The sequence below is a fragment of the Mauremys reevesii genome, linkage group 1 (genome assembly GCF_016161935.1).
Source record: "Mauremys reevesii isolate NIE-2019 linkage group 1, ASM1616193v1, whole genome shotgun sequence".
In the NCBI taxonomy this organism is placed as follows: domain Eukaryota; kingdom Metazoa; phylum Chordata; order Testudines; family Geoemydidae; genus Mauremys; species Mauremys reevesii.
The window spans coordinates 225,989,934-227,143,366 of NC_052623.1; the positions used below are offsets into that span (position 1 = coordinate 225,989,934).

Consider the following 1,153,433-nt stretch of genomic DNA (forward strand, 5'->3'; position numbering starts at 1 on the left):
GGAGAAGTGGGGAGTGGGGAGTGTATGAAACCATAATCCTGGTGTTCTCAAAACTGAGGAGGAAAAAAAGCTAAGAGCAGCAGCTTACTGTCTGGGCCTTCAGCTGTGGACAGCTACCAGAACAGATCCTAGGAATCGCCCACAATTGTGGGATTCCCCAAACATTGGCAGGATGGAACCCGACTCAGCCTTCTTTCCCTCCCCCACTCAGTTCTTTTCCACCCCACATGCCTCTTGAATTAGTCTAGGGCTTGCTTTCAAAACTGAGTCACAGTGCTAGAGCATGAATATTGGGCAAGGGAAATTAACTCCTTGTTGCATTGTCAACCGTGAGTGAATTGCTAAAAAGCAGTCGCACCAAGAGAGAAAGTTAGAATAGCAGTGCTGACTCTGACCCTTGAAAGCAGCAACGGCAGCACATGGCCCAGCAATTCGCCCCCCAGTTTATAGACAGGAAATGGAAACGGTTTGGTTGAGGTACGTCTGCATCTTATTTTGTTTTTGAACAGAGGCCCCATCTAAAGTCCTTCCAGGGCACATTCCTTCTTATTACATAAACACCAGAGGACTGACACCAGCTGCCCTATTACACACTGCAGTGGAAGATACACAAGTGAGTTTCAAGAGACGGCATATTTTTAAGTGAAGATTTTAACATCCATCTTACAATTCCTCTCAACCACTTCAATTGTTGGGACTGATTAGGGTGGCTTGAAGCATTCAGCTAAATGTCAGTCTGAGCTGCAGCGCTAAATGTAGCTAGGCCTCCAAGTGTACATTGTCGGGGACCTGGTGTGTGGCACCCAAGAAATCAGACCTAGATTTAAGAGCAACTGCTCTTCACCACCACAGCCGGGATGACATATCTGTGAGACAAAGTCCAAGCAAAGGGGTTTAGCAGGGCTGTAGTACAGCAAGCTGTTACGTTGCAATTGGAATAGACACACACTTGCGGAGGGGTGATCTTTCAACCTCTGCCAACATTCAAAGCGTCCTATACCAATGTGTTTCTGAAGTGAGGGAAGACCAAAAATGGCATCTTAGGCATTCAACCTGGTTCACAGGGAAGAGAAAGGGCTTGATTTGAAGCACTCTCCCTGTACCACCCATTTCTATTCCCATAAGTTCTAAAAGAATAAAGTGACATTTATAATTAAAAGCTAATTTAAGGAATGTACAATATTTACAGAGTCATGACAAGCAAGACACCTCAGGAAAGTGGAGCACAGTGAAAGGACGGGAGTTGTTGAGGACAGAGCTGGGAAAGGCTTGGGACTTCTCTCCCTTCAATAAATGTACTGTGGAGGGGCCTATCCTCATCGCCTCCAACCCCTTGGATGGCAGGGCGATTCAGCACCCACCTGGAAACCTGCCCTGTAACCTTTTCACAAGGGCCTCTGTTTCTCCACTAACTCAGGCCTGAGGCAAGACCAGCCAATAAGCCCCAGCCTGTCCCACACCAATATTTATTGCAGCTCATAAGCGAACTCATAGCAGCCAATGGGCCTGTCTGTTTTCCAGCCAAGCAGATCTCAGTACAGCCCAGTATTCCCAATGGGAATAAGTCAAAACCACATTATGGGCCCCTGCATATCCCATCTGAGCAAGTCTCAGTAGAGCCCAGTGTCCATTGCAGCTTGGGAATAAGCCAAACACAGCCTATCTCAGTTCAGGAATAAACTGAGACCAGCTCATCTCTGGCCCCAGGATGTCATCCTCTAGGCCAGAAAAGCTGATATCCAGCAGGATTTTGCTCAGGCTGTTGTTCATGGTGTCCAGGACCAGGCCCTCCATGAGAGACTGATTCTCAGGTAGTCCAGAGGCTGGTAATTCCGGGGATGATTGCTTGGTGGATTCAGGATTGGAAGCAGGAGAGCTTGTGAGGGGCCCGGAAACCATGTCATTGGACTCTGTTTGGAGAAGCTGTTGAGGGGAGTCAAACAAGGAGTTTTTAAGGGGAGTGCTGTTGAAGCCCAGCAAGTCCAAGTTCTCCTGGAGGGATGTGAATGGCACCTGAGGGGTTCTCACAGGGCTGAAGTCCAGCTCACTGCTTTCCTTAGCAATGGGTGCAAGTCTCCAGGAGTCAGGGCTCCCCATTGGTGGAGTAGCAGTTGGGACTTTGCTAGGGGTGGAAGAAACTGGCAGCTTGCAGAACATCTCTTTGACTGGTGTTTTAAAGGGGCCACCCTCCTCCTGGGAGCAGCTGAGCTCCAGAGACTGGGTTTCCTGCAGGAAAGGAAGGTCTGACGCTAGCCTGAAGGAGTCAGAGCCACTGCTCTCTGGCAGAACCAGGACTGGCTCTTCTGAGCAAGGCAGCACTAGGTGCTGTTTCCTTCTGGACCTGCCCATCTTCCGCCTCTTTATAATCACTGTGTCAGATACACCCCGGGGCGGGGACTTCAGCACGGTAAAGTGTTTCTCTCGCTTCACACATGGTACTGGGAGCAACAGGCCTGTCTCTTCATCAGACTGCACTGGTTCCTCCTTTATAGACAAGACTGGGGGGAATGAGGGCAGCCATTTGTCAGGATAAGAGTCCTCCTTCTCCTCCTTTATACACAGGGCTGCAGGGAAAGAGGCTAGTGCTTCACCAGGCTGGGAGTTGTTCTCCTTTACAGATTGGCTTGGGGCAAATGGGGGCAGCCTTTCATCACAGTGACTCTTCTCCTTCACAGGCCCTGTGGGCAAGAATGAGGATGGCTCTTCAGTGGACGGCAACACCTACATGGGAAGCAAGAAGTGAGAAATGACATACTACAGTGAGTAAGCAGGGGTCTAGAGAAAGGAAAAAAAAAAATCACAGGGCAGGAAATGCAGCAGGAAGGAGAGGTACAGTAGAGCTTTGGGACCAGGGAGAGGGTGGTGGGGGAAAGAAAGGCACATTGAAGGGAGGGATAGCTCAGTGGTTTGAGCATTGGCCTGCTAAACCCAGGGTTGTGAGTTCAATCCTTGAGGGGGCCATTTAGGGAACTGGGGTAAAAATCAGTCTGGGGATTTGTCCTGCTTTGAGCAGGGGGTTGGACTACATGACCTGAGGTCCCTTCCAACCGTGATATTCTATGATTGCTGAAGTCAGTGGCAATAACACGATTAGATATAGAGGAGCCGGCAAAGCGCATGGAAAGGATCTTGGCACAGCACCAACAGATGGTGTCCCTAGAGAGCAGTGTTTCTGGGGAGGCGCTGTGAACCCAAGGAATGTTGTGGTTGGGGGAGGCAGGTAGCGAGGAGAGCTGGGCACTTCTGAAAGAGGCAAAAACCACACTTTTCAAAATGTTAAGGGAGACCAGAATGGGTCAAGAGAGCAACGCAGTTCTATTAGGAACTGAATAAAGGCTTGAAAAAAGGAGAGAATCCACATTGCTCCTGTCTCTGGTTCATTGTGGCTGGACACTGGAGGAGTCTCATAGACTTCAAGGTCAGAAGGGACCATTATGATCATCTAGTCTGACCTCCTGCACAATGCAGGCCACAGAATCCCACCCATCCACTTCTATAACAAACCCCTAACCTATGTCTGAGTTATCGAAGTCCCCAAATTGCGGTTTGAAGACCTCAAGCTGCAGAGAATCCTCCAGAAAGTGACCCGTGCCCCATGCTGGAGGAAGGCGAAAAACCTCCAGGGCCTCTGCCAATCTGCCCTGGAGGAAAATTCCTTCCCGACCCCAAACATGGCGATCAGTTAAACCCTGAGCATGTGGGCAAGACTCACCAGCCAGCACCCAGGAAAGAATTCTCTGTAGTAACTCAGATCCCAACCCATCTAACATCCCATCACAGACCACTGGGCATACTTACCTGCTGATAATCAAAGATCAATTGCCAAATTAATTGCCAAAATTAGGCTATCGCATCATACCATCCCCTCCATAAACTTATCAAGCTTAGTCTTAAAGCCAGATATGTCTTTTGCCCCCACTACTCCCCTTGGAAGCCTGTTCCAGAACTTCAGAACTTAGAAACCTTCGTCTAATTTCAAGTCTAAACTTCCTAGTGTCCAGTTTATATCCATTTGTTCTTGTGTCCACATTGTTACTAAGCTTAAATAATTCCTCTCCCTCCCTAATATTAATCCCTCTGATATATTTATAAAGAGCAATCATATCCCCCCTCAACCTTCTTTTGGTTAGGCTAAACAAGCCAAGCTCTTTCAGTCTCCTTTCATAAGACAGGTTTTCCATTCTTCGGATCGTCCTAGTAGCCCGTCTCTGAACCTGTTCCAGTTTGAATTCATCCTTCTTAAACATGGGAGACCAGAACTGCACACAGTATTCCAGATGAGGTCTCACCAGTGCCTTGTATAACGGTACTAACACCTCCTTATCTTTGCTGGAAATACCTTGCCTGATGCATCCTAAAACCGCATTAGCTTTTTTTACGGCCATATCACATCGGCAGCTCATAGTCATCCTGTGATCAACCAATACTCCGAGGTCCTTCTCCTCCTCTGTTACTTCCAACTGATGCGTTCCCAATTTATAACTAAAATTCTTGTTATTAATCCCTAAATGCAGGACCTTGAACTTTTCACTATTAAATTTCATTCTATTACTATTACTCCAGTTTACAAGGACATCCAGATCTTTCTGTATGATATCCCAGTCCTTCTCTGTGTTAGCAATACCTCCCAGCTTTGTGTCATCCGCAAACTTTATTAGCACATTCCCGCTTTTTGTGTCAAGGTCAGTAATAAAAAGGTTAAATAAAATTGGTCCCAAAACTGATCCCTGAGGAACTCCACTAAGTGACCTCCTTCCAGCCTGACAGTTCACCTTTCAGTACGACCCGCTGTAGTCTCCCCTTTAACCAGTTCCTTATCCACCTTTCAATTTTCATATTTATCCCCATCTTTTCCAATTTAACTAATAATTCCCCATGTGGAACCGTGTCAAATGCCTTACTGAAATCAAGGTAAATTAGATCCACTGCATTTCCTTTGTCTAAAAAATCTGTTACTTTCTCAAAAAAGGAGATCAGGTTGGTTTGGCCTGGTTCACACTGTGAGAGGAGAATCCTTGTGTGAACTAAAAAGCCGCCTACCCATGACAAGACAACTAGAGGAGAACAGTCACCTTAGGAATGGGGGATGGAAAGCAGGTGTAGCCAAGCGCCAGCCAGCTCCAGTCCCACCACTGCGAGCATGGGCGTTTGACAGCAGTAGGAAGAGTGGGCAAGAAAACCCCATAGACAGCAGGGGAGACTGGCAGCACAGAAGCCCAAGGCTAGCAGAAACACTAACCTTTGGAGCAATGCGTACACGCTTGCTGCTCCGGAGAGCCTCTGAGCCACTGAGGGAGGCTCCCTGGGCCATGGGCTGAGGCACCTTCAGGGAGGACTGCAGGATGAGAGGTTGGCTCACAGGAAACTGGATTGGAACCAGGTAGGAGCTGACGCGAGGAAGCAAAGGCTTCATCTTTCGGCCTGGAAGGGAAGAGAATGGATCAGCTAGTGTCCTCCCCGGGGAGCCTCTTCACCTCCCCCAACCACACACCAGGCACTAGCCAGTTAAGAGCTGGGGGGCTTGAACCATCCTCAGTCCCAGAAAATAACCAGCTAATTCCAGGGAGGGGCTCACCCCCTCCCTGCCTTTTCTGTATAGTTATGGGAATGCAAGTCCTGAGCTGAAACCCAGCAGAACCCAGGAGCTCCGGTGAACAAGCCCCCCCAACTCAAGGTGTCTTGGGTTGAGATACTGCTCCCCATAGATCTCAGCTCCTACTCCCTTTCAGCCCTGGCCCCTGTAGCAGGTCTCCCCCTCCCCGAGACGTCTTCTCTCAGATGTAGCAGCCCTACCCTCAGCTCCAAACCTGTCAGACAGGAGCGGCCGTGGCAAGCCTGCATGCAGGCAATGCTGGACAGCAATTTCCATTTCTTTTCCTACAGGCTGGGAATGGCAGTTCGGGATCAAGCGCCCATCACCCTGGTTAGGGGACTGGCTGTCTCTCTGTCCAAGACAGATGCGCACACTCACGTGCATTCTGCGGCTCAGTTTTGTTGCTGCTGTTCCCCCCTGTGTTCTTCTGGAGTTCTGGAATGTGTCGTTTTTGCTGCTATGGTCATTGTGGGATAAGAAAGAGGGGAAAAGAGAGTTAAAGAGAAGAACCTCTCTCTGTTCGACTGCTTCACTTAGGAACGTGGATCCAGAGGCCTGTGCTGAGCTAGTGCCGAGAGAGCAATCGTTACCACCCGTAGACTGTGTGCCACCTGCCACTGTATGCCCATGCCATCCCTCTGCCAGCTGCCACCCTAAAGCCTTGTAGAGGGTGACCTGGCATGAAGGAGCTTCTCCAGCTGTGGTCTCTGGTGGAGGAGAAATGACCTGATTTTGGTGTCCTCTCTGCCTGAGGAAAGGTGAACAGTACAGCTTTATAGTATGTAGTGTCTTTCATACAAACCATAGCCCAAAATGCTCAAGTGGAACAGCAGAGCGAAAGAGGAATTGAAGATCTAAGCAGGTGGAAAGAGGGATGGGGTTGGAAAGGAAATGGAGACAAGTCTGGCTAGCTGCTTGCACATCTGTTATCACTACACTGCTGGAGGTGAAGGAGGCAGCACCAATTTCCATCATGCCAAAAGTCATGGCGCTTCCAGGGAGAAGAAAGTAGTGCAGAGATTTTGCCCTTCCTGAAGCCACAGCCCAGAAAGGAGAGGAGCTGCTGCCAGGGAGGGTGGTACCTGAAGCTTCTGGCTGGGTTTGTTCTCTGGAGACACATTTCAGGCCAATATTCAGCTGCCGGCACCTCACTGCGCCTATAGATACGTGCATGCAGCTGTTATATGCTTCTGCAAATATCCATCCAGCATTATCAGGTCTTCACCAGCTAGTGCATTTTCTGCAGCAGTTAGAAACTTGGCCCTCCATTATATCAGGCATGCCTCCTTCCCCAAGAAAGGTGTGCAAAAAGCTATTGGACTGGCAGCTGCGGTGACTCATTCCCCCTCCCCAAGCATCCTGTCCTTTCCTGCAATGACTGGCAAAAGGAAAAGCAGCCCAACCCCCGAGCCAGAGGGAAAGTCTTACTGATTCAGAGTACTCAGGCGATGTTGGTGACCCCGCATCCAGTGGCTGGTGGCAGCAAGGCATCAGGAGGGAGAAAAATAAGAGGAAGTTACCAACCAAAGGGGAAAAAATATGGGACATTAACCCTTGCAAAAAGTTCCAAAGTCAGAACAACCAGCTATTGAACATGCCCACCCACCAGGGAGAAAACACAGGAAGCGTTCACCCTGCCTGCTCTGAAAATCATTGCAGCAAGAGAAGGTCTCCATTCCTTTCACAAAGAGACCCCTTCCACAGCCCCCAGGTGACACAGGGCAATTCTGCCTGCATGGCTGGTCAAACACAGCTATGTAGTGCATTAAAGGCCCAACCCAACTCTCATTTAAGTCAATGGGATTCTTTCCATTAGCTACCGTGCAAGTTTGCATCAAGCCTTTGGAAAGCAGCTGGTTGAAAGCTTATTCTACCTCCTTCACTATTCACGTTGCTACGCTGCGCCTGGAGAGCCTTGTTGCCTCAAAGGTGCTCCAGCCCATCCAGGCTACCTCCCACTTCAAAACAGGGAACCCGCCACTTGTAAAATTAATAGTGACTTTGTTCTCTAGAAGTTGGACTGAGGCCACATGCCAAGAGGGCTTCACCTCCCTGTTGAAATCAGATGCAGTCAGATGTCCTGGCATTCAGGAATTGGGAAGGCTACCTGTTTTCCTTCCCAAGAGCCACTCACCTTGAACACTTGGTCCAGCGTCAGATAGCGATTGGCATCAGGGTGGATGGTCCAGAAGGAGATTTTACCATTAGCAGACGTCTCCCGGACAAACATATCGTGAAGGGATAGGTTGTGTCGAATGGAGTTCTGGGTGGAGAAGAAAAACCTTAATGTTTTTGGCAACCAAGCATAGGTAGGAGCCTAAGACTCTACAACCCAGGCAGGGGAACACTGCCCTGGCAGACCGCAGCCCTTCATGCTCACCTGGTAACCACTTATATCCCCATCACTAAAGCCCCTTAGTGCTCTCACCAAAGATATTCCAGCTTCCAGCCCAGTAATCAGCCAGCCCTCTCTCCTGCCTGAGAGGAGTTGAGAGAGGATGCTAGGGTGTTTGAGATGGAAAAGGGAACATAAGGAATTGAAGAGGGCCCTTAGTTTCAAACTATTTTCCATCCTGTTTCATGGGTTGCTTGTTCCTTTGGATGCAAAAAAAAAGAAGCAATTCTCCAAGCAAGCATCCCCCTAGCATGAGGGCTGGTCTACACTAACGCTGTAAATCAACCTAAGGCTATGGCTACACTTGCAAATTTGCAGCGCTGCAGCAGGGTGTGAAAACACACCCTCTGCAGCGCTGCAAATTGCGGCGCTACAAAGCGCCAGTGTAGTCAAAGCCCCAGCGCTGGGAGCGCGGCTCCCAGCGCTGTCCGTTATTCCCCACAGGGAGCTGGAGTACGGACAGCGCTGGGAGAGTTTTCTCCCAGCGCTGGAGCTTTGACTACACTTAGCGCTTCAAAGCGCTGCCGCGGGAGCGCTGCCGCGGCAGCGCTTTGAAGCGCTAATGTAGCCATAGCCTAAGTTATGCTATGTAACTATGTTCCATTTACAGCGGTGTCTACTGCCGATTTACCTTCCTGCCTCTCAGGAAGTTGAAGTACAGATCTCAACGGGAGAGCACTCTGCCATCAACTTAGCTTGTCTTCACCAAATCCACTAAACTGACACCACTGTGTGCGATTTAGCCAGAAGTATAGACAAGCCCTAAAACTCTGTTGCCCACACCTAGGGGTGGAGTCAGGTGCGTCCCCAGCAGCACATTTTACCTTCCAGCCTGGCTTGGCCACATATCTGAAATAAGGAAAATGGTCCTCAATCCAGGTATAGATATCCTTCAGAGTCATGCGCTTCTTCTCCGTGCTGTTGATGGCAAACTGGATCATGGCCATATAGGAGTAGGGGGGCCGTTCTGATATTGAGTCCTGCCACAAGGAGGAGGAGGTAGCAGTGGCAGAAATGGAGTCTTCTTCAGTCTGGAAGAAAAAAGGAGTAAACAGTGTGAAAGTTGCAGGGGCCCAGGAAAGTTACAAGGAAGTTCCTCTTAGCCTGAGGACTCTGCTGCACAGATCAACTTGGCAGAGGCTCAGGTTACCCAGATTTTGTCATGTCTGCTCCCTTTGTATGTTCTCACTCAAATGTCCTGTCTTCAGTTTCCAGAGGTTTACTGTATTATGTACCCCACCATCTCCCTCTTTACCTTGATCCTCTCCTGCACAGGTGTCTGGTTCTCCTTCTCCATCTCTTGTTTCACAGAACAGGAGCCCAGCCCATCAGAGCTCATCTTCCCTAGCCATTGGATGTTAGTCAGACTGTTATCCAACCCGCTGCTTGTTGCCTCTCCACTGCCTGCAGGGAAACAAACCGAGAGTCCTGCTCACTCACCTGCTGCCATCCCAGATACCTAAAGAGAGGCCCCAGCTAGGTCTACCAAAATGGGCCCAAGTTCCTCATCTCGAGCTAGAGGCCCCAGATGGAGCTCTGACGCTAAAGCATCTTGTGGATCTAGCCAGAGCTCCTGATTTAGCTGTAGATCAGCCCAATTGCTGGAAAGGCTCCATACCTAAAAATCCCAAATTGGATCTGAACCTTCATCTGCCCTGGCCCAAAGTGAGTGCTGACAGCAGTGCTTGAAAAGCGTCTTCGGACATTTACTAGCCAACTAGGGGGGAGGGATAGCTCTGTGGTTTGAACATTGGCCTGCTAAACCCAGGGTTATGAGCTCAATCCTTGAGGGGGGCCATCTGGGGATTGGTCCTGCTTTGAGCAGGGGGTTAGACTAGATGACCTCCTGAGGTCCCTTCTAACCCTAATATTCTATGAATGAACTCAACATCTTTGTTCCAGGCAGCAAAATCCTTTACTCCTGCAGTTCTGACCCCCCTCACCTCCCATTCTGTCAGTATACCAAAGTGTTGAGCTGTAACACACCCTGCAAACTCTATGGGAAACACCGTGCCCTAAGATCACTGATTTTGACTTGGATTCAGTATTTGAATCCCTGTCACCATATGTAGAAGGCTAATAAACTAACCAGCTGGGCTGCTTGAAATTTCACATTTTTCACCACTACACTCTCCCATATTGAGCAAGGCACAGACCTCCCACACCCACTCACCCACCCACCCCTCATTGCACTTAAGAGGCCAATAGAAGGGAACAGCCTACGTACTGTTTCCTTCCTGTTCTTGTCCTCCCATGGAATTGACTTGTGGAGGCCACAGTACTGTCCTTTCCACAGTTTTATCAGGGTTTTGTCCGAGGTTCTTCTCTCCGCCCTGACAATCTGCTGCTCTGGCCCCCTTTGTTGCTGTGCTCGTCTCATCCTTTGATTGGAGCGTCTGCTGAGTTGCTGCTGAGCCTGTAGGGCGAGAGCTGCCCCCACTGCTGATAAGAATGAACTTGTTGGGCCCATTGCTGCCACATTCTCTCCCCTTGGCTGTCAGAGCCTCAATGATACTCTGGATGTCAGCATCAGGAGGGATGATCACCACCTGGGTGTTGGGCATGGTAGGGTGATTAATTATCTTTATTCCTGCTGGGAATTTCTGGGAGCCACACTCCACTCTGTCCCTGGGTTTGTCCCCTCTGCTATGCTCCTGCTTGGGGACTCCTTTACTCTCCCCATCTGGTTCATCTCTTGCTGGAGAGTTGGATGCACTGCCATCTGGGAGGGACAGTTTTCGTCTCTTGAGAATCAGGGGCCTGCGAGGGCTGGTCCTCATCATTGATCTGTACAGTCGCTCTCCATTGAAAACTGCAAAAACAGACCCTGCAAAACATAAGACAGAGCATGAAAGAGGAGCTGTGGGCCTGGAACATATAGGAAAGGAATCAATTGTTTCTCGTGCAAGGTATCTAGTCAGCTGGTGTATGAGGGGCTTTCCACTCCATACAGTGGTAGTCCCCAGGGTGGAAGAGTCCTCACCACATGTCTTGTGACTAGGGGACAGTCCCTATGCCCACAGGGAAGAATTGCATACTACATCCACTGCAGGGAAAGGAAGAACAGATGAGAACAGACTGTTGGAAAAACAGGCAGCACCTCCTTCCCTTATTTATCAACACACACCTTGTGAAAACCCCACACAAATGACCAGCACCAAGTAAATAATTTGCAATGATAACTGAGGATCTCAAACCACACCCGTGAGGTTAGAGTTATCATACCTCTTTTATAGATGGTCAACTGCTTGAAACACCATAAATTAGGAGGGTTTTAACCTATGGGAGCTTGAAATAGATGTATTAGAAGCCAGGGACTTCCCTCCTTAGCACTGTGCAGAACTAAATTTATCATCCTCAAATGGCAGAATAAACTTCCTAATCTGGACTTTATGGATGTTAAATAACTTTAAAAATTACAACTGGGGGGGATAAATGGCAAGACCAGAAATAGTGATTTGGAGAAAAGATAATTGGTTGCCCTTACATGAACAGATATGGGAGTTGTGGCGAATGGAGCTTTGCTCTTGCACAGGAAATCTTCTGTGTAACTACTTGCATTATGAATATTATGTATGGTAGATTAAGCATTAACCAAAATGGAGAGAATTTCACATCAGTGGAGCCAATCCAGCCTGTTAGTGTCACAAAATTCTCAGAGAGGGTCATTTGTATTGTCATAAAAGGGCAAAACCAAAACTGTCAGAAAAATAAACTAGTTCCCTTCCTACATGATAGAGGCAATTGACACATCCAATCCCGGACTCTTTCTAGCAGTTAGAGATGCTCAGAGAGGCTCGCCAGCAGGTATTCTCAGCTTTCTTCAGAGGTTACGACTACTGTCCTGCCTGTCACACAGAGAGGGGCCACCTAGGGATCTGGGGCAAAATCAGTACTTGGTCCTGCTAGTGAAGGCAGGGGGCTGGACTCCATGACCTTTCAAGGTCCCTTCCAGTTCTAGGAGATAGACTAGCTCCATTAATTTAACCCCCCGCCCGCGGTGTCTCACACAGAGAGTGCCACGGGGCTCGGGTCAGAACCACCCCCGGCAGAGAGCTCTAGAGAGCGATGACAACCCCTCAGGCTGCCCAGAGAGCAATGCGGGCGGAAGCAGCGCCACAGGACACCGCTGGCAAAGGCCTTGCGGCATCCTGGCGGGGTGCGGCGCGGGAGGGACACCGCACTGTCCTGCCCACAATGGGAATTCTCCCCCCCCCCCCCGCGACCCCACACCCCGCTCCCCCGCCCGTGTTCCCCAGATGCCCGCGTCCACCTGTCTCTGGTTCCTCTGGAGCCGCCAGCCCAGGTTTTACACCCTCTTCGCCGTGTCCCCGCGATGACCCCACCACAAACCCCGCCGATCCCCTTTGCCTTCAGTGGCCCCTATAAATCCCCCCCCACTCCCCTCAGCCCGCCCCCCGGCCGGACCCCCTGCCCCTCCCAGCCCCGCTCTCACCCCGGTGTCGGTGGGGGCAGGGGGGTCGCGCGCCCCGCTGCCTCCCCGCAGGGACCCGGCGCCGCCGGGCTCCGCTGCTGCTCGGGGCTCAGAGGCAGTTCGGTTCGTTTCCCGGTTTGAATTTGGCGCCCGGTGGCCCGTTGGCGTCACGTGCGGGGACGGGGCCAATGGCGATCGGGCCGGGGGGCAGCGCGTTCCATCCGGGAGCGGAACTGGCCAATGAGCGGCCGCGCCCGGCGGTGCCGACACGCCGGTGAGCCCGGCAGGAGCCGGGGCTGGACGGGACGCGAGGCCGGTTCTCCCTCCCCCCCTCTCCGCGCGGAGCAGCGGCCGCCCTGAGGTGCCGGGCGGGGCGGATGCGGGGGGGGGCGCTTGTCTCGGGGCGGAGCCCGGCCCACGTGCCCTCCTCTGAGCGGGGGCTCCAGCTCTGCCCCCTCCCCGGGCGGGGTCGTGCCTCGCCCCTACCCGGTGCCCCTGCGCCGTCCTCCCAGCCCCCACCCCAACCCGCAGCCAGGCCGAGGAGCCGGCCGGCTAGCGGGGGCTGAGTGACCTCCGTGTGCTCCCGAGCCCCGGCTGTGCCGGGCGGGCGGTGAGTGAGCAGAGTCCCCCGGTGGCTGGCTGGGTGGGGTAGGGGGCGAGAGCGCACTGGCGTGTGTGTGTGTGTGTGTGTGTGTGTGTAGAGCAGTGGTCCCTACGCTTCGCAGGGTTGTGCCCCCCTTACCCTGTCTGCCCCTTCCCCCGAGCCGGCGGGGGTGCGGGCAGGGGTAAGGGGGCCGCGGCCGCAGCTGGGGGTGGCGGAGCAGAGCCATGGCTAGGGCCGCGGCCGGGAGCGGGGCTGGGTGGCGATCCCTCCTCGCCAGTTTGTGCGTGTTTGTGTATATATGTGTCCAGCTAGCTACTGTGAGGGTGGGGGGTGTATAAAGTAGCTGGCTAGATAAGTATATACACACACCCCAGCAAGGGACATAAAAGGCAATAAGAAGAGGATCTTTAAATACAGTAAGAGAAAGACAAAGGAAAGTAGGTTTTTTACTTAGGAGGGAAGGAGAGCTAATAACTGAACATTAAGAAAGCTGATGTGTTTATTGCCTAGTTTTCTTTAGTCTTCACCAAATAGGTTAATGGTGATCAGATGCCCAATATAATTAATATTAACGACAAGGGGGAAGTAATGCAAGCCAAAATAGGAAAAGAACAGGTTAAAGAATATTTAGGTAAGCAGGTTGGCAGGTTGTATTTGTTTTATGGTATTTGGTTCAGCTAATATCTTAATCTCTGAATGCTTAGTAATAATCTTTGAGAATTCCTGGAGGCCAGGGAAGGTCCCAGAGGACTGGAGAAGGGGAAAAAAAAGGACTTATAAACCAATCAATCTAATTTAAATACCTGGAAAGATACTAGAACAAACTTATTAAGCAATCAATTCGTAAGCATGTGGCGGATAATAGGGTTATAAGAACTAGCCAGCATGGATTTGTCAAGAACAAATCATGCCAAACCAACTTCACTTTTTTCTTTGATAGGGCTACTGGCCCAGTGGATAGGGTGGAAGCTGTAGACGTTATATATCTTCATTTTAGTTCCACATGGCATTCTGATTAGCAAACTAGTTAAATGTGGTCTAGATGAGATTATTATAAAATTGAGTGCATAAATGAGTACAGTCTTGCAACCAAAGAATAGTTATTCATGGTTTGCTGTCAAGATGGGAAGGTGTGTCCCATGGGTCAGAACCGAGTCCACTGCTATTGAATATTTTCATTAATGACTTGGATAATGGAATGGAGAGTAGGCTTATAAAACTGGCAGATGACCCCATGCTGGGAGGGGTTGCGAGCCTTCTGGAGGACAGGATTAGAATTTAAAACAACCTTGACTAATTGCAGAATTGGTCTGAATTCTCCAAGATGAAATACAAGTAAGACAAGTGTAAAGTACTTCGCTTAGAAAGGAAAACTCAAATGCACCACTACAACATGGGAAATAACTGGCTAGGTGGTATTACTGCTGAAAAGGAACTGAAGGTTACAGTGAATCACAAATTGAATATGAGTCAACAATACGATGCAGCTGTGGAAAAAGGCTAATATTCTGGAATCTATCAACAAGAGTGTCGTATGCAAGTCATGGGAGGTAACTGTCCTGCTTTGTTCAGCGCTGGTGAGGCCTCAGCTTGAATACTGTGTCCAGTTCTAGGCACCACACTTTAGAAAAGATGTGAACAAATTGGAGAGAGTCCAGAAGAGAGCAACAATAATGATAAAAGGTTTAGAAAACCTGACCCATGAGGAAAGATTTAAAAGGGGGGGGGGGTGAGGCATGTTTAGTTTTTGGGAAAAAAAAGCCTTGAGGGGGGACCTGATAAGTCTTCAGATATGTTAATGGCTGCTGTAAAGAGGATGGTGGTTGATTGTTATCCATGTCCACTGAAGGTAAAACAAGAAATTAGCTTAATTTGCAGCAAGGAAGATTTAGGTTAAATACTAGTAAAAACTTTATAACTATTAAGGGTAATTAAGCTGTGGAACAGGTTTTCCAGGGAGGTTGTGGAATCCCCATCATAGGAGGATCTTAGACTAAGACCTGTCAAGGATGGTCTAGGGCAGTGGTCACCAACTGGTTGATCGCAATTGGCTGCTCAATTCTAGAGGACCTCCAAGTTGATTGTGATCTCCGGTGGCACAGTGGGGCTGCTGCTAAGACAGGCTCCCTGCCCTGGCCCCACGCCACTCCCGGAAGCAGCCAGTGCGGCCATGGAGGTGGGGGGGCAGGGGTTTCCCTCTGTGCGCTGCTCCTGCCTGCAAGCACAGCCCCCGCAGCTTCCATTGGCCAAGAATGGGGAGCTGTGGCCAATGGGATCTGTGGGGGCAGAGCTTGCAGAGAGGGGCAGCTCATGGAGCCATGTGCTGCTGGCCCCCCCTCCCCAGGGGCAGCCGGGCACGTTGGCTCATTCTGGGAGCAGAGTGGGGCTGGGTTAGGCAGGGAGCCTGCTACAGCGGCAGCCATGCTACACTGCTAACCGGGAGCCGCCGGAGGTAAGTGCTGCCCAGCAGGATGCCACACCCCAACCCCCTGTCCTGACCTCCCTCCCAGAGCAAGCACCCTGAACCCCCTCCTGCACCCAACACTCTGCCCCAGCCCTGACCCCCCCTCCCGGAGCCAGCATCCTGTACCCCCTCCTGCACCCCAACAGTCTGCCCCAGTCCAGAGCCCCTTCCTGCACCTAAACTCGCTTCCAGAGTCCACAGCTGCACCCACTCCTGCACCCCAACCCCCTGCCTCAGACTGGAGCTCCCTCCTGCATCCCAACCCCCTGCCGCAGGCTCAGCCTAGAGCCCCCTCTCACACTGCAGACCCCTCCCAAATCCCTACCCTGGCCCAGTGAAAGTGAGTGAGGGTAGGGGAGAGCGAGTGATGGGGGAGTATGGAGTAAATGGGGTGGGGCCTCGGGGAAGGGGCAGAGTAAATACTGGGTTGCCCTTAAATTCAAAATGTCACCTTGGGTGTAAAAAGATTGGAGACCACTGGTCTATGGTTTACTTGGCCCTGCTTCATCGTCAGGGGTTGCAGTTGATGACTTCTTGACGTCCCTTCTAGCCCTACATTTCTTTGATTCTGTAACTCTATGATATAGGTGGCTACATGTATATCATTCATATATTTTTAAAGAAATGTATAACGGTTCTTTAAAAATAGCTGACTGTGAACCATCATATGAGGAATATAGCCAGTTTATTTAAACACCGGTTCTTATTACAGTTGCCTTCATCCTCCCGCCTATTGATTTTGAAAAGCTTACTTGTGTCTTGACTTAAACTAGATTGTAAACTCTTTAGGGGGCAAGGACTGTCTTCCTATGAGCTTGTACAGTATCCAGCACATGGAGCCCCAGTTCTGTCTAAGGCTTTCAGAAGCAACCCGCATTACAAATTATAATTAAAATATGGATGTGTTTGGTGTTCCAATGAAAAATGTTGGGTTGAAAAGTCCACTTGCCACTGTAGGGGAGGCTGCTTTCCCTGACAACAGTAGGGGCCTAAGACATGTTTCAAGTACATTTAAACTTTAATTTAAAGAAACCTTTTACTACTTATGGTTGCAAAGTAAATGAACTAAACGTGAACAAAGTGTAAACATAACCAAATACAGTGTCATCTTCTGGAGTCTGTTGATACAGCTTCAGTGCCTCTACTGTTGCTCAGACCTTTGCAAGCGGTAAATTAACAAGATTCTGTTCAGTTTAATTCACTATACAGATCTCCTTGCAGCAGTGAATTCGGCAGAAATTGTGTCAGTTCCATGCTGCTGCTAGTTAGTGAAGCTCTTCCCAGCAGCAAGGTGGCGCTGGATATATTCGCAGTGCAGAGGATGCCCCAATAAAACAAGTCCATGAGAGAGGTGTGCACTACGGACTATATCTCGTATAGCAGCCAGAAAGCTCTGATGATTGTGTCCTCAATGGGGGTACGGATTTGTGTGTGTATATACTATAAAACATATATATTTTCAGTTTTTATTAGAATTTTTTTCTGAGAATTTTGAGACTGATCAGAAATGTGTTCCCTTTAAAATAAATAAATAAAATAAAAAATTGCCAGATTTGTATGATGGCTTCACATCCCCATTTGCTTTCTGCAGATTTGGGTGCAGTTTGTCATCTCCTTCCTCTTCCCCTAATTGGCTCCACCAGGCATCATGAGGTTTCTTAGTGACTTTCTCACACCTTTTGATGCCTCCAAAGAAGAAATGCATCCGCCAGGCCCGCAAGGCACAACTGCAGTTCCTTGAAACTCCAAGAGAGGGGCCTACACATCACTATGGATCTCCACTGCCTTTGGCTGAGAACCCAAGACATGTTTCTACCAAACCTCTAGACCAGAATGCCTCCATCTCATGGGTAGGTGCAGGTTTCCTTCCCTTAGTGTCTTACAGCAATTGTTCTCAGCCTTTTTCCACATATCTTAAAGAACTGTTTGGACTGGATCTTGGGCATGTATAGCACACACACCCTTATGAATTTTTTTTGTTCTCTAGGTGGTTATGGGGTTTGGGTTGCTTCAAATTGCAGTCTTGCAGTCACAAGCAGCCCAAGTTGTATTGCAGATTGGAGTGCTCACATCTGAATGGGATATGGTGGCTGCCAGCTGGTAAAACAGAGTTCCCTGTCTTGTGAACTAGCATGGTGGCATGAAAAGGTTGGAATCCATATGAGAGGGAGATTCTTTTTGGTTTTTACGGTAACTGAAAACCTTGGAAATGGAAAGCAGAATACTTACTTTTTAGTTTTATTCTGTATTTGATTTGATACTTTGAAATACAGCAACTATTTCAAATTGGTGGTGTAGCTCTCAACCCTCAAGCAACTAAAGGTGACACCTTCCTGCTCAACTATGATGATAAAAATAGTCTGCATCTTAACTGTGGTTTTCTTATTTAATAGGCATTTTTTAATAATCTCAATTTTGATAGCTTGCATTTCTGTAGTCAGATTTACACAAATAAACAGAGGATCTTCGGTCTCTGTGGGATGGAGTTAAATGTTGGGTTAAAATGGATGTTATACTTTGTAATGTATATGGTTGAAAGGCAAAGTACTTGATGGAAGGTGATGAGTCCTACTTCCAGAGATGCAGTGTGGTAAGGAGCAGGGAGTTGCTTCTTGCATTAGCCAGCCATTTGGTAAGAAATGCAGTCTGCTCCCAAGACCAGTGTATTACTTGGAAACAAACTAGTACATGCCTGAGGTCAGTGTGAGTCTATTTGAAGATCAAGCCTGGTGGGAAAGTGGGGAGAGGATGTGTGTTTTCAAAGGCTTTAGCAGTAATACATAAACTACAAACCAAGAGTCAACAACAAGAGAGACAGCTGATTTTAAAAAATTATCTTAAGTTGAGAGACCAATAATGCCCTCTCCAACATGATAAAGGAGCACTACCAAGATAATTGTATTTACTAAACCTTTTTAAAAATCATGTTCACTTTTCACTGCTCATACATTTTGTTGATGTCTTGCATTTCAATCTTGATTGGACAACATAGCTCAGCTTTACTGTTATGCTTCATTTAGGTCAATGCTCTTTTTCGGGGTTGTCAACACCACAATGAACTCTTTTTAAAAAAAAAAACAACAAAAAAAACCAGGATGATAACAAAACTTAATTATTTCTGGTTTTCTGATAAATGTTATGATGATATTACTTGGTTTCAATCAAAAGAAAATGTTGGGCCTGAAGTATCTATTGGGTTTCCGGGAAATGGGGCGGGCAGAAGCCCACCCCATGCTAACGGATCCCCCTCTCAGCCTAAGGGGAGGATCTACAGGACCTCAGAAACCCACTAATTGCGGGGGACAACTAATAAAAGAACAGGGACAGGAGTGCAGTCAAAGGGTCATAAGAAGGGAGCCTGACGGGGACACGGAGCAGAGAGCCCCGGACAGCGCCCACTGCTCCTCGAAGGCGTCAAGGGAGCCAGTGGACGCTGCCCAGAGAAACTCCGCCCGGAGACGTGAACAGACTAAGGATCGGAAACAAGCTGGCAAATAGATTCTCCCTACTAGCAATTCAAGGCAGGGTGATAAAGCAGGCTTCAGGCAGATACTGTGGTGAATAGCATAGTGCAAATATCTAGATAGCATGTTTTTGAAGACGTAATCTATGTACTTTAACCCTGCCCTCCTTTCCATTTTTGTGTGTGTTTAATCCTCTGCTTTTCCCCACACAGCTCTTCCAACAGACCCAAATATTGTTGAGGAGGAATTAGGTTTCTGGTCACTCAGTCCTAGGATACTTTTATCATGACATACAAGGGTTTTTTTAAAGCAAACGTGCAATTGTTCTGTGGGAGCTGCCTGTCTTTGCAGAAGCCATCACCTCAGGCACCTCTGCTAAATAATAACACTTAAATCTCAAAGCTTTTTAACAAAGCAACCCCAAGGGGCAAGATTTCAAACTCGAAACACTCCACCAGCCTCAGAGACCTAGAGTTATCTTTGTTAGATTTTAAATGTCTTTTCGTTGAGTTTTTTAAAGCAGAGGATTTTAAACATGCTTCAGGCAGTCAGCTGTATGGGTTCTAAAACAGTGAGTAAAACGGTTGCTGAGAGGAGGCAGAATCCGTGTGTACCTGGAACAATGGAAAATTTCCAAATTTACAATGGACTTATTTGGCTATGTCTGAGGAGTATTCAGTTAATAAGTAGTGTCACAGTTACTGAGCTAACTGCACCCCTGGCCTCTCTTGGTCTCTTTTGAATGCATCGCTGCTCAGGTTTCAGACCTCAAGCCATCACCTCTCTTGGGATGGAATCACACAATTTTCCCACTCTTAGACTGGGCCCTGAACATAAGAATGGCCATACTGGGTCAGACCAGAGATCCATCCAGCCCAGTATCCTGTCTGCCGACAGTGGCCAATGCCAGGTGCCCCAGAGGGAGTGAACATAACAGGTAATGTTCACAGGAGTGAACCCATAACAGGTGGACATAGTGTACTTAGATTTCCAGAAAGCCTTTGACAAGGTCCCTCACGAAAGGCTCTTACGTAAATTAAGCTGTCATGGGATAAAAGGAAAGGTCCTTTCATGGATTGAGAACTGGTTAAAGGACAGGGAACAAAGGGTAGGAATTAATGGTAAATTCTCAGAATGGAGAGGGGTAACTAGTGGTGTTCCCCAAGGGTCAGTCCTAGGACCAATCCTATTCAATTTATTCATAAATGATCTGGAGAAAGGGGTAAACAGTGAGGTGGCAAAGTTTGCAGATGATACTAAACTGCTCAAGATAGTTAAGACAAAAGCAGATTGTGAAGAACTTCAAAAAGATCTCACAAAACTAAGTGATTGGGCAACAAAATGGCAAATGAAATTTAATGTGGATAAATGTAAAGTAATGCACATTGGAAAAAATAACCCCAACTATACATACAACATGATGGGGGCTAATTTAGCTACAACGAGTCAGGAGAAAGATCTTGGAGTTATTGTGGATAGTTCTCTGAAGATGTCCACGCAGTGTGCAGAGGCGGTCAAAAAAGCAAACAGGATGTTAGGAATCATTAAAAAGGGGATAGAGAATAAGACTGAGAATATATATCGTCTTTTTTATCTCGATTGTCCAGGGGCCCCACTGGTTGTTTAGCAGGCTTCCTGCTTCTAATGTACTTAAAAAACATTTTGTTATTACCTTTTGAGTTTTTGGCTAGCCGTTCTTCAAACTCCTTTTTGGCTTTTCTTATTACATTTTTACATTTAATTTGGCAGTGTTTATGCTCCTTTCTATTTACCTCACTAGGATTTGACTTCCACTTTTTAAAAGATGCCTTTTTATCTCTCTCTGCTTCTTTTACATTGTTGTTAAGCCACGGTGGCTCTTTTTTAGTTCTTTTACTGTGTTTTTTAATTTGGTGCATACATTTAAGTTGGGCCTCTATTATGGAGTCTTTGAAAAGTGTTCATGGAGCTTGCACAGATTTCACTCTAGGCATTGTACCTTTTAATTTCTGTTTAACTAACCTCCTCATTTTTGCATAGTTCCCCTTTCTGAAATTAAATGCCACAGTGTTGGGCTGCTGAAGTGTTCTTCCCACCACAGGAATATTAAATGTTGTTATATTATGGTCACTATTTCCAAGTGGTCCTGTTATAGTTACCTCTTGGACCAGCTCCTGCGCTCCACTCAGGACTAAACCGAGAAACCCTTGTGGGTTCCTGTACCAGCTGCTGCAAGAATCAGTCATTTAAAGTATTGAGAAATGTTGTCTCTGCATTTCGTCCTGAGGTGGCATGTACCCAGTCAATATGGGGATAATTGAAATCCCCCACTATTATTAAGTTCTTTATTTTGATAGCCTCTCTAATCTCCCTTAGCATTTCATAGTCACTATCACTGTCCTGGTCAGGTGATCGATAATAGATCCCTACTGTTATATTCTTATTAGAGCATGGAATTACTATCCATAGAGAGTAGCCATCCCCTGTGTATCAACCGTGATTTCCTCACCAGGTCTGACTAATGTTCAGTACTTGCAGTTTCCTCCCTATTGGACCAATGTCAGTGGTATCCAGTTACCAAACAGCCTTTTAAAAATACACCTCTACCCCGATATAACACGAATTCAGATACAACATGGTAAAGCAGCGCTCCGGGGGGCGGGGCTGCGCACTCAGGCAGATCAAAGCAAGTTCGATATAATGCAGTTTCACCTATAATGCGGTAAGATTTTTTTGCTCCCGAGGACAGCGTTATATAGGGGTAGAGGTGTATTTACTTTGAACAAAAGCATTTCAGAGAAAATAGATCTTAAAATAATAAACAGACTGTATGGACATCCAGATGTCTTTCACATGGGAATCTTGGTAGATTTAACTTCCTAAAGACTCCTCAGCAGAGTCTTTCTTTGTCAGCTTGTCTCCTTGGACAACCTTCTGGCAACGGACAATCCCCTCCCCCTCAGAGGGCTTTTAACTGTTTGGTATCCTTGTGCTCTCCAGGCTCCCAGCCGGACAAAACAAGGCTTGCAGCTTCGCTGGAGACAGAATAGGATCCTCAAAGTCAATAGCTTTCCCTGTTTCAAATGTATGCCAGGATGTTCTTATTTGGGGAACCACTGTGTTGGCTTCCTGTGCAGTCTCCACTGAATTAAAACAGTATAGGTATATAATGTAAAGTCTCTCAATAACTAGGTTACCTATCAGTATTCTTTGAATACACAGCAACTCCACAACAATCACAACTAGTACCCAGGTTTCTGGGTTCCCCTCGGTGCTAGGAGAAAGAGATATATTAGGAAATGGAAAGTTTCTATCAGAACCCAGTAATGAAAGGGAGTTGATAGGAAAGATTGTGGGAATCATTTTTGAGAATAAATACATCTCTATCATAATTCTTTAAAAAACAGTGGAACAGGGATCTGCCATGTTTCCTGTTTGACTTAGGAAATGTTCAGGATTTGAATGCATGACAGAGACTGGAAACTTACAAAGTTGTTTACCTTTTATAATATCTTTAGAGTTCAGTAGCTTGCTGTGCACTAACATCCCATGTGGACATTGCTACAGTGCAGTGAAAGTCCTGCAGTGCCACAAATATAATAAGTAGATAAAGTGATTCTATCAGTAAGATTTTTTTGTGTGTGTGACACTGACATTCTTGCAACCTCAGTCTGGGATCCAAGAATCTAGATAGTTCTTTACTACTTATACATCATCATCTGCCATAAAGGTCCTGCAAATCAAATTCTGCCCTTAGAGAAACCAGTACAGCCACAGTGGAACTCATTGAAATTTTGTTTATGCACAGGAACAGAATCCAGCTCACTGTTAGATAAGAGATTGACCTAGCAGTTGATTTAGTTTATCACTGAAATAAGCAAACAAGACTTTGAATATATCTAGGGAAGGAGGTGCATTTATATATAGTCACTTTTCAGAGTAGAACTGTATTTTAAGGCATATGTGAGCTTCCAGTTTTCCTCACTCATTTGAATAGTGAATGTGATTTCCTTTGCCACAGACTGGACTTCCTGCCAAGGAAGCAATAAAATGGCAGCTCTCAAACCAAGAAAGACATGGAGCAGGGGTGGGGAGTAGGGTAGATAGTGGTTGCCGTGTGAAGGAAGTAGGGAGTATGATGAGTCACCCTCTCTGAAGGAAAACATTTTTTCATCATCTCTGTTTTGGCCCCTCAGGTGTCTCCACAGTTTGAAAGCACTGTGTCAACAGGCTTCAAGAGATGTCAGAAGCAGCGCCATGTTGCCCACAGCTTCCAGAGCCGGGATGATAGTCGTGGTTTCCTCCATGTGGGAGGAGTGTGTCGGAAACAAACAGTCTGCAAATTTCCTCCTTTAATGTTTGAGGCTCCACAGGCACACCCCTATGCTTCAGCAACAGAGTACTCAGACTCTTGTGGTAACCCAGGTAACTGTGCAAAGACATGCCATATCCAGCCAAAGAGGGGCGCTGCAGCAAAGCCCAGTACCTCAGTGGGCAAGCCTAAGAGCTGTAGAAAAGGGGCCTCTTGGTTTCCTAACCAGGATGCTGAGACAGATGTCTTCAGTCCACCAGATCTACAGACTCCAGAGCTGCCCTCTATGAGAAGCTATGGATGCAGTGGTACTTTGCCACAGATGAACACCCTCTCCCCGAATCCACATAGTGTTTTTGATCTCTGTGCTGATACCACTGAGAGCCTTGAACCAACATCTGTACTGGTCAAGGATACCCCAGAGCATGAGTACGGAGTGAAGGTAACATGGAGAAAACGGTCTCACCTGATGAGATACCTGAGGGAGAGGGGGATGCTGAGCCCAAGTGACATCCTAGTGAAGACTGTAAGTGCTGATCCCAGTCAGTGCTGATCCCTTTGTAAAAGGACACGCTGCCTTTGAGTTGAGGGGCACAGTAACTGAAATCCCTCTTTGCTGGCTCCAAAAGCAATGGGCATTGCTAAGCCTAGTTGGGAGATCAGTGACAGGCTAAAGAGAAGAACCAGGACTTATAGTGTAAACTAAGACGGCTTGGGGCTGCAGAGAGATGCTTCCCCGCCCGGCACCCGAGTGCTGTCTAGCCTGGCGGAAAATCAGTCTGCACTGGATGGTGATGGGCGGGGGCGGGGCTGAGAGGTTCTATACCGACCCCCGGACGTGTCCTTCCCAGCCGGCCCGCTCTCCTCCCCGCCTGGGCCCCGCTCTCTTTGTAGGGCGGGGATGCGCTTTTCGCACCCTGCTCCAGCCGGGGTGAGCGAGCGGCCCACGCTGGCGTCTCTGTGTCCGGCCCTGTTAGCCCCTCCCCGCCTCGTCGGAGCCTCCGCGGCACAGCGGCCCCCGGCACGAGCCAAGGGGGTGGTCCCTCAGCCACCTTGCAACAGGCACGCGCGGGTTCTGCCCCACCCCTTCCAGGCACCAGCCAATGAACGCTCCGGGTGTTGCGCCTTCGGCCAATGGCGCGGCGCCTCAGTGCAGGGTGCGGTTGCTAAGGGCAGCGGCGGCGGCCGGGGCTAAACGCGAGCGGCCAGGATCCCATGGCAACGGCGGGGGTGAGGATGGAGAGCGCGGGGGACCGGGCCGGGCCCCGCGGGGGCAGGTGAGACCCGGGGCGGGAGGTGCGCGGGTGGAGCGGCTCGGGGGTCACCGGGGGGCCGCCCCGGGGCCGACGGGGTTTCGCGGGGCTGGTGCCTGGGCTCTCGCTCCCCGTTGGTACCGAGTGAGGCGCCCCGGGCTCGTGTGTCGTGGATGCCGCTGACGGCCCCGGCCAGCAGCACCTGGACATCCCCTCCCTCCCCCCAACACTACCAGACGCTGCAATCGCAACCCCATTAAATGTTCCCCTTCCCCCCTTGCTTGTGTGGAAAACCTACCTAGTCAGGCTGGGCAATGGCCTCTCCCGGCGGGCAGGGCCACTGGCTGTACAGAGCGCGGTGCGGGGCACCAAATAAACTCATTGCACACGGGAATGGCTTGGCTTGGTTTAGTTCATTACAGTATTTAATCTCGGGTGTTAATTGTAGCCTTAGGAGATCAAAACAATAGACTGATGTCTTGACGCTGATAATGTTCCTGACTGACGCACAATTTTTCAGTATCTGTGTGTGTGCAGCTCAGCCCCTCACATACAAAGAGAGCACTTACAGGGGAAGGATTAAAATATACCAGATGTATTGAAAAATCCTCTGCGCTTCAAGGTCCCTACCCCCCAATATCCCCTTTTCCTGAATTTTGTCACAACAGGTCTAGATGATGTGGATGAATCTCTCTGTCAGGCAGCCAGTCTACACTAGTGTTCCAGTAGTTGCTGCGTGGTGGGGAATTTTAAGAAAAGGCTGGTCTTTCCACACAAGGGTTGTACCATTTTAATGTTATCAGCATAATTAAATTAGTACAGCCTGCCTAGCAGGGGGTGCAGTATACTGTACTCCTGAGGGAATTCGATGCCAAAAAATAAAAATTCTATGCACAATATTTTATTTATTGCGGAGAATTTGAAGAATTTTTAATATGGAGGCTCCTGCATCGCTGTGAGGACTGAGGAGGAGCACAGGCTGCTGGCTGTACAGAGGTGGGAGATCACTCTGCAGCCCTCCTCCCCCCCTGCTCCCCAGGAACTTGGCAGTGAGGCTGCACCCAACCCTGACATAGCACAAGGGCCAGGCCTGCCCCAGAAACAACCCAGGGTCTTTCCCCTCTATGCCAGGTGCACCAGTTGTGGGCAGGCAGCCTCAGCCCAGCATGATCCATGTGTAGAGGGACTTGGTGTGGGGTGAGAAGGTTCTGCATGGACCAAACTGGGTGTGATAATTTTTGTTGCCTTTTTCTGAACCTTTTCCAATTCCAATATATCTTTTTTGAGATGGGGCAACCACATCTGCACGCAGTATTCAAGATGTGGGCGTACCATGGATTTATATAGAGGAAACATGATATTTTCTGTCCTATTATCTATCACTTTCTTAATTATTCCTAGCATTCTGTTCCCTTTTTTGAATGCTGCATCACATTGAGTGAATGTTTTCAGAGAACTATTCACAATGACTCCAAGATCTCTTTCTTGAGTGGTAACAGCTAATTTAGACCCCATCATTTTATACGTATAGTTGGGATTATGCTTTCCACTGTGCATTACTTTGCATTTATCAACATTAAATTTCATCTGCCATTTAGTTTCCCAGTCACCTAGTTTTGAGAGATCCTTTTGTAGCTCTTCGCAGTCTGCCTGTGTCTTAACTATCTTAAGTAATCTTGTATCATCTACAAATTTTACCACCTCACTGTTTACCCCTTTTTCCAGATCATTTATGAATATGTTGAATAGGACTGGTCCCAGAACACATCCCTGGGGGACACCACTATTTACATCTCTCCCTTCTGAAAACTGACCATTTATACCTACCCTTTGTTTCCTATCTTTTAACCAGTTACCAGTCCATGAGAGCACCTTCCCTCTTATCTTGTGGCAGCTTACTTTGCGTAAGAGCCTGTGGTGAGGGACATTGTCAAAGGCTTTCTGAAAATCTAAGTACACTACATCCACTGGATCCCCTTAAAGAATTCTAGTAAATTGGTAAGGCATGATTTCCCTTTAGTAAAACCATGTTGACTCTTCCTCAACAAATTATGTTCATCTATATGTCTGACAATATTGTTCTTTTTCAACCAGTTTGCCCGGTACTGAAGTCAGGCTTAGAGGCCTGTAATTGCCGGGATCACCTCTGGAGCCCTTTTTAAAAATTGGAGTCACATTATCTATCCTCTAGGCATCTGGTACAGAAGCTGATTTAAATGATAGGTTACAGACTACAGTTAGTAGTTCTGCAATTTCACATTTGAGTTCCTTCACAACTCTTGGGTGAATACCATCTGGTCCTGGTGACTTATGGCTGTTTAGTTTATCAATTTGTTCCAAAACCACCTCTAATGATATCTCAATCTGGGACAGTTCTGTAGATCTGTCACCAGAAAGGATGGCTCAGATTTGGGAATCTCCCTCATATCCTCAGCCGTGAAAACTGATAGTTTCTCTGCAATGGCCTTATCGTCCTTGAGTGCTGCTTTAGCACCTCACTTGTCCAGTGGCCCCACTGGTTGTTTAGCAGGCTTCTTGGTTCTGATGTACTTAAAAAAGAAAAATTGCTATTACTTCTTGAGTCTTTGGCTAACTGTTCCTCAAATTCTTTTTTGGCCTTCCAAATTGCATTTTTACACTTCACTTGCCAGTGTTTATGCTCCTTTCTATTTTCCTCACTGGGATTTAACTTCCACTTTTTAAAGGATGCCTTTTTGCCTCTCACTGCTTCTTTTCCTTTGTTGTTTAGCCACAGTGGCTCTTTTTGGGTTCTCTTACTATGTTTTTTAATTTGGAGTATACATTTAAGTTGAGCCTCTATTATGATGTCTTTAAAGAGTGTCCACACAGCTTGCAGAGATTTCACTTTTGGCACTGTACCTTTTAAATTTCTGTTTAACTAACCTCCTCATTTTTGTGTAGTTCCCTTTTCTGAAATTAAATGCTACCGTGTTGGGTTGCTGTGGTGTTTTTCCTGCTACAGGGATATTAAATTTAATTACAGTCACTATTACCAAGTGGTCCAGCTATATTCACCTCTTGGACCAGATCCTGTGCTCCACTTAGGACTAAATCAGGAACTGCCTCTCCTCTGGTGGGTTCCAGGACTAGCTGCTCCAAGAAGCAGTCATTTAAGGTGTCAAGAAACTTTGTCTCTGCCTCCCAGCCTGAGGTGACATGTACCCAGTCAATATGGGGATAATTGAAATCCCTCATTATTATTATTATTATTATTGAGTTTTTTATTGTGATAGCTTCTTGAATCTCCATGAGCATTTCACAGTCACTCTCACCATCCTGGTCAGACATGAATCATGAGACAGAATTCCCCCAGGAGTATTAATTAAATGTACTTATACTAGTATAGCTTACTGCCATATGGATGGGGAATAAGCATAAAGATAGTGGACCAAATTATTAAACAATTAATTTGTTTAAACCTAGGGGATAAAAAGGTGCTATGTAATAGCAAACATGCATTTGTCAAGAACAAACCATGCCAAACCAATTAAACTTCTTTCTTTGAGATAACTGGCCTAGTGACTAGGGGGAAGCAGTAGATGTGATATATCTGGATTTTAGTAAGGCTTTTAGTACAGACCAACATGACATTTTTCTAAGCAAACTAGGGAAATGTGGTCTAAACTAAATAAACCATAATTAAAGAGTATTTATCAGTGATTTGCTGTTAAATTAAGGACATACAAAGTGGGATCTTGCATGGGTCTATCCTGGATCTAGTACTAGTCAATATTTTCATTAATGACTTGGATAATAGAGTGGAAAGTATGCTTATAAAATTTGTGGATGACACCAAGCTGGTAGAAGATTGCAAGCACTTTGAAGAACAGGATTAGAATTCAAAATGATCTTTGTAAATTGGAGAATTGGTCTGAAATCAATAAAATGAAATGTAATAAAGACAAATGCAGAGTACTACACTTGCAAATAAAAACTCTAATGCATACAAAATTGGGAATAATTGGCTAGACAGCACTGCTGCAGGAAAGAAGGTTATAGTGAATCACACTGAATGTGAGTCAGGATATGATGCTGTTGCAAAAAAGGCAGATGTAATCCTGGATCTGGTAACAGGAATGTTGTGTATGAGACACAGAAGTAATTGTATTCCACTCAGCACTAGTGAGGCCTTAGCTGGAGTACTGTGTTCAGCTTTAGGTATCACACTTTTAATAAACATGTGAACAAACTGGTGAGAGTCCAGAAGAGGGCAACAAAAATAAGTTTCCTCCTAGGAAAAGTTGAAAAAATTGAGTAGATTTAGTCTAGCAAAGAGAAGGCTGTGGGGGAATGTAAGAAAGTCTTCAAATAAGTAAGAGTTTGTTAAAAACACAAGGGTGATCAATTGTTCTCCATGTCCTCTGAGGGTAGGACAAGAAATAATTGGCTTAGTCTGCAGCAAAGGAGATTTAAGTAGGGATGTTAGGAAAAATGTTCTAACTATAAGGATAGTTAAGCACTGGAGCAAGTTACCTGGGGAGATTGTGGTATCCCTATCCTTGGAGGTTTTTAAGAAAAGATTAGACAAACCCTTGTCAGGAATAGTGTAGGTCAGAGGGTAGTCAATTATTTTTTGGCAAGGTCCAGATTTCTTGGTCAAGGTAAAATCAAGGTCCAGTCTCCAAAGAAACATTTTTAAGACTACAGTAACAATTATATTAAGTAAATAAAAAGATTCATGGTCCATTTAAAAGTGTCTGGTGGTCCGGATTTGGCCCACAGGCCACCTACTGACTACCCCTGGTCTAGGTATACTTAATCCTGTCTCAGTGTGGGGAGATGGACTAGATAACCTCTTGCGGTTCCTTCCAGCTCTAAATTTCTATGATTTCTGTGGTAAACATATATACCAGTATAACTACATACACACCGGTACCAGTGTAACTATATTGGTTAAAAAAAACCCATACCCCTAACAGACAGTTATACTAGTACAAAAATTATGTGTAGACCAGGCTGTAGCGTAAGCAAAGCCTTATATTGTGGAGCTGTATGTGTATCCTCTAGATGTGTGTGTGCGTAGGAGTGCAGTGTTTCGGCACTTCTGAAATACTTTAAGGAGGCAGTTATAGGTAAGTAAAGTTGGCTAAGGACTGGTCCACACTACATAGTTAGGTCGGCTTAACTACATCGCTTCAATCTGTAAAGAATTTCATGCCCTATGTGATGTATTTAAGCCAGTGGTCCCCAAACTTTTTATGGTCAGAGTCTCCCTTCCCCTGTCTATGTCTCTCTCTTCCCCACCCTGCGCCCCCTGAGCTGAGGTCTGGAGTGGGGCTGCAGCTCGGGGGAGGGGAGACAGGACGCGGATAGGGGTAAGGGGGCAGAGGCTGGGGCCGGCAGCTGGGGCCAGGAGCAGAGCGGGGTGATGCTCCCTCCCTGCCCCCCATGGGGGCTCACTCTGGCCCCAGCCGTGCCCCCCCAAACATTCCTCCGCACCTGGCTAGGAGCATGCGACCCACAGTTTGGAGACCTCTAATTTAAGCCAACCTAAACTCTGGTGTAGACATCTCTAGGTTGATGAAAGAACCCCTTCCATTGCTGTAGTAGTTATCCAAAAGGCAGCAGTCCAGCGCCCCTTTGCACCATATTGTTGCAGTGCTTCAGTATCAGCTAAGAGGGAAGAGCAGCTTCTAGATCACCAAAACTATTTTCTTTGTGAGGTGGTGCTCACCAAAATTAACCGTTTACTGTGAGTTGATGAGATCACAGTCAGAGGTGGTATGGTCTCTTGCTGTGTCTTATGGCTATAGTATGATACCTTTGACTGTCATTCCATAGATCTCTTGATGGGTTTACCTAAGTCTTTTCTCCATCAGACAGAATGTTCTTGCCTGATTAAAGTGCATGCTGAGATTTTTTTAATGAGAATTTTTGTCAATTAATAAAAGAAAAGCATTCCAATTAGGGATACATGAAGGTGCTCTTTTGAGAAACTTGGAGATTCATTTTACTTACACCTCTACCTCAATATAACGCCGTCCTCAGGAGCCAAAAAATCTTACCACGTTATAGGTGAAACCGTGTTATATTGAACTTGCTTTGATCCACCGGAGTGCGCAGCCCTGCCCCCCCGGAGCACTGCTTTACCACGTTATATCTGAATTCGTGTTATATCGGGTCGCGTTATATTGGGGTAGAGGTGTATTTGCACAAAAAGGCACAGCATGAACATCATCATGTCAAGCTTCCCACATATTACTTTCTGCTAAATGTGCTGGAGTTCTGACCTGGAGATACCATATCTATGAAATCAAAGTCTCCATGCCTCTGCAAGTCTTTGGCATCACTGTTGAGACTACAAGCAAGGATGCCAAATAAGATGGTGTTTACTGTAATGTAGACACTTCTCCATTAGCAACTAGATTGAGCCCACTAATTTCACATTTGACTATCCAGCTAACAGTTCCTCCTCTCTGTGTGTACAAGGTGTGACGAGGCGGTTCTGGTGGGACCCAACTGAGAGTGCCAATTCAGGACAAATTGCTCAAACAGGGCAGTCACAGCCCTAGGCTGGGGTTTTTCCACCTCTAAGGCAAACCAAACCAGCCAGACAAAGAGGACTTTGGTTTCACCCCACTGGCTAACCACAAGTCACACAAGCAATTTCCTTAGGCACTCTAGTCTCCCAGGATCACCACCAGTGCACTCGTCCTGGGGATGAATGGTTATGAAAACCAACACCCCAATAAAAGAAAAAGGTTCTCTCAATCCCAAAGGACCAAGCCCCAGACCCAGGTCAATATACACATCAGATCTTACCCACAAATCACGCTGTTGCCAATCCTTTAGAATCTAAAATCTAAAGGTTTATTCATAAAGGGAAAAAGGTAGAGATGAGAGCTAGAATTGGTTAAATGGAATCAATTACATACAGTAATGGCAAAGTTCTTAGTTCAGGCTTGCAGCAGTGATGGCATAAACTGCAGGTTCAAATGTCTCTGGAACATCCCCCGCTGGGATGGGTCAGTCAGTCCTTTGTGCAGAGCTTCGGTTTGTAGCAAAGTCCCTCCAGAGGTATGAAGCAGGATTGAAGACCAGATGGAGATGATGCATCAGCCTTATATAGGCTTTTCCAGGTGTAAGAACCTCTTTGTCCTTACTGTGGAAAATTACAGCAAAATGGAGTCTGGAGTCGCATGGGCCAGTCCCTGCATACTTTGCTGAGTCATAAGGCGTGTTTGCCTTCTCTCCATGGGTCAATTGTGTAGCTGATGGTCCTTAATGGGCCATCAAGCAGGCTAAGCAGAGCTAACACCAACTTGTCTGGGATATCACCCAGAAGCACATCACCAACTTGAAATACAGGCAGTATAGAGCCAATATACATAACTTCAACTAAAAATGATACATGCACACAGACAGCATAATCATAACCAGCAACCCATAACCTGGTCTTAGACACCTTATATGACCCCCTTTACCTAAGATTTGGTGCCACTACAGGACCTTGGTTGCAACCCATGTTCTATATGGTCCCAATTTATATCAATAACGTCACACAGGGCCTAGCACACTGAGGGCCCCAGTCCTTAATAGGACTTATGACTACTACTGTAAATAAAATAAGTAATTAAAAGAATAAAAAATGTGTTATTTATAACTCCTAATTTTGATTGAATTAGAACCAGTGGCTAAAAATTAGAGTTCTATATCTCCTTAAAGTGTGGTTTTGCTTCAAAAAGTGACTATTAAATATCTTTATAGATTTCCATATTTGTCCATGAGTAGTTCCAGATTACTTTTTCTCAGTTTATAAATTGTTTTTATTGTAATTCCCAGCCGTGTAAACTCATCCTGAGATCTGAGTCAAGCTGAGTGTATGTCGCTTGTCCCCCCTCTCCCTCGGATTGAACATTATCAACAACAACCCTGTCCCAACTGAGGTGCAGTATAAGTGTAGTAACGGCAAAGAGTTCTGTGGCACCTTATAGACTAACAAACGTATTGGAGCATGAGCTTTCGTGGGTGTAGAAAAAGTGCAGTTGAGGTGCTTACCTAAGCATATCTCACCTCAGGGAAAATATTCTGCAAGTGGAATCTAGTTAACAATCTTGTTGCTAGTGTGTAAGCCAAGAAGGAATTCAGCTCACCTCCATAGGGGTGTGAACATTGCACAGTGGCCACAGAATTAAAAGGTAGTGAATGTCACTGAAATAAGTAGCTATGACCTGGAATGCATTCTAGATCCATTGAATAAAAAAAGCCCTTTTTGCAGTCCCTTTTTTCAGAGTCAGAACTGTACCTAAATAGTCCCTTGAGTTCCCCGTAATTCTTTTCTAAATTTAGAATATTGACAGTGCACTTTAATTTAGACATGTCAGGACTTTTTCTGTCCCCTAACTTATTTGAAAAAAACAATCTAAGCTTTCATTTTCACTATAATTGCAACCGAGACAAGGGACATGGTTACAACAGTTAAGATTTGTTTGCAAACTATGTTCCTGCAACCAGGCCAAAGCTTTGGGTTGCTCAAGGCTCTTGCATCTTCATTGGGATGTGATTAGGTCCTGTCCACACTACAAACTTTAACCGTGTTGTAACTGGGTTAAGGTATTTGTAAGTAGGTCGGTTGATGTGATTAAAGTTGTAGTCTTTGAATATTGAGAAAATTATTCGCTTTTCCTGAAAGAGGACAGTTCCACCCCTTAAAACCTCAGTTCCTGCGTTGGGCCATACATTAACAACTCAAAGTGCTAGATTTGTAGTCGCCCATGCATGCAACACATGTTAAACTTCCACACTCCTTGCCTGCAGTGTTCTTGTTCAGGTAAAACGAAATGGACAAGGATCCAAGTCTCATGCCCCGGAGATCCCAACAAATTCAGCAGTTTTACTTACTACTTCTTGAGCCACCTAGCCTGAGTTAGAATTTTAATTCTGTTGATCCCCTCTTGATAACTCTTTCATTCTTTCATTTAAGAAATTAAATTTTGTATGTGGGTGTAAAACTTCTGACCTGTCAACTCTGGATATCCTCTTTGGTGAGGACCCTGTGTGCTCCTCACGAATGAGGACACCCACAGTTGTGTTTAATGTGAAGGAGCATAAAGTAAGGGCAGTTTGGAGGGTGAGGTGTGCATGCAGTTTTTAGGTTTTGAGGGAGTGGATGAGTAAGGGAACTGGCATTTTGAAGGGAAGGCTGCTTAAATTTAGGTTCTGGGAGAGAATGTAATACTTGCTTCAAGCATGGTGTGGAAAACATCCTTGCTTGAGCTTGTAGCTTCTGCACTAAATAAACCACAATAACTTTTTTAAATGAATAGATTTCAAAACAGCCATAAGAGTGGGACTATGAGTCATGTTGTTTAGTCTGGGCTAGGTACTGTATAGTGCAGACAGTTTAACTGCTGGCTTTGTTGCTAGGAGAGCATGGTATTTGCTTTACTTTTCACTGGTTCCATGCTGTACTGGGGTACAATGACAACAAAAGTGACAAAGACTAGGTTTAATAATTCACGAAGGGGAGGTCATACTGGTCAGGATCCCAAGTTCCTGAGAACTTGCTGTTCGCCTTCTCTCCCTGTCCTTCTTTTAAATATATTTGTTTTGCCTGAGGCAGAGCAGCCCCTAAAAACAAATCGAACAAACAAAAAGGAATTTTTAATGGAAATTTGAGGACTATCTTGGTGAAAGGACTTGAATAGTTGGGAGTGTAGCTGGTGCTCTCCTGCTGTTGAGTAGAGATTCCTTTATCTGGGTGAAGCCTGAGGAGGTCTAGAGATAATAAGATAAACCTAAATTAGCTTGCTGTTGGAAGCAGAGCATAGATCTTTCCTTCTCAATCCCCTAGCAGCAGCAGTGATGGCAGTTGGGATTTCTCTCAAGTTTTTGAAATTTTCCAGCATCTGCATTTAGACTATGAATGTGCATGGGCCGGGAATCAAATCCAAGTCTCTCACATGGGAGGGAAGAATTCTACTACTGAACCACCAGTGCTTTCTCCAATGAATGTTCTGGCAGGAAATTCCTTTGGTCTTTGTGCCCAAATATGGATTTTTTTAAAAAACATGCTTGCTTGGAATGTCTGTATGTCAGCATTATGGACAGAGTTTGGTACCTGGAATATCTGCTTCTTCTTCAAATATGAAGCCAGCTAGAACATGAGAATAAGAAAATCTGCCCCTGCACTCCAGACAGCTTTGCTATTTGATAGCTGTCCTGTCCCCGTTTTGGCCTCTGTAGTATTCCTTTTAGGGGGACAGTGCTCCTTTCTCTGTATCTCTGCTTCATTGAAGAACTTACTATAACTTATTAGAAGGAAAGGGTTCTCTTAGGTCACATAACAGAAGAATGAAGTCTCCCTCCAAGCACCAGTCCAGCAGTTTTTTAGAGAATATTGCATATTCTTCTTTCCACTCTCTTCTCAACTGTATTTCAGACATGAGCTCCAGTAGTGGCTTTTCAAAAGCTGCTGTTCTGTTTTCACTGGCTCCATTATCTTTGGTATCTAGTGAGTCAATGTCAAGGGCACTTGGTTTACTAATTGACACATCATCTAAACAGCTCTGAATTCATGACTGTTTAAATCCTTTTATGCTTTTGTTGGCACTCGTCATGTGTTACATACACAAATTTCAGAATTTCAGCACACACTCTCTGACTTGCACCTTTTCTCAGACCTATGCTCTGAACATACTCTCCATTTACCTGTTAGCCTCCAGAACGTAGACAGGCTGTTTCCTGTCAGGAATAGCAATGCATTCTTATGTAGGGTAGGGGTAAGTCTGTTTTAACCTCTTGCTATATGATTTAGGGACTGTTGTAAAGTGAGACAGACCCTGCATTCTTCAGTGTTGTTTTAATGAGGCTAATTGTCTACCTTGGTAATTGAAAGACAAAACTTTTGTCTTTCAGAGGTGTTAACGTGCCCCCCCCGCCCCGCCCCAAAAGACACAAGTTTTGCCACAGCAAGTGCCAGTGTGAACAGGAGTGGGGCAGAGCAGGGCTGTGTGGGGATCACTCCCCAGCCCCCAGGGGGGCTGACCCAGGCCCTGCCGTGCCCCCCCCCAAATGTGGGGGGCAGAGGGAGGAGGAAGATTTATTAGTGACAGAAAAAACCCATTTCATCACTGTAGTAAGTGTTTATACTATAGCGGCATAGCTGCAGTGCTATAGTTCTTGTAGTGTAGACATGCCTGTAGCATGGAATTCCTGTTGACCTAAGTTTTCATTGTCCCTGTTTTACCACACTCGCAAATCCCCTGATTGGATTGTTGAAGCCTTGTGTTCTAGTTTTACAGCATCACCTAAGTGAAAGACATTGTTCACACAAGAACTACACTGTGATCAAAAATAATATATAGAAACGGGGGAAATGCAAAAACACCAAATCATCCAAGTATGTGGATTGTAAGCTCTTCAGGGCAAGGACCATCTTTTTGGAATGTACAGTACCTAGCACAATGGGGGCCAGCTCCATAATTGTGGCCAGTAGGTGCTACCTAATAATATGTGCTAAACAGTAGATGGCTTGTGCCATTGCACTGTTTGGATACTCATTGCTCTGCACTGCTGCCATTTTCACAGGGTTGGGTTAAGTTTATAGAACCACTAAAACTTAAGGGCCCCTGAATAGATTTTTTTTCTTTTTGCCTAATCACTTCCTCATTGTATTTTTCTCACTCTTATGTCCATCTTTCATCTTCCTTCCAAATGAGGCATCCAAGCAAGCAACTTCTAGGAATCAGTTGACCATGTCCTGCTGCTCTGTCTTACTGACTCACTGGTACAACCAGGCTGCTCTAACTGCGGGACTTGGATACCATTCATCTTGCCTTAATCTATCCCTTTGTCCCCACAAATACCCTTCCAATTTAGTTTTGCTTAGGCAGTCCCTACTGTATGTTAATCTCTCTGCTCCCTCCACTGACATCTTTTTGGATCCTTGCAACTCCCGGGGGAATTCTGCACCACTGCACATGCGCAGAATTCATGTCGCCCCTGCAGATTTCTTTGTTTTCCTGCAGAAAAATGTCTTTCTGACAGGGAAGCAAAGGGAAGCTGCAAGAGCAGTCACGCAGCACTCCCTAGCAGCACAGATACATCATTTCAGGCACCCAGAGCAGCCGGTGGAGATGTAAATCACCACAGGGCTGGGGACACCCAAGCCAGTAGCTCCTACCCTGAGCCTGGATCAGCTGCTAGTCCCGTCTGGGCTGGAGGCAGGAGAGGATAGGACTTCTCTTCCCCTGCAAGGAATGGCTGGGGCTGTGTCAGACTCACCCCGAGACACCCCCCCCCCGCCTCCATTGCAGGAAGCTCAGCATCCTCCCCTGCTTCCTGCCCCCATTGCTCCTCAGCTGTGGGGAGAGGAATCATTGTACTGGGAGCTGCTCTACCCAACCCTCATGCATCCAGACCACCTATACCCAGACACCGTCTCCAAGCCTCACCCCCATACACCCAGAACCCCCCTAGCCCTCCATACCCAGGGGCGGCTCTAGCTTTTTTGCCGCCCCAAGCACGGCAGGCAGGCTGCCTTCGGCGGCTTGCCTGCGGGAGGTCCGCTGGTCCCGCAGCTTCGGCATACCCACCGCCGAATTGCTGCCGAAGACTGCCTGATTGCTGCCCTCGCAGGGACCGGCAGGGCGCCCCCCACGGCTTGCCACCCCAGGCACGCGCTTGTAGTGCTGGTGCCTGGAGCCGCCACTGTCCATACCCAAACCCCACCCTACTGAACCTCAACCCCTGCATCTGGAGCCCCTCTGCACCCAGACCCCCTGCCTCTGGACCCCCACCCTTGCACCCAGACCACCCCACACTGAGCTCCCTACACTGAACCCCCCCCCCGATGCCACATCCTGAGCCCCCACATCCAGACCCCCACACCACTGACTCCCAAATAGCTGCACCCAGGCCCCCACCCCAGCAAGCCTCACTCAGCACCCATTCACCCCTGCTGAGACCCATACACCCAGACCCCTTCACTGAGCCTCAACCACCTTCACCTGGAAGCCCTTGCAGAGTCCCATTCAGGGGCGGCTCTAGCAATTGCGCCGCCCCAAGCAGGGCGGCACGCCGCGGAGAGTGCTCTGGCAGTCGCCAGTCCCGCGGCTCCGGTGGACCTCCTGCAGACGTGCCTGCGGACCCTTCGCATGCACGCCTGTGGCAGGTCCACCGGAGCCACCGGACAACCGGACCCTCCTCAGGCACGCCTGCGGGAGGTCCACCGGAGCCGCTTGCCGCCCTAAGCGCACGCTTGGCGCGCTGGGGTCTAGAGCCGGCCCTGGTCCCATTGCCCGTGCACTTGGAATGTCCCCAATGAGCCTCTGTGCATCCAGATCCTCCCACACCTAGACCCCACACTGAGCTGCCTGCACCCAGATTGTTGCACACAGAATCCTCTCCCCCTACACCTGGATCCCCCCAAACTGAGCCCCTCCACACTTAGATCCTGCCTGGTTGAGCCTACCTTCCCCACACCTGGTGCGCCTGACACAGAGGGGCAGGGCCCCAGGGTGTTTCTGGGGCAGGACCAGGGCTTGTGCTATGTCAGGATTGGGTGCAGCCTCACCGCTGAGTCTGTGTCCTGGGTGATGATCTCCCACCTTCCTGCAGCCAGTGGCCTGTGCGCCCCACTGCCATACTGGAGCCTCTACATTTATTTATTGACAAATAAAACTTGCAGAATTTTAAAATATTGTGCACAGAATTTTTAATTTTTGGCACAGAATGCACTCAGCAGTAAACTCCTAGACTAGTTACTGAAGTGAGCAGATTCCTCTTGGCTTCTGACACTTCTCCTGCAAGGGGATGGATATGTTTTTACTAGGTGTGTGTGTGTACTGCTAAAATATGCTGTTTGACAGATGTCAAACAGCTCTCCCCAATAAAAGTAACACCTGGAGTTGAAGAGTTCCACTTGTGTTGCCAGCATTTTAGGTATTTTGCTACAGCAAGTATTAAAGCAGTGGACTTCTTCCATACCAACACAACCTATTTTCATCAGTGTTAATGGGTGCTGGGTGCAGGTATGTTTGACACCTAATTGCAGATATCACTCATTTTCAGCATGGATGCTTATTTGGAAGACACAGGCTAGTTTTGAACTGAATTGGGGCCAATCAAATGACACACAATGAAGTCCGGAGGTTTGGTTACAAAATGGTTGCCCCTTGTCCCAACAACATAATTAAAGAAGACCTAGCCATGATTACTAATAGGGTTAAAGCTGTTTACAGCTGTGTCAGGGTCTGTTGACTGGCTTGCTTTTGTAATATAGCCAGACTCTTACGGCTTGTCTTCATGTACAGTGCTGCAGCAGCTGTAGTACTTTAGTGAAGATGCTACTTTGCTGACGGGTGTACTTAATCCACCTCCCCTATGTTGGCAGGAGAGCTTCCCCCGCATCTGCACTAGTGGTTAAGTCGTTATAACTACGCTCGGGTGTGGATTAGTTATGCCAATATAAGTTTGTAGTGTAGACCTGGCCTTAGAGTATGTCTACACTGCAGTTAGACACCCGTGGCTGGCCTGTGCAAGCTGATTTTGGCTCATGGGGCTCGGACTATGGGGCCGTTTAAGTGCGGTGTAGATTTTGGGATTCTGGCTGCAGTCTGAGCTCTGGGACCCTTCCATCTTGCAGGGTCCTAGAGCCTAGGCACCAGCCGGAGCCCAAATGTCTACACTGCAATTAAAAAGTTCCTTAGCACAAACCAGAGTCAGCTGGCAAGGATCAGCCACAGGTTTTTAATTGCCGTGTAGGCATATCCTTAGTGTACTGTACTTTATTGACTATAAAATTGTATTGGTTTATTTACTGTTTCTAATAGCTAAGGTTTTTATAAATGTGAGACAATACCATTGTTTTGACTCCACAATTTTTTTTTCATTCTGTTGAAAGAACATCTCAGAAAAGTACCCCCTGGGCAAATTACACTGTACAAATAGCATTGTAACAGCTTGAGCCAAAGTCCACCGAAGTAAATGGAAAGGCTCCCATTGACTTCAGTGGGTTTAGGATGAGGCCCTAAGAGCATAATAACACTGCTAAGCAACAAAACAGCCGAGTAAACAAATAAGAGAACTCACCTCACCATAGCCCCTATAGTGTAACAGTGGACAAAATACGCAAAGAAAGATATGCACAGATAAGGCTAATCCTTTCTGGGCTGAAAGCACATATGGCATTGTTAACATGCGCATTTTGCATATTTTGTTTACTATTATCCTATTAGAGTATTGTATTCTGTTTCCTTAATCAGAGGTTTGATGGAGCTAGGACTTGCTGTTGGCCATTTTGGGCTTTGTCTAAGTTGAATTGAATAGATTTTTTAACTGATTTTGGTAAGCTATTGCACTCTGCATGGACAAGGCTTAGCTTCTGAAGAAGGTAAACAACTTCTTTTTTTGGATTATTTTCTAGCCCTTATGGCTCCTGAGAAACTAACTAAATGTGACTTCATGGTATAGTATTCTTACTGAATCTGCAGATAGATGGGAAGAGAAGCAGCTATAAAAGCCTAATCATGACAACTCTGTCAGTGTTGTTACCTGTTTCATTAATGATCATCATAGCAGAAACATGCAGCCACGTTGAGATTTTGCGTGAAGCATAAGTAGAATATCACACCTTTTCCCCCAGTCTGATCCCTGATTTTAAGATTTTCTATGTTTGTTTTTCTAATGGGGGAAAAACCTTTAATATTTTAACTAGTTTTGTTAGGTGTGACCTGAGGTATGCCTGGAACACAACCAAACACTAAAACATTGCCAAGAACTGTTTTTCAATATTGTGGTACATTTGGAATTGTGTTTTTAAAATTAAATCCAGCCAGAGTTTGTCCCCCCAATATGTTAAGTAGCTAAGTCTCCATTACAAAATGATGGCCTGAAATATTTCTGTTTAAAAAAAAAAAAAGATTTATTGTAGCCAAAAATCTTTTGTAATTGTAATTACAATTTTGTAACAATTCTGATGGCTCAAATAACCAAACAAATTTTGCAAAATCTTTGTAAAAGGGTCTTCTACCAGCACTAGATTCTGGGCCTGCTCCCGGGAGGGATAACTCAGTGGTTTGAGCATTGGCCTGCTAAACCCAGAGTTGTGAGTTCAGTCTTAGAGGGCGCCATTTAGGGATCTGGGGCAAAAATCTGTCTGGGGATTGGTCCTGCTTTGAGCAGGGGGTTAGACTAGATGACCTTCTGAGGTCCCTTCTAACCGTGATATTCTATTCTATGAAGAGTTTATGGCAAAACCCCCATTGATTTAAATGGGAAAAGGATCTGGTCTCTGTAAAATCCAAGCCCCAGGCTGAAATTTGTCCTTGATGTATAACTGCTTGAAAGCAAAGATCTGTAACTGAAATCCTGGTGCAACCTCAGTTTACAATGTTTAGAAATAGGTGTGCAGGTTCATAATCTGGGTCTGTACAGAACTGATTATGTAGAATGCTTTGTGGCAATCCATCTAAATATGATAGTGTAGAGAATATCCTGCATCTGCCAATGTTTTAGTTCTGGGAGAAGATCTGACACTTCCCACTCTTGCTGCAGGCACTGCATGTCTTCCCAAGAACGACTTAGTAAAATTACATCAGTGATGTTATAAACTAATAGGCTTTACAGTTTGAGATACCTCCTTGCTGAGATTTGTCATGGGTATTGTGAAGAAACATTTGTAAAACACTTTTAAGATTAAAAATATTGTTTATTTGTGTTAAAACTTTGTTCAAATATCGCTACAGATGCAATTGTCTTATGCTGGTAGATGAATAGAGTAAGTCACAAATAAGATCATGTTATTAAATATGTAACATCATGGAGAGTTGAGGTAATAGGACTGATGACCTGTTCCTGTTAGTCGACTCAGGTCTTTATTTATTGGAGTTGCCTTTGTCTGTGCTTCTATGCCAACTAAAAGTAAACTCTAACAGACAACCCACATCCAGCTTATTACTCCTATTCACTGATTCCTGTTGAATGCTGTGTTTATTGCTCAAGGAGGTGTAACTGCGAGTGCCACATTAATATGACCTCTGATTTGATGCCCCGGAAAATGATGAGCAGTGCTGTGGTAACTTGCTGTGAGATTCCTGAAGTGACAGTGCCTTTATGACAGGAATGTGCCATGGGATCCTAGGAACTTTAACTTCCCGTGCAGAGAAAAGTGGAACTATGTTAACGTGCCCTAGGACTTCTGTAAAACAAATAGCGCTCACAGTGGAAACAAATAAAAGTTTACCACTCAACAGCCCAATTCACATTCCCATCAAAATTGAAGGATGTGTCAGCGGTGCCAGGACAGACAAGAATTTACGTGACAGACTGATCCAGTTTGTTGAATTATAACATGTAACAAGACACAGTCAATTTTGAAATCTAGTCACTTTTCAACTCAAAATCTAGTTGGTTTTTAAATGAGTTAAGTGACACCTCACCTGAATTCCCCTTTCTGATTATACAGAGGGAATAGTGAAAATATACATATGTGCTTTCAAGTGCACAAAATAAGCTAAAAATACCAAGAGAAACCATTATTTTTATTTGATCTCTCATTTAATAAATTCATAGATTTTTAAGGCCGGGGGTGGGGGCATTATAATTATCTAGCTAGTCTGATCTTCTGCATAACACAGGCCATATACCCTCACTCAGTAATTTCTGCAGCAAACCTATAACTTCTGTTTGAATTATACCAGACATTGTAGAACGATAGTGTTGCCCTTTTGGCACACGTGGTTAGCCACTGTTTGGGGCTGTGTTGTTTCAGTTAAGAGAAATCCTAATTGCAGTCCTGTTTATTTGCAAGGAATAAACACGAAGTCCTGTTTGAATGCAGTAGAAACAAACAGCAGCAAGCAGTTTCCTTGCATAATTTCCAAGCCTGCTTTTCCAGCAAGTCTTGTGCCTCAAGGAGCTCTGTGCCTCTGCTTCCTCTTAGGGCCACTCTCACAACTGCTTCTCTCAGTTTCTGCTGGCTTTTCCGCCTTACATAGCTATATTAAATCAATCCTCTAGTCCCTGTGTTTATAATCAGTCCCAGGGAAAACTCTAGCAGCCCACACAGTTTAGCTCTGCTTAGTTTGTCATGGAGCCCTCTGCCTTGCCCTTGGGTGGTAGCCTCATAGTGTTTCAGATACACAAAGGAATATGTAATTGTTCCTTCTATTTAGTTTAGCAAACCCATCAGCTTTAATCAGGTATGTAATTGTTTATAGATCAAAGACTTGCTTGATGGCAGCCATTAATACCTTTCAGCATAAAAATACTTAGTTTTGATTTAAAGACTTCAAGAGATAGAGAATCCACCACTTTCTTAATTAAGATATTCCAGTGGCCATTAATCCTTACAGTTAAAAAATTTTAACCTCATTGCTAGTCTGAATTTGTCTAGCTTCTGCTTCCAGCTATTGGATCTTGTTATGCCTTTGTTCTGTTAGATTAAAGAGCTATTCAAAATCTCTTGCCCACATAGGTACTTGTAGAACAGGATTAAGCCAACTCTTTAATTTTCTCTTGAATAAACTAGAATGAGCTTCTTAAGTATCTTGCTATGAGGCATGCTTTCTAGATTTTAAATCATTCTTGTAGTTCTTTTCTGAACCTTATTCAGTTTTTCCACAATCCCTTTTGAAGTGTGGACTACCAGAACTGGACATAACGTTTCAGTAATGATCTCACCAACTGCATATTTAGTGGTAATACCACCTCCCTATTCCTGCTTAATATTCTACTGCTTTTATATCCAGGATTGCATTAGACTGTTAGCTACAGAATCCTATTGGGAGTTCTTGTTTAGTTGGTTATTCATTATGACTGCTAAATCCTTTTCAGTATTGCTGCATTCCAGGATACAGTCCCCTATCTTCTAAGTGTAACCTGCATTCTTTGCAGCATGAGCTTTCGTGGGTGAATACCCACTTCTTCGGATGCAAGCAGTGGAAATTTCCACTGCTTGCATCCGAAGAAGTGGGTATTCACCCACGAAAGCTCATGCTGCAAAACATCTGTTAGTCTATAAGGTGCCACAGGATTCTTTGCTGCTTCTACAGAACCAGACTAACACGGCTACCCCTCTGATACTTGACTGCATTCTTTGTTCCTTATGACGTGTTTTCATACAGCCAAATACAAATATTGTTCAGAAGAGTCCATCTTACTAAGCAATTTAGATAGGTTTGTATAACTAACCTGTCCCGATCATTATTTACCATTTCACCAATTTTTGTCATATCATTTTACCAGCAATTATTTCATATTTTCTTCCAGATCATTGATAAATACTGTATATTGAATAATATTGGGTGAGAAAAAGATCCCCGCAGAACTCCACTGGGAACACCTCCATTGAATGGTGATTCCCCAGATACAATTAGTTTTTGTGATCTACCAGTTAACCAGTTTTTAATGTATTGATTATGTTCTACATTGATTTGATATAGTACTCATTTATAAAAGATTTATAGTCTTTATGTACCATAGTGAAAATAGTTAAAAAAGGAGAGAGAAGCTCACTAGATTTAGTTGCTGTCTTCACTAGTATCAACTGCATATGATGTGGCATCACATCATCTTATGATCATAGATTCATAGAAGATTAGGGTTGAAAGAGACTTTAGGAGGTTATCTAATCCAACTCCCCGCTCAAAGCAGGACCAACCGCAACTAAATCATCCCAGCCAGGGCTTTGTCAAGATGGACCTTAAAAACCTCTAAGGATGGAGATTCCACCACCTCCCTAGGTAACCCATTCCAGTGCTTCAGGCCCTCCTAGTGAAATAGTTTTTCCTAATATCTAACCTAGATCTCACCCACTGCAACTTGAGACCATTGCTCCTTGTTCTGTCATCTGCCACCACTGAGAAGAGCCTAGCTCCATCCTCTTTGGAACCCCCCTCACTCTTCTCTTCTGCAGACTAAATAAGCCCAGTTCCCACAGCCTCTCCTCATAAGTCATGTGCCCCAGCCCCCTAATTATTTTTGTTACCCTCCTTTGGACTCTCTCTAATTTGTCCACATCCTTTCTGTACTGGGGCCCCAGCAACTGGATGCAGTACTCCAGATGTGGCCTCACCAGTGTCGAATAGAGGGGAATAATCACTTCCCTTGATCTGCTGGCAATGCTCCTACTAAAGCAGCCCAATATGCCATTAGCCTTCTTGGCAACAAGGGCATACAGTTAACTCATATCCAGCTTCTCATCCACTATAATCCCCAGGTCCTTTTCTGCAGAACTGCCACTTAGCCAGTCGGTCCCCATCCTGTAGCAGTGCATGGGATTCTTCTGTCCTAAGTGCAGGACTCTGCACTTGTCCTTGTTGAACCTCATCAGATTTCTTTTGGCCCAATCCTCCAATTTATCTAAGTCACTCTGAACCTTTCCCTACCCTCCAGCATATCTACCTTTCCCCAGCAGTTTAGTGTCATCCACGAACTTGCTGAGGGTGCAATCCATCCCATCATCCAGATCATTAATGAAGATGTTGAACAAAACTGGTCCCAGGAGTGACCTCTGGGGCACTCTGCTCGATACTGGCTGCCAACTAGACGTCAAGCCATTGATCACTATCTGTTGAGCCCGACAATCTAGCTAGCTTTCTGTCCACCTTATAGTCCATTCATCCAATCCATACTTCTTTAACTTGCTGGCAAGAATACTGTGGGAGACTGTATCAAAAGCTTTGCTAAAGTCAAGGTATATCACATCCACTGCTTTCCTCGTACCCACGGACCCGTTATCTCATCATAGAAGGCAATCAGGTTGGACAGGCATGACTTGCCCTTGGTGGATCCTTGTTGACTATTCCTGATCACCTTCCTCTCCTCCAAGTGCTTCAAAATGGATTCCATGAGAACCTGCTCCATGATTTTTCCAGGGACTGAGGTGAGGCTGATGGGTCTGTAGTTCCCCAGATTCTCCTTCTTCCCTTTTTTAAAGATGGGCACTATATTTGCCTTTTTCCAGTCATCTGGGACCTCCTCCTTTGTCATGAGTTTTCAAAGATAATGGCCAATGGCTTTGCAATCACATCAGCCAACTCCCTCAGCACCCTTGGATGCATTAGATCCGGACCAATGGACTTGTGCATGTCCAGCTTTTCTAAACAGTCCTTAACCTGTTCTTTCACCACTGAGGGCTGCTCACCTCCTCCCCATACTGTGATGCCCAGTGCAGCAGTCTGGGAGTTGACCTTGTCTGTGAAGACCGAGGCAAAAAAAGCATTGAGTACTTCAGCTTTTTCCACATCATCTGTCACTAGGTTGCCTCCCCCATTCAGTAAGGGCCCCACACTTTCCCTGACCACCTTCTTGTTGCTAACATACCTGTAGAAACCCTTCTTGTTACCCTTCACATCCCTTGCTAGCTTTGCAACTCCAGTTGTACTTTGGCCTTCCTGATTACACCCCTGCATGCTCGAGCAATATTTTTATACCTCTCCCTAGTCATCTGTCCAAGTTTCCACTTCTTGTAAGCTTCCTTTTTGTGTTTAAGCTCTCTGAAGATGTCTCCGTTAAGCCAAGCTGGTCGCCTGCCATATTTGCTGCTATTTCTGCACATCGGGATGGTTTGTTCCTGCGCCTTCAATAAGGCTTCTTTAAAATACAGCCAGCTCTCCTGGACTCCTTTCCACCTCATATTAGCCTCCCAGGGAATCCTGCCCATTAGTTCCCTGAGAGAGTCAAAGTCTGCTTTTCTGAAGTCCAGGGTCCATATTCTGCTGCTCTCCTTTCTTCCTTTTGTCAGGATCCTGAACTCGACCATCTCATGATCACTGCTGCCCAGGTTGCCATCAACTTCTGCTTCCCCTACCATTCTTCCCTGTTTGTGAGCAGTAGGTCAAGAGGAGCACAGCCCCTAGTTGGTTCCTCCAGCACTTGCACCAGGAAGTTGTCCCCAACACTCTCCAAAAACTTCCTGGATTGTCTGTTCACTGTTGTATTGCTCTCCCAGCAGATGTCAAGGTGATTGAAGTCCCCCATGAGAACCAGGGCCTGTGATCTGGAAACTTCTGTTGGTTGTCTGAAGAAAACCTCATCTACCTCATCCTCCTGGTCTGGTGGTCTATAACAGACACCCACCACGACATCACCCTTGTTGCTCTCGCTTCTAAACTTAACCCAAAGACACTCAACAGCTCTGAGCAATCATACTGCTCTCTTACATACAGTGCAACTCCTCCACCTTTTCTCCCCCACCTGTCCTTCCTGAACAGTTTATACCCATCCACGACAGTGCTCCAGTCATGTGAGTTACCCCACAAAGTCTCTGTTATTCCAATCACATCATAGTTCCTTGACTGTGCCAGGACTTCCAAATCTTTGTTTGTTTCCCAGGCTTCTTGTGTTCGTGTACAGTCACCTAAGATAACTAGCCAATTGCCCTACTTTCTCAGTATGAATCAGGAGGCCTCCCCTGTTGCACCCTCCTCCTTGTGCTTCCTCCCGGTATCCCACTTCCCCACTTACCTCAGGGCTTAGGTCCCCATCCCCAGGCGAACCTAGTTTAAAGCCCTCCTCACTAGGTTAGCAAACCTGCCTGCGAAGATGCTCTTCCCTCTCTTAGGTGGATGCCATCTCTCCCTAGCAATCCTTCTTCCTGGAACAACATCCCATGGTCGAAGAATTCAAAGCCTTCTCTCCGACACTACCTGCGCAACTATGCATTTACTTCCACAATTTGATGGTCCCTACCTGGGCCTTTTCCTTCAACAGGGAGGATGGATGAAAAAACAACTTGCACCTCCAACTCCTTTATCCTTCTTCCCAGAGCCACATAGTCTTCAGTGACCCGCTCAAGGTCATTCTTGGCAGTATCATTGGTGCCCACCTGAAGAAGTAGGAAGGGGTAGCGGTCCGAGGGCTTGATCAGTCTCGGCAGACACTCCGTCACAACCTGAATTCTAGCTCCAGGCAAGCAGCACTCTTCTCGAGTTTCCCGGTCTGGATGGCAGATGGATGACTCTGTCCCCCTTAGGAGGGGGTCCCCAACAACCACCACCCATCTCCTCTTGGGAGCGGTGGTCGTGGAACCCCATCTCTAGGATAATGCATCCCATGCCTTCCAGTTGATGGGGTCTCCTTCTGATCCCTTCCCTCAGATTATTCTTCCAAACCATTCTCTACGGTAGTACCTGAACAGAGGGCCTGAAAAATGGTTTCTTACCTCTATCTGCTTTGGGGATACGTGGGTTCTCCTCTTTCTTCTGGAGGTCACATGCTACCAATTTTCTTCCCCATTCTGCACTGCCCTCTCTGATTCTTCAGCATGCTGTACCTGCAGTACCAAACGCTGACTTCTATCCAGAAAGTCTTTATTTTCTCTAATGTAACGCAGGGTTGATACTTGGATCTCTAGTCCTTAAACCTTCTCTTCCAATATGGAGACCAGCTTGCATTTCGTACAGACGAAGTCGCTTCTGTCCTCTGGGGAAAAAGAGAAAATGGCACATCCTGTGAGGTCACAACAGCTGATTGTTCATTATCCATATTGTCTTCCTTCTAAGAGCCTCTTCAGGTTTCTGTGAGCAGTAAATACAACATCTGAAGGCAAAAAACTCTGGGGGAATTCCCCCCGCCCCAGGCAAACTCCCTCTGTTTGCATCTCCTCTGTTTGCAGCTCACTTGGTTCACAACCATGATGATGGAACATGGCCAAAGGGAGAGAAAGAGAACTGACTTTCTAGCTTCTTAGGGCTTGTCTGCACCCAATTTCTGTACAGGTTTCATTAAATCAGGTTTTTTGCACTGATTTTGTGTGTATAGAACAGGTTTTATACTCTACCTGTCACTATGGTGTCCAGGCACCTAAAGGGACAAGAGAAGAAATGGATGGTGTTCCTGTTCTCAAGGAGCTCCGCAGCCAGACAAACAGAAGTGTGGGCAGATTGAAGCTGATTAGGAGAATATTCCTAGTGCACCCCACTCCAATTCCAATAAATACATTCATCATGCATGCATGCATGCATAAATTCATTCATTTAGATTTGACCAGGATGAAAAATCTGTATTGATTCAAAAACAGAAGGTCTGGGGCAGGGGCGGCTCTACATATTCCGCCGCCCCAAGCAGTCATGCGCGGGAGGCACCCCGGGCCCCGGGAGCAGTGGACCTCCCGCGGGCTTGACTGGTGAGGGTCCGCTAGTCGCGCGGCTCGGCTGGACCGCTGGTCCGGCGGCTGCAGTTGAGCTGCCGCAGTCATGCCTGCGGGAGGTCCAGCCGAGCCGCGCCACCAGAGAACCGTCCGCAGTCATGCCTGCGGGAGGTCCACTGGAGCCGCGGGAGGAGCGCCCCCTCTGCAGTCATGCCTGCGGCAGGTCCAGTCGTCCCGGGGCTCCGGTGGACCTCCCGCAGGCGTGACTGCGGCAGCTCCGCTGGCCCAATCTGCCGCCCCTGACGGCAAGTGCCGCCCCACGCGCGTGCTTGTCGCGCTGGGGTCTGGAGCCGGCCCTGGTCTGGGGGTCTTTGTCAGAAAACTTCAGAATTCTTGTTGCCGTTTGCTTCATTTTAAAGGGGTTTAAGATTATTCTGAAGCTAGGTTTTATGCAGAGTCTATCACTTATGTATTGATCTTTCCCCCAAAGGGAATGGCAAGCCAGCAGGGTAATTAGATCTTTTTGCAGAGGATATGGGTAAAGGGCTGTGAACAGGCTCCCTCTTCAGCTCCTGGAAACCCTAGCTGGGAGGCTCGCCTTATGAATTACGCAGCACACACAGGCCACCAGGGTACCTCCATCAGATGTTATTGCTGTTCATGTACCACGTACATCACAACATAGCAGCTGTTACGTGGAGCCCCCTTCTTCCTCCCTGGCTCAGCCTTTTATACTGCTTGCTTCTTCTCAGGGCTATCCAGCTGGTGAGCTAATTACCTCATAAGCTCATCAGGTTCCCTACAGTTGCGGGTGATCCCTTCTTCCCTTCCGAACCCAAACTACCTGAACCCTTCCTATTCTAACTACACCCAGTGCTCTGGGTGTTTTAAGTGACCAGGGTACTGGCTTTGAAAGGGTACAATTATAGATCTAACAGCACCCTGTCACAGGCTTCTACCTGGGACATGACTCCTATCAGAAACTGCTTTGCCTACCTATTGGCCCCAGGAAGTACCGGGTAATTTTAAAAAGTCAGTTACCATTCTAACTATGCGGCAAAGAGTTCTGTGGCACCTTATAGACTAACAGACGTATTGGAGCATGAGCTTTCGTGGGTGAATACCCACTTTGTCAGATGCATGTATTCACCCACGAAAGCTCATGCTCCAATATGTCTGTTAGTCTATAAGGTGCCACAGAACTCTTAGTCTGGATCTGTAAAAGCGGCAAACACGGCTACCCCTCTGATATTTGACATTCTAACTATGAAGATGTTTCATGATTCTGCTTAGACTGAAATCACTGAGGTGTTAAACATGATCCCAAATATCCATTGTAAAATTACTCTGCATCAAGGAATGTCTATAACCCATTGTTTTGTGAAGATTATTTCATTCACAGAATCATAGTAATTAAAGGTGGAAAAGAAACATCTCTTTGGTTGAAGGTAAATGCCCTAGAGAGTTGTGAATAAATTTTCAAATTCAAGATAAGTGTATTTGAAATGTCTTGTATCAGCATATAGTATAAAGCCCTTACACACATTCTAGTAAGTTTTGTGTAGCGGCTTTTGGGGCCAAATTATGTTTCCTATTTAAAAGATGGCATGGCATTACTAAATTTTTTTCATTCTGAGCAAAGCAAGAGGGTAATTCTTATTTATTTTTCAGTTTATAAAACTGCATCACCCAATTCTCTCAGGCAGCTGTGTGCAATATAAAAGTGATTGTGTTGAACAGTGTCAGTGCACAACCATCTTCCCCCTTTCGATGAACTTACCCCCAATCAGGCAAAAACTCAAGGACTTTATGCTCTACACATAGACTTGGGGGACCAAAGTGAGAAGTGAATTCCAGTTGAAAATCCTCCACCAAGATCAGTCTCCAGGCCCCACAAGTTATTGGGCTTGCTGCTAGAAACGCTAGGTGAAATTGTATGGCATGTGTTATGCAGGACATTGGACTAATTGATCATAATGGTCCTTTAAAATCTTAATGAAATCAAATATTCAGTGACAATCTTAACTGGGTAGCATAGCAGCATACATAAAGAATGTTTATTGTATGGAAGGTTGCGTTAGATATTCCAGTTTTTATTGTATATTGTACGATTTGACAAATAGTATGTAATTCCATTAAATGGCCCTACATTTAGAGACTATTCAATTGCATGGTCAACTACTCAGAAATCAACAAATTTCAAAGTTAAAATTGAATGTGGAATGTTAACTCAGCCCTTTCTTGCATATGTATAACACAGTCTCTAATTACATAATCACATACTGTTTTCAAAATAATACACTATTTCCCTTTTTTAAAAACCAAGTGGGAATATACATGCGTATGTTGTAATACTACTTTAATTTTAGAATACTTCTTGGTTATGTATAAGTGACATCTTACTTATCGGATGTTGAGTCTGGGAGTTATGTATGTTACAATTAACTATGCATAGTAAGAATGGCTATGAAAGAGAAATTGATTTCTTATTATACTTCATCCATCATCAACAAATTTATCATCCAAATTCTTATTGCAAAATTTTTATTTCTGGTAATGATGTAAAAAGCAGGCTGGGTTTTGGTTTCGGCTGGAGTTTTTGGCATTGGCAGTTAAAAAGAAAACCTTCTTACTTATCATTGGAGCATATCTGACCTGGAAGGCAGTGAGAGAGACAATATGGAATCCCACCATTTTGCTGTTTTTCTCATTTTTAATGTCCAACCACACTTCAATATGCCTTTTAGTAAATGCACATTCTGCATTTTTAGCCAATTGTTAACTCCATCCCTACTTGGTATCCATGGTTATTCCTGGTCTCCACTTCCATTTTACACCTTTGATTATTTCCCACCTTCTCCAGATCCAGAGGCATCATTCAGCTCTTAGGGGAGGATGAGGGGGTTCCTTGAATATGGTGAAACTGAAGAAAGGAGTCAGTGGGGGCAGTTTCTTTGTGGTGTTAATGGGACATTCCAGTGACCATAGTACTGTGGAGGGATTTGGAGTGAATATAGCGTGTGCTCTGTTGCAGAAGGTTAGGGAGAGAAAGAGGAGGGGAAGCTAATCTGAATACTGACATGTCACAAGTACCACGGGCTAAGCTAGGAATTGCTTTCTAGACCATACTCTTGTATTCTGGGCAGATTTGTTATTTTCCTCATTTCCAATAGATGTTTAATTGCTCTTACTGCAGACAGGAGTGTTATGTGCAATGCAGTACTTGTACACTTACATGTCAGAGGAGCATTTGAATGTGTTGTTTCTGTGGATTTGGTTGGATTCCCTTTTGAATCTGGTTGAGCCAGGGGCTGTATTAGTGCACTGCTTGCATTTGTCACTGATATGTGGGAGAGCCTCCACACAGTCTTTTTCAGTATCAACAGCTTATCCATTTGAGCTACTAAGAGAAAAAGTTAGTGTAGGAAAGGAACAAGGAAGCTCTGTTTTCCTGGCTGTTGTGTTGGACTTTCCAGACAACCAAGGAGTGGGAAGGATTCAAGGGATGAGGTAAATAAAAAAGTGAGACTTTTTTAAATATTTACCATATAGATGCTCTGATACCTCCTACCCTCTTATTCTGTGATGGGAAAGGATTGCTGGGCTCCTTCACTGCAAGTCCTTTCCACAGAAGTGCTTTTAATCTGTTAAAGGTGACCTGAAAAGGAGACAAAATTGTAATTGTTCCTGTACTTTATGATGCAAAAAGATGACTTGTTAAAGTTTTTGGTTTTGTTTCTTCCTTCCATACTGGGGGGGGGCATGGGGGAGGGGGAGAGATGTGGGAACACCCACCCACCTCCATCACACTTGTTTTTTGCATGCCTTTTACATAAGGAAAATCAGATCCTGACTTACTTCTTGTTACTGAAGGACTTGAGTCATCGTTGGAGGACCAGAATGGAGACATCACAATAGCTTGATCCTGACTGTTATAATTTCCAACCCTTAATTAAGTAATGAGGAGTGTTGAATGTGAGGACTAGTCTATTCTGCAGTAGTGGTGCTGTTCCAGTCTTCAAACATAGCTATAAAGTTTTCACTTAACATAGGTTTTGTTCCAAAGTGGACACATGACATAATTAAAAATGATTTTGATCCCATTGAGAACTGGGATAATTGTAGCTCAGAGAGGTCATCCCCTATTCTCCACTGGCAGAATCATCCAGCTAAAAATAAAAGTTGGGATCTCATATGTTTAACATAAAAAACAAACAAAAATCTTTTGAGGTTGCATTTTTCCATCACAAAGAAGCAGTGAAGAGTGCAAACAATGCTAGTTTGTGTCCACACAATGCTATTTTTTTAAATAAAAATAATTACGTAAGACAATATCCAAAAAGAAAAGGGGTGTGTGTGTGTGTGAGAGAGAGAGAGAGAGAAATGGAAAAGTGATCATTATCTAATAATCTAATACAGTGGTTCTCAACTAGGGATACACATATGCCTGGGGGTAAGCAGAGGTCTTCCAAGGGGTACATTAACTCATCTAGATTGTTGCCTAATTTTACAATAGGCTACATAAAAAGCATTGGTGAAGTCAGTACACACTAAAATTTCATACAGACAAAATAAGAAAGTAAGCAATATTTCAATAATAGTGTGGTGTGATGCTTTTGTATTTTTATTAGAGCTGTCAAGCAATTAAAAATTAATTGTGAACGCACGATTAAAACATCATGATCAATCACATGATCACACTGTTAATAATAAAATACCATTTATTTAAATATATTTGGATGTTTTCTACATTTTCAAAGATATTGGTTTCAATTAAAACAGAATACAAAGTGTACAGTGCTCACTTTATATTTATTTTTATTACAAATATTTGTGCTGTAAAAACAAAAGAAATAGTATTTCAATTCACCTCATACAAGTACTGTAATGCAATCTTTTTATCATGAAAGTTGAACTAACAAATATAGAATTATGTACAAAAAACCTGCATTCAAAAATAAAACAATGTAAAACTTTAGTGCCTGCGAGTCCACTCAGTCCTATTTCTTGTTCAGCCAATCGCTCAGACAAACAAGTTTGTTTACATTTGCAGGAGATAATGCTGCCTGCTTCTTGTTTACAATGTCACCTGAAAGTGAGAACAGACATTCACATGGCACTGTTGTAGCTGGCTTTGCAAGATATGTGCCAGATGCACGAAAGATTTATATGTCCCTTCATGTTCAGCCATCGTTCCAGAGGACATGCGTCCATGATGATGACGGGTTCTGCTCAATAACAGTCCAAAGCAGTGCAGACCAACGCATGTTCACTTTCATCATCTGACTCAGATGCTACCAGCAGAAAGTTGATTTTCTTTTTTTGGTGGTTCAGATTCTGTAGTTTCCACATCGGAGTGTTGCTCTTTTAAGACTTCTGGAAGCATGCGCCACACCTCGTCCCTCTCAGATTTTGGAAAGCACTTCAGATTCTTAAACCTTGGGTTGAGTGCTGTAGCTATCTTTAGAAATCTCACATTGGTACCTTCTTTGCGTTTTGTCAAATCTGCAGTGAAAGTGTTCTTAAAATGAACAACATGTGCTGGGTCATCATCCGAGTACTGCTATAACATGAAATATATGGCAGAATGCAGGTAAAACAGAGCAGGAGAATACTATTCTCCCTCAAGGAGTTCAGTCAAAATGTAATTAACACATTTTTTTTAAACAAGTGTCATCAGCATGGAAGCATGTCCTCTGGAATGGTAGCTGAAGCATGAAGGGACATACGAATGTTTAGCATATCTGGCACATAAATACCTTGCAATGCCAGCTAGAAAAGTGCCATGTGAACGCCTGTTCTCACTTTCAGGTGACATTGTAAACAAGAAGTGGGCAGCATTATCTCCCATAAATGTAAACAAACTTGTTTGTCTTAGCGATTGGCTGAATAAGTAGTAGCACTGAGTGGTCTTGTAAGCTCTAAAGTTTTACATTGTTTTGTTTGAGTTCAATTATGTAACCAAAAAAAAAATCTACATTTGTACGTTGCATTTTCGCGATAAAGAGATTGCATTATGGTCCTTGTATGAGGTGAACTGAAAAATACTATTTCTTTTGTTTATCATTTCTACAGTGCAAATATTTGTAATAAAAATAATATAAAGTGAGCACTGTACACTTTGTATTCTGTGTTGTAATTTAAATCAATATATTTGAAAATGTAGAAAAACCATTCAAAAATAGTTAATTTTGTAATTACATTTTTTGAGTTAATTGCATAAGTTAACAGTGATTAATGGACAGTCCTAATTTTTAAGTCTGATTTTGTAAGTAAGTAGTTCTTAAATGAGGTGAAACTTGGTGTACAAGACAAATCAGACTCCTGAAAGGGGTAAAACCTGGAAAGGTTGAGAACCACTGATCTAATGCTGCTCCATGGTGAATGGATTATTTTTTTACCTACTTCTTTTCAAGAGTTCAAAAATGTAATCTATTTCTTTAAAACCAGTATGCAAAGAAATTGGTAAATGATTTGAGTTTTGTTGCTTTATTCCCCTAGTTGTTTTGTGAATATTATTATTTACAGCTTCTAACCTGTGTGTGTTTTGTCTATGCCAAAGGTAACCTTTTCTATCACCAGTGTGTTCTGTATGTGAGCATGCCAAGTCTTCATCACCCACTGGATTTCCACATGGCAGCTATTGCATATCTTGCTGTATTCAGCAAATGTGTTAGAAAAATATCAGTTGTTTAAATTGTGTGTATCAACAAGGAGCCTAAATCTATTAGTATAACCATAGCAAGTATCCTTCAGGTCATTTGTCCCTCCCTGTACCTATAATGGCTCTGACCAGCTTTTTTGTGGTACTTTCCTATATAGTCATCACAACCTAAGTGAGGATTTCTCAAATATTTTATTGGCAAATTACAGAAATAGGAAATGTGACATAATAAAAAGCAGTTATACACAGATAACCCTCAGACTAAGTTAATTAAAATATGAATAGATGGGTGTCACACTGTCTGGAATGGCTCCCAACTGTGGCCTGGTCTACACTAGGCGTTTAAACCGGTTTTAGGAGTGTAAAACCGATTTAACGCCACACCCGTCCACACTGAGAGGCCCTTTATATTGGTATAAAGGGCTCTTTAAACCGGTTTCTGTACTCCTCCCTAACGAGAGGAGTAGCGCTAATATCGGTATTACCATATCGGATTAGGGTTAGTGTGGCCACAGATCGACGGTATTGGCCTCCGGGCGGTATCCCAAAGTGCACCACTGACCGCTCTGGACAGCAATCTGAACTCGGATGTAGTGGCCAAGTAGACAGGAAAAGTCCCGCGAACTTTTGAATATTTCCTGTTTGCCCAGCGTGGAGCTCCGATCAACACGTGTGGCGATGCAGTTAAAAATCAAAATAAAGAAAGAGCTCCCGCATGGACCATGCGGATGTGATCGCTGTAAGGGCAGGCAAATCTGTTCTATCAGCGCTCCGTTACAGAAGACAAAATTCAAAATCATTTTTTAAAAATCTCCAGACAGACGCCATAGCAGGGGCTCAGCGCACTGCTGCGTGACAAGCGTAACGGAAAGCCAAAGAATCAAATGGACGCTCATGGACTGGAGGACTCAAGCTATGCCACAGTTCCTGCAGTCTCCGAAAAATATTTGCATTCTTGGCTGAGCTCCAAATGCTTCTAGGGTCAAACACAGTGTCCGCGGTGGGTCAGGGCATAGCTCGGCAATTTACGCACCCACCCACCCACCCCCAGAAGTGAAAGGGAAAAAAAATCCTCTCTTGACTCTTTAACATGTCACCCTATCTTTACTGAATGCTGCAGATAGATGTGATGCTGCAGCACTCAACACCAACATCCTTGCTCCCCTCCCCGCCATGCCATGGGTGGCTGATGGTGCAATATGACTGGTACCCGTCCTCATCATCAGCCTATTGGCACATGGGGCAGTGCAAAAGGACTGGTAACCATGCCGACTAGCATCAGTTAGGTCAATCAAGGGCGCCTGGCCCGAATTTTTCCTGGTAGATGGTGCAGTATGGCTGATAACCATTGTCATCATAGCAACAGGGGGCTGAGCTCCATCAGCCCCCACCCTTCATGTGTAAAGAAAAGATTCAATTGCCCCTGGACTAGCAGAGGGATGCTGGGCTCCTCTCCTCCACACTCCTTACTGTCCTGTCTGGACTATCATAGCAGCTGGAGGCTGCCTTCCACTCATTTCTCACTAACAAGTCACTGTGTCTTATTCCTGCATTCTTTATTACTTCATCACACAAGTGGGGGGACAATGCTATGGTAGCCCAGGAAGGCTGGGAGAAGAATGGAATCAACAGGTGGGGTTGTTGCAGGAGCACCCCCTGTGAATAGCATACAGCTCATAATTTCAGCAGGATCTGACACAGAGCAGCTGTGCTCTCTGGTTCTATGATACAGTGGTTCTCTAGTACACTTGCCCATATTCTAGGCAGGACTGATTCTATTTTTAGATACCAAAAAGGAGGGATTGATTCAGGGAGTCATTCCCAATTTTGGCTTTTGCGCCCCTGACTGATCTCAGCCAGGGGCACTTATGACAGCAGCAAATGGTGCAGTGCAAAAGGACTGGTAACCATGATCATTTTATTACCAATTTATGGTATGGTAGATGGTACAGTATGGCTGGTAACCATCTCTGCCGTCATGCAAAAGCAAAAGCATGCTGCTGTGTAGCGCTGCTGAATCGCCTCTGTCAGCGGCATCTAGTACACATACGGTGACAGGCACAAAAGGCAAAACAGGCTCCATGGTTGCCATGCTATGGCATCTGCCAGGGCAATCCAGGGAAAAAAGGCGTGAAATGCTTGTCTGCCATTGCTTTCCCAGAGGAAGGAGTGACTGACTACATTTACCCAGAACCACCCGCAACAATGATTTTTGCCCCATCAGGCACTGGGATCTCAACCCGGAAATTCCAAGGGGCGGGGGAGGCTGCGGCAACTATGGGATAGCTACGGAATAGCTACCCACAGTGCAACGCTCCAGAAATCGACGCTAGCCTCGGACCGTGGACGCACACCACCAATTTAATGTGTTTAGTGTGGCCGCGCACACTCGATTTTATACAATCTGTTTTGCTAAACCGGTTTATGTAAAATCGGAATAATCCCGTAGTGTAGACGTACCCTGTGAGTGCCAATCTCAGATCAGACTGTCAGAAAACAGGGCAGACACCCCAACGTGGTGGTATATTCAATAATTAGATTTCACCAAGCCAATAACTAATGTGAACTCCTGGATCATTATGTTAGTTTTACCATGTAGGCACAGACAGTACCGTTAGACTCTCCAGCCTATCTTTCCACCCAGACAAACTGGACTTTGTGATACTGGTCGCTATACCAAATATCACATCAAAATAGGTTACTCCCAACCCCAAAGGGTCAGTCACTTACCACAGGTCAATGGATATTCTCAGTCTGACACCAAAGACAGCACTGGCAGTGAATTTCTCTAGTAAACTAACTAAAGGTTTATTAGCTTAAAAAAAAAAGGGAGAATTGTTGAGAGGTTAAAGCAGGTAAAATACATTAACAGAAGAGTGTAAGTTTATAAATCCAAAATGATAGCAGAGAAGTAATAATCTGCTAATTTTCTATAGGTTTTTCAGAGTTATCCAAAATAACTTTGGGGATGTCTGTCTTGCATCTAGAATGCTTCCCTATGAGTGCCCAAAAAGTTCAGAGGTAACAGGATCATTCCCTGGATCTATTCTTACAGCTCCTTTCCATGGAATGCAATCTGGGAAGAGTTTTTATTCACTGCACGGGCTTTTCCTTTGTTGACTAAATGAAGACTGGAGTCTGTGAATTTCCATTGTCAAACACAATGACCCATGCTTTGAAGTTAGCAACCTTCTTCATTTACATTTCCAAAGTTACTTTGAAGAGTAATTTTAGTTACAGGGTTATACATAAATGCAGACGTTTGTAATAGCAAACAACAATCCTTTGTTAATTTTCATGAAGTTTATACATCAAACATCTTCTCATTTTAACACTAACACACACTTTAAACTAGGGTTATGTAACTACAGGGATATACATAATGTAATGCGATCACATCAACAGGTTATAGATAAGTGAAGACATTGACCATTTAACACAAGTGAATTAGTCTGTGCATACTAGTACACTTAATGTTTCTTTGATGTTCACACACAAGTGAATTGGCCAATAGTTCTGACCTGCTGGCTTATCAGCGTCACACCCTCAACGCAAAACTGGCGTATAAAGGGGTGGCACAGACAATTCTGAACCCTCCTCAGGGACTCCCCATTCTTGATAAGGATCTGCAACCACATTTTCCTTTCCCTTATGAATTATGTCCATGTCAAATTCTTGTAGGGCCAAACTCCCAACAAAGTAATCTTGAATTGGTTCTCTTAGCTCAGTGCAGCCATGCTAAAGGGGCATAATCACTTAAAGCAGTAATGTTTTTGTTACACAGATAAGGTTTAGTAGCCCAGACAATGGCATAGCACTCTTTTTCAATGGCAGCAGCATTTTGTTCAGTGGGTGTCAGTTTTTTGCTTACGTAGACAGTGGGGTACCTCTTACCCCCCACTCCATCTTGCATCAGTACTGCGCCCAACCCAGTGTTAGAAGCATCAGTGCACAGCACAAATGGTTTGCTGAAATCAGGGCTGACCAAAACAGGCTCCTTAGACAAAGCTTCTTTTATGTTCTGTAAGCCTTTCTGACAGGCCTCTGTCCATACCACCCAGTCTGGCTTCCTTGTTTTTTGGTAAGGTCTGATATGGGGGCCACAATGTAACTAAACCCTTTTACAAACCTATGGGTAATAGTTGGCCAGACCAATAAAGGATCGGACCTGCTTCTTTTTTCTAGGGGAAGGCCAGCTCCTAATGGCCTCTATTTTTGAAGGGTCGGGGTGAACAAACCCACCGCCTACCTTGTGTTCTAGGTAGGAAACCTCTGCAGCTCCCATCTTGCATTTGGAGACCTTGACAGTAGCCTTTGTAACACAATTCCCAAATGATTGAAGTGGTCTTGCCAGGAGCTACTAAAAATAGCCAAGTCATCTATATAGACTTTGGCAAATGTTTGTAACCCAGTGTTCCCTCTAATTTTTTATGTCCATGTGCGGAATAAATGTTGTTATGTGCACCAATGTGGAGGTGATGTGTGACACAACACCTTCATATTGGTGCACATAACAAAATTCATGTGGTCTGGGTGGGGTCAAGGTATTCAGAGTGTGGGAGAGGGCTCAGGGCTGGGGCAGGGGGTTGGGGTGTGGGTGGATGAGGGCTCTGGCTGGGGGTGCGGGCTCTGGGGTGGGGATGAGGGGTTCAGGGTGCGGGAGGGAACTCAGGGCAGGGGAAGAGGGTTGGGGTATGGGCGGATGAGGGCTTTGGCTGGGGGTGCGGGCTCAGGGGTGGGGATGAGGGGTTCAGGGTGCGGGAGGGAGCTCAGGGCAGGGGCAGAGGGTTGGGGTGTGGGGTGTGCAGGCTCTGGGGTGGGGCCAGGAATGAGGGGTTTGGGGTGCAGCCTGCCTCCAAGCTGCAACGGGGAGAGAGGACTCCCCGCAGCTCTAGTGCACTGGACTGGGCTGAGGGAGGGACTCCTCTGCCCCGGCTGCAGCAAGTCCAGGGGAGGCCTGTGCTGGGGCCGGCGGGGAGGGGTGCCTCTCCCCACCACAGCCCTGAGCCTCTGCATGGGGCTTAATAGGCAGCTGCGCGGCCACACAGCTTAGAGGCAACTTAGTTTGTAACCTCTGCAGCACGTCATTAACAAGCCATTATAAAGGTTGCTTCTGAATGTATTAATCCAGAAGGCATAACATTAAATTCATATAGTCCAGATTCCACTATAAAAGCAGATTTTTCCTGGACATCAGCATTTAAGGGAATTTGCCAGTACCCACGAGTCAAATCTAGGGTACTTACAAATTTTGCACACCCCTCCCCCACAGTAGGTCCAGTAAGTCCTATATTTAGGCTATGGGGTAAGGATCAGACTGGGCGATAGCATTCAATTTCCTATAATCTATGCAAAATCTGATGGTTTGCCTTTCCTAGGAACCATCACAATAGGAGACTCCCAGGGACTTTTTGAGTTTAGTGATTAACTCCATTTCAAGCATGCTTTCAACCTCCTCTGCATTTCCCCTTTGGCCCGGTATGCCCTGCATTTTGAATGGAGTGTAGATTCTTGTTAGTTAAACCTGGCCAGTTAGAAAATACTTGTCTGTGGTGCTTTAAAAGGGAGAGCTTTTCCTGACTGGGGGCTAGAGTTAAACTCCCCAAACTCAGTGCTTTCCAGTGGAGTTCCCTCTTTGCTCTTTTTGACCAAATCAGTTAAAGGGGTTCCTCATCAGCACAACATATCATAGTCACAGCAACCTTGCTTTCATGGTAAGCTTTTAACCTATTGATATGCACTGTTTGCACTGTTCCCCTGACAGGGGGCTTTCTGACATTATATGTGACTTCATTCACACTTTCAATCACCTCAAAAGGTCCTTCCCAATAGTCCTGCATTTTGGTTTTCCTTACAGGAATTAATATTAACACCAGATCACCAATATCAAATGACCTTTCCTCAGTATGCTGATCATACCAAGCTTTCTGAGTTTACTGACTTTTCTTAAGGTTCTGTTGCACCAAATCCATCATAACCTGCAAATTCTCCTTAAAATTAGATACATACTCCCCAACTGTAGTCCTGTTTCCTCCATATTGCCCTCCCAAGAGTCTCAAATTAAATCTAGGTGTCCCCTCACCTGCCTCCCATATAGGAGGTAAAAGGGAGTAAAGTCAGTAGATTCTTGGGGTACACTTCTGTACACATATAGAAGAAATGAGACCAAAATGTCCCAGTTGTTGTCACACCTGGAGACATCCATTCTTAGCATAGCTTTCAAAGTTCCATTAAATCTTTCCACAGCCTCATTGGTCTCTGAGTGTTAGGGAGCAGCCGTTATATTCTTCACTCCACACAATTCCCATAATTTTTTTAAGACAATGGCTGTGAAGTTTGCACTATGATCTGTCCGTATTTCTCTGGGAAATACTACTCTGCTGAAAAAGGTAAATCAAGCTGTAGCCACAGTTTCAGCTTCAATATTAGACAAGCTGTGGATTCAGGATACCTGGTTGTGGAATCCACCATCACAAATATTGTATTTCTTTCCACTCCTGTAAGGTTTAGTGAGAGATCTACAGTATCTACAATATCTACAGACAATCTGGCAAATGCCTCTTTAATGATGGGTAAAGACTGCAGTGGTGCCTTGTAAAGCCCTTTAAATCTTTAAGCTTCTGACACAAATCTCAACTTTTGCAATAATTTTTCAGTGTCTGAAACATATGAAGCCAATAAAGATTGTTCTTCAGCCTGTCACAGATTTTCTCCACTCCTAAATGTCCTTCTGTCCTGTATCTCTGGGGCACAACTATTTCCTTGCAAATTTACTAGGATGCCATTTCTTTCTATAGAGGATTCTTGATACAACAAACCTTCTTGCATAAAAAATCTACCTTTTCCTTCCCCAGCCAGGGTATCATTCTGAACTGCCGCCCTTTCTTGTTCCAAAGAAGGATCAGTTTGCTGCGCATATATAATCATAAAAGATTAGGATGGAAGAGACTTCAGGAAGTAATCTAGTCCAACCCCCTGCTCAAAGCAGGACCAACCACAACTAAATCATCCCAGTCAGGGCTTTGTCAAGCCGGGCCTTAAAAACATCTAAGGATGGAGATTCCACCACCTACCTAGGTAACCCATTCCAGTGCTTCACCACCCTCCTAGTGAAATATTTTTTCCTAATATCCAACCTAGATCTCACCCACTGCAACTTGAGACTATTGCTTCTTGTTCTGTCATCTGCCACCACTGACAGCAGCCTAGCTCCATCCTCTTTGGAACCCTCCTTCAGGTAGTTCAAGGCTGCTCTCAAATCCCCCCTCACTCTTCTGTTCTGCAGACTAAATAAGCCCAGTTCCCTCAGCCTCTCCTCGTAAGTCATGTGCCCCAGCCCTCTAATCATTTTCGTTACCCTCCTCTGGACTCTTTCCAATTTGTCCACATCCTTCCTGTAGTGGGGGGCCCAAAGCTGGACGCAATACTCCAGTTGTGGCCTCACCAGTGTCGAATAGAGGGGAATAATCACTTCCCTCAATTTGCTGGCAGTGCTCCTTCTAATGCAGCCCAATATGCCATTAGCCTTCTTGGCAGCAAGGGCACACTCATAGAATCATAGAACTTAAGATCAGAAGGGACCATTATGATCATCTAGTCTGACCTCCCGCAAGATGCAGGCCACAAAAGCTGACCCACCCACTCCTGAAATAATTCTCTCCCTTGACTCAGCTGTTGAAGTCCCCAAATCCTGATTTAAAGACTTCAAGTAGCAGATAATCCTCCAGCAAGCGACCCCTGCCCCATGCTGCGGAGGAAGGCGAAAAACCTCCAGGGCCACTGCCAATCTACCCTGGAGGAAAATTTCTTCCCGACCCCAAATATGGTGATCAGCTGAACCCCGAGCATGCGGGCAAGACTCTCCAGCCAGACACTCAGGAAAAAGACTTTCAATATCCCAACATTGACCCTCGTTACTAATTACCAGTGGTCGCACTTTATTGACCTATTGACTAAATCACGTTATCCTATCAAACCATTCCCTCCATAAACTTATCAAGCTTAATCTTAAAGCCAGAGAGGTCCTTCACCCCCACTGTTTCCCTCGGTAGGCTGTTCCAGAATTTCACTCCCCTGATGGTTAGAAACCTTCGTCTAATTTCAAGCCTAAACTTCCCGACTGCCAATTTATATCCATTTGTTCTCGTGTCCACATTAGTACTGAGCTGAAATAATTCCTCTCCCTCCCTGGTATTTATCCTTCTGATATATTTAAAGAGAGCAATCATATCTCCTCTCAACCTTCTTTTGGTTAAGGAAAACAAACCGAGCTCCTCAAGTCTCCTTTCATACGACAGGCTTTCCATTCCTCGGATCATTCTAGTGGCCCTTCTTTGTACCCATTCCAGTTTGAATTCATCCTTCTTAAACATGGGAGACCAAAACTACACACCGTACTCCAAATGAGGTCTCACCAATGCCTTGTATAACGGGACTAGCACCTCCTTATCTCTACTAGAAATACCTCGCCTAATGCATCCCAAGACCGCATTAGCTTTTTTAACGGCCACATCACATTGCCGACTCATAGTCATCCTGCGATCAACCAGGACTCCAAGGTCCTTCTCCTCTTCCGTTACTTCCAACTGGTGCGTCCCCAGCTTCTAACTAAAATTCCTGTTAGTCATCCCTAAATGCATAACCTTACACTTCTCACTATTGAATTTCATCCTATTACTAATACTCCAGTTTACTAGGTCATCCAAATCTCCCTGGAGGATATCCCGATCCTTCTCCGAATTGGCAATACCTCCCAACTTCGTGTCATCCGCAAACTTTATCAGCCCACTCCTACTTTTGGTTTCGAGGTCAGTGATAAATAGATTGAATAAGATTGGACCCAAAACCGAACCTTGAGGAACTCCACTGGTAACCTCCCTCCAACCCGACAGATCACCTTTCAATACGACCCGCTGCAGTCTCCCCTTTAACCAGTTCCTTATCCACCTCTGGATTTTCATTTTGATCCCCACTGTTGACTCATATCCAGTTTCTCGTCCACTGTAATCCCAAGATCCTTTTCTGCAGAACTGTTGCTTAGCCAGTCGGTCCCCAGCCTGTAGCGGTGCATTGGATTCTTCCGTCCTAAGTGCAGGACTCTGCACTTGTCCTTGTTGAACCTCATCAGATTTCTTTTAGCCCATCCTCCAATTTGTTTAGATCACTCTGGACCCTATCCCTACCCTCCAGCATATCTACCTCTCCCCCCAGCTTAGTGTCATCCGCAAACCTGCTGAGGGTGTAATCTGTCTCATCATCCAGATCATTAATGAAGATGTTGAACAAAACCGGCCCCAGGACCGACCCTTGGGGCACTCCGCTTGATACCAGCTGCCAACTAGACACCGAGCCGTTGATCACTACCAGAAATTCTTTGTGTGTTTCACTTAAGCCCAGAGCAGATTCTGACACAGTAGAACTTTCAAATTCCTTCTCCATAGGCAAGCTGCTATTCTCAGCAGAAAAAGGCTAGGATTTCCCTCCCCTTCCACAGCCTTCCTACAATAACGTTGTAGCCAAGTCTAAGCATATTAATACATCTCTACCCTGGTATAACACGGCCTCACCTATAACATGGTGAGGTTTTTTTGGCTCCTGGGGACCGCGTTATATCGGGGTAGAAATGTATTAACATGCTTAGACTTGGCTACAATGTTATTACCTATTAAAATATCAGTGGGTAGCAAATTCCTAATGCCAACCACAGCATCACCTAACTATAGAACATTTCAGTACTGAAATAATCAATTTTTATACATCAGGTCAACTTCATATCAAAACTGGGTAAATCAGTCTTTTACATATCATGACTAGTTATCCTGGGCAATCCACAAAGAGGAAAGAGCTGGATTGAGGAGCCAGGGAGTGCAGAACTCTGAGATGTAGATATCTGTGGGAGAACCAGGACCACAGTGAATTGCTTTGAACTGGTAAGCATTGGAGCAGCAAATTGGCTCATGACTCAGCCAATTACAATTGTTCAGTATTGAAAGTTGCTTCGGGAACGTGGTTCATACATAGCTCAGTCTTGTTTAAAGTGCACTATAAAAGTGAGTTTTTAAATATATCAAAGGGCTGTTGGGTCTCACAGAATGGTAAAAAGTATATTATGGGCTGGCAGTTAGTTTATAAATGTGTTTGTTCTGGAACCGTATCTTACTCTGTAGAGCACCACATATACTTACAGTGCTATGTAAATAATTTTTACTAGCAATAATAGTTTTTTTTTCTCTTTCCTTTTCACAGTATTTTTGAAGATGAAAGTGTGAAATTGCGACAGCTGAAACTAGAGAACCAGGTAAGTGAACAGGCAGTGCAGAGGCTGACAAGTGTCACTCTAAGAGAATGGGCAAAACATCAGTCTCCCGGAACTTACAACCACATTTTACATTATGAGTCTGAGTTTGCCGCTTCTTTATTCTGACAGGGAAGGAGAGACAAATCTTTGCAATTCTTTCTTCCCCCAGTTGTGCCTCTTGGATGCACCTGATTCACTGCTGTGCTTTATATAGTCTTTACACTAGTGCAAAGTGAGTATAAAACTCCAGCATTTTACACCCACTTTGCACTGGTGTAAACAACTGCAAAAGGTACAGAGCATCTCCTATGGCATGTGAGACCATGTGTGGAGTAAAACAAAGCCAAGGTGATGAGTCTGATATAAATGCTTGGAATGATGGACAGAGACAGATTAGAACTAATCTCCAGCAGTTGCCTTCAAGGATTTTCTGCTTATCATTAGTTTAAGGGTCAAGCTTGCCACAGTTTTTGTTTTGATTTCCTTGATATTTTGTGCCTCCTGCAAGTGTTGTTTTATTCATTTCATTAGGATTCAGTCATCACTAGACTGAGTGGATCAAAAGAGAGGAGGAGAATTAATCTCTGTAGGGAATTATCCAGTTTAAACATCAAAGCAGAAAGAAAAATACTCTCTAAACAGTAGAAAGAGCTGCTTAACCCCTCTGTCAAGATAGACTTCCAGCAACTTTCTGTCTTTCTTTTTCTAAGTACAACCCATTTTTGGCTTAGCATTTGATTTGGCAGAAGAGCAGGAATTGTATCTCTTTCCAGACAGCTGATTGATACACAATTTGCTGAATGCCCAGACCACCATACCCTTTAGAGCATTTAGATAAACATATTCATCCCTACTATTCTGCCCTGTATGAAATTTAAAATGAGTATAAGTTTATATAGAGGCGGATTAAGGTTTGGTGGGGCCCTCAGCCAGAGCATGTGGTGGGGCTGCTCCTCACCCCTTCCATCTGCAGCCCCGCCCATGGCCCCACTCCATTCCGCCCCTTCCCCCCGTGGCCCCACCTTTGTTCCACCCACAGTCCCACCCCATTCTGCTCCCGCACCCATTTACTCCTTTCTGCCCCGCCAAGACCAGAGAAGCTCTGTCCCCCCCCGTCATGACCCTGGGGCCGCAGCAAGGAGTGAGAGCTCCCCCAACCCTGAGGCCACGGCAGAGAGTGAGAGCGCCTCCAGTCCCAGGCCACAGCTGGGTCCAGGTGCTGGGGCTTCGCCTGGTGCTTTTGCCAGGAAGCAGGGGTGGGGTTGGCGCTTCTGCTAGAATGTGGTGGCTTTCCCCGCTTCACCCGGCACTGCTATGGGTGGGGGCGTTGGAGTTTCCCCTGCCCCACAAGGCACTCTTCCCGGAGCTCTGGGCTTCCGCCATCTGGTGGCGGACTTTTTTCAGGGCCCCCCAATTGACCAGACCCCCCGAGCATGGGCTCCATAAGTCCAGTGGCTAATCCGCCACTGTGTTCATAGATTTTTTAGGCCAGAAATCCATTATGATAATCTAATCTCACTTCCTAACACAAGGCATAGAGCATCACCCAGTAATTCTTGTATAGAGTCCAATAACTCATGGTTGAACTAGAAGCATATATTATAAAAAGACATCCAGTCTTGATTTAAAGACTTCCAAGTGATGAAGAATCTACCACATTCTTTGGTGAGCTGTTCCAGTGGTTAACTACCCCAGGGCCGGTGCAAGGATGTATCGCGCCCTAGGCGAAACTTCCACCTTGCACCCCCCCGCCGCACCCCCGCCCTGAGGTGCCCTCCCCCCGCGGCAGCTCCCCCCCTCTGCCCTGAGGCTCCCCCCTCCTGCGGCAGCTCCCCACCCTCTGCTTTGAGGCACCCCCCCCCCGCCCCAGCTCACCCCTGCTCTGCGCACGAGCACGAGCACCCCGAGCACGCCGTCACTGCTTCATTTCTCCTGCCTCCCAGGCTTGTGGCGCGTATGCTGATTGTCGCCGCAAGCGTGGGAGGCGAGAGAAGTGAAGCAGCTCACCCCTGCCCCGCCTCCTCCCCAAGCACGCCGTGGCTGCTTAACTAAATGCCGGCGGCAACCGGGGCGGCCGAAGATCCAGCCGCTGCGGTCGCTGCCGAAGAAAATGGCACCTCCCAAATCCCAGTGCCCTAGGCGACAGCCTAGGTCGCCTAAATGGTTGCACCGGCCCTGAACTACCCTCACTTAGAAATTTGTGCCTTATTTCTAGTCTGAATTTCTCTCACTTCAGCTTCCAGCCATTGAAGTTTGTTCTACCTTTTTCTCTAGTGTCAGATATGTTGTTTCTGTGTACGTATGCATGGCATTATCTAAGGCTATGTCTAGACTGGCAGAGTTACATTACCGGCAGTTACATCGCTGCTCAGAGAGCGCTGAAGGGAAATCACTGTTGTGTGTTCACACTGTCATCTGCCTGTGCAATAGCGTGTTCACACTTGTGGCACTTGCATCGGTATTCAGAGTGGTGCACTCTGAGCAGCTATCCCACAGGGCATCTCTTCCTCTTCTGCCGCTAAGAGTTATGGGAAGGTGGAGGGGGTCGCGGAGCATCCTGGGTCCTGTCCCAATGCCCCGTAATGCATTGCTTTGCATCCCAGCAATCCCTGTGCTTCCGTCCACATTTGGCGCCATCTTTCAACAGTTTGTGTACTGCACACTCTGCCTCTTCGGTCTGCAGGAATGGATCCCACACTGTTGACCAATATGCTGCTCGCTCTCACTAACACATCATGAGTGTCAGCGAAGTTATTCCTTAAACTACAAAGGGAAGAGGAGTTTGACATTGATCTTGTCACTCATAGTACTTATGACACGAGATTGCTTGTGGCATTCACGGAGATGCTGACCACTGTGGAACGCTGCTTTTGGGCTCAGGAAACAAGCACTGAGTGGTGGGATCACATCGTCATCCACCTCCGGGATGATGAGCAGTGGCTGCAGAACTTTCGGACGAGGAAAGCCACATTCATGGGACTGTATGACGAGCTCACCCCAGCCCTACGGTGCAAGGACACAAGAATGAAAGCTGCCCTGCCATTGGAGAAGCACGTGGCAATTGTATTGTGGAAGCTGGCTACTCCAGACTGCTACCGATTAGTCGCTAACTAGTTTGGAGTAGGAAAGTTGACTGTTGGACTCGGGTTGATGGAAATGTGCAGGGCCATTAATAGCATCCTGCTCCGAAAGACCATGACTGTGGGCAACATGTGTGACGTGGATGGCTTTGCACAAATGGGCTTCCCAAACTGTGGAGGGGCGATAGATGGCACACACATTCCAGTTCTGGCACCAGACCACCTAGCCACTAAATACATTAATTGGAAGGGTTATTTCTCTATCGTTCTCCAGGCACTTGTGGATCACCATGAGTGTTTCACGGACATTAACGCAGGCCGGCCCGGAAAGGTGCATGCCGCATGCATCTTTCTGAACACTGACCTGTTCAGGAAGCTGCAAGCAGAGACTTTCTTCCCAGACCAGAAGATCACTGTAGGGGAAGTCAAAATGCCCATTGTTATCCTGGGAGACCTGGCCTACCCCTGAATGCCATGGCTTATGAAGCCATACATGGAGCACCTTGACAGCAGCAAGGAGCGGTTCAACAACATGCTGAGCAAGTGCAGAATGACTGTTGAGTGTGCTTTAGGCCATTTAAAGACCTGCTGGCGCTGCCTCTATGGGAGGCTGGACCTGGCCTATGACAATATTCCTGTGCTTATAGCTGCGTGCTGGACGCTCCATAATATTTGTGAAGGGAAGGATGAAAGCTTCACTCAGGGCTGGACTGCTGAGGCTCAGTGCCTGGAGGCTGAATTTGAACAGCCAGAGACCCAGGCTATTAGAGGGGTGCAGCATGGGGCCATAAGGATCAGGGATGCCTAGAGGCAGCAATTTGAAGCTGAAAGCCACAAATATTTGTTGCTATGTTCAGGAGTACAGTGCTTGTTATGCTAGGAGGTGATTGTGATTGGTGCAGATGTGAAGGTTTAAGAAAATTGCCTGTTGCTTTGCAGGGCTCTGTTTACTTTCAATTAATGGAATAAAGGTTGCTTTCAAACCAAAACAGAGGAGAGAGACAAACAAAAAAAACACATCAGCACTGAGGGGGATGGGGGAAGGGAGGGCCCTAGGAGGAAGTGGGGTCCCAGAACGGTTAAATATATGTGTATGTCCAGATATTCTATGCAACCTTGTCCTTTGAAGTACAGTGCAGTGGGTACTGTACTTCAGCAGGGCTAAACTGCAGAGGGACGGGGGTTGAGTGCAGTGGGTACTGGGAGTCCGCAGGGCTGGATTGTGACGGGGCAGGAGTAGAATGCTGCGGGTACAGACTGGAGCCAGGAGGTTGATAAGAGTGTGTTGGAGATGTCTGGGGTGCGTATTGCAAAGAGTTTAGCGACAGCAGCTGCAGGGGAGGGTGGGTGCAGAACTGCTCGGTTTGAAGAGCTAGTAGCATCTGGAGCGTGTCTGCTTGGCGCTCCATAACGTTTAAGCACTTCGTTCTGGCATGCCATGTTCTCTTTTCAGTCCCTCTTCTCACTGTCCTGTCACTCCTTCGATTCTTGTTTTTCGGCCGCGGAGTGCACCATGACATCACACAGAAAGTCCTCTTTTAGTTTTTCATGGCCGCTTTCTAATCCTGCGCAGCCATTCAGCTGGTGATAACAAAGAGGGAGACTGGGCTCCCAAGATCATCTCTGTGAAGCCAAAATGAAACATTTTACAGAAGCCGTATTGTTTGCAACACACAGACCACTGATTCAGTGATTTAACACACAGCCACTATTCCCATACCTGTCACTAACTGGCTGACCCCAGGCAAGCACACATGAGCCACAAGACCCCCAAAATGGTGAGTAGCCACAGAGGCAGGGGAAATCAGTGTTCCAGGACTGTATTGTACACTTTGCACATGGCTTTTGGGGAGCGCCAGCACTGTAGGGGGCCTTATAATCATTCCTGTCCCTACATTTTCCACAGGCTGTGTTCATTATGGAAGATATCTCGCTGCTGAGGGTGAGCAGGGAATCAAGGGAGGGTCTTCTCCAAGACTGCGGCTTCCACCCTGGCCCTTATGCGACTTGCCTGTGTGCAGCAATTGTCATCTTCTCCCTCCCCCCTTCCCCCCAGTGACGGCAGAGTCGCACGGGAAAGTTACCCTTAATGGGGCAAGAAACGAAGCAGGATTGCCCAGTATCTCCATGAGAGTTTCGTGGAGATCTCTGAGGCAGATTCCCGTGAAGTGAGGGAGTCAATCACATCCTGTTCTGCCACTCAGTCTAGGCATGTGGTGGTACGCACATCATACAGACACAAGCCTGCTTTCTGCAACCCTCCTCCCCACAACAACTCACTTCAGCAATTCCCAAAATCAAAGCCACTTACAAGGGGTCTCCTCTCCTGTTTGCGCTTTGCTAAGCTCTGACTGCTGTGACTGGCTAGACTCCTCCCGGGTAGAGAAGGGCTCCTGGCTGCATGCATCTGTGACCTCTGAGTCATCCTCTGCCTCTGTGTTCTCCTCCCCCTCCACAACCTCATCCAAGATTTCTTCCTCCTGGCTCGGTCCACTCTTGACTGGCATGCGAGCCTCTGAAGTATCTACAGGGGCCTTCGCAGTGGAGGTGGGGTCGCCACCGAATATTGCATCCAGCTCTTTGTAGAACCGGCAGCTCGTGGGCGCAGCACCAGTGTAGTGGTTTGCCTCCCATGCCTTGTGGTAGGTGTTCCGCAGCTCTTTCACTTTGACCGTTGTAGTGGAGTGGTCACCCTGCTCCTGTCTGGAGGAGTTAAAAGCAGCCCTGGAGAGGGCTGTGGCTGTGGCTGGGGAAAGGCTGATTGGGGAAGCAGCCACAGCTGAGGCCAAGCCCCAATCAGGCCACAGATGGCCCTATAAAAGGGCTGTGAGCCAGGAGCTCAAGAGGACACTCTCTCTCTCTCGCCTCTTGAGAGAGAAGGACCTGGCTGCCCGGGGAGCTGAGCAGGGTACCTAGGGTGGAGCAGTGCTGGAGAAGGGCAGAAGGAGCTGGGGAGCTCCAGCCTAATAAAACCCCAGGCTCCAGGCCCTGTTAAGGACCTATAAAAGGTACTGGGGCTGCAGAGGGGCAGCCCAGAGATAGGCAGAGGCAGCAGGTCCTAATCCCCCTTGCCGATGATGAGTGGTTTATAGACTGCCGTCCACCCCAATGAGTGGGGGCTAGATGATGACTGACAGTAACCACTGAGGCGAGGTGGGGATAGAGGGTTGGGGGTTCCCCCAGGTGGGGAGACCCAGATTGTGGGTTACTGCTGGGGGCAGAACCCTGATGTAGAGGGGCACCAGTGTCTGGGAGGGAGACACCGGCCTGCAGAGGGTGCTCCAGGCTGGTAGAGCTAATTCCCAGGACGACCAGCAGGAGGCGCCGCACCGGTGAGTCGTCGCATCGCTACAACCCTGCACTGCAGTGTGTCCCAGTCATGGCCCCTTTCTGTTATGCATCCTGAAATCTGTCCGTAGGTATCATAATTCCTATGGCTGGAGTGCAGCTGGGACTGGACAGCCTCCTCTCCCCAAATGCTGATGAGGACCAGCAGCTCGGCATTGCTCCAACCTATTATTGCCTAGTGCGTGGAGCAGACATGGTCACCTGGAAAGATGCACTGAGATCACTGCACGCATCACCCAGCAAACAGGAAGGGGACTTTCAAAATTCCCAAGGAATTTAAGGGGTGGGGCTCATGGTTGGTCACCTGAGGGCAGGGCAGTAGAGTTCAATCTGATGACCAGAGAGGCGAGAACAGACATTGTGGGACACCTCCCGGAGGCCAATTGCAGCACTGTAATCGACCAGGGTGTCTGCACTGGCACCGTGGCGCTGTACCCCCGGCGCAGAAAGCCGTATACCTCTAGTTGGGGTGGTATTTTTTTTTACAGTGCTGCAACTGTGCAGTTTCTGTGCACTAAATGGCTTGGCAGTGTGTACACCTTGGGAGTTACAGCGCAGAAAGCTGCTTTACTGTGCAGAAACTTGCCAGTGTAAACAAGTCCTAAAGAAGTCAGTGCAAGGGTTTAGGTCTTTGATTGTATCACTCAACCGAACAGGATTTCTCCCTATCTAGGTTCTACAAATAATGTCTGATTAACCAACAACACTGGATAGAGTACTTACTTTGGATCTTTCTTCTAAAATAAAAGAGAGTACAAATACAACTTTTAGATAATGTTTTCACCTCTTAGCTCATAGAGCCGAGAATACTACGTCATTTGATGTTGTTAGGCAACGGGGCTAACCTAAGTAGATGGATGGGAGTAGTTCACGCTGCTCTGAGGTTCTGTTTTAGGCTGTTTGCAGACAAATTTAAAGAAAACTGTATTTGTTTGCATTCAGAAGGTTCTCTGCAAAACTATAGTGACTAGAGACTTGCAACAAATTTTGAAACTTCAGTCTGTTAGAGCTGCAGGTGCACAGCAGTGCTGGTAATTAGACCTCTTATTTAGGTATGTACATGTAGATTTAAATTTTTACCTTTAAACACTTCTGAAAATTTTGGTCTATTTTTTTTAATAAATAGAAGCTTAAATTCTGCAGAAAGAGAGAGGTAAGCAGCAGGTTGCAAGGGGCACTGTGACAGGTCACATGCTGGTCATATATTGTGCATCACACACTAAACAGGCTTTTTTCATCTTGCAATGTTTATCTCAGCTATTTTAGAAATTAAAGATCTATTAAACCACATGACTCAGGACCTAAATAGTTAACCAGATGATGCTCAGGGAGCAACTTTTTCCACAGCAGAGATCTGCCTTTTATATGCTTTCTGTGATGTGCCTAGCACATTTGTAGTTGCGATAAAAATGATGATGATTATTAATAAATAAATGAGGTAGTATTGCACACTCAAGTGCTTTATTAGGGGTTTTGTGTCTTCCCCCAAGGCACAGAAAACCAAACAGGATGGCCCATTGGTCTGCTGTGTTATGCTAGATCTGATGGTCCTAACTCCCTGGGCAGCTTGCTGGAAATTTGATAGACTCAATATTATTATTTTGTTTCCTGTGTTCACAGTGTTCTGAATTTTCAGGAATCCTGTGTAGCCTGAAAGTAAAATGTCATGGAAAGTTTTTAATATATAACGTTCCCAAAGTGTCAAATGCATCATGATAACCAGTGTCCTTTCATTATCTTATTGGGGACAAATGGAGCGTACTGCTCCTGTGTCTTTTCCCTAAAGTACATTAATCTCCATTATAATACAGGGATGGAAGAAAGAGTTGGATATTAGCCAAAAGTAAACAAAATCCAATTCTTTTATTTGGCCATCACATCAGTGTAAGCGAATTTTTAAAAGAACACTTAGCAAAGTTGATTATAGAGTTGTTATGCCATCTCGTTCAAACAAAGTGAACTGCACTCTAACAGCCTTAAATGTATGCTTGGGGGATTAGATTTTTATTGGTAAATGTTGGTAAATATTGATTTTACCATACACATTCAAAGTGACGAAAAAATATTTCCATCTATTATATCGTGGTGTTACGCTAGCATTTAGTGCAGCTGGAGCAGAGGCACCATTTAGGTAGTTTTAATGTTTGAAATCTTAACATATACTGTCATTAAATGATTATTGTCTGACCTCTCCTCCCCCATAATTTCACAACTGTGAAAATTTAAATAGATAAAAAATCTAAAACAATGCTTTAAAATAAATATTGATACTATCGATCAAAATTATTAAACAAAAAGAATTCTGCTAAACCTACTTAAATAACAGTGTGGCAGCACATTTCCCATGCCTTAATCAAAAATAGAAATAGAGAGAAACTCTTTTAAAACAAATGACCGTACTGTTCCATTTTTTTCCTACCTTCTGGTTAACCAAAAGTTTCTGTTAAATGAAGGTGTGCATGATGAAATACTGTCCCATGTATACAGACCCCCTGTTTTCTCAAAGTTTTGGTGTGTCCCATAAACCCTTTGTTAAAACAGAATTGTACTGTATTAACAGGGGCGGCTCCAGACCCCAGCACACCAAGCGCGTGCTTCGGGCGGCATGCCGCGGGGGGCACTCTGCCGGTCCCCGGGAGGGCGGCAGGTGGCTCCGGTGGACCTCCTGCAGGCGTGCCTGCGGAGGGTCCGCTGGTCCCGTGGCTTCGGTGGAGCATCCGCAGGGTCGCCTGCGGGAGGTCCACCGGAGCCGCGGGACCAGCGGACCCTCTGCAGGCACGTCTGTGGGAGGTCCACCGGAGCCGCGGGACTGGCGACCAGCAGAGCGCCCCCCGCAGCGTGCCGCCGTGCTTGGGGCGGCGAAATCGCTAGAGCCGCCCCTGTGTATTAAGGCTATGTCTACACTACTGGCGCTACAGCAGCATGGCTACGGTGCCATAGCTATGCCACTGTAGCACCATAGTATAGCCGCACTCTGCAGCGATGAAAGGGGTTTTCCCATCACTGCAGAAACTCCACCTCCACAAGCGATGGTAGCTGGGTCAATGGAAGCTTTCTTCTGTCAACCTAACCATGTCTACACTGAGGGGTTTGGATTTTTCACACCCCTGAGCACAGTTCCTATGTTGACCTAAGTTTTAAGTATAGACTAGGCCTAAGATGGAAATAAACTTCTAGGGCAGCAAACACTAAAATGCTTTAAAAAAACCTGGCCTAGTAGAAGAATCAGTCAGGTTGCTCTTAGAGAGTTAGTTTACTGATAGCAGATACTGGCCCCCAAATTCAATCTCCGATGCCTATAGTAACTGGGTATATTCTTATTGCATGTATAATGTCTCTCTTGCTTCCCTTCTCCTCTTCTGTCTGTCAGATAAGGGAAATGTCAGTGACAGGTTCTGTTCCATATTTATTTTGAGGATAATGTGTTGTTGACTGTCTTGCTCAATGACATTTCATTTCCTCATATTTCCTTCCCTCCTGCTCTTGGATGATTATGGAATATGTTTTGTTTTTTTTAGTCCTGTAACAATATACTGGTATGTTCTGTGATCTGAGCCTGGTTATATATTTTGTAAAACTGCAGAACCAGCAGACCTGGATTTCTGGTAAAGGGTCTGACTACCAATCAGTAGCGTAAATTTGACCTTCAATATGTATTTGCAAAGTTTCTCTAATTCTTATGTCGTTTCTTCTTCCAAACCAATATTTTAATACTTATAAAATATATTTTTAATGTTCAGGCTATCCTTTGTGTGTAATGTTACAATAACAAACTAACTTGGACAGCACAGGTCCCAAAATAACCCAGTAACAAACCAGCCTAGAGAACATGACTCTCACATAATATTAGAACAGCAGCAACCCCTGTAGCCCAGCCCTCAGGAATACCAACTACAACAGCAAACCAGCTCATGCGGGGTAGTGCTCATGAACAGTGCTAGGATAATAAACCAGCACATGCAATCTAGCCTTCATATGTGATCATGCAATTAAAGAAACAGTGTGCACACGCCAGACCTTCTGAGGAAACTTGCCATAAGAGAGAAAAAAGAGCAGAGGGCCAAGAACTGAGCTTTGCAAGTGAGGATACATGCAAGGAAAGAGCCATCACCAGAGACAAAAAAAGAGAAGGTAGTTTGATAGGTTCAGAGGGGAATGATGATAGAAGGACACCTGCATCCAGGTGTCTACTTACTTTAAGGAATATGTGGAGCGAGAAGTGGGAGCTATCATCAGTGAGAACAACCTTCAGATTGCTCTTAAGGTTACTAATGAGCAGACAGGGATGATCTGTCTTTAGTGCAAGTGACTTGTACACATGTAGAACATCCCATTTGGCTTAGTGATGAACTACAGTGTACTAAAATCCGATTCTCACAGACCTTGTAACTTTCCTTCACAGACCTTGTAACTCTCCGTACCAAGCATAGTTCTCTTCACAGTTACCCGCATGCATCCAGCAGCGTCTTACCTTAATTATTGAAGTTAGAACTTGTTTTCTTTATCGCTTGTTATGACATCACAAGTGACAGGCTTATATATGTTGACACTGAAAGATTGGGATTCATAGTTCATTTGACTCTGGCTAATTTTGTCATTCAGCTTTGTATCACAAGGAATGAGTTCACTTGGTATATCAAGTTCTCTGCCATTCAGTTAGCTCAACACGAATGATTGAAACACCCTTGACTCCCCCTGTAACTCCTATTCCTTCTTGTCCTATCTATGACCCCCAGTGTCTGAGAGCTGCCAGTTGTGAGTTCTCATCTGGGGATGCCAGCTCCTATCAAGAGTCCATTTCCTGTACAAGTCCTGACTTGTTTTGCTGAATCACAATAATATCTCTGAGTGCAATAGTAATGTCAGTTGGAAGACTGAGGATTTGAGAAATATGTGGCAGTGTGTAGTGGGGCAGCTGCCAGGAGAGCAGGGGTTAAAAGCAGCCCTTGGAGAGGGCTGTGGCTGGGACCCAATTAGAGCAGGGGTTAAGAGCAGCCACCGCTGTGGCCACACCCGGCCCTGATATAAGGGAGGAGCTGGGCCAGTCTCACTCCAGCCTTGGAGTGGGAAGGACCTTGTTGCCTGGGAGCAGAGGGTACCTGAAGCAGAACAGTGCTGGGGAAGGGCAGGCAGAGCTGGGGAGTTCTGGCCTGGCAAGTCCCCAGGCGGAGGCCTTGCTGAAGGCCAAAGGAGGAACTGGGGCTGCAGGGAGACAGCTGGGCCAAGAAAGGCAGCAGGTCCAACTCCCTTGCCAGTGATGAGTGGCCATTACAGACTGCAGTTTGCCCCAGAGATTGGGGGCTAGATGATGACTGCGAGTAGCCAGTGAGGCAAGGTGGGTATAGAGGGTTGGGGGTTCCCCTGGGAGGGGAGACACAGATACTGTGGGGATACCACATTTTAAACTGTGGGGATACTGTGGGGATACTGCTGTGGGCAGAACCCCAAGGTAAGGGCACCAGGGTCTGGGAGGGACACAGGGCCTGAGGCAGGAGAGACATCAGCCAGCAGGGGGCACTCTGAGGCTGAGGAGCTAATTTCCAAGGCAACCAGCAGGAGGTGCTGTGGTGGTGAGTGCTCAACCTGTTACACAGTGTAATTGAAGACTGTATCACACTGTAATGCAGAGGCACAAGGGAGCAGGGAGAGGGTTGTGGTCTCAAGCTTAACTTTGGCATTTTGTGATGTGTGGTTTGTTTGTTTGTTTGTTTTTACTTTTTACCAAGGCAAAGTTACTACAACTACATATTAACATACTACATAGCACATTACCTATTCCTATGTAGCATCAGGTTAATATTCAAATAACCTGGCTAAAGATTCTGGCTTGCTGACTGGCGAGTCCTCCTCATCTGAGTACATTAAAAAGGATGACCGCATTTCTAAACACCCATTCTCTTTTTGGCACTTCTTGTGTACATACTTGCTGTGAAAGCTTTCCCATTTCAAGGACAGTCCATATTTTGCTATATCTCTGATCCATAGGAGGAGGAGCTACATTTTTCTGGTAATGTGCAATGCAAAATTTAGCTGCTAACAATAAAAAAGAAATTAATTTGTCATTCTGTTTAAAATGTAGATCCTTTAATAGGGTATTAAGTAAGCAGGTCAGGGAATATGTAGGAAGCTGGCATTTTGTCATAAGATGAATTTCTTTAATAATTCCCTTTCCCATAGAGAGTCAATTTTTGTCCAAATCTCTGTCCCTTCGTTTCATCTGGGTTGTTTGCTTATCAACATTTTTTTTTCAGTCAAAATTGTACATTTCTTAGAAACACTTTTTTCCAGCTTGCTCCTGGGTCAAGTCCTCAAATATGGTTAAAAGCCTTGATAGAGCAACCTTGTGTTAAGATTTCACTATAAAATATTTGAATTGTTAACCATGCAAAAGTAATATTGCATAAATATACTTCTCGGCATTTAATATGAAATTAGCTTATCTGTACTATTACACATCTGACATACTGAAATTTGATAACTGAAGATGTTATTCAAAAAGACAGAATGTTTAGTCATAGAATCAGAGCTACTGTAGAGAGGCTGGAGGGTCCTGGTGGGTCATCATTTCTATCCTATCGATCAGTTTTAAATAGGTAAGGTATGGGCAGTGATTAATGAAACCATGAGATGTGTTTTGTATCGCTAATTCTAGTTTGTGAAATGCTTCATAGTGGATTCTGAATAAATCTGCTAAATTTAACTCCGTGTGAATTAAAGAGTTATGGCAGTTTATATTGGATACAAAGACAAAAGATTGCTGATGGCCAAGGATTAGATCGCAGTCTAAGGTGGTGCCTTGACCCCTGGCTGCCAGCAATGGAATCTGAGAGTCCAAGTGAGTGCCTCACTCCAGAGTCATCAGTGAAGTCTGCATAGTGGAATCATTCTGAAGTGTGAGACCCTTGTCAGAGCACACCAGAGCTTTTCAGACTTCATAGTGGTTCCAATATAAAATACTTTGTTGCCAATGGCCAGGGAGGGACCATGCATTGCCTCTTACTCTCTAGTGTGTGTGGCTATTCATCCTTACTTCATATCCTTTGTTTCTCTTAGAGAGCTCTTCTGGAGAAGAAGCAGAGGAAGAAACGTCTTGAGCCCTTGATGGTACAGCCAAATCCAGAAGCAAAGCTGCGTAGATCAAAGCCCAAAGGGTGTGAGGAGCAGACTCCCTTAGTTGAGACCCACACCCCTTTTCACAGCGATGTTATCCTGCATGGTATGTAGCCATCCTGATCAACAGACATTCTTACTAATGCTAGTTTGTTTTTACCTTAGGGGTGGTCACATTTACATTCCCCAGGGGAATGGGTGGGCGAGAAACTAAAGGGGTTGATTTTGTTGGGTACAAAAGAAGAGCAGCACTACAGCATTCATTTGTTCCTTTTCACTCATCTGCTGCTAAGCAACACTGTGCTGTAAAAAAACTCTCAACCTGAACTGGACTCCAGTGTCAGATAGCTAATTAGACTGGGAAAATATATCCACTTCTGAATGATCTCTTAGAGTTGGACCAAAGCCGTCTGGCTGAATGGAATTGTGTGTGGAACTGTTTCATTTCCTCACCTCCTGAGTACTTTAGTAGTGTTCCCAGAAATGTAGGGAGCTATAAATCTGGAGCAGGAGAAATTCATTGGATTTTTCTGAAGCAGTAAGAGAAAAGGAGGACTGAGAATAAATGAATAGCAGCAACACGCACTATCCTTCAAGACAGTTCTCAAAAATTGCCGTGACAGGCTGACTGGGGAGGGGAAGGCAGTACAGGGGTTGATGAATATTAAATTTAGCTTTCTTCGGTTCCTCTGTCTCCACGGGTGTTCCTTACACACATTGGGTTTCAGCCACCGCCCAATTCCTACTGACACTCTGAGGAATTAAACTGCCCTCTGCTGGTGGCAGGGATTTTTGCTTTCTTTTTCATCTCAGTCCTGGAATTCCTCTCCACTATCCTGTTAATTCACCCTAGTCTCAAATTACAAATTCAAGTGTTGGGTGAGAGAAGTTTTTCAGAGTCTTGTCCCTGTCACATGCAAACAGGATCCATTAGATTTAGGTCTTGCCACATGGCAAGGAGGTAAATTTTGGGATCAGTGGGCCCTGCACGTGGCAGGGAGGGGACAGCAACATAGCAGCAAAGTGTTGATAGAAAGGAAAGCCATAGGCACTATGGGAAAGCAAGGAGCTGGGGCAAGAGCTCAGTGGTCTCACAGCGTGACAGTGCAATAGTGGCAAGAACCATTGGGGACAGTGACGTAGCAGGAGGCAGTCATAAGCTCACAGCCCAGGGATCCCCCACACATGATGGGGCATAGGGGATGACCGTGAAAGCCTCACAATCCTGTGAAAGTGTCAGGAAAAAGTACCATGAGAGTCAGGATTCTTGCAACCTATCAGGGAAGTAGCAGGGTATGCCTTGGGGTTTTGTGATACACATTAAAGGGATACCATGAACTCAAAAGGATAAAAATGAATTTATTAATCTTAGTGGTTGCTCCTAGAAATATATTGTGTCTCCTGGCAGCCCATCTCTTTAAATGTCTCTCCTGTTCTGTGGCGCAGTGGCTGCAGATTGGGAGAGGAGTGAGAGGAGACTTCAGCTGTAGCACTTGCTGGACTGATAGCCTGCTTAGAATTAACTGGGAGAAAGCAGATTGAGAGAAACTTTCTGGCTGGAGAGAGCGCTTCTGAAATGAGACAAGAGAGAATAAAAACACCTCTGAATCACGAAACTAGATACTACAGAAGTCAGAGGAAAGAGGGATGAAAATTGGATAGCTTCCCCTTATATATTTTCAGACCAAGAATCTTTTAAGATGGAGTGAAGGTTGTAAATGTGTCAGTAACCCAAAGGTAACACCTGAGTAAACTGTTGCAGTTTTAAAATACAAAAACAGCAGAAAGCCAAGAAATCCAAAGCAAAGACTGCACTTAAAACAAATTCTAGATAGTTTGGAAATGCAGAGTTAAGGTACCCCAAACAACCTTCGTTCTTCCATATCCCTGGCACATACTGCACCCTCTGTGAAAGTGTCTGTGGCAAGAACTGCAGTATCAGAGCTGCTTTATACGGTTAACCTTGGGTACGTTGGTTCCACCAGAAACCCAGGTGGCGGCTACATATAGTTTGGCATCTTGCTTATAGCTGTGAACAACCCCTAGTTTACTGTGACTCACGTAGTGGAGTATTCATAGACTAACATCAAGGTGATTAACAAAGAACATGACTACAGTCCCTACGTAAAAGGATAAACGGACACAAGTCAGATATTTAGGAATGGCAATATACAAAAACCTGTAGGAGAACACTTCAATCTCCCTGGACACACAATAGCAGATTTAAAGGTAGCCATCCTGCAGCAAAAAACTTCAGGACCAGACTTCAAAGAGAAACTGCTAAACTTCAGTTCATTTGCAAATTTGACACCATCAGCTCAGGATTAAACAAAGATTGTGAATGGCTAGCCAACTACGAAAGCAGTTTCTCCTCCCTTGGTGTTCACACCTCAACTGCTAGAAGAGGGCCTCATCCTCCCTGATTGAACTAACCTCATTATCTCTAGACTGATTCTTGCCTGCATATTTACACCTGCCTCTGGAAATTTCCATTACATGCATCTGACAAAGTCAGTATTCACCCACGAAAGCTTATGCTCCAGTACGTCTGTTAGTCTATAAGATGCCACAGGACTCTTTGTCGCTTTTTACAGATCCAGACTAACACAGCTACCCCTCTGATACATGACTACTGTGGACAGTAAAGGCTTAAAATGGTTGCCCATTTAAAAAAAAAGTCTAGGAGTTTCAATGTGCTTTACAAACATCAATTAATTTAAACTCACAACACCTTGTGAAAATGGAAGTATCATCATTCCCATTTAGGGATGGGGAAACTGAGGTTTGGAGAGGTTAACATGACTTTCCCTAGGTAACACGGGAAGTCTGTTAGAGCCAGATTTAGAATCTAGATCTCTTGATTCGTAATCCGGTACAGTGCTTCTTTGGGAAGACAGTCGTTTCTCCCCTCCCCCTTTTGGAAAATGTCTGGGCACTCAGATGTATCAGTGTTCTAAAAGGGTGTTTGAGCAGGGAGAGGTGAAATGAGATGCCTTTTTGTGATGCTTAACACAGTCAGCGAGTTACAAAAGCAGTGAGATTTCTCCATTCTGTTTCACTTTTGCCTGCAGGCATTGATGGCCCAGCTGCCTTCCTGAAGCCAGAAGTCCAAGACTTAGGGACCAAACTCCAAATCCTCTCTGTAGGATCTTCCACAACAGAAGACGATGCAGATCAAGACAATGATGAAGATACCCTGATAGATACAGCTGCCAAGCCGGATCTGCAAGAAATCCTGCAGAAACGAGGTGAGAGTTGGCTATATGCAGGGTTTGGACAGGTGTCTGTCAGGTTTTCCCAGTTTATAATTTTATTTTTTATTTTATTAGAAAACTAAAAATTATGAGGAATCCTCTCACAATACAAGTGTGCATGTGAGTTTCCATACACAAAGGCAGCCAGCAATTTCAAGAACATACATTGGCGGATGAGTAACAGTCATTCCCTTGTCTAAAATGCCAATACGAACTGGTATATATCTATCACGTTTTAAAAGATTGCAGAAATTCCTTATAATTTCTGCTCTTTCCAAAGGAAGTCGTCACAAATTGCCTCTCTTGGTGTTTCCAGAGTCCAGGACATTTTTATTCCATGTACCTATCTGTATTAATATTGTAACAACACAATATAGTTCTTAAGTATTAGAAACCTCCAAAGCCAACAATGCAGTAATTACTTAGCTGCTTAGGAGACCTGCAGGAAAGGTGCTCTTCCTGATTCAGAGGATATCCCAAACAGCTGTTATAGAAAATATGCGTAAAGGTTTTATTGTCAAATACTGTGTCCCGTTGAGCAGTTTCTCATCAGTGTCCACTTCTGCCAAGTGTATCACATCCATGCCAGTACTGCAGGAAGTCTGTTAGTTGCGTGCTGTCTAAACATTTTGCAGTGAAATAAAAATGAATACCATGTCGTTCGATTCACAGTTTACATTACCTTGCAGTGCCTGTCATCTAAAAGGTTCCCAAAGGACTTAACCTATGAGTTATGTAGTAATTTGTAAGGATCGTGTCATCCACCACTCAGAAGCAACAGTTGTTTATCTATGAACAGCAACATTACACAAGAGTTAGGACAGGAAGTGCAAGAGAATAACTGATTGAAATTACATGGGAAATTTAGGGAGGCAGAATGTAAGTACACAGATTAGAATTTGGCCAGAACACCAGGGTTAACGCCTTTCCTCTTTCAAAATATGCCTTGGGATGTTTATTGACAAGTAATCCAGAACTTAGTTTTATATCTCCTCCAAAACGCAGCACCTCCAGCAATGCCCTGTATGTGCAATACCATACTGGAACATTGGTTTAATATTGATTCGTAGGGAAGAATGCAATTTACAGGATCAACAAAACCATGTACTACAGCACTTCCTGTGCTTTCCCACTCCTAACCCTGCTCACCACAAGAAATCAGATAGGATCATAAAATAAAGTGGTGTGACTCCAACTATAAATCCCAGGAAGCTCACAGAAGTTCCTTCTCAGTTCTTGTTCAAGTATATGCCCAGTGGGTGCTGTGCACTATTGACCGGAGACCGTAAAGCAGCATCTGCAGGCCTGAGCCTACACAGAACAGCTCCTCATGCTCCCATATGAGGTCATGTAGGGAGGTGCGGACCCACTGCCACTCATTTATCTCTCAACCCATCTGTGGCTTGAGACAGAGCAAAACCTGGGCAATGTCTACACTACCGTGGTAAGTCTACCTAAATTACACAACTCCAGCTACGTGAATAATGTAGCTGGAGTTGACATAGCTTAGGTTGGCTTACTTCAGTATCTGTACCACACTGGGTCGATGGGAGAGTGTCTCCCATCTACTTACCTTACTCTTCTCCAGGGGCGGCTCTAGGCCCCAGCACGCCAAGCGCGTGCTTGGGGCGGCATGCCGTGGTGGGCGCTCTGCCGGTCGCCGGGAGGGCGGCAGGCAGGTTGCCTTCGGCGGCATGCCTGCGGAGGGTCCGCTGGTCCCGCGGCTCTGGTGGACCTCCCGCAGGCGTGCCTGCGGAGGGTCTGCTGGTGCCGCGGCTTTGGTGGAGCCGCGGGACCAGCGGACCCTCTGCAGGCACGCCTGCGGGAGGTCCACCGGAGCCGCGGGACCAGCGGACCCTCCGCAGGCACGCCTTTGGGAGGTCCACCGGAGCTGCGGGACTGGCAACTGGCAGAGCGCCCCCCGCGGCATGCCGCCATGCTTGGGGCGGCGAAATGTCTAGAGCCGCCCCTGCTCTTCTCGTTCAGGGTGGACTATCAGGGTCAACCTGAGAGTGATCTGTGGTCAATTTGGCGTGTCTTAATTAGACCTGTTATATCAACTCCCGGTGCATCGATTGCTGGAGCGTTGATCCAGTGGTAGTGTAGACATAGCCTTAATGTCTGCTGTTCTACAGCTTCCCACCTTTCTCACTTACTGTGAGGTTTTTTTTTTCATTTAGTTATTTACTTAGTTTATTGTTTTGTTATTTTTATTTAATTTCAGAACATATGGTTTCAAAGGGGAGATTTCTTCCCTGCCCCCTTCAGGGCTTCTGGTTTAGTGCATTAGCAACAAATTATGCCAAAGACACTGTGGTTTAAGCTCTGCCCACGCAACAGGAATTCTAGTTGTCTCTGGTGTCTCGGAGAGACTCACTTCCCATCAAGGGCAAGGTCTGCTCAGGGTTTAAAGGCAGGTGTAGAAAAGACAGAGAGGCTATGTTGAACCTTGCTTAATGGAACACTCCTTAGCTTCTGAGGGGTCTGCTTCCCCCCTTGCACATCGGCCTCAGCATCTCAGGTGACTGCTGGAACCTTGGCAGCACCCCAGAGACAGCGACTTCTCAGAAAAGAAGACTCTTTCTCTTACCAGGGAAACAAAGAAGAGTGGTAGGTCACCTCATAAATCTCAGTCCTGGGAGACTTTGAGTGCCCTGAGGGGTGGGTTACCCCTTTTCTTATATGGTACCGACATCCTGTTACCAATTTCACTTGGAGTCTCAGACTGAAATCAATACGAAAGCATTGGTACCTGTAACGAGTTGCACACTCACCACTGTGGCACCTCCTGCTGGTTGCTCCAGGAATTAGCTCTGTCCAGCTGTGAAGCACCCTCTGCAGGTGGTGTCTCACCCATTGTTCTGCTCTGCAGTGCTGTCTGGGACCTGTGTTGCTCCCTGGCTTGCGGCATCCTCTTCTGCACACAGCCCTCCGGCTGTGCCCCACTCGGTTCTCTCCCCTTCTGGGGGTATCCTCAGTCTGCACCTGCCCTCGTGGCCAACTGCAGTTTCAAAGTTTAGCCCCTTGCCAGGGACCCTCTGGCGGCAGCCATGTCCTGCCCTCCTCCTCTTCCCTCTACTGCTCATGCTCCCTAGGCCACTTCCCTTTGTCTCTTGCACCTTCTCGGCCCTTTTTTAGCAGGGGATGCAGCCTGGCAGATATCAGGCTGGAGCTTTCCCTGTGCTCCCCTGAGCCTGCCCAACGCTGCTCTATCTAAGGTGCTAGCCCTGGGAGCCAGTCCTCCTCCCTTGCTTGTCAGGGAGAGACTCCTGTCTCTTCTGCTTTTCAGTCTTTATATAGGGCCCAGCCTGGCCCTGATTGGCTGCTTCTAAACCTTCTATGATTGGCCAGGTTCTGCACAGCCGCTCCAAGGGCTGCTATTAACCCTTTGTCTGCCAAAGTGGTGCAGCTGCCCCACTGCAGTACCACATAAGACGTCATGTGCAGAAAAGTCTTCCATGCACAGAGTGGCTCCTACGTCAGTACCTTCAGTACCTCTCAGCACCTTGATGTACACAGGGCTTCTACCTGCAGTATAGTACCATCCAATGTTAAAGAAACTGCTCCGTCAACTTTGCCAGTACTGCATGCACCAATTCCTCCTTGGCAGCACTCCACATCCCAGCTCCAGCACCATTGGCTATCATAGCTCTTGACCACCCTCGAGATTCTTTTCCCTGGAAGATCTTCTCATTTTGGATAAACCAGAGTCTCCCTTATTAAGGAGCTCTACTAGATCTCTCTCTTGGGTACTGCACTGACAGCTGCAACTTGATTTCCAACACTTGGTACCAGCACCAATGCCTCAGCCCCCCCCCCCCCTTTTAGCCCAGAGGATGATATTTCTGACTCTGAGGTCTCTGTACAGGGCTCTACCTTGGAACTGTCACACCCTTCTTGAGTCCATTTACTGAAGAGGACCTTGTGGAGACCACCAGGTACCCTAGACCTTTGGGACATAAATACCCTTGGTGACCCCTCACCTATCCCCCTCCTGAGTGGGCTTACTGGAACCCCTGGGGGCATTTTGTGGAACAGTTTTAAAGGGTACCTGCTAGAAAGAAACCCCAACACCCACCAGTACCACATCATTCACAGGCACTGACAGACCATCCTTCGATGCCATATGTCCCCTCGGTACAAGAGGAGCAATAGCCACAGATGGAGGAAGGCTCACCCTTATCAGCCAAGTCCTCCTCCTCCTCCCCGGATGAGGTTGTAATGCCACCATTGTCCTCTTCTGCTGATGACTTTAGGGCTTTCCAGGAGCTAATGAAACACCTGATGGAATCCCTCCAGATCCTGCTAGAAGAGGCCCAGGAGTCTCAACATTCCCCGATGGACATTTTAAATATCATCCCCTCAGGGAAAAATTGCCCTACCAATTAATGAGGCACCGTTATTGCCTTCATGTACTTTATGGCAAACACCAGCCACTATTCCACCCAAGCAGGAAGATAAAATATGTTTTATTACAGGTAAAGGAATGGAGTACTTCTCCCATCCCACCCCTAATTCCCTGGTGGTGGACGTGGCTAATGAAGGAAACCATCAAGCTCACTACAGACCCTCTCCTTTGGACAAAGAGGCTAAACAAATAGACTTTCTGGGCAGAAAGAGCTATTCATCAGCAGCTCTTCTATTTTGAGTTGCAAACTACCAGGTTGATGGTGAAATATTATTTAACAGTTATTCCAAGTTCACCACACTTTACTAAATGCCTGCCACGAGACTAAAAAGACCAATTTCAGTCCTTCATCTCCGAGGGTCAGTTAATCATGAAAGCCTCCTTGCAGGCCACTCTCGATGCCACTGACACAGCTTCTAGATCCCTGGCTACTACTGTGGATATGCAAAGAGCATCTTGGCTTCAGCCTTCTGGACTCCTGAAAGAGGTGCAGAATACCACTGAAGATCTTCTCTCTGAAGGGCTCAAGCTCTTCAGCACAGACAGAGACTCCTCATTCTACACCCTTAAAGATTCAAGGGCAATGCTATGGTCACTGGGAATTTATATGCCTGCAACAAAAAGACACTTGAGCAGGTCTCAAGCTGCACAGCGTTCCAGACCGTTCAAGTAGCACCCAAACCAGACTTTCTTAGATCTTCGGAGCCTTTGAGGAGGAGATCCAAACCTCACAAAAGAGGACCACTCCCCCACCCCCTACAACCACCCAATCTGCACTCCCTACTAAGAGAAATTTTTGACAGATTGGTCAAGAGCATCCTATTTCCCCAGATCCTCTGCTGTACAATTCTACCATTCCACCCACTTTCAGTGATTGAATATTCCACTTCCTACCTGCCTGGAAGCACATCACCTGAGACAAATGGATATTAGAGGTGGGTGACATGGAATATTGCAGCACCACCACCACCCACCTCCCTTCCCTGTTTCTTTTCAGGTACCTCTCTCATGAGGCACTCTTAAAGCAGGAGGTCCAATCTTTCCTGCTCTTGGAGCAATCAAGCCACTTTCCCCTGAGTTTGTCAGAAGAGGGTTCTAGTCCAGCTATTTCATAGTCCCCAGAAGGCGTAGAGGGTGGAGACTGATCCTTGATCTTAGACATTTGAATACCTATGTCATTTCATAATGCTTCAGGATAGTGACGCTAGCCACCATAATTATATCCCTAGATCTGAGAGACTGGCTCATTGCACTTGATGTCCAGAACACCTGTTTTCATATAGGTATCCACTCCTCCCACAAGCGTTTCCTATGTTTTGTAATAGTCCCTGAGTGTCTTTACAAAGGTCCATTCAGCAATAGTGGCCCACGTATATCAGTGGGGTATCACAATATTCCCACAGTTAGATGACTGGCTTCTCAGGAGTCACTCAGCAACCTCCAAGGCACTTAGGCCTGGTCTACACTATGGGGGGGGGGTCGAACTAAAGTACGCGACTTCAGCTACGTGAATAGCGTAGCTGAAGTTGAACTACCTTAGTTCGAATTTCCTACCTGTCCAGATGCCGCGGGATCGAACTCCACGGCTCCCCCGTCGACTCCGAGTTCCGGAGTCGACGGGAGCGCGTTCGGAGTTCGAACTATCGCGTCTAGATTAGACGCGATAGTTCGAACTCCGAGAAGTCGAACTCTCCGCATCGACCCGGCGGGTAAGTATGGACCTACCCTTAGAAGCCCTCAATGGGTATAAGAAATAGGTCTCAGTTTTTGCCCATCCTACCATGGCTGGATTACTTAAAGGCTTATACAACTTGTTTCCCCCCATACAGAACCCCACTTCTCCATGGGACCTTAATTTTCTCAGTGCCTTTAAACCAGTGCCTCCCTGTTCTCTCCTCCAGCTCTATCACTTGTGATAGATGAATAGGAGAACTCAGATATTAGGAATGGCAATGTACAAAAACCTGTAGGAGAACACTTCAACCTTTCTGGCCACACAATAGCAGATTTTAAGGTAGCCATCCTACAGCAAAAAAACTTCAGGACAGACTTCAAAGAGAAACTAATGAGCGTCAGTTCATTTGCAAATTTGACACCATCAGCTCAGGATTAAACAAAGATTGTGAATGGCTAGCCAACTACAAAACCAGTTTATCCTCCTTTGGTGTTCACATCTCAACTGCTAGAAGAGGGCCTCATTCTCCCTGATTGAACTAACCTCGTTATCTCCAGACTGATTCTGGCCTGCATATTTATACCTGCCTCTGGAAATTTCCATTACATGCATCTGACGAAGTGGGTATTCACCCACAAAAGCTTATGCTCCAATACATCTGTTAGTCTATAAGGTGCCACAGGACTCTTTGTTGGCTTTTACAGATCCAGACTAACACGGCTACCCCTCTGATAGGAGAACTCAGTGTGCTCATAGTAGACACACCGTTCACTGCCTTCTTTATAGACATGGTCACACTACATCCCAATCCTTGTTTCCTTCCTAAGGTCTTTTCAGAATACCATATTAATCAGGAAATCCATTTACAAGAGTTCTATCCAAATGAAAATTGTGCGAGCAGCTTCTGTTACACGTGGGCATAGTTAACTGAATGAACGTATAAACTAAGCAGTATGGTATATCATGTGTATGTATTAATAAAAGCCAGACAGCTTCTTATTCATTTCACTAAAGTGTCACTAGTAATATGGATTTCAAGGCTCAGAAAGCAATATTATCCCACAAGAGGAAAACTCACACTAGGAACATAAGAATTAATTCATAATAACATAATGTTCGTGAGATACTCGGTCTCACAAACTACAGCAAGGAGCATCAGAGAAATATGTAAAAATAAATTTATATAACATAAGTGCCTGAAATTAGGCTACTGAGTTCCTATTTCGGTACCTAAATAAATGGTCTGATTTTCAGAGATGTGGAAATACGGGTTTAGGTGCCTAGCTTTAGGTCACCCCATTTGAACATTTTATCTTTATTGCATTAAAGACAGTTAAAAGGGAATCATTACTACCCTAATATTACTTTTCCATGGAAATAGTCATTACAGGTATGTTGTGGGTTAAAGTGAGGATAGGAGCAGGGAAGGTAACTGAGGGACATGTGAATTGGTGATGCCATGTGTTTGTGACACCTTCCATTAGAGGTTACCTAGTCCTGCATTCTGACAGGGATCTCAGGCAGTTTGAATTTCGATGAGGACACCGAAGAGGAGGAAGAAGCTGGAAAGAGGTCAAGATCTCATTCACCATATTCTGAATCTGAGAGGCCTAGTTCCGCAACCAGCCAGAAATCTGCTACAGTAAGTGTCATGAAAACACTGTTCTCAATGAGAATCAGAGCCATGCTTTCTAGTGCCCATCTGTAAGGTGCTGGCGTGCGTCCAGCCCACAAAGGACTCACTCTCACAACCAAGTCTCCTTCCAGGCACAGTTTTATTTTCCAGACATAAGCAAAAAAACTTAACAGAAACAGTCCTCAGTCCACCTAACGGACTTTTCCTCTTTTGCTTCTCTGTCACTTCTGCTTCAGGACTTACTGCAGGATTCTTTCTTGCTCTTTTGGCTGAGCACTGTCTCCCAGGACTTTCCCCCTTGCGCCCCTTCCCCCTCCCCCAGCAGATTCCCTCAGTCTCCCCTCTTAGGGGACTCTGGCAGCTTCTTCCAGGGAACTCCTTGATGCTCCTGCTCCCCTACTTCTCCTTCCTTACTGATAGCCTGGTTGTAGGGAACACGTGATTCCCCTCCTCAGCTGCACCTGATTAATGAACAGGGCTGGCTGACCCCAAGCTCTGACCATTAGTGAAGCTGACCCCCAGTTACAGTACCTCAGTGTTAAAACATGCTAGTTCCAGCCCCTAGTCTGTAGCCAATGTGCTCAGACCTGAATCCAGAGGCAAGCCAGGGTGTTGGCTTCCGTACCTCATATCCAGTCCTCCACTAGCTTCCACCGCCATCTGTGTCCCTTTGTTGATATTCTGCATCTTGACTGTTGTCACTGTTCCTCTAGTGCTCACTCCTGCTATGGGGAGAGTTAATTCCACTCTAGATACAGTCTGAGCAAGCACAGACACACTGATGGTTTTAGCCGTACCATCATACCGGGGTTTTCCCCAGCCTGTCCCACTCCAGGATCCAGACTGACCAGAAAATGCTATTCCTCATACTGTCTTTTTTTACAATACATTTCAAGCTTTGCTTAGTGATAAATACTACGCTAAAAGGGACATTCCTCCCTTTGAATATAACAGCTTTTCACCCTGCATCCCCTCCCTAGCAAGCCATTCTACCCTCTAGTTACTGGGGACTCCAGCCCAGCTTTTCCTTCCTTAAAGGGATATTCTTCTCCCAGGGTAGGAGACACTTCTGTCCTGATTTCTTCTTCTCAGTGGAGCATTTGAAACACAGAGATCTCTGATCCAGCATCCCTTCCTTCCCCAACAGAGCAGTTTCCTCTTGTGATATGGGGGCCTCCTACCCAACAGGCCATTCTTCTCTTGGGTTACTAGGGCCTCTGACCTTGATTTCACTTTGCTAATGGGATAGGTCTTCCCACAGGACACAGGTGCTTCCTGCACTGCATCCCCAGAGACAGATGCGCAGCTGGGAGAAGTGGAGAACTTGGAGGAGTTTGCATTACGCCCTGCTCCCCGTGGCATTACAGTGAAGTGTCGAATCACTAGAGATAAGAAAGGAATGGACCGAGGCCTCTTCCCCACCTACTATATGCACCTGGAAAGGGATGATAACAGAAAGGTATTGGGACTAGCACACAGTCTCTAGCCCTGGGCCAGGGCCGGCTCCAGGTTTTTTGCCGCCCCAAGCGCAAAAAAAAATAAAAAATAGCCAGAGTGAAGTGCAACCCCGCCCCCCAAGTGCCGCCCCTTGAAAAGAGCGCCCCCAAAGGGCCGGAATGCCGCCCCTTGAGAAGTGCTGCCCCAAGCACATTTTTGGAATGCTGGTGCCTAGAGCCGGCCCTGCCCTGGGCTACTGAACTTCTAGTACAAAACCTTTGGGTGTGTTGTGGAGCAGTGCTTAAGTGGGAAAGGAACCTGGAGCTGAAAGGAGAAAGCTTGTGAAAAGTGGGAGGAGTGCATATTTCTATCTGGGCAGGGTACGAAGGCAGCAATTGGGAGGTGTGGAAGCAGTAGTATAAAGAAAGTGAGCTAAAGCAGGAGAAAAAGAAAAGCGGAGGGATGAGTAGCTGGTAAAAATTAGGAAGGAAAGGTGCTTAAAACCTGAGCCATTGGGTGGGCTAAAGAGAGCTGAGATTTGGGGCTGTTTGCTCATGGGCTGAAGAGAAAGGTCAGTGGCATGGAAGTGGCATAAGGCTAGCAAGAAGGGGTCTGCCAAAGTGGGTGGGAATTAATGGGCAGGGGAATGGTGATAGGGACAGTGGGATGGAGGTCGAAAGTAGTGCTGTGCCTCTGGGCTCTTCCAGAGCTTCCTGTCATGACCAAAGTTTTGTGTTTCCAGACGTTTCTTCTTGCAGGGAGAAAACGGAAAAAGAGCAAAACATCCAATTATCTCATTTCAATTGACCCAACAGATTTATCCCGGGAAGGGGAAAGTTTCATTGGAAAACTCAGGTGAGAGCCGCAGATAAAAGCCATCAACAGGTGCACAGTCTCTTTGTTCATGTACTGCAAGAGAGGTTGGAGTTCCTGTCTTGCTGAGTCAGAGCCAAGGGCAGCAATCTAGTCCAACTCCATGGGGAGTGTGACCTCACCCTCTCTTGGTTCACCCCTGGCTGTCCCTTTGGGACCAGTATCTCTTTCAGAGAGTTGACTGTGGCCATTTATGTGAGGAGTCCTGGCTTGAGGTTTTTCCAGGTCAGTTTATGGGCTCAGTGTAACAGATACTTTCTTTAGAGCTGTTTATTGCACTGCTGATGGGAAACCCCAGATGGGAATGTCAGGAGAGGCTGACAAGGTCTAATTATGTCACATAGTCTCACATAGAACATCCCACTAACTCTCTGTTTCCTGATTCTAGGTCCAACCTTATGGGAACAAAATTTACTGTCTATGATCATGGAGTTAGCCCAGGCAAGGCACAAGGGCTAGTAGAAAAGGCCCATACCCGACAGGAGCTTGCAGCCATTTGTTACGTAAGTTCCTTTTATTTTTTTGTCCCCTTCCCCAAGCTCCTGAATCACTTAAACCCAGATGTTGGGGATGGGAGGCATCCTGCAGTTACAGCCACTTTGGCTGTGGTCTTATCAGGACTTTCAAGCCAAGCTGGGTCAGTATTTGGATTGGAGACCTGCAAGGAAAACTCTGGGTGCTTCAGGATGTTAGTGATTCTGCAGCAAGTTTTCTTAATTCTGCATCAGTACTGTAGCAGTACAACAGGATAACTATAATGGGTATTGGATGCTGGAGGACTTTCAGATGAGTCATAGGATATGTCTACAGTACTCGCCAGATCAGCGGGCAGTAATCGATCCAGTGGGGGTCGATTTATTGCATCTAGACTAGATGCAATAAATCGACCCCCGAGCGCTCTCCTGTTGACTCCTGTACTCCACTGCCACGAGAGGCACAGGCAGAGTCGACGGGGGAGCAGCGGCAGTCAACTCACCGCAATGAAGACACCACAGTGAGTAGGTCTAAGTACGTCGACTTCAGCTACATTATTCACGTAGCTCTGGGGTTCTCAGACTTTTGTACTGGTGACTCCTTTCACACAGCAAGCCTCTGAGTGCAAGCCCCCTTATACATTAAAAACACTTTTTTATATATTTAACACCATTATAAATACTGGAGGTAAAGTGGGGTTTGGGGTGGAGGCTGACAGCTCATGACCCCTCATGTAATAACCTCGTGACCCCCTGAGGGGTCCTGACCCCCAGTTTGAGAACCCCTGACGTAGCTGAAGTTGCGTAACTTAGATCAATTCCCCCCCCCCGCCCCCCCAAGTGTAGACCAGGGCATAAAAACAAGGTCTTGATTGCTTGTGGTTCTTCAAGATCTCAGTGGCACATTAACAACATACGAGGTGTGTTAACTCCAGTTCTGTCCAGTTTCTACTCTGGCAATACTAGTGCCCCCTGGAGTTTCCATTGGATACAGTATTCTTCATTTCCCATCCTAAAATATTGTGTAGTGTTTCTGTGAGCTCTTAAAACAAGTATAATGTATCACCTAAAAGGTGGCTGTGTGTTAAACAGTGATGAAGTGATTTCTATGTATGTACAATCATCTATTCAAGTTTGTAAAATGTTTGCTATATACATGTAAAATCATTATCCTATTTCTCAGGTCTCTTCTCAGAAAGACCTGAGATGGAATAAGACAGGTTCCAGCTCCAAGGACCTACAGCAGAGGTCCCCAAGCTGTGGAGCGTGCCCCTCCGGGGGGGAGGGGGAAATGAATGTTTGTGGGACACAGCCGGGAGGGAGCACTACCCAGCTCTGCTCCTGGCCCCAGCTGCTGGCCCTGTGTTCAGGGTTCTGGCTGCCGGTCCTGCACCCTGGGCTCCACTTCGAGCTGCAGCTGCCGGCTCGGGGATCCAGTTGCTGGTCTCCACCCACAGCTGAGGCTCCGCTTCTGCTCCTGCCCCTAATCTCAGCCCCCTACCCGTGTCTGCCCTCCCCCCCCCCCCCCCGAGCTGTGGCCCCGCTCCAGGCTCCAGCTCCGGGGGGAAGGAGGGACCATGGATAAGGGTGTGGGGGGTGAAAGGTTAAAAAGTTTGGGGACCACTGACCTATAGTCTATATCAGTAAAATGCACTAGTATGTTAGGGGAAGCTGTATAACTAATATTAATGTTATACCTGATTTTTATCATATGTGTTAGGAACTCTAAGAAGCCATCTTGCTGGAATAAAATCGAAATAGCCTTTGAGATAGATTTTTTTAGGTTGAAGGCATTAAACAGTTGGTGACTAGAGGACCAAGAAAGTCTGTTTCTTCTTCAAGTAATGGTCCCTATTGTATTCCACTGTGGGTTACACATGTGCACCATGCACCCAGAGTCAGAGAATTTGAAAGCACTGTCTGTTGGTCCACGCATGTGCCTCAGTTCATCTCATACTCCCAACCGCAGGGCAGACCGACTGCCTCTTCAGTTCCTTCTCATTGCCGCGTGGTCCAGGTCAGAAACTTAGTGTCTTCAGCTCTGATGTCGTTTCTGAAAAACAATAGTGTTAGCTGTAAATAGTTTGTAGTTTTAGAAGTTTTAATAGATTTAGTAATTTTGATCATTTTAATAGTTTTAGAATTAGATTAGGCTACAGGGGTCCCCTGCATTCTCCCCCATGCCCTATTCGGGTACCTGACTGTGCCCAGAACTCCAGGCTACAAACTTTGCACCTCCTGCCCGCAATCCTTCTCCATCAGTGATGACCCCCAGCACTGCCTCTACTGCTTGGGACAGGCTCACATTGCAGATTGGTGCAGTATTTGTCAGTCCTTCCCAAGCTGCACCCGAGAAGGACAGGCTTTTCCTAAGTACCTCATGGAAATGGCCATGAGGCCTCAATCAGATCCAGGCTGGGGAATCCCCCCTGTACATCATCCTGAATCAGCAAGAAGTGTGCCTCCTGCTGTAAAGTCCAACTCCGGTGCCGGAGGATCCACCCCCACAAACCCCTAGTCGGGAGATCAGGAAGCACTACCATAAGCATTGGGCTAAGTCTTCCTCTAAGTCCATTCCAAAGATACTGGATGTGCATATGAGCAAACCCACTGACTCAGCCCAGGAGGATGTCATACGTCCCCAGTCCCATAGACACGATAAGAAAGCCATGAAACATAGGGCTTCACCAGCTGCACACCACGCTTCATCAGTACCATCATCCCCAACTCTTCATAAAACACCGAGACCTTCTGGCACTGGTGAATGTAGACCACCACCGGATACCATACTCATCACTGGCACTTGTGGCCCAAACAGAAAGGTGCCTATTAACCAGGGAGGTCCAGAGCCGTGGCCACACCACATAACATTTTCGCTCCCTCAGATCCTGAATCCCCTCCTCCATTGTGACTCTCCATTTCCAGAGAGTGTATGTTGCCTTCCAGAGACCTGCTGGTAGGATGGAGCTTATCACCCCCATCATACACAACTTGTACCTCCCCATCAGCACCGATGTTATCACCATTGGAACCTGAGTCTGCCCTTTCCTCCTCAAGAGACTCGGAACCATGAGAGGAGCCACACCCCAGGAGACCCACAAAACCCTGGAACCAACCAACGCCTCACCTGGCTCAGAGCCATTGGTACCTCATACCATGGGGACCCCTGCCCTAAGCTGTTGACCTCACCTACTGGCCATACTGGGGACCCTGGCACCAGTGCCCACCTTGGGAATCTATCTGATCCGCTAGGGAGTCACCACCTGACTCCATCCAGAGAATTTCCAAATGGATTTTGGGACGCAGTCTACACTTCTATAAGTTCTCGAACCTCCCCCCTTCTTTGGGGGTATCAGAGCACTCCATGAGAGCCCAAGCCATGACTGTAGTATTTCTTCAGGACGTACCAAGGTGGCCACATGGAGCTCTGTTCACATGTTTGCAAGACATTGTTCCCTTATATAAGACTTGGCTACTGATGCCTCATTTGGGATAGCTGTTCGCTGCTCATCCTTGCCATCCTCATCCTTGCACCCTCCTCTTGCTTAAGTACTGCTTGTCTGTCACCCTCAGTGAAATACAAAGGACCATCACTCGAAGAAGAAGAGGAGGTTACTTACCTGTAAGTGGTAGTTCTTTGAGATGTGTGGTACTTCTGTGTATTCCAGTACCCGCTGTTCTTCCTCTCTGCTTCGGATCTTATCTGATTCGCAGTGGAGAAGGAACTGAAGAGGCAGTTGGTCCTCCCTGCCCTTTATCATCTTGGTCAGGAGCACAAGGCAAACTGGGGCACATGCATAGACCAATGGATGCTACTTTCAAATTCTCCGGCTCCAGGTGCATGGTGCGCATGCATAACCCACACTGGAATACATATAGGGACCACACATCTTGAAGAACCTCCAGTTACAGGTAAGTAACTTCCTCTTACTCCACCTGTAGGGCAGCGAAGATATATGGAATTCCCTGCTGCACTTTGCAGTAGACTTGTTTGTTTCAGGATGAAAGTTAAGCCATATGCTGACTCCAAATCCCCCATGGGGTTTCTTTTATCTTATCTACAGGGTCACACTTTGAGAGAAACTACTAAATATAGCCTTAAAAATAAATCAAAAGCTAAGGAGAATTAAAGACATTGTCCATTTAGATTATAAGGTCCCTGGAGAGTTGACAAAGTACAGACGCAGTCAGAGTTATGCTGTCTATAATTGTGTTTATACCTCTGTTGCTAGCAGGGATCTAGCACATTTCCCCTCAACAATATGAACCACATTTATTGTCCGAGAATAACACTAGCCAAATTGTGTAATAAAACCATGCTTTAGGTTATATTTGGAAGATTATCTATAATACTGTTTGGTTAATGTGGTTTTGGAGGAGAAAAAGAATTGTATCACTAATAGTCAAGGAAACAATGCTGATTGCAACAGTGTTTAAATACAAATGTAGCTGGCATGTTTCTGATTCCAGGGTAGACTGGGTATTAAAGGTCAATCTCATTATCTTCTCTTCTGGATGAGGTAGTGTTGAAAAGAACTTATTTCCTTGTCTTTTAGGAAACCAATGTCCTGGGATTCAAGGGCCCCAGGAAGATGTCCGTGATCATTCCAGGGATGAACATGAACCACAAGCGGATTCCAATCAGACCACGAAATGTAAGTTTGGAACTGGGTCAGATTCCAGTGGCGCAAGGAAGAAAGTTTTAATGTCTCAGAGATCCAAATGTCAATTATTGGCAATCATAGACATTAGAGGAAAAAGACCTGTTGGGTCCCAACTAGCCCATCCCCTGGCAGTTAGCATGGGATTCTTCACTACACTGTGCTTTTCCAGGCCACTTTTAAATTACTCCCGTAATAGGATTCCACCATTGCCCTTGGGAGACTGGTTAATCTGATAGGTCTCATGATTGGTAAACTTTTCTTGATATTCAGCTTAAAATGTCATTTTCTTAATTTCAGCATATTTCTTCTTGCTTGTAGCCTTTGTGCAACTATCTACATTTTGCCTCTCTCCTTACTTGTCATTTAGCCAAGCGGACCATATTTAGCTCTTTTTTTATTCCTGTAGTGCATAGGAGCCCTAGTCATGGCTGGACTCCATTGTGCTAGGTGCTGTACAAACACAAAACAAAAGGACAGTCCCTGGCCTAAAGACTTTACATTCTAAGTATAAATCAAAAGATGACAGGTGGATGCAGACAGAGAAAGAAGCACAAGAAAACAATGAGGCAGTATTGGTCAGCATGACAGGCAGTGGTCTCAGCACACCAGCAGCCTAGCCATTGTCCAGTTTTTATTTTTTTTCAGGAATCATAGAAAAGGAGAGTTTTAAGGAAGGATTCAAACAAAGATAATCAGATCAGATTTCAGGTCTCTACAGGGAGGGCCTCCCAAGCATGAGGTGCAACGTGAAGAAAGCATGAAGGTGCTGTTGGAAAATTTTAACAAGTGGGTGATGAAGGCTGACATCATGGGCCAAGCGGAGATGGGAGTTGACATTTAGATAGCGAATGAGAGCTAAATAGAGTGGGGATAGGCTATAAAGGGCCTTGAAAGTGAAGCCAAATAAGACTCTTATGTCTGATGTGATAGAGAAGTGGAGGGATATATGGAGAGGAATGACATGGTCAAAGCAAGAGGCCAGGAAAATGCAGCATTCTGAATGGATATGAGTGGAGCAAGACTGCATTTGTTATGCCCAAGAAAAGGATGTTGCAGCAATAGACACCCGAGATGATGAGAGCCTGAACGAGTGTTGTAGCTGTGTGGATGGATAGGAAAGACCATATATTAGAGATGTTATGCAGAAAGAATCTGCAAGACTTAGACATATCCCGGGGGCAAGAGGAGGGGATTTGACTCAGAGCTGGTGAAAAGGAGGCTGGGATTGCAGGCAACGGATTCAGTTAAGTTGGAGAAGCAGAGTTATTTCTCTAGGAAGATGGCAGAACGAAAGGAGGAGAGAACAAATCTGTAGTGGAGGAAGCGATCCTGGTCACAGGATTTCTGCCAGACACACTCCACAGCGCAAAAGCCCGAGCAGGCGCAGAGGAAGTGGATGTTGGGGGTGAGCCAAGGCTGGGTTCTGGCTGAGCAGACATTGTGATGAGAGAGAGGCAAAACAGTCAAGAGTGAAGCATGGAGAGAAACAACATATCAATGGAAGAGAGGACATAAATACATTTATCTAACCCTAACTGGTTTTTTTTCCACTTTGCGGAACTCTTTCCAATTTGTCAGTAGTTTTCTTGTAATTAAATGCCCTGAACTGAATACAGTATTCCAGATGTGCTCTCACTAGAAATATATAGGACCAGATGTGCCAAGGCACAGCCCTTATTAGGGGACAATATAGAGCCAACCACCCCAGTGTGAGCGATGGGAGTCATTGTGTCTCAGGAGGTCACTATGCCTGATTGAGCTCTTGGAGATCACAGTTGATTCATTATCCCTTAGGAGAATGCCATATGCATCCACTAGATCAGGGGTTCTCAAACTGAGGGTCAGGACCCCTCAGAGGGTCACCAGGTTATTACATGGGGGGTCATGAGCTGTCAACCTCCACCCTAAACCCTGCTTGCCTCCAGCATTTACAATGGTATTAAATATATTAAAAAGGGTCGCACTCAGAAGCTTGCTGTGTGAAAGGGGGCGCCAGTAAAAAAGTTTGAGACCCACTGCACTAGATAGTGCAATAGGGGGGATCCAGTCCATTGCCCTGTCTCTTTTCCCTATCCATTTTGTTGGCCTTAAAATCTATGAGTCTAAGAGAGGCCCATAGTGCTCAGGAGAGCATAGGGACTGCAATCAAGGCTGGCCCCTGGGATACAGGGTTTAGGAGTGGCTCTCTGTGGCTTGGCTCAAATACCAGCCACAATTTAGCCCATATAGATTCATCATCATCTACATGGTCTGTGACATGATGCCTCTGAATAAGCAGCGACTGTTCTTCTCTAAATGATGGCCCCACTGCCATTCCTAAATGTAATTTGTTGATGCCCATTCCCAAAGGCCTATGGGCATCCTTGCAGAAACAAATAAAACCAGAGATACAATTAATTAGTAAACCTATTTAAAAAACAAACCCAAGAAGCAACAGACAGCTCACTACATCCTACTTAAATTTTTACCATAAATACATTTATCACTCAACCCTCCCCAAACAACTGCTTTCCAAGCATCTCCCTCCATGGAATAACTTCAGTTTGGATAGTTTTTCTCAGTTTTAATAGCTTTTATTTTTTAAGGTTGAAGTTCATTTTGTCAGTTGTCCTTGCCACTTTGTCCTCACTACTGTTTGCAGTTCCTCCCAATTTACTGTTCTTCTCAGATGTAGTGAACGTGCTGTTTTACCCCCCTTCACATGTCCGTGTGTTTGTGTACCTATACCTAAACCGGGTAGAATCGGGGGAAAGCACTTGAATCCATACATACTTGTCGCCCACTGCAGCTTTTGAATTTCCCACTACAACATCCCAACTTCTTGCATCAGGGAGTTAAAGATACCCTGGTTATTTCTTTTTGCTTTGAAGGTTACAAGGTGGGAATTGGAGGTTTGGTACTGGAGGAAAAGGCTCCCAGGGAGTTAGAAATAGACTCCTGCCAGTACATTGAGAGCGGGTGCAGAAGGTGCTCTCACTGTGTCTCCTGGTTAGGATTGCCTGGGCCCAGAAGGAGAGAGAACCTCAGGACTGGGAAAGTATGGAAATATCTCCATGGTACCTGCAGGATCTTATTTCAGTAGGGTTGAGTTCACTGTTCACTAGATCGGGGGACTCATGGTTGCAGAGTAAACACAACCTGAGAGAAACAGTGACTAAAAGTGGACCCTCCCAAGTATAATTTTTCTCTTGAGCAGGAACATGAGAGTTTGCTATCAAAATGGCAAAATAAAAACCTGGAAAACCTGATTGAGCTGCACAACAAGGCTCCAGTCTGGAATGATGACACTCAGTCGTACGTCTTGAATTTCCATGGGAGAGTCACTCAGGCCTCGGTGAAGAACTTCCAGATTGTCCATGAGAATGACCGTAAGAGCTAAGGGTTGTGCTGGGGTGGGGTGGGGTGGGGGATGTGGGGCTGCCACTCTAGTGAGGAAAAGAGCATTGTTTCATTAGGGCTGGGGAAAGATGGGAACACTGCTCCTACACAAGGGATATGGGATTAGCAAGAACGGGATGGGGGATATAGTCCAGAGGATCTTGGGACTTTTGGAGTAATATGGGACCTCCCCTTCACTCTAGAGGTGGAGGGCATGACAGGATAGCTGCATCAGAGGAGAGGCGAATGCAGGCCTTAGGCTGAAGATGGAAAGGAGAGTAATATGGGATTGCTGTCCCAGCCAAAGCATAGCTATGGGATTGCTCTGTAAAAGAAGTCAGCAGGACTGTTCTTGTAGAAAAGCAGATTCTGAGCCACTCTGGTAAGGAGGGGAAGATGGGATAGTCTCTCCAGTCAGGTGTATTTGGAACTGTTCCACTCTTTCTCCTCTTACCTTTCTCTCTTTATGAATTAGTTGGTATCTGACCCCCTCTCTCTGCTTCCCTAGCTGACTACATTGTGATGCAGTTTGGTCGTGTAGCAGAAGACGTGTTCACTCTGGACTATAATTACCCACTGTGTGCCCTCCAGGCCTTTGCCATTGGACTCTCCAGCTTTGACAGCAAATTGGCATGTGAATGATGGAGACAGCGGACTTGGACGTGGAACTTGCTCCCATCCCTGCACCTTGTAGATGAGTTCTGGGTGGAATCATGAGAAGTATCCTGGGGACAGAAGGGGAACTGGAGGCCAGATATCTGTGGGCTTAACAAGAAGCAAATAGTAGATTTGGGGGCTTTACAGTAGCTGATAGAGACCATGGCCCTTTTTGGAAGGGAGATCTCTGCATGTGCCCTGGGCGAAGGCAAGGATAATGTGTGATGTCTTTGTTATCAGTATTAATGCTGCATTGCGACTCTTGATCGGAGATGGTGTGAGAGAGCTAATCCTGCTCCTTAGCAGCTAAGCATCACTGTGACTAGGAATTCCTGCAGTGGGGATCAGATTAATAGTGCTTTAGCCCAGGCACCTTGGATCTCACAACACCCCTGTGCTCATGCAGCGTATATTAAGATTCGTTTAGAGAAGGAAGAACAGGTACAGTCTGTGCCGTCTCTTACCCCGCAGAGTAACTCTTCTGTCTAAGGCAAAGTTCAGAGAAAGAAGAGAGGGTACAAGCCTGATGTCCCTGTTCAACTGTAAGCCCTGTTCAATGAACAAAGACTAGGAACAAGCCCCATGCCTCTATAGCCACCCTTTTACTCTGCAGGATAATTCTCTTTCAAGGCTGATGGATCCCAGTTCCTGTTAATTGTTCTGCTGCTCATTATCCTGTGACAACCCTTTTACCAAATAAGATCCCCCATCATTAGGGATATGAGAAAAACTCCTATGGTCACTTCTAAGTAAGCAATATTTACATTATGACCATCACTGTTTCTTTTATTCCTAACAGTTCTAAAAGTGAAATTGAATGGATCATTGGACCTGACAGAAACTGGCTGAGAAAGGCATGCCATTGACTATTCCTGAAATGCAGTATTCTGATTGCCTTAAATACTAGATTCTTTAGGTCAGTCAATCAGAAACATTTTTTTTTTAATTTCTTTTAGGAATAAAGTTTGCTGCATTTTAGGAATAAACTGATGTTTGAAGCTTTTCTTTGTGTTATTTAACTTTTTTCTTACCAAATAAGAGCCTCTTCTGCAGCAGTCTGAATGGCTGATTCCAATTGCATGTGGTATAATAACCATAGATATCGCAAATCATGACCAGTTCAGTCATCTTTATATAATCATTTAATCTGAATATGAGATTATCCAAAAATAAGATTATAGACATTTTCCAAGGCACAAGGAAAGAAGAATATTGCAACAAGAGTAGGCAAAGTACTGCTCATCGGGCTCCATAATGTGTCCTGTAGCAGCCCTCCTCTTTAATTCTGGGTTCCAGTCAGTGGAGACCACAAGTCCCAGCATGCAATCCTCCTTGATCCACCAGCCTCAACTTGCATCAAATTGGAGCACTGCATATTGAGACCTATAGGTTACATGGGCTGCACATCTGCTGTATATTAAAAAAGAGGACAGCTACCATCCTGTCCATTTCATGTTCTTTATGTACAGCTGTCAGGATCTTTCCTTTCACATTCATTATGTACAGTTAATTGCTCATTTGTCCCTCCATTAAGCATGTACTGATCTGTTTTTAAAGGTCATTGGCAGCCCACAAGTCCTAACTGGATGCCCCCAGCAACCAGACTTTCATCATTGTGCCACGGTCTTTGCATTATATGTCACATAAGTCTCTCTATTGGTGGGTATTATTTTGCTGTTTAATTTTCCAAAACATCAAACTTTGTGTAGACATTTTCTGATGCCAGAAAAAACGCTTCAATCATAGTCACGTAATCTCTGTATTTAATTGTAAATGGTGAATTGTGGCTGATAGCTCTAGTTCTAAAAAACGCTTATCTCACAAGTTCCCAAGCTACACTGGCTGAGGTGCCCTTGCATTCAGAGCAATCTCATCAGCATAGCACTCAGCAAAGAGTTTGTGCCAGGTACCTCTTTTGTGCCTTCATGTACTTCCCGCTTGTCAATGTGGGGACAGGATTCGATGGCCTCTCCCACTTGTGTTCTCTTGTGCTCCCAACTGACTGCTCTGCACTTCCTGTATCTACCAAGAAACCAGTTCCTAATGCCTGTCACAATTACTTTGTAACTAGGACCAGATGTAGAAAAGTAGTTTGTTTCCTTGGTGTTACTTGTAGGCAGTGCATTACTTGCTAGTCCAGAAAAAGTTTTCTTGTGCTTAGCAAGCCGCCCTGCAACTCCCTGGTTCATCTCTCCAACTGGGCCAGTCAGCAAGGGCAATCTCAAACTATTCAAGGTGGTAGACCCATGGGTGAGCTTAATTGATCATGGCTAAGTCAGTGCCTGTGATTCTTAGGTTTCCTCATCAAGATGCACAGACAGATGACCGAATTTCTTGTCTCTTCTGAGGTGCTTTCTATACTATGGGCATGTGACCCTTCACTTACCTTCTAGTATTGAAACTCTTCCTTCTGTCTCCATTTTTGAGGTTGTTTTTTTTAAAGGGATTGTACACAATGACCTTGTCCACACTAGCATTAAAGTGTGTTAACCACAACTGTGTTAAAACACAGGTTATTGCTAGCAAGTCCTAGCATGGTTTCTCTGATAACATCCAGCAGGGAATTTTTCTAAAAAGGGTGATACTGATGTGCTAAGAAACAGTCCTATCAGCTGTATGTGGGGTCAGACTAAAAGCCTGATTTTCAGACAAAAATCCCAGTGCACACTGCTCAGGGAAATGGTACGCTCTGTCACAGTAAAATGTGATTCTGGATATCTTGGTGTCAACCCCAATGTGGACAGAAGCATGGGTCTGTTTTGTGTTGCTGTTTGAACAGGCAATAGCAATGCAGGAGGTAGGCATTTACCTCTTCTCAGATGCTCTCAGACATATTTTATATATTGGAGGCTTCAGTACTCTGCCGTACTCTCCGTTCTTTTTGTGTTCTTCACCCACTCTGTTGCTGCTGTGTGCCAAAGGTCCACCTAGATGACTGAGAGGCTGGCTTTGTGTGCTTCCTGTTGCTTCCAAGCTTTTTTTGCTCTGCAGAAACGTCCAGTGCTTTTTGGTCAAATATTGTTCTACATGAATTGTATTTATAACTTTTGTACTCTAATGAAAATAAAATAATTTATAAAAAACAAAACAAACAACAAAACCCTACACTCTGAATTGTTCTTATCTTGTCCTGTAGGGTTTTTGCTGCATATGGTGTTTGCTGTCGGCTCTGATATCTCTATCTCTCCTGCTTTGGCTACCCCTCTTTCTCCGTCTCCCTCCACTCCATCTCTCTTCTTTCCGTATCATTCCTCATTTGTCTCCCCCACTTCTCCTCAGTGCTGGTTTTACAAATATTTAGAAGTGTGAGAATTGCCTTGGAAACACAAGTGCTACCAATTTCCTTTCTGCACCACTTGGAGCTGCTTGCTGTCTATTTGTTCGCTCCCCTCCCCTTGATTCTCCTGCTCCTCATACCCCTTCTCTCTCAAGTGTTATGGGCTGCTGAGGGGGGTGCATTGGAAATATTTACCCAGCCCCGGTCACTTGTAGGGTGACCAGATGTTCCGACTTTATAGGGACAGTCCCGATTTTGGGTCTTTTTCTTATACAGGCTCCTATTACCCCCCATCCCCTATCCCAATTTTTCACATTTGTTGACTGGTCACCCTAATCACTTGCTCTAAGCCCCTCCTGTTGTCCAAGTGTCACATGGTACAATTCTGGACCAGGATTGAAATAGTGTGAGGTAAAGAGGGGCAGTACTGAGTTGATTGTGTTTTTACTGGGGTGATATGAAGAGAAGTAAGTGTCTGCCTCACTGAGGGAAAATGTCCTTGTTCCAGTGACTTAAAACTTGAGGTAGGGGAGATCTAACTGTTCTGAATGCAGGTTGAACAATCATGTCCATTTCCCTCTAGCTTGGCCGGAATGGATACAGGGTGCAAGCACTTTCTGCTCTCTGTGTCTGTCTCAGAGATCTGCAGCACAGTTGCTATCTCTACAGTACTATGTTGACTCCTGTAATATCATGCTCTCACTCCCACACCAAACACAACATCCAGAAAACTCCAAGAACAGGTTGGGTACAGGAAGCAAATGCTACAGTCCAGTGAGAATCCTCAGAGCGGGACTCAGAATGCAGCAGCTCCAAGGTGCTGTGAGGTCTCCAGCTGATACACATCAAAGGCAGGAGTATTCATTTCTTACTCTTTTATGGCTCAATCCTGCTTGTATTGAAGTGTTGATATCAATAGGAGTAGACTCAGACTCTATTATTTAAAAGTATAATACGATGACAAAGCACACCCCACCCAACATGCTCTTCTACTTACTGGTATTAATAGCTCTGTGCACTTCACAGCTATTGTTACTGGAAAAGAATAATAAGGCAAGCACCTATTCCCCCACTCCACCCTTTTCACAGATGGAGAGCTGGGAGTTTGTAAGAGGTCACTGCAGTCAGAGCTGGGGATAGAGTCCTGTCTAAAACAGCATACCCAAGTCTCATCCACACTGCTTTTCTGAAGGAATGTGTCAAATCTATGGGCTTGAGTGCTATCTGTAATTGAAGCCAGCTCCCTCACTAGCAGGACCAAGTACAGATTTTGCCCTATATCCTTAAGTAGCCCCCTCAAGGGCTGAACTCACAGCCCTGGGTTTAGCAGGCTAATGCTCAAACCACTGAGCTATCCTCCTTTAGTAGCTGAGCTATGTGGAGGATAACAGCCTATTACTACTATCAATTACTTATTTAGCTCAAGTAATAGAGGTCAGCTTTACCATAAAGGTGAGATCAGGCTAAAGGTCAGAGGCTTCTCAGGAGTTCTTGTCCTTGTGTCTTCCAGCATTTTCAGTCTACAGTCCCTGTCTCCCCATTCTGTTCTCTTGTCCTGTTCTCCATGGAGTTCTTGTTCCCCTGCTGGGACTCAGAAGTCATTTTCCTGTTTCAGTTTGGGTAAATCTTTCCACACCTAGATAAGCTCTGTGGCCAGAAAGCAGCTCATCCTTTTTGCTAAAACGTGTCAAGGTAAAAAGCATTTAATTGGCAGTTGATATATATGAATGAATGTTGTTTCCACTAGATTTGAAGGTGGGATCTGATCTCATTTGCTATGATAAAAGTAAAGTGATGGTTTAAAAAGAGAGAACCACTGAACTAAGCTACAACAAAACAAAGGTGAACAAAGAATGATTTTCTTAACTTGAATTGAGATCCCCATTTATAAAAGAGAACTAGAACTACCCTTAGAGTGCAGTTTTACTCTGAAAAGTGATTCCTAAAAATTAGTTCCATATTTGTCTGTCAATAGCTGTATATCAGACCTGTTCAGCTAACAGGAAAAAAGATTCCACTACTTCTGACCACCCCAATCAAACTCCATATGTGTGCTCTGTCAAGTTCTTTCCTTGCATATCATCTCCACTACTAAAGGTTCTACAGGCCAAATCCTACCCTTAGTGACACAGGTGCAAACCCATTCATTTCAGTGCGTTTCTGCAACTGTAAGTAACTAGAATTTGGTGAACAATTCTGCTGATGATTCACAGGAAGGAATAAAATCCAGCTCGCTCTCTGAGCTGTGTTGACTCTGCAGGGGGAACAGGAGAAAAAATGTACATTAGCCACAAAGTCAGCAGATCTGACCTTCAGTATACATAGGAAGCAGATGTAATGAGTAATAAGATGCCATTTTTGCAAAATCATTTTTCACAGTAGTACTGCACTTTAAACATCAGCTTTTAATCTTCACATGGTTTAGCAGAGACCCACAGTGGCTAAATGGGCTCATTACAGGTATACATTTAAAGGAAAACTGCAACACACAGGAGTTTGTGTAGAATAACACCACACAGAATACATGGTTTATTTTAAATAACCAGTCATATCTTTATGTACATGGATATTACCTAAAATTGTATGACTTAGAAAATGTATGTGGCCTCTCTGCATTCTAAGAGAAAATTAAAATAAAAATTCTAATTGCATCTAATTACAAAGAAAAGTAATGTATATGTATATTGCACAAAGGGACATTTTCAAGCTCTTCTCCACAACCCTGAGAGCTAGGAGCTTACTTTGAAAGACAGAAGGAAAGCTGAGATACTCACATAATCATGTGCCCCCACAAGGTGGGACTTAATCACTGGAGTCCACAATGCTCCTGAGAAATTTTAACTCTTTGTCTCAGGTCTTAGCTACACTACTTGGTATTGTTCTTCTGGTATAGCTATACTGGCAAACCCCTCTACTGTGGCTGTAGTTACACTGGTATACAATACGCTGGTTTGGGGAACCTGAGGGCTAAAATGCTTAGTTTAACTGAAGTCATCAGGCTCTGTTAGGGGTATTTGGGTTAAATGTATAGCCTGTGTTATGAAGGAGGTCGGGCTAGAAGATCTAATGCTCCCTTCTGGCCTTAAACTCTATGAAATCTATACTCTATGAAACCAGCATAAGCGATACCAGTATAAGCACAGTTACACTGTATAATGGTCTGCAGTAGGGCTTTTACTGGCATAGCTATATTTTTGGGTTTTTTATAAAAAAAATCACCCCCTAAATGACACAGTAATGCTTGTAAAATTTTTAAGTGTAGACCAGGCTTCAATTTCCCCAGTTGTAAAATGGAGAAAAGTGCCATCTTGGCACATAAGAATATATCCCACTGTTCATAAGTTCAAAGGGTCGGTAAGTTGTTCTGCCCTGCATTTGCCTTCCTAGTTAAACTAACCCACTTTGTAGGGTTTTTTGAGAGGGTTAGATAGATGTTTGTCAAGTGCTTTGGATATGAAAATGTGCACAAGGGTGAAGTGTTTTTATAATGGAAAATGAAACTGAAAGAATTGGCAGTGCTGCAGGGAGTGGTGTGGGTGACTCATTAGAGAGGGGCTCTTTCTTCTTTAGTCAGTACTGACCCTAATGTCTCCCTGCATGGCAGGACAGGGTGCTGTGTTGCAGGGAGTGGGGTGGGTAACCTGAGAGGAGGTGCTCTATTCCTTCTGACTCAGTGCTGACCCCAGTGTCCCAGTATGGAGTAGTGCAATGGTTTTTGAAGTTTGGGTTGCGACTCAGTACAGAATGCAAAGCACTGGGTCGCCTTGCTCAGCACTCACAGATCCTGGCGTCCGGACAGTAAAAACTAGTAGTCCCTACCTGTTCTGATGTCACGCTGCACCCCGGAAATGGCCAGCAGCAGGTACGGCTCATACGTAGGGGTGCCACAAGGCTCTGCACAATGCTCCCAACCCGAGCACTGGCTCCGCACTCCCACTGGCCAGGAACCAGCCAATGGGAGCTGGGGGGGCAGTGCCTGCAGGCAAAAGCTGCGTGGAGCCGCTTGTGTGCCCCTCTGCCTAAGAGCTGGACCTGCTAGCCGCTTCTAGGGCACAGCGTGGTCTGCGGTGCCAGGATGGTGTGAAGCCTGCCTCTGCACTCCAGCTGCGGTACTGACCGGGAGCCACTGGAGATAAGCCCGCACCCCAATTCCCTGCCCCAGTGCTGAGCCCCCCCAAACCCAGAGCCCCTTCCTGCACCCCAACCCCCTCATCCCCAGCCTCACCCCAGAGCCTGCACCCCCAGCCCAGAGCCCTGACCCCAACCCCCTGTCTCATCCCAGAGCCCCCTCCCACATCCCGAACCCCTCACTGGGTCACAGGCATCAACAATTTTCTTCAACCGGGTCACCAGAAAAAAAGGTATGAAAACCACTGGGGTAGTGGATGCTGTGTTGCTTGGAAGTGCCAGCTTTGGAGTCAGGAAAGTTTTTTTAGCCTCTGTCCCCTGTTGCAGGAGATTGGGCCACTACTTCTGCACCCCAGGAACAGAGAGTTTAGAAAGCATCGGAAAATCAAATGCTTATGGAAAGGGAATGTTTTAATGGCCTTTCTGTCTCCACTCCCTCATGGGAATGAGGCCTACTAAAAAGGAGTCCTCAGCAGGTTGATGCCAATCTGCCCCAGAGGGACGTGGGAGCTGCTCCTTCCTGCATTGGAGGTGGTGCTTACAATGGTCTGAAAAATGGGGAGGGGGGCAGGGAATCTATCATCAACCTAGTTCTCACGCACTTGACACTATTTGCAATTTGTGTTAATATTTATTACGAAATAATCACAGCCAGTTTTTAGCTCATGAAACTATTTCTACCTCTTGCCTGTCCCTGTTGCTCAGGGAGTGACACCCCAGAATTCCCCGAGGCAATGATTTCCAGTGTTAACTCCCTGGCCTTTGCTAGCAGCGGTGACTGTCCCCCGTAACAACCCCCCTTGCGAAGTCCTTCCCGAGGGGAGCCCAGCGCACCCCAGCAGCGTGAGTGGGGAACCGACCCAGCCCCAGGTGCGGCTGGCTCTGCCACCCCTGCCCTGCCCAGCGGGTGCTGCTCGCCTGCGGCCCACCAGCACAATCGCCGCCAGAGGGTCCCAATTGTGGTTGGACTATTCCTGGAGGTTTCGTCCCATGAGGGCCTCTTTAATTACAGATTCATCTTTGCTGCCTGGAGACTCCAGGACAATCCTGGAGGGTTGGCCACCCCCTCGCTGCAGTGATTTCTGCCGCCTCCTCCGCTTTGCCCCCGCGGCTCGGCAGTGCCCAGCGCTAGGTCCGGCGGCGGGAGCTAACTCCTTCCTCTGCGGCTGCCGGGAGTTTCCTCTCGCCCCTGCCTGGGCTGGGCCCGTTTCTCCGGCCCCCCGCCCCAAGTCTCCCCCCCCGGCCGGAGGCGAGCCCTGGTCAGCTTCGTTCCCAACTCCGCCCCCCCGCCGGGCTCCGGCTCCGGCTCCGGCTCCGCGCCCCCTCCCTCGGCTGCGTGCACCTCATACCAGCCTCATTCCTCGCATTCCGGCCTCGCTCCTGCCGCCCGCCCGGGGGGTGGCAGCGGCCCGGCCCCCTCCCGGTGCCTCCAGCGCCCCCCTCCGCTCGCCAGGTGGGTGCTTCCCTCGGGGGCGCGTCCGCCCCCCGGCCCGGCCCGGCCCTGCTCTGCCCTCTGGCTCCGGCCGCTTCCCTCCCTCCGTCCCCCGCCCCGATCCCAACTTCCTGCTGGTGCTCGGGGACCTGGGAAAGGAGCCCGCCGAGCGCAGGGCGGAGCCGCTCCAGGGAGCGCGGCTGCCCAGAACTTTGTGCCGGACGCGGCGGGGGCTGGACTCAGTGCGCTCGCCAGGTCCCTCCAGCCCGGTCCCGCGGCGCTAGGCTAGAGGCTGAGCCTCCCCGCAGCCCCGGCTCCCAGCGCCCAGAAGAGGGGGTGGGGAGCAGGAAAGAGCGAGACCGAGCCACAGCGCGGGAGTAACCCGCCCCTGGTCCCTTTGGCAGTGCGTCCCGGAGCTGAAGGCGGAAAAAGGGAAGCGGAGTTGAAGCCGGTTCCTCTGCATGTAGGGAACAAGCATCAACCTCGACTCTCCAGGTCAGGAAATGCGATTTCACCGCCCGCTTTCGCAGCGGCCAAGAGGGTGGGGGATGGGGTACGTGGGGGAGAGGAGGGAACTGAAGGGGCCTTGGGGAAGTGGGTGGGGGGGGAGAGAAAGGCACAAATGTACAAAGAAAGAGATCGGGAAACTGATGGAGGCTGCTGGCTGGCTCCCCCCGTGCACCTCCCAAACTGGAGGAACTTGCTGCTTTAGAAGAAAATAGTTAGCAGCGCTTATGGAAAAGTCCCTTAGAATTCAGTAAAGTGAGCACCTTTTAGTGAGTGATTTTCATTGTTTTACTGCACCAGGAACGGAATTCTCTAGTTACATTTAAATTCTATAGGCTGGATCACAAACCCACAGGAAAGTTATGAGTTCCTGTGGGACTTTTCCATAAGGGGGAGAGAATGTTCTTTTGGGCATCAGTTATTCAAAACCGGAGCAGGATGAGCGGAGTTGGGGGATTTACTGGTCGTTTCCCATGTGTGGAAGGTTCTGCTTAAAAACAACTCCTGTGTTTCACCCCGGAGGTTACGTCCATTGCAGCCAGGAGCGAAGGGGTCCCTGTCTATATTTAAAGTGGCGAAGTCCTGTGGGTTCTTTGGGGGTGAAAGGAGTTATATAAATATAAGGTGGGATTGCTTTTTTTTACGGAAACTTGGCCTCGAGTGATTGTTAATCTTTAAAAGCTGAAATCAGTGTGACTCCGCCGCAAATAAACCACATAAAATACTTTTTAAACACAGGGTGGAAGGAGACTGGTTTTGTTCCTGTTTCCTGCCGCTTGGAAAAGATCGGCTGCCACCAGACTGGATCTTGCGGTCTGTGCGCAACATTGCAGGAACCGTATCCACCTGTCTGTCTGTCCATCTGTCGGTGTAGATGTCAGAGGGTTCATTGTCTCTGCTCCTAGGGAGGGAAACAGACAGCAGGACAGGGCGGTGGGTAATGGGGAGGAGTGAGAAGCACAGAAGAAGGGGTAGTGAGGCTGAACAGTAGGGACTGGGACCTGATTAGAAAGGCTGCTGCTGCGTGTAAGCGCTATGTCTTGGTAGATTTTCTCACGGTAGAGAAGAGACGGGTCTCCGCTGTAAGGGGATTGTAAGGGGTGCTGGACACAGACAGACTTTGTGGTTCTCACTGGCTCTCTAGCTCTTAGACGTACTAAGGCAGCCTGCCGCCTGTTGCTGCATAATGTCACCTTACAGAGTTTCCCTAAATCCTGGCCTGGACTTTGCAGTCACTCACTGGACTACAGGTTATATACTTGTTTAAGATCATGGGACAAAAAGGGACTTCAGTGGAAATTGCCAGCTGATCATATCAAATATATTTGTTTGGTTGTTTTTTTCCAGAGAAATTAAGAGTTCAGCCAGAATACAATGAATTAGAAAGTGTGAGATTTCATGTTGATATTAGGTGATAGGAATCTCTTCCACCTCTTCTCACTTTCTTGAATGTGCTTTTGTATTTTATATTTTGAAGTCTTTCTTTAAAAAATATTAATATATGAAAATACAGTAAAAACAACTAGTTTAGAACTTCAGTGGAAATCAATATCACAGCAGCACTGACAGTTTCTGGGGGGTTTCCATCAGCCAGTGACTGTTCTTGTGAGTCATATTATGGAGAAGACAATCAGAGACAGCAAATTTAGAATAAAGAATTGTAAGAATACGCTCTGGGATTTTCTGTCTAAGTCACTTGACTTCAGCGTGAAGAACGCTATACAGAGGACTGGGATGGCTGTTGAACAGTAAAGTGTTCACAGTAACTTCTGCGCAAGACACACTGTTATGAGTGATTGTTACAGTCTTCACAGCTTTTTGTCCCCAGTTTTGTGTAAGTTTTTACATCTAAAATTCAGGTGTGCCATTGATAAAGCCGGGTCTCAGACATTTTGGTTCTGTAGCAACTGAGCTCAGTCAGCCCCAGGGGAGTTCAGAAAGTTAACTCTCTCTGACCGGGCCATTAGGATATTTCAGAGCGAAGCAGCAATTCAGCCTTATCTGTTAATAGAAATGAAAGACCATTTACTTCCTCCAACTCATCATCCCTCTCTTGGACAGTGGGATGCAATGCAGAATTGTTCCCTAAACCCCATTTGATATTGTTTTGTCCAATCTGGTTTTTAAAATGCTAAGTGATCGAACTTCCACCACTTCCCATGAGAGGCGTTTCCACACCCTAATACGTGTCACTGGCAGGAACGTTTTCCCGATATTCAGCCTAATTTTCCTTTTCTTAACATTCCATTACTTCTGTTTATGCCTCAGTGTACCACACTAGGTAATTCATCCTTTTCTCTCCATAGTGTTTACACCCTTTAAGTACTTGTGAACTGGTATCATGTCCCTCTTAGCCCTTTTGTCACCAACCTATACTTTTAATCTCTCCTCATAAATCATTTATCCCCAGCATCTCCACCATTTTGAGGAGGAGGGATAGCTCAGTGGTTTGAGCATTGGCCTGCTAAACCCAGGGTTGTGAGTTCAATCCTTGAGGGGCTATTTGGGGAACTGGGGTAAAAATCTGGGGATTGGTCCTGCTTTGAGCAGGGGGTTGGACTAGATGACCTCCTGAGGTCCCTTCCAACCCTAATATTCTATGATTTCTTCTAGGCTTCTAATTGTTTGTGCTACTCTTCTCTGAACTCTCTCCAATTTGTCATCATTCTTATGGTGATGTGGGTTCCAGGATGAAATGCACTCTTTCAGACATGGTCATGCCAGGCCTAAAGAGAGGACAAGTGTCTCTTTCAGTGAAGTGATGTCTGACAAAATGATATTGATCATTTATGCAGCCATATTGCCTTGTAAACTCATATCTGATTTGTTCTGTATGCCCATTCAAGGGTGTCTTTAAGCAGTGCTGCTTCCAAGGTTTTCCCCTCACATTGTATATCATACCATTTCCCCCTAATTGTACTGGCTTTAATTTTTCCACATAAAATCTTGTTTTGCTTTTTTCTGCTCTTGTTTGTTTCTAAGCTCCCTCAGCCCCTTTAAATCATCTCTTTTCATTGGTGTTTGTAACTCTGATTCAGCATCATCTGCAAATTTTGTTAATGTGACATTTATTCAGTCTTCCAAATCATTAATTAAGATGTTAAATAAAACTGGACTAACATCAATCCCTGCAACTCCTCAACAAACACTGCTACCTCCTTGATACATTGTTATTTATCGTTCCCCTTTGCTTTGCAACCTTTATGCCAATTTTCCATCCATCCGAGCCAATTTGAATTACTTTTTCAGTTACAATTTCCCGGAAGAGAAGCAAATGCTTTGCTAAACCTAAATTTATTACATTATCTACAACCTTCCTTTCATTTGCTAACTTTGCAATTCTGTCCCCACTCAAAAAGCAATCGAGTTTGTCAAGATTTACAATGGACTTTATAAACTCATATTGCTTTGTTCATGGTTCACTGCCATCCATCTAGGCATGTCTCTGTCTAGGCATCTATGTTGTGCTTATCACCATGGTAAATCAGCACCTAGTATGTTACCCCTTAGAGCCCTGATCCAGCAAAGAGCATTACAAAAGCCCAGGATTCTGCCTTCATGGAGCTACTTGCAGGATCTTGCAAAAGATAAGTAGTTAATCCACCCCTTGTCGTCTCCTCTTTCTGGAGAGTATTCAATCACTCCCAATTGTTTCGTACACCAGACAAAGTAGGCATTTTCCTGCCAGGGAAGGGCAGTTTTTTAGCACGGGCCCCATTCTTGGATTGTTTTGTAAGCTTTTAGTTCCCCTGTTCATATCTCATTTTTGATACCAATGCCACTAGCTTGGTGTTGTATTCCAGCTGCTGGGCTTCAGTGCACGGGGTGGAAGTGGTCATGTGGAGATGGGCATGTGTCTTTGGAGCTTCTGCTGTGCTGTTGTCATAGAGAAAATAAATTAGCATAGTTCTCACAGTGTTTCCCTTCAAACAGTATGGTAACCATTAATGAGAGAGGTCCAGTCAAAGTCTAGTCCCCAGTAACCAATGACTGCAGGGCAATAAGGAAGGGAGGAAAGGTCAAGAGAGCACTGAGCACCTGTAGAGTGAGAAGTGAGTGTGTGAGACAGCACAGCTATGGGATGGTGCAGAAATAGGGATGATGTGATGATTTGTGTCAGCTCATCCGGGCTGAAAATATCCTGCCTGAGTTAGCCCCTGGATAAAAAACACGAATATTGTACCTAGTGCAGGGAATGTATACCTGGGATCGGTGTGATTTAAAGGGACACCCTCAACTTGAAATCTAAGTCTGTTTAAAAAACAGAGTTAAAGTAGTTTGAGATCCCATGCCTGCCTCTAAATCCCTCTGCCAATGTTTGTACATTTACAATATCATTTTCCTAATTTTTAAAAAAGCTTTTTTCCCCCTCTCTTTCCCCTGTGGCTGTGTGAAGGACCCACACAAACAACGGGGGGAACTGACTATACAGAGGAAACAATGAAAATGGCCAGATCACATCCACCAAGTAAGCTAAGTGGAAAAACAAAGACAAATAATAGTATGTCTCTAATATCTCTCAGTCACAGATGTTACATGTAGCCATAGGTAAAAGAAATTCAGACAAAAATGTAAACTTGACAGTGTCCCTTTAAGAACCTAGTTTTGCTTGGCAGGGGGCCCCTCTTGCCCTGCAAATTAACCCATTGAAGGTCTATAACCCGCTGACCTTCCCTGGGAAAGGGGGCTGGGAGATCAGAGACAAACCATAGCGCCTGCAGGAGATACTTTCTCATAATATGTGAGGGAAATTTAACCTGTGTGTGGCCTTTTTCTTTCACTTTCAATTGGTGCTTCAGTTTGACCTCTATGAAGGAGGCACCTGGTTTCGGATTGTAGATAGAGAGGTCCTTGTGTCTTGTGATGTTTCCTTTTTTTTCAGTGAAAAGCCTAATAATCCGGCACCCTAAAAAATGGGGAGACTTTGTTATCAGAATCGGGGCCGCTGGCCTGTGTTCTCAGTTAGACTTGTGTAAATCGGGAGTAGCTCCCTGAAGTCAGTGGAGTGACACTTGTATCAGACTGAGGTGAGCCCAGAATCGGGGCCATGTTCTGTGTTCTGTGTCTGCTTGTACGCGCCCTGTTACAAATGAATTAATCTGATAATCTTTCATGAATACCGGCTCTGTAGTGCAATCCAATTGCTTCTGAGTAACAAGCTGTAAACATTCAGTGGTTTCAAAGTGCATACCCCAAAAATGGGGTACTGGGACATCTCCTGGGCTCGTGCAAACATTCCTGCCAACCCCAGGTGCTGGAGATAGACTCTGTTATGTGGCTCATCTGTTTCCCAGTCATTCCTTAGACCTCAGTTCAGCAAAGTACTTAACATCTTTCTTTAAGCGTATGCTTAATTCCAACTGCAGTCAGTGGGACTCAAGCACGTGCCTAAGTGCTTTACTGAATCAAGGCCTTATTTTAGGTGATTGGAGTGGCATGAAGTATACATTTTTTTTCTCTCGGGGCACTGAAGGCAATGACTCAATGTGCGGGTGCTAACTGCCCTGCTAACGTTGGGCAGGAGGGCATGCAGATTGTTATCCAAAGCAGGCAGTCAGATACCATGGTGATGGCCACATATAGAAACTTAGCTAAAGAGAGCACTACAGATCTAGGGCTCTGATGGTATGTCTACACAGTAATTAAACACCTGAAGCTGGTCCAGATCAGCTAACTTGGGCTCATGGGGCTCAGGCTGTGGGGCTGTAAAATTGGTGTGTAGACATTTGGGCTCAGGCTTTGGGACCCTGTGAAGGGGAAGGGTCCCAGAGTCTTGGCTCCAGCCTGAGCCCAAATGTTTACACAGCAATTTTTAGCCTGAGTTATCTGAGCTGGGCTGTGCCACGGATCTTTTATTCCAGTGTAGACATACCCTGAGTCTGTATATTCAGAACTGCAATCAGTGCTTATAGCTGCTCTCTTGTGAGACTCAACCCAAGTTCAACTGCTGCAGTTGCTGGGTGCTGGCTTTGTCCTGAAGTTGAATATTTTAGGCACTCAGGGCAGGATTTTCAAAAGCAATAAGTATTTGGACTAACTCTGTTCCCATCGGAGCTCTCCTGAAGTTTTACCATTGGCTGAATGGGAGCCGAGTTAGACCAATGTTGAGTGCTTCTGAAAACTCCAGCCTTGAAGGCTAGTGAAGAGGCTGAGAGGCAGCATGGGTGTAGTGCAGTGGTTCTCAACCAGTGGGCCGGGGGCCTTTGGGGGGCCGTGAGCAGGTTTCAGGGGGTCTGCCAAGCATGACTGGTGTTAGACTCGCTAGGGCCCGGGGCAGAAAGCCGAAGCCCCACTGTGCAGGACTGCAGCCCAGGGCCCCAAGCCCCACCACCCGGGGCTGAAGCCTGAGCAACTTCTCTTCATGAGCACTCCCTGTGGTGTGGGGCCCCGGGCAGTTGGCCTGCTGGCTATCCCGGAACCCGGCCCTGGCTTTTGTATTCAGAAAAACAGGTGTTCGCGGGGAGTTTTTATAGTACGTTGGTGGGGGAGGGGCTCAGAAAGAAAAAGGTAGCCACTAGACTGGGCGTTCTCAACAACCCAGGATTGGTGAATTAGGAGATCTTGATCCCAGTTTTCAAAAGTGACCGAGATTTTGGGCTCCTCAGTTTTTGGGTACCCAATGAGACACTTTGCAGGGGCCTGGTGTTCAGAAAGTGCTGAGCACCTGTCCTGTGAAAATTAGGCCCCTTTCAGATGTCTCAGGTTGGGTGTCCAAAATCAGTAGATATTTTTGAAAAGTTAGTCCTTAGTTCTTATGTGGGCTCTGCCACCAATTGTGAGTGGGCGAGCCACTTTGTTCTTTTGTGCCTCAGTCTCCCCATATGTAAAATGGAGATAGTGATATTTTCACCTCCTGTATTAACTTGGCCTGGGATCTTCAAGAGTTTTGACTTTCAGTGGATTTGGGTGTCAAACTCCTGTAGCCTTCTTTGTTAGTCCCAGCCGTCAGTGATCATGTGAGGAATAATCATTGGCAAAGCACTATAAATGACTTAGTGGTTTTTTACAGTAGTTTCTCTCTAGAGAGACCTAAGCATTTTAAATAGTGACTCTACAAGCTTGTTTAAGCTTGAATGAACCATTGTGTTTTAACAAACACATGTAAACTAACATGGTTGATAATTCCAGTGTGGACGAGGACACAATTATTTTAGCTGACTCTGGTTAGCTCTCTCACTTGTTTTACATCGGTATAGATCCTTCCACTTCAGTATCACCAATCCCACTTTCCTCTGTCATAAATGAAAGCAGAATCAAGCCCTGAGTCCGTGCGTGCTCTTTTGAGTTCTGTGTTCTTTTCTCTCATCATCACGAATGGCACTTACTGGATCGTGCCAAAGGCCACACATGCAGTCTTATCTCATTGCATCCTGTTTGACTACGTAATCAGGGGCTGCACTGATGGAAATTCTCATCCCTCCTTGTTTTGATTTATATCACTGTGCTGGACACTGCATCCTCTCTCTGGTTCAGACCAGGCTGAGCTACTGCAGTCATTTAAGACTCTTGTTTTGCTTTACTCAGGAAGTCAGGTGCCATGTGCGCAGCAGCTGCTGCAGGGAGATTCAATGTACCAAGCAAACTGAGCGCGTGCTTGGGCTTGTATTAAGCACTCAGTGAGAACCCAGGCTTGCGTGTGATACGATCTCAGCGTAGCAGTGCTACAAAAGACCTTTCCTTTACCAAACAGACTTGTCCGGTAGTGAGACAGACACAGCAGTCGCACTGAGCAGTATGCAGGAGCAGTGACTCTATCAGTTTGTCTGACATACGTAAGAGAAATCTCAGTTCTCCTTTCCTCCCTGCCTATCCTTGTGCTGCTGCTCACCTTTCCCCACTACCAGCAGAGTTCATACTTCACCTGTTACTTGCATTTGAAGCTTTTTGCAAATCCAGATATTCCCAAATATCATTCAAATGACTAGGATTCTGAATCTCCCTCAAATTTCAGCAGCAGCATAATTACCCTTCCCTATGATGGGTCAAGATTTGTGCTAATTTCCTTCCCATCAAGAATACAGGGATCAAGAAAACTCTCTGCAACTGCACCTATTGAGTGCTGATTAGCATAGTACAATGCTGTACAAGGCACAGATAGCTATCAAGACTGCCCCTGCTTCAAAGAGTTTATAATCCAAAGAAGCCAGACACAGAGTAGATCGGATGCACTGGGAATGACTAGGACAGTGGTCCCCAACCTTTTTTTGGCCAGTAGCACATTCATGTTTTCAGAAGAGTGTGGCGGGCGCCAACAGTTTTTTCAAGACTTACTTTGTATTTGTACATTAAATAATATGAAAAACATCATATTTTATATTACATAATATATGAATCCATAAGATAAAAAGGGTAATTTTACATGTAAAAGGTATTAGTTAAATTATTCGGCAATTACTCTTTCACCTTACCATGTGAATTTGATCTTTTTTATCTACCTGTAAGAAAAATTAAGGAGTTTTTACAAAATAAATATCATAAACAGTTTTCATCTTATTTATTTTAAAAAAGTAAAACATTGTTGAACTGCTGGTCCAAATATATTTATTATTCTTACTTTAACATAGAATGAAATCTGGAGCCCCGGAGTTCTCTGTCCCCAGCAGGTGCAGGGCCATGGTTTCTCTCCGGCTTAAGCCGTGGCCCTGCGCCTGCCGGGGACCGAGAACACTGGTGCCCGCAGCCTGCAGCCCTGGAGAAGCCGGAGAGAAGCTGCAGCCCCGCGCCTGCCGGGGACAGAGAACACCGGCGCCCGCAGCCTGCAGCCCCGGAGTTCTCTGTCCCCAACAGGCACAGGGCCGTGGCTTCTCTCCCCTGCTGGGCACTAGGTGGGCACACAGAAATGCCCTGGTGGGCGCCATGGCACCCACGGGCACCACGTTGGGGACCACTGGACTAGGATGTATAAGTACATACTGTTGAATTCCTGATAAATTGGACATCAGGGAAGAATGGAGTCTTCAGGAGGAATTTGAATGAGGAGACGATGGAGGCTGCATGGATTAGAATGGAGGGAGTTACATGGAAGAAAGCCCAGATGTGAGAGAAATGGATTAATGGGGCCTGGTGTCACTGGGGGAGCAGAATGGTCAGGGAAGAGACTAGGTTAGAGATGAAGGCCAGGACAAATTTCTGAAAGGCCTTGGAAATGAGGAAAAGTCTATAAACTTGGGTTTTGCTCCAGCTCCCACTAAAGTTAATAGAAAAACTCCCAGGATGAAATTGAAGTTGATGGCAACACCCCCATTGATTTCAGACAGTCCCTGCCCCAAAATGCTTATTGATTCATATTGATGTTTGCTGCCCTTCTCTTTTCCCCTGCAAACTTTAGCTAACCCCATGTATTCTTGTATAACTGCCTCCTTCTCCATTTCCAGTCGTTTCCCTTCCTGAAGACACATTTATTTATTGCATGCATTCTTTTTTTTCAGAGGAACCGAGCCATAATTAGAGTGTCCCTTGGGATTTCTGGGCCTCCTTCCACTCTGGTGAGTTTCAATGCTATTTCCCATTGCACCTTACCAGCTAGATTTCTTAATTCCCTAACATATGCCTTCCTCACATCAAAAGCTTTTGTACTGCTGCATTGTGTGAACACATCCCTTGCCATGCTGAATTCAAGTAACTGGTGGTTACTGGTTCCAAGTTTCCTATCATTCTTAGTCAGTGCCTCTCTCTGAGTAAGAAGCAGCTGAAGAGTGCCTTCTTCTCTGGCTGGAATCTTCACTCTATGGGTTGTTAGTTGGCATCTATGCTATCTTAGGAAGTTTTTTGCAGGTGTCTGTTTGGATGGTATTTGTTACTCAACAGACATCTAGATATAATAGTTAAAATCCCCTACAAGAACAGTGTTTCATGACTCAGCATACCCTGAGTTTAGCCCAAGGATTTTTCATTATTTGTATTACAGCGATGCCCAGGAGTCCCAGCCAAGATTAGGGTACCATTGGGCACCGTACAGACACATAGTAAGTGATAGTCCCTGCCCTGAAGTGTTTACAGTCCAAATACATAAGACAGACAAAGAGTGAGATGGGAAACAAAGGGACAGAGACTTGCTGACGGCACACAGTACATCAGGGCAGAACCACGACTAGAATCTTTGTCACCTGACTTCCAGCCCAGTGCCCTATCCACTAGAGCACACTGCCTCTCGTTCCCACGCTGGTGTCCAGGAGGCATGTAGCAGGGGATCTGTGCCTAACATATTGTGCCCAATACTGACTCACTAGCAGGGAGAACACTTACACAAAGCAGCTCTAAGAAAGCTGAACAACTGTAGACAGCTGGCTGCAATACTTCACAAGCCCAGGAAAGTATGATTTTGTGTTGAGTGGAGCAGCTGTCACAAACACTGCGGAGGAAGCTGCTACCAACAGTAATAACTTGGAGGATAGATATTAGGAAGCAGATGTGTCAGATTATGGAGTCTGTGTTAAGGATGCCCTCCCTGTCAATGAGGCCTCTGCTGAAGGGCCCTTGGCAGCTGTCTGTCCCTGCAGGAACTCTGAATCTCAATGAGATGCCATGTGTGAGAGGGAAGAGAGCAAGCGCTGAAATTACCAGTGCTGGGGAGAACAATTGAACTGAAGCTGTTGGAGTTGTAAGGGTTATGCCCTGTTGGTTTTGTGTTGGTTTTCCACTGCCCACAGAGCTAGTACATTAAAACAAAGCATTAGGGACAGGCCATGACAAAGAGAAACCAAGAATGAAGGGAAAAAATAGGAACTGAGCAGAAGGAAGTGTAGTAGTGGTGGTGTGAGGGGCCAGCCTGTTTGATCTCTGTAAACGTGGGTGTGGTCCCCCAAAACACAAGTAGCAACCTCTCTACAAAAAATAAGGAGGGGAAGGGCTTCAGAAACAAGGATCAACTTGTGATGGGGGAAGAGAGAATGAAAAACAGGGAAAAGGAGTAACAGTCACTAGCTCAAAATGAGGGCACGTAAAGGGGACATCGAGAAGAGAATCCCGGATAACACCCACTGCTCTGAATCAGTGGACAGTGCCCAAAGGAACCTGCCTGGATATGTGAGTTCAGAGTGAAAGGAAATAGGTAGAGGTGGTAGAAAATGGAATTTACATTGTGTGGGAAATTCTGACACTTCAAAATTTGGTTTTGTTCCAAATCGGCAAGTCCATGTTTCAAAATTTTTCTGCAAAATGGGAAGTCTAAAAAATATTTGATTTAGAAACATTGAAATATTTTGTTTTAGATAACAGCTAAAGATCATATTTAGATGTTACCTAAATTGTTTCATTTTGGTAATGTCAAAGCATGCTAGTATAAAATATTTTGTATATTTTACATTTCATATGAAATATAGTATATGTTAAATATATGTAACATTTCTAATATAATACATAAATAAAACAGTAATGTAATATGAAAATCAAAATGTATTGAAATGATGACATTGAAATGGAACATTTTTACCTTATCTAAATGAAACATTTTGACACAATCCAAAGGAAACAAGAAAGTCAAAACAAATCATTTACACTTTTTCCTATCAAAACTTGCAGTTACATCAACACATTCCTGAAAAATGTTTTGATTGCAACAAAACCGCATTTTCTTGTTCTGTTGAATTTTTTTTGACCAGCTCTAGAGGTAGGCTGGGCTATCACAGAGAAACCTCCCCTTCCCCCAGCCCCCAATCCAGCTTTCTCCTCTGGGTTATTTTGGCCAAGTGTAAAGGGCTGGATGGACAGTCCTGTAAATTGAAGTCTCAGGCAAAAGAGAGCAGGTACAATGCAGGTAGCAGCAGTTCCAGCTTCCGTATCACTATAGCTCAGCCCTGATCCCTATTGAGAGATGGTCAAACGTTCTGGCCAAACTCAGACCCACTTGACTGAGTTCTCCTTTCATGCTAGTATGCATCAGGAGTAGCTTTGGTGAATGCATCAATCAAAGGAGAATCAGGCCCAATGGGTGAGAAAACTGGAGTCAAATGCTCTTGGGCTTCTGATCTGCTTAGAGTGTGAAAAAGTTGGCAGAGAGAGGGAAAAAATCAGGAGGAAGAATTAAAGTGAGAGAACTTCTAATGAGAAAGAAATAAATGTGGTGTCTGTATACGGCATGTCTGTCTAGTTTGGAGAGATCATCTATCCCTGTGATAAACCAGAGGTTCCCCTTTAGCTGCAGGGGTGCTGGAACAGTTTGTATCGTGGGGGTGCAGAAAACCAAACTGTAAACCCTGTATATGATGGAATCCACTTCAAGCCAGGGGCTGCGGCAGCACCCCTAGATCCAGCACCTGTGTTTGGCTGGACAAACATTTAAAAACGAAGATTGAATATGACTTGGGGCTGGGCCAAGGGGTTCAAATGATAGTTTGCTAACAAACCTGCAAAACCAAGAAATAATGGGTAGGCTTCACAGCGCTTGGACTCTGCAGACTTTGCCTGATCGTAATGCAGATGCATGTCCCCCAGCACAGCACTGTGGCTATGCCAGTGTAGTGCCTGTAGTGTAGACCCATCCCTGCAGTGAGTACCAGCCTCAGATGGGTTAGAATGAACAGTGACCTAGAGGTGCAAGATGAGAAGCATTTAAAAAAAAATAAAAAAATTGGGCAGCTTCAAGATTGCCAGTGTCTGAACATGAGTCTCCTCTCTTCCTACGTACACTGGCGTATCTCCACTGATTTGTGCCAGTCTGAGAGAGATGGGACTGCTGCCTCTTTGCTCCCAAGGGCCCCTTCATGCTCCCCACACACCTCCAGGGCCTGTAAGGGCTTGCCGAAGCAAACAGTCAGTGGTCAGCAAGCGAGAATGTAAATCTGCCTCGCACTAGGGTGCTACCCACTGTCTGTGTGGCCCCTGCAGCCACGCACTAAAAGTTCCCTAGTGAGCTTTGAGCTACTCCCACGTCAAAGAGCAGCAGGTCACAGTGCACTAGGAACTTTTCTTGTGTGGTAGCAGCATCCACATGGACAGCTGCAGCGCTCTTAAGTGCCAGTGTAGACAAACTCTAACTGTTTGTTAGAGACTTAAGAGTGTCATTCGAAGTCAGTAGCACTTGCGTGTATCCTGTGGCTGGAGAACAGGGTCCCAGGAGTTGACTGACTCTCTGGCACCAGCCTGCATGTTTTCTCCACGGTCTGTTCCCCCTGGCCTCAAGCCCTATCGAGCCAGAGTTCATGGGCTCCATTTCCCATCACCCTGAGGGTTGTTGGCACAGATTTGCCCCACAGTTCAGTTAAGTGATTTGCTCATGACCATAAGTGCTGGAACAGGGGGATCAGGAGTTCCATGGCCTCTCCCACTTTTTACTGGCCGTAAGGGCAAATGACGGTGGAGGGGGGCAGAGAGGAGCGAGCAGGGGGGCCTCGGGGGAAGGAGCAGCCCGGGAGCGGGCGCCTGTGGCCCCCACACTTTCAGAGTGCTTCTGCTGCTCCTGCCTGTGACCTGTGGGGCATCTCTACACGGCAAAATGTATGCGTTTCAATTGAATTTGCTCCATTTCCTTGCTACAGCGTGGCCAGCTCAAACAGTCTTAAAGGTGTTAAAACTGCATACGTGGCCTTAAGGGGAGGCTATAGCTGAGTTCACACCCATGAAAAACACATTTTGGTTCCTAAAGGCCCTACCTTCACTAGGCTATAGCCATGGCTACATTAGGATACGAGATGTGTCTTAACGCGTTAGCATAAGGCAAGTAAGCATGAGGCAAGTTGTAGTTTTAAGGTATTAATTGGTCAGGGTCAATCTTTAGGGCTGAACATGTGTTAAAACTACAGTTTAGTTTGTGCCCCCTTGGATTTTAACATAAAAACTCACCTTTTACCCTAGCATAGACAGGGTCATACTCAGGGCCCCAGGGAGCAAGAGTGTTTTTAAGCATGAGAAAAGAGGTGCTAAAACATGTGGCTTTTTCCTTTTTTCTGTTCCTGAGTCTCCCCTGAGGAGACCTGACTCAAAGGTCTGTCTCTCATTCACCAGTAGCAGAATCTCTTGGATGTCTGAATAACCTTCTGCAGAGCACCTGCCAGTGGAGTAGGCTGTTGGTGATTGACATCTGGCACTGGGGCAACTACTGTATTAGTCACTCATTTTATGCTCTCTTAAAGGCACGGTAACGGTGCCTGTTTGGTTCAGTTCTCACTACAGTTTGGGTGTCATGTTGTTAAGGACTGAGTTTCAATCACCCCGATGCCTTTATCTTCCTTTCCCATGTTTTCTGCGGGGATGGGAGCCACGGCAATGGGACCTAGCATCCAGTTCCTTGGAGTTCAGTGGGAAACAATGCAATCCCCCTAAATAGAGTTCTAATTTAGATCGAATCTGTGTCCTCCACTCTGCAGCATGGTATCTTACAGTCTCCAGGCAACCAGCTTGATTAGTCACTGTGTATATTATTATTTATTATTATTTGTTTATTATAACATAATACTTTTTTCCCCGAAAGCTTTTGTGTGGGCTTTGGTGATTATTTAAGATGTAAAATGGGTGTGGATGTGGCAAAATCTTGTGGAAACCAGTGTTGTCAGCTCTCATGATTTTATCATGAATCCTGCAATATTTGGTGTTTTTTCTTAAAGCTCCAGTTCCTGGAATCATGTGAATTCATGAGAATCTCAGGTTTCATTGTTTCTTTTTTTTTAAGTAAGATTCTAGCTCTCATGGGGGTGGAGAAGAGCTTGAAAATGTGAATCCAAAAGACTCTGAAATCAAAAAGCAAATAAAAAGACCCTAAAAATTATTATTTTTAAGCCAATCTCGTGATTTTTTTTTTAAGCCAATCCCATGACTTTGGGTTGGCAAAACTGTGAAACCTCCTTCTTCCCAGCACAGGCCTCACAAACAGAACAGCATCTCCAAGTCTGTTGGAATGTGGTGACTGCTCGTTAGGAGCCCACACCTACTCTGGGTCCGGAAGGAGAGCAGTCTGCACTTTCTGTTTCATTTCTCTTGCCCCGTTAGCCCCATCAGAACTGCTTTTCCTTTTCATATCTTCCCTCTCTATGCCCCACATTTTTATCCTTCCTTTTTACTCTGCTTCTTCCCAATTTCCTTTTCCTTGGGGATCACGTTCTTCTCATTCAGTCTGTATTTCTCCCTTTCTCCCTCCATTACTGATTAGTTTCTGTATTCTGGTGGCATCTACGTGCCCCAACTGTGACAAGGGCCCCATTGTGCTAGGCCCCTCTATAGACAAGTCACAGAGCAGAGACAGCCTCTGCCCCAGAATGTTTGCAGCCAGTGTCAGACAAGACACAGCTTACATGTCTCTTTATAGTTCTTGTCTGTGTTAGTCTCTCTTCCTGTTCTTTCGCCTTTCCTTCCTCCTTACTTCTGGTTATCTTTCTCTCTCCTTGCTTCCTCGGCTCAATCTTCGTGTCTCTAGCCTGGTTTTTCCCTCCGTCACGTTCCCCTCCTCCCGCTCTGCTTCCAGCTATAGTCTCCTTTTTCTATGTTTACTCCCTATTCACTGCCACTCTGTCTCTCTGCTCTGGGCCATCCCTCTCCTCTCCTTGTCTGAGCCTTCTCCTCTTCCCTGCCTATGTGGGCTGAGGCTTGACGTGATTTTCCCCACTGCTTGGCTCAGGAGAGTGGTAAAGTGGGATTTTTTTTTTTAGCTCTTTTGTCTTTCGCAGGACAGACTAGCTAGCTAAAGTTTCCCAAACTATGGCTTGAGAACCACCAATCCGCCCTGGTGGCTCATAGAGTGAAACATTTGGAGAACTAAGCAGCAGGGGATCGAGGTAATACAGGGGGACATGGGTCTATCTATAGGAGAGATTCATTCTGTGGACCAGCCAGCAGGGCTCCATCTAGCTAACAATCATAAGACCATAAGATCTAGCTAGCAATCTGTCTTCTCTGTCACTGGGATTTATAAAGTATCTATTATTATTAACTATTTGTAGTGCCCTGAGCTGCACAAACACACAGTGAGAGACAAGTCCCTGCCCCAAAGCACTTTACAATCTAAATAGACAAGACAGACAGGAAACTGAAGCACAGAAAGGTGAAGTGACTTGCCTAAGGTCACTCAGCAGATCAGTGGCAGAGCCAAGAACAGAAACTCAGTCTTGTGACTCGCAGTCCAGTCACTTATCTACTAGCCCATACTGCCTTTCAGGCTGGGGCTGTTCCATTAGACTGCCTGGCTTTGAGGCATTGCTTTTAAAAATTGCAGCTGATCCCAGGGAAGCAGAAATGTCAGTGTTAAAAATGACACCGATCGCCAACTGCAGGCCCATGAAACTGTATCTAATAGACAATTCCTTAGGCCAGAGTGATGACTAGATAATTCATCACAGCTTCATTTTGTGTCGTGTCTTTCACACAGACTGAATCCCTGCATGCTTTGGAGAGTTAAATAATACGGTTACAGAGATAATGACCACCAAGGGAGAGGGAAATTAAGAGGCAAAGGAGAGAAGATGTGTTTTCAGATGAGAATTGAAAATAGATGGAGAGTTAATGAACGAAAGAGATACAGGGAGGCTGTCCCAGGCAGAAGTACCTACAGAGGAGAAGGCTCTCCCTTGCAGCAGTAATAAGATTGTGTGATGGGATAGCGACTGCTAAGACCGAGGAAATCTCTTGTGTGGTTCTGCATCGTTTATCGCATTAACTATAAATGGTCTCGACAAACTGATCATGTGAAAGTCAAGGGCCTGCACTCAGCCAAGGACCCAGAATGGGATCGGCCTGAACTGGTTTTTACTTTCCCTTCGTCTTCATGGTGGGAGGCATCAGTAACTGAGACAGTGTGTTTGTCATTGAAGGTTCTGTGGCTGCTTCTCCAAGTGGCGCCTTGGAGTTTCTAGCTGGCACCATTACCTCCAACGAGTGGAGTTCTCCCACCTCCCCTGAGGGGAGCAACGACTCGGGGGGCAGCGAGGCCTTGGACAAGCCCATCGACAATGATGCCGAGGGCGTGTGGAGTCCGGACATTGAGCAGAGCTTCCAGGAAGCGTTAGCCATCTACCCGCCATGCGGACGGCGGAAGATCATCCTGTCGGACGAAGGCAAGATGTACGGTAAGGAGAATGGAGGGAACTTCCCATCAACTGAAGGAGTGAGATCTGTGCAAGCCCATCTGTTCTGCAGTGTAGGATGGTTTGAATGAGATCTTGAGATGGCCCAGAATAATGCAGCAGCTCAGATTCAAAACATTTTTTTTTAAAGCAACCAGAATTACAAAAAGACGTGTGGGAGGGTCAAAATTGGGTTTAAAAGAGGCCTTTTCAGAGAGACCAATTAAGGGGCAAGCCAGAATCGGGCATGTTGCTGATACAGGTTTTGGATAAGTGTAATACAGTGGCTTAATGAATGTGAGCATGTCTGCCTTTGCTGGCATCCCCCACAACCATCATTATGTTCTTCTGAACTTTAAGTGGGAGAGGCCTGTGATTTGGTGCTGAAGGTCCCAGGTTCAGTTCTCACTGATGGCCATGGTGTCTGTGTGCAGAGTTGCTGACTTTGAGAGTTCCTGGGGGGTGCTCAATCCCCCCTCAGGCCTGCCTCATTCCGCCCCCGAGTGCACCCCATCCTCGCTCCGCCCGCAGCACCTCCTGTATGCTGCTGAACAGCTGATTGTGGCAGGTAGGAGGTGCTGGGGGCAGGAGGGGGAGGCGCTGGCGGGGAGGGGGAGGCGCTAGCTGCCAGTGGTTGCTGAGCACCCACTATATTTTTTTTCCAGCCCCTGAGCACCCACAGAGTCAGCACCTATGTAATGTGTATGTGTCCAGGGTTTGTTACACAGCCTCATTATATGGCCTTTGAATGGGAAATCTTTGAGCACAAGCTGGGGATGAATTTTGCTCTCTACATTTCCTGGTGACAATATTTTGTCTATTTCCAGCCCTGGTATGAATATTTTTCACCTTTGGGCTGTTCTCAGCTTGCTAGTACGGTGCCCTTTTTTTCTCAACGGACAGAATGATAGAGACAGTAGCTTCCTATGGTCAGGAATAAAGAGAGGCATCAGCCTGCAGCAGAGGGGGAAAAGTATCTGGCTGGGGCTGTGGAAAAGCAGATAAGGGTATGTTCCGCAGGTGGAGTGGGTCACCCAGGCTTGTTATACAGTAAAGGTGGTAAATATCTTGAATTAACTGGCAATCAACTAACGCAAGGGGGAAAAGAGACAAAGCATAGGAGTTAAGAGGAAAAATCCTAGTGCTTCTGTAGCAAGACCAAATGAGATGCTGAGATGCTGTGGTTAAAAGTCTCCAGAAAAACAATTTGTCATTCCACTAGTAAGAATCTCTTCCGAGGTCTCTTTTCCCCTTCCCAACCAGTTTTTTTTTCTGGATTGCACACCCCCACCATGGTAGTTTGGTTCCCTGTTCCCAAGCTTCTAGCGCAGCAGTTCACAGGTCATTCTGTGGGCTGATTGGCTTCTGATGGGCCCATCTAGGTAGATCATGCCTTCGGTTTGGCATGGATGAAGTTTTTCCAAGCCCTTCTCTAAAAAGGAAGGTTTTACCACAAAAACAACGTGGAGTTTTTACCAGTTACACTTGTATAGTGTTATACCTATAGCAATGGTACTCAACCTGGGGTATCTGAGGGGTCCGCAAAAGACTTAGACTGGACACTGATTGAACAGAATTCAACTATACATACAGACAATAGCTTTCCAAAAGAGTCTGCAGCTCCATTCACGTTTTTTTAGGGGTCCACAGATGAAAAAAGGTTGAGAATCGCTGACCTATAGGGTATCTCTTCACTGCAGAGTTCACCCGAGCTCTAACCTGGGTGTTGCTCCTAACCTCCCTCCCATAAGACCCTCTGAACTGAGTCTAGTGGTGCTCTGAACCCAGACAGCCTGGCCCAGCCGGGGCTATGGGCTGGAGTTTGTAACCCTGCCACTTCACAGTGAGGATGCAGGCTAACCCACTTGAGTGCTGATAGTCCTCCAGTGCCTTCCCACGGTACCCTCCATGCCCAGAAGAACAGACAAGTTCTCCCACAATTCACTGGGAAAGAATCACAGAGGATCACCAAGAACTTGGGGAATGTGTTTGCCCCCAGAAGTCCTAGCAAGTGCAACACACCTGGGCAAGTGCAGCACCAATGAGCACACATTAATGAGACTTTTCAGTGTGGCTGCCCGCACCTGGGTTAGGCTGACCCAGGTCCTCACACCCGGATACTGAACATCTGGATTAGCTCTACGGTGAAGAGCTAATCAATTATACTGGTATTATTGCTTGTATTATTACTGCAATGAGGTGTAATAAAGGTATAACTATATTGGTTTAAAGTCACACCTTAGTGTACAACTAAAAGATTCCCTGTGTAGGTAGACAAGGCCTTAATTTAAAATCCACCTCGCTCATCTTCCTTGGTTATGAAATGTAGATTATCAACACACTTAATACCATCTGTCACAACTTCCATTAACATAAAAAAATCCCAGTAAAAACAGGTAGTTTTTCTTTGGTTGGGTTTGTTTGTTTTTAAACATTCTGTGCAGTATTTGCAACCAAAACATGGCAGCGATGTGATAGGCTGGGCGTGAGACTCAGGAAGGGGAACTGACAGGATGTTGAATTGACTAGGAACAAAACTAGAACAGAAGTGAAATTGACCAGAAACAAAAGGGATTCACCTAGGGGCCTGATCTAAAGCCCACTGAAGTCAATAGAAGGACTCCAATTAATTTCACTGGGCTTTAGAGCAGGTGAGCAAAGTACAAAAAGTAAATAATGCACCGTCATGGTGAAAAGCGCAGACCAGACTTATGGGGCGAAGAAGTGTAATGAACTCACTACCCATGCTGGGATGGTACAATGTCCCTGCTTGTCCTCAGTGCACCTGTTTCCAATGTGAACAGTTAGTTCAAGGCACCCCGGCAGGCCCCCAGCCACTGATTTATACCCTTCTTTGCTTACTAATCTCTGGGGTCCATGCCAAGGAAGAGAGGCCCAATGTCTGATCTAAGGAAAGATCTGACCAGACAGAGATGTAAATATAGTCGTGAGATCATCTTCACAGTTTATAAGCCAGTGTGTGGAACAGGACAAACTGTGTGGAGCAGGCCTAGCCTGCAAGGGAAAGTTATGCAGCTGTCCCTATGTTTGATGTGCACAGAATTCAATGATCCTGAGGCAGAGGTGCTACTGAAAGTACATGCCCCTCTCCCCCGACTGAGACCTCTTCCTCCATCTCTAACCAGGAGGCGGCTCACACAGATGGACAGTTTCTGGCATGATAGCCCAGCTCAGAATGTAACCTACCTTTAGAATGAAACTGCTTTCACCTTTGTGGATAACCCATCATCAGTTCAGAATTGGTTATATTGGTTTAATTTGTGCCTGTAAATGTATTGATATGAACCAGGCATGTGGTTTGCACTAGTTTAATTGGTTTAAATTAGTTAAACCAGCACAAGTTTGTGTGAAGACCAGGCCTCACACTTCCCTCCATTACACATCCCCTCTGAGTTTGGCCCACTGTGCATGCTCCCCCTGGCTGAGGCGCCCTTGTGGGTAGCTGGAGTCCTAGGGTGACCAGACAGCAAGTGTGAAAAATCGGGATGGGAGTGGGTGGTAATAGGAGCCTATAAAATCGGGACATCTGGTCACCCTACGGAGTCCACTGAGGGGAAGTGGCTCCTTCTCCAAGTGAAAATGAACCAGACTCTTCTCGTCCGAGCGTGCCTCTGCCTCATGTACTGTTTTTGCTGCTGGAGGTGTTCCACTGCTCTAGTAGCAGTCTAGCTGGCTCAGGCAGATACCACCACGCTCCTGGAGGAGAAGCCCAGCTGACTTTTCTGACAGCCTGGCAGTCTCCACTTACTTTGGACTCACTGCATGGAAAGCACTGCTAGGTTACCTCCCTGTTTGCTCACTGATATAGGACCCAGCCCTTCCCTAAAGGAAATCAAAGGCCAGTGTCCTATTCGCTTCTCTGGGAGCAGGATCAGACCTGGATTTCTTATGTGATCAGTAAGGTAGCTTTTGATTGCAGCTAGGATGCAACAGGAATTGTGTTGTTGGGATGCTTGTGATTGCTGCTGTAATATCAGTGAGGTTTAGACAACAAATGGCTTTGTTTTTCAGACAATATTGTGCCATCGTTAGGGCAATGATATAAATGACAGTGTGCCTGCTTGGGAGCCAGGTCTGGTATTCTTTAACATCGTCCTTAATGATCTGGAAGGGGGTACACAGCACCTCAGTGCCTCTTCCAGATGACTGTGACTAGGAATTGTACATGCCAGGGAGGAGAGAGAAATAAACCGGGAGACAGAGAGATTAGAAATATAGCAAAAACCTAGCCAATGAGGTTCTGCTTGAAAGAATGCAGCTAAGCTACCTGAGAGAAAGTCAATCCAAAATACAGATATTCAGTGAGAGGGAGACACAGAGGAAGCAGTGATGCAGAGAGACCTCTAGGGGAGAATAGCCAGCCAAGGCTTGAGTTTGCAGTGTGATGGAGCTATAGTAAAAGGCTAGTGTGATTTTTGGGCTGAGTGGTGAAAGCTGGCACGTCAGCTGTGAGGCCTTGGGGGTGTTGTATTCGTTTCTGGGGGATTACATTACCAGACAGGATTGGTGTGGTTTTCCCCAATCCAAAAAACCCAAGTGGGAAAAAACTGAAAAACAAACACATCTGCATTGGTGTAATGAAATGAAACACAAAACACATCCCGGGCGATTCACTTCATAAGCACACGTGTTCCCCAAGCAGGAAAAGGCACCTGCTGTCCAAAGGGAAAGCTTCCCAGTCTACTAACGAGCTAAACCTCTCACTCTCCTTTCTGCCCTTGGTAGCTAACCTGTTGCAGTTTCAACTAACCCAGCTGGAATGTGCCAAAAACACACACAGTAGTTGATGCTGAGCTAACTGGCCAGGCATTCACCTTTTTAGAAAATTGACAAAATCCTGGAAGCTGTTGTGTCTTGCTGCATTTGTTATTTTGATCCAAAGAATTCTGGCGCGCACACACATTTGGGTTCAAAATTTGGATCTCCAATTTTCCGTGCTAGCAGAGAAAGAAGAAACTCAGGTTGATGTTCCATCAGCCACGTTTCAGTCTCTTCTTCCTGTTCTGGGTGGAACCTCCGACCTGTGTAGTTGAGAGCAGTAACATTGGCTAATGAAAAGGTTCCATTGCGTCGTCGCTGAATCAATTTTCAATTTTTCCTTTGTGTGATTCCAGTTCTTTGTTGTTAATTAGATCAGGCCAGATTTCTGCTGAGACTGCAGCAGTAATGTCATTAGCCTGTAGTTTTTCAAGTTCTCCCTCAGTTGCTTTGTAAGTTCATTGTCTCTCTGTAGAGTCCCTCGTTGTGTGAAAATGCATGTTATTTATTCATCAAAGTCCAATCTACCTAAGATGTTCTTTTCTGCTTTATTTTTGTTGTTTAAGCAAATGGCAAGACATCCATGTCGTACTTACTGTGCATTTTCAGCGACTTGGCACCATACTCTGGGGTTTTCTATTCAGACATAGAACGAAGAGCATCATGTAGGGACATGCTTTGCCCAGTATGCGTGATTGGGGGGAGGGATAGCTCAGTGGTTTGAGCATTGGCCTGCTAAACCCAGGGTTGTGAGTTCAATCCTTGGGGAGGCTACTTAGGGATCTGGGGCAAAAATTGGTCCTGCTAGTGAAGGCAGGGGGCTGGACTCAATGACCTTTCAAGGTCCCTTCCAGTTCTAGGAGATTGGTATATCTCCAATTAAAAAAAAAAAAAAAAAATTGTAGCCATTCTTAGCTTTTTCTTCATATTTAGCTAACCATCTTTCATTATTGTCATTGTTGATCCTTTCAGTTCTTCCTTTCTTTTCTGCCTGTTTCTAAACTTGCTGCATTTAGTAGCAAGATAAAATCCATTTGCTGTGGATAACCAGGGCAGTGGTTTTCAACCTATTTACCATTGTGGGCCGTGTGTTTCTCCTGGGGAATTCTGTGCCAAAAAATTAAAAACTCTGCACACAATATTTTAAAATTCTGCATATTTTGCCTGTCAAAATAACACAATATAAACACACCAGTTTCAATTATTTTGGTAATTTATTTCAAAATACCTGTCAGCAAGTATGTCTGTAATAATATGGACAAAAAAAAAGATTCAGGTAGTTTTTTGACACATAGATTCCTTATGAGGCAATACAGAACTTTGAGTAATTACATTCCTATATTGTAGTTTAAATTATTTCACCCACCCCTCGGAAGCTGTGCAAAGGCTTGGGGGTGTCCAAGGTAGCGAAGGAGCTGAGGGAGAGGGAAAGGAGTGAACCTGGAGAGTTGTTGGGTGTGGGTGGGAGAAGTATGGAACCGGGTTTTTTTGTGGGGGGGGAGGGAGGAGGAAGGAGAGAGATAGTTGGGGAGCCTCCCCCATGCAAACCCTGGCTGACCCCAAGCCAATCCCGTTCAGTCAGGCACATCTGCCCCGTCCCTGTGTGTCCCTGCACCCCCATCCGCATGTGGCCCTGCATCCCCACTCCCATTCAGCTCCTGGCTCAATGCTGTCAACCCACTAGCTCCTGAGCCCATGCCCCAGTCTGTCCCCCAAACTTGCTGTTCTGAACCCCAGTCTGTGGACCTCCCAACAGCCCCGTGTGCCCCACCTTGTCTGTCCTAACTCGGCTGCTGTGATGAACACAGCCGGCTGCTGGCTGTTCTAGTGCCACAGTGGTGTCTGGTAGGTGAAAGGCAGAACTGCAGCACTTAAGGGGCAGAATATAATTTCTTTGGGGGAGAGAGAGGGAATTCTGCACCGGACATGAATTCTGCATGTGCACAGTGGCACAGAATTCCCCCAGGAGTAGCATATTCAGCTCTCGCTTTCTTTCTTGTGTGGGCTGCATCCACACAATATATATACTATCCGTATAGCTACAAAAAATAAGGTTTAATATTTGTTATATGACAGCAATACGATTCAAATCAATATAATACCTTTCATTTCAACACTGGCAAATATCTACTAAGAGCATTTTAAATTAGCAAAATAAGTCAAAACATGAATTCTTAAAATTAATTAATTTACTGTAAGGGTGGCATGGCATGGTGTATTGCCACCCACACTTGTGCGGTGCTGCTGGTGACATGCCAGGGCTGAGCACCCGGAGAGCACAGCTGTGCATCTTGCCTGCAAAGAGGGGGAGCCCTGCCCAGTGAGGGGTGGCCTCCTAGCCAGAGGCTGCCCCCCATACTCAACCCCCCCCCCCCGGGACTATCCCCCCAACATCCAGAACCCCCCTCCCAAATATGGGCTGGCACATGTGGGTGCCCTCTCCAGGGCAGAATGGGCCCATCCAGTGACAGCCCCCTCCATCATCCAGTCCCTCATCCAGGGACTGCCCCCCAAGCACCCATCCCTCCAGCTAGGGACTGTCACCCAGACCCCCACAGCAACTGCCCTTAGCCCCTCCCCCCACAAGGAGTGTCCCCCAGCACTCAACCTCCCGCACTCAACCTCTGCCCCCCTTCCAGGGACTGCCACCAGTCCCCCCACACCTAGAGTCTGTCCCCCATGTGCCAGCTGCAGCCCTAGCCTGCTGTACCTCCCTGCCCACGGTCCTAGCCCCGTGAGCCTTCCTCCCCATGTCCACTTGTCTCCTACCTCGGCTGCATAAAACTCAGCTGTTCATCTTGCCCTACCCGCCTGCTGCTGCGGTCCTCGTGCCGGGGCACCTGCTCCAGCTGGGGTCACTGGACCCACAATCCTGTGGGATGGAGGACCCTGGCCTCTGGCTATGCTGCGGGGGGAAGTGGGGTGGGGGTGGACGATGCTGGACCTGATCCTGCACTGTCCCATTTTTGCGCAATCCCTCCACCCCCCAGCTGTGCATCCAGGTCAGGTGCCCCTCCCTAGTTACGGCCCTCAGGATGTCATATGAGCTGCAGCTGTGTGCTGATTGGGCCGCAAGTGGCCTGCAGGTTGAGAACCACTGATCCAGGGAAAGGTGCATATATAATTTCTTTAAATTGACCCACGTACCTTCCAGAAGTTTCTGGCTTCCAGCAAAACAAGGTTCCTTAATACTTCACTGCTCCATCCATTCTCCTCACTTCCACATTCTACTCACAAGCCATCACCTTCTCTCCAATCACTGTTCTCCTCTCATCCCATGTGTTTGGGTTGTTCTATCATTTTCTTATTGATTGATAAAAGCTATAACAAAAACCTTGATGCTCTCCTTGCTTCTCTTTCAAATGTTTAGAACAGTGATAGCCTTCATTCACAACTGGAGTCTAAAGTTTCATTTAGTTCCTTTTTTCCCCTCTTCTCTCTTCACTATGTGTTTATTTAGGAAGTTTTACCGGGTTTACAAACCCTTTCCATGTAAATATCAGAAACAAAACTTATAATTACAACAGTGAGCTTTTGTTTAAAGAGACATTATACAGGACTATAGACATCAGATCTGTATTTAACAAGTTGTGACCATATTACAGAGTGAGCATCATGACATCCATAACATGCCATTTCTAGCGATTTTATAAAATTGAGTGGAATCTCTGATTACACATTTAACAGACAAGGCATGTCTATCAAATGTTAATGTTCAAAACAATTGGACAGGTGTGTGGTGGTTTTTTTTTTTTTTTATTGTGAATGTACTTTGAGTACTGAATAAATGGTAACCAGATATCTAAGTAGTATCTCTGCCCTCTGTCTATTTTGATGGGTATGTAACAACCTCTCATAATTTCTGAACCATTCCTTTAGAACTGAAGCCTAATATTTCTAGTGTCAGCTTGCTCTCAAATATATATTACATTCATCTAACAACTTAAGAGTGACAGAGAAGTTCAAAAGCTGCGAAACAAAAGAAAATAAAATGGATTAAATCCACTGGGTCGGGATTTTTTCTGGAGAAAAACTAAACAAACAAAAAGCCCAGTTTTTCACAAGCCTGTTACCAAAAAGATCTTGAAAATGTGGAATGAGTTTTGAGAAGACTAACAACTATACTAGACCGAACACTGATCAGGGGTCTGCAGGGATTGATTTAGGACAAAAGATAGAAGTAGCTAAATGTGTATACTGTGGCTAAATGCTGACTGAGAAGTGTGAGGGGAGGGTGCATAATAAAAATTAAAAAATATTTGAAGCGTGTTAACATCTAGGAGAGAGCGGGATTGGTTTATGGGGACATGTCGATATAACTAGGATTAATGGGAGAGAATGTAGAAATATAGGCCAAATATCAGGAAAAGCTTCCTGGCAATGTGATGTATTAGGTTGCGGAGCCTCCTCCCAAAGAGAGTAGTGAAAACTCCATTGCTTGGGACTTTTTAAACTTCAGTGGACAAAACACGGAAATAACCTGTAGGAGATGTGTCCCAGAGAAATAGATTGGATAACTGAATGGACATGCTGTGTGGGAATTGGAGAAAGACAGACTAGACTTCCCTTCTTCACTCAGAGTACAGAGGGGGGATTGGTGTGCATGCATACATTATTTTTTCATTGTTAATTGCAAACATTTGAGAAGTAGTAGGAGCAAAGTTAGGCTGGTGCTGAGCAATTCGGAGATTCCCACCCTGAATGTGTGATTTATGATCTAGGTCTGTGCTTCCCAGTGTCTGTCTAGAAGAAATTGACACCAGCATTGGGCAGATTCCCCCTCTGTTAGAGAGATAAAGCAAGTCCATTGCCTCTAACCATTAGCTCCTTGTCCTACCCATAGACAGAACTCTCAGCACCGCTGCTCCTACTCTGTGGGGAATGTGCATACTGATCTATTATAAGTCGTACATTACTGAAACAAACGTTACAGGTATGCAAGTTTCTTTTCTCTAAAGGTGCTAATCTCCAGTCTTAAGCCTGGTCTACCCTGCGATTTTAGGTCGAATTTAGCAGCATTACCTCGATTTAACCCTGCACCCGTCCACACGACAAAGCCCTTTTTTTTTTAACTTAAAGGGCTCTTTAAATCGATTTCTTTACTCCACCTCTGACGAGGGGATTAGCGCTGAAATCGGCCTTGCCAGGTTGAATTTGGGGTAGTGTGGACACAATTCAACGGTATTGGCCTCCGGGAGCTATCCCAGAGTGCTCCATTGTGACCACTCTGGACAGTGCTCAACTCATATGCACTGGCCAGGTAGACAGGAAAAGTCCCGTGAACTTTTTAATTTAATTTCCTGTTTGGCCAGCATGGCGCGCTTATCAGCACAGATGACCATGCAGAGCTCATCAGCAGAGGTGACCATGGAGTCCCAGAATCACAAAAGAGCTCCAGCATGGACCGAACGGGAAGTACGGGATCTGATCACTGTATGGGGAGATGAATCTGTGCTAGCTGAACTCTGTTCCACTAAACAAAATGCCAAAACATTTTAAAAAGTCTCAAAGGGCATGAAGGACAAAGGCTATAACAGGGACCCGCAGCAGTGCCACGTGAAACTTAAGGAGCTAAGGCAAGCCTACCAAAAAACCAGAGAGGCAAATGGCCCCAAACATGCCGCTTCTGTGATGAGCTGCATAACATGCTAGGGGGTGCAGCCACCAGTACCCCAACCCTGTGCTTTGACTCCGTCAGTGGAGTAGGACGCAATACAGAAGCGGGTTTGGGGGACAAGGAAGATGATGAGAGAGCTCACAGCAAGGAAGCGGAGAAACCGGTTTTCCCAACAGCCAGTATGTGTTTCTCAGCCTTGACCTGGAGCCAGTAACCCATGAACCCACCCGAGGCTGCCTCACGGACCCTGAAAGCGGAGAAGGGACCTCTGGTGAGTGTATCTTTTGTAAATATTAGACATGGTTTAAAGCAAGCATGTTTAATGGTTAATTTGCCCTGGCACTCGCGGCCAGTACAGCTACTGGAAAAGTCTGTTAATGTATCTGGGGATGGAGCAGAAATCCTCCAGGGACATCTCCATAAAGCTCTCCTGGAGGTACTCCCAAAGCCTTTGCAAAAGGTTTCTGGGGAGGGCAGCCTTATTCCATCCTCCAGGGTAGAACACTTTACCACGCCAGGCCAGTAGCACGTAGTCGGGAATCATTGCAGAACAAAGCATTGCAGTGTATGGTCCCGGTGTTTACTGGCATTCAAACAACGTCCATTCTTTATCTCTCTGTGCTCTCCTCAGGAGAGTGATATCATTCATGGTCACCTGGTTGAAATAGGGTGGTTTTATTAAGCGGACATTCAGAAGTGCCCGTTCCTGCTAAGCTGTTTGCCTGCGGCTGAACAGAAATGTTCCCCACTGTTAGCCACGCGATGGGGGGAGAGGTGCAGCCATCAAAATGTGACCTTGTAATGAAAGCACATGTGCTATGTAATGTTAACAGCAAGGTTTACAGTGAAAGAGTCTACCCATTGTTCTATAAAATGTCTTTTTAACTACCACTCTCCCTTTTTTTCCCTCCCCCAGCTGCATATGTTTCTCCTTCCCAGAGGCTAGCGAAGATTAGAAGGTGGAAAAAAAAATGCACTCTGGATGAAATGTTCTCTGAGCTCATGCTGAACTCCCACACTGACAGAGCACAGCAGAATGCATGGAGGCAGACAATGTCAAAGTGCAGGAAAGCACAATATGAATGCGAGGAGAGGTGGCGGGCTGAAGAGAGTAAGTGGCGGGCTGAAGATGATACGTGGCGTCAGCTTGCTGACAGAAGGCAGGAGTCAGTGCTCAGGCTGCTGGAGCATCAGACTCATATGCTCCAGTGTATGGTTGAGCTGCAGGAAAGGCAGCATGAGCACAGACCGCCGCTACAGCCCCTGTGTAACCAACCGCCCTCCTCCCCAAGTTCCATAGCCTCCTCACCCAGACGCCCAAGAACACAGTCGGGGGGCCTCCGGGCACCCAACCACTCCACCCCAGAGGATTGCCCAAGCAACAGAAGGCTGGCATTCAATAAGTTTTAAAGTTTTTAAGTTTTAAAGTGCAGTGTGGCCTCGTCCTTCCCTCCTCCCACACCCCTCCCGGGCTACCTTGGCAGTTATCCTTCTATTTGTGTGATGAATTAATAAAGAATGCATGAATGTGAAGCAACAATGACTTTATTGCCTCTGCAAGCAGTAATCGAAGGGGGGAGGAGGGAGGGTGGTTAGCTTACAAGGAAGTAGAGTGAACCAGTGTGGGGGGGGGGTTCGTTAAGGAGAAACAAACCGAACTTTCACACTGTAGCCTGGCCAGTCATAAAACTGGTTTTCAACGCTTCTCCAATGTGCACCGCACCCTCCTGTAGTCTTCTAACCGCCCTGGTATCTGGCTGCGCATAATCAGCGGCCAGGTGATTTGCCTCAACCTCCCACCTCACCATCAACGTCTCCCCCTTACTCTCACAGATATTGTGGAGCGCACAGCAAGCAGTAAAAAACAATGGGAATATTGGTTTTGCTGAGGTCTATCCGAGTCAGTAAACTGCGCCAGCGCGCTTTTAAACATCCAAATGCACATTCTACCACCATTCTGCACTTGCTCAGCCTATAGCTGAACAGCTCCTGACTACTGTCCAGGCTGCCTGTGTACAGCTTCATGAGCCATGGCATTAAGGGGTAGGCTGGGTCCCCAAGGATAACTATAGGCATTTCAACATCCCCAATGGTTATTTTCTGGTCTGGGAAGAAAGTCCCTTCCTGCAGCTTTTGAAACAGACCAGAGTTCCTGAAGATGCAAGCGTCATGTACCTTTCCCGGCCATCCCACGTTGATGTTGGTGGAATGTCCCTTGTGATCCACCAGTGCACTGAAAAGTACCCCTTTCGGTTTATGTACTCGCTGACTTGGTGCTCCGGTGCCAAGATAGGGATATGGGTTCCGTCTATCGCCCCACCACAATTAGGAAATCCCATTGCAGCAAAGCCATCTGCTATGGCCTGAACATTTCCCAGAGTCACTACCCTTGATAGCAGCAGCTGTTTGATTGTGTTGGCTACTTGGATCATAGCAGCCCTCACAATAGATTTGCCCACTCCAAATTGATGCCTGACTGACCAGTAGCTGTCTGGTGTTGCAAGCTTCCAGAGGGCTATCGCCACTCGCTTCTCAACTGTGAGGGCTGCTCTCATTTTGGTATTCTGGTGCTTCTGGGGAGGGGAAAGCAAGTCATAAAGTTCCATGGAAGTGCCCTTACACATGCGAAAGTTTCCCAGCCACTGGTAATCATCCCAGACCTGCAACACTATGCAGTCCCACCAGTCTCTGCTTGTTTCCTGGGCCCACAATCGACGTTCCACGGCATGAACCTGCCCCATTAACACCATGATGTCCACATTGCCAGGGCCCGTACTTTGTGAGAAGTCTATATTCATGTCTATGTCCTCATCACTCTCATCACTGCGCTGCTGTAGCCTCCTCACCTGGTTTCGCTTTTGCAGGTTCTGGTTCTGCATATACTGCAGGATAATGTGCATGGTGTTTACAGTGCTAATAATTGCCATGGTGATCTGAGCGGGCTCCATGATCCCAGTGCTATGGCGTCTGCACTGAAAAAAGATGCAAAACTATTGTCTGCCGTTGCTCTGATGGAGGGAGGGGCAACTGATGACATGGCTTACAGGGAATTAAAATCAACAAAGGGGGTGGGTGGCTTTGCATCAAGGAGAAACACAAACAACTGTCACACAGAATGGCCCCCTCAAGGATTGAACTCAAAACCCTGGGTTTAGTAGGCCGTTGATTTCACGGAGGGAGGGGGGAGCAAATGAATACAAATGAATACAAAACAAATCTGATCTATTTCTTGTTTTGATCCACTCCATCTATCTTATGCATCTTAGGCTGGCAGCAGATGGTGCATAATGACTGGTAGCTATTGTCATCTCCTGGGTGCTCGCCAGAAGACGGTGCAGTATGACTGGGGAATGACCTGGCTGAGTCACTCCCAGGCTCCCCTGACCGACCTCACCGAGGTTGGCTAAAAGAGCACCCAGGAGTACGATGACGATGGCTACCAGTCGTAATGCACCATCTGCTGCCAAAAGGCAATGAGCTGCTGCTGTGTTGCAATGCAATCCCACATCTGCCAGCACCCAGGAGACATACGGTGACAGTGAGCTGAGTGGGCTCCATGCTTGCCATGGTATGACGTCTGCTCAGGTAACCCAGGAAAAAAGGTGCAAAATCATTGTCTGCCGTTGCTTTCACGGAGGGAGAGGGGGGCCTGATAACATGTACCCAGAACCACCCGCGACACTGTTTTTGCCCGATCAGGCATTGGGATCTCAACCCAGAATCCCAATGGGCGGCAGAGACTGCGGGAACTCTGGGATAGCTACACACAGTAGAACGCTCCAGAAGTTGACGCAAGTCTCAGTACTGTGGACGCAATCCGCTGACTTAATGCTCTTAGAGCATTTTGTGTGGGGACACGCACAATTGATTATATAAAAATGATTTCTAAAAAAAAGACTTGTATAAATTCGACCTAATTTCGTAGTGTAGACATACCCTTAGAAACTACAAAGCTCCAAGGCTATTTGTATTAGAGTCTGGCAGCTAAATTCTCTAAAGATTCTGTTTGCACTGGACATGCTGCAACCTAGGGCTACAGGAACTGAGCAGGACTTTCCCTACAATTGTTCCTCCTCTGTACCATGGACTTCTGTGGCTCTGGGCAGAGGAACTGTGGGCAGGGACATTGTCTATCCTGTAATCTCAGTGCTCCCTTTGCTAGAGCCCAGGCAATAAGGAGGAGGAAGGCACCTGATTCAAATACAGAGGGGATAAGTACAAGACTGGGGGGGCGGGGCAGAGTAGATGACAGCAGAGGAGATAGATAGAGACAAAGAGCCTGGGTGTGGAGGGATGGAGACAGTACTGGCTGGGCAAGGATGTTGCGGGGACTTACAGTCAGTGGGGGTGTGGTACAGATTGAATGAGGAGCTGGGGTGAGGGTTGATTAAAATGGATGGTTCGGGTTTTTTAATGGATAGTTTTTATTTAAATCAGATGGCTTTGATTTAAATTAAGTACTGGTTTATTTAAAAAAATAAACCTAACTAAAATTAGAATTTGACAATCTAGGTTAAGGCCTACATTTATAATCTATTAAAATCATTTCAATTAAATGCAAAAAATAATGGTTGGCAGTATTTATTTGTTGCTAAGATTTAAAGAAAGTCAAGCCACAAAACTGATAAAATCACTGGCTAAGCACCTGGAGCGGTAGCTAGTCTGCATGTGTAGAGAGAATAGTTTCTTCATTTCAGTTTATTCAGCTAGTCCAGTTCAATGATTAGTTCATTCAAAGTTAAGAAATTAATTGGGAGCTAAAAAGGCAGGAATACTTATTTTCTTCTTTCAATCTATGAAGTGGGACAAGACAACAACAACAATCTATGAGTAAAAACTAGGTGTGAGAGGTGTGATCTACTAGTCTTAAAATCTCAAAGGATATAAACACCAGAAATAATCAGTTCAATTCACTAATCAGTAGGGCTGTCAACGATTAAAAAATAGTGATTAATTGCATGATTAAATTAATCTTGAGATTAAAAAAATTAATCACAATTAATCACACAATTAATTGCACTGTTAATAATAGAATACCATTTATTTAAATATCTGGATGTTTTCTACATTTTCAAATATATTGATTTCAATTACAACACAGAATACAAAGTGTACAGTGCTTACTTTAGATTTGCACTGTAAAAACCAAAATAAATAGTATTTTTCAATTCACCTAATTCAAGTACTGTAGTGCAATCTCTTTATCATGAAAGTTGAACTTACAAACATAGAATAATGTACAAAAAACCCCTGCATTCAAAAATAGAACAATGCCAATCAGTCCTACTTCTTGTTCAGCCAATCACTCAGACAAACAAGTTTGTTAACATTTATAGATTCATAGACTTAAGGTCAGAAGGGACCATTATGGTCATCTAGTCTGACCGCCTGCACAACGCAGGCCACAGAATCTCACCCACCCACTCCTGTAACAAACCCCTAACCTATATCTGAGTTATTGAAGTCCTCAAGTCATGGTTTAAAGACCTCAAGGTGCAGAGAATCCTCCAGCAAGTGACCCATGCCCCATGCTGCAAAGGAAGGTAAAAAACCTCCAGGGCCTCTGCCAATCTTCCCTGGAGGAAAATTCCTTCCCGACCCCAAATATGGCGATCAGTTAAACCCTGAGCATGTGGGCAAGACTCACCAGCCAGCACCCAAGGGAGAATTCTCTGTAGTGACTCTGATCCCACCCCATCTAACATCCCATGACCAAAGCATGAAGAGGCATATGAATCTTTAGCGCATCTGGCATGTAAATATCTTGCGACGCCAGCTACAACAGTGCCATCCGAATGCCTGTTCTCATTTTCAGGTGACATTGTAATTAAGAAGTGGGCAGCATTATCTCCCGTAAATGTAAACAAACTTGTTTCTCTTAGTGATTGGCTGAACAAGAAGTAGGACTGAGTGGACTTGTGGGCTCTAATGTTTTACACTGTTTTGTTTTTGAGTGCAATTATGTAACAAAAACCCCCTATATTTGTAAGTTGCACTTTCGTGATAAAGAAATTGCACTACAGTACTTGTTTGATGTGACCTGAAAAATACTGTTTTTAATCATTTTTACAGTGCAAATATTTGTAATAAAAATAATATAAAGTGAGCACTGTACACTTTGTATTCTGTGTTGTAATTGAAATAGATATATTTGAAAATGTAAAAAAAAATCCAACAATATTTAATTAATTTAAATTGGTATTCTGTTGTTTAACAGTGTGATTAATCACAATTATTTTTTTAATCACAATTAATTTTTGAGTTAATCGCTTGAGTTAACTGCATTTAATTGACAGCCCTACTAATCAGTTAGTTTTAAATGCACAGCATTTTTTTGATAAAAATTTTTTCTTATGTTTCCAATTCATTTAAGGCAGTTTTATGTTATTTTTTTTAAATGCTGATTTGTGTATTTAATTGAATTTGAATTTCCAGCCAAACAGAGCTTGACAGAAATGGTATAAAAACGAATCATTATCTAGTAAATAAGAAATGCATCATCTGCCATTTTCTAAAATAAAAAAATGTAAAAATGAAGAATCTGAATAAATGTAAGTTGAGCTTTCTAATTGCTTAAATGAATGTGTATAGCTATAGTTAAATATACTTTATCCTTTTGCTTAGCAAAAAGAAGCACCACATTATATAATTATGTAATCGTGATAAATAAACATTTTAATGGTTACCAATAAGAATCAACATTTCTGTAGGAAAATAACTAAAAAGTACAAATGTAAAACATGATTAAAATGGATTAATTAAACTAAGATTTCCTGCATGCTGATTTAAATCATAATTAAAACTGGTGATTTAAGTCACTTCACCCTGGGTAGGGTGGGGAGTGGAGAACCAGAACTGGCTGGGCAGGGAAACTTGGCACAAGAAACCAGGGGCAGCGAGGGAGGAGATTTGGCACTGGGTTGAGTTGCCCAGGATGGAGACTGGGACTGGGATGAGGAGTGGAGACTGGGGCTGGCTCGGTGAGAAGCCGGGGGTGTGGTGGGAAGGAAGACTAGGATGAGGGGCTGGGGGAAGATAGGGCTGGTATGGGAGAGGGAGGTTGGAGAAGATGGGAGAGGAGGTTGGGGAAATGAGGCAGTAAGATCTGTGACCACTAGAGAACATTCCCCTCTAGAACTGGAATAGAACTCAGGATTCCTGAGTCTCAACATTCCTCTGATATCAGCAAATAGCTGTGAAGCTGAATGGCAAATTATGTCTTATCCTCCTCTAGTGCTGCTCCACCTAGGGAATGTCAGCCTTCCACTGATAGCAGTTACTCCGCTAATGCAAGTGGCACACGTCTGTGTGATGGATCTGGGCACAGGCAGCCTTCATTCTGGCATTTCCTATCTTTTGTGTGCTTGACTTTGCACTCTTAATAATGTTCTTTAACGTATTTGTGGGTGTGTGATAGAAAGGAAATATTGGCCAGAGGCTGAAACAAGAAACAAAGAAAAAAAACACGTCCAAGTGAATATTTCTGATTACAAAGAGATGAGCAAATGCTACTGTCTCTAGAGGAAAGCAGTATCAAAATGACTCAAGCAAAACAGTAATTAGAGTGATGTCTTACAAGCCAGGAGGTCCCTAGGGGAATCATGCAGTCGCTTTTCAGAACACGGGTTGAGGATCTCAGAGAGTGAACCTAAATTCAGCATTCTTATAGGTCAGATCCACAGTGGAAAGGTGACTCTAGCCAGGTGTGTTCTTTGGAAAATACCAAGTGGTGTGATAAGTAGGGATGTGTCATGTTAAATGAGCAGGTGGAGTCTGTCAATGGGCAAAGCACATATAGACATGATCCTCGGGAGCTAGGAGCTTTTGTAATTCCACACTGTGGTCAGGGTGTTGGGGGGAGGGGAGAATAGCCTGTTGTATGAAAGAGGTCTTGATATTTATTTAATATATACTGAAGGATGCGGAACATAACTTCACAAAACCTTAATGGCATATTTAAATAAAAATATCAACATATCTATATGTTATAAAACAACCACAGGGTAAGATAATATATCCTACCAACATTTCACCATCAACAGGAATATTTGGTCTAATAAAGGAAGAAACCAATTAGTTAAAAAAGAGAGAGAGTGACAAAACCCTCTCTCCAAGACAGTACTGAGAATCTCAGTGTAGTAGAACTACAACCATTTAGTAGTTCTAAGTAGTTGCTTGTTAGCTGCTCTGTAACAAACCCTGTATTGTCTCTGTGTGGTGAAGATCTATGGAATGAAACCAGGAAGGCTCCGTGCAATTTGTGCTCAGACAGATGGCCTCCGAAGGCTGTTGGTCACTGGCAGAACTGGCTAAACCTCTGGGGCCCTCCCGCACCTGCTGCTGAAGGGTGTGCAGCTAGCAGCTGTTCCTTTTTAACTGTCACCTTGAACTTCTGACTCTTTTCTGGGTAGTCCTCCAAATCCTCCCCTGCTGACTGCACACACTCCTCCATGATATGTCCTGCCTCCAGCAGGGATAGGGGGACTCTGATCTGGAAACTGATAATGATTGGTTGAAACTACTCTACCTGGAATGACTTTCTTGAGCCATTCACCATTCCTTCCCCTGCAGTCCAGATTATATCACAACCTCAACTTTGACATCGCTTCTCTTCTCAGGAGTCAGATTTGAGCCCTTAGCTTGAAACACAGTGAAGGTGGCCTGTGCTTGATGAGAGCCTCCTACCAAATGGGAACGGGATCAGTTTGGTTAATTATTAGTGTTATTTACATAGCCCCATTACCGTGCGTGGCAATTTACAAAAAGAAAAATAGATTAAAGAACAAGTGAAGCATTGGCCTTGAAGACCTGGCAATCTAAAATCACAGCCAGCTGCAGTACAGTTAACAGAGAAAGGGCCAGGTTGTGTCTACAGTTTCCTCCCATTGACTTATTGCTCCCCATATCTCAGGAGAGAGTTTTTGTCCAAAGAGTGTTGTGTAGACATGATCATTTGTTGGCTTCACAGAACAGAAGTGGATTGAAATTGGATTATACTAGTTAGGAGACTGATTTGAACATAAAGTGCGGCTTGAAAGAAGGGACAGGAAGCAAGAAGTGGGAGAAAGAGGTTGTAGGAGAGAAGTTTGGCTGGAGAGCAGGCGGAAATGAGGAGAGAATAAGATTGTAAACTCTGGAGCAGGAACTGTCATTTATGTACTGTACTTAGCACAATGGAGCCCTAATCCTTGATTGGGGCCTCTAGGGCTACTATGGTACAGATAATACATTGTGATCGGTAAGGATAATGATCTTACATTACAGATGTAGCATCTCTCAGCTAGAGAGAACACGTACATACTCTGAGATCCTTCTAGCTGAGAGATACTAACTAAATCCACTAACAGGTCCCACCCGGTTTGTCCCAGTTTGACTTCAGGAGATCTCAGAACAGTCCTTGCGCTGCCCTGCAGTTTTAGAATGCTCTTGCTACAGATCTCCGTGTGGGTTTGTTTGAGTGCTTTGTTGGGTGGGTTTATCTTGCATTACTATGGCCTGCGGTGTATGAGCAGCATGCAGCAGATATGGGCATCCCACTCATTCACTGAAGATGAGATTGCACTTGGTAGGAAGGGTGGTGTAGAGCCACATTGCCTGGAGCGCCCCAGCGAATGGAGGAATAAGTACACTTCTACAGCCCTTTAAAGAGTGCATCATGGTCCTGTGTGTAGGGGGTGGAGCCATGGTCCTGCCCCCAGTCCATCTTCCCTGTAATACTCCCTGTGCCCTGGAAGAATAATTAGGGAGTAGTAGGTGCAATCCAGTTCTGCCTAGCCTTTAGGTGAGCTATGCAAGCAGAGGAAGATCCTAACTCACTCCACTCCCCTCCCCTCACTCCCACTGTGCATCTGTGTGAGGGCTAGTCAGAGTCTAAACCTTAGGATCAGCTCTAAGCCAACATTATGCACTGCTGGGGTTAGTGAGAAATGCCTGCTATTTGCAGGTTATTCCATACCTGTCCATTAAGAGGTTTTTTGCACCTTCCTCTGAAGCATCTGGTGCTGGCCACCATCTGAGACCAGTGGTCTGATCTAGTATGGCACTTCCAGGATTACTATCAATGAGTCTCAGGGTACGTCTACACTACGGGATTATTCCGAATGTACATAAACCGGTTTAGTAAAACAGATTGTATAAAATCGAGTGCACGCGGCCACACTAAGCACATTAATTCGGTGGTGTGCGTCCACGGTCCGAGGCTAGTGTCGATTTCTGGAGCATTGCACTGTGGGTAGCTATTCCATAGCTATCCCATAGTTCCCGCAGCCTCCCCCGCCCCTTGGAATTCTGGGTTGAGATCCCAGTGCCTGATGGGGCAAAAATCATTGTCGCGGGTGGTTCTGGGTAAATGTCGTCAGTCATTCCTTCCTCCGGGAAAGCAACGGCAGACAATCATTTCGCGCCCTTTTTCCCTGGATTTCCCTGGCAGACGCCATAGCATGGCAACCATGGAGCCTGTTTTGCCTTTTGTCACTGTCATCGTATGTGTACTAGATGCCGCGGACAGAGGCGATTCAGCAGCGCTACACAGCAGCATTCATTTGCTTTTGCATGACAGCAGAGATGGTTAGCAGCCGTTCTGTACCGTCTACCATGCCATTGTAAATTGTAAATTGGCAATGAGGTGATGGTTACCAGTCGTATTGCACTATACCTTCTGCTGCTGTCATAGGTGCCCCTGGCTGAGATCAGCCGGGGGCGCAAAAGACAAAATTGGGAATGACTCCCCGAGTCAATCCCTCCTTTATGGTATCTAAAAATAGAATCAGTCCTGCCTATAATACGGGGCAAGTGTACTAGAGATCCAGTGTATCAGAGAACCAGAGAGCACAGCCGCTCCGTGTCAGATCCCGCAGGAATGATGAGCTGCATGCCATTCACAGGGGGTGCTCCTGCAACAACCCCACCTGTTGCTTCCCTCCTCCCACAGCCTTCCTGGGCTACCATTGCAGTGTCCCCCCGTTTGTGTGCTGAAGTAATAAAGAATGCAGGAATAAGAAACAGTGACTTGTTAGTGAAATAAAATGAGGGGAAGGCAGCCTCCAGCTGCTATGATAGTCCAGGCAGTACAGAATCTTTTCTTTACACATGAAGGGCAGGGGCTGATGGAGCTCAGCCCCCAGTTGCTATGATGAAGACGGTTACCAGCCGTTCTGTACCGTCTACTGGGAATGACCGGGAGGCCAGTCAGGAGTACTTATGGGATGATGACGAGGATGGAAACCAGTCGTATTGCACTACACCATCTGCCACAAGGCTGATGATGACGACAGATATCTGCCATAGTGTACCATCACCCACCAAGGAGGTGGGGGTGAGGATGCTACAGTTCAGTGCCGCAGCATCGCGTCTACCAGCAGCATTCAGTACACATAGGGTGACATTTAAAAGAGTCAAGAGATGATTTTTTTCCCTTTTCCTTCCGGGGGTGGGGGTACATTGAAAAGCTATGCCCTGAACCACCGCGGACAATGTGTTTGACCCTACAGGCATTCGGAGCTCAGCCAAGAATGCAAATGCTTTTCGGAGACTGCAGGAACTGTGGGATACCTTGAGTCCTCAGTCCCCCCTCCCTCCATGAGTGTCCATTTGATTCTTTGGCTTTCCGTTACGCTTGTCATGCAGCAGCGTGCTGAGTCCCTGCTATGGTGTCTGTCTGGAGATTTTTTAAAAATGCTTTGGACTTTCGTCTTCTGTAACGGAGCTCTGATAGAACAGATTTGCCTGCCCATACAGCGATCACATCCGTACGGTCCATGCTGGAGCTCTTTTTGGATTTTGATTTCGGACTGCATCGCCACCCGTGCTGATCGGAGCTCCACGCTGGGCAAACAGGAAATGATATTCAAAAGTTCGCGGGGCTTTTCCTGTCTACCTGGCCACTGCATCCGAGTTCAGATTCCTGTCCAGAGCGGTCAGTGGTGCACTGTGGGATACTGCCCGGAGGCCAATACCTTCGATTTGCGGCCACACTAACCCTAATCCGATATGGTAATACCGATATTAGCGCTACTCCTCTCGTTAGGGAGGAGTACAGAAACCGGTTTAAAGAGCCCTTTATATCGATATAAAGGGCCTCTTAGTGTGGACGGGTGTGGCGTTAAATCGGTTTAACGCTCCTAAAACCAGTTTAAACGCATAGTGTAGACCAGGCCTCAGGCTGATGTGGAAAAAGGAGAGGAATAAATATAGACCTTTCCAAGAGTAGCCCCTTCACAGAGGCAAGTGTATAGATTCCATTGTATAGATCATTAGACTGGGAGTTGGGAGACCTGAGTTTTATCTCCCACTCTGTCCCAGACTTGTTCTGTGACCTCAGGCAAGTGACTTTAACCAGGGCCGCCCAGGGGGTGGGGGTGGGGCGAGTGGGGCAATTTGCCCCAGGCCCCGCTGGGGCCCCCACGAGCGTTTTTGGGGCCCCTGGAGCGGGGTCCTTCACTCGCTCCGGGGGCCCCGGAAACCTCTCGCGGGGCCCGGGGCCCCGGAGCTTCTTCCGCTCTTTGGTGGCAATTCGGCGGCGGGGGGACCTGCAGCAGGGAGTCCTTCGGCCCCGGGACCCATCGCCAAAGACCCCAGGCCCCCTGAATCCTCTGGGCGGCCCTGACTTTAATCAACCTCGGCCTCTGTTTCCCAAATGGGGAAAAGTTATACTTATCCTTCTTTGTAAAGCAGCTTGAGATCTGCAGATTAAAAGTGCCGTGTAAATGCTAAGTATTCCTTCTGAAGGGATGTGTCAGAACCTCTCTCTAATGGGATGGCCTTGGCCCAGTGTAACAAGAATGTCCTGCCTAATGAATGTCACCTACTCTTCTATGCCATTTCAGAGAAGTAAGGAGCACAGATCAGAGCCACACACTTTGCACAAGCAAGAGATGAAAGCAAGTTGTAGGGACAGTACTGAAGGTGCAGGTGGCACTGATCTCACATTTGCCAAGTTACATGCCCCATATCAAAACCAGTGGGTCAGAGGATTTTTAAAGTAGTACCTGACCAGCTTGCTGTGTTGATTGTTGGCCTCAAAAGATTATTGCTAGGATTGAATGAACATAGGGACTCAGTTCTTCTCTTATCCCAGGAGCGGTGAGCCTATCTTGAGGAGGGTTAGAGCTCATTAGAGCCATGCAAGGGAGCAACCCAGGAGTGAATGATCACAGAGATGGAATTCTGTTCTCAGAGCCGAATATAACATTCCTGATGGTCTAGTACATGTGTTTATGCCAAAGTGGCTTACCCCCAGTTAGTTAGTGCTGTGCTGGTGGCATTCTTTGATGCCCTGCAGGGATCAGAGAGAGGGTTCTGGGATTGACTTGGCCAAGGGCCAAGTATTTACAATAAGGCACAATAAAATGCAACGTGTTTTTCTATGGTGTGCCTCATACACAATGATCCCGTAATGGTGATTTAATTAATAAGCATGGATAATGTGCTTGTCACTGTAGATGGCACAAAATAAAAGCAGTCTTTTCCTCTGCAGAGCTCAATTTAATAGCAACATGCTGCACAGTTTTCTTGACTTGCATATACAAGTAGTTTGTGTGTACAATAGTGCAGTACGTTGTATCCCAGGCTACTGGGATTTCCTTGAATTAAATCATTAAGACTTGAGATTGGTGTATAGAACCATCAGATATATTGAATACCTCTGCACTTCATAGTTCTCCGCATAGTACTGACTAAATTCCTAGGTCATGTCCCACTATGTATTGGGCTCAGTGTGAAACCATGTATGGATTCCTTGGGGTCAGACTTCTCTTGATTGTTCCACAGCCTTGTTACAGAGGGGATCTCCCTGGGACACCACAAATGCCTGCATAGCATGGGGTAGGCCATGGAAGATATTGGGGTACTAAAGCCAAGTTTCAGGGTTGATGATTGAGGCTGGGAAAAGTGGGATACTAAAGTAGTGGTGTTTAATTCTTTTATCAGCGAGAGGATTAGGAGTCACAGGCCAAGGAGAAGAAATAGTTCCTGAGATGAGTCTTAGGGAAAGCTGGGGAACCAGTTTGGCACAAAGAGACAAGGAAGCTATGCCACCTCGTGGTAAGGGCATCGTGTGGGAAGGATCTACCAGCATAGAGAATGGGTTTGGGAGAGAAAGAGCGGAGCCCAAACTAAGAAGTAATGGCAATGGGAGGGGAGATAACACAAGGGACCTTGGAGACTAGGAAGTAGATTTTCTGCTAGATGCTGAAATGGGCAGCAAAGACCTCTGAGGACAGGAGTGCTATGCTCCTGCTTTTGGGCATGGGTGAGGAGCCAAGGAGGTACATTTTGAACAGTCAAGTTTGCATGCAGGACTGGGGCTTAGGGAAACCATGGAGGAAGGAACTACTCTAGCCAAGACTGTAGACTTAGGGATGAATATGTGCTTTAGCAGAAGAGTTGCCACAGACACAATCTTGACAGAGACTAAAGTTGGAAGGGATGGGTAGATTTATGGAACTGGGGTAGGTAGAAAGCAAAGTGGCAATTTGGGGTCAGAGTAGCGAACCCTACTGTACAATGGCAGCTCTGAGCAACTATGAAGCTGGCCCCCTCTTGTGGTTGGAAGACACCCCTATAGTCTCTCTATGTATATGCAGCCAAGTCATGTGGAGTGTGAGGGCCAGGGCACGTACAGTAAAGGAAACACCAAGCTGTCCTGAGGTGAGGACATACAGTAGCTATGTAATTATGTTTCACCTCCTCCTAAGGGAGTGTCTGGCTGTGAATTCAGCACTGACTGTGTGGTAAGAAGGGAGGAACAATACAGATTTTTGTGAAGTCTGAAAGAAGCTGGATGTGTGCGAATTTTAACCTCATTAATTTAGCATTTAGAGACTCAGGCTACCCCTGAAAAACAAAAGTTTTGCTGCAGTAAGCGGCAGTGTGAATGCAGCTTTGTCGGCAGGAGCGCTCTCCTTCCAAAAAACTGAATACCACTCGCGGGGGTGGAAGTATTTTGTCGGCTGACCAAAAGTGTTTACACATGCCGACTTTTAGCTGACTCGGTGCAGTGTTTAGAAAACCACCTGTGTAGGAAATTGATACGCAAGGTTAAATTTGGAAAGGGGGAAGGCAAGTGGGGAATAGCTAGAGGAGAGGAGAGATGAGGCCAAGGGCTAAAACCTTAGTGGAGAAGTTCGTTCCAGACAAAGGGGAGTTATGGGGTGAAAATAGAAGAGCAAGGATGCGCAGGGTCATGGTGGGTAATATCAAGCAGTCAGGAGGGAGGGAGCCAGGGCTAGAGAGAGCAAGATCATTGACTACGCAGAAAGGGCAGTTTCAGTGGTCTGGAAGGAGAAGAGGGTGGACTGAAAGCATGCTGGGAGACAGGAGGAGGAGAAGACTTTTCCCAGGACTTTGGTAGGAAATGGCAGGTCGGACAGTAGTGAATGAGCAGGAGAGAGTCTAACGATGATGGCAGTGAACTTAGTATCAGGGAAGATATCAGTGAGTGGTTAATTGTTGCAGTGATCTTGCTGAGGAGAAAGGACTATGCGGTAGATAGACAAGGTGAGTGGGTCTAGGACTGGCATATGAGGCACTATTTTTAAAAAGATGATGCCCAAGAAGGCATCTACTATAACTGGAAGGAAAGAGGAAAGGAACAAGCGAGATGAAAAAAGAGGAAGGCTGGGAAGCAGACCTGAGGCAATAGATTTGACAGTGATGATTTAGCTAAGATTCTCGTCCCCGTGTTAGAATTTTGTCTAAGTCATGTGCCGACAGAACCTGGGACCAACTCCCTATTTAGTTTTGTTTCATGCTTATAGCACACTGAAAGGCACAGATGTTGTACTGCATGTCTGTAACTTCCTAGTGGCTTGATTTATTTGTGGCAGTCAGTTTCCGGTGTGTGCAATTCTTGGAGGAGATGTTTTTGTGTTTTGTAATCAACAGTTAAGTAAATAAATATGAGGTCCAGAAAACAGTGACATCCCACTAGCCATTCACTAAAATTATACCACCAGATTGAAAAGATGGGTCAGATAATTTCCCTACGTCTGATTTACTTAACCCTTTTTGGGATACTGTTAGGCCATCACTGTCAGAGATCGCTTACCCATGCCGCTCATCAGAGTACTTCCCAATGCAAATATTCTTTTCTTGCCTTTGGAATGGACCAGATTGCACCAAGGAGCAGGTATTTTTACACCATTTCATAGTAGAGACTATCTGCAGAGACCACTATTCACTCCCACCCGGTACAGAATAGAATCTCTAGTCCCCCACTTTCTCCTTTCTGCGAGCACATGCTCACTGATACACAGGGTTTATCCCAAACTAGTGGGGAAAATTTCTATGAGAGTGCCTTGTACAAGCAATATTTTGTCACTGGAAGACAGCAAAGAATAGCTGAGAAATTGGATTGGGACATATTTCTCATGGCTTAGGGGCCTGCTTTGACTTCTTCTGCAGTGATGACTACTACTTCTAAGAAATGAGCAGAGTTAGGAATGGAGAATCACAGATGCTTTGTGCTTCTCTTAGGAAAACCTTGGTGGAATTTACTGAATCCAGGTAGCTGCAATCTGGAGTGAGTTGGGATGAGAGACAGATCTAATGCTGCTGGGGATAGACATCTAATAGGAGTGAGATGCAAACCTGCTTCAAATGCACAGGGCTGTAAAGAGAACAACAAGCAGAGCAAGAACCTGAGGGAGACTCTTTCTTTGCTGCACTCTCTGTTTTTTCATCCTGTGCTTCCAAGGGGAAGGCTTCAGGGAGGATAAAGGGCTTTCTGGCGGAGGGCTACAGTTGGTATGTTGGCTAGAGCTTCATGAAATCCAATGCGCAGTTCAGACAGAGGAGACACAACTGTTGGCAGGTTCCTGTGACTGTGGAAGGCCTCAACGGGAGTTATTCTAAGAACACAACATGCGATCGGATTACTGAGCTCTAAAAAATGAGCCATCTGACAGTATGCGACAGCTCCCAGCCCATTCCAGCCAAGTGAAGACATGGCATGAGGCTTTGAATATCCTGCAGCCAGGTTTGTGATGGAAACAAACTGCCCTCCATAGAATGAGAACCCACAAACTTCTAAAAATCCATCACATGCGCACCTCTGGCTTTTAATAGGGGGGACAACAGATCTTTAGAATTGGCTTCTCTTGGGGTTATATGACCTTCTTTTAATATGTTCCCATTAGGGATGTTCTCGGGTTTAGCACACTCCATGATTGTGTCTATCCCTGGATTGCTAATATCTCTGCATGGTCACCTGCATTTGCTACTGGAGCCTTTAGCAAGTAATGCACCCTGCTGCCTTTCTGTCTCCTGGCTTGGTATGGAAAGTGAACCTTCAGGGAGAGGAAGGTGGAATGAGGTAATGAGAAATGGAAAGCAAAGCACGGAAGCTGGAAAAGAGGGTGACTGCGTGATTGGATACAAAAGAGCTAAATTCTGCACCAGGTTCTGACACATGCGACTTGAGTGACTGTAATGGAATTGCATAGGGTCTACATCTGTGCAGAATTTTCCCTGGTTTGTCAGTAATGGTCTCAGTGATATTCGTGAGGGGATTGGGCTCGCTTTGTGTAACCCACAGACTTGAATGGAGTTGCACCATAGATACATTTGCCCCGTAAAGCTTATTTTTTCTGGTTTGTGATTGTCTGAAATTCTTCTTGTAAAATTCTCGCTGGGTCAGTTCTCCCTTCCTCTCTCTTTCACTCCCCATTACTCTTCGGGTACGTCTAGACTACCCGCCGTATCGGCGGCTAGTGATCAATTTCTCCGGAATCGATATATCGCGTCTCATCTAGACACGATATATCGATCCCCGAAAGCACTCCCGTCGACTCCGGAACTCCACCAGCACGAACGGCGATAGCGGAGTCGACAGGGGGAGCCGCAGACGTCGATCCCGCGCCGTGAGGACGAGAGGTAAATCGATCTAAGATACTTCGACTTCAGCTACGCTATTCACGTAGCTGAAGTTGCGTATCTTAGATCGATCCCCCCGCAGTGTAGACCAGCCCTTCCTCTGCAGCCCACCCCCTTTGTAGACATACACATTCTCTCACACTTCATTAGAGACAAACAGGTTTTGAGGAGCTCACTTTGTTCTGTCTAGCTTCCATTGTTCACCGTTGTCAGATTTTCTTTCTCCAGCACCCCCCTGCTCTGGCAATGCAAGTCTGCGAGGCTACCGGCCTGAGTCAGCCAGATGGAGGCTTTGAAAGCCATAAATATTATTCTTGGCACTAGAGAAAGGTCGGTTATCAGGCTGATGTTGACATCTCGCTAGCAAATGGTCTCAGCTTTGTAGAAATGGCTATGCTGGTTGAAAAACAGCCAGGTGGTAGGTAGTCTAATAGCATCTGCTCCCACCTAACTCTCTCCTGGGCTTGTCGCTGCGTTAGTTGGCACTGTGAGAATAGGAGAAGTCAGCAGCACTATGTTGGGCATCAAATAATTCCATCTTTGTGCGTAGCAGAGCAGCGAAAACTGGAAAATCCGTGTGGCTAAGGGCCTGCTCCTTCTCCCAGTGAGAACAAGGGGAGCCTCTCTAACAACATGAGCAGGAAACGGATTGAGACTTAAGTGGACAGAGTGCTGGAGACAGCCATGTCTGTGCTTCGTTACATTTCATGAACATAACCTAAACTATCCTGTAGCTGCAGCTCCCTCTGTCAACATCAGCTAAAAGTGACATGGAAAAGACACCAAAAAGAAGTGTTTGTGCCCTTTTGTGTGGCTTTATAATTGATAAAGTTTGGATTTTTTTATTATTTAAAAAAATTCTTCATGTTTTTACTTTAGAAATGTCAAGATTAAGTGTTTCTGCTGGAAGTCTCCTTGGAGGACTTGGGGATCTAGAGTGAGAGCTTTCTCAACCCTTCATAAAGGGCCCGGGTATTGAATTTTTAACAGAGAGAGCTTTTCTCCGAATTGTTTATCCACGTGTTTGAGTTAAATAGGTGTTTAAAAAAACCCAAACCAAATAACCCCTCTCCACAGAGAGCTTTAAACCATCCAAATAAAATATCACTTCCCCTCCCAATTATCATTATTTTGATATTTGTGATGTTCTAATCCCACTAGTTTTCCAAGCATTCATGCAGCCTTCCATGGAAAACAAGGCGGACAAGACCTGAATTTTTAAGGTTCAGTAGAAAAAGAGCAAGAAGAAAACCCCTCAGAACTTTATTGATCACAACCAGCCATTAAAAGGACACAAAACTGGATTTTTTATAGATCATTGTAAATTGCACAAAGGCAATATCAGGAATAGAATTTTCAGTCGAGACTTCTGCTCTTTTAAACACTGTCCTCTGCCACATGAACTAAATGAGAACATTCCTGACCTAGGGGATAGCATTAGGGCTTATCTCCTCCCTGAAGGCTGCATCTTCTTGCTGAGATCATCTCTCTCTAAACTTTGGTTTGCATTATTTCCTTGTTCCAGGCCGAAATGAGCTGATTGCCCGCTATATTAAACTGAGAACAGGGAAAACACGCACAAGGAAACAGGTAGGTGTGAAGTTGACTGTGTTACACTGGCTGCTTTGTTTGTGTCCCTAGGGATGGAGAGGGCTTGTGTGAACTAATTGGCTCTCTGCTGGCTGCAATTAGTCTCTGCCTTTTGGAAAGAGATCATCGCAGTCAGCTGGATAATGAGAGTTGTGAGTTTAGTCAATCTGAGTGTCTTCAGATTGGACTGTAGCACTACCACACAGTGACACAGGAAACTTCCTGCAGTGACATGTTCAGTGAGATATTAAATGTTACATTTTTGGGTTAGTGAGAAAGGCAAGACCGGGGTAGTCAATAAGACCCTGGGCCAAATCTGGACAGCCAGAACTTTTTAACGGACTGTGAACTCTTTTTATTTACTTCTTAATGTATTATTGTTGTTGTTGTTGTTATTTTTGTATTATTTTCTCTGGAGTTTGGACCTCCAAGAAATATCTTGACCAAGAAATGTGGACCTTGACAAAAAATAATTGATTACCCCGGCCTTGGTGTATGGTGCCTTTCTCCCCCTCCTTGTCAGTCACTGGTAGTTGTTACCATCTAATGGGTGACACACATGAATGTGTTCGCAGTCTCAATCCTGTCCTCTGTAGACAAGAGTCCCATCACCGTAATTGGTCCTCTTTTGGGCCGTCTCACTCAAAATGTCAAAAAATGAGCCGCCTTAGGAACAGAACTCCTACAGATGGTCCTTCCAGGTCAGGGATTAAAACAGTGGTTCAAGCTGTTTAGACTAATGTGCCATTGCTGGAGACACACACAGAACTTCAGGTCTCTAGACCTTTTGGTCGAGAACCTTTCAGGCACACCCAAGTTCAGAGTTAGCATTAGCTCCTCTCTTAACTCCACCACTTTATAAAGAAGCTGGGCGGAGGCTCAGCCCTCGTTTCTCTCAGCTGTCTAATGATGGCCGTGTACCTGTTATTGGTATTTACTGATTTTTCCCTGAACCATTCTTGGGTTTTTTAAAAAGCCAGTGTTCCGGTTTTATTGACTTTTCACCCACATTTTGGCTGTTTTGGGACCTGGGGATTTTTTTGCAGGGGAAGCAGACAGGGCGATGTTGAAGGGCTGGGGTCAGCAGAAGGCTCTCCCTAGGAGAGGGGATCCGTATTCACAGCTTGCAGTCTTCCACTCAGCGCCGGCCCACAATATTTTGGTACCTGAGGTGGGGAGCTCAAATGACGCCCCCGTGCCCCCTCACAGCAGCAGCAGCAGACACAATTTTCTACACTCTGGGTCCTAGTGACACCCCCCCACACACAGTCTGGCACCTGAGGTGGCCGCCTCAGTTCGCCTCATGGTAAGGCCAGCCCTGCTTCCACTCCTCTCCTGATCCCAACTTTAGCACAGCCCCAGTGCACAGAGCCCCATCAGCTGCCTCTGCTAGACAGAGCCCCCTGCTGACCCCAGCCCTTCAGTGCAGCCCCGTCAGCTTCCTCTGCACAGTGGGGGAGCGAGACAGGCAGGGAGCCAGGTCCCAGCAGCGAGACTGCCCTGCCGCTGCAGGGAGTGGAAGGCTTCCGCAACTGCTACATGGTGAGTGTCCCTTCCCCCCTTCCCCTGTGAGTACTGGGCACCCCTCCTGCCCTCCGCCCACTGCCCTTTGTTTATGGTTGTCACTGGTTTTTAAATAAAGCCCAATAATTTCCCAGGATATAAAAATAAAAATGGCAAATGAAGGGCCTTCAGCATAGCCCAAGGTGGGAGGGGGAAAAGTCAAGCAAGTCAGAGGAGGCTGGGGAGGAGGGATTTAGGTATGAACTCACTTTGGGAAGCATTCCTTCTACCTGGATGAGGCCATAACATGGTACCATAAGGGGAGAGGTCTCCTACAAGGCTTAAAGAGTCTGCTTACATGTCACAGAAGGGCTGTGATTTCACAAGGCCCTTTCGGTCAGTGGAGACCTCTAATATGACACCTGCAGCATGATCAGATTGGGCTTGTTTGCACTTGGGAGAAAGTCTCACTGCAACCTCTCTTTAAAAAAAAGAAAAGAAAAAAAAGAAACTAAAAGGATCACTAATTCCCCGTCACACAGACATCATGGGCTTCTGTTCAGTACTGCAGGCAACTCCCAAGATGTCCCCTTGAATGAGGATGGCAATTGTTTTTCAATGCAGGTGTCTAGTCACATCCAAGTGCTGGCGCGTCGGAAAGCCCGGGAGATCCAAGCCAAGCTAAAGGTATGCTGGGCATCCTTACCCATAACACACACACACCAGCCAGTGTTAGGGGGGAGATCAGCAGTTAAACTGCCATAAGCTGGGGAGGAAGAGGCACTTCCCAGGAAGTGCTGAGCTAACACTTGTATTGTTATGGCTCTGTGGTGCTGGAGGCAATTTCTATTTAAAGAATGAAGAAACAATGACTTTCATTTCTATGGGCTGATTTACCTCTGGTGTATGCCGCCGTAGTGTACATCACTGGGCTCACAGTGGCAGAACATACATAGGGGTGGGGTAGGGGTTGTGGTGGCATAAAGTGGCCACAACCTCCCATCTTTTTGCTGCCCCGGGTTGTAGGAGGGTCAGGATGAGCTGTGGGGATGTGCTGACTCACCACTTCTCCTGTGGCAATCCTGTGGAGCTGCCTGGACAAACTAAAGCTACCCTCGGCTGGCATAACCGTGAGGGGACTACAGTGATGGCAACCAGTACCTCCTCAGGGGACATGCTTCTGCTGGGGAGGGACATCCCTTGCAAATTGTGATTCCCTGTGCCAACTGAGGTAACTCTGACCCTGTGTCTAACACAGGTCTGGGGTGAAGAGTGTAATTTAGGACTAAGCTGCTTAGAAGCTGTAGGTGACTTCTGGGCAGTATTAACAGAACTGTTGTATGTCAGACCCAGGAGGTAATTGTCCCATTGTACTCGGCACTAGTGAGGCCTCCGCTGAAGTGCTGGGTCGAGTTCTAGTGCCGCATTGTAGGAAAGATGTGGACAAACTAGAGAGAGTCCAGAGGAAAGCAATAAAAATGATCAAAGGTTTAGAAAACGTGACTGACGAGTAGGCTTGAAAGGATTACATTTTTATCAGTAAATGGTAGTAAACATCAGTTTCACTGTATGCACACAAATCGACTAAATCTATTTTGATCGGTAATAACTGAAAGGTACAGCTAGGCAAAGGAAGAGAAATGCTGCTTGAGAAGGTATCAGAGTTTGATTTAAGAATATTTACTTTGGATGTTTTGACATGTGATGTTGACAATTTGTGTTTTAATGGTTCTAAAGCTTGAACTTTTTCAATCTGAATGTCTACTGGAATTAAAGAATTATTGCCTCACCCCACTACATAATTTCCCACAACTTTGAAAATTTAACTAGATAAAAATAAAAAACCCTTAAAACCCCATAATTTTTGCAACTGAGAAAATGTAAATACGTAAGTAAAAAATGCTTTAAAATAAACATTAATATTATCTGTCAAAATTATAAAAAAAAAAAAAATCAAATTCTACCAAGCCTGCCTAAAAGGAAAGGTTAAAAAAAACCTGGGTATGTTTAGTCTTGAGAGGAAAACTGAGGGGGGAACCTGATAACACTTTTCAAATATGTTAAGGGTTGTTATAAAGAGGATGGTGATCAATTGTTCTCCATGTCCACTGAAGGCAGGACAAGTAGTAATGGGCTTAATCTGTGGCAAGGGAGATTTGGGTTAGATATTAGCAAAAGGCTTGTAACTAAGGATATTAAACATTGAGAGAGGTTACTAAGGGAGGTTGTGGAAACCCTGTCATAGGAGGTTTTTAATAATAGGTTAGAAAAACACTTGTCAGGGATGGTCTAGCTACCCTTGGTCCTGCCTCAGTGGAGGAGGCTGGAGTTGATGACTTCTCGAGGTCCCTTTCAGCCTCCCATTTCTATGACTCCTCAGTGTTCGTTATCAGGAGCTGACTCTCTTTAAATGAGCCAGCTGGACTCAGTCCCGACCAGTGTTGAACTGCATGTGTCTGCGTTTTGAGCCCCAGCTACCACCACACTCTGCACCCCTCCCTCAGTTTCTTTGTAGAACTGTGTGCTAGTTCTGTGATCAGCCAGTCCTGTTTCCAGCTGCTTTGAGAAGGGAAAGAAGTTACAAATTACAGCTGCCCAATTCAAAGCTGCTAGGTATGGCTGTCTGGGCTGGAAGCCTGTGGTGCCAGTAAGCGATCTATTCAGGTGGAGGCTGGCTTGAGAGACGCAGTGCAAGCAGGAAACAACTGCCCACCATGTGAAAAGATTTACTGCTGCTGCTTGTAGCTGTAACCTTGATTCTGTTCCTTGTGCGTCACAGCCCTGGGATTTGGTGTGATTGGAAAGTGAGCCCGCTGAGCCTGCTTCCACTTAACACCTAGGGGCAAGGAGACTTCATTCTCAGGGAATGAAGGTGTCTTGGGGAGCTCCATTTCTAGCTTCCTTTTACATTTCCTTGGTCCATGCTGTGAGCTCTGCTCAGATGCCTGCAGTGAACCATTTCCCAGCACCAGTCAGTTCCTTTCTGACCTGCAGAGGCAAGTCTGCCACGCTCATTCAACTTACTTACTTACTTCATTTCCCCCGCTCATCTTTGTAGAGGGAGTAGATACAATCAGAGAGGTTACTGCCCTTCTCCCAAGTTCCTGCTGGCAGCTGTGTGCTCTCCTGCTGCTGGTTCCCCTTCCATATCAAATACACATTTTGTGTTTATACCCTGGAGATCAGATCTGCCACGTTCTGATTTATTTGGCAATTAGTGTAGTGCTATTTCCACAGCACAAACAAGAGTGTATTCTGCAGCTGTCCACTGTGCCTGTAACAGGCTTTTGCACCACGTTCAAGATGAATTTAACAAAAAAGATGGGATAAAGCTTGAGGAAAAATACTTCCCCAGGAGACAGCAATTTTCTATGTCCTAATTGGCTAAAATATCTGTCGCCTGCACTAAAGCCAGACTGAAAAATGATCTTCAAAGAAAAAAGGGAGTGGGGAGGGGGTTGTGTCCTTATTTCTTTCCTTACAAAGTATAAGAAGGGCTTGGGGCTGGTGGAGGACATTTTTGTTCTTGCTTTAGCAATATGAGGAATATCAAGTCTGCTCTTTCCTATTTTTGCTGGAAGTCTAGAGAAATTGATTCAGAGCTTTCTCATCCCTTAGCTGAAGGGGAAGGGATCAGTGCTGAATCTTTTAACAAAGACAAGTTTGCTCCCAACTCTTGTCAGGCATTTGAATTAATAAAATTCAAACAGGTGGGAAAAAGGGTTTTCAATGGTCGGATTGAAAATCCCTTCTGCTCTCAGTTGCCCACATTTCACTTCTTAAATGATCGTGTGTTGTTATTCTGCAAGTTCGCTGTCTTTTCTTTATATCTTCCACATAAAGCAGAGCAGATTACAGTTGAATTTCAAATGTAAAAAACAAACAGGAAAAAAAGCCTTAGCGGCAATTGGGAAAGTCTTTTTACATCATCAAGAAGCAAAAATGGACATAAACCTTTTTTTAAAATTTAGCAGGTCATCTTTTAAAATATTTTCCTAAAGCCTTATTTAAATATGACTCTGCAGAAGCTTCCCCTGGCTTTTGAACACTTCTAGGCTTTCTCAGCAGTTAAAAATATTTCCCTTCCACATACTGAGTGATACCAACACAGAGATATCAGCTGGTTCTGCTGAGGCTCCATGGAAAACACTATAGCTGGAGACCATTTCCTCTGTAGAGGCTCATTTATTTTCAGGGTTTTTTTACTTCCTCTGATTTTTTTTAATTAGTAGCATTCAGGGAGTTTTGAGGGAAGAGGAGATTGGGAAAAGGGATGGAGACTCTAGGGAGAGAATTTATTTTAGGTGTTAAAGCCAGCTGCTCTGACTCTGAATATACACAAGAGCAGAGCTGCTGAGGAAGGAGTGCCTCTTTTCTTCACTTGTAAGAGGTCGCCTGTTCCAGTTGCTTATTAAAATCATCATCCCACCTATGACATCACTGTCACAATTATGATGTCACAGACAGAAGAGAGTTTGAAAGGTAGGGACTGGATGTAGAAGCGGCGAACGGAGGGTGGGAGGATAGTGGCCCTGCCTGCTGCCGATGCTCCCTAGCTGGGAAGAAGAGTACTGCTTTTAGGAGGAGCCTTGAGGTCCCTTCTCCACATATTAAACCTCCTAGTGACTGCATAGTGTCATTACCCACAAGCATAAATGCCCAACTCCATAGCACAACTAAGGCCTTGTCTGCACTTGTGGTGGCATGTAGCAGTGAAAAGCTCTGGCAGGGGAGAGGCAGTGTAGACCAGGGAGACACTGCTTGGTTGTGCAGGGTATATACCCTAGGGTTCAGCCATGTGGGGCACTCTCCTCTGCTCGTCTAAACTGTGCCTCACCGTCTGTGCTGCTGCTTATAGCCATGCTAGCTGAGCATACAGTATCTGTACTCTACACACCACCACAAGTGTTGCCATCCCAGAAAAGGCAAGCAGGGCTTTCCTGCTGTACATACCTGGGAGTGGTTTTCTGGTTGCTTACAACTTATTTTCCCCCTGAAAAAATGGATCGTAGCAAAGCGACCAATCCTCACTTAGACCAGCCCAAGTGCCAGGGTGGAGGGGATTGTTTTGTGGTGAGGAGCTGTTTTTGTGTTACCCCTGAGTCAGAGTCTAGATTTTTATTAATGGAAAAGTATCTGTCCCATCCCAGCTCCTTGCCAGTAATTCAGAAATGGCTGGCGGGATCTGACTCACACTTCCAGTAACAAAACCTCACCGCCACAGAGCTGAGACTGAGTGTGAAAAGCTTCAGAGCAAAGGGAGAAATGTTGGGAAAGTTCTGAGCAAGCGATCACCAGATTTTATAATGGAAGTTAAATACCAGTCTTAACTATGGTGAGCTCTGTGCATTAGAAAGTCACTTGTGGTCCTGTCGAATGGCTTTACTGGCCTGATTTTTCAGAGATGCTGAGCACGCATTTCCCTGATTGAAGTTCATGGGAGTCCTGGGTGCCCAGCACGACATCAGGCCATATATTTTTTATTATAATCACCATGTCTTTTTTTCCCTTCCTCTCCCCCCTAGGATCAGGCAGCTAAAGATAAAGCCATGCAGAGTATGGCTACAATGTCATCTGCCCAGATCATCTCTGCAACTGCCTTCCACAGTAAAATGGTATTGCCTGGCCTCCCGCGACCAGCCTACCCTGCTGTGTCTGGGGTGAGTGAAGTGTCTCAATGGAAATGGGGCAGGAGAGTCAGCTAGAAATAAGAGTTAGGAACTGTGATAGAAACACACCCCAGAAACAGACCACAGGGGACAAATTCAAAGTGCACCTCATTAACATGAAGGGCAAATTTGCCATGTAACTGCAACATTTAGGGCCTGATTCACCTCTCAAGCTGGTGTAAATCAGGAGTAACTCCAGTGAACTCAGTGGAGACGCACTAAAACCAATGTAGATGAGAGGAGCGTTTGTGATGTTAATCACCAGTGATGATGTAGGATGTCTGTGCTGTCTTTTTTGGCACATGGTTCTTTTGTATTGAGCAAATCCATTCTTGCCATCCTTCCCCAGCCCCCTCTTGGGCACGTACAGTCACGAGTGCTTGGATACCATGGTGACAGGTGACCTCATATAGAAGCCTAAAGAGATGAGGCCTGCTCCAAAGCCCACTGATGTCAATGGGAAAGACTTCCATTGACCACAGAGCCCTTTGAACCAGGCCATGGAACTTTAAGATTCTCTGTGCCCTGCAGGATGAATCCCACTGAGACCCTGATGGGAGGGATGCTCCTTCTGTCCAGGGCTCTGGGACTGTATGGTTCAGGGGCTGTGCTAAGAGGGTGATGGAGGATCAGACACATAATGCAGCCAGCATTAAATCAGTCACCTGAATGCCACAGCTGCTGCTTACAGTAATGGGAATCCCTCCACATTGAGAAGTTCAGATTGCTCTTTTTTTTTCTTTTCTTTTTTTGGTACTGCCCGTTGTAATGCAGTCATGTAAAGATCAGGAATTAACCTGATAAATAAGGAGGAGACATGAAGTCTGGACTCTGCACGCTGCAGGCCTAGTTGTGTTCCTCCCTCACCCTCCAGTTGCTGTCACCTCCCTGTCCCCACTTGGCCATTGTTACTGCACCACATGTCAGCACCCAGGCTGCCTCTCTTTGTCTCACTATCTCTCCCTCCCCTCTTCTCCACCCTGTGACAGGTCAGGAGAGTCAGAGTTTGGGATGGGGCCAGTAGCCCAGGTTTTGAAGTTTAACTGATGGGTGTACCCAGGTTTTTTGAGCCATGGAGCAAGGAAACTTGGAACAGGCACTGTTTTGCAAGGCTTCCCCGAGCCTGCTTTCTAGATGCACATAACCAATGCAGAATGCCTTGTGCAGCACAAAATAAAGCTTTTCCTGCTCCATCTCTGAAGAAAGGTCTATTTCCTGGTGTTAGCCTGCCCTACAGTGCCTCCCAGCTCATCTCAGTGTAACATGCTGGGTTAATCGCATGCAGCCAAGTTTTCCAAAGTGGCTATGGACTTTGGGGTCCCTGAAGTTGGACACCCAAAAATGGAGTCACTCTTACCCAGTGTCTACCTCTGGAAACGTCCTTAATTACTTACCACATCAGGCTTAGCCCTTCCAAGGCCCATCAGTGCCCCTGCAGGGGAATACAGGCTCACTTAGCCCTGCTCACAGTCTTGTTATGTGCCATCACTAGCCTCTGACAGGAATACGGTCTGGTTTTCTTTAGCCTCAGGATGGTGACTGTGTCTGTACTTTGGTTTTGCAGTTTTGGCAAGGAGCTTTGCCAGGCCAAGCTGGATCCTCTCACGAGTGAGTACTCCCACATCTAAGCATACGCATGGCTGCTTCCCGTGCTGTGCTGGAAGTTCCCCTGAGCTGGGAAATACCTTCAGTTAGCTCGAGGTTAAGAAACCATAAGGCCATCTGCTGCTGTTTCTCAGAAAGGCAGACACCCCCCAAGCTATTGATGGAAGCAGGCATGGAGTTGAGGCAAAAGGCCTAGGGATAAATTCTAAGACGAGTCTAAGTGAGTTCAGAGAGAGTCTTAAACTGGTGAATCTTGCCCCTTCTTCTGACCCCTCCAAAATGTTCATTACACTCACTCAAACTGCCGTTAGGTTCACTTAGGGTCTGATCCAATGCCTGTCAAAGACAACAGAAAAGCTGGCTTCAAAGCAAACTGAGTGGGGGCCTTAATTCACCCTCTCACCCTTTTACAATTCATCTTGGAATTTGCCCCACTGTGTCTATGGGAATTGGAGGGATTTAGTGTAGCAAAAAAGGCAGTAACAGGAAGTTGTAAGAACAGTGTAGGTGAAAATAGGCCACCTGTCCTCCTTCAGCTCACATGTCTTGGCTTCTCAGCATGTAAGTCACACCTGTTTAGATGCCTTTGCACATCCGTAAGTGGGTCTGAGTAGGTCCTAGGGACCCTAAAGCTATCTAGCATATATCTCCTTACATGTGGCCTCTGAATTAGGCTTCTAGTTTGCAAGTGAACTGGGGAGGGATCCCTCAGGGATCTTGACTAAGGGCCAGATTTTCCAGACTTTAAGAGATCATCTAGTCCAACCCCCTGCTCAAAGCAGGACCAATCCCCAAATGGCCCCCTCAAGGATTGAGCTCACAACCCTGGGTTTAGCAGGCCAATGCTCAAACCACTGAACTATCTCTCCCCCCGAGTCCTTCACCTAATTTGCCCAGAGAACTGAACAAAATGCCTTGATTTTTCTTTAACTAACTCTCGTGTATATTCCTACAGCGTGAAACCTTTTTCTCAACAAACCTATGCTGTTCAACCTCCACTCCCGTTACCAGGTAGGTAGGGAAACACAATTTCTTGCACAGCACATACACCTCATATTGCCATGTAAGAAAATCATAGTTCTTTAGTCATAACTATAAAGGAGACTTCCATGCTTCCTGCCACTGAAGGGGAAATTGGAAATTTGAATATTCCTGAAGGACCTGAGAAACCACAAGAATGAGAACAATCCACATCTAGTGCCAGACTTGTTCTATGCACCCTACAGGTTTACCTGATCCAGCCAACCAATGCATATCCCATCCAGCTCCACTCACTTAATCTAACCTCCCCATACCTGATCCTGTGTGTTTTAATTTCTCTGGTCCTCACAAAGAGCAATATTTACTTTCAGTCTGAATGACTCCGTTTCAAATTAAGGGAAGCCACAAACATGGAAGAAGAACAGTAAATTTTCTGAGAGAGCACAGTGTGTGTGTGTCCTCTTACAACAGGCTGCAGCAACTCCAAAACAAAAATGGCTGCTCTCTCTGCACACAGGCAGAGTTATTAGAAACATAGGCTGAGATTCTGAAAGCTGCCTAGGGGATTTAGATGCCAAGTTCCCATTAGTTGAAGCAGAGCAAGGCTAAATGGCTTGCTCAAGATTATGTAATAGGTCAATGGCAGAGGCAGAATTAGAAGTCACGAGGTCCCAGCACCATGCTCCAGCCACAAGATTGCTCTGTTTTCACCACAGTAAAGGGGTTGTATTTCCAGTGTGACTCTCCTCAAATGCCTTGTTCTAGTAGAGCCGAAGGTGGTTTTTCCTTCCCAATCTCAGCATTTCCTCATCCGTGGTGATTCCTCGGAGATATCCAAGCAGATTGTCTTGCTATTCATTTAAGGCCCAGTCCAGCTCCCACTGAAGTCAGTGGGAATCTTTCTTTTGACTTCAGTGGCAGTTAGATCGATCCATTACTTAGCAGCATATCCTGGGCTGCTTCCTCAGGGAAGAACAGTTGAGAAGCTGATCGGGGAGGGACAGAGTGATGGGTCTGTGACAAGTTTTTTACAGTATATGAGGCTGAAGTCCAAAAAAGATTCTCACTAGGCTGTGACATTAGATGTTGAAAATGACAGTTGTTGCTGACTTGGCTCTTTTTCCTTTCATTTTATAATCCCCTTGTGTTTAGGGTTTGAGTCTCCTGCTGGCCTCTCACCTTCCCCATCGGCTCCACCTTGGCAGGGGCGAAGGGTTGCCAGCTCCAAACTTTGGATGTTAGAATTCTCTGCTTTCTTGGAACAACAACAAGACCAAGACACGGTAAGATACAAACCTCGCTCCCACTTTCCATGTATTTTTTGTCTCTGGATAGCTTTAATTTACACTGGGTGTGCTCCTCAATATCTGTCTAGTTATTTAACTATGTACTGAAGTGCCCAGTCCACTGAATTGCTCTGCATTGGCGGGGACAAATTTAGAAGCCAAGCTTGGGCAGTTTAGTATCTGGTAAAAACAGATTCTTCTCCATTAAAATGTCCTAAGGCCCAAGAGACAGAATAACATGAAGTCAGTGTAGCCACTTCTATGCCATCGACTTCTGGTCTCCCCTCTTAGTGTAGTGGGCATTCTGGGCATGTGCCAGGGTCGGAGGATATGGCCAGAGCAAACTGCGCCCTGGTGATCATGAGATAGTGGAAGAATCCCTGCAGAGCCATTTCAGCAGGCTAGGGGCCAGACTGCACTTCCTGCAGTGTTTTCCTAAGAGGCCTCCCTCCCATGTACTGTTCATGCCTGTTGTGAGGTAAATGCTTTTTGGGTCCTAGGGCCCAAATGGGCTCCCTGGTTTGCCTTTGTCCAAAAGCTCCCTTGAGCTCTATGGTTAGATGGTCCCAGCCAGTACATTCTGTTCCCATCTTTTCTGCTGTGAAGAGCACTGGGTGATCAGTCTGAACCGAGACCCATCCTGTGTCACTCTAATGTCTCACACCTGTCTCCCTGCAGTATAACAAGCACCTGTTTGTTCACATTGGCCAGTCAAGCCCCAGCTACAGTGACCCCTACCTCGAGGCGGTGGACATCCGGCAGATCTATGACAAGTTCCCTGAGAAGAAAGGGGGCCTGAAGGAGCTCTTTGAAAAGGGGCCACCCAATGCCTTCTTCCTTGTCAAGTTCTGGGTAAGAGAAGGAAGCTCCCAGGCAGCCCAGCCGTTCCTGCTCCTTTTGCTATTTTGTGGGAAGTACCAGATACTCGGTGTTGAGTGTGTAGCTAATTCAGCCCCTGCTGGCATCTGGGACTCCCCCTGAAGAGCAAAAGGCCTTATTATGACATTCTGGCTGGAGCAAGGCAAATATTTGGTGTTGCCTTCTGCAAAGTTGTAAGTGACTAAACTCTTGGGAGTTTGTTTAGCAGTTCAGACCAGTGGTTTAATGATTGATGTGTAAGGGAAATCCTCCTCTGCAACCTTGAAGCTATCTGTTCCCTGAATCTAAATATTCAATAACTTTCCAGCGTTCACTCTATTTCCCCCTTCCTGCCCTATCTCGCTATTTCTGTGGGTTTGTATTATCTATGGACAAGTGATTTACGCCATATTTACGCCAGGCACAAGGCCGACCACAAGATAGGAAACATGCACCAATGAAAGTGCATTATTCAGAAAATGTGTTCTTGAAAACTGATTGAGAGGTTCTGGTAAATTGGCAGAAAACTTAAGGTTGAATCAGCCTGGCAAAATTCTACCCACTCGGTTGCCTGGATCGAATTTTTTATGGGCAAGCTCAGATTTTGCAAAAGCTGTAGCACTGTGCCATTGTGTCTTGTGTGTGCTGCAGGGCACAGAGGAAATAATTTGGAGACGGATGTTACTGTAGGTATTATGAGATTACAAATAATAGCAGCTTGGGGCAGTGGCAGGGCTGGATGGACTGGGAAATCTGTAATGAGATATGGAGCCTTTGCCTTTAACATTACCACTTGCAACTCAATGCTGGATCAGTAGCAGGACTGTGAGAAATGAGCTGATGGTCTTAGTCCCGTTCCTAGTGGATGCTCATCCTTCTCTCAAACTCTCATGTTAATTGTCACTAACATGTCACTAACATCAAGCCTGTCACTTGATTGGCAGGCTCAGCAGAGACAGCAGGGAGTTCAGCAAGGAGGGTGAATGGCTTGTTTGTGAACACCTTTGTTGTGTTTTGACTTTCTTGTTTGTTTACCCATCTGGGGTAAAAAAAAAAAAAAGGAGTAGATGCCACTGAAGTCTGAATTAAGCCCTATTTTGAAGGATTTCAGTGGCATGAAGGCTGTCTGCACAGGGGGGAATTTCACCCAAGCGGACTATGTGTCGTCTCTGTGCTGGGCATGGGTGAGGCATCTCCTAATTGCAGGGCATGGACTGACATGTCCTGGCATCTGGGGCATTCCAAATCCTGGTCTTGAATGATTTGGCATGTTGCGGAATTTGGAATGCATCGGAGAGCGTGCAGTCAGTGATACCATACAGCACTTTGGTTTCCTGGTTCCTTTTTGATACCATGGGGGCACTGTGTTTTGTTGAATCGCAGAGGGAGCTTATATGTCTGGTTGTGAGTTGTGGTGGTGGCCTTCCTGTGCACCTAAAAGCAGGCACATTAATGGCCTTCAGGCATAAACATTGGGCTGCAATTCTGTCTCTGCTTATCATAAGCTAAGCAAGGTTGGGCAGTGTCAGTAATTGACTTGGAAACCTCCAAGGAATACTTACTCTCTAGGATCTGCAAACAGCAGTATTTATGATTTACTGGATGTCAGTTTTGAACCAGTGTCTCAGCGTGACACTACAGGGTACGGGGCTGCTGGAGAAGCTGTCTTATGGATCATATGTAAAACAGAGGTCTTGAGCACTTGTGATCATTTAAGAATCAATGGCATTTTCACAAGAGTGCTGGTGTTAACCTTGTAAAATTTCAGCTTGGTGCGGGGTAATGCATGTATGGGAGTGTAATTTCTAAAGTGCACTAACATGTTATGCATTATTTTGTTCTTGTAGACCTTGCTGGTGCACTTTAACGTAGCACTGTTTGAAACAGTGCTGTGTTAAAGCACACTGGGGAACCTTTAGTGCGCACCAGCAGGATCGACACAGACCAATTAAAGCACAGCACGCTGGTGTGCTTTAGAAATCACACCTCTATAGAGGGCATTACCCCACGGTGTAGACAAACCCCTGATCATTACATTTTCCGTGGCTGAATATTAGAGCTAGTTAGGAAATTGATGGTGAGGGAAGAGGGTAGACTCTATAGTGAAAAATTGAAAACAGAATTTTCAGCCAACAACATTCATTTGAAAATTCTGTCACAGTGCTTCATGGCAGTTGTAGTTCAGGTACCTCATGCCCTCTTTCTGCTCTATGTGCCAGGCTCTCTGGTCAAACTACATCTCCCATGGTGCCTTAGGGTCTTTTCTTTTGTTGAGCAACCACAGTACATCACAGGAGATGTAGTTTGACTGGGAAACCTACCCCATAGCAGAGAAGCAGGGCATGAGGGAGCAGAACTACAACTTCCATGAGGGCCTATGGCAGCGGTTCCAAATAACTTTTTAAGTAGAGTGAGAGGTGGCCAAAATTGTCCAGGTTTGGGCAGAAAACTGAAAACTTTTTGGTTTTGGATGGTTTTTTTTTTGACAAAAAGTCAAAATGTTCTGCAGAATCCAGATACCTCTTATAAAAAAAATAATTTAGTCAAAACCAATTTTTTTTCTTCTGAAAAACAGATTCAATGGAAAATTTTCAACCAATTCTGCTATGTACCCCTGTGTTTTCAACTGCATGAACGATGCAACTTCATTTCTTGTCTTAGTTGCTGTGCACTGCTAAGAAGCTACTGTATTCCTCCCCAGAGGAGGCAGCTTTTCAGTGGTGGGTAAAGCAATACCTGCATTATACAGTTGGTAAAGTCCTTTTGGATGAAAAGTGTTCTATAAAAACAAGATACTGACCAAAATTTTCAAACTTGCATGCCTAAAATTAGACCCTTAAATCCATATTTAGATACATGTCTGAGTGGATTGGTTTTCAGAGGTTCTGAGCGCCTGTTAATTTAAATGGCAGTTGCATATGGTCAATGCCTCTCAAAGTCAAGCTACTGATTTATTAAATTCTTATTTATTCATGTAATTCTGTTGCTGTAGCATCCAGAAGCCCCAGTGATAGACCAGGGCCCTGTTGTGCTAGGTGCTGTCCAAACAGAGAAGAAAACAACAGTCCTTGCCCCAATGAGCTTACAAGGATTCAATGCCTAAGTTAAACACCCAAGTTTGGGAATTTTGGCCATTATCAGCAACGGCTGGCTCTAGTGAGAGAGATCTGTGCCCATATTCATTCATTAGTTTTTTAGCTTTCAGATGTCAAACGTACAATTTGTTTAAAACTTGAGCACTCCCAGCTCACACACCCCTTTGATGAATTCAGCCTTTGGAGCCCGAGGGACAATGAACTGACCCTTGGTCTTGGATCGACAGCTTGTGAAGAGCGGCTCCGTGACATTTCTCCATGCTCTGAGCGCATTCCAGCACATGACAATGAATATGAGACATTAGCCTCCCAACACATGGGCAGTGGCAGCCCTGCTCTTTTCCAATGTAACGTTATCTCTCGCACCTGTTACTTGGCTCGCCCCCTGAACCTCCTGCTACACGCATGTTTATTAATAGCACGAGGTGGGGGGGTTCTTATGGCTTCACACGCCATTGGAATGGAGCACTCACAGTGTAAAACTTACAGGGGGTGGCGTATGAGTCCAGGGGCCACATGAGGGGCGGGGGTGGGGGAATGGAATGAAAGTGAGAGATAGGGAGTTCCGTGTGGGCAATCGGAGTCCAGCGCTGCCCAAAGCAGCTGTCTGCATAGGTAAACCACCTGCTGCCACTCAAGGGTTAATTTAAAGCGCACAGAGCATTCTGATTCAGAACTAGGTGCAGCTGAGGAATTGCCCAAAGGGCTGATAGGAGACTTTTCCTAAACCGATGATAAATAAGCATAATAATCTCTTCACCTCAGCAATAAGAAAGTCTAGAAACCAATCAAATTGTTTGGTTCTTTCTTTTCATGAAGTGAATTAAACACTCATAGAAGGGGCTGGAGGGGAGGACTGGAGACTGAAATCCTCTGCTTTCCCACAGAACAAAGCAGCAGCCCTGCCCACCAGTGTGCCTGAAATCTGCACCTGGCAGGTACTGCCTGGAGGGGATGAGAGGCCAATCCAGTTTCTAAGTCCATTCTGTCCTTGGCCTCTCTAATTGCCATTGCAGATAGCAAACAAGGCAGCAATTAGTAATGAAGATTTTTATGATGTTTGCACCTTTCACTGAGAATGGGACTGAGAACCCCAATTAAGTTCCCATGGGCTAAGGACTCATAACAAGACTGCACAAACTTTTAACAGCTGTTCTCTTCTAACAAGGGACTTTGTAAAAATGCACTTTCTCCAGCCAATTTGCTTGCCATGTGCATTCAGCAGCATAGGAATTGTTTGTTGGCAGAGGGAGCTGTGTCGAAGAGCAGGGGCAGCTGTCCTCCAGTTGTCAGAGTGGCACGGAGTCTTTCAGTCTTGTTGAACTCTTCTCTGCTCCTGGATTCCCAGATATCACTAGTGGCTGGAAATGCCTTCTGTCATCTTTGGCTAGCCAACACCCTCCCCCTTTTCCTCTCAGATATGGATCTAGCCATCAAGGCCCAAGTTTTACCTTCTCCAAGCCAGGCTATTGTTTTGCATGGAACCTACCATGGTGACCATCTGTAAACTGCAGCTGATGCATATTCCATAGGCCTGCCTTCTAAGTGAGAAATATGTAACGAGCAGGGCCCTACCAAATTCACGGTCCATTTGGTCAATTTCATGGTCATGGGATTTTTCAAATAGTCAGAGCTGGGTGCTGAAGGCAGCAGCCGCGGCGCTTCTTGCAGCTGGGTGAGGTACCCAAGAGCAGCTGTGCTGCGGATAGGGTTGCCTACTTTCTAATCGCACAAAACTGAATACCCTTGCCCTGCGCCCTGCCCCACCCGTCTCCAAGGCCCCTCCCCCTGCTAACTCCATCCGCCCTCCCTCTGTCCCCCACCCTCACTCACTTTCACCAGGCTGGGGCAGGAGGTTGGGTGTGGGAGGGAGTGAGGGCTCCGGCTGGGGACGTGGGCTCTGGGGTGGGGCTGGGGATGAGGGGCTTGGGGTGCAGGAGTGGGCTCTGGGCTGGGGCCAAGTGGTTCGGAGTGAGGGAAGGGGGTGTGGGGTGCAGGCTCTGGGAGGGAGTTTTGATGCAGTGGGGCTCAGGGCTGAGGCAGGGGGGTGGGGTGTTGGAGGGGGTGTGAGGTGCGGGCTCTGGGAAGGAGTTAAGGTGCGGGAAGGGTTCCAACCTGGGGCAGGGTGTTAGGATGCAGGAAGGGATTCGGGGTGCAGGCTGTGGCCGGGCAGCACTTACTTCAGGCAGCTCCTGAAAGTGGCCGGCATGTCTGGCTCTTAGGCGGAGGGAGGCATGACCAGGCAGCTCTGCGTTCTGCCCGCCCCAGAAGGCGCCACTCCCGCAGCTCCCATTGGCCATGATTCCCAGCCAATGGGAACTGCAGAGCCAGCGCTTGGGTAGAGGGAGCAGCTCGCAGAGCCCCCACGGCCGCACCTGCGCCTAGGAGCGGGACATGCCAGCCGCTTCCGGGAGCCAGGGCAGTCAGGGAGCCTGCCTTAGCCCCGCTGCACCGCCGACCAAACTTTTAATGGCCCAGTCAGCAGTGCTGACTGGAGCCGCCAGGGTACCTTTTCGATTGGGCATTCCAGTCGAAAACCGGACACCTGGCAACCCTCGCTTGGGAAGAGGAAGTCCTGTCCCTCCTCAGCTCTGTTGGGACTAGCAGCTGGAGCCCAGTGCATGGTAGGTGCCCCCAGCCCTGCCACTCCCCCTTCCCTACAATAGCTAGATTTCATGGGGGAGGTCTGATTTCACAGTTTGTGACATGTTTTTCATGACCGTGAATTTGGTAGGGCCCTACTAATGAGAGCCCATCATACCAGGGCTCCACACTCTGCATTAGCTGTCAGCTAAATTCTGGGTCCAATTCACAGTCCCGTGCCTTGCTTTCAAAGCCCCAAAGGGGAGGAGGTCTGTCTTGGAGATCACCATTTCCTCAGTGGCAATCCACACATTGGGTGGGGCTAATGGGACCAGAGCTAATATCCTATCAGTGGACAGCCGTCAACTGTAAATCTCACTCGCATTGGAGATCAGACTGAGCCAGAGTCCTGGCACCCTTAGGGCACAATACAGGACCTGACTTTCTGTGCAGGCTTTTTCTGCCTGGGGTTGCAGAGGTTGAGTGATGTGCCACAACTCTCATAGGCTGTTTGCAGCACAGCTGCTGAAAGAACCCAGATCCCTGATATGGAAGATCCATTCTTATCCACTGCACAGTAGTGCCTCTCAAACAAGTTGCTTCAAACCTCCATATGTGATTATGCATCTGGTGAAATGAGGCAAATGAAACTTGCCCACCTTTGTAAAGCCCTTGAAGATCAACAGGTGATAATACGGTATAGACATACAAAGCAGCTAGTATTTTTAGTCACCTTTTTCAAGTAGGGTAATGAAGGCACTGAGAGGGTAACTCACTTGCCCGTTAGGCACTGTGTCTTGCCTTAGGGTTAGATGAAGGATGAGGAGCCAAGAAACCTAGGTTCTTGTCCCAGGTCTGACACTTATTTGCTGTGAGATCTTAAAGAAGTCTCTTAGCATTCCTGTTTCCCCATTGGTAAAGTGAGGACATCAATACCTATCCACTGAGGTGTGGTGAAGATTAATTAGCTCAATTTAAATAATAATTAGTATAATCCTCCTCCTGCTTGGAGGATCAGAGAGCCCTGCCTGGGTAAATCTAACATCTCTGTCCTAGGCCTGACACCTGGTGCAGAGCGGGGAATGGGAGAGTCACATGAGCAGGAAGAAATAGGAGAGTCTGGGGCTGTTGGGCACTAACCTTTTCCTTAGAGGAAGAAACTGCTCTAAAATGGCAAGGAGAGAGGAGGCCCCAGTGTAGCAGTGAGGCTTTCAGTTCGGCTGGAGGGGATGCTGGAAAGTCTGGACCTGGAGGGGACACGGTAGGGCTCTACACATCAGACTTGAGATCTTTATTGTCCCTGGGAACTGATTCAAACCATGTGGTAGGTAGACACAGTGTGAGTCCCTTGATCTTGCCTATCCTGCAACAAGCCCGTATCTTCTCTTTCAGCTAGAGCAGCGGTTCTCAAATTGTGGGATGGAACCCCGAAGTGGGTCGCAACCCCATTTTAATGGGGTCACCAGGACAGGCTTAGACTTGCTGGGGCCCTGGGCCTAAACCAAAGCCTGCGCCCCACCTCCTGCCGCAGAAACCGAAGCCCGAGGGCTTCAGCCTTGGGTGGCGGGGCTCAAGTTACAGGCCCCCTGCCTGGGGCTGAAGCCCTTGGGCTTTGGCTTTGGCCCCCCTGCCCAGAGTGGCAGGGCTCGGGTGGGCTCAGGCTTCAGCCCCCCCTCGTTGGGGTCATGTAGTAATTATTGTTGTCAGAAGGGGGCATAGGCGCCGACTTCTCCTGGCGCCGCTGGGTGCTCATGTTCCCCTGGCCCCGCCCTGACTCCACCCCTGCCCTGCCCCTTCCCCACCCCCATTCTTACCCTGACCCAACTCTGCCCCTCCCTGCTCCTATTGGATTCCTTCCCCAAATCCCTGCCCTGGCCCCAGCTCTTCCACACCTCCCCCGCTGAGCGCGCCGCATTCCCGCTCCTCCCCCCCGCCCTCCCACAGCTTGTTACTCCGTGAAACAGCTGTTTTCCGGCGGCAAGCGCTTGGAGGAGAAGCAGGAAAGGCGCGCTCAGGGGTGGGGGTGGAGGCAGAGGTGAGCTGGGGCAGGGCAGGGAGGCACCCACCAATTTTTCCCTGTGGGTGCTCCAGCCCCGGAGCCCCCACAGAGTCAGCGCCTATGGAAAGGGATCATGGTACAATGAAGTTTGAGAACCCCTGAGCTAGAGCATCTCTTTTAGAAAGTGTTTTCAAACTGTACCTTAAAAACTGAAGCTCTGTTGGACATTCAAAAGCCCATGGTGCAGTAGGATTTTGTCCTGGGGTCATCCTACAGAATTTCCCTTCTACAATATTGTGCAGCAGTTTATGTGTTAGTTCGCTGTGGCCTTCAATCCCAGAGGGTTCTGAAAGTCCATGGTGTTCTGGTCTATGGGCCGGGAGCTAAGTTCCCTGTAAGCTGCTCAGCAGCCTATTTAGCGCCATGCAGGTGTTCAGGGAACCCAGCCAGGGACCTGCTGTTGCTGGGGGAGGAGCGCCCTTCTCCTGGTCCCAACTTAGCCCGGCCTCCAACCTGCTGTGGCCTGGACCTCCCCCGGCCCCAATTCTACCGCGACCTGGGCTGGGGCGCCCCTGCCCAGGCCTGAACCCAGCCTCGGCCTGGACCTGCCAGGGATGGGGGAGGGGCGCCTATCCTGTGGCCCCAGCCCTGGCGCTGCCGAGGCAGGGAAAGGTGCCTCTCTCCCCCAGCCCCGGTGCTGCTGCGGGGAGAGAGAGCTGTGGGGAGTCCTCTCTCCCCACCGTAGCCCCAGAGCACCCTTCTGCACCCTAAACCCCTCATCTCCTGCCCCACCCCAGAGCCCGCACCCCCAGCCGGAGTCCTCAGACCCCTGCACCCCAGCCCTGAGCCCCCACCCACACTCCGAACCCCTCGGCCCCACCCCTGCCACATGAATTTTGTTATGTGCACCAGTATGAATGTGATGTGACACTCATCACCTCCATAAGTGATGCACATAACAAAATTCATTCCGCACATGGGTGGGAAAAATTAGTGGGAACACTGGCCTGGAGGTTCAAAGGTGACTAACGTAGATAGGTGCCCAACTTCTATTGATTTTCAATGGGAGTTGTGTGCTTAACTGCCAAAAGCCTCTATGAAAATCCCAGCTGTAGTGTGCAAAATTCATGGGATTGAAAAGTGCTGAATAAACATAAAATATCACTGGATTATAGGTGGTTACTTCATTCACAGCTATACCCATTCATAAGACGACCCCCTTCTCTGGTGCTTCCCTTTTTTACTAAAAAAAATTTGGCGTATGAACAAGTATATACAGTATATCCTATAAAACATTGGAGTCTCTCAAAATGAGACAGACCATTCTGACAATGAAATGAGTTACGTAACATATAGAAGAATAAAGAAACATTTAAAGATGCTATGTCTGTTGAAGGTTTTGGTAATAACTATGTGATTATATTGTATAATTTGAGGAATGGTGTGTGACTGTAGCCAAAAACTGTATTACAAAGCACACTTATATGGGACAGAACAATGGTTGCATATTCTTAACTCTGACATTTCTTGACTCTTGGGTGCCCAACCATGCAACCTTCCTGTTCTACTAATATAGATTTTTTTTCACTGACTTGATCTTTGTTCACCTGGGATTCTGGGTGGAGACTACAGCTGCTAGGCTAGAATTCAGACCTGTAGCCACTGTACTTCATCAAAGCTTGCCATAAACTCATCTGTCATTTGGTCCTGAGTATGTGCTGTGACAGATGGACCATATCCTGTAATATCCTGAATAAACCTTATGGAATTAAGATAAACTTTATTGCAGGGGTGGCCAAATTTACTGATCCTCCAAGCTGCATATGATAATCTTCAGATGTTTGAGAGCCGGACCCATCTGCCAGGGCTTGGGGCATCAGTCCCGCTCCTGTGGAAGCCCCGAGCCCCAGCAGGCACCTCCTGAGAGGCTGAAGCCCTGAGCCTCCTTCCCTGTAAGGCAGAAGCCCCTAGCCCCACCATCCTGCTGCAGGGCAGAAGCCCTGAGCTCCCCCTGCCCCAGTCTGGTAGGTGGAGAATGTGGGGCGGGGCAGGGGCTCCATGAGCCACACTTTAATTGTAAAAGAGCTGCGGTTTGGTCACCCCTGCTTAACTGAGTTCAGTTAGATCTCACTGAAGTAGGGTTAATACCTTCAGGGTCTAGTGTATTAAAAATGCAGTGGTGTGTGTGTTGTTGTGAAATTTCATGTATTTCCATGGGGAGGGTAAAGCAGGGAGTGATTAGGCAAATTCACCCAGGTTGTGACATCTCCAGAGAAGCCATCTCCCTGGAAAGATGCGCATATGCTAGTTCAAACTGGATTCTCCAGGGATCGACAGAGGAAGGGTTTGGGTAAATAGCCTGGTTTTAAACTGGCTCAGGGCCTTTTTCCTGATCCCAGCAAATGGACAGGACACCTGGTCCATGGAGGGCCCCAATCCTTAGGGCAGTGGTTTGGTCCACGGAACTATGTCTCAGGGGTCCGCGAAAGACTTAGACTGAAAATTGACTGAACAGAATTTAACTATGTACACTGACAATAGATGTCCAAAGGGGTCTGCAAACGAAAAGGTTGAGAACCACTGCCTATGGGTAGGGTGGAAGGACTGGGCCTACTAAGGTCCCATAAGACTAGGCGCTTGTTTTATGCTGAAGCTGTGATGAACTTGTAACCACAAAGAAACCCCTTGGGTGGGGCTTTGAAGGACTGCTCCTACCAAAATCTATGTTAGAGTTGGGGTTAACTCTGGTAAGCTTATTAGCATGTGTAGTGGTTCTTTTATTGTTTCTAATATGTTTTCTTAATATGCTTTTTACCTTAAGAATAAAGTAGGCTTATTTAAGAAGTGCTGTCTGTGGTACCTTATAACTGTAGCAATTACACCTGTTAACCGTCTCTGAGGAGAAAGCGAGGAGGCGTCTTGGGCAGCCTGTCTGTGCTGGGAATCACACAGTGCAGGCAGGGAGCTGTGAAGCCTGGGCATACTCTGGTCAGGAGGGAGAGAGATGTGAGTCTCCATCCAGAAAGGCATTGGCTGGGGAGCTGGAAGCCTGTGAGTGGGTGCCTTTGCTAGACCACTAAGGGGAAATACAGGGGCAGTTGCTCTGAACTTGCGACATGTGCTCTGGGAAAATGGATGGTGATTGGATTTCACCAGCTTGTTGGCTCAGCTTTCAATGGCATCACATATTTACCTGAGCCCAACAGTTTTCCTGAAGGCAGAAATCTCCAGGTACCCATTGCATACAGCACATTGCAGCCTGTGCAGATGCAGAGGGAGGCAGCAGGGATGGGGCAATGGAGCTGACATGCTAAGTGGGAAATGGAAATTGGACTTGGTGAAATAAATGGTAGGGTTGATTGCATTTCCTCCTTCTCCTTGCCGTCCATGTGCCTGAAGCAGTATGTTAACCAGCAGGGGAATGAGAATGGATTGAAATGCTGTACGTTTCTACTTGGCTTCCTGCTAATGTTGTTAGTGTCATCATTGGCAAAGCGATGAATTCTTCTGTGGTGTTGGCTCCAGCATTTGGTGGGGACCAGCACCTGCTGGCTACTTGGTAGCACGGAGTCCTTGTCTGCCCCAGCCAGCTTGTGCTCCCGGGCTTCCGATTCTGGAGCTAAAATTTTAACTTCTTGGAAATGGTAATAAAGTGGCACCACCATCTCTGCGGGAGGCCTCAGAGAAAGATTCATATAGCATCTCTCCTGATAGAGAAGAGATGGGACTTGTGATGAACAGGACAAGGATTCTTTATTGTGGTTGCCGGACATGCAGACAGACCAGGTTCTTGGCTCTCTAACTCAGGAGTAGGCAAACTTTTTGGTCTGAGGGCCACATTGGGGTTCCAAAACTGTATGGAGGGCTGGGTAGGGAAGGCTGTGCCTCCCCAAACAGCCTGGCCCCCTCCCACTTCCCACCCCCTGGCTGCCCCCATCAGAACCCCTGACCTATCCAGCCCCCCCGCTCCTTGTCCCCTGACTGCCCCAAGCCCCATCCACACCCCCATCACCTGACCGGCCCCCCTGGACTCCCACACCTATCCAACCCCATCCCCTGACACTCCCAAACCTCTGCCCCATCCAACTGCCCTCTGCTCCCTGTCCCCCGGGACCCCCTTCCCCTTATCCAACCCCCCTGCCCCCTCCCCCTTACCATGCCACTCAGAGCAGCAGGACTGGTAGCTGGGCTGCCCAGCTGGAGCCAGCCACGCCGCCGTGCTGCCCGGCAGGAGCTTGCAGCCCCGCCACCCAGAGTGCTGGCGGCATCGCAAGCTGAGGCTGTGGGGGAGGGGGCACAGCAGGGGAGGTGCCGGGGGCAAGCCTACCCAGGCAGGATCTCAAGGGCTGGGCAGGACAGTCTTGCAGGTCAGATGTGGCCTGTGGGCTGTAGTTTGCCCACCTAGCTCTAACTCCTAGCCTGAGTAACACAGCCAGTGCAGAGTCTCCTATATCTGGGCCTGGCCACAGCAGTCATGGAAGAACCTGCTGACTTTGTTAGGCCTGGTCTACACCGGCAGGGGGATCGATCTAAGATATGCAACTTCAGCCACGAGAATAGTGTAGCTGAAGTCGATGTATCTTAGTTCGATTTACCTCCCGTGCTCACGGCGCGGGATCAGCGGCCGCGGCTCCCCCATCGACTCCGCTTCCGCCTCTCGCCCTGGTGGAGTTCCGGAGTCGACGGGAGCACGTTCAGGGATCGATTTATCACGTCTAGACGAGATGCGATAAATCGATCCCAGATAGATCGATCGCTACCCGCCGATCTGGGGGGTAGTGTGGACGTACCCTTACAGTACTAAGGCTCTGTCCACACTGTGATCCCACCTTAACTCTAGCTCTGTTTAAACATGGTGTAAGGAGGATGGTGATCAATTGTTCTCCATGTCCACCGTCGCCAAGGGTAGGACAAGAAATAATCAGCTTAGTTTGCAGCAAAGAAGATTTAGGTTGGATGTTAAGAAAAACTTTCCAACTGTAAAGGTAGTTAAGCACTGGGGAGGCTGTGGGATCCCAATCCTTTGATACCAAGAAGAGGTTAGACAAACACCTCTTAGGGACAGTCTAGGTATCTTAATCCTACCTCAGCATGGGGAGAAGCACTAGCTGACCTCATGAGGTCTCTTCTAGCCCTGGATTTCTGTGATTCTATGGATTTTCTTAACAGGATTCTAGCAGGTTTCTCTGACCAATGTGGCCATGGAGTTTTTTTCTGAGAATCACACTAGCTGCGCTGTACAGTGGGCTCTCCCAGTGTCTAGTCTAGAGCATAGTTCCATAAAATAAAAATCTCTGCTGGAGGTCAGGAAAACCGGGCTAGAACTGTGTTCCTAGTACACTGGTTCTAGTCGCGCTGTCAACATGGCCATAGAATCCACTGTCCCAGAAGCAGAAGCAGATTTTCTTCCCCATTTCCCTTAACCCTGCAAGGGGATAGTACAGATTGAACCAGCGCATAAGAACGGAGGAAAGGTAATATAGTAAATTAGCACCCGGTCACATCAGGCACTGAGGAATTTGAGGCCCTCTGTTCTCTTATTTCATTAAGGTGAATAAACTAAATGCCTTTTTCTGTTGCTTTGTTTTTTGTTTTTTTTTATGGTAACTGATTTTATTAAAAAATAAAGCAATAGAACTGTGCCTGAAATCACAGACTTGTTATTCCATTTTATTTCAACAAAATAAATCAATTAACTGGATTCAAGTTAACAGCTTCCTAGATGGATTTTAGGGATCCAAACAACTTCATTTTTGCAAGGCATTTGTAAACTTTTCTTTTCCTTGTTCAGGATAGAATATAAGGCTAGTGTGACCCCTGGTGGTAGTAGTATAGCACCACATCTTCAAACTTAGGGCCCTAATGATAGCTTGTGCACTTAAGTTAAGCCCACAAATACCTATTTCAAGACCCTAAATAGGGATTTAAGTGTCAAAATTAGAATTTAGATGCCTAACTTTAGGCACCCAAATTTGAAAAGGTGTCCCATGCCCGGATTTCCTCCACTTCTTGGGCACACATGTTGATCTGCTTTGGCAGCTTGATTTCCCCTCTCCCTGACCCCAAAAAACAAAAGCCTGGGGCCAGAGGAGAACCCTTTCTTTGGGTGGTGTGTGTGATGCTGGTGACCCAAAACTAATGAGCTACTTGGGAATCGCCTACTATCCTTGTCTTTTTTTCCTGCAGGCTGATTTGAACACCAACATTGAAGATGAATCCAGATCTTTCTATGGTGTATCCAGCCAATATGAAAGCCCAGAAAACATGATCATTACCTGCTCCACTAAAGTGTGCTCCTTCGGAAAGCAGGTGGTGGAGAAAGTGGAGGTAGGAAGAGAAGGCAGCAGAGCCCTGAGTGCAGAGTACTCTGGAGTGCAATTCAGCCCTTGCATGTACTCACAAACCCCACCCGTGCCTCTGAGGGCAGAAAGTACCTATTTGTCAGGGAGGTGGCTTGGAAAAGGGTTGAAAATCAGGAAGCATCAGTCTAGTGCAGTGTGTCAGACACGCAGGGATGGGCCTGATCCTGGCTGTAGTGTTGCCCTCTCACACATGTCTCGCAACATTTGGTGTTTTTCTTAAAGCGCCAGCTCCTGGAGTCCAGTGATTGAGAGAGACTCAGCTTTCATTGTTTTAAACAATGACGTTCCCAGCCCTCATAGTTGAGGAGAAAAGCTTGAAAATGTGACTTCTCGGGGCTCACAAACCAGAAGGCAAATAGGAAGATCCCCACATTCATTATTATTTTTATAGATTCATGATTTTTAAGCCAGTCTTTTGTGATTTTATGGGGCCTGAGTCAGGATTTTTAAACACATGGCTGTAGCCTGCTCAGTGTGTTCAGCTGGCCTGCAGGATGATTCTCAACAATAGATAGAATATAGACAAAGGAAGTTTCTATACCTTATGTTTACAAAGATAAACCTGCTCCTCATATAACAGCAAGCTCTGACAGGAATAGGTACTACACCTTTTTAAAAATGCAGCAAGAACTGCTGCTCTTCACCCTGTCTACTGAAATCAAGAGCAAATCTCTGGCTAGGAGCCAACCCACTGCTCGGGAGTCAGCAGAGGTTGGGAGCCTTGTGGCAATCTCAAAAGAGGGGACAAGAAGCAGCACCTCCTCCTCTGAATTAGTGTTGCAATGGGGGTGCTGGCACATGGGAGGAGAGATAGGATTCTAATGGGAAAACAAGATGAAGGCATATGGGGAATGAAGAGGGTTGCTAAGAAGTGATGCCCTCCCGTCACTTCAGTTTGGGGGAAGTTTATATGTACTGGAGCTAAAATGTGATAGTAATGAAAGAGCTCCTCAAATGTTTAATCCCCACTTGCTAATCTGGGGCAGTGTGGTTTTGTAGGTAGAGAATTGGACTGGGACTCAGGATGTATATTCCCAGATATGCCATTGCCTTGATGTGTGATCTCAGGCAAGTCACAACCTCTGGGTGCCTCAGTTTCTCCATCAGTGAAATGGGAATAATGCTACCGATCTATCTCACAGAGGCGTTGGGAAGCTTAAATCATTAATAGTAGCAAAGTACCCTGAGGTCCTTAGCTCAAAGGTGCTATGATAGTGCAAACTGTTCTTATTACCACAGTAGATATGTTCCTTTGGTTTTCTTTAAATAATCAAAGCAGGAGAAATTGAGAGCTCAAGGAAAGCTACTTCAGAGTGGATGATTGTAAGGAATGATGAATGAGCTAATGTTAGTAAAGCGATGTGAAAATTCAAGTGGTAATTATTATTTTAACTATCAGTAACATTAATGAAAACAGTGGTGACCCTGTGTGCACCTTTTCTCTTTTACACTATAGACGGAGTACGCACACTATGAAAATGGACACTATTCCTATCGCATCCACCGCTCCCCTCTGTGTGAATACATGATTAATTTCATCCATAAACTCAAACATCTCCCAGAGAAATACATGATGAACAGCGTGCTGGAGAACTTTACTATTTTACAGGTGGGGGCACTGAATTGTTTTTATTGTTGCCTTGAAATATTTAAGCCATATCCAAGAGTCCCCAGCTGTGAGTCAAATAAGATTTCCACGTACAGCTCAATAGTTAATTTTATTTAGTGTCAGTTGCACCTCGGCACCCCTTACAGAGCTACGCAGAGTGCAGTTATTCAGATAAATAGGATCAGGAACACAGGGAGAAGAATGAGAGGCATGGGCAATGGAGAGAAAGGAGAGATGAAGAAGGTTTGAAAAAGGAGAGTTGATGAAACCAGAAAGCTGTGCCAGATGTGAAGGCAGAAGTTGCAATAAAGAAGACAATTGTATCAATAATAGACAGAGGGTGAAATAATTGTCCCTGCTCTGGCCCCTTTACACCATTTAAGAGGGCCAGCGCATCATAAAAAAGCCCTCAAAGCCCTGGATGTGACTGGGGGAAGACTACTCCAGTTCAGGCACTGTAGAAGACAGCCATAAAGCTGCCTTCCCAGGACCCATCCCAAATCCTGGCATAAAGGGCGGGACAGAAGGGGTGTGTTGCTGCAGAGATTCCGTGCAGCACTGGAAGGCAAGCCGTGAGTTGGAAGGTTGCCATAACTTAGGCTTCCAGGGCTGTCCAAATTACACTTGGGCCCTTTCCAGCCCCTGGCGCAGCCAAGAATTAGGAGGGTGGTTTGAAGCCACCCTGGACTGTGAGTTCTGTGCTGTGCCTCTTTAAGGCACAGCATGGATTCTCACTCACTAGATCTATAAAGGACAGTCCTAGGACTAATGCACAATATTGGGAATCTGGAGGCCTGGGTTTTGTTCCTGGCTTTGCCCTGGAAATCCTGTGACCTTGGTCAAGTCACATCACCCCTCTGTAGCTTAGTTTCCTTATCTGTAGGACAGGGCTAGTGCCTTTTCTCTACCTCACAGGGCTTGTGAAGCTTTAGTCCTTCACATTTGTATCGAGCTTTTAGATCCTTGGAGGAAAGGTGCTTGCTGAGTAAATGCCAAGTGTTACAGATGAGGCTGAGCAGAGGAAGGAGGTGGGGCAGCGGAGAGAGACAAGGTCTGTGTGCCATAGTTCATGCTGACGAGCACTTTCCAGCGCACCTCCTTCCACAGCCTTGCCCAGTGCCCCTGGAAACCTACAGATGAACTTGCCCTATTGTTATACCTGCTCATCTCGTTTCCTTCCCACAGGGTTTTACAGTCATAGGTACTCCCCCACCTCCCATCACAGACAGCTGTATCTCACCTAGGCCAACAAAGCCTTTCACATCCTGCACTCAGGGTACCCGGGGGCGGGCAAGTGGGGCAATTTGCCCCGGGCCCCGCAGGGGCCCCACAAGCCCTGCTCTGGTGGCGGTCCGGGTCTTCGGCGGCGGGGGACCCTTCAGTGCTGCCAAAGACGTGGAGCGACTGAAGAGCCCCCCACCACCGAAATGCCGCCGAAGACCCAGACCGCCGCCGGGTGAGTACAAGCGCCGCAGCTCCCTGCTTTGCCCCAGGCCCCCTGAATCCTCTGGGCGGCCCTGCCTGCACTGGTAATCCTACAGCCTTGGGTCCTGGAGTGCAGTCTGAGAATTTTCCACCCTCCCCACCTTCTTCCACTTGGTCCTGGGGCCAAATTCAGAAGCAAGTCTCAATAAATTCTTCCAGCCCCCTCCTGTGTTTTTCACCAGCGTAGAGTCCCTCCAGATGTAGTCTCCTACGTACCATCATGTAATCCATGCCCTGCCTTATGCAGCACCTCTGAATTTGGCTCACTGAGGCTACGGGAGTCTATTTGGCTGCTACCTCCCTGGAGCACTTGGAAGGGGTCAGCGGGATGCCCCCTTCCAGACTTGAGCCTGGCCTCTTCCCATCTCTGAATCCCAGACAGAGGGCAATGGTTAGTTCAACCATAAGGCATGAAAATAAAACAGAACACAACAAAATCCGCTAAAAAATTCACAAATTAATAAATGAGCTCCTTCCCTCCTGGAGCATTGTCTCCAGGGGTGGCCATGCTCCTTGTAAGGTATAGGTTCGATAGCAGTTCAGCATGGGGGTGGTGACCATGTACTGTGACATCTGCCAGTGTGAGGATTTAGCCTCTGACCCTCCTGGCTCCTCCCGCAGGACAGAATGGGGCAAAGGTATCTGCAGAACATAGCCACTAAGGGAGCTGTGCTGGGAACTGCAGGATGCATACAACAGAGAGTGATTCTGTAGCGTAGCTGAAATGATTGAGGGGCTGGGATGGGGGAGGGGTCGATGTAGTAAGAAAAGTAACAAGCAGGAGGCTGTAAGAATGTGAAAATTCAAGTAGGCAACTCCCAGGCACCTTCTGCTTACATCTTCTTGGTGTGTAAGTTAAACTCATTCAGCGTCACTTACCCCCATTCATCCACCAGTAACTGGGCATTGGGAGGTATAAGGGAGTCGATCTTACATCTCAACTGTGAATTAGGCTCCAAGTCCTGGTGTCCCCTCCTACGGCCCTCCACAAGCTGCTAAGAGCCCTCTTCACTGGCATCTTTCCATTCAGCACCCTCTCAGTGCTGGGGAATTCTCAGCCTAACTCACCCTTCCGCAAGGGAACAGTGACATCTGCTGGCTCCAAGGTCACATGGCTGCTCACTGCTCCCAGTCCTGACAAGACTTTTCCCCCTTGCGTGGTGAGTGCTTATTATTCACTGGCCAGATATTTCCATTCTCTGTGGTCCTGAGGACGCTTCTCCTCCTGTACTTCCACTGCATCTCAGTCCTCACATTGTGAGAAAGTCGTCCGTCCCCGTCCCCCCGTTGGTACCAAGCAGATGTCTCATTACTGGTGTTTGGAGACAGCCCCAGTTGGGGGTGTCATTGCTAAACTGTGTATCTTTCCTGTTGTTCATTCTGTGGATTATGTTTAACACTGGATACATTTAAAGATGCTAGAATATTTACGAGTTGAGACAGAAAAAATAGCACTTGCTTTCTTGCCTTCCTTTCTCGCCTGTCTAGGTTGTGACGAACAGGGACACTCAAGAGACCTTGCTGTGCATAGCATATGTTTTTGAGGTGTCAGCTAGTGAACATGGTGCCCAGCATCACATCTACCGGCTGGTGAAGGACTAGAGATTCTCTGCCCAGGAACTGCCTCCGTGAATATATATCTGAGTGAAACGCCCGTGCCTAACCCCCGATACCAATCCGAAAAAATAAACTGCAGACGTGGTGTATTTTCAGAAAAGAATCTTCGAGCTAGTTTGTGATTGAAAGCGTGAAATAGTTCAGCGTCATGGGCTTGTGTAAATGGGGGAAAAGGTTTGAAACCAAAGAAACTGAAAAACAAGTACACAACATCACACCACACTACCAGTCTCTATTAACTGCCCCTTTGGGTTCCATTTTATTTGGGGCAACCAGGCCTCTGAGCAGCTCAAGGATAATAGGATGCAGATGTATATCATACACATGCTCATATGCAGAGACATAGGGCTGGTCTACACTACGGGGGGGAATCAATCTAAGATACGCAACTTCAGTTACGTGAATAACGTAGCTGAAGTCGAAGTATCTTATATCAAATTACCTACCATCCTCACGGTGCGGGATCGACGTCCGTGGCTCCCCATGTCGACTCCGCTACCGCCGTTCGGGTTGGTGGAGTTCCGGAGTCGACAGGAGCTCATTCGGGGATCGATATATCACGTTTAGATGAGACACGATATATCGATCCCCGAGAAATCGATTGCTACCCGCCGATATGGCGGGTAGTGAAGACGTAGCCATACAGTCACACATGCAGATGTGCACCTGCATGCTTGCACACAATCTCATGTTCTCGGTCACAAGCACAAGTTGAGTCCTATGTACGCACATGCTTGGTCATGCACACATACACACAGTCATGTATGTATTCACAGGTCCACAGGCCTGCACTCCAGGCCAGCACACTTGCCCAGACACACACTTGCACAGTTAGATGGATGCAAGAATACAGATGTGTACAATAGATGTGCACAGGCACAAGCGATGCATGTGTGCAAGCAGACACATACGCACATAATCACATATGCAAGTGTACTCATTTGCACACACACGCTGTCACACATTCCTTCCAATTACACTTGTCTGAGCACCAAGCTTGCTCAGGTCTTCTACAGTACTCAGGGAAGTAAAGCTACCCGACCATGCTGAGGTTGTGTGAATGATACTTCCTTCTTTCTGAGATGCTTTCTTTCCTTTGAAGTGCAGTTCTGCTCAGAAACGGGAACATGTACTCAGCAGATCTGCTCCCCGTGTGTATTCAGAGTCACATCTGCTGACTGTTTGCACTGAAATAAGCTCTTACTTCTTTTCACTCCATTTTGCCCTGCACAGCTAGAACAGCTCAAGGAGCTGGAGTCTGATCCTCCTTGTGTACCAGCAAAACTATGGTTACTGAGATCCAATCAGTGACACCTGTTTCATTGCAGGCTGTGGGGTTGCACACATGTCACTGAGGGCACAATTTGTCCAGCCAGCTCCTTATTATTGGTGACGATGGTTGAGAAGAATTAAAACCCAGCTGGACTTTCAGAGGCCCAGCTGAGTTTGTGGGGCAGGCAGTTGGAGAAATCTCTTCTCCCCTTGTAAACTGCCATGTGCTCTGACATCAGTGAGCGATGATAAGCATGGAGCCCCACACTACCATTGCAATGGAGTCCCTTGTTAGAGAAGAATTATCCTGATGGGTAGCTGTGAGGGACTTGGAGAGGCATTTGCGCAGCTGTTGGGGAGTAGGGGAGCTGATGAAGTATCAGATGTCCAGGCACAGTGTCTCAGAACACATTTTACAGGTGCTTTTAACCTCAACTATTTCTTGAAAAATAACAAAAGACTTTAGTATCTTACACATTTGTTTCATACACTTCCATCCATCAGACTCTTGGCATATGCAAAAAACACTGTATTCTAGCCAACATGAGCACATGGGAAAGCAAAGTGACCTGACCCCGTGTCCACACTGCATCAGTGTTGCTTGGGAAGCACCTGCTGAGCACTACAGAGGTAGGGCACTGCCCTGGCTATATCTGGAGCAGCGAGACAAGGGCTTTCTATAGCATTTCCAGCCTGTGTTTTAAGGGAATCTGCACCATGTTCTGGAATGTTGCAAAATCCAGCCTATTCCGCCCAGGCCCTGTGACACTCACAAAAGTGTCTTTCTAGATTGCCTTTCACTAATTGCCAGCTGATGCTGCCGGAGGGTGAATGAGCTCAACTGAAGAACAACAGCCAATGGCACTGTGTGCATAAATAGAAGCTTTCTCCTTCATTTGAGTCATTCAGCTGGTCTATGAACACGGCACACCTGCATTTCTGAATGGATCAGGAGGCACCTGATACTCAAGCACAAAGTCCTTAAGGCTTGTCTGCACTTAACATTGGCCTCAAAATCTCCCACTGGGGCAGCAGGAATGGGAGAATGTTCACTGGTGTTTTAACCATCACGTTAGCCAAGCCTGCCTAGAGCAGGTTCCCACTAAATTGTAAATTAAAATGTCCGCAACCAATGTCCACACCATCACTCTTTCTGTTGCAGGCACCAGTGGGCTGAACGTGTGCTAGGAACAGTAGAAAATCTTCAGGAAGATGCTGGCATAGCCAAGTCCATATTTGCACACAGGATTCTGAGGGGCAGGAACGTGAGAAGAAGTTCAGGAGAAAGGACAGTGGAGTTTGCTTTGAAAAAGAAACTGTTGAGCTGCTAAGCAAGGCCAGGGTTACTGACACTGTATCATCACTAGTAATTTGTATTACAGTAGGTCTATCAGCCCCAGCTGAGACTGGAACCCCACTGTGCTAGGTGCGGTACAAATACCTAAGAGTTTTCAGTCTCAGCAGACAAGACAGCCAAAAAGTGGGAGGGGAAACAGCAGCACTGAGGGGTCAAGCCTTAAAATTCAAAATGTAAGATGGGCATAGAGGAGTTGTCATCAAACTCTTCTAGTTACTGGGGTGGGCCTGTGCTATTGTGCAACTATGAAGCTCTCCGAGTGCTTTAAAAGCAGTAACCTGCTAAATGTAACCTAGTGAGGAAGGTAAATATTATAATCCCCATATTCTAGGTCAGGGCCGCCCAGAGGATTCAGGGGGCCTGGGGTCTTCGGCAGCGGGGGGCCCCCACTGCCGAATTGCCACCGAAGACCCGGCACTTCGGCAGCGGGTCCCGGGGCAGAAGTACCCCCCACCGCGGGGCTTCGGGGCACTTCGGCGGCAGGTCCCGGAGCAGAAGGACCCCCCCGCTGCTGAATTGCCGCCAAAGACCCAGAGCGGAAGAAGCTCCAGGGGTCCCGGCCCTGCGAGAGTTTTCCAGGGACCCCAGAGCGAGTGAAGGACCCCGCTCCAGAGGCCCTGAAAAACTCTCGTGGGGGCCCCTGCGGGGCCTGGGGCAAATTTCCCCCCCCCCCCACGGGCGGCCCTGTTCTAGGTGAAGAAACTGAGGCCGTGTCTACACAGACTTGTAGTTGTTTAAGTAAAGATGTGTTTAAAACAGATTTATTTACATTGGCATAAATTTGGGTGTAGATGCTCTTATTAAGCTGCAATAAGAGTGTCTGCAACCACGCTCGAGCCAATTTAACTAAATCAGTTTAAAAACAGGCACTTTAATTAAACTGCAGTAAGTTTATGTTGCATGTCTCATCTACACACAAAGAGCTTAAGGGACTTTCCAAGATCCCACAGCAAATCAGCAGCAAAGATGGGAAAACCTAAGGCAGACCTTAAGCATTTAGAAACATATAGTAACATCAGTGGAAATCTAAAAGCACACAATTGTTGCAAACATGGTCAGCTGCCAGTATGAAAAACCTAGGGTTGTTTTCCCCCTGTCCTTAGTCCTCAGAAAAATAGCGATTCAAATCGTTTCTAAATAGCTACTACTTTCTCTATAACTTGCTTGATTACTACTACCAGTGACCTCTCTATTATGGTTTTACACGCTCCTTTCCCAGCAAGCCCATCTGGGCACTAGTTCTTTAAATCCGTGGGAGACAAGCAGCTGCAGCCCTAAAGTGGCCATTTAAACCTGAGCTTTATAGGCTGCTTTTTTCCCCTCCTGGCTAACACGTATTTTTAGCTGCAATTTTGTTTTTCATTGATTTGCCTTTTCTCTCATGCTTGAGGAAATAGCTTCAAGCCCTAGTAAGTTAACAATAACCACAGAGAGAGTCTCAATGTATCCAAAGAACAAAGCAATGAGGAGAAATAAGCAGCAAGAATCGATTGCACAAATCAAATAAATCAGTCAAAGCTGATCGGGTTTTTTAAACCAAATTACTCAAATAGTGGCCAAAAAGAATGCAGTAGCTGTAATGTACCTTGATTGTAGTAAGATTTTGCTATCCCAAAATGCGAGGTGAAAAGATCAATTCAAATTTGCTTGGCTATTAGAAGTTACCTGAAAAACTTGTTGAAGACCCATAATTAAGGGGCATGATAAATGGCAATATATTAACCATGGGAAGGGTGGGTACTGAAGAGATCAGTGTTAGGTCTACTCTCATGTAACAGCTTCATTAGTGAGCTGGAAGAAGGAGAAAACAGCATGGTAATTTAATCTGCAGATGGTACTAAAGGAGGTATCCCCAACAGAGCAGATACAGGGACGCCAATGCTTCTGAGCTCTGAGTAGTGACTTTAACCCCATTGAAGCACTAGACTGGAACCTGGAGAATAGATTGAAAGGTTAGATTTGAAATATGATTTTAAAATATCCTTAAAAAACAAGGACAGATGGTAGCTGAACGGTACATTAGCAGTTTATCAGGATGGCACACAATGCGAAAGCCAGTGTATTGAGGAAGGAGGTTGTTTCTATACGTTTGGGGGATGCTCAGAAATAAAACCATATTGGAATCAAATGCCTTGTCTCTCTCTCACACACACACTCGCAAAATGACTAAACTGCAGCTCCCTCCAGACCCCAAAGTACTTGCCATAGGGTAACAGAAGAGTAAGGTAATACGCCTTACAGTGTGACCAGCTCAACAAATGTGTTGTACTGTTGAGGATGAAGAACCCACCCTCTGCAAAACCAGACCACAAAACACTGGAGCAAGCGTGTTACTGATCCCAGGGATTGCCATCTTATTTGGGCCCTCCTACTTAGGACTGGATTGTGGCTAGTTCCTGCATGGGATGCAAGGGGAAAAGAACCCTTTCCCCCTGTTGCAGGTGCTGCTCCCAGTCCCAGTCCCTGAGCTCTGGTAAGCGCATGGTTTATGCAGGGCTGGTGCTGCTCGCCACCTTGGCAGTGGGCAGAACTGGCTGGCTGTGGAGTGGAGCATATGTCACACCCCTGGGCCTATGTAAGGACAAGCAAAAGACAGAACTAGAACACAGTTTAAAATGCCTAACATTCCAGCATTCCAGATGTGCAGTGTTCAGCTGCAGCTCCACTCTTGTCCATTAGGTGTCACCGCTGCCTGGTCTAATTGCAAAATACAAACCTGGGGTCGTGGCGGTGGGGAGTAGTTTTCAGTAAATCTCAAATGTAGTAACACTTTAGTGGACAATAAGTGAATTGTCAGCAGAGAAGCCTACCTATTTTTAATCCTATGAGATCCTAAATCCTTACCCATAAACCACAGCAAGGTGCAAAACAACCATCCTCAGCTAATGGCAGATAAAGATTAAACCCTGAGAGATTATTTTTTCTGTCCAGTAAAGCATGGATTTATAAATATGAACTTCCAGCATTCCTGAAATATTTGCTCAACTTCCCCTGCCACTTCCTAAATCCTTCCTGCCAGCTTGCACCGAAAGCTTAAATTCAATTTATTTTAATGTCCTTGTTAACATTTTTTTAATTATGTGTTTTGCTGGAGGCAAAAGGAGGGGCTGGGGTCAGTCTGACATCCCTGGAGAGGATTTGACATTTATAAATCCATGCTTTACTGGACAGAGCACTGAAGGCAGCCAGGCAAGATCCCCTCTCCACAAGGCACCTCAACACCCTTCTATTAGGTGTGCCTGCACTGGGCGATTGTGCTGGTGTAGCTAAACTGGTATGAATCCCTACAAACCTTAAAAGGTCACATTGCAAAACACTAAACAACAGCATAAAATACAACCCAACTGGTAGTCGTGGTGCAATAGGATGACATTAAAAGCCATGCATGTGGAAGCATGCTGAGGAACTCTACTAGACATCAGGCTAGATTGTACAGTCCACATATGGAAGGGGCTATTCGTGCAGACAGCCCTCTCCCATGGTGGAGTCTGTAAGCCATCTTTGTGGCACCATCCCCTTACCCTATCCCATAGACCCGCAGCTCCTTAGGGTCAATAATTTAGGGCCCCAGTGGCCTAATGGATAAGGCAATAGCTTCCTAAGCCACAGATTGTGGGTTCAAGTCCCATCTAGGGTGCAAAATTACTGTCAGGAGGGAGATAGCTCAGTGGTTTGAGCATTGGCCTGCTAAACCCAGGGTTGTGAGTTTAATCCTTGAGGGGGCCATTTAGGGAACTGAGGTAAAAATCTGTCTGGGGATTTGTCATAAATAAACAGATCAGGGTTAAGGTCTCTTTTACCTGGAAAGGGTTAACAAGCTCAGTAACCTGAGAAACACCTGACCAGAGGACCAATCAAGGGACAGGATAATTTCAAATCTCTGTGGAGGGAAGCCTTTGTCTGTGTTCCTTGTTTGCTCTGTGTGCTCTCTTTGGATCTAAGAGAGGTCAGACGTCTCCAAGTTCTCCTGGAGTATTTCCTACTATCCAGTATAGTGAGTATTAGAAAGGAAAATTAGTCTTATAATTTGATTTCTACATTTGCAGTTGTGTGTTTGCTGAAGGAAATTCTTTATTTCTGTTGCTGTTACTTTGATTATGCTGAGGAGGAGGGAGGGGAAGTCTCTCCAGTTTTTATAAGTTAAACCCTGTATTTTTGCATCCTGGTAATACAGAGATAGTGTACTTTTTTTCTTTCTTTAATAAAATATTTTCTTTTTAGGACTTGATTGATTCTTCTCTTGTTTGCATTTTCAAGGGAAGGGGAGGGGGAGGTGAATCCCTCTTTGTTTGATTCAAGGAGTTTGAATCAAGGTATTTTTCCCAAGGACTAGGGAAGGGGAGGGGGAGATGAGTTCCTCTTTGTGTTGAGTCAAGGATTTGACTCAGTGTGTAATCTCTCCAGAGCAGGCTGGAGAGAGGGAAGGGGGGGGGAGGGGAACTGGCTGTTTCTCTCTCTCTCTGGTGAGATTCAAGGGGTTTGAATCTGGGTTCCCCAGGGGAAGCTTGGGGGACAGGCAGTGTGTCAGATACTTAGAAAACTGACTGGTGGCAGCAAGAACCAGATCTAAACTAGGATTTTAGTTTAGAGGAGTCCATGCAGGTCCCCATCTTGGAACCCAACAGCTCCAAGTGAGGGAGAAACCTATGACAGGATTGGTCCTGCTTTGAGCAGGGGGTTGGACTAGATGACCTTCTGAGGTCCCTTCCAACCCTAATCTTCTATGATCTGGGTCCAGGAAGACATGCATTACCCCTACCTCCAAATCCAGTGGAAATGCCAACAGCACATTCAGACTGCACTAAATCTTCCATCTCACAGTTCTGGGGAAACTCACCTTTAAGGAAGGCTTCAGGGGCACTGGCTCTAACAGAGCTGTGCTGTTGGGGAGCCAGGAAGTGGCCTGGGGGGACCTTAGGCTGGAATAGAAGAACTGTGTCCTCTTGCAGAGCTGGTGAGATCCAGGCAGAACCACTTTGAGTGCTGGGCCCCCTTCTGGGGTGGAATGATCTCTGCCCCCATAGCCTCTTCTTGCAGGTATTTCCCTGAGAAAGGACCAGTCAGCCCAGCATAATTAAGGCAGAGCAAGCTACAATTCCACTTACTACAAAACCCTCTAAGAAATGATCACTGGGGCTTCAAAAGGAACTGCACAACGGTAAAGGCATGGAGGGAAAACAAAGCAGCTTTGCTGGAAATGATTTATTATCCTTACTTGAATTACAACAGAGACTAGCGGCTCCAATTCTGATCAAGGCCCCATGCTGCTGCGTGTTGTATTTACACAGCAAGAGGCAGGCTCTACCTGGAAGAATTTATTACATAAATAGAGAAAGAGAAAGGGCAGGAGAACGATGATTATTATTATCCCATTTCACAGATGTGACATCTGGCATACAGAGAATAAATGATTTGCCCCCAGGTTACAAAAGGAGGCTACAGCAGAGCTGGGAATTGAACCTAGATCTCCTTAGTACTAGGCCAATGCCTTAATCATAGAACACCCTTCACTTGAAATGGAGTTGGGTACAGGCTGGCAAAGGAAGTAGAGAAGCAGATTATGTTAATACTCTAGTCAATGGGCATGAGACAGGTCAGAAGGGCTGTTACATATACAACAGGACAAAAAGAAACATGAGAGAATCACTACGCAAAAATCCACCTAGTGGCTAATGGCTCCATTGGCAATAACCAGCAGGGAGTAATAAAGGAGAAATCATTCCAAACAATATTTGGTTGCAAATAGTGCCCGATAAATTCTCAGTGAACTGGAGAATTCATTACTGGCTGAAAGGCATAGATGTTCTCTATGGACTTTAGATAGTGTCTCAGGAAATGAACTCAGCTTGGACTGAGCATGACCTCTCTCACCAGGGCTGAAACACCACTTGGAAGGACAATGAGCAAAAGGTCACTGTAAGCTGGGAGATATTGGGCGGGGGGGGGGGGGAGGGGGGCGCGGGGAAACGGGGTCCAACCGCAAGAATCCATGACCTCATCAGCAATTGAGTACCCTGATATAGTCTACAGCAGGGGTCGGCAACCTTTCAGCAGCAGTGTGCTGAGTCTTCATTTATTCACTCTAATTTAAGGTTTCACATGCCGGTAATACATTTTAATGTTTTTTTAGAAGGTCCCTTTATAAGTCTATATATTACATAACTAAACTGATGTTGTATTGTAAAATAAACAAGGTTTTCAAAATGTTTAAGAAGCTGTTGATATTACACCAACGGCCCACTCAGCCCACTGCTGGTCTGGGGTTCTGTTCACCTAGGCCGGCAGTGGGTTGAGTGGGGCCTGCGGCCGGGACCCTGGCTGGCAAGGGTCTGGCAGCCAGAACCCCAGACCGGCAGCGGGCTGTGTGGGGCTGGCAACCAGGACCCCAGACCGGTAGCAGACTGAGCAGCTCAGCCCACTGCCGCTCAGGGGTTCCATCCACCAGCTCCTGCCAGCTGGGATCCCAGTTGCCAGAGCCCCTCAGCCTGCTGCTGGTCTGGGGTCCCGGCAGGGCCGCCCAGAGGGGGGGGCAAGAGGGGCAATTTGCCCCAGGCCCCGAGCCCCACAGGGGCCCCCACCAGAGTTTTTCGGGGCCCCTGTAGCGGGGTCCCTCACTCGCTCCGGGGTGCCCGGCAAACTCTTGCGGGGCCGGGCGCAGGAGTTTCTGCCGCTCTTGGTCTTTGCCGGCGGGGGAGTCCTTCCGCTCCGGGGCGGAAGGACCCCCCGCTGGCGAATTACCGCCGAAGACGGAGCGGGACCCGCCGCCGAAGTTCAGCCCGGTCTTCGGCGGTAATTCGGCGGCGGGGGGCCCTTCCATTCCGGGACCCGCCGCCGAAGTGCCCCGAAGACCCGCGGTGGGGGCCCCCTGCCGCCGAATTACCGCCGAAGACCGGGCTGCACTTCGGCGGCGGGTCCCGCTTCGGCGGTAATTCGGCGGCGGGAGGGCCCCGCAGCAGGTCTTCGGGGCACTTCGGCGGCGGGTCCCGGAACGGAAGGGCCCCCCGCCGCTGAAGACCCCGGGCCCCCGGAATCCTCTGGGCGGCCCTGGGTCCCGGCCCTGCCCACATACAGTGGGTACCTACCTTCTCCCTGGTTCTGGCCCATTCTCTTCCTCTCTCTCTGCACTGAGCTGAGGGTGGGAGTGCACTGAGCACAGGGCTGGGGGTGAAGGAGCCGGCTGGGGGTTGGGGGTGTTAGAGCCTGGCCAGGAGCTAGAATGAGGGAGGGGGCTCAGGGTTGGGGCAGGAGGTTTGGGTGTGGAGCACTTACCTGGGCAGGTCCTATTTGGTGCGAGGGGTGCAGGTGGGAATGTGGGGGGGGTGCAGGAGCTCCCATTTGGTGCTCAAGGTGGGGGTGGGGATGGGGGGGTGCAAGAATCAGGGCAGAGGGCTGGGGACATGTGAGGGGGTGCAGGTGTCAGGGCATAGGGTGTGGGGCGCCTAGATATGTGTGGGGTGCCAGAGTCAGGGCTGGGGTCGGGGGGGGTGGTGAAGGAATCAAGCAGAGGGCTGTGTGTGTGTGAGGGGGGTACAGGGCTCAGGGCAGGGGCCTGGGGTGTATGTGGGGCTGCAGAGCTCAGGGCAGAGGGCTGGTGGTGTGGGCTGGGGTTGTGGGGTGCTCATGGCAGGGGGCTGGAGGGGATATGCCCCGATTCTACACACACCCCTTCCCCAAGGCCCTGCCCCCGCGTCTTCTCTGCCTCCGCCAGGAGCAGCAGCAGGCTGACGCCACTCCTCCCTCACAAGGGCCATCAGCTGATCAGCCAGCAGGGAGGGAGGGACGGAGAGGAGGAGGGGCATAAGCCCAGCACACTGCGGGAAGAGGCAGGGGAGCCAGCAGGACCAAGCTTCTGCCCCCTGCCCCTTGCCGCCTGCCCCGGGAGGGGGAGGGGGGCAGAGGGCAGAGAAGAGTGGGCTGGGCCGGGCTGGGCAGGATTTTTAATGGCATGCTGCTGCCTGCCAGGACCCGGCAGGCAGCAGCGTGCCATTAAAAATTGGCTTGCGTGCCGTCTTTGGCATGCGTTCCATAGGTTGCCGACCCCTGGTCTACATCATTGAGATCTGGCTGGATGAAATTTTGAGCCCACCTCATCCCCCCAGGATGCTTCATAGTTCACAGACCCAGCCCAGACGAGGACATAGACAGCACTGCTGTCTTCTTTCTCAAACATCAGATCCAAAAGAAGTGCCTCAGGTAAGAGAAGTGCCTTCAAATTCACTCAGCTGACTAGTAGAAACCAGAGCCAAAACTAGCAGATTTTATGCTCATTTCCAGACACCACTGATAGCAGGATTAATAAATGAGCTCACTAACACCTGACTGACAATGGTAATGAAATCAAACTGGACTACAAGGCCACAGATGCAAAAAAAAACCAAACTCATCTGCTTACTAGCCTCCCTAAGACTTTCACAGGTCATCACCGGTCCAACCCACACAGCCAGTCACAACCTGGACCTGACCTTTGGCTTAGATGTTAATGTAAAGGACACCACCACTGCAGGAGCAGGATTTTATAATGTCCCATAAGAATTAATGTATGAGTTGATTTCATCCTGTCAGCCACCCTTTTTGAATAGCAGAAAGGAATGACAGACCGGAACAATACTTATGACTGATTATGGTCACCGTTTTGTTTTAGGATAAGTTATAATGTCTACTATGGCTTCCAAAATGTATTACAAATTAGGCACTCTACTTAAATATACATTTCTTTGTTTTAAGGTTTTAGTAAGTAAGAGACAGGATCTTGTATTGTATCTATAGCCTGGTCTACACTAGGCGTTTAAATCGGTTTTAGGAGCGTAAAACCGATTTAACGCCAAAACCGTCCACACTAGGAGGCACCTTATATCGATTTTAATGGCTCTTTAAACCGGTTTCTGTACTCCTCCCTAACGAGAGGAGTAACGCTAGTATCGGTATTAACATATCGGATTAGGGTTAGTGTGGACGCTGATCGACGGTATTGGCCTCCGGGAGCTATCCCACAGTGCACCAGTGACCGCTCTGGACCGCAATCTGAACTCGGATGCAGTGGTCAGGTAAACAGGAAAAGCCCCGCGAACTTTTGAATATTTCCTGTTTGCCCAGTGTGGAGCTCCGATCAGCACAGGTGGCGATGCAGTCCGAAATCAAAATAAAAAAAGACATCCCGCATGGACCATGCGGATGTGATCGCTGTAAGGGCAGGCAAATCCGTTCTATCAGCGCTCCGTTACAGAAGATGAAATTCAGAATCCTTTTTTAAAAATCTCCAGACAGACGCCATAGCAGGGACTCAGCGCACTGCAGCGTGACAAGCGTAACGGAAAGCCAAAGAATCAAATGGATGCTCATGGACTGGAGGACTGAAGCTATCCCACAGTTCCTGCAGCCTCCGAAAAGTATTTGCATTCTTGGCTGAGCTCCAAATGCTTCTAGGGTCAAACACAGTGTCCGCGGGTCAGGGCATAGCTTGGCAATCTACTCACCCACCCCCCACCCACCCCCCAGAAGCGAAAGGTAAAACAATCCTCTGACTCTTTTACATGTCACCCTATCTTTACTGAATGCTGCAGATAGACGCGATAGTGCAGCACTCAACACCAACATCCTTGCCCCCGCCATGGGCGGCTGATGGTACAAAAGATGGAAATCCATCCTCATCATCAGCCTCAGCTGATGGTACAAAAGGACTGGTAACCGTCCTCGTCATCAGCCTATTGGCCCTAATTTTTCTGGTGGATGGATGGTGCAATATGGCTGGTACCCATCCTCCTCATAGCAACAGGGGGCTGAGCTCCCTCAGCCCCCCACCCTTCATGTGTAAAGATAAGATTCAGTTGCCCCTGGACTAGCAGTGGGATGCTGGGCTTCTCTCCTACACACTGCTTAATGTCCTGTCTGGACTATCATAGCAGCTGGAGGCTGCCTTCCACTCATTTCTCACTAACAAGTCAGTGTGTCTTATTCCTGCATTCTTTATTAATTCATCACACAAGTGGGGACAATGCTACGGTAGCCAAGAAAGGCTGGGGAAGAACGGAATCAACAGGTGGGGTTGTTACAGGAGCACCCCCTGTGAATAGCATACAGATCATAATTTCTGCAGGCTCTGACACAGAGCAGCTGTGCTCTCTGGTTCTATGATACGGTGGTTCTCTAGTACACTTGCCTATATTAGGCAGCACTGATTCTATTTTTAGATACCAAAAAGGAGGGATTGACTCAGGGAGTCATACCCAATTTTTTCTTTTGCGCCCCTGGCTGATCGGCCAGGGGCACTTATGACAGCAGCTAATGGTACAAAACGATGGAAGGTGCAATATGGCTAGTAACCAATCTTGGCTTTTGCGCCCCTGGCTGATCGGCCAGGGGCACTAGCAGCAAATGGTACAAAAGGACTGGTAGCCATGATCATCCTCAGTTCCAATTTATGGAAGGGTTTGGATGGTACAATATGGCTAGTAACCATCTCTGCTGTCATGCAAAAGCAAAAGCATGCTTCTGTGTAGCGCTGCTGAATCGCCTCTGTGAGCAGCATCTAGTACACATACGGTGAGAGTCACAAATGGCAAAACAAGCTCCATGATTGCCATGCTATGGCATCTGCCAGGGCAATCCAGGGGAAAAAGGCACGAAATGCTTGTCTGCCGTTGCTTTCCCAGACGAAGGAGTGACTGACAACATTTACCCAGAACCACCCGCGACAATGATTTTTGCCCCATCAGGCACTGGGATCTCAACCCGGAAGTTCCAAGGGGCGGGGGAGGCTGCGGGAACTATGGGATAGCTAGGGAATAGCTACCCACAGTGCAACGCTCCAGAAATCGACGCTAGCCACGGACCATGGACGCACACCACCGATTTAATGTGCTTAGTATGGCCGCGCTCCACCCGATTTTATAAATTCTGTTTTACAAAACCGGTTTATGCAAATTCGGAATAATCCCGTAGTGTAGACGTACCCTATGTTAAGGAGATTAGAGGAATGTTGAGGGCCTGAAGCCCCAGTGTGAATTGTTTTAGTTATAAGATTTAGCAAGGCTTGATTTACAATGTATTCTGCTAAATATACAATACTGCTGTCTGTATATCTTTGAAGGTAAGGGATCGTTTGTGTGAATGAGGAATGCATGCATCAGGAAAAGATAAGGTGTGAAAGCCATCACAAATGTCCAGATGGTCAAGAAGAAGTGAGAGACTTGGAAAGACTAGGAGACAATCAGAAAACATCCATTGTATCCGATGCTAAACACGTTAGCAGCATTGAGACCTCAGAGGTGAGGCAGGCAACTCGGAAGGCGAGACAACAAATAGGAGATAACGATGGGAAGCCCGACAATAACCATCAAATGATAACACCATTTAAGGACTAATGATTACAGGATGACATTGCAAAATGCATGGACTCAAATGGGAATTTACAACTATAAAGCTGGGGTATTTTGCTATGGAACTCTGGGTTCAGTCCTGCAAAGCCTTGGAGCATCGGATCGCGATCGACAAGAGCCCAGCTCCACACTCGTGATCAATCTAACTGGCCATTAGGATTGACTTGAGCTACAACAGACTGGTAACCATAAACATCACTGGCAGGACTCTGTGCGTGTGTGTATGTGTATGTGTACGTGTGTGTGACTGAAAAGCATCTGCTAACTGTTGTATTTTCAATAAATGCTGTGTATTTGCCTTCCTCTATAAAGATCCTGTGTGCTTTATATGAGCATAACATTTTTGGTGGAGAATTGTGAAAGGGGGAAGAGTATATGCGCTGTAATGATTGACAATACTGCTAAGTGATTGATCATTCTAGTGTGCACACCCCTAGTCATAGAGATACCGGGCAGTAAAAAGGGAACCAGGTATGGTTAATATTGTATTCACTGTTGGTATTATATGAATTGAGAATTTGTTATGATTAAAGGTATACATACCCTTGGTTGTAGCAGGGCTGAGAGAGAGGTTTAGCATCGCTCTCTCCACCCCAGACTGCTGGGGGGGAATAATTGGAGGTGGGTATACCCCTGTTCATAGAAGTGCTGGGCGATAGGGGGAGGATTAGAGTCCTCGCTCTGACCCATCTGTTGGGGAAAACTATAAAAACTGTAGGTGCATACACCCTCCGCCATAGCATGACTGAGCATAAGAGGAGAACTTAAGGTTTCTTGCTCCACCCTTGTGCTCAATCTAACTGACCATTAGATTGACTCGAGCTACAACAGACTAGGGGGAGAGATAGCTCAGTGGTTTGAGTATTGGCCTACTAAACCAAGGATTGTGAGTTCAATCCTTCAGGGGCCCACTTAGAGATCTGGGACAAAAATCAGTACTTGGTCCTGCTAGTGAAGGCAGGGGGCTGGACTTAATGACCTTTCAGTTCTAGGAGATACTATGTCTCCAATTATTTATTAATAACTATAAACATCATTGGCAGGACTATGTGTGTGACTGAAAAGCACATGCTAACTTTGTATTTTCAATAAATGCTGTGTATTCACCTTCCTCTATAAAGATCCAGTGTGCTTTGTATGAGCATAACACCACCCAGCCACTGTCTTGGACAGACCATCGTATCATTAAAGGAGTGGTCAGAGCTCTGCCAGTGCACAGGCAACAAGGAAGCCCCATGATTCTGAGTTGACCACAAGGACTCATGGATGCCACCAACTTCCAATGCATGTATTGCAGGTTTGCCTGGACCAGTGGAGCTTCTCACAAAGCAATCTCCCTATCATTTGTGCTGCAGCCAAATTATAGCCCACTCAAATTGGTCACCCAGGGTTTTGTTGTGTGAAGTAATACTTCCTTTCCTGCTGCCTATTAATTTCATTGGGTGACTCCTTGTTCTTGTGTTATGTGAAGGGGTAAATAACACTTCCTTATTCACTTTCCCCACACTATTCATGATTTTATAGACCTATATTATATCCCCTCTTAGTTGTCTCTTTTCCAAACTGAACAGTCCCAGTCTTTTTAAACTCTCCTCAGATGGAAGATGTGCCATACCCCTAGGCATTTTTGTTGCCCTTCTCTGTGCCTTTTCCAATTCTATCATTTTTGATATGGGGTTACTAGAACTGCACACAATGTTCAAAGTGTGGGCATACCATTAGGTGACAGACTTTTGGGCTAAGGCAGGGAAATCCTTCCTCCTCTTTCCATGCTTCACTCGGGATTCCCCATTTGGAGGAGGCAGCCAGCCCTTTTTATCTTGTCTGCTGGGCCCTGATTGCCTTTTGTCCATTCTGGCCCTTCTAGCTGCTGGAGGACCAGTTCTTGTTGGTCCCAGCAACAGCTGATCCTGGGTGGCTTCTCTAGGCAGTGCTTGGAGGCCTAAACACTCTGCTCTTTTCCCCCCTAAATGCACACTTGCTTGGGGCCGGGTGCACCAAAGTGGCAGAGACACCAACTACCTGGTATACCCTGTTCCAGCCTCCTAAGACAACAGCATGCAACCCATAGGCTGGCATATTATGATACACTGGACCTGACCATTGATCTGCTGGACACCCCAAACAGCCCCTGCCTCCCATCACCTACACAAATCCCTTGGGTTTCTGACACCCTGCACCAGATGAAAAGAGGGAGTGGAAACATAACTAATTCCTCCAAGCCAATGCTGAAGCTGTATTACAGGCCAAGAGACCCTTTCTTTCAGCCTCCACTGAAGCTGCTGTCTAACTCCTTCATAATCTTGAGTGACAACAGCCTGGATCAGAATCAAGTGCTGCAAAAACTCTCATCCGACTTGGCTGAAAAGATCAACGCATTTGGGAAGGCTTCCCAAACAGCCTGGATCCCCCACACCAGTTAACAGTCTGCTTGCATTCCCACATCAAGACGTTCTCTGGATACCCTAAAGGATTCTTACCCCAAGGCTTATGACGCCAACCCGAGCTCTTCCTGGCTTGTGAAAGAACGTCATGCGCAACTGGTGCCACTCATGACTGAAACAGCCAGTGCATCATGCAGGGAAGGAATCCTCCTTTCCGCCTTCAAACATGCAATAGTCTGACCATCACTGAAGAAACCCACTTTGGCTACATTGGTTCTAGCCAACTATCACCCACTGTCCAACCTTCCATTCCTAAGCGAGCTTATAGAGAGCTTAGTTGTGATTAATTGTGCGATTAAAAAAATTTATTGTGATTAATTGCATGATTAATCACGCTGTAAAACAATAACAGAATACCATTTCTTTCAATATTTTTGGATGTTTTCTACATTTTCAAATATATTGATTTCAGTTACAACATAGAATACTAAGTGTACAGTGTTCAGTTTATATTTATATTTGATTACAAATATTTGCACTGCATAAAACAAAAGAAATAGTACTTTTCAATTTCCCTATTGCACGTACAATAGTGCAATCTCTTTATTGTGAAAGTTGAATTTACAAATGTAGAATTATGTTAAAAAAAACTGCATTAAAAAACAAAACAACGTAAAACTTTAGTGCCTACAAGTCCACTCAGTCCTACTTGTTCAGCCAATCGCTCAAACAAACAAGTTTGTTTACATTTGCCGGAGATAATGCTGCCCATTTCTTGTTTACACTATAACAGGCATTCAAATGGCACTGTTGTAGCTGGCATCACAAGATATTACATGCCAAATGCCCTAAAGATTCATATGTCCCTTTGTGATTTAACCACTAATTCAGGGGACATGCATCCATGCTGATGACGGGTTCTGCTCTATAATCACACAAAGCAGTGCAGTCCGACGCATGTTCATTTTTTTCATCTGAATCAGCTGTCACCAGCAGAAGGTTGATTTTCTTTTTTGGTGGCTCTGGTTCTGTAATTTCCTCATTGGAGTGTTGCTCTTTTAAGACTTCTGAAAGCATGCGCCACACCATGTCCCTCTCAGATTTTGGAAGGCACTTTTCAGATTCTTAAACCTTGGGTCGAGTGCTGCAGCTATCTTCAGAAATCTCACATTGGTACCTTCTTTGTGTTTTGTCAAATCTGCAGTGAAAGTGTTCTTAAAATGAACAACATGTGCTGGGTCATCAGCTGAGACTGCTATAACATGAACTATATGGCAGAATGTGGTAAAACAGAGCAGGAGACATGCAATTCTTTCCCAAGGAGTTCAGTCACAAATTTAATTAACACATTTTTTTTAATGAGTGTCATCAGCATGGAAGCATGTCCTCTGCAAGGGGGGCTGAAGCATGAAGGGGCATACAAGTTTTTAGCATATCTGGCATGTAAATACCTTGAAATGACGGCTACAAAAGTGCCATGTGACCGCCTGTTCTCACTTTCAGATGACATTTTAAATAATAAGCAGGCAGCATTATGTCCCATAAATGTAAACAAACGTGTTTGTCTTTGTGATTGGCTGAACAAGAAGTAGGACTGAGTGGACTTGTAGGCTCTAAAGTTTTGCATTGTTTTGTTTTTGAGTGCAGTTATGTAACAAAAAAAATCTACATTTGTAAGTTGCACTTTCACAGTAAAGAGATTGCACTACAGTACTTGTATGAGGTGAATTGAAAAAATACTATTTTTTAAATCCTTTTTACAGTGCAAATATTTGTTATAAAAATAATAATATAAAGTGAGCACTGTACCCTTTGTATTCTGAGTTGTAATTTAAACCAACGTAATTGAAAATGTAGAAAAACATCAAAAAATGTTTAATACATTTCACTTGGTGGCCAATGTCAGGTGCTTCAGAGGGAATGAACAGACCAGGTCAATTACTGAATGATCCATCCTGTCACCTGTCCCAGCAGCTGGCAGTCAGAGGCTTAGCCATCTTGGGTAATAGCCACTGATGGACCTATCCTGCATGAACTTATCTAGTTCTTTTTTGAACCGTTATACTTTTGGCTTTCACAGCATCCCCTGGCAACAAGTTCCATAGATGGACTGTGTGTTGTGTGAAGTAATACTTCCTTTTTTTTAAACATGCTGCCTATTAATTTCACCGAGTGGCCCCTGCTTCTTTTGTTATGTAACGGAGAAAATAACACTGTCACTTTCACTTTCTCCACACCATTCATGATTTTATAGATCTCTAGCATATCCTCCCTTTGTCTCTTTTCAAAGCTGATCAGGCCCAATCTTTTTACACTCTTCTCATATGGAAGCTGTTCTATACTCCTAATCATTTTTGTTGCCTTTCTCTGTACCTTTTCCAATTCTATCTTTTTTGATAGCTGTCCCTTCCCTAATGGTTCCTAGCATGCTGTTAGCTTTTTTGGCTGCTGCTGCACAGTGAATGGATGTTTTCAGAGAACTATCCACAATGAATCCAAGATCTCTTTCTTGAGTGTTAACAGCTAATATAAATCCCATCATTTTGTATGTATAGTTGGAATGATGTTTTCCAATGTGCATTACTTTGCATTTATCAACATCAAACAAACCACTCCACTGCACACACTTTTCCCCCGAGGAAAGAATGAGAGAACAAACATGTGACAGACATTAGTCATGTTGCTTAATCACTAATGGAAAGTGCTTAGATTCTATGGTACTGAGCATGGTGAGGCCTGGCTTCACATGTCAGTCTTTATTACTGAAGATCAGGAAGATGAGGTGATTAAAAGCAAATTAATTGTGCAGGTACTACTGATTTGGGAGTGGCATCAGGCTATATCGGGGTGGGCAAACTTTTTGAACCAAGGGCCACATTGGGGTTGCAAAACTATATGGAGGGCTGGGTAGGGAAGGCTGTGCCTCCCCAAACAGCCTGTCCCCCACCCCTATCCGATCCCTCCCACTTCCCGCCCCGTGACTGCCCCCCTCAGAACCTCCAACCCATCCAACCCCTCCCTGCTCCTTGTCCCCTAACTGCCCCCTCCTGGGACTCCACCCGCTATCCAATCCCACTGCTCCCAGTTCCTTGACTGCTCTGACCCCTATACACACCCCCACCCCTTGACAGGCCCCCCACGACCCCACTCCTATCCAACCCCCCGTTCCCCATCCCCTGACCCCTATCCACACCCTTGCCCCCTGACAGGTCCCCCCAGACTCCCATGTTTACCCAACCGTCCCCCAACCCCCAACCGCCCCCCAGAACTTCTGCCCCAACCAACCACCCTATCCAACCCCCCAGCCCCCTTACCATGCCGCTCAGAACAGCATGTCTGGCAGCCGCACTGCCCGGCCAGAGCCAGACATGCTGCCGCGCTGCTCAGCAGGAGCTGAGCCCTGCCACCCAGAGTGCTGCCTGCGTGGCGGCATGGCTGCGGGGGCTAGCCTCCTCAGCTGGGAGCTCAAGGGCTGGGTAGGATGGTCCTGCGGGTCGGATGTGGCCCCCAGGCCGTAGTTTGCCCACCTCTGGGCTATATGAAGTTTTTGCTGCTTTTCCACTAGCATCCAGGCTGGGTGAATCCTACTCCTTGGAGAGCTCTCTGTTGGGCCTAAGGCATCCAAGAGAGGTAGCTGTCTCCCTGCTATACAGAAGCAAGGAGATATAGTTAGAGGTTCCCCTCTGTCTTAGGATAAAAAAATATTACAGGGTCTGTTAGTGGGAATAGCAAGAGAGACTGGAAGTGACAGCAGCCAACAGATTAACAAGGAGTTTGCCATGTGATATGGCAGCGTAAATGCCAGTGCAGTGGAGGGCCATAGCCATCAGGCCTGCTGATTTCATGGTGCAGGCGGGCAATTGCCACTCTAATTCAGCACTGGGGAGCCTACACCCTGAATGCTGGGTTCAGTTCTGGGCTCCTCAGGACCAGGGAGCTAATTGGATATTTGTGTGGAGAGATTACAAGACTGCCCAGTTGAGCTAAGCAGTAAAGGGGGGTTCCCTGTCTCCAATACCCAGAGTGTGTAAACACCCAGGAGTCAGAGGGGTTATTAAATAGGGTGGCCTGAGGGCAGATGGGGTGGGATTAGTGTAAACACCCAGGAGCCAGAGGGGTTATTAAACCATAGGACTGGAAGGGACCACAAGAGGTCATCTAGTCCAGTCCCCTGCACTCATGGCAGGACTAAGTATTATCTAGACTATCCCTGACAGGTGTTTGTCTAACCTGCTCTTAAAAATCTCCAATGACAGAGATTCCACAATGCCCCTAGGCAATTTATTCCAGTGCTTAACCACCCTGACAGTTAGGAAGTTTTCCTAATGTCCAACCTAAACCGCCCCTGCTGCTATTTAAGCCCATTGCTTCTTGTCCTATCCTCAGAGGTTAATGAGGACAATTTTTCTCCCTCCTCCTTGTAACAACCTTTTATGTACTTGAAAACTGTTATCATGTCCCCTCTCAGTCCTCTCTTTTCCAGACTAAACAAACCCAATTTTTTCAATCTTCCCTCATAGGTCGTGTTTTCTAGACCTTTAATCATTTTTGTTGCTCTTCTCTGGACCTTCTCCAATTTGTCTACATCTTTCCTGAAATGTGGCACCCAGAATTGGACACAATACTCCAATTGATGCCTAATCAGCGCAGAGTAGAGCAGAAGAATTACTTCTCGTGTCTTGCTTACAATACTCCTGCTAGTACATCCAAGGATGATGTTTGCTTTTTTTTGCAACAGTGTTACAGAGCTGACTCAAATTTAACTTGCGGTCCACTATGACCCCCAGATCCCTTTCTGCAGTACTCCTTCCTAGGAAGTCATTTCCCATTTTGTATGTGTGTAACTGATTTTTCCTTCCTAAGTGCAGTACTTTGCATATGTCCTTATTGAGTTTCATCCTGTTTACGTCAGACCATTTCTCCAGTTTGTCCATATCATTTTGAATTTTAATCCTATCCTCCAAAGCACTTGCAACCCCTCCCAGCTTGGTGTCATCCACAAACTTTGTAAGTGCATTCTCTATGCCATTAGCTAAATAATTGATAAAGATATTGAACAGAACTGGACCCAGAACTGATCCCTGTGGGACCCCACTCGTTATGCCCTTCCAGCCTGACTGTGAATCACTGATAACTACTCTCTGAGAATGGTTTTCCAACCAGTTCTGCACCCACCTTATAGTAGCTCCAACTAGGTTCCCTAGTTTGTTTATGAGAAGGTCATGTGAGACAGTATCAAAAACTTTAGTAAAGTCAAGATATACCACGTCTACCGCTTCCCCGCCATCTACAAGGCTTGTGTTAGCCTGTCAAAGAAAGCTACCAGGTTGGTTTGACATTTGTTCTTCACAAATCCATCTGTTACTTAACACTTTATTTATTGTCTTCTAGATGTTTGCAAATTGACTGCTTAATTATTTGTGCTATTATCTTTCCCGGTACAGAAGTTAAGTTGACTGGTCTGTAATTCCTCAGGTTGTCCTTATTTACCTTATTTTATAGCTTGGCACTTATTTGCCGTTTTCCAGTCTTCTAGAATCTCACTCATCTTCCATGACTTTTCAAAGATAATCACTAATGGCTCAGATATCTCCGCAGTCAGCCCCTTGAGTATTCTAGGCTCTGGTGACTTGAAGACATCTAACTTGTGGAAGTAATTTTTAACTTGTTCTTTCCCTCTTTTAGCCTCTGATCCTACCTCATTTTCACTGACATTCACTATGTTAGACGTCCAATAACCACCAACCTTCTTGGTGAAAACCGAAACAAAGAAGTCATTAAGAACCTCTGCCATTTCCACATTTTCTGTTATTGTTTTTCTTCCCTCATTGAATAACAAGCCTACCCTGTCCTTGGTCTTTCTCTTGCTTCTAATATATTTGTAGAATGTTTTCTTGTTCCCCTTTATGTCTCTGGCTAGTTTGATCGTGTTTTGTGCCTTGGCCTTTCTAATTTTGTCCCTACATACTTGTGTTATTTGTTTATATTCATCCTTTGTAATCTGACCTAGTTTCCAGTTTTTGTAGGACTCTTTTGGATTTTTATATCATTGAAGATTTCCTGGTTAAGCCAGGGTGATCTCTTGCCATACTTCCTATCTTTCCTACGCAGTGGGATAGTTTACTCTTGTGCCTTTAATAATATCTCTTTGAAAAACTGCCAACTGTCTTCAGTTGTTTTTTTCCTCAGACTGCTTCCCACGGGATCTTACCTACCAACTCCTTGTGTTTGCTAACTCCTTGTGTCCTGCCTTCTTGAAATCCATTATCTTTATTTTGCTCTTCTCCCTCCTACCATTCCTTACAATCATGAACTCTACCATTTCATAATCACTTTCACCCAAGCTGCCTTCCACTTTCAAATTCTCAAACAGTTCCTCCCCATTTGTCAAAATCAAATCTCTCCCCTAGTATCTCCACCTTCTGAAATAAAAAAATGGTCTCCAATACATTCCAAAATTTGTGCCCTGCTGTGTTATTTTCCCAATAGATGTCTGAGTAGTTGAAGTCCCACATCACCAAGTCCCACGCTTTGGATGAGTTTGTTAGTTTAAAAAAAAGCCTCATTCACCACTTCTTCCTCATTGGGTGGTCTGTGGTATGAGAGCACCCTTGTTTTTTACGCCTTTTATTCTTACCCAGAGACTTTCAAAAAGTCTGTTCCTATTTCTATCTCAACTGCAGTCCAAGTGTGTACATTTTTAATATATAAAGCAACACTTCCTCCCTTTTTCCCCACCTGTCCTTCCTGGGCAGGCTGTACCCTTCCATACCAACACTCCAACCATGCCTATTATCCCACCAGGTCTCTGGGTTGTGAGATCTAGGGCAGCCTGAGGGCTGACGGGGTGGGATTGGTGCGAAGGAGGCTCCAGCTGGCAGCTGTGGGGAGACCTTTCCCCAGCGAGCGAGCTGTGGGGTAGATGGCCCGCCCAAAGCCCTGCAGCAGGGGCAAGGGAAGGACGTGGCTGAGGGGCCTTGGCAGGCTCCAGTCCCTTCCCGGAGGTGAAGGGGGCCCAGGGTGAGGCGCCGATCCTGGGACAGGCGACATGGCCGGAGCCCGCTGCCGGCGCCAGACTCAGGCCGGCCCCCAGCGTCAGGCAGCAGCGAGCCCGGCCCCCCGGGGTTAAGCGCTCACATGCTCAGGGCCCCTCTGCGGGGCCGGCGCTCGCAGCTCCCCGCCGGTCTGCACCCGCGGGGAACGCCCAGGCCCGGCCCGCCGAGAGCGCCCCGCTCCCCGGGGGAGCAGCACGCCCGGGAGGGGCCCGGGACACGCTGCTCGCCATCCCCCACCCCGGGCAGAGCGCGGGTTCCCGCTCCGCGGGGCCGCAGCCGGCGCCTCCGCCCGAGCAGCAGCGCCCCCCAGCTCCTCCCAGCTCCGCAAGCCCGGCCCCTCCCCCTGTTTCCGCTGGCAGCAGCCGGAGCCTGGAGCCGCGTCCCGCGGTGCGATCCCAGCTCCCCCAGGACCCGGCCCAGCTTCCCCCCCGGGACCCGGTGAGTCCAACGCCGGCGCTGCAGGGTGGGGAGCGCCTGGGAAAGTTGCGGGCACTTTCTGGCCTGAGCAGCCGGGGAGTGGAAAGCAAGGGGGAGACCCAGAGAGGGTGCGCGGGAGGGGGGTCAGTGGGCGAGTTGGGGCAGGGTTAAGCAAGGGGGTGCAGGGCAGAAGCGGATGCAGTGGATAGGGTGGTGCAAGGGGGATACAAGGGACGTGGCTAGCAGGGAAGGTGCTGGGAGATCCCAGGAGAGCGGGGTGCAATAGGGGAGAGCCTAGGGGTGTTGTGAAGGGGGATAAGAGCTGCATTGTGGAGTGGGGGGGGTGAGGTGGGTAGGGGCTGATTGCCCCTCTGTACCATGTGGACAAAACAGCCTCTTCTTTTTTTCCATGCTGGTGTGTGTCTGACCACCCCCCCCGAGATAGAAAAGTTAGTGGCAAAAAGAGAAGGGACCAGCCCAACAATGGCTGTGTGTGCTGGGGCCTCTGTGAGCCAGGGGTTGAAGTGCTTGGGCTGTTCTATAAACTCTCATGGTGATAATTTTATCCATTTTAAATTCCCCTTGCCCTGAAAATAAGCGTGTTGAAGCGAAACCCCTTACTACTTATGCACTCAGTCTCTGTGAGAGGGGGTCTGCTCTCTCTCCCCATAATGCTCCTGTATTACTGCAGCACAGGGAGAGATGAGGAACTTCTGTGATGCTCAAGCACAGATCTGATCTAGGGAGCAGAGCGCTGGGGTGGATGCGGAAAGCAGAGGAGCTCCTGTAGTATAGGTTAGATTCAGGGGGTGGCACACAGTGAGTTAGAATCAGGGGTTCCCCTATAATGCATGGGAAATAGCATGCAGCGGGAGAGAGAATACTGCAGAAGAGGGCTGGCCTGACCATCATACTAACTGTTCTTGGCTTTCTTCTGTTTATTTAATGTTTGCTCCTATTTTCCCCTCACACTCAGAGGAAATGTTAAGAAACATTTCGTGTTGGATTTGGGGAAACTTGCTGTTAACTCAGCTTCTGCTGGGGCATGGGAATTGTTGGAAGGCAGTCGGCTCCTAAGGGAGTCGGATGTATTGGGGATGTGCATAGACAAAGGGGTTCAGTGGGATAAGGATGGCGTGGGAGGGGGAAGAGGTATATTTGTGGGCTACAATTGCAATTGGGTTACTTAGCCCCTTTTATTAATGCTGTTGTGTATAGTCATAACAAGGTATTTCTATGAACTTATGATTAAAGCACAGGACTCAGAATCAGAACATCCGAGTTCCCTCCCTAACTTTGCCCTGGACTTCCTGTTTGACTTTAGGTCAATCACTTATGGCTTGATTTGGAAAGATACTGAGTGCTCACAGCTGCCACCTACTTCAACAAGGAGTATGGATGCAGAGCAACTGTGAAAAATCATGCCACTAGCTCCCTCTCTGCCTACACGTAATCCTTACCTTCACAATTACCATTGGTAAAGCCTTCTTTGATGGAAGGTTTTATGTCAGGGTGGGCAAACTTTTTGGTGTGAGGGCCACATCCGGTTTCCATTTTGCTATGCCTCCCCAAACAGCCAGGCGTGGCCCAGCCCCCTGCCCCCTATCCGGCTCCCCTGGAACTCCTGCCCCATCCAACCCCGCCTGTTTCCTGTCCCCTGATGGCCCCCTGGGATCTCTGTCCCATCCACCCCCTCTGCTCCCTGTCCCCTGGTTGCCCCCAGAACCCCTGCCCCTGACTACCCCCCGCTGCCCCATCCAACTCCCCCATTCCTTTCTGACTGCCCTCTGGGAGCCCTGCCCCCATTCAACCCCCCTGTTCCCTGCTGTCTGACCACCTCCCCAAACTCACCTGCCCTCTATCCAACCCCCCGCCCCCTTACTGCGCTGCCTGGAGCACTGCTGGCTGGAGCACCAGGACAGGCAGCCGTGCTGCACGGCTGGAGCCAGCCATGTCACTGTGCAGCACAGAGCACCGGGTCAGGCTGTGGCTCTTCAGCTGCGCTGCCCCACAGGAGCTTGCAGCCCCACCGCCCAGAGCATTGTGCCGGTGGCACAGTGAGCTGAGGCTGTGGGGGAGGGGAACAATAGGGGAGGGGCTGGGGGGCTAGCCTCCTGTGCCAGGAGCTCAGGGGCCAGGTTGGTTGTGGCCCTTGGGCCATAGTTTGCCCACCTCTCTTTTATGTAAATGCAAGCTGCTGCTGTTTTTGTATGTTTAGTTGCTATATTGAACCTTTTGAGACCCTTCTCTGCAATGATATTGGGTAATTATTGCCAAAGAGGAGGATACAAACAAGCTCTTTAGGTATGGATCACAGGGACAAATTTACAATTCTCAAGACTTTTAAAGTAAATTAAAGTGATGCATGTCAACTTAAAAAAAAACATGTTTTAAAGAGACATTTCATTACCTGTGCTACTAATAGCACCACAGATTATTAAAAGAGAAAGAATTTAAAAAATGTAATGTACTTGTCATGGTTTTATGCTTGTTTCCTTTTTGCACATTTCTTAGCTTGAATATTGCAACTTAATTGTCACGTTAGTTTCTGCTTATAGATGCTTTCACTTTTGCAGTCTCAGTGCTGCAGTGTTTGGGTTCCAACAGTATAGGCAGAGTTTGTGGCGTGGGACTAGGGTATTCACAGCAAATTCAACCCTTGCTGCAGATTGGTGTTCCAGTAGCCACGCTTCCTTTTAAACAAACTATTTCTGGCCCTCATAGTTGCAAAGAAAACCTTATAAACATGAACAGAATGTAAGCAGCACAGCAGCATCTGCCTGATTCAGACAACTTGAAACAATAGCTCAGAAGTGTGAAATGTCCCATTCATCTTAGTGAGGTGTTAACTCTGAAACCTACAGTCAACATATCAATATTAACTTAGTTCACTATTGATTATTGTAGCAGAAATACCCAGGGAGTGTGTTTATCCCACAATTTCCTACACTATCCCCCTTGGTGCCAGAAGTGAAGTTATCTCTGCCTAGTTTCCAAATCCTTTAGTCTCCCCATGACAACTGTGATGCAGTTATGCATTATCAATTTTAAAAAATAAATCGGCAGCACACTGAAAAAAGGAAGTGTGGGAACAGCATAGCTCGTAAGGAATTATTTTGGGGAAGTTGTAAGACCTGCGTTACACAGGAGGTCAGACTACATGATCGCATTGGTCCCTTTTGGCCTAGGAATCTGTGAACTATGAAAACAGCACTGAAACTGCTGCACTGATTGTATGATTCAATTTCATATTTAATTCAGTAAAAACCTCCATTTTAAAATTAATGTGAAGCTGCAGCAGAGTTTCCACCAGAGCACCACAGAATCTAGGGACCTGGCCTCATAGTATAGCTCCATAGCTTGCTATGGAGTCCAGGAGGCCTGGACTGTAAGGGATTGCTTGTATAAAAACAATTGTAGAAACCTTTCTGTCTCACTTGGGTTTTACAAAATCTCATATTTGTCTAGTTTCACAGTTGGGCTAGTTTAAGTTAAGTGTCCCATTAATTTTCTGTATTGCAAGAATGTCCTTAGATTTATTATTCTGTGAAAAGAACAGAGGTACTTGTGTCTGATCAACCAAAACCAAGTGTGGGGTGGATGATAGTGGTTTTGAGTGTTATAACTAAGACACAAGAGCTGGCACTTCAGTTTATTGATATAGTGCTAATATTGTTAATAAGAGGGTATCACAAAAATGTCTCCATTTAACCTGTGATAAATCCTGAGTTAGCAGAGTGCATATGCTGGCTGAGAGAGGTGAGAGACTGAGGAATCTATTCATTTGTTTTTGCATTTGAACAAACTGACTTCTTTTAGCCAGATCCAATGTAGGAAGCAGCAACACGGGGCAAGGAAACTTAGCTTAAGTGCCTTTTCTGGAGGTGTTTATGTTCTCTTCCTCAACACTTCAGTACAGAGCATATAGACAGTACAATATGGTGTTTAGTTCTTGAAGTGGGTGGTGGTAGAAGTGAAGACTTTGATGCTGGGGGGAATATCTGCTGTGAATTTTTCTTTAATACATGTCATGAGCAACCTAGTCCATTCCAAAGGTGAAAGTTTACCTCTTCAGAACTATTTTTTTGAGTCTTCAGAACAAGTAATCTCAGGAAAGGCTGGTTTAGCAGCATCCAGAAGGATGACTGCATCAGAGAAGGGGGAATTGTCCCATCCTTCCTTCAGCACATCCCAGCTTTCTCCCTAGAACCCACTGTAGGGAGTGTTCCAACTTCAGTTTTATGAGAACTAAAATCATCAGTTGGAAGAAATACAGACTTGTTCCTTAGTCTGAGATGTTTCTCTTCTAACACTATTGGATGAAAAAGTACAGGTATGCGTTCTTGGTGCAGGAAAGGGCAGTCAACTCCTCACTCCCATTTGCACTCCCCAGCAGACTGTGTCCTGAAACCTTCTGTCCAAGTCCCTCTCTGGCTCTCCCACTGGATTTTCCTGTTCTCTCAGAATAAAACCTTCATGCTCCTTTACAATCAGTTCAGTGTCCCTTAGTGGAGGGCTGTCATACCAGGAGAAACTTTAAAACTGCACTTGGTCATCTTGCTGTACTTCTGAGACACATTTTCTGTAGTGTGTGCGCAATAAGGCAGGGCACTCTGGTCTCTCTTGAGCAGAGGGTTAATTCTAGCTCATCAACTCCTTCTCCTGGCACAGGTGTTTATGGGAAGGTCATAGAGCAGGGCAGGGGTAGTCAATTGTTTTTTGTCAAGGTCCAAATTTCTTGGTCAAGGTTTAGCCAAGGTCCAGATGTCAGAAAAATAATAAAAAAAGATAAGTAAATAAAAAGATTTTGGGGGCCGTTCAAAAGTGTCTGGCGGTCCAGATTTGGTCTGCAGTCCGCCTATTGACTACTCCTGTCATAGAGTGTCTGTCCGGGTGCTATTTTGGAAGATTTGGCTCTGCATCTGGTAGGAATTGGTCTGAAAGCAACCCAAAGTTTAGAGAATACTTGTGTGACCAGGGTTCCAGGTGAGCCACACTGAGGTTACTCAGGGCAAACTGCAAAGAATGGGGCTGACAATCCCAAAAGCTTGTGGATATTCCAATACTTAGATTTACCAAGCCAGTGCAAAACAGCTTCTACGCTACCTTACTGGTTGCACAGAAACCAAAACATAGTTCCCGTATAGCAACCCAGCCTTGGGCTTCCTCCCATACACCCAAGTCCAATATGATGATTACTGAAAATCTTATTCATCATTTAAGAAAGTTCTACCAATCCTAAAAGATCAGACACATTACCTCCCAAGTTAATGAATATTTAAGATTTTACCTAAATACATGTTTACCGCCAATTCTTATTAACTAAACTAAAATTTGTTAAAAAAGAGTGTGTGTATTGGTTAAAAGACTAGTATACCTACAGACATGAGTACAGTTCTGAGATCAGTTTCATAGTAGAGATGGTGAGCTTTGTAGTTGCAAAGAGTTCTTTCAGAATTAGTCCATAGGTTATAGTCCAGTGGTCATTTGTATAGTCCAGTGTCCATGTTCAGGGTGACCCAGGTGGGTCTGAAGATCTCAAGCTTCCCCTGTATAAAGCATCAGGCTGATCTGAAATAAAAAGGATCAGCACCAAAGAGACCTTTATACGGTTCCAGGTCTTCTCTTGACAGCATGGAGTCCTTAGGTGAACAACAGGCAATCATCCTTTGAAGTAGACCTATTTCCTAAGCATCAGTGGTAATTAGCGACACAGATTAACATAAGGCAATTGCCTGTTTTTCACCATTCACCGGTGATTTGCTATATGTTTCAAAGAGAGATTAATACAGTGATATCACTATATTTAAATTTTATGATCTCTGAATTAGCAGAATACAGCATAGACAGGAACTGTTTGATTACATTGTTAGCTTCTAACAATATATATGGAGATATGCCTATCTCATAGAGCTGGAAGGGACCCTGAAGGGTCATTGAGTCCAGCCCCCCACCTTCACTAGCAGGACCAAGTACTGATTTTGCCCTAGGTCCCTAAGTGGCCCCCTCAAGGATTGAACTCTCAACCCTGGGTTTAGGAGGCCAATACTCAAACCACTGAGCTATCCCTCTCCCCTGAATATATATGTAAACACAGAAAACCACAAACATTATCTACCAATATGTCCCTAAAGATTGAATTTGGGTCATTTATCCTGCAGGATTCTTAACCCTTTCTGGCCATGTGTCACAACTTGTTTTTAGGCTATGTTAAACAAATTTTTCTGATGTTCCAAACACTTGAGCCCATCAGTAAAAAATCTTGAGGAATAGATCTTGGTGACTTAGTCAGACTCTAGTCCCTGCAGTAAGATGCACACAGGCAGACACTTGAACCCAGGGAGAACTCCCGTATCTATAAACAAACTGGAACTGATTCCACTGTCTTTTTCTCTAATCTGAAGGAAATGCAGAAAGCAAACATTGGGCATAGATGGTGACAAGTGAACTGGATTTTTAAAATTCTGTTACATCTAAGGTGCTATGTTCAGTATCTGAAATATTTGTTTTACAACATGTAAACTTTTAGTTACATTGTGCCTATGCATAATACTTCTGCCTTAGGTCCCCTAAATGTGAATCTAAATTGAAGAAACTGTCTTTGCAACAGTAGCAATGGAAAGATCCCTCTTTGTTAGATGAAGTATGTGAAGGGCGTAAACAGGAGGTAGGGGCATTATTTAGTGAGATACATGGGTTTTATAACTAAGATCAAGAGGAAGATATTAAGAAAGGGAAAATTTAGCCTGAACATCAGAAAAAACTTACTGACAGTGAGATGTAGTAGGCCAGGGGGTCTCAGACTTTTGTACTGGTGACCCCTTTCACATAGCAAGCCTCTGAGTGTGACCCCCCCCTTATACATTAAAAACATTTTTGAAATATATTTAACATGTGATAGACCCAGGCCAGTTGGGTATAGCAGAAGGCAGATATACTGGCCACTGGATTAACAGTTTTCTGTTCCCTGACTGACCAGAGCAGGGGCTGCTCCAGGTTAATGAGAACACCTGACTCTAATTAACCTGCAAAGAGTCAGGTGAGACCATTAAGCTAAGGTGACCACCTGACTCTAATTAAGGCCCTGCTGATACTATAAAAAGGGCTCACTCCAGTCAGGCAGAGGAGAGCCAGGGGAGAGGAAGTGCGGCTGAAGGGCTGGTTACTGAAGACACCCTCAAACCATCGTTAAGGGAGCCCTCAGGTAAGGGAGAAGCAGGAGAGCTGTGGCCCAGGGTAATGTAGCAACTCTGGCAGTGAAAGGTTGGCTGCTAACAGCTGCTACCATTAGGGTCCCTGGGCTGGAATCTGGAGTAGAGGGTGGGCCCAGGTTCCCACCACTACAGAACATCTCCTGGGAGGGGAAGTCAGGCCCCTGTCAGGACAGGAGGCTAAACTGTTCTGAAATAAGCCCCAGGGACAACAGAGACTGTGGGAGGTCTCTCACCAACCTCCTTGCTGGCCTATGATGAAAAGGGCTCAGTAGATTGTAACCCTGGCCCTAGAGAGAGAAGGGCTACGTGGAGGGTCACAGTGAGCCACTGAGGCTAGCATAAACCGCCTAGAAGTGCTGGGCCCACGGGGGCAAGGTCAGAGCTCTGCCACAAACACCATTATAAATGCTGGAGACAAAGCAGGGTTTGGGGTGGAGGCTGACAGCTTGTGACCCCCCCCCCATGTAATAACCTCACAACCCCCTGAGGGGTCCCGCCACCCACTTTGAGAACCCCTGTAGTAGGCTGTCATCTGGTCTCCCCAGGGAAGGTTAGTAGCCCCATTGTTCAGGACTCTGAAAGCTAGACAGAGAAACACTAGAACATATACTAGAATGATCCTGCATTGGCCTCAAGGAGATGAGACGAACAAGATGATTAACTCTTATGATTCTTTAAAAGGGGCGGGGGGGGGGGGGAAGCATGAAGCTTAGTATTTCTGTTCAGTTATCTGATATACTTTACAACGATAACATTGCAGCAATAGTGTCTGTTAAAAGGACTGTCATGTTTAAGAACCACAATAGGAATGTTTGCATGATCTATTTTAAATTCCTTTGAAAGGATTTTTTTCCCCTTTTGGATGTAAAGGGTTTCCCTGAAGCATTTGTAACTGAAAGCTTACAGCACTGGATTGATGTCTGGCACTTCTGAAGGTGGAAGTGACTAATAGCTGGGAGTCTGCTTTCATTGTCCATGCTGAGAAAAATACAAAAAGGAAACCAAGAGCATTAAATATTGAAAAGTAAATTGCATTTCTAAGGCCTGCCCACACAGGTTTTTTTGTACTAATTTAACTGTGTCAATTGGGGGTGTGTGTGATTTTTATACTGATCTTGTTAAAGCAGTTACAGTGCCCTGGTGTGGGTGTAGATTTATCACTATCCTTATCAAGGTCCCTATGCTGACCTAGTTTATTCCCCTGATGAGCTATATTCAGCAGAAGCGTCTTTATACAGGTATAACTGCATCCACCCTAGAGGGTTGCACTACTTTAACAGTATGTTTCTAATCTAAACCAATATATTTAAAGCAGTATACAAAGTGTGTGTAGACCATCCTTAATTCTCTGACTTCTAATAACCCAAGTGCCTGGTCCTTTGAAATTTAATACTGAACATTGTCTCTTTCATGGTACTGTTCATGGCAATGAACACTATTTGTAGTATTGTTTGCAGGATCACCCTAAATTGGTGTTAAACACAGCCAAAGAGGCTTTTTGGGATGACTTTTTTTTTTAACCTTTAAAATTGGGAAGGGTAATGGAGAATGCCCTTTGAAACTCCTGTTTTGTTTATAACTCTCACCATTTTCATCAAAAGTTTTTCATACTTTAATTTGGAACAAGGATGGCTGTGTTTGACTTGTTTTACATTTTAAACAATTGTACGCTTTTCTTGGCATTCACTTGTCTCAAAGCCAGCTTCATTTCGTACTTTATACTGAAAACGTAACTCCATGTGAGTGAGGAACAATTGTTTTTCCCTGTTTGAAGAAACTGGGATTTGATATACTGTAACTGATGTTATGAAGGTTTGGAAACTGTGTGCTAATAATATCTAGCATGTTCATTTCCTTATTGAGTCAAGGATAACATGCAGGGTATTATTTATATGTATTTGAGAGCACTTTGGAAAAATTCTGTCAGGCGGTTGGGATACTTCTCTTGATGAGTGAGGGGAACTTCACTAGGAAATTATTCAGAATAAGCTTGTATTTAAAATAAAACCACATTTCTAGCCTGTAGGATAGCAAAGATAACCTTCCAGATATGAATCGTTTAAACTGATGCAGTATCTTATTGCTAAGTCTGCCCACATGCAGCTCCTGTGCCTCCACTGCCTCCCCAAGCTTTGCCAAGCAGCCTTGGTGTGGAATTAAGAAAACGGGTGGACTATTACCAGAAGGGTGGACATAGACTCAGACTTTAAGGTCAGAAGGGACCATCGTGGTCATCTAGTCTGACCTACTGCACATTGCAGGCCACAGAACTTTGCCACCCACTCCTGCAATAGACCCCTAACCTCTGGCTGAGTTAGTGAAGTCCTCAAATCATGGCTTAAAGCAATGGTTCAAAACCTATTTACCATTATGGGCTGCATATGCAGGTCTCTGTGTTATGTGGGCCACATCCACACAATACACATTCTACCTGTATGACTCTGAGGATGTCAATGGGCCGTGGCTGTGCTCTGATTGGGTCACAGATTGAGAACCACTGGTTTAAAGACTTCCAAGTTGCATAAAATCTACACTACTTTAAACCTGCAAGTGACCGTGCCCCATGCTGCAGAGGAAGGCAAAAATCCCCCAGGGTCTCTGCCAGTGTGACCCCAGTGAAAATTCCTTCCCGACCTCAAATATGATGATCAGTTAGATCCTGAGCATGTGGACAAGACCTACCAGCTAGACACTTGAGAGAGAATTTTCTGTAGTAACTCAGAGCTGCCCTCCTCTGGTGTCCTGTTGCCAGCTGTTGGGGATTTTTGCTACTGGCAGTCACCTATGAGCCACATGCTATCATAGACAGTCTTGTCATATCATCCCCATCCCCTCCCAGATGTGTGACATAACAAAGGGGTTACTGAAATTGAATGTTGCTATGCATGATTATTTGACATATTAGTCTCTAAATTAAAGGGACACTATCAGTTTGATACTGAGCATTTAAAAGTAGTGTCACAGGTAGGGGGCATCTGCTAGTATCTTCATTTATGAGAACGGAGAGAGCGAGCGAGCTTAGTGAAATTGTCACCCCACGGCAAAGTGTAAGGAGTGAAAATAGAACAGTGTGCTTTCATTTTCTGCTTCTGCACTAGCACGGTGCAGCAAGGTTTGAATTACAGACATTGCTGGAGGAATGTTTAAAGATGTGCATTCACAGAGTGCTTGTCTTTATTAGGAAATATGTTCAAACATGGGTGGGAGGAGTTCTTAGTGAACTTGATGCTGACCCTGAGTGTCCTTGTAGATAAGGTCAGGTCACAGTGATCATTCTGTCATCTAACTTGGCTCTTCCCAACCCACTGCAAAATCTCAGTTGTATTTGAAATAGTTGCTTTGGTTTAAAAATTCACCACTCTGTTTCTAAAAAGTTTACATTGAAACACATGTCTCTGCGCTGTCAGTCTGAAAATCAACTATCCCTATAACTGAAAGAATAGGGGAAACAAATCATTTTCCTCAGTTTGCTTTGTGCTTTTTGAAAGCACTTCGTGTATAATCAGTTTTGCCGGGGTGTGTGTGTGTTTCTCTCAACAAACTGGGAGAGAAATTCCTTAAAAAAATAAAATAAAATGTGATTCTAAAACCACAAAAAAACTTGTAGTGGGACACAGAGGTGGATATAGTACTGATGCTATTCATAATACACTTTGGAGTTGCCGATCTGTTTAAGATGAAACTGTCTCTTTAAAAGAAACCCCTCCCCCCCAACTTTTTGTTGGTGAATGTTCACCAAAAAAGCTCATCCTTCCCCTGTCAGTTCAGCAACAGAAACCTAACAATATTTCTAGTGCTGGATATGATCCTGTCGACTTCAATTATGTTGCGTAATCACAAGCGGATCACATTGGCTTACAAAGTATTACATACACTGGGAAAAAAACTTATGATTTGTCAACTAGAAAATAAAAGTGGTAGAGAACTCTTTTTTTTTTTTTCCAGTTTTTCTCTGTACTCAAGAATAGAAATACAATAAAATGAAGGGATGGGGGAGCAGGTTTAATGGGGAAATCCAATAGCAGTTTGTTTCCATTTAATAAACAAACCTTTCTTGTGCAGTTTCCACAGAGAGCAGGGAAATATTCACAAAGGAATAATCATTCTTAAACATCATCCTGTGACTGATTTTTACTGGAGGAAGCACCTGAAATCCTCATTAATTGTGTAAAGTGAGCACCACAGAGTTGGCATACCTCTGTTTGGGCCATGGCTCAGTTTGCCCTTCTCTAGCAGTGGTTTGGGTTTAATTACACTCTGGAATTTCCAAACCACCTGAGCATGGTTTAATAAGTCTCAAACAGCACCATTCCTCCTGGGGGCAGGTTTAATAACACCACAAAATCTTTCCAACAGTCATACAAGAGACCCACCCATCCTGAGCCTGTTTCCCTTATGGCTCCTTCTAACCAGATTATTCTAATCCTGAAATCTGTCCGCCTTCCCCATAAGCTTGGTTCAGCTGTCACCCTCCCTAGTAAGGGTGGTGCCTCCTGTGGTGCTCCAACAGCCCGTTTCCTCTGTGGAGAGACCCACAGGTAGCACCTACCCCATGCAGGTGGCTCTTAGACTGAGCAGCAGGCCCTGCCTTGATCTCAGCTTGGTCCTGTTACCCTTACCTCCCCCTGCCAGACTACATCCCCGCCCCATCTCCCCTCCCCTCCATCAGTCCCTTTTAAAAAGAGCTGAGGTTCTGCGATAGAAGAGCGGGATCATCCCTAAGCTTAAAGGGCCAGCACCCTTTTACAGTAAGGCTACTGTTTGCTAGTTTTGGTATTTTCTCCAGCACTTTCACATTCAACCACAAAGGGGAAACCAGACTAGCTGATTCCTTTATAATAAATCCAGTTGGCTTTAAAAACAAGTGGATTTTTAAAAATGTTGCAAAAAATGCAACTTTGCGCTTACATTTTTGATGCAAGGATCTGAGTTCTTTTGCCAACATCAGCACTCAGATATTTTACTCTCATTTGCTGAATATTTGACACCACTGATTAAGTGAGGTGTCAGCACCCTCATTTTAATGTTAGGAAATGGAGGCACAAAGAGGTTAAGTGACTTGCCCAGCATCCCACAGACGTTAGCTGGGGAAGTTGGCTGCCAGTTCCCTCTGCTTGAACTACTAGACCACTCTCTCGTTTCTCTTTGGAGGCCTGTATGTTGAGAGGGATGCAGGATGTATTTGTTTTTACTTATAAAATGCACTCATTCCATGCTTCATGCCTAAAACACCACAGCAGTAGTCTGCTGCCCTTTAGTCAGGGTTTAAGTAGCAGCTTGACTGGCCCTCATGGCGTTAGTTCAAGGCATCCATTTAAAACAAAAACAACTTAATTTGCCCTTGGGACATGATTTGAGTAGTGGGAAGAAGCATATGCCATTTTGTACATGTCTAAGTATGGTGATGTGCCCTCTGGCTTTCAGGAGAAAGGTGTTATCAAGCATTGGGCCCCATGTAAGAGAAAACATCCACACCTTCTAGGTTCTGCGAGTCCTTTACTGTTATGGATCATGGCTGACCATGTAATCCCTTGCTCCAGCCCTCTTTCCCTACCTTAGCTCTTCAGCTCCATCTGCTTGTATGAATTACCTCCCTTCCTCCTCATTGTGCACATTACCACAAGGTTCATGTTTCCTTGAAACCCATGGCTGTGTAGCAAGCAGTCACTCCGTTTTAGAGCAGGAATAACTTCCCTGCATCACTGAGGTTTTGGGCAGGTCAGCTTTGCAACCTATCTACTGATGGATGTTTTACTTAACAAAAACTACTTGTATTGCTGGGAATGAAGGGGATTCCATTAATGGTTTTTCTTTTTCACCAACTGTTTGGGGCTGATATGTCTGTTCTCCAGGTCAGACAAGGAGAGCTGTGTATTCCAGCCAATAGCTATTGCTCTGATATTACTGGATGTTGGGCTACTGTCCATAGCACAACTCTGGAATGGGCCTCTTGGCTGGGAGAGATTTCAGCACCTTCTTAAATGTGCTGAGTAATGTCAGATCCTCTGGGATCAGTCAGAAACTAAAGATAGAAAGGACCTATTGGATCATACTCCCATCTGTCTGGAGTCAGTGTTGGATTGTTCTCCTCAGAGAGACATGTTCTCTGCAGCACGTTCTCCAATGTCTTTTCTAGTTTTGAAAATCCGAAGTGATGAGGCTTCCACCACTCCCCTTGGGAGATTATTCCATGGCCGAATACATCTCATTCTTAGGAAGCCTAAGCTTTTCCCTTCTTAATTTCATCCAGAGGTCCTCCTAAATTGTACTTCCATGAGTAAATTAAAGAGCCTGTGATTTAAACAAACACACACTGCTTTGGTAGTCAGTTCAGTTTAGCTGCACTTGCTGAACACAAGCTGGCTGTAAGCATTGTGTCAAACCGTGCATCAGCTCAGCTAACAGTGGTTAAGCACTGCTTGCTGAATTAGTGCAGAACATGGCTTGTACTTGTCTGCACTTGCATCTAAGCCATGTTCAGCTCTGGTGTAGCTGAACCAGTCATAGAATCCTAGAATCTCAGGGTTGGAAGGGACCTCAGGAGGTCATCTAGTCCAACCCCCTGCTCAAAGCAGGACCAATCCCCAGGCAGATTTTTACCTCAGTTCTCTAAATGGCCCCCTCAAGGATTGAACTCACAACCCTAGGTTTAGCAGGCCAATGCCCAAACCACTGAGCTATTCCTCCCCCCAAATATTTCAGTCACTGAAATGTTACACTCTGTTTCTAGGGAATTTTCTGATACCATGCACCAATTAGGCTCGTGTTCATGATATTTAGGCCAGACTGGAGCAGGGACTTTGTTCTGGGGAATGGGGGGAGGAGTAACATTCAAGTCCTGTTGAAGAGAGCAGATATACAAAGGTGAATGGCAAGTATGCTGTGGAGCCTGGAGGGCCATGGGATTTCTGTGGGCAACAGGCACAAAATGCCGGATTAAACCCCTAACATTGAATGTGAATAGATTAGAGTTGAAGCCACCCAATTAGCTCCTGGATCACTGTATTGAAAAGGTCACGTTCAGGTTAGGAAACACAGTTCTTTAAATCAGATTTTCTTATCTGTGGTTTTTTCTTTTACAAATTACATCTTAGATTAGGAATCTGAAAGCTTTTTTAAAATCTAATTTACTTCTCATGGAACTGCTTGTTTACGGTTTATACTCATCCCAATTTAGACCATAAAAATAGACTTTCAGGTTGTCATGCACTAGTACAGTGCTGCAAAGTGTGGGGTGCAAATATACAAGGGATATATTAATTTGTTTATAAACTTTCCCGCTGACTAATGGAAACATTTCCATTGGGTAGATTTTTGTGAAGGCTGGTTGAACAAAACCTATATTTTCTAGGGATCTCACCCAAAGCTAATCATTTTCATGGTGCTTTCAATACAGATTGAGATTGCTTTTCTGTGGCCCCTCTTCACCCTGCAGGAGAGAATCCACTTCTGCCATTGCTGCTGCCTTCATAGCACTTGCCCAGCATCAGAATGGAACTGACCTCTTATCTTGTGCATTTGTTGCGTGAGGGGTAGTAGCAGAGGCTACCACATGATTGGTGCTGCTAGAGGAAGTGGTAGAGGTACACATGAACAACTTCATGTTACCTTCCAGTAGGGCAGTGGTCGTCTTGTACTAGAAGCAGAAATGAGACCAGCGAGGTTAGTGTTTCTAGCATTTGAGTATATCCACTGGAGAGTGTGACTGATGCAGGAGAATTCAATAAATAAAACGACAACCCTGCTTCATTTCAGTTCTCAGAGTTATAAAAGGTGCTCAGATACCACTCTGATGGGCACAGTATAAGAACCTAGATAGGAAAGGAAGCACTGGATTTTTTTTTCTTCCAGGTGCCTGTTGTATTAAGTTAGATGGACTGTATGGACCTAAAGTGTCTAAGGCATTATGACCCATGTGACTCTGTCATCGTGCAGCATTAAACAGTTTTGAACAATGTCTGGGGTTTCATATACAGATACGTCAACCTGCTTAGTACCATGGCAAACACACCATTAATTTTTGTAACCTTTTATTAAAGATACAGAAAAGAAGGAAAAACAGTTAAACCATTTGACATGTAAAGTATTAAATGAGGCTTTCATTTTAACAACCTCCCTTGTTCCCTTTCACTTTTGCTGGAGAGTCTTTAGAAGGAAAAAACCTCTTGTTTGACATTTTCTTAAATGGTATCAAAGATAGTGACAGACCCAGACCAGTGGGGTACAGGAGTCTGGTTGAGGGCAAATATACTGGTCACTGGATGAGTAGTTTTCTGTTCCCTGAGTGACCAGAGCAGGAGCTGCACTAGAGTAATCAGGAACCTGCTAGAACCAATTAAGGCAGACTGGCTGCAGGTGATCTAATCAGCCTATCAAGGCAGGCTAATCAGGGCACCTGGGTTTAAAAAGTGCTAACTTCAGTTTGTGGGGGGGCGTGTGAGGAGTTGGGAGAAAGAGGCACAAGGAGCTGAGAGTGAGAGGGTGAGCTGCTGGAGGACCAAGGAGTGCAAGTGTTATCAGACACCAGGAGGAAGGTCCTGTGGTGAGGATAAAGAAGGTGTTTGGAGGAGGCCATGGGGAAGTAGCCCAGGGAGTTGTAGCTGTCATGCAGCTGTTACAGGAGGCACTATAGACAGCTGCAATCCACAGGGCCCTGGGCTGGAACCCAGAGTAGAGGGGGGGGCCCGGGTTCCCCCCCGCCCAAACCTCCCAACTCCTGATCAGACACAGGAGGAGTTGACCCAGACTGCGGGTTCCACCAGAGGGGAAGATCACAGAGGTGAGCAAATCTGCCAATAAGCGCAGGACCCACCGAGATAGGAGGAACTCTGTCACAATAGTAATAACTTTTTTTGGGGGTGGGGGGGGAAGAGAAGAAGTTAGTTGAAGTGGGCTTAAGTTATTGTTGCAGTTGTTAAAGTCTGATCCTGTTTCCTGAAAGACACAACAAGATAAACACGCTCAGAAGGGAAGAGAAAAGAATAGCCCAGCTAGAAATGCAGCTTTTTGTGTCTGGTGTTGACTTTCAGTTGCTTCCTTGCTGCTGAAGAGACACAGGCACAGCACAAGGTCTTATTAGTCACTCCGAGACCTGACCAGCATCTGGCTGTTTAGGGCATAGCTTTTATTTGCCCTCTTTTGGTCACAGGCTTACAGCAGTATGGCAACATATGCAGTCTTGGCTGGCTAAGCCAGCCTCTCCTTTGACAGAAGGAAAAAGGAGAGAGAAGAAACAAAGTGGGGAAGGAAAAGGACACATGGGTGGGAGGGAGACAGTCTCACATCCCAGGTGGTGGTTTGGATTCAGCTGGAGATGGTGGCGATGTCATTTGACCCCCCTCCCCCCTTTTCTGGGGTCTGGTCAGGACATCTCTGAGGATGACAAAGATCTGGGATCTCAGGTGATGGTGGGATGGTAGCCATGACGGTGAAGTTTGCTCCAGTAGTCCATTTTTTCTCCTCAAAGTCTTTCTTTAAGGACCTGAAAAGGGAGTGATGGGTGGAGTAGCCCATCCCTTCATTATTTTGTTTACCAATTAGGCCTGATTTTTAACACATGAATTTTGGTTAATTGATTTCCAGTCCTTTACTCCTCTTGTTTACCAGTCATAATTTTAATATGGTTCTTGAATTATTATTTTTCTGTCTTGCTTTTGCACTTTTTCCCACCAATGTTTGTTATAGGTTATTGTGACATTTCATGAACTTTCACTTCTTACAGTCGAGCTGCCAATTATGGTAAATTTATAGGTGTAATTATTACAACATACATCTCTGTTAATGTATATTATTTCCATTATGAGGTCATCCCACTTTTATGATTAGACTAACTTGCCAAATAAAGGGCTGCTTCTGTCCATTAATACTTGATCTCTCCTAATCTAATCTATGTTTTAGTATCTTGCGCTCCAATACAATAGTGATGGACCTTACAAAATCAAATCTGTGAATAGAACAGGAGTACTTTGCGGATACAGACTAACACAGCTGCTACTCTGAAATCTGTGAATGTTTCACATAAAGACCAGGGCTTTTTTTTGCTTGTCTCCCCATGTTGAGGTAGGATATGTGAGAATTCTTTATATCTTGACCTTTCCTCCGCATTCTGAGAGGAGAAGAGTGTGTGTGTGTGTGTTATGGGAAAGCTGTATCAAAGAGGTGAGTCCTGAAGATGATCAGACTTCCTAAGAGGATCTCCTAAGGGTATTGGCCTTTGCTAGTAAGCGTCTGGAAACAAACTCTTTCCTTGCTGTTCTGATAATGTAGAGAGATCCATTTCCTTTCTTCTTGGTTGTTGGGAAAAGGAAGGGAAAGCTTGTCTCTTACAGCCATCTGTTCTGCCAAAAGTTGTGAGGTGTGCAGCTCACAGGGTCTGGCAATGGGAGGAACAGAGTGTCAGCGGCCTGCTTACCCACTTGATTTGTTGTGGGGCAGTGCTCTGGGTGTAAAATTTGTAAAGCAAACTACAGACAAAGAGCAGCTACACCAGCATATTTTGGGATGAAGGAACTGTGACTCAGTTATGTGCAATAGCTGAAGTTGCTAGAGTTCAGGCTGGAGGAAGGATGTGAGGGTTGTAGCTCAGGGCTTGAGAGAGGGTGGGATGCAGTTAGTTTGTCATAATAGTCAGCTCTATGGGGAAAAAAATTCTCCTACCGGGATCTGAAAAAGCAAACAATGTTAGGCTGTGTTAAGGAAGGGCTAGATGTGAATCCTGAAAACATGCTCATGCTATTGTGCAAATCAACTGCATGTGCTCATCTTGAAGATTATTTTCATATCTGCTCACCTCATCTCAATAAAGATAGAAGGGGGTGGAAAGATTTGTCCGTGTGAGGAGAAATGAGAAAGATTAAGAGGGAGATTTTCAAAGGCTCAGATGGCAGATAGGCATTTAACTGCCTTCTGAGCCTTTGAAAATCTCCCTGTTGGACTGTGTGTTTTTGAGAGGTGGAGAAGAAGAGAACGTAGGAGGCATATAAAGTAATGAACAGTATAGAGAAAATAAATTCTTCACTCCTGTTTTCCCTCTGCCTTAGTGCAAGAACAAGGACACCCAATTCAACTAAATTAAAAGGGAAGACATGTCACATGGATGAAAGGGAATTCTTTTTTACGTGGTGCATAATTAACAGGTGGAACTTGCTGTTGCAAGATATTGAGGAAAGAGTTTATCAGCGAATGTTAGACATTATAGAGAAAATTCACAGTTACGGTAGATAAGATAAAAGTAAATTATACGGCATATAAAGGCTCATGCTTCAGGGTATAAACCAGTCACTAATTGCCTGGAGTTAGGTGAGAAATGTCTCTGAGTTGCTGCGTATTTGCATGTTATACTTTTTTTTTTTTTTTTTTGGTAGCCTTCCTCTGAAACATCTTGCAGTGGGTGCTATCAATGACAGGATAGTGGTCTAAAAGGACCTCTGGTCTGGTCTGGTGTTTCCTGTGGTCCCAATCAATGGAGAGTCTCCTTTTAGTTGATGGGAGGTGTATGTGAAAAGATGAATAGTTGGGGAAGCTTGAAATGGGCTATTGCTACACAAGGGTCTTCTCTCTTTCTCCATGTCTCAATTGAAATGACTGTGGTGTGATCTCTTTAAAATTTGATACTACAAAAGTTAACATAACATTAAGTTTAATGTTTAACCCCAGAAATAGTAGAAAAGTGAGAATTCCCCTGGCAGCCTTAACTTTGCCCCCTTAGGGGAATATGCATTATGAGACTGTCTTAAGTTACATGATCACATAACACTGGGCACTGGGATGTACTATTTGGCAAATGTTTGTTACAAATCTGGGTTAAATCGGTGGCAATGTAGAAATGTCATATGCTAATTTAAGCTAAATGATCTCATATAATTAATAAATGGGCACAGGTCTGATTCCCAGAATGCTGGTCTATGCACACAGGTGTCAAAAAGACTGTAGCTTTCAAACATTTCTCACATACACTGTAATGCACAATTCCTCCCCCCGGCCCTTCCTATTATGGTGCTTAAGTCAGTTTCACAGCAGGTTGAAAACTTGGTCTCTACTCTACTCTAACATTGGTGCAACAAATCACATCACTTTTTTTATCATGCTGACTGCTGTGAGAAGTGAGTTCAGAAACCTCATTGTAATTCAAGGCTTTTATTTTTAAATTCATCTGTTTCTGCTGAGAGGGTGGGACTGTGCCATGCTGAGCAGAGGGACTTTCCACCAAAAAGTAACTGTTTAAAAGTAAAAACTGAATTGGGCTTCTAACATTTGCACATTAAATAAATTAATAAGCTTGAATACTACAGCAATGAAATACCCATAAACAGTGAAATAATAGGTTCACCATGCTGTTTGAAAACTAAATAGAATATACTGTGAAACCTGTCTTAAGCAACTGCCCAAGGGAATGGTACAAATGATAGCTTAGTAAAGAAGGACTTCAGTTATATGTTCAAATAGAAATAGTCCACCAGAGGCCTGATTTTTTTTAAAACTTTCAGTATGCACTGTGAAGCCCATCTTTTTGTTTTTGTGCAGTGGAAAAGAAGTGGGCTGAGGAATTTAAGGGGTAATTGAGGGGTTTCATTATGATAGCATAGCATGCTTTTAATTGTGTGCTGAAAATCTTCAGGAAGGCCTGAGTAGAGGCCAGAGGAGAAGAATGCGCCTTTGCCATAATCACAAGACAGGGATTTGGGAGATCTAGGTTCCCTCCCCAGCTCTGCCACAGGGTCCCCGTATGACTTTGGAATAGTCATTTAATCTGTCCCTAAATTTTCCACCTGTACAACTGGGATAATGGTACTTTTTTTTTTCGCCCGCCCTTTGTCTATCCAGTCAGTTAAAACAAGGACTGTCCCTTCCAATGTGTTTGTACAATTCCCAGCACAATGGGGTGCTGATTCTGGTCAGGTAGAGCCCGAAGATGATGATTAGATGAGGGCCCCATTGTGATGGGTGCTGTACAAACACTATGGAAGATAAAGTCCCGAAGAGTTTATAATTTAATCTGAAACAAGCTGCAGCAAATGAGGAAGGAAGTGGAAAGACAAACTAACTGTAATACAATCACATGCAACATAGGTTAGCGACCCACACAACTTGATGGTCCCCAGTTATGTGAGGTTTTTTTTTCTAAACCTTAAAATAAACATCATTTATTTCTGACTGTCACACAACCCAGCTAACGTCTGATTATGTCTATTGTATTTGATTATCCCTAACATGGCTGATTTCTTGACACAGTAACTTTAGTTCACATAGCTATTGTTTAGTCACATGAAGATACTGCTTTTATTTTTCCACAGGGCTAAATTAATGTCGGTCAGGAATATTATGATTGCCATGGTGGGGCACCCTGTAAAATTTGTCCGTTAGGTCAATAGAAAAGGAAAATTCCAAAGTGAAACAACATTGGGCTTGGTTATTTGTTAGGTCAAGGTAATTTCAATTGCAGAGGTCCCTGTTTTAGACCAGAGTTGAAGGCCTTAAGGCAAAACTGTAAATGATCCTGTCCTTTAAGTTACTGGGATATAGCTAAAGTTTAATGTGCCATAAACTTAGACATTAGTAGACACAAACATCCTGCAGGCAAAAGGATTAATTAGTTACAGAGTGGGGAGAATGTTTTGTCCTGGAGATATCATAAGGGTTAGCTATTGTCCTGTCTCAGGTTGTTGAAGCCTGGACTCTTTTTTTTTCCATTATTTTATCTGAGAAGTTCTTCAGTGCCACAAAAATCCACTTGTTTCTAATCTGAGTCTGGTGGGATAGTAAAACTCCTCCCCAACTAAGATTAAGATTTATTTATTTTTTTAATCAGAAGAAACTTTCCCCTCCTAATCTGTATAGTCAGGCTTAAATCAGGAAAAAAATAAATCTTGCCTTTAAATGATAGATCAGACCATCCCTCTTGCTGCTTTAGTAATTGTGTTCCTCTTCCTATTATCTTTTACATGACAAATTAGTCTCCTCTTCTGGTCTCCCTCTGCTTGCCGCTTCCTCATTGCTATTCTCAAAGCTTGCTCAACAGACCTAGGTTCATTGGCTATATTGCACTTCTGCAGTTCATGAGCTCAGCATCCTCTGAAGGTGCTTTCTTTCTGTAGAGTCTGCTTGGACACTAAGTATGCATTTGTTGTGCTCGCTGTATTTTTAGACACTTTCAATTGAAGAATGTCTCCTGGTCCTTAGGAGGCAACTGGTTCAAGTACATAGGCTAGATTTCAGAGAAGTATAAATTGAAGCTGTCTAATTCTTTAAAGAATTGGTTCTGACTTATGTGTTTGAGACCTTATGCTCCCACTTTATCTACCAGTATCTATATTCCTGACCCAATTGTTTCCATGTTAACATCTTGTCCAACTTAGATTTCTCTGTGCTCTAGTAAAGGCTGTTTGAGGGAAGGTGCAGTTTTGTCAGGAACTGAGAGTAAGATTATCACATCAGGTGGTCAGGACTCAAAGCTCTCCTCCTTGGAGAAATTATTAGTGGAACACCTGGTGTGCTCACTGCATGGAAGAACGCCAGGACACATGGTCTGGGTTTTAACCAGACTGCAACTTTATTAGTCAAATTACATCCAAGGTTCCCATCGTTGGACAGCCCAGCACACTCACTCGCATCCCATTGATCCTTTGCCAATTCTTGGGGGCTCCCACAGTAGGGGGAGCCAATCATCACACTAGGTGGGTCTGTGGGCACCATCACTTGCCCACAATCATCCCTCCCCTCTTTGGGGGTTGAAGCAGGAGGGGACCTCGACTCCCAGCCAGCACTACTGTCAAGTGCATTGTCGGGACAGTTCCCCTGGGGTAGTGTTCTGATTTACATTGATTCTGATCCACATATCCGTCATTTGCACGCATCAGAACCGACATGAATTGGAACATGTTCCCCTATTGTATAGTACTTGTGTCCACCGGCCACATTCAAGGCTTATTACCTATGGAGGATGTTCTCCCTGCTGATTAAGGAGACAGCAGGTGAAGGAAAGCCCAGTGTAGAGGAGTTTTGGAAGTCCTCCAACATCTTGAACAGGGTGGAAAACATTGACGCGTTGTGGGAAGAGGTCACTTTGCAATGTATGAACGGTGTTTGGCACTATGCATGACCAGATGCTGCCCACAGCTTTGTGGGTTTTGATGCTGTTCCTGCTTTTGAGCAAGAAAATTGTCAAGTTGGCGAAGGATGTCGGTTTCGAGGAGGAAGATGTACAAGAATTGTTGGAGTCTCACGCTGAGCAACTGACCAATGAGGAACTAATTGAGCTGGACCAACAACGGATAGCCGAAGAAAGCAAGGATGATGATGACGATGACGTAGGGCAGGAAGCCAGGAGTCTGATGACAAAGAATCTCTCCCGTTTCTTTGGATTGCTGGATGAGATGACGGAAATCATACAGATCCTTTTTGTGAACCATCTGCCAGAGTCTCCAGGGCTCTCAATGATGCAGTGGTTTGCTACAGGGAGATCTATTCAAAGATTATACAGGAGAGCAGATGTCGATTTAAAATCTTTTTTTTTTTTTTTAAAGACTTCTGCAACCGAAAAGCCAGCCCAAGAAAACCCAGCCTCCACCCCTACCTAAGCTTAGCGTAATTGACACTGTTTTATACTGTATTATGTGTTTGTTAGTAGGGTTCTATATTTTATTTAATGTTTTATATGTAAAGTGTGTACTGTATAGCCTGTCATTGTAAAAAGGTACATTGTTTAGGTAAAAAGAGCATTGTCATAGGCAAGTGTGGTGAAATTGTAAACACATTTCTCTCCCCCCCCCTCCTATTTCATTACCCTCCCCATTTCATTATTTCTTATGGGGAAAAAATCCCCGATATATGTCGTTTCAGTATCCATCGCACTTTTCAAGAATGCAATCCCAGTGTATATAGGGGAGCCCCTGTAGTGAACCACACACAGAAGGCATGCCTGGGAGCTATGACTTTGGATGCAAAGTTCAGATGGCCCAACAGAGATTGGAGGTCCCCAGACAAATCTTTTTGGCCCTGCTGACAGTAACAACCATCTGTTTTAGTGCTGTGAACTTGTCCCGAGAAATGTGGGACTGCTCCGGACAGTGTCGAACTCATGGCCTAGATGCATCAACTTGGTTGCAGGTCCCTCTTTTTTTTTTTTTTTTCCCCCCACATCAGCTAGGGGAACACCCAATTCTCCCATTAGCTCCTGATAAACACAAAGCAGCTCATCACACTTGCCTGTCCTAGCCCTACCTGCAAACAAAATCATCCAGGTACTATGTCCTGCATGCCTCCTGACCACCCCGTCCATCACTGTTACTGAATTTTTCAAAGGCCACATACTGAATAGCATAGCCTATGGGCATTGCTTTGTCCACATAAAACTGACTATCGAAGGAAAAACCGAGGAAGTCACGGCGGAAGGCTGACGTAATGTCCCTCTTTACAAGCAAGGCAGCAGGATCATCTGAGCGTACTAGGTGCACCGTTGTGTTGACTGAGGCACAACAACCGGTGTACAGCTTGGGGTTGGCCGTGTTATGGACCAGGATGTAAGCGGTCTGGCCTAGTCGTCAAAGCAAGAGTAACATCTAGTGGGTGGAGCAGCCATCCACGTTGGGGAACGAAGCCCAGGTTTGGCACCAGAGTCAGCTGCCAATTACCACAGTCAGGGGTCAAGCCAGGGTCAGAGCCAGGAATCAAAGCTGGGGGTTGGTGCTGAGGTCAGATACCAAATGCCTGCACCCAGATTCAAGCCAGAGTGAGGGTCAGCAGTTGGAGGCCAGAGTTGGAACCAGGTGTGATAATGGGAGGTGAGACATAAGGGCAGAAACTGGAGGAGAGGCAAGGATCAAGCACAGAGCAGGAGCATGGTGGGAACAGGGGTGAGGCAGGAGCTAGGAGTGGAGCGGGAATCAGGAGCAGGGTTGGAGGCAGGCAGAAGCAGGGTGAATGCATCCACAATGGGAAATCACCTTGTTGCTCAGACAAACTTCCTGTGCCTCCTTCTGGCTTAAAGAGTGTGGTTGGACCAGTCAGTGGAGCTGGGTGATTCTCCAATCAGGGCTCCCGGGGTGGTGCCTTAGCTGAGCCTATAGTCATACTAGCTTCTCAGTCCACCAGGTTTTGGCAGACATAGGCTGCAGGCCAGGATGCAGCAGCTGTCTGGGAACTCCCAGACTTGGGTTCAAGACCCAGAACATCATAGCTTGCATCATTTACCAATCCCCTGTTTGGATATGAGAGATGCTGAATGAGGTGATACTCACCAGGCACTTTCCTAGGCCATGGGGCAGATGCAGAGATTAGGCAATGGCATTTGCAGGATAGGGCCCAAATGAACCTCCTTTCAGGTCTTGTGCCTGGCTGTGCTCTCCATGCCTTTAACTGATCTGAAGTTATTTGCTATTATGTGCATCCTCTCCCCTTCGTACAGAATCCTGAAACCCTAAACTGAATCCTCCACCTTGGGGCAATCCCTTAAAAGGAGGGCTAAGACACCCAAGTTAATTGGAGACCACTTTTTTAGCCATGTTGTCCCTGCTCTGTGTGGTTTTGGGCTGCTGTCCATGTCCCCAGGGGAAAGTGCGCTTAAAATGTGGGTAGCTTGAAGACATGTGACGATCTCCACAATGCCCATGTTTGTGACTAAACCTACAGCGTGTACAAAAACACTTCTCTGTCTCTTGTACTCCCGGCATGCAAGCCTCGGCTGGTCAGGCATTGGCACCTTAAGTCTAACCCTGTCCCCACTTTCACACCTTGACTTTACCAGTATGTGGCCGTGGCCGGTGGTGGGGCCAGTTAACGGGTGCCCCTGAGCCATGCACTCCAGTCATAGTTTCTGATCGGTTTTATCCCAGCACTGGTTGCGGCTGCCCTCATTCTAAAGTGCTCATCATACAAGAACTAGGTGATGCCTGAAGAAAATGTATGATATGCCCTGGGTATAACAGCCAGATACTTCAGCATGGGCCTGTACGTTGTTGGGTATCCATCACCCCCATGTAGATGATGTAGGCCGTAAGCCATTTGTCTCAGTTCCTCTCTATCTTGGGATGCTTTGTCCTATCTTTTTCTCTCCTCTCTGCCTTATCCCTCTCCTCCAATATAGGTTACCTGAACTGCAGGCAAAATATGTCCATATAGTTAACTCGCCATATCTTCTCACGTTAATGGGAAAAGAAGTGCCCCCAGCTGATCAGCGGCAGCTGCATATAAGATTATGTTCAAACCCATGTTAATAGACCCATTGGGTTGCTGCAATAAAGACTGTGGGGCAGGGAGAGAGGGAACCGTGGGGCCAGAGGCTGTGATGCTGAAATCTGTAAGGCTACTGTCTGAGGAACTGGAGGGCTGGTAGTGTGGGGCAGGGGGCTTGGGCATTGGGGGGGGCCCCACCCCATACATGCAGACAAGTGGCATGTTCTATAACCCCTCTGATGCTGAAGCCACCCAGAGCCTAGCCTATTGCTCTCACCAGAACTGCCTGCCTGAGGCCATGAAGTCATACTTGGGAGGCTGTGCTAAACCCCAGATACAGCCACTGAGGGGGCCATACCATTGGGGCCTGCCTTGCTTTCCCAGTGGGCCCTGACTGTGAACTGACCCTGCAGCAGGGACCAGGATGTCCGATGCTGTGCCTGACCATTGTTTTCCAGGGTTCCGGTCCAGTCTGAAATGGACCGCGTCATCTCCATGAGTCTCCCTATCCCTGGCCGCTTAGGACGTGGTTCCCCTTCTGGCCTCTTTCTCTTTTCTCTCTCCTTCCTGACCTTCCTGGTTACTTCCTGGTCTGGGGTAGGCAACACATTGCCCTGCATGCACCAAGTGGCTGCAGTGGGTCTGTTAGTCCTACTGTGCCACCAAGTCTTGGTCCCAGCCCTGCAGTCAGCCAGCTACATGTCCTGCATAATCAAGCAGATTATTGCCAGACTGCTGCTTATGATCCTTGTGCTCTGTTCCTCTGACTGCTGGAAACCAGCCAACTGGAAGTGGCTCTGAGCATGTCGCTCTTATCATGGCTTCGAGGCTCATACCAAATCCTGTGAGACATCAAGCCTACCCCAGGGGTCCTGTGGTGGGCTGGAAGTCTTGCAAGACCCGGCCCATCCTGTCCCTTGGTCCTCTCTCATCATGGGAGCCACCAAAACACACCCCTCACTAGGCTTGGGGCCTTCTTAGCTTTCTTTCCGGAGCATTTTTCTGCTTGAATTATTACCTCTGTGTGCTCTGAACTGTTATCTTTGACTTAAGAGAAAAATCAGGTCTCGTATCCATGTCTCCAGACTGGCAATGGGTAGAAATCTCAGGAGCTGCTCTTCGCTTTCCTGGTGGCTTCTCTCCTTTCTCTATCACCCTTCAAAGAACTTGGTCTCTCAATGGAAGCATTTGTGGAATCACAGAAGGTAGAGAGGGGAAAAAACCTGTTATACCACCTAGCTCTCCTTGCTGCCAGTGTTGGATCGTTCCCTATAGTACACTTTGTTTAGTTTTCCAGGGTTCCATGCAGCCACGCTTCCCCTAGAGCTGAATACACTGAAGCTTTTCCTGATATGCAGCCTAAATGTTCCTATTCTTAATTTAGTGCTACTCCCCCTAGATAACAACAACTAAATAATTCCTCTCCATTCTTTTGTGTTCATGACTTTGAAATATTGGTAGACCATTACTTGTCCCCACTCCTTTAATGTTGCAAGGCTAAGCTATACTATTGAGTTCTTTTTAATGTGCCCTCATTTGTAATTTCTTCACTACTTGCTGCATATTGCTGCAGTGAGTGGCCGGGGGATTAGATGACAGCAGTACTGTAGAAATTTTCCTTCTCTAATTTCTATGGTTAATTGTTTTGAAATACATTTAAAAGACCTTTTAAAATCCTCTCAAGTAACTTACTCTAAGTAACTGTAGCAATTAAAATGTCGTCTGTCATCTGAGGAACCTTTAAGAAGGGAATAGGTAAGAATTAGGAAATTAATGGACAGTTAACTATCCTTTTGTGTGGAAAGTTTGAGGACTTAAAAGATCATTTCTGACAATTGGGAGGGAAAGTGTTGAATAAGTGCACTGTGATCATATAGAATCATAGAGACTAGAAGTAGAAAACCTATTATAATCCATTTAATTCACCCCCACCATCCTTTCCCAGAGGCCAATGGAGGAGTGTGTCCAACAGTCACTTGAACGGGAAGCTCCTACCTATTACAAATGGGTTATGTCAAGCAAATCTTGAATCCTTCTCTGATGTAATTACTGGTTGGGTTGATGGCCGTTATTATGGATAATAGTGATTTGGATTTTAGACACGGTACCAAACAGTAGACTTAAAATGAAATTGGGAAAAACACCAACCTGATAAAACATGCCTTCGCGTTGATCAGAAGGAGTTTGAACAGAAAACAGTGTAAGTAATATCAATTGGGGCAACACAAGGGGAAGTATTTGTTAGAGTAAAAACAACAACTTTGAGTCTTCCTAGAGGAAGATGTAGAATCAACTTTGATTAAATTTGCCCATGGTGCCAGAAGTGAGGGGAGCTGCAAACACATAGTTCAAAGTGACATGGAGAGAATGAGTCATGGGTATATGAAAGGCGGCGCATTTCAGTGCTGATGAATCTAGGGTGGAAATAAACAGCACAGGTACAAGTTGCTGGGTGGCAGTCACAGAAGCAGTGATTCTGAGGAAGACCTCAGGGATGCTACTGGATACCAAATGAAATAAAGAGCTCTCATAATGTGATGCTACTGAAAATAATTAACGCATTAATACTAATTACTGAAGAAAATATATACATCACAACATGCAGCCTTAACTCCCATTTTGTCCTGTTAGTTTCTATATTCATTGAAGCATATAATATTGTTTAAAAATTAGTTTTTCTAATGTATTTGGTTTTCAAAAATGTATGTTTTATAAAAATTAATTGCAACCATTATTTTATTTCATAAATGTCTCCATGAATTCTTTTCAGTCAACATTGTGTTAATGTTTATGGATTTAAAAATTAAAATTTAAAAAACAATTCTATATGCTTCTTTTAAACCTGTACAGGTTTCTCCTCTTGTCATATATTGCTTAGACATATTACAGTCTATAAAAATTAGCAGGACAAAGTCAGAGTTAAGGCTGCATGATGATTGTATTTTGTTCAGTAATTGGCATTAATGAATTAATGTACATGATGTGATGTAAATTTAACACGTGATCTGTGTTTAAATAATCTAATATTTAACATGTTATTTCCTGTGTCTTTTGTGGTTATGAGTTCTGTTTGTTTGATGGAAGTTTTAATGTCACTTTCAAAAAAATTTTTTTCTCTCTCCCACCCGCATTGGTAGAGAGATCTCATGCAGAACGAGAGAGGTGGTCGTACTGCCCCTTTGTGTTTCTCATGCAGCCACATCTGGAATATTGCATGCAGATCTGGTCCTCACAGGACAGTGTAAGGAGACCACAATGGTGGTCATAATATTGATGTTCCATGATTCTCAGTGGAAAATGTGTCGGCAACCATAACTTCATGGTAACTTTCCATGAAATTAATGTTTACCCCTGCCAACTGATTTTAAAAGGAGAGAGGTGTTTGTAGAGAAATACTGTATATGACTCTGTGTATGTGTTTATAATACTGTTACTTCCAAAAGGGAAGATTCCTAGCTCCATGTATTACCTTTTGCAATCAGTGACATTTGTATCTGACCACCTCTTAAAATTAAAATAAAATCCTGGGGGCAACAATGACCTTCTCTGCAAGATTTGTCACAAATCATAAGTAGTTGCTGCTCCAGTCTTCATTTTCTTTTTAAAACAGTAGACAGTGCATCTTCTACTTATTGCTACGATTCACCATCTATGAGGACTCCAGCAGGCAAAGAGTCAGTGCCAAAAGCATCAATTTATGCTATGTTTCCTGCTTTTATATTTTTGTATGAGTGTTTCCTTTGATAGCAACCCAGAACAATGCATAGACTAAACTCTTTAAGTTATTTTAACAATAGTTATTTGTTCAGGGACAGTGGTTTAGAGTTGGCTAGTACCAGCCATTTACAGCCAGTGGATCTGGGGTCGAGTTTTGGGGAATCCAGCCAAAGTAAAACAAACTCTTGTTTGTTACAGCAGCTGAAGGTGTCCCAACTTGAAATGTATCAAAGTAGGCTGATAAACCATTAGATGAAAGAGAGGGTAGTAGCAGGATACAGAGAGAGAAATATGGATATGCAAATTCTTTCTGGGGGTTTTCTAATTTTTATGGGTTGAAATATGAAAAATAGCCATATGACTTTAAGATCTTTTTATTTGCATATTTATTTTGGTCTCAGTCAGAAGCACTGAACTGGGACTCAGGAGACATGGGTTCTATTCCCATATCTGTCACTGGTCTGCTGGGTGATTTTGTGCAAGTCACTTCCCCTCTCTGTGCCTCAGTTTCCCCATCTATAAAATCGGGATAATGATGATGACCTCCTTTGTAAAGTACCTTGAAATTTACTGATGAAAAGTGCTATATAAGAGGTAGATACTATTATTTATATTATGCATTCACTTATGCCCAGATGTAGACATTGAAAATTTTATATACACCAATTTCAAAACAGCATTGGTTTGGCATTTAACTTGCCTTACTACAGTTTTTCGCCTACAGCATCGTTAACTTGCTAAAGATTCTAGCATGAGAACTCCTTTCTTTAAAATTTGACTTAAATACTTGGAATTATAAAAAATGTGTAGTAAGTTCATGTGACTCTTACCTTTCAATTCTAATTATTTTCCATTATGTAAAAGGAGAGCTGTTCTCTGTGTCTCAGAATGCAAGAAAAAGGGGACGTTGAATGAAATTGACAGGTGGAAAATTGCAAACTGATCAAAGGAAATGGTTTCTCACACAATGGGTAATTAGACTTTGGAACTCATTGTCACAGTGTTGTTGAGGCCAAGAATTAGCAAGATTCAAGGAGGGATTACACATTTATGGATATCAGGAATACTGAGATTTAATGCTAAAAAGTTTGGAAGGAATATTAAATCTCGTGTTTTCAGGTTTTAAGCCAATGTCTATCTATTAGGGAATAAGATGAGACCATTCTGAGCATCAGTTTGTGCCCCATCTGCCTACTATGGAGTTCTTGCATCTTCTTCTGCAGCATCTAGTGCTGGCCACAGTCAGACACAATGTTGGAGTAGATGGACCATGAATGTGATGTAGCATGGCATAAGAATATACATAAGAATGGGTCAAGCCTGTGGTCCATCTAGGCAAGTATCCTGTCTTCTGACATTGGCCCGTGCCAGGTGCTTTAGAGGGAATGAACAGAACAGGGCAATTTTGAGTGATCCATCTCCTGTCAACTAGTCTCAACTTCTGGCAGTTAGATTTAGGGATATCCGTAGCATGAGCTTGTGTCACTGTCCATCTTGTCTAATAGCTGTTGGTGGACCTATCCTCCATCAATTTATTTAATTCATTTTTGAACCCAGTTATACTTTTGGCCTTCACAACATCCCCTGGCAACAAGTTCCACAGGTTGACTGTGAAGAAGTATTGAGTGTGAAGAAGTACGGTACTTTCTTATGTTTTAAGTCATCTGCCTGTTTAATCAGTTGACAGCTAGTTCTTGCGTTATGATAAGGGGTAAATAACACTTCCCGATTGACTTTCTCCATATTATTCATGATTTTATATATCTCTGTTATATTCTGCTCCTCTCCCCCCCGCCTTACTCATCTCTCTTCTAAGCTCAGCAGTCCCAGTTTTTTAATTTCTCCTCACATGGAAGCTGTTCCATATCCATGATCTTATTTCCTGCCCTTCCCTGTATTTTTTCCTATTCTGATATATCTTTTTTGAGATGGGTAGCCAGAACTGAACACAGTGTTCAAGGTCTGGATGTTCCATACATTTATATAGCTTTTCCTTTTATATATTTTCCTTTTCCTAATGGTTCCTAACCTTCTCTTAGCTTTTCTGAATACCGCTGCATATTTTTCAGAGGATTAGCTGTGGTGACTCCAGGATCTTTCTTGAGAGGTAACAGCTAATTTAGACCCATCATTTTGTATGTATAGTTGATACTATTTTTTACAATATGTATTACTTTGCACTTACCAACACTGAATTTCATCTGCCATTTTATTGCCCAGTCACCAAGTTTAGTGATGAGATCCATTTGTATTTCTTTGCAGTTAGCTTTGGATTTAACTATTTTGAGTAATTTTATATCATCTGCAAATTTTGCCACCTCACTGTTCACCCCCTTTTCCAGATCACTTATGAATATGCTGAACAGCACTGGTCCCAGTTTAAATCCTTTGAGGACCCTGATAAATCCATTGGGAATATCCAAGGGGACCCCAGTCATATGCATCAGTCAGTCACTTCCCCTTTTGCAAACTGTATTTTATCTTTTATTCTAGTAAATATTTAGATGTGCCTTTAAGGCTCTGGGCTATTTACTCCGGGTTTTGTGCTATTGTCAATAATGATGTGAACAGAAGTTGCCTTGACTTTAATTTGACAGATTTCACAGATAATTTCACATGACTATTGAACAAAAGTAGCTGCATAACATGTGCGACTGTTTCGTATGTGTAACTGAGAGTCATGGGAGTAACTTGAAGCCAAATCCTATCTCAGAGTTGCTGCATTCCAAGCAACAATTTGGACTGGTTCAACTGCATGACTGCTACTCTTCTTCAGCGTTTGATATTAGCAAATCTGCTCATGGTTAACATATTGTATTTAATCTGGATTAGACTTTAAGTGTGGGTCCTAGTACTGAGCCCTGTGGTAGGCCACTTGATACTGTTCTCTAAATGGCAGTTTTACCAGTAATGATCATTCTCATAGAGCAAGTACAATGCAGATAGTGGCATTGCAAATGTAATAAACAGACTGAGGGGCCATCTACACCAAGGAAATGATCTAAAAGCTTGATTCCATACAGATATAAACTTATTTCCATAATGGAAATACCTTTATACCAGTACTGGTGACAAGACCCACAGCTTTGCTGTTCTAATTTATGCTTTCATGGTAAATATGAGCTGAGGGGAGCAAATGTGTATATTGTGCTGAGAGAGTTGTGTTGATTTGTTGATGGCGAATAAGAGGTCTGTGCTGCCATGAGGGGCTGTGTGTGTTTGGGATTAACATGCATGCTGGTTGTGCTGCTGTGTGTCGGTTGTGTTGTGCTAGAAGAATTGTGTTGATTTGTGTGGATAGCGAATGAGGGGTGTGTGCTGGCTGTATTGTGCTGGGAGGGTTATGTTGATTTATGGGAGTGGCAAATGAGGGGGGTGTATGATGTGGTAAAGGGCTGTATATGTTTATTGTGCATGCTAGTTGTGTTGAATTGTGTCTAGGATGGGATTCTTAAACTGGGTTGTGTTTTAATGGGGTTGCCAGGGCTGGCGTTAGGCATGAAGGCACCCGAGGCTGACGTCGAAGCCTGAGCCCCACTGCCCGGGCTCCTGCGGTTGTGTAGCAATATTTGCTGTTAAAAAGGGGTTGCAGTGCAATGAAGTTTGAGATCTGCTGGTCTAGGGCTGTTGATTGGTGTCGTTGGCAGTTGTGCACGTGGATGTGGCATTTGGGCCAAGTATTCCACCTGCTGTGCAGTCTCCCCCATGCAGCCAATGAAACTGTTGTATCCAAATTAGCTGTAGCGTAAGAGTGATGATTGGTTGGAATATTTCTAATATCACAATGGTCTCAGCTCTTGGCATGGCACAGATACATACTTTGCTGTAGCTGCACACCACGCAGGTGTAATTCATAATGTCAGAATGGCTGAGAACTTAAACATTGGATGGTAATAGGCTGCAAATCCCAGTGATGATTGAATCTGGTGATATTCTGAACAAAAAGCGTTCAGTCTTGTAGCTATTTCCATTGCATCACGCTGACTGTACAGACATTTTTGGTTTCAGCATGATATTCCTGGAATCTTATTATATAGATAATTGCATCCATATTGGGAGTTAAGGAAGTCCCAATTTAACTGTATCTGTTTCTAAACCAATGTAGTTAAATGAGTACAAAAACTGTAGACCAGCTCTAAAAATTTCCCACCAGTGCTAACACTGTTTCAGCTCCATTGTATTACTGGTGCTGGAAGCCATGGTGTAGATAGGTTGCTGGCTCCCATCATCGTTTCAAGCACTGTCACGTAACATTGTATAGAGCAGATTTAAATACCATTTTAAGCAATGTCATCGGCACATGGAGGGCAGTTTACTCCAGGGTTCACAGTGTTACTAGCGCAAATGGAGCTGAACTGATGTTAGCAACAATACAAAACTTTAGAAAAACTTCCCCTGTGTACACAGGACCTTTTTGTATGATCATGTCTTTTGCTATGGCTGGCCCAATGACTAGAATAGCTTGATACTTGCATATAGTTAAGGGTGTTTTCCTTCAGTTCAAGTGGGAGAGGCACCTATTTTGTGACACTGAAGTTCACAGGTTCAATCCTTACAGATGCCTGTGGTGTCTGCAATCCAGTTTGTTGTATAAGCTTTTGTCTGCCCAGCCTCACCTATGAGATCCAGTCCTGCCCTGGAGAGAAACCATCTCTAGGGGCAAGAAGGTCATTCCCACTGAATCTTGGCCCCCCTCTGCTGAGGCTGCTAACCAGCTTTTTTGACATGACCAAACCAGCTGGTAGTGATAGTAATTTTAGACCCACATTCTGCTAAGACTTAAACTTGTGCTTAATTTTATACACTCCGAGTAGTTCCATTGACCTCAGTGGGACTATGTACAGTGTGTAATGTTAAGTATGTGTCTAAGGGCTTGGCTACACTTGCAAGTTGGAATGCATTAAAGCAGCCCCAGGCACCCTAACTCATGACGCATCCACACTGGAAAGGCACTTAGAGCACCTGGATTCTGCAACTGGAGCACTCCTGGTAATCCACAAGAAGCATAACACTTGCTGTGCCTCAGCTGAAATGCCCCAGCGTCAGTGTGAACAAGGTGTTGCATTACTGCGCTGCGATTGGCCTCCGGAAACATCCCATAATCCCCTGAAGTCAAGTGGCTGTTCTAGTCATTGGGCCAGTCATAGCAAAAGACATGATCACACTAAGGTCCTGTGTACACCGGGGAAGTTTTTCAAAAGTTTTGTACTGTTGCTAAGAATACTGAGAATTAATGCTAAAAATTTTGGAAGGAATATTAAAAAAGGTTGGAATCGACTGCAGGAATGAGGATATGCCCTTTCAAAGCTCCGTTTCTGACAGCCTGCATGCTTATCTGCTCTGGGACAAAGCAAACCATTAGTGTGGAATGCTGGTGTGTGTGTGTGTTTGAGAGAGAGAGAGAGAGGTGGGGCAGGGAGGGGGGTCTGCTGCTGTCTGAACTTACAAGACAGCATGCTGACATGCTCTTAGCCCCCCCCAAAACCCCACTCTCTCTCCCACATATACACAACACACTCCCTGTCACGCTCCACCCCCCCAACTTGAAAAGCATGTTGCAGCCACTTGCATGCTGGGATAGCTACCACAATGCACTGCTCTCTGTGGTGTTGCAAGAGCTGCTAATGTGGCCAGGCCAGTGCTCTTGAATCTGATAGTGTGGACACACTGCAGCGCTTTCCCTACTCTCTCTCTGAGGGCTGGTTTAACTCTCAGTCCTCTACATCTGCAAGTGTAGCCATGCCCTTAGTCTGTGCAGGATCAGAGCCCTAGTCAGTAGCAACCATGGCTGCATTTGAATTAGTGATTCAGAGGTGAAAGTTTATTCTTGAATCATTGAAGGGCAGGTCTACACTTAAAACGCTGCTGCCCCGCTGTAGCGCTTCAGTGAAGATGTTCCTATGCTGAGGGGAGAGCTTCCCAAGAGGGGATAACTATGTCAGTTGGAGAATCTCTCCATTGACATAGCACTGTCTACACAGGAGAGTTAGGTCCGTATAACTGCGTGGATTTTTCACGCCCCTGAACGACATAGTTATACTGATATAGCTTTGTAGTGTAGACCTGGCCTAACCCTCTGTCTTCCGGTCTTAGTCCTTTTGATAGCATATCCTGCTCTTCAGCTCTTGCAATTTTTGCTTTTTCTTCCCATTTGTGGTCTCCGTTGAGTGACCTTACCTTTTAGCACTCTCTTTGCTCAACCATTGTGCACTGCTTGTGTTCAGCTTTCATTCTATTTGTTGGTGAGGGATTTAAAGCTCGTCAAAGGCTTCCCTCAGAGTTTTCCCCATTTTGCATGCTAGTTGAAAGGAACACTTAATGCTGGATAAAATTCATACATAGGTAGGAGGAGAAATTTCAGACTTATGTTTATATATAGCTGCTTAGGTCATTCAAAGTGAATTTTAAAAATCCAGTTTAATTTTGCTAGCATTTATACTTTTGTGTTAATGTTTGCTTTTCTTTCAGCTTCAGTTATGAAAATAGACAAGCTCTTTGATTTTTGTTTCTAGTCAGTCTCACTTCCCTGTTCTCGTTCAGTAGCTTGATGCTGCAGGGTTTGTGCTGCAAAAGTGTTCGTTTGTTAGAAAATCTTATCATTGAAATAAAAAAAAGGAACCTTTTACTTTGTTCAGTTTTCTGAAGGTTTATTTTTACAAAACCTAAGTGTTGTAAAGCTGACCAGAAGGTCTCTTCTTGAATGTGCTCTTTGTTTTAACTTTGTGTTCAGTCCTCGTGACATGCAATTCCTGTATTAGTTAGCTCATTTAAAAAAAAAAAAGTCTTTGTCTGCAGAATAGCCTATATGTTTGTTTCACCACTAGATGGTGCTTAAAACACTTCAGTTCTTAGTGAAGTCATTTTTGGAATGGGACTGTCATTTTAATTACAGGACTACTAGTCCCCAATTCATTGCTTATAATATAACTTTCCTTTCCAGTAATTATTTTTTTCTCACTATCTTAGTTTTTACAATGCTTTTTAAAATAAAAATTTAGATTATAAATTACCTTCACTTTCTACTTTTTAAAAATTGCACTATTCTACACTTAAATTGGTCAGTGGTCAAGGAGGGAGATTAGACTTACCTTTTTAGTGGTTATTAAGGTTGCTTTATTTGTTTCATGTAATCTTAAATTTGAAGTTTGAACCAGTTTGTTTCAGAAGACAAAGTCAGTAAACTCCATGATCAAATGTAAGGTTGAGGTGCTACATGGAAACCTTTAGATTGGGACAGGTTTGTTGGATTTTATAGCATGCTGCGCATGGGATATATTTATTCTCTGTGGTTTTTGTTTTTGGTTTTTTTTTAGAATCGTATATTTTATACAAAGTACGACTTGTTTTAAAGTTGTATATTTCACTTTTTACTGGTTACAATTAAAAATAAAGTTCCACGGCACTTTAGTCCAAATTTTGCTGTTACAATTTTCAGTTCAGATAAGGCACTCTTAACTGTACACTTCAAAATGGCATTCCCTCCATTTCTAGATATATAATTTACCTTCTCAGCAACAAATCTGAGGACATAATCCAATGGAAAAACAGAAAAAAGGAAAGTTCAGAACAGTTTAAACAGATTATTTTCAGTGCTTGTTAAAAAAAACAAACAAAAAAACCCCAAACAAACTGAAAAATGGCCTCAGGAGAGTTTTTATTGGGTTAACCTGGAAACGCTATGTATTTTTGGTGAAGGTGGTGTATAGTCGGGAAGTATGTAGGCAAACATGTTCCCTTTTGCTGACTGCTTTAAAAATTATATTGTCAGAGTTGGGATTCATCTACCATCGTGACCGGAAGCAAGGAATCTGCATCTTGACTGTTGTAGTGATGGTTGCTGGTGTACCTCTTTCCTTTCTCTCACTCTCTTTTCTTGAATCGTCTAGGATTATCTGGAGTTCTGATAAGCAAAGGTCTGCAGCTGAATAGTCACACATAGATTTATATTTGAGGAATAGTACATACTATTTGCAGAAGAGAAAATCTTGTAGGCCTTTAAAAGGGAAGCTTTTCATCCATTATCCACCTTGGCATAAGGGATCAACATGATGTTCCTTCACCTGGTGCAAAAAAACTTGTTGGCATCTTTATCAGTTACAGAATCTCTTAGGAACATATCTAACTCTAGCAATTTTATCGTGAGTGTCATGATATGTAATGCCTTTCTTTAAAGCCTCAGATCTGGTTATCAGACAATTGAGAGCATCTCAGCATTTGTTTAAAAACAAGTTTCTAGCCCTCATGGATGTAAAGGAAAGCATGATATCATGACCCCTAAAGACATAGCATTTATTATTTTGAAAACATTTAGCTTAAAAATCATATAATATTTTGTGGTCTAACTCATGATCTTTGAGTGCTTTTGGAATTGGCAAAACATTGTAGGCTGCAGCTCTCTGAGGTTTATAAATGGAGCTGCCTAGCTGGGGGGGAGGCTGATTCTGAAGCAGCTCTGTGCCCTCTGCCCCCGCTTCCCATGTCCTGTTATGGCCTCTTGATAAATGATACGTTTTGTCCTTTTGTGCATCTGAGACCTGTTGGGCTTCTGCTTCTGAACCCTCTCCCCTTTACGCTGTTGCGGGGATATCTGACAACAGATCCTGCAGAATGCCCAACAAAGTTAGTATTCCACAGTCATTTCCCAGAAGACAACTGAGGGAATTCTAGAGAGCAATACAAGCCTCAGTCCATGCATTATATACCATGGCTCTCAGTGAGATGTGACAAGAACTCAGCTTAGTAGGGAAACAAATTCTTCTGTCAGGCTGAGTATAAAATAGAAATAAAACTGTTCCCAAAGGAAGTACTGAAGCCAGCTGGGCTAGTTTCTCTGAGACATGGCATGCAGGGGAGGGAGGTGTGCTTTTCTTTCTGGATTTTTCCAGTTGGATCAGAGAGCTCAACTGACATGGCTTATAAGCTCTGTCTTTGAGAAACCAGCTGAAAAGGACTTCATCTTCTGCAGAGCTTGGTGACCCTGCTCCCCCTCCCGCAACACACACACACACACACACACGGGGTTAGGCTTATTCAATCAGCGACACAGGAGAGAGGCTATATGACTTGCCCCATATCCAGGGCTGCAAATGTCTTTCATCTCCCATCTCCATTACGCCTGCCTCTGGTCTCTCTGCTCCCCTTGCTGGCACTGGGCCAGTGTGGCGCCCCAGGGAGGAGGAGGATGTGGCAGCTGCAAATGGGGTGCGGGGAACAGAAAGGGGGAAATAGGGATCTGACAGAGAGAGACTGAAAGGATTACCCCACTACCCCCCAACTCCTGGGGCTCTACTCCTTCTCAGGATGTGCTAGGCTCTCCTATCACCTCAAAAGCCCTCCAGACTCCCCTTGTCCAGTTAATCCTTCTTTCAGGGTCTTCCCCCAGCAGCACCTCCTAGCTGATTGGCCCTGTCCCCTCCACTTAATACCCAGTCCCTGTTAGCCCTTCCCCCAACCACTCCTGTCTGCCCAAGGCTCCCTCCAACCCCTCCCCTTTTTGAGGTGTGTGGGGATTAGACTCCTGTCTCCCCTACACCTGCTCCTGTTGCTTGGAGGAGACCCTTGAAGGGGAAATTGGTGATTTAATTCTCGCTGTTGAAAAATGTCACACATGAAGCTGCCCTGTGCTTGGCAGCTGTGCATGTTGCCTGTTCTGTCCCAGCAGAGCTCATACCCTAAAACCACCCAATGTGACTTTCAGAGGTTCTGATTCCCACAACTCCCACTGGGGGCCTGCAATTGCAGGTGTTTCAGCACCTCAGAAAAATCAGGCCAACTGAAACAGCTGCCTTGTAATGGGCACAGATATCAACATAGAATCCCCTCCCCCCTAACTTTCCCCAGCCACCCCCACACTCATTTTCACTTACAAGCAAACCACAGTGCTATGAATAATTTTTGGGCACAGAAATGTTCTCACCAAGCACTGCTGGTTCATGGACTCAGTTTGAACAAGGATTGACTTTGGAGTACTTTTGTAAAAATGCCATGATAGTCCTTTATATTGGTCTCTTGATTACCAAAGGTTAATATCAACTGACGAGGAAAATTATATTTTATGGTTTAGGTTCCCCCCCCCTCTGTAAACTGCCAGCCCTGCAAATTCAAGCGAATTTGCATCTTCAAATGACATCTGTGCTACTGCATTGTGTTTGAATTATGTCCTGAATAATACCTGTGCCGTGTTCTTGTCATCAGTGGATATATACAGATGTAACTGATTTTGGATTTAGTAAATGCTTTCCTTGGTGATGCACAGGAAGGAGTAGATTCCTGCTCCCCTTCTCTGCACTGCATGATTCTGCAGGGCAAACAGGAATAAGAACCAGCAGTTCAGTAGATAGGACTCTGAATATACATGGGGAGCAGGCCTAGAGGAAAGATGTTATGGTCACGTTTTAGTGCAGAATTTCACTTGAACATGCCTCTTTAACAGTCCAATGCATGTCTAATGGGGCTGTGTAATGCATCATCTTTAAGAGACTGATCTGCCCAACAGACATGTTTTTATTTAAAAAAAACAAAAACGCAAAAAACTCCTCTAAGATAATGGAGAACTTTTGCTCTAGTGTATTTTTCCTCTCGTTTGTCTTCCATGTTATAACTTTAAGATTTGAGGAATGGTGAAGCTTTATATCTGTTTTAGTGGCATGCTTAATTTTTCACCCTGTTAGGTAACATGTGATAGCATGATACAGAGCTATCAGCAGAAGAGTACATGCACTTCCATGTATGTAGACTTTCTTGCTCCAGGACATCTTTCTCTGGTGGTAGTCTGTGGGTGTTTCTAGAGGGAAATAGTCCCTCTAGAAAATATATCTTCTGGTTTATTTTGATATTGCTGGCACAGAAAATAGATCAGATCTCATTACTATTCACCTCAAATACCATCCTTTGATTTTGATCTTATTTGAACTCAGTTCATAACAAACATCTTTATCCTGTGGAAGAAAGGCAAGGCCAGGCCAGTCAAGAGGGATAAAGTACCGTAGTCTGTCCAGTGCATAGATCCTGCTGAATCCAGGGCTCTGTCTGTATAAGGGAAACTGGCTATCTTTTATTAGCTGCTGTCTTTGATGGGGCAGATGAGATACGCCACCATCCTGGTCTTGTTCTCTATTGTATCCTCACTGTGCTTGTTATGAGAGGAGCCACTGTCTTTTTCCTCATCCTCCATGGGAATCTGTGGTGTTTTTTTTGTTTTGTTTTTTTTTAATCTGCATGCAATGGAAAAAGTGGTGCCCCCTCTCCACCACAGTATTATACCTCTTCCACATACAAGTGCATGAGTGGAATCTCTAGATTTCCACTTATAATCCTACTTTCATTGTAAGAACAGGAGTCAACACGAGGGCTCCCAATGGAAGATCTCTGCAGCAGCAGCTTGCTAGTGCTTGCCACCTCCTGTGTATCTTGCTATATAATGATGGGTTAGACTATTATCAGTAATGGCACCACTGCTCTGGTTTGGCTGGTGAATAGAATATTTTAAATTCCGGTGTAAGTTAGTTAAGTCTGTGAGGAACTAACATAATAGTCTCTTCCTCCCAAAGTGTGTCAAACTCTTGAGAACCAACATGGAAACAGTAAAAATAACAAAAGCCTCCTCTGTGTTTCTCAACCTCTTTGAGCCTGTAGGGAAAAGCATCTGGTATAGCCTTTAGTTTCTTTTATGGACAATAAATCCTGCTACATTGCCAAGTGGCATAATATTACGTTACATTTTTATAGTGTTTTTTCAGGGGGAGGGTGCACAATGGATTTATTTGTTGGACAGTAACGTCATTCACTAAAAATGAAGAAAAGTCTACAACCATCTTATATTCAATCAGCTTGAGTTACAATTAGATACAATTCTACAGCCAGGCTTGTCATTTTTAATATTTTTATATTGGATTGTGTACAATGATTGTAACCTATAGTAAGAAAGCTAACAAGGATAACTGCATTTGTAAAAGGATGTTTTCGGCTCAATTCGTATAATACATATAGTGTACACACATTTTCCCCTCTCCCACCAACAAACTTAGGGCTTGTTGACACTGGCGCTTTACAGTGCTGCAACTTTCTCACTCGGGGGGTGAAAAAACACCACCTCACCTGAGCGCTGCAAGTTTCGGCGTTGTCAGTGCCAGTATAGACAATGCACCCGTGCTGGGAGCCGTGCCCCTCGTGGAGGTGTGTGGGTGTGTTGTTTTTTTTTTTTTTTAAGAGCGCTGGGAGAGGGCTCCACAACCACATGAGCCATGTTAAAGCGCTGCTGCAGCAGCGCTTTAACGTTGCCAGTGTAGACTAGCCCTTAGGTACGGTTGCTTAAGAGCATTTCCCATTAACACCATCACTAACAATGTAGTGTTAACTAGCGATTTTCTAGATTAGTATCTAAATCACCCACATATTACCTATCTTTATGAGCACAGAGAACATCAATATTCCTGCCCTACACACTGCCACAGCACATCCCTTACTCTTTCTGAAACAAATCTACAGCCGCCCCCTTCTTATGCAAACCGATTCATAACCCTCACATCCAATTACTCAGACTCAAACAACCAAATCTGACCTTGGAGTACTCAAATTTCAAGAAATATATTTAACCTTGAGAAATGTCTATTTTAAACCACAGATAACAGATAAGAGAGAGAGAAATAGTGGGGGATGTTTTGAATAGGAAGTAAATTATTCTTTTTGTGTAGAAAAGTAAAGTTGATGTTTGTTTATAGAGAATGTATTAAAAGATAAGTAGTATGGTAAACACTTTGTGTAGAAGATTGAAGAAGATGAAGAGATTTCAGAGCTGGAGATTGTATTTTGATAATGTCTTAATATTGTAGGCTTTTAAAGGAAAAAACTACATTTGGAGATTGTGCCTTTTTGAATTTGAATAACTGGATGTGTGGATTGTTTTTTGTGTTGGAAGGGAATATGTTGGGCAGGCATATAGGATGGGAATGTGGATATAGATTGTTGTGTGCTTGTGAAGAATGATAGTGAGAGAGTCATTTGGATGTTAATGTTTCTTTAGCTAGTGATTGCGTCCATTTCTGGTGATTGTATTGGTGGGAAAGAAGCCTTTAAAACAAGATTGGATGTCTTTCTAAAAGATGTGCTCTAACTCTGGAAGAAGTTGTGGACTTAATGCAGAGATCATTGAGTGAAATTCTATGGCATGTGTTATGCAGGAGTTCAGACTAGATGATCGTAATGGACCTCTCTGGCCTTAAAATCTATTAACTTTGTACAGTTACAGATTTTTTTTTTGTATGTTTGGGAATGTCCCTATTTCTTAATTGGCAGTATCATTTTAACAATTAGAATTTATAAAAATGTTTATAGGTGTGCATCCTATGCTCTGGTTTCCTTTACCATAAATTTAAATACAGCAATAATACAAAAGGACTGCCCATAAATCTGATCATCTCCAATCTTCAGCCACTCCCTTTCTCAACAGCCTAAGAAAAGAGAGAAAATAGTGGCTTTGTTGCATGCCCATCAGGCTAATGGATCTAGGCTGTGATTGACCAAGGGTGCAGTGAGTCAGTCAAGTCAAGAACCCTTCACAGAGAATGCTCTGCCCTCAGTTCCCTCTCATTTGTCAGAAGCAGGGGGTCTCCGCCGTGGCAACATGTCATGGAGAGGGAGGCAGCCTCTCAGATCAGTCCTAGAACAATTTGGGACTTTGCAGATTAAAACCTTGAGTTCCATAGCTTAGTGGAAGCACTGGTCTAATGTGCACCTCCACCTAATAAGTGAGCCCCTCATTAGTCAATGCTAGTCTAGCTTCAATTTCTGAATGGTCCCAGGCTATAGCACCATGTAGAGTACATTACAGTAGTCTGATCTCAAGATGACAAGTGTGTGTGTGTGTGTGTGTGTGTGTGTGTATACATATATGGCAAAGTCTGCATTGGAGAGCAGTTTGTGCACTCATTACTAGGTGCAGATGGAAAATAATACTCTTAGCCACAGCCACTAACCAACACATATGGTTGCCAACAGTCCTGTATTACAAAGGACCTCCCTTATTTAAATAGAAAATTGCCTGTCCTGTACGAAATCAGAAAGGGATACCTTTTATCCCATATTTCAATAGCAGGGGGCCAATACTCACAGGAGCATCTTTCTACTCTCCTCCCAACCCCGGGCCCTTCAGTGCTGCACAGGGAAAGCAGATGGGGCCGCGCTCAAGGGCCCGGGGTTGGGAGAGGAGTGGGAAGGTGCACCCTTGAGTATTGGTGCCCGGCTGGATGGAGCCCTCTGCTGACTCCAGCCCTTGAGAGTGGCCCCGTCTGCTTTCCCAGTTCAGGCTCTGGCTGGCTGGGTAAGAGGACAGGGCTGTGTGCCCCGGAGCTGTGCTGGAGGGCCAGGGTCAGGAAGGGGCGCTGTCTGGCACAGGGGTTCAGTAACCAACCCCGCTCGTACAGTTTCTGCTACTAGGAGAGAGGCTGGCGTGTGTTTGGTGGCTGGGGCTGTGATGGGTCACAGGGATAAGCTCGCCCAGTGCTGTGGGGCTGGGGCTGTTCACACATAAGAGCCGGGATGATCAATACCAATTTTTTAGGGCCCATCACCTTCCCCATCCCAGCCCCGCCTGTTCCCCCTGACAGACTATGAGGCTGTGGCCTGGATTCAGGGTCTTGCACGCTGTTTGGTGACTCGCCTCCCTCAGCCCGTGCGTCCCCAGTGGAGATAGCAGGCGCCCCCCGCTCCAACCCCCAAACAAAAGTGCCCCATCCCCCACCGGTTGTGGCTCTTCCCCCATGTGACCTGGGGCTGCTGGGCAGGGAGGAGGAACTGAGCCAGCCAGGCCACAGCCTCGTGGCAGTAGTGGTAGGAGGTGGAGCAGCTCAGTGCAGCTCGGACCTGCTGCCTCTCTGCTCAGCTGCCAGCCGGCTCCCCGCATTCGCCCATGCTGGTGTGATGCTGGCGCTGCTCCCTGGCCTGCCACCGCAGATGAATCCCAACAGACAGGGGATAGAGCTGGCTGCTGGGGAGCCTGTCTGTGGGGCACAGCAGTTGCCTGTCCCCGTGTGGGAGCTGCACACTGAGCCCTGCTGCTGGCAGGCGCAGAGAGTGGTGGACATCGGGCCGGAATCCCAGGGGGAATGGAAGTAGGGTGACCAGATGTCCTGAATTTATAGGGAGAGTCCCAATTTTTGGGTCTTTTTCTTATATAGGCTCCTATTACCCCCCCCACCCCCTGTCCCAATTTTTCACACATGCTGTCTGGTCACCCTAAATGGAAGGGACTTGCCCCCAGAGGTTCAGGTGAAGATAGGGGACATCTGAGGTCTATCCATATTTTTTTTAAATACAGTGTTGGCAACCCTACCGGTACAGATCCCTGGCAAATTTCTATAGGTTCATTTCTGCGTAAGCTTTCTTAAGAGTTTGGGTTGAATGCCATTTATAGAATGCAATGAATGATCTCAAAATGATCTTGGAGCTAGTAGCTCATGAGAATATTGGCTAATGCTGTAGTGGGGATTTCAAACAGGGCGTAGTGCTGGTTTTGTGCCATACAAATTACAATTAGCCTGGGACCTCACATTTCAGAAGCATTAGAAGAAATTTGCCAGATGTCTTTTTTTAAAGTGGATTAACATACTCTATTCTCCTGATAGAAACTCCTGGAATTAAGCAGTGCTCAGATTAGGTAATTTTTTTTGCAAGTGCCTGTTTGCGTGCACATGTGCTTTTTGTGTGATATGAGTGTAAATGTTATGGCTGCTCTTTAGTCTGTTAGCAGATTGGCCATACTCAAAGCTAGTCATTTTCTTTCTGAATTTTAGTTAACCTTCACCAGTGCAACAGATGCTATTTTGTGTTTCCTCATTACATAGAATTGACCATGTTACTGGTCTTGCTGAATGTTCTCTTAAGAAGACGCATTGCTGCATTTCCATTGCCAGGTTATTGTCATTACATTTTTTTTTTAAAGTGAGAGTAAGCTGAGTGTATGATTCAGGTATATGTAAATTATTACGAGTTCAGACTGTTCTCATGGTCTCAGTTGAATCTGCCTTGGTTAGGAAAGTGCAGTTTCTCTCAAACTGATGTTCATTCCATTGCTGCTTTTTCAAAAATTGTGCAGCAATATTAGCTAAATTGTGCAGGCCTCTGTAATTTGCTTATGCTCTTGACCATGATAAAAGCAGCAAAGAGTCCTGTGGCACCTTATAGACTAACAGAAGTTTTGGAGCATGAGCTTTCGTGGCTGAATACCCACTTCGTCGGATGCCCACGGACGCTCATGCTCCAAAACTTCTGTTAGTCTATAAGGTGCCACAGGACTCTTTGCTGCTTTTACAGATCCAGACTAACACGGCTGGTACTTGACTATGATGTTTCTCATGGCTTCTGCTGCATTTTTGAAATACTGTGCAAATTTGTGCTTTAAAAAAAGTCATGTATGGCTGCTGGGCACTATTACACCTAGGGACTTGTGACATGTGGAATCCCATCACATTAGGCACATATGCGCTTACATGCATTTTGGACTCAGAACAGCAGTGAGGAGGTGGGAGATGGGAGAAGAGCCTTTTTGTTTGGATGATAATAAAGATTTGTACCATGTTTCAACACATTTTGTACATAATGGATTTTCTTTGGCATCACAGCCATTTAGGAAAATCTGATTTATTTATTTATTTATTTTTTACAACAAAACATGTTTTTGCTTTGAACCAAGAGATTCGGTGTTGATAATGCACATTGGAAAAAATAATCTCAGCTGTTAGCTGTTACCACTCAAAAAAGAGATCTTGGAATCTTAGAAGTGTAGAACTGGAAGGGACCTCGAGAGGTCATCAAGTCCAGTCCCCTGCACTCCAGGCAGGAGTACCTAATAGACCATTCCTGACAAGTGTTTGTCTGATCTGTTCTTACTAACCTCCAATGAGGGAGATTCCACAACCTTCCTAGGACATTTGTTCTAGTGCTTAACTAACCTGACAGGAAGTTTTTCCTGATGTCCAACTTAAACCTCCCTTGCTGCAATTTAAGCCCATTGCTTGTCCTATCCTGAAAGGTTAATGAGAACAATTTTTCTCCTTCCTCCTTGTAACAATCTTGAAAACTGTTATGTCCCCCCTCAGTCGTCTCTTCTCCAGACTAAACCCATTCTTCCCAATCTTTCCTAATAGATCATGTTTTCTAGACCTTTAATAATTTTTGTTGCTTTTCTGTGGACTTTCTCCAGTTTGTCCACATCATTCCTGAAATCTAACACCCAGAACTCGATACATTACTCCAGTTGAGGCCTCATCAGTGTGGGGTAGAGTTGAAGAATTACTTCTCGTGTCTTGCTTACAACACTCTTGTGATTGGCTGAACAAGAAGTAGGACTTAGTGGACTTGTAGGCGCTGAAGTTTTACATTGTTTTGTTTTTGAGTGAAGTTGGATGCAATGAATGATCTACACTCCAGCCCTTGAGAGTGGCCCCGTCTGCTTTCCCAGTTCAGGCTCTGGCTGGCTGGGTAAGAGGACAGGGCTGTGTGCCCCGGAGTCTACATTTGGAGGTTGCACTTTCATGATAAAGAGATTGCACTACAGTACTTGTATGAGATGAATTGAAAAATACTATTTCTTTTGTTTCTCATTTTTACAGTGCAAATATTAGTAATAAATGTGAGCACTGTACACTTTATATTCTGTTGCAATTGAAATCAATATATTTGAAAATGTAGAAATATTTAAATGGTATTCTTTTGTTTAACAGTGCAATTAAAACTGGTTCATTGTGATTATTTTTTAATCTCGTGATTAATCACAGTTAATTTTTTTAATTGTTTGACAGCCATAATTAGAATTGAAGTTACAGAGGAGGGCAACAAATATGATTAGGAGTATGGAACAGCTTCCATGTAAGGAGAGACTAAAAAGACCAGGACTATTAATCTTAGAAAAGAGATGGCTAACGGGGAATATGATAGAGGTCTATAAAGTTGTGAATGGTATGGAGAAAGTTAATAGGGAAGTGTTGTTTTACCTTTTTGCATAACACAAGAACTAGGGATCAACTGATTTAAATTATTAGGCAGCAGGTTTGAAACAAATCTGAGGAAATACTTCACACAACACACAGTATTCCTATGGAACTCATTACCAGATGATGTTGTGAAGGCCAAAAGTATAACTGGGTTCAAAAAGAATTAGATAAGTTTGTGGGGGATAGATCCATCAATAGCTATTAGCCAAGATGGCCAGAGATGTAAACCTGTGTTCCAGGTGTCCCTAAACCTCCAACTGCCAGAAGCTGGGACTGGATGACAGGAGATGGATCACTCAAAATTGCCCTGTTATGTTCATTCCCTTGGAAGCATTGGCTGCTGTCGGAAGACAGAATACTGGGCTAGATGGACCATTGATCCAGTGTGGCCGTTCTTATAAAGTGTGTGTGTGGGGGTGGGGGGGGGAGGTGAAATCACTGTCTGTTCCTGAGTTTCTACATGGCGGAACTAGCCTGGGCCTCGATCAGAATTACTCTGGGCCTTGATCTCAGCTCTGTTAAGATCCTGCAATTAGCTACTGCAGCTAATTTGTACGACAGAAAAGTTAACCATTCACTCTCATGTGAAGTGGTGTTACTGAAAGGCAATTAAGCTTTCCAAACATCTGTAAGAATTAAGTTGCCATGGTGGACATTTCTTATTCTGGTTAGCACTCTGACATTTCCTACATTCAAGCCCATCAGTTCATTCTCATTTTATTTCCCCTCATTAGTCTATCAAGTCCCTTTTCTAATTGCCATAACCTCAGCAAGGAGGATCTGAATGGGAAAACTTGTCAGCGGAACATCAGTGCAGCATAATGCACAAAGACAGGGTCATGATGATACTTACTCCTCCTGTGTTTATCCTAAAGGTAAATACAGAATTACATAGGAAATGAGCCTTCCTAATCTGGATTGCAAGAAAGGGTTGTTATGGCATAAATTGGATGTCAGGAGGGCAATAATAGCTTATCAAAGGAAGACAGGGCAATTCTGAACATCTTCAGTCTTTTCCACCCCCGATATAGTGCAAAAAGGGTGGGGTGGGGAAAGAAGCTGCTAAGTAAATGATGCATCCTTGCATCTTATAATGCTACAAGGTGAGGTGCCTAAGCCTTCTTTTAGGGAGCAAGGAAGTGGCCACTGTAGATGAAAGGAGCCTGAGTATCTGTTGAGAAAATTTGGAAAGCCAGTATCTCCTAGTTTTACTCAGCACTACCAGCTTGATTTTTCTCTGTTTCCTCAGATGCTTCCCTAGGAAGGAGAATTTTGCCATTTGTAAGTCTAAATAATAATTAATAATAATAACCTAAGTCTTTATCTAGGCATTCAGCTTGTTCAGTCGGTATGAAAAATCCTAGAAAATTCTTTTCTGTACAGTATTTAAGTTAACCCATAGAATTCTGTAGCTGGGATATCCTCTCTATTAAACTCTTGAAGTTTTTAGTCATTTATTTAGAACCCCATTACACCTCTATTAGTTAGTCTCTATTGAATTCTATAGGAGTTTTCCTTAAAGAAGAGTTTGTCCCTACTTTAATTTACCTATTTATCTCAGTCCTCCTAGGTATTTTTAGTGAGAATGGGCTTTAGCCTGAGAGGAAGATTTCTTGCCTATTTCTCTTTTCTTGCATAAAGACCTTTCACCAATCCAGTCCACATGATTGACCATTTAGGATGGATTTTGAAGTGATCAGGTAGTTCACATTGTAACTTAAATTCCCATCTCAAGCTGCTTTCTAGGTTTTTATATTAAGTCCTCATTAGTGTTTTGGAACATATATATCTGGTGGGCAGCATGAAGAGGTGATTACTCTGAAGATGCAGGACAGACTTTTCCCAGGACAGGGATGAACCAGGGTGATGATCCTTGGAGACCAGACATGATACCCCCTTGTGCGCAACTTGGCTAAGCCTATACAGGATGGGGCAAGGAGAGCGGTGCAAGGAGACTCAGGGTGGACCGACAGCAGGATGACTGTGCAGTGTGGAGTTTTATGGGGCTAAGGGAGATTTTGGTTGGGTTTAAGAAGACTTGGGGAGCAGGGGGAAAGCAGCATTATACGCTCCATGTACCTTGTGAAATATTTGTAATATTTGGAAGGGTGAAACAGCAAGTGAGGCAGAGGCTTCACTGAGACAGGTGTCACGACCACAGGCTAGAGGGCACAGCCCAGGGGGCAGGGAGAGAGGAGAAGGAGAGAGGGCTTCAAGGATTAGGAGCCTTGAGGAGGAAGAATTTGCTTGCTTTGGCTGAAAGCCAACAGTACTGCTGTTGTGAATTGGAGTGAATTGCACTTAATATAATGTTATTCTATTATCATTTGATTTGCAGTGCCTCTTGCCTCTTTCTTACTAAGGGCTCTTCTACTATTCACTAATATAAATACTTTTTAAAAAGCCAAAAGAAAATTTCTTGATTGAAAAAAAGAACCTGACAGACACACACAGACACAACAACACATTATTACAAGAGTAAGGCAAGGGTTTGGGGTGGAACTGTCTATACAACTGTGTTGCATATGCCATGTCTTGCTTGCTGTTTAATGAATCCTCCTGCACTTCAGGTTCATATACTGCATGGTGATGGGGGTTGAATCAGGAGGGTGGGGGGTGGTGGGTTGGGAGGGGGCTGTTGGTGTTGGGTGTGGTGTGGCAGCAGGGTGGTGGCTGGGTGAAAGGTGGTTGGCTGAAGGTTGGGCTGAAGGGTGGGGGTAGCGGGGGGGATGGGTGGGGGGGATGTACGGTAGTGCTCTGGAGGACATGCTAGACTCTCTACTTACTCCTAGCCGCCGCGCAGCCTCTAGCTTCAGTTTTCGCTTTTCCTCTTGGCCCTCTTCTTTCTCTTTTTCTCCTTTTCTCTCGCCTTTCCTTAATTCTTTTTTCTCTCTAGCAGAGTGCTGAAGAGTTTTTGTCATGTCCTCTTTTCTTCTTTTTTTTCTTTTTTCTTTTTTGTTGCTCTTTGATGTGATTTTGAACATCTCAGCAGTCCAGTCAAGGTCACTGTAGACACAGAACATTTAAACTTAACACAGCATTATCCACAATCTCCATATCTCCAGACATGAACACTTTGTTACACTGAGGGAGTTCAAGTTCTTTATCTCTTGCTTTATCCCAAAGGAAGAAAAACACAAACGAAGAGAAGTGTGAAGTGAGAGTGAGTTATACTTTTATAGAGAGAGGGAGAAGAGGGAGAGAGGAGCTAGGTTGCTTAAGGGAGTGTGCTAGAGGAGAGTGTGAAGGGGATGCAGGGGGGATCTTGATCTCTCTATCTCTCTCTCTCTCAAAGAGTCTCCATTTTTTTCACAGGACTTCCTTAATCCTGGAAGATGTTCACGAACACTAGGGGGGGGCGGGGGGGGCTTTTTTTTAGAGCAATTTCCGCCCGGGACCCTGGCGGCGTGCCTGTGTTCAGAAATGCCCCCACTGGCCGAAGAGTGGCGCGCGCACCGTCCGTCACACTGGGGGACACAGGACACAGTGGTATAAACCCTAACAGGCGCATATTGCCCACGCCTGGATGAGCTTTTTGCTGAGATAACTGAAGCAGATTACGCGACGTGATAGTGACCATCAACGGGCTATTCACATCTGGGCGGCTGCCATGCATGCATCCATAACCCCCTTCCTCTCCAGAACATTTCCACCCAGAAAATAAAGGATTATTTTATTTTTAAATTGGCGGGTCACCTGAAGAAGGCAAGAGCAGAGCAGTGCAGTGCAGAGTGAGTGGCTGAGTGGAATTGGATCTGGGATGGCTCCCCCTGGAGACAGGGACAGGTAGCGCTGGTGAGTGTCCCTGAGCCTGCTGAGCAGCGAGTGTCACCCTGCCTGCCTCCCCCCAACCAACCCCCGGATGGGTTTCAGCCCAACCAGCAGAGTTGCAGCGCTGCTGGTCCCTGCAAGTGTGTGTGGTGTTGGTTGTGTTGCAGCAGCTGAAAGCACCAGCGGCGCTGCAACTTGTAAGTGTAGCCAAGCCCTCTGTCAGGCTGCCCTTACTGACAGCTTTTTTTACAGCCATCCCTGGTACTGTGAGTAAAGAAACAAACATTTGTGTGAGGCTTGATGAGGGGAGGATAGGTGAGCTATTGTCTCTTTAAACAGCAGGGGTTTTCTTGTTCTGTTGCAGGGTCTGAGTGACTGAAGGCAGGGAGAACAGAGCCCCAAAAGGTTTTCAAAGCACAAGGAACACAGTTTTCTGGATTTCTTTTATATTTAACTTTTTTTTCTTTTTAAACATACTAGGCTGTCTTTAAAATCTCAATTATTTATTAAGTTTTGAATTCGGATAATTGCCTCTACTTTCCATTCCCCACGGTATCCTACAGGCTCTAATGTACTGTAATAATTCATGAGGAAAAGACCTCTTTGACTATGTTAATCTGGTAGCTACTGTTTTACCTGTCTTCTGATCCTGACTATATAATATTAATGGGAATTATGGCTAATCTAAAACAAGCAGTTGCCAAGGCTAGCCCATAACGAACCAGGTGGGTTTGAAGATGGGACAATTAGCCACAGATGATACTTGCAAGTTCCTGCATATCCCTGGGGAAAACAGAAACTGTGGGATGGCTTTTAGTCTTGTTAGCTAGCAACATGAAAAGATCTCTGGTACACTTGAAAAACACATTCCCTGTTCACCAGATAGGCTAATTGCCACGTATCCTGCACTGTGCTGTTTGTTATACTAGTGGTTCTTTTGTGGGTATTATTAAACTGACTGGACACCACCAATGTATCCAAATAGTTTTATAATGTTTGTTTAAAATGTCCCTTGAGGCTTAAATGCTGAGGATATGACTGTACCATTTACCAGAAGTGAGGAAAAGCACTAAAGTCATCAACCATTTGGGTGAGGGTTTCCTTTCTAATAAAGGGAAACCTAACTGAACAGGAAGGTGGGGCTGGTAATGCCCTTACTTAGGCTCTGTACATGTAGGCTTTAAACCATAGCCATGGATCAGATTGGGGAAAAAAAAATAATCTCCCAAACTGTGCCTACAGATATCACAGAAAAGAGATGCTGCTCAGAATGTATTGTTTGGATTGTCTTCAAAGTATGATCACAGTTTGCCAAACATAAGTATTCAAGAATTGAGATTTTAAAAATAATACACTTCTGATACTTTTTCTCTACCTCTTGGCTTTGAATCTGTAGGGTTCACATTTCCAAGCTTTTCTCTGCAACCAGAAGGGTTAGAAACTTTTAAAAATGAAAGCGGAGAGTTTTAGAGAATAATTTTGATTCCTACAGTTGGGGCTTTAAGAAAACCCTTGAATATCACAATTCTGGCCATAAAATCATGGGAGTTGGCAATACTGTAAAATTCCTCTTACATCTTACAAAACTACAATCAAAACATTGAGTCAGTACTTAATGATGCACACTGCCCACTTAATTACCAGGGATTCAGTTCTTTGGTGTTGATTCAGCCTATGGCTGCTAGCATAGTGTCAGCTGTAGGCTTGTCAGGACAGTGTAAATAAAGAAAATAATACTAAAATATGAGCAGGATGCACATGTTGCAGAGTGTGTTGCTGATGTAAGAGGTTGAGAGATTCTAATTTCAAGTTTTATAAGGGGGCTCGAGAGGAATACATGTCAAAAGTAGAACCTCTCTAAACATCTTAAATGTGGAAGATGAGATTCATGTGATAACAGAACTTGATATTTTATGCTCTGTGTGAAACAACAAATCGTATACCCAGGAAAATATATAATTCAGTGGGGATGTCAATTTATAAGTAACTTTAATGTAATAGTATAAACAAAGGGAACTAATGCATTTCAGAAGATGGTGGTAGGAAAAGAAGCAGTAGCCTTACAGTTTAGGAAAAGTAGCCATTAAATAATGTGGAAACAAATTCAAGGAGATAAAAATGCATAGCCTAAGAGTTGAATGAAATAAAGAGCGATCCTTTAAATACATCGGGGACAAAAGGAAACCCAGACACTTGGTAGAACCAGTATTGGATAAGAAAGGAATTGAAATGCTGATTCTGAGATGGCCATGACACTGTTTATAACTGCTTTATATTGAACTGTAATGAGAAAAGAAAACAGGGTTGGAGTGCATTTAGAGTGAGTGGAGATATGGGTAACTTACAGAGTGGAGGCAGAATGAATAAAAGAAATAATAAGGCTTGTACTGAAATGGAATTGTCTCAGGCAGTCAAAGCATCAGGATACTGTTGAGTTACTGATTCATAACAGTACAGTTTTTTCCTCCCTCATGCAAATCCCTGCCCTCTGGCTGAAGGGCCCTAATTTACATAATCGCTGTATGGCTGGTTCTCAGCTATACAGGGAACGTGCACATATCTGTGCTCTGATTGGCTCCTCTAATTCTCTGGTCCTGATTGGTTTAGCATTTTCAAGCTCTTCATCAGCAACAAAGGTGCTGCTTCAGCTTCTTACTCCCTACAGCTGAAGCAGAAAACTGCTAACATTTACTTGAAAGGAGGGGAAGCAATGAAAATGTGACAGTCAAACAGCTGAGAATGAAATAGGTTTTTTTTTAAAGTAATGTTGATTCATTTTCACTGCTGCCTCTCATTCCTTTCCCTTCTCTTCCCTTTCTCTCTTTTCTCTGCTAGGGTGACTAGATGTCCTGATTTTATAGGGACAGTCCCGATTTTTTTTTGGTTCTTTTTCTTTGTATAGGCTCCTATTACCCTCTAGCCCCATCCCGATTTTTCACACTTGCTGTCTGGTCACTCTACTTTCCATTGGCTAGCACAACTCTTAATCCCAGCCTCTCAAGGGACAAGAGCTCTGCTGGCATACAGGTCCATAGATCTCAAAGCACTTTACAAAGATGGATATTTATCGTCACCTCCAACTTGAAACACAGAGAGGCACAGTGACCTACCTCAGCCTCCTTGGCGTAGCCAGGAAGAGAACCGTTGTTTCCCAATTTCATGATCTAACCATTAGATCATGTACCTTTCATCAAGGGGATATCGAGATACAAACCTATTCATTGCTTGACCTCCTTGCTTTTATATAACCTAATATTTCTCTTAATAAAATATTCACAAGACACAGACTATAATAGCTTCTGCAAAGTGCTGCAGAACCCTGCTAATGCACATGTGCTAAACAGTGATCCTTCTATTCTGTAAGGAAAAGTGCTGCAGTAAGCAGCTTAGATGTAAGTGGTTTTTTGCAAAACATACTACATTGCATGTACTGGTATGAAATATTTGACAATACTCCACAGCATAACTCAGGGTCACACAGATCAAAATGGAATATTGCATGCTGGGACCCGTAGTATCTGGGAGCTGCATCTCCATATTAAGACTACAGAATAATGCTCTGTCTTGTTACAAGTGGAGGGTCACTGATAAAGATGAAGCATTGCATACTGGCCCTTGTAGTCTCTGGGTGGTTCTCCTCTGTATGAAAGATGAGGAATGCTGCAAACTGATACACTTTAAGCAAAGTAGTTCCACTCCTCCAGAGCCTGGCAGGTTGCCAGTGAGCCACCTCAGTTGGGTAAAGTTTCAGAATACACTTGTGGTCATCACGAATCGCAAGATTCTGATGCATCTTTAAAATGAAGCGTAGTAACAGCTGTGTGTTTGTATCCCGTGTATATCAAGTGTTACATGAGTGTGCCAAAAAACCTTTCTGATTGCCTTAAGAAAATTGGATAGCCCAGACTCTATCTTGAGTATTTCTAAGGCACCTATTGCTGTAATATCTTAATATTGATATTGTCAGCAAGCTAAAGGTAGATGAGGAGATGACAGAGTGTAATCTTTGAGGGCAATTTTAACAGAAGCTTAGTGTTTTGGGAGGAGAGAGGTGTTCTCTGATATGGAATGCGTAGGTTACATAAGGCAGCTTGATTCAGTGGATGGGAACTGCATTCAGACTCAGGAAACCCAATTACTTTTCCTGACGCTGTCACTAACCTGCTTTGTGACCTTGGACATGTCACTTCACCACCTCGTGCCTCAGTTTCCCCAGGTATAAATTGGGATGATAATTGCTACCCTTCTTTGAGCTCTGTGGCTGAAACTGGTTAGATAACCACTACGCAGTAGTATTTTTCATTAAAAAAATTTATATAACAATCAGGTTAGCAGATTAGAGTAAAGTAAATGTTCAGTGAAGGACAAAATAAAAAATCTTTCACTTCTGACAGCACTGACTAAATGCTAGCGGATGGCCTTTGACAGAGGTTAGCATCTCCCTGTTCCCATTAATAAGCTACTGGCATAGGTGTGGTAACTACCCCTCATTAGCCCCAAATTCTCAGACTCCTGTAACAGTCCCTGGTTCATTTCAGGAACCTGTCCAGCAGGGCCTTGCTCCACCCTGTTTCATGAACCTTCTTTCTGTACTCCATTCTCTGCTCCCCTGGGCAATCTAGCACTGGCCTCCTCTGAGGCCCTTAGCACAATCTCACTACTGCCAGTGTAAGAGCCTTCTCTTCTGCACCCCTGCCATCCAGAATAACCTCTCTGTCTCATTGAATGTCCATCTCATTTCACATCTCAGCTGAAAGCTGCCTTTCCTCCATCACCTGTCTCTTGTTGTCCCTCCCATTATCTAACTCTGTGAAGTGTTTTGGGATGCAGTGTGTCGAAGATATTAAACAAAAGGAAATTGTATTGTGTGAGCTAGTGGCCTGGTTGGGGCCTCATTTTGTGATCTTTAGACTGGAAACATTTCACACTGTGCACCTTCATGACTCATTAAGCTCGTTCTTTCTCTGAGTGAGACCAGCTCTCTTCCCCCACCAACCCATTATTTAGGACAGGAACGTACAATTCGTACAATTGTCCAAACAAAAGGGATGTTATGTCTGTTTTAGCATAAAAAATATATTCATGGCAGGATGGCATCATCTGGAAACTTTATTTAATTTAAAAAAGGGTGATGGTAAAAAATATGCACTGTACTCCCCATACTCCCAGACCAAACAACAAACAGTGCATCATCACTGGGGTGGTTTATATACATTGTTCCTCAGGGAGCGGTCATGCTTTGCTGATTTTATAAACATGCATAAGGGAACTCTTAATAGTAAATAAAGGTGAAACCACTTAAATGCATATTTTAAAATACTGCTATTGTGGGTGACATCCAGAACACACACAGTATGTTTACACTGCAGTAAAACGCCCGTGGTTGGCCCATGTCAGGTGGCTCGGGCTGGTGGGGCTTGGGCTGTGGGGTTATAAAATTGCAGTGTAGATGTTTGGGCTTGGGCTGGAGCCCAGGCTCTGGGACGCTCCCCCGCTTTGTAGGACATATATTTCATAGTCCTTTGTTCCAGAACTCTCCTGCAGTTTAATCTCCCTGCACTCTTACACATCTGGTAGCAGTCCACTTTCTCTCATTATTCAAACAAGGGTGTCTGATCTGAATTTGACATTGAGTGACAGCTCAAAATCCTGGCAACCTGTGAGATGTGTTTTAAAACAAAAATATTACAGTTAAGCTTGCTCAAATGGATTTCCCATAGTGCCTAGGCAGTAATGCCAGCCTCAAGTGCTCAAAAACTGAGAATCAGTCCCTCCTCCCCCAAATCATGACGTTTTGGGTTCTTTTTATTTGCCCTCTGGCTTTTGAACCTTATGGGTTCTCACTTTCAAGATTTTCTTCACAATTGTGTGGGCTAGAAACTTTTTTATTTAAATGAAAGCTGTGACTTTCACAGCTCCAGGACTTGGGGCTTTAAGAAAAATACCCAATATTCCAAGACTTGGGATAAAATCACAAGAGTTGCCAGCATGGTCCATGCCTTAATCTTTCTCTGGTCCCTGGTATATTCTGTCCAAGCACCAATGTTACTGATCCTTACGGAATTTGAGGGTGAAGTGAATATTTGATTTGGCTCCTAGTTGTGATCTAAAAGAAACTGAGTAAGCAGACACTGGCCATCCGCTACCAATCGCTTCTATGCAGGATGGAGTGATTTTAAATGCTGCTGAAGTGTGTAGGTATGTGGTTGGTGGGTTTTTTTTTCTTTAGTTTCTATTTGAATTTTGTTAATTATTTTTGGGGAGCTGCAAAATCTTCTGGTGCAGATGTCTCTGATGTCATTGATTTATATTTGTATATATTAGCCTTCTCTGCGTTTAACTGTCTATAGTGAGGTTTTCTATGGGTACACATTTCTATAATGTTTAAAATTATCCATTTGTAATCTAATGGATGATGAGTTGTCTGGGTGGATGAGAAAAAATTTAGGCTGTTCTATTTATACCTTTTATTCTTTTTGTCTGTAAGTTAAAATTTAAATAAGTTGGAGGAAAAAGGGGAGTCAGGGTTGCGGGGCGAAGAGGTGTGTGAGAACTTCCAAGATATCCCTCTTCTTGGGCTGTTCCTTAGTTCCAGCTGTTAGGGTGGCTCCAGCATTTCACTCTTCTTTTTTCTCCCAGGCAACAGCTGTTGCAATTTCATCAACTCTCCAAATACCACATTTCCCATTAGCATCAGAGACCTCTCTGTTTTAAGGAGAATTTCATTTGCGTATATTTCGTGTGTGTTATTGCTAGGTGACCTCCAGCCCAAAAAAAAAAAAAAAAAAGTGCTTACATCTCTGAATTCCAGAGGGCTGGATTTCTTGGCATGACACAGAAATGCGGATGGTGAGATTTGCAGACTTGCTGGCAGCAAGTGGTTAAGTTTTTATTGTCTCATGCTGTCCTCTTCAAATGTCACTGCACTGTCACTGGCCTTATCAGTGTCTGATTTAATACTAGATGCCAGCTTATTTATTTCTTTTGGCAGTTTTAGTACCATGTCACGCATTGACGGTCACTGTTGTGCCAGTTATTAGGTGTCTGATCCCTAAAGTGTTTCCAGATAAGTTATCTTTGCCTATTTTAGTGTTTTTCAACTTTAATTTAGGTTTTTCTTACATGATTTATGTTTGTGTGAGTGTGTTTAAAAAATCTGGTTTGTAATGTAATAATTGGAGATATACCAATCTCCTAGAACTGGAAGGGACCTTGCAAGGTCATCAAGTCCAGCCCCCTGCCTTCACTAGCAGGACCAATTTTTGCCCCAGATCCCTAAGTGGCCTCCTCAAGGATTGAACTCACAACCCTGGGTTTAGCAGGCCAATGCTCAAACCACTGAGCTATCCCTCCCCCCTAGTGCAAGCTTCACAAGCATGGAACTCTGCCCATGTCCCCTCAGTCCTTCCCTGCAGCCCTCCTGCTATTCCAGTCCTGGGCTCCCCTCTCGGCTGTGACAGTGTATTGTACTCCTGCAGAATCCCCTGCTATTCCAATATGGAACTCTTATACAGCTGTACTTCAAGCCCACTCTCCTTTTGCTGTGTTGAGTAATTTCTGAGCAAAGATTGCCAGTCATGCCAGATTCTGTATGAGTGTGGGTGCTACTTTAACATACGCAATCCATATAGAATCATTTAGGGGTGGAAGAGACCTTGTAAGGGTCTTTAGTCTATCCTGCACAATGGACCGGATTGAGTTGGTTCTCCTTAAATTGTGTCTGGTAGAAGAATGTCTAATTCCCATCTTGAATATCTCCAGTAAGGGTTATTCCACACAGTCTCATAGACTTTAAGGCCAGAAAGGACCATCATCGTCATCTAGTCTGACCTCCTGCACATCACAGGTCACAGAACCTCACCCACCCACTCCTGTAATAGACCAATAACCTCTGGCTGGATTATCGAAGTCCTCAAATCATGGTTTAAAGACTTCAAGTTACAGAAAATCCAGCATTTGCTCTAGTTTAGACCAGCAAGTGACTCATGACCTACGCTGAAGAGGAAGGCAAAAAAACCCCACAGTCTCAGCCAATCTGACCCGGGGAAAATGTTTTCCTGACTCCAAATATGGCAATCAGTTAGATCCTGAGCATGTTGTTGTAACCCACCAGCCAGACTCCTGGGAAAGAATTCTCTCTAGTAACTCTGAGCCCTTCCCCTCTAGTGTCCCATCTCCGACCATTGGAAATATTTGCTACTAGCAGTCTCAAATGGGTCACATGCTGCTGTAGACAACCTCGTACCATTGCTTCCATAAAACTTATCAAGCTCAGTCTCCAAGCCAGTTAGGTTTTTTGCCCTTCACATCTCCCCTTGGAAGACTGCTCCAGAACTTCAAAAAACTTCTCTCCTCTGATGGTTAGAAACCTTTTTCTTATTTCAAGCCTACATTTGTTGATGGCCAGTTTACATCCATTTGTTCTTGTGCCAACACTGGCCCTTAACTTAAATAACTCCTCTCCCTCTCTGGTGTTTATCCCTCTGATCTATTTATAGAGAGCAATCACTTCTCCCATCAGTCTTCATTTGATTAGGCTAACCAAGCCAAGTTCCTTAAGGCCTTGTCTACACTAGACAGTTTTGTTGATGTAAGTTACACTGATGATCCAGAACCGGTATAATCACACGGCTTGTGCATATTCACACAATGCTCCTTCTGTTGGCAGAGCTCGTCCACAGTTGGTGCTCTAGCATCAACAGTGAGAGCAGTGCACTGTGGTTAGCTATCCCACTGTGCTACTCACCATCTTCTGCAGCTAGGGGTTGTGGAAAGGCAGAATGGATCACAGTGCATCATGGGTGTAGGTTCAACATCCCATGATGCAATTTGTTTCTGTCCCAGCATTCCATGGGCTTCCGACTGCGTTTTGTTGCATTTTTCAATGGCCACTGTTTACTGTGTGCCTGCCATCTCTGTCTGAAAGGACAGATCTCGCACTGCTGTTGTGGTCATGGTTATGAATACATCGTGGATGGTCATACAGTACGTCATGAATTCCCAATCTGAACAGGAATCAGAGTTGCCTGACGTGCTATGTGCATGGAAAGAAACATCACCAGATTATTTTTGGCATTCATGGAGCAGCTGAACACGGTGGACTGTTGTTTTGGGCTCAGGAAACTAGCACTGAGTGGTGGGGTTGCATCATTATGCAGGTGTGGGGTCACAAGCAGTGGCTGCAGAACTTTCGGATGTGGAAAGCCACCTTCCTGGAACTCTGTGCGGCGCTCGCCCCAGCACTGTGGTGCAAGGACACCAAAATAAGAACTGCCCTCTTGGTGGAGAAGTGCATGACGATTTCTGTGAGGAAGCTGGCGATTCCAGACTGCCACCGGTCGGTCGCAAATCAGTTTGGAGTCAGGAAGTCCACCGTTGGGGCTGTGGTAATGCAAGTGTGCAGAGCTTTTAATCACATCCTGGCAAGAACGATTATTACTCTGGGAAATGTGTGTGAAATATTGGATGGCTTTGCAGCAATGGGATTCCCTAACTGCGGCAGGGCATATTCCAATTTTGGCCATGGACCATCTTGAGATGGAGTACATCAATAAAAAGAGGTACTTCTCTATGGCATTGAAGGCGCTTGTGGATCACCGTGGGCATTTCAGTGACATCAACACGGGGTGGTCTGAAAAGGTACATGACGCATGCATCTGCTAGTATCCTGTCCAGTACAGAAAGCTCCTGGCAGAGACAGACCAGAAGATTCCAGTGGGAGATATTGAAGTGCCCATAGTGATCCTGGGAGACCCAGCTCAGGAAGTTAACATGGGCTTACTCCCCTGGCTCAGGAAGCCTTACATGGGAAACCTGGACAGCAGCAAGGACAATAGGTTGAGCAGGTGCAGAATGACCCTAGAATGTGCCTTTGGCAAGTTAAAAACATGCTGATGCTGCCTTTATTGCAGGTTAGTCCTAAATGAGGAAAATATTCCCATGGTCATAGCAGTCTGCTGTGCCCTCCATCATATTTGTGAAGCTAAGAGTGAAAAGTTTCTCCCAGGGTGGAGCGCAGAAGTGGATCACCTGGCTCCTGAATTTGAGCAGCCAGATACCAAGGCTACTAAAGGATACAATGTGGTGCTATTCAAATCAGGGAGGCTTTGAGGCAACATTTTGACAATGAGTACAAATAATGTCTTTCTATACAGCATGCTGCCGTGCTTTGCTAACTTGCTACTAGGGCAGGGGGTTGGGGCTCAAGATGGGGCAAAGGGTCTAAGTGGCTTTTTAAGGTACTCCCTGAAGGCGAGTAGGGAGAGTATTGTAAATTCTGCCACCATTTTCCACAGACGAGGGTCATTGAAGCTGATATATCGCTCCTGGTCCTTAAAACAGATGCAAGGGTGCATCTCCTGTATGCGTGCGGCTTCAGACCTGGTCCCTATGCTGCTTGCCCATGTGCCACTTTGGTCCCTGCACAAGTGATTGGTGCAGGAAAATTTCCTGCAATGTGGGAAGGAACAAAGCAGCTCTGCCAAGGAACCTTTGGTAGAGGATTGGCAAGTACCTCCAGGAAAGCTTCCTAGAGATCTCTCTGGAGGATTCCCATGACATCTCTGTGTGCATTAACACACTGTTCTACCACACTGCTTAGTTGCACAGAGGAATGTGGTGCACAGTCAAAAACGCCTAGTCTTGTACATTTCTATCCCTTCACCCACTTCTAGAATGTACAGAGCAAAGGACAGCTCTACCTCATATAATTGAGCAGCATCAACTGAAAAAGATCACTTACCAGGGCTCTTCTCTCCTGCATCATGCATGCCAGAGATGGACTGCTGGGACTGGCTAGACCCCTCCGGAGTGGAGAAGAGTTTCTGACTTGCCATGCCACCAGACAACCTTGCCACGTGCTCCACATTGTCTTCCAACTCAACCTCCTCGTCTATGACTTTGTCCTCAGGGTTGACTCCACTGTCCGCTGTCTCCAGTCCCGCCAAAGTATCTATGGGACTCTTGGCAGTGGAGGTGGGGCACCACCAAGGATAGTGTCCAGTTCCTTATAGAAGCTGCAGGTCTTTGGTGCAGCACCAGAGTGACGGTTTTCTTCCCTTGCCTTCTGGACTTTCAGATGAGGAGGGGAAGATGCCTGTGTACTTGGGTGCAGGGCAGTGAAGTTCAAACTGCTGACCAGAGTGGTCAGGATGGACATTGTGGTTCACCTCCTGGAGGCCATTTACCATGACATAACCAAGCACTGTGTCTATACAGATACTTTGTCGATCTAACTTTGCCACCTCTCTTTGAGGTGGCTTTATTTTGTCGGTAAAGCAGGAGAATTTTGTTGACAGAAGGAGCATTGAAGTGTGTACACTTCCACTATTTTGTTGATGAAACCTGACTTTTGTTGACATACCTGTGTTGTGTAGACAAGTCTTCAGTGTCCTCTCGTAAGGGAGGGTCTCCAGTCCTCTGATCATATTGGTAGCCCTTCACTGCACCTGTTTCAATTTTAATTAATCTTCCTTAAAAATGGGAGACCAGAATTGCACAAAGTATTCCAGATAGGATCTCCCCAGTGACTTGTGTAAGGGTAATAACACTTCCCTATCTCTACCAGAACAACCTTGTCTGATGCATCCTGGGATTGTATTAGCCTTCTAAATGGCTGCGGTGCTCTGTCATCCTGTGATCAGCCAGTACACCCAGGTCTTTCTCTTCCTCTGTCACTTCAACTGATATGTCCCCAGCTTATAGTAAAAAATCTTGTTGTTAATCCCTAAGCGTATGACTTCGCGGTATTAAATTTCATCCCATTTCTGTTACTACACTTTTCAAGGTCATTCACCTCTTCTAGTAAGATATTTTGGTCCTCCTCTGTATTGGTAGCATCTCCCAACTTTGTGTCTTCTGCAGATTTTATTAGGCAACTGCCACTTTTTGTGCCAAGGTCAATATTGAAAACGTTAAATAAGATTGGCCCTAAGACTGATCCCTGAGGAACTCCACTAGTAACCTCCCTCTTGCCTTACAGTTCACCTTTCAGTATGACCCATGTAGTGTCCCCCTTAACCAGTTCCTTACTCGCCTTTCAATTTTTGTATTAATCCTCATCTTCTCCAATCTAACTAATAATTTTCCTTGTGAAACTGTATCAAATGCCCTACTAAAATCCAGGTAGATTAGATCTACTGCATTTCCTTTGTCTAGAAAAAACAGTTATTGTCTCAAAAAATGAGATCAAATTGGTCTGGAATGATCTACCTTTTGTAAAACCATGTTGTATTTTATCCCAATTACTGTTTACCTCTGTCTCTTTGGAATTTGTTCCAAGACCTTGCATCCAGTTGAGGTCAAACTAAGAGGTCTGTAATTTCCTGGATCCCTTTTTCCCCTTCTTCCTTAAAAATAGGAACTATATTAGCAATTCTCTGGTGATAGGGTACAACCACTGAGTTTATGAAGTCATTAACAATTCTTGCTATTTGTTTTGCAATTTCATGTGCCAGTTCCTTTAATATTTTTGGATGAAGGTTATCCTGATTTGGTCCCATTAAGCTGAATTTGATTTCCACCTCTGATGTAGCAATTCACATTTCCATATTCTTGTTACCACTAGCCACTGTAGCCACTCCCCCATAGCTCCTCATTACCCTTATTAAAAGCTGAGGCAAAGTATTTATTTAGGTGTTGGGACATGCCTAGATTATCTTTACAAGGATACTGAAGGAGGTCAGGTGCTGTTGGAGACAGCACATTACCAACTTCTCAGTCACTTTGCCTAGAAAAGGAAATATAGAGAGAATGGTAGCTGACTGTCACTTACACTGAGCGCTGTTTTCTTGAAGGTGAGCTGGGCCTTTAGCAAGTCTCCTTCCATTCTAGGATGCTGGGGATTCCCCCATTATAAGACCTGTGTGTGTTTTCCCCCTTAATGGTAGTACCTGGGGTGGGTGCCCTCCATTATAGGGCCTTAGGCTGTATCCCCCATTATAAAGCCTGTTGAGCCCCCACATTATAAGGGCCCTAAGTTGACCCTTTTGATTATAATGGCCTGGGGGTCCCCCTATCATAAAACCCTAGGGGGAAGTCCACCCATATAAGGCCCTAGGTGGTCCCTGTCTTATAAGGGCTCTAGATGGTACCCCCGATTATGGAGTCCTAAGCAGTACTTGGGGGAGGAGGGGAGGCTTGCACTAAAACGCCCTATTGACTCTTCCAGTATGAGTGGGAGGCAGCGCTCTGTGTAGGAATGGTGGCTGATCTTTCTCTAACCTAGTTTCAGAGTAGCAGCCGTGTTAGTCTGTATCTGCAAAAAGAACAGGAGTACTTGTGGCACCTTAAAGACTAACAAATTTATTAGTTAGACTAACTAATAAATTTGTTAGTCTTTAAGGTGCCACAAGTACTCCTGTTCTTCTAATCTAGTTGTTTCTTATTGGCTTTCACTAGACATGAGAGGTAAAGGTCTGATTCAAGAGTGAGTGGCAGGTATTTTTTCAGTGCTGGCCACATGATTTGTCCGCATTTGGTTAAAGAAGCTGATTTATTTCCCAGCATTGGATTCTGGGGGTCTGAAGCTGTAGTAGGTATGATTGATCTTTCCCACAAAGTAAGCTGAAAACTTCTTGCATCTGGGAAGGCAGTCTTGAAACAAGTGGCACCTAAACTAACTCATCGCTGCAATTGACATCTAATTTGGTGCTGTTGAGAGAGGAATAATTACCTGGCTTGCTTTACACATTGGTACTTCTGTTGCTACAGTTCAGTATGACAAATGCCCTTTTTTCACAAGTCTCATTGTTGATTCCTATTGACTGACTGTCAAACCAACAGGAATACTTGTGGCACCTTAGAGACTAACAAATTTATTTCAGCATAAGCTTTCGTGGGCTACAGCTCACTTCTTCGGATGCATAGAACGGAACACACAGACAGAAGATATTTATACATACAGAGAACATGAAAAGGTGGAAGTAGCCATACCAACTGTAAGAGTCCAGTCAATTGAGATGAGCTGTCATCAGCAGGAGAAAAAAAACCTTTGAAGTGATAATCGAGATGACCCATAGAAGGTGTGAGGAGAACTTAACATGGGGAAATAGATTCAATTAGTGTAATGACCCAACCATTCCCAGTTTCTGTTTAAACTTAAGTTAATTGTATCTAATTTGCATATTAATTTGAGTTCAGCAGTCCCTCACACCTTCTATGGGTCATCTCGATTATCACTTCAAAGGTTTTTTTTTCTCCTGCTGATGACAGCTCATCTCAATTGATTGGACTCTTACAGTTGGTATGGCTACTTCCACCTTTTCATGTTCTCTGTATGTATAAATATCTTCTTGCTGTATATTCCAGTCTATGCATCTGATGAAGTGAGCTGTAGCCCATGAAAGCTTATGCTGAAATAAATGTTATTCTCTAAGGTGCCACAAGTACTCCTGTTCTTTTTGCAGCCATGTTAGTCTCTATCCGCTACTCTGAAACCCGTCAAACCAATATTCTCCAATAACTATTAATCCCAAATCCCACTGTTCAAGTTGTCTTTTTTTTCTTCAATTTCAGCCCATTTTTCTCCAGTTTGTCATAGTTACTTTATATTTAAGCTTTTCTCTGGCAGAACTCTGTGGCAGCTTCGGTGTGGCGTGCTGTGTTTGGCAGCATTGATATTACAGTGGGACATCAGCACTACAGAGTGACATACCTGGTGTACTGGGAAGTAATGGAAGAGCTTTTCTGTGCCTGCATGTAGCTAGTATGCTAAGCAGCAGGGAAAGGGTTAACCGTGTCCTCCCAAAGACTGGCAGTCCCTCCCAACCTTGTATCAACCCCAGATCTTTTTTATGTATTCCCCATTCCATTCTCTCAGATGACAATTACATCATTGACTATTCACTGGACTGGAAATGGATCCCCTGTGGTACCTCCTTAGATACTTCCTCTTAGTTGACACTGAACCATTAATAGCTTCTCTGTTTTTTTAATTGTATACCCATTTTATAGTAGTTCTGTTGCATACACATTTCTCTAGTTACCCCATGAGAACACTCTGCAGAACCATATCAAATGCCATACAAATGGTAAACTATACTATGCCATTCCTGCATTTGAACCCAGATCTCCAGAAATAGGTCTAGAGAATTCACTCAAAATGTCACTTTAGGCCATTTTTATTTAATTTTTAATCTTAATTGTTCTGTTTAATGGTGTGCATATATTTAAACTTCTGTCCTGTCAACATTTTTTATTGATGAATTGCACACATGAAATGCGGCACCATTCACACAAAAAAAGTAAGGAAACACAGATTTTGTTCATGTCATTTCTTTGTGAATAGGTCCCTGCAGGGTAATAAAAGGATTTAGTATCTCTGGCTTTATTTCAGCTAAATTTTCAATCCTTCATTGGCTGCAGTCATAGACCTCACATACACAGTATAAGCACTCTCTTGTTTCTAATGCCTGTGGAGGTTGGGTACCTTTAAGGAGGGTTCTATATTATGTTACATGTTTCTAGCTGCTGGTTCAAATTTCTAAAGCAGGATTTTTCTGATTACAGGCTAAAGTTTGGATTTCTACTCCCACCATCCCCCTTCACCAAATCTACTGACTATAATGCACAGGCCGGTATTCTAGTGGATTTGTTAATGGTCCCAGCTACATTCTTTCCATTCTTTTCTCACAGGAAAATATCTGTAAATAACTCTGTCTAAAATTTCTTACTCTGCTAGGTTTTCTGTCACCCTCATGAACATTAGTGCCCCCTTTTATTTTCAGCATTAGAAAACCTCTAAGAATAATCAACCCCTAGAATGTGATGATGGATTCGTCTCATTTGGATCAACAAGAAGAGTGTGTGTTAAATGTGCCTTTCCCTCCCCCTTTTTAAAGCGGTGCCTTGTCACTTGATCACAGTGTGTGTTATAAATTAAAATGGTTTCCCTCACTAATCTTTTATATTAAACTAAGTTTGATCACTGGATCACTAGTTTCTTCTGGCTTTCCTTTCTGTTTATTGTTTGAGTCCTATAATATTTGGTTTTAATGAATTCAAGCACATGTAGTGTTTGAAATCTTAATCCTGACTCTGTTGAAGTCAGTGGTAAAAATCCCATTCACGTCAGTGGAGTCAGCATTTCACCTTTAATTTTTACAGTGCTAAATTTCTCTTCTTGTTTTTTAAAGAGCTGTCCACTTGAGTCTGAATATGAAATATTTGCAGTGCTATTAGTAAACATTAAAGCCAGAGGTGTGATCAGAAGCCTGAATTTAACAGTTTTCCCCCCTCAGTTTTCTGTGATAAAATTAATATTATTCAGTCCTGTTTTTCTCTCATATTCCTAGATTTATTTCACACAGTTTCTTCTTGGTTCAGGTCGCTAGAATGTGGAATTATATCAACTGATCTGCAACTGAAGCCAAAATTTTAGAACATTTGTGCCTAAAGTTTGGCACCTGAATCCATATTTTAGCATCTTTTGGGAAATGATTTCAGTGAGAGTTGTGAATACTATGCATCTTTGGAAATCAAGCTTAAATATGAACTTTTGTGCATAGCTTTAAGCAAACAAGTTAATTTTGGCCTTTAATAACCATAGTTGTGCCAATAACAATTTCTGACCTTTACCGCTCTTTTTATAAGATGTTTTGTTTTTAACACCTTTTTTAAGGTGAAATATTGATAATGTCTGCATGTGATTACTAGTTGCACAATTAATATTGTATGTTGTGCTAGCTAGTTTTCTAAAAATATTTTAACTGTGCTTTCATAAATGTGTGAAAAAATTTACAAAGAAATAAATAATCCCGGTGTCTGCTGGAGAGTGAGCCAACTTGTATCCATAATGTCTGTTCTTTAAACTGCTTAATAACTTGTAGGACAAAGTTCTCAAAGTACTGAAGGTAATATGCTTCCCACTCAAATCAGAGCTTCTGTGTGTACATGAAGCAAGTGTGAAAAATCGGGAGAGAGGGTGGAGGGGGGGTAATAGGAACCTATATAAGAAAAAGCCCCAAATATCGGGATTGTCCCTATAAAATTGGGACATCTGGTCACCCTAATACGAATCCTGTAGTGAGATAGAACCAGGAGACCTGTAGAACACTTATTGTAAAAGTGGCAGCCATCTGCCACTATCTTCATTAAAATACCTTTGAAGTTTCACTTCTTCCACAAGGCCAACACATGCTAATTTGTGTCAATAAAATTCACATGGTTAAAGCTTGACTCATCAGGAAGTCAGTGGAAGTTTTTCCATTGAAATCAATGGGGCCAGAATTTAGTTCCCAATCTCCTAGCTAGCACCATCCTTTGGGACTCCCAGTGTTGTCTGTTGAGTTAGATGGCAAGTTTGTTGATGCAGAAAATGGCTTGTACAGGGTGCTGTTCCTCCCACCCCAGATCAGTTGGCACCTGTTAGAAAAATATGTGCTGATTGAGTCCCAGTTTGCTTGAGGACCAGAAACTTTTATTTTTAAATTAAAGCTGAGATTGTAATCACATAGGGTATGGCTACACTTACACGTTGCAGCGCTGGTCATCCAGCTGTGTAGGAGCAGCGCTGGTGTGTGGCCACACTCACAGCTACCAGCGCTGGTGTGTGGCCACATTTGCAGCATTGTTGGGAGTGATGCATTATGGGCAGCTATCCCAGCGTTCAAGTGGCAGCAACGTGCTTTTCAAAAGAGGGGTGTGGGGTGGGGTGTAGTGTGACAGGGAGCGTGGGGGGAGAGAGAGAGAGAGAGAGAGAGTGGATTTTTGGAGCCAACACTGTGTGTTAGCTTCCTGCCTTGAAAAAAATCAGAAAATGTTTCTGACCCCTTAGTCTTAACTCTTAATTGCAAACAGCCTGCATCTTCTCTGTCAAGCAAACACTCCCTGCCTGCCTGCCTCATTCACAGGGGTTATCTCATTTGATTGATCACAGCAAACAAGCTGTGTTGGTTTTTTAGATAAGCAGCTCCGGTAGCAACGAGCCGAGCTCCGAGTTCACAACAAAACAAAGAGAGGCTGCATAACAAAACAAAGAGAGTAATTTAGTTAAAAGCATTCTGGGATATCAGCTAATACCCTGGAGGCCAATAACAGCGCTGGTGTGTGTCCACACTTGATGAGCAGCGCTGGATCACCAGCGCTGCAATGCTTATTCCCTATGCAGACGCAGGTGTACGGCCAGCGCTGCAGCCAGGGAGTTGCAGCGCTGGATGTGCCCTGCAGGTGTGGACACTTACTAATTGCAGCGCTGGAAAGCCTCCACTAGTGCTGCAAATCTCAAGTGTAGCCATACCCATAGATTCCAGGAGCCGAGGCTTTAAAACAAAGCCAGATATTGAGAGACTCATGGCAAAATTACAAGAGTTGGCATCATTAGTTACCTTTGTGCAGATCGTCATTTTCCGTTTGGTAGCCCGTTTGGGCTAGCTGGATCTTATTTTTGATTGTAATGTTTTGTATTGATTTTATTCACACAATGCCAGCCAACTAGGGTGTTATAAATGGGCTAAATAAATCTCCAACCGTTTAGTCTGCAGTACAAGCTAGGATCAAGAATTGGTAGCTTTCTAAGTCCCATTATCATGCAGACTATCCAGTGCTGTGTGATTTATGCCCAACAAGCTGTAACTTAGAATAAATTGAAGACTTTTATTTTGAACTGCCACATCCCATATATTAAAATGATTATAGGGTGCTGACTAGGCAGCAGAATTTAATAAAATGAATGAGTGAATATTAGTTGGGCCTTTTGTTCAGGGTACTGCTATGTTATTTAAAAAAAAATTGCACAAGAAGATGAGGTGCTGTCAAGTGATGGATCACAACAGAGGATTTGGGAGCAGTTGTCAGTAGCGCTCTCAGCGGTTTCTCCTTCTTCTAATAATGTTTCCCTACGTGATGAAATAACCAAAAGGAAAATCGAGATTGGGTAAAATTCCTGTTGCTGCTGCCTTTTTGTACTTTCCGATCTGAGTCACTGAACACTTATCCAGCCTGAAATGACAGACCACACAATCGACTATTGTTTGTTATGCTTAGTGTTAGTATTTTTTTTGGTGGGGAATAAAACATTTTATTTATAGCATAGTAGCGCCTGAAGGCATCAACAAAGATCATTGGCCCCCAGTACTAGGCACTGTACATGCATCCCATACGGGTATGTCTTCACTGTAGAATTAACCCAGGGGACTGGCACTTGGGTCTGAGTGGCCATACTGCAGAGCCAGACTCGAATATGTCCACTGAACTATGTCCCCACTGGTGCACCACTCACCTGTGTTTGTTGCTAGGACCCCTAGGGCACATCCCAGGGTTCTTTGTGGGGCAGTAAGCTGAGCTGTGCTGATTATTTCCCAGTGAATTGTGGGAGAACTTGTCTGCTCTTTTGGGCACACGGGGGGCGGGGGGCAGGCTGTGGGAAGGTATTGGAGGACTGTTGGCCCTTGAGTGGTTTAGTCTGAGTCCTCACTGTAAAATGGGCAGTTATCAGCCCACTTGTAAGCAGCAATCGGACTTTAGCGTATAGACCCAGGATGGGCCAGCTAGCCTGGGTGTAAAGCACCACCAGACTCGGGTGAGAGGCTTTTGTGTGTGCATGAGAGCCCGATGAAGGGCAGTGTACGCAAGTAAGAGCCCAAGTTAACTTTGCAGTGAAGACAAGCCATCCGGGAGAGTCTTTGTCCCAAAGAGCTTACAGACAAAAGGTGGGGCAAACGAAGTATCATTATCCTGTTTTACTGGTGAGGAAACAAGGCACAGAGGGAGTAAGTGACTTGCATCAGGTCACAGTAAACGAGGAGTACACCCTGGATCTCATGAGTTCTAGCCCAGTGCAGCAACCACAAGAACTTTCTCTCAAATCACTCCTGCAGAACAGGAGATTTTTTTTTTTAAATGGAGCTCAGAGGGTGCCCAAATCTTGCTCAGTCAAGATCCACATTGGTGATCATTCAGAAGCCTTGTGTGTGTACATCTTACGCATAAGGTGGAGTGAGGTGCAGCTGGGGGAATTGCCCTGGCAACTCCAGTGAAGATCAAACACTACATGTGAGGCCTGTGGGTTCCCTGGGCAGCACCTCCATATTAAAGATCAGGGTAGCCCTGAGTGCAAGTAGTGTGCTAAGCGAAAAGCATGAGAGGAAATTGCCCCCTTCCACACTGTCCCACCCACCTACCAATATGAGCGTTGGTGTAGACTTTCTTTGTACCTTTCCTTTAAAGCATTAAAGAAGGGGAAAAGGCTCTGAGCGCCATTTTTAGTACTTTGTGGTATATTGCAGTGGGCTTACCAGACCTCTAAAAAGGACCTCTAATCCTTTCCAGATTGGCATTACAGTGACCAGAGGAATACCTACTTTCTCAAAAGTTATAGAAGATAAATGTAGCATTTGATAGGGTTTGGTAGCAAACATTCCAGTTAAAGTTGCAAGCAGTTTATCGTAACCCCTGCCTAACATTCTCTCATACTGATCCCCAGATTTTTTCTCATTTGCTGCATTCAGTAAACTCTGAGCTTTTGTTTAGGAAAAAAAATGTTTATCTTTTTCAGTTGTGGGATAAACAGATGTGCTGCTGCCCTGTTAAACCAGCCTTGCAAACTATTTCCAGTCAACAGTAGCTGTGGTGAAAGGTAGGACTCCATCCCTCTCCAACCCCATTCATTTCAATGAGCTGTGTAAGCTTGAAAGCTTTATTGGAACTGTGTTTTCGAGAGAGAAAACAAAATCGTCTGTGAAGAATTCAACAATCAAGGAATAGAATTTACAAACTATGTCAATGCTATGTTAAAGGGGACCTGCAAAGGGGAGGAAAATCATGTTTGTGTACATTTTCCTGGTTTATGATGTATAAAGAAGGCTTGAAAGCCTTTAGATTTTTTTCTCCCTGATTTTTTACATTAGAAATTCAGTACTTTTCTACCTTGCAAGAATCTTTTGATCAGTAGAGAACGGGTAGTGTACCAAAGAAGTTGAAATTTAGTTAAATTAGAGGGTTTGTAAATTCAGGATGTTTAAAAAGCTGTACACTCTGTTTTTAACACCTACTTATTGCAAATGTTTTAAAACATTGGGAGAAAATAAATTTTTGTTAAATTAAATGGAGTCAGCCGAGAGAGGCTTCCAGCAAAACAGGGAATATCAGACTTTACCTTCCTGCTATTTCTAAAGTATTAAGAAAGGAAAACATTTAAAAATCAAAACCCAAAAGACCAAGCTTGTCTTATTTACATCATAAAGAAGCAAAATCAGGCATACCACACTTTAAAAAAAAATGCAGATAACCTGTAAGGTTGTGTACTTTAACTTGCACAATTCCTGATTAATATTGTGTTGCTCTAGAACCTTAACTTCTCTACTTTCTATTTTTAAAACAAAAGAAAAACAAAAAAAAAAACCTGGTTCAATCTTACTGCTGCATTGATGTTGGGTGTTTTTTGCATTTAATAGATTAACAGGAAGTGGCTGTAGTGTCTGAAGTAGCAGAATTAATTTCTGCAACCCCAAATATGAAGATGCTAAAACGTACTCCTTAGCTGTTGTTTTAGATCTACCTACCATTAGGGTGACCAGGCAGCAAATGTGAAAAATCGGGACGGGGGTGGGGGTAATAGGAGCTTATATAAGAAAAAGACCCAAAAATCAGGACTCTCTATAAAATCAGGACATCTGGTCACCCTACCTACCATTTTCCCACCAGGGGCTTCAAATTAGAATGATAAGGACACATGTGGCAGCAGCCTCTGCATTCCTGTGTTCCAACAGAATCCCATAAAGTGAGGTATCCATCTGTAATTCAAAACGTTAAGAGGGATCCAGCTGAAGCAGTGGAAGGTCCCACTTCTGGCATTTGTGCAGCAGCTGCCTGGGCATTGTGCCATACATCAGAGGCATTTTACAATCCCTCTCTGTCCAGCCCAAAGCCTTGATTCCCTTCCCCCTTTGCTATTTCAGATGCTACAATAGAACGACCAAGCTGAGCTGTGTGAACTTTCCAGAGTGGGAATAGTGGTGTCGTTTTGGAAACATCCTAGCTTTATTTTTCTGAGTTCAGGGCCCCCAGGATGCAAGTGACCCTTTTTCTTCTCTGTCAGTCAAAAACCCTTGGTCACTGACTAGATATTATACTTAAATGTTAATTTAAAAAAACTTTTCTAGCTCAGCTTACTCAACCGCCTTTTACTTGGAGCTATATTATCAGTAATCAGATTATATTCAGTCCCCTTCCAAATGAAAACCATAAAAAGATTGGTAGTCCTGATCTGTCTACATCCGGAGTCGGCAACCTTTCAGAAGTGGTGTGCCGAGTCTTCATTTATTCACTCTAATTTAAGGTTCCATGTGCCGGTAATACATTTAAACATTTTTAGAAGGTCTCTTTCTATACGTCTATAATATATAACTAAACTATTGTTGTATGTAAAATAAATAAGGCTTTTAAAATGTTTAAGAAGCTTCATTTAAAATTAAATTAAAATGCAGAGCTCCCTGGACTGGTGGCCAGGACCCAGGCAGTGTGAGTGCCACTGAAAAATCAGCTTGCGTGCCCCCTTTGGCACCCGTGCTATAGGTTGCTTACCCCTGGTCTACATTATCAATTCCTCCTCAAAGTAGTGGTGAGATCCAGTCCTTGGAGTCAGTGCCTCCTTATCAAAGCTTTTTTCCACCAACAGATATCTTCTCTGAACTTGGACTTAATTAACTTTTCGCTTGGAGATGTTTTAAATGGTGGTTGGGAAGGTTTTATTAGCTGATCCCTTCATTTTCTGAGAAGTTATAACCAGAATCTTATATGCCATCTGTCTGTCTTTTTTCAGAACAATTTAAAGAAAAATAAGAATCTTGTTAGCAGAACCCTTAAGAACTTCTGCACCAGAGAGCAGCTGTTAGTGAGCATATCTGATGAGGGTCTTGCCATCAGGGAAAGATTGTCTCTTATTTTCTAATAAAATCCTCATATGGCCTTGCTTGCAAGAATATTGTAAGGAAGACAAGGAGTATTTAGAATTTGATGTATGGTGCTACTTTTTGTATTAACGCACATTGATATGAGGCCACTGCTGAGCTATTTTTGTTGTTGTTTAAAGTGTACTTCAGATATCTCCCCTATTTATCTGAGTTCCTATACACTGACGTGAGAAACTACTGTGGTAAAATGGACATGACAGTAATGGTGTTCAAGAATATCATAAATCGAAAGGCTGGAAGAAACTTTCCAGGTCACCTAGTCCAGACCCCTGCACAAAATGAGATTTCATTAACAAAAGCTGTCTAACAGCCTCGGAAACCTCTCAGTGGTAGAGCATCATGGATGATTCTAATGCCGAAACTCCCAGTAGTGATACTGCCTTAGATCTATCCCCAGGTGGATCATTTTTCTGTCTCAGCTTTGAGGGGGGGAATCTAAGAGGGCTAGATAGTTCATGTGGTCAATAATAGAGTTCCCGTATCTAAGTCACTTGTTTGCATCCAGCCCTGGCTGGTAGCATCTGAAAGATAGGGCCCTCTGATGGGATTTTGGTGGTCTGTGAGAAATGGGTTTCAGTCCAGACCTTAGTGGATGGGGGCTGCAATTCAAAAAACACTCACTTGCTGCTTTTACACCCTTATTGGTGGTTTCAGCAGAGATGGCCTGAGTGGGCTGTGGAGACTGAGCTCTCTCTGTCTAATGTTCCCTCTAATTTGTTTCCTCTGTGCACAGTAAATGACTGCCATGGCTCCAGGTTAAAATCTAAGGGCTGGTCTGCACACAGTTTTTGTATCACTGTAACTATGTTGGTTTCCTCCTGTTAGTTAGTGATACAACCCCTAGTGTGGATGCCGTTATAGTGGTATTATGGGAAGAAGCTATACCACTCTGTTACACCAAAAAACGATGTGAAAATAACACTCTGAAGGTTGCCAAGGCAAGCACTCAAAAGTTAGGAAAGGCCAGAATTAAGGCTGCCTGTGCAACCTTTATTCAGCCTCCTTGTACAGATGCAGTAAGATACATTCTTTAATTAAGTGACCACATACTGTTGTTTCCACAGGACCTCCTCATTCAGTGCACAGGATGGACCATGCTCACTTAATGTACAGCTAACTGGTAATTTGTTTTTGCCTCCCTGCTCAATGGATGGCCACATGCCTTATTTACTGCACACTATGCAACCCCTGTTCTAAATACAGTATTCATATCCTCACTGGCTTTTCTGTGGGGCTGATTATTAGTAGTACCAGAGTGCTTCATAAATATTAAAGAATTTATTTTGACAGCACCCCGGGAAGATGAGTATGTATTGTCTCCATTTTAGAGATGGGGAGCTAAGGCACAGGAAAATTAAGGACAAAAGGCTCACCAAGCTGTGAAATTGACAAGGCTGCCCAGCTCCCAGGAGGGAGCAGGTGGGGGGAGGCACTCAGCTGGGAGCGGGGTCTGAAGCCGCGCCTGCTTCTAACCCCGGCTCACAGCTGGGAGTGAGGTTTGAAGTCACCTGGGCTTTGGCTCCCAGCTGGGAGCGGGGCAAAGCCCCCCAGGCTTCTCGCTCCAGCTCCAGCTGCCCAGCTCTCCAGGGGTACGCAGCTGGGTTCTAGACAGCCAATGTAAGGAACACAGCATCTACACAGACACTGCATCACCCTAACTCCACCGATATAACTCCACCTTCACGAGAGGCATAAGACTTATGTCGTCGGTGTAGTAGGGCACTTACATCGGTCGGAGGAGGGCTGTAGTGTAGACACTCACATAATTAGATTGACATAAGGTGCCTTATGTCAACCTAAATGTTTAGTGTAGACCAGCCCTTAGTTGTCATGGCCCTCTGTGAGGTAGGTAAGTGCTGTTACCACAGTTTTACGGATGGAGAAACTAATGCATTGCAAATGAGGTCAACATTTTCAAATTTGGCTGTACTCCATAAAGATAATTAAAAACAAGCTAGGGAGTGCCTCAGTGAAACACCTACCAACAGAAACCTTAAAAGGAGGGAGATCTCCAGTGAAGAGTTTCTCCTTACTACCCAGGTATTGCATTAACCACTGATGTACTCCGCTTCCCACAAAATAAGTCTCATGCATCTCTTCTATGTAAAAAACCAACATGTTACACACACTGCCATTATAAAACAAAACAGCACTTGGCCTCCACTCCTGCTGCAGCAAGAGGATGGGATTTGCCCAAAGATTTTTTTTCCCTGTATGCTCCTTCATCCTCTTTAAATATAAAATGAATCAGTAAAGTCTTAGGTTTATCTTGTTAACTTGCCCCCAAACCCTCTGTCTGGTCCTGTACATAGTAGTGTGATCAGGGCATTGAAAAGTCAGTTGCATTTGGGGTAACACAAGAATTGTTTCATAGGCCTGCTTGGCTCAGAGCTCCAACTACCCAAAAACACTGTGGAAAGTACAGATACAGGAATCTGCAGCCCTAAAATGCAGCCACTTCTGGGATGGCATTAATTTCACAAAGACATGCTGTCGTTTTAATTAATATTGATGTTGCACTAACCAACTGACAGTTTTTCCTGGGATTTCCTTATTAAGGATGGTACTAGGATTGCTTTTCTACAGCAAACACCTCTCCAGTTTCCTCTGCTGGCTTCTTGTGAACATTTGGCTGAATGTTATCTCTGTCTGCTGGCTGAAAAGTAATTTTTTAGTTTTTTATTTTTTTTAAATCTAGATGTTCTTTCACCAGGCCCTTTATCATTTCAAGGTGATCACCCAAATCAACACTAATGTTCCATTCTGCTCTTTACCTTCTTCCCAGACACTGTGCTGTAGCTATTGTGTACTTTTGCCGGAATAATTTCTTGATCCCTCCTCTTATTCAACAGTTGCCTTGATTTTCTTCCTAAATGCATTGAACAAACCTATAATTGTGACATATTTGCCTAATTCTGTGTACTTCTGTGTTCTGCTGTTGTTCACCTAGACCCATTCACCAGTGCTTATGCTGTAAAGAACACATGTCTGCAGAAAGACAAAAATACCAATGTAAATCGCACACTAAGGGACCTGAGATTAGCATGCCACAGGCCTCTAACTCTTGAACTATAGAGGAACTCTTTCTGTCAGCCATAATAACAGATCCCTATCCCCTCTGTAGGTTCAGGCAGTAATGGAACAATGTCGTTCTCTCATATACATATAAATGCAGAGACCCAACAGAACAACACTGGGGGGGAGGGATAGCTCAGTGGCTTGAGCATTGGCCTGCTAAACCCAGGGTTGTGAGTTCAATCCTTGAGGAGGCCACTTAGGGATTTGGGGCAAAAATTGGTCCTGCTAGTGAAGGCAGGGGGCTGGACTTGATGACCTTTCAAGGTCCCTTCCAGTTCTAGGAGATAGGTAATAATTGGAGATAGACCAAACATGTAATGGTAGAGGATTTAGAATTTAGGTTGCAATTTAACCTGGATTTCCCTGTCTTGTCTGTGATTTGAATCTAATTTAACAGTACATCAATTTAGTATTTCATGGGGTTTTTTGTAGTAAAATTTGGGGGCAGATTTTCAAAAGGACCCATCTCCTATTTAGTCTTTTAAATGAAATGGCCAGATATTCAAAAGCTCTTAGCACCTAGAAACTCCTTTTGAGAGCATGGAGTCATTTGAGCTCAGGGGAGATGAGTTCTGATGATTGCATTTAGGTGCCTAAAGGGAACAGTTGAGTTCTGAGCTCTTTTGAAAATCTGACCCTTTAAGGCAGACCCTTCTCAAATGCAGATTGGGTATCTCTGCTATGGCTTTTCTGATCCTTCTCCATAATGTGAATGGTTCTTTGACTATTTATATATGCTGAGCCTTTCTGTCTAAGGCTACAAACCATTTTCCAGCCTCCCTTATAAAATTGCAGTGTCTGTCTGACATCTCCTTTCTTCTTTTAGACCTAAGTGCTCTCCTGTTCTCACTCTGGTTTCCCTTTGGTATCTTAGGATGGAGTGTCCTGTGCTCTCTCATATGCTTGAGCTTAAGCTTTCTATTTGAGCCAAATTCCCTGTCATGTGATAGTTGCATTCTGACATTGGTGACAGATGCTTTCTACATAACCCACACCCTTCAGAGTCTAAAGCAGGCCTGCACAACATATGGCCCACGGGCTGCATGCAGTCCGCGTGGGCTCACTGTGCGGCCCGCGGGGGAGGTGAGTAGGCAAGCGTTGGGTGAGGGAGGGGGACTGAGGAGGCGAGCGGGGGGCTGAGGAGATGAGCTACGAGTCCGTGGCTGACCTGTTCTTCTGATTTGGTCTGGCTCCCATCCCCTCTCCAAGGGTTGCAGCTGTCTGGAGGTGCTGCCTCCCACGCCTTCCTCATTCACACCTCATTCATTCAATAGGGCAATTGATTACAAAGTGGGGGGAAGATCTTATTCTACTTCTAGCAAAAAGACATTTTTCTTTTACCTTAATTATACTACCTTAGGGGCCCGCTATAACATGTTACCAAGGTTCAATACTGCTGTTTTGGCGGGGCGGCACTAGGGAAGGAGGGTTTGTTTCCGCGGGGTGGGCGGCACTTGGGGGTGTTTCAGGGGCTAGGCGGCGCTGGGGTGGGTGTATCGGCGCGCTGGGGCGGAGGGGCGTTTCAGCGGGGCCGGGATGGTTTCGGCCCTCGGCTGTTTTCTTTGGAGTAATATGGCCCTCGCCACTTTACGAGTTGTGCAGGCCTGGTCTAAAGCCTCCAGTAAAACACAGTCTCACTTGCCATAGATGAAGTAGCGGAAAGATCATCAAATGTTGGAAGCTCTGGAGATTGACTAGGGAGATGGTAAGAGTTTCCTAGGTTCTTGGAAGATAGAGGATCAGAGGATCTGTTGGTTGTGAAATGTAACTGCAACAAGTTCTTGGTTTTTAGTTAAGCTAAAAGAGAAGGGTTTTTTGTTGTTGTTGGTACAATGGAGCGGGGGGGGGATACACAGAGGCCTTGCAATGAGACATAAAAATTAGAATTGATACATGCATGTCCATCTCTTCTTAGTTCTCTTTTGTGACCTTGCTAGGAAATAATATAATATGTGCTTCTTTAGGCATAACCGGAATTTCTGATATTCACTCAGCGTTAGTGAGGATTCCCTTAGCTACTCTTTTCCCTCCATACTTGCCTCTCAGAAATACAAGGACATATTCTTTAGAATTGCAAAGCAACACAATCAGAGTTTTGCTCAAAACTAACATAGTGTCTGTCTGTCTGTCTTCAGTAGTTGATCATTAGACTTTTTCCAGAAAAAAATAATTTTTGGATTTTTACACACTAATTTACAATTATTTTGAGTCCCAGAATCCTAGAAGACATGGACCTGTTAGGAAAGATGGTCCTATGCTAAGGCACTGGACTGGGATTTAAGAGAGATGGATTCATTTCCTGCCTCTGCCACAGGCAAGTCACTGCATCTCTTTGGGCATCAGTTTCCCATCTCTAAAATGGAGATAATACTTTTCTTCTCCTGGCCTTTGTCTATCTTGTCTAGTTAGACTGTAAACTAAACACAGGGAAACATTTTCTTAGTGTGCATATATAGACAGGAAGCAAGGTCTGGTTGTGTCCGGTTTGGGTTGGGTGTTAGCCTGGGACGCAAAAGACCTGGGTTCAGCTGCCTGCTCCACCATAGAGTTCCTGTGTGACCTTGGATAAGTCTCTGCGGGTTTATCTATGCCTGAAATTTGTTGTGGGTTAAATGGAGTTGCTTTACATTAAAGGGCCTTGCATTCATGTTTTTCTTGTTATGGATCGTTTGGCATTTTAACGCACGTTATTAAACCCGTTTTGGAAGTGGGTTCAGAGAGATGAGATGAATTTACTTGCAGCATATTAGTAGCTGTGGATGCAGCCCCATCCTGAAACAACTGTTGCACATCTGCCAAGCCCTTGCACCAGTATCCCACACTGCTTTGTCAGCTACCTGGGTCATCCTGGGTGTTCTGTACTGTCCCAGGGTCATCCTGATTGGATGTCACCTCCCTGTTTAAATGCTGGCATGCCGTCATGTGCTGTCGTTTGCAACTCTGGTTTGTGGGAAGTTCAGTAATATCACACAGGTTTATTATTATTGATCAGCCATGCCTTGTACTTCAACATGGTTTCATGCTGAAGTTCCTGACTTCCTTGCTCTGTGGAGAGAGGAGAGTGTACAGGCCCGTCTGAATTCTTATCACTGCAGTGCATAAACATACAAGCAGCTATTTGAACAAATGAATGAGAGAAGTACAACCAGGACCCAAACCAGTGCCGGACGAAGGGAAAGGAGATCCATCTGGGTTGCAAAAGAGTGAAGGTCAATAATAGGACCTCTTGGAGAGCTCGCAAGGTTTGCAACTACTGTGAAGCTCTCGACCATGTATTTTGGAGAGATCCTGCCACAGAACCATTATATTTTGTGGATTCCACCAACTAAACCCCCAGGATGCAAACCAGGAGAAGACTGATTCCAAAATCCAGGATCTTGTTGACCTGGTGAACCAAAAGGCAAACAAAGTCCTGGGGCCCCATGAATCACAGATGGAGGAACCACATGAATCACGCTGGAGGCCCAAACAGTGGAGGGGGCCACTTCTGATAAGTACTGTGCGATATAATACAGCTGTTTGGGGGGATTAAAACAACTTTTTTTTCTGTCAGGGTGCTACTATGTTGGTCTCTCCGCCACCTGGGCTTTGCTCAAATGGCAGCCACTCCAGAGAGTGTACAAACTCTCCATCCCTTCCCCCTCCTCTAAATATGCGCAAACACAATCACCACTTAAGTTTTCTGTGTTGTCCCCCAACCCTCCTACCCTGGTGTTTGTTGTTCTCTCTCCCACCTGGTCATCTCCTCTATTGATTTCCTGTCACCCCAGCCAGGGTGGTGGTACTGGGTCGAATAACAAGATGGTTTGAAGGAAAGGCACTTGTATTGTAGTGGCAGTTACAGACAAGAAAAGGCACTGGAAGTCATGTTATGCAAACTTAAAAATATATATATTTTCAGGCCCTTTAAGGAATTCAGCCATCCTTGGGTTTCTGCAAAACTCTTATCTATTTTGCAGTGCGCTGTAAGCTGATCTGCAGGTGTTAAAAAAGAGAATTTAGGGCAAAGGTGGTAGTGCTCTAATGTGCCATGGAGATTGCACGGCCCATATAGCTTGTGGTCCCCTTCCATTGCTCCACCAGCTCTGAGGACACCATCTTGGCAAACAGTGGCACAGCATATTTTCCTGGTTTGCCCATTGACTTTTTGAACAGAATCCTTCTCTGCCTTGTAGGGAGAGGGCAGAGGGTAACGTTCAACAAAGTAAGGACAACCTATGAAAGTGCACATGGAATTACTAGCCTCAGTCTGCTGGCCACCTCACCCGCCTATTCCCAATCCCCAGGTCAGTCTGCAGAGGTACATGCAGTTGTTAGCCTGTCTCTGCTGCAGCCTTTACATAGTCCCTGCCACCCCAACACCCACAGCCTACTTGGCATTTATAACTCCCTTCCCCAACTTGCCACAACAACCACCAGGGGTCAGCCCCCTCCCACTGCAGTCCCAGGGGTCCTACAAAAACAGGGAAGATTGTGGAAATGTCTTACCGTTGCCAAGCTTACCGAAGACAGAGAAGAGGCTCTGGGAATGGAATTCCAAAATTGTGGTAAAAGCAACATTTTCTCTCAGTTGGCAAGGACACTACAATTTGGACAACAATTCATTGTCCTTTTTCTCTCTTCATAGCAGCTGACGCCTTGTGGTGACCAAGGATAAGCAGTACTAGTGTTGAGTGAATATCGGTTCAGTCAATGTAGGAGGAAAAGGAGCTCAAGCAATGACACGTTCAAAGAACTCTTGTTCATGTCCCAAGAGATGTATGAAAAGATGGATGAATGGAGGGAAGGGTTCCTGAAGCATGGCAAAGAGAGAGATCAGGACAGGGGAAGGGGTAGGTCTTTATAGATGCAGCTTCTGGAGATGATGGAAAGGTAAACAGCCCTCCTGGAGAAGATGGTGACTCTGGTCAGGGACTGTGCCAAGCCTATGAATCTGTGGCAGATACAGTGTGTTCCAGAGCAAGGAGGTAACATTGCCCAGAAACAGGGCCTTTTCTAGGAATTCTATGCTACAGAACAAAAAATTGTGGATAATGAGTGATCCCCCTTAGCTCCCTCACCCACATGGGCAATGCCCTTCTATCAACACTCCATGCCCCAAGATGCAGAGAACATTTCTGAGCTCCCTACATACAGTAATTTGTGATTTTTGAAAGCACAAACTTTTCTGCACAGTTCACTTTTTTATGTTTTAATTAGCTTTACTTCGCACATTGTTATGCATATACAATGGTTTTTACTGTTCCCCATGTTTAAATTGCTGCATTCACTGTTATTTTCAATTAATTTTTAATAAATAGCTTTGCATTCATAGTTCTGAATCTTTAACAATTAATTAAAATGCCTTTGCTGTCATAAAACCCACACATGCACTAAAATATAATCCTCACATACACTGTACTAAAATCTCCACGTGAAGCATGATAAAAGCTTTGCAGCATTGCAGTCCTGAATAAAATCTTATGCAGAAGTCTATGTCACAAGTGGCCCTTCTCCTGAGAGAATGAGCACAATGCATCCCTGACTCTGTATCCATGAGTAGTTGTAGCATTACAGAGAGCCCACTCTCTAGCTTTTCAAAGTGTTCAGCAAGTCTGCCTGCCTCCTCTGATCCATCCACAAGGCTCTCCCCCTGCTCTCACAAAGGTTGTGCAAAACACAGCAAGCAACTAACATAAGAGTCAGGTATTTCTCATTATCTTCCAGCCTCAGCATCAGGCTCCTCCATCCTCCTTTCATTATTTCAAATTATTTTCTTTTCATTCTTTCCACTGTCATTCTGCAGAATTTTCGGTCAGGGTATAGCCAAACGGGTCCTTTCCCCATCCCAGTGTCCAGTAAAAAGCTTCATAGCAGAGGATAAAGCTGGGTCTTCCAAAGTGACTGGAGGAATGGCAACTCCATCAATATACATAGAGAACATGGGAGCAAATGTTTAATTCCTCAGTGCAGAAAACAGTCCAGTTTCTAAAGAACATGGTGTAATGGACATTTCCAGACAACTTCACATGAATGTTGCTGAATCTTCCATGGCAATGGACCAGGCCTCACGGAACCGTGGAGAAATACCTTTTTCTGATGAAGTCTGAGGCTTTGGGCCAGGGATAGAGAATAGGCATGTGGGTCCCATCAGTGGCCACAATACAATTTGGTAATCCCAATCATGCAAATCCATCAGTAACCTCCTATGCATTGCCGAACCCTGCTGATTAATCTACCAACACCACATGGATTGGCTACTGACCAGTAGCAGCTGGGAGTGGCAAGCTTCTGGATAGCGACAGATATGTTGTTCTTCGTGCTTCAGGGTGCTCTCAAGTTGGCCTTCTGTTGCTGCAGCTGTACGGTGAGTTCTGCACAGATTCCTAGGAAAGCAGCTATTGACATACTGAAATTCTGCTGCCTGTGCCGGTCATCCCAGGTCTGCCGCTCTGTCCTGTTCCACCAGTCAGTGCTAGTTGGCTAAGCCCTGAAATGGCACTCCATCTATTGAAGCTACTCCAGGAGAAGATACAGCAGAAGTGTTGATTTCAGCCTCCTCCAGCTCTCGTTCCCTTATTACGCAGGTTCTGAAGTTACTGCATTGGATTTAGATCTGCTTGCAGTAACCTGTTTATATTCACCTCCGTAAGAGTCGCAGCACTCACAGGCATTTCCTCCATGCTGCCCGAGAGTGCTTTGAAAATGGCTGTCTCGCAAAAGCCATATAGATGATGGGGTGAAACGAGGAATCATGGACATTATGTAGTTTGACCTAATGCTCCATAATTCCATTGCCGTCCAATAGGTATTCCGCACTGTGAAAAATCCCAGAATGCATTTGGCACAGTGTGGAGCTATGCACCATGGGACATCTGGCCAGAATTCTTAGTGCTTATTTCAGGGTGTCACTGTGTCCTCAAAGATATGAGGAGACAATAGCATAATTGCGGGATGATAAAGCAGTGTGTAGACACTGCTCATGCAACAGCTGTGGGTCACTTAATGGGGATACACAAAACTTGCAAATAGTTTCAATGCAGACATGCATTTTTAGATGCTTTGTCCCTCAGCTTCTGTTCTATAAAATAGAGATAATAGCACTTATCTACCTCACAAGGGAGTATTGAGTAGAAATACATTTAAGATTGTGAAGCGATCAGATACTATAATAGTGGGGGCCAGATAGGTACCTAAAGTATGTTGATATGCTCAGAATCTAGCACAATGAGGCACTGGTCTCAGGTGCGATCCTATGTGTTCCTGTAATACAAATAATAACCCCTAATCCTTTCCCTTCCCTTTCACCCATGGGCTACTGCAGAATTACTTGTTAATGTACATTTTAGAGTTTTATCCATTGTAGCTTTAAATGTCTCCAGGAATGCAGATATCATCCATTCCTATTTCACCATCTACTAGATCTCGCTATTTCTGGGTATTGAGTTTACTTTTCCCTCATGAGTTTCCTCCCATTTCTTAGCTGTATTACCCCCTAGCCAGTTGGCTCTACACATTTATATTGTACCCATCACCATGGTTTCTAAACACCTACAACCCCCCAGAACAGTTTTTCCTCGTCTGGGTTTACTTTCTTCTTACAAAACCCCCACAATCTTTGTGGTGTAAGTGTACTTACTTTGCAAGAATCTATCATGTTTTCTCCCCGTCTTTTTAAAATAATTGAAAATCAAACCAGCATTTTTGAAGGCTGAAAATGGCGTATTTGGTTTGACTTGGTCTCCAAGACATGAGGCAAGTTTTTTTTATTACGAAACTCCACATTTTGATAACTCTGAGGAGGATGAGTAATCAACAAATGTGGGACTTAACTGAAGAATAAATATTGCTGCAGGACATCTCATGAGAAACAAATCACTGGGAAAAATATCTCAGGGGCTTTTAATTTCTTTATGCCTAGTGTTCCTGCTGGCAGCAGGCAGTAAAATACTGTAAATCCATCATTGCATATACACTTACACTATAACCTGAATGTGGTGAGAATGCACAAGTGTGTGGGGACACATTCTAAATTTTAAAGTAATCCACAGCAAATAGCACTGGACCAGGGTTATTTTCTTTAACCTCTGAAATGTTCATGGCAGACTTTGCTGACTCATGGGTTGAATTTTTTTCTCCCCTCCTAGAATAAATTGTGTAGGGAGAATACCTGCTTATATTTTCTTGGCTGCAGTTTAAGGGGAAAAGATTCTGGGCTCTGAATGGGATGTTTAAGGTCAAAATCCCCACCCCGTTCCTTACACAGCACACACAAAGGATATTGTGCAAATCCTTTTCTTGGGGCTTTCCTTGATTATAAATTTAAAATAAAACCCTAAGGCAGAATTCTAGTTGCAAATATGAGCCTTAGTCCCTAAACCACCTCCTGTGCAGGCTGATTAGGGTTTCCTCAGCAGAGTCTCCTGTCCCTCCCTCCAGCTCCTTTTTGCCTTAGAAGCCTTGCTGTTGATAACATTGATTCATCCCCACCTGTGTTAGCAATGGAAAGGGGGGTGGGGGCAGTACTGCTATAGGTGGACCTTATGTAAACAGGGTTGGAAGCTGATGGCACTTAAAACACCTGCAGCCCTTTCTACATTAGGGCTCTCGATGTCACTAGCAGCAGTGTTATCAGCAATGGGATTTTTTGCAAACTTTCTCTAGCATAGCAAAGACTAGAGAGGTTCTTGGATGTTATTCCTGAGTGGATCTAATGAGACTCCCCTAATCATGCTGCTGTCACAGTGAGCTGGCAGAATAGCTCTGCATCTCTATAAAGGGTGATGTAGCCTGACATCCAGTCAGACAGCTGCTGAACACTTACAAGCATTAAAACATATTTTTAAAAATCAAAATCACCGTTAACCAATTTTGTGCTGCCCATATACCGTATTTTCCGGCGTATAAGGCGACTGGGCGTATAAGACGACCCCCTAATTTTCCAGTTAAAACATACGTTTTGGCCTATACTCGCCGTATAAGACTACCCCCCCCTTCCGAGGCAACACCATTTAATAACATCAGATTTGATTTAAATAATTTTAATTAAATTGGTTTTGACTTACCGGTACTTAAAATCCTTCAAAATCCTCATCATGTTCATCCTCTGACATCATAAGTTCATCAATGACATCTTGTGGTACATTTGTAAGACAGTCATCATATGGATCTAATTCCGAATCAGATGGTGTGGCTTCAGCTTCGGCTTCCCCTTCATCTTGCCACAAGAAGTCATCCTCCATACCATTCAAAGAATTTGATATGCCACACTTCTTGAAAGACTTGATTACTGTTTCTGCATCAATATCATTCCAGGCTTTTATGACAAAGTTATACAAAACATCCAATTGTGGCGCACGCATGTTTCCTCCTTTTGTGAATGACTTTTCGCCGCTAACCATCCACTCATTCCACTGTTCTTGAATGCGATCTTTAAATGACTTGTTTAGGTACACATACAGTGGCTGTACCAATGATGTCAATCCTGCAGGAATAACTGCCTCATCTGTGTTTATTCTTGCCAGCCTTTTCTTTGTGCTGGTAGTTAAATGAGCCCTGAACATATCCCACACCAGTAGGCTACGTTCTTGACGAAGACCACCTGGTCGCCTACTCCATACATTATCAAGCCATAGCTTTACCCCTTCTTCATCCATCCAGCCTTTTTCATTCACATGTACAAAAACTCCAACAGGGAACTTGATTTTCGGCATTGTTCTTCTTTTAAAAATAATCATTGGTCTTAGTTTGGCGCCATCAACTGTACATGCTAGTACCACTGTAAAACTGGACTTCTCATGTCCTGTTGTTTTAATTAACACTGTTTTTGCACCTTTTGGATTAACAGTTTTATTTCCAACCATATCGAAATGCATAGCAGTTTCATCCATATTTCCGATCTGACTTAACGCATAGCCGTGTTTCTTGCGCTGTTGTATTACATATCGATGGAAAAGATTTACTTTGCCGTCGAGATCTGCAGGTAATTTTTGTGCAATTCTGGTGTTTTGCCTCAGTACCAGATTATGCCTTTCCAAGAACCTAGTACACCAGGATATAGTGGCCTTAAATCCTTTGCTGTGATCTGGGTTAGATTTGACCCACTGAAGTGCAAACATACGTATTTTGTTTCGTGTCACTACATAACCATTTTGACGATGCTCATGCACCATGTCTGCTACGTGCTTTTCAAGTTCTGACCAATGTGGGGTGCCTTTTCTTAATGCACACTTACTCCTTGGCATACTCTTTAATGCATCTTCATTTGCTTTCCAGTCTCGGACCATCTTTTCTGTTACTCCATATTGACTTGCAGCAGCACAGTTATGTTCCTTGGCAAAGTTTACAACTTTCAGCTTGAAACTGGCTTCAAATTTCCTTCTTCTTGCTGGAGCCATGATGGGGTCTTTTCTCCCAGCCATTTGTTGTACACCCACTTACAGAACGTCCCTAATCTTTTAGGCCGCTGGACGTGCGCTAATACAGTACTGTAGCTTCGGCTACATACAGAACGTCCCTGTGCCGATACTGTATGTACCGCGCTGAGCCAATCCCGGCAAGCGGTGTATTCTATTAATGCATACAAAGCCTGCTCGGATTGGCAAAGGTGGTAATACCCGCCTCTCTGACTCAGCCTTTGCACTCCACCGCTGTGAAATGCTTGGACAATGGAACGAATCAACAGGTGTGTTTTGTTTTTGTTTTTTTTAATTCTAACACATTAAACGTGGTGCTGTTATGTCTGGGTTTCCAACAGTGAGGGCTGTGAACAAGTAGCTTCCTCCTGGTCACTCCCTTGTGGCCTTGGGGCAGCCTGACAAGTGGCCCCTTACTTTAGTTTCTCTCTTGCGTCCCCAGGAACTCCATATGAGTTTATCTTCTAGTCCAGTGTTTCTCAGCCTTTTTGATACCAGGGGCTGGCTTGCTGCCTTCCTAAACTGTGTCAGGGAGATCTCAGGGACCAGCAAGGAGGCTGCCATGGACTGGCGCTGGTCCACGGACTGGTCATTGAGAAACACTGCTCTAGTCCATTAACATAATTTATCAAACATAGTGCAAATAATCCATAACCAAACATCCCAAAATATAGTCCATATCATCCCCAGTGCACGTGGTCTTTAAAACCTGGCTTTGTTCTCACCATACTCATGTCTTCTGCCACACCTTCATCTGTCTGCCAGGACAGCCGCCCCAGCCGTTCTGTCTGGGGTGCAATCCCGCTCTTCCCAGCGGGAACTCCCAACACCTCTGCTGGAAGCATCCTTGCCAGGAAGCCTCACTCTCTCCCCCAGGCCCTCTCACTGTTCCTTGGGGTCCAGCTATGCAGCAAGGAGACATCAGTGGTTAAGCCTTTCTGTGGCTCCCTCTTCCTTCAGCCCCTTCGGGCCCTTGGCTCCGGCTCTCTGGTGTAGGCATCTCCCTCTGCTGCTCCCCCTGCCTTCAGGCCTCTCCCAGGATTCACCTTCTGGATCTGGTAGCTCTCCTCTCGTGCCCTTCTCCTGACTGACCTTTTATAGCCCCCTAGGATCTGCCCTCCCCTGTTCTCTTAAATGGCCCAACTGGGAGCCCTTGGACTGGAACAGGAGTGCCGAGCCCAGTTTCATTTAATGGGGAAGCTACCCTGTTACATTCATTGGGGGCTTTCATGCCTTTTCAAACAAAGCCAAAGCATTGGGCCTTCATTGTCCCTTTTAAGAAATACAAAGCACGGAAAACAACGGGTACAGAAGCATGTGAAATTGGGTGTAGAAACGCGCTCCGATCTTGTATGCATAAAAGCTATCCATTGTATACCCAAATGAACATAGGTCCATTTCCAGTATTTTATATTCTAACTAGGAGAGAGTTATGTAACGTTTGCTGATAGCTGCTGTAACCAGTCCTTTAGCCCTTTTCATCTTCCAAGCAAATGAGAAATATTTATTAAGGATGGGGAAACCAAGACATCACTAGATTATGCCTTTTGCTGTTCTTACAAGGCTAGCTGTTACCTGTGTTCCCTTCTCGATCTCTCTGAGTACATCTCCTCAGGTGCCAGGCCTCATGCCTTTACCTGGCCAGCAGTGGAAATTCACAGTTATCCCACTCTGAGTCTAGGACCTGGGCTGCAGTACTCTATGTATTAACTGTCCTTGCCTAGCAGGTTGTCACACATGGTCCCTTTGGGAGTCTGTGACCAGTGATGGAGAGAGCGACCAGGCAGACTTCTTAAACCAAACTCTGGTTTATTTACCACAAAGCATAAGAGAAGATGGATTTTAAAACAACACTTCACACAGCTCTATATTACCTGAAGGCTTATCATCCCCTGATGGTAACCTAGGCAGTCTTAGTTTCTTCAGACACCCCTGCAGGGTGCTGTGTTTCAGGGTGGTTCCCCCTGAACAAATCTTTCCTCTCTCTTGAGAGAGTCCACTTTTAAACTATTGTATTCCCTTTGATCTCTGTGTGTGCAGGTTTTCTCCTGTCCTTGCATTGTTTCTTAACAGCACTCAAGTGTTCACAGAGAAGTGGCTTATCTTGAGCCATTTTGTTTCTTTCCTGCTTGTTTTTCCTTATTAAACTAAACCAATGTTCATCCAGCAAACATTCCAATAATCAGGTCAACATACAGTATTCATAAATTATTGCAGAGCAGCTCCAATTCTGTCACAACATTCTGTTAGATTGCTGTTAATAGAGCATTTAAGTTGGGGCCTAAAGAACACACAGGGAAATTCAATAACAATGAATTGTCCATTGTACAGTTCTTCACATGCATTCCCTATCCCCCCTGGAGTCCCTGCCGAGCCTGCATTCTCTGTCAGCCCTGCCGTCCCTGGCCCCTTTGCTCAGCACCAGCAGTGCATGGCACAACTGGAACTTCCTCAGACATTCTTTCCCCATTCTCCACGCAGCCTGCTCTTTGTCTTGCATTTTATTAACTCCTGCCAACTTTAATCCTTTGCTTTCAACTTACTCTGCCTGTGGTTCCACTGCCTTATTCATCGCAGCTAGTTTAACTATTAATTGCCACATTGATTACTTGGCATCATTGCTGTATTGCTGCTTACCATTAACTGCCTTATTGATTTCTCACCTCACCGTGCTTCCTGCTCTCTACCTTTGCTGTGTCTCACTTCTCTCCCTCCCTCTGCCACCACTACATCATCTTGCCTCTCTTCCCTCCTCTGCTGCCTCCTCTGTTGCCCCTATACCTGCAGCTCTCCCCTTACAAGTCCTCCCCACGCCTTTAGTCTTTTCTCTCTCTCCTCACGACTGGCAACATGTACCCCAGACCTGACCGCATCATCTTTCCCCCAACCCTGTTCCATGCAGCACAGCCTGTCTTCTGAACGGCCTCCCTCCCATTGCTATAGTAATGCACATAATAAATAGAAATGTCTAGAAGTCTCATTGAGGCCCCAGTCTGACTGTGCTAGGCACTGTACAAACATGTAGGAAATGTCTTCCCTGGTCCTGCTTGGAGCAGGGGGTTGGACTAGATGACCTCCTGAGGTCCCTTCCAACCCTGATAGTCTATGATTCCTGCTCTCCCTCTTTCTCTCCCCTTGCCTGGCTTACTGAACCTTAAGTCACCCCCAGTGACCTAGCCTCTGTCTCTGCCCTCTCCTATCACACACAGACTTTCCTTCTCTCCTCCTGTGATGTGGCAGCAGTGTTTGCTTCTCACTCCCTTGGTCTGTTCACTTTAGCCTGTGTCTTCCTGTCGCTCTTTTCCTCTAAGCATTTATGCCATCTTTCTCTTCCTTCCCCTGTTCTGTGTAATCCTCTCTTTATCCCCCTGCTCCCCACAGTCTTCCATCTCCACTTCCAAGAGTTGGTTGCGTGCTTTCCTCTTGCTCCCGTCCAGCACTCACCTTTGAGCCTTCACTCATGTTCATAAGCCCTTTACTTCTCCTACCTCTCTCTAGCATCCCCATTCACACTACAGGTGTGGATCCAGTCGCCACACAGGTCATTCACTTCCCTTGATCTTCATTAGGCTTTGCTGCTCCTTATTCATAGGAAGGAACTGACTGAAAATTTACATGTGATATGAAAACTTGGAAACAGTGGCCATGAGCTCCTTGAGTTCAGCCATACCAGTGCAAAGGAGTTAGATTTCAGGGATGTTAGAAATCTAGTATGTAAAGTGCAGTTGGGTGTAAGTACTACAGTCCACCAGCATGAAGAAAGCTGAAAAATTCTAGAATACACTGATCTAAGGGTACGTCTACACTTATCTGCCGGTTCGACGCGGAGAGTTCGACTTTTTGGAGTTCAAACTATCGCGTCTGATCTAGATGCGATAGTTCGAACTCCGGAAGCGCCGCGGTCGACTCCGGTACTCCACCTCGGCAGAAGGAGTTGGCGGAGTCGACGGGGGAGCCGCGGAGTTCGACCCCGCCGCGTCTGGACGGGTGAGTTGTTCGAATTAGGGTACTTCGAATTCAGCTACGCTATTCACGTAGCTGAATTTGCGTACCCTAATTCGAACCCCCTTCTTAGTGTAGACCAGGCCTAAGAGGCTGTAGACAACACTTACTCTGGAAAAGAAAAATGCAAGAAATAAGCAGTCATTCTGGTTGCATGAGGGGCTGCTCAAAGATCTGAAATGATACAACCCAACCTCCCCCAATCATCCTGAAGTGGGAGTAGAAAAGGAGGCAGACAATCAAGCAGGAATATTTAGGTAAGGCATGCTGGAAAAAGGTAAAGGCTCTAAGACAAATGAATTTATAGTAGCCCAAGGGGTTAAGAAGGCTTTTAAAAGGCATCAGATGAAAAAACAGTATGATGGAGAAAGAAGATCCATTAATACCCGAGGAGATTAAAATGAGTGAGAAGCAGTGGAGTTACTATAAACGCTCTTTCTTCTTGTAGTTTTAAAAAATAAAATACTGTGAACGATTAGTGTGGAAGGCAGACTGTTATCATTGCTGTTAGTAACAGACAGGTAAGGGAGTACATGGAAAAAGTGGACATGGTAGCTAAGCTGCCCCAGATGCCACATACCCCAAAGGGTACTCTAGAATTTAGCTAACATTTTTACTGTACCACTGTTGCCGGGGGGGGGGGGGAAGGACAATGGGAGAGGAATTGAAAGGCTGAATGATAGCAAATACAGTGTTGACCTTTAAAGGAGAGCAGAGTGAGCCTAGCAATTACTGTGCTGAAAGTATAACTGCTAGTAAAATAATGGACCAAATAATAAAAAATGTAGGGGGGAGGAAGAGAGACCTGTAAGAAACTGTAGGGCAACAGACCCATAAGCAATAGCAACAGGAGTTCATCAAAAATAAATCTCACCAGAAAATGTTATTGCTCTTTTGATAGAATTACAAAATTAATGGATGTAGGCAATGGAGGAGAAAGTAGATACATATTTGGAGTCTAACCTGAAATTTAATTGAAATTGGCTTGGGTCGGAATAGTATCAGGTGGATTGAAAACTGGATAAAAGACAGTAAACAAATGTTAATGATGAGCAGCAATGTATCAGAGTGCTGGATGGAGCCAGGGGGCTCAATAGTTGGACTGGTCTTATTTAACATCTTCATTAATAATCTGAAAGAGGGACCAAACAGCACACTAATGACATTTGAAGATAAATTGGGAGTTGTGAACCTCAGGGAGGGAAGAGTAATAATACAAAGGGACCTAGCAGGGTTAGAAACAGGGGAAAGAAATAAAATTAGATTCAGCTGGGAAAACTAATACATCTGGGACAAAGTAATCCAAAGTGCATTTACTAAACGGGAGAGAGAAATGTGGGAATTTGCTGAAAGAGGCCTATCAAATCTAACTGCTGTGGTGCTGAAAATGGCATTAGGTGCGGAGGAACTGCTTCTATATGGCTGCTCCCAACCTTGTTAACCCCTTTGCAGCTTGAACCAATGTTAGCCACAGTGGGACTTGTTTAACAGAGATTCTCTAGCATAGACAACGCTTTGTCATGCTTTCTAAAAGTTTTCTCTTACCTATGTCAGCAGCTAAACTATTTAACAGCATTTCAGAGGCAGTGGCAGGACCCCAGTATTGAACCCAGCCCCGCTAGGTCCATAGATGGCAACCCTACTTGCTGCACCTGCAGTGGTGCACTGAACCAGAGCCTCTGACCGGCCTACTGCACGCGTGTCCTAGGCCCCTGATTGGTTGGACAGGCAGCATTCTTATTGGATGCCTGGACTACCTCAATATAAGAGGAAGTTGTCTGAGCAACAGGCCATGCCCACTTGTTGCTGCCTGATTTGACCCTGACCTGGTGCCTTACCTGACCTTGCTTGCCTGTGTGGATTGGATCTCCTGGCTACAGAGCTCCTCCTCCCCACAAGACCTCCAGCTGTTGCCCTGGAATGGCTCCAATACCGATTGACCTCTTGGTTTTCAGACCACTCACAAGTCACTTGACTGAGGCACTGGACTGCCCCGAGCCCACTTCCGTCACTGGGCATTACAGGCAGCTAGCAGGACCTGTTGCTGACAGTGACTGTCAACAAGGGTCCATCTTGAAGTATACCTATAAGGTTTGCTCTGCACTAGGGGTTCTCAACTTGGGGGTCATTAAGAGGACGTTGGGGGTGTGAACACTCTCTTTCTTATATTGATAAATGGGAGGAGCGGTCTCAGGATGGTCCCGGTGCAGAGAAGATGGCACAGTATGGAAAAGAGTGGGAAACCCTGGTTTCCTCTAGGGAACTGAACCATTACTGAAAATGGGTTTCAGTAATGGGATCATTGGCCCCCAGTATTGAAAATAGCATAGTAGACTGATACAAAGCTGTTGTACTACAGATTGGAAAACACGTTCTCACTACCATTTCCGAAAGCATGACTGAAGAGTAGTGGACCTTCCACAAACTGTACTAACGCTTGGTTCTTCACTAGCAAATACCATCCAAAATTTCCCTTTGTTGTTACTGGCTCAAATCCACAGGTAAGAGCAATGGTCGGTGCTCTGGTGCAGACACGTCACCGGCGTTCTAAACACCATGAGTAAAATCTTGGCCCCACTGAAGTCAATGGGAGTTGTGTAGACCTGCTCTGAGTAGGATTAGACAAATGGAAAGTAAACTCTATGATGATTTTTATTGTGGCATTGCCTGGGAGCCCCAGTTAAGCACCAGCATCCCAGTGTGCTACGGGCTGTACAAACACAAAACAAAAAGACAGTCCCTGCACCAAAGAGCTTACAGTCTGAGTAAAGATAGGTGGCTGCCTGGAGCTCTGTCTACACTGGCACGCCGAAAGTGCACCCCCCGACGGAGCCAAACAATTAGCAGCCAGAGTCAGAAATTTGTGGCCAAAAAGCACAGTGTAAACGTCCCACAGTTGTGCTTGGTAAGGAAAATGGTTTTGTCTGGTGTGTGCTAGTGCTTAAACTGTTTTTAGTACCAGATTCATAGGGTAAATAAGGTTCTAATGCTGTTTCAGCTGTTTAGTTTTGTTTTCCAATTTCATGTTTCTCTGTATGTTGTTTGGATGTATGTTTAAAATAAAAAAAGCCTATTCCATGTGGTGTTTGCAGCTATGTGCAGTAGCAATTCCAGGGGCAGCGCAGGCCATATCACAAGTGTCTCATATAGCTGAATTTTAAAATCTGAACTCTGAAAATGATTGGGTCAGAACCGCTGCGTAAATCTCCAAAACTAGCTCTGTCCCCATCTTTGCCTGTCCACAACTCCCTTAGCATCCTATTTGCACTAAGGCTATGGGTACATTGGAGAGTTTTCAGTGGTGCAGCCGCACTGATGCAGCTGCACCAGGGTAGCGCTGCTGGTGCAGACGCTAAGCCGATGGGCGAGAGCTCTCCCTTCAATTTAATTACACCAGCCCCCGCAAGCGGCGGTAGCTATGTCGGCAAGAAGCTCAACATAGCGCTGTCGACACTGGCACTTAAATCAGCATAAATTATGTCGCTCAGGGGAGTGGCCTAGTCACATCCCTGAGCAACATAATTTATGTTAACTTAAGCCATTTCAGCTACCAACTTAGTGCAATTCTCTCCAAAGCCATTTAACACAACTCTCTGCCTTGGCTGGAAAGAGCTTGCTCTGAATTCCTTTCCTGCTTCACCTCCCGGTCCCTGCAGAGCTCCCAGCTTGGGATGCAAATCAGGATGCTCCACATGGAAGCCCACTCCAATCACAGGAATATTTTCCCACCATTCCAGAAAAGTAACTAAAAATATTTATTCTTGCTGTGTGTGAAAACTAAAATAACAAAAATTCAGGCTAACAAATTGGGTTCTATTCCCTCAGCCTTTCAAATAATAGTTTAAAAAGACCTGGCTTCTTTATAGCCGTAACCCTCAAATTTCCCTCCAGATTGGCACAGTTGCTTTCATCTGGACTTCTACAACTGTGGTAGCTGGAGGCTTTTTTTGTACGTGCATGCTGTCAGTAAACAAGCCATCATGACTTCACTTTTTATTAGGGTTACATGCTGTTTGCTCCTGGAGTTGCACATGCAGGCTGCTGTGCAAAACATTTTCAAAACTGGATGCACATAATATGCAGGAGAACAACTGCAATTGTGTTCTGCACTGATCAAAAGAAACAAGAACAAGGCATGGGATTTGGGGAGGTGGCATGGCTGGAGGGAAGTGCAAATGTCACTGCACCAGTGCAACGTTTTTAGAGGGAATTGCAAAGGTAGGTTCTATTCCATATGGGCAACTTTTAGAGGAATGGAAATCTCGATGTTCAATTAGATTTCAATAAAGTGTATAAATGACAGCAGGGCATCCTCTAATCACTCCTACAAATTGCCAAAGTGTATCTACAGAGCTGGATTAAGAGGGAGGACCCTTACAAGGGTCACGGCAAAAATGGACATACAGAAAAATAGAAGCTATTCCTTTTTAAGCCCTGAAGAGGAATAACATTCTAGAGAAATCTGTAACCACTTTGAGTTCTCAGTCTGGTTAAAAATCTTGAAAAACAAAACACCTCTAAATGGCTGTAAATGTCTCTCTATTTCTTTTTTAGACCTTAAAGAAGAATCAGACCTATCTTTCTGCATGTCTGTTTATCCTTTGATCCTTGTGGCCTTTTTAGCAACAGATTTAGCTACATAGAGATGCCATGTAAAGGAGAATTTAAAATCCTGATCCCATTTGAAGTACAAGAGCTGCTTATTATTATTTGTTATTGGAAGTGTAGGGGAATTTTGCCATGGATTTTCATTGGGACCACCACTTAGTCCCATATGTTGTTTTCCCTTTGGGTAATAGCAAGCAACGAATGATTTTAATAAAACATGCTGCCTTGCTATCAGGAGAAGCTCCAGAATGAACTTGCCTGGCTCCCAGTCTTAGCCTTTAAATGATAAATCCTGTCAGGGCATGAGAATCCATTTAATTCTTTAAGAATGAAAGCAACATGAGGTGCTCTGACTGTATATGAGCAGGATTCTTGTGTGTGGACGCTAAAATAAACCGTATTATGTAGTTATGCGAGAGCCAGTGGAAGGCAGATAAGTTGAAAAGTTTTTAGTTATTGTAACAGTCTCAGGAAGGGTTTCTAGCATTTCAGGCATGTTTCTGTTTGTTTCATATAATGTTCATTGCAAAGTAATTCAGTGCAGTAAATGCAGACAGCAGAGCACCGTAGAAGAGGTGTTTCCATATGCTAATAATTTCTCTGAAAGGAGCGCATGACAAAGAGGTTAGAGGCAGTGTGACTAATAACCTTTCAAAATCCCAAGGGAAAGAGTGCACAATGTATGGCTGCAGCAGAACTAAACATGTGGACAGGCTCATGCAAATGACAGGACCATTCACAACTGTTACGGTCTTTAACAATAAAGCAATTATTTGGGGATGTTCACAGCCGTGTTGTGTTCATCGTGCTTGGACAAAGTGAAGTGCCCTAGATTTTTCTTTGAAAGTCTAGCCCTATACATAGTCCTTTTTATGAAAGGCTTTACTGATTAGACCAATATACATTATTCATATTCCTGAACTGAAATTCTTTCTAGCACTTAAAGGGACATTATCTACTTTAATCACACTTCTGTCCAAAAAGTTTTGCCCACTCTTGCTACACTGACACTGAAGATAACTGGAGCGGATAGAAATGAGAGAAAATAAGGATTTTTCTCTTTTTTTTTTTCCCCAGTTTGTTTACTTTGTGCATTTCGACAGCACTCTGAATAATCAGATTCACTGATTTCCTGTTGTCTGTGTGGGCCTTTCACAGGGCAACAGGGAAGAGAAAAATATTTAAAGGAACAGAATAAGATGATTGTAAAACTACAAAAATTGGCAAGGGGACTCAAAATATGTCTTACCTGAAACTATATTTTTCGTATTTTTTGTTTTAAATAGTGATATTTCATGTTGATGGTGTTCTTTGAGAATAGAGGGTCCTGAGTTTGATTCTGCTTCATAAACTGCAGTTCCACAGCAGTTTCCCCAAACCATCTCCTTATCTGCAACAGCAAAAAGGAATTTCAGTATCTCTGTATTTAAGGAGCAGGATTTCCTCTCCTATACAAATAACTTTAATTTGAGGTTTTAAAGAAATTTACTATTGAGGAGATTAATCCAGCCCTTCGTCTGTGCAGCTGGTAAATCTCCAGGGCCAGATGGATTTCCTGCAGAAGTTAATAAAGTCTTTCAATAAATACAAATGCCTGTTTTTGCAAATATGTTAGATTTCTCTCTTTCTGGAGAAGGTCCTGCATTCTGCCTAATTCCCTCCTCCACCGAGGTCACCTTGCAGTAGAGCAGGAGAGATCTATGAGATTGAGGGTTGTTTGTTTTTGCATTTGTTGTGCCTGTTCCTTTTGTTAAATGTGGATTTTAAACCCCTGGCCAAGACATTAGTTAACAGATTAGAAAGGATAATTACCAAATTAATTCACACAGATCAGACAGGCTTTATGCTTTATAGATACTCAGTTGATAGGATGAGGAAGTTGCTAATTTGCCAATTCTAGCTACTAATAAGAAATGCATCCTTTTTCTTTCTGCTCTGAAAATGTTCTTGCTTTGATTACATATCACTGTATTGTACATCTTAAATTTGACAATGTTTCAATGCTTGCAGCTGTCATTATACAGCAGGCAAGTCAGCCATCTCCGCTATCCATCTAAAACTCTGTATCAATGGAACCTGATCTCTGCCTTTTAAGCTTTAAGATGGGGGTGATCAGACATTTAGTCCCTCCCACCCCTAGTTTTAGGGACTGTCGCTATTAAATTTTTGATTGAAGTTGTTGGTCTGAAAATACAGTGGATGTTTCAGGTGATAGTCACAACATCTGGTCCCAGTCCTCATCTCATTGTGCTTAAAAGCCTTATGTTTTGTTTTATTTATGAACTTTAAATACAAAATTAAAAGCACACTCAATGTATTAAGGCTCCCAACATTTATATTTAGTGTACTATGCAGCATCCCTGGAAGATGTCTTACCTGGTTCTCTTCTCCCCCCACCTCCCCAAATATTAACATTATATATATTAATATCAAATGTTTTTCCAAAACCTTGTTTTCAGTAGTAGCCAATTCTGTTGCACTCACCACTGTTTTGAGAAATGAGCATAACTAATATTTATATAGCCTTCATCCTGAAGGGTCCCAGAATGCTTTACAGATCTAACAAGTTGATTTACAAATTGTGTGCAGAGGTCACTTCTCCTGCCAATTAAATCTGTGGGAACACATGGCAGCTATTTAACAGTGCTTCACAGTGGTACCCGATAGCTTAGGGCAAAGGAGTATGTAAAGTTACGAGGTTTTTCCTGCCTGTTAGGAGAGTTTGGGATACAGCATGGGAGCCTTTTTGTGAATCTTAGATTTCTTGTTATCTGAAATGATTTAGAAAAGCTAATTATATTTTAAATACATGATATACTTATAAAGCAGTAAACTGGGATAATCTTGAGGCAGACAAGCTAGAATGCACATGAACAACTCATTAATGAGCATCCTGTTTCTCCCCCCTATAGCTAGGGTATTGATGTGGTCTAAAAGATCCAATTAGAGCCCATTGATGTTTGAGAGAGCCTATATAAACACAGCAGACATATTAGCCGAGGGCAAAAATTAGGCATGTGTACTGTATGAGTGGAAAGTTTGGGTATTGAGCAGTAATAGATATTGTCCGAGAGGCACTGACCTGGAATAACTGTCAGCACAAAGTATTTTGAAAAGATGAAGAAACTTTCTCAGCTTTATTTGTACCACAGTAAACAAGTAAGCTCAGATTCAAATTATAGAACAGGTATAAAATGCCATTCTCTTCTGAATAGTGACTATGCAAAAAGGGAAAATGGCACCTTCTGACTCAACTGATCTCTTCCCTTTGAGTATTCAGAGAACCATAGCTGCTGACTTTACTGATTTAAAATAAGCATTTATTACTGTATATTCCTGTTAACTTTATAGGGCCCCAACAGTGTGGCTCTGGGGGAGAGAACTGGATTCTGTTCCGGCTCATCAAAATCAATTGAATTATTAACTACGTTTCAATTGCAGTATCTACTTAATGCACGGGGCAGAAAAAATTCAGGCTGGGTTTGAAAAAGCACCTTGTAAACGGTGCAGATTTGATCTGGAAATGAGTGACATACGGTGAACATGGGATGCCAAAAAGCAATGTTTACAGTCACTTTTCAAATTAGAATTACCCTTTAATATTGCACATTTGAGTATAATATATTTTTAAAAAAGAAAAATGACTAGAAGACATATATTCTTTTCTTGATTTTAAGGGAGGATGAGTGGGCTAAGTTTTCTTTCAGTTTGCAGTGGAGGGGAGTGGCCACATTAGTAATCAAGTTTTATATCATATCTTCCATACCAGTGTGTTAGAAATAATAAATATACTAGAGAGTTCTGTAATAAAGTCAGAGGTAAAGGGAAAAGGAAATTGAGAGGTGGCTAGTGGGGAGGAAGAAATGATGGGTTTCAGGTATGATTGCAAAGAGATGATGGTCCATAATGCAGAGCGATACAGAAAGGCTGTTCCAGTTGGTATAAGAAGGTTCTTGTGTCATTCTTGGCTGGATTGTTTGACAGGAAGGAGGCCAGTACCAGGGGGGTGGATGGGGCATGAGCAGGAGAATAGAGGCAGAAGACCTATGAAGTAGGTTAGATAAAATCCATGGAGCAGTTTTGAATAAAACTCTTTCCTTTCACTTCAGAGGCAGGGATAGCCATGCTTAGCAGTGGGTCTGTTTCATAGTAACTGAGACGGGGGATAAAAACATACTTGGCTGTGCATATACCCTTCCTGATAAGCTACTGGTTACCTTTCTGACTTTTGAAACTCTGAAAGGCCTCTTTAGCGTAGGTGAGTTGGGCACAGATGTCAGCAGTGCTATTGGAGATAGTGGCTACCCGCAGTTGTTTTTTGGTGGCACCATAATCTGGCTCTTCTAGGACAGTATTTTACCAAATCCCCAGCATCTTTGCTTTCATGAGATTGTAGCTTTTTACATTTTGCTTCCAAAGCCTTTAATTTAGTTTGCCTTTTAAAAATCAATCCTGACAAAAGGCATGCAGCTTTGTAAGCATTTATTAACACACATTTGGTAGATTCCTCTCTCTCCAAGATGAATGTGCAGTACATAGGATGAAGCAAGATGTCAGTTGCTTCTGAAACAAAATGCCAGCATCCCAATTAATTTGCAAATGGAAAATATCTTCCTTTGATGAATGTACAAAGTGCTGCTGTTAAAGGGCAATCGATATTTCATACCATAACTGCTGCATACTTTTTACATGCCTAAATGGATCAGAGGAGGTTGAATGACCTAGCTTATTCCAAAATATCTGGGTTTTTTTTCTTTTAAGCACTGCTATGAAGAATTTTAGGGAGGTTGTCAATCAGTGGGCACTGACCAACTGTAATTTGGTCCTCTTGCCCCCTAACCTCTCTGATGGTGCCATTGGCATTTTCAAAATTGAAGTGAATGTGGGCTTGGCTCTTGGAAGGCAGTCAAATGCCTGCTTCCATTCTTTATACCCTATGTTAGGCTCTGAATGCCTGGTATTGCAGCTAGCGCCTGGCATTCTCGCCAAGTGTAAATGAGTCCTCCTCAATGCAGATAAGGTCATAAAACCATAGATTAGATATTGTAGTAATACTTCTGCATTTGAAATGGCTCATTAATTAATACACAGTAAAAGTTAGATGGCTTATACCGTAGACCAGGTAGTTCAACTGCTACATAATTTCTATAGATTGATAGACAGCACCTTATAGAATTTTGACCTGATTTTCCCCCTCCCCCTCTCCTTCTTTGTCACTTTTAAACTCTCACACCCTAGTAATAAGAGTTGACAGAGTGATCATGAAGCTCCTGACTAGCAGCACTGTTATATAAACCTGCTGGATTACACTAAGAGGTTTACCTTGGTTTCATTTTTACACCATTCCTCAGACCGAATTGATGAGAACCATTTAGTCTGCATTCTTGTGAGGTGAGTAAAATGGATACAGTATCTGCCTCCTCTGGGATTCAAATTTGACTTCTCTTTGCCAAAACGAAGAAAAAAGATTTAATTGCAAGGCTGTTGCTTTACTGACACATCCTCTGTTTAATGTCTAAGCTGACAATATCCCATGGTAATGCTGCAGAAGAAGCAGGAAAATGCAAATGCCCCAATGAGACCCATTTAATAAATCTAAATAAATAAATAAAATTAAAATAAATACTGATGCGCTGGAGACAGGAAGGAAATCTGAGAGCTTTCCTCAGAGAAATGTTGCAAAACTAGGGTAAAGCTATGGAATAGGGTTCAGTCAATCTAGCAGGATGAATGTTGGTCCTGGTGCAATGGCTTGTTTGAAGTCATTTTACATAGGGGTGCTTCAAATGTACTATTATGAATGAAGCCTCCTTTTATGGCTCTCATCTTTTATTGTCCCCAGCCTTTACCCTATACTTAATTTGAGTTATTCCAAAATGTTCTTTGTGGCTGCCGGAACTTCTCTTTTGAAAGGAAAAGGGGAAAAAACAGTATAGCAACATAACTCATTGTCACAGTTGATAGCCTCAGGAGGCGGGCCAAGGATTAACTGGGCCATGGAGACTGAACTATTCTCATGTCTCTAAAGGTTTCTGCTCCACAGCCTTGCCTGCTGCATGGACTGAGTCTATTTTGCTGAGGACTTCCGTCTTCATGGTTGTGGTTCTGCATCTTTCACAAACGCTAAATTCACTGGATATGTTTGGAATCGGCTGTGTACTTTGGACAACAGTGGCATGCTCCTTAAACTTAGTATATAACCTGGGGTGAGTTTTGGCTACTAATCGTGTCCTCACAAACCACATTTTATAAACAGTCTCTTGATTTCCGTTAGTTATGCTCATCTATCTGGGATGCCATTCTCCACTCAAAAGCCAGTCAGCCTTGTCTGAAGTTGGAGGCTCTGGGCAGTGGTGGATTAATGAGATAGGGAGCCTCCGCTAATGCTGAAAGTGTGCTCTCCATTGCAGGTGTGTCTGTGCCAGCCCTGACGTATTGGTATTAAATGCCTCCGTTCATGGGATCACACCTGCTTACACTTAAGTGCCAAAAATGAATATTTGAGCAGTGAAAGAATGGAGGTTATGAAAGGAATGTGCCGGGAATTGTCTTTATCACAGTGCGGTTAAGCAGCTTTGAGAGAGGTGTGTTGCTTTGTAAAATTGGTTACTCGCTTGTGAAGTTATTTGTGTCCTCTTGGATCTTTCCTCCTGTGGAGTCCTGTTTGGTGGATTTTTTTTTAATTATCATTTATATTGTGACAGTACATAGAGGCCAACCAGGTTGGAACCCCGTTGTGCTAGGCACTGTACAGACCTATAGGAAATGACAGACCCTGCCCCAAAGAACTAATACTCTCTCTCTTATTTTTTCCCTAGAGAACTTGTAGTACCTGCGGAACATAGGTAGGAGAGTTCCCTTGTGTTGTTAATAAACTCATATTGTGCAGGTCAGGAGAAAAGAATAATCTCATACCAATCTTGCCAACTCTCTGTTATAGCCTGAGTCTCGTGATATTTGATTTGATTCTTAAAGCCCCAGCTCTTGGAGTCATGGGGCTACATGAGAAACACAGCTTACATTGAAGAAAAGAAAAAAAAAAAGTTAATCCCTCAAGGTTGTGGAGAAAACTTTGAAAACATGACATCTAAAGGTTCAAAACCCAAAGGTGAATTAAAAAGAAGCCAAAATGTATTCGTGCTTAAAATCTCAAGATTTTTAAGCCAGTTTCTTGATTTTTGAGGACCTGACTTGTGATGTTGGAACACTTGGGGTTGGCAACGCTGTGGTGCACTGACCGTTATCTGTGTATTCCATCTTCCGCACTGTGCACAGCTTCCACTCCTCTAATCTGTTTATGTGTACTGTTATAAATCAGTTCTCTGCATGTAGTTCTTGGTGTTGTGGAAATGAGACAATAACTGGAGCTACGTATGTATTTGCATCACTCTGCTGGCCAAGGTTTGGTTGAGCTGATGTCAGCTAGTTTACAGTGAAGCCTTGTCTTGACAGCAGGGCCGCTTCCCATTTTACAATAAACACCTTTACAAGTTCACAATTAAAAGTACAAAATAAAAAATGCTACACATAGGATATAGAATTGAGACTACCAGGGTATTCCCTTGTAGGCCCCAAATTTAAATAGCTTGTGTTTTTTTTAAAAAGAGAATTTTGAACCTAATATTTATAGAGCGAGTACGAACTGTGAAAAGGCATTTATCAAATCTAATTAACTTCAATTTTACTAATGTAAGGTGTAATTAGAAACATAGCTGATTAAATCAGTTAAAGTATGATTTTTAAACCTATATCCTTTTTAAAAGGGACATAGGTTTTAAAAGGGTCTAATCTTCAATATATCAGAAGAGATTACTGTACTAATTTCAGAAAAACATACAGCAGAGATAGAAGGGGCCCTGAGATGGGTGACTGAAATGATTAGATACGTGGAGAGACTTCCATATTAGCAAGACTGAAAATATTAGAATTGTTTAGATTAATGGAGAGATTAATAAAAGGGAATGTAATAGAATCTTACAGAATAATGAATAATACACATTGAAAGGAGATAAAGGAATCACTTTTTTACCTAATGCATAGTAAACCTATGGAACTCACTGCCAGAAGATAGTGAGGCCAAGATCTTGGTAGAATTTAAGAAGGATTAGCTATTTGTGGATATGAGAACATATTCCCAGTTATGCAGGATGAGAGAAAAACAATTAGAAGGGATACAAATTTTCTTGCTTCAGGGCATAGATTAACCATTCTTCTCAAGCATCTGGTACTTACCACTGTTAGACAGGATACCAGACTAGATGGACTAATGGCCTGATCTGTGATGGCAGTTCCTATCTTCCTGTAGATATTACTTTCTTAAAAGTTGCTGGTGAGATAGTTGATCTGGTTGCTTTAGGAATGTGATTCAAACACTTCAATGCAATTGTTTTCTCATGCTCTCTGTTGTTTCTTGTTGCTTGTAAACTCTTTGGGGGAGGGGCCATCTTTTTGTTCTATGTGGTACAGTGCCTAGCACAATGCCCCTCCCCCCCCACCTCACAAAACAAGTAATAATGAATGAAAAGAATAGACTTTCCAGATTATAGTTCCTGGAGGGAAATGTTGTGATGGTGAATTACATTCTAAAATCAGTCTTTGAAGGGTCATTTTTGGGTCTAATTTGGTTCAAAATGAGGTTGTGGTTAATTTTTTAAAAACAAATGCATACCAATAGAAATCTGTCTCTGAATTGAAAATATGTAGGTTTTTTTACAAATAAAGTTCTCTGTAGTTTGCAATGCAACCAGTGTAGTTGTCTGCTAGTGTGTGTGACTTTATCAGTGTAATTGACTAGACAAGACTATAATCAAAACTGCAGCTGAGTAGTAGCCTGCTTTCATCATCCAAGTTGAGAGAACTGCAAAATGTAAACAAACAGCAAAATAATGTAAAAATAAATTGAATTTTAAAAATATGGAGTTTATTTATAATCTTAAGGCATTGCTTATGACTGAGATAAGGAAATTTGCTGATTATATATGTGATTTTTTTTATTTACTTTTTTTGTACAGAGAGTAATGTAGCATTTAAGCCTGTGAAGATGAGCTGCAAATATAATGTATTGGCTTAACATGAAGCACAGGGTGGTTAGTGGAAGTTTTCTCTCCTACCCGAAAGTCTAGATTGGACAGTCATAAAATGCTGGCCAGATTAGTTCAAAACAGTGTTTGATGTTTTGCCAGAAAGAGCAAGAGATTTTCAAGCATGCATATCTATGTCCTCTGTGGAGCATTTAGAAATATTGGATTTGCTTGGTCAGTAAATTTCCAGTGATGCATAGTAATAAACCACAGTATTCATCACATTTCACTTGATTTGTGCCTACTAGAATTATCTTTCACTAGCTGCAGCAGCCTGAGCACACTGATAAGTGTTTATTTGCTAATATTTTATCTGAGTATCATGGAGTGCAGTTCTGGCCGTTAGAATGTATCGAGCTATTTATTAGGTGGTGGATTATTACAGCAGATACTGAATTGAGAAAACTGGTATGCAGATCTGACATATCCTCTATTTTTAGGTTCAGACCCTTAGTCTGATCTTTGACATTCATACCCCATATATGCACTGCATTAGCATGTCATTTCATCAGCAGCATCTGATCACAGCAGAATAGCATCTCATGACGTTGATTGCAGATATTTCATTATCTGACTTTGAGACATGGCGACACCTTGTCTCTTATGCTGTATGTGGAGTCTGGAGTGTGAAATCAAATCCAGAACCCTAGTTATGCTATTGGCAGCCAGTCTTCTCAAACAGAACACCGCTGACCAAATGCCATTGGATGTTTGGCACAGTGGACTGTCCCACAATGGGATCTTTTCTTGTTCATGTGTGGATGTTGGTGTACCTAGTGGGGACACCATTTTAATAGGCAAAATTGTATGTTTTGTCAATGTGAATCCTATAAATATAGTTTGTTATACAGACAAATTGGAATCCTGTACCATGAGTAGCAGTGGCGGATTAATGATTTTGCCGCCCCCAGGCCCTGAAATAATTGCCGCCCCTGGCCCCATATGAACTTGTTTTAGTTTTTTTACAAATTCGTTTGAACTAAAATCAATCTAAATATCATTAAAATAATTGAACATTTACAAGTTTTATTATAAATAAAATTACAAGTACAGCGGACTCTCGCTTGAATGCGTGTCTGTATAGCGCGATTTCTCTTATAGCACAGGGCCGAGCATGGATCCAAACCCCCGTTTCAAGTGGGGGTCTGGTGTATGTCAAATATTTATTTTTTTTATTTTATGTAGATACAATAAAAAAAATAAAAGTATGTGAGTAGTAAGTAGTTAAATTTGTTTATGCCTATACCTTTGAGCGGCAAACTTATTAATTAATTCTGTATAATCCAGAGAAGTTGTTAGATCCTTTTCAATTGTCAGGAGAGAAAGGGAGTTTAATTTTTCTTCACTGAGGTTAGCCCTCAAATAGTTTTCTAGTGCCAAAAATGATCATTCTGCTGAACAATTTGTAGCAGGTGTGCAAATGAACATTCGAAAGGCAATATCAATATTTGGATATACCGAATGAATGTTTTAAAATTGACTTATTTTCATTTTAAGGAATTTCGTCACCTTTCAAATATGATCGAAAATGTAGACACTGATTCACGAATGATTCTTCTAAATCTCCTTGGTAGCATAGCTGTAATTTTTTAGCGTGAACTGTTATATCTGTTGTTGAAGTATTGGTAATGTTAGAGAGAAACTGAAATCTGCCATACATTTCTTGATATGTATTACTTCTGCGTTTTAATTCAGAGCATACAAGGTCTAGTATTGTTAAAAAGGTATCTACTTTAAATGTATCTCTACCACACATTTCCACTGCAGGGACACACAGAGCTATATCGGAGTTGGCTGACACATCTTCGCGTGTCTCATCAGATTGAAGTTTACGCTTTCTTTTTCGCCTTGTGTCAAATTCGTAGTCTTCAATTTCAGATTTTTCTTTGGCTTTCTCTTCAGACATATCAAACAAATCCCGTATAGAGTTAATGTATCCTATTAGTGAGTTGTAGAGTTCCACAACTATCTGTATATCAATATTAACATTTTGCAGTTTTTGGCTAGTTATCTGAAATCGATCCAAGAGTGAGCTCCAAAATACAGCCATAAAAGCTGCCTCAAGTCGATCGAGTTTTCGCTGCAGGCTTGCAGATTCATTACGTGTAACAGGTTTCTCACTAGCATCTTCCTTTATTGTATTTAAGACTTTAATTATAGCATTCCAGTTTTCACTCAAATTATGACAAACTTCCACTCAAGATGACCATCGAGTCTCAAAAAGTCTTTTATTACTTTACTGCCTGGCTTCAAATTAGATAATAAAATCTCCCACCAGTGAGTAGAGACAGAAAAAAAATGAATAAAGATGTTGAACAGTTGAGAAAAATGAACATGCTTCTTGACAACTTTCTGCTGCACGTACTTCAACCAGATCTAAAGAATGCACAGAGCAAGGCACATACACAGCATAAGGATTTATATTCTTTATTCTTGCTTGCAACCCGCTATGTACACCAGACATGTTAGTGGCATTGTCATAGGACTGGCCACGACAGTTTGCGATATCTAATTCATAACAATTCAAAGTTGAAAGTACAGCATCAGCTAACTGTGCTGATTTGTGGCCAGTATTTGGTTTAAAAAAACAAAACAAAACAAAAAAACAACAAAGAAACCTCTCTACTGGTTTCTACATCATGGTTTACATATCTCAGTATAAAAGCCAATTGATCAACATGAGATATGTCGGGAGTTGAGTCAACACTTATCGAAAAATATTTGGCTTCTTTTACTTTAATAATATTTTAGATCACATTTGAAGCCATCAATTTTATAAATTAATTACATATATAGGATGAAAGATAAGATACTGTAACGTGCAATGTGATTTGCTAAAAAGGGATCGAATTTTGCGACAAGCTCAAGGGCCATCATGTAATTGTCATTATAAGGTGATCCAGATTTTTCCACCTTACCTCTAAATGCAAGTCCTCTGCTTGAAAGTTTCCTTACCACTGCTACAATCCTCTTCAACACATTTCTCCAATAAATAATTTCTTCTTCCATGTGAAATTTTAAATTTGTATTAATTCTTCTGGATATCTCGCCTCTCTTCACCATTGTCAGTACATACATTTTATGTTCAGTCGAATTTTCATGTTCACGTAGTCAAGTTGATATGTTTTTCCAGTCATGGAATCCATTCGTCGCCAGACTAGAGATCCCACCGAATAATTGACATGGGGCACAAAACATGGCTCCTTTGCTCTCCGAATATACAAGATAGTGCCGTGGCTTTACTTCACCATTTAAAAGATGATGTTCAAACACATTTTTTGTTAGAACACGCATTTGATCAGTATATTGCCTTTTTGAGTTAGTAAAATCACCATTGATATTTTGTTTAATACCATGTGTTGATAAATACTCAATTGTAGCATCGTTCAATATCCATTGGGCCGGGTCATCACTTATGGTAGATATTTCAATGTCAGATTGAATTTCTGATTGATGTGATTCTCAAATCTCTGCAGTATTGTCAAAGATATCCAGATCAACATGATTCCCGGTAGTCTATGATATGCTAGTATTTGGAGCATTTTCTTCAACACTAACCGCAGCTGGAATTTCTTCATTAGTTTCAATATGTACTTTAATCACATCAATATTTTCAATATCAACACCAATATTTTCACTTTTTACTTTACTACTTTCAACTATTTTTTCTGTCTCACTGTTGGCACTAACTGATGCAACAAAGGAATCTATTTTGTGCATTTTCACTATCATTTCATTTTCCCTTTCTTTATTTTGTATAGCATTTTTTTTAAAACTGAGAACCGCTTAATTTCTTCGTTCTGGTCATATTATTAACATTTAGGATTCTCGTGAGTATATTTACTAAATGGTGTCATGCCGTCATTGGTGGTTTCAATATGTGCTATGATTGGTAGAATCACGGCGTCACTGATGCTGCGATTACAAAAATGCTGCTATTATAAATTTGCTGCCTCTGCAAATTTGCCGCCCTAGGCCTAGGCTTTGTTGGCCTAGACGATAATACGCCACTGATGAGTGGGAGGGGTGGATTATGTCTGTGAGTCTGAGACACTGCAGTGTTTATTTCTGGGTCTTTGTATTATGGAAACAATTCTCTCTCCAATAATAATAATAGCTATAATTTTTTTAAAGTAATTTCAAGCGAAGTCAGCATTGATTGAAGGTGGTGGAGACAGATAGGTATGGCCGGGAATGGTGAACTGCGGCCACTGGGAGCTGCGGGTGGCTGTGCCTGTGGATAGTCAGTGTAAACAAACTATCTTGTGGCCCGCCAGCCGATCGCCCTGACGGGCTGCAGATTGCCCGCCACTGCTGTAGAGTCATCATCGATGTAATTGGGTAGACGCAGTGTCAGTGTAGACACTGGATTGCTTATATCGACATTTACTGGCTTTCAGGAGTCATCCCACAGCACCCCATAGTGACAATACAAGCGCTCCTGGTAAGGACACCCACCGCTGACAAAAGCCAAGCGTGCACATGCACAAGCGATTTAATAACTGTGGTGGCTGTACGCAGATGTAAGTTAGGTAGACATAATTTTGTAGCGTATATACGGCCGTATTCTGCTTTTTCCAGTCCTTGTTATGGATCCACATCTCCCCTGCATAGCATTCATGGATCTTGAGTTGTTGCCAAGGTGGACTGATTTAAATCAGTGATTTAAATAATCAGTTAAAATCAGCAAACAGGAAACCTTGATTTGTATAAACAATTTTAATCATGTTTTGCTTTTGTACTTTTTATTTTCCTAAAGAAAGGTTGATTCCCATTGACTGATAATGATTAAAGCATGTTGGTTTGCAACTAAATGTAACTTTTACACTATTGGGATGCTTCTTTTTGCTAACTAGGAGAATACATTATATCTAGACACATTTATTTAAGCATAGCTTAACTTTTTTTACTCAATGATGATTAATTTTTACTTGCAATTTATTCCATGTTCTACTTGGATGTAAATTCAAATTCCATGAATGCAATAAAATAGCATTTTATTATTATTGGTATTTTTTAATAAAATGAAACTACCTTAAATGTGCTAGACACACAAAGAAAAAAGTTGATCAAAACATGTTTTGCATTTAAAACTGATTAATTTAATAAGAGATTTTATTTGTAGTAATTGAATTGATTGTTTCTGGTCACTAGGTCCTTCAAGAGTTTTGAACTAGTAGATCTCAGCCTCTCTCACTTACTTTTTTTATTTGTAGATTGGAAGAGGGAAACAAATTATCCTAATTTTCAACTTCCAATTGGTTTCTTAACTTTGAATGAGCTAATTGAATAAACTGAAGTGGAGAAAATATTCTCTCTGTACCTGCAGAAGATGCTACTGCTGCCAAAAGCTAGTGTAGCACTTCAACAAACTCAGGTTCCATGTTAGCCAATGACTTCCACCAGTTCAATGGTTGGACTTTCTTTAAAACTTGGCAGCAAACATGTACAGCTTAATATTATTTGTTATATTTAATTTAAATTGTTTTAATAGATTATAAATTTAGTCCTTAAGATACGTTGTCAATTTCAAGCTTAATTATAACTAGGTTTATTTTTTTAAACATACACCTGGATTTAATTTAAATAAAAAATCAAATTTATATAAATATAAAGCATTAAGTTTTAGCTACCCTGATTGTGACTTGAGCTACTGACAGGAAGAGGGCAGTCATCAAGTTTCCTGGCAACAGTTTAGCCTTTTTGAAAACCTGTTGTACCTTGGGGAAGGCCTGAATAGTTGAATTCTTGCTCAAAGGGTTGTATGGAAAAAGAATGAATATGAAAAGTGTGTTCTGGGGATATTTGGCAGTGTACAGCTGTCCCCCTCTCAGTAGTGTCCTCTCAGTTCCCCATCTGTAAAATGGAGATAACACGACCCTGCCTCACAGGGGTATTATGAGATTAATACATTAAAGATTGTGAGATGCTCACATGCTGCAGTGATTGGGTTCTTTGTTTTCCCCTTTTGGTTTTTGAGCTTTTGGGGGTCATATTTTCCAGTCTGTGTCTGCAATCATGAGGGCTGGAAACTCAATTCCTTTAGTTCTGATTCTCGTGCAATCACATGACTTCAGGAACTGCAGCTTTGAGAAGAACACCAAAAAACTTGAAGCTTGCAATAAAATCGCAGGAGTTGGCAATTACTGGGTGTGCATTAGCCTGGAATTGTGGACTACTGCATTAGAAAGAGCTATATTGGAGCAATCTAAGTAAGTGACAGAACAAATTTCAGTTGCTCTTTAACTTCCCAACATTGAGTCTCCGCTCCTCCTCCATCTCCCCCAGATTTCCTTCAGATCTGCAGCACTCTGTGCCATGTATCTAACACAGGCTAGTGTCCTAAATGCTCATTTTTGTGATAGGCTGGGCCTTAATTTTGAGAGCTGTGGACTGGAGTCTTAAATCTGTTTGTTCCTTTACTGTCTTTGTGCCAGTGAGAACGAAATGCATGTTTTGGTAGAAAATCTCATGATTCAATAAAATTTGGATCAGATTAATGAAACACATAAGAGGATTCTGAATGTTTTCCATCCCATAATTATTCAAAAGAAGCGCATCTGAGATGGTGTGGGAGAGAAGAGTGCATTTTATTGTAAGGTCCCGCTAACATGCAGAGGGAGCCTTAGGTGCTGCTTTTAAATAGCCTTACTGCAGTATTTACCAGTCAAATCTCATTTACATGTAGAAGGAAGGGAAATGGCCAGTGAGCATACAGTATGTTTTTAAAAAGCCACCTGGTGTAACAAGGGTGATTTTGTCAGGATAAGCAAACAGTTTGGTATAATTTATTAATCGAGCCATGCAAATGCCGAGTTGGTGTTCCAGCCAGATGTAATCTCCAGCGCTGCTTCATGGCCTCAGAGTCGAGTGGCAAAAAGACTCAAATGAACTGGAGCTTATAAATTAATTGAGTGCTGCTAGGGCCTGATTCTGTGAGGTGCTGGTTAGCCTTCCACTCCCATTGTGCCCAGTGGGAGGTGAGACCTTTCAGAAGCTCAAAGTGTTGGCACCTTGGGCCAAAATTTTCAAACTTGGGTGCTTAATGTTAGGCATTTACTTAAGTGACCTAGCTTTCAGAGGTGCTGAGCGCTAGCAATTCCCATTGGCTTCACTTGGAAATTTTGGGTGCTTAACTCTCCTGAAAACTAGGTCAGTTATTTAGGTGCTTAAATATAGAATCAGGTGGCTAACGTTTGGGACACAAGCGTGGGAATATTGGCTTTAGTAATGAACAGAAGAATAAAATGCTTTTGGTTTTGCTGCAAATCAGAAATACGTAATGATCTCACCATGCTCGCTGCTTTTTTTTTTTTTATACCTTCCACAAATTTTTCCCAGCCATCAGAGTCTTCGGATGAGATATCAACGGTGTTCTACAAAGATTTGAACAAAAAATGAGCTAAATATATTTCTCTGTGTTGATTGCCCTAAATAACAAGAGGTATAAAGTAAACAATCAACTTAATATTAACTTAAATCTGGTTTCCCCTTGTTTGTTTCCAAGTTGTGCTGGACAGTTCCATTCCTATGACCATCCCAACCCGTGCTCTTCTGTGATGTCACCACAGCCCTTCAGTCCTGGGGGAAGACGGGAGCTAGACTACAGTGGGATCAGTAAAAAGTCTGTAAAATATATATCTTTATACCCTGGCTTAATCCCATAGGGTATACAATAATATTTTCAAAACCTCCACTTATCTGATGCTCTGTCTAGGCCAGCTTCACGGTCCAGCAAGGCTGAGTGCTACTAGGTTAGCTGTGACAGCCTAGAACTGTGCATTGTGGCACATGCAGCAAAGCAAAACTCACCAGTCTTCATTTCAAGGGGGACTCCAGAATTTATATTAAACAAACAAAAAACACCTCACATGTTGTTTATAATTAAGGCTGCGAGTCTGTCATGGAAGTCATGGATTCTGTGACTTTATGTGACCTCTGTGATTTCTGCAGTGGCTGGTGGTGGCTCAGGGGCTGCCGGAGCTGGGCAGCTCCTGGGCCAGCAGCAGACGTTTGGGGGTGTGGGAGGAGGCAGGTGGTTGGGAAGTGAGGGGTGTGTGCTTACTTCAGGGTGGGAGGCTCCCTAGCTCCCACTGGCATTGCCCTGCAGCTCCTCCTAGGTGGAGGGACCAGGGGGCTCCATGCTCTGCCCACAGGCCCTGCCCCCACAGCTCCCATTGGCTGTGGTTCATAGCCAACGGGAGCTGTGGAACTGGCGCTTATGGCAGGAGCAGCATGCGGCGCTCCCTGGCCCCTCTGCCACCTAGGACTGCAGGGATACACAGAGCTGGGTAGGAAGCCCCTGACGGGCCCTGCAACCCTCCACCCCCCAGCACCAGTGGGGGTCCTGGGCCACCTCCCCCAGCACCTGCACCACTCCCAGATGCCCCCACCCCCCAGAGCACCCACGGCACCCCACCCACATTTTAGTTAGGGGTATATAGTAGAAGTCATGGACAGGTCATGGGCTGTGAATTTTTGTTTACTACCCGTGACATGTCCATGACTTTTACTAAAAATACCTGTGACTAAAACGTAGCCTTATTTGTAATTGATATGGTGCTGAATACCTCATCTACCTCTTAGCATTTATAATAATACCTAGCGCTTATAAAGAACTTCTCATGAGAAGTTCTTTATAAGTTTTACAAAGGAGGTCAGTATCATTATTCCTTATTGTACAGATGGGGAAACTGAGGCACAGAGCAGTGCGAAAAAATTGCCCAAAGTCAACAAGTGGGCCTGTGGCAGATCTGGGAGTAGATCCCAGATCTCCTGAGTCCCAGTGTAGTGCCATATCCATTAGATCACACTTCAGTACACAGAAATATATTTGCTTAGCCTGTGATCAGATCTACAAGGATGACCCTTTGCATTGATGCCATTCATTGCTGACTTCAGTGGGGTTCTGTGCAGGTCCAGGGCTTTGCAAAGAGAGATGCCATTGCAAGATTGGGGAATTAATATGTGTTTATGGTTACAAGCTCAAATTTCAGTTATTTTTAAATAATATACTTTGAAGTCTCGTAATATTTGGCATTTTTCTGAAAGCCCCAGATCCTGGAGTCATGGGATCATGAGAGAATATGAGCTTTCATTTAAAAAAAAAAAAAAAAAGTAAATTTCTAGCCATTGTGGAGAAAACCTTTAAAACATGAACCATGAAAAAGCTTTAAAATCAGAAGACAGATTAAAAAAAAATCCAAATATAGTATTTTTAAAAAGCTTATGATTTTTAACCCAATTTCATGATTTTTGTATACCTGGGACTGGCTGTACTGCTACATGAATGTATGACATTTAAAGGTAGGGTAAATGATACAAGGATGGAAACAATTCCACATAAGGCAAGTACTGGAAATCATAAGGGGAAAGCCTTCCTGTACCCTTTTAAAAAACATATACTGATTTATATTTTTCATCATGTTGTGTAGTGTAGGCACAAGGCCACTCAGAGTAGGCAGTGGGGGACAGGTACCTATAATGTTATTACTTGACTGAGACATTAATAAGAGTACATTGCAGGAGATACAACATTTCAAAGACAGTCAGGCAAGCAATAATTGTTCATTCTATTGTCAGTTCAATGGAACAGAATGTTTAAGCAGAACCTGTGATGCAAATCAGCCATTGCTATCGTCTAACAAATGATGAGTTTTGGTGAAATGCAATGGAAATGTTCATGCAAAATCCCTTTTAATAAGAAAACAAGTCTTTCATAACATTTTAGGTCAACTTAGCTATGGCCCGATATTGAAAAGTTGTAAAAATAAGCTTTTAAAAAACTTAAGCCCAATAAAAATGTTTCTACACTTAGGCCTGGTCTACATTGGGGGGGCGGATATCGATCTAAGATAAGCAACTTCAGCTATGAGAATAGCATAGCTGAAGTCAACATATCTTAGACTGAATTAAAATTACTTACTTTGCGTCCTTGCGGCACGCTGCGGCTCCCTCGTCGACTTTGCTTCTGCTTCTCGCCAAGCTGGAGTTCAGCAGTTGACGGGAGAGCGATCAGCGATTGATTTATCGCATCTACACTACACGCAATAAATCGATCCCCGATAGATCAATCGCTACCTGTCAATCCGGTGGGTAGTGTAGACTGTACCGTTAAAAATTAAAAAAATCCAATGAACAGAGTCAATTTAAAACCCATAAACATCCCATTCAGTGTTTGAACCGCAGGGTGGGTAAATAAATAATTATCACCACTTACAGATGGAGAAACTGAGGCAGAGAGCTTAAGGTTACCAAAGGTCTGAGTTTTCACATATACATATAATTTGCAATTATACAATGTAAACTTTTGTGCTAAAGATATTATCACTAAGGCTATGATTTTGTCATGGACATTTTTAGTAAAAGTCACGGACAGGTCACGGGCAATTAACAAAAATTCAAAAAGCTGTGACCTGTCCCTGACTTTTACTACAAATGTCTATGACAAAACAGGGAGGGAGGAGGGTCCAGCACCCTGCCCTGCTGTGGCTTGGAGCTGGGAGGGACCCCCACCTGTGGTGGCTGGGGAGCTGCGGGGGATGCCCCCCCCCCCACATCCGTGGGGACTGGGGAGCTGTGGGGAATTCCTCCGCACCACCCATGGCCCCAGTGGCTGGGAAGCTGCTGGGGGATTCCCCCCTCCTGCCACCTGTGGCGGCAGGGGTACCCTGCAGCTCCCAGCAGCTGCGGGCTGAAGTCATGGAGATCTGCTAGTGGAGATCCGTGACCAAATAGTAACCTTAATTATCATTTGTGCTTCCTTAGTACACCTCAGTGTAAATGTTATTGCTGTTTAATACAATTAAGTATTTGTCAGTTAGGAGCATACCTACATTCGTATGTCAGCTTACGTGGAAAAAAGTTTAGCTTCACTTGGGAGTTTAGAAACATTAACTTTCAGATCTGATGGACAGCGAGGCAAATTCTGTACAATAAACTCTCACTAAAGTGAAGGAAAAACAGTTTAAAAGATCTTAAAGCAACTATCTGCAATTCAGTGTGAAAACATTAGAAGACACCGTGGCCAAAATTTTCAAAAATAGTTGGGCTTCTAAAATCATATTTAGGTACCTGCCCAATTTTCAAAAGTGCTGATCATGCAGCAGCTCCCGTGTTTCTCAGACAGGAGCATACATTTGAATTTAGGAGCTTATCTTTAGGCTCCAATTTTTGGAAATCTTGGCCCCTGAGGATAGCTCATGAGGGGCAAATACAGTTCCCATCATCGTGACAAAAAATAAAATAAATACTAGGATATTCACTCTTTAATACAATTTTGTTAGGGTATTTGTCTGTGAAACCATTTCTGACCTAGTTTAGAACATAAGAACAGCCGTACCGGGTCAGACCAAAGGTCCATCTAACCCAGTATCCTGTGTACCGACAGTGGCCAATGCCAGGTGTCCCAGAGGGAGTGAACCTAACAGGCAATGATCAAGTGATCTCTCTCCTGCCATCCATCTCCATCCTCTGACGAACAGAGGCTAGGGACACCATTCCTTACCCATCCTGGCTAATAGTCATTTATGGACTTAACCACCATGAATTTATCCAGTTCTCTTTTAAACGCTGTTATAGTCCTAGCCTTCACAACCTCCTCAGGCAAGGAGTTCCACAAGTTGACTGTGCGCTGCGTGAAGAAGAACTTCCTTTTATTTGTTTTAAACCTGCTGCCCATTAATTTCATTTGGTGACCCCTAGTTCTTGTATTATGGGAATAAGTAAATAACTTTTCCTTATCCACTTTCTCCACATCACTCATGATTTTATATACCTCTATCATATCCCCCTTTAGTCTCCTCTTTTCCAAGCTGAAGAGTCCCAGCCTCTCTAATCTCTCCTCATATGTGACCCGTTCCAACCCCCCTAAGAACCCATTCCAAACCCCTGAACACACTGGGATGTTATCTTGCAAACACATACAAACCTGAGTAACTTCACTCACTCACTCACAGAAGGACACGGGTTGGGATGGTCATAGGAATGGAACTGTCCAGCACAACTTGGGACTACTTATGTGAGTAAAGTTATTCATGTGGTTGATTAGTGGATTGGAGCCTGTCAGTGTTGAAGCTGTGCTCAGAGAAGAGAGACAAATCAGTGTTATGTATAGAGCATATTTCATGGCAAGGTAGTGAAAATACTTAACAGTAAGCAGAACTTGTAGAACATGTCTGTCACTGCAGATACTTCATACCTTTATAAAATCATAGAAATATAGGGCGGGAAGGGACCTTGAGAAGTCATCTAGTCTAGCCTTTGCTCTAAGGCAGGTCCAAGTAAACTTAGACCATCTTGACACGTTTGTCTAAAGTATTCTTAAAAACCTCCAAGAATGGGGATTCCACAGCTTTCCTTGGAAGCTTATTCCAGTGCTTAATTATCCTTGTAGTTAGAAAGTTTTTCCTACTATGCAACCTAAATCTCCCTTGCTGCAGATTAAGCCAATTACTTCTTGTCCCACATTCAGCGGAGGTGGAGAACAATTGATTACTGTCTTCTTTATAACAGCCCTTAATATATTTGAACAGTGTTATCAGGTCCCCCATCCATCTTCTTTTCACAAGACTAAACATGCCCTGTTTTTTAAATCTTTCTTTATAGGTCAAGTTTGCTAAATCTTTTATCATTTTTATTGCTCTCTCCAATTTGTCCACATCTTTCCTAAAGTGTGGTGCCCAGAAATGGACATAGTACTCCAGCTGAGGCCTCACCAGTGCCGAGTAGAGCAGACAATTACCTCCCGCGTCTTACATATGACACTTATGTTAATACATCCCAGAATATTAGCCTTTTTTGCAGCTGTATCACATTGTTGACTCGTATTCAGTTTGTGATCCACTATAACCCCCAGATCCTTTTCAGCAGTACTACTGCCTCAGCAGTTGTGCATTTGATGATATGATCATAAATTTAGTATTGGTATATAAGGATGACAACATATTACAAGGTGCTGCTGGGTACATAGATCTAAGCTTGAAAAAAAATGGATTATTTTCTAGGGCTGTCAAGCGATTACAAAAATTAATCACGATTAATCGTGCGATTATTGCAATTAATTGCACTGTTGAACAGTAATAGAGTACCATTTATTTAAATTTTTTAATGTTTTCTACATTGTCAAATATGTTGAGTTCAATTACAACACACAATACAAAGTGTACAGTGCTCACTTTATATTTATTTTTGATTACAAGTACTTGAACTGTAAAACAAAAGAAATAGTATTTTTCAATTCACCTAATACAAGTACTGTGGTGCAATCTCTTTATCATAAAAGTTGAACTTACAAATGCAGAATTATGTACAAAAAAAAAACTGCCCGCAAAAACAAAACAATGTAAAGCTTTAGAGTCAGCAAGTCCACTCAGTCCTACTTCTTGTTCAGCCAATTGCTCAGACAAACAAGTTTGTTTACATGTGCAGGAGATAATGCTGCCCGCTTCTTGTTTACAGTGTCACCTGAAAATGAGAACAGGTGTTCTCATGGCACTGTTGTAGCTGGCAGCACAAGATATTTACGTTCCAGATGTGCTAAAGATTCATATGTCCCTTCATGCTTCAACCATCATTCCAGGGGACATGCATCCATGCTGATGACGGGTTCTGCGCGATAACAGTCCAAAGTAGTGCGGACTAACGCATGTACATTTTCATCATCTGAGTCAGATGCCACCAGCAGAAGGTTGATTTCCTTTTTTAGTAGTTCACATTCTGCAGTTTCCTCACTGGAGTGTTGCTCTTTTAAGACTTTTGAAAGCATGCTCCACACCTCGTCCTTCTCAGATTTTGGAAGGCACTTCAGATTCTTAAACCTTGGGTCAAGTGTTGTAGCTATCTTTAGCAATTTCACATTGCTATCTTGTTTGCATTTTGTCAGATTTTCAGTGAAAATGGTCTTAATACAAACAACATGTACTGGGTCATCATCCAAGACTGCTATAACATGAAATATATGGAAGAATGTGAGTAAAACAGAGCAGGAGACATACAATTCTCCCCCACGGAGTTCAGTCACAAATTTAATTAACACATTTATTTTTTTAATGAGCGTCATCGGCATGGAAGCATGTTCTCTGGAATGATGGCCGAAGCGTGAAGGAGCATACGAATGTTTAGCATATCTGGCACATAAATACCTTGCAATGCCAGCTACAAAAGTGCATGCAAACACCTGTTCTCACTTTCTGATGCCATTGTAAATAAGAAGAGGGCAGCACTATCTCCTGTAAATGTAAACAAACGTGTTTGTCTTCACAATTGGCTGAACAAGAAGTAGGACTGAGTGGACTTGTAGGCTCTGAAGTTTTTCATTGTTTTGTTTTTGAGTGCAGTTATGTAACAAAAAAATGTATATTTGTAAGTTGCACTTTCACCACACAGAAATTGCACTACAGTACTTGTATGAGGTGAATTAAAAAATACTATTTCTTTTGTTTCTTTTACAGTGCAAATATTTGTAATCAAGAATAATATACACTTTGATTTCAATTACAACACAGAATACAATATATATGAAAATGTAGAAAATCATCGAAAATATTTAATACATTTCAATTGGTATTCTGTTTAACAGTGTGATTAAAACTGCAATTAATCGCAATTCATTTTTTAATCATGATTAATTTTTTTCAGTTAATCGCGTGAGTTGTCTGCGATTAATAGACAGCCCTATTATTTTCTCAATACATGTGGTCACATAATTAAAGGCTGTGTTGTAGTGTGTATACATGAGAGGTCAGAGCTAAGGTTGTGCATGATTTTTGCATTTCCTGGCTTGAGTGCTTTACTATGCAAACTTAATGGTCTGTTAACGTTGGGTTTTATTTACATGGATTTCTATCTTTTGTGTGGACAGTTCCTTTACGCAATTATTGGTGCTCTTATGCCAGTTTATGAACATGCACAGCTAATGTGAAACCAGTTTTAAAACAGCAAGCAAACCCAGAAAACTCCACATGCTCCAGGGGAGTCCACTTAGTGTAGGTTTTCCAGATAACATTGGAAAGCTAACACAGTATCTGTGTTATAGGAAGTCTTGATATCATTATCCCACTTGTGTTGTAGAGTCATGCCATGAGGCATTGCACTGCCAAGTGTGAGAATGGTTGCTGTCTAGAAAGGAATAGGGCGTTCAGGTCAGAGTTTTTAGTTCACAGACATTATCTATAATGAAAGAACGCTGAGAGAATACTGTATGCTAGAGCAGTGGTTCTCAACCAGCGGTACACGTATCCCTGGGGGCATGCAGAGGTCTTCCAAAGGATACATCAACTCATCTAGATGTTTGCCTAGTTTTACAACAGGCTACATAAAAAGCACTAGTGAAATTATTACAAACTAAAATTTAATACAATCAGTTGTTTATACTGCTCTATATACTATACACCGAAATGTAAGTACAATATTGATATTCCAGTTGATTTATTTTATAATTATGTGGTGAAAGTGAGCAATTTTTCAGTAACAGCTTGCTGTGACGCTTTTATATTTTTATGTCTGATTTTGTAAACAAGTAGTTTTTAAGCAAGGTGAAACTTGGGGTATGCAAGACAAGTCAGACTCCAGAAAGGGGTACAGTAGTCTGGAAACGTTGAGAGCCACCGTGCTAGAGTAATCTCTGACATACCAGTTAAATAGTGTGTAAATAGCTGCAGGCTCAGATACTGTAACATTCAGATTTAGGATTGATTGATTACCCTGTAAAAAGACAGCAGCTCTGTGTTTCATGTTATGGTTAATTATATCACAGTTGATGGCGTCATACTATGTGCGTGTATAACTGAGAAATGTGCCTATTAGACAAACACTAGGTGCTAGCCGGTTCCAGTTGCTTGTCCCACGCCATTCATTTAAGCAGCAAAAAATGTAAAAGTATATAGTTACCATTTATTTCATTGGGGGTTTGTTAACTTCTGTGTATCTAATCCTTACTTTTACAGCTTTTATTACATTAAAGGAGTATCATTACCTCATGATTCTTGCCCATAAACAGCTAAACAGTACTTGACATTTAAAGAGATTTTCTGTTGTGCACTTGTATAGTCAAAGAGTAATACTAATCCTATTAAAGATATTATGTCATGGAGGCATTCCTTGGGGGAAGGCTTGTTCTAATTGGCTAGATGTAAAGTAGAGGGGAGGGGCTATCCAGAGAGTGGATGTATTACTTGATAGTTAAGTCAGGGATTTCTGTGGGAAATGCCCAGTGGTTGCAGTTGCTGATGATTTCACATCAACAGCAGTGCAACACTGAGAGTGAGCTCCAATAGCTGATTACTGAATGAGATACTGCAAACGGGTAAAAAAAAAAAAAACAGCATGTGAGAAGCAGTCAGAGTGAGGCAGAGAAGAGAGCTGAGAGAGCAAGAAAAGTGCTCAGGCTGGAGAAAGTCTTCCAGATGTACTGGACTGCCCTTTTGGAAATGGATATAAGGACCATCTGCTGTCTGTAGATCAGAGGACTGAGAGTGGGAAGAAAGAGTTTATGGTATTTTAAATAAAAAGCTAAGTTATTCATATCCAATTCGTCAAGACGTCATGAGATTGTTCCTGCATGGGATGCTGGTGCATAAATCAAAGCTGCAGATACCTATTGTACAGCTTACTTTGGTATAAAAAAGAAAAAAGAGCAGCAATGCAGGGAATATTGCAATAAATTCTACAGTGATTATGTGATTTGTTTATTAAGATAAAGAAAAATCATCCTTGTATGACTGTGGAGTTCACAAGGCATTGCATTTAATGCTGAGAGATGCTAGACATTAAATCTGACAACTGTGAAAAGAGAGATCATGGAGAAGTCAAGTAGTGAGGATTCTTCAATTCACCGTAGTCCATCTTTGGATAGCAAGGACTCGGACTTTGCTAAACCTTCTACCTCAGGCAGGCAGTTTGGTCGAGGTTTTACTGCTGGAGCTTTTTACGGCACTGCTGGATCACGCACACAGAGCCACACCAGGGCTGGAACAGGGACCGGCATTGGAACTGGGACTGGCATAAAAAGTGACAAATACAATGCACCCAAAGGCAGCAAATATGTGGTGTTTTACCTGGATCTATCTTTTGTTTTCCTTTTAGAATTTAAGAAGTGCAACATGGCAAGAGGCTGCCTGTGTTGTTTGAAATACATGATGTTCCTTTTCAATTTAATGTTTTGGGTGAGTACTGCCTTTTTTTCGATTGCCTTCATTTGTTAGAGTTCTCGGTACTACTGCATTATGTGCATAGTGCATCTTTTCAGCACTACCGTAAGCTTTTTTTTTCTTCCCCTCTCATGTACCTGCATGGAATATTTACAGTGCTAAATCTGTGCCCTATGGGAAAATGTACATGTTTCCTACGGATTTTACCTTCCTATTACTCTACTTTGATTACAGATTATTAAAACTGGAGTCTTTTAATTCATGTATTTTGACCAGGATAAATTAAAGAAGGGCAAGACCTATTTACCATTTAAAATGATCCAAATCAGTTTAGTGGAATTTTTTACATTCTTGTATAATGCCTTATGCTGCTTTAAGTTGCAGGTTAATTTAAACCTGAATTACGTTTTTGTTGACCCCATCAATCTTCCCTACTTTTCTAATGTAATTGACAAACTGCTTTTCAAACTGAAAAACTGAAGTTTAGTCTCATTTTTTCCACCTTTTAAAAATATACATATATTCTAGTCCTTAAGATGTCAGCACAAATGTAAAATGACAGGAATGACAAATGACTCCTGATTCAGTTTCAGTCGCAGTTGTCCAAATTGGTGTGTTAAGTTGGAGACTAGCTCTTGCTTTTGAGGGATCAAAATTGATTTTCCTCTATCAGCCAGGGAGCGTGAGGAGTTGTAACAATGCTTCAGCAAACAGATTCAAAGTGTAACGACTACTTTGAGCAAACTAATGTCATGTACACTTGGAAAACAAGGGGTTGAAGTCAGCCAGCTACTAGGCATCCCCGTTTGAACAATATTGGGCGGGGGTGTGTGGAAATGCAAGCAAATTGAAATGTCAGGTAGGTTTCAATAGAGCACAGTACAAAATTGTTTTATCAGAATTAAAGGTCAGCAGTTTTGTGGTGATGAGGAAAAGCAATTATAATATTAATGTCTTTGAACTTAAAAAAATTCAAGGTTATAATTCAGAAATAAAAAACGTACCTCAGAGGTAAATGAAAATGTAGTATTTTGTTTATTTTTAAGGTAGAAGGATATTAAAAGTCCAATTTGGATAGATATTTCTGTTGTGGAGAAGTCAACATTGAAATTAAGAGCCGTGTCTCTGCCTTAGCCACCGGCTTTTCTGTTTAGCTGACCCACTTACAGAAATAACTTTTAGCAGTCGAAGGGAATGGGAGACCTCATAGGCACTGGCGACTCATGCACCAGTGAGCTTCAGTAGTAATGTGCTGAAACATTTCCATCATGGAAGGTGTGGGAATCTGACAGAGAATCTTCTGAGCAGGTTTCACAGAAGGTTGGGGCTGCAAGGGGTCACTCAGGAACATCATTCATGATTTTTCACTACATGAATCCTACCAGAAATTTGCCTCACTTCTTTCTGGAATCCCTGTTAAAATATAAACTTGTTACCAGACTGGGCCGTTCATGCCAATTCTGCTTTACTCTGACTCCTTAGAAATATTTTCCTATGCTAAGTATTGCCATTAGTTCTTAGTAAATGGGACACTAGGTGGGGAGGGTTCTGAGTTACTACAGAGAATTCTTTTCCAGGTGTCTGGCTGGTGGGTCTTGCCCATGTGCTCAGGATCTAACTGGTCACTATATTTGGGGTTGGGAAGGAATTTTCCCTTAAGTCAGATTGGTAGAGACCCTGTTGTTTTTTTTCCGCCTTCCTCTGCCGCCTGTGGCGTGGGTCACTTGCAGGTTAAATTAGTATAAATGGTGGAGTCTCTGTAACTTGAAGTCTTTAAATCATGATATGAGGACTTCCAGTAACTCAGCCAGAGGTTAGGGGTCTATTACAGGAGTGAGTGAGTGAGGTTCTGTGGCCTGCAATGTGCAGGAGGTCGCACTAGATGATCATGATGGTCCCTTCTGATCTTAAAGGTCTAGGAGTACGTTACTCCTGGTCTTATTGCTCTTGTTCTGTGTGATCAGTCCCTAGGTATCCCTCCAAACTTCACGCAGTATAATGGTATTAGATCTCTATTTCATCTCCTTCCCAAGTAACATTTTTCTAGGTTGTCCATAGTTAGGTCTTAAAACTCTGTTGTTGTATCTTTTTAGTTGCTCTCCTTGCTATTTTCCCCCCCAACTTTCAAGTGACCCTTTTTGTGTGGTCCCTTCATGAACTCATTCCATCCTATTGCAGACCTTCTCTCTCTGCTCAACTTTCTGATTTCCCTTCTCATCCACCAGTGGACTCTTCTCCACCTCTCCATACAGTCTCATTATTGCTGGGGCCAAGACTTGCTCTGCAGCTCCTACTACCTGGGACAGCCATCCTGTACCTCTGCACCTCATCAACTCTCCCTCTCATCTGAACTCTTGCCTGAAAATCTTTTTTCTTCCTTGGTTTACACCATTTTTCTTTTTCTTTTCTTATTAATCTTTGTCTCTGTTATTCATCATGGTAACTCTGTCAATTGTTCTGAGATGCTCTTTGTCTGAGCCTGACTACTCAGAATGTAAACGTTGGTGTAGGATTTTAGAGAAGTGCTGAATACAAACTAGCAGGTTTTCAAAGTTGTTTGCAACAGGAGTTGTCTCCATTTGCGTTGTAGAAACTGTTCAAAAGCTCCCCCTTTTTACAAAAACATCTGTTGTGTTAAACTGAAGCTCTGAGACTCTTGTGCGTCCGTCTATTATTTTCAGTGGGCCGCGGTGCCACTCAGTGCTACTATTGAGTGTTGATTATTTTTAACCAGAAAGTTTCATCCTTTTGTGCTTTGCTGCACTCAGATGAAAGTTGTGTATATTTTGTAAAATTCTGGGTCAATTAGATAAAGGATGCTATGGGCAGGTGTCTGCCTGATTTTGACGTTGCACATTGGTCTTGATCTGACCTACCATGTTAGGTTTCTTGGGTGCCATCCCAGCTTTGCCAATTTTCCTTAACACTGATCTTCAGCAACCTCTGCTGTTCCAGTCCTGGGCTCCCCACACAGCTCTGCCAACGCCCCTCAGTCCTGCCCTGCAGTCCCCTGCCATTCCAGCCCTGGGCTCCCCACACAGCTCTGCCAACGCCCCTCAGTCCTGCCCTGCAGCCCCCTGCTATTCCAGTCCTGGGCTCCCCACACAGCTCTGCCAATGCCCCTCAGTCCTGCCTTGCAGCCCCCTGCCATCCCAGTGCTGGTCTCCCCACACTGCTCTGCCAATGCCCCTCAGTCCTGCCCTGCAGCCCCACTGTTATTCCAGTCCAGGGCTCCCCACACAGCTCTGCCAATGCCCTTCAATCCCACCCAGCAGCCCCCTTGCTATTTCAAGCCTCTCCTACCAGATCTGTCAATGCACCTCCATCCTGCCCTATGACACACTCTGTTACTGCAGTTCAAAACTCTTGTCCCCCCGATCTCTGCCAGTACATTTAATTTTGGAACTATAACAGCCCCTGCTGCTGCAGTTATATGTCCCCACACAGCTCTGCCAATACACCTCAGTCTAAACCCATGAAGTTCTGGGCTTTTCATGAGCAGTGGCTGCCAACTTGTTCAAGACTGTTGTGGTGGCTTTGTGATGTGGAGTATTTTCCTCAAAGGGCTCATTTTAGACCACCAAACCAGTCTGATCCTGTGACTTAACCTAAAATGTGAATCTGAGTCTCCAGAGATGAAAGATGAACACCTTAAATCAATATCCTCTCTCCTGGCAAGTGGAAGAGACAATATTTCATGAGTTTATTTGGATAAGTCTAAATTGAAAGTGACAAATTATGTTTCAGGGAGCGTGCAATCAGGTGCCAGCCTACCCGCTGTCTGTTGAATTATCCTATTAATGAGTACTACAACGTATGAATTTGTATGGCATGCTGTTGTGGTTCTGCAGTGCAGAAAACCTGTTTGATTTTTCTGTGCACTAAGCATTATCAACAAAATGCAGTAGATGGGTTATTTAGAAGTCAGTGGTACTTCATCCCTATATGTTTTGCAAGTGATCTCTTTTGGGGTCTCTTGTCCTACACACCATCTTCAAATGTTGGGTCCTTCTAGCTATGGAGCGCTGGGCAGTGTTCCCTTTTAAGTCCCATCAGTCCTGCTCTTGAGCAGTCACCCAGAAAATGAGGCCTGTGGCTTCTCTTTCACCATTCACAGCCTGGCAACGAGGGGCCAAGCCTGAGACCTAGCTAATCTGAGATCCCCCATCCAGCAGCTAGTTGTGCTGCCCCTAAACCACTGGCCTGGCTCAAAGGTACCCATCTGAAGATGCTACAGATGCAGTGGTTAGAATACAGTTTGCACAGCCACATACCTAAATGGACCATCTCTGTGTTGGCCTTGGTGAACAAGTGGTACATTGTTTCTGCAGATGATCATTTCAGTCGCCACATCAAGAATTGTGTTAAATGTATAGCATCTTTGTCATCTGTACCCTTGACAAGAAAATGGACTTCTTAATTTAGTACCAGGTGGACTAACTAGCCTATAATGTGGGATGCATCGATTGCATTGAAAAAGATGCATCCTGCTCTATATGGGCATATCGGTAACTTGAAACAGAAGGTATTTTTCACTATATTGCTAAGAACTTCAGGTATTTTCTGTGGCCCTATGTGGTTCCTAGCAGTTGTTCTCGGCCATCTGGCTTTGCTTTCTTTTGGAGATTAGAAAAGTCTGAGCTGAGAGTTAAGGAAGCTTATAGTATTTAATTGTGTGGCTAGGATGGTGATTTATACTGAATTCATCTTAAGTGCATAATATGTTTGACAAAAAGTCTGTGCACGTACATATATTAGTTGGTTCAATTTGCCTTCCAGAGCATTTATGTGCAAATGAATCAAGTTTGCAGAGTGGCCAATACAGGCTCATAGAAGAAATCAAATATTGATGTTTGTTTATACAGATAGCAGCTTAATTAGTAAGAAAGAAAACTGCTAAATATAAAGATTGGATATGGGTTAATACAAAATATTTAACTTCAGTGCATTATCCAGAAAGAGAGTGTTACAACAACTGTTTATAGAACATACTGCGAAGACTTTAATTTTAAAGTTGTTATGAATGAACAGTAAACTTTCAAAAATAAATGGAAGTTCACTTTTCCTATTTAAGCAAGGGAAATTTTGAAGTAAGAATATTTGATCAGAGTTACAGTTGACAACTTTGCATATGGAGTTTGGTGCATGGATAAATGTTAGGTTGCCCTATTCATTTAAGTAAGGGCAATTAGTCCCAAATGGTCCATATATTTTGGAATGTTCAGAGTATAAATTTTGATAGATTTTTAGCATAGCTTATTTGTTTAAATTTGCTAACGTGGTGCATTTGTACTCTGTGAACTTTTGGTGAGAGAGAAAATCATACTGAGATTTAATGTCATCATGGGTAAGAAAACTAAGAATAGGCGGTAAGTTACTTAATGTGGTTCTTTTGTTAAATTAAGCCTGCCTGTATATTTCTTTGACAAAAAATACAAAGCCTCCTGTTAAGAATTTAAATAATATTTATAGGTATATTGTCACTTAAAGTTATTATTAATGACATTAATCTTGTTCAAAAGTAGATGAAATTAGTGAAGGTCAAAGTCAGATTAAGTTATATACCCATTTTTGCAAATGTTGGATATTCAGTTTCAAGCAGACTTTCTGGGCATTTTGTTAAAATGTAAGGCTGCAACAAAAAACAAGCTGAAAAAGTTAATGTGGAAATGGCAGTGCAGACCATTTCAAATCTAGCAAACAATCACTATTTGATTCTGTTTATAAATACATTTTAATAAAATAAGGGACAAAGGCTATCCTTGAGAAGATTTTCTATTTCAGCAAGTAATCTAATTGTATCTAACAGGAAAGCAAGTGGTTCATAATTTCCCTTATTGAACAAAAATGACCATGGATATTTAGTGGTGGAGCAAATTTAACAGAGTATCTAAAGCCAGTAAAGCATACACCATATATCTACTCTATAATCTGGGTTCTGGGATCAGATGCAGAGAGAGAGGGAAAAACATGTCCATTCTCTTGGGGGGTGAGACTGCTATCACAGGTATTGGTACTGTAATGCAGCTAAGACTCCTAGAGCTGTTTATATAGGGTAATCCATACTTAGGCATTTTTTCCGACTGGAATATATACTGTAATGACACACTGTTTAGTTTAAATTACAAAGCTTTAATGCTTATCTGAACCTGTTGGACAAATATAAATCTTGTGAGCAGGCTTTGTCCCTCTGCCTATCTGTAAGTTAATCTTCTGGGTTTAATGACACGTGGGGTCTCTGAAAAAAGAACAGAATTTCAAACTATAGACAACGTGTAATGGGGCACACATTCAGATTCACTTTATTTTTCCAACCTGGTCCTTACTGCATGATTTTGTAATCATGTTTCCCTGTGTAGTGCATAACCCTTTTCTGACACAGGGAATAAAGATAAGGAGAGATGTTAAAGGATATAGGGAACCTTGTCTCATGACAAGAGATCAATATTTTCTTCTATAATTTTCTGGCAGGAGTGAATCCAGAGCCACTTGAGAACATCTTAGCTGGCAAGTGACAGAATGCATATATAGAGTACAGAAAACCTGTACTTGCACAAGGCACCAGTGTGGTGGCATTTAAAATACTACCCGGGTAAAATGAGGCCACCTAAAAGTTCAGATGCATTATTTGTTTTTAAAGTGCTACGTACTGAACTGTGAAGGAAAAAGATTTTAACTTTGCTAAAATGCTGTTTCTGTTTTCATTCTTGTCTGTATGAAAAAGTCTATTTTTTTAATGGGGATTTCAAAGAGTAAGTAATTTCCCAGCATGCTAATTCAGATTTGTTTCTCAATGTGCACTCGTGTGTGCTAGGGTTGCCAGCTTTCTAATCGCAGAAAACCAAGCATCCTTGCCCTGCCCCTTCCCCGAGGCCCTGCTCCCACTCACTCCATCACCCTCCCTCTGTCGCTCGCTCTCCCCCACCCTCACTCACTCATTTTCACCAGGCTGGGGTAAGGGGTTGGGGTAAGGGAGTGGGTGAGGGCTCCGGCTCGGGGTGTGGGCTCCAGCGTGGGGCCGAGGATGAGGGATTTGGGGTGCAGGAGGGGGCTCCGGGCTGAGGCCGAGGGGTTTGGAGTGTGGGAGGGGTTATGGGCTCTGGGCTGGGTGTGTGGGCTCTGGGGTAGGGCCAGGGATGAGGAGTTTGGGGTGCAGGAAGGGGCTCTGGCCTGGGGCACGGGGTTGGGGTGAGGGAGGTGGTGCAGGGTGTGGGCTCTGGGAGAGAGTTGGGGGCGGGAAGGGGCTCTGTGTTGGGATGCGGGAGGGGGTGAGGGATGCAGCTGGGGGTGCAGGTTCTGGGGTGGAGCCAGGGATGAAGGGTTTGGGGTACAGGAGGGGGCTCCAGGCTGGAAGGTGAAGCCAATGGGTTCAGAGTGGAAGGGGGACTCTGTGAGGCAGGGGTTGAGGTATGGGAAGGGGCTCTGGGCTGGGGATGCGGGCTCCAGGGTGGGGCTAGAAACGAGAGGTTCAGGGTGTGGGAGGGGGCTCTGGCTGGAGCAGAGGGTTGGGGTGTGGGTGTGAGGGCTCCTGCTGGGGGTGCGGGCTCTGGGGTGGGGTTGGGGATGAGGGGTTTGGGGTGCAAGAGAGGGCTCAGCTGGGGCAAAGGGGGTTGGGGTGCAGGAGGGGGTTCGGAGTGCAGGCTCCTGGCACGGTGCTTGCCTCATGCAGCTCCCAGAAGCGGGGACATGTTCCTCAGCTCCTAGGAGAAGGCATGGCCAAGTGACTCTGGGTGCTTTCTCCAGTCATGGGCACCATCCCCACATCTCCGGTTGGCTGTGATTCCCGGTCAATGGGAGCTGCAGAGCTGGTGCTCGGGGCGGGGGCAGCATATGGAGCCCCGCTGGTCATCCCCCCTCCTAGTAGCCGAGGGAGATGTTGCAGCGCAGAGCTGGGCAGGGAGACTGCCTGCCCCGCACCAACCAGACTTTTAATGGCCTGGTCAGCGGTGCTGACTGGAGCCACCAGGGTCCCTTTTCGACCGGGTCTTCCGGTCGAAAACCAGGCACTTGGAACCCTAGTATGTGCAAGGCCCAATTTGGGCTTGTGATGAGAACAGTGCATACGTACATAGGAGTGCAATTACATGCACATTTTTGCACATGGATCTTTTAGCCTCTGGTTTTAAAATTTGGTACACAAAAAGTTCTGATTTCCCTACGTGTCCCACTGGTTGAATATGCCATAAATAAAGCACTGTCCTTTTTACAACTTCTGTACTATGCTAAGGATGGTGACACAGCTTAAAAGTGTTTAACATTGTGTACACACACACACACACACACACACACACACACACACACACACACACACACACACACACACACACACACACACACACACACACCATTTTATAACCATTTTAAACAGTGTCGAAGAACAATGGTACCCTAGTAGGGTGCATACTTTCAGATGTGCTTCTGTTGAATCTGGTTGAGTTTAAACCGGTTTAGTTACAGAGAAGATGGGGCTTGCTCCAGAACTGTTTGGTTGGTTCCCCTAGGTGGCAGGGATTCAGGAACATTTTTAAAGGCATGATTTATGTTCGATATAGGAAATCTTATGTTGTGCTTTCTTTATAGAATTCCTTTCACATACTGCTGTTCACTAACATCATATGCTAATCTTATCCTCTTTGGGAGAGGTGATGAGGGGAATAATATGAAGTTTGTCTTTAGAAATATTGTTGCTATTGCTGCCGGGACGCTCAGGAGCCATTTATTGTTTGTTATATTGGATAAATGGTGTATTGATTTATGATTCAAAAGTAGATTTGTCTGATACATTTGTTATAACATGGCTTGCTGGGCACAGTTGTTTGGTCATCTTTTTGTGAGGTTGGCTCAATGCATTGAATGTGAGAAGCACAATAACAATTTGTTTTAGAAATTAAAAACAAACAGTAGCTAAGTTCCTGATTATAAATACGTAACGTGGTGTAGTGACTTAGGCCGCATGGAATCAAGTGGCCTAAAAATTTGTAAATGAGCTTGCCAAACTCATTTTCATGTGGGTTCCTAGATAAAGTATCCTTGTCGCACTCTGCCCTCACCCACAGCAGCGCGGTCATCTCTTCTCCCTGAACCATCAGTCGTCCATTCTACTTCCCTCTGATTATGCCCCAGCTTCTTGCAGTGGCTCCTTTTCTGGCCGTGGTTAAAAGCTTTGACTAACTTAATGCTACACCCCTGTAATGCTTCCCTTCGCATGTCTCTGGTCCTGTCTGTACTTCAGTGCACGCTGCAGTATCTTCTGCATCTCCTAGATATAAGGGGGGAGAGGGACTTGCAGCAGCAGTGGCTCCACAGATGAGCCTTGTCTCTCCCCACCATCCACCATAAATCACTAGATATTTGAGGGATGTGTTTGTTCTGGTGCAGCTGGCACAGCCAGCCAGTTGTTTGATGTACTTCATGGGAATTCATGTTGCTTCCCATCTCGCCTGTTCTAAGGGCCATGTAAGGGAAGACTGGAGATGACAACACAACTCAGAGGAGCATTGAGAGAAAAAAACAGAGAGCCCAGTAGAGTGCTGGGGGGCAAGTGGTTATTATAAAGGGAAAGAGATCACAGCTTCTTTCTTCACCCTGCCTATAAACCCTCCTAGTGCAACCCTCCACCTCTTTTATTCCAGATTCCCCAAGTGCTGTGAGGATATAATTTGTGCTGGTAAAGGTCTCAGACAGATGGATTCAGAATTCAGGCTGAGCCACTTAAACCAGATCAGGTTCAGCGAATATGACCCCCATGAAAGGGTTAATCAGCTAGCAAAAAATCCAGTAGATACTGATGTCCTGCTCCCACAATCATTGGTTAGCCAGTGAGTTGTTCAGAAGAGGTAACTCTGCTGGCTTGTGATAAGAGATCCTGTTGGGCCTGGAGGGTTTTTTGGATGCCTACAGGAGAGACTGTTTTGAGGGCATTGTGGGCCAGTGGCTAGGTCAGTAGCCTGGGAAACGGCTCCATTCTTGGTTCTAGCAGTGACTCCCTGGGTGACCGTGGGCAAGTCTCTTCACCCTCTGTGACTCAGTTTTCCCATCTGTAAAATGAGGCTCATGATAGCTACTTTTGTAAAAGAAATCTGTGGATGCAAGTGCTGCATTTAATAAATTCATTTAGTCTAATATTTCTGACTTGCCTCTGGATTAATAGACCAAACATAAAACTTGGGTAGGTTGCTTGGTTTGGGGTTTTTTAGGGCTCTCTCTCTCCATACATGCCTCTCATCATCTGGGTGGCTCTGCAATACAGATGGCTCCAGAGGTGCAGTTCAGGTCAGGCAAGAGTAGTAGGGCAAACGTGTAGCTACAACTGGGACCCTGACTGTCTCCATGTAAGAAGGAAGTTAGATTTGTTTGCATGAAAAGGGGGAAGCAATTGCCTTTGAACAGAAGAACAGCTAAGACTTTCGTACAGAAAGACCAAGTAGATAGCCCAACTTGTGGTAAGTGCAGTTCAGTTAATTGGGGTTCTGCTGTATGTGCAAATTTAAAATATGCCTTATGCAAGGCTGAGCTACTGTGGAATGACACAGTTAATTTTCTGTAACTGTACCTGGTAACTGCTTGCCGCTCATCCTGTGCCATAGTCTCAGTAACTTAACCTTCCAGCATCTCACTCATTTTACGTCTAACATGGAATCAAGGGAGGAATCCTGCTGGTAATCACATGCTGTGCCTGGACTATTCTGAAGATACAGATGACCTCACTGTCACCACCACTACCTAGTCAAAAAATAAAGAATCCTGACATGGCTGGAGGTGTGATATTAAGTGGTGAACATACACTGAACCTATTGTGGAGTTCATGTAAGACTTAATCATTTTAATGTCATCTCACAGAAATGACTGCAGGCATTGAACTCAAAGCAATTTCACAGCCTTCTGAAACAAATTAACTTTAAATCAATTCAGATAGTCATCTCCATTAAGTACAGTCCCTTGCTGCTTAAGAGCAAATCAAATTGCTGTATGTATCAGCTAGAGATAATTGAACCTCCAAATGTTTGGAGGTTCGACTTGGATAATTCCCATGCCTTTCTCTTTCTTCCCCTGAGCTGGTCAAAGTTCAAACTGCCATCCCAATCTCTTTGGTCTAATTAGTCCATGGGTTAAAACAAGCAAAATTTGTTTTCCATAAGGAATCTGCATGGCTAACCATTGACTGTGATTGTCCCTGATAAAACTACAGATAAATCAACCCCATGTTCTCACTACTTTAGCATCCTAGTTGCATCATTTGGTCCTACATGTGCCAGTGTAACCAGGGGTGAATTGTAAGTGTTCGCAGCCATAACTATCATGCAGGGAGCATCATTCTTAAGTATTTGGGAAGTGCCTAACTAACACGCATTGGATGCTAGCTCAAATAACTAATAAATATTATCAATTGGAAACTGGTCTTTCTATTCTTTTATCATTTACAAATGTATCAATTTGTTAGCTCTAGTAAGTTTTGAGATATTTCACTGAAAACACTGTAATTGGTCCGTTGGCCTAGTAGTGGGTTTTTTGGTTTGTTTTTGTTTTTTGAAAAAAATTTTTGATCTAGGACTGAAATTAGCAAATTCTAGACCTTAGTCCAGTGTAATTCCCAGTCCCCGGAATTGAATCAATTTGAAACAAACAAACAAAAAAAAGTATAAGAATCATGCATTTTCTTTTTCTTCTTCTTCCTCTTCCTCTCCCCACCAGGGCAGGTTTTTGAAAATATTTATTTTAGCTGGTGGGTAAAATTTTGTCTTGGTGCATGCATATGTGTGTGTTGATGTACAGTGGTATATAATATGACCGCCGCCGCCCTATCCTCCACTTCTTCCTTTCCAAAGCGTTGCATTTTATTACTGATCCAAATCCTCCAGAGTTCCATAAAACTACATTACGGGGGAGCATAATGGGCCTGATCCAAAGCCCATTGAAGTCAATGGCAAGACTCCCATTGGCAATGTCTAATGTGTATGTACATGTATGTATCATTCTACTTGCCTAGTGTTTGTTCTAAATATATAGCTATATGCATATATGGTACATGGTAACGTGTATATGTATGTGTATGAGTGAGCATTACATAAAATTCACTCACTTGGTCTGCAAACTTAGCTGAAATTTTCACATTAATATTTAGACTAACAAATAGTATTTTGCTATGATCTTTTATGAATTTTATGAATTTTTGCTATGAATATTTGTGGGTCATATTTATTCATTGTAATTTATATGTATCTCTTGTGTCCTGAGCACGCATTATGACTGGGATCTTTTCTTCTTCATTTAATTCTTCTGGCATTAGATACCTTAGCACATTTTTGGAGGATTTTTTTATTGAGGTATTTTCCCATGTTTTATAAAGTTTGTTACTGCCAGCACTACTCCTTAATCAGATGTCCTTTTTATTTTTTTTAGTTCTTGGCCTAGTTATTAAACATTCTTATTTTCAATATTGTGCTGTGCAGGTGTTACTTACTTTTTGTTAGCAGCTGTGTTACTGTTGACTAGATTGACTTCTTTACAAGACTGATTTCTTCTTCAGGGTAGCCTTGGATAGCTTCCAACCAATTATGGTCTTATGCCAGGTAAGAGAGCTGCTTGTCATTGGATTGTCATTCAGAAATGTGAACATTTAATTTTGTGATGAACAGCTGTTTCAAACTAAATCACTGTTTGAGAATCTTAGCCTCTTAGGGTATTTCTACATTGCAGAGTAAGCCCAGGGGAGGAACTCAGGCTCAAGCCTAATCCCCCTTCCATCTACACGCAAATTGTATTAACCCAGGGCTCAGACCCAGGGTCCCAGGACCCTCCAAGATGGAGGGTCCAAGCCTGAGTCAAGCCGGGACCCAGGGTTCAAGCCCTATTGCTTTGCAGAGTAAAGGCAGCCTCGCTGGACTCATGCTGTGGGAGTCCACCAAAAGTATTCCACAATCCCACCGGACAACTTTTTTGTCCTGTGAACAGTCAAGTTTTCCCACACTGCTCCCTGAGCAAAGGGCTACAGCAGGCATATTTTGGGATGGTGCTAGGATGGATATCTGGGATAGGGGTGGTTGGATTTGGGCCCACATAATGCAGTGTAGATGCTGGAACCCATGATTCAACAATTTCTGACCTGGGGTTACAAATAAGTGTAGACGCTCAAGCCCTAGGGTAACAAAGCCAGGACAAAACTCAAGCTCCACTGCCCTTAGGATATGGCTACACTGCAATGTAAGCCCAGGGTTAGTGGAACTTGAGTCCGTGGACCCTATGATTGGGAGCCCAGAGTTCCAGAATCTACACTGTGTTATGAGGGCCCACGTCCAACCACCCCTATCCCAGACCTCCTAGTGCCCTTCCAAAATGTGCCCGCTCTAGCCCTTTGTTCCTGGTGCAGTGTGGGAAAGCTGGACTGTACACCCCGGCATGTCCCAGGAAGTTTGAACATCTTGCCGAGCCATCATTTTGGTCTGTGCACTCCTAGCTACTAGAGCCAGCAAACAGAGGGGCACCTTTGGAAGAACTTGTCTTGCTTGCGCTTTCACTCCTATTTCAGAAAACAGAAAGAGCTTCCGTGAGGGGCTACTGGACATTTTTTGGCAGTGTTTACTGACCCATTGAAGGCACCTGTTGGAGCTAATGATGGAAGAGGACAACACAGACATGGAAGAGTTGCACAGGCTGATGCTGCTTGTGACTCTAGGTCTAGCTGCACTTCTGGAGCAGGTCCACAAGCACTGACTGGTGGGACCACATTGTCAGGTAGACCTGGGATGCCCAGCAGTGGGTATAGAACTTTCACATGAAGAAAGCTACATTTCCGGAGCATTGTGAGCAGCTTGCTCCCACACCCCAGTGTCAGGATACATTAATAAAGGTATACTGGCCCAGAAGCAGGTGGCTATAACCATCTGAAAGCTGACTACTCCTGTATCTGAAAGATCTTGTTGCCAACCGGTTTGGTGTTGGAAAGTTGACTGTGGGTAAAGTGGTGGTGGAAGTTTCTGAGGCAATAAGGAGTGTGCTTTACCCCAAGATATTCCTGAAGTTGTTGCTGGCTTTGAGAGAATGGGGTTTCCAAACTGTGCCAGGGACATCAATGGGACTGTCATGCTCAGAGTTTGTCTTCCTCAAGGAGCACAGGAGTACATAAACCGCAAAGGGTGCTACTCCATAGTTACTCAGGCTGATTTATGAATGTCAGTGTTGGCTGCATTGTAAAAATTCATGATTCTGCTGCTTGGGAGTCTACATTCGTGGACAGACTAGGACACTATTCCCACCAAATGTGGTTGTCACGAATGGAGTTGTAGTTCCCACTGTTACTCTGTGGGGATCCTGTGTGTCTGCTTTTGCCTTGGCTTATGAAACCAGATCCTGACCTCAGAGGCCCCAGCAAAAGAAGGTTTAATTATATTCTCAGCAAGTTCAAAATGATGGTTTAATGTGCGTTTGGCAGACTGAAATCTCGCTGGCACTGTCTACAGACCAGTTTGGATACATATGAATGCCCATGCTGGGTCAGACCATGGTCCATTTAGCCCAGTTCCCTGTTTTCCAACAGCGGTCAGTGCCAGATGCTTCAGAAGGAATGAACAGCACAGGACAGTTATTGAGTGATCCGTCCCATTGTCCAGTCCCCGCTTCTAGCAGTGGAGTTTAGGGACACCCAGAGCATCTTGGCTAGTGGCCACTGATGGGCCTATCTTCCATTAACTTATCTAATGCTTTTTTGACTTCAGTCATACTTTTCTTCTTCACAACATCCTTTGTGATGAGTTCCACAGGCTGACTATGCGTTGGATGAAGAAATTCTTCCTTTTGTTTTAAACCTTCTGCCTATTAATTTCATTGAGTGATACCTAGTTCTTATGTAAAGAGTTAGATAACACTTTTGTATTCAGGTTTCAGAGTAGTAGCCGTGTTAGTTTGTATCCGCAAAAAGAACAGGAGTACTTGTGGCACCTTAGAGACTAGCAAATTTATTGTAGCATAAGCTTTGGTGGGCTACAGCTCACTTCTTCGGATGCATGTAGTGGAAAATACAGAAGGAAGTTATATATGTATACATACGGAGGGAACATGAAACAATGGGTGTTACCATACACATTATAAGGAGAGTGATCAGTTAAGGTGAGCTGTTGTCAGCAGGAGAGAAAAATAACTGTTTGTAATGGTAATGAAAATGCCCCATTTCCAGCACTTGACAAGGAGATATAAGGAACTGGGGGGGGATGGGGAGGAGATAAGCATGGGGAAGTAGTTTTACTTTGTGTAATGGCCCAACCACTCCCAGTCTTTATTCAAACCTAATTTAATGGTGTCCAATTTGCAAATTAATTCCAATTCAGCAGTCTCTCGTTGGAGTCTGTTTTTGAAGTTTTTTTTGTTGTTGTAATATTGCGACTTTTAGGTCTGTAATCGAGTGGCCAGGGAGGCTGAAGTGTTCTCTAACTGGTTTTTTAATGTTATAATTCTTGACGTCTGATTTGTGTCCATTTATTTCTCCACATCATTAATGATTGTATACACCTCTATCATATCCCCCTTAGTCTTTTCATTTCCAAACAGAACAGTCCCAGTCTTTTTTTAATTTCTCTTCATGAGGAAGCTGTTCCATACCTGCAGTCATTTTTGTTGCCCTCCTCTTCACCTTTTGCAGTTCTAATGCATCTTTTTTTAGATGGGACAACCAGAACTGCATGCAGTGTGATGTTACACTCCATATTCTTTATGGAAATATGCTTATAATATGGATATGACATAACTGAGATATACTTTATGCTATATGGGTCTGTAAGGTATCATTGGAAAGGTTAAGATTTACTGAATGTGATTATGCAATTTGTATACATGTATCATTTCTGTATCTAAAGTTAGGAATATGGACTGTGTAACAATTACAACTGGATGTGTATTGGGACAACACCCACCAGACGACAGGCCATCAGATTTGTTGGGCCATCAGGAAGGAACAACAAGACCATGACGATACTAATCTCTCTCCCTCCTGGGAGGCGGCCGGGGAGTAACTGTGACACTACTAGGTCAGGTGGTCTTGTCACCTGACACTAAACATTATCTGGGACTTCTTGTAACTTTCCACCGAAAGGGAAGGGGGATGGGGGGCCAAGTTTGGGAAACAAAGGATTCCCGCTGTATGTAAATCTTATTTAAGGGTGGGGAGGCAGGCAAACGGGACTCCTTCTCTACATGGGCTGTCTGCCCAAGAAGAAAGACTGCAAAAGAAATGTGAAGGGAAGGCAAGGGGGGAGTCCAAACTGAGACAGGGGTCCAGTCCAGTCTGAAAAGAAATATAACTGGAACTCTGAACCACAGAAACTTTGCAACCTGCCTGAAATAACATTTAGTGTAAGAAATTACATTTTGTAACCTGCTTCTTAAGTATATTGAGCTTAGCTTGTGTGTTTTGTTTTATTTGCTTAGTAATCGGCTTTGTTCTGTCTGTTATCTCTCATATTCACTTACAATTCACCTTTTGTAGTTAATAAACTTATTTCTTGTTAATAATATAACCCAATTTGTACAATTCATAATTAGGGGGCGGGGGAATAAGAGGCTATGCATACCTTCCTCCACATTGAGGGGGGAGGCGGATTTCATAATATACCTTTGGGTCTGTACTCTAAAGGAGGTGGACACCTGAGTGCTGGGGTAAGTCCCTTAAGCTGAGTCTTTCCAGAACTGATCTCAGTATCTGTTTCATTGTGCAGCTGGGTGTGGCCCTGCCTGTGTGTGTGCTGGAAGAGGATTAATAGCCTGGCTCAGCAAGACGGGTAGAAAATGTGCCCAGGCAGGATCAGTGGTATCTCAGCACATAAGGTGGCGTCCTAAGGGGGGCAACCCATCACACCTTTTTTTTTTTTTTTTTTTTTTTTAGATGGGACAACCAGAACTGCATGCAGTATTTGAGGTGTTGGCGCACCACTGATTTATATAGTGGCATTATAACATTTTCTGATTGATCTATCCATCTCTTTCTTAACGGTTCCTGACATTCTGTTAGATTCCAGTGTCATCAATGCTGTCCACATTACTGTAGCTTGCTGTGGTCTTCACAAGTGTTGTGAAGCTAGAGGTGAGCCATTTTCCTATGAATGAATCTATGACCGTGATGGACTGCTGAACCAGTACACTCAGCCAGAAAGTGCACTGACCATAGCTGAGCCTGGATGCACCTGGGCAACAGAAATCAGGGATGCTCTGTGCTCCTTCTTTATGAGCTTGCATGGGCCATGGAAGAGGGAGAATAGTATCCCTTTATGAATGTGCTTGTACAAGTCTTGCAGTACCTTGGGTACTGTTACACCATGCATTGAAGTGTGTGTGTGTGTGGGGGGGGGGGGGGATTGATTGTTGTGCACTCTACTTATGAATGACATGACTGTTTATGAAATAGGGGGGTGCGTGACAGCCGCAAGTGCTGTGGATTCACAGTATGGATTGATTTAGATAACTGTATTGAGAAACAGCATTTGCATGCAACTTTCCAGTTGTTCCCCATCATGTTTGTTTTCCTTTGTTTGAAACGCCCATGAGATGATGTGATGGCAATATACTTTCTTAATAAAACAAAAATCTTTATTTTTTTAACATTTATTAGAGGAGTACAATATTAACCCATTACCTTGTAGTCCAGCTTCCATTAGCAAATCAAAAGTCCGCAACACCAAAGCCTTTAACAAAACAAAAACCAAGTGCATGAACAGTACAAACGGTAAAATCATTTCCAAGACAGAAACCCCCTACGGTTGCGTGTCCTCTGGCCCCCCATTATCCCTTCTCTTCCTTCCACATTTACTGTGCACTTGGTGCCGGGGCAGCGGGGTGAAGGGAGTCAGCATGGAGGACTGCATGGGCCCGATTGCATGAGCCAACCAGCCATGGAGTTCTCCAGTTTGTTCCTGGTCTGCAGCACATGGTACCATGGAGGGGAATCAGGCCATGGTGCGAGTGCAGAAGGAGCCTGCTGTCTTGCAGCCATTAGGGAAAGCAACCACTCAGAATGACACATTTCTGGATTCCATTCATCTCCGCCAGTATTGGGACAAATGATTTTGTCGCCCATGGAGTACATGTACCACTTTTAACTGAAACTGACCACATTTGTAAATGGACTGCATTTCGACTCCCCTGCCAGTTCACTATTTTCAGGTAGCTTGTTACACCCTTGGGTTGGTATGGCATGGCGTGCTTACAGGGAAGGCAATATAAAGTTCTTATTTTTAACAAAGCATGTGCTAGCAGAAGTGTATGCTTTTCTAATAATACTTCACTTTTAGATGCTTGTTTCACTGTTTGTCCTTCCTGTGGGTGGGGGGGGGGCAGACACGGAGGTGCAGGGTTGTGAGTTCAATCTTTGAGGAGGCCACTTAGGGATCTGGGGCAAAAATTGGTCCTGCTAGTGAAGGCAGGGGGCTGGACTCGATGACCTTTCAAGGTCCCTTCCAGCTCCAGGAGATTGGTATATCTCCAATTATTACCTATTACCTAGGTGTGCAGTCCACCATTAGCAGGTACACACTGCTATATGAGGCATGTAATAACTTTTGTATTGCTTTATGAAATAGAATTCCCTCCCATTACTATATTAATAAACACAAAAATAGAGCCAGGAGCTTACCAGGCACTGAAGTGACTTCTGCCTCTTCCATTTCTGCTGCTGGTTCTGTGGCAGGCCACTCCTCTCAGGGGACATCTAAAGGCTCCTCCAAATATTGCCCTAAGATGTGCTGCAGGTGCTTCTGTGTCAAAGCTCCTCAGGGACTGGTTTCAGCACGAGTCACGTCAGTGGCCCCATCTGGGGCCTGCTGCTGGCTTCTATCTGTTCCCATGCTAAAGTCTGGGGTCAATAGGTTACCATCCTGGCTGACTAGGTTATTGTGCAGCACTGTTGGCTCTGTGCTTAGTGCAGTATTCAGCACCCGGTCAAACTCCTCGTAAGATGTGCACAATGACTGCAGGTTCTCAGAGGTACGGTTCTGGTCCCTGGCTTTCTGGTAGTGGGTCTTGAGCTGTTTAGCCTGCTCCCTGCGCTGTTCTCTGCTGTTCGTACTGCCAGTGTTTTTGCTGTTTGCCGGTAGGTGTAGTCATTCCTGGTACTCGTGCCAAAATCCAATGATTTGCTGGCCTCGCGCTAGTGATGCACCAGAATCTGGCTGTGGTCCTGCGACCAGGAAGCAGCACACTTGGCAAAGGACTTCTTGTGTTTGGTTGGTGGCCATTACAAATGCAGGAGCAGATTCACTGTAGTTTGCAGTTCAGCAGACAGAACAAAATGGAAGGGTTAAACACCGAGGAGCTGTACTTGAACAAAGGGGGTTGCCTCTATTTCCTGAGAGTCAGTTGGTGACTCGTGGCCTAGAAAGAACAAAGAACACCTGCCCATGGGATTGTGGGATAGCAGGGCCCGAGTCCGAGGAGGCTTAAGCCCTGGGTCGCAGCAGGACTTGGGCTTGAACCCACCCCCTAGTGGGAGTGGGGTCCTGGGGCCCAGGCACGACCGACCGATTTGTGTGTTTTAGCGGAAGTGGGGGTTGCATTTGAGGCTCAGCCTGTGCAGTGTGGACACATCCTATTTATATATGGCCTCCAATGCTGTAGTATCTGAACACCTTCCAATCTTTAATTAATTTATCCTCACAACACGCCTCTGCGTGAGGTTCGTGCTATCATCGCCATTTCACTGAAGGGGAGCTGAGGCAAAGAGAGACTAAGTGACTTGCCTGGGATCATACAGGAAGTCTGTGATGGAGCAGAGTCTTGAATCCAGGTCCACCAAGTTCTAAGCTAGTGTCTTAACCACTGAACCATCCTCCTTCATCTGTTAGGGCCAATGCAGGCAACCCCACCACTGAGGTCAACTGGGCTCTGTGCAGGCAGAGGGTCCACAGGCTTAGAGCTCCTTGCAGGTTTAGGGTCTTAGATCGTTAGCTTCGTAGGGCAGAGACTATTTCCATTTCATGTATTGTTGGCGGTTGAAGAAGAATAAAAAACCTGAGTGTAATATTTTTTATGATTGGCATTAGTTATGTTAATTAATGCATTGCTTTGTAGCATGTCTCTGGTAGCACCTCTAGTAGTAAGGGTGCATCAGGACTTGCAATATAATCCTGTGTAATAAACATAACACGTGAATATAGGTAAGAAAACGGAACTTCTTTTTCTGGTGCACAGTCATCTGACTGACTTGGGTCAAGGTTACCAAGACTGATATTTCATCTCATGATGTGGTAGGGTTGCCAACTCTGATTGAAGCTATTCTGGGAGATCTTTTCTCCTCCCACCCCCCAACATGATGTAATGTCATTTTCTGAAAATATCCTATTAAAATCTCCTGGATTGCTTTCAATAATCACCAGGAGATAGATGCCAATTCCAGGAGACTCCAGGCCAATCCTGGAGGGTTGGCAACCCTATGATGTGGGGATAATGCCATTCCCTCCTGTGGCTAATCTTACATCTTCCTGTTTTAAAATAAATAAATAAATAAAAAAATCAAATGCACATAAAGCATCATACCAGCCAAAACCAACAGCTAACAACACCCTATAAATAAAACCCATCAGGGGTGGGGTTCAGGGTAGGTGACCTGAACCTTTTGACAGATGAGGATTATTTTGCTTCTTACCTGATATCTCAGTAGCTACTATCTCTACACCTCAGTGGCCCTCAGATCACATGGCTTTCTTATTTTCAGAACTGCCTCTGCCTTTTCAGATGCTTAGGGCAGTAGATCTGCCACCTGGAGCCTGTATTTGCTCTTTGTGTGTTTCATTGTTGGTGACTGAGAAGCACAAGCCTCAAAAACCAGATAGCCAGTGTTGTCTTTGGTTTTGTTTTTTAGATATTTTCTGATCCTTGCATAGCACTGACCTGCAGAGGTAGTTAGCTCAATCGCACCAAGGTCATATACCCTATCTGTTACTTTGACATGTTGGCAGCTACTTTCTCTCTGGGATCTAACATTTTTTCCTCTAAAAATGAAAGGTAACTGGCTGGCATTCTTCTCATGGTATTTCTCCTGTTCTATTTTCGTGGCATACAGTCCTTTTGTAACGTCATCAGGGGTAATTGTTGTTGGCTCAAGTAGCTTGCTAGATGTTGTTACTGAAGTTTTTGTCCTTCTGCCCACCTGTCTCTGGACTGGTGATCTTAATAAAGCATTGTGGGGTTTATAAACTTCTCAAGCCTAATGTCTTTTGATTTCCAAAGTCTCCTCCCCGACCAGGCTTGGAGAGGAGAAAATCAGAGAAGTTAAAATACAGAAAATTAGGTTACTACAAAATGAAGATTATAAATATTCAACAATAAGTTAATTGTAATTTTAAGATTCTTAGAGTAATGCTTCCTCGGTCATGCTGCGCGTTCTGTTTTCTGCTTCTGTGTTGCTTTTAAAATAGCTATTAATGCACACTGAGCTGTACACCATACAGCATATGGTACAATGTGATGAGTACGTTTTTACTATGAGAACTAGCACGTTTTCATTCCCAGACTTTTGTGTTCCTAAATTCATAACCTTCATGTTGCAGTAATATAATGTTTGTACTTAATTTTATTATTCCTGTAACTGCTGGGATTACTTTTTCCTTATACTTACAAAACCTTTCCTGAAATGCACTTACTTCAGCTAAAACACTTAAGCTCCTTTGATCCATGCTGTACTTTTTGTAGCCCAGCATGCAGTTTTGTTGGTACGAGTCATGTTTAGGTTTAAACTCCATCTAGTCTTAAAGTGCAGTTGGCTCAAATGCTGACAAGAACAAAAACGCTGATCTTATTACTTGTCTTTCCAAGCCGCTGAAGTATACAGATTGTGCTTTCTAGTACAATATATTGATTCTGTAGATTGCTATATGTGTTATACTGTTTCATAGTATTTATCTGAACTGCCAGCTGCATATAGCACTTGCATTTCTGGCCGTATCATGGTTCATACAATTCAGATGGTGCTTGTTTTTCCATTTTGTGAGTAGTCCCATGACCAGTGCTCTCTGATTTCAGACCCTGTAGTGATTTTACTGCAGGGTGTGTGTGTGTGTGTGTGTGTGTGTGTGTGTGTGTGTGTGTGTTTTAAAACCTCATTAAATAACATGTTGTATTTTAATGCTTTTTAACAAATGCTCTTTAACAGCTTTAGTATGTGCAACACAACGGAGAAAAATAACCCTCTAGTGTAACTCCCTGAAAATTGGTATGAAAATGAAAATTAGTTTGAATTTAAAAAAAATTTTTTAAATTAAATAAAGTGTAGGCTCCATAGTGACTCCACGTTTCCCCGAGGTGCATCTGTCTTGACATGTGTCCTAGTTTCAGTCCCTTTACAGGAGTTAGCTGAATACGTTTTTCTCCAAGTGCTAAATTAAAGCCCAACTGCTTTTTCTTTCAGGAAACTTCTCTCTCCTTTTTCTCCATAGAAAGTAATGTAGAACAACCACATTTCCAAAGCATACATGGTTCTGGAAGGTATGAGAATGCACATTTGTCACTAAGAAGCTTTCTCTGCTGTATGTGAGCAGTAGTAAATGGTAGACACAGGCCTCTGGGGACAAATTTAAATGGGTGAACTGTTCCCTATTTCAGCAGTCCTGGGGATTTTTCCTCGCCAGTTGGATGCTATATCATGAGGTTGACCCGATCCTTAGTGACAGCTTGTCGGGCTGATTAATGCAGACTCCAGAGAATAGCTCTTTGCTGTCTGATTGATTCATTTTGCCAATCTCATTCACATTCCTGTGGTGTGAATAATAAAAGAGTGATTTAATGAGTTCCCCCCAAACCCATTCTAAATCGCACATCCTGATTGGAGCAGGGCATGCTTTCAGAAAGCTTAAATATGTGGAGTGTACTGCATGTTGAAAACCCACTAAATTATATATTTCTACCATAAATCCAAATTAGAAACTTCAGCATGAATTTCCTTGTTTGTTCTACAAATAGAAGCATCTCCAGAGAACGGATGGGTATTTTAATTATTACTTGTTCCTAATCTTGTAGGTTCTCAACCATTAGTATGTGTCCCTCTACTAGGACATTAGAGGTTCTCAAGAGCCCCATTCTCAACTTTAAAGGTGACCTGCAAAGAAGGAAAAAAGGGGCTTGTGGAAGGGGATTTTTGTTTCTTTATGGTGTAAAGAGAAGCCCTGAAAAGGTCACCCCGTCCTCTACATTTCCCTTTTTATTTATTTATTTATTTTGCTGCAAGTCCTTTACATTAGAAATTTAGATATCATCTGTTCTTTCTTTCCTGGGGGACATTCTGGATGACTAGGAACTGGTATTATTGCAAAGTCACAAGTGTTAAGGAATTGCAACCAGAACAGTTGAAAGGAGAAGAGACTTCTGTTCTAATCTCTGTTTTCTTGTTTGTTTTTCTTAACTCCTATTTAACTCTAAAGCCTGAACAAACTGTTGAGTGGAAAGTTTTCTTTGTTGAAGTTTCAAACATCTTCACCCCTTCCATTAAAGTCTTAGCCCCCATTCTGGTATTGTGGATCTCCAAGGAGCTCTCCAGTAACAGGGACAAGAAGGCCTGGTATTTGTAAAGTAAACACAAATATAAGGAAGGAAATAACTACCTTAACCCTAACCCCCTACATTTACACAAATCCTGAACTTTAGACATAATAAAAGGGGTGGGGGCACAGACCCATTTCCCCCCCTTCAAGTCACTTTTAACCATGATCCTTTGTCTGTGTCCACGTGGACTGCTGCTTCCCATGTCTCATTTGGCTGTGTACGTAATCTCCTGTTGCTTCAACCCCCGAGTCCTGTTGCAAGCGTGGCCTGTGCTCTGCTGTGTGTTAAACTGCATGCACAACTCACAAGGAGGCAGTGGTCTTAGACAGATCATCTGGTATCGTAGGCTGAGAAGAATGGCAACTGCCTGCTTATTTCCTTTCTTTCCCAGTCCCCCTTTAACAAAGCTGAGAAGCGGGATTTGCCCACGTGTGAAGCATTCCTTTTTTAAAAATCTGTTACTACATTGCCTGAAAATACACAGCTTCCCAGACTTGACTTCACATTTTTGAGTGGATAATAGGTAGGCGGCCACATTCATTAGGTTTTCTCAGTTGTTCAAAGAGGCTCAGCACCTTTAAAACATCCTTCTTTGTGTCTTCAATTTAAATGCCAGCTAAAGGGGTTTAGAAGCTATAATTATGATGTTAAAATGCCAACCTCTAGAATACTTTTTTGCCATTTTTCATCATTCACAGGTTTATTACTTACATTCACTTCAGCAATGGCTCTTCTTGCTGCAGTATCAGCACAGATTTATTGTTGGTCACTCATGCAACATACTCATTGGCTATTCATCTCAAGGTTATTGTTGTTACTGGGTTTGCTGTAACCAGGCTTAGCAAAGAAAGTGCTTAACCTGGACAGCTTGAAGGGGAAAAACAGGTGTGCAGCAATAAGCTGTATGGTAGTTCAGGATTATAAAGAATTGGGATCTGTTTTTAGCCTTGAATGCACAAAGCAACACTGAAATGGAAGGCAGCGTACAGGGCTTGCAACATTTCATTGAAAGGAAAATCAGAGGAACATAGGATTCACCATACTGCATCAGATCTTTAATCCCCACCTGGTTTGATATCTTTCCTCTGGAAGTCACAAACACCTGCTCCAGAAAATAGATCCCGTTGCCCACAATGAAACTAGCCAGTGGTGCGATGCTGATGTTGAATGTGTCTAATATAGAAGCTACAACCCGTTCAGCACATTTATAAAGTAAAAAGGGAGCAAAGGGTGGCCAGCTCTCATGAGTTACCCTTAACCTCTGCAAACTCCCAGCTCATTTCTGGATCAAATTCTGTGGTGGGACTCTGGCTAGAAGAACATCTTACCAGAGGCAACGAGTCCTACAGAGCTAGTTATCCAACAGAACCAGAAATTAACCACGTTCAGTTCTAATTGCAAAGCTCACTTCTCTGAGGCTATGTAAAGGCACTGTCTCTCATGGAGATCCAAAAACGGGGGGAAGGAAAGGGAAGAAAAAACCCAACAAAACCCAGTGCTACACCTGTCTGGAACATAGACAGTTGTGCCCTCTTTGGCCATGAATATGCTAACTTTCATTGTTTTTTGGCACTTAGATACAATAGTGGTTAGGCCCTATAGAAATACCTAAGGGCTTGGCTACACTTACAAGTTGCAGCGCTGGGAGTTACAGCGCTGGTCATGCAGCTGTGTAGGGCCAGCGCTGGAGTGTGGCCACACTGACAGCTACCAGCGCTGCAGTGTGGCCACACTTGCAGCACTTTCCAGCGCTGTATTGAGAGGTGCATTGTGGGCAGCTATCCCACAGAGCACCTCGTCCCATTTTGGCGCTGAGTATTGTGGGAAGGGGAAGGAAGTGTGCGGGTCATTCCGCTTCCTGTTTGCCAGCGCCCCGTGGTGCATCGCTTCACATCCCAGCATTCACTCTTTCCGGCAGCGTTTGGCGCCATTGTGAGTGTCTTTCTGTTTTACTCTCTGTGTGAATCGCGATTTCTGTGGCAAATGGAGCCCGAGCTGCTGAGGACTGTGCTGATGAGTGTCGCCAGCACAACACGTTTGGCAGTCGAGCTATTCCTTCAGCTCCAAAGTGACAGTGAGGAGTCTGACGATGATATCGATATCGATTCTCCTGCCGCGTGTGACACCAAAGTGCTTGTGGCATTCACAGAAATGCTCAGCACCGTTGAACGCCGCTTTTGGGCTCGGGAAACAAGCACTGAGTGGTGGGATCACATCGTCATGGAAGTCTGGGATGACGAGCAGTGGCTGCAGAACTTTCATATGAGAAAAGCCACTTTCATGGGACTGTGTGCTGAGCTCGCCCCCACTCTGCGGCGCAAGGACACAAGATTGAGAGCTGCCCTGACAGTGGAAAAGCGGGTGGCTATTGCAATCTGGAAGCTGGCAACTCCAGACAGCTACCGGTCGGTCGGGAACCAGTTTGGTGTGGGAAAGTCGACCGTGGGAATCGTTTTGATGCAAGTTTGCAAGGCAATTAATCGCATCCTGCTAAGAAAGACCGTGACTCTGGGGAGCGTGCAGGACATTGTGGATGGCTTTGCACAAATGGGTTTCCCTAACTGTGGAGGGGCGATAGATGGGACTCATATTCCTATTCTGCCCCCCCCCCCCACCTGGCATCAGAGTACGTTAATCGTAAGGGGTATTTCTCTATGGTTCTCCAGGCGCTTGGGGATCACCGCGGGCGTTTCATTGACATTTACACAGGCTGGCCTGGAAAGGTGCATGATGCACACATCTTTCGGAACAGTGGCCTGTTCAGGAAGATGCAGGCAGGGACTTTTTTCCCAGACAGGAAGATCACAGTAGGGGATGTCGAAATGCCCACTGTGATCCTTGGAGACCCCGCGTACCCGTTACTGCCTTGGCTCATGAAACCCTATACAGGGAAGCTTGACAGGAGCAAGGACCGGTTCAACTACAGGCTGAGCCGGTGCAGAATGACTGTGGAGTGTGCTTTTGGGCGTTTAAAAGCCCGCTGGAGATGTCTGTATGGGAAGCTAGACTTGGGGGAAAGCAGCATCCCCGCGGTTATATGCGCTTGCTGTACCCTCCATAATATTTGTGAAGGGAAGGGTGAAACATTCAGTGAGGCATGGACCACCGAGGTTCAAGTCCTGGAGGCTGAATATGCACAGCCAGAGAGCAGGGCTAATAGAGAGGCCCAGCACAGGGCTACAAGGATTAGGGATGCCTTGAGGGAAGAATTTGAGGCTGAAAGCCAACAGTAATGTTTGCTGACTTGCATGGGAGTGAATTGCACTGTTTACACTGTTATTCTATTATCCCTAAAATGATTTGCAGTGCCTCTTTCTTTACTGGGCTAAGGTATCTTTCACTATCTGCTATAATAAAGACTGTTTTCAAAGCCAAGAATTGTTTTATTGAAAAGAAAAAAACTTCCTTGACAGACAGACAGACACACAACATTTCATGAACACAAGAGGGCAGGGGTGTGGGTTGGTGAACTGTACAGTCACAAGTTTGCATATGTCCTGTCTGGATTGCTGTTTAATGAATCCTGCACTTCAGGGTGCATATACTGCATGGTGATGGGGGTTGAATGCAGAGGGTAAGGGTGGTAGGTATCAGGGCTGGTTGGTGAACGTACAGGTGTTGGAGGCAGCTGGTGGTGGTAAGAACCTGGATGCTGGGGAAAGGTGGTTTGAGCTGACATTGGGGCACAAGGCAAAAAGCTTTGGGACGGGGGGGGCTGTGGGGCAGCACGGGACTGCTCTGCCTGCATGGCTACGATAGCCTGGAGAGAGTCCGCTTGGCGCGACAGGATCTCTAGCAGCTGGTTTGTGCTTTTCCTCTTTGCCACAGCGTTTCTACGCCAATGTCTCTAGCGGATCATGCTTTCCTTCTCTCTCCACTCCTTCAATTCTTTTCTCTCTGTAGCAGAGTGATGAAGAACAGTTTTCAGCATGTCCTCTTTGCTCTTTCAGGGATTTTTTCTCAAATTTTGAAGCCTCTGTGATGTTGAACATCTGGGCAGTCCAGTAGTCCAGTAGTCAAGGTCACTGTATGGGGGGAATTCCTTCGTGACAACTATAATTATTCCCTAACCATGAGATTTAATTGTTCTTTCATCATAGAGAGTCACAGATGATGTTGGTCATAACATTATGTAGTTCCCCTAATAATCCAACAACGGTATTTGATTTAATGGATTCCTGCAGCCATGAATTCCACAGAGTGTGTGAATAAGTATTTTCCCTTTCATGTGTTCTAAGTAATGTACCTGTCATTAATTTCAAACGACACCTTGTGATCTTATTCTGAGAAGTCTTATAAGGAGGGGAGTGATCAATCTTTGCTCTCTGCTTTTTTATAATCGTATATTGTAAGCTTAAGGCAACTGTTTCTTTACATTAGTTTTTTAACTGGGTTGATTGTCTTCAGTGGAGTTGTTACCAGTTTAAACTGATATAAGTGACTGGAGAATCAGGCCCTGTTCCCTGCCTCATCTCTTTCAGAAATCAGCAGATCAGCCACTAGTTGCAAAAGCTGGAGAAATCTGATCAAAGCAAGTCCTAAACTAAGTCATCAAAAATCATAGGTAGGATTTTCAGAAGCACTCACCCTTGGCCAAACTCTGCTCCTATTGAAATCAATGTCCCGAGCCTCTGTTTGCCGGAAGCTGGGAATGGGCGACTTGAGATGCATCACTTGATGATTACCTGTTCTGTTCATTCCCTCTGAAGAACCTGGCTTCGGCTGCTGTTGGAGGACAGGATACTGGGCTAGATGGACTTTTGGTCTGACCCAGTATGGCCGTTCTTATGTTCTTAATTCTCTTCAAAAGGAGCAGAAGAAGCTAAGCATTTTTGTAAGTCCTACCTCAAGAATTTGCCTGGTTAAATTTTTTTGGAACAGACAGACATATTGCATTTTGTTAAAACAACTCATAAAAGTTTGAGGAAAAAATGTTTGAAAACCTAATTAGATACCTTGGGGTGTAAAATCTAATTAAGTTTTTCTGCTTGCAGGGCTGGATGCAAGTGACCAGTGTCAAGGATATTTAAATTTACAAACTCTCTTTTGGCACACTAAATTCTTTGTGTTAGGGTTTAATTAAAAAAAAATTAGATGACTAGGACTGGCTCTCTTTATATAGGAGGCTTGTAATTTAAAGTGTTTTCACTTTTGAACAATAACCTTCAGCTACGTTTAGTTGCCACTAATGATATATTGAAGAACATTGGGCTCTGTTAGCTCTTGTTTTAAGGTTTTAATTAGGAACGGTCTTTTACATTCAGTTTTCAGAGCTTGATCATTCAAGTATAATAATAATAAGGATGACAAATAGTTTCAGCTGATAAATAACATTAAATTTATTTTTTGAGCATTCCTTGTTCAAGGTTACTGAGTTGGAAAGAGCAGTTTAAATTAAACAATTTTTCTGTCTCCAGAATGGCAAGGTTTAGTAAAAGAGATTTCCATTCATCCAACGAGGTGCCTCTGTGATCTAGTGGTTAAAGCATCCCCTATTGAATGGATCTCAATCCAGATCCTACTGGACTGGTGATTACAGCACACAAAGCGTTGCCACAGCTGATAGATACTAAATAGCACCCTTGCTGGTAATTTCAGCAGAGAGGCCAAAGCTTGAATAGATGTGCCACTGAACTAACCTCTAGTGATGCCTCCAGAACAGGTTTGAGGCACATCAATGAGGCATAATGGGAGAATTTTGCATTGTTGCATGTGCTTCCTTGTGCTGTGGATAAAAAGGGTTTGGGGGCTGTGATGCAAAAGAGTTCTGGGAGCTGGGAGGATCTGATATGAGTTATTACAGAGGTTCTCAAACTGGGGAGCATGTAATGTGTATGGGGGGGGGTGAGCACAGGCGCCGACTTTTAAAAATGTCAGGGGCTGCCCGACTCCACCCCTTTTCCCAAGGCTGCCTGCCCCTGCTCCACCCCTCTTCCCACCAAGTTCCACCCCCTCCCCTGAGCGTGCCGCATCCTCACTCCTCCCCACCCTCCCAGCCTCCTGCATGCTACAAAACAGCTTATTACAGCAGGCAGGAGGCGCAGGGAGGGAGGAGGAGGGGCTGATCTGCTGATCAACTTGTGGGTGGGAGGTGCTGGGAGGGGTGGGGGAGCTATTGGGGGGGGCCCTGGGTTCTCCAGCCCCGGAGTACCCACAGAGTTGGTGCCTATGGGCGTGAGAAGCTTTAGGGGAAAAAAAAACCTTACTGCATACATTTTACTCACAGCAATGAATAATTAGCAAAGCCGATTCTCCAGACCAGTGGTTCTTAAACCTGGGGTCATCGGTCTCTTGCAGCCCAATTAGCACAGTGCTGTCACCCATGTGCATCAGCAGGGCCAACAGGTAGTGTATATACACCACTATCCCCATATAACACTGTCTTCGGGAGCCAAAAAATCTTACCACGTTATAGGTGAAACCGTGTTAGATCGAACTTGCTTTGATCTGCCGGAGTGCGCAGCCCCGCTCTCCCAGAGCACTGCTTTACCGTGTTATATCCAAATTCATGTTATATCGGGTCGCATTATATCGGGGTAGAGGTGTGTATATTGTCTGGATGTGGCCCACATAACATAGAGAGCTGCATATGTAGCCCACAATGATAAATAGGTTGAGAATCGCTGCTCCAGGCGTATCAGGTCTTCAGATGGCACTGTGCATTAGACTCTAGGTGGTGCTGTGCATTTTGACGGATTTCTGTTAAGCTTGCCTAGCATTATACAAAGTTGTTGCCATCTGTACGTTAATCCGTTGGCTGGGACGCGGTGTGCACATTCATGGACCACAGTCGCAGTTTTGCCTTTGCTCTTATTACCATGGATTGTTGGCTCATTTGTGCAACAGAGAAAAAGCAACCCAAGTGAAAAAACAAAGAAGCTGAAACTGAGTCAAGTGAAGCACCGCCACTGCACATATCAGTATATGTACTCGTGTGACAGGAGGGGCAGGGTGCGTAAGCTACTCGAGACACACTGAAGGGGGCGTGATCAAATATGTTTGGGAACCACTGAGTTATTGTAACACTTTGAGGTTGTGAACATGTTGTTTTCCAGCCAGTCATACCCCACCCCAAGAACATGGGGAATAAAGCAGGTAGAATCACACAAGAGAGCTAATTCTTTACCCAAATTAATCCTTCTGGTAATAAAAACCAAAAAAAACAAAAAAGACTTCTCTTGATGGATTGAGGAAAAGGAATGCTAGCAGCCCTTTTCATCCTCAGATCTCAAAGGAGGGTGATTATCATTATACCCATTTTACAGGTACACAGAGGAGTTGAGGGGGTAGGCTCAAGCTCATACAGCAGATAAATGGGAGAGCTGGGATTAAAACCCAGGTCTTCTCATTCCTAGTTAAGCACCCTATCCAATACCATGACGTTTGTATTGTCTTCCCCCCCTTTATCTTTTGCTCTAGTCATAATCACCGATGGCACAGTAATGGGGGCTGGGAGATGTTGAGGAAGCGTAGTTGTTGCTCATATTGTTTATGGTAAACAAGAATCCATGAGCTTTATGAAACAGGTCCATGTAGCAGTTGCTAGGAATCTGTGCAGTAACCTTCGTATAAAATGGGAGTGACTCCGTCCTTTCTCATCTTTACTATGGAGGCACAACTCGTAGATCCCAGTAATTTAAAGAGCCATCCTGATCAGAGTAGTTTCATACCTATTTATTATGTTTTGTGACTTTTGTGATGAATTTAAACCTCTCTCTGGTTTTGACAGTGCTTCCGGAGCACAGGAATTCTTTGATTATAGAAATCCAGCTGTGGGCAGCTTCTGCTTTCCCTTTTTCCCGTCAGCCAGCAAGCTTCCTCTTCTGGCTAGCTAGCACACACACTGCCCAAGTTCCTTTCCACCAGATGTCTGACAGCCTAATCTTCCCCTTCCCTGCCAGTTGCTGCTTGTTCTCATCTCTGTGTTCTAGCTCCTGCAGCCCCTCTCCTAAATCATCCTACTCCCTAGTGCTGCCACTGTCCCCCACCATCTTCCGTCTCTGCTACACACCCATCCCTTCCACAGTGGCCCCCCAATTGTACCCTTTCTCCTGAAGTTTTGTTAGCTCTGTGAGCTGTATTTTGGCTATCCAAGGGGTAGTGCAAAGAAGCACTCAGCAGGATGATGATGCTCCCAGTTAGAGCAAGCTGGTTGCATGGGCAAGGCCAAAGGAACATGTAGAATGATTTGGTAATGCTGTAGCTATGGGGTTCTTGCAATTGGGAATGCCTGGGCCATTACTCTGCCTGTAAAATGTGCTGTAAATGGAAGACTTCCTTCTTCCAATAGTAGGGGTGCAGTGAGCTTCTAGAAGAGCAAAAGGAAGAAATGGGTGTTTGGTAGTTTATCGATGTATCTCTGCTTTTCTTGGACTGCAGTATGTAGTAAGAGTACCATTGTGAAATGTGCCTGTGTAAAAGGAACACTCTCTTATTCAGCAAATCTCCCTTAGTGCATTCAGCCATATCCGTTGACTTCGGTGACTGAAATAAGTTCTACTTCTCACTCCTGTTCATCCTGCAGAGCTAGCACAGCTCAAATAGAGGCAACTGGAGTCTATTCCTTCTTGTGCATCATCCACTGAATCCGCTACTCAATTATAGCCTGTGCAGATCCAGTGAAGGCAATGGGATTGCATAGGTGTCACTGACAGCAGAATTTGGCCGGCAAAACCTTTATTACTAGTGATAGTGTGAGAGAAGAAAAGAGCCCATCTTTGCACTCGGATCCAAGGCTGATGTTGCAGGGTGGACACCCTCCCACCCCCCGAATCTTCTGTAATTGTAAACTGAGCAGATTGAATGTGACAAATATTGAGAGAAAATACAACATGGAACCCGCTGATGTCTTTTCCCATCACTCTTTAGGGGAGGCCAAGGCTAGTCAAAAGTGGGGTATATAAGAGGTTAAATTTCTTGATGGCCTGGATGGAAAATACAGCTCATTGGAGAGAGATTCATCATCAGTGCCACATCAAACAAACTTGCACTGGTAACTGTAATTCTCTCTCTAGGAATTAGACCAGATAGTAGAATGGCAGTGTTATACATTGACCTAGGTAAAGTGCCAGAGTCTCCAAGTCTAGAATGGTTTGGGGCAGTAGTACCCAGGAGATGAAATCTCAGAATGGAACTTTCATAGCAACAGAACAGGATTTTAATCAGTGTGAGATTTTATTCAGTTTTGCTTTGCATTCCAGCTTATTAGCCCATAGGGAATATTAAAAGGAAGCTGATATTCTTTTTAAAGATAAAATGCAATATTTACCCTATATAAACATCACTCTCTAAAGCAGCTTTGCTGCCACTGATATGTGCCACCATGTCTCCGGTTTAAAATAGCCAGTACAGTCCATATTGTTTGAAAATTGGAAAAGAGATGTCTTTTTTTTCTTTGTCTCAGTAAAAGTTTGAGAATTCATAAGCTTCCTGCTCCCTTTTGTTTATTTAGCTCTGGATAGAACAACCTAGTTCCTGCCAATAATCTGTTTTTGATTATTTTTTTTTGTAACTTCTTTGTTTCACTAAGTCATGTTAATGCTAAGCCCAGTGGAAGTGGAACCAAATGTAGTATTGAAAGGTGAATGGAAAGATAAACACAAAACTGAGTTAAGTCCTTATATGTGCTGATGTCCATAAACCAGGGAGTTCAACAAAGATGGAAGCTTTAACCTTTACTTTTCTAAATTACTTTATCCAGCCATGAAACTCAGCTGCTTTTCTGGGACAGTAGTGATAACCCACATTGCAGCACAGTGAGGTCTCGATTATTATGGTTTGTATGCAGTACCATTTAGAAGCTCCCATCAGTAATAGTGCTAGGGGCTGTGTATACACATAGCAACAATTGAATTTAAATAAACAAGACAGACAAAAGGTGGGAGGAAGGGACTATTTAATACCTACCCTTTCCAGATGGGGAACTGGAGCACAGAGCAACTGAGTGACTTGTCCGCAGGGCCGGCTCCAGACCCCAGTGCGCCAAGCGCGCGCTTGGGGCGGCGTGCCGCGGGAGGGCGGCAGGCGGCTCCGGTGGACCTCCCGCAGGTGTGCCTGTGGAGGGTCCGTTCGTCCCGCGGCTTCGGTGGAGCATCCACAGGCACGTCTGCAGGAGGTCCACCGGAGCCGCGGGACCGGCGACCGCTAGAGTGCCCCCCGTGGCGTGCCGCCCTGCTTGGGGCGTCGCAATTCCTAGAGCCGCCCCTGCTTGTCCGAAATCTGAGTCTATGGTAGAGCCGGGCGTTAATCCCAAATCTAGAGAGGTCCAATCCAGTGCTTTATCCACAAAACCATTTTCCCTCTCTTTCAGGTGTCTAGATGTTACCACAGGAATGGTGGTGATGGTGATCATTCTGGGATGTTACAGATCCCTGGAGAACCAGCAGTTGTCTGGAGACTTCTGGTGTCTGTAATGCCTCTGTTCTGAGACATTATTATTGAACCTAGAACTGTCTGTGGATTTTGCTGGAGCTAAATTAATTTTGAAAGAGGAGATTTATATCTGTGCTGCCCCCCAACCTTTGTGTGTGTGTGTGTGTGGTATTATGAACGTAAATTTGTTCTGCTTTCAATTTTGAGTCTTGCTAATCTCCAACTGGTCTGATTATATGATTGTCCTGTTCCAAAAATGATGGTTGAGCAGCTGATCATAAATTCAAGGAGAGTTGATGAAATGAGAGAGACAGTGAAAGTTGAATCACATGAAGTGCGCTGTGTGAATCCTCCCTAAAGGCTGAACTTCATACATTGATTACTCGTGTCTGACTGAAAATCCCCACAGCTGCCCTAAGCACTGGGAAGCTCTGCTTGTCTGTTTTTGGCTCCTGGGGACCTGCAGTCTCAGAGCTGATTTGAGTGAGTTACAAATCCTGGCGCTTGTGAAAAAAGCTGTGAGTGTTAGGCCTGCCTAGGGTGACCAGACAGCAAATGTGAAAAATCGGGATGGGGGTTGGGGGGTAATAGGAGCCTATATAAGAAAAAGACCCAAAAATTGGGACTGTCCCTATAAAATCGGGACATCTGGTCACCCTAGGCCTGCCGCATGGCATTGGTTTAGAGGTTATTGTGCTTCTCTTTCTTCGGTGGTTGTTTACTGTATTGCAATCAGTCACTGAGGTATGTCTACACTACGGGATTATTCCGATTTTACAGAAACCGGTATTTGGAAACAGATTGTATAAAGTTGAGCGCACGCGGCCACACTAAGCACTTTAATTTGGCGGTGTGCGTCCATGGTCCGAGGCTAGCATCGATTTCCGGAGCGTTGCACTGTGGGTAGCTATCCCATAGTTCCCGCAGTCTCCCCCGCCCATTGGAATTCTGGGTTGAGATCACAATGCATGATGGGGCAAAAAGTGTTGTGGGTGATTCTGGGTAAATGTCATCAGTCAATCCTTCCTCCGTGAAAGCAACGACAGACAATCATTTCGCGCCCTTTTCCCTGGATTGCCCTGGCAGACACCATAGCATGGCAACCATGGAGCCTGTTTAGCCTTTTTTCACTGTCACCATATGTCTATTGCAGGGGTCGGTTTGGCACGCGTGCCGATTTTTCCTGGGACGTGGGGCGGGCTGAGCTGATCAGCCTGCCACCGCTCTGGGGTTCCCGCTGCTGGCCCCTTGCCAGCCGGGGTCCCACCCAGCACCTGCTGCTGGCTTGGGGGAAGGAACCCCAGGCTGGCAGCGGGCTGGGACCCCAGCTGCTGGGAGCCGGTGGTGGAAACCCCAGAGCAGTGGTGGTCAGCCCCTCGCTGCTCTGGGGTTCTGGCTGCTGGCCCCTTGCCAGCCAGGGTCCCCTCAGCCCCACTCACCTTGATTCCATTTGGAGTTCCAGCGCAGGCCCCCTGCCAGACAGGGTCCAGGCTTCCGGCCCTGCTCCGCCCTACCAGCCACCAGCTCCACTCACCTCAGCTGTGGATCAGGGGTTCCAGCCACTGACCTTCTGCCAGCTGGTTATCAACTTATAACTCAGAAGCCTGTGTGCAGCTTAAAGTATCTAAATAGGTGCCACCAGACATTGGAAAACTCAGCAAGGAAAAACAAGGGCAAGGATCACACTAAACTAATAAGATGTGAATTTTAATTTAATTTTAAAATAAAACTTCTGAAACGTTTTGAAAACCTTGTTTACTTTACATATAACAGTAGTTTGGTTATATATTATAGACTTATAGAGAGACCTTCTAAAAAACGTTCAAATTTATTACCGGCACTCGAAGCCTTAAATTAGGGTGTATACTTGAAGACTCAGCACACCGCTACTGAAAGGTTGCTGACCCCTGGTCTACTGGATGCTGCTGACAGACGCGGTACTGCAGTGCTACACAGCAGTATCCCCTTGCCTTTGCAAGTTAGCAGAGACGGTTACCAGTCCTACTGCACCGACTGCTGCTTTGCAAGTAGGCAGTGATGGTTACCAGTCATATTGTACCGTCTGCTGTTGTCATGGGTGCTCCTGGCTGGCCTCGGTGAGGTTGGCCGGGGGCGCGTGGACAAAAATGGGAATGACTCCCCAGGTCATTCCTTTCTTTACGTTATGTCTAAAGGTAGAGTCAGTCCTGCCTAGAATATCAGGCAAGCCTACTAAAGAACCAGAGAGGCAAACAGCCGCTCCGGGTCAGAGCCCCAGACATCCCGCAGAAATGATGAGCTGCATGCCATTCTAGGGGGTGCCCCTGCAATAACCACACCCATTGCTTCCCTCCTCCCACACCCCTCCTGGGCTACCGTGGCAGTTATCCCCCCATTTGTGTGATGAAGTAATAAAGAATGCAGGAATAAGACATAACTCTGACTTTATTGAGATAAAATGGGGGGCTGGGGGGGAAGCAGCCTCCAGCTGCTATGATATTCCAGGCAGGACTGAATCTCCATTAGACATTAAAAGGGGGGAGGAGGGTGAGTGCAGCCCCCAGCTGCTATGATATTCCAGGCAGGACTGAATCTCCAGGAGACACAGCTTAAAGAAGGGAATGACCGGGAGTCATTCCCATTTTTGCCAAGGCGCCCCCGGCCACCCTCACTGAGGCCAGCCAGGAGCACTCACGGGATGATGATGACGGATACCAGTCCTATTGTACCGTCTGCCATCAGGAAGGGAAGGCAATGGGATGCTGCTGTGTAACGCTGCAGCACTGCGTCTGCCAGCAGCATCCAGTAGACATACGGTGATATTGGAAAAAAGGTCAGAAACGATTTTTTTCCCTTTTCTTTCACGGGGGTGGAGGAGATTGACGATATGTACCCTGAACCACCCGTGACAATGTTTTTGACCCTTCAGGCATTGGTAGCTCAGCCAAGAATGCAAATGGTTTTTGGAGATTGCAGGAACTGTGGGATAGCTAGAATCCTCAGTCCCCCCTCCGTGAGTGTCCATTTGATTCTTTGGCTTTCTGTTACATTTGTCACGTAGCACTGTGTTGAGTCCCTGCTGTGGCCTCTATCATAGCCTTGGAGATTTTTTCAAATGCTTTGGCATTTCGTCTTCTGGAACGGAGTTCTGATAGAACAGATTATTCTCCCCATACAGAGATCAGATTCAGTATCTCCCATACGGTCCATGCTGGAGCTCTTTTTTGATTCTGGGACTGCATGGTCACCTGTGCTGATCTGCGCTCCATGCTGGGCAAACAGGAAATGAAATTTAAAAGTTTGCGGGGTTTTTCCTGTCTACCTGGCCAGTGCATCCGAGTTCAGATTGCTGTCCAGAGCGGTCACAATGGTACACTGTGGGATAGCTCCCGGAGTCCAATATCGTCGAATTGCGGCCACACTAACCCTAATCCGAAGTGGCAATACCGATTTCAGCACTACTCCCCTCATCGGGGAGGATTACAGATACCGGTATTAAGAGCCCTTTATATCGATATAAAGGGCTTCGTTGTGTGGACGGGTGCAGGATTAATTCGGTTTAATGCTGCTAAATTCGATATAAACTTGTAGTGTAGACCAGGCCTAAGAAACTAAGCAGGTGTCCACTGAGAGTAAAGAATGAGTAGTAGCCAACCACAGCTACTACTCATGTCTGGCGTTTGGTTGAAAACACATGTATCCTCCCAGCTTCATTAAACCAAACAAATAGAAAGTTTGAGGTTCTTAAACTGGGCATAAAGACTTTATTCTGCTCTGTGGAAGTCACCCAGAGTTTTGCTATTGACTTCAGTGTGTGGAAGGATTGGCCCCTAAAGAGGACTCTTCCATGGTGGAAAGTCACATATGGCAGAGGTTCTCAACCAGAGGTCTGGGGCCCCCTGGGGGCCATGAGCAGGTTTCAGGGGATGCTAGGCCCAAGGCAGAAAGCCGAAGTCCCTCCACATGGAACTGCAGCCCAGCGTCCCGAGTGCTGCCACCTGGGGATGAAGCCAAAGCCTGAGCAACTTAGCTTCGTGTTGCCCCCTATCATGTGGGGCCCCGGGCAATTGCCCTCTTTGATACCCCCTAACACCAGCCATGGCTTTTATATGCAGAAAACAGTTGTGGCACAGCTGGGCCATATAATTTTTATAGCATTTTTGGGGGGCCTCAGAAAGAAAAAGGTTGAGAACCCATGACATATGGCATTTTGATTCTAACGTTTATTGATGTTTGTGCAATGGAATTTAAAAATAACTAAATCGTAATATAATGTACAAATGTATGTGGGCCACAAAAGACAAGTGTGATGGTGGGTTGTGTTAGATCACAGGATGAAAGAGAGAAAGAAATGAAAGCTGTTCTTGGATAGGAAGAAATCCAACAAGCAAATAACCAGAGGTTTAACTTAATCTTCAGTAGGTTGATTATTAGCATTTTCTAAAGCAAAACAAAAAGAATCTGATTCCAAACCATTTTACCAGGGCTGCAGGAAACTAAACCAGAAGAAGGGAAGGTTCAGCAGTATAGAGATGTGATAGCTAGAAAACGATCATTCTAGGAAATGGTTAGTCATTAAAAAGTCAAGTTCTCCCTAGCGTAGCATGGCTGTGGGGCAAGGCTCCCCTTTATTGCTTCCTGTTGTACCTAGGAAGTGACAGCATTCCATTTAGAGGGTTGGTACTTTAAGTTGCCTAGTGCTATGCTGTACAGGAACTGTTGTGCTGTTCGCCAACAAAGGAGTTGATCAACACACAAAGCTAACCTGAACCCTCTTCCTAAAACATAATGCTCCCTTGTGGGTTTATGACCCTCAATCCTCAAGACGTGGGCGATGGTGAATCAAGCTCACCCAATTATAGACCTGTTTAACTTGATCATTTAAATGGATGATTACCTTCTAACATGGTTGATTTTTGTTAAAATCCTGTCTTTGTCTGAGATCTTCTTTTTTTTTAAACTTAGCTATTTTATTCATGCAGAATCTTTTTGATCGGATTAATAATACCAGAGCAATTTCAAAATATCACAAGACATTTGACAGATGAGAACGTGTATTTGCCAAATCTAATCAGATCACTGGTCCGTCAAGTCCCTTATTCTGCCTCTGGCAGTAGCCAATATCTGATGTGTCTGAAGAAGATGAAAAAACCCATAATGCACCTGAACAATTGTGCAGTGATGTACCTGGGGAGAAATGTTCCTTCTTGACCCCTGAGGTGATCATGTGCACTGAAGTGTGATATTTGATTACCCCCCATCTTAGTAAGCTGAGCTGCAGTTTTACTGTGTCTATGTCATGTGTTTTAATTGACCACCAAAAAAATCAGCTTTTGACTTTTGTTTTTCGTAATCATTCTAGACTATCTCAGATTTCTGAAACTAATATTAAATGTTTGTGACTGGACCAGTCTGGTTTTGTGATTAGAGAAGAATCCTTAAATTATGAAAGCACTGTGGTGAAATTAGGTCATAGTATCCTTTAATGCAGGGTAGTCAAATTTTTTTGTCAAAATCCAAATTTCTTGGTCATGATGTAGTAAAGACTCCCGAGAAAATAATACAAATATAATAACAATGTTGATAATAAGTAAATAAAAATATTTCATGGTCTCTTCAAAAATGCCTGGTGGTCCGGCTTTGGCCTGTGCTCTGCCTATTGACTACCCCTGGTTTAATGTCTCCCCTTAGTTGGCTGGAAGACCTCCAGAAGAAACCTTGCTGGGACAGAATGTAGTTTTGGTAATTGAATAGTAGATGCTCTGTTTTCTGAGCTGATACAACCTCCAGTACCCCAGTGTGGTTAAGGGGATACTATGCTGCAGGGAGTGATTTAGGTGATTCATCAGAAGTATTATTCCCTGAGTCAGTGAAGAATTGGTGCCCTGTTATGGTGTCTGGGGTTCTTCTAACAAATGTGGGTTCTGTTTCTTTTTGATGAGAGGCAAAACAGAGTTCCTGATCACTTTTCACAAGGGTGGGAGTGCTAACCCTGGTGTCCTGGCCAATTCCAGCTTGGGTAACTACATCCTGCCTCCATAAATTCCTTCCACAGTTTCCATGAGTACAGTCTTCCTCAATTTATGTTCCAAACACTTGCTTAGCATCATCATGTGCAGTTGAACAGTAGCCACTGTGACAAAGGTCCTCCTCTACCTTGGTGGGTCCTGCACTTATTGGCGGATTTCCTCACCTCACAGATTCACCCTGTGGGTCGGGAAACAGCGCAGAGACCTTCCCCTCTGGTAAAAGACACAGTCCAGGTCAATTCCTCTTGTGTTGGGAGTTTTGGGGGGAACTTGGGCCCGCCCTCTACTCCGGGTTCCAGCCCAGGGCCCTGTGGACTGCAGCTGTCTATAGTGCCTCCTGATACAGTTGCGCGACTGCTACAACTCCCTGGGCTACTTCCCCATGGCCTCCTCCCAACGCCTTCTTTGTCCTCACCACCGGACCTTCCTCCTGGTGTCTGATAACGCTTGTACTCCTCAGTCCTCCAGCAGTGTGCCTACTCACTCTCAGCTTCTTGCACGCCTCTTGCTCTCAGTTCCTCACACACACTTCCTCTCCTCTGGCTTTCTGGCTTCTTCTGGCCTGACAGGAGTGAGCCCTTTTATAGCATCAGAGGGTCCTTAATTAGAGTCAGGTGCTTAACAGCCTCACCTGACTCTTAGCAGGTTAATTGGAGTCAGGTGTTCTCATTAGCCTGGAGCAGCCCCTGCTCTGGTCACTCAGGGAACAGAAAACTGCTTATCCAGTGGCCAGTATATCTCCCTTCTACTACTCTGCTGTTCACAACTGGCCTGGGTCCATCACACCACACTGTACCTCAGTGTTGCCTCTCATCAGTGAAGCAAAATATTCCAAAACACTGGTGTCAAGTGAGTGATGCTATCAGGGAAACATTGCGTCAGATCCTAAATGCTTCTCCCAAAATATACTTCCTAATGATTATGATGTCTACAATGAATAAAATTCAAACACCAATGTATTCATGCAAAGCTCTTCAGGGCAAGGGAAGTGCCTGCTTTTGAGTTTGTTCAGCACCTTGCACATGGTGGGCGCTGCTTAAAACAAATAATAACGAATAGCTATATCAAAGCAGAATTAGCTTTTCCTCCCCAGAAATTACTTTGAACTTGAATGTGGGCTGTTTGCTTCTTTTACCTCAAAAACTGATGATTAGTTTAGAAAGCTGTTTCACAAAATTGTCAAATGCTGAGTCAGAGTTTTGTGTACTGCTGGAGATTACCAAAACTGAACAGTTGTCTGTCAAATACATTTCAGCAGCATCTTGAAATGAAATCTCTAAACAGAAATTAAATTTTGAATGCATTTGTGCATATTTTTATGGGATTTTATGCCTGGATGTTTCAATGTCCCATAAACTGGTTTAACAGCTATCTCTGATTGTGTGCACCTTTTGGAGATAGCTGAATTAACAGAGTGACAGAGGTTGCTGTGAGCTACAAATGCTCACCGTATTTTTACGAAATAAGATGTGCTTATTGCGCTCCCTAGAAGAGTTTGTATTGGCGGTGTTAGACTAGGAAGCTCTCTAAATTTTTGAGTTCCTTAAGGCTATACTACAGTGCAGTGATCAATGGTACATAAATTTCTTAAGTAAATAATTGGGATGGAGAGAGAGGAGCAGCAGAAGAAAAGAAATTTACTTTCTCTGTTAGTTCTGAGAACGGAATCCTACAGAACTTCTTTTTTTTTCCTGTGTGACAGCATCAGAATGTGTCCAGAGAGGGGGGTTTCTGTCAGACATGCCCTTTGTTATGAGAGCAGTTGTGATAACCCCTCTTTCATCTGATGTATGCACAGAATGAAAATCAAAACCATTTTTGAGTTGGAATTTGGATCTATGGGTTCTTCAGCCAACATTTCATAAGCCGAGTGTAATGCATCCTGACATTTGAACTACTTTAGAAGAGGATTGGATGAACTGGTTCAGTTAAAATAAGAACTGATCTGAATTGTTCCTCTGACTGAACCAGATGCTACATTAAAGCTGAAAATGTTTGGCTAAGGAGGGGCTGCCTGGGAAAGAGAAGATGGAGCTTGTTTCCTGCTTCCCCCGCCCCTCTCCCTTGGCTGTGACATGGCAATTTCCTCCCTTTTTGCAATCTAGGAGAAATGCAGCACTAGAGATAAATAGCTGTTTGACAGCCCTGGTATATAAAATAATTTGTCTATAGAACAGCTACAGCATGGGTAGTGGCAGTGTACGCTCCCCCCCCGCCCCCCCAAGTTCCCCTCCATGTGCCTTGACCTGTTCTAGGGAGGGGTAATTGTCTCCATCTGTGTTCATCCCTTGATCTCCCTCTCTCTCTCTGAGGAGATTGCCAATTTTCTTGTGGGCAGCTATCCACTAGAACAGGGCTGACCAGCACCTCCTTTCCCATTAAACAGTCATCAGGCAGTAACAGCTTTTTGGGCTTGACAGAGCCAGTGTCCATCTCAAACCGGTGACCTAGATAGAGGTGAAAGGTTGAATATTCCATTGACTCCCTTCCCATCTCCCTGCCCAGAGTCATCTGGTCCTTCCTTCTCCAGCATTTTTTGCATTTCTAGTTTTAAATGTTAGAAGACTGGGCAGTGACATGATTTTATGGTTGAACATACTAAATTGTAGCTAAACCACAGAACATTTTACTAAGTGACTTTTTTCCCCTTAAGAAGCTCATCTAGCCTTCCATGAAATGTGTCGCCTCCGATTACGATTGACTTGCTGACATCCTTAGAATACATTATTCTTTTAAAGCAAGATTAAAGGTTATTTATGAGCAAGTTCATGGATATGTAAGAACTCAACCATTCTAACTAAAGTACTGTAGAGCACATTAACGGTGTCCTATAATAGCCACATGGCTCAAGTTAAAGATGTGTAAGCATTTTGGTTTGTAATGCATTGGCTCCTCCTGAGTTTGTAACTTTGCAGCAACCATTTCAGAGTGAGACTTGTCAAATAAAAGTTTACTATCAGGAGCCAATTATTCTTAGAAAATCACCAGAAGGCTAGAGTTGTAAAAATACTTACAAAATAAAAATTGTTTGGATACTTTGTGTGTGTGTGTGTGTGTGTGTGTGTGTGTGTTAATAATAGGGCCAGAAAAATCTGCTGTAATTAAGGTTGCATAATAGTTTCCATTTGAAGGCCCATTTTTGGTTCATAACTCTTTGAAAGATGTACAGTCAGGGCCGCATTATATTAGACATTGTACAAATGAGTAAAACAAAGACAGTCTCTGCCCCAGAAATCTAGCCATCTAATTAGTATATAACAAGACACAATAAGTGCATAAACACAAATGATGGTGTGGGAGCAAGTAATAGTACAGATGGGTAGTGTGATGGGTTCCCCCTTGTGGTACCTCAGGTCCAGGTGGCACCCCTAAGCCCCTGACCCATCAGCCTGGGCTCCCTCTCACACTGCTGTGACAAGCTGCAAAGCCCTCTAGGCTGCACTTTCACCAGTGTACATACAGGTAGGGACACACCCAGCTGACCAGCCTGTGTGTAGGATGGCTACAGCTAAGGCAACTTCTAGTTCTTCAGGCACGCACTCCCTCTGGAGTATAAACCCAAAATTATACCATCTTGCGCTGCACAGGGAATTGTACAGTGTAAGCTCATAAAATTTGCCTCCTCTGTCAATGTGGAGAGGAATATGCAACAGTCATTGCCTCAAGTTGTTATTCCCACACACTTCACTCCAAAGCAAAAACAAGTATATTAACTACAAAAGGTAGACTTTAAGTGATAGCAAACAGATCAAAGCAGATTACCTAGTAAATAAACTAAAAATGCAAACTAAGCTTCTTATACTAAATAAATTGGATATGAATAGCAGATTCTCACCCTAAGAGATGATACAAGCAGGCTTCAGAGTCTTAAGGCACAAGCTGCACTTGCTTTACAGCTTGGAATCCGCAGGTGTCTCATTCACAGGCTAAAAATCCCTTTAGCCTGGGTCCAGCACTTCCCCCAGTTCAGTCTTTGTTCCTCAGGTGTTTCTAGGAGTCTTCTTGTGTGGGGAGTGAAGAACCACAGATGATGTCACTCCCTGCCTTATATAGCTTTTGCATATGGCAGGAACCATTTGTTTCCAAAGCTTGGTTCCCAGACCAGTCTGTGGAAAAATACTGATATCGCAAGATGGAGTCTAGAGACATGTGGTCTCATCACATGTCCTTGTAGAGTCATAGCAGCCATTACTTGGAGGCTGTCTGTAGCGCTCAGGGGAAGGCTCATCAGGTAGGAGATGAGCTTCTCCTAAGGTCTGTTGTTTATTCATAATGGCCCATTGCCCTGAATTGGCCCTTCCCCACTTGCTATCTAGACTGAAAGCATCTTGTCTAGTGGGCATTACCCAGGTGTAACTATATTTGCAGTAGAGATACATAGTCTATTTATAACTTCAGATACAAAAATGATAGTTGCATACAAATAGGATAATCATATTAAGCAAATCATAACTTTTCCAATAACACCTCACATGACTTATCTTGTATAAAATACATCATTAGGTCATAATGATATAATAATATCACTATGAAGAATATGGGGTGCAGTGTCACGGGTACGTTTGCATAAATTAGTAATCTTGGTAGTCAAAGTAGTCCCAGGTGACCACAAGCCTTACTGGTGCCTGCGGACTGTGATTTGTCAGCATCATGGTAGAGGTAGCTTTTTAAAGGAGGGATTTAAGAGGATCAAGGTGGTGGCTTTACAGATTTTGGTGAGGAGTTGATCCCATGCACTGGGGCCAGCACAGGAGAAAGGATGAAGGAGCTTGTAAGAAAAGCAGACAACTGGGCTATGAAGACTGGCATAATTAGTGATTAATAATAATCTAGATTAGTTCAAAGCATAGCCAAGGGGTTGTTTGACGGAGAGTGCTAGGATTGGTTTTATTTAGTGGGGCTGAGTCACTGGATGGAAACAGCTCACAGACAATTACAGGTACATAGAAAGAGGGGTCCCCTCAAAATGGCCTTCAAAACCATGGATTCTAGATGTTTGTCAGAAACGTGCTGTTGGATGGCAACTTTGGAATCTTCTCTCGCAAGTAATTCTTCCCAGAGAGGCTGTCCCTGGTCCAATGCAGAGTGATGGAAGCTAGTCTGTTGCTCTTATCTACAGTATTGTTTCATATCCCGGTGTCTGAAATAAATCAATTGCTTTTACATTTGCAGTGTAGGATTAAATTAATAGGAAAATTAAGTGCCTTGCTGTCATTCCCTGGTAAGATGCTGCTGCATTCTCATTCTGATATTAAAATAACAGAGGTGGAGGATGTTTTCTCTACATCAGGATTAGGAATTTCAGCCCCTTCAGTATTTTACCTGTTGTCAGTTAGTAAAGGACACTCCCCACCCCCATGGAGCACTAGCTTCCCTCTTCTGTTCCCATACTGCAACTCAAACTCCCCTTCTGAGAGCCAACGAACAGCAGCTCAGTGGTCTCTCCCCCATGCGCAGGTATCCTGACTAAGTCACACATCTGTGATTGGGCACCAGACCCTCAGAACACAAGCATAAGGATTTACCCCCATATCTGCTCTCTGCGAGTCTCTTATAGCTATGTGCCTTACAGTCTGAAACAACTTTTCACTCCCTTTGGGTCTGCAGAGCCAAGGCAGACATGGAGGGCAACCTGGGTTCCATTCTGCTACAGACATCACAAATTGCCAGCTAAGTTCCTACTGTGGAATCTTTATTGCTGATGATGCAAGAAGCAGGGAGAATCCAACTCAACTCTCAGATCCCAGGAGGTTTCTGGCACTGGCAGATAGAAGAACCATCACCTGACTTTAGCACACTTGTTCTGGTATCAGAGCGAGAATAACAGAACCCCATTTTAATAGTCACTTTTCTGACTACCCTATGTAAATTTTCATAGGAGTGTATGTTACCATAAATGCTACAGTGACTATTCCTTTCTATCAAAACACCTGCTTGATAAATCTGTAGAGTGAACATAACTCTAAATGTTAACTGTAGTATATTACTTTAGTCTCAGAGTGCATCAAAGACTTAATCTTTGCTGTCATACAGTGCTTGATTATATTATACTGAGAGATTCATCTAATCAAGTCTGCCATCAAATAATGATCAGGGGCTCATTCTACATCCTGCTCTCTTCTTCTGTTGCATTTTCATGACAGTGGTTATAGGTTTTTATAGCATTTGCACTTTAAACCCTCATTTCCAAAAGCTTATAATTTTCAACTAACACCACTCTTGTGTTCTGTACATTTTAATCTTGCTGCGAGAAATCTCCCAGTACTCTGTGTATTGACATACAGTGAGGGACAAGGGAAATGGTTTAATTAAAGTTGTCATCCAGGCTCAGGCATTCTTTTTCGATGCTGAATGAATGACTTGGAAGTACAGTACTGTGTGTGAAAGTCCGTAGTTTTAATATATACATTAATCTAAAGACAGATCTCCATGCCTGTTCTTCATTAACTCGCCTTTAGCATTTGGCTAAACCATTGACTTCAACAGTTTGATTTATATCGTTGCTGTTTTGCTTTCAAATTGGAGGCGTTATTGTGCGAAGTCTGCTTTTAAAATCAATGCAGAGTAATTGCAGTATGTTTGTACTTTAAAGACATTAACAAGAGACGCTTGTTGTTGTAGTAATGCTTGGAACAAACACAAGCAATTACAGCTAAATTCAGTATCTTTTACCAATCTAATTTAAACTCATTTTAATGGTGTAGGTTCCTAGACTCTTAAACTTGCTTTTCATAGCTTTTGCCCTACTAGGTATTAACCTATCAGGCCAGGCTGTCTAGTACGACCCTTGGCAACAATGTCATATTTAAAGCAAATTTTTAATTTATTTACTATCACTCCTAGTCTCTATTGGACTATGTTTTTCAGATGTCTGTCTCCCAGTCTGTATCATGCTATTTCCTTTCACTTATGACTTGATTCATGCAGAGTGTTATCTGGTTGCATGATCCCCTTTTTTCTGTTACTTTGCGGTTTGGTCCTGTCTTCGGTATATTACCCACCTATTCCGATTTTAGTGTCTACAGATGTAATCGATTGTATTTGATATACCTCCATAACCATATTCCCAAAGCTCTTCCAACAAATTAGTCATATAAGCGCCTAAGGAGACAGTTTCTGAGTCTAGTGGAGAGCATCCAATCCATACGGCCCCCTCTCAATATAGCAAGAAGATCACTGCTGTGTTAAATAAAGAAAATAACTGCAATTGATTCATTTTAGTGACTTTTAGCAGTGATTGGGTTAATGTTGACATTAATAGGGCACCATCAACTTAAATCACACTTCTTGCTGAAAACATTTGACTTACTGTTATTACAAGTGACACCTAAGGTGACTAAAAATGGAAGACATTAACAGGAAAATCTTTTTTGTCTTTTTTCGCTGCATTACTTTGAACATTTGACAACATTTTTGTGTATAGTCAGTTTTACTGATTTTCCTAATGTTTTTTTATGCGTCTTTCACAGAGGGAAAGAACATATCAACAAATAGAAAGTGTTACTGTAAACCCACAGCAACTGGCAGAGGGACTCAGTAGCAGGCGTTGTGCTACTTGAAGCTGCGTTTTAACTCACTTTAAAAAAAACTGACTAGATTTAAACTTGGCCATGCCTCTTTAAGCATTGGTGTTGCTGTATTGCTGCTTTTGTCATATTTAACATATGAAAGAATAGAAGAGGGGAAGACACCATAGGACTCTCTCTCATAATTTCCTGCCAGATATCAATTAAAGGTGTAAAAATATGCATAAAAGATGTATGAAAAATACTGAAATGTGATTGTAGTTCAGACAAAAGGCTGTGTTTTCTTAGCTGGTGCCACATTATGGTGTGACGTTCTGTGATGCATGACATACAAGGAATGACAGCTGTCATATAGAATTTAATTTTAGATTTGGCCCCATTCCAAAATCAAATTGCACAGCTATGTTTTCTGTATACTACTAAGCTGTGGTTTTCAATAAGTGTGTTTACTGCTATATTTTTCAAATTTGAAGTTATTTTTAAACTCCAGAATTTAACCAGCATAGTTTTATAGACATAGATCAACTAGTATAATCTCACATTGGAATTTTGCTGTACACAATATCAAATTATTTTGTTATAAAGTAAAGGAAATGAATGCTGACCCAGTTCTGTGTCGATGGAGGAAAAATTAGGAAGCTATAAAATTTTTTCTTTGTAAAAGAGACGTCAGCATTTTCTAGACGTCAGCATTTTTTTTTTTTTTAAAACTACTGGACTCATCTCTTCCCTTCAGCCTACTACAAACTGGGGGAAAAAGCCCTTTCTGTTGCCTGCTGATGTTGATTGATGCTGGGAGCTACTGTGAGTTGACTCTTATATGTGACTTCTTACAATCAGGAGAAAAAATAACATTCAGGGCTTTGACTTCATCCGAGAGAAGAATTCCAGTATCACTTTTGCACCATCTGTATATCAACTAGTTTTTCTGCAGAACTGTTCTTCAGCTCCAAGATCTTCTCCTGGGGAGAAGAACAGCTCTGAAGATCACGTGATGTAATATGCAGTTCATAAGGACATCAGTAACAATACTTTACACTTCTCTAGAGTCTTTCATCCAAGGATCTCAGCACACTTAATATAAGAATAATTGGCATTTAGTGTATGTAGCTCCTTTGATCTGAGGATCACAAGTGCTTCACTCTGGGAAAACTGAGGCATGGGGAGGTGAAGTGACTTTCTCAAGGTTTCACAGCAATTCACTGGCCCTTGGGAATGGACATCAGAGTCAGAAATAGATGTTACAAATCAGTAGTGGACTCAAGAATAAAAGCCAGAGCTGAGGATAGAAGTCTTGACTTCTAGTCCTCTGCTCTAAGCCTCACAGCATCCTGGTGAAGTTAGTTTGTATTATCCATTTTACAAGTGGGAGAACTCTGGGGCTGAGACTTTCCCACAGTCTTTCACGCGGTAAGTGTGATCCCAGTCTCTTGACTCCTAAGCGCATACTTTAGCTATGAGCCTAGGTTCCTACTCTCATTAAGTCAGCATAGACATTTGCTGGTTTTAATTGACCATTTGGTCTCTCTCTTAGCACATGTCAGTATGGGTGGGTAAGATTCTGGAGGTAAACAGGTGGGAGAATCAGGGCCGCCCAGAGGATTCAGGGGGCCTGGGGCAAAGCGGGAGAGCTGCGGCGCTTGTACTTACCTGGCGGGGGGTGGGGCCTTCAGTTGCTCCGCATCTTCGGCAGCACTGAAGGGCCCCCTGCCGCCGAAATGCCACCCAAGACCTGGACCGCAGCCGGGCCAGGGCTCACGGGGCCCCTGGGATAAATTGCCCCACTTGCCCCCCCCCCGGGCGGCCCTGGGGAGAATTTGCAGAGCATTGGTGTATCACCTGTGTTGAGGAAGAAGCTGTATAGTTTGAGTGGCTTCCAGCTGAACATCAGTGATGCTACCTTTCTGGCTGATGGGCTTGCAGAGTTAGTGGAGAGCGTTTTGAACCATAGAAATAGCTGGAGTCCGTGACTGCCCACAGGAGGAGTATGGAATATTGTGAAATTAAGGGGCAGTGCACCAAAGAGTTGTCTATTTAGAGGAAGAAAGCAACAAACTAGCTTGTGATCTTACAGAGTCAGGCAGATGTGTGAGAGAGGAGGTATAGAAGGGATATGAGGAAGTAGGGATAGGGGGCTCCCTTAGCTGCTTCAGCTCTAGTGGTGCCCAAACTTAGTCAGCTCACCAGTATTAAACCCCCCACCCCTTTGCTGTTTGTGAGCATTGGGAGTTAGAGAGACTTGATGGTTGCAAGCTGCACTGGACCCTTGAGGTGCGCTTTGCACAGCTCTGCTGCACACAGATGCCAGGAGCAGGGCAGTAGACAGGAAAATTCTCAACTGCACTATTATTCGAGACGTGGCTGGGGGGTGCAGCTTGTGCAGCTAGGATGGTAGGCATCGTATGGAAATGACTGAGTGAGGAGATGCAGGATACACACATAGACACAAATGAACTTGACTGGGCTTGTAACGAGGCTATTGTGAATGAAATGCTCTGCACAGAAATCTGAGAGAGGAAGGTAAAAGAGAATCCTTTATGGATGGCGTGTGTTCTAGATGCCTAATGAAAGGGAAGATGAGGGCAAATTGTTGCTAGGGGAAATGGGTACAGATGGTTGAAACAAATGACTTGGGGACTCTTGGGTACTTAAACAACCCAGAGATCTATCGGGGAAAAATATGCAGTGAAGCAAATGCCCTCAATAAGTTTTTCACATTTTCATGGAGGATAATTTCCTGTCACAAATAGTAGCAGAATCTGACAGTCTTGCAACAGTACTGCCTTGGGCTATGCTGGCATCAGATCTCTGAAGCAGTGCAGGGTTGAGCCTGGTCAGATGGGAGAGCTTGAAAGAAAACCCAGGGTACTGCAAGAAGTGGTGCTGGGGATTAAGTAGGAGTGCCTCTGTGCTCTATTCAGGAGAAAATAATTGCTCTGTGGCATGGTAAGATAAAGGCCTCGTCTACGCTTAAATATCACACCCCTAACTGACACAGTTATGCTGACAAAAGCCCTACTTATATCAGCAAAAAAGTCCTTTTGCTGATATTGCTTATTTGGGGGAACTGGTATAAGCTACACCAGCTATTAATAGATTCATAGATTCCAAGGCTGGAAGGAACCTGTGATCATCTAGTCTGACCTCCTATACTATACCTATACTATAAGGTAAAAGTGTACAAAAATATATACTATGGGGTAAAAGTATACAAAAGTACACAGTGTTTCTCAAACTGGGGGGTCCTGACCCAAAAGGGGGTTGCAAGCATATTGTAGGGAGGTCATGGTATTGCTACCCTTACTCCTGCGCTGCCTTCAGGGTTAGGAGACCGGCGAGTGGTGGCTGTTGGCTGAGTGCCCACCAGCTGAAGTGTGTGTGGCAATACCATACCATGTCACCCTTACTTCTGCCCGGCTGCTGGCAGCAGCGCTGCCTTCAGAGCTGGGCAGCGGGAGAGCAATGGCTGTTGGCCTGGCAGCCAGCTCTGAAGGCAGCACCGCCGCCAGCAGCAGCACAGAAGCAAGGGTGGCATGGTCTGAACACATCAGTGAGATTTGCTATTTATGGCATGACCAACCCATGAAAAATGTGTGATTTCTCCACGATGTAAGGAAATCTCTAGTTATAAGTGAGGACCTCTCCCACCCTATCCCCCGCTGCTCTGTGTAGATCTAGGCGGCTTCTGAGCACACCTACTGTATCAGGCCCCACACACAAGTTGAGTGGAGGTGAATCATAGAATATCAGGGTTGGAAGGGACCTCAGGAGGTCATCTAGTCCAACCCCCTGCTCAAAGCAGGACCAATTCCCAACTAAATCATACCAGCCAGGGCTTTGTCAAGCCTGACCGTAAAAACCTCTACGGAAGGAAATTCCACCACCTCCCTAGGTAACCCATTCCAGTGCTTCACCACCCTCCTAGTGAAAAAGTTTTTCCTAATATCCAACCTAAACCTCCCCCACTGCAACTTGAGACCATTACTCCTTGTTCTGTCATCTGCTACCACTGAGAACAGTTTAGATCCAACCTCTTTGGAACCCCCTTTCAGGTAGTTGAAAGCAGCTATCAAATCTCCCCTCATTCTTCTCTTCTACAGACTAAACAATCCCAGTTCCCTCAGCCTCTCTTCATAAGTCAGGTGTCCCAGCCCCCTAATCATTTTTGTTGTCCTACGCTGGACTCTTTCCAGTTTGTCCACAGCAGCCTTGTAGTGTGGGGCGCAAAACTAGACACAGTACTCCAGATGAGGCCTCACCAATGTCAAATAGAGGGGAATGATCACATCCCTCGATCTGCTGGCAATGCCCCTATTTATACAGCCCAAAATGCCGTTAGCCTTCTTGGCAACAAGGGCACACTGTTGACTCATATCCAGCTTCTCATCCACTGTAACCCCTAGGTCCTTTTCTGCAGAACTGCTGCCTAGCCATTCGATCCCTAGTCTGTAACAGTGCATGGGATTCTTCCATCCTAAGTGCAGGACTCTGCACTTGTCCTTGTTGAACCTCATCCTATTTCTTTTGGCCCAATCCTCTAATTTGTCTAGGTCCCTCTGTATCGTATCCCTACTCTCCAGCGTATCTACCACTCCTCCCAGTTTAGTGTCATCTGCAAACTTGCTGAGAGTGCAGTCCACACCATCCTCCAGATCATTAATGAAGATATTGAACAAAACTGGCCCCAGGACTGACCCTTGGGGCACTCCGCTTGATACCAGCTGCCAACTAGACATGGGGCCGTTGATCACTACCCGTTGAGCCCAACGATCTAGCCAGTTTTCTATCCATTCTATCCTTATAGTCCATTCATCCAGCCCATACTGGTTACCTTCCTTTGGTTCATGGCTCATTAGCAGAGATAGGCACCTCCCTGCAGCTCGGATTTAGGCACCTATCTCCAAGAGAACGGAGGGGCTTAACACATACCTTCTCATAAGCATCTCCCATTGGCTAGTTTAGGTGCCTCCCCTTCCCCCCAGTGTGTTGGCTTTTGGTATTGCAATCTAAGATGCCGACTATGTCTCCACATTCATTGTATAGGAAGTCTAGGTGCCTAACTCAGGTGTTATGAATCACAGTGGTGTTCTTGCGATTTTCTAGGCCCCTAGAAGTTAGGCCTTTCTGAAGGTTTGTCATGCTCTAATTCTCTCTCTGCCACTAACTGTGTGTGTCATCACTATATAATGGGGATGACAATACTTACCTCGTGGGTGTGTTAGGAGGGCTCATGGTTATTTTACATAATGCTTTGAAAAATGTAAAGTCTATGTAAGGGCTAAATATTTATTATTTTGGGGGCTTCTGCTGCGCTAGGTGTCCCCATTTGTTTAAGGTGCAAAGTCCTGACCACTCATTATCATCAAAGATCCTGTAGCACTTTTCTGGGAGTAGAACTGTTAACCCTGATGATCAGGCCAGGGAGAGGGAGAGAGCTTTAGCTAAAAATTAAATCTTGTCCTTTTTTGGGGGAGCCTAGGCACTAAAACACTGTTTCAGACACGTTAGCCTGCATCTTAACAATCATGAAAAGGGCTTTTCGATCCTATAAGCTAATTTGATTGAGCTAACACAATTGAAAAATACAATTTTTACCAGTCAAGATAGTGTCTTTCTTCCCAAACAAAGCTCAAAGGTCATAGAGCTTTTGTTCGTGTTCTGATCTGTTCTCCTTCACAGCTGCATTACACATGTATTTGCTGCTGTTGCTGATTTCCTGTCAGAAGTCCAATCTGCATGAACTGGACCAGACTGAGTTTAAGGATCTTTTCAGGTCTGTTGGCATAATCTGTAAAAGTATGTTTCTTATGCACTGTGCTCAGCTTTTGTATTTTTTTTATACAAAAGGAATTTAAAAAAAACCACTCTAACCTTAATGGGGCAGAATTCAGGCCTGGCTTACGCAGGTGCAACTGGACTGACTTCAGTGCTGTTGCACCTGCTTGCATCAGGTTGGAACTCGATCCAATGTAAGGGGTGATGGAATGCAGCCATATTTACAGGTGTTTGAGTGTCAGATTACCAGAAGTATGTCAGCTCTGCTGCACTCTTAGCCATGGCATTGGCAGCTAAAGCTCCTTGGGGCAGGATAGTGAAGAACTAAAAATAAATGCTCTTGCTCTCTTGTGGTTAATCTACATTTTAAATTTAATAGAAAGAACAGGTAGAGGTTAACTATATAGGGTAGGAATAGTGCTACTGAACTGTTTGAGATAGGGTATTCCTAATCTGGTCAGCACTTTTTCTTTAGAGACAAAACTAAGATGAAATGGTAGAAAAGGCAGTTTGATTTAAGGGGTATCAGAGGGATAGCCGTGTGGGGTAGGGACACAGATTCACCACATTATCCTAAACTGTTGCAGAGACAGCTGCATTTCAGTGATGGGTAATATGCAATTTTTAGTGCACTTTAGAATAAACAAATACATGTTAGGGGACTTGTCGCCAGATGCACGAGAAACAAAATCTTTTAAAGGGCTGTAATGTCTTTTACTTTCACTTATAAGTAGCAGTTTAATCTATTTTAAAAAGAATGTGCCTGCATTTTGGATTTCTTATTATCTTCTGCAGGACAAAGACTGCATGAAAGGAAGGGTGGCCTTGTAGGTGAAGGAGTTTATTTGGGACTCAGGCAATCTGGGTTTAAATTCTGATTCTTCCACAGATTTCCAATGTGACTTTATGCAAATCACTCAGTCTCTCTCTGTCTCCATTTCTTACCTGTAATATGGGATAATCATACTTATTTCACAGGGCTAAATTGCGAGGATAAATTCAATTCCTGTTTGTGAATGCTTGAATACTGTAGCGATGGGAGCCATGTAAGTACCTATATAGATAAATAGATGCAAATTAAACCACCCACAGGTCTAGTTAACAGCATGCTCAAAACATTAGTCAGCAGGCATCTCATTGTAGCATCTCCTTTGCAAAGTCTCAGTATGCACAGGTGTTGGTGCCAAGCAAGCTGTAAGGTACCAGATCATGCTGTGTGTATCTTTTGATGCTATTCTAAGGATCAAGTGTCTTATAATCAGTTATATCAGGGATTCATACAGCAAAAATGGAAATTATGTGTTTGGGGCTGGACAGCAGGAATGATTCTCATTTAGAGATTATTAACACAGTCTGAAATTCTACATTGCACTTTTTCTTTTCCATGTTTTTTTCGTCTCTTCCATCATTTTGGCATTGTTGCTACCACCTCCAGCTGTTTTTAGAGGTGATCATGTAAAGTGACTGTGATTAGGAAATATTTAGAGTTGTATAACTGGGGGAATGTTTTACTCGATTTCTAAATACTTACAATATGAATAGGATCAGACTGGCTCACACTTGGTTGACGTTAAGAGACACCTCTGAACATAATTTAACAATGAGCAAAAGGAAGCCTGTCAGGAAAACACCTCAGAAGCTTCAGAAAATGCAAAAAGCCTTTGCATGACTTTAATGTTCCGTGAAGCAGAGCTGGTGAGCTGATTTTTTTGCTAATAGTCACAAAGAAGTTCGTTAGAAGACCCAACACTTAATTTTTAGAATAATTGTCTCTCTCCGTGCATTCTTATCACAAAAAATACAGTGGTATATGCAAATAGAAGTTCAAAAACAGCATTGATAATGGACATATTGGGATACCACAGATTACAAATTGTTATAAAAAATGGGTGGGTGTGTGACGTTAGGGCCCTTAGTACATATTTTGGTTCCTAAATAAATTGCCTGATTTTCAAAGGTGCTGAGAGCCCAGAATTCCCGTTGCCCTCAGTGGAAGCTATTGGGTGCTGACCACTTGTGGATTAAGGAGCCTAAAGTCAAGCGCCTTTTTGAAAATCTTGGCCCCTCCTCCCAATAAATTAACGAATGGACCCACACAGAAATCTGTGAGTTCCTCGACATGTTGAAACAGTTCAAAAGGGCTAAAATGGAAATTAGTCCAGTTTCTTTAGCTCATTTATAGCCAGGTCATCATCTGCTTAGTAAATTGATACCCCAGTGGATATGTAACTGACGTACATATCATTCATCAAGTTCATCATCTTTACTGAGGCTAACATGTCCCTCACTTTAATACTTTTAGTCAAGAAGGATCATGTCATTTGGTTGCACTGGCCAACCAAGTTGCACACTGAAGATGGTGTAATAAATGACAGCATATGGGCTTTTTAAAAAGTTAATTCTTCCTGTATTTTCCATCTCATATTTTTACATGGCACTCAGTATTTTCTGCTTGTGACATCTCAAACTCAGTGCTAGGGGAGTACTTACTTTTTTTCAAGAAGAAACATTAACACAATTCAGCACAAACAAATAGCTGAGCTATGGTTTCTGGCATTATCAGCTGTATTCATGCTCTTTGAATGAAGTGAAATGTGCTTCTTGCAGAGTCTTGAGAGAGGAGTTTCCATTTTTTTCTTGGTTTCATAAACTAGGGGTAATATTAATAAACCTTTTTCCTTGCTTAAGACTCCTATGTATTTCTGCTCTTTTCTATATCAGTAAGGAGTCTGCCAATTAATACAGAGAATTCAAATGAATCACATTTTGTTCTAAAATTACAGCCCTTGTTAAGATTGAATATTATCACAAATACTACTTCAAAACATTTGAGGCAGCTATTGAGCACTTTTGGAAGAGAAAAATGTCTATTGCAAAGAAGCTGGTATTTCTTAAGAAATGAAAGCTTGGCCAGAGTGATGTCAGTTATATGGCTGAGACTCTTACTTGCAGCCTTAATTATACAAGCCCTTATCAGTTCTATATAGAAGACAGTCAGTCAGTGGGTAGAGTAATATAGCAACTCCTCTGACAGATATGACTGTATTAAATTGAATGCCGTGATGGCATTCTGCCAGCCAAATGGGACTGTTAAAATGAAAGAGTAGGGTTATTTTAAAATGTTAAATCCATCCTTCTAAACTCATTACTGCTTCATCTCCCCAGGTTTGTAGTTTGATAACGTGGCTTTTGAAGTTACAGAAGGTGGGCTTTGGATCCCAGAACAGCGGTGGCAATATTGCTGTTATGTTTTAGACCATGACATTCTCTTGATATCTTGTGCATGCTTGTTAATTAGATTGTTGCATTGTCAGCCTTTGTGGTGACATTAAAGAGCCACTGATGCCTCACAGGAAAACTTTGGAAGACATCCTATTTATGGACAATTCTGTTGATTTGCTGTGTTTTCTGTGCCAATATAATACTTACTCTCTTTTCAGTACTTGAAGTCTTTGCATGAAAAGGCACCTCTTGCTTAGGAATTCCATCTGCTTCTGTCAGTTAGACAGATAACATAATCCTTTGTTTGTGACATCACAATTAGTTGCTGTAGAGAAGATTGTGATATCTTAAAGAGACTTATGACTTCAGATGGAGAATTAAGGGATGGCAGCAGCCATCATTAGTTAAGTTTGCAACTTGGTTTCCATTATGAAATTGATTTTGCATCCTTTCCTAAATCAACAAAAAATGGAGTATGGTCCTCAAAAGTAACATGTGAAGTCTTTAGCTGAAATTGAAATTTTCTATCAAGTTTGAATCAAATTGGATGAGGAGTTCTTGATTTAAAATAGATGGAGAATTAAGACTCTCTTCCAACCCTAATCTTCTATGATTCTATGATTCCTGGGTTGAGTTCTATTCCTGATGCTGCTACAGACTTTCTGTGTGGCCTTGCAAGCATCATTTAATCTCGTATTTTCTCTCTCTCTCTCTCTCTCTCTCTCTCTCTCTCACTTCCTGTAGCGGGATGGTCACCCGGTCCTGTCCTGAAGGGCTTGAAATCAGCCCTGGGAGAGGGCTGAGACTGTGAGAGCACTGCTGCCACGAAATCAGCAAGCCTCAGCTGATTGGGGAAACAGCCACAGCTGCAGCCACGTCCGAATCAGGCCACAGCTGGCTTGTATAAAAAGGCCAGTGAGCCAAGAGCTGACACAGTCTCGTCTAGCTATAGAGGGAGACAGGCCTGGCTGCAGGGAGCTAGAGAAGGTACCTGGAGTGGAGCAGGGCTAGGGGAAGGCCAAGGGAGCTGGAGAGCTCTGGCCTGGAAACCCCCCAGGCTGCGGCCTAGTGGAAGGCCAAACAGGTATTGGGGTTGCCGGGGACAGCCCAAGGCTAGGCAGAGGCAGCAGGTCCAAACCCAACCTTGCCTTAGATGAATGGCTTATACTGCAGTCTGCCCTAGGGAGCGGGGGCTAGTTGGTGACTGGCAGTAGCCTACGACTGAGGCAAGGTGGGGATGGGGGGTAGGGGTTCCCTGGGGAGGGGAAACCTGGAGACTGAGAGGTGTACTGCCAGGGGCCAGCATCCTAGATAACAGGGCACCAGAGTCCTGGGAGGGACATGGGGGCCAAGCGGCAGCGGGACACCGGCCTGCAGAGGGTGCTCCGGAGGCTGGAAATGCTAATTCCTGGAGATGACCAGCAGGAGGCGCCGCAGGGGTGAGTCCCGCACGTTTATACTTTCCTATCTGTAAAATCAGGAAAATATAGTTTTTTGTTTTTTTGTTTTTTTTGTCCTTATCTATCTAGATTGTAAATCTTTAGGGGCAGCAATTGTTTCTTGCCAAGCACAGTGGACTCTGAGTCTTGATTGGGACCTCTGTGGCTACTGTGTAATACAAATAAAAAAAGATTGGGCTACTGTGTAATACAATTTAAAAAATAAGTCATTCAGCAAAGTCCAGGAAAATCTCCTTGTGGTTTCATAGCAAACTAAAATTAAAAAATTATCAGACAGGAGAGAGAGAGAGAGAGAGAAAATAATTTACTGGTACATCTGGTGAAGATCAATTGCCAAGGAACAAAGATTCATTTTCAGAGTTGAATTTTAAAAGTTCTTAACACCTTTAAATAAATAGGTTCTTAAAAATCAGATTGGGAAATTGGTAGCCATAATGCTGACTTTGGTTGTTAGTTGTCCCTTTGGCTAATTGCCAGTACAATGTTGTTCTGAGAATTTTTATCCTCACGTACTCAACTTTAATGCTACTGTAACAAAGCTTTTAGACTCTGAATAGGCAGTAGAAGACGGTAATCTCCTATTTTTCATATAGTTGGCCTTAGTAATTTAAAAATTAAAAAACAAGTTAAAATGAGTGCGGGGTAAGGAATGCATGGAGAAATGATCTGTAGACAGAGTTGTTTCAAAATAGACCATGTTTGGTGGAGAAAGGAGTGATTCATCTGTGAATGAGCAAAGGGATCCATGTTTTTAAGTACGACTTTATTAAAAAAGAAATAACAATAGAAGAAAATAATTGAAAGAGGAAACTCAGTAGCAACTCTTGTTTTACTCATTAGTTCAGTTATGCCATTGGGTGCCCAAACTTGTTTTGAAGATGCTTGCCTCCACCCCCACTGCATTGGTGATTGGGTGACCCATTAACTCTCTACTCACCATGTGTGTCAGATACAGTTGTCACCATCTCTGCTTTTATCTCAGCACAGTTTTTCTCTCCTCTACATTTTGATCTTAGTTTTTCCTGTCCTCACCTTTCCCTTCCTGAGCTCCGAGCCTTCCCTGGCCTAGTCTGGCCCCACAGCCACCTCAGGAGGCCATGTTGAGAAGTGCTACACTTAATGTAATTGTGGTACCTACTTTAGAGGGGAGCTGAGGTTCAATACATTTTTTGACAGTAGATCATAGTTACATGTAGCTTCTGAATTCAAGCAGGTGCTGAACCCAATAATATAGAAAATACAGACCCAAATTTGACAATCTTGTTACATTGACTCTCTCTACAATACACAGTATCTCAGAGGTATTTCCCTTGTTACCCATAATTTATTTAAAAAACCAACTGTGTTCCCCTTTAAAAATAGAAATTAAGATTGGGTGTCTGAGACAATCGTTGTTTTGGAGCCCATTGTTGCCTGTCCATTTAGCCACAGAGCTCTTCATCTAGCTCGGGGTGGCCGAACGTACTGACCCTCCAAGCAGCATATGATAGTCTTCAGAAGTTCCAGAGCTGGGGCGCTCCTGCTGGGGTTCAGAGCTTCTGCACCTGCTGGGCTTGGGGCTTCAGCCCCACTTCTGCTAAAGCCCCAAGCCCTGGTAGGTGTGCCCCATGGGGCTGTAGTCCCGAGACCCCCGTCACCACCCCGCTGTAAGGCAGAGGTCCTGAGCGCCCTCCCAGCCTGGTAGGTGGGGAAGGGGTGTGTGTGTGTGGTGGGCTCCATGAGCCACACTTTAACTGTAAAAGAGCCACACACAACTCGCAAGCCACAGTTTGGCCACCCATGATCTAGCTCATTATCTTGACTCCCAAAATATAATTAAGGGTTATCCTCTTCTATCCCTTTCTTATCAGAAACATTCCCTGCTCCCCATGGACCTGATATACTGTATGTACGTCTTCTGCTGACTTCAGCAGTTAAGGGCCACAATCCTGCCAGCCCTGGTGTAGAGGAATCCTACTTGATCTGGCACACTGCTTCCCTCCCAGTTTGAAAGGACATTGTATTTCTGTATCGTAACATGCTTTAAAACTGTGTTTTATTCACTGTCTATTTATAAAGTGCCTTTCACCCACTGACATTTCTACCGAACATTTGGAAGCTCTCAAAGCCATTTCCTTATAGAATCTCTCTCAGTGGAACACATTGCTTAGATGCTTTTTGCTTGAGCTTCTGTCAAGTGATGAGCTGACTCATGTATTTCTGTAAGGCTCTTAAGAAGAGATTTTCAAAGGCCCAAATGAGAGTGAGACCCCCAACTCTCATTGACTTTCAGTGGGAGCTGGGTGCTTTATTCCCCCTTTTGTCTTTGAAAATATCCCAATATTGGACATGGTATAAATGCCTAGAAAACTACATTGGATACAGTGGATAGTGTACTTGGTTAGAACAGGAGCCTGAGATTTGGGACTTGTGTGTTCTGTTCATAGTACTTACGTTTGACCTTCTGTATGACATTGGGGCAAGTCATTTACACTCTGACTCAGTTTCCCAATCTTTATCGTGGGAATAGTAGTACCTACTCCTAGGCTGTGCTCACGCCTGTATTTTTCATTACTGCAATATGTGTTACCTTTATTTTTTTTAAGTTATATATGGTAATGGTGATGGAGAGATGGTTTTTTCAAAGGGAGAGGGGAGAAGGAGGGCTGTTAGGTGACAGCAGATGAAATTGTACATTATTAATTACTGGGCCTTAAAAATCTTGGAAGCGTTCCTTACAGTTCATGGTGATTTTTAAATTAGGAACCATCTCAAATTGCTTATTGGCGTCAATGTGTTCCTTTCGTTTCAGGATCTGACATGTCTCCAAGATTCTCTCTTGGTCTCTGTTTTTCAGAGCTGTAAACGCCAAGCCTGAATAATTGTTTCTTGAAGCTAATACCCACAAAACTGAGTCATTTTAATGCCTTTCTGCTTCAAAAATATTCTTCCTAAAATATAGTGACTGGAATAGCACACATATATTCCAAGTGTGGTTCTACTAATGCCTTTTAGAGTACCTCAATAAGTTCTGTTAATTTTGTCTCAGCATAGACACTTCAAGACCTTGTTTAACTGTTTCTGCTACTGGCAAAAACTCTTTGATATTTCAGTTTATTACCCATGGTCACGATTAGCCTGTTTATGGGCAACATATGTCTGTGTGCCTTAACACACTTGCTTAAATTCTGCCCTTCATGTTTGTATTTATATATCTGCGATGAGTCTCTCTAGTTTTTTTTCTTTAGTAAGATACTTTATAAGGCTGTAGGAACTTGTTTTTCTAATAAATTAAGTCTTTCATAGGAAAAATCACTTTGATGAAGTAATGGAAAAATATTATCAGTTGTAAAATCATGGACACACCATTATTAATTAAAAACAAACTAGTAGAGTAGAAAAAAATTGTTTTTCATAGCAGTGCTATCATTTTGGACAAGAACGTGTGTGGCATAGCTTATGCTTATTCCAACCCATTTTATTTAGCATGTAATTTTCACTGCATGTTATGTCTGCAGTCATCTATTTGGAATGGCATTATTAACTGACACGTTTTGTGGCATATATTATATCTAATTTATATATTTGATTTCTTGGCTTGTTCTCTTTTTCTGAAGCATCATTGGAGATATGAGAGACGAGTCATGGTCTGCTTGTTAAATTTGGTGCGTGACCTTGTGAAAATCAGTTAATTCTCGATGTCTGTTTCCTCATCAGTAAAACAGAAAGTGATATCTCAAAGGAGTGTCAGGAGTCGTAGGCCCTGATTCAGCAAAGCTTGTAAGTTCTCATTGACGTCAGTGGGACTTAAAAATGTACTTAAAGTTAAGCATGTGATTTACGTGCTTTACTCTACTTGGCAGTCTTATTTATTTAGGGTTATATCATATCTCTGAGGCACACCCATTGAAAAGTGTCATGTGGAGCTGCTTTACCTCAGTACAACAGTAGGAGGCAGTATGCTTCCCAGACCTCATTATGCAGGAGCATCACACCGGCTACTACACCCCTTTGTGGGGGTTTGCAGTTTACTTCTCCCATTCTGCAGCCCCACTCCAAGGTCTGGGGTAGAGGTGAGATGGAACACCGACTACAATTCTGCCTGGTCCTGATGTGGGCAACTCAAGAAGAAAATGGCTCCTTGAACCCTCTCTTGCCCCACAAATGCACACTTGCATAAGTGATCAGGAAGAATCTGGCCCTCAGTGTGTGTACAGCACTTCGAGATCCTCGGGTGGCAGCAGCAATAGAAGTACAAAGTGACAGTACTATTTAGTGCCTGTGAAACCTTTTAATAAAGGTCTGGTAGTAATGATCAAAATGCTCTTTGCATAAGAAAGAAAATGCAAATGGTTTATTTAAAATACCTTCTTTTGTTTCCCTGCTGTAGGTAGTTTAGTGGTGGTGTTTGCTTTGTTATTTGCCTGTACAGCTGGTCATGTGGTGAGTGACAGACTGTATTGTCTTCCCTTCAGAAAATCTTCCCATTAATTTCAGCTTTTCAGATTTTTTTTTAAAAAGAACAATTACTGCAAAAGAACAGGAGTACTTGTGGCACCTTAGAGACTAACAAATTTATTTGAGCATAAGCTTTCGTGGGCTAAAACCCACTTCATCGGACGCATAGAATGGAACATATAGTGAGGAGATATATATACATACAGAGAACATGAAAAGGTCGGAGTTGCCCAACCAACTCTAAGAGGCTAATTAATTAAGATGAACTGTTGTCAGCAGGAGGAAAAAAAAAACCTCTGTAGTGATAATCAAGATAGCCCATTTAAGACAGTTTGACAAGATACTTAACATGGGGGAAATAGATTCAATGTTTGTAATGGCTCAGCCATTCCCAGTCTCTATTTAAGCCTAAATTGATAGTCTCTAGTTTGCATATTAATTCAAGTTCAGGAGTTTCTCATTGGAGTCTGTTTTTGAAGCTTTTCTGTTGCAAAATTGCCACCTTTAAATCTGTTACTGAATGGCCAGAGAGGTTGAAGTGTTCTCCTACTGGTTTTTGAATGTTATGATTCCTGATGTCAGATTTGTGTCTATTTATTCTTTTGCATAGAGACTGTCCAGTTTGGCCAATGTACATGGCAGAGGGGCATTGCTGGCACATGATGGCATATATCACCTTGGTAGATGTTCAGGTGAATGAGACCCTGATGGTGTGGCTGGTGTGATTAGGTCCTATGATGGTGTCACTTGAATGGATATGTGGACAGAGTTGGCATCAGGCTTTGTTGCAAGGATAGGTTTCTGGGTTAGTGTTTCTGTTCTGTGATGTGTGGTTACTGGTGAGTATTTGCTTCAGGTTGGGGGGCTGTCTGTAAGCGAGGACTGGTCTGTCTCCCAAGATTTCAGAGAGTGAGGGATCATCTTTCAGGATAGGTTGTAGATCTTTGATGATGTGCTGGAGAGGTTTTAGTTGAGGGCTGAAGGTGACAGCTAGTGGCGTTCTGTTATTTTCTTCGTTGGGCCTATCTTGTAGGAGGTGACTTCTGGGTATTTGTCTGGCTCTGTCAATCTGGTTTTTCACTTCAGCAGGTGGGTATTGTAGTTTTAAGAATGCTTGATAGAGATCTTGTAGGTGTTTGTCTCTGTCTGAGGGATTGGAGCAAATGTGGCTGTATCTTAGAGCTTGGCTGTAGACAATGGATCGTGTGGTGTGTCCTGGATGGAAGCTATAGACTCTAAACTGTACATAGAAGCTGTAAAATAAGCAATATTTGTTTAATATCATCGTCCTTATACAGTCTAGAATCAAAATGCCAGTGCGTAGCACCATATGTCAGGAGTATTTCACTCTTTACCTCCCGTCTCTCCATAAAGTAGGAATGAGTGACCTGATCTTAAAAGCGACACTCAACTATGAAGCATGATTTAGGTCCAGTGCAGTCTGTTCTGCCACGGTGTAGGGAATGAAGATGAACTAATTTCTCCTGTGAAATCCCTTTCAAACTAAAGGATTCTTGGATTCAACCTTTGTAAAAGTAATCTGCATTCAGAGGAAGGCAGACATGTAATTACTTATCTGTTTTTAACAGGGGGAGTAAATATTCACTTAAAATCCAATTACTAATTTTTGTCAAGGTAATGGCACCCAGAGTTACTATGCAGTATATCCTTGGGTATTACAGAAATCTCAGTCTGCCCAAGGACACAATAGTTCTACACTTCACCTATAGTTCTTTTGGTATCTGTTTGCTACAGGAGATGAGAATATGCATGGATCCTACAAACAGGGCAAACCTTTCCTCATCCACGGACTTTTGACCCACTTAAGTAGTCCCATTGATGCCAGTCAGGCTGTTAGCATGAGTGAGGATTTGCAGGATTGGGGTGCTCAGTTTTTAATTATTTGGGAATTTGGAGGCTTCTGTGCCGAATGCATGTTTTCTAACTACTCTATTGGTCTCACTCTTGAATATTTTTTTCATGGTAAGGCTCATACTCACATACGTTTCATGTAACTGGCCAGTGCCAGGCAGGCTATTGAACTTGATGGCCCAATGGTCTAATATGTTATGACAAATCCTGTGTACAGTATATTTCAAAATGGAGGTAGGAGTGTATGGGTTACACTGTATGTCATCCAGACACCTGATTCAAAAGTGATTGTATTCGCCATGAACAGTTGCCTAATAACATTGCACAATTTAAACTGAAATTAGATGAATTCAATATTTAGAAGAGTAAAGGGAAGTCAAGAATCAGTGGAATACAGCAATGAATTCTTCATCACCTGTATGTTTATTTCATAATGCAGAATATTTAGGTTGGGTATTATGATATGGGAGATGATTTGTTATGTGGTATGTTTATTATTTAATTTAATGGGATCTGTGCTTTTGTTAGGTGCTGTGATCATTTTATTTAGAATGACAAAAGTAAATAAGTAAAAACCTTGAAAGTCTCAAGATGAGTGCACAAATTGAATTTGTATTGGAAATAAACATTTTAGTCTGATTTATTTAAGATGTATGGATATGATCTAAATAAAAAGTTACATTTATTTTAAAAATAAAAAAGATTAAACCAGTAGGTCTCTGCCACTCTTACTTCGTATTTCTGAGCACAGTATATTTCATTCTGATTGATCTTTCTCCTAAAATCATAACTGGATGGTAACATGCCCAGCACAAAGCAAGAATCCCTATAGGCTTTGTACAGCCAAATCAATATTTTTTGGAAATGTTAGCTGAAAGCTTTCTAGAAAGTGGATCTTGAATTAGTGTGGGGTTTTATTTTGTTCTGATTTATTTTTCCTCTACATCCTTTTGATTCTGAGAGTTAGAAGAAATGAGAGTAGAATGGTTCTCCTTAGTTTTCCCCAATTGCTTGGCATGAAAGTGGATTCCATCCAGCTGCTGTTAGTTCAGACAGCCAGCTGTTGCAGTTGTGCTGAAGAGTATAACCACTTCCATCTGCAACTAATTCCACCGTTTTGAATTTTGCAAACAACCTTTTTAATCGTGTTTGTGAACTATAAACATATTCACTGCAAATTGGAATTCCAAAGCTGAGAAAAGAAGTTGTTCATAAAAATAGCTAATTCCATTGAACCTCGTGTTCCTTTTTATATCTTTCACTCAATTCTCATATTGGACTTTTTGTTTGGTTGGGTTTTTTAACAACTTTTGGCATCTTAGACTGCTGACGGTAAAGACCGCAAAGACCGAAGTCTATCTAATTGATTTATATACCAGTTTAGTTTTGATATTTGTGACAGGCATTGCATAACTGATGCACAACAGTTTGCAGTAGTTTTTTAGGGACTTTAATTCATTTCTTCCATGGGTTATGGAAATTTTGGTTCAGCAGTTTTTGTAATCAACTATTTTTAATGCAGTATATATAGAGAATATTTCAGATTATCACAAGGTAGACTGTCTCCTTATCTTGTGTTAATTTACTGCCTTCCTCAAAAAAATTAATAGAGAAATACTAAAGTAAAAAAAATTTTGTACCTTGAAGAGTGGCTTCTATTGGGTATTTGCATATTCAGTTAAAATATTGAGTTTCCTACATAGTAATACAGTGGACCGTGGTGAAAGATATTTAAATTAGATTTTCCCCTGAGAAAATCAAATAGAAACTATATTTCTGTTTAAATTATTTGTATGATTAGAATTATATTATGAGCTCTCTGTAGCACAGAACTGGAGTAAAACTTTCAAAAGCACATAAGTCCAATTTTCAAAAGAGATTTAGGTGCTTCGAGGGTCTAAGCCCCATTGATTTTCATTGAGACTTAAGCGCCTAAGCACCTAAGTCACTTTTAAAAGTGGGACATAGGTATCTAAGTCACTTAGGAGCTTTTAAAAATGTTATCCCTTTTCTTTTCAGTTGTACTAGTTAGTATAGCACACTTGTGGGTGCTGTAAAAGTAATTAACATCATACACTATAACCCAAATTTGACTGTAAACTATTAATATAAAAGGTATCCTTAGTTTGACTTTAAGATGATGTTGGAGAAATAAATACTGCTTTTCTGGTTATTCTTAAATGGCCTTTATATTTTTTTTTAAATGGCAGGCCTATTTGGTTATTCTTTTAAAATTATACATTAGAATTTGTAAATATAATTTTTTAATGCTGTTAGTGAGTAGAGTATCTTGTATGCTGTCTTTTCCATTAAAAAGATGATTTCTGGACTTTATTAAGATGAGCTGTTTCATAATTTAAAACTACAAACCACTTGAAGGTATGGTAACCCAGAGAATTTTCCAAACTCTGCACAGATGAACAGAAGGTTCTGACCAATGGAAAGACAAAGCATAGCGACCAGGATTAAAAGAGAAAGTAAATGATACCTAACTGAACTGTTTCATTATTTATGACTGACTTAGCTGTTTTTACAACTGTCTGATTTGGAATTACTTCTTTCATTTAGGATCATAGCAAAGTTGTGGGAGTCGGGGGGGGGGGGCGTGTGAGGTTCTGCAGCCTGCAACGTGCAGGAGGTCAGACTAGATGATCACGATGGTCCCTTCTGGCCTTAAAGTCTGTGAGTAAAGTATAGAAATTTAAGACAAAACATGACCAATAATATGCAGCCTAGTATTCGATGGATAAAATGCGAGAAAACAATTATTGTCATTCAGTGCATTGCTAGAATCACACTTGAGGGTGGGCATTTAGATGGCAGTGATTCCTTTATGGTCCTCTCTGCTCTACAAGTACCACTGGTGTGACATTTTCGTCTAACTCCATGACAACAAACATGGCCCAAATGTGTCCACGCAGCCGTGTTCTTCACAACATAGCCATGTGTCAGTTGTACCAAATTGGTTCAGTACTTCTTGAAAGGAGCAATAGGTCCATAATGAGGCGCTTCTACCACTGCTTTAGACACTCTTTCTGATGCCTCTCCTAAGGATAACATCCCTTTGCAGCCAGTGCAGAATCATCTGTTTCCTGATATTATCTGGAGTCTTGTCATTTTAGGTGTTTATCCCATTGCCCAGACTTTAATGATCACATATTTGCATAGAAAAGAGGGTTATGACTTTGGTGTCGTAGAGTATGTGTGTAAAATTTCACTACGTGAAGTATAGCATTGGGTGTATCTATACATGTGTATACATGAGTATGTGTATAAACATAGATCATATTACACACAAAAAACTCTGCACATGGCTATAATTGAAAACTGCAGTTATGCCTGTCTGCATTTTCCTGCTGGCAAGCCAGTAGGCTGTAATAGCAGATCCCTGCTGCAATGACTCTGCACTTCTCGGTGATGTCTTGAGTGTGTAATGTAATGGTTGGGTATGCGCCTAAACATCTGAGAGCAGAATCAACAAGCCAACGTTCATTAGGAAGCCCCTGGGTCCCTGTCCTTTGTAGCATGTCTTTGTGATTCACATCACAGGAAGATGGTGGGAACAAGGGTATTTTATATTTTCTTGTCTCTTTCACTGCTCACCATGAATGAACTGTGATGCATATTTTATAATCAAATTTAACACTACAATTGGCATTTCTGAAGCCCCAGTTCTTGGAGGCAGCTGTTATACTTTAAAAAAAAAATTGTCTTACTCTTTGACATTGACAGCGTGGGAGACACTAAAGCCATTGTCCATCCAGCTGTGAGAATAGTTTAACAAAGTCATTAATGTTGACAGCTCCAGTGCTTGGGGGCCCGCTAGCGAGGGCTCTCAAGACAAGTGTGATGCAGGCTGTGTTAGATCAGTGGTACCATGACCCTAGTGGGAAATGGCAGGTGAAGCAGTGCTTCGCTGTGTTCTGCAGCACTCCCTGCCAGACCCCATCTGATTGTTGAATGGGGATCGTATGAGAGGCCTGCTTCCAGATCCACAGATGAGGCAGAAAGAGAGTAGAGGCTTCTGGATCAGCTGGTAGCCCTTTTGCACGTGGCAGTGCAGCTCAAAGGTCAGTAAAATACCAACACTGACTTTAAGGCCATCGGGAATGAGCTGTGGGATGTGAAAGAGAATTCTGTGGTGAAGATGAAAGGAAGAGCTTGTATGGGATGTTTGTAGGGAGCCTGAAAGCTGTTCAGGTTCCTGTTCAGTTAGCAGTGGCTGCCATGTTGAGATGAGGGAGCTGTTAGGGTAAGGGAGAGGAGAATGGTTCTAGACAGAATCCTCTTCAGCACCTTTGCTGTGGCCTCTCCCCCGTAGACAGGGTGCATGGTATGGGGAGATGAAGAGCTGCATGCTAGCTGTCAAAAAGAAGTATGCGGTAAAGACTTGGTGCTAGGTGGAGGGAGTAACATCAAAACCAACCTAGGGCGGAGGTGCTCCGAGGGAGTCTTTGCAAGATCAAAAAGATCTCTGCTGCTGGGGCTTTTGTAGCCGTCTGTTCACACTGTGGTCTGAGGCCTTGACTGCTTGGGTAGTATTTACCGAGTGTACCATCCATTTAAACCACCATTGCCGGTAATGTCTATAAATGTCTATAAATCCTTATCTGCTTCCTTCTTCTGCATTGTGGCAGCACACAGTCAGTCACCCTTAACCCACCCTTGCTTGTTAGTTGTGGTTTAGAATGTCTCCAGCAATAATCGTTCACAGTCTTCCTCTGGTAGCTTGTTCCTTTGCTGAAATGTTCTTAATGTTTCCTTACTCTTAGTTAAAAAAAATTCCTAATATTATTTACCTTAGACAGACAAGGTGGGTGAGGTGATATTTTATGGGACCAACTTCTGTCAGCGAGAGAGACAGCCTTTCGATTTACACAGCGCTCTTCTTCAGGTCTGGGCCTGGTCTGAGCTGTTTGTGGCTCGAAAACTTCTCTCTCTCATCAACACAAGTTGGTCCAATAACAGGTATTACCTCATGCTGAACCTTGTCTCTCTAATACCCTGGGACCAACATGGCTACAATTACATACTGTATATAATATCTAACTTAACATTTTCCCTGCTGCAGCTTTAAACCCGCCAGATTTCTTGTTTTGTTGACATTGACTAACAGGAAAATTGGATCTCTGTCCAGTTTCTAGCATTTCTGTAATGAATTTTAGGCATAAGTTTTCTCCAGGCTGAACAGGCACCATTCTCTTACCCTTTCCTTCAATGTCTTAATTTCTCGTTGTTGCTTATATTAATGGACCCTATATGGCATTGGTCTTTTTCATGGTAAGGAGGTACTGTTGACTCCGTTAAAAAATATATATATATATATTTTGTAGGAAGAAGACAAAAATATACATAAATATAAACACAATTTCTTATTACAAGAACATCTGGTAAATTCCATTACTAAAGACAGAGTTAGTATGCAAAATATCCAAATTAAAAGAAAAACAAAAGCAGCTAGATAGGAAAGAGAACATGGGGAAAAGTGAGGTAGAGAATCATACAATGGGCAGGATTATGTTTAGTTGTCCTTTTGTATTTGTTTTTTTACTTTAGAAGAAATGAGCAATGGAGTGTTGGCCAATTTTTTTCAAACCTGGGTGCCTAATAAAGAAATTAATGTGCTGAGCCCCCTGCAGCTCCCATTGATTTTAAACTTCTGAGAAAGAAGACACTTTAAATTAGATGCCTAAATATGGATTTAGGAACCTAATTTGAGGCCACCAAGTTTGCATATGTTGGCCACACATTTTAATGTCATTGCCACCTGATAGCTTTTAGTCATTGTTTTAAAAAAGTTGATGAAGATATATATCCTCAAATGCTAAAAACTTGTGATTTCTAAGATAGACTATCCCTCCTAAGCGACTGTACATCGTTCACTGAGATTGTTTTACCAGACTGCCATTTTTGGCAGATTATTATCTTGGCATCCAAATTCAATACTCAATTTATCATCCGATAGAATTCACCAGATCCTTCCATGCCTAGCCAGTTAACCACCTTTCTCTATTCGTGCTTTAGAAAGGAATAATCAATGTGAATCGCTTCCCATTTGTCTTTATTGAATTTCAATTTAATTCATTTCAGTGCACTCCTCCAATTTGTCAATTCTATTACTAGCTTAAATGTTATGTGTAAGCTACTTGGCAGTATCCCCCTTCTAAAGCTATATTTTTATGAACTATGTGTAATTTTTTCCCCCAAATGATGCGGGGCGATGGGGGGAGGGGGAGGGGACAATAAAACCCTGTCATTTTTGGAAAGAACAGTATTTCTACTCTGATTTATTTCAGTGGGTGCACACTGCTCTCCTCTGAGAGAGCTCTGTCTTATCCTTTGTGAGGCATTATTTTTCAGATTGTTTCTCTGTCTCTCTCTCTCTCTCTCTCATATATTCTGGTTTAGCAGTTAGAAAGAAATTCATTATGAATTTTGAAAAGTTAGTAACTCAGACGTGTAGAATCTTCAGTCAGCAGCGTGCACTGTGTTGGCACACAACAGTATTTTTGGATCATGACATTTTAAAATATGCGTTCCAACAGAGCATTATTCCTCAGTCTGATCAGCTTAGCCTTTTCATAGTTTCAGTGGGTATAATTTATGTATATTTCTCTTCAATTATTAATGAAGCTACGTCTAGCCTTTCAATATGAGAGGCAAGGCCCAAGACACAGTGAGGAATGCTTGTTCAGCATGCATTTGCCTGTGGTGTGGAACAGGTTTCATTTGGATGGAATTTTACCTCTGGCCTTATACAGGGTGCACTGAGGAGAGAGACTCAAAGCTTCCAGTGTCCATGTCACCCACTTAATTTAGAACAGAATTCTGCCAACCTGCGTAGAGCCTTGTGTGAAAATAGAGGTGATACTCCGCACTCACTCAGCTTAGCGGCTGCTTTGATATATTGGCTACAGCCGGCAGGCGATCACATGACCCTGACATAGAAATGTCCAGTTTCTCAGAAAAGATCCCTGCTTATTTCAGTAGCAGCAGCAGAGAGTTCGATTGTGGTGTCAGCAAGTGACACTGAGAAGCTTTACTGCATGAAAAGATCAAGGAGCAAACTAGAATACACTTTAATAGGGATCAACACTGCTGGAAATAGTTGCTCCTTATTTTATTTTCCTTAACTGTAGATCTTACTTAAAAGAACTGGTAGTGATGGCACGCCTAGTTTAGAAACAAAGATAATTACATTTAACTAATTTAGCGCAGTGTCCCACATAGGCCATTAGGTAGATCTGAAGGCCAAATTCTAATTGCTGATGAGTGATTGGGAGCATATGCCATTGGGAGATAAATGATCCATGCTCCATTGTGAAAGGGCACATCTACAGTGTATCTTTGTGTGGCACCGTACTTTCCATTTCAGGCGTATCCTTACCAGCATGGAAAAGGGCTGATAAAATGATCTACATTCTATGGAGGAGAGCTATGTTACTTTCTATATTCTGCTGACATTTCAGTGACACTATACAGGTTTTCTCCATGTTCTTTTAACCATATCAGCAAAGAATATTTAGGGGCATGGAAAAACTCTCATATGAAGACAAACTGAAAAGATTGGGATTGTGCACCTTGGAAAGGAGATGACTAAGGGGGAACACGAAAAAAGAATGCAGAATAGTGAAGGGTTTAGAGAAGATGGATCAGGAGCTTCTTTTCTCCCTGTCTTGTAGTATGAGGGCTTATGCAGGTAAATTGAAAGGTGGGAAGTTCTCAGCATACTTCTTCCACACAATGCCTAATTTGACTGTGGAACTCATTGCCACGTTATGTGGTTGAGGACAAGACCGTGGTAAGATTCGTAGAGGGACTGGACATTTATATGGAAAACAACAATATCTAGAATTATAATTTTAATGGTTAAAAATATTGGAAGCGAGATAAAACCTCATGCTTCAGAGTTTAAGCCAACCTCGAGGGAGTTAGTTCTAACTTTAATCAGGGCAGATTATGCTACTATGGGGTTCTTGCATCTTCCTCAGAAGCACCTAGGACCAGCCTCTGTCAGAGACTAAGGGTACGTCTACACTACCCGTGGATCGGCGGGTAGGGATCAATCTATCGGGGATCGATTTATCGTGTGTAGTGTAGACATGATAAATCAATCCCTGATCGCTCTCCCATCAACTGCTGAACTCTGCTTCCGCCTCTCGCCAAGCTGAAGTTGACGGGGGAGCAGCGACCGTCGATCCCGCGCCGCGAGGACGCGAAGTAAGTGATTCTAAGTCGATCTAAGATACGTCGACTTCAGCTACAGTATTCTCATAGCTGAAGTTGCGTATTTTAGATCGATTCCCTCCCCCTCCCCCCATTGTAGACCAGGCATAAATGGAATTTAGATCTGATCCAGTGCTGCACCTCCTATGTTTCTGTTCTGAGAAAAAGGTAGCATGTTAAGGTCTCAGTTGTACCATCAAGCCACAGCCCTGGGTAAGGTGTGGTGCTGAGCCACATTGCCGCAGGAGAAAATCCAGGAGGGATTGATTGCCTCTCAAGAAGCATAATCAGTTTGCCCCGGATCCTCAGGGATTAGGTGAAGTACACATGGTGCTCTGCCCTATAGCCCTGTACCTTCCCATCCCCTTTTATAATCTCAAGACCAGAACACTTGGTCGAAAAGGGACCCTCCCCAGCCCGATGAAAATGAGTGAGTGAGGGTCGGGGAGAGCGAGCAATGGAGGGAGGGGGGATGGAGTGAGCAGGGTGGGGCCTCGGAGAAAGGGCAGGATAAGGGTGTTCAGTTTTGTGCAATTAAAAAGTTAGCAACCCTAGTCTTGAGTCCTTAAGGGTGCTAGGAGAGTGCACTGCTTCAATCACTGGGACTGCGATCATGCCTAGCCCTTGTACTCAAGGCACTAGGGAGGTGGGAAGGTCCTTTTTTTCCCCCCATGTGTCTAAGCCAGGATCAAGCACAATCTGGGTTTAACCCATGTCCTTAACCCATCTCAAAAGTAGCTACTCTGCAATTAGAGCAACATATGCATAGTTAACATAGCAGTAGTTTAATGACTTTGCTGTCATGTAACTTCTGGGGGATGAAGGTTGGAATAGAGTTCTCCCACCAACCATGAAGTGGTGCTTTCCCAGTGTGACATACACACCCCAGCATGTTACAAAATAGTCCTGTGCAAATATTCTGACATAATGTACATTAAACTATATCCGCATTTCCCAGAGGGGTTTGAGAGAGAGCATTAGGGGATGTCATTTGAATTCCTTTGTGAGATAATGTGGCCCAGGAGAGTTTCCTTACTTAACTGTAATGAAACTGCAATAGCTAGGAAGGTCTCTCTCACCCTTTCTCTCTCCATTAGCTTTTTCTCTATCTTCCCTCAGTTGTTTTTCACTTTTAATATTGTTACTTAAAAGGTTCAGTTCTTTTAACAATAAGCATTGGCCAAGTTTATTAACCCATGAGTGTTAGTCAAAATCAATCAGCGAAAATGCAGAAAAATAAAGATAAAATACTTTACCACTCCATCAATCTGGGGATACAGCCAGCATCATGGACTGTTCCGGAAATATAATTAACTGCTGAGGTGTGTATATATACCTTTAGGCTCTTACCATGGGCACAAAACTCCTCAAAATTAGGTTGCATCATTCTTACCCTAATATTTTCATTCCCTTTCTAGCCAAGGTTGTTGTACCTGGTTTCTAGCAACGGTTATATCAATGGCTTATTATTTTCACAACCCTCAGCAAAATGCGCCTTCATCTCTGTGTGCCCCAAGAACAAAAGCTTATGCACAGTTCTTAGTATATTTCAGTACAGAGGATGCTGTTAGTCTATAAGGTGCCACAGGATTCTTTGTTGCTCTTACAGATCCAGACTAACACGGCTACCCCTCTGATACTGGGAAAATTGTTCACTTTAGCATAAATATGGATTGTCTTAAAATACATCATGTTGGTTAAATCATTTTGGTAACAGTATGTTGCATTCTTCTTTTCCTACTTCTACTCATTCTTTTCTGCCCTGTTTATCCTTGATTGTCTCTGGCTTTATTTTTGGCCTTATTTGGGTGTTTGCATTCACTTTGCTCCGTGACTTGAGAATTGGTTGGTAGAAAGGGTGCAATTTATTGGAAAATGGATACAATTTTCAAAAGCACCTAAATCCCATTTTCAAGAGTGTTTTAAGCCTTGGAAGCCTAAGTCCCATTGACTTTCAGTGAGGCGTAAGACTCTAAGAGCCTAAATCACTTTTGAAATGGGACGTAGGGTCGTAAATCACTTAGATGTTTTTGAAAATGTTATCCAATGAAAATATAGAGAAAAGTGTCTCTTAAATCTCAGTGCTGGGACTAATCCTATTAGGCGTAGTCACAAGTGATTGAGAAATAGAACTAACAGCATACTGTAAAATATGCAGAGGATACATAGTTAAGAAGAATGCTAAACACATTATAGGATATACTCGGATTACAAGAAGATTTAGGTACATTAGAGGAGTGGGCAATTGACCGTTTTATAAAACTAAGAATGCACTTCAGGTAATCCCAAATAACTACACTTTTCAATTATCTCACTGAAGCCTTTAGTCTGATAATTTCTCAAAGGTCTATGGGGATTGGGTACAGTCCCATAACATGTGTTTTATTATCGAGTATATGTAAGGTATAGTGAGAGCAGCAGTGACTGCTAGAGTTAAATATCACTTACAAAGGAAAAACAATTATTTTGTCCTTTTTTTGCTGCTTATAATGTAAAAAGGTTGAGATTTCACACCTCTGTTTTCCTCCCCCTCCCCAAATAAAATCTTGCTTGTTTTTTACTTTCACAATATCAGTATCGATTCTGGTGTTCTCGGATGTTGCTAGAAATCCCGTGATGACCCAGAGAATGTTCTTAGCCCTCCATTGAATGAGGGAGGAGTGCTGGATTTTAAGCAAAGGTGACTTTCCTTCTGACTGTTTATAAGGTATTTCAGTTAAACAAGCATTAACACACACATTACACATTGACACAGACTCTTCCCTTCTGAATTGCTGAAGGTTTTGCTTTCTTGATAATTTTTAATGTCAGTTCTACTAATTCTCTAGTCATTCATAGAATCTGCCAGGAAAAAGAGGATAGGTCAGATCTCAATTTTTAATAAATTGGTTGGTTGTGTGGTTGGTTTTTATTTGTTGTTTGTCTGGTGTGTGTTGTTTTTTTTTTTTTAAAACAGAAACATTACAATTCCCTGTGTCTGTTGCAAAAAATCTGTTTTTTCCCTCCCCTTTATATGTCAATTTCAGGGTTACAATATATTGTTTCCATTGTAACCCTCTGAAACGTCTACACTTTAGGTGAAAATGTGTTATGCTTTATCTTTTCCTAATGGTAACCTTGAAGGAAAAGTCTGCACATATACAGTTCAGCCATCTTTGAGCATGAGGAGAGTGAATAAAATACTTTCCCCATTATAAAACACATTCTCATACCCATTATAGAACAAGCCTGATAGTTGAAATAATTAGGTTTGAAAACTGTCTTGAAAATAGCTTTCTGGTAGTTATGGTACTTGGTTTTGCTCAAGATGTAATATCTTTTGAACTGACTGAATTGAACTTGTTTAAAAATCATATACCGAGCATGCTTTGTCTAAGTGTGCACCTAAGAAACAATAGCTGGAACAGCAGTGTTAAGTGCGCACAGGCATGCCTAAAATTCATTAGAGTTTAAACTGGCTCACGTTGATAACAGTAGGAGTGAACCTGTTTAAACTATGATGGTTCTCCAGTGTAACACCGACAGACCCCAGTCATCGGCGGGTGGGATTGAACCTGGTATCTCAGTGCATGACCCTCTACTGCATGAGCTAAAAGCCACATGACCCTTAGCTAAGGCTGTAGAGCAGGCTCATTAATCTCTCAATGGTCTTGGTGTCACTAGAGGGGACAGAGCACCACACCCAGGATGTGTGGGGGTTACCCAAGCACCTCCCAGCTTACCTACTACAGTAGCACTCCAGTGGACCTCCTGAATTGTGCAGAAGGGAGCCCCAATCCAGTGCATTATAGGAGCCACGCTGGTGTTTAGGAGAGAGCCTTGGTCCCAAGGAATTTAGGAGTCGAGAACATCAATATATTCTAAGGGTGATTTTTTTTCACAGTAACATAAAGCGCAAAACAGTAATAAACAGATGTAGCAGCTTGTTTGCCCTTCTACTATTTAAAGACTTAAAGAATAAAAGTATCCACTTACTACTTAGTTGTAGATTTTTCTTTAATCTGATCTCATTATGCAGACATGTATTGTCCATTATCCATTCATCTCTTGGCCAGATGGTGTCTCCAGAGCATTCCCTTGAAGAGGGCCATCTGGCTGAGACTGTGGTAGTATATGTCTATGTAATGAGATAAGATTAAGGAAAAATAAATACTGCGACAAAGGTGATGTTATTCTTTGAGATCTGAAACACAGAGTTAAAGGAAAAACTGAATGGCTTGTGGGATTGCGAGACAAAGCGTCTCACGCTTTACAGTGGGTCAGTTTCTAATCCAGCCCAGGTAGTTAATCTTTAAAAGATGTTGCCAGCTGATGTCTTTCTGTCCTATGTATAATGATTTGGTGGGGACAGAGTCCAATGCCCAGGGAAAAGTAAGAGCGTGGCTGCATTGCTTTTCATTGTACAGCACAGATAAGCAGGGTCAAGCCTGGTTAGTATGTGGATGGGAGACCTCAAAGGAAAACTCAGGCACTGCAGGAAGCAATGGTGATGGTTCAGTAAGTAGCTAGTTTTCCTTTTAGTACTGAGTCAATGCAGCAGTATGTTGTTGAGGTGCTGGAGGGACTCTTTTTATGATGAGCTTTAAAACCAAAGCCCTGACCATGTCTGATGATAAAACAGCCAGGACACTCATTACCCTGGAACAAATTCCTGTTTGGCCTGATTTTCAGAGGGGCTTAATACCTTCAGCTCCCATTGACCTTAATTGAAGTTCTGGGTGCTCAGTACTTCTGAAAATTGAGCCATCTTATCTAAATACCTGCTGCCCACACTTTCCGTTGGATATGGTAGTCATTGTTTCCCCTACGAAACTGTGTTGTACTGCTAGGCACTGTTTAACTACTGCTGTGTTTCACCCCAAAGGCAGCTGCAATTTAGAGGTAAGTGCAGTTATTCCTATTTTTATGACTAATAAAGTACTTTTATCCTTCAGGATGAAAGACTGTAAGCTCTTCAGAGTAAGGGTGATGTCTGCCTCTTAGTATTGTCTAGCACCACAAGGCCTTAGTTCTGATTGGGGCCGGACCATACTGTCAATATTAAGTAAGATATGTGAAGGCTGTATTCTGTGCACTACTGACTAATAGATAAGGTGCTTTAGACTTAAATATAAAACATAGCTGAACACTTTAGAAATCTACTGTCAATTATTTCACACTTGCCCCAAAAGGAAACAGCCAGTTAGCTACTAGCTTGCTAATGTTACTCTCTTATTTCTACTCCCTACTAACCTACTGAACAGCTACCCACCAATATTCGCCACTGTAGTCTCTCATTTTGCCTTTATTCTTGCTATTTTTTAAAGTAGAATGAAGAGTAGGCTTTCAAAGTGGGGAAAGAACCTGGGCTGACTCTCTCAGTGCTGGGCAGAAGAACACGTATGCACTAAACACACCACTGAGGGAGGTGTGTGGACTGGAAAGGGGAAGGGACAATGGTTCCCAATCCTCCTCCTTTTCCTCAGCATCCTCCATTCTAGGCGCTGGGATGGGCTGGCTTGAGAACTCCAGCAGAAGAGGAGAGTTCACTGAGAAGCTTCAATGGGCAGGGATGGTGTCCGTAGCCTCTGTTTGCCAGAAGCTGGAATGGGCGACAGGGGATGGACCACTTATTGATTACCTGGTCTGTTCACTCCCTCTGAAGCACATGGCATTGGCCACTGTCAGAAGACAGGATATTGGGCTAGATGGACCTTTGATCTGAGCCAGTATGGCTGTTGTTATGTGGGAAGGGGAGAGTGGCGACATCCCTGAGGTCAGGGCTGGTGCAAGGAAGTTTTGCGCCCTAGGTGAAACTTCCACCTTGCGCCCCACCAGCTCTGCAGCAGCTCCCTGCCCCCCCTCCACCCTGAGGCGCGCCAGCTCCCCGCGGCAGCTCCCCACCCCCTGGCCCAGGGAGCCCTGTGGTACCTCCCCACCCTAGCTCACCTCTGCTCCGCGTCCTCTCCGAGCACGCTGTCCTGCTCTAATTCTTCTCCCAGGCTTGCAGCGCCAAACAGCTGATTGGCGCCTCAAGCCTGGGAGGCGGGAGAAGCGAAGCAGCGACTGTGCGGTGGAACCCCTGGGCTGCCGGCAGTGCGCTGACTCGGGGGAACAAGGCCGGCTCCCGGCACCAGCATTCCAAGCTGGTACTTGGGGCGGCAATCTGCAAGGGGCGGCATTCCCTGTTGTTTTGCCCCCAAGCAGTGCACCAAATTGCCACCGTGGGCGGCAGGGGCAGTCCGTGTGCCCTTAGGGCAGCAGGCGCGTTTCTGCGGTCGTGGCAATTTGGCGCAGCTTCTATGTTAGCTGTCTGCGGCAGCTTCAGCTAAACATAGAAGCTGCCACCGAATTGCCACCGGCATGGAAACGCGCCTGCCGCCCTATGGGCACATGGACTGCCCCCGCCAGCAGCGGCGGCAATTTGGCGCACTGCTTGGGGCGGCGAAAACTGTAGAGCCGGCCCTGCAGGGGAACCCCGGGCTGCCGGCGGCGGCGCACTGACTCAGGGAAACCTCTGGGTTGCCTGCGGCAGCTCAAACTCCCTCTCCCTCCCAGGGCAGCGGCCGCTCAAACACTTAAAAAAAAATTTGGGGCGCCGCTTTTTGGTGCCCCCAAATCTTGGCGCCCTAGGCAACCGCCTAGTCCGAGTAAATGGTAGCACCGGCCCTGCCTGAGGTGCATATGAACTGCTGTTAATTTCACCAGCCAGGATGTCCATTGGCTCCTTCAGGTGCCCATATTCTCCAGGGTTTACAGAAACAGTGACAAAACACTGTTTTCTGTAAAAGCAACAAGGATGCTGGAACTGGCCCTGAAAACTGGGACATACCTGGTTTCAGAGCCGTATGGTCGCCGTGCATTTGCAAGCACCTTGTGATGGAATTATAGAGAGTAAAGATTGGATTACAGGCTGTGATTCCATCTCGGGTTGTGGGTAATATGGTAAACCCAACAATAACCAACTGAAGAGTTTTAATGGAGAAGAAAGTTAATTTAATTGAGCAAAACGTGATCAATAATATTTATAATGTGAATGAGAAGCAGTTATTTCTCTTTCTGCGTTTCTCTTAATTGACCGAGCCTCAGCATAGATATTGCATTGTTACTGAAAATGCAGTTGGGGCTAGAAGCAATCCTGGAAATTTTGCAGATGGCTCAGTAGAATGTGTTCATTCCCCTTACTAGGTGGTGGAAAAAGAGAGGTCTCTTCTCAAGTCTGCTGAGGCCTTTTGGCATCATTCCACCAGTGCAAATCATCCATAAAACTGGCAGATCTGTCCATGTGGGAATGCAGCCCATGTAGGGGTAATCCCTGGGCGTTGTACAGCCAGCACATGGAAGAAGGTCAGAGAATCACTCCATCCTCGCAGTTCTGGGTGCTGGAACAACACTTTGGGGCTAAACCATTCTCCTAGCCAGCCCTGGAATTGAGGAGCTACAAAGATGGCATAAAATCCCCTTTGCCTGCCCCCTGGAGTCTTGTGCCACTCCAAGCTCAGCTCAGCTGGACTTGACAGTCATTGCCAGAAAGTCCAAAATGGTGATTTGATTAGCCATTCTGGTTTCATTTTCTCTGTATGCTCCTGAAGAGAGACGTTTGGAATGGGAGGTGTGAAAGACAGAGCTTGTGCAAATATCTGGGAAAGAAAAAGGGGGAAGCCTGGGGTAGTAATTAGAGAAGGGATGGGGACAGAGGATCAAGACTTCTGAGTTGTGTTCCCATCTTAGCACCGAACAGCTGTGTAACCCAGAGCAAGTCATTTATAGTCTATAAATAGTCATTTATAGAGCCTTCAGAGACTCGCATACCCTTCAGTGAAATCAGTGGAAGCTGTGTAAGAATATCTGGTGGTAGATTTGGTCTATAATCTCTCTCTACGTGTATAAAGAGCAAGTACTGACTTCTGCTGACTTCCAGGAATACCTTTATTGCTGCAATAGTAGGGAAAACATTTTCTTTTTCTTTTCCCCGTAATGGACTTATTGGCTATCTTGGCAGCAGCTGAAACCTTTCAACCCAAAACATTGTCTGGCCAGGTGAATAATTGCATTGGCTATGCATTGGCTGTCCTGCCTTGGGTTCGGTTAGATCAGTCCCCTTGGGTGGAGTTTCCTTTTTCCCTTCATCTTAATCCAATATTTTAAATTTTCGTTTGTGGGGCCCTGGCACACTGGAATTGGGAAATTGTTCCACGCACAGGGGGCAACATATTGTTGCTCATCTGCTCACCCTTAACTCAAACTGGCCCTACCACAGAGATCTGCTCTTTTATTGTTTTAGCTTGTTTTAATTTGATTTCTATTATTATTATTGTTGTTGTTGTTATTACTACTATTATTTTATTATTCATTATGTATTTAGTCAGCCTGTGTAAATTATGTACAAGTTATTACAGTGCATGTGGTCCTATGGACTGGCAGGGCAATAACAGCACTTGGCCTGTCTGTGACCGAGAGAAAGGGAGAACTTGTCTTGTTTGTAAGACTTTGGCCCAGGCCTCTTTCATTGTCCTTGTTACTTACTGCACAGGTTTCTGCATAACTTAGAGCACTCTTTGATTCTACTCTAGGGAAGTCCCAGAAGAAGCAAACCCTGATCAGTTCAAAGATGTATTCTTCTGTTTTCCGTTACACTTTCAAAAAAAACCAACAGCTGGTACCCTCTTCTATCAAGTCTCTTGGTTGTGGGGATGAGATTATTTTTTTCTACATTCTTGTCACATAGCCATATGGCATTGACTAGATGGTCATTCTCTATTATATTTTACTGGGAGATATACTTATCTGACAACATATTTAACACTGCAGAGGTAGTATCTGGCAAAGTTTCGTACTCTAAAAATGCTTGAAATTGCTTCAGTGTGCCAGTAAACACCCATGTTATTACAAACCTACATTACATGGGTGAGTGATCCCACATCTTTTGGCACTGACAGCGTATCCGAAGTGCCTATTTTTAGCTGCTTTCATTTTTTCTGAGTTTGTAATTGTTGCACTAAAAAGGTAATGTATAACTTTGATTTTGGTCTACATCATCATCATGCTAAGTGGTGATTAGACCATGATTCTGTTCCTGATCTTTTTGTCAAAATGATGCAAGGGGCAAGTCACTTTGGTCAGATCGCCAACTTTTAAAATCTGAAAGAAAACAGATGGCCAAAATTTTACAACGCTGGTGCCTAAAATTAGGCTCCGAAAATCCTTATTTTAGGTTCTCCTACACAAAAGAAAAGGGCTGATTTTCAAAGGTGGCAAGCACCAGCTACTTCCATTGAATTATTGTTCTTATTTTTAAAATATATTTTCTGTTTCAATAATTAAAAATTACTTGTCAGTTTATATTACATATTGTATTAACTGGAATGTCATATAAAACACACAAAGTAAGATGAAAAAAGAACGAGGAGTACTTGTGGCACCTTAGAGACTAACAGATTTATTCGGGCATAAGCTTTTGTGGGCTAAAACCCAGAAGTGGATTTTAGCCCACGAAAGCTTATTCCCAAATAAATCTGTTAGTCCCTAAGGTGCCACAAGTACTCCTCGTTCTTTTTGCTGATACAGACTAACATGGCTACCACTCTGAAACCTGTCATAAAGTAAGATGCAGTTCAATACATATGACCTTCACACTTGATTATTTTTTTTTAAGTCTCAGTCAGATCTATAGAAGAAAAACTAGTTGTCGTTTATATAACATGCAGAGTGTAAGGCTCTTAAGTTTTAAGGTTATGAACATTTAAATTAGAAAGATCCAGAGTCTGGGATGGTTCTGAGTTCAAACTTCAGAGGAATCCCTGATATTTAGCCAAGGAGCTAGTGATCATTTTCAGCATCTATGCCCATTTCTTTAGGAATTGGTGTGATAACCAGAGAACCCTAAATCTAATCATATTCGCTTGCAGCACTGGTTGTATAATGCAAACATTTATGCATGTGAATTGTCCCATTAATTTAAATAAGTCTCCAACATGAATATAGTTAGACATGTGGCTAACTGCATGCAGCTTTAGACCCTGAGAGTAAAACCTCCTGGATGAAATTGTATTCTCACTTAAATAAATGTAAGTTTTTTGCCATTAACTTCACTGTGGCCAGGGTTTCATCCTTTATGTTTAAGAACTCAGTTTATGCTTAGGTTTCAGAGTAGCAGCCGTGTTAGTCTGTATCCGCAAAAAGAACAGGAGTACTTGTGGCACCTTAGAGACTAACAAATTTATTTGAGCATAAGCTTTCATGGGCTACAGCCCACTCAGACTCTCTATTGCCTTTAACCCTTGAATTCTCTTATCCATAGTTAGTGTCAAAGGCTCAACAGCTAATTAAATTGTGTTGATGAGACCAAGGGTCAGCTTCCCTTCCAGTCCTCCATTCTTTAAGAGGATATAAAGACAGATATGACCAGCATCTGCTGTAGTATTTCTGTCATTTGTATAGTTTATTCTCCTGATCAAGAAATGTACCAGATGCATAGGTAGCTGTTTTTTGCAATCAAATGCATCTTTGCAGTGAAGAGATAAAAAAGGGTGGCTCAGAAATATATTTAGGATAATGGATTTAAACATAATACCTTCCTAAAATGTTCTGCTACAAGCCTCCCTCTGCGCAAAACCCATCTGATCTCTTTGGATTAGTTGAGCCAAACCTTAATTTAATCTGAAAGATAATACCTTTTGGAAAGTGATTTACAATCTGTATTTATTAGAGACACCGGTCTGTTCCTAACAAGAGCATTACTGAAGGCTTTTAGCCATTTTCAGAATCAGTGAAATTACTGCATTATACTTAGATTGGAGCCATTGCCACTTTTATCAAAGGAATACTTAGGCTTCCTCTAATACTGGGGCTGCTTCTTCCGAAGAGTGTTAGAAGATCAACTAAGAAACAATTCTGCCCCAGAGACTCCTTCTGATTTAATGAGCAAATAGCCTCTGTAAATTTCTGCTACAGTGATGGAATCGCCATTTACTACTTGTCACTGAGGAAGGATTCATTTGTCCAGAAATTAATCCTGAGCTGCCTCCTCATAAATGTACTTGGACAGATCCAATCCTTGTAAAAAACAAAACAATAAAATGTTACTATCAACCTCCTAACATATTTCATTTTCACTAGATAGCTCTTGTAATATTTATCTATTTCTAGGTTCCATGGTCCCTTGAAGTTTTACATGATATTAACTGTTCTAACTGAAGTTTGATTTTTATAGATTATTTTTAGTTCCTTCCTTCCTTTTTTACAGTAATCACGAGGCAAATAGTGGAAACCACATTAGGTGGCTCAGTTAAAAATGAATTAGAAAAAGCACTGGAAAATATCCTCTATAAAAATCCTTCATTGGTGGAGGAGAAGGGAAGATGGAGTGATCAAAGTACACATTTCTGACTCGGATTCTGTGAGGCTGTAACAGAAGGCATCTTATTTAAAGTGGACATGAAGCGCACAGGTTATTACTGCACCAAAATGGGGATTTGTTTTTATCAAATTACGGTATTTGATTTTTCAGCAGTAGATCATCGGTTGCACCACACTTGTTTAGACAGCACATGGTAAGATATCTCTGTTTCTTTCCCAAGTTTTGGGGAAAAAAAATCAATGATACAATCATTTTCAATGTACTGTTTATTCCCCCTGAGTACAGGCTGCTGCACACCGGCATATTCACAACTCTGCCATTCAGCTAGATTAATTCATGGTCTCATAGGCCTCTTACCAAAGGCGTATGAGGCCGTCAATGAATCTAGCTGGATGGTATGGTGATTAATAAAATCCTTTGAACTTTATGATATTACCTTTTCACCCAAGGGTCTGAGGGGTTTACAAACGTCAGACACCTCACTCCCTGTGAAGTAGGCAAGTAGTAGTGTATCCAGGTATCTATTGGGTTTCCGGGAAACAGGGCGGGCGAAGCCCGCCCCATGCTAACGGATCCCCCCCCCAGCCTAAGGGGAGGTTCCACAGGGCCTCAGAAACCCACTAATTGCGGGGGACAACTAATAAAAGAACAGGGACAGGAGTGCGGTCAAAGGGTCATAAGAAGGGAGCCTGACGGGTAATTGAGAGGGTGACTTGACTAGCCCAGTGTCACATAGTGAGTCAGCAGATGAATTAGGTGTCAAGTCCAGGAATCTAAAATCCCATAGCTCTTCTTTCTTAAGGCAGGGGCGGCTCTAAGAATTTGGCCACCCCAAGCAGGGCGGCATGCCGCAGGGGGCGCGCTGCCAGTCCCGCGGCTGCGGGGGACCTCTTGCAGACGCGCCTGTGGGACCAGCGAACCCTCCGCAGGCATGACTGCGGAAGGTCCACCGGAGCCACCTGCCGCCCTGCTGGCAAAATGCCGCCCCAAGTGCTCCCTGTCTTAAGGTGATGCTTATCTCCATATTTGGGCTACATTCCCTAGCAGTCGTAATGTATAAGTTAGTTTCTTAATTTTAGGTAAAGTGAAATGGGCTAAGAAGCTGATGGCAGAACTGTATAAGCTCTTTGGGACAGAGCCAGCCCTTTTGGTATGTAAGTGTCTAGCATAGCAGGCACCAGTTAACCAATAGTTAATTAATAATAATGAGGTTTATTTGGTCACACACAAGACACAATGCTCTCTCTCTGAAAAGCAAGGTTTATTCAAGGAAAAGACTAAGAAGAAATACAGAAAATAGAAGGAAAAGGGTAATCTTGAGGAATGCAATTTCAGTGAAAACCAGCAGGCTGTGCTAATTCCTAGCTGAGGCAAGACAGCCCTGTTGTTCTCCCTTAAGTATGAACACAGAGATGAATTCTGCAGAATGAGCATGTGGTTTTTACTCTGTATTAAGAGGATTTGTCTATGTATAATTAAAGGAACATCTTACAGTATTCCTTAAGAATCCTTCGAGCACACTCAGAGCTCTATTTTGAAATGTATTTCTTCTCTCCAGAGAATTTAAACCAAGGAGAATGGCATTCTTACACTGTACAGGCAGCAATACTTAAATCAGAGTTTATGTGGGTGCCCTGTTTCTATGTGGCAAGTGTAGCTCTACTGTGGCGTCTTCACTTCTTACACAATTTAAGTGAGCGTTCAGAGGAAAGCTGTGAGGACTGATGTTGTCTTGTTTCTCCTCCAGACACCTAGAACCAGGATTCCTTAAGGCTTGTTGCTAAACTTCACTAGGGAAAACAGTGCATTACTTGACTGAAGACTAAATGGATTCTTCCTGGGGGTAGTTTTAGTAATAAGTGGGAATTTTCAAGGCAGAAATTATTCCGTGCTTCCTCTACTCAAGTTTCCCAAGGAGAAAATGGGTCAGCCATCTTGCAAGTGAAATAAACCGCAAGAGAAAGATATGAGCAATAACAACAATATTTAGCAGGTACATAGTGTGTTTCACCTGTAGGTTTCAAAGACCTTTACAAAGATGGATGAAGATTATTATGACTATTTTACAGACGAGGAATCTGAAGCATAGAGAGGTGAACTCAATTGTCAAAAATCTCTCAGAAAATCAGTGGCAGAGGCAGAAATAAAACCTGTGTCCATTGGCTCCTGGTCCAATATTTTTCCCATTGGATCATGCGGTCTTCAATAGCTAAGCAATGGAAGAACCTGATGACAAAATCTTACACCTTTTTGGTGGTCTGGCTGCATAACCTAAGTTTATCCATTGTGTAACAGATAGCCAAGGCTGTGCTGGGCTATCCAGAAGAGTCTGGGCTAGTCTAGAGAAGCTATGATTAGGCATTAAAGGTGTCTCTTAATTCAGCATGAGTTACATTAGGGAATATCCAGTCTCCTAACTACTGTTTTTCATTTTTGAAAGACTCCTTCCCAGAAATTAGTAGTTTAACAGCTTCCATCTGACTTGACCCATTATTCATGTCTGACATGTCAGTAGGGAAATTTCAGGCCCAGAATTGAGGTGGTATTGTGGCAGTCTCCATAAAGCATACACTTAAGTTCCTTTAGAGTTCCCACTTACCCCTCCAGCATTGTGAATCATGCATATCACAAAATTTACAACATGAGAAGAAATCTCCATACAGGATCGATACAAAACCAAGCCAACAGATGCCACACTAGATTTACATTCTTTCAGCCATCACTTGCTTCATATGGGTGGCCTTTCTGCCTCCATCCCCAAGGAAGGTGATGGAGGGATTTTTCATTATGAAGTAGTAGCAAATATCTCACCACTCCCAGCAGCCTGGATGCGCTGCATCCTGGCTATTGTATTCTGCTCTGCTCCAGTTTTCCATTTGATATTAATTCCTATTGCAGCTTTAATTTTAATCATTATAATGAAGAAGTTAAGCCTGTTACACACAATAGTACTTGAACTATCCTGCAAAACATGAGGAAAGGCCAGTATATTAGTTTGAACACAGTGTCATGTTACTGCAGAGTATTTGAAAGTAATTCTAAATACAAAAATCTTCATGAATAGCGCAGGATAAAGTTACAGAAAGAGATGAAACAGGATGGTCTCATTGCAGCAGTCTCTGCTTTTGCAACCCCAGTGACAGACATTAAAACAAGTACAATTTTTAGTTCTGGCAATAGATAATATTGAGTATACTCCATTAGTTAATGTAGAAACTGCTGGGACAATGCATCCACACCAGGGTGTCCAAATAAGATCATTATGGGCCTGATCCAAAGCCAAATGAAGTCTACAAGAGTCTTTCCATTGACTTCAGTGGGATCAGGTCGATGTATCATTGTCCCAACTCTATTGTTTAAGGGGTTGTTTAGGTTTACTAAGCTTATCTGAGAATTAAACGGGGTTGTGGAATTATTACAGCAACTAACAGTGAGTGACATGTAATTGTTAATGCTGGAACTCACCAGGATAGGTAGTCTGCCGGAAAACAATCAAAGCATAAGTGTGTGATGGGGGACCCTGTGCGTCCTTGAGGCTCTGTGGGATCAGGCAATTACTACAAGGAGGACTTGGGACCCTTGGCAGAGCAGAGCAAACAAGCAGTAGCCACACTTAGTGGCAAATGTGGGTGGGCAGTAGGGGAACCTGGGCCAACCCTACTCCACTGGGTTCTGACCCAGTGCCCCGTGAAGCCAGGAAATTCCCCATTAAGGGTTTAAGCATCGGCTTCTACTACATTCCCTGGGTCACTTTCTACCACAAAGTGCATCTTGGGCATCTCTTCAGCTGGCAGCAGCTTGGCAGCCCCATCAGTCTCTGCAGTTGGCAGGTCCCTGGCAGCGTAGTCTGGGTCAGCGATTCCAATGGCTTGGAGAGTCGCAGGCGCCTCAGCAGGAGCCTGCAGCACATGTCCTTCCTCCTCGTCAGTGCCAGACTGAGCTGAGCTACCTTCTTCTGTGTGTCCCTTCCACCTGGAGCAAGCACAGCATGGGTGAGGGGGTGTGGCCTCCTGGGCCCACAGTGATTGGTCTAGCCCTGTTGGCCCAGTGCAGGGTTGGTACACCTTGTCACAAGGCATAAATCCCACCTTGGCAGCACAACACTGCTCACGGGCCCACAAATGTAGAGAGTCCTGCAGGAGCTTCTACTGCCTGAGGGGAAGCATCATCTGAGCTGCCTTTCACCCTGTTTCTACTAGTCTGGCAGAGGACTAGCTGGGTAGAACCAGTAAATCCATGCTGATTCTCTAAGGAGCTGGGTAGAGCATCAGGAACTGGGCAGGGGGGGAGGGCGAAGAAGGGTAGAACTGTACGGGACTGGAATAGTGAGTTGAAGTGTATGGATTAAAGTGGCAATTTTGGAAAGGGGAACATATCAGTGTTCTGTCAAGGATTTCACCTTGCAAACCCTTTACTCCTGTGGGTAGTTCCATTCACCTCATGTGAGTAAAGTTAGCCATCTGTGTAAGTGACTGCAGAATTGGGCCACAAATTAGTAAGCATTAAAGGTGTACTTTCTCAGTGTTTGCATTTCCTGGCTTGTGTGCTTAACTACATAAGATTTGTTTAGTCACCTGTATATCTCTTGGAACTGAACTGATACATTTGCAAACATATATGTAGATTTACAGTATCATAAAGTATCAGGGTGGAAGGGACCTCAGGAGGTCAGCTAGTCCAACCTGCTGCTCAAAACAGGACCAATCCCCAGACAGATTTTTGCCCCTGATCCCTAAATGGCCCCCTCAAGGATTGAACTCATAACTCGGGGTTTAGCAGGCCAATGCTCAAACCACTGAGCTATCCCTCCCCCTTCTCCTGACTCCCATTAAAACAACATTTTTACTAGAAATTGTCCAAAGCAAAGACATTTCAGCCTGCAGCTAATTTTATGCAATTTAGTTGCATCTAGACTATAACCAATATGTCAGTAGGCCTGAAGGACTATTTCATGGTGGTGGTGGTGGTGGTCTCAAAAAGCCAGGAAGAATGTTGAGCATGGTCTTGATTCAACCACTGATGAGGTAGGTAGAACATGATGCCTCCTGATTGCCAAACTCTCTTTGCAAGGAGCTACTATATAAGGGCCAATCAGCTGAAAGCTTGGCTGGACTCAAGCTGACCTTTTTGGTAGGCATGGGGCAGATAACTTACTTACTGTATGGTCAGTTTAACGGGCCTGCATGAACTACTTAATGAAAGAGATATTGCAACGGCTCAATTATGGCGCTCAGTTTGGCAAGAAAACTAGAATTAATAATGTCATTGCAGTAAAAGTCAGCTGTTCTCTAGTCACACTCCGTGCCAAACGTTACGAGATGCAGATCCAGAAATATTTCCCCCATCTGCCAATAGTTTCAAATCATCTTGGCAAGTTTCATATTTCTATTTTAAACTCCGTTAAGGGAAATTGCTTCTTTGCTCTCTGGGCTGAGAACTCTGAGACTGAGAGCCATGAAGAATGTTTCCTGACTAGCCTACCTGCATTTGGTGAAGGGGGCCTAGCACAACAAAATTTTTTAAAGGCCATCACAAGGCATTAATTTAGTGTCTGAGACATGGTGAACACCTGTTACAGCCCCCGACTTAATGAGTATTTTCTGGATGGTCAGCACCTTTTCAGGATCAAGCCAGCAAAACATTCCACAACATATTTTAAAATAGTTATTTTAAATTCATAAATTATAGAACTACCATTTTATTTCTTCCACTAACACTGTTTAAATGAAGCAAATTAGTATCATGTTAAATTCTTCCTGGCTACTTTGTTTACCAAATGTTGAAGTTATATTTATTTTCACAGCTTGCTATTCTTTTGATCTGGCATGAACAGAACACTGTCTTCTCAAATACTGCCACCAGCAAGTGGATTCTGCAGTGTTCTGTTTGTGAATAAGTGTATAAAGGGATTTTCAGTTCGATTCTAAAACCCCTTCTCCCCCATCCTGTCCTGTTCCACAGCTAAGCTCCATCGTAGCTTTTATGCTGCAGTCTTTGACTGGGACCAATTATTTAATAGCAGCAGCATATATGAAACCACCCGAGAGGCCTTAGATAGTAAATTATAAGTGTAATATTAATAATTTATATCCAAGTACACTCAGTTTTTACATTTGTAGAATTCCTGTAGTATCACATTTTAATTTTGTCCTCGCTGTAATGTGTCAGCTGTAAAGCCTCACATGAGTTGTCCTCCCTACACGCATGAGTAAGGGTTTGGAGAATCAAGCCCTATGTGCTCAAAATTAGACCTTTTTTGTTGAGAGTGCGGCAACACTAAATTATTTTATATTACCTGTATAATTTGTGTATGGCAGTGGCTGCCACCAGATCAACCATTTTGAGGGAGAGGCATCAAGAGTGAAACTTAGGTTTGGGCCAGAGAGAGGAAGATCTTCCCCTGTTTCTCAAGTGAATGAACTGAAGGTATAACCTTGAAGTGCAGGAAGGTTTCCTAGAGGCTCGCAACCATCAGTTGGTTACTTTTGCAGTGGACAGACAGAGACAAGTAGAGGCAGAACTGCAGCTTCATCACAAGCACATCCAAAACGAAATTAGTGTGAACGAGTTGGAAGATCCTAATGATTTGTCAGTGTTGTTTTAACTTTGCAGTTGGGCTGTGGGGCTTGGGAGGGCAGGGATACTGATGCATCCCCACAGTCAAGTATATTTTGACTTTGATACTTCGGCCCATGCTTTTTATGGAAATATCCTTCCTTGTTCTTTGTAGCTGAGTGAATCTGCATGTGATATTCATCTGACACTGCTATTTTGACTGTGGCATGAAGCGAGATTGTTCCATTCCTACTCTAGTTTGAATCTGTCTAGCAGCTGGCATGTTGTCCCCTGTCCTTCCAGCACAAATAAGGCTAGGGCAGGGGATTTAAAAAATGAATACATTTCATTATAAAGAGGGCAAAGGATTGGGAAGACCGAAAGACAAAATGAGGGAAAGAGGAACGCAGAAGGGATAGAAAGTCAGAGCGGCATGACTGAGCAAAGAGAAGAGAAGCCTGACAAGGGGGAGAGATGGAAGCTAAGCATAGCAGTTGCCCAGAATGGAGGAGAGAAGCTTGTGGAAGGGGAAACAAGCCGCTAAAGAAAGCCAGTATTAGAAAGTGAATTTTCCTGGAGGACGGATGAATAAACTTGGAGGAAACAAGCTAGATGCTTTGCATTTGTTTTTAAGTAATAAACATGGGAAAATTAGGCAGTGGCAAAGAGATACAGAAAAGATAACCAGGAGGGAAAATGAGTGGAGAAGCCAAAAAAGAACTAAGACAGGGGAGACATAAGTTACATGGATTTTAAGCAAGCATATCATGTAAAATTTGCTAAAAACCTGGCCCAGTGTGGTGACAGCTCACAAATGATGGCACCCCTCTTTCCTCCATAGACCTCCTGCCTAGTCTAACTACTAGAGATTTGGCCCACTGTCCCTCCCACCCCGCACTAAGTAGGGGCAGCAGCAGACTGCTGGAGACTACAGGAGAGGATGTTCTGGCTTCTCTTGCACCTTCTATACAGCAATGGCATCTCACTTTCTGAGGGCTTGAGGAAGCAATTGTGGGTGGGGGCAGAGAAAAAGGGAACCTCTCCTCCCATCACCTTCAACAGCAGAAGCAGGTCCCTTGTGAAGGAGGAAGGGAAAGGGGGGAAGAGGCACGACTGCAGAGACCTTAGAGAGTAAAAGAGTGTGAGGTGGGGAAACCAGTGAGAACTAATGGAGTACGGGAGGAGCAAGAGGCCAGAGAGATGAGTGTAGAAAGCAAAGGGGACGCAGTGAAGAGAAGAAGGGGAGCAGAGAAAAGGCAACCTAACATGGAAGGAGGTGTATATTGGAGGCAAATGGAACAAGGAAGGGGAGGGAAAGAGATGCTGGTTTCTCAAAAAAAAAAAAAAGGAGAGAGAGGAACACTAACAGAGAAACCTCTGTGTAAGGATGGGAAGAAGAATGGGGTGGAGAAGGACGGAGTTAATCTGAGGCTGAAGGTGTAGGAAAAGATGGACAAAGAAAAAGGACAAAAAGCAAGAGAAGCTGTCTCCTAGGTTAAGTGAATTGTAATGAATGTAGGCTCCATTATTTTATTGTACTTCATTGGCCAGTGTCCTCTGTCTCTGTAAGTTTGCAGTAAAAGAAAATGTGATGGCTGTTTTTGAGCGCTTGTGATATTAATATTTCTTGGTGCTTTGGCTTCTGTAATTAAATATTTGCAGAGAGGGAAAAAGACAGAGAACCTAAAATTTATCTGAATTCATCCACAGCCCTTCAGCAGATGAGCCCTATAACCAAGGCTTATTTGGAGAATTGGCTCTTGAAAATGTTGGCAACTTTGCATGGATCCCAGCACAAACTCCTGGGAACCACAATCTCCTCCAGTAAAGGGTCTGGTGTGTGGTACAAAGATTGCCACTCTCTCTCTCTCTCCCTTATCACTGCTGTACAAGTGTCTTTCCCACCCTTGTATTTAGAATGAGCCAGTTAAATTCTGTCCAAGCATTTATGCCACACTCTTCACCATAATATCAAAATACCTAGTTGTGAAGGGGGAGTGTAACAAAGGGAGAATCATCTGTGGCTCCTCCTCAGAATCCCAGAACTGGCCCTGATGTCTGGGAACAAATAGTGGATGTTTTAAAACTTACTTTTTTCTGTCCAGTTCCTTGCCGTGTAAGGCTGAACCGTCATTCGTTCTTCCCACACAAATACAGATATCACCTCATACACTAGTGTTCAGATGTCTATAGTACATACATGGTAACAATGTGGAGGTCAGCATTTAGTTTTGGCATTACAATGTGAGTTCAGGATATTTGGTGTGTAGTTTGTTTGATTTTTACTATGTTGGACGTGTTTGGGAGTTAACTGGTGGAGGGTTAGTCACCATGAACTGGTAATGTGATGTGTGAGCGTTAGGACATGTTTAAAGATCTTTTAACTGGATATTTCCTGGTTTTTAAGGGCTTGTAGGGATGGACTTCACACTTGATTTAACTCGTTGTTAATGGAGCTTTTTTTTTTTTTTTTCCGCCCCCTAAAGGAGGCAGTGGAGGGAATAGAATTATACTGAATCATAAATGGACACAGACTCCATTTTGTGGTGCTAGTAGGTGCTAGCTATAAGTCGGGTAATGTACCTGTGTGGCCCAAAACAGAGAGATGAGACTGGGACTTCTTTAATGTGAAGGGGGGTGGGGAGGATGTTTGATCTGGGTGGAGGCTAGAATGGCTGAGGAGAGGCTCTGAACATCTACTTCTGAGACAGTTAGTGAGGCTTACATGGCATATTTTACCTGTCACAGCCTATTTAAGAACCAATCATGTCAAAGCAACCTACAGTAGAACCTCAAAGATACACACACCAGAGTTACAGATTGACCGGTCATCCAGACACCATGTGAAACCGGAAGTAACCAATCAGACAGCAGCAGAGAGAGGGGGAAAAAAAGAAGCAGCAAATACTGTACTGTGCCTGTATTGCATCTTAAAGGTAGGCACATCTAGGCTGCCTGTTCCCCCTCCTCCACATGGGGCAGCCACTTACACAAACGCATACACCCTGCTGGGAGGGAGACAAGCATTGCAAACTCATGCTGGTGCTGAGTAGGGAGCTCAGTTGCTGCTGAAGCCTGGCCTGGTGTGTCAGCTGCTGGATCTGGAGTCAGTATTGTGCTTTGTTCAGAGTTATGAACATGTCAGAGTTATGGACAACCTCCATTCCTGAGGTGTCCATAACTCTGAGATTCTACTGTACTATCCTTCTTTGACAGGGTAACAAGCCTTGTGAATGGGGGGGGAGCAGTAGATGTGATAAATCTTTTTTAGTAAGGCTTTTGATACCATCTCACATGATCTTCTCATAAGCAATCTAGGGAAATATAGCCTAAGTGAACCTACTCTAATGTGGATGCACAAGTTGGTGGAGAACTGTACTCAGAGAGTAGTTATCAATGGTTCACAGTCAAGCTGGAAGGGCATATGGAATGCAATCTCACAGGGATCTGTCCTCTTCATTATCTTCATAAATGATTTGGATAATGGCATAGAGAGTACACTTATAAAGTTAGTGGACAATACCAAGCAGGGAGGGGTTGCAAGCACTTTCAAGCACGGTTTTAGAATTCAAAATGATCTTGACAAATGGGAGAAATGGTCTGAAATAAATAAGATTAAATTCAATAAGGACAAATGCAAAGTACTATACTTACAAAGGATTAATCAATTGCACACATACAAATTTGGACATAACAGCTAGAAAGCAGTACAGTACTGTAGAAAAGGATCTGGGGGTTAAGTGGATTACAAACAAAATATGGGTCAATAATGTAATACTGTTGCACAAAAAGCAAACATTCTAGGATGTATTAGCAGGAGTGTTGTAAGCAAAACAAGAGGAGTAATTCTTCCGCTCTACTCTGCACTAAGACCGCAGCTGGAGTACTGTGTCCAGTTCTGGGTACCACACTTTGGGAAGGATGTGGACGTATTGGAGAAAGTCCAAAGAAGAGCAACGCAAATGACTAAAGGTCTAGAATACATGCCCTATGAGGGAAGATTGAAAAAATTGGATTTGTTTACTCTGGAGAAGATGAGGATGGATATAAGTGTTCAAGTACATTGGTGGTTATAAAGAGCAGAGTGATAAATTGTTCTCCTTATCCACTGAGGATAGAACAAGAAGCAGTGGGCTTAAATTGCAGCAAGGGAGATTTAGGTTGTACATTAGGAAAAACTTCCTAAACAAATTACCTAGGGAGGTTGTAGACTCTTCATCACTAGAGGATTTAAGAACAAATTAGACAAACACCTGTCAGGGATGGTCTAGGTCAGGGGTAGACAACCTATGGCACGGGTGCCAAAGGCGGCATGCGAGCTGATTTTCAGTGGCACTCACACTGCCTGGATCATGGCTACCAGTCCGGGGGGCTCTGTATTTTAATTTAATTTTAAATGAAGCATCTTAAACATTTTAAAAACCTTAATTACTTTACATACAATAGTTTAGTTATATATTATAGACTTATAGAAAGAGACCTTCTAAAAACATTAACATGTATTACTGGCATGCGAAACCTTCAGTTAGAGTGAATAAATGAAGACTCGGCACAGCACTTCTGAAAGGTTGCCGACCCCTAGTCTAGATATAATACATAATCTTGCCACAGTGCAGGACACTGAACTAGGTGACCTGCTGAAGTCCCTTCCAATCTTACATTTCTATGATTCTGTGGTTTTTGGCTGTCATGTTCTAAATTAATGTATGCTAGGATTTGAAGCACACGTACTTCAACTGTGATTTTATTTGTACCTTCCAGACATATTTTGCCCTGTGTGCATGTGTGCGGGGAGAGTCACTCCTGAGATGCTGTGTTGGAAGAAGTCGCTTGATATGATTTTATCACGACAAGCAGTTTTATGTAAAAACATTACACCATGCAGATTAAATCCAGCAATTGAAGCTTTTGTATGAAATCCATTAAAATCAATCAAGGAAATTAAAGCATAATGTCAGGTGATAAGGTATCCTGTTACTACATGAGATTGGTTAGGATGAATGACAGGTCCTTCTGGTACTTATGAGGTTGATGCGTCTTAGAGTGGTGGGTGATGACACTGTCAGGTTTTCACAATCTAAACTCCTCTTCCAGGGGGTGTATGACTGTGCTGCCATTCTAAAAGATTTTGGGGGTGGATCTGGATTTTGTTTAGGCTCTCAGGGATGGATGCCGGCTGCTCTTATGCTTCCTCTGCCTTCTCTGAGATTGTCTGTCTGATTATTAACTCTTCAGGTCAGAGATTGTCTTCATCTTTTGTGTCTTGTACAGGACCAAGCACATTGTCTGGCCTTAGGAATATCAGCATTTTATACTATAAACAAGCAGCCTAAATACAACCTGAGTTCCCTCCCAAAAGGCTGGAATGTAGAGAAGGTTGGTGAGTTGGCAAACAGAGATTGGAGAGATTGTTCAGTGCATGGCAGTGGGTGGGGTGGAGTGGGGAAGGGGAGGGGAAGGGCTAGAAAAAGGCACAGATATAGGTGCATGAGAAGTTGATTTATAGTCACCCAACATTGGGGGTTGCCTTTCCTGGACAAGTAAATTTGTGCTGCATGAATGGATGACTAGATGGAATGAAGGATAAGTATTTAAGGATGGTGAATGCTCAGATACTGATATGGGCCACCCTCTCCACTGATCAGTGCTAGGCACAGTGATGATGAATCCATGTTCAGATGTTAGGATGTTGCTAATTGGTACCCGAAAGAGAGATTTCATTGTCACCAATATCCACCATTGCACTGCCACAAACGTGTGTGTAGGAGTCAGCCTTCAGCAGTCAGAATAGAAGTGTGTTGTCTTCATAGCAGTAAACAGTGCATACCTTAGGTGAAAGGTTAGCTAAATTGCCATATTTGGAGACAATGTACAGCTGTGCATCATCATTAACTTGAAAATAGAAGATGGTTGTTGTTATTAAGAAAACACAGCAAAAGAAAAATAGTTCAGGGTGTCAGGATGAGAGTTACAGAGCAAGATTAGCCAGAATTGATTGAGGGTTTGCTAAAGAGAAACTAAGACCATTAGCTCAGTAAGAACTGCTCAATCCTTGACACTTTTGAAAATTGGGAAGGTGTCTAAATATAGATTTAGGATCCTAACCTAAGGTTCCTATTTTTGAAAGTCTTGGCCACATATTGTGGGAGAAATAAGTCAGTATGAAAAGATTTAGGTTATAATGATTTTTTTAATTCCCAGGTTTTTCCAAGGCAGTGTCATAAAGCACATATGCTATGGCAATATTTCTAATAGTAGTAGTAATTAGTATTTATATAGCACTCTGCTGTGTCTGATATTCTCCCGAAACAGCACACTGCCGTGATCTAATTTCCACTGTGCTCCTACTCCTGGGCAGAATGCACTCATGCTTTTAGCATTTATAATTCATGAGGCTCAGCCGGGCTGAGCTTTAAATGTGGTGGGTCTGATGTTCCTCTCACTTTCACAAGTGTCAATCAGGTGTAGCTCCACTGAAGTCAACAGAGTTAGACTCCATCCCCGCCTTGACATGCTACCGGCTGTGGCGGTTGTGTATGTGTAAAATGAGCTATGTCAGCTTTATGGCAACTAGAAATCTCCCTGTGTCAGGAGGAGCCCAAGGGAGACGGTGCTGAACGATATAATAATCTATGACAAAATGGACCAAAATATAGAAACACGAGACAGGATTGAAAAGAAAATACCATAGGAAAATGAGAGGGGAGGGACCACTGGATGTGATATATTTTCAGCATGGTATAGCTCCTTAAATTTGACTCCGCTTTTAGTGATGCTGCTTGAAAGGTAGATATTGTATCTGAGGTGGGAGAGAGAGAAAAGGACAGAAAAGATGAATATGAGGAATAGGAGAGAATTCAGACAGCAGATATGGTATTAGGACAGGACAGGGGAAAGACAGGAGCGTCTGGTGATGATTTTCCTCCCCATTTAGGGAAAATCTCCAAAAGTGTCTGCCAATTTTGGGTGCCATACTTTTTGGCCACTGGATTTGAACCACTTGGCACTGATTTTTTCAGAGGTGTGCAGCCCCCACAACTTCACCCCCTACACAACTGGATGGTGGGTGAAAATCAGGACTTCGGTGTCTCAAATTGGACACCTAACATTTAGAGGCCATTTCTGAAAATGTAGGCCTCAATTAACAGGAGCAATCACATGAATAAATGTTGCCATGTTGGGTTCAATCCAAAGCAGTCTTTCTCTGTTCCTTAAGAACACTGTTGTGTTCTTATCTAAAGATTTATCTAGGCAGAATTTCTTAGCTAATGTATTCATTATCTCTGGATAAACACTGAGTTCTCTGAGTCTGTACAGGATTATTTATCACCACTATGTTGCTGTTAGCATAGATTGTGTGATGAGATTTGTGATGTGATTTGTACAGTATCTTCATGGTGAAACATGTCATTAATGTGGTGATCACTGTAAGCAATAATAATGACATGCTGTACATCAGAGAAGGAGCTAATTAGTATGGTATTTGAGGCCTGGTATAACGAACTCTTCCTGTTTTATGTGCATAGTCTGGGGCAGGGAGATTTGAGAGACAAATGCATACTTGTTAGAGCAGATGCCTGGGGGTCCTGAGTTTTGGGGTAACTTCATAGATCTGCCACTGACTTCTTGAGGAAATTGGACAACTCATTTAACCACTTGGTGCCTCAGTTTACCTTCAGTGGTTACCATTAAAAGTGATCATTTGTCTACAGTTGTTTCTCATTCTAAATGTAGGGAAATACTCGTATCTCAGATACCTCTGTATAATAACTGTTAAATGCTTTCTCTTTAACGGCAACCACTGTATCTGGAAATATATATACTATAGATCACAAGGGGCGGTGAGCTAGAATGATGTAGAGAAGTGCCCTAGAAATACAGAAATCCCAGGCTCTGCACACAAAAGGGTGAATATGTGGGCTTCCAGATATACATGGACTATTCTTATCTCATACTAACTTTACACAGAGGCAGCTCCATTATGTTCAATGCAGTTACCCTTGATTTACTCTGGTACTGTGTGTGTGTGTGTGTGTAGCCTCTCTCTTGGTGAATGAAAGTACCTCAGAGAGGTAGGGAAGTATTACTACCCCACATGACAAATGGGGAACTGGAATTTTAGAACCAGTACAGGGATTGGGACTCCCATAGGAACTGTAGCCATTATGGGGTGGGGAGGAGAGGGGGTGTCACTATTGTACTGTGTACACATCATCCAGATTGATGGGAAATCCTAAAGCATTGCCAGGGAATCCAAATGCTAGAAATACTTGTTGGTTTTGTACAGACTCATATCATAAAAGCATAATATTAAACAGCTGTAAAGTATTATCTAAAGATAGGGCTTGATTCTCTACCCCATTACACCAGTTTAACTCCAGTGTGACTCCTTTTACTTCAGTGGAATCACACTGGTACAAAACTGGTATAGCAAAATGGAGAAATGGCCTTGCAGCCTCTCCATTGTTATGGTAGTAACTAAATTTCCTTTATAAGTTATTCTTACCATCACCTCCCAACACACTGTTCCAGACCATTCCAGTCCAAGTGATGTTTCTCTCTTGTTTTGTGGTCTCTTGTCACCAGATTATTTTTTTGTTTTTTGGCCAAAGTAGAGATTAACTAGATAGAAAGCTTATGGGAGTTTTGAATAGTAGAGGACTTTCACATTTTAATTTTTGCAAGTTTTTTTTTAATGTGGGACATTGTATCTCAAAATCAGCGTGAGCCAGAAAATCTAGGTGCATGTGATTCTTCATTAGCCCTTTGAAGTAGTTTCTTTCTGTATTTCTAGGAAGGCTACTTGTTTAATTTTGGAGGCATTTGAGATTGCTTTTGAAACTCTTGCTTGTCTGTGAACTCCATAATGGACCATTTTGAAAGTCCATGTCTTGGTACACTTTTGTAATCAGCGAGCACTGTTCAAATAGTTGCCTCACTCCAAGAGAGAGAATACAGACCGAGGCCAAGCAATTTATACAGCGGCTACATGGTCTAGTGCAGGGGTTAGCAACCTGTGGCCTGAGAGCTAATTTTTTTACTGGCACGCTGCTGCCAGCTGGGGTGCCAGTCCCGCTCAGCCCGCTGCCAGCCTGGGTGAACAGAACCCCCCGACCAGCAGCAGGCTGAGTGGAGCTGCCGGCCAGGACCCTGGCTGGCAGGAGCCGGTGGACAGAACCCCAGACTGGCAGCGGGCTTAAAAACTTGAAAACTTAAAAACGTTGTATATTACAGTAATAATTAAAAACATGTATAAGGTTAATAAATACATGTGCTTAATTTGCGTTTTCAATTATTTACCTTCTAAAAAAAATCTTGCATGTCTCACACCCCCAGAAAGGGCATCTCGCACCCCACGTTAAGAACCACTGCACTAAACTGATAAGATCTGCATTTTAATTTAATTTTAAATGAAGCTTCTTAAACACTTTAAAAACCTCGTTTACTTTACATACAACACTAGTTTAGTTATATAATGTAGACTTATGGAGAGAGACCTTCTAAAAATGTTCAAACGTATTATCGGCACGCGAAACCTTAAATTAGAGTGAATAAAAGAAGACTCAACACACCACTTCTGAAAGGTTGCCAACCCCTGGTCTAGTGGATTGAACAAGGGGCTGAGTGCCAGACTTATCTGAATTTTAATTCTAGCTTCACCTCTACAAAACCGTGTGGCCTTTAATAATGTAGCTTTGCTATTTTATACTGTGCCTTCCATCCACAGATAAAAAAAACTTTACAAATATAAATTGTCTCTGTCCGTCCATGTGAGGTAAGCACAGTACTATTAAGAAAGGATTACGGCTAAGGGATTTGCCCAGAGCTGGGATTAGATCTTGGGTCTCCTGACTCCTAGTCCCAGGACAAATCTTCCAGATCACAATGCCTCCTTTATAAATCACTGAAGCTGTCTGTGCCACTGTTTGAAATTTAAAGAGGTTTTTGCTTGGAAACAACTACAAAGTGTGTACATTTTCATTCCTCTTTATCATCAGTATCATTTTTTACAACAAAAAGTGGAGTAAATGCCATCTGATTCTCATTATGTAGGTAAGAAAATGTGTAGTTGCATTTTTATTTGCCATTATCAAGTATGTTTCTGTTCCATTCACTAACTACAGCACACAGGCTTTCCTCCAGCTTGATAATTTTTAACATGAACTTTTTTTTTCATGCATCTCTTTCTTGTGAAAATTTCTTTTTATAGTTTGACAGATAAGGCAGCTGACTTGAGTACAAATTGAAATAGGTTTATATGATATTAGAATTTTGCTTACAGATTTAAAATGCTTTATTGGACATTCTCTCATTAAGTTCTTATCACTTACTATTTCTCCAAACAACATGGAAATAGAGTTAAACAAGACAGAGAAATGTTGTAAACCCTTCCTCTGGAGTTCTTAAATTCATGATGGAAAGGAAGAGTGGCACAATATAATGCCACCTATGACCATAACTGGCTTATTTGCTGTGACTGGCTATGTCTTCACTAGCTCTTTTTTAGATACAGTGAAATGCGTAAGCATGGCCATACTGGGTCAGGCCAATGGTCCATCCAGCCCAGTATCATGTCTTCCGACAGTGGCCAATGCCAGGTGCTTGAGAGGAAATGAACAGAACAGGTAATGATCAAGGGATCCACCCCCTGTCATCCACTGCCAGCTTCTGGCAACAGAGCCTAGGAACACTCAGAGCATGGGGTTGCCTGACCATCCTGGCTAATAGCCATTGATGGACCTATTCTCTGTGAATTTAGCTAGACCTTTTTTGAACCCTATTATAGTTTTGGCCTTCACAACATCCCCTGACAACAAGTTCCACATGTTGACAGTGTATTGTCTGAAGAAGTACTTCCTTGTGTTTGTTTTAAACCTGCTGCCTATTAATTTCATTGGGTGACCCCTAGTTCTTGTGTTATATAAAGGAATAAATAACATTTCTTTATTCACTTTCTCCACACCAGTCAAGATTTTATAGACCTCATGCAATAGAAATGTGCAATAAAGAGCTCATTTTCCTCAGTGACAGAGCATCCTGTCAAAATTGATAACTTGAAAGTATCCTCATCTACTTTCCAGTATAATTTTTTTTGACTAGTGGGCAACTGAGGTGTTAGGTTGTTTTCTTGAGAGGGTGCTTAAAGGTGTCATGAAGAGAGATGGAAATATTGATTTGTGTCCTTTTCCCCAACTGTTAATTTAAGATGTACAAAGAATCAGAGATGTGGATTGGAGGCTTTCTCAGCTCTTAGTTGTAGGAGTCGAGTACAGTAACTCCTCACTTAAAGTTTTCCCGGTTAACGTTGTTTCATTGTTACGTTGCTAATCAATTAGGGAACATGCTCATTTAAAGTTGTGCAATGCTCCCTTCTAACTTGGTTTGGTAGCTGCCTGCTTTGTCCACTGCTTGCAGGAAGAGCAGCCCCCCTATCAGCTCCCCTAAGTTCCCTGTGCTGCAGCCGCCCAGCAGGCTATCAATTGCCGGGCAGGTCGTGCTGCCTCCTGCCCTCTGCCTTGGAGCTGCTCCCAGAGACTCCTGCTTTCTGGGCGGGGGGACTAATGTCAGGGTGTCCTCTTCCCCCCTGCTCCTGCACCCCGCTTACCCCTTCTCCATATAGAGCGGGGGTGGGGGGGAACATGGATGAGAGGGACAGATAGAGCTTGGGGCAACAGCTGCTGTCTCAACTTCCTGATCCACTTAAAAAGACAATGCACTTAAGAGTGGGTCAGCTTACTTAAAGGGGCAGTATGTATCTCTCTCTCCCACACAAGGTGGGTGTCTGTCTCTGTCTGCTATGCTGTCTCCCCTCCCTCGTGTTCATGCTGCCTTGTGTGAGAGGCTACATTAACAACAATGTATTAACCTTTGAGAGCTCAGCCAAGTGCTAGTTCATCATTTAGCAGTAAGGCATTCCCTGGGAAATATCCCTCCCTCTTCAACCCTCTAACTTCACCACCTCAACCAAGCTTCACAATCATCATAGCTGTGAACAGTATTAAATTGTTTGTTTAAAATGTATACTGTGTGTATATCTATATAATATATAGTTTTTTGTCTGGTGAAAAAAATTTCCCTGGAACCTAACCCCCCCTTATTTACATTAATTCTTATGGGGAAATTGGATTCACTTAACATGGTTTCACTTAAAGTTGCATTTTTCAGGAACATAACTACAATGTTAAGTGAGGAGTTACTGTATTGAATCTTTAGCAGAAGTCTGTTCTTCCATCTGTTTATTAGGTTTTTGAGTTGGATAGGAGTTAAAAAGTAATACAAGTTTTAAACAATTAAAATAAAAATCATGTTACCTCATATTTAATCAAATTTCATTTCTTTGGTATCTGTTGTCTTAAACCTGCTCATCTTCCAGCTGTCCATAGTTTTCCAAGGAAAACAATAGACAAGACCTGCATTTTTAAGGGGTGTAAAAACAATCATGAACCTTGCCCTATCATACATCACAAAATAGCAAAAAGGGGGAGGGAATTGTTTTTCTTTGGCAGGTGACCTTTAAAACTGATTTCATTGTAAAATATCTTTGTGTATGGCTAAACCTCTTGGGTACTGTTTTGGCTACCTACATGGTGTGGTTATGAAAATCCCTTAACAATTGTGGAGTTTTGTCTTTTGTGTATTGAAATTTAAGCTTCTATGAACTCTGCAAGGATAGCTGAAAAACTTGGAAGGCCAATGATAGAGCACATTACAGTGGAGAGTTGCATACGTTGTATTCTCTCCTGGAGTCTTTACTTTTGTTCTTTGGTATTGTATTGTTTTATTTAAGCTAACATACGCCATTCAGGAGCAGAGTATAGGTTTGCATTTTGATCTGGAAAGCCTCACACATGGGAAATGTTACTTTGATCTGATAGTGATATGAAACATTTTTGCCCTAGACCGTCTTGCTATCTGTGCATTGTGCCCAGACTGTATCCAAGCAGTACAGATTTTTCCTTCTTTTAGAATACACATACTGCTTTTCTCTCACTGTGTCTTTATATTGTAGGTAACCTAGAGACTAGACAGTGAGTTTCTCCTATTATGACACTTGCTGCCTTTAGTAATGGAGAGCATTTAACCAATCACTGAGCCTTGATTACATTAGAAAGTGCCAGTTATGTAGGACTTGGCATTTGGCAACTCTCAAGCGGTTGACATTTTGTAACTTTCATTTTGACTGGCAGAGCAAAGAGACAGGATTGGGGCCTCTTCTATTTAACATGCTGTCCTAAAACTTGTGTGTCTTATGCTGGCATGTTCTAGTAATCCTTGTTTTCATTAGCTTCATCTATTGATGAAAAGACATTTTTGGTTAAAATCAGATTAAGAAACCGCTTTTAGCTAAAATTACAAAGTATACCAAAATCAATCCAAGTGCAGAAGAGATATGAGGGATGGGGATATTTTCCTTGATTTAGTTAATAATTAATTATTTCACTTTACTGGCTAGATGAGACCATTCCGAAAGCAAGAACAGATTGTTACCAGCATAGTTTGTGGGAAATTCTTATAGCATTCAACCACTAGCTTTTGCATGATCGTTGGAGTTTTCAGCTTTATGTTAGAGGGACACCATCCATTTGAAATGTAGTCAATTTAAAAATGGTGTAGCCGTTTCCATTTGTGAGGAATGCGTGTAAAATGCTTGCACCAGTGTGAATGAACAGAGAATTTGGATATGGTAGCGTAGAACACCCACTAAGCACTCACTGACACAGGGGTAAATGACTACCCAGGGGGGAAAAGCAGTTGAATCAGTTCCCCTTATTTTTCACATATGGTGCCTGTAAATGATCAGGTTGGTGTACCTTAAAATTTGCACCAAAGGAAGTCTTCACAGGTTGCCTTATAAACGTATGATTGACATTTTCTTAAGCCGAGGAGGAGGAGGAGTTTTACAGTCTGTACCAGGAAAAACAAAATGTATTTTGATTCCCTGACAGGAAATGTGTCATAATCACAGCAGAATTGACGTTGGCATTTAGGTCTTGCTTTCTCAGTTCAGGATTGAAGGGATGGGGTAGAACCATGATCTAGACAGAGACAGGGAAAGGATAAGCAGGCTTCTCTCTGGCATGTCCCGTGTTATCTCTGCCAGTATTTTCTGGAGCACTGGCACAGCCACAGGGTTGAGAATGCTTAGGGAACCTGTTGAAATATTTCAGAGATCTGCGATTCTGAGTGTTGCAGAAGGATCGAGATCTGGAATTTCCCACTGGTGGCACAGTTTGAGAAAGAAACTTCTGGGTTAGGGAAGCTTCTTCCCTACAGGCCTTTGTTCAGGGGAAGGCATCACCTTTCATGTTTTCCTGGGAAAGTTTATGTCAGTCAGACTCTGATGTTTGTCTGTCCATACCTTGATATCCGATTCATTTGTGTCCAGGAAGTCTAGAAAAGAGTTGGACTCTACTAGGAGGAGATTTCCTCTCCTTAACACTAGACCCAGCCTTGCATCTCAAGGTAGCCACACAAATAGTTTCCAACTGAATTATTTTTATCCCATAAGAACTTCAGAATAGCCATGTAATAGAGCGATCGAGGAGGCAGTGCTGCCAGAGACGCCAGCAGACTTGCTGTTCACCTCTGGGGAGTGGAGGCAGCATGCAACACCGCGTAATGTCTATCAGTGATGGATTCTCTTTTAACAAAGGATCAGTTTTGGTGTTAGAGATGTAGCATCTATTGTGAATCCCAGGCAGACTAAATTGAGAGAGGGGGCTCAGAAAGATTTTTCTACACTAACTCTATTCCTACTAGCCCGTGGGAAGAAAGCTGTGCTCCTGGAAAGTCACACACATGCACTACCCACCACAGGCTATATTCACTTGCACCTCCCCCCAATAACCTCTTTTTTGCTATCCCTTTCTAGAAAAATCTGGTGGCTTACTCTGCCCCTCCCGCGTCCCCTCGCTTTACTCTCTTCCAGTTTCCTACTCCCCCTGCCCTCCATTCCTCTTGAGGCTCTGCTCCTTCACTTGTCTGCTGTCTGTTCACTCCTCCAAAATTCCCACTCCCCAGAGCAAGTGGGTTTTCCCTGACCTGTGGCTATAAATATACATGCATCTTGCATGCATGCAAGTGTCAGTAATAACTGCTGGAGTTGTAATCATTGCTGAGATTGTGATACTACATTTCACAGAGTTCTTCTGCCCCCACCTCTTCTAATACCAGAAGGTTTTCAGATCCCATGATAACGTCTCCTCTCTTCTCCAGCAATATCAACTTCTTGTCTAGCTAACAACCTTTCTGGTATCAGGAATGTTTTCTCACAGTATATGCAAAACAAAATAACATTTGAAGACCAAACATGACAGTGATTGAAACCTCCCTCTCTTTTTATGATGTGCTATTCTTGGCTTCAGCTCTTTCTATTTCAGTTTAAGTTGACCTTGGAATTGGGAGAAACCCCATGACACAGTTCTCTTCTACAAGTATTTTCCTAAAATGCTTTAAGATCAGCCCTTGCTGGTCATTCCCTATGCAGTCCTTTGAATACAAGCATTAAGTAGTACTTTCATAGAGCTCAAAACTGTGAAGTGCAAGACAGTGGAAGTAAGAAGGGTGCTCAACACCCAGCAGGATCAGATCTATATTAAATACTCTACTGCAGGGGTAGGCAACCTATGGCACGTGTGCCGAAGGCGGCACATGAGCTCATTTTCAGTGGCACTCACACTGCCTGGGTCCTGGCCACTGGTCTGGGGGGCTCTGCATTTTAATTTAATTTTAAATTAAGCTTCTTAAACATTTTAAAAACCTTATTTACTTTACATACAACAATAGTTTAGTTATATATTATAGACTTATAGAAAGAGGCCTTCTAAAAACGTTAAAATGTGTTACTGGCACGTGAAACTTTAAATTAGAGTGAATAAATGAAGACTCGGCACACCACTTCTGAAAGGTTGCCGACTCCTGCTCTACTGCATAGTTGGTCTATTGTGTATTTGTCTGATTTTTGTGGGTATAGTCTACCTTGATTCAGCTAGTCTGATTGAATATTCAGATTATGACCAGTCAGAAAATTCTGATCTAGAGTCAGAATGTTTGCTTTATTTAAACCATATCTATAAAATGCTAAATATCCCTGACATGCATAGTACAGCATTTTGTGTTTATGGACATGTCTTTCTGGATCCCAAATAGACCATGCATACCCAGGAAACTGCTTCTGATGAAAGCCATATTTTTGTCTAAAGATTAGGAAAACAGCTTGACATTTATTTCAATGTACAGACTACATCTGCTTAAGAAAATAACATATTCTGATACACAGATTTATTTGAAATAATACCAGCAATGAACTGCAAACTCTAAGGACCTGCTTCTGTACAAGTCAATAGTAATTTTGCAACTGACTTATTGGGAGTGGGCTCAAAGATAACTGGCATCAAAAACATCCATATTCTGTTAAGTATTCTTATGTCAATTTGATGCAACAGATTTTTTGTGGCTGGGGGTGGGGGGCACTAGACTGACTTAAATATCCATCCACCCATGGCTTGCTGAATTTTCTTTCTTATTTTATATTTGGGGTGATATTACTCCATTTTTCTCATCTCCCAACTGAAGATTATTGGACAGGAATGGAGGGACAGGATTTGATGTACTCAGCCCTGCTGTCCTCTGTATCCCGTCTTATTCATATAGCACCACTCACTGTAGTGAATAGGTGCTGTCCTGGACTCTTCCATTCTTTTGGCACATGTGTAATAATGGCTGCCTTCACTGGTTGCCCCTTTGAAGGAATGTGGTCTCTGAATTGCAGCATTTCCAGTGGAGTAGAGGCAGAGGGTTTCATCTGCCTTAGATTGTTCAAATATTCACAGGCAGCAAGAGGCAGAAGGTCCACTTTCAACGTGGGGAGGATTTAATAACCTCCTTACCGAAGACCCTTTGCCAGAGAATCTATGAAAAATGGGAAGCACTTCAGCTCTTCAGGAGATGAACTTTCCCAGACAGTAAGTCTAGAACACTACAAAGTACCAAAGCGCGGCAGTACAGTTTTGGATGTCACAACAGGAAAACCTGGGCTGGGGTTAGCCAGTGAATTGTAATGCTATACTTTCTCTGCAGGATTTAATATGGGAGTTGTGTACTGTTCCTAATTTTTGTTTTAAACATGGATCATAGCCCCAAAACATTTTACCTTATTTTACAAAAAGTTGTACGTCAGTATGTAGTAGAGCTGATAGGGCTGAGGGCAAATGACTTGGGTTCTTTTCCTGACTTCATACGTCATGCCTCTGTTCATCTTTTAATATTTTAACATTGAAACTTTAGTTGTATCTCAGGCTAACTACTTTGTGTGTATGGAATAACAGGAAGGTGTAGACAATACAAAGTATTTTCTGGTCTCTGGACCAGATTCTGATTTCACTTAGAGTAAAACTGGAAGTCAGTGGAGTCACACTATGTGAAACTGGTGGAAGTCAGAGGAGAATCAGGCCCTTTGATTTTCCACATGTGAATTGAACAAAAGAAAGTGCCCATGTAGTTTGAATAGCCCTCTGAGGCTAGGTAACAGAGAAGCCTGATACAAACCGCTAATGTAAATAGTCTCTCTACATAACTTATTGTCAGTTTCTTACACATACAGTGGTTGGTTTATAACCAGCATTTCCAGAAGGATTTTTCTCACTCTAAAGCCCTGCGTCTTGACTCAGAGATGCCTCCAAATGGCTGAGGGCAAAGAAGGAAGTCAGTGGATTTGCTAGTTTCTTTTGAGCCTATGGAAAGTGCTGATTGCTTGGGAGACTCAATTGCATTCTTGGGAATGCACCACAGTATACCTTCAATAGAATATCTTACATTATGGGAGACTGTTAACGTCTTTTGTGCCATAAAGTTTCTCTCTCAAGTTTGTAGGCTGATCTGGGATTAGAAATGTAGGCTGGTGTCTCAGCTCTCTCTCTCTCTCTCATACAGAAGCGTTAAGCAGCTGTGATAAATATAAACAAAAAGGATAGAGGCATCAGGAGGATTGGCTTCGGAAGAAAGAGACGAATTAATAACACATGACTAATGGATGTGCCTAGATTTGGTGAAGTTATAACTGAAGGCTGAATTGCTTAGCACATTTGACAATGGACAATAAACTTACCCCAGTTAATATAGAATAGAATCAGTAAGGAAGAGGAAACATACTTCATAACCAGTAATGATGCAGACACAAGCACCAACATTGAATGGAATACATGAATATATAACTCAGAGAAAGCAACAAAAGATTTTGTGTGCCCAGATGTATTCGCACAGTAGCACTACGTGCTTCTAGTTTCAAAGGCCTTTAATAATAAACACCTTCACAATGCAACTGTTGTAAAATTCAAATTCTGGAGAACTGAATGTGATTTTTGTGTGTGTTAATGACAGGACACAGGATTTCTCATCTTGTCTGAAAAATTTCTACACTCTCCTAGGGCACTGAACCTTTGAGAGTTTGACTTTGATACAGATGTGGTGTTTGCCCTTAAGTTGCATTTCTGTTTTGAAAAGTGACACTAAAAATGTCTGTCTCTTAATTTCTATATAAAATGTGCTTAGTTTACAACTGATGGTATTTCCCCTAACTTCAAAACCCTCAAGTTCACTGTGGGCTCTTTCCTTCTCACACATCATTACCAGTAATTAAAGTCTCTCAAGTTATGCCCTCAGTGACACCTGTACAAACCTACTGCCTTCAGTAGGCTTGGCTTGCACAGGTGTAAATGATTGGCACTGCAGTTGCAATGCAGTAAAAAAATATTCTGTTAATGATTCAAAGAACTGAAGGAATAGAATCCAACTCTCTCTGTCTTAGAATCATTAGAAGGGACCACAAGGGTCATCTAGTTTAACTCCTTGCCAAAATGCAGGATTTGTTGTGTCTAAACCATGGAGGACAGATGGCTATCCAGCCTCCTTTTGACAAGCCCCAGTGAAGACGCTTCCACAACCTCCCTAGGCAGTCTGTTCCATTATCTTACTGTTCTTACAGTTGGGAAGTTTTTCCTGAGATTTAATCTTAACCTGCTGTGCTGTAGTTTGAACCCATTGCCTCTTGTCCTGCCCTCTGTGGCAAAAGAGAACAGCTTTTCTGTCTTTTTTGTGGCAGCCTTTCAAGTATTTGGAGACTGCTATTGTATCACTCCTTAAACTCCTCTTTCCCAAACTAAACATACCCAGTTCCTTCAGCCTTTGCTCTTATGGCTTGTATTCCATCCCTCTGATCATCTTTGTTGCTTGCCGCTAGATCCTTTCCAGTTTCTCCACATCCTTTCTATACATTGGTGACCAAAACTGGACACAGTACTCCAGCTGAGGCCTAACCAGTGCCAAGTAGAGTGGTACTATCACTCCTGTGACTTACATGCTATGCCTCTGTTAATGCAACCTAAAATTGCATGGTTGTTCCCCCCCACCCCCCCAACAGCATGGCATTGCTGGCTCATGTTGAGGTTATGGTCCAGCACAACTTGGATTCTTCTCAGCAGTGCTGCTGCCGAAACAGTTATTCCCCATTCTGTATTTGTGCCTTTGGTTTCTCTTCCCTAAGTGTCACACCCTACATTTGTCTTTGTTGAATTTTATTTTGTTGTCTGTAGCTCAGTTCTTCAATTTATCAAGATCCCTCTGAATTTTACTTCTATCCTTAAAAGTATTGGAACTCCCCTCCTCTCCCCAGCTTTGTGTCATCTGCAAACTTGATCAGTGTGATCTCTATTCCTACATCCAGCTCATTAATAAAGATGTTAAACAACACTGGACCCAGAACAGATCCCTGTGGAACCCCACTTGAAACCGCCCTCCAATCCGACATCATTCCTTAATAGTTACGTTTTGTTTGTAGTTTTTTAACCAATTATGTGTCCACTTAATGGTAGTTCTGTCGAGCCCACATTTCTCCATCTTACTTATCAGAATGTCATGTGGGACTGTGTCAAAAGCCTTGCTGAAGTCCAGGTATAATACAGTAACTCCTCATTTAATGTTGTCCCACTTAATGTTGTTTCAATGTTACGTCCCTGCTCAGTTAGGGAACATGCTCGTTTAAAGTTGTGCAATGCTCCCTTATAAATCGTTTGGCTGCCTGCTTGTAAGATTCTATGGAAGAGCAGCGACTTTACATGGGAGCATTGCACAAGTTCCGCTTCTCTTTCTCATCCCCCTCCCTCCCAGGGCTTCCCTCATCGCCAAACAGCTGTGCTTAGGACTTTCTGGAAGGGAGGGGCAGGAGCAGGGAAGCGCCATGTCTCCACCCCTCCCTCCCAGGAAATCCTAAGCGCAAAGTGCTGGGAGGGAGGGGGAGGAGCAGGGAAGCCCTGCATCTCCTCTCCTCCCTCTCTCTCCCAGAAAATCCTAAATGCCGCTAAATAGCTGTTTTGGAGGTGCATAGGATTTTCTGAGAGGGAGGGGGAGGAGTGGAGACACAAGAGTGGAGACATGGGGCTTCCCTGCTCCTCCCCCTCCCCCAGCAGTTTGCACTTAAGACTTTCTGGGAGGGAGGGGCAGGAGCGGGGAAGTGCTGTGTGTCCACTCCTCCCCCTCCCAGAAAGTCCTAAGCGCCGCCAAACAGGGGGGAGGGATGTGGCGTGCTGTGGAGAGGAGGTGGAGTGGGGACAGGAAGAGGCGGGCCTGGAGCATTCCGGCAAAATCCGAGCCTGTTCTCCGGGGGAGCTGCCACTGCTGCTGCAAAGGTGCTTCTTAGCATCCTTGCCTGCAGCGGGCTGTGCCTGTGTGGGGCAAGCCAGGGGCACTTCCCAACCACAGTGCAGTTCTGTACATTATAAAGCCTTTTGTCTGCCCCCCAAAAATTTCCTTGGAACCTAACCCCCCACATTTACATTATGGGACAATTGGATTCGTTTAACATCGTTTCACTTAAAGTTGCATTTTTCAGGACCATAACTACAACGTTAAGTGAGGAGTTACTGTATGTCTACTGCATTCCCCTACCCACGAAATCAGTTACTCTGTCAAGGAAGGAAATTAAACTGCTTTGGCATGATTTGTTCTTGGTAAATCCATGCTGGCTGCTAGTGATTACCCCTTCATACTCCAGGCAACTGCAGATTGAATGTTTTATACATTGCTCTAGTACAGACGTGGGCAACTATGGCCCGCAGGACCGTCCTGCCCAGTCCCTGAGCTCTCGGCCGGGGAGCCTAGTCCCCGGCCCCTCCTCTGCTGTCTCTCCTCCCCACTGCCGCACGGGCCGCACTCTGGCCCGCCGCTCCCGCTGGGCAGCGTGGGAAGCGCAGCTGGCTCTGGCTGGGTGTTGTGGCTGCGAGCTCCCGCTGCTGGTAAGGGAGTGGGGGTGTTGGGTAAGGGAGCAGGAGGTCCTGGGGGGCAGTCAGGGAGGAGGGGGTGGTTGGATGGGGCGGAGGTTCTGGAGTGATGGTCAGGGGATGGGGAACAGGGAGGGTTGGGAGTGGGAGTCCTGGGGGACCTCTCAGGGGGTAGGGATGTGGATAGGGGTTGGGAGAGCAATCGGGACAGGGAGCAGGGGGAGTTAGATATGGGGTGGGATCCAGGGGACAGTTAGGGGCAGGGGTCCCGAGAGGGGGTGGTCAGGGGATGAGGCGCAAAGGGCAGTTGGATAGGGGGTGGGAGTCCTGGGTGGGCTGTCGGGGGTGGGGGTGTAGATAAGAGTCGGGGCAGTCAGCGGACAGGGAGCAGAGGGGTTGGATAGGGGGCGGGGGTCCCGGGAAGGGGTGGTCAGGGGACAAGGGGCAGGGGGGGTGGATAGGGGGCAGAGGTTCTGAGGGGGGCAGTCAGGGGGCGGGAAGTGGGAGGGGTCAGATGGGGGTGGGGGACAGGCTGTTTGGGGAGGCACAGCCTTCCCTACCCGGCCCTCCATACAGTTGCACAACCCTGATGTGGCCCTCGGGCCAAAAAGTTTGCCCACCCCTGCTCTAGTAGCTTCCCAGATGTTGAAGTCAGGATGACTGGTCTATAGTTTCCCTCTTTAGTTCTCTGTTGGTTGGTTCTGCAGGGCTACCAGGAATAAATAGCAGTTAACTCTTGCAGTTAACTTTAGCTACCAAAGTTAGCAGATCTGATTCTGAATACATCCAGGATGCAGATCCATTTTGAAAGAAGATACGATTTCTACACAGTCACTTTTCAAAGTAGATCCACATTTCAGGGGAAATCAATTGCAGAGTAATATTTCGGACAATAATTAGGAAAATCTCTAAGCTGATGGCTTTAAAATAACTTTCTAAAAAATGTACAGCCAGAGAGAGCTCTGCAGTTTACATTCTTGAGTAGAGTCTAAAATTTGTGTATGGAGACAGCTCGTATACAAGAATTAAATACAAGACTGAACTTAATCCCCAAGCTTTACATTCCAGACTTGTCCTTAGACTTGTATGTCTTAAGGAAATAGGGCTTACTGCTGAGACCTTTTTTTTAGCTTGATGTCTTGGATATTCATTCATTAGGATGCACTGCCTAGAGATTCTGATGACATCCTGTTGCCTGGCAGTGAGAAAAATGGTTTAGCTAGGAAGGGTGTGCAATAAAGCTCAATTACTCTATTTGAACACCTAAATAGAACTGTTGTCAGTGTTGATATCAAATTGAGGATAATTGCACATCCTAATAAATGCACCAAGATAATGTTTCTGTGGGAACCATGACTTTTGAATTTCCTGACTTCTGTATGTGTACAATTCCGAACCTTAATTGATGTTGTCTTTTCAATCAATTCCTCTGTATGGGGAGGAGAGAATCCATAATGGCTTCTTCTCTGGATTATGCAGTTGTTCCCTGTGTAATTTAGAAATCTCTTTGGTCTATGTTTTGCTGTGTTTTGTCATCCAACAGATGTTTGAGCATCCTGTGAGACCTTCTGGTTTCATTTTTAGGGCATGTCTACACGGGGAAATCAGTGTGCAAAGCTAGGCAATCGCACTAGTTACTCGACACTAACTCACTGTGTGGCTACTCCAACTGCATGCTAACAGTGCCTGCAGGTGGTTTAGCTTAGTACACTTCCACCGTTTTAGCTGTTTCCACCTTTCAAAAATTTTAGTCTTATGTCTCTCCCCGAATCTTAGTCATCACTTAACCAAGTTACACACATTCAGCTCTTTTAATCTTTCCCCATATGTCCTCTCTGAACTCCCTCCACATTTTCATTCTTTTTCTGGTACTCTTTTCTAACACCCTTTATATACTCTCTGTGGCATATAAAAAGACAATAGTACTGTGATTCCCGAAACTAAATGCAATCTTTCAGGTGCAGAGAGGGGGACTTCTGTCTCCCTGATCCTTCATGCCTTTGCATATGCACTGGACATTTTTGGGAACTATTCCCATCCAAACTCATGTCTAATTCATTGTCCATATCATCCCTTAATCTCTTTCTTCATTACCTTTTCCCAAGTTTCACCCTTCTGTTGAGTATTTCTATTTTGGATTATTGTTCCACAGCTATATTAGCTGGAATTTTTCCTACTTGAATCTAATTTTCTTATTTCCTCACCGTGCTACTAATCTCTCTAGGCCCCTTTGAATTATATCCAAGTTCTCACTTGTGTTTTTAACTGCTTCCAATTTGTCATACATGAATTTCATTAACATGATGTTTATGGACTGTTCATTAATGACAATATGAAATAAGACCAGTCCTAACATTAATCGATATTTTACCCTATGAGACCCCTCAACAGAAATTGATCCATTGCCATTTATCATCCTTTATTTAGTCATTAAGCAGTTTTCATCCTACCTGAATGCTCTGATGCAAACCAATTGGAATTGTTCAATTCAGATTTTGAGAGACACAGTATCAGATGTTTTACTAGAATCCAAATACAGTATATTACATCTGCTGAGTTCTCCTTGTTCACTTTAAGCCCCAGGCCTGCAAAGTATTCTCCATTACAGGACTTCCCTTATGTCAGATCTTTTTTTATATTATGCCTTTTATATAAGAGCTCTATACAGATTATATCTACCTATATCAGTGCTGGGCCACCTGTTTGTTTACATTTGCACAGCCGCCCGCAGCTCCCAGTGGCTGCAGTTCACCTTCCCAACCAATGGGAGCCGTGGGAAGCTGTGGCAGGAGTCATTATAATTCCTATCCATTAAAGTAAACTTCCATATAGCTACTGTTTCCAATCAGATGAGTTTATGAAGTTGTTAGGCGAGATCAGTATTGTACTTTTAATTCAGACAAGTAGTACTCACAGCGGTCATAGCATTCATTACCAAAGTTAATTCAGGAAATGTTCTTTTGTCGGGCATCAGAGTCCATTCTGTAGGAGCACTGGCAGACTCAGGACAGAGAAGTCATTGCATTGAGGTCTGCTGAAAGCAACCCCATGGCCATCAATACATAAATTCATCCCATTTTACTTATTGTCATTCAGCTTTAGCCATTGCCATTTTTTCAGCAAAAATATTCTCCATGTTTCAGGGCCCTGAGAAGATGATTCTTCATTTTGCTCCTCTGTATTTAAATGATGAGTCTGCTTTCTACCCTGGAGGCACACTGCTATGAAAATTCCCATTGTAACGGATATGTGGACCTTACCATGAGAAAGAATAGGAAGATATTATATGTGATAACCTGAAATTTTCTTTTTTATGAGTAATAAGGTCCACAGATCCAGCACACCATGAAGACAAATGATCAGCCAGAACAGAAATAGAAACTGACATCTAAAGCTTCTGGTGTATTTCGTTAGGGGAGATTATCCCTATTCTCTGCAGAGGCAGAAACTGTGGTGCTTTAAAAAAAAAAGTAATTAACACAATATATAATTTAGGAAAGTAGAATGGAATTATGCTGGTTGTGAAGCTGACTGAACTAGAGGGAACTTCAAGAGGGGGGATATTCCCTTGCTGACAAATGTAGTAGGAAGAGAGCCTGAGATACAAGTCCTTGAATCAGAGACCTGGTATCAGACCTGAGCTAAAGTAGTGGGCAAGCTTTGATGATATAAAGCAAATTTAGCAAAAGTCAGGCTGTGAGCAAATGTCAGGCTCTGCCTGCTTGCAGGTTCACAGAACCTGGCAAGAACAGGACTGATATTGCAGAAACACACATTCCTAAGAAATGCTAGGCACAGAGCACTCATGCAAACACATTCCAGAAGACTGGTACCAGAACACCCCGATATCAAGGATGGTACAAAAACATTTCCCAAGGATAACAGAAACACACTGACCCCTCCTAAAAGATAAGGTCAGGATGACAGTTTGATGAATAAAGATGTTTTAATCGAACCAATATTTACAAGGAAATGGGTAATAGCCACGTCAGGGGGCAGTAATTAGCTATGTCAGAGGGGCAGTACGTAACTTGTTTGTATCAGGGTATAAAGAGGTGTCTCTGAAAGAGTGCCTTGATCCAGCCAAGGGGGGAATGGAAAGTCCTGCCATGCACTGAGCTGTCACAGGCATACATGTCTTAGTATCCTTGTAGAGTCTATCAGGTGCTATTACCGTGCTGTGTCAACAATAAACCTGTCCGGGCGCCTTCGTACCTCAGTGAATCTTGTGGTCATTAGGCAGCTCGCTCAAGGTCTGCCGTGCCAGCTGTCTGCGCAGAGCTGGGGCAGCACACAGGGAGAAAACACACACGCAGCCAAACATCTAACCACACTAGTGACTGGCAGATCTGGTTCTGCCTCCAAGCTGGCTATACTACTTAGTGCAGGGGTAGGCAACCTATGTCACGCATGCCACATGTGGCATGCGAGCTGGTTTTCAGTGGCACTCACACTGCCAAGTCCTGGCCATCGGTTTGGGGGGGCTCTGCATTTTAATTTAATTTTAAATGAAGCTTCTTAAACATTTTAAAAATCTTATTTACTTTACATACAACAATAGTTTAGTTATATATTATAGACTTATAGAAAGAGACCTTCTAAAAACATTAAAATGTATTACTGGCACGCAAAACCGTAAATTAGAGTGAATAAATGAAGACTTGGCACACCACTTCTGAAAGGTTGCTGACCCCTGACTTAGTGTAATAGAGCTGTGAACTTTATTACTTAAAGAAAGGAAATTTTCAGGTAAACATAAATAAATTCCCACAACCTGCATCCTTAATTACCACCTGTAGCTCACCTTCTTTATTTCCCATAGTTCTTGCCTCTGTGTGTGGACACTTAGGATACATTCATTCTTGTGCTTTTTTTGCACAATAGCCTGTATTATGCTCTCACCAAAGCAGTTAATGCATGTGACTATGTGAAGCCCCCTTCTTCTGGTGGTGGACTTTCCAATTGGGAAAACCAGTACTTTCATAATAAAGGTAATATTGAACTAATACTGTATTACACACATCATCACAGTTAAAACAGAACATAGAACAATACTTTTTAATTAAAGGCATCCAGTACTGCCTTGAATTAATTTTCATGTGAGTTTCATTCCCAACTAAGCACCTGATCCAAAGCACACTGAAGTCAATGGGTCTCTTCCCATTGACATAAATGAGCTTTGGATTAGGCCCCAAACTGATACAGAGAAACTATCCATCTTATTTTGCAAGTGACCACTTAAGAAGTCTCTGAATGGTGGAAAAGAGCAATCCTTGGCATTACCTCTCTAGCCTTACCAGCCATGATCCTATCTCAGAAGAAAATTGTAAGCTAGTTAAGAGATCAAAACAGGAAAAGATGAGCGAAAAGAGGATAGATAAAAAGACAGACCGTGGTAACTGTACTGGGACAATAGCACAAGGGGTCACAAGATTGGTGGGTTACCCAGCCACCAATCAACTCAGAAGTGTGGAGAGGCTCCACCCAAAAAAAAATAATGGGAAATTCAGTGTGTTATCTTTGGTCTATGAGTGTGCCAGATTTGTTGAGTGACGAGGTAGGTGAGATAATATCTTCTACTGGACCAACTTCTTTTCCACGGAGCTGTTCTTCAGGTCTAGGAAAGGTAATCAGAGTGCCACAGCTAAACACAAGATAGAACAGATTGCTAAGCAATTCGGAGTTATCCCATGTTGCAAGAAATCTTTCAAAATACTGGTCAGTTAGCACTTCTGTAGTCATAGGATAAAGGATAAAGGCCTTATCTACACTACAGTTTTGTTGACGCAAGTTACACCAACGTACAGCCAGCACTAATTAAACCGCTGTTGCATTTTCACACTGTGCTCCTTATGTCAATGGAGCACATCCACACTAGCAGCTCTTGCATCGACACAGAGAGCAGGACACCCTCCCCCCCCCCCAGTACTCCAGGCAGGAGTGTGTTTGTTGCCAGGAGCCGGCATACTCAACTGGGCAGTACTTATGTGAGCTCTCCACGCTGAGCAGTTTCAAAATTTCCTGGGGTTTTGAAAGGGGAGGAGTGCATGCTTTTGTAGCTGGATGCAGGGCAGTGGAGTTCAAAACAATGAGCAGAGAGGTCACAATGGGCATTGTGGGATACCTTCTGGAGGCCAGTTACATTTCGTCGATCTAACTTTGCCGCTAAAAGCTCTATCTCTTGTTGAGGTGGTTTTATTTTGTTGGCAAAGCAGGAGAGTTTTGTCGGTGGTGGGAGCATTATATTGTGTACATCTCCACTGTTTTGTTGACAAAAGCTGCCTTTTGCCAACAAAACTAGAGTGTAGACAAGGCCTCAGATTTTTTGAGCTAAGAGAAAGTTCCCCTGGTGCTAATGTTCTGGCTTGTTTAAAGACCTTCTAACAAGTCCCAGCCAATTCGAAAACCAGGAGTTTGGTATGCCATCTGCTTGAATGGAGGGTCATCAAATCCAAAAAGTCTCTCCTTATCACTGAAGGTCTCCTGAGCAGATTACCTGCATTGACCTCCATTTCTGCTTTTCTGCATGTCAATTCATTCTTGATTTTGCTTCCTCTCCCTTCACCTTGGTCCTTCCCGTGTGGACTATAAGTGGGGAGTTCCTGACATTTTTCAGAATATCATCTGTACTACCCATAGATCTCCTGTTCCAGAAAGTGGAGTGTTCTATGTATCTGAGCCAGGACATGTTCTTCAATGTGAAATTACAAATCAAGATCACTTGTCTCTCCTCTTTGTCTCTAGTGGCTTTCTCTCGGTATTTGCTTGCTGTACTTGGATGTTCTTACATCTGTCCTAAGCCTCCTCTTAGTCCCTGTATTTCTTCAGTGGTGAAATATCTGATGTCAAGAGTAAATAACTCTCTTCCTTTCTTTCCTTTCTTGTTGCAGCATTTGTCCATGTTCACTTTTTTTACATATCTGTTCATTATGTGGTTTCAGCATTTTTCTCCAGGCATTGCCTACCTTAGTCAGCTATCAGATTCAGATACGCTAATATGTCTCGGTGACTTCAGATGCTTCTGGAATCTCATTGGCTCAAGTTCAGGAAAATAAATCAGTTGTATTTTGTGCAGATATGTCCCCTTTTGTTCTTCATGTAGCAACAGAATACGAGGTAGCTTCTGCTTCAGGTATCCTTGGTTCCTTTGGTTGTCACTCATTGTTCCAACTGTTGTTTCATCTAATGACGCCTTATTCTGCTAGTAAAATTTACCAGGTCTTAGCTTCCTACTTTCCCTTCCTCATCCCTTGTTTGCTGCTCAGTAGCTTTGCCTGACCCTGGGTGGGTTATCTTGCTCCAGGAAGTATGAAACATCATTATCTTTATCTTAGCCTGCAAAACAACACATGCCATTAGCGGTAATGAAATTATCGAGCCGCTTTTGTAAATTACAGCCACAGTATTTTACTTTCCTAACCTCCTGTGGCAAAGAGTTCCTCAAATTACCTATATGCTGCATGAAGCAAAATGTACTGTGCATTAATTGTCAAGTGTCCACTTCTTTTCATTGTGGGATAAGGTGAAAAAAGAGGGGCCGATCAATTTTCACTCTGACCTTCATAGTTGTGAATACTTCATTCATATCCTCTTTAATAATGCCTTCTAGGCTAGATAATCCTGTATAGAATCTCCCTTCATATAGTATGTCAGTTTTGGAATACCTCTGACCATCTGTGTTGTCCTTCTCTTTGCTTTTTAATCTTCACTGTATCTTGTTTAAAGTAAGGTGACTAAATATGGACACAGTGTTCCATTGTTGAATATCATACTTCTATTATTTTCTGTATTTTCTTTCCCTTGTTTAATGCAACCAAATAACCTGTTTGCTTCTTTGAATGATGCTTCCACTTAGAAGGCATCTTCTTTGAGTTTATACATGAGGGTTCTTGTGTTTTCTCAAAGACACCACAATATCAGAGCTCATTTTCTTACATATGACTCTAGAAAGACTTCCTGTAGAATACTGCGTTTCTTTCAGGTCACCACAATATCAGATGTATGTTGACATCTTGGAGAGAATTCATGAGAAAGATAGCAAAATGATTCTGAGTTTAGTGTAGCTTGAGCAAATGATGACTAAAGTGGAAGTGTATGAATGTGTAAAATAGTACTTTTATAATGGTATTCGTAGAATATAAACCCCAAGGAGAGAGAGAACTTTTTTAGGGTGAGGTAAGGAGTTATAATTTGGAATAAGAGGGAATTCAGCAGAAGTGCTTTTTAGATTAATATCAGCGGGGAAAAATCCAGTGAGGTTTATTAGACTATAGAATAATATCCCTGGGCAAAATGGTGGAAGCACCATCACTTGAGTAACTTAAGGCTGAGCAAAAGCATAGGAGAATATAGTGAATAATCCTATAGCCACAGAAGGATGGAGAAGATGAATCAGTACATAGTTTCTATCTCTAATTTAGAATCATAGAAGTGTAGGGCTGGAAGGGACCTCGAGAGGTCAACTAGTTCAGTCCCCTGCACTCAAGGCAGGACTAACTAATAAGTAGACCATTCCTGACAGGTGTTTGTCTAACCTGTTCTTAAAAACCTCCAGTGATGGAGATTCAACAACCTCCCTAGGCAATTTGTTCCAGTGCTTAACTACCCTGACAGTTGGGAAGTTTTTCCTGATGTCCAACCTAAACCTCCCTTGCTGTAATTTAAGCCCATTGCTTCTTGTCCTATCCTCAGAGGTTAAGGAGAACAATTTTTCATCCTCCTCCTTATAACAACATTTTATGTACTTGAAACCTGTTATCATGTCCCCTCTCAGGCTTCTCTTCTCCATACCAAACAAACTGTTTTTTTGTTAATCTTTCCTCGTAGGTAAGGCTGCGATTTAGTCACAGAGGTCATGGAAGTCATGGAATCCGTGACTTCCAAAGACCTCTGTGATTTCAGTCAGCACCAGTTGGGAATGGCAGGGTCCCTGCCACTCCTGGCCGCCACAGGCGGCATGGGGCACCCCTGCCACTCTCCTCTGCTGTGGGTTGCCTGGGCACCCCCACCACTCCCATCCACTGCAGGCGGCAGGGGGGCTCCCGGAGCTGGCCGCCATGGGTGGCAGGGGTCCGCTGCCGCTCCTGGCCAGTGCAGATGACCGGGGGGACGCTCGGAGCTCCCACCCACTCCCAGGTGGCAGGGGAGAACCCCAGAGCTGCTGGCGGCTGCTGGTGACAGGAGGAACCCCTGCAGCTATAGGGCATCAAGAGGTGGGGGAGCCCCACAGCCACCCGCAGCTGCCCAGGCTCCCCATTTTGTCAGGGATATTTTTAGTAAAAGTCAAGGACAGGTCATGGGCTTTAGTGAATTTTTCATTATTGCCCGTGACCTGTCCATGACTTTTATTAAAAATATCCATGACACAATGTTAGCTTTACTTATAGGTCATATTTTCCAGACCTTGAATCATTAATGACATGCGACTGATGAAGTGGGCATTCACTCAAGAAAGCTCATGCTCCAATACCTCTGTTAGTCTTTAAGGTGCCACAGGACTCTTTGTTGCTTTTTACGGATCCAGACTAACACGGCTACCCCTCTGATACTTAATCATTTTTGTTGCTCTTCCCTGGACTTTCTCCAGTTTGACCTTATCTTTCCTGAAATGTGGCATCCAGAACTGGACACAATATGGCAGTTGAGGCCTGATCAGCGCAGAGTAGAGCAGAAGAATTACAAGTTATACACCCACCTTATAGTAGCTCCATTTAAGTTGTATTTCTCTAATTTGTTTATGAGAAGGTCATGTGAGATAGTATCAGAAAGCTTACTAAAGTCAAGATGTACCACATTTGCTGCCTCCCCCCTATCCAAAAGCTTGTTACCCTGTCAAAGAAAGCCATTAGGTTGGTTTGATGTGATTTTGTTCCTGACAAATCCATGCTGACTTATTTATAACCTTATTATCTTCTAGGTGTTTGCAAATTGCTTGAATATTTGCTCCATTATCTTTCCGGGTACTGAAGTTAGGCTGACTAGTCTGTAATTCCCCGGGTGGTCCTTGTTCCCCTTTTTACAGGTTGACACTATATTTGCCGTTTCCATTCCCTCTGGAATCTTGCCCGTCTTCCATGAGTTTCGAAGATAATCGCTGATGGCTCAGATATCTCCTTGGTCAGCTGCTTCTTCTGTAATTCTGTTGTGGAAAAGGAAAGAGGATAGGCTCCTCAACAGTAAATAGAAATAAAAGCATAACCTTCCTGTTCTCCATTCTTTCTCTCTCTGTGTGTGATTGAGAGGTATAACTTTTGGAGGAAGCTGTCCTATTCTCAAAATATGTAGTTTCAGGTGGCTGGATTCCGCTCTCGATTACACTGGTTTAAATCTGAAGTCAGTTGGGTTTTGTGGGATTTACACCAATGCACTGAGAGTAGAATTTGGCCCAGGGTCTAAGGCTAGAACATAAATCTTCAGCATGAAGAATATGGATTTTCAGCAGGATAATTAATGATAGCAAAATTGAAAAGGTAGCACAAAATCTGAGTCATTTTGTAGAGAGAAAAATAAAGTTTAGTTTCCTTAAAAGTAAACCTAGGCACTTCTAATCAGTACAGAATATGCCACCTTGTGGCAGTTGTGGGATGTGTCATTTATTTCATCCTAAAATGTCTTTGGCCTTTCTGTCTGCTTTCTCTTTTAGTCAAGCCAGATACTTACATTAAAGTGTAGGTTTGCACTGGGTTTTAAATATTACTCCTGTCATCTGATGTTTTTGTGTACTTTACAACTTCATTTTTTGGGTATTGAGTGTATAACAACATATTAAAACACAATACATGATGGGAAATAAAAAGGTTGTGAAATAACAAGCTAAACTTAAGGACATTATTCTTTACATACAGGCTAGTCAACCTGTGAAATCAGCCACACATGGTCATCAGGACAACTACATGGTTGATTTAAAAAGGCTGGCTAATTTTAACACTGCTACTAACATTTACAGCTGTAAAGCTACAAACAGAGGGTCTCATAATCAGATCACAAACTTTGGTGTGTAACATGATCACTGGCACGGTCAGGAAGGAATTATCCACACTTACAAATTGCACAACTGGCCAGTTGGTTTTTCTTTCTCTGAGGCATCAGGTATTTGCCATTGCTGGAGGAGGGGAATACCAGGCTTAGATGGAGCAGTTGTCTAGTCTAATATCACAACTCTTGTACTTTCCACTATGAAGGAATCCTCTCCTGGATGCTTCCATAATCTTTCCATTCAGCAATTGAGTCAAATTGCATTTCCATAGTGTATTCTGTTGGCCCGTCTTGGAATGGTACAGATATTTCACTAGTCTCTGGAGTCTTTATTTCAAACACTAAATTTCAAATATCTTCGGTTTCTTTTTGGCCATAGTAATGTGCCGAATGGCAGCACAGAGAGCTCATAGTAGGCTTGTGGGTGACCCTTTCTTGTTCCTGTAAGCAAGTGACATACAGATTTTCAGCATTCATTACTGTGAGTGTCTGAGGCAATTCTCTGCCTCTTGTGGAAGTGGATGCACGGTCCTCCCGATTGGAAAGTCGTATCTCCCTGTCCACCACTTTGTGCCTCAGCCTTGGTTCTCCTGCTCCTCTCAGAACTACCTCCATTTTTGCACCCCTCCTGTGGAATGCTTTTGGAGACAGTCTTGTGACTTTGCTAACAGCCTGCTCTTTAAGTTAGTTCTCTTTTTTTCTCAGCGCTGTTGTCTTCCTTTCTAAATAATGATCTTATCCTGCCATATTGATTTGCTTGCCTCCAACCCCATCTACACAAATGTACTGTTTATCTTTGAGCCTTTCCTGGAACCCTCTTCCTAGCTGCAGGGCTGGATTAACTCTCTTGTGGGCCCAGGGCTATTAGATTTTGTGGGGCCCCTGTATACATTTTGTTTTAAATTAGGAAAAAGACTTGATCAGAATTATGGCATCGAGGCTATTAACGTTATATTAAACTCGCCTTTTAATTAACATAAAGCCGCTCTGTGGTTACATTTCAATTTTAAAACATGTAGAATATAGTTAATTCAAAATAGCCTGTTTCTTACCTTAGAACAGCTGTTATATGAGTTTCTTTCTGGGAGGGAGTTTGATAGCAGGAGGGGGCTCCAGACTGGGGCAGACTCTTGGGGTGCAGGAGAGGGTGAGGGTTGTGGGCTCTGGGAGTGAGTTTGGTGCAGGAGGGGATTCTGACTTGGGGCAGGGGGGTTGGGGTACAGGAGGACATGCGAGGTGCAGGCTCCAGCTGGGAGGCGTTTACCATAGGCAGCTCCCAGCCGGTGGCACAGCAGGGCTCAAGCAGCCTGCCTGCATGCCGTGGCCGCACGCCACTCCCGGAAGTGGCCAGCTGCTGGCACGTCTCTGCACGCCCCTGCGGGGAAGGGGGACCGTGTTTCTCCATGCGCTGCCTGCGTCGCCACCCCTGGGGACGATGCTGGGGGCGGGGGCAGCATGTGGAGCTGTCTCCCCACCACCACCTCCTGGGGCCACAGAGACATGCCAGGCAGCCTGCCTGAGCCCAGCTGCACCGGGCCCCCCCCCTTAGCCCAGGGCCTCGGGCTGCAGCCCAGGGCCCCTGCATTAATCTGGCCCTGCCTACCTGCCCCACACTGCTAAACTCACCTCTGCCCAGGATCTTAGTTTTTTTCAAAAATAAAAATGTCACTGGCAGGAATGTCATTCCTCATTCCCTCTGCTCTCCATCCTTCTCCTCTTCTACTCTCGTGCTTGATTCTGAGGTCTTCCTTTATCATCTACTGTTTACCTAGTCCCTCATCTCATGCCCTCCTGCTAGCTATCCTCCCTGAGTATGTCTGATGCCCCTGTCATCTCCCCCGTCTTTCCACTTGCTCCTTTCCGTTCATCTACAAGGACACTATATCCCAGATTTGAAACAAACCTTTGCTTAGCCCCATGTGACTCTTCAGCTACTATCCTGTATTATGTCCCTCTCCTCCTTCATCTGTATGGTCTGTGAGTGTGCTTTCACTTCCATTGCCTAGATTTCTTCTCCTCCAACTCCTTCCTACATGCTTGCAGTTTCCATGACTCTGTGCTCTCCTTGTTCGCTTCCTGCCACTGCTGCTATCTCCTCTGAAGGCTGCTTATTCTTCCTTCTACTCCAATCTGTTGGCTTCCCATAAGGTTTTGTCCTAGAGCCCATTCTCCTCTCTTCTCCAGTCCACCATGGCAGCCGTATCTGTTTCCATGGATTTAGCGATCTTCTCTGTGCTGAAGACTCCTAAATTTTCTGCCAGTCTCTGAAATATATTTAAATGTTTAATGACACTGACTATTTCTAAGCCTAGTGCTGAATGTGGCTGTGTAGACACAGGCAGTAGGAGAGCCCTGCAGTGGTAACTGCAAACAAGCATCACACTTGCTTTTCATGTTGATTTCAACCCCCTGAAGAAAAGCTTCAGTGTTTACTATTTAAAAATTAAATATTTGGTTCTTTTCCATAATAAATAATTGACCGTACTTTCCATTGGCTCCCATGTTACTATTGGTTTAAACTAAATCTCTTTTCAATAACACGGGCCCACCAAAGCTTAGAAATGCCCATTGTAATTAAAAAGTTAAATGCCTTTTGCAGGGTGAGAGGTGCTCCTCACCCTGTGAACTTTCAGACTCCCGGCCTGAACAAATGGTTGCAGTTCCCATCTAACAATCGGAGCAGCTGCACCATGGAACAGATTCCTGAGAGAGGTGGTTAAGGCACCATAACTGCAGAGATTCAAGGACAAAGCAGATGAGATCTTTACTGGAAGGGAGTTAGTGATTTTTATCGGCCCTATCACAGTACGGGAGGAGGAAATTTGTGCCTTACTTTACCCTCTTCTCTCTCATACTCTGAGCTTGCATTTCACATGCTGCTGTGCCAGGAAAGGGGAGTGATGAAGCATTTTCAAAACTATTTTTTAGGAAACAGTTACCATTAAGGTTTATACAATGGGTCCAAATCACAACAGAACGCAAAAGCCAGCAGCACACTTGACAAAGTCAGTGCATACCTAGTGTAAGGAGTTTAAAATGTTTTCAGATTTCTGAAAGGGACACTCATTTAAATAAGCTGCATTTTTCTGATGCAGCACCCTTTAAAACAGTATGTCCTAAAATATTTTTGATTTAAAGTGATTTTTTTCCTGCTCCCCTGCTGATGTTTAGAAGGGCCCTAGAGGGGTGAGGGACAGCAGCAACACCACCAAACTTGCTTGGGCCCATCCTTCCTCCCATTCCCTTCCTTTCTGTGCACACAATGGTCAACTGAGTCTTCATCACTGGTTTGTTTAATATTTGCTGCTGGTGTTACCGACAGGCCCCATGTATGCAGAGTTGGGAGAAAAGTGTGTGTTAGGATACGCTCCATCCACCACAGCAGTGCATGAAAGGGATGATATTGTGCTGGTGCATAAGATGAGATGTGCGACTGATCATCAGCAGAACAGTGGAACCTGACTACATATGAAGTGTTGTCAAACACACACAGAAGACAAAATGAGAAAAACAGGGAAAAATACCAATACATGTAGTAATAATACATTAAATAATCTATTTTTCTCTCATCTCTTTAAGCTATAGCCATCTTAAGGGTAATACATACTAATAGATTTAGAAAATCAGGTGGTTAGATGGGTTTCAATATTTAAACTACTTTACTTTGTCTAGTGTGTTTATACTACATTAATCACTAAGATATTTGAGCGCCAGCAATTCCGTGGACTCAGATTGCAAATGTAGCTTTACCTTGAATTAAGTGATTTTCCTCATGAACTTCTGTGTTTAAATGTGAAACATGTGCAAAGTCGATAAAAGGGGAGAGCATGCTGAGACCTGAGGACCTTTCTAAATAGTCCCCTGCAGGCCCTCAGCATGTCTTGAAACAGTTATTCCAGCTGAGCAAAAGGTTTTCTCTCTCTGGCTTGTGTTCTGCTCCTCCCTATGAACGGCATTTTCTCTCATCAGAAGAGGTCAAAACAGGGCTCCTCTGAAACCCCGAACGTTTGTTATTTCAGGAGTTATTTTCCTGCAGTCAGTAAGGTGGCAGATGCACAAAGAGCAACTTCCAGCTGAGCCTAGGCTCCTCATCCAGCAAAAGCACTTATACACATGCTTAACTTTGAGCACATGGCTAATGCCATTGAAATCAATGGGACTGTTCGCATGGCTAAAGTTAAGCATGTTCTTTTCCACTGTGCTGGATCAGGGCCGGAATGCTCAGCACCTTGCAGGACTGAGTCCGAGCTTAGTTCAGAGTCCCAGTCTGAGTGCCAGCTGTTGCCCAGTGCAGGATGCACATGGGCAATGAGGCCGGACACCGGATGAGGCAGAACGTGGCTAATTGCTGAGAAGTGCTCTGGCGCGTTGCTGTAGCTGACAGATAAACAGCAGCAAGTGCTAGTGCATCACTGGAATTAATGCTTTGTGGTTTTCTCTTTCCTACAATTGTCATGGTTTGATGACTGCACTGTGCTTCTAGTTTGGGGTTCTCTTCAGTCCTGCTCCCACTGAAGTCAATGGGAAATTCACCTTTAATGTCAGTGAGAGCTAGCTGCATGAAGTACTGCAGAAAACTGCCTGCAAATACTGTATTACCCTTTTGTTTGGGCATCCCACATTTTCACAGGTAGACATTTGGTACCAGGATGCAGGGGCAGCCATTTTGAATCTGTGCAAAAATAACTTGTGACACCATGAGCTTCCTGAACATTTGGAGTTGGCTGCTGTCCCCCTGACACATGCAATGGGGGTGGAGTGACACATTTCCTGAACCTGATGCAAAATTGTTAAGAATGAAAACCAAAGGCTTATTAATTTTGTATTTACTTATTAATAACCTTGTATTTTCCTTGGCAATAGTCAGAGTCCTTCACTGGGACAGATTAATAGGATTTTGACCCATAGGTCATCCATTTAGGAATCTGATTTTTGTCTCATAAAACACAGTGGGGTAGCAATGAGGTCACACAGGCCAAATCCTAGATCCAGCCTGAATAGTATGACCAAGCGCTGGGGCAGAAGGGTAGGGAAGAAATCCTTCCCTCAGGGCAGGGAATGATGATGATTGCAGTTGCCTCCAGCTCATGGGGATAAAGATAGGGTGTGGGTGCACAGACTCCATTCCTTGAGTGCTGCCACACGGGAGCCCCCATGGAATGGGGACCCATACATGAGCAGAGGGTACGTGCCATCCCTGTATCATTCCCTCAAATTCTGTTCTTCCCTTGTGCATCAAAACTACACCTTCTTCCACTGTCTGGAGCCCCACTGCAGGGGCAATGGTGGGATTTGCTCATTAATTCTTAAAAAGAGAGAGCGAGAACCCTGCCATATGTTTGTTTTGAGTGGTCACCTAGAATAAGACAATTCTACAGGTAAGAAATTGAATTTCACATTCTTTTAGCACCAAGCAATGAAGTGTTACGGCTGATCACTTAACTAGTTTAAAACCCACAAACTACTTTCCTGTGTGGAAACTGAAATATGCCCCTTTTTTAATGTTGGCTTCTGCCTTTCTCTCTCTTTGCAGTTATGTGGCTGTGGACTGTTGGGCGTGGGAATATGGCTATCAGTGTCACAAGGAAACTTCGCCACATTTTCTCCCAGCTTTCCATCATTTTCGGCTGCCAACCTTGTCATTGCCATTGGTACAATCATCATGGTGACCGGTTTTTTGGGGTGTCTGGGTGCTATCAAGGAAAACAAGTGCCTCCTTTTAAGTGTAAGTCCCCTGTACTGGAAATAAGGTGTCAATTTTTAAGTGTGGGTTATTAACCACTGGAACAATTTACCAAGGGTTTTGGTGCATTCTCCATCACTGGCAGTTTTAAAATTCTAAAATATGTGCTCTAGAACAAACAGAAATATTTTTGAGGAAAGTCTATGGCCTGTGTTATCATCTAGCCTGACCTCCTGTATCACAGCGGTCCCTTCTGGCCTTGGAATCTATGACTCCGTGACTTGAAGATCTTTACCATGAATACACATCCCTACTTCACTGCTTACTTTAAAAGTGACCTGTATGGGAAAGAATGTATTAGGGAATAATGTTTCTATTGACTTTTAAAACCAATGTATGTAATTCTGTAGCAGGTATTCTCTATTAAACTCTGTAGGGTAATTTAAAAATCCTCCTCCTCTGGAATTGTGTAGTAATAGTTATATAGTGGAATAGTACCACTGCTTGGTTTTATTCAAATATGTCACTTTATTTATTTATTTTTATGAACATTTCCCCCTGTCTAGGTACTACAATAAATTAAACATGAAATACAAACCAGGAACAATCCTCAGGGTACAGTTAAGCACAAAACAACTGCCAGGCAAGCAGTTTATCCAGAAATTTCAGCATTAAGAATTGTCCTGGAAGCATTAATGAAAACTACTCCAATAATCTACCATCAGTCTTTCCCCTTCCCCTTATCAAAGGCCAAGGAAAAACACTGTGCCTCAAAAGTTAACACTTCTGAACTCCACTGGGCCATGCAGGTTAATAATTCTGGACTGTTGGTGGGCCTAAACTGGCAAGTGAATTCTAGACTCTGCCGGCAGCCCCTTCCTGTTTAAACCCATAGGACTCCAGCTTAGTCACCTCTGCTGGTTGGAAGTCCAGTATCTTCATGTGAGGAGAGAGCTAGGTTCCAAGCCATTTAGGGGTTACTAAGTCCAAGGAGCAGTGATGTTATCATATAAATGTGATTTTTTTTTATATTAAAAAAAGTTCTTTAATAAAATCTACCTATGTTGCTTAACATCACTTCAGGTATTAAAATTGGGGGAAATGTGCAGATATAATTTACCCATCTCTATGCTGTTTCTTTATTTTTTGTGTTTCATTCAGCTTGGGCAGTGAAAACAGACTGGTTAATTTTACTCTCTAAGTCCCATACAGTTAGCTGCAGTGCTGCTGTTTGTGTTTCCGATAGTGTAGAGAAATGTTTCCTTTTTTAAACAAATCCTCTCTGCTGAAATTAAAAAAAAAAAAATCATGAATATTTTTCTCTTCATATTAGAATTCATTTGTAAAACGCAAAATCTAAATGTATTGCTAAAAACCATTTGCCATTGTCTCTTTGTTTTGAAATTGCCTCAGAAGGTAATAACAAAGGGATTAAGGTCTTGTCTACACTGCTCCGCCATTTGGACAATGGGACATGAATAGTCACGTGCACTAAAGTGCTGCGTTATAACTACTCTGTGTGAACACTGTGGGCGCAAGCTAAAATGTTCCTACTTCACGTTACTATAGTCTTGTTTGAAGAGGACTTTGTTAACACAAACTAGAAACCTCTTACTTTGTGCCCACAGCATCTGTACACGGGTGCCTTCACACCCCTGTAGTCCAAACTGCCCTTAAAACCCTGGATGTGTCTGGTCTGCTGGTGCATATGAGACCTCTGTTGGTCATTAAAAGTAGTAACAAATACTGGAGCTCACACTTTGGGAAGCAACCAGAGTGGGTAAGTGTGTTCCCATGACTGAGCATGTTTAGATCCACCATAGGGTATGTCTACATTGTGATCAGAAGTGTGACTGCAGCCCATGTAGACATACCCGAGCTAGCTTTGATCTAGCTAGCTCAGATAAGAATATCAGTGAAGCCGCAGCAGCATAGGCTAGCTGCTAAGGAACATACCGAGGGCTCGTGCTGCTGTGGCTTTACTTCTATTATTATTCAAGCTATCTAAATCAAAGCTAACTCAGGTGTGTCTACACATGCTGCAATCACACTGATTGCAGTGTAGACATACTATAGATCTAAAAAGTGCTTTGAGATCCTTATTTGAAAAATATAATTTTTGCAAAACCAACAACAACAAAAAAAAGTCAAATGCAGTTAAAGCTTATCTGCTGGGAATTTGTTCCTGCACCAGGGGAAATTTATCTTTGTGGCAGCAGATTTTGTGTCTGGGTTCACTTTGCTGAACATACTGAGGAATATGCTGGAATTGTCTGCTTTCTCTGTCTATGCGCCAGTGAACTGCACAGTCAAGAGATGAAACCAGTGTGACATAAACATAGGGTGTCCAGACAGCAAGTGTGAAAAATCGGGACAAGGGGTGGGGGGATAATAGAAGCCTATATAAGAAAAAGCCCCATATATTGGGATTGTCCCTATAAAATCACGACATCTGATCACCCTACACAAACATCACTTAAAGACAGGTTTACGCTTAGGGCTTGTCTATACTTTTGGCTAAATCGGCACTGCTACGATCGACACAGCAGTGTCGATTTAGCGGGTCTGGTGAAGACAAGCGAAATCAGTGGCAGAGCGCTCTCTTGTCGATGTCTGTACTCCACCTCCCCGAGAGACAGAAGGTAAATCAGCGGGAGAGCACCTCCCATCGACACAGGGCGGTGTAGACACTGCTGAAAATAGACCTAAGTCCCATCGACTTCAGTTAAGTAACTTTTGTAACTGAAATAGCATAACTTAGGTCAACTTACAGCTTTAGAGTAGATCAGCCCTTACACTTGGAAGGGGGAGAACAACAGCTAGGCTTGAACCCCTGTCTAGTGAAAGCTTAGTCTGGGAAAATGGAAATACAATAGTGCAGAAGTTGTGGAGAATAATAATATCATTAATATACTTTTTAAATTTGAAATCTAATTTGTAAATTTTGCTTCAGATTGGGAAGAGTAGGGGGAGTAAAGGATAGGATATGTTCCTGGGATTTGAATTGCAAACTATCACAGACTATAAAATATATGTACATATGTGTATATATATGTACTGAATATCATCTGCCCACTAAGTAATGTTTAAAATGCTCATGAAGTTCTTTGAAATAATGAATTATATGGGTACCCAAATGGATAACAGATGGATGGCTAGATTATGGAAGGGATAATTCATCAGTGGGAAAATGATCTGAAATACATGCTGCATAAAAATGTTCTGTGTAGGGCAAATAGCGGAGAGCAGTCCTCTCAACCATCATGATTTTCACCTGGGTTTCCTGTAACACCCCCTGTCTGTATTGCACTGGAGAAATGGTGTTTTAAAGCTGGTTTGTCAAGGCCACCATCCTTGTCTAGCGTGTTTGAACTTGTTCTTTATTCAGGAAGTGTGTATACATGTGTTGTTTCTCTTTGTTCTAGTTTTTCATCATTTTGCTGATAATTCTCCTGGCAGAGCTGATATTACTCATTTTGTTCTTTGTTTATATGGACAAGGTAAGCAAATATACCCCGTAGATAATTTTATCAGTTCTGGCAGCTAAGCTGGTTTTTGTTTGCTTTTGTTAAACCAAGATGCTTAAAGTCTTCTTACTCTTCTCAGTGGAAATTGTTTTAACCTTGTGATCTTCATTTTTATGTGTGCCTCCTCCGCATGTTGGCTGAAAGTAATGAGTGATTAAGGTGGAAGGATTCTCTGTGTGGGTTGAGGCAGAACTGTTGTTTTGCAGTTTCCAGCTGAAACCAAAAGCTTGGACCTCCATTTTGCCCCTCTCTCATAGGCCTGCAGACTCCACAGTAGAGGTTTTTGCTGTCTCCCTGTGAAGTTTAATTTCTCGCAACCCTCCTCTTTCATCACCAATGTCATCAGAGAGTGGCTGGATAACCTCCCCAGTGGCTTCTTCAGGCTGGCTCTCACATTCTCACCACCTTCTGTCTTCACTGGCAGGGGAAGTGGAAAGACACGCCCCTTTCTCACCCCCACAATCCCCAGATTCCTTGCTAGCATGCTGCATTCTGCCTAGCCAGAATGGGGTGAGTGTGCATTGCAGTGCCAGGGCATGCTGAAACCTTTTCAGATACATTACTATTGTTGAGTGGGCGACAGGCAGGCAGCTTGCTCCCTAAGGACATCCTGGGTATTCAGAGGAGCAAATCTTCCTTACTGGCCTCATACAATGACAGAAGATAGCAGGGAGCGGATCACCTGGCTGCCTTCTAGTGCCTAACTGTAACAAGCCAGCCAGTCATCCCTTGAAGAAACTGGGAGGGGGTTACAGGCTAGCCCGGAAGACATGAGATGGGAAGTTCTCAGGCACAAGCTAGCATCTGATAAATTGTGGATGGAGTCCTGTGGGGCAGGAACATTTGGCCTGACCTTGAAACCTGAGATTACTTTGATGCACAAGGTCTTCAGAAAGATTCAGAACCCTTTCGGTGAGGTTGAGTTCATTGCTCCAGTATCTTACTAGCAAGGTGAAAGCTAGCTTGGGTATGTCTAATCAAGCTCCACTCACATCCCATGATTGCAGGACAGACACAGCCTTTCTAAATTTAATGAAATCAGGGTGAAAAGGGTTTTGTTGCATATTTGACCATTGTAGTTTGGGACTCGTGTGTTTAATTTCAGCTCAGTCACTGTCTCCCTCTGAAATTATGAGCCAGTTGTTTGGATCCATGTTTTCAAAACTGTCTACTTATTTGGATATACAACTTGAGACCTCCTTTTTTTCAGAGGTGCTGGGCATTCAAAGCTCTGCTTGAAGACAGTGGGAGCTTCTGGTGCTCAGCATCCCTGAAAATCAGGCTGTAAGGGAGTCAAGTTGGACACCCATAAACTTTGGCCCCTGAAATTCGTGGACACATTTGAAAATCTTGGCCTTAACTTCTCTGTGCCTCATGTACCCTATCTGTAGAATGGGGATGATAATATTTCCCTCTCTCCTTCGTAGGCTGATTTGTTGATTGATGTTTATGAAACACTTTGAGATGTACAGCTAAAAGGTGCAAATTATTACAATGAGGCTGGGACTCTTGGGTTTTATGACCTTAACAAATGAAATAGATCAGACTATGATTCTTGGTAGGAAAGAATGTTGAAATTTGTAGTTGGACATGGTTGTGTCTAACTTCACTGCAGATTTAACTCAACTTACCTATGCTTGAGTTAACTCCTCTCGAGCTAGGCTAGCTGGAGGGAGAACAGTCCCACTGCAAAATAACACCCAAGCTTCACAGAGTGTTTGGATTCGCAGCACAGAACGACTGTGTTAGCAGCTGATAAGCTGTACTAACGCCTGCTGTAGCCTATTCCCCCTCCCGGGCCGTGACAAACACCACCACATTTGAATGATTGGGTTTTGTGTGTAGATGGCCCTCAAGATAGAGGCCACACTCGCGTAATAACTTGAATTAAATCTACAGTGAAGAGAAACGTAATGTTGTTCTTATATGTGTGCGCATGTTGCATGTGATTATATAACACATGTCTGTGGAGGTGGCCCATGTTGTCTGTCACCTGCTTCATCCCCCCGCCCCCATACATTTTTTTAAATGGAAAAAAAGATGGCAAATTATTACCCAACATGCGCTCAGCCATTAGCAGAGAGGAGGCCACTTGGTTCCTCTCTGTGCTTTCCTGTTACACGTCCATACTGCAAAAGAATTCAGTCAATACTAAATCCAGAATTGGGCAAGGAGGAAAACTAGAGCTTCACAGGCAATTGGCATCCACAGCAGACACCTCGCATTGTAAAGTGAAATGGAGTTTGGGTCTAAAGGTGGGGATTCTGCTCAATGATGTTCAGGTGAGCTATCTGTCAAAATGTACATCCCAGGGTGGTAAAGGCAGTGTATGTTTACATGTGGGATACTGCCCTTTAACCAGTGCTGGCTGTGTTTTGTTTTGATGGGAAACAGGTCAATGAGAATGCAAAGAAGGATTTGAAAGAAGGCCTTCAGCTTTACAATACAGAAAATAATGTGGGGCTGAAGAACGCATGGAATATCATTCAGGCAGAGGTAACACATTTTCTTTATTTAAAAAAAAATTAGCTGGACGTCATTTTGTTAACAATATTTTCTCTGTCTAGTCCCATAACTGGCAAGTAGATGATTTGATACCAGTCAGATATTTGTATATCACTTTACATTCATAAAGTGCCTTGGCCTTTCTTTGGGATGAAAGGTGCTGTATAAAAGTAAGATGTTCTTCGTGCGATCCATTGGGACTAGCTATGTGACAGAAATAGCAGTAGAGGAGGTTATGATCTGTATGGGAAAGATAAAGGAAGAAAAGGAGTTGATGTGTTAGGATTACAATCACAAATCCTGAAATGCCACCTGGAATCTGAAAGTAGCAGAGACTCTGGGTTTAAATGAAAGTGGTTGCAGATGAGGCTTTGGTTGGCAGAGTGTTTTCTAGTGGTTAGAGCAGAGTTCAGGACTACTGGCTTCCACTCCCAGGTATGCCATTGACCTAGTGATCACAGGTTCCAATGTCTTGGTTTGTGTGTCTCCAAAATGGATATAATAAAACTTATTTTCCACAAAGGGCTGTTTGTGAGATGCATTAAATATTTGTCAGTGCTTTTTGTGATCTCCAGGTGAGAGGTGGTATTTAAGTGCAAATTATGAGGTATATATGTGAAGAAACCAACAGTGGGTTAAGAGAAGTAACACTTCTTAAAACATTTGTTGGTAAGACTATGGTCCTTTTTGTACTTTGCCTGTAGATGCATTGCTGTGGGGTTACTGATTATACTGATTGGTTCCCTGTCCTGGGGACAAACGTCGTCCCAGACCGATGCTGTATGGAAAATTCCCAAGATTGTGGACGGAATTCTACTGATTTAGTGTGGAAAACGGTAATGCTTGCTCAGTTTAACTTTTTTTTTTTTTAAGTGCACACATGAAATGGGCAAGACTTAGATTTTTTTTTCTCTTTCAGGGTTGTTACGAGAAAGTTAAAATGTGGTTTGAGGATAATAAGCATGTTCTCGGGACAGTTGGGATGTGTATCCTCATAATGCAGGTATTGATGATACTATACTCTAACATGTAGCCCCTAACTTACTACTATTGTAGTTATCTTTATCATGCTAAAAAGTGTTGCCTGGCCCCTTACACCAAGTAGCCAAGGTCAGGGGCGGCTCTAGGAATTTCGCCACCCCAAGCACGGCGGCATGCCGCAGGGGGTGCTCTGGCGGTCGCCGGTCCCGCGGCTCCAGTGGACCTCCTGCAGACGTGTCTGCGGAGGGTCCGCTGGTCCCGCGGCTCCGGTGGAGCCATCCGCAGGCATGCCTGTGGGGGGTCCACCGGAGCCGCGGGACCAGTGGACCCTCCGCAGGCATGCCTGCGGGAGGTCCACTGGAGCCGTGGGACCGGCGACCGCCAGAGCATCCCCCGCAGCATACCGCCCCAAGCACGCGCTTGGTGCGCTGGGGTCTAGAGCCGGCCCTGGCCAAGGTCCCTGTTTGAATCTGAGAGCTTAGAATCTGGAACTTAGCTTACAGTTTTGCTGGACCCTGGAGTTTCAGCGGGTTTATCCTTCCTGTTAGATGAAATCAGGAACTATTCCCTAATTCTTCATTTTGTTGAATCAAATTACATATTTTGATTTTGGGGAATAGTGATAACTGGCATTTTTCAAACTTTCATGGACTCCACCATAAATGGCATGAATAGCTATAATTGTTCCTCTGGCAGAACTCGTGCTTTCAGATGCAAAATAATTATTATAACACCACTGTTAGTGCTGTTAAGACAACACTGCATGATTAACTCTGGTTTCCAGCCCTCCTAATTTTGACCCAGTTGGCACTCAGACACCATAAAAAGACCTAGATGGCGGGATAGCTGGGTACTACCCATATTTGATCTTAAACTTGGACAAAATATTTTTCCTACGTTTTGAGGACAAAATTGGTCCAGCTGCTTGTAAGTGACCTAATTTTTCTTAGCAATTCAGATTTCTTGTCCAAGCTTTAAGCTAAACAGGGCTGGTTATCTGTCTCTAAATGAGGACAGGTTACTTTGTCTCTATTTTGAAAATGATGATGTCCAGTGATGTTCTAGTTATGTGCACGTTGACATTCAAGGCTCACTTGTAAGCGGCAGTGAAGGACACTGAATTCACAATGGTGGCCATCCATAGAGATACACTCATGTCTGCCGCTTGTGAAATTAGCATACTTTAAAAATGTTTATTTTATTTAAACACATAGGGGGAAAGTCCTATAGAATTTAATTAGAGAATTAATCTGCTTTTTATAGCCATAAAACCATGTTATAGAATATAGAATGAAATTATGGTGATTGAGTTGTACAGGTTAGTTTAAAAAAGACACGCAAAAAAGAGCGAACTCTCCATTAACTTCAGTAGGTTTTTAGGGTAACTTCTGTGCTTTGGAAAAAAGCAACAAGCTGCCTGCTCTACCCTATTGTCTGGTAACTGAAGAATGAGAGATGTGCTTTTAAAAGGCCAGCAGTTCTGTGCCTTCATGGCACCTTGCGTGACAAAGAAGATTTTGGAAACTATTTCAGTTTCTTTCATGAGTCTTACAATGGTTAGCTGTTATCAGAGCTATCGAAAGCTTTGAGCACCTTGCTAGAGATCCAAGGAGGGTCGCAATATTTTGTGACTTCAGGTGGGAAATGCTTAGAGTAACCTCAGATATCAAGGAACAAAGTCTCCCAAACCCATCAGATAGGCCAGCTTTCCTAGTCTTCACAAATAAGAACAGGTAGTGGAGTTGAAGGATTCTAGATGAAAGTTCAGTGTTTTGTTGCATTATCACTACTGCAGTGGTTGACATTTAAATCAAACCGGCAGTTACCCTCATTTAAACCACAACGTGCTATCTGAGATGGTATGATTTTCCCTTACACTTTATAGCATATAACTTTAGGCCAAATTTGATCATCAGCTACCCTGTGTGCAAACCCATTGTATGATTTGCAGTACTTGACCCTTTGGTAACTGTGTAATCTGTTGCAAATATGGACTTTTTATGACAACCCCGTACTTGTCAGTCATATGGAAAAAGAGTAACTCAGAAGTGACCAAACAGGCGTCAATAAAAAAAATGAGTCAGACCTGATGTTTTCTTCTTGCAGTTTAAAAAAGAGACAAGGCCTAATAACTGTGTGTGTCTCATACTGTACAACTGTATTTGTTGTATGTTGGCCTCAGGTGATTTTCTTGCTGTTCTTTTGATTTTCTGATGCTAACTTGCAACACGGCACACCTCTAGGACAAAGATGTTCAAAAGTGACAGTGATTTATGGAAACCCAGCTTGAGGCACCTTAAAGGGAGATATATTTTCAGCAAATTTTGATCACCTGCCCTCTGAATGCCAGGCCTCTTTAAGGGTCTACTGTTGGGCACCCAAAATCACTAATCACTGCTGAAAGTCTTGGCTGGAGGAATTTGATTAGTGTTGGGTGTCAGAAAATTCAGGCATCCTCAGATAAAATACCATCCGCACAGTTTTGAAGGTGTCACTATAGCTAGCCCATAATATTTGCTTTCTTTCAGATACTTGGCATGGCCTTCTCCATGACACTCTTCCAGCAGATTCATAGGACTGGTAAAAAATATGATGCCTAAATCTTCAAAATGTTAACTGCATCTACACTTCTGTCTTGCCATTAAAAACAAAGCAAAACAACTGAAACGAAAAATCCAGCTTTGCTCTGCTGAAGGCATTCATCCCACCGATCCATCTACGTCATCATTACTTGACTGATTACTAGCACAACTTGCTACTGGACTTACTTTTTTGTTTCTGTTTTGCATTTGCCATTTATTTGCCAAAGAAGAAAAGGAAAAAATAATAAAAACAAATCAGTTTTCTACACTAATTCATAGATCTATTAAACTTTTCCCTAACTTTATTTAAGAAAATGCTTTGCTCTACTAATTGTTGTTAGACGTGCAAGGATAACGTGACAGATGTGTGTTTAACTTTTAGAGAGAATTCTTTGAAGTCTTCTGATCAGTCTCAAACTGCTCATGTCTGACATACTGGAAGACTTGAGAAAGCCACTCAGACTGAGAGCCCTAGGAATCAGAGCTGCTCACGTGCAGCTTTTTGTACCTTATGGTGTATACTTTTTTATTATAGAGATTGCTTAGAATTTAGTAGCCTGATTTGTAACTTCTTACTGTTTTGTTTTACATCTGTCATATTTTAATCTAGGAACCACTGTGCGATTTTTGAAGGACACATTTTTATCATTAGTTTAAAAGGTGGAAATAAAGACATGTCTGTTCTGAAGTCCCTAGGGAGGTTACATTTAACTGCATCTTCTGAGCTACCATGGGTTTGTACCCTTACTATATTGATGACAGTCCTTTCAATCAGGTGGCTCAGTACTTAAGGGCCAGATTGGGTTACCCTTACTCTCACTGGGCTAAATGGTGAACCCCTTACTCTCAGTGAGCTAGATTGTGAGGCCTTTATCCACAATGAGTAGCACCTTACTCCTCAGGTAGGCCCACTGAATGGGACTACTTTCAGCATGATACTATTCAGTGTGAGTAAGTGTATCAGGTGAGTAACTGCTCACCAGCACCAGGAAGGGGCTTACTCTCTGGCCCTTTGAGTAGTAGTTTACTTTCTAAGTAGTCCCATTGATTTCAATGGGATGGCTTATCGTGCACGGTGCTGTACATCATAAGGGGAGCACAATCGGTTCATTGTCAGTTTTCCTGAAAGGCGTTTACTTGACAATGGTTGCAGTTTTGCCAGGCTGGCGAGGTAGCTTTTGAACAACCCCGGAGGTATAAAGCTGGTTAAAGGCAAGTGGGGGAATGGTGTGCCGTATGTCCCAAGAGAGCGGGAAAGGCGTGATTTACGTTTTCACTCTGAAATCAGTTGCTCAGATAGGTGCTCAGAACCTGTTTGTATCTTTGCACATACAGTGTTGACTTTTGTCTTCTGTTTTCCAAGTCAGACGTCCTACATGATAGTTCAGAACTCATGACAACACACATTTCTACCGACATTCCTGCTAGAAAACTTGAACATATTCCTCTCTAGTTTGAATGCTGCTTCTTTCATAGTGACCCCTGCTTGACTTTTTTTGTTGTTGTTTTTTTGGCAGAGGTCTTTCTTACATTTTGCTGCTTCACGAAGGAAAGTATGAATGAAAATGAAACTTCAGTCATTTTGTGGACACTCTGGTTTTATTTTAGTCAGACGTTTACTATAAAACTTAGTGGTAATTTTAAAATACATTTTAAAGCTAATTTATTACCTGCTGGGCCCAGATAGTTGTCAAAGTGGACAGATGTTTATCATCTGCTATCAAAGTAGTGCAGTGATGCTTACAGATTTGAGGTCCTTATTCTCATTTACCCGAAGCACCTTTACACCTCTCTGGCAGCGTAAAGGGGCCTTGAAGTGAGTGTAAATGTACTTTATGCCAACTTTAAGGCGCCTTTACATAGAGTGATATAAAGGGGCATTAATGTAAGTGACAATCAGGGCCTGAGAATCTAGTCCACCATTTTCAAACTTGGCTGTCTACCAATAGGCATCTAAATTGATATCTAGGCAGGTCACTTCTTTAGATAACTTTCAGAGTGGTTGAGCTCCTACCTACAGGTTGCATAGAAGTCAGTGGCACTGCAGGGGCTCAGGCTCTTTTACATGCCTAGAATGTAGAATTAGGTTCCTAACTTGAGGCCCTCAAGGTTGAAGAAGTTGGGTCTAATGCACATATTATTGGTGCAGGATAATACAATCCATCCTTCCTGTTTGGTTGCGTATACCCACCCTTTAGTTATTCTTCCACTGGCCGTATTGGTGACTGCTGCTTCATTCGTATTTCCTTTTAAAGACTTGAGGAAGGAGGAGGGGGAAAATATAGACAAAACCTGGTTTACTTTAATTGTAACAAAAATTGGGACCATGTGTGCCTGAGCTCCGTTTGAGACATTTTGTGTCAAGAATGGGAGCTCTGGCACTGAGCATATTTGCTGCTATGTGTAAGATAGTCTCCAAAGTTTCCCAAAAAAATGACAAGCTTTGAATTTTTGCATTTTAAAAAATGTCTATCTTTAATCCATAGCTCTACTTCTTTATCTTTTATGGTAGGGTTATTTTGCTTTTTCTTGTAAAATACCAATGTTTTCTCTCTCAGACAAACATAGAAGGGTGGAAAAATGAGCAAGACCAGGATGCTGGTACCTTCTAAAGTCGCACAGTGGTACCTGTTGAAATCTTACATTTTAATCTGTGGTTGGTTTTTGTAATAAAATAAAAAAAAAGAAAGCAAAATGCATTTATACAAGTAATCATGAAGGCAAAATACATAGTGGAAAACTAAAGCTATTTTGCCTTCCCTTAAAACTTATTTTTTGTAGAATACTCAGTTATGTTTTATGACCTGATAGCAAGATAGATATTGAAAATTCTTTTTTTCATGAATTCTTTTAGCATTTTAAGTACAGTATTAACAGAGATAAATACACAAACAGTATTGTCAAGTCTTGCTTTAGCTGACTATGGAAAGGGAATTAAGCAAATTAAGTAAACAATTAGCATTATAGTACAGTAGCTGAATATCAAACCATATAACGGGAAAACCTGTGTTTTGAAAACAAAGAAAAAGCAATACTGTTCTTAAGGTGACAAAAGCCAGCCATAAAAAAATCATTAGATGGTATTTGTTGGTATATATCAGAGAAGATACTAATTGTCCTTTGAGTGTTTAGTGAAAGGGATATCAATCTTGTTTAAAAATGCACTTTTTTTGCTTGCATTGGTGGATGGCTGTCTGTGCATTTTTCCAAAACATTGCTTTGATTATTTAACTACACATTTTTAGCATGTTTTTAAATAAAAACTGATACTGAGTAAAAGTATTTTAAGTGTATACAAATGTTGATTTGTATTTATATATGCATATATATATATATCATTGAAGCTCAGTTCAACTGTATCAAAGTTTTGTTGCTTTTTAAAGTGTCATTTTAGAATTTTGCATACATGATATTTTGTTGTGCTTTTTGCACCCAGGTTTTTATATAAAAGCTTAAACTGTAGAGGAGCTTAAAATCTGATTGATACATTTTTGGATTTCAGAGAGGCGGGTAAGACTTATAGCAGTAGAGTGTGTCCATATTTAATTCAGTAGCAGTGTCAGAACTGTCAAGAGGGAAAAGGGCTTTTTCTTTATGACAGGTAACTGCTTACACTTCCAAGCATGTGGCTTTCAAATCCTGGGTGCATAATGTCCAGAAACCAGGGCTATTTTCCTCAGTCTGGCCCTTTATGTTTACCTGTATTCCTAATTAAGAAACAAGGCCAGAGTGCATTTTATTTCCACAATTAATTACAGTGGCTACTTCAGAAAACCGTTAGCCAAATGTAACAGGGACTCATTCTCTAGGGGAAATAGGAAGCTCATACGACTGAGGGTAAGTGGCTAAGGTTCAGAGATTCAGCGCTACAGGTCTGATCTTGCAGGGTGCTAAGTTGTGAGATGTGAGGTGAGGTGCTAAGTTGTGCATTCTTAGTTTCATTGACTTCAAGGGCAGTTGATGGTGCCCAGTTGACCTCACTCCTGTCCCTGTTATCTCATTAGTTGTTCCCCCAGAATCATTTGGCTTCCAGGTCCTGTGGATCCTCCCCTTAGGCTGGGGGGAGGTCCTTTAGCAGTGGGCTTATGCCCGCCCACTTCCTGGATCCCAGTAGGACCTCCGACTCCAAGCCTCAGGAGAATGAAACAAAATACTTCTAAAAGTTAAGTCAGACAAGTTTTCTGGCATGGCGTTGCCAAATCTTTAACTTTTGACTGTAGCAGAGTAAGTGCCCTGAAATTACATGCTTAAAGCAATTGCTAAAGGAGCTCTCAAAGCAGCTGTTGGGAGCAAATTTAAAGAAGGTGACCATTGATGAGATTTCTGATCGCTTCATGTTTCACTTGACAAGAAATGGCTCCAAACTGTTGCACATTAAGGCAGTCAGAAAGGTTAAAAATAAGTAACCCGCCAAAGGGTATGTTTGGGGAAGAAAGGGGGCTTGGGCTTAGATACTTTTTGATGTTCTTTTGTTGGTGGTAGGGGGTGTTCCCCTGTTTTCCCCCTGCCTTTTACTTTGCAAGTATCAGGACATTAAATTCTATGTTTTTCTGGAGGACTTGTTGGGGGTCTTGGGTAACCTTTCTCCAGAATTTTACTTAGTGACTGGAGTTACATACAAAAGAATGTGGGGGGGATGTGCTGGCCACCACTTCCCACAGCTCCCATTGGCCGGGAACAGTGAACCGCAGCCACTGGGAGCTGCGGGGGGCTGTGCCTGCGGACAGTCAACGTAAACAAAATGTCTTGCGGCCCGCTAGCGGATTACCTTGGTGGGCCGCATGCCGAAAGTTGCCGACCCCAAAGTATTCATGGTGCAGGGATGCTCATTTGGCCCAATGTACATTGTCTGTGAGGACAGTCTCCTGGAAACAGTAAGAATTCATTGTTAAAAGGTTGGCTTAACATACAAACCAGAGGTGCTTAAAGGTGTTTAGTCCACTCTACTGTAGTTGACATCACTGTGAGAGAATTAAAAAATAACTCACTCCCCAATAATTTCTTATGTAGTCAAGGAAATGCGTTTCGGTACCATACTTTCAGGAGCCTGTGTGCACTTTTGTGTGCTAGCGTACATGCACAATTGGCCAGGTTTACAGCTCCATGTCCACACGCACTGAATTCTGATCTTTGCTTTATTGCTGATCTCGGCTTGTACCCTCAGCTACTTAACCAGTTCCACTTTTAGAAATGCCAGATTTTAAGGCTTGTGGGGTTACTAAGGGTATGTCTACACAGCAACTAGACACCTGCTCCTGGCCCGTGCCAGCGGACTCAGGATTGCATGGCTCGGGCTATGGGGCTGCTTCATTGCAATGTGCACTTCTGGGCTCAAGCTCTGGGCCCTCCCACATCGCAGGGTCCGAGAGTCCAGACTCCAGCCCGAGCCCAGAAGTGCACACTGTAATGAAGCAGCCCCGCAGCCTGAGCCTGAGCACGGGCCAGCTGGGGGTTTTTCATTGTAGTGTAAACATACCCGTAGGGGGCTGTAGTGCTGGGAGGCTGTGCAGAGTTTCTGGTACTGGGGAATCAGGAACAGGTTGAGACTATTGCCTGGAACAAGTACCCCAGCACCAGATACCCGCTTGATTTGCTTCCCCAATGCCGGTTGTTTTGACTGTCAACCTGGGAAGGAAGGGTTGTCCTGGAATGAATACTGTCAGAATAAGAGTTTGAACCTTCATGAAGTTAGAAATGGGGAGACTGGGAGGGACAGAGGCAGGGAATTGGCTGCCGGGAGGGTGTTTTCCAGGGGTAGGGCAAAATTGTGGGAAGCTTAGGGAATTACTTGTAATAGGGTCTTGGCTAGGGAGGGAGCGGGGAGGATCAGTGCTTCACCGTTAGGGGCTGCCCATAAACCACGTAACTCATGAGGGGTGGATGAGTCCTTAATTTTGAGTGTCCGTCTCAGTGTTGCAAGGGTAGGGGGATCTTGGAAATCACTGAAAACTTAGTTACCTAAATGATGGACAGCCCCCTAGTCATGGCTGTGTTAAAGCGGAGAGAGGAGGGGGCTGAGGAACTGAAGATGATACACCAAATAGAAATGTAGGTGCCTTTAGCACCTCAAACCAAATATCAAATTGAGAACATTTGGTGACATTGCCCAACATTGATAGCTGTGATCGTGCTGGTGTAAATAAAGTGCACTCTTTGTCCATTGGTAGGTTAAATAGTAGGTATTAAAACCAAGTCACAATTATACTCAAGTGAACGTCAATTGCCTTTAGAGTTTTATCTTGTGCATGTTGCATTGAGTGACTGAGTTCCGACAATGTATCTGTAGTAGAATAATATGCCGAAAAGCGCATTTGAAAGTCACAAGTGGAGTGTAATGTAACTCATCCACTCAGTATTTTTGATACCGTACATTTAGACAAACTAAGCATATCACTTGTATTGCATCAAAGATGCTGTGGTTTATTGGAATAAAGATGACAAGGAGAAAAAGGACATTTTCCCAACAAATATATTTCTGGCAATGTGGTCTGTGTGTAAAAGGGAATTGGGGGGAAGCAGAATGCAATAAGGCACAATTAGTGTCCTGAAATAATTTCCTTTTAAACTTAATTTGTTGGCTTCATCACTTAGCTCTTGTGTGAAACATGGAGATATTTTTATACCAGAAATACACTTGCAGACCCAGAACATTTGTTTGTGTGGTAGCTATTAGAACCTAATGTGCCATTCCATCCAGGTTACGTTCACACCGGTGTTCCTTCTATGCAATACCTACTTTAGCCTTTGTACAAATTATTTTGTATTAGTATTACATATAAAAATAAAGGACATAAGAAAAGGGATGTATGTTTGACCTTTATTCCCCTTCCTACACCCCCAAAAAATAATTAGCAGTTGCAGTTGTTAAAAGTAAGCCAAGAGACACGTCTGTATTTTAACAGATGAGGTCACTGAGATTCCCTGATGTATCAATGCTCTATTTCCTGTGAACACTCTGTTATAACAAATGAACAGAGAAGAGGAGCAGTGAAGAGAGAAGGTGACAGTATTTCTCCACAGGGAGTGATCTGAACAAGAGTACAGATAATGCTGGGTTTGAAAGGGTAATTGAAAATAAAAGAGAGTTCCTAGGGTTGTATGCCAGCAGTACCTACATTCTGTGTTGTTACTTGTAAAGCAGTGGTAATGTGGTTGGTGCTACACAAGGTGCGGAAGGAAGATAGTCCCTGCCCCAGAAAGCTTACTGTCTAATGGAAACGGAGAATTCAGGACACACTGCAAGTCAGAAGGTTTTTCCCTAGGTGGTTTGGCTCTCCTCTTTGGGGGCATTGCCGAAGAAGTGAGTCTTTGAAGAGGGACTTCAGTGTGAGGAGGGTGATCACTTGGTGAATTGAGAAGCAGTGGGTATTCCTCACATAGGGCATAGGCATGGAGATGGGCACTGGAGCAGGAGATGAATAGGGAATCAAAGCCAGCATCATTGGCAGAGGGGCTGAGAATGTATGGTTCTTTGGGAAACGTGTGGTGTTTGGCTGCATAGTTTGGGGCAGTTGAGGCAATGTTGATACTGGGAAGTGGAGCTGAGATACACAAGTACCCATTGTGAGCAGCTAACAGAAGAGTTTGAGGGATTTCCTGAGAATGCGGCAGTGGTGCATAGGGATTGATTCCTACAAGTGAAGACACTCCCTTGAAGAGAGAACCTGTGAAAGATGGTCAATTTATGAATTTGCCAAGGTGCCGCTTAGATTTTATAGCTCCAGGCATTGGTTGCATTTGGGATCTGCAGCTTCATGTGTTGGGTTCAGTCAACTCTCCTGAGCCTATGGTGACTCTGGTTTCAGGGCTTGTAAGAGGGGGCAACCCTCTTATTCCCACTGTACACATGCCAAGTGAGTGCTTAGGTTTTAGCTTTCCATTTCTTTGCCGCTTTCACTGGTATCCAGTAGATGGCGCTGGTGTAAAACAAATGTCTTCAATCCATTTCTTATCGGAGGCTTTTAAAGTTTGATTCATTTCAAGGATTGTATTTCATTATTAGCCCCGACTATCAATTCGGATCCCCTCTATTAAGCAATTTCTCTTACTTATCCCAGAGTTATACTCTGATTTATGTCTTTTAACAATTCTCTTTCCTTATACCACATAATTTCCATTACTTCTAGAGCGCAACAGTTATTTACGATAACAAACGAACAAAAATCCTTATACTCTTCTAAATTTGGTGGACGTATTCCATACACTCGTTGATTGTACACATGCATTTCACCTTATTTAGGACTTACAATAGAACAAGAGAGACAAGGTGGGGGAGGGGTTCTCAACCTTTTTCTTTCTGAGGCTCCCCTCAACATGCTATAAAAACTCCAGGGCCGAGCACAAGTGGGGTGGGGGGGCTTGGGGCAGGACCCTCAAGCATAGGCATAGTTTGACTTCTGTTTTGGGGGGCCAAGGGCCTGCAGGGCTCGAGCCACCTCCGCATGGCAGGGTCCAGGGAGGGAGTGCCACCTCCACCCCCTAACTCACCTCAGCAGGCCACCCAGCCTGTCTGAGGCGGGGTGGGGAGCAACCAAAAATTATAACTCAAAGGTCAGGGGCTTAGCTCAAAAAGTTTGAAAACAGCTCAGGGTGCAGGGAGGGCATAGCTAGGGGCTGTTTATGGGCAGGGGGGTAGCTCAGGGTGCAGGGAGGGGGTAGCTAGGGGCTGTTTGTGGGCAGGGGGCGTAGCTCAGGGTGCAGGGAGGGGGTAGCAAGGGGCGGTTTGTGGGCCGGGGGGAGAGCTCAGGGTGCAGGGAGGGGGTAGCTAGGGGCGGTTTGTGGGCCGGGGGGCTAGCTCAGGGAGCAGGGAGGGGGTAGCTAGGGGCGCTATGTGGGCAGGGGATAGCTCAGGGTGCAGGGAGGGGGTAGCTAGGGGCTGTTTGTGGGCAGGGGGCGTAGCTCAGGGTGCAGGGAGGGGGTAGCTAGGGGCTGTTTGTGGGCAGGGGGGATAGCTCAGGGTGCAGGGATGGGGTAGCTAGGGGCTGTTTGTGGGCAGGGGGGTAGCTCAGGGTGCAGGGAGGGTGTAGCTAGGGGCTGTGTGCAGAGAGGGTACCCCTGGGTGCAGGGAGGACGTACCCATAGGGCCAACTTTTCCCGGCGCCAGTGGGCGCTGGCCCCCGCCCCCATTCCAACCCCTTCCCCGAAGTCTCTGCCCCCTCCCTGCCCCTATTGGACTCCTTCCCCAAATCCCTGCCCCAGCCCCGGCTCTTCCCAGAGCGGGCCGTATTTTCCCTCCTCCCCCCCTCCCTCCCAGCACTTGCCGCCACGAAACAACTGTTTCTGGCTTCCCACCTCTGACCTGGCCAGGGGGCGGGGAGAGGAGTTGGGGAGGGAGGTGCGGAGCTGACCCCCAGGACTGCTGTGCTCTTGTGCTGCAGTTTGGGGTGGGGGCAACGCCCTCCAGGTCCCCAACTGTGCCGATGGGCTCAGGGCTTCTGCCCCACAGGGAGCACCAGGGCTTGGGGCTCCGGGATTTAGTCCTGCGCCTCCCAGCTTCAGTCCCATGGGCGGCACTAGGGCTCAGGCTCTGGGTTTCAGCCGTGGGGCCCCGTGGATCCCCAGGGGACCGTGGACCCCTGGTGGAGAACAGCTGTTTTATTGGACTTGCTTCTGTTGGTGAGAGAGTCAAGTTTCGAGCCCACAGATCACACAGAGGTCTACCGGAGACCTGAAGAAGAGCGCTGGGTGACTTGAAAGCTTGTCTCTCTCACTAGCAGAAGCTGGGCCAATAATAGCTATTACCTCACCCACCTCGTCTCTCTAATATCCTGGGACTGACACAGCTACATCTACACTGCATACAACAGTAGAACAAGAGGCATTTTTCACACGCAGAAGGATGTAGATCTGACACACAAGGCAAACAAATGTACAGTTTCTAATTGTCAGTGAAAGTGTTTTCCTTATAAATCAAATATACGGTGAATAATGTATGGTTTTTACTTTGGAGTGAAAACACTTTGCATAGGAAAGAAGGGTGTGACCCTTGCTTGGTAACTTGGAGTTATTTTTAGCTAGGTTGGAGGGGAAAAGAGGTTTTATGCATATGTAAATTCAGAGAGATTCTTGCCTAAGTGATTAACAATACTCTCATTAGCCATTTTAGTTTCTATTCTTGAGGAGAGGAATTCCTGACCTTGGCTGATCTCTGAGTTCTTAGACAAAGTGTCTCACTTGATGTGAACCATTTTCTTATGGTCTTTTCTTAGATGGATAATATTTTGGGATAAACAGAGGTGCAGAGTTTTTCTAATTTTATTCCAGCGGGAATCTGTCGTTATTAATCAGTCAAGGCATATCTGTTCTATATATCCCTTAAACCAGGATAGGGAATGGATAATGATGGAATAATGGTAACAGGGTAAATGGTCATTAACCTGAATGAGGGCTACATTTGCATCCAATTTACAAGCTGGTTAATGGAGGAGTGTGACACAGAGGCCCATTTGTAGCATATGGCAGAGGGTTCACTGTTCTGTAACAGTACCTCCTAACGGGCCTGACAAACTCACTCACACATTGATGGTGTAGTATTTATCCATCAATGATGTCATGTGAGATCTCTAATCACTGTGAGATGTTTGTGTGGATGATATTTAAGGAGATGTGTATGTGTACTGAATATATGTTTTAAAGTCTGTGTCCAAGGCAGAGCTGACGAAGGAGTTTTGACTCACACAAAGGATGTCTGCCAGGTAGATTAAGCATTGTATCCCAACACAATGGAAGCCCTATTTACATAAGGAGTCAACAGGAAAGGAGCACAGAGGCAAAAACAAACCAGGGGGGTTTGCCTGGCCATGCACAAAGACTGTGACCTCTGGGGATTTAAGAAGAAGGCAAGGAGACATCCCTTTATCCTGCACTTGAGGAATTAAATGGACAATGAGTTTACATTCATGAAAACAGGATCTCAGTTAGGCTTGGTTGAAATGCTGCAAAAGACATTTGGGGTGAGGTAACCTTCTGTAGATAAACTGTTAGCCTGCTAAATGAAGTTTCATCTCTAGAAAGCATGTTATGATTTTATTTTATATATAACTTTTCAGTTCCAGAGTAGCAGCCGTTTTAGTGTGTATCCGCCAAAAGAACAGGAATACTTGTGGCCCCTTAGAGATAAATTTGTTAGTCTCTAAGGGGCCACAAGTACTCCTGTTCTTTTTTCAGTTTCCATTATTCTTAAATCTTATTCTTTGATAAGAAATGTATGATTGTCCTGGAGGAAGCTGGCACTTTGTGTGGTGAGTGGTTTGATAATGGTTTCTGTGAATATCAGGACTCATAGAAACCATCATCAAACCGTTCACCACACAAGGGGTCAACTTCCTCCAGGACACAACCTACTTCCTCCAGAAACTCTGCAACACTAACAACCTTCCTCAGAGCACCATCCTTATCACGATGGATGTTGTCACCTGCCTCTACACCAACATCCCTCACAATGATGGCACTGCTTGCCTGCTTCAAATATCTATAGGACAATGGACAATGCTCAAATATCCAACCCAAACACATCGCCAAACTCATCCATTTCATCCTCACCCATAACAATTTCACATTCAACCACAAACACTTTGTCCAAACCATGGGAACAGCCATAGGTACTAGGATGGCTCCCCAATATGTATGTGAGTGACCTTGAGGAAGAATTTCTGGCCAAGTGCACCATAAAACTGGTGATATACCTGAGGTACATTGATTATGATTTCATCCTCTGGATGGATGACCTAAACTCCCTCAGAGATTTCCACCACAACTTCAACCATCACCCATCAATCAAATTCTCTGTAGAACACTCCCACTCCATCAACTTCCTGGACACCATGATCAGCTTCAATAATGGAACCCTACAAACAACTACGTATGAGAAACCCATGGATCACCACACTTACCTTCACAGATCCAGCAACCACCCCAAACACACCAAGAAATCTGTTGACTACAGCCAGGCACTCAGATGCCACAGCATATACTCTGAAGAGAAAGTTCAGGATATACACCTTAACACACTTAAAAACTTCACCTTCACCTTTACCAAATAAAGACACTGCACCAGAGAAGTAGATCGCATCATGGAATGGGTCACCCAAATACCTCAAGAGAACCTACTTCAATACAGGAAAAAAAATACCCTCCAACTATACGTCCTAGTTGTCATCAACCACATCACTCTGGAACCCATACAGGGTATCATTAAACAATGACAACATACTTTATGGGGACCACATCCTGAAAGAAATCTTTCCTGAACCCCCTCGTCTGGTCTTCAAACAACCCCCCAAACTCACCAAGTTCATCATCAAAAGCAAACTCGTCACAGACCAGGACACACCAACTCAAAGCAGCACCAGACCCTGCCATAACAACCGATGCAAAACCTATAGACATACCGTCACTGCTGTGATGATCAATGCCCTCCCTCCCCCGCAACACATCTTTCAAGATCCATGAGTCCTACACATGTCTATCACAACATGTGGTGTACCTCATCTAGTCCAGTAAATGCCCCAGTAACAAGTATGTGGGTGAAACGAGACAATCACTACGCTTTTGAATAAACTTGCCCAGAAAAATCATAAGACAGAAACATCATATCACCTATGGTGAACACTTTTCACAAAGCAATCACTCCGTATCTGACCTATCAGTCCTCATCCTCAAAGGAAACCTGCAGAACACTTTCAATAGACAAGCCTGGGAGCTTAAATTCATAACTTTTCTAGACACTAAAAACCATGGACTGGGTAGACACACTGGATTTATGGCCTTTACAACAATCTGTAACCCACTATCCCACTCTTTTTTTTTTTTTTTTTTTGTCCTAGGACTGCAGAGGTATAACCACCTTGAATGGGCTCTTAGAAAGAATGTGTTAACTACTTATGCTAAACAATTTGTTCCACCTTGTATTTAGCTGTGACATGCAGAGTAACATTCCCAGACATGAAGAAGAGCTCTGTGAAAGCTTGTCTCTCTCACCACCCACCTTGTCTCTCTAATAATTAAAAAAACACACACACACAAACATCCACAGCCCCTTTCCATGACATTATCTTAAAAGGCAAGATGAACATCCAATGGGTAGACAAATGTGGATCTGTTGCTCAATTTATAAAGCATGTTAGTGATGTCAACAAATCGGACAACCCAGTGTTCTGAGAGTGACCAAACACTAGGAGATGGAAGGGCATATCGGCAACTTGCCAGGATCTTGAGGCTGTGACTTCTTTGGTGGATGAAAAGAAGCTACTTTTTTTTTTTTCACTTGTAGTTAAACCCTACTGTGGGTCAACTTTCTTCTTGTCTGCAAGCGTATGTCTCTGGGCTTGGCTGATTGGCTGCACTTTGGGGCACACTGAGGAAGAGGATGGTTTTGTATGCTTGTTCTAGAGCTATATTCTCCGGTTTTAATATTCTGGACATTTATAATCACATTTGGTTCAGTCAGGTTAGTAGCATGATTTCAAGATGATTGTTTTGTTTGTTCGTCTTTGGTAGGTTTTTTTCATTGTTCCAGAAACATCTGGTTTTGATGGTTAACTAAAGCGCTTTGTAAACAAATATGCTTTACTCTGTGCCTTACAACACATCATGTTTCAGTTAACTAGTTGCCGCCATTAAAAAAACAAAACAAAACTATAGTATTTTTTCCTTCTTTTCCACCCTGGCATTCAGGCCTGTATCTCACGGCTACATTCATGTGTGTGGAACACAAGGGAAATCATTGACGGTTCTCCCCCCCCCCCCCCCCATACTGTTTTCTGTAACATTGACCTCACTGTGTGATGGGCTTCCAAATTAGCCACTGTTCACATTTTTTTGGAACCTAATTGATGTGTTCAGCCCATAATATAATTAATCCAGGCTATGGGACTCAATAGTGGGTTTTACTCTGAAAAGTGACTCTGTAAAGATGTCACTGGTTTGTCACTATGTATTTGTGCACAGTTTACAAGAAAAAAAAAAGATGTTATCTAGTTGCCAGCCCTGCAACATTCAAACAGGAATCTGAGACTCAAGTTGGGCACACATCACTTGCACTACAGTGTCTGCATTGGGAACTTAGTTAATAATTCTGTTGATGATGTGTGAGCTGGAACAGGTTCTGGTAATGATCTCATGGCTCTGCAGCTCTTATAAAGTAGTTGTAAGTCAAGTCGGGAAGCAAACACAACTGTCAGTACTGGAAGGCTGCTGCCTAGGAGATGGTGTGTAAGAAGGTGCCATTTTTACATACCCCATTTCCTAGAAGAATCATATTTTAAGCACGCGTCCTTGGAACAAGAGGTGAGATTCTAGGCTGTGCCTCTAGAGGTGCAGCACAGAACTCGCAGCCCAGGTGTGCGTGGTCCTAATGTGGCTTTAAGCCAGCTCTCCACGCTCTTGATCTTGGGCTGCTCCAGGGGCTGGAGTGGCCCCCAGTGTAACTTAGACAACGGCCTTCCTGAGTTATGGGCTGCAGCACTGCTCAGAATCACCACAGCACCGTGTGTTGTGTCCCTACCTCAGGCATGTCCCTCCTCCTGTTCAGCATGCTCCCTATGCCAACGATTGTGAGGTGGTCTTTGGAAGGCAGACCGTAAGGCAGTGTCTATGCCCAGGGAATCCTTCTCCAGCTGCAGCTGGGGGTTTTAGGGCCCCTTCATGCTGCTCCATCCCTTTTCCTCAGCATAAAGGGTCTGAAGCAAGGTTGAAGAGCTTAACCTAGGTGTCTTACTCCTCTAGTTGTCAGTCACAAAAATTGACACACTGTGTTATTTACTGAATGTCCATACAATATCCCCCCCGAGTTGGATGCAACACAGATGAACATGGTTGCAGTGAAAATCTTGCATAATGCTGATTTGGAGCATCATCGAAGGAAAAAGTAGTTTGCTCATAATGCATCTCAAAATGGGCAACTATCATGCAGATCCTCTCTGTGTCCCATTGTCATGTCCACCAGCTCCTGCAGTTCCAGGTCCATAAAGATAGAAGACACCAGTAAACATAAAAATGGTTCTACCTAGCTATCTGTTCCCCTCTCATCACAGCACTTGCATCTTAACTGTACCTCTCCAAGAGAAGGCTCCTTCTTGGACTGTCAAATGGACCACATTTTCATAATGCAGCGAAAACAATCAGGAATTTTCGTTTAAATTCCACCTGTCATCTACTCCAATACCAAACACTATATACAGTATTCCATTCAGTGAACAGGAGTAGATAATGACACATGCTAGGTGCTTTGTGTGAAATCAATTAAAAATGCATTTACGTGTTCCCTAAAAGCAATAGCTATGTTATAAAACCAACAACTCTGTACAGTACTGTGTAGTTTAGAATATACTTAATAGTTTTTGCTAATAAAAATCATCTGGAGATAGCTGTATGATTAAAAATGTATGATACAATGGGTGCTAGCATGATGTAACATTAATATTGCATACAAAATCTACAGGAATGCAGTGTTAAGGGCTCTAAATCTAGGAAATTCAGCTGCTAAAGTTTCATATACAATTTTAATTTGATTTGTGCGTACGTGTTTTGATACTCTCCTTATGGGTCACATACTCTTTCTCTGTTAAAAGAATAGAAAATATTGCCATTTTTCCTGCACAGATATATATATAATAGAAATATAAAAATTTTGATGATAATTTATTGTGACAAAATATAACACTTAATATAATCTGTGTTGTCCCTGGATATGTAGCACACATATTTAAAAAGAGATCATTTCCTTTGGCCACAGGTGCATTGAGGGATAGTCCTTCATTACCTATATGGAGTTAAGTTAACATACTGTAATCTCTCATCATATGTTGATAAAATTAACAAATTTGTATTTCCAATGAGACACCATCTCAAATTGTCATAAATAATTGAAACTGTTACTTCCACAGTGTGTTGGCTGGGATTTCTATAAACGTAAATCTTCCCTTATAATCCTTTGGCTATTTGCTGTGGGTCAAATTTGTTCTCGAAGAGATTTGAAAGATAAAACAATATTTCCAACAGAACTCCTGTGTGGCTGTGTTTGTCAGCAGTAATATGTGCTCATTATCAAAGTGGACATCCTCAGCACAGCTCCTCAGCAGACAAACCACTAGGGAGAGTCCAAGGAGAAACATCAGGAAGGCTGCAGGACATCAAGAGTTAAGAAGCATTCGGCATCCACCAATCAACAGTTTGTTGTGGTGTGCTTATACTGAACTCTGAAAGGTAAAATGCCAGGTGTTCATAGAGGTTGGAGCAGTTAGTAATATTTTTAGGATGAAGGGCTGATACTGGGATGGTCAAAATGAATCTGGTTAAGGCCCTCCCCTTACCAGTAAGCAGTCTCTCACAACCAATTAGTCCATCATCTGGGCCACTTGTGCCTAAGGGGAAGAGAAGGCTTTGCTAACATCAGTTTACCCTGACACCCTACTAACAGGATAGCAAAATATCCTATAGTATTTGGGTTAACAGTTGGGAACCTTTCTCCCCATCTTTTGCCATTCATGGTCATATGCTGGTACATGAAATGTAACTTCAGAGGCCTCAGCTAAGAAATGGGGCAACATATGAATAAGGATATTGTGGCTACCTGAACTGCAAGACTCACATAACACTGCCCATGAGGATTGGGTTAGTCTCTATGGCGTTATGAAGAGTGCACTCAGAAATATCTTGGTACCACCTCAGAGCACTGGTCCTGCCCGTCTGATGTCCTGACTCCAGCTGTGGACAACCCAGAATATGTCTTATCACCAACTGTGCAGCAGGGATAAACATATTTTCCTATCCCCTGTAGGTGACTTGCTGAAGGTATGAAGCATGAGATTTGATTATAGTCATTGTCTCAATGCAGAAGTGAAAGTGTTCTGAGCATGCTGAGGGCAATGCAGGCAGACCTGTTCTCCCCATGGCCCATGAAAGAAGTGGATGAACTGGGGGATTCACAGATGCTAAGGCCAGAAGGGAGCTTAGGTGCTATTAGTAATACAAGTAACGAGATGTTTGTTTACAGCATAGGCCAGATCCTTGACTGGTGTAAACCAGAGCAGCTCCATTGACTTCAGATGAGCTATGCTGATTTACACCAGCTGAGGAGCTGGCTCATGGTTGGCAGTGCCCCTATAAAGATTGTATCATCCCAACCACAGGGAGTTAGGCAGAAACTTCCCCTATGGGCAGGGTTATCATGATTGGCCACTCTGAGATTTTACTCACTCACTGTGGTGCCCTCTAGTGGTGAGTGAGACACAGAGTTGATGAGGCTGCTATAGGTTAAGCTAACAGAGAAGGATCTTTTAGCTCAGGCACCAGAGGCGACTGCTTTCAGGTCCAAAGTTCACTCCTCACTGCTGGCGACTCACCCAGGGCTGCGAAAGCTGCTGGGTGATATCTCTTTACGGGCGCAGCAAACTTAATAACTGTTCATTGAGAGGGCTGGACACTACAGGGCAGATGGTTTGGGGGGCAATCTGGGACTGGGAGGGTGTTGGGGGTCATTCTGAGAAAGGAACAGGGTGCTGGAAGCCACGGTGCGACCTGCATGTGCGTGTGCTGGCTGCTGGTGCCATGGCTGTGAGCCACAATGGCACAGCATTTAATAGGCACACAGAGTTGCAGGGCAACACAGTGACACAACCCCTTAATGGCCCGAGTTGAACCCCAAAGCATCACAGTGGCATTACACCTAGCCATTGCTCTGCAGCATGTCAGCATTGTCTGAGACAGGATACTGCACTGGATCGACCGCTGGGCTGGACGGGTAATTCTATGTAAAACACAATGAAGTCTAACATTTATTATTAAGCCTCTATCTTTCCCCTGAAAAATGCTCTACACGTGCTATTACCTGTTACACTGAAATTGTAGGCAGGTGTATATACCAGAGGTTCTGCTGTTATGTCTTCCATTGCCTGCATACCCCATCACCATGCTGCTGCTGCTAACTGTATGGCCTGTTGCTATAACCATACAACGGGCTCTATGCTGCAAAGGCAGTTCACTATATATGAAGCCCCAATGGGGGGTGGGATAGCTCAGTGGTTTGAGCATTGGCCTGCTAAACCCCAGGGTTGTGAGCTCGATCCTTGAGGGGGCCATTTAGGGACCTGGGGCAAAAATTTGTCGGGGATGGTACTTGGTCCTGCTAGTGAAGGCAGGGGGCTGGACTTGATGACCTGTCAAGGTCCCTTCCAGTTCTATGAGACAGGTATATCTCCATATATTATATACCGCTGCTAGCTGCACTGTGGAGACAGACCGCCTGTATCCCCCCCCCATGGGGGGTAACACACAGATGAGGATGTTCTGTGTTCCCGTCTGTGCCTGATCCACTGGTGACGTGACTCTGTTACAGCTCTGCCTGGCAAGCCTGGCTCTTGGGCGCAAGCTATAGACACTTACACTTTTAGCTGTTGAGGGCCCTGTCTCAATCCTTGGTTTTGGCCAAGAGAGAGGTCATCACATGACTAGCATGCAGGATCAGGGCCCGGATGGTAGGTGTTCCCATTTGCTGGCTAACACTTTATCCCGTCTGCTGGTGGGTAATGATGAGTGCTGCTGCTCTGTGCTAACTGGCAAAATAGTAATTATCCCGTGTTACTTTTTAAAGCAACAGATGAATTTTTACACCTGGTTACAGATCAACCCCAGCAGCAGGTCATGTGTTTGTCTGGCTGTCCCTGCCGACACACCTCGGCACAAGGTAAGCTTCAAAAGGGAGAGCGAGCAAGCCAAGAGGTGTTTGTCTCTGGGGATGGAGGAGTTAGTGACTCACTTTGCTCCACTTTTCCAGCCACAGTTAATTGTTTGTTTGGTTTGGCTGCCTTGGAGGCTCTGTGTTTTCATAAGTTAAAATTGAAACCTGGAAAAAAACAACAACCTCATTTTAAAGAAAAAACAACCCACTGCTCAACTAGCTGCTGAAAGTCACTGGCGAAATACCATCCAACATGGTATCACAGTGACTCAAAATTTCTGCACTGCGGCCTCAGGGATGCCAGACTATATTTGGTAATGATTTATATAGTGCCATAGATGTGCCTCTGGTTGTTTGGTAAATAAAAAAACACATGGGCCTCGCCCTGAAAAGCTGATTATGGAAATGAAATCAAGCACATAGGAAAGCTACCAGACCACAGCGGTCAGAAGTTGGGACAAGGGGCTTGGAAAGTAGATGCTATGAACTTTTTGGAGCTGTTATTTCCCCACAAACAACAGGTAATGTGCATCTTCTGTGCTGTAGGTTTCTCACAGTCATAGTTGGAATAATTTCTCACTCTGAAATATGGGTGTGTAGGATTAAGGTCTCCTGGGGTGCTGGGCCAGAGCAAGTGTTGGGGGAGGGCCTTCCCCACCCCTTCTGCCTGTGGTCCCGCCCCCCATTCTGCCCCTGTTTCACCCACAGTCCTGCTCATTCTGCTCCCCCACTGCAGCCCCACAATCCGTTCACTCCTTTCTGCGCCCCCCCAGCTGCAGCCCCAAGACTGGAGAACCTCTGCCCTCCCCTCCCCCGCCATGGTCCAGGGTCTGCAGCAGGGAGCAAGAGCTCCTCCAACCCTGAGGCTGCAACAGGGAGCGAGAGCATGTCTGCAACTGGGGTCTGGGCACTAGGGCTTACCGTTCCTGCCTGGGACTTCTGCTGGAAATGGGATTGGGGCACTGGGGCTTCCCCTGCCTGCCCCACAGCTTCTGCAAGGGCTCTGGGCTTCTGCTGCCCCATGACGTATTTCTCCTGGGGTACCCATTTTTCTGGGGCCTCCCAGTTGGCTGGGACCCCTGGGCACAGGCCCTATGGGCCTATTGTATAATCCACCACTGTGTATAACCAGGGCCAGCTCCAAGTTTTTTGCCACCCCAAGCAAAAAAAATTTCCCGCGCCCCCCTGGCTGTGCCCCAACTCCGCTCCTTCCCCGCCCCCTTGCAACTCCTTCCCCAAATCTCCGGCCCCACCTCCTCCCCCGGGCGTGCTGCATTTCCCCTCCTACTTGCATGCTCGGGGGAGGAGGCTGGTGAGGTGAGCTGGTGGGAGGTGAGCTGGTGAGGATGGTTCCTGCGGCCCTTCCCACGTCCCCCACCCCTGCAGCTCACCTCCACTGCACCTGCTCCCCTGAGCACGCTGCCACCGCTCCGCTTCTCCCCCCCCCCCCCAGGCTTGCTGTGTGAATCGGCAGTTTTGCAGCAAGCCTGGGAAGGAGAGGGAAGAAGTGGAGCAGCGGCGTGCTCGGGGGAGCAGGCGGCAGTGGAGCGGAGGTGAGCTGGGGGAAGTGGGAGCGGTTCCTCTCCCCCCCCCCGGTTACTTCCTGCGGCCCTCCCTGCGCCCCCCACTGCCGCAGTTCACCTCCACTCAGGGCCAGCTCCTGGCTTTTTGCGCCCCAAGCCAAAAAAAAAAAAAAAAAGGGAGCTGGAGTGCTGCCCTTTGGAAAGTGCTGCCCCAAGCACATGCTTGGAACGCTGATGCCTAGAGCCGGCCCTGTGTATAACCATGAGGGGAGCAGGTATAAACAACCCTAAAACTGACAGGATGGATAGATCTTTTACCTTTTGCTGCTGGGAAGGGAGAAAAGCAGGGGGAGGAGAGGGGAAAAAAAAGGAAAAAGACACCCCCCCCCAAAAAAAACCCTAAAAAATCCCCAGAAAATTTATTTTCAGTTTCAAAAACCAAAAACTGTTCAGTTTTCAATTTTTTTGTCAAAAAATTGGAAAAGTTTCAAGTTTTCATGCACATTTTTGAGAACCCACATCATTACCAATTTTTTTTAAGAATCATACTTACAATGTTTTAACCAACTCCAGGGAAGACTGATTTTTTTTAATATTAAGAGATGATGTTGAAAATGCCGAGACAAAGATTTTTTTTCTCCCCTTCTTTCTAATTCTGATGGGTTCAAAATGTCAAAGCTAAACAACATTGCGGCTGTAAACCTGGGCTCTGTCACTTGAACAACGTGTGTGGAGGGGAAAGCTGGTACCAATCATCTTTGTCTCAAGGCTTGGCTACACTTACAAGTTGCAGCGCTGGTGGAGGCTTTCCAGCGCTGCAATTACACCCCGTCCACACTTGCAGGGCACAACCAGCGCTGCAACTCCCTGGTTGCAGCGCTGGCTGAAAACCCATCCCGGCAGGGGTATAAGGAGTGCAGCGCTGGTGGATCCAGCGCTGCTCAGCAGGTGTGGACACTCACCAGCGCTTTACCTGTCCTCCAGGGAATAAGGAGCTATCCCAGAATTCCTGTTCAGCCACTCTGCTCATCAGTTTGCACTCTACTGCTCTTGCCTCAGGTGACCAGCCCTTTAAATGCCCCGGGAATTTTAAAAATCTCCTTCCTGTTTGCTGCAGCCAGGTGTGGAGTGCAATCAGTTAATCTTTCCAGGTGACCATGCCTCCACGTGGCAAACGAGCCCCAGCATGGAGCAATGGCGAGCTGTTGGACCTCATCAGTGTTTGGGGGGAGGAATCAGTGCAGGCACAGCTGCGCTCCGGCTGTAGGAATTACGATATCTTTGAGCAGATATCAAGGTCCTTGCTGGATAGGGGCCATGATCGGGACGCACTGCAATGCAGGGTGAAAGTTAAGGAGCTGCGGAGTGCCTATTACAAAGCCCGCGAGTGTAATCGCCGATCCGGAGCTGCCCCACGACCTGCCGTTTTACAGGGAGATGGGCGAGATACTTGGGGTGACCCCACTGCCAATCCCAGGATAACGATGGACACTTCTGAGCAGGCTGGGGACAGGAGGAGGAGGCGGAGGCGGCGGCGGAGGAGGAGGCGGGGAGGACACCACGAGTGAAGCTACTGGGATGGGGGACGACCCCCCAGAGTGGGCATGCAGCCAGGATCTCTTCTCAAGCCAGGAGGAAAGTACCCCATCGCAGCAGCCAGCCGTTGCAGAAGGACAAGCAGAGGAGCGGGTTAACGGTAGCGGCTTTTATTTTCTGGGTGGAAATGTTTCTGGAGAGGAAGGGGGGTTATGGCTGCATGCATGCCAGCCTCTAGATGTGGAATAGCCCGTTGATGTGGTCTATCACGTCGCGGTAATCTGCTTCAGTTATCTCAGCAAAAGTTTCAGCCAGGCGTGGGCAATATGCCTGCGCAGGTTTATAGGGAGAGCCACTGTGTTTCTTGTCCCAGTCACGCTGACGCGTCCGCGCCACTGTTCCGCGAGTGGGGGGGGGATCATTTCTGAACACAGGGAAGCCGCGTAGGGTCCCGGGCGGAATCCACATTGCTGTAAAAGAGCCTCCCGCTGTCCCCTAGTGACTCGCAGCAGGGAGATATCTTGCAGGATTAACTCCTGTGAAAAATGTTGGGAGACTCTTTAGTGAAGAGATAGGTAGATAGTGAAGATCACCCTGCAGCTGCATCTTCACTCAACCCCTCTATCACTCCAGATTACCCGAAGCAACCAGCCCCCCTCTATCAATCAAGCCCCACTTCTCCTTCTATAAGCACCCCTCACTCACCATTTCGTGGCTTCTGTCGTGTTATGCGTGTGGGAAAAGAATGTTAAAGTGCAAACTCCTCAGTGTAACAATTCATGTCTGGAGATAGTGGATACAATGCTGCCCCTGTTAAATGTTTCATTTCTACAGTGACCTTGACTCCTGGAGTGGGCAGATGTTCCACAGCACAGAGGCTACAAAATTTGAGAAGAAATCCCCGAAAGAGCAAAGAGGACATGCTGAAGACTGTTCTTCAGCACTCTGCTGCAGAGAGAAAGGAACTGAAGGAGTGGCGAGAGAAGGAAAGCATGATCCGCCAGAGACATTGGCGTAGAAACGCTGTGGCAAAGAAGAAAAGCACAAACCAGCTGCTAGAGATCCTGTCGAGCCAAGCGGACTCTCTCAAGGCAATCTTAGCCATGCAGGCAGAGCAGTCCCGTGCTGCCCCCCCGCCCCCCCCCGTCCCAAAGCTTTTTTCCTTGTGCCCCAATGTCAGCTCAAACCGCCTTTCCCCAGCATTCAGTTTCTTACCACCACCAGCTGCCTCCAACACCTGTTCTTTCACCAACCAGCCCTGATACCTACCACCCTTACCCTCTGCACTCAACCCCCATAACCATGCAGTATATGCACCCTGAAGTGCAGGAATCGTTAAACAGCACTCCAGACAGGACACATGCAAACTTGTGACTGTACAGTTCACCAACCCACACCCCTTCCCTCTTGTGTTCATGAAATGTTGTGTGTCTGTCTGTCTGTCAAGGAATTTTTTTTCTTTACAATAAAACAATTCTTGGCTTTGAAAACAGTCTTTATTATAGCAGATAGTGAAAGATACCTTAGCCCAGTAAAGAAAGAGGCACTGCAAATCATTTTAGGGATAATAGAATAACAGTGTAAACAGTGCAATTCACTCCCATGCAAGTCAGCAAACATTACTGTTGGCTTTCAGCCTCAAATTCTTCCCTCAAGGCATCCCTAATCCTTGAAGCCCTGTGCTGGGCCTCTCTATTAGCCCTGCTCTCTGGCTGTGCATATTCAGCCTCCAGGACTTGAACCTCGGTGGTCCATGCCTCACTGAATGTTTCACCCTTCCCTTCACAAGTATTATGGAGGGTACAGCAAGCGGATATAACCGCGGGGATGCTGCTTTCCCCCAAGTCTAGCTTCCCATACAAGCAACGCCAGCGTGCCTTTAAACGGCCAAAAGCACACTCCACAGTCATTCGGCACCGGCTCAGCCTGTAGTTGAACCGGTCCTTGCTCCTGTCAAGCTTCCCTGTATAGGGTTTCATGAGCCAAGGCAGTAACGGGTAAGCGGGGTCTCCAAGGATCACAATGGGCATTTCCTGTCTGGGAAAAAAGTCCCTGCCTGCATCTTCCTGAACAGGCCACTGTTCCGAAAGATGCGTGCATCATGCACCTTTCCAGGCCAGCCTGTGTAAATGTCAATGAAACGCCCGCGGTGATCCACAAGCGCCTGGAGAACCATAGAGAAATACCTTTCGATTAACGTACTCTGATGCCAGGTGGGGGCAGAATAGGAATATGCGTCCCATCTATTGCCCCTCCACAGTTAGGGAAACCCATTTGTGCAAAGCCATCCACCATGTCCTGCACGCTCCCCAGAGTCACGGTTTTTCTTAGCAGGATGCGATTAATTGCCTTGCAAACTTGCATCAAAACGATTCCAACGGTCGACTTTCCCACTCCAAACTGGTTCCCGACCGACCGGTAGCTGTCTGGATTTGCCAGCTTCCAGATTGCAATAGCCACCCGCTTTTCCACCGTCAGGGCAGCTCTCAATCTTGTGTCCTTGCGCCGCAGAGTGGGGGCGAGCTCAACACACAGTCCCATGAAAGTGGCTTTTCTCATACGAAAGTTCTGCAGCCACTGCTCGTCATCCCAGACTTCCATGACGATGTGATCCCACCACTCAGTGCTTGTTTCCCGAGCCCAAAAGCGGCGTTCAACGGTGCTGAGCATTTCTGTGAATGCCACAAGCACTTTGGTGTCACACGTGGCAGGAGAATCGATATCGATATCATCGTCAGACTCCTCACTGTCACTTTGGAGCTGAAGGAATAGCTCGACTGCCAAACGTGTTGTGCTGGCGACACTCATCAGCACAGTCCTCAGCAGCTCGGGCTCCATTTCCCACAGAGTAAAACAGACACTCACAATGGCGCCAAACGTTGCCGGAAAGACAGAATGCTGGGATGTGAAGCGATGCACCACGGGGCGTTGGAACAGGAAGCGGAATGACACACACACTTCCTTCCCCTTCCCACAATACTCAGCGCCAAAACGGCGCCAAAATGGGACGAGGTGTTCTGTGGGATAGCTGCCCACAATGCACCTCTCAATACAGCGCTGGAAAGTGCTGCAAGTGTGGCCACACTGCAGCGCTGGTAGCTGTCAGTGTGGCCACACTCCAGCGCTGGCCCCTACACAGCTGCATGACCAGCGCTGTAACTCCCAGCGCTGCAACTTGTAAGTGTAGCCATACCCTCAGTCCCTCCGTAAACCTTTCCTTTGCTGTGATACCTACCAACAAACCTGGCATCAGTTGAAGTTGCTAGTGAGCAAAGACCACTGCCTGTCATGGTGACCAATCTTGTCTCATTGTTTCCTTTTACTCCCACATCGATCTGCAGTCACCTATTTATCTCTTGTCTTACATTTAGATTATTAGCTCTTTGGGGCATGGGCTGCTTTTCGGTCTGTGTTTGTAGAGGGGCTAGTACAATGGGATGCTGCTCCAGAGCTAGCACTTCGAGGCATTATGGTAGTAATAACAACAATAATGGTGAATTTCATGCTTTGTGGAGGTCTGTTGACAGCAGCTAACATCTGGCTAGCGAATCCACTTAGGGTACGTCTACACTACGGGATTATTCCGAATTTGCATAAACCGGTTTTGTAAAACAGAATTTATAAAATCAGGTGGAGCGCGGCCATACTAAGCACATTAAATCGGTGGTGTGCGTCCATGGTCCGTGGCTAGCGTCGATTTCTGGAGCGTTGCACTGTGGGTAGCTATTCCCTAGCTATCCCATAGTTCCCGCAGCCTCCCCCGCCCCTTGGAACTTCCGGGTTGAGATCCCAGTGCCTGATGGGGCAAAAATCATTGTCGCGGTGGTTCTGGGTAAATGTCGTCAGTCACTCCTTCGTGGGAAAGCAACGGCAGACAAGCATTTCGCGCCTTTTTCCCCTGGATTGCCCTGGCAGATGCCATAGCATGGCAATCATGGAGCTTGTTTTGCCGTTTGTGACTCTCACCGTATGTGTACTAGATGCCGCTCACAGAGGCGATTCAGCAGCGCTACACAGAAGCATGCTTTTGCTTTTGCATGACAGCAGAGATGGTTACTAGCCATATTGCACCATCCAAACCCTTCCATAAATTGGAACTGCGGATGATCATGGCTACCAGTCCTTTTGTACCAGTTGCTGCTAGTGCCCTGGCCAATCAGCCAGGCGCAAAAGCCAAGATTGGTTACTAGCCGTATTGCACCTTCCATCGTTTTGTACCATTAGCTGCTGTCATAAGTGCCCCTGGCCGATCAGCCAGGGCGCAAAAGCAAAAATTGGGAATGACTCCCTGAGTCAATCCCTCCTTTTTGGTTTCTAAAAATAGAATCAGTGCTGCCTAATATAGGCAAGTGTGCTAGAGAACCACCGTATCATAGAACCAGAGAGCACAGCTGCTCTGTGTCAGAGCCTGCAGAAATTATTATCTGTATGCTATTCACAGGGGGTGCTCCTGTAACAACCCCACCTGTTGATTCCGTTCTTCCCCCAGCCTTTCTTGGCTACCGTAGCATTGTCTCCCCACTTGTGTGATGAATTAATAAAGAATGCAGGAATAAGACACACTGACTTGTTAGTGAGAAATGAGTGGAAGGCAGCCTCCAGCTGCTATGATAGTCCAGACAGGACATTAAGCAGTGTGTAGGAGAGAAGCCCAGCATCCCACTGCTAGTCCAGGGCAACTGAATCTTTTCTTTACACATGAAGGGTGGGGCTGATGGAGCTCAGCCCCCTGTTGCTATGATGAGGATGGTTACCAGCCATATTGCACCATCCATCCACCAGAAAAAATTAGGGCCAATAGGCTGATGACGAGGACGGTTACCAGTCCTTTTGTACCATCAGTTGAGGCTGATCATGAGGATGGATTTCCAGCTTTTTGTACGATCAGCTGATGCTGATGATGAGGATGGATTTCCATCATATTGTACCATCAGCCGCCCATGGCGGGGGGGGGGAGCAAGGATGTTGGTGTTGAGTGCTGCACTATCGCGTCTATCTGCAGCATTCAGTAAAGATAGGGTGACATGTAAAAGAGTCAGAGGATTGTTTTACCTTTCGCTTCTGGGGGTGGGTGGGGGGTGGGTGAGTAGATTGCCAAGCTATGCCCTGACCCGCGGACACTGTGTTTGACCCTAGAAGCATTTGGAGCTCAGCCAAGAATGCAAATAATTTTCGGAGGCTGCAGGAACTGTGGGATAGCTTCAGTCCTCCAGTCCATGAGCGTCCATTTGATTCTTTGGCTTTCCGTTACGCTTGTCACGCTGCAGTGCGCTGAGTCCCTGCTATGGCGTCTGTCTGGAGATTTTAAAAAAAGGATTCTGAATTTCATCTTCTGTAACGGAGCGCTGATAGAACAGATTTGCCTGCCCTTACAGCGATCACATCCGCATGGTCCATGCGGGAGCTCTTTTTTTATTTTGATTTCGGACTGCATCGCCACCCGTGCTGATCGGAGCTCCACGCTGGGCAAACAGGAAATATTCAAAAGTTCGCGGGGCTTTTCCTGTTTACCTGACCACTGCATCCGAGTTCAGATTGCGGTCCAGAGCGGTCACTGGTGCACTGTGGGATAGCTCCCGGAGGCCAATACCGTCGATCAACGTCCACACTAACCCTAATCCGATATGTTAATACCGATACTAGCGTTACTCCTCTCGTTAGGGAGGAGTACAGAAACCGGTTTAAAGAGCCATTAAAATCGATATAAGGTGCCTCCTAGTGTGGACGGTTTTGGCGTTAAATCGGTTTTACGCTCCTAAAACCGATTTAAACGCCTAGTGTAGACCAGGCCCTAGAGAAAAGAAATCTCTTCCTATTTGACAGAAAACGAGAGAACTAGAGACAATTGATAACTGTCCTCCGAAGGGAGGTAATAGAGTTATGTAAAACAGGAGGTAACAGTGCTTAGATACAATTGCAGCCTTAGAAATGGAGTGAGTGAAGGAAACTGAACTTAACATGATTTCTAATTTGTAAGATAATTTAAAGGGTGATGAAAGTAACTGATTCCTAGATTTAAACACCCTGAAAGCAACATGTATGAAAATTAAGGCTGATGTGATCTTAAAGAATGCAAATCTATATCATGCCATCAATTCTTAAGCAGAACACCCTCTTGATTTCAATAGGGAGCTTGTTTTAAAAGTCAATAGCATGATACTGCCCACGCTCAATCTTGCATCTGAGCAGAAACTGTGAGAGATCACAGGCTGCAAATTTCTCTTGACCAGCAGATGACTCCACACACTGCACTGCTAAGAAAATGGTCTTGGTTTTGATAGTGGAAAGACACAAAACAGATGTCACCATTTAGATCATTTAGAAGATAGGAAAGGAAAAATGGGGACTCGCTATGTCTACAAAATGTTTTGCTGAGGACTCATGGACTATTGTGTCAAGCTGGGGCTAGGCACAAATAGAACCACTGCAACAGCTGGCATCAGAAATTCCAAGATTTAAAGGAGAGCAATAAAACCTTGTTCAACATTCATTGCTTAGGCCACATTGCACCATTATGTGCTGCTGATCAGGGAGCTGGAACAATTTTTATAGTGGGGGAGCTAAAAGCCACTTACCTAACTGTATACCCTGTATACAATGGAAACCACTTCAAGTGGGGGGTGGGTCAGCACTGCCCACCCCCAGTTCCAGCACCTATGCTGCTGATGTATATGTGGTTTGACCATAAATTGTAGAGAAGTTATGCAATGATTTTCACCACCATTTTGAAATAGCTGTAAGAGGATATGACTTTCTCAATTCAAAGCATTTGAAGAGTCCAACACGACTGTGGTGGTTAAGTTTGCAAGATTGTGTTGACAGGGTAGTAAACCAATACAATGCATTTCTCAGCTAGAGCCACAGCATGGGAAGAAGCTGTTGATTTGTCTGATAACTGTTGAAAGAAACAACTGTAGAGCCCTTCTGGCCAAAAAAAAAAAAAGTCATTTCAATTTTTGAAAGCCACTCATCCTCTTTTAATACATTTCAAAGTGGTTCTCCAGTGCACAGTCGCAATCTGCCTGTATTGCAAACCAGAATGAGAATGCTAGAGAAATCTCTGGTGGCTCCTGTTATATTTCTCTGTACACAAGAGCAACAAAGACCATGAATCTAAATAACTTTCATTTAGATAAAAAGAACAAACCAAAAAAAAGTCCCCTTGAGAGAGCGAGAGCATCCACAATGAGTTATGTCTCTCAGATCGTTAGCAGTCTGACCAGAACTGAACAAAAAATGGTTACCAGCAACAGCATAGTATCACCTTAGAGATTGCAGTATCATCTTGGAGATTGCAGTATCACCAAGCACAATCTTTGAGAAATCATGTGTCAGGCCCCCAGATCATGAGATTGGCTTAAAATCATGATTTTTTTTTTTAAATAAAGGTTGGGTTGTTTTCCTTTTCCTTCTGGTTTCTGAGCCTTTAGGGTGTACTTATTGCATATTTATTCTCTGTAACTCAGAGTGCTGAGAATAAATAAATAAAGCTGAGATTCTCATGAAATCTAATTCCAGCAGTCTGGGCTTTTATAAAACCCCTAAACATCATGGCTATTAGTCAAGATGATCCAGGGCGCAACTCCATGCTCTGGGTGTCCCCTAAGCAGCTGACTGCCAGAATCACTTGATATTTGCCCTGTTCTGTTCATTCTCTCTGAAGCATCTGGCACCAGTCACTGGTGGAAGAACAGCTACTGGGCTAGATGGATCATTGGTCTGCCCCAGTTTGGCCATTCTTATGTTCTTGTGAGAATCATGATAAAAGCCTGAGACTTAAGAGGTTTACTTATGTCATAGGGTCTCACCCCCACTTTGAGCTTGTGGGTTCAAAGATGGGGACCCGACTTGGTTTCCCTCTAAACTAAAATCCTAGTTTAGATCTAGTAAGCTGCCACCACTCAATCAGGAATTGTGGATTGAGACACAGTCCTTCCCCAAAATCCTAGGGGATTCCAAGAGCCCCAAATCCATGGAGTTCTTACACCCAGGAGAAACCAACCATTCCCCCTGCTTCCTCCCCCCTCCCTTTTCCTAGGAGAGATACCGGGATCTAACTACAGAGGGATACCCCCCCCCTTCTCTTTCCCTGAGAATCCACCCAAGGAAAGACCAAACAAGTCCTTAATAGAAAAGAATTTATTAAAGACTAAAAAGAAAATACAGAATCTCTATGAGCCCAAGCTGGACACTCATAGGGTATAACCTTATCAATCTCTGGAGAGAATCCCCTCTCCCCCTTTCTTTCTCAGTGAAAGCAAAGTAACAGCAAACAGGAATAAAGAATTTCCTTTAGCAAACACACAATTGCAAATATAGAAATTAAATCATAAGACTAATTCGCCTTTCTAATTAATACTCACTATTAATTAGTAGAAACTACTCCAGGAGAACTTGGAGACATGACTGGTCTCTTTTAGATTCAAAAGAGTTCTAACAAAGAACACAGACAAAGGCTTCCCTCCACAGAGATTTGAAATTATCTCGTCTCTGATTGGTCCTTTGGTCAGGTGGTCACCAGGTACTGCATGTTAACCCTTTACAGGTAAAACAGACTTTAACCCTTAACTATCTGTTTATGACAACTTACCTTTCCATAACTTGAGTTCTTTGAGATGTTTTGTCCCGATAGGTGCTCCACCGTAGGATGTGCACATGCCTGTGTGATCTTGATGAGAGATTTGAATCACCAGCCTCATGTTCCAGAGTGAGGGTATATAGGGAGAAGCGGACAAAGCCACTCCAGTTTCTTCTCAAATACAGAGCCAAAAGACTCCACAGCAGAGAGGAAGATGGGCAGGAGGTGGAGCACCTAGAGGGACAAAACACCTCAAAAACCTCAAGTTACTGAAAGGTAAGTAAACTCTCCTCCCTCTTTGAATATATGTCCCTGGGGGTGCTCCACTACAGAAGCCCGTCAAGCAATAACTCAATGTGGAGGTGGGTGCTGTGGAGGGAGATCCCTGGAAGTTTGGAGGACGGCATTGCCAAAGATCATGTGTATCCTGGATGCAGGTAGGATAGCGTAATGCTTGGAAAATGTCTGAACTGAGGACCAGGTTGCAGCCCTGCACATTGCCGCCATGAGAATGTCTTCAGAAGGGCTATAAAAATGGATGTGACCATGGTGGAGTTGGCTGTCACCCTGGGGATGGGGGGAGCACTCCAGCTATCTCTAGCAGGCTATAATGCAACACGAAACCCATTTCAATAGTCTGTGTGTGGAAATCCACTTTCCATTCCTCCTTTCAGAGGAGACAAACCGCCTGGGGTAAATCCTAAAGGTTCTTGTCTTGTCCAGAAGGCAAACTCCTCAGAACACCTAAGGTGTGGAGCCTGGCTGCTTCAGTCGAGGAGTGAGGTTTGGGAAAAAACACTGGAAAATGGATATCTTGATTGATATGAAAATCTGATGACACCTTTGATAGAAACTGAGGATGGGGGTGCAGCATGATTTTTTCATGGTAGAAGGTACTATATGGCAGGTAAGCCATGGACACCCCAAGGTCTCCCACCCTTCTAGTTGAAGTGCTGGCTACCGGGAATGAAGTCTTAAGGGAGAGATAAAGGAACGAACAGGTGATCCTAAGCTTGAACAGGGGGTTCCTTAAGGTGTTGAGGACCAAACTGCGGTCGCAAGGAGGTGTGGGGTTTTGGATATGAGGAAACAAATTAGATAAACTCTTATGGAATCTGGCTGTGGTATGATGGGCGAAGACTAAAAGGCCCTCAATAGACAAATGGAAGGTTGTAATGGCTGCCAGGTGTACTTTAACAGAGCTCTTTGATAGTCCCTGTGTTTTCAATTCCAACAGGTAATCGAGGATTCTCAAGAGAGGAGCTCCAGAAGCGTACACAGAGTGACAGGAACACCATGAAAGGCAGCGTTTCCACTTTTGCAAGTAAGTGTTACATATGGTAGGCTTCCTACTATTCAGAAGTACAAAATGAACCTCAGCCAAGCAGTCCAATTAAAAATTCAAAACCAATCAAGGAGCCAGACCTTGAGGTTCTGAGATATGAGGCTGGGGAGGTTCATGGTGCCTAAGTTCTTCTTCGAGTGATTGCTCCTATGCATTCCATGTAGGTGTGCGCGCCGCGCGTGCACGGTTCTTCGGAACATTTTTACCCTAGCAACTCCGGCGGGCCGGCTGGGCGCCCCCTGGAGTGGCGCCGCTATGGCGCTGGATATATACCCCAGCCGGCCCGTCCGCTCCTCAGTTCCTTCTTTCCGCCCGTGACGGCTAGTAGGAACAGTGGAGTGCTCCCTTACCTCCACAGCCCTAGCGTTCTCAATAGCTTTAGTGTATATAGTTGTTAATAGTTTGTTAAAGTTTCTTGTTATAGTTGTATAGTTAGTTGTATAGTATAGTAGTTAGGGAATTAGAGGGGTCAGCCCTCTTCTTCCGCCCCGGTGCGGGCTTATGCCCGGAGCACCGGGATTCAAGCCCTGCGTGGCTTGCCAGCGGCCCATGCCAGTGAGTGACCCGCACGACTCCTGCCTCCGCTGTCTCGGAGAGTCGCACAGGTCGGATAAGTGCCCCATTTGTGTGGCTTTCAAGCCTCGTACGAGGAAGGAGCGAGACTCTCGTTTAAAACAGCTCCTTATGGAGTCGGCTCTCCAACCTCCGGCACCAGCTCCATCGGCGCCGAAGCCTGCCTCCGTGAGCAGCGCACCGGCAGCACCGAGCCGCTCCGGTGCCGACGCGTCTCGGCACCCGGCACCGAAGACCCGGCACCGCTCCCTCTCTCCGGGGAAGAAGCACAAGGTGCCGAAGACGGCCTCTGCGAAACAGCAGCAGAAGCCGTTAGCCCAGCCGCCTCCGACTAAAACGGTACAGGCTGAGGCAGTGCACAAGAAGTGCACCGGGCCGTCGACTCCGGCACCGCAAGGGCCGTCAAGTCCGGCACCGCCCAGCTCCCCGGTGCCGACCGAGGAAGAGCTGAGGCTCCCGTCCACGCCGGAGGCGTTCGCGACGGCGAGGGAGCTGATCGACCTCACCGCGGATACGGGCCATCAGCTACAGGCACCGCCGGTGCGGACAGTCAAGTCCATCGGAAAGCCAATGATGATGCGCCCTCCCTCTCCTGGCGGCCGAGGTGATCGGAGCACCATGATCCGGTCTCGCTCCCGATCTCCCTCAAGACGACGGTCTCCAACGCACCGGGCCCGATCCGTACGTCGGTCAGCGTCGAGACGGCGCTCCCCGTCTCGTCGCCGGTCGCAGTCCCGGTACCGGTCGCACTCCCGGCGACGCTCCAGGTCCCGGTCGCCGAGTCGCCGGCACCGCACCAGGTCTGGCTCCAGGCATCGCGGGCGACATCGAGAATCACGCAGCCGCTCAAGGCGCCGCCGCTCGCGCTCGAGGTCCGACTCCCGGCACCGCCGGTCGAGCTCCCGACGCCGCAGGTCGAGCTCCCGGCACCGCGCTTCGCGCAGATCCCGGTCACCTATTAGACCGCTTGATGACCGGCACCGTCCGTCGGCACCGGAGAGGCAGTTTACTCCGGCACCGGACGTCCGCCCGGGGACCGCCACGGCTCCTCCCTGGCCTTCAAGAGAACCCTCAGTTGCTTCCCCTGAGGGCAGTGCGGTAGACTTCCGAGCGGGGTCTCTTCCGCAGGACCATGGACCTCAGCAATGGGGGTTTTGGGTGCCCTGGGCCCAACATGAACAGGGGCCTCCCCTTCCACCGAGGCAGCCAGGCTCGGTGCGTTCGGTGCCAGAGGCCACTGTCAGCAGGCCACCCCCGTCTCCAACGCCACAGACCGCTGCTCACGGTACACCGTTGGGGCATGAGACACTGGCACCGGAGCGCCCAGACGCGGAGCCAGCTCCTGAAGAGGTGCTGCCAGGTCACTCCTCGTCCTCCTCTCCCGACGAGGCGGTGGCAGGGGCGTCACCATCAGAGCCCCCGCCTATTGACCTCAAAGCGCACCAGGACCTTCTCCGGCGGGTAGCGAAAGCCATCAACCTGCCCATCGAAGAGGTCCAAGAGGTCGATGACCCCATCACGGATGTCGTGGGAGCAGACGCCCCCGTGTTGGTAGTCCAGTCCGTGAACGACCGGGAGCGTAACGGACAGCCTGCCGCTGCGCCGAAGTCAAAGGAGTCCAGGCGCATGGACTTATTGGGGCGCAAGATTTACTCGGCGGGCGGCCTCCAACTACGCATCGCAAATCAAATGGCCCTGCTATCCCGGTATACATTTAACATCTTGGGATGCCTGGGAAAATTCGCGGAGCTGACCCCGCAGGATTCCCGCCGAGAATTCTTGGCGCTCCTGGAAGAGGGCAAGCTGGCCTCCAGGACCTTAATTAAGGCAGCGGTCGACTCAGCGGACTCGGGGGCCAGAACTGTGGCGTCCGGTGTGACCATGCGACGCATTGCGTGGCTGCAGTCGTCCACTTTGCCGCCGGAGGTACAATACACCCTCCAGGACTTCCCTTTTGAAATGCAGGGTCTGTTCTCGGAAAAAACTGACACGAGAATTCAGACCCTGAAGGACGGCCGAGTGGCAATCCGCACTTTGGGAATGCATACGCCGGCCACACAGAGGCGTCCGTTCCGGCAACAGCCCTATCGGCCCGTGCCGCAGGCCAGGTCTCGGCCATTTAATAATCGCAGGGCCCCATTCCGCCGCAGACCATCGGGCGGGCGGCATAACCAGTCCCAAGGCTCGTCCAAAGCTCCTCAAGGTCCCAAGCTGACCTTTTGATGGGACGCCCGAGGACGGCGCACCACTCTCCCCCCAGGATCCATCCCCTTTGTTTTCAAGTCGCCTTTCCCGCTTCCTCCAGGCATGGTGTTCTGTAACATCGGACAGCTGGGTGCTCAACACCATCCAGCACGGCTACCGCCTACAGTTTATTTCGCCCCCTCCCTCCCACCTACCTTCCCCGTCCCTCTTCAGGGACCCCTCTCACGAGCAAGTCCTTTTACAGGAGGTCCAGTCTCTGTTGAGCGTGGGTGCCATCGAGGAGGTGCCTCCCTGCAGGCGGGGCAGGGGATTCTACTCCAGATATTTCCTCATCCCCAAGGCGAAAGGAGGTCTTCGTCCCATCTTAGACCTCCGGGAGCTGAACAAGTATCTCTGCAAGCTCAAGTTTCGGATGGTAACCTTGGGGACCATTATCCCTTCCTTGGATCCGGGAGACTGGTTTGCCACCCTCGACATGAAGGATGCTTACTTTCATGTGGCAATTTACCCCCCCCACAGACGCTACCTGCGCTTCATGGTCAACGAGGCCCATTACCAGTTTGTGGTGTTACCCTTCGGCCTCTCCTCCGCACCGCGGGTATTCACCAAATGCATGGCGGTCGTGGCTGCGGCCCTCCGTCGTCGTCGAATTCACGTGTATCCATATCTCGACGACTGGCTGATTCGTGGCCGCACCCAAGAGCTGGTGGCGGCTCAGGTGTCCGAGATACTGCATCTGTTCCAGTCTCTCGGCCTGCTTGTCAACGCCGACAAGTCCCACTTAGTTCCGACGCAAAGAGTGGAATTCATAGGAGCCGTCCTCGACTCCAATCTGGCCAGAGCCTGCCTCCCTCGGGCTCGGCACGAGACGTTGGCCTCCCTGATACGGACACTGCAGGCCTTTCCAACGACAACAGTGCGGTGTTGCCTGCATCTCTTAGGTCACATGGCAGCGTGTACGTTTGTGACCGCGCACGCAAGACTGCGACTTCGCCCATTCCAAATGTGGCTTGCATCGGTGTACCGCCCTCAGCGCGACCCCATGGATATGGTGGTGGTGGTGCCGAGTCCCGCTCTCCAGACGCTCACCTAGTGGCTGGATCCGGTGACAGTCTGCGCAGGGGTTCCGTTCCGCCCTCCTCGCCCGTCGATCACCCTGACCACGGACACGTCGGCGCTGGGATGGGGGGCTCACATAGGAGACCTGCACACCCAAGGTCTTTGGTCGGCCCAGGAGCTCTCCCTCCATATCAACGTCCGGGAGCTGAGAGCGATCCGTCTGGCGTGTCTCGCCTTTCGGACCCACCTTCAGGACCGCTGTGTAGCGGTGTACACGGACAACACCACAGCCATGTTCTATGTCAACAAGCAGGGCGGAGCTCGATCCTCCCCGCTTTGCAAGGAGGCGATGCTCCTCTGGGATCTTTGCGTAACCCACTCGATTCGCCTCGAAGTGTTTTTTCTACCAGGAGTGCAGAACACGTTAGCCGACCGTCTGAGCAGGTCCTTCGCCTCCCACGAGTGGTCCCTTCGCCCAGATGTGGCTTACACAATCTTCCAGAGGTGGGGGTTTCCCCAGATAGACCTCTTCGCCTCCCGGGCCAACAGGAAGTGCCACAGGTTTTGTTCCTTCCAAGGTCAAGCTCCAGGCTCCCTCTCGGACGCGTTTCTCCTGCCATGGACGGAGTCCCTCCTCTACGCGTTCCCCCTGTTTCCGCTCGTCCACCGACTGTTACTCAAGCTTCGGAGGGACAGGGCCCGCGTAATACTCGTTGCTCCGGCCTGGCCGAGACAGCACTGGTATACCCTGCTGCTCGAGCTGTCGGTTCGGGAACCCATTCCCCTTCCGCTGTGGCCGGACCTCATCACTCAGGACCTCGGCAGGCTTTGTCACCCGAACCTGCACTCGCTGCATCTTACAGCTTGGTTCCTGAGTGGTTGACCGATGCAGAGAGGGGATGTTCGGCGGCGGTGCAGCAAGTTCTGCTGGAAAGCAGGAAGCCTTCGACGCGCTCTACCTACCTCGCGAAGTGGAAACGCTTTGCGCTCTGGTACGACCAGCGAAGTCTTAACCCATTCTCGGCCCCCATTCAGACCGTCCTCGATTACCTCTGGTACCTGAAAGGTCAAGGTCTCGCGATCTCGTCCCTGAAGGTGCACCTGGCGGCTCTGTCAGCCTTTCGGCCCGCTACAGGAGGTCGCTCTGTCTTCTCCAACCCAATGGTAGCCCGCTTCCTTAAAGGCTTAGACCGTCTCTACCCTCAGGTGCGTCCGCCTGCTCCGACTTGGGACCTGAACCTGGTTCTCGCCCAGATGATGGGCCCACCCTTCGAGCCCCTGGCCACATGCTCTCTGCTCCATCTCAACTGCAAGACGGCCTTCCTCGTGGCGATCACATCCGCCAGACGAGTTTCGGAACTCCGCGCCCTGACGGCAGGTCCCCCATATACCGTCTTCCACGGGGACAAAGTGCAGCTTCGACCACATCCGGCCTTCCTCCCCAAGGTGGTGTCGGCCTTCCATCTCAACCAGGAGATCTTCCTCCCGGTCTTCTTTCCGAAGCCGCACGCCTCACCTCATGAGCGGCAGCTCCACACTCTGGACGTCCGCAGGGCCCTCGCTTTCTACATCGACCGGACGAAGCCCTTCCGGCATTCCTCCCAGCTCTTTGTGGCAATTGCCGATCGCATGAAAGGCGAGCCGGTTTCCTCAATTTTTCCTTGGTGTCGTCCTGCCCATACCTGAACGCAGCGAGCTTCTGCTCCCCCCGCGCCTCGCCGCCACGCACACTCGCGGCGCGCGCGCCTCGTCGGCCGCCTTCCTGGCCCATGTTCCCATCCAGAACATCTGCAGAGCGCCACCTGGTCTTCAGTCCACACCTTCCTCCCACTACGCATTGGTGCAGCAGTCTCGGACGACGCAGCCTTCGGCCCGCAGTATTACACTCCGCCACGCCTCATTCCGACCCCACCGCCTAGGTAAGGCTTGGGAATCATCTACATGGAATGCATAGGAGCAATCACCAAGAAGAAAAGGTTACTCACCATAGTAACTGGTGTTCTTCGAGATGTGTTGCTCCTATCCATTCCAGACCCGCCCTCCTTCCCCACTGTCGGAATAGCCGGCAAGAAGGAACTGAGGAGCAGACGGGCCGGCTGGGGTATATATCCAGCGCCATAGCGGCGCCACTCCAGGGGGCGCCCAGCCGGCCCGCCGGAGTTGCTAGGGTAAAAATGTTCTGAAGAACCGTGCACGCGCGGCGCACACACCTACATGGAATGGATAGGAGCAACACATCTCGAAGAACACCAGTTACTACGGTGAGTAACCGCCTTTTTTGTGTCAGAAGGTCCAAGCTAAGTAGGAGGCATCAAGGCAATACTACAGAAAGGTGAAGAATATCTGAGTACCAGATCTGTCTGGGCCAAGAAGGTGCTATTAAGATGAAACTGTTCCTACTCAGTTTGAGTAATGTTTTGAAGATGAGCACTGTTGGAAGATAGGTGCAAAGGCGAGCACAGGGCAAGGAACTTGGGAGGGTGTCTCTTAAAGAACTGAAGCCTCATCCCCCCTGGGAACAGAAGATTTGGCATTTTGTATAGTTCGGGGTTGCAAACAGCTTTACTATGGTGAGGCTCCATGCTTTCAAGACGCTGTGAAAGATCAGATTGTTGAGCTCCCAGTCGTGGTCCTGATAGAAGTTTCTGCCACTGTGTTCTGGAGGCCTGGCAAGTAAACCATGGAGATCTCTGTGTGGGGGGAAGTGTACCAGTTCCTATCGTTTTAGGGACTCTGCGCATAAAGACTAGGATCTTGTTCTCCCTTTACAATGTATACAGCACATCACTGCCCTGTGGCCTATCATTACTCTGACATCATGGCCCTGAATGTCATGGAGAAAGTGCTGGCAGCCGTAACGAATTGCTCTTAGTTCTGAGATGTTGATTTGAAGCAATGTTTCCTGTTGGGACCACTTGCACTGTGCAGCTGAACTTTGTAGTTGAGTCCCCCAGCCCAGAGGAGAGGAATCTGTTGTGATGATGCGTGATGGTGGTGGATGTGAGAGAGGGGCTCCCACACAGACCATCAGGGGGTCTCTCCACCAGCTGAGGGAGTCTAGTACCCATGGGAGTATGGAAACTCATTTGGCAAGGCTGTGTCTGTTTGGCATGTACATGGTTTTGAGAGAGACTTGAAGACATCAGAGATGTAATCTCGCATGTGGTGTAACAAATGTCAAGGCCAACATGTGACCTAGGAGCTGGAGGCAGGTTCTTACTGTTGTCTGAGGACTCTGCTGTGAAAGAATGTAGGTGTTCAGATTCCTGAGGTTTAAAATTGAATACCAGCCTCCATTTCTTTTGGGAAAAGGAAATATTTGAAATAAAACTCTTCCCAAAATTTCTAGGGGAAACCAATTCTATTGCCTCCAGATGCAGGAGGGATTGAACCTCTTGCTTTAAAAGATCCTCATGAGAGGGGTCTCTGAAGAGGGAGGGGGGGTTGGAGTATTTGTGTTCATAGAGTCTGGGGCATCTTCTGGGTACACCACAAGGGGTGTAGAATGGTATAGGGAAGGACCTTGCACTGAAATCTTGGAGTCTGAGGTGTCATCCCCAGAGTCCAAAGACAGGGCTCTAGGTATTGGTGCCAGGGTCAGTTCTGGGGGGCCAAGAAGGTGCTAGAGGAAGCAGAAGATGGGTCAATATTGGGATCCTGGCTTCTGCTGTCAGATGGAAGGAGGTGGTAAGTGTGGGACATAACAGTATCAATGAGGAGCTTCTCTAGGTGTCCCTTTAGAGGGGAGACTCCGATTCCTCTCAGATGAGCAGATCCTCCTGTGAGAAGAACCTGGAGGGTGCCAGAGGACTAAAGTAATAGACAACTGGGACCAGGGGTGGTACTGGAGCTTTAGCTGGATATGGGAAGCAAGTTGGAGTTGACAACGCTGCTGAAGTGGCAGCAGAAATGGTATCTCTGTGCTCAAAGCGCATGCAAACCAAGGATGATGGTACCGGTGAGAGCAGAGGCTAGGAAGGATTCTATGTTATTCTGAGAGGGTGTGTGTACCACTGCCTTAGACTTTCTTGAGTCTTGAGATTCAGATGAGTCTTGATGCCTGGATGGTGCCTCTGAGCACTGTTTGCTGGCAAGCTGATCTTGGGATGTCTGCTTAGGCAGTACTGATGCCTTGGTCCCGATGTCTGTTGGAGCCTCGGAGGAGTTTCAATCTTACCGCCCTTTCTTTGAGAGACCTGTTTTTAAACCCAGTGCACTTGAACAGGATTTGAGTGTGTCCAAGCCACCTGAAACAGTCGAATGCCTGTCACTCCAGGGGAAAAATCTACTGCAGGTCTGCCAAGGAATCAGTCCTGAAGAACAGGGAGGGTAAGAGTGAGAAACCCCCCTTGAGCAGAAACTGATGCAAAATTAAAAGATGACGATGACCAACTACTGAAGGAGAATACAATAAATAAAACAACATGAAAAAAGCTTCTAAGAGGCAGCAGACATGGAGTTGCTCTGTTTCAAGGTGCAGGTAGTTGAGATGGAATTGGGATGGCGGGTTCGCTCCTTTACATTCCCTGGTTCTGGAGCACGAGGTTGTGTAGCGCACAGGCATGGACCACAGATATCGCTGATTCAAATCTCCGGTCAAGAGCCCAGGGGCGCGCGCAAACCCTACACTGGAGCACCTATAGGGCCACATACTCAAAGAAGTCTGTAACATTAGAACATGAGTAAGTTACAGAGCAGTTGTACAGTACATCATAAACCTTACAGTCCAGGTATTAGCTCATATATTGGAAGAAAAGCTTTGACCATAATAATAAGCAGTGTTTCAATGCATCTGATGACATTTACTGTGGCTTTAGCTTGAGGTGGTAGAAGATTCATTAATGCAAAAAAAAAAAAAAAAGCACGCTTCTTGAGACTGTAAATTGTCTGTTATGTTAATGCGGTTGGTGCCATTACCAAGAGAATGCCAATAATCCTTCAGCATATGCAAGCAATCATGCAGTGCTCCCAGCTCATTAAGCTAGCAAGGTGTCTCTCGCTGATAGCCCTGCATTCGCAGTCGGGTGACTCTGAGGCAGAGTTTATGTAATAGCCAAGGCTAGCACTAGATACTCTGGGGTGCACCGCAGCTGCTGCCTGGTAGAGTTGAGGTGATGCCCATTGTGTTATTCCTAGGTGTATGACTTTACATTTGGCCACATTAAAAATGCATATGGTTTGATTGCACCCACCACTTTTACCTGCACCCCAAGTGTATTTATGACAGGGTGGATACCCTGCCTCTTTACTAGGAGGCTCACACCTGGCCACATGAATGGTCAGGTGTACTGTCTCCACCAGCTTTCTGAAGCTGGATCTCTCCTTGCCCGTAGGAAATGGGTGAAGGATCTCATCTACAGCATGGTCCCTTTCCTGGGGACACTGTGAATGTCCTGCTGCTGGAGGTTCCTGACTCAGTGCTGTTTTGGGGGTGGGTGGAAAGGGCTAGAGCAGGGTACCACTGACCCCTAGGAAGGAGGAGGAGGGGATCGTTTTGCTAAACAGAGGGACAGGGCCATGCTGGTGGCTCCGGTCTCTGAACACGACAATATCTTCAGGGCTGAGAGGCCACAGTGATCCAAACACCTTTCCATGGAGCCGATGGTTTGTAGGTGAACCATGCTGTGATGAGGTATTCAGATCTCACATTGGGCCTAAAGGGTTAAAAGGCAATACTGGGCCAGGGTAGCCCCGCCTCCTCCAGGCCTGCCAAGAATGCTCCCGCTGGAGGAGTGGGTCAAAAGGGGCTCAGAAGCCAGGCAAAGGGTGGTGGACAGGCTGCAGGAGAGAGGAAGCCAGATGAAAGGTTGAGCCTGCGAGGGGACCACAGAGCAGGTAAGATCCACAGGCAGAGCCTTCTCCTACCACCACCCCCTTTGAGAACCAGCAGGTCCTTCAGGGTCCTGATCCTTTGGACTCATTTGGTGTAAGGTGGTTGACTGTTTGGACTATAAGGGATACATCCTGAAGTGAAGGGATCTATAGGTAGGAAGTAACCCAGGGAAGCAAATTAGTCTCACACGGCAGACACTGCTGGTGATGCCCACAGGGCCCTGGGCAGTGACTTGGTGGAGTGAGTGGCTCTGGGTCCCCCTACCACACCGCCTCAAGGGCCTAGATCCAGATGTGGGTGGAAAGCTGAAGATCCCCAGTTTAAGGTCAGGAACAGTTACTTCTATCACCTTGACAGAGAAGCCTAGGGCCAGAAGTTGGGTGCTCTAACCACAGGCCACCCAACCCTCTGAGCTCCCTATCACACATGCAGTTTCTCTGCCCACCCGTCCTGGGGGATTATTCCATCCAGGCCTTTAGAGCTCAGGAGCCAGATTCCCCTGCTGGTCACATGAAGACCATCCAGCAGAACGTTTGTTCTGCAAAGGGGCAGAGCAGTGCTCTGTGGTACCAGCAGAGACTGTTACTCCGATTGTCACTTGCTGCCTCTACCACCCATTCCATAAAGAATTTAAACTGGTGTGTTAACTGTAAAGAAGATAGGACACTGGAGAAAATCAATTTCTCTGTGAAAAGGCTCTGATAGTCCTTAAATGGCTGAAGATTATAAATGCCTCCAGGTGCTCAGGCAAAGTTTTAGCACTTTCACCCCTCTCCATAAGACTATGAAAGTTTCCATGGCCAAAGGGATAAGACTGCATGTAATATGACAACTGGAGTGCACGTTTGCTCCAAGAAAACTCATACACTTAGGAATGCATGGATAATTTTTGTACTTAAGGCTGGCTTAGTGCCTTTAAGCAAATGCCAGCCATGCAAATAAAAGTACAGTTGATGGACATACACTGAACTCCACACCAGAAATGTGTAATAGCATCTAGAAACTTTTTGAACTGACCATAGTTTTGATGGGAACCAGACTGTCCTGTAGCAGAAATACATTGAGCACAACTGAGGTAAGGAAGGGAAAGGTTTTTTAAAAATTGACCTTTTCTTGAAATCATAGAAATCAGTGATTACTGTGAAATATGTAAATAGGCTCTAGTGCCCCCTGGCACAGCCTACACACTAGTGTGTAAGGAAGGCATTCACAGTGTGCTTTTCTTGGAACCGTAGTGGTTAATATTAGAAGCACAAGCTCTGGCCTGATGAGGAGCATTTTATTGCCTATAATAGCATTATGAGTTGCCTGGTAGATGCCAGGAGGTGTTTGAGCAAAAATGATACTCAGCGAATACTGAAGCTGCACAGCAATGCTTAGCTGCTACATAGCACTTGTCATCCCTAGATTTCAAAGCATTAGGTAAAGGTCATTAGCCCCATTTTATAGATGGAAAAACTGAGGCACAGACAAGTTAAGGCCCCAGTCTTCTAATACTGGGTGCCTCCAGTTCTGGGTGTCCAACTTCAGACATCGAGGATGAATCCTGGTCCTACTGAAGTCAATAGGAGTTTTGCTTCAGTGGGGTCAGGATTTCATCCCAAGAGCCTGATTTTTCAATTCCAACTATTGGTCAGAGCAGACAATGTTGAGCGCCTCTGAAAATTAGAATTAGAGAAGAAGTGAACTGAAAACTCATGAATTTCAAATATTTGGGGGGTGGGGGGAAAATACATGTTTCATGAACATCTGCTCAAAAATGTCCCTATTTATTTTAACCATATCTAGTAAAAAACCAGTCTGAGGCTAATTGTCCCCTCACACCCATGTAAATCAAGAGCAAATCCAGGGATTACAGTGGTGCTACCATTAGATTTTAGCAGTGTAACTGAGAAGAGACCCAGGTCCCATATGTCAAAAAGTTGCATGGGTGTAAAACTGGCGTAAGTGTGAGACTCCAGTCCGACAGGCACCTAAAGAACTTTATGTCCACCTGCTCTAGTGCCTAAGGGGAAGGTAGGTGCATACGTGACTTTCAAATGTGGGAATGGTGTGATAAGCATACACAGGACCTCTATGAAACCAGCGTTAGCTGCACCCAAATTCTGAGCATTGTGGGTGGGCCCAAGGGACAAAGTGGGACTTTCAGTATGGACGGGTGGGGGAGAGCAGCGCTTGGCTAGACCTGGGCACCCTGGATTTTGGCATGATCAGGAGATGCCTAATGCATAAAGCACAATTGGATGTGAACCCAGCATGCAGCACAGAAACAAGAGAGGCAGCAGCTGGGACAGGAAGACATCCAGTCACCCTGAGAGAGATAGGACAGGATGGATGGGGGAAGGGGAAGCTTAATGACAGGAAATGTGTGTCAGGCTCCCAGTGGGTTGGGGAGATAGAGAAGGGACACAGGCAGGGTTTGGATGGAGGAAGGAAGCAGGAGACTAGCTGGCCACAGGAAGGCGGGTTGGGTTAGGAGCGAAGGGAGATTGGGGAGTTCTACATCCCTGAGGCAGCCGTGAGAGAGGCGCATGCGCTTCACCTTCTATCAGTGCACAGCGGTTATGGTTGTGTTTCTTGGGGCTCACCAAGCTGGAGGACAGACATAGAAACACAGGCTCCACTAGGATGGCATCCGAACCCTCTGTGGTGAGCTCAAAGACAACCTGGAGACCAGGAGCCTGCAGAACCCATAAATTATCCATGGCTGAGAATGTCACCATGGTCCTGGGCATCATGGCAACTGGTTCTTGGCAGTGAACAATTGGCCAGACTACGGCCATCAGCGAGTCTGTGGTCTCTAAGGGTAACAAGCTGCTTCAGTCATAAGCTGATGCTCACTTTCCCTGTCTCTCATGAATTTTTTTGTTTCACTTCACAGCTAAACCCCATTTATCTCCTTTATTCTTTTATTGTTGGAGGAGGCAGTTTCCACTCCTGATAACACACTGAGCTGCCAGTCACCATGCAGTCACTAATATTTCCTTATCACAAAGCCATCACCGCTGTCTTGACAAATTACCCAGTGTATTTTGGATAAGCCTTGTTTTTTAAATAGATGCTACTGGTAAAAAATACTATGGACTTAACTGGGCAGAAAATTGGGGCGTTGAGAGAAATGATTTGCAGCAGTAGCACCCAAAAAAATGAAACCACAAAAGTTTTGGTGGTAAGGCTCTTAAGCTGCAGTCCGTTAGGATTGGAACTTTCTTAAAAAAAAATCACCATGAAACACCATGTAGGCCACTTTGATAAGACACAGATTATCTGGGGAAAATCTGGTCACTGAACCCAACGAGGGAGAGCTTAAATTCTGGTTGATGAGCAGCTCTGCCTTCTGCACACTGGGAAGCTATTCCTGCTTAAACTCAAAGTCAGTGCAAAGGGACCATGGCTGATTCTATTCTACTAGGTCTCAGCATTGCTAGTGTGTCACACTGAAGCGCTGTGCATCCCAGATGAATAAATGAAAAGTTCAGTGCTAAAGAAAAGGGGACCTGAAGGATATCCCTCAGGGAAGGGAACAGGCAGGACTAGAATTGGTTAGTTAAGCCCAACCAATTGTCCTCATGTACCATGACCAACATTTTTCAAATTGAGGTGTCCCAAATCACAAACCTAAATTCCATATACAGTGTCACCTAAATAAGTTTTTTTTTTAAAAGGGTTTTGGCACAGCTGGAAATCAAGTCACTTTTAATAGATAGCTAAAAATATATTTACGAGCCTAACTTTAGGAACCTACACTTGAATATTCTGACCTATATGTTTTGAATGAAAGAATGGAAATGCAAATATATATATTAAAAACACAAAACTAACTAAGAAGCAATAGCAGCACCATAAAAATCAAAGTGTGCAGTGATTTATTTTGCCCACACATCTGTCAAAGTGATATGTCTCCATGGATCTGTCTTAGCATCTCCATCACCATGTCAAACAGCAAATTGTTTCTAGTCAAGGAAACAAAATGAGACTGCACTGGAACAGATGTGCCATAAATCTACTTAGGGCTGGTAGTGTCCCCACAAAATGAGAAAGTGCTTAGGCAGAGAAATGAGGAATAGCATATGTTACAACATCAGACACCCTGCCTGCAGCTACTTTAGGCGCACACTCTTGCTTTACTTATAGTACAATAAGCACAGAAAAAAATCTATTTGTTAATAATAGTTAGCTGCTTTTTAACTGACAGTTTTCAAAATACTGTACTCTGGTGAGTAATTAGCATTATCCCCATTTCCCAGAGAGGGGAAACTAAGGCACAGAGACGTAACATGCTCAACACTGCATAGTGAATTGGTAGCAAACCTGAGATTTTCCCATCTGCCAGTCCAACGCCCAATCCACCAGACCATGCTCTCAACCCTTAAAGTCCTTCAGCATTTAACAGAGATGAAATCATTAGAATTCTTTAGAAATTGCTGACTAACCTACTGATTTTAATAGAGTGAAGAGCCATACCATAGCAGGGATATAATTTCTATTAGATAAAATTCCATAGGATTTTTGATAAAGGAAATTTTTACCATCCAGGGACTAAAAAAAAAACCCCAAAACCCCCCAAATTGTTTCACTGAAATGAAATAAAATGTGCTTATGGGACTTAGTTCTGATTTACATTCTATGCCTTTATTCACTGAAAGATTATAGTACCACATAGAACAGCATAACAATCAGTCAAATATGGCAAGAAATAGGAACCATGGGATACATTGGGGTTGTTTGACAAGGCAAAAGTTGGTGTAACAACTGTTATACTGGAGTTCTGGACTCAGCTATTAACTTAATGCAGCATTTTTACGTTACTCTAACTCAGGGGTCGGCAACCTCTGGCATGCGGCTCACCAGGGTAAGCACCCTGGCGGGCCGCACCTGTTTGTTTATCTGCTGCGTCGGCAGGTTCAGCCGATTGTGGCTTCCACTGGCCAATGGAGGTGGTGGGAAGCCGCAGCCAGCACATCCCGCAGCGCTTCCCACCGCCCCCATGGGCCTGGGACAGTGAACCGTGGCCAGTGGAATCCGTGATCGGCCGAACCTGCCGACGTGGCAGATAAACAAACTGGCATGGCCCGCTAGGGTGCTTACCCCGGCGAGCCACATGCCAGAGGTTGCCGACCCCTGCTCTAACTGATGGACTGTTTACATTACAATTCCAAACAAGCTGATAATGTGTATAATATAAAAGTACAATAGGGCAGAAGTGCTTTTCCTCCACTACATTTTATGTCTGACTGGAGGGCATATTTGTGTCCACTGCTTTAGACTGTATACAAGTTTGAGGCTTAGTTCTTTATATTGTTTAATATCCTCTCCAGCTGTACTTTCGATTGTGCAGTACCTTTTTGAGAGCTAGCGAGACTCTCTCTAACACAAAATGAAAGCCACTGTGCAAAGTTACATTTTTCACTTTGAATTTTTTTTAAAGCAGTCAGTTAATATCCTGATGAATTCTAAAACACCTTTACACAAAAGTTACTTTATCAATAGAAAAGCTAGTTGCTGTCTGTAAGCAGGTGATGTTCACAATTTGGCCTGGACAGAGTATACTCACATTTTATAAAATCCAAATTTAGGCCTCAATCCTACAATTGACAGTCTGCCTACATGATGTCAGTTCCCAGATCTGAGTCTTACCTCCTTCCTGGAATGTAACTTTATGGGTAACAAATATCAGTGAAAAACACACTTCAATCTATGCTGCTTTCATCCCCAAACTGGCTGTTCTTGGGGTTTGCCCTGCAGATCTCCTCTGTCCCATCCACTCATTTCTTCTATCTCAGGGAGAGGCTCCCACCCATCTTATATTTCTTGAATGGAAAGAGAGACTCAGTAAAAACACCTTGACAGATATATGTAGGGTCTAAGGCATCTGAATCAAGATAATGCAGCAGAAAAGCCCTGGAATCTGTCACCCTATTATGTCTCCTTTCGTTAGCCCTTCCTTTGCAGCTGTCACATGATTTAGCACGGATAACATGGACAGTAGCCTATGACATAGCGGAAAGCTGCTTGAGTATCTGTTTGCACTGCTATAAAAGAAAACTAACAGGTTCTACTTACCATAGCAACAAACATGCCTAGCCCTTCCTATCATTTCTCAGTCAGCATCGAGATGTTGACTCCCACCACCATTCAGCCCAGGATACCAGCCTCAATCGCTCACTTGTTAAATTTTTGAACAAGCACCTTTGTGCTTTCTCCCATGCTGCCTCTCATATTTTGGAGGCGCTCCCCATAAACATCCACCGAGCCAACTCCTTCTCCTCCTTCAAAACCCTCCTTAAATCTCTCCTTTGCTGAGATAACTATAAGAAACTTCACAACAGTTTAGGCTGCAGGTCTGCTGAGATCACTTCCTATCATGCTGACCAGCATTGTCTCATTGTGTCCTTGTACTCCCCCATTGGTCTGTCACTACCTGTTATCTCTTGTCTAATACTTTCATTGTAAGCTCTTTGGGCAGGGATAGGGGTTTTTTTTCATTTTGTTTTGGTTTTTTTTGTTCTGCATTTATATTGTGCCTAGCATAATGGGGTTCTGGTCCATGACTAGAGTGCTTAGGCCCTATGGTAATACAAATAATACAAAAATAGTAAGTTCAGGTCAAATAATGGGTTGTATCAATAGAGTTTTATCTCAAGCAGGTTAAAAATAAAAGTAACCGGGACTCTTCAGCTCATTGTGGATGGAGGTGCACACACAGGATCACCAAGTCATAAATGACCCTTTACCTCAAATGCATGCATTGCCTCCTGCCTTTCCCTCACCGGTGCTGTTTGGCAGTCCTAGCCTCAACCAGAAACTTACTGGTGTTAAACTGTAAAACAAGGAGGTGGTAACTAGCAAACAACTGCTGGCAAAAACCTGACAAGCCGAGTTAGAGACAGCCTGTGATTTAAAAGACCCCAAATGTAACTTGGGCTATGCCTACACTACATCATTTACAGGGGCACTGCTGTATCGATGCAGCTGTGCTGCTGTAGTGCTTCTGGTAAAGATGCTCTAAGCCGATGGGAGAGAGCTCTCCCCTCGGCGTAATAACTCCTGCCTCCTTGAGAGGTGGTAGCTATGTCGGCAGGAGAAGTTCTCCTGTTGCCATAGTGCTGTCTACACCAGCACTTAGGTCGGTGTTGCTAGGGAGTGTGGCTTATTCGCACCCCTGAGCGATGTAAGTTATATTGAACTAATTTGAGGTGTAGATGTAGCCTCAGAGAAGTAGCTTACAAGGCTATGAGAATCTGAAAATCATTAATATTACACACAAAACAACACCTAGAGAGTTATCCTTAAATAAAGTATCTTTTCTTACAGTTTCTCTTAAAACAAGTCTCAGAGGTATCACTGGCAATAGAAAAATGACCTTTCTGACACGTATTTAAGTAATAGTAATCAAGTGTTGAGTAATACACCTAAGTGTAATTTGTGAAACTATCTACTTTGGGTTCACTTGTATTTTGCAACTGTTGAATCTCTCATAAAATTACAACTGGTTTTTTTAAATTATATATAAAGTGGGGGTTTCCTTCTATTTTGCAACTACGTAATCAAGAACTAACTATGTGGCAGCAGAATCATTTGTTACTGAAAGAATTTCACTGTCCTGAAAGAGAGGATTGGAAAGAAAATTGATTGCACCTCTAGCCATCCTGTTCCATTCTGTCTAACCATCTGTTCCATCTAGGTACCCATTCCACCTATCTAATCATTTATCCATCCTGTGCTCGTCAAAGTGGTTTCTGAGCAATTTGGCAGTCACAGCAAAGTGACAGCAATTCAGATTTGTTTTTAATGCTATTTCTTTTTATTTGTTCTTAGTAACTGTAGGGCTCATTAGCAAAATAACCCTTATACCTAAGTGGAGTTAATATAATGCATTCTGATGACAGAAAACAGTTGAATGATGTAGTGTAGCATTTCAAAATCTTTTTAAAAAGAGGTTTTTCTCCTCTGAATCAGGATCCCTAAGCTGGGCACAAAATCTCCTCTTTGATCAGTTAGGTTTGTGCTGGTAGTCGGCAGTAAAGCTAAAAGTCCTAATGGAGGCACTTCAGATAAATATGGAACTGCACCAAGAGCAATGCAAAAGCGGATCCTCTCCCACTGTTGTCCCCTACTCACAATCTTCCCAGAGGCCCTAAATTATAATTGAACATACTTCTAAAGCAGGGGTTTTCACACTTCATTGCACCACGACCCCAATCTGATGACAAAAACTACTACATGACCCCAGGTGGTGGGGCCGAAGCCCGAGCCCCACCACCCCAGGCGGGAGGGCCAAAGCCAAATCCCAAGGGCTTCAGCCCCAGGCAGGGGGCCTGTAACCTGAGCCCCACCACCCAGGCTTCAGCCCCAAGCCCCAGAAAGTCTAAGCCAGCCCTGGCAACCCCATAAAAACGAGGTCATGACCCACTCTGGGGTCCCAACCTCCAGTTTGAGAACCGCTGTTCTAAATCAAATCTAGCTGAAATGCATCCAGTCTACTCATGTAGTACCCTCTGCAGGGCTGTTCCTGGTGCAGCTCTGGCAGCAGGGCCAGTCTGTTACCCTCTGTCTGAAACAAAAGGTGCTGGGACTGAAGTGCAGCTTCAATTGGACCTGAGGGAGGGGGAGACAGACACAGATTGAAAAAAAATACTAAACAGCAAAAAGTTGACATAGTTCTGAAATCTAAAAAATCCCTTCATTTAAAAAAATACAGCTAGTTGCTTGAGTTGAAATATCCTATAGTCATGAAGATATTTCTGTTAAACTAAGAAAATCTGGGATGAATATGCAGAGGATGCACTGTTACCGCACAATACAGATTGTGGAGCTACAAAAGAATTTCTTTACAAATCATACTGCATAAGAGTAGTAACGCTTTTACCAAAAAACAATAGAAAATATTTTTCTCTTCTCAGTTAAGAATTATTTCAAGGTGGATTGGAAAGTGTTCCAGGCAGTGACCTTGCTAAAATTCATCTCAATTTAAGGCAACATGAACAGAGAAGGAGGCTATAAATATGGCCCATTAAGCATGCACAGTAATACTGATACACGTTGAAATGTTGCTTCTCTAGATTGTGCATTAAGGAAAAGAGAGCGGAGACTTTTAGTCTTCAGTAAGAGTCCATTTTAATTCTTCTGTGTAGACAGCAGGTAAAAATCATCCCACAGCTCTGTGTTTAAAACAAAACAAAAATAAATTATTGTACCACGTCAGTAGTGGATGGAAAACACTAATGCATAGTAGCAGAGCTAATCCAATTTCATTGAACCAAAAGAAATTTTTTTAAAAGGCCTTTTTATTTGCATAGTAATCAAATTTCCATTCAGTCAGATATGGATTGTGTTTTTCCATTAATACCGTATCGACAAACAGAACTCTAAAAGGTCAACAACAAAGATTTCTTATACAGAACAACACAAGCTCTTATGATGCCTGATTTCTGTGCCCACCACAAGGGTGGACTTTAGGCCCAAGCTCACTGCACATCCAGGGGCCCTTCTTCCTGCTGCCAGACAATTGATGGCTCTGGTAAAGGTATGGCTTGTTGAGATGCACCCCTGCGAGGTGCCAAGCACATTCTGGGAGGCTCTGAACACTACTACTCCCACTGACGTCAATAAGTCTGATCCTGCTGCCACCGTGAGTTTGACCATCTGCTCTCCCAGCACTCTCAGGGCCATGTTCCCTTCTCAGCTTCTTCCCATCCATCTGCACTCGGGCCTGACACACTGTGCTGGAGACCAGCTCTTCCCCCTACACTTTGCTCACTGCACTCTGCATTGGATCAGCCTTTGCCATTGCTTGGCAACTGGGGGAATATTGTTGGTGTACGGCGGCTAGGCGTCCAGTCACAGGTAGGATGAGGCTGGATGGTGTCCTGCCTGTCCTACTTTTCACAAAACATAGGTGCTGTCCTGCCCCCAACACATCATCATGTCAGCTATTTCCTTTCAAAGTGGGACAAGAGAAACACCAACCACCTAATCCTTGTCCCTCAACATATGATTTCCGTTGGTGTTGGGGGAGCAGGGGGAGGCTTGCGGGATCAGGCCCTGTCAAGGAGAGCCATGTCAACAGATCTCTCAAAGACAGCATCTGTGTCCTGACTGGAGTCCTCTGCATCCATCTCCTCAGCTGTTTTTTTCTTACCTTTGTCTTGTTTGTTACAGTAGGTTAATTTCTGGCAGCTATTTTTCCATGCTTCAGAATGTTAATATCACCATTCTATTTATAGTTCCCATGCTGACACTTGGTAATGAAAATATATTTTCACGACTTGTATGCGCTCCTCTGGCTTTCTCCTTTTCACCCCCCCTGACCCTACTGCTTTCTTCTTGGATGACTGAGACTTTTCATGCTGCCGGGCAAAATTAGTTGAAAAGAGGAGTATTTCCAAAGTTGAAAATGATTTAACCCCCCAAAATCAGTCTCATTTAATTTATGAGAACAATCTGATTGTTCCTTGAGCACTGACCATATTGTCAGAACTCTGGATATCTCCAGAGATGTAGATTAATGAAGAACTGCAGAGATTAGGCAAAAAAAATCCCGACTGGTTCAAATCAAGATCTTGCCTGTGTTTAGGCAGAACATATACAGAAGCCTAACCAGAGCTAGGTTAGGTAGTTGGAACGTCATTAAGAGGAAAGTAAAGGCAGAATCTTGGTCTTGGAGCTTGGCAAACAAGCAAAGGTGCAAATGACATTTTACGCTTTACTGCATTTCTGAGCTGTAAATCAGCCCAACGCAGAGGACCCAGGCCAGGCCACACCCACCATGTAAACCCATGGGGCCAAATCCTGATCCTGACGACATCGATGACAAATTTTCATTGACTTTGAGAATGGGATTTGGTGTGAAAGCACAAATCCGGGTCCCAGCACCTGTTCTCTGCAGCTAGGCCAGGCACAGGGCAGATTTGGGATAGGGAAGAATATTCTTCCCTAAACTACGGGGCAGTTGAGGAGATGCTCCACAAAAGTTGCCTCAGTCATGGTAGCCACCATTGGGCCTTATGCAGTCCTCTGTGGGGCAAAGGACCAGAGGACCTGACCTGGATGGGACTTTCTGGCCAGCCCATGCCTCACCCCTTCCTGCCCGCTGCAGGTGGACCCTGCAGCGATGAGCACTGTGCTAAGCATGAAATCTGCTCCTCTGGCATGGCTCACCCTCCCAGTCCCCCCCTTCCCAACAGGACTCCATTAGTCCTACTGCATGTGGCCCAGATCTCTACTCCATTATGCAGCACTTCAGTGATGTGGGGGCCCTGAAGTGGCTGCCTCTGCTCTGGGGCAAATTTCATCTTGAATGCTAGAGAATCTCATCGAGTTTGCTCATTTGCTAAAGCGGGGCATTCGCTCTCTGAATGTGCGTGCAGTGCATGTGGATCTGCTGTCACGTCCATTTTCTGCCTCAGCTGCTTCTACTAATAAGGCTTTGATGCACTGGGTCACATCTTGACTTAATTGCAGTCAGACTCTCTTGGCAGGTCATTTAAACAGAACATCTCCATGAAGCTGAAGCAGGTGCTTGTTTTCCAGTTCCATGACAAGGGGGGCCTGTCAACAGAGCAAGGGAGGGAGCTGCAAAAGCTCTACCACCAACTCACAGACAAGACAGCTTATTACTAATCTGACAGTGCACAGTAAACACACTGGGCCTCATTCTCATTTACACCAAAGCCACTTTATACAGCTCTAGGAGCGGAAAAGGGCCTTAGAGTGAGAGTAAATCTCATTTATTCCCCCTTTAAGGTCTCTCTGCGCTGCAGAGCAGCCTTCGTGTATATGAAAATCAGGCCCACAAACCTGGAAGTGCTGCTGGACTCCACACAGAGGCTTGGCTCTAAACAGAAATAATAAAAAGACCTGTTTGTTGCAGGAGAGATTTCAGACTGAGGTCCAGTCCTGGCAATCAGAGATGGCTCCACTCACCATTGGGTTGAAAAACAGCACACAACTGATTACTGCTGGTGCCATGGCTTTGTTGTTATTTGTGTTACTGAAACTCTTGTGTTGGGACAGGAGTCTTCTGAATTGGGTGGATTTAAGGTTCCCAATTCAGAAGACTCCCATCCAAACACAAGAGTTTCAGTACAAATTCTTCTTTGAATACCTTACTTTTTTCCTTTCCTCCTCTGAGTTTTATGTATGATTCCTACCCATGTTTCTAGTATCCCTGCCCAACTGATCAAGATCAATCAGTAGGATACAACACTTAAAATGATCTGAAAAATATCAAGCCATTATATTTATATTACTACTGACATGTCCAACTGGACCATGTCACTAAGGATGATTACAGGCCCTATTATTATTACTATTATTTACTCCCACTTTAAGGCCCTTTTACCCAGCCAGAGGGGTGTGAAGGGGCCTTAGTGTTAATAAAAATCAGGCCTTATGGCAATTGCATATAAAACAAACATTGAACTCCTAGTAAAAAAGTTAGACAATTCCAGAAAATCTATTCCAGTTCTACTGGCACCAATAATATTGTTTTGATCAAATTAATTTTGCTGGTAATTGAAGAGATTTTGTCTTTGTTTAGGGCCTGATCCTGCAATGAGTAATCTCTACTTAAAAGAGTACAGTGGCCTTCAACATTTGTATGAACATAAGGTTGTATCCAGACCCCACTGAAGTTAATGGGTGCTTTGTCTCTGACTTCAGTGGGATCAGGATTTCTCCCATATGAACTGGGATAGAAAATAAGACCAGTGGTGCATCTAGCCCAATATTCTGCCGCTGACAGTAATTCCAAGGAAGATACAAGAAACTCTGTAAAGGACAATTAAGGAATAACCAGCCCATAGGGAAAATTTCTAAGCATGAAGGTTTATATCCCTTGTAATTTATTTTATCCTATCTAATGTAACTGTGGTTCTTCTCATTATCTGTATAAACATCCAATCCTTTTTTTGGAATCCTGCTAAGCTCTTGGCCTTTGCAATTAGGTAACTTTACTGCCGTATTCCCTATAGCAAAAGGAATACTTGGAGAATTCTACTAACATTGCTGTACTGTTAGTTAGCTACAAAAGCTATTAAAAAGTAAAAGGGAGCCACTGTAGACCCATTGACTTCAGTGGAACTGCTCATGTAAGGGTTGGTCTTGGAAGAGTGGGTTTGCAAGATTAGGCCCTATGTTATGTTTTACAAACATTTAATCATCCTGAGTGCTTATTTGCTCTTACACAACTCCACAAAGACAGGCAAATCACATGCAAAGCCATTGCAAGCCCGCCTTTCAGTTACAGGTTGTGCTGTGCCGAAAGAGCTGACAGCCTTTTACCAAACACCCAAGAAAAAACAAAAAGAATCATGCAAGATGGTCACAAGCCACAAGAGCATTCCCAGGCATGCATTTAAAAGAATACCACACACACACACCATACCATAGTAGGGGTAAAGAAGGCTAACCAGTCACATTACAGAATACGCATCTTCTTCCTCTTCCTTATAGAGAATATAGTTAAAATAGGCAGTCAGGCCTGCACCAAGCAGCTGGTACACCATAAACAAAAACAGTCAGGAAAACAAGTTAGATTGGCTTGAACAGATTAGCTCAGTACAATAATGTCGAAGGATTGAACTAGCTGCCCCCTATTCATTCCAAATTAGCACATGACACAATCTCTAATTTCCTCATGACAAGAATTGGAGCTGACCACAGGAAAGTAGCAATTTGGGCTTTTCCTTCACATATCTGTATGTTTGAAAACAGCGGGATTGTCAAACGTTTTCACCCTCTGATGATAAAATAAGGAAATTAAAATAGTGAGCAGCTGTTTCTATAGTTTAAATCATTCAGTCTTCAAAATCAATACAAATTCATTTGCAGTACAGCAGAACCACACAAAGGTTCCCATCCAACAAAGCATTTGAACACACGCTTAACTTTAAGCACATGAATCACTGAATTGACTTCAATGGGACTGCTTGAGCAGTAAGCTGCTAGTCAATGTGAGTAAGGGTATCAGAGAGGCTGGTTCTAATTTGCACAAGTCAGTTATTCACAACAGTGCAGTCATTGGCACAAATGAGCAAGGCTCTACTGCAGGGACCCCTCAGGGGGTAGTGAGGGTTTTTACATGGGGGGATTGCAAGCTGTCAACCTCCACCCCAAACCCCGCTTTGCCTCCAGTATTTAAATATATTTAACACCATTATAAAAGTGTTTTTAATTTATAAGGGGTGGGGGTCACACTCAGAGGCTTGCTGTGTGAAAGGGGTCACCAGTACAAAAGTTTGAGTGGCTACTGCTCTACTGTAACTGGGTTTTTGAAGCTGTACAATATTATTTTCTTAAATCCTACTGCTTTCTCTGTAGATAAACTACTCCTGAGAGAGAACAGTGGGAACCTAAACTGCCTAGGAGTTTTCTCTCACTTGACTACCCAAGATACAACCTTTGGCTTCTTTCTGCCACTTGAAAAATAAAAAAAAAAATCAATTAAATTTTATTTAATATGAAGAAAATAACTCCCTACTTGAGCAGAAGCCAGACAATGTTGAGATTTATGAAATCAAGTGCTGTCTTTCTTGCAAGTTGTCTGGATAGAACCCATTTCTCCACCCCTCACTGGGCCTATTTAGTGCCACTTTTCATGGTTGCAATGCCTGCTATAGGTGAGGTAGGTATATAGGCCTCATTTGAAGCCCATCATAGTTGATGGAAGGACTCCTATTAACATCAGTGGACTATAATGAGGGACCATAGTGCATGCACCATTAAAGCAGCAACTGTCCTTGGAAAGAGAGCTATGGTTGATTCATAAAAAAATACCACACAAGTGCATTCACGTTCAGCTTTGGCATCAAATGAGCATAGAGCTTGTTTCTTCCACACGAAAGAACTCTTCCAGATTAATAGACTAGCGCTGTATTTAGGCAGCTGGAAAGAAAGCATGAGAAAACATCATGTGCTGCAAACCAAGTGTTTTGTGGGGACAAAGTGTAACCTTTTAAAATGAATATTAAAATTTCATGAGAATTAAAACAGCATGGAATGCACCGTCCTCCTAAACGATTGTTAGACATGCAGAATAAAAGAAACGTGCATATCAGTGATGTAAGAGGACCTGCCTCCTTCTAAGCTACAGCCCTGATTTTGGATGTGAGCTTGAACTTGAGAGGTCAACAACAGGAAGGCCTAAGCAGAGTGACGCTGTATTATACAAGGCATTAAGCCTTTATTTAGACTTCGGTGGAGGCAAAAATAAGGGATAAGTAAAGGTCCTACTGAGCTTGATTGTGCTTTGTATGCTTCCTTGTCTGTTGTTCATTCTTATCAGTTTGAACACTCGTTTGTTGATTGGATTAGAAAAGCCATGGGAGTGCAGAGTGCATGGTAGCAGATATCAAGCTGTGAAAGACCTTATCCATGATGCGTGACAAATCAGAAGAGCTCCTGAAAACTCCCTGGGTTGCTATCCATTGCCCTTTCTGGATGATAAGCCACTGGAGGGCAAGAGTGAGGTGGTTGAACTGAATTAGAATAAGCGCTAGACTATGACTTTCCCATATAACTAGAGCGCTGCAAAATATTTGAAACAAGAAATGAGAAACATTAGCAGTTTACAGGGTTTTTTTTAAAGAAATTGCTAGAAGTAGAGTGAGACTTATTTAATGGAGAGAGAGACTGCTTTTGAGGTTCACAATGAAGCAGTGGGAAATGGTGGCCAACGCTAACAACCAGTGTGTATACGGAGAACTTAAGCTATGCCTCTCACCCCAGTATGTGAGTAGAGCATATGCTCAGTGCAGCGTATAATTGAGCATACAGGGCACATGCAGTAATACTTTGCCTGCACATATTCAACACTGAAAAGTGAGCTTGGTTGCAAATCAGCTCAGAAGGTCTGTAACTTTGCCACTACATGAATTTATTCTTTTGTTTTAGTCACACCTCTCACTGTGCATGTGCTGGGCCTAAGGCATGAGGACATTGTGGCGTCCTGGTAAGGAAGGGGCCAGATTTGCTGCTGTTGCAGATGCTCTTCTGTAAGTGCAATTGTGAATACACTTCTGCATCTGAACACTCACTGCTCTTTTACTCCGCCTGCTCCTGAGGTAAGCTCACCTCTTCTGATCTAGTCCCTGCTTGGCATAAACTCCATTGTAAACACTTCATGGCCTTCTTGCTTAAATGAAAAGTTGGTTAAAAATAAACAATGGCACTTGATTTATTGCTGTTCTCAATGGACACAGAACACAACTTGTTAAGGGCTCAACATGGCTATGCAAGCAAGTAAGGGGGGGTGGTGCATTTGGGTGGACTACCCATAGCACTAATTGAAGCAAGAGAGGGCAATCAAACTTCACAGAATGGCTACCTCTCCCCCTGCACAGGTGGGTAAGAGGGGCTGGGGACTGTACATAGCTTTGGCTCTAATGCTAATGTGCTTGCCTGTGTAGCTGGCCAGCATGTCAAGTATAGGCCTGATGCAATGTCTTTCTTCCTGGAAGCAGAGGGGAGTCTGGGAGACAGATTGTGACTCTTTGAGTCATACTTTTCCCCAGGTTGCTTGTGGGGCAGCAGAATAATATGCTGCAGGTCATGAAGTGACAATCTAGCTCTAAATCTCAACAGGCATGTGGCCCAGGGGTCAAACCACTGGCTATTTATGTATGAGCATTGCTGGGTCAGCTTTGACAGAAAAAACTTGGGGCAGAAGGAAGGGAGATGGGAGAGTCAGCAGTAGTAGCGCCGTATATTTCACTCTCTTTCCTGCCCTCTTCCCCCACTTACAATGTACAAAAGAAAAAAAATCAGACAGCTACTATTCCACGGCTGCTGAAATTTCTGAGCATGCAAACCAGATGCTCAATATTTTGCAGAGAAATGAATTTTCAGTTACACAAAACTGCCTGTAATGAAAATGGTGAAATTTTTAAACCGAAGCACCCCACCCAACTCTACTTTTGCACAGCTCTAGTTATCACCAAGGAAGGTAGGAGAAAACAAAGTTTGCCTTAGTATAACGGAGTAAGCAGGTGAATGGTACTGATTTTTTTTTTTTTGCCTCCAGTGCATAGCAGGAAGGGAAGCACCCATTAAAGCTGAAAATGAGTGGATGAGTTATATAGTGATAAACAGGAAGAAACGAGCACACAGATGGTCATACCGGAACAGATCCCAAATGGTCTCCTATGTTAACAGGACTGATTCCTAAAAATAAAAGTAAATCCAAAACATAGGAGCATTAGCAGAGTGCTGTATTGACAGGAAACAATACACAAAAAGTGCAGCAAACACATATTCAGTCCAACTAATACCTGATGAGCCCAAAGAGATAATAAAGAAGGTACATATACAAGGTAAAAGTCTCAAAAGCGCCTAAGTCAAAGTTCCATTTTTAAAAGTGACCTAGGGTATGTCTACACTGCAATTAAAAACCTGTGGCTGGCAAATGCCAGCTGACTTGAGCTCGTGAAGATCAGGCTAAGGGGCTGTTTAATTGCAGGGTAGACATTTGGGCTTGGGCTGCAGACCAAGCTCTAGGACCCTGCAGGGTTAACCAAACCCTTTGCTCAAGCCCTGTGAGCCCGAGTCAGTTGGCACAGGCCAGCTGCAGGATTTTAATTGCAATTATCCCCATTTTACTGAGCAAACAGAGGCACAGAGATGTTACGTGACTTGCCCAAAGTCACACAAGCACAACCATGGCAGAGGCAGGGATAGAATTCTGGAGTTCCACTTCCTGCTTCTTTGCTCTAGCTGCCTATTAGCATGATGCTGTATGTCAGGCACGCAAAAAAATACTTGTACAGAATGGACAGGACAGCTGACAGTGGAGAGGCATAAATACGAAGAGGAAACAAAGGCAGCGTGAAAGGGTTAAGTGGAATGATCAGTATTTTAAATTATGGTGATTGGAAATCCCTCCAAACTGCACACCCACTGAATTAAAAAGACTGAAGGCACTTCCTATGTGCAGGGCAGATTGTGGTTAGGCTGAGAGTGTGCAGAAGACTCTTCCATCCACATGTTCTAGCGTCACCTCCCATTTGTCCCAGTGGCCTGTCTACAATCACCAAGAACACTGATGAAGCTGTGACAAGATGGCCAATGTAGTATGGTGGGTCCTGCGCTTTTCTTGGTGGGGGCTAAGATGCCACCCCTTGCCCCTGCTCTTGGGGTCCCAAGGGCCTCACTAGTGGCCCAGGAAGGTGGTAAAGGAGGGAAGCAGAGGAGGGGTCTGGGTTTACTCCTTACTCTGAGCCCCAGCCCCTCTCAACCCCTGTAGGTTCTTACCCTGTTCCCCCTTGGATGGGGTATCTTCAGTCCTTAAACACTGGGGCGAGGGAGTCTCCCTCCCCTGCTTGGGCAGGGTCTCCCTTACTCCAGTTTCCTGATCTTTCAAGTCTCACAATGCACCTCTAAACTCTAGTCCTCTTTCCTTCTTCCCTGACTGCCTGAAGCAGGGGGGTTTTATTAGGTTGCTAACAGGGCCTTAATTGACTACAGGTGCACCAATTAACCTGTAGTAACCCTCCCTAGTTTACAGGGAACCACACCTTAATTAGCCTAGGGTTTATATACTTCCCCTCTACCACTGCTCCCTGGCCCTCCTGTATCACAGTGCACAGAGCTGAAGTTCAGAGGAAGCTCCTGGGGGAATTTCACTGCCTAATTGTGTCTGAAACCTAACTGTTTCAAAAGAAGAAAAACTAAAATTGGTTAATGGAGCAAGGACAAGATTGAGAACCACAATCTCCATCATGCTGGTCTCTTCCACCTGCATGTGGGAGACGGATGCCCCAGATCACACATTCAGCTGCTCCAACCAGGTTCAAGCTAGGGAAAGTAAGGAGACTTGTGGGTAAGACCCAGGAGTGGGACTCAGGAACAAGGCTGTCTGGAAAACGATTTCTGTTTCAGGGCACTCACTTAGGCTGTAGAGAACTCAGGTTGACGCCCCTGCTCCAAATCAGGCAGAGTAGGGCGTAAAACCTGGGTCTCCCACATCGCAGGTGAGTTCAGGTACCTGCTCTGCCTGACTTGAACCTGGGCCCCTACATTCCAAGTGAGTGCCTTACCTATAGGTCCAAGGTTCCAAATTTTTTTCTTATCATGTACCCTTTTCCAGATCTACAAGCTGCATGCATACTCCTACCCTTCTCATCATGATACTCTGGGTGTTCTTCTTAACACAACCTGCGTTTAGCCATTTGTCCATATTTCACTGTTACATACAGATATAATTACAGTGCAATGTATACAATCACGCCCCCCCCCCCCGCTAAGTTCTGAGCTCAGTTAGACTGGACAGTTGGTGGGCAACTGAACCCACTCTGCATGGAGACTGGAGGTGAGGGCTCTCTACGTCAGCGTCTCTGTGTATCTGTTCTCATTGGTACATCTTGACGTAAATGAACTGCCATTTTTTAAATAAGTAATTCCCACAGAGTTTTATAGCTTCATCAGAGTAGCCTATTATGAAAATGCAATAAATAAAATAATAAATAAAATCCACCATTACACAATTTTGCTTGCGTACCCCCCAGAGATGTCACGCATACTACAGTGTGGGAACCCCTGTTAGGTTCTTCAGGGGTCTGTTTCCATCTCTCTTCTCCTCCATTCCCTCCATCTTTCTCCCTCCTTCTGCAGTCTGGACTTAAGACACCTTCCCAATGAAGTTTTCATCAAAACTTGTTTCCACGAAACAGTTTGGTTTAGACAAATTGGCAATTTTTGACAGAAAAAAGTTTTGCTGGACATTTTTCAACCAGCTCTACCCAAAAGAACAGGACTCTCTTTGTGGCTCTGGTCAAACTCCATGCTTCAGTTCCCCATCTGTAAAAGGAGGTGTGTGATGCTTCCCTTTCTCACAGAGGTGCTGTGGGGATAAATCCATTGTCTGTGAGGGGCTCCAAAACTGAACTGATGGGGCCACAGAAGCAGGTACACAGTAAGGAGCACTAGATCAAACACAGAGCCTCAGAGGGGCATAAGCAGCATTTTATTTAATAATGATTGATTCTTATTAGAAGGCCTCTGTAGTTAATGCATTGGAGTGTAAGGAGGTGCTGTGAGACGTGTCTCATGGAAATGGAATTGAAATAAGATCACATAATTAACCTTCCTCTTAATCATCACCCCCTAATGGACTACACCTGATAATGCTTTCTTGGCACAATACCACAGGCCCTGTCTGACTGAGTTAACATGTTTGTCAGCTGTAGGACTATGCAGAGTGTAGCACAGCATGTCAAAGGCCCGCAGGCAGAGTCAGGGTTTATGTTATTTTATTTTTATCTGGGGTTAAAAGAAACCTGGGGAAATAATAAAGTAGCAATTTCAGCTTAAAGCGTTTATTTTTATTTTAAGATGTAAGCCTGGCCGTTAGCTGCCCAAATCCCATTGAAAGTCCTTTAGAAATCCCAAGGGATTTCAGTGGGATTTAGGCACCTCACTCATTTCAGTTCCTTTGAAAATCCCAGCCTCTGGATTCAGGGGTTTATGTGTAAACTGCTCAATACAAAGAATCCAGTAAATTCCTAGCTCCAAGGCCCATTGCATCATCAAAGCACGTTTCTTCACGCAGGGCCACGACCTTCCACGAAAACATTTATTTTCGAACCATGGATGAGAGCGCTCCAACTGCCCCTCCCTGTGAGGTGGCAGGAGCTCACATAGCTCCAATGGCTGTTTATTGCAAGTTAGCTGAGAGCCAGCCTTGAAATTTAAGCATCTAGCCTCCTGGTTAGTCAGTGATGCACCATCACTTTCCAAAATGACAATATGGCACGTGTGTCATGGTGAGCACATGGAAAGTATCAGTGGGGTTGTGGCGTTAGGCACAAGAAGGGCTTGGCAGCCAGGGAGTAAGGGAAAGGGAAAAGGATCTGGCCATTCCTCCTTCACCTTACCCTGTGTATTTGACTCTGGGGGATGGGATTTTAAAAAGTGCTCAGCGCTGGCGTAACTCTTGCTCAATGGTAATCAATGAGAGCAGAGTTAGGCCAACACTGAGTGCTTTTAGAAAATCCCATACTACGTGTATCGGGAGGACTGACTTGAGAACTTGTGCAGAGTAATTGACTGGGAGGCATCATGGCAGGTGGGAATGGGAAGACGCCAACATGTGACAGAGTTGGGGTGGAGTTTTTCTAGTTTTAAAAGAAAAAAAGAAAACGTTAATAGGGAAGTGAAAATGTATGTCCAAGCAAAACACTGAAAAGCATGAGAAACTGATGTAAAGTCATGGTGGCTGGCCAGGAGCTTGAAAATTCTGAGTATGGGGCCACCCAGAGCAGAGGGATTATAGTAGCTAATCAAGAGTACAGAGATGTTCATGTTTCCACTATGGGAGAAAAATCTCCTCCAAATCTCTGATTGTCACCCAATCAGAGTGAAGGAATCTGCATACTGTAAAATGATGGAAATATAATTGTAAATGATTATGCAAAATCAGCTACATATACCAATGAGAGTGAAGGAAACTGCCTAACTGAGAAAAACAACAGCTGTGCATCCATAAATGTGTAAAATCCCTGAACTCTGATTGACTGAGTCAATCCCATGTCAGTACCAGTTTTCATAATATATTTTTATGAAGAGAGTAATATGAGAGCTCTATGCAAATAAATGATAAAAAAGAGATAGAAAGGAGGGGTAAGTCTCAGTCTGAGAGTAACCACAACTGTATTATAAAAAGTAATGGCCTTTAGATAGAAAGGAACAAGTTTCACTTAGTGAGGAAAAAAAAGCTCTCTGAAAAAGCAATTTGACAGTGGAACAGCTGCCATGAGAGGGCATTGAGGCTCCATCAGTGGAAATATTGAAAAACTGAACTCACTCTAGGCAACAGTGATACTAAAAAAGGGAGAGCTATATAAAATAGACTATATTGGTGAGTAAAATCAAATGTTGTAAGGGAAGCCAGTTATGTTCTTAAAAGGAGATAGTGCCCTGCAGTGCCTAGATGGTGCAACAAACTAGCAGAGGGAAGAGACAGTCTGCCTGTCTGTCTGTCTAAAGGCTTGTCTACATATGGAGTTATTCAGGAAGAGTGTAGACAAGTCCTAAGAAAGACTCTGTTGTCCAGGCTCTAGCACAGGGCTAGGCAACCTATGGCACGTGAGCCGAAGGCGGCATGCAAGCTGATTTTCAGTGGCACTCACACTGCCTGGGTCCTGGCCACCGGTCCGGGGGGCTCTGCATTTTAATTTAATTTTAAATGAAGCTTCTTAAACATTTTAAAAACCTTATTTACTTTACATACAACAATAGTTTAGTTATATATTATAGACTTAGAGAAAGAGACCATCTAAAAAAGTTAAAATGTATTACCGGCACGCGAAACCTTAAATTAGAGTGAATAAACGAAGACTCGGCACATCACTTTCTGAAAGGTTGCCGACCCCTGCTCTAGCATATCGATAAGGACCCATGTTCTTGTCAAGACATATAGAGATCTGACATTAAAGGGCAGCAAAACCCATCTGTCAGTCTTCTACGTTGCCTTACCGCTATTTATTATGAGATTTTGCTACTTTGGGACCTGAAAACCTGTGGAGAGGGACTCGTGTGGATTCAGTGTAGTAGAAAAATTCCCAGTCCTTGTATTGGAAAGCCCTGTTGCAAAGCCGACATGCAAGAAGAAAGAATTAAAATTGTTTTGAGAATTCAGCCCCTTGACTTTTATACAACTAAATCCTCACCTTCTGTGGTGCAGTAACACAATATTGTCTACAGTGACATTCCTTAAAAGGAAAATGGGGATTTGCATGAAACCACTTCATAAGCTGAGTGTCCCTGCATTGTCCCACCTGCTGCCTCTCAACTCTCCCAAGCCAGAGGAGCAGCTCCACCATCTTTTCTCCATAGCCTTGACCCTTCAGAAGCACCAGCAGCGCTCTCCTCCCCTTCACTCCATTGCTTTACCCTTCCTGCAGTGACTAGAGGAAGGTGGAAAGTGTCCCGCCAATGTCCCTAAATGCTGTGAAAGCCACAAGGTTGACTTTTACAAGATGTCCCTCCATAAGAACTGCACTTGCACATCTTGGAAAATGTTCATTCTCTTAGATGGAGGCAGCAACTGGCTAGATCGCCTCTCTCCACTGATTACAACTGTGATTACATCCATCGTTCCCAACTGTGAGACGCAAATGGCCAGTGGACTATGTGAAGGATAAGTTGGGGTAGATAACTTCTGATGAAACACTCATAACCTACCTGAAAAGTGCTGAACTTAACAATGTAACCTACTTACATGACAAGTGAAGGAAAACTTCACTCTGGGCCAAAATAATCATGCAGTTTTTTGTTAGGGAAAATGCCCATAAAAGTCAAGTCCTACTCATTATCCCCTTTGCACTTTTAGCAATGGAAGGATTTTAGATCCCAGTATCCTGGCTAAATTCTAGCATGGGTAATTGCATTCTGCCTATTGAAAATTCCCAATAGTTGCTTTTTCTTGGTAATGCAATCTTCATTTCTTATCTTAAAGCTTAGTTTATTATGTTGGGAATGCTAACTCCTGGTTGCAGAATTCCACCCCAGAGGAATTTGCAGTTTGGTGGTGGGTGAAGAATGGCTACCTGTATATACAGATGGTTGCAATTCTGTAAAGTGCTTTGAGGCTTGTGACTCTTATAATAACAACATTCAGACATGGATTGGCTAAGAGGAAAATGAGCCCTTTTGATTTGAGGGAGGAGGGGAAGATCTCAACTAGCCAACATTACTAGTAAACAATCTATTAGTGCTAGGCAACGCCGACTGATTCTTTGGAACCTCCTGTTTCCTCAGCTTGTACTTGTAAGAATACCCTCAGATAACCTGGCCTACTCGGGTTTTTTTGCAAGTCTCCAGAATTGACATATTTTTCATTATTAACTAATAAACTAAGAATTGAAATACTGAGCACTTTCATCCAAAGTGCTTCATAAACACCAATTAAGTGAAGCCCAGTCAGGACAGTGTTCACTTTACAGATCTGTAAACCAAGGTACTGAGAGGCTAAGAGACTTGCCCAAGTCCATACAGTGAGACAGTGGCACAGCTCACGCTAGAACCCATGGTTAAGATATCCAGAAATGGTTACCTAGAGTTAGGCTCCTAAATCCTTTTCTCAGTGCCTAAATATCTTGCCTGATTATCCAAGAGGCTGAGCACCCAGCAGCTCCCACAGAATTCATGGAGGAGCTGTTGTGTGTTCAGCACTTTTGAAAAATCAGGCAAGATATTTAGGTAGTGAAAAATGGATGCAGGAGCCTAACTGGAGGTATTTTTTTAAAGTCTTGCCCAGGTGTCTTGACTCAAAGTTTTCTTCTTATAACCACTAGACAACGTTCCCTCTTTTCATACATCTCCTCTGTGTTTACTGCACCAAGAGTCAGAAAGAACTCCTTTAAAGGAGCAATGACAAATCAATTCAATTTAGATGTGGGGGAAGATTATGAAGTAGCAATCGACTCCAATACAAGAAAAGCCATTTCACACAATTTGTTACCAAACTTACGGTTTCAGATTTATTTTTACAAGTAGAGAGTGGGATGACTTGAGAGAGCGAGTTAAAAATATCACATGGGGAAAAAAATCACATGGAGTGAGGAGATAAAGTGAAAATAAAATGCTGTTTTCTTTTTTTTTTTTTTTTAGCATCTGTGTGAAGTGTTTGTCTTTGGGTTACATGTTTATACGATTATTTTGACACCCCTTGTCCTCCAAAATTGAATTTCAGGTTTAAATCTGTGAACCGTTCCCTCTATCACACAGCAAATCAGTGTCTGAAAAGTGTCTGTGAAGCACTTATAAAATACAAGATGTGCAACTTTCTGATCATTTGGATTATAATACACCTTGCTCTATAGGGTCTCATGCCCTAGCATGACAGGATTTGACCTGAGATGAACAACTAAATAGAACAGTGAATTCAATAAACCATATTAATGGAACATTACATTACAGATTTCAAACACACAGGAGTCGGGCAACTGAGATTTAAGGTTCCTATGGCAACCCAAACTCTCCTCTGTGCATGTACCGTGTGCACTATGCTTGTCTTTTCTTACAAGACTGACCAACACAGGGCAATGGGACATATTACTAGGCAAACGTTAATAATGAAAAAAAACGGTTACCTACCTTTCATAACCGTTGTTCTTCGAGGTGTGTTGCTCAGGTCCATTCCATTCTAAGTGTGCGTGCACCCACATGCGCGGCCATTGGAGATTTTTGCCTTAGCGATACCTATAGGGTTGTCTGTGGCGCCCTCTGGAGTGCCGCATTCATGCTGCGGTATATCAGACGCCACCAGCCCTATGCCCTCTCAGTTCCTTCTTGCTGACAACTCTGACAGAGAGGTAGGAGGGCAGGTAATGGAATGGACATGATCAACACATCTCGAAGAACAACAGTTACGAAAGGTAGGTAATAGTTTTTTCTTCTTCGAATGCTTGCTCATGTCAATTCCACTCTAGGTGACTCATAAGCAGAATCAATGGAGGTGGGCTTGGAGTTCAGTCTCGCAGCTTGCAGCACTGCTCTGCCAAAGTCAGCATCATCTTGAGCCTGCTGGGTCAGCGCATAGTAGGACGCGAACGGGTGGACGGACGACCAGGTCGCAGCCCAACAGATCTCTTGGATTGGGACCTGCGCCAAGAAGGCAGCTGATAACACCTGCACCCTAGTTGAATGAGCCATCATGATCGCTTGCGAGGGCAACCATGCCAGCTCGTATCAGTAGCGGATGCAGGCCGTGATCCAAGATGAGATTCTCTGGGCTGACACTGGGAAACCTTTCATCCTGTCAGCTTCAGCAATGAACAACTGTGTTGACTTACAGAAAGGCTTTGTTCTATCAATGTAGAAGGCCAGTGCCCATCTGACGTCCAAGGTATGCAGGTATACCCCTCTGCGCCAGGCACCTTAGGTGTGGAGCAGGCAGGCTCAACAAGGCAGGATCCAAGTGTGAAGGGGCTCAGTGTGGGGGGATCCAGGTGTGGGGTGAGAGGATACTGTGTGGGACAATCTGGGTGCAGGCAGCTCAGTGGGGGAATCTAGGTATGGGGGGATCTGGATGCACAGAGGCTCATTGTGGGGAGGTTCCAGCTGCAATGGGATTCTGCAGGGACTTCCAGATGAAGGTGGTTGGGGCTCAGTGGAGGGGTCTGGGTGTGGGGGGTCTCAGCACGGGGGTCTGGGTGCTGGAGAAGTGGGGCTTGGTGGGGTGGGGGTCTGAGTGCAGCTAGTTGGGGGTCAGTAGTATGGGTGTCTTAATGTGGGGGCTCAAGGAGGTGCAGGGGGGCTCAGGGTGGAGGTTTGAGTGCAGGGGGGGCTCAGGGTGGAGGTTTGAGTGCAGGGAGCTCAGTGGGGGGTGGTCTGGAGGCAGGGGTCTGGGTGCAGGGAGGCTCCAGATGGAGGGGTTTGGGTTCAGTGGGGTGGGGTTTGGGTATGGAGGGCTAGGGGGGTTCTGGGTGTACGGGGTGAGGCTTGGCAGGGGTGTTTGGGTATGGGAGGTCTGTATGCACAGGAGTTGGGAGGATAGGGAGCAGCTCCTGTACAGTGACCCCGCCCCCCACAGCTGAGGAGCAATGGTAGCAGAAACAGGGAAGGATGCTGAACTTCCTGCAGCTGGGGGAGGTTTCTGGAGGTGGGTCTGACACAGCCCCAGACACTCCTTGCAGGGGAAGGGGAAGACCCATCCTTTCCTGCCTCCAGCCCAGCCAGACTAGCAGCTGATCCCGGCTCAGGGTAGGAGCCCCTGGCTGGGGTGTCCCCAGCCCCGTGGTGATTTACCTCTTCACTGGCTGCTCTGGATGCCTGAAACAATGTACCTGCACTGCTAGGGAAAGGTGCATGACTGCTCTTGCAGCTTCCCTTTGCTTCCCTGTCAGAGTCATTTTTCTGTGGGGAAGCAAAGAAATCTGCGGGGGACATACCATCATACCATCCCCTCCATAACTTGTCAAGCTTAGTCTTGAAACAAGTTAGGTATTTTTTCCCCAATACTCTCCTTGCAAGGCTGTTCCAAAACTTCACTCCTCTGATGGTTAAAAACCGTCATCTAACTTCAAGCCTAAACTAATTGATGGCCAGTTTATCTCCATTTGTTCTTGTGCCCACACTGACCTCTAATCTTAAATAACTTCTCTCCCTCCCTGATGTTTATCTCTCTGATCTATTTGTAGAGAGCAATCCTATCCCCTCCTCCTTTGTTTCATTATGCTAAACAAGCCAAGCTCTTTAATTCTCCTCTCATAAGGCAGATTTTCCATTTCTCTGATCATCCTACTAGCCCTTCTCTGCACCTGTTCCATTTTGAATTCATCTTTATTAAACATGGGAGACAAGAATGCTCATAGTATTCCAGATTTCCAGCTAGGGCCTGCCTCAAAGCCTACTGAAGTCATTAAGAGTCTTTCTATTCACTTCAGTGGGCTTTGGATCAGGTGAATACTGAGGGTAGCAAATAGTTACAGAACACAGCCCAGTGATGCAGTGTGTGACTGTGTACTGAAAGGTCTTATTTCAGGGGTCGGCAACCTGCGGCACGCGTGCTGATTTTTAGTGGCACTCTGCTGCCAGATGGGGTCCTAGCCGCCGGCCCCACTCAGCCTGCTGCTTGCCTGGATGAACGGAACCCCAGGCCGGCAGCGAGCTGAGCAGGGCCGGTGGCTGGCAGCCGGGACCCCGGCTGGCAGGAGCCGGCAGACAGAACCCCTGACTGGCAGCGGGTTGAGCCACTCAGCCCACTGCCGTCTGGGGTTCTGTCCGCTGGCCCCGCTCAGCCCGCAGCCAGTCTGTGGTTCCGGCCACTGGCCCCGTGCCAGCTGGGGTCCTGGCCACCAGCCCTGCTCAGCCTGCAGCCAGCCTGGGATACCAGCCACCGGCCCCGCTCACCTCACTGCACTATTATTTACTTTACATACAAAAATAGTTTAGTTATATAATATAGACTTGGAGAGAGAGACCTTGTAAAAACGTTAAAATGTATTACTGGCACGCGAAACCTTAAATTACAGTGAATAAATGAAGACTTGGCACCCCACTTCTGAAAGGTTGCCGACCCCTGTCCTATTTCATTGCATCTATGGCAGGGGCAGAGTTAAACCTACCATAACAAGATGAACTCTGAATTTCTTGGTTTATAAAGATTTAAAATCTCAGGTTTTACACTGAATTAATGTGTGTGTGTGTGTTTGGTGTTAAGGGAATATTACTGCTATGCAATTGATTTTCACAATCTTCTTTTCTCCCACCCTACCAAGCAACAGCAATGACTGACAGCAGGATGACTCCACCTACACCACAAAGAAACAAGGAGGCAAAAGACCTGAATCAGAGCTAATATCGAAGTGTCAACCTCCCCACTTCAGCGTGAGATAGTCAAAGCTGTACGACAATGCCAAGGTAGTGCACTCTTCAAGGGGAAGGAGTATGGTTGGATGTGAAAAGGTACTAGAGAAAACCACAGCAGACAGAAATACTGGTAAGCAGTTTTCCTTTGTCATCAGTCACTCCCCTCCTATTCTGCCTAGGAACATCAGTGAATGACAGATGTATTAAGCAGTGAGTCATGGGGAGTGTGTGTGTGAGGTGGGGGCATTGTGTGTCAAGTTGCTTGAATCACTTTCTGACCTACAGTAGCAGACAGGTCCACTGGGTTGCGCCAAATAGAGGGTGTTGAGGTGACCAAGTGGGAACAACAGTAAGAAAATATGGCCAAGAGATGGAACATAAGAAAACTCAAATGTTAGCTGGTATTGAGGAAGCCTAAGAGGTTGTAGTTCTGCTTGCCTGAAATTAATGACCATTTTCTTTTCCCCTATAGAGAGCTGACCTCTCATTCCCCTGTAAGTAAACCAATCAAAGTGGGTGGAGATAGCTCTCCACCCGGAAGATGCTTGAACAGGTGCTCACCTGTCTGCTCAGAGCTCTGCTAAGAAAATGATGGTTCTGAAGCAGGGGTCCCCAAGCTGGCTGGGTGAGGTGAATTGCATGGAGTTCCGAGAGGCTGATGCTGAGACTGTGTTCCCAAGAGGAGCAGAAACCCTGGACGGGAAGATGACCATCCCAAGATACTAGCAATAATCAGGACACAGATTGGGTTGCAGGGAGGAAAAAGCTGCAACAGCTGTTGCAACATGGGGTGAATGGCACCACTATGCTTTCAATGCCAAGAGAAGGAATATTTGGCAGAAGAGAGGGAATTTTCTGGAGAGGATAGAGAGGTGTTGAAAGAGGATCCTGACTGGGACAGAGGAAGAAAAACGAGTCACGGCAAGCGATCCCTGAATCTCCTAGCAGGGACGAAAATGGAATTTCTACCAGATGATTAGACAAGTTACTGTAGTCCTTGTCCACTCACCACAAGCATTTTAGCAGGGAGGCCTGAGGAAGAGAAGGCAGGTGCCAGCCTAGGATGAGAAAAGTGAGATGCATAGAGGGAAATGAGATGCAGGCCTGAGGAAAAGGGGCCACAGATTTCCAAGTGGGGCCTAGATAAAACCCTGTAAATCCTGTCTGAGAAGACTGGTCCCCAGAAGGGATGAAAGAGAAAGGCAGACCCATTTCCCCTGAGAAAGTTACAGCAATGAAGAAGGCAGAAGTTTTCCCTTTGTGATGCAAGCCACACTGATTCAGGCAGCACCAATAGAAACACCACCAGAGGGAAAGGAGCTGCTTAGAGCATTTTGGAGAAGGGGCTGAGGCTGAGGAAGCCGGAGGATGTCTACAGAAAGAGATGTGCCCATTATAGCAGGGCTTCCCTGACTCACTGGGAGCCAGGAAGCATCAAGGAGCTGCATCATCATCATCTTTCTTGTCACTTCCCTATTTGGGGTCAGCGACTTCTATAACCTTCTTCCAAAACTCATGATCATAAGACAAGCTGCCATACAGATTGATCTCTCTGAGGTCCACTGATATGCTGTCTGTGTACCAAGTCTTCGGTCTTCCTCTTGGTCATCTTCCGTCCACAGTCACTGCAAGTGCCATCCGACTGATGTAGCTTTCTGGTCTCCACTGGATATTGGCCATACCCACATAGCCTAGAATCACTCGACTTGTCTTCAGTTGGACCAACCTGCGTTAGGCCCCTTAGAACCTCATTTTGTTTCCTATCACAGGCTTGGGCAGAGGACTGGGATGTGGTGGGGGTGTGGGGTCTGGGGTGGGACTGGGGATGAGAGGCTCAGGGATGGGGCAGAAGGTTTGGGTGTGTGTGTGGGGGGGTGAGGGCTCTGGCTAGGGGTGCAGGCTCTGGGGTGGGGCCAGGGATGAGGGGTTTGGGGGCTATGGCGGGGAGAGAGGACTCCCTCCATTTGACCATCTCAACATCTTCATTTCTGTGGTGGTGACCAGCCTGATTTCCTTTATTGTGGTTGGCAAGTCTGTTCTGTACATTAAGATGGGTCGAATGACAATTTTATACACTACCTTTTAACTGTATTGGCATCTTTTTGCCAGAGAACAGAGTTCAGCTTCCACATTTGTTCCACACAGCTTTAATACGACGTTGGTCATCACTCAGGAGGGCACTGATCTAAGGTATTTACATTTTTTTACTCTTGTAAGTTCTCTGACTGTGATATCCATTATGGTAAGTCTTCCTCCCTCAGTTATCCTAGCCTCATCTTACTAATGTTCACTCTTGGCCCAACCCACTCAAAACTATGGTGCCACTGCTCAAAGCTGGCTGGCAGGGTCTCACAGTCTTCCACTTATTGCTCTGTGCGAACAGCATGTTCTGAGGTGGCTTCTTTTGTATATTCTCACGTATCATATCCATGACAACTGTAAACAAAAAGGGGCTGAACACTGACCCCTGATGCAGGATAGTGTGCACTGGAAACTCTCTCTTGTAGCTCCATTTATTTTGGGCTATGGTAGTCATTCTGTCATACGTCCCCCAGATAAGACAGACATATCCTTCTGGCACTCCTCTCTCATAAACTACACTAAACTAGTTCTGTTGGTACGTGCCCATGCATCTTTTTCAGGTCCACAAAAACCACTCAGTTGCCATCTCTTTTCTCTGAACTTCTTTATGAGGATTCATAGTGCAAATATGGCATCAATCCTGCTCCTTCCTGGCATGAATCCATACCGACCCTTCCAAATTTCAACCATTCTGTGCAGATGCTTTTCAATAAACTTCTCTCAGACATGTCCCATTAGCTTAACTGGGTGATAATTAGTACACAGCGTACTAGCTCCTTTATGTTTAAAAATAGGCACCACAAAGCTTTACACCATTCACATGGCATTTTTTTCTTAAGAATATAATTGAACAAACTTGTAAGGCACGTAATGCCTTCCCTTCCCAATGACTTCACAACACCCACTGGTACTTCATCGGGCCCAGGTGCTTTCTCCTAAGTGCCTCTGCAACCTCTGTCTTGTGTACGTAATCTGTCATGCTCTGGTTTGGCTTACATGTTCTTAATTCCTCCCTTGGGTTCTTCTGATTCATCACTCTTTCAAAATAATCACACCAAACTTTGTTGATTGATTCAACATTCATTTGTAATATAAGCAAACACATTCACATCCCTTGTTATTTTCTCTCTTGTCTTGGTAAGTCTATAGATGATAGTCTCGCCTTCATGTCCTCCACCTACTTGGTTATATAGGAGGCCGTATTTTTAGCTGTTGCAACACTTCCTCTGGACTCCTTTTTTGCCTTTGTATGTGCCATCTTATCACTGCTCAAACCAATCGCCTGCCATTTTTTGAACATTATCTTTTTTCCCCCTCAACGGATTCTTTAACTTGAAGGTTCCACCACCAGATTTCCCTTCATATCCTTTTTGGCACTGCTTTCATCAGTCCTAGGACTTCATGTGCTGTTTCCAGAAAAGATGACTTGAGTTTGGACCAACTGTCCTCCACACATCTCTGTGTGTCATCAAGAAGTCTACACATTATTCCTGGTTTGAAGTGTTTTTAATTCCCGTCTTTACATTTCCCCAACCTAGTCCTTTCTGGTGCCCAGGAGTTCAGGAGCTTCCAAGATCTCTGCATTCTGAAGGCAGAAAGGAGAGGTCTCTGCTGTCTCCCAATGCACTCATAGGGTGTTACCTTACAACTGATTATTCATGATCGCTCTTTTCTTATTAAAGGGAAATAGATTTCAGTCTTGCCACCAGTGTTCCCTCAAATTTTTCCCATGCATGTGTGGAATGAATTTTGTTATGTGCACCAATATGGAGGTCATGTGTGACACATCACCACCATATTGATGCACATAACAAAATTCATGTGCTGAGGGTGGGGTTTGGAGTATGGGAGGGGGGCTCAGGGCTTGGGCAGAGGATTGGGATGTGGTGGGGGTGTGGGGTCTGGGGTGGGACTGGGGATGAGAGGCTCAGGGACGAGGCAGAAGGTTTGGGTGTGTGTGTGGGGGGGTGAGGGCTCTGGCTAGGGGTGCAGGCTCTGGGGTGGGGCCAGGGATGAGGGGTTTGGGGTGAACACTGCCTGGGGGCTATGGCGGGGAGAGAGGACTCCCTCCAGCAGCACTTGGGCTAGGGGTGGGGTGGGGAAGAGACACCTTTCCCCTGGCTGCGGCAGGTCCATGCTGGGGCTGGGTTGGGGCCGGGAGAGGAGCGCTTTTCCCCCAGCCGTGGTAAGTCCGGGACAGGTCTGTGTTGGGGCCAGTGGGGAGAGGTGTCTCTCCCCAGCATGGCAGATCTGGGATGGGGGAGAGGCATCTCTCCCCGCTGCAGCCTGAGCCCCTGCACGGGACTTAATAGGTGGTTGCACAGCTTAGGGGGAACTTAGGTCTTGTGTCCTTCACTGGCATAAGTTATGATATGGATTTCCTTCTTCTGAAAGTATGTTCACTTTATGATCACTAAGTCCAGTGCCAGACAAGTCTGTAGGGCCTTTCCCTCCCCTCCCACACTTCGAGTTTCCGGTTCCAATGTCATGCTCTCCATGGACTATTTCATATCCAGCCTTCACAGTTACATCTGATCTGTGTGCATTTAGATCTGTTCTGGATAATTATCTTCTTCTTGTTGGATGGTATGTTTCCAATAAGGCACAGCAACTCATCAAAAAAACCCTCCTCTTTTAACCCTCTCATACCTGTGATGCATAATCACTCACTATATGGATGTTACCTCTTCCCAGCAGATTTTAACACATCATTTGGCCCAAACGTCTGGTAACCTCTACCACGTGACTCTGCCGGGTTTCATCTAGAATAACTCCAACACTCTTGGGGGGCAAGGAGGGTGTTTGAATTCCCTGAGTAGTAGATTTTGTAACCCTCCTCCAGCACCTCGGCTTTTCAGCCTTTCCATTTGGTCTCTTATACACATGCCACATTTACTCTTCTTCTCTTTAGGATCTCAGATAGCTCCTTCTTCTTCCAGTCAGTGTGTGTATGCTCCACATCTGAGCTTCATCCGCTCACTTACTTGCTGCTTTAACTTCAGCGGCCCTTGCCCAGTTACCACAGTCAGGCCAGCATGGTATATGTTGTTTGCAGAGAACGCCCTACCCCTCTGGGATATATGTGACATGGCCACCAATTCACAGGAGTATACCCGTTGGATGAGCTTTACAGGTCGGCTGTCCAAATTGGAGTTTCCCCTCTCCTGAGTGAGCTGCCTGCCAAAGATGACAAGCCCCACCTGCTCCAGCAAGACTTATTTTAAGGCATTCTTTATTTGGCTTGACATCCTCATCATAGGGTGTAAGTGGTATTTTAGAGCAGGATCTGCACCACCAGCTACTCCATCCCGCCTTACTGAGAGATGTTGACAGTGAGGGTCTGCAGGTATTTGCATAGGGGAGCCAGCTGTCTGAGTGTAAGGGAGACAGGTGTCACTCTCAGAAACAGAACCCACTCTCCAAGGCCTGGTCTACACTACAGGGTTAGGTAGAATTTAGCCGTGTTAGGTCGATTTTAAAATGAATGCTTCTACACCAGTGATTCTCAAACTAGGGCCACAGGAAGGTCCCTCGGCCCCCGCCACTTCCCACAGCCCCCATTGGCCTGGAGCAGCGAACTGCAGCCAGTGGGAGCCGCGATTGGCCGAACCTGTGGACGTGGCAGGTAAACAAACCAGCCCGGCCCACCAGGGGCTTTCCCTGAACAAGCGGTGGCCCTAGTTTGAGAACCACTGCTCTACACAACCAATCCCATTCCATCGACCTAAAGGGCTCTTAAAATTGACTTCTGTACTCCTCCCTGGAGAGAGGAGTAGCACTAAAATCAACCTTGCTGGGTCAAATTTGGGGTAGTGCAGACGCAATTCGATTGTATTGGCCTCCAAGGGCTATCCCAGAGTGTCCCAATGTGACCGATCTGGACAGCACTAGCCAAGTACACAGGAAAACCCCGGGAAATTTTGAATTTCATTTCCTGTTTGGTCAGCGAGGTGAGCTCAGCAGGACAGGTGACCATGCAGTCCCCCCAGAATCGCAACTGAGCTCCAGCATGGACCGAAAGGGAGACTCTGGATCTCATTGCTGTATGGGGAGAAGAATCTGTGCAGGCCGAACTCCGCTCCAGCAGAAGAAATGCTAATATATATGCCAAAATTGCATAGGGCATGGTGGACAGAGGCTATAACAGGGACAACAGGGAAAGTTAAGGAGCTCAGGCAAGCCTACCAAAAGACAAAGGAGGCAAATGGTCGCTCCGGGTCAGAGCCCCACACATACCGCTTCTATGATCAGCTGCATGGGATTCTAGGGGGAGACCCTATCACTACCCCACCACTGTCTGTGGACACCTGCAAGGGAGGAGTCTCATGCAACAGGGAGGAGGATTTTGTGGATGTGGATGAGGAAGAGGAGGAGGAGGAGGAGAATGTGCAGCAGGCAAGCGGAGAATCTGTTCTCCCTGGCAGCCAGGACTTTTTCATCCCCCTGGAGCCAATACCCTCCCAGGGCGAATTGTTCCCCGACCCTGAAGGTGGAGAAGGCACCTCTGTTGAGCGCAAATTTGTAACTACACTACAGGGGTGTAGGAGGGTGGTCCCCTGCTCCTGCCCTTCAGGGCTTGGAACAGCCCTGGGAGAGGGCTGAGGTTGGGAAGGAAAGCCTGGGCTGATTAGGGAAGGTAGGCTCAGCTGTGGCCAAGCCCCAATCAGGCCTAGCTGGTCCCTATAAAAGGCTGTGAGCCAGAGGCCCAGGGGAGTCTCCCAGAACATGCAGGAGGAGATGCTGAGGCTAATGGGGGAGTAAATGGACATGATGAGGCATCTGGTGGAGCTGCAGGAAAGCCAACAAGAGCACAGACACCCCCCCCCTTGCATCCACTGTATATCTGCCTGCCCTCCTCTCCAAGTTCCATATCCTCCTCACCCAGACACCCAAGAACATGGGGGGAGGCTTCGGGCAACCAGCCACTCAACTCCAGGGGATGGCCCAAGCAAGAGAAGGCTGTCATTCAAACAGTTTTGATTTGTAGTGTGGCTACAATAAGCAATGTGGCCTTATCCTTCCCTCCTCCCCCACCCCACCCCACCCCACCCAAGCTATCTTTTACCAGTCAGGGTTTTCAGTGATCACTAATAAAGAATGAATGGATTTAGAACAATAGGGACTTTATTTCCTGTGCCAGCTGTGGTTGAAGGGGGAGTAGGGGGATTGGCTTACAAGGAAGTACATTCACCAAAGGGGGTGGCTTTGCGTCAAGGACAAACACACGCAACTGTCACACTGTAGCTTGGTCAGTCATAAAACTGTTTTTCAAAGCCTCTCTGATGTGTAGTGTGTCTCGGTGTGCTCTTTGAATTGCCATGGTGTCAGGCTGTTCAAAACTGGCCACCAGGCGATTTGCCTCAACCTCCCACCCCACCATAAATGTCTCCCCCTTACTGTCACAGATATTATGGAGCACACAGCAAGCAGCAATAACAATGGGAATACTGGTTGTGCTGAGGTCTAATCTACTCAGCAAACAGCACCAGGGCCCCTTTAAACGTTCAAAGGCACATTCTACCACCATTCTGCACTTGCTCAGCCTATAGTTGAACTGCTCCTTACTGCTGTCCACGCTGCCAGTGTACTGCTTCATGAGCCATGGGAGCAAGGGGTAGGCTGGGTCCCCAAGAATAACTATTGGCATCTCAACATCCCCAACAGTAATTTTCTGATCTGGGAAGAAAGTCCCTTCTTGTAGCTTTTCGAACAGCCCGGAATGCCGAAAGATGTGAGCGTCGTGCACCTTTCCCGACCATCCCACATTGATGTCAGTGAAACGTCCCTTGTGATCCACCAGTGTTTGCAGCACCATTGAGAAGTACCTCTTGTGGTTTATGTACTGGCTGCCAAGGTGGTCCAGTCCCAAGATAGGGATATGCGTTCCAGCTATTGCCCCACCACAGTTAGGGAACCCTATTGCAGCAAAGCCATCCACTATGACCTGCACATTTCCAGGAGTCACTACCCTTGTTAGCAGAAGGTTATTGATTGCCTTGGCTACTTGGATCACAGCAGCCCATACGGTAGATCTGCCCAAGCTTCCACATAGCCACTCACTTCTCAACTGTCAGGGCAGGTTTCATTTTGGTATTCCTGCACTTCAGGGAGGGGGAAAGCAACTCACAAAGTTCAAGGAAAGTGGCCTTATGCATGCGAAAGTTTTGCAGCCACTGTGAATCATCCCCTACCTGCAACGCTATGCGGTCCCACAAGTCTGTGCTTGTTTGCCGGGCCCAGAATTGGCATTCCACTGTATCAACATGCCCCAATGCTGCCATGATATCCCAATTGCCACATCCCGTGCTTTCAGGAACATCTGTGTCTATGTCCGCCTCACAATCGTCCTCATGCTGGCAGCTCCTAACTACGCTCTGCACATACTGCAGGATAATGCGTGAGGTGTTTACAATGCTCACAAAAGCAGTGTGCACCTGAGATGACTCCATGCTTGCTGTGCTATGGCATCTGCACTGATAATCCAGGAAAAAAGGCACAAAACAATTGTTTGCCGTTGCTTTCAAGGAGGGAGAGGGGGGTGGGGAGACTGACAACATGTACCCAAAACCACCTGTGACAATGTTTTTGTCCCATGAGGCACTGGGCGCTTAACCCAGAATTCCAAGGGGCAGTGGGACTGTGGGATAGCTACCTACAGTGCACCACTCCGTGAGTCGATGCTAGCCACGGTATTGAGGACTCACTCGGCTGACCTAATGTGCTTAGTGGGGACATGCACAATCCACTGTATAAAATCAGTTGCTAAAGAGCGACGTCTATAAAACTGACCTAGTGGAGACATGCCCTTAGAAGAAGTCAAGAGGCCGGATGACCGTTGGTGACAAGAAACTCTGGTGTTTACAGCAGGCCAGAAGGTATGGCTTGCTGCCAAGCCCCTCCAGACCAGGCAACCCTCCTGTAAATTGGACCACCAATTCCTAGGAACCTACCTAATATGCCAGCATATTAATCTGGTTACCTTCAAACTTCAGCTTCCACCATCTCACAAAATACACCCCGTTTTCCATGTTTCCCTTCTGAAGCCCTATACAGAGAACCCCTTTTCTGACCAAACCACACCATTGCCTCCACCAGTTAAAATCCAGGGTCATGGGAATATGAAGTGCATGACATTCTTGATGGACATGTGGCCACCTGTACTAGCTGATAGACTAGCTGATAGGTTACAGCCCTGAAGCGGGCACACTTGGGAACCTGACTCGTGTCCATGCCCCTGACCTGGCAGAGGAATTCTATGCGGCTCACCCAGACAAGCACTGTCCCGAAGGGTGGGCTGAAGGAACAGATGATGTAAGAACCTGCAGGGCTAGAATCTGGGACGCGGGGGGAGTTCTGGGCCACTGACCCCTTCACATCACCACAGGAGCATTAGGCTAGGTTCCTGCAGGAGGACCCTGTCTGGCTGGGCTCAGTAGGAAGTACTGCCCAGCAGACCTGAGTGGCAGCTCCTTGCTGGTACCAGTAGGGTGGTACCAGTACTTAAGCCAGGAAGCCATGACAGGGAGCTGGCTCAGCAACAACCCAGACTGCCTGCCTGCCTCTGCTTCAGACCCTGCATGTCAGAGACTCCAGACTGCGTCTTCTGACTCTCCCTGCCTCCTGGCGTCTGGCTCTTGGTCTGCCCTCTGGCTTGGCTTGGAGCCTGGCCTTCTGACACCCAACTGAGCCCAACTTCTACTCTGACCACTAGGTCTGACCACCTATGTCCCAGTCGTGACACCAGTTACTCCCCATTTTGCATTTATGCATATTAATGAAAAAAAATTTGATGCTCCCGCATCACAGCATCATGCTATGGGAGACACACAAAGATCTCAAACACATAAAGAGGCAGAAGAGGGTTTGGGTTTTTTTAATGTTATGCATGTTTATTAATTCTGTGCTTGGGAAGCTGCTGTATCTTTCCCTCAAGTCTTAGGGTGCAGGCTTCTTTTGGCAGTGTGTAGTGTACATACACATGTAGCTCCCCTAGCACAGGTATAAAGAGCAATGTAGGTCATGAGGCACAGCTTAGGTGAGTAAAGACATGCCTGAAGGGTGTAGGTACATGCCTGAATATACACCCTACCTGGCTTTCCCCTTGTCCAAGCCAGGTCTCCCCATCTACACCTGCTATTTTTAGCAGTGTAATGTCCTGCTGTCTCCTTGCTGCTGGAACCTTTCCTTACTAAAGGAAAAGTCTTCAGCAGTGGGGAAAGGCTCCAGCAGCTCCCTGCCGTTCTCCTGCCTCAGGGACATATGTCAGCAACAGGGAAAGGCTCTGCCAACTCCCTGTTGCTGGAGTCTTTCTCTGCAGCTGGGTAAGACTCTGGCAGGGAGGAAAGGCTCTGGTATGGGGGGCACTGAGCCTTCCCTGCTGCCTCCCCCCTGCCAGAGCCTGTCACTTACATGTTGCTATGCACCGCAGTAGGCCACAGCCTGCTTTTTGCTGTGGCATGAGGCTACACATACCCTACACGGTGCCACCAGTGGTGTGTTGTGTAGCCATAGCCTTAGGGGAATAGTACCATAGCAACTACTTTAAAAGCATGAGCTTGAATGTAGCCACCATATGTTATTTAAAATGTGTTTGAGGAATCAGTGGGTACCTTCCTTTCTCCCATTACCCACCCCTACCTAAAGACAACCAAATGCATAGCTCCCCTATCTTTGACTTCAACACAGGGCCCAGCACGCTAAATCTTCTGAAGAATATATGCAACCAGAACACACTGGTCAGTCGGGTCACAGAGAGCTGCTGGGGCCTTCTGTAAAACACTCTGGGAGGCTGAAGAGGGAAAGGATGGTTGTGGAGGGTGAATGCCTGTTGAGATTCAAGACCAAGCTAAACTCAAAAGCCAGACTCTCTGTAGGTCCTTCCCACCCGACTAGGATATGTTAGACACATTTATTTTCTCGGAGAGAGAACATTTGGGGTTTTTTTTGCTGGACTCTAAAATCTATTGTAATTTTACTGTAATTTTTTTTTCTGGAGACCACTATTCAGTATGAAATACTTTTAATCTTAGTTCCAAATGAAGAGAATCATGCTGAGCTATGGTGCAATTCCTTGTCAGTTATGGAATCTGGAAGATTTCCAGGGACAAGCTGTAATAACCCGGATTCTTCCTCTCTCTTTTCCATTCATTACAGTGCCCACATTGGAAGGGGACTGTGCAGTTGTTTAGCTGGCATTAGGAGTACATCCTCCCATCTCTGCCAATAACGAGTAATCAGAATTACTTCCCTTAACACAGTTGCTAAAATGACTACAGATAGGGCAGGACCATGCACCATTTCCTGAGGTGAATTGGGAGACACCAGCAGTACCTGTTAGTAACCACTGAAGGAGGGAAACAAGCAAGCGTATTTCCCATTGTGACAAAGTCACAATGAGTGGACAAGAGATGTCCACATCCGAAATCATTTCTACATCAAAAGTGCTGAGATCAGCTCCATAAATTCTGAGAAGACTTCTGCATATTTAACGCCACAGGATCAGTAAAACCTTGTGCTGAACAAAGAACCAAAGGGAAAAAATTACCCCCAGGTGTCCCTGCTTAGTAGCCACAAGCCTCTATACTGCAACAGATACTAAATTAGCTGTTCCAGGGTTCACATGGAATTTCTGATATTTCCCCTGATCTCTACAAATATCTCAGATCTAAGATAGACCTAAAACTCCCTGGCTTTTTTTTTTCTCTGCTGAGTTTCCAGCTTGTGAAACATAAAAGGGAGGCTTTACTAGACCTTTGAGCAGAAAAGTACATGTTGCTCTGCTATAAGAACCTGAGAGAAATGGAGTCTAACACCAATGTTCCAGAAGGGAAAAAAACATTTTCAAAGGGAGCAGCATTGTCTATTGGTTAAAACACAAGACAGAGATACGGAAAACCATGCCTTATGGTGATTGACTCAAGGAGCTCCATCTAGTTAGCTGAAGAGTATTAAGGGGTGACCCGATCATAGTCTAAAATTACCTACATAGGAAACACATATTTGATAATGGGCTTCTCAGTCTAGCAGACGGAGGTATAATATGACCCAGTGGCTTGAAGTTGAAGCTAGACACATTCAGACTGAAAATAAGGCATAGATTTTTAACAGGGAGGGTCATTAACCATTGGAACAATGTATAGAGGGTTTTGGTAGATCATCATTACTGGAAATTTGAGAATGGAGTTGGAATCGGTTTTATTTTTTAATGATATGCTCCAGTTCAAAAGGAATTCTGTTAGGGAAGTCCTATGGCCTGTGTTATACAGGAGGTCAGACTAGAGGATCACAATGTGCCCCTTCTGGCCTTGGAATACATGCATCCATGAAAAAAACAAAAGTCTGGGTTCTGTTCCCAGGAGTCAGTGACTTACTGTGTGACCTTGGGGCAAGTTGTGAGGAAAAAGGTAAATTAAGAGGAGGATAAAAGAACATTACTGCCTCATTTCCACTATAGCTGATCCCAGACAGCTTTCTTATTTTTTAAGATAATACAGCTACTTGCCACTTGAATAGTGTAAACTGGTGCTATCCCTAGAGGTCTGAAATGATGTTATTCTCCCTCTGTTTCACTTAATTGTTCCATTCACAGAGAAGTCTGGGGAACCTTGTTTTCCAAACAAACTTTCCCATCCAGAGACAGGAAATGAGCTCACCAAGGAACCTCCCATCTATAAAAATGATATTTTGTTCAACACTGTCATCCATCCATCCATCCATCCAAACACATGGAGACTGAAGGAACTGTCTGTCATATTGACCTGTTCTTTGGTAGTCACCCGTATACGCTTCTTTTCATAGAGAAATCTCTGCTACTGTATCTGCTCACTCTTTAAAAACAAACAAACAAACCTGGAAGTGGCTTAAGCTGGCCTCAAAAGCCACTCAGTCAGAAAATTTCTGTTCTAAGCTCACTGCCTGATTTATCATTTAATAAAACAAAAAACCAAGCAAACACTGTTAGAAGAAAGTATGGGCCAGATCAGCATAGGGAGAAGCCTATGTTGCATCAGCCAGAGGTCCCAAATTTGAAATCCTTGTATCTCCTATTTATGTCAAGCTCAGCTGTAGATATCAGCTATTAGATCACACAATTTAAAGAAGTGAGCTTTACATGTAAATCCAGATGATCTCAGGTGTAAGTGAAACAGCAGCACTGGTTCCAAGGAACAAATGACAGAAAAGCACACTCAGGCCTTGTGTATGCTAGACTTATTTTCCTCAAATTTCCTGCTGCTGCTGCCACCAGTTCAGCTTCACCAGTGGTAACACGAAGTGCAGACAACATGCTGGTGCTGCTGGGATTCCAGTCAATGGTGTCAAAGACCTGCTTTGACCATGGAAGATGGCACATTGGTTAAAACACTGGCTGGTCTACACTAGTGCTTCTCCTGGGGCCACTGCCAGTATGGCTATAGAGATGGTAGGAAATTTTAGTTAAAAAGGTACCCCTTAGAGATTGGAGGGTCCAGTGAGTTGGGACAATAACCCATCATGGGACTTACCTGAAGGCAAGCTACTCCTATGCCAACAGCTCCCATTATCAAAAGGTGATCTGCCAGGAACTGTTCCAGTTTAGTAATGCATCCTCCCTGCAAGCAAAATCATTGTGTTTACCATGAGGGTTAATTCAACGATGTTGGCAAGATTTATTCCCCATTTCCTCCCTCTCACACATAGCTTTTATAGTTGTTACAGAGAGGAAATTAAAGCTCTTTAATGTGTATAGAGTTACAGCCTATAGCCTTAAAATCAAGAGGAATGACAACCGGGGGGGGGGGGGCGATTCTACACTGACAGTAAAGCCAGGGAGAGTCAGTTCTGTTTATTGTGATGGTTTTTAGCTCTGCAAACAGTCAACAGCACACTCAAATCTGAATCCCCTTTGTAAGTCTTGGCCTTGGGATTTGCAGATTGCTACCTGCCTAGTGGTCACAGCATCTTTGTGACTCTGTGTGTGTTTTATAGGGAGTTTACTATTTTGTATGGTTGTGTGTGTGCTGTTAAAGAATAATCACATGCTAGGCTCTAAGCAAAGCGTCTGTGTGTATTACAGGTTTTACACTTATCAGGCAGAGGTGGATTTACAGTAAAACACAGGGTGCCCTGGCATGGGGCCCCCCAGCGACAGGGGGCCCCAGGTAGAAGCTTGGTCCTGCTGGCTCCTGGGGCTCCTGCTGCAGGCTCTGCCCCCACCAGCAGCCAAGCTCCCCAATCTCCCGCCTCTTCCCTGAGCGTACCACGTTCCCGCCCCTCCCTCCCAGCACTTCCCCTGCTGCCAAACAGATGTTTGCCAGCGCTCAGGTCGCTTCGGGGGGGAGAGGGAGAGGGAGGGGGAGGGGGAGGAGCGGGGCCACAGCATGCTAGGGGAAGGAGGAGGAGACGGCGGCAGCTGGGCCTTGGCGAAGGGGGTGGAATCGGGGCAGGGCAGAGCAAAGGCGAAGCCCCTGCACTCCCCCTACACATACCCTGCCCAGCCCCCTGCTGGGAGCCACTCAGGGCAGGGGGCAGGGAGCACCCCACGACCCCAGCCCACACCCCCAGCCCCTCGCCCTGACTCCTGCACTCCCCTCAAACATCCCCAGCCCCCTGCCATCCCTTACTCCTGCACCCCCCACAGATACCCAGCACACCCATACCCTATGCCCTGACTCCTGCATCCCCGCCACGTCCCCACCCCAAGCACCGAACGGTAGCTCCTGCACACACACACACATTCCCACTTGCACCCCTTGCACCAAACGGGAGCTGCCCCAGCTAAGCTCTCCACACCTCAACCTCCTGCCCCAACCCTGAGCCCCCTCCTCTATCCTAACTCTTGGCCAGACCCTGCACTCCAACCCCCAGTATGATCCTGCACCCTAACTCCCTCCCAGACACTGCACCCCCAGCCCTGAGCCCCCTCCTGCACCCCTCTCATGTATTCCCAGCCCTGATTCTTGCACCCCCCTCACACACCCCCAACCCCCTGCCCTCCCTGACTCCTGCACCCCCTCACACCTCCCAGCCCTGACTCGTGCACCCCTTCACACACTCCCAGCCATGACTCCTGCACCCCCTCCCCCACATCCCCACCTGCACCCCTCGCACCAAAGGGGAACTGCCCCAGGTAAGTGCTCCACACCCCAATTCCCTGCCCCAGCCCTAAGCCCTCTTCCACACCCTAACTCCTGGCCAGACCGTGCACCCCAACCTGCTCCTGCACCCTAACATCCTCTCAGACCCTGCACCACCAGCCCTGAGCCCCTTCCTGCATCCTAATGATTTTTTACATTTTTTTTAATAAAGCTCTCTTATCCAAAATGCTTTACAATAGTTTTCAAGTGGTCTGTGGAAAAATAAGTTAGACAACAAAAACAATCAAGGTACCGCACTTTATTTTCATTTACTTCCTATTAGTTATAGGAGGAGGATGAAGAAAAAAGAATGAAAAATAGAGCAGGGGGGGAGATAAGAGAGAATGTTCTTTTTCTTGGCTGGGTCCCAAGGAGGGCCCGCCAAAATGAAGCTGAGCAATACCTTTAAATCTGCCACTGTTACCAGGGGCATCCTGAGGGAGTTAAATGGCTCATGTCTTTGTGGGTGTCTAGGAGAGAGTGTGCTTAAGCTATGGGGGAGTCTGAAGCGTCATTACTGGGTCCAGCAGGGCGGCAGCTTTTAGGAAGGGGTGCTAGACAGAGGGTCTTCACCCTGAGAACGGGCCTAGGGATCCCAAAAGTGGGGCAGTGGCTGGGCTCTCTTCAGGCTCCAGATTTAAAACACTTGGGGACCCAGCAGTTGAATTCCCTACACCAGTCGGGGGGCACTCAACTGAGATTTCTGACAGATTAGTACAGATTGAGACAGATACAGAAAAAGGGTTGATAGGAGTGGTAGTCCACAGAAGCACAGGCATCTGCAAGAGCCTGGACCAAATGTGTGGAAAACCCCACCCATGATGTTCACCAGAGAACTACACACTGACAAGAATCTCTGGGGAGGCACAACACTACTGAAAGAAGGATCAAAACCCCAGTGAAGCCATTTTTGGCTTGTTTAGAGGTCATAGGCTTTTTGATGCCTTTCCACAGGGAGAGGCAAAATATTGCCAATTACTCTATTAGCAACGTGTCACAAATCTACTCACTTTTCCCTACAACATCTCTGCATGCACATTGAACACAAATATTGCAGGCATGTCATGAACTTGTTCCAAATACTTTAACTGGGGCAAACACTTTCATTCCACACTGGATGTCATTTTCACTATTTAAAATGGTCAGAATGGACAGCTTCTTGCTAAAGCTACGATGCTAGTGGTTGCCAGATAGAGCCAGCAACTGGTTGGAACTCTCCCTGCCGTGGAGATTATGCTATTTTGTACCTTCAAACCCACTTTCTCGTTAGTGAAGTTCCAGTAAGCTTATTTGGCACATCCACTGCAAGCAGAGCTGTGGCATTCCATGCTAGTAACAACAGAACAAAGGCTGAGAGCTCAATGTTCCCCAGCAACTGTGTGATAATAAAAACTGGGAACAGCGGAGCTCATTTTACAGCATACATGCTGGAGAGAAAAAGAGAAGAATGACTGCGTAAAAATGACACTTTCCTAATTAACAGATCTCCTCTAAGTGTATATTTAGAATAATTTTTCACTCAAGTCAGCAGATGTTAGGAATTTACTGCATTTTTATTTGCATTAGTTCCTGCACAGCCAACACAGTGTGGAGAGAGGGAGCTGGAGTCTATTCTTTCCCATCAACTCAATTCCAATCAGTGACACCTGTGTAAACCTACTGAAGCTAATGGATTTGCACTGGTGTCGCTGAGGGCATGCTTTGACTGGCAAAACCTTCATTTATTATTATTTGCACTGAGACAGCACTTACGGGACCCAGGCATGGCCCAGGACTCCACTGTGCTAGGCGTTGTACAAACCCAAAACACAAAGTCCCTGCCCTGAGGTGCTTACAATCTACATGTTCACATAATAGACTTGATGCTTTTCTCACTTTCAATAGTGTAAATCAGGAGTAATTCCACTGAACGCAACGGAGTTACACCAGTGTAAGAGGAGGAGGACAGTCAAACATAGCACAGGCAGCAGCATGACAGCTTTCCACACTTCTGCCCACCAGTGTGCCTCAGTCCCCTCCCCATACAGTCCCCCGGCTTTCTGTTTTACTTATGTAAAAGCAGCAAAGAGTCCTGTGGCACCTTATAGACTAACAGACGTATTGGAGCATGAGCTTTCGTGGGTGAATACCCACTTCGTCGGATGCAATTACTTATGGTTATTTCATTCAACAGCATTGTGTAAATCACAATGATGTCAACGCTGTTAAGAGGTTAGAGTAATCTCTAATACTTTTGGAAAGTCTGTGTTACATAGAAACTCTCTTTTTTAGACTACATGAAATTAAACTAGTAACTAGTCACAAATCACAGAATATTTTGGGTTCAAGTGGATTTTTAATAGGTCTTCTGTCTACCCCCCTGCACTGTGGCAGGATTGATTTTATTTTCCCTAACACATGCTTATTGTCCAGATTAGAAAAATCTCAATGACACACATGCGAAGAACAGAGAGTAATCTGTACACGTCAAAGTGCACTCTGAAAAGTGACTCTAATAATGGCATTGGGAGCGGGGGCGGGGAGGTTTCAATATTATTGCCAATCAGACTCCTGCTTAGTCATGCTTTGTCTGCAAGTAAAAAGCTGTCAGCCCTTCAAACTCCACCTGGGCTCTGAGAGGCAAGCTGGATGCTTTCATTCACCCAAATCAGCAACTGTAACCGAGGATTTTACTAGCCAGGGCTGTCAATCCAACCCTTTTCACTGGCAGTATATTCACTTTAAAGGTGACTTACAAAGGAAAAGAAGGTTGGTCTGTTGCCTTTTTGGCTTCATTATGATGGAGAGAGAAGGCCTAAAAGGCTTTAGATTTATTTAAATTTATTTTTTCTGTTTGTTGTTTAAATGAGTAATGCAGGTCTTGTCTATCAAATTTATCCTAGAAGACTCGGTGGATGCCTGAAGACCAAGTAGAATTAAGGCATTAAAGACACTAAGAATGTGAAACCTAAGCGCTTCAGCAGAGAAGTGACTTTTACTCAAGCTGTTTTATATTCTATGTTTTGTTCATTTTAAATTCATTTAACTCAAATGCCTGAAAAACAGTTGAGAGAAAAGTTCTCTTCAGTAAAGATTTTATATACCCACAATATACCCACCCTATTGATTAAAGGCTGAGATAGCTCCCAACCTACCAGTCCAATTCTCTGATTCCTTGAAGAAGCCCTCCAGCAAGAAACAGGGAAGAGCAGACTTGATGTTCCTGATATTTCTGAGACAAAAAATTAGCAGAAATATCCCCTTTCTATTTATATTTTTTTTGTAAAAACCCATGAGTCCTTCTTTATACATCATAGTGAACTGAAACATAGGCACATGTAATGTGAATGATTGACAACTGCTGTGATACCAAATCTAGAACTGACACCATCTCTATGATTGGGCGGGACAGTCTTAAAGCAGCTTCTGGACTGAGGGTGATATAAACTAATGAGAACTGAATTTTGAGTGGCCAACTCTCCACACCCAGAGAAGCACATCCATTATGGTAACTTTTTAAAGTGCTTATCTGTCAGTGTCAACCAGTATGCTATGGACTTCCATTTTTTTCTCCTCCAGTGTTTTGGAAATAGGTTTTCATCCATTAGTTCTGGAAGCAAGTATAAACTGAATGTGTATTAAAAGGAATGTTTATAAAGTGACACGGTACTTTGTAGAATGCACAGTATTGTATTTTTCTGTTGCCACTTGTAATGCAAAACCAATATAAAATATTTATACACAAGGAGATAAAATATATGATCAGTGCAATACACTGAAGCAGAGAAAAGCTTAGGAAGAATGATGCCTTCAGAGTTTTAAAGGGCTTCTGAGCAAAGAATCAAGTTTTAAAATTAGTTTCTGCTGTTGGATGTAACACACACTGTGCCAGAGAAAGCAGCAGTGTGAAACAGAGAGTGCTTTTGGTGTTAAAAGAAAGAGAGAAACCCTACCCCAGGAGGTAGTTATGTAATTTTCTTTGCTTCCGTCAATGCAAAGTACAGCAGGGACTTTAAAAAAAAAACCCAAAGCAGCCTAGACTTTAATACTTTCAAGTCCCTTTATTGCCGCTCTCATGTTTATCATTAAACAACTGCAAATATTGGCACTGAATTTAAGATCAGTTGATTTTCTAGCCTGCAAGCAAAGACTGAAGCATGAATATCTCTGAAGCATCTGGCCAACATTCATAAAAATACTTCTAAGGAGATGCTTTAAAAAGATCTGTAGCTAGGTTTCTTTAATATCACTTCAAGAAGCCCGAGTTTGATCCACAAGGAGGTACTTGTTCATTGGCTAGTCAGTGCTGTTTAGCTGGGGAGGATGTGTGGACTAATGGGCAGAGCGCAGGACTAGGAGTGAACTCTTTCCCAGAATTTTCAAAGCCACGTGCCTAAAGTTAGACTCCCAAATCCATGCTTAGAATCCTAAATATAAAGTGGCCTGATTTTCAGAATTGCCGATTAAGGTAATGGGAGATGTAAGTGCTAAGCATGCCTGAAAATCAGGACATTTTTATTTGGGAGCCTAAATATGGATTTGGGAGTCCAACATTTTGCACATTGGTCTGAAAATTTTGGCCCATGGGCTCTATCCCTGTCTCCTCAACTGACACACTGAGTGGCACTGGGGAAGCCACTGATCCTCACCATGCCATCTATTCTCCATCTCTAAACTGTGTAGAATCATGCCTTGAAAAATCTTCCAGCTAGCGTAAGAAGTTTCCTCTGGGAAGTAGGGAGGAGGTAAGCCATCAATTGCTGTATTTGAGTTTTTATTAAGAAAAGATGTTTCTAACCCTTACAGTTTTTATGGTAACCTATAACCCAATGCAGCGGGCTCTTCCTTGGTTCACTGACAGACAGCCCCAGTGTCTCTCCTGCTGCTCGCCACCGAGTGAAAGGAACGTGACTGGTCAAGTTCACATCAGCTGTTCGAGAGTCCTGTGGGCAGAACTAACAAAAAGCATGACCATTTCACACTGCTGCTTGGCTAAGCTACAGGCAGCAACAGAGGCAGGGACTGGAGTTACACCTGAGGCAAGTTGAAAGGGGAAAAAAATGAGTATGTGATGAGAGCGGGGAGGGGAGAGTAGTATAGACCCAAGTCAGCAGTGAGGAGGTTCTGACGACAGGACAAAGAACTGCATCTCTCTTCTTGCAGATAGGAGCTCCAAATTTAGCAGACATCTACTAGGTAGAGGCTGAGGGAGCCCGGTAGAAGATTCCAGAACCTGCTAGCAGGAATCCAAGCACCCTTCTCCTGTCTAGCAACTGCAGGGATGAGCTTCTCACCAGGCTGTTATCCCTGGACTTTGCTAGTGGCCTCTCCCATACCCAGCTTTCGGATCAGCCCCTTGCCTATAGGTTTAATCTTTTGGCTAGTAGGTAACCAGTACATTTTCCAGTTCCTGGGGATAATCATACTTATTATGGATGGGAAGTAGCATCTCCATAGTTAAGTTTGCAACCAACTGCCATTATAAAATCCAGTTTTTGTCCCCTCCCTCCCATCAGAATGGCTTGGGAAATGGGTTTGGCCTGAAAATGGCCAGATTGACTCTGAAAGCAAAGACGAACATTAGTACAAAGTTTGAACGAAATCCAACACAACATTTGAGTTACAGTTCAGTAACAAAAGTCCCCAATTTGAAATGTTGACCTGTTTCCTGTTTCTTTTCTTCCCTCTGATGTGAAAAGAAGCAATTTACTATTTCTTCAAAGCTCCTTGAGAACTCATGCACCAGCAATTTGAGAAGAAGATGGATTGTTAGTTACAGTTTTTGTTGCAGCCATGGGCCAAATTTTGCCCCCATTGATGGCAATGGGACTTTTTTCCTCCACTGAGCAGGACCGTGTACTATGTCCAGAATTGTCAACAGTGGACACTGATTGTGGGTGCCTCCACTTTTGGGTACTCAGATTGAAATGCCTTGGACCGACTATAGCAGACCTTTTATGTATCATCTCTTGATCTCTATTAACTGTTATTTCCCTATTAGCCATATCCTGATGTGACGACTTCGGGGATTTATCTGTATTACTTGTGAATCCGGTCTATGCTATGTTGTTGTTATGGAATTGTTGTACCATGGAATAACTATATGCAGATGTGGAATCCACATTTGCTGACAAGACTGAATCACTACAATGGTGAATTGTTAGAGGTTAATGGCCACCTATTCAATGGGTTAGCTCAAGCTTTCCTCTTCCTTGTCTGCAGGGAGTTGGCACTGGGTGAGTGGAAAACACCAACAGCAGAACAAAAGAACCACATGTTGGTAGGGAGATACATAAACTCAAAAGACTCACTGAGATAGGAATAGGAAGCTTTGGGCAGAAGAGGGAAGAGATGGGCAGGCTTTTGTAGAGAGGGTGGGGTAGGATGGCCTGATCTACACTGCTGACCAGCAAAGGTCCGAGAGACAAAGCTTGGGTAGAGAAAGTGCCGTGTTTTTGAAGAGAAGTCATACAGCTGCAGACGAAGGATCCTGGGCATCCCAAGGACTGTGACCAAGCCCAAAGAACTCACCAGAATGGCAAGGAACTGAGACAGGGAATTGCATACAGAAGCATGTATGCCATGTTGTTAAGTAAAGAGCCATGGTATTTTAGAATCCTGTGCAAAGTCTGTCTGTGTGCTCCTGAAGAAGTAAACTGTACAACCAGAGCACCCACATGTCTGGAGTTCTGGGAGAGGTGTATTTAAGCTACAAGAGAGTTTGAGGGGTCAACACTGGTCCCAAGGGTTAGGCAGTTGGACCGCAGGGTCTCAGCTCTCAGAGGGATCTGCACCCTAAGAGTGTGCCTAGAGATTCCAAGTCTTGGACAATGCCTGGACTCTGTTCAGACTATGGAAGCTTAAAGCAGATGGTTCCAGTGAGGTGCATCACCTCAGAGCCGTCCGGTGAGTGTCCAAGAGGGTAGCTCAACTAGATATGTGACACTTCTAAAAGAACATATTAAAATATCAAAATCAAGATTGCAAAGATAGGAAATAAAATTCTCAACAATCCATAGGTCAAGGTTAAGATTGTGATAAATGTATATTGTCGTTGTTAAGAATAACGTGTTATTACATGGGCAATGTAAGATTTATTAGGACCTTAGCTATACTTTTAGGTGCTCTGGTTTTGCAAGTGGTGTGGCAGGTATGTACTACACATTGTTGACAGTTAGCAACATTAGCTCATTTAAAACCCATTTTTATTGTTTTAGACTAATAATTTATTTAGAGATGCTCCAACACTCCATTAATTGCTGTTTGCAATTCCATTTGAGATCTTCAGATGGAAGTTGTGGTAAGCTCTAGGGCTGAGCTTCCCAAGACAGAGTGTGGGTGAGGTGCTGTGAAGCTCTTGTGTTATGCACGGCCAGATGGAACCGGTCACAGAATAAAGCAGATCTTTTGCAAGCACCTGAAGCACTGAACATAACAGTCCTTGTATACTTCTGGTACCCTAAGAAATACCCTGTGTAGAAGAATGGAGCACTTAAAAACCCCATCGGAGTGAAACTCCTTCAAAATGTGGGAAACAACTGGAAAAGGTTTACACAATGCTTCACTCTGAATCTGCAAAGTAATGGATGCTAGCAAAAGAGAAAACAGTCAGAAGGTAGCTATTGTCAGAAATGAGGGCGTCCCTGAAGCACTTTATGCGTTTAACAGTTTTCAGTTAACTCAGGCAGAGGAGGTTAATTATGAAATTGTATTACAGAAATGTGAGGGGTACTGCACTCCACTGAAAAATGAATCACATGAGAGAGAGGTTTTTATGCAGTGTTGTTGTAGCTTTATTGGCCCCAGGATATAAGAGAGACAAGGTGGGTGAGGTAATATCTTTTATTGGACCAACTTCTGTTGGTGAGAGAGATAAACCTTCAAGAAGAAGAGCTCTGTGTAAGCTTTAAACTTGTCTCTCTCATCAACAGAAGCTGGTCCAATAAAATATATTACTTTTCCCACCTTGTCTCTCAAGAGATGTTTTTAAACAATAGTGTAGAACAAATGTGAAACCATAGCAGACTTTGTAAATGATCTAAGGCTGAAGAGCCAATCCTGCAATTTCTTGAGGGGTGGAGGGTGGGGTCTGAGCCCCTGATTAAAAAAAACACCAGATTGCAATTGGGATCTAGAACAAAAAAAAAAACTCAGAGAGAGACTATTGGGAAATCCAGAATTAACCCTTGACAAAACAACTATAATTGACCAAGCAACAGAAGTCACCCGAACTGGAATGAAGCTTGTAGAGCGTGGATGGTGCTTTGACACTACAGACATGATAGAGAATCCAAAATACAGCAAGAAAAGTAACCTGAGGCAGAAAGGCACATGGAGCACAAGTCAGAATCAAGCAAAAATAGCACATGGAGCTGCACATTCTGTGACATTTACCACAAGTCGGGACAATGCCTGACATATAGGAAAAGATGCAAGAAATGCAATGCATTACATCACTTTGCAAGAACCAGCAGTTTGTGCACCTGCTGCTAGCTCAGGTGAATTCGTCATTGGAGTGATGGACAATACTGTAGCAGCAGATGAATGGACTGCCAGCCTGTAAACAAATGGGATGTATATTAATTTTAAGTTGGACACTGGTGCACAAGCCAATGCATTACCAGAAACAGTGATATTAACACTACACAAAAGCCACTGGTAGTGGAGAGTAAATGGGTAAAACTCAGGGATTATAGTGGTGAGTTTATCCCCACTAAAAGCATGTGAACTAGATGTATGGGTAAATAAATTAGAAAAGTTACAATTTATAATAATACCAGGGAAAAGAGCCCCTGTTACTGAGTTAAAAGCATGTCAAATGCTTGGTCTTTTCAAGAGGGAGCACTCTGAGAGACAGAGAAACAAAACAATTGAGGAAGAGTTTGAGGAGGTCTTCCAGAGGACAGAGAAGCTCCCAGAAGAGTACAGCATAAACCTGAAAAAGCCCAACTATCCAACAATTCACATCCCTAGGAAAGTTTCCCTTGCCTTAGGGAAGAGGTTAAAATAGGACCTGGATTGGTTCGTTGCTCTGGGAATCATAGAACAAGTAGAGGAACCAACAGGGGGGTATGCTCATTGGTCACTGTAAAAAAAACAAACACAAAAACCTTCAATGTACAAACCCAAAATAATTAAATAATTACACGAAAAGGGAATTTTCCCCACTACCTACAAGGGGATAATTTTTGGAGGAGACGGCTGGTGCCAAATATTTTTCTCTGCTTGACATATCAGCAGGATTCTGGCAAGTGCTCTTAGAAAAACAGCACGTTTGTGCACTATCAACACCTGGTTGGGGAGACATTGTTTCTACAGACTGCCATTTGGGTTGTGTTCAGCATCCAAAGAGTTTCACTGGAAAATATAGCACAATTTTGATGGTCTAGAGGCTTACATAGATAATATTTTGATCTGGGGAAAAGCAGTAGAAGAACATGACCATAGCCCCCCAGTAGCTTTGGAAAGAACCAGAGCGGCTGGCCTAAAGCTAAAAACAAACAAAAAACTGGTTACCTACCTTTAGTAACTGTTGTCCTTCGAATGCGTTGCTCACGTCCATTCCATTGTAGGTGTGCGTGCTCCCACGTGAGCGGTCATCAGAGGCTTTTGCCTTAGAGAGTGCTGTACCCATGGCACGGTATATCAGGTGCTGCCGTCCCCGCACTCTCTCAATTCCTTCTTGCCAACAACTCTGGCAGAGGGGCACGAGGGCAGGTAATGGAATGGATATGGGCAACACATCTTGAAGAACAACTGTTACGAAAGGTAGGAAACCGTTTTTTCTTCTTCCAGTGCTTGCTCATTCAATTCCATTCTAGGTAACTCACAAGCAGAATCCTTGGAGGTGGGCTCGGAGTTCACAGCTTTACAGACTCTGCCGAAGCCAGTGTTATCTCAAGCCCACCGGGTCAGCACATAATGTGAAGCGAATGTGTGGACAGATGGCCAGGTCACAGCTTGACAAATTTCTCGGATCAGCACCTGAGCGCAGAAGGCTGCCAAGGAAGTTTGCGCCCTAGTTGAGTGAGCCGTCACCACTGCTGGCAAGGGCACCTTTGCCAGCTTGCAGCATTAGTGGATGGAGGCCGTGATCCAGAATGAGAGTCTCTGGGCTAACACCACGCAACCTTTCATCCTGTCAGCAACAGCTTTGTTCTATCAATCTAGAAGGCCAGTGCCCACCTGACATCCAGGGCATGCAGCCTGTGCTCCTCATCCATCCCATGAGGTTTTGGATATAGGATCAGTAAGTCGATATCTTGGCTCAAGTGGAATTGGGAAATGGCCTTGGGCAGAAAGGCTGGGTGAGGATGCAATTGAACCTTGTCCTTATAGAAGACTAAAAGAGGGCTCCAACATGAGCACCTTGATCTCAGACACCTAACAGGACAAAGTTATAGCGACTAAGAGGGTGACCTTCCAGGAGAGAAGCAAAAGGGAGCAGGAAGCCAAGGGCTCGAAGGGAGGGCCCGGGAGCTTTGACAGCACGAGATTGAGGTCCCAAGGTGGGCTAGGTCCCTGACATGCGAGTAAAGGTGCTCCAGCCCTTTCAGGAACCATGCCATCATGGGATGGGCGAAGACCGACCTGCCTTGAAATGGAGAGTGGAATGTGGAAATGGCTGCCAGGCGAACCTTGACCAAAGACAATGACAAGCCCTGGAGCTTGAGGTGGAGCAGATAGTCCAGGACATCCTGCAGTGAAGCCTCCTCTGCACAAATGAGCTGATCCGAGGCCCAACCTGTGAAGCATTTCCACTTCACCACATAGGTAGCCCTGGTGGAGGGTTTCCTGATGCCCAACAGAACCTGCTGGACACCAGGAGCACTGCTGCTCCTCCCCATTCAGTCACGCAGCAGCCAGGATGTCAAGTGCAGTGCTGTGAGGTTCAGATGCGGTAGGCTGCCGTGGTTCTGGGACAGCAGACCTGGTCGAAGAGGCAGCTGCAGAGGGGCGGCTGCTGACAGGCTCAGCAGCATGCTGAACCAGGGTTGCCAAGGCCATGCTGGGGCAACAAGGATGATCATCACATTGTCTTCACCTCAGGGCCGGTGCAAGGATGTTTCGTGCCCTAGGCGAAACTTCCATCTTGCGCCCCTCCTGCACCCACCCTGAGGCCCCCTCCCAGTGTGCCACTCCCCCCTCCACTTGCTGCAGGCAGCCCTCCCTGTGCTCCAGTGCCCCAGCTCCCTCCACCTAAATGCCAGCGGCGACCGGGGCGGCTGAAGATCCAGCTGCCACGGTCGCTGCTGAAGAAAATGGCGCCCCCCAAATCCCAGTGCCCTAGGTGACTGCCTAGGTCTCCTAAATGGTTGCACCACCCCCTGCTTCACCTTGAGCAGGACCCCGGGGATTAACGGCACCGGTGGAAAGGCGTACATCAATACTCCCAACTGTAGAAGAAGGCGTCTGACAAGCAGCCCTGGTCCCTGCCCAGTGGAGAGCAGAACACGTGGTGCTTCCTGTTCTGCCAAGACGCAAACAGGCTCACCTGGGGAGTCCCCAACCAGCGGAAGATTAGGCTGGCCACTTCTGGATGGAGTGACCACTTGTGGCGAGACGAGAAGGACCTGCTGAGGTAATCTGCCAGGACATTCCTAGTTCCAGGCAGATGGGCCGCTACCAGGAAGATGATGTGTAGCCCTAAGGATTAATCTGCTGGTCTATATAAATATATCTTTCTTATAAATTTGAGTATTTGATGTAATAGGCTTATAGATTTATATTAAGAATAAGTTTGGCTGTAATGCAAGAGACCTACAGGCCAAAACCCTGTATGTTAAGCTAATGCGAAGTTAACACATTTTGGGACCCTTACCCAGAAAAGTAAAATTAGATAAAACACCCACGCAGATGTCTAGAGACCTTTGCCTGAACCAATAACAATAAAGGGTGGAAAAAGGGGATTTTCGCCCACAAATCTAACAATTACACCACAAATGTGTACATACCTGTCATCCATACGCACATACATACTAGCCTATGGGGTAAGTGTACCCTAACATTTCCGTGGGGGAAGGATGAAATTTGGCCATAAGAGGAAGGATTTCCTACCAATGACCTATAAAAAGGCAAGGCAGCTCGCCATTAGGCAGGCAATCTACCCACCTATCTACTCCTGTATACTCTTCATTGCCTCCACCGTCAACAACGTATCGATGCTACCCATCTACGACGGCTATGAATTATTAATAGGCCGTACTTTATTTCTTTTCAAACTGTAAGTCTAAAGGTACTTAATTTCCCTTATATTTTAATTTAGTAAAGCTTACAGAGTTAAATTAAAGAGAGTAAACAGCTCTGCAGTAGCTTCCTCTGCCAGAGGTGTGAAAACAGAAATTGCCACAGGCGTGGTCTTGTATTTTCCAACACCAGGTTATTTAAAAAGAGTGTGAGTATTAACCACGTTTGCAGCTTATAAAATTGTATTATCATCTGTATCTCTTGAATGACAGTAAGACAATTGTAACTCTGTAATTCTAATTGTTTTACCACTTGCTTGCTATTTCATTGATTTTAATAAAGGGTCTTTATGATTATATCTGTCTCAGTGTAAGCTTCCTGTCATACCCCCGAAGTTCCTTTTATAAACTCTGTGAAGCCTGATTCAGGACAAACTTTATCTTCTGATCAAACAAATTGGCGAGCCAAAACCCATACTATTTAATATCCAATTATTAATTATTAATAAATCAAGAAAATAATTAAATAATATTAAAATTAAGTGGATAAATTAAATCAACACTATTAACATACTCCAAATCAGGCTACAGATGTGCTGTACAAAGAAGTTTCAGAGGCTGAGAGCTTCCTGACAAAGGGTGGAGGACATGGCACCGCCCAGCCTGTTGACGTAATACCTTGCAGCCGTATTGTCCGTCAGGACCTGCATGATCTTGTCTTTCAGATGGGGTAAGAAAGCCTGGCAAGCCAGGCGAACCGCTCCGAGTTCCCTGACTTGATGTACAGGGCTAGGTCATGTTTCAGCCAATGCCTTTGGCCGTTGCGCTCACCCAGGTGGGCCCCCCACCCTAGATCCGCTGCGTCCGAGACCAGGGTGAGCAAAGGGGATGGGGTCACGAAGGGAACTCCTTGCAGCATCAACTCGGGGTCGCGCCACCAGCCCAAAGACTGTCGGACATGGCTCAGCACCGTGACCATTCGGTCCAGGAGGTGCCTGCTGGGAATGCAAACCACGGCCAGCCATGTTAGCAGGGGCCTTATATGGAGCCGGGCAAGGCTGACCATATGTACATGCAGCCATGTGGCCCAGTCACAGGCACATATGGGCCATGATGGGCTCTTGTGTGGGAGATTAAGTCTGCCATGGCCGGAAACCGTGCCTCTGGACGGAAGGCCTTAGAGCTTGCATGGAGTCAAGGACTGCCTCTATAAACTCTATGCATTGCACTGGTGTTAACATGGACTTCTCCAAGTTTATCAACAGGCCCAGGCTGAGACAGGTGGAGCGAACCAGATGAAGCTTCTTTGCACCCGCTCTGGAGACCTGACTTTGATGAGCCAGTCTTCGAGATACGGGACCAGGGGACCCCACGCCGCCGGAGGTAAGCCGCTACTGGCGCCATGCACTTGGTGAACACTCTTGGGGCCGATGATAGGCCAAAAGGGAGCACTGTGAACTGGAAATGCCGTCCTCCCACTATAAAACAGAGGAAATGCCTGTGTCCAGGGATTATGGAAACATGGAAATATGCATCCTTCAAGTCAAAAGTGGCGTACCATCTCCCGGATCCAGGGAAGGGATGATGGAGGCCAGGGAAACCATGCAGAGCCTAAACTTCGTGAGAGACTTGTTGAGGCGACGCAGGTCCAGAATGGGTCTGAGGCCCCCTTTTGCCTTCGAGATTAGGAAATAACGGAAGTAGAAACCTCTTCTGTGCATGTCCTGAGGAACCTTTTCCACCGCCCCCAGGCACAGGAGCTTTTTGACCTCCTGAATGAGGATTTGCTCATGAGGGGTCCCTGAAGAGGGACGGGGAAGGGGGTGGGTGTGAGGGAGGGCCAGCCATGAACTGTATCCAGGACCCAGCTGTCTGAAGTTACCCTTGACCAGGCCAAGTGGAAAGATGGAAGGAGCTCCAAGAAGGGGTGGGAAGGATCCGGGGAACTGACTGGGGCATCGCTCCTGGGAGGAGCCTCAAAACACAAGCTTCTGGCCCCCCAGGGTGTTTAGAGGGCCCAGGCTGTGCAGGTGAGCGGGAAGAATAGGGGAGATGCTGACTGAAGATACTGTCACGTCTTCTTACAGAATGTTGGTGGGGGGCTTCCAAGCAGGCTGCGGCATATGTATGCTCAGCGAATGAAGGGTGTCCTTTGTATCCTTCACCCCATGCAGTCTGGCATCTCTCTGCTCAGAGAAGAGACCAACCCTCAGGTCTTGGATTGAAGTCTGCATCTCCTGCAAGAGGCCCACCGTTTGGATTGATGAGGCGAGAACAACCGCTAACCCCATGCAAAGCAAGGGAGAGAGGTGCTCCGACTAACCACCATGGGCGGTAAGAAGGAACTGAGGGTACGTCCATACTACCCGCCCGGGTCGGCGGGTAGCGATCGACTTCTCGGAGTTCGATATATCGCGTCTCATCTAGACGGGGGAGCCGCGGACTTCGATCCCGCGCCGTGAGGATGGGTAAGTACTTCGAACTAAGGTACTTTGAGTTCAGCTACGCTATTTGCGTAGCTGAACTTGCGTACCTTAGTTCGAACCCCCCCCCAGTGTAGACCAGGCCTGAGAGTGTGCAGGGACGGCGGCGCCTGATATACCGCGCCATGAGCGTGGCACTCCAGGGGGTGCCACAGCCTTCCCTATGCATACCGCTAAGGCAAAAGTCTCTGACTACCGCACACGTGGGCACGTGCACACCTACAATGGAATTGACATGAGCAAGCACTCACGGAAGAAATATAAATGTCATGTAACATATATAACATACCTGGGAGATAAGTTAACATAGCAAGGTGTAAAGGTAGAGGCCATCACCTGCACACCTGCCCCAGCAGAAAAGGAAGGCTACAAAGATTCCTTGGAGTGGTGAACTATGTAGAGAAATATATGCCTAATCTAGTTGTGCAAGACAGCAACCTAGGAGAGGAACTGTCCAATGGACATGGGATGCAACTCTTAACAAAGAATTTGAGAAACTGAAGGCGTTAATTAAAGAGGCCCCAGTCCTGAGGTACTAGGAGAGTAAGCGTAAAAGTAAACTGTCCACAGACACCTCCAAGGAGGGTATTGGTGTGGTTGTCTTACAATGGTAAGATCAAAACTGAAGACAAGTGGCATAAGCATCACGGCACTACCAAAAACAGTGGGTCAAGATGCCCAAATAGAGAAGGAGGCTAAGGCCTTAGTCCATGGCTGTAAAAAGTTTCATGGCTTTATTTATGGGAGACTGATGTTAGCTGAAACTGACTACAAACCACTTATTGCCATTGCCAAGAGGGGCCTGGCAAACACCCCCCGCCCCCCTCAGAGATTGTTTTTTCAGCTATAAAGGTAGTATTTGCAAACTGAATGGGAGAGATTTGCTGGTTGCAGACACACTCCCTACAGCATTTGACAAAAGTTCAGTGGAGCTAAGTAGGCATAGACTTGTTCATGTTGGCTGCAGAAAAGCTATGTACTTGTCCTAGACTACTATTCTCACTTCCCTGAGATGGCTTTACTAGAAAATACGACCGCTAAATAGATGATTAGATCTGACATGCACATTTATGCTAGACATGGTACACCTGATAAAGGGCCACAGTTTAGTGGGCATGAGTTTAAGCAGTGAACTACAGATTTAGACATGTAACTATTAGTTCCCATTAACCCCCATCTAATGAGTTGGTGAAAAATGGTGTCACAATAATGAAGTGCTTACTGAAAAACGATGAAGAGTCAGACTTTGATCCATATTAAGCATTGTTAAATTACAGAATGGCACCAACTGTCCATCTAAAACAAGAATGTCTGCACTGTTAGAAACTGATGTCTGAGTCACTGGGGACTTGCAGATATATAAAGAGACAAATAAGGCAAAACAAAAAAAAAACCAATATGATCTGGGGTACCCAGAGCTGCCACTTCATGAAAATGATGCTGTAAATATCTATGATGGAAACAAGAGTCGCAAACAGCAGTGGTGTCTAGAGATGTAGCCCCACGGTTGTATGAGGTCATCAGCCCATTCGGACACATCCTACAGAGGAATAAGTGACGCCTTCTTCAAATCCCAGAAGGGAGGGAGATAAGAGGCACAGAGCCTGACATTTGAATTGAGAGGGTCTCAGACAGGTAACAACCACAGTAGGTTGAGACCACGGAGTCCCAGGACTTGGAACAACCTGCCACCTTCTGACAGCAGTAGTGCTGATGTTACAGGGGAGCCGTGTAGGTACAAGTGACTGCCGAGAACCTCCAAGTCTAACTGAGCATTCTTAGCAGTTTATTAGGTTGGTTAAAAAGTATTTGTGTGTTGTGTTACTGTTGGTTTTTAAGTGTTCTAGTTATTAAGTTTTGGAAGGGAAAAATGTACCATTGAGGACTGTGCCTTTAAGGGATGGGTTCAACAGAGTCTGAGCTGGGCACTGGGAAGCTCTTATGGTTATGCACAGGCCGTTGGAACCGGACACAAAATAGAGCACAACTCTTGCAGGCACCTTAAGGACTGAGTGATCACAGACCACCACACAAATCATCATAAAAGTGCAATTATTACTGATACGTCCATCAGTTTCCATCCCTTCCTTTTTCTGTAAGATAACGTCATTTATGCTTTGTTCAACAAACAATAGGAAAAAACCCAGACTGTCAAAATGACATTTTACCTCCACCTTGTAAATATTAGATGGATGATCCCTCTTCCCACATTTGAAGGTGATTGTTTTACAGCAGCTATCTGGTACCACTCGGCCACTGGACTCTACAGACAGGATATAGACACTGTGCTGCCAATCAGCTGAGCTATTGCTGCCACAGCATTTGAACTGCAATGGAAAGGAAATGCTGACATTCAGTGGAGGGCATGACATTATTCTCATGAGAAGAAAACAAAGTAACGTTGAGCCACTTATCAATGAAAGCATACATCCCTTTCAGTTTGTAGATACGTCAAGGGGATGGATGTGTTAGCAACTCAGTTTCATCTCCGGCCATGTCAGCTATCACCCTCTGGGGGCACACACTCAATCATGGGGCCCAATTCTGATCTCACACTGGTTTTACAATAGTTAAACTCCACTGGCTCCAACAGTTACTCCTGATTTATACCAGTGTAAATGAGATCAGAATCAGGCTCAGTGACCGTAACTGTTGCAAAAGCCAATGCAGTCAAATTTACAGAAGTAATCACTGATTTGGAGTCGCCTCTGTTTTTGCATCTCAACTTTGAGAACAGTGAGGGTAGCTATCTGAAGAATCAGACTTTCAGAAAAGCTTCTTTCAGAGGTTTGCCTGAACTTCCTTGGTCTGGTAATTAGGTAAGCTCAGGTCATCTCATGAGATTTCCAGCAACTAGTAATATTAAATGAAACATGAGCTAGGCAGCAGCAGTGTGAGTGACAGAAGATTTCCTTACGTCTTGCTGCAGGCGATCGACGGAATGTGTGATGTGTGTTTTCCCAGGAACAGCATAATTCTCAGTCAGGGTCTGGGTCAGGTGCTGTTTCAGCTCCTCGCTTAGCTGTACACCAATGAGAAAAGTCATAATGAATACATTCTAGAAGGAAATGTGCATTTTTGCTTTAGGTTTTAGGTCCCTCCAAGGCATGATTCAGATCTTTCTTATTTCAGTGTAAATCAGGAATAAGTCCCCAGTGTCAGTGGAGTTACACTGGTGTAAAACTGGCATGAAGTTGGAATCAGGCCTGATATATTTATATATTAAAATCCTAAATTGGCGAAATCTTCTTTTAAAATGTGCTTAAAGTGACATACGCACTAAACAAACAGAACATTCAAAGGCCCAGATGGCCCTACATCTTAAGTGTCCATAGATAGAAAACAAAACAAAAAACAAGAAACGTCAGACACCAAACCTTCTGTTCCCTGAACTATTGTTCTGTATCTTATCATGTGTTTGCTTGTTTCATTAGGTTGCATAAGCTCTTCAGAGGAGAGATCACATATTAATCTAGATTTGCAAAATGCAGTGTTAAATTACAGTGCTATGTAAAATGATAATAATATAATAAACAGGAAATGAAAAATATAATTGATATTAAGACCAGATCATTAACTGCAATCTAAATTATTAAAATAAATTAAAGGCATGGGGGATGAGCAACATTATGAGGCTGATGATAACTTCATAGAGTATTAATCTGATTGATTGAACTCTGGGTTCATACTACAGGCCTTTGATTATTGTTTACTCAAAGTCAGTGTGAGCTGGCTCCTTATCTATGATTAGGCTACTGGGATTTAAAATGTGAATAAAATAAAGTGTTCCAGAAAAGACAGTGAGCCTGATTCCAATCTCAGTAATGCTGGTTTAAAATAAGAGGTAACTCCTTTGTAGTCAGTGAAGTTGCACTGGTGTGAGATCAGAATCAGGCCCAAGATTTCCAAGAGAGAAAAAATATACAGAGCGCATGGAGGGATTCTGCAGGCTGGAACAGCAAAAGAACCCAAAAGAATCTTTCAAAGCAGAAAAAGAACAGCTTCACTGTTGTATAACATGTGCAACACTGGCCAAAATATAATATTCCCTTCATCGTTTATGTGGGAGTATTTCTGGTGAGCGAATGATGTTTTTTGGAAAGGCATCCACAATTAAAAGTCAGCAAGTGCAACATTATATAATTCTACAAAATTAAACCCAATTCCCATTCATACATTTACTGATTGAATATACCAGCTAGTGGGAGTGAGAACAGAAGATCAGGGCTTGGAAACTGGTCCCACACAATTCGGGCCCCAGTCTAACGTTGCCTCTGTTCTAAACCAGGGTAAAGCTGTCGGCTTCAGAGATATTCCAGGATAAATGAGATTAGAATCTTTAACTTTCTGAGGGCTTGTCTACACTTACAGCACTGCAGTACTTAGTGAAGATGCTACCTGTGCTGAACAGGAAAGAGCTTCTCCGGTTGCCATAGCACTGTCTACACTGGGGGTTGGGTCGCTGTGGATTTGCAGAGGTGATGAGACCATGGAAATTCCTCTCACATTTCACCACTACCAGTTCTTGGGGATGTAGGTTTCTCAACTGTCTGCTAGGAGCCATGCAGTTCAGAGAGTACGAGAAACTACCTCATGGGGAGAGGGGCAGAGGAGCTTGAACCCAGCCTTTGATCTATGTTTCTTTTGTTTTAAATGCAGTTCCCTGGGGCTAGCAGTGGAGATGGGGAGCTCAACTGGATTGCTGAAACTGTGCTAAGGGGCATCCCTCTCCAGCTGATACAGGACTTCTAGGGGAGGAGGGAGCTTTCCTTCATGTTGGAAGAGATGAGAGGTTTTCTATCCAACAGTAACATTTTGTGAGTGTTGGTGGGGCTCCGACTGTCATAGGCAGGACACTGGACTAGATGGACCAATGTTCTGAACTGGGTTATTTTCCAATTTATGCTCTGAATGTGTAGGAACAAGAAGTTACAAACTTACCCAGCCTCAAGCACACTCCTTTGCACTGTTACAGTCTGCAGCATTCTCAAGGGGTTCCCCCTTTTGCGCTCAGATGAGGGCTCAAACCCAGCAGAAATGCCCAGAGCAGTCAGGCAGCAGCAACATCTGAAGGGTCGCCACACACCCCTTTGTGCTGAGCTCTGCAACACCTGTCTGCACAGGGTCACATGGAGGGAAGGTGGAATGGCCAATCAAGGTGTACATTGTACAAGTTGGCTTGTGCCAGAACTTGGGGAAAGGAAGAACCTGGGGTTGTATCTGCTGCTCTTCTCCCATATCCTATGGGAGAGGCAAAGCTAAGCTGGATGGGACTGGGATTTGTGTTCCTCAGCCCAGCAACGTTTTCCTGTGGTTTAGACCCTTATTATGTGGCCTTGCTTTGTGCAACGGTATTTGGCTCTATGAATTTAAGAAAATACTTCGGGTAACTTTTACAAAACACTAATATTTTCAATTAATTTCTACTGAGCTCTTATAAGAATTGACTTTCTTAACCCAACCTTGCCGACAGATATTTAGTGCTGTAACATTAAAAATATACATAAAACAAACCTTTCAACTTACCCTTTGATAGTAAATGTAGGCAAGAACTCCAGCAACCAGCTCGATAAGGAAGATCAAGAGGAGCATGGAGAAATACTGCAAGGGGGAAAACAAAAAATAACCCCGGTTGTATCTGATTAGAAAAACAGGACAACATAGATTCCAAAAGGAAGTGAAAACACGTTCCTACAATGTCAGGAACTCTGACGCTCTTATGTTTGAGAGATGGTAATTCCCTGAAGTTCTGAAGTAACTTTTCCATGAAGAAGCAAGTAGAGAAAAATGGTTCAAGGGTTAGGGGGTTAGCCTAGGACTTGGGAGATTTGGGTTCAATTCCGTACTCAGCCACAGACTTCACGTGTGACCCTGGTCTTCCTGTGCCTCAACTCCTCATCTGTAAAATGGGGAGAATAGTGCTTCTCTACCTCCTAGGGGTGCTGAGAGCTACTCAGATACTATGGTAATGGGGGCCACTTAAGTAGCTAACACAGGTCGGCAGAAACATGCTGAGCAGGAAATGAAGGAGTTAGGAAACGAAGAGAAGACTACCAAAGAAAGAGCAAGTGGGGATGAAAGGAAAAGATGGGAAGGCCGTGGCCAGTGGGGAGAACAAGGAGCAAGAGGATGCTAATGGGCTCCTTTATCAGAGACAGGTTTCAGAGTAGCAGCCAATTTGTTAGTCTCTAAGGTGCCACAAGTACTCCTGTTCTTTTTATCAGAGACAGTGGCTTTAACAAACGTTTGTCTCCCTTGTAAAGAAATCATGGCTGGGTTGGAGCAATTCATGCGACTAGTGCATCTAAGGATAACATCATAGTTTGGACCCTGCTTCAGCAAAGCACATAAACATATGCTTACGTCCATACTTACTTAGCAAAGCAATTATGCACATACCTAATAGCCAATGTGCTTAAGTGCTTTGCTGAATTGGGGCCTTAAACATTAATGGCTTTTCGCACTAAGCATGGCCCAAAGCAGATTTTATAAGTTCATAAGCCTATTTTGCAGCCATTTAGAAACAAAACCATAACAAAAACAACCTGGCAAAGCAAATGTACAGCATAATCTGCACATGGAAAACTTCAAGTTCAAGGACTTGGCTGGTTTCATGCTCTCTCTCCTGCACTCTATTCGTGAGGGGGAAAAAAAGGTTTTTTTTAACAGTGGCAAAACTGCACTTTGTGTCTCACCCTTTCACAAATTAAAAGCAACGATTTCCAGAAAGATTCATATTGAGGCATCAGCCAACCATATGAAATTTCAGCCCCAAAGTTGAAAAAAAAATCACTAAAAATTATGAGCATCTACAAATTGGGATTAGAATGTAAACTGTTTTACAACCTTAATTAATGTATAATGGTCAACATCTGAGCCCACTGTAAAGATCCCAATTCTGGTCATTTATTGAAGTTTAATTTCTCAGTTTATTCCATTGCCTTTTTTTTTTTTACCTGTAAATAATAATCCTGAGAGAGGTATTTTCCCATTAGCCAGGATAGAATATAGGAATTAGAGGGTCTCAGAACCTGGGCTCCAGCCTGAGTGGGAAAACCTACCCTGCTATTTTTAGTTCTGGAGTGAGAGCTCTGCAAGGCTGAGTCCTGTAAGTGTCAATGATGCTACTAATAGACATAAAATTAGGCATGCCGATAAGTGTTTGCAGGATCAGGACCCAAAGTCTTAGCTTTGAGAATCAAGCTGGGTTCTCTCCTTGCACGCCAACTGTAATAGGGATTCTGCAGGCCAAAGTATGTGCTCAGAGACACGTGGGTAAACATCGTCTTCAGTAAGTTTGCAAAAGTGCAACTAATTGGCCCTGTAACTGGAACCTAAAACAGTTTTGTTGATAATGCTCAAGAAGTAATACAATCCAGCTCCCTCTCTGTGAGCTGTGCTGGCTTTGCAGGGCTAACATAATGACCATCTGTTTGGCTCATCAGCAGGCTCTGAACCTGGGATCTTCAGCATTGCTTGAGCTAAAGGAGAAACTCCTCTAGATGGCAGCCGTAATAGAGTCTTATCCTCTTATGAGGACCAGCCGCTAGGGCAGGGGTAGTCAGCAAGCAAATTGCAATCTCGACTGCCAGATGCTTCTGAACAGACCCCCAATTTTTTTTTATTTACTTATTATTATTGTTTTTTTTAAACTTTCTCTGGAGTCTGGACCCTGGACCTTTACTATACCTTGACCAAGAAATTTGGACCTTGATAAAAAATAACTGACTACCTCTGCCTTGGGGGGACAAAAACCACCATTGTACAAGTCAGGGTTACACTGACAAGAGTAAAAAGGAAAAAGAAATAATTTGTCACTAAGATATGGCTCTGAATATACACAGGCTGCAGATTTACAAAGGGTTGTTTTCAAGGTAGAACCAAAGTACAAAGAATTAATTGCTTTTATACCTTTGGATATTTGTTCTTCAAATTTACCTCTTTGTATACAAGTGTATGTGCTGTTCTATTACCAGCCGCAAGGCTAGATACCCACTTTTGAAAGGATGATTGTTAGGGTCAAAAGAATGTTTGTACCTTACTCTCTACCATACTGGGGTCTTCCCCTCCACCCCTGGGGTATGCATTCTAGCCATGACTCTAATATGGCATCCTTAGGAGTATTATTATTCATTTTAGGTTGTTGCTAACAAGGTGACCTCCTGTGTTTTTCTTGCATATCTCCTATTCAAGTATTGACCAAACACAACTCTGCTTGACATACAAGGAAGGAAAAGAGCTCACCAAGAAACTTGACCACTGCAGACTAAGTCAAACCTGACTCTATGACTGCCATCAGTGGCAGACTTGGAAACAGGGGAAACTTGTGTAAATTGACTTTAGTGGAGCTATGCTGAGTTATACCATCAAAGCATCTGGCCCTCCAACTGCAATTAAAGAGACCAAGGCCATGATTTCCCTCTTACTCTGGTGTAACTCCATTGACTTCAGTGGAGATCATTCTGATTTACTCTAGTGTAAAATGGAGAATGGGGACTTTGTTTTCAAAACATCACCCAGTTCATTCCTATTGTCACCTTCTTCACTTGCAGAGGACTGAGATGAGCAAAATTGGATACACTTTGCTCTTAATGATACTATGTGAAAGGAACCCCCTGCAGGTTTTTTCACAGCTATTGAAAGAACTCTCAGAGTCAGAGCCATATCAATATCAGCATTTTACCATGACTGCATTCTTTTTCTTAGTACATAGAATCCCAGTCAAAGAAAACTCTCAGCTTGATTCTCCTCACCTGTACGCTGTAGTAAACCAGGAGTAACTCTGTTGAAGTCAATAGAGCAGTATCAGTGTAAAATCAGAATCAGGCAATCTAAATGCTCACCCATTATTAACGGAATGCTACAGTACACAAAGCACCACTGAAACTGTCTTATAGTATAGTATCTATAGGAGGTCAAAACCCATGGTTTGACATTATGCATATTAAAAATTCTGGTTAAATGTAAATACTGTACATACACTTACATTGATTATACTAGTGCTTTCTAGAACATAAAAGGACCAGTACTACATTATAAACTCATGGAGAGAAAATTTTCATTTTACAGTAAATAATACTCCTGTATCAAGTATCAGAGGGGTAGCTGTGTTAGTCTGGATCTGTAAAAGCAGCAAAGAGCAAAGGTGCTACACAGGACTCTTTAATACTCCTGTACGTTTATGCAGCTCCTGTCAACCCAGAGAAATCCCAGAGTGCTTTATCAGCTACCTACCACTGAAACATACGTGATTCTGAGGAGAAACACAGCAGCTGTTTTAACAGAACAAAGCACAGAATGCACACAGAGTCCGAGAGATACCAAGTGAAGTGTACCATATCTGGTTAAAACTGCAAGGACAGCTTAAGAAAGCAGAATGTAATTAACAGAACTGAAACAAATCCAAGGTGAGAAGGGTTAACAAATAACCCTACTTACATTAAGGATCCCATTCAGGACCTTGGTTTTATGACTCATTAAGTAAGCTCTCTGGAGCAGGGACCATCTCAGTGTTATATGTCTGTATAGTACCTAGCACAATGGGGCCCTGGCCTCTAGGTGTTACCATAATTAAAATTAATTAAATAAATAATAAATATGTTGGCTAGAGAAATGCCAAGAAAGCCTGGAACCTTTCAATTGCTTTCTTTTGGAATTGGGCAGCAACAAGGTGGCAGAGATTATTTAAGTTTTGGGGTGTCACTCCTGACTGCATCTGTGGAGGCAAGGACGAAAGGGCAGAATCCAACCCCCCTAACCCTATGGAAGTATAAGAAGGAAACTCCTCAAGTTAAAACTCATGGAATTTCTTCTCCCCTTTGTGGATTACTCCAGCACACGATGGACCCCTATAGTAACAAAAGTTAGAATAGTGGAACTAAATATAACCATGGCATTAAAGAGCTGTTCCTCTTTAGAAAGCACATGGAAAAAGGGCTGGGATGCTTCATTTTAATACAGCTATTTTGCCCTTAAGAATACAAAGCAGCTTGCCAAAATCTGGGAAAATGTTAAAAAATTATTCCTTTCCATTAATCTTTTTTTTTTCTTTTTTTTTTTTTTGAGCTCTGGAGGTGGATCATTATGCTGGTAATTTTACAGTTGATGCATTTGTTACATGGGATTCTAAGAACAGTGATTAGAATGCTTGCCTCATTAACTTGTCACTTCTCCTGCTAATCTCCTCCACACCTGCATGTCTTACATATTGAAAAATAGTACTGTTCCAAGAGTATTGTGAGAAATTAACATCCAATAAAATCTAGGTCAAACGACGAGAATTAAACTTTCAGGCAGGATTTTTTGGAAAATCACAAGCTTACCAAAACCCATCTAGTTGATGTGTCTCAGTCCGCAATTCATTTCTGATACCACCTGGGACACCAAATACTTATTACATTTTTTTTTTGAAGGGGAATGTTAACAAAAGGATGGCTTCATTTTGTCAGCACCAATTCATGTGTCACTGAAACAGCATTACAAATACAACTCCAGGATTCTCCTAAAAGAATATAATTGCTATGGTTGCTATTGAAGAGAAAAATTATACCTTCTTTTAATGGCAGTCTAAATTAGTACATGCCACCACCTCACAGGGATTTTTTAAAAATCAAGTCTTCTATTAATACTTAGTCAAGTCATCAGAAATCATTCTAGAAATGTAAAGAGTAAAAGAAATATCAGACAAAAGTGTCTTTTAAACGCCTCTTTCTTTCCTAGTAAATAAATGTGCCGAGGAAGCTAGGGGCACACTCAGAATAAATACACTTGTCTCATGAGAAATGCTGTTTGTTTGGTGGTGAAAATAAAGCCAGGCTATTTTTTTTCCAGCAACTCTTGAAGGTTCTTCCCCCCATCAACATAGAGTTCTGATTCATTAGTTAAATGAGGATGACAATTATGGCTCAAAACCCAAGCTCAGTATCCAGTCTGATTAGTTTGGCTAGACTCCGAGTAGATATGCAGGGAGGTGGGGAGAGAAAATTCTGCTATAGAGCTGCTCACTAGACCTACTTCACCACTACGGAGGCCCACCTGGAGACCTACTGAAGCCCACTCCTGCCTGAGAGTGGAGAAAAGGTGATGGTTGTGGGAAAGGACCATTACATCAGCCTTGCACCTGACTCATGCCCACGCATGCTGCCACAAAGGGGCCTCACGCAGAGTGGGGTAGTGAACAGCACAGGTTCCATTGCAGAAGGACCCTCGGTCTATGGAGGAAGTGACTGGATTGCATCCAGCTGATAAAGTACAAGAAAAGCCAGTGCTGAACCAAGGCCTGCTCTGCATGTAGCCTTGTCTCAACCTAGTTGCACATATACCTACACTTAAACATGTTTCCCACCGACATAAGTGACCTGTTACAGAGACACAGTAACACCACTTCCCCAAGTGGTGCTGAGCCATGATCAAGGTACTGAGATCGATGCAGCATGAGTGTAGACACTACATTATCGAAGTTGACCTTTACAGTCCTCCAGCAGCTTTCCCACAATGCCTGACACTGACCATTCTGGTCACAACTGTAAAATTTACTGCCAAGGGGTCATGGAGAGCAGAAAGCCTCTCTCTCCTTTAAAGCCCTGCAAATTTTGGAAATGCCTTTTCCTGATTGTCAATCTTTGCAAGCGCAGCTAGAAGTGCTCCAGTGTTGCGTACAACTGCTCATGCTCACTACATGCTCCAGACTAGCTCTGGCTTGTGACAGGAGATGTTGAATCTCCTGAGCCTGTGGGGAGTAGAGGCTGTGCAGGCACAGTTACTGACCAGCCATAGAAATGTGGACGACTACAAGCAGATTGCCTAGGGGAGTCAGGAGAAGGGGGTATGACAGGGACCAACCGCTGTGCGGCATGAAAGCGAAGGAACTGTGTTAGGTCTCCCTGGCCTTCCGATATGCCTAACAGTCAATCCAGAGCCAAGCCACAGATCGGCCATTTTTACAAAGAGTTGTGCTGTGAGCCAGGATCAGTTTGAGACTCCATCGCAGTCCAGTCAGTCCCAGCAGTTGAGCATGGGCGAGCTCGGTGCAAACGAAGGATCCTTGGGCAAGTGTGTAAATTTATTTCCCATTACAGTGATGGCACCCCCGACTTAACAGGACACAGCTACCGACTTTGCATGAATTTCCTCGTACTACAGGAGGCAGTGGTACAACAAAGAGAGGTAGCGTTGTTGTTTGTATTTCATTTCCCTGTAGAGTCAGCCAAAGGGACGCCATGCAGACCAGTTTGTTTATGTACACAGGGATGTCTCTTAAATCCTCCTGGGAGATCTGGATGACACTTTCATGGAGGCACTGTGCAATCCTCCCCCAAAAGCTTCTAGAGATGGCAACCTTATTTCTTTCTCTGCAGGAGGACACTTTCCCACAGCAGTCAGCGATAACTTCAGCAGGCACCACTGCAGTACAGAGGCTAGCAGCATATGGGCCTGGGCTGCTTCAGGACGCCAGCTGCAGCTGTATTCTCTCTGCCTTTGTTACCCTCACAAATGAAGTATCAGCGAAAACAACCACCACCTGTGGAAAATGGTGCCAGTATTCAGAGCCATTGCCTAAAATAATCATAGCTTCATGCAACTGAGCAATTCCCTCTTCACTTCCCTCATCCCTGGTGGGCCAGGCTCAGAATGGCTGGTGCTGCGAGTGGCACCATGCACACAACTCCAAAGAAGAAGTGTCAATAAGCATGTCTTGTGCAAAACGTTAGGGTAGCAAGGGAGGGAGTTCTGAACCTTAACGTTTGATTTCTGTTGCAACTATACTGACAATGGTACCTCTGTGTGTTTTATCTGCAGCTGCAGCAGTCTTGAGGGCTTCCCCTACACACCCATGGAATGCCAGAGCCAGATAAGGAGGAGAAAGAAGAGGACTTGGGAATGACATGTTCAGTGAGATCCCGCAAGCTGGTGCTGCATCAGACTGTGAGCAGAGGGCTTGGAGGGTGAACACCGAACACAGCCTGGAGAAGGAAAGAGCAGACTGGAGCAAGGCCCAGGACTCCCAGCAGGGAAAGGAGACGGAGATGCACAAGGACACAAGGGGGTTTCTCTGGCAGCAAACACAGATGCTGCAGACTCTTGTGGACCTACAGGTTCAACAATCATGGGCTCGCCTCTCTTTGCAATCCATGGAGAGCTCCATTGTAGCACCTCCTTACGCCCCCCTCAACATTCCATGTCGCACCAGGGATCACAGACCTACCCCTACCACTTCCAACCAGGGGACATTAAGGACAACTACAGCTCCACATACACGACATGCGAAAACTACGGCTGCTGTATGTGTATGTAACTAAACTGGACATAAGTGTTCTTTCCCTTTGTTAAATTCTGTTCCATTAATATATTCAATTTTTAATGTATTTGCTTTTAAATTGCACAGAGTTTTTTGCATTTATTTTATTACTAAATAAAATTCTATTATTTGGAACGTAATTCACGTTCATTAGTTCACACGTGCTGTAGAGTGTCCAGCAGTTCTGGAAGCGCCTGTTTACTTGTTACTGTACAGTGTGACACAACTCACAGGATCAGTGACAAACAGTTTAATAATCACAAATGTACAAGCGCTGCACAATTCCTAACAGGCCCCAAAACAGCAGGGCCAGGCAGAGCACGGTACACTACAACGCATTACCGTGGCTCATGGTAAAACTGCTCTTTCAAAGCTTCCCTGAGCAGCATAGCCCTGCATTGAACTCTTCTCATAGCCCTTGTGGCTGTTTGCTGAGTTTAAACAGTCAGACACTCCCCACTCCACCCTAGTGGCAGCTTTTTCCCTTTGGCTCACAAATATTATGCAGGACATAACAGGCAGCTATAACCACTGGGGTATTTTTTCCACTGAGATCAGATTTTGTGAGTAAGCATCCTTTCAATCTACCAAACACACTCTCAATTGTCATTCTGCACCTGCTGAGCCAGTAGTTGAATCCTTCCATGGCACTGCCCAGCTGGCTGGCATACAGCTTCATGAGGCAGAGGAGCAAGAAATAGGCTGGGTTCCCCATGATTACTACTGGCTTTTATGCATTGCCATTGGTAAACCATCATTTGGGGAAGAAAGGCCCTGTTTATAGCTTTCTGAACGGTCCTGTGTTCTTAAAAGATGTAAGCATCATTCATGTTCCCTGGTCAGCCCATACTGACGTCAGTGAAGTGTTACCAGTTACCCAACAATGCTTGCATAATGATAGAAAAGTAGCTCTTTCTGTAGATGTACTCTGTGGCAAGATGGTCTGGTGTCAAAATAGGTATGTGTGCTGTCTACTGCTCCACCACAGTTCAGGAACCCCACTGCTGAAAATCCATCCACATTGCGCTTAGCCGGAGACGATTAATGGCCTTGCACACTTGCATGACAACAGCCCCCACAGTGAATTTTCCAATTCCAAAATGATTTTCCACTGACTCAGCAATCCAGCACTGCAAGTTTCCACAGTGTGATCCACTTTCAGTGCAGCTCTCACTTTGGTGTCCCTTGCGCAAGAGCGAGCTAGGCACACAGATCCAGGAATGTAACCTTGTGCATCTGAAAGTTCTGCAGCCACCGCTTGTCATCCCACACCTGCATTTTGATGGGAACCCACCAGTCAATGCTCATTTCTTGGGCCCATAAGCAGCACTGAATGATTTGCAGCTGCTTTGTGAATGCCACCTGCAACCCTGAACTGGTTTGCGCAGTGTCCCACGGTGATCTGTCCTCTGGGAAATCATCATGTGCCACACGGCTGTGTGACCTCACAGTCCTGTAGGAGATTAACTTCTTCATAACCAGTCAAAGGGCGGGTACAATTTGGAGGCTGGTGTGGAGCCATGGAGACAGACTGCTGCTACAGAGTCTCTGTGCATACAGACACGCCAGCATGTGAAAGGTGAAGTTCACCTGGTCAGCACCACCTGCATCATCTGGTGGCGTGGCAGTTTGTATAAGTCCTACAGTTGTCTAAGTGTGCAACACATTGCACAGGACCGACTGAAGATGCCGCAGAGCTTCCTGGCCATTGTCAGTAGTGTCTTCACCGGGGCATCATGATCTAGAAATTCCTTCACAGACAGACTGAGGCAGTGAACAAGGCAAGGGACATGCTGGAAACCGCTATCTTGCATTATTTTGTGATGTCTGCTCCAACATCCATTGGCACAAACCCAGCAGAGATGGTGTGGAGCCCCAGCCACTCCTCCATGAGAGCACACACTTTATCCAAGATGTCACTAGGGTCTGCTCTTTTTCACTCCCACACATGGAGAGTGGTGGGATGTTGAATGAGGGTGTACACGTTGCCAGTGCTGTTGCTAACCCAGTGGGCTGTAACAGACAGAGACCACATGTCCGTGGTCAGGTACACATTCCTGCCTTCACACTACTCAGCCCACACTGTACTGCGCTTCTCACAGCAGCACACAGATCTGGCACTGCCTTTTTAGCAAAACAGGAGAAGCTGCCTAGGGATCTGCCACCTGGCGCAGCTGCAGCCACAAAGCATCTGAAGCCCTCACCTTCCACCAGGGAGAAAGGAAGCGTGTCCATGGCCAGCATCCTCACGTGTTCTGTGGCCAGTTTCATGGCCATAAGGGGCTTGCAATGATATTTTTGCCTGCTTCTGAAAAGACTCCACTGTGGTCCGTGGAGTGATGCTGCCTGATTTAGCAGATGAGATCATGGAAAGTGTTGGTGGTGTCAGCCTCTCTGACCCAGTAGACCCAGGGCTTGTTTGCTTTCCTCCTGAGCTAACCTTTTGCGGCATGTTTGCGTTCCATACATTTTAGCAGGCCCAGTGTTACCAGTCTTTTGGTGTCATGGACCAGACTGACTCTGTCTGTACAGGTGGCAAATGGCAGAGGTACCGTCCCCAGCATCAGGCTGGGAATGGTTCCAAACCCAGAATCTTGACTGTTTGCCTTTGGCAGGAAGGGATTGGGGGCTTATAGCTGGTGATGGTTGCTGCTGATTTAAATGCAGTGTGGAAGCATCGCTTAGTTCCCCCTAAACAATGTCCAGCAGAGATGGAGACTGTTCCCCACCTATGGGCTGTGACTAATAATCACATCCTTTCCAGAACTGACTGAGCTGATCGTCTCTGGACAGTAGCCTGCTGCTGTGCTGGCTCAAGAAAAGAAACCTCATGTTGTGCTGGACTAACGGGAGATGCGCTAACCTCTTTTTTCTTCTCACCAGTAGTATCACCATCACCTGAAGTGGTCAATTCGGCCCCAGGATCCTCTTCAAAGGAGCCATATGCCTCTGGGAAAGTCATATCAATTGGTTCCCCATCTTCACTTCCTGGAGCTCACACTGCAGCACTAACACAACAGCTTCTCCACTGAGCAAGATTCCAGAAGCAAAGGTCTTCTTTCTTCCTCCCCTTCTGAAGTGCTCCACAAAAGAATCCTGCTTGTGAGAAGCCTCAAGCTAGGGTCTCCTGGATCAACTAACACAGCTCTCAGACTGCGGCTGTACGAACCATGGGGAGACATTAGTGCTTGAACTGGCAGCGCTGTCAGAGACTGATCTTTTTCTTTAATGAGACTGAAATAACTGCCTCTTTACAGTCCCTGTTTTCATTTTGCAAAAAAGTGAGGGGAAGGCAGGCTTCATGGAAGTGAGGTGAAATCAAGGAATAGTTGCTGCTCTACATAACAGTAGACCCATCAGTCAGCGCAGGTATAGGGTCAGAGAAAGAATACCTTAATGACCTGCACTGCTGGGAGAATCCTCTCCAAAAGCTGCGGCTTTCTCCAAAGATGCAGTCTGCTCTGCTGTTGAGCTCCAGGCAGAGCTTCAAACAAACTTCAGGTGGCTACACTGAACCAATTGGAGATAATGTGCCCTCATTCTATGAAAGTATACCCATGGTAACACGTGACAGACTACACAGAAGTTGAATTTTCCAACATCAACTCGAAACAAAATGGGAAACTCAGAACAAAAAAGCTAACGTCAAAGTGAAATAGAAACTCAGAACACAATGTTAAAGCCGGAATGAAACAAATGAAAAATTCAGAATGAAAATCTAAAGTTGGAACAAAACAAAATGGTAACGTCAAAACAAAATAAGACAGTTTACAAATTTCTCCAATTGCTCCAAAAATATCTTGTTGAAAGTTTAGCTGAAGCCGATTCAATATTGCAAAAAATATTCCTTTGATGAATAGGTATTTTCTAATGTAAAATGCTTTCATCAGAAAATTCTCAACCAGCTCTCCCTACCTCACAGAAATCAATGGGGCTCTGTAGCGATGCAGGAATCCGAGGGCATGGAACAGCTTATAAGATAAGGACCTAAAACATGACGATGTATATTAAAGAAAACTAGTAAGAGAAAACAGAACCCTATCCTGTATGTAATAATAATGGCCTCAGGTCAGGTTTTTCCTGGCCATTAATAACCAGCTGGAGGAGTTGAGGCTAGAGGCAGGACAGGTCTTGATATCTTTTTCCTGTGGATTATGGCATGTAAAATGGGAGATTTTGGTTGTTAAATAAACTGCTATTACCCTATTCATTAAAAGATAAATAAAAAGAAGACCATTCCTCTCCAAAACTCATTAAAGTACATTCCCTCTGCAAGAATGATGAAACACCAGATCTTAATAAATAAAGCCAAGAAGTCACTGTTTCTTTTGGCAGACCAGAGATGAAGCAATGGGAAGGTCTAAAGAGACAAAGCTCAGTTAAACGTGACCCCAGACATAAATTCTGTTTAAATAAATAAATAAATAGCTGTAATAGACTCTAGGAAAACTGCATCAATGTTTCCATGACATTAAACAACAAAAAAGGAAACAGTTTAAAAATAAAATAGACATGGAGCTCTGGCATTTGCAATGCATCTATCGCAACATAATGCAAGTGAATAACAACCTGAAAATGTAAATGTCAGGACTGTTTTCGGTGACCAGATAAAGAGAAATGATCAAAATAAACTCAGTCTAATCAGTGAAAACTGAATTACTTTTTAAAAAGTAATTCAGTTTTAACTTCCAAAGGCCGTGGCAGTAAAATAGATATGGGAACTTTAAAAAAATATATAATACTTAACTAAAAACAAAAAGCCACACTTGCAGTATAATAATCCTCTGCATTTACACAACACCTTTCATTGAAAAAAAATAATAATCACAAAGCACACACGTCACCATCATTTTGATGCCCTATCTTGCTGTATCCTGTACAGACACCTAATGAGAGATAGTCCTTGCCCTAAAGCATTTACAATATAAATAGACAGGACAGACAAAGGGTGGGCGAGGAAACAGAGACACAGAGAAATGAGGTGACCCGCCCAAGGTGATACATGGCCAGGAACAGAACTCAAGTCTCCCAACTCCCAAAGCAATGTCCTATGCACTACATGTGCTGCCTCTCAGATTAACTGATTCAGTTCCACGGTATTCCTGAGATGTATAATAAGTATTTATTATACACATTTTACAGAGGAGACACCTGAGACAGATGCTAGAATACGTGTTCAAGGTTACACAGTGGGGCAGTGGCAGAACTGGGAATAGAATCCAGATGTTCTGGATTTCAGTCATCTGTTGCAGTCACTAGATACACTGCTCTCAAGTAAAAGATGATTTACTGAGAATATCCTTCAGCGTAAAATCTGTGCTGGCAAATGAGGAGCTGAGCTAAGTTGGGAGCAGCACCCCTCTAGAGGGAAAGATCCAAACCCAATGCACAGCAGGGAAAATTCACTCCCTTCGTTAGTTAGAGACCACCAGAGTTGCACACAAAAATAGGAACTTGCTGCAGTGGTGGAGATAAGAATTCAACCAACAACTATTACCAATAAGTTTTAAAATGTCACATCACTCACTTCCCAACACAAACGTCCTACTATCCGATTCTTTTTTGTAGTCATGAAAGGTAGTTAATGACAGAAAAACCCCATCCAACCTTTCTCTTAAACAAAAATTGAAAAGTCATTTCCTTTTTCTTCTGCAGTGAAACAATGCTTATGAAAATTGTGAACTCTGTTCCACCTAGCTGATTTGCAGGCCTCTATAGAGACAAGCTTGTTCTTGGTCCAGAATTTTGCCACTCCTTTGGCTGACATCAAAACAGAGCTGGAGAATGGGAATCCAGATGTTTGACTTCACAGGTTTCTGTAATTCAGCACTTAACCCACAAGGTCAGAACTCTTCATGAGCTTGAATCTACATTTGTGAGGTAGCAAGATAAATAAAGTAACACAGGTTATAGAATCCCTCCTGTTTCTTAAAATCCTATGGTTGAAGACTCCGGGCCGGAGTCTCATTTACAGAAAGGCTCTGGAAGTGTAAAGGGGTGTTAAAATGGCCACAAAATAGCTTTACACTGTGACATATCACCTCCTTCACCTGCTGAGCTCAGCATTTCTCCCTCTGGTGGTGGTGGTGGGGACCTGGAGTAAATCAGTCCCACTCTGAAGAGTTTCTATTCCTTGCTTGGCTTTTATTTGGGGAAAGGGCTTTTACCATTCTAGGGCTGACATACCTGCCTCCCACCACTCTCTTAGAGCTGTCCGGACGGACTTTGTCTCAACACCCACTTTAATGTTTTTGTTCTTAGCCCAGCCACTGAACCAATAGTGATGAACAAGTCATGTAACCTCAGGCTCCTCATATCTAACTTAGGTACAATAAGGCCAGAACAGTGTAATGGGCCCTTAGTACAAATGAGGATCAAACAATCTGGGTCTGATTCCCATGTGGGGTGATCTTACTATACTGGTAAAAGTGCAGCTTTGCCAGTACAGCTGTGTTCACACTACAGTGCTCTAGTACAGTGATATTCTTATACACCTCTACCCCGATATAACACTGTCCTCGGGAGCCAAAAAATCTTACTGCGTTACAGGTGAAACTGCGTTATATCGAACTTGTTTTGATCCGCCAGAGTGCGCAGCCCCGCCCCCCCATCTCCGGAGCACTGCTTTACCGCGTTATATCCAAATTCATGTTATATCGGGTTGCGTTATATCGGGGTAGAGGTGTACCAGTAAAGTGCTCCTACTGCAGACACGGTCTTACGGACACGTGAAAAGGATGAAAGGGCTTGAAGAGCTAAGCAGAGATGTGCAAGGGTCTTAGGGCAGGAATTGGGGCAATTTCAGGACTGGGGCCTATTGCAAAATTGGGACTCATCTAAATCACCTTTGGTTCACCTTTCTGTTCCTCACCGCAGCATACTAAAGAAAGAGGAGAGGGTCTGGTGTCTTAGACAGGTTCCTAGGGCTACGTGCAGACTGCATTCCAAAATGTTACAGATTTTATGTCATTTGAGACTTTACTTGAATTCCTGATCACTGAGGAATTCATGCTTTGCCCTAATGAGAGTCAGTCAACCCTCACAAAAATATTTCTGGGGGACATTTTGCAACAGAATGTGTCCCTGCTTTCTTTACCACTTGGCCAGATCTATTGTCAGCATGGGTAGTTTAAGAACAGCACTCCGGCAATTCTGCCTATTCTCACCAGTCTAGTTTGCCTAGTCTTAAGAGTCTTGGCAAGCACGTGGAAGCTTTTAAGGAGAGACTTCTACTGGAAAATACCCCAAATAAATATTCTCATGAGGGTCGAACTGACTTTTGCAAGGGCACGTCCCAAGCTCCCTTGGGAACAATTTCAATGTTACGGAGACATCTGGGAATTTGATCAAAGAACATAATCTTTGGGCCCATAAATGATCCTAGTACTATTTAAAGGGCTTATAAGAGAAACTACACCCAGTCTCTTCTGGAACTCAAATAGGGCCTAATTCTATTCTCACAATAGTTCTAAATCCAAGCAACTCTTATACCAGTATAAGCGAGAAGGACAATCATACCCATTGATTGTAGAAAAGAGCATATGCTGGAAAATTATATTAGGCACACACCAATACCTGGGGTAGCCCATATAGTAAATATATATATACACCTGTACCCTGATATAACGTGACCTGATAGAACGCAGGTTCGCATACAACATGGTAAAGCTCTGATACGCTGCTCTGAGCAGCGTGTTAAGGGTGTCGGGCCAGGCCAGGGCTGAGGGGTTTAATAAGGGGCAGAGGGTCTTGGGGGCGTCAGGGGCTCCCCCCCAGGATCTGGGGGGCAGGAGCTGCGGGAGGGCACTTTTGGGGGCCTCGCAGTCCCAGAGTGGCCCGGGGGATTAGTAGGGGGCCAGGAGCAGCCCGCTCTGCTTCCCTCGCTCCGGCCCCAGCCCTGTCACTTGGGGGAGGAGGCTTGGGGGAAGGGATCCCCCTTGCACTCACCAGCAGCGGCGGAAGCAGAGCAGCCCGGCCCCAGCCCGCTCCACTCTGCCAGCTCCCAGCTGCAGCGCTCTGCTTCCCGCCACAGGTGAGTATGGGGGGGCGTCCTTTTCCCAACCTCCCTGCACTCACCTGTGGCGGGAAGCGGAGCGCCACGGCTGGGAGGTGGCAGAGTGGAGTGCACTGGGGCTGCGTTGCTCTGCTTCCCGCCGCCGGTGAGTGCAGGGGGCGTCCTTTCCCCAACCTCCCTGCACTCACCAGCAGTGGCGGGAAGTGGAGCAGCCCAGCCCCAGACAGCTCCACTCTGCCAGCTCCCAGCCGTGGCCCTCCGCTTCCCGCCACAGGTGAGTGCAGGACCTTTCCCCAGCTGCCCCTCAGCAACACGGCTGAGACCGGGGCAAGGAAAGCGGAGCGGGCTGGGGCCACGTCGCTCTGCTTCCCGCCGCAGGTGAGTGCAGGGGCGGGGGCATCCTTTCCCCAACCTCTCCGCACTTACCGACGGTGGGAAGCAGAGTGCCGTGGCTGGGAGCTGGCAGGGTGGAGCGGACTGGAGCCGTGCTGCTCCGCTTCCCACCGCTGCTGGTGAGTGCCTGTCAGGGGGCGGGGAGGGGTGGATAGGGGTCAGAGCAGTCAGGGGACAGGGGGGTTGGGTAGGGGGTAGGATCCTGGAGGTGATTAGGGGCGGGGGTTTCTGGAGGGGGCAGTCAGGGAACAAGGAACGGGGGAGGCAAAGCAAGTTTGATATAATGCGGTCTCACCTATAACATGGTGAGATTTTTTGTCTCCCGAGGACCGCGTTATATCGGGGTAGAGGTGTATTTCCACATTTCTTGCTATTTTCATCAAATATGACTTTTTCTAAAAACTTGAAAAAAATCACAGCCTTGATTATCTTACATTTTATCTAGATACTAGAGCAATTAATCAATGTCTGATAATAAGAACTTTAATTTCACTTAACAGAATGAGATCCAGAAAGCTGACATCCAAGGAAGTGATACTCTACTAAAAATATAACACTATCTCATCACTCTCTCATAAACAATAGAGTCATCATGCTTCAGTTCTGTCAGTTTGTATTATCAGTTCTTCCTTGCATGCTCCCAGCAGAAAGTTCTTCCTTTAATAATTTACATTCCATTGTCTCTTTCAACTTGTATATTTCATAAATCGATAGTGGTGTTAGCACTGGCTGAGATATACTATTATTGTCTAATAATTTTTAAATGCACATTATTTTTCAAAACCTATATTCATTGTTAAAAAATTATTTTTGGAATATAGCCCATAAAACTCTTGTAGATGAGAAGATGGTAAAATAAAATGATTTCCCAGAGAATTGTCTCTTAAGTACAGTTTTCTCTGTTTATTTCCCTCTGAATTTCCTCTCATTTTTTTAAAGTGGAGTTGGACTCAAAGTTCTTATCTTTCATCATGTTTACTTCTTTTACTGGATTCCTGTCTTTGCTGGACTTATTTTATCACATTGTGGGAAATATTCTCGATAGATTTTCTTATTATTCCCTTAAGTTTTGATACTGAGGAAAGGAAGAGATTAAGAATAATTAAGATAGTACTTCAGAGTAAAAAATCTAATATGAATGCAATGGTAGCTTAAACAAAATCTACAGTGCAAATTTACCATCACTCTGGGCCAGGTGTTCAAAGGAGATCAGTAACCACAACTGGGGCCAGATTTTCAAAGACCCCCGGCTCTCAGTGAGGCACAAAAGTAAATGGCACATTTTCAGAAGCGCTCAGCCTGTGGTGTACTGAGCACTTTTTGAAATGTGACCCTTATTTAGATGCCTAAAAGGGAGATGAGCTCTTTGAAAAGTATGGCCCTAAGCATGTCAGCTCACTAGCTATACAAAGGTCGAGCCTTCCTAGTACTTCACTAGGAGATCACCAAGGAAAATTCAGGATGCTGTAAGAAGTACCGTTTGCTATTTAAAAAGAGGGATTCTTCACTTTGAGTCAATACAGGCACAACACCCCAACATAGTATTAGGGGACATTATGCATCCTTGGTTATTAAACATTCCAGGGCACTTTTTCTGAGAGCCCGGGTGTCAGCCAGCACATCCTAGACGGATTCCAATTTGGGTTACTACCGTCTCCATACCTACATTACCCCTGCAGCATTCTAAATTAACCATACTAACTTGGACAGCAAGGACAAACAAATAATACCAACTGAGAGAGATTAGAAATGTGAGATGTTTCCCAGGTGGTCTTGAGGCTAAAGCAGAGGACTTGGGAGTCCAGAGATCACTGTTCTATTCCACAGATTCATTGTGTGGCCTTGGTAATCTCCTCTGTCTGTGCCTAAGTTTCTTTATCTCTGAAATCAGTAGCATGATTTAGGGAGGTGGTGGAATCTCCATCCTTAGAAGTTTTTAAGGCCCACAGAGCAGTAAAAGGGGACTCCTTATACCCCATTTTCCTCCCCCCATGGGCACACCGGAGCACTCACGATTGTGCCCTAGACAGGGAGAAGAATTATTTAGTGCAGTACCACTGTGTATAACACGGAGCAATGGGATGAGATGAAGAAAGGAAATGTTTGAGTATCAGAAAGAAGTTCCCAACTGAAATGCAAGGCAGCAGGGGAAACACCAGCATTTGGGCTTTCCAAAGTACACTGGCCAAAACATTAGAAAATGCATAGGAAACACATTGCCCTGGATCCAGGCAAAGGGCAAGGTGACCCACTATGTCTTTTCTATCTCTAACACCAAGGATTGAATGAGAAGGACACTCTGCAGAAGCCCAGCAATAACAGAAATTCCTTTCTCTGCAACAAACCCTTCCCCAGTTACTCAATCAAAGGCCCAGTTATGGGACACAAATCCATGCCAAAGTTGTATCAACATGATTAAAAACTAATAAATTTAACTTGAAGCATATGCTTCAATCTCTGTGACTTGATGCGCTTAAGAATCCTTCCTGGGCAGGGCTTTTCTGAACTGTAGCTTATAAAAGAACTGTGCTAGTGCATATGCACCAGACATTGGGCCTGATTCTCCTCTGACCCACACCAGAGCAACTTCATTACAGTCATTAGAATAACATTGGAATAAAACCAGTGTGAGTAGAGCATCTGATCCACCAACTAGATATAAAAGTGAAATAGATTAGTTACACTGTCCATCACAAATGTAGCGCAGAATGTAAGCAAGCAGCATAGACAGTGGAAAGTAAATTATATTTCTTAAAACTGTTTCACTATTCTAAAATATTATTAGTAAACAGCAGGAAGGATATTTGTTAAACTATGATTAAGTGTCCGCTTAACTACACTTGATCTTCATTTGGGCCTGGGGAGGGGAGTGCTTTAAAATTCTGCCTAATTCAGAAGACGTCAGTTTCAAAGGTTTCCAAATAAAAAGCCCAGAGAAAGAGGAGAGAGTTCCACTGAGTGTGTAATGTACCCCCAGTCTTGCCATTTTGATGGAGGGGGTAAATTTTCTCTTCCAAGTTGCAACTGATGATCCAGGTGATGCTGTTCTAAAGCTTCGTATTTGCTTTAGTGCACATTGTATGGCTAATGCATGTTAAGTGACTCAATAATGTAGCTATCTATTCTCTTCATGGAAAAAATACCAGAATCAGTGTGACTGGGTTAAATCAAGGAAATGCTGACATGTCGCTTTCCACAATAATAAGATAACATCATATTCCAAGAAGCAGCGGAAAAATGCTCCCCTAGTGAACCCACACATGCTGCAACATGGCCAAATTTTATATGCAATTACTGAGGTTTATACACAATTTGTCTGGAACTAAGTATTTCTGTGGTTGTACATATGGATCGTGATTCTCCGGTCCCTGTGTCTTATGCTGCCTCTCATCAAGACGCTACCCCACCTGACCCTGATCCCCAGGGAGGGACAACTGAAGAGTAGTGAGCTCTCTAGAGATGCTGGGTGCAGAGCAGTAGGCTCCCCTCCACCACACAGAGCTACAAAGGAGCAGTGGTGCAAGGGGTAGGAGCAAATTTTTCCATGCCTATGGCTCCAGATTGTAGGTGTGGCCCTGGGCAGAGTGAGATATTAGTCAGTTATGAGACTCAGGAAGCTTGTCTGATATGGGAGATAAGGGAGTCTCCACTTGTTTTAAAATGATTAATGTATTTTTGCTTTTTTTGGACCAATATTATTTGTATATTGCAGGGAATCTATCCATCTAATCTGTTTATAAAGTGCCCAATCATGGTAGCATCTAGGCTAGGGAATACAGACTGACTGATGTTGCCATTAGAGATATTAGATCTCTGTGCTTGCAGTTATTAATGGTTTTCAATTCAGGGTGGATTTTTTTTCCTACTCCTATAACTGTGTAAAGGCGTTTAAGTGAGAGAACTAATCATGAATTTAAGACTTGTTTACTTACAAACAAACAGTAGACTGTTATCCTGTCTCCCCTCAGCCCCCTCCTCCCGCCCTTCCACTTAGTGGCAGCCAAGCTAGACATATTTATAATCACTCATTTATAATCTGTTTTAGAAAATTAATCCCTCCAGCCCTGTAATAATTGTTGCTATCTTTGTCAAAATCCTTTCTGGATGACAATATCTGCCTTGCAGTGAAACCAGAAAACAATATTCCAGGTATAGTTTTACCAGAACCATAGAAAGGAACTATAGCATCCCTGCAATGGCATGTGACACTTCTGTTTACATAACCCCACATGGCGTTGGCCCTTTTTGCTGCCATCCTGCACTGCAAACTTGTCTGCTTTGTCACTTCTTGGCCTCTTTCACCATTACTGAGAACTGATATAGCTTCCCAAGTGTCTCCCAAAGTATCTGGCTTTCAGATCATTTCCTAACTTCTCACGGTCATTTTGTATTATTTTTCTGTCTCCATGGCATTTGCAGCAACTCAATTTATATTCACCTGTGAATTTAATGGAGGTTCTGTTCACCCTGTTTTCAGAGATCAGATATCAAGAAAGGAAACAGCTTGGATTTTGGGGCTCTGGGCCAATCCTAGTTGCACCATATTTTGGAGTTCTTGTTTTAGTGCCTAATTGTGACAGGGTGTCTGTTCTCTTTAAACGAGGCAGGTCCAGCTTACCTGTGCTAGAACTGGTGCTCTCAGGCTGGCCAAATAAGTGGGCAGGGCAATATCTGGGGCTATAAAGAGCCAGGCCCTCAGTAAGGAAGGGGAAGCAAGAGTTTCCCTAGGAGAGACCTCCAGAGTCCCCGGGGGGGTGGGGAGGAGGCAAAGCAGTGGAAATCTGCTGCAGAAAAGGGGCCTCCAGGGAGAAAGTCCAGGGAGCTGGTGCTCAGTTAAAAGAGCACGGAAGAATCCTACACTTGGCCCTGAAGCAGGAAGGACTGAGAGAGGCAAAGGGGAAAATCCCCTGGGAGCTGTAGCCCAGGGTGGGCTGAAGAACTGTTTTGCTTATGTTTAGGAAATAAAACTGTACCTGGAAAGAGAATCTGGGTGTGGCAGTTGGGACCTTTCTGGGTTGGGGACAAGCCAGTACCTTGCACTCCTGGATTTTCTTCCCACGCTGGGAGGCAAGGCCAGTTCTAGGGCAAGCAGGCTGGTTACCCTGGGCACTGTACTGCTTGCGGGGGTTGGGGTGGGAGGTTCTTTGCACTCTGATTGGTTGGCTTTTTTTTTTTTTTTTGCTCAGACGCTGGGAGTGGAGTTGAGAGTGCTGAAAATTGTTTCCATGCTGGCTGGCAAAGGCTAGAGCTGCTCCTGTGGGCAAGGTGTCCCCTAACCTAGTGGTTCTCAATCAGGAGTACATGTACCCCTGGGGATACGCAGAGGTCTTCCAGGGGTTACATCAACTCATCTAGGTATTTGCCTAGTTTTACAACAGGCTACATAAAAAGCACTAGCAAAGTCAGTACAAACTAAAATTTCATACAGACAGTGACTTGTTTATACTGCTCTGTTATGCTATACAATGATATCTAAGTACAATATTTATACTCCATTGATTTATTTTATAATGATGTGGCAAAAATGAGAAAGTGAGCAATTTTTCGGTAATAACGTGGTGTGACGCTTTTGTATTTTTAGGTCTGATTCTATATGCAAGTAATTTAAGTGAAGTGAAACTTGGGGCTTCGCAAGACAAATCACACTCCTGAAAGGGGAACAGTAGTCTGGCAAGGTTGAGAACCTATCTTAATAAATGAATAGGGCTAAGAAAACTGAGGAAAAGCATGCCACCACCAGGAGAGCCTAGGCCTTTTGCTCAAGGAAAATGTTTTCCTCTGTTGGCCCTGGGTTCTACTGTTAGGGATATATTTGTAGCCCCAACTCTGGTTCAGCTGGATAGAGAGGTGTGAGCACAGCTTCCATCTCAGACTATAGTTTTACAAGAGTCACATGATGTATTTGTGGCTGTTGTTCCCAAGTTACTGAACCTCATGATTTATAAGTCTGACTTTCCTTATGACCTCATAGGAGGTCATTTTACCAACAGACTTCCCACTGGGCTATGAAATGAAAAGAGTACCTAGTCTCCAGGCTTTAAACACTTGCACTGCAGCTAGCTTGTATCTGCTTGTGTGCTCTTGTTGAGCACCAAGTAATTTCTCCCGTACAGAGTCCCCAGGAGTGTCTAACCTCTCTCACAGTTTAAGCACATTCTATAAAAATCTACTCTCCCACCCTTACCGTAACAATGGAAAGAAAATCATTTTGCTTATATGTCAAAAAACATTACTCATTCGAGGTGGGTGGGTGAATAGGAATTTTTAAGGCTGTATTGAAGTACTGTATGCTTCTGCTCTGAAAATGGTTATGTAAAAATAGCACTTTAATACTCAACATCTGCTTCCTGAGTATGTTGAGAGTAGCACTTATTCACTTTAGAGACCCTAATAAATTTTCACTCCTGATAGCCCTTCAGAGAAAACACAGCTCAGAGAGATGGAGTTGGATTTTATTCTGTCATCACAAACAGATTTGGTAACCAAATTCCAATTCTAGTGCCAAATTCTGCCCTCAAAGTCATTTACATCTGCAAATCCCATTAAAAATAATGGGGTTACATAGGTATAACTGAAGATAGAATTTGAAGATAACTAAGATTGCAAAGTGACTCCAGCATCTGGTCTGCAGAATCTTTTATGAATAGTCAGAAAGAACCCAGGCTTGACTTTCAGGGCTCAGGCTTGGGTTTCAGTTCTGGCTGCTTTGCACTGTACCCAGAAAGCCCTAAAGAGGGCAGCTGAGATTTCCTCCTGTCATCTTGGCATAGAAGGCTTATCTGAGATGGGAAGGGATAGGGACAGGTGTGTCCATGTGGGGACAGGCAAGGTGAGCACACAGCAAGCTGCCAGATCCTCAGTCCATATAGTTTCTGGAGCAGGCAGCATAATTTACAGCAGCCCTGAAGCTGCTCTAAGTCAAGGTTTCTCAACCCATGGGTCAGGAGCCAAAACTGAGTTGCGAGAATGTTTCTAAGGGGTGCATGGCAGCTCTTGTCCCATGGCTGGGCTCACCTGCCTACTCCAGGCACTGCAATCTGTGGGGTCCCAGCGCACTTTGGTTTGGCCCAGCTCTCATGATGACAGGAGTCCAGATAAGCCAGATTTGAGTAAGTGGCTCTGCCACCGCATGAGCCAGCTTACAACTCCACTCATGCAAATTTGGTTCAGTAAGGGAGGCGGAGCCAAACCTGAGTGGCGCTGCAACCCTGGAGGTTGCAACTCCTGGACTGGAGAGCCAAGCCCAGCCAGCCCCGCAGCACAGCAGCTGCCACTGTGGGGTGAATGCTGAGCAGGACCCAAACCGCTTGGGGTCAGGACCCAAGCAAAACCCCCTCACTGCACCTACTTCCTGTTGGTTCACAGCAGGCCATAAACATTTATAAATGGGCTCTGATCCCCAAAAGGTTGGGAACCACTGCTCTAGGTTACATGAGGGCCATTTTGGTCCCCAGCCACCCCTCTTTGCCAGTGTAAACTCAACATAGGGGAGGATTGAGCCCTCAAATTTCAAGCAGAAAATGCTGGGGCTTGGAAAAAAGTATTTGTGTTTGTAATCTGAGCAAATCTGATGAGGAATCAGTGAGATACAAAATACTCAGAACTGCACAAAGCCATTTTTCACAACACAGCCACCCTTTTGGAGCCTGCCTGGAGACGGCTATACAATTAGTTTGTGTGTACAGCTAGCTGATGGGCATTGATGAACTAGCTTCCTGCATCTAGCGATGAAACACAGTCTTCACTGTGAGAGTGCAACTCATTAAAGCCGTTGTCAAGTGTGCAAAACTCAAACAGATCACTCCATAACAGAAGCACATCATGCCAAAGAAAGAGCAATTTTCTTATCCATTTCAAATAAGCTAATCAAATTAGACAATTTGACACGTAGGCTTTCCGGCGACATTTTCACACTCCTGAGGGATTAATTAATCTTTAAAGCCCCAAAACTCCTGTGCACATCCATTACTGGAAGAAAACATGTCACTTACTCCTAATTTGATTAACATGACCAATAAGCTAATTTTATATTGCTTCCAAATGGTTAGAGATGCACATGCTACTTTATCATACAAAAATAAGTGTTTGAACAATCTTTGGGATTGAGAGATAGCATAGCCACTGGCTTTGGAAATCACTGATCATGGGCTTGTTTTAAACATCGAGTACATCATATAATTAATAAGCTACACACAAAGCATTAACTGGAGGAAATGGAAAACCAGATTAAGTCACAACAGACACTTAGGGTGTGATTTTTAAAGGCACCTAAAGATGCAGAGAGGTGTCTAACGGGATTCAATAGGGTCTTAGGCACTTTTGAAAATCCCACTAAGCACTTCCGTGCATCTAAAATGAACATAAGAACGGCCACACTGGGTCAGACCAATGGTCTAATCTAGCCCAGTATCCTGTCTTCTGACAGTGGCCAATGCCAGGTGCTTCAAGGGGACTGAACTGACCAGGATAATTATCAAGTGAGCCATCCCCTGTCATCCAATCCCAGCATCTGTCAGTCAGAGGCTTAGGGATATCCAGAGCATGGGATTGCATCTCTGACCATCTTGGCTAATAGCCATTGAAGGACCTATCCTCCATGAACTTATCTAATGCTTTTTTGAACCCAGTTATACTTTTGGACTTCACTAAAACCCCTGGTAACGAGTTCCATAGGTTGACTGTGCACTGTGTGAAGAAATACTTCCTTTTGTTTGTTTTAAAGCTGCCACCTATTAATTTTATTGGGTGACCTCTGGTTCTTGTGTTCTGAGAAGGAGTAAATAACACTTCCTTATTCACTTTCTCCATGCCAGTCATGCTTTTATAGTCCTCTATCATATCCCCTCTTATTCATCTCTTTTCCAAGCTGAACAGTCCCAGTCTTTTTAATCTCTCCTCATACGGAAGCCGTTCCATACCCCAATAACTTTTGTTGCCCTTTTCTAAACCATTTCCAATTCCAATATATCTTTTTCGGGATGGGGTGACCGGAACTGCACACGGTATTCAAGATGTGGGTGTACACAGATTTATGTAGTGGCATTATAATATTTACTTCCTTATTATCTATCCCTTTCCTAATGGTTCTTAAACACTGTTAGCTTTTTTGACAACTGCTGCATATTGACTGGATGTTTTCAGAGAACTATCCACAATGACTCCAAGATCTCTTTTTTTGAATGGTAACAGCTAATTTAGACTTCATCATTTTGTATATCTAGTTGGGATTATGTTTTCCAATGTGCATTACTTCACATTTATCAACACCGAATTTCATCTGCCATTTTGTTGCCCAGTCACCCAGTTCTGTGAGATCCCTTTGTAACTCTTCACAGTCTGCTTCGTACTTAACTATCTTGAGTAATTTTGTACCATCTGCATTCTTTGCCACCTTGATGTTTACCCTTTTTCCAGATCATTTAAGAATAATGTTGAACAACACTGGTCACAGTAGAGATCCCTGGAGGAAACCACTATTTACCACCCTCCATTCTGAAAACAAACTTACCCTTTGTTTTCTGTATTTAAACCAGTTACTGATCCATGAGAGGACTTTCCGTCTTATCCCATTAACACTTTCTTTGCTTTAAAAGAGCTTTTGGTGAGGGACCTTGTCAAAGGCTTTCTGAAATCCAAGTACCCTATATCTACTGGATCACCCTTCTCCACATGTTTGTTGACCCCCTGAAAGAATTCTAGTAGATTGGTGAAGCACAATTTTCCTTGCCTAAATAGCTTTAAAATCTGGCCCCTATTACCCACAAAGAGGGGGTTCAAAAGCCTGCAGACATTTCATGTTAAAACCTCCAGCCAAAGAACCAGAATGTGCAGAAACAAGCTTGTGGAGTTTTGTTTTGTAGGGTAGACACCCTCTGCTACCTTACATAGGTAGCATGCACTCCATGACTCATCCTGTCCATCTCTACAAGCACACTGCCACAAATAAGTGAATAAAAAACAAAACAGTGAAGACTCAAAAAGAAATCAATCTAAGGGAAACCTTTCCAAAACTTTAACATGAATTGGTGAAAGAAACGTTACTAAGACACTGCCAAGCAATGAGATTTAAACTCCTATAATAATTTTATTGGGCTATGAAAATGCTGCTGTAACATAAGTTACTAACAATTTCTCCTATTATTCACCAGGTGGTTTAACCATGTATTCCTAACAGTGGCTAAACATCGGTAAACAAAGAAATAGTGCGATATAACTGGATTAAAAATTCTTAATATTTGTTATTGGACTGTCTTAAGATAGAAGAAGCCACTTAAGGAGCTAAGTAACTAATTTACATATCTTCTTCAATTTCATGGGATTTTGTTAAGATTACTTACTTTGCCCAAACATAAATTGTTTAGATTTATTATTACTGACTAGACAAGTTTCACTTGCCCTTAAACAAATTATTTTGCCCATCCCTAAACACTTTTAAAAGTATCTAATAAGTAAGGCTAAGATTTTGTCACAGATATTTTTAGTAAAAGTCACGGACAGGTCACAGGCAATAAAAAAAATTCATGGAAGCCCATGACCTGTCCGTGACTTTTACTAAAAATATCTGTGACAAAATGGAGAGCTGCCCGCACACCAACCGTAGCGACTGGGCAGCTGTGGGGGCCCCGGCTTGGAGCTCCAGGGGCCTCCACCTTCCGCAGCAGCTAGGAGCTGTGGGGTTCTCTTGCAGCTCAGGCAGCTGAGAGCTCGGGGCCTCCCTGTGGGTGGCAGGGGTACCCTGCAGCTGCCAACCACTGCAGCCTGAAGTCCCTGAGGTCTCTGGTGACTTCTGCGACCTCCATGACAAAATCATAGCTTTACTATAAGATATTAAAAATGAACTCACAATAATTTTGGAAAACAATATATTTTTGGTTTTATCTTACCAAGGAGAAAAAAAGTCCCTGAGAGGTGATTCACACTCAAAATGTGTAATCTCCTTAAAGGTCTCCACAGAAAGGTATACAAAATAAACTGTAATATAAGTAACCAGTTTATCATTTGTATTTAGTGGTGTGTTGTTTTGTCTAATATTTTATTTTCCTTTCTTTAATAAAATAGCCATGGTTAATAATTGTGCTCCTTTTACTTTGTCTTAACTATGGTCCCTGTAACTAAATAGTGAGAACCATACTTCTGAGTTGGCAGTAAGAGGAACAAATAGTACAGCTGGCCTGACATTTCTTGTTTCTCGAAACATTTTAAAAACAAAATTACTTGGCGACCAACAATTTAAAACTAGCCCTTTCCACCTCACGGATTTCATCTCAGATATTACAAAGCTCTGCTAATTTCCAAAAAGGGTGGACTCCCATTCATGTCTGCATTTTGTCCTAGTAACATCTGACCGTCCTGCAAAACTGAGTTCTTACACCTCTTCACAACAGGATTGTTTGTGCACTAGAGGTACCACATATACTTCTATTTGTGCCTCCAAATTAATTGCAAATGCAAATATGAAGGTACTAATTAGGGCTGGTAAAAATTTTCAATGGGAAAATTGTGTTTTTGACAAAATTAGTTTTGTAAATTTGTGCTTTCCAAAAAAAATTAAAAAAAAGCTTAAATGGAAACATTTTTACCAGCCCTAATTAGTACCTTCATGTTTGCACCTGCAATTCATTTGGAGGCAAACAGGCTAGCACTTCACACCAGCCCTAAACTCATTAACAACAGTTAGATGATGTTGGTGTAACCATCCTCTTGTTTGATCCACCAGAAGATTGGAGTCAGTCTTGCATAGCTTAAAGGTGCAATTTATCTATCGGAAAAAGCTTCCTATTTTTTTTGACAATCATTATGTGATGTTTGTCCGCTAGAGAAAACCCAGTGAAGGCAATTTGCTTTTATGTTCATTATGACTTTAGTTTAATAGTTATTTAGTGTAGTCTTGCAATAGGCTGAAATATAATTTGGCTCATTTAAGGCGAGTACCCATCTCTCTCCCTGTTATAACAAATGCATAGGGATAATGAATGGCTCCATATGGCAGCCTTTTTGTACAATGCATTACTCATATTAGTTATAGATTTTATCTTGGCTCAGAACATTCCTGTGCAGCCAAGGTTTGTTCATCAGTTCATTTGCCTTTATAATATGCAGAGTGTCAGTAGTATGTCAATGCTCAAATTTGAAACAAGAGTGATGGAAAAGAAAATGAAATGAAAGATGACTTTTCTGTTGAAGGATTTTTTGTGTTTTTTTAGGGCTGGTCAATTACTATTTAACTAAATAACTGTTCCATACTGTGAAACATCTCTGCTCTTGTTTGTATATTTAAGAGAGTCACTTACACATACATTTTTGATTTTTTAACTGATATAGTTCCTGATTGCTTCAGGGGTTTCAATACCTGTAAATAACACTTTAAATATCTTTGTGGGGTGGAAAGAAATCTCAGCTTAGTGATTATATAGGGCACATGATTAGGAGTCAAAAAACTTTGGATCTATTCCCAGCTCTGACATTGACTTGCTGTGAAATCTTAGGAAAGTCAGTTCACTGTTCTGTTACTCGGTTGCTCCACCTTAAAAATGGGGATAATATATTCTGCCCTCCACCCCCACTTTGTGTTGCACTTGGAGTTCTATGAATGAAAATTGCTAAAGAAGTATTAATGAATAAACTTTTATAAATAAAATAGTTTGCTGAAAATCCAGTTTGAGTGCAGTCAATTAGGAAAAAAGCATAATCTAAATTTTCCCTTTAGCACTTCCATCATTTTAGTACACAATGTTTCAGATTTAGATTGAGTTGTGTATCCGTAAGCAGTGACTATACAAATTCTTCGGCCGCTGCTGCTATACAATCCTTCTTATTAAGATAACCATATGTAATCAAGCATGACTAATGGCCTTACAGTTAAAATAGTCACAGTATGACATATTTGGCTCGCCTTTGCCAATGCACCATGCTTATTTTCAAGCTGTTATAGTGGGTCCCCCTGTATCTAACTGAAGCCATTTCATGGGCATAAGCACAGGTCACGAGTTTCTTCTCCAACAGTCTCTGGCTGGGGTAGGTAGGGGAACCCAGAACCACACCTCTGCTGGGTTCCAGCTCAGGCCCTTTTTTGGAATACCCAGAGCCAGCCCTTCTCAGTCCCTTGCTGTTCCCTGAGCTACTTCCTACCTCTGTAGTCTTCCCCAGCCTCCTGCCCTGTTTCTCCCTCTTTACAGAATCAGGGTATGTCTACACTTAAGGACTACAGTGGCCCAGTTGCAGAAGCACCGTCTACCTCGGGGTTAGGTCAGCCTAACTACATCTCTCAGGGCTGTAGATTTTTCACACCCACCAGAGAGCCAGGTATGCCAATGTAATTTCCCGTGTAGACCAGCTCTGAGTTTGCCTGGAACATTCTTACCCATCTGTGGCAGGGTCCTCGCTCTACAGTCCCTTGTCTCTCCATCAGCCACCTGTCTCCTCAGAAGCTTTTCCTCTAACTGAGGTCCTTACCTTTTTATGCTTCCTTGCCTAATTAACAGCCTCCCAGTTAATCAGTGAGTTAACTACTCCCAGGTGAGCCTGAGCTGCCTCATTCTCCTTTCTGGAGCCTTGTCAGAGGTAGTTGGGCCCTTCCATGATTCCTTCAGTGGGCCGCTACCCTCTGACATACCTAATGAAAATTCCCATATTCATTTCTTAAAATTGTATTTGCTCCTGCTGTTTGTTGCCGCCCTGAAGTCACAACACTCTTTGTTATAACACAAATGGTTACTCTGGAAATAAGAAATTTGTCCCCCAAGCCTGTAAATGCCTCCTCTGGAGATAATGGATCTGATTCTCATTTACACTAAGGCCCCTTCACACTGCTTTGGCAGTGAAAAGGGGTTGTGAAGCAAATGTAAGTGTAAAGGGGCCTTAGTGGAAATGAGAAGGAGATCCAACATGTCTGGCAGTCCTGGGATGTGGGAGTGAGAAGAGGGAAACTGAAAAGGAAGGATGGTGGGGGAAGATAAAGGCTCACTGCAATCCCAAGGAACTTCAGAAAATGGCAGAATGCTTAGGGGAAAACCCCTCTCAGCCACTGTAGAGGCAGGACTTTTGATGGTATTCCAGCAGACAGGGCCTTAAGAGGGGAGAGGGCTCTGTGCTGGATTCATCTCTGAATGTACACGTGCAATGTCTTGACTTTAGTAAGGCTTTTGACAATGTTTCACATGACCATCTCATAAACAAACTAGGGAATATAACCTAGATGGAGCTAGTATAAGGTGGATGCACAAAAAAACGTCCCTGAAGAGCAGTTATCAGTGGTTCACGGTCAAACTGGAAGGGCAAATCAAGTGGGAACCTGCAGGGATCAGTTCTGGGTCTGGTTCTGTTCAATATCTGCATCAATGATTTAGATAATGGCACAGAGAGTACATTTACAAAGTTTGCGGATGATACCAAGGTGGGAGGGGTTGCAAGTGCTTTAGAGGATAGGATTATAATTCAAAATGATCAGGACTAATTGGAGAAATTCAACAACAAAAAATACAAAGTACTCCAGTTAGGAAGGAACTATCAGCTGCATACATACAAACTGGGAAATGACTGCCTAGGAAGGAGTACTGAGAAAAGGGATCTGGGAGTTACAGTGGATCACAAGGTAAATATGAGTCAGCAGTGTAACTCTGTTGGAAAAAAAAGTGAACATCATTCTGGGATATATCAATAGGAATGTTGTAAGCAAGACACAAGAAGTAATTCCGCTCTACTCTGCACTGATAAGGCCTCAGCAGGAGTATTGTGTCCAGTTCTGGGCAGCACATTTCAGGAAAGATGTGAACAAACTGGAGAAAGTCTAGAGAGGAGCAACAAAATGATTAAAGGTCTAGAAAACATGACCTATGAGTAAAGATTGAAACAACTGTGTTTCTTTAATCTGGAGAAGAAATACCGAGGAGGGAGGCACGATAACAAGTTTCAAGTACATAAAAGGTTGTTACAAGAAGGAGGGAGAAAAACTATTCTCTTCAGCCTTTGAGGATAGGACAAGAAGCACTGAGCTTAAATTGTAGCAAGGAAGATTTAGGTTGGACATTAGGAAAAACTTCATATCAGGGTAGTTAAGCACTGGAACAAATTGCCTAGGGTGGTTGTGGAATCTTCGTCATTGTAGGTTTTTAAGAACAGGTTAGATAAACACCTGTCAGAAATGGTCTACTTATTACTTAGTCCTGCCATGAGTGCAGGGGACTGGACTAAATGACCTCTCGGGTCCTTTCCAGTCCTACACTTCTATGATACTACTTCGCAAACTGAATGGAGACTGCTGGACAAACTTCTACTATAGAATTTTTCTTCTAGGTTGACATTCACCCTGTGCTTACAACCAGCCCAAGGTCTATGAACCACTCAAGTCTGACTTGGTGTTTAATCATGTATATAAACTGCTAATTTCCTTTTACACTCCTCCACCAGGAACATCCGCTCTTAAGCCATGGTTTATCTCTAAAAACTGACACTGTGACAATACCATTGCAGGGGGTCACGTTTCTGGTCTTTCAGTGACTCCAGGCAAATGTGCTTAGTTTGCAAGTAAAAAGTATTTTTTCTAACTACCAGTCCTGCAAACTCAGCCTGGGGTCTGACAGTCAAGGTGGGATTTTTGTTTCTTGCACAGAATCAGTAATAAAGATTCTGGTGGCCCAATTATGACATCAATCAGGAGTGGCAGAACTGGGGGGTGAGGGGACAGCAAGCACTAGCCCACCATCAATGGAAATATCATGGGGGCTGATCTATGTTTCCTTTCCCCGTGAGTTGTTTTGCTTCACATTCTGGGAAACAGCACTCCCTGTAAACTGCATGTGTGTGCAGCAATCTTCCATACACTGCACATGCTCAGGCTGCTTAGGCAGGGTAGGGCTTTGCAGCTTCTTGGAGTGGAGGAAAGACCAGGATCCCGAGGGACTGGATTGGCCACTGCAGTATCTGGGATCAGGCCAAGTAGAAATTGGGGTGATGTGACTGGGCCAGGAGCAGCTACCCTGGCAAGAGGGACACGAACCACTGGGAACTCTCTTCCCAGCCTGGAGCTGGCTGATCTCCCTCCATCAAGTCCCAGGATCTCCCCTTGCTTAGCATGCAGAGCTCTAACCCTTCCTTCCTTTCTCTGCCCCGATTCTCCCCACTAGCTATGCTGGTACAGTGCTTTGTTTAGGTTTCCTTATGCACCTCTGTTCCCCACTAAAAGAGAGTTTCCGCTGCCTCTGACTTCAGTGAACATGTGCAACTCATTGTCTTCAGATCATGCCCTCAGTGAAACCTGTGCAATTCCCTCTGTCACCAATGGGTTTGCCCAGATGTAACTGAGCAGCCATTTAATTGGCATTTAGTAAATAATTTGATCAATAACGCACAAGTCAGAATAGATTTCCACTTCCTCCCTGTGAGCTATATTGGCTCTGCAGGGTGAACCGAAGTAAAAAGCAATACACACATTTTTGTTACGGAAGTTTTGGATAGAAATAGGGAGCAAAACAGATGAGAAAGAAGTTGCAATTTTTCTGCTGTCATTTAACACTGAGTTTGGATGTGGCAGTCAGCACTTTTCTGAAGGCCTTGGGTGTCCATTTTCACCAGTAAGTTTAGAGCTTTTCTGAATCCAACCTGGATTGGATAAAATTGCTAAAAGTTGCTTTAGCTGATTTTATTTCATGGGTATCCAGCAATAGTTTCTCAATAGCATCACAAATACAAAAGAAAATGCTTGGCATAGTGGGAAGCTGCCCTCAAAAGATGCTGCTTGTTTGATAAAGGATACAGTTCCTCATGCCATATTCCACCTCCAGGCCAAGTAAAGGCACTAGCAGAATGTTGTACCTGCCCTTCTTGCTTCAACAGAGGGATTATTAGATCCTTATTAGTAAGAGTCTGCTTCCATTAAAGATAAAATCCAGTTACTTACTGCGGAAAGACAGCTCCTTTGTTCCCTGATGATTGCACAGAATCCCAGAAAACCTGTAATCATCACAAGACCTCCTGCAAAGATCAGGATGTATGCAGACACGGCAAATGTACTAGATGCCAGGATATTCAGATAGTCGCTTTTTTCAACTAGGGTCCATATGCCAACAGCCATCACTGCAGCACCACCCACCTGTGGCACACAAGGAGAAGGAAATGTACACGGTGAAGCCACACTTTGAAATATTTTAATCTGGCATTCAGAACTTGTATCTTGCTTAATCTCTTTTTCAGCTATCTGGGCAGCTCTAATAAATAATTAGGAGTCATCAGGTGGTGCTGTTACAGTCTTCCACTTTTAGTGTACAAGCAAGTTTTGACACTTAGGAAGACATTATGTGTTGCTATTAGTTTTCAGTTGTACAATGTTTTGTGCAGAGGCAATTTTGGGAGAGGGAGCTGTATGAGTAACAGGAGAGTTCGCTCTGTGCCCTGGGTTCTAATCAGAGGCAATTCTTGAGGCAGAGTTGCTCCCTGGGAATTGGCCATTGGTGTTGTGCTAAAATTCCTGGAAGAGGGGATTGACTGGCACACAGTTTGACTATATAATTTCAGGGAAGGTGTACATGTGTAAGTAAAGTAAGTTAAGTTTAGTATATAACCAGATTCCATGTCGCTGATTTCTTCTCCACCGCAAAGCTGACCTGCAAGGCCCTGGATTTCTGCTACTGATTAGCACAAGGGTGACACTTTCAGAATGGGACACTGATGTCAGAAATGGCAACATCAAAAACACCACAACCAGATTAGAAGCCAGTCCATTATTTCAATTCCTGCGTTGTTGGTAACAGCAATGCAGCAACTGACATAATGGCCCAGCACCTAATGTTATTTTTATTATTAGAGCTGGTCAAATAATTAAAAAGATTAATTAATAGATTTATTCTAATAATCTAATCTTGTTTTTAAATCCTGAATCCATATTGTGGTACCAGAGCACCTATCTATGGTATAGTTATGAATAAACAGATGTCTTCACTCTGCTGCTGTTCTTTGGGTCATATAGTAATATTCAAAGGACAACCAGCTCAGTCTAAGAGTCCCTAACTGACCCATCCTCACTTTGCTACAGAACCTCATTTTTTCCCCAGTACGATACCCTCTAGCCCAAATATGTGCTTCCTCGCCAAGTTCAAGAAACTGGTTAGTCCCAATGATGTTTACTTACCAATCCACTAAAAGTTATGCAGTTTGTTTTCGAAGCCACTTAAAACTGTACAGTGCAGGTTTGACAACTGAGCGATTAAGATAATTAGAACAGTGTTTATCACGAAATAGTACTTGGGTTTTCTTTATCATGGCACCCTAACAACTGGTGAAACTATTCCATGAAACCCTGCACCTCCGAAGACTGAAGTTCCACAAGACAAGCGTGTCTTACACATGTAGCTCTAAGAAGCACAGTGCTGGCTAAAACTCATAAGCAACAACACAGTATATTTTGTTTTAATAATGCCAACTATCCACTCTCTCCACTGCAAATGTATTGTCTTTCCTAGTGTATCTTAGCATTTTGCTATCTGAAAATGCATCTATTCAATCCCAGATAGAGAACAAGGTGCTAAAACAAATATCCTTGTTACCCTCAACCCTCCACAGTTCCAATCAACTCTACCTGTTCCTCTTCCCCTCTCCATGCCCTATTCTCCCAGCAGCAGAAATCCAGGTCCCACATCCACACCCTTCTCAGTCTCCTTCTCCTAAAGTCTGGTGACATTTGCCCTATTCCTGTCTCTCCCTCTATCCCCACCCTCTCCTCCTCCTACACCCATCCTTGCCACCATCTCCAGTCGTCTTATGGCACCATTCCTAACCTCACACCCATTCCCCACTTCTTTTCCTTCTCTTGCTGTCTCTGGAACTCACACTCGATACCCAAAAACATCACAACAATCCATGATGTCCTCATAGCTCACTCCCTCCAGCTCCCGGCTCTCACAGAAACTTGAATCCCTTCGGCTGAGACTGCCTTTGCAGCTGCACTCTTTTATGGAGTCCTTTCCTTCTCCACTCTCTGCCCTGGATGAGACCATGACGGGGTGTTGGGCTTATCTTCTGTTCCTCCGCTTTCTCCCTCTTTCGAACAGCACTGTATCTGACTCTTCTCTCCTCTCCCCACTCCATGTCCATCTCTACCATCTGCCCAGCTCCTCCTCATCAGCCTTCCGCTCTGATTTTGACTCCTGGCTCTCTGTCTTCCTCTCCTCACAGTGTCCCACGCTCATCCTTGCCATTGTTTTTGCAAAACAACTGTACTTCTCCAATTTAACTGAATCCCATGCCCACAATCCCAGCTGCCTTTTCACCACCCTTGATTCAAGCCTTCCCCTCCTCCTGCCTCCAATTCTCTCTCTGCACAGGATCTCGGTGATTTCTTCCAAGAGAAAATTGACCAGTTTGTCTTCCCTTACCCTGGCCCTCCTACAACTCTCTCCTCCTTATCCTGTCACAGAAGCAGAAGTGTCTCGTCTGCTGTCCTCCTTTAATCTCTCCATTTGCCCCAGTGACCACCATCCCGATCTCCCTCATACGTACTCTCATTCCCCCATGATTCTTTTCCTTAACCTCTCATGCTTCTTTGGCTCTTTCCCCTCACAATACAAACATGCTTTAGTCTCTTCTATTTAAAAAAACGCCACCCTTTACCCCATATGCTTCTTCACCTACTGCTATATCTCCCCTTTCCTCTCAAAATTCATTGAATGTGCTGTTTATATTCACTATCTGGAGTTCCTCTTCTCCAGTTCTATTCTAGACTCTCTCCAATCCAGCTTTCACCTCTTCCACTCCACTGAAACTGCTTTTCCCAAAGTCTCTAATGACCTCTTCCTAGCTAAGCTCAAAAGCAGAACCCCCCTCATCCTCCTTGACCTGTCAGCTGCCTTCAATACCACTGACCATATTCTTCTTCCTATATATATATATCGTCCTTCCTTGGCATCCATTACTCTTTTAGTTTCCTGGTTCTTCTCCTACCTCTGTAATCCTCCTCATTCCCCCCCTCATCTTACTGTGCATGTTCCACAGGGCTTTGTCTTGGTCCCCTTCTCTTCTCCCTTTACATCTTATCTCTGCATAATTTCAGCTACATACACAAATTCAGCTACAATCTCTGTGCTGATGACCCACAGATTTCCAGACCTGCCTTCTTCTGTCCAAAAGAACATCTCAGCCTGTCTCTCTGATAGCTTCTTGTCAGCTCAAGCTCAACACGGGTAAAGCAGAGCTCAATCTTCCCCTTCAAGCCCTTCTCACACCTCTTATCTCAACCACTACGGACACCATCCTGCCTGTCACTCAGGCTCACAACCTGGGTGTTATTTTCAACTCGGATCTCTCTCTAGGTCTGCATCCAAGTTATGTCTAAATCTTGCAGATTCTTTCTACAAAACATCTCTAAAATATGGCCTTTTCTGGCCATCCACACAGCTAGAACTCTTGTCCAAGTCCTCATCATCTAATGTCTCTGTTACGGAAACATCCTTTTATCTGGCCTCAACAAATGCAATCTTGTCCCACTCATATCTATTCAGGATGATGCTGCAAAGATGATATCCCTAGCCCATGTCACCCCTTCCTTTGTATCCCATCATAACATACTTGTCTTCATTTTAAGGGCCTTTTATTGTCTATCCCCCATCCTACCTATCATCTCTCATTCATTACCAAAATGTCAACTCCTGCCTCCGATAGACCCATGATGCCAGCCTCCACTGACCACTTGTAAAATTCTGAAACAAGTATCTTCGTGCCTTCTCCCATGCTGCCCCTCACGCTTGGGAGGAGCTCCTTGTAAACATCTGCAAAGCAATATCATTATTCACCTTCAAATCCACCCTCAAAATTCTCCTTTGCCATGTTGGTAACAAAAAAAGCCTGATAACAGTTAGGTTGCTGGTGTGCTGAGACCACTGTTTGTCATGCTGACTAATATTGTCTCCTTGTGCTCCCCCGTCTGCCTGTATCCATCTCTTGTCTACTGTATGACACTTAGATTATAAGCGCTTGGGGGCAGGGACTGTTTTTTTGTTCTCTGTTTGCACAGTGCCTAGCACAAGAGGGTTCTGGTCCATGACTAGGGCTACTAGGTGCTAAAATAAGCACAGACAACAAATTAAAAACTGTGCAACTGTGATGATGTTACCAATTCTACTCTGGACCATAGGTGCTGGAACTAGGGGTGCTACCGCACCCTCTGGCTTGAAGGTGCAATAACAACCCAAATACATGGTTTCAGCCTTCACCTCTCTATAAAAATTGTTCCAGCTCCCCTGCTCTGGACAGTTACATTCTGCTTCCCTAAACTCCCTCTGCAGTTTCAACTGCATACAGTAATTGGGCCTGATTCTTCTCTCACATCAATTTTATGCTAGTTTAATTCCATGTACTTAAATGGATACATGCAGACGATAATGGACATGTGAGGTTTCCACAGAGGAGAAGAAACAAATCCCACCCGTTGATGGAAGGAGAGGGGAGGGATCTGTCGGAAGAAAATAATCCAGCAAGTTTCTCCTCTTCAGCCCCTCCTGTGACTGAGTTCACAGTCATTAATAAGCATTTGTAGAAGCCTAGAGCAAAGCTGTCATGAAAATGAACTAGTCCAGGAACAAAATCAACCTGCCTATCCTTTGCCAGGTTGAGTGGAGTGATATTAATGAGAAAAATCAGATATCTTACTCACCCACTCCCAAAAATAATTATCCCTCATCAAAAACAAAACCTCAGAATGACTCATTCCGATCAAGTAGAATTGTGCAAGATTGATCAATGTAGCACCATAGCTTTGCACATTCCTTTACACTACAGAGATTAATAAAAGACACATTCCCTTCCACAAAGGCCTTCCAATGTAATTAAGATAACACACAAAGAAAGGGGCTAGGGAAAGGAGGGATGAGGGATAAAACAAAAAATAGTGAGAGCCATATCATAGAGCAAGTTTTGTAAATTCTCATCTTTAAGGAGGGGAGGAGTAGATAGCCCAGGAGTGGCTTTCTAGAGTGGAACACAAGACCGAGGGAGTGAGTTTTGAGCAGCAGTTTGCAAGATGGGGCACAGGAAGAAGTTATTGTATAACTACCTCATGGCTATTATTCACTTTTGTTTTTGTTACTCGGGTCTGGTTGAACTTGGGAGCAGCACTTCGGCAGAAATAGAGGCTATTGGTTTTCCTGCCTCCTGAGGAGGACATTTTAATTATTATTTGTACTGCTTGAGGCACCAAGCAGAGATTAGGGCCCATTCTGCTTGGCACTGTATGCACTTGTAACAAAAAGTTGGTCCCTGCCCCCAAGATCTTACAATCCAGCTATAAAACAAGACAATAAGTAGACAAGAATCAGAAGGGAGAAGCCCGAGGTAACCATGAGATAGATGTGAACAGCAAAATAAGCTGCAATCACCTGCCTCCCCTCCCTCAGCTGCCTAGCCATTCTCAAGTGTTTTGTAGGCAACATGCCTTCGGTGGGTTTTAAGGAGAGATTTTTAAAGGAGGATAATGCAATTGTCTACAGAGGTAGCACATGAGATTGGGTAGGCTATACCCAGGTGTTGCATTATTCGGGGTTGTTTAAAGGGAAACTTTAATATTTAACAAGGGCTGTAGAAACGGATGAATTTGTAGTAAAAACCAGAAGATATTAACATTCAAAAGAAGAAAAAGATTAGCTTAAGCACCTGTGGGATTGTAGCCTTTATTACTAATTTTAATTATTGTTTATTTGTATTGCTGTAGCACCTGGGTGCCCCAGTCACGGATCAGCCTCCCTTTGTGCCCGGTGCTGTACAAACAAGAAGACAGCCCTCCCCTCCCCACCAACCCCAAGAGTTTCCAATATAACAGGTGGCTACAACTTCCTGGTGGCTGCTATCTTTCAAGAAGGAGAGCAAACTGCGCTGTTTCTTATTCTCCCTTCTTTGCACTGGCCTGGACACCACTCTCTCTTCCACTCCACTTTGGCAGCCGGTTAAGTACAGTAAAACCCCGCCATAATGCGAAATCGCATATAACGCGATCGCAGGTTGGCTCCCCTTTAAGGTACAGTATAATACAGTATGATACTGTACCAATGGTCCCCAACACCATGGCAGGGGAGAGAAGCTGCAGCCCCGCACCTGCTGGGGACAGAGAATTTCGAGGCTGCTGGCGCCGGTGCTCTTTTGAAGCGGGAGGGAAGCTGTGGCCCCGCACCTGCCAGGACAGAGAGCACCGGTGCCCGCAGCCCCGAAGTTCTCTGTCCCCGGCAGGCGGGGAGCTGCGGCTCCTCTTGAGGAGAGGGGAGGGAAGCCCGCACACCTGCGGGGACAGAGGCACCCAGCACCGCAGCCCCGAAGTTCTCTGTCCCCGGCAGGCGGGGAGCTGCGGCTCCTCTTGTAGTAGGAGGGAAGCCGCGGCCCTGCACCTGCCAGGCACAGAGAGCACCGGCGCCCGCAGCCCCGGAATTCTCTGTCCCCGGCAGGCGGGGGGCCACAGCTCCTCTCCCCTGCTGGGCACTAGGCACCAGGGGCGCTAGGCGGTGCACCTCAATGCACCACTTTAGGAACCATCTGACTGATTTGAAACCCCGTTATACCGCGACCCCGCATTTAGCGCGATGGGATATTTTGGACCCCAAAGGTCGCGTTATAGTGGGGTTTCACTGTATCACAGCTGATGCCTCCCCTTATAAGCTGAAAATGTCTCTGCTGCTGCCTGAACTAGAATCCCAGCTAACTTCTCCTTGAGGGCCTGATCCTCCCACTGATTTCCATGGGAGTTGCTTGTACCCTGTGGCTGCAAAGGAAGACCTTTTGATTCTGTTAAGCAATCTCTCCCCTGGGAACCCTGCATGTACTTCAAGCAATGACTAGTATTCTAAGTGCTTTACTAACTATAGCTCAGCTCAATTTCCTGAGAGAGCCCTATGCAAACTCCAGTAGCTTTAGCTAAAACTGACCTCTCACACCAAGCATTCAGAGCAGATTTCCCTCAAGCACTGGAAACGTTATGTTGTTTTCTCTGTAAACAGCATATTTGAGAATATTTGCCATGCTTCACCCATACAAGAATTTTCATGGTCTCAAGTCTTGCGTCTCCCTGGATCTCTGTAATGCCGCTCTCAGTAATACAATCCCAGATTTGCTGATGGTGCTCTTTCAGTGAGTCTCCTTTTCTGTTTGAAGTCTTAAGGATTTTTAGCTATATGCGTTCATGTCATAGATCTCTCCTCTGAGCCTCCTGGGGAGATGCTATGTCAAACCTACTGAAGGTCAAAACTTAAAATGTTGCCTATTTATGGCTGATAAAAGCTTCCATAATGACCCACAGTTTCTAAAATGCACTGGTATGAGAGGGCATGATAAGTCAAATCCGCAGCAACTGGCATGAGTATCTGGACTGGGCAGATGGGGTGAGGAGGGAGTCTCCCTGCCAGGATGTGGCATGGCTCCATGGAGATGCTTTAGCCCAACAGCTGAAATAGTCTTCTGTATCCTCAATGTGCTACCCTCCCCATGCACTTTCCAGAAGCAAGGATCTGAGGATCCACAATGCGCTGAATCTCCTGGCCCCACACTTTTCCCATCCCCATATGCCTGTGTGTGATGCTGCATAAGGAGTCCCCAAGGAATAGGGCTTCACAATTTGCACCCCTGGGCAGCCTCCCAAAACTTATCCTCACCCACTGCACAATGGATCTGCACCTGGCATCCTTTTCATCTGCTGAGGAAGGGGATAATTTACTCTATAGGCAGCAAGTTTAAAAACTGCATTGTGATCCACTGTAGTTATTCCACAAAGGCAAGGGATGGTCCTGAACTATGTTATTGGGCCAGATCCTCAGCTGGTATAAACCTCAGAGAAATCAATGTAATTGTTCACAGGGTTGAAGTTATGCACTTGCTTAAGTAACTGGCTATGTTAGGGCCATAGTCCATTGAGTATAAAGATGTACATTCTACAAAATAGCCCAATCATTTAACATAATATCAACTGCAACTCTATTTAACCTTTATGAATGCAGGCCAAAAGGGTGCACTTTTTCATTGACAGATTAACTTTTTTACATAAACAGTCAATCTGAAGAGAAAATAATTGGCAAGGCTTAATAGGAGAATGCAAGATACTTTCATGACACTCTGAAACAGATGGAACCCAGTGTGAATAGAAAAGAGCTATTGATTATGTTAACACCACAAAATCCCAGCACTTTGCCAAAGCACTTTCAGGTAGATTAAAACTAATTAAATAAAGACCCCTGAAATGCACCAAAAATTTGAAAAACATCTGCAGCTAGTTTTGAAATCATTGAAGTTGCTACCAAACTATTACTCAAGTACTTGTAACCCAACATATAAATTGATACTCTGAAGTTCTTCTTCACACAGCGCACAGTCAACTTGTGGAACGCCTTACCTGAGGAGGTTGTGAAGGCTAGGACTATAACAGGGTTTAAAAGAGAACTAGATACATTCATGGAGGTTAAATCCATTAATGGCTATTAGCCAGGATGGGTAAGGAATGGTGTCCCTAGCCTCTGTTTGTCAGAGGGTGGTGATGGACGGCAGGAGAGAGATCACTTGATCATTACCTGTTAGGTTCACTCCCTCTGGAGCACCTGGCATTGGACACGGTCGGCAGACAGGATAGTGGGCTGGATGGACCTTTGGTCCGACCCGGTACGGCCATTCTTATGTTCTTATATTTTCTAGGATGTGTTACTTAGATGGTAACTTGAGGGTGTGTCCAGATAATGAAGTAGTAATGGGAACCTGAGATAATCAAAATCTGAGACTGAAGCCCAAGGTATTTATAAATTTCAACTCGAACGAATCCTGTGGGCCAGGTAATCTATGAGAGTCACACATTTGGGGACAACGTATACCTTCAAGTCAGCGGCACTGCTATGGGTACCCACATGGCCCCACAGTATGCCAACATTTTTATGGCTGACTTGGAACAATGCCTCCTCAGCTCTCGTCCCTTAACGCCCCTACTCTACTTGCGCTACATTGATAACACCTTCATCGTCTGGACCCATGGAAAAGAAGCCCTTAAGGAATTCCACCAGGATTTCAACAGTTTCCATCCCACCATCAACCTCAGCCTGGACCAGTCCACACAAGAGATCCACTTCCGGGACACTACGGTGCTAATAAGCGATGGTCACATAATCATCACACTATACCGGAAACCTACTGACTGCCTCCAGCTTTCATCCAGACCACATCACACCATCCATTGTCTACAGCCAAGCTCTAAGATACAACCACATTTGCTCCAGTCCCTCAGACAGAGACAAACACCTACAAGATCTCTATCAAGCTCTCTTAAAACTACAATACCCACCTGCTGAAGTGAAAAAAACAGATTGACAGAGCCAGAAGAGTACCCAGAAGTCGCCTACTACATGACAGGCCCAACAAATAAAGTAACGGAATGCCACTAGCCATCACCTTCAGTCCCAACTAAAACCTCTCCAGAGCATCATCAAGGATCTACAACCTATCCTGAAGGACGATCCCTCACTCTCACAGACCTTGGGAGACAGGCCAGTCCTCACTTACAGACAGCCCCCCAACCTGAAGCACATACTCACCAGCAACCACACACCACACAACAAAAACACTAACCCAGGAACCTACCCTTGCAACAAAGCCCGTTGCCAACTCTGTCCACATATCTATTCAAGGGACACCATCATAGGGCCTAATCACATCAGCCATGCCATCAGGGGCTCATTCACCTGCACATCTACCAATGTGATATATGCCATCATGTGCCCGCAATGCCCCTCTGCCATGTACATTGGCCAAACTGGACAGTGTCTACGCAAAAGAATAAATGGACACAAACTTTCCCTCCCCGCTCTCCCACCTTCCCTTCCCCCTCCCCTAGTCCACCCCCCTTCCTTCCCTACTGCCTCTTCTCCCCACCCCCCCACCTCCTTCCCTCATTCCCCCACCCCCGTTACTCAGCCTCACGGCAGGCACTTACTGTTGCACAGGAAACAGGAAGGCTCCTAGCACACAGAAGGGGAGCACGACTGGCACTAGGACCCAGGAGGTGGCGTTCAGCTTCAGAGTCAGCAGAGCCAAGACCCAGCCTCCTTCAGCTGGGCAGCTCTGCCCTTGCTTAAATTGGGGTGGGAGCAGTGGAATGTAACTCCGTGTGCCCCCTCACCTCTGTTTGGGGGGGGCAATACCCATGCCCCCCTTCCCTCCCCTCTTGCATGGCTTCCCTTTGCTTCCCTGTCATTTTCTGCAGGGAAGCAATGAAATTCTGTGGGGGGGTGGGGGGAGGCGGCATTTTCTGCGGGTGCGCAGTACCACAGAATTCCCCCAGGAGTAAAACAAACTATTTTCATCTGTACCTCAAATGCAAACCTTGACATTTGGTGAAGGGATGGATTTCCGCTTTTGCAAAAGTGAACATTTGTTGTGTGAAGGAATGATAGTTTCTGTGGGTTGATGAGGGCCAGCATGACCTGTGTTAGCCCCAATACAAGTACTGTAGCCCTTAATGCTATATTTGCATTCAAAGTAAGGTTCTGGTACATGTGTAATGCCGACCCCAGTTGTTGTCAGCCGGGATCAAATCTGGGACCTCTGGAGCCTTTACTGCATGAGCCAAAAGACACATGTCTCTTAGCCAAGGCTGTAAGGCCTGGGCTACACTAGCAGGGGGTGGGTTGAACTAAGATATGCAACTTCAGCTACACTATTCACGTAGCTGAAGTCAAAGTATCTTAATTCGATTTACCTGGCTGTCCTCACGGTGGCGAGTCGACTGCTGCGGCTCCCCTGTCGACTTCGCTTACTCCTCCTGCGGATGTGGAGTATAGGCATCAATTCAGGGATCGATTTATCGTGTCTAGATGAGACATGATAAATCGATCCCCGATACATCGAACACTACCCACCAATCCAGCGGGTAGTATAGATGTACCCTAGCAAACACATAAATCTCTAGCTGGTCTAGCTGCCACTTGGGGAGCGGGGAGGGCAGGACACAGTGCCACACCAAGCAGGTGTGGGTTACCTATGCATACCTTCAGAAGCTCCACAACTCCTCCACATTTTCAGCTCATCACCTCTTTTAATGTTCACTTTAAGTTAAGTGTAAAAGAGTTCAGTACATCCGGAGCCAGATCTGATGCTCACTGAAGTCATCATTGGGAGTCTTTCCATTGACTTCAGTAAGTAATGGATCAGGCCCCATGTCTAAGTTTTTGTTAAACGAAATGGAAATAAAGTATGTTGCGAGCTGTTAGATATTACTTCCAATAGTGTTCCCCAGGCAGGTCTCCATTTTACAAGGCTCCTTTCAGAAGTCTTTGTGAAGTCTCAGTACAAAACTGAGATGATCTGGATGATGGGTTGGATTGCACCCTCAGCAAGTTTGCAGATGACACTAAGCTGAGAGGAGAGGTAGATACACTGGAAGGTAGGGATAAGGTCCAGAGTGACCTAGACAAATTGGAGGATTGGGCTAAAAGAAATCTGATGAGGTTCAACAAGTGCAGAGTCCTGCACTTAGGACGGAAGAATCCCATGCACCGCTACAAGCTGGGGACTGACTGGCTAAGTGGCAGTTCTGCAGAAAAAGACCTGGGGATTACAGTGGACAAGAAGCTGGATATGAGTCAACCCTCTGCAGGCTGATGTTTGGCCTGCCGCTGGCCCCCATGTTCCTCCCGGATCCCGGTGCCCTTTTACGTCAGGATTCTGCCCCAGCAGTAACCCACAATCTGGGGCTTCCAACCCAGGGGAACCCCCAACCCTCTATCCCCACTTTGCTTCAATGGCTACTGCCAGCCATCATCGAGCCCCCGCTCACTGAGGCAGACTGCAGTCTATAAACCACTCATCATCGGCAAGGGGGGGGTTGGACCAGCTGCCTCTGCCTAAATCTGGGCTGCCCCTCTGCAGCCCTAGTACCCTTTTGTGTGCCCTTAGCTTGGCCTGCAGCCTGGGGCTTTGCTAGGCTGGAGCTCCCCAGCTCCCTCTGCCCTTCCCTAGTACTGCTCCACTTCAGTTACCCTGCTAGTACCCTTTGTGGGCCCTTAACTAGACCTGCAGCCTGGGGTTTTGCCAGGCTGGAGTTCCCTCTGCCCTTCCCCAGCACTGCTCCACCTCAGGTGCCCTGCTCAGCTCCCAGGCAGCCAAGTCCTTCCTCTCTCTGAAGCGAGAGAGAGAGCGCGCATCTCTTCGAGCCTCTGGCCCTCAGCCCTCTTACAAGGCCAACTGTGGCCTGATTGGGGTGTTGCCCCAGCTGCGGCTGCTTCCCCCAATCAGCCTAGGTTTTCCCTGCCACAGCCCTTTCCAGGGCTGCTTTTAACCCCTTCAGGGCCAGAGCGGGATGACCACCCCGCTACAGGCTGCATTAGTAGGAGCACTGCCAGTAGATTGAGGGAAGTGATTATTCTCCTCTATTCGACACTGGTGAAGCCACATCTGGAGTATTGTGTCCAGTTTTGGGCTCCCCGCTACAGAAAGGATGTGGAAAAATTGGAGAGAGTCCAGTGGAGGGCAACAGAAATTATTAGAGGGCTAGGGCACATGACTTATGGGGAAAGGCTGAGAGAACTGGGCTTGTTTAGTCTGCAGAAGAGAAAAGTGAGGGGGGATTTGATAGCAGCCTTCAACTATCTGAAGGGGGGTTCCAAAGAGGATGGAGCTAGGCTGTTCTCAGTGGTGGCTGATGACAGAACAAGGAGCAATGATCTCAGTTGCAGTGGGGGAGGTCTAGGTTGGATATTAGGAAAAACTATTTCACTAGGGGGGTAGTGAAGCACTGCAATGGGTTACCTAGGAAGTTGGTGGAATCTCCATCCTCAGAGGTTTTTAAGGCCTGGCTTGACAAAGCCCTGGCTGGGATGATTTAGTTGGTGTTGCTCCTGCTTTGAGCAGGGGGTTGGACTAGATGACCTCCTGAGGTCTCTTCCTAATCTAATGCAATACTAATCTTCTATGAAAACTGCTGCTAATCTAGCATAATTGCCAACACTTACTCATAATACATTTAATAAGGCCTGGACCTTCAGGTATTGCAGGGGAACTGGTATTTCAGCAGATGTTTTAACAGTGGATACAGCGAAAAGTGTGAATTTTTTAGACCACCTGGACCATGCAGTTCACCAGATGATTTATTAATATTTTCATGGATTCTCTGTGATCAGGAAAAGGTTCTTCTCTCTATCCACTTTTCCCATCATGTGCATCTATTCCTGAAAAAGAGATTACAGCTGCCCCACAGGATAGAGTCTTCTTGTAACTGGGAGAGTAACTGAAGTTTCGTTGGTAAATAAATGTAAATTTCCTAGAAGCAATGACCAGAGGGAATGATGTCTGAGAATATATAATAAGTAGATTCCAAACAAAATGATAATGGAAGAGATATAGCAGCTCCTGCTCAGTGCGAACTAAGACTGGAGTATTAACAGTTACATTTTGGTGCCAAAGTGCTGTCTGTCTGAGAAGGAATGAATAAGGCACTTACTAACAGAAATGGGGAGGATGGGCGGGGAGGAGAAAGACTTGCCTCTTCTAAGCCTTTAAGAAAGCTTTTGACTCTGGTACCTAGGGCTATACTTTAAACTGAATTGGAGGGGAAAGACAAAACACATGACATGATTAAACCTACGTCCCTAGCCATCAGCCCTGCAGGTCAAAACCAAATAAGCAACCAAGAAAGAGGAATAAGACACTGGAGGCATGAATGCAGCAGGCGTAGACATACCTGAGCAACCTTTAATCTAGTAGCTTGGGTACCAATAGCAGTGAAGCCATAGCAGCACAGACTACAGTGTGGGCTAGTCGCCCACGTAAGTACCCTTGATCCTAGGCAGACTTGTACAGCCTGCACTGAAGCCCATGATGCTGCAACTTCGCTGCTATTGGTCCTCACGCTAGCTAGATCAAAGCTAGCTTGGGTATGTCTCCATGTGCTGCTATCACACCTCCAACTGCAGTATAGATATACCCACAGACGAAGCCCCAATCACACCCTGTGAAATGTACACATCAATGACCCTTCCTGCAAACAGTTCCCAAAGGCAGGACTAACATGAGACGATCTCAAAGTACAGTGCTTGCTAAGTGCATATTACCCTGTAGTACCACTGCTCATCTATTTGGCTGAGACATACTGCAGAACGTCGGTCTTAAAATCAAGGAAAAAGCAATATAATGATCTTATGAAACAAGTTTCATAACAATCAGAAGTCAAACCAAATATTCCATTGCACACACAGGACTAGACCATATTGTAAACTATACAGGTATCAGCCTCACTATAAAACATTAGGAAGCTTCAGAAGATCAACAAGATCACTCGGAGAAAGAGCACTGCATGCGTCCTACACCATGAACATCCCTCAAGATGCTCATTACTCTCCTATTACATTCCCGCAATAACTATTCAACAGTACAATCAAACTCACTTTGCTATATATGAGGGGAAACTCTGGGCCTAGCAATAATTACAAACTACATGGGATGTGTCAGAATCACAACAGAAATGCTGCATCTGCAATTCTGTATACAAATACTACACATACACAGGAATTTCCCACCAGCAGCTATAGGGCACGGGAATGAGAGGACAGCAAGAATGTAAGATTACAATAATAATTACTTAAGGATGGTCTCTGTTAACTGAGTACTAAATGTATCCCAGGCTAATAAAGTTCTTAGCTAATAAATACTTCTGCCTCCAAGTTTATTTAGCCCAGGACAAGATTATTACCTTGCAAAGAGGAAGCTCACTCAAGTTGTTATTAAAATATTGTATAGATTATAATGCATGTACACAAGCAACACATGTATATACATAAACCCAGATCCAGACACCTGTCAGGACAGAAATATAGAGAACCCAGAAGATTGTTAGTATGAAGGCAAGTAAATATACATTTTGAAAGAAAACTGGAACACAATAGCTCTGCAAGGAAAGAAGTACTGATGAATTACTTCAGTCAGGATTTGTACTTTTAGTGATTAGGCATCCATTATCATCCCACATCTGAACGCCTGCAGAAAAATCTCACTATTAAAGACCACCTAGCCTATCAACAAAGCTAACTCCTCTCCTCTCCTCCCAATGACAACATCATATTTGATTCAACATAGCTTGACTTTTATAAAAGACTCTCTGGAATATTAACTACAGATTTCAAGTGCATTACCTACAGCTAATTTTTATGTGTGGTGTGCAACTGAAGTGAAAGAGAGCAGTTATGCATTAATTCATGTAAATGAGTTAGCAAGACAATTTTAGCAATACCAAAGGTGTCAGAAAGCCCAGAGATATAACCTAGATTTGAAAGATTTGCAAAAAAATGAGAATTAAACTCATTCCACATTTTGTCCTGCAATTGTTTTACTATAACCATCGGGGTACATTGGCCAGTGATCCAAGTTGCAGACTGAGTGTGTATTGGTCAGAAAATTAGCATAAGTAGGGCCATGATGGTCTAAACTGCACCAATCTGGAAATCATTTGGCTGTGCAAAATGAATGTAACTCCATCAAGTCACTCCAAATTTGGAAATACGTATGCATGAGTGTGCACATTGGGGGAAAGAGGAGAATTATAGTTGAACGTATGGCTAGTCAAAGAGGATATGCCAGGGGTATGTCAAGGGGAAAGACCTACTGTGGTTGCTCAGAGATGGTGTAAGCAGTTGAACAGTGGCTCATTGGAGGGATCAAGACACAACAAAACCTCTGCCTCTAATAATTCTTGCAATACGAAGTCCACACAGCCTCCCTTCTGACAGTGTTGTACAAAAATGCTGTCTGTCCAAAGAGCTTTCAACATTGGCAAAGCCTGGATGGGGTCAAAATTAGGTTTAGAAAGGCAAGCTAGCTTATTATTATTATAAAATATGCTCAAAGAGGTTTTCCCTATCGAAACAAGTAAGATTACAACTTGTCCAATAAAGTGATTAACATTGAGGCAGTGGCTCCCATGCAGTGAGAACAGTGGACTGCTAATGATATGTGGAACATTTGGTGGTGATCCTTACAACTGCCAGATCACATGGCACTACCTCCTCCTCCTCGCTTCCATATGCTTGTGCAAGCATCCAGGTTTCTTAGTGCAACTTTTATTTTTAGAGGGTAAACAATGCTTCACACTGAAGTTAAAATTCAGGCCAGATACTGATTTCAGTTACTCTAGTGTAAATTGAGAGTAACCCCATGGACTTCAGTGGACTAAATCTGACGTAACAGAAATCAGAAACTGGCTCATCGGGTTTTATAAGTATTACTGCTGCCAGTGCCACAGAGATGTTGCACAGTTGGAAATGGGAGAAGTCCATGTGATTGCACATGAAAGGGGATATGCCAGCAGGCAATCTCTGTCAAGATGTGCTCCAAACGCTATTAATATGTGTTTCAAAATATGTGGTTCAATAAAAATAAAACTAAAAATCCCTGAGCTATGTGGATGGGACTAACCATCTTCTCTCTTTCCCATTCCCTAATACAGCAGTCCCCAAGCTTTTAATGGTCACACCCCCTCTTACCCTGAGCCAGGGCCGCGACTGGGGGGTGGGTCTGGGGCTGGGAGCAGGTCTGCAGCCAGAGGCTGAGGCTGGGGGTGGGGAATGGAGCTATGCCAGGGCTGGTGACAGAGCCAGGCATGATGCAAGGAGCCAGGGATGCGGCTGGGGGCAGGACCAGAGCACAGCTGGGGCAGGGACTGAGTGGCGCTCCCTCTCCACCCCTGTAGGGGCTAGCCCAGGCTTGCCATGCCCCCCAGCGACATTCCTCGATGCCCTCCTAGGGGGGTCCACCCCACACTTTGGGAACCTCTGCCCTAATAAAGGAGAACACACTTAGAATGCTGAAAAAGTCATTGAGCTAAAAAGTTCAGCCACATAATTTATTTACTCTAGCGTTATTCATACCGATGGAGTGTTGTTTAAGGGATGGATAAATTATAATATCACTGCCAATTATTCTTACCACACAAAAGTCCCATTAAAATCAATGAAGGACTCTATGCATTTCAAAGCGAATCCGTAAATATAATACATAGTAAAACTACTGTGCTACACTAGCTGCTTAGTCAGTCATATTTTTATCTCATAAGAAGCAGCAACAGCAGCCATATTAGTCTTACTTTATAGTACGTTTTAACTTAGCACATCAGAACACAAAGGGAGAGCAATCATCAGTATGATGAACTACTTTGAAAGGCACATCATGACCTTCATATGGAGCAGCAAGGACATACAATGAATTCCTTCCTCAAGAGGAAACCTGATGGAACATGCTGCTCTAATAACAGAACAGACATTCCCCAGTCTCATATTGATTAAAAAGCGAAGATCAGAAGGGCTGTGTTTTAAACCATAAGTGCCTAAATTACACTAAAAAAATGTGTGCACCCATGCACACCCAGACAACTCTGCACATATAACATAACTTTGCACGTACAGAATTCTTACCTATATGCATACATGTTTTACGGTTTTGCACACACCTTTACTAGTTTGCATGTGAATGAAGGAATAATTTGCTGATGAAATTGAATTGGAGGTGCTGGATTTTGAACATTTTAGCCCTAAATTGCTCAGATCCATTTGTGACGCCAGAAATATTATATAGAAGAAATATGAATTTAAAAATTCTGCATTTAAGACTATTTTGTATATGTACTTCACAATCGTTGTACTGTTCTCCAGATGTTTAAGGCAAACATTTCAAAGCAGTATCTAAATTTGTGCATTCAAAGCTGTTGTGCTCCTCCATTCCCTAGCACAAAAACACATATTCCCGGAAGCCAGTCAGGCATTTGCAAATCAGAATAATAGTGTGTCTGTCTATCCACTCTGTGCAGCAAATGGACGCTCCAGATGCTGGCACAAGTGTTGAGGTTGTTTTGAAAACCTCTCCCTTTCGAATACAGGAGATTTAAACAGCATAAAAAAATCAAGACTAATCCTCACTAGGGTTCATCATGTGTACTTATCTGTTACCCATAAAGAAACTGAACTATTCTATTATTATCAACCCCAAGTGTTCAAAAATCGTAAGTCAGGACCCACAAAAATTGTGATACTGGCTTACAAATCATGAGATTTCAAAAATATATAAATAAATTGGGGTTCTTTTTGTATACCTCTGTTTTGTATACCTGTAGGGTGCACTTGGTTCATGTTTTCAACCTATTCTTCACAACAAGGGCTAGAGAAACTTTCATTTTGGGGGTGGGGAACGAATTGTGCTTCTCTTGCAATCTCATGAATCCAGCAGCTGGGGCTTTAAGAAAGAACGCCAAACTTGTGATAAAAATAGCCTCTTAAATGGGGCACAAGCACTCAAAAGGGACGACAGGCCTTTTATAAATAATGATCTTATCCTGGCACAGGGAGGCAGAATAGCTTCAGAAGCATCTTGGCGCATAAGAGGACTGCTCACATTGCCTCCCCTTCTATGGAGTGGAGCATATTTCAGCTCCACTGGCCAGTACAATAGGGGATTGAGTCGTAGCTCCACATACCCTCTGTCCCTCCCTGCCCATCCCCACATTCTGTGGGGGGAGGTATGAGGGAAGGAGTGAGGGAGCACACTGACCTGAGCACACACTGCAATTCTCTCCAGCCTTTTCATGGGGCACAGAAAGTTGGGGTGGAGAGAAAGGCTCCGTATTGCCCCCTCATTGTGCACCTAATGTAAGGGACTAGGTGAATTCATTCAAAAGTGAGTAGGTTACAAATATTAGAACCGGACACAATTATTCTATTTTTAAAATATCATTCATATACAGCAAATATTACTCAGCCATCTCTAACATTAGTTGTCCAAGAGCAGACGTTAGCCATGCAGCAGCGCCTCACAAAAAGCGACAGTATACATTTCTGTCACCCCCCACACCCAGGTACTTTGTTTTTACTTGACCTAGGAACTTTGGAAACACAAAGGGTCTAATATAAGCGTGCGGCATTTTAGCAGGAAAACACAAAGAAAAGCTGTGTTACGAATGAGAGGAACACCAGATTGAACAGAGACACTGATTTAGATGGTCAAAATGTTGCGCTGCCAAAAAATTAAGCAAATGTCTCAATAAAACACTTCACTAGGTACAGAGTGTACAGCGCAATCTAATCAAAGGGCATATTAGAAAAAGGCTGGCCATGAGAGGGCTCTGCATCAGGAAGAAGAAACAGCAAGCAGAATATACAGATCTAAAGTAAATCACACTGAATGGAAACACTCATCTTCTGTAAGTGCCAAACAGGTGGCAAAGCAGAATCGAGGGCAGCGATGAATTACTCAGGGCTAGAAAAGAAATAACCAATTAATTTTTCCTTGCAGTTGATTAGACTGAAGTGAGTTTTAGCTAATGGATTTAAAAGTTCAGTGAGGAATTCATACATGCCTCAGTGCCATATTTATAATGCATTCTACAGCCTGAGTAATGTTTTTTCTAAATGTTTCTTCCCACTGCATGGCTGTGAGATTCTGCCCTTCAACGTATCCTCAATAGTTCATCTCTTGCTTGGTATCACACTAAGTTTCTATTCAAAGGTCATTTCCCTAGGTAAATAGGTTCTCAAGGCAATGCAGTACTACAAACTTTATCTCCTAGCATGTGCCAATAAGATCTTATAGTCCACACTTACTATGAACACTTACTACCCAGGCTCAGGACCTGATCCAAAGCCTACTGAAGTCAGTGGGAGTGTTTCCATTGCTGTCAATGGCCTTTGGATCAGTTCCACTTCTGAAATCCCAATAGCTGCTTATCTGCATCTTTATGCACTTAAATACCTTTGAAAATCTGGCACATCATGCTTACTATAAAACACATCATTTTTAACCTGGGCTTTTAAGCACTGAAATATGCTGCAGCAATCAAAATATTTTGTGTTATTAAATTTGAAGAATTTTCTTAACAGGAAGAATTAAAAGCTCAGATTTTTACCCTGCTTCTTGTTAGACATTCTTACCTCAGCAGGTTAATTAACTGTCAAAACATCAGCAGAAAGGCTTTTGCAAACCTTTTCCCTGTCCCAGGAAAATCTGCATTTGCACTGGATATAGAGACCATGCTAACACTTGAAGTTCATCCCGCTGCATTTTGCAACAAAACTTGATCTGCCCTAGGCTTTTACCAGACTTCATAATTAAGAAGAAAGGCCAGTAACTATAAATGTCAGCTACAGCGTCGGTATTACAGCAGCATCCACTCTGTGGAAACAATCTGCTGGTCTCTGATCCATTCTGACATGCTGTGGTTTGTTTCAAAATCATAATTGGTACTGTAGTAAACAAACATGAGCTTGTAAAAGCTACCGACATTGTGCTTTGATTCACTGATAAATTTTCCATCCTGTACACCAAGGATGACCAACACTGAAATTGGGTTGGAAACAAGCTTTGAGACACAGATCAAAAATTGCCTGAAGGATCAATTACTTCATACAGTGGACTGGAGAGCAAGAATGACCCTGGTCCAAAGGATAAGGAAGTGGACTGGGACTCAGGAGAGGTGGGTTTTATTCTAGGCTCTGCCAGGGAACTGCTCTGTGACCTTGGGCAAATCACTTCACCTCTCTGTTTCCTCACTCATCCTTGTCTTGTCCATTTTAATTGTAAGCTTTTCCAGGCATAGATTGTACAGGGTCTAGAGCAATGGGGCTTTGATCTCATGTGGAGTCTCTACATGCGACTGTAATACAAGTAACAGCAACAAGCATACGCAGCAAAAAGTGTAAGGTGCTCAGACACTAGCATGATGAGCATGTTATCAAAACGATATCTGCCCAGATAGAGATGAGGTACCGAGTGATCAACAGCAATGCATCATATCATGGGCTAATGTCTCTAATGGCGTGCTCCAGAGATTGTTATTGGGTCCTGTTTTATTTAACATTCATTCATGATTTGGGGAAAAAAGTGGATCATCAGACCATAAATGAAATCCACAAAGGATGGGGGTCTTAAAAATAAATGAGAACAGAACAATACACAATAGCTGAAAAAAGCTGGACATTAGGGGAGCAAAATAAGCTTCAGACCTGAAAAATGCAAGTTGGGGAAAACATCTGAAAAAAAGAGATATTTAGCTGGTTTTATTTGCTTCAATTTTAATAAGGGTTGCTCTTGTGTTTTTATTTTACCATAATTATTCCCTTTAATATGTTGTTCAGCTCCCTGAGCACCTTGACAGCATTTGGAAGGAATTGAAAGAAACTCAGAAAGTAATAATACCAAAGGACATCTAATGGGGACAGTGGACAGCAAATTAGATGTAAACTTAAAATATGATGTGGCAGGTAGGGCAGAAACCAGTGTGGTTTTGAGCTACATATTCCAAAACGTCATTTCATAGACCTAGGTTTTTCTACTCCTCTATGGCCCTTATCCTGGCAAAGTACTTTAGTGCATGTCTGACTTTAAGCACCAGAGTAGCCCCATTGATGAATCACATGCTTAAAGTTAAGCACACACTTAAATACTTTGCTGGATCAGGCCTACATAGTCTTGTGTGATTATACCTAGAATACCGAGCTTCAGTCTCTTTTCACATTAGTTTTAAAACTGGTGTAAGTGAGATCAGAATCAAGTCCAGCATGTACAGCCCAGTGAATGGTGCCCATGCACTCACGTTCTGCTGTGGGAGACAGAGAAACATAGCAGTCAGAACCAACTGTGATCCTGAGCAGACCTGTCACAAAGCTGATAAAGCTTTTAGCTGGGGCTGCTGTGCCACCTGCTGCTGTTCTCATCCCAGTTCCTGTTTCAAAGGAGGGCAAAAATCAAACAGACATGTAGATACCAGGTTTGAAAGCAGACTCTCTACACTAGCCTGAGGACTAATGTTCTTGTTCTGGAGTTCTGACACCAGGATAAACAGACAAGCAAATGACTCACTATAGTTGTTAACACTCATTGTAGTAGTCAGACCCGGGTTGTTTGGGTATTGAGATATCTGAAAAATGCTGGAAGACAGAATGTATCTCATTAGAATATGCAAATGACTTACTAGGTAATAAGATGGCTAGGAAAACTTTATAACCACAACATTTTCAGTCAAGAAAAACGTGGACAACATTAGATGTGTCATTCTGGAAAAGTCCAATGGTCTAGCTAGTCCAATATCCTGCCTAGGACAATGACCAAACTAAAGAGGCTCATTCATATAAAAATGTATGCTTTTGTTTTTTGTCTTACTCACCTGTTTGCCACAATTATATCTGGTGGCAGAGAGTTCCACAGATTAAAAGTTACACAAAAACTATTTCCTTGTATCCCATGTCAGTTTTGCCTTTATATTCTGGAATAGGGCGAGTGGCAGAGTTGGGCAATCTCTTTGTAGAAAACAATTTATTTGAGGCCTGATCCAAATACCACGGAAGTTAATTGAACAGCTCTGTTTAACTTCAATGGACACTGAATAGCTAATGGTGAATTTAGCCTCATATTCTTCCTATGCCAGCAAACTGTAGCATGACTGTTAGGAACGTCCATCATTTGGAGGTGTTTATTATTTTTACAAGCTATTCATGAAAGAGTTTTTATTTAAAAAAAACAAAACAAACCCTATAAGAGCATTTCCATTTCTAGATAAAAGCACCCATGAGTATTTATTTTCACTATTGTTTGCAATGGTTTTGCTTTTTGCAAATGTTCCTGCACTAAATATTCATGAACAAAAAGGGTCACCAGCAAATGGAATCAGTGGTCTTTTTATATATATTAATTATAGTAAATACTGTAACTAGCTAATCTACTTTTATTCCTCCCACATAGAACTTGTCTACACAGTGGGGTAATGCACAGTACAGGGGGGTGATTTCTAAAGCGCACTAACATGTTGCACATTAATTGGTCCATGTAGACCCTGTTGGTGCCCACTAAAGATTCCCTAGTGTGCTTTAATGTAGTATAAACAGCAGCATATTAAACCGCATTAGGGAACCTTTAGTGTGCACCCGAAGGGTCTAAACCAGGGGTTCTCAAACTGGGGGCCGGGGCCCCTCAGGGGGTCACGAGATTATTACATGAGGGGTCACGAGCTGTCAGCCTCCACCGCAAAGCCCGCTTTGCCTTCAGCATTTGTAATGGTGTTAAATATATATGAAACTGTTTTAAATTTATATGGAGGGGGTCGCACTCAGAGGTTTGCTATGTGAAAGGGGTCACCAGTACAAAAGTTTGAGAACCACTTGTCTAAACAGACCAATTAACATGGAACTCCTTAGTGTGCCTTAGAAATCACATCTCCGTGGTGTGCATTACCCCACTATGTAGACAAGTCCCTAGTGTTTTAATCACTTGTTGTATAGAAGAGCCCTTTACACTTGTATTCATTTTTGAGGCATGCCTCTGGAACTCTTTTATATCTGCTATGTCTTGTATGAGATTACCAGAGCACTGAAGGTTGGGACATACATTCCAGCTACTTATATTGTGACATAGTATTTTCTGTGTTACTCAGCTCAAAACGGGGCAACATAAGGAATATTATAAGGTACAGCTCTAAATTTAATTTCATCTCCCATTGGGTTACCCAATTACCTAGTTGTGGTATGAATTTGAATGACTTAATTTTTTTCCAGAAAACTTTGCTACCTCATGATTAATCCCTGTTTCAGATCATAAATATAATGAAAAGTACAGATCCTAGTATTTATCCCTACATTTATATTCCTATCTTTTAACCCACTTTTAAAAAAAACCCATAGCAGGTCTTTAATTTTTACCTGGTGGTTACCAATTCTCTGAAGGATTCTGTCAAAAGCCTCTTGAAAGTCTAAATAAATCATTTGCTTATTATTTTAGTGCATTTAAAACGCTTTTCATCTAGCCATTAGTTAGTTAATTCCAATAAGGCAGAGAAGCACAATTTAGTAAAAGCTGGAATGGTTTGATCCTACCAACTTTTACTCACCAACATGCTTTATAATTAGTAATCTTCTCAACTATATTTCCAGATACTGATTTGTAACGGCCTATATTGTTCACTGGTCTATAATGGCCAAGATGCCACTTGAGAGGCAGCGCGGTCTGGCGCCTAGGGTACTAGACTGGCACTCAGGGTCTCAGGAATGGACCTGAGTTCTGGTTTTGCTCTGCCACTTGCCTGCTGGGTGCCCTTGATACTCACCTCCTTTGTGAAGCATTTTGAGATCTAGAGAATGAAGAGCGCTATATTAAAACTATGCATTATTGTTACTGTCACCTCTTTTGAAGCTTGTTTCCTGAGATACTGAACCCCCTCAACTCCAGCCTACATTAGTGGGAGTTGAGGCAGCTCAGCACCTCATAGGATTAAGCCCTTAGAGATAGATATAAAGTGGACCACACTCCTAGCCTCGTGCATAGTAGCTGTTTAAATATTACAGTATATATTTGTTAGCAGCTGAAATGCTTCATTCTTTATTTCCTTAAGAATGTTCAGATGAATAGAATCCAGTCTTGATGATTTAATGCAATTTAATTTCCAGAGTTGTTTCATCACTTCTTTCAACTTGTAAAGAATAACCCTAGGGAAAGTACTTCCCCATCATGCTGTGTTCTGAAGACCAATGCAAAGAAATCATTTAGCTTCTCTGTAATCTATTCTCTGATTTTCCCTCTGGCAGTCTAGTGAATCCACTGCCTCTCCTGCAGGCTTCTGAATCTTGATGTACTTAAAATGTCTAATTATTGTCTTTATATCTTTTATCAGAGGGGTAGCCGTGTTAGTCTGGTTCTGTAGAAGCAGCGAAGAATCCTGTGGCACCTTATAGACTAACTGACGTTTTGCAGCATGAGCTTTCGTGGGTGAATACCCACTTCCTCGGATGCAAGTAGTGGAAAATTCCAGGGGCAGGTATATATAAGCAAGCAAGAAGCAAGCTAGAGATAACGAGGTTAGATCAATCAGGGAGGATGAGGCCCTGTTCTAGCAGTTGAGGTGTGAAAACCAAGGGAGGAGAAACTGGTTCTGTAATTGGCAAGCCATTCACAGTCTTTGTTTAATCCTGAGCTGATGGTGTCAAATTTGCAGATGAACTGGAGCTCAGCAGTTTCTCTTTGAAGTCTGGTCCTAAAATTTTTTTGCTGCAGGATGGCCACCTTAAAATCTGCTATTGTGTGGCCAGGGAGGTTGAAGTGTTCTCCTACAGGTTTTTGTATATTGCCATTCCTAATGTCTGATTTGTGTCCATTTATCCTTTTCCTTAGAGACTGTCCAGTTTGGCCGATGTACATAGCAGAGGGGCATTGCTGGCATAGGATGGCATATATTACATTGGTGGACGTGCAGGTGGATGAACCGGTGATGGTGTGGCTGATCTGGTTAGGTCCTGTGATGGTGTTGCTGGTGTAGATATGTGGGCAGAGTTGGCATCGAGGTTTGTTGCATGGATTGGTTCCTGAGCTAGAGTTACTATGGTGCAGTGTGCAGTTGCTGGTGAGAATATGCTTCAGGTTGGCAGGTTGTCTGTGGGCGAGGACTGGCCTGCCACCCAAGGCCTGTGAAAGTGTGGGATCATTGTCCAGGATGGGTTGTAGATCCCTGATGATGCGTTGGAGGGGTTTTAGCTGGGGACTGTATGTGATGGCCAGTGGAGTCCTGTTGGTTTCTTTCTTGGGTTTGTTTTGCAGTAGGAGGCTTCTGGGTACATGTCTGGCTCTGCTGATCTGTTTCCTTATTTCCTCGTGTGGGTACTGTAGTCTTGAGAATGCTTGGTGGAGATTTTCTAGGTGTTGGTCTCTGTCTGCGGGGTTAGAGCAGATACGGTTGTACCTCAGTGCTTGGCTGTAGACAATGGATCTTGTGGTGTGTCCGGGATGGAAGCTGGAGGCATGAAGGTAGGCATAGCGGTCAGTAGGTTTTCGGTATAGGGTGGTATTAATGTGACCATCACTTATTTGCACCCTGGTGTCTAGGAAGTGGACCTCCCGTGTAGATTGGTCCAGGCTGAGGTTGATGGAGGGGTGGAAGCTGTTGAAATCGTGGTGGAATTTTTTCCACTACTTGCATCCGAAGAAGTGGGTATTCATCCACGAAAGCTCATGCTGCAAAACGTCTGTTAGTCTATAAGGTGCCACAGGATTCTTTGCTGCTTTTATATCTTTTGCTACTTCTTCTGGTCCAAAGTTCCCTTTGCTCTCAGTGTTACATCTAACCTGTCAGAGTTTGCGTTCTGTTTTACCTTAGCACGGGCTGAATTTTACATTTTTAAAACACTACTCTAGGGTGCCAAGTACACTTTTACACCTTGCTATTTAACCGTACTTTTCCCCCTACAGACAAAACACTGTCACACAATTTTTTTTGTTCTGAGCTATGCATAACTTCTGTGATACTAATGAGGTATTCTTAATTAGCTGTCACGGTAAGTTTATGGGGTTTAATTTTCTAACTTTTTCCTTTCAGATTATTGATGATATCCTGAATTCTTTAAAAATCTCCTTTCCTTTCTGTCTGTTAATGTCACTGTGACAGCCTACAGTCAATCAGAAAATTTAATGGCAAGATTAGTCTACATTATTCTCTGCATTAGCTCCTCCTCCTCTTGCTTGAATCATCTGCGGCACTGCCCCAACTCAGAACAAAAAAAAAATAAATAAATCAAAATGAAATACATTTACTTCCTCTAAATGAATCCTCCATTCACAGCTGTTAATTAAAGGGAATTTCTCATCCAATTGAAGGAGCCACGCAAAGCAACTGTGTAGTGCCAATGTGTATGTGTGTATCCATTTTTGGCTGTTCAATTTGAAACACCTAGGGCCTGATTTTCAGACGCACTGAGCGCCCACAATTCCAAATGAAGTCAATAGCAGTTGTAGGTACTCAGCCCTTCAACTAGAAACACCTAGGGCCTGGTTGGTTTTTTTTGGAACCCACAAAAATGGAGGTACCCAAGAGTAGGTGCCCCTTGAGACAATGTTGGTCTAAATGATTTGCCCAACTTTGCATGCAGTTCAGTGGCAGAACTGAAAATGGAACCTAGATCTCTCAGGAGCCATCTCCAACTCGAACCAGTAGACACGGATCCTTCAGGGAGCCATTCTGGGGCAAGCAGAAGTGTGTCCACACCAATGTCTTGAAACCATTCACACTAACAATATATCACCATTTGAGCCCTGTCTAAAACAAAACATGAATTTCTAATCCCACATGAGACTTTTAAAACCAGCTGCAAACAAGATCTTACTCTTCAGAACTGCAAATCTAAGATGCAAGGATGTCGGCAAGAGTGGAGCGATATTGAGGCTCATGTAACGCAGACTCCTGTGGGAATGAATATAGGATGACCCACACTTTTAGAAAATGGCATTGTATCTGCTTTACAAATCCCACAGCTATACTCCCTCCTTGCATCCTTATTCCTTCCTCAGGAAGGAGTCACTAATCTATCAAATGAACTTTTACTTTAGAAAGCAGGGTCTGTTTATTTATGGGCAGGGTCTGTTTTCTGCTGTGGTTCTGTTTTTATACAGTGCCTAGCACAATGGGGGTCCTGATCCATGACTGGTCCCCTATGTGCTACTGCAATACAAATAACAATGTGAAAAGAGTTTAAATGCAGTTACTTTCTCTATGTCCTAAATGACAAACCATTTCCCCCCTTTCTGAAAGATGGAGGTTCTCTCCTTTTCTCTAGGTTTCGTCAATTAGAAATTGGACTTTGAAAGCAAAGGCCTCTTAAGTGAGCCCGTGCTACCATGTGTACTGACCTTAATCAAGTCTCACGCCTCTTTTTTTTGTATTTATTCAGTCATCCCATATGCTGAAATCTGAACAGACTGAATGCAGCATTGTTAAAATTCCAACAAGGTTTGTGATTAATCCTTTTTTTTATTTTAAATAATTGCATACCAAATTCCTGCTCTGAAAAATCCAGTGGGGTCCAAAAAAACGTTTTGTGGGAAATCAATATAAAATTTATTTTAGCAGTGCTTTAAAAGCAAATTCTATTTAAAAATGTTACCACATAGCCCATCTGTGCCAACTACTTCATAGTTTGCAATTTAAAAAAACAAACAAACAAAAAAACCACTGCAGAGATATACATTTGAGAAAAACTACATTAACAGCACAATTGCATTAATGTAGTGGGCCAAACCTGACATCCTTATTCAGTGTTTACTCAGGAAAAGCTCCCATTGATTAAAAATAGAAACTGAAAAAAGACCCCAGGGTTTGACCCCTGAGAGTATGAAGCTACAACTTTGCCATTATCGAAAAGCAGTTTGGTCTAGTGGATAGATCTGGGTTCTACTCCAAGCTCTATTACTTACCTACTGTGCGTGACCTCTCACTCTTTGTCATCTCTATTGAAACTGCACGCTCTACGGGCTAGGGATTGTTTCTTACTAAGTATCTATACCATTTAGCATAATGAGGTCCTGATCTCGGTTGGGGGCCTATAGATAGTTCACAAATACAAATTTATAATACTTGTGATGTTAATCATGAGGCCAAGTTTCCAAATTCATCCCTGGTGTAAAAACAAGAATTTGACCCGTGGTCTCTAAACAATATTATAAAAATAAGTCTTATCATTCAGTATGAAGGAGACGTAAAGTACATTATGTGCTTGAACTTCTGCACATAAGTTACATGTTTAAAAATAAAATAGCCTTTGTGTGTTTTCTGGCAGCAGCCTGGATGTGTGTGCAGATGGCTCTGCACAGCTAAAACAGTTCTCTGTAATATAGATGGTTGTCGTGGGGAATACACTCTGAAGAATATGGTGCTTCTTCTGATCTCCTCCATGGTATGCTTCCTAGTATTCTACCTGCATATACCATCCTAGCTTTAACATTGCCTCAGCATGAAAGATGATCACTGTTCATCTGCTCCCACTATGTGGAATCCCAGACCTGTAAAGAATGGCTGACTCCTCTCCCCATTCTTCATGCAAAAGGGGGAGATCTGTGCATATAAAAGTATCCCCCACATGCAGATTAAGTAGGCATGACCAGACCTTTAAGACCCTGTGGGGCAAGATTTTACTTACTGTGATGAACACTTACTCACTCAAGTAGTCTCTCTGACTTCGGTGGGCTTACTCAACTCAGTCCCCTTGATGAGTACTTACTAAGGGTAGCACAACTGGTCACAGTGATTAAGGTGACACAGTGTAATAAATGGTAATAGTACCTAAATCTTATGTAGCACTTTGCATCAGTAGATCTGAAAGCACTTTACCAAAGAGGTCTGCATTAGGGCTGTCAAGTGATTAAAAAAATTAACCACAATTAATCGTGTGATTCATCGCACTGTTAAACAATAATAGAATACCATTTATTTAAGTAGTTTGGGATATTTTCCACATTTTCAAATATATTGATTTCAATTTCAACATAGAATACAAAGTGTACAGTGCTCACTTTTTATTTATTTTTTATTACAAATATTTGCACTGTAAAAAACAAAAGAAATAGTATTTTTCTATTCACCTCATACAAGTACTGTAGTGTAATATCTATCATGAAAGTTGAACTTACAAACATAGAATTATGTACAAAAAAATAACTGCATTCAAAAATAAAACAACGTAAAACTTTAGAGCCTACAAGTCCCCTCAGTCCTACTTCTTCTTCAGCCAATTGCTCAGACAAACAAGTTTGTTTACATTAGCAGGAGATAATGCTGCCCGTTTCTTGTCTACGTCACCTGAAAGTGATAACAGGTGTTTGCATGGCACTGTCTTAGCCAGTGTTGCAAGATATTTATGTGCCAGATGCACTAAAGATTCATATGTCCCTTCATGCTTCAACCACCATTCCAGAGGACACGCGCCATGCTGATGACGGGTTCTGCTCTATAACAATCCAAAGCAGTGCTGATCGACGCATGTTCATTTTCATCATCTGAGTCAGATGCTACCAGCAGAAAAGTTGATTTTCTTTTTTGGTGGTTCAGGTTCTGTAGTTTCTGCATCGTAGTGTTGCTCTTTTAAGACTTCCGAAAGCATGCTCCATACCTCATCCCTCTCAGATTTTGGAAGGCACTTCAGATTCTTAAATCTTGGTTCAGTGTTGTAGCTAGCTTCAGAAATCTCACATTGGTACCTTCTTTGTGTTCTGTCAAATCTGCAGTGAAAGTGTTCTTCAAATGAACAACATGTGCTGGGTCATCATCCAAGACTGTTATAACATGAAATAAATGGCAGAATGCAGGTAAAACACAGTAGGAGACATACAATTCTCCCCCAAGGAGTTCAGTCACAAATGTAATTAATGCATTATTTTTTTAATGAGCACCATCAGCATGAAAGCATGTCCTCTGGAATGGTGGCCAAAGCATGAAGGGGCATACAAATGTTTAGCATATCTGGCACGTAAATACCTTGCAATGCCGTCTACAAAAGTGCCATGCGAACGCCTGTTCTCACTTCCAGGTGACATTGGAAATAAGAAGTGGGCAGCATTATCTCCCGTAAATGTAAACAAACTTGTTTCTCTTGGTGATTGGCTGAACAAGAAGTAGGACTGAGTTTTATATTCTTGTGTTTTTGAGTGCAGTTATGTAACAAAAAAAAAATCTACATTTGTAAGTTGCACTTACACGATAAAGAGATTCCATTATGGTACTTGTCTGAGGTGTATTGAAAAATACTATTTCTTTGGTTTATCATTTTTACTGTGCAAATATTTGTAATAAAAAATAATATAAAGTGAGCACTGTCAACTTTGTATACTGTGTTGTAATTGAAATAAATAGATTTAAAAATGTAGAAAAACATCCAAAAATATTTAATAAATTTCAATTAGTATTCTATTGTTTAACACTGTGATTATTTTTTAATCACGATTAATATTTTTGAGTTAATTGCGTGAGTTAACTGCAATTAATCGACAGTCCTAGTCCATATCATTATCTCCATTTTATAGATGGGGACACTGAGGTGAACAGAGGGAGAGGTGAAGAGACTTGCCCTAGGTCACTCAGCAGGCAAATTTCAAAGAGAAAATTTTCAAAGACAGAAAAATAAAACAAACAACAAAACTGACAAATTCTTCAGACACAGCTCTCAAAACATTTTCAGCCAGTTCAGAATGCTCCATACCAATAAAGTCTGAAGAGAGAAAAAAAGTGACAGGAGAAGAATGCTGTTCGTGCTGGCTAAAAAGCAGTGCTTAGTTAATACACCTGAAATGGTACAGCAAAGACTAGCATACTATTGAAATCTAGAGGTATACAAGCTATTGTAGAATTGTTTTCTAGCCCATCTAGACTTTCATTACTAGGTATTTCTATTTCAGCAGGTGAGACATTTAAAGGTTTACTTATCATTGCAGTAAAAAAATCAGAAGTTTCTTTCCATTTGTACCCGACGTTTGCATGCACTCTAAATTATGCAGAAAGAGGCACTGATATAAACAAACTGATGCAAACTCAGATTTTTAACACCAGTAGCTGCTTTTTTGTGATTCTATGGAGCATCATCAGGAGAGATGTTAAAAAGTGGCCTTTCATTAGAGGTGACTTCATTTTGGCATGCCCAACTTGAAGCGCCTTACTCTCTCCCCATCAACTAGTGGCATAAAAGTTGTTCTCTAAGTACAACATAAAACTGAATTAAAATGAGAAGTCTGAAAGGATCTAGAAGGCATCGGGAAAACGATTAGTAATCTGCAATGATGTCTCAAATGTCTTCTCCAACATTGTTTCCAGAAACAAGAGGAACCTAACATGAACATCCAAACTATTTAAGTCTTGTACAAAACTATCCTTCTAATACTAAAAGCTTAAATATGACTTTCAAAAACTTCTTTCATGTGTAGTGGATTTTCCTTCAAACGATCAGATATAATTTGCAGTTCATTAGTTTTCGCACACAGCTTTTTAACATCGTTTCCCAAAGAAAATAAGAACCACCAAGTTCTATTTGGAGTCAAGTAGATCAAAAGAAGATTCTAAAGCTTGAACAGCTGTTAAGATTAAATATAATGATGTACTAAGGGATAGAGTGAACAGAGGCAATATGTGAGCGGCATGAAAAGCCTCCAAGTAAGCTCTGGCTAAAAGTGATTCTTAAAATAGTGAGGAAGCAAGAAAAGCCCTTCATTAACCCATAACTTTCAGGTCCTGTGGAATCAGGAACTATATGCTTTTCTACACATTCGCCTTCCTTTCTCAACCACCTGTTAGAAGGCATTTTTATGGAGATGAACAGAGCACAAAGAAATCAAATGTTCTCTTTTAAACACAGCCCAATAGAATTAGGAATAGTTTTTAGAAAATCTAAAGATATTAATTATGTAAAGTGGACCTTGGTACTGTTTAAGAAAAGGCAAGCTATATATGTGGCAAATTTACCCTACATAAAATAACATCAAAAATATAAATACAGCTGAAAGAACAATTCATCTATTGCAACCATAAATAAAAAGTGTAAAGTCTCCTATAAATAGGGCTTAAGAAAAAAACCCAAAACCACATATTCCTGTTCAGCCACTGTCATTCTGGGTAAGTGAAGAAATAAAAGTCCAAGCAGCAACAGTAGCTCCCTACCCTGGTAAGGGGATTTTAAGGGTATGTCTATACTGCAATTATGGATTGCGGCTAGCTTTAATTTAGCCAACTTGGGTCCCAGAGCAATGAAGCCACAGCAGTGTGTGCTTCAGCACGGGCTAGCCCCGTGAGTGACTATCCAGGGTTCCAAGTGGGCTTGTACAGCCTGCACTGAAGCATGCACTGCTGCAGTTTCACTGCTTCAGGACCTGAGCTAGCTAGATGAAAGCTAGCTAAGGTATGTCTACTCCTGCAAGCTACCGTACCCCTGATTGCAGAGTAGGCATACTCAGACTCTTTGTTCACTCAGTGCACACACAGGACTGTGAATGGATGAGGGGTTTATTTGCTTAGGGCCAGACTGTGAATTTTTGGTCACACTGGTGAGTAATTATTTATGTGAGGAGTCAGTGCTCACCAATATGAGCAAGGGGCTCACAATCTGACCCAGAGGGTAGATCTACACTGCAACTAAACACTGCGGCTGGCCTGAGTCAGCTGACTTGGGCTCACGCTTTGGGTTTGTTTAACTGTGGTGTAGCTATTCGGGCTCAGGCTGGAACCCAGGCCTTGGGACCCCATGACGGGGAGGCCCCCAGAGCCAGGGCTCAAGCCCAAGCGTCTACATGGCAACTAAACAGCCCTGTAGCCTGAGCTCTGCAAGCCCGAGTCAACTGACACAGGATAGCCACAGGTGTTTAACAGCACTGTAGCCGTACCCTGAGCAGCTTTGCCACTAAAATGCTGAGTGCCTGTGGGAAAGTCACTTAGGATTAATGGGATTTTCTTAAGTGCCTAAGCATATTAGGAGCCTAACTCCCACTGATATCAATGCTTTGAGTTAAGTCCATATCTATTCAGCAAAGTACTTTAAGCATTTGTTTAAGTCCCACTGTAGTCAATGATTAAGCACCTGCCTAAAGTTAAGGATTCTTTGCTGAATAGAGATGACCTGCTGAATCAGGGTCTCAGATGTTACCAGCAACATATGCTGCCTAACCACCTCCCCCACCCAGTTTATCATGATCCCTTGGGGCTACGAAGCATCACTGAACACAACTGTCAGGCACCCACCTAGCCAGCTCCATACCTTCTTCCAGTTCCACTATGCAGAACACAACAAATTTAATCCGAAATAAGTAATTTCAAGTTAGACAAGTGAGCAAACAAAAGGTGTCTTTATAACAAGTTTATTCCGTAGAATTACCAAGAAGTCACACTTACCCAGAAGAAGAAATTAAACACAAACAAGAGATACTTCAGATAAACAGTCATCCAGTCATCTTGCTCGGCTTTGTTGAAATGGGACATTGTTGCAGTCTCTAGAAACAAAAAACATATACATATATATATACATACATAAACATATATACCTTAAATTTTCAAACAGATTATTCCTCCCCTAAAAACCCTGAGACACACCCTTTTCTCCTAGAACAAAATTAAAAGTGAGGTTCTACTCTGAAAAAGTGACTTTAAAATGGCATTATGAGGCCCCAAGTTTCGAGGATTTCTGTATCAAATATGCTCAATTTGCAAATAAATAAATAAATAAGGTGGGGGAATTTTTTCTAACTCCCAGCCCTGCAAACTCACATTGAGCTCTTAGCATCGAGTTGGGTTCTTTTTTTTTGTGCAGTTCATCACCAAGAATAAATTCTGCATGCAAATTTTTAGTGACCCCCATTGTCCTCAGCCACATATGTAAAACCCCCATTGCCTTCAGTGGGTTAAAACAACTGTAATTACAGTATAATTCTAATTATCCAGCTTTCCTTTACCAAAAATCCTAGTTATCTCAACCTACACCGTGGTCCCCCCATGTAGCCCTATGTTAGTTAATAGGGCTTCTGGTTAGCTGAACACCCAGTTATGCAGAAGGTTTGGATGTCTCCAAGGCAATTCAGATAACGGCAGTGTATTGTATTTGGAATTCAGTCATCAATTTTGTTGATGATACACAGGAAGGACTAGAATCCAGCTCCTTCTCTCCACGCATGTTGGCTCTGCAGGGTGAATTGGGTGTAAAAGGCAATAAAATATATAATTAAAATCAGAAGATTGAAATTAAAGAAGAATTTGTGAAAGATCAATCATGTTAAATATAGCTATTAGTCTAGATTAGTGGTTCCCAAACTTGTTCCACAGCTTGTGCAGGGAAAGCCCCTGGCAGGTCGGGCTGGTTTGTTTACCTGCCGCGTCTGCAGGTTCGGCCGATCGCGGCTCCCAGTGGCTGCAGTTCACTGCTCCAAGCCAATGGGAGCTGCTGGAAGTTGTGCAGGCCAGGGAACGTACTGGGCACCACTTCCAGCAGCTCCCCTTGGCCTGGAGCAGCAAACTGCGGCCGCTGGGAGCCACGATCGGCTGAACCTACAGACGTGGCAGGTAAACAAACCGGCCTGGCCCACCAGGGGCTTTCCCTGAACAAGCGGTGGAACAAGGTTCAGACAGACAGGAAGTATTAATGTTCCCAGTAAAAACTTTGCTAACCGGAAGTTAAGGATTAAATTAAATGACGGATTCTTTCAATCACAAGAAATACCCTTAAGAGAACTCAGAAACCATGCATGCAAATGTCAAGTTAAAGTTCATCTTTATAAACTACACAGAACATTCCAAAGTATGGAAATGCTTGAATTAAAATTATCCAAGTAACCCATTGCACCATGTTAGAAACACAAATTCTGAGCCAACCTTATCTATTCCTTATACAGTTTAATCTATCTCAGGAATATCTCTAGCCTAAAAAAGCTTTGGGAGAATGTGAATGACAGGGAAATTTAAAAAGCTTGGTATCTCTGAAACTTTGTATGATTTGGTCCAAGCTTTCTAGAAACATTCTTTCCCAGGATAAGGTGTGCCATTGGAACTCTGAGAAGGATTGGTTTCATTCTGATGAGGTCAAGAAGTGATAAAATTAGGTTTGCAAGAAGAAGGTAACTGACCAGAATAATAGGAGGAATTTTCACTTCTCCATAATGTCTAAATTTTCAGAAGTTTTACACAATGTGTTAATTTGTATACCAACAAAATATGGGTTAGGCCAGCGGTTCTGAACCAGGGGTACAGTAGTCTGAGAGCCACTGGGTTAGGTAATACATTATTAAAATGAATTGGGGACTGATTGGTAGGTAGAAAACAGAATGGGAATTAAAGATCTGTATTCTTTGTGGAATTTGGTGAGGCAGAGCACCATGGGGTTCTGTACTGGAACACGTATTGCCAACTGACCACCAGGAACTGGTCTGGTATTTTTATCACTAATTCAGACAAAGATACAATATGCAGATAATATCAAAATAGAGAAAATAGTTAAGACTTAGAGGGATGGATTAGACAAACAGACTCAGAGGTGGAATATGAAATGTAATGTAAAATGATGCCCTTAGGTAGAGATAATGCCCAAAGTAAATACAGTTTTAAATTACATCAAATGAATTAATGTGGCAGAGGAAAAGGTGCTGGGCGTACTGGTGGACTCAAAAATTACATTTTTGGTTGACTGTATTTAGTAGTAAAGAAGGCAACAAAGAAGGACATATTATATAAATCCAAGGATATTGTGCTGCTATGGATAGCATGTCATTTTACATAGCACTGATTAGATTGTATTTGAAATACAGTGTCCACTTGTTATACCAATATAATAAAAACCAGCAGGATCTTATTAAGAGGGATAAGGCAAAGATGCCACATTTATTGTAAATACCATAATAAAACAAAAGATAACAGTAAACAACGTTGTTTTACTACTTATTCCTATCACTACTTATTCCTTACACACACACACATATTCATTTACACAATCATTCATTCAGGTTCTGTATAGGTGTTATAGTTACCAGCCTAGATGTTGCTCATGCCAAGTTACTGGCCAGGTATCTTGGTCATGAGGATGGAGCCGAGTCTGTGTCAGATGCATCTGATGCTCCTGGAGGCTGGCAGCAGAACCATAGACTCAGAGGCCTTGGCTACACTTGCAAATTTGCAGCGCTGCAGCAGGGTGTGAAAACACACCCTCTCCAGTGCTGCAAATTGCGGCGCTGCAAAGCGCCAGTGTGGTCAAAGCCCCAGCGCTGGGAGCGCGGCTCCCAGCGCTGTACGTTATTCCCCACAGGGAGGTGGAGTACGGACAGCGCTGGGAGAGCTCTCTCCCAGCGCTGGCGCTTTGACTACACTTAGCGCTTCAAAGAGCTGCCGCGGCAGCGCTTTGAAGTGCAAGTGTAGCCAAAGCCAAAGTCCTCAGTCTTTAGAGTCCAGTTTTATAGGGATTTTTCCCTATGTTAGTTCATAGGAGTTGCTTCATTTTGCTGTTGCTAAATCAATCAGCAGGTGGCTGGCTACATGTTACGGTTAGATGTTTAGTTTGCGCTGGTCATCCAGCTTTGTAGGAGCTGTGGTGTGTGGATTCCAGTTTGCCCTCAGGGTCATCTGGTGTGATCCCATTTGCAGCATTTTCAGCGCTGTTGGGAGTGATGCTTCAGGCTGGTGACTCCCAGCATTCAAGTGGCCACAACGTGCTTTTCAAAAGAGGGGGGTGGAGTGGGGTCTAGTGTGACAGGGAGCGGGGGGAAAGAGAGAGGGGATGTTTGGATCCAACACTGAGTGTTTAGCTTCCTGACTTGAAAAATCAGAACATTTTTCTGACCCCTTAGTCTTAACTCTTAATTGCAAACAGCCTGCACGACTCCCCGCTGTTTCCTTGCCTGCCTCTTATTTGATTGTTTACAGCCAGGTACAGATGATCACAGCAAACAGGAGCTGTGTGTTTGTTTTTTAGATAGCAGCAGGGGCAACCGAGGAGCTCCACAGAGCTGCTCACAACAGGGAGGAGGATCTCATTTGATTGTTCACAGATTGATCACAGCAAACAGGAGCTGATAAACAGCTCCGGTAGAAACGGAGCTCCCGAGGTTCACAACAAAACAAAGACGGGCTGCATAACAAAACAAAGGGAGTAATTTTAGTTAAAAGCATTCTGGGATATCTCCTTATTCCCCGGAGGCCAATAAAAGCGCTGGTGTGTGTCCACACTTGATGAGCAGCGCTGGATCACCAGCGCTGCAATCGCTACACCCCAACCTGGCCAGGTGTACAGCCAGCGCTGCAGCCAGGGAGTTGCAGCGCTGGTTGTGCCCTGCAGGTGTGGACGGGGTGTAATTGCAGCGCTGGAAAGCCTCTACCAGCGCTGCAACTTGCAAGTGTAGCCAAGCCCTAAATCAATCAGCAGGTGGCTGGCTCCATGTTATTAGATGTTTTGTTTTTCCTTCCTTTGAGGTGTGGTGGGTGGATTCCAGTTTGCCCTCAGGGGGTCATCTGGTTGATCCCACTTGACACCTTCTTCAGCCGACACTGAATTCTTCAGGCTGGTGACTCCCTAACCATTCATTCACATACATTCTCTATCTTAATCACATCTATTTCACTGTCTCTTTACTTTTTGGGGTGATACCAATTTATGTGAGACTCCCTGTCTTTTAACAAGCAAAGATAAAGTGAGATGAAAACTTACAGAGGGTGGGGGTCTCTATCTATATACTATAACAGCTACTGTTTTGGCTTACTTAGAGTTAATTAATGTTTAGCAAGTTTTATACAAAGTATTTCTTTGAGCTTAACAAGTTTTATACCAAGTATCTCTTTGAGCAGGCTTTACACAGACACAGCTGGTGGCTTGCAGGTTAGAGGCTAAATGCTGGGAATTACAAATTTACTTTTAACATAAATCTTAAGTTATAAAGTATTAATTAACAATAAATCAATAAATCATTTCTCATATAAACCATGTTTAATATAAACCTTCTTTAATATTCCTACACACTTCTGACCATCAAAGCAGAAGACAGTAAGCATAGGCCAAATAAATTGATAAATTGAAAGGATGGATTTACGGATTAGACGAGATTGTAAAAAAAAATTTTTTTTAAAAAATGGGGATACTTTGTTTTAAGGGAAGACAGGATTGAAGTAGTTACACTCTCAAAAGATTCTAAAATTGAACTTGAAGGTCTGAGGACATTGAGGAGACCAGAATTAGAGGAAACACAGGTTTAAGTGAAGAGGCATTGTAGGTAAGCAGAAATTAAAATTGTATTATTTTAATGAGAACAGCTGGAATGAACATCCTACTTAGGTAGTGGAGTCAAATGGTACTAATGTATTTAAGCAAAAATTAGATGGCTATATGGAATTTGATAACTTCTATTTTGAAAGTGATTATGTAAAAATTGCACCTTCCTACTCAACAGATCTGCTCTGTGTGTATTCAGAGTCGGATCTATTTACATGGAACATAAAAATAAGTTTTTACTACTTTTTATTCCTGTTATCCCTACAGAGCCCACACAATTCAGAAAGGGAGCTGGATTCTATTCCTTCTTGTGCATCATCACCAAAGTCGTTTAGTGAATTTTAATCAGTTACACCTGTGCTACAGATTGGAACTTAGGCTACTGGGTAAAATTACACGGCCTGTGCTATGCAAGAGGTCAGAAAAGATTATCATAATGGTTCCTTCCAGCCTTAAAATGCGTAGGTGAATCCTGGCCCCTTTGAAGTCAATGATTTTTGCCACTGACTTCAATGGGGCCAGGATTTCATGCTATGAATCTACGAAACTCCTTTAAAACATCATACATAGGTGTCACAAAAGGGAAATGACCCAAGACAATGGAGTTGCATAGGTGTAACCAACAGCAGAATTTGGCCTCCAAAGCTTTTATTTACTGGTGACAGTTGGGAAATAACCTAAACTTAGACTCAGCACTTAGGCTGAGTGGGCAGGGCTGATAATTAAAATCCTCCCACAACCACCACCCACCAGTTAATAGATGGGAAAACTGGATTCAGAAAGTTGCAATGGTCACAGTCACACACTATCAGAACCAGGATTAGAACTCAGTCCTAACTGATTTAATTTGTTTCTATTTGTGTCCAAAAATCGCTTCCAACAGCTGAAATTTGAAACCACATTAGAGTATGAGCCTATTTAGACCACTACTCAGATTGTAAGTTATTTGGGGCAGGGCCTGTCTGTTTTGCTTTGTGTTTGTACAGCACCTAGTACAATGTACAGCACCTAGTCCATGACTGAGGCTCCTAGGCACTAACACAATACAGATAAATTCCCAAATGACAGTACCCTTTATAATTTCTTCCCTTACTATACATTCTTTACAGGAGTGGAGATTCTAAAATGTAACCCTCACCAGTTGTCCCTAACACACAGGAATATAAAAACTGATCTTCTATTAAAATTAACACAATCTCATCCCTTTTCATCATTCAGTGCTTGAATATTCCAATTGATCTGTGGCAACTGAAAATTAAAATCCTTGGTTATTACTGAAGTTGCTAATGACACATCCTCTAGCATCTCTGAAAATGCTAATTACCCTTATCTGCAGGTAAATATTTCCTATAAAGACACTTCAATGGCTTAGGTACTTGAACTGATTAAACACTTCTATCATTTTTAAATCTTGGCTATCTGCAAATTGGCGTTTATCACTTCACTGCAAAGTTTCCTGAACCTCAACAACAGTTGGCTTGGGTTCGATTTGCATCATATAAAATAAAACAAAACAAACCGCCCCTACCTATCCAGTCCAAATGCTGCAGAAAAGTCCAAGCTTGCTGAGTTCTGAGACATCAGATACCCACCCCGCCAGCCACAAGAAAAGAGAAAAGATTCTATTAAAAGTGATACTTTTCAAAGGCCTGGTCTACACTGGGGGGGGGAGAGGGGGGGAGGGGAGGATCAATCTAAGTTACGCAACTTCAGCTACGTGAATAATGTAGCTGAAGTCGATGTACTTTGACCTACTCACCGTGGTGTCTTCACTGTGGTGAGTCAACCGCTGCCGCTCCTCCATCGACCCTGCCTGCGCCTCTCGCGGTGGTGGAGTACAGGAGTTAATGGGAGAGCACTCGGGGGTCAATTTATCGTGTCTAGACTAGATGCGATAAATTGACCCCTGCTGGATTGATTGCTGCCCACCGATCAGGCAATTAGTGTAGACATACCCTTAGGGGGAACTGTCTATTACAATGTATGCTTTTTCTTAGTTTCTGCTTTGAAACAGTGGTAGAGTAGGCCAATGCACATTAGGAAACTGTAGTGCATGGAAGCAAGGTCCACATGGACATTTAATGCATAGCATGCTAATGTAATGCATGTTCCGCTTGCCACACACTAACTGCACATCTAGGTAAGTCCTTAGCTCAAAAGAAAGTCAAATCACATTGAATATTTGTGTAAAAAGCTGCCCACTCCCAATCGGAAAGCCACATATAAGATGAAATTCACCCCTCTGTAAAGAGCCCCACAAAAGATATATGCACCACTTAAGTCCTCAAAAAAGGTGTTACATGATGGTGCATGGGCCTCTGCTTGGCCTTCTGCTCCCAGTGAACAGGGTGCATGTTAGGCTTTCAAATGCCACTTATAGCACCCACAAGCTGCTCTGCAGGTTTAAGTGGAGTTTGACTTAGTGGTCAGAGCCTAGAATAAAGTCAAGGTTAGAAGCCACACCAAGGACCACAGCTGGAGTCACAGTTAGAAATCACGCCCAGGGTCAAGCTGAGGTCAGTAAATGGAGTCAGGGCAAGGAAACAGAAACCAGGAACAAGTGGTTGTAACAGGAATAAGAAGCGGGAACCAGGGGAGGAGGCAGGAACTTGGTCTCCGGGGTCTGGCCAGCACCAGGCCTAGCAACTAGTTGCTCAGACAAGAGGTGTGGCAGGAACAAGTTTTATGCTATGAGGTATCCAATTAGCTGCCTGCTGCTGGTCAGCTGATCCCACTGTGCATCCTCTGTTTGTGGGGCGTCAGCTGTAGTTTCCTTGTCTAGCCTTGCAGGGCGATGGCAGGGTGCAGACAGTAAGGCTCTCGGCCAGCTTGTGGGACCTGTGACACATGACACTGCTACCAAATCAGGCCCAGTCTTGAGAGTGAGGTTGACTACACTGTCTGGTGGTGGGAGCATCCCAAAGTGGTGGCCAAAGTGGTCTCTCGGTTGCAAGGTTTTGTGACAATGCTCTTTCCCCGTGGACAGAAAAAGTACTCGGACCTTCCCAAACACATGATAAGGAAGGGGATGGTGGGCATGGAAAAGGCTTCTCTTGACAAAAATTAGTGCATTTACAAAGTGTATTTTAATGCTATGTAAAGCTCAGCCTGTGAATTTCTCTTGCTTTCTGGGTCATCCCTCGTTTAAACGAAGAATCTCCTACTCTGTATTAAATATTTAGTACTGTCTTCTACATTTTCTAAATCCCCAGCCAAAAAAAAAAAAAGGATTACAATGGAACATTTTTATAGTGGTTTGGACTTTCACTTCCCTTCACTGCATTTCAGCTCCACTTATAGACACCGATTGAGCAGTCCACACCTATTCAACAATGACCTTTCGCACATGTTTAACTTTGGGCATGTTTGAGTCCCATTGACTACAATGGGACTTAAGCATATGTTTAAAATTAAGGTGGCGTGACAGGGTAGTCTCAAAAAGATTACAGATTACTCTGTATGGCATCATGGTATAATGGCTGGAGGAGAGTAGGAATTGCATGAATCAGACAAAGTTGCCATTACATAAGGCATTGAACAGGAAAGACTAAATTTTACCTTCATTTCGCACATGGAATTCCCACTAATATCAAAAGGATATAGTCCTGATCCGGATTACAGCAAGTTTACACCATATACTTCTATTTTCAATTGAGTCACTGTTGATACACACCTGTGTGAGATCAGGACCCAGGTCAAAGATGGCAAAGAAGTTGTTCCTGAAGATGTTGCCCCGAGGACTTAGAAGAGCTGCAAAAAGATGTAAGTGTTACAGGTTTGGTCACAGAGACACCCTTGGGACTGTCACCTGACGTGCTGAAATTACCTCTGAGCCTATTTTCCCTGCTAGCTTAGGACTCCAGAACCCTGCCTTGTTGAGCCAGACACACTAGCCTGCTGCAACACAGACCCAGGGTTTGGGCCAAGCCCCCAAAGCTGCATGTTAGAGAGCTCAGCACATTTACCTGTCTCCAGCACCCAGATACCCAGCTCCCAATGGGATCCAAACCCCAAATAAATCCGTTTTACTCTGTATAAAGCTTATACAGGGTAAACTCATAAATCGTCTGCCCTCTATAACACTGATAGAGAGATCCACACAGCTGTTTGCTCCCCCAGGTATTAATCACTTACTCTGGGTTAATTAATAAACAAAAGTGATTTTATTAAGTATAAAAAGTAGGATTTAAGTGGTTTCAAATAATAACAGACAGAACAAAGTAAGTCACCAAGCAAAATAAAGCAAAAACACACAAGTCTAAGCCTAATACATTAAGAAACTGATTACAGGTAATATTTCACCCTCAGAGATGTTCCAATAAGCTTCTTTTCACAGACTAGACTCCTTCCTAGTCTGGGCCCAATCCTTTCCCCGATACAGTCCTTGTTAGTTCCAGCAGACATCTTAGGTGGTAACTAGGGGTTTTCACATGACTGGCAGCCCTTTGTCCTGCTCCAACCCCTTTTATAGCTTTGGCACAAAGCGGGAATATTTTGTCTCTCTGGGGGCTTGGCTACACTTACAAGTTGCAGCGCTGGGAGTTACAGCGCTGGTCATGCAGCTGTGTAGGGCCAGCGCTGGAGTGTGGCCACACTGACAGCTACCAGCGCTGCAGTGTGGCCACACTTGCAGCACTTTCCAGCGCTGTATTGAGAGGTGCATTGTGGGCAGCTATCCCACAGAGCACCTCGTCCCATTTTGGCGCTGAGTATTGTGGGAAGGGGAAGGAAGTGTGCGGGTCATTCCGCTTCCTGTTTGCCAGCGCCCCGTGGTGCATCGCTTCACATCCCAGCATTCACTCTTTCCGGCAGCGTTTGGCGCCATTGTGAGTGTCTTTCTGTTTTACTCTCTGTGTGAATCGCGATTTCTGTGGCAAATGGAGCCCGAGCTGCTGAGGACTGTGCTGATGAGTGTCGCCAGCACAACACGTTTGGCAGTCGAGCTATTCCTTCAGCTCCAAAGTGACAGTGAGGAGTCTGACGATGATATCGATTCTCCTGCCGCGTGTGACACCAAAGTGCTTGTGGCATTCACAGAAATGCTCAGCACCGTTGAACGCCGCTTTTGGGCTCGGGAAACAAGCACTGAGTGGTGGGATCACATCGTCATGGAAGTCTGGGATGACGAGCAGTGGCTGCAGAACTTTCGTATGAGAAAAGCCACTTTCATGGGACTGTGTGCTGAGCTCGCCCCCACTCTGCGGCGCAAGGACACAAGATTGAGAGCTGCCCTGACAGTGGAAAAGCGGGTGGCTATTGCAATCTGGAAGCTGGCAACTCCAGACAGCTACCGGTCGGTCGGGAACCAGTTTGGTGTGGGAAAGTCGACCGTGGGAATCGTTTTGATGCAAGTTTGCAAGGCAATTAATCGCATCCTGCTAAGAAAGACCGTGACTCTGGGAGCGTGCAGGACATTGTGGATGGCTTTGCACAAATGGGTTTCCTAACTGTGGAGGGCGATAGATGGGACGCATATTCCTATTCTGGCCCCACCTGGCATCAGAGGACGTTAATCGTAAGGGGTATTTCTCTATGGTTCTCCAGGCGCTTGTGGATCACCGCGGGCGTTTCATTGACATTTACACAGGCTGGCCTGGAAAGGTGCATGATGCACGCATCTTTCGGAACAGTGGCCTGTTCAGGAAGATGCAGGCAGGGACTTTTTTCCCAGACAGGAAGATCACAGTAGGGGATGTCGAAATGCCCACTGTGATCCTTGGAGACCCCGCGTACCCGTTACTGCCTTGGCTCATGAAACCCTATACAGGGAAGCTTGACAGGAGCAAGGACCGGTTCAACTACAGGCTGAGCCGGTGCAGAATGACTGTGGAGTGTGCTTTTGGGCGTTTAAAAGCCCGCTGGAGATGTCTGTATGGGAAGCTAGACTTGGGGGAAAGCAGCATCCCCGCGGTTATATCCGCTTGCTGTACCCTCCATAATATTTGTGAAGGGAAGGGTGAAACATTCAGTGAGGCATGGACCACCGAGGTTCAAGTCCTGGAGGCTGAATATGCACAGCCAGAGAGCAGGGCTAATAGAGAGGCCCAGCACAGGGCTTCAAGGATTAGGGATGCCTTGAGGGAAGAATTTGAGGCTGAAAGCCAACAGTAATGTTTGCTGCCTTGCATGGGAGTGAACTGCACTGCTTACACTGTTATTCTATTATCCATAATAATAATTCTATTATCCATAATAATAATAAGATACCTTAGCCCAGTAAAGAAAGAGGCACTGCAGTGCCTCTTTCTTTACTGGGCTAAGGTATCTTTCACTATCTGCTATAATAAAGACTGTTTTCAAAGCCAAGAATTGTTTTATTGAAAAGAAAACAACTTCCTTGACAGACAGACAGACACACAACATTTCATGAACACAAGAGGGTAGGGGTGTGGGTTGGTGAACTGTACAGTCACAAGTTTGCATATGTCCTGTCTGGATTGCTGTTTAATCAATCCTGCACTTCAGGGTGCATATACTGCATGGTGATGGGGGTTGAGTGCAGAGGGTAAGGGTGGTGGTAGGTATCAGGGCTGGTTGGTGAACGTACAGGTGTTGGAGGCAGCTGGTGGTGGTAAGAACCTGAATGCTGGGGAAAGGTGGTTTGAGCTGACATTGGGGCACAAGGCAAAAAGGACGGGGCGGGTGGGGGAGTAGCACGGTAGTGCTCTGCTTGCATGGCAACGAGTGACTCTATAGAGTCCGCTTGGCGCTACAGGATGCTTAGCAGCCGCTCCGTGCTTTTCCTCTTGGCCACTGCATTTCTCTTGCGGATCCTGCTTTCCTTCTCTCTCCACTCCTTCAAGTCTTTACTCTCTCGAGCAGAGTGATGAAGAACAGTTTTCAGCATGTCCTCTTTGCTCTTTCGGGGATTTTTTCTCAAATTTTGAAGCCTCTGTGATGTTGAACATCTGGGCAGTCCAGTAGTCAAGGTCACTGTAGAAACACAGAAATGACAACATTTAACAGGGGCAGCATTGTATCCACTATCTCCAGACATGAATAGTTACACTGAGGGAGTTCTCACTTTAGCATTCTTTTCCCCACACGCATAACACAACAGAAGCCACGAAATGGTGAGTGAGGGCTGCTTATATAGGGAGAAGTGGGGCTTGAGTGATAGAGGGGAGCTGGTTGCTTCGGGTAATCTGGAGTGCTAGAGGGGTTGAGTGAAGATGCAGCTGCAGGGGTGATCTTATCTCCCTATCACTTCACTAAAGAGTCTCCCAACATTTTTCACAGGAGTTAATCCTGGAAGATGTCTCCCTACTGCGAGTCACTAGGGAACAGCGGGAGGCTCTTTTAGAGCAATGTGGATTCCGCCCGGAACCCTATGCGGCTTGCCTGTGTTCAGAAATGGTCCCCCCACCACTGGCAGCAGAGTGGCGCGGACGCGTCACCGTCACTGGGACAAGGGACACAGTGGCTCTGCCTATAAACCTGTGCAGGCATATTGCCCACGCTCTGGATGAAACTTTTGCTGAGATAACTGAAGCAGATTACATAGCGTGATAGACCACATCAACGGGCTATTCCACATCTAGAGGCTGGCATGCATGCAGCCATAACCCCCCTTCCTCTCCAGAAACATTTCCACCCAGAAAATAAAAGCCGCTTACCGGTAACCCGCTCCTCTGCTTGTCCTTCTGCAACTGCTGGCTGCTGCGATTGGGTACTTTCCTCCTGGCTTGAGAAGAGCTCCTGGCTGCATGCCCACTCTGGGGTGTCTTCCCCATCCCAGTAGCTTCATTCGCGGTTTCCTCCCCCCCTCCGCCGCCGCCTCCGCCTCCTCCTCCTGTCCCCCAGCCTGCTCAGAAGTGTCCATCGTTATCCTGGGATTGGCAGTGGGGTCACCCCCAAGTATCTCGTCCATCTCCCTGTAAAAACGGCAGGTCGTGGGGGCAGCTCCGGATCGTCGATTCCCCTCTCGGGCTTTGTAATAGGCACTCCGCAGCTCTTTAACTTTCACCCTGCATTGTAGTGCGTCCCGATCATGGCCCCTATCCAGCATGGCCCTTGATATCTGCTCAAAGATATCGTAATTCCTACGGCCGGAGCGCAGCTGTGCCTGCACAGATTCCTCACCCCAAACACTGATGAGGTCCATCCGCTCGCCATTGCTCCATGCTGGGGCTCGTTTGCCACGTGGAGGCATGGTCACCTGGAAAGATTAACTGATTGCACTCCACACCTGGCTGCAGCAAACAGGAAGGAGATTTTTAAAATTCCCGGGGCATTTAAAGGGCGGGTCACCTGAGGCAAGAGCAGTAGAGTGCAAACTGATGAGCAGAGTGGCTGAACAGGAATTCTGGGATACCTCCTTATTCCCTGGAGGACAATTAAAGTGCTGGTGAGTGTCCACACCTGCTGAGCAGCGCTGGATCACCAGCGCTGCACTCCTTATACCCCTGCCGGGATGGGTTTTCAGCCAGCGCTGCAACCAGGGAGTTGCAGCGCTGGTTGTGCCCTGCAAGTGTGGACGGGGTGTAATTGCAGCGCTGGAAAGCCTCCACCAGCGCTGCAACTTGTAAGTGTAGCCAAGCCCTGGGTCCCCACCCCTTCTTCTAAATGGAAAAGGACCAGATTTAAGATGGATTTCATTATTAGGTGACATTATCACATTTCCTGTGAGACTCCAGCCTCCATTCTTCCTGGGCTGGCCCACACATATACAGGAAGGTTTGCATGTAAACGGAGCCATTTACAGTTCATTGATTCTGAAGCACCCTTAAGGGCTTCCACTTAATATGTTTACATTAGTAAACAAGTGTATAGCTTATTCTCCTAACTCCAGACATAGAAATAATACATGCAAACAAATAGGATGAACACACTTGGTAGGTTATGAGCTTTGTAATGATACCTTACAAGAGACCTTTTGCATAAAGCATATTCCAGTTACATCATATTCACATTCATAAGCATATTTTCATAAAGCATATGAAGTGCAACGTCACAGTAAGTTCTGGGTCAGATGCTGAAAATTAAATGGAGATGGGGTGGGGGAGGCAATGTGTGTTTAAGCGTTGCTGTGAGTTCTGCGTAAAGGCCAGCAGTGCAGATTAATGTCAGAATAAGAAGTAGACTTGAGGGGTGAATCTTGTTTAAGATGATTCCTGCTAGCAGGTGTCAACGTGATTTCTTTGTCCAACACAGATAAGGCCTGAACCATTTTTACAAATACTATAGACTAGGGAAACCAATTTAAAACTGGTTCTTGCTAATGTAGTCCCAGCAGCAGCGTAGACAGGACCATAATATAAGATTTTAATATTAATTAGTCAAAAGGAAATACAAAACTTACAGGTATGTTTACAGCAAAAAGGAAAGAACTGAAGTTTTTCCAAGTGACGGTCATGAGTTTGCTCTAAGATGGTGAAGGGTTTTCGCAAGGACATTAAATAAAAGATAATTCCGCACAGGTATTTTTGGATTGGCAAAGAATTAGTTTCCAACAATTAAATTTAATTTCTTGACTTGTTTCCAGCACCACTATCTCTAAAAAAAGCTTTCCTACCCCAAAACCAAATAGTCACAATAGGAATATTTTTAAAGAAGACTGGAACTTTTGTTAAGTATCATTCAGGACTCATAGACTTTAAGGCCAGAAGGGACCATCATGATCATCTAGTCTGACCTCCTTCATATTGCAGGCCATAGAACCTCACCCATGCACTCCTGTAATAGACCCCTAACCTCTGGCTGAGTTACTGAAGTCCTCAAATCATGATTTAAAGATTTAAAGTTACAGAGAATAGTCCATCTACTCAGTTTAAACCTTCTGTATTTCCAAAAACTTTGCATTTAGAATGTTTTTGAAAAATTAGAGTACCTTAAAAACAAAGAGTCCAAAAATTCCAACCAGATTTCTGGATCATCCATCATCTGCTAGCAAGGATGTTCTATTTTCTGTAGCAAAGCTAACAGCTATGTCAGTAACTCTAGGGCAGGTGGTATGCATCTGGGAAGTTCTATTTACTAGTGGGTCACAAATCAGGAGACAAGTCCTGAGCCTGTAGACAGGGCCAGCCCTAGAACAAATGTTGCCCTGGCCTCCATTTGTTAAATTTTTGAATACCTTATTTTTTATTGCATTTGTAGCCCAGTTCATGACTTTGATGCATGATTTGCATGCATGATTTATCCCTGTCATACAAGACGATAAATTTGCACGCAAGAATCTGTAAATCTCCATTTATTCATGGCATACATAAGCAAATAAAAAAATTGTTTCCTCTAAACTTACAGAAACTTTTTAATTAAGAATAACTGAACTGTACTAACATCAAGAAATTGAACTGTGCACTAACATTGGGTGGACCAGTATTAAATAGTGTTACTGTAGGTGACAGCCCTAGAATGTTAACCCCAGTCCTTTAGTTCAAAAGGTTGCTTTTCTTGCCTTTGCCCTCACAAACTGAAGCACAGCATCAGAGAGATCCAAAGACTGGCCAGTGATAAAGAGATAAAATAGCAACAATGTGAGTTTCTCGTCGGCCATCATCAATCAAAGATATGTTTTAATGAGCCTGAGCTTCGAAAAGCTGCACTCACCATTCGCAACTGGGACCAGCAGTATGAGCAGAATCCTCAAAGCTATCCACACATTAGGAAAAGTGTCTTTCAGTTCTGCATCATGAATGAACTGGAATACGTGGAGTGGAAAGTGCTTCCCATGTCACAAAATGTGACGGATGTTGTCCAATTCGACAGAGGTCTTTATCATTGACGTCCGAACATTCCCCATGTGTATCAGCATCTGGTGAAGTCTGCAAAATTGTTCAAGAGTGTTTTCCTGTCTGCAGCTTACTAAGGTCATACAAAAACCTCTAGGTCTTCTTGTGGTATTTGTCCGAACCTTTCTTTGATGGACACTTAAGCAGCGTCAACGAGGGAGCAAAAAAACTCCATTTTGAATTTTTCTTCCAAGCTTCCCATCACCTCATCTCTACCCTCAAAACGGATGCCCCACCCTTATGTACCCACTAAGATAGTGCTTCTGAAAGCCAGTCAGCCGCTTGTTCAGAGAAAGCCCCTGGCAGTCCAGGCCGGTTTGTTTACCTGCCACGTCTGCAAGTTCGGCCGATCGCAGCGCCCACTGGCCGCGGTTCGCCACTCCAGGCCAATGGGGGCTGTAGGAAGCAGCGACCAGCACGTCCCTCGGCCCGCGCCGCTTCCCGCAGCCCCCACTGGCCTGGGGCAGCGAATCACGGCCAGTGGGAGCCGCGCTCGACTGACCCTGCGAACGCGGCAGGTGAACAAACCAGCCCAGACTGCCAGGGGCTTACCCTGAACAAGCGGCGGCCCAACTTTGAGAAGCACTGGTCTAGGAGGTTCGAGGAAAATGTAGTTCTCAGAAAGTCTGGAATGTTCCACGAGATTCTACAAAGGTCCAGAGCATTCTAGAAGGTTAGTGAAAAATGGATCCACATATGGAATACCTGAAACAAACATTCTATTTTCGCTTTTGTTGCTAACAACAAAAACAGCACCCTGAGCCTGGCACCTCCGCAAGCCTGGCATCCCAAGTGGCCGCCTGGGTTACCTGACCCTAAATCAGGCCCTGCCTGCAGAAGTGGTTCTGCATTCAGACCTTTGCACCAAAAAGGAAGAGATGGCCTTGGTCTGTTCTTTTTACAATGTAGCAGAAGGAGCAGAGTGTGTAATCCATATTTCTTGAAGAGCAGCCTGAACTGTTGATGCCAATCTACAGCAGCGTAACCACAGCTCTGAAGAAGGGACTTCTGGGGAAGCTCTTAAGAGGCTAGTTGGCTAGAGAGCAACCACAGTCCTTATTAACAGTCTGGTCAGTCAGCTCGCTCTACATCTACTCAGACTTCTGGACACATCTAGTTCAGATATTCAGGCACACTCCGAGACTTAACAAAATTATTAACGTAATCACTTCCATATTAAGAATATGTCACCTCATGAGCTTAGTCAGTCAGATTTGTTCCCTGTCCTTACAGATCTCAGTTAATGTCTCCTGGCCAGAAAAAAAATCTTCACAAGGACATTTAGAGAAGTAAAATAAAGCTCTCATGAAAGTGCAGACCCACCGAGACTATGACACTGTCTCATTCCTGTTCTTCATGCACAGATGGGTTCATACTATCTGGAATGATCTTAGTCTGGGCTGAATAAGGGGAGAGGCAAGTTCACTTATAGCATGGAATACTGATCTGTATTAATACAGATACTCACAGTATCTGTGAGGTGTTGGGAAATTTTATGGTAATAGGGAGGAAGGTGTTCAAGGGTTTGAAAAGAAAAATAGCAGCATATTTTGGGGCCGTCCTGTGATGCAGCAAGCAATTTTTTACTGAGCCAAATTCTGCTGTCCCTTAAATGCGGGCAGAATTTAGCATGCTCTGACTCTTCCTCTCGTTTTTAAGGGCTCATTGAGAGAGACCGAGCACCCTACTTTCTTGATGCATGCAGTTTTACAAGTCAGTTAGAAAACCAAGATGTGGGCCTTGATTCAACAGAACACTTCAGGAAGTGTGCTTAAAGTTACATAAGTGCTTTGCTCAATTATTGGGGCACACTGGGCAAAGCGGTGCTTCTTGCAACTCTTTCTGAAAGAGGCCAGGCTCATGCCTAATGGCATTTCCAGTAGCACAGACTGGCTACCAAAAAAGCTCATCTAATGACTTAAATAAGGGATTCTACAATGGAAGAAAAGTAACTTCCAAATCAGTTTTATGCCTTTTTACTCTTAGTTTTTGAGACATAACCCCACAACAGCCTAAGTATTTAAACAGGTTTTACAGAGCCTCATTGAGATGTTTTATTATAAGGGTAGCCTTGCCTCAAAAAGATGGGCCTTATTCTCCTCTCACTTCAGTCAGAATCAGGATCAAATCCATTGAAGTCAATTGAGTTACAATGGTATGAGGAAAATCTGGCCAATGCAGTTCTGCTGCCAGTGAATCTTGATGACAAAAGCTTTTCCAAACGTAAGATCGTCTCTTTTCTTGTCAGGTAATACTATTCAGTTGTAATTGACTACACGATACATCTGACATTTCACTCCTAAAAGCTCCTAAATTATGCATAAACTTGGTGCTAGCTCATTGCTTAGTGTTACATAAGAACTTAAGAAAGGCCATACTGGGTCAGACCAAAGGTCCATTTAGCCCAGTATTCTGTCAACCGACAGTGGCCAAGGCCAGGTGCCCCAGAGGCAATGAACAGAACTGGTAATCATCAAGTGATCCATCCCGTCACCCATTCCCAGCTTCTGGCAAACAGAGGCTAGGGACACAATTGTTGTGAATTATAAAACTTTAACTATGTGAATGAAATGAACCTCAAATCTTTTAAAAATTCCATTCTCCATTATTTTTGTTTTGCTGCATAACTCATTCTAAGAGAAGAAGTGTCAGGAATTTGGGTCTTGATCAAGTGTAGATGAAAGCTCCTAACTATTCATTTTGGGACATATAGTGTCACGCATTTGCACTTGGTAGTTTAAGATCACAGAGTTTTATACCATATTAACAATGATATTTAAAATAGCCTCATAGACTTTAAGGCCAGAAGGGACCATCATGATCATCTAGTGTGACCTCCTGTACACTGCAGGCCACAGAACCGCATGCACCCACTCCTGTAATAGACTCCTAACCTCTGGCTGAGTTACTGAAGTCCTCAAATCATGATTTAAAGATTTCAAATGTCAGAGAGTCCACCATTTACACTAGTTTGACCTGCAAATGACCCATGACACAGGCTGCAGAGGAAGGCGAAAACCCCCCACAGTCTTTGCCAATCTGACCAAGGGGAAAATTCCTTCCTAACTCCAAATATGATAATTATTTAGATCCTAAGCTTGTGGACAAGACCCACCAGCCAGATACCTCGGAAAAGAATTCTCTGTAGTAACTCAGAACCCTTCTCCTCTAGTGTCTCAGTCACTTCTTTCATTTTTTTCCCTATTGTTCATCTACTGACACAACACTGGTCAGCCTTCGTCAGCCACTTTGCTGACCCTAAGCTAGATAAAAAAAACAGCTCTTTACTAGCAATACAGCACTTACATTTTAATTAAGCACATGTAAATGAAAATCTAGAAGATAAAAATAAATCAAGTTTCCTTATCTGTAGATTTCTATATGCAGACTATCCAACGGATCAGGGGATAATTAAAGGGTCCTCTTTTATTCTCTGGAAGAAATAAAGCTCTTCATTCCCTGCTCTGGGAAATAAAACAAATTTAGCAAGCTCTATTTTAAGCTTACATCTTTAGAGACACCAGGCAAACCAATCCTATTGGCATGGATTTTCACTGGCGTAAGTGATTAAACTTTAACCTGGAATTTAATAAACCATTTATCTGATATATGAAAGATCAGAGAAAGCTCTGGACGGTGAACAGGTGTGAAAAGTAGTAAAAATTTATTTTAGTCACTAAAGTGAGGAGATTTGCCTCTGAACACACAAGGGGAACAGGAGGTCTGTTTGGTAACAAGATGCTATTTTTACATACTCACTAGTCAGAACAGAATCATGCTTTAAAAATCTAGAAAAACTCAATTATTACAAAATTATGAAATCAATTAGAGATATTAATAACTCACATCCAATAAAATGCATAGGTCATAAAAAAACGGTCCTCAGAGCAATGAGTTTAACAACTGACAGACAATTCTGTGCCATGATTTGTAATTTCAAATGTATTACACATTGTACAGCATTTGGAATGATGTGAAGATTTCGGTATTTTTGATCAGCAGTTCTTCAATGGTGAAATCACAGGTTTTAAAGGGTAAAGAGACAATGCAAAATATCCCTGTCTGTGAATTAAGAGTTGCATGTGTGCATGATAGTATGAGAGGATGGGCAGTTATAAGAGTCTGAAATAAAACAGGCAGCCTATTACAAAAGCCACTCGATTCACCTTTCCAAAGGAAGCTCAGTTAGAAAATGTACCTTTCAATCATGTTTAGCAAAGCAAGAATCATGGGATTCTATTATATCAAGATTTATGGCCCAAGCCCAGGCAGTGATAATTAGCCAAAAGGTTAATTCCTGGATGAGCTCATTCAAAGATGGCCAATAGTTGGACTACTGGCTTTTGTCAGAAGATGAAACTATATACTGACTAGACAGTGCATGGGAGATTAAACAAGTATAATCAAAAGAGTCAAAAAAGTTACATTGGCAGCTGAGATACTGCAGTATAGAGAGGTCAGTTTGCTGAGATAATACAGATTTCCTTTTAAATTAAAAAAAAAACCACAACAACAAAGACTTTAGATTAGATTTTGCTTATCACAAATGTATCTTGTGATTCTCTGTCTATTGATCACTACTGATTCTGTGTGACTAACCTGATGTTATTGTCAAATTTAAAAGTGAACAGAGAATTCTTTCTAATATTTTGCAGTATAAACATTTTTTCTTTGTAAAAAGAGACGTTGAAACAACATATAGAACTGCATTGGGGCAAATATTGAATACTCATGGGGCAGGAATACAAACAGGTCAAAACACATAGGTATATGCACTGGGCCAAACGGTTAATATATGCAGAACGGTGTTGTTTTTATTAATGCACAGAGTGGTATTAATTTCACATTTAACAGAAATCACGGGGGGGGGGGGGAGAAATGTCTTCCCTCTTTCAGAGCACCAGAAAACAATCAATAGTTATTTATACGGCTTTCTGCCAACTGATCCCTTTAAATCAACAGATACTCAAGGCAGGACATTACAGTACTGCATATAGAGCCCCATATTCTGTTTTAGGGGGCTGCATGCTTTACAGCTGCTGTAAAACTTGCAATGTGGTTTTTTAATTACCTTATAGAACATTAGGTTTTATAAACCCCTAAAAGCAAACATCCCAGTTAAGACTTTATGCACCTCTAACTATTAAGAATCATAACCACAACAAATATGAAGTGCTTCACGTCAAGAAGAAATAAAAACAAAATGTTTACAGACTTGATAATAGAAACAGGTTGCTGGATTATTACAGAGGACAGTCTGGCTTGGTATAACACTAATAGTAAATATCAAAACACTCTAATCTGTATTGTCTTTCATGTGTGGCTCTCTAAGCTTTTAAAAAACCTTGACTAAGTAAGCTTTTCAGAAACACTTGTGAAGTATTGCATGTCATTTTACAGATGGGCAAACTAAGGCACAAAGTAGTTAAGTGGCTTGACCAAAATCAAATATTGAGTTAGTGGCAGAGGAAGAGAAAGAACCTGTGAGTCCTAAATCCCACACCTCTGCTAATCAGGAGACTACAGTCCTTCCCCTACCGGGCAAAATAGGTGGCATGACAAAAGGGAGAAAGTCAAATTCAATTTTTATTAAAAGACTCCACTGCAAACTATTTAAAAAGAGCTTGTCTTTTTAATGGAGTTTGTTTAGTCAGTATCTCTCCAGTGATTGAAAAGAAAAGCTATCTTTCCCTAATCACATTTTAATTTTTCATGTAGAAAACATGTATTCCTGTAGAGCAGAAACCAACGTGGTTTCCCTTTCTTTATACCCTTCTGCTGGCCGTAAGTGTAAGTGGAGCCTGGTTGAGTACACCTGATTATCCAAAGCCTTGTTCTGATTGACTGATGGTGCATGGCTGTAACATTACCAGGAAAGCCATAACACCCAGTGGTGTATAATGGACTTCACCACAAAAAATATGTATCTTCATCTCTATATCCATTATTTTATATCATTTGAAAGGAAATAGGATGGAGACATTTCTTGTATGTTTCTCATAATATCATTTTAACCCATTTTCCATCATTTTCTGTTTTATTAAAATATTATCCCCCTGACATTCAAGAAATTGAACCAGAAGCCTTAATGCAGGAACAATAACTCTGTTTATACAGTGCCTAGCATGGCCCTGACTTGGCTAAGGTCTCTAGATGTTATTGCAATATATATTCCTGGGGGAATTCTGCACCAAAAAAAATATTATGTGCAGAATTTTAATTTAAAATTCTGCAAATTTTATTTGTCAAAATAACACTACATAATAATGCCAGTTTCATTTATTTTGATAATTTATTTGAAAATTCCTGTCAGCAAGTATGTCTGTAACAATACAGACACACACAAAAATTCCCCCAGGAATAGAAAGTTAAAGAAACCCCGATGACAACCGAGTTCCTGTTTCTCTGCCCCCTTTCCCCCCAGAGCCTAGCCGGGGGGGCCAGAAACCCACAACCCCTCTCCCTGAGAGCCCAGTTGCGGGTCCCCCTCTGGCCCAGATACCCGCACCCCTTCCTCCCCAGAGCCCAGGGATCCAGAGGGAGAAACAGGCTGATGCTCAGTCCCAGGCTTGCGGAGTTTCCTGTCCATCACTATCTCCTTCCCTCAGGGCATGTGGGAAATAGCAGCTGACAAGAACCCTCTAGCTCCCTCCTCTTCTCCCTGGCAGTGTCTTCTATGTGCGAGCTGGGCTCTGCCAGGTCCAGTGGCCCCTAGTGGCAGCTAGGAGCACTGCAGCCCATTTCTGGGGGGGAAAGGAAATTCTGCGCGCACAACGTTCATTTCTGCAAGATTCTGCATTGTGCACTGGTGCAGAATTCCTCCCGGAGTAAATATAGATGTTAAATAATAACAATAGGGCTTAAAGCAAGTTGAAAAGGGCCAGAAAAGGCAGCTGCAGATATAAGTTGCAAATATGTTAAAAAAAGGATTCCACAAAAATGTCCCCTTATTAGCCTGTGCTGTGTTGTGGCAGAGATGTGTCTCTGAGGGCCTTGGGAATTGATTTCTTTTCCCATTTAAACACAGAGAGTGATAGCCTGACTCCATTGATGTCAGTGGAGCCAGAGTTTCACCTAAACACTGTCTCAAAGGCAGAACTAAGAAGCAAGGCAACACTACCTGGAAAACAACCCAAAATAACTGTCTATTCAGGGTACTTTGCTGGAAATGGTTACCACCACTGAACAGCACCGGCATGTACGTGAAGAGCGAGATCAGGTGTTGCAAGGGAAATCCAGGCAGCATGTTCCACTGGGACATCTTTTTTTTTTTAAAACACCAACTACCTGATATCCGATGCATTCAAAGGCAAAAGCAGCAAAGTGTCTTGTGGCACCTTATAGACTAACAGACGTTTGGGAGCATGAGCTTTCGTGGGTGAATACCCACTTCTTCGGATGCAACGACAAAACATTGGCTTTTCAGAATCAGTGTTAAGTTCCCTTTGGCAGGGAAGATCTAGTGATGCCCAGAAATGGGGTGATTCCACTGGAAGTGGGGGAATCACCCAATCTTCCCTTCCTTCTGAAGGTGGAGTATTAGAAAGAAGCTCTTGCAAGTCTTCCCTTCCCACCCCCTCACCCCAGAGCTCTCTCCAGCACATCATGAGAGGGCTGGACTAATAGGAATAGAGGTTAAAAGGAAAAAAAGCACTTTAAAACTGCCACTCATCTTTCACACAAGCCTTTCCTTGCTGCCTCCTCCTCATCCGCCCCCTAAATTTGCCCTTTTCAATCAAGAAACTCAATTCAGAGCCTTAATACAGCTCCTAGTTCAGCTTCCTACACTTAAGCAGCCCAGCAGATTGTCTAGTGGGGTGGCCTGGGCTGGAAAGCACCAGTTTGTCTTTTGAAGTGCTGCTGCAGAAGTGCTAGCAAGCAGGACGTCAAACAGAAATGGCTCTTCCCCACGCAGCTCGGCTGCTGCACTGAGAGGAATTGACTGGAGAGCTCTATAGGATATCCTTACTGGAAGCTGAACTGCAGACTTCATCAAGTCTCATTCCAAGTTCAGTCTCTTGCTTGAAAAGGGCAGGTTTAGGTGGATGAAGGTGGGCAGGAAGCAACAGAATGGAATGGAAGGAGAGGACTTGGTTTTGGATGTCCCAGTTTTTCATTGCCTTTTCCCTCCTTCTCCAATTTTATTCCACGAGCCCAGCTGCCCTTTCTAGCCATGACGGTGCAAGACAAAAGGCAATGCTGGAGTCAAAGGGTGAGGTGGTGCAGGGCTCTTTATGGGGAGGCGTTTCTATCAACACTTTAAGGAACCTCATGAAATTTACGGGCTGAGGTTCACAAGTGTGGCAAACCCCAAATCCACATCTGGCTTGAATGGGTTCAGTGCAAATGTTTCACACACTCTACCACGAACTGATCAACTAAATCTGGTTGCAGGTTATGGATTCCCACAAACAAAGCACAGATGTATTTCTCTAGCTAGATCCATTTTATTTCAGATTAAGGAAAACAACAGTGATAAAAGAAAGAACAAACATGAAGTCAGCTGGAGAGAGAGTCTCACTCTGTAACACTCTATATCTGAAATTTAATGCAAAATGGCAGCTGTTTTATAGCAGCCCTTGCAATAGGCAGTGGCAAGGAGAGGGTGGAGCAGAGACACTCCTCTACGTTTAAAGGAGCAGTAGACAGAAAACAGAACGACACTGCTTTTCATTTGCATAACTCCATAAATCAAAGTATCCAGCTGGAACACCAATGATGACAAAATTAAAATTTTACTCACAGACTCACTGAGCTCTCTATTGGGTATAGAATAGTTTATTATTAAACGCCACCTGTCAAAATTTTTACAGTACACACAATTGCATTTCTAAATAGATGCTCAGTTGCCACTTTTCCACAGGCCAGATGACTACATCTTTTTGAAAATGTAACCCTAAAATGAAGAGCCTGTGGGTTCAGAAAGATTTTTTTTTAAAAGCACATTGGATAAATGGGTTTTGTACTGTACCTTCAACTTCCTTCCTACTGCTGAAGAAATTTCTGTACAATAGCTGATACATATGCATCTTAAGTTTTAAAACACTGTCAGATCATAGCTTGTTCCATAAGAGTGAAATTTAGCCCCAAACTGTGTTGGCTTGTAAGGCCCCAATTCAGCAGACAAAATACTTGAGCACATGCTTAACTTTGGGCAAGTCACCTGCTTAATGAATTCAATGTGCCTATTTACATGCTTAAAATGAAGCATGGGTTTAAGTAATTTGAGTCAGAAAATATGAGTTAAAGTGATATAGAGGGGTCCATGCAGCCTGTCTGCATTGAGAGGTATTTCACCTTAAATTGGCACACAGGGACAGCCAATATTTAAAATGGTTTTGAGAAATCACTCATTTTCTCTGCTGACAGCCCAGACACACAGCTCTAATTTTAACCCATGGAGCCTCAGAAACAGCATTTACGGTTCTTAACAAAACAAGATTCATTTACAGCAAGTCCTACCATCTACAATCTTTTTCACACTCAGTTATTTTATTTTAAATCATTCTGATTTAACTGCGAACGGGCTGGGGAAGGAATTTCTAGAGGCAACAGAAGCTCACAGGAAGCAGGCAAGCACAGCTGACTGAGCCTGCCACCCATTAGTGCTATACAGGGTTCCTCTGTGCTTATCCCCCATCCCTTTTTGTTATTCCTGTGCTCCTGCAACACTGCTGATGCAAATTCTCCCATTACTGAGAAACATCTGATAATTGCATTGCAACATACAGTGGAAAACTAAGAAGTACTTTATCATGATTTTATTAGCGTTCTGCCACTGACATCCAAATTGACTGCTTTGGCCAGGAACACACAAGTATCAAGTTGACATCAAATACACCTGTGGTGTGTCCTAGAGCTATAGATTTGAGAATGCCAGAAAGTTTTAACTGCCATCAACAAGCTTAATGTATAGGATTGGGGGTGGGGGGGAATAGCAGAGGAAGCCAACCTTCTTTTATGGTAAAATGACCTTATTTTCTTAATTCAAAGCGGCACCATCAATTTGAAAGTCACATTTCAGCCTGAACATTGTCTACCTTCTATAATTCCAAGTAACACCTAAAATGTCTCTAACTGAAAAAGGTAGCAAAAATCATCATTTTAACACCACTTCCCCTCATTTGTTCACTTGACAGCACTCCATGCACTGTCAAAATCACATCCGCATCCGAAGAAGTGGGTATTCACCCACGAAAGCTCATGCTGCAAAACATCTGTTAGTCTATAAGGTGCCACAGGATTCTTTGCTGCTTCTACAGAACCAGACTAACACGGCTACCCCTCTGATACTTGTCAAAATCACTGTTCTCTTGAATGGCCAGTTATTTAGAATCTAATCCTGCAACTTTCTCTGCACATATGCAGAGACTGACCGGAATAGATACATTTGCAGGATCAGGACCTGAGTCAGTTTCTCCCTTGCATTGGCAAGGAAACAGAAAAACTTGTATAAAGGACATTTCTTTTAATTGAAAAACAATTGGTTATGTAAAAGAAGCTTAAAAGTCGTTATTTAAAAGAACACAGATTTAAGAAAAAAATTCTATTTATAAAAACATGTTGGCAGTGTCCCCTTAAAAAATACATTTCAGATGAAGCAGTCACTGATGTTAAAGGGAGGTACTTGCTCCCCTCTCAGTGTACCCCTACCTAAATCTAGTCTAAATCTATATTTTTATACTGCTATCATCATCATGGTACCCTATGAGCATATGTGTGGGTGAGGAGGGGGGGGGGAAAACCACTCTCCCCTCTTCCTCTCCCAGCCCCCCACCAAACCCTACAGGCACAGCACCAATAGAATTGCTCTGGATTCACATCAGGATAAATGAGAGCCTACCCCTTAAAAAGGGTATGGGCCAAATGCAGGGGTTCTCAAACTGGGGGGGTTGGGACACCTCAGGGGGTTGTGAGGTTATTACATGGGGGGGTCACGAGCTGTCAACCTCTACCCCAAACCCTGCTTTGCGTCCAGCATTTGTAATAGTTTTAAATATATAAACAAGTGTTTTTAATTTATAAAGGGGGTCACACTCAAAGGCTTGCTGTGTGAAAGGGGTCACCAGTACAAAAGTTTGAGAACCCCTGGCCTAATGCTCATGCCAGGTGTGTGACTCTACTGAAGTTAGTGGAGTCACATCAGTGCAAGTGAGAAGACGTAATACTTTTATTTGGACATGCAGAAAGCTGAGCATGTAAAACCCTGCAGACGGAGAGGAGAAGCTAGCATCTCACATAGCCTCTAACTTCTAACAGAGCCTTGTGGTCTGTAATATTTAAAATGCTTCTATTAAGACATCAATGAATGTCAGTTTTTAATGGCATTTTGAAGTCAGCCACTACCAACTGGTGCTGAGGTACTGCCAGGATATCGACACCCTTTGGCTTTGAAAAGCCAGTCAGATTTAAGGATTCCTTCTAGACTTTTATCATAGAAAATATACATCTAAAGCATCAGCAGGTTACTAGTACTGTATGGAAACAAGAGCTGTATCCCCAAAGGAACATTAGACAGATAACTGGTGATCGCACTTTCTAGCTGTACACATGAGAACTGCCAACTAACAGCTCACTTACTGTTGGCACAATATTCAAAGTATGAATAAAAATACAAGAGGATGAAGTGTTATACGGCTGAAGTGCATTCTGAGGGGAGTAGAGGAGAAAGGTGGGGAATGCTTATAATGCGCCAAGACAGGGTACCGGAGTTTGGGAGCAGATCACAGGGGAAGCTGGAGAACCAGGGGAACCTTTGTACTGCCTGCAAGGCAGGCTGGAGCTGGGGTGCGGAGCTTGGAGAGGGACAGGGGGAGCTGGGAAGAGCCTGTATTTGCAGCACTCGTCTGCAGGAGCAGAAGAGAGGGGATAAGGGAGAGCCAGGGGAACTCCTGTAATGCTGGGGAGCAGAGACTCCATGGGAGAGCAGGGAGCTCATTCAAGGCTGCAGAGTTCAGCTTTAGGTTGGGGCAGGGGGGCTGAGGCAGGGAGAGGGGGGAGCAAGGATACCACAGTACCGCTGCAGCCCCAGCCCAGGGAAGGGAGAGGGGAGCAGAGCACGGGGGTGGGGGGTGTCGCTGAAGCAGGAGCGGGCACCGCACCGCCGGTGTCGGCAGCCCTGCTCACACTTGCCTTCCTTCGGTTTATTCCCACCTTTCAGTCTTCCCTTTCCGCCCCCCGGCGAACTGGAAAGAAACTTCAGTCGCTCCCGGGGAGCTGCTGATAAGATGGCCGCAGAGCAGCCTCTGCTCTCCCCCGGCCACCTCTGGGTTAACCCGGCTGCTGCCCCGCCGCCCTGCACCACGCCCCCCACTTACCCCGGCGCGGACCCCAACAACTACAGCCCCGGGGGCGCTGACTCCCCCCGGGCAGGGATGCGATGGTTCCGGGAGCCCCCAGCAGCAGCCCAGGGCGCCCCCTTCCCCTCCCCTCTCAGGCCACGTGTATGCAGCCGGGGCAGGAGCGTCTTAAAGAGGCAAAGCACCTTAGCGCTGGGGCGCTCCGCTAATACTGCAGCAGGGTCCCGAGTCTCCATCCCCGTCCCCCCACGCGCCTTGTCTCCTCAGTCACCCCGCTGCCCGTCTGAGTGGGCAGCCCGCGCTCTGCCCCGACTGCACAAGGGTGAACCAGGCCCAATGTGTCCCAGCTAAAAGATGCAATTTCAGATCTATGTGGGGTAGGGTGACCAGACAGCAAGTGTGAAAAATCTGGCCCCGGGGTGGGAGGGAGATAGGCATCTATATAAGGCAAAATCCCAAATATTGGGACTGTCCCTATAAAATCGAGACTTCTGGTCATCCTAATGCGGGCTCAGATGAAGGAAGCAGAACAACGTTCAGGAGAGGAGGAAAGCAGTGAGAGAGAATAGAACAGAAGATCAGGGTTGGAAGAGACCTCAGGAGGTCATCTAGTCCAATCCCCTGCTCAAAGCAGGGCCAACACCAACTAAATCATCCCAGCCAGGGCTGTATCAAGCCTGACCTTAAAAACCTCTAAGGATGGAGATTCTACCACCTCCCTAGATAATCCATTCCAGTGCTTCACCACCCTCCTAGTGAAACAGTGTTTGCTAATATCCAACCTAGACCTCCCCCACTGCAACTTGAGACCATTACTTATTGTTCTGTCATCTGCCACCACTGAGAACAGCCTAGCTCCAGCCTCTTTGGTACCCCTCTTCAGATAGTTGAAAGCTGCTATCAAATCCCCCCTCACTCTTCTCTTTTGCAGACTAAATAACTCCAGTTCCCTCAGCCTCTCCTCATAAGTCATGTGCCCCAGCCCCCTAATCATTTTAGTTGCCCTCTGCTGGAGACTCCTCAATTTGTCCACATTCTTTCTGTAGTGGAGGAACCAAAACTGGACGCAATACTCCAGTTGTGGCCTCACCAATGCCGAACAGAGGGGAATAATCACTTTCCTCGATCTGCTGACAATGTTCCTACTAATACAGCCCAATATGCCGTTGGCCTTCTTGGGAACAAGAACACATTGCTGACATATCCAGCTTCTCGTCCACTGTAATACCCAGGTCCTGTTCTGCAGAACTGCTACTTAGCCAGTCAGTCCCCAGCCTGTAGCGGTGCCTGGGATCCTTCTTTCCTAAGTGCAGGACTCTGCACTTGTCCTTGTTGAACCTCATTAGATTTCTAATTGTGAGCCCTAATTCTCTTCTAACTAACCCCAGGGTAATTCTTTGAGTTCCTCCTGATTTATAGCAGTGTAAGTGAAAGAGGAATCAAGCTCAAGTGCCTCCAATTCCTGTTGGGAAAAGGGCTTGTGAAGATCTGGAAGGAAGATCCCATGTGACATATTCTCAGTATAGCAGTGAATGAGGGAAATATGGTTGCGTCGTTCCCCTCTGCTGTTATCTGGACTGGCGATCTGCTAGGTCACTCCAATCCTTGACTCTGGGATCCAGCCTTACCCTGCTCTGCTGTGAGAACCCCCACTCCAGGGCTACTCACGCACAGCCTCTGGCATGTAAGCTGCTCCCAGCTACCTGCAATCGAATAACACTAGCCAGTATCTCCGGTCCCAGACACAACCCTAGGAACCTCCATCTTGAAGTGTCCAGTTATGCCTTCTGGACGCTGAAAGCTTGTATAAATTCATCAATTTAACAAAGAAACTGATATGTACCAGGCTTGTTATCCCAAAGGGAGTCTCTGTCACACTTCAAACCAAACACACTGCTTCAGGTAGAATAAACAAACAGATTTATTTACTATAAAGATAGATTTTAAGTGATTATAAGTCAAAACATAAAAAGTCAGATTTGGTCAAATGAAATAAAAGCAAAACCCATTCTAAGCTGATCTTAACACTTTCAGTGCCCTTACAAACTTAGATGCTTCTCACCATAGGCTGGCTGCTCTTCAGCCAGGCTTTCCCCTTTGATCATCACTTCAGTCATTTGGTGTGGTGTCTGTAGATGTAGGGGGAAGAGAGAGAGAGCATGGCAAATGTCTCTCCCTTTTATCATCTCCTTTCTTCCCTCTTGGCTTCCCCCTCCCCCCCCCCCGCCTTTCAGAGTCAGGTGAGCATTACCTCATTGCAGTCCCAAACTGACCAAAGGGCCGGCTCTAACTTTTTTGCCAAAAAAAAAAAAAAGTGCCGCTCTGCCATAACAACCCCCCCAAGCGCCGCCCTGCCCCGCTGAAACAACCCCCCCGAGCGCCACCCCGCTGAAACAACTCCCCGAGCACCGCACTGCCATGCTGTAACAACTCCCCTGAGTGCTGCCCGGCCGAAACAACCCCCCCCCCGAGCGCCGCGCTGCCCCGCTGTAACAACCCCCCCGAGCGCCACCCTGCCCCGCCGAACGCTGCCCTGCCCTGCCAAACCAACACTGCCGAGTGTCGTGCCACCCCACTGTAACAACCCCCCCGAGCGCCGTCCTGCCCCACTGTAACAACCCCCCCGAGCGCCACCCTGCCCTGCCAAAACAACACCCCCCCCCAAGTGCCTCACCACCCTGCTGAAACAAACAATCACCGAGTGCCGCCCGGCCGAAACAAACAAACAAAAAAACCTGGAGCGCCACCCCGCCGAACCAAACCAAACCAAACCAAAAAAACCCTGCCACTTGAAGATTGGCCACCCTTACAAGGTGCCGCCCCAAGCACATGCTTGGTCGGCTGGTGCCTACAGCCAGCCCTGTATGAGATCCTTTTGTTGTTGCCTAGGCCAGCATCCTTTGTTCCTGTGAGGCAGGTCTGGGTTTGTCCCATCCATGCCTTGATGAGGTATGAACTGCCTCTCTGTTCTTGGAGAGTTTTTGCATGGGCTTGTTTTAAGCCATGAGGATACATTTTCAGCCTCATAACTATATACATGAAATTATAACCTATAACCTTACTATAAACATCACTGTAACAATTGTTATAACATCACCATAACAACCATGCTCAGTGCATCATCAGCCTTCCAAGGACACCCAACATGACAAACTTTGCATTGGATACCACACAATCAGGTGTAGGGTGTTCCCCCAAGGTACAGAGCATCACAATGGCACATCAGCTTTCATAGGCTCACTACTAAATACAATAAACCCTGTGTTTGGGACTGAAATACCCCACTTGCAGTGTGCCAAATGTGTAGTTTAAGGTATTGTGGGAGCCCTTTATTCCACCACCAAATGGAGATGAAGGCTGGGATGATTTTCTGCTTCTGACAAAGGCATTCACCCTCTGTCTGGATACTGCCTGGTCTCCCCTGCTAGAGATGATTTATCCCTGGGTTTCATAGAAATACCACTAAACAGCAGAATGTTGGGCTTTTCAGTGGACTGTATGGAACCAAAGAACAGGTGCTTTGCAAACATTTCCTGGGGAGGAAGATCCCTAACACTCATACACTCACCCTCACTTCAAGATGGACACTGCACATCCATTTACTCAGTACATATTTCTGGAACAAAATATACTTTCCCCCCCAACAAAACACACTTAATATAAGATTGTTTGTCCAGTGATTCTGCTTGCCTTCTTAATGCCGATTATGAGATAATCTTTTTGTTTAGCAGGTGAATACCTTTGTTTTAAATAGGAAAACACATTAATACAATGCCAATTTCTTCTCCCCCACAACACATGCTCCTGGGGGACATGGAGTTCATCCAGGGTTGGCTCCAGGCACCAGCTGTCCAAGCACGTGCTTGGGGCGGCACCTTATAAGGGGCGGCCAATCTTGGTTCGGTGGGGCGGCGCTCAGGAGGTTTTTTTGATTCAGTGGGCAGCGCGCTCCGGGGGCGGGGGTATTTATTTTCTTTTTGGTTCGGTGGGGTGGTGCTTGGGGGGGGGTGTTTTTGGTTTGGCGGGGTGGCACTGGGTTTTTTGTTGTTGTTTTTGGTTCAGCGGGGCGGCACTCGGGTTTTCTTGTTGTTGTTTTTGGTTCGGCAGGGCGGCATTCGGGTTTTGTTGTTGTAGTTTTTGGTTCGGCAGGGCGGCGCTTTTTTTTTTTGGCTTGGGGTGGCAAAAAAGTTAGAGCCGGCTCTGAGTTCATCACAGGCTAATAGGAACATAGAATTCCCATACTTGATTCACCCTGCCCAATATCAGATGCTTCAGAGGAAGATGCAAGAAACCCCAGAGTAACAATTATGGAATAACTTGCCCACAGGGGAAATTTCTGCCTCACCTACATCAATTAGTGCAAGGATTTGGCCTTGATGCATAATTTATCTCATTTTTTTAACCCTATCAAATGTGAATGTTCTAATAATCAGTAGAGAATGGAGAATTTTTCCACAACTGAACAATCAAACTACTTATAAATTAGATGGTTTGTTTTTGTTTTTTAAAAAGGTGTTCTTCACAGTTATCAACTTCTAACACCTTTCTGCAAGATACTAGCTAGTAAATGGAAACTAGAAGACAATTCAGATTAAGTGTAAAGGATTCATTTAGCCAAATAGTAGGGCACAGCTCTGAATTTCTGAACTTTACAGTCAAATTTAGAATCATAATTAAATGTTGAACTAGGAACATTAGGTTGGCAGGTTGGGCTAGAACAGGGGTGGGAAAACTTTTTGGCCTGAGGGCCACATATGCATATGGAAATTGTATGGCGGGCCATGAATGCTCACGAAATTGGGGGTTGGGATGCAGGAGGGCGTGAGGGCTCCAGCTGGGGGTGCGGGCTCTGGGGTGAGGAGTTGGGGGTGCAGGAGGGTGCTCCGGGATGGAACCAAGAGTTTGGAGGACAGGAGGGGGATCAGGGCATGGGAAGGGTCAGGGGGCAGGCTCTGGGTGGCGCTTACCTCACGCAGCTCCCAGAAACAGCAGCATATCCCGTCTCCGGCTCCTATGCAGAGGCGCGGCCAGGCGGCTCTGCGCACTGCCCTCTGCACAGGCACTGGCCCTGCAGCTCTCATTGGGTGTGGTTCCTGACCAATGGGAGCTGCAGGGGTGGCACTTGGGGTGGGGGCAGCATGCGGAGCCCCCTGGCTATCCCTACGCATAAGAGCTGGAGTAGGGATGTGCCGCTGCTTCGGGGAGCCGTGCAGAGTGGGGCAAGACCCTGACCTCACTCCCCAGCTAGAGCTCCAGAGTGGGGCAAGCCCCAGACCCTGCTTCCTGGTGGGAGCTCGAGGGCTGGATTAAAATGTCTGGAGGGCCATATGTGGCCTTTGGGCCATAGTATACCAACCTCTGGGCTAGGATAACCTTCCTAAGGTTTTCTGGAGGCTCTGATGAGGCTAAAGAAATTTGTCAAGGTCCTGGTGAGACTTACTAGCTTTGCCAGACCATTGACACTACACACATGAGTGAGTACAATACTACTACTCATTGTGAGTGGCAGAATCCTAGCCTCAGAGGATGACAAAACGAGAAAGAACAAAAGTCAAGTCTCCACAGGATATCACAGGATGTGTGTGTGTGTGTGTGTGTGTGTGTGTGTATATATATATAGAGAGAGAGAGAGAGAGAGTCTGAGTGCACTGAGCTCTAGGAGCAAAATGATTGCTGAACACTGCACTCAGGAGTTCCCTTGTTCTGTGTCATTCTTATTATTTATTTGTATTATTGTAGCACTGCCCTGTGCCTGCATTCTGCGCAGGCATGTCTATTTGTAAGAACATAACAAAGGAAGCTTTAAGCTACTTTTTGCCATCCATAGTCTAGGGCTTTTCAGGACCCTGCTTCTCCCCCCCCCATATAAATTAGAGCAGCCTGATGACTGCTCTAAATTATGCTCTACTTCTTATGCCTCCTATGGGCTGGGGGAAGTAGAGAAGAGCCAGAGTGCAGATTGCTCCAGCCACTCTCCCTCTCTCCACTCTGAACATCTCTTCCTGGCCTTTGCTTGCCCCCAATGCACCTCTCTACACCAGGAGTAGGGCTGATGTAGGGCCACTCAAGGAGCTCTAAATGGGTGGGGGAGCGCCATTACAAAGGGGATAGTCCTTAGGGTCATTTACAACCCATCTAGGCCACTGGAGCAACGTAAACAGGCTGCAGCACAAGACAGAATCAGGCCCAGGGAGAGTTGCTTAAAAAATATAAGGTGCAATACACAGAAAATAAAAGACATCACAATTTCATAGCTACATACATCACAGTTCCATGTCATGCTTCCCTGCATCCCAGCCTGGGTCAGTTGAGGAGAGAAAGCTCTGCTCTCAGAGAAGTTGCCTGTGCCATCCCCTCCCTACAGATGACACTTGCGTTTGCAGGCAGCCTTTTCACTCCTGGCTCAGGAAAGTGCATGGACAAAACTTCTGTAAGGGCACCCACAACCGCTGAATGTGCTTTGAAGCCTGAGCAGGAGAAGGTAGCTCTGCTGCTTCACCCCAGGTTCCCTGAGGGAGGGGGAATAAAGCCTCCTTTTGCCTGCCACTTCAGTCACCATAAGTGACCCACCGGGCTATTGCACGTGCGGTGGTTCCAAACTGTGCTGAGTGGGCAGCAGGGAAGGAGCAAGCCCTAAACAGTGTCTCATCCGCTGCACTGCACACACCCTGAGAGGTCACTGCAGGGGCAGCAGAACTAGGAGAAGAAATTCTCCAGCCAAACAGACTCCTCTCCTCACATTCTAGGGTGTGAGAGTGAAGGCAGCAAATGGGGGAGGGAGGCTGGGAATAACCAAATTTAGGAATGTATGGAAGTTATAATCAGCACGTGGAGAGCCTGTTATCAAACCTGTTCCTTGTAGCCTTCAAGCCAGCGACTTACATGGGATGAGTGTTGGAGTGAAATCCCTCCTTTAAGCTCTCTGTTCCTTGGCACCTATATTTATTGATTTTCCAAAGCAAAAGAATAGCTTTTACCCTTGTCTGTGCATGTGTCTCTGCAGTTTCCCTCCCTCTGTCATTCCTCTTCCAATTTAATATAATACGTCATCACAATTTACCTGCATTTCTGACATCAAGACCTTTGTGTGGCTCCCCCTTTCCCAGGGGAGGAGAGTAAGTCATCCTCTCCAGTCCCTGAACTAGCCCTATACCACTCCAGACCTGCCACGTCTCACTTTCTTTGGAAGAGGGAGGCTCCCTCGTTTCCCATGCATTTTAAAGGATTTGGGCCACACTCCTGCCCACTGGTGCAGGTGATGTAATTTGCAGCCCGGGGAGGAATCACCCTGGGGATTCCACCCAGAGAGGGCAAGCTTTCAGATCCAGCTGGGGCTCCGATGGAGTTCCATCAGCAAAAGCTGCTGATGAGGTGTCACGTTCTGGCCTGCAATCCAGGCCAGTGAGGGGTTGTGTCATTGCCTCCTCTATAATCCTGGGTGCCTTAAATGCTCTGCTGTTGTAGCTCACAGCCTGGATGCCAACAGGCAGAAGACAAGCATGCACTGACTATTTGTGTTCAGCACTGTGATTCCAGGACCCTGCTTTTTCCACCCCAACCACACTCTGGTGTCTACTAGCCTTGGTTACTACTAGCCAAGTGACTCCAACATACTCCCAGTCCCATATTTTCCCCAAACCACATGCACTGCAATTTCCAGCCCTTTCCTGGACCATTCAGAAGAATATGAAGGCTTGTTTGCACCTTTAAAGAATCAGTACCCAGCATCTTGCCCCATTAACTGGAGTTAACAATCACTTCAATTCAAATACAGCCCTGGGTTGGTTCTCTCATCAATCACTCTTTGTCCAACATGGCTGACTGTCTCGGAGTCAGGACCTTCCACAGAAGTACAGAGTGCTGGTTCCCCTTGTCTTCCTGCATGAAAGATAACCCGGGGGTCCTTGCCCCTCTCTTTTATAGTCCAGTGAACCTTTGAAATGGATTCCTCTGAAGGTTACACTCCAAAATAAAGTTCATTCAGACTGTGAGAAAGGAGACCTGGTGTCTCCTGGTAAAGGAAGTTCCACACTGGTTTCATACCCCACTGGTGTTTGCTAAAATGCTCTCTTCCTGCCCTCCGCGATGCAAATGAATGGCCACTTGACATGTGATTGCTAACTGATTCTGATGATGCCTGACTGGAGCTGTCAGCTTGTCTTCTGTCTGAGAGAAACCTGATTACCCACTCTTCAGACTGGTCTGGTAAACACATTTTAGTTACACATTTCCTTTCTATTTGTATGGTCTCTGGCATGTTTATTGTGTGTACATCATACAAGAATATTAATGATCAGTGTGTTATTAGTTTTTCAATGACACCTTACATGATATATCAGATACAGTTTGTAGCATTTATAAATTGGGGTACACTGAACTGGTCAAGCCAGATGAAACTCACTACCAGATACCAGTGAGTCACTTTCCCTCTTGCATTGCGATATAGTTAGGGTTACATGAGGGACACCGAATCAGCACATCTCCTGGCTGTCTGGGTCTTATTGTTCCCATGGCCAGCCCAGTTCACTTACTGGCAGGCAGGGCTGACGGGGGGGCGGGAAAGCTGGTACAAATTACCAGGGCCTGGCGGTCCAGAAGGGGGCCCGGGGCCCAGCTTCATTGGCCCTGTTTAGCTGGTTCACCCTTGCTGGGGGGCCTGAAAAAAATTTTTCACTGGGGCCCGAACCCGCCCTCGGCGGCCCTGCTGGCAGGGCTGGCTGGGTCTTGGTCCCCCAGCAGATCAAGGACTGCAGCTGGTAACCCTGCTTCTTACTGCTCCTGGGGTCTGCAACCCTGTCCCTTTCATGCTTAAGAGGTGAGTTTAAAGCTTCGTTACAGCTATGCAGCTTCCTTATAGCTGTGAATACTGTGGGCCACATTCTCCTCACATTTACCCCAGCTTTACACCACTGTAATTCCACTCACCTCAAAAGAGTTACTCCAATTTTACACCAAGGTGAAAGAATCATCAGAGCCAATCATAAGCCCCATATTGAAAAGAGAAACACAGCAAACATTAGGAGAGAGGTGAAGGAAGCTAGCTTCTAGGCGGAGTTTCTTTACCATGCATAAAGCTTGCTATGGCATTAGTCTGAAGAGTTCACATTTGTAATGGCAATCTTTTATACCAAGCAGTAACTAGACAACATCAGGCTTGTGAGGGATGGAGGTAAATGTGGATCTGAAACAAGTGAAATCCCTGGTGATGAAAGAATCGATGTGATGACTGCATCACTTCCATATGGCTGAGCTTTTTGTAAGGTTGGGGGTGGGGAGAATCTTCTTTTTAACCTCACTAAGATTGTCCACATCTTTTGTATTTTAGTCCTTTTGGAGTGTGGGAAGTTAAGGTGCTTTTTAACAGGCCTTTCTTTTGAAGTGAAGATTCTTAAAAGTGGGATTCTGCAATCACTCCTAATAATTATAAAACACAAAATGCCAGATTATGCAGGTGAACTAGAAGGTGGAAGGTGCAAGGATCCATGCCAGGACTAGGTACAGAGGTAGGCCCTATGCTCTCATGAGTGCAGGAATTGCTCCCTGGTAGCATCACAGGAGATAAAGGGATGCAGTTTACCTTTCCCACAGCCACAGAGTGATAACAGAAAGTAGGAGAAGGGAGGAAAGGAAGAGAGAGAAAGAAGAAAAAAACTCAAGAAGGGAAACAATAAAAGAAAATTCTCCAAGCTGCCTTGGGAGAAGAAGGGAATAAGCTGCGGTGATAGTTTCTTGTAGGTGCTTAGATACTACAGTGATGGACATGCTAGAAATGCCATTAGATAGAAAGGGGAGTGTGGGAGACTGACAGGGCCCCACCCTTACACCCTCACTGGGTCGCGTTCTGTCTGGCCACAGATGGAGGCACATACTGTGTCTTCCTAAGAGACAGCGCAGTGGGAAGCTCTAGCAGGCAGTAAGCTGCTCCCTGAGGCACAGTGCCTCCTAGACTTCCCCCTTGGGTACTGCAGCGCCACACTGCTCCCAGTGTAGGCCTGTGCCTAATATAGGCACAGTCTGGCTCTTAGTACAAAGCTCCCTTGTTATCACTGTGGATGCTATCTCTGGGATCATATACATTTTAAAAATAATCAAGTGTGGGAATAAATTCTGCATTCCCTCTCAAAACCATGCTCTGCCCTGGCATTGACGTCAGCCTGTCAACTCAACTTGACTGCCCACCTGAACCATAGAAGGGGAAGGAACAATTTATTCAGCTGGAGAAAGGGATTCAAGGATGCCATCCGCCTCACTGCCAGATCCTCCTGCCAGAGCCATCTGTTCGGGAGACATCACAAGTTGTTCCATTCTGCTCCAGTTTTACAAATTAAAGTGACAGGAATATACATCTTTTGCAGAGCAGGGTATTTTATTGGTGCTTCTGTTGTACGAGATGTCGAGCGTTTTAACTTTAGTAAAAGCTAATTTTGTAAAAAGAGAGATTCCCAGGGTTTCAGGAATCTGATTAGAATTCAACTCTATCACTGGAAAAATGAAACAAGGATTTCAATGCTTCCCTCATTGCTAAAGAACTGAACCAAAGCCCATAACTTTCAGCTATTACTCTGAGCTAAATTCTGCTTGCCTTTTTCACATGAGCAGTCTCATGGAAGTCTCCTCTTACATACACCAGTGTAGTTACACTAGGTTGATTTCAATGGAGTGGTTCTTGAATTAGACCCATGTCAGTGGAAAGTGTTTCAGTCCCAGTTTGACTATCGGCTTTAGTAAATGGACAGGATTTGGGCCAGTATATGGGTCAAGATCTTTGGCCTTGGTTAAGTCCTCTTTTTATCACTCCAGCAGTACAAAGGGGACTTAAAGCTGCCTTAATCGAGCAGCTGAGGATTTTCTCTGTGTGGGATTGCCCCAGAATGCTAACTGGACTGATTTCAAGGCAAGGGACTTTGTGGTGTCTTTGACGCCTCACTTCTATCCTTCTGGGCTGATTTGGAGGCAAAGGCCTTTGTAGGGGTCAGCACTCTTGATTACTCAGTTTATGTCAAGGCTGTTTGCAAGTCATGGGCTTCTGCGAGCTCACTGGCTCAGCACGTCTAGTCTGCAGGTCTGAAATGAGGACACAGGTCTTTGTGAGGTTACAGCAAATGGAGGAAGGGAAGGGAGACAAATTAATTATTGTTTTAAGAAAGGGGAAGGAGGAGAGGTGCACAAGGGAAGCATAGCCTATCCTGAGAGAAGAGAAAACTAGGACAGAAAATACTCTTTTTAAGGAATGTCTCTAAGTATCTCTTTGTATCCTTGACGTTGTGGATGCAAGTATTGAAATGAATTCTGCACAAACTAATCACTGGGAAAGGGAAAAAATTGTGTATAACATTTCACTTAATGGGCCAATGTGTTGTCTCAGTTCTACACATGTGACATGATTTTCATGGGTTGCTGTAGCAGTATATCTAATAAAAGAATAAAAGAATTTTTAAAAATAATACTGAGTACTTCTATGGTCTTTTTCATCTAAAGACCTCAGAGAGCTTTACAAAGTTGGGGATCAGTATCCCCATTGTACAGGTCAGGCAGCAGAGGCACACAGCGATTTGCCCAAAGGCACAGCAAGCCTGCAGAACAGCCAGGATTAGAACATAGACATTGTTTTCCACTCCACTAACCTGCAATGCTCCCTCTAGGTGGAGAATATTCAAAATCAATCAGAACTGCCATTCAAAGAGAATTTTATCTGCAGTGGTAAAAAGGAACAGTTACCTCATTTAAAAATAGGAAAAGCAACATGAAGTAGCAGAAATAAAACAACCCAAAGAGTTATACATTTATAAAACATTATCACATGTAATGACCACTACAACAAAACAAGGTGCAACTGCACAATCTCCTTCACCTTACCCAAGAGCTGCAGGATGCTTTACAATAAAATATTTAAAACATGTCAGTGCTTACTTTAAAAAATGTCTAAAGCAACAGCAAATAAAAGTCCAAACAGTGAGAATTCTGCAATCATTGGGCACAATACAAAGGTTCCTAACTACCAAGGATTTAAGATTATAGCTCAAAGAAATTAAATATTACCTGCTCCAGTTGACCTCAGTGAATGTGCAGGAACATATGATGACAAAAGATCTATCAGGCATGTAAGACTGTGACCACTGAATGCATTAAAACTAAGTGGTAAAACCCTTAAACTCAAAACAGAATTTTACTGGGTCATTGTAAAGATTGTAAAATAGAAGTGATATGGCCAAGCAGATGAATGCTGGCACTAAATATAGCACTAAAACACTACAGATAGGGTAAATACTCCTAGACTTCATACCGCTGGTAAGCATGGCTAACACTCACTGCAGTACAAATGGAACTTTTCTACCTTTCTTGAACAGTTTGCTTCCATGCATGCATTCCTTCCATTTCCCTTTTAATTGACTGGTAAGGTACCTGTTTATAACTCACCTATTTGGATAGGTTGCCTAACCTTAAAGCACTGGTTTGCAACCATTAGTACGTGTGCTAATACTGATACAGCCTTTGTGACTTAAAATTCCATCTACCCTGCAGGAAGAATTCCATTGAATAACCCTGAGTTCCTGTAAAAAAAAAAAAAGACCCCCCTCATATAGGTCAGGTGAAATTTCAAAGTTCCATGTGTCCAAACCTGCACCCATTGAAGATAATGGTGATACTATCACACTCTTCAACAAGTTAAGGATTGAGGCCCAGGACTGTAAATCAGACTTCTTAAATTGGTACTCCAGACTTTCTCTCCCTTCTGTGGGGCCAGATCCAGCAAGAGCACCTCTTACAAGTCGTGGGCCCATAACTTCCACTGAATTCAATGGGAACTGAGCACACTCAATATCTTGCAGGATTGGGGCTCTGTTATGAGCCCCAGTGTGCTGCTGATGGCCATCTCACAATCATTGGTGAAGACTGAACTGCTCTCACAATCAGACCACAGGGGCTGGAGCAGCCCAAGTTACATTACAGGCGAGTGCAGGTACAAATTGAAATAGATTGTACAAATTGTGGGGTTGGTCACGCAGCTGTTGAATCATTTTTCCTGGGTCATTATTTCTGAAGATTTTAGGCAATGATATTAGCAAAAAGCTCAGTTCTGGCAGGGACTGTCCCAGGTTTTGGAAACCCATGCCAGATATCCTGTCCTAGCCAGTCTTGCTAACTTTGCCTCTGCAGCCTGAGGTTGCTGCTGTTATTGTTGTTGCAATAGTGTCATCCTACCATGAGAGGCTGCTGTGCTCAGCACTTCCTCTGCCTCCCTCAGCTGCTTTTCCATGCTGAACTTCCTGCTGTACAGACTAGCTGCCTTCAATTCCCCATCCCTGGAGCTGCACGCACTAGAGTGAGTGGCACAAAGGATGGAGCCATATTTCATCACCTCCTAGGATCTGGGGAAATCAGTGAATTTAATGGGGAACAATCCTTTTTGGGGAGATGCAGAGAATCAGTGGGGGACAGCATTACTGGGGGAAGGGACAGGGAATCATGAAGATAGCTACAGGCAGTGTGTAACATGGGGAGGAGGTGGGCCTGTGGGAAATATCCTTTGGTTCAGATAAGCATTCAGATTTCTTATCCAACCCCAAGCCATTTTTTCCACTGGTGTTCAGGTATTTTTATAATATCACTTAGTGGTTCAATATGGGTGGGGTCAGCTTTGGTCCCCCAATAATTAAGATTTGTATTTAAAAAGATAACCTAAAGTTTGCCAGGATGCACGACGGTGACCAGATGGTAAATGTGAAAAATCAGGACGGGGGTGGGGGCTAATCAGTGCCTATATAAGAAAAAGACCCAAATATCAGGACTGTCTCTATAAAATTGGGACATCTGGTCACCCTAGGATGCACATATAACTAATGGCTCCCAGAATTTCAGCCTATTAGGTGAATAGTCCCTAGAACACTCTCTCCTCCTCCCCCTGCCCCAAATCCTGGCAACTGCACAAATAGCTTTGCAGTGATCTGCAGGACTGATTTATATTATAAGCAGACAGTGAAAATATAAGATGACAGCAAAAATCCCCCCCCCCCACTAGATTTGGTTCCTAGATCTGTTTCCATGAAACCTCCTCTTGCCCCTCTCCGATTTCTTCCCCAACTATTGAGACTTTCTCCTGCAAACCCTTCTGCTCTTGCTAGTCTGTACTTCTGATAGCAAAATTATCCCCATTATTTTTCTTCTTCTTCAGGTGTTTTGATCAACCCTCACAAGGGTAACAAGAAAATGGAAGGACAAAAAAGACAGGGGAAAGAGGACTGAACAACTTCTGGAATTGGTAATGGGATACAGGACCCTTTAGGTTGCTGGTTCAAATTCATTTTCGCTTGCTCGCAACCAAACATCGGTGGCGGTTTAGTGGACCATGTAAAACGAATTGCTGTTCATTTTGGGAAGAGTGTTGACATGAGAGGAGTCACCATCATAGTGGCACCCTTGTGTTCAGTCTCTCTTCAGAGCAGCCAAAGGAGGAATGGGCCTAGAGGTGGCCTCTCAAGGTCAAGGTAGAGGCACATTAACTTGAGGCAAGCGTGCACTACTGCTCGCGTTCAAGTGATTCTGTGAATGAATGGATGGTTCTAGCTCGTAGCACTGTAAATATGGCATCTTTCACAGCACTAAGAGACGGAGAGAAATGAAAGAGTGCCATTAAATAGGCTTCAGTCTATGACAAAGAAAGAAAAAATAAGTACATCTGGGGATTCCTATAGCAGAAACAAACCCATCTGAACCTAAGACTGCCCGCTGCAATGGAGATTTTATACCCCATACGTCACTAAGTGGAGCTTGTGCTGCAATGAGACTCACTAGATAAAGTAAAGGCTGCTATGGGATTAGCACTGGGTTTTGCCCCCTTATAGGGTTTTATCGAATAACAGTATTCAGATAGCAAAGTGCTGAGGAGCCCAATCAAAACTCTCTGAAGTTAATGGGAGGTTTTCCATTGATGTGAGTGGACTTTGGATCAGGCCCTGGAAGAGAGCAGATCACGGGGCTGCATGAAACAAAATGAGATTTAATGCTAATAAATGAGGACTGATATATCTCCTCTAGTATAGGGGAGTACATTTGGCTCCTCTCTGGGCCAGTGAAGGCCACTGCTCCCAAGGATGGGGTGGAGGGGGTGGGAATCTATTTGTCTGAGTGCCTCACAAGTACCCTGTGTCTTAAGTGTTTCTCCCGCACCCGTTGTGAAACAGTGAGATACCTGGTCACGCTGATGTGCTGCGAGACCAAGTTCCATGGTTGGGAGGCAGCTGCCAAGAAAGCTCTGTCCCCCATACTTGTGAGCGTAAGCAGGAACGTAGCTTCCATAGACACTCATGGTTCTTTGGCCAATCCAGTGGAGAGCACTGAATGGTGAACCGAGACCTTGGATTTTATTCTGTATTTCATGTGGAGTCCATGTATAACGTGGAGCACTGGATTGTCATGCCCTTGGAGGTTGAATAGGAAGCTTCAGCATTCTAAACTAAATGGAGCTTTTCCAAGATTGGGCAATTGACTTTCATTCACAGATACTGTATAATGAACTGCAATAATCCAGGGGAGGGAAGCTTTTATCTCTGCTGCAAACTCCATGGTAGCTCCACAGCTAGAAGCTTTCAGGGATGTGTCTCGTGGCCATGCAGCTCCCTCAGTCAGCATCATCCATTCTGGGGTTGCATTGGCCAATCCCAGTAGAAGGGGAGGTTACAGGTACCTTGCTCCACCACAGCCCCACCTTCCACTAGACTTTCTGCCACGAGGTCTGCACAAGTGGCTCTGGTCATAAAATCATGTACCTATATAATACTCATCACTGGAGTCTCCGAGAGTCACCTGACAACCCTCTGAGGTTAGGAGGTACACAGATGGGGAATCAAGACACAGAGGTGTCAGTGGCTTCCCCGAGGTCACACAAGAAGCCTCTCACTGAGCCAGGTGGTGAATGCAGGTCACCCTAGTCTCAGGCCAGTTTCCTATTCACTAGATCGTCCTCTGTTTGCCAGAAGCTGGGAATGGGCAACAGGGGATGGATCACTTGATGATTGAGTGTTCTGTTCATTCCCTCTATTAATTAATGCATTGGCCACTGTCAGAAGACAGGATTCTGGGCTAGATGGACCTTTGACCTGACCCAGTAGGGCCATTCTTATGTTGTGTTCTTTCTACCTTGGGAAGGGAAATAAACAGCACAAATACAAGGTGGGGAAGGGCTATCATGAAATCATTGAGTTTGGAAAAGAGCTAGAGGTAAACAGATCTTTGATTAAATGTAAGCTTGCTGGTGTGAAAATATGGAGGAAAAATAAGCAAATGCTATTTTTGGATTCACAGACCCAGAGGGCGGTAGTACAAGGAAGCAATGGTCTGATGCTGGGGGGGAAGGAAAAGCTTAGGCTAGACAGCAGGAAAAAGTTCCTAACAGCAATAGTGGCTAGACAGCAGAACCAAGACCAAGGGAAGAGGCTGAGGCTGTAGGATTTCAGAGAGGTGAGAATCCATTAGATAAGACATTAGTGGGAATGACAGAGTGAACGGTCTTGAAAAATGCAGGGCTTCTCAGTGACTGATGAAAGAAGCAGCCTTTTGGGGCCCTGCTGTCTATGATCAGTTCATCACAAAGAACAGCAGTGCTTATTGGCTGTTATAATTAAGTTCAAGGGAAAGGGCTGGGTCAAGGAGAAAGCTGGACAACAAAGAAACAGCAAAGTAAACAGAAAAGTGGGGAAAGAAAGAGCTGTGAGGAGGGACAGAGACATACATGAAAGAAACAAACAAACACGCAAAGGAGCTGCGGCAGATAGGGAGCCTGCGAAGGAGGGCTCCAGTTTATAGAACATCTAAAATAAGAGCAGGGCCTGTGATGGGGGTGAAATCCTGTGACTGGGAAATCAGACTGATCTACGAACCTCTATAAGGAGCCAAGGAATTCACTCAGAGGCCTGGGGAATTCCTGTGCAGGGCCAGAGGCTCCCTAGCACTCCTTGTCAACTATGGCAGCGTTACTTCTTCATGAGAGTTTGCAGGGCAATGCTGATGTGGCTAGCACCTTTTTCTCATATTTGACCTCTCCCTGCCTGCCACATGTTTCTGAAGCTACATAGCTCCAGGTGTGTGGAGTTTACCCAGAGGGGTGTCTGTGGGCTGGAAGGGAGGGATGGTGCTGTTGGCTCAAACCCCTCTCCCTCTGATAGAGAAATATTTACTGAATACCAGTTCTGTATTTGAAAAGAAGCAGGATGATATATATCTGTCTTATAGCAATCATGAAATACTTTCTATTCTTTCAGTAACTAGAGAGAATGTTAAACAGCAGATCCAGAAAACTTGCAATCAAGAGTAGGGGCATGGAGGGGCATATGAATGTTTAGCATATCTGGCACAAATACCTTGCAATGCTGGCTACAACAGTGCCTTGCGAATGCCTGTTCTCACTTTCAGGTGACATTGTAAATAAGAAGTGGGCAGCATTATCTCCCGGAAGTATAAACAAACTTGTTTGTCTTAGTACAGTGGTTCTCAAACTATTGTACTGGTGATCCCTTTCACATAGCAAGCCTTTAAGTGTGACCCCGCCCCATAAATTAAAAACACTTATCTATTTAACACCATTATAAATGTTGGAGGCAAAGTGGGGTTGGAGGTGGAGGCTGACAGCTCGCAACCCCCCATGTAAAACCTCGTGACCCCCTGAGGGGTCCCAGCCCCCAATTTGAGAACCCCTGTCTTAGCGATTGGCTGAACAAGAAGTAGGATTGAGTGGACTTGTAGGCTCTAAAGCTTTTGTTTTATTTTTGAGTGCAGTTATGTAAAAAAAATAATTCTACATTTGTAAGTTTCACTTTCATGATAAAGAGATTGCACTGCAATACTTTTATGAGGTGAACTGAAAATACTATTTCTTTTGTTCATCTTTTTTACAGTGCATATATTTGTAATCATAAATAATAATACAACATGAGCACTGTACACTTTGTATTCTGTGTTGTAACTGAAATCAATATATTTGAAAATGTAGAAAACATCCAAAAATATTTAAATAAATGGAATTCTATGATTGTTTAACAGTACAATTAAAACTATGATCAATTGTGACTATTTTTTAAAATCACATGATTAATCGTGATTAAGTTTTTAATTGTTTGACAGCCATAATCTATCATTAGGTATCTAAGTAAGTAGCCTTATCTTCAGTTGTGATGAGACATCGGCCTCAAACCATCCCTTTCAACAAAGAATTTAAATACATGCTTAACTTTAAGGGCGTGCTAAAATCCCATTGTAGTTAAGTATATGCTAAATGCTTTGCTGCATTGGGGCCTTCATTTAGAAGTCTGTAGCTCTAACTAAATGTAGTATTTCTTTGTTTAGCGTCAATGTATTATTGTTTCAGAACACAATGTTATATCATGCTATCATAAGTATATTAGTTTCACAACCTTTTGCATCTAGTACCATCACTTTTAACACATTACTATGATTAACGAGTTCTGTCTTCCTATGCTGGTCAGGGGTGTGAAAAATCCACAGCCTTGAGTGATGCAGTTAAACTGACCTAACCCTGGGTGTAGACAACTCTCCCATCAACCTAGCGACCACCTCTTGGGGTGGTGAATTACCTACATCGATGGGAGAAGCCCTTCTATCAGAAGCGCTACAGCAGTGCAGCTGCGTCATTGCAGCATTTTAAATGTAGACAAGCCCTTACACACTGTGCTCTCTGTCTTTTGGAGACTTTGCTTTTGTTCTTTCTTGCTTAGATATGTTCCTTAATCTAAAATAAAATTATTAGTTTATCATTTATTGTTTGTATTGTGATAGCATCTAGGGCAGGGGTGAGCGAACTTCGGCCCATGGGCCACATCTGGTCCGCCAGCCAATTTAATCCGGCCCTCAAGCTCCTGCAGGGGAGTGGGGTTTGGGGCTTGCCCTGCTCCCACGCTCCAGCTGGGGATCGCTCCGCATGTGGGCCGGGCTCCCAGAACCAGTGGCATGTCCCCGCTCCGGCTCCTAAGCATAGGGGGCAGCCAGGGGGTTCTGTACACTGCCCATAAGAACATAACATAAGAAAGGCCGTACCGGGTCAGACCAAAGGTCCATCTAGCCCAGTATCTGTCTACCGACAGTGGCCAATGCCAGGTGCCCCTGAGGGAGTGAACCTAACAGGCAATGATCAAGTGATCTCTCTCCTGCCATCCATCTCCATCCTCTGACGAACAGAGGCTAGGGACACCATTCTTACCCATCCTGGCTAATAGCCATTTATGGACTTAGCCACCATGAATTTATCCAGTCCCCTTTTAAACATTGTTATAGTCCTAGCCTTCACAACCTCCTCAGGTAAGGAGTTCCACAAGTTGACTGTGCGCTGCGTGAAGAAGAACTTCCTTTTATTTGTTTTAAACCTGCTGCCTATTAATTTCATTTGGTGACCCCTAGTTCTTGTATTATGGGAATAAGTAAATAACTTTTCCTTATCCACTTTCTCAACATCACTCATGATTTTATATACCTCTATCATGTCCCCCCTTAGTCTTCTCTTTTCCAAACTGAAGAGTCCTAGCCTCTTTAATCTTTCCTCATATGGGACCCTCTCTAAACCCCTAATCATTTTAGTTGCTCTTTTCTGAACCTTTTCTAGTGCTAGAATATCTTTTTGAGGTGAGAGACCACATCTGTACACAGTATTCGAGATGTGGGCGTACCATGGATTTATATAAGGGCAATAATATATTCTCAGTCTTATTCTCTATCCCCTTTTTAATGATTCCTAACATCCTGTTTGCTTTTTTGACCGCCTCTGCACACTGTGTGGACATCTTTAGAGAACTATCCACGATAACTCCAAGATCTTTTTCCTGACTCGTTGTAGCTAAATTAGCCCCCATCATGTTGTATGTATAGTTGGGGTTATTTTTTCCAATGTGCATTACTTTACATTTATCCACATTAAATTTCATTTGCCATTTTGTTGCCCAATCACTTAGTTTTGTGAGATCTTTTTGAAGTTCTTCACAATCTGCTTTGGTCTTAACTATCTTGAGTAGTTTAGTATCATCTGCAAACTTTGCCACCTCACTGTTTACCCCTTTCTCCAGATCATTTATGAATACATTGAATAGGATTGGTCCCAGGACTGACCCTTGGGGAACACCACTAGTTACCCCTCTCCATTCTGAGAATTTACCATTAATTGCTACCCTTTGTTCCCTGTCCTTTAACCAGTTCTCAATCCATGAAAGGACCTTTCCTTTTATCCCATGACAGCTTAATTTACGTAAGAGCCTTTGGTGAGGGACCTTGTCAAAGGCTTTCTGGAAATCTAAGTACAATCTAAGTACCGGGCCCCAAGCGCCACCCCCCGCAGCTCCTATTGGCCACAGTTCCTGGCCAATGGGAGCTGTGGGGGCGGCGCCTGCAGACAGGGAAGCATGCAGAGCCACCTGGTCTTGCCTCTGCATAGGAGCTGGAGAGGGGGATGTGTCGCTGCTTCCAGGCGTTGCTTGAGGTAAACGCCACCTGGAACCTGCACCCCTGACCTCCTCCCATGCCCCAATCCCCTGCCCCAGCCTGGAGCCCTCTCCCACACCAACCTCTCCCTTGGTTCTAGCCTGGAGCATCCTCCTACTCTCCAAACTCCTCATCCCCAGCCCCACCCCAGAGCCTGCACCTCCAGCTGGAGCCCTCACGCACCCCAGGCCCCAACACATCCCCAACACTCTGACCCAGCCCAGAGCCCCCTCCCATACCCTGAACTCCTCATTTCTGGCCTCATCCCAGAGACAGCACCCCCGGCCAGAGCCCTCACCCCCTCCTGCACCCCACTCCCAATTTAGTGCACATTCATGGCCCATCATAGAATTTCCATACCCAGATGTGGCCCTCAGGCCAAAAAGTTTGCCCACCCCGTTCTAGGGCCTCAATCACAGAACATGGCTCCATTCTGTAGCTGTTATACAAGCACATAACAGAAAATCAGTCCCTATCCCAAGGCAGCTAAGGATGCCTTTAGAAAGGTCATTCAGACTCTATGCTATTGCTGTTTGTGTCTAGAAAAATGTAACAGAAGCATCCTCTGAAAATAGCATTATCCCATTTCATAAGGATTTTCAGTAGCTTCCTTTCAGGATAGAAAGGATTTCTGAAAAACAAGGAGTTCTTTAAATTATCCAGTGTTCTGGCACATTATCTCTGGCTCTGAAAAACTCTAGCTCTGATCTAAGGTTCGGAGGAAAGCGGGGAGGGGGTGGAAATCTGTAAGGACATTTTTCCTTTTATAAACTGAAAGAAACCACTTGTCAAAGCTCTTTCACAAGTTGAAAGTGTTAGGATCTCACTTTGAGAAATCTCCCATTGTGTGCTAGGGGGCTTTTGGACCAATATATAAAATACATGTGGACTATATTGCTTTGCTCTGTTTTTTTAATTCCCTAGCTTTGCAGAGAAATGTACTCTGCTGAAAGGAAATGACTGTGCCCGAAACTTATATTAAACATACAAAAGCATCAGGCTTTGTCTTCCAAATGCCCTTGTGGCACCTCCACATCCTCTTTGGACAGAAGGGCTCAGAGTCCCTCTTGCTGATGCAGGGAGATGTAATTTATATAATCTTAACCCTGCATGGTCACCAGTGCCAAATAACATTGCAGCCACCTTCTTTGGCATTTCTGCTTTAGACTACAGAGGGGTTCTATAGGAGCCCCACCGACAGAGGCTGCACAAGAGATGTACTGAATCAAAATAACCCCTGATTGCCCTGGCCATGTATCATTCCTAGCCAGGACCACCCATTTGTAGGGCTGAGCTGGTTCCAGCAAGCCCAACTTGTGGGCAAGAGCAGGGCCGGCTCCAGGGTTTTTGCCACCCCAAGTGGGGAAAAAAAAAGCTGCGATTGCGATCGGCGCCTGCTCCACCGCGCCACTTTCTTCTTCGGTGGCAACTTGGCGGCAGGTCCTTCCCTCTGAGAGGGACTCGCTGCCGAATTGCCGCTGAAGAGCCCGACGTGCCACCCTGTAACGGGGTGGGACTCACCACCTGGCACCTCCTCCTGGGGACTCTGGGAATTAGCTCTGTCCAGTGGAGCGCCCCCTCCTGGTGGTGTCCCATCCGTCATTCTGCCCTCTGTTGCTGTCTCTGGACCCGCGTTGCTGCCTGCTCGGCTGTCACCCTCCAGCAGTGCCCCTTAGTCCATCTGCACCCCCTTCCAAGTGATCAGCAGTCCCACACCCCAGCCACTATGTCCAACCACCCCCAGAGTCCAATCCCTTCTTGTCAGGGCTCTGGCATAGTATAATGGCCACTCCCTACGGCCATTGGCTGGATGTACTGCAAGAAGTGAAGGGGGGGGACCCAGGCCCACCCACTACTCTGGGTCCCAGCCCAGGGACCCTCTGGTGGCAGCCTCGCTGTCCTTCTCTCCCCTCGTCTGTCTGTTTCCCTGGGCCGCTTCCCCTACGGCCCCTTGCACCCGCTAGGCCTTTCCCTTCAGGGCCTGCAGCCTGGCGGCTATGGGCTCAAGCTCTCTAGCCTCCCCAAGCCCTGGCCAGCACTGCGCTGTCTGCAGTGCTAGTCTCCACCCTTGGAGACTGACCTTCCCCTCTTGAAGGCCTAGGACAGACAGACTGCTCCCTTCCTGAGCAGCCTTTATATATGTCTGAGCCTGGCCCTGATTGGCTGTCTCCAAACTGGGCCCTGATTGGCTCCCCATAAGCCGTTTTTTGATTGGCTCCCTGTCTACACAGGCACCCTGGCCTGCCACAGCCCATTCTCACAGGGAGTGGGGTAGTCCGCCCCACTACACGCCCCTTCCCCTTGGCCGTCCCAAGCACCTGCTTGCTGAGCTGGTGCCTGGAGCCAGCCCTGGGCAAGAGGTTGTGGTTACTTTGCTTCATTGCAGCCTTGCACTCAGAACAACTTTCTGCCACTGTGGGGTCTCCTTCCAGGATCTTAGCCTGCTCCTGCTGGTGTACACTGGGCTGAATTTAGCTGAAGAAATCATTTTGTGAAAACATGGACTCCCCTATAAAGAGTCTGAACCTACTCCCATTGAAGAGAACGTCTCTGATTTCAAAGGGAATAAGATTAGGGCTATAGTAAGGTGATGGACACCTTCAAAATGTGTGTAATAAATAATAATGTTAGTAATTGATAATTAGTATGTTGCTGTTAAATACACTCACTGGGCTTCTGTCTCCTCTCCATGCCAGCTGTGCTCCCACATGACTCTCTAACACATCTTTCTGGTCACTCAGGAATTGAATGTGCCAATAAAATTCTCAGCTTTTGTGAGACTTGAAGTTAACGGTGCCAAGTTTAAGTTTGGTTAGAAGTACTGAGGGAAAAACTAATGGGGGGGGGAGGAAAATGGAGGGAGCAAGATATGCTGGGTGCAAAGCCCTCTGATGCTCGGGTGAGGGATTTCCAAAGGAGTCTAAGTGAAACAAACCATGGCCGCATATGTGCAGACACTACTGAGATGAGGATATAGAATCTGGGACCTCCAATGCCAAAACACAGGCCTCTGTCACTTGAGGCAAAGCAAGAACAGTGAATATACAGTGGGCTGGTCTAGTTGCTGCAGCCAGCCATGAAAGGGAGACAAGCTCAGACCATTTAGTTAATGGTTATATAATCAACTTTATAAGAAGCCCTGGCCTCTCATGTATCACTAGGGATTGACCCCAAGACCTTCAGCACAAATAACACAGGTAGCCTCTTCCATTTGAGCTATAGAGGAACTCCTTTGGTACTGTGTAAATAGCAAGCTGGAGCAAGCCACTTAAAGAGATAGCATCATCGCCACCACCACATATGGTCAAAAGATCCCAAGTTAATAATGTCTGGAGAATTGTAGATGATGTTTGAAATGGTTCGTGTAATATGAGATTCCTTGTCCCTGGTCTTTAGCTGGTTTCTCTCTGAACATTAGGTGAATGTGGCTGGTGAATGTAGCTGGTGAATGTCATGGTAAAGATCTTAACCACCCAGTTTCTTCCAAAATCATGAAAGGGTGGAATGTTTTGACAATTGACATTCTCACATCTTCCCCTGCACTCTTCACAAAATCATCATGGTCCCGTAACAGCAGGTTACCTCGCCTCAGTGTGGCGATGTGGCCGCTGCTTCAGTTTCTTCCCTTGACAATGGCCTTCTTGGTCTGGAAGAGTGATATAGGCCTCCAAAAGTCCTTCCTTTTGAGAGTAAACAAAAAACAACCACCAGCCCGTCTCCAGGATCACTACTTCTTCATCCCTCCCTGGCGCTGGTAGTCTCCCCCCTTGATCCTCCCCAAACTCATCAATAGTCCTTTCCTCAATGGGGTCTACCCTCTGTTTACACAGGGATTGAAGACAAGCTTCCTCCCCCTTAAGGAGAAGGCCCAGCTTGGGTCTAGTACTAATACAGGGCCTCTAGCCCACATAGTATTGCATTGCCCTAGCCCTTTTCCTTCTCTTGCTTCACAACTTTTTGGGGCCCTTCTATGTCCTGCCTCCTTACAGATCTTTTCTTCAGCCCATCCTGGGCTGAGTGCTTCCCCAGTTCTTTTGGTGGTGAGCCCCACAACAGGTCTGGCCTTTCCCTGCTCTCTCCAGAGACCCTGCCTTCCCCCAGCAAGCAGCTGTTCTCCTTCAGATCTCCAGCCACTTTGAAGGAAGGCAGCTTTTTATATCTCCCAACAGGCCCGTCTGTCAGTCACCTTCTCTCTCAGTTGTGTGATCAGGGAGAATACCTGGCCTGGGTAAGAGCTGGGACTTGCATCTCTTAAAGGTCCAGCTCATCCTGTGACAATCCAGAGCAGGGCAGATAACATAATGATGTGTTCTTAAGTGAGAGTCTGAAATGTTTCCTTTCAGCTTTTGCAATGGTCCTGTGGCCATTCTCTCTGCAACAACATACAGGTGTGGCATGGCTAATAGCTCTACAGTTGACCAAAACCCCCATGTATATAAAGCATAGGATGGAGAAAAGTGGAACAGCAGCCAACCACCTGAGGAGAGAGAATTCCATTCCCTCCAGACCAGTGGTTCTCAAACTTTTGTACTGGTGACCCCTTTCACACAGCAAGTCTCTGAGTGCGACCCCCCCCCTTATAAATTAAAAACATTTTTACATATTTAACACCATTATAAATGCTGGAGGCAAAGCGCAGTTTGCACTGGAGGCTGACAGCTCGCAACCCCCCATGTAATAACCTTGCGACCCCCTCAGGGGTCCCGACCCCCAGTTTGAGAACCCCTGCTCCAGACACTTGTGAATATCTCCTATTCAAGGCCAAGACATTCAAGCCTCATGCAAAGATCTTCAATTTAGTGCTTATAGAAAATAATTGCCGCCAGTGTCTTCCTAAATGCAGCTGTCTCTACAGCTGTGTAGTCTTTACATTTTCCCAATGAATGTTTTTAAATGTATGATTTATATTTCATATAACATAAGACTATCAACAAAACAACTACAGAAAAATCTCACCTAACAGTCCCTAAAAAGCACAAGCAACGCAGTGCCTAGGTTTTTTCTAGAAAGTATTCACTTTTAGGAAAATATTAACACATGAATGAAAGAATCCGTTAGCTATATTAGCGAGCAGAGGACGTCCATAGAAAACACAGGAAATATTCAGTTACAGGCCATTTGAAAGAAGCACCATCAGAAAGACTTATTCAGGCAGATATTAACTTTATCTTTCATAGTTATTTCAGTTAGTAGTGCCAAGCACATTTGCACTCAGTGAAGTTTTGATGATATATTTCCAGCCTGTAATGCAGACAAGTTTGTCTTTCATGGGCAGTATCAGAATCCATTCCATACAACTGCTTTACTTCTCTTATAGTAACTTGTATTTTTTTCAATGCCAAGTTGAATATAGGGTCTTTTTAAAAAGAGACTTGACCTGAGATCTCACCGAGGTATGAATCAGGAGTAGCTCCACTGAAGTCAATGGTGTTACACCGGTGTAAAGGAGAGAAGGATCAGGCTCTATAGGCCAGTTCGCTACACCAGGGTACTGCAAATCTAGAGTAATGCCACTGACTCCGTTGGAATTATTGTACTCCAGATTTACAGCAGTGTGAACAAAAGCAGAATTTGGTCCAAAGTCTTTCATAATTATGTTTTTTTTCTGGTAACAATCCTTTTAGATTTAATTTCCATAAAATGTTTTTTAAAAACGCTTAAAGATGCCATGAATTTCACCTCAGATCTCTTAAGGCAATGGCTTGTCAGCTTAGTTTTCTGCACCGCAAATTGTGGTTGCTTGGTTGGTATGTAGAGCAACTGCAGCAGTTGTTCTTCCCTCCCCCCTCATTTTTTAATATAGTAATTTCTTTTTCTAGTAATGCTTAACTCAAATTACAGCTTGATTGAGTGAGGCACACCAAGGTCAATTGGCTTTGCTGAGGTCACCTAATGATTGAGTGGCTAATTCGAGCGATGAAGCCAGAATCCTGCTGATCCCTAACACTTTGCTGCAATCACTAGACTACGTTACCTCCCTCATAGTCAGGACAAAAGTATTAGGTGAAAAACAGAACCAGCAACATTTTCTTTCAAGTTAACAGCATTTTAGGTCACTTGGTGGCAACTTCATGAGGTAAGGGGCATGGGAGTAAATAACCACTGCTAGATAAATTCTAACAGTGAATAGCACTAATGTAGACCTTCACTTCCAAGGATGTGAAATCACTTCCTTAAGGGGAAAATCCTGTCCCTGTCTCCACAGCTGTGGAGAGTCCCCTGGCAGTGCAATCTGTGTGGTTCCAGTGTGTGGGGCATTCAGGGGTGGCTTTGGTGTGGTGTAGTGCTTAATGCCAGATTGGCTCCTTGCAAGCCAGCGCCCAGGAATTGTTTGGGTTTGAGGCAGTCCAGGTGTGGCTCTGTAGGATCTGCTACCACACAAATCCTCTTATCTTTTCTGCAATTCCTACAGGAGGTGCAGGAGAATCCTTCCTCTCCTCTTCCTTTCACACATTGGCCTAGAACAGAGGTGGGAAAACAACAGCTCATGGGCCACATCCGGCCCACAGGACCATCCTGCCAAGCCCTTGAGGTCCCGGCCAGGGAGGCTAGCCCCTGGCCCCTCCCCACTCCCCTGCAGCCTCAGCTCGCCATGCTGCCAGCGCTCTGTGTGGCAGGGCTGTGAGCTCCTGCTGGGCAGCATGGCTGCGAGAGCCGCTGGCCTGCCCCAGTGCTCTATACTGCACGGTGGCGTGGCTGGCTCTGGCCGGGCGGCTGCCAGTCCTGGTGCTCTGAGTGGCATGGTAAGGGGGTAGGGAGCAGGGGGGTTGGATAAGGGGCAGGGGTTTCCAGGGGGCAATCAGGGGACAGGGAGTGGTTGGATAGGTGTGGGAGTCCCGGGGGAGCCTGTCTGGGGGTGGGGGGGGGGTCTCGGGACGGGGCAATCAGGGTACAAGGAGCGGGGGGGTTGGATGGATGGGTTGGGGGTTCTGAGGGGGGCAGTCAGTGGACAGGAAGTGGGAGGGGGTGGATGGGGGCAGTGGCCAGGCTGTTTGGGGTGGGGCACAGCCTTCCCTACCTGACCCTCCATACAGTTTCGGAACTCTGATATGTCCCTCAGGCCAAAACATTTGCCCACCCCGGCCTAGAAACTAGCCCAACAGAGCACCGAGGAGTAGATTTGCTCCTAACTAAATCACTCTTCTGAAGTATTTTTGCACATACACACTACAGATGGGTAAACTGAGGCACAGAGAAGGGCAGAATACTTAGCTTGTGTCTAGGATTGCATGGCTGTGCAGAGGAGGTGAGCACAAGGAGCCTTCTTTGTCTCTGACATGCAAAGAGGAGGGCGTTTTGCACTGACAGCAGTGCTAGAAATCTCCTAGGAGTGGGATGAGTATGGGACCAGCAGTATTGCCAACGCCAAAAGTTCAGAAATTATGAGATTGACTTAAATATCAGGAATTTAAAAAAATTGGGTTCTTTTTCTTATCCTTTAGTCACATTTTCAATCTTTTCTCCACAACCTTGAGGGCCAGAAATTTAATAATAATAAAAAAAAAGCAGCTAAGGTTCTTATGTAATCACTTGATTCCAGGAGCTGGCACTTTAAGCAAAATACCAAATATTGTGAAACTCATGATAAAATCATGGAAGTTGGCAACACTGAGCCAATGGAGCTGACCTAGCAGGAATAACTCATATTGAACCATATTAAAGTGTGTAGTACATGCCACACAGCTGTGTGGAGTAGCTGTTTAAGGGCATGGGAAGGACTGCATAGGCCAAAAGGTCTCGGTCCCGTTTGGACAGTGGGGTTCTGACTGCCACGTGTGTGTGTGCACGTGTGTGTGTGTGAACAAACTGCCGCTTACAGCAGACTCGTTGTTGCATTATGGAATGTTTAAATAAAAATAATGTAGTTGTTAAATACAAATTCTCTTTGCTTTATTAAGAACAAAACCACTGTATATGTCTCTCTCTGTCTTGGGCACAATGACTCGAGGAGATGATGCGCCTCCCCTCCAAACCCCCATCCATACAGGCAGTGACTCTCACTGGTGGTCCAAGTGTGGGGGCCATAGGCATGGCCCATGGGACAATTCCATCTGACCCTGGTATGCTCCCTCAGCAGACCTGCTCTACAAAATGGTGTCCTCTGCGCAATGTGACCTCGCACATGCCACACATGTGAGGTCAGGTCACATGGAGGACACTACTTTGTGGAGCACATGTTTCTGTATGTGACCCGTGGAGGTGCCCCAAAACTACCAGCCAGTCCACAGCACTGAAACCATTGGACCACTCGTTGTGGTTAGTGATGTTTTCCCCAAATGATTTTTAAAGCCATGAGACAATTTCCCTTTCCAAGCATCAGGCTGTGAGCATGAATGCAAATGAACCTTGTTAATTCAGTTTCCTTGGCTGGATAGTGCAGGTAACATTTATTATGAACTGACATTGTCAAAGTTCAGTAGCTCTCTATTAATAGAACAAAGATGTAATGCCACAAGTGATTTGCTGAATGGGAGGACTAATGCAGACAGACTGGCTTCATCTGAATCAGTCTGCAAAACTCATTTTTCTGTGAATTAAGAAACTTTAGCTTCACCAGTAATTGCATTACTGCACTGTAAGGCCAACAGTGGGAAATGCTGGGGAGTGCCACACACATGGAAGATTCAAAAGCCATGCTTGAAGGTGAAAAACAAGGTTATTTTATCTACACTGAATCTGCTGTAATGTCCCAGAATAATACCCATTCAATACAAACGCACTCTGTGACGGTGGCCGTCATCAGGACTAACAGAGAGATTCTCCCCGTAGTGGGGAGAGAAATGCATTTCCTTCAGGCTAGGGTTTATTTGAGGGCATCCAGGAGCCAGGACAAAACCTGACAATTGAAACCCTGGCTGCAAGATCATGGATTCATTGGGTGACTAAGGGTATATCCACACTACAGTGGCTGGTGTGTGCCAGCTGATTTGGGCTCATATGGCTCAGGCTAAGGACCTGTTTAATTGTGGTGGAGAGTTTGAGTTCGGCCTACAGCCTGAGCTCTGGGTCCGCAGGGTCCACCTCACAGGGTCCTTGAGCCTGGGCTACAGAATCATCTGAGGTGAGAAGGTTGCAGAACTTTGCCTACGGCCTAAGCTCAGATGTCTACACAGCAATTAAACAGCTCCTTGGTCCGACCCCCGCAAGCCCAAGTCAGCTGACACAGGCCAGCCGCAGCTTTTTAGTTGCAGTGTAGACATACCCTAAGTATTAGTGCAGACAGTGTTTTTACCATCATATGAGCACCAGTTTAAAGCAGATGTAATCCTCCCAAGCTCTGTCTAGACAAGCGCGTAGCACCATTGCACCACTCATGAAGCTGCCCCCATGATGTAGTATGTCCTGCTTTGAACAGGGGGTTGGACTAGATGATCTCCTGAGGTCCCTTCCAACCCTGATAATCTATGATTCTATGATTATTAATTTTTCTAGAGCAGGGAATGCTTTAGAGTGGTGAGCAGTGCCATTCAGAGTGCTTTGTGACCCTGGAGTATGTTCTCTCTGGTGGTATGCAGTGGAAAGTTCAGTAGCTGCAGGTCCTGAGGCTGTGGTAGCACTGCGGCAGCCAAGGAGCCAGGATTACTTTACGGCCCTAGCTTTTCTGGGAACTCCCCTGCACACAGACCATTTACTTGGACTGCATGCAGAGGCCAGGATTTATCCTTTCAGGTATGGTTCTGTTCTCAGAGCTGCACTTATTGGTGCTAGAGCTAGGGGTGCTGGGGGTGCTGCTGCATCCCTTGGCTTAAACTGGTTTCCATTACGTACTGGGTTTCCAGTTTGGTTCAATGGCTCTCAGCACCCCTGGCTGCACTTACGTGTCTTGCAAATACATCAAATAAATACATTTTTAAAAATAACAGAATAATGTCTGCCTTAGAGATGCTGCCAAAAGCTCATGCATTAAAATGCAGATCCACTGGTTTTCTGCCTTCTTCCTGGGAACATATATCCCCAGATCTACAACTGTGATGGCAGGTCTCCCCTCCCCCCAAAAAGCCTCAGTTTAGCCAAAAGCAAAAGACTTCAGCTGATTATACAAGTTATACATACATCTGAAATGAGCAAAATTCTTAAGCCTAATTTTCTTGACTACCTTTGCTTGAATATAACTAGTGCTCCTGAGCTTCTTCAGATACGAGTCAGATTTTTAGAGGTGCTGGACCCTCACAGCTACAATTTAAAAGTGAATTTAATGCTGGTGAAAGGTGCTGCATTGACCGCACTAAAGAATTATGTTCTCTGTTTAGTCACAGGACAAGAACAGCATGAGCAGCAGCAGTCAAAGTTTGCTCTAACTCCCTCCCCTCCCCTTTAAAGAGGTAGCTATAGATAGTGCACTGGCCTGGGAGTCAGGCAAGCTCTTGAAAATACAGACCACTGGATTGGAAAACAACAAATGCAGTTTCCTTGTAGCTGTTTTAGGAGAACTCAGCAGAGAGAAAGCTGCTTTCTCTAAATGTAAGAGAGGACCTCATGTACCCTCCACTTGGTACACACCACAGCAAGGACTCTGCAATGTAGTGGTCTAGAAGCTTGAACCCTACTGAAATCAGGGCAGGGATGGCTACCAGCCACAGATTCCAACCCAGGTCCATGAAGCATTCAGCATATTACGACTTATGCTATTCACAGAGCCCCCTCTTTCTTCCTGCCCAACCAGTCCCTAATCAGCAAGTCACTTCACCTTCTGTTTCTCCATTTAGGTATGTATAAAATTTCATTTCTTGGCTGTACAAGATGTTTGGATGGGTGATCTGTTTCTGGTAGAGAAATAGCAAGGAAGTGCTGCAATGAGAGAGACATGCTAACCGTGTGCTACCTCATAGCCATGTAAGCAGAGAGATTTTTGGGGAAGAGTTTTTCATTATTTCCCCAAAGTTACTGTTCCTGATTTTACAAGGTGTGTGGACTTATAGGTCAGAAAACAGTTGTCTTCAACATGATCCTGAAGGGTCTTGTTAATTGATGTTTGGCAAAGCTTACTGTATATATTGTCAAGTATCAGAGGGGTAGCCGTGTTAGTCTGGTTCTGTAGAAGCAGCAAAGAATCCTGTGGCACCTTATAGACTAACAGACGTTTTGCAGCATGAGCTTTCGTGGGTGAATACCCACTTCTTCGGATGCAAACAGTGGAAATTTCCAGGGGCAGGTGTATATATAAGCAAGCAAGAAGCAAACTAGAGATAATGAGGTTAGATCAATCAGGGAGGATGAGGCCCTGTTCCAGCAGCTGAGGTGTGAAAACCAAGGGAGGAGAAACTGGTTCTGTAATTGGCAAGCCATTCACAGTCTTTGTTTAGTCCTGAGCTGATGGTGTTAAATTTGCAGATGAACTGGAGCTCAGCAGTTTCTCTTTGAAGTCTGGTCCTAAAGTTTTTTGCTGTAGGATGGCCACCTTAAAATCTGCTATTGTGTGGCCAGGGAGGTTGAAGTGTTCTCCTACAGGTTTTTGTATATTGCCATTCCTAATGTCTGATTTGTGTCCATTTATCCTTTTCCTTAGAGACTGTCCAGTTTGGCCAATGTACATAGCAGAGGGGCATTGCTGGCATATGATGGCATATATTACATTGGTGGACGTGCAGGTGAATGAACCGGTGATGGTGTGGCTGATCTGGTTAGGTCCTGTGATGGTGTTGCTGGTGTAGATATGTGGGCAGAGTTGGCATTGAGGTTTGTTGCATGGGTTGGTTCCTGAGCTAGAGTTACTATGGTGTGGTGTGCAGTTGCTGGTGAGAATATGCTTCAGGTTGGCAGGTTGTCTGTGGGTGAGGACTGGCCTGCCACCCAAGGCCTGTGAAAGTGTGGGATCATTGTCCAGGATGGGTTGTAGATCCCTGATGAGGGGTTTTAGCTGGGGACTGTATGTGATGGCCAGTGGAGTCCTGTTGGTTTCTTTCTTGGGTTTGTCTTGCAGTAGGAGGCTTCTGGGTACACATCTGGCTCTGTTGATCTGTTTCCTTATTTCCTCGTGTGGGTACTGTAGTCTTGAGAATGCTTGGTGGAGATTTTCTAGGTGTTGGTCTCTGTCTGCGGGGTTAGAGCAGATACGGTTGTACCTCAGTGCTTGGCTGTAGACAATGGATCTTGTGGTGTGCCCGGGATGGAAGCTGGAGGCATGAAGGTAGGCATAGCGGTCAGTAGGTTTTCGGAATAGAGTGGTGTTAATGTGACCACCACTTATTTGCACCGTGGTGTCTAGGAAGTAGACCTCCCGTGTAGATAGGTCCAGGCTGAGGTTGATGGAGGGGTGGAAGCTGTTGAAATCATGGTGGAATTTTTCCAGAGTCTCCTTCCCATGGATCCAGATGATGAAGATGTCATCAATGTAGCGTAGTAGAGAAGGGGCGTGAGTGGACGGGAGCTGAGGAAGCGTTGTTCCAGGTCGGCCATAAACTTTAGGACCAGACTTCAAAGAGAAACTGCTGAGCTCCAGTTCATCTGCAAATTTAACACCATCAGCTCAGGACTAAACAAAGACTGTGAATGGCTTGCCAATTACAGAACCAGTTTCTCCTCCCTTGGTTTTCACACCTCAGCTGCTGGAACAGGGCCTCATCCTCCCTGATTGATCTAACCTCGTTATCTCTAGCTTGCTTCTTGCTTGCTTATATATACACCTGCCCCTGGAAATTTCCACTGCTTGCATCCGAAGAAGTGGGTATTCACCCACGAAAGCGCATGCTGCAAAACGTCTGTTAGTCTATAAGGTGCCACAGGATTCTTTGCTGCTTGTATATATTGTGTAATCTTGAGTAAGCAGCTATAAATGAATAAAGTGTTATCAAACAGATATCCCAGTTCAATATGTGCCCTCTGCAGACAAGCAGCTCCCAGTGACTTCAAGGCATATTGTTTGGGTGCAACTTGAAAACTTGCATGCAATGGCAGCAGAATCACACCTATAGTATCCAGTGCTTTTAAAGAGCCTTACTGTAAACAAACAGTACATTGGACTGTATTATGTCCTCTACCTCCGTTCTCTGCTCTTGTTTTATTTCTAAGCTTCCTCTTGATTAAGAAACCAGTTGCCCTATCATCTCCCAGCAGGATAATGAGTAGTGGGAATCACTTGGATCCAGCAGAGAAAGAACTGGGCTCCTGGACTGGAGACTGCAGACTTTTCAACTAGGTCTTGTAGCTCTGGTTTATTCAGTCAGTGGGAGTCCTGGCTAGCAGAAGCTGCCCAGGAGGTGACCTGGTCCTTTTCTGATCTTGCCCCATTCCAGGGACTCTAGCAAAAGCTGGGTTTACAGGTGGCTTGACCTGAAAGTTCAGCACTGTAAGTGGATTGTCTGTGGCCAGTTCTCACGGCCATGGTTTTGCTGTCAAAATGAATTAGGCCCAAAGACTAAAGCTAAAAGTCCTGCTATTTTCATGAGCTAACAACTCAACTGCCTGGAAGTGTTGCTGCAGAAATAGTAAATGTGAGCATTACTCAAAGGCTACAGTGACTGCATTTGTTAGTCCTGTCAATACCTGTGAGACCTGCTGTCTGGGTGGTGGCAAAGAGGAGCAGGAAGAATGAGATGGAGAGTGAAGGAAGCAGTTGACAGACAACCAGAGATGGAGTTGAGTTACCTATTCTTACTTTTTGCTTTTTCTTTGCTTCCTGTTTCTCTTTTATAAAAGAATTGTAACATCAGTAAGTGGTTTGAATGAAGGAAGGGGACGCTAAATTGTGTTTTCAATCTTCTGTACCAAATTTTAAAGAGAGAGTTCTTAATATCAGAATAAACTACAGCCATTGTACTGTACAATCCATGCTAGTTATTTGGTTCAAACGGATCCTATTATGAATGAAGCCTGCACTGCTTTCAACAGCTAGGAGGAGGCACATTGAGATGACAACAGCCCCAAGATCTGAGTTATTAACCTAGGCTTATCCAAGCGTTAATGTTTTTCAGCAGAGGAATGATAAGCCATGAAAATTAGTGAAACCAAACACCAACAGCACAAAGATTCACAGTGAAACTTGGAATTACAGGCAGGAGGCTTACTAACCACACATTCCAGCCCTGTCTGTGAAAGACTAGCATCCTTTCTATTTTGCAATAGGATTTCAGGGCCTGAGTCAAAGAAGGGAACTGATTCACATTTCAGAATAACTCTAGAGAGAGTTAAGGGCTGTAAAAGCTTTAATCAGAGTCACGAATCATGAGTGCCTACAATAGCTAGAGTTTTGATGTTTTTCAGCTAATGCATGATTTGCTAATGGAAAGCTTTTGGACAAAGGCTTCAACACAATAATACTCATGCAGTGTCAAAGCCTAGAAGCCTGAACCAGCTGGCACAAATCCAACCAGGTAACACTATCTTACTTATCTAGGCTATTCCCTTCTTTATTTAGATATACTTTAGCTGAACTGGAATTAAAAAGCTTATAGATTGCTGGCTACCTCATGTATTGTATTGTTTGCATTGGAAGTTGTAGTCTAAGTGCAAGGACATGATTGCAGTGAGAGGTTTTTTAACTGAAATCCAATGTCCAATGCATCAAACAGCTCTTGGGGAACACCACATATTTCATAAGGGCCTTTTCAGTTTTTCCATTAATTTTTCTTTGCATAAGATAAAACTATTAACTTGGTATTAGATTTTTGTGAACTATATGTGAACTGGAAACCTGTACCCAAAGGAAAGAATACTGTTTTCATAGTCAACTAAGTGAATACGCCAAGTACCAAGGATTACTCATTTCAAATGCTAATTTCTAAATCTTGATGGGAAATGAATCACAGATTTCAATAAAAGCCCATGTCAGACTAATTCTAACAAAATGAAGAAGTTGATTTTAACAAACAGCAAAGACAGTCATTTGTTGCTTGGCATTATAATAGAGAGGAAGAAAAATGGATTGGGTAAAAATAGAGATCTGACACTTTGTAACAGAGAGAAGTGAAAGATAGGAATATAATAACTATTAGTAATGATTATTCACCTATCCCACCAAGGAAGTGTGTGTGTGGGAATGTTACATCTATCAATCAGGAATAAAAAGCTCCATTAAAGGAAAAACATGGCTAAAGTATTAAAAAAGGGATGGCTAAAATTAGGCTCCTAAGTCCTTATTTAGGCATCTAAAGGATTGGTCTGATTTTTCTACCCCGCAGCTCCTATTGACTTAAATGGGAGCAGTAGAGTGCTCAGCACTTTCAAAAGTCAGCCTAAAAGTGGACTTTATGCTCCTACTTTTGAAAATCTTGGCCATAGTTTAATAACAATGGGGAACCAGGGTTATTTAACCTCTCCTGTCTCTGCTGCTTGTGCAAATCTAAATCTCTCACAGTACGTTACAATATAGAAATAAACACACAAACAAAAACTCTCCAAAACAATTCAAAGGGAAAGCAGATGCTAGCACTCTGATTTTTAAAATGAGGAATCAAAAGCTGGGAACAATTTAATTCTGCCACAAGACAATTCAAAGGGCCATTAAATTACCTCTTATGTTTTTGTAAATGATGGTTGCAGCTGTTGCTGGCTACTTCTCCAGTACATTGCCGAGATATCCGGAACCCAAAACAAGTGTTTCCTTCTTGGGCCGCAAAAGTACTGACAGAGCAAAACTGATCTGGGCTAGATTCTAACTGGCAAACCAGGGAGGATAAATTTACAGTTCATTAACAATCCCTCTGTCATTAAAACTCTTGTAATTTAAAATATTTGTTCAACACCAAGGCAGACAAAAATCAAATAATTCAAGGGACTACATTTTTAGGGGCAACTTCTGAAAATTTGGCTTTAATAGTAGATTTCTGTTTTATGTTACACTTACGTTAATCTGGAGCAACTTCATTAACTTCAGCGGAGCAGTTCCAGGTTTAACTTAGTGTAACTGAGAGCAGAATTTAGTCTTAAGGTCCTATTGAATGCTAAAAAGAGCTAAGGAATTAAGTGCTAACACTAAACCCTTTCCCCAAATTTCTACACTGTGCTCAGGTATTACAACATATAAAGGCCTGCCAGTGAGAGGCACATTGCGCAACAGCATAATAGAGGCTCAAATTAAATATATCCCCCACATTAAAAAACATAGTAAGAGAACCCAAAAAGTGCCACCATGCCTAAACAGAGTAAAAAAAGTGGTTGAGAGATAACACTACATGCAGTATTCTACAAGCATTTTATGAAACATTAACCACATTCTTATCAACTTAACATCGAATATGTATTTTGATAATGCTAACACATAGGTAAGCAAGACTGGTTTCCAGCTATGCATTTGTATGGGTTCAGTTGGCATCTGGTCTGCCAGCGTCACAGGGTGGATTTACTACAGCAATGGAAGAATCCGTCCATTGGTGCAGTAAGTGTCAATGCTAAATGACTCTTGAAAATGGGACTTCTTGAAGTTTTACCCTTAATTTTGTTTGGAGCAAAACTGTGGGAAGCTCCACAACTGGCCAGAAAGAAAATGTCATAAGCAACCGTTGATCCACTGGATCATGGTATATGTGTAATAGGTCTAATCAGGTGACCCTACTGGGCAAGCAGGAAGCAGTTTTTGATAGCTAGGGGCTGTGCCTTGAACAGAGTTGCCTATTGTGATAGCACCAGGCTAGCAAAAATCAGCATTACAAAGACCTGGTCTCTTGTTCTAATATGATTGTCTTACTGCATCAAGTCCTCATCAAGACAACAGAAAATCTGAGCGTTTATCTTCCTTCCTGTAAAGGAAAAGTGTGTGTAAAGGGTTTGTCTACACATGTGGTTATTCCGGTACAGCTGTTGAGCTTTAAATTCACACCCTACCTTAATCTGAATTAACTTTCAAATGTAGACAAGCCCAATATTTTTCCCTCCCAGTTTGTGTTTTCCTGTTGTCAATCTTCCTCGTTTCATATTTTTCTGGGTTTCTGGTTTTAATCAGAACACCCTGTTTCTGATAGGACCCATGAGCTCATTTGAAGAGCTCAACCTAATACCTCCTTGATTTAAATTCAGAAGGGCATTTTCTGGGAAGAATCTTGGTCTGTGAAATTCACTTGTCTCCTGAGTTCATAGAACCCAAACCTTTTAAACTTCAGGTCGTGTTGCAAGATCTATCTGTTCTCAGAAACTTATTCTGTGGTGAAAAGCAGTATGAGTTGGTAGAAACAGCTCTGGTGGGATCTGGAAGAGTTTGACTTTTTTTAGCATCATTCTTAGTCTGATTTGTTGTTTTAATTTTGTAAGATTTGTTCATGCATCTAGAGAATAGGCTGGTAACTTTAAAAAAATGCATAGAAATACATAATTTATAAAATGTACTACTGCCTGCTCTTAACTGTTTCTTCTGAGTCACTTCATTGTCTAAATCTCAGTTTAGATATGTTTGTTAAGTGTGGCATTTATTCACTAAGATGGAATATTTCTAAAGATGCCTATTATTTACCCTCCATAGAGCATGATTTTTATTTGAGCAAGGCATTGCTGTTTGCATTGCTGAAGGCCATTCACCAAAAATACAAGGAATTCATGACGGGAAGCCTTGATCCACATTTTCCAGCTATATGAACTGCAAGTTATTTTTGTTCCAGAGCAGAAAGAAAACAACACTGAAAGGAATGCAATTCACATGTGCTTATTGAACGTGACAATGGAACAGAAGAAAATGATACAGACAAAAGCCTCCATTTCTTCCCCAGATATGTTGACCAGTAAAAAGCACCCACCTGCTGAGATGGCAATTGGTGCAATTTTCTCTGGTTCATGGTTACTTCAGAGTATTGGCTGAAAATATCTTCACTGAAAAGAAGTTGCGTTGCCATAGGTCTGTTTCTTTGATTTTGCCATTTATGTCATGAGTTAGCCCTATTTTTAGCCTCATGCCTAACTTCTACATTGAATATTTGAGAGCTCAAGTAACTGACACTTTTTAGGGTCCATACAATTCTATTAGTCTTTTGACATATACATGTAAATCGGATTACCATAATGTATTAGCACAGGTATGCATGAGACTAGGCTTCCACACTGTTTTATCCCTTTGGCCCAGCAAGGTTCAAACACTACTGAAAGCTCTCACTGTTACCTCTGCAGTTTGTTTAAATATAACCTGGGAGCAAAAACTTCCACATAAGACAATAAATAGCTGCTCCAAATATTCTGTGCCTACCTGTTCAGGCAAAATCTTGCTACGTTGAGCCTATTAGTCAGCTCATGTGAGTTACTGTGGGCTCTCTAAGCTCAGAAGTAATACTTCAGAACCAAGAATCTGATTTTTCAATGTGATTTTCGACTCATGTTTCTTGCCCTATTAAGGAGCATTCCACTTGAGGTAACTGGCATGGCTTACTCCAGATTGGACCATTCTTGATTGCTTTACTGATTGAGGCCTGAGGGGAATTATATGGTCACCTTTTCACCTATGGCAATATATTTCATGCCCTAACCAATGGGCTCTGAGATACTCTGAGGCAGGTCTCACTCAATCTCTCCTGTTGAAGCTGTGTGTCTGTGTCATTAGACTAGAGCTTGAGCAAGTGACTCTATAGCCTGTTGGTTAGGGCACCCACCTGGGAGTGGGGAGAGCCAGGTCCCAGTCCCCCTGGATCCCATGAATATTGAAGTATTTATAGGATACCTTATATCGCAGTGGCTAGGATACTCTCCTGGGATGTGGGACACCCATTTAGGAAGAGCCCTGTTCTATATCAGGCAGACTGAAAAACTGAACCCAGGTCTTCCATCTCTTGAGTGAGTGGGTTAACCACTGGGCTAAAGTTATAGGAGAGTTCACTGCCATGAATCCCAAGTGGAGATAAGTGCCTAAGTCCATGTGAGGGGGCAGGGTTTAGGCCATACCCCTCTGCTCAGCATTTCCTATTGGCTAGCTTAGGCAGCTCCCTCAGGTATGTCTACACTGCAATTAAAACCCCACAAATAGCCCATGCCAGCCGACTCAGGCTCTCAGAGCTCAGGCTAAGGGACTGTTTAACTGTGGCGTACATGCTCAGGCTGCAGCCCAGGCTGTAGGACCCTGCAAGCCCCAGCCCAAACATCTACACCACAATTAAACAGCCCCTTAACCCAAGCCACACGAGCCTGAGTCAGCTGACACAGGCCAGCTGTGGGTGTCTAACTGCAGTGTAGACATACTCTCAGAGTGCTGGCATTTGTGAATCCCATTTCTAGGTGCCTAACTCTTCCCATGCATTGCACAGGGAGCCTGGCTGTCCAACCCAGGATTGTGAATTCCACTAGGTGGCAGGGCACCTAAATCCCCCTTGTGAATTCCACCCTAATACAGTACAACATTGGCATTGGTAATTCATGAGATATCAGACCTTATGCAGACTACACACTTGCATGGCCACTGTCCTGGAGCCATAGACCACCATCCTCAGCTATGATTCTGCCAGTCCACTCTTGGCTACCAGGACAATGAGATTGCTCCATACTGTTTGCTTTACTATTGCATGGCACACTTGGAGACGAATAAAGAGTTGCCATTATATCCCCAAAATTCATCAAGTTTAGGATTCTGAAAAATAACAACTTGCAGGAGTCAGAAAAAGGAATTCCAAAGAGAAAGAGGTTGCAGAAGTCTGTGCAAAATATGACCCTGCATTGGACAGAAAAGCGGCAGAGACAATGGAGAGAGAAAGACAGATTTTCAAGATATTGTAGTGGGAAAAACTAATAAGACTGAGCAGCAGGCAACTATTCAGTGAAAAGAGAAGTTGAAAATAACCCTGAGGTTAAATGCAAGTTTTTTTGTGCAATTGCAAGTGTCAAACTGCTGTGAACAGCTTATTTTTCATTGGGAAAATTATGCCGTTTCCCTGCCAAAAAGAAAAAAAGAAAGTGAATTCCTGCTATAGGATAATTTGCAATTTCACCGATAAAATAGAACTTCAGTATTTTCATTGCAAAAAGAGGATTTCATTGCTAGAAATGGCAATATTGAAGTGCTAAATCAAATTTTAAAACATCAGAAAATAAGTCTCATATCATTGCTCACAAACCAAACATTATTTGATTTCACGCAACTCTGTCTCAACATAATGGCCAAATTTTGCAAACTTGCATGCCTAAAATTAGGCATCTACGTCCATATTTAGGCACCTAAATAAGTGGCCTATTTTTCAGAGGTGCTGAAGTGAACTCAGTAGGAGGTGCTGGGTGCTCAACACTTTTGAAAATCAGGACACTTATTTAGGTGCCTAAACACAAACTCAGGAGCCAAACTTTAAGCATCCATTTAAAAAAACATGGGCCTAGATAACATACCTTCAGCACCCAAGTTTGGTCCATGTGCTTTGAAAATACAGCTCCATTGTTCAGAAGCGGCTTCCATTCATGCAGTGAAACAGTCTGTATGAGAGGTGATTGAAATGAATTGCAGTAATTTCCATGACCTATTAAGCCAAAAAGAACATTGTAAAAATAGGGTAAAACTAATGCTCAAGTAAGTATAGAATACATCAGTTTTTGCTCCCAGGTTATATTTAAACAAACTGCAGGGGTGACAGTGAGAGCTTTCAGTAGTGTTTGAACCTTGCTGGGCCAAAGGGATAAAACAGTGTGGAAGCCTAGTCTCATGCATACCTGTGCTAATACATTATGGTAATCCGATTTACATGTATATGTCAAAAGACGAATAGAATTGTACAGACCTTAAAAAGTATCAGTTACTTGAGCTCTCAAATATTCAATGTAGAAGTTAGGCATGACTGTTTTTGACTATTTAAGGTGTCTAGGGAGAACGGAACCATCACACTGAGGAATTATGGAACAGTAACAACCGGGACTTAATATAAATAACCATGGAGGCTTTTGTAGAGAGCATGCTTTTTATACAGTAACATATGCAAGAGATTCCTTACCAATTTTGTGAGTAAATGGCTCAATATTAAAATCAACCAAAAGTGACAACAGGGAATAAACCTTGCCTGGTTCCTTTTGCCAAAGAATGCACCTATCTAATGCCATTAACACTGGCAAATGTCAGAACATAAAGGAGCTGAATTAGAGAGGAGTGAGTAATACACAGTGAATCATTTACTGTACGAATTTAGCCTCTTTTTCTGCTCACATAATATCCACAAGCAGATTGCTGTTATTCAAGGCCATATTTGTGCATAGAGTGTGCCCTCTGTAGGCAGATCACACACTCCCATTTTAAGTATGTGATGGGGATGGTCAGTTAACTCCTAGCACTGATTCATTTCTTGCCAGGTGTGTGTGTCAGAATCTATGAGAGGAGAGCATATGGGTGAGACTAGCGCTGCACACCTCCCTCCCCCTTTGCCAGCCACATGGAGTTTCCTGAGGAAAATCAGGTAACTTGGGGATATTATCTGTTCTGCAGCTCCTTCCATGTTATAAGAGTCCAAAGAGCAACTCCAGCCAGGGAGAACATCAGGGTGTCAGTTGCTGCTCTCTGAATTTCTGCCGAGCCATGGGCAACGGGCTAGAGCAACCTTGGATCTGCTCTAAATTGTGCCAGTTGGCTTTGGTTACCAAGGGGGCATATGCCTCATGGGGACTTCCTCACGCAGGTGTTATCTCAATTAGCTGCTTGTGGGCAGTCTCCAGGCCTTTTACACTACCTGAACACCATCAAGTGAGCAGAGTAGGTCCAAGAATCTGGCCCATAAAGTACTATTACGGTTGATCTCATATTTGGCTGGATTTTTACATCATATGTAGCACATCAACAACACTTTTCATGTGATTGTCGACAGACTGTTAGAATAACTTCCAAATATTATTTTCTTGAATACTATGAACTCTCTCTAAAATACTATATAAAGTTTGTCTAGTGACTGAGAATCTGAGCATAGAATTTATACTGGTAAGCAAATTCATAGATTTCTAACTAAGCAAGTACAACAAAACTGAATTTTTCATAAGGGGACATAAAGGCAAAATTCCCCCTCCCCCTAAAGTTAAACATGAATATTGGAGCCTAGGCAGCTGCCAGAGCTTTAAAACTGCTGGGCACTGAGTAGTGCCCACTGATTCTTGTTTCTGAAAATCTTGGCTAAAAATATTAGATGCTAAATAGGTAGCTGAGTTAAGTAGTGAGAATGCAAATACTTTACTTGGGCTAGCTCAGTGGTTTGATGATTGACCTGCTCAACCCAGGATTGAGAGTTCAATCCTTGAGGGAGCCATTTGGGGATTGGTCCTGCTTTGAGCAGGGGGTTGGACTACATGACCTCCTGAGGTCCCTTCCAACCATAATAATGATCTAATGCAGGTAAGAACTTTATCACTCCCTGGCACTATAGGCCGTAGAAGTCCTTGGCTGCTCTCACAATTTGCTCCCCTTTCTTTCAGTCAAGGGCATACTTTTCTCACTGATGATAATTCACCTTAAGAACTCTCAGGTCTTTCTAGGAGATGCTTAGCTGGCCTGGCTTCCATCTTCCTAACCACATGCCCTGCCCCCTGAAGCAGGGGCGGCTCCAGGCCTCAGCACGCCAAGCGCGTGCTTGGGGCAGCATGCCGTGGGGGGCGCTCTGCCAGTTGCTGGGAGGGCGGCAGGCAGCTCTGGTGGACCTCCCGCAGACGTGCCTGCGGAGGGTCCGCTGGTCCCGCGGCTCCGGTGGACCTCCTGCAGGCGTGCCTGCGGGAGGTCCACCGGAGCCGCGGGACCAGCGGATCCTCCGCAGGCACGTCTGCAGGAGGTCCACCGGAGCCGCGGGACCGGCGACCGGCAGAGCACCCCCCGCGGCGTGCCGCTGTACTTGGGGCGGCGAAATTGCTAGAGCCGCCCCTGCCCTGAAGGATTTAGGATGTGAAATCATGAGTGGGACAGGAGAGAAAATCGATAATAGCTAGGGTATGGCATCTGTTACAAAGCCATATATAAACAAATACTCAGCATATTTGTGTGACTACTGAAAGTTAAAACACCTCTAGTAATCCATATTGTCTCACTGTTTCTTTGTACTCTCCCATCAGTCTGTTTGTATCTACCTTTTTTGTCTCTTGGATTATATTTAGATTGTGAGCTCTTTGAGGCAGGGACCATCTCTTTGTTCTTTGTTTGACCAGTGCCCAGCACGATGGGGTCCGTGACCAGGGTCCTAGGTGCTTGCACAAGACTAATAATAATAATGACTTAACTTTTAAAAAAGTTATTTCTGTTTAATCATTCATTAATGATTACACACACATCTGTAAATGGTGTTCGGATTTTTCTCCAAGACTTTTTCCACTCAGTTCCCAAGAAATTAGCTTGAATCTGGACTTGTCACTGAGGTTTTTTATTATAGGCATACAGCAACACTCCACTGAGGCGATCAAGCTCAAATGCAGTGGGGTGGGTATAAGCGTTTGCCACAACTCCAAAAAACACATAATAAATCAGATTTTATATTTAGATAGATAGATAGATAGATAGATAGATACTAATGCCTGCACATTACATAAACAAATCCTGAACTATTCACAGGCTGCAAAAATATTCTAGTAAACAAAGCTGCAGCTGAAAACTTATCACACATTACTTTTCTTACAATTCCTTTATCTAATAATGACATGTTATTTAAAAGGCCACTTGTGACTTTATGCTTTGTCCATTGTTAACCTCTATTTTCTTTCATTGTTGATACAAGGCCCACAGATACTTTTTATTTACAGGAGTACTCAAAAAAGGACAGCAATGTTAAAGTTCTGTATGATTGCTAATAAACCGATGGCTGCATTCCTCTAGTTTGGGGGGGCTATTTAAGCTGAAACCACTAAAACCTTCCTCAGCAATTCATCACTTGGCACTGACCTCCCTGTGTTGATCCCCAGCCAGGGTATTAGGCAAGCAAGGATTTTGCTTTGCTGATGGGAAGCTGAGAGGACAGAAGATTTGCTGACATGATATAAATGGACTTTTGAGTATTATACTTGCTGTTGTCCATGGTGATAAGATTATATTGAAACAGATGAGGGCAGATCTTGGCATCAAAAAAGACCCGCAAACTGGGGACTTGTATACATGTTTGTGTTTGCTTTAAAAAAAAAAGTGAAAAATGAATGGTGCATTGTGTGCTTAACCAGCAAAAGATGTTACAGCTGGGCAGGAAAAAAAACCTGGTTTGTAGTATCATTCACTGTTGTACTGCATGAGAATGGTTTCACTGAACTCAAGGGTGTAGCTGGTCATCGGGCAGAGCCACCACCTTCCACATCCACTCCAAAGGTATCTTCTTTTACATCCAATGTAAACACTGCTGCACTGGGTACATTTTGAGATCTGGCACTGTATTAATAAAAGATGGGGTGAAGAACACAAATCCTGTCAGTTGCCAGGACAAATGCTGCTCTCGGGAAATTAAAATGGCATTGGGTAGCATGCAGGGGCCAGATCCTGGTCCCTGTTATAGGCCCCTTCTTGCTGTTCTGGTGGCACATGGGAGCTGTAAAGCTGTCCAAATAGGGCAGTTGAGGATTCCTCCCAGTGTGAGGGAACCCTTGGGTGTCAACGTTAGGACAGCATTTTGGCTCCCTGGCATAGAGGATATGTTAGGGTGTGCATGGGAGAGGGGTGTGGCTGGAGCACTGTTGCACTCTGACAATCCCCAGATGGTGTAATAGCCCTTTTAACACTGTTACCTCCCTGTATAAGTTAGAGCAATGCCAGAGCTATTCTAATTAATCCTACGGGCTGTAGGAGCACAAAGATGGAAAACAGTTATCTTTGCCCCTCCCACCCTCCTTCAGGTCCTCTGCTTGATGGAGCTCAGTCAGACTGAGGATCGGGGACCGGGTCTGTGCCTGCCTATATCTTGGTATGAACTCTGTCCCTGTCAATGAAGGGAAATACCAATGTCTGGTACATTATGGTGTCTTCTGATTTCTGCTGAGTTCACAAACTGCCGAGTCCTAACTTATGCCAATAAACGAGTCACTTTTGAAATAAAGATGGATCTGAAACAAAGCCCAGGAACTGAGTACCCTGAATGCTGGAGAAATTAAGTTCCAAAAAACTGTAGGTTGGCACTGGCACTGCTTAAGCTTATTGATCTCTCTGCAGAACACTGGCCCACCCAGCTGAGGTGTCAAGTAACAGTGTGTGCTAGTGAAATCTGTTGGAATAGTGGTTATTTCTCCCTTTAAACTCAATTATTCATATTACAGAGAATCCTAAAGACTTCTCAGGGTCTGGTCACTGATCCCTATATTTTCAAAAACTGTGGTGGGTATTTACAGTATGTGGAAGTATTTGTTGGGGTAAATACTTATTTGGGGAGTATTTACATAGCAGTACTTCCACTTACATGGCAGCACTGTGGGTGAGGTATTTAAATATGCAAGGAGGAAAAAGTTCAGTGTGAGCTAGAGTATGTGGCGAAACATGTGCAGCTCTGATTCCTTGGGCTAACGGCTCCTCAATGCTCCTACGTTTTCCCCCAAGTGGTGAATTTTATTTGGAATGCCCAAATACACAACACCTACAGTGATTACCTTTAAAAACTTGCCAGGTGAGTATAAATACTTTCATAAGTAGATAAATATACTTACTATAGGAAATACTGCAGTGATGTTATTTAGTTATATAAAATAAGTGGCAAGTTTTTAAAGTGTGAATGCCATGCGAGTGCTTGACAAACCAATGCTGAATGGCTAAAGAAAATTGGAAGGCTATAAATAAACAATTAGACAAAGCTTGGAGGTCGCTATTGTAGTTTGGTGACGCAGGCATAGGTGCTTATTGTTATGGTTGCCTGGTGCTTTCAATGATATGACCTTGATTTCAGATACTTATAATTTTGTCAAACCATTCTTGTTCACTGAATGAGGCAGGGGTCCTGGGGAGGGAGTATGTGATCATGTAATTAAAGACGGCATCATTATGCATCTGGGGACAGAATTAAGATTCTACAGGCAACCTAAGTTCAGGCATTTTGTAACTTTTGAGTGCTTGACTTTTTTACATTGAAAGATAAGGGGGTTTAAAATATATTAAATATAAGTGAATTAAACTCTCAATGTAAGAATTAAGCCCTCTGGGTGAGATAGTGGTTTCAACAGTCTCATCTATTAAATGGATCCATGACATACCAAAATTGTTATACAGTGTTTGTTGCCACTGTGCATTAGAGATAACTCATGGGTATTAATGAGTGGAAATGATGTTGGGTTATATAAGGCAGCAATGAACTATATTCTACAGTCACTGCACTTAAATCCCTAGTGAGTCAGCAGTGAGAAACATTCATTCAGTCGTCAAGTGCATGTGGAATGATCCTGATGCCTTTAAGGAAAAGAGAGGCATCCATTTATCAGCAACAAATGGCCCAGCTGTGCACTGCTTCAAATGCAGAAATGTTTGCTGTGAAGTGTGTATTACAGTAGAATCTGCTTAATAGGAATTCCCTAGTGAACAACTTTCAGTTCTGATTAAAGAGTTCTTTGTTAACTGAGGATGTAATTACAAAAATAATGCTGCTTTCTTGTGGCATTGCAAAGAGCCCATCTCTTTACTTGATAAGCCCAAAAAAATGGGAGGAGGCCTGAATCAATGGTTTTCTGACTAGCCACTGCTGATTGCAGAATTGGTGGTGACACTCTGTGTGGTGGTCATAACTAGAGAAGGAGCAGGACAGCTCAATGGTTTGAGCATTAGCCTGCCAAACTCAGGGTTGTGAGTTCAGCCCTTGAGGGGGCCACTTAGGGATCTGGGGCAAAATAAGTACTTGGTCCTGCTAGTGAAGGCAGGGGGCTGGACTTGATAATCTTTGGGGGTCCCTTCCAGCTCTGAGATAGGTATATCTCCATTTATTTATAATGGCCTGGAACAGTCAGCGTTGCATGAACATAAGACAAATTCATTTAATTCTTTGACTTTATTCACTTTCCGCTTATATCCTAGCTAATAAGGGACTGAAAGCTGCTGTTTAAGAGAACACAGTACATATCTGCATATGACGGACAAAGACCTAAGTGACACTCAGAAATATCCCAGTTATGCTGCACGCAGTGCCAGTTATCTTCATTTAGACTTAGAACAGTTCCCTGGTAGAGATCCGAATTAAGTGAAATTCCCAATTAAGCGTGTCTTGATTATGTGAAGTGCACATTAGGGCCAGATCTTCAGCTAGGGTATATCAGATAGCTCTACTGAAATCAATGGACTCTGCCAATTTACACCATTGAATATCTGGCCCAAAGGGATTTATCTCTAGGAAACTACAAGGCCCAGATCCTGATAGGCGTTTAGATGATTAACTCATTGAAGCCAATGGGAGTTAGGTGCCTAAATACCTTTGAGGATCTGAACTTAACATTCTGTGTAATCAATAGCTGCACTATGCACTGTTTCCAAGCAGAAGAATCTATATAAACAGGCACCTCTGTTTTCACTGACTGCAAAATTTATTGCTGAATCCACCCCGGCTGCAGATTTGTGCTTCCAAATCCTAGGTTTTAATTTTAGAAAGAATTGTATTTTTCATTCTTAAAGTTGTCTTTTAAATGGTAACATTTTTGCCTGGTCTGAGGAACCAGTGGCTCTTTCAAGGTCTCACCTCTCGTGCACCATCAGTAGGGCCCTATCAAATTCACAGTTCGGTTTGGTCAATTTCACGGTCATAGGATTTTTAAAATAGTAAATTTCATTATTTCAGCTATTTAAATCTGAAATTTCACAGTGTTGTAATTGTAGGGGCCGTGACCCAAAAAGGAATTGGGGGGGAGGTCACAAGGTTATTGTGGGGGGGTATGGTACTGCTACCCTTATTTCTGTGCTGCTGCTGGTGGCGGCACTGCCTTCAGAGCAGGGAAGCTAGAGAGCAGTGGCTGCTGGCTGGGAGCTCAGCTCTGCAGGCAGAGCCACTGCCAGCAGCATAGAAATAAGAATGGCATGGTATGGTATTGCCACCCTTCTGCGCTACTGCCAGCAGAGCTGGGCCTTCAGTCAGCCGCTGACACTGTCCACCCGCCCAGCTTTGGTATTGCCACGTTTACTTCTATGCTGCTGCTGGCGAGATGCTACCTTCAGAGCTGGGCACCTGGCCAACAGTCACCTCTCTCCAGCTGCCAAGCTCTGAAGGCAGCACAGAAGGATGGCAATACTGTGACTCCCCCCTAAAATAACCTTGTGACCCCCCCTGCAACTCCCTTTTGGGTTAGCCCCCCCCAATTTGGGAAATGCTGGTCTCCCCCGTGAAATCTGTATAGTATAGAGCAAAAACACCTAAAAGTCCAGATTTCACAGGGGGAGACCAGATTTCACAGTCTGTGACGTGTTTTTCATGGCTGTGAATTTGGTAGTGCCCTAACCATCAGGGATGGAAACTAAGGACTAGATTCACAAAGAGGCCAAGCTACCTAAGTCCAACATTTAGGTGCTATTTGCATTCAGAAAACCCCTGCTCAGCTGCTGCCTAACCCTGTATGTGCCTAAGGACTTGTCTGCACTACACAGTTTTGTTGGCAAAAGGCAGCTTTTGCCCACAAAATAGCAGAGGTGTACACACTACAGTGCTACTTTTTTGCAGCAAAACTCTCCTGTTTTGCTGACCAAATAAAATGACTCGCTGAAAGGCACAGAGCTTTTTGCAGCAAAATTAAAGCAACAGAGCATTAGTGTAGATGAGGGGTGGGCAAGCTTTTGGTCGAGGGCCACATCTGGGAATAGAAATTGTATGGCGGGCCATGAATGCTCATAAAATTGGGGTTGGGGTATGGGAGAGGGTGAGAGCTCTGGTTGGGGTCAGAAATGAAGAGTTCAGGGTGTGGGAGGGGACTCTGGGTTGGGGTGGGGGAATGGGGGGGGGTCAGGACTCCGGCTGGGGGTGTGGGCTCTGGGGTGGGGCTGGAGATGAGGGGCTAGGGGTATAGGAGGGTGCTCTGGGCTTGGACCAAGGGGTTTGGAGGGTGGGAGGGGGATGAGGGCTGGGGCAGGGGGTTGGGGTGTGGGGAGAGGCTCATTAGTGAAGGCTCCGGGAGGCGCTTACCTCAGGCGGCTCCCGGAAGCAGTGGCATGTCCCTTCTCTGTTGGAGTGCTGGAGGGGGCCATTAGAACGAGGCTAGGAGCCAGAGGGGGGATGTGCCACGGCTTCCGGGAGCCGTGTGGAGCGGCCCTCAACCCTGCTCCCTGGCTGGAGCTCCGGAGGGGGCCATGCAGCTGCTTCTGAGAGCCATATGCAGCAGCCCCCAACCCTGCTCTCCAGAGTGAGCTTGAGGGCTGGATTAAAATGGATGGCAGGCCGGATCTGGCCCGTGGGCCGTAGTTTGCCCACCCTTGGTGTAGATGCTGTTCTTAGTTCCCTTGGTTTTCACACCTCAGCTGCTGGAACAGGGCCCCATCCTCCCTGATTGATCTAACCTCGTTATCTCTAGCTTGCTTCTTGCTTGCTTATATATACACACCTGCCCCTGGAAATTTCCACTGCTTGCATCCGAAGAAGTGGGTATTCACCCACGAAAGCTCATGCTGCAAAACATCTGTTAGTCTATAAGGTGCCACAGGATTCTTTGCTGTTCTTAGTTATGTCAATGTAACTGGCTTCCTCCAGTATCCCACAATGCCTGCCATGACCAGTCTGCTCACTGTTTTGAACTCTGCTGCCCTGCAGGCATGCACTCCTCCCCTTTCAAAGCTCCAGGAAGCTTTGACATTCCTCATCATGGAGAGCTCACATGCTGAGCATGCCAGCAGGAAAACAGCCACCTGCTCTCCTGCCTGGAGTATAGGGGAGGGGTGGAACATTGGTCTGTGGAGGATGTGGGAGAACCCAGAAGGAATCAGAAGAACGAGGAACACAGGGGCAGGCAGAGGGGAGGAGATGGGGAAGAGACTGCTGTGTTGTGCAGAGCCAGGGAGGGAGGCAGGGACTGGTGTGTGGGGGGTGTCCCCCTCCCACTGCCGCAGGATTGCTTGGTTCTGGATGCTGTCTGAACTTAAAAAGACAGCATGCCAACACACTCACTCCCCCTCCCTCCACACACACTCTGTCTCCTCTCACACACACACACTCCCTGTCACACACTCTCTCCCCCTTCCCCTGACACACTTCAGTTGAAAAGTAGCTGGCAATCTAGTGGGATGCCCATGGAACGATGGGGATTGAGAAACCTGCATCATTGAGAAACCTGCCCCATGAAGCATTGCAAACCCTTCCCAAAGCAACCTGCAGCCAGTTGCACAGTGGGATAGCTACCCACAGTACACTGCTGTCTGTGTTGATGCAAGTGCTGCTAGCGTGGATGTGCTCTGCCGCCACAAGGAGCACAGTGAGGACATGCAACAGCGGTTTAATTATAGTGGCATAACTTTTGTCGACAAAGTTCTGTAGTGTAGACAAGGCCTACGTTTCCACTGTTAAAGTTCCTGGGGTACCTAAATTTTGGTAGCTGGGCATGTGCACAGCTATCTCAGTCCTGACATCACCCAGCAGCTTGGTGCCCCGGCAGGATTCTCAAACTAGGTGTTCACTTGCCCAGTTTGGCTTAGGGGCCTGATCTGTAGGTCAGCTCTGAGCACACCTAAACTTGGGGTGGTGCTCCCCCCTCCACAAGCCCCTCATAATTTTTAGCTCAGTGGTTAGAGCACTCACTCTGGCTGTGGGAGATCTGGGTTCAGTTCCCCCCTCTGTCTGATATGGAGTAGGTATTTGAATATGGGTTTCCTACCCCTCTGGCGGTGATGGCAGTGTATTCATGCTCAAGATAAATAGCCTGTGGACCCTCCAAAATATCACTCAGAGAGGCAATATAATTGACATCTAGTCTAAAGTCACAATGTATTATTTGTAAGGAAGCACAAGCACTTCAAGGCACCTGCCCTCCATTTAAGGAGTATTTTGAATAAGACTTTGTATAGTAAAAGCACTCTACAAACATCAACTAATTAATCTGCATAACACACCTGTGAGGTAGATGAGTAAATATCTCCATTTACTAGATTGAGAAAGTGGGACAGAGAGCGGTCAACCAAAGCAACCCATTATGTCAGTGGCCGAGATGGGATTAAAACTCAGCACTCCGGACTCCTAAGTATATGCTCATCCCACTAGATCATAAGTTAGACGTTTCAAGAAGCTTTCCAGTTAAAATATCCATCAAAGGTAGATCTCCTATTTGAAAATGCATACTTGCAGGGACCATTTCACATTTCGATAGTGTCTCTTTTAGTTATTATGGCAGCAAAAAAGAGAGAGTGGTTTATGATGTTGTGAGAATGATTAGTTCCTGATCCACCAAGGTGTTTCAGCTGAAGCCACATAAGCCTAATGAACACAATCTCTGACCTGTCATAGCCAGCTTTTCAAAGCTGTCTGAAGCCAGGTCTGCACCTCTACAGTAACTCCTTGCTTAACGTTGTAGTTATGTTCCTGAAAAATGTGATTTAAAGTGAAATGATGTTAAGCGAATCCAATTTCCCCATAAGAATTAATGTAAATAGGGGGGTTAGGTTCCAGGGAAATTGTTTCACCAGACAAAAAACTACACACACACACACACAGTATAAGTTTTAAACAAACAATTTAATACTGTACACAGCAATGATGATTGTGAAGCTTTGTTGAGGTGGTGAAGTTAGAGGGTGGAAGAGGGTGGGACATTTCCCAGGGAATGCCTTATGCTAAATGATGAACTAGCACTCAGCTGAGCCCTCAAGGTTAAACACATTGTTAATGTAGCCTCACACTGTACAACAGGGATGGCCAGCCTGCGGCTCTGGAGCCACATGCGGCTCTTCAGAAGTTAATATGTGGCTCCTTGTACAGGCACAGGCACTGACTCCAGGGCTGGAGCTACAGGTGTCAACTTTCCAATGTGCTGTGGGGTGCTCACTGCTCAACTCCTGTCTCTGCCACTGGCCCTGCCCCCACTCCACCCCTGAGCCTGCTATGCCCTCCCCAGCCCCCCACCCCCGAGCCTTCTGCAAGCCAGGAAACAGCTGATCCCACGGATGTGCGGGAGGGAGGGAGAGGTGCTGATTGGCAGGGCTGCCGGTGGGTGGGAGGCGCTGGGAGTGGGGGTGTGCTGGGGAGCTGATGAGGGGCTGCTGACGTATTACCGAGGCTCTTTGGCAATGTACGTTGGTAAATTCTGGCTTCTTCTCAGGCTCACGTTGGCCACCCCTGCTCTAAAAGGCAGCACGAATGGAGGGAGGGGAGACAGCATGGCAGACAGAGAAACACAGAGTGGGGGGGGGGTTACGGGGGGGAATTGAGAGAGAGATGCACATTGCCCCTTTAAGTATGCTGACCCCACTCTAAGTACATTGCCTTTTTAAGTATATCAGGAAGTTGAGACAGCAGCTGCGGCCAGCAAGCTCCCTCCGTCCTGAGCCCTGCCATGTCCCCACCCTGCTCTATACAGAGAAGGGGTAAGTGGGGGACAGGAGCAGGGTGGAGGGGGACACCCTGACATTAGTCCCCTTCCCCCCTGTACAGCAAGCAGGAGGCTCCTGGGCAGGGCCGGTGCAAGGAAGTTTCATGCCCTAGGGGAAACTTCCACCTTGTGCCCCCCCTCCAGCCCTGTGGCAGCTCCCCGCCCCCCCTCCACCCTGAGGTGCCCCCACCCCCGCGGCAGGTCCCCCCCGCCCTTAAGCTCCCCCCCCCGGGAGCCGTGCAGCACCTCCCCACCCCAGCTCACCTCTGCTCTGCGTCATCCCCGAGCACGCAGCCCTGCTCTAATTCTCCTCCCAGTCTTGCGGCGCCAAACAGCTGATTGGGGCTGCAAGCCTGGGAGGCAGGAGAAGTGGAGCAGTGACCACACGCTCGGGGACGAACCGCTGTAAAAAAAAAATTGGGGGCACCGCGTTTTGGGGCCCCTAAATCTTGGCGCCCTAGGCAACTGCCTAGTTCGCCTTAATGGTAGCACCGGCCCTGCTCCTGGGAGCAGCTCCAAGGCAGAGGGCAGGAGCAGCACACGGCAGTGGGTGGGAGGGACAGCTGAACTGCTGGCAATTGATAGCCTGCTGGGTGGCTGCCACACAGGGAACTTAGTCCCCGTATCAGCTCCCCACTCCCCTGCCGGTCCACCCTGGTTCCAAGCCCCCACCAGTCAGCTGCAATGGGCTGCTTTTCGTGCAAGCAGTGGACAAAGCAGGTGGCTGCCAAACAATGTTATAAAGGAGCATTGCACAACTTTAAAAGAGCACATTCTCTAATTAATCAGCAACGAAACAACGTTAACCAGGATGACTTTAAGTGAGGAGTTACTGTATCTATATCTGCACCTAGACCTATAGCTACCTATAACTACGCTGCTCAGGGGTGTGAAAAATCCACAGCACTTTCCCCCTCAGCATAACTACTGCCTCACAGGGAGGTGGATTAACTATGTTGATGGGAGAACCTCTCCTGTTGGTGCAGGAGCATCTTCACTGAAGCACTACACGAGTGCAGCTGCTGCAGCACTTTTAGTGAAGACAAGGCCTTAGAAACTGACTGAAAAATGGGCCAATTAAATATCATAGAAGAATCATTTTTATCTAATCGGTAATTAAGCTTATCTGCTGCCTAACCCTGTAAATTTAGGGGATTAACAGGTAAATGCCTAGAGGAGTTTACTTCTTTTGGATATCATTATACATATCTTCGTGTAGTGCAAGCTGGATGCAGTGTTTGTGTGTCTGTGTTAAAAAAGGTGCTCATTTTGTGTGCTATCTAGAGATTACTCTGTTACTGGGTACCTGTAATCCCTACGCTCAGCATCTCTCAGGATTGGACCACAAAGCCTGCGGAACAGATGTTGTTATTTTAAAAGGTTAATTGGGGTTACAGAGCTTTTTTCACTGCTCCGTCTTCCACATCAACCTCTTCCAAACCTTGTATACCTTCTGTTCTTCCTATTCATGTAGTCACAATGTTCTCAATTAAAGTGATGCTTACAGAGATCAGTGCAAGTTTTTTGGTGCATTTTTAGTGATAAGAGCACAGGAGCCAGCCAAGGCAGCTGAAAACAGGGGAGTTTGTAAGGGGAGTTTGGGGGAGGGTGTGAGGGGCATGTGGTTTTTTTCCTTGACGGGAGTTTCAGTTGGAAGGCTACAGCGGCACTGGTGGTAGTGACCCAAAGAATGGAAGATGACTGAATACGGAAACTGTGGATACATTATTCTGGAGAGGGTACTTGAATTTATGAGGACGGGTCTCATGGGATGGACTCCACCTGAGTACGGAGGGAAATAGACTTCTGCAATGGCAATTGGCACAATTGATTAAAAGAGCTTTAAACTAGGAATTTGGGGTGACGGTTGGAAGATGCTCTTGTAATCTCCACACCTGCTTCTAGCGTTGTGCAGGAGGAAAAATCAAGTAAATGAGGATAGAGCAATGGAGAAAGGAACAACAGAGGGTAGGAGAATGGACAGGAGGAAATATAATGCCAATACCAAGGACCGTAACAGTCAGGTAGGAAATACCGTCAGTAAAGTGACAGTATTTAATCTGGTGAGGAATCTGGGTAACGCCAGGCAGAAACAACTAAGATGTCTTTACATCAGTGCAAGGAGCCAGGGTAACAAAACAGAGGAACTAGAACTACTTGCGCAGGAAGTGAAACCTGTTATTATAGGGATAATGGAAACATGGTGGAATAGTAGTCATGACTGGAGTACAGGTATTGATGGGTAAGTACTGTTCAGGAAAGACAGAAATAAAGCTAGAGGTTGTGGAGTAGCTTTGTATACTAATTACAAGATAGACTGTAAAGAAATTAGAAGCCATGGAATGGATTAAATGGAATCTGTTTGGGTCGAAAATAGTTTGTGGAAGAAAGGTAAAAGATGCTCCACTGGGATAGTGTTTAGGGTCTGCTACAGACCCCCCGGGTTCAATATGGATATGGATAGAGACTGCTAATATTTTTAATGAAATAAATACTACTGGAATTGCGTGATTATAGAAGACTAACTTCCCAGATATAGACTGCAGAGCAAATGCTACTAATAATGGTAGGTCCCAGGTATTCCTGGATGTGAAAAGATTTCCTTACCAAATGGTCACTAAACCAACAAGAGGTGATGCCATGTTAAATTTAGTATTGGAAAGTAGCGAGGACCTTACAGAAGAACTAGTTGTAGAAGACAACCTTAGTTCAAGTTATCATGAATTAATGCAGTTTAAACTAATTGGAAGGATAAAAAAAAAGGTCTGTAACTAGGGGTTGTTTGATTTCAGAAGGGCAAAAATTCCTTTAAAAGTATTAAGGGAATTGGGGGAGTGGACTGGACTGAAGAGCTCCAGGATCTCAGGGTGGAGGAGGCTTGGAATTAGTTTCTGCAACTTTGACTTAAAGTTGCAGAAATTATCTGAAGCCGGCATCCCAAGCAAGTGAAAAAAAATTGTAGGGAAGGTTGCAGACCAAACTGGATGAACAAGCATCTCAAACAGGTTATTAAGAGAAAGCAGAAGCAAAGGTACCCCTTGTATGTCAGAAAGTGCAGGGGAAAAAGTGAGAGCTGCCAAAAACCAAGCAGACCTTGAAACGAAAATTAAAACCAATAGTAAAAGGCTCTGTTGCCTTATAAATAAAAAGAAAACAAGGAAAGAAGATTAAAGATAATCTAGTTATGGCCCAATACCTGAATGAATACTTTGCCTCTGTTTTTAATAAGGGTTATGAGGAGCTTGGAGGCAGTGGCAGTGTGGCTAATGGGAACAAGCATATGGAAGTAGAAATTACCACATATGAGATGGAAGCAAACTCAAATAACTCAACGAGACCAAACTGGGGGCCTGAATAATCTCCATCCAAGAATATCAAAGGACTGGCACGTGAAATTTCAAGCCCAATAGCAAGGAATTTGAATGTATCTATACACTTGAGGGTTGTATCCTGTGACTGAAGAATTGCAATTATATTACCTATATTTAAGAAAGGAAGAAAAGTGATCTAGGAAACTACATGCCTGTTAATTTGGCCTCGATTGTATGCAAGGTCTTGGAACAAATTTCAAAAGAGTAATTAAAGGGAGAGGAAAATGGTAATTAAGATAAAATACTACATGGTTTTACAAAAGGAGATCCTACCAGACCTATCTGATCTCTTTCTCTGAGATCTACTGCATTTCCTTTGTCTAGAAAATCAGTTATCTAATTTACCTGGATTTCAGTAAAGCACTTATTACAGTTCCATATGGTAAATTATTAGTTAAATTGGAGAAAATGGGGATTAATACAAGAATCAAAAGGTGGTTAAGGAACTGGTTAAAGGGGAGACCTCATGCTGAAAGATGAGCTACCGGTGGAGTTCCTTAAGGATCAGTCTTGGGACCAATCTTAATGTTTTCATTAATGATCTTGGCACAAAAAGTGGGAGTGTACTAATAAAATTTGCAGATGACATGAAGTTGGGATAGTTTGCCAATATGGAGGCGGTTCAGAATATCATAGAAGAAGGTTTGGATGACCTTGAAAACTGGAGAAATAGAAATGTGATGAAATGTAATAGTGCATGACCTTGCACTTTGCACTAAGAACAAGAATTTTTGCTATAAGCTGTGAACTTAGTTGGAAATGACAAAGGAAGAGAAAGACCTGATACATTAGTTGATCACATTATGACTATGAGCCACCAACATGATGCAGACGTGAAAAATGCTAACTCAATCCTCGGATGCATCAAGCAAGGTATTTCCTGTAGAGATAGATAAGTTATTACCATTGTACAAGTAATTGATGAGATCACATCTGGAATACTCTGCAATTCTTGTCTCCTGTGTTTCAGATAGATTCAAACTGGAACAAGTGCAGAGAAGGGCTTCTAGGATGGTCAGAAGAGTGGAGAACTTGCCTTAGGAAAGGAGATTTAAGGAGCTTGGCTTGTTTAGCCTAACAAAAGAGAGGCTGAGGACAGGGCTTTGGAGTGGAGCCCGGGGCTGGAGCGCGGAGCAGCTCCGGAGCAGTGGAGCTAGCTGCAGGTTTTTTCCTGGAGCTGGAGTGGAGCCGGAGCATAGCTCCAAAGCCCTGGCTGAGGGGAGTTATGATTGCTCTCTCTATATATATCAGAGGGATAAACACCAGGGAGGGAGAGAAGTTATTTAAATTAAAGGACAGTATTGGCACAAGAACAAATGGATATAAACAAGTTTAGGCCTGAAATTAGATGGTTTCTAACCATCAAAGGAATGAAGTTGTGCAACAGCCTTCCAAGGAAGTAGTGGGGCAAAAAAAATCTAAATTGTTTCAAGACAAAGCTTGATTAATTTATGGAGGGGATGGTATGATGAAACTGCCTATAATGGCATATGGCCCATCCATGACTACTGGTAGCAAATATCTCCCAATGGCCAGAGATAGGACGCTGGATGGAAAGGACTTACAGTTACTACAGAGTTTCGCAGGTGTCTGGCTGGTGGATCTTGTCCACATACTCAGGATCTAACTGATCAACATATTGGGGTCAGGAAGGAATTTTCCCCCAGGTCAGATTGGCAGAGACCCTGATGGGTTTTCTCCTTCCTCTGCAGGAGTCAGTTATTGGTATGAACCCGAGTAAATGATGGAGTCTCTGTAACCTGAAGTCTTTAAAACAGAGGTAGGCAACCTATGGCACGGGAGCCGAAGGCAGCACGTGAGCTGATTTTCAGTGGCACTCACACTGCCCAGGTCCTGGCCACTGGTCCTGCATTTTATTTAATTTTAAATGAAGCTTCTTAAACATTTAAAAAACCTTATTTACTTTCCATACAATAGTTTAGTTATATATTATAGACTTATAGAAAAAGACCTCCTAAAAACATTAAAATGTATTACTGACACGCAAAACCTTAAATTAGAGTGAATGAATGAAGACTCGGCACACCACTTCTGAAAGGTTGCTGACCCCTGCTTTAAAACAAAATATGAAGACTTCAGTAACTCAACCAGAGGTTATGGCTTGTTACAGGAGTGGGTGAGGTACTGCGGCCTGCAATGTGCAGGAAATCAGACTAGATGATCATGATGGTCCCTTCCTGCCTTAGTGTATGAAAGTCATCAACAGCACTATGTAATTCCTTGCCCTCAATTTTCAGAAATGAATCATTTTGATTCAGTAACTTGAAGAAATTCATTCTTGTTTCCATTGGTCTACTGGAAGTTTTTTCATCATATTAGGAGAGAACCTGCTGGTAGTCCATGATTGTGAAGGCTGGTCTTGTGGTTAAGATCCTGTCCAGTGCCATAGTAATTGAATCTAGATCTCCTGGTTCTGTCACAGAGTTCATGTGTGATGGTGGGTAAAAGTACTTTTTTCAAAAGTAAAAGTAATTATCCTCCTTTTCATTGTCAAAAGAAAATCTGTAACTGCCTTAATTTATGATGCTGGGAGCTTCATCAGTTGCTTATTAGAAGGTAAATGTCCCAAAACACACCTAGCTTCTTTACAGGTTTTTGCATAGAGTTAATTTATGGCAGAAATGCTTCACCATTGTATTCCTCCTGGAAGGTTTTTGTGATGTCAGGCAACAGATTACTTAACATTGACAGTAAGAAATTATGCATCACTGTTGGTGAAATTGCACTTCTCATCCAGAGAGCAAAACATGCACATGAAGTATGTATCCCCATTATCCCTCATAATGTTTATTCGCCCCATCAGGGACATCACAAGATAATGACTAAGAATGGACATATGACATGGTAGTTCTTTCAGGAGTTGCTATTATTGCTTTAAGTTATTGCAAGTATTTCTAAACCAGCCACCACTGTAGTATCTGACCAATCTTAAAGTCAGATTTATACAGGGGAGTTCCCCCAGAGAGAGTATGGCTGTCCTCCCTCAGAGCCTTTTGTTAGAAAGGTCAGACTCCAAGCGGAGTCAGGGAGACTGACAATCCACTTCAAAGATTCCTGTATCTTACAGCGTAGTCAGAAAGTGGTAAGGTTCAGGTTGATTCCAGTCTCTTGCCGAGGATGTTTCACCTCAACAAGCCCCATGTTGAGAAAGCTTTAGCGCAACTCCATATAGTGACTCCAGCTTGCCTGAACTCAGCTGCCATTCTAGGGTGTGGAGGCAGACACCATCACCAAGATAGTTAGACCCAAGCAAATTTAGACCTTTGTAGGTCTGCCAGGAGCTTGAATTGGACTTTGCACTGGATTGGACTTTGCACTGGATAGGCAGCCTGAAGAGCATGAAGCCCTAGAGGGGTATGTTGTCAGAGGTCTGTCTTGCTTAGCAGGTGGGCCTCTGCATACTGTACACAATTTAACTTCTAGGGGGCCTTCATGGTTACACCTAGGTGTGGTGTATTATGACAACATAGACTGGAGTTGGCAAAGATGTGAATTGTTGTGTCTATTTCATCAACCAGCAGAAAATGGCTCCTGGCCATCTGTAGATGGTAAAAGGCATTTTTGGCCATGGCTGCTCGTCTTTGGAAGTCCAGAAGAAGAGGAGTGCCCCACCTTGACAACTGGGGGGCATATGATCTCAGCTGGAGAGGTGGTTCCAGACTTTCCCTCCCCAGAGTGTTGCTTTTTACTAAGCTGCATCACTTCTCTTTTGCTTGGATTGAATTGAGCCAACCCCCACTCTCTCCCTATTTCTTCCAGACATGGGAACATAAGAATGTCTGCAGCTGACAAGAAGGAATGGTAGTGGTGGATGTCTTTGGCATAAAGATCACAGCATCTTACAATCTCCTTTGGTAGACTAACATACGTTCAATGAAAGAAGTGACAGGACTGAATCCTCTAGCAGTGTTCAGTTAGGGTCCTTGGCGAGGATGGGCAAGCTACCCATTACCACTCTAGAATTCTGAAAGGGGAAAGAATGGAGATAGCTTAACAAAAGACCAGTTTCCTTTGACAGGTCCCACAGATGAGCTAGGAGAGTCTTCTGAGTAGAGGTGTCAAAGGCCACAATGTATCTAAGAGCAATAGCATTAGAGACTGAGCTCTGTTCACAGCCAAGAGTAGATCATCCTGGGTGCCACCAGTGCTGACTCCATACTCTAACTTGGCCTAAAGCCTGATTGGGTTTAAGACATTGAAGAATATTAGGCACTGATGGAATCAAGCTTGCTATGCACGACCTAACTTTTGAAGAGCTCTGGATTGCTTTTGGTTTGGGGAATAACTTTAAGTCTTTTGTAGCCCATTAATTATTTGTAATACTAGGCAAAGCTCTCTCAGCTTTTCATGCTTTTATAGAATGCGACAAAATCTTGACACTTACTAGAAGAAAAAGAAGAAACCCTGTGTGGGAAGAGTAAAGTATCAACCCTGAAGTCACAGAAACACTCCTTGACTTGTCATCACGGATTGCTGGAGTCACCTGTACTTGTCAAATGGAAACTCTGCATAAAGGGAAGAGCCATCAGAGACACTGCAAGTTGAAACAGAGTATTAGATAATTCTGGAGAAGCAAGAAATTAGGTGACCAAGTGCAGGTTTAGGTTTTCAAAACAATTTAAGGGGCTTTTCCATTCAAATTATTCCTCTAGATGGTTTTAAAAATCTCAACCATGCAGCAAAGAAAGATGGGAAGAGAACAAACATCTATGATGTCTTCCATCTTACTTGTCAGCAATAGATATTCTACTGTTGAAGAGGAAGCAGATAAGGAGCGGGAATAGGCAGAGAATGGGAGTATAGCAGGCTTCACTTCTGGCCAGGAAGTTGCAGCTCAGCAGTCTCCCAGAGACTTGGGATGGCATGGCCCTACTGGGCAATCTCAGGGCCTAGCAACTGAGGTATAGTCTGCTGTCCCCCAGCGCACCCTGAGTTCCCCTGGTCAGTTGGAGGAGAGAAAAGCAGGACCCGGGCCCTCCCTCTCCATCAGGTCCCAGCCCAGTGGGGGAAGGGGTGAGAAGAGTAATAGGTAATAAGGTAATAAATAATAAATATAGATATCTCTAGAAGAAGAACTGGAACCTCAAAAGGTCATTGGAGTCCAGCCCTGCCCCCCCTAGCAGGGGACCAATTTTTGCCCCAGATCCCTAAGTAGCCCCCTCAAGGATTGAACTCACAACCCTGAGTTTAGCAGGCCAATGCTCAAACCACTGAGCTATCCCTTCCCCCAAGTCTCAGTCCCCTCTAGATAGTATCACAGACCAGCCTCCCCTGGACCACTTCCTACCTCCCCTGTTCTCTCCTCAGTTTGGGGCATGGTCCCACACTCAGCTTCCCTCTCAGTGAAGGGTTGCTCACACAGTTTCAATGATTCAGACAGTCTGCTGGGGCTTCTCAGCTCACTCTTTAGTATCCAATTATTCTTCCTTGTCAGGGAGAAGGTGGAAAGAAAAGGGGATCAAGGCCCTTGGCCTCCCAGTCAGGTCTTACCCACAGTCCAGACCCTTGCCCTGTGGATCCCTCTGTCCCAGAAGCTGCTGCCTTCCTGAAGACAGTCTCTCCCTCACTGTCTCCCTGCTCTCCTGTCAGAGTCCCCTTTTAAGCAGGCCTGCCATTTGGAGCAAGCTCTGCTGCTGTTGAGAGACATGGCCTTCTTGGCTCAGTACTGCTCCATCACTCTCTTAGCCTTAGTGCTGAATCTGTAAACCCCATCACAGGGAGGAAGGCAGAAAGTAATCCAAACCAGTGGCCAAGGTGACAGAGAGGAAGGAGCCACTAGACAGAAGAGACACAGGGAGTCATCTGTGGCCCAGATAAAAAAAAACAAAAACAGGATGGTGTTAGTCTCCTGGTGGGCACACAGCCATCTCTTGCCAATGGGTAACTCATGGATGGGTTATAGTGGGGTTTATCCCTCCAGCCAAACCTGTTAGAATCCTTCCCTTCTTAGGGCACCAGAAAAGTCTAGCAACAATATAGTCGTCCTCCTCATCTCTTGAAGCAGAGATGCCCAACCCCAGGCTGCAGCCACTAATACACCCTGTTGACACAAGGGTGTAAATCCATAGGCTTTTCTCCTCCCCGGGCTCACTCAATAGTCCTTTTGCTATCACCAGACTATACAATGCCTTACCCTAATGATGCCTGGCTGAAGTGGGAGGAAACTTTTTTCCCGGCCTGGGAATTGGCCCCAGCACCAGGTCTCCAGCACTATATTGCTGCAAGCTTTTTCCTGGGCTGCATGTTTCTCTTCTCTAGGTCTTACCTCCAGCCCTCCTCTCCTAATGATCCAAGAGAAGTTGTATTTATAATTTGACCATCACATGATACTCTGTCATGTGATCTGGAATGACACCTTCCCTTCATCTCTCCTGGAAAACGACACCTCCCAGAATTCCTCTCCCTTAAAGAACTGAGGCCCAGTAAAAGGCAGGACTTCAGCACTCTGTTTACAGGTATAATCTAGACACAAGACAAAGAAAGGGAAGCAGCGATGGAGGGTGCTGCTACATGTCAAGTATGTTAACAATGCAAAGGAGTCCCAGTATAACAACAGACTGGGAAAGAAGTTCTTTGGAGTAAGATTACAGGAAATGAAAAACCAAGGAACAACTATCTATGTTCATACAGTGCCTACTACAATGGGGTCCTGGTCCATGACTGGGGTTTCTAGATACTACAATAATACAAATAAATAATAATAAACAACAAACAAACAGACTATAGTCCCCTGGAAAAAAATAAGTACTCAAGGTATGTTTACACTAGAAATGCTACAGCTGCACAGCCGTGCCACTGTAGCACTGTAGTGTAGTCACTTATGACAGTGAGGGAAGGGGTTCTTCTGATGCTGTAGTAAATCTACCCCTCTGAGAGGAAGTAGCTTGGTTGACAAAAGAAATCTTCTGTTGACCTAGTGCTATCTATGCTGGAGCTTAAATTGGCTTAACTACGCCTCAGGGATATTAAATTTTAGATGTGGACCAGGCCTAAGAGCAGTCAATGTGGGCTCAAGCTTCTGAAGTTTAAAAATGAAAGCTGCATTGGAAATGAAAAGGGAGAGGCAACCAAAAAGGAATGTTAAAAGCAGGGAAAAGGGCAGGGAGGTAAAGTAACTTAATGCTATAGCTAAAGAGGTTAATGGGAATGTGAAGAGTTTTTTTTATGAATGTGTCAGGGAAGATAGAAGTACAAGGGAGGAGTAGATACTTCAGTAAAACAGTGATGACTCAGAAATTACTGAGACACTGAATGCTTTTAAAATCCAGCTACAGTACAAAAAAAAAGATAGAAAAGAAGTTTGAGGTCTGAATGAGTAAGGAAGGAGGATCTTGAAATTCTATCTCCTGAAAAAGATGAAGTAAGGGAGCACTAGGAAAATTCAAATGTACACAGCTCAGAGAATGAGGAGGTGCCCAAAGTCGTACATATAGTCCCAATTTTCAGACAGAAAGAACAGATTGTGGCAATTCAATCCCATAATTTTAGTTTCTATCTCTACTAAAGTAATAGAAGAGGGGAAAAAATCACTGGATTACATTTCAATGGAAGCTAGGAGCCTGAGTATCGTTGTGGATCTGGGCCTAAATGCTTAGAGGATAATGGAAACATAAACAATCAACGGGCCACTCAGTAATTAGTGGGAAGCTTCACCTGATTGTTAACCTATTGAAATCAATAAGACTCTTTCCACATCAACTTCAAGGGGCTTTGGAACAGGCCCTATAAGCCTGATTTTCAACTGCACCCCACTACTTTCCTATAGGCAAATTGATCCTCCTGAGATCTCACATGGATGAGGGGAACCACATGTTGGTGGCCCTCATAAAATCTGTAAGAGCCGGACTTTCTTCTTGCAGACCTTATCCCCAGTTATAGACCCAACTATAGACCCCAGTTTAAACTTTTAGCATTCATTATAAACAAGGAAGTTAATAAACAAAAAACAATGTTGAAAAGGTGATAAAGTTGAAGTAGTGTTTCAGTCCAACCCAGCTAGCCCTTTGCCCAACCTAAATTACAGTTTCTTTACCAAAACAAAAATAAAAATCTATAATTTTCAAAATATGTAAAAGGTCTGGAAATGAATCTTTAAGTGATCTTTCCAGTTCCCCACTGCCACATAATTCAGCATTCATTATTACCATGCATGACATTCATTGCTCACTCAACCCGCTCCTTGATCCCTAAAATTAGCAAAATATACAAATGTCAATGTAAGGAATTACTAATAGATTATAAAATCATATTAAAATGTTCATGGCACCTACTTCCAATATACAATGCCACTAATATGGACTACAACATTACTCACTATAAACAAAATTCAAATGTTAATTGCTGTACAACACAGCTAGGACACAGTTATAACTAAACCCAAACTAGCAAGGTCAAAGAGGCATTGATAATGTTATATGGGTAGTGTAAATCAGATGAGGAAGATAGCAAATGACGAAGGATTATGTGGCAATAGGGAAATGGCTGATTCCCTTAACAGTTTGTTGCCATATTTTTCAATATCTTTTTAATGACCTTTAAATGAAATTAGGATAAAATAGAAATAAGTATTGGGAGAGAATAACGATTACAGTCAGAATGGCAAAGGCACAAAATGAGGGTCTATTTGGTTGCCCTAGCTGTGAAAAATGTCATACCCTGAGCAGACCTCAGAGTACCAAAGGAACTCACAGAAGAAGTGTCTGTACTATTGATGTTTTTGAGAACACAATGAGGACAGATGAGGTACCAGGGGACTGCAAAGGCAGCCAAATATAATACCTATTAAACGGCAAAAATCTTTGTTAGTGCAGAGTTAAGGTTGCCTATATAGCTCATGCCCTTCCAGAATGTTGAGTTCAGCAAAATACAAACTTCTGAAAACAAGGAAATACAGAGTTAAGGTAAACAGCCACACAACCATAACTCTGTCTCACTGGGAATTATCTGCATGCACTCCAGCTGCAGTCGCTGTGTTAGGTGTAGCTGTACTGAATGGAGCAGGAAGAAGTTGGAGCAGCTTGGAAGAGCTGTGATTGTGATATAGAATCATAGAGTATTAGGGTTGGAAGAGACCTCAGGAGGTCATCTTGTCCAACCCCCTGCTCAAAGCAGGACCAACACCAACTAAATCATCCCAGACAGGGCTTTGTCAAGGCAGGCCTTAAAAACCTCTAAGGATGGAGTTTCCACCACCTCCCTAGGTAACCCATTCCAGTGCTTCACCACCCTCCTAGTGAAATAGTGTTTCCTAATATCCAACCTAGACCTCCCTCACTGCAACTTGAGACCATTGCTCCTTGTTCTATCATCTACCACCACTGAGAAAAGCCTAGCTCCATCCTCTTTGGAACCCCCCTTCAGGTAGTTGAAGACTAGTAGTATAAGGAGATCTGGGTCTGAATCTCCCTCTATGTGTGTTCTTAGAGGAAAGAGGTGTTTATATACCTTGAGGGTCAAGCCTGAATCATTTGTGTAGATTGTGTCAGTAGCAGGGCACTGTGGATGGGCATTGTTAATAATAAGTTAGGATATGAGAGCAGTCTGTGGATTTAACGATGAGCAGGGGAAAGTATAAGTTTAGGTGATATCCTGTGTGCAAGTGAAGGGATTGTAAAGGGGTATGAAGTGGATGTTAAATTTTACAACTGTGATAGTCTGTTGGGGGAGTAGGATCAGTGTTTGAGAGTAGGGCTAGCAGGTAGCACCTGCCCATTACTGTGAAAAGGCAGTGTGCAAATGTGTATTAGTAGAGTTGTGGAACATCACTCGAAGAGGGCAGAGTTATTTTCTGTACTTTCTGGTTTTTCAGAAGTTTGAGTTTTGCTGAACTCAACATTCTGGAAGGACATGAGCTATCATTGGGTAACCTGAACTCTGTTAACCAAGGTTTTTGCCATTTAATCTCCTTTAAAAAAAAACAATGATAAGAGAATTGTTTGTTGGTAGGAATTAGTGGTCATTTAGGCAGCTGTAGTTCTCACGTTGGTTTGCAGTTGATGTGTTTTTGTGGGAAGTAATAATCAAAAGACCTAGCTTTTATATAGTGCTTTTCATCAGTAGATCTCAAAGAATTTTACATCATTTCCATTTACAGATGGGAAACTGAGGTACAGAGCAATGAGGTGACTGCCCAAAGTCACCCAGCAAGCCAATGGCTGAGCTAGGAATAATCCCAGTCCAGTGGTCTTTCCACATGATTGCTATGGGATTTCTGCATGCTCCTTCCCCTTCCTGTACATTTTGTTACAGAGGAATGGGGATAATGGTCATGCTTTGAAATGTGTAGTTGCTACTAGGGCCAGGGAGAGAACTCTCATCCATGGCCTATGGCCCAAATCCTTACCAGTTTTATTACATGGTTGTTATAGTAACTCTCAGTGTGTGAGAAAAGACTGATATCTCTCTCCTTCTCCACCTCTACCCCACCATTCCCTGCAACAACATTTCCTGATCCCCTACCTCTTCCCTTGCCATTAAGTACACTGCATAAGCCATTAACATGTAAGAAGTTGATCCTTGCTGCTCCTGTCCTGTGCTGCTGGAAACACACATCATAGCAACAGATCACTGAAGAGCCACACGCCATCTTGGCCATTTCACCCAAGCTGCATACTGAGTTAGACCCCTCACTCACACTACCTACTCCCAGCTGGGTCTCCTGCCCTTGCTTCAGCTAGACTTCCCCAGCCATGCCCCAGGCCAACCTAGTCCACCCCAAACTAGGCTTCTCCCTAAACACATGTTGGCCAGCCCCCTCAACCTACACAAGGTTGACCTATATTTTAACTATTCATTTCCTGGATTTCAGATGTTTACATTTGTTACCGTCAGTCCTCCCATCCCAGATCCCAGCTCACAAGAAGGGGAAGGGGAAGGGAGACAGGCTCGAACTTCCAAAGAGAAGCATGACCCTCCCTTCCCTACCCAGATCCCACACAGAGCAGAGCAGAGGAGAGGAGAGAGGAGTAGGTGCCCAATCCCCCCCAACACACACAGAACACAGAGAACAGAATTCCAGGGATCTCAGGATCCCTAAATCCACCAACTCTAAACCACCAACCTTATATTCTCTCTCCCCTCCTCTTCCCCCCTTCCTTCTTCTTCCTTTCCTCCCTTCTCCTTACATGAGTTCCCTGACACCTCTTCTCTCCCCTACCATTCATTATCATGTATACCTTTCCCCATAATACCCACATCCCTTGCTGCAGACCCAAGCCCCACTTCCCCTATTGGCACCGATGCTTGCACTCCCATCACCCTCCTCTCCCACTGCACATTTACAAGTAATGTATTTTCTTTTCAAAAATGGAGTCAGAGCCTTCTGAATAATCTGCTGTTCTCAGATTACATCTCAAAAACAAAACAACAAACAAACAAAAAAAAACCCCGCCGCCACTACCACAACCACCCACCTTGAGTGACAGATCTTCCCCAAATGTTTACAGTTTATTCTCAGATTCTGCCCAACCTGGATTCAAACTTCAAAGTTGTAGGCTCGGAGAGTTGTTAAGTGGTCCATTCATCTCAATGAGATGTTTTCAGCTGAAAGAGAACACCACCCCATGGATATGAAACAAATCGCTCTGAGATGCACGTACTGCTCCATTCATATCAGTGGCTGTACCCTTCCCACCTTCCCAGCGTTGGAGATTTTCTGATATGTGTCAAGCATACCCATTCTCAGCTCTTCACCCCAGTCTCAGCAGTATGTTCTTGGTGTATGCTCTGAACATATCAGTTCTAATTTCCCCCTTCCCCACCCAGAGAGGTAAGACTTTTCCAGATCTTGGTGGCTCACATGGGGGTAGGGAGAAGGACTCAAATGCCCCAAGTAAAGTAAGCCTCCCAACCTGTCTCACATGAAGGGGGTAGGGATCAGGGGCGGCGCTAGGAATTTGGCTGCCCCAAGCAGGGTGGCATGCCGCAGGGGGCATGCTGCCAGTCCTGCGGCTCTGGGGGACCTCCCGCAGACGTGCCTGCAGAGGGGTGTGCTGGGAGGGCGGCAGGCGGCTCCGGCGGACCTTCCGCAGTCATGCCTGTGGGAGGTCCGCTGGTCCCGCGGCTCCGGTGGACCTCCTGCAGGCATGACTGCGGAAGGTCCACCAGAGCCGCCTGCCGCCCTGCTGGCAAAATGCCGCCCCAAGTGCACGCTTGGCGCACTGGGGTCTGGAGCCGGCCCTGGTAGGGTTGGGTGCCAGAATGCACACAGGGGCCCTCAGGTCCTGCCACACACATGGGGGCAGGGAGTGGGACTCAGACATCCCCAGGGAGCAGTGACCCCCTATGAAGGGATTAGGGTTCAGACATCCCCAGAAAGACTAGACCTTTACAGAACCTGGCTTACACAAAGAAGGCAAGGAAAGGGAACCACAGCCCTATAGATGGGCCAATCTCCACTTCCCCCCATCCTGGCAATTCACAGGGGCAGGAAGCAGAGCTCAGACACCACCAGTGGGGATGGGGACCCCCAGATCATATGGGGGATAGGGAGAGGGGCTTAGACCCCCACAGACCCTGGCACATACAGAGAAGGAAAGAATAGGGGTAGGGGCAGCGGTCAGTCCCACATTCTTCCCCAGTTCCCCTGCCACAGGGCCACCCAGAGGATTCAGGGGGCTTGGGGTCTTCAGTAGCAGGCCCACCACCAACTTGCTGCTGAAGACTTAGCACTTCGGTGGCGGGTCCCAGGGAGGAAGGACCCCCCCCACCGCTGAAGACCCGGAGCGGAAGAAGCTCCAGGGGCCAGGGCCCTGCAAGAGTTTTCTGGGGCCCCCGGAGCAAGTGATAGACCCCACTCCAGGGCCCCCCAAAAACTCTCATGGGGGCCCCTGCAGGGCCCAGGGCAAATTGCCCCACTTGCCCCCCCCCCCAGATGGCCCTGCCCTGCATCTCCCTGTCCCCTTCCCAGCATTCCACCCCCCCTCAGCTGACTCTCTCAGCCCTTCTTACCCCCCCATACCCATTCCCATTTACCCCTCCCCTTGATGCATCCCCAAAGTCCTCTCAACCCTATTTCCCCCACTCTAAATACCCCTCCCCCACCAGTAAGTATTTGTGGGTCTAACTTTTTTTTACAAAAATACTTTGATTACTCTCCCCCCAAATTAAAAACAAACGAAAAAAAACCCTCTTAACAGAGACAAATTTTAGCAATATGCCTCCCAACCTTTTCCAGACTTCGGCCCAGGGTGGGACTTGAACCTGGTTGGGTTAGTTCAAAAGGTCTTAAAGTACCCACCTGGTGTTGATTTTTGAGGCTAACAATCCTGTTTAATACCTCTATCTGTGCATGCTGATTGTAATCTATTAGGATTGAGAATAAACCCAGGAAGCTTGTGAGGAGCCTAACTGTAGAAGCAAAATCTTTTTCAAATAATGTTTTAATTTGATTTCTCCCAAAGGGCTAGTGGGTGCCCTTGAGTGTTGGACACGCAGGTGCAATGCTTTGAGCCCTGTTTTGATCTCTATCTATTAACAAAAAAAGTCACCAGGATCTGTCAACTTTGAGAGAAAACAGCATCGTATATCTCAGGAACCCGTTGGTCAAATGGGCTTAAAGTTGGCTCACTAACAAACTCCAATGACCGCATGAGGAACACCAAATCTCAAGGCAATCTGAATAACTGTATGGATTTTAGAGCACTAAGAAGAGTCAAGATTTAAACAGAAAGCTGATCTTAACCTTATTTATAGCACAGCTGTAATTTTTAGGCAGAGGAAATCAAAGGTACCCTGACAATTAGTGACCAGTAATATTAACTTCAGTATCTGGTAAATTATTAGAATCACTTATAAAACAATTTCTGAATATTCTGGAGGAAAATAAATTGATAAATACTAGTCAGCACGGGTTCATCAAAATTAGATCATGTCAAATGCACTTAGAGAGCAAAATTTTCAGCTTGTATAAATCAGTGTAGCTCCACTGACTTTCTGATTTACAAAGACCTGTGTCTTTCTTTGACAAGTAAAGCTGGTCAGGAATTTTTTGATTAAATGACCTTTTCATTGGAAAATGCTGATTTGTAAAACTGAAACTTTTCATGAGAAAAGGTCATTATTGACAAATTTCCTGTTTTGAAAAACTTTTTTGGAAATTTTTTTGGGAAATTGTCAACATTTTAAAAATGAAAATAGATCTTTTTGGGGTTGAAATTACTTTTTGTTGAGAAATTTAAGTTCATTTATAGTAAAAAATAAATAATAAAATTGTCAAAATCAAAAAGAGAGAGAAGGTGGGTGAGGTATTATCTTTTATTGGACCAGCTTCTGTTGGGGAGAGAAACAAGCTTTCGAGCCACACAGAGCTCTTCATGTTTGGGAAACTTGAAGATGAGCTCTGTGTAAACTCAAAAGCTTGTCTCTCCCCAACAGAAGTTGGACCAATAAAAAAATATTACCTCACCCCACCAATCTCTATTATCCTCGGACCAACATGGCTACAACAACACAGCATACAATCAATAAGTGTCACTTCAAAACAGAAATGTCAGAAGCTCCCTAAAAGTGGGGGGGAAATGGGCCTGAATTGTGGCCCCACCCCCCACTCCATCCCTTCTCTCCTGAGGTCCCGCCCCCTGCTTGCTCCTCTCTGTCCCCTTTTCCCCCGTTGCTCACCCTTATGGCTGGTATAAAGTGATGGGGCCACAGCCCCCCGCCCACCCTGGTCCAAAATTATCAAAAGGAAATGTCTTGATTGATCTGATCTAATTTTTTTTTCAGATTTTTGGTTCATGAAAAATGTTGAGATTTTGATTCAGGATAAGAAAAAATTGCCAAATCTCGAAAATTCTCACAGAACAGGAAAACTGTTTCTAGCCCAACTCCAATAACAAGCTAAATAGATAAAGAAAATATAATTGATTCTATTTCTCAGCTTTAACCCATCTGTTGTCTTTTGTTTTATATGTAGATTAGGGCAGGGATTGTCTTGTGTTTGTACAGCACCTAGTACAGTGGGGCCCTAGTCTAAGACTGAGGCGGCAACATGTGGGGTCAAGTGTCCCCCCCCAGATTTCAGTGACTGCTGAGTTGCCCTTGCAGGGCTTGCTGTATTCTGCCTGCCACTGGGGGAGGGCAGCACTGTCCTTCTCCTCCTGCACTTCCCCCCGGTACTTCCAGTTTACTCGGCCCCTTCCTCGGGCAGCTGGGCCCAGGCAGGCAGCTGAGGGGGTGGGACGGCGTCACTTCTCATGCCACCTGACTCCGCTCAGGGTAGCTGTCTGTGAAAGAGCCTGGCAGGGGAGGTGGCGGTGGCCCACTCCTGGCCCGGCTGCTGGGAACAGGGGCTGAGTGAGCCAGAAACGTGAGGAGGGAGGGAACTCCGGCTCGCTTGGCTTCTGTCCCTGGCAGATGGGCCCTCGCAGGGGGCAGAGGGCCTGCCTCTCCAGCTGAGCTCTCTCACTGACAAGCGTTGCGCTGGCATGAGAAGCGGCTCTGCCCTGCCTGGGCCCAGCTGCCGAGGAGAGGGGCCATGGGAGCTGGGAGTGCCAGGGTTGGGGAGGTGCAACAGGAGAAGGACAGAGTGTCCCCCTGCTCCCCGCAGGTAACTCTGAGGGGGTGGGGAGAGCACGGTGGTTCTGGGCTGGATGCAGGGCAGGGGGTTGCTGGGGAAGTGCTGAGAACTGGGTCTCTCTGCTTAGCCAGAGGTAGGGCCATTACCCGCGCCCCTCTCCCTGCTGAAGTGTCTGCGAGGGAGTGGGAGCTCTGGGGAGACACTGGTGCTATCAGTCTGGACTGAGCCGGCTGGCCTGGCCCAGAGACATGTGCTCCAAACTCCTGTGGCCCCAGCCTCCCAGGAACCAGCAGGATTGGTTGCTCTGGCCCAGGGAAGTGGAGCTGGAAGTTTCCTCCCAGAGGTGACACATGGGGCAGTCACAAAGCCTCCCCTTTACATTGTGCCCCCCCTCCTAGTATCATCAGGCATGAGTCGGCACAATACATATAAATAAAAAATGCATTAGATTTGATATAGTTTCACAAAATAGGGAGAGGAAAACTTAAAAAAAATACGAATTAGCTGCAACTATTACTTTTACCTTCAACTACTTGTATATTGTGCATACATAATTGCCTCCAGAATTAAACAAGGAAAATAATTATGAATGCTTTAATGTTAAGCTGAAAGGAGATTTTGAGTTGGGTCCATTTTTGGGAACCAATACCACTGTAAAAAAATAACAAGGAGTCCAGTGGCACCGTTGAAGAAGTGGGATTTTTTACCCATGAAAGCTTATGCCCAAATAAATCTGTTAGTCTTTAAGGTGCCAGTGGACTCCTTATTGTTTTTGTGGATACAGACTAACATGGCTACCCCCTATACTTAATACCACTGTAATTATTTCATGAACATCTTACAAATAAGGCTCAGATTATGTCATGGAAGTCACGGAATCCATGACTTCTGTGACATTTTCCACTTCAGCCCTGCGGCTGGAGCTGTCAGCTGGCAGGGGTCCTGGAGCTCTGAGCTGCCGTGGGGGGACCTCGAGCTCCCAGCTGTCGTGGGTGACAGGGGCCCCCCACAGTTTCTAGCTGCCATGGGGGGCAGGGGACCTGGAGCTCCCAGCTGCCACAGGGGACACTCAGAGGACCCCAGAGCTGTCAGCAGCAGCGATGGCAGATGCCAGGTCCCTCCTCTCCTCCCGCAGCAGGGCTCGGCTGAGCCCCATTTTGTCACAGTTATTTTTATTAAAAGTCAGGGACGGGTCACAGGCTTCTGTGAATGTTTGTTTATTGCCTGTGACCTCTCCATGACTTTTACTAAAAATAACTGTGACAAAATCTTAACCTTAGATATAGGATAGAGCAGAGAATACATTAAATCATATGCACTGAAAATATATGATTGGAAGGGCTCACACACTATTTGGAGGATCAAAAATATCATGATAGTATTATTTGTATTATAATAGTGCCTATATTCCTTAACTAAGATCAGGGTCTCGTTGTGTTAGGCACTGTATATACACTTAGGCCAGGTAAAATGGCCAACACTTAGAGGAGAGAAACAACGTCCACAGGAGGTATCCTGGCTCCCTTAATATCTCTTTTAGGTGATATCAGAAGGCAGGGGTGGGGGGAGGTTTTTCTCTTCTTTGCCCAACACACTTCCATCCATGGGCAGCAAGATGACTATGACTCACTACCCCTGTAGTGAAATGTCACCTTTGCACTACCCCTATATAATTCCCCCTCAGAATAATAGACACCATTAAACTGTTCGGGGTCCTCCTCCACTGTATATCCAGAACTCCAATATGCACATGATGCAGAGACATCCATTCCCACATGGATGCTGCCCCCATGGTGCTCTCTTCCCCATAAAACACAGATAGGTGCCTTTGGCCCATTTTCTCCATTGATGAAGAGAAATAGCCTCTGCCCACTCAACACACACATTCAAAAGGGAGTTATCTCACATGCCGATCATGTTCCCCCTCTCATTTTAAGCAGAGAAGAAGCTGGGGCCATGTGCCCTCTCATAGCCCAGTTCTTCACCCCCACACAGGAAGAGGAGAAGTGAAAGGGGAGTGCCAATGCCCAATGCTTCCTTCTGCTGTAAGGGAAAAAGTAGGAGACGGATTGGCCTTTCCTAACCTGATCCTTTTTTCTCCTGTTTCTCCCACAAATATGAGAAGTATTGAGGATGGGGAACTTTCCTGGTCAAATCCTTCTCGAACTTGTAGAAAAAAAGGAATGGGGAGGAGGGAGGCTACTCTTCTGTTGTATCCTCTCCAACCTCCAGTCTTCCCTTCACTTCCATTCTCCTGCTGCCACCCTATGCTTCCTTCTCCTGCCCCTTTTCAATAGCTCCCTACTTTCTCCTTCTTTCCTTCCTGCTGTCTCTTCCATTCTTCTCCTGCCCCTCCTGTCTCCTGTTCTTCCTCCCATTCTCCTTTCCTCTCTGTGCGAGACCCTCTCCTCTCCTGTCCAACCTTCCATTGTTGAATTTGACTATAGTGCCTGGAGCACTGTCGTGATCCTATTGGATATGCTCCCACACTGGTTGTGGCCATGCCAGCTCCATTTGAACCATCACAACAGCTGACCTGCTTCAAATTCTTCCAGATTAGTAATTTTACAGGAAAAGCTGCTATCAGCGGTTTGAAGTAATTTGTGGTAGTGACAACATCCAATACCCACTTTTGTAATTCTGGATGTCAATTATCCTAACTGTTTTTACACCAGTTGTAGATTAACACTGCAGCCAGGTACCCTAGCTGTGTCATTCACGGATACAGATGTGTGTGTATACTTGGGCTGAAAAGTAGCTGCCATTGAGGTACAGAGCCCATGGGAAGTCATATTTTCAGTTCAAAGGAGCATTACTTTCCCCTGGGTACTAAAAACGCCAGTCAATCTGTCTTTTGTTTTTTAAAGTGTTGAAATATATGGGCTACAGCTTCCTTGGCTTACCTCATGGGGTCATGTGAATAAATAATAATGCATAGTTCTTATACAGTCTTTTTATCAGTAGGTCTCAAAGTGCTTTACAAAAGAAGTCACTATCATTATCCACATTTTACTGATGGGGAAACTGAGGCACTGAGCAGTATGTGACTTACCACAGGTCACTCAGCAGGCCAGTGGCAAAGCCAAGAATAAAGCCCAAGTTTCCTGAGTCCCCACTCAGTGCTCTATCCACATGGTGGCACTCAGCCAATAGCAGAGCTACAGCAATCACAGCACCTACCATCTTGGAGAAATAAAAGTAAAATATTTCTTGTATCCTCCCACCCCCTTTTTTATGCTTTCTGGACTTCACATGCATTATTTATTTAAAATCTAAATGTTTTGGCCATTTCCTGGGAGTGTTATAAATAAATTAATATACTTGCATTGTTTGTGTCTTGCTTGATGTCTGAAACAAAGCACAAGTACCAGGAATATGCCCCAAGTTCAGCACTTATAGTCAGTTTTGTTCTCTGATGGCAATGGGAGTTGCATGTACATATCTGAGGGCAGAATTTAATTCTAGGCATTAGGCAGTGTATCTTTGCTACCAAAGTGCTGCAGCATCAAAATGTGAGACATTTCCCTGCCTCTCAGCTGGAATTCAGAGCCCCTCCTCCTATACGAATAATTCATTCCTGCAAGGGATGACTTTTCCCCTTGACTAATACATGTACTTCTGTAGAACAAATCATTTGCCTTTGGTATAAAGTAGATGGCCCCAAGTAGCACGGGGTTTTAAAACATTTTCCTAGACCCCCTCTCTATAAGGTCACATAGTACTAGGAGGAAGGAATGGCGTGTTGGAAGCTCTTGTGAGAGGTCAGGCCTTCATAGGAGCTCAACAACACTCATTTAGGTATCTTAAGCGACAAGCTTTTCATTGGAGCTGCTAGGTGTTAAGCACTTTTTAAAATCTCTCTCTTCATTTAACTGCCTAAATGGGAGCTGAGCTCTTTTGAAGTTCTGGACATACCTATCCAAATGGAAGCTACTGGATACTGAGCTCTTTTGAAAACCTGACTTTTATTTATCTGCCTAAATACTGGAGATGTGCTATACTGGAAATCTTGGCCTAACTATTGGGGAAGAAAAATGGAAAATCTGGTCCTTATTCTCTGCATAAGAGACAATACTAATGGTGGGTATGTCTACACTGGCAGAGTTACAGCGCCGGCAGTTACAGCGCCGCTCAGAGCGCTGAAGGGAAACCGCTGTTGTGTGTTCACACCATCAGCTGCCTGCGCAATAGCGTGATCACACTTGCGGCACTTGCATCGGTATTCAGAGCGGTGCACTCTGGGCAGCTATCCCACAGAGCATCTCTTCCTCTTCTGCCACTAAGAGTTGTGGGAAGGCAGACGGGGTCGCAGGGCATCCTGGGTCCTGTCCCAATGCCCTGTGATGCATTGCTTTGCATCCCAGCAATCCCTGTGCTTCCGTCTGCATTGGTCTTTCAATGGTTTGTGTACTGTGTGCTCTGCCTCTTTGGTCTGAAGGAATGGATCCCAAACTGTTGACCAGTATGCTGCTCTCTCTTACCAACACGACATGAGATTGCTTGTGGCATTCACGGAGGTGCTGACCACAGTGGAACACCGCTTTTGGGCTCGGGAAACAAGCACTGAGTGGTGGGATCACATCATGATGCATGTCTGGAATAATGAGCAGTGGCTGCAGAGCTTTCGGATGAAGAAAGCCACATTCATGGGACTGTGTGATGAGCTCGCCCCAGCCCTGCAGTGCAAGGACATGAAAATGAGAGCTGCCCTGCCATTGGAGAAGTGCATGGCGATTGCACTGTGGAAGTTGGCTACTCCAAACTGCTACCAAACGGTCGCTAACCAGTTTGAAGTGGGAAAGTCAACAGTTGGACTCGTATTGACAGAAGTGTGCTGGGCCATTAATTGCATCCTGCTCTGAAAGACCGTGAGTCTAGGCAACGTGTGTGACATTGTGGATGGCTTTGCACAAATGGGCTTCCCTAACTGCAGAGGGGCGATAGATGGCACGCATATTCCAATGCTGGCACCCGACCACCTAGCCACCAAGTACATTAATCAGAAGAGATATTTCTCTATGGTTCTCTAGGCGCTCTATGGATCACTGTGGGCATTTCATGGACATTAATGCAGACTGGTCTGGTAAGGTGCATGACGCACGCATCTTTCAGAACACTGGCCTGTTTAGGAAGCTGCAAGCAGGGACTTTCTTCCTGGAACAGAAGATCACTGTAGGGGAAGTCAAAATGCCCATTGTGATCCTGGGATACCCCACCTATCCCTTAATGCCATGGATTATGAAGCCATATATGGGGCAACTTGACAGCAGCAAGGAGCAGTTCAACAACATGCTGAGCAAGTGCAGAATGACTGTTGAGAGTGCTTTTGGCCATTTAAAGGCCTGCTGCTGCTGCTGCCTCTATGGGAAGCTGGACCTGGCCGATGACAATATTCCTACGCTTATATCCACGTGCAGGATGCTCCATAATATTTGTGAAGGGAAGGGTGAAAGCTTCACTCAGGACTGGACTGCAGAGGCTCAGCACCTGGAGGCTGAGAATGAACAGCCACAGACCAGGGCTATTAGAGGGGCACAGTGTGGGGCCATAAGGATCAGGGATGCCTTGAGGCATCAGTTTGAACCTGAAAGCCACTAATATTTGTTGCTGTGCTCGGGAGTGCAATGCTTGTAATGCTAGGAGGTGATTGTGATTGGTTCAGACGATGAAATATGAAGGTTTAAGATAATTGTCTATTGCTTTTCAGGGCTCTGTTTGCTTTCAATTAATAAAATAAAGATTGCTTTCAAACCAACGTGGGGCTCAGCCGCCTCAGTGGAGCCACTGCCGCTGCCGCCCCCCCCCCGTCAAGGGGGGGGACAGGAAGTATAAAGCCGGCCGGCCTCACTCAGTTGGAGCCCAGCGGCCGAGAGGACGGACGCTCCTGTTCGGGAGCCTCCCCTCCTCTCGGCAAGGGACCGGACCACCACCCCTCCCCACCCAGGCCCCTCCCCCGAGGTGGACTGCTGGCGCCTGCCGCCCCGAGCCCGGCCCGCTGCCCGGCCGTCCCCGTGAGTCCCGAGGGAGGAGCAGCCCGACTAGAGCCCTCTCTCAGCACGAGAGCCCATGGTGTGGGACCCCGCTGGGGAGATGGATGGAGTGTAGGTAGCCGACTGTCTGTCGGGGGGGGGGCACACTGCCGCCCCATGTGTGTGTTGCCAGGGATCCCACTGACTGCACAGCGATCACGCGCTGCTGGGGGCCCTGGGTGGCAGGTCTCCCCACCCCCCTGCCACACCACACTGCAGCAGCTCCTCTCCTCCTACAGGCACAGAGCAGCCAGCAGCCTGTGTTTGGCTTCCCTGGCTGCTGCCACACAGCCTCCTGCCTCAAGCAAGGACCCCCTGAGTTTATTGTTGTTTTGCCCACCCCTGGGCTTACTGACTATTGTTGCTTAGCTCCCTGAGCCTTGGACTGTGTGTGTGCCCCCCACCTGACCTAGGGCTGGGCTTACTGACTCTTGTGGCGAACTTCTGAGCCACCTGTTATTGCTCAGCTCCTCAGCTGCTGGCTGAGCCTGGGCTAGAACTGTTTGGTGCTGGTGCCCCGCCTAGGGCCCAGGCCGGGGCCGGGCTTTGTTAACTTTGTGTCAGCACTCAGCAGGCAGCAGCCTGCTGGATTGATTTGCTGTGCTGCCCCTGCCTGAGCTAGGGGCAGGGGCTACTCTGCCTACTGCTCAGCTCGCTGCTGTCAGGACTGACCCCCCTAGACCTAGTGTCTGCTGTCGCCCTGACTGGGCTGGGACTCATTGCAGGAACTGTTCCGCCCTTGGCAGAACCCCAAAAACCTTCAGAACCCAGAGACTGGGATAGGGGTAGTGTAGTGAGGCTGGCTGGCTCGTGGGGCCCCTGAGAGGGCACGGCCCCAACCTCGGACGATTACACTAACACAATTCTTTTATTAAAAAACAACAAGTTGGGGAGAGAGATAAACAAAAAAACACCTCCTCACTGAGGGGGATGAGGGAAGGGAAGGTCTCAGGAGGAGGTGGGTTCCTGGGATGGTTAAAGATTTGTGTATGTCCAGGGATCATATTCAACCTTTTCCTTTGGAGTACAGTGCAGTGGGTACTGTACTTCAGCAGAGCTAAACTTCAGAGGGTGTTGAGTGCAGTGGGTACTGGGAGTCCGCAGTGCTGGACTGTGACGGAGGAGGAGTGGAATGCCACGGGTACAGACTGGAGCCAGGAGGTTGATAAGAGTGTGTTGGCAGTGTCTGGGGGGCGCATGGGAAAGTTTTGTGACGGCGGTTGCAGGGGAGGGTGGGTGCAGAGCTGGTTGGTTTGCAGTGCTAGTATCGTCTAGAGCATGTCAACTTGGCGCTCTATAACATTTAAGAGCCGCTCTGCGGCTTCAATTTGGCATTCTGTGTTCTCCTTTTGGTCCCTCTTCTCTCTATCCCGCCACTGCTTCAGTGCCTGTTTCTCGGCCACAGAGTGCATCATAATCTCACACAGAAAGTCCTCTTTAGTTCTTCGTGGCCCTGTACAAGGGTCTGCTGGGGCTCCACCCTCTCCAGGGCGGTGGGGAGCCACACTGGCTTGCTAATCGCAGTTGACGCTTGTGGAATTAGTCTGTCCACGGGGTCTTCCTTGGCAGCCCTTGCGGTACTGGAACAAACACCGTAAGCCCAGGCCCTGGGTTGGGGTGGGGCAGTGCAGAGTCAGGAGCTCAGGCCCTCAGGCAGGGCTGAGCAACAATAGTAGGCCCCAAGCCTCCAAAGGCCTGGGAGAGGGGGAGACTGCCATCCACGAGTCGGGTGGCAGGGGGGACGCAGGCCCTCCCACTCCACTGCATCCCAGCCCGGGGCCCTAGCAGCAGCAGAAGACCCACTGCTTAGTCAGTGGGGATCCTGGCCGCAACACACTGACATGGGCTCTGGGTGTGCTGCAGCCGGACTAGGGTCAGCTGCCCCCGGGCTACTTCCAGACTCCCCCTCGGGTAGTACCTGGGTCAGAGTGTTGTCCTCTGAGGGGTCCAACACCATAGGTTCCTCGGTGAGCGGCAGGCCTGGCAACTCCTCTGGGTAGCGGGCACTGGGCAGGCTCGGCAACTCCTCCGGGTAGTGGGTGCAGGGTAGGTCCGGCCAGTCCTGGCGGCCGCCACGGGGTTTTCCCAGTCGCGGGCTAGGCTGGAGGTGTCTGGCCTCTCCGGCGGCTCGGGCCTTACTGAGCTCTGAGGGCCAGCCTTTATACTTCTGGGTTGCCACCTGACCCCCTGAGGGGCAGGCTCAGAGCTCCCTAGCTCTGCCCACTCCGGCCTTCAGATGGGCTCTTCCCTTTCTGGGGCAGTGGGGAGCCACACTGCTTTGCTACAGGCCCCTTTCTAATCCTGCGCAGCCATTCAGCTGGTGATAACAAAGAGGGAGGCTGGGCTCTCAAGGTCATCTCTGTGAAGCCAAAATACAACATTTTACAGAAGCCGTATTGTTTGCAACACACAGACCACTGATTCAGTGATTTAACACACAGCCACTATTCCCATACCTGTCACTAACTGGCTGACCCCAGGCAAGCACACATGAGCCACAAGACCCCCAAAATGGTGAGTAGCCACAAGGGCAGGGGAAATCAGTGTACCTGGACCCTACTGTACACTGGGCACGTGACTCTTGGGGAGAGCCAGTACTGTAGGGGGGGCCTGATAATCATTCCTGTCCTCTCATTTTTCCCAGGCTGTGTTCATTATGGAAGATATCTCACTGCTGATGGTGAGTGGGGATTCAAGGGAGGGTCTTCTCCAAGCCTGGCTCGCTTGTGTGCAGCAATGGTCCCCCCGCTCAGTGACGGCAGAGTGGCGCAGGAAAGTTACCTTTAATGGGACAAGAAACAAAGCAGCTCTGCCAAAGAACCTGCGTCGTGGATTGCCCAGTATCTCCATGAGAGTTTCATGGAGATCTCTGAGGCAGATTCCCGTGAAGTGAGGGAGTCAATCAACACCCTGTTCTGCCACTCAGACTGGGCATGTGGTGGTACACATGTCATATAGCCTCAAGCCTGCTTTCTGCAACCCTCCTCCCCCCAACAACTCGCTTCAGCGATTCCCCAAATCAAAGCCACTTACCGGGGCCTCCTTTCCTGTTTGCGCTTTGCCAAGATCAGACAGCTGTGACTGGCTAGCCTCCTCTGGGGTAGAGAAGAGCTCCTGGCTGCATGCATTTCTGACCTCTGGGTCCCCCTCCACATCCTCATCCAAGATTTCCTCCTCCTGGCTCGGTCCATTCTTGACTGGCATGCGATTCACTGAAGTATCCACGGTGGCTTTTGCAGTGGAGATGGGTCGCCACCGAGTATCATGTCCAGCTCTTTGTAGAACCGGCAGCTCGTGGGTGCAGCACTGGAGTGTCAGTTTGCCTCCTGCACCTTGTGGTAGGCATTCCACAGCTCCTTCACTTTGACCCTGCATTGCAATGTGTCCCAGTCATGGCCCCTTTCTGTCATATATCGTGAAATCTGTCCATAGGTATCATAATTCCTATGGCTGGAGTGCTGCTGGGACTGGACAGCCTCCTCTCCCCAAATGCTGATGAGATCCAGCAGCAGCTCGGCATTGTGGGGGGGGGGGATCCTGTGTGGAGCAGGCAGGGGCATGCTGGAAAGATGCGCTGAGACCATTGCACGCATCACTGAGCAAACAGGAAGGAGACTTTCAAAATTCCAAAGGAATTTACTGTGTGGGGATGACGGTTGATCATCTGAGGGCAGGACAGTAGAGTTCAAACTGTGACCAGAGAGGCAAGAAAAGGCATTGTGGGACACCTCCTGGAGGCCAATTGCAGTGCTTTAATTGACCAGGGTGTCTACACTGGCACCGTGGTGCTGTACCCCCGGTACAGAAAGCTGTACAGCTCTCATCGGGGTGTTTTTTTTACAGTTCTGCAACTGCACAGTTTCTGTGCACTAAGTGGCTTGGCAGTGTGTACACCTCAGGAGTTACAATGCAGAAAGCTGCTTTACTGCTCAGAAACTTGCCAATGTAGACAAGGCCTGTGTGGTATAGTCTAAAGGGGTTAGCAGCATAATTTTTGGCTGGGCATATTACTCATAAATAGGGAAACCACAATTGAGCTATACAGGTCATCCCAAACTCATGCTGATAAAAATTTCATACCACCTGCTACTCTGTATGTGACAGAAAATGCATTTGGCAACTGTTTTAGATTTAAACTTTTATTGGGTTATTTGATTACTCTGAATCCAACTATACAAGGCTCTGGGAGAGCCAGAAAAACCTCTAAAATGATCTATAAGAGCTTTTCAAAGCCAAAGTTGTCTCAATTTTAAGAACTGACATCAGAGGAGCTTCAAGTTCTCTATGTGTGTCTTGCCGGAAAAATAGAATGCCCCATTTCTAGCTCTGCCAGGTTATTTCAACCTCTTATTGGTACAGTACTGAATCTTGCATACAGGCTAATGTGATTTGGGGCAGGGTTTAAATCCCACATTTGGGAGGAGAAGGAAACATTTTTCTGAAACAATCAGTTTCAAACAACTGCCATTTTTTAAAATACTAAAAGGTTTGGCATGTTAGGATAATATGGGATGGGTTAGTGGGCAGTCTAAGGTGTAAGTCACATGGATTTATCAACTGGCTCTGCAGTTTTTCACAGGGGTATCACCTCCAGTTACCTGGTATGAGTCTAATACATTATTCTGTAATTTAACTCATAGCATCATGGCCACCTAAGTCGTATACGTTTATGTGTCACATCTCCTTGCAATTTATCACATGGCTAGCATCTCCAGTTCCCTGGTCTGTATGTATACCGTACATTTATCACATCCCTGAAATGTACCACATGGCTAGAATCTCCGCTTAAGGGGGGAGTAGCTACATCTCTGTGTAAGTGAGCATATACAAAATGTTCCGACCCCTTTCCTCTATTTGTTTCCTTTGTCCTGCCAGTTCAGCCGCATTCCTGTGGAGAGAAGGCAGCACAGCCAGTCTGGCTGTCGGCTCCATAAGTCACTAACACCTGCCCCAGGAATATCCCTGCCTCCTATGCGCCTATGGGCTCCTGTTGCTGGCATGGGATCTGATGTGTTGCCAGCATTTCAGAGGTCAGCTAAGGATAAACTCTTCTTGCAACTCTTTTGTTACAGGAGATCATAAAAGAGGCTGCGCAAAAAAAAAAATCTTTCAGAATCAGAGAAGGATAAAGAGCAGGGAGTGGGGGGTGGGATATGAATGTGTGTACTAAAAATAGGCACCCAAAGAAATGTTGAAGTCTCTTTGGACGTCTGTTGGCTTGACGGGTAGAAATGATTTAGGACAACCAACGGTGGTGAAGTTGGTCAGGTACTTACATCCAACGTGAAATAAACCCCTCTAGTTTTATTTTCTCACCCCCCCCCCCCAACGAGATCAACGCGATCACAGTAGGTTGGAGTTCAACACTGGAATAAAGTGAAGACCCAGGAAGACAGTGTGTAACATACACCCCCTCCCGCCCCTAGACACATCAACACGAGCCAAGGAAATCTAGCTCCGCTGTAAGACCACAGGAATAAAAAGTGCTGGGAGAGGGAGAACCAGAGAAACGTGTGGGAAGGGGGCACTTAACGACAGCTCCCACGGAGGAGGATGGACAGAGGGAAGGGCTTGAAAAACAAAACGCTTGTTCTGGCTTTGCTGAGCAGCTGTGCTCATACCAGAGCGATCTTTCTGCACCCGGAGTCTGTTTGGGAGTCAGGTTCAGGCTAGAAGATGTAAGTCAGGAAACAGCAGCCGGGAGGAAGAGGCGCACACACAAAACCGGAGCGAAAGAGGCTTCCTCCAAAACCAAAGAGAAAAGAAGCCGGAGCAGAAGGAGTTAATGAGCTGACCCATAAAATCCTTCTCAGGGGCAGCGAGGCTTTGGAAAGAAAAGTGGGGCTGATCCGAAGGGGTGGGGGAGAAGGAAGGAAGAAAGTTGTGTGTGTGTGGGGGGGGGACTGATATAATTGTCCCTCCCAAGAAAGGTACATGAGATCAACTCCCAGAGTAGGACAGGAGCCCAGCCCAAGAACAGGAGGGGGATGCTGTTTCCTTTTGAAGATAGCCACGGAAAGAAGCTAGCAAATGCTTTACCAGCGTGAGCAGTGTGGGCTCCTTCCTTAAAAGCAAGTTTTCTGGAGTGGAGACTTAGAGAGAGAGAGGAGCCCAAAGAAGAAAGGACGGGGCTATGGTTTCCTGGCCCCGCTGCTTTGTCTCTGGCTGCTTCTGCCTCTGGAAGATTAGCCACAGGACACAAAGATGCCCCGCTGGTCACTGCACGCCCAAGTTCAGTTTAGTTGGTGCTTCTTTCCTTTTTAGCCCGATCGCTTTCTCCGAGGGAGCAGGACGCGCAGCCCGGCAGCCTTTAGTGTCAGCTGAAGAGGGGGTTGCCTCCTAACTCATCTCAAGAGCTTGGAGGAGGCGGAAAAGAGGGGGAAAGGGAAGAAGAACTTGGAAGTGTCAAAGGAAAATTGGTACCAGTGGAGGCAGCAGAAAGGACAAAGCAAATTAATTTGTTGCTTTTTGTGTGTGTGCCAGTTTTTGGAGATCTTTCAAAAAACCAAAAAACCAAAAAGCCAAACACCCATCCCCAAGCCCCAACCCCTTGGCTGGCTCTTATGGGAATGAAACACTCCTCCCGCTGCCTGCTCCTAAGGAGGAAAATGGCGGAGAATGCTACTGAGAACACCGAGGTAAGGAAGCGAGGCACAGGGACCTGCCCCCCCGGACCCCTATCCCCGGACATACACCCCGCTAGCAGCAGCAAGTGCAAAACTTTCCCCCCTCCGTCTGCTTGCTCCCGTCACTGTTGCTGCTGCGTTTTTGCATGGCCCCTACTCTGGCTGGTTTCCTCTCCAGCAGTGCGTCGATCCCTACATGTCAAGAACTTTCCACCTCAATTTGCCCTGCCCTCAAGCAGCAGGTTTTGCTCTGAAGCGGCTTCAAGTGCTTTGCGGCTCGGTAAAATGAAGCGCTGGGCTCTTGGGCCGTTCCTGGAGGTAGCAATGCCGCTCAGTCCGGCGCTCGGTGCACTCCATTGCTGCAAGCGTTGGGCAGCCGGGTGTGCAGGAGCTGGGGAGGGGAGGAGGGGAGCTGGCTTTCTGCAGCGCCCGGGATAGCTCCGCGAGCTCCGAGGGGGAGGAGGCAGAGCTCTGCAGCATCCCGGGCAGCCCTTCGCTGAACTGCCAGGGAGTTAGGGAGCCGGGTCGCTGCAGCACCTGGGAGAGCTCCTAGCGTGGCTGCCGCGGGGAGCAGAGCCCCCGGCTCCGCCTGCAAGCTGGCTAGTTGGCCGGGGCGGCGGAGAAGGCTCTCGCATGGCTTGGTGAGGCTCCCCGAGGAGCTATCCAGGGTGCTGCAGAGAGAGAGAGAGAGAGAGAGAGAATATTTTCGCTTTAGCTCCATGTCCTTCAGCTGCCTTCCCCAGCCTTGCACTGGTTTCCTCTGGAGAAGCATCTGAGCGGTAACGGGGTCTGTAGCATTTGATACTCACTGAGCTCTCCTGGACCTGGCTAAGGTTTTCCAGGGGCTGTGGCTATTCTCTTGCTCCCGGGGAAGAAGAGACAGAATCAGATCCCCCGGCTGCCTGCATGTGTGAGAGCGAGCGAGAGCCAAACTCTCGGCTTCTATTAATAGGCTATGCCTAGTGTTCTTCTTGCTGAATATTTAACATATGGTTACCCGATATGCAGCACCGTGAAATGTGTATCCCTCGTGGCACTGCATGTTAACCAACTCACACTCCTATTCCTCTTCAGCCTCTCTCGCTCTCTCTCGCACACAGCTGGCCTCCATTCCCTTAATATCCCTGCAGAGGCAAGAGACCGGAGCGAGCTTCTGTCTGTTTCCACTGTTTTACAGCTATTTAAAAGGTATTAGCCCCAAACATTCCCAGTCTCCCTTGCAGTGAATCCCAACAGTGTCTGTGTGATAGGGACACTAATCTCTGTGGTAAAGGTCCAGGGATGTGCTTCACTCGCCCTCATATGAGAAGAGTGGGGTTTTCTTAAACGAATATAATTCCAGCAATAAAACAAAGGAGCATGCCTGTTCCTGCGTTACAACCCCCTCGAGTACCTTGGTAGAAGAGGCTGCTATAAATAGCAAGGAGTCAGGCAGCACATCTGTGAACTGTCCTAGTACTGATGGCATGTACTGTACCAGAGGTCCCAGATTCCTGGTCAGTACTGGAGGCAGAGGAGAATAAGCCCAGCTGCTTAGTTTCAGAACCCTTCATTGTCCTTAAATGGGGGAGGGGAATATGAGTTGAACTCATTAACTTTCTCTCTTCCATCTAAACTTGATATTGATGCATTTGGGGGGTTTATCCTCTCTCCTTCTGTCTTGTGTAACGCTGCACCCACTGCATTATGTATCTGCAGGAATGGCTTTCTTAAAAAAAAATCCACTCGGAAAGGAAGTGTATCCTGGTTACATGAGAAGCAGAATGCTAGGTCTTTTGCTCCTTATAATCTATGCAAATGCAAGATTTGTGAAATGAGAGCAAAATTATAGACTGGCATATTGCAGATAGACATTTTCTATTGTATTTGTCTATGCATGAAGCCAGCAAGGATGCATTGATATCATCTGGTAAAATATTGTCTCACATTTATTGGCTTATTAATTTTCAGTTGTTAACATTTCTTAATTTTTAAAAAGGAGAGAGAGAGAGAGACCCACATAATTAGAAATGCAACAGATAAAATATTGGTGTATTTTTGAAACTAGTTAGCTACCAAACATCCTTATTCAGTAAAACCATAAGATGCCAAGCTGGGGCTCCAACCTTCATTCCCTGAGCCTCCCTCCCCAAACTCATCCTGAAGACAGTGGATGTTTTGGAAGCAGAAAGAATGTAAGATAGGGCCCTTCATTTGTGTTCTTATCATAATGAAGTTATGTAGGATCCTCAATTGGTGTCAGGTGACTCCACCTGAAGTCAATGGAGCCACACTGATTTACATCAGCTGATGATCTGGCCCATACTCTTAATTTTCTAAAGTACTAAGGTACTAAGGTGACAGGCAGTATATAAAAAAAGTGAGACACTCAGACAGATGAGCAATTAAAACAGTTAAGAAATGGCCAAACATGTCACTGCCAAATTATTCTAAAATCATCTGGATCTTACTCATATTGATTTCAAGCTCTTACCAAGACAATTACATACATGTAGCATTACCATTTTGTGATTACCATAGGACACTAGATTACAGAACTCCACCATGCATGTAACAGCATTATCTAAGATCATTATGGGTACAAATATTGTATGTCAAGCACTTTTCTTATACAGTGCTGAGTTTAAAAAAACAAATATAGAACCAGTCCCAGAAACCCTTGCTCATGCGAGAAACTCCAGTGAAATAAATGGGACTACTTGTGAGTAAAGGAGGACTATTCATGCCAGTGGGGGATTTACAGGAGTAGGCCCATATTTTATCAATTTCTAGATATTTACAGTGTTAACACTGTTTTATATACACTATGGTCTAGACCCGCAATGGGATGTAGGTACCAAAATGCCACTTTAGGCATCTAACACAAAAATTTAGATCCTCAACTCCCCTGCTCATCTGCTGACTAACTCTGTAGACACTTATATTCTTTAGATGCCAACGTTGCCCTGGCAAAGTCAACACGGTGCCTAAATTTCTGCGTGTGGGCATGCACAAAGCTGTCTAAATTCTGATGGTGCTTGGCTGTTCAACACCTCAGCCCTGGTGGGATCCTCAAACCCTGTGAGGCCTGATCTAGAAGGGATTTTTAGAGGCCACTTAAGAGCACGCCTACTGCATTGGGCCCTGCACAAAATAAAACTGGAGGAGGAAGTGGTGCTCCCCACTCGCAGAAGTTATTCTACTTTGTATAAAGAATTCAATATTCATTGGGCCAGGATGAGAGACTGAGAATGACTCTATACCCCAGTGGTTAGGGCACCCACCTAGAAGACCCAGGTTCCAACGCCAATAAATGTTTAATTACTGTGCACACAGTGAAACAACTCCAACAGGAGAAATTGAGAGAGCCCTACATCAGAATATGCCATAGCTCAGGGAATAGGGAAATCACCTGGAGGTAGGAGGCCTGGGTCCAAGTCCCAGCTCCGACCACTGGACTACAGCTCTGACCACTGGACTATAAGGAAATCACCTCCTCCTGAATTTTTTGCAAGAAAGAACTGACCTGGCTTAGGTACTTAACGGCTTCATGGCTGCGAAGCCCAAGTGGAGATAGGCATCTTCCTCCAGTCCAGATTTAGGCACATAACTCCATTTGAAGGCCAAGGCTTAGGCCACATCCCTCTCCTCAGCATTTCACTTCTGGCTAGCTTAGGTGACCCCCTATTCAGCATGCTGGCTTCTCTGAATCACATTCTTAGGAGCCTAATTCTCCCCATGCAGTATGTGGGGAGCCAGAGTGCCTAACCTGGGGCTGCGGCTTTCACAGGCCAGCAGGGCAGCTGAAATTACTCAATGCAATGCTGAGTCTAAGTCCCCTTTGTGGATATAGTCCTATGGGCCTGATTCAATGTCTAGTGAAGTGAATGAGAGTCCTGCCATTGGCTTCAATGAACATTGTATCAAGCCCTGTATTTATATACAAGAAGTCCATTAGAGTGCTATTTGCCAACATTTCTACAGAGAAATTCATTTTCAGGGCCTTTTATATTTCTTTATGTATACAGCACCCTGGGCATGGTGCTTTACAGAAAAAATAAAAGACAGGGGGCTGAAAGCAAAAGCCGTCTGTGCACAGTGAAATCAATGGAAGTTCCTCTCATGGCTGGCTTGCAAGATTTGGCTCAAGGTCTCTGCCTAACTAGTGTACAGTCCCAAAGCCAATACTACAGAGCTTTACTCTCAGGAACCATCCCTTTGACTTCAGTGTAGGGTTATTCATGTGAATAGGGCTTTTGGATCAGTGCCTCAATTATGGGACTGATCTTATAAATCCTTATTCACCTAATCAGTCCCATTTACATCATTGACACTGCTTGTGTGAGTAATAGGTTCAGAATTGGGCCATATAGGAATAATGGAAGGCAGAAAGATAGAAAATAAAGGGAAAAGGAAAATTGCTTTTGGAAGAACATTTATGCAAAGTGTCCCCAAAATCCCTATTGTTGCACTTGCATGGATGGCTTGGTCTATGCTTTTAATCAGGGCTTTGGAGCAGAGCCCAGAGCTGGTGCACGGAGCAGCTCCGGAGCAGTGGAGCTGCAGGCTTTTGCCTGGAGCTGGAGTGGAGCCGGAGCACAGCTCCAAAGCCCTGCTTTTAATATGAATGGGCATGGAGGAAGGAGATGTCAGTTCTAGATTTGAGTTTAGCAATGGAAAACAAGTCTAAAGAAATGAGATTTCAGGAAGAGGGTGTGTGCTTGATACATAGTTTTATAAAGTTTAAGGCCAGAAGGGACCACCATATTATCTAATCTGACCTGCTGTACATCATAGGCCACCAACACCACCCAGCACCTGCACACTAAACTGAACCAAGACCAAAGTATTACAGACGTCAGGAAACTAGATAAATGTGTGCCACAGGCAGAGACTAGAAGGGACTGAGGTGCATCAATGTCTGAGACTTCTGGAATGTCAGGGAAATAATTAAGTGAGATATACAGAGATAATCCTGGCAAGTGACCCGCACCTACATGCTGCAGAGGAAGACTAAAAAAACCCAGTGTCACTGTCTGTATGACTTGGGGGAACATTCCTTCCTGGCCCACATATGGCAATCAGTTAGACCCCGAGTATATGGGCAAGAGCCAGCCAGCCAAGCACCTGAGAGAGAGAATACTCAAGGTCACCTCAGAGTCCCTGGCCCACCCTGTCTATCTCCATTTGTGACCATCTTTGATACTTCAGAGTAAGGAAATTAAAAAAAAAATCTCCCAGCATACATTGGCAGAACAAAATCCCTTCCTGACCCTTGCCAGTGGCTGGTCTGGGTGCAGGGAGTAGTATGAAAAAAAGGCATGAAGGCATGAGTGATACAAGGAGTTTATAACCTGACTGTTACAGTGATAGGGGTTATATACATAGCTGGAGTCTAAGTCCCTTGTAATAAACCATCCAATGATTATACTCATCCATACGTACCATTTACACCTCTGATTGATATCATAATCCAGAGGCTGTGGATTTGGGGGCAGGAGTACATGGGCCAGGGCCCAACCACTTCTTGGCTGGCTCTGACTTGTGTGGTATTGCAACCCTGTGTGCCAGATTGCAACACCACTCACTCAAATTTGGATGGGGTGGGGGGAGGAGGGTCAGGTTGCTGGTGGTGATGGGGTGCCTGAGAGGGGAAGAGGAGGGTCAGGCAGGGGGAGAAATCTATGCCACCCCACTTTAAATTGCACTTTGCAGTCCCTGTAATAGTCCTATTTTTATTACAATAGAACCTAGATCCTCCAGCTGAAACTGGGCGATTGTGCTAATTGCTGTACAAGCACGCAGTATGGCAGTCTGTGCCCTGAAGACCTCAAAATCTAAAGAGATTAGATAAAGGGTGGGAGAAAGGAAGTACTAATATCCCCATTTTACAGATGGGGAATAGATAGATTAAGTGATCTGCTAAAGGTCACACAGGATGTGTGTGGAAGAGCCAAGAAATGAATCTAGATCTCTTGGGTCCCAGCCTAGTCTGAGCTCCTGCACATAGCAGGCCACAGAACCTCATCCACCCACTCCTGTAACAGACCCCTAACCTCTGGCTGAGTTACTGAAGGCCTCAAATTGTGGTTTAAAGACTTCAAGTTACAGAGAATCCACCATTTACAGTGTTACATCATCCTCCCTCTATACTTACAGAAAGTCCTGATTCTCTTCCATGGATACAGAGGGCCATAGATACAATGAAAATCGTGTGATTCTGCTGTACCCCCTGGTATGCAGGATGCCAGTAGTCCTTAAATGTGGATGTGAACTGAGTACTGTAGAGCCCAGATCTGTGAAAGCGCCTTCTCTGCCACTGTGGATGAAGATATTAAGGTGGTCTGTGTGAATGAGAAGGTCAGTGGATCTGCAATCACACAAATCCACCAGCCACCCCACTGTGGATGAATGGGTGGAAAAACTGTGAGGGCTACTTGCAGCCCTGAGTCTTCACAACTACTTTGTGGCCCAGGAGTAAGATTTCATTTCCCAGTCACTCCTATGGCACAGGATTTGCTTTTTAATGAGTAATTAAAGTAAAACTCAACACAAGCTAAAAACCTATTAGGAAGATTTTTGCTATTGAGAGAGACAGCATGGCCTAGTGGCTAGATCATTGGTTTGGGACTGAAAAGACCTAGATTCTATTCCTGGCTCTGTTGCTGGCCAGCTGGGTGACCTTGGACAAATCATTCCCCCCCGGTGTCTCAGTTTCCCCATCTGTAAAATGGGGATAATGATATTGACATCCATTGTAAAGCACTCTGAGACCGACTGATGAAAAACACTATATAAGCATAATGTTATTTGTTTCAGTACATGACTTCAGAACTCCATGCATGAAAGAATACCACTGAGTGGAAATTGCTTACACCAAGAGAGATGGGACGGGAGTAGGGTGACCAGATGTCCTGATTTTATAGGGTCAGTCCCAATTTTTGGGTCTTTTTCTTATATAGGCTCCTATTACCACCACCCCCCGGCCATCCTCTGTCCCGATTTTTCACATTTGCTGTCTGGTCCCCCTAGACGGCAGGGTAGTGGAAGTGATGATGGACTCTGACTCTTTCCGAGGCACGGTGCTGACCGGGTTGTAGCATGTCACCACTGAGAAAACAGCTTGTGACATGTCTTTCAACTTTACTGAGAGGTCACATGTCCCAAAATCTTGTAACACTGGAGAACAGACAGTTGCAATGCCAGTGGTGCTGATAAACAGCATATCTGAGTTATATGGACCAGATCCTTAGCCCATGTTCCAGTCAGAGCTGGCTGGGAAACAGTGTTTCCATCCTGTGGGAGTTAGAGATTTTGAATATCTTTCCCTTCCCAAATTGGGATTAAAAGTCAAAATCATGAAAATGTTTGTGAACCAATACACCAAAAAACATTTCACCTTGGGTCAAGTGTTTTGATCATTTTGAAACTTTGGTTAAAACAGCTTTTGAATCGGGAGAGTCATGGAAATTGACCCTGCCCTGCAACTAGTTTTGATTTCAACAAATCAGCATTTTCTGACAAAACCCCCGCATGCTTTCAGAAAAGTCCCAGCTAGCTCTACTCCAGCTGCTTTGTGCTGCTGAGACAATGAAAAGCAGCCAGAAAGCTATCCTAAAGGGGCACCTGAGAATTCCCACTGACACGGGGGAATGCTCAAGTAGTGTAGAGCTTGATTAGAGAGCAAAGCAGAGCGCCTCCCATTCCATCTGATCCTCAGCTGGTGCCTTGCCTTTGCGGCCAGTATAACTCAGACTACCCCTTCAGTTGCTCTAATTTATAGTGGGGGCTGTTTTGGTTTTTAGCCAATCCAGGATTGGGGGATTGGAACTCTGGCTGAGAACCACCTTCCCCTCCCCACTTCAGTTCATTTGGCTCAGGTGAGGATTATGCCCAGTGTAATCAAATGCTCTCTATCCCTACTCAGAGTTCATACAATGTTCAGGTTGTGAAATCAAACACTAAAAAGTCAAGACATTCCTAGAATTAGGGTATCTTCTACATTGTTATCCTGACCCATTGCATAACGAAGGTATTTTGGGGTGTGCATTAATAATATAAAATAAGATCCAGGAATGTTTTTATTTAATAAGAATCATAAAACTTAGAGATAGACAAGACTACTGGATCCTCTGGTCTGTTTCCTTGCCCGTATAGGGTCATTCACTACAGCACATTTGTTAATGTCCGGTCTAATTACACATATTGTCAAGGCCCGGCTTGACAAAGCACTGGCTGGGATGATTTAGTTGGGGTTGGTCCTGCTTTGAGCAGGGGGTTGGACTAGATGACCTCCTGAGGTCTCTTCCAACCCTGATATTCTGTGATTCTATATACTGTTTGGTAGTGTAGAATGTGCTGTTTGTCCTGGGGTCATTAAGGGACAGATTGTGCTTGCTTTGAGGATGTTGTGGTTTTACACTAACCCAAGAGAGCTCCAGGAGCATGCATGGAGGGGTGCATGGAGAGTGTGTACTCTACACAGGAACATGGGAATTGCCATACTGGATCTGAGCCTGGGTCCACCTAGTTCAGTGAGAGATAACTTGTCCCTTTTAGGATGGACCAATCTGCTACTGCTTGGGTGGCTGGGTCACAATGGAGAATGGAATTAGTACTATTGCCCCCCCTCCCCCCCAGCCCTCCTTGCCCTGCTTGTGGTGATTTGTGCTAAGAGGGTAGCAGACTTTTGTCTCCAAAGGTACCAGCAGGGGACAAGGGACAGGGCACATTCTAGTCATGACATTACACTAACCTCTTTTACTTGTAAACTATTTTTAGATCACTGATAAAAATAGTAGTGGCAGGTGAATGGCGAACTCAGTTGCTTTGGGCTCTGATTTCAGAGCATTCTGCTGGTTAGTACGCTGCCCACCAGCTTCAGCAGCAGCTTGACTTTGATCTAGGCTTGGTTCTCTGAGCTGTGCCAGCACTTGCTTCTGCATGGCTGCTTATGCGTGTGGAGAAGCTGCGCAGCATTCTTTGTGCGTCGCTCCTGAGCGTGGTGCCACAAGTGTTTAATCTAAAGCCTATGGGCAGAGAAGCTGGCTGTGATTCAGCAGACTCATAGGCTGTTTCTGGGAGTTTGAAGCCTAAGTGAATGAGCCAGATATGAGCTAAATACCTGCAACTCCCATTGACTTCACTGGCCATGCTGGATGCTCAGCAACAGCACCTGGTTTACGGTCAAGACTGTATTTTGGGGACTGAAAGGAAGGGTCAGACAGATTTTAAGTTCTGTAATAACTTGGGTTTCCTACCCCATTTTTCTTTCCTCTGTGGGAATATCCTCTAAATACAATAACAGAAAAACATGTCCATATTAAGGAGCAAGGGAACTACTCCTAGAACCAGATGTGACTCCTCAGCCACTAGCCGTACTGGCATGCTACCGCGGTGCCTTCACAGAGGTACAATGCCACCTGCAGTTCAGCAGTTGCCCACCCTTAGAAAGCATGCAATGGGCAATCCTCTACCCCTACTCAGGGCCAGCTAGTGTCACTTGCAAGTACTGTCTTCATGGAGATCTTGTGTGTCCGGAGCACAGAGAATATGACCGTGTTCTGCTGCTGCACAGAGGCACAAAGGAGTGGAAAGTCCCTTGAGCCTTTCCCCCACCCTTGAGCATTTGCACAAGGCTGGACACAATTTAGCTCCTATAATGTAATAGGAAATTATAGGGGCTTTATGATGGAGAGAGTATTGAACCTGGTGGTCCTGGAGATGCCTTTCGCCTCAGACAATCTAATAAAATAAAGACGTAATTTAAAAAGGCAGCGAAAATTTTGTCCCTTTTGTCTGCAAACACAAAAATTGAGTCTTGCTTTGAAAAATTGGAATGGAAGATGGATTATTTTGGTTTCATTGGATTAACAATTTGGAGAGCTAGACATCGGAACTGGAAAGGAGGAGGATTCAGGCAATCACTGCCAAGACTGCTTTTTTGAAAACTCCGTTAAGTGCAGTGATGGAAAATAATTTATCCTTGTATTCTGAGAGGGAAACGTTACAGCATCATAAATAAATCTGAATGTCTTGGCTTTCCAGTCAGAAGTGAAGGTTCCAGTAACAAAACATATGCAAGGAAATTAGGGAGAGAAAAAGTTCTTAGCTAAAATCTTAGACTTGGGCACAATAAATAGAGAAGTAAGTGTTAAGGTGTTGCCCTCGGACTTGGGAACCCACATTACGCTCCCTGCTTTGCCACAGACTTCCTGTGTGACCATGGGCAAGTACATGAGTACTCCACTGAAGCCAATGATGTTACACTGGTGTAAATGGAGATTGGAATCAGGCCCATGATGTATTATCTATCCTTTTTTCTCTCTCATTCAAGCTGAGAGCCTCTTTATTAAATCTCTGGGGGAGTACAGGGAGACAGGGATTAGAGTACATTTTCTCTATTGAAACAGAATTTCTGTCTAGCTGCATACGGCAGCTGGTGTAAATCAGCATAGTCCATTGAAGTCCATGGAGCTCTGCCAGCTGACACAAGCTGAGTATCTGGCATGTTGTTTTTTCTCCTGCATGCTTTGATGATTTTTCTTACAGTGTTTATGGAGGATGAATATTTTAATAAATAGGTTTTTTTAAATAAATAAATAGTAAACACAGACTTCTATGTTAAAGTGATGTTTTGGGTCAAACACTTCTTGTTCATTCATTTACCCAAGGCCACATCTGAGAAGCCACTTCTGTTCCCTCCCCCGACAATCAGATTTTTCTTCTTGCCTAATTGTACAGCTCAGCCAACTGATGCAAAAGGAGACATCATATTTGACCTTCAGTCACATCGGGGTCTAGTCTCTTCTCTAGGGTCCTGATCCTGTGAAATATTAAGCACCATCAACTCTGATTGACTTCTCAGGCAGCATTTCTGGGGGTTGAGGCCCATCGGTATGTCCACACTGCAAGTGAAGGTGTAACTGTAGCACAAGTAGGTATACTTGTGCTAGATTTAATTTAGCTAGCACAGGTAACAATAGTAGTGAAGATGTGGTATCATGGGCTAGCTACCTAAGTATGTATCCGGGGACCCTGGCAGCATGTTACATGAGCAATTAGCCTGTGCCACCGTGTCATCAGTACTATTATTATCCATGCTAGCTAGATTAAAGCTTGCATCAGTATGCCTTCACAAACACTGTAGGTGTGCCTACTACAATCACCCCTTCACTTGCAGTGTAGACACACTGTGAACTTAACTTCCTGCCTGTGTTATTCAGAGTAACATGTATTTGGAGAGGATAGTTCCACCAGGGAGTGATTCATCTGGGATTTGAACTCATTGTCCTCCAATATGTTAATTCCTTGCTATCACCATTAGATCATTCTGCCTTTATGGATTGAAAGCTTGATCCTACAGAGGGGGAGTGTAAGCCTATTGTGTCTCAAGGCCAGGGCGCCCCCGGTGGTGGTGTCGGGAGGGATAGCTCAGTGGTTTGAGCATTGGCCTGCTAAACCCAGGGTTGTGCGTTCAATCCTTGAGGGGGCCACTTAGGGATCTGGGGCAAAAATTGGTCCTGCTAGTGAAGGCAGGGGGCTGGACTAGATGACCTTTCAAGGTCCCTTCTAGTTCTAGGAGATTGGTATATCTCCAATTATAAAAAATAAAGTATGTTCACTGGATGAAGTTGTTGGGCAGCCTGTCTGGTGGCTGCACAAATGACAGTTCAAACCTCCTGGGTGAGGGTTCAACAAATAAACAGGCAGTCTATAGCTCCAGTCTCTTGACCAAGGATTAAACAATCAAGCCAGCTAAGGCTCTGCCCTTGTAGATGGGGGCTGAGCGATTAAACAGTCCATCTCTTAGGCCTCCTAGCTGGAGTAAACAACTAGCATCTACGGCTCTGGACTCCAGGTTGAGAGCTGTGCAATTCAACAGGCTAAAGTTCAGCCCTCCCAGGGAAGGGCAGATTAAGCAACGCCGTCTGGGACTCAGTCCTCCTGAATGGGCTGAGCACCGAAACAGTCTATAGCTCCAGCCTCCTGGCTGAGCAAACAACAATAGTCTATGGCTCAGGCCTTCTAGGACGAGGGCTGAGCAGGCCACAGTCAATGGCTTGGAGCACTTGGTTGAGGGCCGAGGAAATCAACACTATCTCTGGCCTTCTGGCCTAAAGGATAGTGCGCATCCAGCCCTGTGAACAGGCTGGGGGGGTAAGGGGAACTGGGCCCATGCAGCTCCACTGAATCCCAGCCCAGGGCACTTGACATGATGGGTGGCCCCAATACACAGGGGCAGCTCCAGGCACCAGCATGCCAAGCGCGTGCTTGGGGTGGCAAGCCACTGGGGGCGCTCTGCCGGTTGCCGCAAGGGCGGCAGGCAGGCTGCCTTCGGCGGCTTGCTTGTGGAGGGTCTGCTGGTCCCACAGCGGAGATCCCCCGAAGCCGCGGGACCAGCGGACCCTCCGCAGGCAGCCTGCCTGCCGTGCTTGGGGCGGCAAAATGCCTAGAGCCGCCCCTGCCAATACAGGGTCAGCAGGGAAACGTGGGGTCACTGCATTGCCTCCTGACAGCACAACGGGACCAAAGTCTCGTTATCCTGGGCTACTTCCTACTGGCTCCTGGTGGGGATGCTCCGTCGCTGCTGGGGCCTGGTTCCCAGTCTCACAGCCCTTCTTTCACTCCCTCTGCAGTATTGTCCACCTCCCAGGGTCGTGGTTTGCCTTTTCTGCCCACTGTTGGTTGTGCGCTGTGCTGGTGGCTCAGCTCCCTCGGAGGGACATTTGCCTCCTTCACTGGTCCAGCCCCAGCTGAGCTGCGGGGTGTAGTATTTATATTTTCTATCCTGCCCCTGTACTTCCTGTAAAGGGGGCAGGGTGGGGTGGAGTTTGCTGTGCCCAAAAGGGTCACTTAATCCCCTCTGTACCAGAATGAGGTCACTCTTCCTCACGACAGGCAAGGTTGTGTGATAGCAGCACTGAGCCACTGGTGTGGCTGGTGAGCAGACGGGAAAAAGAAGCACATTTCACTGAGTACAGAATATCATGCATGCTTCATCCTTTTCATTTCAACCATTTTCAGCACTTAGTAATTCTGGGTTTATCTTGATGTTGCTGAAGTTAAACATGTTGAAGGTGAAGTTTCCCTTAAGTGAAAAGCCATTGTATCTTGTAGGGGAGCGGCCACCTAACAAAGTTTTTAGTGGGGTTGGGAACTGAAATGGAAGGAGCGAAGTAGAAAACAAGAGAATGGGGAGATGTGTTCATATCAACTTGCTGCTAAGGCCATTCATTATCATCAGTTGCAGCAGCAACAGCAGCAAAGGAAATATTCTCCCCTTCAATTTCCTGACAGAAATGTCAGGAATCAGGGAGCCAAAGGCCTGGGTGATGGGTTAGACTTCCAGGGGACTGGGTCAATGCTCCCTTTATACTGCTTGTAAATAAACAACTAGATCTTTGCAACAGCTCCTAGAGACTCATACAAAACACAGTCTCTCTGTTTGCAAACCAGAGTGAGACTTCCTTCTGCTAGGCTTTAATCACACAATGCAGGATTGCCCAATCATGGAACTAGAAAGCACACCATGTGACTAGTCATGTGATCCATCCCAACCAACCTGAGATGAGATAAGAACATGACATTCAAAAAAGCACAAAACATTTTGTTTCAGTTAGTTCAGGTGAATTTTGTTTAGCATTCCCTTGAAATCTCCATTAAACTAACCTTTTGCCAGTTCCAGCACCATTTTGCCAATGCTTAACCAAATCTAAGCTTGATAAGTTTCATTTGAATCAATATTGTGTGTTGACCTGAAGCTTTGTAACTCATGATCCAGTAAGGCAAAGTAAGCTGAGGAGAGGAGGTGATGCAGGCTCATAGGCTGGCTAGACCACTGTACCCAGTCGATGTCATGAGGCAGTCAACAGCACCCTTGAATATACTCTTCTGTCAGCGTCTGGCCCTCACAGCTTCTTCTGCTCTCAATTTCTCCTAACTGCATTCAGGTAGTCACTTCTCCTCATTGGCAGCAGTCATATGAGAAAATCCTTAAAATGGCTTCTCGGGACGTCATTTGCATGTGCTGGGTTAAGCACCTATCTCCTAACCATGGCTTATTTCTGCTCTCCTGTCTTCTCCAGCTGTGCTCATTTCAGTTTCAGTTCAGGATTGAGCTTTGCTTACCTTGCTGAGCACTGTGTATATTTCATAGGGTGGAAGCTTTTCTGTCCTGTCATTGAGCAAAATCTGAGTCCTGAGCTCTGGCTCTGCATTTCAGCAGCTGGCAGGATTGACTCGTTGTCCAAAGCAAGGATATGGAAAATTAAGGCTGTTATTCCATTCAACTTATTTCTTCCTTAAATATTGCACCCTGTATGGAATATTAAACCACACAGTGTTCTCATTAATACTAGACTTAAGAAGGGCTGAGTGAGTTAAGGATATATCTCAGCTAGAGAAGAGCAAAACAATCACAGGGAAAAACTGACTGTTTTTTAGTGGCACTTGTTGGAAAAACTACTGGTCCTCTGCACTGGTAGAAATGGGTTCAAATATAGTGTAGTAAGACTCTCTGAAAGGCAAGACCTTGATGCATCATGGGAGATGTAGTCTGACCAAATAACCCTGTCTATAGAGGAAAATGGGAGCATGAGACACCTGAACTACAACTCCCATGCAGCGCTGCAGCAGCATTTTCAAACAGATTTTTTTTTAAATTTGGCTGAATTTTTCCAATTTTAGGTCAACATTTTTCGGTATTTGAATTTCTGGTGAAGTACTGAAATGTTCTGCAGAAAAATATCCCACTTTTTGGATCAGCTTTGTACTCTGTAGCACAGAGAGTATGTATCACATGGCCTTCAACATTAAGTTGTCTCTTGGTGGTCCAAGTAAGCCTTGTATTTGCACAAAGATGGATTGCAATGTGAGCACCTTATATATGGCCTGATCTGTCTTTCTAACATGTATCTATCTTCCTTATCTACCACCCTGCATATTACTCTTCCTTCAAGCACTGGGGGCAGAGCAAGTGTGACACTAGCGCAGTGTTTTTGTGAGCATTGGTTCAGAAAAGGTTAACCTGTATAATAGAAGTAGGATAAGTCTCAAAATTATTTCTTGCATTTCTGCTTTTTCCTACCTTACATTCCATTTTACCTGGTTTTTAAAGAAAAAAACACTTTTTTTTGGCATGCCTGAATGTAATAGGAGGTTAAAATAGTTAGAGGAGGATTTTAGGCTATGAGAGTGCTGTCAATTGTTACTGTAAGGGTGGAATTGTATTCTTTGGGGATTCTTTTCTTTTGCAAGAGACATACATTTAGAGAGCCTCTAGGCAATTATTTCATTGGAAAAATATCTCTGTACACCCTTCATGTCATCTCTCTACCTGCCAGCTCTCCATTCCTTTCCTCAGCACTAGGCCAATAATGCACCTAAGTGCTCATAAAATATTTTTTGAAGTTGCTGCCTTGTATAGTGGCAGAAAAAGGTATCCAGTTTAATATTTGTTTTTGGATGATCTGTTTCCAGATAATGTAACTGAGTAATAAATGGAGACAGTCTGATCTCACACTGTTTGTACCCTGGTGTAAATCCATCAATTTCAATGGAATTATTTGTGATTTACAGTGGTACCCCTGTGAGTCTACTTAAGTATGCAAATGTCATATTAAATTGGTTTTTGTCATATTATGGATTCTTCAGCAGGCTCTAAAGTTTATGGTACACGATTCCATGGGTGTATAAAAGTTTTAGTGATATGGTCTCTTGCATCCCTTTTGCATTTAACAATCAAACCTGTGGAAAGACATTTTGGAACTATCAAGACCTGGCTTTTGTGTTAATGTGAAGCTACACATTGTTGTTCTACTCTTGTTTATGTTAGTAACAACTGAGTAGGGTATACAATAAAGTTAGTATTATAGGTAACATTTTTCATGGGCCTAATCCAAACCTTACTGGAGTCAATGGAAAGGCTTCCAGTGACTTCAATGAGCTTTGGATCACACCACACATTTTTTAGTATTGGAGATGTATGAGGGCACCATTCTTTAATCTTTATTCTCACTGGGTAGTACTTAGACAAGAAATCCCACTCAACTCATTGGGATTATTCATGTGCGTAAGACCTAATCAATATGATCAGTTAATTAGAATTAGGCCCCAGTTCAGCAAGATATTAAGCGTGAGTCTAATTTTACGCACCAGTAGTTCCATTGGCGTATATGGAACTAACATGTGCTCCCATTTAGGTTCATGGCTGAGCCCCTTGCTGAATCAGGGCTTAAAGCATTAAAACATTAGATTCACAAAGGGATTCAGACATTGTGATGCTCAGCATTGCAACGCCTAACTTTTAAACATCTAGAAAACCACTGGGATTCAGAAAACCTGAGTTAGGTGCTCAGGCTTCCTATACCCCTAAGACTGGGATTCACAAAAGTCAGCATGCTAAGTGGCTCCTCAACTAAGCTAGCCAATGGGAGATGTGAAGGAGAGGGGTATGTCCTAAACCCTGCCCTCTCAGGGAGTTCAGCACCTAAGTCCAGGCTAGAGGGAAGCATCTACCTCTGCTCAGGATTCTCAGCAGTGAACCCTCTTTAAGCATTTCTTCATCTTGCAAGCGGTAGCTGTAGCCACCAGCTCAAAACTACTCAGTGGGTAGGGTACTCACCTGGGGTGTGGGAGACCACTGGTTCACGTCTTCCCTGTCCCAGCCTGATGCAAAGATGTTTGAACAGGGAATCTGCCACCACTCAGGTGACTGGCCTAGCCAATGGGCTATAGGGTAGTCTGATGTAGGTCTCCCTCAGTCTCTCCTGTTGAAGCTGTTCCACTTTGGAGAAATAAATATATAAATATTAACTGGTCCAGAAAGAGAGTGAGAACAACTCTATAGCTTTGTGGTTAGTGCACCCATTTGTGGGGTGGGAGACCCAGGAGTCAGACCCCTGCTCCCATGACTCTAATTATTTATACACAGTGGAACAGCTTCAACTGGAGATATTGAGGGAACCCCTTGTCAGGATATCCCATAGCCCAGTGGCTAAGGAATGCACCTGAAAGGTGGCAGATCCTTGTTCAAATCCTTTCTCCCCCTTAGGTGGAGGTGGGGGAGGGTGACTTGAACTGGGGGTCTTCCACATCCCAAGTGAGTAGCCTAACTACTCTTTGAAAGTTATGAGGGAAGTCCTCCCCCATTCCCCAGCTGTTCTGCATGTAGGTAGGCATGCTGCGAACACCCCTACAGGATCAGGCCCCGCAGGCGAGAAAGGCAGAAGGACACCTATCTTCCCCTGGTTCCTGCATTGCACTGGGGCTTAGGTGTCTGGACAACAAAAGTGAGGCAACAGCGTGCATGCCCAGAAGTGCCTAAGGAATGTCTAGTGCAAAAATGTAGGCTCTGAGTGAATTTAGGTGCCTACAAGGTTAGACAGCAGCCAGGGCTGGCTCCAGGCACCAGCATAGGAAGCAGGTACTTGGGGCGGCCAATTCAAAGGGGCAGCCTTCTGTCTGGTATCGGAGCGGCACGTCTGGGTCTGCAGCAGGAATTCGGCGGCGGGTCTCTCATTCCCTCTTTTCCTCTTTGAGCTGCTGCCGAATTGCGGCCGAACAGGAAGAGAAGGAGGACCCGCTGCCGAACTGCTGCAGAAGAAGTGGTGCGATTGAACTGCCACCGAAGTGCCGCCGCTCTTTTTTTTTTTTTTGCAGCTTGAGGTGGCAGAAAAGCTGGAGCTGGCCCTGACAGCAGCTGAATGGGGGTTTTGTAAATACCAGTGGCATCTAAATCTGGGATTTAGGAACCTAAAGTGGCAGTTAGGTACCTAAGTCCCTTTGTGAATCTAGCTGTCTGAGTCTGATCCAAACCCTATTGAAGTCAGCTGCAGTCTTTTCATTGATTTCACTGGGCTTTGGAACAGGCACTAAAGTGACATTAAGAGGAGTTCTGTATACAGGTTGAGAATGGAATATACAGGCCTGACGCTGTGGGTTGCTGATCTCAGTCTCTTTCAATGAGATTTCTATTTAACATAAAAACAACAATGTATCTTTAACTCTTAATGTCTGGCACCTCACTTCTCTTTGCATATAAAGGTTTTTGGACTTGGTAAAACAAAGCTAAAGATTGTTTAACGACCAGCTATAAGTAAGTCTACTTCATTAAGTTAAAGCCTCCTAGGGTTTCATGAGCATAGGGTTGGAGGAGACATATCCCCTATGTATAATCAGATGAGGATTAGACAGCTACAGAATGTAATGCTTTATTACCCTAACAATCTGAAAACAGACTATTTATCTCAAATACCTGGCAACAAAAAGCTTTTCATAAACGGTATGTTATCACTACAAAAAAAACAACAACTTTGCTAACTTAAAGTTTAGGTTACTAATGTGTATTTTTCTCATAGAATGATCACTAGAAAGCAAGGAAATATTATATTAAGACAACAGTCACACCAACACAGTTCTAGTCTCCAATCTAGAGCGCACTGCCAGCATGATATTCAATCACACCAACACACTAACTTCTTTAAAACACGCAATTTCAGTTCAATAGTGCTATCACCTTCAGCATCACAGAACTGAAATGTAAACTGCAGAACCTTAACTCTGACCTTGGGTTCAGTTAAGCACCTAATGGGATTTTCACAGCCAGCTAGGCAGGTAGGTGCCTAATTGCCAGTGATTTCAGTAGGAATTAGATGCCTAACCTGTTTAAGTGCTTTTGAAAATCCCACTAGGTGCCTATCTGCACCTTTAGGCACCTAAATACCTTTGAAAATCTGGCCTCAAGTGACTTAGAAGTCTAAGTCTCATTGAGGTGCTTTTGAAAATTTTACCCTTCATCATTTATTTTAAAAAATTATGTAAAAAAGTCAGTTGTTCCTTGAAGAGTTATTGTGCCTAACGTGGACACTAAATTAAATCATTAAAATATAAAACAAAGGGATTTTAATTGGAAATCTCAATGCTTTACATGGAAATCTTAATGCAACTTTAAACTATCAATTCTTCCCTACTATACGATCAAAGCCCATGGGGTCCTTCATTCTCGGAAGCCAGAATTATATCCTTACATAAATCCATGGTCAGTTTGATTTTACAAGGACAGATAAATATGCAACAGCTATCTACTTATGGTGATCATTTTCAAATGGGTTTAGCATAGCAATATAATTTTTAATTGCTCTTGGGCAGACACAGCACCTTTTGTATAAAGATGAGAACAGTTCTCTCGTTGCTTGTGTTTATTGAGTCATTTGCAATATATTGTCTTGTAATGTGTTTCATGGTAACGTGCATGAATATTCATCACATTCTGTAAAGCACATAGTGTATGTTCTGTGCTAAACAGACGATATTTTAGGGCCTCTCTGCTGAGACTGACACTGCCAATTACCAGAGGGGTTTTGGTGATGCAAAAAACTGAATGCTTGCAACAGGCCAGAGGCCACCAGGGGCCTGAGTTTCAGAAGAACTGAGCACCTGCAGCTTGAATTAAAGTCAATGGGACAGAATCATAGCAGTTTACACTCACTTTGCACAGATGTAAACGACTATATGAGGTGCAGGGCAATGCAGAATCAGGCTCCATGTTTTTAAAGGAACACTAAGCAAAAAACAGACTCAGAACATCTCCCTTAAATTTAAAGAGATACGTACACAGTCAAAAGGAATTATGCATATATAGGATGAGCAGAATACCAATGCAGAGTGTGACCATGTTGGTCTGAGAGGGGGATTATTGTATGTGAATCCCATATTTTTATCCATTTCTTTTTCCTTGTTATCACACATCTTGAGAAAGACCAGAGTGTAGCCAAGACACTGATTTTACCTCCAAATGTATTTGGGTAAGTAAATCAAATGCCAGTTTTTAAATGAGGCTCAGAATGTAACTATAAATTCTCTGTTTGATATAGAAGAGATTCAATAACTGTAGGAATATCTGTCACACATGAACATAGTCCCCATGGCTCCCCAAGGTTTCAATCCTGTGCGGTTCTGTAGGCCCTCAAGTCTCAATGGGCCAAATTTTGCTGTGAGTTACACCAATCTAGATCTGGGGCAACTCAGATGGCAAATGGAATTATTCTGGATTTGCACCAGTGTAACAGAGCAGAATTTGGCCCACTGACTTTAGCAGGACTTGATTATGTTGAGCACCTCAAAGGACTGAAAAAAAATACAAAGGGCCAATTATTTCTGACAGTTTCACTGATGTAAATCTGGAATAACAGATTCAAAAGAGTTAATTTCTTGAGCTGTTAGTGATCACAGATTTATAGCTTTTGATATTTGACTCAGTTGGTCTTCTGGAAGCTGCTGGATTTGCCTCCACTATTAACTCAGATGCCAATTTAAGATCAAACTGTGACATAACAGCCTCATTACTGAGAAAATCCTTGATGGAGTCAAACTGACATGGTTCTGACCTTTCTAATGTAGTAGGATTTTTGTTATTGTTAGTTTCCTTTACTGAGCACTTGCATATGAAAACTTTGATAAGTTAGGCGAATCATGCCAAGAAAATGTTTTTATGAACTGGCAATTTATGATACAGCTGCTTCTTTCATGTCATGAGCCTTCTTTGGATCATGTTGAATGCCACGCTGTGAAGAGAAAAATGTCCAAAGAAACCCTATGTATATATTCCTTGTGGGATTCGCACTCAGCTGTGTTGAAAGTCAGATTGTTGGCAGCAAAATGGTCAGATACATTCCTTTTGTGCTTCATAATTGTTCTGCTGAAACCCATTGTCAGCCCTAAAATGAAAAAGTCCAACCCAAGTCTGATGAGATGCTGACTGTCCTCTCAAACACTTCAAACCCCTCTCCCTGCTACCTTAAAGTTTCTACTGAATGCTCTGACAGTGCGGCTTGCGTGTTTCAATCTATTTGTGCTGTTGCCAGGCTCGGGTGACTAACTCTGCATTTTCATATTTTCCAATGTGTCTTAATTTTTTAATAGAAATTTAGTTATGTATTTCCAGGCTTTCCAAAGGGTGATTAAAAAACAAGAAAATAATCAATGTCATTCCTTTAAGGCCTTTTCCGCAGTGTGACACCTCTGCAGAGCCATAATTTCAGCTTAATGAAGATTTTTCTCTGGTACTCTAAAGGTTGGGCAAGCGGGCTGATTTATTCTTCTCTTAGGAGCCCAGGTCTGGTTCCCCTTTCCTCCAGCATTTGTTATAGGCAATGCTGGTAGTGCTGCCTATAATTAAGGTTGCCTGATATATCCTATTCTAAGACCTGTTTTCAGTTGTTTTTAATACATAATAATAACGATAATGTGCTCAGTGCAGGTGTTGGATACAGGCCATTAAATAAGGTCTGGGACCACACAAAGAATGTGGAGGATAAAAAGAAATATTGAATAGCTACCTATTCACTGAACGAGGCAGCGGTGGTGTGGAAAGAATTGTATGTGATCATGTAACTAAAGAATGTATCATAATGCATATGCACAAGGGAGCCAAATTAAGGTTGCATGAGCATTTCCTAACTTTTGAGCACTTGAGTTTGCCACCGTAATGTTCTTTTAACACAGATTTGTTGGATGCAATAAGATATAGAGTCCAGATTTAGTAGTGTTTCTTCTACTCTTTGTTTCAGAATCTTGTTCCTAATAGAGAGCTCCTCTTCTCACTTCTTCTTCCCAGTTAATTCTAAATACACAATCAGTTCAGAAAGTGCTCACTGATGTTTCCCCTCCTCTGCCCCCCTCAGCTGCCAATCATTCTCCAAACAAGAGAAACATTTGTAGAGACAAGATCCCAGGAGGACCCATAAATTTCCAAAAAAACCCTCAACCCTCAGTCTCAATAACATCTTTATTTTTTTCCCCATTTTCTGTGTTAATTTACAATAGCTTTGAACACTGTGCAGAGATCTGGGAACAAGTTAGGTAGTATATTAGTGGGAATGAGACATGAGTAGCATTGGGGTGACACAAATGATCCCCTGGGGAACCTGTTATTTATGACTCTGTGATATAAAATTTGGCAGATTAAAACTCAGTGATACAGCCAGCAGCACGTTAAAGGGAGAAATGATTTTTCATTCTACTTTTTTCCATATAGTTTCTATCAAACACAATTTCACAGATGAGCTAATGGCTCAAGCGAGTGGTAAACACATTTTCCAACCCAGCCCATGTCAGTAATGATTGCTGTTTGGTAGCCCCCATGCAATAAGTTGATGATCTTAGTCTAGTTCTTGGTGGACATTTTAAAAACCACCATCACCACTGGACATTTCTTGGCACTTATGCTGGCAATATTTAGGAGCGGCCAAAGGCTGAACGGGCAAGAGAGATTGTCATCCCCTCTCTTTACACACTGGTTGGGCAGTGCATTGAGAAAGTTTACACTGCTGCTAAGCACGCTGCATTTATTCTATGATTAAAGAGGAGGACTGCCAACATCCACCCTAAAAAACAAAACAAAATCTCATGAGATTTTAAAAATAATATATGTTGGCTTCTTTTTGTTGGCCATCTAATACTGGAGACTTTTTATTAGTCATGTTTTCAAGTTTTTCTCCTCGACTATGAAGGCTTAAAAACGTACTTAAAAATATAAAAGCTGAGACTTTCAGGTAAAGCCTCAGCACCTGGGATCAGGTAAGAGAAAAAAAGCCCAAATCATGAGATTCATAATAAAATCACAGGAGTTGGAAACACTGAAATAGAGAATTTCAGTCTTCAAGCCAGCCATCTAGCTACACAGGCATCAACACTATATTCATTTGATTAAAAGCCCAGTTACAAAGATTTTTCTGCCACAAATACCTTTTCTGTTCACTTGCTTACATTAACTTTTTTTCTTCTAAGTTTGTACTTCTTTTTTAGGCAGAAATCTTTTCTAGATTCTGTTTTAACTTTGTATCAATTCTGGGGCACTATCTTGGGTGGCCTTTGTATGAGCGCACAAGGGAGGGGAAGGGTGCAAGGAGTTACACCGAGCCACCTACAGTACAGTCCTCCAATGGGTACATCCAACAGGGATAAAAGACCCATGGCACTGGATCAGCTGACTGGGGCGCAGGTTGCAAGGCTAAAAAATGCTGTGTAGATGTTTGGGCTCAGGCTGGGTCCCAGAGCTTGGGCTCCAGCTTGAGCCCAAATGCCTACACAGCAATTTCACCACCCTGGAGCCCAAGCCCGGGAGCCTGAGTCAGCTGATGTAGGCTAGCCGTGGGTTTTTTATCCCTGTGTAGACATAGCCAAAGTTGCCGTCCGTGCAGTCTTGAGAGTGGGCTATGCAGGACCTATGCCACTATAAACAAGTGGGAAGAATCAGGATTATGGACCCACGCATCCCACAATGACAAACAGAGATGACTGAGAGTGCAACTGAGGGTATGCAGGACCCTGAACAGCTGTAGCAACAGATGGGAGCTGCAGGAGGCATTGTTCCTTCCTTGGGCCCACTGACTCCCTTTGTTTCATCTGGGTTGCTTGCTGCAGCTCCTTCACCACCTCCTAACACAGCGGTGTGGCTGAAAGCTACAAGATAGTCACCTGAGCCCATTCATCTGAACTACCTTTTTGCTGCAGCAACTGATTCAAATGATCATCCGCCTCTTGTATATGCTCGATGATTTAGTTTCTTATTATAAGCAGGACTGGGTGAACCAGTTCAGCTAAAACAAGAACCAGCCACCCTAAATCTTCAGCTGTCCCACAAACCATCTGTGGTCTCTCTCACGCTGATGATCAAAGGTGCCTCGAGAGGTAGCTTTTCAGCTGAAGTTAACGTAACGTGCCTAGGTGCATGATCTCAGAATAGCACATATTTCATGACTTACCTTGGTTTATGGCACAGTAATTGCTTCTTCAGCGGCTGTTTGGTTATTCCCCATTTAACTTCAGCAGGAAGATGCAATAAAACACACTGCTGTCCCATCAGGACAGTCACAGATTGCTATTTTCACCGTGGACATAGAATTCTACATTGCCTCCATAAATCAGGCCAGGAGTTCCCATTCAGCCCCAGCCAAGTGCACACTCTGTCAGCATGCAGTAACATATGTTGCCTAATGAGTCAGCACCAAGGAAAATGCTATCTGAAGCAAAATACCCTGTCCTGTGTAGAAGAGGAACAGCAAGAAAGTGAAGGCAACAAAGCTCACGGTGGAGACAGTTCAGTGGTAAATAGCGACAGATGACCCTCAACAGGATCAGAGGTTCACACTGTAATATTTGCAATTATTTATCTGAGGATCTTAAAGCATTTGGGACCAAACTGTGCTTTGTAGGCCCTGGCCCAAGCAGGGAGTGGTGTGGAGCTACATTGCCCCGTGAGGAACTCGGGGAGGGATTGTACCTCAAGGAGGAATAATTTCTTCTCAAACCTCCCAGTACCCAGGAGACTACACAGGCTGCACTATTCTCCTGGTATGGCCAGCCACTGTCCTGCCCCTTTTGAGACACGGAAGTCCCTCTCCTTCCCTCAGCTGCAGGGACTGTAACTGTAACCGACCCTCACATGGGCACAAGATGGGGGAGCGCCTTACACATGCTCCCTCCTCCTCACTCTCCCCAGAGGGGTCTGTTACACTCTGGCCTTTTGCAAACTAGAATGAATTAATTTTGGTAGCACCCTATGATGCAGGTGTTGTTATAGCCAGTACAGATGGACAAGTTGAGTCATAGAGAGCTTTCAGGGCTTGTATACCCATATTGATAGATGAACATAAGAAAGGCCATATTGGGTCAGACCAGTGGTCCATCTAGCTCAGTCTCCTGTCTTCCAACAGTGCCCAATGCCAGATGCTTCAGAGCAGGGGTGGACAAACTACAGCCTGCGGGCCACTTCTAGCCCACCAGCCGATTTAATCTGGCCCTCGCGCTCCTGCTGCGGAGCGGGGTCTGGTGCTTGCCCTGCTCCCGTGCTCCAGCCAGGAAGCAGGGTGAGGGGCTGCTCTGCGTGTGCGTGCTGCAGCTCCACATGGCTCCCAGAAGCAGTGGTGTGCCCCCTCTCCGACTCCTACGCATAAGGACAGCCAGGGGGCTCCACATGCTGCCCCCACCCCAAGCACCACCCCCACAGCTTCCATTGGCCAGGAACTGCGGCTAATGGCAGCTGCAGGGGCGGCACCTGCAGATGGGGCAGTGCACAGAGCCACCTGGCTGTACCTCTGCATTGGAGCGGGGGGGGGGGGGCGGGGTCATGCCACTGCTTCCAGGCAGTGATTGAAGTAAGTGCCGCTCAGAGCCTGCACCCCTGAACCTCTCCCATGCCCCAACCCCCTGCCCCAGCCCTGATCCCCCTCCCACCCAGCCTGCACCCCCAGTTAGAGCTCTCACCCCATCCTGTACTCCAACCCCAATTGTGTGAGCATTCATGGCCTGCCATACAATTTCAATACCCAGATGTGGCCCTCGGGCCAAAAAGTTTGCCCACCCCTGCTTCAGAGGAGATGAACAGAACAGGGCAATTATCGAATGATCCATCTCCTGTTGTGCAGTCCCAGCTTCTGGCAGTCAGAGGCTTAGGGACACCTAGTGCCTGGGTTTCTTCCTTGACCATCTTGGCCTATCCTCCATGAACTTATCTCATTCTTTTTTGAACCCAGTTATAGTTTTGGCCTTCATAACATCCCCTGGCAATGAGTTCCACAGGCTGACAGTGCTTTGGGTGAAATAGTACTTCCTTTTGTTTGTCTTATCAGGCTGTCTATTAATTTCATCGTGTGACCCCTTGGTCTTCTGTTATGTGAAGGGGTAAATAACACCTCCTTATTCACTTTCTCCACACTATTAACAATTTTATAGAGCTCTATCATATCCCCTCTTAGTTGTCTCTTTTCCAAACTGAAAAATCCCAGTCTTTTTAAACTCTCCTCAGATGGAAGCTGTTGCAGCCCCCTAATCATTTTAGTTGCCCTTCTCTGTGGATGACTTCCTGAGGTCTCTTCCAACCCTAATCTTTTATGACTCTATGATTCTGAACCTTTTCCAATTCTAATATATCTTTTCTGAGATGGGGAGACCAGAACTGCATGCAGTATTCAAGATGTGGGTGTACCATGGATTTATATAATGGCATTATGATATTTTCTGTTTTATTATCTCTCTCTTTCCTAATGGTCCCTAACATTCTGTTCCTCTTTTTGACTGATGCTGCACATTGAGTGGATGTTTTCAGAGAACTAGCCACAGTAACTCCAAATCTCTTTCTGGAGTGGTAACAGCTAATTGAGGCTCCTTAATTTTGTACGTATAGTTGGGATTATGTTTTCAAAAATGCATAACTTTACATTTATCAATACTGAATTTCATCTGACCTTTTCTTGCCCGGTCACCCAGTTTTGTGAGATCCCTTTGAATTTTTCGCAATCTGCTTTGGGCTTAACTATTTTGAGTAATTTTGTATCATCTGCAAACTTTGCCACCTCACTGTTTATCCCTTTTCCAGATCAGTTATGAATAAATTGAACAGCATTGGTTGGGTGACTTCCTCAAAGACACACAGTGAGCTAAAATTAAAACACAGGCATCCTGACTCTTACTCTAACCTCTAGACTACAGGCAGTCTCTGCATGAATAAGTAATATGTTTTGACTTGGAGAGCCACAGTCCTGTAGGGATGGGGCAGGTGTCTTTGGTCTTAGTGCCTTTGCTCTGAATATGGGATCTGACTTTTTTTTCCAGACCAAATTGACAAGTGTGGGGCTTGTAGTCAGTGTCTGTGAACTGAAATTTCTGAAGCTTCAGTGAACTGTATAAATTAGTCTGCTGAGTTCCTCCTAGGCCACAGCTCAAGACCTGTCATTCCTCCACTCTCCTCTCCTTCCCATTCTCATTTGGCCTGAATAGGCTGAAAAATCAGAATGGGGAAATCCATGCTTTCCTCAGTCTCTTCCTGTGTGGGTAATCTACATCAGAATCTAAATCTGAAACAAAAGGAAAGCATTTCTGGGAAGTATGATAGGTAATTGAGATAGTGGAGAGTTTCCCTCCCAGTCCTAAAGCTAGATACAGGCCTACAGGGAATAAATGCGTCCGAGCTCCTACAGCTATCACTCTGAGATGTGTGAATCTCAATGGCATGGAAAGAGTGTGGCTGGGGTATCAGATGCAAAATGACTTTCAGGGGTCAATGCATAAAAGCCTTGCTAAGTGCCTGGAAGATTGTATCCTCAAATCACATTAAAAATGAAGCAGATTGTCAGGCTCCCCTTTCACAAATAGAACGATCACAGACAGGGGCAAATGTACAAGCCATGGGGAGCTCAGTACTCTCAGAAGCATCACAACAGCTCAGCCGATGAAGCAACCTCCTCTGGAAAAACTTACATCCCATAGCTCAACCTAGCCAGAAATCCCTAGGGCACTCGTTGCCATTTCCTCCACGGAGCAGTGTAGGAACAAACTGAAAATATTTTCTTTGTAGTTTTCAAATGCAAGGAAGAATTGTTTTATCTGTCTGACTAGCTCTTGCCTGCAGGTAAAGTATTTAACAGCTCGTGGGCAGACAGTTACAGCCTGGCTGACCCTCCTTTGCATAAACTCAGTGAGTTCTCCGTAGATGGAGGCTTCTGTACATCTGGTTTGGGAACCTCACTGTTTTATGGATCTGTACATAGTGATCATTTAGTTAGGGTCACCCCAGTGTGATTTTCATAACAGAATTCCATTGTTCTTAGTAGTGCTGGATTCACTCCGTACTAAGAGACAATGTGGGGCTCTTACTCTGGACTGTAAGGAGACAAAATGTGTCTGTGACAATCTGGGAATCTTTCTGTACAGCTTATCAGTTCTGGTTGATATTATGGAGTTACTAGGAAATGTTTGTTAGGGGCTTTCCCTTCACCCCTTCCCCTGGTTCTTGTCATGCGGACAGAAAGCAGAAGGCTGGAAGTCTGAAGTGCAGGCAATGCGATGTTTATTGGGGTTAGTTTCAAGCAAGCATATCCAGAGCTCTGACACCACAGAGCCTTTTCCCCCAGTGTTCCTGTTCCCACCTCCTTTTTAGCAGGCCCAAATATACCTGCAGTGCACACCCCTGGTCCCACCCCTTACAATTTAGGGTCATGTTCTGTTTTAGGGGGTTGTGAGTCTGGGGGCTTCATACGACCTCTTTTGTGTCCCGTGGGAGGGGTAAGGAGTGAGGTTGTGCTACGATCAAGGACAGGCATTTGTTTGGCCTTTTAGTGTTTCTTATACCTTCCCCCCTCCCATCTTGCCCCTCCCGACTGGTTGCTCGACCTTGCCTTGAGATAGGAGTTGAGGCAGTCTTCAAATGTACGCTCGTATATTATACTCCCACCATACCCAGTAACACTTTAGCTCTATTCCTTATCTTTTCTCATGGTACTTAAAGCCCCATCTGGGTGTGGGAAATGCAACATACAGTGTCTTTGTTCTTTGTTCACACATATTAGTAAGGATATAAGTGTATCAAAAATCAAACCGAAAATTCTATCTCAGGCTAACAAACAGGCCTATAAACTAACAATGTGGTTATGAAAATCTGCTGCTCTCTGTATGTCTGTCCTCCATCGGCTAGTATGGTTGTGTCACCTCTTCCTAGAACTGATACTATGGGAAGGTCATTAACTTTAAACAACCACGCTTTGTCTAACAACAGTCACTCTAAAGAGTAGCTGCATCCTTGGAAAACCAGTTTTATCTTTCTGTGTGTGTGTGAGAGAGAGCAGTGGAAATTTACCAGGAACAGAACAAAAGAGGCCAGTGTCCAGGCAGACGTTTAAATAAGGAAACACACAGGAACAGAAGGGGCCAGACAGGGAGAGGAAGCATTGGGCAGGAGAAAGCAAAGTCATAGAAACTGGGGAAGGAGACTCCATGAAGGAGAAGCCACCCAGCATGTAACAGCCTGCATGAGGCAGAGAAAACCCCAACTGCTTTCCTGGACACAGATGGCCCCTAGAGACTCCCAAGAGAAAGGTGAGCTAGTGAGGAGCACTGCATTTATCATATTGGTTAGATTCCATATGATCTATATATGTTTGTGCTTTAGATGATTAAGTGAAAGAGCAATAATGTGTTAGACTTGTGCAAAGTGTCTTTATTAAATGCTTCATAACTAGTGTGTGCCTCCAGAGAGAGTTAAAAGGTAAACCTGAAGCATCACACTTTTAGGGTGGAGTTTTGGGAGTGGGTGCATTTAAGCAATGGGAAGGTCTGAATGTCATCATTGTGCTCAGGGGCTGGTCAGCTGGTCAGCAGGTTCCAACTCTCAGAATATAAATTCTGTACCCTGAGAGTGTGCCTAGGGTCCCCAAGATTGGGTCAATGGCTGGACTTCATTCAGCCTCCAGAGGTTGAAAACACTCCGGGCTTAGATTCCCTTCACAGCAGCATGGTGGGTGCCTGAAAGGGGGCATCCGACCAGATCTGTGACAACGTCTAATCTGGGTTTTGCAATATATTTCTTCTACGGCCTATTAACTTTTAGTTCTTATAAGAAATATAATGAAACACCGGCTCTGCATCCCTTACTCATGCACATTTTCCTTGCTCATTCAGTAATAACATTAAAATAAATGAGACTATTTGAATAAGTAAAGACGACCCTTGAGTAAGGGTCATAGAACTGGGCCCTTGATATTATGTTTGCCATCAAGACAGCTGATACCAAAATGGTCCCTTTGTTATCTGAGCATAAGCCAAGGAGTGAATGTGAGTCTGACCTCTCCTCTCACTCCAACGGGTTCTCCTTCAGGTCAGGATTGAGATACTCTGGTGGGGTGGGATAGTACTACTTGTGCCATACCTGTTCAATGGATAAACAGAAGACTTTATCCTCCTGGGCTATCAGGCTGACATCTTTCATGGCAGTAAAATTCATTTGAAAAATGAAAAAAATAGAAAGGTGATTGACAAGAATAAAAGTATTAGGAGAAATGGAATGATATTGTTGCCTGTATTGGATTAAGCAATGAATAATATGAAGGAAGAACTCCTCAGCTCTGGAATTCATTTCCCACTATTTTCCACCATTGCCTGGTCTGCCACAGCCTAGGTGATACAGGCTCCCACTCAGCAAAGCACTTAGGTTAAGCACATGCTTCAATCTCACTGAAGCCAATGGAATGTAAGCACGTTTAACACTAAAACATGTGCTCAAATGCTTTGCTGAATCAGGCCTTAGTGATTTTTCGTTGGTATTTTTAAATTTGCAAGAACAGCTAGGTTTTGCAATAGGCCCCTAAGTTATAAATCAAAATGAAGTGGGATGAACTGGTTAAAAATAAATATAAGACTATAGTATGTGTATTTACCTGTCCTTCACTGTCTCAGCTCTGCTGTAGTCTTTTATCTTCCGCATGCGATACCTTCTCCTTCTCTTTAAGGTTTGATCTATCTGCTATTAAAGTGGATGGAAAGACTTCCACTGACTTTGATTGGCACTGGATCAGACCCTTATTGCTTATGTAAGAAAACAACTAGTACTGCCAGACTATTCTGCTTATCTTTTACTAATAATTAGTAAATAGTTACTTTAAATATTAGAACCTGATTTTCATTTACACTAAGGCCACTTTACATCACTCGGGTAATGCAAAAGGGTCTTAAAGTAAATGTAAATGTGCTTTATTGCCAATTTAAGGCACCTTAATCCTGTCAGGTAAAGCGGCCTTAGCATAAATAAGAGGCAAGCCCTTAGCATTTCCCTTCCCACCCTTTCTCTGTCTCATCTATTTTGAGGGTAAGCGTTTCAGAACAGGGCTTATCTCTTACTATATGTTTGTACAGTACCTAGCACAGTGGGGCCTTGATCTTAGCTGGCACCTCAGGACATCATCATCAGCAGTAATGATAATAGTAATGAATAAGAAAGCAATTAAGCCAGATCTAAATTAATATTTGAATCCCTCTGTTAAATTTCTCGGAGTCCGTTTTTCATATGTAGCCTCGTAACCTTTTATATAGCACAGTTCAGCATTGTTCCTCACTGTGTTCAACTGTGGTGTCAGTACAGATGCTAATGCCCTCTGCTGCCGCTTCTGCAGCCATCTGTGCTGGGTGAGGTGAGGCGCTGTAAGGAAATTTCACATGTGAAAGTCTCCCTTCACCTGAAGGGGAGTAAAAAATGTCAGTCCCATTAATATCTGTACTTGCTAGACTCCATAGAACAGCAACTTGTCATCTCTGGCTTGTTGTGCATTACAAGGTGAAAACAAATGCTAATACAACTAGAAAGCTTTTTATCTTTGTGTTATGATTCTGGAATGACCTCATCCTTAAGTCTCATTTTTCTTCAGAAAAAGCTGAATTCCCTACCGGAGTGGCTTCCCAAGCCTTAAATACAACTATGACCTGTTAGCTTAAATGAGAGTCATGTGCCTGAAGCCCTGAGCACTGAATTATCTGGGTTATTCATGCAGCTATACCCTAAAATGACAAAAGACTACTGCAGTCTGTAGTTCAGAGGGCTCCTAAACTTTGCAGGCAACTGTATAACTTACCAGGGCAAGACCTTGGTGGTACGAGTCGTTTCCTGCTAATCACCTGTGTATATAAGCTTAACCCCTGGCGGAGTCTGGGCTGCTCTGTCTAATTGTGAAATGGGTTTGGGGCAGCCCAAGCTCCCTTTATACTTTAGCCAACACGCCTGTGAATGGCAAGGGAACAGCAGCAGGGTACCAAGAGCTGGCACACAGGTTCAGTAGTAAGCCAACCTACATGCCGGCACAGAGGAATGGATGGAGCCTCCTGTGTGCTTTTTACTCTCCTCTGCAGGCTACCTGCATTGTGGTGGGCAGAGCAGCCAATGAGGGGCTGTCTTGGGCACATGGATGGGAAGCAGTCAGGCAGAAGCAGAAGGGTCAGAGGATTGGCTCTTACTTGCTGAACTGGCACAGAAGTACGATGCATCAGGAAGACAGCTGGGGATACTTACTTCCTCCTGGAGAAAGGGGAAGCAGGGACTGGATCGTGACTGAATCACAATTGGGTCACTACTCTGCTCCTGGGGAAGCACAATTACACATCCCTTCCTACCTAAGTTGACTGCTAGGTGTCAATCCAGCCCCAAGGGAAAGGGGGCAACTGAGGGCATCAGTCACAAGACACATGAAGTGTCAGGATTAATAGCCATACCAGTGGCTGCAATCAACTGGTCTAAAGGCCTTAGGGGCAAATCCAGCTCCCTCCGTATTAGCCATTAAGGTGTCTGGGTGCTGTGAAAGCACTGCTGTGCTGCTGCCCTGGAGCAAAGAGGGCCATACTGCAGAGTCGAGTTCTTCAGTGCTTCCTCCCAATTCCGCATGCTCTGGGGCTCAAAGGGGCAGGCAGGAGTGGGGCTGTGGGGCTGGTGGATCAACTTCTAACAAGTGCCCCCAACAAAGCAGGAGTAAAGCAATGAGAATGGACTACTGCAGCAGCCACTGAAAAGTAGCTTTGCTGACGCTGAGACCACCCTGGCTTAACCAGGAGATCTTCAATGATCTAAAAATCAAAAAAGAGTCCTACAAAAAGTGGAAACTAAGTCAGATTACAAAGGATGAATATAAACAAATAACACAAGCATGTAGGGACAAAATTAGACAGGCCAAGGCACAAAACGAGATCAAACTAGCCAGAGACATAAAGGGGAACAAGAAAACATTCTACAAATACATTAGAAGCAAGAGGAAGACCAAGGACAGGATAGACACATTACTCAATGGGGGGGGGGAAATAATAACAGAAAATGTGGAAATGGCAGAGGTGCTTAATGACTTCTTTGTTTCGGTTTTCACCCAGAAGGTTGGTGGTGACTGGACATCTAATATAGTGAATGTCAGTGAAGATGAGGTAGGATCAGAAGAGGCTAAAATAGGGAAAGAATAAGTTAAAAATTAATTAGACAAGTTAGATGTCTTCAAGTCACCAAGGCCTGATGAAATGCATCCTAGAATATTCAAGGAGCTGACTGTGGAGATATCTGAGCCATTAGTGATTATCTTTGAGAAGTCATGAAAGACAGGAGAGATTCCAGAAGACAGGAAAACGGCAAATATAGTGCCCATCTATAAAAAGAGAAATAAGAACAACCCAGGAAATTACAGACCAGTCAGCTTAACTTCTGCACCTGGAAAGATAATGGAGCAAATAATTAAGCAATCAGTCTGCAAACATCTAGAAGGTAATAACGTGATAAGTAATGGTCAGCATGGATTTGTCAAAAACAAATTGTGTCAACCCAGCCTGATAGCTTTCTTGGACAGGGTAACAAGACTTGTGGATGTGGGAAGCGGTAGACATGGTATATCTTGACTTTAGTAAAGCTTTTGATACTGTCTTGCATGACTTCTCGTAAACAAACTAGGGAAATGCAACCTAGATGGAGCTACTATAAGGTGGGTGCAAAACTGGTTGGAAAACCATTCCCTGAAAGTAGTTATCAGTGGCTCACAGTCAGGCTGGAAGGGTATAATAAGTGGGGTCCCTCAGAGATCAGTTCTGGGTCCAGTTCTCAATATCTTCATCAATGATTTAGATAATGGCATACTGAGTACACTTATAAAGTTTGTGGACGATACCAAGCTGGAAAGGGTTGCAAGTTCTTTGGAGGATAGGATTAAAATTTAAAATGATCTGGACAAACTGGAGAAATGGTCTGAAGTAAATAAGAAGAAATTCAGTAAGGACAAATGCAAAGTACTCCATTTAGGAAGGAACAAATGAGTTGCACACATATAAAATGGGAAATGACTGCCTAGGAAGGAGTACTACAGAAAGGGATCTGGGGGTCATAGTGGACCATGAGCTAAAATCTGAGTCAACAGTGTAAACTTTTGTTGTTTAATGGTCTTATCACCTTGTTTAATGTTTTACCAAGGCCACTGAACTGAGTTCAGACTCCCAGATAGAACCAATAATGAAGCAGCAGAGTTGGTAGTTTTTTGGGAGAACCTTCTCTCATGCACTTCACCACCTGTGAAGTACAGAAATTGGCTGCATGATATTAGAAATATTTTGCTTTCTCAACTTTTATTATTCATTTCAGTGAAGATTGGCTTTTAGGTCTTCAAACCACAATTTGAGGACTTCAGTAACTCAGACATAGGTTAGGGGTTTGTTATAGAAGTGGATGGGTGAGATTCTGTGGCCTGCGTTGTGCAGGAGGTCAGACTAGATGATCATAATGGTCCCTTCTGACCTTAAAGTCTATGAGTCTATGAGTCTATGCTGTTGCAAAAAAAGTGAACATAATTCTGGGATGTATTAGCACGAGTGTTGTAAGCAAGACACAAGAAGTAATTCTTATATAACATAAGAACATAAGAACGGCCGTACCGGGTCAGACCAAAGGTCCATCTAGCCCAGTATCTGCCTACCGACAGTGGCCAATGCCAGGTGCCCCAGAGGGAGTGAACCTAACAGGCAATGATCAAGTGATCTCTCTCCTGCCATCCATCTCCATCCTCTGACGAACAGAGGCTAGGGACACCATTCTTACCCATCCTAGCTAATACCCATTTATGGACTTAGCCACCATGAATTTATCCAGTCCCCTTTTAAACATTGTTATAGTCCTAGCCTTCACAACCTCCTCAGGTAAGGAGTTCCACAAGTTGACTGTGCGCTGCGTGAAGAAGAACTTCCTTTTATTTGTTTTAAACCTGCTGCCTATTAATTTCATTTGGTGACCCCTAGTTCTTGTATTATGGGAATAAGTAAATAACTTTTCCTTATCCACTTTCTCAACATCACTCATGATTTTATATACCTCTATCATATCCCCCCTTAGTCTTCTTTTTTCCAAGCTGAAGAGTCCTAGCCTCTTTAATCTTTCCTCGTATAGGACCCTCTCTAACCCCCTAATCATTTTAGTTGCCCTTTTCTGAACCTTTTCTAGTGCTAGAATATCTTTTTTGAGGTGAGGAGACCACATCTGTACACAGTATTCGAGATGTGGGCATACCATGGATTTATATAAGGGCAATAATATATTCTCAGTCTTATTCTCTATCCCCTTTTTAATGATTCCTAACATCCTGTTTGCTTTTTTGACCGCCTCTGCACACTGCGTGGACATCTTCAGAGAACTATCCATGATGACTCCAAGATCTTTTTCCTGACTCGTTGTAGCTAAATTAGCCCCCATCATGTAGTATGTATAGTTGGGGTTATTTTTTCCAATGTGCATTACTTTACATTTATCCACATTAAATTTCATTTGCCATTTTGTTGCCCAATCACTTAGTTTTGTGAGATCTTTTTGAAGTTCTTCACAATCTGCTTTGGTCTTAACTATCTTGAGTAGTTTAGTATCATCTGCAAACTTTGCCACCTCACTGTTTACCCCTTTCTCCAGATCATTTATGAATAAATTGAATAGGATTGGTCTTAGGACTGACCCTTGGGGAACACCACTAGTTACCCCTCTCCATTCTGAGAATTTACCATTAATTCCTACCCTTTGTTCCCTGTCCTTTAACCAGTTCTCAATCCATGAAAGGACCTTCCCTTTTATCCCATGACAGCTTAATTTACGTAAAGAGCCTTTGGTGAGGGACCTTGTCAAAGGCTTTCTGGAAATCTAAGTACACTACGTCCACCAGATCCCCCTTGTCCACATGTTTGTTGACCCCTTCAAAGAACTCTAATAGATTAGTAAGACACGATTTCCCTTTACAGAAACCATGTTGACTATTGCTCAACAGTTTATGTTTTTCTATGTGTCTGACAATTTTATTCTTAACTATTGTTTCGACTAATTTGCCCGGTACCGACGTTAGACTTACCGGTCTGTAATTGCCGGGATCACCTCTAGAGCCCTTTTTAAATATTGGCGTTACATTAGCTAACTTCCAGTCATTGGGTACCGAAGCCAATTTAAAGGACAGGTTACAAACTCTTTCGCTCTAGTCCACTCTGATTAGGCCTCAACTGGAGTGTGTGTCCAGTTCTGGGCACGACATTTCAGGAAGGATGTGGATAAATTGGAGAGAGTCCAGAGAAAAGCAACAAAATTGATTCAAGGTCTAGAAAACATGACCTATGAGGGAAGATTGAAAAAATTGGGTTTGTTTAGTCTGGAAAAGAGAAGACTGAGAGGGGACATGATAGCAGTTTTTAAGTATGTAAAAGGTTGTTATAAGGAGGAGGAAGAAAAATTGTTTTTCTTACTCTCTGAGGATAGGACAAGAAGCAATGGGCTTAAATTGCAGCAAGGGATGTTTAGATTGGACATTAGGAAAAACTTCCTAACTGCCAGAGTGGTTAAGCACTGGAATAAATTGCCTAGGGAGGTTGTGGAATCTCCATCATTGGAGATTTTTAAGAGCAGGTTAGACAAACACCTGTCAGGGATGGTCTAGATAATTAGTCCTGCCACAAGTGCAGAGGACTGGACTAGATGACCTCTTAAGGTCTCTTTCAGTTCTATGATTCTATGCTCCATGGGCTGAGGGAGGGAAGATTAATTCCCACGGTTCAAAACTCCACCCTGGTCTGAGAGTATCACACCTCCACAAGCCCTGTGCCATGCCTGGCTACATGAGTTTGGAGCAGTGGGGTGGGTTTGGTTCCTATACAGTATGGGATAACATGGTGTAATTGTTGGGTGGTATACGAGCACTTGCCCTTGAAAGATCAGCAGGAATCAGGCCAGATGGGACATTAAAAAGTCAATATCTGTGCAGTAATATATATTTAACGCTAACAATGGTCTGTACCAGATTTAGAGGTGACTCTGCAGCGAATGCCTGGGAATGCAATTGATATGGTTTATTTTTAGACTCCCTGAGACCGTGACCAACATTTTAAAAATCAGCTGGAACACCTGATGCATTTTAATAAAGCAGAGACATTCTTCCTCTTATGCTGGTCTCTGAAACACAAATGTGAACTAAAATGATGTTAAACTTGGAGATGCTCTATATTTCCCAGAGGCTGTAGCCTAGATTCACGAGGAAAACTGGGCTATCGCCTTTCCTTCTTTCTCACTTTCTAAGGACAGGCAAAAATATATAAATAAAATACCCCAACCTAACTCTAACCTCTCCTCTCAAATCAAGATGAACTCTAATACCCTGTCAGAGGTCCAGGCCATTTGCCCTCTAGCATTTTTGCCTTGATTACTTCTTTATTACCTGATCTGGATGAAATGCCACAAAACAGGCCATTCTGGGATTTCTGGCCCTGTCAAAACCCCTTAGCACCAGGTGTTTCAGGGTGGGAAGTCTAGTCACGTAAAATGCACACAGCGTGGCTTGCCTGATGGTTCACTGTAGCCTCCTCACATTTTTGGGAAGGGAACAAAGGAGAATGGAAGTTGTTCCCTGGATGATTGATCAATTTATCTAGGTACTTATATGACCCTCATCACTGTAATCGCTCAGTTTCTCACAAATTAATTAAAAAGAATGGCAATCGCACCAAACTCCTGCCCTCCTTTGCCTGAAGGAGAAACTCGAAAAGTGGGAGGTTTCTGTTTTGCGTTCTTTTCTTTTTTTTTCTTTTTCCTTTTTTTTTTTTTTTTTTGCAGCAGGGCTGCTTTTAGAGCAGCCTTAAGAAGGGAACAGTACTGCTAGAATGGAAGAGGGAGCTAAGAGCTGTATCGTCATGTTGCACATCACCATAACCCTGTCTGAGACCAGGATGCACAACCTGTCGCAGCTTTTCCACCTTGCAGAAAATGTGTGTGGAGTGGCGGTGGCTGTGCAATTAATGTTAATAGCTTCTTAGTATAAATATGGAGAGTGCTGCCTGGGCCTCTCTTTTTAATGAAGGCAGACAGTAGTTCGCTTCAGTTGCCACACATAGGGGTGCCAGGGTCCAGTTTTTGACTGGAACACCCAGTCAAAAAGGGACCCTAGTGGCTCCAATCACCACTGCTGACCGGGCCATTAAATGTCTGGTTGGCGGCGCTGCCGGTGCAGCAGGGCTGGCAGGCTCACTACCTGGGCAGCCTGGCTCCGCACGGCTCCCGGAAGTGGCCAGCACCTCCTGCTCCTAGGCAGAGGGATGGCCACAGGGGCTCTGTGTGCTGCTTCACCCTGAGCGCCGGCTCTGCAGCTCCCATTGGCTGGGAACTGTGGCCAATGGGAGCTGCAGGGGTGGCATCTGTTGGTGGGGGCAGTGCATAGAGCCATCTGGGCACCCCTGAGCCTAGGGGACGCAGGGACATACCGGCCACTTCCAGGAGCCCCCTGAGATAAGCGCCACTCAGAGCCTGCACCCCATACCCGCTCCTGTACCCCACCCCCCTGCCCCAGCCCTGAGCCCCTTTCTGCACCCAAACTTCCTTTTGGAGCCCTCACCCTGCACCCCCCCTCCCACATCCTGAACCCCTCATTTTAGATCTCACTCAGGAGCCCGCAACCCCAGCCCAGATCCCATACCCCCTTCCACACCCCAACCCCCTGCCCCAGCCTGGAGTCCCCTCCTGCACCCCAAACCCTGTATCCCCAGCCCCACCCCAGAGCCCACACACCCAGCGGAGCACTTGCCCCACTCCCGCACCCCAACTCCCCTGCCCCAGCCCGGTGAAAATCAGCGAGTGAGCGAGGGTGGGAGAGAGCGAGCGACAGAGGGAGGGGGAATGGAGTGAGTGGGGCATGGGGCCTCGGGGAAGGGGCCAGGCAGGGCTGAGGCCTCGGGGCAGGGCAAAGGTGTTTGGTTTTCTGCGATTAAAAAGTTGCCATCCCTAGCCATACGCCTCTAGCCCCAATGCATTTCACCAGAAAAAAGACAACATGGTTCTCTTTTGTGTTTTGGTACAGTGAAAATGCCAGTCCTGCTTTCAGGTGAATATTCTAGCACTGGAGACCATGTGCTCATTGCAAGGCTGTCGAGCAACCCGGCAGTTAGCTCCCATCTACAAAATATCCCCAGTTCTCCGTTGTCCACTTCTTAGCAAGCCAAGTTTATTTACAGCTCTCTGGTTTGTTACCATGACTGTGCCTGTACAAAACCTATTTACCACCTCCCGCCCGTCCCCCCCACCCAACCCCAACTCACTCTTTTATAGGCAGGAGGCTACATGCTACTAAGAGGGATGGGTGGTGTTCCCAAATCAGGAAAGCCCAGGTACACTGATTGCCACATATCTATAGCATCGATTCCTGAGCAAACTGGAGCATTGAAACAAAGCATCATAGTATCCAACACTACACAACTGTAACTGGACTCCTTCACAACTTTTATAACGTGCATTTATTTCATTCTCCTTCTCTCTGTATTCAGACCCCTGCATCATGTGATCATCAGAAAGTAATAAATCCATATGCTGCATATTATGTATGTATATATACACACACACACACACACACACACACACACACAGTGGTTGTCAGAGATTAATTTCAGGACTACTGACTCCTACAACTCAGGCCTCCGTATTTGAGTTTAAGAATAAATTCTGTTAGCTACCAGTCATACTTAGGATTTCATACTGTCCACTAGAGGTCGACATAGTCAGATAGCCCGCTTCCACTGAACTGAACAATGGAAAAATGCCATATGAACTCAATGGGAGCAGGACAGGGACCTTAACCAGCACATTACGTACTCCCCACTGTCAGGCAAAGCTCATCCCCAATGAGGTTCACAGGGCTTCAAATCCAACAGATTGGCATCAGTTTCTAATTAATCTACTTCCTGCAGCTCAAGACAGACATTGTAGTCAGAGAGGATAGAAGTCAAAGCTAGAACTGGATGAATACAAGAAAAAAGGCCTCACGGAGTACTGTGTCCAGTTTTGGGCCCCACACTACAAGAAGGATGTGGAAAAATTGGTAAGAGTCCAGCAGAGGGCAACAAAAATGATTAGGGGGCTGGAGCACATGACTTATGAGGAGAGGCTGAGGGAACTGGGATTGTTTAGTCTGCAGAAGAGAAGAATGAGGGGGGATTTGATAGCTGTTTTCAACTACCTGAAAGGGGGTTCCAAAGAGGATGGATCTAGACTGTTCTCAGTGGTACCTGATGACAGAACAAGGAGTAATGGTCTCAAGTTGCAGTGGGGGAGGTTTAGGTTGGATATTAGGAAAAACTTTTTCATTCAGAGGGTGGTGAAGCACTGGAATGGGTTACCTATGGAGGTGGTGGAATCTCCTTCTTTAGAGGTTTTTAAGGTCAGGCTTGACAAAGCCCTGGCTGGGATGATTTAGTTGGGAATTGGTCCTGCTTTGAGCAGGGGGTTGGACTAGGTGACCTTCTGAGGTCCCTTCCAACCCTGATATTCTATTCTATGATTCTAAAAAATTGTGACTATTGGGTTGAATTCAACCTACCTGTGATGGCTGGCGCTTGTTGGAAGCATCGCATAGTGGTTGGAGGTGAGTTCCTTCTTAGTAAGGAGGAGGGCTGATCAGGGATCCCGGGCCCTCCCACTCCACCAGGCTCTAGCCCAGTGCAGGTTAATGAAGGTCTGGCACTCAGCAGCACCTTAAGGCTGCCATCCCTGGGCCCCTTCCTACCACCAACTCCATTGTCCAAGTTTTGCAGTCTGTAGCATAAAGGTAATAGATAAAGGTACTAACTTTATGTTCAGTCTGTCTGGGCCCAGAAGGTCTTTTCCAAGATAAGCTTCTGCAGCATCCCTATTCAGAAGTTCCCAGGGCAGGTCCTTCTCACTGCCTTGTCAGCCCCTTTTTGAGCTACCTGGCTTCCCTTTTAAACTCCACTGCCATCTGGAACCTGCTCTGTGAGTGTGGCTTGGTGTGGGTCATCTGGGCCCAGAGTTACTCTTTGACCCCTTCAGTTCTAGTGCATGGTTTATACCAGGGGTTGGCAACCTCTGGCATGCGGCTCGCCAGGATAAGCACCCTGGCGGGCCGGGCCAGTTTGTTTACCTGCCGCATCGGCAGGTTCGGTCGATCGCGGCTCCCACTGGCCTGGGACGGCGGGAAGCACCGCAGGATGTGCTGGCCACGGCTTCCCACCACCCCCATTGGCTTGGGATGGTGAACCGCGGCCAGTGGGAGCTGCGATCGGCCGAACCTGCCGACGCGGGAGGTAAACAAACTGGTCCAGACCACCAGGGTGCTTACCCTGGTGAGCCGCATGCCAGAGGTTGCTGACCCCTGGTTTATACACACTGTCACATCACCAACTTGCTTTGCTGGTATTTGCAACTCCTTTTACTCATGAACATTCAGGTGAGGATGTTTGTATTTGGAAAACCATTCACTGAAAGCAAAAGGGAGACAAATATATTTGTGCACATATTTATACTGGATTTTGAAATCTCTCTGATTACCTTGGTAGAAATGGCCATTCCAGATGAATGATCCATCTATTCCAGTATCCTATCTCTGACTGTGGCCAATAACAGATGCTTCAGAGGAAGGTGCATTAAAAAAAAATCCCACAATGGATAGTGATAGAATAGCCTGCTATACAGGGGAAATTTCTTCTATATACCAAACAGTTAAGGATTGATTATGCCCTGCAACACAAGTTTTATATCCTTTATAATTTTTATCCCATGTGGAGTTTTTATTCATATAACTGTCTAACATTTTCCTTAAACCTATTAAGCGTTCGGCATTGACATTATTATTATTTATTTGTATTACCACAGTGCCTAGTAACCCTAGTCATGGAGAAAGACACTGTTGTGCTAAGTGCCGTGCAAACACAGAACAAAAAGACAGTCCCTTTCCCAAAGAGATAACAATCTAAGTATAAGACAAGAGATATCAGATCATACAGATGGATGGGGCTGTAGAAGGGAAACAATGAGACAATGCATGGCTATCAGCCTAGCCATTGTCAAGTTTCATGTAGTTATCATGGCAAAGGAGAGTTTTGAGGAGAGAAAATGTCAACATTTTATTAAGATGATGTTTTAAAAAAAAAGTGTATGGTACAGAGGTTACAGAGTTTAGGCGTAGAAGTTTCTGGTGATCAGGGAATAACGTACAGATTATTGAAGAGGTGCAAAGTTTGGTTTAAGATCAGGTGGCGTAAGGAATACATAATCTGCAATAGCCCCGATTGGGGGTAAAAGGTTAACGGGTCAACGTACAGACACTGAGATAGGAGGGTATGTTGTTCATATGAAGGCTATGTTCAGGTGTGGAGTATAATGAGTGGATACGATGCTGAGGATGTAGTACAGCAGGGCACAGATTATCCAACAAATTCTTGAATGCTTGGAGAAAACTTTTTATTGCAGAAGATGGAGAAAGTGACTAGGGGAGAGGCCTTTCTAGATTTGATTCTGACAAATAGGGAGGAACTGGCTGAGAATTTGAAGGTGTAAAGCAGCTTGTGTGAAAGTGATCCTGAACTGATAGGGTTCATGATTCTCAGGAATGGCAGGAGGGAAAACAACAGAATAAAGACAATGGACTTGAAGAAGGAAGACTTTAGCAAAGTCAGAAAATTGGTAGGTAATATTTGATAGGAAGTAAGTCTTAGACAAAAAAAGAGTTCAGGAGAGCTGGAAGTTTTTAAAAGAGTTCTTATTAAGGGCACAAGAGCAAACTATCCCAATGAATAGGAAAGATAGGAAGTATGGCAAGAGACCACCTTGGCTTAATCAGGAGATCTTGAATGACCCGAAGCTCAAAAAAGAGTCTTAAAAAAGGTGGAAAGTAGGTCAAATGATGAAGGATGAATACATTAAAAAAAACCCACAACAGCAGCATGTTGGGACAAAATTAGAAAGGCCAAGGCACAAATGAGATTAAACCAGCTAGGGACATAAAGGGTAACAAGAAAACATTTTACAAATACAACAGAAGCAAGAGGAAGACCAAGGACAGAGTAGGCCTAGCAGTCAATGAGGGAAAGAAAATAACAGAAAATATAGCAATGGCTGAAGTGTTAAACACCTCTTTTGTTTCAGCTGTCACCAAAAAGATTAGCAGTGATTGGACAACTAACATAGTGAACATCAGTTTAAATGGGGCAGGACCTGAGTCTAAAAGAATTAAGAGTTAAGAATTACTTAGACAAGTTAGATGTCTTCAACTGACAGTTGACATCCTAGAATACTTAAGGAACTGGCAGATGAGATCTCTGAGCCATAAGCAATTATCTTTGGGAACTCATGGAGGATCAGAGAGATCCAGAGCACTGGAAAAGGGCAAATATAATACTTAGCTATAAGAAAGGGAATAAGGACAACACGGGATTACAGACCAGTCAGCTTATCTTTGGTACCTGGAAAGATTATTTGCTCCATTATCAATTTGTAAGCACCTAGAAGATAAGGTGATATGTAAGTTTGCATGGATTTGTCAATAACAGATCATGTCATCCCAAACTAATATCCTTCTTTGACAGGGTAACAAACCTCATGGCTAGCGGAGAGGCAGTCAATGGGATATATATCAGCTGTAGTAAGGCTTCTGATACTGTCTCGTGTGACCGTTTCATAAACAAACTAAGGAAATATAACCTAGATGAACCTACTATAAGATGGGTGCACAAGTGGTTGGAAAACTGTATTCAGAGAGTAGTTATCAATGGTTTCAGTCAAGCTGGAAGGGCATATAGAATGGGGTCCCACAGGGATCTGTCCCAAGTCTAGTTCTATTCAATACCTTAATAAATCTTTTGGATAATGGCATAGAGAGTGTCTGCAGATGATACCACGCTGAGAGGGGTTACAAGTACTTTGGAGGACAAGGATTAGAATTCAAAATGATCTTGACAAACTGAAGAAATAGTCTGAAATAAATTGGATGAAATTCAATATGGACAAATACAAAAGTACTACACTTAGGAAAGAAAAATCAATTGGACAAATACAAAATGGGAAAGGACTGCCTAGGAAGGAGTACCACAGAAAAGGATCTGGGAGTTATAGTGGATCACAAACTAAATGAGAGTTAACAATGTAATACGTTGCAAAAAAAAGCAAACATCATTTTGGGATGTATTATCTGGAGTGTTGTAAACAAGACACAAGAAGTAATTCTTCCACTCTACATAGCACTGATAAGACCTCAACTGGAGTACTATGTCCATTTCTGGGCACCACATTTCATGAAAGATGTGGACAAACTGGAGAAAGTCCAGAGGAGAACAACAAAAATGATTAAAAGTCTATTGGTGATGGATTTTGCTACTTCACCTCCAGCAAAAAGTGTTTGTGTTGGGTGTGCTCCTACACGCTCAGGTATACTGCGAACCACATAATTCACAGAGGAATTTTACAAATGGATGCCACATTTAGAAACTTTTTCCCATGGAGACACAGGGCATCCACCAATCACCTGGTATTTCTCGCATCCAACCTTAGATCCTGTCTGATGTGTCCTTCTGCAGTTTTCATAGAGTTACCGTTGTCATAGCTGTCAAAGACTTGGATTTTAGAATTAGCTTTGTCAAATCCTTTTAGTACCTGCCTCAAGTACTTAGCAGCCAAGTCACTGAATGTGTGGAATTTATCTCCAGTCATCATTTGTATAACAGCCATGGCATCTCTGATGCACACTGTGGTTTCTTTGTTGCATGGTCTAGCTCAGTGCTTCTCAAGCTATCTGATGTGGGGGACCGGCAATTTTTTTTTCCAATGTGCCAGGGACCAGTGCCATATTATTATCCTATTCGATGCTCTTATGAGGAAACTCGCCATGCACCAGCAGCCAATGGCTCATGGACTGGCACTGGTCCGCGGACCACCACTTTGAGAAGCACTGGTCTAGCTCATGGATTCTTTCAGTCTGAGCTTCTAGCTGATGCCCTAATTCAGCTTTGTCTCCTCTTCTCATTGTTCCATCAGTATGGAAGAGGGACATAGGCACTGTCCTATTGGGTGACTAAGAATAGTTGCCATTGAAACATAATCTCTGCATTTTGCTAAGGACCAGGCTCTGCAGAAAACAATTTCTGGACTTATAGCTTCTGTGATTGTCTCTCCCTTGCCAGACTTAAATTTGGTCTTCTTGGCCATGTCATCAAATGTTCTGATGCCAAATTTCTTGATTGGACTGAAGAAGCTACATGTCACATCAGTATCAAGTGCCTCTTTAACAAATCTCTCCATTTGTTCTTCACTATTTTCAGTAGTGACTCTTGTACATATGATGCTTCATGCAGTCCAATAGATATGTTGATAAGCATCTCATGATGTGATTCAGGATCAGATGGCTTTGTTGTATTGTTGATGACATGGCTGGTAAGAGCGGTAACACGCTCTTCATCTCTCTAGAATGCAGAGGCAAGGACTTGCTTGTGAACTGTCTTCACTACTTCTTGCTAGGCCACATCTTTCTCTCATAGCTTTTGCATAGTCATAATAGTGTTATCTCTAACACCAAATACTGACCCATGCATAAGTGTGATTGAATTAAAAAGCTAGTTTCTAGAATATTTCAAAGGCTAGGACTGCATGGTTACACAATTACAAATTAAAACCTCCTACCAGGCAGACTAGATGCTACATTGCATGTACAAAAACTTAAAAACGGAGAAGCATTACATTAGGAATATCTACCCACTATGCAGTAAAAAACTATGGACACGCCTAATACTGCTACTAGTGCACACCCTTCGGCGTGAGACTGATGTGGTCAGCAAATTTCAGTTAAATTGATAGAAAACTATTATAATCACTTGTGAGATATTTGACAATTAAGAATATGCAATATGAAACAGTTCATGTTAGTATCTTGCAAAATGTTAAAATTGGCCATTTTTGCCATGTCCTAAATAGCTCCATCATTTCTGGGGAAAAAAAAATACTTGCCCATGCAAAACCAATACAAATCTTTTAATACATTGTTGTTTGGTAGCTTTGCCCACATTAAGGTGGTGAAATTAACTTAACGGTAAGAACTGTAGACATACTCATGTTGTAATGTTTCTGGAGCTGTGTAAAAATATAACGCTCTCTCATTTTGGGTACCATTGTTTCACCTCACTGAGAAGCTTACAGCACCACTTGACAGCTCCACATCATACCTTTTCTAAACCTACATAAAATAAACTATCAAATGGTATATGATGTGGTTATGTGTAAGGTGGATACAGTAACTCCAACAATATGGGGAATTGCTGCATGCCTATAATGTTACATCATCTCATTTGCAGTCACCTCCTACTGGTTATTTCGTACGTAGCCTTACGATCACCAGCTGTTCACTTCTAAGCTGTGCATCTGAATGCTCTCATAATAATAATGAAAGTTTAATTTCCAGGGAGATGCTCTTTATATCCTCTCCATCCCTTGTGCAAATGTTAGGGGCTGGACAGTGGACATAATCTGACCTGTGGTCTCCACAATGCTCAGGTTTCCTGATCACTCTTCTTCTGGAGGTATTGTTCATAACACTTGAGGAAGAATCAATCTTCATCTGTTCTTGATGATCTGGACAGTTTTGCAAAGGAGTTTGTACGCTAGTCCTGTCTCTAGTTCCTTTGTAGTAAAGGTGGAATGTGCATGTCTTGACAGTGCAGAACCTATAAATCTTGCACAATAGTAGGCACTGGCCATCCCTTCTCAATCCTTAAATCCCCATATGTATCTGATCAGATTGAAAATCAAATTGGAAATTATGCATTGCTTCTTGCTTTTTTTGAGATTTTTTTGCATAGGGTGGAATTTGGTGTCCCCAGCTGTCTGCCCAGATTCAGCTGTGCTGGGCCTGGGCCATACTTGGTGGCATTTATATTCTATAACTGAGGAAAGCTAAAAATTGATCCTCTTGTTTCAGAGCATGCTTTACAGTTTGCATAGCTCTCTCAGGCTCACCATTAGCTTGGGGATAATGTGAAATGGTTACAATGCAGTCAAAGTTACAGTTGTTCATAAAGGATATGACTGCTTTTTGACAAATTGTGGATCATTGTCCATAACAAATCTGATGTTGTGCAAACATACTCTTCAGACAGTTTGGCACTCAAGCTAGAAAAGTCAGGTAAATGTGTGACTTAAGTGTCCGGCAAAGTAGTAAGCTACATCCAAGCACCTGTAATTCACAGCTATGTACCCCAACTATTCTACTGAGTCGGTTTGACTCCTGAGAAATTGTTAACATTGTGTAGATCTGCATTTTTCACAAAACTTACATAAACGTATGGGGCCAGAACTCCAACTAGTGTATACTGGAATAATTAGAGGATTTACAGCTGAGGATCAGGCCCTTTAGTCCTAGTTTTGAGAACAGAAAAACCAAGGTTACAAATTAAACACAATAAGAAGAATCCAACAGAGAAAAGACAAGAAACACTTGGGCCAAGACTTTCAAGGCCCTGTTTTTTGAAAAAACAAACAAACTTTGCCAAATAGGTGGTACATTTAAATAATCACATCCAAGGAATATTGTCTGTCTGTCTAGATTAGATTCCATATCTATAATCTATGTAGATTTTCATACCACACATTACTGTAGTACCCGGGCACTTCAAATATTGAAATAAATCCCTGACAGAAAAAATTCAGTGTGTATAGACAATGGCTGAGGTACTCTGCTCAGGCCAAGAAGCACTCAACTAAACTCAGGAGGGGTTTGCACTCCCCTAAACCTGGGACCAGTCTGGTTCCCACAGTACATAAATCAAAGAAGCTAAAGATTGCCATAACTTGTGCTATCTGCTAATGAGGCCCCAAGAGGCCATCATGGGAGCCAGTGTTCACCAGGATGCCCCAGCTTTGCCATCCACCCCTGGTCACGAGCCATTTCCCCACTGCAGGGAGAGCTGCATTGCAGGATCTGCTATGGTGACTGTGTGCTAAACCAAGTGATAATCCCCACTGTGCCGGGGAGATCCGTCTGGGGCTGCTTTGTTCCTGTGGTCCTGACACAGGAGAGAATCTGGCTCATTGAAATTCAGAATCTACAGAAATATTTGACACAGAATTTTGAATTATCTGAATTTTTACAAATCAAACTCTAACTCCATTAGCAGTTTGAATCTCTTTTAATGATGGTGTAGGATTTTTTGAATATAAAATATCACTAGCCTGCTCAGTACCCATGGAAATATATTACTTGTATTCATAAATAAGTTTGACAGGGAAGAAAATTGCAGTTTGAGCATTGGTTTTATCAGTCTTGTCTTCAAGATTTGAATCTTAGTCTCCAAGACCCTATCTCCATGGCAATGTCAAGGAAGAGCAGGACTTGTGTAACCTTGGAAATTAATTTTCTTTTCTTGACACACCTCAATTTTCTTCACAGTCTCCTAAAAATTGAAAGTAATTAAAAGAGTTTTGCATGTTTCCCATCCCCCAACTCCTTCTTGCCTCACTGCAGAGTCAGATGATGGTGCATGAAAAAAGCTGAGATTTTCAAAGCTGCCTCGGGTATTTGAATGCCCAAGTCTCATTTAAATTAATGTATGAAAATTAATGGGAATTGGGCATCCACATCCTATAGGTGGCTTTCAAAATCTCAGCCAAAGTCTTTTGTATACTCAGTAAGGCCCCACTTATGCAGCAAGATCTAAGATGGAGCCTTAGGCCCATGAGGAATCCTGCTGGCTTCAAAGGGACTCTGCAGGCATAAGACTCCATGCTACTGGAGACCACGAAGGAAAAGGACATGTTAGTTTCATAGAGTTTAAGGCCAGAGAGGACCATAGATAGAATTATAGAATCATAGAACTGAAGGGACCTCAAGAGGTCTAGTCCAGTCCTCTGCACTCATGGCAGGACTAAGTATTATCTAGACCATCCCTCACAGGTGTTTGTCTAATCTGCTCTTAAAAATCTCCAATGACAAAGATTCCACCACTTCCCTGGGCAATTTATTCCAGTGCTAAAACACCCTGACTTTTAGGAAGCTTTTCCTATGTCCAGCCTAAACCACCCTTATTGCAATTTAAGCCCATTGTTTCTTGTCCTAGGTTAACGAGAACAGTTTTTCTCCCTCCTTCTTGTAACAACCTTTTATGTACTTGAAAACTGTTATCATGTCTTCTCTTCTCCAGACTTAACAAACCCTATTTTATCAATCTTCCCTCATTGGTCATGTTTTCTAGACCTTTAATCATTTTTGTTTCTCTTCTCTGGACTTTCTCCAATTTTTCCCACATCTTTCCTGAAATGTGGCACCCAGAACTGGACACAAAACTCCAGTTGAGGCCTAATCAGTGCGGAGTAGAGCGGAAGAATTACTTTTCATGTCTTTTTTACAACACCCTGCTAATACATCCCAGAACGATGTTTTCTTTTTTTGTAACAGTGTTATGCCGTTGACTCATATTTATCTTGTGATCTGCTATGACCCCCAGATCCCTTTCTGCAGTACTCCTTCCTAGGCAATCATTTCCCATTTTGTATGTGTGCAATTGATTGTTTCTTCCTAAGAGGAGTACTTTGCATTTGTCGTTATTGAATTTCATCCTATTTACTTCAGGTCATTTCTCCAGGTTGTCCATATCATTTTGAATTTTAAACCTATCCCCCAAAGAACTTGCAACCCCTCGCAGCCTGGTATCGTCCGCAAACTTTATGTGTACTGTGATGGGGCAAGGCCAGATGGCTACAGTAAAGTAGTAAGAAACAGGTATGTTAGCCCCAGGCTAACCAAATCCCTAGTACCATGGTAACCAAATGGCAGTTGCTCCAGGTTAATCAAGACACTTGGGGCCAATTAAGATCTTTCTAGAAGGCAGTGGAGATAGCTACATTGATTGGGCCACCTGAAGCCAATCAAGGGCTGGCTGGAACTAGTTAAAAGCCTCCCAGTTAGTCAGTGAGATTCGGGTGTGAGGAGCTGGGAGCAAGAGGCGCAAGGAGCTGAGAGAGAGAGAGAGAGAGAGAGAGAGAGAGAGTGTACTGCTGGAGGATTGAGGAATACAAGCATTATCAGACACCAGGAGGAAGGTCCCGTGGTGAGGATAAAGAAGGTGTTTGGAGGAGGCCATGGGGAAGTAGCCCAGGGAGTTGTAGCTGTCATGAAGCTGTTACAGGAGGCACTATAGACAGCTGCAATCCACAGGGCCTGGGCTGGAACCTGGAGTAGAGGGCGGGCCTGGGTTCCCCCCAAACCTCCCAACTCCTGAACAGACACAGGAGGAGTTGACTCAGACTGTGGGTTCCACTAAAGGGGAAGATCACTGAGGTGAGCAAATCCTCCAATAAGCGCAGGACCCACCAAGGTAGAGGAGGAACTTTGTCACAGTACTCAGTATGCCATTATCTAAATCATTGATGAAGATATTGAACAGAACTTGACCCAGAACTGATCCCTGTAGGATCCCATTTGCTATGCTCTCAAGCTTGACTGTGAACCACTGATTACTCTCAGGGAATGGTTTTCCAACCAGTTATTCACCCACCTTATAGTAGCTCCATCTAGGTTGTATTTCCCCAGTTTTTTTATGAGAAGGTCATATAGATCATCTAGTCTGACCTCCTGCTTATCACAGGCCATTAAGTTTCACCCAGTTACCCCTGTGAAAGGGTTGACTCAATGCTAGCACCTCCTTATGGCCAGGCATGGCATAGCAGCTCTCTTCTGATCAGGTACCACCTGCCAACCAATGCTCTGGGCCTGCAGACATCTGCCTCTTCCTGTGACTTGGCCCTCCAGCCAGGTCACTTTACAGTCTTGCTCCTTCCAGGGTAGTTAACTAACAAGAACAAGGAGACTTAACATAAATAAACTGAGTTCACAGGTAAAAGTGGGGAATGGTTCCCTCTCAAGGTGTGTCAGCATCCGGCCATCCCTTTCCTCAGGAAGGGCGCATGAAGGAGAGCATACTGTTGGGTGGGGAGCTCCTGCCTTTGGTCAGCCCTCTCTTCAGGAGCTGAGCACTGAGGGCCTGCTCTCCTTCCTGGTGTGCCATCAACTAGCAGGGACTCTTCCTCTTAAGCTCCTCACTCCAAGACTAACATTTCTCACATGTGCAAAGGAGCAGAGCCACCTGAGCCCACATTAGCTCGTTAACCCCATATTGTCCCATATGGGGTTTGTTTATCCCAGCACACCTCTATAGTGATCCCAAAGACTTTAGTTAGACTAAAGCATTTTAATCCTCAGGAAATTTAACTGTTAAGTGCCACAGACAGAGAACAGGGGAGACCAAGGTGCCACCAATGGTCAAGGCCTTTGCAATGGTAAGGAATTGATTAGGTGAGATATACACAGATGATCCTACCAGGAGATCCACACCCAGTGCTGCAGAGGGAAGGAAAAAGAAACCCCAAAGGTCACTGCCAATCTGACCTGGGGGGAAATTCCTTGCCAACCCCAAATCTGGAGATCCATATGACCCTGGGCATGTGTATTAAGTTCAATATATCTTACCTAGTGTTTTCTTTAACAATGTTGCCAAAGAAGTGACAGGACTAACTTGTTTCACCCTTTCTTCTAAACTTAAACCCCAAATACAGGAAAGCCTGGTTGTAGGTCATCGTCAAGTGTCTCCAAACAACAGTGTCCTCTGCAGGTGGGCAGAATTGCTGGGCACGTTGATGGATGACTCACTGGGTAGCTTTTTACCATATTATTTTGGATGTCAATAAGTCTCTGAATTAACCAGTGTTCTGGAGCAGTATGCGATTGGTTTCAGTAGACTATTAAGATCTTGCAGTAATAGTCCCCTTAATTCATAATCAGTGGCATCCATACCTATAATGGTTGGGCTTACTGGCAACATAGGAAGTAAGTATTGGGGCTTCAGAAAGGAGCTGTTAGACTCTGTAGAATTCCTGCTCTGGTGCTTGCTCCAATCCAGGTGCTTGCCCTTCTCAGGAGTTATTCAAAGGATGTATTGTTTCTGACAGGTCAGATATACATCTGCTAAGCTAGTAAATCAAACCTAGGCTTCTTTTCAGTTCTAGAATAGATTCAGGAAGCTGCCTTTCCTTAATGGCTTTTCTCTGGAGCTTGGCTTTCATCTGGAGCATTTCTAACATGTCCAAAGAAGTCTAGCTGTTTCTGCTTCAGCAAGCGCTTCTCTTCGCTGAGCTTCAGACTTGCAGACTTTATTGTTTCCAAGACAATAGACATTCTTTCAACGTATTCCTCTTCCTTGTTTTCCAGTGTTCTGGCAGCATTCGCTGGCTTTCCTATGGTGTTCATTGTCATAGTATCTGAGTGCCTCACATACATCAATGAATTTGTTTTCACAACATCCTCTGAGGTAGGGAATTATTACTCTCCCCATTTGACAGATGGATAACTGAGGCACGGAGAAATTAGCTGACTTGATTAAGATCAGTCACAGCGTCTATGGCAGACCCAGGAACAGAACACATGTCTCCTGAGTTCCAGTCACAAGACTATTCTTCTCCAACCCATAGCCATGTACTACAGTATCATCTACAGAAGTGATTACAGTGCTTATTCCAGGTGCTTCAATATTTATATCTCTTTCATTTGGAAAATCTCCAGTGTACTAGTAATGCAAAGTGCAATTTTTCAGAAATAATGCAGTCTTAATAGTATGATAACAGTTATTAACTTGGCACTGTCTGGATACAGAGGCCTTTGCCAAAAACCAGCTGCAGCATCTAAAGGAAAAATATAGTGGCTGCTCTGTGAGAGATTGCAGAGAATGGCAGTGCTCTGTCATTTCCTTTGTAAAGAGAGGAACCAGTTGGTGTAAGACCAGCTCCCTCCAACCAGGAACACGGAGGTTCCCTCCTTTCTGTGTCTACATTATGGAAAAAGTTTGTGGTTAGTAAACCTTGACCTCATACCCTAATATAGACAAACCCTAAATGACCTGCCCAAGCTCACATGGGAAGTTGGAGATAAACTCAGGAATTGAATCTAGATCTCCTGAGAGCTATGCTAAGTGCCTTAACCATAAGGCCATATTGGCTCCTTATAGATAAGCATCTCCAGTTGACAGCAAATTAGACATGAATTTATACTATGACCATAAAAAAAGCCAGTGTCCCTTTAGGTTTCACATACAAAAGGCATGGCATCATTGAACAAAAGGGTGATAGATTCTCTCTCCTGTACCATATATGGCTCTTGTGCAACTGCCCATAGACTATTGCATTGAGCATCTCACTATCTCAAAGACAGTAACGAAGTGGAGAAAGTGCAAAGAATAGCGACAAAATGAACTTGGGTCTAGATAACTTGATTTAGGAAGCAAAAGGGGTAGAGGGAAATGATTACAGTCTGCAAACATTTGATAGGTGCAACACCAAGGAGGGAAAGGAATTGTTTAGGGTATTACATGGTGGTATAATTAGAAGTAACGGGATGAAATTACAAGGAGAAAAATGTAGATAACTATTCTGAAAAAGTCTTAATGAAATGAGATGTGGAATAGTCTCCCTAGAGAAGTAGCTGAAGCTCCATTGCATGGGACTATTAAAACAAACCAATAATAGGGAACAATCCTGCAGTGGCTGGGAGATGGACTGGGTGAGCTAGGTCTTTTCCATCTCCAGCTTCTATGATGAACATGTTTTTAGATCCTTCAGGATGAAAGGCATTGCAGGAATGTAAGTTATTACTATTCATTGTACACAGATGGACCAAAGAAACCATCAAAAGAAGACATGTTTAAAATTATACATGAGCCAGGAAAGAAAGGTTAAAGCCATTTTTTTTATCAAAGTAAGTTAAACTAGGCTAATTGGTGCTATTCAGAGACAGTACAAGTGATTGATCTCTTGCAACACTAAACTGCAAATGATAATTCAAACCTCAGAAAAAATATCTAGCAGAAGTTGCATCAAATGAAGTCATGGCTGGGGAATTAGTGAATTTTAAACCCGAGAACAAGTAGAAAAAGGATGGAATATTTTAGGTGGAGGAATTTCCATGGCTTTCTGTACAAATAAATTAATGGTGATGATCCGTAAATGGTAGGGCAACTTTCACATTCCTCTGAGATTTTGATGCCTCTCATAATTTTTCTCGCTGTTCAGAATTTTGCTTCATGCTAGAATTAAACATGGAGATATATTTAAGAACCCACATCATCCATGACTTTTTCCAGATATAATGTTAATACAACATTCTGTGTTCTGTATTGTATTCAAACATCCTTTATACTCATTGTAGCTATCAAGTCTGATCCTGTGAAGTGATGTGTGCCCTCAGGTCCCTATTGAAATTGTGCTGAAAGAGGTGCAATTACACAGAAAATTGTGGGGGAGTGGAGATACATGAGTCTTATATCCATGCTGAGCACGCCATCAGCATCAGAAGAGTAAAAGTTAGGGGTAACATATCCTGCTCAGCCCCCAGCAGCTGTTTCTTTGAATGTTGAGGGACTTTCAGATGAAGAGAGAACTCTCAGTTCCTTGCAGGAGGTGTTCAGTATCTTGTAGGATGGTCCTTTGACTACGAGCTCTTCTGTGCAGGGACCCTTTTTGTTTACCAAAATTCACATATTATGAGGTAGGATGGTAAAGATTATTGCCACAGTCTTACAGAGGAAAAGCTAAAAGAGAAGGCCCAAATCTCCATTGACTTGCACTTTGTATAGTCATTGACATAAGTACAAAGGTGGTGAACATAAGAATGCACCAAAGTTCTCCACTCATACCAGTGCTAGCATTTTATACCCACTTTTCACCCTCTTTGCATTGTTGTAAATGACTACACAAGGTTCAGGGCAATGGAGAATCAGGCAAGGAACTTTTCCAAGGTCCACACAGCAAGTAAATTAAAGAGGATTAAAAAGCAGCTGTTTATGGCTCCCATCCTTACATTCCATTCATTGGACCATGCCACCCCTGCGTTGTAGCTAACTTACTGTAATAATAATAGTATCGCTGGTAAGACAGAGACAGCAATGAACATGCAGAGGAATGTTCTGTGACTAATGACCATTGCAATAATATTTCACATCTTTCTAGGTCTGTAGTGGCCCTTCACAGCCTCCTCAGCCTATTGTCATTCCGAAGCCTGTTCAATCAGTCATTCATGTACCTTTGCAACCGAGCTGCCCAGGCCGAGGCAAGATGGCAAAACTCCTGAATCCAGAAGAAATGACATCCAGGGATTACTATTTTGATTCCTATGCTCACTTTGGAATCCACGAGGTAAGGCTTTCTTTTCTTGGTAAAAATATGGAAAGGCAACATGTTTTCAGTGATTTCATGGTTGATTTCCCCGCCCCCCCCCCCCCCACTGGATGCACCAATTTGCCAAAGACCTGATTCTGCAATCTTTACTCACGGCAATGGTTCCTCTGATTAAGTGCTAATGATGAACTCCACCCCTGGGCAGAGGGCCACTTCAAGGCCTATGTATCATTTAAATTCTCAAAAGAAGCTGGCAAGGGTGCATGGAACTTGTACTGGCTCTCTGCACAGTGGGGAATTTCACCTTTAAGTAAGTGGTACTTAGCATGACTATAAGGTTTGCAGAATGGTCTACCCTCATGGAAAGGACATACCAATTTAGTAACACAGATGCTGAGTACAGTACACAGTGGGCCATATTCTCCCTTCAGACATGCATGCCAAGCTCCTATTTATTTCAATGGGAGATACAAGCATTTATCTAAGGGAAAATTTGGTAAGGACTCCAGAGAAATCTGTCATTTAGAAGACACATCATGGAATCTTTAATGCCCATGCAGTAATTACAGTGAGGTCATCAAAGTCTGTGGCATCCTTTCAGCTGTGGCTAACTAGGATTTGTTTCCTTTATTTTGATTTGTGTTTTGTTGGGATTTTTCATTGTGGGGGAGGTTTTTTCCGCCACTTGTGTATTTTGTTTGGCTACTGGATCTTGTTGCTGTTTGGAATTTTCCTGTTCTTAGTTACATCTTTTTCTGTGCCATGTTCAGAGGGTTTTAGGCATTTTATAGGAGATGCTGCAGCTTTTAATAGCGATTTGAATGAGGTCAGGATGGAAGCTTGACAAATAGATTTTGGAAGGGCACTCAACGCACGAGGGGCATTATGGAAGAAGACACAGAGACAGCTGTGGGAGAAGGAGACCAAAAAGGTATTGAAGAAGGCATAACATGATGTGAGAACAATGGAATTGTACAGTTGTACCTAAGGGTTATATTAGAACAGCAGAAATTTTAATACTAGTGGTGATGCATGAGACAGAAAGAGCCCAGCTTGTCTCTCAGATCCCAGGGTGAGTTTCAGGAGTAGTAGTTAGAAAAATATTTTTATGTTTGTAAATAAATTGAACAAGTTTGGTATAGGGTCACTGAGACAGCAGCCCCTCCCTGCCTAACAACCTCTCCACCTTTGAAATCCACAAAGCCCCAAATATGCATAATTCACACAAAAGGGATTCTCCACAGGAAGGGAGGGAGAAGGTTGCTACCACTTCAGTGCAACTGCCTCCCTCTTCTGACAGTTATTGGGTAGTTTAATAGCATCCTTTGCATGCAAAAATATGGAGGAAATGATCTGAGCCTTGGCTTGCAAGCAGCTTGGAGCAAAGGATGTGTCATCCTCTCTGTCTATAAAGAGTTACAGGAACATATTTCAAATCTGGGTACCTAAAGCTAAGCTGCTAAATCCATACTTAGGCTGAGATTTTCAAAGCCACCAAACGGATTTAGACATTGTATTCCCATTCCAATTAATGACAGTTGGGCTTGCAAATCCCCTAGGCAGCTTTGAAAATCTCATCCCTAAGGTCAAATTTTGCATTCATAAAATATATTTTGTTTTTGAAAATCAGGCCCTAAAAGCACATGCTCAGGAAACATTAAATGGTGCCATAAAGTGTCAGATCAGTAGTGAGAAACAAGCAACATGGGAATTGGACCAGGCTTAATACTGCCACAGCAGCTCCTACTTCATGCTAAGTGGAATCAGACTCCCTCTCTACCCTTTTCAGTATGTTATATCAAGCCACACTCCATGAGAAAACGTCCCCTTACACGTCAACAGTTATGGATATAACCAGTCTCCTTAAAAGTAACCCACCCAGACAGACAGACAAGCAACCAATGTATAGTAATCTTGTACACTAGTGCTTCCATCTGCAAGGCATTGGGGCTTTCATACATCTTGGCATTCAACACGCATTCATCCTACTGCCAAAAATTATTCAGAGGACAGCAGGAGTAATCAAAGTTATTGCCTTTTAGACATAATAGATAACATTTTCACAAGCACCTGAGTGGCTCCTTAGTGCCTAAGCCACTTTTGAAAATGGAATTTAGGTGCCTAAATCACTTGTGTTTTTGAAAATATTTCCCCATTTTGTTTGATTTTCCTCACACTAGTGCAAATGAGGATTAACTCCTCTGATGTGAACAGAGTTACATCTATGTACAATTGGTGTGAGAAAGGAATTGGCCCCTAACAGTGGCAACTTCAGAAGAAGGAAATGAGTGCCTAAAGGGACTGATCAAGAGTTAACCTCTAGATAGTGCACACATATCCACTAGAAACTGGACGAAGATCCTTCTAGCAGTGAGGCAGTGAGCTGCAGGGAATAGGAGAGTAAAATGTGAGTCAGGAGACTTGGGCCTGGTCTACACTGGGGCCTGGTCTACACTGGGCACCTCCCCCCGCCAATCGATCTAAGATATGCAACTTCAGCTACGAGAATAGTGTAGCTAAAGTCGACGTATCTTAGATCAACTTACCTCCCGTCCTCATGGCGCGGGATCAACAGCCACAGCTCCCCCGTTGACTCCGCTTCCGCCTCTTGCCCTGGTGGAGTTCCGGAGTTGACAGCAGAGTGTTCGGGGATCGATTTATCGCGTCTAGACAATACGTGATAAATCGATCCCCAATAGATCGATCGTTACCCACCGATCCGGCGGGAAGTGTGGACGTACCCTTGGGTGCTATTCCTAGGTCTGAAACTATTAGCTGTGAAATTTTGGGCAAGTCTGTTGAGCTGACATGTTCACAAGTGTCTACTCAACTTGAGTTCCTCCGTTTTTTGGGTGCCCAAATAAAGACACCTAGGAATCTCAAGATGGGCTCCCATAATTATTGGACAATAGAATATTTAGTCCTCAATCTCTCTGCGCTCCAGTCCTCACCCCCAACTTGTAAAAGAGGAATAATAATAACTACCCCACCTATTGGGGAAACACACTATGATGTGAAAAAAATGTATCTTATTTCACCAATTCATATCCAGGTGAGTAGTGACAGTCGTACTATCTACAGTCTGTCTGGTGACCTATGTGAAACCTATTGGAGATAGTCTAAGCCCAGTTCCTTGTGGAGGTGTCTGTATTATAAAGACTGCCACAACCACTGCAATGTTCATTCTTTGTTGTGGTCTCAGCAGAAAGCCCACAGGGGAGGAGAGTGAGGAGGTTTGCACCATTTTTGCCTATGCCCACAGCAGTACTGTGGATTGACTATAATTTCTGGTCACCATTTTTAACAGTAAAATAATATTTGAGGGAAATAAGAATAGATGAATGAGACGATGCTGATTCTTACTATTTCAAGTTCTTCGTGGTTTGCATTTTAAAGTTGTCTTGATCTGTAATGAATCCTGGTTGTGTCCCAAACAACCTGAAAAACTTTTCAGCTGGTGAATATGTTAAATTTTAATGACGCAATGAATCCTACCCCATGAGTAAACATGTGATGCCTTCTTTCAACACAGGAAATGTTAAAGGATGAGGTGCGCACATTAACATATAGAAACTCCATGTATCACAATAAACATGTTTTTAAGGATAAGATTGTATTGGATGTTGGAAGTGGCACAGGAATCCTCTCAATGTTTGCTGCCAAGGCAGGAGCCAAGAAGGTGTACGGGGTAAGAAGAATTTTTCCTAACAACTTTATTTTGGAGAAGGAGAGAGGGGGAAACGTAGGTTTTCTTTTATTTTTTCATGTGTTTCCATGTCTTGTTTTGACCTACAACCTTACATTGTGGGCCAGATCCTCAGCTGGCATAAATGGGTGCCGCTCCATTGATTCAGTGAAGCTATGCCGATTTGCACCAGCTAAGGATCTGGCCGATGACATCCTTTCAAAAGAGTGAAGGGATCCCTCTTTTAGCTGTTTCGTGTTTCCTTGTGATTGTTGTGTGTGTGGCCTGCACTGATCCTAGTTAAAAAAAAAAGCAGTCTCTTTTTCCTGCAAATATTAAAGGCATTTGCTCCTCATGGAAAAGTTGATAGGGAGTGTGCTGCTTTTTCTGATTTTTCTTATGTTCTTGGGACCTTCAAAGCACCAAAAACAAATTCCTCCAATCTAGCCTCCCTGTGCATAACAACTAGAGGAGCTGAAACAGAAAGCATCTGTAACCTTTCCATATCCATTACTCCACTCTTTAGAAAAGGCAGGGAATGATTACTTTAAATGTACTGTACGTAGGGAACACTAAAGTGCAGTTCTACTCTGAGAAGTGATTATGTAAAAGTTGTATCTTCTTACTCAACAAGTCTGCTCCCTTTCTGTATTCAGAGTTATTTCTGGTGACTTCAAAGTGATTGATGAAAGTTCTTATTGTTTTTCACTCCTGTTTGCCCTGCAGAATCAAAACAGCTCAGAGAGTGAGCTGGATTTTATTCCTTCTTTTATTCCTCCATTGACAAAATTGTTTTCTAAGTTCCAATTAGTTACAGATGTGAAATGAAGACAAAAGGGTTGCCCAGACAGATTTAATTCAGGGCCTAAGTGAAGGATCTGTACTATTACTGATGAATAAAGCTCTATGTTTGTCACAGAGGTCACAGATTCCATGACTTTCTGTGACCTCCGTGACTTCTGTAGCGGCCTGCCTGCCTGGCTTGGGAACTGCCTGAGCAGCTTGGGCAGCCCTTGTGCCAGTCGTACTGGCTGCTGCTGGGACATGCTCAGGCCCCCCCTAACCCCAAGCAGCAGGAGTTTGGGTGGGTGGGGGGCTCAGGGCTGGGGATTGGAGTGTGGGGCGGTGCTTACCTGGAGTGGGGTCTCCCCGGAAGGGCAACAGGAACTCCCCTCCCTCAGTTCCTAGCTCCATGTGCTGCCTCCGCCCGCAGCTCCCATTGGCCACAGTTTTCAGCCAGTGGGAGCTGCAGAACCAGGGCTTGGGGCGGAGTGGAGGCAGCATGTGGAGGTAGGAGCTGGAGGTCGCCGCTTCCCGGGACCTGGGTAGGGAACCTGCCCGGGTCCTGCCAACCTCCCCCCACCAGCACCCGCAGTGCCCCCACACTACATCCATGATGGCCCCACCACCACACCCCCCAGCACCCGTGGTGCCCCCACCCAAGCCACACCTCCCCCGAGTACCCTCTGCGCCCTCCAGCCCACATCCTCTCAGCACCCACGGCACCCCCTGAGCTTCCCCCCTGAGCCGCTGCACCCCAAGTTTTAGTCAGGGATACAGTAAAAGTCATGGACAGGTCTCTGGCTGTGAATTTTTGTTTACTGTCCATCACCTGTCCATGACCTTTACTAAAAACACCTGTGACTAAAACGTAGCCTTACTGATGAAGCATGAAATGCAAAGAACTCAGCTTGACTCTTAGGCCCAAATTTTCAAAAGTGGCCCTAGATTTTGGATGCCACAATTTTTGGGTGCCTAATCTGAGGCACCAGGTGTGTCAGGTTAGGGCGTGCAAAATGGATACAGCCAAATTCGAAGCCACTATTGAAAATGTTAGCTTTAGAGCCTAGACTGAATATGCAGGGCTGGCAGTTGGCAAGCACATATTTTTGCCTGTAAACTGAGCACATTTGACCTGAAGCCTCAGTGACAATAAAGATGGAGCACCAGGCAATGCTGTTTTTATGGCCACTTTTCAGAACAGAACCGAACTCTGTGCTGCCTATGTGGTGGTGAAGAGCCTCAAACACCCTGGGCCTTAGTGTATGTTAAAAAGCCAACATTTTCAAAGAGTTATCACACAGGGCTTTTTTCTCTAGATGTAAAATAGGAAATAACTGTGGTGCCTCAGATAGCCCCTGTGGGAATTATTGGTAAATGCTGACTTTTTAATGTCAACCATGTACACACCTAACTTATGAGCCAGAGAGTCACTAACAACACTTTCTTATTTCTAACTGTTCTCTCATCCTCTTCTCCTCTCATCCAAGTCCCAGTTCACTTATCTAGTTCTCCTCTTGTCTCCCAGTTCAAGGTCTTGAATGTATTCCTTTCTCACTGCCTTCTTCGTCAGTGACCTTCTAGTAGTATCCATGAGTTTCAAACAAGTGAAGGAGGGTCAGTGTGACCAGGGAAGCGAGTACAGAGGTGGAGCAGGAGCTTACTGGGTGACTTGGTGTAAGAACATAGGGAAGGGAACAGGAGTGTGGCCTGTTCCTAGCTGGAGTGGGCTAGTGATGAGCTGCTGAAGTTCTTGCTTAGCCCTTGAAAACTGAGACCAGCTCCAGTTTTTCAGGTGTGCAAAATGTGAATCATCTTCTGCAGCAAAACTATCCGCATTCTATGGTGTTTTTAGCCAAATCAGGGAGCAAAGGCAATTATGAATTGATCCATTAGGACATGAAGACATATGGCTGACATTAGTTTAATTGGGCATTAATTAAATTAGACATAAACACATGATATGGAAAACATTATAGGGCAACAGCAAGTTAACATAATGAATGCTTCTAACTCTTTAGCATGAGGGTATATGCTACCTCTCTTCTTGGACAAATGACCCAGATATCAGTTTTCTGGGTGCAAAGGTGCAGTTAGAATTGTTGGTTTTCTTGCCAGGGTATTTGAAATCAAGTGTGTAAAGTTCAGGAACCATTGATATCACACAGGCTCCATTGTAACATCAAGCGAAGCACATAGTTTCCTGTGTTCTAGGCTAGCAAGACTGGGACGCTTTAAAAAGGAAGTGGTATGGACACCGTGAGGGGCTAAAACCTGGCTATGCAAATTGATGATCAGTGTATCAGGAGAATCCATAGTAAAAAGAAGAGAGGTTTAGGGGATCAAATTCACATTTGAGAAGCAAATCAAAGGCAGAACTGGGAAGAGACAGATGGAGTTAGAATTAAGATTGGTTGGAGAAACTTAAATGGGATCATATTCCATTGGAAGTTGAAATTATGTCTAATCAAAATACTTAGAAAATTGGGTTGATTTGGCTGGAATTTTGTTTTAGAAGAAATCTGGGGGGAAAAGTGCTCCATTTTGACATTTCTGGAGTGAAACATTTCAGTTTTTTGTTTTGAATTACTTTTTATTTAGACGTTTTTATTTTGCATTATATATTATAATATGATACCATTTCTTAAAAATTGAAATTGAAACAAAATATTTGGATTGACCCAAAACAATTTTTTCCCCAGAACTTTACAGTGTGAAGAATTTTGAATCTTTTGATCTTTATTCCTAGCTGAAATGAACCTAAATTTAAAAAATCTCAAAGTTCTTCATGAAAAGGAACTCTGCACAGCTCTGGTTAGAAAGGCTGGTAGCAACTTCTAAATGTGTAGCTGTCTCTGTACCCAATTCAAGAGGTATCATGAATAAACACAAGGAATTAGAAGTCTAATTAAAACATAAGACATAGAGAAATGTAAGTAAGGCTGGTGAAATTGGACCCTTTCTTTGCTAAGATTACCGTGGCAGGGCTGGACTGTGCAAACCACCCACAGCAAGGGAAGGCATGCCTTAATGAAGCTAGGAAAGACATTCCACCTCAAGGAAGCAGAATTCTTCCCTAGGCTCTCTGAGGTGTGCCTGTTGTTACAGCCCTTCATTATTCCCTTCTACATGCCTGTCCTGCTGCAGGACCAAAGGCAAAAGATGGGGGTAAGGCCATGACTCTACCAGCTCTTCCTTTTGGGGTGGTTTATGTGCACAAGGGTGCTCGCAGGGAGCAGTCGTAGTGTTCTCGAGTGCACACAGTGCAATTATGATTGGCCTTTACGTGGGCTACACAAAAAGGGGAGGCTCCATGCAGTCCCTCCATCCTACCCCATGCAATTTCAAAGGGCCAACCATAAGTCAGCATTTAGTGATTAAAAGAAATTCATTGGACATAGTATCTCTAGTGGGGCATTTTAGAGACTTCCATATGACATTCCCAAAGTTAGAACAATCAGGATTACACACAGCATTACAAATGCTTTGATGTCAAATTTGGAGGATATATTGCATGTGGTTTCCCAAGGGGTTTGTTCAAGGTACAGCACTACTCAATGTTTGGATTTACAACTTGGAGGATAAAGAAAAGATTGCACTAATCACACTAGCAGAAGACACAAAGTTTGGACAGAATCCCAGATTCTGTTTGATAGGTATAGTGGTTGCACTTTAAAACTTTCCACTTGTGCCTCAGTATTTACTCCAAATATTGAGGTAACATTGCCAAGTTAGCTACGGGAACTGGAAAAATTTTAGGTGCTACCACTATATAATATAACAATAATCATAAGTGTGCTGGTGACATGGATTGAAAAATCCATCAAGGCAATTCAATAAAGGCAAATGTAAAGTGGTTCATGGAGGAAGAAATAATGAAATGCACACATTTTAAATGGAGGGACATTGGCTAGGCAGCAGTCCTGCGGTTAAAGCAACTCTAGTGGGATATAAATTGAATTCTTGTCAACAATCTGATGCTACTACAAAAAAGCATATGTTTATCTTGGGTTGTAATAATAAGAATGGCATAAATCCAGCAAGGTTATTATTGTGCACTTCCCAGCAATGCTTAGGGATCGATCAGTTTACTGCATAGTTTTGTGTGCCACATTTTAAAAAAGAGACACAAATTAGTAGACTTCAGAGGGAAAAACATACAGTTTTCTACAGATATTAAAGCACTTTTACAAACATGGATAACTCATTATCCCCATTTTCCAGGCGAAGGAACTGAGGCATAGAGAGGTTAAATGACATGCGTACGGTCAGGCAGAGTTAATGGCCAAGCTGGGGACAGAAGCCATGACTCTTAACCCCTCATTTCATGCCCATTAAAAGACTTTAAGTAAGATTTATGAGAAAAACTGGAGAGAACTGAGCATGTGCAGTCTGGTGAAAATATGCTAGAGGTGAAAGTTATCTATCTATAAACATGAAAAAGGAGAATTTAAAAGAAGACAAGGATCAGTAATTCCCATTAGTCCAGTGAGGAAAAAACAAGGACACCATCAACTTTAAATCTAGTCAGTTTAAAAACAAAAAAAGTTAAAAGTCATTTTAAGTACAATACTGACCCTTGAGTCCCCCTGTAAATTTTTGTGCTTTTATGGATGCAAGTTCCTATTTCAAGAAAATGTTTCTTTCTCCTTTTTATGGGTGAAACACCCACATAAATGAAGGAGAAACTGACTAAATGACTCATGATACAGAGGAAGCTGTTAAACCAACCATAATCAAAAAGTGCTCTCAAATAGACACACTAAACAAATTGGTCTCTTTCAGTTACAGTTGTCTTAGGTGCTAATTCTAACAGTAGGTATACTTTTTCTGCCACAAATGTGAATTTTAAGTTGGCAGTGTCCCTTGAAGTTGCAGAATGTGAAAATTAAGTAAAATATCTGGAAAATTATTATAACTCTCAGAATAGCTCCGTCAGAAGATTAAGCTGCCTAGAGAGATGGTAATGGATAATTAATTTAATACTGCCACAATAATGCTGGAGGATGGATTAGGTGACCTAGTTCAAGGTTCTTTCCAACCCAAAGGAATCTATTATTCCAAATATAGCATTTTGGTTAATTAGTTTACTCTCTCATTTTTATACTGTACTATTTCTTAGCTAATTATCTGCAAGTAATAAGGGCCATTAAAATTTATTTAAATAATCAATTCAATTAGATAACCAATCGTTTCAGATAAATGTGCTGGAGCTGGAAGTGTCAGCAGAGTTTTGAACTCTGCTGGAGGAAGGCGTCAGCCTTCCTTTTGCAGAACTTAACAGCTCTACAGGAGTGAGCTGAAGAATGTATAAACTCTGCAGGAAAAAGTCTCTCTCGTAGCACTTACAAACTTTGCAAGCTAAAGTGTTTATGACATCAAAAAACCGTTATGATCTGTGTTACAACTTGGCCCAGTCCCCCTATTGATGGTCACCAGTCTGTTGTAAGTGGATCCAGCAGCTTTGTCCCATGTGCTTCAAAGCCCCCTGAGCCTGGGTACTCTAGTGGCTATTTTTAGCTCTGGGTCTGTAGGGCACATTCTCATGCACAGACCTCTTGTCTTAGTCCTTCCTTGGGACATGGGACTCCACAGTCCAGCCTCCCTGATCCCTGAAACCAGTGCCACAGATCTCCCACGCCCCCCAGTTGCTTACACATGCTCCCCCAGAGTTCCACCTAGCTGCGGGCAATCTGGCTTCTAGTTTCACTCCTTAGGGGACACTGGGACAGGAACACAAGGAACACCCCCTGCAGAGAGACCATTGTTCCATGAGATTGGCTGGCAGTTGAGAGACAATGAAATCTGATGGTGCTAGATCAACGGGTCTCAAACAACGGGGCGCGGGAATGTGTCAAGGGAGGTGCGAGCTATGTGCTTTTTTTTGTTTGGTTTGGGTTTTTGAAGAGCTCTGGCTGTCAGCCCCAGGTGGCTGGGGCTCGTGCAGAAGGGCCATGCACACCCGGGAGGAGGAGATAAATGGGACAGACAGAGCCATGCCTCCCAGACTCTCTTCTCCATCCCCACACACTCAATCCCTCACCAGGAGACAGCAGGGCTCCAGTGGTCAACCCCGGGATAGCAGCAGCACAGAAAGTAAGTGTGGCAATAGGGCACTAGGTCTATTGTGAAAAGTGATATTGACAAATATCACTTTTCACATTGCCTCTCTTACTTCTGTGCTGCTGCTGGCGCAGAGCTGCCTTCAGAACTAGGTGGTGGTCTATGTACTTGTGCGGGAGGAGGAGGCTGTAAACAAACACAAAGAAGGGGGGGCCCGATCAAAAAAGTTTGAGAACCTCTACCCTATGTAGCTCTGTCATGGCTTCTCAGTTATAGTCATTCAACTAGGCAACAAGCACCTTTCCTGGGCAGGGTGGCTGTCTAGAATTCATCATAGGAATCTTGCCTTGGGCAAGGTTAGACATGAATTCAGCCCCTACTACAAAATGGATGCCCTAATCCAAAAATGATGGTTACAGTACAAAGCAGAGTTCAGAATTTGTCCCAGACACATCCCACCTTATGACAGTCTGCATTTCAAGCTCAGGGCACAGAGCTGACGGAGGGTGTAGGTGGGTCGTGATATTTTCATAAATACGGAAGGACATTTATTGGTAGAATATCAATATGTGAACATTCGTTGACAGAATTTGAGAATTGTGGTACATTTCCCAGGTTAGTATAGAGAGCAGCTACTAAATAAGGCACTCCACTTACCCACATCTGCCAGATTTTTTTTTTAATACCTGCTCTACTTGGCCTCCTAGATCTGATTCAGCATGATTCCAATATGGAAGGAAGACAGTGTGATTTGTAAAAACCAATTCCTACTTCCAACTTCTTTGTTCTGATCAGGTAGCACAAGGGGACAGCTGGGCATTCCCTTTGCATAGGCGAATGCTGGAGTGGTTTAAAGCCACCCTCCACTCTTACAGCATAGGGGCATATTGGTGGGCTGCAGGGGATGTGACCAAAGTGTGCTGTGCTCCACTGATCCTAGATAAGTGGAACCACCTCTGTGGTTGTGGTAACTTGTGCCAAGGGCCTAACTGGCTCCTGGCTGCCAGGATTGGGAAATGGGGTTGAGAGATGATGGAAAGCCACTGTGGAGAGTAGAAAAAAGATGGAAAGCCACTTATGCCCCACATCTCCTCAGGTGTGTCCAGAACAGATCAGGTGCTATTGAAGATGTAGTCTGTACATTTTTCAAGCCAGGAAGGAATAACTGAAGGACTAGTTTAGACCTCCTTCACATTACAGAAGTAACTCTGCTGAAGCCCATGACTCTGAGTCTCCAGTTTTATGCTGAAATATGCAGATGTTAATGAGAGGATAATCAGGCCCAATGGAGTCACATGGATGTAAAACCCCTGTGAGAGCAGAATCTGACTGTGAGAGTCTCCAAAATAGATGTGGGAAGCAGCACAGCATTTGATATAGGACACAAGAGAGCGCTAGAAGAAGGTCCTGGAGGCATAAGAATTCTGAAGGTTGTTTTAAAAGTACATAAAATATACCAATAATTTAGTATCTGTGAATTTTGGAATTCCCTTTCAATGGTACACATCAAAGTAGGTAAATGATGGAACTGATGAATAATTGCTTTTCCAAACAGACAAGTACTGAAATGCTTTTGGATGTAGACACAACTTGAACAGTTTGGAAGCATATTTTTTCAACTGTGTTTGGAAATTTTGCAACATGCTATTCTTTCTCTTGAGTTCTTTTAATGATTGGCTTTTTTTGGGTGGTGGTGGAGGAACGTAACAGATTTTCCAACAGATTCTGAAGTAATTGTGATAAATTAAGGTATTATTATATATGCTATGCAGTCTATTACATATGACCTCTTTCTTTCATATTTTCACATGGGTTTAGAGAAAATCTCACATATAATACACACACTTCACAGTTTTCATGCTAAGATATCACCCTCTCCACGATGGGACTGCAGATAAAGCTTTGATTTATCTGCTGTCTATGGTTGCATATTTCGTACAGATTCTGCTGTGTTCAATAGATTTTATTTCTGTTCAGTATGTCTGAAGTCTTTAACACAAAGCTCTCCTTTGTCCTGTTCTTCTTTAGATTGAATGCTCCAGTATATCTGACTACTCGGAAAAAATTATCAAGGCGAACCACTTGGACAACAGTAAGACATCTAAGAATAGTTTCTGTGAAAAATGGTGGCAGACTGGGGCCTGCGCTCTCTGATTGATTTCTGTTGTATAGTTTACATGTAATTGATGGTTTGGTACATACAGCTGATGATTTCTTTATTTAGATATAAATAGAAAACAAAATAATCCCTATTTACAGCTCTAGGCACCTGGACAATTACTGAGAATCACAATCCACCCTGGAATAATCACCCAGGAGCACATCAGTGCTTATGTGCAATGAAAGTAAATGAACCTAACTAGCTGGTAATTCAATGTAGCAAAATAGACCCCAAATGCTACCTTCAGTGATCCCTCAATCCACAGCAAATAGGTGACCTTTACAGAGGCTTTTTCAAACTGGGGTTGGGGACAAGTTCAAGAATCAAGGGGTCTCTCATGGAAGGTGTCTTCATTACAGGGTGAGTCAGGGCTAGGCTAGCCCTGGTAGAACGTTCTGTGATGTTGTGCAGTCTGTATGGTTTTATAAAAATTTGATGAGTGAATATAATGTAACTGGAATATGCTTCATGCAGAAGGTCTCTTGTAAGGTATCATTACAAAGCTTATAATCTACTGAGTGTGGTCATCCTAGTTGTATAAATGTACCACTCTTGTATCTGAAACTAGAAATATGAAATATAACTCTGAGGGCCTATTGTAATTATGCAAAGTGTGGGCCATTAATGGTGGTTTGGAATCTTAATAGCTCCCATCAACCAGGACAATTGACTGGATGGCTCTGTTTGCAGGCAAACTTCCTGTGAGTCAGGCTGGGAGGAATGAAGGCTTGGGGTCTTACAGTGACATGGGATCATGTCACATGAACTGGAATCCATCTTTAACCTGGTGATTTTCCAGTAAGGGGGGGTGGAAACCCAGAGAGAGACAAAGGATTCCTGCCTTATGCAAAAGATATATAAAGGGGTGGAACAGAGAAAAGAGAGGAGAGGAGCCATCATGAAGAATCCCCAAGCTACCACCTGAGCTGGAACAAGAGCTGTACCGGGGAAAGAACTGTGCCCAGGCCTGGAAGGTATCCAGTCTGAGAAAAAACTTACTGAAGCATCTCTGAGGGTGAGATTATCTGTATTCAGTTTGATTAGACATAGATTTGCGCGTTTTATTTTATTTTCTTTGGTGACTTACTTTGTTCCGTTACTACTTGGAACCACTTAAATCCTACTTTCTGTATTTAATAACATCACTTTTTACTTATTAATTAACTCAGAGTATGTATTAATACCTAGGGGAGCAAACAACTGTGCATATCTCTCTATTAGTGTTGTAGAGTGCGAACAATTTATGAGTTTACCCTGCATAAGCTTTATACAGGGTAAAACGGATTTATTTGGGTTTAGACCCCATTGGGAGTTGGGCATCTGAGTGTTAAAGACAAGCACACTTCTGTGAGCTGCTTTCAGGTAAACCTGCAGCTTTGGGGCAAGTAATTCAGACCCTGGGTCTTTGTTGGAGCAGACGGGAGTGTCTGGCTCAGCAAGGCAGGGTGCTGGAGTCCTGAGCTGGCAGGGAAAGCAGGAGCAGAGGTCGTCTTGGCACATTGGGTGGCAGCTACCAAGGGGTTTCTGTGATCCAACCTGTCACATGTTCCCTAGTGCGGCCCTCTACCCTGTGCCAGACTCGTGTAGCTGAATCCACACTGGTGCTGTACTAAGTGCCCCTGTGCTGGGGTAGGCTTTTGGCAGGACATCCTGTGGCTCTTAGCCCTGTACTAAGCTGTGCTGCTGCCAGCTGCTGCTAAGCTGCAGGGGCTAAGCTGCTGCTGTCAGCTTCTGGCCAGCAGACAGCACTCTGCGGGGATGATTTCTCACATGGCATGTCTATTCAAATCTGTGGAAGCACAGAAGAACTGTAACAGGCAACTTGGGGATTAAATGCCGAGCTAGTGTAGGTGACTTCTAGTGCAGAAGAAGGGAGGAGGTAGAGAGCAAGAAAATATGGCGGAGGTGGAATTGTGGGAATGCAGTGGAGGACTTGATTAGCCTGTGTCCTCACTGCAATGTAGATGGGTTGCCAGGCTGGGCTGAGAAGAAACACAAGCTCAAGCCCAGCAGCATACGCTAACCTGGGTTTAAAGCACCCTCAAGCATGGGTAAGAGGTTCTGTGTGGACTGCAGGGGGTTAGGGTAAACACCCATGTTAGATCCTGGGTGAAGACATACCCGAAGAATACCCTGTTGGCAGTGCACTCTCTTCTCTGCCAACCGGTGTTCTCTCCAGTAAAACTCTCATTGACTTGAACTATAGTTTTGCCAGAGAAAGGATTGCAAGGCTATTTTTTTAAATATTAAAGGCAGCTGCAGTGGTCTCTGCCATGTAGTCAGCAATACCTTCCATGACTGCTTAATCTAGACTGACATTTAGGGAGCTGTGAGTGGTGAAACTAAACCGGACAGTCTGGGAGCTATCGAACTAGAGAGAACCACAGGGTCTGTCTGTGTCCAGTACCCTCAGTGAAGAATCCCCTTTATATTCATTCTAGCTGAGTCCTGTTTCGTCTTTAGCATGAAGACTCAAAGTGCAAAAATTTGGACATAGATTTCAACATGTTCTTGGGTGTTTAGATCTGTGGGGGGGAGGTTGTTCAACTTATTAAAGGGGTCACCAAATGAAATTAATGGGCAGAAATTAATAGACAGCACGTTTAAAACAAACCAAAGGAAGTATTTTTCCACACTATGCACAGTCAACCTGTGGAACTCCTTGCCAGAGGATGTTGTGAAGGCCAAGATAAGAGGGTTCAAAAAAGAATTAGATAAGTTCATGGAGGATAGGTCCATCAATGGCTATTAGCTAGGATGGGCCGGGATGGTGTCCCTAGCCTCTGTTTGCCAGAATCTGGGAATGGGCAACAGGGGATGGATCACGTGATGATTACCTCTTCTGTTCATTCCCTCTGGGGCACCTGGCACTGGCCACTGTCAGAAGACAGGATACTGGGCTAGATGGACCTTTGGTCTGACCCAGTATGGCCATTCTTATGTTCTTGTATAAAGATGGGGGCTATCTGAAATATTCTAATCTAGGACTTGGTTCCAATTTCAAACACACTCGATGCTTGGGAGGTGTTCAGCTCTGAGGTCTGGGATATTGATCCAGAGCTATTTCTAGTGTTATGTACAGAAATCTGATAATGAAATGGGACTCCTACAAGCCTTCTCTATGGGGTTCAATGTCTGGGCAAATTACCTTTTTTTCCAGATAGATCCATCTCTAACCTCTCTGAATCTATGATCCTCCATAATGAATAATTTTGGCCTCATTGTGCTGTCACTAACATAGGTAGAAATCAAGAGTAACACCACTGATATCAATTAGTTCACACCAGTGTAAAACCCAGAGTAAACACCTCTTTCTTTGTTTACCAAGACACACCATTCTCTAGAGAGTCCAAGGGCCATACTCTACTCTCGGTTGCACCAGTGTAAATCTGTATCAGAGGGGTAGCCGTGTTAGTCTGGATCTGTAAAAGCAGCAAAGAATCCTGTGGCACCTTATAGACTAACAGACGTTTTGCAGCATGAGCTTTCGTGGGTGAATACCCACTTCATCGGATGCAAATAATGGAAATTTCCAGGGGCAGGTATATATATGCAAGCAAGAAGCAAGCTAGAGATAACGAGGTTAGTTCAATCAGGGAGGATGAGGCCCTGTTCTAGCAGTTGAGGTGTGAAAACCAAGGGAGGAGAAACTGGTTCTGTAGTTGGCAAGCCATTCACAGTCTTTGTTTAATCCTGAGCTGATGGTGTCAAATTTGCAGATGAACTGAAGCTCAGCAGTTTCTCTTTGAAGTCTGGTCCTGAAGTTTTTTTGCTGCAGAATGGCCACCTTAAGATCTGCTATTGTGTGGCCAGGGAGGTTGAAGTGTTCTCCTACAGGTTTTTGTATATTGCCATTCCTGATATCTGATTTGTGTCCATTTATCCTTTTCCTTAGAGACTGTCCAGTTTGGCCGATGTACATAGCAGAGGGGCATTGCTGGCATATGATGGCGTATATTACATTGGTGGACGTGCAGGTGAATGAACCGGTGATAGTGTGGCTGATCTGGTTAGATCCTGGTGTAGATATGTGGGCAGAGTTGGCATCGAGGTTTGTTGCATGGATTGGTTCCTGAGCTAGAGTTACTATGGTGCGGTGTGAAGTTACTGGTGAGAATATGCTTCAGGTTGGCAGGTTGTCTGTGGGCGAGGACTGGCCTGCCACCCAAGGCCTGTGAAAGTGTGGGATCATTGTCCAGGATGGGTTGTAGATCCCTGATGATGCGTTGGAGGGGTTTTAGCTGGGGACTGTATGTGATGGCCAGTGGAGTCCTGTTGGTTTCTTTCTTGGGTTTGTCTTGCAGTAGGAGGCTTTTGGGTACATGCTGGCTCTGTTGATCTGTTTCCTTATTTCCTCATGCGGGTACTGTAGTTTTGAGAATGCTTGGTGGAGATTTTGTTGGTCTCTGCCTGCGGGGTTAGAGTAGATGCGGTTGTACCTCAGTGCTTGGCTGTAGACAATGGATCTTGTGGTGTGCCCGGGATGGAAGCTGGAGGCATGAAGGTAGGCATAGCGGTCGGTAGGTTTTCGGTATAGGGTGGTGTTAATGTGACCATCACTTATTTGCACCGTGGTGTCTAGGAAGTGGACCTCCCGTGTAGATTGGTCCAGGCTGAGGTTGATGGAGGGGTGGAAGCTGTTGAAATCGTGGTGGAATTTTTCCAGAGTCTCCTTCCCATGGGTCCAGATGATGAAGATGTCATCAATGTAGCATAGGTAGAGAAGGGGCATGAGTGGACGGGAGCAGAGGAAGCGTTGTTCCAGGTCGGCCATAAAAATATTGGTATATTGTGGGGTCATGCGGGTGCCCATAGCGGTGCCACTGATCTGGAGATATATATTGTCATCAAATTTGAAATAGTTGTGTGTGAGGATAAAGGCACAGAGCTCAGCAACCAGTTGTGCTGTGGCATCATCAGGGATACTGTTCCTGACAGCTTGTATTCCATCAGCGTGTGGGATGTTGGTGTAGAGAGCCTCTACATCCATGGTGGCTAGGATGGTGTTTTCTGGAAGGTCACCAATGCATTGTAGTTTCCTCAGGGTATGGCTACACTTACGGTTTGCAGCGCTGGTAGTTTGCAGCGCTGGTCATCCAGCTGTGCAGGACCAGCGCTGGTGTGTGGCCACACTCACAGCTACCAGCGCTGGTGTGTGGCCACATTTGCAGTATTTGCAGCGCTGTTGGGAGTGATGCATTATGGGCAGCTATCCCAGCGTTCAAGTGGCCACAACGTGCTTTTCAAAAGAGGGGGGTGGAGTGGGGTCTAGTGTGACAGGGAGCGGGGGGAAAGAGAGAGGGGATTTTTGGAGCCAACACTGTGTGTTTAGCTTCCTGCATTGAAAAATCAGAACATGTTTCTGACCCCTTAGTCTTAACTCTTAATTGCAAACAGCCTGCCTCCAACACGGACTCCCCGCGGTGTACTGTGACAGGGAGCGGGGAAGAGAGAGATTGGAAAAATCACAAAATGTTTGCGAACCCTGCATCCAACGCTGTTTCCCCTGCCTCTCATTTGATCGTTCACAGCCAGGTACAGATAGCTCCTGTTTGCTGTGATCAGTGTTTGTTTTTTTAGATAAGCAGTTCAACGGAGCTCCTCCGTTCTGTTTCATTCACTCTCCCTGCCTGCCTCTCATTTGATTGTTTACAGCCAGGTACAGATGATCACAGCAAACAGGAGCTCTGTTTGTTCGGAGCTCCGATCGGAGCTCGTTCACAACAAAACAAAGAGAGGCTGCATAACAAAACAAAGAGAGTAATTTATAAAAGCATTCTGGGATACACCTTATACCCTGGAGGCCAATCACAGCGCTGGTGTGTGGCCACACTTGATGACCAGCGCTGCAGCACCAGCGCTGGAATCCTTATTCCCCATGCTGAGTGAGGTGTACGGCCAGCGCTGCAGCCAGGGAGTTGCAGCGCTGGAAGTGCCCTGCAGGTGTGGCCACTTACTAATTGCAGCGCTGGTGGAGGCTTTCCAGCGCTGCAAATCGCCAGTGTAGACATACCCTCAGGAAATCAGTGGTGTCACGGAGATAGCTGGGAGTGCTGGTGGCATAGGGTCTGAGTAGAGAGTCCACATATCCAGACAGTCCTTCAGTGAGAGTTCCAATGCCCGAGATGATGGGGCGTCCAGGATTTCCGGGTTTGTGCATCTTGGGTAGTAGATAGAATAACCCTGGTCGGGGCTCTAAGGGTAAGTGTAAATCTGGAGTCACTCCAATGAAATTAATGGAATATCTCCACATTACATTGGTATAAATGAGAGCAAGCCCTGACTCCAAGGATCCAGTTCTCCTCTTCTAAAACTCATAGAACCTTTAAATTAAAAAAAAAATCCTTTAAAGTTAATTTAGACTAGAGCCAGTGAAAGGAGCTGAACTGACAGCTGTTTACCAAAAACTAGGTAAAACACAGCTAGTGGCAGTGCAACCTTCCCTCCCCCCCCCCCCCCCCCGAGAGAGAGAGAGAGAGAGAGAGAGAGAGAGAGAGAGAGAGTGTAAAATTTCAGTCTCCAGGCCTGTCATTCTGGCAGCTGTCAACAATACTAAAATTCACCCCAAAGGAATCGTCAGGACCATTTTGACATGTGATAGAAGTAGGATACCTGAGTATTGACGAAAGTGATGATTGTAGCAATCATATTCTGGAAGGATAAAATTCACCTCTGTGCTTCATTTAAATTTTAAAATAGAGTTTAAGTGGGACATTAAGCTTGTATTGGCTTCATTGTTTCCCAAAATGATGCATCCACATAAAAAAATTCAGGCAAACTCATATTTCAGAATCTAGTTTTCCAGTGCCAAGTTTTCCAAATCATCTAACACACCGCTTTAGTATCACATAGTTCAACTTAATGCTGGTCAAACAGTAATCTCCCACCTCCCCATGATTTCTGATTATTTTTGTGAATAGAAACATTGAGTTCTGTTTGCTAAGATTAATGGGTTTCTATTATTTGGTATGCAGAAGTATTTGTACTAATGCTAGGTGTTCAGAAAAGTTTCAGTGACTCCTAAATGTTTCAACAGATTTTAGCACAGATAATTATTTGTCTAAAAATTAATATTAGAAAGTGCATTCATCTCTAATCACTACATTTTTTTATTCTCCTGTGTCAAACATTTCAATTGTCCAGTCAGGGAACAGACCCAGTGCCATCTCACTTCAGTAACTATGACAAAACATGAAGGGTGTATTGTAGCAAAGGGAACAGTTTGCAAATAACCCATAGTTTGAAAAATTATTTGTCCAAAGTATTTGGAAAAAAAATTACAAATAATGAATATTTCTGGAGAGAGTCAGGACACACTTGTGAATAATTTGCTAAGTATAAAGGGAAATAATTATTTGTAACAAATAATGCAACCAGATCTAGATCACCTTTAGCATTACTGTAAGTAAAATATATGCTCTCATTTACACCAATATTATCATGGTGCAGTTCCATTGACTTTAATAAATTACTCCTGGTTTTCACCTGTGAAAGTGAGAGGAGAATCAGAGCATACTTGTGACCTTCCGCAGAAGTAAAATGAAGCACTTACATTACTTTATGCATACCTGCTATTATGATAACACAATAAACAGCTCAAGGCTGGATTTTGCTGTAAAGTTAGGCTTATTCAAACCAAATGGGTTACTTAATCCACATGGTGCTGCGAATTCAATTAGCTTCTGTGATTCACCTCACCCCCTCTATTTCCATTCTTGGTTAAAAAAGAAAGCGAGCGAGTATTTAGAAAGGAGTACACCTTTGAATTAGAAACGTCAGTGGGAAAGAATGCGTAGGTTGTTCCAATCTGGTTTGTATAACTCACTGTACTTGGAGGCAGGTATATTAAATTGAAAGCTTAGGTGGGATGTAACTTAAATGAAGGCAAATAGAATATACACCTAATATGTATTCTGCATAATCAAAACACTTTTGAAACATTTCTAACATGAGTCAAGGGTTGTTTGATCCCTTTTCAAACAAGAGTTGCCTAATTATTTCATAAGATTCAGAGTTCTATGTGCTTATAGAAAAAATCACAGAGAACTTGCTACCAGAGTAAATGAGTATAAATTGCAAATAGTGGGCCATATTCAGAGCTGATGTGAGTGCTGTTCCCAGGGAAGTGTGTGGGCCATACAGATGAAAGTGGAGGGACCACGCATACACGATGTCAGAATCATTCAGTGAATATATAACTGTGCCCTTAACTAGGTATGATCCATGTACATTCTTTATATTAAAACTCAAATAACGGAACCTTAAATGCCTTGTATCAGCAAAACATGATCCTTGCACTTTACCTGCTATGGAGTATGACTTATATGGTGCAAGTTGCACATTGTAAAAGTAGTTAAGAAAATACACTGTAAGTGGCAAAGCAGTGTCACTTGCATTGATTTTGCATTTGAAGTGTTGCACCCATTTTGCACAACAACTCTAAAGGTGTAGAACAAGTGTGTGAGTCTGTGTGTGTGTGTTGAGGGGTTGTAAAAGGAAAAGCAATTAGGAAGAGAATGTAAGGAATTATCTATTTAATTTGAACTAAAGCCCAACCGCCCACACCATCGAAAATTTTAGACTCCACCCGGCAGCTTGAGTAGAAGTTTTGGTACTCACTAGACTTGGTGGAGCTCGGTGGTGAAAGGCTTGGAAATTAGATCAGCTTAGCAGCTGTAGCTGCGCCGCCCTTAGCACAGCCTGGACAGCAGCCAGCGTTCACAGCAGCCAGCAGCACCTCCAGCCACCCATTCTGCCAGCCTGATTCATTTGAATGGACAAATGAATTGAATCTGCTTCTCTGGAAAGCTTCTCTGGGCATCTTGCTGCACATGCAGCGAGCTGCAGCACTGCAGCAGTTCCAGCAGAGCTCTCGTCTCAGCTCCAGGAGTCCCAGCCAGAAGCTGACAGGGACTGACCGGGGGGTCCAGGATGAGGTCCAGGATGGGATCGCTGTCTGCTGCAGGTGTCGGCGAGCTGCGCGCTGCGAAAAAGTCATGAAAGCCATGAAAGTCGGAAGGATGGGGAAGGCCACGAAAGCCAAAGACAGCAGCCGGGATGCGAAAAAGAAAAGTGCGCAAGAAGAAGGCAAGAAGCTCAGGAAGATCAAACACAAAAGCGGGAAGCCCAGCCCATGCATGCCGCGGTGTGGCTGCATGGGGAGCTGCATGCCCCCACCAGTGGCATCCCACCAGTGCCCCCCCGACACAGGGACAGTGCAGTCGGTGCTCTGTTACCCGATTCTCCTGTCCGCCCTGGAAGGAGATGAGGTGGGGTCTCAGAGGGACGGAGGCTCCCGGAGGCGCGCCTCCTCCCACTCCAGGATCTCTTCCCCACCCGATCAGAGATCCCCTACCACCCCCCCCCCCCTGCAACCCGATCCCCGACAGGAAGGAGGCCCCGGTAAGGGAAACAGAATCAGGTGGATTTTTTTTTTAACAACAGGGATATATAAAAAGAATATATATATAAAAAAAAAAAAAATATAAAATATAAAAATATAAAAAAATAAAAAAAACAAATATCAAAAATAAATAAAATAGGGCACACACAAAAAATAAACAAAAAAAAAAAGCTGGAACAGCAGCAAAAGAGGGTTTCAGCAACTGGAAGAGGAGAGGGTGGAGGGCTCTTGGGAAGCACTCTTCCGCCAGGCCCTCAGAAACAGGCCATCCTCAGGTACAGGGGCACCTCATGCCAGCGATTGTCCGGTCTCTGCTAGGGCTTCTGTTATCCTCTGCTCTCTGTGTGCGCCTGACACATCTCAGTGATGTGTGTGCGTGGAAGTGCTAGTTAGTGGAATTAGTGTGTACTGTTACTGTGTGTAGTGGACTTTTTTACTTTTATAAATTGTGACCCTAGAGTTTTACTTTTACTTTTGTTTTAGTTACTAGTTTAACAAGCTTTTACTTTTTTTACTAATAGAAAGACGCTTAACAAATGACTTGCAGGCCACAGTTGCAGGAGGCAAAGCACAGGAAAACTTTTGGCGTGGAGGCGTGAGCTGCACATAACGCGCAATCTTTTCTGCTTTGCACATTGCCTCATGCAGGAGAGCATAGCTAAGCACTAACTTAACTGCACTGCACACTGTGTACTTTAAGGCTTAAGATGCAAGCAGGACGATGCAGCAGTCTCTCTCAAGCAGCTAGCTATCCCAATGCAAGCGCCAATGAGAGCGCATTCAAAGTCTCTCTAGTTCAGTTCGGATAGAGACTTGGTTTCTGTTTGGTCTTTCTTGCTGAGACTGTGTTAGACTGTGTTTCTTGTTGGCAAACAAATATTTGTGTGAAATTTGTCAATTTTTTTTTTTCCACACACAGCCGACCTTCTTCCCATCCTGCCATCATCCCGCTCCAGCTCAGACGCTGCCGCCAAAAGACAAGGGAGGACAAGAAAAGGATGGCTTTCAGGGACTGCTCCCAGGGGGGGCAGAGCAGCAGAGGCACAGAGAGAGGGAGAGCCTGAGAGTGCAGACGCACACACACATGGAGGAGAGGAGCGGGAGGCAGGGCAGGAAGCACAGCAGGCGACCGCTGCGCTGCAGCAGGAATGACAGGGAAAACGACACGCCCGGTGCTTGTAGATGGAGATGCAGGCAGCCAGGAGGAGAGCAGAGGAGATGAGATCTGCAACCGCCTCCGCTCCCGCCCCCCTGAAGTGCTGTGCCCGTGACCCAGTGGGAGAAGCGGAGGGCGGTAGGGAGACTGTCCCTGTGAGCCTGCCGCAGCCACATCCCCCTCGACAACTGACAAGACAAAATGGCGGTAGGGCTTTCCTTAAAGCATCAGCCAGTCCCAACACCAGTCCCAAAACCAACAACTCTGTCCCCAACTGTTTTTAATACATTTTTGTTACTGTTTGTGTCAGTCCTGACCCGTCCCGTTCACTGTTACTTTCTGTTTTTCTGTTGCTGTCTGGTGTTTGTAATTTGCATGTTCAGCCTTTGTGTGCCACAGACTTAGCCACAGGGGCAGGGTCAACTGCCACACACACTGCAGTCACACCAGTGCCAGTACACACTGCAGTCTGTGTGGGGGCTGGGTCTTTCCTTATGCTTGATGTGTATGCTGTGGTCTGGTCCTGGTGCCTGACATCATGCTCTCCCTGAGGCCCTTCAATGTCCAGGCTCCCTTCATCCGTAGTCCCCCCCCTCAAATACTCCTTCATCCCCACTGTGACCTCATCCTACCCACCTCCCCCCCCTTCCTCTCACCCCCACCCATCCCCCAACCCCTAGCCCTCCCCTATCCCCAAACCCCACGCCCCCCCCTTCAAACCCACCCACCTCACCCTGCCCCAACCCCACCTGCCACAGCATGCTCAGCATGTTTCAGAAGATGCTTCAAAATGAAGAAAGACAAAGTCAATTTATTTAAAATTAAAAACATTATTTACAAAAAAAATCCTTTAAAAGTTTTAACTTAGGTTTAGTGGGAAACTTGGTTCTCTTAAAGTCAAGTGTCAAGTCACAAGTACAATCTCTATGAAGAAAAAAAAGGAAATCGCCAGCTTCCCATCTCATGATGCATATCGCTTCCTGCTCTCTCTTCTCTCTGGCTGCTGATCGTCAGCAGCCAGCCTCCAGAGGGCCAGGGCTCCCTCCTCCTTGCCCCAGCTCTCCAAAAAGCCTCGCCCTTGCTCCCACAGCACACAGCAAGCACACATAGACACAGGGAGGCCTTTCGCTGATGTCCGAGAGCGAGTCAGGTCACAGTCATCCGCCTCCACCTCTCAGTCCACTCCCACACCCACACACCTTGCACAAACAAGAAGCAGCCTGGAAGTTGAAGAGTTCTTTCCAAGCTTCTAGTCACTGGTCCCCCTCGGAGTGAGCCAGGTAGGCCGGGTCCCCGAGGACTCAGGAAGGCTTCTGCACATCCACTGTTATTTTGTGTGGCGGCCTGAACGTGCCTCCTGGAGGTGCCTGAACTAACAGAACCTGTTCCCCCTTCACACGGAACAACCGCAACCCCGCCGTTGCCATGTTCCACCACGTCCCCGTGGTCTTGTCCACACCCCACCACAGCACATGCACCACCAACCTTCAAAGTAGCCCTGCTGGGCTGGCTGGGCTGGCCTGGATGTATGTCCTGTCTGGTCCTGCCACCGCCCCAATCAGGAATGGATATCCCATCGCGCAATCCATCTATGATGACTGGGAAGAGCAGTACCCTGAGAGTTGGAGAACCACTTGATTCATTGGGCTATTACTACTTGAGCAGTTCCCACGTAGATTTCGCACGCCCAAGGGGTCGCTACTGACCGGTAGCTGTCCCTGTGGTGGGCGTGGCCCAGGAGGCAGCAGCCACTGCTGGTTTGCACTCAGAGGGTTGCTCCCATCGCTGCACCTCAGGTCTTCAGCATCCTTGTGTCCCACAGGTTCAAGGCCAGAAAAGTAAAAGATCCTCAAGTTCCATCCCAGCCACCATCTGCATCCTGTTCAGCCCAGACCTGTCATCGGTCCCCACCAGCACGCTTGTGCCCCCTCCCCAGCCCAGAATCCCTGCCCACCCCCACCACTGACCCATTGCCACCATGATTCTCTGTGCCCCTCTCTGCTCTCCTTCGACTTCTGTCACTCTCTCCTCACTCTGCTGCCTCCCTTCCGCCGCGGTTTCTCAGCATCTGACTGGAAGAGGTGGACGGAAGCGCGCGGAGGAGTTGGTGCACGCCACAGTGCAGCGAATGATCGCAGAGCGCTCCATGCTGCTCGCAGGGCGCGCGTGCGCGCTGTAACACCAGACGCGGCGACAACAGAGATTTCCTGCCGCTGCCAAGAAGACAGGGAGGAAGGAAGGAGGCGTTCAATGACATTTTACAGCATCCAGCCCAGCATGGGAAAATCCCAAAAAAATGGGGCGGCGGGGAGGCGGGGGGGGGATAGCTTCTTTCCCACAGCATGCCCTTTCCAAAGTCAGCCTGGCCCCATGTGGATGGAGAAGAAGTTCATTTTGTATTTAGTATGGATACACAAATTCGACTTATTAAGGTCGAATCCACAAATTCGACTTAAGTAGATTCGAAATAGTCCTGTAGTGTAGACAAGCCCTAAGATAAAGACGGGGCTCTGCTTTATTTTAAACACTCCTTTACTGCTTTCCTTGCTACAACCCACTCTTCTTCCCCTCTCAGTGTAAGCAGAAGAATCAAGCTCTGTTAATAAATGTTGGCCCTCATTTTGAGCTCATTGGTTTTCCACTAATGTAAATGAATGAATCTCACAGATACTACTCTGTATTCACATTGGTGTGGATAGGGTCTGGGTCTTTGTTCAGATGGATCTACCTCATCCCCGGAATGGAATTTCTTCCCCCCTTTGCAGAGTTTTACTGCAGGAGGGGATGATCTGGCCTATTATTATTCTTTGTTGATCCAGGTGATGCGATTCAATCCCCCCTCCCCCTTTGGTGACTTGCCAGCAATTTAACAAGCTTCACTGTGTGCTCTTCCTGCAGTCTGCAAGTTAGGTCTTCAGCCACTCCAAACTTAATAACCTTCTCAGCTCCTTGAAACTAATGTGCTGCTGACAAAACACCTGACAGGAATGTTTTTCAAAACAGCCACTGTAGATAGCTGGGGAAAGGCAGCCAAGTCCAAAACTGCTAGCAGATTCTGAGTGAGGTGCCAATGTGTTGTGAAAGAGTCTGTCAAGAAGCAGATGATTTTGGAAAGCAGGGCAGGTGTTTGTGCAGACTTTTATGTTTGTGTTCCATGGAGATAAAATTACCTCTCTCTGCTGAGTGAGCTGTCCAGGATTTTTTAAAGAAAATGGACCTGATTCTCCTCAGTGTGAAGATGGAATAATACTTTGAAAGTCCCACTAATGCACATGTGGAGTGGATCTACTGAAGCCAAAGGAGCTGTACCACTGCAAAGCTGATGTGAGATCACAGTCAGGCTGTATGTCTGTAAGAGATGGTGGGATGTATTTATCTGGTCATTTAAGCTTAAGGATGCATGTTCTCAGTTCCTCTTTCCTGCTCCTTAACAAATACCTCTGGTCCTACTTCCAAGAGAGAGATTTTGATAGATTTAAGGCTATAGACTATGAATTATTGCCTTAACAGTTAAATCATTTAACCAGAGTCATGCTAAGAACTACCCATTGAATGCTGGGAACTTATTTGAACTTTGTTTTGAGAATTGGGCTCTGATTTGTTTTGAGTTTGTTCAAGTTTCCTTGATTTTGAACTAAGAGCTATTGGAAAATTCTGAAAGGATGGCTGTGAACAGGCTAGTAGTTTTCCAAGAATGGAAAATTATAAAACTCAAGAAGAACTCAGAAAACGCTTTTCTTGTCTTTGCTTTTGTTTTGTATCTGTTCTTTTCTTTATTTTCCACTCCAGCTTATGGGTGTCCAACCTACTGAACATTAAGAGTGAAATCCTGGCTCCACTGAAGTCACTGACAAAACTCCAGTTCATTTCAATGGGGCCAGGATTTTACCAACCTACCTTAGCAGATCCAAGATTTCATTTTGCCTGCTCATTTTTCTGGGGTAGAAAACTTTGTCTAACAATGGAACTGGAACACCAGTCAAGCCTTTCTAACCTGACCACAAAGGGGCCAGTCAAATGTTGAAGTTGTTTTCTTTCTTCTGGGTTTTAAATTGATCAATTTTTAAAAACTTGTCCTGGATTTTGTTAATCAATCCTTTATAGAAAACAAAACGATTATGAACAAATTTTATTTACTGAAAAATAGGTTCTGAGTAAAAAAAATATTCTAATGATCATGTCAATGTTTTATAATTTTTTCAATAATAATTTCAACTGAAATGACATGAAAAATATTGCAAAAAGTGAGATCAATCAAAAAAGTCAACAGGATTTTTTTTCTTCAAAAAAGCTCATTTGGAGATGAAAAAATCTTTAGCTTGAACATTTTTGACCAATTCTAATTAAGTCCAATTCAAGTGACCTTGCTTTACCATTTACAGTATATTTTCCTAACTACCTGCTACCTCACCGGAAGAGGGAGTATCCTCTTTTCCTTTTTCATGTTTTCTTTTTTCATCCATGTTTGTCTGTATTTCTCTTTGGTGGGGGAAAGGGAGTTAACAAACCTCAGAGTTTTGTAAGTAAGCTGAGAACTTTTTGCTGTAACATCCTTAACATTTCCATCATCAAAGACAAGGCTTAAGAAACAAAGCTGGTTTTGTAACTTGCAATTTTTCCCTCAGACATAAATAAACAAAGCAGAGGAGCTCCCACCTTGTGTAGTTAGATAAGTTAAACCTGCAATTGTTAAAAAGAACTTTATGGAACAGCACTTGCTGCGGGGTGTCAAAATGACAATAGATAATCATATAATAAAGGACTGCTGATCCTTTGCTTTCCCACTGTCATGAGACCCAATCCTTTCCCAGCTGCCTGACCTCTTGCAACTCTCTGAAGCTCATCTCAGCCCGCACTCACTGCCAGTTTCCTCCTCCTCTCTCCCTGGACACCTGCTCTCTATCACCTTCCTCGGGTCTGGCTTGCCTTTCCTTCTAGAGTTTCCTGACCATCTACCCTCCTTGACCTGCCTCCCAGCTGCGGCTTTCCAACCCATGCTTCAAACAACCTGTTTTAAAAACCGAGGGATTAATAGGAATGATGAGGTATTAAAATCTTTGGGAAAAGCCCTTCGTGCTGACCCCTGGAGTTGGGAATTAAAAACACAAAAAGCCAGAAATTACATCAAAGTTCAAGAAAACAGAATTCTTTGTCCTGGGGCTTTCCATTTTATCAATGGACTCGACTCACTTTTCAGCCTGTGGAGAGCCCAGCCATGGAAGGGACATGATGAAGAAGATGAGATGTATGAATAAATCTTCTTCCTTGATACTTCACACCCCTTCTCAACTTACCAGGAAAGCAAGAGCTAATAATGTCCACCAGTCATGGATATAAGGATAGACAGGGAGGAACAATGCATGCTACAAAAAGAATTGAAGCTACAAAATGTACCTATGTCAAGGATGGCTGCACAGATTGAAGATGTAGTTGAAAGAGTTATTATTCCAGAAACGTGGGTTGAATGACAGAAAAATCAGATATGTTGTCTCCGTACGAGAGTCATTAGGATGTCAGGATTAATTCCCATCTCATTTGTGGAACCTCTTTTTTCCCTGTAAATTGTTCAACTTAACCCCCTGTATGAGGAGACTTTGGCAAACCAGTAAACTGCCTGAAACCACTATGGCTTATTGTTAAAGGCAGCCTAGTCAGCAAGCTGTAAATTGGCCATTGAGCAGTCTCAGCTTGACCAAGGCAGGAGGGGAGGGGGTTTGGGGTGCCACAGAAAAGGCAACTTGACCCCGCGTCCTTCCTGATAAGGATTGTATTGAAGTTGCTGATACATGCATTTCAAAAGAGCAGGATGTGCCCCAGGAATGTCTATTGGGGTCTCAAGGCTGCAAACTCTGAAAAAACCCACACCTGGGTTAATCAATAATCAGAAGGAACCTCTTGCTTGATCATTAAAACTGCTTACTTAACAAGTTTTCTTTAAGGAGCATGTCCTTCTATTACTAATGTATAAATAAGGGGGAAAAGCTTGAGATAGTTGGACTCGTTTGGGGACTCTTTTTGGACTCTCCCGCTGGATACATCTTGCGGTCCCCACCAGCAGATGGAAAATTTGGCCACCGGAAGCCTGCCGCTGTGTCACTTAAAAGCCACACTCAGCTTTGGTAATTATCAAGGGGGTGTTTTACTAACTTGTTGCGGATGTGTGTAAGTGCTTGAGACTAAGTAAAGTTTAGCTTTAAGTGAAAGCACTCTTGTGTTGTCCTGTTTGTGCCAGCCATCTATCGGTTGGACGGCCATGTCTCTCCTAATTTATTTCCTGACACCACCTCGCACAGAGTAAAAGTTACCAAGAGCTTTGGGTTAAAAAAACCCCGGGTAACACCCATGCCCATACTATGGTTGTTCACCATAGTGGGGACAAGGCCAGAATGAAATGGGGTTGCTAGTCTGTGTTTAAAAATAAAATTACACTTCAGTGACTGAAACCTAGATGGATTTTTATCATTTCTTTTGTTGGCATCAGAAATCACAAATAGGTTCTTCTTGGAAGTTGCTAGATATTAGAAAGAATTTGTGTAAAAAACCAAAAAAAATCCTTTTCTTCCCGGAACTCATTTCTGCAGGCATAAAGAACAGAAATTAGAGATGCGACAGAAAAGATTCGTTAAAGAAGTAGAATCAGCTCAATTAATTCCAGCTAAACTTTAAGTAATCTTCAATACAAAAGTCTTTTCCCCTATATTTTCTCAAACTTGAAATCTGAAAAACATCTGTTAGGGAAGGTAAAAGAAGAAAACCAAGGTCAGGACAGAGAAAAAGGGTCCAAAATAGACTGATAACAACCCATTCTGGAAAAGTATACACCATTCATAAAGAAATCAGATTAGATGTGATCTGAAGAATTTCCAGTTCCTAAAATTGCTGTTGAACTTCAGTCATTGTTTTGTACTTAAGGCTGAATATTGTCCTTGCTCTCTATACTTTGCCCTATGCACAATGGTGCATCAGCACATAGAAGGACAAATGTTTGTGAAAATAGCTCAAAATTGCACGAGCCCAGGATAAAATGGACTAAGGTTCATTTGAAATCACAACATTTTTTCAATTAAAATACTTTAATTGAAATTTAAACATTCTCCTGCAACATTATAAACCCAAATGCACCAGGTTGTTCTTGTTTATGAGGACCAGGAAGTGAAACTAACAAGTCTAAATTTCACTGTTGAAGGTCAGGTGACAAGCAAAGACATTAAAAACAACATAAAAAGCAAAAAGTAAATTAGAATTGTCTCATAGAAATATTTTCCAGTTTAACCCTTAGAATCCTGGGGCTGAGAAGTGAGGAAACATCTTATGAAATAGCTTGAATTTCCTAACATTTTTATACAAGCTGAATTGCTCCATAATCCCTAGCATATAGCTGCATGGAATCCAAGACAGTTCTCTAGCTATTGAAGTAAGACGTTTGAGGTGTCTGTCTCTAATCCTGAATTTAGTGTAACAATTGCTATACCAGGAGTGAGATTGTTTGCCCATTTCTGCTGCTTTAGAGAGATGGAGGTTTGAACCATTTCTTGCCTATTAGCTTGAAGACCTTGGTGAATTTGGGAGTGGCAGTGAGGGACATACGAGCATTTTCAAAGATGGAAGATGGGGGTGGAAGACATCTTGTGTTTCCATAAACCCTTATGACGAGCTGGGAATAGGTCTGGAAAAAATAGCTAGGGACAGACTGAGGTTGGGGCAAGGGAATGTGTTTGTGAGAGAGAGGGCAGGATAGTGGGGGTGGGTTTAGAACTGTGTAAACTGCAACATGCCCAATGTAGATCTCATTTACATGCACCAATGTAAATCAGGAGTAACTCCATTGAAGTCAAGGAAGAAAAACACATGTAAAACCAGTGTGAGATCAGACAGCTCCTAGCTCCATGAATGTTCATGGACTTGGGCTGATGAGTTGGCAAATAGTACTAGAAACCAAGCACAGCCTGGGGTTGGGTGCATTCAGGGTTTTGGATGAATTCTTTACATCCCACTACTGACGACCTAGACATATGGCAGCTTCCAAAGGGCTGGCAATCGAAGATGTTGTAACAGGTAAGGCATGTTTTTTTAAATATATGTTGTTTAATCTTGACAACGTCCCTTTATATTGCTACTAAGGGTATATCTACACTGCACACCGTAATGTGTGGCTACCCGCCATTGTGAAAAGCAGGCTGTATCCACACTATGGTGTGTAGCTCCCTGTGGAAGGGAAAGGCTTCAGCAGCTGCCTGTGGTGGGGAAAAGCAGGCTCCAGCAACAGGACACTACGTGGCTGAAAACAGGGAAAGGCCCTACTTGAGTATGTAGAAAGCCTCATGTAGGATGCATAGGTCTGGCATGTCTTTACGCTACTTGCCTAAGCAGAGCCTTGCACCATCTACACTGGTAATGGTAATTATACCCATGCTGGGGATGTGGGGGGAGTGGAAGACACAGGCCATTATGTATGTACTCTACATGCTGATGAAAGGAGTGTGCACCACAGACATACCCTAATGACTCTCTGTGTATTATATATTGCATGGGCCTGATCTCCTTCTCCCATACACTGTTTTTTTCCTTACTAGTGTAACTTCAGGAACTTGAGTGGAGTCACTCCTGATCTACGCTGCAGAGAGAGGAGAATCAGGTCTATATATTTAAATCAAAATGAAAAGCAGGGGTAGAGTGACATTCACCAGTGAGGTACTTTTAGTCAGGCTTTTATTATGTGAAACATATTTCTTTTGGATTCTTTTTTCAGTAATCACAATATTTAAAGGTAAAGTGGAAGAAGTTGAACTGCCTGAGGATAAAGTAGACATCATCATCAGTGAATGGATGGGTTACTGTCTTTTCTATGAGTCAATGCTAAACACAGTCATCTTTGCACGAGACAAGTGGCTGGTAGGTGCTCTGCATGTCATACTCCTTGCTGGAGGTCTGGTCGTTTATTTTCCAGTTGCAAGCCCTCCCCTTCTACTACCACCAGCATCAAAAAGACACAGTTATGTTCAAGTGCCCTTTCTTAGGCTTTAATAGAAAGATTAGCATGGGGAGCTCAGTAAACTGGGAAACCTTTCATTTTAAAAGTAAGCTTTGCTTTTGAGTGACAGCTGGTACAATTCCAATAGATGCTATTTATCTAACAACATTGCCGCAGGGTGCAAGAATCTCTGAGATATTAAAAGCCGATGTGAAAATCTGAAGGAGAACAATGAAGGCATGCGGGGGTGGGGGGGTGCTTGTCTGGTTTTTGTATGTGCAGTTCAAAATGTGATGTCTTTGTCAGGTGAATAGATTACGAGATCCATTTCCCCACAATTCATCAACAGAAACCTGGAGGGCTTATGTTTCCAGACCGGGCCGCTTTGTACGTGGTAGCAATTGAAGACAGACAGTACAAGGACTTCAAAATTCACTGTAAGTACAAGTCTAATACATTCCTCCTGTGTGATCAGTTCCATGAAAATATTTTTATTCCCCCATTCACATTGTTATAGAGTAGCCTTATGGACTCTTCATAATAGATACATTGGGCATGATTCTCCTCTCACTTATCTTAATTTTACATCAGCGTGACTTCACTGGAGTTACTCCCGATTTACACTAGTGTGAGGTTAGATAAGACAAAACCCTCAGGTGGCTTTCTTACACTTGGTGTGTGATTTGCAAACTGTGTGAAATAATTTGCAAACTGCAGTTTTAGAATTACTATTTGTTTTAATAGGCTGGATCTTCAGATGTGTAAATCAAAATAGCTCTGTTGATTTCAGTGGAATCATAGAATATCAGGGTTGGAAGAGAACTCAGGAGGTCATCTAGTCCAATTCCCTGCTCAAAGAAGGACCAACACCAACTAAATCAAATTAAATGGAGTTAGACTGATTTACACCAATTGAGCATATGGCCAGAAGTTAAAAGCTATTGCTCTAGGTGTTTTATCAGCCTCGGCGGCTGTGAAGATGCACAGTGCCCCTGCTGATATTAGCATTTTGCATAAGCACATCTTTATTGTAGCCTGATTCTGGTCTCCCTTAAACTGACATAGATCAAGAGAAACTGCACTGAAATCAATGGAATCACACCAGTGTAAACCAGGTGCGAGATCAGAATCAGGCCAATTGAACTAAATTGAATGGCTCTTGAATTAGACTTGTGTCAGTGAGATGAGAAGCAAGCTCCTTGTGTTTATATAACACTCCCCTGATTTCATTGTCACATTCCATCAAGCCCATAGCTCTCAACTCCTTGAATTTCAATCTATTTTTTGCAGGGGGATGGTGGTGGGGTGTCATTCTTCGTCCTGTGTTTGTTTTACATCATCCAGTGTTTAGTTGCACCTGCGGAGAACAACAATCCTGCCACACTGCTGCAAGCTCCCCTCTGGCAAAGTCTTGCTATAAGAGAAGCTGCCGAGAAAGCTAACGGAGTGTGGGCACTAGGTCACAAATACAATATCCAGATAAACACAAAGAAACATTCATTAGTATGGAACGCTGTATTAAGAGGGAGGGGAAAAGCATGTATAGAACATTGTCAGTTGAATGTCTGATTTTTGCCCCCTTCCTCCAAAAATACAACAACCACCTGTAATCTTCCCTAAATATGAACTTCCTGGATTTTAGAGTCTGGGATTTTTTAAAAAACTGCATCACTCCATTGTGCTATCTAGAGCAATTACCATAAAAATCTACACTTTTGACTGCCTAGAGGTATGCAGTGTCGTGATAGCGTAGAGGCAGCACTCAGGTGAAATTTATAATTTTTATTAAAGCGCATGTTAAAAAATTATATAATAAATACACAGGTTAAGAAAAGAGTGTCTGTACATCTGGGTATAGTGCTTAGATTATCCACAAATACAAAGTTGGTTTTTAAAAGTCAGAAGATACATACAGTGCATAATCAGCAACAACCCAAATTAAGGTGAATAGATTTAACAATGCAGTTTAGATATTAGCATCCAAGTATCTGAGTACATCACTCATGAAAAGTTATACAGAGCGTTCGTTGTGGAAAGCAAATATATTTCCCTATTCTCAGCACAGTGAGTACAACTGTAACGTTAACAGTTTGCAAAGGAACTTAACATTTTTACAAGTGGCAACCACTGTAAGTGTGAAAGCTTATTGATAGAGCTGGTAAAAATATATATATTTCACACTTTTTTAAAAAGTATTTAATTTGTCCAAAATTTTCTGATAATTTATTTATGAAAAAAGTTTCTAAACATAATTTTTCATTTCATTTTGATGGAGAAAAACATAATTTTACTTAAAAAAAATACCACTGGGGAATAAAAATAGGGTAGAGAATTAAAAAGGCAAGAGTGAGTTGACTTTTCCCCCCACCAAAACAAAAGTTTTTAATAAGGTTTTAAAAAAACTGCATGAACATTTACTAAAAAATTGTCACAGAAATTTTTGTTTTGGCTGTAAAGACCTTTTCTGGCAAAAAGAAGTTTCCATGGAAAATTTCCAACCAGCTCTACTTATTGGGCCATGTGGTATATAGGTGCTTGGAAAAGAACTAGTGGGCTCAATTACCAGTCAGATGCACACACACAACTCCCCCTTATTGACTCATGAAAAAAAAAGTCTTGATTTTTCTGACTGAAGTGCAGTCTTGGGGCGGGCCTTGTTCTTCCACTGAGCTCAATGGGACTCATTAGCACCACAAACTGGATTCAGGATTGGGCCCATTACAAGGGTCATCTATAGCAGTGGTTCTCAAAGCTGGTCCACCGCTTGTCCAGGGAAACCCCCTGGCAGGGCTGGCTTTAGGCCTATTCCACCAATTACCCCGAATCGGGCCCCGCACCTAAGAGGGCCCCGCGCCCAGTGAGAATCCCTTCCCTGGCTAGAGGCGCCTTTTTAATTTTTACTCACCTGGTGGTGCTTCATGTCTTCAGCAGCACTTCGGCGGCGGGTCCTTCGCTCACTCCGGGTCTTTGACGGCACTTCGGCGGCGGGTCCTTCAGTGCCGCTGAAGACCTGGAGCGAGTGAAGGACCCACTGCCGAAGACTCAGAGCGCCTCCCGGTGAGTACAAGCCCCACGTGTTTTTCTACATTTTTTTTTAAGTCATCCCTGCCGGGGCCCCGTTGAAACTGTTTCAATTGGGCCCCACACTTCCTAAAGCCGGCCCTGCTCCCTGGTGGGCCGGAATGATTTGTTTACCTGCCGCATCCGCAGGTTTGGCCGATCACAGCTCCCACTGGCTGCAGTTCACTGCTCCAGGCTAATGGGGACTGTGGGAAGCAGCGGCCAGCACATCCCTCAGCCCGTGCCGCTTCCCGCCGCCAGTGGGAGCTGCGATCAGCCGAACTTGTGGACACGGCAGGTAAACAAACTGGCCTGGCCCACCAGGGGCTTTCCCTGAACAAGCAGCGGACTGGCTTTGAGAACCACTCATCTATAGCACTGGCTCTCAACCTTTCCAGACTCCTGTACCCCTTTCTGGAGTCTGATTTGTTTTGCATACCCCAAGTTTCACCTCACTTAAAAACTACTTGCTTACAAAATCAGACATAGAAATACAAAAGTGTCACAGCACTCTACTACTGAAACATTGCTCACTTTATCATTTTACCACATAATTATAAATCAATTGGAATATAAACATTGTATTTACATTTCAGTGTATAGCATATAGAGCAGTATAAACAAGTCACTGTATGAAACGTTGTACAATTAGGCAAATATCTAGATGAGTTGATGTACTCCCTGGAAGACCTCTATGTACCCTCAGGAGTACACATAGCTAGGGTTGCCAACTTTCTAATTCCAGAAAACCAAACGCCCTTGCCCTGCCCCCCTGCCCAACTCCCTGGCCTGCCCCTTCCCAAGGCCCCGCCTCCAGCTCACTCCATGCCCCTCCCACAGTTACTTGATCACCCTAGCACCAGGAGACTTCCCATGCCCGCGGGCCCCTCGCCCAGGGGGCTGCAGTGCTGCTGTGCCTGGCCTGAAGGTTGAGCCCCAGAGCGAAGGGACCAGAGGCTGGCTGCCTGGCACTGAGGGGGCTCTGCTCCGCCTGGGCCCCGGGCTGCTGGCTGAGTTTTATTGTCTGGTTTTATTGCCTTTTTATTTTCTCTCTCTGATTATGATGCAGAGGGAGGCAGAAGGTTACAGGTGCAGGAGGATGTGGAGGTCACAGGAGTGTATAGAGACATAATGGGAGTGCAGCAGTGTATGGAGGTGAATGAGGTGCAGGGCTGTGGGGGGTGAGGGACATGGGGGCGGCTCTGGGAGGTGGAGAGATGGGTGGGAGAGTGCTGTAAGGGGTACAGGGCTAGGATGGGTAGGGGAGGGAGGCAAGGCAGGATGGGACAGGGGAGAGAGATGCAGTGTGGGGGATGCAGGGGTGCAGCCCCATTCCCACCACTGGGAGATGGGGATACATACCTCGATCTCCTGGGTGCCGGCGATGGGGCGACCGACCACGGTTCGCAACAGGGCACACGCTGCAACTCGAGCCCAGCCACAGGAGGAGCGCAAGGAGGAGAAGTGGGCCGGCAGCAGCGGAAGAGGCCTGCACCATGACCTCTCAACAGCCACCTGCTGAGCATTCTTGAGTCGTGCTAGTTCGGCCCCTGCCCTGCCCCAGCCAATGGGAGCTGTGCCTGCAGGCGAGGCAGTACACAGACCCCTCCGGCCACCCCTAAGCCTAGGAGCCGGACATGCCGGCTGCTTTCCAGGAGCCGAGCGGTGCGGAGGCTAGCAGGGAGCCTGTCAGCCCCACTGCACAGCGCTGCTATCCGGACAGTCAAAAGCCTGGTCAGCTGTGTTGACCGGAGCCACTAGGATCCCTTGTCAACTGGGTATTCTGGTCGGAAACCGGACACCTGGTCACCCTACACATAACCCTGGTTGAGAAATACAGATCTACAACATCCAAAGCGGATTGTCATCTCCTCCTTGTCCAAAGCCAGGAATATTTTCAGATTTTTTTTGGTTGCAGAAGCAGACAAAATCCCATAAAATCATAGTTACAAAAGGGTGTATGAAGGACACTTCATGTAAAATAACAAAACCTGCTTCCTGTCACCCCAAAAAGGACACTCTCTGTTTTTTGCCCTCTCTTTCCATCCTGTTTTCTACTTTCCCTTCTATATCTTGATATCTTTTCTTAAGGCATATCCAGTATCCTTGTTTTTCCCTGATTTATTGGTCTGTAAGTTTTTTCATCCCTTTTAAATATGTCTGGTTCTCCCCCCCTCCCCCCAGCCTATATTCCTTCAAAACATTTTTCTTTTCTGATATCACCTTTCTTCCCTATTTATACTATCGATTTTTTTCTTTGTCTTCTTTACTCCTTTCTGTCTGAATCTCTTCTCCCACTGCATTATTCTCTCTCCTCTACATTTCTAACTCCTCCCTAGTATCTCGCTTCACTTTTATTTCTCCCCATTACTTTGTTCTTCTTGGGATGGGAACCAGAGTCTCTCACATGCCAAATGCAGTGATAGGTGCTTCAGAAGGTGCTCAGAAATCATTCCCCTGCCCCAAATCTCGAAATTGGTTTAAAAATAATTATTTTTGGGGGGAGTGGGGGTATTTGCTTTCTGATCTGTGATCCTTTAGGGTTCATATTTTCCAGCTTTTTTTATGGAACCATGAGGGCTATAAACTTGGCACTTAAAATGAAAGCTGAGATTCTCCTATAGTAACATGCCTCAAGGAGCTGGGGCTGTCAGAAAACACACCAATATTGGGTGAGTAAGGATAGAAATCACAACAAGAGGGTGGAAAAAGAAAAAAAGATTTTCAGGAGTCACTCCCAGGGGCGGCTCCAGGCCCCAGCACGCCAAGCGCATGCTTGGGGTGGCATGCTGCAGGGGGCACTCTGCCAGTCGCTGTTAGGGTGGCAGGCGGCTCTGGTGGACCTCCCGCAGGCATGCCTGCGGAAGGTCCACCAAAACCGCGGGACCAGCGGACCCTCCGCAGGCATGCCTGTGGGAGGTCCACCGGAGCCGCCTGCTGCCCTCCCGGCGACTGGCAGAGTGCCCCCCGCGGAACGCTGCCCTGCTTGGGGCGGCAAAATGTCTAGAGCCGCCCCTGGTCACTCCACCTCCCCAAATGTGGGCAAGTTGACAACCCCATCAAAGGACACCATTACCAAAGAATGTATCTTTGCCAAATATGTTGCAATTTAGAATCCTACTTACTGACCTTTTACTATTGCTGCCAATTCTGACCCTGCTGGGAATTCCAAGAACTCAACTGCTGTGCTCTGAGAGGAGAAGCTTTTGCAAATCTGCTCCCTACCATGGTTTGTCAATTTACCTTGCTTGTTCTCATGCATAATAATATTTTTAAATGCTCAAAGTGCTTTTCCAGCCATTCTTCTACTCAGCACACACTGCAGCCCACATGACTTTTGTAACTTTCAGTTTAGACTTTTAATGGGGCAGTGTGGTTTAATGGAATTTGACTCATCTGGTTCAGGAGAGTGTAATATGATTTTGGTTTTAAAAAACAAATCCAAAAATGTAACAGTTCTTTGTATTTTTTCACAAAGAAATGTCAACCATAAGAGCAGAGCCAATGTACTTTCCCCCTAGGGGATCATTTGTTCAAAGAAAGAAACTCAGCAAGATAAAAGGCACTTACTGGTACAGTCATCAGAACAGTTCAAATGCCCAGTGAGCTCAACTCAGCTTGCAAGCTTTTTAGAAGGCAATCTGTCATGATGTACTTGCATTAAGGTCTTGATCCTCCAAACAACTTAAAGATGTGCATAACTTTACTCTCATGACTAGTCCACTGACAAGATAGGGCAGGGGTGGCTAACCTGTGGCTCTAGAGCCACATGCGGCTCTTCAGAAGTTAATATGTGGCTTCTTGTATAGGCACCGACTCTGGCGCTGAAGCTATAGTCACTGACTTTCCAGCATGCCAGGGGGTGCTCACTGCTCAACCCCTGGCTCTGCCACAGGCCCTGCCCCCACTCCATCCCTTCCTTCACCCTCCCCCAAGCCTGCAGTGCCCTCACTCCTCTCCCTCCCCACCCCCAGTGCCTCCTGCATGCCATGAAACAGCTGATTGGGCGGTGCAGAGAGGGAAGGTGCTGACTGTGGGGGCTGCCAGTGGGTGGGAGACTCTGGGACCAGGGTGGGGGACCTGATGGGGGGCTGCTGACATATTACTGTGGCTCTTTGGCAATGTACATTGTTAAATACTGGCGCCTTCTCAGGCTCAGGTTGGCCACCCCTGCGATAGGGGCTACTCATGTTTCTGCAGGATCAGGGCCTACGAGATTAAATGTTTTCTAGAAGACAGAGCAAGGGACAAGGATCCAGGGTTTTTGAGTTCTATTCACAACAATTTGGCTGACTTGCTGTGTGATTTTTGGCAACTCATTTAAATGCCTACGTTTTTAAAAGTGTCCACTGATCTTGGGTGTCTTAGTTACTGGGGAACCCAAAACAAGAGGCCACTTTTAAAATTGTGGGCCTTGATCTTCCTGTGCCTTCTCTGCAAAATGGAGATTTTGCCACTTACCTATTTAACAGGGGTGCTGTGAAAGTTAACTAATTGGTTGTGAAATGCTTTGAGATTCTGGAACAGAAGCAGCTATGCAAAGTGCAAAAGATTTATTTATTTATTTTATATTACTTCTCACCTTTGACACATCCATTTGCATTGACAGGGTGGGAGAATGTGTATGGCTTCGACATGACCTGTATTAGAGATGTTGCCATGAAGGAGCCCCTGGTCGACATAGTAGATCCAAAGCAAGTGGTGACCAATGCGTGTTTAATTAAGGTTTGGTAATTCCAAATGTACTTAAATGTGAACGCTTATACTTACTGTGGCATTCTTTGGAGATGCATTATTTTTTCTTTAACACTGTCTTTTGCGGCTACTAACAAGCTGCAGATACCATCAGTATGGAGTGTGATAAAATTAAGAGGGAAAATAATCTTAGTTTTCATAATATCTAGTATATGCATGTTGCACATGTCAAGTGTCATCAGCTCAGCTAAACATGAATTCTAATACCTTGGTCACATATGGTACTACCCAAATTGGAAGATGTCACCTGAGAGTGGGATTTTGTGCTCATCTGGCTGCTGCTATAAATGGATCTCCAAACATACCTTCAAATGCTCACAAATTAAAAATAAATATTTTTTTTGGAGGGGTGGGGAATCAGTGCAAGTACTTGGTAAATGGAGACACTGTACATATTTCGATATGTATTTTAATTATTCTTCTTCCCTGCGAACAGATATTGCAAATTTGAGATGGAAAGCTACCGGGGAGAGGTGTTAAATGGATTCTAGTTACAGTGAAAAGACTATGGTACCAGATGATATTAACTCTACTGGAATAACTCCAGTTTTACCCCAGTGTATGAGATCCACATTTGGCCTTAAATTGTCAACATGATTTCTGTAGCCAAGTTCTCACTCTTTTTCATACTGGAACCTCCCAGCACTCTTCTCCCGTTTAGCTTGGATATAATTGTGACTCAGCTCCTATTTAGTAATATGTGAAAGGCAGGGTGGTCACAACCCCCTGATGACTGTTCACAACCCCAAGTTGGGAATCCATGGTAGTTCATAGATTCTAAGGCCTTGTCTACACTGCCACTTTCTCACTCAGGGGTGTGAAAAAATACCCCCCTGAGAGCTGCAAGTTTCAGTGCTGTAAAGTGGCCATATAGACAGTGCACCAGCGCTGCGCTCCCAACCCTGGTAGCTATTCCCCTCATGGAGGTGGTTTTTTTATAGCGCTGGGAGAGCTCTCTCAGCACTGGTGCCACAGAATACACAGCCACATTAAAGCGCTGCTGCTAGTGAAGAGATGCCCTTAGGCTAGAAAGGGCCTCTGTGATCATATAGTCGGGCCTTCTGTATAACACATGGCATAGAAGTTCCCAAATTCCCCCCTTTTAGGGCTAATCCTTATAGTCCTTATTCCCCTGAATAGTCTCAGGGAGTTCAATAGGGTTACTTGAATGAATAAATTCTGCTTGCATTAGTAATGGTTTGCATGAGCCAATTTCACTTTCCCTATTGTTATCTGTATCTCTGGCTGGCAAGAGGCAAAGTACTGAATAATATTTCAGATTATGAAAACAGGAAAGAAGAAAAGTAAAAGCTCTATGCGAGAGCACAGCGTGTGCATGCTGTATCTGCACTCAGTTGAACATGAGATAGCTGTCTGTCTTTGTAGAGAGCACAGGCCTTAGTTATTTAAAATCATAGCACACAGGAAACAGTTAGCTAAATAGACTACTGCACACATGATAGTTAAAATGGAATATAGCTCTAAAATGAACTTTAAATGAACTAAACAAATGATGGCTACATAGTCAGGGCCGGCTTTAGGTTTTTTGCCACCCCAAGCAAAAAAAATGTTAGCTGCCCCCCACCCTAGCCTTGGGCTCCCCCCCGCACCCTCCTGCCGCCCCACCCCTCGGTCACTGGTAACTCGTTCCCAGGGCGGGTCATTCAGCAGGAATTTTGGATGTGCACAGAACACAGACAGGATTGGTTCCCATATGGTTACAGAACTGCAGTAAAGTAGAACAATTTTCAGCTTGTGTGATTGGAGGATATCTAGATGCATATTATAAGACTGTCCTATGTAAATGAGGAAAAGTTGAGGTGCCTTTATTACTCTTTTGTTCCACTTTTTGTTTCTATGGGGAATTTGCCAATGCAATATTACTGTCTTCCTTTTAAACAAATAAAACTTAAAAAAAAAAAAAAGGCACTGGCTGTTGAAAATAGCAATTCCAGTCCTAATAACCACTGGGAAGCATTTCTTGCTCAATTTTATTGTACTTTTTCTACATCAAGTTACAATGGATCAGTATATTTGATTTGGGAGAAATGAAGTAACAGCTGCCCAAATTGAGCTTGAGCACTCCTGCTCAATTTTGAGGGTGTTCAAATCTGGAAGGCAGGTGCTAGATTCCCTTTCTGAATATTAGCTAAATCTGGAAAGGAAAAGTCAGTTTCTGCTTCCATGGCTCAGAAGTGGAAATCCTCCTACCTGCCTGGTACTGTATCTAAAGCTGCCCAGCTCCTCTAGTAGAGCCTCCCCTCCTTTACTTTTCATTTTAAATTCTAGTGGGATCCACGTTTCTTCCTTGCTAGGCTTCAGATATAGAGGGGCACTGTCCATTTAGTCCACCCAATTCTTTCTTTGGGGGCTGCAAGGTGAGGTCACACCAGTATCCCTAATCCAGTCTGGGGCTGTCTTCTGAAGGGCATATCTGGGCCACAGCCTTCTACTCCTTGGGCACACTTGTTCCCTCGTTCACAGTTCCACCCCGCTCTAGCAGTGAGCTCTCCATTCACAGCAAGCTGCAGCATGAGGTCTCAGCTACCTCACTCCTTCCCCCTCCCTTTCCTGTTGATCACTGCCAAGGGAATGCTGGGAAATGTAGTTCTTTCCCTGCTCCGGGGCTGGCTCTATAGGCAGGGAACTAACCAAGGAACTACAGCTCCCAGGGCCCCCTGTTGGTTCTCAGCTCCCATGCTGGATCCCTGCCGCCCCTGCAAATGTGCCGCCCCAAGCACCTGCTTGCTTTGCTGGTGCCAAGAGCCAGCCCTGTACATAGTACAAGAACAGATGGTTGAATAGCTTGATTTCCCTGGTACCACGTAATGTGAGAGCTGTGTGTTTGTTGGCCCAAATCTAAAACCTTTAACAAAAACTCATTGAAATCAACAGGGTATAGAAAGACAGACTGAGTTCCTGGTCTTAAATTTGCTCCTATTCAAGTTTGTGCTATGCAAGCTAGTACTGGAGTAAGAAGGGAGTAAGAAGTAGCAACAAACCTGCTGTTGTAAGGCTTTTCACTCCAATGTTAGCTAGAATTTTTTACACTGCAGTCAATGCCTCTCCAGTTAGCTGCCCAGAGCGTTTGGATTAGCAGCATAGGGTAGGTGAGTCCCCACTGCATTATTAACTCGATTTCAGCAGCTCTCAGACTTCAACCTACATCCCCAGACAGGCCCACTAGCTTGAGTTTAAAGCACCACTTAGTTTGAGCTAGAGATCTATGTGCACGCACAGGAGTAGAGCTATGGGCACCACTTAAGTTATACATTGAGTCAACACTGCAGTGAAGACAAGCCCTTAGAAAGAAAGCGAACACCCCTTCTGTGAACTTTTCTAGTGTGGTCTTAAATGTAACTGCTTATTTTCAAAACGTAAAGTGCAATAAACTCTGCATTCACCTAACATTACAAATGCTTCTTCCTTATATAACATCTTCCTCTGAAAGAGTCCACCAACTTGCATCTGTCATGAGGACCATGCCTTCTGAGCAGCAGGCATCATGCATTCAGCAGGGTTTAGCCAGTGCTTCTATATCATGATGCCAACTTTTCCCAACCTAGCGCTAAAAATTTCCCAAATCTGGTGAAAAATCCCCAAATAAAGATTTTTACAGTGCTTCTATATCCTGGGAAATTTCTCAAAACATTTTACTCACAAATTCCCAGGTTTTGGGAAATTTCCCAGGATATAGAAGCACTGGCAGTGGGAGGTAGAAGTGAAAGGAGAAACTGCTACCAGCCAGTGCTGCACCCTCTTTCCCTGGCCAGGCCTTTTCTCTCCTGCAGAGTTGGTGGGGGAGGGCCCCAGGTAGGAAAGGAGCCACAGCTGCAGGCTCTTGCCTGCCCAGCAGGATGACACTGCTGAGGGCCCTGAGATGAGACTACAACTGCAGCCACTTCCTGTTATTGAGCCTATTTGGGAGGCCAGCATGGAGGCAGAGTTAACAGAGCACTGAGGCAGCTGCACAAAGCACCCTCAGACTCTTCTTCTTTCCTCTCCACAGCCACCCAAAAGGTCAAGGGCTGAAAGTGGGGAGTGTGATTCCCACTCCTTCCCTTCTAATTATTCTCACACCCTTCATGCACTCCTGAGGTGACTAGTGCCACTTGTGCCAAACCAAATCTTCCACCCTCCTGACTACAAGAACTGAGTGGGACACATAGCAGGGGAGGTTCCTTATGCTCATATTCCCCTCTGTGCTTCTCCACAGGCCCCCAGACTCAATCTGGTCCTAGGTAGTTAGCTGCTGTGTTTATCAGTCTTACTATTTCTCAACTTAACACTTTATTACAATTAAGGGCTCTATTTGGACCAGCCCTGTGCTCAGTTATGCCCAATTTTTGCATAATTTAGAGAGAAATGTGGAGGAGCATGACTTTTCCATCTAATTTTATGCAAAATTAACATTCAGCCACCTGGGATTTTGACTGAGAAGCAGAACACACATCTAGTATAGGAATGTGTGGCAGCTTAAATGGAGGTTAAGAACAGGGATTGAGTCAGTATAAAATTGTACAAATTAATCAATACCAAAAATGTTTTTAATCTCCTACTCTGCATGGCAAATTAAAGTATGGTTCTGCTCTGAAAAATGACTGTAAAAATGGCACCTTCTTACCAGTATTTTTGTTTCCTATAGATTTCCAGAGACATTTTTACTAACTTTGCTGACAAAATAAATTTTTTTTTATTGCTTTTGATTCTGCTTCACCCTGCAGAGCCAATGCAGCTCAGAGAGGGGGAGCTGGATTCTAGTCTTTCAACAATAACAAAAAATGTATGCTAAGTTCTAGTCAGTTACATCTGTGCAAATCCACTGAAGACAATGGAACTGCAGCTGTCACTGAAGGCTCAATTTGACTTGCAGAATCTTTGGCCAAGATTTTGAAAAGTGATTAGTTGTTTTGGGTGCCTAATTTGTGCCTAAGTTTTTGGGTCGCCCACTGGAGACCCTTTTTAGGGGTCTGATTTATACAGAGCAGGTGCTCACTACTCTTTGCAAATCAGACCCTTAAAGATGTCTCAGGTCAGACACTCAAAAAATGGAGGCATCCAGAATAGCTACTTTTTTTGGGGTGAAAGCCATCAGTACCGGTGATAATGAGGGAGAAGGACATTGCAGGTGGGTTTGCAGGGATGGCAGTTAAAAAAATGTTTTTACTTGCAGATTAATCATATTTGGAAAGGTATTATTAAGAGAGAATAAACGCAGAACCTCTGCAATGCCTTTTATGCAGAATCACTTTTCACAGAAGTACTGCACTTTAAAGCAGTCAGGCAGCTTTCATTTATACCACTTATAAACATGTGACAGATAAGTCAGTGTCAGATACTCAATGACCTTGGAAGCAGAATACATTTTTCATATGGTTGAACTGTTCCTGAACAATATCTCCAATATATTAAGCCAAAACTAGAGCTCTGTTGTTAAAGATGCAGGCCATCTTACCCTATGTTTTCATCGTCTTGGAAAAAACTATGAATTGTGTGGTCAATGCAAAGAAATCCATTTCTGACTAATAGCTGAGTCTGTCTGTGTTTGTCTTACTATGCCTCTCCTATATTATTTCAGGTTCTGAACAAAATATAGAATTGTATTCTATATAAATGTGCAAGATTCTGATCTCCATTATACTGATATAAATCTGGAGTGATTCCGCTTCAGTCAATTCAATTACTCCAGGTTTACACTGATGTAATGGAGAAGAGAATCTAGCCCATATGTTTCCTTTTCAGACTTCAGTAGTGTAGAGCAAACTTTATGTCTCAGAATGCATGAACTGTTGGTCTTTTTCTTTATTTTAATGTTGAAATTGATTTTCCTCCTTTTGATATGAAGTATAATATATGGTGTATTGGACTCATTACCAAATAGTTGTGCCTGGCCACCCACAAAAGAGGAAGTGAAGGCAGATGTATTTACAGGGATATAATTAAAATTCACCATTTGAAATATAGGATATCCCATACCATCAGATATGACCACAATGGTATACCAAGCCTTGAATCCTGCCTCTCACAGTATCCAGTATTTGATGCCTCTGAGGAAAACAATGAACATGCATAATACACCATCCCAACCAACTGTGCAATGCTGTACATGTGTGGGGAGAATTCATCCCGATTCCTGAGGCAATCAGCTTATGCCCTGAAGCGTGAGATCTGATTTGAGCATCAACATAAGCACACTGTCTTGGAGACAGTATCTTTATTGTTGAATGCCACATTCAAGCCATATTAAGACTTACATAATTTTCTTCTGTGGTCTAAAAAAGTCCTCTGCCTAATATTTGGAATCCATTCTTTGATACAAGGTCAGAAAGCATGATCGGGGGAAGTGGACCCATGTCACCTACTTTGCAGGTTCTGTTTATTTAGCTCCACACAGCTAATGCATATTCCCTTCTGTGAAGAGGATCCAAGAGTGAAAAAAGATGCCCTTACAAATCAAAATTCACAGAAGAGGCCTTAGATATCAACAAATTTAACCATGTTGCCAAGTAGAAATTAGAGGTAGCAAAGTCTACTCATCTTACTCACATCCCTGCCAATGCTGGGTTGTCCATTACAATGTGCCCAGACATGGCTGAAGCAAATAAATTTAAAAATTCAAATGAATATTCATGGAATATTTTCTGCATTATTCACTCAGCTATATATCTGTGTGCAGTTCTTACAAGTGATGAAAACTCCTTCCATCTCCTCTCAGGCCTGACCCAGGTAAACAGATGTGTTATGGCTTAATTTTCTTGCTGTCTCTGCTGCCAGCTTTCATGGCCCTGCCTCCGTTTTTAAAGTCCAAAGTCTGATTTCTTTCCAACCCCTAAGGCTTATGCCCACTCCTACAGTAATATTAACTGTCCTCTGCTGGTTATTAAGGGTCCAATTCTGCCACCCTTCCTCATGATGAGTAATAATTACATGAGATAGTAAGAGTCTCACAATTGGGCCCTAAAGGCTCCCTCTTCTACTTTTCCTCTATATTTCAAAGCATATTTTCTTACCTTGTTTCTAACTACTGCAACCCCCCAGGGCAAATTTCCTTTCACTGGTTGACCTCTCCATTGTTCTCTGCTGAGCTAGTGAGTTAATTGGCTGGCTGCCTGGTTGTAAGATCCCCCTTCCGGGTCATTTGCTGATTTCATGGATGCTATTCTTCTCAAACATGCCATTGATTTCTTACAGAGCAATGGGCTGCTAGTAGCCTACATTGCTGAGCAATAAATAAAATGTTTAAATACATCACTCAACATGTAAAACAGATCTGCTCACCTAGGCTAGTCAAGACAAGTCAAGACATACAGTCTTCTGTTATGTAAATGGCTTATTCTTTTTCCTCAATGCAGGAAGTGGATATTTATACAGTGAAGACTGAAGAACTGGCATTTACATCTGCGTTCTGCCTCCAAATTCAGCGCAACGATTACATTCATGCCTTGGTCACCTATTTTAATATCGAATTTACAAAGTGCCACAAGAAAATGGGATTTTCAACAGGTACACTATCTCCTTACTGCCACAGCTCCATTGTGCGATAATCCTGAAGGCAAGAATGTGAATCCTTTATTCACATTGATGAACAGATACTTACTGGAGTAGCTCTATTCTTGTGAACAACTGCTCGCCAAAGTGAGTAAGGAGTTCACAGTCTTGCCCTAGCCAGTATAACTCGTTTTTAAAAAAGAAAATCAAATAATTGACTGACTGTATTTAAAGGGACAGGATACCAAAATATCATTGGGCCAGATTGTCATTTGCACTGAGACACCATTATTCAGCTGTGGCAGGCCTTAAAGTGGCTGTAATTTAGATCTTGACAGAAAATGCCACCCCACCAGAAAATGTTGACTTTTCAGTGAAAAATCAAAAAGCAAAATATGTTGAAAAGTTGAATTTGATTCCGAAATGCCAATGTGGTGTCTCATGGGAGTTGTAGTTTGAGTGCCTCATGCACCCATTCTCCTCTATAATGTGAATTCTCAGGTCTGACTACATCTCCCATGATGCACCAGGGTTTCACACAGACGGTGTGGCATCCCAGGAAAATGAAGTCTGGCTGCATAGCCTGAACCATAGTGGAGGATAGCTACATGAAGCTACTGAACTACGACTCCCATGAGGCACCTCAGTGGCATACCCAAATCAAAATATTTTAGTTTTCAACGGAAATTTTTTTTTGCTTTTTAGTTATTTATTTTTTTAATTACAATAAAAAAATCAGACACTTGTAAAAATTGTTTAGTCAAAAACCCAATTTTCTGTCAAAAATAGTTTTGACATAATTTTTTCAACATCCCTAATATAAATGTAATTTATAACCAGAGCAGAACAAAGGGGCCTTAGTGCAAATTAAAATGTGGCCCAATGATAATGGAGTGTGTGTGTGTGTGTGTGTGTGTGAAATTTGTATTAACTAGAGACACTGGTCCAGCCCCTCAATTGGTGTACATTGGCAGAGAACCACAGACGTCAACAGAATTACACCTATTAGCCTCATTTAGGTATTTGGCACATCATTATTATACGTTTTTTAAAATGGGTGAATAGGCTGATATTTGCCTGATAGATCTGAGCATCAATGACTACATGCCTCCATCTATTCAGACACACCACTCTCTTCAGCTCAGGGAGAACAGACGGTCAAATTACGTCAATCTTCTCTAAGGAACATTAGGGATGATTTGAACCCCCTGTACTCTTTCCCCACAGTGCATCTGTGCTGGGTCATCCCTCCTGCACCTGAACTCCGATTTTGTGAGCATTCATGGCCCGCCATACAATTTCTATTCCCAGATGTGGCTCTTGGGCCAAAAAGTATAAAGGTGCACATAGTGGCATATTCCCATCAGAGAAGGGGAATAAGCTCTCCTGATATAAGGCACATTTTTACTGGTATAATTACAACCACCCTCGGGATTGTGGTGGTATAACCAGTTCAGCTAAATAATAATAATTAAAAAAAATCACACCTCTAAGCAAAATTTTTATACTGGTACAAAATCTGTGAGCAGACCAAGTATCAGCATCTTTCTCATCATCTCATGAGTTTGATTATGTTAATGTGATCTCAGTGAATGCATGATAATAATACTGGAAGAAACTCAATTTGGCTTGTCACAGACTGTTGCATTTTTACTATGAAGAGCACACTGAACACATATCACTGTCTCCAGCAGACAGCAATTTAAATGGACTCTTCTTAGCAGAAAGAGAGAAGCAGGCTGCTATGAACCAACTGATAGACATGCAAAAAGACTTCTGAATTCTTAAGTGTCTCTCATCTCTCTGTCTGGTCTTATTGACCCAGGCTCGCCAATAAACATGAAGACTCATTTACCAGAGAAAAACATTCTCTGTTTTCTTTTTCTAAATAGCCCTTCTGGCATTTTCTGGTGTTTTCAGCTTTCAGTGGAATGTCTTTGGAGTATGTCTTATATACAGTATCACATACAAGTCTTAAAAACATTTTTTATTGTGTTAAAAATACGTGTGAAAAATATTGCTATGGTTTATATGACTCATTTACTTTGGAAGATCATCTTTCACACTTCCACAGAGCCATTGGCCCTTCTCCTCTCATACCGACGTAAATAAGGAGTGATTGGATTGAAATCAACGGAATTATACTAGGTAAAACTAGTGTGACAGCAGAATCAGACCTCTTGATTACAATGCATAAAACACATTTACAAGCACAGTATTTCAGAGAGGCAGCATCTGTAGATAATCTGTGTAAGAAAAGTAAGGAGCAGCAAAAGGGCATTTAGCGCCATATACCAGCCTTTTGTTAATGTAGATTTTCACCTTACATTCCTGCTCATCCATGCTCTTTGCTCCCATCCTTTGGTTGGTCATTTATTCTCTGGATCTGATTCTCCTCTCACACTAGTGTAGCTCCATTGACTTCAGTTACTCCAGATTTACGTTGTAATATGTGAGAAGAGAGAGATCTGTGGGACATGAGAGCTAATCGGAAGAAGCAGTATTTTAGTTCCATGGAAGTGAGAGATTAAAATAGATATAATGATGGAGGAAGTTAGAATGTTTTTCACATAAAATAATCAAATCTTATTAGCCATGAGGCTAATGAGCTGGGAGGAAGAGGTGGGTCTTAAAATGGTACCATATCTGAACAGAGTCATGGAATCGGTTATTTTAGTGCCTAGGGGCCACAACTTGAGATCAGGGCCCCAGTGTGCTAGGTGTTATATAGACATCTCAAGGCTTGTCTACAGTGCCCTGCAGTTCAGCCTATGAGGGTGTGAAGAGCAGTGCACACTAAAGTGCAGTGCTGTAACTCCCATGTGGACACTACATGTGTGAACTAAAAGGTTCTTAGTTCACATTAATATAGTCCTCTTCAAAGAGGACTACAGTAATGCGAAGTAGGAACCTTTTAGTTTGCAACCGCAGTGTCCAGAGGGGGGAGTTATAGTGCAGCACTTTGGTGTGCACTGCTATTCACACCCTGTAGTCTGAACGGTGGGGCAGTGTAGACACAGCCTTACTGGGGTCTGTAGTTACTACTGTGATTGGGAGTAAAAGAAAAGTCTCTGCTGCAAAATTTGACAATGTAAATAGACAAGAGAAACAAAGAGTGAGAAAAAGGAAGTATTAATCCCCCAAGTTTATAGATAGGAAACTGAGTCACAGAAACTCTGTTAAGTGACTTGCCCAAGAACCCAGATAGTTGTCCTAGTAAGGAATGTGTTCATGGAAATCATCAAGTAGTGTGGTACAAGGATATCAGAGTTATGAATGCAAACTTGGGAAATCAAAACATCTAGGCTAAAATTTTCAAAAGTATCCAAGTGATTTAGGAGCCTGAGTCTCATTTTCAAAACTGACTTAGGGCTTGGCTACACTCGAAACTCCAAAGCGCTGCCACAGGAGCGCTCCCGCGACAGCGCTTTGAAGTGCGAGTGTGGTTGCGGCACCAGCGCTGGGAGAGAGCTCTCCCAGCGCTGCACGTATGCCACCTCCCCGAGGGGATTAGCTTACAGCCCTGGGAGCCGGGTTCCCAGCGCTGAAGCACTGTTTACACGGGCGCTTCACAGCGCTGTAACTTGCTGCGCTCAGGGGGGTGTTTTTTCACACCCCTGAGTGAGAAAGTTGCAGCGCTGTAAAGCGCCAGCGTAGCCAAGGCTTTAGGAGTCTAAATGTTTTTGAAATTCAGTGAGACTCAGGCTCCGAAGGTCCAGATTTGTGAAATCAATGGGAGTTAGATGCCTAAATACATTTGAGGGTCTTGGCTTACGCAGTTTTGAAAATTTTACCATTAGGGAGAATAAAATGCAATAGGAGGAAATATTCAAATCCATCAGTATGGAAGAAGCCTAGAGAAGCCTAAAGGAAGGTCTGCTCCAAATCTCAAGGAAGTTAATAAGATCTGTTGAATTTAATGGATTTTGGATCAGGGCCTAGAGGTGCGGCAGACTCCCTGAACTAGAAGAATGCAAGAAATAAAAAGGAGCCAATGAAGGTTCACAAGGGGCTTCTCAAAAGATCTGAAAATAAAATTTCAAAACCATACAGGAAATGCAAAAGGGGAACGGAAGACAAACACATTCTGTTGAAGTTTTCAGGGGGAAGATATGGACAATGGAATGAGTAAGGGCCAGGTCCATCAATCCCTCAAAGCCAGTGGAGTTCAAATGCAGCAGGTTTGCAAGGTCAGGCCTCTAGTGCTAACCAAAGGAGCAAATGGGGAATAAGAAGTGTAGAAAGATGATCCATCAGTAAATTGATGGGTAGAAAGAAGATCCATCAATACATTAGAAGGATGTGTGTGTGAAATTAAATCAAAATGGTTGAGATATTGAATCATCTTAAAGGATACCCTGTAACAGATGAGCTTTGGATCACATATCTGCATGTAGTCATTCAGTGTAAACTCCTCTGAGAACAGGAGAGAGGGTTACCCCAGACAGGATTACTCCCCTCATAGCTCTCTTTTGCTTTGAAAAATTGAACTTTTTGCTCAGAAAATTAGAACAAAGCTAAATATTAAAGTGGGACGCGTGAGAGCAAAATCCGGCTTTATAACCTGCTGTCTTCATGATGATTTCTAACCTATTTAGTCCACTCCCAAATGTAATGAACAGTACTGAGACTTTTGAAAAAAATATCAGGCTGTAAACTAATTATAGCCTAGAAGAAGCTCAGGCCTTGAGACTGATAGAGAACTGCAGACAAATTCAGGGCATACTTTCACATTTAAAAGATCAGCTAAATATCTGAACTCCTAAGAAGTGGAAACCCCAGATTCAGTTAATTCAAATACTTTTGCAGGGTTGATCCTTCACTTCTTTTGCAGGTAAGAAATTATAGGGAATTATCCTCAAGGACAATTATTTGTTTATTGTTATTGTTAGTTTACCCATTTCTGGTAGCACACACTCTATGCTGTTTGCTGAACTAACAGAAAGGAAGACACAGTCCCTGCTCCAAAGAACTCTCAATCTAAAACAGAGAAAACAAAAGAACAGCTAGCCAAAGGATAAAGGGCTAGATCCTCAGATGGTGTAAATCAACATTGACTTCAGTGCAGCCATCTCAGTTTATGCCCGCTGAGGATTGGCCCAAAAGGGTTAAGGTAGTGACTGTCTCTCTCTTGCTAATACAGTGTTTTTGGGAGATGTATAAGACACTGAGAGCCATTGATTTCAGTGATGTTACGCCAGCAGAGAATTTGGTTCATAATCTGTCCACTTTACCCCTCAACCTGCCATTATTAGTTGGGTAGATTCTTATAGACATCATAGTTTTTAGGAACATGGAGAATTTAGAGACTATTGAAGATTGGTTGAAAATGGTTTGCCCATCATGGGAAAATATTCAAGATTTGACCATTTTTCCCCCAGCCAAAACTGGGACAAAGTAAAAAAGCTCAAAAATGTTCACAAAGCAACAACCCAAATTTGTTTTGTTTTGTTTCAATCTATTTAAATATTTTGTTGCAAAATTCAAAAGCTTTGGTCAACCATTTTTCATATTTTTTTTTAAACATAATTAACTTAAATTTCAAAATTAAAAGTATTTTCAAACCAGGAAACCAAAATTTTTCATTTAGAAGATGTCAAAATGGGACATGTTGACAATTTCAGACTCTCCCTCCCTTGCCTCTTGTTGAGGTGGACTAATTAAGCCAACAGGAGAGCGTTGTCCTATCGGCATAGCGCGTTTTCACCAGATGCACTGCAGCTGCACCAATGTAGCGCAGTAGTCAAGATACGCCCTTAGCCTCTGCATGCCTTAGTTAATCCACCTTGAAAATTGTATAATGATACTTATCTTTCTTGTAAGTGCTCTGAGAGCTTTAAGTAAAAGGCACTATAAGTGAGATCCAATTTACTTCTGATTAACACCAATGTAAATCTGGAGTAAGTCCATTGAAGTCAATGAAATTACACTATGGTAAGTAGGAGCCATACAAGTGTTATATTATCTGAGTTGAAATCTGCCATAAGAGATTTTTTTCCAATATTTTCAAAGTCTAATGTATTCATAGAACAGACACAAATGCCTAATTCATATAAATGCCAACATCTGTTTTGTAGCCCCTGATGCTCCATATACCCACTGGAAGCAAACTGTCTTCTACTTAGAGGACTACCTAACTGTGAGAAGAGGTGAAGAAATCTATGGAAGTATATCAATGAAACCAAATGCAAAAAATGTGGTAGGTTGGCTTTATTGGTTCTAACTTGTGGCTGTAATGCTAGATGTACCATACACAAGAGTAAATAGAGTGAGCCTGTTAAAGGATCTGAACTCATGATCAGTCACAGGAAGTCAATGAGCTCAAACTAGCTACAGGAATAAAGGGAAACAAGAATACACTAGAAGCAAGAGGAAGACCAAGGACAGGGTAGGCCCAATGCTCAGTGAGGAGGGAGAAACAGTAACAGGAATTGGCAGAGATGCTTAATGACTTCTTTGTTTTGGTCTTACCTATCTCATAGAGCTGGAAGAGACCCTAAAAGGTTATTGAGTCCAGCCCCCTGCCTTCACTAGCAGGACCAAGTATAGATTTTCCCCTGGATCCCTAAGTGACCCCCTCAAGGGTTGAACTCACAATCTTGGCTTTAGCAGGCCAATGCTCAATGGTCTGAGGTAAACAGGATGAAGTTTAACAAAGACAAATGCAAAGTGCTCCACTTAGGAAGGAACAATCAGTTTCACACATACAGAATGGGAAGAGACTGTCTAGGAAGTAGTATGGCAGAAAGGGATCAAGGTTTATAGTGGACCACAAGCTAAATATGAGTCAACAGTGTGATGCTGTTGCAAAAAAAGCAAACATGATTCTGAGATGCATTAACAGGTGTGTTGTGAGCAAAACATGAGAAGTCATTCTTCTGCTCTACTCTGCGCTGGTTAGGCTTCAACTGAAGTATTGTGTCCAGTTCTGGGCACCGCATTTCAAGAAAGATGTGGAGAAATTGGAGAGGGTCCAGAGAAGACCAACAAGAATGATTAAAGGTCATGAGAACATGACCTATGAAGGAAGGCTGAAAGAACTGGGTTTGTTTAGTTTGGAAAAGAGAAGACAGAGGGGACATAACAGTTTTCAGGTATCTAAAAGAGTGTCATAAGGAGGAGGGAGAAAACGTGTTCACCTTAGCCTCTAAGGATAGAACAATAATCAATCGGCTTAGACTGCAGCAAGGGAGGTTTAGGTTGGACATTAGGAAAAATCTCCTAACTGTCAGGGTGGTTAAACACTGGAATAAATTGCCTAGGGAGGTTGTGGAATCTCCATCTCTGGAAATATTTAAGAGTAGGTTAGATAAATGTCTATCTGGGATGGTCTAGACAGTATTTGGTCCTACCATGAGAGCAGAGGACTGGACTCAATGACCTTGCGAGGTCCCTTCCTGTCCTTGAATCTATGAAGTCTGTTCACAACCTCACTGAAACTGGATGCAAATAACTATGTTTATACAATGCTAATGTTGCACTGTTAAAATTGCAAAAAAATCAGGATGGGGGAAAAAAAGAAAGGTTCCAAATGCAGTGTTAAGTCAGTTGTACAGTGTATCTTGTATGTTTTATGGCTCTCACTTTGTGACATAAGCGGGAAAGCCATGTTTCTGCTGCCGTTGAAATCAGTGATAAAATTCCCATTGCTTTCAGTGGTGGATGATCAGGCATAATTACTTCAGTTACGCATTTTGGGCCATATTTTCAAAAGAACTGACATATGGCAGCTCCCAGTTGGGCACCTAGGTAAGGGGTTACACATTTTCATATGCACTCAGCTCGTGTATAAGTTCCGATTGTCTCAATGGCAGCTACAGGCTGCTGAGTACTTTTTGTAATTCTCCCATCTCAGCTGGGTGCTAAACTGGGAGCTGAGCTTTGTTTGAAAATCTGGCCCCAGATGTGGATGCTGAACTCTGAAAATGTGACCCTTATAGCCTAATCCAAAAAAGAGTGAAGGGACTGGAAAGACTCCCATTGACTTCAGTGGGTGTTGGGCTACTACATGATAGGGCAGGCCAAAAACTTTCCATCAAAACTATTTTTGATGGAAAATTGGAATTTTATTTGGAAGTGGATTAAGCTAAATTGGGGGGGAAACACTCCTATTCCAGAATAAGTGTCTCCACATAGTTATTTCAGAACAGCTATTTTGGTCAATTCCCAACAAGCCTATAAAGAAACCTCTGAGAAGAATGTACAAAGCTTCCACTGCTGTAAATTACCCAATGAATGCTGTTGGGCCATTTATTCTCATACTTCATTAGTAAAAAGAACACTGTGTGCATGTCTTTCTGAGTCTGCACTCTTTCTTAGGCTGAGTAAAAATAATCAAATTCGCACACAAAACTACGTATAGTCTTACTTACATGTTACGTCTAAATCTTCATTACAGCGTGACCTGGATTTCACAGTAGACTTGGATTTTAAAGGACAGCTGTGCGAAACATCTATATCTAATGACTACAAAATGCGCTAGCAAAAGAACCTCTTGAGAGACAGAGAGAAGCATTGCATCAAATCTAGATCCACTGCACTTCAAGCTAGAAACAATTGTTTGCAGGTCTATTACATTAGACCCTAGAAAGTGTACTCTGGTGGAAAGTTGGTAACCTGATCCTTCCTGTTGGTGCCACATGGAGATGGGATCCTGCTATGAATGTACAGTATACAGAACCATAACTTTTGTCAATTATATAGGCAAAATAAGCAAACAGTCTTCAATACTCTGGTTAATTTTAGGATGGCAGAAGATGCATAATCAAATTGTACTATTTACTGTGAATTTCTGGTTCTTCCAAGCTTTGCATGCTACAGGCAATTAGGACGATTACTTTAAAATAGAAGACCACTGAGACACATCGTCATGATAGCATTACTGAGATCATAGTCAGTATAAATATATTATAAATCTAAAACTATGTTGTACATCAGAAGGATTCTATTGCTTCATAATAGGAATTTGTTTTGTGATTAGTTTTTTCTTCCCATTAAGCAACAATAGAAAGTTAGCTGTACTGGCTCTGATGTTAATCTAGCTAGGCAGATGCTCCAGCTGTCATTCACTGCCCTCCACTGTAGCTTTGGGGAATATTACATATTGATAGTGTGAGCTAGAAGGTAACAGAAAATCAGCAGCTATCTTTTAGAGTATCAGTTAGAAAACATACATCTCTAACTTTCAGTATTGATTTCTGTCCCATTCACAGATTGACATCTGTCAGTTATTTAGAAAACAAATTTAACTTTTCATCATTTGGGAACATTTTGTGATGAATTGTTATAGCTGGATTTTGCATGAGACCCTCTTAAATTTGGCATACAGTATTTGAATGTGATGAGTGCAAAACCTTTAAAATGGTAGATTAGTCATGCTTTGTTGGCCACGTCACATCTCAGTTTACCTCTCAGCAACCATCTTACTAAAAAATCATTTTAGTTCTGAATAAACAGGGGGTTGGTGTTTACTTTTTTGGTGGTGTTGGACAGGACACTTTAAAGTGCAGATATTAGTCTCAAAAGTGCAGTGATTCCCTTTGCTGAAATGGGATAATGTTTATTTTTAAAAAATCTGTGGCTTCTGTATTATGAAGATGTCTGTAGCTTTTTTTCCCCTTCCACTTATTATTTTACTTTAAATATATTCAGCTTATAGTTAAAATATTAACTGTTTATATTCCTTGAGATGTATGTATCTTTTTTATTATATATAAATATTGGGCATTTACTCACATGTAATTTATTAAATTGTTGCATCATCGTCTTCATCTGTATGTCTTCCAGCCACCAAAGGTATTAGGCACAAAAAAAGATGTTCTTGTCATGTACTGGATAAAATTGACTAGCTTTCTGTCTGAGAATTTCTTTATCAGCTGCAAATGAAACAGGCTAGAAGTTGTGAAAAGCCAACAGTGCTGAAAGTGTAAATTTGTCCGTAAGCTTTTCTTAGGTTCCTGTTTTGTCAGTGTAACGACTGTCTGCTTTTAACCTTTTAGACATGTTTCTATTGTTTTTCACTTCATCTGAGAGATGTACAGTACTTCCATTTTCTTATGGTCTAAAGATTATGGTCTTGGGATCATGGTACATGGTATCTATGTAGAATGAAATTAAACTGTAATTTGGCAGTAAAACAAATTGTTCGCTCTGCAGTTAATTATGATTCCTTTAAAGCTATTTTTACTGTTTTCTTTGAGCCAGATGCCCATGTCTTTACTCACCCTGAATTGTATTGTAACAGGGTGGCCTGCTCCTTTTAGGTCCAAGAGGTTTGGGAAGCAGCCTGCCTGATTCTGGTGAGGAGTCCAAATCATCTGACTCATCTGGGCAGCATCAGGTGGTTAGGTTTGATGAATCCTAGCTAGGAGATATAGATGTGGGTTTCAGCCCCACGAGGGAGCGTGGGACCAGGACAGAGCTGGAAGAACATTTCCTGTAACTGCCGCAGAGGACTGTGAGGGCCTGAGAGGCCCTGTGAACGCCTGTAGCCTGGGTGGAGGCTTTGACTACTAAACTTCCAGAGATTAGGGGGTTGGCAACAGGACTGTCACTTTATGTTTTCACTCCACATTTCCTTTTTTTGTGTTGGACAATAAACAGAGCCCTGAGGCCAGGGCTATGAACTGATGTGGGTATGGCCAATTATTTTCCCCAGGTTGGTTATCGAGTCTACCAGCATATGGAACCTTACTCCTCAGAGAGTCCTATCTGTTTAAGTGGGACTATTGATGGAGTCAGGTACTTCTGAAGGTGAGGAAAGAGATCAGAATCTGTCCCTGTTTCCACAATGTATATTGGGATACACCTACTGTTTCACAAGTAACCACTGTGCTGACTACAATTGACCAGGAAAATATTTGCTCAATTGTTTTACTTTGTGCATATGACAGCCCCTTGGCCCAGATCCTCAAAGGAGTTTAGAGGCCTAACTCCCTTTGATTTCAATGGGAGTTAGGCACCTAAATACCTTTGAGGACTTGGGGCTTTGTGTATAGTCATTTGCGCTTGCTGTTTGTGGTGGGTTTTCAGACAGCAACAGAAGAAAGCAAAACCTTTTTTTTTTAAAATAGGAAAACCACAAAAATTGACAGGAGAATTCACAAGCAGATATTGGACCTGAAACTATTTTATTATTCATTTTTTGAAATTGACTAGGATTCACATTGTTGGTGTTGCTAACAACATTTTAATCCACTGATAAAAAATTTCTGCGTTCATGGAATATGTGACACTGTCATTTGGCAGAACATATTGGAACAGAAATAGCTGGGAAGACTTAATCATAGCCACGCTATTAACCAGTGCTCAAAATGGAATTTAAAAAGTGATGTATGCTCCCCTTTCAGCACACCTTCTTCAGCTAGAGCAGTGAAATGTGTGTCGCTATTCAAGCATTGCTATGATAGGAGGGCTTGCTACTGCTCCCGCTTAAGTTGCCGGCAAAATTCTCATTCACTCCAACATCTCAAGATTAGGCCTTTCAATGATTTTCTTATCAAGTAATGGCAAATGTCTAGAGGGTGATAGTCAGGATCCCACTAAACTGATCTGGGCTACCGGTGTGCTCTTTTCCCCAAAAAGGCATATTAAGAGTACCATGCATTTATAGCCCAATTCTTCAGAATGCTGAGAACCTCCCAGGAAGTGCTGAGCATTCTCAACTCAAAGAATAAAAAGAAAGTTGAGGGCACCTAGCACTTTGCAAGTAGTGCTCATCGCTTTGGAAGACTGGGTCTTGCCTATGGCATCTTCCATCAGAGGGTCTTATTGTGCTCTACAAACACCAATTAATTTACCCGTCCTATGAGGTCAGTATTAGTTATTCCAATTATATTCAGAATTTCTAATATAAACAGAAGAATATGACTAACACATTGGAGGGAGGACGGCCAGAAGAGGATGGAGATATGGAAGAATGTGACCACAAGGACAAAGCAGAGGAAGAGACCAGCAAGTAGTGGTAAAATTGAATTGAGTAACAGATTTATTGTACTGGGGAATGAGAAAGAGAAACAGGCAGAGGATGGGTTGGCAAGGAAGAAAAGAAGAAGCCAGTCCCCTGCAAGAGAGAGGAAGAAATGGAGACAGCCAGGGACTAGAGCCTAAGGAAAAATGAGGATGGGACTGTGAGAAAGAACATAAAACAGATTTATAGCAACGTCAGGAAGAGACAGGTCTGGGTGATCGGGGACTCCATATTCAAATGAATCAATAGGTCTGTCGCCAGACCAGGTCCAGAGAACAGCAGAGTCTGCTGTCCGCCAGGAGCAAGGACACAAGATGTGGATGTGAGGCCAAAGAGGATCCTGATGGGGATGGGCAAAAATCCCGATTGTGCTGTATGGTGGGATGAATGACAGCCCTGCTGGATTCCCATTGGAATGGATCCAGAATGACTACGCTCAGGTGAGATGCTTAAAGAAGTGGAAGCTCACATGATTTTCCGCAGAATACGCCCAGTGCCTAGAGAAGCTGGGCAAAGGCATAATAAGATAATGGAAATGAATAGTTGGTTCAAGGATTGGTGTTATGAGGAAGGTTTGGGGATGAACGATCACTGGGAGACATTTAAGGAAAGAAGACTCTTCTTGACTGATCTACTCTACTTGACAGAGCTGTAAACAGGGGAGTTTCAGTGGGAGTTCTGTTGGAGGAGCCGGTTTTTGTATTTTGTGCATTGTATTTTGCAGTTTGTATGTGTGGAGGCTAGTAGGGGCAGTGTGCTGGGAGAGAAGCTGAGCCCTGCTTAGGGGGCGGGGCTTATCTGCTTAGGGGTCCTATAAAGGTAGCCAGCCAGCCAGCGACATAGACAGCTGCGCGGCACAGCAGCCGGCAAATAGAGGAGTTTCAGAGGGAGTTCACAGGGGGAGTTTGCGGGGGGGTCTTAGAGACCTAGGCAGGGAACTGACAGCCTAGTGAAGGGAGTGGGTGGCAGTCTGCCAGTGTTCTGGTGCCTGTTGGGGGTTTGTTTTGGTTTGTGTTTCTTTGGGTACGTCTACACTACAGGATTATTCCGATTTTACAGAAACCGGTTTTGTAAAACAGATTGTATAAAGTCGAGTGCATGCAGCCACACAACGCACATTAATTCGGCGGTGTGCGTCCATGGTCCGAGGCTAGCATCGATTTCCGGAGCGTTGCACTGTGGGTAGCTATCCCATAGTTCCTGCAGTCTCCCCCACCCCTTGGAATTCTGGGTTGAGGTACCAGTGCCTGATGGGGCAAAAATCATTGTCGCGGGCGGTTCTGGGTACAGCCTCACCCCTCTGTCTGTGAAAGCAGCAGACAACCGTTTCGCGCCTTTTTTCCTGGGTGAACTGTGCAGACGCCATAGCACAGTGAGCATGGCCCCTGCTCAGCTCAATACCGCAATCGTGGACGTTTTAAACACCTCGCGCATTCTCGTGCAGTCTATGCTGAACCAGGACCTGCAAAGCCAGGCGAGGAGGAGGCGGCTACGGCAGCGCGGCGATGAGAGTGATGAGGACATGGACACAGAATTCTCTCAAACCACGGGCTCCTGCGCTTTGGAGATCCTGATGGTAATGGGGCAGGTTCTAGCCATTGAACACTGATTTTGGGCCCGGGAAACAAGCACAGACTGGTGGGACCGCATAGTTTTGCAGGTGTGGGACGATTCGCAGTGGCTGCGAAACTTTCACATGCATAAGGGCACTTTCATGGAACTTTGTGACTTGCTTTCCCCTGCCCTGAAACGCCATAATACCAAGATGAGAGCAGCCCTCACAGTGGAGAAGCGAGTGGCAATAGCCCTCTGGAAGCTTGCAACGCCAGACAGCTACCGGTCAGTCGGGAATCAATTTGGAGTTGGAAAATCTACTGTGGGGGCTGCTGTGATGCAAAAAGCCAAAGCACTCATTAAGCTGCTGCTACGAAAGGTTGTGACTCTGGGAAACGTGCAGGCCATAGTGGATGGCTTTGCTGCAATGGGATTCCCTAACTGTGGTGGGGCGGTAGATGGAACCCATCTCCCTATCTTGGCACTGGAGCACCAGGACACCCAGTACATAAACTGCAAGGGGTACTTTTCGATGGTGCTGCAAGCACTGGTGGATCACAAGGGACGTTTCACCAACATCCACGTGGGATGGCCGGGGAGGGTTCATGACGCTTGCGTCTTCAGGAACACTACTCTGTTTAAACGGCTGCAGCAAGGGAATTACTTCCCAGACCAGAAAATAACAGTTGGGGATGTTGAAATGCCTGTAGTTGTCCTGGGGGACCCAGCCTACCCCTTGATGCCATGGCTCATGAAGCCATACACAGGCAGCCTGGACAGTGGTCAGGAGCTGTTCAACTACAGGCTGAGCAAGTGCAGAATGGTGGTAGAATGTGCATTTGACTGTTTAAAGGCGCGCTGGCGCACATTACTGACTCACTCAGACCTCAGCCAAACCAATGTCCCCTTTGTTATTGCTGCTTGCTGTGTTCTCCACAATCTCTGTGAGAGTAAGGGGGAGACCTTTATGGCGGGGTGGGAGGCTGAGGCAAATCACCTGGCCGCTGATTACGCGCAGCCAGACACCAGGGAGATTAGAAGAGCACACCAGGAAGCGGTGCGCATCAGAGAAGCTTTGAAAACGAGCTTCATCACTGGCCAGGGTAGGGTGTGACTGCTGTGTTTATTTCCCCTTGATGAACCCCCACCCTCCTTGATTGACTCATTCCCTGTAAGCAACCCACCCTCCCCCTTCGATTACAGCTTGCTTAAGGAAATAAAGTCAGTGTCATTTAAAAATCGTGTATTCTTTATTAATTCATTATAAAAAGAGGGAGAGAACTGAGAAGGTAGCCCAGGTGTGGTTTGGGAGGAGGATAGGAGGGAAGGAAAAGGCCACTAAAAAAATTTCACAGTAATGACAGCCTTTTGGTTGGGCTGTCCACGGGGGTGGAGTGGGCGGGCGCACGGAGCCTCCCCCACGCATTCTTACACGTCTGGGTGAGGAGGATGTGGAACATGGTGAGGGGTGAGGGTGGTTATACAGGGGCTGCAGCAGCACTCTGTGATCCTGCTGCCATTCCTGAAGCTCAACCAGATACCGGAGCATGTCAGTTTGATCACGCAGCAGCCCCAGAGTTGCATCCAGCCACTGCTGATCTTCTTGCCGCCACGTCTGATCTCGGGCGTCCCTCCTGTCCTCACATTCACTGGCATCTTTCCTGTAATTTGATACCACCTCCTTCCACTCATTCAGATGAGCTCTTTCCTTGCGGGTTACTTCCATGATATCCGAGAACATTTCATCTCGCGTCTTTTTCCTTCGCCTTATCTGAGCTAGCCTTTGGGATGGAGTAGGGAGGCTTGAAAAATTTGCAGCTGCATGAGGGAGGGAAAAAAGGGAGAGAAGTATTTTAAAAGATACATTTTACAGAACAATGGTTATACTCTTTCACAGTGAACAACACTATTCACCTTACATAGCACATGTGATTTCACTACAAGGTCGCACTTTGCATCTCCCCCCACCCCCCACCGCATGGCTGGTATCATGCAAGCTCACTGCTAATCACCCCCCATTCCCCCCCGCATCGCATGGCTGGTAGCTGGGAAAATCCCTGCTAGCCAAACGCGAAAAAGCTCATAGCTATTTCACTCCTCCCCTCCCCCCGCTTGGCTACGTGCAAGGAAGGATTTTTTTTAATCAGCAGGCCACGAGCCCAGTAGGAAAATGGGCATCTCTGTCCCCTTAATTAAATTCCTGATTTTCAACCAGGTTACCCTGAACGATATCACTCTGCTGAGGATAATACAGCAAGATAAAGAACGGATGTTTCTGGAATGCCAGCAATCACCGGGATCATACGCAGCTATGCTTTGTCATGCAATGATACCCGATTACTTGCTACATGCATGGCGTGGTAAAGTGTCCTACCATGGTGGACGGAACAAGGCTGCCATGCCCAGAAACCTTATGCAAAGGCTTTTGGAGTACCTCCAGGAGCGCTTCATGGAGATGTCCCTGGAGGATTTCTGCTCAATCCCCAGACATGTTAACAAACTTTTCTAAGTAACTTTACTGGCCGCGAATGCATCCCAAGTCCTCAGGGCAAATCAATCATTAAAAAACGCTTGCTTTTAAACCATGTTTTATATTTACTAAGGTACACTCACCAGAGGTCCCTTCCATGGCTTCACTGTCTGGGATAGTGGCTTGGGAGGGCTGGGAGGGTAATTCCGTCTGGGTCAGAAAAAGCTCCTGGCTGTTGGGGCTAACGGAGTGCTGTGTGCTCTCTGCAAGCTCGTCCTCCTCTTCTTCATCGTCATCTTCCCCATCCGCAGAATCCTCAGCCATGGCTGAGATTACAACCCCCACCTCAGAATCCACAGACAGGGGTGGGGTAGTTGTGGCGCAGCCCCCTAAAATTGCATGCAGCTCAGCGTAGAAGAGGCATGTTTTTGGCCCTGCACCAGACCTTCCGTTTGCTTCTTTGGTTTTCTGGTAGGCTTGTCTGAGCTCCTTAACTTTCACTCTGCACTGCACTGAGTCCCTGCTGTGGCCTTTTTCCATCATAGCCTTGGAAATTTTTTCAAATACTTTATTTCGTCTTTTGGAATGCAGTTCTGTTAGCACTGAATCCTCTCCCCATACAGCGATCAGATCCAGTACCTCCCGTGCAGTCCATGCTGGAGCTCTTTTTCGATTCTCAGGAAACTGCATTGTTACCTGTGCTGATGAGCTCTGCGTGGTCACCTGTGCTGATGAGCTCTCCACGCTGGGCAAGCAGGAAATGAAATTCAAAAAGTTCACGGGGCTTTTCCTGTCTACCTGGCCAGTGCATCCGAGTTCAGATTGTTGTCCAGAGCGGTCACAATGGTGCACTGTGGGATACCACCCAGAGGCCAATACCATCGATTTGTGGCCACACTAACCCTAATCCGATATGGTAATACTGATTTCAGCGCTACTCCTCTCGTCGGGGAGGAGTACAGAAACCGGTTTAAAGAGCCCTTTATATCAATATAAAGGGCCTCGTAGTGTGGACGGGTGCGGCATTAAATCGGTTTAATGCTGCTAAAATCGGTTTAAACGTGTAGGCCTTTAACTTCCCAGGCCTTGGACTAACAGGTTTTAGGTGGGAAGGCTATGACCGATACAGAGGCAGCAGTGAAAGACACAATGAGCATGACTGGATGTGGAAGCTGCGGCATGTACATGAACCTGGAGGGGGTACCTGAAAAGAGTTTCGTCTGCATGAAGTGCCGCCTGATAAAGCTGATGGAAGAAAAGATCCGAGGACTGGAGATGCAGGTGGAAACTCTGGTTGAGTTTAGAAGTGGGTTTGAGCAGATGATGGAGCAGAGACATGAGGAGGCTTGTCATAGGTCTCACCCCCACTTAGAGCTGTTGGGTTCCAAAATGGGGACCTGCCTTGGTTTCCCTCTAAACTAAAATCCTAGTTTAGATCTGGTAAAGCTGCCACCGCCCAATCAGGTATGTGGATTGGGACACAGTCCTTCCCCAAAATCCTTGGGGATCCCAAGAACCCCAAATCCATGGAGTTCTTACACCCAGGAGAAATAAACCATTCCCCCCTGCTTCCTCCCCCCTCCCTTTTCCTAGGAGAGATACCGGGATCCAACTACAGAGGGATACCTCCCTCCTCTCCTTTCCCTGAGAATCCACCCAAGGAAAGACCAACCAAGTCCTTAATAGAAAATAATTTATTAAAGAATAAAAAAGAAAGTCACTGTCTCTGTAACCAAGATGGAACAATATACAGGTCTAAACTTATCAATCTCTGGAGAGAATTCCCCCTCCTTTCTTTCTCAGTAAAAGCAATAACAGTACAGAATTAAAGAAATTCTATAGCAAAACACAGAATTGCAAATACAGAAATAAAAGTATAAGAATACTAGTTCCTTGCTAATACTCACTAGCTTGAATAGAAGAATTTATTGCAGAAACCTGGGAGGACTTGATTAAGATGTCTGTACTCCCTTAATTACCAAGAGAGACTCTCTAAAAAACACAAAGAACAGGAAAAAAAAAACTTCCCTCCACAGGGATTTGAAATTATCTTGTCCCTAATTGGTTCTTTGGTCAGGTGTCCGCAGGTACTGCTTGTTAACCCTTTACAGGTAAAAGAGACCTTAACCCTTAACTATCTGTTTATGACAAGGCTGAAGGGATAATCCCAGACTTGCAAATGGAAGCAGGAACAAAGAATTCTGAGGGGAGACTGCTGGGAAAAGTGGACGGTGGAAGCATGTGACTAAGGGAACCGGGCAGAGGAAAAGACGTGCCAGTGAAGGAGAAAGAGCTCAAGAACAGGTTTGCAGAGTTGAAAAATGAAGAAGAGGCACAGCAGGTGGTCACTGAAGGTGAGAGGGCAAGGAAGAAGAGAAGAGCAGTTAGCCCTACAGGAAGAGGGGAAGAATCAATGGAGACAACACCAAATATGAGCCCCAGGAGGATACAGGAAGGGTTGCGGAGGATTGCAAGGGCGAATAGGAATCGAGAGGACTTGCAGCCAGTGGGTGCAGGGGATAGACTGGAGAATCACACTGTTACCAGGAAAAGGCAGGTCTACGTGATTGGGGACTCCTTACTGAGAAGAATAGACAGGCCTGTAACTAGAGCTGATCCGGAGAACAGAAGGATGTGCTGTCTGCCAGGTGCTAAGATATGGGATGTGGACCTGAGGCTGAAAAGGATCCTAACGGGAGCGGGAAAGAATCCGTTGATTGTCCTTCATGTGGAAACGAATGATACTGCTAGATTCTCGCTGGAACGTATCAAGGGAGACTATGCCAGGCTGGGGAAGACACTTAAGGAAATCGAGGCGAGGGTGATCTTCAGTGGGATTCTGCCTGTTCCTAGAGAAGGGCAACAAAGGTGTGACAAGATTATGGTGATCAGATGGCTCAGGCAGTGGTGCTATAAGGAGGGCTTTGGGATGTATGGCCACTGGGAAGCATTCATGGACAGAAGACTGTTCTCTCGGGATGGACTTCACCTGAGTAAGGAGGGAAATAGACTTCTAGGATGGAGGCTCGCCCAACTGATTAAGAGAGCTTTAAACTAGGAGATTGGGGGAGATGGTTGGGAGATGTCCAGGTAATCTCCACACTGGAATTTAACACAGAGAGAAGAAAACAAAGTAAGAGAGGATACAGCCATGGGCAGAAGAATGGACATAAGGGGGAAGGGTAGTGTAGATACCAGTCTAATAGGTGATATTGGTGGTAGAATGTCTGTGCCTAACCGGATAAAGAATGTCAGTGAAGCCAAAACGGCAAAAATTAAGATGTCTGTACACTAATGCGAGGAGCCTAGGTAACAAAATGGAGGAACTATTGCTACTGGTGCAGGAAGTGAAACCAGATATTATAGGGATTACAGAAACATGGTGGAATAGTAGTCATGACTGGAGTACAGGTATTGAAGGCTATGTGCTGTTTAGGAAAGACAGAAATAAAGGCAAAGGTGGTGGAATAGCATTGTATATCAATGATGAGGTTAACTGTAAAGAAATAAGAAGTGATGGAATGGATAAGACAGAGTCTGTCTGGGCAAAAATCACATTGGGAAAGAAAGCTACTAGAGCCTCCCCTGAGATAGTGCTTGAGGTGTGCTACAGACCGCCGGGATCTGATTTGGATATGGATAGAGACCTCTTTAATGTTTTTAATGAAGTAAACACTAGTGGGAATTGTGTGATCATGGGAGACTAACTTCCCAGATATAGACTGGAGGACAAGTGCTAGTAATAATAATAGGGCTCAGATTTTTCTGGATGTGATAGTTGAAGAACCAACAAGGGGGGATGCCATTTTAGATTTGGTTTTGGTGAGTAGTGAGGACCTCATAGAAGAAATGGTTGTAGGGGACAACCTTGGTTCAAGTGATCATGAGCTAATTCAGTTCAAACTAGATGGAAGGATAAACAAAAATAGATCTGGGACTAGGGTTTTTTATTTCAAAAGGGCTAACTTTAAAGAATTAAGGAAATTAGTTAGGGAAGTGGATTGGACTGAAGGACTTGTGGATCTAAAGGCAGAGGAGGCCTGGAATTACTTCTAGTCAAAGTTGCAGAAACTATCAGAAGCCTGCATCCCAAGAAAGGGGGAAAAATCATAGGCAGGAGTTGTAGACCAAGCTGGATGAGCAAGCATCTCAGAGAGGTGATTAAGAAAAAGCAGAAAGCCTACAAGGAGTGGAAGACGGGCGGGATTAGCAAGGAAAGCTACCTTATTGAGGTCAGAACATGTAGGGATGAAGTGAGAAAGGCTAAAAGCCATGTAGAGTTGGACCTTGCAAAGGGAATTAAAACCAATAGTAAAAGGTTCTATAGCCATATAAATAAGAAGAAAAACAAACAAGTGGGACCGCTAAACACTGAGGATGGAATAGAGGTTAAAGATAATCTAGGCATGGCCCAATATCTAAATAAATATGTTGCCTCGGTCTTTAATAAGGCTAATGAGGAGCTTAGGGATAATGGAAGGATGACAAATGGGAATGAGGCTATGAAGGTAGATATTACCACATCTGAGGTAGAAGCCAAACTCGAACAGCTTAATGGGACAAAATCAGAGGGCCCAGATAATCTTCATCCAAGAATATTAAAGGAACTGGCACATGAAATTGCAAGCCCATTTGCAAGAATTTTTAATGAATTGGTAAACTCAGGGGTTGTACTGGACACCTGGAGAATTGCTAACATAGTTCCTATTTTTAAGAAAGGGGAAAAAAAGTGATCTGAGTAACTATAGGCCTGTTAGTTTGACATCTGTAGTATGTAAGGTCTTGGAAAAAATTTTGAAGGAGAAAGTAGTTAAGGACATTGAGGTCAATGGTAATTGGGACAAAATACAACATGGTTTCACAAAAGGTAGATCATGCCAAACCAACCTGATCTCCTTCTTTGTGAAGGTAACAGATTTTTTAGACAAAGGAAATGCAGTGGATCTAATTTACCTTGATTTCAGTAAGGCATTTGACACGGTTCCACATGGGGAGTTAGTTAAATTGGAAAAGATGGGTATCAATATGAAAATTGAAAGGTGGATAAGGAACTGGTTAAAGGGGAGACTACAATGGGTTGTATTGAAAGGTGAACTGTCAGGCTGGAAGGAGGTTACTAGTGGAGATCCTCAGGGATCAGTTTTGGGACCAATCTTATTTAACCTTTTTATTACTGACCTTGGCACAAAAAGCGGGAATGTGCTAATAAAGTTTGCGGATGACACAAAGCTGGGAGGTATTGCTAACAAAGAGAAGGACCGGGATATCATACAGGAAGATCTGGATGACCTTGTAAACTGGAGTAATAGTAATAGGATGAAATTTAATAGTGAAAAGTGCAAGGTTATTATTAGAGATTAGGGATTAATAACAAGAATTTTAGTTATAAATTGGGGACACATCGTTGGAAGTAACGGAGGAGGAGAAGGACCTTGGAGTATTGGTTGATCACAGGATGACTATGAGCCGCCAATGTGATATGGCCATTAAAAAAGCTAATGCGGTTTTAGGATGCATCAGGCGAGGTATTTCCAGCAAAGATAAGGAGGTGTTGGTACCGTTATATAAGGCACTGGTGAGACCTCATCTGGAATACTGTGTGCAGTTCTGGTCTCCCATGTTTAAGAAGGATGAATTTAAACTGGAACAGGTTCAGAGACGGGCTACTAGGATGATCCGAGGAATGAAAAACCTTTCTTATGAAAGGAGACTCAAAGAGCTTGGCTTGTTTAGCCTAACCAAAAGACGGTTGAGGGGGGATATGATTGCTCTTTATAAATATATCAGAGGGATTAATATTAGGGAGGGAGAGGAATTATTTAAGCTCAGTACCAATGTGGACACAAGAACAAATGGATATAAACTGGACACTAGGAAGTTTAGACTTGAAATTAGACGAAGGTTTCTAACCATTAGAGGAGTGAAGTTCTGGAACAGCCTTCCAAGGGGAGTTGTGGGGGCAAAAGACATATCTGGCTTCAAGCCTAAGCTTGATAAGTTTATGGAGGGTATGGTATGATGGGATAGCCTAATTTTGGCAATTAATCTTTGATTATCAGCAGGTAGGTATGCCCAGTGGTCTGTGATGGGATATTAGATGGGTTGGGATCTGAGTTACTACAGAGAATTATTTCCTGGGTGCTGGCTGGTGAGTCTTGCCCACCTGCTCAGGGTTTAACTGATCACCATATTTGGGGTCGGGAAGGAATTTTCCTCCTGGGCAGATTGGCAGAGGCCCTGGAGGTTTTTCGCCTTCCTCTGCAGCATGGGGCATGGGTCACTTGCTGGAGGATCCTCTGCAGCTTGAGGTCTTCAAACCACAATTTGGTGACTTCAATAACTCAGACATAGGTTAAGGGTTTGTTATAGAAGTGGATGAGTGAGATTCTGTGGCCTGCATTGTGCAGGAGGTCAGACTAGATGATCATAATGGTCCCTTCTGACCTTAAAGTCTGTGAGTCTATGGGTTATTAACCTTCTGGGATAAAGGTTGGCACAACTGATAAGAAGGTCTTTAAACTAGCAGATGAGGGGAGTAGTTTGTGAGAGACTTGTGAAATCTCCACACCTGGCTTCAATACACAGGTTCAGGAAAATCAGCTAAAGGAAGATACAGTAAGGGATAATGGAATACCACAAGGTAGAAAACTGGTTGAGGTCTGAGGGAAGCAACTGAAATTCTTGTACATGAATGCAAGGAATCTGGGTAATAAAATGGAGGAATTGGAACTACTGGAAGTCAAACCAGATATTATAAGGATTATAGAAAAGTGGTGGAATAGCACTCATGACTAGAATACAGGTATTGAGGGGCATGTGCCCTTTAAGTGAAATAGAAATAAAAGTAAAGGTGATGGTGCAGTGTTGTACATCAATGAAGCAATAAACTGTAAAGAAATAAGAAGTGATAGTATGCACAAAATAGAATCTGTTTGGGTCAAAATCACTTTGGGGAAGGATTAGAAAAGAAGTTCTGTTGGGATCGTATTAGGGGTCTGCTATAGATGTCCAGGTTGGACTTGAATGTACTAGAGATCTCCTTAATATTATTAGAGAGAGAAATACTTTTGGGAATTGTGTTATAATGGGAGACTAACTTCCCGGACATAAATTGGAGCATAAAAACTACTGATAATGGTAGGGCCCACTTATTTCTGGATGTGATAGATGGCAGTTTTCTTTGTCAAATCGTTGAACCAACAAGAGGTGATACAGTTTTAGTCAGTGGTGAAGACATCATAGAAGAGATGGTCAGAGGAAATAACTTTGGATCGAGTGATCATGAGTTGATTCAGTTTAAATTAAATGGAAGGATAACCAAAACCAGGTGATCAACTATGTTTTTTTATTTCAAAATGGCAGACTTTGGGAAATTAAGGGAATTAGTTAAAGTTGTCAGATGGACTGACAAGCTCATGACAATGTGGAGGAGGTTTGGAGTTTCTTCAAATCAGCTATGCAAAATCTGTCTGACATTTGCATAGAAAGAAAGAGAAAAAAACTTGTAGGAAAAGGCTCCAGACCAGCTGGATGAATGACCACATCAAAAAAGGTAATTAGGAGCAAGGAGAGAGCCTATAGGAAACAGAAAAAGCAAAGAAAGCTACATCATGGCAGTTAGAAAATGTAGGGAAATAAATAGAGGGTTTTTCAGTTATATTAATAAAAAGAGCATAAAAAAGGATGAGGTTGGACCACTATTCAGGGTGGATGGGAAGCATTGTAAGAAGGTTAAGGTACTGGCTAAAGGGGAGAAGGCAATGGGTTGTGCTGAAACATTGATTATCGGACTGGACAGAGGTTACTAGCAGAGTTCTGCAAGGATCGGTCTTGGGACCAATTTTATTCAACGTTTTGATTAATGACCTTGCCACAAAAAGTAGGAGTGTGCTAATGAAATTTGCTGATGATACAAAGATGGGAGGCATCATCAGTACAGAGGAGGATCAGAATATTATACAGGAACATATGGATGACCTTGATGATTAGATAACAGAAATGGGACAAAATTCAATAGTGCAAAGTGTCAGGTCATGCACTTAGTCCTAATAATGAGAATTTATGCTACAAGCTGGGGGCTTATCCATTGGAAGTGACAGAGGAGGAGAGAGACCTGGGTGAGTGGATGACTATGAACCACCAATGTGATGCGGCTGTGAAAAAGGCAAATGCAATCCTAAGATTTTTTTTAAGCAAGGCATTTCCAGTAGAGATAGAGGAGTATTAATGCGATTGTACAAGGCCCTGTAAAACCTCACCTGGAGTACTTTGTACAGTTCTGGTCACCCATGTTCAAGAAAGATTAATTCAAACTAGAACAGGTGCAGAGAAGAGCTATGACGAGGATTAGAGGAATTGAGGGGCTATCCTATGAGTGCAGACTGGAAGAGCTTGTCTTAGTTAGTATTGCAAAAAGATGGCGGAAAGGGAATATGATTGCTCTCTATAAATACAGTAGGAGGTAAATACCAGGGAGGGTGAAGAGCTATTTAAACTAAAGGACAATCTTGGCACAAGAACAAATGGATAGAAACTGGCCATGAACAAATTCAGGCTGGAAATTAGAAAATGGTTTCTTTCCATCACAGGGATGAAGTTCTGGAACAACCTTCCATTAGGAGCTGTGCTGGCAAACAACTTAAGAGACAGTTGGACAAATTTATGAGTGCAATTGTATGATGGGATTGCTTATGATGGTGTGGGGCAGGGCTCAGCAGCCTGGGCCTGGAGATGGGACACTAGGCAGTGTAGCGGGGTGGTCTCCCACTCCTGCTCTAAGTGGGTTAAAGCAGCCCTGGAGAGGGCTGTGGCGGAGAAATGCCAGGCTGATTGGGGGAAGCAGCCACAGGTGGGTCCATGCCCCAATCAGGCCACAGCTGGCCCTATAAGAGGGCTGAGGGCCAGAGACAGAAAGACACTCTCTCTAATTTCAGAGAGAGAAGGACCTGGCTGCTTGGGAGCTGAGCAGGGTACCTAGGGTGGAGCAGTGCTGGGGAAGGACAGAGGGAGCTGGGGAGCTCCAGCCTAGCAAAGCCCCAGGCTGCAGGCTGAGTTAAGGGCCCAAAAAAGCATACTAGGGCTGCAGAGGGGCAACCCAGGAATAGGCAGAGGCAGCTAGTCCAACCTCTCTTGCTGATGATTGGTTTACAGGCTGCCATCTGCCTCAGTGAGTGGGGGCTAAATGGAGACTGGCAGTAGCCACTAAGGCAAGGTGGGGATAGGGGGTTGGGGGTTCCCCTGGGAGGGGAGACCCAAAGTGAGGGGGTACTGAAGAGGGCAGAACCCCTGGGCAAAGGGCACCAGGGTCTGAGAAGGACACAGGGCCAGCGGCAGGCGAGACACCGGCCCGCAGAGGTTGCTCCAGGCTGGAAAGAGCTAATTCTCTGGATGACCAGCAGGGGCAGGGCCAGTGAGTTGTGGTCCTGCCACAGGCAGGTTGAGCCAGGGGCTCTAAGGTGGCACCAAACAAACATTCTCTCTCTCAGGGGCTGGGCTGGCTGGGTCTTGCTCACATGCTCAGGATCTAACCGAACCCCCTACATGGGGTTGGGAAGGAATTTTCCCCCAGATCAGATTGCCAGTGACCCTGGAGTTTTTTTTACTTCCTCTGCAGCGTGTGGGTGCAGGTCACTTGCCAGGATTATCAGGGTATATCTCACTTAATCATTTCCCTGCCATTGCAGGGGCCTCAGGAGTCCCTCCTACTCTCTAGTCTCCTGTGGGTCTCATTTACTTGAGCCACATTTTAGTTGTTGGGTTTAGTGTGTGGGTCCTGGGTGGTGGTGTTGGCCTGTGATATTGAAGAGGTCATACTAGATGATCTGGAGGCCTCTTCTGGCCTTAAACACTATGACTGTGACATACTAGCAGGTACTTAAATAAAAACCCTACCACCCTGAACATTCCACTGCACATGCAATTCTCTTCCTGGGGAGAGGACGAGAGAAAGAACAATCCACATGTGAAATACGTTACTCATGCCACTTAATGCACTCCTGGAATGTGCTCAGAAACCAGACAACGAAGGTGATGACAGAACCCACACAGAATAGAAACAGAAACTGAGACACAAAGGGATCAGGGGCCTGGTCTTGCAAGATGCAAGACCAAGATGGCAAACACCATGAACTCCTGTTGGTGTCAGAACTAAGCCCCAAGTAATGAGTACAAGGATGTTTATGATGGAGCAGAGAGTAGGATCCAGGCATATCGCCTCCCAAAACTGTGCATTAAGCACTAACCACAAAGCCACCAATGTTTTCAACAGCCAAGATTAAATTCCTTGATAGAGCAAGAGCATTTGTACTCTCTTTTGTCTCATACATAGAAAAATAAGGGTCAAGAATTAGGAGGAGAGGAAAAAGAAAGAAAATAGAGCAGAGTATTTGAACAAAAGTTCATCCCATCTGGCTAACACTGATGAAATAAGAGTGGAGTGAGAGCAGCTCAACTCATTCTGAAATCGAGGTCAGGTCTAATACCTCCATGATCATTACAATTTAATTTACATATTAATTACAACACAATTTCTTCATATGTAGCCTACATGCAGGAGTGCGATTCTTTGTCATGCCCTTAAGAGGCACAGCACAAAACTTGCAGCCCACGGTGGGAGGAAGGTGTCATAGTGGCTTTAAACCATCATTGCACCATCCCAATCCTGGGCAGTTTTGAGGATTGGAGAGTCCCCTGTTGTAATTTAGACAGCACTGGAGATCTGTCTACATTATGGCAGCCATTGTGGGTTTCTTTCTAGAGCCTTTTTATAACACTCTGGCCTTTTAAGATGGTGCAAAGGGGCTCCAGTGAGGATTGGGATCATACCCAAGGATTTCAATGAGCTCTCAGTATAGGGGAAGTTTTAACAGCCTGAATTATGTAATTGTTTTGTTATATTGTAATTATGGCTGTGACTGAATCCCTGTGATAGACCACACCGATAATGCCAATCTCAGGGCAGACTGCAAGAAATAGGGCAGGCAATCCCCAGAGCTGGTAGTTTACTCTAATTAGATTCACCAAGCCAGTAACTAAAAAGAGGCTCTGCAGCACCACGCTGATTAACCAGAAGCCAAACACAGTCCCCTTTAAGCATTCCAGCCCTTGGCTCCCATCCAAGTTATTAAAAACCCATTTCACCGTTTGTGGAGGTTCTTTCTAATCCAAAAGGATCAGACGCATATTCCTGGGTCAGTTTGAATCTCAGATCTTACCAAAATATCATACTGTCAGCCAATCTTTAGAAACTAAGCAAAGATTAATAAAAGAAAATAGAGTTATAAATGGTTAATAGATTACATCCATACAAATAATTGCAAAGTCCTTATATCAGATTTGTAGCAGTGATGGACTGGACTGTTGGCTTGTGAAGTCTCTCTAGTAACTTCCAAAAGACTGGCAGGTCCTCAGTCCAAGATGCTCCTTTTAGTTGTAAATCCACAGTCCAGAGAATCAGAGCAGGAAAGAGACAACATGGAAATGTTTTAGGTGTCCTTTATATCTTCTGCCATGTGCGCAGAAATTTATTGTCCTAAACAAAGCCCACAGCCCCGGTGAATGGAAAGTTACTGGCCAAAGATGGAGTCCAGGGTCACATGAGCATATCACATGTCCTTATGTGGTTTGCTGAATCACTGTCTGAGGCATCCACAGGAAGACCTACTGGGTGGGATGAGTTTCTTCAATGGCCCATTGTGAGAGTGGAGTGTCCTTGATAGGCCATCCACACATAGCTGGGGGACATGGATCAGTGTTCATGTCGCCCTCCCTGTCAGTACCCGGCCCAGCGTAGGGAAACTAATGATCCAACCAGCGGACCAAATTCAATAATGAATTCTGGTCACATGCCACCAGGGGCATGTTGCACATATGCTAAGAAGAACATATAGCTGCCTTACCTTAATGTAAATTATCTTGGGGGGGAGGGGTGTTACCCAGGAATACCAGACAGGTTTAAGATACAAGTATGTAGTCAATTCTCATAGCTTCAGATACAAAGATGATATATGCATAGAAACAGGATAAGCATGCTTAGCAAATCGTAAATTTACCATTGACAACTTACATGACATACTTTGTACAAGATTTGTTGCAATTGTATAGCAGTGGTAACAACAATCATACAAATGGTCATCTTTAATCATACAGCTTCACAATGGTAGTTATGTAAAGATTGCTCCGTACAAAAGAGATCTTACACAGAGTACCATATTTCTCATTTCAAAATTAATTTGAACTCTAGATTTACTTGTAAATGCTCAAAATATTAATTCTTCACTCAGAGAGTGTTAAGATTGGTGAGGACATTATATTCTCCATACATAAAGAAATCAAATCCCTATTTTAACTATAAAGCTCAATTCCACCTTAACAAAAGAGTCATGATCAGCACTTCCACAATAGCATCATTTTTAAAGGGTTTATTGTGCCAAAGCTGACATTTTCATTCAGTACAAGTACATTTAATGATTTCACAGTTATTGCAGATTATCAGAGTATAGTTTATACATTCTTACTGAAAATGTCATGGATTGTAGTTTCACTAGTACTACAGGTTTGATTCTAATCTTGCTTACATTGGTGTAAGATAAAGTCAGTAGGGCCTGATTCTGATTTACACTAAGGCACCTTTTACAATTGTAAATCAGCGTTAAGGTAAATGAGAACAAAACCCAGTGCAGTTATACTGGTGTAAACCCAATGTGCCTGAGAGGAGAATCAGTCCTTGTCACATAATCAATAAACTCAATTATTGTCTATACTTGCACTGGAATTTTTTTCCCCATGATCAGAAATAAGGATGAACATATATTTCAATGGAGATGATCTAGCAACCAAAACAACTCTATTATGCTCACTATCAAAATAGTCTACACCTTTTAAAAAAACTACACATTGGAAACTCTGGAAATTAACCTTTAAAAATGTTTCTGGCAGTTCTCCCCTGCTGTATTATCTTTCATCATTCACTATCCTCCCACCTGCCTTATTCCATCAATCTGATCTTAATTTTGCTACCTTGTTTTCTTCTGTAATGGAAATGTGCTGCTGGATGTAAACTGTTGATTTTATATATCTGTAACTCTTCTGCCAGGTGTTGTCAGCAATAAAAGTTTGGTTCAACATCTAGTGGTTCCTCTTAAGAGTACAAGGAAAATAATGTCTCAAGTCCCCACCCAGAAAACTGCTAAAACTAAATATATCCCCTCAGCACCCTTAATAGACAAAACTTCCCCACTTGCAAGCACTGGGTCTTTTATGAGGGGGAGAAATTAATTCAGGAAAACACAGCACCAACGACTCAAAAGTATGCAAACCCCACCCCACAATATCTTGGGCAGTAGTCCTTTGCTTCAGTTTCCCCACCTTTTGGTGTGGAAATCCAACGGACAAATATCCCTTTAATATGCTACTACATCCTTCCTTTCACTGCACCCCACTCACAGATTGTTGTCAGATGTGAGCAGAGTCAGGTGGGTTCACCTCCAGTTCCCCAGGAGGAGGATGAGTGTGCTTGGCTCCTGGTAAGAGATGCTTTGCTGCCATTTTCTCATTGCACCACTGGCACCTCTCCTCATGCCACCTGGAGGAACTCAAATATGAAATTGCAGAACTACTAACTGAGGTATGTAACCTTCCATTTAAATTTGCTTCTGTACCAAATGACTGGAGGATAGCTAACGGGACACCATTTTTTAAACAAGGTGCCAGAGGCGATCCTGGCAACTACAGGCCAAAAAGCCTAACTTCAGTACCCAGCAATCATTTGAAACTACAGTAAAGAACAGAATTGTCAGACACAGATGAACATGATTTTTTGGAGAAGAGTCAACACCATTTTTGTAAAGTGAAAACATGCCTCACCAATCTACTATAATTCTTTGAGGGGGTCAACACATGTGGGAAAGGGTGATCCAGCAGATATAGTGTACTTGGACTTTCAGAAAGTCTTTGATAAGGTCACTCACCAAAGGCTCTTAAGCAAAATATGCAGTCATGGGATAAGAGGGAAGGTCCTGTTATGGATCAGTAACAGGTTAAAAGATAGGAAACAAAAGGTAGGAATAAATGGTCAGTTTACAGAATGGAGAGCGGTAAATAGGGATCTGTACTGGGACCAGTGCTGTTCAACATATTCATAACTGATCTGGAAAAAAAGGGGTAAACAGGGAGGTGGCAACGTTTGCAGACAATACAAAATTACTCAGGATAGTTAAGTCCAAAGCTGACTGTGAGATCTCATAAAACTAAGTGACTGGACAACAAAAAAAAGCAGATGAAATTCAATGTTGATAAATGCAAAGTAATGCACATTTTAAAACATAATCCCAATTATACAAACAAAATGATGTAGATAGCTCTCTGAAAACATCCACTCAATGTGCAGTGGCAGTCAAATGTTAAGTTATGAACCATTAGGAAAGGGCTAGCTAATAAAATGGAAAATATCATAATGCCACTATAAATCCATGATACACCCACATCTTGAATGCTGTGTGCACTTCTGGTTGCCCCATCTCAAAAAAAGATATATTAAAATAGGAAAAGGTACAGAAAAGGGTAACAAGGATGATTAAGAGGAGAGATTAAAAAGACTGGGATTTTTCAGCTTGGAAAAGAGACGACTAAGGGGGGGGGTATCGTAGAGGTCTACAAAATCATTAATGGTCTGGAGAAAGTAAATAAGGAGGAGTTATTTACTCCTTCACATAACACAACACAAGAACCAATGGAATTAATAGGCAACAGGTTTAAAACAAACAAAAGAAAGTACTTCTTCACACAGTGCGCTGTCAGCCTGTGGAACTGCTTGCTGTTGTGTATTTGGTTGTCATGGGTTTTGTTACTATGGCAACTGAGTTAGACTATTAAGGGATAGCTCAGCCGGTTTCAACCGGCTGAGTGAGCTCTGTCTCTGTAAATAAAATGGAGGTTTTGGTTAGCTGTCTGCTCTCTGGCCTCAAGTGATTTCTTCCTAAACCGGCTGCCCCAAGGATATAACACTGGCGACGAGGATGGGATCCTGGTGCTGCTCCAGTAACAGAAGGAAGTAGAAGTCAAGGTAAAGACCAAACAAAGAAAAAAAGCTGCTTGTTTGCACTGACTGTGAAAGTGAAACTAAAAATCATGGCTACTCTGACCAGGCCCCTGGAGCCTTTTGATTAGAATACAGAGCAGTGGCATGTGTATACTGAGCGTTTTGAGCTTTTTGGTATTGCAAATGACATTACAGAAGCGAAGAAGGTGCCAATATTCTTAACTGTTGTAGGGGCTAAAACCTACTCTCTGCTACACAGCTTACTACACCCTGTTAAGCCTGAGACTAAATCTTACAGTGACATTGTGGAAATCCTGGGGTCTCATTTCTCCCCAAAACCACTGGTAATTGCTGAAAGATATAGGTTCCACAAAAGAGACCAAAAGGAAGATGAAACAGTTGTACAATTTGTAGCCATTTTAAAAAAGCTAAGAGAACACTGAGAATTTAAAGAGATGTTAAATGATGCCCTGTGTGACAGGTTAGTGTGTGGCCTCTGCAATGAAGCTATACGGAAGCGCCTACTGACAGAGGCTCAGCTTACATTACAGAAGGCTGTTGATATTGCTGTCTCCATGGAACTGGCTACAAGGGAGGCACAATACATCGGTGCATCCCCTAGGGTGCAAAAAGTGTCACAAGAACTGACCCACAAAACAGTGCAGAGTCAAGAATGTTACCGCTGTGGTAAGCTGGGTCACCAGGCATCAGAATGCTGGTGTAAGGACCTGGTGTGTCGACACTGTGGCAAAAAGGGACACATTGAGTGTGCCTGTAAACAAAAGAAAAAGAGGCCTGTGGTCTGGCCGACAAAAAGAGGAACCTTGCATACCCTAGAGCAGACCCAGGATGATCAAGGTGACACCTCCTCACAAGAGGAAGTGCCACTGCATGCTTTGTCTTTGGCAGCGGGCTCACATGAATACTGGGTAACCCCCTTATTGGAGGGCAAACCTATATGCATGGAACTAGACACCGGTGCAGCTGTCTCGCTGGTTCCTGAGACTGTGTATAAGGAAAAGCTACAGCATCTTCCGCTTAAGGCAACAAAAACTGTTCTGAAGACGTATACAGGTGAAGCTGTGCCCATGTTGGGCACTATTGATGTTAAGGTGGAGCTCAATGGACAGGCGGCTAAATTGCCACTGTTTGTGGTGAGAGGTGACTACCCAGCCTTAATGGGTAGGTCTTGGCTTGGGAAGATTCAGCTGAACTGGGCAGAAGTGCACTGGATGACTAAAGAAGAAACCAGTCTAACCCCTATACTAAGGAAACATGCTGCTGTTTTTGGAGATGATTTGGGAAGTATGAAGGGAATCACTGTGACATTGAACATTAAACCTGGCAGTCCACCAAAATATCTGAAAGCCCGAACTGTGCCATATGCCATCAGGCCAAAAGTTGAAGCAGACCTGGAGCGCTTGGTCACCAATGGAGTCCTAATACCAGTTACCTATAGCCCATGGGCCACTCCTATCGTTCCAATAGTGAAGAAAGATGGCTCTCTCCGGATTTGCGGTGATTTTAAAGTCACTGTCAACCCAGTGTTGTGTGCAGAGCAATACCCGCTTCCCCGCATCGATGACCTCTTCGCAGGCCTGGCTGGGGGACAAAAGTTCAGTAAGATTGATCTGAGTCAAGCATATTTACAGATGCACGTCGATGAAAAGTCCCAACAGCTGTTGACTATTGTGACTCATAAGGGCTTTATCGATACTGTCGCCTACCCTTCGAATCACATCGGCTCCGCCCTGTTCCAGAGGGCTATGGACCAGATCTTGTGTGGCTTGTCAGGAGTTCAGTGCTATCTGGATGATATCCTGGTCACTGGAAGAAATGAAGAGGATCACTTAAAGAATTTAGAGGCTACCCTACAAAGACTGGAAGAGTATGGCCTACGAGTTCGCAAAGACAAGTGTGAATTCTTCAAGCCCTCTGTTGAATATTTGGGACACATCATCGATTCTGCAGGTCTTCATAAGGCCCCTGCAAAAGTTAAAGCTATTGTGGAGGCTCCCCCACCTCGAAATGTAAGCCAGCTGCGCTCATTTCTAGGACTACTGAACTATTATGGGAAGTTCATCTCACAGTTAGCCACACTGCTAAAACCACTTCATGAGCTCCTTGGGCAGAACAAGGCCTGGAAGTGGACTGAAGCCTGTGATGTTGCATTTAACAAAGCTAAGGATGCATTGTTAAATTCTGAAGTTCTAACGCACTTTGATCCGTCCTTACCCCTGCAATTGGCCTGCGATGCTTCCCCTTATGGAGTGGGAGCGGTCGTGTCACACATTATGCCTTCGGGAGAAGAAAGACCTATTGCTTTTGCTTCACGCACTCTAAGCAAAGCAGAAACTAACTACGCCCAAATCGAACGTGAGGCATTAGGAATTGTTTTGGAATTAGGAAGTTTCATCAGTACCTATTTGGGCGAAAGTTTACTCTTCTTACAGACCATCGACCTCTGACATCAATTTTGGACCCTCCACAGGCATTCCCCCATTAGCTGCTAGTCGTATGCAACGTTGGGCATTGATACTTTCTGCACACACATATGAAATCAAATATCAGAAATCCACTCTGCACGGCAATGCAGATGGCCTCTCAAGGTTGCCTTTACCGGTCAAACATCAAGATAGTGCCCAAAAGGAAATCTTCTACTTTGAACAGGTAGAGAATACACCCATCACTGCTACTCAGATAAAGAAGGCAACCCGCGTTGACCCAGTATTATCCCAAGTTATGGACCTGGTGATGCATGGAAAATCTCGACAAACCTCTTCGGTCTCACCCGACCTTGTTCCCTACATGTCCAGGCGGACGGAGTTATCGGTCCAATCTGGTTGTTGTGGGGGAGGCGTGTCATTATTCCACCACCCCTGAGATCACAGATGTTAGAACAGCTACATTCCGGTCACTGTGGAATAGTGCGCATGAAGGAAATTGCACGAAGCTATTTTTGGTGGCCTAGATTGGACAGTGCTATTGAAGAGAAGGCAAAAGCTTGTATGTCATGTCAGGGTGTAAGAAATGCACCCCAGTGGGCACCCCTACACCCATGGGACTGGCCTGAAAACCCGTGGCAATGTATTCACGTTGACTTTGCTGGCCCCCTTGAAGGAAGCATGTTCTTGGTGGCAGTAGATGCCCATTCTAAATGGCCAGAAGTCTCTATAATGCAGTCCACTATTGCAGAGAGTACTATCCAAAAACTACAAGGACTCTTTAGTCGTTTTGGTCTGCCAGAACAACTTGTGAGCGACAACGGACCGCAGTTCGTCTCTCAGGAGTTTCAAAATTTTATGAAGGCAAATGGGATACACCACATCACGTCAGCACCATATCATCCGTCCACCAACGGATTAGCTGAAAGATTTGTGAAGACAATGAAAAACGCTTTGAAATCAGCAAAGGGACAACACTCCATTCAAAAGCGTCTGGATACCTTCTTGCTTTCCTATAGAAACACACCTCATGCTACGACCCAGGCGTCCCCAGCCTTTCTAATGATGGGACGACAGCTGCGCACTTGCTTTGATCTGCTGAAACCTTCTGAACCCAGACAAACTGTGCAACATCAGCAGCAATATCAAGTCATCAGACGGGCACCCAGAGCAAAAGACCGAACCTTTAGCCCAGGACAGCCAGTTTTGGCTCGGAATTATACTTCCAGAGCTAAATGGGTCCCGGCCACAGTCATCACTCAAACAGGACCTGTTTCCTATACCGTCCGGACTGCAGAGAATCTTACCTGGCGGCGACATGTAGATCAGCTGTTGCCAGGTCATGCCAGTCTACAGGACCCATCTGCAGTTGAGGGTCTGACTTCTACCCTCCTGTTGAGACACCGAATCATGAGTCACCTGTTCCTGACTGTTCTCCTCCATTACTGCTGGCAGCTGAGATACCCCTTTGCCCAGCACGAGCTGATACCACCTCCTCACCTATTCGTGCTGCGGACCCTGAGCCCCTAGTACTTTCAGGTGCAACAACACCAAAAGTTCGCCGTAATCCACCTAGAGACAGAAGGCCTCCTCATCGGCTGGATCTTTAGTTAGGGCGAACCCACGGTTATGGGGCAAAATAATCCCCAGGGTTTAGCCGGGAATGGAGGCAGTCTACCCTCCTTCTCTAGTTTAGTGTGTGTTTTATTTAGGGGATGTTCTTATTAGGGGGGGAGGAATATGTTGTGTATTTGGTTGTCATGGGTTTTGTTACTATGGCAACTGAGTTAGACTATTAAGGGATAGCTCAGCCGGTTTCAACCGGCTGAGTGAGCTCTCTGTCTCTATAAATAAAATGGAGGTTTTGGTTAGCTGTCTGCTCTCTGGCCTCAAGTGATTTCTTCCTAAACCGGCTGCCCCAAGGATATAACACTTGCCAGGGGATGTTGTGAAGGCCAAAATTATAACAGGGTTCAATAAAGAACTAGATACGTTTCTGGAGGATAGGTCCATCAATGGCTATTGGCCAGGAATGGCAGGGATGTAACCCCAAGCTCTGGGTGTCCATAGCCTCTGATTGCCAGAAGCTGGGAGTAGACAACAGGGAATGGATCATGCAATAATTCCCCCTGTTCTGTTCATTCTCTCTGAAGCACCTAGCATTGGCCACTGTCATAAGTGAAGATACTGGGCTAGATGGACCATTCTTATGTTCACTTGCTGCTGCTACTGCTACCATTACTTTTTGGCATCTCTCAACTCTTACTCTGCCTGTCCACTCTGGTCACACAGTGCATGAGCACCTACCTCAGCTATTAGAAATCACAGCTGTAAGATTGCTAGATAGTGGTTGCTTCTCACCACTACCTCTTTGGGCCGTCTTTCATCATAGTGATTACAGTTCTAGGGACTTCCCTGGGTAGGAGGGAACCTCTCTGCTTTGTTTTCTAAGCTATATTTCATCACAACACTATCTACACACCAGGTCTAAGGTTCAACTCTCTGGAACAGCTATTGGTGATTTCAGCTGTAACGATCACTGGGCCAAGAAAGGAACTCTCAGATGAGCCTATTGAACAGTATCTTTAAATTCTATTGAGAGGGTTTAAATAACATGTATAACCCTTAACTAAAATCCACATCAACAAACAGAAGCACCGGTCCCTGCTTTCTTTCACTTGGATTTGGGCTCATTACCCAGTGCTTCGAAGTTGAGGTATACATTATGGAGACCCCTCAATCAGGGCACATTACATACAGTTCAGCTTCTCTTTGGGCACATAATAGGGATAGCAACATTTCATTACTCAGATATCCAAGATTGAAGTTAATTTTAACCCCAAATGGCCAAAAATGATTACCCCAGCACAGTGGATGTTGTCTTTGCAAATGATGAGCAGAAGAAAGACCTCATAAACCTCAATAGATGGCAGCAGAGAGCTCACTGAGACCATTGGCTTACCGACTTTATATCAAACATTTAGTAAAGATTATACAAATAATATAACCCCAAGGTTCAGTAATTAAGGCAGAGTTCTATGGACTCTCATATGTGGCAGAGCTCTGACCTTGCCCCCGTGGGTCCTGCGCTTCTCAGTGGTTTATGCTAGCCTCAGTGGCTCACTGTGACCCTCCACGTAGCCCTTCTCTCTCTAGGGCCAGGGTTACAGTCTACTGAGCCCTTTTCATCATAGGCCAGCAAGGAGGTTGGTGAGAGACCTCCCACAGTCTCTGTTGTCCCTGGGGGCTTATTGCAGAACAGTTTAGCCTCCTGTCCTGACAGGGGCCTGACTTCCCCTCCCAGGAGATGTTCCTGTAGTGGTGGGTTGGGGGGAACCCAGGCCCACCCTCTACTCTGGGTTCCAGCCCAGTGACCCTAATGGTAGCAGCTGTTGGCAGCCAACCTTTCACTCCCAGAGTTGCTACATTTCCCTGGGCCACTTCCCCACAGGTCTCCTGCTTCACCCTTACCTTAGAGCTCCCTTAATGATGGTTTGAGGGTGTCTTCATTAACCAGCCCTTCAGCTGCACTTCCTCTCCCCTGGCTCTCCTCTGTCTGACTGGAGTGAGCCCTTTTTATAGTATCAGCAGGGCCTTAATTAGAGTCAGGTGGTCACATTAGCTTAATGGTCTCACCTAACTCTTTGCAGGTTAATTAGAGTCAGGTGTTCTCATTAACTTGGAGCAGCCCCTGCTCTGGTCAGTCAGGGAACAGAAAACTGTTAATCCAGTGGCCAGTATATCTGCCTTCTGCTATACCCAACTGGCCTGGGTCTATTACACATAGTACATTGTACATTGTGTTGGTGGAGTAGAAGAAAGTTGTTATGGGTAATCAATCTGTTTGGGGTATGAAATGTGTTGTTCATAAGTTGGTGTAGGTTTTGTACAAGTGTATGTAGTTTACTAATTTGTATATTTAACTATATCATACAATAACTAACCTGCTGTATATAGGCGTTGGGTATTTTCTTTTAATATGTAAGGTGAAATCCATATTAGTGTTATACTATATTAGATCCTTTGCACAAGAAGTATGATTTTATGTTTTTTTCCCTTCTGCATGTATTATTTCAAATTTAGTGGACAAAATCAATAATGGGTGGAATGGTGTAAGCTGGATGAGGTAATGTGATGATAGGCAGGAAGGAATAGGATGGATCCCTTAATGATTTCCAGACTTTGGAATATTTGAGTTTTTTAAAAGATGCATATTTTTTGTTCTGTAATATTTTTTCTTAGTTATCTGGTTCCCACTCAAACATACTTTCAACCTTAACTCTATTTTAACAAAGTTTGTGTTTATGAATGTTCCCATTTCTTTTTTTTGTAACCAAACGTGAGCATTTTAAGTTAAGTTGTCATATAAGAACAATTTAATTTGCTAAGTTCCTTCTGTGCTGTTACAGACATAAAGATGCCACAAAAGGGCAACTAGGGGGCTCCCCAGGACATAGGCATTTCTGCATAAGGTGAGGAAAGAGCATCACAGGGGCGCAAGTGGCAAAGCTGAAGTGCGCTGCCTTCTAACAGTCTTGAGCAAGTTCTTCTCCTGGTCCTGTGGGAAGAACAAAGATGGCATAGGAGGCCACAGAAGCAGAGCTGCATTCCTCCAGAAGTCAGCAGATCTATAGGGAGGGTGTGGTGATGGGAGTTATGCCTGGATCAAATAAGGAGGTACTGATGGTGAAGGGAAATGAAGGAGGAGAAAGGAAGTTTTTAACTACATGAATAATTTTAAGCACTCTGACCACATCCTCGAAAGTAAAATTTAGGTGCCTATCCCATTGATAGGGCCCTACCAAATTCACAGCCCATTTTGATCAATTTCACAGTCAGAGGGTTTTTTAATTGGTCAGTTTTGTGTTTCCAGATGTTTACATCTGAAATTTCACAGTGTTGTAACCCTGGGGGGGTCTCTTTTCTCGCAGCAGGGACTCACAGCTAGGAGCCCCCCAGCTGGGGCACTTCCAGCAGCAGGGGGAGATCGGACCCACATCCACAGGCCTCCTCCAGCTGCAGGAACCTTAGGGCTGTTGCCCAGCACTGGAGCTTCCTGTAGCAGGGGGTGGCACTTGAAGGTGGGTCTGATCTCCCCCCTCCTGACCCTTGAGAGTTGCCATGCAAAGGAAGGACAAGTCCTGTCCTTCCCCAGCTGGGTGGGGACTTGTAGCTAGGAGCCCCCTGGCTAGGGCACTCCCAGCAGCAAGGGGGAGATCAGATTTCATGGGGAAAGGCTTATTTCATGGTCCGTGAAATGTTTTTCACGGTCATGAAATTGGTAGGGCCCTACCCATGGATTTGAATGGGAATTAAGAACCAGATCCTCAAAGGTATTATGACTCCTAACTTCCATCTGCTTTTCCCGGTCCCCACTTTTTCTCCTAAGGTCCACTGCACACAACCCTGCCCCCATATTAACCACCTATCTCCTTGGGCCCCTCTGCCACGTCCTTTCTCTTTGTCTGATTTTTACCTAATTTTCCAAAAAGACTGTGCACTGGAATGAGAAGTGGCATGAAAAATGTGAAGATAGAGTTCTTTGGGGGAAGTTTGGAGGTGTAGTGGATGTGTATGAAAATAGGGTTTATGATGTAGAGATAGCTACAAGTGTAATTATGAGATGACTACATCCGCTTCACTGTGAAATCTTTAATTCTCAGAAAACACCCCATTTTGGGTCACAGCTCCATGATTCTGTCTGGAATTGCCAGTCTGTCACCTTTCTGGAGCACAAAATTAATTAAAATTTAGGCTGAGGAACTGATGACCTTTTTTTCAGTTGTGTTGTGGAAAGCAGCCATTACACCCTGTTCTTTCTTGGCAATTCAGTGCTGTACTTTCATCTCTGGCCCAGGTTCCGCTTTCACTTATACCTGTGTGAATCAGGAGTCACTCCAGTGTAAAACTGGTATGAGCTCAGAAGCAAACCCTTTGGATTACCCTCTCCACTGTACTTTAATCACCAACTATACTTGACTCATCATTTGTTGCAGAAATATGAAATGTCAGTCCAGAAAAAACACATGTAATTCATTAGATTAGCCATAATTTATCATGCTGATCAGTGAGCAGAAATATTTTAACGTCAAACAGTAGCACATTTTTCACATTTATTGGCATGACAGATCAGTGATTAACTAATGAGGCCTGATTAAAGCAAACTGCTATTTACTTCCATATTCAACTGATTATCCCATAATTGCTGTTATCACACCACCACCACAGCATCTCAATGAGAGGAAACAAATCACTATTTTTTTTTTAAATGGACATTTGCATTGTGCGATGCTGAGGTAGTGTGATGTGACATGTGGCACTGATACAACTCTGGGCCAACAATGTGCACTTGCAACATGACTCTGGGTTTTAAGTAGTAAAATGAGGTCTCTTATTTAGAACATGGGAGAGGCAGAAAGTGCAACTGGTGTCCTCCACAAATCAGGATGAGAAGATCACTAACATGACGGAAAAGCTTCTCAGAATATGCAGCATATGTTTTAGAGAGAAAAGTTGGGAGAGATAATATCTTTTACTGGACGTCTGTTGGTGAGAGAGAGAAGCTTTCGAGCTTACACAGAGCTCCCCTTCAAGTATCTTCAGCATATCCTTTGACAGGCATATGTGTTTGGCTACCCACAGACAGTAAGTCCAGTTGAGCCAATAAGATGTAATGAATCATCTGTCTGACATTTTCTGTGAGCTGTGTTGGATAACTGTGACTGGTCAGATATGTCACATGGTATTACTTCTGTTTTTTGATTGGATGAGTGCAGAGGCATTTCCAACATAAATGCTCACATGTGTGAATGTAAAATTAATTTTTTTAGACTCAAAGAAAAAGAAAAGTAGCCAGTCACTATAAATCATATTTTCCAATCCTTTAATTATTCTTGTAGCTCTTCTCTGAACCTGCTCCAACTCACCAACATCCTTCTTGAATTGTAGACACAAGGCCTGGGCACAATATTTGGTAGCTGTTGCACTTGTGCCAAATACAGAGGTAAAATAACCTCTCTACTTGTACTCAAGATTCCCCTGTTTATGCATCCAAGGATTGCATTAGCCTTTTTGGTCACAATGTCACCTTGGGAGCTCATATTCAGCTGATTATCCACCATGACATCCAACTCTCTTTCAGAATAACCATTTCCCAGGATAGAGAACATAACATAAGAACATAAGAATGGCCATACTGGGTCAGACCAAAGGTCTATCCAGCCCAGTATCCTGTCTACCGACAGTGGCCAATGCCAGGTGCCCCAGAGGGAGTGAACCTAACAGGTAATGATCAAGTGATCTCTCTCCTGTCATCCATCTCCACCCTCTGACAAACAGATGCTAGGGACACCATTCCTTACCCATCCTGGCTAATAGCCATTAATAGACTTAACCTCCATGAATTTATCTAGTTCTCTTTTAAACCCTGCTATAGTCCTAGCCTTCACAACCTCCTCAGGCAAGGAGTTCCACAGGTCGACTGTGCACTGTGTGAAGAAGAACTTCCTTTTGTTTGTTTTAAACCTGCTGCCCATTAATTTCATTTGATGGCCCCTAGTTCTTATATTATGGGAACAAGTAAATAACTTCTCTGTATTCACTTTCTCCACACCACTCATGATTTTATATACCTCTATCAAAGCCCCCCTTAGTCTCCTCTTTTCCAAGGTGACAAGTCCTAGGCTCTTTAATCTCTCCTCATATGGGACTCATTCCAACCCCCTAATCATTTTAGTTGTCCTTCTCTGAACCTTTTCCTAATGCCAATATATCTTTTTTGAGATGAGGAGACCTGTATGCAGTATTCAGGATGTGAGCATACCATGGATTTATATAAGGGCAATAAGATATTCTCCATCTTATTTTCTATCCTTTTTTTAATGATTCCTAACATCCTGTTTGCTTTTTTGACTGCCACTGCACACTGCGTGGACGTCTTCAGAGAACTATCCACGATGACTCCAAGATCTCTTTCCTGATTAGTTGTAGCTAAATTAGTCTGCTATCCCGTAAGCATGGCCTATGTTCTTTGATTCTAGATGTATGACATTCAGCCATATTAAAATGGCTATTCTTTGCTTACAGCAATTTACCAGATTGCTCTTTGTCAGTGTCCTATCCTCTTTATTATTTACCATTCCTCCAGCTGCAAACTTTGTGTCAGCTGCAAACTTTATCAGTAATGATTTTATGTTTTCTTCCAGGTCACTAATAAAAATGTTAAGGGCCCTGTGGGACCTCCCGCTAGAAAAAAAACCATTTGATGATAATTCTCCATTTACAATTATGTTCTGAGATTTGTCAATTAGCCAGTTTTTAATCCTGGCTATGTTAATTTTGTATTGTTCTAGTTTCTTAATCAGTGTCGTGCAGTACCCAGTCAAGTGCCTTACAGAAATCTAAATATATCACATCAACACTATTACATTTATCAACCAAACTTGTAAACGTATCAAAAAAGAACAGGGACTGTCTTTACTGTGTGTGCAGTACAGCACTGAGCATGTTGTTGGTGCTGAACAAATACTACTGCTAAATCGTGCCTTTGAAATTTCATTTCCCTTAGTATTGGTGCCAGTAATACTCAATCACCTGAATGCTCAGGGGAAGCACTCTCCAAAGGGGGCACAAACATGGCAGAAGTTAAGACATTTGAAAATCGGAGTGAATATTTGCAGGGTATTTTTTGCACTATTCACTCTGCTCTAGCAAATCATCAGAGGCCACTTGCTTTTACCAGAGGGCAGGGTTGCAGGACTGATATGGAATTTGAAACCTAAAAGGCAATATCCCCAAACTAAACTTGGTTTAGCCATAGATTTCAAAGTGCCTTACAAAGGAGGGTAAGTACCACTATCTCCGTTTGACACAGGAGGAAACTGAGTCTTAGAGTTCAAGTGATTTGCCCAATGGGAATAACATCCAGAACTGAAAGCCTGACCCCATTGAAGTCAATGGCAAAATTCCCACTAACTTCAGTGGGGCCAGGAATTCACACTAGGTCTCTTCTTAGTTTGGTACTCTCTGCATCAGCTGGCCCCCCGGTTATGTGCCGAATGGCTGTCACTGTGTAGCGCATGCCTGTCTGGGGACGTTACCCAAAGCCCCAATGATCCAAAACCACCAGTCCTGCCACCTGAGCTTAACAAACATAGGGTCTCATCATTAGATCGATGCCCTTCACCCTTATGCAAAGTGGCTCAAATGTGAGGTTATAAATAGTAATGCCTAATAGGGGAGCTGTGAGGCCAGCTCAGTTCCACCCCAGCATCCTCTCTCTTGCTGTGATCAGAGAACTGGCTAAATGCAAGCCAAGGACTTTATTCAGATCACACTGAAGGAAGCCCTGTCACAGAAGAGCTATTTTAGTGATTTATGCCATGTGTCAAAGAGATGAGCGCTGGCATTATTGCAGATCCCAAATGTGTGGGCATGTGATACTGGGTTGCTATGGCAGTTGCTGATTGTTAATAGTTTTGAGTCAAAGGGCCTGTCTCTCTTCTGCCATGCACCTTGTACAGTGCAGTCTTTTAGATCTGGACAGCGCTAGTGGAAAACACTAGTAAATCAGAATGGTGGCATTTCACATTCGCTTGGCACAGCTCTGCACAACACACAAGGCTTTTGACTGAGCTATTCCTGGTGATCCCCTGCAGCTGTTTCGATCCCTTTAGGCTATTAGCAACTGGTGTAACTTGGAGCACCATTCAAGCTGTCACACCCTAGACCAGCCATTCCAGGATCAGGGAGGGCAAAGATGAGTTTTATGCCACCTTTGTACACCTTCCTTTGACCCTGGCTGGGTGTCCTTCAGCCATCACACAGGATATTTTAAAAGTTGATGGTGTTCTTTTTTTGATTAACCATTACTATTGTCTGAAGGAAAACAAAGCAAGAACTGGGGTGAGAGGATTAACAGAGAGGACCAGGACAATTCCAGTAAAGGAAGAATAGAAAATCATGCTCTGAAAACATACTGAGAAAAATATCCAAACCAAAGCGAAGAGGATAGAGAAACAAGAAATAGTATAACAAGGGCAAGGTGATACAACACTGCATGGCAGAGAAAAATGTCACAGAGACCCAGCTAAATGCAATGGCATTTATCTGTGATATTTGTTTCTGCTCTAAATCTTTAAATCTCCCAGGAAAGTCAGTTGCTTCTAAATGTAGGGCTCTTATGGGATTTTAAGGCCTTTCTCCTGATGGCACTGTCTGTATGAAAGGAGTCTAGCCCAATACAGAACTCAGGTGGTCTAGTGAGGTAATACAGCAAGGCCCAATGGATAGAGTACAGACCTACAAGTTAGGACAACTGGGTTTAATTCACAGGTCTCCTACAGACAAGGTCATGTTCAGCACTAGGGACAAGCAATAGTCTGTCATAGTAAGTGCAGAGATAGAGGCACAGTCAGAAGAGCAGATCCCCTTCTGGGGTAAAACACTCCACTGGTTTAGGGGGACTGAATCCATCTCTGGCTAAAATGACTGGTGGACTTTAGGCTCTGTCTACACACAAAGTTGCACTACATGAATTAAATGCATGTTTTTAAGCCTTGAGTGGATTCTCTTAAACTGATTTCAACCTAATTTATATCAGTTTAGGTTAATTTGGTTATTAACCAATTTAAGCTAAGATGACATAAACCGATTTAAATGTCCACAATGGGCTTTGCACTGGTTTAACATAAATCAATTTAAAAAGTGATTGTAGTTAAACAGTGCAATGTTGTATATAGACCAGGCTGCAGAATGGCATTACACCAGGACACCAGAGTTTACAATCGTACTCTTGGGCAAAGTGACAAGTGATCTTTAATGACCACAAATGGTCAGCCGGCCCTTGGTTTAATCTCTCTTTCAAAATACAGCACCTCCTAGCACTTATGCTAGGGCACTGCTTTAATACATAAGGCCAGATTCCACTCATGCGTGGTGCTGTGTTGCGAATTGAGAGTAACTTCAATGAGTTAAGATGTTACCCCAGATTACTTTGGTGTAAATGGGAGAGAAGAACCTGGTCTTTAGGAAGTAACGTGCTCCCATCTTTACCACTTGCTGCACCACATAGATTTTCCTGTAGCAGTCTGCCTTCAGAGGAAAGATGATGCTTTACTGTATCATCTAGCATCATCACAGCTGGAGATGGTGCAGGTGCAGAAGCAACATTGTATTCCAGTCCCCTTGTCTAAGAGAAAAGGGGAGTTGGTGAGGGGGAAGATTGTTACAGCTAGGAAATCATTTGAGTTTCTGTTTTCCCAATGTTATACCCTAAGGGCTAGACTCACAAGGGGGATTTAAGCACCTAACTGACACTTTAGGCTCTTAAGTCCAACATTTTGGCACCACTGATGTTCACAAAACCACTGCTCACCTAACCTTGCAGGTGCAGACATTGTCACTGGTAAAGTCCCCTAAGCACCTATATTTCTGCCAGCTGCCTAAAGTCCTGACATCACTGAGCAGCTCAGCACTTAACTTATGCCTAAGCCCTGGAAGGATCCTCAAAGTAATCATTCCCCCACCTATCTCGCCTGCAGGGCCCAATCCAGTAGGTGTGCTGAGAGGCAAACTCCTTACAAAATACTGCCGGGGGCACTGCTACCCCCTTACCCTCAAATAGCATTCCTGCAACGTGCCAGGCCAATGTGCTCTCTAATTTTTTCCATTCATGTGTGGAATTAATTTTATGTGCACCAATATCGAGGTATGTGGGGATGTGCGCCACCAGTAGAAATAAAAACCCTAGATATAATATATATTTTTTAAAAGTTGCCATAGGGATAATTACTCCAGCCAGGACAGGTTAGGCATTTTAGAACTCATTAGTCAAAGAATTAAATTTAAGCATAAGAGAGAAATAAAATTATGAAATGCAGAGACCAGTCAAACAGCACTTTGAAGGAATAAAATTACAGAGAATATATGTGCATTGCAGGAAGTACCAAGAAGTAACACCACCACCATACACACACACACACACACACTGGTGGTTCTCTGTAGACTAGGGATGGTGGCTACAGGTTAATTGGAGCACCTGCAGTCAATTAAGGCCCTGTCAGGAACCTAATAAAACCCCCCTGCTTCAGGCAGGAAAAAGGACTGGGGCTTGGAGGTGTGTTTTGAGATTTGAGAGACCAGAAGACCAAAGTAAGAAAAACCCTTCCGCAGCATCTAAGGACTGAAGGTACCCCACCCAAGGGGGAAGAACCCACAGGGGTTGAGAGGGGCTGGGGCTCGGGCTCAGAGTGAGGAGCAAACCTAGACCCCTCTCTGCTTCCCTCCTTTACCACCTTCCTGGGCCACTAGTGGGGCCCTTGGTGCTCCAAGAGCAGGGGCAAGGGATAGTATCTTAGCCCCACTGCCAAAAAAAGCACAGGACCCACCATACTAACATTGGCCATCTTGTCACAACTACACTCTCCAGCCCTTTCCTGGACAGTTTAGATAACAAAGGTCCATTGTCCCTGTCAGGGAACAATATAAAACAACTTGACACCTTAACTGGCGTTACCCACACAGTTTGCACCATTGGATTGATTAAAGAATAAAACAAGCTTATTTAACAAAAGCAGGGAGGATTTTAAGTGAGTACAAGTAATGCGTCATTAAAGTCAGAAATGGTTACTAGAACAATAAAGATAAAAAGTTTCCTAAATGAACAAAACATAAACTAGAGTTGGCTCAAAGCGAAAGCTCCACAGGTTTACCCCTTTCAAATTAACAGCGCTTACCATGTTTTAGCTTTAACTAGCTGAAGTACTAGCTTTTAAAGTTTTCAAAACTGCAAGTACTCATTTCTGTAAGTTTTGTCATTTTAAAGATCAAAAGGGCATCTTTCCATTTTGTCTGAGATGAGTTTAGGAAGGTGCTGCTAATCAGCTGCATTTGCATATATCTACTTTGTAAAGCAGGTTCCCACTTGTGCTGACGCTGAAGTGGAACTCTTCCTTAATGATGAGTAATATTCTCCTGACATAGGATTGGGCATATAAAAACATCACTTCCATAATTATTGTCACTGCAGTTAAAGTGCTCTTGATAATGTATATTGTAAATGAAGAGGATCAATCAATATCAAGTGCTTTCATACAGATTGAAATGACTCACTCTACTTTTCATTTTGCCTGTCAGTCACACTGTCTCCTGTCAGTTAACCACAGTGTCACTGGGAAGTGATACAAGTTGAGTTGGGTCTTGCTTACTGTGCATTTATGTAAATCAGGAATAGCTCCACTGATGCAATGGATTTACACCAGCAGAAGTGATAATCAGTCAGTCACTGAATGTAACAAATACTTCTTCAGTGGAGTATCTCAATCATGAGGTTCCAGCATCATTCAGATCCAGGGAACACAAGCTGATATTCATCCCTGGAGGATCTCCATTAAAATCGATAGTTACACCAGGGATGAATCTGGCATGATGACTAGTAGTAAATGTCTGATGGAAGACAAAATAAATAGTACTTAACAAAATCCAGTAGCAGAAGTGTTCTGCAGTGTTGCAGAGGTCTGGAGTCAAGGACTCTGAATCAGCAATTCATTCACATCACATGATACTGTTATTACCCCAAACAAGTTGGCCTCCTGAATAGAAGTAGATGCAGAGGCCCCATTACACCTATGCTCTGCTCCCCCTACTGCTTCCTGCTCCAGTACCAGAATATTGTCTTAGCCTTTAAAGCATTAGAGGAATAGCAGCAGGTTACCTTAGAGGCCACCCCCATCTGTGATCCTCTGAGACAACTCTGTTCTTCATGGAACCAGAAATTAGGGGCCTGATTCTGGAGCTACATAAGGGGAAAGCCAGTGTTGGTGAGATCAGAGTTGGGACCTAAAATCACCCTGCCGAGACAATAGAAACTGGATAAATGATATTAAGTTCTGGTTACAGAAAGCGGGATGTGGGTGGCCATGCCCAGAGATTGGAACAAGAATCAGCTGCCAGGAATAGGAGCCTAGGGTCACAGATGCCAGAGCCGAGGTCAGAAATCAGAGTCAAGGGTCAGGTTACCTCGAGTAAGGCAAGGCAGGCACAGGAGCTATCACAGACATAGGCAAATTCTTTGAGCAGCCACAAAACTGCTGTGGCTGCTGCTGCTGGGCTTAAGAGCTGGCCTGCTGCCTCTTCTCACCAATCAGGAAGGCTACTACCGACCAGCTGCGCTCGTTTGGTTGCCCAGAGACTGGCTCTGCAGCTGGCTGATTTCTGACACCGGAGTGCTGGGCTATGGGACTCTGAACCAGAGGAGAGCAGAATGTGCTTGAGTCTGAGGCGTTGCTGCACTGGAGATTTATCCCTAGTGTAGTTGAAAGGCAAAGCCTCTCCTTGACCTGGTGACACTTACCCCAGTTTCAAGCTGGAGTAAGGAGCAGCTTTCCTTTCCAGAGCTGGGCACTGATGGCTGTCATTATGGCAAATCCCTAGTGGGAACAACCTTTAGAACCCAGTGCAACGGTAATGTGTCCCCTCCCCACAGTAGCTGACGTCCAGAAAATGGTTCTGTGTATAAAGACACAACCCCGAGAAGCCAAGCGAATAGCCTGCCCTCATTTGGAATGTTGTGCTGCTCTTCTTCACTGCATTTCAGTTGTTAAACACTGCAGTGGGGATTCTCAACCTGGGCATCATAACCCACCAGAGAGGGAAAGGTTTGCAAGCAGGTGTTAGATGGTTATGGATCATAGTGCCCATCTGGCAGTGCTAAATAGGAATTCAGTCTCATCTTGATGGAAGGAGAGGTCCTGGCTAGACCTGAGCTATTTGGGAGGGTATCAAAGTGAGTTCGCCATATGGAGAAAGGGGTTGCTCTAAGGAAAAGTTTGCAAACTCCTGTTCTACAGTGACTGGCATCTAGATGACTATTTTGGAGAGACAGATGTTCCAACAGCATACTGAATTACTTTAAAGGTTTTATTCAAAAAATAAAATAAAGTAGCTACATATACAACTAGTGTTTAGCCTTTTGGTCTTTTAGAAAAGCACAGTCTCTTATTTTTAATTAAATTGATTTCAAATCTATTTATTATTCAAGTTTAAAAATACCCAAACTTTGGAAAGTTAGAAAATGGATTGAAAATATAATATATAAATCATTTTTATTTTTTTATAGCAACCAATCTTCAGTTTTCTTCTGTTCTATTGATAAAATAAACTGAGACAGGTTCTGTTTCTTCTGTGCAAGCTCATCCATATTTACACCAATTCTTGAAAGCACAGAAGTACCACTGTGTGCAACACAGAAGAATACCATCAGGAATTATTCAGATTCTTGCTGGAAGGCCAGCTCTGAAGTTGCTCATTTCAGTCATATTCCGCCAGGGTGTCCAAAGGGAAAAATGAATTCAGTGTGTTGTTCTAGGCCAAGATTTTAAGATGGGTCCCTAAAGTTAGGCACCTACTCAGGCCTGCCAATGTGGGGGGCAAAGGGGCCAATTGCCCAGTGGCCCAGGTGATTTAAAAGGGCCTGGGGACCCCCAGTGGCTGCCACTGCCGCTGGCAGCGCTGCAGGGCTAAGGCAGGCTGCCTGCCCGCCCTCGTTCTGTGCTGCTCCCGGAAGTGGCTGGCACGTCCCTGCAGCCCTTGGGGAAGGGGATCCATGCATGCTGCTGCCCCCGCCCTGAGCACTGACTCCGCAGCTCCCACTGGCTGGGAACTATGGCCAATGGGAGCTGAGGGGGCGGTGCCTGTGGGCAGCAGTGCACAGAGACCCTCTAGCTCCCCTGCCTAGGAGCCACTGCCAGAGGGGTGTGCCAGTTGTTTTCAGGAACCACCCCCAGGTAAGCACCGACCCCCTGCCCCACTCCTGCACCCCAACCCCCTGCCCCTAGAGCCTGCACCCAAACTCCCTCCCAGAACCTGCCCCCCTGCCCCACCCTAGAGCCCAAACCCAAACTATCTCCCAGAGACTGCACTCTGCACTGCCTCCTGCACCCGAACCCCTTGCCCCTGCCCAGAGCCTGCACTCCACACCCAAACTCCCTCCCAGAGCTGGTCCCTCCTCCCCTCCAGCACCAAAACTCCCTCCCACAGCCTGACCCCTCACTGCCTCCTACACCCAAACTTCCTGCCAGAACCTGCATCCCACACCCCCTCCTGCACAACAACCCCCTGCTTCAGCCTGGTGAAAGTGAGTGAGGGTGGGGGAGAGTGAGAGACAGAGGGATGGGGGGATGGAGTGAGCAGGGGTAGGGGCCTTGGAGAAGGGGCAGGACAGGGGCATGGCCTCAGGGAAAGGGCAGGGTAGGTGGCGGGGCAAGAGTCTTTGGGTTTGCGCGATTAGACAGTTGGCAACCTACCAGTTGGGCATGTGAAAGCCCTGGGGGCTGTGCCGGAAGAGCACACCCAGCAGCACAGCTGGCAGCTCGCTGGCCACCAGCCAGTGCAAGCACAGCACCGCCCAAATGTCAGGCAGACTGTGTCTGTGCAGGCATAGCTTTTGCATGGGGGCCCATTGACTGTTCGTCCCGGAGCCCCGGACTTGCTGTTGGCAGGCCTGCACCTACATAAAGGATGTGATTCTTCAAGTGTTGTGACCCCTGCAGCTCTGATTAAAGTCAAAGGGAGCTGCTGACTGCTCAGCACTTTTGAAAATCAGGGCATTTATTTAGGTGCATAGTGAGGATTTTTGTAAAAGCACCTAAGGAATTTAGGAACATAAATGCCCTTGGATTTTAGTGAGATCTGTGCTCCTAAGTCCCTGAGATGCTTTTTGAAAATTTCTCCAAAAACATTGGTTTAACTTTAGGCAGACAGCTTCAAAAATTTTGGCCCTGAACTCTCGTATGCTAAATCTTCTGTGATGGAGCCTTGTGAGAGGGAGGAGTTGTGTCAGCCATAAGTCTGATACAACAGCCATCTGCCAGTGACATCTAAGAACATGGCTTGCTGTAAAGGCCATTTGTAAAACCCGCACTGGCATTGGTGGAAACCACAGGAATCACTGAGTCATGTAACGGCACCCCAGCATGAGTTATGGGCCCACAATGAGGCTCTATGTGCAAACAGTGTCACTAGTAATAAACATACTAGAGATGTGTAGTGTGGATCAGTTAATGTTACTCTGAGAATCCTGATTATTTCTTTCCTTCACTCTTGTATATTGACATTCAGAACCTTAACACAGAGTTTTACATTTCGTTGTTTGTGCTTAAAATTTAAATAATAATAATTTAAAACCCCCCAAACCAGACACAACTAGAGAAGATCAACATGGAACCAAGATTTGAGGCTACAAGATTAGGGATCCAGTCCCGCAAACTCTAACCTTATATGAGCGATCCCACTGAAGCCAGCTGGACTACGCAAAAGATAAGGGCTACTCAAGTAAGGGTGTCTATGATCAGGACCTATGAGAATTAGCTTCCTGTTCTAAGTAGATTTCTTATTCCTATTTCTTATTGGTATTGCAGTAGCATCTAGGAGCATAGTCATGGATTAGGACCCCATGGTACTAAGTGATATAGAAACACATCACAAAAAGATGGCCCCTGCCTTGAAGTCTTTACAGTCTAAGTAATCCTAAGGCCTCCATCTTTGCAAAGAGTGAAAAGTGAGTGTGCACGAGGTTCTTAAAGGTTTTCTGCTGTTACATTCACAACGTAGCATAAGACGTATTTTGAACATGAGGCAGATGTGTTGATGCACTGTAGTGTGACATAAGATGTATGATTGTTGTCTAAATGTACCCTAGTCTTCTACAGTCTGATACAACAAGACTTTTTCTTTGAGTCTTGCAGCAGCTGAACAGTCTTTTCTTTCGCTTTATCTTCTTGTTCCTTTAAAATCCTAGGAAAGAAGCAAAAAAAACTACTCTCAGAAAAAGGCAATAATACCTACAAGAAAAAAACACACACCATCACAGTCGGACATGGCTAATTTGCACTGATGACTGGGAGATTAATTGAAAACAACAGCATTTTGTGAGTTAATGAGCAAGTGAGCACAGTTTATAAAACAAAAATCAAGGCTGTTGTATTGCAAAATCTATTTTGTTCATTTATTTGGAAAATTGCCATTAGAGCTGATCATTGGCAACTTGTGAATATTTTTGTGAATCAAAGCAGCAAGCAATAAGCTGAGTGGGAGGGATAGCTCAGTGGTTTGAGCATTGGCCTGTTAAACCCAGGGTTATGAGCTCAGTCCTTGAGAGGGGAGGCGCTTAGAGGGATGTGGGGTAAAATCAGTACTTGGTCCTGCTAATGAAGGCAGGGGGGTGGACTCAATGACCTTTCAGGGTCCCTTCCAGCTCTATGAGATAGGTATATCTCTATATAAGAGTCCATTGCTGTTGTTTGGGGAGTTTGTGTTATTCATTGTTTGCAGCCACTGGGTATTGGTCACAAAGTTCAAAAATCCCCAAAGTTTCACTTGAAGGTTCCTGCCAGGAAGTACAGCCTCTAATATCTGCCATTCATTATTAGTTTCTCTCCTGTTCAAAGTGTATTGGGGGAGCTTTACAAAAATGCCAATAGGATTTAGGAGCATGTCACATTTAATTTCAGTGGGATTTGTGCTCCTGAATCCCTTAGGTACTTTTGAAAATATCCTCCTCAGTCTTTCAACCAGGTAGAAGAACTGAACTGGCATGGGGGGAGAAGCACACTCTGTACCCCATTGAAGAGCACAGCAATGTCCATGGCTGTGTGCATTTCCCCAGCACTCCCATAGTCTGCCTTTGGGAGCCATCATTGGTGTTGCACCTCTACCCACATTCCTCCTCTCAGAAGCCCTTGTTTTGCAACTGACTCTGCACAGACAGAGCCTCTTGCCTGTGCAGAGCCTCACTGACTCCAGTGGAGCTTCATGTGGGCACTTCTGTCCACTTGGAGCTTCTTGCAGGATCAGCACTATTGACTATAACGTAAAAGGCACAAGGCAGTATTCAGACAGCAAAAGGTTAGTTCCTATCAGAGACAATTAATTTAGCAAATAGAATCCATTCAGTTGTCAGTGATAGGGATCAATTAAGTTCACTTACAAATCTTCTTGCATTGATTTTTCTTCTTTTTGTGCCCTTTGTGGCCTTCATTTCACCTAGTTTGATTTTTTTACCCCTGCAATAGTCCATGTTTCAAAAAAGCAAAAGCTGTTTTCCTTACCTAGCTAAGTGAAGCACTGACTCCTGAGTATTATGACCGGAACAGGCACTGCATTCGTAGAAAGTTAAATTGTAATCCTAGATCAGACAGAGAGACAATTTCAGTCAACTTTGCATAATGCGCCAATCTAGCTTTACAAGGCACCATGGAAACATTGGGAGATAAAAGGGAAAAAGGAATACACATTGGTCATTTGGGTCTCTCTGATTATGGGAAAAATTGGGAACCTATGTTCTGAGGTAAATCTTAGACAATAAATAAAGATGTCACCAGAACAATAACACAACCAACATCCATTTCTTGTCAGACATGGAGTCCTTTGCAGTTTACGCAGTGGTTTTCTTTGAGTCCGTCTATTTTAGAGGTGTGTTTTTTCACTGTTTTATTTTCTACATTTTGATGAATGTCATGATTTTAATTTATTATACTGCACCTAGAGAGGCCTGATAAGAAAGAAAGATAGATGGATTAGTAATATTGGTTTAAATTTGTATTTTTGATAGCCGAAAAGCATGTAAAAGTTTGGACTATTAACGTGCTGAATAATTGTTATGATGACTATACACACACACACACACACACACACACACACATACACACACACACACACACACACACACACACACACACACACACACTGAGGCGTTGAAATTTCCTGGTTAAATAGCTTAACAGTCACACAAATACAAATTTGGCATCTATTATAAGCTCAGGGCAACACCCTTTGTTCTTCTATATAAGAATGCAGTTAGACCTGTAAAAGAAAATCTAGTCAGCATGTGGATGATGCACATGAGCCTGACTGTGAGTGGCACTGGCCTTCCCTTGCTCTCCTACAGCACATCAGCATCTTGTATGAGGAGAAATCACACATGTGATACTGGCATGAATCAGAACTGATTTCTCAGCAAATGCCATGTGGCAGAGCAAATCCTTAATGTGAGATAATGAGTTACACCTAACTGATGCTAATCATTCATCTTCATCACTTTGACAAACAGATCCTGCTCTTGATGACACAGTCAGTCCTGCAGCAGAAGGAGCCATGCCTTTGAACTTTGAAGGGAAAATTCACTGACAGAATGTACAGTGGAAACCCTCAGTAGCAGAAGGTAAGTTATGTCTAATTAACCATCTGAGACGCATCCTACACTATCAAGGGAATTGGCTAATGAACGTATCGTGCCACTGACAATTATGTTTGAAAAATCATGGACAAATGAGGAGGCACCTAAAGAATGGGGAAAAAAACAAATCAACAAACAAGGAGAGAAGAGGAGTGATCTTGGTGGTTACTGTCCTGTAAGTCTAGTTGTGGAATAGCCGCCTGAAGTAACGAAGGCAGCAAAGCTTTGTTTGGCTGAACTGTTTACTGATTAGGCGATCATGCTACAGTGAAACTCACTGAATGGAAATTTCTTTGTAAATCTACTAGAAAAGGTAAATGGACTTGTCTTTTCTCTATTTTGCTGATAGTAGTGGTGACAGATATGGCAATTTCCTGCAATGTCCTTGGGAGACCCTACTGAATTGAGTTCACATATGTTTGGGGTCCATTGTATTAAAGGAAAGGTTTAAGTTTCTTGTGGGCTGGGATGGTTAAAGGCCTATATTGAACAATGTGTCAGACAAGAATGGATTTATGGGACGATACCTGTGAAATGGATTTCCAGGGAAATATCTAGGGGGAGGTGAATGCAATTCCCCACCCCCTTTGCCTCTGGTTATGCGAAAAGAACAACAAAAAAAAGAACAAAACCAATCCTGCCTTTTGAAGCAACATCCTGAGGAAAAGACCTTTGCCTGCTGATTACTTGTTCCGGGAGGCTGAAGATCAAAGGCCTAACCCGTATAAAGGAAAGACTAACTGATTCATGGGTGGGCTTGTTCTGAGCCAAGGCTGTTATGAACTTGTAACCACAGAAAAAACGTTCACTGGGGTTTGAAGGACTGACTCCTGACAAAGTTCTTGTTGGAGTTGGGAGATCTCTGGTAAGCTTATTAATGTACAGGTAGGTTCTTCTATTATTTTTAATATGTTTTTTGTCATCACGATAGGTGATGGCTGGGAGCTGGAAGCCTGACTGGAAAAGGTTCAGAGAAGGGCAACAGACATTATTAAAGTTATGGCTTCCATATGAGGAGAGACTAAAAACATTAGGGCTGTTCATCTTAGAAAAGAAATGATCAAGGGTGGATATAATAGAGGTCAATAAAATCATGAATGGTGTGGAAAACAGTTAATAGAGAAGTGTTCTTTACCCTTTCCCACAATACTAAAACCCAGGGCCACCTCATGAAATTAATAGGCAGCTGGTTTAATGGAAACAAGAGGAATTACTTTTTCCACACAACAGATAGTCAACCTGTGGAACTCATTGCCACAGGATGTTGTGATGGCCAAAAGTATAACTGGGTTCAAAAAAGGATTGGAGAAGTTCATGGAGGTTAAGTCTATCCATGGCTATTAGACAAGATGGTCAGGGATGTATCCCCATGCTTGGGGTGACCCTAAACCTCTGACTACTAGAAGTCAGGAGGGGAAACCAGGGGTGGATCTCTCCAAATTGCCCTGATCTGTGCATCCCACTGAAGCTGTGGTATCTGCTTCTGTCAGAGACAGGATGCTGGGCTAGAAGCATCACTGATCTCACACAGTATGGCTGTTCTTATGTTTTTAATGTGTTCACCTTATGAATAAAAGTGCTTGCTTAGAAAAAGCTGTGTGGTGACTTGTAACTGGCAGCAATTACGACTCTTCATAGCCTCTGAAGAGAAAGTAAAGTGCAGACAGTGCCTTTTAAGCAGTCTGGCTTGCTGGGCATATCTCAGTGTAGGCAGGGAACTATGCAGTCTGGAAAAACCCCAGCCAGGAGTTAGTGAGACTTATCTCTGGCCAAGAGAGAGAGGACAGCTGGAAGCCTGAGCGTGGGAGCCCATGGAGGAGGAATACAGGTGCAGTTGCTCTGATCTGGGACAGTAACTCTACTGCCTTCTTAGAGAGCACATTTTGGACACTGTCAGATTTATATTAAACACGAGTACTTTTGCTTTGAGGCTATTGCTCCCATTCCGCAAAGCCAAGTCTGCATACCAGACAGTGTTGATTAATGTTGGGATGCTTGTTCTTTCATGTTGCTGACTAAGCTTTCTCACAGTCTAGCTGCCCCCTCATCATTCCCACCAGGGCCTTCCCTATCCTTGTTGGATGTGCCTATCTCCCTTTGTGCCTATACCCTGAGGTATCGTACTGCATCCTCCAATCCTTTCAAGTGATGAGGATTTGATAGGACTTTCTTTAGTGTGCCAACATTGCAATGTTAGGCATCCTTAGGCATTGCTAGAGGAGTTGCAGAAAGGCTGCCCTACAGCAGAAATCTCCAGGAAGACTTCTGGCTGATTTCTACACCACATTATCTAGCTAGAGACTCCAGGCTGCTAACTACCAAAGTTTCATGAAGCAATGAGAGCTGCACTATGTGACCCACAGTACTTTAAATGCGATCCACCAACGTTCTTGAAAACCTACTGACAATGAGCCAGATCCTCTGCTGGCATAAATAGGCTTAGCTCCTTTGACGTTAATGAAGCTGGGCAGATTTACATCAGATGAGGATCTGACCCAGTGCAGTCTGAGTGCCCAAGGAGTAATTCATGTAAGTAAGCTACTCAAGTGGATTCGTTAATGGAGATGTCATACATGGTTTCCTAGGAATTACATTGCCATTTAACAGTAATTAATATCCATTGAAATAAATTATTATAAGCTCAACAGGCAAATTGCTATAATTGAATTAAATCTCTGCAGCTTTTCAGGTGACAAATTGTCACTGATCACTCCTTACTTTTGCTCCATCAAGCAATGTATTCTAATGAGTATTCATTCATTTGAATGTGATCATTTTTCATTTGACATTGTTCTACGTTACTTTTGTAAAGCATTTTATTTCCTTACATGCCATGTTACAGCTAATGACCTGGTGGGCTGCAAGTTCTGCATCTCAGCGTGATTCATCTTCACTTTACTAGTTGCCCATTTTTAAAAAGAGCTAAATGACAAATAGCCACCCACTCCCTCCATTTACCTTTCGTGTGTCACTTGCTTTTTGCATAAGGCTACAGTAATAATACCTTGGAGTTTTTCCTAGAAAGTAACCTGCAGCGCCTGAAATTATACCTGCATTTGGATCCTCACATAAAAACCAAACCGATTTGCTAAATACAGAAACTTTTAGGTACTGAGTAAGGGGCTGATAATATGGGAACTGAAGTCAATGGGAATTTTGTAACTCACTACAATGGGAGTAAGATCAGGCCCTAAATAAGAAAGCACCTTTCTTCATTTTATAAACACAAAATAAAAGCCATATAACAACACAAGACCTATATATGGCAATGTATTATTATCAGTCTGTGTATAGGTCAAAAGTAGCATATAGCCCCAACTCTTTACATTATATTTACAGGTGCAAGTATTGCTCTGTTATATTGGTGCAAATACAGAATAATTCCATTGACTTCATTGCATTTTGGACAAACTAGTAAATCCATTACCAATAAGTAATGAATAATGGGAAAATGTATTTACAGACACATTCGTGGAATCTGATATCTGATTTGATTCAGTCATATTTCTGCCCCTTTTAGTTCATTTTCTCATGAAGATTTGGACAGCTGATTTCTATGTAGATGAATCTTTTGGAGGTGTTATTCATATGAATTCATATTCGCTACGCATCTGAATGCAAAAATAATGTGTGTGTAAGTAAGTGCTTTTGTTATATGCTAGTCCATTTAGTGTGCCCAGATAGGCAGTGTGAAAAATCGGGACGGGGATGGGAGGCAATAGGTGCCTCTATAAGAAAAAGCCCTGAATATTGGGACTGTCCCTATAAAATTGGGACATCTGGTCACCCTAAATCCACTGGTTCTCAAACTATGGCTCATGGATCACGGGTGGTTTGAAGAACACTTGTGGGTACTCCAGAGAGCTGCTTCTTGTTGTTGTTTCCAGCTACTAAATCACAGTAAAAGAAGCTAAAAATATGTAATTTTCTGTCATGACTTTCCATGGAAGTAACTGCTGTAGGTGTCACTGGGATGTTATGGGATTGTAAATGGAGGGAGGTGTCCACAAAACAATGTATTAAGAAATTGTCTATGCAATGAGGGGGAAAAAAGAGAATCCCTAAGGAGATATACCATCATTCACTCTTCAGTGTTCATCACTCATTATTCTCCTGTTTAAAAGTTAATCATCCAGTCATGGATCAGAAACACCACCATGTGATTTAGGTGACCAACCACACATTAATAATTATCAGTAGTTACAATTCACAGGAAAACCACAGGCTGTAAGTTGTTCTGATAAATAATTTAACAAACAATTACAAATAATAACAAATGCAAGACATTTTTCAGGTAGTTCACTAAGAGGCAAAATTAATCAAATAATTACTCACTAGAAATGATTCACCAAGATCGACTAATAAGCATTAAGGTTTTTTTCCCCTTCTAAAAGCAATTGACCTCTTAAAAATAATAACTTGTATTTCTGAGTTTCTAGATAGAATCTAACATCCATTAAACCCTTTCATCTTTTAGTTTTATTACCGATTCCCTTCTCCATACTGTACCTTGGCTAGATGTTCTCCTAGTCCACGAGGGACTTCTCGTTCTTTTTCATTGTCGGTTTTATTACCCAACAAAAGGACAGGTATATTCTCTCCAGTTACCTCCTGCAGAGCAAAGAACACAACACCATACTGCACACAATATGTCAACATCATTAAAATATTTTAAAAAATGATTAAAGATGAAGCAGAGCCGAGACCCACCAGGTGCCAATATGAAAATGAAAATCCTAAATACGAATCAGGCAAGTAAAGTGTTATTTTATGAAGAACTATATCAGGCATCAGAATTGGACAAAAGGAATAAAGGAGACATTCTGTGCTAGAAATGCATTAACATCTTTGACATTCCTTGAATAACAGAACAGCTCAGAAATCATTCAGACATAAACAAATTTAAAAAAAAAGAGAGAAAAAGAAAGAGAAAAATACTGTGCTACATAAAACCACAGGTATCTGACTCTACTCTTCCAATTAGATAGGCATGAAAACCACTGCATTTGGATCCAATCATACCAATCAAAATACATAATGTAAATGGAGATAATATATTTGATCAAATGTAATTCTGAAAAGTGGTAATATATGTTACCAAGTGAAACACTATCAGAATGAGTATATTACCAAAAGTACACCAGGGATTAAGTATGCACATTACCTGAGTTAAAGACAATGGATCTGGCCATATGTCTTGAACTCAGTGCTAGTTAACATCTCCCAAAATTAGTCAGTCAAGATGAATCAAATATGTAAAATATTGAAATTGAAAAGAAAACCATGTTTCCTTATCAAAACTAAAATTATCTTCTAAAGCTATTTTTAAAGTGCTGAATTGTTATAAATGTTGAATTGTTCAGAAAACATGTTAAATAAGGGCCTGATCTTGCAAATACTTAATACTGGGTTTACTTCAATGTAGCTACCGACAGTGGTCAGGGCTACTGACAGTGGTAAGTATTTGAACAATTGGGGCCTAACAAGGACAGATTAATGCAGGGGCTTTAGGGCTGCAGTGTAAGCCCTCAGGCTAAGGGGGGCCCCGCAAAAATAAATCAATATTTATATACAATTCAGTGGTCACCAACCAGTTGTCGATCCTGGAGCCTCTTCCAGTCAATTGCGATCTCCGGGCCACTAAAAGTCCAGTGGCGCAGCAGGGCTCAGGCAGGCAGCCTGCATGCCATGGCCCCACGCTGCTCCCGGAAGTGGCTGGCTGCTGGCACGTCTCTATGGCCCCTGGTGGGAGGGGAAAGAGGCTCCGCGTGCTGCCCCTGCCCCCAGCACCATGCCTGCAGCTCCCATTGGCCAGGAACCAGCCAATGGGAGCTGCAGGGGCGGCAATTGCAAGCACGGGCAGCGCACGGAAACATCTGTCCCTCTTCTCCCAGGAGACACAGAGACCTGCCAACAGCCGGCCACTTCTGGGAGCGGCATGGGGCTATCACAGGCAGACCAGCAGCCTGCCTGAGCCCTGCTGTGCCACTGGCTGGGAGCTGCCTGTGGTAAGCGCATCCTTGCCCGAGCCTGTACCTTGCGCCCTCTCCTGCACCCCATCCCTGCCTCAGGTCAGAATCCCTCCTGCACCAAACTCACTCCCAGAGCCCACACCCCCTCCTGCACCCCAACACTGCCCCAGCCTGAAGCCCTCTCCTGCACCCAAACTCCCTCCCAGAAGAAACTCATATAACAGCTGTTCTAAGGTAAGAAACAGGCTATTTTGAATTAACTGTATTCTACATGTTTTAAGACTGAAATGTAACCACAGAGCGGCTTTATGTTAATTAAAAGGCAAGTTTAGTATAGCGTCAATAGCCTCGATGCCATAATTGTGATCATTTTGTTTTAAATTAGGAAAAAGACTTGTATACAGGGGCCCACAAAATCTAATAGCCCTGGGCCCACAGGAGAGTTAATCTGGCCCTGGGGCCTAACTCCAAAGTACAGATACAGTGTTTCACATGTTAGCATACTGTGCTTATTGCCAGAAGATCTGAATAGACAATAGCATTTTTAAGTCGCAAAAAGCTCACTGGGGCAGGGGCTATGACTGGGTGTGGGCAGGGGGAGAAAAACAAGATGTTCCGCAGAATTTTTTTCAGGAAGCTGAATCCTATAAAATAAACCAGTTTTACAGCACGTACTGTGGATACCGTTGATTTACATGAGCAACCTATTTAAAATCTCCTAACTTAAAGCTGTAGCCGCTGCAAAACTGTTTCTTATGAATTACATCACTGCACTGAAGCATCTTTCAACTCCGGTGACAACGATCAATGTGTACTGATACGGGAAGCAGAGGAGTGCATGCTGGGAATTCTTTCCCTCAGATTAAGCCAGGTACCAGGAAAGATGGACATACATCCAATCAATGGTGGCCACTGAAGAGAGATACGCCTTGAAATTTTAGAATGACTATTGTTTTCCTATAAAATGGAAGTAGGTCTTCTGTAAAAAGCTGGCTTGGCAGCTCTGTGAACTGAAGTCCTATATATAACAGAGTAATTGCCACAGCACAAGAAGTGGTAGGACCTTACTTCCTCCTTTTTGACCTGCCCGTAACCCCCACCTGGAGGGAGCACCTCAAGAAGTTAGAGCATGAGGCCAGAGTAGTTTAGATTGAAAGCTACGTCCTCTTACCTCAATGCTCACCAACCATTGTTTGACAGCTGTGAATGTCTCTTTTGCTGTTATATCATACATCACAATGACACCATCGGCTTTTCTGAAGAACTGCTTGGTAATACTGCGGTACCTGCAAACAAGAATCTGTGTATAGCCCTTTGCCATAGAGCAGTAGTACAATATGATTACAGTATAGTAGTCAGAAGCTGTACACCAACCCTTCAGTCCTGCAGCATTGAAGATTTATACACAGGGATCTATATAGAACATTTGTATTCTTTTAAGCTCAGTTTGGGCCACAGATATATGGGCACGTGGAGCCAAATATCTTCTTAAATCAGGGCCCAGTTCTGCATCCCTTATTCACATGTGTAATCCCTACTCACTCAAGTAGTCCTATTGAAGTCAATGGGATTACACACATGAGCTGTAACAACAGTACATCGATAGCTCTTTTCATCTCTAGATCTTACAGTAATTTACAAAGGTGGTTAAGCTTATTAAACTCATTTACAGATGCACAGTAAACAGAGGCATAGAAAGGTTTAAGTGGCAAGTCAGTGGCAGAGATGGGAAAAATAGCTCACCATGTTGCCATACTAAGGTTTATTCACATGAGTAAGAGCTGGAGGACCAAAGCTTCATTTACTTAGCTTAGGCCTGGTCTACACTAGGGTGTGGGGGTGGATGTAAAATACGCAACTTCAACTACGAGAATAGCGTAGCTGAAGTCAAAGTATCTTATTTCGACTTACCTCCCATCCTCAGGGCATGGGATCGATGGCCGCGGCTCCCCCTGTCGACTCCGATACCGCCGCTCGCCCTGGTGGAGTTCCAGAGTCGACAGGAGCACGTTCGGGGATCAATATATCGCGTCAAGATGAGACGCGATATATCAATCCCCGATAAACCGATCGCTACCCGCCGATCCGGCGGGTAGTGTAGACATACCCTTACATATGAATTTACATTCAGGGGACACATTTCTGCTCTCTGACGAGCAGAGTGGATTTTCTTCCTACTTATTTTACACATGAAACCTCCATTGTTATCGCTGACAATCCCATGCACTAGATGAGTGCAAAATTTGCAATAGAGTGCAGTGTAGATCTGAAGGGAAAATTGAGCTATACAGTGAAATACGGCGAGGGAACAAATGCAGTGCTTTCTGGATTTAGCAGTCCCCTTTTTATCTACTCCTATATAGTTCATTCTTTTTCTCCTTTAGTGGCAATCCCTTGTATGGAACTCAGTGTCAGTGACTAAAAGATCAAGTAAACAAAAATGTGCAGTAAGTGTTTTGAAAAATCCTGCTGCTGACCCTTTCCCTTGTCTTTCTGTTCTTGTACTACCGATGGTCGCACGTATGCTCTGACCCCTGCCTCGCGTCCTCCAAACCTCACCTTGTGTGTCATTTCAGGAATTCCTCACTCCTCTATGTGAAAAATTATTCAGGCTTCAATTGAAAAAAAAATAAACTTTTCAATTTTCAGCAACTGAAAACTGCGATATTTTTTTCCAGACAAAGTTAATGTTTTTCATTTTTTTTTGTCTTTCAATGAAAACATGAAACACTTAAATGGAAACAGGTATTTTGTGTGTGAATATTTCCATTTTGTTAAAAAGTAATTTTCTGTTGAAAAAGCCTTTCTGACAGAACATTATCAACCAGCTCCACTCCTTAATAGTAGCTAATGGGACTATTTCTTTAAGAGTCCCTACAACAGGCTGGCAGGGTTTGCCTGAAACACCCCACACCCTGTTAGCCAATATTGATCCTTCTGGGAAAGGATCAAAGGCCTGCTCTCACTTTCACTGAACTAAATGAGAATACGTCCATTTCTCCCCACTTCTGGGGAGCAGGATTGAGCCCAAGGCTGCTCTTTTCTAAATGCACAGAGTAGGAGAGTAGAAAGTTAAGGCATTTTCTCACCGTTCCTGCCCAGCAGTGTCCCAGAGTTGCAGGGCTACCTGGCTGTTATCCACTGTCACTGTTTTCACACTGTAATCTATACCTATAAACACAGCACAAGTTGTCTCAGGTTCATTCTGATGGTCTGATCAGGTTCATGGTAGTTTAAGATAATAGTGTCATGTTCAAACAAGCCACAAATATTTCTAACCTGTGTTCATTGGTTCAGAAGGCATGCAATAGATTCTGACCCTTAACAACAGGCTGATAATAAGAACAGGCAGAAGCTTTTATTTGCCATAGTTTTAAAGCAATAACAAACATATTAAAAGTAAATGTGTTAACAAATTAATTTAATTCACAAAAAGTCAGGAGGAGTAAAATTTTCAAAAGAGCCCAAGTGATTTAGGATCCTAAGTCCCATTGACAGTCAAGGTGACTTAGGCTGCTAAGCCATATAGGCACTTTTGAAAATGTTCCCTAGTATTCTTAAATAAGTGCTCTCTAGCTTTGGTTTATACACTTCTTGGATATTTATAATGATACTTGCTCTAACCATTAGGTTAAACTGCCCTCTTCTGCAACATGCTTCTAAGATTTGCTCCTGCTAGACTGATGTCAATGGGAGTGTTGCTACTGAGTTTAATGGATCTGGTCCTAATGCCTTCAGCGAGTAATCAGAACATTCAGATGGATTGTGGAGGATGTTTCCACCACCAAAATCTAGTTTCATGGAAGTGGGTTTGAGTTGCATCTGGGTTTGTCAAGGTTTTGAATGACCAGCTGTTCTGCACGGTCTGCTCTATCAGTCTTATCAGCAGTTCTTATTTTTATAATGTTACTTTTGGCTTATCTGTATTTGCAGGCCAGCCAAATAACCCACTTCCTGGTGTGACACACACAGATAATGAGTTACTGTTGCGCGTTAGAGGTTACATTTAAAAACTTGCCATCTAAGCTGCAGCTCCCAACATCGGTGCCTTCCTTCTGGAAGCCCCAGGAAATTATGCATATAGTCTGAAGGTCTGACTTGTAAGTGCAACGGTTACGAGCATAAGCTATCTTGGCACCAGTTAAGCACCCAGCTTTGTAAATTTATTGCTAACATTTTTCTCTTTTGCGCCGTACAAAGCTTTTTTCCCTGGAAAATTAGGCAATTATGATTTCAGTGATGGTCACAAGGGCATTTGACGTTTGCCAAATCTTATTAATCTTTGTGATGCATTGTGATCTAGTGCCTCGGTTACTAGATGAGAAGCTAGGAGACCTGAGGAAAAATCCTGGCTCCACTGAAATCAATGGGAGTTTTGCCAATGACTTCAATGAGCCAAGGATTTCATCACTGGGTTCTAATTTCAGTTCTGCCACTAATCTGCTCTGTGACCTCAGGGAACACATCACTTCTGTCCCTTTGCTTCTCCTCTTTGGGACAAGGACTTTCTCTCACTATGTATTTGTACAGTACCTAGCACAACAGGGCCACAGTCTTGGTTGGAACCTCTAGGTACTACTGTAATCATCATCATAATGTTTCTTAAACTTACCTACGGTAGCAGATGTGTCTGGGGAAAAATGGCCTTCACAGAATCGCCTCAAAAATGAAGTCTTTCCCACACTTGAATTGCCCACAAAAACAATCTTGAATAAGCGATCAGGGGCAGAGTATATTCTCTCCTCCTTCAAACAAGCACAAAAGTTAGTTGACAATTTAAACTCTAACTCTGAACTCTGTTGCCCTTTCCAATTTGTAAAGACTTAAAGATGACCTGCAAAGAGGAAAAAATTGAGGCTGTATCCTTCCTTCTTGGTGACTTATGAAATAACCTTAAGAGTTTTTTGTCTGGTTGATTTTTTTTAAAAGAGTTTTGTTTGTTTTTTACCTCAATGATATTAGGAATGTCCAGTCTGGCCTCCTTTGGTTTTAGTGGAAGACTCTGTAGAGGTTTTAGCTGTGAATTGTGAGCCTTTTTGTCACATAACAGAAAGGGTGAAATATTGAATTTTTATCAAAGTTGTATTTTTCCCCCCAAGAATTTCTAGCATCTTTGAGCTCAATTTTTTGGGTCAATGTCATTTTCTTTTTAGTCCAAAACAGAAAAAAATACAGCTCTCCTGCTGATTTTGTAACTCCATGGCCTTAGCAAATCTGATTCCCAGCCAAATTTTGGGGTGCAAGCCCCATGTGAGCTGAAACAAAAAGGTTTGAATTTACCTCTGCAAGTCCAATCCAACAAGCTCTGCACAGCTCTGTCCAGAGCCTCCCCACACTAAACTTTATGCATATCATAGACTGTGTCTTTACCTCGAGAACACAAGCAAATTTATAAGCTGTTTTATACTTTCTATTACCTGATTGTGCTCTCAGTTGCTATTGGTGTAGATCCAGGAGCTTCCTGATTTACACCAGTGTACAATTGGTATAAGTGAGAGGAGAATCAGGCCCAGTTAATCTTTGGCAAGGTGAAGGTGATAACCTTTAGCTTCTCAAGTATGAGGGAATTTTCCATGTTTTGTAGATTAAACTGAGTGGGGATGCTGGAGAAGACTATTTCTGCTCTATTTTAGGTACACCTCTACCCCGATATAACACAACCCGATATAACACGAATTCAGATATAACACGGTAAAGCAGCGCTCCGGGGGGTGGGGCTGCGCACTCCAGTGGATCAAAGCAAGTTCGATATAGGTGAAACTGCGTTATAACGCAGTAACATTTTTTGGCTCCCGAGGACAGCGTTATATCGGGGTAGAGGTGTACCTCATTATTCCAAAAGCCCTTCCCTTGTATTTTCAGCTGCAGTGGTTTAGGGAAAAATGGAGCAGCACCAGTGAGTTTGCAATGGGAGCCAGAACCATCCTGCTGCTCTAGGATAGAGAGGCTGAAGGGGGAAGGCAAGATGGGAAGCACAATACTAATTCTGTAGAATAAGTGGCAGGGTGAATCCCCCTATAATGCAAAGTGAGCACTCCAACATATGCACAAGGGTGCTGGGGGCTGGCCCAGATCTTCCAGCAGGTAGCCTGCCTGGTGTTCCCTTCAATGCAAGGGAGAAATCCAGCCCACCCAATATTCTGTACTGCTATGAAGAAAATACTGAATTATCCTGGGAAAAAATAGTTGTATTTGTACTAGAGAAAAAGTCCTCCACTGTGTCCCTTAACTGTAAGAAATCCATCCACCAGGGTCAACATTTGGAGCAATGTGTTAGAGTAACAGCCATTGTTATAACTGTACTGAGATCTCTTATCACATCGCTCCCTTATCCTTTTAGATTAAAAACTCAAACTGCATTGCACCTTTAGGCTTTTAGCAATATGCACGCTTCTATATATGTAAGGCAATTTCTCAAATCTGCTGAAAATCACCCTGAGCCTCTATCCTATTTCCAATAGCAAGCATCATGGTGTGTGTGTGTAATCTGAGTGCTGGGAAATAACATTCTCACACACATACACACAGACAGCCGCTCACCCCAGCTTGGACTGGAAGGCCCTGAACTGCAACTCTATTAGGTCATAACAATAGCTCAGTTAGCAGTTAGCCAGCATCAAAAATCTTGTCCTCAGTGGACACACACAAATTGGCAGGGTTAACAGCCTGAGAGCACCACTGGGTCTTGGCTCAACCCACTGATTGCCCAGTCAGCCATTTCCCTATGAGATGCATCCGGCCCACTCATGAGGGAAACCTACCTTTGCAATCAAACATATGGCTCCAATGCCACATCTAAACCGAGCATAAAGATGGGCCTCTTCATCCCCGGCTGAATACTTATGACAGGACTAAGTCATCCAACAGCTATTGCTAGTGATTCCAGTCATGCAAGCTGCAAAGGAGATGCAGCTGCTAATGCCTCAAGCTATTTTTTGTTGAGCTCTTGGCTTCAGATGACTCCCTGCTGGATGCACCCAAAGTCTAACTCTATGCCCTGAAAGGACTGACCAACCTGTCCTGTGGGCAAAATATCTTCCCCCCATCCCAACGTGGGAATCAGCCACTGCTTGGAAACCTATGATCTGCAGAAACAAGTTACAAACTCTCCCCAGATTATTAGATCTTGAATTGGAAAGGTACTTTGCCATATGCTATTGGAATATAAATTTCTCTTAGGTCTACAATATGGTCTCAGATTTTTATCTTGATGTCATGTGCTATTAATGACCTTCCTACACACAGCACACAACCAAAGTCACGTGTGTCAGTTTTGGGCAGATTTAATAGAAATGTGTGGGGCAGAAGGCATATACTCAATGGACCTGATTCCATCTTGTTGGAGCAGAGAGGGAAGAATTGTACCTAACTGTGCCTGCCTGGCTTGCAGCTCCTTAGATGATTCATCAGAAGGAGTGCAGACGATGGGCTTTGGATTGGGAGCATAGTTTTAATCTCTAACTGGGTCCCTACAAAAGGTTGCCTCAGCACGTCCTTGGGCACCTTAGTTACAACATCCCAGCCAGTGCCACCCGCTTTGAAGATGGGCTGACCAGCTATGGGCCCTTCAGCAATGCGGAGGTTGCTGGCACGTGGCACTGCATCAGTGTCCTCTCCGAGAAACTTTCCATCTGTGCTCGGGACATGATAACCTGGGAATGAAAAAGACTCATTCATTTCTAGAAGAGAACTGATTTACACAAGCTCTACCACCCTTCTGATAAGGGGCTCTCAGAGTTGATTTAGAATGTCAGGTGACTAGGGAAACTTACTACCAGCGACCTGGAGCGCCTTGTACTCAATGTGGAAAGGGCTGGGACCACAGAACGTATCGCCATAAGGGAGTTAGACTTCAGGAGAGCAAACGCTAGGGAATTCAAAACACCTAGGTCTCGATGCTCCCCTTCCCAAGGCAGAGTGGAGAACAGAAGGGTTTCACTGTTGAACAGGGCAGGGGTGGCCTTAGGGGAGGGCTATATGACTACATGGTATAATTCTGCCCCCATAACATAGTCACCTCTAGACCGTGCATGGCATTTACACCGAAGATTCACTGTATAGCATAATATGGGATGAAATCGACTGGAGAAGGAGGGGGACAACCACTCTTCAGGGAGCATCCCACAGGGGACTCCTTGCAACTTACAATGCAGTGGCAGGAGCAATTCCAGAGGGCATCTGTATGCATGGACAGCAGGCTGAAGGGGCCCTCACTGATGGAACAGCAATGCCCCCAGCCCGGCTGCCAGTGGGAAAAGCCAGAAGGGAAAAGGAGGTAGAGTCCTAGCAGTGGATAGCATGAGCTCAGAGTGGCTGGCCGCTGCAGTTTAAATGCTTTGACTGTGCCATCTCTGAGGCTATGGAGAGATCTCCCCAGGGAAGAATGGTAAGTTCCATTGCTTGGGAAATGTAAAGCTAAACTAGAAAAACAAACTTCAGGGACAGATTGTGGCTGCTCTGAGTGGGTGTGCAAAGGGACAGGGGAAGCACTAAGAGCATCTAACCCGCTCCCCTCTCCCTCCCCACACACACCTTGTGCTTCACAGGCCGGCACTGGTCACACTCGCAACCTCTAGGCTCCACTCAGTACAGGGACTGCTCACTGCTAGCACCCTGCTTGGGGTGGTAATCACCTCAAAGGGAGCTGGAAGAAGACAGTTTCCTGGGCCCCCACCCTCCAAACTTGTCAGTGGGATTGTTTGCCTATACAGGAAAACACGTGTTGCAGCCTCTTATGAGATATAGCAGAGGGCATGCGCCCTGCCCTGAACCATGCTTCCCAGGGAGCCTGCTGTGGGGAGGAGGCTCTGTGTGACCTCCAGTAATGGGGTTGTAGGGCTATAATGGGACAGTCCTTTACTGGAAGTGAGCTGGGCTAGTATATAAAAAGCATCAGTGGAGCAAAATTAATCTCCGGGGTGCACATCAATAGCTGTTATTGATATTAGTGGATGCCAATGTACCCATGTGAGGGTAAAAAATTGTGGCACAGATATTCATTCTAGATCCTAGAACCCCCAGCTGAGGTTGGGGTCCCATTGGGCTAGGCACAGTACAAACACTCAGCATGAGGCAGTGCCTGCCCCAAAGATCTTACGCTCTAAATAGACAGGACCGACAAAGCCACGGGAGGGAAAACAGAATCACAAAGAGGGGAACTGACTTGCCCTAGAGCAGTGGTTCTCATTCAGTGGCCTGTGGGCCACTGGCAGCCCAATCAGCACACAGCTACAGCCCATCCTCAGGGCCATACAGGTAGTTAGATGCGGCCCACATAACACATTGTGGGCCACAATGGTAAATAGTTGGGAATCACTGCCCTAGAATCACCCAGCAGGTCAGTCACACAGCTGGAAATAGAACCACGACCCTCTGAGTCCTACCCATATGGCTGAGCTGCTAGACTGTGCTACTTCTTGAGTAAAATTACTGCCTCTCTCTTCTAAAATAAAAAGGACTTAAGAGAAATCCTGAGCAATCTCAATATTTTAATTTCCTAGTATCAATTTGTTTAAGAAACCAGCTAATAGATTTTCCATTTGTCATTTAATGTCACTAATAAGCTAATTCTCTGATTTAAGTCTTTATAACGTCTCTACCCCGCTATAACATGAGCCGATATAACATGGGTTCGCATATAGTGTGGTAGCAGTGGGGCTCTGGTGGCGCTTTAAAGGGTCCGGGTTCCGGCTGCTGCGGGGAGCCCTGGACCCGTTAAATCACTGCTGGAGCCCTGCCACTGCTGCAGCGGGGCTCCACTGGCGATTTAAAGGGTCTGGGGCTCCCTGTGGCCGGAGCCCCGGGCTCTTTAAATCACCGCTGCAGCCCTGCTACCGCTACCCCGATATAACGGCATTTCACCTATAACGCGGTAGGGATTTTTGGCTCCCCACGACTGCGTTATATCGGGGTATAGGTGTATGCACTTTATGACAGCTAACTAGTCCTAGGATATTTTACTGTTAATTAAGTAGCTAGTGAGTTCAGTAACTTTCTTCTGAGAAGGGTCCACTTGATCATAAGTGGAGAAAAGGTCCAGCTGTCCAGACTAAGTAATACCCAGTAATTAGGATTCTTCTCTTCTGAGAACAGTACAAAGTACCTTGTGACTATATCACATTAATGAGCTAAATAGTTTTGATCAGCTTTCCTTTTTTTTAATGGAAAGGTATTTCTCTATCTAGATTATACTTTGTAACAAAGTGCGCCAATTATAACAGTTATTATGTAATCATGGCATCATTTTATGATCGTTTTAAAGATGTGCATAGTACCTGTTTCTTTTAGAAGAGCAAGCTATGTAATTAAGACTGAGTATACCTATTTTTCCATACCTTAATCTTTTTAATATATACTTCAGGAATCAAGCAATGGATGACACTTACTAGCTATACTAAAATTATCTAGTAAGCTAAAGGGAGTAAGAATGGGAATAAGGTTTTTGACTGAAGAGTTGCCCTTTCCTGGATATTATTTTATAAAGTCTGGACTGCGGACACAATTCAGTTTTCTGATAGGAACATTAATGTGAGAGTAGAGCTAGAAGAAATTTTCTGAATTTTGATTTTTCAGTGAAAAAAATTGTTCGCATTTTGTCCCAAAAAAGCAGGGCACATTTTTCCGCATAAAGTTTTGCACAAAAAAAAAATCCCCATCAGCTATAAAAACTTGTTCCAAATTTAATCAAAATTTAAAATGTTGACCAAAAAAATGACAAATTTTCCAGGTACATGGTCACAAAAAGCTTCCTCTTTTTTATCCATCTCTACCCGTTAGTGGATCCTCTAGTCCCATTTCCCAGTATCATTATTAGGTCTGATTTCAATGTTCCTAAACAGTCCCTTATATTTGGCTGTCTCGTCTCCACTTTGAACATGTCCAGTGAGATTTTTCCATAATCACCTTTAGTACCTTGATTTGGTGCTGACCTGATTGTGATCTCATAAAGATGTAAGAAATGGCCTCATGCAATTATACAAAACGTATAATTTAATTCACACAATTGTTCAGTTCCTCACTATCGTAATTCTTGGGTATATTTTCAGCTGATGCCTGGCTTCCCTGTTTTACACCTTCAAAATGAATTTTAGGCACAAATCTGCATTTAGGTACCTTATGCAGTCAAGTAGCCAGAGGCCTAAGTAATCAGATTTGCATGAACAAAATCAATTAGAGGTATCAAAATGTGCATCTAAATTGTATGGGTGGAACTTGTGTCTACAAAAGGGAAGCCAAATGATTTTGGCTTGTGACAGTAATTTATTACATGATACCCTCCACCTCTATTTAAGGTAAGTTGTCCCCTTACATTTGATTGTGTTTCTTTCCCTACTGGTTGCTCCCTGAGAGACAATGGTGTGTGGTCTAAAGATGTCACAATTTGCTTCTCATCCATTTCCTTTTCCGGGGAGACGTTGCCATTTTCTTCTGTCCACTTGCTGTACTGCTTCTCAGCTGGCATCTCAAGAAGCTGGGGTAAGGGATCTTCTTCAATGGAGATTATTCTCTGCAGTTGTTTTGTTTGAGTCATGCCCCCATTAGTACCATGGTCAGATTCTGAAGAAAGATATCCATTCAAACCAATAGAATTCCTCCTCCTCGTTAAGTTATTGAAAACGTCATCTTCTTCGGAGGATTGGCTAGATAAAGATCAGATATAAGTAGGTTACAAAATAACAGTAGGCCTAATTCTTATCTCATTTACATTGGTATAATTCCATCCAATGGAGTTACTCCTGATTTAAATTAATGTAACAGGATGCACAATCAGGTCCATTACACTATCTATTATGTAGAGCAGAGTTAGACTGTACAATCAATTGACTTTTGAAAAGTAAGTTAAACATCTATTATATAAGAGTGTTTGTATAAAATCAGTATAATACATATGTAACCCATACAGAAGGTAATATAACAAATATTAATATTTTGACTGAAAATTCAGAGATGAATAACAATGGATTTAGGCTCATCCTAAAATGGTGAGAGTAGAATGAACAAAAATTTTCCATCTGCGACCTAATTCTGGCTTGAACAGTACAGGCCAGATCCTCAACTGCTATAAATCAGCACTGAAACCTAAGGAGCTATGCCCGTTTATACTAGCTGCATGTCCGTATTCTTTCAGACTCTTGCTGTGGTCCCTATCCCCAAGGTGACATTCTATTGCTCTTCCCAGGTTTTTTCTTTGCCCAAAAGAAGCTTGTTAATATGACATGGAGGCCTTAATCATGTTCCCATTTATTTCGTATTTATGATCACATAATTCAGATTTAAATTCTGCATGGTTTTATGTCTTCTATCTATCCCATGTTCTTATGCATCCCAGGTAGTCGGCTACTATTTGCAGTAAGGGGCGCTGTGGAGGTGCACTCCTCCAGCAGAAGTTCCTGAAAATATCATGCCACATTAATGCTGATCCAAGTAACACCAGGTACTGGACTGGCTTCTGCTTTTCCCACAATCGACCCATGCCCAAGCAGCATGGTCAGTGTATTAGCTGTAGCTGAAGATCTGACCCTAGATTTCTAATTTTTTAAAAAGAGCTCTGTAACTGGGTTGTCTAGGCGGCCTGTCAGGGGATGACTCTGCTACCGCAGGTCCCTGATGATTGTGTCACCCCTCTCAGATCTGGTGCCATGGTGCCTTCACCACCCCAGCTAAGGCACACTGGAGTCCTAGCACTTCCAGTGTGTTAGATGACAAAACAAAAAGTGACAAAAAACAGTGAACTAAAAATCAGGTGCATCTGAAGATTTGTTGGCAGGACGCTACCCTTCTGCTCCAGGCTTGTCGTTGTATGTCCCTAGTCCCTTCATGTCCATCTTCCTGGGCCTGCTCACCCTATCCCCCACATGGTTTATCCACTTAGCAAGCTGCCTTATGCTCTTGACTACAGCCAGACTTGCCTTGTTGAGAGAAGTTGCAGAGCTCTGTTCTCCTTCCTGGTCAGCCCTCAACTGGACTAGATGTCCTCCTTTTAACTCCCCTCTCCACACCTGACATTGGCCACAGGCATAGAAGGGTAGGGTCAGCTGGATCACAGGCTCTCCTTAACCCTTTTGTAGCCAGCGTGTATTCTATCTGCCTCATTAAGCTGCGTGTTGCCAGTGTGGATCTTATCTGCCCCCATCACAGATACTCAGACGACATACTAATCGGCACCTTAGAGATCGATGCAATATCAATATTACACTTACAATTCCAAACTGTAGTGGTTTCAAGAACAGTCATGGTGAAATAAGCATTCTAAGCATCCCGTAAGCACATCTTTTGTGCACTCTCTCTATAACTGTCAAACATATGCCAAATAGCAAAATTAAGTCCTTACCTCTTAAGTGATGCCTTTCCTTCTACATATTTGCCAATGATAGATCCTGATCTTTGTTTCCAGCTGGCTTTTGGAGCATTTGTTTTACTTTTCTGGAGAAATATATTATTTATTTTATTAATTTACTCTTACTGTTCGTTATGGTTAATAAAAGTCTATTTGTTGCTAGTGTTTAGATAATACAGTGATGGGAGCGACAGAAAGTAATTGATGGATTAGCAGAGAGGCAAATGTTTCAAAATTTTGAGTGATAAATAAAAACATGGAAAATCCAGATTCTACAATAATTAATCTTCCTTATAGACCCAGTGGGCCAGACCATAAGCCAGTGTAAATCAGCAGAGTGCCACTGAAATAAATGAAACCAACAGAGCTATGCTGATTATACCAGCTGACAATCTGACCCAGCGTCACTCCTTCTTGTAGAGAAAGGAAACACAGACCACCTCTGCAAATGATTAGACATCATAATTCTGAATTACCTTTAGTAGAGAAAAGGAAGCCATGATATCTCTCAGGTCCTGGGGACCTAGTCTCCTGCTGCAGGATACAAAGTCAATGGGATTGACTTGTATCCATTGGCAGGAGGATAGGACTCTTAGAATGCAATTATCTTTGTTCAGTACTCAGATACTGCACTGATGTATAAATGTTTAAAGAGATTACTATTGATTGGATAGATAAACACTTGAATTTTAATTGTTCCATTTGAAGATTATCTCATTCCCTCTTGATTGTCTCCTTAGCTTTTTATAAACTAGGTTCATTAGTATTCATTCCCTTCCCCTAAAATAGCTTGAGTTTTAGTAACCTAAATATTTGGCTTCCAGTGGCTTTTAGTTTTATTTAATAAATACCTTTTGTTGCCATGAATCTTGCTTTTAAACTGGGAAGATGGCGAGTGCGGGAGGGAAGAGGAATGACACAAGAATCTCTTTCCCCCCCCACGACATTCTGGTCCCCATATTTTAGACCATTCTGATCTCTATTTGATAACTATTGAGTTATAAAATGGTATTTGTGTACCTGTAAAAATATGTCTCGTTCGTCTCTGAGATGTTTGTTCCTTTCTCTGTAAGGAAAGGAAACAAGTAAAAGAACCAGCAAACTATGGTAGAAATTTAGCATCAAACCCAGATCTTTGGATCTTTACTTTAATGTCTTTAATATATTTTTACACTGATATTTCTCCAAAGAATCATAGAAATGATAAGTCAACTAGTCTGGTCCTCTGCACTCAGGCAGGATTAAGTATTGTCTAGACCATCCCTGTTTGTCTAACCTGTTCTTAAAAACCTCTAATGCTGGAGATTCCACAACCTCCCCTCTCCTGAATTCTTTTTTCCCTTAGACTTGCTTCCCACTAGCTCTTACCTACCAAGTCTCTGCGTCTGATCAAATCTGCCTTCTTGAAGTGCATTATCTTTATTCTGCTGTTTTCATCTTTGACTTTAACTCATCTATATTATCATAAGGCCAGATCCCCAGCTGGTGTAATTCAGTGGGGACTACACTAATTTAGACCATCTGGTTCTCAATCTACAAATGTCAAAGCAAAAGCTTCTAACGTGGAAAAAAAACCCATGAACAATATTTCTTCATTTACTCTGAATCAAGGGGTTTCAAACTTTTCCATAGTTCAGATCTTAATAAAGAGCTTGTTTTGAGGCACGCCTTCCCAGCCACAGCTGCATAGACCTGTCGCGACCATGTAACATCCCTGTGACAACTACCATGATTGCTCATGTAGAAGAGCAGCTTTAAGAAAATAACAAATGTGTTCGGCTTCTCTTAATGCGATTTAGCTGCCGGAAATAATGGAGAAGAGGCACTCCATGTGATAAGCCAGCTCTCTGCAGATCTAAGCCACACCCACTCTGGATGGTACTCTGTCACTTTCTCATGGCGGCTGGGTCACACAAAGACGTTAATGGCTCTACTATTGCCTTGGCTCACAGAAAGACCCAGGTCAGCTAGCCAAAGCTCCAGCAGGCTCATCAACCTCTATCTGTGACCCAGTCACCAATGGAGGGGGACAGAGTGCTGCTGTACATTGGCAAATGCACTGCAAACCAACAGCAGGTCTCAGGCTACGATTTGGGAGCTTCTGATGTAATTATACATGAGTCCATCTGAAATATTTTTAAATGCACATTGGATGAAAGACTGTTGCTCAAATGCACATATAATTAGCTCATATAAATTGAATAATCTAGTAACAAAAACGAGGTGATAATATTTATATTAGATACTATTTCACATTACAAAGGACATTAAACAGTGCTCAAAACTAGCATCAAAGGCTGGCATTATACTAATATAAAAATGTTAGGCAGAAAATCAGCCATATATATTATATATATATTTAAACTAACAGTCTCTATTCTGAATGAACTACACTTGGTGCAGCAATGAAAGGCAAAAGGAGCTTTAAGCTACCTTTGAATCTCATGTATCCAAGGCCTGGCCCACTACGAAGTCAGGGCAGCCTCACAGCTGTTTTGACCTGCCCTTGGCTGAAACAGCCTCCTAGATATTATTCCACAGCACAGAATAGCCACAGTGCAGCATGTCCTGACAAAACCCCCGTCTTTCCTTGACAGGCCCCCTACAGTGGGGGGCAGGGAGCTCTGACAGGACAGATGCTGTAAGGATATTCCACTCTCTCTAGGACACTGAGGAATTTCTATATGCTGGGATTAATCCCAAAATGGCATTTCTGTTGGTTTGGGGTCAGAGTTTACGAGCTTTAAAATAAAGACATAGTTTTATAATGATAATGCAAGAAATCCTGCAAATGATTGTATGTGTTACCTTAAGAAATCCAGCTGCTTAAGGAGTCCTGACTTCTCTCGCTGTAAAGTTTCTGTCACCCTGTATACCTCCCTATAACAGAGGGAAACAAAGAAATATCTGTCATGGACATTTTAACATAGTAGTTAATAGGCTGCTTCCTACAACCCTTAGAGAATGCTACTTTAGGCTCAGTTCTGAAGTCCTTACTCTGGCTAAACTGTCACTAACGTCAACGGAGCTCAGCCACAGTAAGGACTGCATGATCAGGTTAGTCTAACTTTTTTTTTGTTAGTTACTACTGGTAGAATCCAACCTAACAACCAAGGAGTTAGAAGGAGATTTGCCTTTTTAAGATTTTCATCCAGTCCATTGACTACACGGTGATGCTGGAGCTGGCGTCTTTCAGATAAGACTTAAAATTAAGGCCCTAATCGCTTGTGATCATTAAAGATCCCATGAAGCTTTTCACAAGGCTAGAGGGGTTAGCCTTCCTATGCTGGCCAAGTTTCAATACAGGTAATGACATTTGGCTAACCCAGTTTTCCCTTATTGGATATATTATTCCTCTCCATTTCCTGACCTAAACTGTTGTGCAGCACTAAACACATGAAGTCAGATCCTCAGATGACATAAATCAGTATAACCCCACTGATTTCAATGGGGCTGCATGAATTTACACCAGTTGAGGGCTTGGTCCATGTTGTTCTCTGCTTTTTAATGGTGTGTGAAGTGCTACTACCTGTGGGTGGTCTGAATAGTAGATCAGTTTTTAACAGCTCAGTTGTGCCTTATAGTCTCTGGCCTGCCCTGGGAGCAGTGCTGAGCCACACCATTGCAGGGAGAGCTGGGCATGATCGACTGCTAATTCCATAAAGTATTTTGGAATAAAAAGTGCTTTACAAATGTAAAATTATCATCATCGTTCAGTAGTTTGACCACAAGAATGGAGAGCAGCTGAGATACCAACGACCAATTTCCTGCTGGTTTCCTCACTTCCTTTGGAATCAGCCTGCAACTGATTGCAACACTGCCTTTGCTCTGTAGCTCACAAGTGAGGCCCTTCAAAGAGGAAATGGTCTTGGGCGGGGGGGGAAGCAAGGGGAGAAATACTGCCATTGTTCACTTCAAAACTATAAATGAAACATACAAACGTAAAAATGAGGCAGCATGCAAAACTCAGAGCTAGGCCCTCAGCCGACAAAAGTCAGCTGAGAATTTGGCCCTTGTGTTTGAAATGGGCTTGGCTCTGGGTGGCTATAGTCAAAGGAATATTCCTCATATGTTCAAAACAGATTAAATTAGCAATAGCTATGTAGAGTCTGGGCCAATGGCCTTCTGAAGAGATGAAACATTATTTAGTCCAAGATGATGCCCCTCCCTGAGAGGTGCTGAGTTCTCCAGTTCCCGGCACCGAGTTACATATCAGCAGCTGAAATGATTGGATTTCGGGGAGAAATAGTCATGAAACTTTTGCTAATTCTGAATCCAATTCAAGTTAGCAATGTGCACACTTTCTCTGATTGTTTTTCATGAATATTAGTGAGAGGTAAGACTCATTAGGAATAAATGCTCATGGAAAGAGAATTTGAGGCCTGTAGCTGGCCTTCATTTAGGGCCAGATTTTCAAGTGCTCAGGATCTGCAGTTGGGACCAGACTTTCAAAAAAGTACTCAGCACCCAGCTGCTCCTACTGTGACACTTAGGGTGGTTTTAGGTACCCGTATGAAAGCTAAACTCTTGAAAATCTGGCCCTAATGGTAAAAATCTGAACCCTTCTGAAAATTCCAGCATTAAAGTATAATTACTCCACTGCAGAGGGACAACACAAGACTTGTGTTTCACTTCAGTTCAATTTCCATCCCCTAAATATTAGGCCTGGCTGGAAAATGTTTTTCCCCACAGAAAATTTTGAGTTTTATGCAAAAAATTTAAATCCAAAATATTTCAGCTGAAAAGAGAAATTCTGAAATAATGCCACAATATCTCGTGGGAACTGCAGTTCCAGTGCCTCATGCTTTCATTTTCCTCTATAGGCTGAGCTTGCTGATTGGACTAAATTTTGCATGTTCCACCATGGTCTCCTCTCTTGATTAGGGAAGGTGGTGCATCATGGTAGTCCCATAGCCATGATGAATCATGGGAAATGTAGTATGAACAAAAAATCCAACCAATAGAGGAGAATGGTCTCCTGAGGCAGACAAACTACAATTCCCATGGGGAACCAAAGGCATTTCTCAACCAAAATATCCCTGCTGAAATTGAATTATCAGCCAAAAAAATACTTTTTGGCTTTCAGGTCTTCTGGTTTGTTTTAATGAAAGACTGAACTTTTCTTCAGAAAGCAGGCACTTTTCATGATAATTCTGCTTAATTGAAAAAGCCAATTTTCTGTTGAAAAATAGTTTCAGTGGAAATTTTTTCACCAGCTCTAATAAATATTCCTTTAAATGGACTTAAGTGTTGCACAGGCCTCGTTCTGCTCCTCTGGAATCAAGAAAATCAAGAAACAAATGATAGTTTTGCCCACCTCTTCTTGTGCAGCTGGCACAGCTCAGGATCTGGTTCACGATGTTGTGGTGTGCAATACTATTAATGTTGTTTATTTTAGTACAAAGCACTAAGAATTTGCTTCCTTAAAGCAAAATACAGGTAATATTTAAATAAACATGGTACAAAAAGTGGAAATGATTCTCTACCACCTTTTGTAGTCACTATATGTAGCTGGTGAAAAGATTGAGTTCAAAACAGGTGTAAAACTTTTGGTGTTTCGGTAGTGCTTTTACAATTCTCAATCACTGTTGGATGTCTGGCATTCAAAGCATTCTCATAGAAGCTCAACTGAATTGGACTGAGCATCTCATACGTATGGTCAACTTGAGAATATCCAAGGCCATATTGTATGGTTAGCTAAAGTCAAGCTCGTTCTTAAGATGACTAATACAAATGATATAAAAACACACTGAAGTCAAATTTGACAGTATGTCAGGTCGACACCCAGCAACTGGGAAGCAACAGCCCACAACACTGCAAGGTGGCTGCAGAGTTGTCATTAACCACTTTGAAGCAAGGTACATTAACACCTTATGTGAAAAATGTAAACAGGGTAAAGCAGGGATACAAGGGCCTGCTATGGCTATGGACAATCTTATGTAACCAAGTTTGTAGTTCTTGCATTGGTCTGACCTCACATATTACTCCATCAGCATCACATGCATTTTGGACAGGTGTTAAAGTCCCTCCACAAGGTGCTGTGCACATGGAGAATCAGGCTTGCTGTCACTTCAAGCAAGCATACTGGTGCCACAGGCAGCTGTCACTTACATTTCTTTTTCTTCGTGTAGTCTTGAAGCCTCTTCCTGGAGCGTCTGTAATTGTTGCTGGGCGACTATTAACTCCTGGGACGTTCGCTCCAGTTCCTGCAGCAGCTCTTGGTTTGTTAGCTTCAGCTTGGTGTTCTCCACTTTGGTCTCCTGTTTGTCATTGTGGAGTTCCTTACACTGACCCTCCAGCTAGAGGTAGTGGGAGGGGAAGAAAAGGAAAAGAAAAAATGCCTCTGACTCACTGAGCTATTTTAGCTTGGCGTTAAGAAGGCTTTTAAATTTAAAAACCTAAATGAACCCATTTAAAATTATACTCGTTCTCCAAAGTGGAGGCAAGAAAAGAATGCACAGAATTTGATAAGAAGGTAACAGTAGCTCCTAGTGTGTATAAAAGAGTAGCACACTGGTTCAACCTGCTACTTCCTGGATGAAACAGCAATGGTAAAGTAGGTTCAGAGAGCCAGGGTAGCAACTTTGTTTGGTCCATGTTTTTTTGAATGCAGCATGTATTTATTTTATGTTAGGAGATGGGACCTGTTACTTAATACATGTAATATCTACTTAGCAATATTGAGGGCTAGATTGTCGGTGTGCTCAGTAAGCTCTGGCTGCAGCTGATGGAGTTGGGGAGGGTTTGAAGAGGGTGATTGCGGGACTAGTTCTATGCTGACCTCGGCCCTGCTTTAGTTTTTAGAACCACCTCAGAGGTGCTCTAAACTTGTTACTGCTTTTTCTCACCCCCTACACTAGGGCTTGGGGGGTTAGAATTACAGCTGACTACACCAGCTCTTCACCACTGGGGACTCCCTCACACCAGGAGAATTCCCATCTGGGTTGATCTGGTCAGTTTACGGCCCCTTTGTGCTGGTCCAGTGGTGCAAAAGGCCCCTAGTGTGGTAGAGCATCTAACTGTGGCAGCAGGGGAGGAGAAAGATGTGGGGGAAAAGGGATGATGAACTAAAATTATAGACAGCAAATGCCATCTAGAAATACATAAACACTCTTCTTGTGTTGTGTTGTTAACAAACAAGTTTTTTAAAGGACGTCAAGTGCTTTGCAAGCTTTAAAGTGACACTAGATCAATCTTTGAGACAGACACACAGAGAACGAAAGGACTGGAACACAAATTCTGTATGTCTCTGAATTTTTGTGCTCATGGAAGGCAGAGACCGACAGCTCCTGGGACAGAGTGGGCAGCTTTACCTACACAGCTCTGCCAATTAGAGCTAAATGAATAATTGATTTTCCAGTTCAGTGGCTAAACCAAAAAAAATCCAGAAACATTTGTTTCTATAAAATGAAACAATTTCACTTTCTGGATTTTTCTTTTCCTGGCTGAAATCTGCTGAATTTGACTCAAATTTAAGAATAGTTTTAGTTGACCTAAGACTATTTGTCCAGAAAATTTTGCCCAGTTTCTCTACCAACTTGTACCTCAGCCTTGAACACTTCTATTGTTCCAACCATAGGTCCCTGCTGAGTGTAAACAACTAGGCCAGGGTTTCTTCAGATGGCTCACAAACAGTTCACCAGGAGTATCTATTACTTGACCATTGAAAGTTGAGCTACATTGTTTAGTTTTGATCACACAAGTTACAAGGCATTGCTTTCTTTCCCTGGGTGAATGATGGAAACTTATAACTAAGCAAAGGCTTGAAGCTTTTGATACATTGGTACAGTAAATAGTGACATTTTATAAATGCTTGTATACATATGCTAAAAGTTTAAATACTAAGATGTGTGAACTTGAGTGCCTGGTGTTAAATGAGGATTTTGATATAATAGGCATTACAGAAACTTGGTGGAATGCTGATAAGCAGTGGGACATGGTAATACCAGGTGTGATAAAGTTCTTCCTCTACCTTGGTGGGTCCTGCACTTATTGGTAGATTTTGCTAGCCTCAGAGATCTTCCTGTGTTGGATCAAGAGTTGGGAGGTTTTGGGGGAACCTGGGCCCACCCTCTACCCTGGGTTCCAGCCCAGGGCCCTGTGGACTGCAGCTGTCTAGAGTGCCTTCTAGAACAGCTACAATTCCCAGGGCTACTTCCTCATGGACTCCTCCAAACACCTTCTTTGTCCTCACCACAGGACCTTCCTCCTGATGTCTGTTAACACTTGTACTCCTCAGTCCTCCAGCAGCACATCCTCTCACTCCCAGCTCCTTACACACACCTCACTAACTGGAGTGAGAGCCTTTTTATATCAGGTGTCCTGATTAGCTTTAATTAATTCTAGTAACTTCCCAATTGGCTACAGGTATCCTAATTAGCCTGCCTGCCTTAATTAGTTCTAGAAAGTTCCTGAGGGTTCTGGAATAGTCCCTGTTATCTTACCCAAGGAAAAGGGACCTGCTTAACCTGGAGCTAATGTATCTACCTTCGACCACTCTCTTGTAGCCATCTGGCCTGACTCTGTCACACAGGTACACAATATATAAGAATGACAGAGTAGGTTGCACTGGTGGGGGAGTGTCACTATATGTGAAAGAAATAATATAGTCAAATATAGTAAAAATCTTAAATGAAGCAAACTGTACCATAGAATCTCTATGGATAGGAGTTCCATGCTTAGATAAAAAAAATATAGCAGTAGGAATAAACTACTGACCACTTGACCAGGATGGTGATTGTGAAATGCTCAGGGAGATTAGAGTGGCTACTAAAACAGAAAACCCAGTAATAATGGGGGATTTCAGCTACCCACAGATTGACTGGGTACATGTTATCTCAGGACAGGATGCAGAGATAAATTTCTAGACACCATTAATAACTGCTTCTTGGAGCAGCTAACTTGGAACTCCCCAGGGGAGAGGCAAGTCTTGATTTAGTCCTAAGTGGTGCAAAGGATCTAGTCCAAAAGGTGAATATTGCTGAACTGCTTAGTAATAGCATCTATAATATCATTAAATTTAACATTCTCGGTGGGGAGAAATGTCAGAGAAATTCATCACATGAGCATTTAACTTCAAAAATGGGAACTACACAAAGTGAGGAAAGTAGTTAAATGGAAATTAAAAGGAATAGTCACAAGAGTGAAATGCCTGCAGCCTGCATGGAAACTATTTTTAAACATCATAATAAGGGCTCAAACTAAATATATGACAGTCCGCCCCCCAAATAAGAAGACCAAAAAAATGCCCCTGTGGCTAAACAGAGTAAAAGAGGAGGTTAGAAATAAAAAGGCCTCCTTTAAAAAGTAGATGTCATATCCTACTGAGGAAAATAGAAAGGAGCATAAACTCTGGCAAAGTCAAGTGTAAAAGTATAATTAGGCAGGCCAAAAAAGAATTTGAAGAACAACTAGCAAAAGCCACAAAAACTAAAGAGCAAAAATTTTTGAAGTACATCAGAAGCAGGAAACAATCAGTGGGGCCACTGAACAACTGAGGTGTTAAAGAAGCACTGAAGGAAGACAAGCCTATGGCAGAAAAGCTAAATGAATTATTTGCATCGGTCTTCACGCAGAGTATGTGAAGGAGATTCTCACACTATTTTTTTAGGTGACAAATCTGAGGAACTGTCCCAGATTGAGGTATTAATAGAAGTAGTTTGGGAATAAATTGACAAATTAAACAGTACTAAGTCACCAGGACCAGATGGTATTCACCCAAGAGTTCTGAAGGAACTCAAATATGAAACTGCAGAACTACTAATTGTAGTATGTAACGTATCACTTAAATTAGCCTGCGCACCAGATGACTGGAGGATAGCTTATATAATGTTGATTTTTTACAAAAGGCTCCAGATGCTCTCCTGGCAATTACAGACCGGTAAGACTAACTTCAGTACCAGTTGAATCTATAGTAATGAACAGAATTATCCGACACATAGATGAAAACGATATGTTGAGGAAGAGCCAGCACAGCTTCTGTAAGGGAAAATATGCCTCACCAATCTATTAGAATTCTCAGAGAGGTCAACAAGTAGGTGGACAAGAGTGATCCGGTTGATGCAGTTTACTTAGATTTTCAGAAAGCCTTGGACAAGGTCCCTCACCAAAGGCTCTTAAGCAAAGTAAGCAGTCATAGGATAAGAGGGAAGGTCTTCTCATGGATCAGTAACTGGTTAAAAGATAGGAAAGAAAGGGTAGGGATAAATGACAGTTTCACAATGGAAAGAGATAAATAGTGGGGTACCCCAAGAATCTTTACTGGGACTAGTGCTGTTCAATATATTCATAAAGGATCTGAAAAGAGGGGTAAATAGTGAGGTGGCAAAGTTTGCAGACAATGCTAAATTATTCAAAATAAAGCTGACTGTGAAGAGTTACAAGGGGATTTCACTAAACAGAGTGAGAAACAAAATGGCAGATGATATTCAGTGTTAATAAGTGCAAAATAATGCACATTGGAAAAAAATAATCCCAAATATACATACCAAACAATGAGTTCTAAATTAGTTGTTACCACTCAGGAAAGAGATCTTGGAATCATTGTGGATAGTTCTCTGAAAACATCTCTTGATTATGCAGCGCCAGTGAGAAATAGCTAATAGAATGTTAGGAACCATGAGTAAAGAAGTATATAATAAAACAGAAAATATCATAATGGCACTACATAAATCCAAGGTATGCCCACACTTTGATTATTGCTTGCAGTTCTTGTTACCCCACCTCAAAAAGGGTATATTAGAATTGGAAAAGGCAACAAAAATTATTAGGGGTATGGAATGGCTTCCATGTGAGGAGAGATTAAAAAGACTTGGACTACTGAGCTTAGAAAAGAGATGACTAAGGGGGTTATGACAGAGGTTTATAAAATAATGCCTGGTATGGAGAAAGTGAATAGAGACGTGTTATTTACTCCTTCATATAACACAAGAACCAAGGGTCACCTAATGAATCATAGAAATCTAGGACAGGACTAAGTATTATCTAGACCAGGGGTGGGCAAACTATGGCCCGTGGACCGGATCCAGCCAATCAGGGCTTTAGATTTGGCTCATGGGATTGCCAGCCCTGTGGCACCGCAGGCCCTGTGCCTCTCCCAAAAGTGGCTGGCACCATGTCCTTGTGGCCCCTGGGGAGGGGAAGCAGAGGGCTCCACTCACTACCCTCGCCTGCAGGCACCGCCCCCTGCAGCTCCCATTGGTCAGGAATGGGGAACTGTGGCCAATGGGAGCTTCGGGAGAGGTACCCACAGGCGAGGGTAGTGAGTGGAGCCCTCTGCTCCCCCTCCTCCAGGGGCCACAGGGACGTGGTGCCGGCCGCTTCCGGGAGCGGCGCAGGGCCAGAGCAGGCAGGCAGGGAGCCTGCCTTGGCCCCAGTGCATGCCGCTGCCATCCTGGAGCTGCCAGATCCCACAGCCCAAACGCCACCTGCACCCCACACCCCGACTCCCTGCCCTGAGCCCCCTGCCACACCGTGCCTGCGCCCTAACCTCCTGCCCTGATCCCTCTCCCACACTCCGTACCCCAACCCCTTTACCTGAGCCCCCTTGTATACCCCGCACCCCTCCTCTGCCCCAACCCCTTGCCCCATCGTACACCCTGCGCCCCCTCGTACACCCTGCACTCCCTCCCGCATCCCACCCCCTGCCCCAGAACTACATTCATGGCCCTGAATGCAATTTCCCCACCCAGATTGGCTCTCGGACCAAAAAGTTTGCCCACCCCTGACCTAGACCATCTTTGACAGGTGTTTGTCTAACTTCTTATTAAAAACCTTCAGTGATGGAGAGTCCACATCCTCCCTAGGTAATTTGTTCAAGAGCTTAACTACCCTGATAGTTAGAAAGTGTTTCCTAATATCTAACTTAAATCTCCCTTTCTACAGTTTATGTCCATTACTTCTTGTCCTGCCCTCAATCGTTAAGGAGAACAATTTATCACCCTCCTCTTTATAACAAACTTTTACATACTTGAAGACAATTATGTCCCACCTTTGTCTTCTCTGGTCCAAACTAAACAAACCCATTTTTTAAAATCTTTCCTGGCAGGTTATGTGTTCTACACCTTTAATCACTTTTGTTGCTCTCTGTACTTTCTCCAATTTGTCCATTTTTTCTGAAGTGTGGTGCCCAGAAGTGGACACAGTACTCCAGTTAATGCCTTATCAGTGCTGAGTAAAGCAAAAGAATTACTTCTTGTGTCTTGCTTACAACACTCCCAATTATACATCCCAGAACAATGTTCACTTTTTTTTGCAACAGCATTACATTGATGACCCATATTTAGTTTGTGATCCACTATAACTCCCAGATCCCTTTCTGCAGTACTCCTTCCTAAACAGTCATTTCCCATTTTATATTTATGCAATTGATAATTTCTTCCTAAGTGTAGTAGTTTGCATTTGTCTTATTGAATTTCATCCTATTTATTTCACACCATGTCTCCAGTTTGTTAAGATCATTTGGAATTCTAATTCTGCCTTCCAATGTGCTTGTAACCCCTCCCAGCTTGATATAGTCTGAAAATGTTGTAAGAGTACTCTCTGTGTCACTTAAATAATTGATGATGATATTAATAAGACCCAGGACAGATCCCTACAGGAACCCACTTGATATGCTCTTTGAGGCAATTGTGAACCATTGATAACTACTCTCCGAGTACTTGTTTCCAGCCAGTTATGAACCCACTTTATAGTAGGTTCATCAAGGCTATATTCCTCTAATTTGTTTATGGGACGGTCATGTGAGACAGTATCAAAAGTTTTACTTAGAGATAGCAATTAATAGGCAGCAGATTTAAAACAAACAGCAGCAAGTACATCTTCACACAACACACAGTCAACTGTGAAACTTATTGCCAAGGGATGTTGTGAAGGCCAAAAATATAACAGGGTTCACAAAAAAATTAGATAAGTTCCTGGAGGATAGGTCCATCAATGGATATTAGTCAAGATGGTCAGAGATGCAACCACATGCTCTGAGTACCCCTAAACCTCTTGCACTGTTCTGTTCATTCCCTCTGAAGCATCTGGCACTAGCAACTGTTGGAAGACAATACTGGGCTAGATGGACCATTGGTCTGACCAAGTATGGCCAGTTTTGTGTTCTTATGTTCTCTCAGGGAGATGAGCAGTTTTGGCAGAGTTAGCAGAATAGCATGATAAAGGAATTTTAGAAATGCTCATACCCTTTCTTTCCTGACACAGGTCCATTTCCACCTAGAAAAATTAGGCTTGTGTAAAAGGTATTGTCTGGGTGAACAGCTGAAATTTATTTCCTCTCCTTCATATTCCCACCAAGTAATTGCACATGTGGTCCCATTTGTGGATGGTGCAGTCAGATCCTTGCCTTAATTAATTGCTTCTGTACCAGAGCTCTGGTGAGAAGTTAAAGGAACACCATTCCCTTTCTATGGTGCATAGTGCCCTGTCCCATTCAAAATGCATCAAGAGCCTGGATTTTCAGAAGTACTGAGCACTCACAGCTCCCACTGAAGTCCACAGCAACTCAGCTACTGTGAAAAATCAGGACCAAATACATTTCATTTGCTGGTCTGTCCTTTCCTGTTAGGGATACAGAATAGGGTATCTCTGCACTGTCATCGTTGCGGTCAGTAATAAAGTAATTGCATTTGTCTCTGAGCATGCAGTCCTGGCTGTGGAGTGTCTGCTTGTCTGCTTGTATTATTGGCTCTCTACCAGGTGTTCAGGTATTACAAGGCTGGGCAGATCTATAAATAGAATAGTTAGGGTTTTGGCATATGGTTTTGGGTAGCCTGACCCACAGCAGTGTCCTGTCCCATGTAAAATGTAACATTTCCAGTGCACATAGACTATCAGGGTGGGGAGGGACCTCAGGAGGTCATCTAGTCCAACCCCCTGCTCAAAGTAGAACCAATCCCCAGACTGATTTTTACCCCAGTTGTCTAAATGGCCCCCTCAAGGATTGAGCTCACAACTCTGGGTTTAGCAGGCCAATGCTCAAACTACTGAGCTATCCCCCCCTTGCACATGCACAAGAGTGCAAGTTTCAGATTTGCTTTCCATGAGATTCTTGCAAGTAAAGCAAGACTGTGTGACTGTTCACATCCCTGCACAGAGGGCAAGCACAAGGCCTATTCAACACGTCAATCAGGGGTGGCTTTACCAAGGGTACATGGATTCAATTGCACCCACAGAAATGATGAAACCCAGAGGCCAAACCTGAGTGGCGCTGTGACCCCATGCGCCAGGTCACAAAACCTGGAGTGGGGAGCCGGGCCCAGCCCTGCGAGACAGGAGCCGCTGCTGTGGAGTGAAAGTGGAGCAGGCAGCGGGTGGGGAGAAAGCTCACTCTCTAGCCCCTCTTCCTCCCCGTCCCAGCATTCCTGCCACACTGGGCCAGGATTAGGAATCCAGTGCCAGGGCAAATGGTGCTGCTCAGAGTGATCAGTGCTCTGCTTGACTCCAGTAGAATACACCCATTGAACTGGGAGGTTACATCTGTCCCTGACTGAAATCCCATGAAAGTGGGACTGGGGTGAATTTCACCCAAAGAGCAAACAGGAAAGAAACACAAGCACAGCCCAAGCAAACTCACTGGCACATTTGCGTGAATACTCACGGATAATGTTTTGCCATATTCGCTCAGCTCTGCTTGTGAATTGAATCGCAATCAGAACTGGCTCTTGTCTCAGTAGAGGAAAGGCTACACATAGTGGTTCTCAACCTATTCACCAGTGTGGGCTGCATATGCAGCTCTCTATGTGTTATGTGGGCTGTATACACACAATATATATACTACCTGTATGACCCTGAGGATCTTACATGGGCTGCAGCTGTGTGCTGATTGGGTCATGAGCCGCTCACGGACTGTGGGTTGAGAACCACTGGGCTGCGGCATTAATCACTGTGCCTCTCACCAAACACCCCAACATGATAGAAAGATGTGTATTAACTTGGTGGGTAGAATTGGTTTTGATTAAAAATGACATTGCTGGATTACAGGCAAAAATGTAATCATGGAAAATCAAGACTGCAAAAAAGTGAGATTCCAACAGCAATGGTAACTCACATTGCTAACATTAATTTGGCTGCACTGAGCATCTTGCATACTTTTTTACATTTTATAATATAACAATGGTGATATAACAACTAGGAAGCAGGAATAGATAATACTGAATGCCAGTGTTACAGGTAGCACAGGTAGCTCAAAACTTTCTTTTATAAGACCCTGTTTTCAGTTGCTTATAATTTTGCCAAACTTAAATATGGAACAAAGATCAGTTAAGATTACTGGTGGAACTTTAACTTTTGCATTTCCTAAAATTTTGTGATTTTAATTATACAATCGTAACACTGCACTAAAGTAAGGGCTTGGTTTTGTTTGAGGTTTGGTTGGGTGTTTTTAATGTAAATTCATGTTTTACGCAAATAAAGAGAGGGAGAACATTTTTCCTGTAGTTAACAGTTTGAGCATTTGAATGTTCAAAATTGAGCTTGAACATTCACACCCCATTGAGATGAATGTAATGGAGGTTATTGTTATATTGACTGTGCTGTATTTCTAGAATGAGAAAACACAGAGGGCCTGGAATACTCTAAGTGGGGGTGCTGGAACAGGCGGGGCCAGAGGGCCATGGCCCTCCCACTTTTTACTGGCCACAAGGGTGAGCAATGGGGGGGGCGGAGAGGGGTGAGTGGGGTGGGGGCCTGGTGGGGAAGGGGCATTGCGAGGGCGGGGGCTAAGGAGAATGGGCAGCATGAGGGTGGGGCCTCAGGGAGAAGGGGCTGTGTGAGGAAGGGGCCTCAGGGAGAAGGGGCTGTGTGAGGAAGGGGCCTCAGGGAGAAGGGGCAGCATGAGGGCGGGGGCTCAACTCCACCAGAGAGGTCCTTTGGGGCCATCTGCCTGTCCCAAGTCAGGGTAAAGGAGGAGGGTTGGGCGTGGGGCTAGCAACTCCACCCCGTAAAAAAAAAAATCAACTTGCTACAGAAATGCCAACAATAGAGTTAACAGAGACTTTTAGCCTGGAAAAAGAAGGGTCTTCAACTCGAAGACGCATGACGCTGGGTGGTGAAATCCGCGAGGAAGCCACTAAGCTGATCACCCTTCTTACAACCAGGAGGATTACCATCGGCACATGGAACGTGAGGACCATGTACGAGTCAGGAAAGACGGCGCAGGTTGCAGCAGAGATGAGGAGCAACAACCTGACCCTACTAGGCATTAGCGAGACAAGATGGACGCAAGCTGGACAGAGACAACTGTTGACAGGAGAGCTGTTGCTGTATTCAGGACATGAAGAGAGCGACGCACCCCATACACAGGGAGTAGGCTTCATGTTGTCCAAGCAGGCACAGAGAGCACTGATTGGTTGGGAGGCACATGGTCCCAGGATCATCACAGCATCCTTCAGAACTAAAATGAAGAGGATAAAGATGAATGTTGTTCAGTGCTACGCTCCAACCAATGACAGTGAAGAGGAGGACAAAGACTACTTTTACAACAGACTCCAGAAAATATTAGAGACTCTCCCAGACAAAGATATTACCATCTTTATGGGAGACTTTAATGCCAAAATTGGACCTGATAACACAGGATACGAACAAGTCATGGGGACCCACGCTCTGGGAGAGATGAATGAGAATGGAGAGAGATTTGTGGATCTGTGTGCACTTAACAACCTGGTCATAGGAGGCAGCATCTTTCCTCACAAGCGGATCCACAAAAGTACCTGGGTATCGCCAGCAGGCATGACAGAAAACCAAATCGACCATGTCTGCATTAGCAAGAAGTTCAGAAGATCCTTGCAGGACCTTAGAGTTAGAAGAGGAGCAGACGCGGCGTCCGACCATCACTTAGTGGTGACCAGATTGAAGCTGAAGCTGAAGAAGAACTGGATAGACACGTCAGACAGAAGAGCGAAGTACAACGTCAGCCTTCTGAAGGACCATAAGACCAAGGAAGATTTTGGATTGATGCTGAAGAATAAGTTTTCAGTACTACAGGATCGGTCTGAGGAAGAGGAAGACAGTGTACTCAACAGATGGCAGAAAGTGAGAGAGACACTTAGGTCAGCATGCCAGGAAGTGCTTGGAATTAAGAAACACCAGCAGAAAGAGTGGATCACAGCAGAGACCTTGACTAAGATAGAAGACAGAAAGAAGAAGAAGGCAGCAGTCAACAACAGCAGGACTAGAGCAGCAAAGGCCAAAGCTCAAAAAGAGTATGCTGAAGCCCACAGAGCAGTGAAGAGGAATATTAGGAAGGATAAGAGAGATTATGTGGATGGACTGGCAGCAGAAGCAGAGCAGGCAGCATACAGCGGTAACATGAAACAGCTGTACGATACTACCAAGTGACTGTCTGGAAAGTTCAGCAAGCCAGAAAGTCCCGTTAAAGACAAGCAGGGAAAGTCTATAACAGGAATAGAACAACAGATGAACAGATGGGCGAAGCACTTTGAGGAACTCCTGAACAGACCAGCACCACCAAATCCACCAGACATCGACCCAGCTAACAAGGACCTCCCAATCAATTGCGATAAACCAACCAGAGACGAGATCAGAAAAGCCATCACCATGATGAAGAACAGGAAGGCGGCTGGACCTGACGATATCCCAGCAGAGGCCCTGAAAGCAGACCTGGATGCTTCAGTGGAAATGCTGTACCCCCTCTTTGAGAAGATATGGGAAGAAGTGATTCCGGCTGACTGGAAAGAGGGATATCTCATCAAAATCCCCAAGAAAGGAGATCTCAGCAACTGTGCCAACTACAGAGGAATCACACTCCTGTCGGTGCCAGGGAAGGTCTTCAACCGAGTCCTCTTAGAGAGAATGAAGGATGCCGTCGATCCACAGTTACGAGATGAACAGGCAGGTTTCCGGCAGAACAGATCATGCACGGACCAGATAGCAACACTCCGCATCATAGTCGAGCAGTCTATGGAGTGGAACTCCTCGTTGTACATCAACTTTGTTGACTATGAGAAAGCGTTCGATAGCGTGGATCGAGAGACCCTCTGGAAGCTTCTTTGGCACTATGGCATCCCAGCAAAGCTGGTCAACTTGATCAAGAACTCATACGACGGCATACACTGTAGAGTGATCCATGGAGGGCAGCTCACAAACAGCTTCCAGGTGCGAACCGGAGTCAGACAAGGATGCTTGTTGTCACCACTTCTCTTTCTCCTCGTCATCGATTGGATTATGAAGACATCCACTTACGAGCGTAGGAACGGAATCCAGTGGACATTGTGCACCCAGCTTGATGACCTGGACTTTGCCGACGACCTTGCACTCCTTTCGCACAGTAAACAGCAGATGCAAGAGAAGACCATCGTAGTGGCAGCCACGTCATCACAGGTTGGCCTCAACATCCACAAGGACAGGACCAAGATTCCATCAGCAACGACCCAGTCACACTGAATGGACGCCCCCTGGAAGAAGTGCAGTCCTTCACCTACCTAGGTAGCATCATCGACCAGCAGGGTGGCACAGACGCAGACATCAAAGTAAGGATTGGTAAGGCAAGAGCAGCCTTCTTACAGCTCAAGAACATCTGGAGCTCCAGAGAGTTGTCTTTGGCAATAAAGATTCAACTGTTCAACTCCAACGTGAAATCAGTCCTACTATATGGAGCTGAAACCTGGAGGACAACCAAAACAACCACCAGGAAGATCCAGACCTTCATTAATAGCTGCCTCAGAAGGATTCTCCAGATCCACTGGCGAGACACCATCAGTAACATCCACCTCTTGGAGAGGACCCGTCAACTCCCAGCAGAGGAAGAAATTAGAAGGAGAAGGTGGAGCTGGATAGGACATACACTACGCAAGCAGCCAACCAACATCACTAGACAGGCACTGCGGTGGAACCCCCAAGGCAAGCGGAAAAGAGGCCGTCCAAGAAATACCTGGCGACGCGACCTTCAGGCTAAAAAAAAATGGGCTATACCTGGAACCAGCTAGAGCGAATGGCCCAGGATAGAGGACTCTGGAGATCTGTGGCTGGCGGCCCATACCCCGATTGGGGTGACGGGCATGAGTGAGTGAGTGAGTGAGGGCGGGGGCTCGGGGAGAAGGAGTGGTGTGGGGGTGGGGCGTACGGGGAAGGGGCAGTGTGGGGGCAGTGTCCTTAGGGGATGGAGTGGCATGGGGGTAGGGGCCCCAGTTCAGGCTCTGGTAGCCCCCTACACTTTTAGGAAGCTTCCGCTGCTCCTGACTCTAAGTATATAAGAGCTACCATACTGGGTCTGACCATGGTCCACTTTACCCAGTGTCCTGTCTCTAACAGTGGCCTGTACTGGAGCTTCAGGGACAGCATACAGAACAGGCCAATTATGGGGTGATCCACCCATCTTCCACTCCCTGCTTCTGGTGGTCAGAGGTTTGGAGTCACCCCAAACAGGACTACATCATTAACCATCTTGGCTAATTCTATCCTCCATGAAATTATCTAGTCCTTTTTCGAAGCCTGGTATACTTTTGGCCCTCATAAGGCAATGAGTTCCACGGTTTAGTTATGCATTGTATGAAAAACACATCTCACAAACTGCTTTGCACCATTTCAGAGATGCAAAACAGTGGTAAACCCACTATAACTGGCTGGTTAAACTGGGGCTTTGACTGCTTTGCATTATCAGAGTAGCAAAAAGGAGCCAGAATTCATCCGTGAATCTGGCCTAGAAACTTACTTTTTTTAAAATGAAACATTAAAATTTGCAGAATATTGAAGAATGTGGAAAAAACTGCTGAAAGACTGCAAAATTGTGGCGTCCAAGGTCCCCCCCAACATACACACCAGCAGTGGTCTCCCATCCTCAATGTTAAAGCATTTTTCTTTCTTTCAGGAGACAACATAAATAAGGCTGAGGTGTGGTGTTTAATGCCTGTTTTGCTTCAGTCTTTACATTGTGACCAGACAAGGGAGAAGGAACAACAAAAGGACAGGAACGCAAGCCAAAACAGGGAAAGAACAGGTTAAAGAATATTCAGATGAGTTAGATGTATTCAAGTCAGCAGGGCCCAATGACATATACCCTAGGACACCTAAGGAACTAACTGAAGCATCTTGGAACAGTTAGCAATGATTTTTGAGAACTCATGGAGGATTTGTGAGTCCCAGAGGACTGAAGAAGGGCAAACATAGTACCGTCTTTAAAAAGGGGAACAAAGAGGACCTGGGGAATTATGAACCTGTCTGCCTAACTTCAATACCTGAAATGATACTGGAACAAATTATTAAACAATCAAGCTGTAACCACCTAGAGGATAACAGATAATATGTAATAGCCAACATGAATTTGTCATGAATAAATCATGCCAAACCAACCTAATTTCCTTCTTTGACAGTGTTATTGGTCTAGTGGATGTGGGGTGGGAAGCTGTAGACATGATATATCTTGATTTTAGTAAGGCTTTTGACACAGCTCCACGTGACAGTCTCATAAGCAAACTAGTGGTTGAAAGACTGAACTCAAACAGCAGTTGTCAATGGTTCCCTGTCAAACTTGGAAGATGTATCTAGTGGGATCCTGCAGAGGTCAGTCCTGGCTCCCGTACTATTTGATATTTTCATTAATGACTTGGATAATGGAATGTAGAGTATGCTTATAAAAGATGGCAAGGGTTGCTAGCACTGTGGAGGACAGAATTATAATTCAAAATCACCTTGAAAAATTAGAGAATTGATCTGATTTCGGCAAGATAAATTCAATAAAGACAAATGCAAAGTACTACACTTAGATAGTAAACATCAAAAGCACAGCTACAATATGGGAAATAACTGGTTAGGCAACAGTACAGCTGAAAAGGAGCTGTGACGGGGTGGGGGTGTTATAGCGGATCACACACAGTCAACAATGTGATGCAGTTCAGAAAAAGGCTAATATCATTCTGGGGTGTATTAACAAGAGTGTCATATGTAAGACACAGGAGCTTACAGTCCCTTTCTACTCAGATCGGAGAGGCCTGTGTCCATTTCTGAGCACCACACTTTGAGGAGGATGTAGACAAATTGGAGAGAGTGCAGAGGAGAGTGACAAAAATGATAAAGGGTTTAGAAAACCTGATCTGTGAGGGAAGGTTAAAAATGGGTATGTTTAGTTTTGAGAAAGGAAGACTGAGGGGGAGCTGATAGTCTTTGCATATATTAAAGGCTGTTATAAAGGGGACAGTGATCAGTTGTTCTCCACATCTGCTGAAGGTAGGACAAGAAGTAATGGACTTAATCTGCAGCAAAAGGTTAGAGTTAGGTTTGATATTAGGAAAAACTTTATAACTATAAGGGTAGTTAAGCCCTGGAATAGGCTTCCAAGGGAGGTTGTGGAATCCCCATCACAGGAGATTTTCAAGAACAGGTTAGGCAAACACCTGTCAGGGATGGTCTAGGTTTACTTGTTCCTGCCTCAGTGCAAGGGGCTGGTCTACGTGAGCTCTTGAGGTTCCTTCCAGCCCTACGTTTTTATGATTCTGTGTTTTAATAAGACACTTTTTTTCATGCAAATTGTCTCCATACGAAAAGCTTGAGAATAGCAAAAGCTTCAAGCAGAGCTCAAGCATAGAGAATCTCAGTGCCAAAAGGTGAATATGTGAGGAAGTTATGACCATCTGAAAACAAAAGTTTACAATGGTAATTGGTTTGGAAACTTACTTATAGCAGGTACTATGGAGCACCCACTATAATACTGTAGTAACACAGGTACTAATCTTGGACATGATTACTAGCGGGCATGGCACAACTATGAGTACAGAGTGATTCAGTTCAAATTTTGCATGGTAGTAAATGGGTCAATCGGACATGATCAGACTGAGAAGTGAGTATGTCACAGAAATGTGTAGCTTTATGCTAACACAGTAACACAAGCAGCAAAGAGTCCTGTGGCACCTTATAGACTAACAGACGTATTGGAGCATGCATTCATCCAACGAAGTGGGTATTCACCCACGAAAGCTCATGCTCCAGTACGTCTGTTAGTCTATAAGGTGCCACAGGACTCTTTGCTGCTTTTACAGATCCATACTAACACGGCTACCCCTCCGATACTTGACAGTAACACAAATTATTTACATGACCCTGGCAAAGTGTTGGCCAGACATTGGACTAGAAACTTCTAATTAGGCAAGTTTTCCAGTTGGTGGAAGGAATTTTTGGGTCAGAGTCTCAGCTGTTGTAAATCAGTGTAGGTCCAATGAAGTCAGGGTTCACTGGAGCTGAGAATCTGGTCCACCATAAATCCTGCTGTTACTCCAGCTAAGACTTAACTGGAAGGTATCCTCAAGGCAAAATGAGACCTAGCTTCAGCAAATGTTGGAACCCTGCCCCACAAACAGTTCTCCTATAATTGCCTCCCAAACACACACAGCGGCTGACATTTCCCTCCTTCTGAACTCAGAATCCCCTTCATTTCCTTCTTCCTCCCTAATCACAACCCCCTCATAAGAACATAAGAAAGGCCGTACCGGGTCAGACCAAAGGTCCATCTAGCCCAGTATCTGTCTACCGACAGTGGCCAATGCCAGGTGCCCCAGAGGGAGTGAACCTAACAGGCAATGATCAAGTGATCTCTCTCCTGCCATCCATCTCCATCCTCTGACGAACAGAGGCTAGGTACACCATTCTTACCCATCCTGGCTAATAGCCATTTATGGACTTAGCCACCATGAATTTATCCAGTCCCCTTTTAAACATTGTTATAGTCCTAGCCTTCACAACCTCCTCAGGTAAGGAGTTCCACAAGTTGACTGTGCGCTGCGTGAAGAAGAACTTTCTTTTATTTGTTTTAAACCTGCTGCCTATTAATTTCATTTGGTGACCCCTAGTTCTTGTATTATGGGAATAAGTAAATAACTTTTCCTTATCCACTTTCTCAACATCACTCATGATTTTATATACCTCTATCATGTCCCCCCTTAGTTTTCTCTTTTCCAAGCTGAAGAGTCCTAGCCTCTTTAATCTTTCCTCGTATGGGACCCTCTCTAAACCCCTAATCATTTTAGTTGCCCTTTTCTGAACCGTTTCTAGTGCTAGAATATCTTTTTTGAGGTGAGGAGACCACATCTGTACACAGTATTCGAGATGTGGGCGTACCATGGATTTATATAAGGGCAATAATATATTCTCAGTCTTATTCTCTATCCCCTTTTTAATGATTCCTAACATCCTGTTTGCTTTTTTGACCGCCTCTGCACACTGCGTGGACATCTTCAGAGAACTATCCACGATGACTCCAAGATCTTTTTCCTGACTCGTTGTAGCTAAATTAGCCCCCATCATGTAGTATGTATAGTTGGGGTTATTTTTTCCAATGTGCATTACTTTACATTTATCCACATTAAATTTAATTTGCCATTTTGTTGCCCAATCACTTAGTTTTGTGAGATCTTTTTGAAGTTCTTCACAATCTGCTTTGGTCTTAACTATCTTGAGAAGTTTAGTATCATCTGCAAACTCTTATTCCTCTTATTCCTTATCCAGCCCCAACTTACCCTCCTGTATACCTAACCCAGGGGTAGGCAACCTTTCCAAAGTGTGTGCCGAGTCTTCATTTATTTACTCTAATTTAAGGTTTCGCGTGCCAGTAATTCTTTTTAATGTTTTTAGAAGGTGTCTTTCTATAAGTCTATAATATATAACTAAACTATTGTTGTATGTAAAGTGAATAAGATTTTTAAAATGTTTAAGATGTTTAATTAAATTAAAATGCAGAGCCCCCGGACCGGTGGCCAGGACCCGGGCAGTGTGAGTGCCACTGAAAATCAGCTCGTGTGCTGCCTTCGGCACGCATGCCATAGGTTACCTACCCCGACCTAATCAGATCCATACATGCCTTCCCCTTCCCAGCCTAGACCTCCACGTAACCCTCCATCCAACCCCCACCCCCCACAGGGCAGAAACTCAGCTACCCTTTATCCCAAGCACTGATCCCAGCTACCTTCTTCTCCCAGTGCAAGACTTCTGCTGGGCCATAGTACAGTACTGTGCTGCCCCCCCATATAAACACACATTAGCCAGGCAGGCCCAGCAGTTTCTATGCTGAGCCCCCGCTGCCTACTTTTTGAAATGCCAGCCTGCTATGGATTTGGGGGTATTACAGATAACACCCCTGAATTATGCAGGATGGGAGCATGCTGACAATTCAAGAAGGTGGCAGCTGGCAGAAGGGACTGAGCCGAAGAATCTATTGGCTTGCAGTGGCTCACTGTCCCTGAAGCATGATCTTGGACCTACATTTGCAAGGAGATAGGCCCCTCTGTATCTACAGAGCCACACTCTGTTGGCCTCTGGGTTCCCTGTCAGCACAAGTTTGGATCAGCATTTAATCCACCCTTGTCCATAGACAGCAGCTCTGACAAGTGATCCCTAAGGGAGCCTCCATCTAGCTGAGTCAGTAGGAGCAGCCCTGAGCATTTCTTGGCTGGCAGTTTCTTTTCACATATTTTACAATCCCTCACACTACAGGGAAAAAAAATGTAAGAACAACTTCACCTAATTAATGCAGTTTGGAAAAGGGAATTTGTATTATTCTCAAGAGGTTCTTTCATAATCCAGCAAGGATGTTGTAATTAAATAAAGGCCTGGTCTACACTACGCGTTTATACCGAATTTAGCAGTGTTAAACCGAATTAACCCTGCACCCGTCCACACAACGAAGCCCTTTGTTTCGATATAAAGGGCTCTTAATACCGATATCTGTACTCTCCGACGAGAGTAGCGCTGAAATTGGTATTGCCATGTCGGATTAGGGTTAGTGTGTCCGCAATTCGACGGTATTGGCCTCCGGGCGCTATCCCACAGTGCACCATTGTGACCGCTCTGGACAGCAATCTGAACTCGGATGCACTGGCCAGGTAGACAGGAAAAGCCCCGCGAACTTTTGAATTTCATTTCCTGTTTGCACAGCGTGGAGCGCTGATCAGCATGGACTGTACGGGAGATACTGGATCTGATCGCTTTATGGGGAGACAAATCTGTTCTACCAGAGCTCCGTTCCAGAAGACGAAATGCCAAAGCATTTGAAAAAATCTCCAGACAGAGGCCACAGCAGGGACTCAACACAGTGCTGCGTGACAAGCGTAACGGAAAGCCAAAGAATCAAATGGACGCTCATGGAGGCAGGGAGGGGGGACTGAGGACTCCAGCTATCCCACAGTCCCCGCAGTCTCCGAAAAGCATTTGCATTCTTGGCTGAGCTTCCAATGCCTGAAGGGTCAAAAACATTGTCCCAGGTGGTTCAGGGTATATGTCATCAATTTACCCCCCTCTCCCCCCCCGTGAAAGAAAAAGGAAAAAAATTGTTTCTCGCCTTTTTTCAGTGTCACTGTATGTCTACTGCATGCTGCTGGTAGACACAGTGCTGCGGCGCTGAACAGCAGCATCCCCTCCCCTTCCTTTCCTGATGGAAGACGGTACAAAATGGTTGAAAACCGTCCTCATCATCCCGTGAGTGCTCCTGGCTGGCCTCGGTGAGGTCAACCAGGGGCGCCTGGGCAAAAATGGGAATGACTCCCAGTCATTCCCTTCTTTAAGCTTCTCCTGGAGAGGCAGATGGTGCAAAAGGCTTGGTAACCATCCTCATCATAGCAGCTGAAGGCTGAGCTCCTCCCTCCATCCCCTTTCATGTCTAATGGAGATTCTGTACTGCCTGGACTATCATAGCAGCTGGAGGCTGCCTTCCCCTCATTTTATCTCACTAAAAAGTCAGTGTTTCTTATTCCTGCATTCTTTAATACTTCATCACACAAATGGGGGGACACTGCCACAGTAGCCCAGGAGGGGTGTGGGAGGAGGGAAGCAACGGGTGGGGTTGTTGTAGGGGCACCCCCTAGAATGGCATGCAGCTCATCATTTCTGCAGGATGTCTGGGGCTCTGACACGGAGCGGCTGTGCTCTCTGGTTCTCTAGTAGACTTGCCCCATATTCTAGGCAGGACTGACTCTATTTTTAGACAAAACATAAAGAAGGGAATGACCTGGGGAGTCATTCCCATTTTTGTCCATGTGCCCCCGGCCGACCTCAGTGAGGCCAGCCAGGAGCATCCATGACAGCAGCAGATGGTACAAAAGGACTGGTAACCGTCATTGCCAATTTCTAAAGCAGCAGATGGTGCAATAGGGCTGGTAACCGTCTCTGCTACCTTGCAAAGGCAAATGAATGCTGCTGTGTAGCAGTGCAGTACCGCGTCTGTCAGCAGCATCCAGTACACATACGGTGACAGTGACAAAAGGCTAAACAGGCTCCATGGTTGCCATGCTATGGCGTCTGCCAGGGCAATCCAGGGAAAAAGGGCGCTAAATGATTGTCTGCCCTTGCTTTCACGGAGGAAGGATTGAGTGATGACATTTACCCAGAATCACCCGCGACACTGTTTTTGCCCCATCATGCATTGGGATCTCAACCCAGAATTCCAATGGGCGGAGGAGGATAGCTACCCACAGTGCAACGCTTCGGAAATCGACGCTAGCCTCGGTACATGGATGCACACCGCCGAATTAATGTGCTTAGTGCAGCCGCGTGCAGTCGACTTTATACAATCTGTTTTAAAAAAACGGTTTCTGTAAAATCGGAATAATCCCGTAGTGTAGACATACCCAAAGTTACCATCACTCATTCAAAAAATAAATGTAATTGGCAAAAAAGTCCATTTCAATTTAAGAGGAAGAGAGAAGGAATTTGACTAAGGCACAAATTAAACACTGAGGGCTTGATTTGAATTACACCAATGCCGATGTAAATCAGGAGAAACTCGACAAAATCATGGACGTTATAGCATTATAAAAACAGGTGTAAGGAAGAAGGAGAATTGGGCCCCAAATGCTGGACATGAGGAAAGAGATAAATGTGAACATTAAGCTCTGTACTGACTGCACTGAATTATGCTGTTGGGTGGAAAAATCTGAGTAGACTACTCAGCTGGAGAGCAGTCACATATTATAATTTAGGCTGGCAAAGGGCACCACTCAGCTGTTAAAATGACAAAGGTTTCAAGTGCAGTTTATTATCTGACTAAATATGCCTTTCAGTGACAATAAAAATAAAAGAAGAAAATCCTGTCTATCCAGGGCTGGCTTCTTTTCAACAGCATGCCCATAAAAATAAAAGGGGCATTTGGATTTTATAGTAGTGAATAAATCCTATCCTTCGACAGCCTGGTTCTTGGACTGGTATGTGTGTGTATAAAACTGTCATTTCAGGTTCCTCAGTTAGTTGTTGGGGTCAAAATCATGACGTCCCTACTCAGACAAAACTTCCACTGAAGTCACTGTAAATTTTGTCTCAGTAAGCAAGGATTAAAATCCAAGTATAAAGATTTCAAGTTTGCCCAGGCTCTTACACCAAACAGTTTAGAAGTCAAATATATAGACGAAGACACAGCTAAAGGCTTTCGAAGAACAACCTTTGTGTAACTCATTGATAATGGATGTCTAAATCTGCTTGAAAAGCAAAAGATAGCAAAGATTAAAATAAAACCATTATAAAATGATGAGTAATAATATCTTACATATATAGTCAGTTGCATCCTGAAAGAACCCAAAATGCTTTATAAGCCTACACACACAGAGAGAGAGATAGAAACAGTTCATTTAATCCACTGCTGAAATACAATTACCTCTTGGGTGGAATGTGGCAGATATTTAGCATGCAGCACTGCACAACAGGCTGCAACAGGCAATGGAGAAAAATATTACAATTTGTAGTAATAGGGTATGTTTACATTGCAAAGAAAAACCTGTGGCAGCAAGTCTCAAAGCCCAGATCAATTGACTCGGGGCTGCGGGGCTAAAAATAGCAGTGTAGACATTCCGAGCCTGGTTTTGGATCCTGGGCTCCAACCTGAGTGGGAATATCTACACTCCTGTTTATAATGCTGCAGCCCAAGTCCCATGAGAGTCAATTGACCCAGGCTCTGAGACTCCGTGTTGCAGGTTTTTCTTTGCAGGGTAGACTTATCCAAAGGTAATTACCATCAGTTGGCTGTTTGGTGACATATGAAATAAAATGATTGTCTTAGTTCAGTTCCCTAGGGGGCAGGTCTCCACATCACACATAAAAATGCACTATCACAACTAGCAAACTAAAAACCCAGTTATATCTCTGGTACCCAGGTGCAACTCCCATTGACTTCAATGGGAGTTGGATCGACTCCTTAGAGGAGAATCCAAACACTGCATAACCAGTGGAGACTGAACTTCTCTCGCTCCTCTCTAGAATGGACCTTCAGGTCAGCACTGCCAGAGAGAGATGGTTATATTTACTCTGTAGTTAAATAGAGGAGATTTATCTCCAGAGCTGTCAGTCTCAGGCCTTTCACCAGCAGTGAATTCACTTTTTAAATTGTATTAAATCCGCCCCCCTGGATATAGCTTGCAGGGATTTATGGCAATTTTACAGAATATAAGTACTGTGCTTCCCCAGACTGTGGAACAAATTACAGCAGGCACTGATATGGAAACATGACAGGCTGATGAGAACTGTGAGCATCATTGCATTCTCACCTATGTGCGTGTAAATCGGGGCTCTCCAGTGGAGATACGCTGCCATAAAACTGACATATGACTGAAAAGAATCAGGTCCACTGGGTTTAGAAGAGACTATTTAAAGTTTATGGCACTGATTCTCCAGTACAGTCCAGGAGCACTTGGAGCAATCTGGAGTGGAGGTGTGCACCGATAGCTTTAAGATACCGTAGTAGTCTCCAGATTGCATGCCATCCAGGCACTAGTGTAATCCCTGGCATAAATTAAAGCAGCAGGAATCTGTTACATCTGCACAGCACCCATCTAACATAGTGGAAAATCAGGCCCATTGTTTTTATGATGCCTTATGAGAGAAATCACTTATTTTAGAAAGCAGAGGACAATGGGTAAAATTTTCAAAAGCACGTACGTAAGTGATCTGGGAGCCTAAATCCTATTTTCAAAAGTGATTTAGGGGCCTACCTCCATGACACTTAGGCTGCTAAGGGACAGATTTTTAAAGGCGTTTAGACAGATAGGTGGCATTTTTGAAAATTCTACTAAATGCTTATCTGCCTAGGTCACTTTTGAAATTGAGAGATGGATGCTTTTGAAAGTTTTACCCTGTATGTTTATATAACATAGCAACTATTAATATTGTATTATCGCTTTATAAGGAGATGTAAGTGCTGTTCCATAAAAAAATCAATCAAGAGAATATATAAATTATGACATGATGGAAACATGACATATGGTTGGAAGGTGAAGCTAGACAACTTCAGATTGGAAATAAGGTGTAAATTGCTAACAGTGAGCATAATTAACCATTGGAACAATTTACCAAGGTCGTGGTGGATTCTGCATCACTGCCAATTTTTACATCAAGACCGGATGTCTTTCTAAAATATATGCTCTAGGAATTACTTTGGGGAAGTTCTACAACCTGTGTTATACAGGAAGTCAGATTAGTTTTTCTCAATGGTGCCTTGTGGCCTTGGAATCTATGAGCCTCTATGAATTTATAAAGGACTTCAGTGTGGAACTGCAGCTTTCATGGTGACCAATCACTTCAAATGGCTTTTATTTTAAAAAAAATTCTCTGAGTTGAAATATTGCTAAATATATGAAGGAAAGAAGAGAAATTATGAAGGAAAATCACAGGGGCAAATCAAAATTATCTACAGTTCTCTCTGTATAATGCTGTTAAATACCCTTTTCTGTTTTTGAACCAGTTGTTCCAGCTCCTGTTCTTTTGAAATGAGTTTATGTTCCAGTGCTTGACTGCGGGACTGAAACCTCTCTGTATCCTGCAAAATCAAAAGACATGAACATTAAGCAAAAAGGCAGGGTCTTCATCATCAGGGCAGCATGGTCCAGAGTACAGGGCATGGGACTAGGAGTCAGATTTGGAAATAAGGGGTAGATAACAGTAAGGGTTACTAACCAATGGAACAGGTTACCTAAGGATGTGGTGAATTCTCCATCACTTAGGAGGCCAGATCCTCAGCTGGTGTAAATTGGCATAGCTCCATTGACATCAATGACTGAAGTTAGTGCATCTATGCTGAGTTACACCAGCACAGTTTCTGACCCACACAGGAGGTAAAATTTTCAGAAGTGCTTAAGGGACATATGTTAAGCCCCATTTTCAAAAGTGATTTAGGCACATCTGAGCCTGTATCTGTGAGACTTAGGAGTCTATGTCACTTTTGAAAATGGGTCTAAAACTGCTAAATTGCTTCCATGTGTTTGAAAAGTTTACCCTGGATGTCTTTCTAAAGGATTTCCTGTAGTTCAGCCACAAGTTACTGAGCTCAGTACAGGTATTACTGGGTGAAATTCTATGGCCTTTCTTATGCAGGCTATCACAAATGGTGCCTTCTAGCTTTAAAATCTATCACTTGCAATCAGGAGCAGCTCCACAGAAGTTAACAGAAGTGGTGTAAAATTGATGTAAGTGAGAAGAGAGTTAGGCCCCGGGTGTTTACAAACCTCTCAGTTACTGCAGTGGCCCCACAAACAGGTGGTTACCCAAATATTCTATAACAGCATTTGAATAAATGAGAACCCCTCCTTCTCTCATTAGGATTTACTCCTTGGGACAGATTCTCAGATGGTGTAAACAGAGGCGGATTAGGGGTTTGTGGTGCCCTGGGCCAAAGGAATCGGGGACCCCTCCCCACCCCTTCCACCTGCAATCCTCCCCCCGCTAGTGGTGGATTAATCACTGGGCCAACAGGCCAGGGCCCCTGGGGGTCCCTGAAAATGGGTGCCCCCGTGCCCAGACCTGCTCCACCCAGTGCTCCTGCTAAGGAGTGGTGGAAGCCCCCACACTCTGACCCCGCTCTCTGCAGTAGTGTTGGGGAGGGATGAAGAGGATGTGGGGGGACCTACAAGCTTGCTTTGGCCCAGGGCCCAACAAACCCCATATCCGCCACTGCCCGCTGCCCTCAGCGCTCCTGCGGGGAGTGGGGTCAGGGCATGGGGACTTCCCCTGTTCCGTCAGGAGCGCTGGGTGGGTGGGGGGAGTGGGGCAAGCCCCTGTGCCCTGACCCTGTTCCTTGGCAAGAACACTGGATGGGTGGGCAGAGCAGGTCTGGGTGTGGGGGTGCCCATTTTTCGGGGGCCCCCCAATTGGCCAGGGCCCCTGGGCACAAGCCCCATTGGCCCAGCGGCTAATCCACCACTGGGTGTAAATTATCAGAGCTCCAGTGGCTGAGAATCTGCTCCCTTAGTTCTTCAGGAAAATTCCTTTAAAGAGCGATCAAACCTCCCTCAAGGGGGTGGGTGCAGGAACACTGAAATGTTCCCCCACTACTCCTCTCACTCCTAACAATACATTTAATGAGGCAATTTAATATACATTAACTGGCTTCTTATTCAGAAAAATACATATCCAAATGAGTAAGACATAATAACCATTCCTCTAACACAGTCCTTAATCAGCAGGGTACCAAATGTCTTAAATAGCAACAGTTTGTACTTATTTGCCTTCTTAACCATTTCTTTTTATGTATTTTTCAAACGCTATGCTCCTCCTGAGACAGGCAATCATTTTCTTTTTCATATGGCACCCGTATGTCTCTGCATTCTGTAGGGCCTTTGTGAACTTTTGCTTTAGGGAAAGAACTTAAAACTCCAAACACCAAAAAATAAATTAGTCACACGAAGAAATAACACTTCTTGAGTGGCTGTGGCTGCTGACTAACTTTTAAAGAGCTAAACTGAGGTTTACCTGGCAACCTACAAAGGCCTGTGATAGGGATTAATAATGGAATTGATTATGCTACCTTAATGATAATGTTAATTACCAGTTACTGGTAATATAGTTTCTTATAGGTTAGAATCTTTACATCTTATTTTTGGATCTACAGTATAATTTAAATAGTGGCACTCTTTTTATTGGAGCATACAAACCAATCTTTTGCATATCAACCTTCATTGTAAAAGACAATGCATTTTACAACTTTTCAAATGCTACACAACTCTATACAAGGAGATCATTTGACCCAACATTGAGATTCACCCAGCTCTGGAGTGGAACACAGCTGCTGTGTAAGGATCTAATCCAATACCCAATGAAGTCAGTGGAAAGATTCCCACTGTTGATAGTGGGACCTAACTGTGCAAAATACACACTAAACAACAGTTTAGGGCAGGAAGTAAAGAAAAATGTATCCAGTTGAAACTACAGGGCAACTTTTAGACAATGTGTGACATACATGGCATTGCTCTGTATTTCTGAATACTGTGTTTGCCAGATTATTGGGATGTTTACTGTATTGGTTTAATCCAATAGGGATCTGTATGGGAAAAAAAAAGCAGGAAGTGAAACAATCGCTCAAGATAAAATGCTAGGGGTTAGGAGACAATGCTGGATAGAAAAAGCCTGGACACCAGAACATCAGAGGGACTATGGCAGTTTAAAAAGAGACTCTCTCTGCAAGGGTGGGAGTCGGGTGCTGTTTAATAGTTGTTGAGGAGCTCTTCAGGGAGGAACCAGGCTGTGACAGCAGCACCCACTGGGGTATCTGAAGAAACTAGGCCTGCGTAGATTATCATCAGGGATGGTGAGCCTCTAGGTACGATAGATGTGTGTGTAGACTTTTTGTTGCTTTAAAATCCTTTTTCTCTTAAGCTTTGTTCCTACTGGGGTAAATACTTTGGTTTCAGATGTCTGTCTGGTCACTCTATTCACCTCTGGTCACAGATTCCCAAACGGAAGGTCAGCAGGTAATGAACCCAGTTGGACTTGCTGGGTGAGCACAGTAGATACACAGGGCACTGTAGGACTCAGTCTAAGAGTGCGAGAATGGTGGAATTCAACCCCAGGATAGGTAAAGTCCTGAGACCTGTCACCTGAAGAGGTTCACTCAGAGAGACCAGGAAGGGGGCAGAGGTACTCTGTAAGAATGACACCACAGAAATTGTTCAAGAAGGAATTTGGCCAGGACATTGAGACTAGTGCTGCTGTGAAAAGTTCCAGGGGATCTTTTATGATCACAAGTGGTCAGGACCTTGATTTTAAAACCCATGTAAAAGATGGCACCTCCACCAGCAAAGTGGGCTATTGGTTCGGTAGTTATTCCGAAGGTAGGGCCGGCTCCAGGCACCAGCACAGGAAGCAGGTGCTTGGGGCAGCCTATGGAAAAGGGCGGCATGTCCGGGTCTTTGGCGGGAATTCAGCGGTGGGTCCCTCAGTCCCTCTCGGAGGGAAGGATTGGCTGCTCAATTGCTGCCAAAGAATGAAGCAGCAGCGGTAGAGCTGCCACCGAAGTGCTACCAATCATGGCTTTATCTTTTTTTTTTTCCTTCGCCACTTGTGGCGGCAAAAAAAACTGGAGCTGGCCCTGTCCGAAGGAATAACACCACCTCCTGAATATCACCAACACCACTTAGTGCAGTTTGTGGGTGCGCCTTGGTCTCCCATCCAGGTAGTCAGCCAGCCTGAGCCCGCAATCTGATATCACTGGGTGAGGTAGTAAGTGAAATTACGCTTTATCTTATACTTCTCTGTAGACTGTCATTTTGGGGGCTTTCTTTTGCTTTCACACTGGCTGAAATCAATGGAGTTACACTGGTGTAAAAACTAGTGGGAGAGCAGAATTAGGCCTTACATATGTATAATAAAGAGACACAGTCACCTTCAAGAGAAACTGCTCTTTCTCATTTTTGATTTGCTGCTCCATTTCCTCATAGAGATGTTGAATTTCTTCATCATAAGCAGCAATTTTCCTAATAAGAGATAAAAGCACACGGAGTGGGTCTTTGTAGCACTATTTCAAGTAAAAGGCTCACAATTTGCCAGCTTAGCATCGCATTTCTGTTTTAGCACAAGACTCAAGGGAATGATCCTAAGAGCAGAAAAAAAGTATTTACGTACAGCAGGGTCACAGATAAAAACCAAATTGTTTCCCATGGGGGAGAGCAGTAACTGCACTAAAGCTAATAAGGCTGTTTATTTGATGTTTTAAAATTGCCAGCACAATATATGGTGGCTGTTTATCAGGCACTCTTAATAACTGTGGAACCTAAAGCCTAAGGAAGGGAGATCCTAGACGTGACACTAATAACAACAATGAAAATACTGGAAACAACGTTTCTAAATTAGAGCTGGTCAAGTAGGAATGAAAGTGATTTGTGAGTATTTTCAAGTTGCAGCTTTGCTCTACTGTTATTTATGAGACTGCATTATTCATGAGTATTCTTACAACTGACGATTTATTTCTGAAACCATTAATGCATCCCACAAGTTTCAGCACAAAGAATGACTTGTCTGAAAGTTCATATGCTACTGTGTCTTTATGTGCCGTTCTCTATTTTGACACTTGTTTCACACTTGTTTAAAGTTCTAGTCATCCAGTCAGGGAGCAGATTAAGAGCACTTTGCACAAGTGCACACAACTACACAAAGAACAAGGGATTGAATAACCAAGCCCACTCTTTTTGGATTGAGATTGAAACAGCTGGATTAGGCATCTAACAGGATTGATACTGAAACAGCTGCAGTTTGGCACCTGGCCTGAACAGAGCTTGCATGGAGAATTAGAGAGACTTCACTAGCTTTTGGCTGGGTGAGGCGGGAATAAAAAATATATTTTTTGAAATGACCAGCAATTGAAAAGTCATTTCTCAGCACATTCAGAGGATTTTTAGTAGAGTCTCTGTGACATTGCTGAACATTCTCCCCACATGGTCTGACGAGAATGGATACGGGTTGTTACTCAGGCAATTTGCAGAGTGTAACTGTCCCAGAAATCCTCAAAAGTCTTCAAATCAGGAACAGAAGGAAAAATAGGGGGAACAGAAAAAAATCACTGTATGATTTGGGAATTCCCCTGTGAGTTTTCCTATATTCTGCAAATTCTCCTCTGAGTTACACCATAGCAAATCAGGAACAACTCCAGTCAAGCTAACTGATATAAGAATCAGGTCATTTTTTCCCCTCCAAATGTTCACAATGCCTGTCATTTATAACTTGCATTTTTCGTCCCCAACTAGAAAGGTCAGTGTGTAGTCTCAGAATTGACTCTAGCGACAAATGAATGTTGTGCTATATTGACACAAGAAAACAAAATTCCTTAGGGCTGATTCTCCACTGCCTTGCACTTTACATGGTCATTTACATCTATGCAAAATGAGTTCAAGCTGTGTGTGAAATGCAGATCCCCTATGGAGGCTGCTAATCCCCACCCTTCCTCATGATGCAAGTAAAGAGTGAGGAAAATAAAGGGACATTTTATGCTTCCTTACTCCCCTTCATAGGTGCATGGTCAGATTTACATTCTGGCCCAAAATATCTAAGGCACTCTATTCTAAGAAAACAATAATCCATAGAGCAAATCCTTGAAGGGTGGAATTCCATGAAACCATACAAGACTTGATAATCATTTAACAAGATAGCACATGAATGCCAAGATCACATCTGTAAACTCTGTATTTGCCCAATAATATGTCACATTGAGCAGGGTTAGGCTGGTTATATAATGAAAGACCCTATTACGGTGTATATAAAGAACACAGTAGTCAATGTTGCCATGAGAACCATAACTGAATTTTCTTGCTTGTTCAGGTTAAAAGGAACAACTTGAATATTGAATTCATACACTATTGTTTTTAGCACTGGATTTTCTCTAACTTGTGTTTGCAAGGGCAGAACAGGGCTATAATCTGAACATGACATTTGAGAGACATTTTAATATCATGTTTGTTTGTTGTCTGCTTTAGCATACTACCAGGGGGATGACATCTGCAGGCTAAACACACCCAAAGTTTTAATTATTGGTTTAGTCTCCATTCTTAAAGCTGCTCAAATAATAATAAGAAGATAATTTATCATCATTATTTGAAGCATAACATAATCATGAATAATTTATCCCACAAGTAGTGGGAAAAATTCATCAGATAAATTATTTGCTAGATATTTGTCAACCATCTGCAGAGGTGGTAGAATAATGGAAAGAAATTATAATGAAGTGATTTATTTAGTAAAAAAAAAAGCCAAAATTCATCATCAAACAAACAACAACAACAAAACCCCCTATTCACCCTGAATAATTTGACCACCTTTAACTGTTATATAATTCCAACACTAGTGCTGTAGTGCTGCTTTGTCTTTACAATAATCCCGTGGGTAAATGTTTTTGTTTTGTTTTTTTGTTATAACAAATTTACCAAACTAGACCATAACTCTGGTTAGGATAGCTAAAGTGACATGTTCCGGTTATTATGTTCTGGTAGTGAGGTTAATTCATACATGGGATGGTTTCATTTCTGCCTGTTGTTTTAGATGCAGTATTTGAATTTTGTCCACCATTGTTCACACAGACATTTGGTCAGAACAGCCGATACTTCAAATGAAAATTGGTTAGTGTGTTTGGTTCTTTATGGGCTGATCCTACAAGGTTCCAAATGTCCTCAGCCTTCTTTGAAGTCTGGCTCTGCTACTGACTTGCTTTTGTAACGTTGGGAAAAACCACTTCACCTTTCTGAGTGGCATTCATAAAATGACTATATCCAACATTTAGGAACCATTGCCATTCACAAAACCCACACTCATCTGCCACCTAACCTGGTAGGTGCCTACGTTTCCAAATGTAAAGTCCCCCAAGATGCTTAAATTTCAGCAGTTGGGCACATGCACAGTCCTAAGTAGAGGGGTGTGCCTATATCCTAACACCACCTCCCCAGATATGGGCTATAGGGTGTTCTGGGGAAGGTCTGTCTTAATGTCTCCTGTTGAAGTGGTTCTGCTATGCATAAATAATTAGATATTCCTTGGGCCAGAGAAAGAGTGAGAATGACTCTCTAGCTCAGTGAGTAGGGCACTCTCATGGGATGTGAGAAATCCAAGATCAGCAGTCCCAGCTTCACATCAGACACATGGTGGAACTGAACCTGGGTCTCCCACACTGAACCCTAACCACTGGATTAAAGGTTATAATGTGGGGAAGGTGGGACTACACCTTCTTCTACCTCCTCCTCAGTTTTTCCTTGAACAATTGCTGACTTGATTCAGGGCTTGTCTACGCTACCGTGCGGGGTCGATCTAAGATACGCAACTTCAGCTACGTGAATAGCGTAGCTGAAATCGAAGTACTTAGATCTACTTACTGTGGTGTCTTCACTGCAGTAAGTCGACAGCTGATGCTTTCCCATCGACTCCGCTTGCACTTCTCGTTCTGGTGGAGTATCGGAGTCAACGGGGAGTGCTCAGCGGTCGATCTATCGCATCTATACTAGATGCAATAAATCGACCCCTGCTGGATCGATCGCTGCCCGCTGATCTGGTGGGTAGTGTAGACAAGCCCTTAGACACTTAACTCTAGGAGAGAGTTCACAGCTGTGAATCCCAAGTGAAGGGAGGTGGAACAATTTGTATAGTGGGCAGGGCCGGCTCCAGACCCCAGCGCGCCAAGCGCGCGCTTGGGGCAGCATTTTGCCGGCAGGGCGGCAGGCGGCTCCGGCGGACCTTCCGCAGTCATGCCTGCGGAGGGTTCGCTGGTCCCGCGGCTCAGGTGGACCTCCCGCAGGCATGACTGCGGAAGATCTGCCGGAGCCGCCTGCCGCCCTCCCAGCGCACCCTCCGCAGGCGCGTCTGCAAGAGGTCCCCCCGAGCCGCGGGACCGGCAGCGCGCCCCCTGCGTGCTTGGGGCGGCCAAATTCCTAGAGCCGCCCCTGATAGTGGGGGAGCTGCCCCTGATAGTGGGGGTGCTGAGAGCGATTGAACTAAACTGTAAACCCTGTATATGATGGAAACCATTTCAAGCCAGGGGGTGCTGTAGCACCCCCACCACCCCGAGTTCCAGCATCTATGATTAGATGCCTAACTCCTTTTGTGGGGGTGAGATCGAGGCCACTTCCCTGTACTCAGCATTTCTGTTGGCTAGCATAGGCATTAGGCAGCTCAGCATGCTAGCTTTTCTGAACCTCTCTTTTAGTTACCTAATGCTCTGGGCAGCTAACTCGGGCTTGTGAATTCCACTAAGCAGCAGAGCACCTAAATCTCCTCTGTGAATCCTACCCTGAATGCTCATGTTTCTCCTCCCACCCTTTGTCTGTCTGTCTTGTCTGTCTCTAGACTGTAAGCTCTTTGGAACAGAGAATGGTCCAAACATTATGTGTTTGTACACATTCACAAGCACAATGGAGGGACCAGTCTCAGCTGAGGTGCTACTGCTCAATCTAGGTGCTACTGTAATACAAATAAATAATATAAAATGTTGATATTTGCATTAAAGCACAGTACCAACTTTGTGCACAACACTATGGAGGCTGTGAAAGCCTGGACTCCAGTCAAGTTTATAAACCCCGAAGGAACTCCTGAAGAGATTATAAAAGGCACCAAAAATTCCATAGAGATTATGAACTCTTCAAGGACCTATGTGGCATTTAATAACACAAATATATTTTGTCCTTTCAAACCAGTAAGATATAAGTACATCAATAGCTAAAGGGATAAACCCCCTCAAAACATCACTGTATTGTCCAAAACATCACTGTATGATTTAAAAATAATTCCCACCAAGTATTCAGAAGCCAGAAATTCTAAATTAAGATAACATTTAAAAGAAAAATGTTGGAAAGTAAGTGCGTTAACAAACACTGGGAATATAGAACATCAAATACTGTGTAAATGCCAAAAGCATGAATTTTGGATTTGACCGGCTTGTTTCACGTGTTTGGCTATTACTACAGGTGGCTATCCCAGGTGTGTGGCTACCAGCCCAGCTATCTCTTTGAATAGAGAAGACATACATATAATATTTGGTTTAATATAGTCTTGTGGGGTAAATCTTTTCTAGTATTGTATATATTAAAAAAATTTAATAAAGAGCAGGAGGTCAAACTAGATGATTATAATGTCTCCTCTGGTCTTGAAATCTATGAAATGCACATCACACATTCATTAGGGAGAAACTCCAATGAAAAAAACATTTTGGGTTACAATGCTACCAATCTGATTTATTTTCTTTACAGTAATTCAGTTTTCCTAGAGCAGCCAGGAAAAGCAAGCCATCTGTCTTCAAACTGTGATGGTATTTAGTTTGGAAAGACTAACCGGACTTGCTCTGTGTGTACTCATCTGAAAATTCAGTCCAAAACCATTTACTTTCTGTTCAGAAACCTTTCATGGAGTTGTCTGATTAAGCGATAACCCTAATAGAATGTGAGTTTGTGCTCCAGTAATGATCTAGAAGTGATGACAGAAAAATATTGAGGCAAACCATTATCATTTATCTAAAACCAATAGCTAGCAAATACAGAAAGGTTCAATTTAGATGAAGCTATAGACATTTAGTGGAGCAAAATCTCTCATTCTGGTTATATTTGGCATGAATGGTTGAAAAACAGACGTGATAAATCTGTATGTTTCTATGGTTCATTTCTTCAGAGGACATCAATACTAAGATCTGGAACTATGTCAATATTAGCCAATCAAATCACATATGCAAATGTCTTCTTCTTAATTTGCTCCTCAGAGATCAGTAATAGGTTCCCCCCCCCCCCCCAGGACCACAAACTTTGTTTACTCTTTAAAGGGTTAGAGTTTTTTTTTTTAAACATGCTATGTATAAGAAATTCATGATTAGATCAGATCTACTTTTGGGCCAATAAATATTAACATGCATCTAAACACAAGCCATATGGATGAACGCAGTTCTCAGTGAAATCAATGAGGTTACACAGGTGTACATGTAGAATTTGTGCCAATATGGGCTCATTACACTAAGTGAATATAAAAATCACATACAAAAAACTACATTAAAAAAGATAAGTTGGAAAAATCAGGGAATGCTAAAGTTAACATTGCCTGTTCATCCTTAACTCTGCCCCTTGGTACATATACAGAATGATACAGTCTTTAACTACATGACCACCCAGTATTTTTGCCTCAGGATCCCTGCCCCATTCAGTGCATAGATGGGATGGTGCTTAGAAATGAGTCAAATGTTCAAAAGTTAAATTTATCTTTATTATCCAGAGTGTGGCCTCATGCCTCATACTCTGCAAACCATCTAGCACCAGCACTAAGGGGATCAGTGGGTAGTGATCTATCTATCAGGGATCGATTTATCATGTGTAGGGTAGATGCGATAAATCGATCTCCGATCGCTCTCCCGTTGACTGCTGAACTCCAGCTCGGCGAGAGGCGAAAGCAAAGTTGACAGGGGAGCCGCGGCCATTGATCCCGCACCGTGAGGATGCGAAGTAAGTAATTCTAAGTCCATCTAAGATACATTGACTTCAGCTACGCTCTTCTTGTAGCTGAAGTTGCGTATCTTAGATCGATCCCCCCCCCAGTGTAGACCAGGCCTGAATGAGGCAAGTCTCCCAGATTAAAAAGTGTATATTGTGTAATTAAAAAGACTGTATCCTAATGTATTCACACCCAGAGTAGGGGGAAGGATCTGTTGGAGTAAAGGTTTTATGGGGTACTTGGACATTTCCTGAATTTTGAGTGCTTCGTTTTGCAACCTTAAGGTTATTTTAATATATATATTTTTATGGAATTTCCTGGGAGTTGGTTTTTAAGAGAAAATAAAACAAAGAATTTCCATCGTGTGCAACTATTTTGGGGGAGGGATAGCTCAGTGGTTTGAGCCTTGGCCTGCTAAACCCAGTGTTGTGAGTTCAATCCTTGAGGGGGGCATATAGGGAACTGGGGTAAAACTCTGCCTGGGGATGGGTCCTACTTTGAGCAGGGGGTTGGACTAGATAACCTCCTGAGGTCCCTTCCAACCCTGATAGTCTATGAGACAGCAGCAGAATGATCTGTTCAGTCCTATACACTATATACATTTTTAGATATCACATGAAATGAAGCAGGGCTCTTTTGGAACTCAGTGTCCTTCTTTATACACCATCACAGATCATAATCCACAGCAGGGACTTGGCCAGAATTGTTCTAAGTAGGGGGCCCACAGCTCTCCCTCCCCTGCCTCTATCAAACCTCTCCCACTGCACCCAGCCTCAGACACTCCACTACTGCTACCCACACCCAACCCCACACTCTTCCCCCCACATTGCTTTGCACCCAGCTTCAAACTCTGCTCCCGCTACCTAGCTCTGAGCTCTTCCCACCCCACACCCAGCCCCAAGCTCTTTCCCAGAGAGGTGATCAGGCTGAAGAGCATCATCCCCATCATGGGTCAGGCAGTTCTGGGAGCTCCAGACCCCATCCCTCCTCCTGTGTCTCCATTTCCCCTGGAAGCACCAAAAGCTGGATCCAATCCTCTCACCCTCCTGCAGACTAGGGTGCCCCTGCTCTGCTTTTTTTGGAGTGTCTGGCACCATGGCTGCTGGAAGGACTGCAAAGATGGGGGTCCAAGCAGGTGCATGGGGTCACAGTGCCACTTATATTTGGACCTGTTGCCCCTCTGTCCTGAGGGGGGGTGTATGTAACTGCGCCAAATTTCAGTGTGTAGTATTGTGACCCAGCACATGGGATTGTAACGCCACTCAAATTTGACATGGCATCCCCGCCATCCTGATGTGGGGGTGGCTGGGCCAAATTTGAATAAGTGGTGTTGTGACCTTGTGCATGAAGTTGCAGTGCCATTCAAATTTGGCCTGGCCTCCCCTCTATCATGACAGAGGGGCATCTGGGCCAAATTTCCAGTTCCCATCAGTGGCCAAGGGGCAGGGAGTGGGCCTGGGTCCCCTGCCTGCACACCTTGTGGTGCCCTTGATCCAGGTACACCTTCATATAAAAAATGATATTCCACTCAACTTACTTACGTATTCACAATTCCAAAACACTGTTAAAAGATTACCTACTCAATGGAAATTTCCATTCAGGTTACATACCATGCAGGCATAGTGTCAATGGAATGTACATGGCAGTTCATTGACACCAGTGTGCATGCTTGCAATATGCTCTTTATCTTTTGACCAAAGGGCAACTGGTTTTCACCAGCATACACAAAGACACTCCTGGAAGTGAGGAATACATGCCTGTCAAATTTCAGGTTCACGCCATGGGATGGGGTGTTCTCCCCACACACATACACTTGCCTGGAAAGGGTTAATACAGAGTGAGAAGGGGGAATAATTAGCCCAACGTCACAGCTCAGGGGAATCAGGTGGCCAAGGAATCCCCTGACTGAGCGAGGGAGCCCAGCTGAGAAGGAAGGAGCTGGGCTGGGACTATAAAGACAGGAAATTGGAAGCAGAATGGGGCTGCTGGGAAAGGTTGCAGACACTCTTTGGAAGAAGGAAGGAGTGTTTGGAGGCTACAGGGACAGGTAGCCTGTAGTTGTTCCCTGGGAGAGGGGAGTAAGGAGGCTGGCAAACCCAGAGAGGATGGAGTGCCAGATGGTAGGAAAGGGCTCAGGGAAAGCCAGTAAGGTCCAGGAGGGAACCTTTACTGCTGGCTAGAGGGTCCCTGAGCCAGAACGTGAAGTGGATGGTGGGCCTGGGTTCCCCTGCTAGCCACTGAGGGAATGGCACCATAGGGCAGTGAAGGAGAAGACTGCTTGAGACTGCTGATGTGGAGAGACACTTTGAAAGACTTTGGTATCCTGGAAGGGGGAAGCACACAGAGTGACCTGTCTGGAGGGCTAAGTCATGAAGAGGCAGTAGCAGCACGTGCAGCGAGAGAGGGGCCACTGACCCAGAGAGAGAGGCAGAGAGATGGTGTGCAACTGTGGGAAGGGCATTGACCTGGCTAGCTATTCCCCAGCGTGCCCAGGAGAAGGTGCCATCCTAGCCATGAGTGGAACATCCCATCACACACCACATTCCACTAAGGCACGAGGGCTGTCTCTTATTTCCCTCTCTTTGTTCTCAAAAATGACTACATCATTTCTGCTCAAACTTTCCAGGAAAACACACTCCTAGGCTGGGAATAAATTTGTTAAATTTCAGCCTGAAAGGTAAAAGCTTGCCAAAGTTATAAGCATCTGAAAATTACATTTTATAATGAAAACATATGTGGAACTTTAACTATAAGCATCACTATGCGCTCCACTTGTTTTATGTATGACTTTACTCTTCCAGAATTTTAATTGAGTATAAAGGCTGGTCTGTGTTTTCATCATACTTGGCCAGATTCACTGGAACTTTTTGATTGCTTTGTGCTGTTCCATCATCATAAAGCAGCTGTAAATCCAATGTAACCAGCAAGTTAAACTGGGTTTACAGCTGTTTTGCATGGCGTGCTGCAAAGCAGCCAGAGTGTACCGGTGAATCTGATACATTATGTTCTTGTAATCATACTTTTTTATGTTGGCTGTCTGGGAATGGCCACCATAATTGTAGCTGTAGTTTGTTAAAACCAGAATGAAATAACAGACATTTGTGAAAGAATTTCAGACAAGACAATTAGTGAATAGGAAAGGAAGAGCTAAATTCAGCCAATTAGTTCTGTGTTACAAATAATTTGACCAGCTCTAGTGGTGACTGGCTAATGTTTGCTTTAAAATATCTCTGATCAGTAGATAATCTTCAATTCCCCAGCAAGCTGATTGGTTGATGAAACCCCTGTTGGATTCTGATGGCAAGTAGCACGTAATACATCCGAAGCACTACAGAAAGAACACAACAAACAGATGTACCAACTTTTTCAGGGCACACTCCAATTCATTCTTTTCATTATCGGCTTCTTGGAGCTGGGAGAAAACTCTGACCAGGAACTCTTCAAAATTGGAAAGTAAATGAGGTTCATCTTTTCTCAGCTGCGACCAAAGTTGTCTTATATTGCTCTCGCTGAGGGATGAAAAGAAAAGAGAATAAAGTATGTTAGGAGATAAGATTTTTCAGGCTGGAGTAAATGTTTGCAGCAGCCTAGTAACACAAAGAAAATTTCAGCAGCTCATTGGTCAGAACGTGAGGCTTGTCATCCGCACGGGCTATTTATACAGGTCCTGATTGTGACTGGCCTTTGTGCAGGTGCCCAGGATGGGATGGTTGGAGGCAGATGCAGATGGATTCTTTCCATCACTTGTCTTGGCAAAGGGGCTTATTGCAATTTCCATCCCTGTGCATGGGGGAGCTCCATGCACCCCAGGGCACATCTCATCCTACAGGGGGCAGGAAATGGAGAAGGTGGGGGCCATAAGTCTTTATTCTCTGCATAGGCCTACAGAGCAAACTGGGGTTCTTAGAGGAGAGGACTTCGCCACTTGTGCATTCCCCAGTTCACCAGGAAGCTTGGGAGGCGGAGGATGGACTGTGTCATCTATCTATCTGCCCCTTTCCCCCATCACTACTAGTCTCTGAGCACCATATACGTAAATAAAGAAAATGCCACACTTAAAGTATGGACTCTCAATACATGTGACTTCTTTAATGAACACACGGAACAATATTTAGTTCTTTTCAGTTATAACAAAGGGACAATGACTGTCAAGAATGTGGGGTAGGGTAGATATTAAAATCCTGTTTTCCATGCAGGGCCCTTTTAGTGCAAGAAGATTCTGTCTGCCCATTGTGGAATAGTGTGTCTGAGCTATTTCCAGATGTCTGTTACAGAGTAACACACTTTGCATTATCTAGGCCTGATACTCAGCTGCCTGGTATCTGCTGTACTCATTTACACCTGCATAAAGGGAATATAAATGGGGGTAAAACACCACCACTGTGATTTGGTAGCATTTTACACCCACTTTGCATAGTGCAGGGCAGTGGAGCATCAAGCCTTCTCCCTCACATGTTCATGGAGAGTTGCATTTATTCCTTCTTTGTTCTCTGCTTACCTTATTCTGAAATAAAAGTCATGCAGATGGGAATTACGTGTTTTGCTCATTAGGCTTAATTTCCAAAGCTATCTATGTATCTAAAGAAGCACATAGGCATCTAATCCGACAATTTAAGTGGATTAGGCAAACTGTAAAGGCAACAAGGAAGAGAGACAGTATAGAATATCTATCTATAGAGGATTACATTGGAAAGGAGTAACAAGCAACTAACAGTTACACATGAAAAACTACTAGGGTAGAGTGTATTATATTCATAATTAAAAGACACATTTGTTTCCATGGAATAATTTGGAGACTTTTGTGGAATGAGTTAGTTCAAACTTGAGAAATGGGAGCCAGCCCATAAAAAGTATTGGATCCCTACTGAAAACCTGTACTAAAATGCCCAGGGATCAAAATTGAGCCTACATGTCAATATGGACCATGGCTCATTTTAAACATCCTCCTGAGATCAGAACACCGAGCCAGATTACAGTTCTGAATGAATCGTGAAGAACATTCACTTTTACATCCAGCCACCGTTTGTAAGCAGAATCACACAAATGCACACCTAGGGCCTGATCCTTTGAGGGGCTGAGCATCTCCAGCTACAGTGGGAGTTGAGAGCATTTAGCACCTTAAGAGAGATGTTTACCCTCTGGGAGAATCAGGCCCCTGAAGTCCTGAAGCTCAGATTGAACTCAAGGTATTCACTGAAGAAACATATAATCCTTCCAATTTAGTCTGGAGAGCTAAAATAGGATTTTGCCATAAGGTTCCCTATATTATACAGTCCAAAATAGCAAATTATTAGGCCAAAATTGCTTCCTTTAATCTCTGATAAAGACAGATTTCATTTATACTCAGTGATATACTTAGTCCACCTGAAGAACATATGGAGTCAAACTAGACCTAATTAGCTTTCCCCATTCAATTAGAAATCTCTTACCCTAACTTAGTACAAACCAAAGACATTGGGCCAGATTCTGATCTCAGATGGACTAGTGTAAATCTGAAGTAATTTCACTGAATCCTACTCTGTGAAAGTTTGGCTTCTGACCAATTTTTCATATCATTTATTAAGTGCAGGTAAGTAGCATTGTAAGAATCTGGAATCTCTCCTGTGCAGCCTCACATCATAAGATTTGCCATACTAGATCAGATCTTTGTTCCATCTAGTCTGGGATTCTCTTTCTATCTGAGGACAACACCTGGTGCTTCAAAGGAAAGTGAAAAACCTGCAGGGCAAATGGGAAGAAAATATCTCCTGCCCCTATAAATTATCATCATGAAGAATGGAATTAGATTATTTATCTGTGGTGCTGCTTATATGACCACTATTATCATAGCATCTGAACACCTCATGAACATTGAATATATTAATCCTCACAACACCTCTTTGAAGTGGGGAAATCCTATTATTCCCTGGAGGCACTGAAAAACTAAGGGCTAGAGGCACAAGAATCTTAGGCCTGGTGATGCTGAGGATTGCCTAACATCGGGGTGGGGGGAGGGGGGAGAGAGAGAGAAATAGCTAGCTAGCTCAGTGGTTTGAGCATTGGCCTGCTAAACCCAGGGTTGTGAGTTTAATCCTTGAGGGGGCCATTTGGGGAACTGGGGTAAAAATCTGGGGATTGGTCCTGCTTTGAGCAGGGGGTTGGACTAGATGACCTCCTGAGGTTGCTTCCAACCCTAATATTCTATGATTCTATCTAGGTGCCTAGAAAATCACTGAGATTCACAAAGCCTCAGTTAGGTGCCTTGGCTCTCTACACAATGAATGGGAAGAGATAGACGCCTCAGAATGGGATTCACGGAAGTCAGCATAGAATCATAGAAGATTAGGGTTGGAAGAGACCTCAGGAGGTCATCTAGTCCAATCCCCTGCTCAAAGCAGGACCAACACCAACTAAATCATCCCACCCAGGGCTTTGTTAAACCAGGCCTTAAAAAACTCTAAGGATGGAGATTCTACCACCTCCCTAGGTAACCCATTCCAGTGCTTCACCACCCTCCTAGTGAAATAGTGTTTCCCGATATCCAACCTAGACCTCCCCCACTTCAACTTGAGATCATTGCTCCTTGTTCTGTCATCTGCCACCACTGAGAACAGCCTAGCTCCATCCTCTTTGGAACCCCCCTTTGGGTAGTTGAAGGCTGCTATCAAATCCCCCCTCACTCTTCTCTTCTGCAGACTAAATAAGCCCAGTTCTCTCAGGTACGTCTACACTACGGGACTATTCCGAATTTGCATAAACCAGTTTTGTAAAACAGATTGTATAAAATCGAGTGCGCGCAGCCACACTAAACACATTAAATCGGTGGTGTGCATCCACGGTCCGAGGCTAGCATCGACTTCTGGAGCGTTGCACTGTGGGTAGCTATTCCGTAACTATCCCATAGTTCCCGCAGACTCCCCCGCCCCTTGGAATTTCCGGGTTGAGATCCCAGTGCCTGATAAGGCAAAAATCATTGTCGCGGGTGGTTCTGGGTGAATGTCGTCAGTCACTCCTTCCTCTGGGAAAGCAATGGCAGACAAGCATTTCGCGCCTTTTTTCCCTGGATTGCCCTGGCAGATGCCATAGCATGGCAATCATGGAGCCTGTTTTGCCTTTTGTGACTGTCACCGTATGTGTACTAGATGCCGCTGACAGAGGCGATTCAGCAGCGCTACACAGCAGCATGCTTTTGCTTTTGCATGACAGCAGAGATGGTTACCAGCCATACTGCACCATCTACCAATCCATAAATTGGTAAAAAGATGATCATGGTTACCAGTCCTTTTGCACTGCACCATCTGTTGCTGTCATAAGTGCCCCTGGCTGCTCTTAGCCAGGGGCGCAAAAGCCAAAATTGGGAATGACTCCCTGAGTCAATCCCTCCTTTTTGGTATCTAAAAATAGAATCAGTCCTGTCTAGAATTTGGGCAAGTGTACTAGAGAACCACTGTATCATAGAACCAGAGAGCACAGCTGCTCTGTGTCAGATCCAGCAGAAATTATGAGCTGTATGCTATTCACAGGGGGTGCTCCTGCAACAACCCCACCTGTTGATTCCATTCTTCCCCAGCCTTCCTGGGCTACTGTAGCATTGTCCCCCCACTTGTGTGATGAAGTAATAAAGAATGCAGGAATAAGACACAGTGACTTGTTAGTGAGAAATGAGTGGAAGGCAGCCTCCAGCTGCTATGATAGTCCAGACAGGACATTAAGAACTGTGGAGGAGAGGAGCCCAGCATCACGCTGCTAGTCCAGGGGCAATTGAATCTTTTCTTTACACATGAAGGGTGGGGGCTGATGGAGCTCAGCCCCCTGTTGCTATGACGACGATGGTTATCAGCCATACTGCACCATCTGCCAGGAAAAATTAGGGCCAGGCGCCCTTGATTGACCTAACTGATGCTAGTTGGCATGGTTACCAGTCCTTTTGCACTGCCCCATGTGCTAATAGGCTGATGATGAGGACGGGTATCAGTCATATTGCACCATCAGCCACCCATGGCGGGGGGCGGAGGGGAGCAAGGATGTTGGTGTTGAGTGCTGCAGCATCGCATCTATCTGCAGCATTCAGTAAAGATAGGGTGACATGTTAAAGAGTCAAGAGAAGATTTTTTCCCTTTCACTTCTCGGGGTGGGTGGGGGGGTGCGTAAATTGCCGAGCTATGCCCTGACCCACCGCGGACACTGTGTTTGACCCTAGAAGCATTTGGAGCTCAGCCAAGAATGCAAATACTTTTCAGAGACTGCAGGAACTGGGGGATAGCTTGAGTCCTCCAGTCCATGAGCGTCCATTTGATTCTTTGGCTTTCCGTTACGCTTGTCACGCAGCAGTGCGCTGAGCCCCTGCTATGGCGTCTGTCTGGAGATTTTTTAAAAATGATTTTGAATTTCGTCTTCTGTAACGGAGCGCTGATAGAACAGATTTGCCTGCCCTTACAGCGATCACATTCGCATGGTCCATGCGGGAGCTCTTTCTTTATTTTGATTTTTTAACTGCATCACCACACGTGCTGATCGGAGCTCCACGCTGGGCAAACAGGAAATATTCAAAAGTTCGCGGGGCTTTTCCTGTCTACCTGGCCACTGCATCCGAGTTCAGATTGCTGTCCAGAGCGGTCACAGTGGTGCACTGTGGGATACCGCCCGGAGGCCAATACCGTCGATCTGCGGCCACACTAACCCTAATCCAATATGGTAATACCGATATTAGCGCTACTCCTCTCGTTAGGGAGGAGTACAGAAACCGGTTTAAAGAGCCCTTTATACCGATATAAAGGGCCTCTCAGTGTGGCGTTAAATCAGTTTTACGCTCCTAAAACCGGTTTAAACGCCTAGTGTAGACCAGGCCTCAGCCTCGCCTCATAAGTCATGTGACCCAGCTCCCTGATCATTTTCATTGCCCTCTGCTGGACTCTCTCCAATTTGTCAATATCCTTTCTGTAGTGGGGTGGGGGGTCCCAAACTGGATGCAATACTCCAGATGTGACCTCATGATTGCCAAATAGAGGGGAATAATCACTTCCCTTGATCTGCTGGCAATGCTCCTACTAATGCATGGTTGGTGGCTCCTTGCCTAAAATAGCTAATGGCAGATGGCAAGCTCAGGGGTGTGTGCTAAGCCCTTCTTAGCTAAGCCCTGCTTATCAAATTGATAAACTAAACAGTAATAAGTCACTGGGATCAGATGGTATTCACCGAAGAGTTCTGAAGGAACTCAAATGTGAAATTGCAGAACTACTAACTGTGGCTTGTAACTTATCATTTAAATCAGCTTCTTTATCAGATGACTGGAGGATAGCTAATGTGATGCCAATTTTTAAAAAGGGCTCCAGAGGTGATCCCAGCAATTACAGGCTGGTAATCCTGACTTCAGTACCGGGCAAACTGGTTGAAACTATAGTAAAGAACAAAATTGTCAGACACATAGATCAACATAATTTGTTGGGAAAGAGTCAACATGTTTTTTGTTTTCCACTAGAATTCTTTGAGGGGTTCAACAAGCATGTGAACAAGGGGGATCCAGTGGATATAGTGTACTTAGATTTTCAGAAAGCCTTGGACAAGGTCCCTCACCAAAGGCTCTTAAGCAAAGTAAGTTGTCATGGGATAAGCGGGAAGGTCCTCTCATGGATCAGTAACTGGTTAAAAGATAGGAAACAAAGGGTAGGAATAAATGGGCAGTTTTCAGAATGGAGGGAGGTAAATAGTGGTGTCCCCCGTCCCCGTCCCCCGCAGGGTCTGTTCTGGGACCAGTCCAGTTCAACATATTCATAAATGAGCTTGGAAAAAAAGGGTAAACAGTGAGATGGCAACATTTGCAGCTGATTCCCTGTGATCTGAGGGGGAGAATGGATTTGAACAGAGACCCGCCACTTCTCAGATGAGTGCTCCAACCATCAGGCTATGAGTTCTCCCTTGGTCTCTCCTGTTGAAGCTGTTCCACTGTGGATAAATGATGAGACTCATTGGCCAGAAGAGAGAGCGTGAGCAGGTATGAGAATGAATCAGTAGCCCAGTGGTCACAGCATTCACCTGAGAGGTGGAAGATCCACTGCCCCTGCATCAGTGACACTTTTAAATTGTTTATACTCAGTGGAACAGCTTCAGCTGGAGAGACTGAGCAAGGTCCACATCAGAATACCCTACAGTCAGTGGTTACAACACTCATGTGGCCTGAGAAATAGCAGATCCCAGTTCAAATCCCTCCCCCTTCAGGTGGCAGGGGGACTTGAACCCATATTCTCTCACATCCCAGTTGAGTACGCTAACCACTGGGCTAAAAGTCATGAGGGAGGACCTGCCCCCCGATTCCAGTCATTTTGTGTAAGCCCACCTATAGGGGCCCATCCCGGTGGGCAAGGTCTGAGTGCACTTACCAGATCGGGGTCGCACAGGCAAGTTAGACAGAGGAACACCTATCTTCCCCCTGTTCATGCATCACTCTGGGGCTTAGGCATCCAGACACCTGGCGTGTGGCTGCAGTGTGCATGTGCAGGGGCAGGAACACAGGCACAGATGAAACTTTTACTGAAAAAGCGTATGCCTTGAGTGAGTTTAGGTGCCTACAGTGTTTGGGGCAGCTGAGCGGCAGTTTTGTGAATCCCAGTGGGGCCTGATTCTGGGATGCAAGTGCTTAAAATGGTAGTTAGGCACCTATGTCCTTTTGTGACTCTAGATCAAAGGGATTTGCCCGGGTCACACAGGATGTCTGTGGCAGAGCAAGGAATCCCAAGTTCCAGGCTTGTGTCCCAGGGGACCATGCGCTGTCATCCCTATTATCTTACTTTTCATAGCTACAAACGTTAACAAGCTCTGGCTCCTATATCTTCTGACCCTCCTCATTCCTAATCTTAGTTATTAGGTCTTCTCTAAATGCATGCGTCATTCAGAGCATTACTGGAATCCCTAGACTGTGATATAAAACCTCTTAGACTGTTTACACAAGGAAGGGTCAGAGCTTCCTTTTGTAATGGACACCACAGAAACTATATCTAATTAGTGATTGCAGAAGAGTTATCATTAGGCTAGAGAAGAGATATATGTTTTATTACTACTAATGCAGGACCTGATCCAGCTCTGATCACAATCAGTGAAGAGACTCCCACTTCTTCCAATGGGAGTTGGACAGGGGGCAAACTCATTTGAAGCCTTTTTCGTTGAAAGTCAATGAGACGTAAGCTCCGAAGTGCCAATTTGAGCTCCTAAGTCACTTAGGCACTTGAAAATTTTATCCTTGGTCTTCTGCTTCACCAATTATGTTTGATCAGCTTAGTTCCAGGGTGAGACTGTTTCAAAATTGAAGCATTTCATTTTCAGAAATCTCCCGTTTTAAAACTAAAACATGTTTTATTTAAAAACAATTCTGCCAAAAATGAAACATTGGATCATTGCAAAACACAACAGGATCGAAGATTTGCCAAAATTCATGTCAATTTCTTATTCTGTTTTTCTGACCTGCTCTATTTTGCATGCACATTAAAGGCTCCATCCTGGACAGTGCAGGTAGGGAGCGTTGCTTGTATAAATTCAAGGTAAAAAGTGATGAGAATGACAGGAAACGCAGGGGAATCTGATCCTGCAGTAATGAAAGTCCTGCTGCACAGCTGCCAACCTACTCCTGCCTATGACAGGGAGCAGGATTTAGAGGGGATAGCTAAGAACCTCTGTAGTATGAAGAGGATCACTTAAGGACACATCCTGTGAGACTTGCCCATTCTCCACCCACACCCTGTCTCCTTTCTCCTGTGCTCATGCAAATCAGACCACGAGCATGCAGAGAGCTTTTGTTGCTCTACGTGTAATTAATTACATTACAGTGAAGTGCTCAACCATACATGTGCACTTGCATAGCCTCCATTCCCACTTGAACTAGAATATAAGCTTGTTTACCACTTCTGCACACCAGAAAAGGATCAAAGCCCTAGAGGAGCAGAGACGACCACATTGTAAATTAATATTCTGAACTTTACCTTAGAATCAAGTATCTAGGGACTGAGCCAAAGCCCACTGAACTCAACAGAAAGCCTCCCATTACTGACTTTAGTGGACTTTGGCCCACACGCCACGCTGCTCACTGATCACAACTAGGGAGGCTCTTGCATGTCCAGCATATTGTTTCAGTCAATTTTCTGCACATCATTCCATTAGCTTATAAATATATCTTGTAGATGACCTTGTCTCAATTATATGCAGCACAGAACCGGGCAGTATGAAACACAAAACACTTCACAATTATTCTAACTCTTAACAAACGAAAGCAAGGCGCAGCCTATTTGTGTAAGCTCGGACAGAAAACTGGTCTTTCAGTGAATAAACAAGTCAAAGCTAAGGTCCGTTTTCTTGCCCTCTGCACAATTTCTTTACATCTTGTTTCCCCCACAGATGGGAGCTTTCAGAGAATCACTAAACTCACAGTTTGTGTTTGAAATGTCCCACAGGAACATATAAGACCTGATGGCTATTTTAACAACCAGCATGTCCCTGAAATAGCCTTACTGTACAGAATGTATCTGATGTTTACTGGATAATGCCGGGTAAAACAAACATACTAATTCAAAATAGTTTGGAGAGATCAGATTTAAATGATATTAGATGTAAAAAGAAGAAAAAAAAATCCCAGCATTCAGCATTCTGACAACTTGGTATTTTAGAGCAGTCATTTTATTTCATTGACAAATGTCACACAAACATAGATTGAAAGCCCCTTTGTTCTGTGTTTGTAGAACACCTAGCACACAGGGGGCCTGGTCCCTCGCTGGAGCTTGTAGGCGCTACCGCAATGTAAATTATTAATGATTAATTGTTAATATCTACACGATTATGAAAGGGAACTAGTGATTTGTTATTCTTAATTGATACAAAGGCAATTTAAGAATACTTTGCCAAAGGAATGCTCTCTAAGGATTCTTTATTTGCAAATAATGTCATTTTTGGATACACAGATAGCATATCAATATTACCGTACATATTTTCAGAACGTGTGCCACATCAGTGCTTCATTTGTGTTGCTCTCACATGGCACAAATGCATGTGACTATGAGAGTTTAACTGTGTTGTCCTCATGGGGCACAAATGTGGGGCGCTCAGGGTTTTTTTTTTAATTTCATCACTTGCAGCAGCCAAGGAAATGAATATGAGATCGCTACATCACAAGGGGCCCTAATTTTGATCTCTCACTGTAGTTAGTCAAAAGCATCTCCACTGAAGTCAGTGGTGACACACCACTGCACAGTGGGTGTAAATGGGAGGAGAATCAGGCCCAGGGTTTTCTAACAAGTGTAGAGCTCAATCATAAAAGATTATGAATTTTACATTGTCGATACTGCAGCTTGTATGACTTACTCTTCTAAGATCTTGTTCGTTCCAAGCCGGTCCATCAGATCTGAGAACTGCCGGTCCTCATCATCATCGTCAGCTTTAGCATAGCTCTCTTCCCACTTAGACTGATAGACATTTTCATTGTCAGACTCATGCCTTTCATTCATCTGCCCATACAAAAACTGACCTAAAATTTAAAGATGTACATCATTTAAAAAATCTGTTTATAGAGTAATTAGAAGTCATTACAAGAATGAGTGACTTTTATTAGCAGTCTCTCCCAGGCTGTCTCTACACTCAGAGTTGGGGGTGTGATTTCCAGCTCATGTAGACGTACTGACGCTAGCTGTCATTGAACTAGAGCACTAAAAATAGTCATGTAGCTGGAATAGCAGGGGTAGTGGCTAGGGTGACCAGATGTCCCATTTTTAAAGTGACAGTCCTGGTTTTTGGGACTTTTTCTTATACAGGTACCTATTACCCCCCACCCCCTGTCCTGTTTTTTCACAGTTGCTATTTGGTAACCCTAGTAGCGGCAAGGTGCTGCATGGGTTAGCAGCACCAAGTATGTACCCACCGGGTTTAGGCAGGTTTGTTCTCTGTATGGCTAGCCCATGTCACTGCTACATTAATGCCAGCTCAATGAGAGCTAGCCAGTGCTTAATTTGTGCTGGGACTTGCCAGAGCTGAGCTCCAGGTCTGCCTGGCAGTTCATAGCCCCGGCACTTCTGGGCTTGCCGTGTCAGTTATGAAAGTAAAAAAATTGCTTGAGCCAGGGACCTCTTTCATTACAAATCAAGCACCGGAGTTAGCGCAAGTACGTCTACATGCGCTGGCAATCACACCCCCACCTCCAATTGTAGACATTCCCCAAGATTGAACTTCACAATAAACAGAGCTTGGTAGGAAGGAAAATGCTAGTTTTCTCATTTTGAAAAGGGAATGTGGCCTATCAACTAGAGCAAGAGATCTGGAGTCAGGGCTCCTGGGTTGGCCCCTTATTCACCATTTAACCCTGGATAAACCACACAGGCCAAAAATTTCAAATTTACAGGCCTAAATTTAGGCACTCAAACTAATAAATAAGTGTTCTGACTTCCAGAGGCACTGAGCATCCTCAATTCCCTTTGACTTCAATGTGAGTTTGTCTAAGGACTGAATAAAAATGGAAGGATCTGGCATAATAAAATTAATAAATAATAGGTATTAATAATAATAAATTTATCTGATATTTTAATATTTTGCTTTTTCAGCGTGTTATCAGATCTTGGCCTACAATGGATCCCCAGCTGAGCCCCTAATGTACTTGTCAATCAAAATTAGATGTTCCTTGAGCTGCTTTTTCCCCATTCAACTTTACATATTTGCAAAAATCTGTCGACTTCTACCTACTCAGGACTTTTCTGTATCTGTCTTGAGTTACATACATTTCTAGAATCTCGTGCCTGTTGCTGGTGCAGAAACACAGCATAATTGGAGCATCATGATGGCCAAACGATTATCGAAATATTCACAGTGGATCAGATTGTTAGCTGTAAGTTGATGCTGGTTTATGCCAGCTACGAATCTGGTCCAGTGCAGGTGTTTACAAACAGCAGGCCACATTCTGGCCTTGGATTCAGGCACATTTGAATATATGGGAGCTATGTACATCTGAGAAGAAAATTTGACCCTGAAACTGTCTGCAAAATACATAGTATCTACAGTATTTTCATCACAGAACTGGATAGCTTCCTTTGTCTCTCCCTCCAGTCTATCCAAACCACTGCCCTGAAGATCTTTCTTCTCTTTGGCTGCTCTACTGATAGCACCTCACTCTTCAAATCAATCTCAGCAGCTTCCTCTTCCATTTGACATCATGTTAAACTTCTCATCTTCATCTTCACGGCCCCTTCACTCTCTCTTACTCCGACTGGCCCTCTGACTCCCTGCACTCTTCCCAAACCTCCCTCCTACCAGCCCTTTTTTGTGTATTTCTCCCACTCTTGGCTTCATGTCTTTTTCCATGCCAACCCTGAGTGCTTGGAACCCTATCCTCCTTCTCACAAATCAGTCACTTGCATCCGAAGAAGTGGGTATTCACCCACGAAAGCTCATGCTGCAGAACATCTGTTAGTCTATAAGGTGCCACAGGATTCTTTGCTGCTTCTTTGTTGCTTTTACAAATCAGTCACCCTCACTCTTGCCTTCAATGGTGTTTTTCCATTGATTTCAATGGGAGCCTGAGCACGCCTCAGGCCTGTCCTGTAAACACACTTCTTCCCCCAAAGTATTTCAGCACTCATCTCCTAAAAGTAGAGTTGGTTGAAAAATGGGGATGTTTTCTGCTGAAAATTTTGATTTTTTTTCCCCCTGGAAATACAAAAACCAAAATATTTTGATTCAGAAATGTTGTCGTTGTATCTCAAGGGACTTTGTAATACAGGTTCCTCATGCTCCCATTATCCGCTACAGGCCAGGCTCCCTGGTCATACTATATTTCCTAGGATATGCTATGATGATATCAGGATACACCTTCTTGGAGGGGGAGGCAGTGGTTCCATGGGAGTTTTTGGCCATGGTGCATCATTAGAGATGCAGTCCAGCCAGGGAGCTCAGGCCATAGAGGAGAATGGGAACATGAGGAATCCAAACTACAGTTCCCTTCAAGCACTTTGGCAAACTTCCCAAATCAAAATATTTTGGGTTTTGGCCATTCTTTTTTTTTTGGTGAAAAATCAAAATTTTCCATGGAAAGCAGACACTTGTGAAAAATGTTTAGTGGAAAACCTAATTTTCTCTTGAAAACCAGTTTAGATGGAAATTTTTTGACCAGACCTACTGACAAGGCATCCCCTAGAACTCCTTTCTGGTAACATGAAACCTCTCTGAAGCAACTAATCAAGAGACTGACAAAAATGAATTGCATAATGGAGGAGGTCTTCTAATAAAGGTGGACCAGAACTGTGCTCAGGTATGTCAGGGTGGCCTTTTGTGCAGGGTTCACTGCAAGCATCAGGACTACACTGCAGGTTCCTTAAGGAACCATGTCTCCTTACCTGTCTATGAAGTACTGAACATGGATGGAGATATACACAGATTTGCATTCCAAAACTCACTTAATCCTGTCGTGAACTCCTCAGGTGTAAGTGAACCGTTGCCATCTGCATCCAGAGTATCAAATACTTTCTCCAGCTCCTCCAGGCTAAGAGGTAGCTCACCATGAAGTCTCTGAAATGACAAGCCATGCCTCCATTACACTATTTATTATAAAAGTGGTTAGTGGAAGAGAAGAATCTAAAGAGCAAGACAAGAACATCAGTAATTTAGAATGACAGAACTCTAAATTTCCTGCAAAATGGAAACTCCTCTCACCCCGCACCCCCCAAATATCCATTTTGAAATGTTTGAAATGAAACATTTCAATTTTTTCTAAATAAAACATATCAGTGTTGACAATTTTATTCATTTTATGTTACTATTTTATTTTATTTATTTTATTAATTTATTTTACTTCTCTATTTTATCATTTCAAATGTTATTTTTATTTTATTATTGAAATTTATTTATATATATTATATTTGTACATTATTTTCTAGGATAATTTAATTTTTATTATCATAAACAAAAAGTATTTTATATTACAGTTTCTTTTTGAAGGTGCCTCCTCTTTTACTTGGAAATTGAGCAAATTTGATATGGAATCAGTGAGACAAAAATGGATCAGAACAATATTAAAGTCATTTCAAAATAAGAGTGACATAATGAGATATAAATTAATCTTTAGTACATGTTACTGCAAGAGTCTGATATCACAGACGTAGAGTTGTGTTCAGGGATGAATAGATTATGGGAGTCAAAAAAGAAGTTGTAATTAAAGAACTAGCAAGAGCAGGACTCTCCTCATCTGAATGGGTGTGGTGGTTACCCAGCTCTAAAGGATAAACAAGGCTAGCTCTGCTCTGTATATTTGGATGGGATATTGAGGAGATTCCCATTGACTTCAGTGGAGCAATATAAGGCTCTGGTTTGTCCTCAGCCCACAAAGGACCCACTGCCATATCCAGAGTCTCTTTCCATGCAGTTTTATTTTACAAACATAGGTTTAAAAACCCCAACCCATGAAAACAATTCCTCGGCCCACCCTGGGCTACAGCTCCCAGGGGATTTTCCCTTTGCCTCTCTCAGTCCTTCCTGCTTCAGAGCCAACTGCAGGATTCTCCTGTGCTCTTTTAATTGAGCACCAGCTCTCTGGGCTTTCTCCCTGGAGACCCTTTTCCCCCAGATCCATGTGATGCCCCTCCCTCCTAACTGGCCAAGCTGGGAGCACTTGTTCTACCACAGGGGAACTGGACCTGCCTCATTTAAAGGGGACAGCCACTCTGTGACAAGCAGGCTCCGAGTATCTGAGCTAACACTAACTGTAACTTTCCAATTTGCTGGCCTCTGTATTTTTTTAATTCTCAACTTTTGATCTCAGGTAGAATATAAAGTCAAAGAGAGAGACTTGATCCCACCTCAATTTTACACCTGTGAAACTGCATTGATTTCAGTGACATTACTCCTGATTTACATAGTGGTTTAGTGAGAGGAGAATCAGGCCCGGTGTTTTCAAAAAGGATGTTTTTTGTAGTTTCACCTTTAATCCGCTCAGCTAGAAACAAAAATAAGCATAATGCAATGCCACTTCAAGTGGTTTCATGTCACTAGTCCCAGTGCTCTTTATATCTATTTTTAATGAATTGGAGATTTACTCATATATAAAGCTCATCACGCATGCTAAACAGCTCCTGAAAGAGCTGTTTCATGTTGTGAAATCAAAGACAAAATTACATTCTTCTCTTTGCAATTCAAACAAGTTCTCTATCACCCTTCTCAGAAGCTTGCAGCAAATAGAGTTACATTTCCTCTGTATGTGTAGAACTCAGACCTGAATGGGAATAAATATCTTTTACCCTTCTTGTAGCAACAGACATTAAAGTTCAAAAATACGTGAGGGTTCCCTTGTATTAAAAATTAAATCCTATTTTCTTTTTACCATTTTAATCCATATACATAAATCAAACAAAATGGTGATCTAGAAAGATGCCTAATGGTCCAAACGTTCAAACATTTACTACCAGGAATAACACACTTACTACTGTGATTTCAATGACTTCAGTGGGACTACACAGTGTAGTAAGCACTACAACCAACAGTAAATGTTTACTCTAACATTTTTTTTAAACTTTGCAGTCAGTAAAACAAGTAATTTGAAGGAAAAAAAATTCATAAACACACACAGCAGAAAACCTGCAACTGTTAACAACCTGAGCATTGATTTGTTTGGTTTTTTCAGAATGGGTAATTCTCCGTGTGTTCGGCACGTTTTACGATTACACTAAACAGCTTTGTATGTGAAGGTGTTAAATCCTCCCAAAAATGTATTTAAGACATTTCCACTGTCACTACTTTGCTACTGCTCCTAAATTCTATTTAATCCATTAGCACTGAAGTAAAAAATTAATGAATACACCCAACGAGTGCTCTGAATGTACAACATGAATAGCTGCAGAGTGGGTTGTTGTTGTTTTCCACAACACACCTGATAGAATATCTCTCTGAACATTTCCACAGCATGGGCCTGATCCTGTTCTTGGCAGAGTCAATGGCATTTTGCCTATTGACTTCAATGGACTCAGAATTAGGCCCCTTAACTTTTAAAATTATTTCCAAAAAACATTGATTTAATAAGCACCATGTGAACATACCAGAATAACATAGAATACTCTTTTGTTTGCATAAGTATATTTAGAAATACGTTCTGACTGAGGTTTTGTACCATTTTATTGGTTGGGGAAAGCAGAGTGAATGGCTTGGAATGGCATTTGTTGACAAAATCTGTAAGAGAAAATAGATGAACTAAACACATTTCTGATTCTGCTGTAAATCAGGAGTAACCCCAGTGAAGTCAGTAGAGTTACACCAGGTTAAGTGAAAAGTGAAATCAATTGCTCTGAGTTTTATAAATTTGACATTTCCTTTGAACTTCCATTTTACATGTGGGTTTGTATATGGTAAAACTATTGTATTGCATCATTTCACCAATTTTACTTTACCTGCATATCACGCCGAATGATGAAGCCTTTGCCCTCCACATCACAGATCTGAAAGAACCCCAACATGGCTAGTTGTTGCCCTGGGTCCCGTTCTGTCCTGCTTGACTCTGTATCTCCTAGTGGCCCAGGACTGGCACAGTCCCCTTTTCTTCTGTCCGTTGTCACAGGTCTGGTCACAGAAGTATTTTGGGACGCTGCCATCCCATTTACTCCCAAACTCTGGTCCAAAACCTGTATGCCGAAGGTAAGAAAGAGAGCACATCAGAGCCTCTCAATGATGCTTTCCATCATCTCTTAGCAACGACCTCTTTAATTAGCCACTGAAGCCTAGGAGAAGAAAAAAGCTTTTTGAAAATGCCTACCATGATCTATTCCATTAATAAACCGCACTAGAGCACACGGAAAATGGGACGGTGAACGAGGAAGGGAAAAAGATCTATGACTGAAAGGAATCTCAACAGAAAATCAGCCTGTTTAATGAGCAATGTAGACAACTAATTAATGTGAACAACAAGAAAACGCAAAGTATGGGCACATTTAAAAAAAGGAAAAGAACAATTTATACCCACTACAAGTACTCACTTGGCATTCTTTCTGCTTAATTATCTACTGCCAAGACTCATACTTTGCGTGCAGTCCCTTAAGCTTTTGGAATATGGCGTATTCTTATGCAAAGTAATGAAGACGGATGGAAGTCGATGAACCAGTTATTTTTAAAGGAAATAAATGGAGCTGAGACAGAACAAGAAAAAGTACATATGAAATTCTGAAATGTATATTTAGGCTGCCCCTTACAGCATGTGTTTTTGAATATTCACTGGAACAGTAAGAACAATTATACAGTCCATTTTCTTGGCATGTTTGAGTTGATATTTTGAATAGTACCCAAACCCTTTTCCCAGCAGTGTTTGGAAAAATATATCTTATGCTACCCATAAGAAAATATTCTTCATCAAAAGTTTGGAGATGTATGGTTTTGATCTTAATTTATTTTGAGTGGTCTGATATAAACAATATTGGATTTTGTTTTCCTTTTTCTATCTAAACCAATTTAAATTATGCTTCACAGAGCATCAGTGCAAAGAGAAGAAGATTTGCAAAAGATAAGATTTTTTTTAAAACGTTATGCCTACGGCTCAGACACAGTTTGATTTCCTTCATGTGAAGTTTCTTTCCATATTTTGGTCTGTTAAAGAGAATAGGTCTGATCACACACTGGTATAAATCAGGAGTAACTTCACTGAACTTAGTGCAATTACTCCAATGTAAAACTAGCGTGGATAAGAGGGGATCAGTCCCCTTTTTCTATTATAGTGAAGTATAACAGTGGACTGTACTTGGGATTGAAAGTGAAACCCAAAAAAACCTGCAGCTTGTCCATTCCACAGTGCTTGCCTCCCAAGGCTATGTCTACACTGGCAATTGAACGACAAAAGCTTTGTCTTTCAGAGGTGTTAACCCCACTCTCCCCTGAAAGCAGGGGCGGCTCTAGGCACCAGCAAAACAAGCTGGTGCCTAGGGCGGCAAAATGTAGGGGGCGTCCCCTACTGCCGGGGGCTGGTGCCTAGGGCGGCAGGCTGGGCCGGCGGACCTGCCGCAGTCATGCCTGCGGGAGGTCCACCGGAGCCCCGGGACGACTGGACCTGCCGCAGGCAAGACTGCGGAGGGGGCGCTTGTTCCGCGGCTCGGCTGGACCTCCCGCAGGCATGACTGCGGCAGCTCAAGCGGAGCCGCGGGACCCGCGAGCCGTCCGCAGCCACGGGAGGTCCAGCAGAGCCACGCGGGACCAGCGGTCCCTCTGCAGTCATGTCCGCGGGAGGTCCGCTACTCCCGCGGCTCCGGGGCGCCTCCCGCGCATGACTGCTTGGGGCGGCCAAAAAGCTAGAGCCGCCCCTGCCTGAAAGACAAACGTTTTGCTGACGACAGGCACCAGTGTGAACAGCGCTTTGTTGGCAGCAAATGCTGCTTGTTGGGGGTGGAGGTTTTTTGTCGGCAGGAGACCCGACAAACAGCGACTTTTAGCAGCACGGCTGTGGTGACACAGCCGTGCTGCTAGAAGCTGTGTAGTGTAGACATAGACTTAGTGGAACAGGTCAAAGACAGCATGTAACATATATGCTTGTTAGCCTGCACTGGCTTCCCATTTAGTTCCAGTTCTGGTTCTGAGTATTTGTCCTGATCACTAAGGGCCAGATTTACAAAGATATTTAGGCACCTAAAGTTGCAGATAGGTGCCTAATGGGATTTTCAAACATGTCTAAGCAGACTGAGTGCCTAACTCACATTGATTTCAATCTGGCCTAGGATTTAAGTGCCTAAGCTATTCAGGTGCTTTTAAAAAAATTTAGGCACTTGAGTAGCCTTGAAATCTAGTTTCTAAGGCCCTTAATGGCCTAGGCTGGCACAATCTTGGAAACAACTTCTCTGTTACCTGCTGGGGCAGCTTCAATCCCTGCAGGACATTAGAGCTGACAGAACCCTGGCTCAAACTCTCAGCAGCCAAAATCAATGTTTTCTTCACATAAGGCTCCAGGCTACAACTCGCCCTACCAAGAGAGACAGAATGAGCCGGAGTTATACCACATTCAGGGCACGCCCCAAAACTAAACTTTTTCCTGAGACAGTCCCCAAGGGACAGAGTGGAAGAAGACTCAGCGGGGTTCTTCTGCAAGACAGTAACTGGTGGCTAAAACAGGGTCTGAGAGGAAGAGTTTGGTCTCACTTTGGAGAGAACTCATTCAGTGTTCAAGCATAAAAAGAGAGAGAGGTGAGACAGTGTAATATCCCGGCTGTGTCCTCTCTCCACAGGGACTGGCCTCTCCCACCAAGCACTTCCTGAGAGCAGAGCTTTCTAATTTTCTATAACAGAGCTAATGTTAATGTGCCTAGATAAAAAAGCTTTACAAGCTTTACAAATGCAGAGATCGAAATGGTGAGATCGATATAGAGAAGAGGGGTAGCAAAGAGGGAGAAAAATTGATGTGGGTGGCCCTGAGAGGGGGTGGGAAAATTATGTAGGTGGCCAATGGTGGGTGGGGAGGTGGGGTGGGGGTGGGGGAGGGAGTGTGGGCAGGGGTTGGGGTGGTGGGGAAGGGGTAGGTGGAGGGGCAGGGGGGTGGCAGGGGGTGGGCAGGGGGGGGAGGGAGGGGGGGGGGGGGGAAGGGGGGAGGGGCAAGGGGGGGGGAGCAGGGGGGAGGAGGTGAGGGGCAGGGAGGAGGAAGGGGGGAGGGGCAGGGCAGAGGGTTGGGGGAGAGGGTCAGGGGGGTGGCAGGGTCAGGTGTGGGGGGAGGGGAGGGGGAGTGGAGTGGCAGTGGTGTGCAGGAGCTCAGGGGCAGCAGCTCTGCCTGCCCCAGGCAGCCTGCAGGCTCCTGGCCAGCATGTCCCTGCAGGCTCCCTGGGTTTGGGGTGGGGCAGGGGCCTGGGCACACATGCTGGGGGGGGGGGGCCTCAACACCTCTGCTCCCTCAGTGTGGGTACCCTCCAGCTCTCCATATGGAGCTCCAGGGTGGGGCAGGCCCATGGGGGCTGCAGGTGTGCCCCTGCAGGTGAGGGCAGTGCATGGACTCCTGCAGAGCCTGCTGCCCCCCCCAGCTGGAGAATGTGGGGTGGTGGGGGCAGGTGAGGCAGGCAGGCAGGGCCTGCACCCCGTGGCCTGTGCCTGAGGCTGCCCAGGGGGGGCTGGGGCTCCCAGGCCGCCCTGAAGGGGCCCCGCCGGGCCGGGCCCCCCCCGGCCCCCCTGGCCTGAGGTCTGAGTAGCAGTCCTGTTCTCAGTAGTTTTTTCTCCCTCTGCCTCTGTTGTCTTCTGTGTTTCTGGAGTCCAGTGTCTGTGTTCTCCCAGTAAGTAGAACCTCCTACAAACACCAGAGCTAAACCACTCAACTCTCAGGAATTGGACCTTGAGCATCACTGGAAGTATGCAATCAAACAAAATACAAATAAAATACTAAAATAAATAAAAATAAATAAAAAAAAAAAAAAAAATTAAAAAAAAATTTGCTGTTGTTGTAAAAGTTTTTTTTGTTTTGCATTTTTTTCTTCTGCATAGTAAAGTTTAAAAGCTGTATAAATCAATGTTCAAATTGTAAATTTTTAAAAGAACAGTTTTAACCCTTGTTTAAATAGTTTAACTTTTGTTATTTTCTTAGAAACAAGATCCCCAAGGTGTTCTTATCTCTGAGGTTTTCTAACTCTCTCTGAACCTCCCCAGCAGCCCTGTGTGTTTGGTGGTCAAATTGTCTGTTTTTGTGTAAACGTATTATATTGGGTACTCCATTGTGCCATTGTGTTGTTGTGTTAAAACTTTAAGAAAAGCTTTAAACACAACAGAGAAGTACAAAAGCCTAAAACACAGAAGATCTTGCATCAGAATTCTTTGGGTCTTTGGTCTTTGGTCTTTGTTTCCATCAAGGGGGTGGGTTTCCTGGGGGGGTCAAACTGTGGGGGGCCACCTCAGTGGGATGGAGAATTACAGTCACAAGTCTCAGCTCTCTGTCACCCCCCCCCAAACCCAGCTATTAATAATGGTGTTAAATATATTATTAAAAATTTTTAATTTATAAGTTTTATCACAAGGGGAGAGGTCTCAACTCAGTCAAGGAAGGAAGTTTGAAAGAACCAGAGGCCTACCACAATGGGACCACAATCCATAGTCCAAAGTGTTAAATACAGGCACTACACTAATACCGGCACTACATTGCCACTTTTGGCATTATGGTAATACAAATGATAAATGATAATAATAAAAAACAATATTACAGAAAGGGCAAGAGGGGACAGGGGACAATGATGAGATAGAGGCACAGGGGATAGAGAAAACCAAAGCTCATAAAGTATCATGTAGAATATATAGAGGTGTGTTTTTTTAACTGGTTTTTGAAATGAACTCCTGGGAATGTGAGAGTGAGCTGTGGAGGAGGAGGGTGAGGAAGAAGGCAGAGTGAGAAGGATGCTGAAGTCTGAAGATGTAAGATGAAGGAGAGGGATAGGTGGAGGTGAGAGTGATGGAGTGAAGCTGAGAAAAAAAATGAAATATCATGTATAGAATCTGGGCTGGATTGGCCTCTCACACTGCTGAAACTCCATGGGCTATAATGGAGCTATTCTGGATTTATGCCAGTGTAAGGGAGATCAAAATTAGGTCGGCTGGGTTCAAATTGTGCTCTCAATAACCTTGATGTAGATCGAGAAACTCTAAAAAAAGTAACTCACTAGAGCACTCTGTGTAAAAAATCCTAAAATGATGAATGGGATATAGATTTAATGATATAGACTTTACTTAAAAACTGTCAATGACTATGATATGAAATGATTTCAGCCACAACCACAGAAAGCAAGCAAGCTGAGCACCACAGCAAAAAGCTTCAATTCCTGTGTTTTTTATAACGTTCTTTAGACTCACTCTAAAAGGAGAATAATAAAGCTTAATAGTCAATGGTATATGAAGCAATAGAAATATGGGAACAGATAAAGCACTGCTGCAATAAAAAGATGCCATTCATTGTTTGATAATAATATTTACCTTTTGGCATAGGAGAACTGATGATTTAAAACCACTCCACCTTACTTTCAAAATATGCCTGCACCATGAAACAAAATGGAGACCCACCTTCCATAACTATCATGTACACTAGCTATGTAGCAAACAAAAGTCACATGGCCAGCCAGCCAGCCAAAAAGAAAAATAGAAATTAGCAACATTATTAAATCCCTTAGAGCTGCCTGCCCCTTCATAGGCCTGCCTGTTCATATTCCTATCTTTTATGATGACCTTGCAAAACAAATAGCTGAGATGAAAATGAAAATTTTACTGCATGTTATTGGATGGGAAATTAAAATTAATTTAAAAAGTCACTAATAAATAAAAATATCCATCATCATCATCATCCCATTAAAAAACTAATTTAATCTGCTAAACAAATTCAGGTTGTCTCCCTCCCTGACTTCAATAGATCAGCACAGACCTGACTTTCCACTCCAACCCTGCAGCAAGCATTGAGCTACACAGCATCAACTGGTGTAAATATCATCAGCTGGCTTAGCTCCATTGAATGCAATGGAACTACACGGCTGAGGTTTCTCACAAGCTGCTGAATCCTGAGACATTTAGGGACTAGTTTTCAGAAGTGCTGAACACTCAGAGCTGAAATCCTTAGTGTTTAAGGCCAGAAGAGGTCATGTCATGATCATTCAGTTCATCCTCATGCATGCGAAGGCCCAAGAATTTCTAAGTATTCAAAAGTTTAAGTAAAAAAAAAGAACTAAAAAAAAAAAATAAAAAAAAAAAAAAATATAAAAATTTTTCTTTTTATTGATTTGCCTCTTTCCTTCTGATTCTGGTGTACACACACAGTTTTTTTTTCATTTTTTCTCTGAAACCATGAGGGCTAAACCCTAAAACCATTTTTTTTTTTTTTAAATTTTAAGTGTTTCATTACATTTGGTGCTTTAAAAAAAAAAAAACTATCCTGTGATAAAATGGTAACTAAAATAAAAATAGTGGTGCCGCGACGCGCTGCCTTCATCATTAATGTTGAGTGCTTTTGAGTGTTTTTTTGTTTATTTAGTCTTCTTTTTTTTCACTGATCTGATCTAAATTCAACTGAAATGTGGGGTGGGTGCACAGTAAAAAAAAAAATAAGCCAAGGAACTCTAAAGAACCTCAGTGGTTCAGGAACCAAATTAGTGATCATTACCCAAAAAAAAAGAGTAGTAGTATGTTCATCAAGCTTTTTTTTACAGTACTGTATATTCATATATTAAACAAACAGTACAAGGAGAGATATTATATATATATATATTATTCTCACAGCAAAATGAGTGACCAAGAATTATTATTTTATCAGTTACAATTGGCTAATAACATAGTAAAACATGCTGATTGGTTAATAATTAAACCACACAGTGTTTTAATGCCATGTGCTGCAACGAACCTCAGGAGACACATTGAAGAGCCACTTCTGTGAGCCTGTCTGAGTATCACTGAGCTAAAGGATTTGCTTAGAAAATAACCTGAATAGCAAAAAAACCCAAGATTTTGTTTTCTTTATTTCTCCCCTCTGAATACTATGCCTCTATTACAGAGATTAAGCAACATATCCCTCTTATATCATAACATATAAAGTGTTGAATATGCCAGATCAGCAGAGTAGGAGACCAATATCTTGTTTATGCACGGGATATGTATGGCATGGGCAGCATCAGTGCTAGCTTCTCTGACACGGCCCACTGAAATGCCTCATCCCTGGCATGGAGAATAAGCGTCTCTAGGGCTATGTGTGTATTGAAATCACAGGGTGTGATTGACGCTCAAGTAGATGTACCCGAGATAGCCAGAGTGCTGTAGCACAGCAGTTGTGGCAATGCCTACGTCAGCACCCATGCGTAAATACCCTGGGCTCTGGGCGGTTTGTACAGGAGTATAGGAATGAAAGGGTAGTTCAGTCTCCATGGCCCTTTTAATGCTTTAATGCTTTTCCATTGAGAGAACTAACAAATGTGCTAGCCGTGGTGGTAGTTTATGGTTTGTGATTATATGCCCACAGGGAGCACAACCAAGAGCCACCCAACTCATTTCAAACATGCCGCCAAAGAGCCATCAGATGGAAATGACTGTCAGCCACTACTTGCAACTACGTTTGTTTTAATAAATGCTGGTGCATTAACAGTGGTGACATTATCAGGTACAGCATTATTCCTTTCATTAGCATCTTTTCAAAACAGAAAATGTTCTTTCAAAAACCAGTGATCACAAGGAATACTATGTAAATAGGGCCAGAAGATCAGGGGCGGCTCTAGACATTTCGCCGCCCCAAGCACAGCGGCATGCCGCGGGGGGCGCTCTGCTGGTTGCCAGGAAGGTGGCAGGCGACTCCGGTGGACCTCCCGGAGGCGTGCCTGCGGGGGGTCCACTGGTTCCGCGATCCGCTGGTCCCGTGGCTTTGGTAGACGTCCCGCAGGCACACCTGTGGGAGATCCACTGGAGCCGCGGGACCAGCGGACCCTCCGCAGGCACGCCTGCGGGAGGTCCACCAGAGCCGCCTGCCACCCTCCCGGCGACCAGCAGCGCACCCCCCCGCGGCATGCTGCCCCAAGCACACGCTTGGCGTGCTGGGGCTTGGAGCCGCCCCTGCAGAAGATCAAGACAGCAGAAGAGCAGACTTCCAAGCAAAGTGAAGCAACCTCCAGCTGTCTGAATTTAATGTCAGAATGTGTTTATGTTTCACTGTGCCAAACTGTGAAGGCAAATGTGAATCCTCAGAATGTGATGTCACATTAGTGAAAGATATAACATTCAGTTTATGCCCTGACTGGAATAGATTGGATCATATTGATCAGTACTGTATGTTACTGAAACTTAGCTTTAGTAATAGATTATCTCTGATTTAAACAGTTATTGGCAAAGGTTTAGATAAAGTAGACGACTTTCAAAAAAAACCCAAAAACCTTTTCAATTATTTCCATACTGATTTCAGAATGATTTGATACATTGAGTGATCTTCAGCTGATGAAAATTGGCATAGCTCCATTGACTAGACCTAGATGAATGAAATGCCAATTATTTTTCAAGGAAAATTTTGAAAACGTGGGTTTTTTTGCAAAGGTTTCCACGGATTTTTTGAAGCTTTTAACAAAATCCAGGAACCAACAATTTTTTGGTGTTTGAAACTCAAAAACCGATGTTTCAGTTTTTTGAAATTCAAAACGTTTTTGGTTTCTATTTTTTCATTGAAAAAAATGTAACTTAAAGGAAAGTTTTCATGAAAATTAAATTTTTCATTTTGGTTAAAAATTCATTTTAATAATAAAAATTTTCAATGAAATATATCTGCCAGCCTTATCATAGCCTTCAGTGGAGCTGCACCGATTAACTACATCTGTGGAGCTGATCCATGCACATTAATTGTGTCAGTCTGTGACCTGTTATAAGCATTTCTCAGATTATTTGGTACTTCAGCTGTAGGTACTGTTCATTCAAAAAATACTTCACACTTCAGTTTTCTTATGTTTAGAGTTGCTGCAATTAAGAGCCTGATTCTCCATACTTTTGCTCTTGGAAGTGATCTTTCTCATGCAAGTCACCCCACTGAAGTAAGTGGAACAGATTATATGAGAAAGGACTACATGGGTGGGGGTTAGACCTCTAAGGGTATGTCTACAATGAAATGTAAGCCCAGGGTTAGTGGAACTTGAGGTATCAAACCCTGGGTTTGTTAACCTAGGTCTTGAACGTCTACACTCATATATAATCCCAGGTTAGGAATTTTTGAAACCCGTGTCCCAACCTGGGGCTCCAGCATCTATACTGCATTAGATTGACCCAGGTCAACACCCCTCCACCCCCATAACTGAGACTTCCTAGCACCCTCCCAAACTGTGACTGTGCTAGCTCTTTGTTTGTGGTGCAGTGTGGGAAAACTTGACTGTCCACCGAACTTGACTGTCCAGAGGACAAAGAAAGTCCACCTATGGGGCTGTGGAATACTTTTGGCAGACTCCCAGAGCGTAAGTGTGGTAGGGCTTTGTCTACACTGCACAGCAATAGGGCTTGAAACCTTGGGTCCCCAGCTTGACTCAGGCTCGGACCCTCTAACACTGTGAGGTCCTGGGACCGTGAGTCCAAGCCCTGGGTTAGAGCAACTCATGTCTAAAGAGAAGAGGGGTTAGGATTGAGCCGGAGTTTTAACCCTGGGTTTATGTTGCAGTGTAGACATATGTTGCCGCCTCCGCAAGTCTGGCCAATCGCGGCTCCCACTGGCCGCGGTTCACTGCTCCGGCCAATGGGAGCTGCTGGAAGTGGCGTGGGCTGAGGCACATACTGGCTGCTGCTTCCAGCAGCTCCCATTGGTGTGGAGCAGCGAACCGCAGCCAGTGGGAGCCGCGATCGGCTGGACCTGCAGACACGGCAGGTAAACAAACCGGCCTGGCCCGCCAGGGGCTTTCCCTGCACAAGCAGCGTCCCAAGTTTGGGAAACACTGCACTAGGATATGTCTACAATGCCGCTGGGAGTGCACTTCCCAGCACAGAAAGACAGTTAGACAATGCTAGCGTTGCTCAAGCCACTATGCTAAAAACAGCATTGTAGCTGGGGGTAGCTCAAGCTGTAGTACAGGTACTGGGCCTGAGTACTTACCTGTGGTCCGGATGGGTTTGTACTCAGGTGGCCAGTCTGAGCCGCCACTCTTGCTACCCACCAGCTATGCTGCTACTTTTAAGTGTGTCTGCTTAACCTGGGAAGCATGATCCCAGCTGCAGTGTAGATTAGGGTTGCCAACCCTCCAGGATCGTCCTGGAGTCTCCAGGAATTAAAGATTATGTCATGTGATGAAACCTCCAGGAATTCGACCAACCAAAATTGGCAGCCCTAGGGTAGATTATACCCTCTGTTTGTTACAGTTGTTTTCTCCTTTTATACAATACACCATGTATCTTTACTGTCATCTTCACACAGGAACATGAGGTATAAAAAAAGACCTCAACGCTGTTTGTTCTGTGTGGCTTGGCTATTCCAAACAAGGCCTGGGAAATGCATACACGCAGATCCAGTTATCTGTATTTGATTAGCAGGTGGTGTGTGTGCTTCTGGTTCCTGGTCAGCCCTCCAGAAACATATCCTGGTATCACAAGGAACTAGGAATGTATTGCTATGGTTTCTGAATGGGCGTTTAATTCATCACTATTTGCAAGTGGAAATATAATCCTAAATTCCCTTTCTATGAGATAGTCAAAGGTCATAAAAACTAGTTCTCCACAGGTTCCATAGCAGGCTGACCTGTGCCTGTGAATGAGGAGAACTGAACAAGGAGCAGTTCACCTCACTGTTACTTCCGGGGACCAAAATTTAATACATCTCCCTGTCCTGGGAAGTGAGGAGCGGGGAAAGGAGGAGGGGGATTATTTACATGGTCTAGGGAAGAGGCACATGTGCTCTGGCCTGCGCATGTATTAAAGTGTATTGGCTTATAACCCAGCCAGTCCCTGCCTGGAGCTTATCCATTCTCACCTGGGGTTAGATAGAGTTGGTCTCATGACTAGCTGCGTTGGGGAGCACATGCTGACCCTTCTGCAGTGTGCTACACTGGGGTAAGACCCACTTCAGCGATGCAGCCCCACACCAGCTTTGACCCAATGTGGTGGCTTGATGGAATAACCCGGGCCTATGTAATGAAATAAAACACATGCCCACTCTTTAGTGGTGACTGTATATTTACTCCCTGTGCCTGGAAAGACACTGAACAAGTCACTAATGTGCGGGAAACACATAACGTTAATTTCAGCCTAACCACAGTGTGGGGTCTCTCGCTAAATGATTTCAGTGTTTGCAAAACTGAAAGACAGTAGAAAATGAGTTAAAAAACCAATATATAAGGGGTTTTTTTTAAAGTGCTGGTAGGGGAAAGACTGAAATATAAGGATAGTATCTAGATACAGCTCTGCTGAATGTTCCTTTTTTAATGCAATTCCATAAAGTAGTTTGATTTTCCTTTAACATGAGTTTTATACCTGTGTAATTCCATTGACTTCACTGCAGTTACTCCTTATTTTCATTAGTGCAAGCAACAGTAGAATCAGGCTTAATATTAATACATTTTATAACAGTACTTTTTGCCATTCTCTGTTTCCCTTGAATACATGGGGCAGAATCCTTTCCCCCAATCCCCATCAAAGTCCTATTGACATCAGTGGAGCCAGGATTTCAGTCTGATATACAGTCATAGATGTGACAAGGTGGAAAATACCTTAAGGCCATGGCTACACTTGTGCAGCACTGGGAGTTACAGCTGTCTTTGTACAGCTGTGTAGGGAAAGCGCTGGAGTGCGGCCACACTGACAGCTACCAGCGCTGCAGTGTGGCCACATTTGCAGCATTTGCAGCGCTGCTGGGAGTGGTGCATTATGGGCAGCTATCCTAGCGTTCAAGTGGCTGCAACGTGCTTTTCAAAAGAGGGGGGTGGGGTGGAGTGTGACAGGGAATGTGGGGGAGACAGAGAGAGTGGATTTTTGGAGCCGATTTTTGTGAACTCCCTGCCTTGCAAGTTCTAAGGACTGGAAGATACACAGTGCCAACCTTCAATCATTTTAAAACTTTTGACCCCTTCCCCCACCCCTCTCTTATTCACTAAATGCAAATAGCCTTCAGACCACATAAGCAGCTGTTTTAAAACGGACCCCCCTCCCCCCACTTCTCTCCTCAAGCAAATTATCTCTCTCCTCAAGCAAACACTAGCAAACACTAGCTGTGCACATTCCAAAGGAATTCCCCCGCCTGCCTCTGCTCCAGCAAACAGGAGCTGTGTTTGTTTTTTAGATAAGCAGCTCCGGGAGCCCAGAGTTCACAACAAAACAAAGAGAGGCATCACAACAAAACAAAGAATGTTATCTGGTACTTAAAGCATTTTGGGAAGGTTCCGGAGGTCAGTTACAGCATAGTAAGATTAATCACTGTTTACACTTGCTCCCCAGCGCTGCATCACCAGCGCTGCACTCGTTATACCTGAGGCAGACCAGGTGTACGGCCAGCTCTGCAGCCAGGGAGATGCAGCGCTGGATGTGCCTTGCAGGTGTGGACAGTTACTAAGTTGCAGCGCTGTAAACCCACCACGAGCGCTGCAACTCTCCAGTGTAGCCAAGCCCTAAGTCTTTTGGTCCATCTCCCTCCACTTAGTGCAGGATTATTGACAGTCATAATTTTGCAAAAATAAAAGTTACTTCCTTCTCCATGACTATCTGACACGCTTATCAGGCATGTAAGCATATGATGTTACTCATAGAACTGACAAGTAAATATCACTCCACCTTTTGGTCAGACAAGTCAAGACAACCACTAAAATTAACTCTTAGCAGAGCTTTTGTCATATTCTGTTTTACACTCTGTTAGGTCTATTGAAGCTATCATAATTAAGATCTAACTTATTTTTACCTGAGCTTTGTTAAAAAAAAAAACGAGAGAGAGAATAAAGTGAATTTGGTCCTAAAGAAGGTGTCAGGCTGACAGCTCAAGAGACTAACTGCTTCTGTTTGTCAAAGGAACAAGTGCAACAGCAGGATTAACATGTCCTCTTCCCTGATGTGATTCATCCCTGACCTGGAGAGACCTTCTGTAGGACTGAAAAGGGAGTTTGGTCACAACAGACCATTAAAGCCTTATATCCAGATTTTCACAAGAGCTCAGTGCCCATTTAGGTCCCAAGCTGAATTGGCCAGCTGTTTAAACGTGCTCAGCTCCTACTGAGAACAATGAATTTGTTGCCATGCACTTTTGAAAAGCTGGGGACTTAAACTCAGTGGCATAATGGGGGCCGACCAATTCTGAAAACCTGGACCCTTGCCTCTGAAGAGGCTGGTAACAGGGTTACTATCACGGGGTGGTGGCTTTCTTGTGTGGCGTTGACTCCTGATCACTAGGAAATGCACTGGGACTGCTAGCTGTAAATAGTTCAGAAACACTCAATCACCCACTCTAAATCCTAATTCATATTACAGCGGCCACTGAATATTGTGCTGCACAGTGTAGGTGGCTGCTAGTGTTAGGCCTGAATGAAGATATAGCAGACAAAACAGGCATACCAACCTGACTGAGGTCAGGCTAACAGAGGTTTCTGGGTAATCCCAGAGTGGAAAAATACTGAGAAGCAGCATTGTCTCACAAAGCCCTGGAAAAAGTGAGATAAACCAGGGGTTGCATTCCTGGCATAGTACCAGCAGTGCAGTGTTAAGAACAGTGTTTGAAGAACTGATAAGAAACTTTAGCATCCCACAGTTCAGATTCTAACTCCCTGGTTGAGTTATAGGTTTGTTTAAAACTCCCCTGTATTCCTAACTTTTGGTGCTTGTTAAGATATTATTAAATAATCTGTAGTTGTAGACAAAGTCTAGGCATGTGTGTATATTAAAAGTGTCTAGTTTCAAGTTGTTAGACAAAGGGGGGTGGGTTGCTCAACTGAATGATGTATGACGTAATAAAACTATCTATATAGGCTAATACTAAGATGTAAAGAGCTGCTGGTTCTCACTGGAGACGAGCTGCTCTTTGTTGATGCGTGCACTCGTCAATAAAGAGCTTTTGATCGGACCTTGCTGGTGTTGCCTGTCTCTCTGTGATCAGTCAACTAACTTCGCTGTCGGGGTTAGAGTCCCTGACACTAGCAAACATGTCTTTTGATCAATGGACAATCACAGATCTTGTTGTCGAGCATGCTATCTGCCTTTCAGGCTAAATGGAAGAAGCAATTAAGCTCCTTTATGGAATAAAATAGCTGAAGTAACAGAAGCCAGCAAGGCACTGGGTCATTTGGGAAGGCCCGAGCAAGAACTAGTTCAGGGAGAATGAGCGGTTTCCCTGAGACTGATTGCAAATGCAGGGGCATTGATTGGTGTGTGTGTGTGTGTGTGTGTGTGTGTGTGTGTGTGTGTGTGTGTGTGTGTGTGTGTGTGTGTGTGTGTGTGTGTGTGTGTGTGTGTGTGTGTGTGTGTGTGTGTGTGTGTGTGTGTCAGAAACAGGAAGTGACCAGAAAGCCAGGAGAAAGACAGAGAAGTACTGACGCCTGTAGCCCTGGGTGGAAACCAAAAGAAAGAGCTTCTTTGGGGGCACAAGAAAGGCTGGAATGACTTTGAAACAAAGAAACCACCTCCTGTTTGTTTCTATTATGCTTAGGGGAAACAGGACTTTTTTGTACATCTTTGTAAGTAAGCGGGTTTGAACCCAAGAAAGACTTGACTCATTATCAGTTTCCCTTCATAATGGAAACAACCCAGCAAGGCCCCCCCAAACTGCCCAAGGGGCAACAACATCTATCAGATGGTAACAATATTAATTCGCTACCCATCTGGACCACATTCAAATGAACAATCTTGTTGTGAAAGGCTGCATATCCTAGCACTAGTTCCTAAAATACCCAGGCCCCATCACTCGGTATCTTTTAACTTTATCTAAGATATAGTTTGCATTTTCTTGTCTGATACAGAAGTCTGTAATACATTTCTAGCAGCTCAGCACTTCTTGGCGCTCGAGTTCATTAAAGATGGTTAAAGCTTTATTCCGGAAGATGATCAATAGAGGTGCTCCCAAGTGTCAGAGTTCAGCAGTGCATGCATTTTCACATCTTTCCCTGAGGAAGTGCTAATGATCAAGACGTTTCTAAAAAACATCAAAAAATCTTGCCTATTGTATATAATTCTTCACTTCATTTTCAGGCCTCTGTCTCTGATCTTACATTGCCTTGTTTGAGTGTTTAAATATCATGAAAGAATTTGGTCCCAATTTTTTATTAAAACTGACACTGGAGACAGGCAGAAGACGAAAAATTATTCACACCTGGAAAAATACCTTACAGTGAGAATAGAAAACATGAATTTAGCTGACTAGTTACTGGAATGGGGACGTTGCACCACACGTATCCCTGTGCCATCAGATACACAGGGGAGGGCAAACCATTTACTTCTTTATCAAACATAGTGAATTGAAGAAAGATTTTAAATGAGGATTTCAGCTAGTGGGCCAAACACTCTGCTGATGTAACTCCATTGACATCCATGGAATTATACCAGTGGATAATTTGGGCCAGAGTGTGTATTTGGTGTAAACTATCTAGCTGGTTTCAGGCTCAAAGTAGATAGGCGGGCATACTTCTCCACTTGGTTTTGGATTGGGATTGGGAAAGTCTAGGTGAAGACTACACCTTTGTGATGGCCTGACTTTCACCTCCTTGACTTTGAAGTCGGAACACACCTTTGCCTGACCTTGGAGGACCTGTTTTGTTGTCTACTCATGAAGACTGATAAATGTGAGTCATTTTTAGTTGTCTCCAAGGGACAGTACTGTACAGTCAGTGGACTGCTGGAATGATGGCCTGTCCTTAGCTATCCATAATGTCTCCTAAACATCCTCACAGGTCACCTGCACATACAGAGGCTCTATAACAAATGAAACACATGTGGCTGGAATACTGATCACTGCATTGAGAACAACTGATTGTCACATATTATTACTAGGCAGACAGTAGCATCCAGAAGTCCAACCAAGATCAGAGTCCCATTGTACAAATGTAACCCCTTTAGATTGTAAAATCTGCGATGACAAGATGTAACAACTGGGTGTAAAAAATGATTTGTAGAATCAAGGCAGGGAGGATAAAGAAAACTGTTAGCAGAACAAGTGTTATGTAGGCCTGCAGTTGGCAGTTTTCTGAAGGTATCCAGGTCAGAATGGGCCTGGAGGAAGGATTTGAAGGACAGGGTATCTTATGGATTTGTGAGAGGAGAGTGCTCTGGTCAATATGGGTATTGCATGAAAACATGTAAAGTTTCTTGTGGGAGAAGCAGACAAATGAATGATCAAAGCTGGCATAGTTTGTGGAGCAACAGGGTCAGGGCAATGTGATAATATTCCCTAGCAGACAAATATAGAGGAACAAAGTTCGGAAGGGTCTTAAAAAGGAAAAAAAACAGAATTTGTATTTTATGTGGTTGAGAACTGGAAGCCAGTGGAGAGACTCGAAGTGAGGGGAAAGTGACATGGGGAAAAAATAGAAACAGAAGTCTATTTTAGTAGGAACCTTGTGAATGGACCTGAGCAAAATAGGTAGGTGGGGTGAAGGGGAGGCGAGGTCACATTGGATCTTCTCAATCTTCTTTTTGAAAAAATTCACAATATCCTCGGGGTGGGGATGGGAGGATGGGCTTATGAAGGTGTCAAAGGCCTTGAATAAGTATCTGGGATTGCAGGTGTGGGATTCAGTTAGAGTGGAGAAGTGAAGTTGCCTGACCAGGAGGATGGCAAAAATGAAGGAAGAAAGAATGATTATACAGTGGAGAAACTCTGAAGACATGGGATTTTCTCCAGAGATCAGAGAGGAAGCAGTGTTTAATGAAAAAGAGGACAAGTGAGAGGCCATTTTAGCAAGCGGGAGAATTGATCTGGGGCTGAATCTCAAACAAGGCAGTGACAGTGAGGAGATGGGAGGCTGAGAGATTAGGCAAGATTGCGATGGGGCCTCTAAGGCCGCACTGAAAATGATGGAGAGCAGTTTTGAGTAGAGGAACAGGGGCAGCCAGGTGTCAAAACCAGAAAGGAAGGTGGATGAAGAGGAATCAGAAAAGTGGTGGTTAATGGCTTCCAGGTGGGGAAGAGAGGATGGATGGAGTTGCAATGAGGGCAGAGAGTAATGGAGAGAAAGTAATTGGAATCACCATGAGCAGGAATGGTGTTTGCAAAATGTCATCCAGGGGGATTGTTCTGGGTGATGTACAATCTGGCCAGGATTGGCTGCTGTTGCCTGGAAACACAGTCAAATATTAATCACTGTGATGAGTTTTGTATCTTCTTTGTGGATAAAATTAATCAGATTTGTCCTGGAATGGCTGTTTCCAAGGAAGCAGATCTGTGTCTAGAGACAGCCTCATCATCTCTAGCTGAGTTTCAACCAGATTGAAGGACTTTCCAGTTGCTACCTGTGAGTGGGACCCATGCCCTTCATAGCTGGTTAAATCAAGCAGTGTGGCACTGGGTCTGTTGTTGGATGAAACCATTAGCAGCCTCTGAGGGCAGGGCAGGGTATCAGTTTCCCTAGTGACTTATGCACCCTTCTTCTTAAGGTAGTGAGCGGCCCTTCGAGAAGAATTCTGCATTCATTCATCCTGCCAACTTTTTTTTGCCACACCTACATGCCAATCCTGATGAGGTCCTTCTCCATTAACATGATGTAAAAAGGTCCCTAGGGCTTTGCAAGGAATTGACTAAAGCCTTTAAGAAGTACACCCATATCTTGTCCCCTTTTCACACCAACACACTAGGTTGTGTTGTCTCCAACAGAACCTTGCCTGACCGCCTGCTCCACTGCAACCACCCTGCAGGCCTGCAAATTGGAGGGTACATTAAGTTCTTGAGATTCTGGATCCAGCCTCTGATATATTTCGGTTCATGAAGCAGCCACATGGTGTTCTCTGCTTATCTTTCCAAAGCATTATTAGATGGATTCTTCCTGAAAACAGGACCTAAGAGTTTAGCCTATTATCAGTATTATGAAATGTGATCTCCTTGGTTATGTCTGTTATTCAGGTTTAACTAGGCTGTTTTTACAATCAAAACAAAATTTTAAAAAATGTCAGAAGTCCCCAACCATTGTGCAGTGCCAGGGAAAAAGCTACACTGGGACCACGTGAAAGGGAAGTCTAGCTAAGCAGCATGTTCTTCACTTCTCCATGTAGCTACCATTCCTCCACTCAGCAAAATGTAAGAGAAAATGTCAGTGGGGCCAGAGTGGAGGGTGAAAAGCCAGAGAAAAGCCTCAGCAAGTTGCTTGCTCACCTTGCAAACTGAAAATAAGCCACAAGAAAAGTCTACAGATAGTGCTTCTTGATGCATTAAGTCCTGCTGTTTCCTATCATTCTCCACCCCAGAGCCACAAAAGGAGTGGCCTCTGCCCAAGACCAGTACACTTCTTTCATTGGTGACTAAAGTCAGTAGTGAACTCAGACATCCAGAGATGAAAGACTCGTGAATGACCATTATTACCACCACCAACGAACATCAGCACCTATTCAGTTGCCAGCAATTTGCATATATCATTACCAAGACTGTAAGCTCTTGCAGGCAGGGCTGCTATGTATGAGGCCTTGCTCTTGAAATATTGATGGAAGGGTGATTTTTTTTTAATTTGCTTAGTTTTTTGCTTTGATCCTAAGCTGTTTTCGGAAGATAGACCTTTAATTTACACCCTTTAAATAGCCTGCAGTTAAAAAATAGCAATTACACTGCTGAGGGCTACAGGGCAAGTCCCCAATAACCCAACCTCCTATTATCTGAGGGTTTCGGACATCTGAGACCTCTGAATAGCTGGAGTTTACCTGTATTGTAGAACAGAATAATTTAATCTACTTCAAATGGGACAAGCTCTGTTACTAAAGTGAAAGTAACTCACAGTCTACTGAAATAGATAACATTGTTAACCACGAAAAACGATGTTAAACTAATAAAAAAGATGAGTGTGTGTCTTTAGATGAAAGACCCATTGGAGATTAAAAATACTGACAAGGACAGTTACAGAGAGGTCAGATCATTGACTGGACTGAGAAATTATTTGAACTTCATTTGAAACAGCCAAAATCTGACCTTTGATGTTGCAGTGAGAAGCGTCTCATATTTTGATGGTAAATCGTGTCTTCTTATATCTTGACTGTACAGTCACAAAAACTTTAAAAATTCCTATATGCTCCATTCAAAAGACTGAGGCAACCAGAAGGAAAGTTTACTTTAGGACAGTGCCATACCAGTGATACAGGAGTGCAACTCTGGCACCAAAATGTTAAGGGGACTAGACAAATACCTTTTTGTAAGCATCAGTGTTAGCATTGCTGTTGGTTTCATTGGGTACTCTGCTGGTCAGCCACTATACTGAACAAAATAAATAGCCTGTAATCTAAGTTAATGTCTCTTCCATTAGTAGAAGGTGCACTGAGAAAAATAGCTACACAATCCTAAAACCCACTTCATCAGATGCATTTTCCACTGCATGCATCTGATGAAGTGGGCTTTAGCCCACGAAAGCTTATGCCCAAATAAATTGGTTAGTCTCTAAGGTGCCACAAGTACTCCTTGTTCTTTTTGCTGATACAGACTAATACTGCTACCACGCTGAATCCTAAAACTAAATCGGCACAGAATAGTGATTTCACTATGACCATATTTATCTGGATCTTAGCATGACAGAAATATTTGGCTCATAAATAAAACCAATTAAATAACAATGTTAGTTACAGTGTTGTTGCTACAGACACTTATAAAATATCCTTTATCCAGAAAGTGCCAAAAAGCATTTTGCAGGCCATTATAATGGTATTTTGCTCTTACATGGAGTTTTTCATCCAAGTATCTCACATAACTTTTCAACAGTATTAGTATTACTGTTTTACAGCTGGGAAAGATGGGGCACAGAAAGGTTAAATGAGTTGCCTACAGTTTTATGGTGAATCAGAGGCAAAGCCAAGAACAGAACAAAGTCTGCCAGTCCTCCTCTAAACACTAGATAGTATTGCCTCATAATATGAAAGTCAGACAGCATTGTCTAGTGATTAGAGTCCTGACTAGGAAATATATGTGTATGCACATACAAAACACACACACACACACACACACAGAGTGGTTAAGTAGATTGAAACAGCATGCCGAACTATCATCACAACAGCCAAGAAACAGGGAGTTTGGGAGAAACATTCCCCCACCCCCTGAACAGGAAACTCTTCCTCTGCTTTTAGCACCCTCCCTTCCCCCCGCAACACACAGACTACACACACACAGTTTAAACCCTGAGCATGTGTTTTATACATGTGTGCATGCACACACACACATACACAGTTCTCCAATATAGTAGTCTCCTGGGTGACACACAGACCCTGTTTAACAGCCTGCAGACACACCACACAGCAGATTAGGATAGGAAATGGCTGTCACTCACTCTCTCATCCTTAGCCCCTAACAGAATCTCTTGATGCCAGGCCAGCCAGCTGCCAGGCCCCACCGCAGTAGTGCCATCCTTACCAGGGCAGTACCTAAACAACACTGCTGTCTAAAAAGCCTTTCCCCACAGTCGCCACCGGAAGCATGCTGGCTGCTGCATTGCAACACACTGAGAAGAGAGGAAGAGGAGCTACTGATTGAGACACTGCACCCTTCCTTCAACACTTGTTTAAGTTGTTACCTGGTATTTATTTCTGCAAACAACTTTGTTCCAGGGGATGTTTCCTCTGCAGTCCCCCTGGCTACTTTCACCTAGCTGCTGGGCCGCTGTTACTTCTCTGTCCACAGAGGTCCATGCAAAGGGGCAGTGCAGGTCCCAAATGGCCTTTCCCAGCCAGCTGTGGCTGAAGAGAGAGGAAGAGAGCGGACAGCTCAACACATCTCAGACTTGGCTGAGGCATCTGTGGCATAATCAGGTGGAAAGGAGGCTGCAATGAAGTCTGGGGGCGGGACTGGAGCAAGTCTAACCCGTTCTACCTCTTCTTCCCCACAGCACCCACACTCACCCCTCCCTTTAGCATGCGTGTGTGGTTTTGCAGCAGGGTTGGTTTCATTTTATGTGCTGCTCTTCAGCGCTCCAGCGTGAGACAGCTCTGTCAAGCCCTGACAGCTTGAAGGAGGGAGTAAAATCCCCCGTCCTAAGGGGGAGCCACTGAAAGAAACCCTCAAGCCTATATTCATTGCCTTCCCTCTCAAACCCTTTCTTGAGGAGATTCCCTTCAGGTATTTTTAGCTCTGGGCTGTTTAGTGCCCCAAATGTTCTATTTGGTGCCCGGTTTAGGGTCTCAAATGGACGATTCAGGGCCCCATTTAGTTCTCCAAAAGGTGTATGCAGGGGCCCCTTTAGTGCCCCAACTGTACTATTTAGTGGCCTGCTTAGTGCTGAAGGGTGTATTCAGGACCCTGCTTACTGCTTTGTGGATGTCGTTGTAACCCTTCTGCCAGGTGGAGCCAGTAGCAACCAGGGCTGGGTTCAATACCTAGGGGTTCCTTTTCAACAATACAACACGGAACCAGCTCGAGCCCCAACCCAGTAACCTGGGAAAATTACACACCACCCCTGGGCGCCTCTGAGAGGCAACTTCCCCACTCACAAGCACAGTATTAGTGTAGAAAATAAACTTTTAATGAGTGGAGGGAAGGCACCCGCCATTAATTAGGGAAAATGCCACAAGTGGCATTCATAATCATAAATGAGCAGGACACCCACCCCAGCGTGCATGGGGCAGTGCCTTCCACCTCACGTTCTTGAGTTCTACAACCAAAGGTTCCTTTTCTGTGCCCCTCTCTGCTCCCTCACCATATCCCACTCACAGTGATTGTCCTTGGTCAGTGGGGACCCAGGGTTCAGAGGTGCATCTGTGGGAGTTCACTTCCCACCTGGGGAAGAAGGCACCTTGCTTACGCTTGCTCTGGCTGGCTGCCCTGCCAGCCGCTGTTCCTCACCACTTAGCCACCCTGCCAGCCACTGCTCCTCTCTGCTGGCTGCCCCGCCTGCTACAGTTCCTCTCTGCTGGCCGCCCCACCAGCCACGGTTCCTCACTGCCTCACAAGCCACTCGTTCTGCTCATCGCCTCACTAGCCTCTCCGGCTGACAGTCAGTCACCTTCTACTGCCACCTGCCTCTCTGCTGCGACCTCTGCAAATCAGTCTCCATGTCTACACTGGCAGAGTTACAGCACCAGCAGTTACAGCACTGCTCAGAGAGCACAGAAGGAAAACCGCTGTTGTGTGTTCACACTGTCAGCTGCCTGTGCAATAGCGTGTTCACACTTGCAGCACTTGCAGCGCTATTCAGAGCGGTGCATTCTGAGCAGCTATCCCACAGAGCACCTCTTTCTCTTTTGCTGCTAAGACTTGTGGGAAGGTGGAGGGAGTCATGGGGCATCCTGGGTCCTGTCCCAATGCCCCTTGATGCATTGCTTTGCATCCCAGCAATCCCTGTGCTTCCATCCACATTTGGCACCATCTTTCAACAGTTTGTGTACTGCGCACCCTGCCTCTTCGGTCTGCAGGAATGGATCCTGAACTGTTGACCAGTACACTGCTCACTCCAATTAACACATCATAAGTGGCAGTGGAGTTATTCCTTAAACTACAAAGGCAAGAGGAGTGTAACACTGATCTTGCTACGTGTAGTAGCTACAACATGTGGCATTCACGGAGGTGCTGACCACAGTGGAATGCCACTTTTGGCCTTGAGAAACAAGCACTGAGTGGTGGGATCACATCATGATGCACGTCAGCGATGATGAGCAGTGGCTGCAGAACTTTTGGATGAGGAAAGCCACATTCATGGGACTGTGTGATGAGCTCGCCCCAGCCCTGCAGCACAAGGACACAAGAATGAGAGTTGTCCTCCCGTTGGAGAAGTGCGTGGCAATTGCACTGTGAAAGCTGGCTACGCCAGACTGATACTGATCGGTCACTAACCAGTTCGGTGTGAGAAAGACAACCGTTGGATTCAGGTTGACGGAAATGTGCAGGGCCATTAATCGCATCCTGCTCCAGGGCTGCCTGGGGGACGGTGGGGGGAAAGTGGGGCAATTTGCCCCAGGTCCTAGCCACGCAGGGGCCCCGTGAGTCACTCCGGGTTTTTGGCAGCACTTCAGCGGCGGGCCCTTTACTCGCTCCGTGTCTTCGGTGGCGGGTCCTTCAGTGCAGTGGAAGACTCGGAGTGAGTGAAGGACCCGCTGCTGAAGTGCTGCCGAAGCCTCGGAGCGCCGCCCAGTGAGTACAAGCGCCGCCGCAAGTGGCGGAAAAAGAAAAAAAAAGAAAAAAGCTGCAATCAAGGGGCAGCTCTACTGCCGCCGCTTCATCCTTCAGTGGCAATTTGGCGGTGGGTCCTTCCCTCTGAGAGGGACCCGATGCTGAATTGCTGCCAAAGACCTGGCCCTGCCCCAGGCCCTCTGAATCCTCTGGGCCGCCCTGTCCTACTCCAAAAGACCATGACTCTGGGCAACGTGAATGACATTGTGAATGGCTTTGCACAAATGGGCTTCCCTAACTGCGGCGGAACAATAGATGGCACACACATTGCAATTCTGGCACCTGACCAGCTAGCCACTGAGTACATTAATTGCAAGGGGTATTTCTCTATGGTTCTCCAAGCGCTTGTGGATCACTGTGGACATTTCACAGACATTATTAACACAGACTGGTCTGGAAAGGTGCATGATGCACGCATCTTTCAGAACACTGGCCTGTTCAGGAAGCTGCAAGCAGGGACTTTCTTCCTGGAACAGAAGATCACTATAGGGGAAGTCAAAATGCCCATTGTGATCCTGGGAGACCCTGCCTACTCCTTAATGCCGTGGCTTATGAAGCCATATACGGGGCAACTTGACAGCAGGAGGGAGTGGTTCAACAACAGGCTGAGCAAGTGCAGAATGACTGTTGAGAGTGCTTTTGGCCATTTAAAGGCCTGCTGCTGCTGCTGCCTCTATGGGAAGCTGGACCTGGCCGATGACAATATTCCTGTGCTTATATCCACATGCTGTATGCTCCATAATATTTGTGAAGGGAAGGGTGAAAGCTTCACTCAGGACTGGACTGCAGATGCTCAGCATCTGGAGGCTGAGTTTGAACAGCCAGAGACCAAGGCTATTAGAGGGGCACAGCATGGCACCATAAGGATCAGGGATGCCTAGAGGCAGCAATTTGAAGCTGAAAGCCACTTATATTTGTTGCTATGCTTGGGAGTACAGTGCTTGTAATGCTAGGAGGTGATTGTGATTGGTGCAGATGATGCAATATGAAGGTTTAACATAATTGTCTGTTGCTTTTCAGGGCTCTGTTTGCTTTCAATTAATAAAATAAAGATTGCTTTCAAACCAACACAATTCTTTTATTAAAAACAACAACTGGAGGAGAGAGTCAAACAAAAAAAAAATATCAGCAGTGAGGGGGATGGGGGAAGGGAAGGTCTCAGGAGGAGGTGGGGTCCCAGGCCGGCTAAAGATTTGCGTATGTCCAGGGATCATATCCAACCTTCTCCTTTGGAGTACAGTGCAGCGGGTACTGTACTTCAGAGGGACGGGTGTTGAGTGCAGTGGGCATAGGCGCTGACTCTAGGGCTGGAGCACCCACAGGGAAAAATTAGTGGGTGCTCTGCACCCACCTGCAGCTAAGCTCCCCCCTCCTCACCTCCTTCTCACCCCCAAGTGCGCTGCATCCCCGCTCCTCCCCCTCCCTCCCAGCGCTTCCTGCCCCCCACCGCCTAGCAGCTGTTTGGCGGTACTTAGAACTTTCTAGTAAGGAGGGGGAGGAGCAGGGATGCGGTGCGCTCGGGGAGGAGGCGGAGACGAGGCAGGGTAGGGGTGGGGACTTTGGGGAAAGGGTGGAATAGGGGTGGGGTGAGGGTGATGCAGGGTTGGGAAGAGGCGGGGCCAGGGGTGGAGGGTTGAGCACCCACTGGGCAGAGGGGAAGTCGGCACCTATGGCAGTGGGTACTGGGAGTCTGCAGTGCTGGACTGTGACGGGGGAGGAGTGGAATGCCATGGGTACAGACTGGAGCCAGGAGGTTGATAAGAGTGTGTTGGTGGTGTCTGGGGCGAGCATGGGAAAGAGTTTAGCGACCGCAGCTGCAGGGGAGGGTGGGCACGGAACTGCTCCGTTTGCAGTGCTAGTATCACCTGGAGCGTGTCTGCTTGGCTTTCAGTCCCTCTTCTCGCTGTCCTGCCACTCTTTCAATTCCTGTTTCTTGGCCGCAGAGCGCATCATAACATCATGCAGAAAGTCCTCCTTAGTTCTTCTTGGCTGCTTTCTAATTCTGCACAGCCATTCAGCCGCCAATAACAAAGAGGGAGGCTGGGCTCCCAAGGTCATCTCTGTGAAGTTTAAACAATATTTTACAGAAACAATATTGTTTGCAACACACAGAACACTGATTTAAAGCACAGCCAGTACTCACACACCTGTCACTAACTGGCTGACCCCAGGCAAGCACACATGAGTCACAAGACCCCCAAAATGGTGAGTAGCCACAGGGGCAGGGGAAATCACTCTTCCCAGACCCTGCTGTACATTGGGCACATGGCTCTTGGGGAGAGCCAGTACTGTAGGGGGGGGTCCTGATAATCATTCCTGTCCTACATTTTCCACAGGCTGTGTTCATTATGGAAGATAACTCGCTGCTGAGGGTGAGCAGGGAATCAAGGGAGGGTCTTCTCCAAGACTGCAGTTTCTGCCCTGGCCCTTATGCGGCTCTCCTGTGTGCAGCAATGGTCCATCTGGCCGTTCCCCTCCCACCTCCCCCCGGTGATGGCACAGTGGTGTGGGAAAGTTACCGTTAATGAGGCAAGAAACAAAGCAGCTCTGCCAAAGAACCTGTGGCATGGATTGCCCAGTATCTCCATGACAGTTTCCTGGAGATTGAGGCAGATTCCTGTGAAGTGAGGGAGTCAATCAACACCCTGTTCTACTGCTCAGATTAGGCATGTGGTGGGACACAAGCCTGCTTTCTGCAACCCTCCTGCCTGTAACAACTTGCTTCAGCGATTCCCAAAATCAAATCCACTTACCAGGGGCCTCCTCTCTTGTTCGCGCTTTGCAATATCCAACAGCTGTGACTGGCTAGCCTCCTCCGGGGTAGAAAAAAGCTCCTGGATGACCTCTGAGTCATCCTCTGCCTCTGGGTCCCCCTCCCCCTTCACATCCTCATTCAAGATTTCCTCCTCCTTTTGGCTTGGTCCACTCTCGACTGGCATGTGAGCCACCAAAGTATCCATAGTGGTCTTCACAGTGGAGGTCAGGTCGCCACTGAGTATCATGTCCAGCTCTTTGTAGAACCGGCAGCTCATGGGTGCAGAATGGCTTGGCCCCGTTCTGTCACGCATCGTGAAATCTGTCCATAGGTATCACAATTCCTATGGCTGGAGCACTGCTGGGACGGGACAGCCTCCTCTCCCCCAATGCTGATGAGGTCCAGAAGCTCGGCATTGCTCCAAGCAGGGAATTGCCTGGTGTGTGGAGCAGGCATGGCCACCTGTAAAAATGTACTGAGACCACTGCACGCATCACTGAGCAAACAGGAAGGGGACTTTCAAAATTCCAAAGGAATTTACGGGGTGGGGATGATGGTTGGTCACCTGTAGGCAGGGCAGTAGAGTTCAAACAAACACCAGAAAGGTGAGAACAGACATTGTGGGACACCTCCCAGAGGCCAATCGCAGCACTGTAATTGACCAGGGTGTCTACACTGGCACCGTGGTGCTGTACCCCCAGTGCAGAAAGCTGTACACTTCTCATTGGGGTGGGGTTTTTTTGTTTGTTTTTTACAGCACTGCAACTGTGCAGTTTCTGCGCACTAAGTGGCTTGGCAGTGTGTACACCTTGGCAGTTACAATGTAGAAAGCTGCTTTACTGCACAGAAACATGCCAGCGTAGACAGGGCCTTAGTAATTTTCAGGTCTTTGCAGGCTGGGCAGAAACACTGCCCCATCTCAAGTGATTTCAGCTCTCATTTGAGTATTTTAACATAAAAGAGGCTCTTAATGAAGCCTATTGAGCTCTTTCTTTGAACAGTGGGGAAGAACAGGTTAAACCAGACTGGGTAGGACCCAGAGCGAGAGAGCAAGAGCACACCTCCTGGCTAGAACACCTCTCCCCTCCCTCCTCTCTTACTGTCACAGAGCTCTGGCATTCCATTCAAGCCCCTGACTTTCAGCTGAGGGTGACCCCCTCATTTGGGACAGGTTAAGCACAGTCCTGCTGCTGTTTCCCTGTATTTATACAATAATGACAACATTGGTAACAGTATTTCACTACCCCTGCATTCAGTACTACAGTGATTTGTCACCCAAAACCAGCCAAAGTTGATTATTTTGAGCAACACACCACTCTATCTAAGCAGAGTAGGTGTGTTCATGTAAATACAGTTTGCTCCCTGAAGTCTCCTCCCCAACCAGCTAGCTGTCAGGGAAGAATTCATTCAAACCCTGCTTACATCATTGATATCCAAACCAAAGAGGAGAGGGTCTCTTTGGAGCTGGGAGAGCAGTGACCATGGGGATGGTTTTCTGAGTCTCTGGGACCCATGCCAGGGCTGCTGCCTCTGCCCCTGCTGTTCCCTGCCCTATTGCTCCCTGCTTGCTCAGCTCTAAGCCTGTCTCTACAAAGTGCTGGGTGGCCAGTGGAGGAGGGACCATGCTCCCTGTGGCTTCTCCTGGCCCCTCCCTAGCTTCTAGGCTGTGTTCTCCCTCCCCCGCAGCTGCTACATCTGCCACTCCCTGGGCTGCTGCTGCATCTCTCAGTCCTGGGATCTGCTCCACTCCTCCATGGACACAGGCACCACCCACTCCCTGTACACTGATGGGCAGGTCTATGAGTGAACAGTGCTTGCCCATGGGAGAATAGAGTGGACCCTGGGAAGCTGTATGAGGAAGCAGCAGGAGCCCTGGGAGCAGTTTGAAGCAGCAGTTCTGTAAGAAGCTCTGTGCAAATCCTTTTTGATCTTCAAAAATAATTGGAAGGGAGGGTCTGTGACACATCCCCCCACATACACTTTGACCACTGGCTATAGCTCTGAGTTTCACAGAGATATTATGACCTTTCATCTGATTTCTCAGTTTCACAGAGATATTAGTTAGCACTTTCACCCACTACAGCTGTCATTCCAAATCTAGCAATTCATTCATGAAGAGCTTAGTGGGTGAATTCTTATGATCAACCATGATTTCTGCCATGACAATCTTCAAGCATAAGAGTGATGCTCAAAAGCACACGCTGTAGCAGGCCCATGAAAAAAGAAGATCAGAAAAGTGAAAGTGGTCTACAAAGTTTCTTGAAACGTGCAAAGTTCGACTATGTTCCTGTTGCACAATCCATGGACGATTCTGCTATTCACACTTCTGAGCCTTCCTTAGCTGGCAAGGACATTGATTTGGGTTTGTCAGGTTTGTTGCGTGCCAGAGTATGATTCTGGCACAGAGCTCAGCTTGGTGTTGAATTGCTGGGTGGCGGAATCTCTGAATCTAGGACAGAAGATTGCCTGTTGGTTGCTAGTGCAATTGCTATGGACATGGATGCTAAAAGTGGTTCAGTTATTGAAAGCGTGGGGAAGAATTTTGACTATGACAAAACAGATCCAGCTACTAGGCCACAAGAGCCGGATTGTGTTGACTGTTTGTGGATGGAATATGGTCCAATTGTTAATTTAAAACAAGATGTTTCACCTAATGAATGCAAAGGAAGGCAAGTATTAAATCGCGGTTCTTTGTCCAAACTCGTAATGGGGGATTATACCAGTGATCTTGGTTGATGTACACTTTGATTTTTGCTTCCTTGTTCTGTTTCGTTTCTTTTCTTTTTCAGTCAAATGCCTCATCTTCCTTTGCGAAGCATAAAACTGAAGTTCACGAAGGTTATGTTCTTTAGCACATGAATATACCAATACAAACATTCAAAGGAACACAGGGAGGCAATCACTTGGTGGATGGAACTTGTCAAATGATTGAAAAAGAGTTGCACAATGGACAAAGGTATGCAAACCTGCTATCAGATGCAGAAGGACATGTGGCATAATATTTTGTGTCATCGAGGCTATTTTGCTGTACTTAGATGAGAGGTGTTTAGCTTTGAGAGGTTCAGACAAGAAATTAGATAGCCCTTGTAATAATAAATGTTGGGGCTCACTTGACTTGCTTGCAAGGTATGATAGTGTGCCATGATATCATGTGGAAACTATTAAGGCCAGAACCACAAAGCTACTTATCAAACCGAATTTAAAATGAATTTATCAGTAAGATCATAATAAAAGTACAGCAGACTATTTTTGTAAAAGTATGAAAGCTAAATACTTCTCTATTATGTTTGATTGCACTCCAGACCTCTAACAAGTGGGACAAATGACTCAGGTGTTAAGGTATGTTGAGGTTTTGAAAGACAGTGTAACACTGCCTGCAGTGACTCCAGAGCCTACGTACCAACCGCAGGGCAGACTGCTACGAAGCAGGGTACAAACCCCACACTGCTTGTAAGTTCTATACTTAGATTTCACCAACCAAGTATCAAGTGTAAACTCCTCAGGCACTAAAATAACTTAACAACAGAGTCACAGACTGTCCCCTTGGGTACTCCTATCTCACCACCCAGGTGAGCATACCTTTGTAATAGATGGTCCCTTACACCAAGAACCACAGCAATATTCAGGTCACTCCCAGTCGCAAAAAACCAGTCACTTACGCCAGGTCAATTGCACCTTAGATCTCACACCAAAGACAGCATTTGTAGCCAGTCTGATAATACAATACATGAAGATTCATTAAACAGGAAAAGGAAATGAGAGTTATTTACAAGTTTAAAGCAGGTAAACACAGATACACAAATGAGTTACAATCTTAATTTTCAAGAGGTAATAGAAGAGTCTACATTCAGCAAGTTCTGTATGTCCTTTAGGGCTAGCTCAGGTTAAGCAGCTGGGGAATCTTTTGCTTATACCTAGAAATCTCCCCTTCCAGAGCCCAAGCTGCGTAGAGACCCTTAGTTCTTTTTCTTTGGGGTTTTTATCCCCCTTCTGCCAAGTTCTGAGCTGCAAGCTCAGATGATCGGAGGAATCCACTTGCCTGGCTCATCTTCATGGGGCGGGGCAGGGAGATCAGAATACCAGATATCTTTTGTCCTCTTTAATGTCCCACAATGGTTCATCTGGGGTCGATCAACCTTTTATTCAGGCAGGTCATAACATCTGTTGCAGATCAGCACTTAATGCTAGTTAATGTCTCTCTCCTGTCTGGTGATTTACATAGTCACAGAGGCTCACAATATAACTGCTCAAATATTACCTTACACTATGGAATACAAGCATAACCTTAAACTCATATAGGCTAGATTCCACTAGAAAGCGGACTTTTCCTCTGCATCATCATATAAAGAAATTTGCCAATACCCTCAAGTCAAATCCAGAGTACTTATGAACGTTGCACCCCTCTAATAGTTCCAGTAGGTCCTCTATCTGGGGTGATGGGTAAGGATCAAGTTGGGTGATGGCATTTGTGAAGGAACCCCAGCCTTGAGCTGTGACTGCCCTGCTCTAAGCAATTTGTCCTGAATTGATCCTCAGTAGTGTCCCACCATAGGCTGCTTCGTTACACAGGCTCTAGCTCTTCTCCTTTCCTTGGTACCTGCTCCAAGCTTATGAGGAAAGCTCTCAGCTTTTGATCTTGGGCTTTCCTTTTAATGGATAATCCCTTCTGCAAACACAAATGTTCAAGGGTTTTTTTCTCTCAAGACTGTCACATGACTGTGATTTCCTCACTGTGTCTATTTTTAGCCTTTAAAACACTCAATATCAAGATTAAACTTTAACAGCACTGGGGTTATGATGTATACATTTAATTGACCGGTAGTATGTGAATCCTGACACCTACGCCAGTGTAATGATACCTGCAGTGTCTCAGGAGTGAGTGTACCAACCTCAGAGCAGATTGTTAAGAAGCAGGACATAAACCACAAATTGCTTGTGAGTTCTATATTAAGATTTCATCAACTAAGTATCTAGTGCAAACTCCTCAGGCTCTATATAACAGCCTAACCATGGAGTCACAGAAAGTCCCCTTCAGTGCTGCAATATATCTCACCACCCAGGTGAGTGTACCATTGTGATAGATCATCCCATACACCAAGAATCACAGCAATATTCAGGTTACTCCCAGTCCCAAAAGATCAGTCATTTACCCCAAGTCAATTGCACCTTAGATCTCACACCAAAGACTATGTTTGTGGCCAAGCCTATAATAAACTACATGAAAATGTATTAAATAGGAAAAAGAAATAAAGTTATTTATAAGGTTAAAACAGGTAAACAGATGACTTATAATTTTAATTTTCAAAAGGTAGAAGCTTCTATATTCAGCAAGCTCTATATATCCTTTAGGGCTAACTCAGGCTAAGCATCTGGGGACCTCTTGCTTATGCCTAGAAACCTTGCCCTCCAGAATCCAAGTTGCATAGTGATCCCCAGTTCCTTTTTTTGGGGAAGAGAGGGTGTTATCCCCATGTTGACAGGTGCTCTGAGCTGCAAGTTCAGCTGACCAGAGGAATCCACTTGCATGGCTCATCTGCTCTCCCCTGTCTCTCCAGTGAAGAACAACAAACATCTTTTGTCCTTTTTAATGTCCCACAATAGTCCATCTAATGTCAGTGGACCTTTCCTGTTGGGGATGACATAACACCTTCTGTTACAGATCAGTATTTCACGCTAATTAATGTCTCTTTCCTGTCTGGTGTTTTACATAGTCACAGCAGCTCACAAGACAACTGCTTAAATATTACTTTACACTATAGGACATAGATGTTACATGTGAGATTAATACATGCAGTAACACACAAGCATTCAGCAAGCTCTAAACACATCCTTATAATTCTAATACCTGTTTTAACAATACTAACACACAGGTAGGCCAGACCGATTCCAGCTCTGTATTTGTCAGTGTTCAGTTGCGACATGGGGACTTCAACATGAGCTGGCATCTGGTTCTGCCAGCATCACAGATGGTGCAAAGGTTGTTGAGCACTTTGTAGAGGAGTTCATTGATATCCATACCAAACCAGGGCAGGGAATTATGGAAGCTATTTTAGAGAAGCTGAAAAAGGACAGGTTAGATATGCCTGATTGCAGGAGACAAAGCTATGACAACAGAGCTAACATGGCTGCTGCATACAAAGGTATTCAAAATCATATTCAGCAGGTGAATTAGAATGCATCTGTCATCCCACGTGCTGCCCACTCACTAAATCTTGTTGGAGAAACTGCTGCAATGGTTGTTCCCCAAGTTGTTCTAGTCTTCTGAATTGTTCAGAAATCGTATTCCCTGTTTTCCACTTCCACTTGTTGAAGCAAATCAGCATTACATTAAAATGCTAAAGCACGAAAAGATGATCAGCAAGGGCAGAGACAATCTATCCAACTACGAAATCAGGGTGAGCGTGTTTTTTATGCTTTAAGTGAGATTTAAGGCATCACACAATCTTCTGCAACTGCCTAATTTGAAAGCTGATAACTTGGCAAACAAACATTTCAGAGTTTTTCTTTTTCCCCCTTGTTTTGGCTGAGATGTGGTATACTATCTTATCAAAAATTAACGTAAGCAAAAAATCGCAGACTCCGCATCTTGACATTCAAACAGCTCGTGGTTAAGTTGATGCTCTTCTAAATGCTTTATTGGAATTAGTCATCTGGGTTTGTTATATGTAAGGAAGCTGCTGCTTCACAGGCTGAAACATTTGGAATATCCATGCAGTTCAAAGAGAAATGATCTTGGAGGAGGAAAGAAATTCCAGGCAAACTTGCAAGGGACAAAAGGACATCAGATCCTGAATGCACTGTCTGAGACACAGTGTTAACACACTTGGATGTTAGGATATGTAAGTACAATGGAGGCAAAGGAAGGTTTGCTTTTTTGATGAATGGGTGTCATTAGCCACAGGCCTTGAACCCAGGTCCAGAGGAAGAGCCATATTTCAACCCTCTGCTTGGCAGTCTGCTAACAACTGATGACCCAGGAAGCCCAGCCCCAGTTTGAGGCTGCCCTCTGACATCCTATTGGTGGAGTCTAAGAACAGTCAACTGGGGCCACTGACCATACTTAAGCCAGCAAAAAGAACAGGGCGCTATCTGAACAGCTGGGATACAGCCTACTCTGGACTATGAGCCTTGTGCTTCCTGCTCCTGCAGTTACTGGAAAGTCAGTGACAACAACTTCCATGTCCTTACAGTATTCACAGAAAGGAGGACACAGAGGAACCAGAAACAGTATCCTCCCGCCATGAGATCTGTTTGTAGCTAGCTGCCAGGGTCAAGGCACAGCAGACCCCAAGGGAGACACAGAGGGAAGTCGCTGAAAAAAGCAATTTCCTCCCCCTTTCATATATAGTTTAAGGCTGGGATTTTTAAAGGAAGCTATGGGAGTCAGACATCCAAATCCCATTGAAATTCAGTGGGAGTGGAGCATTTAGCTTCCTTTACCTCCTTTGAATATCCCAGCCTAAAAGACTGAATAAAGAGTTTAATGTTTAAAAAATGGTTCTGCTCTAAAAAGTGAATCCTTAATGGGCATCAAGAGGCTCAGTATTTATTCTCTCAGCAACACCTTATCGTGTGCTCCTGAGGTGTGCTCATTTTTCAAGAAAAACTAACTACCAAGCCTGTAAACTCTTTGAGATCTGAGAGTCAAGTTGGTGATGCCGAAGCCAGGAAGAATTTGACATTAAAGATTCTGCAGTCACAACTCTGTTAATGACACACAAGCCAAAAGAGAGCCCAACTCCCTTTCCCCTAGCTGTACTGGCTAACAAGAATGAGTAGCTGTAAAAATGTATCTTAATTGGTGAAGTCAGAGGCTATGAATCTAACTGCAAAAAGGAGGAAGGTGTCTGCTGAATGAGAAGGGGCCATTTTTACATAAGCACTGTTGAAAATAGTCTCACATTTTAATATTAAACACAAAGGGTGGGATTTTTGAAAGCGCTCTGTATTGGCCTAACTCTGCTCCCACTGAAGTCATGGGTAAAAACTCCATTGTCTTCTACCAGAGCCACCCTAGGCCAATGCTGAGGTTTTTTGAAAATCCCACCCTGAAAAGCTAAACCTATTGCCTAAACAGTGGAGCTTGCTTCTTAATGCACTAATATTAATGCAAGTTGGAAGCTGGCTGACTGTCTCTTCCACTGGGTAATGACAATGCCAGAGCCACAAACAGTAGCAGGTTTCAGGAGAGAGCGACCTGCAGCACTCCGCTCAAGAATGCGAAGTGCAATAAAAAAAATTCCTTAAATAAACACTCACCACATTCACAGTTTACTCATTGTGACAGCTGCTTATCTTAATCTTGAGAACCATCATAGGGCTGGGCTGCAAGAGTGCAGCTTTTTCTTCAAGCACTAGGTTGTTAAGTAAGCCATCTGCTTTTGCTTTCCATGCTGATGCACCTCTTTTAATTGCCTATGAAAGCCCGGGGAATTGGACAGCAAGGCCAAGTCTTGGATTACCATGATAATTCCTTTCACACCATTATAAACATTGATATCTTATCACTCTGAAGCCTGCTCTGGACAAATAGAACTTTGTTTTGTTTCTTTAATTACAAGCTAGGGAGGAGCACAATACAAGACCCAGGGTCTTCACATCCTCATTGGACTTTGGGACAGGTTTATTCACCTGCAATCCAGATCCAAATACAAATGACTCCCTCTCTTTATTAAGTACCTAATCCAAAGCTCCTTGAATGCAATAGGTGTCTTTGCATTTACTCCAGTGGGTTTGAATCATGCCCTAGTCCCTCCCCAATCTCAAAAAGAGGGAAGAGCTATTAAAAAAATGTAATAAGGGACTCCTGAAAAACTTCCTCAACTTAGCCTGCAATTTACGCAGTCATGCATAAGGTTACAGAGAGCCGGGGGTGTGACTGAGAAAATGGTTTTGTTTGCATAAAAATAACCATGTAGGGAGGCAACACTCCTGGGAAAACAAATGTTTCCTGCAATCGTTTATGAAAACTATGCTGAAAACTATGTTCAGCCCAATGCCCTAGGGGTGTGCCTGGAAATGGAGACGGGAGGGATGAAGACTTTGTAGGGAATATTTTTGAAGGTGCTCCTCATCCATTGCAATATTTGAGAGGAGACAGACAGAATGCCATTTGGTGCAATATGGTTCATTCCAAAGGCAAAAGATTGGCTTCTGAGAAGTATTTGTAGGAACCCACGTGAAAAGTAATCTTGTGGGTGTGATGTAACAGTATCCAGACAGGAGGCAAACTCCTCCATCACAAGCAGATAAATTATGCTGAAGCCTTCCCCTCAATGCACTAGCAACATTTTAACAGAGGTCCCCCCACAAGAGTACCCACTAGTACAGTGGCTCTCAACCTTTCCAGACTACTGTACCCTTTTCAGGATTTGTCTTCTGTATCCCTAAGTTTCACCTCACTTAAAAACTACTTGCTTACAAAATCAGACATAAAAATACAAACATGTCACTTCATACAATTACTGAAAAATTACTTCCTTTCTCATTTTTACCACATAATTATAAAATACATCAATTGGAATATGAATATAAATATTATACTTTCATTTCAGTGTATTGAATATAGAACAATATAAACAAGTCATTGTCTGTATGAAATTTTAGTTTGTACTGACTTCGCTAGTGCTTTTTATGTCGCCTGTTGTAAAACTAGGCAAATATCTAGATGAGTTGATGTAACCCCTGGAAGACCTCTGCGTATCCCCAGGGGTATGTGTACTCCTGGTTGAGAACCACTGCCCTAGAACATCACAGCTCTAAAGGATGTGTTTACAATCCTGATTGCAAAAGTGAGGCTTGGCCTCACCTCATTTCCTCCATCTCTATCTAGAACAAAATATGCCTGAAAATGTGGTTTTAATATTTTAATTTTAATTATGACCTTATTAAGGAAGCATAAGATCCTATCAGTTTTGAGTTGGATATTAATAGAGATCTATCTTATTAGTTAACACGGGGAAGTCAGAGAAGTATTTTTAGCATTAGGCTTCTTATTTTACTGTTTCAGTTAATCACTTTTTTGTCATTCATTATGCCCTTACTTACAACAGTCAATTAATTTCACAGCAAATAACAAAACATCTGATAATAAAAATTTAGCACTTTTCATCATTGCGATATCAATATGCCAGTATCATTATCCCTGTTTTATAGGTGAGGAAACGAAAGCATGGGGAGAGGTGACTTGCCTAAGGGCACCCAGCAAACTCATAGAGGAGCTAGGAAGCCAACCCAAGTCTCCTAAATCCTAGTTTAGGGACTACACCACTAGGCTATACTGCCACTTAACATACCTTCTCTACTGATGTTTGCAATTGCTCTCTCCCTCACGCTCCTATAACAGTTCAGAATTGTTCAATAGTTTCCAGAAGGAGTAATAACCTACAATGTATATTTATGGGGCAAAGGCAGTTGCCAAGGCTTACCTGCATTCACTAAGGGTAATTCCATGTCTAAGAGCCACCAGCTAGGAACTGTTTCAATATAATGCCTAAAGAAAACATTTACATTTATTTTAAAAGCAAAGGAAAAATTATCAGTCGAACCATATTGTTCCAAGTGCATTAGCAAACAGGGAAAGCTGTTTAGGCTTGCCACGTGGTGCAGTAGTTAGATTTTTGTAAAGTCAAAGTTTAAATATTAATAAAGGTGGGTTGGATTTTTTTACAGATTTGTCTATGATTTATGGCTTTGTTTTGCTTGAATTTAGATATTCCCTTGCAGTTATTACAATCCTGTCATTGGATCATTGGGCTAGGGGATTTGTAAAAGATCCTGAGAGAGCAAGATGTCCAGATCCTAGTGAAATTCAATGGGAATTGTGTGCTACCTCCTTGAAAATGTTATCCTAGGAAGGTGTTTTTTTACATGGGGAAAAGCCCACAGTATTTCATGTACACTATCTGCTCCACACTAACTGCTCATGTAGACACACTGACTGTGCAAACAGGTACGTCCACATAGCAAAAAAGAAACCAAGCGGCAGCAAGCCTCAGAGCCTGGGTCAACTGACTTGGGCTTGTGTATTGTGGCTAAAAATAGCAGTGTTAGAGCTTCCTGCTTGGGCTGGAGCTCAGGCTCTGAGACCCACCCTCCTCACCAGGTTTCAGAGCAGCAATGCTTAACACTGCTATTTTTAGCCGTAAAGCGCATGCCCCCCTGAGCCCAAGTCAGTTGACCCAGGCTCTGAAACTTGCTGCCATTCTTTTTTTCTTTTGAAGTGTAGACATACTTTAAGAGTGCCTTTGTGTGCAACGGCTTAGTGCACACGGGCACTGCATTAAGCTACACCACCAGAAAACATACTTAGTGTGCAGTAAGAGCGTCCACAGGGGGAGCTGGTGCAGAGAAGCTAGCATACCCTCGCTTACGGCAAACTAACACAGCTGTTTAGACAAGCCTGAAGCAGGAGGGGAAGGCTATGTGTAGCCAAGGAACGGGGCTTCTGGAAGACTAAGGGCTGAGGCCCAGTCAGAAGGGAATCTTTAAATGTCTATAACAGGGAGGCCCTGGGAAGGTCTGGATATCTGGCAGTACAGCTAGAAGTGAGCTGGAGAACACACACAGCACAGGTGCAAAGGGAGGGACAGGAAAGTACTGAGAATAACTCCTTATCCTCAGTGACATTCCAAAGGACGCTCAGTCCTATGGGTTAATAGTCAAAGGTATTTGTGACACTTTGAGGGGGTCTATCACCACCTGCCCTGTAGCCTTGGGTGCCTCTATGCGAGGGGTCAGCAATCTATGGCACGCGTGCCAAACACGGCACGCAGGCCGATTTTGAGTGGCACGCAGCTGCCTGCCGCGGTCCCGGTCCCCAGCCTAACTCGCCCCACCCTGCCCACCGCTCTCCCCTGCGGGGGCAGGAGGCAGAAGGTTGGTTCTGCTGCAGCCAAGCTTCCCCCTCCCCCGCTTCTTCTCCCCGCATGGTACTTTCCTGCCCCCCCTTCTTCCCTGCGCCAATCAGCTGATGGCCCTTGCGAGGGGGAGGGGGAAGAGCGGCAGCCTGCACACAGCTCCGTAGAGGACGCAGAGAGAGGTAGGGACGGAGCCTGGGGGAAGGGGGTGGAACAGGGCATATCCCTTCCAGCCCCCTGCCATGAGCACCCCCACGAGCCCAGCACCCCAGCCCTCTGCCCTGACCCCCCCACAGTCTTCTGCCCTGCACCCCCATGCCCCTGAGCCCTCTGCCCTGACCCTTGAACCCCCCCCACACCCAGCCTTCTGCCCTGAACCCCCAGCCCTCTGCCCTGACCCCTGAACCCTCCCCCCCACCCAGGTCTGGGGTCCCGGCCACAGGCCCTGCTCAGCCCGCTGCCGGCCTAGGTGAACAGAACCCCAGGCTGGCAGCGAGCTGAGCAAGCTGGCGTCGTAAGATCAGCATTTTAATTTTAAACGATGCTTCTTAAACATTTTGAAATCCTTGTTTACTTTACATACCATAGTTTAGTTATATAATATAGACTTATAGAAAGAGACCTTCTAAAACATTAAAATGTGTTACTGGCACACGAAACCTTAAATTAGAGTGAATAAATGAAGACTCGGCACAGCACTTCTGAAAGGTTGCCGACCCCTGCTCTATGCTGTGCAGCTTTGGATCAGAGCCCTGACACCAGCAGCGTGTTCACAGGACAGTGGCCTCACCCTGGCTTCCACCAGCCCAGTCACTCCTTGCAGAGTGACCCCAACAACTCTTCTGGTCCCAAGTCTCCCCAAAAACTATCTCCCCTGCTGCGGCCAGTCTCTCTTACTGGACACACACAGCAGTAACATCATGTCTGCTGCCTCCAAAGAGCCAGTACACACCACAGCTTGTTAGCTAAACTGGGGTTATACACTCCACCTTCATACAGAGCACTGAGATGGTTTGTAGTTTGACTAGGAATAAGAACATAGATTTCAGTGATTTCACGCAAGAGTGAAAGAGATATGAAAGGGTACCAACAAAACAAATACTTTCTAGTGTCTAAAACTTAATTCTAGCAAGATGTAGCTTTACCTAATACAATTTCTTACACCAAGTTGTCAGCATTCTCTGACTAGTTTAGCAGGAGAACCATCTTTCACAGAGACAAAACACTGGCTTCTTTGTTCTCCCAGGTGATAGATAGCCCACATGGCCTTTTGCTTTTCTACCCAATCCCCAAAGTTCATTGTCTCTGTCTCAAGGACCAAAAAGGCTTCCAGGTGTGCAGATTCTGTCCCCCATCACAACTGTTAAGCGCTCTGGCCTGCCTGTTAGCTCGATGGCTCCTTGTTTACCTTATATGTACATATACTTTCATTGTTCTCTGCCTGTGATCAACCTGGTCAGACAAGTAAATACACATTCCTTTGTCTAAGAACAAACCTGTTTCACCTCCTTTGTCTGACATTCTGTTTGGGGTCTGTAAACAGAAAGTAGCCATAATTTCACATAGCAGTGTTGTTACATACCTTTCACAGTGGCAGTAATGACCAGTGTGGTGTTTAGTTTTCAAATGATGTGACACCTTTTAAATGACTATCCTGACAACAGTGTGTTGGGGCAATAACTATATCAGGCCTGATGTGAGTTACAAAATGGTGTGCCCTCTGCCAGTTGGTACAGAGGGACTTGCAGGGTCAGTGTTATTAGTAACATTGAAGGAATTCAATATATGGAGTTCTATAATGACAGTGTCCCCTTATGCTGTCCAACATGTAATATGAACAATCCTTTTGGTGATGAATATTCATTGATCACCCCTGTCCAAAATCAAAACCCTCCCATAATCCATTTCTATTTGTTGGGTAGGTAACAGAGATGATCAGGACTGGCAAATACTTACATTGGCCAAGGTTTTCCAAAAGTGACTAGTGCTGAGCACCCACCTTCTGAAAATCAGGCCCCTTTAGGATTGCTCCGTTTGGACACACCAAAGTTGAGGCACCCAAAAATCACTAATTACTTTTTTAAATCTTGGCCAACATCTTCCACTTGCTTTTGATTAAACTCAGTATGTGCAGTACAAAAAGAACAGGTCAAATTCCTGAATGTGTCATGATGTTTATATATAAACAGAGTAGAGAACACCCTCTTGTTGCTCATGTTCAGGTGAATAGTATTCCTATCATATCCATTAGCATTTTTACTTTAGATTACTCAGAAGTTAAACAAGCTAGGGCTGTTTTTCAGAAATAGTGAGTGCTACCAGTTCCCATCAACTAACTAGAGTGCTCAGAACTTCTGGAAATGGGGTCAGATACGTCAATGTTTCAGTGCTACTGAAAATGGTAGCAGTAGGATTTAGAATGATCTATAGGATATGATCACAAGTGGTGAACCAGAACTTAAACGGCCAAATCTGGAGATGATATATGAGGATGAGTGTAAGTTACCTATTGGTAACAGTGTGAGAGTGCACAGTAGTAAGTCTGAAGTAGCCTAAGCAGGCACAACACACTGGTCCTTTCTGTCCCTGCAATGTGTACATTACATCAAATTAGATTCCCTCTAGCCTCACCTGAGAATTTGGCCCATAGTTTTCAGTGTTTTGTACAAACAAGATATTCTCCAGTGAGATCATGCCACCTAGTGTTTAAGCTCATGTAATCAATTACACAGAACAACTGCAGTTTGCTTAACATCTGAATAGATACTGGCAAAAATGGAAGGAAAAGGGGGCAGTCACCCTGCAGCAAAGTGGCTACACTCTGGGGACCAAACACTTTTAACCACATTTGAGAAGTTGCTACGGAGCAAGCTGGAACAAACGGTTTAATTTCTAAGATATGTACAATTTTTATTGAAAAAGCTGCTGATGAGAAAACAACCCAGATGAAAAGATGGGAGAGGGATTTGGACAAAGAAGTTGATCTGAATGAATGGGTCTACGTATGGGAAAGGGGATATACATCTTCAATTTGTATAGCTCATAAAGAAAACTTTTATAAGTTGCTGTACAGATGATATTTGACTCATTAAGAGCTATCATATTTTTGCTACACGGGAGTCCCTTTGTTGGAGGGATTGCAGGGAGAGGGGAACATACTTGCACACGTGGTGGTTGTGTCCAAGCATTAGACTGTTTGAGAGAAAATTATTAAAGAGATTAATCTTATCACAAAATGCCTCCTTCCTAGAGATCCTCTGACCGGCTTACTTAATGTTCCAGTAAAGGATCTACATTTTAAAAAGGGCTAATTAAAACTAATGTAAAAAATCAGCCATGATTAATCGCACTGTTAAACAATAATAGAATAGCATTTATTTAAATATTTTTGGATGTTTTTTACATTTTCAAATATATTGATTTCAATTGCAACATAGATATGAAGTGTACAGTGCTTATTTTATATTTATTTTTATTACAAATATTTGCACTTCAAAATAACAAAATAGTATTTTTCAATTCACCTCATACAAGTACTGTAGTGCAATCTCATCTTGAAAGTTGAACTTACAAATGTATAATTATGTACAATAAAAACTGCATTCAAACATAAAACAATGTAAAACTTTACAGCCTACAAGTCTACTCAGTCCTACTTCTTGTTCAGCCAATCGCTAAGACAAACAAGTTTGTTTACATTTGCAGGCGATAATGCTGCCCGCTTCTGGTTTACAATGTCACCTGAAAGTGAGAACAGGCATTCTCATGGCACTGTTGTAGCTGGCATCACAAGATATTTACGTTCCAGATGCGCTAAAGATTCATATGTCCCTTCATGCTTCAAGCACCATTCCAGAGGATATGCGTCCATGCTGATGATGGGTTCTGCTTGATAACAATCCAAGGCAGTGCAGACTGACGCATGTTCATTTTCATCATCTGAGCCAGATGCCACCAGCAGGTTGATTTTCTTTTTTGGTGGTTCGGGTTCTGTAGTTTCTGCATCGGAGTATTGCTCTTTTAAGACTTCTGAAACATGCTCCACACCTCATCCCTCTCAGATTTTGGAAGGCACTTCAGATTCTTAAACCTTGGGTCGAGCGTTGTAGCTATCTTTAGAAATCTCACATTGGGACCTTCTTTGCATTTTGTCAAATATGCAGTGAAAGTGTTCTTAAAATGAACATTTACTGGGTCATCATCCAAGGCAGCTATAACATGAAATATATGGCAGAATGTGGGTAAAACAGAGAAGAGGACATACAATTCTCCCCCAGGACTTCAGTCACAAATTTAATTAACACTTTTTTTAATGAGCAACATCAGCATAGAAACATATCCTCCTGAATGGTGGCTGAAGCATGAAGGGGCACATAAAAACTTTGCAATGCCAGCTACAAAAGTGCCATGCAAATGCGTTTTCACTTTCTGGTGACATTGTAAATAAGAAGACTGCAGCAACATCACCCATAAATGTAAACAAATTTGTTTGTCTTAGTGATTGGCTGAACAAGTAGGAGGACTGAGTGGACTTGTAGGCTCTAAAGTTTTACATTGTTTTGTTTTTGAGTGCAGTTATGGAACAAAAAATATGAATTTGTAAGTTGCACTTTCACAACAAAGAGATTGCACTACAGTACTTGTGTGAGGTGAATTGAAAACTACTATTTCTTTTATCATTTTTACAGTGCAAATATTTGTAATAAAAATAATATACACTTTGATTTCAAGTATAACACAGAATACAATATATATGAAAATGTAGAAAGAACATCCAAAATATTTAATAAATTTCAATTGGTATTCTATTAACAGTGCAATTAAAACTGCAATCACAATTTTTTTTAACCACAATTAATTTTTTTGAGTTAATTGCCTGAGTTAACTGCGATTGATAGCCCTTATTTTAAATCAGACAAATTAATTTTTTTGTTAGCAGCTGTACTTTATATTGCCTATTGGAATTTTTTTTGACTTCTATGGAATTATGGTATAGCCAGCAAGGCAGAATCGTTAGCCAGGTTCTTTGAATATTAATTTGATCCTGAATATAAATAATATACAATGTTCATATTTTATTGTAACTTTGCCTTGATAAGGTTTGTTTTTTTCCAAGTTGTGATTTGGGAGATTTTTGGGGTATCTATGTTTAACTAGGTTGCACTGAAACTATTAAATAATACCAGAAACACTCTTAAAAATCAATCAGTCTTTAATGTACAAAAAATAAATAACCATGAAAAAGATTCAATACACTGATTTGGATTAGAAAGTGTTTTGTTCTTTTTAAAAAACCTTGTATTGTAATTAGTCAAAACTGGCACAAGATTGTGCAGTTAATTAGGACTATTGCATAAACTGGCACTTCTTTTCAGAATCATAAAGAGCATGGATTATCATACAGTGTAAGTCTGTGCAAATCAACAGCTTAAAAATCAGGACCGTTAAAGTCTGCTTTGTCTTGTGTCCCTTTCTGAAACTATGGCCTTTTGTCTCACACCATCTAATGCTCAGTACCCCAAAGCTGTTCTTCAACGCACATTTACGCTTCTAGGTGCTCGAAAACACTGCTTGCTCCCACTTGAGTTTTTCAAAGCAAAATGACATTAACCATCTGATCTACTGTGGCTTATTTATTCCCTCTCTTAATGCTAAAAAAAGCTGAATGTTCCCTCTTTGTACGTCGCTTAGTTTGTTAGTCATTTCTTCCATGCTGCTCTGATCCCCTTCTCTTCGGGCCCAAACAGACTCCCTCTGAAGTTAATGAAAAGACTCCCACTGGGAGCTGAAAAAAATTATGTAAATTTTCTTATTCATGTCTCACGCCATCTCTCTCTAGTACTTACCTACCTTATAGGACCTTTAGTAAGGTTGTCAGTCAATGTTTGTAAAGTGGTTTGAGACCTTTAAATGAAAGGTGCTATAAGATATTTCAGGGAGATACTGTCTCTACAATGCAGTGTATTTGTTAAAGAGCTTATGGGTCAGAGGGAAACTGACACTCTTACCAACTTGTTTGGTAAGAGACTTTTTCAAAACAGCAGGAGGAAGTTCATTATATTGGGGTCTGTTATTAATCATGTTTATTACATGTGTGCCTAAGGACCAACCTAGTTCATTGCACTGTACAACCAGAGAAGCTAAATATTTAAGCTCTGAACACTATTTTCTCCAAAGTGTCATGCATAGGTGAGTAAAACTGGCCTTTCTGAAAGCAGAAATATTTGGAACAATATTATCCTGATTGCTCTGACTTCCCAAACATAAAACAGAACTTTTCTCAGCAGCGTTGACTGGTCAATTATGACAAGGTGATAACATGGGTATTGTAATTGGCATAGGCATGTTGCCCAGCTCAGAACTCACACCCCAGGGTGAGTGGGGATAAGATCGCTTTAAGTGTTCCCAGTTTTGGGCTGCTGCAGGGGCCCAACAGGCAACCAGTGTAATTTAGACTGTGTGCACACGAAGTTATGGCAACCTAACCCTGGCTGCCCAGGGACACCAGTGCCGCCCAGAAGCTACACAACGTTGTGTGTTTTGGCCCTGCCCCCAACACACCTCTTACAGGAGGGCTTGCAAGGAGGTCTATCACTGTCTTCCTCAGTTCCTGCCCTGGGAGAACTCTCTGCCAGTCAGATCAAAGGCTTTTAGAGTCTCTTTACACTACTCTGAGCCCTTTAGCTGACACAGAGGGGTCAGAGAGGGAGTGTGACCCACATCAGACTTCCTGGCTCTCAGTGCAGCGCTCCGTCTCCAGCAGAGCATATTGGGTAGGAGCTGAGCATTCAGGAAGTCTGCACAGAAGGTGGGTTTGGAGTCACTTTTTTTCTTTACCACCCCTATCTTTAATTTACTTTCACATCCACCATTCAAAGCTTTGTTTCTTCAGTTTTTCTTCTCCACTTAGTCTTCTCCTCAGTCTTTACCCCACACGTGTTGCTTTGGGTCACATTTCTTTCACTAAACTTTCTTCCATGTCAAAACTCAGTCTGGAGCCACTGCTTAAAGGGAAAAAACGTAATTACGTTGACATGCAGGCAGCATTTTAGATCTTCAGAGGGTTAAGTATTAATACAAACACAGATAACTTTGTTTTTTGCATTTATAAAAATTTAAGGCAGCCACATTACATGACAAAGCTTTTTAAAAGTCACTCTCACTGGTTAATAAGTATTGACCTTGACATAAAACATACCACATGTTCTCTTTCTGGGACATGTCTAGTTGAGTCTCAAAACTACTCTGTTGGGGTCTTAAGAGTACTTCCTGAGACCATTCCTAGTTGATCATCAAAATTAGATGATTTCTGAACAATTTGCCAGCTGTTCAATTATTGCCAAGATCACCTGAAGACCTAAATACCCTTCTCACAATAATGCAGTCGGTACCTGTATTTTTGTTTTGTACAATGGTGTGTGGTGCTAGGAACTACACATTAGACAATCCTTGCTCCAAAGAGCTTATAAACTAACAGACAAGAGACACAAAAGATGGAGGGAAACAGACATAGAAGTGAAGTGACTTGTCCAAGGTTACATATCACATCAGTGGCAGGTACTGGAACTAAGCCCTGTCTCCTAGTTCAAATCCAGGTCTCTCTACAGAGCCAAACTTCATTCTCTATTTATTCTGGCTCGTTTAATTTGTTTAAACTCTATAATCTTTTTAAAATAAAAAATTCAATAGAAAATTAGTCCAAAAGAGTTGTTTGTCTGGTGACAGTATTGTTGATAGAGATACAAGGTGCTCCTCACAATCACCACATGCATTTAAGACGTGTATTAGCCAGCAAGACCATCTGGCATTTTGAATCTCATTGTTCAACTTATATTTGCTGAACCATCTGACCACTGCTACAGCCTGTACTTAAAAACGCAGGCCTTTTTACTTTGTCTTTTAGATGAAGAGTAGCCAAGTCCTATAAATGGCATGTGAAGTGAGTGGAATTTACTCTCTGCTGTAACCTAAGAAAAATCAGGATGCCAAGAACTTAATTCTTATTTTTGCTGCTCAAAGAATAGCCCTGGAATCCCTCCCTGACTTCCAAGGTGGTGCCTCTGGAAAGGAAGAGGGATGAACAGATGTATCTTTAACTATATTCCAATGGAGAAGATTAAAAGAAATCCACTTCCTCCAGGAGTACAGCTACCCTTCTGGGTGTACTGTAGCATTCCTGCACCCTTTCTACCTGTATAGAGGAAGTAGAGGGCACAGATGTCTCAACAGCTGTATGTGGTACTGTGATTTCAGTGACCGAAGGCCTAGCTCGTACTGCTGACATATGAGCTAGTCAGGGAGACACTGGTACTGGGCTCAGATAGGTCACTTGGTGTCAAACAGGGCAAAGCCACTGAAAGGGACAGTACCAAGGTGCTTGGTACAAAGATTGCTGAAGAGTCACAGCCAGAGGAAAGGGAGCGAGCAGATTTAACTGGTACCACAGACATTCTTTATAGACAGTATCAAGGTGCCAGAGGAACCTATCTTAGCCCCACCAGCTGAAGAGCTTGAGATGAGTCTAATAAATGTGAACTTGTGTCTCTGTTTAGAGGCTCCTCAAAGATGGAGGCCTATGTCTCATCTGGTATCCTTCCTACCCCTTCCTGAAGAAGTACACCACAGGGGTTTCAGCCATCTCAGCCCTGGAGCTTGGGGTGGAATCACAGCTCATCGGGGCATGAACTGAGGAGGGGTGGCAGGAGGATTGAGTCTTAGCTACATCCTTCTCCTTATCGGAGGAAGTTTTCATAGAGAACTCAAGAAAAAAAAAAACTCTCGTTAGGCAGACATCCCATGTCTTCCAAGTCCACTTAGAAAAAGAAGAGCAGATGGATCATTGGTCAGAGACATATCTTTTGCCTAAACAGAAATGGCACTTTGAATGCGCATCCTTGAGTGGCGCAGACGTATCACAGGGGGATCAGGTCTTAAATCTTGAACCTTTAGTGTTTTGTGTAGCTTCTGGGCGGCACTGGTGTCCCTGGGCAGCCAGGGTTAGGTTGCCATAACTTCATGCGCGCACACAGTCTAAATTACACTCAATAACAACTCAAGTCCCAGAAAACCAGTGGGTGGAGAGGACGAAACAGATAAGGCTTAAAAAAGGCAAAAAAGTTTTTTAAAGCCAACTACCTAACAACTGTATTAACTAATGACTAGCACTAGCAACAACAGAGTCTCAGAGAAGCTGGTGGATACTGCAGGGCTCCATCTCACTGCCATGGGTGGTAAAAGGGGACTGAGGGAGACTTGGGTCTGCTCCACCCTTTGTGCCCTCAGGTGGAATGACACGAGGACATCTAGGATGCAGTTGCAGCCCCATTAGACACCACTCCCTAAAATAACCTAATCTTGGCCACATGCACATTAAGAGAGGTACCCAGATGGCCAATTACATGAAGACCACCATTCATGGAGACTGATTAAGCCCACTTCAGCCCACCTCCTGGCATGTGGTTTACTGGTATCTGTTAAAAAGGGACTGCAAGCCAACTTTCCCCAAAATGGAATCTGTCCTGGCCTTGCTGTGAAGTGTAATGCTGGATTTAAAATATCTAGTTCCAATAAGCACTCAGTAAATGTCTCACCCAGACATATTCTGTCAAGCTGTAGAAACTGCCATGGCCCCTACAACATGGGCTTTAAGGCCTTTATCTACCAGAATGCTTGCTTGCAAGCAACAAGTCTGAAAACAAACGTCAATTTGTACAGAACACCTCCGGAATGAGAGAGAAAAATTTTTCCTTGGACCTCCCATACACAATATTGGTGCCTTTTAGAAAGACTGAGATCTATCTAGTGTGACAAAGTCCCTCTTCTACCTTGGTGGGTCCTGCGCTTCTTGGCGGATTTGCTCACCTCAGTGATCTTCCCCTCTGGTGGAACCCACAGTCTGGATCAACTCCTCCTGTGTCTGATCAGTTGGGAGGTTTGGGGGGAACCCGGGCCCGCCCTCTACTCCGGGTTCCAGCCCAGGGCCCTGTGGAATGCAGCTGTCTATAGTGCCTCCTGTAACAGCTGCATGACAGCTACAATTCCCTGGGCTACTTCCCCATGGCCTCCTCCAAACACCTTCTTTATCTTCACCACAGGTCCTTCCTCCTGGTGTCTGATAATGCTTGATTGTATGATAATTCCTCAATCCTCCAGCAGCACACCCTCTCAATCTCAGCTCCTTGTGCCTCTTACTCCCAGCTCCTCACACGCACTTCTCTCCTCTGGCTCCTCCTCCTTGACTGGAGTGAGCTCCCCTTTTTATACCAGGTGCCCTGATTAGCCTGCCCTGATTGGCTGCAGGTGCTCCAATCAATGTAGCTCTCTCCGGTGCCTTCTAGGAAGTTCTTAATTGGCCCCAGGTGCCTTGATTAGCTTGGAGCAACTGCCATTTTGGTTCCCATGGTACTAGGGATTTGCTTAGCCTGGAGCTAACATACCTGCTCCTCAGTACTTTCCTGTAGCCATCTGGCCTTGCTCCATCGCACTAGGTAATGGAGCACATAGCACTGTCTTGCAAAATGGCTGCTATAGGAGGGTCTGATATCTGGAGAAGCAAGCCAGCAGCAAGATGGAAAGGATCAAGATAAAGTCAGATACTTGGGGCAAGAATATCCAAAAAAGACCTTAAAATCTCTGGCTGAGTCCTTCAAACCATCACTTATAAAAGCTTCTCTGCTTTGCTCCGCAACTGAGATATTAAACAGCTTGTAGGATCTCTCCTGATAAATCAAAACTTGACTATCTAGTTACAATACAAGAGATTGGAAAGGCACATGGTGGAGAATCAACAAATGGTGGAGTCCCCGCTAGAGAGAGACTGAATACCCTCTTGTTTGTTTTTCTCTCTAGACCAACTAATACTATAATCTCCTTTCTCTATCCAACTGGGTTCTAATACTGGTTGCTTTCTCCATAGTAACTGAGTGCCTCCTAAGAATAACAACATCAATGATCTTTCTCTCCCTCTTCTCCCCTTCTTTATTTTGCCAGAAGGGGTAAGTTTAGCAGGTTGTTGTTTGTTTAAAATGTCATTATTACTGAATTTGAAGAGAGGGAGTGTTGGCATGAGCAAGGTTGATGTTCTGTAAAAGCTTGGGAAAAGAGGTGCGGGGTTTACATCATAGCTCTGAATGCTATGAACATAGTTGCCATTTTTATTTCATCTGGCAGCAAGCCCCACCATCCTCAATACAGGTTGGATGCAAGGAGTTATCCACTGTAGTTGATCGTTTCCTCACCTCTTATAAGTGAGGAGAAGAACCCAAAAGAGACAGAAATGCCCACTCAGCCAGGCATGTGACAACCAGTATTGGGGACATGCTGAACCAGTTGCCTCAATGCCATAGTGTTGGTTGTCAAGGAAAGAGTCTAGGTACAGGAGGACCTTGCCAGAGGAGATACAGTATAAATCTCTAGATGTCACCTCTGAACACTGATGGCTGAAACTGGACTTGGTAAGTCTGGATCTGAAGGACACACTATGAAAAACCACAAAATAGAATCTCTCAGTGGCTACAGTTATTCCAATCAAATGAAAAATACACCGACTTCCTCCTTGTAATTTACCTGATTTAGAACTAAGAACTACCATTCAACTTTTTTAAAGCCCGAGACATTGCATAGTAGCTGTCTACATGGTGTAAACAGCTTCAGTATCAAGAGTTATCAATACAGATGAAGACGATCGTACCAGAAAAGCTGATAGAGTGGACACTAGATGAAAAGCTGAAACCACCCTCCATGGCACTCTGGACTGGTGAGATTAAGGTTTTTCAATTCCCTTGAGTCTAAATAGAAAATAAGGCACAGAGTGGACAAGCTATAGAGGCGTAAGTAAACACAAGCAGGATAAACATAAATCATATTGATCTTTTGAAGATACTGTATGCATGCCAAACATACACACCTTTTAAAAAACAGATTTGTTGGTTACTTTTAGCCACAACAGCCCAGTAAGACTTGAGGAAAATAGTTACTGGATTTTGGAAATTAGTGAGTGAACAAACAAAAGGGTACAACTTTTTTTATTTTGACTTCTTATAATTTCATAATGTCCAAGTACATGTATTGTAGAATATTTTATAAAAATAAAGAGGACTTAGTCTGAGGACACCCTACCGCATTTGCTAGTAAATCTCTGATGAGAAGTCGGGAGGGTTCACTACAACCTAGGGGCGATTCCCTCTGCTTGTGTACACATACTCATACTGGGATGGCGTAGCCATTCCTCCATGGCTGCTACCCATGCTATCAGAGCTACACTATTTATACTCATGCTAGCTCAAGTATGCGTATATGAGCAGGGGACTCACACCCCTAGCTCACAGTGTAGATGTCGCCTTATTGTGTGTGCATGTGTGTATTACAAGGCTTGTGGATCAGTGAAGGTTTACCGTTCTGTAGCACCAAGCACTGGTTATCATTGCAATAACACCCAGAAATCCCACTCAGGAGACCCATTGTGCTAGGTACTGTACAAGCACAAAGGAAGCCACAGTCCCTGCCCTGAGCAGCTGAAGAAGATAAGTCGAGGAAAAGTTTCCAAGAAATTTCAAAGAACACAAACAACCAACACGTGGTGTGACTGCAACAGTCCATGAACAGATACAGATAAAGGACTTAGGGAGGAGGGGATACATGTCTCTATTAGCTGGGTCATAATGCCAGGCTGTGCATGTGCAGTAGTATGCTCCCTCCCATGCCAGAAAACTAACACAACTTTGAGTATATCTAAGGTCTGTGTGACAGGGCAAGAATCCAAGAGCAGGGATCCAAAGAGGCAGTCTCGTGAGGGAGAGCCAATGTGTTTTTACTCATTTAACACCTCACTTCCCCTTCTTCAGGAGTTTAGGTCTCTCTGATCTTTCTTCTGGTCCCTCTTCTCCTCCCCAATCAGATTCTACCTGGTAAAAACAGTCCATACTCTGCATCTATGCAAATGGAAAGAAAACTTGGTTTACATAAAATCAGAACACACGTTTTACTAAAACCAGTCATGAAACATAGGGGAAAATTAAGGGATGGAATTTTTAGAAGCCCTTCATTTTGGTTTAATACTTGTTTCCATTGAATTCAATAGAGTATTACCATCAACTTCAATGGAAGTAGAGTCATGTCAACACTGAGTGCATCTTAAAATTCCAGCCAAGCTATAGAAAGTCAGCAGCATTCAAACAGAAGCCGGCTATATACACACACATGTTTGGGGGGGGGGGGGGGCGGGGACGAGGAGGAGGAGATGACAAAAAACACACTTTACTATTAAATAACAATTCTCTAGATCACATAAGAGATCCTAGCACAGGACTCTAGGGCTAAATACCAACCTAATTACTGACCACAACTGCTGTCACGTATATTATTCTGTCACAACCAGACTTCAACTTATAGGTTGCACAGCATTATTGCAAGGTTGCTTGAAACAGTATCAGACCTAGATTTAGTCCTAGCAACAGGTTCAGTTTAATGGGGGAGAGGATGATAGCTCAGTGGTTTGGGCATTGGCCTGCTAAACCCAGGGTTGTGAGTTCAATCCTTGAGGGGGCCATTTAGGGATCTGGGGCAAAAACCTGTCTGGGGATTGGTCCTGCTTTGAGCAGTGGGTTGGACTAGATGACCTCCTGAGGTCCCTTCCAACTCTGATTCCAGACCTTTGCTTTCCCTAGATGGATTGTTCTGTAGATTTAAACTCCAATCTACAAGTAATACATGCTGCAATATACCAATAACTATTAAGCCCCCCACATTCTGAAAAATTATAAATAAAATCTTTATAAAAGATTATTCATCTGTACACATACTGTATCATATGCATAAATATATATTTTACACATGGATAATACATATGTATTATTTTTTAAAATGTATAGCAGTAAGAATTCTTTGAAGACATTAAATGTCCAATTTAATTAAGGCTCAGCTAAGCCACATTAAAAAAATTTATAAACCCTAAATGTGAAAAGCATCAACGTTTATTTACAGGACCAACAGATGGACAACCAACCTTAAGCCAAAAGGATTTTACAGATGTAAACCAGATTTTCCTTCACATCTCCATCTCTGCTCATCACCACGAATTTAAAAAAAATTGTAAGTTATATTTCCTTCGCAAAGACATACTGCCCATCCATCACAACCAACCTAATATTCAGTTTGGCTCCTTGCAAAACTTAACAGAACTCTATTAAATATTCAGGGTAGATTTGATTGGTATCAAAGATAACAAAGATCTTTGGATTCCAAGTACTATCCACGCAGCTGTCGAATAAGTTCACAAAGCTCCCATCTTTTGAAGGAGGTCTCATGTATTTGGAATCTCCAATGACATAGTCTCCAGTTAAAACACGAGCAAGAAACATAACTTTATACGTTCTGAACACATGATGTTGCAGACTGACACCATGGATTTGAAAAGTGTCTCCATGCTTCATATCGTCTTTGCAGAAACGACTGGAGTACGATGCATCTCTTGCAAAATAGGTCCCTTAAAAAACAAACAGCAAAAATTATACCTGATGACAACAGTCTCATTATGAAATCAAAATGGTGTAAGATCCGAATCAGGCCATATATCTCAGTTTTATATTCATAATCAACCCAGCAAAATTATAGTAGTGCTGTGCTTCTCAAGCTTTTTCAATGTGAGCCACATCGTAGTAGGGAGATTGTCCCATGACCGGCTTACCCTTCTGCCACTGGACTATCATTTTCCACCACCCCACTGCATAACGTCCAACTGTGGCAACTACAGGAATTGCTTACTCAATATATTTTAGCTGTCTTTTTATCACATTTAGCAGGAAGAAGAGAGACAGATTAAACAATTCTCCACAGACCACCAGCAAATGCCCTACAGACCACAGTATGGTAAGTGCATTTGTGGGACACCATTATATGTTTAGAGAGGGAAGAGCAAAATAAGTATTACTCAAAAATTACATGGAGCAGTATTAAAGGAGTCATTACTGCTTACCTTTTCCATACACAGCAGCATGCATACCATTTATTCTCCAGTCAAAGTTATGAATGCATATTGCTTCTACAAATTCATTGCTGGTACCATGAAATAACATTTGTTCATTAATGGTAGGGACACCTCTTCTCTTCTTTAGCTGAGCTTTTTTCCTACAAACAAAAGCATAGCATTACAAAAGCTTTTGTAATCAATCTGGAATTGCACAGAAACTGAGAGGAGAAATGATACTGCAACAGCTGAATTTGAGAGAAGTGACGAAAGTTGATTCTGCTCCTCAAATACAGCTCAAAGTTCTACCATCTAAGTAGCCAGCCAGCCAGTAGCTATAAAATCCCTCTTAGTGGCTGTTCTCTAATTGCTCTACCTGTAAAGGGTTAAAAAGTCTCACTGCTATGCATAGGTAAAAGGAAATAGGAGGGCTCCTGGCCAAAAGAGCCAATGGGAAGGCTAGAACTTTTTAAAATTGAAACAAGATTGCCATTTGTCTGTCTGTGGTTGTTCTCCCGGGGAGAGGCAAACAGGGCAGCAACTATCCTGTAAGAAGCTTGGGGCCAGGTATGAAAATAGGGTGACCGGATAGCAAGTGTGAAAATCTGGACAGGGGTAGCGGGTAATAGGAGCCCATATAAAAAAAAGTCCCAAATATCAGGACTGTCCCTATAAAATCGGGATATCTGGTCACCCTATATGAAAAATCATCCGTATCATACTTAGAAACTACTCATTGGAAACCCCAGATATGTAAGTAGATCAGGAAATGTCTAGGAAGATGCAACTAGGTTTATCTCTTTATTTCTTTATGGCTTCATGGACTCCTCTGTGCTAACCCCAGATGCTTTTGTTTTGCTTGTAACCTTTAAGCTGGACCTCAAGAAACTATTCCTGAAGGTAGTTGCTCTTTTTAAATCTAGCAATAGCCTAAGTTTCCAGATGTATTTTCTTCATTTTGTTTTTTAATAAAATTTACCTTTTTTAAAGAACAGAATTGGATTTTTGGTTCCTAAGAGGTTTGTGCACGTTATTTAATTAGCTGGTGGCAACAGCTGATTTCCTCTGTTTTTCTTTCTCAGCTTTTCCCTGGTAGTGGGGTGAAAGGGCTTGAGGGTACCCCACAGAAAGGAATTCCCAAGTGCATCTTCCTGGGTTCTGAAAGGTGTTTTGCACTTGGGTGGTGGCAGCATCTACCCATCCGAGATCAGAGAAAAGCTGTAACCTTGGGAGTTTAATACAAGCCTGGGGTGGCCAGTATTAATTTTTAGAATCCTTGCGGGCCCCACCTTCTGTACTCAAAGTGTCAGAGTGGGGAAATCAGCCTCAACAGCCCCCCCCCCCGCCAGCTCCCCTGCCACTGCATGAGGCGGGGAACCCCCCACCACAGCTCTCAGCCCCGCAGGGCAGCGGGGGACCCCTCCTAGCCACTGGGCAATGAAGTCCCTGCAGCTTCCAGCTGCTTCGGGGGGGGGGGGGGGAAGCAGGGTACTGGACTCTCCTCCCTCCCCATTTTTGTCAGGGATGATTTTAGTAAAAAGTCAGGGACAGGTCACGGCTTCCGTGACTTTTTATTTATTGCCCATGACCTCTCCATGACTTTTACTAAAAATATCCATGACAAAATTAGCACCTTAGTGATGAGGTTCATCTGCTCCAAATGACTGGGTCAGACAACCAAATACATTATTTCACCCCAGAAAGCAGCTGAGCCTCTGAGACCATTGCCAGCCATCCTTGTGACTTTGATACAAATCTTTAGGTTTCCCCACCCTGTGGAAAAATAAGGGCAAGCAGTTTCTGGACTAAGAAGATTCCCCTCGTGCCTTTATACTCCATTGTGCATAAAATTTTAATACTGTATATTACTTTGCAATTAACACACACAGTAATATTGCAATACTGTTATTGCGTGCAGTATGATTATTACAGATTCCCATTTCTGAGTTCATGTTTCCAAAAATGGGGTAGTGGGAACTCCACAGCTTTGGAGTTCTTAAAGCACACACTTAGGCCTGGTCTACACTAGGACTTTAATTCGAATTTAGCAGCGTTAATTCGAACTAACCGCTCAACCGTCCACACCAGGAAGCCATTTAATTCGAACTAGAGGGCTCTTTAGTTCGAATTTGGTACTCCACCCCGGCAGGTGGAGTAACGCTAAATTCGACATGGCTAGCTCGAATTAGGCTAGGTGTGGATGCAAATCGAACTTAGTAGCTCCGGGAGCTATCCCACAGTGCACCACTCTGTTGACGCTCCGGACAGCAGTCCGAGCTTGGATTCTCTGACCAGCCACACAGGAAATGACCCGGGAAAATTTGAATTCATTTTCCTGTCTGGGCACTTTGAATCTGACGTCCTGGCTGGACATCGGGGCGAGCTCCGCAGCACCTGCAACGATGCAGAGCTCTCCAGCAGAGGAGTTCATGTGATCTGTGAATAGAAAGAGGGACCCAGCATAGACTGACTGGGAACTCTTCGATCTGATCAGTGTGTGGGGCGAGGAGTCTGTGCTTTCGGAGCTGCGCTCCAAAACAAGGAATGCGAAGACCTACGAGAAGGTCTCCAAAGCCATGAGAGACAGAGGATACAGGCGGGATGCAACGCAGCGCCGCGTGAAAATCAAGGACCCCAGACAAGGCTACCAAAAAATCAAAGCGGTAAACGGACGCTACGGAGCCTGCCACCACTGCCCCACCAGTGACCGTGGACTCTGATGATGGGGCAGTGTCGACGGACAGTTCCTCGACGATGTTCACGGACGGGGAAGATGAGGAAGGGTTTGTGGAGGACGAGGCAGGCGACAGCGCTTACAACGCTTGTTTCCCGGAGAGCCAGGATCTCTTCATCACCGTCACGGAGATCCCCTACCAACCCTCCCCGGCCATGAACCCGGATCCTGAATCAGGGGAAGGAGCAGTCGGTAAGTGCTTTAACCATGTTAACTTTTATTAATGTAACAGGAATCTTAAGTGTGTGAAAAGGAGGTCTCTCTATATATGGGGATAGAACAGAAATCCTCCAGGGAGATCTCCACGAAGCTCTCCTGGGGTTACTCGAAAAGCATCAGCAGGAGGTTCCTGGGGAGAGCTGCCTTATTGGGTGCTCCGTGGTAGCACACTTTTCCGCGCGAGGCTTTCATTAATTACTCATGGAGCACTGCCTCCCTGAGCACGGCTGCATCGGGCCCTGGTTTGTGCTAGCTTTCACGCAGCATGCGCTCTCTATCCCCTTCAGTGACCGTCCTCAGGGTGATCTCGCTCGGAGACTCCTGCATCTATTTAGGGTAATTACTGTAATTTTACGCCTGGTCCAAAGTATGTTTAAACAATCTCCAGACAGACGGCATAGCAGAGACTCAGCACGTAGCTGCGTGACGAGCATAACGGAAAGCCAAAGAATATCATGGACGCTCATGGAGGGAGGGGGGAAATGAGGACGCAAGGTATCCCACAGTTCCTGCTGTCTCCGCTAAGCATTTGCATTCTTGGCTGAGCTCCAAATGCTTCTAGGGTCTAACACAGTGTCTGCGGTGGCTCAGGGCATAGCTCGGCAACTTACGCACCCCCCCACACACACACACACACAGAAGTGAAAGGGGAAACGGTCCTGTGTTGACTCTGTTAGATGTCACCATATCCGTAATGAATGCTGCAGATACATGCGATGCTGCAGCACTGAACAACATCCTTACTCCCCCCCCCGCCATGGGTGGCTGACGGTGCAGTATGACTGATATCCATCGTCATCATCAGCCCATTGGCACATGGGGCAGTGCAAAAGGACTGGTAACCATGCATACTAGCATCGGTCAGGTCAATCAAGGGCGCCTCGCCCTAATTTTTCATGGTAGATGGTGCAGTATGGCTGGTAACCGTCCTCATCATAGCAACAGGGGGCTGAGCTTCATCAGCCCCCACCCTTCATGTGTAAAGAAAAGATTCAATTGCCCCTGGACTAGCAGCAGGATGATGGTCTCCTTCATCCACAGTAATTAATGTCCTGCCTGGACTATCATTGCAGCTGGAGGCTTCCTTCCACTCATTTCTCACAAACAAGTCCCTGTGTCTTATTCCTGCATTCTTTATTACTTCATCACACAAGTGGGGGGACAATGCTATGGTAGCCCAGGAAGGCTGGGAGAAGAATGGAATCAACAGGTGGGGTTGTTGCAGGATCACCCACTGTGAATAGCATTCAGCTCAAAATTTATGTATTATCGGACACGGAGCAGCTGTGCTCTCTGGTTCTATGATACAGAGGTTCTCTAGTACACTTGCCCATATTCTAGGCAGGACTGATTCTATTTTTAGATACCAAAAAGGAGGGATTGACTCAGGGAGTCATTCCCAATTTTTGCTTTTGCGCCCCTGGCTGATCGGCCAGGGGCACTTATGACAGCACCACATGGTGCAGTGCAAAAGGACAGGTAACCATGAGCATCTTATTACCGTCTTCTTACCAATTCATGGTATGGTAGACGGTGCAGTATGCCTGGTAACCATCCCTGCTGTCATGCAAAAGCAAAAGCATGCTGCTGTGTAGCACTGCTGGCCCGCCTCTGTCAGCGGCATCTAGTACACATACGGTGACATACACAAAAGGCAAAACAGGGTCCATGGTTGCCACGCTATGGCGTGTGCAAGGGCAATTCCGGAAAAGGGGCTCGATAAGATTGTCTGCCGTTGCTTTCCCGGAGGAAGGATTGAATCGCGACATTTACCCAGAATTCACCGCGAAAATGATTTGTGCCCCACCAGGCACAGGGGTCTCAACACAGAATTCACAGAGACAGCCTAGACTCAGTTATTTGTTCACAAAAATGTATCTTTGCAAGGAATTCACTCGCTGTTTCCCATCTCACAGCTTCCACTGTCTCCAGACCTGCCACAGCATCCACCTCGCAGAGGCTGGCAAAGATTAGGTGGAGAAAGAAAAAGACAAGGGACAAGATAGTCGATGAACGTATGGGCTGCTACCTAGCCAAGGTGGACCAGCAGAGCCAGTGGAGGGAGACCGTCTCTCAGTACCAGCGATCACACAGTGAACGGGAGGAGAGGTGGTGTGAGGAACACAAGCAGGCGACTCAAACGCTGCTTGGACTAGTGAGGGAGCAGACGGACACGCTCCGGCGCCTTGTGGATGTTCTGCAGGACCGCAGGAGGACAGAGCCCCCCTGCAGTGTATCTTCAACCGCCCTCCCCCGCCACAAAGTCTCATACCCCCCTCACCCAAAAGAACCAGGAGGAGGGGCGCCCAGGGCCGTCAATACTGTCAGTGCACCCCAGCAGAGTGCTCAAGTACCCAAAAGCTCCCATACCCTACATTTTCAGAAGTCCTTCCCTTCCTGACTCACACAAGTCCCAATCCCAGTCCCATCACCTAACTGTCTACTTAAGTAATAAAAATACTTTGCTGTTAATTAATGTTTCTGATTTTTTTTTCACAGAAGACTGTGTTTCAATGGGGGGCGGGGGAAAGGGGGTTGTTAATTGCATAGGACAGGCACCTTTCACACGGTACAGACACGGGGGAAGGATCAGCAGCGGGTCACACACACAGTGCAGTCTGTAGGCACCATGGTCGGTATGGGAGGTGGTTTCCAGGTTCTGAGTGGGCGGTGGGGATGTGACTTTGTAGCGGGGGAGGGCGGTTACAGATCTTAGACAGCGGTCCTTGTCCTGGACCGCAGAGTCACGCAGCAGAGGAATCTGTATCCGTCCTCCTCCGCCACAAGGTCACGTATCCCCCCGCACACAGAATTCGAAAAAGAGGGATGGCAGGCTCCGTTGAAAGAAGCATTCTGGCACTGCGGACCGCTGTAGGAGCAGGAGCCTGTCATTTCTTGAGTTTACAGGCGGTTTTACATCAGCGCACACCCTACCCAACACAGTCTGCGTCCCAGTGTCAAGCCTTTAACGAAAAGTCATGAATAAAGAAACCTCTCTTAAGTAACAGTGTGACATGTATTTTATTTTTACACGTGTGCTGGAAGTGGGGGTGAACGGGGTATGTAACCGAAGAGGACAGTCAACAGTAACTGGGTAAAGAAACAGGGGCACGTTCAGCTTCTCTGTAAAAAAACTGACCAGCCACAGGTCACGCTGCTCGCTGGGATTAGAAGAGTTCCTTGTCGCTGTCCCAGGCGCCTGTATAGGGCTTCATAAGCAAGTGCATTAGCGGGCAGGCTGGTTCACCTAGGATGACTATAGGCGTCTGCACATCCCCAACAGTTATTTCGTGGTCCGGGAAGAAACTATCTTCCTGCAGGCGTATGCGCAGCCCACAGTTCCTGAGAACACACGCATGACGAACCTTGCCCGGCCACCCAACATTCATGTTGGTAAAACGTCCCCTATGGTCCCCCAGTGCTTGCAGCACCATTGAAAAGTAGCCCAATTGCTCAGCAGCTGACTGTGGAAGAGGTGGACGATAAAGTGCGAGGAGGAGAAAACGGCGATGATAGCAGCGGGCTCCATGCTTGCAGTGATGTGGCGTCCGCGCTATCACTGACCAGAACAGTGCACGAAGAGATTGCCCGCAGGCGCTTTAAGGGAGGGAGGGAGGGATGGCGTGATTGACGGTTCAATGACGACAGTTACCCAAAACCACCCTCGACACATTTCTCCCCCCAGCAGGCATTGGGGGCTCTACCCAGCATTCCAATGGGCAGCGGGGACTGCGGGAACTGTGGGATAGCTTCCCACAGTGCACCGCTTCCAAAGTCGACGCCGGCCCCGTTAATGTGGACTCAGAAATTCGAATTACTGTATTTAGTGTGGATACACAAATTCGACTTCATAAGGTCGAATCCACAAATTCGACTTAAGTAGATTCGAAATAGTCTTGTAGTGTAGACAAGGCCTTAGTTGTGCAGTGGTACCTGCTGCCCACCAATTCCTTTTTTCAGCAAAAGGTAGAAAATCAAAGAGAACACAAATCTGCACTGCGAACTCAGAAGTCAGTGGGGATCTAGTATCATTATTCATAGAAGTATGCCACAAATTGAAAAACTTCAGAGATACCTCTATAGAAATCTACTTTAAAGCAATACATTGTTACAACAGGGACACTGTTAGAGATGCAAGCTTCAAAGTAGCAAGATTGGTACAAAAGCACCAATCAAAGCAAATAAACTTTTTAATTGTATAATGTATTTATATACTTAAATACATTCCATACCAATACATTAAGAGAAGGCTAAAGTTGCAAAAATTAATCACTCATAAGCCAGGAAATGAGAAAATTAAGACTCAATATGCAATCTTAAGACACCTCTCTCTGTAAATATTCACTATAAGAGTGCAATTACATGATCACAAGGTATTTCTCAAATACAATATACCATACAATTTCATCTACAGCATAGCACCTTTTAAGCCCATGCAACACCTTAATATTTTTTTCATTTTTTACTTATTGATTTTATTGTCATAATGGTCCAATATATCTTCATGCTGACTTTTTTTTTTATAAGTTCCCTTTCTAGTAAGGTACGTATTGACATTTCCAAGGGCAACCGCGTGATACATAATGTTTCTGAAGTGCAAATATTAAATAAAGACTGAGCAGAGAAGAGGTGGGAATAAAACTCAAGAACTCCTAACTCACCCTGCCCCATACAATATTTAGTGGGAAAGAAAGCAGGAACACTCAAGCCAGCAATGGCTTCTGCAGTACTGACAGACTAAACTTAGATTTGCTGCATAGAGCTGGATCCAACACAGACACTTCACCCTACACTAAAATTCATAAAGAGAAGATGGTAAGGTGAGAAACTTGACAAATCGTTAGTATTTGTTTTGAGTCACTAGACATGCAACAAATACAACCCTGTGAAGGCTCATTTTACAAGGAGTCTGTTGTGACCCGTTCACTCCATCATAACAATATCTTGAGGCCCACCACATATAATTTCTGAGAACAATGACTGTAGTCACCTCTACCAGCCAGCTCACATAGGGAGGATTAGAAGAGAGCCCAATGTCAACCTTCATGACAAAGTAGCTATGCTTGTGGTCTTCCTTTCCATATGTTGATGAGGGAGCTCGCTGAAGTTGCCACACATTCTTTACCAGTTGGATGATTATTTACTGTTCAAAGATTTGATATATTAAAAATGACCATGAAACTGTGGTCAAGTCTGGTACCTTATTGTCCATCGGGAAAAAATATGTTTCTAGCAACATGGGCTAGGGACATTCAGCTATTCAACCCCTTTAATAACCACGGAGGAATTCACATCAAACCATTCATACAACCATTCAAAATGAGAAACATTTTTCAATGTCAATTTCTCCAAGAGACTAACAACTGCAGAGACACAGTTTCTCTGTTTCAGACAAATTCAACTGTTGATAAAGCCTTTCAAAATCTTTTTGTTTTTTAAATAATTGAAAAATAACTGCAAAGTTAAATTCAGATTTGGATGTGAACTTCTTCAAAAGTTCAAATGCATTTGGACCCATCTCTAGAAAAAACAGATACATTATGGGAATGTTAAGACTAAACAGTAAACGGCAAGGCTGTGAATGCCAATCTACAATTCGTGCGGTTGTGCTTTTTTCTCTACATCAAAGAGTGTATTTTTCACAACTGGTAAATCAGGAAATTAAAACACTGCTTAATCAATTTAAAGAGCAGTTCTAGTCTGAAAAGGGATTTTGTAAAAATGGTACCTTCTTACCCCAAAAATCTGCTGCATGTGCATATTGAGTTGTACCTGCTAACCTTAGGGACCAAAATAAAAATTTGATCTTTGAAACAAAGATTGTTTTATATGCCTTTAAAAAAAAATTCTTCTTTAGTTTAAATTTAAATATAAAACCTTTGAAATTGCATATCAAATTTCAGCCCAAAAGAAACTTTTATTGCAACAGTGCTTTTCAATTTTCTCATTGCTTTTCAAGTTTTAAGTAGTTTGTGATCTTTAGATTATGGTTGTTACAGAAGTATCATTAAATTCCAAATCCATAAAAAAATCAGGATCTTTAATAGGAATGCTGATATGTGACTATAAACACAAGAGCAGGACCAATTAGGGAAAAGAGGAAAGAGACCAGATGCAGAAAGGGTGCAGACACACAATAAGTATTCCGACAGTTTTATAATTAGATGCATTTAACTATTTCTGCTGCATGCTTTTAAAAGAGATGTATTCTATTAGCAGACCTAGTACAATGTTTGTTTTAGAAATAATCTCACCTGCAAAAAAACTCCCACAAGTCTAGATTTTGAATTCTCTGAATTCTTTTAATTCGGTTGCTATCCATTGTTTTCCCAAAGAGATTAGAAACTTCATTATATTCATTTGTTTGTTTTTGCAAAGGAATAAGCTGGAAAAAGAGAGGTTAGTATAGTTTCACTGAAGTCCATTGTTCTTTCATCATATGTATGTTCCATGTCATAATAGTTCTTACCTGATATGGTTCCTCTGTATTTACATTCTCCCAGTGTGAAGGCATTGGGATAGCCTCATTTTCACAGATATAACTTCAAACACAAAAATATAAGTTAAAACAATCACACCCAAGAGTTGAAGCTTTTCTTTTCCCCCAATAGGATTCCTACTAATCTATAACTTGACACACCGCTTGGGTCCTGAACGGGGATTCAAGCTGTGGGTAGTTATTTTTAATGGGCAAGGAGAGATTTCCTCCTCCTTCGCTTTCCCGCTCCAATCTGTGTCCCGAGATTTAATTTGAGGAGGGTAAAAAATAATGAAGAAATTTTAAAATGTTTCTAGTTCATCTTACTAGAGGAATGATGAATTAGACCAACAACGAACCACCTTTAGTTCTTACCTGAAAGCACTGATAGAAAAGGGAGCTCGCTTTATTGGACGCTGTTTTCCAGTAGTCAGATTGGTTTGTTTCATCACTGTATATAAAATGAAAATTAAGTGAGTACCAGAAACATTCAATTTACAGAAATGTAAAGTGTTTGGACATAGCATAGTACCCAGAAAATGATATTTTTAGAGTTGCCAAATAGGAATTATTGTCTCAAGTGTTGAGAGAAGCATTTTAAAATATTATTCTCCAACACTACTACTACTAGAATGCACAAACACAAGCAGAGCTCCCACATACCATGGTAATTAGTACTAAATAAGTAAGTACCATACTTAAGACAGACAGTGCATACTCACTAGTGGTGAAATCCTGGCATATTTAAGCCAATGACAAAACTCACATTGATTTTAATAAGGCCAGGATTACACTGTAGACTTCTGCATCTAAATGCTAATTTTAATGCAGTGCAGAAGGTAACATCTTTGTACCACAAAGTTAACAGTATGGTGAACATTATGTTATGCTTAACAGCTGCCCTTAGCATTTTTAAGCAAAGATTCAATATTTAAATATAGTTTACAAAATCCATTTTTTAAGAGTAAACGCTAAAGAAGCTATTTGAAAAAGTATTTAACAAAATACAAAATTCTGCATGAATGTACATATTTTCATACAGTCCACCACTGTATTACCCTACAACTGTAGACTAAGATCAGAATACAGAGACTGCTATCCACAAAACGGAACACCCACATCACATGAGCATGACAGGTCTTTGGTCAGTTTAATATGAAAACACAAATGAAACTATAAGTGCAATATTTGAAATATTCAGAATGAGATGCTATTACATCGCAACTTGCTACATAAGTAAAATGTATTTAAAATTAACTACACTGGTAACCATCAGTAACCTGTGATAAAGAGTCCATACAATATGAATATATGAGATCTTTACATAAAGTCATTTTCTAGAAAATGATATCTGATGCTCTGATGAACATATCAGAGTTGGATTGCTGAAGTATCTGCCAGCTGAATTATATTGTCACTTTATCAGCATTACTTATATAGAGTTTGTGAAGACAGAAAATCATTTTCTACAACGCTTGCTGCTTGAATATTTAGAAGAAAACAAACTTTTGGTGTTCTCATTTCTCTGAGTAAACGGTACAGCACCACTTATATCTCAAGTGAGAGGAGACAGGACAAACACCAGTGTTATTGAACAGGGTATGCTACTTACAGTAACAAGCTAGAAGGCTGAACCACGTAACTGTCTCTATATGAATGTACATTTGACATTTTATGAAGAAGGCCTTCCCAATTGTGCTTTTTTGCACTACAATAAAAGAGATAGTTGAGGCCAACAGCATGTAAAATGTACCGTCAACTCTTGTCATGAGAAACCTACAAATATATAAATACTTCATTGTTAGAGAAAGACATACCTGAAAAGTCTAACTTGTAGTTAAATTTTGCAGTAGTAAAAGAAACAGAGCCTTCTGGGTTCATTTTGAAGCTCCTTTCAATGTCTTCACTGCTAACTGAACACTGAGTGTTTGAATCAGTCTTCAACACAAACCAGAAAGGACAAGTTTAAATACAGTACATTTGACAGTGTGGAAGTTATCATAGATAACATAATCCCATGTTTAGATACCTGAAACATATGCCATTTGCCACATTCAGCCAAGTAAAACCAGCCCCATTGGGTATCAGTTGTATCCATCTCCTCCTCAGGAATCTCCATCTTTGGAGAGAATTCTTCTGATGCTCTTTGAAGCATTTCCTGAAATAGTCACAAAAAATATCTTCTGTGAAAATCCATTATTTATAGAAATCTGTTATTTCAGAAACACTAGTTTGTCTTGATTTTTTTTTAATTAATATACAACTCTTATTTGAAGAAAAAAAAAGCTGACTTTTTAAAAGTTACTATATGGGACAAGAAAGGCAAGTACAATACCCTGGAGATCAGGCTCCCTTAGACATTTCCTCACTCTTCTATCTGTCTAGTTTAATAAATAGTACCCCATAAACTGGCTTAAACCCTTCCCATTCAGGCCTTTCTCAAATGCCTGAAAAAAACATACAGGCCTTCAGGATGCCCACAAGGACAAAAGACTCAGGCTGTGCCCAACCAAGGAAAGATAGTGAGTGAGTTCCAGAGTTGAAAGCCCTACCAGCAACCCCATTCCAGTTATACCTGGGTACTGCTAGCTCAAGCACCTCCACAGATCTCACCTGCTACACTACCAGACAAGGGAAGGGAAACTTTCTTCAGAAACTAGGACCCAAACCAGTTAGAACATTTTGATTAAAACCAAGCTCTTAAATTTCATTGGGCAACAGACAGAATCAAATCCAAACCATACAGGACAGGTGTAATATATTCCCTCTAAGAAGCACTGCTGGATGAATAAACACCCAAGATTTAAAAATATATAATTTTTCAAGACTTCAATCTATAATTTTTATGTAAATTAAATAGACATTTTAAAAAATAAATAAACCTATTTAAATCTGCAATTATGACAACCTATGTTAAGGCATAAAGTTTAAACTTACTAAAATATAACTATAATAATTTAAATTAAATAAAATATATTAAGCAGTATGTTAGCTGCCAAGTTTCAAAGAATGTCATACTACTAAACTAGCAGAACTCACTGACTAAGCACCTGGAACCAGAGTTTGTTGAAGTGCTAAATTAGCTTTTGACAGCAGTAGCCTCTTTCGCAGGTACAGAGAAAATATTTTCTTACTTTCAATTTATTCAACTAATTCAGTTCAATGACTAGTTCATTCACAGTTAAGGAGCCAATGGCACCTGACAAATCAGGAAAGCTTGCTTTTTTTTCTCCCACTCTGTGAATAAAAAGTTAAGTGTGAGAGGATGAGATCTACTACTTCTAAAACCCTAAAGGACATGGTGACCAGAAACAATCTGATCAATCCACTAACTACATACAATACTGCCTTTGTTTTAGTTTTAGATGCAAAAGATGCTTTGATAAACTTTTTTCCCCTTATCTAACCAGCACATTAAGGTAGTTTTATTTAACTCATAAATAATTTTAAAATGCTGTTTTTGTGCATTTTAATTGACTCAATTTCCATTCAAATAGAGCTTGATGCAAATTAAAAGTAAATTAACTAGTAAATAAGAAATGTATCATTCACCATTTTCTAACATAATATAAATATAAAAATTAAGAATCTGAATAAATGTCAATTAAGCTATATAAATTGCTTAAATGTGTATAGATACAATATATCCTTCCAGTTAGCAAAAAACAGTACCACATTTGTTGTAAAGGCTGTATTTAGTGGCAGTAGTTACCAACCAATGCGAATCAACCTTTCTTCAGGAAAATAACTAAAAAGTATAAACACAAATCAGGATTAAAATTGATTATTTAAATCAAGGTTTCCGTCTTTCTGATTTAAATCAATCCACACCGACAAGCAAGGTGAAGATTTTTAATAGTCTCCAAAATTTAGTTCCACCAAGAGGCTGGTTAAAGTAATCTAATCTTGAGGCACAGATAGCAGCAGCAGAGTCCAAAGAAAAGGTTACAACCTTCAAGCCAAGCACACACAAAGAACTACTGCTTCTGGTCACAGCTGCTACTTGGGCACCCAAAAGTATATGGGGTTCTATCAATACCCTCAGACTGTGAGCACGTTATCACAAACAGTGAACTTTCTTACTGAGGGACATGTAATCATCAGAATATTGTTCCAGCTGTTTTTAAATCAGCCAACAGGCATCTCCTTGGTCTTGTCTGAAGTTAAGGTTGAATTCCAGCTTTAATTTTAACAACCTCTTTTTCAGTTGAACCTAATCTGTTAAACTATTTTTAAAAATATATATGGGGAGGAAGGGGTGGGGGGAACCTGAAGGAAGGAGGATGGGGCAAACACAACACAAGCTATTTTTTTATTGGGGGGGGTATTAAGGAAGGAGGAGAGGGAGAACAGAACACATTTTCTCCATACAGATCTATCAGAAATGTCGTGCTTGGGTAACTCTAAAATGGATGAGGCTAGACATGTCAAATTTGGACTGGTTTGTACCACAGATGTCATTAGATAAGTTGAAAGAAAACTAATTCAGTACTCTTGAATTTAGGTATATTTACAGTTAACATTTTTGTACATATATGAACTTTTCTGTTTTATTTGTAAACAATTTGAAAGACATCTTAGTCTGCTAGATATGCCAGTAAAATTTGTAAGTTTCCAAACAACAGTACTTACAATATCTGTAAGGGAATCTGGGGACAAGAACATATAGTCCTAATTTCTTTCACTGCAACAGAATCAGTGCTTTGTCTCCAACATAACAGAAATGTTATTCTAATCATTAAGCGTAGTTACAGAGAGATGTCAGTAAGAGACTTTAAAAGTCTTGGTAGCATAAAAAAGAACAAACAGTCACAGGAATTGACAACTTAATTTGATGACGTGGAATAAGATTGAAAGAATCTGTTTTACCATTAATCCAAACATTGTACTCAAGCACCAACCACTGGCAGAGCATTCATCCTACTTTGCAGAAACCATCAACGAGAGGACTTGCGAAGGCTGAAAATCTGGAACTGAACCACACAACATTAACTGTCACACCCTCCCCTAACAGAATCCTTCACACACAATGACATGCTTGGAAGCCCTTAAAAAATTTAACCCACTGCATGCAAAAGTGATATATACCCCTTCTTGGCTTGCGAAAACTAGTGAAAAGTAACTTAAAATTTATAAATAATAAATGCATCCTTCAAAGAAGAGAACATGCCATCCTCCCTGAAAAATGCAATAGCCCGTCCAGTGTTTCAGATGACATTCCCAAACTCCTATTTCTATACAAAAATATTTAAATACTAGTGCCAACCAAACTTCAAAATCACATGGCCATGGTTAACATCTTGGATGCCTCACAATCAACTCTGAGGTCACAGCACAGAGATAAAATCCTTAGTGGTGGTTTAAAAAACCCCAAACTTTTATATTGCAATGGATGAAGGCTACAACTCAATAAAGACTCATTAACTTTCAACACAGTTGAAACCCCAGTTGTGTATCTCATTTTCTAAGATATAACGAGGATGTCACAATGCTTGCAAGATGAAGTATAGCTGACTCAGATTAAATCAGAGCAAAATCAAGAAATACTGGTTGAAAGGGGAATATCCTCTGAGGAACTTGCTGTCATCCTGTTTCACAACCCTGGTCTACATTACGAGTTTAGGTCAAATTTAGATCGATTTAACCCAGCACCCATCCACACGACAAAGCCATTTTTGTCGACTTAAAGGGCTCTTAAAATCGATTTCTGTACTCCTCCCCGATGAGGGGATTAGCGCTGAAATCGACATCGCCGGGTTGAATTTGGGGTAGTGTGGACGCAATTCGACGGTATTGGCCTCCGGGAGCTATCTCAGAGTGCTCCATTGTGACTGCTTTGGACAGCACTCTCAACTCAGATGCATTGGCCAGGTAGACAGAAAAAGGCCTGCGAACTTCTGAATTTCATTTCCTGTTTGGCCAGCATGGCAAGCTGATCAGCACAGGTAACCGTGCAGAGCTCATCAGCAGAGGTGACCATGGAGTCCCAGAATCGCAAAAGAGCTCCAGCATGGACCAAACAGGAGGTACTGGATCTGATCGCTGTATGGGGAGATGAATCCGTGCTATCAGAACTCCGTTCCAAAAGACGAAATGCCAAAATATTTGAAAAAAATCTCCAAGCACATGAAGGACAGAGGCTATAATAGGGACCCGCAGCAGTGCCGCGTGAAACTGTAGGAGCTGAGGCAAACGGCTGCTCTGGGTCAGACCCCCAGACATGCCGCTTCTATGATGAGCTGCATGCAATTCTAGGGGGTGCCCCCGCCACTACCCCACCTCTGTTCGTGGACTCCTGCAAGGGGGGGGCTTTAACGCAACAGGGATGAGGATTTTGGGGACGAGGAAGATGAGGAGGAGGAGGAGGGTAGTGCACAGCAGGCAAACAGAGAAACAGTTCTCCCCAACAGCCAGGAACTGTTTATCACCCTGGAACCAATACCCTCCCAACCCTCCCAAGGCGGGCTCCCGGACCTTGAAGGCAGAGACGGCACCTCTGGTAAGTGTACCTTTGTACATATAATACATGGTTTAAAAGCCAGCATGTTTAATGATTAATTTGCCCTGAAGACTTGGGATGCATTCATGGCCAGTACAGCTACTGGAATGCATTCAAGCAACATCCGTTCTTTATCTCTCTGTGTTATCCTCAGGAGAGTGATATCATTCATGGTCACCTGGTTGAAATAGGGGAATTTTATTAAGGGGACATTCAGAGGTGGCCATTCCTGCTGGGCTATGTGCCTGTGGCTGAAAAGAAATCATCCTCGCTGTTAGCCACGTGGTGGGGGGAGGGGTGAAGCGATCATCCCAGAGAATTTGGGGAGGGGGGGTGTAGGGAGGGTCAGTTGGGTTTGTGCTCCACGTTAACCCGAAAACCGGCAGGCCCTCAATATAAGAGGCAAAATACGACCTTGTACCGAAAGCACATGTGCTATGTAATGTTAACAGCTTGGTTCACCGTGAAAGAGTCTACCCTTTGTTCTCTAAAATGTGTCTTTTTAAAGAATTCTCCCCCTTTTTTTCCTCCTGCAGCTGCAAATGTTTCAACGCTCCCCCTATCATCTCCATCCCAGAGGCTAGTGCAGATAAGGCGCACACACACACACACAAAATAAAAAACCAAAATGCACTCGCAATGAAATGTTCTCTGAGCTCATGCAGTCCTCCCGCACTGAAAGAGCTCAGCAGAATGCATGGAGGCAAACAATGGCAGAGTCCAGGAAAGCAGAAAATGAACACGAGGACAGGAGGGACAAGCAAGAGGAAAGGTGATGGGAGCAAGAGGAGAGGTGGCAGGATGCAATGCTCAGGCTACTGGAGGATCAAACTGATATGCTCCAGCATATGATTGAGCTGCAGGAAAGGCAGCAGGAGCACAGACTGCTCTGCCTGCCCTCCTCACCAAGTTCCATAGCCTCCTCATCCAGACGCCCAAGAACGCAGGGGGGGTGTGTGTCGGGGCACCCAACCACTCCACCCCAGAGGACGGCCCAAGCAACAGAAGGCTGGCATTCAATAAGTTTTGAAGTGCAGTGTGGCCTTGTCCTTCCCTCCTCCACCATCCCACCCGGTGCTTCCTTCCTCCCCCACCCCTCCCAGGCTACCTTGGCAGTTATCCCCCTATTTGTGTGACGAATTAATAAAGAAGGCATGATTTTGAAACAAAAATGACTTTATTGCCTCTGCAAGCTGTGATCGAAGGGGGGGAGGGTGGTTGGCTTACAGGGAAATAGAGTGAACCAAGGGGGCGGGTTTTCATCAAGGAGAAACAATCAGAACCCTCACACCGTAGCCTGGTCAGTCATGAAACTGTTTTTCAAAGCCTCTCTGATGCGCAGCGTACCCTGCTATGCTCTTCTAACTGCCCTGGTGTCTGGCTGCTTGTAATCAGCAGCCAGGCGATTTGCCTCAACCTCCCACCCTGCCATAAACATCTCCCCCTTACTCTCACAGATATTGTGGAGCGCACAGCAAGCGGCAATAATGGGAATATTGGTTTCACTGTGGTCTAACCGAGTCAGTAAACTGTGCCAAATGCACATTCTACCACCATTCTGCACTTGCTCAGCCTATAAGGTAATAATTGGAGATATACCAATCTCCTAGAACTGGAAGGGACCTTGAAAGGTCATTGAGTCCAGCCCCCTGCTTTCACTAGCAGGACCAATTTTTGCCCCAGATCCCTAAGTGGCCTCCTCAAGGATTGAACTCACAACCCTGGGTTTAGCAGGCCAATGCTCAAACCACTGAGCTATCCCTCCCCCAAAGTTTAACTGCTCCTTACTACTGTCCAGGGTGCCTGTGTATGGCTTCATGAGCCATGGCATTAAGGGGTAGGCTGGGTCCCCAAGGATAACAACAGGCTATTTCAACATCCCCAACAGTTATTTTCTGGTCTGGGAAGTAAGTCCCTTCCTGCAGCTGTTCAAACAGACCACAGTTCCTGAAGATGCGAGCGTCATGTACCTTTCCCAGCCATCCCACGTTGATGTCGGGGAAACGTCCCTTGTGACCCACCACTGCTTGCAGCACCATTGAAAAGTACCCCTTGTGGTTTATGTACTGGCTGTCAAGGTGGTCCGGTCCCAAGATAGGGATACGCATTCTGTCTATCGCTCCACCACAGTTAGGGAATCCCATTGCAGCAAAGCCATCCACTATGACCTGCACATTTCCCAGAGTCAATACCCTTGATAGCAGCAGCTCAGTGATTGCATTGGCTACTTGGATGACAGCAGCCCCCACAGTAGATTTGCCCACTCCAAACTGATTCCCCACTGACCAGCAGCTGTTTGGCATTGCAAGCTTCCAGAGGGCTATCATCACTCCCTTCTCAACTGTGAGGGCTGCTCTCATCTTGGTATTCTTGCACTTCAGGACAGGGGAAAGCAATTCACAAAGTTCCATGAAAGTGCCCTTACGCATGCGAAAGTTTCGCAGCCACTGGGAATCATCCCAGATCTGCAACACTATACGGTCCCACCAGTCTGTGCTTGTTTCCCAGGCCCGGAATCGGCGTTCCACGGCATGAGCCTGCCCCACTGCCACCAGGATGTCCAAATTGCCGGGCCCGTACTTTGAGAGAAGTCTGTGTCCATGTTCTCATCACTCTCATCAACGCGCTGCTGTCGCCTCCTCATCTGCTTTTGCAGGTTCTGAACATACTGCAGGATAATGTGTGAGGTGTTTACAATGCTCATAACTGCCGCGGCGATCTGAGCAGGCTCCATGCTTGCCGTGGTGTGGGGTCAGCAGGAGAGCACCCGCAACAATGTTTTTGTCCCATCAGGCATTGGGAGCTCAACCCAGAATTCCAACGGGCAGCGGAGACTGCGGGAACTGTGGGATAGCTACCCACAGTGCAACGCTCTGAAAGTCGACACTAGCCTTGGTACTATGGACGCACTCCGCCGATTTAATGCGCTTAGTGGGGACACACACAGTCGACTGTATAAAATCGCTTCCTAAAAAAATCGACTTCTCTAAATTCGACCTAATTTCGTAGTGTAGACATACCCACAGGGTAAGTCTACATTACAATATAAGCTCGTGCTTGAGCTTGGGCTCAAGGCTAATCCCCCCTGCATCTGCACTATAATTGTGCTAACCCAAGGCTCAGACCTATGGTCCCAGGACCCTGCAGGGCTGGAGCCAGGGTCCGAGCCCTACTGCTTTGCAGTATAGATGCAGCCCTGCTTGACTCAAGTCTTGGGAGTCATCTGACAGTATTCCACTATTCCATGGGACAACTTCCTTAGTCCTCTCTATCCCAACAATCTGCAATCCAATCTATTGAAAACTGCAGCAGTTCAGGTCAGCGTTAATCCACTCTGTTCTGATCACCGATCTGCAAGCACACTATCAGAGAGCCTCCTTAGTTTGCAACGGAGAGTGAACCGATCAAGCCTTTTGCAAAGCGAGCTGCTTCTTGGTAAGGTACAGGGCAGGCAGTAATGTATTCCCACAGTGCACCTCAGTCCTATGGCTAGAATAGCCACATTTCAGTTGTGTGGCACTAGGGATTATGGGATATGGTTACTTTGACTCAGGTCTGTGCACTGCAGTGTGGACACCAGAGCACCTAAGTTCAAACGTGGGTCAGAAAATTCTTAACCTAGGGTTAAAATACAATGTAGACACTCAAGCCTGACTTGAGTCCCACTAATCCTGGGTTTACATTGCAATGTAGACATATCCACAGAGGGCATCTCCACAGCCCCCTCATTTGTCAACATGGTATGAAGTCTCAGGGTCCTGTCAGTGGTGAGCTGGAGCCGGTTCGCAGGAACTGGTTGTTAAATTTAGAAGGCCTTTTAGAACCGGTTGTTCCGGGACAACCGGTTCAATAAGGAATCAGATGTTTGCGGGAAGCTTGAAACAAGCAGCAGGCAGGAAGGTAAGCTGGGGCACGGGAGGAGGAGGTGTGGCCGGCTCAGAGGCTCCCTCCAGCCTGGCACTCCAGTTGAGCGCCCCTGGCCCCAGCCCGGTTCCGGCCCTAGCCGAGTGCCCCTGGCTCTGGCCCCGTGGCTCCCTCTGGCCCGGCTCCTGGTCCTGGCCGAGCAGCCCCAGCCTGGTCCGGCCGAGCGCCCCTGGCCCCGTCTTGTCCCGGCCCCAGTCAAGCGCCCCCAGCTTCGGCCCCGCAGCTCCGGCCCGGCCCCCGCGGCTCCAGCCCAGCCTGGCCCCACCCGCACGGGGCTGGGGCTGGTCCCGGCCCCGCGGCTCCAGCCTGGCCCCGGCCCCGCAGCTCCAGCCTGGCCCCGGCCCGGCTCCGGCCCCGCCCCGCGGCTCCGGCCTCGCCGTCCGCCCCGCTCGGCCCGCCCCGCGGCTCCGGCCCGGCCCCGCTCGGCCCGCGGCCTCGGCCCCGGCCCGGCTCGGCCCGGCCCCGGCTCGGCCCGGCCCGGCCCCCGCGGCTCGGCCCGGCCCGCCCCGCGGCCCGCCCGGCCCGGCCCGGCCCCGGCCCCCGCGGCTCCGGCCCCGGCCCCGGCCCCCGCGGCTCCGGCCCCGGCCCCGGCCCCGGCGGCCCCGGCCCCGGCCCCATGGCGTCGGTGCTGGTCCCGGCCTGCAGTTGCGGCTCCGGGCCCACAGCGCTGGTGCCGGTCCCGGCCCTGCAGTGATGGCCCCGGCGCCGGTCCCGGCCCGCAGTTGCGGCTCCGGGCCCGCGGCCCCGGCCTGGCCCCGCGGTGCCGGCCCAGCGGTTGCGGCTCCAGTCCCGCAGGCGCCGGTGCTGGTCCCGGCTGATCTCCAGGCAACGCGGTAAGGGGGCAGAGAGCAGGGAGGGGATGTTGGAAGAGGGCAGGGGATTTTGGGGGGTTGTGGGGGGGTGGATAGGGGTGGGGCAGTCAGAGGGCAGGGAACAGGGGGATTGAATGGGGGCAAGGGGTCTGGGGGGCAGTCAGGAAGGAGGGGGGGTTGAATAGGGTGGCGGGGGCAGTCAGGGGCAGAGATTCCAGGGGCCGGCAGGGGACTGGGACACGGGGTGGTGGGATGGGGCAGGGGCCCCGGGGGGCAATCAGGAATGAGAGGAGGGGTTGGATGGGCCGGCAGGGGGTAGTCAGGGGACAGGGAAGGGGGGTGGATGGGGCAGGGGTCCCGGGGGGGGGCATCAAGGAACGTGGGGGGTTGGATGGGGCAGGAGTCCCAGAGGGGGAGGTGGCCACGACTCCCTCGTGGGGTGAGGAGGAGGGAACCTGTTGTTAATATTTTGGCAGCTCATCACTGGGTCCTGTATGATTCATCATTGATGCTAAATCACCAAGTAACATTGGTGGTAAAGGCAAGTCTTCTCTTTCCGTTCGCTCCTTGGTCCCTGATAAAGATTTGGTCACAGTGATATGTATTTGTTAAGTACAGACTGGATTACTGTAATCCACTTTATGTGGGAGCTAACATGAAAAGAATGCCTTCCCCAAATTCTTTACAATGCAGCTGCTCACCTCCTCACTGGGATGGACAACCTTACGTACATCACCACTGTCCTCCCAGCACATTTCCAGTGCTGGTTCAAGGCCTTGGCACTGGTCTTAAAGGTCATTAGTGGACTAGAAACCAGCTACAGTTGTGATCACATCTCCATCCATGCCCCATCAAGACAGCTGCACACCTCTGGGACAATGCAGCTCACAAGATGAATTGCAGAAATATAGCGCTCTCATCTGAGAGTTATAGAAAGATCTCCAAGAGGAATTCAGACTAACCTGGAGCTTAACCACCTAGATCTGCCTCTTTGTGAAAGCTTTCCTACCAAAACTAGTTAAATAACCAAATCAATAACCCAGCTGTTGTCTCTGGTCAGCATGGGATAGGGACTGTCTTTTTGTTCTTTGTTTGCATAGCACCAAGCGTAATGGGGTCCATATCTGGGGCTCCTGACAGCTACCGCAATACAAATAGATAATAATAATAGCAGTCTGACCTTTTCTTAGGGGATGCGTTACATGGGAAGAATCCTATTTTGAAGGAAGAATGGGAGAGCGTAGTACGAGGGAGGGTTTCTCAAAAGATCTGTAGAAGCAATTTTGAATTGAGGTGGGGTTTTTTGGTCAGTGCACTGGGGATGCATAAGGCATATGAGCTAAAGTCAGAAGATATAAAAAAACCCCTAGGAAGACTCGAAAAATAAATAAATAAAACAAGCAAAAGACTCAAAAACTAACAGCAAATTTTTTTTTAACTACATCAGAAGCAGGAAGTCTGCCAAACAATCAGGGGGGACACTGGAAGAAAGAGGTGCTAACAGGGCACTCAAGGATAAAGCCATCACGGAGACACAATGAATTCTTTGCACTGGTCATCACTGCAGAGGATGTGAAGGAGATCGCTACACCTGAGCCATTCTTTTTAGGTGATAAATCCAAGGAACTGTCCCAGAATGAGGTGTCAATAGAGGAAGTTTTGGAGCAAATAGATAAATTAAACAATAAGAAGTCACCAGGACTAGATGGTATTCACCCAAGAGTTCTGAAGGAACTCAAATATGAAATAGCAGGATTGTGGTATGTAATCTATCACTGATAGCTTCTGTACCAGATGACTGGAGGATAGCTATGTGACACCAATTTTTTTAAAAGGCTCCAGAGGCGATTCTGGAAATTACAGGCTCGTAAGCCTAACTTCAGTACCAGGCAAACTGGTTGAAACTAAAGTAAAGAACAAAATGATCAGACACATAGATGAATGCGATTTGTTTCAAAAGAGTCAACACGGCTTGTGTAAAGAGAAATCATGCCTCGCCAATCTAATTAGAATTCTTTGAGAGGTGATTCAGTGGATATAGTGTACTTGGACTTTGAGAAAGCCTTTGACAAGGTCCCTCACCAAAAACTCTTCAGCAAGCAGTCATGGGATAACAGGGAAGGTCCTCTCAAGGATCAGTAACTGGTTAAAAGATAGGAAATAAAGGGCAGGAATAAATGGTCAGTTTTCAAGATGGAGAGAGATAAATAGTGGCATCTCCTAGGGACCTGTAGTAGGACCAGTGTTGTTCAACATATTTATAATTAATCTGGGAAAAGGGGTAAACAGTGAGGTGGCAAAATTTGCAGACGATACTAAGTAACTCAGGCTAGTTAAGTACAAAACAGACTTCAAAGAGCTACAAAGGGATCTCACAAGACTGAGTGACTGGGCAAAAACAGTATGGCTGATTAAATTCAGTGTTGATAAATGCAAAGTAATGGACATTGAAAAATATAATCCTAACTAAACATACAACATGATGGGCTCTAAATTAGCTATTACTACTCAAGAAAGAGATCTTGGAGTCAGTGTGGGTAGTTATCCAAAAACATCCTCTGAATTCACAGCAGAGTCAAAAAGTGAACAGCTTGTTGGGAATCATTAAGAAAGGGCTCGATAAGACAGAAAATATCATAATGCCACTAAATAAATCCATGGTATGTCCACACCTTGACTATCATATGCAGTTCTTGTCACTCCATTTCAAAAAAGCTATATTAGTATTGGAAAAGATACAGAGAAGGACAACAAAAAGGATTAAGGGTATGGAACATCTTCCATATGTGGCAAGATTAAAAAGACTGGGACTGTTCAGTCTGAACTAAGGGAGGGGAATATGATAAATCTATAAAATCATGAATGTGGAGAAAGTAAATAAGGAAGCGCTATTTACCCCTTCACAGAACACAAGAACCAGAGGTCACCCAACGACATTAATGGGCAGCAGATTTAAAACAAACAAAAGGAAGTATTTCTTCACGCAAAGCACAACCTGTGGAACTTGTTGTCAGGGGATGTTGTGGAGGCCAAATATATAACAAGGTTCAAAAAAGAACAGGGAGTGGAGGACAAGGGATGGCTCACGCCATAATTGCCCATTGGCATTAGTCACTGTGGGAAGACAGGACACTGGGCTAGAGGGACCATTGGTCTGACCCAGTTCTCACGTCCCCCTTGCAGCTCCCCCTGCGTGCTGGGAGCATCACTTCCTGCCCTTTGCTGGCCTGGCAGCGCTGACTGGGGGGCGGGGTGTAAATCCTGCACAAATTAAAACCCCTCCCCGCAGGCAGAAAAACAGCCGACACCCCCCCCAAACAGGGCCCGCCCCCCAGCCCGACACGGGGCTGCCCCGCACCGCCCGCAGCGGGACTGGGTGGGGTGGGGACGGGCCCGGCTCGGGGGACGGGGCGTCTCTCCCCGGACGCGGGAGGGGAGGGGGGCCTAGCGCGGGCCGGGCGGGAAGCGCCGCCCCCTTCGAACTCACCGCATCGGCCGCCCCCGACATCCTGCCGGCCTCGGGCCGGGGCCGAGCCCCGCCGCTCCACGACGTCACTGCCCCAAGCGGGGCGATTCCTTCCGCCAACGTCAAAAGCGGTGGGGGCGGGGCTACAGCCACAGAGGCTAGAGGAGGAGGGGCGGGGTCACAGTAGGGGGCGGGTCATATGCAAATTGCGCTGTGATAGGCGGAGCTTTGTGGGAAAGGCCACACCCCCACCAGCCTGCCTAACAAAGAACCTGACTGACGCCCCCGCCCCCCTCCCTCTCACCCCCTCGCCCCCGCCCCACTACCCCCCCATCCCTCTAACCCTGGGGTCTGTCACCCCCGCCCCACAACCCCCCATCCCTCTCACCCTGGGGCCCGTTGCCCCCGCCCCACAACCCCCCCATCCCTCTCACCCTGGGGCCCGTTGCCCCTGCCCCACAACCCCGTCCCTCTCACCCTGGGGCCTGTCACCCCGCCCCACAACCCCCATCCCTCTCACCCTGGGGCCCGTTGCCCCCGCCCCAACCCCATCCCTCTCATCCTGGGGCCCGTTGCCCCTGCCCCACAACCCCATCCCTCTCACCCTGGGGCCCATCGCCCCTGCCCCACGACCCCCATCCCTCTCACTGTGGGGCCTGTTGCCCCTGCCCCATGACTCCCCATCCCTCTCACCCTGGGGCCCGTCGCCCCTGCCCTATGACCCCCATCATTCCTCACCCCGTCGCCTCTGCCCGACCCCCATCGCTCTCACCCCGTCACCCCTGCCCCACAACCCCCATCCCACTCACCCTGGGGCCCGTCGCCCCTGCCCCACGACCCCTCCATCCTCTCACCCCGCCCCTTCCCCACAACCCCCATCCCTCTCACACCGTCACCCCTGCCCCACAACCCCCATCCCACTCACCCTGGGGCCCGTCGCCCCTGCCCCACGACCTCCATCCCTCTCACCCCGTCGCCCCTTCCCCACAACCCCATCCCTCTCACCCTGTCACCCCTGCCCCACGACCCCCACTCATCCCTCTCACCCTGGGGCCCGTCACCCCTGCCCTATGACCCCCCCATCCCTCTCACCCTGGGGCCTGATGCCCCTGCCCCACGACCCTCCCATCCCTCTCACCCTGGGGCCCGTTGCCCCTGCCCCACAACCCCATCCTCTCACCCTGGGGCCCGTCGCCCCTGCCCAAACCCCATCCCATTCACCCTGGGCCCGTCGCCCCTGCCCCACAACCCCCATCCCTCTCACCCTGGAGCCCGTCGCCCCTGCCCCACAACCCCCATCCCTCTCACCCTGTCCCCCCTGCCCCACGAGCCCCCATCCCTCTCACCCCGTCGCCCCTGCCCCATGACCCCCATCCCTCTCATCCTGGGGCCCGTTGCCCCTGCCCCACGACCCCCATCCCTCTCACCCCGTCGCCCCTGCCCCACAACCCCCATCCCTCTCACCCTGGGGCCCGTTGCCCCTGCGCCACAACCCCCATCCCTCTCACCCTGGGGCCCGTCGCCCCTGCCCAACAACCCCATCCCTCTCACCCTGGGGCCCGTCGCCCCTGCCCTATGACCCCCATCCTCTCATCCTGGGGCCTGTTGCGCCTGCCCACGACCCCCCATCCCTCTCACCCTGGGGCCAGATGCCCCTGCCCCATGACCCCACTCATCCCTCTCACCCTGGGGCCCGTCACCCCTGCCCCACGAACCCCATCCCTCTCACCCTGGGGCCTGATGCCCCTGCCCCATGAATCCCCCATCCCTCTCACCCTGGGGTCTGTCGCCCCTGCCCTATGACCCCCCCATCATTCCTCACCCCGTCACCCCTGCCCCACGACCCCCATCGCTCTCACCCTGGGGCCCGTCCCCTACCCACAACCCCCATCCCTCTCACCCCACCACCCACTCCCCACAACTCCCCATCCCTCTCACCCTGGGGCCGTCGCCCCTGCCCCACAACCCCGCATCCTCTCACCCCGTTGCCCCGCCCCACAACCCCCAATCCTCTCACCCTGGGGCCTGTTGCCCCTGCCCCACGACCCCCATCCCTCTCACCCCGTCGCCCCCGCCCACAACCCCCATCCTCTCACCCTGGGGCCCGTCGCCCCTGCCCCACAACCCGCCCCATCCCTCTCACCCTGGGGCCCGTCGCCCTGCCCCACGACCCTCCATCCCTCTCACCCTGGGGCCCGTCGCCTGCCCAACAACCCCATCCCATTCACCCTGGCGCCCGTCGCCCCTGCCCCAAGACCCCACTCATCCCTCTCACCCTGGGGCCGTCACCCCTGCCCTATGACCCCATCCGTCTCACCCTGGGGCCTGATGCCCCGGCCCTATGACCCCATCCTCTCACTCTGGGGCCCGATGCCCCTGCCCCACGACCTCTCATCTCTCACTGTGGGGCCTGTTGCCCCATGACCCCCATCCCTCTCACCCTGGGGCCCATCGTGCCTGCCCACAACCCCCACCCATCCCTCTCACCCTGGGACCCGTCGCCCCTGCCCCACAACCCCCCCCCATCCCTCTCACCCTGGGGCCCATCGCCCTGCCCCATGACCCCCATCCTCTCACCCTGGGGCCCGTCGCCCCTGCCCCACGACCCCCCATGCCTCTCACCCCATCACCCCTGCCCCACAACCCCATCCCTCTCACCCTGGGGCCCATCACCCCTGCCCACGACCCCCATCCCTCTCACCCCGTCGCCCCTGCCCAACGACCCCCATCCCTCTGACCCCGTCTCCCCAGCCCCACAACCCCCCATCCCTCTCACCCTGGGGCCCGTCGCCCCTGCCCCACGACGCCCCCATCCCTCTCACCCTGGGGCCCGTCACCCCTGCCCCACGACGCCCCCATCCCTCTCACCCTGGGGCCCGTCACCCCACAACCCCCCTACATCCCTCTCACCCTGGGGCCCGTCGCCCCTGCCCCACAACCCCCTCATCCCTCTCACCCTGGGGCCCGTTGCCTCTGCCCCACAACCCCCCCATCCCTCTCAGCCTGGGGCCCATTGCCTCTGCCCCACAACCCCATCCCTCTCACCCTGGGGCCCGTCGCCCCCGCCCCAAAACCCCCCATCCCTCTCACCCTGGGGCCCATCGTGCCTGCCCCACAACCCCCATTCCTCTCACCCTGGGGCTCGTCGCCCCTGCCCCACAACCCCATCCCTCTCACCCTGGGGCCCATCACCCCTGCCCTATGATCCCCCCATCCCTCTCACCCTGGGGCCTGTTGCCCCTGCCCCACAACCCCAATCCCTCTCATCCTGGGGCCCATCGCCCCTGCCCCACGACCCCCCCATCCCTCTCACCCCGTCGCCCCTGCCCCACGACCCCCATCCCTCTCATCCTGGGGCCCGTTGCCCCTGCCCCACGACCCCCATCCCTCTCAACCCGTCGCCCCGCCCCACAACCCCCATCCCTCTCACCCTGGGGCCCGTTGCTCCTGCCCCACAACCCCCGTCCCTCTCACCCTGGGGCCCGTCGCCCCTGCCCAACAACCCCCCCATCCCATTCACCCTGGGGCCCGTCGCCTCTGCCCCACAACCCCCCCATCCCTCTCACCCTGGGGCCCGATGCCCCTGCCCACGACCTCTCATCTCTCTCACTGTGGGGCCTGTTACCCCTGCCCCATGACCCCCATCCCTCTCACCCTGGGGTCTGTCGCCCCTGCCCTATGACCCCCATCATTCCTCACCCCGTCACCCCTGCCCCCCCCATCGCTCTCACCCTGGGGCCGTCCCCTACCCCACAACCCCCCATCCCTCTCACCCCACCACCCCGCCCCACAACCCCATCCCTCTCACCCTGGGGCCAGTCGCCCCTGCCCCCCAACCCCCATCCCTCTCACCCCGTTGCCCCCGCCCCACAACCCCCATCCCTCTCACCCTGGGGCCTGTCGCCCCTGCCCCACGACCCCCATCCCTCTCACCCCGTCGCCCCGCCCCACAACCCCCATCCCTCTCACCCTGGGGCCTGTCGCCCCTGCCCCACAACCCGCCCCATCCCTCTCACCCTGGGGCCCGTTGCCCCTGCCCCACAACCCCATCCCTCTCACCCTGGGGCCCGTCACCCCTGCCCTATGACCCCCATCCGTCTCACCCTGGGGCCTGATGCCCCGGCCCATGACCCCCATCCTCTCACTCTGGGGCCCGATGCCCCTGCCCCACGACCTCTCATCTCTCTCACTGTGGGGCCTGTTGCCCCTGCCCCATGACCCCCCCATCCCTCTCACCCTGGGGCCCATCGTGCCTGCCCCACAACCCCCCCCCATCCCTCTCACCCTGGGGCCAATCGTGCCTGCCCCACAACTCCCCTATCCCTCTCACCCTGGGGCCCATCGCCCCTGCCCACGACCCCCCATCCCACTCACCCCATCACCCCTGCCCCACAACCCCTATCCCTCTCACCCTGGGGCCCATCGCCCCTGCCCCAGAACCCCTATCCCTCTCACCCTGGGGCCCATCGCCCCTGCCCACGACCCCCATCCCTCTCACCCCATCACCCCTGCCCCACAACCCCCATCCCTCTCACCCTGGGGCCCATCGCCCCTGCCCCACGACCCACCCATCCCTCTCACCCCGTCGCCCCTGCCCACACCCCCATCCCTCTCACCCCATCCTCACCCTCGGGCCCGTCACCCCTGCCCCACGACCCCCCGATCCCTCTCACCCTGGGACCCGTCACCCCACAACCCCTACATCCCTCTCACCCTGGGGCCGTTGCCCCTGCCCCACAACCCCCCCATCCCTCTCAGCCTGGGTCCCATTGCCTCTGCCCCACAACCGCCCATCCCTCTCACCCTGGGGCCCGTCGCCCCTGCCCCAGAACCCCCCCATTCCTCTCACCCTGGGGCTCGTCGCCCCTGCCCCACGACCCCCCCATCCCTCTCACCCTGGGGCCCGTCACCCCTGCCCTATGATCCCCCTACATCCCTCTCACCCTGGGGCCCATCGTGCCTGCCCCACAACCCCGCATCCCTCACCCCGTTGCCCCCGCCCACAACCCCCATCCCTCTCACCCTGGGGCCTGTCGCCCCTGCCCCACGACCCCCATCCCTCTCACCCCGTCGCCCCGCCCCACAACCCCCATCCCTCTCACCCTGGGGCCTGTGCCCCTGCCCCTGACCCCCCCATCCCTCTCACCCTGGGGCCTGTAGCCCCTGCCCCATGAACCCCCCATCCCTCTCACCCTGGGGCCCGTTGCCCCTGCCCCACAACCCCCCATCCCTCTCACCCTGGGGCTCGTCACCCCTGCCCTATGACCCCCCCATCCCTCTCATCCTGGGGCCCGTTGCCCCTGCCCCACAACCCCCGCTCATCCCTCTCCCCCTGGGGCCCGATGCCCCTGCCCCACAACCTCTCATCTCTCTCACTGTGGGGCCTGTTGCCCCTGACCCCCATCCCTCTCACCCTGGGGCCATCGTGCCTGCCCACAACCCCCCCATCCCTCTCACCCTGGTACCCGTCGCCCCTGCCCCACAACCCCATCCCTCTCACCCTGGGGCCCATCGCCCCTGCCCCACGACCCCCATCCCTCTCACCCCATCACCCCTGCCCCACAACCCCTATCCCTCTCACCCTGGGGCCCATCGCCCTGCCCCACGACCCCCATCCCTCTCACCCCATCACCCCTGCCCCACAACCCCCATCCTCTCACCCTGGGGCCCATCGCCCCTGCCCCATGACCCCATCCCTCTCACCATGGGGCCCGTGGCCCCTGCCCCAACCCCCATCCCTCTCACCCTGGGGCCCGTCACCCCTGCCCCATGACCCCCATCCCTCTCACCCTGGGGCCCGTCGCCCTGCCCCAACCCCCCCATCCCTCTCACACCCTGGGGCCCGTTGCCCTGCCCCACAACCCCCATCCCTCTCACCCTGGGGCACGTTGCCTCTGCCCCACAACCCCCATCCCTCTCACCCTGGGGCCGTCGCCCCTGCCCCAGAACCCCATTCCTCTCACCCTGGGGCTCGTCCCCCCTGCCCCACGACCCCCCCATCCCTCTCACCATGGGGCCCGTCACCCCTGCCCTATGATCCCCCCATCCCTCTCATCCTGGGGCCCGTTGCCCCTGCCCCACAACCCCCCATCCCTCTCACCCTGGGGCCCGTCGCCCCTGCCCCACGACCCCCCATGCCTCTCACCATGGGGCCTGTTGCCCCTGCCCCACAACCCCCGCTCATCCCTCTCACCCTGGGGCCCGATGCCTCTGCCCCACGACCTCTCATCTCTCTCACTGTGGGGCCTGTTGCCCCTGCCCCATGACCCCATCCCTCTCACCCTGGGGCCCATCGCCTCTGCCCCACGCCCCCATCCCTCTCACCCTGGGGCCCGTCACCCCTGCCCCACGACCCCCCATCCCTCTCACCCTGGGGCCCGTCACCCCACAACCCCCCTACATCCCTCTCACCCTGGGGCCCGTTGCCCCTGCCCCACAACCCCCTCATCCCTCTCACCCTGGGGCCCGTTGCCTCTGCCCCACGACCTCTCATCTCTCTCACTGTGGGGCCTGTTGCCCCTGCCCCATTACCCCCCCATCCCTCTCACCCTGGGGCCCGTCGCCCCTGCCCCACGACCCCCCCATCCCTCTCACCCAGAGGCCTGTCACCCCCGCCCCACGATCCCCATCCCTCTCACCCTGGGGCCTCACCCTGGGGCCCCGGCGTTGCACTGCCCCCAACCCCCATCCCTCTCAGCCTGTGTCCCATTGCCTCTGCCCCACAACCCCCATTCCTCTCACCATGGGGCCTGTGCCCTGCCCCATGACCCCCATCCCTCTCACCCTGGGGCCCGTCACCCCTGCCCTATGATCCCCCCATCCCTCTCACCCTGGGGCCTGATGCCCCTGCCCCACGACCCCCCATGCCTCTCACCATGGGGCCTGTTGCCCCTGCCCCACGACCCCCCATGCCTCTCACCATGGGGCCTGTTGCCCCTGCCCCATGACCCTCCCATCCCTCTCATCCTGGGGCCCGTTGTCCCTGCCCCACAACCCCCGCTCATCCCTCTCACCCTTTGGCCCGATGCCTCTGCCCCACGACCTCTCATCTCTCTCACTGTGGGGCCTGTCGCCTCTGCCCCACGACCCCCCATGCCTCTCACCCTGTGGCCCATTGTCCCTGCCCCACAACCCCCACCCATCTCTCTCACCCAGAGTCCTGTCGCCCCTGCCCCACGACCCCCCTGCATCCCTCTTACCCTGGGCCGGGTGCCTGAAGGGGTTCCTATGTGTGTCTCATCTGACAAATTTCTGGTGCTAGTGGAGCCCTTCGATTGCTTTGCTTGAGATGTGCCAATGGGCAGTTGCATGGGATTGTCTTACCACACAATTGTGGGAAAACATTTATCTGCAGGATGGAGTTGCCACATAAAAGAAGGCTTTTTATCTTTATCTACTGCCTCCGGGATCAAGAGTGTTAATGTGGGTAAATGGTGAAAAGTGACTGTGACAATGGGCGCTTACTTGACAAATCTCCTCCCTGTGTGTGTTCTGAGTCAAATCTGCTGAGTTTGTCGACTAATGCTATGTCTACACTAGAGAGTTTATAGTGGCACAGCTCTACAGATGCAGCTGCACTGCTGTAAGTTCTCTCATGCAGCTGCTCTATCTCCCGTCAACATAATTAAACCACCCCAACGAGAGGTAGTAGCTATGTTGGTGAGAGAAGCTCTCCTGCCGTGCACACTACCACTTCTGCCAGCATACCTTATGTCACACAGCTGTGTGCTTTTTTCATACCCCTGAGTGACATAAATTTTGCCAACATAAGTGGTAGTATAGACATGGCCAAATAAGATCTTGCTACTTCTTACTCCTGTTTCCCCTGTAGAGCCACTGCAGCTTGGAAAAAAGGAGCTGGATTCATTCTGCCTCATGCATTGACCACTGCCTTGTGTTAACTGCAGAATCTTTATTGTTGGGGATGCTTGAGCCAGGAAGAAAAACCCATCTTGACTCACATTTCCCATATGAATCTGGAAGGACAGCAGCTAGACAATCCATCTCTGTGCTTATAAATTCAGCAGATTTGCTCTAGAGTCATGGAGACACAATAAACCTGGAACAGTTTTATATCACTTTTTAGAATCACTTTTCAAAGCAGCACTATCCTTTAATATTCTATGTGGTAGATCTTAATCTGTGTGTTTCAACAAAGCTCAAAGTGATCTAATTGATGCAGCTGTTTTTTGCTTCAAGACTCAGATCTTCTTTTGTTATTTACTACATGAAGGATGTTACTCGAGTTTTCCTGCACAAAATTGTTTTTGGTAGTAGATACAATATATATAGTAGCAGGGAAAATAAGACACAAAATATTAACACACAGTTCCTCTAAGGCTTGGGCTTCTGGCTTCCTGCAGGGAGCCAGGCTGCTGCCTGGAGGCTCCCAGCTCCCTGTTTCCCACCGATAGAAGAAGAGTAGTGTGGACAGGGCCACCCGGGGAGGGGGCAAGTGGGGTAATTTGCCCCGGGCCCCGCAGGGGCCCCCATGAGAGTTTTTCAGGGCCCCTGGAGCAGGTCCTTCACTCGCTCTGGGGGCCCCAGAAAACTCTCGCGGGGCTGGGACCCGCGGAGCTTCTTCTGCTCCGGGTCTTCTGCTCCTGGGACCCGCCGCGAATTACCTGCCACTAAGTGGGACCTGCTGTGAAGTGGGACCCGCCGCCGAAGTGCTGGGTCTTTGGTGGTAATTCAGCGGCGGGGAGGCCCCGCCGTGGGTCTTCGGGGCACCGCGGCGGCGGGTCCCGGAGCGGAAGGACCCCCCGCCGCCGAATTACCGCCGAAGCGGGACCCCCCGTCGCCGAAGACCCTAGGCCCCCTGAATCCTCTGGGCAGCCCTGAGTGTGGACATGAATCACCACAGTAATTACTGCCCTAACAAAGTACAAGTCAGGACTGAAGTGTCTTTATCATGAATAATAATGCTTAGCACTTTACACATTCAATGCACTTAAACATTAAATAATTAATTCCCACAACACACGTGACATTCTTGCATGGATCACAGTATTGAAATTGTAGAATGACTTTGTCTAGCAGTTAGGCATTCCTACATTCTCTCCCTGGAAAATACTGTAAATCTTCAGTGTCTCTGTGTCTGCCACCTGTAGCAGTATGGGGGATTTCATTCTGATATTTCTGCAAGGAAAATATGGAAACAGTACTACCACCTTCCTTGTCTGTTCTGTGCCAGTCTCAAGTATTCAAGTGGCTTCATTAGGTCCATTTTTGCCAAAGATTCTATTTTCTTCTGACCCCATATAATAAATGCTTGACACACCGTACTATTGTTAAGAGACTGGTCTTTATTTCCTGGCATTAGCACTAGTGTTACAAATGCTTATCACCCCTATTGCATGACAGAGGTCAGTATCCACTGATGCCTGTGGCAAATGTTACACTCATGCTTTTCCAGATAGAGTTCACAGTTTTATTCTCTGAAGAATCACAGTAAAAGGAGAAATGACAACACAAGAAAAATGCATGATAAGAATGCTCTTTCCTCAGCTCTCTTGTGCGAGCTTCTCATCTCCATCGTCCTAGAGAAGCAATAACTAGCCTCAGCCTTTCTTCCTGATATGGGGAAAGGGCATCTAACACTGGTTACTCCTGGGGGTAGTCTGCGCCACTGCATGCCTGCAGAATTCATGTTCCCTGCAGATTTCTTTGCTTCCCCATAGAAAAATGATTTTCTGACAGGAAAGCAGTCACATGTCCCTCCCCAGCAGTGCGGGGGCATTGTTTCAGGTGCTCAGAACAACTGGCAGAGAGGGGGCTAGAACACACTGGCCAGTGGCTCCTACCCTGTGCCAGGCTCAGCTACTAGCCTTGGCTGGGCTGCAGTGAGCAGGAGGGGGGTATGAGGGAGGAGGATGGGACTTCAGAATATGCTAAAATAACCCTGAAGCAGCCTGATGAACCACCCAGACCCCCACCCTGCTCGGCCCCAACCAGCTGCCCCTGGACCCTCACCCTACCAAGCCCCACTCCCCCAGCACCCAGATCCTCCCCCTGCTGAGCCCACTACACCCAGACTTCCTGCTGAGCCCTAACCACATTCACCTGGACCCTCCTGCAAAGTCCATTGCCCCTGCACCCAGAACCCCCCAATGAACCCCTGTGCATACAGATCCTCACCCACACCTGACCCCCCTTTAAGCTACCCACACTCAGATTGCCCCACACAGAACCTTCTCACCCCACACTGGATCACACCACACTGAGGCCCCTCACACTTGGATCTTGCTGGGCTGAGCCTGCCTGCCCACACCTGGTTTTTCTGGGGCAGGCCTGACCCTTGTACTGTGTCAGGTGGGGTGCAGCCTCACCGCCAAGTCCCTGTCCTGGTGGGAAGGGGAGGCTGCCGGGTGCTCTCCCACCTCCATGCAGCCAGTGATCTGTGCTCCCCATTGTCACACTGGAGCCTCCACATTTATTTATTGACAAAAATTTGCAGAATTTTGCAGTTTTAAAATATTGTGCACAGAATTTTTAATTTTTTGGCACAGTATTCCCTCAGGAATAATCTCTTGTGAACAGAAAAAAAGGTGGTTCTTTGCCCCACTACACACTTTATTCAGTCATGCAATGCACAAAAGGAAACCACAGCAGCCCCCTCCCCAAAGAGAAGCAGCACCCAGCGGCTGCCCACGGGAGATAAACTGCAGCCCTCCCTCCCACACCGAGCAGCACAAGGGGAGGATACCTGGCCGGGGCTTATAGCTCGCTGCCGGCCCTGGGGAGTTAGGATGTGGGAGGAGGTTCTGACCTGGGGCAGGGGGTTGGGGTGCGGGTGGGGGTGCAGGGTCTGGGAGGGAGTTAGCGTTTAGGGTGCAGGCTCTGGCCGGTTGGTGCTTACCTCAGGCAGCTCCTGGTTGGTGGCACAGCGGGGCTAAGGCAGACTCCCTGCCTGCCCTGACTCTGCGTGGCTCCCAGAAGTGGCTGGTAGGTCCAGCTCCTAGGCGCAGGGGTGGCCAGGTGGCTCTGCACCCGCAGGTGCTGCACCCACAGCAGCGCTGGGGGCAGGGGCAGCACACGGTGCTTCCCTGATTGCCCCTGCGCCTAGAGGCTGGATGTGCCAGCTGCTTCCGGGAGCTGTGCGGAGCCAGGGCAGGTTGGGAGACTGCCTTAGCCCCGCCAACTGGACTTTTAACAGCCTGGTCAGCCTGGAGCCACCAATGTCCCTTTTCGACCACGTGTTCTGGTCAAAAACCGGATGCCTGTCAGTCCTAAACTCCAGGGCCTGGCTCCCTGTGCCCAGGGATGGATGGACTCAGCTGTGGCCAGCAGAGCGGAGAGCAGGCAGAAGGGCAGGAGCGCCCACATGGTGCCTGGGCATTTGCTGCCATGAACAGAGCAGCGATGAAGCAGCTGGCTGTGGGTATGGCAGGCACTTTGGCAAATACTGCCCCGGAGAGGTCACCTGAGGCTGCCCATGATGGAGATGGGAGATTTCACAGCCCTAAGCATTGTGAAATTAACCCGGAGGCACATTTCTCTCCTCTGCCATGTTCCCGCTCGCTGGCATGGCTGGGTAAGCCACAGCCTCATGTGTCCACAGCCCTCCTTCCCCAGAGGCAGCTAAGTCAGCCCACGCCTTTCCCCAGCCACCTGGGCCTTGCATTTGGGGAGGAGGTAGAGGCAGCCCTGGGAGGGGGTTGAGGTTTAATGGGTTAGAGCAGAGGAGGCTGCGAGCTAGGACTCCTGGGTTCTATCTCCAGCTCTAGGAGAAGACTGGGATTAGGTGGATTAGAGCAGGGAGGCTGGGTTTCAGGACTTCTGGAGTCTCTTCCTGCCAGTATTTCTTGTGCACAGAAGAGAAGCCACCTCTTTGGCCCATCACATGTTTTATTCAGCCAATGCACAAAAGGAAACTGCAATCCCCAGCCCTCCCACCCACCCGCCCCTAAAAAAAGAGAAGCAGCAGCCTCCCAGAGGAAGGCTCACTGCAGCCCATATGAGCAGAAGAAGGGGACAATGCTGGGCCATGGCTCAGGGCTCCTGGATGACTCTACCAGCATTAGGAGCTGGGTAGCACTTGGCCTGGGTTAGCATTTCCACCACACCCTGGGCATACTTCTTCACCCCCCACTCTCAGGGTGCAGGCTCCAGGGGAGCCACACCCAGCTGCAGCTTTTGTCACAGTGATGCCACCTGGATAGGGGGAGAGAGGTGTGATGGGGGCTCCCACATCCTCACCCAACCCCCATGATGTTCGTCACACACTTCTCTCCCAGCAGGACTGCACCCGGCCCTAGGAGGTGGGTCTCGTGGTTAAAGCACTAGGCACCAGGATTCCTGGGTTTTTTCGATGCCCCAGAATGGAGGGGCATGGGGTCTAGTGGATAGAGGGAGGGGGGTGCTGAGAGCCAGTACTTCTGGGTTCTATTCCCTGCTCTGGGAGGAAGTGGGTTCCAGTGGTTAGGGACCTAGATTCCTGGGTTCTGTTCCTGGCTCAGGGAGGGTCTAGTGGATCAGAGGAGGGTGGGGCTGGGAGCCATGATGCTGGGTATCTACCTGCTTGAGGCTCTATGCTCCAGACCCCTCCCAGATCTGGCAGAATTGTCCATTGTTAATGTCCCAGTGATCTCAACACAATGATCCTCGGCACCGGTGCAGGGTAAGGGCTCCATGTCCTTGCAGCGATTTGCCCCCGCGTGATGGGCACCGGCCATTGGGGACAAGGCTCACAGTTGGCACTGAGAACAGTCAGAGAGACACAGTCAGCCAGGCATGGGGAGTCACCAGATGCTGGGCTCGATCCCAGCACTGAGAGTGGGGTCTAGTGGTTAGAGTGGGAGGGCTGGGAGCCAGGACTCCTGGGTACCATCGGTGGCTCTGGGAGGGGAATGGGGTCTAGTAGTTAGAGTGGGAGCAGGGGCTGGGAGCCAGGACACCTGACTTCTTTCCATGCAGGTGTGGCCAGAGTAGGGGGTCTATTTTTGCAGCAGACTCACACCTGGGATGGCCCTGGCGTTGCAGCCATCGGTGTCACAGTAGGTGATGTTCACCCGCGTGGTGATATTCTGTGGGTAGGTCACCATAGAGGGGCTGGGATCACAGCTCTCGGGTGCTAGGCATGACTTAGCCATGTAGGAGAAGGAGTTTGCCCCTGTGGGAGAGAAACAAGAATCGCCTCTTAGCTCCCCAGTGCCCCCCACAGCTGCTCCATCCACCCCCTTTGTATCTATCTATCCCACCCCCACGTAATCGCATCTACAGAATCCCTGACAGAATCCTCTCTTCTATCCTACCCAGTCCCCCAGCCACCTACTGCAATACCCCCAGCTCATCCCATTCTCCATCTATTACACTATCTTTCAAGACTGAGGAGACCCAGCTCCAGGAGGGGAGAGGGGTCTAGTATTTAGAGCAGGGGGTTGGACACTAGCTCTCCCAGGTTCTAGCCCTGGCTCCAGGAGGACAATTGCATCTTCACTTAGTAGGCATCTTGTTTCACTCACCCAGGTTGAACCGTGCCACACCAATGAGGCAGGTCCCTTCCAAGGGGGTGCAGGACTGCAGGGGGCTGAAGCACAATTCTTCTTTGGACTTAAGTATCAGAGGGGTAGCCGTCTTAGTCTGGATCTGTAAAAGCAGCAAAGAGTCTTGTGGCACCTTATAGACTAACAGACGTTTTGGAGCATGAGCTTTCATGGGTGAATACATGCATCCAACGAAGTGGGTATTCAACCCACGAAAGCTCATGCTCCAAAACGTCTGTTAGTCTATAAGGTGCCACAAGACTCTTTGCTGCTTTCTTTGGACTTACACACCTCACATAGCAGTGTGCTCCCTGGTGGCTGGAAATATCCTTTCTCAGTTCAAATCCCGGCTCCTGACCTCTTCCCCAGACAGCGCCACCAGGAACCAAGAGGTGTTGCTGTGATAGTTCTTACCACGAATGCCACCTCACTGAACGTGTGGGCAGGTGGATCTTGGAGAAATTTTATGTGTTTTTGCAATTCCAATTCAACTCCATTCTGTCCAATTCCATTCAACTCAATGTATGGGGAAAGGCATCTTGCTAGCTGATTATTTGTATCTTCTTCAAAGGCACAGACACGTTTGTTTGCTGCCTGTCTGTGGCTAGGGTAAATTTTCAACTGCAGAGCTGGCTATAGCTCGTGTGTGCAAACAACCACCACATGACTGTATAAACAGCAAAACAGAATTATGCTTCTTTAGAGAGGGGTTTCTGCCTGGCTTTTGAGCGAATCCTTCACCTGTCCCCCTTTCTGATGTGCTGTTTGGGGACTCTGCCTCCCAGAGTAACATTAGCTCAGCCATGAGCGAGTTCCTGGCCCACTTTTGTCTGTGATCATGTCAATTCTCTTCTTCAGAATCTGATTTATGATCGTTAATCATTTCCATATATGGTTTTACGCCGCCTTCATGTATGCTAAGAAATCTGGGCTGGCTGAAGAGATCCCATGATTGTTAACTCTTTCCTGTTCAGATTTTGGGAGAGTTTGAATTTATTAAATGATTTTCATTCATTAAATAAACATAATTTTTTAATTGAAGGAAGAAAGAAAACAATTGGTCCACTTTGAGTTTTCTCAGAGCTTTCATCTGGAAACATCACTGCAACCTCAGAACTTCTTCTCCCTGACTTTGCCATCACTCTAGGTGGTAGGAAGGTAATATTATCCTTATCTAATAAGTAGGGAAACTGAGGCACAAAGAGGCGGTGTCTGAGTCAGAACCAAGAATACCTCCCAGAAGTCCTGATTCCCAGCCCATTCTAATACACTACACTACACCATCCTCCCCTCCCAGACCTGGGGATATAACCCAGGAGTCCTGACATGTATCTCAGCGCTAGGAGGGCAGGCTAACATTTCCAAGCAGGATTACAGATGGAGAGGGGTGGGAGACAATTTTCCTGGCTCCTGAGAATTTTACGTGATTTCCAAACTTTTCCGGTTCCTTGTCACACTTGGAGGAGGAACTAGAAGGACAGATGGACTCACACCCCAACTCCATCATCCAGTGTGACCCACAGCCCACTGGCCAGGGCTCTCATGTGGGATGTGGAAGTCTCAGGGTCAAACCCCTGCTCCCCAAGTCAGCCAGGGGAGACGTTGCCCTAGGTTTTCCTCTCGCTGGTTTTAGCCACAAATTCCATCCTGACCTGAGAATCTGCCATTGAAAGAGGCATGCTCCCCAGGTGAATTCCTGCCCTCTCCAGTGCCCGTTGTGTCCAGAGATGGATGGATTCACCTGTGGCCAGGAGAGCAGACAGCAGGCAGAGGGGCAGGGGTACCCACATGGTGCCCAGGTGTTTGCTGCTGTGAACAGAGCAGTGATGAAGTAGCTGGCTGTGGGTATGGCAGGCAGGTTGGCAAATACTTGCCCTGGAAAGGTCACCCAAGTCTGCCCCATGGTGCAGATGGGAGATTTCACAGCCCCGAGCACTGCAAAATCAACCCATAGTCACATTTTTCCCCTGCAGCACATTCCCACCCACCTGCATGGCTGGATGAGCTGCGACCTCAGGTATTCACAGACCTCCTCCCCCAGGGGAGCTCAGACAGCCCACACCTCTCCCCAGCCACCTGGGCCTTGCCTGTAGGCAGGAGACAGCAGTAAAGGCAGGCCTGGGAGGGGGTTGAGGTTTAGTGGGTTAGAGCAGGGGAGGCTGGGTTTCAGGACTCCTGGGTTCTCTTCCTGCCAGTGGTGAACTTTGCTCCTAAAACAGCAAAGGGAACATTTTCTAATTCAGGGCTACGCATGCTGCTTATGCATCATACCTTGCCGCTGCTAGCTTGTGGAGTAAGTACCAGATTCTAGATACAAACAGAGACCTTCCCAATGTTACATTGTGCTCAGACTACTAAGCTGGCTAGAATAATATTTTGGGGGGAGCAACTGGTATAATATTGTTAAACAAAGAATCTGAAGAATTGCAGTAAATAATACACCCCTCAAAATTCAAATGTGAAACCACTTCCAACACTAGATGGCCTCAGAGCATAGGCAGTGAGTTATATGGGCCTGTGGTGCCTGTGCTCCACCAATATTCAGGAACGTGGGCCCGGCTCCAAGCAATGTTGGGCTTATATTTTCAGAGCCATCCTGTCTATAGGACAGACTGGGGCAACTTCCCCAGGCTCCGCCCTTTGGGGGCCCCGTGCTTTGGGGTGCCCCCTCACTTCCGGAGGACACGGGGTCCAGGACGGACTGTGGGGTTAGTGGGGGGGCCTGGCGCCAGCAGCAGCAAGCGATCAGGCCCCAGCCTGCCCCGCTCTGCCCCGCCCCTGATCTGCCCCCGCCCCCACTCTGCCCTTCCCCCAGCTACTGCCCCCACCCCGCCTCTTTCCAGCTTTTGCCCCCTACTCCGAGTGACACTGGGAGTCAGCAGGGCGGGGCAGAGCAGAGCGGGGAGGGCTGGGGCCGAGCTGCTCGCTGCTGCTGGCGCCAGGCCCCCCGCTAACCCCTGCAGGCTGCCATGGACCCCGCATCCCCCTGAAGTGCAGGGCCCCCCAAAGTGCAGGGCCCGAGGCGGTTGCCCCGGTCTGTCCTATGGACAGGATGGCTCTGCTTGGACCCATTCTGGGCAGAGGCGGCTCTATGTTTTCTGCTGCCCCAAGCACGGCAGTCAGGCGGTCTTCAGCGGTGTTTCTGTGGGTGATCTGATGGTCCCGTGCCTTCGGCACCCTCCGCCAAATTGCCGCCGAAGCCGTGGGACCGGCGGACCTCCTGCAGAAATGGCTAACTTCCGCACTCACGGCGACCAGCATGCCGCCCCCCGCAGCTTGCCGCCCCAGGCATGCACTTGCTGTGCTGGTGCCTGGAGCCGCCCCTGATTCTGGGCACCGCCAAAAATTATACAAATCTGGCACCCGTGTCTCAGAGTGTTGCGTACTTGGTTGTCATGGTTTTTGTTCCTATGGCAACTGAGTTAGATTATTAGGGGATAGCCCAGCCGGTTTCGGCCGGTTGGGTGAGCTCTGTGTCTGTAAATAAAATGGTAGTTTTGTTAGCTGTCTGCTGTCTGGCCTCAAGTGATTTCTTCCTAAACCGGCTGCCCCCAAGGATATAACAAGTGGCAACGATGGATGGGATTCCGGTGCTGCTCCAGTAACAGAAGTAGAAGTCAAGGTAAAGAACAAACAAACAAAAAAGCTGCTTGTTTGCACTGACTGTGAAAGTGAAACTAAAAATCATGGCTACTCTGACCAGGCCACTGGAACCTTTTGATGAGAATATAGAGCAATGGCATGTGTATACTGAGCGTTTTGAGCTTTTTGTTATTGCAAATGACATTACAGAAGCGAAGAAGGTGCCAATATTCTTAAGTGTTGTAGGGGCTAAAACCTACTCCCTGCTACGCAGCTTACTACACCCTGTTAAGCCAGCGACTAAATCTTACAGTGACATTGTGGAAATCCTGGGGTCCCATTTTTCCCCAAAACCACTGGTAATTGCTGAAAGCTATAGGTTCCACAAAAGAGACCAAAAGGAAGATGAAACAGTTGTACAATTTGTAGCAATTTTAAAAAAGCTAGCAGAACACTGTGAATTTAAGGAGATGTTAAATGATGCCCTGTGTGACAGGTTAGTGTGTGGCCTCTACAGTGAAGCTATACAGAAGTGCCTACTGACAGAGGCTCAGCTTACCTTACAGAAGGCTGTTGATATTGCTGTCTCCATGGAACTGGCTACAAGGGAGGCGCAATACATCGGTGCATCCCCTAGGGTGCAAAAAGTGTCACAAGAACCGACCCACAAAACTGTGCAGAGTCAAGAATGTTACCGCTGTGGTAAGCCGGGTCACCAGGCATCAGAATGCTGGTGTAAGGACCTGGTGTGTCGACACTGTGGCAAAAAGGGACACATTGAGTATGCCTGTAAACAAAAGAAAAAGAAGCCTGTGGTCTGGCTGACAAAAAGAGGAACCCTGCATACCCTAGAACAGACCCAGGATGATCAAAGTGACACCTCATTGCAAGAGGAAGTGCCACTGCATGTTTTGTCTTTGGCAGTGGGCTCACATGAATACTGGGTAACCCCGTTGTTGGATGGGAAACCTATACGCATGGAACTGGACACGGGTGCAGCCGTCTCGCTGGTCTCCGAGACTGTGTATAAAGAAAAGCTACAGCATCTTCCGCTTAAGGCAACAAAAACTGTTCTGAAGACGTATACGGGAGAAGCTGTGCCCATGTTGGGCACTATTGATGTTAAGGTGGAGCTCAATGGACAGGCTGCTAAATTGCCACTGTTTGTGGTGAGAGGTAACTACCCAGCCTTAATGGATAGGTCTTTGCTTGGGAAGATTCAACTGAACTGGGCAGAAGTGCACCGGATGACTAAAGAGGAAACCAGTCTAACCCCTATACTAAGGAAACATGCTGCTGTTTTTGGAGATGATTTGGGAAGTATGAAGAGAATCACTGTGACATTGAACATTAAACCTGACAGTCCACCAAAATATCTGAAAGCCCGAACTGTGCCATATGCCATCAGGCCGAAAGTCGAAGCGGACCTGGAGCACCTGGTCACCAATGGCGTCCTAATACCAGTTACCCATAGCTCATGGGCCACTCCTATTGTTCCAATAGTGAAGAAAGTTGGCTCTCTCCGGATTTGCGGTGATTTTAAAGTCATTGTCAACCCAGTGTTGTGTGCAGAGCAATACCCGCTTCCCCGCATCGATGACCTCTTCGCAGGCCTGGCTGGGGGACAAAAGTTCAGTAAGATTGATCTGAGTCAAGTATATTTACAGATGCACGTCGATGAAAAGTCCCAAGAGCTGTTGACTATTGTGACTCATAAGGGGCTTTATCGATACTGTTGCCTACCCTTTGGAATAACGTCTGCTCCCGCCCTGTTCCAGAGGGCTATGGACCAGATCTTGTGTGGCTTGTCAGGAGTTCAGTGCTATCTGGATGATATCCTGGTCACTGGAAGAAATGAAGAGGATCACTTAAAGAATTTAGAGGCTACCTACAAAGACTGGAAGAGTATGGCCTACGAGTTCGCAAAGACAAGTGTGAATTCTTCAAGCCCTCTGTTGAATATTTGGGACACATCATTGATTCTGCAGGTCTTCATAAGGCCCCTGCAAAAGTTGAAGCTATTGTGGAGGCTCCCCCACCTCGAAATGTAAGCCAGCTGCGCTCGTTTCTAGGACTACTGAACTATTATGGAAAGTTCATCTCACAGTTAGCCACACTGCTAAAACCACTTCATGAGCTCCTTGGGCAGAACAAGGCCTGGAAGTGGACTGAAGCCTGTGATGTTGCATTTAACAAAGCTAAGGATGCATTGCTAAATTCTGACGCACTTTGATCCATCCTTACCCCTACAATTGGCCTGTGATGCCTCCCCTTATGGAGTGGGAGCAGTCGTGTCACACATTATGCCTTCAGGAGAAGAGAGACCTATTGCTTTTGCTTCACGCACTCTAAGCAAAGCAGAAACTAACTACGCCCATATAGAACGTGAGGCATTAGGAATTGTTTTTGGAATTCAGAAGTTTCATCAGTACCTGTTTGGGTGAAAGTTTACTCTTCTCACAGACCATCGACCTCTGACATCAATTTTTGGACCCTACACAGGCATTCCCCCATTAGCTGCTAGTCGTATGCAACGTTGGGCATTGTTACTTTCAGCACACACATATGAAATCAAATATCGGAAATCCACTCTGCACGGCAATGCAGATGGCCTCTCAAGGTTGCCTTTGCCGGTCAAACATCAAGATAGTGCCCAAAAGGAAATCTTCTACTTTGAACAGGTAGAGAATACACCCATCACTGCTACTCAGATAAAGAAGGCAACTCACGTTGACCCAGTATTGTCCCAAGTTATGGACCTGGTGATGCATGGAAAATCTCGACAAACCTCTCCGGTGTCACCCGACCTTGTTACCTACATGTCCAGGAGGATGGAGTTATCGGTCCAATCTGGTTGTTTGTTGTGGGGGAGACGTGTCATTATTCCACCACCACTGAGATCACAGATGTTAGAACAGCTACATTCCGGTCACTGTGGAAGAGTGCGCATGAAGGAAATTGCACGAAGCTATTTTTGGTGGCCTGGATTGGACAGTGCTATTGAAGAGAAGGCAAAAGCTTGTATGTCATGTCAGGGTGTGAGGAATGCACCCCAGTGGGCACCCCTACACCCATGGGACTGGCCTGAAAACCCATGGCAACGTATTCACATTGACTTCGCTGGCCCCCTTGAAGGAAGCATGTTCTTGGTGGCAGTAGATGCCCATTCTAAATGGCCAGAAGTCTCTATAATGCAGTCCACTACTGCAGAGAGTACTATCCAAAAACTATGAGGACTCTTTAGTCGTTTTGGTCTGCCAGAACAACTTGTGAGTGACAACGGACCGCAGTTCATCTCTCAGGAGTTTCAAAATTTTATGAAGGCAAATGGGATACACCACATCACGTCAGCACATCCACCAACGGATTAGCTGAAAGATTTGTGCAGACAATGAAACACGCTTTGAAATCAGCAAGGGGACAACACTCCATTCAAAAGCGTCTGGATACCTTCTTACTTTCCTATAGAAACACACCTCATGCTACTACCAAGGCATCTCCGGCCTTTCTAATGATGGGACGACAGCTGTGCACTTGCTTTGATCTGCTGAAACCTTCTGAACCCTGACAAATTGTGCAACATCAGCAGCAAAATCAAGTTATCAGACGGGCACCCAGAGCAAAAGAGCGAACCTTTAGCCCGGGACAGCCAGTTTTGGCTCAGAATTATACTTCCAGAGCTAAATGGGTCCCTGCCACAATCATCAATCAAACAGGACCTGTTTCCTACACAGTCCGGACTGCAGAGAATCTTACCTGGTGGCGACATGTAGATCAGCTGTTGCCAGGTCATGCCAGTCCTCAGGACACATCTGCAGTTGAGTGGTCTGACTTCACCACTTCTGGTGAGACACCGAATCACAAATCACCTGTTTCTGACTGTTCTCCTCCATTACTGCCGGCGGCTGAGATACCCCTTTGCCCAGCACGAGCTGATACCACCTCCTCACCTGTTCGTGCTGCGGACCCAGAGCCCATGGTACTTTCGGGTGCAACAACACCAGGAGTTCGCCGTAATCCACCTAGAGACAGAAGGCCTCCTCATCGGCTGGATCTTTAGCTAGGGCGAACCCACGGTTATGGGGCAAAATAATCCCCAGGGTTTAGCTGGGAATGGAGGCAGTCTATCCTCCTTCTCTAGTCTAGTGTGTGTTTTATTATGGGGATGTTCTTATTAGGCGGGGAGGAATATGTTGTGTATTTGGTTGTCATGGTTTTTGTTCCTATGGCAACTGAGTTAGATTATTAGGGGATAGCCCAGCCGGTTTCGGCTGGTTGGGTGAGCTGTGTGTCTGTAAATAAAATGGTAGTTTTGTTAGCAGTCTGCTGTCTGGCCTCAAGTGATTTCTTCCTAAACCGGCTGCCCCCAAGGATATAACACAGAGTATTAAATGAGAATCTAGCAACCAGGGTGCTAAGGCATAAATGACTGCTTCTTTTGTTGTTTTAAGACTGTAGTGTTTAAAGAATATTACATGAGTAACATGACAATATATTTAGCAACATTAAGTAAATTATACACAATTTAATTTAAGATCAAGTAGGAGAGAGAACAGGGAGTCAGAGTCAGAATTCCTAGGTTCTATTCTTGGCTCTGGCATTGACTTGCTGTGTGACTTTGGATAATAATTAGGGCTGTCAAGCGATTAAAAAAAATAATTGTGATTAATCGCGTGATTAATCGCATTGTTAAACAATAATAGAATATCATTTATTTAAACATTTTTGGATGTTTTCTACATTTTCAAATATATTGATTTCAATTACAACACAGAATACAAAGTGTACAGTGCTCATGTTATATTTATTTTTATTACAAATATTTGCACTGTAAAAAACAAAAGAAATAGTATTTTTCAGTTCACCTAATACAAGTACTGTAGTGCAATCTCTTTATCATGAAAGTTGAACTTACAAATGTAGAATCATGTACAAAAAATAACGGTATCCAAGAATAAAACAATGTCAAACTTTAGAGTCTACAAGTCCACTCAGTCTTATTTTTTGTTCAGCCAATCGCTCAGACAAACAAGTTTGTTTGCATTTGCAGAATATAATGCTGCCCATGTCTTGTTCAAAATGTCACCTGAAAGTGAGAACAGTTGTTCTCATAGCACTGTTGTAGCTGGCGTCACAAGATATTTACATGCCAGATGTGCTAAAGATTCATATGTCCTTTCATGCTTCAACCACCATTCAGAGGACATGCATCCATGGTGATGACTGGTTCTGTTCAATAGCAATCCAAAGCAGTGCAGACCAACGCATCTTCATTTTCATCATCTGAGTCAGATGCTACCAGCAGAAGGTTGATTTTCTTTTTTGGTGGTTCGGGTTCTGTAGTTTTTGCATCGTAATGTTGCTCTTTTAAGACTTTTAAGACTTCTGAAAGCATGCACCACACCTCATCTCTCTCAGATTTTGGAAGGCACTTCAGATTCTAAAATCTTGGGTTGAGTGCTGTAGCTAGCTTCAGAAATCTCACAGTGGTACCTTCTTTGCGTTTTGTCAGATCTGCAGCGAAAGTGTTCTTAAAATGAACAACATGTGCTGAGTCATCATCCGAGACTGCTATAACAGGAAATATATGGCAGAATGCAGGTAAAATAGAGCCAGAGACATACAATTCTCCCCCAAGGAGTTCGGTCACAAATTTAATTAATGCATTATTTTTTTAACAAGCTTTATCAGAATGGAAGCAAGTCTTTTGGAATGATACCCAAAGCATGAAGGGGCATATGAATGTTTAGCGTATCTGGCACATAAATACTTTGCAATGCCAGCTACAAAAGTGCCATGCGAATGCCTGTTCTCAGTTTCTGGTGACATTGTAAATAAGAAGTGGGCAGCATTATGTCCTGTAAATGTAAACAAACTTGTTTGTCTTAGTGATGGGCTGAATGAGAAGTAGGACTGAATGGAACTTGTAGGCTGTAAAGTTTTGCATTGTTTTGTTTTTGAGTGCAATTATGTAACAAAAAAAATCTACATTGGTAAATTGCACTTTCACAATAAAGAGATTGCACTACAGTAATTGTATGAGGTGTATTTCTTATGTTTATCATTTTACAGTGCAAATATTTGTAATAAAAATAATAATATAAAGTGAGCAATGTACACTTTTTATTCTGTGTTGTATCTGAAATCAATATATTTGAAAACGTAGAAAAACATCCAAAAATATTTAATACATTTCAATTGGTATTCTATCATTTTACATTGCGATTAAAACTGCGATTAATAGTGATTCATTTTTTTAATCGCGATTCATTTTTTGTTAATCACGTGAATTAACTGTGATTAATCGACAGCCCTAATAATAATACTTATGCAGCCTAATGGGGGGTGTTGTGGAGCTTAATTTATATCTGCAAAATGCCTTTAGTTCTTGAGTACAAGGTGCTACAAAAGGGCACAGTGTATTATTTACAGACAACAGGTTCCATAATGCATTTTTAAAGAAAGAACTATAAAAAAGGAAAGATAATGTACATTTAATCCTATAGGGATAAAGGTCTGTAAATTGGGCTTCTCAAACTGTGGGTCCTTCAGGTGTTCTTTTGGCTTGCAACAATTTGTCACTTTGTCTGTTCTTAGGTTGAATGAGCAGAGCACTGACCACAGGCGTGCTCTGTATTTTGGAGACTCCTTTTACTGCATGAAGAACAGGAGGGCTACATGTACATGATAGGCCACACACACTCTTTTCTGTTCAGCAGAAGAACTTGAGGGCAGTGGAGGCACCTGAAGGGAAGAGCTGACTGACTGCCTCTCTAGGGATTTATACCCAATGCTCATTACTGTAGTCTCTGAGCATGAATCTGACCCTTAACTAAAGGAGACACTGTCTGGTGAGAGTGAAGGAGCTGACCATGATTAAGATGGATGTAGAGGCTGATAACTTAACATGAAAAATGTGGAAACAAGGAAGGGAAAATAAGAAACAAATATGGAGCCATGCAACTATACTCAAATACCATCAACATAGACTCTGCCTCTGATCAGTGAGAGGATGGTTAGACTGAATTCCAGTGTCAGATGATTTTCTATGTCACATCACTCTCAGCACTGAGAACGCTCTTGAGATATTCAACAGCAGGTTTACTGAGAAGTTGGGAGATACTAGTCTACATGCCAGAAAATATAATAAAGCTACTGAAAGATGTTCTCTGCAAATCAGATCATCTAGAGAATGCAATTGCAGTAATGACGCAATGAGCCAAACTGTGTCCCTAGTTTCATTCTGGGAACTCCAGTGCAGTCAAGAATGGCTGCAGTCCCAATTTGATCCAAATTGGAGCAGACAAATATACAAGTGCGTAACTCTGAGAGGAGAACAGATATTTTAGATGAGAGTAATCTAAGCATCTAAGTCACTAAGCACAATAGCTAGGGAGAATGAATAATAATCAAATTCAAACAGCCTGAATTCCCCCTCTGCCATTCAAGTACAATTCTGAAGGTGGTGATAGTCTGTTTTTCAATGTTTGATTGGATGGATGTTTCAGGTAGTAATGTTGTGAGAACTATCAGGAGCGTCCGACAGGTAATCAGCATTTCAGTTGGATACTCATGGGGTTCCCATAGTTTCCAGTGTCAAGCAGGAACCTGATGGTATGTAGATAGTACCTCAAACAGTTCCAGTTGCTGAACTCTGTGCTCTCTCTATCTCTGACATCCAATTTATACTCTTGCCTTCATGCCTTTGCTGACTCTTAGCAGTTCCTTGCACTCTTGCCCTTAGCACAAACAGCGTCTAAGATACATGATATAGGCATACTGTATCTTCCAGTCCATTTTACCTGGAAAAGGGATAGCTCAGTGGTTTGTGCATTAACCTGCTAAATCCAGGGTTATAAGCTCAATCCTTGAGGGGGCCGCTTAGGGATCTAGTGCAAAAATCAGTACTTGGTCCTGCCTAGTGAAGGCAGGGGGCTGGACTCAATGACCTTTCAGGGTCCCTTCCAGTTCTAGGAGATAGGTATATCTCCAATTATTATTTATTTAACACTTCTGTGAGGTCATTGATACAGTCAACCCTCTATTCTGTAGAACATCTCACCTGGTATGGGGCCTCTGGGAAGTCACTGATACAGTCACCCTGTATCCTACAGGACAGTTTGCCTGGCTTGGTCTTTTGTGAGGTCATTGATGTGATCATTCCTATGTCCTGCAGGACTTTTTCCCTGCCTGTAGAACCTATGTGTGATACTGTGACTCCAGTAACCCACCCAATTGCTCTTCTGCTCTGGAAACACTGTGCGATCACTGAAATGGTAGTCCCTGTATCCTGCAGGACAACTCCCTTATTATTCGTATTTGTAACACCTATAGCCTCAGTCAGGGATAAGATCCCCATTGTGCTGGGTGCTGTACAGACATGTCAAAAGATAGGCTAACGACTGGGGCTGGCAGTCATATAAATCTGATTTTGTAATGAATTAAGTCAGCCTCCCTTTGAGGGCTCATTAACCAGGACATTGACTCTCTCTTTCATCCACCCTTCTGGTTTGATATAAAAAGGGAATGAAGTCCCTGTAAAAGGGTGTAATGCACACCATGGCTTGTTAGCCTTCTCTCCTGTTGCCTTTTATAAATACCTGGTCTGCAGTCTGCACCTCACTATAGAACTTAACTTGGGTTTCCAATTCTGTTCAGAGGTGCTGTCAATGACCCATATCTGACTCTCCCTTCTCAGAGCGGGAGACACAATATGAGTTTGATTCTCCTCTCATTTACACTGGTATAAATCCACTAACCTCTGTAGAATTATTTCTGATTTATATTGGTTTAAATGGGATGAGATTCAGAGCCTATGATCTCTGTGGTTCTTCTAGGCTTTTAACTCCCCAGAAGCAGGAGTCCTTAAATGCAAGTGCCCAGTATAATATCAAGAATAAGTCTCTATCTACCTCTAGAGTCTCCTTTTTATTAAAAATATTGCTGTGGGTTGTGAAGAATCTCTGGTCACAACAAGAATGTTGGTAACGTTCAGGAACGTTCAACGCACATTCTGCTTTGGTTACCTGGACTAATCTAGGTTAAAAATGTTTACAAATGTGCACAACCCATGTGTGGAGAGTTATAATTTAAAATGATGTTCTTGAATATTGTACAGTTAAATGGTTACCTACAAAACATACTAGGCAGATATAGAAACCAGACCAGTAGCTGCCTGTGCAGAATGTTACTTAATTGGTGGTAAGAACATTGAATTTTTGTGAAGAGCTGTTTCACTGCTGTGTCCTGCTTTGTCTCTTTTGATAGCTTTTTCCACTGGGTTTTCCAGATCTTCCTCTGGAATAACTTGTTTGGTTGTGTTCTGCACTTTATTTTCCATTGTGTCTGAGGAAGATGCATTGAGAGTTAGTCTTTCACTTGCAGCAGTAGGATTTTCAGTCATTTCACATTTTACTTTATCAACCATATCTTGACAGGTGTTTTCTTCTGTACGAAATAAAATAAAATAAAATAAAATAAAATGACAGTGTGAAACTGTAATGTGTCCGCAGGCCCACATTAAATTTGCAAAGCGCCAATCAATTATTTCCTCAGCATTTCAGACGAGCAGAACCACCCAACCCCCATGTATTTTTTCTGCCCTAAGAACTAAAGTGCATTGTGGATGGATTGTAGATGCTGTCTCTGATTATTTTTCTACCAATATAACTGTATGAAGGCTCTTTCTGCATGAACCTATGGGACTTTAATTGTTATATTTACCTGGTCGAGCTGCAGATAAACCACATGACCCACAGGGTAACCAGGAAAGAGGTAGTGTGGCCAATGGAGGATGCTGTGGCTGTGGGTATGGCCAATGCTTCTGTGGAGCATTCCATCATTTTACATTACTTCATCCTTTCTTTTTAACAAAGCTATTTGCTCAAACATGAAGGCCTCTAGAAATCATAACTGCCAACACATACAAGAGATGAACATTATTAAGAATAAAGAATTTCAAATATTCAGACTACTGCACCTCCTTGTCCAGGCAGTGTGTGTTTATGTACATTCTGCTTCTTCTCTAGTGTGAAGAAGGAGCTTTCACTTGCAGAGTGGGGATTTTGTTTTGATTTATGTATTCTTGGTTCCTGGATCCATGCATGCTGCATTGCTTCATCTGGAGTCATGCGAAGGGCAGGTTCCCACCTTAAAATATAAAAACGATAAATAATTATTGAACAGTTTTTTTATAATACTAAAATTGAAAAATACATTAAACTTAGGTTAGGCCAGAAAATACTTTCATTGTCTTCAGGAGTATTGAGCCACTAAGACATTTTTCAAATTCACAAAAAGTAAAAAAACCTGTTTGACTTTATCCATAATCCCATTTGCCAAAACCCTCTTTCTGCTTTCTGCAAATTTGCCTGAGTTACTAATCAAATTCTGTGCAGTATCAAACAGCCAAATTCTTATCACAGATCCTCACATGCAGATCACCATATTATCAGAGGACTCATTTTGTATATGTGCCCAAGAGCCTTAAAATCCTAAAATGACATTAGCTCCAAGAAAAGGTGTTAGAATTGAGCAGCAGTTGCAATCCACTAGCAGATAGGTATTTCCTCAATTAGTTGTACCTCATAAAACTGTCAGCTTCCATTCTTCTGACTAGTCTAATGTCAAAACTGTCCATGGTGTTCATTAGAACTTCACAGAGCCATTGTAAGAAAGATACCGGGCCTCTACACTGGAATGTTAAAGGGATGTTCCTCGTTAAGGGAAAGATTTTTCTTGTAACTAGATCACCGTTTAAAACAACATAACTGCAAATTGAGATTTACAGAAGAGCAACCCTACAAACAGAGTAGTAAATCCTGAAGCTGTTTTTGAGGGTTTCTTCAGGAAAGTAATAATAACTAGTAACAAGTATCCTGCACAGAAAGTGCTGAACATGGTCCAGAATTCCAACCTGACAGTGCACAGACAACAGTAAAACAGGCGAAAATCAGGAGTAACTCCTCTGGAGCCAAGTTACATCAATGTAAGTGAGAGCAAAATCTGGTTCATTGTTTTCAAAATTCAATCCTTTGCTGGTTCAAGTTTTTTATTTTGGCTGGGAATAAAACATTGTTAGCGTGATTATGAACATTCATTATTCTGGTAAAAAGCAGATTAGTATTTTGTGTGTAGGCTGGTAAATCTTCATAACAGTTTTGCAACAGGACACTACGAAATCCACCTCCCTAGCGTGTTTTGTTAGTCTCCACCACTTCTATTTTTCTAGGTAAAAGATCACACCACACACCAGCATGTTTGTGAGGTGCAATCCGGGGAAGTGCTCAGCACTCTCAACTCCCAAGAGTTTTGCTTCTTCCACCTCAGTTTGATTCATAACAGGCCACCTTTACTTTGTGATAACAGGGACACACTGGCACCATGCTGGAAAGTCAAGTGCTGCACTTCATTTGCAAATGAACGTACAGGGTTCTTGCTGGGTTTTTTTTCAGAAAAAAACCTGAAGATAGCCATGATATTTGCTGGTACTTATTTATCATTTGCATGGCACCCACAGTGTGCAAGACAATTACTGTCAGGCATGAAGAGAAGGTTTCTATCCTCAAAGGAGACCTTGTGGCACCTTAGAGACTAACAAATTTATTTGGGCATAAGCTTTTGTGGGCTAAAACCCAGTTTTAAATTTGTTAGTCTCTAAGGTGCCACAAGGACTCCTTGTTGTTTTTGCTGATACAGATTAACACAGCTACCCCTCTGAAACCTGTCCTCAAAGGGTTTATGACCTAGATAACCTACCAAAGTTGTATCTTCCTTGAAGATTAACAGAAATTGTTGGCTATTTGCATTCACCAGCAATGAAAAACTTGCAGCTGATCAGTGTCAGTTAAGAGAGCAACCTGGACCAGGCGAACCTAGAGGCAGGACTGGCTCTAGGCACCAGCAAAGCAAGCAGGTGCTTGGGGCGGCACATTTGCAGGGGCGGCAGGGAACCAACAGGGGGCTCTGGGAGCTGTAGTTCCTTGGTTAGCTCCCTGCCTATAGAGCCGGCCCTGGAGCAGGGAAAGAACTACATTTCCCAGCATTCCCTTGGCAGCGATCAATGGGAAAGGGAGGGGGAGGGAGTGAGGTAGCTGAGACCTCATGCTGCAGCTTGCTGTGAATGGAGAGCTCACTGCTAGAAAGGGGTGGCACTGTGAATGGGGGAACAAGTGTGCCCAAGGAGTAGAAGGCTTTGGCCCAGATCTCCCCTTCAGAAGACATCCCCAGACTGGATTAGGGATACTGGTGTGACCTCACCTTGCAGCCCCCAAAGAAGGAATTGGGTGGACTAAATGGACACTGCACCTCTCTATCTGAAGCCTAGCAAGGGAGATATGTGGATCCCACTAGAATTTAAAATGAAAAGTGAGGGAGGGGAGGCTCTACTGGAGGACCAGGGCAGCTTTAGATACAGTACCAGGCACGTAGGAGGATTTCCACTTCTGAGCCATGGAAGCAGAAATTGACTTTTCCTTTCCAGATTTAGCGAATATTCAGAAAGGGAATCTAGCACCTGCCTTCCAGATTTGAACACCTCAAAATTCAGGAGTGCTCAAGCTCAATTTGGGCAGCTGTTACTTCATTTCTCCCAAATCAAATATACTGATCCACTGTAACTTGCTGTAGAAAAAGTAGGATAAAATTGAGCAAGAAATGCTTCCCAGTGGTTATTAGGACTGGAATTCCTATTTTCAACAGCCACTGCCTTTTTTTAAAAAAAGTTTTATTTGTTTAAAAGGAAGACAGTGATATTGCATTGGCAAATTCCCCATAGAAACAAAGAATGTAACAAAAAAATAATAAAGGCACCTCAACTTTTCCTCATTTATGGAGGACAGTCTTATAATATGCATCCAGATATCCTCCAATCACACAAGCTGAAAATTGTTCCACTTTACTGCAGCTCTGTAACCATATGGGAACCAGTCCTGTCTGTGTTCTGTGCACATCCAAAATTCCTGCTGAATGACCTGCCCTGGGAGCGAGTTACCAGTGACCCGGGGCTGGGGCGGCAGGAGGGTGTGGGTGTGAAGGGGGGCAAGAGCTGGGGCAGCAGGGGTTATGTAGGTGGGAGAGCCCAGGGCTGGGGCAGGGGGGGAGCACAAGGCTGGGGTGGGGGGCAGCCAAAAATTTTTTGCTTGGGGCAGCAAAAAGCTTAGAGCCGGCCCTGCCCCTGGTCGATAGGAATCTAGTCGAATAACTGGCATGAAAAAAATGCTATTGAATAATTTTTGAAACCTTCCCATCTACAGTGGCCCAGAACAATGTTTCATTTTTTTCATAAACAGAAGTAGTAAAAAGAAAAAAATACCCCCGGGGCAAAAGGCAAAGACTTGTCAGGGATTAAAAAATTGTTAGGTGGCAGGAACAAGAGTTGTATTAAATGACTGATTTTCATAGCAAAGGGAGGTTAATAGGTGGTTGCCCCAGGAGTGGGATACAGGCCAGGCTGATTTACTATTATTATTTAACATGTTTCTTACAACAGTGCCTAAGGACCAACCAAGAATGGGACCCCATTGTGCTAAGCATACAGAATAGTAGATGGTCCCTGCTCCAAAGAGCTTACAATCTAAATAGAGAAGACAGACACAGGATGTAGAGCTTTATAAACGTTTACTAATTAATCCTTTCATCACCCCAATGAGTTAAGAAAGTCAGTATTAATATTTCCAATTTAAAGACAGGAAAACTAATGTGCAGAGAGATTTTGTGCCGGGGTCTACTTGCACCGTGGAGAAATCGCACATTTTTTTGCGGGTTGATCACAGAATAAGTAGCAAATTTTGCAGATGCATTCATATAGTATATTCCATGCCATCCTTACTTCTACATTGCTGCTAGTGGCAGTGCTGGCTTCAGAGCGGGGTATCTGGCTAGCAGCCGCCTCTTTCCGGCCGCCCAGGTCTGAAGGCAGTGCAGAAGTAAGGGTGGCAATATTGCGACCCCCCCACAATAGGCTTGCAATCCCCTTTTGGGTTGGGACCCCCAGTCTGAGAAATGCTGTGTACTTTTGTATACTCTTACCCTATAGTATAGTGTAATAGTACAAAAAAGACCAGATTTCATGGGGGAGACCAGATTTCTCAGTCCATGACAAATTTTTATGGCTACGAATTTAGCAGACCTTTAGTTATGTGTCTTGCCCAATCTGTACTGTACTTCATACTAAATACAATAGAGTGTTTAAAGAAAAAAGAACTTAGGAGCTTCTGACTCCTGGTTCGATCTGTCCCTAGGTATGTGTGTCCCTAGCCCCCACTCTGCAGTGTCCATGATAGGAATGGGTAGACGGCTAGAATAGCTGCATACCCTGCATATGGGGAGAAGAGATTGGCAAGTTTTCAACAGGACAGACTTATTATTCCCACATTCATTAACATTATTATTGCACCCCACCATATTTCTGTCCAGAGGAGTGCTGTACTAGTGGGACTACACTTTGAGACACAGATAGCTAAGACTGAAAATGTTCAGGGAAGGGCCAGAAAAATCGTGAGACGTAACAGAAGGACGTAGATATGAAAGAGTATAGAAGTCGAGTGAATTTTGAAAATGCAAAAGCCAGAGGGGATTTGACTGTGGTATTGAAGCTTCAAAGCACAGAGTAATAACTGATTGGTTCCTCTTATAATATGAGAACAAGGAGTCACTCAGTGAAATGAATTGCTATGTATTCTGAATACAGTTAAAAGCAAGCACTTTTCACAACATGTACTCAGTTTGCACCATTCTCTATCACAGAAGTTCACAGAGTCAAAGACTGAAGTTGTTTAACGAAGTGGGTTTAATGAACTGGATAATAAATAAATGAGCCGTTATTTACACTATGAAAATTGATGCTCATGCTCTGGGACAACAGCTGATTGCCAAAGGGCTCAGAAAAGAATTTTCTTCCTTCCGTACAGCCCTGTGCTATTGCCACAGTTCATTATGGGTGATTTTAAACTTCCTCTGCAACTTCAACTAGTGGCCATTGTTGCAGATAGGGTATTGGAATTGGTGGATCAACGCGTTATTCACTGTGACAAATTCTATGTTGTTTATTTTGGGTGCCCAGAATTGTGTACCAAATTTTAATAAGGGGTCTGATTTACAGGAGCTGCTCGGAAACCAGAGCTTCCAGGAAGTTCCACTGATGTCCCAAGGAAGCTGTAAAAGTACTCTGCACATCTGAAAACCAAGCTACTTATTTAAATATGGATTTTGGTTCCTAACTTTGGGCATTCAAGTGTGAGAATTTTGGTCCTCACCAGGTGAGGCAATAGTCATCATTTTGTCTTGCACTGAATCAGGCTTCTCAAGAAGTACAGATCAGTGCATGTTCAATTAGAGGGATTCCTCTAATATCTTCATTTGGGATTCATATTTTTCCCCATTAAAGATGCCTGTTCTCCTTGCTGCCAGTGCAGTTACTTTATCGCAAGCAATTCTGTGCCCATAATGATGTGCAGTGCTCACCCAAGACTTGATCCTGTAAGGTGCTGAGTGCAGCCTGTGAGATGCAGAACACCATAAATTCTCAGTGAAGTTAACATGAGTTTAAAGTACTTAGCACCTCATAGGTAGTGCTTAACACCTTGCAAAATCAGGACCTGACTCACTCCCCACAGCAAATCAGATTACCTCTGCAATGCTCCCAGGGTACTTTAGCATGAAGGTAGAGAATCTTAAATTTGCTCCAAAAAAGAACAATTACTTTCCTAACAGCTTCAAGATGTTTTGTCCACATGGATTCCACTTTTGGTATGCATGCGTCCATCACATGCAAGATTGGAGTCATTTGGCCAGCAGTATCTGCTGGGGGTGTGCCTTCACCCTAGAAGTCCTTGCACCCTCCCCACCGGAGGACATAAAGGGCAGAGAGCAGGCCCTTAGTTCCTTTGTCAGTACAGAATTCCAGAGCACTAAGGACCCTGCAGTAGCAGAGATGGAGGGCAGGATGTGGGATCCATGTATACGAAGCACCGTGAGGAACCACAGTTACCATAAAGTAAATATCCTTTCTTTGTCGGTTTTTGTCCACATGGATCCCAGTCTTGGTGTCTAACAAGTAATTGATTGTTTGCTCAGAGATGGGTGCTAGGAGTCCTACTGGAACAAGGATTATAGGTCAGCCCTACCAAAGTGGAAATCCAATCTGGAAGCCTCTACCAAAAAATAGCGTCTTGTATAAACATGGGCTGAGCTCCATGTAGCTACCCTACACATTTTGGAAATAGGGACATTCCTCAAACAGGCAGCTGAGGCTGCCTGAGTTCTAGCAGAATGATCTCAAACATGGCTAGGTGGATCTACTCTGGTTAACTCATAATATAGCCTTATGCACCTAGAGACCCACATAGATAACCTTATGAGGATACTGTCTGATTCTTAAACCTATCAGCAAAGGACACTAACAGTCTAGAAGAGGAGTGGGCAAACTTTTTGGCCCGAGGGCCACATTCAGATATGGAAATTGTATGGTGGGCCATGAATGCTCACAAAATTTGGGGTGGGAGTGGGGGTGAGGGCTCCGGCTGGGGGTGTGGGTTCTGGGGTGGGGCCAGAAATGAGGAGTTCAGGGTGCGGGAGGGGCCTCCAGGCTCAGGCAGGGGTGCGGGTGGGGGGTGAGGGCTCCAGCTGGGGGTACGGGCTCTGGGGTGCAGGAGGGTGCAGAGCCTCCTGGCTGCCCCTATGCGTAGGAGCCAGAGGGGGGACATGCCACTGCTTCCAGGAGCCGCACAAAGCAAGCCCCCGACCCCGCTCCCCGGCAGGAGCTCGAGGGCCAGATTAAAACATCTGAAGGGCTGGATGCGGCCCCAGGCCATAGTTTGCCCACTCCTGGTCTAGATGTATTTCTGAATGATTTTGTCCTGCTAAGTGTGACAAAATCAGACCTGACAGTTCTGGAGGGTGGTTGAAGGCAGGTATATCAGTCTTAGAATGGTTAAAAAGCCCTTTTTGCAGCAAACTGAAAGAGATTACCTCAGATTAATTATGGACACTTGAGTCTAATTAAAGGCAGCTTGTGGCCTTTAAAAACCTCTTCTAGTGAGCAGGAAAAGGGAAGAAGGATGAGAGGCAAGCTGCAGAAGGGCTGTGCACAGTGAGGGGAAAAGGTTTTTCTTAGGTAAAGAGCTGCTTTTTCCTATAAGGGGAAATCTTGTGGTTATTTCAGGTTGGGGAGAGGGCTTTGGTTCCCAGCATACGTGGGCCCACAGTGGTTTAGAGAGGGTAGCTGCTGATCGGTAGCCCACATAAGAAGAGGCAGTACTCCACCTAGAGTTAGGAAATGTACTTTGTGTCTGTATGCGTGTGTGTGTGCGCGTGTGTAAAGAAGCCCTCAGGCCAACCCTGTAAATATTGTAAATAAACCAACATGAAGTATTCAGCCTCTAGAGTGGAACTGATTTACCACAGGCCCCCTCAAAGCCAGAGGGAGAAACACAGCCCTGATGAGATGAAAGAGGTGCGTTGTTGCATAAGATAATGAGATAATACTTGTAGTACATCAAGTGTTTGAAGTTTTGCTTCCCTTGGGGTTAAGTGAGTCTTGGGAAGGAAAAAGACTGGCAGCTGAATGAATTGGTTTGTATGGAACTCTGAAACAACTCTGGGCAGGAATTTGGGATGAGGCCTGAGAGTAACCCTGTCCTTATGAAACATGATATAAGGGATTCACCATGAGGGCCTGCATCTCCCCTACCGTTCAAGCTGAGGTAATGACTACTAAAAAGGCAGTCTTCATTGACACGTGATATAGGGAACAGGTTGTTAAGGTCTCAAAAAGGGGTCCTATTAACCCTGTTAATACTATACTGAGGTCCCAAGAGGGAGGAGGCTACTGAACTGGGAGGAAAACATGAGTTAGGCCCTTAAAGAATCTTGCCATTGTAGGGTGAGAAAAAAGTGTGGCCCTGGATAAGAGAATAATGTGCAGATTTCACTGTTAGACAGACCCTTATGGAACTAAAAGAAAGTCCAGATGGTTCCAGGGTTACTAAGTTGTCAAGGGTGTTGTCCAGGGAGACAGCTGGTGCTGAGATGCCCAAACAGAAAATCTCTTTCAATCAGCTTTATAAGTTATTGTGGTTGAGGCTTTTCTGTTTTGGAGCAGAATGTTCTGAGCTTCTGTTGAATAGCGTCTTTTGGTGGACATCAACCAACCAGCATCCAGGCTGTCAGGTATAATGACACTGGGTCCAGGAGTAGGATTTGAGCATTGTTCTGACGGAGGTATTGTCAGCATTGTCAGACAGAGCAGGTAAGGTGACTGGGAGCTGCAATGAGATGCTCCCAAGATTCAAATACCAGAAGTGCCTGGCCCATGCTGGGGCTGTAATCATCATCCATTCTGGATATTGTCTCACTTTCCTCAGGACCCTCGGGATCATGCAGATCAGCAGGAAGGCATACATCAGTCTCAGTGCCCAGGGAATAAGAAAGGCATCTGACAGGGGTGGGAGGAGGGATGAGCAGGAGATGAGTCTCTACTATGTCCCAGTGGAGAAGATGAAAAGGAATGCACCTCCTTAAGTGAGGGGTGGATTCCCCACTTTTGGGTGTGTTAGGGTGCTCCTGCATCCTCTGTAAATGGGTAGGGGAAGTAGATGGCACAGATGTATCAACAGCTGAATGCTGTACTGTGATCTGGGTGACCAAAAGACTAGTTAGCACTGCTGATGCTGTACAAGCCAACAAGAGGGATTCTGATACCTGGCCCACAGACAGGGCACTCAGTGACAAATAGGCCATAGGAGCCAAAAGGGACAGGACCAAAGGGCTGGGTGCCAATGTGCTGGGTACAGAGATTGCCGAGGAGCCACTGACGGAGGAAGGATTTAGCCTGTACTGCAGGCACTCTTTTCATAGCTGGTACTAAGGTGGCAGAGATATCCGCTGTAGGCTGCTATCCTGCTGTAGAGCTAGAGACAAGACTAATACATGTCAACTTGGGTCTCAGTTCTGAGGGTCCCAGAGAGGGAGACTTATGCTTCTTCCTACCCCTTTGTGAAGAAGTCAGCATGTGGACTGAAGCTGACTACTGAGGTCTCTTATCGGGGGTAGCCATGTTAGTCTCTATCTGTTGGGATCTGTAAGGGTTAAGTAGAGACCTGGGAGCTGCTGGTGTGATGGTATGGTATTAGGGAGTAAAGTCACAGGCAGGCACCATTTTTTTGCTTGATAAATAAGTGTCGTCCTTTGCCCTCCCCTTCAGCTTGTTGGGGATAGATAAGCTCGCAGCTCCATAAGGAATGTGGGGATCTAAAAGATACTGCTTTTCACAAAAAGTATTATTTCTCCCTCCCTTCCATTCCCAGCTACATAAATAAGCCCTTGCTCATGGCCCCTTCCTTCCTCCCCTAAGAATTGCTAACCAGGAGATTTGTGGCAACAGATTGTTGCAAAGAAATGTATTTTCAAGGTAAAAATGCCAATGTGATATGCATAATGCTGTGCACAATAGATAGAGGTGGGTTTACTAACAGAATGGGTGTTTTTATTACTTAATAAGGGTTTTGGGGGTGTTGTAATGGATGTAGGCATGTACATACTAACTTAAACAAAAACTGTGCTGTAACTAATTCAGTGCTTACTGGACAACTGGGTCCAGGGGAACAAGTATCACAATAAAGAATCCTGTACTCATATCCACCTCTGGGTTAACCTGCTCCTTCTTCTAACAGTATCCACAAAAACAACAAGGAGACCAGTGGCACCTTAAAGACTAACAGATTTATTTGGGCATAAGCTTTCATCAGTAAAAAACCACTTCTTCAGGTGCAAACACTGAAGAAGTGCGGTTTTTTACCCATGAAAGTTTATGCCCAAATAAATCTGTTAGTCTTTAAAGTGCCACTGGTCTCCTTGTTGTTTTTGAGGTCTCTTAGACATTTCTGCCCTGGAGCTTGAGATGAATCACAGTTCATTGGGGGCACTAGCTGAGAGGGACCGAGCCTTAGTTACAACTTTCTCTGTATCTGACAGGGCTTTCACGGAGACCTCCAGATGAAATAGCTTTAGGCGTGCACGGTGCATCCCTAGCCTTCTCAGTCCACTTGGAAAAAGAGCAGCAGGTGGAGCACTGGTCAAAGACATGCCTTTGCATTTGCCTAACGAAAAAAAAAAAAGCACTTAATAACCACAGGAGGGGCATGTCTTAAACTCCGGAGATTGAGCTTCCATCATAACAGTTGAAGTTCTGGTAGTGGGGGGAGAGGAGCATAGACTCAGTCTCAGAGCCCACTATCTATGAAAAATTCCTAAAAAGTTTCTTGAAAAGCCAAGGGGCAAAGTAAAAGTTAACTAACTACCTAACACTATCTAACTAACCACTAACACTAATGGCAACAGAGTCACAGAGAAGCAGGAGGACACTGCAGGGGTTCCAACTCACTCTCATTGATGGTAAGAAGGAACTGAAGAATGGTTGGGTTGGGACTATTCCATCCTTTATGCCTTTACGGGGTGGGAGAGAGGCAAGGACATCTACTGTGCAGGCTTGTCCCCAACAGACACTGCTGGCCAAAAGAATAAAGTTTTGCAGACATAAAGCTCATGCCCAACAAGAGTGGGATCTATGTGGACAAATACTCAAAGAAGAACCAAGTATTTTACATGACACATTCTCTGCTGGCCTCTTCCAGGGCACACCATAGATGTGGTAGTCCAGAACCACAAATCAATGCCCAAAGTCACTCCCATTGAAGTGAATGGAAAGACTCCCATCTGCTGCAATGGGACTTGAATTGTTACAGTAGTTGTTGAATACAAAACTGAGTGTTGATCTAGGGAGGTGTACAGTGTGATTCCACTCTGACACCACCCATGTTACCTATATTTAACTTCACCTTAAATCAGATTGAGGTGGTTAATTACTGGGGCTTTTATAAATGAGGAAGGATGCTTTTGGGTTTGTACTGGATTCAGAAGAAGGAGATCTGGGTTTTATTTCTGGCTCTGCCACAGACTTCCTGTGTGACCTTGGGGAAATCACTTAAATCTCTGTGTGTGTCTGTTTTCTCTTCTGTAAGCTGTGAATAATACTTCCTTGTTGTGAGACTAAAGTTCATTAATGTTTGTGAGGCACTCAAATGCTACAAGGACGGGCCTATAAAATAAACATTGGTGAAAAAACAGAGATACAAAAATCTTTAAAGCCCTAAGAGAAATAAAGCAGGGACTTAAAGTCAAACAAGTCTGCAGAAAATAAAGAAGTAAAAAGTAACTTACATTAGGCAGCCTCTCAGAAAATCCAGGAAAGCAGCATCATGGGTTTTTAATACCGTACTTAGATCCTTGGAGTCTGGGTGTCTTTTTTTCCCCCTGCTGTTTGTTATAGTTCTAGGAAAACCTCTGGAATCTTTTAAAAACAAAATATGCTTTTATGTCATGTAAATATTTTGCACAATAACGGTTTAGCCATAGTCATGATGTTGCCCTTCAGTAGTGTGAACTTTATAGAGTCCTACAAGGAGATTTAAATCCATAAGGAAAATGATTTACATTTACATAACGACTTTCATCCAAAATGACCCCAAAGTTCTTCACAAACTTACACACAAGAAATACCTTTACCTACCACTGACCTGCATCTGCCTCAGGTGAAACATGACAACTGTTTAACAACACAGAAATGCACTACACAGCTTTTTAGGACAGGAAGTGAAGAATTCCATGTCCCATTGAAGCTTGTTGAATCGCAGGTAGGTTGAACATAATTACCCGGTTGGTATTTAGCTAGAACACAATGAGCCCTACTCAGGGCCAGGCCTGTGAGGTGGCAGTGAGAATTCTCTCTTTCTCAGGTGCTTGGCTGGTTGGTTCTTGCTCATATGCTCAGGGTCTGAGCACAATAGGTGGGGATGGGAAGGAATTTTCTTGCAGGTCAGATTGGCAGGGACCCTGGGGGTTTTCTGCTTCCTCTGCAGCATGCAGGTACAGGTCACTTGCCAAGATTATCTTGGTATATCTCCCTTAATAATTTCCTTCTCATTGCAGGGACCTTGGTCCCTCCTAGTCTCTGCCTATGGCACATAACAGTCTATTCTCCTGAGAGGTAATTCTTTGGTCTTATTTTGGTTGTTTGGTTTAGCGTGCAGGTGCTGGGTGGCACTGGTGACCTGTGATACACAGGAGGCCACACTAGATGATCTGGTGGTCTCTTCTGGCCTTAAACTCTGACTCCTTATTTAGGGTAAAATCTTTATTGAAATCAGTGGGAGAAAGGTGTGAATAAGAAGTCCTAAACAGGGTCTTATGAGAGGAAGTTTTCCCATATTACATCCATCCCATCAGTACATGGCTTCATAGGCGCCGACTTCCTTGCTTTCCCCTGGGTGCTCAACCCCTCCTCCCCCCAGCACCAAACCCCACTCCCACTCCACCCCTTCCATGAGGCCCTGCCCTGCCCCGCCCCCATCCCAACCTTTCCCCAAAGTCCCCGCCCCAACTCCATTCCAACCCTTTCCCCGAATCCCCACCCGGCCCTGCCTCTTCCCTGCCTCCTCCCCTGAGTGCGCCACATTCCCGTTACGCCCCCACACGTCCCAGAGCTTGCTGTTTTCTCATTGCTAAAACCACAAAAGGAGGCAACACCACTTAGGAAACAAATCTATATTAAATGCACTTTACTAGAACTGATTATACTTTTGTCCTGAAAAATATGCAGAGTAAACTGATAACACAGCGCAGCATTCAATCGGTATAATTTCAGATAGAGGGATTATGCACACAGCAGGGCAAGCCATGCATAGGCGCCGACTCAGTGGATGCTCCGGTGCTGGAGCACCCATGGGGAAAAATTAGTGGGTGCTCTGCACCCACCGGCAGCAAAGCTCCCCTCACCCCCGCCCCTCCCCTGAGCATGCCACGTCCCCACTCCTCTGCCTATCTCCCAGTGTTTCCCAACCACCTGACAAACAGCTGTGGAAGTGATACAATAAAGAAAGATAATTACGGGCACTTACCAAAGAATGTTCGTCTTCTTGATGCAGTCTGAATAAAATCAGCTGGTGGAAGACCCAATATCTTCAAGACAGAAAATTAATATGAGGAGTTATTCACTATTTCTTCAACATCTCTAGCAGCCTTGGCTAAAGATGGATGTGCTGTTCCTCCTCCTATTTACATGAGGCAATTTACAGTAAAATGTCTCAGACGGGTAGCCGTGATACTCTGTATCCACAAAAACAATGAGGAGTCTGGTGGCACCTTAAAGACTAACAGATTTATTTGGGCATGAGCTTTTGTGGGTAAAAAACCCACTTCTTCAGATGCATGGAGTGAAATGTCTACAACTCTCTCTAACCCACCCTCATTTTTAATGTGCCTCTGACAGTAATACAGAATCTCTAAGGTCCATATACAGAACCAAGGGATCCATTATAATTGGTTGAAAATGGACTTCACACACTCTATTTTAAGCTGTCTTCTCACAGGAGATAAATTTTGGTGGTTGTCGTCTTCCATAAACAATGCTGCCAGGCTAGCTTACTCTGTTATTAATGGAGGTCTTACTTAAACAGATTTGTTTTCACAGTTGGGCTCATTCTGATCTGACTAATAGCATCTACAACACCTATGGCCCTCTGTTGAGACAGCTCTTTCCCCAGCCTGGAAGTTTCCCCCGGGGACTCTGAAGAACAGCACTCCTGTGGATCGACGTAGATGCTGTGGAAGACTGCAGAGAGGGACAGTACTGCAGCTTTGCCCCTGCTAATTCAGGGCTTGCCCTGGGTTGGAAATCAGACAGGGAGCTAGCATACGATGCTGGGCAGCAAAGTGATATGCTCTCATTAGTCAGACTTGCCTAGAAGACTGATTGCAACACGCTGTACCTGACCTAACTTTTGCCTCATGTTCACAGTTGGACCCAGGTTCATTACATGGCAGTGCAAACAAAAACAACAAACGTATTAGAAGGAGAAAAATTAAAATATTCTATTTTGCTTTGCTTCTCCCTTAGACTCAAACATACTTCTTTGGTCAGAACCGTACAATTCTGATCAGAATACAATGTGCTCCCCATAAAGACAGAAACAGCGCAGTGACTGAACAAACCAACAACCTTCACCACAGGGAGCTGGTTTGCCACACAAAGAGGAGGCAGCAGCTTCACATTCTGCCTCTTCCTTCTCACTGGGCCCCCTGGCTGTGATAAGCTTCCCTCTCACAGGCCTCCCAGCTCCAAAAAATGTTTGAGTCTCTTCATGTGTCATTCTGTTGCTGGGAGTGCAGTTTAGCAAACTGCAGCTAAGCTGTCATTCGAAAACTCATGTCAATGAACCCCTGGGGAAGGAACTGCTCAAACAATTCATCAAATTACAAAATGCTTTGTTTCCAAGACATGCGTGTAAGGGATGGAGGAAACAGCACCTTGATGTCATGACTAAAAAAATCCCAGAAGCTACCTCCATGATGCAGGCAAGTTGCTCTACTTCATTCTCTCCTGGAAAAAGGGGATAGCCTGTGTAAAGTTCAGCCATGATGCATCCCAGGCTCCACATATCAATAGGAGTAGCATACGGGTGACCAAGAATCACTTCGGGGGAGCGATAAAATCGGCTCTGAACATACGTATACACTGCATTAGGAAAGAAAATCGGACACTAAGGAACATAGTGTTGTCAGGGCAGCAATTCACATTAGAGAACCACAGACATTAGAAAAGACAAATACATATTATTTCCCTGATAAGCCAGAGAGGGATTGTTCCCTAGTACATGTTTCTAATACTTCATCCAGTTCCATATTGAATTGCATGTGATGGGTCTTTCCCTACATCTTTTGGGAACTATTTCACAGAGCAATAGATCTTGCTCTTAGGAAATGTTTCCTGATATTATTCAGCCAAATATCCTTAGTTCATTCCCTTACATGCAATTATACCCCTTGAACCAGCCCGAACAATTCTTCCCCCTCTATAGGCCCCAGTCCTGCCATAGGATTTTCCAGCACAAAGCACTCCACACCTTCAGAGACCTATTTGGCGAAATTCTGGCCTCACTGAAGTCAATGGCAAAACTCGCATTGACTTCAATAGGGTCAGAATTTCATCCAGTGTCTTAATTGGGACTCTACACGTGTGCAGGGACCTGTGCCAGCAGGTCACATTCCAGGATTGGGACCATAGTGAGTAAACTAACCCCTTTTAATTGGTATTCAACCAAACCAAATATAATGCTGGTACATTACCTCTGTCACTTCTCCCTCCTACATCCATTCCACTAGCCTGTTGGACCCTTTTATTTATTCGCTTGCTCTTTTAACTCCCTCCAGTTCAACACCTTTCTGGGAGCAAGGTGCTCAGCAACATAAGCAGTATTCTAGGTGCAGTTTCTCCAGAAGTGCATGGGAAGGGACGACACATGGCATGTTTCTTTGTATGCTTGGCCAATATCACACTGTTGGGGTTTTGTTGTTGTTGTGCCATATCATACTACGAACTAATATCTAACTTTGTCTTCTACTACCTGCCCTTAGGTATCTTTCAGTTACTGCTTCCCAGGCGTCTAAAAGAGCCTCTTATTTAAGCTAACAGGAGACGAATCATGCTCCACATTTCTTCCACTGAATTTCTATGTTTCAAATTATTCTTCTCCAGCTACATTCCAGGGTGAATCTCTTATTATCTTGTACCCAAACATCAGAAAGCCTAAAATGATTAATCTCTCTTTCAAAAGCAGATTGTATAAATCTAATTGATTAAAACTCAACATAAGAACATAGAACAGCCCTACTGGGTCAGACCAAAGGTCCATCTAGCCCAATATCCTGTCTTCCAACAGTGGCCAGTGCCAGGTGCCCCAGAGGGAATGAACAGAACAGATAATCATCAAGTGATCCATCGGCTGTCGCTCATTCCCAGCTTCTGGCAAACAGAGGCTAGGGACACCATTCCTTCCCCTCCTGGCTAATAGCCAGGAGGGAAAGGAATGGTGAATTTATCTAGTTCTTTTTTGAACCCTCCATGAATTTATCTAGTTCTTTTTTGAACCCTGTTATGGTCTTGGCCTTCACAACATCCTCTGGCAAGGAGTTCCACAGGTTGACTGTGCATTGTGTGAAATCTAGAGAAATTCCAAAATCTAGAGCAGGGTGCTTGGCTGAATTCGTATATATTGTCTGAGTGGAGAAACATGTTTAATGGGAGAAAGAGAAGAACATAGAACATGATTTGTTTTTTCCATCTTAGTGAAAATGTTGTATAGATTTAACAAGTGCTACAGCCTTCCTCACATTTATATCACTCTTGAATGACATGTTTATTCTTAGTGTTGTGAGTTCTTCGTCATCAATTCAGCTATAAGACACATTTTATTTTTAATTTCTTGTTTGTTGGTTTTGTTTGGTTTATTCGCTGTACATTGTTTAAACCTTATCAAGAAAAAATATTTTAAAAATCTCTTTAAAATGGCTGTATAATCTCCAGTGCCCTGAGATGTTTTCATTCCATCGCAACTCAGGGAAAGGATACTTTTTGGTTAAAAAATGCATGAACTGTAACTTAACTTACTAATAAAAAAGGATCTCAGGGCCTTATCCTGTCAACCCCCACTGAAGAGAGTAAGTTTTATTGAAGTCAGTGGGGCTATTCACTTGGATCCATTTCAACTCCCTACACCTGCTAAGAACAATTTCTATATCATCATCAATCATCATTATCAAAGGTGGTAGATCAGTCTCAGCAGTGTGGGGGAAAGTGCTGGTAGGTGACACAAGGAGAACCTCATTGGCTTACTAGTTCATAGATGCAAACGATGGGCATGTGTCATTGTATTATCTCAATGAAATAAACATTTTTTCCAGTTTTTAAAAATTAAGAAATCTAATTAAGAAAATTACATCAACTTGACTTTTCTGCAAACCTCTTTGGTGTTCATAGCAGCTTGATCCAAAGTCAATAACTTTAACTGAATTTTGACCTTTGTGATATAGCAATATGTTCTCCTAAAGAGGAAAAATAAAAAGGAGGAAAGACAATAACACCCCAGTAGGTTAGTAAACTCTTTGGTAAAAGTAACATATAATATGATGAGGTTATGCTTAACTCTGTAATAGTTATATAAATCACTTTATCTTGCCTGTTCATACACTTTACTAATACAGGAGGGCAATCATGCCCAATTATTTGAAATAAAGCAAAACTCCAAATGAAAGTTATGAGAGAGACAGAGTAAGAGGAGGAAATAGGGACCCCCTTGGGGCCAGGGCCCCTATGCTTCTAGGGTCTGCAGCTCTGGGGCAGCACCACCATTTCAGGGCTTCCAGCTTCTCTGCCATGAAGCTGGGAGTCCCAAAGTCCCAGAAACCCCTTCTCTAACTGGGGCTTGGCTCCTGGATCCACAACAGGAGCCTGAAAGCCCGGAGAACCCTGGCTCAAGCCAAGGCTCTCAGGGCTTTCACGATCCCTGCTGCAGAGCCGGGATCCTGGGCCAGCTGCCCTGAGTACAAACCTACCCAGACTCTGTGAGTATGTACTCGTCACTGCTACACTACAATTTTTAGCAAGCTAGCATGAGTATGTCTACTTGAACTGGGAATAACACCCCCCAGCTACAAGTATCCTTAGAGGAATCATAGGTTCTACCTATCACTGTTGAATTTTAAAGATCCTTTCAGAAGTTCTGTATCCATGAAAGATAAGATGCACCTTACAAGAACTGTACAAAGTGGCTTATAATGAGATGACAGTACTCACAGGTTTCAAGTCACAGTGGATAATTTTTTCCCGGTAGAGCATTTGTAAACATCTCAGCACACACTGAGTGAATCGTCGAATCAAAGACAAACTAAAACCTTGGAACTTGTTCTTTTTGATCAGCTGATACAAATTTATTCTGTGGGATGAGAGACAGGGCACTTTGGGTTTATGGTGTGAATAGTTTAAAGCACATTAGAAAGCCTCTTGTTTTTTTTCCTGTATGAGAGAAAGGAATCACCCATAATAAAACATGTATGTTTTCCTTCTTGGGAATGTTATATTGCATATAATAAGCATAAATATCTCATTGATCCTCCGGATCTAATGGGTAAGTAATGCCAGTGGGACACATTAATTTATTGAACCAGTTGTCACAAATCCATTGCTTTTCACCATGCAGAATAGAGTTCTCATTGGGGGAATAAGAGATAGAAAGGTTTGGTCCAGTTCCCATTCTTTTTAATTGACCTTTGACTTGGCACCTTCCATAAATTCCTTTGTATCTCAGTGTCTGTGGTCAGACGCTCAAGGGAAATCATCCTTCATAAAATACCTGTATAGATTCTATTGCTCTTATACTGTCCTCATCACTGTAGTATGAGCACCTTTCAATGGTGTATTAAGTGACATGACTAACTTCTGCCACGTGTGGTTTGATGGGAAGGGCAAAAACATAAGACAGAAAACGAGGCTTCCCTTACTAGCTGTTTCCTTCAACTTTCCTCAGCAAGGCAAGGTCACCACCAGGCAATGCCATGACCAGAATGAAGGTGGGAAGTGCAATGGTACTGCTGCAGTGGGGCTGATAATAAGAATTAGGATGATGCTGTTCACTAGAGCACTGAAAAGCTCAGCAATGTCAATGTACATCGGGTCATGCGGGTAAACCTTTCTCCCATTTCACTTTGCACAGGTTTGTACTTGTGTGAGTTTCACTTTGAGTTATGGGTTCATAAAACTCAAAGCAGCCCTTACCCCAAAATGCCATGGTTTGCTTTTGGGACAAAACACCAAATTCTCCATTGCCTCCTGAAATCACAAACTGCTCCAGTGTTGCTGGAAGCTCAAATCAGGTTTACTCAAAAAATTGCCCATGAACTTGGGCCAGCTTTCAGATTTGCAGTGAAATTTGTTTTACCTGGTTGTAGTTTTGCACTGTCTTCATTTCTAGATATCTACAATGATGGCCCCCATTATCATAGTATCTGAGCACCTCACAATCTCAAATTTATCCCCACAACACCGCCAAGGGAAGTGCTATTATCTCCATTTTACAAATGGGAATTCAGGTACTGAGAGGCAAAGTGACTTGCCCAAGGTCACAGAGGAAGTCTGTAGCAGAACAGAAAATTAAACCCAGATGTCCTAAGTCCCACACTAGTGCACTAACCACTGGATTACCCCTCTTTTCTATAGATGTGCCTTTCAGTCGAGGACCCCTGACTACCAATGATAAAGCAACACTCTTCTGAGGCAGGTAACTATGATTATAATTACTATTTCACAGTTTGGGAAACTGAGGCATAGGAGTAGGCGAAGGGCCTGGCAGTGAACTAAAATGGCAACCTTGCTAGTAGGTGTCAAAGGTTTACCAACAGCATGTGAATTTTGTAGAATGTCGAGACACAATTTTCAGAACAACTGATAGATCTTAGGTTTAGATTCTTCCCTGTATGCCGGAGACACATTGATGTGGCATGTGTGGATGGGGCTGTGTTGCCATTGGAATCCCAGAAATAATTCTGGCTGAGTTAGGCAGATTTCTCCTCAGGGGTTGTGGGCCACAGTAGTAGCTCCATCACTCTTGGAGACGGTGGAGCATGGTTCCGGCTATGCATCTGACCAGCTGTGCCAGGGACACAGCTATTGCCCTGCCCTCACCCAGCTTGCTTTCAGACAGCTGGGACCTATACAGGCACTAGCAGGGAGATGAGGCTATGTTCCCCAGTGGAATTCTGACCAGTTACTGAGGATAGGTGCAAGACTGTGTATGTAGGGGGAAGAAATTTTCACCTCCCTCTCTTGCACGTCCACGCAAGGCATGGGCAGGGTCTGGCCATTAGAAAACAAACTAGCTAGTACATGATGTTTTCATTCTGTAGGAAACAACATCAAGTTATTCTTTTACTAATAATTTAAATTACCATTGGACCAATAAGGCAAAAATATGCTTTCATGTTATGGACAGAGGTTCCAGGTCTCTTTTAAGGGGGGTGAATGTGCTGGACAGCCAGAAGCCATTTTCCTCTCAGTTTCCCACAGTGACTTTCTGAGATCCCAGGCTTCTGCCTTTACTGGACCCAAGAGGCCTTTGATTACATCATGTTAATCAGCACACGTGTCAGAGTTCACATTTTCACATGTTTCAGTATGAGCTGGATGTGACATTGAGTTTAGGTCAGAGTCAGGGATCAAATCTTCTAATAATTTGCTGGATCTTCAGGATGCTGAGCACACTAGAATGAATGGGAAGAAAAGCCTGCTACATCTATACACAATTGGGGGAGATATTTTTTTAGAAAGCAGAAAACTAAGCAATTGCTTGAACTCCCATTTGACATTTGATTACAAGAAATGTGAAAAATAAAAATGTCCATGATTTCTCCAAACTTCCTCCTATAAAGTACATTCACAAAACAATAACAATTGTTGTATTTTTAACTTCTGATGTACAGTATCTTTATAAACAGCTGAAATAATGGAATAATCATTTTAAAACACACCTCGCATTCCTGATATTGGTTATCATGTTTGTCAGACAATAGATGCAATTATAAAGGTCAAGTTCACTTGCTGGTTCCTGTATTTTTCTGTCATCTCCACCTGGTTACTACTGAGGGAACCATGGGGTTTTTTCAGCTCAGTATCCTATGGGAGTCTGTCACGGCTTGTTTTCCTTTGCTAACAATTGCAATGCTGTGCACTATTTATATAACATTAGACTAAATATTAGGACAAACATAAACTATATGTTCTTGGGGGTGGTGAAGGGGAGGAATAGCAATAGCTCAGTAGCTTGAGCATTGGCCTACTCAACCCAGGGTTGTGAGTTCAATCTTTAAGGGGGCTACTTAGGGATCTGGGGCAAAATCAGTACTTGGTCCTGCCGAGTAAAGGCAGGGGGCTGGACTTGATGACTTTTCAGAGCCCCTTCCAGTTTTATGAGATAGGTATATCTCTATATATTATCAGGAGTTTCCAAGGGAAACAAAAGAGGGCAGATCAGCATAACAAACTCTAAAGTTCACCAACCCCTACATTCACTTTAATTTTTTTCCATTTCATTCCATCAGCTAAAGAAATGTAACATGCACAGAACAAAAATTATGCACAAGATTGTTCCTGGTTCTAATAATGGTGCACATGGTGTGTGTGCATGTGTGTGGTGGGGGAACTCTAATAAGGAGTCTTTTCCAATCTGCCCGTGAGCACCAAGATCTAAGGTCAATCCCAGGCTCTGTGCTGAGAGATTTCTTCTTCTTTGCACCACTCAGGGATGCAAATTACCCCCCAAAAGGGTGAGGAGGGGCCTCAGCACATCTTATTGGATGGTGCATCAGGTATGCTCCCTCTGTGCTTTGGGGAGCTAGGGGAAGGATTGTGCCTCCTGGGACAAGGAAGTATCCCTCTCAGGGCTGTGGCTAAATACCACAATCTGGCCCTATAAGTAAACAGATCAGCTGTGTCCTTTCTACATTCTCAGGCCATTTTTCTCTACTTTGTTCCCCATCCTTTTTCGAGGGCTCTTGATATTGGGTGGGGAGAGGAAATGATGTGCAAATTAACACAGATGTCTGTAAACTAAACACTACATGGTGTGAACCAGAAAAAACCCAACCGACCAACTAAAAAATGGGGCTGCCAATTTTGGTTGGATGTACTCTTGGAGATTTCATCACATGACATAATCTTTAATTAAAGATTAATCTTTAATTCCTGGAGACTCCAGGACAATCCTGGAGGGTTGGCAACCCTACTCAAAAACACTAAAAAGAAAGAAAATAACAGCCAAGTTATCTTCATAATATGTATGGGTCTGCGATCCTATATAATTTGGCCATGATATATGTAGAAGAATATATATATGCCTTACCCTAGCAGTTCAAAAGAAATGCAGAAGTGATTGCGAAAGTAAAAGCATTCCTTCATATGGACAACATTGTGAGAATTGTCTTTGTCCTTCTTCCGAAGAGCATCGAGAATCTTCACTTCTACCAAAGCCTGATTGTGAAATCTACATGCACAGGACAAAGTCACATGATATGGCGAGGACCTGATTAATTTAATCTAATTGTAAATGGAATACTACAACCAACATGATCTTGCTACAGATACAAAGCAAATGGCTGTCATTAAGGAATCAGTAGTGACTGGTAATTACCACACAGTGGAATCTGAACTACAAGAGTTATTTCCTAGTCTAAGTAGAGAGAAATACTGTGTGGTAATTATTGGCAAATGCTGACTTCATAATGCTATTTTGAACCTGGCTGGCAAAATAATTGAATGAAAAAATGTTTCAAACAATACATGTTTGAGCATCTAGGGTTTAATCCTGGCCCCAATGAAGTCAATGAGAGTCTTTTTGAGCATTGGCCTGCTAAACCCAGGGTTGTGAGTTCAATCCTTGAGGGTGCCGTTTAGGGAACTGGGATAAAAATCTTTCTGGAGATTGGTCCTGCTTTGAGCAGGGGGTTGGACTAGATGATCTCCTGAGGTCCCTTCCAACCCTGATATTCTATGATTCTTTCCATTTACTTCAACAGAGCCAAGATTTCACCCCAAGAATAGCAAGGTCTTCAGTTTTCTATAGTATCTGTACAAGAGGCTCACTGAAGCAAGAAAAAAGCATGCAATGAAAGGGCCTAATTAATCTCCTGCTTAAGATAATAGCACAACTCCCACTGACTCCAATGCTGCTGGATCAGGCCCAAAGAATTTTAGTAGTAAAATTTCTCTAGGCCTGATCCAACAGCACTGCTTAGTAGAACAAGCCTGGTCATTAGTTAGAGGGGAAGAAAAATTGTAGGACTATACTGTAAAATTTCCTATGCCAGAGCCAGCTATTGGTCCTCCTAAAGCTGTATGCCGTCTCCAGCAATGGGTCATTGCTGGATGCTTCATAGAAAGGTGATGTCCCCCACCCTATTTTCTAACTATGCAACATTATATCATGTTGGAAGAGGGGGGAATTTCTCAGCTTCTGAAGATGCTCTGCTTTGCCCTCACATAGGCATGGATATTCCCTGTACATTTTATACATTTCTGTATCAACAGCTAAACCCTCTAAAATCACGCTATGCTGTTTGCCTGGATAATTTCCTGTGGCTCTTATTTCACCAAACTGACTCTATGCTGGGAAAATAAAGTGCTCCCTTTTTGTCAGTTTTAAACTTGCTACCTTTTGATTGTGCTCTCTTGTTCTTATGCTACGAGGAGGAATGAATAAAAGCACCATCCCGGTTTTCCGCATATCGTTCCTTTTATTACATTTTCCTCTTCTTATTCTTCTCCTTTCCAAACTAAATAGTTCTAAGATTTTTAATCTCTTTTACAAATAAGCCTGCCATTCCTATGCCTTTTACTGTCTTTTCTGCACTTCTGGATTTTTCCAGAGTAAAAGGGCTAATCTACACTACAAAGGCTTTGCCAATACAGCTATACCAGTATAGCTATCCTGGCAGAGCCCCCAAGTGGAACTCAACTTATACCGGCAAAAGGAGTTCTTTTGTTAGTATAGTTAAACCCCCTACCCACACGACATAAACTATACTGGCCAAAGGACTCTTTTGCTGGTAGAGCTAAATCTACACTGGTGGCGGGGAGGGTTTGCTAGCATAGCTAAATCAGTCAGAGATGTGTTTTTTTAACACCACTAATTGACATAGCTATGCCAACAAAACTTTGTAGTGTAGTCCTGGTTTAAGGGTTTGTGTACCGGGGGAAAAAAGCCTAGAATAGTTAGTATGGAACAGCTATTCTGCACTAGTTCCTTGTGTGGACATTCTTATTCCACATTAAAGTGCCTTTGTGTGGTTTAGGTTAATCCACTTTGAAGTGGATTAAGATAAACTGCAAAAAGGCATTCTTAGTGCAGAATAAGAACGCCCACATGGGGAGGTGGTACGGAATAGCTATTGTGCTTTAAATTCACATCCTAACCCTTTCACACTAACTTCCCCATGTAAACAAGCCCTAAGCATTGGATAACACATTAACAAAGCTATTTGGGAAGCCCAATATTGGAATAAAATGCAGTTTTGCAAGTCAGGATAGAAGTGAATTGGCAGAGTTATGAAGTGGGGGGAATATAACTGGAATTGTGGGGGATGCAGTCGGTCAGAAACGAGGTGCATTGGCCGAGCTACATGCAGGGAGCTTGCACCACTCCCGCCCACATCATGCCTGACTCTGCCAAGATGTAGCATCCTTCCAATTTTATTGCCAACAAACACATGCAAATTTTTTTAAAGCATTTATAAAAATGGAATAAGCAAGCATCCTTTTTCTTACAGCATACACAGATCATTACTTGTAAATTATCCCTAATAAAGCAGGGGATGATTATTCTCATGAATAGAAAAGTAACAGCCTATCAAACACTTCTTTAACCTCTTGAAATCGTGCCATGCTATACCTTTTCTTGTTCCTTATTATTTTCACTGCCACTAGTTCATTGGTTTTATGATCCAAACATTTTGCTACTTGTCCAAATGACCCTTTCCCAATGACCTCTAGCACTTCGTAGCGGTATGCGATATGGTCATGTAGGACCTGCAATAGACAAGGAAACAAAATGCAAGGTTCTGGTGCCGGCACAAATTCAAGATTTATATTCTAGAGTGGTGTATATGTCTGTGAATTCACTGCTCATGAAAGGTGCTGGACTGGCAAAACCTGAAGTCTTTTGCCCACAGGACAAGTTGAGAGAGGCCACAGAAGTGCACTTGCAGAAGTGGCACAAGCCCTCAACTAATGCACCTTGTGTCAAGGGAAGGTGGGTCTCCATTCAGAGCTTCTCTTTTGAAATTCAAACAGGTTGTGAATAGTGATGGGTTTGCAATGTGGACATTTAACTGCTATCAAGTCATCTTAGACCTTCATTTATCTCATATAGACCAGCTAGCAGTGGACAAATAGTCACTGCAAATATTGTTGGCCAGAATACCAGTACCATGATTTTCCTTCTTACCTTTATATAAGTGCCGTGTTCATCGTCATAACAATTATTATTCTGTGTTTCAGGTAACCCTTCAATCTTTTTAGCTTCCAGCCCAAGAAACCACAGCTCTGCATAGTTGAGAATTTCTTCTTGCTCATAAACTGTTAACTGGTTTCTAAAATATTTCAAGGCTTCTACATTGAAAAAAAAATCAGTGAAAATGTGGAATACCTTGATCACGCAATACAATTGTGATTCTTACACTAAAAGTTTTCTTTAAATGTAAAGTGATTAATTGTTATTTTTATTCTTCCCTATCAACTGTGTTTTTTCCTTGACTCTGCCTTGCTGTGTGACCCTTTGCAAATCATTTATTCTCTTGGAACCAGACTTCTAAAGACGTTTAGGTTCCTGGTAGAATTGTCAAAAACACCTACGTGCCTAACTCCCATTGATCTCAATGGGATTCAAGAGCCTAGATGCTTTTGAAAATCCCAGTAGGTGCTTATCCGACTCTTTAGGCACCTAAATATCTTCTTTAAAAATTGGGCCCTTAATGCCTTGGTTTGCCTACCTGTAAAATGGCTTTATGTACTTCCCATGAGTGAGGTTCAGCTAAGTAAAGTTTGCAAAGTATTTGTTGCTCCTTGAAAATATGATGTTAAGTGCAAACTGCTAGATGTATTAATTAGAAAGAAGTTGTGCATGAGTTGAGGAAAGAAGTCAGCTCTATCCTCTGACTTCTAAGCAAATTTCTCGATTACGCACTAGGGCCCTCATTCTGATGTCACATTGTGAGGTCACTGACATCATTTGCAGCTGGAGGATTAGTCTGCCTGGCCTGGAGCATGATGAGGCAGTGTGCTCCACAGAAGGGCTCTATGGATTTAGCCCAGGTGCTCTGGGAAGTATCTGGGAGACCTGCTAATGCTTCTTCTTGGGTGGCCAAGGAAGGAAGAGAGCCACAGCTGCCACTGCTGCCTGATCTTCCTCTTTGGCCTTAACTACTTAATCTGCGCCCACAGTAAAGTAGGCAGAAGTTTGGTTAGTGTGATTGGTTCCCATTTTTGAACTGTGGGTACATTCAGTGTCTGGAATGCACCTGTGGGTGGAAAATGTGGGTGACCAATTTGTGTCCACAGAGTGGCTGGTCTTTGGAAGTTTGTCTTCATTTGCACACTCCTTATTCTATCTCTAGGGCTTTGATTTTTTGGTTTTAGCTCATAAATAGCAATAAAACACCCCCAATACAAATAAATACATAAATAATATAATGTAATATAAATGAAATTGATGTTTATCCAATAAACCCTGGAAAAACACCAAAGCAGTAATGCGGACTACGGGGGTGTGGATTTTTGAAGTGCACAAATGTGTTGAGCACTAATTAGTCGGTGTAGATCCTGCTGGTACACACTAAGGGCACTTTAATGAAGTACCATTAGAAACAGTGCTCTGTTAAAGTGCATTAGGGAGCATTATAAAGATATTACTTATTGCAGTATATACTACTGTAATGAGTAATGTAAATAATATACATTACTGATTACAGTATATACAAAAAGAAAGTCCCAAAAGTCATCTACATAAAACTCAAAAATTGGTAACAACAACTCCCTTCTCCCAAACAAAATTAATAAACCCTGAAAAACAGAAGCCCAGCGATCTGTTATGTTGTAAGATGGTACTGTAATACTGCTTTGTGTTATGCTTTAGCTTCTTTATTAATGGTGGAAATTTCAAATCCGCTCAGCACTGGCCTAACTCTACTCCCATGGAGCTCAATGGTATAACTTACATTGACTTCAGCGTAAGCAAAGCTCAGCCAAAGCTGAGCACTTTTGAAGATCCCAGCCTGAATTTCTAAAAAAAGCATCTTTCAGAGTTGTTCCTAGGCATATTTACAATAGCACATTGACTAAAGTCAGATGCTTTCACCTCCTAAAAATAGCTAAATGCATAGTCCAACAGTCTTCCATCCCTCAGGCAAAGGCCTCAGAAAACAAATGCATTTAGTCCTTATAATGGTTAAACCTAGCATCAGTCCTCTAGTGCAGTTGTCTTCAAACTTTTTTGATCGCACATCCCCTCAGTGAAAAATTTTTGAGCACGCCCCCCCCTGCTCCCGGCAGAACTGTCGAAGCAACAAAAAAACAAAACAAAAAACCCCACTCGGACTCCCAGCCGAACTGCCGAGGGAGGGGAAAAAAATAAGTGGCACTGCTCTGGCGGCTCTCCTCCTGCCATGCACCATCCTCTTGTTTCATTTAAAAAAACCAGAAAAATCTTAAGAATTTATGGTGGCTTTTTGTAATTTCTTAAATTTATCTAATTTTAATCAAAATTGAATACAAAAATGTCATACTGATGTTGATTGAGGATTAGATACTGATCCCCTTCCTCAGCTCTTACGTTTTGTAGCATCATTGATTGCAATGGGACTGTTCTTAGAGTAAGGTGATAAGCAACATGAGCTAGGGTGTCAAAATTTGGACATGGTAGCTTTTGTTTTAACCATATCATTAACAAAAGGACAACAGAACAGATTTATGATGAATAGTTTACTTCTGAAATTCACCATTTTGTACTATCAAGTAGAATTGTATCCTTAGAAGCTGTGTTCCTTTCTCAGGTATTTGCGTTATGGGGTTTGAATCTAAATATACTGCATGATGTGGCAATAAATTGTCAGCACTGCAGAAATGTAGTCCAAATGTAGCCGAACTGCCGAGGGAGGGTGGGGGGGAAAAAGCCGCTCGGACTCCCATCCGAACTGCCGAAAGGGAAGAAAAAAAAAAAGCGGTGGTACTCCGGTGGCGCTCCTCCTGCCGTGCACCCCGAAGGATCCTCTTGTGCACCCCTTGGGGTGCATGCACCCCACTTTGGAGACTGCCGCTCTAGTGCTACAGAGGATCTCTGTTGAACTGTCAAACCAATGAGCTGTTTTAGCTGTCTTAATTTTGCCTGCATATTGGTCTGAAGCCAGCTTTATTAGTTTAAGTAAAATTCTCAGCAACTGAAGAGCCTAGAATTGTTCCTGTCACCAGCGTGTCACGCTGTGTCCTTGTGTCAAGTCAATTTATTTAGAAAGTTTAGTTCAGTAAGTCCAAACTTAGGGAAAGCAGAAGGTTGAAGACTATAGCTTACCTACCCTATTCATTCAAAATCACTGGTACCAGTGCCTTTGAATAAAAGGGAAGACGGGTTCATATTTTTCTGTTGACAACTGCAACAGAAATTTTACTGTAAGGAGGGTGAGATTCTCCTTGAAAGAACAGGGCAATTTCAGTTCCCATGTCTTGTATGTTTATGTTGTGCCATATATGACAGGCTTCCTGAACCTGAGGAAATCAGAATGTCAGAGCTGAGATCTGCCATTCTGATCAGAAGGGAGAGTTTACTGTTAGTCATCGTATACTGGACAGTCAGTTTTGCTTATGACTATCTGTTTGTATATTTTAATGGATCTATCACCAGGCTATAATTATTGTCTAGTAGTATCTAGGCACTGTTTATATAACAAAGGTTCAGCAGTGAGTTCAGTTCAACGTGGGGATGTATTTGCTCTACCATGCCCTTATTTTTATTTAGTCACTGCTGATTGATTTCCAGAAGAATATTGTCCTTCTGCTACTCCCTTGTTAGGGGAAATATTTTTGTAAAGAGATGAAACTAGCAGCTACAGCCAAGTAATTTGGGTGGGGGGGGTTGGTAAATAGTTTATTTGCCAAAAAATGCATTTGTCACTCAAATGGAATTATTCACAAATTGGGGTGGAATTCAGTGAATAATTTTAGCCAAATAAAAAATGTAAAAATAGATTTTTTTTTGAAAAAATTGAAACTGTTTCTTTTGATATTTTCACAATGAAACATTTTGACTTTTCATTTCAAAGTGACATTTCACTTAGAAACCTGTTAAAAATAATCGTAAAGGATAACAAATACCTGAAAAAAAGAGACCGTGGGCACATACTCAGGGAGGCTAGACCGTGCTGCAGCTCACACTGCCAATTCTATTTTTAGTGTGCTGGCTCAATGAGAGCAGTGCAAATAAGTATGTCTTCTGAAGGTGGGAATCACACCTCCAGCTCCAAGTGTAGAGAGACCCTTAGTGATTTGCCTTCACACAACAAGGTCACACATGCCATGGTTTCTTTGCAGGGACTGGACTAGATGACGTCTCAAGGTCCCTTGCAGTGTTATGGTTCTATGATTGCATATAGCAGGGATGGTTATCAGCCATATTGTACCATCTACCATACCATAAATTGGTAATAAGATGATTGTGGCTACCAGTCCTTAGAATATGGGTAAGTCAGGCTTGATTCTATGATCCTCTTGTCACTTATGTATTTGCACTAGTCTATTTGTTCCACATTTTGTTTAATAACAGTTAAATTATATTTAAAAATCCTCTAATGCATCCCTTCCTCCATCCCCTCCCCAAGAAAGGCATTTCAGTGAACTCTTACAGCAATTCGCCTTCTCAGTGAGTGCTCTTTGTTACATCATTCTCTCTAGCATGCATTGTTTCTGCTCATATTGTACCTGGAGCTGTCAGAGGCAACTTGAGACTGGTGTTGGTTCCTTCTATTTCCGGCCTATTGAGCTGGACTCTGGTAGCACCTTCAGGCAGGTTTTCTGCAAGGTTAAATCGGGAAACATGTGGCTGGCCTCGAGATCTGTTTTCCTGCCAAACAACAAAGATTTTTCATTTTGCTTTCTTGTATTTTCACTCATTTTCAGCTCATCCCTATCGTTACAGAAAAACTGCTGCCTGTAGCCCACTCAGAAGTAAGCTCTGGAGGCTTTGGATTAGGGATTTTAAAGTTTAAAGTCAACTTGTGGAACTTTTTGCCAGAGGATGTTGTGAAGGCCAAGACTATAACAGGGCTCAAAAGAGAACTAAATAAATGTAGGGAGGTTAGGTCCACCAATGGCTATTAGCCAGGACAGGCAGGGCAGGTGTCCCTAGCCTCTGTTTGCCAGAAGCTGAGATTGGGTGACAGGGGATGGATCACTTGATGATTGCCTGTTCTGTTCATTCCCTCTGGGGTACCTGGCATTGGCCACTGTTGGAAGACAGGATACTGGGCAAGATGGACCTTTGGTTTGACCCAGTATGGCTGTTCTTATGTTCTAAAGTTAATTTAGGGCTGAAAAAAGGCCTGGAAGCCTTGGAGACTATAGTCCTCCATTTACCCACAGAACAGGTACAGCTTGGGCAACAACAGTGGAAACTTCCCTTACAATGTGCCTTCATTCTGACTTGGAGAAAGACACCTTTAAGGGAAAAGGGGGAATTCAGTTTCCATGTCTTGGGGCTCAATTATCAGCTGGTGTGAACTGTCATAGCTCCATTGACTTCAATTAAGCTATGACAATTTACACAAGTTGAGGATCTGGCCCTGGTCTTTCTGCTGAGGAGGTTGACAAGATGATCTAAGAGATGTTTTCTGTTTCTGACTTCTGTGATTCCAGGAGTCAAAGTGTGCCTCTTTACTTCTAAGCTTGAGCAAACGGGTTTAGAAAAAAACAAAACAAAAGAACACTGGCTCAAACCTCCATCCTAACAGGGGCCCTGATTTACCAAAGCATTTAAATGTTATTTGTATATTGGAAGTTTTAGGCTCCTGTGGAATTTCTAAGCCTTGCTTTAGGAAGGAGTCTGGCCTCTATGTATCTTCTTATAACAATAGCTTTTAAGTGTTTTCTTAAAACACAAGACAATCTCCCCAAACTCTTAGATTAGTAAATGAACATGTTCACAGAAGATGCTAGGGAAGAGACCGGAAATTCTTAGAGTTGAAATGTAAGAACTGACTGCAATGGACTTGAGCACTTGTCTGTGCGGGAATGTTTGGCTGCATCAGGCCACGAAATTTAACATTTTTGATAGTTCGAATCATTTTAGGTAAGCAGCCTCTCTACCCGATTCTGTATGCTGTTGTGAGCCCTAGAGCTCCACTCAGCCCTTATGCAAACATTTCTAAACAGGTTATACAACCCATGGCAGTGTCTCAGTAAACTTCTACCTAACAAGCTGCTGTTTATAAAGCTTGCATTCTCCAGGCATTCCATGGCATCTGAGGCAAAATGCATTCTGGGGTAATTCTGATCCAGAAACATAGGCGCCAACTTCCTCTCTACCTGGGGGGGGAGGTGCTTGACTCTCCCTCTGCCCCAGGCCCTGCCCCCACTCCACATCTTCCCCCAAGTCGCCACCCCCATCCCACCTCTTCCCATCCTCACTCCGCCACAGCCTCACCCCCACTTCAGCCCTTCTCCCAAAGCCACCCCCCACCCCGCCTCTTCCTGCCCCTGCCCTGCCTCTTCCCCACCTCTTTCTGCCCCCTCCTCTGAGCACGCCCCATCCCTGCTCCTCCCCTTCCCTCCCAGCACCTCCTTCATGCCACAGAACAGCTGGGAGGGACGGGGAGAAGTTGATCAGTGGGGCTGCTGGTGGCAGGGAGGAGTTGGGGGGAGGGGCGGAGTTGGCTGCTAAGCACCCACTAATTTTTTTTTCTGTGGGTGCTCCAGGGCTGGACCACCCAGGAAGTCAGTGCCTATGTCCAGAAATACTTCTAGCCCATAAGATCTGAAGATAGATCTGAATGGGGCCCAGTAGAACCTGTCAAATCTGCTGAGACTCCACCATAGATTTGTTACAGTAACATCGCAGATAGGAAGGAAAAAAGGATCAACATGGTAGACATAAAGAATGTGAGTCACCTCTTTAGATCAGAGATCTGATTTATTGAAGAAAAAAAGACAGGAATTTAGAGAGCAGGGATCAGAGAAGGACAGAGCAGTTGGGAAGAATGAGGAAGAGAGAAGGAACTGGTTGGATTTTTAAATGCCAACATTGAAGATGACTTCAAAAGGTTGAAGTAACTTTGGATAATCATCAAAACTTATGCGGATATCCCAAATTAGCTGCCACACCTTTTAGGTATTCACCCATCACTAATTCTTTTTTTTTTCTTAAACTAGAGCTGTGCTAGTGAAAATAGAAACCGAAAAAAAATCTTCAGTAAATTATATCTATCTCCACATATACAAATATCCAGATAGGTCACTAATCAGATTTGCTAAAATTCAATTAGCTCCATTAGAAACACATTGGTTAACATGAAACAAAAGTGTCTAACAATCAGATAGACAAGGTGAGTGAGATAATATCTTCAGGGCCTGAAGAAGAGCTCTATGTGGCTCAAAAGCTGGTCTCTCTCTCCAACAGAAATTGGTCAAATAAAAGATATTGCCTCACCCACCTTGTCTCTCTGCTATCCTGGGACAGACATGTCTACAACTATACTCCATATAAAAATGTCCTGTAATTCACCTGAAGCAATAGGTTCACATTCTGCAGGTTCTTTGTTATGTGAGGAAGGCTGCTGTCTTGTGGATGAGGTCTGGCGGCATTTACAATGAAATTGTGCTTCGTTTGGCCTTCCAGATGAGGGAGTGAACTAACACTGCTATTGAATTTCTGCAGTCAAATAAATAAAAATTACATGGCAAGCTGGTAAAGATTTTTTTTTTAAATCTTAGTTTGAAGGAGTGACCTCTATAGCTTTTCTAAGCTTTTAAAATTGATTTGTCAAAAACATATAAAAATGTACATGACCACAATTATTAATAGATGAACAGATACATTAAAACAGCAGCACTAGCTTCCACTATAAATTCATAGCATGAGTTTCTTTAGAACTACCTAATTTTAGTTTCTTGTAACTTTTTTTTTAAATTTCACCTTCTGAATTGAAATTTTGCTATATATTTTCAGCCAAAATGTTATATTTTTTTCTGGAAGACCTGAGCAAAATTCAGTCAGCAATTTCTCAGTTAAGTGTAGAAAAAAAGTCCTGGCTCTAACCACCAGACTATAGAGTCATTCTTATGCTTGTGCTCACTCTCGCTCTCCATCCTCCCTCCCTCCCCCCCACCTCCAATGACATCAGAATGGCTTTCTAGCCTGGTGGATAGAGCACTCATATGGGAGGCAGGAGGATCCAATCTCCCCACTCTAATGACGCCCATTATTTATCCAGAATGCAATACCTTCAAAAGAAGAGAGCGCGGGAGCCCCACATCTGACTAGCCCAGTGGCTAGAGCAGGGGTTCTCAAACTGGGGGTCATGACCCCTCAGGGAGTCATGAGGTTATTACGTGGGGGGTCGCAAGCTCTCAGCCTCCACCCTAAACCCTGCTTGGCCTCCAGCATTAATAATGGTGTTAAACATATTTTAAAGTGTTTTTAATTTATAAAGGGGTTCGCACTCAGAGGCTTGCTATGTGAAAGGGGTCACCAGTACAAAAGTTTGAGAACCACTGAGCTAGAGCACCCACCTAAGATGTGGCAGATTCCTGTTCAAATCCCTTCTCCCCCTCCAAGTGGAGGGGGAACTTGAACCTGGGTCTCCCACATCCCAGGTGAGTACCTAAATCACTGGGCTAAAAGCTATGAGGGAGGTTGAGGTCCTTCCTCCCCAGTTTTGTGTGAACTCACCTGAGAGGCCCGATCCAGTAGGCAGTCTCTGAGAATGCCTACAGGATTGGACCCCATATGTGACTTAAGCAGCCGAATGCCTATCTTCCCCTGGTTTGTGATCTGCTGTGACGTTTAGGTGGGGGCTAGGTGTCTTGAAACCTAGAAGGAGGCAACAGTGCAAATGCCCAGGGGCCAAAATATAGGCACCGAGTGAGTTTAGGTGCCTACAGGGTTCCATAAGAGTTGTGTATCGCACTGGGACTTAGGTACCTAAAAAGGGACTTAGGTGCCTAATGCCTTTTGTGTGTCCAGGTCTAGGTCCTTTTGTTATTTGCAAAACACTGCTGCATCACAAGTGCTTTAAACTCAGTTATTACCACCTTTTGTGACTGGTGGGAGCTCCCATATTTGGTATCCAAGTGATTTGCATCCCATCTGATATCTGCAAAGAATGTTTTCAGTGAAGAAACCTTCCTCTTGTAGACAGATTTGAGTGTAAAAATAGGTTCAGATCCTGAAAGAGATTGCCTGTGTGCTATCAATAGCAGGATCAGGACCATAGATTCTGTATTCAAAGTTTTGTACTCCTGTAGAATGCCAAAGCTCTGAAGAAGGAGGGAGTCTGGTTCCTATGGCGCTTATAATGACAAGGGGTTTTTCTTGTATTTTCTTAAAAAACCCAAACCAAGCTTCTGAGATGAATAAGTTGCCCTTTCACAGAAAATACTATGGAAGGGATTGGAAATTCTTAGAGTTGAAACTCATAGAGTTTCCCATGAGAACATATGGGGCAGGGAGAGGATGTTTGTCCCCCAGTGTGCAGCAGACATAGCTCAAAATACTACTGAATGACTAGTGGAACCACAGGCTGCTCACAGGTGCTAGACACAAAATTTCACAGCTGCATGGGAAGGGAAGGTGAGGAAGAAAAGGACTATTTGTCTCGCCCCCCATTGTGGGAAACCATCTACTTAGGTTTATTATATGTGAGGTGCTCTCCTGGAAAACAAGCAGCAGGACATTCTTTAACATTGATGGAAGATTCACGTACCTGACGGAAGACTTTGCTGGATCCCAGATGATTGCTCTCTTGAGCTGGCAGTTGAGACTGAGAAAATGAATCTACTTGGGAAGACTGAAAAAGATGGTTTGACATTTTGTTCAATAAAGTGATTCAGAAAGGTTACATTACAATGTTTTTAGTGTCATCAGCACTATTAGTACTAAATTGCTTAAAATAATTTTATCTATAGTAAAAATGTAATGAGGGCATGTACTGCTCCATTTATTCAGACGTATAAAATACCATCCATTAGTCATTCAGAAAATAGCACAGCTATTTAAATTACCAGTCACTGCATTTTGAAAAAAACAGCCTGCAAGGTGCTAAGCAGCTAATAGTTTTTCATTTTCTGATGGGACTTTTAGCTGTCGTTTTATCAAAATAACATTAAATACTTTTGTTGTAAACATCTGTTTAACAGATTTAAAAGTGTAGGTTATGAGGCCAGATTCTGGTCTCAGTTACACTGATGTAAAGCAGGAGTCATTCTTTTGACATCAGTGGAGTTTCTGGTGTAAATGAGACAAGATTCTAGTCCGTCACCTCCCTGTGGCGCAATGCCTCCCAGCACTGGAAATGCAGCGACAACATGCCTGTTACTGGATTCAGCAGTGGGGTGCAGCTTATTTCCCCTTGAGTGGTTGATATATGGGGTAGGGGCAGCCAAATAATTGTTCTTATATCATCTCCTTTTGTCTCCTCTCTCTTTAAAACTTTCTCCTTCCTTTCACTTCACCATATTTAATGGCAAGTTGATCTCATTTGATGGAAGTGGAACAGAGGGTCTAAATATATGTTGTTAGGCTGAACCTCCAATAACTACTTGTGCTCAGCTGCACAAAGGCACTTTCTTAATGCACTATTTTTCATTCATGTGACCAACAAATGGGTACAATCTTCCCTAATGCTCCACACAAAATACTCGGAGAGCTGCAAACCAGGTGAAATTCAACAAAAAGCCCAAGTAAATGACCTTTGTGTGATGGAGCAATGGAATTCACTCAACAATCCAGATGGGCTGGAATAGGGACTGGGATCTATGCAGCCCTCGCCCCCCAACAAAGGATTTTTTCCCCACTGGATTTGTACAACAGCAGACTTATCAGCCATAGCCCCATTGTTGCACCAGCTCACTCTCCTTGCTGGGATCAGAGTCTAGTTTTCCCACATGATCACACAACACAGTGCTCACTCAGCAGGAGATGAGCACAACAAGTTTTCTGCCGCAGGAGGCTTTCTAGAGCTTCTATGTTACAGGGTGAACTTCTCCCATAAAAAAAAACAATGTTATAACATGGAGAGAATGGCCACATATCCTACAGCAACTGTGGTTCTTCAAAATGTTGTAGTCAATGTGGCTCCGACTATAGGGTCAGGTGTGCCTTGTGTGTTAGATTGGATTATTTTGAATAGCAGTGTCTGTCGGGGCTATGCATGCACTATGTGCCTCCGTGTGCTCCCATATGAGAGCATAAAGGCATGGCTGACCCTCTCTCATTTCTTTCACAATTCAAAGCTCATGTTGCTGTGGATGTTGAAGAGCAGGGATGGAGAGCAGGTAGTGGGGCCCACACAGAGTACAACATCTCAAAGAAGCACAGTTACTGAAGCGTATGTAACCATTCTTTCTTCTTCCACACTGTGTCAGTGTGGATCCCACTGTGACTAGTAAGCAGTATCCCCTCTGGATGCTGGGAATGAGGACTGCCAGCTGTATTAGTCAAAAAGTGATTGAAGTATTGCTCATTGGAATTTGGCATCAGGCCCAGCTGCCATATCAAGGGCATAATACTTGACAAAAGTCAATGGATTGCTTTATGTTGCTGCTTTATGGATTTTAGATCTTCAACTCCAGGATGAAGACAGTGGTCAACAACTACTGTGCAGGAGATAAAACTTTCTCCAGGGTCAGTTCAATGAATTCCCCCAGGAACTAAGAACCATCACAAACCTCACCACCCTCTGCTCCAAGTACAAGGTGCATTTCTTTGATCTTGCCCCTTTCTAACATAAATACAGAGCAACATATATATTAAAACAAAACAAAACAAAAACCCTACCAAAACAAGAAATGCCACTGCACACACTTCTCTCCCTGAGGAGAGGATAAGAGAATGAACATCACATGGGATTAACTTGCCATATAAATAATGAAGTGAAAGGAGGGAGTGCTATATCGATATAAATTTCAAAAGCCTAAAAAGTTAAAGGCGTTTATAAACACTTTCACTGTCTACGATGAAACAGTGATAGATAGAGGATTCAGGGCTAATATTAAATAGAGACCTTGGTTTTACCCAATTGCTTAGCAAACACCTAAAAGCATGTATTTATATTGAAAGTTTATTGATTAAATACACCCACAGAAACCCACAGGAAATTAAAACAAGCATTTATACTGACACTGTGATTGAGTCATTATGCAAAACAAACTTCAGATTTTATTAAAGTCTCTTTCCTTTTGGATTTAAAGTATCAGAGTCTCTTAGCTTAAGAACAACTTTTCATTGATGAAAATGAAATGGTTAATTTTATTCTTAGTCCTGATGTGCAGGGCATTCACAGACACAAGGTAAGGAGAGACAGGAGAGAAAAGATGGGTGAAACATGGCTTTTGTTGATGTTTTTGGAACACGGGACTGCTAGTTAGTTACAAGTGGATGCTTTGGCTCGAAAGTTTACCAAGACACTTGCTGCTTGGACCTTGATTAGTTACAATCTGGTGAGGGCCATCATCTGGTTGGATCCTTTCTCTTTAGACAAGGCAGGTTTGGATGAGTGCAGTATATCTGACTTCAGGATTCAAAAATTCAAGAGAGCGAGACAGGATAGGAGGAAAGAAACAGAAGGCAGAAAGTCACACAACAAGGGAAGGGATTACTATACAGGATCTTACATGCCTTTGTCGTGCTGGCAATTAGATATCCTCACTGCTGGGCTGAGGACTGGATGTCATGATAGTGGGATAACTTGCAGCACTCACAAGTGAAAACAAAATTCCTTAAAAAAGAGCAAGCCCAGCCAACCTCCCTCTTAGGAAGAACGTTCTTTAGATATATCAAGATGAATTGAGTTACCAACTGCTGGTAAGTCAGGACATGAGCTGGGGGAAGATGATTCTTTTTTTCAGTGTCTTTTTAAGGACACCAAAAAGGGGTAAAAGTAGGGCAGATTTTGTCCTCATTATTTTGTCCACCAATTAAATCTGTTTCCGTAAGGCCAAAGTTGACATAAGTAAATTTTTTCTGTTTACCAAGTATGATCTCAACACAGTCCTTGACTTATATTAGTTGGCCACATTGTTTGGACTAATACAATTTCTCAGTCTGGTTTTCTTGCACATTCATCATTGTAAACAGCTTGACCTATTTTTCACATTTATTGTAACATTTTATGAACTTTTACATACTTTTTATAGTTTAGCTTAGAGTAACTTAGCAGGTCTAATAAGCACAACAGGAGTATCTAAGTGCCTTCTCATAGTGCACAAGGAGTCCCAGTCTGGAGAACAGTTAGAAGACATAGTGCAGGACCTTTGTGGTCTCCTCTGGGGTTTGCCCCTGATCAGCCAACCATCCAGGCATAAGTAGATGTGAATTCCCTTTCTCTTTAAGTGTGCGTCCACCACTGCCTGGCATTTTACAAATACTCTTGCCAGGGGGAGTCCAAAAGGCAGGCCCCTGGGTTAGTAATGGTTGGGCCCCCCTGTGAATCTTAGAATGTTCCTGTGGGTTATTTGGAAGTACACATCCTGCAAGGTCCGAGCCATGAACCAGTCCTGAGTTTGAAGAGATGGAATGATGGAGGCAAGTGTTACCATCCTGAACCTGAGATGATGTATGGATCAGATGAATCTTCTTAGGTCTAGGATAGCATGAAGACCCTCTTTCATCTTCAAAATCAGAAAATACAGGGAGTAGAAATCTTTTCCCCTTGAATTGTGGTGGCACCTTCTCTATGGCTCCCCAGTGAGGCGACTTCTGCTTGTAACAGGCTCTTGTGAGCAGGGCTTTGGAGCGGAGCCCAGAGCTGGAGCACGGAGCAGCTCCAGAGCAGAGGAGCTGTAGGTTTTTACTTGGAGCCGGAGCAGAGCCAGAGCACAGCTCTAAAGCCCTGCTTGTGAGAAGGGTCCCTGAAGGGTGGTAGGTAAACAGTAGGGTTAAAGAGTGGAACTGAATGAGATAGCCATGGGTGAAGATCTCCAACACGCATCCATCCAATGCTGGAATGGGGTAAGGCAGCTTTCAAAGGTGGTGCTTTCTGGCCTGGATTTGGTGTGGCTCCAAAGAGTCCTGTCAAATTAGTTGCTGTGCCATAGGAGTAGGATGCATCACTGAGGAGGAAGAAGCCTGGAGACTCCTCTTGTACATCATCTTCTTGGCATGGTACTCAGGTTACATGGAGTGATAACATGGCACCTGTTATCATGACTGGGTTGAGGACAGCATGGCTTGAGATATAGGGCTGGTGTGTAAATCCCCAAAGAGTGCAAGGTGGCCTTTCAGTCTTTTAGAGAGTGCTGTCAGCTCACTTGCTAAATAATTCACTGCCCTCAGAGGACAGGTCCTTGATCACTACATGTACCTCCCTAGGGATGCCTGATGATTGGAGCCAGGATACTCAATATATAGTCACTGCCATGCCATAGATCTGCCCTCAGCGTTGGAGGTGCCCATTGCCACCTGTGTAGCCATCCTGGCCTCCAACTGGCCTTCCTTGATTGTTCTCCTGAGTCCTCCTGCCCCCTTTGTCATGTGGGAATTTCCAGAGAAAGGGCATCACTCTATACTAGGTTAAAAAGTTCCATTTGTCCAGGAAGGCCTGGCAATTTGCCACAGTGAGTTGTAATGAGACAGAGGAGTAAGATTTTCTCCCAAGTAGGTTGACCCTTTTTGTGTCCTTCTCCTTAGGGGTACTTTTGTTTGATTTAGGTCTCTCCTGTATCACTGAAATGACTAAAGAGCCTATGTTGTGGTGGGCATAGAAGTACTTTAACCCAGACTGAGGGACCTGGTATTGTTCTCTACCCATTCTGCACTTGGTGTTATCATGGCCAGCATCTGTCACAGGCCCTTAGCTACGTCAAACAACGCCTCATTTATAGGGAGGGTGATTCTGATTGGACCAAGAGTTGTCAGGATGTCAAACAACTTATGAGATTTCTCTGATATGACCCATGTTTCTAGTTCCAAAGTCTCAGCAATTCTTTTAAACAGCTCTTAAAATAACCTCATGCTGATATCAGTGCTGAGTACACTGCCTCATTGGGCGACAAAGATGACAGGCCTTTGGTGGTGAAACATTTTTTATTTCAGAAAGAGGAGAAAGCTACTAGGGGAGAGGCTGGTCTAGATTTGATTTTGACGAATAGGGAGGAATCTGGTTGAGAATCTGAAAGTGGAAGGCAGCTTGGGTGCAAGTGATCATGAAATGGTAGAGTTCATGATTCTAAGGAATGGTAGGAGGAAGAACAGCAAAATAAAGACAATTTCAAGAAGGCAGACTTTAGCAAACTCAGGAAGTTAGTAGGTATGATTCCATGGGAAACAAGTCTAAGGGGAAAAACAATTGAAGTCAGCTGGCAGTTTTTCAAAGAGACATTATTAAGAGCACAAGAGCAAACTATCCCACTGCATAGGAAAAGATAGGAAGTATGGCAAGAGACAACCCTGGCTTAACCAGGAGCTCTTCAATGATCTAAAAATAAAACAAGAGTCCTATAAAAAGTGGAAATTAGGTCAAATTACAAAGGATGAATATAAACAAATAACACAAGTATGTAGGAAAAAAATTAGAAAGGCACAAAACGAGATCACACTAGCTAGAGACATAAAAGGGAACAAGAAAACATTCTACAAATACATTAGAAGCAAGAGGAAGACAAAGGACAGGATAGGTCCATTACTCAATGACAGGGAGTGGAATAATAACAGAAAATGTGGAAATGGCAGAGATGCTTAATGACTTCTTTGTTTTGGTTTTCACCAAGAAGGCTGGTGGTGATTGGACGTCTAACATAGTGAATGTCAGTGAAAATGAGGTAGGATCAGAGGCTAAAATAGGGAAAGAACAAGTTAAAATTACTTAGACAAGTTAGATGTCTTCAAGTCACCAGGACCAGATGAAATTGATCCTAGAATACTCAAGGAGCTGACTGAGGAGATATATGAGCCATTAGCGATTATCTTTTAAAAGTCATGGAAGATGGGAGAGATTCTAGAAGACTGGAAAAGGGCAAATATAGTGTCAATCTATACAAAGGGAAATAAGGACAACCCGGGGAAGTACAGACCAGTCAATTTAACTTCTGTACCTGGAAAGATAATGGAGCAAATAATTACACAATCAATTTGCAAACATCTAGAAGATCATAAGGTGATAAGTAATAGTCAGCATGGATTTGTCAAGAACAAATTTTGTTAAATCAACCTGATAGCTTTCTTTGACAGGGTAATAAGCCTTGTGGATGGGGGGAAGCGGTAGACGTGGTATATCTTGACTTTAGTAAAGCTTTTGATATTTTCTCGCATGACCTTCTCATAAACAAACGAGGGAAATGCAACCTCAGTGGAGCTACTATAAGGTGGGAGAAAAACTGGTTGAAAAACCATTCCCAGAGAGTAGTTACCAGTGGTACACAAACATCCCACACACAGATGGAATACAAGCTGTCAAGAACAGTATCCCTGATGATGCCACAGCACAACTGGTTGCTGAGCTCTGTGCCTTTATCCTCACACACAACTATTTCAAATTTGATGACAATATATATCTCCAGATCAGTGGCACCGCTATGGGCCCACAATATGCCAATATTTTTATGGCCGACCTGGAACAATGCTTCCTCAGCTCTCGTCCAGTCACGCCCCTTCTCTACTTACACTACATTGATGACATCTTCATCATCTGGACCCATGGGAAGGAGACTCTGGAAAAATTCCACCACGATTTCAACAGCTTCCACCCCACCATCAACCTCAGCCTGGACCAATCTACACGGGAGGTCCACTTCCTAGACACCACGGTGCAAATAAGTGATGGTCACATTACCACCACCCTATACCGAAAACCTACCGACTGCTATGCCTACCTTCATGCCTCCAGCTTCCATCCCGAGCACACCACACGATCCATTGTCTACAGCCAAGCACTGAGGTACAACCGCATCTGCTCTAACTCCTCAGACAGAGACCAACACCTACAAAATCTCCACCAAGCATTCTCAAAACTACAGTACCCGCACGAAGAAATAAGGAAACAGATCAACAGAGCCAGACGTGTACCAGAAGCCTCCTACTGCAAGACAAACCCAAGAAAGAAACCAACAGGACTCCACTGGCCATCACATACAGTCCCCAGCTAAAACCCCTCCAACGCATCATCAGGGATCTACAACCCATCCTGGACAATGATCCCACACTTTCACAGGCCTTGGGTGGCAGGCCAGTCCTCGCCCACAGACAACCTGCCAACCTGAAGCATATTCTCACCAGTAACTGCACACCGCACCATAGTAACTCTAGCTCAGGAACCAAACCATGCAACAAACCTCGATGCCAACTCTGCCCACATATCTACACCAGCGACACCATCACAGGACCTAACCAGATCAGCCACACCATCACCGGTTCATTCACCTGCACGTCCACCAATGTAATATACGCCATCATATGCCAGCAATGCCCCTCTGCTATGTACATCGGCCAAACTGGACAATCTCTACGGAAAAGGATAAATGGACACAAATCAGATATTAGGAATGGCAATATACAAAAACCTGTAGGAGAACACTTCAACCTCCCTGGCCACACAATAGCAGATCTTAAGGTGGCCATCCTGCAGCAAAAAAACTTCAGGACCAGACTTCAGAGAGAAACTGCTGAGCTTCAGTTCATCTGCAAATTTGACACCATCAGCTTGCCAACTACAAAACCAGTTTCTCCTCCCTTGGTTTTCACACTTCAACTGCTAGAACAGGGCCTCATCCTCCCTGATTGAACTAACCTCGTTATCTCTAGCTTGCTTCTTGCTTGCATATATATACCTGCCCCTGGAAATTTCCACTACTTGCATCCGACGAAGTGGGTATTCACCCACGAAAGCTCATGCTCTAAAACGTCTGTTAGTCTATAAGGTGCCACAGGATTCTTTGCTGCTTTTAGTGGTTCACAGTCATGCTGGAAGGGCAAAATGAGTGGGGTCCCACAGGGATCTGTTCTGGGTCCAGTTCTGTTCAAATCTTCATCAATGATTTAGATAATGATATAGAGCGTACACTTATAAAGTTCGCAGACAATACAAAGCTGGGAGGGGTTGCAAGTGCTTTGGAGGATAGGATTAAAATTCAAAATGATCTGGACAAACTGGAGAAGTGGTCTGAAGTATACAGGATGAAATTCAATAAGGACAAATGCAAAGTACTCCATTTAGGAAGGAACAATCAGCTGCACACATACAAAATGGGAAATGACTTCCTAGGAAGGAGTACTGTGGAAAGGGATCTGGGGGTCGTAGTGGACCATAAGCTGACCAAGACCATGAGTCAACACTGTAACACTGTTACAAAAAAAGTAAACATCATTCTGGGGTGGATTAGCAGGAGTGTTGTAAGCAAGACATGAGAAGTAATTCTTCTGCTCTACTCCATTCTGATTAGGCCTCAACTGAAGTATTGTGTACAGTTCTGGGCGCCACATTTCAGGAAAGATGTAGACAAATTGGAGAAAGTCCAGAGAAGAGCAACAAAAATGATTAAAGGTCTAGAAAACATGACCTATGAGGGAGCATTGAAAAAATTGGGTTTGTTTAGTCTGGAGAAGAGAAGACTCAGAGGGCACATCAAAACAGTTTCCAAGTACATAAAAGGTTGTTACAAGGAGGAGGGAGAAACATTGTTCTTCTTAACCTCTGGGGATAGGACAAGAAGCAAATGGGCTTAAATTGCAGCAAGGGAGCTTTAGGTTGGACATTAGGAAAAACTTCCTAACTGCCAGAGTGGTTAAGCACTGGAATAAATTGCCTAGGGAGGTTGTGGAATCTCCATCATTGGAGATTTTTAAGAGCAGGTTAGACAAACACCTGTCAGAGATGGTCTAGATAATACTAAGTCCTGCCATGAGTGCAGGGGACTGGACTTGATGACCACTTGAGGTTCCTTCCAGTTCTATGATTCTATGACGTTGTTATTCTGCCTCAAGATGTAGCTCTTCCTGCTAGTCTGGCATAGGCAGTCTGGTCAGAGAAGCTGGTAGAGAGAGTAATCTCCCCCTCTTCCTTGAATGCACTATCAAATGGCTCCTAGAGGCGTGTGAGGGCAGACCCCAGTAAACCCAACAGGGCCACAATGGCCTGCCATTGAGGTATGGCTGGCTTGTTTGATATTGGCTAATCCAATGCCATTCCTGCCACACAAGAAGCTGAGCCCTATAAAGAAAGCAGACAGCCCTTTCAGTGATGTCCACCACAGATCTCAGAGGAGAGCGCTCTCCACTCAGAAGTGGCGAGAATGTACGTTGCAGGGATGGAGAAGAAGAATAGACCTCCTCAATGGGCAGTGCCAAGGGATTGGTACCAGGGCTTGCACCGTGTTTCAGAATAAATGGTGGACCTGGTTTTTCCCCGCAGCTTATTTTCAGCTGTAAGCATTGATGGGAATATGATGAGGCATGCAGCACATGAACGTCACTGAGAAACACTGCTATTCAAAAGAATCCAATCTTAAGAACACGATGGGCACAAGCACCTTACAGTGGGATATAGACTGACACATAGTCAAAGAGGAATCATTTATTTTCAATTTTGCATACTCCTGACTCAGTGAAAAAATTAAACATTTATTAACTCATCAAAATTCTTGGGATAACCCAAACCATTTGTTGGTAGAAAAAGGTCATAATTATAGAAAACATCTTAACTACCGTATTTTGTGACCTATTAGTCAATCCATGAGTTTACTGTAAAAGCAAGATTTTAAAGAAAGAAGTCAAAATAGGAGAGAGAAACAGAGATGCAGCAGAACCTCACACATCAACACTTCTCTAATCTTCAAGCTATTCAAGCTGCACAAAAATGGCATTTTTCCTAGTTTTTAGTGAAGATTTAATAGCAGGGTGTGTAGTGAAGTCTCATATCACCGAATCTTCTTTGATTTTACAAATACACCGTGACACATTTACTAACACATTATGAAATATTCTCATACATAATTAAATCAAAACAAGAACTATCAAAAATAAATGAACAAGCAATTTGACTGGAAGAGCCAGAATTTGAATTTGGAGTTAATGAAAGTAAGATAGTAAGTGCAACAACAATTGGCTTAGTGCTGGCACATGCACTTTAAAGCCAATATGCAGCAACCGCTATTATACATAGAATCATAGAAATATAGGGCTGAAATGGACCTTGATAAGTCATCAAGTCCAGCCTCCTGCGCTGCGGCAGGACCAAGTAAACCCAGAACAACTCTGAGAGGTGTTTGTCCAACCTGTTCTTAGAACCTCCCACTGACGGGGATTCTACAACCTCCTTTGGAAGCCTATTCCAGAGCGTAACCTCCCTTATAGTTAGAAAACTTTGCCTAATATCTAACAGAAATTTTCCTTGCTGCAGATTAAGCCCACTACTTCTTGTCCTACCTTCTGTGGACATGGAGAGCAATTGATCTCTGTCCTCTTTGAAACAGCCCTTAACATATCTGAATGCTGTTATCAGGTCCACTCCTCAGTCACCTTTTCTCAAAACTAAACATGCCAAGTTTTTTCAATCTTTCCTCATAAGTCAGGATTTTAAAGCTTTTATAATTTTTGTTGCTCTCCTCTGGACTCACTCCAGTTTGTCCACATCTTTCCTAAAGTGCGGCACCCAGAACTGGACACCACTGGAGCTGAGGCCTCACCGATGCCAAGCGGAGCTGGACGATTAACTCCTTCCCCTGCCTCTACATGTGACAGTCACCCCAGAATTACATTAGCCTTTTTCACAACTGCATTACACTGTTGACTCATATTCAATGTGTGATCCACTATAACCCCGAAATCCTGTTCCCCAAGACTACCACCTAGCCAGCTATTTCCCATTTTTTAGTTGGTGCATTTGACTTTTCCTTCCTAAATGTAGTACTTTCCATGCATCTTTCTTGAATGTCACTATGCTGAATTCAGACCAATTCTCCAATGTGTCACGGTTGTTTTGAAGTCTAATCTTGTCCTTTAAAGAGGTTGCAACCCCTCCCAACTTGGTTTCATCTTCAAATTTTATACGCATAGTCTCCACTCCATTATCCAAGTCATTAATGGAAATATTAAATATTCCCAGACCCAGGACTGATCCCTGCAGGACCCCATTAGATATGCCGTCCCAGCTTGACAGCAAACCATGGATAACTACTCTTTTAATACGGTCTTTCAATCAATTGTGTGCTCACCTTATAATAATTTTATTTAGACAGCATTTCCCTAGTTTGCTTATGACAATGTCACATGGGACTGTGTCAAAAACCCTAATAAAATCAAGATATACCATGTCTACTGCTTCCCCCCATCTACTAGTGCAGTAACTCTGTCAAAGAAGGAAATTAGGTTGGTTTGGGGTGATTTTGTTTTTGACAAATCTATGCTGGCTATTCCTTATAACCATTATCCACTAGGTGCTTACAAATTGATTGTTTAATAATTTGTTTTAGTATCTTTTCAGGTATCGAAGTTAGGTACACTCATCTATAAATTCCCTGGGTCCTCTTTATTCCCTTTTTTAAATATAGGTACTGTGTTTGCCTTTCTCCAGTCCTCTGGGACACACATGTCCTCCAGGAGTTCTCAAGGATAATTGCTAACAGTTCCAAGACCACATCAGGTAGTTCATTAAGCACCCTAAGATGAATTTCCTTAGACTCTGCCGACTTCAATGCTTCTAACTTATCTAAATATTCTTTAACCTGTTCTTTCACTATTTTGGCTTGTGTTCCTCCCCCCTTGTATATAATATTAATTGTGTTTAGTATCTAGTTACCTTTAACCTTGTTAGTGAAGACTGGGAGGGGAGGTATAGCTCACTGGTTTGAGCATTGGCCTGCTAAATCCAGGGTTGTGAGCTCAATCCTTAAGAGGACCATTTGGGGAACTGGGGCAAAATTTCTGAGGATTTGTCCTCCTTTGAGCAGAGGGTTAGACTAGATGACCTCCTGAGGTCCCTTCCAATTCTATGAAGTAAAATAGGCATTAAACATCTCAGCCTTCCAGATGTCATCAAGTTCTTAGCTCTACTCAACAGTTCTTAGCTTCCATTACTCCCATTCCTACTCCCTTGGCTTCACTTCAGTACTACTCTGCTATTTTAGTACTAAGCCACAATTCAGCTCTATTATTGAACTTCAGTCCCAACCCATACCCCTCCTGCTGTTCCAGCCCTTTCAAATCAAATCTTATTGATTTTCATCTAGCCACATTCAGTTACCTAAAGAGGGTCATGGTGCTGTCCACCATCTGCTACAGTAACACAGACTCATGTACTGATTACTCGCTCCTTTGATAAAAAATTAACAGCAATTGCAACATAATTGTACATAGTCTAAAAGACAAGCTTATTCCCATTAGCTCATATAATTTAGTATTGTTTTAAGCAGAATAATGAAATTTCTGCAAGCACAATAATTAAAATGCAAGTCAATTCTAGTACAAAAAACCCTGAACATACTAAAATTATACAGCTCATATAAAATATACAGCTGCACCAAATACAGAATCCATTTTCTCCTTTTTTAAATGGGTGTTTTATCCACTAAGGCCTCTATCAAAGCCGAATGAAAACTGTAAGAATACACAGAGCCAACATAATACAGAAAATATCAAATCCAGCAATGCATTTAAAAGTAGGAACAAATGCACTACCACTCATTCACTCAAAATGCAGCAGGAATTCAAAAATTTCTCCTACCTTGTCAGTTATTTGTGGCAGCAAAACTGTTAGAGCTGCTAATTGCCTGACAGATTCTTCATTCCATTTCAAAAAGGATTTTAGAAAGTCCACCTTCATCTCATCAGGGCATGTAAAGATCAGTTTCATCTACATACCACACCTGATCTGAAACGGATAAGCCTTCTGCTCGGCTTCAGATTTAAATTTTCTTTCTAAAATGTGCCAACAGTGACTATTAGCTGCTGCAGAATTCTTTCAGGGGCCACCTATTCCATTTCTCCACCTCCCACTAGACCAAACATAATTCTCCATATTTATTATGGCAAGGAAACAGTAACAGGAAAGGCAAATAGAAAACAATTAACTGTTATATTTGCTTTCCAACTTTGTTCTTCACTGAATAATCATCTAGAGCCTGTGACACTGAACATTTTCAGTCACAGAGAGCTTTCTTCACCAAGATTGCCTGCCTGGATGATGATTATCCATTAGTACATTCAGAATGGTCTTTCCAATTCGGCATTGTACTTTGTTTACCGAGGACCAAATTGTGGCATTTAATTAATGGTCCAAGTTGGGAATGGTGCAGCCTGCTTCTTCCAGTGCAAGATGGGAAGAGGATAGGCCATGGTCTCATCTCCTGACTGCCCCCTTGGGGTGACACGAACCCTTGTGGGTTCACTGAGGGAGGAGTTTCTGCACTCCCCCCAGAGAAGAGGTTGTAATTGTGAGTGTCTCTTGTATGCACTGTGAAATGGGGAAGGATCCTTGTACACTCCCCCTCCCGCAACACTCCCAAGTAATGGCCTTTCCCAGTATGACTCTGATTCTGTAAACAAAATAGAATGAACTGGCTCTTGCTTAGAAATCAATGACTAAATCAACGTACATAAAACCCAATCTCTCATTCGCAGTGAGTACAGTTAACAATTCCTGCCCTACACACACCACCATTTCAATTGTTTAGCTAATGGGGACCCATCTCTACTAACACCAATTGAGAATTTTCAAAATATTAAACTCCAGCTTTTTGCATCTAATAATCCATTGCAAAACTATACGCTGCATATGTGAGATCATATATTATCTTCAGTTGTTTAAAAACTCACCCCTTCTTTCTCTGCACCCTATTTTGACTCTTGTCAAATTTAGGGCCCAATTCAATTCTCATTGACTTCTATGGGAGTTACATCTGTCCCTTGGGTTGTGTTCTCTTTTTGTTCTTCTTTCTGTAAAGTGCTGTGCATATTTATAGTGCTATATAATAAAAATAATGAAGAATAATACTCCTTTTCCATGTCAAGGTTGTTGCTATTGTCCCCTGGGCACCTGGATTCCTGGGAGCTAAAGAAGTACCTTACAGAACTAAAAGGCCAAGAATAATTAGAGAAGAACAGCACTTCTTGTATCAAAACTAGCCATCGTTCCAGGGCCGGCTCTAGGCACCAGCAAACTAAGCATGTGCTCAGGGCGGCACATTTTCAGGGGTGGCATTCCAGCAATTTTTTTTTTTTAGTGCTTCGGGTGGCAAAAGCCTAGAGCCGGCCCTGGCAGCAGCAGCACATCGTGCACGGGGGGGTGCCCTGGGGCCACTGCGGTTCGCACCGCGGGGTAGCAGCACCTGCACCTTGTGGCTGGGCCAGGCAGGCTCCAAGCAGGGGACACTCAGGCTGGGGCTGCCCCGCAGGGCACACAGAGCCACTTGCAAGTGCCACAGGGCGGCTGCCCCCCAGCGTTGCAGCCAGGGCTGGGCGAAGCGGCCCCAGCCACCCAGAATCAGCAGCAGTAGCAGCGGGGTCATAGAGGGTGGGGCGTTGCCGGGCAGGGCCTGTGTCCTGCTCTCTGGGGCTCCGCTCCCTCTGGGGCTGCTCTGCCCCGGCTCCTCAGCCTCCTGCCGGACCTGTCCCCTGGCTCTGCCCTCCCGGGTCCCAGCTGGTTCTGGAGGCCGGAGCCCCGGCTGGAGGGACCCTGGGCTGAGGCATGGCCCGGGAGGCCCACTGCTTACCCCAAGCCTGCCAGTGCTGGACCGGCTGGAGGCAAGTGGGGAGTGGGAAGAGTCAGCAGTGGTGAGGGGGAGCCCAGGGCTGGGGCGGCAGGGAGTGCGGGTGGGGAGGGAGAGCCCAGTATTGGGGAGGCAGGGGGTGCGGGTGGGGGAGGGCACTGGTGGGGGTGGGGGGTGAGAGCCCAGGACTGGGGTGGGGGGCAGCCAAAAAATTTTTTGCTTGGGGCGGCAAAAAACCTAGAGCTGGCCCTGCATCCTTCCTTTACTCCTTAGCAAATAATGATGCCGTTTTTTATGTATGCACAAATTCCACCTCAGCCCATTACTCTTTATTTAGAGGACATAACACATAGCATCAGTCCTAAAGACCACAGGAACAGTCAGGTATCACCTGTGCTAATATTAGGGGCTGGTCTTTCAAACTTAAAATACGCAGTCCTCCACAACAGCTACTCTTCTGAACAGCTATCATCTTTACCAATCCGCCCCAAATTATTTTCTGACAACACAGTCAGAGAACAAGCACGTCTTTCCATATTCTCAGAGGTCTAAGCAATTCCCAAGGCTGGTACTATCCCTGATGTTCACTGTTGTATACACAACTCCATCAGGTGCCCCCTAGGAACAAAGCTCTCACACTAAGCTATAGGCATACCTCTCTTCTGTTTCCTAGTTTCTTCCATCTCTCCTGCCAACAAAATCCCCACCGATATAAAATCCTCATTCAAAGGGGACACATCTCCCTAATTTACACTCCAATTAGAACATGTGCTGTCATTATAGTAATCCAATTTCAACACCAGTGAGAATACACAGAGAATCCAAATAGCAGGCTTCAAAGAAAATGGTAAAAAGACACAACAGGTGGGTCTAACTTAAAACCTGCACACACAAATGTGTGCACACAAACAAGCATGCTTATGTGTACATTAACACATTGAGTATTTAGACTCCAAATCTCATCTCTCCCCGGTGTACCAAGGATTTATATGAGTAACTTCCATTAAGGCTACTCAGTAAAGAAATTAGCTAGTAATAAACAAATTCAGCATTTATTTTAATAGTGAAAAATACAGTTCTGATACTGGCTGGCACCTGTGCAGTGCCCCTCCTGATGTCAAATAGGTTGTGGGTCTCAGAGAAAAAGGTCTGTATACATGTAATGTATTTTTAACATTAGGGTAAATACTATTTATCCCCCCCCACAGCTGTTATTTGCAAGAACATTTTTTTATAAGCCACCATTCTGTTTGTGACCTACAGTACCAGGCACATCAGGCAGGGCAAGTGATCAAAAAATATCACATGTTGATTTCCTCCCAGTTTGTTTGGAGCACATTAGTTAGTGTCATTAGAATGATTTATAATACATCTCTACAGGTCTCCACAGCATCAAAAGCCTTACCTTCCCCTCCCAAATTTTGACCCTTAACATGTCCATACTTTGACAGGACTCTCAAGGGGCTGTTTAGGAAGAAGTGAACAATAAAGGATCTGGACATGCCTTTCAACTGTCTCTCATTATAAGGGATGTCTCCTGTGGTATTATCTTGATTTACCACATACACCCTCTTGTTTTTCACATTTTATTATTTTACATTATTCTTGACAGAACACACAATTTTCTGATGTATATGTGGTATTTCTCCAGTGGACACAGTCATTCCCTAGATAGGTTCTTCAATCAAACTTGAAAAGACAAAAGTGACCAAATGTACAGCAGATTTTTTGACCACCAAATGGGTCCTGTCAAGACTGCTCTTCCCTTCCTCAGTAGCGAATGTCATGACACTTACCATGAAGAGCTATACTTAGAAGATAGCAGGTGACAGGCACCTGCTTGAAATAAAACTGATTCTCACACAAGCTTCATTAAAGTAAAAAGTAGTTTCCAGAAAGAGCAAACTATAAACTACCAACAGATTTTTAAATACATGTTTTACTGATACTTCGATGAGATTCACCACTGCAGTTTCGGAGCACCTATTCTTGTGTAGTGTTATTATTCCCCATTTACTAATGAAGAAACTGAGGCACAGAGAAGTTATATCTCTTGCCCAGATCACATAAGGAGTCTATGAAATAACAAAAATAAAGCCATGTTTCCTGATTCCTTGAACTGTGCCTTAACCACAAGCTCATCCTTCATCCCCTGAAATTGTCCTCAAAAGATACCTGTCAGAAACGGGACAATAGTAAGAAAACAACATTACTGATGCAATGACAGTAACACAGTACAGAACATAAGTGGAACATGTAAGAAACTGCCATCTGCCATTAGAAAAATGCTATGTACAGGTACAAATAATTGCCTGTCCTCCAAGTGGACAAGGTCAGCCTCTATTAGATGTTTGCAGTGTTGCTGTAGCTGCATTGGTCCCAGGATATTAGAGTGACATAGCAGGTGAGTTAATATCTTTTATTGGACCAACTTCTGTGGGTGAGAGAGACAAACTTTTGAGCTAGAATTAGATAGATAGATAGATAGATAGATAGATGATTATTACAAACTAACCAACAGTGTAGCATTACTTTTCAAAACTAGAAGCTATAGCAGTCTTGCCTAACAGTGCATCTGTAGAGGCACTTCTCTATTCATTCACATTTAGTAGAAGTGTTTGTGAAGGACCAAATGGAAACAATGAAAATCTTTTCTTGTGAAGTACTTTCCCTCTCAACCCAGCGGATTCATGTGCTCCTTATAGAGTATATTTATGACCTTCCTTCAAGCTCAGAGCACATGTAAAAACCTAACAGTAGCACAGTTTGTGTGGGCCTTACATCTGATATTTCTCTGGACAACTTTCAGACAGTTGGAAATCTTATGTTTTATTCAGATCTAATTTATTATCCCTTCTTATATCCAAATTGTGAAGACATCCATCAGCCTCATTGGAGGTAAAGGGTTGTTGGGAAGGACAAGCTCTTGATTCTAATGGAATTCAGTGGGGTATGTGTGAACAAAAGATTATACTGAAGATAGGACAGCATTGTGCTTACTGAAAAGTAAAACAGGGGGCTTGTAAGCAAGGGCTGTTAGTTCATAGAATCACAGAATATCAGGGTTGGAAGATGTCCGGAGGTCATCTAGCCTAATCCCCTGCTCAAAGCAGGACCAACACCAATTAAATCATCCCAGCCAGGGCTTTGTCAAGCCAGACCTTAAAAAACTCTAAGGATGGAGATTCCACCACCTCCCTAGGTAACCCATTCCAGTGCTTCACCACCCTCCTAGTGAAATAGTGTTTCCTAATATCTAACCTAGACCTTGCCCTTGGTGAATCCATGTTGACTGTTCCTGATCACCTTCCTCTCCTCCAAGTGCTTCAAAATGGTTTCCTTGAGGACCTGCTCCATGATTTTGCCAGGGACTGAAGTGAGGCTGACCAGTCTGCAGTTCCCAGGGTTTTCTTTTTTCCCTTTTTAAAATATGGGCACTATATTTGCCCATAGTTCAGAAACCCAGAGAGTAGAAACAATTACAACCAAAAAAGTGATCTATAGGTTAAAAATGCAAATAGGGCTTCCATCTTAGACTCAAAGGGAAGATTGTACAGAGCCTGGAATATGAGATTCAGCCTCCAGGTAGGTACCACCTAGATGTAATGTAAGTCTTTATGTCACTCATTTTGTGTCCTTCTCTGAAATTTTGAGCCCAGTTGATCACGGTCCTGCCCCTTGCGCAGTCATTAACTCCAGTGCAGAGTGGATATGAAATGCTTCCATTCTGATTTGAAAGCATTTTACACCCACTTTGCACTTCTTTTGCAGTGTGTAAATGATTGCATGAGGTGTTGAGTAGCAATGAATCAGGCCCACCGGCAGGCACCAACGGGACCACAGCAAGCTGAGAGATGGACGTGATCACTGCTGTATTGTAATGCTGCCACTGCCATTATACTCAGACCACAGTGTGAAGCAGAGAAGGTTAAAAACAACACTCCCCATAGAGTGTCATGAGCCTAGCTGCTAGAGAATACAGGCAATGCTTTTAAAACTACTGCTGTCCTATTAGCTGTAATAGAATATGTGAACAAGAATGCTAAATCCACTTCTTAGCCCATGCAAAAATATAAATAAACGGTAATTTAGGGCTTTTGAAGGGGAGCCATGAATTCTAAGATTTACCTCAACAAAAAACAAAAATCAAAATCTAAAAAAACCCGCTGTAAACAAATCCTAGCTACTTTGAAAAAGAATTGCCAGCCACTAGATTTCAGAATACTTGCCCAGCTATGTTGTAGGGTGCCTGCAGATGGGTTGGATATGACAAAATAAAAGCAAAGTTTGTAAAACTTAAACTATTTGCCAACAACCCGTTCCTATAGAACTTACTCACAATGCCTGCTACTACTAGAAGTCGCTTCTACTCCTACTGAACAACAGTAATAAATTAATAATATTTATCAATTCAAGAACATTTTTCATCTGTCGAGCCTGAAGAACTTTATTAAGGCGGATAAGTATCATTATTCCCATTTTACATATGAAGAAACTGAGACACAGAAAGGCCACAATTTTCAAAAGCTTGGGTAGGTACCTCTAACCATCTGGGTGCCCAGCAAGGGGCTCAAATGGGAGCTGGTAACTAGTGGATTTTCCAAACTGGAATATGGCCATTCCAGTATTTTTGAGAGCCCAGCACCTTGATCATTCCAAAAATGGGTGAAGGGCCTGTTCTGGAGAAACAGTGCACAAACAGCATTCTCAAAAGCATCAAGGTATTCTCAAGAACTGTTCCAGGCCCTCAAAAATTACTAGTTCCTGAGGCAGGAGTGTGCCAGGAGGCAGAAGTTAAAGGAATGTTCAGTGAGATACAGGCGGTGGAAAGGGACTGGGAGGAGTTGGTTTAAGTAGAATGGAGAGTAGGGGCTGCAGTGCAGCATCTGACTATGCTGTGGAGATATGGGAATGCAGGGGAAAGAGATGGCAGGCAAGAGAAGCCAAAAGGAAAAGGCACCCTTCACCCTTCTAACAAGGTCTACGAGCCTTAAAAGAACTTCCTTCCCCTCACTGAGGCACAAGGTCATACAGAGGCACAGTTACCCTTGAAGCCAAATATCACCTTTGTAATGAGTTGAAGGGGGAGCTAGAGAGGCTGACCCAGTGAAGCCAAATCCTCTCTGTCCCAGTCAGGTTCGCCATTGTATTCACCATCCTTCCACCATATCCTTACACAGAGCCATCACAGACTCTGCCAACCTCAGCCAGTCAGCTGCTTCTGTATGCCTAGATGACTTCCTAAAATGCTCTGATGTGCAGAGTTAATGACAACAGGCCTGACTGACCACTGAATTACTTCAGTGGAGGTTCACACTGGCATAAAACTTGAGCTGGCACTGGTGAATGAGGCCCCACATTAGTTTCCTTCTAGACAGCCAGAAAGTCAATACAACTATAAAAAGTTATATTTAAAAGTTAAACACTTAAGATATCATTTTTAAAGGCAGAACATTTGATTTCAGACTGCTTTCACACATTGGGATTTCTATACTTCCCCTTTCCTTCTCCCTCCAATACAATATTAGATGAAGCTGTCAAAACATTTTCTTAGCCACAAACTCTTTGTGAAAGCCACAGGAACAATTTGAAATCATCTTGCAGTACCCTGGACTGATTGGGAACCTGAAAAATCAATAATTTATCTACAGCTTAAGCAGAACCCCTTTGAAATAATCTTTATTTAAAGATGCAAACCTTGCCTGAGCTTCCAACATTAAGAGTGTGAATACTTTTCTTAAATATTTGCCTCTTCTCAATTTCCCCTTTCCTCAATCTATATGAAATATGTGTAACAATTAACCCATTAAAAAAGACATACAGAACTGACTGTATACAGTACAAATGATAAAACTGTCTTCTTCCCCTCTTCTGTCATTTATTGTCTATTCCATACAATAGCTATATCAAAACATAGTGCAAACACATGTACTGTAGAATAAAAGATAAACAAATGCCACTGCTGTTACCTTAGGCTGGATTCTTCTGTTTCTTCTCATTTGTAAACAACACTCATTGAAGAAGCTGAGATCACAACAGTTTTTGCCACTCCCTTCTCCCCCCATACTGGCAATTCTCCATGTTTTAAACCTGTCTCCGTGACATTTTTCACTTTTAACATTTAAATCCCATACCATCGTTTGCCTAATCCAAATCTGTCAAGCAGGCCCATCTCTACAACTAATAATTTGACCACTTTTACAGCAGAGTTCTTTGGTAGCAATTATATATTCCTTTACTACAGTTCCTCAGCAGTGCCATGAACCAAATATCCAACACAACTGTGAACATTAGCATATTTGCTGAGGTGCTAGGAAGTCTTTGAGGATTTAGTGCCAACACAACATGCTCATCAATTAGGCTCAGCATGATAGCAAAACTGTCCCTCGAGATGCAAGGTGCATCATTTTCTTTCCATTTTTTTTAAGAAAGCATCCTTAGCTTTGGCTCTACTGCTGTAAACAAAAACTCCTTGATTCATAGTTTCAAATAATTTATCACCCCCCTCCAGCATCCCATCTATCACTTCCCACTTGCCCTTAAAACAGAAAATTGAAATGACTGCTTTTCAGTAGTCCCGCTTCTGCTTATGGTTTAATCTTCCACCAGCCTTGACAGCCTTTTAGGCTTTCCATTAGCAAAACAAATGCTTGCAGAGAGCGAGCAGCTTAGGTCTGGAATACTAAGGAAACAGACTTCAGTGATCTTTTATTCAGTACTTCTAGCAAATCTCTGAGATCTATTTTTATATTCTCAGCAGGATCCAGCAGGGAATAACTATCAGTCTCAGTTCATCTTGTCCCTGTATTTTCCTTCTGAAGACGATAATAGCAAATTTTATAAGGCGACGATGCATGGACAAGGTATTTTAAAAAAACAAAAAAAGGGTAACAGCAACACAAATAATGTGACTCTGAGCTCATTTCTAGGTTAGATGAAAAACAAAATATCCAAGTCACATTGACAGTCTTTGTGAAATGTTGAAATTGGAGCTGTCAAAATATTCCATTCAAAACTTTATTTTTTTCAACAAAAAATGGCCTTTTGTCAAAAATGAAAGTTTTCATAGAATATTTTTTACAAAATGTTCTGCTCTTTTGATGAAAAAATGAAACCCCCAAAACAAGAAAATTGTTTGTTTTGTTTTCCCGCCTTGTCTTTCTCCTTCTTCCTTCCCCCTTTTGCAATGGAAAAAATCAAAGAAAGGGGAGTGGGGAAGGGAAAAAAGAAAAATGGTGAGAATAGGGAGAGAAAGGAAGGAAAATCCAAAATCTGAAAACCAAAAAATTACTATTTACTATTATAAAAAATTGAAGTATTCCAAGAAAATTATTTTTTTCAACATTTTTTCCATAAAACAAATTTAGAATTTTTTTGACAGGTGGAATCTCAAACCATGTAAACCATTTTAGAGGATTAGAAATCTAGTTACTTTACATTACTGAAAAGTTACTAATGAAAAATAACAAATGCAATGACGTAAGCTATAAGGTCCAAAATAAAGACTAGATTTCACCTATCAATGCACAGGATGCTCCAGTTGAAGTCAGTGGGTGCTCTGTGCCACAAAAAGTAGTATTTGGGGTTTGGAAGAGGTCAGGAAAACAGCTGGGAAAAATGGGGGGAAAATGAATCATCCAAAAAGATATAACGCCTGTCCCAATAAGGATCTAAGTATTTCATTGTAAAGACACAATTGAAATAAGTATTTGAGTTGACAGGCAGTTTGATAGAATTTTTGCTTTTGAGATTGTCTCAAGCTTGAGACAGCCTTGAGTTTGAGAACATTTGGAGCCTGTAGCTGACCTAGAAAATGTTGAGACAGCCAGGAGGCCTCAGTTAAGGAAAGCTGTTGTCTAGGAGGTCTGAGCTAATGACATCTGTGTCTAAGAGGCAATAATCCAGAAGCCTTCAGATGAAAGAAACTAAGACTTCCAAAAGCAGAACAGAAGAACACAAAGTTTCTTTTTGCCTATTTATCATCAGAACTTGACAGAGGAAGCTGCTCTGCCTCTGCCAGAATGAGCTGTGATATGATCCTCTCACACAGGACAATGATGAAGATAACTGTTTGGCTATCTGTTTAAAGTCCTCTTTAGCCAACTCCAGATAGAACAATGAGGATTCTCCAGAGCTGAGTATAGTAAAGAAAAACCTCTGGGATGTGCACATAGTGGTGGTAAGAATGTTGGCAGGACAATAGACTCACTAAAGTGGAATTCTATCTGTCTTGGAGAAGAATCTTGGATGAGAGTGTAACACCAAATTTAGTATAAGGTGGATCAATCAATAGGGCTTGAAGCAAACTGACTCTATGCAGGCCCTCTCAGAGCTCCAGAGAGGCCCGGGCCACTTCCAGCTTTTGAGGCTCCTAGCCATAATAAAAATAACAAATGACGACACATTGTGCCATCAGAACCAATATATTTTTATTAATATTTATGAACATTTTAAACTCTTTAATATGACAATATCTATACTAGTTAACAAAAAAAGTATGTCTTTTACCAAATCGCATCTCTTATTTGCTTAAATTTGCAGCTCTAAGCTGAGAGGGTGTGTCACATTTTGGTCCCATACGGATGCGCATAAAAATAAATTGCGAAACTTATCAAATGCCAAAAAATTAACAAGTGTCTAAATTTGAGACTCCCTTTGAGCTTGAGGCCCAGGCCAAATGGCCCTCCTGCCCCCCCCCCCCCCTGATTGGCCCTGACACTATGAACTTAATTCACTAACACCAGGAGATTAACCTTCCATGAAAGAAATCTGAAATCTCACACCTACTAGGTGGTTCAAAAGGAGCTTTTGACAGTCTGAGTAGGTTCACGTTAATTTTCCATGACACAAAACATTTCTTAGTGGGATGTTTTAAAAGTGTCAAGTTCCTTATGAATCTGACAACAAGATGCTGCCGAAACTCTGGTGTACCTTTGACTACCTCATGATAGGTTGTAACATCTGTCAAATGAACCCAGATGGAATTAATCTATAGTTTCAGACTATTGATCAAAATAGTTAAATAGATTTGAGGGAGGGGTGGGTAAGTCAAAGAGTCCATATGGACTTGTTTGTACAATACCAGAAACTCTATCATATGACAATGACATAACATCATATTTTGCTGTAACTGAAATC

The 1,153,433-nt window shown here is 44.5% G+C and overlaps 10 protein-coding genes, 4 long non-coding RNA genes and 1 pseudogene across 82 annotated transcripts in view; 8 read left to right on the plus strand and 7 right to left on the minus strand.

Moving 5' to 3' along the window:
- Nucleotides 1–467: 467 nt before the first annotated feature.
- Nucleotides 468–12,596, minus strand: FOXM1 (forkhead box M1). Of its 6 annotated transcripts, XM_039538119.1 has the most exons (10): nucleotides 12,445–12,533; nucleotides 11,214–11,267; nucleotides 10,216–10,815; nucleotides 9,244–9,392; nucleotides 8,813–9,019; nucleotides 7,728–7,856; nucleotides 7,022–7,066; nucleotides 5,972–6,050; nucleotides 5,240–5,421; nucleotides 468–2,721 (listed from the first exon to the last, which is right to left on the minus strand). In XM_039538119.1, exons 3-10 carry the CDS (start codon nucleotides 10,769–10,771, stop codon nucleotides 1,660–1,662), a joined length of 2,409 nt encoding a protein of 802 aa, XP_039394053.1. In that variant the 5' UTR covers nucleotides 10,772–10,815; nucleotides 11,214–11,267; nucleotides 12,445–12,533; the 3' UTR covers nucleotides 468–1,659. The 6 variants fall into 6 exon arrangements, with proteins under 6 accessions (XP_039394053.1, XP_039394071.1, XP_039394044.1 ...); XM_039538137.1 differs by lacking the exon at nucleotides 11,214–11,267 and having other exon boundaries at nucleotides 5,972–6,047; nucleotides 12,445–12,596; XM_039538110.1 differs by lacking the exon at nucleotides 11,214–11,267 and having other exon boundaries at nucleotides 12,445–12,595.
- On the plus strand, nucleotides 2,737–24,890 carry RHNO1 (RAD9-HUS1-RAD1 interacting nuclear orphan 1). 7 transcript variants are annotated; one of them, XM_039538258.1, is made up of 4 exons: nucleotides 12,822–13,033; nucleotides 14,515–14,577; nucleotides 17,083–17,341; nucleotides 23,131–24,890. In XM_039538258.1, the coding sequence occupies exons 3-4, from the start codon at nucleotides 17,174–17,176 to the stop codon at nucleotides 23,797–23,799; spliced, it is 837 nt and encodes a 278-aa protein (XP_039394192.1). In that variant the 5' UTR covers nucleotides 12,822–13,033; nucleotides 14,515–14,577; nucleotides 17,083–17,173; the 3' UTR covers nucleotides 23,800–24,890. The 7 variants fall into 7 exon arrangements, with proteins under 7 accessions (XP_039394205.1, XP_039394182.1, XP_039394198.1 ...); XM_039538271.1 differs by lacking the exons at nucleotides 12,822–13,033; nucleotides 14,515–14,577 and adding an exon at nucleotides 2,737–2,759; XM_039538248.1 differs by lacking the exons at nucleotides 12,822–13,033; nucleotides 14,515–14,577 and adding an exon at nucleotides 12,653–12,784.
- Nucleotides 24,425–104,726, plus strand: TULP3 (TUB like protein 3). 6 transcript variants are annotated; one of them, XM_039538167.1, is made up of 11 exons: nucleotides 24,425–24,523; nucleotides 65,464–65,515; nucleotides 78,997–79,159; nucleotides 82,125–82,301; nucleotides 89,902–90,032; nucleotides 91,288–91,485; nucleotides 92,206–92,318; nucleotides 92,725–92,839; nucleotides 97,366–97,464; nucleotides 100,670–100,841; nucleotides 101,360–104,726. In XM_039538167.1, the coding sequence occupies exons 1-11, from the start codon at nucleotides 24,462–24,464 to the stop codon at nucleotides 101,491–101,493; spliced, it is 1,416 nt and encodes a 471-aa protein (XP_039394101.1). In that variant the 5' UTR covers nucleotides 24,425–24,461; the 3' UTR covers nucleotides 101,494–104,726. The 6 variants fall into 6 exon arrangements, with proteins under 6 accessions (XP_039394101.1, XP_039394107.1, XP_039394117.1 ...); XM_039538173.1 differs by having other exon boundaries at nucleotides 24,426–24,476; XM_039538183.1 differs by lacking the exon at nucleotides 24,425–24,523 and adding an exon at nucleotides 32,326–32,406.
- Nucleotides 104,727–110,464: 5,738 nt separating this feature from the next.
- Nucleotides 110,465–127,673, plus strand: LOC120405062. Its single transcript, XR_005598349.1, has 3 exons — nucleotides 110,465–110,840; nucleotides 120,281–120,337; nucleotides 127,589–127,673. It is a non-coding gene; the product is annotated as an uncharacterized LOC120405062 (long non-coding RNA).
- A 30,009-nt stretch (nucleotides 127,674–157,682) lies between these two features.
- Nucleotides 157,683–188,444, plus strand: TEAD4 (TEA domain transcription factor 4). The gene is made up of 11 exons (XM_039538214.1): nucleotides 157,683–157,697; nucleotides 159,127–159,239; nucleotides 159,825–159,887; nucleotides 164,726–164,860; nucleotides 166,434–166,477; nucleotides 167,430–167,485; nucleotides 168,608–168,738; nucleotides 169,420–169,593; nucleotides 183,463–183,603; nucleotides 185,095–185,247; nucleotides 188,221–188,444. The coding sequence occupies exons 2-11, from the start codon at nucleotides 159,237–159,239 to the stop codon at nucleotides 188,332–188,334; spliced, it is 1,014 nt and encodes a 337-aa protein (XP_039394148.1). The 5' UTR covers nucleotides 157,683–157,697; nucleotides 159,127–159,236; the 3' UTR covers nucleotides 188,335–188,444.
- A 23,552-nt stretch (nucleotides 188,445–211,996) lies between these two features.
- On the plus strand, nucleotides 211,997–478,908 carry TSPAN9 (tetraspanin 9). Of its 4 annotated transcripts, none has more exons than XM_039538331.1 (9): nucleotides 211,997–212,230; nucleotides 283,558–283,638; nucleotides 333,829–334,297; nucleotides 462,363–462,554; nucleotides 465,938–466,012; nucleotides 468,434–468,535; nucleotides 469,249–469,380; nucleotides 469,464–469,547; nucleotides 472,054–475,389. In XM_039538331.1, the coding sequence occupies exons 3-9, from the start codon at nucleotides 333,932–333,934 to the stop codon at nucleotides 472,123–472,125; spliced, it is 1,023 nt and encodes a 340-aa protein (XP_039394265.1). In that variant the 5' UTR covers nucleotides 211,997–212,230; nucleotides 283,558–283,638; nucleotides 333,829–333,931; the 3' UTR covers nucleotides 472,126–475,389. The 4 variants fall into 4 exon arrangements, with proteins under 4 accessions (XP_039394265.1, XP_039394282.1, XP_039394274.1 ...); XM_039538340.1 differs by having other exon boundaries at nucleotides 212,006–212,230; nucleotides 334,218–334,297; nucleotides 472,054–478,908; XM_039538348.1 differs by lacking the exon at nucleotides 283,558–283,638 and having other exon boundaries at nucleotides 212,005–212,230; nucleotides 334,218–334,297; nucleotides 472,054–478,908.
- LOC120405167 lies at nucleotides 217,528–222,206 on the minus strand. Its single transcript, XR_005598413.1, has 3 exons — nucleotides 222,106–222,206; nucleotides 220,328–220,401; nucleotides 217,528–217,780 (listed from the first exon to the last, which is right to left on the minus strand). It is a non-coding gene; the product is annotated as an uncharacterized LOC120405167 (long non-coding RNA).
- On the minus strand, nucleotides 318,628–320,198 carry LOC120372499 (annotated as a pseudogene).
- TSPAN11 (tetraspanin 11) lies at nucleotides 468,759–671,961 on the minus strand. Of its 22 annotated transcripts, none has more exons than XR_005598407.1 (10): nucleotides 671,826–671,961; nucleotides 652,449–652,525; nucleotides 643,930–644,027; nucleotides 610,183–610,374; nucleotides 577,111–577,185; nucleotides 574,502–574,606; nucleotides 573,753–573,911; nucleotides 555,327–555,413; nucleotides 476,876–476,972; nucleotides 468,759–468,784 (listed from the first exon to the last, which is right to left on the minus strand). XR_005598407.1 is itself a non-coding variant. In XM_039538429.1 (10 exons), exons 3-9 carry the CDS (start codon nucleotides 644,014–644,016, stop codon nucleotides 526,851–526,853), a joined length of 780 nt encoding a protein of 259 aa, XP_039394363.1. In that variant the 5' UTR covers nucleotides 644,017–644,027; nucleotides 652,449–652,525; nucleotides 671,826–671,961; the 3' UTR covers nucleotides 522,304–522,596; nucleotides 526,823–526,850. The 22 variants fall into 22 exon arrangements, 13 of the variants coding, with proteins under 13 accessions (XP_039394363.1, XP_039394295.1, XP_039394392.1 ...); XR_005598397.1 differs by lacking the exons at nucleotides 468,759–468,784; nucleotides 476,876–476,972 and adding exons at nucleotides 522,304–522,596; nucleotides 561,721–561,871 and having other exon boundaries at nucleotides 573,759–573,911; XR_005598377.1 differs by lacking the exons at nucleotides 468,759–468,784; nucleotides 476,876–476,972 and adding exons at nucleotides 522,304–522,596; nucleotides 561,721–561,871.
- LOC120405170 lies at nucleotides 502,497–529,566 on the plus strand. The gene is made up of 3 exons (XR_005598415.1): nucleotides 502,497–502,696; nucleotides 503,658–503,744; nucleotides 529,330–529,566. It is a non-coding gene; the product is annotated as an uncharacterized LOC120405170 (long non-coding RNA).
- Nucleotides 671,962–755,057: 83,096 nt separating the features above from the next.
- Nucleotides 755,058–868,538, plus strand: PRMT8 (protein arginine methyltransferase 8). Of its 4 annotated transcripts, none has more exons than XM_039538292.1 (10): nucleotides 755,058–756,138; nucleotides 810,713–810,898; nucleotides 814,413–814,568; nucleotides 823,437–823,500; nucleotides 842,878–843,020; nucleotides 843,449–843,536; nucleotides 850,769–850,884; nucleotides 858,267–858,417; nucleotides 864,480–864,601; nucleotides 866,801–868,538. In XM_039538292.1, exons 1-10 carry the CDS (start codon nucleotides 756,064–756,066, stop codon nucleotides 866,882–866,884), a joined length of 1,185 nt encoding a protein of 394 aa, XP_039394226.1. In that variant the 5' UTR covers nucleotides 755,058–756,063; the 3' UTR covers nucleotides 866,885–868,538. The 4 variants fall into 4 exon arrangements, with proteins under 4 accessions (XP_039394226.1, XP_039394235.1, XP_039394245.1 ...); XM_039538301.1 differs by having other exon boundaries at nucleotides 814,485–814,568; XM_039538320.1 differs by lacking the exon at nucleotides 755,058–756,138 and adding an exon at nucleotides 784,887–784,977.
- Nucleotides 868,539–903,983: 35,445 nt separating this feature from the next.
- On the plus strand, nucleotides 903,984–912,259 carry LOC120395738. Of its 2 annotated transcripts, XR_005592758.1 has the most exons (4): nucleotides 903,984–904,062; nucleotides 909,670–909,799; nucleotides 911,286–911,342; nucleotides 911,980–912,259. It is a non-coding gene; the product is annotated as an uncharacterized LOC120395738 (long non-coding RNA). The 2 variants fall into 2 exon arrangements; XR_005592759.1 differs by lacking the exon at nucleotides 911,286–911,342.
- Nucleotides 908,027–1,011,865, minus strand: CRACR2A (calcium release activated channel regulator 2A). Of its 2 annotated transcripts, none has more exons than XM_039520410.1 (18): nucleotides 1,011,609–1,011,865; nucleotides 990,918–991,148; nucleotides 987,939–988,050; nucleotides 984,865–985,027; nucleotides 974,907–975,053; nucleotides 964,988–965,078; nucleotides 961,055–961,150; nucleotides 937,525–937,712; nucleotides 934,222–934,293; nucleotides 932,434–932,479; nucleotides 931,408–931,499; nucleotides 929,386–929,716; nucleotides 922,690–922,822; nucleotides 921,167–921,248; nucleotides 919,249–919,363; nucleotides 916,615–916,716; nucleotides 910,979–911,055; nucleotides 908,027–909,665 (listed from the first exon to the last, which is right to left on the minus strand). In XM_039520410.1, the coding sequence occupies exons 2-18, from the start codon at nucleotides 991,116–991,118 to the stop codon at nucleotides 909,575–909,577; spliced, it is 2,139 nt and encodes a 712-aa protein (XP_039376344.1). In that variant the 5' UTR covers nucleotides 991,119–991,148; nucleotides 1,011,609–1,011,865; the 3' UTR covers nucleotides 908,027–909,574. The 2 variants fall into 2 exon arrangements, with proteins under 2 accessions (XP_039376344.1, XP_039376345.1); XM_039520411.1 differs by lacking the exon at nucleotides 1,011,609–1,011,865 and adding an exon at nucleotides 1,011,366–1,011,442.
- A 22,225-nt stretch (nucleotides 1,011,866–1,034,090) lies between these two features.
- On the minus strand, nucleotides 1,034,091–1,068,066 carry PARP11 (poly(ADP-ribose) polymerase family member 11). 6 transcript variants are annotated; one of them, XM_039497082.1, is made up of 10 exons: nucleotides 1,067,925–1,068,066; nucleotides 1,055,232–1,055,360; nucleotides 1,055,020–1,055,140; nucleotides 1,053,578–1,053,653; nucleotides 1,053,194–1,053,266; nucleotides 1,052,979–1,053,109; nucleotides 1,043,781–1,043,932; nucleotides 1,043,170–1,043,291; nucleotides 1,041,633–1,041,738; nucleotides 1,034,091–1,035,810 (listed from the first exon to the last, which is right to left on the minus strand). In XM_039497082.1, exons 1-9 carry the CDS (start codon nucleotides 1,067,943–1,067,945, stop codon nucleotides 1,041,634–1,041,636), a joined length of 930 nt encoding a protein of 309 aa, XP_039353016.1. In that variant the 5' UTR covers nucleotides 1,067,946–1,068,066; the 3' UTR covers nucleotides 1,034,091–1,035,810; nucleotide 1,041,633. The 6 variants fall into 6 exon arrangements, 3 of the variants coding, with proteins under 3 accessions (XP_039353016.1, XP_039353017.1, XP_039353015.1); XM_039497083.1 differs by having other exon boundaries at nucleotides 1,034,091–1,035,813; XR_005587491.1 differs by lacking the exon at nucleotides 1,034,091–1,035,810 and adding an exon at nucleotides 1,058,072–1,058,175 and having other exon boundaries at nucleotides 1,040,817–1,041,738; nucleotides 1,042,812–1,043,291; nucleotides 1,067,925–1,068,062.
- Nucleotides 1,068,067–1,094,037: 25,971 nt separating this feature from the next.
- The window catches only part of DYRK4 (dual specificity tyrosine phosphorylation regulated kinase 4), an 81,989-nt gene continuing 22,593 nt past the window's right edge, over nucleotides 1,094,038–1,153,433 (minus strand). For 17 of the 19 annotated variants that reach the window (XM_039506666.1, XM_039505783.1, XM_039506916.1 and 14 more), the window contains 13 exons: nucleotides 1,129,367–1,129,450; nucleotides 1,127,167–1,127,313; nucleotides 1,124,370–1,124,511; nucleotides 1,119,850–1,120,013; nucleotides 1,119,295–1,119,431; nucleotides 1,116,751–1,116,891; nucleotides 1,112,655–1,112,793; nucleotides 1,111,822–1,111,903; nucleotides 1,109,365–1,109,537; nucleotides 1,107,922–1,107,982; nucleotides 1,106,186–1,106,315; nucleotides 1,094,949–1,095,118; nucleotides 1,094,038–1,094,416 (listed from right to left, as the gene is read on the minus strand). In XM_039506666.1, coding sequence (XP_039362600.1) covers nucleotides 1,094,157–1,094,416; nucleotides 1,094,949–1,095,118; nucleotides 1,106,186–1,106,315; nucleotides 1,107,922–1,107,982; nucleotides 1,109,365–1,109,537; nucleotides 1,111,822–1,111,903; nucleotides 1,112,655–1,112,793; nucleotides 1,116,751–1,116,891; nucleotides 1,119,295–1,119,431; nucleotides 1,119,850–1,120,013; nucleotides 1,124,370–1,124,511; nucleotides 1,127,167–1,127,313; nucleotides 1,129,367–1,129,450 — 1,830 coding nt within the window. In that variant the 3' untranslated portion in view covers nucleotides 1,094,038–1,094,156. The remainder of the gene's footprint in view (nucleotides 1,094,417–1,094,948; nucleotides 1,095,119–1,106,185; nucleotides 1,106,316–1,107,921; nucleotides 1,107,983–1,109,364; nucleotides 1,109,538–1,111,821; nucleotides 1,111,904–1,112,654; nucleotides 1,112,794–1,116,750; nucleotides 1,116,892–1,119,294; nucleotides 1,119,432–1,119,849; nucleotides 1,120,014–1,124,369; nucleotides 1,124,512–1,127,166; nucleotides 1,127,314–1,129,366; nucleotides 1,129,451–1,153,433) is intronic. The other 2 variants (XM_039506068.1, XM_039506216.1) reach the window with 2 other exon arrangements.

Coding starts and splice junctions, on each gene's coding strand:
- TSPAN9 (XM_039538331.1), top strand. CDS start 333,932: ATGGAGAAGTCAAGTAGTGAGGATTCTTCAATTCACCGTAGTCCATCT. Junction 468,536..469,248: donor GGAATATCATTCAGGCAGAG/GTAACACATTTT, acceptor CTTTGCCTGTAG/ATGCATTGCTGTGGGGTTAC. Junction 469,381..469,463: donor CTGATTTAGTGTGGAAAACG/GTAATGCTTGCT, acceptor TTTCTCTTTCAG/GGTTGTTACGAGAAAGTTAA.
- CRACR2A (XM_039520410.1), bottom strand. CDS start 991,118: ATGGCAGCGTCCCAAAATACTTCTGTGACCAGACCTGTGACAACGGAC. Junction 985,028..987,938: donor GGAGTTCACGACAGGATTAA/GTGAGTTTTGGA, acceptor TTTAAATTTTAG/GTCAGTTTTTGTATGGGCAG. Junction 922,823..929,385: donor GGAAAGAAACACAATCAAAT/GTAAGGGGACAA, acceptor GCTTGTTTGAAG/GAGGAGAGAATATACTCTGC.
- RHNO1 (XM_039538271.1), top strand. CDS start 17,174: ATGCCTCCAAAGAAGAAATGCATCCGCCAGGCCCGCAAGGCACAACTG. Junction 17,342..23,130: donor AGAATGCCTCCATCTCATGG/GTAGGTGCAGGT, acceptor TTGGCCCCTCAG/GTGTCTCCACAGTTTGAAAG.
- PRMT8 (XM_039538292.1), top strand. CDS start 756,064: ATGGGAATGAAACACTCCTCCCGCTGCCTGCTCCTAAGGAGGAAAATG. Junction 814,569..823,436: donor GAGCCAAGAAGGTGTACGGG/GTAAGAAGAATT, acceptor GTTCTTCTTTAG/ATTGAATGCTCCAGTATATC. Junction 850,885..858,266: donor CCAATGCGTGTTTAATTAAG/GTTTGGTAATTC, acceptor TCCTCAATGCAG/GAAGTGGATATTTATACAGT.
- TSPAN11 (XM_039538361.1), bottom strand. CDS start 644,016: ATGTCCCATTTCAACAAAGCCGAGCAAGATGACTGGATGACTGTTTAT. Junction 577,186..610,182: donor AAAGGAGCTGTCTTTCCGCA/GTAAGTAACTGG, acceptor TCCCCCTTGCAG/TATTTCTCCATGCTCCTCTT. Junction 574,607..577,110: donor CCTACATTTACTATCAAAGG/GTAAGTTGAAAG, acceptor ATTGGTGTACAG/CTAAGCGAGGAGCTGAAACA.
- FOXM1 (XM_039538110.1), bottom strand. CDS start 10,771: ATGATGAGGACCAGCCCTCGCAGGCCCCTGATTCTCAAGAGACGAAAA. Junction 7,067..7,727: donor CGCTGGACCAAGTGTTCAAG/GTGAGTGGCTCT, acceptor TGCTGCCACCAG/CCACTGGATGCGGGGTCACC. Junction 2,722..5,239: donor GTGTACGCATTGCTCCAAAG/GTTAGTGTTTCT, acceptor CTTCCCATGTAG/GTGTTGCCGTCCACTGAAGA.
- TEAD4 (XM_039538214.1), top strand. Junction 169,594..183,462: donor TCTTCCTTGTCAAGTTCTGG/GTAAGAGAAGGA, acceptor TTTTTCCTGCAG/GCTGATTTGAACACCAACAT. Junction 185,248..188,220: donor AGAACTTTACTATTTTACAG/GTGGGGGCACTG, acceptor TCGCCTGTCTAG/GTTGTGACGAACAGGGACAC.
- PARP11 (XM_039497082.1), bottom strand. CDS start 1,067,945: ATGTCGGGGGCGGCCGATGCG. Junction 1,055,141..1,055,231: donor GCAAATGGCATATGTTTCAG/GTATCTAAACAT, acceptor TTTGTGTTGAAG/ACTGATTCAAACACTCAGTG. Junction 1,053,110..1,053,193: donor ATACAGAGGAACCATATCAG/GTAAGAACTATT, acceptor CTCTTTTTCCAG/CTTATTCCTTTGCAAAAACA.
- TULP3 (XM_039538167.1), top strand. CDS start 24,462: ATGGCAACGGCGGGGGTGAGGATGGAGAGCGCGGGGGACCGGGCCGGG. Junction 90,033..91,287: donor CCAGCCAGAAATCTGCTACA/GTAAGTGTCATG, acceptor GTCTTCCCACAG/GACACAGGTGCTTCCTGCAC. Junction 91,486..92,205: donor AAAGGGATGATAACAGAAAG/GTATTGGGACTA, acceptor TTGTGTTTCCAG/ACGTTTCTTCTTGCAGGGAG.